Source organism: Halichoerus grypus, chromosome 7, assembly GCF_964656455.1.
Source record: "Halichoerus grypus chromosome 7, mHalGry1.hap1.1, whole genome shotgun sequence".
Lineage (NCBI taxonomy): Eukaryota > Metazoa > Chordata > Mammalia > Carnivora > Phocidae > Halichoerus > Halichoerus grypus.
Genome location: NC_135718.1, coordinates 38,349,269 through 39,502,701, shown reverse-complemented (window position 1 = coordinate 39,502,701; position 1,153,433 = coordinate 38,349,269). Strand labels below are relative to the sequence as shown.

Sequence of the window (1,153,433 nt, the reverse complement as noted above, 5' to 3'; positions counted from 1 at the left end):
ATACTAATCCAATTCAGAATGCTAGCAGATTAAAGAAAGTATTATCATCTCAGTAAATGCAGAAAATGCAATTGAAAAATTAAACATTCATTCTTAATAAAAATAATTTGCAAGCTAGGAATAGGAATAAAAGTTCTTAACTCATTAAAAAGTATCAACCAGGGGCGCCTGGGTGGCTCAGATGGTTAAGCGTCTGCCTTCGGCTCAGGTCATGATCCCCAGGGTCCTGGGATCGAGCCCCGCATCGGGCTCCCTGCTTGGCGGGGAGCCTGCTTCTCCCTCACCCTCTACTGTTCCCCCAGCTTGTGCTCTCTTGCTCTGTCAAATAAATAAATAAAATCTTAAAAAAAAAAAAGTATCAACTGGAGTGCCTGGGTGGCTCAGTCAGTTAAGCCTCTGCCTCCAGCTCAGGTCATGATCCCAGAGTCTTGGGCTCGAGCCCTGCATTGGGCTCTCTGCTTGGCAGGGAGACTGCTTCTCCCTCTCCCCTGTTTGGGCTCTCTCTCTCTCAAATAAATAAAATCTTAATAAAATAAAAGTTATCAACCAGAAACAGCACAAATATGCTTGACATATGGGAAGTATTCTTCATTCAAGTAGGAACAAGACAAGGTGGCCACACTATTCACCATTCCTGGCTAACATTGGGCTAGAGGAACTACGTTAAGAAAAAAATAAGAGGTCATAGTACTGAAAAGCAAGAGACAATCCTGACAGTATTTGTAGATGATATTTAGAATACCTAGAATATATAAGAGAATCAGCTGTAGTAAAATAGTTTAGCAAGATTGCTAGATAACACACCAATATGTAAAATCAACAGTATTCTTATGAACTAGAAAATGTCTTTTTAATGTCATTTACTATAGCAACCAAAACCGTAGGATAATTAAGCATAAATATAAGATGTGCATGACCTTATTATAAGTGAAAGATATAGTGGAATTATGTCTTCATAATAAATATGTACTAAAAATGGAGTAATATGTCTTATTCATAGATGAGAAACTCAAGATCATAAACAATCCTCCCCAAATAATCTGTATAAATCATTACAATTTTGAAAACAAGAATCTAAATGTGACAACCTGATCCCCAAAGTTACATGGAACCAGGAACTAAGGCATTTTTGGAAGATGAGGGGAATCATTCTACCATATGAGAAACAATTACAAAGCTACAATGATTAAAACAATGAGTTATTGGCAAAGTTAGCTAAGTGGACCAATTTAACAGAATATAGAGCCCAGAAATATTTCCATAATTATATGATAGTTTGATATAATCATAGAGATAGCTTCACAAATCAGAGGGAAAGGATGGGCTATTTTTTCTAGAGGTGTTGGAAAAATAACTATCCATATGGAATTTACAAGAAAATTTATGAGAATGTAATCATGACCTCAGATTAGGAAAGGGACTCTTAAATAAGGAAACAAAACATAGAAAAGACTGAATTTGACTATACTTAAATTTAAAACTTCTATATGATAAATGACATCATATGCAAAGTAGATACATGGATGTTCTAATTCTCCACATTTTTATGTAAGAAAGATCCCCAACCAAAACTAAAAAACTATAAAATACCTAGGAATAAGCCTAATATGAAATGTGGCAAGACCTTTATGAAGAACGTTATTAAAATTTTATCCAAGAATATAAAATACTTTAATGAGACCTATCATGATCCTAATGGGAAAAATTGTATTAATTTGAAGAAGTCTATTATCCCCAAATCAATGAATAAACGAATGCAATCCCAATCAAAAGAGCAACACAATCTTAGTGACACAATAAACTGATTCTAAGATTTACCCAGAACAGGAAATACACAAGACAATGGGGGCAGAGGCCGGAAGGACTAGGAACTTGCCTGTAGATACCAAAACATAGTTCAAAGTCAACAGTGAAGAGTGTGGTTGGTAGAACAGGTATCTGGATCCATTGTCCAGGAAGAGACAACTTAGCATATGATAACCTTGGCATTTCAGATGGGTGGAGAGAAGAATGAACAGAGAAAAGAATGATGATAAGCTTCAGTAATAATTGGGGGCAATCGCCTTTTCATTTTTGTTTGGGGGGAGGGACCCTAAAAGATTTATAACCCAATTGTAAAACTAGGCAAATGTGATGTGAGCAGGCATCACTCAAGATCTACAAATGGCCAAAAACATGGAAGTGTTTGGTTGTATAAGTAATCAGGATAACTGAAGTTCAAACAAGGTCTTTTCAACTGTTAACATTGGTTAAAAACAAAACAAAAACAAAAACCTCCCGAGACTGATTGCTGGTAAGGTTGTGGAGAATGGGTCCTCTTATAGAGTGTAAATGGAAGGAAGCGGTTTCACTACATCCATTAAAACTAAAAATCTGTCATTTTTTTCAATTATGTAGAATTTAAGAAACAAAACAGATGAACATAGGGGAAGGGAAAGAAAAAGAAGACGAAAACAGAGAGGTAGGCAAATCATAAGAGACTCAACTCTAGGAAACAAACTGAGGGTTGCTGGAGTGGAGGGGCGTGGGGGGATGAGGTAACTGGGTGACGGGCATTAAGGAGGGCACTTGAAGTAACAGGCAAAGCTGGGCATTGTATGCAACTGATGAATCACTGAATTCTACCTCAATATAGTGTATGCTAATTAAATTGAATTTAAATTAAAAAATTTTTTAAATTTTTAAAAATCTATGTCATTTTTAATCCAGCAGTTCCATGAATGTAGAGCCATAATTTCAGGGATGAAAAGATGTCTTGCATATAACATTAAATGAAAAGCTAGCTGCAAAACAGTAAGGATAATATAATCCCATCCACGTTAAATCACACCTATAAAACAAAGCTACTTCTGTAATAGAGAGACTCCAAAAGACAGTGGTTTTAAGCAAGTCAGGAATTTATTTTGCTTTTAAGTAACAGGTAGAAGGAAAGCAGTTCAAGGCTGGCAGGCCAGCTTCTCCAGCCTCAACACACAACCTCTGTAGCTCCCATATCACTGCTTAAGGTCCCCCCAGAATCTCAGCCAGCAAGAGGCTGAGATTATTTAAGAGCCCAATCTGGAAGTTCCACTCACATCCCACTGCCCAGTCACGGGGCCACAATTAACTATCAGGGAGGCAGGGAAGCCGGGTCTTCACCTGCCAGGCGTCCAGGTAAAACTCCAGAAACTCGTCAGTAAAGGAAGAAGGGGGAAATGTTATGACGGCAGCAATCTCTGCCACCATGTATTTGCAAATACATGGAAAAACAGCCGGGAAGAATAAATACACACTAATTACAGTCCTTATCGCTGGAATAGGAACAAGAACAGTGAGGAGACAGTAATTGCCTGAAATTTTTTAAACAGTGATAGTATATTCACGTATGAACTAGGAAGTTTTAAAATTTCACAAAATTTTAAAATCCTTTTGTAGCTTGATACCAATATAACACTTAACAGTAAATACATTAAATCTGTCTACATTGTACAAAGCTTTTAAAGTTCCAAAAAGTAGATTCTATCTAAACGAGTAAGTTACTCTCTATTGTTAAAAATATTAGAGTATCTGCCTCGAAGCCTCTCTACCTGGGAGGCATGATGACAATGCTCATAGATGTCCACACTGAGAAACGGGCAGGACAGGGATCTGCCTAAGGTCCTAGCTTGCCAGTGGCAGAGCTGAGACAAGAACGAGAGTGAGGACCACCCTTCTACTGCATCAAAATTTTAATGGCATTTTCTATCTGATGAGAAGGCTACAACTTCTCTCACTCTTGAGGCGCCTGGGTGGCTCAGTCGGTTAAGTCTACCTTTGGCTCAGGTCACGATCTCTGGATCCTGGAATCGAGCCCCGCATGGGGCTCCCTGCTTAGTGGGGAGTCTGCCTCTTCCTCTCCCCTGCTCATGCTCTCTCTCTCTAATAAATAAAATCTTTAAAAAAAAAAAAACTTCTCTCAGTAGAGTTCAGATTTCAGAAAGAAAGATAATGAACTGCATTCAATCTAAGAATAAGGGGGAAGCAATTTTCTTACAGGCTAATGATTACAAAAATAAAAATAAAAAAAGAACTTCCCAGAAAAAAAACTGTCATGAGTTTTGACTCCCTTCTGAGCCAAATTCTCAAGTTTAGGATTTATTGAGCTGTTTAAAAATCCCTTCTATGACTTCTAGATAATGATAGCAGACTGAAGAAAATAATAGAATCTTTTTCCTCTAATATATAAACCACTCTAAAAACAGAATAAAATGAATAAGCCAGAATTCAAAAAAAAAAGGCAGCAGAAAATCCTGGTGGGAATCATGACTCTATGACATCTCCTGCCTACAGGGAGGGATTCTTTGGCCCGAGCTATTTAACAAAATCTCCGAACAGAGGGGTAAAACGCAAATCCTCCAACCAGAGCTGCATGGTGCCCGGCAGAGGCTCTTCCCAACCCCCAAACCCAAATCCCTTCTCTCTAGGTCACAGGGAAGAGCATACAGATATGGACAGAGCTGCTCACTTGCAACATAAGCAAGATGTAAAGAAATGGCATGGGAGGAAGGCAAGCATGACACAGAAAAAGCAGAGAGGAAAACAGCATGCGATAGAGAACAAACCCAAGAAACAAACTGCATTGTGACAGCTCTAGAAGAAATTTAAGCAATGTAATGAATTTAAGAAAACCAGACTTCAGTGCTGAGATGATAAAACAACAAAGAGAAGGAAACAAGAAAATCAAAGCTAGGAAAACAAACTGAGGATCAAAATGACACCATCACAGAACTATAAACACATAAGCAACAGCCAGAAAACAGCTGAAAACCAAATGTCTAGAACAGGAGAGTCACAGGGAATGCAAAGGACAAAAAGAGGTGAAAACAACTGGACAGAAGATAATACATAAGGAGAACAATGGTGCCCAATACAAAGTAATCAGCATCCTTAGAAAAGCAAACAATAAATAAAATTAGAAATGCTCAAAGCCACCTCCCAGCGCACAAGAGCAGAGAGAGCGGGACACAATGGTGGTCACTACACTGTAATCATGGCGTATCAGCTGTGGTCTGGAGTGACATTTCTGTGCATGTGTGTGTTGGTTGTTTTATTTGTACTCACTTTTGGTTCTGCTTAAGATTTGTGTTAAGATAATATATTTCATTTTCCTAAAACCAACAGTCCCCATGGGGGGGAAAAGATGCCCTTTGCTTAAAGGTAAGCCAATATAAGCTGAGTACACTACAACCTTCTGCAAGTACAGATCTCATCATTAATTACCAAGCTGTTTCATGCTTTACTAATGAAAAATACCTGCCGATTTACAGTACCTTAAAAGGAAGACTATTTAAAGGCAATTAATATATTCAAAAGACAGTAAGTCTCATTTTTTTTATGGGTGGCAAGTGATAAATTTAAATGTTTAAAAGCTATGCACCAAAAATAAGTATCTGTTATCAGATATTGGCGAACTAATTTATTGAACAGGTCTGACTGAATATAAGACATGTTTTTAGCACCAGTAAAAATAATTCTTGAGATTTCTAGTCTACAAACATCTAAATGAGCAATAATGTGCTCCCTGACGGCATCTTTTGGGTAAAGGAACAAATGTGACCCAAGGATTAACTGTTAGGTCCCTGATTTTGCAACATAATTCATAGTGTCAAAATAAAGAAATCAACCCAAGTATTTTTAAAACTTTTAAGTTTTAGAGATGAATTTCTTCTTCCTTAAAGTTTTAAATTATGAGGTAGATATCATTCAAAGTAAACATCAAATGCAGCCAACTTCTGTTGACGAACATGATTATTAATCCTATAATTACTAGAAATTTCCATTAGGAAATTGAAAGTTTAAAAAGTAATGTGGATCAGCAGTATTCTGGCTTAAGTTTCCATATTCCTTCACCACTAGAAGTTCTATGAAAAGTGCAAAGATTTCGCAACAGTTCTCGAAAGACACAAGACTGTGAGGCTGATAACTTGGATTCGAACTCCTGCAGTATCTCGCGAGTGCTGGCCTGGCCATCAACACGGGCCTGAAAAGCAATGAAGTTTCTCATTTCCACCAGTAGGTCATCATGTTCGGTGGTGGAGGATGGTGGAGCAGATGCCTCTTGGTGCGCATTTTCACTTTCCAGCCGCTCTGGCAGAATCAGGTGGTTCCTAGCTCTCATTTTAGCCAACAGTAAAGACGAAGAGAGGGACCCGGGTGAAGACTCTGCATCTTCCACTTTTCCACTGAAGTGCTCAGAAGCATTATCCTTTCCATCCTTTCTTGTGACACCATCCTGGAGAAAAAAGACCACTGCAGTGACACGTCAGCTTCTAGTTCACACTCCCATTACTTCCCCAAAAGCCCTGAGGAGCCATAAACGAACACTCGAGCCCAAGGCAATGAGGCTGACAGGAAAGAATGAGATCGCCGAACAAAAAGGGAGGGGGCAAGTGAAGCACTGAAATCCACCCACCATTAAAGAACATTTCTGAAAACACCCAAATCCCCCAAACTGCACTCTTCACTTCATCACCATTCTATGTGTGTATGTGGGGGGGGGGGGCACGCGGGCAACAAGCCTCCCTTTGGCGGGAGAGCAGGTTCCAGGAGGTGCGGCTTCTGCGGGCTTCTCCCATTCCTCCTCCCAAATCCACCCTGATCTAGGCACTGCAGGACAAGGAACAACTGCAGAACTGTGCTTCCTTCTCTTCACTTTTAAATCTTTTGACTCTTCCCACTTTACGCCTCATATGAGTTGCCCTAGAACAACACAAATCTAACTTTTTTTCACATCCCTACTGCTAAAAGAACATAACATGGGAAGTCAAAAAAGGTTCTCTATTCCAAATGTGTTCATATTAATCTAAAATAGGAGTCTGAACTTGGGAGTCTTCAACTTCTATCAGCAACATAACCCTTGACCAGAAAAGACCCAAGAGAGAGCACTGCATAACAGAGTTTGGTCTAATCTTTACTCAGTGAAGCACTCAAGGCGCCCAGGGGATCACAGGACAGGGAGATACGGGCACAAGGTTCTAGCAGCTAGTAAATTACATACAACATTCGAGGGGGTTTTCTCAACCTTCATTTTAGAGGGTAGTGCCCTCTGGAGCTGGTACTTCACCTCTGGATGGAGCAGGCTGCATGGGCAGCAACTCACATCACCTATCCCCTGTGTTAATTTTCTCGGGGCAAAACAGAGATTCTGCTACAGATTTGAGTTTAAGACTCTGTCTTTTACAAAGTTGGCTGGTCCTTTTAGCTTCAAATGAAAATGCTTCATTAATCAGAGCCTACAAAACAAATACCAGGTGTCATTATGCCAGTGTTTTACCTCACATCCGAATCAGGTTAAATTTTCATGGCAATTCAATCACGCAAGTCTCAGACATGAAAAGCAGCTAGGCTATCATATTACCTGGCATTTCTCCTTTGAAGATGTTGAAGAAGGATGCTGCACAGAGAAGCTGGAATTCCTTTTCTGACCAAATCTACTCCTAAGTAAGGAAAAGAATCACAGTAGATAGAATGTTTGCTTTTGTGACTTAAGAGATGAAAATGTCCTTTCAACAACTTTATCTTTTCCTGGAAAAGTTTTCTTCTGCAAGGTTATTCTTTCATAGCCATGACGCTCATCCCCTTCAATTTTTCTACTTTACTCTCCTAGGAAGTAACTGATGCATCTCAAGTAAGAACCACTCAATATCTTGTTCAACATACGATGGAAACTATCCTCAAATTCTAGGTAGGAAGATTATTCTAAACCAGTACACCAAATAGCACAGTCATTACTGATTGCCGAATACCAGCTAATCATCTCATTAAAGTGTAATCGCTATTCTGTATCTCTTATTTTTAACATCAACTCTTAAACAAAACAGATCAGGTCTCCTTCCCCTGAAAACCCAGCTTCGGAAAGCAGGGGACAATGTAAAGGAAGAATGTAAGATTGTATGTCTTTCCCCAAGTCCTGCAATCTAGCCAACCCAATCCCTCCCTGAGAGATTCCCCACCACGCCTGCCCTGGCTCTACTCCTAGCCTAGACTGTATGGCCTCCTCCCAAGCAGGGCAGAGCAGTGATCTCTTACTTTGTTCCTGCTGGTGCGCCAGAAACCCCCCGGTGGCCCGTCCAGGTGGGAACACCCGACACCGCTCCCAGACACTGCTGGCGGGAGAGCCTCAGCGCTTTCAGGGCATCCTGGGCCACCCGGTTGGCCTCGGCCTCCACCAGCACATAATCCGGATTGGCTCCATCCATGATGGCATCGTGTTTCATGACACTGTGCACACCGACTAGCAAGAACAAAGGAAACCGTGACATATTGTTTCAGTTTGCACACAATTACATTTTTCTTCTGTATAGTCTAGTATGTTGTGGGTAGAGAAAAAATGATGAACACTTTCAGCTATTTGCCAAGGCGACTCTCATGACCCAGGAACTTCACAGATGCCGTTGCCACTCACCCTCATCATTACCCTACAAGGTAGGGACTACTCACTACCCCTGTTTTATAATAATTGAAGCATAATGCCTTTGTCACCACAACTTCAACATCCCTGCTATCTGGAAAATTTTAAAACCTCTTATTAATCAATTCTTTATTGAAGGGAAAAATATGAAAATATAAACCAGAATTACAGGATTTTTAAAAACTAATGATCATGAAAATGCTACTTATCAGAATTTAATGCAGGTATCAGTGGAAAATTCACAGCCTTAAATATTTATATATCAATAGAAATGAAAGAATAAAAACAAATGAATTAAATTTCCAAGTCAAAGAGTCTTACAAAAATTGAGCCAAAAAATCTCACCGAAACACAACAACAAAAGCACAAAGAAGAAAGTAATAAAGATAAAAGCAAAAACTAATGAGGTAGAGAACAACCATAGATCTAATTAATAAATTAAAATGCTGGTTTATGTTTTTAAGAAAAATCACAAAAGAGACCCCTAGCTTAACCTGACCAAAAAAGGGGTGGAGGAAATATACAAAATTAGAAATGACCAGGGAGAAATTATCTTGAAACAGAAACAAATTTTTAAAAACCTGTTACAAGAATATTTTCAATGCCTCTGTGCAAATAAACTTGAAAACTAGACAAAAGAGATCATTTCCTAGGAAAACAGAAAAAATAAAAAGTTACCAATAAACTACCTTACAAAAAAGTATCAGGCCCAGATGGTCTCTTTCTGAAATGCCGTACAGAAACCTGGCCTTCCCGCACCAAGAACCACGAACAGTGATGTCTGGTAACTCGGGGCCATCACACTGTGAACCCAGTGAGTGCCAAGGCCTGAACAAGACGACACCCCCAGGGATGACAAAGCTGTGGACTGCCTATCCTCTCCAGTTCTGAGCAACTGTTGAGTCTGCCTTCCTGAGTTTTCTCCCTTGATGTGAGCGAGCAAGCTTTCCTACTTCCAGAGTGCCTGCCCTGGCCTGCCCCTGCCTCTCCCCCATGGCTGTTACTTTAATCTCCTGTGGTTGGAAAATCAGGTAAATACACCACGTACAAAAACTTCCTATCACCGTTCAGTACTACAAACCTACTTAAAGCACTGCACCCCTCCTGTGTGTGGTTGTAAGTCAAGCACTGTTGTTCTCCAGAGTTTCAAATTCCTCTAGGTCTTCAAAAAAGAGAGGTGAATACGATTTTCAAAATGTCGATACATTTCAAATCTGAACTTTAGAAGAAAAGATACTTCCAGCTGAGAGCCCACTCTGCCCTGTGAGTCAAGGCTGCCCCTGCTAGCAACAGCCTACTCCTCTTCTGTTCCTAGCACACCTGCGGCAAATTCAGCAAAAAGATTACCTGACTTCTTGAAAAGCTTTTCCAAGACATAATCATCATTGCTCTGTTCACTGGTCTCACTCTCGTTTTCACTGTCCCGCTTCCGGTACCGCCTTTTCTTCACGAGGTGTGGAATTCGAGTTCCTTCAAACTTGGCATCTCTGGGATGCTTAGGGCTCTTCGGCTTCTGCGTTGGCCTCCGATGCTGCTCCAGGGGCTCTTCTTCCAGTGCACTATGTTTCGTTTTTGACTTGTGCTTAGAAAAATTACTTTCCGATGGCTTATTCTCCCAAAGAGGCTCTGTCTGAGCCTGGCAGCTTTCTCTTCTGTCGGGAAGACCCTGGTTTTCATTGACGCTTTCCTCACTTGACAGCCCGTCCATTTTGCTGATTCTCAGAGAATCTGAACAATCCCCATGTCCACTAATCACGGATGATTCCTCTCGTCTAGACACTGTGTTCATGTCTTCTCTAGGCCCGTCACTGCCAGGTGGAGTCCTAGGGGTTTGGGGGGCATCTTTCAAAGGATCGCATGGATCAGAAGTTACTGCATTCACTTCAGCTCCTGTAGCTGTAGATTTCTCTTCAGATGATGTGGCCTCGTTTGTGGATACATTAGAATCAGGAAATTTTTTGCATATTGGAACATTAGGGTCTGCTCCAAAGGCCGGTGGAAGTTTTCTTTTTAAATGGAGCTTGGGAGCCTGAACTTCTGAGCCAGTTCCTGAAAGGGGAAAAACACGCTCAAGTTACATGACATAATTCTTCTGTACTTTATTATTTTAAGTGAGCTTATTTTATGTAATACCTGCAAAAATAGCACTTGTTTCAGTACTCTGGGATGCGTCAGGACTTGTCAGAGTGAACAGCTCATAAAGATCATTGGACTTGAAAAATCGCCTTTGCTTCGGATCTTTCAGCACTCTGTTTGTCAGAAACTGTTTGAAAATTTGTCTAAAAAGATAAAAATTAAACTGGTATAAAACAATGTTTAGCTGCACCTCGAAATCCTAGTTCTAAAACAATATGAGAGATACGATAACTGTAGCTGAACAAATGTCTAAATCATCCCCGAGCTTTTCGCCTTGGAAAATTACAATTCAGAAAGTACATAAAATATCGGGTGGTCTCCCATGCTTGACAGAATTTAAATCACAAAGAGTATCTTATTTATACCCAGTGAGCTTTTTCAATCTCCAAGATCCATCACATGTCAGGAATCACCTTTCTACATACAATCATGTGACTCACAGCCTCTCTGAGCTGGAAGAGCTGGATTCCGGGACTCCTGGACCAAGGGTCCCCTGCCCGGCCCTCCTCAGAACCCTTCTGTGATGGGATTCTGGAAACGCTCTTACCTGGCCTTTGCAAAGCTTTCCCTTGGAGCCATCTCACCCACCTTCTGCCTGCTGATTCACACTCTAGCTGAAGCTCCACACCATCGTCACTCCTGCCCACACGCCCCCACAAAGCAGTCCTGCTCCCCCTCCCCCCACACCTCCCCACCCCAAGGCTAAAACATGTCTAAGAGGAAGAAGCTCTCCCTCACAGGACACAGCTCGTCTCTTGCCCTCTCAGAATAAGGCCTTGAAGAACACACACCTATCAGGGAGTGGCCCAGTGCATGGTGGAAAGCAGGGAGCCTCCCTTTAAGAGAGGGGGTGCAGTTCAAGAATAAAGTCTTCGGCAGAGGAGGGGGAGAAGGTGGCCGTATCTCCACCCCACTGTTAAAGGGACCCTTGTCTATACCCCTACTCGTTGTACAGAGATGGAAAAAGAACAGGTGTCCTAGTCAACCTCTCCCTCGGGGGCATCTGAGTCCAAGACCACCAGGCTACCCACACTGATCACAGCTGCATGGTGTGGGAAAATTCCCATATGTATTTCAACTTTGTCACTTCTTAAAATTTTTCTGAAAAAAAGATGGTACACTATAGAAGATATATACATTTCTCTTAAATAAAAAGTAAGATGAAGTTTATACATAAGCAGTCTCTGATGTTTAATAAGGTAGAAAAATGATCAGGTTCAAAGACATTTTTTAAAAACTCACAATAAGTCATCTAAGCTTAATGAGAACGAAAAAATACAAAAAGGAAACAACAAAACCCCCTCACATATCCTTTAAGTTACACTAACTATTGCTCTAAGATAAAAACACATTTTTAAAGCAACACATTTAAAACCTTCCCAGCTCAACCCGGGCGGCGTCCTTCTACAGCTACATCGTGCACACGCGGCAGCCAGGAGAGCAGTCTCCAGTCACGGGGCAGGCCGCCATCTGTACTGACCGGTGGTAAATCTTTTCTTCAATGGTCCCCGCAGTCAGCAGCCTGTACACCGTCACTTGCTTCCTCTGGCCTATCCTCCATGCGCGCTCCCGGGCCTACGGCAGAGAGATGCATTTCAACAAGCGCCCTTCCCGATGACAAGCGCTTTTGAAAAGAAACAGAGACAGCCGGCTGCTTCCTCCCCCTGCCAAAGCCAAAATTCTGCCTAATGACACTAAATACACCTCAGGCCCATTAAGGAAGATAAACAGGCAGGTCTCAAAGATAGATTGAGCCACCTCTACATGAAAAACAACGTGTGTTTGCAACTTTGCACTCTCTTTGTACCCTAGATGTAGCGATGCATGCTACAGATAAAACTGCTGAAGATTCTTCCTCCATGCTGAGGACGAGGCAACAACCAAGATGGGAGCTCCATGCGGAAGCTGACAGGGGCACCAAAGGCCCCTCACAAGGGCTGGCCACTCAACTGTCTGCCACTCGCACGCTCCTTTACCTGTGTGTCTGTGCTTGGGTTCCAGTCAGGATCATAGATGATGACTCTGTTTGCCCCCGTCAGGTTGACTCCTATGCCGCCCACCCGAGTGGTCAGAAGAAACACAAATATGGATGTGTCCTAGAGTAAGACGCACAACATTCAGTATGCACATTGAAGACTGGTGACAGCTCTTCCCCTCTGTCTTTACATATTCTACACATGGAAACCTCTTCTAATACAAAGGATGGGTTACGTCCTAGAGATCGCTGGTCAGTCAAGATGCCATCTCACAGCTCCTGTTTTTAATACCAATTATATTGGCAATATCTCAGAGTTGGCTTTTCAAGAAGGAATATACATTCTTTGTTTACACACACACACACACACACAAGAAGGAATATACATTCTTTGTTTACACACACACACACACACACACACACACACACCCATCCAGGAATGCCCAGAGTTAAAAGAGGAAAGTCTCCCTCTACCCTCTGCCCATCCCCAATGTAAGCAGGGCTCAGGTGGGTGAGGCAGTTCTTCTTCCTTCCTCTGCACAGAGTAGCACTACTTGGCTTTACTGTTAAATTCACTTGTTACCTCATTATATCTTGTAATCAGTGGTTGTCTTGAAGCTATTGCAGTGGTACCATCCATCTTGAGGTAAGAATACTTTTGAGCTCTAAGGAATACTTCAAATATGTCCAACATCTGTTTGGGAGAGGGGGAAGGGGATAAGAGTTTAAAAATCAAACACACACCTCCAGTGAGGTCCACATTTGTCTAAACAGTCACACCTTCCCCAACAGGCTTAAATTAAAAGGGCTTCTTGCTTTGAGGCAGATAAATATAACTACTACGGGAGTATTTTTGATATTTCCCTACTGCTAATTCTTACAGGGCATCTATCTAAGTTCAGACCCAAACCTGCTCACACCCTAGAATCACATGGTAAACCTTTCACAAAAGCCAACTTCTAGGCACCAACTCTAGAGAAAGATCCAAGCTCCCAAAGAGATCTGTAGGCTGCCACCTCAGTATCAGCAGGTGAATTCGCTTTTAGAATCATTATTTTAGATTATATCCCATTTTCTTAATAACGTGTTATAAGTCTTAAGACCAAATTGTTTCTTGTATGAGGTCTGTATACTCACTTGTCTTGACTGAGAAAACAGCAATACTCGTTGACCCTGCCTGTGCCATATTTTCAACAAGGACTCAACTACTATCATTTTCCCAGAGCGTTTCCAGTATCCAAACTGATCTTCTTCTAGTTCATCATCTGGAATACCTTTAGGATTCTTTGGGCCTCCAGAAAAGAGATCAGGGTGGTTGCAGATTTTTCTTAGGGCTACAAGTCCAGAGAAAATCTATGGTATAAAAGAATTACGTGCATTTGGATTATGCCATGTAAAATAACATTCACTTGGGAAGGAAGGGAAGAATGCTATTCGATATGTAACACAGATTAAAAAGTAATTCCTGGGGTGCCTGGGTGGCTCAGTCAGTTGAGCATCCACTCCTGATTTAGGCTCAGGTCATGATCTCGGGGTCATGGGAACGAGCCCCGCAACAGGCTCTGCACTCAGCACGGAGTCTGCTTATCCCTCTCCCTTTGCTCCTCTCCCTGCCCATTCCCTCTCTCTCTCTCTCTCAAATAAATGAGTATTTTAAAAAATCTTTAAAAAAAAAAAAAGTAATTCTTCACCAGCTTCTTAGCTTCCTCCCTATTCTCAGCATATTAGGAGCTAGAAGAAATCAACCTTCATTCATCTTTTCTTGTTACATATCTGCATGGGAAATACACAAATGGGAAAGATATGGGGCTGGTTCACGCAGCAGAAGGGCACAGGAGATCGGGAGTGCCTGCCCTCCAGGCCCCAGCAGGTGGGCATCCTTCACAGCTTTCCAAGTATGACTCAAATCAAGCTCATGAGTACAAACGCTCAAGGAGAAAAGATAAACTGTAAGTTAAGCCAATAATCAAAGAGTATGGTAGTTCTAACTAGCAAACAACAGTTAAACAAATAATAAAAAATGTGAACAAATCAGGAATATTTCAGAACTCCCCCAGAGTCATCTGTAACTCCTCTGTCTGCCTCTAGATCTGTGCTTCCAATACAGTGGCCACAAGCCACAGAAGGCTAGTCTAAACTGAAATGTGCTGAAAATGTAAAATATCCAATTTTGGAGACATAGTTTAAAAAAAAAAAAAGGTACAATATCTCATGTATTAAAATGACATTTTAGATAGAGCAGGTTAAATAAAATTCATTACCAAAATTCTCTTTACCTTTTTTAATATGACTATTAGGACAATTTAAAATCACACATGCAGCTTACGTTCTGTATCTACAGGCCAGTGCTAATCCAGACCACCTAAGGCTTCACAACTTGGAGGCACGTGAAGGGCAGATTTAGGAGAGATGAATAAATGTGAATGATTTAAGAACCTCTAATAGAGGCCAATGATTGATGTCAGAACTAAAAGAAATGGTGAGCCATGGCTAAAAGAACTGAAATGACTTCCTCGGGAAGAAAAAGCGTGCAGACATGATGGGACACAGGCAGCCATGCCACCCGCACTCATCTCTTTACCAACCTCTGTTTATGGGGAAGTGTGTTTCAGAGAGTAAGATGCTTGCTACTCAGCTGCACCTCCCATGAGGACAGACCCAAGACTAAGGAAGTTCTGTGTGTGTAATAAATAGAACACAATTTACACTTTAAGACCCTGAAGCACAAAGAAACTGAATAGTTCATATGGACCTTCAAAGTATATGCTGATATAAACCTACTACATATGCTTATCGAACAGACCTTTACCAACATCTATTGCTGAGTATTGCCAAGAACGCTGTTATTATTATTAATAATAAAATGTTATTTTATGTTATTACTTACACAAACATTTATAATAATAATTCCTCCTTCACGCCCCTGCCGGCCCCAGCAGTCGGGGCCACTTCCCTGCGTGCTGCATAGGACCAGACATCCGTGCAGGACTCACCACTACAGACCCCGTGTCTAGCACTGCTCTTCTGCTAGACCACGTGACGTGGGGTTCAAGTGTAACCATGCTGCAACGCAGACAAAAGGAAGTGTGCTCAAATGTAACTGCACGTTCTCTTACTTCTGGCTTTGAATTAAGAGATGGTTCACACCCAAGTGTTTCCAAGAGGTAACTGTGAAACATGACTAGTACTAGCTTCCTTTCCTCCCCTGCTTCCCTGCTCTACAATTCATTTCTGACCTGCATATCTCCATTGAGAATTCTGTAAACTTCTTTGGAATCGATAAAATTTTGGTAGACTTTATGTTGTTCCTCTGTAAGACGGCAAAATAAGACCTATGGGGGTAGGAAAAAAAAAAAACAACAGAGAATTAAAATAATTAAAACATCAACAAAGTTTTCTAATCAAAAAAGTACAATGTATACAATTTAACAATGTACCTCTTATTTTAAAAAGCCAAAAGGGTGCCCCATCTCAGAGCTAAACAAAGACACAGTTACCCCTTCTCATCAGCCCCTCCACTTCTGCCATCCATCCACCTCCTGGTCCCCACCTACTATCCCAACAGTCCCCCAATACTGGCTTCCTTCCCACAACAAAGTTCAGGACCAGATGCACAAGCCCTCCTCCATCCTAGCCTCCAAGTGCTCAGACTGTCTCACCGCCCATGCCCCTCGCCCACACTTCACTTCAGCACACCTGACCAGAGACCCTATCCTGGAGGCCAAAGCACAGGTCCATGAGTTTACCAGACCTGTCCAACCTCCCAGCCCGATTGTGCCTGTTACTCCATGCCAGAATGTTCCTTGACTTTCTGCCTCTCAATCCTCTCTTTCTTCATGTCCACTCTATTCCTTGGCTAGTCATAAACCCAAGACATTTTCCTTCAGCTATCCCTTTGCCACCCACTACATCTGCCTTGTAAACTTCCAAATGAAGACTGACTCAAACACCTGCCTTTTCTACTCCTTTTATGCTAAGTGCTGAGCGCTGCTGGAGAACCTCACCCATCTGGGCAGTGTCTTGCTCCTGGTCTCCGGGAGAATTCTGCAGGCACTCCCTGCTCAGCCCCTTCTGTAAACCCAGAATGGCTGTGACAACACTCCTCATTCTCCCCAAGCCACCTACTGACCTACCCACCTTTGATTCAATCTCTACTTTAAAAAAATCAAACGGACACCTGGGTGGCTCAAAACCTTAAATGTCTGCCTTCGGCTCAGGTCATAATCCCACGGTCCTGGAATTGAGCCCCTCATCAGGCTCCCTGCTCCCTCCCCATGAGGAGTCTCCTTCTCCCTCTCCCTCTGCCCCTACCCTCCTGGCTCGTGCACGGTCTCAAATAAATAAAAATCTTAAAAAAAAAAAAAAAAAACCACACACAACAAATGGAAAAAACATCAAAAACAGAAACCAAAGCTATCAGTCATGATTCCCTAATTTTCACCCCCTAAAATTTATCTACTTTATCCACCTCACTTTGTTTTCCTTTATTTTCAGGGGAACAGCCAGCTCCCTGTTTGGGAAGAGGGCAACCCTTTGACCTTCATACCAGATCTAAAAACCCTCTCCTCTTCCTCTGGACAGTGCTCCGCCACCTTAGACTCTCCAAAAAGTGATGGGGAAAATTCCCTAAAAGGATTTATGTATAATCACCATCCCCACATCCTCACCTTCCAGCCTCTTCTGGTCCCAGCACAAGCCTGGAGGGCATGGCCACTGAGAAAGTGCTGTGGACAAGCTCACTAATGACTTCCTAGCAGCCCGCCACACTGAGTCTCTAGGCCTCAGGATGCCACTTCCCCGAACCCACCTCCTGCCTTTCTGCCTGTCCTCCTGTCCTCCCAGCTAGCCCCTCCTGGTACCGTCTCCACAATGCTGCAGCTTCGCTCTCCTCGTTCCGTATATGCGCCTCGGGCAACCTCATCCCTGCTCATATATTCACGCCTTCCCTGCTCAGAGGTCACAACTACATCCCTGCCTAGAACTCTCCCCTCAGAACCTGAGGCCCATTTATAACTGCCTTTGGGACAGGCAGATGTGCCGTGAGCACTTCAAACGACCCAAATCAACTCACAAATATCTCCTCCACACTCTGTCCTTTTGAAGTGTCTGGCAGCAGATCTGTCCCAGCATCTAAACAGGAAACCTGGGAAGCACCTGCCAGCCCCATACGCTCCGGGGCTCAGGCCCATGCCCTCTGTGGACTCTGGAAGGACCACCTAACTCATCCCTTTGCCTCCATTTTCCTTCCCTTCCAATGCTTTCATATGCTGCCTGAGTGATCTTTTGAAAATATGAACCTGAGTATTTCTAATTCCTGATTTCATAAATTTGTATTTCAGTCTTTTAAATACAATGGCAACAGAGAAAAGCCTTTCCTCTGTTAACCACAAGGTTAACTGAACTAATTATTCACCAGATGCTTAGTTTCTGCAAATCAGTTTTAGGTGTTACATGGCCCTTTAAGGTGGGTAGTAAGACAAAGTCCTGATCTCAAGGAGTTCTAGTCAAGAGCCTAGTGGGGGGCGCCTGGGTGGCTCAGTTGGTTAAGCGACTGCCTTCGGCTCAGGTCATGATCCTGGAGTCCCTGGATCGAGTCCCGCATCGGGCTCTCTGCTCGGCAGGGAGTCTGCTTCTCCCTCTGACCCTCCCGACCCTCCCCCCTCTCTCATGCTCTCTCTCAGTCTCTCTCAAATAAATAAAATCTTTAAAAAAAAAAAAAAGAGCCTAGTGGGATCTTACAACTTCTGTTGTGGGAAACCTGGGGGTGTGGTGGGTGGGTACCGTGGAGGGGGAAAAACCTCCAGAGAGAGGGAACATCACATGCAAATGGAAAGACAAGTGGCACATGTCAGGAAAACAGGAACTGTCTCCAAGCCATGTGCCTTGGCTGCTACATGGATTACAAAGAAGAGACATTCTGGGACTCCATAGTGAAAATAAAGTGGTGCAAATAAGCTAAATCAGGATTCTTGATGTTCGGAAGAGGGACATGAAGGTATGTCAGCAGGAAGACAAGCCTTGGAAAAACTAAGCCAGTGACGCTGTGCGATACTGAGTGGAGTGGAGAGTGCCAATGGCTGGGAGAGCAGTCAACACTGGCTGCCCTAATGTACGAGGATGTGGAGCAAAGAAGCGAGAGCATGAAAAAGAACAAATGAAACAGCACAGCAACTGATGGATATGGAATTAGACATAGCACAGAGCACTGTGGCCTGAGACACTGGCGGGAAAGGGAGACCTGTAAGGAGAATGCTAAGATCAAGGGCTGACTTTGGAAATGAGTTTGTGGGGAGGGAAGAGGCGGGGATGAAAGCAGCCTTGGTGACAGATCTACAAGATCCTTTATAGTTTTGACACTGAGAATCTACAACATATTTACTGTTAGATGTTGAAAAGAGGGTGCAGTTACCTGTTGAGATAATGGAACACCAGGATGGGCCTTAAATGGATGCCCCTTTTACAACCTAAGTCAGATGACATCACTGCTTGGCTCAGTCTCTCCCTGTGAACTGCCTCCTCACTCACAGTAAAATCTGAAGTCTTCACCATGACCAGCAGGCCCTGGTGACCTGGCCGGCTAAGTGACTTCTCCCTCCAAGTGCTCTCATCCTTCTTCCTGCCCTCAGGCCACACTGCCCTCCTTGCTGGTCCTTGGAGGTACCAACACCCTTCCATTTCCATTGACCTGGAACGCTCTTCTTCCCAAAACCCCATGCTTCGCTTCCTTTACCTTCTTTAGGCCTCTGCTCAAATGTCTGTTTATCAGAAAGGAGACCTCTCACCATCCCTTGTAAGAAGCCCACTTCCCCAAATCCTCGCCCTACATGCCCCATCCCACTGACCCTGCTCAGGGTTTCCTCCACATGACTGCTGCCTGCTGGGTGACGTACGTGCCTACGACTGTCTCCTCTCCTCAAGAACGAAGGTGAGCAACAGGAGAGCAAGCAGCTGCTCTGTTCAGTGCTATCTCCCACGAACATGCCTGGCACCTCTGATTTGTGGCATGAATGAGTTGGGGGCTTGAGGAAAATGGACAAGTTCAAAAAGTGCACAGGAATCTGTGTGTTAATACGAGAGAGATCAAAGCCTGTGGACTGAGGAGGAGTCCTGCTGAGGGCAGATGCCACAGCAGCTCACCTGCCACATGCAGGTGTATACAGAGACCAGCTGTATACACCCGCAACCACACCTGTTAGCCTCACCAATTCTGCATATGAAAAGCAGAATAAACAGACAAGTATATCCACGCATTAGGAATGGGTTGGTAACTCCTGGATTTACAGACCTGTTCATTTTTATCTGGCAAAGAAAGGCTCATTTTGACATCTGACTTCATTCTCCGCAGCAGGTATGGATTTATGGTATCTCGTAAGACACATGCACATTTATAAGCTGTTTTAACCTTTAATAAGAGAAAAGGGCAAATAATTACTTACGTTTAGCAAATGCATTTGTTCTTCTCAATTGATTCCAATGTTAAAAAAATTTTTCTAATGACCTATGGTTATACAAAATTGGCTGGAAATGGTTGGAAAATGGTTTGGAAAAATGAGGATAAGTTCCATATACTCCAGAAGGTGGTACCTTTCAGAAGATATCATCAGTTAAAAAACTTATTAACCAAAGTGTACAACAAAAGAACTGGTAATTTTGTGCCCTATTCCTCCTCCATACTTTGCTTTAATTATTATTATATTGTTAAACCCTAAAGTAGAGATTTCTTCAGTCTTTGACTACCCTCTAGGGAAAAAACGGCTTTCAAATGAATCTCTGTTTATAATCTTGCATTCTCCAAAAGCTACAAAGGAACTGCTGCTCTGTGAGACTGAAGATCAAAAGCTAACTCTGGGGGAAAGCTGTAGCCATGGGAGCAACCAGATAATAAGCAGAGATTACTGCCCACTGGGGACTTAGGAGAGTAAGTTCAAGAAAAGCCCTATGATCCCAGAAATGAAAGGTCACTCTAGCCTGAGATGGAGCATATGGTTCTGTAATGGAGCATAGCCACATGAGATGCGTATTAACTGTATGTAGAAAAACAAAGACCCACAGCTCAGGAAAAACACCCTCTGCAATTCACTTAAAGGCAAACAAAGAATTCAATAAATTATTGATACTTAAAAAAAAAATCTAAATAGGCTTAACAACCTAGTAAATTACTATTTAATGGAACAAGAAAAATTCCAACCAAAGTCTAAGTTTAACAAAATTAGCTGCAAAATAAATGACAATAAAAAAAGCATGACCATAACACATACAGAAAAATTCATGTTAAAAAATTAACACAGGGGCACCTGGGTGGCTCACTCAGCTAAGCATCTGCCTTTGGCTCAGGTCATGATCCCAGGATCCTGGGATCGAGCCCTGCACCGGGTTCCCTGCTCAGCAGGGGGCCTGCTTCTCCCTTTCCCTCTGCCCCTCCCTGCCCGCTCATGCTCTCTCTCTCTCTCTCATTCAAATAAAATCTTTTTTTAAAAAAAAATAACACAGTGAAAATCATTTTAAAAGACCCTAAGTATACCTCACTCAACTATGTATACACATATGTACATATATGTGTGTTCACCTTGTGTGTGAGTACATACACAGAAAAAACAGGATTTACTTGGAATAGCAGACAATAACAAGTTCGATTAATCAACAACTTTTAGTTACAGGTAACCTCGTAAATGTATCATTCAGACACAGATTAAAAATTACCCTTAAGATGATGATCAGGTACGTACTATGGTTTGTAATACAGAGATGATAAATTTCAAAATTTAACATGACTTTACAGTCCCACCAAGGAAGCAAGTACACTGTTTAAATCTTCCTAAAAATATATACAGTATGTTAAGGAAACTATCTCCACATCCCCACCTCTACTCACATATTTCTCCTCCAGAAGCACCAGTGAGCTGGATGATAATGCTGGAAAACCAGGGCTGGGTTGGTGAGTGGCCTGGCAGCTCATATCTGCTCTCTCTCCTGCCTGTCCACCCCCTCTGGAGAGTTCTCCTTCCACCACCCCTCCCTGTCCCTGACCCACTGTGGTGAACTCACAGGGGTCAAACTCACAGTGGCTGGGGATGGGTCTGTTTTTCATAACCAACTCTCCTCAGAGGAAGAACTAAAACTCTAGAATGTAGTGGGAATGGGAGAGCAAGGAAGACTAAGAAACCCAATCTTAGCCTTGATGTCCAGCCATGTTCTCAGTCCAACTTTCCTAGGCAATCCTGTGCTTTAGGCAATAAAGCTAATTCTATATTTACTTCCCATCTGCCTCCCTGTCTCTCTGAGTACACACATGGTAGGGATCCAACTGTATTTCTCTTAACTATCACTCCCAACTTCCATGTAAAATGAAGTGCCATGTAAAACGAAGACCAACTGAGCACGTCCATGTTTCCTTCCTACTCCTGACAAGGCAGAGTGACAATTACTCCCCAGTTCTGCCTATTCCAAAGCTGAGGGACCTTAGGCCATTCACCAAACCACTGAGTCTCAATAACCTTGAGCAAGAAATGAGGAGGTTCTTTCAGTTCTTTATTTTTTTCTTTTCAGTTCTAAAATCTAAGCTTAACATGCAAAGCCAAGAAGCAGGCCATATTCTTGGTAGTTAATGTTTCTCCCCCTCACCTTCCTCAGCCTAGCACAGTCATTTCTCTGCCAAGAAGCCTTTCTTGACTCCCACAAGCTCTGATATTGGATATCTCCCCTGATCACAGTCCTCATTATGATAATCCCACTGGACTGAGAACACTATTCAAGGGAAGGTTCTGGTTGCCAGCCACCTCTCATCATTTTAGCCCCAGCCTGACACAATAAATATCTGCTCACAGACGATCTTCTTGGGATTCAGTAACTCACGGCAACCATGGACTTAAAAAAGCGAATATAAAACAACAGTTCTGGGGCGCATGGGTGGCTCAGTCAGTTAAGCGTCTGCCTTCAGCTCAGGTCATGATCCCAGGGTCCTAGGATCGAGCCCCACGTCAGGCTCCCTGCTCCGTGGGACGTCTGCTTCTCCCTCTACCTCCTCCCCCTGGCTCGTGCTCTGTCTCCCTCTCTCTCTCTCAAATAAACAAATAAAATCTTAAAACAAAACAAACAAATAAAAAAACCCAACAGTTCTGCTCCCAAAGACCTTATACCTACAAAGGGAAAATAGGTAAGTACACAGACTTCTAACATAAGGACGAAAGAGACCATATTTACAGGGTCTCCAAGTCTATCCCTACAAGTGATTTATTAATTCCAAAGGAAGCGGTTAATTTGAAGAGTTTAGAAATCTGGTAAATACCACCTTACCCCAGTAATCAGATACCACCAATTGTCACCACCCATGAAGGATAAACCAACAGCATGTGCCTCCAGAAGTGAAGCATGGAGAAACACAAGTCACAGAGAATGGAAGACAAACCCAAAGTGAGGCTCATTCTACAAAATACAAGGCCCATAGTCTGGAAAGATATCGAAGTCACGAGAGCTAAAACAAAACTAGAGGAACTGTTGCAGATTAAAGGAGGATTAAAGAGACAGGGAAACTACTTGAACAACTGGCAAGATGTGAATGACTACAGACCTCAGAATTGTATCGGTGTTAAATTTCCTCCTGATTTGGATGTTTTTACTGTGGTTACGTAGGGGGATGTCCTTGTTCTTAAGAAATACACACTGAAGGACTTGGAAGAAAGGGACATAATGTCTACAACCTGCTCTCAGATGAGTCAGGAAAAACAAACAGTATAAATTTGTGTGCACGTGTACAGAGAAGTAGGAAAGGAGGAGGGAGGGAAGGAAGGAAAGATAAAGTAAATGTGGCAAAATGTTAGCAAATGCTGACAACTGGTGAATCTAGTGAAGAGCACAGGAGTTTTTTTCTAATTCTTGCAACCTTCTGTTAAGTTTGAAATTATTTCAAAATAAAATTTCTAAAAGAATGGTATAAGAGAAGGACAGCAGGGATTCCGTGGAAGAAGAGGGGCTCTTATAAAAGTTAGTTATAAGTCATTCCATCTCAAGTATTAAAACGATTTTTGACAATCCCCTAATTTTAAAGGTCCAAAATTCTTTCTCTAAGTATTTTTAAACATGTAAATGTCTCTTTTGGTAGATGGCTTTATTTCTGGTTCAGTCATGACCTGGTGGGTGCAGGCCCCACCTGAGGGCTTGTGCCCTTCACCACGGCTGAGGTCTGCCTCCACATGCCACAGACTGCCCTCAGGTCAGCGTCCTGATGTTCCTGTCTGTGACAACCCCCTCCCCCAACTTCTGCCAGTCACCCAGGTCTAAAACCTCAGGGGTCAGCTGTAGCAAGCTCACCACTTCCACCCCATTTCCTTTATCTTAGCGGCCCCCACATCTTGTTTGTTCTACGGAAAATGATGCCACTTGGAACTTTTGCTCTCCACCTTCTTTCTCAGAACCACCCAAGTCCAGGTCCAGGTCCTCATCACCCTCACCCCTAACAATTCCTGGGGGTCCCTCACCACTTGCAGCCTGAAGGACCCTCCAAGAGCAGCCCTCTTGCAGCCTCCTGCTCAGACACCTTCGGTGGCTCTTCGCTGGCTGAGAGCCTCTGCGTCCCTTTCAAGGCCCCCATGTCTGGCATCCACACCTTCCATGCTACCCCACAAGCATCCCCAGTGCAATCAGGCACGTCTCTTCACTGTGGCCGGTGGCCACACAACACGGCTGTGTTCACACCACTGCCCTAACCTAGAATGCCCCCACTCTTCTTGGCCTGTTTTCCCAGAATTGGGTCCTCTCTGAACAACTCAATCCTCCCTGGCTTCCCCTTTGCTAAGCTTTGACACTATCTTAGAAGATGCACTAAATTATATAGTGTCCAGAACTGATTCATTCTTGTTTCATAATTTCTGACTGGTTTTGAATATATTACATGATTTTTTAAAACTCATCTGGAAAAATATGAGGTGTCAAGCAAAAATAATTTTGTGATTTTTGGCAGGTACCAGTTTATAAGCTTGGCCATTTCCCTTATCTTACGAATGACTTGACTACAAAGTATAGTATTAAGTAGGAACAGTTTAAATATTAAAACACCTAGAAATGTCACCTGCCTAATACGTTACCTGCACCGGGGAGGCATTTGAATATCCCCCCATGGTGATGGGGACCGAGAACTGCTCCATGAACACGGGCAATGTGCCTAACTTTCCTGGGAAGATGAAGTCAAAGAGCGACCACAGCTCCCGGAGGTTATTTTGCATCGGTGAGCCAGACAAGATGATGCGATGAGGGGTGCGGAACTAATTGGGGAAAGAAAACACTTTTTTATTAAATTCACTTTTCCAGAGATGATCACCATCCCCACCCCAAAATATTCCCATACAATCCTGGTTATTTAACACTTTTACGTATCATTTTAATCATCTCCAAAATGTATACGTTTTATGCAATATAGAAAAATAAACAGGGAAGAATTTTTCTTATTGTTCAAGCTGAATACCAGGGATGAGAGTTGGATCTGGTTACATTCTAATGACTGACCCCTACGAGAGACAGTCAGTAATGTGAACAATGAGAATTTTTAAAACCATGATTATGGGCAAGAATAAAAAATTTTCTGCATTATTTCCACCTGGAAATCTCCCTTGCTATAAAAAAGGTCATACCTGTTTGCAAGCAAGGGTGACAGCAGCGTTTGGATTTCGAATTTTGTGCCCCTCGTCCAAGATCACATAGTGCCAGTCATGTCTGCTAATGTCATCCTGCATCAGCCGAATGTAGGAGTAAGAAGTGATCAAAATGCCATGACAATGAGCAATATCTCGAATTAGTTTCTCCTAAAATGATGATAAAATGGTAAAGCCAGTTTTAAATAAGCTCATTTAAATAAACTAAATGAGCATGACTCTTTAAATGGCAACCTTTCAATGATATAATCTAATGCATTTTTAAAATATGCACACAATCATAATACATATGATTACAATTATACATTATCAGCACTGAAAGTTTATGTTTCATCAATCTGTAACTGGTAAACACGGACTACTAGATCTACTATTAAGGAGGAGGGCCCTCTCGGCATCAGGGAAATCCAAATCAAAACCTCAATGAGATACCACCTCATACCAGTCAGAATGGCTAAAATTAACAAGTCAGGAAACGACAGATGTTGGTGGGGATGCGGAGAAAGGGGAACCCTCCTACACTGTTGGTGGGAATGCAAGCTGGTGCAGCCACTCTGGAAAACAGTATGGAGGTTCCTCAAAAAGTTGAAAACAGAGCTACCATACGACCCAGCAATTGCACTACTGGGTATTTACCCCAAAGATACAAATGTAGGGATCCAAAGGGGTACGTGCACCCCGATGTTTATAGCAGCAATGTCCACAATAGCCAAACTGTGGAAAGAGCCAAGACGTCCATCGACAGACGAATGGATAAAGAAGATGTGGTATATATATATACAATGGAATATTATGCAGCCATCAAAAGGAATGAAGTCTTGCCATTTGCAACAACGTGGATGGAACTGGAGGGTATTATGCTGAGCGAAATAAGTCAATCAGAGAAAGACATTATCATATGATCTCACTGATATGAGGAATTCTTAATCTCAGGAAACAAACTGAGGGTTGCTGGAGTGGTGGGGGGTGGGAGGGATGGGGTGGCTGGGTGATAGACATTGGGGAGGGTATGTGCTATGGTGAGTGCTGTGAATTGTGCAAGACTGTTGAATCACAGATCTGTACCTCTGAAACAAATAATACATTATATGTTTTAAAGAAGAAGAAGAAGAAGAAGAAGATGATAGCAGGAAGGGAAAAATGAAGGGGGGGAAATCGGAGGGGGAGACGAACCATGAAAGACTATGGACTCTGAGAAACAAACTGAGGGTTCTAGAGGGGAGGGGGGTGGGGGGATGGGTTAGCCTGGTGATGGGTATTAAAGAGGGCACGTATTGAATGGAGCACTGGGTGTTATATGCAAACAATGAATCATGGAACACTACATCAAAAACTAATGATGTAATGTATGGTGATTAACATAACAATTTAAAAAAAAAAAGAGGAGGGCCCTCAAAAGAAGACTAGAAAAAGTTATCATATGTAAACACTTACCCAATATTTATTTTTCTAAAATATTCTTTGTGTCAATTCTTGTTAAACTTAAAACAACAAGATAGATGGGAAGTGATTTTTTATTTTAAAGCCAGAAAAAGAAAATGAGAGAAAAGCCAGGGAGACAAGAAGACAAATCCAGGCACTCTACTGATACGGAACAGGAATTCCAGGAGGAGAGAATACAAAAGGATATAAAAACAATGATTTTTTTAAAAGATAGGAAAAAATTCTGAAGAGAAACAGGAGTCTATAGAGCAAAACGTTAATGAAGTGTCAGGCAGAAACAATGAAAAGAGACCTATACCTAGGCATATACCTACTAGAATTCCAAAAGTAAAGAGAAAATGCTGTAGCTTCTAGTCAGAACAAAACAGAAGAAGAAAAGAGTCCCTTCAGAGGAAAAATACTCCACCTGAGCTGGATAACTCTTCTGTTTCTCTGAACTGTCAGAAAGCAAAGAGACAATCTTTCCATAATTCTAGGGGAAACGCTCTGACCCTGGAATTCTGCACTGATCCAAACTGGCAGTCATGCTTGACAGAAAAAATAAATTCCACCTCCAGACAGGCAAAAACAGAAAATAAACCAGCCAGAGAGAGGCTAGGCACAGTACACTATATATCCAGCCAGGGCAGAGGTATGGTCACTGAAAGAACACAGTCCCTCTCCAAGGGCAGAAGAAAGTGTGCCTGGAACGCACAGCGCCTGCAGAACAGCAGACAGCGGAGCTCCCTGACCCAGAATGCTCATCACAGACAGAGCACTCCCAGCAAGCCCCTGAAACAGGACAGAGGTCCTATTACAAACCCCTGGTCTACAGGGGAGGAAACTGTAATAATACACCAGGTCACACAGCTGGGAAGTGGTGGAGTCATGATTTGAACGTAGACAGGGAGCCAACTCCAAAGCTAGTATTAACTCAATCTTAGGCAACGCTGCCTCATACTTAACCGCGAAAGAATAAAAAGATTTAAGGGAAAATTATATGTAATACATACACCAGTTCTTTAAAAAAAATTACACGTATTCTCTGCTTTTCCAAAGTTCAGTTAGCTTCTTCACTTTTACAAAAGACCTACGTTAGTATCTGTTTTTGCCGACCAAAAGAAAGCCAAAAAGGATTTTCACTTTTATGAAAAAAGGTGAGTTTTTGTCTTTGTTTCGCAGTGAGCCATTATAGAGGCAGCGCACACCCCGAGCACGAGAGTGGCGCCACCAAGCTCCTTGCCCGGGAACTACACTCAGCGTCTGGGCAGCAAGCGCTGTAGCTTTGAACTGGATCTATGAACACCTATGCATTATCTCGATTTATTTTGTGCATGTTAGCAAGATGTGTCCTAAGGTATCAGAAAAGCCTAAGAGAGGTTACTGTTTGGGTCTAGGAAAGCTCAAGAACTTTTCAATATAAATTAATGGTAAGTGCTTCTTCACTTCAAGCCATTTCGGGTTTTATAGGAATGCTCTACTTTTGGACAGCAGGGAAACCTGTATTAAAACAGTAAGTAAATATTATTAAGAATAAATCTAAAGTATAAAAAGGGATATATTTTTAAGTGCCACTATAATTCTTATTTAACAAAACCTAGAGTAAGAACAGGAGAAAATAAAAGTACACTAAAAATCCTGCCCCATCCAAGGGTAGAAAGGAGCACAAGTGACAGACACTGTCTGCTTTTTTTTTTTAATTAACGTATAATGTATTATTTGTTTCAGGGGTACAGGTCTGTGATTCATCAGTCTTACACAATTCACAGCGCTCACCATAGCACATACCCTCCCCAATGTCTATCACCCAGCCACCCCATCCCTCCCACCCCCCACCACTCTAGCAACCCTCTGTTTGTTTCCTGTGATTAAGAGTCTCTTCTGGTTTGTCTCCCTCTCTGGTTTCGTCTTGTTTCATTTTTCCCTCCCTTCCCCTATGACACTGTCTGCCTTTTAACTATGAAAGAAAAACAGGTTGGATTACATTTGTAAAAAAAACAAGCCCATCTACTGATCCATAGCTGCTACTTCCACATAAATACAAGAATTAGACTATGTAATTATCAAACCACTCTAGGGGAAAAAACTAAAAGAAAATAGAAAAAAATCAGGAAAACAGAGAATACAATAAACAGAAAATACGATTGCTGGTTTCAGACTAAGTATACCAGAAGTCTCCACAATGACAGTGGGTTATTAGCAGCAAGACTTTCCAGGGGGTACATACAGCCAAACCCTTAGACCAAAACGAGCCTGGCACTGAAAGCTGAAAATATGGGAATTACCCAAGAAATGCAAACAGAAACAGGGCAGAACTAGAAATACAAATAGCAGACAAAATGAACTGAACAGAAACAGAGAGGGATATTTTATATTTTAAAGGCGACAGTGCGTGCCGGAGGAGGAGCCACACACCTTCACCTACCAACAAGCCCTGCACCAAACCAGGGGTGCAAAGCCCTCAGAGCTGCACTGACGAAGCAGGACATCCACACCTGCAGGGGACCAGGCGCAGCCTCCCAGAGTTTGACAGACCAGAAGAGAGAAAGTTAAGATTAAAGAAAACAAGAGGTCAAAAATTAAGATACAAATGATCTGAGCACCACCATCCATGAGCTCCTTTTAAGAGCTATCAGCAGAGTTTCTGACCACACAAGGAATACTCATTCCTCACACGCCACTGAGGCTAAAAGCAAGCTGAGCAGTCAGTCAATGCAATCTGCTAAAAAAGGAAAATGAGAGAATAAGATAAAAACAAAACTTAGTGGACCATAAAAAAAACAAAACTGGCAGAACTGCAAAAGCATAACATGAAATAGCTCACTGAAAAAAACAAAACAGACAAAGCTCTGTCAAGTCAGCCCAAAGAACAGACTCAGCTGCACAGCGTGAGAAGGTCAAAAGAGCGCAACCCAGATGTAGATACTACACAAATGTGTCTTCTCACCACTGCCCCTAGCGAGCTAATGCCAAAACCCTGAACACTTTGACAGAGGACAACTGTTAAAAAAAAAAATAAAGTACCAAAATGGACCCAAGAAAAATGAGACAAACCGATCAGACCAATTACTGAAGAACCTGAAAAAGATGGTATGCTCTTCTCACCAAAAGTCAACCAGACCCAAAGGGTTTCATGAGCAATGTAGGAAACCATCCTGTTGTTTAAACTATTCCAAAATGCAGGAAAAGAAAGGACGCATTTCAATTCATTACTATAAGGCTAGCAAAACCCTGTTTTCAAAACTAACAGACACACCACACTTACACGTGTACTCCCTACTAGAGATCCATGACTTATAAATAAAATCTAGCCGTATATTAACCTAATAAGGCTCATCACAGGAATATAAGAAGAGCGAAGTATCAGGAAACCTAATGCAATCATTCATGTAATCACAATTATGCTAATTTTGTAAAATTCAACATCTTCAAAAATGATTTTAATATTATGTTAATAAACTAGGATTGGAGTATTTTTTAACTCAACAGAGTATAAAATGGTGTAATAAGAGCCAAAAACATTTTGAAAGAGAAAAACAAAGAGGGAGAAATGACTTTCTCATGTCCTAATACCCACTCAAAACTTGCGAGTTCACAGAACTGCTTTAGAGAACAACTACGATACCCAGTACCCGGTACGTATTAAAGGTTCAACGGGGAGAGCTATATTATTATTATGACCACTACTTTGCAGTCTTCCTGTTCATGGTTTTCATGAACAGTTTTGGTTTTCAATGCCTGCACAGTCCTACATTGAAGACCACAGCTGATTAACCATTTCCCAACTCTGTACCTTACGGTGAATGCACAGTAAAAACCTCAGGGCTCACAGCTTTCCAAACACAAGCCAGGTTTCTCCTGGACTCGCCTCCCTCCCCTTCGCCCTGACTACACTGCTAATCCACCACCACAGGCCCCGATGCAGCTTCTAGTGCCCATGAAGAAAAGCGGGCCGTGCAAAGATGCGCTGCTCCACCTCGCACGCCTCATCCCACCAGTCCCGGGACTTTCAGAAGCCAGAGCTGATGCTAAGAGCTCCTCTGCGCCTAAATTTTCCACGGAGACTGTGGACAGGCAGCTGCCACAACTCTACCCCCATCTTCCCCGCCAGGAGAGCAGTGGCTGCTAGAAGTCATAAAGCAGCTAGGACCCAAGAAGGCAGCGGACCGAAACCGAGAATGTCCGTGCCCAACTCTCCTCTAGGCCTGGAGCTCTGTGCACACACAGAGATGAGGGGGGATGAAAACAACTACCAATGTTTGGGGCTTCAAAACCAACAGAGGACAAATTACCACCCACGTTTATGAAATGTCCACTGCGTCGTAGCCAGGCCCTGCAAATGTGCATCCACTTGCTTGGGACCCTGGAACTCCTGCAACTGCTGGATGCAAAGACTCACCACGGCCATTCCCTTAATGCCCCCACCCACCAAGGAATGCCACCCTGAACTGGATTCTGGACGCCACTTCACCATAGCTGAGCAAATGAGATGCCAAGTCTCTCAAATATGCACCACTGGCACCATGGTCAGCTTCTTTTGCATGTTTAATAAGGACTGAAGTTGATTTGGAAAATTCTGTGATGTTAAGCCATAGAAATACACAATTTCTACCATATTCAGAAAGATGTATGATGATGAGTAATAATCAAAAAGACACTTTCATAAGAAGCATAAGAATTTTTTTTTTAATGTCCCTATTGACAATGTAACTTCCACTTAACGGCCACTGGGTAAAAACATCACCTAAGACTATTTGTTTTCACCTGATTCAATCTTAGAATTCTGTAACGGCCTAGACTGGAGTTTCAATAATGGCGAATTGTTGAATATTACGGACGTCTCTATCCAAACACTTAAGACAAATCATCTCGGGCGGTTTCAAATTAAAAGCTTGTAAAATATGTAACCTCTCCTAGTTTTTGCAATTAATAGGGTACATCTGCAATTAGCCTGACTTACTGAATGCAGTGCGGTTGTCATTAAAAGACGTCTGTGAAAGCGCTGCTGTTATTATGGAGGCTCAGGAGACCGATCCCTCCTAGAGGGCAAACAGCGGACCGGTAGAAAACAAGAGCCATAAATCACACTGTCAGGCAGCGGGGCGAGCGGGCTGCAGCACAGGCACAGGAAGGCCATTCACGGGAAACACAGCGCGGCTTCCCGGGCAGGATTTACGGCACCTGTAATTAATTAAAATTTCCTTCAAGCTAAATCTTTAATAAACAAGGATTTGTGCTGACAACGAAGAAAAAAGGGGCTCCAGCAACATAATTCTACAATCTACCTCACAGAACAAGCATATAGCATCTATCATTTCGTGTATCAGGTGTATACATCGTCTCTCAAGTTAATAGGAATTACATCACTTTGTGTTATAATTTGTGTACTTGGAATGGGCCTGAAATATTTAGGATGCTTGAGGGACCATGTGGCCCTTTTCTACTTTTATTTGCTATGTTTTTGCCTGACTCCCTTCCAGCTCTTTAAAAAGCCAAGTCCTCTGACTAGTGTTCCAGAAAACGGGCCTTTTTAAACAACACGTGATGGCAGTTTCATCAAACAGCCATGTTTTCCTGTCGTTTGGTCTTTAGTCACACCTTGTGTTTCGCAAAAAGAATTTTAGCATGCTATTTCATTGTATCCATTTGGGGCCAGATGCATCTGGATGTGAGAAAAAAAAAGGTCTAGACGTGAATGCCCACGAACATGTTTGATAAAGCAAGTGTGAACCTTCAAGCTAGCAAGTATTTATATTGTATCAGTCAGAAACAGCAATCTTTTCTTTTGACTACCGAGAAGAATGGGTCTACGACATTCTTTATTTCTAACAGTAAGAATTACCTGAGTAAATGTTACACGCCATGGACGACACTAAGCTTCTCATGCATACCTATTACCCTCAACAACTCTTCACAAAATTACCAAAAAATACTCATTTTTTGGAGATCAAACTAGGCTCAGAGAAGCTAAGTGATTTGTTCAAGGTCACAAAGCTATAAAATGGCAAATCCAAGATTCAAACCCTGATCTGGTAATGATAAAAGCTACCCTTTGGAACCTTTGTGCTATTGTTGCATTTCCCACTCTTATGCCCCTAAATGCCACAGGTTTGTCAAAATGCGATAAAACTCTTTGAATTATCAAAAATATTCCACAGAATTACTATATCTGTAGGATATAACAGGAAAAGGTGGGAGAGACAAAGTGACTACTGGTTCAGAATACAAGCAAGAAATTTCTCATTAAACATCTTCCAACAAATTGAAAAAAAGGGTCCTTAATAATTAAATAAACTTCGTTTAACACAGTGGTAAAGATGCCACCACCCACTGTGAGTTATGAGATAAGTACCACAAAACTGCCTTCTTTTATTATCTTTTCAGGTATTTTCTCTCCCCAAGAAAATGGCTAGTTTTTCAAGGTCAGTTAAAAACATCACATCCATATTTTGGAGCCCTAACAGCCTCAAATACCTGCAATGTCATGTTTATAGTTACTCAATAAATGTATGTTAATCAACTCATGTACCAAGTTTCTCTATGTTAGAAAAAAGGGATCATAAAACATGAGAAAAGGAAAATCTTAGATTCCTATGAAATGAGATTTCAACTGACCATTAAAAGAAGATCCAGAAGACTGAAAATGTCTTTATCTGATTTGATTGTTTGGTTGAAAATACTAGCCACATATTTTTCTGCATGGTTGCTGGGTTTGCATTTGATAATTCTAAATTATGCTGTCAATCAAAGAGAGTACTAACAAAGATAATACAGGGTCACATGGTGAGAGAAGTAGGAAGCTAAAAGGCAATGTAAGGAAGAAGAATGACGGATGCGTTCCATTCAGAAAGTGACCATCTGATGCCTGTGCTCTAAATGAAAATTTTTTTTAATTTTCAAAATTTTATGTCCTATCAGCCACAACAAATCATTAGGAAAATAAAGACAATCTACTTGAATGATAAGCAGAACAATTATTGAATTAGTACTTTTAACTTTTCTAAAGAGAAATTCTCTTCTCTTCCATATTTTCTCCAGCACTGAATGTCCCTATGCCAGAGCACCATTATCTGGACAGGCCCGTGGGCACAGAAAGCTCCCCCATGGAGAAAAAGAATCTCAGCTGATAAGGACAGAAAGGAAGTCAAGCATTAGATGCTGGGTTAGAGGTCAGACAGAATATTTGAAACATGATTAAAAAACATATTTAACTGTAATCTAACACAGTATCTGCAAGCCAACAGGTGTGCATGGGGTGGTGACAAAGATCTTCATGAACAAATATCAAAAGGAAGGAGCAAAGGTATCAAATGTCACTTTGGTGTTTGAATCTAGCAGCTGGAGCTCTGATCTTAGAAGTGTTACTAACAAGGTCTGTGCAAAGGACTTAATGTATTTTTAATGTGTCCTCATCACAAATAATAAACTGATATTAACAATGATAAATAATAAACTGTGTTTCTAAGTCAGGAGTATGGTTTGTAAGATGCAAACGAACACCTTTTTGGTCTTTTGCATGCCAACTTACATCTTTAGGGATCGGGGATACTTTATAATGGAAAAGAAACAGAGTTAATTAAGGGTCAGAGGAAAAACACATGTCTACTGCTTTTCCTCAAAAGTTAAATAAGAAACTTCAAGTTAAGGTCCTTAGCAAACTGTAAAGCACCAAAAAAATTATGAACAATCACATATATGCATGTGTTTGTATGTGCAAAACAACCTCAGAAGATGGAATCACTGCAAACAAAAGTGAAATATCTATTCTCTAAAGCTCTGCCCTCCAAACAAGGAAGCAGGGCACCAACAGAGACATTTCATTTACATGAAGATAGTTCTTCAGGTTATAATAAAAGAGGAAATGCAGGTAAGCTATGATAAAGGTGAAAGTGAATATATGCCCTTCAGTAGCCCAAAAGAGATAAAGGGGAACATATGGAAAATGTGCCTTTTAAAGAGAAACATCAAGTAACGAATCCTGCTGGATTTTGCAATACAAAACATTAAGAAATGTCAACAGACGATGGAAATGAAAAAAGGCATCAAAAATGTTTTAGGAGGGTGACAAAAAAGGTATTTACAACAATTTGGTTTGACTAGAAAAACAATCTAAATGGTTATTTTTATGCTGTTAAAAATCACTGTTTTCTTTTGTTTCGTTTTGTCCACAGAATTAACCCTACTTCATTAATTATTTTAACTCAGTTTGTTTTCCATTTATCATTTAAAATTCAGGGCAAAGTCAGTTGGTTTAACAGCAGCTAGTATAAGCAAGATTCCATCTCACCAAACTTGAGCTACCAAATTATAGATACTCCTGATTGACTTCTATCAAAAGTTGCACTTACTCATGATCGTGAACAAAACGGGAGTTTGGAGGAAAGGGGTACTGGGCGAAACTGCAGAAACAATGGAGTTCGGGAGCTCACATGTGTCTAACTCAGTGAGGCAAACATTCAGTAGCTCTTTCAGGCATGCTGCTCTCGTGTGAGTCCACAAGAGCTCACTCAAGAGCTCCAAAGACTTGGGAAAGAAAGAATTCATAGCAAACTGCCACTTCGTGTCAATAAAACAACCTGCAAACCCACAGTGAAGAAGGGAAATTATCAGCTATTCAGCAAACAGTCTGGATGGTCAGAGCTGAGAATTAAAAAAGCATAATACAACCTCTCTGTGCTACCCATTTGAGCACAAATAACCTCCTTTTTAATCATGTGACTAAAATTACACATTAGTGAAGAAATTCAAAATACAGTGCTTGTGCTTACATGATGACCACAGATTCAGAGAACACAATTTAACAAAAAAGCAATAGGAAAAGCAACAAATTAGGAAATTCTCAAAATGGCAGGTTGTTCTTTTATTCATTAAAAATATGTTGAAAAGCATGTTAAATGCATTTACCAATGAAGAGTTATTACATTACACTTTCCTAAAACTATGGAAAGCCACTAATGGCCCAAATCCAACTAGTTAACTGCTCTCAAAGCCCCCACTGTATGGTCCCACTCACACTAGCAGGCTCGGGGTGCCCTGTCTGTGCCCAGTTGTGTTTTGCTGGACAACAAACACGTCTCAAGGCCACTATGAACTGTTAGAATGATAAAGCCTACATTCATAATTGTTTTGAAAATACAGAGCTCTAAATTACATCAGTAACAGTAATGCATAAAAGAAACACAGGAACATATATCTGAGAAATACAGGGATCAAAGGAAAAACAAATATGTAAAATGGAGACGTTTAAAACCAAGCAAACCAACAGGTACTGAAGTATTGTAGTGTTACCTTTTTTTGAGTATAGGAGCCGGTTTCATGTAGAATTGCCACTCTGAATGGAGGCCACCATGTATGAAATTCCTTCACCCACTGATGCATCACTGTCGTTGGACAGACAATTATAGTCGGACCCAACCCCTTGAACCTGCACCCAAAACGTCCAAGAAAACACAACCATGAATGACAATACATGGATGATTAACCGCCAAAAAACAAGAAAAATAAACAAATAGAAAGGTAACCATCTGAAAAAGAAAAGCCTAGCTATGGAAATTTATTGATATTTTCTTTAAAGAAAAAGCCGTTGAGGTTAACACCCAGTAAGTGAAATCTAGAGTAAAGTAAAAGAAAATGAAACAAAAATTACTAACAAAAATACTTTCCTTTCCTCTTCTATTCCAGGTGAGGGAAAGCATTACGTATCTCTTCAAACCTAAGAGAATCTTAGCAGTTTTCACCCACACGATTTCAGTCAACCTCTCAGCCGTGGGAAGTAAGCAGGACAGAAATGCTGCCGTGCTCGGGGGCTCTGAAGGTTGGCATGCCCAAGGCACCATGGTTACCAGCAGACGCAGCAATGCCTACAGTCAATCTCCTGAACGCTGTGGCTTGCTCGCTTCTGCATGGGGGGGCGCGCATCACAGTGACCACTTCCCCTGGAAAGCCCATAGCAAGAGTGCAGCTGTGCTATTCTTATGGGAAGCAGCAGAGCACGACACAGCGAGAGGCTTAATAGCAGTCACCCACTGACCCAGCAGTCCCAAACAAACACTGATGTACGGGGATATCCACTGGAGCATTATCTACACTGTGGAAAAAGTGGGCACCGCCTAAACGTCCATAAAGACAAGGGACGAACAAACCATTCCATTTCTTTAATTCAGCACAAGCTAGTCGTTAGGAGCGCTGCCTGGGTCTGAAACCCCCCAGTTCTGCACACATTAACTGCATGATCTTGGGCACATTACTTAACCTCTCTGAACTTCAGTTTCACATCTTAAAACGGGAGTAATAATAGTACTGATCACATAGGGTTAAATGAAGATTTAATTCAATTAATACCTATAAAGTGTTCAGAACAGTGCCATATAGCAAATATTGTAAGGGCTTATTAAATAAGATAGAATATCACAGAACCATTAAAATCACTTTTGAAGAATATTTAAAAACCTGGAAAAATGCTCATAAGAAGTCTTTTAAAAAACAAAACTACTTATGTAATCACTCCAACTCACTTTCACACAGAGAGCTGGTAGACAGGTGGTGGTGGCCACTATCTCAACATCTATCTCTCCCTCTCTCCTTCCTAACAGAACCATGACTTTGTGCGGGTGTCCCCTCTTCCTTCCCACACTTGTACTTGATGGGATTCTGACCACTGCCTCGCTTGGTGGAAAGACGGGAGAAGCAGGAACCCAGGTTCATACACAGCTGTCAGCACACAGTACCCCCCCACACACACACACCCCGGCACTGCTCACTCTCCCACTCGGGGCCTGGTAAGACTGGCTCACTCAGGGTAAGGAAGGAAGGACTTCCATTCCAGGCTGGGGGAGAGCTGTCTCTCTGGTCTCTCCTACCGCATGTGAACAAGGAAGTGTAGCCCAGTGGCTGCCGGGCAGTTGGGCTACAGTGCACGGAGATCTGATGGCCACCAGGATAACTGACGTTACGAGAAAACTGAAGTCCCTGGGTCCCTGATGACATCACTGGGCTGCGGATCACGCTATGTCTACTGCCCACCTCCTCTGTAGGTTCCTAGGTGTATCACATATATTGTGAACATCTGACTCAACATAAGGTTTTGCCTACTTGCAGCCAAAATATCCTAATACATTGCATACCACAGGTAACTGCATGTGCACCATCCTGCCTTCCTTCCCCCCATTATAGTAGAACAAGTACCCGTCCTCTTGTGTGACCAATCCCTTTGCCTTTGCCTCAGAGCCCATACCCCACTATGTCAAGGGTCCCATTACTGTGCCTACTTCTTCCTCAGTCCTGCTGGGAGCTAGGCACCAGTTGGTACATAAGATGAAAATTAAGCAAAAGTCAGACTATCTCCAGGAATTCAGCACTAGACTCATGCTCAGCTTGTGCTACAGGAGGCAAGTGGGAGCCAAGACTGACTGAGGACGCTGAGGCCATGGGGCCTACCTTTCGCTCACTCTGGGGCAGAATCACTGCCACTCTCCCCCTGCCCCACCTTTTTCTAAAAGCCCAACAAGGATGTTGAATATCTGAAGCTAGGTGCACACTGCACTTACTTTCTCCAGGTTACCTCATTAATTCCTATAGTTGCAATTACCCCCTCTACACGGATGACACCAAATCTAGGTCCCCAGCCCAGATCTCTTTCCTGAACTCCAAAGTACCATACGCTTGGATGTCTAATTGCTGGCTCTCCACTTACACGCCCCCACAACATCACACATCATCCTCCCCCACCTCGCCCTCTTCCCATGTTTCCAAACCCAATGGAAAGAACTGTCACCCACTATCGAAGTGCCCAAATTCAAAATCCATGCTTCATCACTTATCTGTCCCTCTTGTTCTCTACCTACTCAACCTACACTGAGTTCATGTCATGTCTGCCTCCAAGAAAGGCACCCTGTCTCTCCATCTACACTGTTGATACTCCAGGTCTGGCCACTATCACCTCTTACCTAGGTTACTGCACTTTTTAGCACAGACATTTCAAAAAAGCAAAATCTGAATGTCTCATCCCTTTGCTTGAAAGGCTTTAATGTTTGCCCACTGCTCTTGAATAATCTACACACCTTAAGCTGGCCTATGAGACCACAAGGACTGACCTCTGCTCACCTCTTCAGCCTCACCTCTCTCACTGCCCCCACCCCCAACATCTGCCTCTGTGGTTCAGCACTCCTACTGCCAGCACTGTCTTCAGTTCCTACAAAGTGTGTATTCCTCTGATCTCTCGAAATTCCCCTTGTCCCTTCTTACCCCTTATCCTAGCTGCCATCTACTTGTGCTTTAGCCCGAGGTTCTTTTACAGCCTTCCTTTTTCTCTCTGGATGAGTTAAACATCCTTCCTTGGTATATCCACACTAGTTAGGACCCCATACTAACCCCACCATAACATGCATCACTTGTATTGTAATTGTGCGTTAGATCCTTCCTAAGCCCCTTGAGGGTAGGAATGGCCTCTTCTTCAAATGCCGAGACCACGGGATGTAATTAATGAATATTGGCTTTATTAAACGAAAACATTTTCTTAAAGGTTGTTAGAAAATATATTGAAATGTTAAAAGAGATTATTTTTGAGTTAGGGAATCATGGGTAATTTTTATTTTTTTGCTACAGCTCAGTAAATAATTTCTGAACTTAAAAAAATTTTTTGTAAGTCACTCAGAGTAAATCACATAGTGCTCGAAATATTAAAAATAATCTTCCACACAACTCAAAAATACCTGTAGTTCTAATACAGAAACAAGCCATAACTGAAATGAGGCTCACCCTTATATTCCAATGTGACAAACTGCCTCCATCCACTTCTAAATCCTCTCACCCTTCAGCTATAGCTGCTGCCCCTGCCCCTCTGCTCCATATTAAGGGCTCAAGAAGTAGAAGCTACAACAGACTTTCCATTTCCCAAAGAATTCCCAAGCCAGGCTCTGCTCCTCACTAAGGGCAGGTCCCATGCAGGCGTCCCCTCAAGCTCCCTGGGGATGGCATGACTCTGCTCTGGCCCCTTCCATGACAATATTTCTTTCTAAAAGGATTAAATGCACCAGCTTCTTTATATCCTCCATAGGGAACAAGAGTTATTATCAATATGCACTTAGCAGGGATTAGGAAACAACCAATCAAAACCTGTTTAAAATATTTACAAACAAAGTCACTTTCAAATAAGCATAAATATATACACATGCTTTATTCAGCTATATAGCATTTTTTCTTTTTACCACATGCTTAATGCGAACAGCTACACTGATGACTCACACTGTGTCATTTAGGGCCAATATTTTATTCTAGCTGAACACATATCTGGCATTATGGTGCCCTTTCATTTCTGCCATTCTCCCGCTATTAGAAGACTACAGAGGTTTTCACACTGAGTGGAAATCTAGGAGCAGACCTAGATTGTTCCTGAACCACAGGAGGGGCAATCAAATCCATTAACAGTCACATCAACTGAACCACCCTTTTCCAACCCTCAAAACCAGTGAGATGAAAATAAGAAACGGCTAAATGTACTAGAGTGATTAGCATCAATTACCAAACTGGCTAAAATTCCTTTCATCTTTGATTAGCATTGATTATCTAATGAGTTTAGGACAAGCCAATAGCTCCAATGGTCAAATACTTCAACCTACAAGATGGAAATCCTGCTATCCACAGGCTAGAACTTATTACGAGGAATTACAAAGTAAAATATTTACCTTTGAAAGTTCATTAACTTGTTCAGGCCATGTTGTTTGTAACCAGGAATTTACTAAATGATATCCAAGGCTTTAAAGTGTTAACTGAAGTTTGAAAGGTAAATAATTTATTTCCTCATCATGAAATTCAGGGGACCTATTGTAGTATGAATGGCAGAGAAGGGAGTAGAAGGGAAGAGAAAGTAGTATATACATGATGAACTGGGAGCACAAACACCAGTATAGATTTTTATAACTGCATGTAATAAGCTTCTCCCTATTTTAAAAACAAACACACATGCAAAACACATTAAAAAACAAAACCAAAAAAACTTCTTTACCATGAAGTTTCTTCTTGGTATCCCAGAGACTTACACTGTTTCAATGATCATGGACCATAAAATTGTAACACGAAGACCATCTCAAGTTTGGGCCCCCAAATCTACAGCTCACAGGGGTTCCGAGAAAATGTAAATAGCCAAAATGAGCCATGTCAGCTCACTGAGAACTTCATTTGACGATTCGTCTCTTTTTCTTTAGGACATAAACACAGAGAAGAACTCCAAGTTCATCTAGTTGCAGAGGTGGACAGGTTATAAAATTGTGAGAAAAATATGATACAATTTGCTCTGGCACATGGAAGTGGAGGGGACCAAGCTCCCCAGCACACCTCTATTCATAAAGAGCCTGGTTGGCTGATACATCTGCATTCTGGGAAGCCACTTCTACCAATACTATTTTAATAAAGACAACCTGGGCTATCGTCCAACATGCCACACTATTTCATTATGGAAAAAAGGATATGAGCATTGATAGTTAATTGATTACAGCTGCTGCTCATTATTAGCCCTGCCTTCACTCCTAGTAGGACTGCCGCCACTCTGGAGAGCATGTTTTAATTTTTAGATCAAAACTACACTGCAGGGATGACTTGAGTTTTCGTAGGCCCAGAGTATTAGACTCCACACAAGTTTCATGATAACAGGAAGGGAAGGAAAGATAAGAGATGGGAAATAAGAAAATCCCAGAAATCATTTAAGGAAAGAAAGACACTCCTAGAAACAATCTAGGGCAGCCTGGGGCATTCTAGTTATCCAAAAAAAAACAAACAAACAAAAAATACCCAGGTAGAGATGCAGAGCCAAGTCAATCAAAGAGCTTATTTAAAACAGAGAAAGCACTTTTGCAAATGCTAAACTAATGACACTCATAGATAGGAAAACACTAAATGCTCATTTTCAACTCTTTTTCCCTTGGGCTGGAATGTCTTCACGGTTCCAAATAAAATATGCAATAGAATTATAATATTTGAAGGAAAACCTCTGCTTCAATACAACTTCCATGTAATAACAACAAAGCATTTAGTATTTTAAAATCTCTAAATGTTTTTTCCCTTTCCTACATCATATAAAATATTCCTAAAATATTCTAGAACTTCAAATACTCCTCATGAAAAGTATGATCTGTTAAATTAATGGAAAAGAAATTAAAAAAAGCACTATTTTTAAGATTAAAAAAAAAGTTCTTTACTCAATAGTTTATGGTTTGCATTTGGCTCCATACTAAACGTTTCTCTGGGGCTAAACCCGAGTGCAGGACAGTCACTTTCTGCAGTTGTTAGCTTCCGGCACATTGGCACTATGTTAAAGGTGTCCCCAAACCCTATTTAGTGAGTGTCTGAGGTTGCTACAACATAACCATCTGGTAAATATCTTGCTGTTACTCATTAGATAAACCTACTTGAATCCAAGGAGCTCTCAGATTTTCTGGGTTCAAGATAAATATCCTACATAATTCACCTCGTATTATTTTTACCAATACTGATTTACATAAAGCCAATTTACAGCTTCAGTATGTAAATAAATACTCACTGTATTTCAAGATAAAATATTTCAGTCCCAACATACTGAACTAACACAGTTTAAATGTTGATTCTTTCTGAATACCACAGCTTTAATAGTTCATTTAAATTCCTAAAGAGAATAAAGATCACAATCTAAACATAATTTTCCATCATTTTAGGCAATCATTTAGGCTTTGGCTTTAGAGTTGATATAAAATTCTTGAAGACTGGGAGAGGGAGAAGAAACCATAGTGAGCAGACAATGTCATGTAAAAAAACAAACAAACAAACAAAAAAAAACTACCACTATCTGTAAATGCTATCGCACATACTGATTATAAAAGAAATTCGGGAGAATGGCTTCTCCAAAGCTCCAACTTTCCCCATGAACAGACTTTGTATTTACTGTAATGCTCACCTGGTCTCCTGCCAGAACAAATATTTTAATGTAAAATTTAATAAATGGAACTAAAGGTATTATGCCCAATTTAAAATTCCATATTGTGTAAACTATCGATATTAACATAATTGAGTTTGTAAACAATCCATTTGTAGAAGCTAACCTTAGACACTGTATTGACCCAAAATATCTAGTGGGGCTCATCTGCAAAATGAAGCATCAATGCCTGGAATTCATTAAAAGCGTTACATGTTTAATTTCTCCTGCCCTACAGCTCCATTGTCTCGTAAAAATTTTCCTTTGATGTCCCCCACTAAAAGAATTAAAGGAATATTGTAATTGAAATGTCATCAATAATTCACAAGACCCTCCTCCACAGCAATACAGCTGATGAAATATTAATTGAGCTCCACAGACTGACAGTCTGCAGAGGAGCACTTGCCTGTAATTTGAACCACGAGTCCTGATCTTGCTGTAGCTCAGACCTGCCAAGAAGGCAATTATCTGGATGGTCTTGCCCAATCCCATTTCGTCTCCCAGAATTCCTCCTGCCTGCTGGCAGTGCAATTCCCACAGCCACCTAACACCTGTCTGCTGGTACCTACAACAACAAACACCAACAAGAAAGAGAAAATGGCAAATGGTGGATGATACAGATCATAACAGAAAGTACTCATGAATTAATCATTTGGCTAGGTTCTAGTACCAGTCAGAGAAACATGCCGGATGTGTGTTTTACATGAGTATTATATTTATAAGGTCATACATTTTTGATTACCTAGGCATAAAATCACAAATTTTTCTTTATAGAACATGTTAACACATTTCTAATTAAACTGATAGATGACCCGGGTAGTTAGGGACTATTTCATTTCTTTTTCAACATTAGAAATAGCTTGGTAAACAAGCATAAATTTATTATATTTTATTCAGTATCTTTCCGGAAAAAAATCTCAAATACTTTTAGTTCTATAAAGTTCCAACAATTTTTCTATGAAAAAAGAGGCATTAACGTTTACTTTTTCTATCTCAACAGCATCAAAAAGCAAGAGACAGAACACCACAATTTACATCATATACTGTTGAAAAGTCACTTGACAATTGTATTATCTTTTATAGGAAAAATTTAATTGAATTTTAAGGCCATAAACAAGTCTGAATAAAAGGGCTGCTCACAAAATTAGTACATGACAGATGATTCTCTTGTATTATTAGCAGATGCAAAAAAGAACAGTTTAAAGACTCAACAATACAAAAAGTCTTTTTAATTTTTTAAAGCAGAACTTGATTCCGGGGCTTTATCATAAATACAGAGAGATCAGAGCTATTAAAATTTTAAATAAGGAGTACAAGACAAAGAAAAATAATATGTTCCTCTCTAAAAACAAAGTTGGTATTTTCCTTTCTCCATCAATGGCATATTCAATCTATAATCTAAAAAAATGAAGCTAAAAAAAGGATTAATGCAAGAAGAATTTTTGAGAGTTAAGGAAAAACAACATCATAGAATGGTATGAAAATTATATGCCAAGTTTAAAAACCAATCTAAGGCAAAAAATATTTAAAAGACCATGAAATCTAGGGGCACCTGGGTGGCTCAGTTGTTAAGCGTCTGCCTTCGGCTCAGGTCATGGAGTCCCACATCAGGCTCCCTGCTCAGCGGGAAGCCTGCTTCTCCCTCTCCCACTCCCCACTGCTTGTATTCCCTCTCTGTCTGTCTCTCTGTCAAATAAATAAAATCTTTAAAAAAAAAAAAAAAAAGACCATGAAATCTAAAGATTTTTTTTTCCCCAAAGAAAATACCAAGGCTGATGAGCTTCCCATCTTAAACACAGGTGGTTTTGTTGTTGGTTTACTGGCCCGATATTTACTCCAGTTTGTGTGGTATGTCTACCTAAAATCTCACTGTGAACTCTAGTCCTTGTTGAACTAGTTTTATTTCATCTCTTAATCACTACTAGGGGAAGTAGTTTCCCCTAGAATCAATTCCAGAAGTTTACCTCTAGCTGTTGCTATTACTATCTATCATATAAGGAAAACTTTGAATGAGAATGTTGTTGCTTATTAAGTTTGATATTATACACACTGAATATGCACCCTGAAGAAGAGGAGTAAAAATCAAAACACGGTGAAGTCTTATATGGATAAAAGATCATTGAATTGAGGAAGAAGGATGAGTTCTATTAATACATGGTACATAATCAGAGAATAATGGCTAACCAACTCCTTAAGAAGCCAACTGCTGGGGAGGCAGAGGGCCACGTGGTTTGGATATAGCCTCACAACCACCCTACATAAAGATGAGCAACCCATTTTATATTCGGATATGAAAGCACGTAGAGGTTAAGTAACTTGCCAAAGATCATACTGCTAGGAAAAAAATGAGCAAGCCTGAACTGAAATCCAGAACCTCTCCTTCCAAAGTGACTCTACTTTAGAGATAATCTTGACCAGCAGTTCTTGATGGGGAGTTATTTTGCTCCCTAGGGGACACTGGGCAATCCCTGGAGTCATTTTTGGTCGTTCAAACTGATAAAGTACAATTGTTATCTAGGAGGTAGAGTCTAGAAATGCTGTTCAACATCCTACAATGCACAGAATAGTCCTTACAACAAAAGAATTATTCTATCCAAAATGTCAGTTGTGCTGAGGATGAGAACACCTGATCTAGACTAAAAGCTGATTGTGAACCATTACACTGGACCAATCTCAGCTGTGGATAAAGATGTAGTACAAAAAACTGATGTATGATCAGAAGCACTAAATACTAGTTAATCAACCTCCTTTTACTGAGGTGGAGAACAAATATGGGAGCAACTCCTCCAGGCAGAGTAAGGACCAAAATCTCCCAGTGATCATTCTAGTGTTCCGCCACTACACCACACCGCCTCCCCCTACCACAGGTCCAACACCTCTTTCTGTTTGGGGCCAATCAACTTAAGGCAGGGAAAATCCTTAGAGGAGACCCTGAGAAACCATGAAAGGAAGTGGCAACCTGCACGGTATCCCAAAGGGAGTTTAGGAGGGCATTAAGACAACTGCATCCTATGTGACCCAGGAGAGGCAAGAGTAGTGTGATGGGCGTCTCTTCATCAACAAATGTAATCTCCAAGAGCATATGATTGCGTGTTTATAAAATGATTAACACTAAAGAAATGGTTTAAGGAAAAATATCTACTAGGTGGCCCTATAAGTCACATCACTACATGGAAATCCCCAACAACTGGGACATCGTACAAAGATGGCAAAGAGTGGCTCTTCCTTTCTACAAAGGCCCTCAGGTCGCATCAGCACACTGGCTGGCGGGTGTGTGTCGCTGGATGAGGAGGAGTTAGGGGACCTGGGTTCTGGTTTCAGCAGTGCCACTAACTAACTTAGGTTTTGTTGCTTTGATTTCCTAATAAACACTATAAACAATGACATACTTCAAATGAAAGCAGGTTACAGAATACAGTTTTCAGAACCTTTGAAAAGCATATAAAAAATTACTCCTTGTAAAGATTTTTTACAAACTATTGTACAATAGTAAAAAAAATGACCATACTCTGCTTCCCCCATGAGACTGAAGTATCACAAAATAACCACAAATAATTGGTGTATCTTGGCATTGTCACACTAACCCAAGATTGCATTTGCTAGTGTGGCTAAAAGTAAGGTCAAAAGATTGAAGTCTGTCATTTGATTGCTAAATTATACAGATGAATGCATTTGCTGGGCAAACTTTCAAAATAGAATTTTAAAAGTTAAACATGATCTTGCAGAAAATAGCACTTAAATGGATAATTGTACCTCTGACTCCCTTGCGTACAACTATACCCTGTTAATTTAATTCCACAGAGTGCAGTAAATACAGCAAAAAAATATCTATGGCTTAAAATTAAACTGGCCTGGCTAAAATTTAATCATAAAAGAAAAATGGAAACTTATCAATCCTATTAATTTTTTTCATACAGCAGAAGAAAAGGAACAGAAGTTTAATAGCACTTATGAAATATTTAAAAACCTGTTTTTGAGAAATGAAACACAAAATATTTTCCAGAAATGTGTAATGAAGACTAATTAAAACAAACAAATATGACATGTATTTACATTAACTACTATAGGGTTAATAGTCAATACACCGAAGCCTATATACTCTTAGTAAGCAAAGTTTGGTTCTAGTAACTGAAATTTCTTTAGCAGAAAATCTCACACTTATACAACAATGCACATTCGACTCGACTCTTAAGGATATATACCAACTTACTACACATGCAGAAGTATCCTTCTTCATTAAATCAATTTAATTTATAATTTGGGTATTCCTTTTCCTAGTACAAACTGACACTATTTGGACTGTTCCTTAATAAGCAATCACTTTAGAGAAGATAAAAAGAGTTGTCAATAAATGTTGTTTACATACCCTTCCATAGTTAATTTTCACTTGGGAGAAGCAATAAACAAAGTAGCCACCTCTCTGGGCTAAGAATGATTTGTCTGCAAAAATCACTAGAGCGATTCAGATTTGAATTTCTACATAGGCTGGCTTCTGCCCAGTTACGGCAGCCCAACCAAGACACTTCACATTTTTAGGATTTCAGCTTTCCTATACATTTAGTGGTATAAAATAACTACTCTCAACTCCTTTTGCCCACCCTCCCCTCACTGAGGTAAAAGTTAAAACTATAATATAAGCCCTTTGAAAGGAAATATAAAAAGCATGTTATTTTTAAATAGACATCCTGCACAAGTTTAAGGCATGGCAGACAACCGAATCTATGAAGGAGATTAAGCATAATCATCTCAAAGAAAGAAGTTTACATCCCACACCCAACTACCAAGTGATGCTACTAAACAGAAAGTAGCTACTTAATGGCTTAACTTCCTATATGCATCAAAGAAGCCTTCCTAAAGTATCTTGTTAAGTAAATCCCAGGAGTGATGAGACTGAAAATGTGCCTCAGTATTTACACTCATCACGGGAGACTGGCCCAGGCCATGTAGGCTATAGGCATCTATCACACAGCTTCCAGTTATCTGGAACACTCAGCCACTTCACATATGAAACGTAGTCAGTTTCAAATAGCAACTTAATGCTGAAGGTGTTTGCCTAGATCTTCTCTTTTGACATTAGAACATCTACATAAAATATTTAGAAGCACATTTGGTCAGCTCAAAAGTATTATACCCTTAGGTACAATATAAAACAAACTACTCGCAATAGTTTTTATTTCTACACAGAAGTAAAAAAAAAAAAAAACCTCAATATTGATTTTAATATACTACTCTTCTTACTTAATTCATCTGACTTAAGAAATTAGAGGTTTGGTCCCTTAGAATTAATTACTAAGAACAAAAAAATAATTCAATGTAGATGGCTTTTAAATGTGTTGCTTTTAGCCGGCTGAGACAGGTCCACACAGATTCACCAGCTTACAAACGTGCCCCATGCGCACTTTAGTCAATTTATTATCATCTACTTTAATGAGGAGCACGTGGCTAAAATTTCATTTGACAGTATCTATATTTGCAATAAACTACTGCAAGTACCTTAGGGGCCCACAGGTAACTACTGAGTCATATCTAAAATATTAATTTGTACACAATGGCTTGACGACAGATATAAAGAAAAGAACACATGGCACATACTTAAAAAGCTTTTTGAACAGAAAACCCGGCATTTTAAAATCATCGAACTCCGCATCGCTCTCCTCAGAATCGTCTTCGAGCTTCAGACACTTCTCTTTGTCCCGCAGCCTCAGCTTATTCCATCTCCTACCATGAAAATAAAAGTCATACTTCCATTATTTTGGTTACAAGACAGATTAAAATACAGTTCTACATAATGCACAGGAAAAAGAAGGAAATTAGAATGGTCTTTTAGCTTTCTGCTACCGTCATTACCCAAAACTCTGATATTCAAAGAAAAAAAATTCTCTTTTCCTTCCTTTTCAATTCAATTCTTATTTGAATTATTACAGCTGCTTTAGAAATATTTCTGTAAGGTCCCATTTCATTATCAAAACTACTTGTGCCTCTTCTGGCATACCCTAAGGGGGAATTTCTCTGCTACTTCCTAAGATATATGAACTTAATTCTAGAAAAGATTCAGTGAAAATTTCAATATAACTATCTCCAAAATGGCAATGTAACAAAAAATTGATTTTATTTATAATTACTATTTCTGTGCTTAAGATACGATAGTCATAGCATAAAACAGCATAGTATTTTGAACATAAAGCAAATTTTGGGTCAAAATTGCTATATATCAGATTAACATATTGTTTACTTAATGGGGGCATCAACAATATCAAAGGACTGATAAGTAAACAACTTAGAAAAAAATGTGTTCACTAAATAAAATCTAAGTTATAAATTTAGTAATATGATGCTTTTCAGATATAAAATAAGTGTTTCTATTTCAGAGGGGTGATGCCATGTATGTATACCAGAAGAAATGTCTAAAGATCTGAAAGTCTTAATAACACACTAAGGTTGTTGGGAAGGTGTAGTATTTAACCAGACTAATTCTGCATCCAAATAACTCTATAATGGACCCCGGTGTCGTGAGTTAATACGTGCGTGTGTGTGTGTGTGTGTATACATACACACAAAACTCAATAGCCTCACATTCTGTTTACTTCCAAAATAAAAGGATGACCTTTCTCAGTATGCATATTCACAATGTGAATTTCACAAAATGGTGGGAATGGAATAAAGCAATACAGATAAATGCCTTCAAAGTAAAAAGCTCACAGGAAGCGAATGAGAACAGCAACATGTGTAAGATGACATTTAACCGCCACTGATTATGTAAGAATACTAAGAAAATGTGTGGGGGAAGGTAAACGAGAAAATGGAAGGATGGTATCATACACGCTGCCCGGTTAGACCAATGGTGTTTTCCACTATCAATTACCAAGCACAGGAGGCCAAATACAAGAGCAACAGGCAACCCCACCGAGGCAGCTGCTGGAGGACCCTAAAGCACATCCTCTGATAAAGTCTCGCCTTGTTGAGAATGTCAACTCTTTGAAGTAACAAAAGGAAGGGATACCTGAGGTTTAACTGTGATCAGTAAGAAGAGATAGCTGGTGATCTGAAGCTGCTTCTCAGGGTACTAAGAGTACCTATAAATAAGCACTGTTGGTAGTTTCCAGAGAAGAACAGCAAATGTAAGAGGCAGTACATAGCCAAGCCTAAAAAATAGCTGTCATAAAACCATGAGGTAGTGTTTTTATATAAAATGTTTAATGACCTTTTTGTGCTTAACTTCTAAAGGCGATCTCTTCCTCTTTTTTATTTTTCTTCCTTAAAAATTATCTCTGTGCAACTGATGAAATGAAGTACCTCTCGGTGGCTATAATCGTCTTTGCTATTCTTCTGAGTTTCATATTATCTACAAATTTAGTTAAGTGCAATGGTATACAGCAGTGGTTCTTGACCAGGGGCAATCTGGCCATCCTCCCCACCCCCCAGGGTAACTTGACAATGTCTAGAGACATATTTGGTTGTTACAACCGCTGTGGGGAGGGAGATATACTACTAGCATCTAGCAGGTGGAGGCCAGGGATGCTGCTAAACATCCTACAATGTACAAGCCAGTCCTCTACAACAAAATGTTATCTGGTCTTAAATGTCAATAGTGCCAAGGCTGAAAGACCCTGGTATATAAGTAGACCCACTACTGAAACTTAGAAACCAAAATGATGTACATACATTTTCCTAGTGTATATATCTGGATTCTTGCTACCTACTATCTGAAATTTAGTAAGCAAGCAATTTCACATAATGAGATATTCCTCAGTATCCAAATTCCTTACTATCAGAACTCAAAACCAAATATCTGCAAAACAAAAGATACTTGTATTTAGCAAATTTATGAATAATACAAAACTCAGAAGAATCACAAAAACTACCATATCCACTTAAAAATACTCCATTTTGCAATTACGCAAAGATAATTTTACAGGAAGAAAAAGAAAAACACCAGAAGATACTGGTTTTAGAAGTTTGGCATAAAGTCATTAAATACTTTACATAAAGAGTATCACTTATTAAACTCCATTGATAGATGATAGCTATTTCCTCAGACTCAGCCAGTAAGTCTTTGTGGCTGTTCAATTTCCCACTGCATCACTCTGAGTCAACAGGGCTTCAGCTTCCTCTTTCTCCTCCCTCCTAAAATGTACAGGCATCATGTCACCACAGAACACGGCACCTAGGAAACCACATAAGCCACTGCAGAAATGATTGCATTCCAGTGCCTTCCGCTTCATCAAGATGAAAAGAGCCGAACATTTATTCAGTTTGGCTAAAGGATGACTAAAGGTGGTAGGGAAAAATCATTATTGCCTACAAGCATTTGTACCACTGTGAAGACAAATCGCCCCAGTAGAATCATATACACATATTAAAGACAGAAAATACCAGGGTTATAAAACCACATGCATATGCGGCTCAGGCTAAGACATCCTTCTGTTATAGAAAGCAGTAATTCCTCAGGTGGCTTGTAGCCAAAACAGACCTCTGACCGTCTACCCAATGCCCCCTGAGGCAGTGCCGCACCAAGTCCTGACGGTTGAGAAGGCCGCCAGGGCAGAAAAGGGAGGGGGAGGGGCGCCAGAGTCACCTGAACTGAGAGAAACAGATGCCTTGCCCATCCTAGAAGCCACCAAGGATCTTAAAGTTGCTCTCTTTTGTGTGCTTGACCTGCTTGTCCTGCAGCCTGGCAGGCTGAGCAATCTGTCTGGCCAGGAGGTGTAAAAGGACCTCTGTACTATGAATAACCTGGGATTGACACATGGAATAAGCACAGGCCAAAACAGGAAAAGTCTGCACTCAGACGGTCTAGAATCAAATCCTGACTGCTTTGTATCAGTTCTTTAACCCTAAGCAAGTCACTTAGCTTCTGTGGCACCTACCTTTCCTCAAGTGTGAGGAGGGGAGAACAATGGCATGTACTTCCCTAGATTGAGGGAGGATTAAATGAGGTGTCACATGTAAAGCACTTAGCACGAGCCTAGAGTATGAGTACTCAACAAATAAATACACCGTTCTACATAATCATGTCTGCTTACTGAAATCCTCACACAAACTCAGACACGATCCTCAGAGACTGGCACTGTCACTCTGTTCACGCACAGAGAAGGAAGTGGAGGCAACATATAGCACAATACAATCTGCCTGCAGTAATGCAATGCACCACAACGGCTTAACAGAACTACGTGAACACATACATTTGGACAAAAACCACCTTTGTGAATCAAATGGATGCTCAAAAAATTATGAATACTGTGACCACTGATCACCATGAGTAAACACACCTACCCATCAGAAGGTACCTGCTGGAACACCTCAATTTTAAAATTCTGTAACAGATGTGTAAACAGGGAGCTGTTTGAAGTATGGCTGCTTTTTATGTGACAGTAACAAAAAAATAGATACAGAATGACTTAAAATTGTTTGGGGGTAGGTCAAGATTAAGATCTGGACCCCAGTGATTTAAAATCACAAAAATCAGACATGGTCCCCAAATGTCTAAATTCTGTTATTTCAACAAATAAGCTAGAAAATGGATTTTGAAAGTCGAAGGGGGCAGTAAATAGTCCAATACTTACATTTTTGGAAAAGAAAAAACTTTTTCATATTTTCTATGCTCTCATTTAAAAACCTCCGCACATGTCATAGTCACAGCTGCAGCCACATAAAAGCAAGCGGGCCCGGTGTTCCCTGGCAGTGTTTCTAGCTCCTCACACGCCTGCCACCGGCAGCCTGCTAGCAACTCCACCGGCAGCCACTTAGAAAAGAACCCAGCAATAAACATAAACGGACAATTCCAGTCAGATGCAGGCAGAGAAACTGCTCCCTGGCTTTGCTACATTCATGCAAGAACGAGAACCTGGCCCAGGCTGTGGGGCCTGGAGCGGAGACCACAAGGATCTGTCAGAAGCAACTCGGACCCAGGGCCGGGCTGCTGGCAACAACGCACGGCGTAACCAGTTGAACTATACTAGGAACAACACTTCCTCCAGGTGCTGGGGCACCTTGTCAATGGAACCCTAAGAATACACCTGAGAGCTAGCTGCCACGATTTAAACTTAATTTTTTTTTCAAAGGAGAATTTCCAGAATGCCTAGGATGTTCAAAATATTTAAGCGGGAAAACACAGTTAGCTGTCTTTATGCCACGACCTGGTGGTTTCCTCCTTCCTGTGCCATGTGCATTCCTGTACTGTCCCCAACCTCCCTCCCACAAACACACACATCCACACCCTCCATGGACCCTTCAAAGTCTGCTCAAGCAGTGCCTCCAGAGAAGGAAGCCTTCTCTGACCAGCCAGAGTTAGGTGTCCTGTCCTCCAGGTACCTTCCCAACCCCACGGCACCGTGGGCACACCTGGTGTTTCTACTAGAGCACTCACCAAGTGTTCAGCATCATTTGAAAACCATATCTATCTCCCCCATTAGACCAGGAGCCACCTGAGGCCAGTGACTGTTTTTAGTCATTTTCATACCTCTAGAGACCAGTAGTACAATGGCCCACCTCAACAGAGATACTCAGTAAATGCTGCATGAATGAATGAATGAATGAGGTTCAGAATTGGGCTAGGGATAAGGAAGACACCAGGGACAGAAGCGTGGCTTGAGAATGGTCAAAGTAGGTCATTTAAAAATGGGTTCAAGAATCATCCTGTTCTAGCTCATTTACAGCCTACCTCCTGCTGCATTCCTCCTCTTTCCACATGTATGATGTTAAGGTACCACTCCAAGATTCATCCACTGGACAAACATGGTTAAGGTGCACAACAAAGAATGAGGCATGGCAAGGACAAAATCAGAGAAATTCTTAATTTTATAAGAAGAAAAAAAAAAGGACAGGAGAGGAAGCTCATTACACTGAGTAATAAAAATTTTGTAAGTTATTTTCAAGTCCTGAGTTCGGTTTTTTGGGTTTTCCAGCAGATTTACTTTGCAACAAAACTGGTTTCTGTATACCAGTCCTCAGGAAGAATCAGAAGCCCTGGGTTTGAGTCCAAGCTTCCCTAGGACCAGGTGGAAAAGGATGGGCAAAAGATTCAACCTTTTTTAATGAAAGAATTCATCTTCTGACAGAGGGGGAAAAAAGTTTAACTAGCCCTAAACTACACTGACATCACTAGAAAGGAAATAATGTTTTTGATGATCCCACCTTCGTCTTTTTCTTTAATCCACCCATGTAACAGTCACAGCTGCAACCAAATAAAATGAAGTACGTTAGTCACTGGGGAGATTTTCTAACTCCGACAGTTCCTCAGACTTCAGTGGCAGCCACTAGAGGAAAACCCAGTAAAAAACAGATTTCAGATTCCCACTGAGAAGTGAAAACCAGATGTGGGCAGAGAGCTACATTTCAGGTCTATAACTGGCAAGGGGAGATCTGAACTTTAGAAATATCATTCAACATCACTGCATTTGTCTCCTCGGCCACCGAAGGAGCCAAATAAGAGGTTGTCACAGCACGACAGGATAATATATGTACTACACCCTTTGGAAACTTTTTTTTTTTACACTGTATACATGCCAGACGCTATCTCACAATTAATTATTGGCAGGAGATTATACAAAAAAGTAAAATTGAGACATTCTAGTTAATTGTAGGTTAAATATGAATAAAAAATAACAACTGTGAAAACACCTACTGCAATCTTGGGCAGGCAGGAGTTAGATGTAGCTCCCAAGTCTAGAAGACCCTCATGCTAGTCCACCCATGCCATCAGCCAAGAGTAAGATTATCACAGTCCACTTGGGGAATGATGTCCTACACATCTAGGTCAGCAAGGAGTGTGGAAATCAAGCCTTACAAGACACAACAGAATAATCTGGAACACTGACCTGAGAACAGAGAAAACCATGAGGAACCAAAGTGTAATCCTGACCTACACACACTTAGAACCGACAAGCAGACTTGTGAAGCTTGAAGATGCCCCCTGGGCAGAGGTCTAGTGCCCCCTAGTGCATTCAAAGGAAAAATAATTTTTTATTTCTCCCCAAACAACTACTGATAATGTGCTCCTATTTGTACAGATATTTTATCACTAAGTGGGCCTTATCGTATTAATAAAAAAATGTATAAGAGGTGAGAAAAGCCTGACATCAACAAAACTTAAGTATTATAATAGCTAATGATCTGGCTATGCATACTAATACCAACTGTAAAACTGCCTTTTACTTTGGAAAGAGGACACCTTTTCATATGTATCAATATTTATAGGCTCTTCTTCATGATTCTCACAGACCCTCCTACTGGCTCGATGAAATCTCTGTAGTAAATGTTTTACCTAGTGGGCATGCAAATAAGAACAGCTAATACTTATTGAGTACCTGACATATGCCTAATAGCTTAGATATATTATCTTTTATAATCCCCATACCATCCCTGAAGAAAGTATTGCTATGATCCCCATTTCACAGATGAAGAGATGTAGAAAATCTCACAGCTACTAGGTAAGACTCTGGCATTCGATTCCATGGTCTGTGATTTCTAAACCCTATGTTACATATCGCCTCCTGAGTAACCTTTGCTAGCTCTGGACCAGCTGTGTTTTGAAATTACACATACAAACATCCACACTATGTATATGTTTTTTTAATTTACAGTCAGAAAACAAATACTAATAATAACAAGAATAGCTACCGATGTTCACTGTGTGCTGTGCACTGTTTTAAATAACTTACCTGTATTAATTCATTTACTCCTTACAAACCCTATGATGCAGATACTATTTTTAATCTCTTTTTCACAGTTAAAGTAGGCAGGGAGAGGTGAAGTAGCCTGCCCAAGATCACCAACATGAAGATTCAAACCCAAATAATAGGCCCCCAGAATCCGTACTCCTGTTACATAATCTTGCCTCTCAAAAACATTTTTCAAACTACCTAAAACCACCTCTTGTCTCATAGTGTAAGCCAAAGAGTCAATAATCACCTCTTTAAGCACTATACAATGAAAACAACTGTACAAGACAAACCAAATTCTAAAGCTTCAATTCAAATTTGTCTCAAAAGATGTCCTTCCCTACCTCAATACTGCACAGAGTGAGTCAAAACTCATTCTTTGGGACTCCTGGGTGGCTCAGTCGGTTAAGGTCTGCCTTTGGCTCAGGTCATGATCCCAGGGTCTTGGGATCGAGTCTCACACTGGGCTCCTTGCTCAGCGGGGAGCCTGCTTCTCCCTCTGCTTGCCGCTCCCCCTGCTTGTGCTCTCTATCTCTCTCTTTCTCTGACAAATAAATAAAATCTTAAAAAAAAAAAAAAACTCATTCTTCACTGTACGCCTGCCAACTTTTAACAGTAAAATCTGTTTAGCAATTCTTTTCACTACAGATGATCTGGGCTGAACAAACACAAAGGATACATTTATTTAATAAACAAACAAACCAATGCCTATACCAACTCACAAAAAAGGCAAAATATACCGATCAATAAGAATTGTCAATTATTAGTAGCTTCAGGTCATTTAGTAATAAAATGAACATGCCTGCTCCAAAACTCCAAGAAAGTCATATATTGAGCTGCTTGAAATTCAAAAGTCACCTAACTTCTCTGCCTTCATTTTCACATTGCAAGGGCCACCAAGCCCAGAGTTTGGATCTGCACTATGAGGAAAAAGTCACACAACACACAGTTAAACCATTCTCAATACGGGGTGAAATTTCAATCTCAGGCTCATTCTCCACTTATTAAAATATCCATGAAAGAAATTCTACAACAGAAGCACAATGAGTACAATTTGATTTTTAAAAATATATTCAAGGCACCAAGCTGGGTATTTAATATAGTTTGCATTTCTGTAGTGCGATAGGTTTTCTATTTCAGACAGCTAAGAATCCCTTACAGATTAGTCTAATTTGCTAAATTGAGATACTCAGTGTTTTACTTTTCTTATCTGCCTTTTTATGGTCTATCTGGGTGGACTTAATTGGCACATCTGAGCAGATGAAATACCCTCAGTGAGGAGTCCAGATCTCACAGAGTAAATTAAGACTGATGTAGACAATTATGCACTGGAGCTGGGAATGAGAGGTGTGTGCAGAGCACGAAGCAGAATTAGTCTTCATTTGTGTCTTAGCTTCGTCATTTAAAAGAAGCCAAGATTCTCTCTAAGAAAACTCTTTAAGGGAATAACTTTTTCTTCTCTCTTTAAAATATAGACTCCTGGGGGGGGGGGGGCGGGGAGAACACAGGTTTATTTCTTGAGAAATTAACTCCCAGAAACCGATGGTAAGAACAATCTTCAAATCATTAGATTTCTTGATCAAATTAGGTTTAGGTTTCTTGATCAAATCTAGGTTAAACTTCTAATAAATTCAGATTTTAGAGATCAAGGGATTTTTTTAAAAAAGTTACAAGCTCTACAATGTAATTTGGCTTTTCCTATGTGCAACTTTCCCGAATGTGCTGAATCGTCATCCAGTGCAAACAAAGATCCAACTGAAGAATAAACGAGACAATCCCAGTGCAAAGGGAGCCAGCTCTGGGCAAAACAAGACAAAGAGGCTCTGTGAGGACAATAAGATGTAGACAGGCAGCTAGGAGAGTGGTTCTAGGAGGCCTGGCCTTCCACAGCATTTCAGGCAAGGAATGGGACCCACAAAAAGTATGGAGGCGGTCCCCATCAAGTGACAGCAGAAACCTGCTGCTGAAGTAATGCTCTTCTCAGTCCACTGCATTGACCAAGCTGATAGATCACTCCTGCCTACCCCAATCCACCTTCAGACCCCTTCCCCAGCCTTCTCCATTTATGCTATCTTGGGCAAATTATGTCACCTTTCTGCTCTCAGTTCCTATTTCCTCAGGGGTTGTGAGGATTAAACCAACGAGCCCACCTGACATGAAACACTGCCAAGTAGTATGCATTCAGTTCTCAGAGAACCTCCTTCCATCCCCCACATGCCACCCTTGCTCAGGCCATCAAAGCCTCCAAATTTTCAAAACCCAGAGACTTTTTTTCAACATTTATCCTACTTGGCTTGACCCCCCTAAGCATCTGAAAATGCTGACAGCCTTTCTCTTCTCAGTCTCTTTCTCTTTTTCTCTTCATGTATACAGTCAAACCCTCCAAACCAGGATCCAACTTGCCCCTGGCCACAGCAGCCCCAGTGCTCAAGGGGAAGGACAACGGAGATACTGTTTACTCAGATGATTAAGCCTTGCAGTGTGAAGACACTGTGTAAGATTTACATAATGAATGGAGTCATTCAAAGTTATGTAAAAAAAGAAGGGAGAGGCAGAAAAGAAAAATCTTCAAGGTTTAAAGGTACTTTATTAGATGGATTAGAAACCAGTTACACCAACAGGCATCATGACTACAGATGCAGGTTATACAAGACATGAGGCAAATTCTATCCCCATCCTGTCAAGTCTTCTAGACTCCCTACAATCTCCCCAAGTCCCCATCCAATTGGCTTAGGTGGAGGCAGCTATGTGCTGATTCTTGGCGCCACCTTGTGGTCACACCTAGATATTGCACATTCCACCCAATTCCACAAATGGAAGGGAAATGACATTTACACAACCCTGTCCTGGCTTCAAATCCCAGCTCTAGGGGCGCCTGGGTGGCTCAGTCAGTTAAGCGTCTGCCTTCAGCTCAGGTCATGATCCCAGGGTCCTGGAATCAAGCCCTGCATCGGGCTCCCTGCTCGGTGAGCCTGCTTCTCCCTCTCCCTCTGTTGCTCCCCCTGCTTGTGCTCTCTTTTTCAAATAAATAAATAAAATCTTAAAAAAAAAAATCCCAGCTCTACCTCTTAACAGTGAGATCATAGGCAAGTTGATTAACTTGAACAGGGCATGATCAAATGTTTGAACAGCTTACTATAATTATAATAACTGAAAGATATGTATACATAGGATCAAAGCCTGGAATGAAATGTAGACAAATAATGTGAAAAATAGAGATGTAGGTAGTTTTTTTTTTATCTTAACGTTATCATAAATGCACTATTCAAAAAAAAACAAAACAAAAAGAAATTACCAAAAGTGCAAGGTGGGGAGTGTGGAAAGCCTTCAAACCATTGGCAGGTAGCAACTCAAATCAGTTTCAGGCTGTGATCTCAGCAGCTTGGTCCCCGAGTACCTGATTATTTGAGGAAACTCAGGCACCACCTACTCAAGAGTCTGTTTCTGAACTCTACTGTGTTTCACTCACTGAGGTGGGAGTGGAATGCAGGAGGGGGTTTTTTGCAGCAGCAATACCAAGCTGACTCTGGGCTAGAATAGAGAAAAAAAGGCATTTGATTTTCAAACCCCAACATCCTTACCCACAGTTCTTTCCAATCGCCTCCAGGGTTTCCTAAGTGGGAACATAGTAAGGGCCTGCAATAATGAGGGATGCCACCACCCTTGCCTCAGAATCAGCTGGAGCTCAGTCAAAGCACTCACGCAGTGCCCAGCTCCTCCCACCCCTGACCTGCTGCCTCAGACACTCCAGGCTGAGTCCTGAAGATGCTTTCCAGGTGATTCTGAAGCATATGCTCTGATAAGAAGCAGATGATCTATTATGTACAGCATCTAGCTGAATGACCTAACCTCAAAGTTCCTTTTTAAGCCCTCCCCTATATAAACACACTTGTGCAGGAGTATATATAAGAGGATTTTAGACAAACAAATACAAACTGAATCTGCCAAAAGCCATAAGCGCAAAAGGAAAAACAGTATATAAAATCTATTTATACACATCAAGTAGTTCCCAAACTTGACAGTGCATCAGAACCACCTAGAAGAGCTTTTAAAAATTACTGCTTGGTAGCCCCACGCTGGACTTCTTGAATCAGCACCTCCAATGGTAGGGCTCCCAGGTGATTCTGCAGAATCAGCCCATAGGCTAGGAACCTCTGCTTTAGTCTATGCTCACTGCCAAGGAAATACAGCCCGTCAGGTTAGCAACTAAAACAGTAACATCTGGCAAACAGAAATAGAAAGAAGAGCTTCAGGGTATGGGTTTAAGTCAAAGTCTTAACACTAGCCCTAGTTGTGCCAGGAGGAGACGACACTTATTTTGAAGTGCATCCTCTCACTCAGGACGTAACCTGACCTACAGCCCAAGCCTGGCCCAAGCAGTGCCAACCGCTGCCGGAGGAGGCCAGGGTTGGTGACATTTTTTGTTTGTGCTGTATCTCAAGGTTGGCAAACACCTGGCATGAATGCTGCTGCTTCCCCGAGGCCCCCGTGCCCATGGTAGACATCACTAACGGACTGCAGCACTCCTTCCCAGACAGTCCACACCAGGCCTCGGTCTCCCCCTGAACAGACGGCCACTGCCCAAGAGTTGTCCGGCAAGGCAAGGGCCTGTGCCCTGCCTGCCTACAGCGGATGGCTTAGAAACCAGGCATCTCTGCACACCACAGCCACTACACCACTATCCAAGGCAATCCAAATGAGAAATGATGTGCCTCCAAAGCAAAGCAAGGATTTTCCTTCTCAATAACCTGCACCCTAAGGTCTATTTCAACATATCTGAATTACTCAACAGACAAGGCCCCATGCCCGGATGAATCTCCTCCACAAAGTCTTCCCCAAATATCTGTCTGAATTCATTATTCCCTTCACACTGGTTAGGGCCTATTGGTGCCCATGTCCCCTAAAAGACTGCAAATTCCTTGCCGGAAACCCTAGTCCTGGTCCTGGAGCACACACATGCATTCATGCAGTGAGAGCAAAGACGGAGCAATGCGAGCTGCCTCCTATCTCATGTGGAAATCAATCAGAAACACTGAGGTAACAAGGACTGCTGATCTTTGATCACTTTGAGGGGAAAGGTGCACATATGAAAGGTCTTCTGGGCCACCCTGACCTGTCCTAGCTGTACATACTGGATGAGATAAGTGACACGTAAGTGTTCACCAGGGACACCTATTGCTCAAACACAGAACATGTGTCATTCCTAAGAAGTCTTTGACTCCTGGAGCTCCCAGACCCTAGCTTTCTAAAGCAGCAATGTATTTTAAGAAAAGCTGAACCTCACAACTAAAAGCAATACCCTAATAGAAACTCTGCTGCTACAAAATGAAAATTAAAAAATAAGGGATGTTTTCTAGGATCTGCATACTAAGGACATGAGTAAGAACCGAAAGAGTATGTACTTCTACGAACTGGCTCACCCATCCTGGTACATTATCAGAGGTATGAAAATCAAGGAACACCATTGAGGAGATAGCCTCCAAATGCAACTTAGTACGGAGACAGAAGCAGGATACAAATGTGGGAAAGGCAAAAAACATATGGGCACTTTAAGAAACGGGTAACACTTCCAAGACTGATCTGAGGTCTTGGGCTAAGTCAGAGAAAGTAGGATCCTAAATGCTATTATCCTGTTCCAGAAAAGGTTAAGCTCTAGAAAAGGCTTGATAAGAAATTCCCACACTTGGCAACAGCTAAAAACAAAGATACATAGTTGGGACTAAGCTAGAGCTAAGGAAAGACCTCTGATGCTCCAGCTGAGAGAATAAAGGAGTTGAGATCTCTAGGAGTGACTCACTTTCACTTCTGAGTCTAAATGAGCATTATAATTCACAGGGCTATAACCAATACAAGTTCAATAAAAGGCGCCTGGCCTAGGTACATATTCCTAAGCTCTAACCATAGAGAAAAAGTCATTTTCTATGTTGCAAACTCTATGGGGCTTTATTCTGATCATCTATCATCAAACCACTGCTAAGATAAGGGAACCTAAAGTCTTTTTTTTGGTTCACTCAAGGGAATACCATCACAATTTCAATCTGTATTCAAAGATCAGCAACAAGAAGAAAGAAAATAAAAAAAAGCAACTGGCAGTTCTAAAATGTTCTTAATAATGCTTCTCAGTCCTGAGCCTTTTCTTTTACCATCCCCCAATCCAAAGAGTACCAAAGGAGATGGAATACAAACATTTCAATGTGTTATCTGCAGTTTAACAGCCTGAATAACTGTGGCCATAAAATTTTAAGAGCTATAGTATTTTGGTGGCAATTAGAGTTATTGATATTTCTGAAATTCATTTGAGATTCTACTGTAACTTCAGCAAAAAACTGACTTTGATATGGCTTTAGAAATAACTATTCTACAGTCTTGAGATTATTAAGAAAAAAGTGTTGCCATGAATTTAAATTAAACCCGTATTTAAAATTCAATCAAAATAAACTGCTTCTGATCAAGATACTAATACATTTAAAATAAATTTAATATTGAATGAGAAGAAAATATTGTTCCATTTACAATCAGTATGTTGAGATTAACACTTTTTTCATTCTCTACAGTTAGTTAAGAAATAGACTGACACTGCTCAGGGTTCAAGAGTATCCCGCTGATATCCCTCAAATAGCTCTACTGATATTAATTGTGCAAAATAAAGTTAAAGTTGCAATGAGAAGTAACAAATGTAAGCTACTCCTCAACTATGCTACAAGAGGTCAAGAACTGGGTTTAGGTCACAGGTCCTCAAACTCTGTGTGAAAAGAACTATGCCACATCTGCTTTTAAAGGGTTAGGGAATTATGTGACAGTCTGGATGTGGGTCATCAGTTCTAAATAACAGAAGGAAAAAATATCAGGACAATCTGCATTCACAAAGGTCAGTGGAAAGCTACAAGAAACACAATAAATGAGGTCTCCCTACATAGAAAACAAGAAAAAACTGTTGAGGACTGGGAAAAAGCCATCCCGGGAGCAAATACTTAAAAACTAATCTGTTAAACAGATTCCCTTTCCCTTGGACTTTCTTAGTGCTGCGTGAGCTCATGTGGGAGGCCAGAGATGCGGCAGGGTCGTGCTCGGTGGGCACACCGGGTACCTGCAGCATCCAGTTTCTCAGGACTTACAAAAAATATGTGGCAACCAACTTCCCGAAGGAACACGATCACCTTCCCTTTCATCTTATTTGCATCATCTACTGAGAGAGTCATGGCAAGAAAAGCCAAAGTCAGTGCCTGGCATCAAAACCGAGAGTGAAAAGGAAGGGCTGACAGTGCGTGTGAACCGCCTTTCCCGCAGCAGGACAGGAGTTAGTAACTCCACAGGGGGCCGCCTTCTCAAGACAAGGAAGGTGGAATTTAGAAAACAAGCTTATTCTTTCATACACTAGAGCTTAAATTTCAGCTCCGTTCCAGGAGGAACGTCCTGGACAATTACTTTCCTGCTTCAAAAGAAAAAACCAACCACGCAGCATACACCACACAGGCCGGCCTGTTCCTTTTCCTGCCCCTGGCTACAGGTGGCCTGAGTATAAAGGCATACGGCTCCGCCTTCGGTCCTCCACAGGCCTCTTGCCCCAGCCCTTCCCCTAAGCTTTTCTTCTGAGACTTGCCCCAAATCTGAATGAAGATACAGAAGTTAGAAGCATTGGGGATTAGCTCCACTGGGGCTCTGCTGGTCCAAGGAGGCTAAGGCTAAAGGAACTTTGGATAAACGGGGGTCTAATACATTAAGCTGAATCTGGAACTCTTATTTAATGAACCTGTGGCCTAAGAGAAAGCAAGCAGCGCAATCTGTTTACAATCTGCAGACTGACCTTAACCGCTGCTTATAATAATCTTCATCTCCATCATCTCGGCATCTCACTACTTTCCGACCTCCTCCTCCACAGGCGGCTTCTGCTTCCTCCCCAGAACTTGGAAAAAAGTCATCCTCGATCTCCTGCACCGTGACTTTTCTCTGCCGTTTCCGGGGCGTGAGCCCGGGCTTCAGGTCATAGTCCGTGCCCTCTCCCAGGAGCTCGGCACCCCCCGCCCCCTCCAGCTCCTCCTCCGTGGGTAAGTACTCGGAGTCGTCACCCTCAGAGTCGCCCTCCGCCTTCGGCCTCATGTCAGACTCCAAAGGTGTCTTTCCTTTTGGCAAGCCCACTTTCCCCTGGAAATGAAGAGCCCTTTTCTGGAGCTTCTTGATGTGTTTTTTCAAGCGCTTATCTGTTTTTGAGAGAACTTTGCTTCGCTCATTTGGTTTGTTTTCAGGGAGTGTTGCGCTCAGTTCTGAAGTAAGCGAGGCTGCGGTTTTTCTAGCTGCTCTTTTATTACAAGCTTGCTTCTTCCTTTCAAAAGACAATTTTGCTTGATCTGCCAAATACTTTTCAAAGCCTGATGCTTCATTGAGCATTAGCTTTCTAGGCTTTTTCTCCTGTTTCTGAGGGATCTGGGTTCCAAAAGGTGTCATCTGGCCGGTGCGGATGAGCTCTTCCCAAGCCGTCTCCTGGACAGGCATGAGCATGCTGCCGAGACAGGACGGCCCCGGTTCTGAAAGAGGGATGACAATGTAGTGGGCACTAGCGTAAACCTTTCCAAGAGTACAACACAAATAGTCACTTCTTCAACAAACAGCACCTACGATTAACTCACATTTTAAAAACATACCATGGATGGGGGTGCCTGGGTGGCTCAGTCTTTTGGGTCTTCAACTCTTGGTTTCGGCTCAGGTCATGATTTCAGGGTTGTGAGATTGAGCCCCATGGCGGGCCCCACGCTCAGTGCAGAGTCTGCTTAAGATTCTTTCCCCCTCCTTCTCCCTCCCCCTCTGCTCCGCCCCCCACTCGCACATGCTAAGAAAAATAAATTAAAATTTTTTAAAAATTAAAACATATCATGGATGTACTAAAGCATATTGTATATAAAGAAGAGAATGAATTTATTATAGCATTCATCATGCCAAATTCAATATACTCCTACTCAAAAAGGTGAATTTTCAATAACTTTTTCTAAAATAATGCAGCCAAAGACAGACCTACTCATATGTAACATACAGACAAATGTGTCTGTTTCCTTATCAAAGAATAGCCCCCAAGGAAGCAATCTCCCAAGTTTCCATGTCACTTCGAATACCAGCATCCACACAGACTTAAAATTCAAGAGACAGTAAAACTGCAAATGTATAAAGAATCAACATGTACCTAAATAGGTAAAACTTAAATGTTTGCTCTGCACTGCCCAATATAATAGTCATCATGTGGCTATTTAAATTTAAGTTGAAAATTCATTTCCTCAGGTGCACTTGCCATATTTCAAGTGCTCAACGAGCCGTGTGGGGCTAAGGACGACCACAACGGACAACACAGACAGCATTTCCATCACTGCAAACAGGTCTACTGGACAGCACTGTGTTAGATGTGCAAACTGACAGAACAGAGGACATAAACTGGAAGTTCGGTCATAATAATATAAAGTCACCCAGAAATCTCTGAACTTAATCTCTGGCAACATTACACGAGGAATCCATATTCTAAAATCTACATTTCTTGTAGTCCAGTAATGCCGCAGCCAGTTTTTCACTGAACTTGCAGTGAAGAAAAATACACATCAGAAAGTGCACAAATACTAAGTGTACAGCTCAGTGTATTTTCAGAAAAAAACATACCTGTACACCAACATCCAGAACAAGAAACAGAAATTACTAGCACCGCCAGATGCACCCTCCATGGCACCTTCCAGTCTCTACCCCACCCCAAAATAATGACTGACCACACTATTAACACTACAAACAAGCTGTCCCTGGCTTTGAGCTTTATGTAAGTGGAAATGTCTGTACACTTGTGTCAGCTTATTTTGCTCAACATTATGTTTGAGATTCATCCTTATTGTTGAATATAGTTGCAGTTGTTAATTTTCATTGCTGTTAGTATTCTATCATATAGCTACGCTATAATTTTTCCATTCCACTGTTAATGGACATCTGGGTAGTTTCCAGGTTTTAGCTACTATGAATTATGTTGCTATGAATATTCCAGTACACATCCTTCAGTAATACGTTTCTACAGAATTCTTTGGGTATGTTAAGCTTTAGGAGACACTGCCAAACAGTTTTTCAAAATGGTCCTATTAATTTTAAGTTCCACCAACAGTGTTTGAGAGTTTCAACTGGTCTACATTCCTGCCATTTTAGCTATTCTGGTACGTGTGTAATGGTACCATACCACTTTGTGGTTGTAATTTGTATTTCCCTACGAACTAATGAACTAGGGCACCTCTTCATAGATTTATTGACCTTCTGAATAGCCTCTTTTGAAGAAAATGTTCAAGTCTTTAGCCCTTTCCCAAGAGTTCTTTAATACACTCTGGATTCCTGTCCTTCAATTAATACATGTGTTGCAAATATCTTCTCCCACTCTGCAGCTTGCCTTTTCACTCTCTTAATGCTATCTTTTGAACAGAAGTTTAGTTGTGATATAGCTCACTTATCAAACCTTTTCCTTTACAAGTGAGCATTTTTGTGTCTCATTAAGTCTTTGCCCTAAGATCATGAAAATACTTTCCTATGCTATATTCTAAAAGCTTTGTTTTACCACTCACATTTATATTTAAAATCTATTTGTCATTTATTTTTGTACATGGTGTAATGGGCCAAGATTCATTTTACCTTCGTGTGAATTAACCAAGCACCACTTACTGAAAAGATGATACTTCTTCACAGCACTGCACTGCCGTATCTGTCATAAACCAAGTGACCACATATGGGTGGGTCTGTTTGCTGGACCCTATATTCTGTCCCATTGGTCTATTTGTTTTTCCTTGTGCCCATACCTCACTGTCTTAATTACTATAGCTTGATAACACATCTTGATATTCTGTTCTTCTTCAAGATTAACTTTTCTTGGCCCAATACATTTTTATATCAATTTTAGAATCAGCTTGTTAATGCCCCCACCCTCACCCTATACTTCCCACCCCAGACTTTCTCCTTCAAAAAAGAAAAACAAACAACCTACTGAAGCGGTCAGAGGGCCAAAAGGAAAACCAGGAGAGACTGGGATCCTGGAAGGCACAGAAGTATCAGCTGCTACAGACAGGCCAAGTGGAGCAAGGATGAAAAGGGGCTTCTGGAATTGGGGAAGTAACTATTAATCCTGGGCAAAGTTTTACCAATGAAGCAAGAGGAGGTAAAACGCAGTAGCAGGTTTTAGGCAGCCAGACAGGAACAAGAAACACGGTACCTCAGCAGTGAAAGTCTTGGTCGCAGGCCAAACGAACTCGAAGAGACTGAAATTTAAAAGTCCATCTCTCTAATATTTTTTTCTATTGCCTCAATTAATTCTTCATAATAATTCTCCTGTATTACTGAATAAACTTCAGGAGCTAGTAGAAAATACTTGCTTGGAAAGCTTAAATGCTAAGAAGCCTTAGTTTATATTTCAAGTATTAAATGACTGAGCAGCTACCAACAATTTCTAAACACGCACCTACATATACACACACAGAGACTACAAAGGTATTTCGTTTCAGAGCTTACGCATTTTTTCAAAACATTTTCCAAAAGACACCCATCCTGGGCAGTAATAAAAACAAAATCAGAGCCATAGTATAACCTGAATGAAGATAGCTTTTCTTAAACAGAAGAAGTGATGCTTGGAAAACCTGCCAAATACATCCCAAAAACATATGTAAAAGCAATTCTATGAATGCTGACTGATGATGCTGGGCTTAAAAACGTAATTTGATCAAGATGTTAGTTGTCTCTACAAAATTAACTACACAAGAATGTTAAGCTCCCTAATTTATTAAACATAATACCAAATGTGCACCAGCAGCCTCTAGTAGATGGAGTTAAGCATTTACTTTCATTCTCCAAAAACCGCCACATAACTTAAGATATTTGGTTCTGCAGGTGTAGAGAGTAAAATTTTCCTAAATCTGTTTTAACAGTAAGGCAAAGAAAGGGATTTTTCTTGAAACCCAGGCCAGGACTGAGGAGATACTCTCCACCACTACAGGCATCAGGCACCAATTCAAGAGCAAAGAGACACTGCTCCCAGTATCCTCACCTATATCCTCCTCCTCCAGACTGGCATGATCTAGTTCAACTTGTACCTCTGCTCCTCCAAGGATGGCCTGCAGACGTTTTTGTTTTGCTGTGATCTTCTTTAGCTGTTGTTCCTTGAGTGGTAAATATTGAATACAGAAACCAACAATGAAGTGAGTGTTTTATTGTTAAATACAAAGGATAAATTTAAAAACTTTAATCAAGAGCAAAATAAAACAGAAATCCCATATGTTGCTATTATTATAGAGCACCTTATTTGAGCAACTGCCACTTTTCTAGCAGGATGTAGGCCTAAAAGCATTTCCATCAGGCAGGCATCCCTGTCCCCACCCACTCTCCTGGCTGGGCGGCCCAGCTTTCTATGTGCCTGGGCACTTAAGTTCACATGTACTGACTCTCCACAGAGGTGGTAGAACTGCTCTACTTGGTTTTCCCCACTGCACACTGGGTAAATTATTAAACTTTGTTTCTGACCTTAGCAAACGACAGGCTATGAGGTCAATGGCTGTAGGGATAAGAAACAAACACAAATGTTCAAACACTTGAAAAAGCCTCCTCTGCTCATCTACCATATTTACAATTGTCCTTTATAGTCTTTTATAGTATTCTACCCAATTACTAGACTTTAAAAGGAATATACATTTGGATATACCCTTTTACCCTACCCACCCCAGACCCCCCTTTGTCTTATCTCCCTCTACATCACGAGAGTTCAGCTATGCAGCCATTCCCAGGGCATCTCCAATTAACTAGGCCTATGGTACCTGGTTCTTCTTCCAAGTTCAAGAATGTCTGAACACCAAATATGAGAGTGGGATGAGAAGAAATGCTGAGTATAAATGCCATGTTATACTGGAATTCCTTTTCTTTCAGTTTTCCCTCATTTCATCTCATTTAAACAGCCTTTCTAAAAACTAAACACAGTCTTTCTCTCTGAATAGTCTATCTCCAACCATCAAAGGGCTGTTTTAGAAAGACAGGAATATACAATTGACTTAGACTAGTACGTAAAATGGCCCAAAGTCTGGTCCTCACTGCTCCTTGAAACCTCAGCCCACCAGAAGCCCAAGGTCAGAGGTCTCTGAACATTCATTCACATGCTCGCACAAGAGGCCAGATGTCCTCTCTCTGCTTTGGGGAGACCCCAGCTTCCTGAAGCCACTGCTAGCTCTAACCTTTGGGCTGCTATTCTGGAGGTAGGGGACAGACGATGGGATGGTGAAGATAATGGACTGGTATGTGGAAAGCAAAAGGAGGCACTGAGTCTATAGACATCACTAGTGAAGCTTAAATAAGAGATGCAAGGACTTTACTCACTGCAGTGGGTCAATTGCCAGCACAAGGATATCTGCTCATCATTTTGGATGGCAGAAATAAAATGATCAAAACTAGTCATTCCTGTCTACTCTGATATATTTTCATAAAGCATAAATTCTAAAAAATGTTACAAACCTCAAAAAAACAGTGTCATAAGTAACAGATATTCCCTACCCTGAAGTTGTACAACCCTAAGTGCAGACCCATCAGTGTGTCCAGGTGATGACCATAATACCTAAGAACAGTGAGCATGAGTGTGTGAGGGGTGATGGCTATAGCAAAAGGAAACACAGTGTATATAATCAGGACAAGCAAGAGCCAAGCAAAAAAGTAAGTTCACACAACACACAGAGACCGAGGAGAGGCCGGCATGCCAAACAGGAGCCTAAGCTGGGTAAAAGAAAATGGCACAGCAAGGAAGACCATAATCGTAAACATCAATAAGGCGGCATGCAAAGCCAACAAGGGAACCTTTTCTCAAAAATATGTGTATGTGTGTACTTTAAAAGATATTCTTTAACAGAAGATATTAAAGGGAAATAGCTGAAATATTAAACATAAAAAAAGGAACTCAAAATTTTCTATTATACCTATTTCCTTCACGTCTTAACTATTTTTCAGAATACTTCCCAAATATTAAATGAACAGAACTGATGACTTTTTCAAAAATGCAATACTTAATGTGTTATTTGGAATCACCTTATTATACTTCTGTCGTTTTACAGAATCTAGTTTCCTGTTGATGTCTCTGTTGGTAGCAGCTTGAGGGCTAAGTTGTTCAATAATTTTATTGATTTGCTTTAGGGATGTTGTACATGACCTGAAAAATAAAATAAAATGTCTATTTTCCACTCTGGTAACATTTTTTTAATAGTGTAATGTGAAAACAGAAATGCTACAAAGATGTCCTTTTACCTCTTATTAACTGAAAGATAAAAGAAACTAAACCAGAATGCATATTCTTGTTGGCCACATCTACAACTTGAAGGGTTATTAGAAGTTCAAGGTAACTGCTAGTGTTTTCTTTGATCTGGCTGATTGAAATCAGCACATTCCCATTTGTAAGCTGTTTCATTCACTCTACAAGCATTTTAAGTGTGTACTAGATTCAAGAGACTATGCTAAAACAACGTGCAATAAACTGTCCTTTTAGATGAAAAAAATGCATACACATGGCTTGGGTTTTTTTTTTTAAGATTTTATTTTTTTAGAGCAGTTTTAGGTTCACAGTAAAACTGAGAGGAAGGTACAGAGACTCCCATATATCCTTCCCCAAACACATACACCCTCCCCCATTATCAACAACCCATACATGGGTTTTTAAAGCTCATTTGGAAGTCACCCAAAGTTTGGTAAAGTACTAAAAATGCTGATTTTTTTTTTTATATAAGTCAGATATCTGTGACAATATTTTTCTTTCACAATACTGAAGACTTATTTGCTGTAGTATTATATTTTATAGTTTGAAGGGGGGAAAAAAAAAATCTCTAATATAATGCTCCTAAAACAGACACCACGAATGGTAACTCCCAATTTTCAAAAGACAAATTCAATCTTGACACTTGTATAATCTGCTCTTTGTATCCTTTGTGGATTTCAGGACAAAAGATGTTATCAATGCAAGTTACTGGCAGTCTAACCACGTGTCACCAAGGATCTAGTGTTCATCTCCGTGGTAATTCTGCAGCACTCTGATGTCACCTATGCAAGCAGTAGGCACATTTCCAAGGTCAAATGTAAAAGTGTGCTCCTTATGAGGAGTTGAGCTCCTCACACCTGGAATACTACAAGTATTCCAGAATACCTGCTACTCAAGCAGCCAAAAGAACACACCAGGAAGCTGCTGGCAGAAAACATGTCCTTTAAGTTCCAACAGCCATCTGTACCACAGTCTCCTTGGCTGAGGGTAGCCAACAGCTCCTCATTCTTCCCTCCTCTCCCCTCCCCCAGCCACCCCCATCTGAGACTGCACCATTCCTCCACTCATTACTCTCCTCTTTCATGCTTGCCTGACACAGCCTAGAACACTGGCCAAGACAGGGCAGGCTGGCAATAGGGAAGGAGTTCAATCTTCACCTGCCCCAGCCTTCTAGCCCAGGTCCAGAGCCTGCTTCTTCTCTAACACACAAATGAAGTTTCCATGGGACTTCATCTTTCCTGTAGAGTCACAAGTAGGACAGAAGGAAGGAAAAGTAAGGAGTTGCTTCACATTATTTCCAGAAATGCAAATCTGAAAAATTACCAAAACACTGACACTTGGTTTAGACACAGGAAACTGGAAAGAAACTATAGGACAAGAGAAAAATGTGAGGGGAGGGAGGGTGATGTGTTCCTGTATCTCAAGTAGCACACGCCACACCTTTAGGTTCACTTCTCCTGAAAACCATTCTGGGCCCAGGCTTGTGAGTTCTAGGGTACTCAGAACACTATTTCTCTCTAGGAAGTCATGCATAAACAGGTTGTTGTGAGCTGGCCTGAGACCCTGACTACGACATTCAGTGCTGCTCCTGAGGGAAAGGGCTGGGGTTCACACACAGGGTCAAGGACTGCCCTAATTGACTCCATCCTCCAAATAAGAGGTTCTATAAATCTCCTAGATTTCTGGAATACCACAGCTATTATCTGAATTTCTCCATCATATGTAAACACAAACTCTGCAATCAGAGAAGACGGTCTACACTCACGTGAGGTCATCCAGGACTGATCGATACTCCTTCTCCGCATCTGCAAGCTGGGCCGCACGGCTGGCCTCATGAATGGCGCTGTCCACTTGCCGAAGCACACCCTGTTCCAGCACGTCCTGGTCGTACACATCCACACCCAACCCCTGCAGTTCAAGGGCCTGCGCACTCGGCTCCACCGTCTGTATCTGATGTCTGTCGATGTGCAGCAGGGCCGGCCCTCTCCTCGGAACTTCTGATGAACACCCCTCAGAAGAAGTGGATGGTCCATTAACAGAGGAACAAGAGGGGAGGCTTTCCTCCACCTCTGCATTGTCATCATTCTCTTGCTTGCTTGTCATTTCTTGTCTATCACTGACATACTGACTTTGCAAACAGTCTTGTTCCTGAGTTTGACTTGAGTGGGGGATTCTCGCATTTTGCATCCTTTACAGACTATCTAAAAGGAAAAAAAATGTAATAAGCCTTTGGTTATAAAGAGTTGATATTTATATAGTTCCTTAAAATTTTTATAATTAAAGATTGATTTCTCGAAACATCAAGTAATAATCCTCCAATTAGATAAATTCGATGTTTCAAGTGTTACTTTTCTTAAAAGGGCACAAGCTATACATCTTCTTGAGTTCTGATAATAAGTAAGAAAAATTAACCAAAAAAAACAAAAACAAAAACAAAAGACAAACAAGAAGAAAAAAACACAGTATCAACAACAAAGGACATTTGGAGTGCCAGCTAAGAAAACTGGCAACCAAAATCTTGACTGACACCCTAAGAGTCTTCTCCAAATCAACTGAAGTCATTTGACTACTTTCCAAGTTAGCATCTTCACTGCATTATGGCACAAAAGATTCACAATACAGTGTGGCATGAGGAACTGTGATACACAAATTTTGTGAAGTAAGGAACAAGCTTCTCTACAAATCTGACCAGTAGAAACTTAGGTTGAACATTTACTCTAATAAACAAACTCTGAACAAGACACAGTATCACCACCAAAATCTGAATCTGAGAAAGATTAAGTACTCTCAAAAATAACCCCATTTCAATGTGCAATACAATTTCTCGCCAATCAGGCTGGCAAAAACAGGTTGGGCCTGATGATATCCAATACAGACAAGGAAGATCCACCCTCACACAATACTGGTGGCAATATAAATTACTAAAGCTTTTTTGGAAGGCAGTTTAACAATATCTATCAAGATTTAAAATGCACGTGACCAAATATTTATTCCAGAGAAATACTCACATACATACGGGATGTTCACTGTAGCATACCAATAGTTTAGTATAGGCATTAAGTATTTTCAGTGACACTGATATAAGAGTCTTGTAAACTGAAAAAATATCACAGAGTACGAACACATTTATGTTGGATAAAAAAAAATATATCTGCATCTGTATGTTTGGAATGCATTCAAAGTGATCTGGAGAAACACACTAAACCTGCAACCACTGGGGAGGAGGAAGCAGAAGGAATGGGGGGAATAATGAAAATAGTGAATATGTGTTCACTATATTGCCTGTGTAACTCCAATAAATACATTAAAAAGCAATGCAATAACCAAGAGACAGCCTTGCTTTTTATTAAACTGAATAAACTAAGGTTTCTTTCACCACCGCAACTTTATTTATATAAAAATACCAGAAGTTCTCCCAATAAGCCCCACTGATTTCTCATTAAATAAAACTTTGGTCCTGGCGACTAAGCCCTAGGATACAAAGATGCCAGGAACTTTGCACTATCCATTCCAGAGCAGCTCATTCTCTAGGGGAGAAGAAACATGTCAATAACAACACAGCAGGGCAGGTCTGTAGAAGAGGCACCAACAAGAGGCCACCTGGAAACAGAGGAAGGGACAATGCTTTGGGTCTGGAGCTAAAGAAACATATACAAGCTAAGATCTCAACCCCTGGCCCAGGGTCTGATAACATAAAAGATACTCCATATATGCTGAAGGAAGTAAGGTTCATAGAGGAGTCTAAAATAACAAATCTGATGTGGACAACTGAATCACTGGTGAATTCAGTCATAAAAATGAGAATCGCAGAAAGGAAGCAGATGGGAAGCAGAAGGAGGGGCTGGAGAAGAATAAGAATCTCGAATAAATGATGGGAAACAAACACTGGTGACAGGTGTGGAGGGCCCCCCAAAACCACGGATTCCCAACAATCCCCAAGGCTGCACAATTTCCTCCTTTGGTAATTAACAGCCCCAGGGGAAATGTCACTGTTGGGAGTTTTCAGGCAGAAGTACAGAAGGACAAAAGGGCATGGATACAAATGCTGAGAAGAGTAGTTCAAGTAACTGAACTTGGGGTCCAAGCTGGATAGATTAAAAAAAAAAAAAAAGCCAGAAGGGACTAGGATAGGAAGGGAGGGAAGGAGAGAGGGAGACATCAAGAAGCCACTTGGAGCATGACGGTGGACCAAAGGGCAAGTCTCCTGGGAATGAGCGCAGAAAACCAGGAGGTTCTCATCAGAAGCTAAACAGTTTCAGAAGTGAAATAAATCATCCATTCAACAAATACTTGATAGTCAATTATGCCAGACAGTGTACTAGGTTAACTAGTTTCTGTCACCATAGAGCTTAGAGTCTCTTGGGGAAGACATACATTTTAAGAATTACATACATACATATTTACACATTTAAATATGTATGTTCATGTATAAGTTATACCCACAAATGTAATTATGGTAACTGCTATAAAAGTACAGGATTCTTTAGGACAAAATAACAGGAACCTAATTGACAGTGCAAAGGTAGGTATGAGAAGGGAGACCTCTCTGATAAAGTGATACTTGAGCCAGTATCTGAAGGATGAAAAGGATTAATAAGACCAAAACTGAATGAACATTTTGCAAAGAAACGTAATTTCTAAGGCTGGTAAGAGCTGGTGCACTTGGGGAAATGAAAGAAGGATGGAACGCAGTGAGAATTTTTTACTTTATCCTACATGAATAACTGAGTTAAAGTTGCTGATAAAGACTCCATTCATTGTATAAATCTTACAGAATACCTTCTAACACTCTGCAAGGCGTAATCATCTGGAAAAACAGTATCTTCACTGTCCTCGCCTTTGAGCACTGGGGCTTCTGTGGGAGGAGCTGGATTCTGGTTTGCAGATTTGGCTGTAAACATGCCTAGCTGGGGAGGGAGTGGGGCATGAGTGAAGATGGAGGGGTAGTCAAGATCACAAAGGACCTAGGAAAACATGAACTTGGATTTTATTCCAATTACAATGGAATGATTTTTAAGAGTTTTAAACACGGTGACGGTGGCATGACCTATTTCAAGTTCCTAAGAGACCACCTGGGCTACTGTATGGACAACGGATTGGAAGAAACAGTACAACAAGGAAATGATGGGAGACACACGAGTGAAAAATGACTGCAGCTTGGAACAGGGTGAAGATGGATGCTACGTAGGAAATCAATGTTACAGCATTCGTATACGGACTGCTCAATCCTCCTTTACACGCTCCCACTTGACAATAACAATGCCCAAAGCGCCTGACTTGTATTTACCCCGATTCTCTCTTTCAAGTAACAAACAACTCCAGTTTTTTAATCGAAATCAAACAGGGCCGCGCTGATCCTGCGCTCCGGGGCCGACACAAAACCCAGAAATAGAGGTTTCGTGGAGGGCACTGTAGTGTGCCGCCCGCCGCCCCAGGTGAGAGCGCGCTGCTTCGTCACTTCCGGCCGCAGGTGCGCCGGCACGGAAGGCGCGCGCCCGACTCGAGGGCCAGCTCCCGGCCAGCCCCGCGGATGGGCTTCCTCAAGGCGGCCAGATGCCCGAGGCGAGGCCGTGGGCGCCTGGGAGTCCGAGCGGGGCCCAGACATCCCCTGCTCGACGTTCAGCCCGGCCGCCCGAACACTCACCCCAGGGCCGCGCGGCCACCCGTACGGAAATGCAGATTCCACCGCCGCCACCAGCCGTGGAACGCAGACACGGGGCCGGCCGCGGCGCATGCGTCTTTTGTCCGCCGTAAGCACCGCCCCCAAGCGTGACCCGACCACAGCGCATGCGCCAGGCTGCCCTGGAAAAGTGTGCGCGACCACGTGATTGGCGGGATTCGTGTAGCCCCGCCTTTCTATCTACGATTTGTGTTGAGTGTTTTAAGGGCTGGTGACCGGCTGTGCGGCTTCAGGCCCGCGCTTCAGTCCTGGTCAAAAAATACCTCTTTAGTAAAGCGATCATAAGAATTAAAAGACATGTTTCCAGAAAGAAAGAGAGAGAGGGAGAGAGAAGTACGTGTGTTCCGTGAACCCCAAAGAAAATAAGCTTGGGGAAGGGAGCCGGTTTGAATGTCACATTTCAACAGCCACGCGCGGTAGACGTTGTTGCTGCCTCTTGGTCCTCTGGTACGGCTGTTGGCACGCAAAGAATAGGGAGAGGCCTTATTTATCTCTGTTGCCCCTCCATCTCCTACACACATATCTGGGTGGAGGTGGTGTGTGTGTGTAGTGGGCCTACATGAATGTCTTGATGGCATTAGTGAGTCATTTACTATCTGTCTTCATATCAAAGAGGTAAGAAGGATTTTGAGCCAAATGAGAATTTTTGCTTGGAGCTTTTGAAGAAACAAAATATCCACACCTAGGTTCAGAATGAAGGGAGGAAACTGAGGTTTACCTGAGGAAGGAGTAGCCCATGAGGGGTGTCAGCCTTACCAAACAAGGCAGCTTCCCAGCCCAGGGATTCCAGCCCTGTGAGAGGGTGGATTTTCCAGGGCCAGCGCCAGATAGTGCTCCTCCCAGAGGAGTAGCAGTGACCTCAGTGACTAAGGGAAGAATCTTTGTGGGATTTTTTTTTTTTTGCGGGGGGGGGGGGTGGGGTGGGGTTTTTTGGTTTTTTTTTTTTAGGAAAGGATCTTTTGTCCTGGGTAGGGAAGTGCCTTCCTCATTTTGAAGCCTGAAGTTGGACAATAGGAAAAGGGGGCTGGGAAGCTACTTGGTAATACTCAGTAATACTACCATATCTCTCTTGTCAGCAGCACCAATCTACCTTTGCCTCAAGTCATCCTGCAAGTTACATAAAAATAACTTGTTTTTTTACAAAGGAATAAAGAATTCTAGTGATCTCCTGAATACAATAATTGAGAATAGAAAGGCATTGGTAAGGTATTAGTTTTAATGCTTGAATATGAAAGCTGTTTCTCCCCGAAATAGAGTGGTTCCCAACCATTTTGAGGATGAGGTCCCCCTTTTAATGTGCACTATTTTGGTGAGCCCCCATGTATCAATCAGAATTTGGACAGGAAGCAGATGGTACACTCAAACTAGGTAGTTGAGAATTAATAACTTTTACAAAGGTGTGGACAGGATTAGGAAAACAGTTCAGATGGCACAGTACCCCTGGGAAGGCAAAACGTTAGGAGCTATTCCCATATATTATGAGCTGGATTGCATCCCTCCAAATTCAATTGAAATCCTAACCCCCAGTACCTCAAATGTGACTGTATTTGGAGATAGGATCTCTGAAGACCCTAAGAACATTTTATTAAGTTAAAATGAGGTTATTGGGGTAGGCTCTAACCCAATATAACTGGTGTCCTTATAAGAAGAGAAGATTAGGGCATGGACATGCACAGAGGAAAGACCATGTGAAGACACAGGGAGACAAGAGCCATCTACAATTCAAGAAGAAAGGCTTCAGAAGAGACCAGCCCTGCCAATCCTTGATCTCAGACTTACAGCCTCCAGACTGTGAGAAAATAAATTTCTCTTTTTTAAGTCACCCAGTCTGTAGCACTATGTTATGGCAGCACTAACAAATGAATACACCATCCCTGGGCATGAAAGGGTAATGGGAAGACAAAGGTTTGGAAGAGAATAGTTGAATGGAAAAGACCAGTTGAAATGTACTAACCCATGGTCACTCAGTGGGAGGGAACTGGGAAAATAAATACCCTGAACTAACTGCCCTTTCATTATTTCATCTGCTGCTGCCTCCCATTGGTCAAAACCTACTGACTACCAGAGGGCAATGGAGGCTGTTGATTCCATTCTGTATAGATCAGCCTCTTTGGGCACAGGGCAGAGTTGAGAGAGATGGAGAGTAGGTTTGGAGCTTCAGACTGGAAAGATGCATCATTACCCCCACACAATTGTAATTATCCTTTTAGTATCCCTTTAATTTAGAAAAGGCATAATGAAACAGTCACTATTAATTCAGTAAAGCTTTTTAGATGAATTTGTATTTAGTTAATTAAAGGATCTATGTACTTTCTCTAAGCCAAGTTTCTCCTGACCTCTGTTGCCTGAGAATGGTAATAAGGTCACATTAGCAGCAACAATTCAGATTTCGATGATTCCTGTGCCCACCTGAATACTCAGGATCCTTCTTTTCACTCATGCCCTTATGAATGGAATTTAGTGCCCTTATAAAAGAGGCCCCAGAGAGATCCTTCGCCCCTTCTGCTATGTGAGGACATAGCAAAAAGATGGCAGGAAATGAGCTCTCACCAGACACCGAATCTGTCGACAACTTGATCTCAGATTTCCCAGTCTCCAAAACTATGAGAAATAAATTTCTGTTATTTTTAAGCTGCCAGTTCTGTGGTAGTCTGTTAGCAGCCTGAATGGGTTAAGATAGAATATAAGAAGTGGTGGGGGTTTTAGTAACTTACTTATGATACTCATTTACAAACTTAGGTGTCTGAATGTCAACCAAAACCTGTCTCCTTCCCCCCTACATCCATTCAGTCCCCAAGTTCCATTGGTTCTGCCTCCCCCATAGCTTACACATCTATCCCATCTTCTCCATCCCCTCTGTTCAATTTTCTTGACCGTTGCAACCAGTCTCCTAGCCCAGTCTTGCTCCCTACCCATGAACTTGGGTGGGGATTTCAGAGCCTTCTGATCATGTCTCTCCTCTGCCTGAGACCCACCCCTGCAAGATAAAATCCAAGCTATTTAACATGTTATCCAAGCCATTTTATTATCCTGCCCAATCTGATTTTTCTGCACTCTCTGGTTGCCTGTGCTCAAGATTTAAGGAACTATTTACTATTCTATTTGTACTGTGCTGCAGTCAGCTTGGACTGTCTAGCAAGTCCATTGTGTGCACCTCTTTCCAACTGTCTTAGTTTGCTCAGGCTGCCATAACAAAATACCATGCACTTGGCGGCTTAAACAACAGATATTTATTTTCTCACTGTTCTAGAGGCTGGGAAGTCCAATTCAATTCTGGTGAGGACTCTCTTCTGGGCTCGCAGACAGCTACCTTCTCACTGTCCTCACATGGTGGAGAGAGTTCTGGTGTCTCTTCCTTTTCCTTCCCCCCCACTTTTTTTTTTTTTAAGATTTATTTATTTATTTATTTGAGAGAGCACGAGGGGAGTGGGGTTGAGGGACAGAGGAAGAGGGGCAAGCAGACTCCCCACTGAGCAGGGAGCCCAATGTGGGGCTCGATCCCAGGACCCCAAGATCATGACCTGCGCCAAAGGCAAACAATTAACCGACTGGGCCACCCAGGCGCTCCTGTCTCTTCCTTTTCTTATAAGGGCACCCACTCCATCAGATTAGGACCCACCCCACTCTTAAGACCTTATTTACCTTAAGTACCTCCTAAAGGCTGTATCTCTAAATACAGTCACATTAGGGGTTAGGGCTTCAACATATGAATTAGTGGCCTCACATTGGGAACTTAAAATTGGCCATGTGGGAGTATTTACACTACAGAAATAGACAAAATCTACGAACCAGGGTTTTTGGTAGGAGGGGGACCGTTTTATTTTTTCCCAGCATATCCCTAATTGTTATTGTCAGGCCTATGTGATTTTGCACATGGGTCTCTCTGCCTGGAATTCTCTCACCCATTCCAAAGTTTCTTTTTCTGACGCTTTCCCTGACCCTCCAAACAGAGTTAGGCCTTCACAGCTCCTCCGCACCCTAAACTGATATTTTCAATATCTCTACTATGGCACTTACTACTTTGGATTTTAATGCGTTTTATGTAACAAGCAGTTTTATAGCCCTGACTGTGGGCCAGGTTTTGTCCTGAGTGCTTTACAAATATTAACTCATTTAAATATGACCAGAATTGTCACTGTGCCTTTAATTTCTGTTTAGTGTTCAGTGTAAGAAACTCTCCCTACCCCTACAAAACAGAACGACTAAGTTGACTCTCATTTTTTAAAACTTCAGGGTAGCAGCAATGCCCCAATTTGGCTCCCCACTCCCCATAAACATGGAAAAACTAATTAAAAAAAAAAAATACTAGAAGTGAATTGAACACTGAGCAAAACTGATAAAGCTAAAAATAGAGGTAAATGCATATTTAGAATTATGTTAGCAACCACTACAAAAAGTAATGTTAAAAATGTATTGAATAAATACATAAGTAATTTTAAAAGCAATGACTATATAACAATGGTTATATGATTCCATTGAAATGTATATTATATGTGTGTATTTATGTGCATGTGTGTATACAGTAGGGGAGTGTGATGTGGAGATGAGGTACAGTCTTCCTACTTTTTGGTCACATCTCCACCATGGCTCTCTGTGCCTTTATCTCTCTCAGTCTCACTCTTTCATATATTCTGTACAACTTTGTCTTTACCCTGACTTTTTCTCAAATCCCTCCAGGATTAATTTTGGGCACTGCTTTTTTTCCCTAATCTTTTAGGGTCATTTCAGTAATCTTCAACCAACACCTTGCTCTCCAAAGCTGATATATAAAAGAAAAGAACAAGAAATCTTGTCATTTGCAACAATATGGATGGACCTGGAGGGTGTTTTGCTAAGTGAAATAAGACAGAGAAAGGCAAATACCATATGATTTCACTTATAAAATAAAATACCTAAAAAACAAAACAATGAACAAGCAAAACAAACAAACAAAACAGAGACAGACTCATAAATACAGAGAACAAACTGGTGGTTTCCAGAAGGGAGGGGAGTGTGGGGATGGATCAAATAGGTGAAGGGATTAAGAAGTACAAACTTCCAGTAATAAAGTAAGTCAAAAGGATGCAAAGTACAACACAGAATATGGTCAACAATACTGTAATAACTTTGTATTGTGGCAGACAGATGGTAACTACACTTAAAGTGGTGAGCATTTTGTAACGTACAGAATTGTCAAATCACTATGTGGTACAGCTGAAACTAATATTATATGTCAACAATACTTCAATTAGAAATTTTTAAAAAATAAATGAATGAATAAATAAATAGGAAAGAAGAAGAAAACAGATATGTATGAGCAAAGCTCTGCTCAAACTTCAGAAAAAAGTACAGGTTCATCTCAGTGCGCCCTGATTTTAGCAGACTCCACTATCTCGGTGTAATTTTATTAGTAGTAACCAGCATGGTAACTGACATCTGCACTTGTACATTAAGGAGATTTTGAAGGGAACACAGGAGAAAAAAAGTTATTGCTGACCTAGTCTTCATATGAGTGGAAACTGATTGAGAGCATGAACATAAAGAAGAATTTAGCAAGAGTAAGAATAACCTGAGGACGTGGACATGTTTACAGGTATCTAATTCCAGATAAAATCTGTAGAAAGAAAGTGGAATCATATGATCTTGAATGCTGTACACTGTGGAGCAATTCCACTTGTTCATTATCTGTGAAGCTCCCTTTGAGCAGCCGCCTTGCAGAGAAGGCTATTCAACAAATGGCCACTAGAGAAAGCAGAGCACCAACTCATGGGTTTGGTAATTTCATTTTAGCAGATGCATTTTATCCAGCGGCTACTATGAGCCAGGTGTTCTGATGGATGTGGGGGACACAGAGGTGAACAAGGCAGACAAGGTACATGCGCTCATGAGACTTACATTCTAGCAGAGAAAAAAAAAAAAACAATAAATGTTTTAAGCAAATAAAAAGATAAAGTAATAAATGCTACTCAGGAAAATAAAACAGGATTACATGCTAGAGAGTGACTGCAGTGCCTCTTTAGTGGGTATAAAGTAGCATCTGAATAGGGGGCATTTTGACTGCAATCTGAATAACAAAAGAAGATCACTATCTGAGTGTCAGGCAGAAGAGGATTTTCGACAGCAAGCAGTAGTGCAAAGCGGGTAAGGCAGGCACAAACTTGGCAAATTTAAAGACTAGAAATTGGGCCACTGTGACCAAAGCCAAGGTAGGCAGGGGCCGAATATCTAGAGTTCTGTAAACTAGGCATGGAATTTAGATTTTATCCAAGTACAAATCAAATCCATTGGAGGATTTTAAGTAAGGAAGTGATAAATAAATAAATTTACATTTTAAAATATTATTTTGGCATAAGAACAGTCATATAGATCAATGAAATAGAATCAAGAGTCCAGAAATAAACCCATATATCTATAGTCAATTGATTTTCAACACACGTGCCAAGACTATTCAATAGGGAAAGAATAGTCCCTTCAACAAATGATGATGGGAAACTAGATATTCACATGTAAAAGAATGACATTGGAATCTACCTCACACCATATACAAAGATTAACTCAAAGGGAGCAAGACCTAAAGGTAAGAGCTAAAACTATAAAACTGTTAGAGGAAAACTTAGGAGTAAATCTTCATGACCTTGGATATGGCAATGGATTCTTAGATATGACAGCAAAAACACGGCAACAATAGAAAAATAGATCAATTGCTCTTCATCAAAATTTGAAACTTTTGTGCATCAAAGGACACTCTCTAGAATGTGAAAAGACAACCCAGGGAATGGGAGAAAGTATTCGCAAATCATTTCTGAGGAAGGACTAGAATCCAGAATATATAAAGAACTCTTCCAAGTCAACAACAAAAAGAACACTCAATTAAAAATGGACAAAGCATCTGAATAAATATTTCTCAAAATATATATATATATATATATGGCCAACAAACATGTGAAAAGATGCTCAGCATCATTAGTCCTTTCAGAAATGCAAATTAAAACCACTTTAATTAGTAGTTGCCAAGGTCTGTGGGAAAGGGGAGTTGGAGAGTGATTGCTAGAGTATAGGGTTTTTTGGGGGGGTGATGAAAATGTTCTGGAATTAGTGGTAGTGGTTGCACAATTTTGTGACTATCCTAAAAAACACTGGCTTTTACACTTTAAAAGTTAATTTTATGGGGCACCTGGGTGGCTCAGTCATTAAGCGTCTCCCTTCGGCTTAGGTCATGATCCCAGGGTCCTGGGATCAAGCCCCGCATCAGGCTCCCTGCTCGGTGGGAAGCCTGCTTCTCCCTCTCCCACTCCCTCTGCTTGTGTTCCCTCTCTCACTGTGTCTCTCTCTCTGTCAAAAAATAAATCTTAAAAAAAATAAATAAAAGTTAATTTTATGGTATGTGATGATATCTCAATAAAACAACTTTTAAATAAGCTCTAGTACATTAGGGCTTGAATTCTTATTTTGGAAATCTTGTGACAGCTGCCATTTAAATAAGCCAACGGGACATTAGATTAACTTGAGATGCGTGAGTGAGGTCATCCTAGACCATTCAGTCCCGCCTGAGTCCCGGGCCTTTAGCTGACCTCAGGGATCAGCAGAGCTGACCCAGGCCAGAGAAGTTCCTCACTGACCCATAGAATTGTGAGAGCCAGTAAATACTGACTGTGTTAAGCACTGTGTTTTGAAGTACTTTGTTACGAGCTAACTGATCTGGAAGGTGACCCAGGAGGCTGTCACAATGCTCAGGGCCAGAGACTCGGAAGACAATAAGGGGCTCCCTTCTTAGGAGTCACCGTACCAGAGAGGACCTGCCAGGTCACAGGTCACTTCACTGTCACCTATAGAATAAGCACATCCACAGGCCCCCCCCAAGGGTGCATAGATGGCCGACACTTGAAGGAGACGCAGGAATGAGAGAGCCACTCCTCCCCCACTGAGAGCAGGTGGTCCTTCAGTGGGACCCTTCTGGGCACTGCCCGATGAGCACAGACACCGGGGACTCGGAGGGGAGGTTGGGAGGGAGGGAGACCACGTGCTTTCCTCTGCCGGCAGCCCACTGCTTCTGAAGACCTGGGCAGAGAATCTCAAAAAACCTGAATATCTACCTGAAAGGACACAAAGGTTTTAACCCCACATGAGAATACTGGCCAGGTGTGACCTGGGAGATCTTGTCTGGCAAGAGACCAACTTTTCTTTCTCCCCACTTTCAGGAAGGGAAAAAGAACCTGAGAAAGCAAAGTTGATAGTAATGGTTATCAGAGGGGGGCAAAAATCACATTTGTACATTGCTAGGTTCAAACTGCACAATTCAGCCTGTTACCTTTTTTCACTCATTTTTCTCCCACTGATATTGGGTTCGAGCCATGTGCCTGGTCCTTGGGAAGCAGAGGGATAAACCTCTGAGTCTTTGCTCATGTCCTTCTCCTCTGGGGTGATGGATATTCTACGAGTCCTCCATGATTTAGCTCAATTCAGCCCTTTCGTAAAGCTTTCCTGACCCCTGCCTTTGGTCTGCAGGAAATTCTCCTTGCTCTTCATCCTCAATTCCAGCACAGCACTCCCCAGACAGCTTTGTAATTGGCTGGGTCAATGTCCATTTCCCAAGGTCTCAGTGGCTCCTACAACCTTGACCCTTCCCCTCCAGGGACACAGGATGCCACTCCCAGCCTTGTCCTCTCTCCCAGAGCCACAAGGACTGTCAGGTGCAGCAGATAGAGACACGGCCGCTCGCTCACAGGGCATCAGCCCCTTGGGGACCGCGGATCTCAGAGCCAACAGCTGTTTTCAGGTTGTGAGAAGTGGCGAAGCTTCCAAAATGTGCCTCCTCCAGCCTGGCAGAGCCCCTACCCACAACCCACCTCATTTCTGTGAGGTCTGTGTTTAGAGACCTACAGATTCCTCAAGATGCTTTTTAAGACTTCCTGCTCTTTGGGGCACCTGGGTGGCTCAGTTGTTAAGCGGCTGCCTTCAGCTCAGGTCATGATCCCAGGCTCCTGGGATCAAGCCCCGCATCGGGCTCTCTGTTCAGCGGGGAGCCTGCTTCTCCCTCTCCCTCTGCCCCTGCTTGTGTTCCTGCTCTCGCTGTCTCTCTCTCTGTCGAATAAATAAATAAAATCTTTAAAAAAAAAAAAAAAAGACTTCCTGCTCTTTGCTGGCAAATTGTTAATCAGTTTGTGGCAGCATAAATAAAATTAGAGGGTTTAATTAAAACTAATGAATAAGTGAGCGGAGACCAACCTGGCCGCTTTGCTCTCTGAGCCTCGGAGCAGTAAATAATGAAAGTGTCACACCACGAGTGATAGGTTTTAGCAGAAGTGTAGGGCCAGCAGAAATGAGGCCACAGAGAGCTCCTCCCCCCGGGTGCAATTTGCAAGTTGGTGGAATCCCCATTTTAGCATGTCTTATTAACTAATTCTGCAGAAACTGCTCTAGTTTTCTGGCCTTTCAAAAAAAAAAAAAAGGAAGAACAGTAGCACTCAGGATACCAATTCTCTACATATCCTTGGCATGCTTGCACAGGGCACTCCTTAAAGTCCTGGTCCTCGTGGAGGGGAACAGGGGGCACAATGATGAGCACGGGGTACTACAGGCATTTCTTGGGCAGAGATCTGGAATTCTGACATTGTCAATGGGTACGGCATAAAAGGGAGAATTGTCCTACACCCCACTTGACTTTCAAATTTTCCTAGAGATGGGTGTAGGTTAAAAAAAGAAACAAAAACAAACAAAAAAACACCTGTTTATAATTATTTGGGCTTATACTTGAACTCCATGTAAATATAAAGACCCTTTTGCACAATTTTATTAAGGACATGCAACTACCACGTGGGCAAGGTAAGCTGGGACTTTGCTTGGCAGCATTTTAAAAGTCACATCTCCAGTGGCAACAACCCTCTTAGTATCCACATCTCAAATATAATACCTGCATCCGTTCTCACTGTTGCTTGTCACTTTTAAGGTGATTCTACATACAGGTACAAGCATGTTACTATTCGTTTGCATCCGAGTGTGGGTCTGCCCGGGTATTTACATGTTGAAATGAATATGATTTTATTATGAATTACTTCCCTTTTATTTTACTCACCTAGTGCATTATACCAATTTTTTTAAAACTGTGTGTAGGGGGTATGAAGAAATATTTGTTATAGAAATGGGTGGGTTTGGATCAAATGAGTTTGAAAACCACCGCTAGTACCAACATGTGAATATGAAGATTGTTGAGAGGATTTTGGAGAATGAACTCTCCCACTGCTCCTTCTGTTCCCTGTCCCCACCCACCTCGTCAGCTCTGATTCAAGTTTGAAGAGACTTTCAGAAGCCATTTCCACGCCCCTGGAGCAGCTCGTCAGCCTGGACAAGTTGCTCCAGGTCTCAACCCTGCATCCGGCTGGCTGCCATGCTCAGTCCCATCCCCAGCTCTCTCCCCACACACCCTACACCCACTCTAGCTCCTGTGACTCCTGAAGAAGGCCGGGAGTGTTCCTTACTTGGTTTTCCTTATTTTTCCACTCACTATTATGGCCAGGGGTTTAGGGCTATGAAGGGAGGGATCCCAGACCTGGCCTGGACACTGGGACGATGTGAAAGGCAGGATTCCGAGATGACCCCCACGATTTCCCCCACACACTGCCGGACATGCCCTGCATAGTCCCAGGGCTGTGAGTAGCCAAAGTCCCCAAACCACATTCCTATCTGCCGCTGACACTTCAGTTACTTTAAAGACTGGATTTTAAGAAACAGAGTAGATAAGCATGACACTTGTTTGTTTGTTTTTTTAATTATTTGATTAATAGCTTCTCCCATGCTCAATAAATAATACTTTAAAAATACAGCATGATGTTTTATCAATGTGAGCATGGATCACACTGTGTTTATAACACAGGCCCTGAAGGCAGGGATAGAAAGAACCCATTGTACCTCCATATCCTCCCTGCCTAACAAAATGCCTCAGACATGATTCTGTTTGGTGTTTATGAGATGGATGGCTGGGAGGCTGGCACGTGGGATCCTGAAGGGGTTTGCCAGGGTTTCCTTCTACCTCCTGGCTCTAGTACGCTCTTCTTAGATTGGAGCCGTGGTTCTCAAACTGTGGCATGAGGCTGCATCAGCATCATGGATGTGGTCATTAAAGGCAGATTCCCAGGCCCCCTTCAGACCACCGGGACTGGGATCCCCAGGAGTGGGCTGGGAACAGGCCTGTCTCCCAGCCTTGGCACCTGCCACATACTGAGTGGCAGCCTCCAGAGCTCCAGACCAGAGGAGGCATTTCCGACTCCACCACGTTCAGGAAAACGCCTCTCTTCCTTCATTCTCATCCTCACTGCGACCCTCCCACGTTTGGCTGTTTCTTTTCCTTACATTTCCCTCCACTTCCTGGTTATCTCCCTCCTATCACACCAGAATAACTACCATGAAGTCCAGTGGTAATATTTTTCATAGTTATACTGTCTCACCTTTCCCACTCAGGAAATGTGGTATTTTGTTTGTGGCTGGCTGTTCTAGCTGGAGTCAGTACAGAACTGATACAGGTAAGGATCGGGGAACAAAGGTACGGAAATCGGGAAAGGTCCCAACATAAATCCCAACTTAACAAAACAATACTCAAGGAAAGAATACAAAACCCTCTCAGACAATTAATGCCTTGGGATCACAGCCTTAATTTAAAATTTTTTAGATCCTTATTGGGGATGGGAGTTGGGAATCACAGCCAGTATGGTGTGTGTTGTTTTCTGACTGATGGAGGCATTGAGGCCTTTGGTCCAGGGGACAAAAATGCCAGGCTCAGCAAGATTCCAAAGTGGAAGCAATTTGGAAATGGTTTGGAGATCAATTCCCTGCCCAAATGGTCTAAACAAACCCAAACCAGAGCTTTTTACACAAATGATTAGAAATGAAAGCAAAAATTTCGTCAAAGCAAAAGTGTGTGTGCAACATATTGGCCCCTTGGTGTCATTTGAAGGAAATTAATGTGGAGGGCCAAAGAGATGGAGTCTGCAATATGCAATGCTCCAGAGACCTTCCCGTGATTTTGTTCCTAGTGTAGCAGAAATGAATGCTCCCAGCAAACCTTCAGGGAGAAATAAGACATGTGAATAAGTAAGATTAATCAGTAAAGCTAGCGTCGACCTAATGAGTCATCTTTGACATCATAAAACTTGAAAAATACAAAGTTGTAGCTTATCAGATCTGTGCATGCTCAGAAGAAACAAAATGGGGGCTGCCCAAGCGCACAGCTGTGGGCCGCTCTTGAGCACATTAGGCCTCGCAGAGCAGAAGAAATTGAAACATGGCTGCATTGGGGGTTTATTGAGCTACTCTAGGTCTGTTTTTGTGGAGACTTGGGGTGGAGAAAATCAAAGGTGTGGGGGCTCATGCACCTTCTACACTCAGGAACCCCTTTTCTGCTATTCAAATGGAGCTCCCATGGACACTGTTTCCATCCAAACACACCACCCACCAGGATTTCCTGGGATGTAGCAGCCCTTCCTGGGAAATTGGGGAGAAGAGGGTCACAGAGCACGGCCAGGACAGGACCTCCATGGGGCAGGACCTTCAGAAGTTTCCAGACCCCACAGAAAAGCGTTTGGCGTGGCCTTATGTCTACCAAGCTGCCGATTCTCCACTCTCATTTGTCATCTGATCCTGCCGGCTGCTTACATGCAGCCTTGACTTCCCTGGGGCCCGAAAATCTCTTCATGTCTCTCCCTTTGCAGCTCTGATTATCCCCAGACGCAATCAGGGAGAAACTGAGGGCCAATGTTCTGTCCTTACAAACCGCAGACCCTTTTGGAAGGTAGTCTGTGCCCCAGGTATCCCACCCCTACCACCCTTAACCATCAAAATACCAAACCTCCTCCACAGGGAATCATGGATGCATGGCAAGCCAGACCATGGCTTCTTGACCACATACTCCCCAGGTATGTCCCAGGTTTGAAAACTTTCTTTAAACACACAAATAGCTGAAATCCTCCCTCCGTCTGTTGACCGATTCCATGTCGATGGTGGACAACACACCCCCATCAGTCCTAGAGAGTCCCTCGTGGTTAGAGCTCCCTGAAAGAACAACAAGGTCCCACGATGCCTGGGTGGCTCAGTAGGTTAAGCATCTACCTTTGGCTCAGGTCATGATCCCAGAGTCCTGGGATTGAGCTCCCCATCAGGCTCCCTGCTCAACAGGGAGTCTGCTTCTCCCTCTGCCTGCCTCTCCCCCTGCTTGCGCGTGCTCTCTCTCTCTCAAATAAATAAATAAAATCTTAAAAAAAAAAAAAAAAAAAGCACAGCCAGACCCCTCCGTTGCCGCTGTGCACAGCCAGGTTCTATAGGAGTGGGGTCCTCCCTGCAGAGATCACACCACCTCATGCCAGCACTCGCATCTCTCCAGTCCTCTGCACGCACTGCCAGTCCTGCACTGGGTGGCTAGATGCCTGGTTTATTCCACAAGGCTCAGCTACAGCACTCAATGTTCTGGGCACACAGCACCACTACCGTCACCTCGAGTGGCAGATCCCGGAAGTCCTCGGCAAGGGCATCAGATCTGGCCCACTTTCCTGGGCATGTGCATACTCCCTGTTCATGCATGCACCTAGAGGAGAAGTTTCTGGGACCCTTCCTCAAGACAGCCATTGAATATATGAAAAGGCACAGACTTTGAGGCCATGTGACAACAGGCTTGGCCTGGTGTCCTGGCTTAGCCACTGATATGAGTCCTGGGAAGTGAGTTAATATCTGAGAGCCTTGGTTTCCTCACCTTATATTCATTCAATGGCTATGTACTGTTCCTGCTGTGCACCTGCTCTGTTCTAGGCACTGAGGACACAGCAGCAAGTAACAAAGATACAATCTCTGCTCCCTTGGAACAGAGGAGAGAGGTCTGAAGTGGAAACAAGTTTGGAAGCCTTCAGGACGCAGATGGAATGTGAAGCCATGAAATCAGACAAGAATACCTGGAGGCAATGTATAATTAGAAAGATGGATCAAGCTCTAGAGCCTCTAACATTTACAGGTCAAGCATGAGAAACCAGCGAAGAAGACAGAAACTGGAGTAGGAGGAAAAATGGGAAGGAGAGAATGTCACAAAAACCAGGAAAAACAGTATCTCAAGAATCAGGGAATGGTCCTTTGTGTTTATAGCACCCACTCCATAGGACCAAACGGTATAGTATATGCAAAAGTCCCTATGCGCCATGCCTTGAATGTCCACCTTTTACTATTAAAAGGCCTATTGTTGTCTACCTCCCGGGCCTACGGCTCTCATGAGGTGCTTGTGGGCCACTCTGTCCCAAATTGCCAGTGATTTTATAAAATGAAGAGCAATAACAGCACTGTTTCCCACAGGAAGTCCACTAGAAATTGTAGTGATCATTGGGTAACAAGAAACTTTCAAAGGAATGGACCCAGAAGGATTAACTGAGAGAGAATGGAAAGAGGAATAAAGAGTTTATAAACATCACCAAGGTTCCAGAAAACAGGTTTGCCAAAGAAAGAGTAAAGGATTATTCTAAACCTCAGTAAGACACTGAGACCAAACATTTAGTCCTGATTGCATATTGGTTGATAAAACAGGTTATCTATAAAGTAGTTGGGTTGACAAGAGATGTAACTTTTGGACCTTTTGTAACAGAGCATGCAATCTGAAACTATTATTTCAAAAGGTAAAATAGCCCAGTCATTTCCGAACATCTCTATTGTTTCTCCATGTCTTGAACAAACCACAAGAAAAGGCTCACAACAACAACCATGAGCTTTAAGTGCTTGACTCGTGTGTGTGTGTGCGTGTGTGAGAGAGAGGGAAATGCACAAAAGAGAGTCAAATTAGGGAGTAAATTAATATTTTTTTAAAAAGATTATTTATTTATTTATTTGAGAGAGAGAGAGAGCAGAGCGTGTGAGAACACAAGTCAGGGAGGCAGAGGGAGAGGGAGAAGCAGGCTTCCCGCTGAGCAGGGAGCCCGACATGGGGCTCAATCCTAAGACCCTGGGATCATGACCTGAGCCGAAGGCAGACATTTAACTGACTGAGCCACCCAGATGCCCCTAACTTAACCTTTTGAAAATCATATTTCTATGTGAAATACTGTGTAAGATGTTTCTCTTTAAATCTTTCTCCTCTCTTTCACCATCTCTCTCTCTCCCTCTCTCTCCTGCTCCTTCTCTCTCTTTCTCAAAGTACTATTGGCTTTTAAAATTTGACATTACAGATACAACTCTGTCTAGCTAAACAAGGTCCTACATTGTATTCCCTGTACTAAGTAAAAAGAAAACACAAATACATTGTGCAGATTATTTTGGATTCTCATAGACCCCCAGATGGCCCCAGTATCTGATCTATTTAAAAGAGCCAAGGCCAGGGATGCCTGGCTGGCTCAGTCAGAGAAGCATGTGACTCTTGATCTCGGGGTGATGAGTTTGAGCTCCACGTTGGTTGTAGAGATTACTAAAAAAAATAAATAAAACTTAAAAAAATAAAATAAATAAAAGAGTCAAGGCCAAAGACGAGAATTCGTAGCTGGTTTCTACCTCTTGCTGATGCTAACCTATCTACCACCCTGGGAGGAAGCACAGAGGTGCCCATAGAGCAGTCCCACCACGTCAGAACTTCACACAGACCTTACACTCTCAGGGCTTTGCTCCTTTGCCTTGCTTCTTTGTTAAATACCACAGAGCTGCCAACTCTCTGACTGGGTCTGGGTCGGCTTTTTCTCTGCCATTACACCAGACTCTAGTGACTGTCCAGTGTCCTCTGGCCTCTCCCCAGTCTTTGATTCTCAGCTTTGTCACCCTGTGCTGGTCCTCAGCTCAGTTAGACCATGTTCTGCTTTTAGTCAACCAATTATTCACTAACCTATACACAACACTGCATCCTTCCACCCCCCTGACCATCCGGTGAGCATTTATTGATCACCTTCTCTGTTTCAGATCCTATACTTGATGCTGAGAAGTCAGATATAATGAAAAAATAATAATACAACAAAACTAGATTTTGAGAGGGAGTAATAAGGACCATATTTACGCCTCCACATGGAACAACCAAAAATCCAGTCAAAATACATGAAACAATGGATTTCAACACATTGGACACCAGGCAATGAAATACAGAGGTGGCAAAAAATCAAGATGAGCCCTAAAATTGCCTCAGCTTTCCACCTTGAGAACAATTCCAGGTTGTAATACAAATAGGAGGAACTGAAACAGGGCCAGAAAACTGATTTGAGAACATGGAGCTGGGAGTCTAGGACAATCAAGGTAGCTAAAGTTTAGAGGGCAGAATACCAGGAAGGAGTGAGGACTACAGAGACTTACAGACTCACAGAGAGTCTCCCTTGAGTATTTAGCAGAGTATTGACCAGCATGTTTATGTAAGGAAATTGCCCAGGTCGGGGAACAATGCCTATGTTCACACAATGACTGGAATATGCCTGTTCCTACCAGACAGACTGGAAAACCTCATAATTCACAACAGAAGTACTCAGGAAAGTCTTGTCTCATAATGCCAAATAATTAACCCGAGACTGGGTACTGCTCCAGACCCACCAAACAAATTATAAATTAAACTTAAAGAATCAAACTGTCTCCAAGTAAATTATACTGCATCCCAGGACAAAGCTCAGGAAGATTTATAATAATAAAACACATTCAGCAACCAGAAAGGCAAACTCATAACATCTGACATTCAAAGATTGCCAGGCATTCAAAGAAGCAGGAAAATATGATCCATAATGAGGATAAGGAACTTATTTAAAAAAACCCAAGTTAAATTCCTGAGATGAAAACTACAATATAAAAAATGAAAAATATAATGGATAAGATTAATGGCAGAATATAAATTGCAGGAAAAAAGATTAGTGAACTTGTAAATGAAAGCTATCCAAAATGAAATAGAGAAAAATGAATTTTAAAAATGAACAGAGCATCAGTGAATTATAGGACAACTTTAAGCAAACTAATCTGTGTGTGACTGGAGTCCCTGAAAGAGGGAGGGAACAGAAAACATTTGAAAAATAATGGCTGAAAAGTTTCCAAACTTGATGAAAACAATGAACCCACAGATCCATGAAGCTTACCAAACCCCAGGCATAAGAAATATGAAGAAAACTACACCAAGTATATCATAATTAAATTGCTCAAAACCAGTGCGAAAGAGAGAATCTTAAAATTGTTCAAAGGGAAAAAAACATGTTATGTACAGAGGAACAAAGATAAAGAAGACTGAAAATTTCTCTTTGGAAACAATGCAGACAGGAGCACAGTAGAGCAATATCTTTAAAGTACTGATAGGAAAAAAGTCAGTCTAGATTTTTATACCCAAAACAAACATCTTTCAAAGACAAAGGTGAAATAAAGACTTTTTCTGACATAGGGAAGCTTAAAGAATATATCATGAGGGCGCCTGGGTGGCTCAGTTGGTTAAGCGACTGCCTTCAGCTCAGGTATGATCCTGGAGTCCCGGGATCGAGTCCCACATCAGGCTCCCTGCTCAGCAGGGAGTCTGCTTCTCCCTCTGACCCTCCTCCTTCTCATGCTCTCTTTCTCTCATTCTCTCTCTCGCAAATAAATAAAATCTTTAAAAAAAAAAATTTAAAAAAAAGAATATATCATAAGTAGACCTGCAATATAAGAAATGTTAAAAGAAATCCTTCAAACAGAAATAAAATAATACCAGATAGAAATCTGAATCTATCCGGGAGCCTGGGTGGCTCAGTCAGCTAAGCAGCTGACTCTGGATTTTGGCTCAGGTCATGATCTCAGAGTCATGAAATCAAGCCCTGACTTGGGGGCTCTGTACCGGGCATGAGCCTGCTTGGGATTCTCTCTCTCCCTCTGTTTCTGCCCCTCCCCCCTCCCCCCCATGCTCTCACTCTCTCTCTAAAATAAATAAATAAATAAATAAATAAATAATTTTTAAAAATTTAAAATTTTTAAAAAAGAAGTCTGGATCTATTCAAAGAAACAATGTCATAAAAGGTAACTATATCGGTAAGTATGTAAGACTTTTTTATTATTTAAGTTGATTTAAAAGATAACACAGTTTAAACAAAAATGATGATAATGTATTATAGTAATTATTTGTAAAATAAAGTATATGACAATAGCACAAAGGCTAGGAGAGAGAGTAAGTACACTGTTATAAGGTTCTTTATCCTATATGTCAGGGCTTCTCAATCACTCCAATAATGACATTTTGGACCAGGTAATTTTTCACTGTGAGGTACTGTCATGTGCACTGAAGGATTTTTAGCAGCATCCCTGTCTTCTACCCACTAAAGGCCCCTATTGTCTAGACATTGCAAACTGTCCTCTCAAGCACAGAATTGCCCCCAGTTTAAAACCCGTGTTCTATCTGTAATGCTTTAATATCACTTGAAGGTAGACCATGATGATTTAAAGATACATACTCTAAACCCTAGAACAACTGCTAAAATCACAAAACAAAGAGTTAGTAGGCCAACAGAGAATATATAATTGAATATTAGAAAACATGAAAATGGAACAAAGATAGGATACACAGAAAACAAATCATAAGATGATAGACTTGAACTTAACCATATAAAAGAATCACATAAAATGTACATGGTTTAAACATCCAATTAGAAAACAGAAATTATCAGACTGGATGAAAAAGCAATACCAAAATTACATGCTAAAAGAAAACCACTTCAAGTATAAAGACAGAAATAGATTAAACACCAAGGTGGAAAAAAACATATGACAAGATAACACTAGTCAAAAGAAAGCTTCAGTGGCTATATCAACATCAGACAAAGGAGACTTCAGAGCAAATAATGTCAGGGATGGAGAAGGTCATTTCCTAAAGATAAAGGGGCCAATTTATCAAGAGACCAAAACAATCATAAACATTCATGACCCTAATAAGAGAGCTTCCAAATATATGGAATAAAACCAATAGAACTTTATTGAGAAATAGATAAATCCACATTATACTCAGAAATTTCAATACTCCTCCTTCAATAATTATAGAACAGGGGCACCTGGATGGCTCAGTTGGTTAAGTGTCTGACTTCGGTTCAGGTCATGATCTTAGGATCCTGTGATGGAGCCCTGCATCAGGTTCCCCACTCAGTAGGGAGTCTGCTTGTCCCTCTCCCTCTGTCCCTTCCCCAACTCATGCTCTCTCTCTCTTTCTCTCAGATAAATAAATAAAATCTTTAAAAAATAATTATACAACAAGCAGACAGAAAACCAGCAACGATACAGTAGACTTAAACATTCTCAACCAACTTGACCTAGTTGATATTTATAGAATGCTCCACAGCAAAGTATTCATTCTTCTCAAGTGCTTACGGAACATTTATCAAGACATTCTGGTCTATAAAATAAGTCTCAATATTTTATTTCATTCCAGCGTAATAATCATATTTCTGAAATCATCCAATTTAAAACTACCTTCTACCTTAGTCCCTACCTGTTCCAGACTGGAAACTTCCAGGAAGCCTGGAAGATGAGGTAAGTATAAAGAACATATCTTCAATATCTCCTAGTTCTGCACCCACTACCACCAATGGCTAGACTGTGTTGAACCAAGAGGGACAGATAATTAACAGAAGGCACAAAAATCTCTGGTCATCTAGTAAATGTGGCCCCTGGATACCAGATGTATAATTGCCAATGTATTCTCTCACTGGGGGATTGTGTAGGATCATTGGTGGTCCCTTTTTGGGGAGAATTACCTCTTAGGAGCCCAACAGGGGTGTGGAGAATAATGGCAAAAAAAAGAAAAGAAAAGAAAAAGACTGGAGCCTTGGATTCAGGGAAGGCATCTCACTTTTACCTTCCTACAGACCGTACTCCAGATGGGACAGGGACCCAGCTTCAATTACGAAACTAGGGCATTCATTCTCAAAGTGGGGTCCCAGACCAGCAGCTTCAGCATCACCTGGGAATTTGTTAGAAATTAAATTTCGGAGTGCAGAACAGACAGAACTAGAAACTCTGAGAGTGGGGCTCAAGTCTGGACTTAGGGAAACCGTCCATGATTCTCTCATACTGCAATAGCTGCCCCTGCCTGGATGCTCAAAGAACAACCCATGCTCCCCGCATCTGAGCACCTACCCCACAGCTTCTGAGTGGCATACCAGATCTGGACCATGGTAGATCCAACATGAGACTAAAGGCTCTTGGTCAATAAGTAACAGTGTTTCCTGTCATACCTCCAAGGACCCACAGAGAGTTGGGGTTAGCACCTCCCACCACAGCCATTCTGCTTACAAACAACCCAGCTCAGCAGCTTACATCAAAAAGCATTTATTTCTTCCTTCAGATGGTGGGCATCTGTGACTTATCTAGGATTGGCTACGATTGGCTCCAGACTAGGATCAACACCACTGGGGCACAATCTTCTCAAGGAAGAAGGCAGAAGCAGAAGATTGTAAGCTACATCACGCAAGCACACGAAAGCCTCTGATCACAGTTCCACTGGCCAAACCTCACCCCAGAGGAGCAGAGAAGTACACTCCTACAGGGAGCCATGTCATGGATGGGGGAAGGGGTGCCTGGGTGGCTCAGTCGTTAGGTGTCTGCCTTCCGCTCAGGTCATGATCCCAGGGTCCTGATGTTGAGCCCCGCATTAGGATCCTTGCTCCGCAGGAAGCTTGCTTCTCCATCCCCCACTCCCCCTGTTTGTGTTCCCTCTCTCAGTGTGTCTCTCTCTGTCAAATAAATAAAATCTTAAAAAAAAAAAAAGAATGGATGGGGAAGATGGTACATAAATATCACCATGTAACACAGAATTCAACAAAGAGTTAGTCTTATTAATCCCACTAAATGGTGGGACTATGTGAAGAGACTGTGTATGACACACTTTAATGGACCTTCACCTCACCCCCAGCACCTAACTCAGTGCTCTGCTCTTGATGTGTTAGTGAAGGTAAAAGATACTTGCAGACAAAGGCAAATGAAATCCTCCTTCCTTATTTGGGACACTCACTTCCTCATGGGCCATCAAGTACATCTGTCCTCTGAAGCCCAACCTCTGACCTTCTCCCATAGCATTAGACCCTCCTTAGGACCTCATGGTGTGGGCTGGGGATGGCCTATGAATGGTCATGGATCAAAGTGGAAACCTCAGAACACAGAAGGGTCCCAGAATAACAATCCCTAAGTCACTTTTTAAACATATCAACGCTTATCCAACATTTAATCCCTTAAAATGATCCTCAAGAAAAATAGAAGGGCTTAGTAGTCAAATAATTTGAGAAGACAGTAGATTAGCTCATTAAGGTTTCCAAGAAGTTCTGCAATAAAATACAGCACAACAATAATAATAAGACTTTCAAATCCAAACTTGTTTAACGTTGTGTAATGTAGCACAGGACCATGTCCCTCACTCTCGATCTGAAGTATCTTCAGAAAATGATGCACCCACTGCCAGAAATTGAAGAATTTAGGGAATTAGAAATTAGGCAAACCAAAGTCAAATTTCAATCATTAAATAGTTGGACATTTAGCGTCAGCATTTCCCCAAGCCTGAGTAAAATAATGATACTTCTTGCTATGAGAGGCCCTGGGAGAATGCCGTGGGTGGGGCTAAGCACACCTGGGAAGTGATTCTCCCTCTTTTGGAGACAGATGGACAGTAGACTGTCCCTTGTCCCTAAGCAAGGCATGCCAAGACCTCTATCTGTCTTCTGAAAGGGAAGTGGTCTATGAATCTGCTCTGAGGGAGGAGGACATGTATCTTCTGTTTCAAGCAGATGTTTGAAAGCCCCTTTCTTTAACAAACCTACTTGTTTAAAACCCAGTTTGAATGAGTTATATATCATAAAGACATAATTCATTTTTTAAAACCTGCTTGCTTACTCTTTTGATATATATCCTAAATAAACTGGGGAAAAGAACTTGTTTCTTTATGCCCAAATAGAACCAAGGAGATGTTTTATAGCTGTCTCTGTGGACCTATAATTTTGCCCCAGAGACGGTGATGTTGGTCAGAACAATCCCCACCTTTTGTTGAAACAGCTGCCCAATTGTCCTTAGAGGGGATTGACTAGGTGACAGGAAAAGCCAATGAGTCCCTCCACCCTATCCTATTGTCAAGCAAACCCCACCAGCTCCATAGACCAGGGCCATGTGTGTGGATTGTCTCTAAATCCCAGCCATCCCAGCAGATAATGCATGGATGTTACATGGTGCTGTGTACATCTGGACATATAGGAGTGAAAACCTCAGATGACACTTGGTGTCCAGGTGGTCTGCTGTTTCCAATTTAGGGAGAATGAAGCATCAGAGTATAGTCTAGCCTGGATAGGGACAGACACAGCCCAGGTCTTTGCAGATCCTAAAATACCTATTATGTGCCGGGGCTTTACAGACCTTATCTCACTAAATCCTCAGGAAATGGAATATCAGTAACCTGCCCAAGATCACAACAGCAAGTGGCGGATCCTAAGTTCAAATCTAGGTCTTCCAACTCTGATGATTTCAGATTTCTTGGTTCATCTTAGAAAGAGGTCATTTCATAATCCTGAAATAACGCAGACAAAGCAGAACATTTTTGACCCTGCCCATTTAACTTCAGCCACATTTTGACCAAATTTCCTGGGAGGGGCGGATTTGTTAAAAATAGTCAACCCAAAATATAATAGGTAAAAAAGCATAGACAAAAAATTTAATTAAGTAACTGATTAACCCTCTCTTAAAGAAAATTCACGGAGGTACAAGTTATATTGGGGAAATTTGATATGGATTATTAAAGCCCAATGGATAAGTCAAATCTTCATTGAGGAATTTACAAGGAGAAGAATTTATCCCCACGAAGATACTTTCAGTGAAACATTAAAACCAAGAGGCAGATGAATGGATGCATGATTGAACATCAGAGGAAGAGCATGTCATTCTCAAGAGTGACCAGACGGTGGCAGCAAAGACCAGTAATGGAATCAAACTGGCTAGTGGTTCTCTAAGTATGGTCTCAGAACCAGCAGCCCATTCAGGAAAGGTGTAAAATAATTTCAGGCAACGACAAACAAAGCCCTGCTGAGAATTTGTTAAAAATACAGATTCTCAGACCCACTGAATCCGAAACTGGTGGGGCCCAGTACCCTGTGTGTTAACAAACCCTCCAGGTAACGCTGATGTCCACTCAGGAAACCGTGCAGCCAAACACGAGGCAGTTTTCCCCTTTTCATGTGACCTCCTGGGGCATCCATTCCAGGGAGGGGAGACAGACAATAAACATAATCTGTAAACTATGTATATGAGGATTCACACTGGAAAAGAAGAAAAGCAGCCGGGGATAAGAAGTGCGGAGAGCAATTTTAGGCAAGGTTGTCTGGAAAAGCTTCATTAATAAATGCAGATCAGAGGGAGATGAGGAAATGAGATATGCAGATGGATTACTTTCCAAGCAGAGGGCCGAACTCATGCAAAGAGTGGAACAGCCATGCAGAGGACCTGCCGAGTGGCAGTGAGGGTGGGATCTAGACCATAGGGCCTGGAGGCCACTGGGAGGACATGGTGCTGATGTCTAATCTTCAGAGGGCAATAATTAAACAGATGATGTGGTTCCTCTATTAGATTATTGGTTTTCAAAGATAATAACTCTGGTTGCTGTCAGGTTGGAAAGAGGCACCCTATCATGGGAATGGAATCAGGCATCATGCTTTCAGAAAGCCATTTGACTTTATGTATTAGGAGATGCAAAAATGGTCCTACCATTTGGACCAGTCATTCCATATCTGGAAGCGTATCCTTAAAAAAAGAAAATAGGGATTCTTATTTTGTTCCTGTCAATTAGCCACAGAAAGCGAGTTGGCTCCCAGAGCCTGGACACAGAGCCCCTCCAACCCCAGTGCTTTGCACTCCAGTATGTCACCCCCACACCCAGCCCCCACACAGGACCCCCCACCTGCAGTACCGGCCTCCGGGTGTAGCCTCCGTCTTCTCTTCCCTGGACAGCAATGGTCAGGGTGTGCCTCTCTCCCCTGCCCTCTGGCCTGGGGCAGCCCATTCACACTCCATGCCTTGCTCAGGAAAGAGTTCTCTTCCTCTCTCTTTCCAAAATATCCAGATCCCGATCCTGCAACAGGTGCCTCTCTCCATCCCTCCTACAAGGGTCTGAAGCTGGGCTGGTTGGACAGGGGCAGAGGGGACAACTTGGGCATCTCTCACTCCCACCACAAGTAGAAGGTCTTATCTGGTGGTCCTCCATGTGGGGTACAGCCTGGACCCTTCCTGAGCCCCTTGGGAGTGCTCATTGGGTCCCACGTCTCACTAGGGAGGGCTGAGGAGGGCTATTCAGGGCAATGGCTGGCCCTGCTGTTCTCTCTCTTTCAGGCCACTAGAGGGCGAACAGAGGCTGTCTGAGCCCATCAACCCTGCAGACTAACTCACAAGGGAGGCTGGAATTGGCTCAGTATCTGAGGTCAGACAAGAAGTACATTCAAAAAAAAAGAAAAGAAAAAAAGAAGAAGAAGTACATTCCAGGTCAAGTAATCTGCTATCAGATGGCATCCAAGAAGTTCAAGTGAGGAAATGGCACCTGTCTTCCTGTCACTTGTTCATTTACAAACCCACAGACTGTCCACTCTTTGTTAGTTTGGCCAGGCCTGGAGCCTAATGATAGTCAAACCCTCTGCTCGGGCCTCATAGCCCATGGGAGACAGGCACAGTCCTTATGAGGGATGCGTGCATGTGTCATCAAGAATTAGTTTGAAATGGGGCGCCTGGGTGGTGCAGTCAGTTGGGCATCTGACTCTTGGTTTTGGCTCAGGTCATGATCTTAGGGTTGTGGGATGGAGCCCCCTGTCGGGCTCCCTGCCCAGTGTGGAGTCTGCTTGGGATTCTCTCTCCCTCTCCCTCTGCCCCTCCCACTAATGCTCTCTCTATCTCTCTCTCACTTAAATAAATAAATCTTTTTTAGAAAAGAATTAGTTTGAAACTAACTTTAAACTAGCATCTTAATTATCTGAGGAAACAATGTTCTGGCTAGTCTTCCTGATACTCAGAGTTTATCATGTTCTCCACCGAGAGTGCCCCCAATGATCTCCCCACTATTGCCAGCCCAGCTGCCCAGTTCCCCACATACCTGTGGAGAGAGGGAAGCCACCTCTACATTCACACCTGCAGCTACAAAGTCTCTGCATCCCTGCCCATGTCACCAGCTGGAGCTCCAGGACTAGTCAGGGGATCCGTCTCCTGCTCAGGCAATCCCGAGTCAGACCTCGATGCAGAATTGGACACCTGTAGCCAGTATGGTCAGGGGTGTCCCTGGCCACCTGCCCACGCCCCCATGGGATCGTTTCTTTCCATCAAGATATAGGTTTTTTTCCTCCAGAACCTCCCATGACCTCACCAGGAGTTTGAGGGTTGAAATACCCAACTTTCTATCCCCGACTTGTTCTCTCATGGAAACCTCCTCTCGGGGCCTCGTCTTGCCACATGGCCACAGAGCAGGGCTCCGAGTTTCTTCAGATGTGTCTTAACATCTTCATACCTCAACAAGAAGGGGTCACAACTCTGGTCACTTTCCTCCCTGCAAACACCTCCAGAGAAAGCCCCTTTTTATTCATTTTTCCACATGTGCCAGACATGGTGTCAGCTCCTGGGGACACAGTGGTGACAGAGCTGAGGGAGGTATAGCTCACATTTATGAAGCATTGGCCATCATCAATCTTCCCCAGCATCCCTTCCCTGCTCTACCTGGTCCCAGCCTCTCTCCCTGAGCACGGACCACAGGCGAGGAGAGGATCCCACTACCACCCATTTGGCACAAGCTAACTGTCCTCTTTCACTCCTGGAGGTGCAAGACAGCACTCTGGGCAGCGTCACCTGTAGCTGCAGCTCAACCCAAGGGGGGAGGTGATGCTCCAGCTCTTTTTTTCCTATTGGCCATTTCCCAAGGGTGTGCAGGGAGCTGGAAGCCACCCTTGCAGTGGGCTCAGTACCAAATCACCCAGCCCCACAAGCCCTGATCCATCAGCAAAGCCACATTTGTGCAAGTTGTGAGCATGGGCTCTGGGGTCACCTGCCTAGGTTCAAACCCCGGTCCTTGCTTCCTAGCTGTGTGATGTGTCTTTTTGTGTCTCTGTTTCATCAAATATAAAATGGAAGAGAATAGTAGCATCAACATGATAAGGTTGTTGCGAGGAATAAGGGAGGCAGTGGAAGCTTTTCAATCCACAGGTCACCAACCATTTGCTAACTATAAACCCAAGTTATTGGGTTGTGACCAGCATCTAACATAACTATAGTAGAAGCAAGAGTATGCCTCACTTGGGATAGGTCAGTATACACATCTATATGTGTGTGTGGCAGAAACCATTCCCAGATGTTTTTCTTGCTGTGAGGTCCCAATGTAGGCTTGGGAGATGTTAGATGGATTAAATACAGACCAACGTGGGGAGAAGACATGCAATCAAACCTTAGAATCCCTCCTGGCAGTGCTAGGGTAAAGGTATGTGCATGTGGGCCAGGATGCTCCCCATGGTTAGTAACCCATTCTGTTGGGAAAAAAACATAGCCAACTTGGGACCAGGCATGGCAGGACCCAGGTGTCCTGGGCAGGCAACCATGTGCGTGTGACAGGGAGTGCTAGTAGAAGCAGCATGGGAAGGAGCTAGGGACATACACCAAAGGCCTTGAAAGCCATGAACTTGGCCCTAAGGGCACTGGGATGGCTCAGTCGGTTAAGCATCTGACTCTTCATTTTGGCTCAGGTCATGATCTCAGGGTCATGAGATCAAGCCCCACATCAGGCTCCACGTTCAGTGCAGAGTCTGCTTGAGGTTCTCTCTCTCCTTCTGCCCCTCCCCCCGGCTCGTGTTCTCTCTCTAAAATAAATAAATAAAATATTTTTTTTTTAAATAAAATAAAGCTGAGCTTGTGAACTTGACCTTAGACAATGGGGATTTAAAGCAGGAGGATAACCTATTTAATAAATATCTATTCAGTGTCTACTGTGGGGAAGATTTATGTTTTAAAAAGTTGACTGTGGGGAGTCAAGAACTGGTGGTAACACCAGAAGCAGGGGGATCTACCAAGAGGCTACTGCGATAGTCCTAGCAAGAGATAATAAGGACAGAGGTCAGAATGTCTAAAGAAGGAGGAAACAGGTATAGCCTCTGTGCCTCGGGCTGGATGGTCCCCAACACCTGGAGGAGGATGGCAGCCATGACCCTGCACACAGGTTGTGGGGGTTGTGGGGGAGAGCAGTGCTTTGAAGGCCACAGAGAAATTCCACAGGCCTCCAGGGGACAGTAGCCACATGGCTAAATGGATAAACCCATGGACATGAATCAGACAGCCAGGTGACCTTGACACATTACTCAACCCCCCACACTGCCAATTTACAAAATGAGGCCCAGAAGAGGACTTAGCTCATAGGAATTTTATGAGATTGAAAGCTAATAATGGTAAAAGCCTGTCACGGCATCTGGCCCAGAACCAGGGCTCACACTGGGGCTGCTTGCTGACCTCTCTCTTACATCATAGACATGCCCGGAGAAGGTCCTGGCAGGCAGCCTGGGAAAGGACAAACTTCTGGCCCCTCAGACAAAAATCAGGGGAACTGAGCTGACTTTATAGTGTCCCTGCTCCCTCCAGGCCCATGTTTGAAACTTAGACCCATCCATCCTCAGTGAGGCTCAGGGTGGTAAGCAGTAGGTGGGCCCTGCAGGGCCAGCCTTCTTACCAGATGGGGCCAGCTCCTTGCAACTCCACCATCTATACCTGGGGCCCCTCTGAGAAGGAATCTATTTTCAGAGGCTTCAAGATAGATGATCTTGAACCCATGTCTACACTATCCAAGCACAGAGGATTTCCATAGTTCTCGGTGAAGACGGTCACTACATACCCATTCAGAACAATTCACTCTCAAACAAGCATCTCCCTTGGATTTTCACTGAGCCCTTCTAAGTGCAGAGATTGTGCTAGGTGCTGGGGATGTACCGATACAATCAAGCATGCTCCAGCCCTGTGCAGCACGCATCTATAAAGGACATCCTTCTAGAATAGTCCTCTGCCCTCCCTCTTTGCAGGGCTCTGAGATTTCCCTGCCCCAAACTTACACTTTTCAAGTCTGAAAATGGGATGACTCTGACTGATCAGTGCTTGCTTTTCTGATCAAAACAAGCCTCTAAAAACGAAAAGGGATGGCTGGCAGCCTTCATCTATCTTCTTGATTTTCCTTACCTAGCCAACTCTGACTGTAAAATGTAGAGTTCCCTTTAAATATCTTTTTGCCTACCCAACTAGTCAATCAGGGGAGATTTTTCAGCTACGCTGCGGTGTCAAGGTGCCTTAAGGCAAATCTGTTTTCTGGCTCTCTCCAGGGTACTTCTAGGGCTTTTTTTTTTTTTTTTTTTTTTCAGGTACACTTTAGCTTTCCTCTAAGTGTCCCTCTGTCTGTTCCAGGTTCAACAAAATTTTGGCAAAATAAGAAAGTCCTATTCTTTTCAAAAGTGACACACAGGCTAATTCTTCCATTGCACTGTCATCTACTGGGGTGTTGTATACCAGGAGCTAAGTGCAACCCACTCTCCTCAGACCCTACCCTCTGGTAGAGGAAAGAGACACGTGAACACACCTTCATAACACAGTGGGACAAATACAGTGATAGACACATGGTCTTGGCACAAAGGAGAGACAAATCAGTTTTATTTGGGGAGTAGGACAAAAAGACCTGATTTGACCACAAAAGATGTGTAGGAGTCATCTAGGCAGACAGAAGGAGGAATAATTAACAGCAGTAACAATTACTTCACAAGGAATCTCATTCCAAACCGTTGGAGGCATTGTCAATGCACCCATTTTATAGATATATTAGTAAGGTTTGGGAAGGTTAAGTAACTTGCACAAGGTCAGAGAGTTAGAAACTTGCAAAGAAGGGACAGCTGTATGCTTTTTTAAATAACAGAAGCTAGATCCAGAGCATTTAAGTAAATGTGCTCAAAGTTAGACAGGTAGAAAGTGATGGAATCAGCAATCAAATCTAGGTATCATATTGAGGCCATAGAGGTAGATGGATTATAGAGACCTTGTTACGTCAAGCTAAAGAATTTGGAGTCTCTCCATTGATGATGAAGAGGCTCTGAAGGGTTTTAATTGATGTTGCAACTTCACGTCTACTCCAATCTATCCTGTCCAATATGTATAAACCATAAATTCTAGTACTGAAGAAGTAGCAATGATTTTTAGCCACAATTGACATGCCCAAGGAAAATATATTTGATGAAGTTATTCTATTTAATAATGATAGTCTATATAATAAACATTCCTGCAACTCAGGAAGAAAAGAACAAACAACCTCATAGAAAAATGGGGGAAGAAAGTAACAGGCAATTTATGAAAAAGGAAACACAAATGGCCAATAAACATAAGAAAAGGTACTCAGCCAATTAAAATATCTAATTAAAATAATATTGAATGCCATTTTTCTCCCATCAGATTGACAAAAGGAAAAAAAGCAGAAGAGAACAAATGTTGCTAGGGTGTTGGAAATTGTGTATTCTTATATACTACTTGCAGGGGTATACATTTATGCAGCCACTTTGGAGGGCAATTTGGAAATTTCTTTCAAAATTCAAAATTGCTGGGATCAACCAAGGTGCTGGTGTCTCTTCTGGGAAAGCACCTCCACACAAGCACAAGGAGATCCATTGCAACATCATCATGCCTAAACATTAGAAATAACCCCAATGTCTATCATAGGGAACTAACTGTGAACACTGGGGTATGTTCATAACAAAAAATGCTATGCAGCAGCTAAGAAAGTTGAGCTTTTTATGGATTAAAGTGGATATATCCTTGAGTGGAAAAGGAGAGAACTGCAGAATGATACATATATAACAAACTTTATGTTAAAATATATATATTTAGGGACACCTGGGTGGCTCGGTTGTTAAGTGTCTGCCTTCGGCTCAGGTCATGATCCCAGGGTCCTGGGATTGAGGCCTGCATCGGGCTCCCTGCTCGGCGGGAAGACTGCTTCTCCCTCTCCCACTCCCCCTGCTTGTGTTCCCTCTCTCGCTGTGTCTCTCTCTGTCAAATAAATTTTTTAAAAATCTCAAAATATATATATATATTTATTTAAACATAAAGGCTGCTTAATGTACATTTTATATGGGTTCATAGATATGTCTGGAAAAGGGTTTAGAAAGAACTTGGGAAATACATGTAAAAAGAGTAGCAGTGGTAGCTTTTGAGAGGGGCAGAGAGGACCAGGGCTGGGGACCATGAACAAATATTCATAATGTTCTAATTTCTATGAGCATCTCTATAAGCAATTTCTATTCATGTATACTTCCATGGTTTTCATTTTAATAAATGTAGAGAGAGATTTAAAAACCACTGACATATCCATTCCTATGCAAAGTACTTTGACCGGTGCTCTGAATGCATGACAAGCAAATCTTGTTATTAGACACACTAGGCAGATCTTGCCTTCAAGAGGCTCTCAGGCTGGCAGGGGAGAACAGGTCCAACACAGTGTGAGATAAATTCCTGAAGAGGAATAGAAAAATACAGTAGGAGTCATGGTTAGGTGAAAGGGAGGGCGTTCACAATATTTTAGGAATCAGGGAAGCATTTATGGCAACCAAGGGAAGGCAAAGCCCGGCATGGGCTGAGAGAACTTCAGGTTCAAAAGTGCAGAGGTGGGAGCTCCAGGGGTCTGTTGGGGAAGACAAGGAAGACAGGAAGGGTTGGGGACTCGTTGTGGAAAGCCACAATGCTGGAAGAAGAAGCTGGACAGCAGCAGGGTGCCCTGGGAGCTCTTTAATCACATGGGAACTTGCCTGAAACTTTACAGAAAAGAAGTTTGGCATCCATGCAGAGGTAGATTGGCCAGGTCAGGAGGCAAGGGACAAATTTGGGAGGTGATTGACTCCCCAGTGTGAGGGAAGATTATGTTTAAGGGATGATTAGGGGTCTGGGTGGGGATGGTCTCAATGGAGGAGGGAGATGAACCTGAGAAACTCATTGAATTGGGATGAGGAGAACGGAGGGAGCATAAACCAAGTGATTTTTGAGGCCCTGCTTCTACTTCATGAGAAGTGTCAGGAGTCAGAAGAAAAGCAGGTAAGAACAGCTTCTTCTCTGAGCCGTAGAGGTGTTCCAAGGCCTGTCCACAGTAGGAACTTCAGTCCCCTTATTCCTCCACTGGAGCCCAGCTATGCAGGGTGCAAGACAGGTCTGAGTCCTAAGGATGCACTAGCCAAGGGCAGGCAGGCAGGCACGTAGTCCTTCTGGCTTCCAGCCACCAGACTTACAGGCTTCCAGGAAAAGCTGACAGGGGCTGCTCTCTTCCTTTGGATCTGAGAATATGTGACTGAGGAAGCCTAAATTAATTAAGTGATTCTGAGGCCCTGAGGCCTTCCTGAGGAAGCACACAGGGTGAGTAGTGAGACCAAGGTAAATGGCACCCCCTCCCCCAGTACTGGAATCCAAAGAGGCTTCTGAGCTTCATTGGAATTAAGCCTGCACTTAAGTGCTTCCAGGGAGACAAAGAAATCATAAATCAGGAGCAGGTGCCCCACCCACACGCTGCCACCATCACTGCTATCAACCTGCTTCTCTACAGAGACATGGTCATTTTGAGTCTCTGAGACCAGATGTCTCAGTGAAGCAACAAATGGCATGGCCCCGGAATTAATGTGGCCCACAACCTTCTAGAAAAGAGTCCATCATGGGCTGATGCCTTCCTCCAAAGCAGCACCCACATACTATACAACTCCCTCCAGATCCACCCTGGCATACAGACACCATACCTCACCCAGGCACAGGCGCAGGAAGGCTATCCTTCCACACCTTCCTCAAGCTCCCATATACTAGGACTCCCCAGGTCCACAGCAAGCAACACTTGACACCAGTCCAAGCTCGAGGAAAGGACTTTGTTCTAGCAGATGGAGGCCACAGCTGTATCCAATGGATAAAATGAGAAAAGTCAGCAGGGAATCACCAAGCTGTCCCTGTCCATACAAAACAATAATAATTAAGCTCCTATTAAGTACCAGGTATTGAGCTAGATACTTTCAAGTAAGTCGACTCATAATCTTCAGCCATCCTGGAGCAGGACTGCATGGTGGTTGAGAGCTGGGTGCTGGGGCTAGATAGTCTGCATTTGAATCCTCTCTCCACCACCTATGAGCTCTTTGACCGTGGATAAATTACTGTCCCTCAGTGTCCTTGCCTGTAAAAAGGTAATATGAAGGTTGGTAAGAGGATTAAATGAGTTAATGTTTGTAAGATACTTAGAACAGTGCCTAGAACATCATAAGCACTTCTATGTGCCTAAAAAATAAATTCTTTCCTTTACCATTTGACTTACCTTGAGTAGCAGATATGTAATCTGTAGCAACAGTTCCTGTATCTAATTGAGAAAGCAGAGAAGAAAATGTTGCCATTTTCTCCAACATGGTTGGACTGGAAGTTCTCTTCTTCCTGTAAGTTATGATCAGATAGAGAAGTCTCTGGAAAGGAATTTACCAAGAGTTCTGTTGAAGAGGAAGCCACAGACACAGGAAACAGGAGCGGCAGGGCTCTTGGGTAAGGCTAGTTAGCCAGCTGCGAAGCTGGGGCCAGCACCATGGACAGCTCCCAAAAGGACAGCGCAGGAACTGGGAATTCTCCAGTTCTGCCAAGGCTCAGTCTCTAGCCTTTTGCTGAGGCAGGGGGTCCTCAATTCCCTGAGACTCCTGCATCTTAGTCCTTGGGGCTGCCGATTGATGGGGTAGAGGATTGCCTTCTGACTTGGAAGTTGGAGGGTGAGGGAGTTTAGTGTCCCAGAAGCTTCCTTAGGGAGGCAGCCGAGAACCTTCCTCCTCCCACCAATCTTCATCTGTCCCTCTCCCTTACACTGCCAAGGTGTGGCCACCTTGTAAATGGAGTAGCAGAGGCACAATGAAGCACAGGGAATAGGGAAGTATCGTGAGAACCACAAAACAGGTTCCGAAGCCTTGGTTTAAATCCAGGCTCTACTGTTGGGATCTCAGGCAAGTGACCCAGCTTCCTCATCAGTAAGATAAGGGAAAGAACACCTACACTGCACCAGGATTGAGTGAGATTAAATGAAACAGCACACATAACACCCTTGGCATAGAGTGCTTAATAAATGAGTCTGTTTCCTGCCATTGGTGAATGGAGGACTGAAGAGTTGAGCATGATCTCAGAGATAACTTGGCTCCATATTCAAGAACAGTCATGAATTATGAAGGCTAACAGGCTGGGAGAGATGTCTGCACCTTGAAGTCCCTGGGAAAGTTTCTTTTCTCTAAGATTCCACTAAGTTCTAAATTCTTCAGCCACTAGACAGAAAAACATCTGCTTTAAATCCCCCCCTCTTTTAAAATCAGACAGGGCAAACAATATATGCATAAATAACAATTGCTCTATAGGCTGGAAGACTGCCTCTCTAAAAGTCTCACAACGGGAGAGTCAGAAGAGGCCAGAGGTCTTCGTTAAGAAGCCTTAGGAAGCTGGAGCTGGTGTACTGAATTAAGAATATGCAGATTATAATGTGCTGAAAGAGGAAGAGAAAACCACCCACATGGGGGGAGTGTGTGCGCGCGTGGCAGTAGTCCCCCGCCCTGAGCATCTGAGCATCTGAGCTCCCATTCTGGGAAAGTGAAACCCATGGGGTCACCTCAATTGAAGATGCAGTTTCAATACAACCATACAAAGGAAGTAGAGTCACAGATTTACTTGTTACAGATCCAAGAAGTGCAGGGAGGGGTGGGACAGTGAGGGGAGGTGTGTGGCTGCAATGAGCAGGGGGAAGGGCAGTCCTCTGTCCAAGGTCACCAGCGAGCAGTAGACAGCAGGGTAGCAAACACTTACAAGGTGGTGGGGGTCACTAACATTCTGTGGGCTTAACTCTAAGTGGTTATTTTTAAAGGTGCCCCGGGAAAAGCAAAATGGGAACTTAAGTCAGAAATCCTAAACTCAGGGTACCTGGGTGGCTCAATCGGTTAAGCGTCTGCTTTCGGCTCAGGTCATCATCTCAGGGTCCTGGGATCAAGCCCCCCATTGGGCTCCCAGCTTGGGGGGGAGTCTACTTCTTCTCCCTCTGCCCCTCACCCCCTCATGCTCTCTCTTTCTCTCAAAAAAATAAATAAATAAAATCTTTTTAAAAAATCCTAAACTCAGGTCCTTATCTAAATGTCCAGAGTCTGGGTGTGAGTAGGGCTATCAAACTGCAAAATGCCTAGGCAGCAACTTAGAAAAACAAAAGTTGTTTTTCTCGAAAGTTGTTTTCCTCATCACAAGGTTTAAAACTCAAATGACTGAAAAGCCAGGCAGGTGACATAAATATGCAAAGTCAGTTGGAGGGACACTGTGATAAGCTGAAGAGTGTGTGCTGACTCAAGGCATTTGAATAAAATTTAAAATAATTCTGTCACCCTGAAGAGCCCTTCTCTGGTACCCACTTCCCTGGGGAATGCAGTGAGTGGGCTCCTCCCTCACCCCCTTACTTAACAGAGACAAAGGCTGGAGACCGAGAGAGACTGTGACTTGCCAAAGGTCAGTCAGAGCCAGATCTGTCCCCATACTGGGCTCTTTCCCTCTCTCAGACAGAGGGCAGTTTGGTCAGTGGAGAGCACGTGCTGGGAGCTCCTTAAGTGGAAGGGTTTCTCCTCCTCCTCCCTGGGGTGCCTGGGACAGGGTGGTGGGGGGAGATTAAGCAACAGGTACCAAAGCCGCTGTCTCTCACCCTGACACTCTGATCTCCATCACCTCATCCCACAGCCATCTCAAAGACAGAAGCCAACTTGCCATTGCCCTTGGGCCTCCCACCAGCGAAGACAGAGCCTGGAATCACAATGCCCACCTAACCATAAGGATTAGCCAGGAAGCCAAGATGCCCCTGTACCTTTTACCTGCCCTTCAGAAGACCCACTACTGTGAAAGAAAGATAAAAGAACACACTTTACAGATAGTAACGACAATAGCAAGCACTTATATCACTCTTACTATGTTATGTGTCAGGCACCCTAAGCACTAGGTACTCTTACTACCCCATTTTACAAATAAAGAAATTGGAGGACAAAGAGGTGAAGTAATTCCCTGGCACCCATACTAGTAAGTGGCAGAACTGGGAGCCACCTCAGTCATCTGTCTCTAAAGCCCAAGCTCCATGCATTGCATCACCCCTGTCTCGCTTGAGGTGGGGAGCACAGTAGAGAAAGAAGCTGGATCTAATGCTAGTGTGCTCTTGAGACCAGAAGAATGGGAAAATTCCTCTCTGACTCTGGAAAAGGCAAACTGTAATCTCAACAACACATGTCTCCCAGTCTCAGCTGCCTCAGAGCCTTTCTCCTGCCAGCTTTGGACTGGAACACGGACTCGATGTGCCATCTAGGGTCATGGTTCTTTGGGGGACTCAGGCCCAGCGCGCAGCCAGGGCGGCTCAGCCAGTCTGCAGAGAATGCGGCGTCTGGGCGGTGCGGCCCTCTGAGAAGGTGAGCCTCCCTTGAGCCTCGGATGAGAGCAAAGCTGCTGGGTCCTGCCGTGGGAGTGGGCTCGGCGCCCACTCGGGCTTTCTTACAGCTGCAAGAGAGACCCCCGGCCATGTCACTCCCACCTGGGACTTGGAGGCAGCTTTGGAGATTCGGGGGGAGGGGTATGCAGGGGATGGGGTATGGAAAGGGGCGGGACCTCGCTGAAGAGGCTGGAGGGCTTGTTCTAGTGCTAGGAGCACCTAGGAGGAGTTACAGTGGGGAGGGGGTCAGGAGGAGGGAAGGGAGAAGAGGCGGAGCTGGGGGACCCGGACAGCTAAAGCTGAAAGGGGGAGTACCGGCTGGGAGAAAGTGGCGAAGCAATACCGGAGGGTGGGAGGGGCAGGGCTGATATTCGGGGCCCTTGGTGGAAGCGAGGCGACTTCTCCCCTCTATCCCCAGAAGCTCATAGTTAGGAATTCTCTGCTGTGACATTCTCCCGAAGGGCCGGTCTGTCGGAACCGGGCCCAGCAGTCTCTGCGTCTCCCCCTCCCTTCCCGGGGGTGGAAGGGGCCAGGGGGTGGGGCCAGAGAAAGGGTTGGGGTATCCCAGCCGGTCCCCCACCAATCGCCGCCCCACATTTCAGCTGCGAGAACTGATGGACGCAGCCACCGCTCACCTCGGGGGCTCTTTGCCGGCTATACGCCGAGATCCAGGCTGAGGCGGAGATCTGGAGCCCTCGGCACCCTCCTCTCCAGCGGGGCCGGTGGGGAGCGGCCGCTGCGCGACCCTCTGGGGAGGGGGAAAGAGCGGGCCCAAACCCCGCGGGTCCTAGAACTAGGCGGGGGCGGGGGGGAACAGACAGCCCGCTCCTCGCGCGGCGCATCCATCCTCAGAGGCTTGGCCAGAACTCTTTTCTTACCAAGCCCCCTTTCTAGGGTTTCCAGTCCTGGCGCATCTGGGAAGGGGACCCCTGCCCGGCCGCGCCCCGCCCCCCGGCCCCCGCCCCGCCGACGTCGCATTAGCATGAGCGACGCAAGTGGCCGGGGCACCACTCGGGGGCCGAGACTCGCCGCGTCACAGCCCCGAGTGGAAAGGAAAAAAAGAGGAGGCGGCGGAGGAGGAGGCAAGAGCCGACGCGAGGGGAGGGGAGAGCGGCGGCTGGGCGAGCGAGCGGGTGGGCGGGCGGCAGCAGCATGCCCCTCGGTCCGCGCGGGCGGCTTTTCAACGCTTCGGGGACGGCGCCCGGGGAGCCGGAGGCGCAGCGTGCTCAGTCTCTGGCCCTGGCCCCTCGGCGCGCCAGCCTTCCCTGACCGCCCCTGAGCCCAGCAGCGGCGGGTCCGGGCTCGGCTCCGAACAGCCGCGGCGTCTCGAGGGACAGGGTCTTTGCCTTTCCCGGGACACAGGGCCATGAGCCCTGCAGCCACCTGAGACACAGGGGGCGCTGCGCCGCGCGGACCGCGCCCGCGAAGTTCGGTGCCCCGGTCTCTGCACTGCAGGGCGCCCGCGCCCGGCCCCGGCGGAGGCGTCCTCGGAAAAGCGGCGGAGTAGAGGCAATGGAACCCGCGGCGCCCGTGGGTCCGGCCCGGGCGGCAGCCATCAAGCTGTCGGAGGCGATGGGCGCCGTGCTGCAGGATCCCCGGCGGCAGCGGCGCCTGGTGCTGGTCATCGTGTGCGTGGCGCTGTTCCTGGACAACATGCTGTACATGGTCATCGTGCCCATCGTGCCCGACTACATTGCCCACATGCACAAGGCCGGCAGGCCCAGCCCGAACACCGAAGTGACCACCCTGCAGCCGTCCACTCCAGCCACTGGCAGTGCCAACATGGGCAACACTTCGGAATCCCCGAAGACAGCGACGGAGAGTGAGGACGTGAAGATCGGGGTGCTGTTTGCCTCCAAAGCCATCCTGCAGCTGTTGGTGAACCCCCTGAGCGGGCCCTTCATTGACCGCATGAGCTACGACGTGCCGCTGCTTATCGGCCTGGGCGTCTTGTTCGCCTCCACCGTGCTGTTCGCGTTCGCGGAAGACTATGCTACGCTCTTCGCTGCGCGCAGCCTGCAGGGTCTGGGCTCGGCCTTTGCGGACACGTCCGGCATTGCCATGATCGCCGACAAGTACCCGGAGGAGCCCGAGCGCAGTCGCGCGTTGGGCGTGGCGCTGGCCTTCATCAGCTTTGGAAGTCTAGTGGCGCCACCCTTCGGGGGCTTTCTCTACCAGTTCGCGGGCAAGCACGTGCCCTTTCTGGTGCTCGCCGCTGTTTCGCTGCTCGACGCGCTGTTGCTGCTGGTGGTGGCCAAGCCCTTCTCGGCCGTGACGCGGGCGCGGGCCAACCTGCCGGTGGGCACACCCATCCACCGCCTCATGCTGGACCCTTACATCGCCGTGGTGGCTGGGGCGCTCACCACCTGCAACATCCCCCTTGCCTTCCTCGAGCCTACCATCGCCACGTGGATGGAGCACACGATGGCGGCGTCTGAATGGGAGAGGGGCATGGCCTGGCTGCCAGCCTTTGTGCCGCACGTGCTAGGCGTCTACCTCACCGTGCGCCTGGCGGCGCGCTACCCACACCTGCAGTGGCTGTACGGAGCCGTCGGGCTGGCAGTGATCGGAGCCAGCTCCTGCGTGGTGCCTGCCTGCCGCTCCTTCGCACCGCTGGTGGTCTCGCTCTGCGGCCTCTGCTTCGGCATTGCGCTGGTTGACACGGCACTGCTGCCCACGCTCGCCTTTCTCGTGGACGTGCGCCACGTCTCAGTCTACGGCAGCGTCTATGCCATCGCCGACATCTCCTATTCCGTGGCCTATGCGCTCGGGCCCATAGTGGCGGGCCACATAGTGCACTCGCTCGGTTTTGCGCAACTTAGCCTTGGCATGGGCCTGGCCAACCTGCTCTACGCGCCCGTCCTGCTGCTGCTGCGCAACGTGGGCCTCCTGAGGCGCTCCCGCTCGGAACGCGATGTGCTCTTGGATGAGCCACCGCAGGGTCTGTATGATGCTGTGCGTCTGCGTGAGCGCCCGGTGTCTGACCCGGACGGCGCTCCTCGGAGCCCTTCCGGCCCCTTTGACGAGTGCGAGGACGTCTACAACAATTACTACGCCCGCAGCTAGCAGCCCCGCTACTCCTCCAGGCCACCCACCCACTCCCCACCCCCTGGGTCAAGGTGGCTACTTTGTGAGAGCACTGGCCATCTCCGGCGCAGAGCCCGCCCCTTCCAACGAGTATTCCACAGCCTCGCCCGTCTTGACTTCCCTGTCGGGATCCCCTCTCTACGACCCTTTCTGTGCCTCCCTCCCTCTCGTCCAGTGGGGCGTAGAGCACGGAGGCACACGATGCGATACGGTCCTGCAGAGATAAAGAGGTGCGCGAGGCGCCACCTCGGGGCTCCCCTGTGTAGAACCGTGCGTTTGTCTGTCTTTCCTTCCGTTTCTCTCAGTGCCAAGTTGGCCCCCTCCACCGCGGTGCTTCTGGCCCGAATCAATAAACTATATCTGTTCGAGACCGAGTCTCTTTACTGATGAGGGTGGGCGGCCGGGCAGAGGGCCAGGGCAGAGGGGAGGGTGAGCGGTGTCTAGCCCTAATCCAGGTCTGAGCCTGGCAAGCACCCGGAAAGCCTGTGGCTCTTTTGCTACCTGATAGAGGAGATACGAAAAAAAGCAAACCCAGCAAAGGCTCCCACCCTCGGACACCCTGTAGTACACGGCTTCCTTCAGCTCGCGACAGCCCCTCCCTCCCAGCCCCAGCGCAGCGCCCCAGGGCGCCGCCCGGGGGAGCCTGAGGACCCGCTCCCTCCGCGGGCGCTAGGCCCCGCCCCTTGAGAACATTCCGGGTGTCAGCCTCTGAGCTCTGAAGGCCGGGGGTGGGCTTCCCTTCGAGCCCGGCATCCGGGTCTGTCCAGGCTCCGGTGAGGAGTATGGGCCGAGCTGTTCCGGACAGAGGTCCGCCCTCAGTCTCGTCTGTTCGTTGGAGAGCTAGGCTCTGTCCTTCGAGGAGTGGGGTAACAGTTGGTGTGCTTGCTGTGTCCTGGCTGTGCGGGTCTGAGTCGTGACTGAAGACGGTGCCAACCCCCACCCTCTTACCCCCACCCTTACCCCGGCCTTGGTGGATGCAGCTGGCCAAGGCTGTCAGAAGTCTCCCCACCTTGAGTGCGGGTCTCCGGAGCTGCAGACCCCCGTTTGCAGACCACTCCCAGTCCTGGAGCCTGCGGCCTGATGAAGGCCGAAGAGTCCTCCAATTCTGGCATGGAGAGGCAGCAGAGTTGGGGTACGCCTGTGTATTAAACAATGCCTGTGAGAGTCTTCACTGCTGGTGTGTGCACGTCTGTCCTCGGTCTGCGTGTTGGGCTGTTGTGTGTGTTTGTCTGGGCAGGGTCTGTCTTTGTGGGTCTGTCTGTGTGTGTTGGTGTGTAAGGATCTATATCTGGGGTGGGGGTGGGGGGAGGAGTGCTTTGTCTGGGAGGAGTGTCTGCCTCTGGCTGCATTTCTGTAAGCATCCTCAGGTCTGTATCTCCACTCCCCCCCCCCCCCACCCCGCCCCATAGTGCCAGCAAGGATGGGGTGGGAGTAGAAAAGGAAGGAGAACCTGCAGTGATCAACAAACAGGATGATGATGATTATTATCATTTTGAAAGGAGTTGTATGATTTGAGCCTGGCCTAGACGGCGGGGAGGGCACAGATTTCCCCAGACCCAACCCTCTCCCGGGTTGTGCAGACGCAGCCGGGGCTAGGATAATGGAGTTGGGAGAGCGCCGGGACTGGGGAAAGCTGGGCAGCGGGCAATGGGCCTGGGCGGGGCAATGCTCTGCACCCCCTTCTCGGGCCTGGATTCCGCTGCCCTTACACAAACTCGTCCGGAAAGCCGTCCGAGCCGGAGCAGGGGGCCGGGAGGTGGGATCGCTGCAGGCGGCGGCGGGGGTGGGGGAGAGGACTGAGAGCAAGAGAGACGGGGTGGGGCTGAGGGAGGGAGGAAAAAGGAGAGAGGGGAGGGAGGAGGAACAGGAGGAAGGCGATCACAGGCGCGGCCGGTCCGCGGGCAGCCAGTAGGGAGGCCGCGGGGACCCGGCGACGTCGGAGCTGCTACCGCGGACAGAGGCCCCCACCCCCGTACTGCTTACGCGCCCCTGGATCCCTTCCGGCTCACACTCCCGCCCCCAGTCTTGCTCGGTGCGGTGGAGCTGCGGCCAACGCGGCAGAGCCGAGGGCAGGTGAGAGGGGCTGGAGAAGCGCGGCGCGGGGAGCAGAGCGCAGGGAGCCGAGGGCGGTGGAGGAAGGCTCCGTCTAGGGAACGCGCGGGGATCCAGAGGCCCCAGGATCCGCGGGATTTTCCGAGTCCTGAACCGAAGCGGCCGTCGGGGAACCGCCGGGAGACTGTGGGATTCCGCGGCTCTGGCGCTTCCCCACCGAGAGTGGAGGCTGGGGGTCCGGGGGCAGGACGGTGAGAAGTTAGGGGGAAAGGGCTTGGAGAGGCTTGACCATCAGGCTCCGCGACTCCACGTGCGTATCCTTACTTCTCTATTCTCCTGGATCCCCAACTGATCAATGCCGAGGTCTGCACTTTCTGTGCCCAATCAGGGCGTTGGCAGGTCTCACCCGGACCCCTTTGAATTGCGGTTGCGCACCCGACTGTCGCGGAGGGCTGGAGGTATGGAGCAGCCTCAGGTGGCAAGTGTGAGCTGGGTCCCAGGGAGTCCCTAGAGAGCAGGGACTGCCAGTGTTGCGGGGGCGGAGCTGGGATTGGGCCTCCAGGGCAGAGCAGAGACCCCTCCTGGCTGCCTTCGGAAGCCAGGCTGGTGGCAGCATGGATCAGAGGGCACCAAACAGAGACAGACAGAAAGATACACTTACCTACAGACATACACCTCCTAATTGCCGGCCCATGGGCCAAAGAGGAAAAGCAAGGGGCTGCCCCACAGGGACCAGTCCCTCCCATTTGATCCCCAGGGTGTTACCCCTCTCCAATCTCACACCTCTCCAAGATATTGGGGTCTCCAGTCGCACTAGGGCCTTTACCAACTTGACCTTGCCTTCACCAACCTTTCAAAGCTCTGCAGCCCTACCAGGGACCCTAACTTGGATGCCGCTGCTTCCATTTTGCAGGGTGTCGGGGCAGCTACTATGCTGTTCAGCATCTTGGGGGACCACTTAGTCGGTGGCATCCTGGCACAGAATTAGTGTGGGTTCTGTATTTTCTGCCTAGGCCTGCCCAGCAGCCCCAGGCTCCTCCATTCCTGATCCTGCTTCATCCATCTTCCTGGATGCTCTGTCCTTGGGTCAACTGTGCCTGGAGCCTAGCCCCCCACCTGGGCTGTGCTTGCCTGGGGTGGGGGGTGGGGGATAAAAATGGGCTAAACATCAGCTTTGTTTCACTTGGGGGTGAATCGGGGATGGGTGAGTGGAAATCACAGGTGTGTGGCTCTTAGGCTCTGCTTAGGGGGTTCGCTGAAGGTAGAGGGTAGCCTTAAAAATAGGCCTTTGCCCTTCTTGTCCTAGGTCACTTCTACTGCAAATAAAAAATTAATCCATTTCTCGCCAGGCTGAGTCAGGTGGCCCCCAGGGGCCGGACTGCCCAGCTGCCCTGTACTGTCCCTCAGCATTTCCATGCTACACTAGGAGCCTGCAAACCAGAGATTGCCTAAGTCACAGTCCATCCAGCAGGCCCCAGGGTCCTCCACCACAACCCCTGCCTTGGCCACAGGCCAGGCTCCCAGTCAGCCCAGAGTGTGTCCTGGAGCCCACAGCCTTAGAGGACCTATATGCATTCAGGCATGTGTGCATTCCTTTTATTCAGCTACCCAGCCCTGATCCTACTCCATGCTCATCACCCGGCTAGGTCCCAGAGATGAAGCACTGAACACAACAGGAGAAGCTCACAGTCCTAGTAGGAGAGATTTTAATCAGCAAAACATGTATCTGTTGGGTCCCAGGCAGGAACAAAGCAAGTGCTCTGCCAAGGACCCCTCATGATTTGGAGTGAGCCAGCTCAACTCTCTCTTTCCCACTCTGGCCTGGGGCGGTCAATTGAGCCTGGGTGACAATCTTACGGAACGGGTGTCAGCTAAAGGCTTGCTTCAGACCCCACTCTATCCTATTTGGGAATTCAGAAAGGACACTGTGGTCAGGGGCCTGGTTTGGGGGTTGGGAGATTGGGGAGCAGGTCTAAAATGAGGCCCTGTGTAATTGGGGCCCATATGCAGCTCTGGCTTCCTCACGGTGTAGGGGTGGAGTGTCAGGCTCTGGGAGGTGAAGGGTCCGTGGCAGTTCTATGTGGCTATTGTGCTGATGCCTCTCTGCTTCTCGGCCCCCAGGTCTGCACCTCTGCTTCCCCAGCCAGGAGTCACCAAGATGCCCATACTGGAAAAAGCTCCCCAAAAGATGGCAGCAAAAACTCCCAGCAGTGAGGAGGAGCCTGTGAGTAACTTTTGGAGTCCTGTTTCTTATCCCTGCTCTCCCCACTCACCTACCCTTGCTTCCAGAATAGTCCTGTATAGGACTGGCCCCCAGCACTTGCCTGTCCACCAGCCCTGCCCTCGGCTGGGTATGAAGTCCAGGCTGCAGTCCTGCCCTGGGCTAGCTGAGGAGTCTGGGAGAGCCTGGAGGGGCGGGGAGTGGCTTCAGGGGATGTTGAAGAATTGCTGACTACCATGCTTCCTAACTCCCAAGGCCAGGAACAGTCCTTGACCTGGGCCAGGTACTCTTCTTCCAAGGCTTTTCCGTCTCCCCAAGTTTCACTTCCAAAGGCTTTGAGCCCAGTGGAGTTGCCTTAGGGTAAGACTGAACTCTCTAAGCCTTGTCATATCCCAGCTCCAGCTGCTGTCGCTAGTTCAGTCCTAGGGCCTTAGGCACCATCTTCCCCACTGGCTTAAGACAATGCCACCCCTCCTTAGGCAGGCGTCCTCCCTCCCCATCTTCCTAAGTGATGGAGCAGCACATCTGATCTCCAGGTTGTCGAAGTGTTGGCCCCTCTGCTATGTTTGTCTTCTTGCCACCTCTACCCAGGGCTTCATTTGAAACCCTAATCAGAACTTTTGGGCTTCTCCCCGTGAAATTGCTCACCACATTGTCCTGACTATTACAGCTGACAGACATTTCTGTTGTTGAGTCTGGTCTATGGCATGTCCCTCCCATTGGACTGGGGCTTCCTTGAGAGCAGGCCTTCTTTCTCCATTGTCCCTGAGTCCAGTCCAGGGCCTGGCTCACATGAACTGCCCATGAAATGTGTACTGACCTGAGACCTTAGTGTCCAAAGACCCTTATTAGTACATGTCCCTGTCTCCAGCCCCAGGCATGGACCAGCAGCCCAGGAGAGTCTGGGGAGGAGCCCCAGGGGGCTGAGACATGTGAGCCGAGATTTCCTGCCTCATTCCATTTTACCCATCACGGATTCCCCATCACTGAGTCCCAGCACACTGTCAGAGCCCTGAGGAAGGGTGTCCTGTTTCTAGCAGGGGCTCCAACCAGGCCTGCTGACACTCTTGGCAAAGCCACCAGCTGGGCTGGGCTTTCTGCAGGTGCTTGCCCACTTGCCCTCCACACAGACCCCCAGACCACAAGAGAAGGAAGAGGGAACCAGAGCGGCTGGGTGGGGGGCCTGGACCTGGCTCTCTTGAAGTGGGCTGAGCACCCTAGAATGCTGCCCAGACCACCCTCATCCTTGAGCATTCCTTGGGGCGTGAGCAGCTTATAGCTGGCACGGACACCCTCTTCCCTCCCCCTAGGGCAGTGAGCTCTAAAGCCAGGACCAGGCAGGCAAGGACTCCCATTCCCTCCCCCTAGGGCAGTGAGCTCTAAAGCCAGGACTAGGCAGGCAAGGACTCCCATTCCCTCCCCCTAGGGCAGTGAGCTCTAAAGCCAGGACCAGGCAGGCAAGGACTCCCATTCCCTCCCCCTAGGGCAGTGAGCTCTAAAGCCAGGACCAGGCAGGCAAGGACTCCCATTCATTCATCAGCACAGGCTCCCAAGCTTGGTCCCTGTCTGCCCAGGGTGCCAGCGGGGAGGGCTCCAGCCCATGCAGCAGCAGGAACAGAGCAGAGGCAAGCTTTCAATGGGTCCCTTTACTCCACAGCCTACCCCCACCACCCCAAAGGGAAAAAACCCCTGAAAGAAGGTGGCCCCCTACCACCAACTTTGTAAACTTGAATCAGTACTATGAAAAGTCGTGGTTTCTGACTGGGACTAGCTCAGTGAGGAAGAAGGAAAAGGAGGGGATGGAAGAAGGAGCCAATCTCTCCATCAGTGTTACACCCTTTGGGTCCAGAGATAAACTAGCTTCTGAAGCCCCAGCTGGGAACAACTCCTAAATTAAGAGTGACCAGCTGCCAATATCAATAACAGATCTCTTTCACCTTAGATCATTCTTTGTGGTTTAAAAGCACTTTCACATAGGATCTGTTTGATCCTATGAGAGGTAGAGGCTATTACCCCCATTTTACAGGGGAGGACACTGAGGTACAGAGGTGAGGTGGTTTGCTTAAGATCACATGGCTTGTCAGCATCATGGTTAGTGCATGAACCCAGGTCTGTCTGGTGCCAATATCAAGGTCTTTTCCTCTACACTTTATCCCCTCCTGGGGGCAGGCCTGGGGTATCAGAAAAAAACAAACAGAAGCTTCCTCAGGTCATAATTCTGCTGAGCCAAGTCCTGGAATTAGGCAAGACCCAAGACGGGGAACAAGGATAAAGACAAATGGAGACATACTCTGGAGACCAACTTGGGGACAGGCATAGTCTTATGGACCCCATATAAGAACAGGCATAGCAAGTGCCTGTGAACTCTCTCTTCTAGGAGTTGCCCAAACTTCCAGTGCCCCCCCTGCAGCAGACCCTGGCCACTTATCTGCGATGCATGCAGCACCTAGTACCTGAGGAACAGTTCAGGAGGAGCCGGGCCATTGTGCAGCGGTTTGGGGCCCCCGGTGGCCTTGGTGAGACCCTGCAGCAGAAGCTCCTGGAACGACAGGAGAAAACAGCCAATTGGGTAAGAGTTGTTGAGAGGGGGCAGACCGCCAAGAGGGGGCAGTGCAGACAAGGGACCCACAGGGTGGGGGCAGGGAGCAGACATGGAGACAGGGATTTGGATGAGGGGCAGGTAGGTAACAAAGATGGGACAGATGGGGGGATAGGGAAGAGAGGAGAAACAAGGGGATAGCAAGGGGCAAAAATGTGGGATAGACAGGATGTGGGATGGGAGATAGGAATGGGGACCAAGAGGGGACAGATGGGAATAGAGATGAGGTGATGGGGAGAGACAGGGTATAGAGATGGAAAACAGTGGTGGTCAGGGAAGGGGGACAGACAGGGACAAGGATGGAGGACAGATGGGGACAGATGGGGGACAGATGGGGGGCACAGGAGATAGAAACTGGGCAATAAGGAAAGACAGGGTACAGAGATGGAGACAGATGGGGGACAGGGATGGCAGACAGGGATGGGGCAGCAGAAGGTAGGGATAAGTTCAGGGAAGCAAAAAAAGGGGGAAAAGCAGGAACAGGACACACATAAGGATGGGTAGGGGACAGGGATGAAGTACCAAACACCTAGAATAGGAAACCTGGATGGAAGAGAGGGATGGCATGGGGCAAAGATGAAGGTCAGTCACGGTGGACTGGATGGCCCACAGGTCCTAGCACGTAAGTGGGGCTCAGTGTGTATTTGTGGAATGAATGAATGAAGTGCATGATCCAACAAAGTGTCCCAATCGTCCCTTGGGGCTGCCAGGATGGGACTGGTGCTCTCCACAGGCAAGGTGACCCTGTTCAGAGGAGTGTGTATGGCCACCGGGGGTAATGGCACCCCTCCCGTGCTCCCCAACAGGTGTCTGAGTACTGGCTGAATGACATGTATCTCAATAACCGCCTGGCCCTGCCTGTTAACTCCAGCCCGGCTGTGATCTTTGCCCGGCAGCACTTCCAAGATACAAACGACCAGCTGAGGTGAGGCCACCATGCTCCTGGGTTCACAGCTTGAGAGTCTGCCTGGAGCCTGGTCCCAGGACCTGGAAGGAAAGGTCAAGGCTTGTGCCTTGGCTGAGCTTTCTGAGGACAAACGCCCCCGAGACAGAGGCCGTCCAGGCCATGGGTCCGGGAAGTAGGTTAGATGAGGTTGCTATGTGAGTGACAAACACAAGGTCTTCCTCAGAACATATTTATTCGGGGTGGGGTGGGCAGCAGTGGAGGCCACGGGCCCCGGCTCTTCCCATGGCATTCTTGACCTGGCTGAGGCCCCTGAAGGAGGTGTGTACCCTCTGACCCCACAGGACCTGAGGCTTGGACTTGTCACTGGGACACACTGCCCCAGGCTGTCTGAGAGGACCTCCGCTGAGCCCCCACCAGCCCCTGGCTCTAAACAGAGGCTCCAAGGGAGTGGAAACGGTTCCTTCCCGCAGCTGCTACCACCAGAGCCTCTGCCATCTGCTGTAATTTCAGGGCTCACTGAGCCACTGGAACAGCCTCTGGGCCCACTGATGTTGATGGGGGGGTGCAGTGGGTGAGCATTTATGCAGGGATGTGGCAGGGAGGAAGGGTCTCCCTACAGGAGTCTTTTAGAGCCACACCCAATGTGCCACAGCATGGGGACAGTTCAGAGAGGAAAAACAAAAACAAACAAAAGAAGCAGGGCCTACCTGGGCCTATGGGCAGGGCTCAGCGATGCTGGGAAGACCCCCATCCTCTCTTTCCTCACCGGGACTAGCCCAGTGGAGCTGCTGGGCAGCCTGCAGTCCCGACCTCCCGTGGGCAGAAGGAAGTGTGCAGATAGACGGATGAACAGCCTCTGAAAACAGTTCTCAAACTGCATCCAAGGGGGCATTTTCCTTCTGATGCAATTAAGCCAGGGTCATCATCCGTGGACAGTTAAGATGACACAGTCCTGTGGTACGGTTCTCTGGTAACTTCCCCCCCCCCCCCAGCACCCACTTCCATTTTCATTAGCACTAAGGGGACCAAATTATTGACTTTTCCCAGGAGACCGGATTTCCCCAAACCTGAGTTCCTGGCCCAGTCCAGCCCCAGCACAGTCCTTCCCTAGGGAGAACCCCACCCCTGACCGTCCAGCCTTCTCCTGCCTGCTCTTCGGCCTCTCCCAACTTCCTCTCCCTCCTCCTCCTCATTCACCTTCCAGTGTCCTCTCCTCCCAGGTATCTCCACAGGACCATTTTAATCCAAGGCTTGTGAAGTTCCCAGCAGCATGATGGCAGCAGTGGGGGGAGGGGTGGTTGTTGGGCTTGGGAGGGGTGGTGTGGAGCGGAGGGAGAGGAAGGTTGGAGAGAGGGAAGGAGCCTGGGCCCCTAAGAGGAGAACCTCAGGCCTGATCTCTCTCTGCAGGTTTGCAGCCAACCTTATTTCTGGTGTGCTCCATTACAAGACCCTGCTGGACAGGTAGGATGGGGCCAGCCTGGGGAGGGTAGTGCCCTGATTTGGCACAGCCTGTGGACTCATCTGTCTCCCCGCCACACTAGCCAAGGAGCTTCAGAGGGCAGAGACCTGGTCTTTTTCCAACTCTGTGCTCCCGGCTCCTGTCATAGAGAAGGTGGACTACCGCCCCCCCGCCCCCCCCCACCCTGTCCCAACTCCTCCAGCATCAGGATAACTTTTACCCCAGCTGACCTGACCGTTAATGGGTCCTTTTCCTAGGGTGAGCACTGTCCTTCCATGATCTCTTTAAAATGCACCCCCATACACACACATATACACACTGTTATGTGCATCAGGAATTTAGGGAATGCACAGGAAGGCAGAGAAGGAGTCATGGGAGTGAGGTGATGGTGGGTTCAGCCTTGCTAGTTGCCAACTGAGGGGAATGGTCTCCCCACGCTGAGCCTGTGTACCTGGCTGCAACCTCACTGGTTCCCTCTCCAGCTTGGACAGGTACTCCTCAAATGACCTGTGCTGAAGGACCAATGTATTTTTTAATTTCATAAAATGTAAAACACTACAAAAACGAATTCGCAGAAAAATGGTACAAAGGTACAAAATACACAGGCACATATTTTGTTTTTATTTTAGACTCAACATACATAAAATTCCGCTGTCAAATTGCTCTACAATTTTCTGAGAGCTCCCTCTGATTCCCACAGGTCAGTGCGGCACCCGCTCTTTGAGCAGCAGAGCCGTGGGACACCCTACCCTCCCTCTGCCCCAGTTAATCTCAGGGCTGTCTCTTACCCTCCGGGCTCAGCTCACACGGCCTGTCCTTGTCACCCTGTCTCATTACCCGAAACCTTCCCATTTCTCAGCTTGCTGCTTGTTGTCTCTGCTCTACCTACACGTCCCAGTACCTGTGCCCCATTAGAACAGGACACTCGTGTTTTGTTTGCTACTATCACCCCAGATCCCAGAAAGGTGCCTGGCACGGAGGAGTGCTCCATAACATTTGTTGCCTGAAAGGGAGGAGGGAAGGAGAGGGAGAGGGAGAAGGAGGAGGAGGAGAGGGAGAGAGGGATGGACAAAGGACAAAGGAAAGAGATAGAGGGAGAGAGAAAGAAGAGGAGGATGGGAAGGAAGTGGAGGAGGGAGGAAGGAAGGAAAGATAGAAGAGAAGGAAGGAAAGACAGAGAAAGAAGGGGGAGAGGGGAGAGAAGAATGGAGGAAGGAAGGAGAGAGATGGGGGGAGGAAGTGGTGGAGGAGAAGTGTGGGGAATCCAGCCATCCTAATGCAGTTCTGGGTTTTGTGCCCCTCTTTGCCGAATCAAGTCAAGTAGAACCAATTCCCATCCCTGCCTCCCTCCCCGCTCTCCAGCCACTCCATCCCTACCGACTGGGCCAAGGGCCAGTTGTCAGGGCAGCCGCTCTGTATGAAGCAGTACTATGGGCTCTTCTCCTCCTACCGGCTCCCCGGCCACACCCAGGACACACTGGTGGCCCAGAAGAACAGTGTCATGCCAGAGCCAGAGCACGTCATCGTGGCCTGCTGCAACCAGGTAAGCGGCCCCTCTCTGCGGCAGCCTCTGTGGCTTGGGGAGGGCGCATGAGTACGTATCTGTCCTGATTTCACCAAAGATGCTAAACCTCCTCTTGGAGATACACAGTGAGCTAGGACAGAGTGGGGTCTCTCGACTCCTAGTCAGTCCCATTTCTCTCCCATGAGTTGGATTTTAAGAACGAGGAGAGCCATCAATTGAGAATGACTTCCATGGGCTCCCATTTTGGCCCTGACCCGCCAGGTCAGCTGGTCTGGATGGATGGTGGGCCGTTCATGAGACCCAGCATGGCCTCAGCGACTCCTCATGAATCACCCAGACAGTGGTCTTCCTGGAGACCACACACAGACAGGTGGACAGCTTTACGGACTGACTGTCTGGACCTCCATGTCCAGGCCGTAGGCTCGGCACTTCCATGTGTTCATCCCGCCTGATTCTACAGTGACTTGCAGAGGAGCTTGGAATCCCATCTGACAGAAGAGGAAACAAGGAAGTTGAGCGGCCTGGCCAAGGCTGAGGAGGCCTAGCAGACCTGGCCAGTGCCCCCTGCTCACACCCCACCCCCCTGCAGCTCAGGACTTCACACTGACTTCCAGGAGCCCACCAGGGCCCATGCGGACCAAGGGGACAGGTTGAGCATAAGGCCTCCTGACCACCTACCAGTCCCACAGGCTACAGACTCTATATTGAGCCTCCACCTAATTATTTCATCTGACAAAAAGCTGTTTTAGGGCTTTTGTTTGTTTGTTTGTTTTTTGTTTGTTTGTTTGGTTTGGTTTGCTTTTTGGGTTTTGGTGGGTTTTTTGTTTGGTGTTGTTGGTTTTTTGGGGTTTTGGGTTTTGTTTGTTTGTTTTTGTTTTTGCTAAAACCCAGGTTTGACACCTACCCCAGAGAGTCTCCTGCTATTTGTGCTACAATGTTTTCTTCTTGAGCTCACCTGACATTTGCAGTCTAAGATAGGAGCTCAGTGACAGTCTGCCATCCTAGGTTGGCTGTTCCCACCAGAAGCCCATCTGACAGTTTGGCCACAAACAAGAATTTTTCTCTATCTTCATTAAAAAGTCAAACTCAACATTTCCCAGCCCCCACATGCTGCAGTATTCATCCATTCCAGAAGTGCTCTCAGGGCTCCTGCTCTGGACCAGGCCACGAGTATGCTGCTCAGGACATGAGACAAGGTACTCATATCAACCGGCAGAAAAGGGAGCTTGACTTGGGGCTAGAAATAAGACCTTCATGAAGCCCATGACTTTGGCTTCAATGCTACTGACTGATAGCTCACAGACCTCACTTTGAACACACTCGTACACATGTATATGTGCACACATAGGGATAGAACATTTTGCATGTTGTTTTCCATTTTAATCTTCCTCTGCATATTATTGGCTGACTTGCTTTATTTTCTCCACTCACTATTACGTTTGAGATTTATCCCTGTACCGTATCTAGAGCGAGTTCATTCCTATTAACTGCTGAGTGGATGTGCACTAGATGAATACACTACATTTAACTTAGCTGTTCCCCTACTGAAAAACACTTAGGCTCTCTCTACCATGTTGCTATTGCAAATACAGCTTATCTGCACACTCCTTCACATATCTTCTGGGCACAAGAGTATATGTTTCTCCAAGCCTTAGGCTAAAGTATGCATTTAGAAGAGTAATTGCTGAATCATAAGGCATGCACATTTCTAGTTTGGATGGACACTGCCCTCTAACAGCAGTTGTACCAATTTATACTTAATTCTCCACATGAACTAAGAACCACAGAAGCTAGTTTTATTTTAGCTAAGTTTAATCTGGCCTTCTTTGATTTGGGGAAGCTTGGAGTCCAGCACAGTTGACAGCATTGGTAGGTCCCCAACTAGTGACTGTTCAGAGCCATCTCATACCTTGAGATCCCTGGGCCAGAGTGTCCCCCATCTGCGCTCACATGTGAAGGTTCAGTGAAGGCCCTTCGCCTTGGGCTGGCTGCCATGAGTGATGTGTTTGACCTGTTTCCCCCACAGTTCTTTGTCTTGGATGTTGTCATTAATTTCCGCCGTCTCAGTGAGGGGGATCTGTTCACTCAGTTGAGAAAGATAGTCAAAATGGCTTCCAACGAGGATGAACGCTTGCCTCCAATCGGCCTGCTGACGTCAGAAGGGAGGAGCGAGTGGGCTGAGGCCAGGACGGTCCTCGTGAAAGGTTAGCAGCAGTGCCCAGCACGTCTCCACGCTCATCTCATCCTCATGCCCATTGGCTTTCCTTCCTCCAGGGTCGGGCACCATGCCTCATCCCCATTTGCCATAGCATGGGGAGCTCAGGCCTCCCTCCAACTCAGGACCCGACAGCAAGTCGGCTGAGGCACCTGGAAACTGACAGCACCTTTTGTACCCTCATATTTCATCCGGCAATATTCTAGCTTCCTGGATGAGGCTGACTAGCACTGGAATCCTGGAATGCCTGGGAATATTGCGGGAGAGAAGGTTTTGAGCTGGAGGAAGGCTGGCTGCAATTAAGCAGTTGTGCTTTACTGGTGGGCAAGGGCGGTACCCATTTGGAGGGTTTGAGTCATTGGGAGGGCTGTCACATGGAGATACGGGATAGAGCCCAGCTCTGGGAGGGTGGTTCCCTGCTTCCTTCACGTGATTTCTCGGTCCCAGCACTTTTCATCTTCAGGTTGACTATCCTTCTGGCTGGCTACTGCTCTTATGAAAGTTTCTAAGCATTCCCATAAGAAAGCTGGTGATAGTCTTAACATTTTTAAATCATCCTTCTGGAAACTCATTTTCAAATCCAAAGCCAGTCCTGGTCCCAGGAATTGGATGGAGTGCTTTCCTTTCTTGCATACATTAGAGATTCGAGGATAAGAGGCGAGGCTTCCATGCACCTCCATCTGCGTCTCAGGCTCTCATTCGGCCAGGTGTCCATCCAGACTCCCCCGAGTGTCTGTCAGCTGAGGACCTGGGTGAGGCTTGGGAAATGTAGGAGGCAGAGGCAGAGAGGATGAAGACACTGCCCCTGAGCAGCCCACTGGACAGGGGAAGGGAAAGCATGGGGGGGGGGGCAGATTCAAGTACACAGTAATGCAGCATCCACCATGTAAAGCAATAGAGATGGCAGGTACCAAATACGTGCTCCAGGACTTCAGCAAGAGAGGGAGCCCTTCCACTTGGGAGGCTTTGGAAAGGCTTCATTGGAAGAGGTGGGAACTGAGCAAAGCTCTGGGACATGAGTGAGAGGGGCAGGAGGGAGGGATAGCATCCAGGCAGGCAGGCAGTCTGTGGGCAAAGCCAGCTGCCCAGCAGGAACACGCCTGTCCGGCCTGGTTCCACAAGGAGAGCAACCAGCAGGCGAAAATGGCCACGCTGGAGGTATTGAGAGAATGAAAATGTGGTGGAGCCCAGTTCTCTGGCAACAGGCACTTGCATTTTCTGATCCCTCTCCCTAGAAAGTTATTTGGCCAGGGTTAACCAGCTCCTTGCACTATCCAGAGCTCAGCTTAAGTGTCACTGCCTCAGGCCACCTAGAGCATCCCCCACTCAACACCCTCTGTCACCTTGTCCTGTTGTCTTATACTAATTGCATTTGTCACTCTCTGAAGTCAGCCTCTCATTTGTTTATGCATGCTGATTATCTGCCTCCCTTCCCTAGTATCTAAGTTCTAGGAGAACAGAGGCCTTATCTGTTTGGACTAACTTTTTAATCTGCTGTGCCAAACACAGTGGGGCCCCAGTTATATTTGTTAAATAAAAGAATGGAGGGTTACTAATGATAGTGGGCCCCAGACTTATTGCCTGCCTACCAGTTAATTATTTTTCATTTGATCATGGGGCACCTGCAGAATGCTCAGTCCTAAATTGGGGGTTGCCCGGGCCACAGGAGGGTGTGAGAGCTGATCCTGTCCTCATAGACCTAACCACCAAGTTGGGGAATTAATAACTTATCATTGGAAAGTGAGTTAATTCCCTCAGGAGACCATGGTGTAATCAAATCCCACTCCTCTCCCCTCCAGGGACAGAGACAAGGCATCACACAGTTGCCTCTGCTTCCAATACAGTTTCCACTTTATTAGCAGGCCAAGCTATCTCCCTGCAGGACTGGACGGGATTGCCTTGAGGTTTAAGTGCTTGGGCTGTGCTAATCGGAATTAATTTGTTAATGGCACTTGATCTGGCTTTCTGAATGGGAGTGCTGTTTCAGAGGGAAGCGTGACAGAGAAGAGGGGCCCACGCGCCTTCCTTCAGAGATCTGATTATTCTGGTTGGCACTGACTGTGTCATCTGCACAGCAGGAAACCAATCCTTCACAGACCCCTCCTCCCTGGAGCAGCCCCTGCCCGCAGAAGGGAAACCATTTAGGAAAAGATTTCAGTATAGATGTGAAAGATAATGGCAACTTGGACTAGGGTGGAGAGTAAAGATGAAAGACATGTGTGGGCTCCAGATATATTGCAAAGGAGAAGTGACAAGGAGGAAAAGAAAAGTGAGAAAGATTCCTAGATTTTTGATTCGAGCAACCTAGATGGCGGTAGCATTCACTGTGATGGGAACCAGGTTGGTGAAGTGGCTGCAGGATGAAGTCCTTTCTAAGTATGTCAGGTTTGAGATGACTTGAGTCATCTAAGTAGAGATGTCAAATTAGATCTATGTGTCTGGAGCTCAAGAGACAGGTCAGTACGGAGACATAAATTTGAGAGCCATCAGCACATAAGTGATATTTAAAGTCATGGACCTGGGTGAGATCATCTAGAAACAGCAGAATGGGTCCTTGGAGGTCAGGTAGAGAAAGATGCAAAGAGGATTGAGAAAGAGCAGCCTGTGAAGTCAAAAGCAAACCAGGAGATGAGTCATGGAGATCCAAAGGGAAAGAGGAAGTGGCCAACCACTTGGAATGCTGCTGAGAGCTCAAGGAAGAGCTGGACAGAGAGGAGACTCAGAGCTTGGCAACCCTAAGTCATCAGTGACCTTCGCCAAGATCAGACTGGGGAGTAGGAAGAATGAATGATTGTATGCTAATGAGTGTGATCCAACAGCAGGAAGAAATTGTTGATGACACAGTCAATGAGTAGAATCAGTTAAGCGTAGATGACTCTTTTCAGGTATTTTGGTATTAAAAGAGCAGAAAAATGGGGCAGTTGCTGGGAGAGGATGGGAGTCAAGGGAAGTGTCTTTAGTAGGAGAGGCAAGTGTGGGGTTGTATATAGACAAGTATATGGAAGTACTCCAGTAAGAAAAATTATTAATGAGGACATTAGAGGCATGAGATTCTTGCAAAGGCAAAGGAAATGGAAATGGAAATGGAACCCAGAGAATAAGAGGCCTTTGGTTGGTACAGGGAAAACTGAAACCTGGGCCTGTGGCCGTGCTAGTGGGAACGTGAGGAGGTTCCTGACTGGTGGCTTCTGGTCTCAGATCAGGAGAGCCATGGCCATGAGCTGAGAGAGGTGGCGGTGGGATTCTGAAGACAAAAGGGAACACATGAAATAGCCTCTTGGAAAACTTGATGAGATTTATGGACTCTGTTGAGCTCATATTTAAGGGCTTGGGGGTCATACATTTTAGGAGAAATTAATTAGCATTGTTTTGCAATTTTTTGCCTCAGGTTCAGGTGACCCTCAAGGTGGGTCACCACGTTCAGCCTTGGTTGGAGAATAAAACCGAGGGAGACACGGGGAAGGTATGGCAAGGGAATGGTTATAATGTTGGAATCTGAAATGAGTAAGGAGGTGTAGTAGTCTGCTTGGGCCACCATAACAAAGTACCACAGACTGAGTGGCTTAAACAGCAGACATTTATTTTCTCACAGTTCTGAAGGCTAGAAGTCTGAGATCAAGGTGTGGACATGGTTGGCTTCTTCTGAGGCTTCTCCCCCTGGCTTGTAGATGGCTGTCTTCTCCCTGTGTCTTCCCATGGTCTCCCCTCTGTGCATGGTATTGTCCTAATCTCTTCTTACAAGGACACCAGTTATGTTGGATTAGGACCTCATTTTATCTTAATTACCTCAACAAAGACCCCATCTCCGAGTACAGTCCTATTCTTAGGTATTGGTATTCCCTTGACTCCCATCCTCTCCCAGCAACTGCCCCATTTTTCTGCTCTTTTAATACCAAAATACCTGAAAAGAGGTTAGGACTTCAACTTGGGGACTTTGAGAGGACACAATTCAGCCCATAACAGGAGGGAGGTAAAGAACAGAAGTGGATGATGGATAGGAGAAATAGGTAGTGGGGTTGATGGTTTTGAGGTGTCAGTGAGATGAGACATGTTGCAGAGGAGGGATAACAGAGTGTGTGAATCAGAAAGTCAAGAGTGAGCTCAGAATATGGGATGCTTGAATCTGAGACTTCAAAGGGGGTCAGTTCCTGGTAGTGATGAGTTCTGATAGTGATGACTGTGGGAGTGAGGTTAGACTGTCAAAGGTGGGAGATCAAGGGGCTGAGAGAGGAGGGTGGTGTGGGCTGGGTTCTCCACACAGTCGTTCAGGCTGCAGGAGTGATGACTGGAGTGGTGATGGGGAGGAGGAAGGTGAACTGGGAGCCCAGATCTGCATGATGGGGAGTTGTGAGGACATCAGGGGAATGCAGCAACAGGGGGGACAATGATGATGGGGGTGGGAAGGTAGAAGTCTAATAGCTGCAGCTCCAAAGGGAAAGCTGGGAGGAGCTGCACAGGTGCAGGAACAGGGAGGAGAATACCACCTACGCCTCCTGGCCCTGGGGTGCATGAGTGTGAAGGAAAATAGTCTCCTGGAGAGAGCACAGGGAAGTGTGTCCCTCAGGGGGTGCCACCCTCCTGTTGAGGCAGAAGGTGTACAGAACACTCTCAGAAGAGATCAACAGTGCAAGGGGACCTGCCATCCCTACTCAGATGTCATGAAGGGTTCGTGGAAGGGGAAAGGTGGGGGGTGAGGGATAAGTCCATGCAGGGGACACTAGAGCAGCAGGGCATGGGAGTGCCAGCCAGAGACCCAAGGATGGTGGTCATCATTGCAAACAATGCTCCCAAATCCTCAGCCTCTGGGAAGGTACTCTCCTGGCTCCAGGTGTGGTTGTGGGGGCTAGGGTAGGGGTCTGACTGGCCCCGGCAGGTGTTGTCCAGCAGGAGGCTTTGACCAAGCTGAGCTCCTATTGTCCTGGCGGAGGTCTGGACCGAGGCACCTGAGCTCAGACAAAATCTGAACTCTCATAGGGTCCACTGAGAACCAGCAGGGCAATTGATTTTATCAACCCTATCTCCTTAGAGAGACCGTCCCTGATCCTTCACTCTGCTCCCCAACCCAACAGCTCCCTCAGTCGGCCCACAGGCTCCCCAGCCTGACCCTCTGCTGTGGCATTGAGAGGGGGGAGCTCACCGGACAGTGGGCCGGCTGTCTGCCATAAAGCCCAGGCTCCCCCTCTGCCCCCGGTGTTCCCCACACACCCTAGAGCCCCTCACACAGCACTGCTCACACGGAGCTTTCTGAGAATGTGGTGCAGGACAGGTGAGTGTATCGTCATCTCTATCTGCAGCCTAATCATCCACAGCCAACACAGAATAGACTCCTGGGGGTCCAAGGGCTGAGAGACCCAGCAGGACCATCACTGCCCCCCAGAAGCCTGTGGTCCTACTGGGGAGACCAGAATAAGCAAGATTGTTAGGACAAGAGTGGACAGGATAAAACCAAAGGAGTGTTTCCCACAGGCGTCCTGAGGAAATTTGGGGACCTTACTCCTGAGTAGCTTAGGAGGGCTTCCTGTGCCCAGTGCAACATGAGGCTAAGCCCAGGTGGGTTGAGGTGGTGGGTGTGACTGGGGCTGGCTGACAACATCAGGATCATCTAGAGAGCCCCTTAAAATAAAGATTCTGGGGTCCCAGGGATTTTCCAGTGGGACAGGAATAAGGCCAAGAAATCTGTATTTTTAAAGCGCCTTCACGTGCAGCCCAGGTTGGGACCAACTTAAGCAGGTATTAGCAGCTACTGTGCATGGAGGTCCCCCTGATGCTGGCCTTATCCTGGGCCTTTCTGTGCCTTGTTGCTTTGAGTCCTCAGTAGAGCCTGTGAGGTAGGGATTTCATCCCCACAGAACAGAGGAGGCTGTGTCTCCAACAGGTTGAGCTAGTCTTCCCCCTTGGAAGTGGGCAGTGGTGGAATCAGGGCATCTGTCTCCCAAGCCTGAGATCCTCAGGGCCCGGCAGGCAGGGTGGGATTTGAGGCCCCAGGAAGGGCACCTGTAACCTCGCAGGACCTCCTTCCCTGCAGAGCCTTGAAGCTGTGGCTTTCCTGAACCCAGGAGGGCCAACACTCTTATCCTGGTCTGAAAATTTAATTAGATATTCGGCCCTGAGTCTGGAAGACTACAGCGCTTGTCAATTTGTAGGAAAAGGATAGCCAGCTCAGAGAGCCCGCACCCCCACCCTGGAGCCCGCTGGCTTTCCTGGGTGCTGCGTGGAGAATCCTGCGAGCAGACTTGGGGCAGATGCTTCTGTTTACACAGCACCGTAAATATTTATCCCCAGCAGCCAATTAGAGCTGAGCCACTACTTTCAAGGAGGGAACTGACAGAAGGCGGCTGCGTCTGGAGGAGGCCTCGGTCATGGTTTACAAGAACCGCTCGGGATGGGCATTTTGCTACTTAAATATCGTCATCCAGAGATAGGCAGGCCTGCTGATTTTAAAACCAATTACACATTAGCAAGAACAGCCTCTCTGATTTAATTGGCCCAGAAATACCTCCCGGGCTCCCTAGGCTGAAGGCTGTTTTCTTTCCTCGGGGGTGGGAGGATGGGAGGCATTGCTGGGGCCTCCCACAGTGGAAGCATGAAGGCTTCTGCGCATGAGGGCATCCAGACAGGGAGTGGCGTGGGGCCTGGGCAAGAGACCCGGGCTTGACCTGGCCCTCCTTGCTGGCCTGGAGCTGGCTTCTAGGCTAGGACATGGAGGTGGCGGCCCTCTCTTGTAGCTAGGTCAAGGGGGTGCGGAGGGGCTGCAAAGCAGGTGGGCTGGTGCCTGGGGCACAGAGGCTGTTCGCTAAATGATAACTCTTAATTAGATTTGGGGAAACACTGTGGGGATGGTTTGTCCAAGGCTCATGGCGTCTCTAGAAAAATCTGGTGAACTGCAAATGGGCACCTGTTGAATGTCTGTTCCGTCAGTGATGGTGATCTGTGGCTCAGACTGAATGGCCTGTACTCCTTGCCTTGGAACCCTAACCCTTATTAACTCTGAGCTGCTCCTTTGCTTCCCCTGGTCTCCCTCCATACCGCATGCTCCGAGTGTATACACTCTTTTCTTTCATTTCTCCCCAGTGGCCCTCTCTCTGGCCCTCACTTTCCACTTTATATTTGGGGTACAAAATGAGTGGGAGGTGGTGTATTTTTTTTTAATTTCCTGCCCTTCTCCACTTACCACCCCTCCCCTAATTCTGGAAGTATGAGAGCTCTTTAAATTTGCCTTTGTGGGCAGGGTGTTTCAAACCCAGAAGAAAGAGCAATGCTTGGTTCTTGAAGGTTGTTTTTTTTTTTAAATTAACTTAAACTGATTTGGGGATAATTGTAGATGCACATGCACTTATAAGACGTAATCTCACCTGTACCCTTTTCCTCTGAGTGCTAACATCTTATAAAACTCTAGGACAATATCGCAACAATATTGACATTGGTACAGTCAAGATACAGAACATTCCCATCCTCCCAAGGATCCCTCCTGTTGCCTTGTATAGCCACACCCACTTCCCTTCCAACCCCATCCCCCTTAACCCCTGGCAACCAAGAATCTGTCTTCATTTCTATAATGTTATTGCTTCAAGAATGCTGTATAAATAGAATCATACAGTATGTAACCTTCTGAGACTGGCTTTCTTTTTTTTTCACTTGACATAATTCTCTGGAGATTCATCCACATTGTCCCATGTGTCAATAGTTCATTTCTTTTTATTTATTCCTTGGTATGAGTGTATTACAATGGGTGGTATCATTCATCCATTGAAGGACACCTGAGTTGTTCCTACTTTTCGGCTATTACAAATAAAGCTACTATAAACATTATCTATATTTTTTGCTTTTGTGTGATCGTAAGTTTCCATTTTAGGAAAAATTCCAGGAATAAAATTGATATCTCCATGTTCAGTTTTTAAAGAAACTGCAAAAATGTTTTCCAGATTGGCTGTACAACTTTACATTCCCATCAGCAATGTATGAGTGATCCAGTTTCTCTGCATCCTTGCCAGCATTTGGTGTTGTCACTATTTCTTATTTTAGCCTTTCTAATCAGTGTGTAGTGGTATCTTACTGTAGTTTTAATTTACATTTTTTTTTTAGTGACTAATGATGTTGAGTATCTTTTCATATGCTAATTTCCATCTTTATATCCTCTTTGATGAAATGTCATTTCCTATCTTTTGCTCATTTTCTAATTAGATTGTTTGGGTTTGGGTTTTTTTGTTTGTGTGTGTGCGTGTGTTTTTTTTACTGTGAATTCTGAGGGTTGTTTATATATTCTTTCCTAGCCCTTTCTTGGCTGTGTGGTTCTATATTTTCTCCCTATCTGTAACTTATGGTTTCATCTTCTTAACATGGTGTTTCACTGAGTAAATGTTTTCAGTTTTGGTGAAGTCCAATTTGTCAATTTTTCCGTTAATGGACCATGCATTTGATGTCAAGTCTAAGAATTCTTTGCCTAGCCCTAGATCCCAAAGATTTTCTCCTATATTTTTTCTAGAAGTTGATTATTACATTGGTACATTTAAGTTTATGATCCATTTTGAATTAAAATTTTTGTAAGGTGTGAGGATTTATAGCGAGGTTTTCTTTTTTATTTATTTTTAATTTTAATTTTAATTTTAATTTTATTTATTTATTTATTTATTTTGCCTATAGGTGTCCAATTGCTCCAGCAACATTTGTTGAAAAGGCCATCCTTTCTCCACTGAATTACTTTCATGCCTTTGTCAAAATCAGGCATTTTTATGTGAGTCCATTTTGGGGTTTTCGATTCTCTTCCACTGATCTCTGTGCTCATCTCTCTGCCAATACCACATATTCTTGGTTATGTAGCTATATTATAAGTCTTGGAATTGGATGTACTGGTTCCTTCAATTTTATTCCTTTTCAAAATTATTTTAGCTATCCTAGTTCCTTTGCCTTTCATATAAATTAGAATAATCTTGTCTATATCTACAAAGTCTTGCTGGGATTTTGATGGTAAACCTGTATATCAGTTTGGGGAGAATTGACATCTGCACCATGTTGAGTCTTCCTATGCATGAACACAGCACGTCTCTCCATTTACTTAGATCTTCTTTGATTTCTTTTATTAGTGTTCTGTAGTTTCAGCATACAAGTCCTGTACATTTTTGTTAGATACACTGAAGTGTTTCAGTGTTTTGCATCATTGTAAGTGGCATTATATTTTTAATTTTAGTGTTCATGTGCTTGTCACTGGTGTACAGAAATACAATTGATTTTTGTATGTTTATCTTGTATCTTGCAAACTTGATGAACTCATTTATTAGTTCTAAGATGTTTGGGGTGGGGTTGTTTTTTTGTTTTTGTTTTTGTTTGTTTGGTGTTTTTTTTGGTATATTCCTCAGAATTTCTACACACACAATCATGTCATGTGAAAATATGGATTTTTTTTTCCTTCTGATCTGTATCCTTTTTACTCCCTTTTATTGCCTTATTGCACTGGGCAGAACTTCTGGTACTGAATAACAGTGGTAAGAGTGGGTATCCTTTCTTTTTCCTGATCGTAGGGGAAAGGCATGCAATCTTTCACCTTTAAAATGATGTTAACTATAAACTTTTTTGTAGATATTCTTTATGAAGTTGAGGAAGTTCCCCTCTGTTTTTATTTTTCTGAGATTTTATTGTGAATAGATATTGAATTTTAAAAGTATTGTCAAATATTTTTACTGCATCAATTGATATAATCATGATTTTTCTATAACCTGTTAATATGGTGGATTACATAGATTGATTTTCAGATATTTAACCAGCCTTGCGTTCCTGTAATAAGCCCTACTTCGTATATAATTCTTTTTATATGTTGCTTAATTCTATTTGATTATATATTGTTCAATATTTTTGTATCCATATTCGTGAGGATTATTGGTCTGTAGTTGGCTGGGTGTTGTGGCTTCTTTTCTTCTTTGTGTACTATTTTCATCTTGTTTTGGTATAAGGATAACACTGGATTCATAAAATGAATTGGGAAGTGTTCTTTCCTCTTACATTATCTGGAAGAAATTGTATAGATGATTTTTAATTCTTCCTTAAATATTTGTTACAATTCTCCAGTGAAAACTTCTGGGCCTAGAGATTTCTTTTTCTGGAGTTTAAAACTTATAAATTCAATTTTCTTAATAGTTATAGGGCTATCCAAATTATTTCTTTCATATATGGTGCATTGTGGGTAGTTTATACTCCTCAAGAGATCGCTCCATTTCGTCTAAGTTGTCAAATTTATGTCGGTAGAGTTGTTCATAGTATTTCTTTACAATCTTTTTGATGTCTGCAGGGTCTGTAAGTGCTATCCCTATTTCATCCCTGATAGTGTTCTCTCTCTCTCTCTCTCTCTCTCTCTCTCTCTCTCTCAAGCCTTGCTAGAGATTTGATTGATCTTCTAAAGGAACTAGATTTCTTTTCATTGTTTTTGTTGTTTTGTTTTCAATTCTGTTGGTTTCTGATTCTTGTTATTTCCTACCTCCTGATTGCTTTTGGTTTATTTTACTCTTCTTTTTCTAGGTTCTTCAGGTAAGAGCTTATAGAATTCTTTTAAGACTTTTCTTCTTATCTATGTCAGCATTTGTGCTATACATTTCCTTCTCAACAGTGCTTTAGCTGTGACTCACAAATCTGGATAAGGTATATTTTTATTTTCACTCATTGCAATGTTTTTTTCTTAATTTCCCTTGAGACTTTCCCTTTCACTCATGACTTATTTGGAAGAGTATTATTTGGTTTCCAAATGTTTGGAACTTTTCTTGTTTTTTATTTTTCTTTGATTTCATACATCAGAAAATACATTTTGTATGATTTCAGTTATTTTCAATTCATTTGAGGGTGTTTTATAGCCTAGAATATGGTCTACTTTGGCATATATATTCCATGGGCACTTGAAAAGAATGTGCATTCTGCTGTTGTTGGGTGGAGTGTTCTATAAATGTCAATTAGATTGATTGATGGTGTTGTTGAGTTTTTCTATATGCTTGCTGACTTTCTAGTTGTTCTACCAATTATCGAGAAAGGGGTGTTTAAGTCCCCAAGTATAATTGTGGATTTGTCTATTCTCCCTTCAGTTCTGTCAGTTTTTCCTTCACAAATTTTGTGGTATGTTTGTTACATACACATATAGGATGGCTATGTCTTTCTGGTAGACTGACCATTTTATTTTATGTAATGCCTTCAATGTCTCTGGTAATTTTCTTTGCTCTGAAGCTTACTTAATCTGATATTAACAAGGCAACCCCTGCTTTCTTTTGATTAATGTTTGCTTTATATATTTTTTCTTTTTTTTACTTTCAACCAATCTATATCATTATATTTGATGTGAGTTTCTTATAGACAGAATATAACTAGGATGTGTTTTTTTAATCTACTTTGTCAATTTCTATCGCTGAAATTATTGATATGCTGGGATTTAATGCTGCCATTTTGTTTTTTGTCACCTCTGTTTTTCAATTCTTGCTTTCTTTTTCTTGCCTTCCTATGGGTTACTTGAATATTTTTTAGAATTCCATTTTGATTTATCGTAATGTTTTTAGTGTATCTGTTTGTATAGCTTCTCTAGTGGTTTCTATAGGTATTACTCTATATATACATCAATCATGGATGTATACACCATAATTTGAATTGTTTTTTCCTCTATAGATAAAACATCATTTCCCTCTCTCTGCTTTCAAGATTTTTTTCTTTGTCTTTAGTTGTCAGAAGTTTGACTATGAAAATGTCTTGATGTGGATTTCTTTGAATTTATCCTATGTGGAATTAACTGAATCTTGAATCTTTAGGTTTATGCTTTTTGCCAAATTTAGGAAGTTTTTGGCCATTATTTCTCTGAGTACTTTCCTGCTCTGCTCTTTTTCCTCTCCTTCTGGGACTTCAATGGCACGCTTGTTAGATCTTTTGTCCCACAGATTTTTCAGTTTTATGATGATTAATTTCAAAATATTTGTCACATAATTCTAACATTCCTGTCATATCAGTGTTGGGCATCTACTGATTGTCTTTTTTTCATTCAAGTTGAGATTTCTCTGGTTTTTGATGTGATAAGTGATTTTCTATTGAAACCTGGATGTGTTATATTATGAGACTCTGGATGTTATTTATTTTTTTTTTTAAAGATTTTATTTATTTATTTGACAGAGAGAGAGACAGCGAGAGAGGGAACACATGCAGGGGGAATGGGAGAGGGAGAAGCAGGCTTCCCGCGGAGCAGGGAGCCCGATGTGGGGCTCGATCCCAGGACCTTGGGATCATGACCTGAGCCGAAGGCAGACACTTAATGACTGAGCCACCCAGGCGCCCCTGGATGTTATTTAAACCTTCTGTTTTAGCTGGCTCTCTGACACCACTCCAGCAGGAGCAGGGGATGGGTGCTACCTTGCCATAGCCAGGTGGAAGTAGAAGTCCAGGTTTCTCGTGAGGCCTATATTGACACCCCGGAGGAGGACGATCCTTATTACTGCTAATGGGAGTGGGAATTCAAGGTCCCCACATGTTCTCTACTGATGCTGTCTACGGAGCAATTGAGGTGGTGGTTACTACCCAGTGGAGATGGATGTCCCAGCTTCTGTCTGAGACTGTGCCTTCTCTGACACCACCAGAGGCTGAGATGCTTCATTACAGACTGGTTATGGTAGAAGTCTGGGCTCCCCACTCTGCCTTTGCTGGCATGGAGGAAGGTTATTATCTAAAAGTTTCCTGCCTTGCTAGTCTTTGTCTTCCCTGGTCCTTTGGCTAAAGAAAGCAGGCTTTTGCTGGATTTTTTTGTTTGTTCGTTTACATTTACTTGTGTTTTATGTTACTGGTTATTTGAACTCCATGTCTGGGAAATTTTACAGAAAACAGAAAACCCAGTGTATTCATTTCTTAGGGCTACCATAACAAAATACCACAGACTGAGTGGCTTAAACAACAGAAATTTATTTCTCACCATTCTGGCAGCTAGAAGTCCAAGGTCAAGGTGTTGGCAGGGTTAGTTTCTCCTGAGGCCTTTCTCTGTGGCTTGCAGATGACCACCATCTTACTGCATCCTCCCATGGTCTTTTCTCTGGGCACACACATCCTTGGTGTCTCGCCGTCTTCTTATAAGGATAATGGTCATATTGGTTTAGAGCCCCACCCTTATCACCTCATTTAACCTTAATTACCTCTTTAAATGCCTCATTTTTAAATACAGTCATATTGAGGGTTAAAGCTTCAACATATGAATTTCAGAGTGGAGGGGATACAATTCAGTCCAGAACACCACGGAATTCCTGAGGTCTCTTTCCATCTTTCAGAGTCTCTTGGTGTTTGCTTTAAATATATGTCAAGGATTTTTAGTGGAAGGAACAGGGAAAAGTCCACTTGATGTTCCTGGAAGCAGAAGTCCCTCCCTCTTGAGCTTTTTAAAGAGGATTTTGTAACTCAAGTAAACACAGTTCTGATTTGCAAGAGGCAGGTTTCACTGGGCAAGAAATACTTCTGTTGAAATTTCCATAGCCTCTGGGGACTGGGAGCATAAAGATTATTCCATAAGCCATAGAGTAGAGAAGAACATGGGATGTGTGATGGCAGATTTCCATCCCCAAAGGAGATACAATCCCTTCATCTGGGCAAGAAAAATCCTCAGATGGAATTGACAAAGGTTTAAAAGCTCTTAGCCTCGGAAAAGGAGCCTAGTGCCTCCACTTCCCTAGACCATGTGAGGCAGGACAGTAGGAATCTGAGTGAGCCAACTTCCCAGCTAGACCAGAGAAGGCAAGTGTCCAAGATAGAGCTCTGAGCGTGTGCATGTGTGCGCGCTCACACACACGTGCAGCACACATGTGCACCCACACACACGCAGGTAGAGGTGTTGGGGAGCAGCACCTGATTTCTACAACCCTCCGAAGACAGAGGTACTGTGTTCCTTTCATCTTTGCTCACCTTAGTCACAGTCTGTAAGCTTTCAGTCTCTAACAGAAGCTCCAGGGTCCTCCAAGGCTTTGTGGCCTCTGGAATTTCCACATCACCGAGGCTGTTGACTCCCCAGGCGTGGGCAGCAGAGCAAGCTCCTCCTATTACTCAGCTCCGACTTCTCACTATTAAGCAGGGGCTCCTTGAGGAAGATTGATTGACCACATTAAACGAGCCTCCATGTGCTCGATGAGAAAGTCACAAGACAAACGGCTCCTGCTGCATGCCTCCAGCCCACCACCCCCTGTTTCTGTTACATTTGGGCCAGAGTCATGGTGGATGAGTTTGGGTGTAGTTCATTTTCTGCCTTACATGATAAACTTGTCAGCCTTTGACCGATCAGCTACCCGTATGCAGGGAGTTCATTTGCAAGGCCACCCGGCATCCCAGCTCTGCTGTCCTGCTCCCATTTCACCCTGTCTAATGAGCCAGGACCTGGTTACTGTTGGTTGGCACTGAGCTCTGGGGCCCTGCACAACCTGCCCGTGATGGTGATGGCTCAGTCCCTCCTCAGGGGTCCCTCGCTCCTGCCTGGAGGTGGCTGGGGCACTGATGCCTGGGGAGCTGTCCTTGTTTGCTGTCAGCTTTGAGTTGTCCAGCTGGGAAGGAGTGTGCCAAGCCTCCACTCTCCTGCCCAGATTATGTGTTAGCTCCCCAGCATCCTGGCTAGACAGGCCTGCCCACTCCACATTGGCCTTGGGGCTATTTCTAAGGAAATTTTGGTATAGGCAGCTACCCAGCCTGGGCTCTCAGAGCTCACTGAGACATGGCCAACAGGGCCTAGATGAGAAGCATTGGAGCTGCCCACAGTCCCTTAACTGGCCTCCAGGCCCACACCCTCCCCAGGCTGCTAGGCCTCCTAGACTCTGCTTTGACCACATCAACCCCGGCCCAAGATCCTTTGGTGGCTCCTCATTGTTACTACATGGAGCCCATATTCCCGATTCTGCCATTCACAGCCCTTGATGATCTGTTTGCAGCCTGGGCATTGGGGTTGTTTGCCTGGGATCAAGTCTAGCTCCCTCAATTTACTGGGTGACTTTAGGCAAGACATTTAGCTTCTTTGTGAATGGGGATGATAAAAATGCCTATCTCATGTTCATCAATATGAAGACTTAGATTTATGCCTGGCACATATTAGGTGCTCAACAAAGACTAGCTAATAGCATCACTTCACTGCGTTCTTCAACCTCACCTAAATCCGGCATGCCTTCACCTACAATCTGGGGGTGAACTGCAGCCTGGGGTGGTCTGCTCACCCACACGTTCCACCCACAAGCTTGGTTGTCTACAGCCCAGCGCTCAGAACCTTTTCTAGCACTGTTATCTCCCTCCTGACATGCTTCTCCCTTCCTCTCTGCCTATTTGAATCTGACCCCAGCCTGGCCAAGACCTTCCTATGCTCTGAAGTCTCCAGCCAGCCTGGAATCCCAAAGGAAACACCAGAAGAGCACACAGGGCAGGGCCAGGCACCAGGGCCATTGGCAGGGACTTCTATTAGAGCAGAGAAGGGCAGGGCTAGGAGCCTTGCAAAGGGTAAGGAATCCCTTCCATATCTCCATCCCCTCCCAACCTCTCACTATCCCCCCCCATCCCACAAGGCTCCATGCCCCAAAGGTAGTGGTTTTCTGACCCTCAAACCAGCTGGGCTTCTCCAGGTTCCCTCTCTGACTTGCATACACAGATCTCAGCCTCACCTGTCCGTGTACACTACGCTTGAGTCCACTGCCAGCCATGGACACTTTCCTGTACTCATCTGGGCTGGGGACCCACCCCCACCCTCTGCAAGCTCACAGACATGGGGGAGGATGTCAGGGCTTCTGGGGCTGGACTGGCAGTGACTTCTTGAAGCATGGGGAGGTCTGAGGTCAGCAGCAGGGTCACGTGCTGTAGGGGCATGCACAGTGTGGTAAGAGACAAGGGGTATAGAGGGGACTAGTCCAGCCCTGGACCCAGGTGCTATACGAGGCCAGCCTGGTGGACAGAGCAGAGGTTCTTTGTCTGTACTGAGCAAGCAGCCAGTGTGTTCTGGGTGTGAGGAGTTCTAGAGGGCAGGAGCTCTGTCTGGGCTGCTCCTACCCACGCCAAGCATAGGGCCAGCCCCATTAAAGGATCAGGGAGCTTGGGAAGAATTTATGAGTGAAACTGTGATAGGCAGAGTAGGAGAAGGACCCCTATCTAGGAGAAATCCTGTGCTATGGTGAAGAGATGAATGAGCCCAAGTGTCCAGAGAGAGGCAGGAGACAAGAGGTCCGTGCCAGGATTCGGGGGAGGTGACCCAGAGGGGCAGCATGGTGAGCCATGGAGCCCAAAGGGCCATGTTTAGACTCAACCTCATGGGCAATAGAAGTCATTTCAGGTTGAAGACGGCAACACAGTGAATGCACCATCCTTGAAGAGCAGAGGGAAGGGGAATTTCCGCAGAGCTTCAACTGGGTTGCCTTTACCTTTAGATTCTCAGGGCATGGCGTAAAGCCTTGGAGTTGATCAGACTCCAGGAAAGCCCAAGAGACCATGTAGAAGATGAGGAGTCATCCTGGCTCCATCGGGATCAAGAGGGGTCCTGAAAGTATGGTGTTCTCCAAACCCTCATTCTATACAGGAAGTGGGGAAAAGATGACCCAAGGATGGGCTGGCTTGCTTGTCATTCTCTTTCCCAGAGGGGAAAGCTTGCTGTGAGAGGGATTTGCAAGAGTAGGGAGGAAGGGGATGGGTGGAGACTGGAGACTCTCTTCCATGAGATTATATATGGACACCTCTCATGAACTGGAGAAATCACGTGGGCAGAGCAAGGAACAGCACAGGTGGCCTTAGCATCTGTGTGCCTAGCACATGTTGAAGAGGCCCAGGGGAGAGTCTTAGGGACTGCCCTACTCAAGGCTGACTGCACTGGGAGGGGGAAGTCGCCACATGCCCCAGTGAGGGTCCGGGTGAGGCCAAGAGCAGGGAGGAACAGACAGGACTTCATCGAGGGCCCCCTGAGTCCCTAGCTGGACAAAAGGAAGGACAAGCCCCCATTGGCAACGTCGGACTGTGTATGGACTCAGCTTCCCACTGACTAGGGAAGATACTGTTGTACCTGGCTCCAGCCCATAGGCAGGACCTGGCTGGTGAACAGAGACCCTGAGCCTGAGGGTGTGGAAGTCACACCTGCTCCCACACATTCCCCGGACTTCAGGAAAGCAGATTTCGGATGGCTGTGAGAGATGATAGGCATAATTTTTGACTTGAGGCTCCGGAAGAAGAGAAGCCTTCAGAACCAGGGACTTCGAAAGAGGGAATTCTGACTCAGCAGTAAGTGGGATCCCAGTAGGGAGGGGAAGGGCAGGAACAGAGAGGTATGTGTGCCTGGGCTTGGGCTGACTACAGGAAATAGGAGGGCCAGCACTCAGGACCAGGGCCTGCCCAAGTGCCTGCCTTGATGGGACAAGAGAGAGCAGGGAGGGTCCTGACTGTCATCTTGGAGGGCTTCTCAGCCTGCAGAAGGTTTCTCTCTGACAGCCTCCTGGACAGGAACCTTGGATTTCAATACTTACAGTTAACAAGGGGGTTGAATGAATGAGAGAGGACTATGGTAAACCAAGGGTGCAGCTTCTCAGCTCCAGCTAATTCTTGCAGTGTGAGAATGTGAACCCAACATCACCAGATGGTATAAGTTAGGATTAGATTTGGCCACATATGACAGAAAACCCAAAATAATAGTGGTTTAAAGAAAACAGAGGTTTCTCTCTCTGTCGTATACCAGAAGTAAGCCATCAGAGCTGATACATGGTGGCTAGGATTCTTCCATCACTGCAAGGCTGTGGCCCACATCCATATCATCCAAAATGGAGGCTAGAGGTCCAACCATCACACCAGTGTTCCAAGCAGTAGCTAGAGGAAGGTGGGAAGAGGGGCAAAGAGCACATGCTAGTTATCTTTAAGGAAGTCTCTTGGAAGCTGTCATATAGTGTTTCTAAATTTTGTTGGCAGAATTTTGATTCCTAATTCCTAATTGTAACAGAGGCTGGGCAATGCAGCTTTAGTTCTGGTTCTCCCCGTGCCAAGCTAAAACCAGAAACTCTGTGACTAAAGGGAGAATGGATATTGCCATATGCAGCTAGTTGTCTCTGCCCTATAGTGCCCCCCTTGCCTCCAAATACTTTGCACCCCATCCTCTATGCATAGAATACTCTGGGGCTTGGGGGAGGAGAGGTAACCCTCCACCTCATCCTGTTACAACATCTACCCCAAAAGTCTGGATAGAGGAGGTGGTGGAGGTGGAGAAGGCCCCCTGGGGAACAGCCCATCCGGCTGGCCCAGCTCTATTTGGGGAAGAAGCCTATGCCCAATGTCCCCCATGGAGAAATCAAGCTGCCTTGGTGACACGTCTCCTGCACAACTCAGTGGCTCCTAGCCTCTTTGTCCCGATGAGTTCCCCAAGCCTGAAATGGCCCCAATGGGCTCAGCTGGATATGGTTTTGGGGCAGGCAGCCTGGCCCTTCCATCTGCGCTCTGCATTGGAATAACCGCTGAGGTGGCAGGGGGCAGGGAGAGCAGTACCTTGACTCCCTTACTTCAGCTTTTCATGTGAAATTGACTGATTTTTAGATTTCAGCCTCTAATGTTTCAGAATTTTAGTTCGGGAGAGGCCAAACACAAGCATGGAGTGATAAGGGCTAAGGGCTAAGGGCTAAGGGAGACCTGACAGGGACCGTTCTAACTCATCCACCGAGTTATGGGCCCAGCAAGCACACTCCTCTAAAGCAACATTAACAGTTTATTGATTGTTGGGGCGCCTGGGTGGCTCAGTCGTTAAGCATGTGCCTTCGGCTCAGGTCATGATCCCAGGGTCCTGGGATCGAGCCCCGCATCGGGCTCCCTGCTCCACGGGAAGCCCGCTTCTCCCTCTCCCGCTCCCCCTGCTTGTGCTCCCTCTCTCGCTGTGTCTCTCTCTGTCAAATAAATAAATACAATCTTAAAAAAAAAAAAGAATTTTAGTTCGGGACAAACAAACATGCCTATGTGCCCGATGTGGCTCTCAAGGGCCACCGTGGGGGCGGTGTACACCGCTGGACGGAGGAGTTGGAGCTCCTCCCCTGGCAAAGGCCGGCCTGAGGGTCTGATGTCCATGGAGAAGGCCCCGCGTGAGCCCCCTTCATCCTGACAGGCAGGCCCAGTGACCGCCCATCTGGGGGCAGATCTGGCCACAGCTGAAGAGGGAGTGGGACTCTTGCAGAGACCCTGAGAGTGAGCTGGCTGCTGGGATTAGCACGGAAGCTCAGGAGAGTCTAGCTGACTCCACGGCCCACCCACCGGAGTTGGGAGAGGAGTCAAGACCGGCTCAAGGGCTGGGTGTCCATGTGTGTGTCTGCCTGCGGCGTGTGGGGCTCTGCGGAGAAGACCTCAGGCCTGGGGTTTGGAGGGTAGGGGTTAAGGCCTTGTTTGCCTGGCCTGCAGACTCCACCAACCGGGACGCGCTGGATATGATTGAACGCTGCATCTGCCTCGTGTGCCTGGACGCCCCGGGAGGCGTGGAGCTCAGCGACACCAACAGGGCGCTTCAGCTCCTTCACGGCGGAGGCTGCAGCAAGAATGGGGCGAACCGCTGGTATGACAAATCCCTGCAGGTAAGCCTCCCCAGTGGCATGGCCAGCAGCCGGAGCCAGCAGGTGCTCACGCCTGGCAGGCTCACTTGCTGGCCTGTGCTGCCCAGGATGCTGCATCCGGGACAAAAGGAGCCGAAGGCACTGGAAATGTGCCACTGGTGACAGCCCTTGGGCTGGCCAGAACTCTTCTTGGGAGCAAGTGACCAAACCCAGCCCAAACTCCCAACCTTCCTGCAGCCTGTGCCAGGCGTGTGGGATCTCCGGGTCAGACCTGGATCTCACTCCCCCTCTCCTAGCACACACTGTAAGGTGGGGGCATCCCCGGGGCCCCACTGAACCCATCGCCAATGCATTCAGCAAGAGTCGTGTCTGATGTCCAGGGATGCCAGCTTTTCTGAATTTCCATCACTCTCGCCCGGCCATTTTAACACACCTCCCTCCATCCCTGAGAAGTAGGACAGCCCAGCATCTTCACAGAAGGAAAGTCATACAGTGAAATAAAGCAATTCCTATATTTTTCATGCACATGACATCAACTCAGTAACAAGACATTCATTTTGGCCTGGAGAGAAATACTCATGCAGGTGCGGATGAAGTTAGAGGTTGGACCCATTCATTCCTGTTCCTCCAGCCTTTTTTCTCCAGTGTGTCAATCCTGAATCGAACCTTGTTTATTTTTAAAGCTTTCCCCCCCTTTCACAATGACCATATTAAATAGCCAACGATCGCTATGCTTTGGGCTAGCATCGCTCCCACTGATAAGCATTTCTGGGCAACATTTCATTTTTCTCTTTCTCTGGCCCCTATATTCTGCAGGTTATCCTTTTTATTGGTTTGCATATTGATTCTGCTATTTCTGATGGGTTCACTTGCTGCTGCGCTGGCTGTTTTAGCCCCCACCAGTGGTGCTAATGGCTTGTAATCTTTCATGGAGCAGCTGTGGGAATGAAATGATATAATGGATGTAGAGTACCAGAAACATAGGAAGCCTCGGTAGTGGTTTTAAAAAGGCACTGTTTTCCTCCCTTTTGTTTTAGTGGCAAGGACAGAAAAGCACAGGGCACAGTCTTCCCCTCCTGCCCCACGGGGGTGATTGTGCCCACCCCCAGGCTCTTTTCACAGGCAGGACAGACGATCAGATGAGCTGGAGAAGCCAAACAAGCTCCAGGGACCTGAGCTGAACGATCAAGAGCTAGTCTCAGGACAGAGAAGCAGGGGACATTGGGGAAAAGAGAAAAGACTGCAAGGGATGAGTTTTGAGAAAGACTATGTGGGAAGGTTGTTTGGAGAATGGGAGTAGAGATTCGGGCCACTGACACTATGTGAGGGACGGGGGTGGGGAGGACAGGAGGAGAGTCAGCTCACGTGTGTATCAAGTGTTACAGTGCCCCGGAAGAGCATCAGAAAACTGTCAATAGCTTGTTTGTTTTCTGGCTTGTTTATGGATGGTGGACTAGACTCTCTTGAGTGTGATGCTGTGCCGAGCCGGGCTATGGGCAGCCCCACTTTATCTGGGTTACACTTTAACAATCAAATCTCATTCTGCTCATTCTTTTCTCCCAGGACTTCTGTACATGCTGAGTATGTCCCTTTTCCAAGTCAGCTAAGTACACCTTTTACAAACTCCTCACAGTCCCTGTGGACCTTTCCTATACCTTCTCTCTAATCCTCATAGCAATCTTGTGAACTGGGCTTTATTGGATCCATTTTAAATGGGAGCAGACTGAAGCCAGAGAGCTGAAATGTCCTGTCGACGGTTTCGCTGAGGGCATGTGGCCATGGCAGACCCGGAATCCGGGTCCCTGACTCGAAGCCCAGGCAGAAGTTCGTGGAGCATCCTCAGAGACACCTTTCCTTCACTCCCATCAAGAGACAACTTCTTTCTCCCTAGGAATCTGTACACCATCCAAATCGGATCGTTATCTTTCATTCACTCATTTAACAAAAGTATTGAGCACCTACTATGCGGTAGACACAGGTCTAGATCCTGGGAATAAAATCACTGGGGGCCAAACACACAGGGTCCATTTAGATACATACTCACACAAAGCTGTACAGGGTTGTGGCCCTGTGGCACACTGTGGGGGGGCACAGGCTTAAGAGAAGCCAACGGAACTTGCCCATGACCTAAGGAAACTGTGCACAGCTTCAGTGTGAACTCTTAGGAATCACCGAGCTACTTTAGCCAGGAAACCTTGGGCTCCGCTCTCACTGCCGGGAACATTTCTGGGAAGGAGGTCACATTATAGAGCTGTCCTGAGGCCCCCATGTTCTCAGGCCGTGGCGATTTCATATAGCATTCTTTTTGGGACATAATGTGCTTTGGTGTCCTTGGAGGAGAGGTCCCCCCGAGAGGCCAGGGAGACCTGGCCTGGAGCCAAGGGGCCAGTTTGAAATACAGGTCCTATGTGACGTCCACTCACCTCTCTCCTTATTACAGTTTGTGGTGGGCCGAGATGGTACTTGTGGTGTGGTGTGCGAACACTCCCCGTTTGACGGCATCGTCCTGGTGCAGTGCACGGAGCATCTGCTCAAGCACATGTGAGTCTGGGCACAGGGCCCCTCTGCAGCAGCCATGGGAGCCAAAGCCAGACTGCCAAGGGGCTGCCAAGCTAGGCCAAGAAAAATTTGGGTGGCCACCGGGGGGCTGCATTAGTCCGGAAAGTGTCTTAGCAAAAGATGGATTCGAAAATCAGCTTGACATCATCAGACACTTTATCTGCCACGGACAGAGGGGGCAGACAGGACATCAGGTTTAGGGCGGTTAGGGAGAAGCTTGGCCAAGAATTCCTAGCCAAAAAGGAACATCTGCTTTGGCCCAGGGAAGTCCAGACCCATACCTAGTGCTTGTTCCGAGTCAGGGCTGGACCGACTGTTGACCCAGCAGAGAGGAGGGGAGGTCTCTGAGCTGCACCTCCTTCCATCCCCTTGGGCTGGATCTCTCTCCCTAGCTTCCAAGTTGGCTGGACTGAGGGCTTTGCTATCCCTTAAACACACTGAGTTCCTTCTTCCGTTCATGGCTTGCTCATTCTCTCTTTCCAGAATCTTCTCCCTGAATCTAAGTTCTAAATCTCTTCCATGATTTAGGAGCTCTTTAGAATCCCTAAAAGCCCATGCCAACCCTCATAGACAAACAACACAGTTTGTTTCTTCAGTTTCTCTCCAAGTGTATGTGGAGCGGGAAAACGTGAAAAGAAATAGCAGGCTCTGGAGTCCGGCGGAACTGGTTGGAATCCCGGCTCTGCTACATGCTTATTTGGGTGGCCTCTCTGATTGAGCGTCAGTCTATTTATCTGTGCAGTGGATCCAGGGGCAGGCAGCTCACACCCCCTGAGGCTCCAACAGCTAGGATGACCGCACAGGACAGGGACTGATGTCGCAGCCTTCAGCTCCCAGGGCCGCAGGCTCTCACCTCTTTGTGCCTGCAGGGTGAAGAGCAGCAAGAAGCTGGTCCGGGCTGACTCAGTCAGCGAGCTCCCGGCCCCCAGGAGGCTGCGTTGGAAATGCTCCCCGGAAATTCAAGGCCTCTTAGCCTCCTCGGCGGAAAAACTTCAACGGTAGAAAGTCCAAGCCTCTTTAAGGGCAATGCTCTGGGGTCACCCCGTGCCCACCTTCACCCCAACCCCCTCCACCCGGGACGATGAGGCCCCCTGGAAGTTTCCAAAGACCCCAGCTCTCTGCCTCCATTCACCCACCTCTGCCCCCTGCCCACCTCCTCATGGAAATGTAGTCAAACTAAAGGAGAGTTATAACTCTCGGGGGAAATAACCTTGCTGAAATCTCCATCATTTCCATAAAATGCAAACATGGGGCTATTTTTTCAAGGGTTTCACCTGACTGAGCCGAATCAAGGAGGGGAAATCATCCCCCTGCTTCCGGGGGGAGTAATAAACAACTGGTTTGAATAGGTCATTTGAATCCAAGCTATTTCAATTTGCTTGAATTTACACTACAATGTGACAAAGGGGCCTTTCTCCCCAAGGGGAGAGAGGCAGTTCAGTCCCTAATGGGACCCATGCAGAAGGGCCAGGATGGGCGTGGGCCTCTCTGGGGGGGGGGGGGCGCACTGGCACAGTGCCAAGTTGTGGAGGGAGCTGCAGGCTGGCAACTAGATCTGGCCCTTGGTTGTTCATTCCCTCATTCGGGAAGCGAGCATCATTCAGTCATTCATTCATTCATCAAACAAGTGAATGCGCTAGGACTGTGGAAAGGCTAGGGACACAGAAATGAATATGCCACGGAGCCTGCTGTCCACACTTCAGTGGAGGAGGTAGACCCTCCAGACCAAAACATGTGTGACACAGATGCCCAAACTAGAGAAAGGCATACAGGCCTGAACCCACAGAAGACACAGCAGTGGAATTCTACCAGGACATTGTGGGAGGGCTTTGCAAAACGGGCCTTGAAGGATGGATAGGAGTTTGTGGTGCAGGCAGCTAGAGAAGAGGCAGAAAGGCAGCTTGTTCAAGCTTGTACATAGAAGGTTCATACAAGATGCAGGGTGGTTTGGAAACCAGCAAGTGAGAGAATGGCCAGAACTGAAGCACTAAAGGGAAATTGAGGCCACATTGTGAAGAGCTTTGCTGTTCTTGTGTTATGGGGGCCTGGATGCTGTCTTGCAGTGGGGAGAAGCCCCTGGAGGGTTTGGTGCAGGGGTGCAGGGGTTTTCAAGGAGCCAGTGAGGAGACTGTGGGAAGAGCGTGGTGAGCAGGACAGATCATGGCCAGGCTTAGAGGGTAGGGAGGACCAGTCCACGGCAAGCTGCTGTGGGGGCTGACTGGCTGATGTGGGAGAGTAGGAGAGGCCTCGGGTATTCATCTACAAATGGTGCTGATATCTCAACCGTACGGGGCTGTTCTTGGGATGAGCAGGCCTCTAGGAGAGTGAGTTGGTGGGCTGGCATCTTTGGGTGGAGAAAGGTGCCCACTCATTTTCAGAGATCGGAGTGGGGTCCCTGAGGTTCTCTTCCCAGAGGTGGGGAGCCAGGAGAGGCCTGAGGGTGGGAAAACAGGAAAAGCCTCGGGGGTCCAGAGCTGCCTGTGGAAGGAAGCAGGGTCTGAGTGGGCAGGGCTCGAGCGAGAGGTTTCCGGGTGGCCGTGTGACCATGAGCTCAGCCTGTCCAGAGACAGTTGGCGAACAGGCTGGACTGAGGGGTGAGTCTCCCTGGGTCCCAAGAACCTGGCACGGCCCCACCAAGAGCTGAGCAGGCAGAGAGCATCTGAGTCCTGTGGAAGTGTGTGAGTGGAGGGTTGAGGTTGCCTACCCAGGGCTCTGCATTCACATACAGCCAGTGGACAGACGATGTGGACCCTGCCAAACTTTGCTCCAGTGGACAATCAGCCCAGACCCCAAACTCATTATGAAGGAGGAGACTGGCCAATACTGGGAGGGGGAGACAAGTGCTCAAGGGTCTCAGTATAGACTCAGGGTATCTACCTGTTACTCTGACAGTGACTCATGGGCTTAACAGTTGTTTCTGGGTTAAATGGGTTTACAGTCACCAGCAAAGCCCAGACGAGCAACCCTCGCCGTGGTGACCATGACCACCAGGGAAGCCCCAGGCATTTCTTCTCATGGTAAAACAGGGAGGAGTCTCTGTGAAGAGATAATGGCTTACAGCCATCTGAGAAATGGGCCTTTCCTTGGGCAAAGGCTGTGTGCCAGGTCTGGCAGAATGGCCAGGATGCCAGAAGAATCTGAGGATGTGGGACACACATTCCCAAACAGGTCAGATGAATGGCCTCTTTCAGGCCCACTTCTGTGGGCAACAGGATTCTGGGATTTTGTTTGTGGGCAGTGTTCTCCCTGCACATGCAAATGTCTCTCAGGCCCTATGCCCCTATGCCCCTCCCTGCAGCTGGGCCCCCTCCCCCACCACCAGAATGGGGCCACCACCCTGCCCGGCCAAGCCTCCTCTTCAGCTCAGAGGAGCTGATCTGGCATGCCCTCTGCCATTTCCATATGTCAAGGCCTGTCTCTGACACCCAATATGTTCCCAGTGGGTAAGGACCATGTCCTCCCCTTCCAGAGCACTGGGTCGTAGACCAAGCTGGAGCAACTTGGTTAGATCTTGTGGTGCGTGCATTCTATTTTGCATGCAATAACACCTCTTCTTTTTCTTCCACAGAATAGTGAAGAATCTCGACTTCACTGTTTATAAGTTTGACCTCTTTGGGAAAACATTCATTAAGAAGCAGAAATGCAGTCCTGACGCCTTCATCCAGGTGGCCCTCCAGCTGGCCTTCTACAGGTAAGCCAAGCCTGCCAGCCGAACGACTCTGCCCAGGTGGGCTGCCCGACAAGCTGCTCTAGACTCCAGAGTCTAGAAGCATCCTGGAGGGAGGAATGATTTTCTGTGGACTTAAAAGATGGGAAGAGCAGGGTAGGCTGCATGGAAAGAGGTGCTGCCTGAACTGGGATTCAAAGTGTGGATCCAATCTCATAAAAGAGAGGGAAGGACATCACAGTCAAGAAGTTGCCTGAGAGAAGGCCCAGGTGCTGCTTCTCTTCCTGCCCTCAGCCAGCCCACATGAGCCCCTGTAGCTGTGCTCTGTTCCTTGATAAGGACGTGGAACCAGCATGCCCGCCTCCATGGGTCAAGTCAAAGAATGTGAACTCATCTTTGATTCATCCCTGTCTCTCCTCTCCCACCTGTGACACCCCCATGTCCGTCCTCCAGATGTCTCTCAGACCTACCCTCTGTCTTCCATCTCCATGGCCACTGGCCCCTCCCCGGTCATCTCGGGCTTGCTTAGCCACAGCATGCTCCCCAGGGGCTCTGCTCCCACTCCCATCTTTATGAATCGTAAACCTTGAAATATGCAAATCAGCTTCTATCACTTACTACCTTGAACCCTCCCAATGGCTTCCCACCATGTTTAGAACAAAGTCCAGGCATAGAAAGGCTCCTTGTGAACTAGCCTCTGCTGGGGCCCTCCTCCCAAGCTCTCTCCCGCCTCCAGCCCTTTACTCAGGCTGTGTCTCGGCCCCCCTCCCCACCCCCCCTGCTGCCACCACCACTCTTCACACACCAGCTCCTCCGGCCCAGGTGTCAGCCCTCATAGGCCTTCCCCGCCCCCTTACCTAAAGCAGCCACCCCAGGCCCCCTCGCCACCCAGCCTTCCAACCTGTCACATTGTGTTCTCTTTTTCTTTCATGGCAGTCGTTGTTCACATGAGCTACCTTGTTCATTGATTTGTTGATTTTGTCTTCGAGACTGTCTCTCCCAAGCCTGACACTCTGGGTATCTCACACGCCCAGCACAGAGTAGGCATCAGGGATGGAGTCACAGACATGAGAAGACACTACGGGAGTATTGTCTGGGGGTGGCACAGTCAGGTCTGTGGTATAGAAAAATATCGTGGTAGCTCTGTGTTGGGCGAGGAGAGAAAGTAGAGAGTAAGGGTTGAAGACAGGGCAGGGAGGCCAACTGGTCTTTTACAGGAGGCTAAAACTAAAATGCAAAGTAAATCATCCTCAAGACAAGGCTGGCTCCTGTTGGTTCCAGTGTTCCCGAATCAACTGGCACAGGACCCCACCAGGACCTGTTTTCACTTTGCAATATATGGGGGGAACATAAAGTGACCTTGCAATAAGGCCGGGGGAAGGAGGTCTCACTAACGAGCAGACAGCACCCGTGTGGACACGGCATCCCAGATCCCAGTGTCCTCCCGAGGGGCCATAACTCACAGGGAAAGGAAGTGGCTTCGGCCACTCGGAGCACTGGGACTCCTTGGGGGAGGCTGACGTCACCCCACGTGAGGTCTGTGCTCATTGTGGGGCCACAGAGACCTCGCCGACATTGAGCCGTGGCAGGACCTGGTGTCTGGAACCGCTGTCGCCATTCTGATACTGGCATGTGGCGGAGATGGGCCATGAGGTCAGGGTCCTCCAGGGCTACTTCAGAGAGCATTTCAGTCCGAGAGCTGGGAGGGGCTAGCGGACCCTGCACAGAGCACAGCCTTCTCTACCCTCAAGTAATCTTTGTGGCACTGGACATGACCGGCAGTGGACATGGCCAGAGGCTCCCAGGCTCAGCAAACAGCCAAAATTGGATCTGCCTCTAGCTTTAGCAGAAGCCTGGAAGCTGCCTAGATTGGGGCTGATCAGTGACTAGCCAGTGATGGCATCTACTTTTGTACTGGGCATGGCGTTTGCCTCCAGGGGCCGTAGCGATGACAGGAAACGAGCTCCCTGCCAGAGTCCTTCCTCCCTGGGGAAATGAGACAGAAGTGTCCAGAAAGTTTATTCACCTTCTCGCCGAGTTACAGGGCCAAGCACTGTGCTGACTCCGACCCGGACTTCCTCCTCCTAGCGCTCCCCCAGCACGGGAGATACGTGCCCTGACAAGGCCAACATGCACGACCGTGACTTGTGTGTGATGTGCTGTCACGGCCCCTCTGTGATTCTGTGTCTTCCTCCTCCCCACCCCCAACACCAAAGACTTTGCTGATGGGTGAGAAAGATGTGTGCCAGCCAGGTGTGCAAGCCTTGGAGGGCTCACTTGGTTCGCGTGCCTAAGGAAAGGACTTTCCCTGGCCGGGGTCGGAGCGGCTCCTGTCACAGACCTCAGGGAGGAGAGGCACAGCCATGGGGCCCACGGGTCTGTTGGAAGCTCAGCTGCCCCCGGACAGGCGGGCCTGTGCCGCAGCTTCCACTCATGACCAGAAAGCCCCCTCCCTGCCTCGATCCATAGGTTGCGCTTGAATTGTTCTAAATAAAACAGGATTCCCTCAAGGGTATGAATGATTATTTACACCATTATTCCATTCTGTGCTATTAATCAAACACTCCCATCAGGTCTCGAAGAAAATTCTAGGTTTCCCACCAGACTGGGATTTTTTGAAAAGTTACCCGTCACTTCATTATTTTATATCCACACAGTGTCACCAGCGGATGAACGCGTACACAGCTCTTCCTATTAGCGACTCCCCGACACTCATCTTTGGGAAATCTCCTCTAGAATTCTATTAACATTAAAATGAAATACTAACCAAGTCGAGCCAGGACTATAAAAATAAAGCCCGCAGAGGCTATTTTTCTTTCAATGTTTCTGGTTTCCTGAGACTGCGACGCCATTTGCCATTCATCTTCCGTCTTCTGCAGGCTCCACGGGACACTCGTGCCCACCTACGAGAGCGCGTCCATTCGCCGGTTCCAGGAGGGCCGTGTGGACAACATTCGATCGGCGACTCCAGAGGCACTGAGTTTTGTAAAAGCCGTCACCGACCACGAGGCTGCTGTGCCAGTAAGTCCTGCTCCGCCTGAGGAGTCTCCAGGAGGCTAGTGAGGCAGCTCTGGGCTGCCTGTTAGCTGGGCTCTGGGACAGCCAGCTCCTTTAGCTTGTTTGTCACTGAGTAGCCCTTTAGAGCCCCATCTCTGGTCTGTTGACAGGAGTCAGAGAAGTTGCTGCTCCTGAAGGATGCTGTCCGAGCCCAGACTGAGTACACAGTCATGGTGAGTGATGTGGTGCCTCTTCTCAGGTGAACTCATGACGGTGGGCTCTGCCCAAAGCTGGGCCTGCCGGCACGGGGCCACATCCAAGACCTGGGTGAGAGCTGGGCCACCGAGCACCCAGCAACTTGGCAAAAGCCATGCCTCTCAGAGCCTTTTTCTTATTTTTAGAACCCGGGTAACACAGCACTCATTTTCACGTGGATTTTTACAAGAATACCATGAATGGTCTTTGAAAAAACAGTAATGATAATAATAATACCAAACATGTATAGCACTTTACAGTTTATACAACAAGAAAGTCCAATGTGAGGGATGGCGGCCAAGCCTGGCAAACTGTGCTGGCTCACACATCTTGCATGACTGCAGATGAGGCAGAATTTATTCCCACCTACGGCTGGGTTTGCTTTCTTATTTTCTGTCTATTTATGTTGCCTATGAATAAAAAAAGGTCTCTGCTGAAAATTAATAGTGAAATCAAAATTTTATTTATTTTTACCTTTTTTTTTTTTTTTTAGAGAGAGAGAGAGCAGGGGAGGAGGGGCAGAGGGAGAAGGAGAGAGAGAATCTTAAGCAGCCTCCATGCCCAGCGTGGAGCCCGGCGCAGGGCTCGATCTCACGACCCTGAGATTATGACCAAAGCTGAAATCAAGAGTCAGGCGCTTAACCCACTGAGCAACCCAGGTGCCCCAAAATCAAAATTTTAAAGGAAATGTTCTCTTAGTTTAGGGAAATAGTTTATTTTCTAGCATGACAGAGCCATCATTTGCATACAAATAACAGAGAATAAACTACTACTTGGACCGGTGATCAATATATCAATTGAAAATGATTCTGATACAGTCTTTGAAGGAGCATATAACCTGTGAAGAGGGGTTGACCATTTTTCACTCTATATACTTGAAAGCAAGTACAATGCATATCTGCGTTTTAGAACTAGTCAATGTAGACTTCTTTCCAATTCAGTTGACAGGTCCTGAATTCATCTGAAGAGCTAAGTGTTCATTCTGTTTGGGGAAAGTCAAGCTCACTCTCACATATTGAGTGGGTATTTTTGGTTTTCCTGCTTAATGCCAGACAAGGTGCTGGGTGGTAGGTAATAAAAGATAAAGTCCATAAGCCCTGTCCTTCGGGAGTTTACTGAGTAGCTGGGAGGAAAAGCCCTTAAATGGTAAATCTCATCCCATGTGAAAAGAGTCCTCAGGAAGTAGGAGAAAGCATGGAGGGGCAAGCTAGTTCCTCTGCTTGGGAAAGCCAGGAAGACTTCCCAGAAGAAGTGGTGCTTGATATGAGACTTGAAGGATGAAGAGGTGCTTATCAGGTGGACATAGAAGGGAAGAATGGTCCCAGAAGGGAAGAGTATGTGCAAAGGCAGATAATCTTGAGAGAATAAGACACACTGGAGGAAAAGCAAGTAGTTCAGTGTGTGCAGCTTGCAAAGGACAGAAGAGCAGGGGAGCTTATGAGATGGGATTTTTCACTCACAAAGTTTACTCTGGTGACCAGGAAGAAGAAGGACTGGTTGGAGCAAGGGTGGTCTGCCAACACTCAGTGACACTAATTAGGAATCTATATAATATTTAGGTAGAGCTGAGATAAGGACTGAAATAGAGCAGGGGCAGGGGATTGAAGAGGTAGACACCAACTTCTGTTTAAACATGGTGGACACCAGGGTTTACTATTACTCCCTCTGAAATCCTCAAAAATATCAGCAAAGGGGTTTTTTTAAGCCATGAATACACTAGGCAAAGAGAGTGGGAAAGGAAGGGACAGCAAAGTTTTCAAGTTGGAAAATAGAACAGATGGCCAGTGACTTAGCAAACCAGAGGAAGCTGAAACCCAAGCAAAGAGTAAGGGAGACCCAGGAGCCCAATGAATTGTTCTGCAGAACCTCAGAATGGCTCAGGCATTGGAGGCACCCACCAAAAGTACAGGTGTGTGCAGGGCTGAAAAGAAGAGGATTGTTTGATGATCTCTATAAGAAGCAGTCAGACCCTCAGTTCCTTTCCACTACCCCGTGCAGCTAGGCAACTACCCTCCCCTTTCTCAATGGTAGGCTAGAAGCTTCTCCTCTGGAGAAGTTGAAGACAGGGGACTCTAGATTTGGGGACACCAGGTAGAACTCAGGGAGGGTTAATCAAATTAAACAGGGTGATTAATCAAAGTCTACCTACTCAGCTCCAGGTATATTGGGAAGTACTTTTATTACCACCTCTCTCCAAGCATGAGATTAGAGGATTTCTCTGTGGTGAGACTGACCAGGCCAAGAGAACAAAATCACAGACACTGATAGCTGGGGTGCCCAATGAAATACCCAGCCAGTTCACCTCCCAGTGAGGTCTAGCAGATGGTAAGCACAGGCTTACACGTGTATCTTCTAATCATTTTTTTCAGTGCTTTATTCTGAAATATAAACAGGTAGCCATTAATCATCAGACATTGAGGAAAGCTGCTAACATAAGACACAAAAGCCAGTACAAATGTTTTTGTGTAGTTTTTAAATTTTTGCTTAATTTTTAAAAATAATTTAAGAGAAACTTCAAGGAAATGAAAACAATGCAGGAAGCAGGAGAACATTTTTTAAAACTGTAATTGAGATCCTCTGAACGATAATGAACTTATTAATAAGAACATGAAGCTAAAAAAAATCTTTTTGGGGGGCAATAAAAATAATTCTGGGGGGAAATATGGTAGAAAAAATGCAATGGGGGGATTGGGAGATAAAGCTGAAATAATCTTCCCAAAATGTCAACAAAACAAAGAAATGAAATATTGGACAGAAAAAAGGGTGCAGTACGGGAGAACCAAAATCCCAAGTAATACATGTCCAGAAAGAGAAAAGGGGGGTGGAGGGGAACAACAACAAAATAATTGAGGAAAATTCCTCAGAGTTGAAGGACATGAGCTTCCACATTGAGAGAGCCCACCATGTACCTTATAGATGTAATAGATGAAAACATTCATACCAAGGAAATTTCACAACACAAAGGTCAAAGAGAAGATCCTAAAATATCTCAGAGAGAGAAAAAAAAACAAGTACAAAGATCAGGAATAAAAGTGTAATTGGACTTCTCAACAACATCACTGGAAGGTGGAAGATAATGGAAAAATGCTTTCAAATTCTGAGGGAAAATAATTTGTGATGTATATTCCATACCCAGCTAAACAATCATCAACTTTGAAGACAGAAGAAAGACATTTTCAGACAGACAAGTTCTCAAAAGTTTTACTTATTAAGCTCTCTTTCTTGTCAAACTATTGGAGGATATAGACTACTAAAGTAACAGCTAAAACATAAAAGACGTCGTAGGCTCCAAAAATCAGAAGATTCAACACAAGAAAGAGAGAAAGAGGGTGACAGTAAAAGGAGATCCCAAGTTGACAACTGTTCAGCAGACACAGGAACAATCAGTCCACAGAGAAGGAAGAAGAGGGGGCACCTGGGTGGCTCAGGCAGTAAAGGGTCTGCCTTTGGCTCAGGTCATGATCCCAAAGTCCTGGGATCGAGTCCCACATCGGGGTCCTTGCTCAGCAGGGAGCCTGCTTCTCCCTCTGCCTGCCACTCCCCCTGCTTGTGCGTGCTCTCTCTCTCTCTGTCAAATAAATAAATAAAATCTTAAAAAAAAAAAGGAGAAGCAAGAAGTGAGAGGTGGAACGAAATTGACAAATTATCTGATTTATTTGAGTGTATTAAGAAAAGTTTTACACTTCTGGCTGAAAGTTTAAGAATCAATTAGTTATAGATACATAGAAAGCTAAGCAAGTGGGGAAAATCATAATTTAGTCATTTAAAAATCATCCCAATTCCAAGGAAAACAAAAGGTGAACAAGAAAGGAAATCTCAAGATACAGCCCGAGACTCAGCTGTGAATACTTACATAATTATAATCATGTCAACACTGAATAGTGATCAAACAATGAGGAGTTAAACGTAACTCTAATGAGAGGATGGGAGAATGGAAGAATATTTGGGGAGCAGGAGTATGAAAGAGCCAAAGTTTCATCTTCTATAGCAAGAAGATATAGATAGAGCTGAAAAATGTAGTGAACGCAGTCTAAGACTGTTATTTAGAACTAAGACAATTAAATAGCTAAATTGGTTGCCTCTGTGGTGTGGGAATCAGACCTGGCAGAGTGACAGACGTCTTTAGCTTCTTCGGGATTTTAAGCTATATAAATATATGACTTTGGTAATAATTTAAATGTTTATGAAAGATTTAGAAAAATATCCTCTAAAGCATTGCCTTAGGGTTCAGCTGTGTTAACTATTTTAAGTTGATGAGAACAGCTAAATAAAAGAGATGGGGGTGAGAAGGAGAGAGCTATAAAAATGCTCTGAGGCAAATCCGGTGCCTGGTTGGCTGTGCGGGGTCAGGGCCAGGGGAAAGGAGCAAGGAGAGCTCCAGCCTCTGGCAGCTGTATTTGGTCGCGGTAGTGGAGAAAGGACATCCCAGGGAAGGAGCAAGCGTGGTCCAGACACTCCCGCCCAGATTCTCACAACATCTTAGGCTTTTCCTTCACAGCACGCATGCCCCCAGCGCCCTGCAGCACTGGGCACACAGTGAGCGCTCAAGTAAGCTTCCCTGAATGAATGAAAGACTGAACAATGAATCATTTTGCTCATGACTACTCGTGGCCTTAATCCAAACAATCTGTTAAATCAACCCCAGTTGCTACAGTGAGCTGGAGGTGGTGAAGACGGGTGGGTAGCTGCTGCATAGAGCAGCTAGCCGCTTCTACAGACCTACACAAATCAGAGATTAAACAGAGGTAACCAGAGAACCTAGCAGCCCACCCACTTCATCGATGGGCTCAGAGTCCTTCCCCTCTGTCCTAATGGGACACGTCTAAAGTGAGCTGTGGTTATAGAACATGTCCTTCCAGACTATAATTAGGAGTATCTGAAGAGACTGGGGCCTCCGAATCTTCTTTATGCATTCATTCTCCACTGAAAAAGAACGCTGTCAAATCCCAAAACGTGCCTTGTAAACTTGAACAGAATCCATTGTGATGGAGGTTTCCTCCTATGTGGGGCTTTAACAGCTAAGCGGCCGTCTTACATAAGCGTGAACCTCCCAAGCTTTACAATTACCCTGATGGGGACCCACAGGTTACTCCTATAGGCCGGAGGTGGCCCCCAAGTCTCCACCACTCCCAGAATTGCCCCAAATGAACATGTAATCCAAGCAAAACCAGTGTGTGTGCTACACACGCAGCCTCGAGTGGGGAGGAGATGAAATGGGTACCCTGGCCCCACCGCCCCACTTCCAGCCATACCGCCTCTGAGTTCTGCCTACATAGACATCCTGGAGTCCCCACTGCTCTTATCTTAGCCTTTGATAAGAGTTCAAGTATCTTGTGATAAAAAGAAAAAAATCTTTCTTCATTGAACAAGCTTTCCGCTTGTAAACATCAGCTGAGCCTCTGCTAAGATGTCTAGTTCCTGTCTCAGAATAATTTCTTAGGTTGTAAATCCAGTTTATTTGAAATGATCCTGAGCCCATGAAATAGCAACCAAGATTTAGGAACAGACCCTAATGTTCTCTATCGCTCATTCCTTGGACTCCTGCTAGAGGATAAAGTGTTGGTTGTGGTGAGAGTCTGCCCAGTGATAGCCAGGGAAACCCTTCCCCATGCCCTGACAGGGCCCAGCACCTATCCCTGCCCCCCAGACTCCTCACCTACCTAAGAAAGTACTAGGGATGCCCAGCCCACCCCTCCCACTTAGAGGGGTCATACACAGTGTGTCGGCAATGACCATGCTGGGGTTGAGAGGCGGGGGATACTCAGACTCACAGACCTTTAACGCGGGCATGCTCACTTTAGTCCATGCTCTGGACTGGCCCTGTGCACATAGAAAGGGTCCGTGGAACACAGGCTGAGTGGTAGAGTGGTCAGTCCTGGGCGGCCACCCACACACGTTGTCCGCAGCAAGCACTGGGTAAGTGCAAGCTGGGGCCCTTGCAGTGGCCATCAGCATTGCGGGCTAGAGAAGGGGGGAGGGCACGGGAGCCCCTGTCTCATTTCCTGTTCTTTGTCCCCAACTACCCAGGCCATAACAGGGATGGCCATTGACAACCACTTGCTGGCGCTGCGGGAGCTGGCCCGGGACACATGCAAGGAGCTGCCCGAGATGTTCACAGATGAAACGTACCTGATGAGCAACCGGTTCGTCCTCTCAACCAGCCAGGTACAGTGCGGCTGTCACCCAAGGGGCCACTTAGTGTAACCAGTGGGCTTTCTAAAAGGCCACTTAGCGTAGACCAGTGACTACAGCCCACTGGCTGGAGTCAGGCAAGTCCCAGCGGTGCTCCTTACCAGCTGCATGTCCTTTGGCAAAATGACCTGAATGCTCAGAGTGCTGGTTTCCCCACCATCTAAATGGGTGTACTCGTGAACGCCACCCTAGCGGAGGAGGACTGGATGGGAACTGGTGCTCTAGCCACTATGCTTACCACCTTTCAATCTGTTACCTGCGGGGCAGCGTTCCACCGTGCCAGCCACAGGCTCTGAAGCCCGACAGGTCTAGAGTGAAGTCCTGGCTCAGCGAGAAGGGACGATTTGGGTAGAAAGCCTAGCTCAGTGCCTGGCACGGACCAGGCCCTCCAAACAGGTCACGGCCAATATTGCGAAGGGCTGCGCGACCAACAGCAGGCGATCAGTGGCCAGCCCAGCATCCCCTAAGCCCGTTCTGTTGGAGGACCTCTGTGATAAAGACAGAATGAAATCCACTTGAGGGGCGCCTGGGTGGCTCAGTCGGTAAACGTCTGCCTTCGGCTCAGGTCATGATCCCAGGGTCCTGGGATCGAGCCCTGCATCGGGCTCCCTGCTCGGCGGGAAGCCTGCTTCTCCCTCTCCCACTGCCCCTGCTTGTGTTCCCTCTCTTGCTGTGCCTGTCTCTGTCAAATAAGTAAATAAAATCTTTAAAAAAAAAGAAAAGAAAAGAAAAGAAATCCATTCGAGAAGGGCAGCAGTTTAGGAAAGAAAAGAACCCCCCAAACGTCAGTTGACTAAAACTCCGCCTCTTCTGCTAAGAGCTGGACGTGGGCAATGAGAGGGGCTGATCAAGCTGTGTTTGAGGCTAAAAGCCCACTCAGTAATTTGATGTTGTCGTTACGGCAGTGAGCGCGCACATGGGAGTAAACGAGGGCAGGGCACAACAACATAAATTCTTCAGGAAACCATCCATGGGCAAAAAGTGCTCTGGAACGGTTTTACGGCCTTCAGCTGTTGCACGGCAAATTTATCTGACAATGAGGTGACTCTATTAACAAGACTAATGGTTTGTTCTGCCCCATTAAAACGGCCAGTGTCATTTCTGAAGGCCCGACTACACAGCGCCCGAAACCTTGGGTTTAAAAACAAACCCCACCCTCCAACTACCCAAGAATGTGTTCTGTTTTTCCCCTGAAGACCAGCTAAGAAAGTGAATTTGGGGTGTGGTGGTTTGGTGTTTTTTCTTTCTCCCAACTGGAAATGAACATTTATGGCTTGAATGCCTTCAGAGACACATTCTCCTGATTTGTGACCCTGGTTACAAAATCTCAGCGCTCTGAATTCAAAATGCATTAGGTGCATAAGGAAGACTCCAGTTGATGGCAATCTTTGAAATGCCCAATGCTGGGTAATTGTGCATGGCCGGGTTGTGGGGAGAAAATCAGACCAGCCAGGCAATCCTGACAGTAATTAAGGATGTGGGGAAAATTGACAGAGAAGACAGGCCTGATTTCCTTCTGTTCATAAATTACTCCCTCTGGGAAGCCATCGAACTGTGGGGTGCCACCAGGGTAGCATTCAGTAAATTACCGTGATTGCCTCAGTGCCTCAAACAGCCCCCAGCTGAAGGAGACACTCAGCCTGAGACCCAGCACAGGTCACTCTGGGGGATTTTGACTCCACAAGTAGAGCAGATTTCCCACCAGGGAGTGGCTTATGGACCCTCTTCTTTGGATATCGTTGCAGTTAGATGGGTTTGTCTTGATGACTCTGGCTGTGGCCATCCATGCTGAAGCTATTGGTTCATTTGGTTAATTCAGTCAGACACCCAGGTGGAAAACAGAGAAGTAAATATCCTCTCGAGGCCTCGGGGTTGTTGAAACGCCCCGTATTCTAGCAAGTCCACAGGTTACTTTTCAGAATCAGCAGCTTCTGACCTGTCCTCTCCTCCAGGTGCCCACAACCATGGAGATGTTTTGCTGCTATGGTCCTGTGGTACCCGACGGGTACGGGGCCTGCTACAACCCCCAGCCAGAGAGCGTTCTTTTCTGCATCTCCAGCTTTCATGGCTGCAAAGAAACCTCTTCTACCAAGTTTGCGAAAGCAGTGGAAGAAAGCCTCACTGAAATGAGGGGCCTCTGCAGTCCGCCACAGTCTACAGTGGGCAGGCCACTGGCAGCAAAAGAAAAAGCAACAAGGCCCATCGAGGGACACCAACCTTGACTCCTGCCGCTAGGTTCCACCTCCCCAAACCCAGCATTCTGCTGCCGCCAGACCCTGCCAAACCCCTACTCCCAACCCTCTCCCTAGCTTTCGGTAGCTCCCGTCCTCAGGGCCCAACCCAGAGACCACACGGAGGCATCATGCAAAGCAGGAGCATGAGGAGGAAAGTGTCCCTCATTAGGCATGGGGATTGTCCTTATTTGCCAAGCTGCCCTCTGGCCTGTGTACTGGGAAGTAAGCCCGGCCTGGCTCTGAGGTAGCCTTGGGGAGGTGGGCAAGTCTACACCACCTTCCCTCCACGGCCTCAGAAGCTTAATGGGCGTGTTTGCTTCTCTAGCGGGACCTAGTGTGTCCAGGTGATGTTTTGCCCAACAAAAGAATGAGTCACCCTATTACACGCAGTGTACCTACATGAATCACAAAGAAAGAGGCTAACCCCAGGTCAATACCTCTTGTCTTTGGGGGAGGAGTAGGGGGCATTGCTTTCAGATCTGAAGCAGTGTGATCATGACATTCAGGATGGCCTGCACCGAGCCATACAGGGCTGCAAACACCCCGTCCCCTCCACATACACACACACACACACACACACACACACAGTTAATTTAAAATACAGTGACCAGGCCCCAAAACACATTTCTCCTTTCATCTCCCAGGGGCAGGCTTCCATTGAGTTCGGGAAAATCTGGTCCTGCTCTTCTGAGAGGGTGGAAAAAGAATCATCTACCATTGCGCGGGCATCGTGTTGCCTGGCCTCCCGGGGGGCATCAGCGACAGTCCAGGATGAGTAAACAGCACAATGCCCGCCAAGCAGCAGGGATGGAGGGAGGACCAGTCCACTTCCCCAAGAATCCTGCCACTCGCATTTCTTCTGGTTGTTTCCCCACTCCCCTTCACGGGAATCATACCCCTTATAGATGATCTGCCTTCTAGAGGAGAAGAGAGAGGGTTGCTTTGGGGATTTTCTGTCGTTGTTGCTTATTTGTTTTGTTTTATTCATTCTTAAGAGAGGCTTCTAAGAAAGCCACTGTGACATTAATTTCAGAAAATGATCTCAGTGGCCCAAGCAGGACACCTGTGGATAGCAGGTGGAGGATGTTATCTAGGGATTCTAACTAAACCCCATGTGGACAAGCGCAGAGCAGGGCTCTCCCTGGCCTGGCAGAGGGGAGGGGGAGCAGGTTTGTGGAGACGGCTGGTGGGGAGCAGGGCCAGGAGGAGGGAATAGCTATGTCCAGGGTCAGCCCTGTTGGAGGGGCAGGCCGTGCACAGAGCCAAAGTTAAGTTTGTCCTGAGAGGTTGTGATCATCAAAGAGATATGAAAAGCACTTCCCATTGGGGAATATTTTTATGGTAAATCTAAAAAGGCAAAGGAATGGGAAAGCAACCAGAAAATCAAAACTGCAAATAGCTGAGACAGCCTGTCTCTGTCCAGAGGAGGTACAGAACTTGACTCTCGCCACTGAGTTCTGCTGTGCAACCTGCAGGGGAGTCCTGACAAAGCCCCCTCGCCCCACTTGCACTGCACTCTGGCCCGGGGACCCTGCACAGGTCCCTCTGGGCCACTGTGCAAGCTTTCTGCACTTTGACCTCTACTGAAGGAAGGACTGAGATGGGGTCAGCTGGCGTTATGAACTTTGCTCAGTTCTTTGAAAACACAAACAGGCCCAAGCAGTAAATTCCTTGAGCCCTGGTTTTAGATTGAGGGTTTCTGTTGGATGATCTGGGAGATCCTGGCACTGCCCTTCAAAATCATTGGTCTCTAGGTCCATACTCCTTCCACAGATGTCCTCCTTCCGGCCCCCTTGGGAAGTTGCAGCCCAGGAGTCTTGGGAATATCTGGGGGACTACTGTCCCCCTGCTGTAAGTTGACCCAAAGCCACTTGTCTCTTCAAATGACCACAGTACAGATCTGAGTTCTCTTCTGGTTTCCTTCCATGGATTTCTGGGCAGACAGAGAGCTCTGGTTTGGAGGTCAGGTAACCCCATGGACCTTAACCAAGAGACTTAAATGCCAGAGACTCAATTCCCTCCATCATCAAATGGGGACAAGAACGTCCTGACCTTGCAAGGCTGTGAGGATTGTAGAGCACATGTGTAAAGGGCCCTGCACAAGCAGGTGGGGACACTGGTGTCCACCGTCAGGATGATGTTACCCCAGCAGGCCCTGTTCAAGTGAATTTGTTTTGAAATTTTTACACTGATTTGAAAGAACCAAACTCACATGTATCATTCTCTGAGCATAGGGGAAAGGAAATTGACTCTGTATATTCAGATATCAACCATACACTGTGAGGGCTTCAAGAAGTGTAGGATTGTGTGCATTTGGCAGGAGGGAACACCTCCTCTTTCTGAGGAAGAATCTGGAAGCTGGTCTTCCCCCTCCAAGAACAGGTGGATGCACTGAGTCTTTATGCAAAGGCAATGCTGAGCCATGGCCATGAGCATCTCGGGGGGGATCCTGGTAATGGAGACTGTTCCAAGTGTTCCCAAAGAGATGGAAAATGAAACCTGGAGACAGTCACTTTGGGGCAGTGATGCATAATAAACATGCTTTTGGCCACCTTACAATACTGCTAAGTTGCCAAAATATATAAAGTTGACATTTGAGTTCTATTTTTATAAAATTGTTCTAGATTTATGGCAATATATACATGTGTATTTATAGCCTTCCAATTTTAAGTTATAGTTTTGTGCTTTAAAGAAATATATGTATGACTAAAGAACTGTATATCGAAAGCACTATATTCAAAATATCTAAAGACCGTAAGTCCGTATTCAATAAAAAGTAATGCCAAGAAAGATGGTGGTAGCCATTGTTTCTAAATAGAAATGGTATACAGATTTTGTTATAAGTTCTGTGAACCGGGCCAACGATTCGTTTGGCATTGTCTGAGGTCTGTCGGCAGCAATGGTGGATGTCTGAAAGATACAGGGGACAGGAGGGAAAGGGAGGAAGGAATTTAGTCTCTCCTCGTGTGTGGCATGGGGAAAGGGTGAGGGGCAGAGAGGCTTCACAGGCTGTTTGTGATCAGGTCGGCCTGCACAAACATGCATAGAGAGAATGGAGCGGAGGGAAAAGCACCAGGCTCAGAGATGGGCTGTCTGGACAATAAATCCAGTTCTGTCTCTAACTTTGGGGATCTCTAACTTCACCTCTCTAGCCCTATTTCTTCATCTGTAAAATGAGGATGTTGATATCAGCACCACCCACTTCCAGGGTTGTGGTGAGCTGACATAGATGATCCTTGTTTGAAAACTTAGAAAGTGATGTCAAAGCATCTTACTGCAGACTCAGGTCCCTGCACACAGGCTGCTTCACTCCACACAGTCCAAAGATACATTCCAGCTGCAAGACTCCCTCTGCAGCCATAAAAATCCATAGAACCGGAACCGAGGTTCCTCCAAATGGAAGCCCAAATGCTTTCCAATCAGAGCCTAAAAGGAACCTTAAAGTGTATGAATTTGTGTCACTGGGATGCAGAAGAGGCATTATCCAAAAAGATAATGGCTAAGAATATTCCAGGAGGAATGGTGGAGTTAGGAAGGAACAAGATCCAAGTAATGCGGGTTTACTCTTATTTATCACGTATATCACACGTGGCCCTAAAATAACAAAATGAAGACAATAGACAGAGAAGGGTACAAACAGGTAAGCCAGCCCCCAACATACAAAATAATGCAACCCCTCCTAGTTGTCTCTGGAAGTCCTGTGGGGTGGATGTTGGCACATTTAGCCAAAAAGGTGGAGAAGAGTCCCTCCCAGAGAAGAGTCCCTCCCACACAAACATCCAGAAGTTCCCAAATTAATCCTAAGCAGTTCTCCTTGGTAGTGGGGGGAGAACCAGTGCCTTGCATTCCCTTTATAAATTCAGCCGATCTCCCTCCTTTTATATTTCTCTGAGTTTTCCTTCCAAAGAGGCCTCTCGAGTCTGCGGGATGAACAATAAGCCATCCCTGGGAAAAGCTGGCCTCACATCACATAAGAGGACCTTTCTAAAAGCTGTTCTCCCTGTTTCCTAAAGACCAGCTCTCTCCTTGTTCTATTCCTACTGTTTCTTCCATCTCCTTGTGGGATTTCACTTCCTATTTCTGTCCCTCATATGTCATTGGACACCCAGAGTTCTGTCCTTGATCTCTATTTCTTATATTAAGGAGCAGCAAAATGGGAGACTGAACGGATGCAGAAGGGTCCCCTCCACCTATAAAAACATATGCACAAAGAGAAAATTTTTTAAACTATATAATCAAGTTCAAAAGAAAGAAAATAAATCTTCACATTACAGAAAAAAGAAGAATGTCCAAAACAGAGCAGTGAGCAGGAGCTAAAGTTGTGTCAGACCAGACACAACTCCAGTGGCTGACAGCAGGATTTACCACCCCTGCAAGTTGAGAGAACATGACCTCAGCCCCTGCAAGGTGGGAGATGGAGCTAAACTCTGCACAAAACCAGAACCTCATAGAGGTGTCCCAATCCTTAAAAAAAAAAAAAAAAAACAAAAAACTAGAAAAACTCTTCCCATCAGCCCAGGGGAGCATTGAGGAACAAATTTATAAATTTGTGCCATTTGTATAATACATTATATGTTAAAAAAAAAAAAAGAAGAAGAAGAAGAAGAAGATAGCAGGAAGGAAAGAATGAAGGGGGGGATTGGAGGGGAGATGAACCATGAGAGACTATGGACACTGAGAAACAGACTGAGGGTTCTAGAGGGGAGGGGGGAGGGGGGATGGGTTAGCCTTGATGGGTATTAAAGAGGGCACGTTCTGCATGGAGCACTGGGTGTTATGCACAAACAATGAATCATGGAACACTACCTCAAAAACTAATGATGTAATGTATGGTGATTAGCATAACATAATAAAAAAAAAAACCAAATCAAGAGAAAAAAAATTTGTGCCATTTGTAGATGTGCAGTCTGAGTTTATACAACTTATTTGTAAAGCAAGAATTCTAAGCCAATAATTTTTTTTTTTTTATTTCCTGGGTCAGTAAGATCCAAAGGGCCACAGCAGAATCAAATCCCAAACCACCACTTTCCACAACCCTGGAAACACCAAACATCCAGACAGAGAAAACACTCTATTAAAGATGAGCTCACAGTCAGAAAATACAAATGGCTCACTGGAGCACAGGAGGGAAAGCAGCAGATAAAACAAACAGGAGAATCAGTAACACAAAGACCGGAGAGAATAGATGAGTCAGAGAGAAGCTGTAAAATCGGTCTGTTTAACATTATAAAGAAATAAAAATACAGGGAAGATACATGTAGAAGTTCAGGAAGAAGAGATTAGAGAGAATGGGGGAAAGCACTATTCAAAGAGGAAATCATTAGGAATATTCCAGAATCAAAGAAATATGTTATTCTAAAATTCTTGGGTCAAAGAAGAAATAATAATGGAAATTTAGAAATACTTCGATCAAAATGATAATAAAGATACCGTATATCAAAACCTCCGGGATACAGCAAAACTGATGCTTTGAGGAAAATTTTTACCTTAAAATACTTACATCAGAAAAGAAGCAAGACTGAAAATTGATGAGCTACGTGTAAATTACAAAGTAAGAAAAAGAGTCAGACAGTAAACTCAAGGAAAATAGAAGGAACAGTAAACTCAAAGAAAGTAACAAAGGTAAGACAACTATTAATGAAGGAGAAAACAAAAAGTAACTGAGAAGCTAACCAAAGGAAAAGTGGGTTCTTTGACCACACACTCGGTGGAGGCTGGGGAGCCGAGCCAGAGTCAGGGCCAGTACAGTGGTAACCGTTGGACTGACCATTGCTGCTGTAGGATTTGAGACCATTATGTCTGGCAAGCCGTGAAACATATGGAGCCTCAAGTAAAACTAGTTTTTCAAAATCTACCCAAATCTGCCTCCAGTGGTGGCTATAATAGAGATGTGTTTGAACCCAAAATGACAAAATGAGAAGCAGCATTAATACTAGGCGTAAGCTAGTTATGCCTGGGTGACCAGTCGGGTAAGGGTCTGCCTTTGGCTTAGGTCATGATCCCAGGGTCCTGGAATCGAGTCCCACATCGGGCTCCTTGCTCAGTGGGGAACCTGCTTCTCCTTCTGCCTCTGCCTGCCACTCTGCCTTCTTGTGATCTCTCTCTCTATCTCTCTGTCTGTCAAATAAATAAATAAAATCTTTAAAAAAAATTAAAAAAAATAGTAGGCGTAAGTCCTACTGCCAATAAAGGAAAAATAGGAGATGTTCACTGATGAATTATGCTTTTAAATCACCCAGACAAGGGAGGATCTCCTTATATAGCAGCCCAAATCAATGAAGCTAAAGATTTACAAGAAGGTCAAGCTAAAAATTGAAGTAAGTGTGTGATGAATTTTAAGTTCTTCTTAGTTTAGGTATACGAGTGCCAGCTTTTTATAATAGACTGCCTCAAAGCTACAAATGTTAAAGATGATTTAACACAGGCTTAAACAAAGCTTTGGTATAAGTTTCTTCTTTGAATTTGAGTATTTTATTTATTTATTTATTTTTAGAACATCGTTTGTTGTTTTTTTTTTTAAGATTTTATTTATTTGACAGAAAGAGACACAGCGAGAGAAGGAACACAAGCAAGGAGGAGGGTCAGAGGGAGAGGGAGAAGCAGGTTTCCTGCAGAGCAGGGAACCTGAGGCGGGGCTCGATCCCAGGACTCCAGGATCATGACCTGAGCCGAAGGCAGATGCTTAAAGACTGAGCCACCCAGGCGCCCGAATTTGAGTATTTTTTTTTAAAGATTTTATTTATTTGACAGAGAGAGACAGCGAGAGAGAGGGAACACAAGCAGGGAGAGTAGGAGAGGGAGAAGCAGGCCTCCCGCCGAGCAGGGAGCCCAATGCAGGGCTCCATCCCAGGACACCAGGATCACAACCCGAGCGGAAGGCAGACGCTTAACGAGTGAGCCACCCAGGCGCCCCTCGAATTTAAGTATTTTAAATCAGCTTATAGAATATTTGGAGATTTAACACTCAGAAATTATGGATAAATACATACGATTTGAATAGAAATATTGTTCATTATTCTTTTAGCAAATAATTTGTTACATACTTCACGGCAAAATGAATGCAACAGTCTCTGGCTTTCAAGGAGCCCCCAATCTAATGGGATACTGATAAACTCATAATTAAAATATAATGTGATAAATATTTTTTAAAGTTGGTTCTTTGAAAAGAATAACAAAATAGACAAGTCTCTGGTAAAACCAATAAAAAAAAAGAGAAATTCAGAAATAAATAATATAATGAATAAAAGGTTGCTACGGCTACAGTAGATACCATAACGATAACCAGAAAATACATCAACTACTTTATGCCAGTAAAGTTGAAAACTTAGATAAAAATTCTAGGAAAATATAACTTTCTAAAACTAATGAAAGAATAAATAAAATTTCTGGACAACCTTATAAATCTTAAATGAACTGAGACAGTAATTTAAAATCTTCCCACTTAGAAAAGAAAGTAGGGAGGAGGACGTAAAATACTGGAGACATGTCCTAGCAAACATTCAAAGTGGTCTTTCAATTGTATATAAAATCAATAAGGGGATATTCCCTCTTTTTATATACTCCCTTATTTATTATTCTTTGAAGGTAGTATAACTTTAATATCCAAACCAGACTTGGATATCCAATAACGAAAGACTAAAGGTCCATTTTCTTCATGCATAAATATCTAGAAATCCTAAATGAAACAGTAGCAAACAAATTCTAGCAGTATATAAAAAAGATAATACACCCATGACCCACTCAGGTTTATCCAAGAATGCAAGGTAGTTTAATATTAGATGATGAACACCGGGTGATGTATGGAAGTGTTGAACCACTATATTGTATACCTGAAACTAATATGACACTGTATGTTAAGCAACTGAAATTAAAATAAAAACTTAAAAAAAAAAGAAAATAGCTAAATGTTATTTACTCATGAATAGCTTAAAGAATAAAAATATAGGACCACTCTAATAGATCATTAAAATGCATTCAGTAAAATTCAACAGGCATTCATAATTTTTTTAAAACCCATTGTAAAAGGAAGTAGAAAAGAAATTAGCTTGACATAGAACATCTACATAAAACATACAATATACATCATCCTAAAAAGGGAAATGTAGAATAAAGAGAGGATATGCACTATTTCCACTTCTATTCATCATTCCACTAGAGGTTCTAGTTTGTGCAATAAAATAAGAAGAAAAAGAAAGAAAGGCTTAATAAAAGAAAAAAGCTATCATCATTTGCAGATGATCACAATCAATTGCTTGTGATTGTCCATATAGAAAATCCAAAAGAATCTGTAAATAAATTAACAAATCAATTAAAAAGATCAAGGTTGCTTATATAAAATCAAAATATAAAAGTCAATTTTATTTTATACACCAGTAACAAACAATAAAATCACAATACAAAATATGTGATTTATAATAGAACCTAGCAATAAATCTAACAAAAGACATAAGATCTATATACAGATAATTACATTATAATTATAATACAGATATCAATGTATTGAAAGAAGATCTAAATAAAGGAGAGGTATTTCAAGCTAATGAATATGAAGGCCTTAGAAAGATGTTAATTTTCCCCAAATTGATCTCTAGATTCAACGTAACTCCAGCAAAACTCTCAACAGGGAATCTTCTGCCTCTGATAATAGTAGACTAGTTAATTCAGATGAAGCTTCCTACAGAAGGCATCTTTAAAAATCTGGCATATATGTATATTTTTTAAAGATTTATTTGTTTATTTATTTATTTATTTGAGAGAGAGAGAGGGAGCAGGGGAAGAGGCAGATGGAGAGGGAAGGAGAGAATCTCAAGCAGACTCCTCACTGAGCGTGGAGCCCAACATGAGGCTCAATGCCACGACCCTGAGATCATGACCTGAGCTGAAACCAAGAAGCAGATGCTCAACCAACTGAGCCACCCCGGTGCCCCTGGCATATATATTTTTTAAAATCTTCTTAAAATCATAAAAGAGCTTACTAGATCAAGATCAGCATAGCACTGGAGATGCTTTTACTCTGGGGCTATTTAGTGATCTTGACTAGGCAACCTAGAAGATGAGATGCAATTTTTGAGTCTTTGCAGTTAGGCATACAAAAGTTGGAGTCCAACACTGCCCAGGGGGAATCCTGGCAAGCTACCACCCTCTTTGGGGCAGGAATGAGGATAAAATATAAATGAACCAACCTCCACATGGCCTGCAGCCCAGTTTCAAGCCATCTGGATGGCTCAGATAATCTCAAGCCTGAAATTGTATGAAGATGATCTTGGGTTGCTGGTGTTACCAGGAACCGGCAAGCAGTGAAAAAACAAAAAAACAAAAAATAACTGACTACCACCTCTATAGAGGAAGATAACTTCACCCTTGGCCTCAAATTTTTCCTACAAATAATTTTTCTAAAAAATATCCAGTACACAATTAAAGTAAACCAAGAACTCTAGACAAAATAAGCAGACACCAGCAGAAATTACAACAGAAACAGACACGCGGGGTCTCCAGATAGTGGAATTCTCAAACACAGACTACAAAATAAGTATCTTTACTATGATCAAGAAGATAACCTCAAACCTAAAAAACTTGGCAAGAAACTGAGAACTGGAAAAGTGGCACAGCAGATTTGAAAAAGGATCAAACTAAAATTCTAGAATTAAAGAAATAAATAACTGAAAAAAAACAACCATATTGATGACTTTAATAGCAGTTAAGACATGGCTACAGAGAAAATTAGCAAACTGGATTATCAGTAAAAATGAATGATGTATGAACACATATATACATATAATCCAAAAGAAGAATGAAAAGAGAAAAACACAGAAGAAAAGAGATGTAAAGAATATGATCAGCAGGTATAACATATATTTAACTGAAGTCCCTGAAAGGTGAGAAAGTGGAACCAGAAGCAATATGAGAAGAGATAATGACCCACATTTTTCCAAAAACAGATGAAGGACTTAAATTCAGTTTCAAGTATCTCAACAAATCCCAGGCAAGATAAATAAAAAGAAAACTATAGACAGGCACCTTACAAGGGTTTCCAGCCTCCTCCACCCCTGGCTTGCCTGGGAAGGTTACTTGGCCCCTTCTGAACCTCAGTTTTGTAAATACAAAATTAGAAAATACAACCTACTTCATAAGGATGGTAAAATGATTAAATGAGATAATATATGGAAAGTGCTTAGCAAGTCACCTGACACGTACTTTCTGTAACCGGCTATAAATATTGGCTACTGTTATTTATCATTAACACTTGCCACACCAGCAGAAATCCCCCGTTTACCTGGCAGTCAGGGTGAGAAGGCAAGTCGCCTCTGACTACCACCACACCTTTCTTATACCCCAGAGGTGGTGGTGCAGATATCCAGAAAGGGACGTTCCTCATCCCGGGCTCCCACGCAGGTACCCAGCATGGGACATGGGGCAAGGGCCCTCAGGTCCCACCCCTACCCGCCCTGGCCCCGCCCACCCCCACGTGGCCACACCCACTCCCAAGGGCCTGCAGAGCTGTTGCCTAGCAGTGTGTGTTGCGCTTTAGCCGGTGCTAGCGGCCGGCCATGCCGAAGGACGCGGTGGTCATCGTTCGCTACGGGCCATACAGTGCAGTCGGCCTGTCTGTGGAGTACCGCACCTTCCGCCTAGAGGGCCTGCAAGGTGGGCAGCCGAGCGTCGGAGGCCACTCAACTCCATGTGCCCAGGTGCACCCCAGCCTCTGAACACCAGTGCAGGCTGTGCTCTCTGCCTCTACCTCCTTCCTTCCTCAGACCCTGACCAAGTCCGTAACCTCCAGAAAATCTTCCCACGGGGGACCAGGCAATTTACACAAGTTATTTGGATAGGAGGGATTACATACCCTGCTTTAGGCATTGGAAAACTGAAGATCAAGAACATTAAGTGACTTTTCCAAGGTCATATGGCTGGAAAATGGTGGAGAGTCTATACCTTCAGCATTCAATCAGGCAACAAACTTTTCCTGAGCACCTAATGTGTGTTGGACACTCTTCCAGGTACTGGAGACACACTGGGGAACAAAGATAGGTGTCCTTCAAGTGACCTTCTCATTGCCGACTACTAGTTGACAGTTGTGCCTGGGCCTCCAACAGAGGAACATAAGCATAGTGGGACCCGCCACTGGCCATAATTGGAGGGGAGAGCGGGAGATCTGGAAAGGTTTATTCACTAGAATTTTACTTGAGTTGAGTTTTAAAGAGCAAGGAGAAAATAACTAGGTAAAGAGAAGAAAAAGCATGCCAGACAGAGGGACCGGAATTTGGAGGACCATGTTCCTTTTCGGCCATCTTAAACTCCATGTGTTTTCGGCTACATAGATGGAGGTACTGAGTTAGCTCGGCAGTTCTGGAGTTCAGAGAAAAAGTCTGAGCTAGAGATAGAAAGGTCTGAGTCATGGACTTGGGGACGACATACAGAAAGAGAAGAGAGCCCAGGACTGAGTCTTCAGTGCTTTAAAATGCTCTAATGTCCCAACGAAACCTTCTCGCCAGCTTTCTCTCTCAGGCTTCATGAGGTTCGTTGTATGTCTCAACAGTCTTTTGCCCAGACAGCTATGTATTTTTCATTTGCCCGCGTGCTGCCCACGGCTTTTCCACCCTGTGTGCATTCTGCATCAGGTGAAACAGAGACAAGGGCCTCGTGCCAGTCCTTGAGGTAGCCCCCAGACAGGGCAGCAGAGACAAACACAGGAATTTGCAAACAAGGTGTGCTCTGCTCCCTCTAGACTCAGGAACCAGGGCCCACACAGGGGACAGGGGCTGCCATCTTCAAGGCTGCCAGCAAGCCGGGGAGGAGGTGGGGCAAGGGCAAGTTAAGAGGTCACAAAGCTTTCTTACCACTTTCAAGTTGCCTTTGTCTTGACTCAGCATTTACTCTTTTGCCAACTTTGACTATTTTCCAGAGTTCTGACAAAGTGGGTTCTCACAGTTTCTGGTGGTTTTTTTTAACTTCTCTGTGGAGAAACGGGAGTTTGGAGTGCCTACTCCACCATTTTGCCGCTGTCTGCAGACCCTTTTTAATTATGTTTCTTGCTGCTGCCATAATCTGCATGACTGTATAGAGTTCAACTAGATCATTTCCATACCAAGAATTATAGTAAAGGAGAATGCATAAATAAGCATCTGTTATAGCGCACAATTTACAAGTATTGAGGTGGGGGGAGGGGGACTTCCCATATAGTTTGCACACAAATCCCATTGACTCAACTGATCACCTCTGGTCACTTGTCTCCTACTTGCTTTCTTGGCACTGCTGGTAGAGCAGAGATTAAGCACAAGGACTCTGAAGTCCAACCAATCTCCTTTTGAATTCATCTTCACCATTTAGTAGCTGTGTGGCTAAAGTCAAGATCAAGTTATTTTACCTCTCTGAGCCTCAGTTTACCTACTGGTAAAATGGGAGCAGATTCCTACCTCACTGATGTGAGATTCCAATGGGAAAATGCACACAGTCACGAATATCATTCCTGCACATAGTAAATGCTCAACAAGCATTAGTCTTACTACTTCAGGGCAGGGGGGTTACTAGGAAGGGGAGGAGGGAGCAGCGTGGGGCATGCTGGGGAGCAGCAAGCAGCTGGGTCAGGCTGGAGGATGTTATGCAACGAGAGAGTCAGGCCTGTTTTACCCTTGACAACAGGGAGCCAGCAACATTTCTTGAGCTAAAGAATGAGATTAAGGATGTGCCTTAAGAGGCCAATTCTGAAAGAAGAGATTTGGGGAGGGGAAGTGAGAGAAAACAAATTATTAAGAAATATTAAGAGATTAGAAATTAAGTTCTGAAGTTCAGGGGAAAGACAAAGAAAACTACCTGACTACTAAAGACTACTTGAGTCAGAAGTAGTTGTGACTTTATTTTTTTTTAAGATTTTATTTATTTATTTATTTATTTGACAGAGAGTGAGACAGCACAAACAGGGGGAGTGGGTGAGGGAGAAGCGGCTCCCTGCTTAGAGCCCGACTCGGGGCTCGATGCCAGGACCCCGGGATCACAACCCAAGCCGAAGGCAGATGCTCAACCAACCGAGCCACCCAAGTGCCCCAGTAGTTGTGACTTTAAATAACAATATCTGCTAATGACTCCCAAACTTATCTCTCCACTCAGGACCTCTCATTGTCACTGGGATGGTTGGTAGGCATCTCAGGCTAATATGTCCAAAGTCTCTAAACTGACCTCTTAATACCCAGCCCCCCCCAACCCCTCCTGCATTCTCCTCACCTCAGTGCACACAGCTCCAGTCTTTCAGTTACTCAGGCCAAAAAGCTCACAGGCATCTTTCTTTTTTTATTTTTTATTTAAATTCAATTTAGTTAACATATAGTGTATTATTAGTTTCAGAGGTAGAATTTAGTGATTCATCAGTTGCATATAACATCCAGTGCTCAGTACATCACGTGCCCTCCTTAATGCCCATCACCCAGTTACCCCATCCCCCCACCCACCTCCCTTCCAGCGACCCTCAGTTTGTTTCCTAGAATTAAGAGTCTTATGGTTTGTCTTCCTGTCTGTTTTCATCTTATTTTATTTTTCCTTCCCTTCCCCTATGTTCATCTGTTTTGTTTTTTAAATTCCACATATGAGTGAAATCATATGGTGTTTGTCTTTCCTGACTGACTTATTTCACTTAGCATAATCCCCTCTAGTTCCATCCAGGTTGTTGCAAATGACAAGAGTTCATTCTTTTTGATGGCTGAGTAATATTCCATTGTATATATACACCACATCTTCTTTATCCATTCATCTGTCAATGGACATCTGGGCTCTTTCTGGGTTTGGCTATTGTGGACATTGCTGCTATAAACATTGGGATGCATATGCCCCTTCGGATCACTATGTTTGTATCCTTTGGATAAATACCTAGTAGTGCAGTTGCTAGGTCATAGGGTAGCTCTATTTTTAACTTTTTGAGGAACCTCCATACTGTTTTCCAGAGTGACTGCACCAGCTTGCATTCCGACCAACAGTGTAGGAGGGCTCCCTTTTCTCCACATCCTCACCAACATCTGTCATTCCCTGACTTGTTAGTTTTAGCCATTCTGACTGGTGTGAGGTGGTATCTCATTGAGGTTTTGATTTGTATTTCCCTGATGCCGAGTGATGTGGAGCAGTTTTTCATGTGTCTGTTGGCCATTTGTATGTCGTCTTTGCAGAAATGTCTGTTCATGTCACAGGCATCTTTCTGTCCTCTCTTTGCCTCACACTCATCACAGCCACCACCATCATTCCCTGCCTGGACTAGTGCCCTGGCCTCTTCCCTGAGCTCCCCGTGGCCACCCTCGTCCCCTGCAGTCCGTTCTCAGCACCAAAGCCAGGTGATGTCTTTAAACTTGAGTCAGAGCACACCCTGTGCCTCCAAGAACATCCTGGGGGCTCCCAGCTCACTCAAGGGAGAAGCCAAAGGCTTACAGTGGCCTTCCAGGCTCCTAGTGTCCTCCCTGACCTCATTTCCCCCACCACTACCCATCCCTTCCCCTCACTCACTCCACTGCAGCCACACTGGCCTCCTCACTGGCCTTTGAACACCCCTGGTGCACTTTGGCCTTGGGGCTTGGCCATTGCTCCACCTGGAATGCTCTTTCTCCAGATCCCTGCCTGGTCCTCACTCTTCGCTCTCTCACAGCCCCTGGGTGTTTCTCAAAAGTCACCTTCATCCACAGGCACTCCTTGACCTTCCCCATCGAAAATGTCAACACCTCCCTCTGCCCCTCTTCCCTATCTCCATTCCTTCCTTTTTTTTTTTTTAAGATTTTATTTATTTATTTGACAGAGAGAGAGAGGGAGAGCACAAGCAGGGGGAGTGGGAAAAGGAGAGGGAGAGGGAGAAGCAGACTCCCCACTGAGCAGGGAGCCGGATGTGGGGCTCAAACCCAGGACCCTGAGATCATGACCTGAGCTGAAACCAAGAGTCAGACGCTCAACCAAATGAGCCATCCAGGCGTCCCTGTGCTAGGTACATCTAAAGGGTCAATAAACATGAGTTAAAATAAACGTGAATGGAGCTGAACACTGGATCCACAGGAGGTGAGACTTGGGGAGAAAGCAAGGAAAGGTGTGAACAGCAGTGGCCCCTCTGACGGGCGCAGAGGTAGGAAAGAACCCAGAGCAAAGGAGACCAGTGAGATGAGGATTTCAAGAAGAAAATGGCTAATGGGCACCAAACTGTTAAGTAGGAGTCATTTCTAGAAAAAGATGAATTCATGGCTGATGAACGACATAGGAAAAAGTGTTCTTAAAGACTTGCAATGAGAAGGCAAGATGGCACAGAAACTTCAGAGGGCAACTTGACCATGTCTTAAAATTTAACCATGTACTGTAGAACCCAGCTACTCCATTGTTCAGTCTCTTTCATATCTTTCATATATATACTCGCACATGTACACAGAGGCATGCCCAGGAATGTTTTCTGCAATGTTGTTGCTGATAGTGAAGAATTGAGAACAACCAGAGAAAGGACTGGCTTAAATAAATTGTAGTCCATCCATCCCATGAAATGCAGTGCAGCAGATCCATGTATATTGATAGGGCGGGATCACCACGACACAGCGGTGAGGCAATAAGGTGTGTTCCTGAATTCCACCTACACTGTGATCCCATTTCCATTGAAAATGACAAAGAGAAGGGGAGAGGGATGAATATGGTGATTTAACAGTTTTTGTCCTATAATTTCAAGGTTTTTAAAAAATCGTGGGCCTGCATTACATTTATAATCTGATAAAATTTTAGAGTTCAAAATAGTTTGGGGTTTTTTTTTAACCAGCAAAAGTATTTTCTTTTCTTTCTTTCTTTATTTATCTATTTAAGATTTTATTTATTTTTGAGAGAGAGAGAGAGGGAGAGAGAGTGAGCACGAAGGGAGGGGGGAGCAGCAGAGGGAGAAGCAGGCTTCCCGCCGAGCAGGGAGCCCGATGCAGAACTTGATCCCAAGACCCTGAGATCATGACCTGAGCTGAAGGCAGACGCTTAACAGACGGAGCCACCCAGGTGCCCCAGAAAGTATTTTAAAGAAGTAAGAAAGGAGATAAGTCCGAGTGTCGATCTGCTAAGAGGGGCGGGGAGCACTGAGTGAGCCACTGAGTGTGCTAATGGTTCCCCACCTCTGAGAGCACAGGGTCAAGAGAAGGTGGGCTGAAGCCTCCATCTGCAGGAGGTGGAAAAGCAGGGAGAGATGAGGAAGCCAAGAGCATAAGCAGCTCTTCCCACAGTAGGGGAGGGGAAGGAGTATCTTGAGAAGATCAAGGGGAGAATTTTTATGGTTGAAGGAGAAGAGCATTGCAAGCTACCAGCAGGTGGTTGATTTTTAAAGTTAGTTTGTGTATCCCTGAATGATAATTCATATAATGTCAGCAGCCAGCATTTCCTGAGGGCTGCTGACAAATGCCAGGATGCTAACAAAAGCAAGGATCTGCGCCTCTCCCTGTCCCCCACTCCCTCCACCACTTTAGAGTCCATCACACCAAGCACAGAGTGGTGTATTTGCAGGTCCTCCTCTGTAAAATCCGCATCTCAGTTCTGTACGTTTCTTTGAAAATCATAGCCCTTTAGCACGTCCCGAAGCCCTGCTGGCTTTGGAAACATGCCTGATCTTTCCTGAACTTACCGTGCCTTAAGGAATCTGAAAATGTTTGTTCATTCCTTATTACCCACAAATTATAATAGTTCAGCAAAAATGTCTCTACTATGGCCTCAATATTGATGAAATTAAACTATCTAATGCTTAACAGCAAGTCCAAAGTAATTCCCTGGCCATCGTAGCTCCTTGTCTGCTGTCCCGAATGAAGTCTGCCAAATGACCTGCTAAAAGGAACGAAAAGGAATTGAAACCGACCCAGAAAGATAGGATCCACCCTTATTTAACTTAGATGCTCTCGGTGCCGTTCTCCCGTCCCTAGCTCCGCATTAGCTGCACATGTTAATGGTCATCAGCTCTGCAACTGGGCCGAGCAGAGGAGGGGGAGATGCCTGCCTGTCTGTTTGCTGTGACTTCCGAGCTAGCTGTGTTTAAATCACTCCCAGATGGTGCCTGTGCTGAGAAGAGGGAGGCTTTTCCGTGTCCCTTCATTTTACCCAGATCCCCCTTGAAGAATGAGGTGCCACTTCAAAGAGGCAGGCATTCTGTGGGTGGCCTTACAGCTTCTGGTTGATTTATGCTGGAGTTTAGCCACTGCCTTTGGAAAGACTTTGTTGCATGGAGTCTATTTATCTGACCTTTCTTTGACTAGACAACCCCATAGCAGCTCGTAGGAAAAAATGGGGCCTCCATGTAGAGAGGTGGCATTTGGATGAGCCGCAGGAATTCTGGTGCTTCTCCAAGTTTGATCCCTTAAGCCCGCGCTGACCACCCTGTAGCTGGGCTCAGCACAGCCTGGACAGATGAGAAGGGGACAGGCGTCCTGAGGATGAATATAGGATGTGGACTCTGAGGTGGCTCATCGCTTTCATAAGAATCAGACTTAGTTCGCTCAGTGTCCAAAAGAGTCATTGGAGGTAGCCAGCACCATTACATTGAGCTCATTTATTTAACAAGCTGTTTTAACACCGGGCACTGGGTTTGGGGGTGGGGTGGTTTATGGTCAGTGAGGGAGACATGTGCCCTTAAAGGCCCCGAGAGCCCATGCTTTGCGAACCATACAGAAGGTGAAGTGAAGGGTGATATAGTCTCTTAAGAGGATTTCTTCCGGTCGGGCTTCGTTGGCTCAGGTATGAGGCAGACTCACATTATTTGGCACCACTGACTTCCATAGGGTAGGTTATTTGGTGCATCGAGTCCTGTTTCTTAGATACACTTGACCATGAAGGAGGACTGCTGTTGTCATAAAGCAAACCCCAAACCCAGGTGCCCCATGAGACTCAGTCAGACGGGGCCCTGCCCTGTGCGAAAGGAAAGCGCCGTGGCGGGCCGCGCGGTGCACAGCTTCTCCGGGGCTCCCCCTGCAGAGCCCATCCTCACTCACACTGCAGTCACGGGGGGCCAAACAGAACCCGTGCCTCCTCCTCTCCAGAACCCCCAGGCCTTACAGAGTGGGTGTTGTGTGTGAGTAGGATAGAGGCAACACCTCGTCTCCAGAGATGGGGTGGGAATGGAGAAGCTGGTTTGTTCCTGATTTCTTCCTATCAAATTGAAGTCCATTTCCCAGGAGCATCTTCTGACAAAGCAAAGCCAAGGTCCTGGAGGCCAAATTGCCTCCCACCCACTCACCTGCAGCTTTTCCCTCTCGGGCGACACGTCCCCACTCCTGAGGGGTGCTGCTGGGAGAGTGTCTGATCCCCAGATCCACTGGCCATCCCAAACTGCATGGACCGCTTCATTTAAACAAGGCATTGGTCCAAGCTGAGTGCCTTCCTCCAAAGATGTTTAAGACAGGACACTTAAACAGGATACAATAACATAAATATGCCAGAGAAGAAGAGGTGGGTGTTCCGTAGAGAGAGGCGTTAGCTGATGCAGGGTCAATTAGGGCCACCACTGGGTGCCTGAGGAGCGCTATCTTGTTAATGGAGATCCTCACTGAGTTACTCTCTGAAGTTCCTTTCCAGAAGTGAAATTAAAATCACGCAATTAAAATGTTCACAGTTGGGGCTGGATGTTCTTGAACTGATTGAAAGATGAAGAAGTGGACACGCCAACATTTTAAAACAGCAATTGTCTCTGTAATTAAATGCAATTAACCGACATAACTGTCTGCTTTTCTGCACATAAGACTGATTGAAATTCTAAGACTTTAAAAAAACAAAACAAAATATGACCTTCCTCTGATTCCTCTTCCCATCTTAACCAAAATTCTCACCAATGTATGAAGACCATCCAAGACGGTGGTTTAGCACACTGATTCTACCACCAATGTTATGTGGTGGACACATTAAGAAAACTGAGGAGAGACGTGTTAGAGAACACAGAACCCCAAGATGGTCAATGCACATCATTTCACCTAAATGCATATATTTTTGGATTTCCACAATAGAGGATAGATCTAAAACTTTTCCGTGGCTGATCTCTAGAGAACCAAAAAGCAGCTTCCAAAGTTTAGCTCATTAGCTTTAAAAAAAAAAAAAGGCATTTTGTTTCTTATTATTATAGAAAATCTGGAAAATGCTGAAAGAATAAAGAGGAAGAGGTTTCACATGCTATTACCACAGAGATATACCCACTGAGTGTTTCCTTTTCTTTTCCTATTACATATACATATTTTAATTAGTATTAAAGATATATTTTCATAGATACTATATATATACACCCTGATTGCTTGCTTATGTTACAAATATTTTTCTTGCTATTTAAAAAATTCATAAACATCTTTTGAAGTGTTTGAATAAAACCTCATCATATGGACCCACCATCATTTGCTTGACCATCCTCTTCTGATTAGGACAGTAGGTTATTCAAAGTATTTTCTATTGTAATACTGCAGAAAGGAACATCTTGTTACAAAAGTCTGCCTGAATTTCTTATTTTTCCTGAGGAGGCTTTCTTATAAGTGCAATTTCCTGGGCCAGAGTTTAGTTCATTTTGTAATTCTACATTTTCTGGAGGCTTTTGAGGCTTTCGGTCTGTACCGCCGAATTGCCTCCAGAAAGGTGACCGATTTCTTTTTCCACCCGCGGGATAAGAAGTCACCGGATTCCCCACATGCCTTCCAACACTGAGTATCATCTCTATGATAAAAGTTCAAAAACTCTCCCTAGAGACATCTCATATTTTTCACACATCCTATGGGTCTGAGGCAAATTGTAACCAAAACCTGAATTGCTCAGGTCCCTGGCTGCACTTGCCAGCAAAGATGAGGGCACATCTGGGCCAGCGCCAGGTAGGTACCCACCAGCTCAGCTGAGTTAAGCCAGGGGCGACCGGAGAACAAGTCAGCTGCCACCATCCATGAAGACATCTGCACATCAGGTTAATCTAGAGCCTGTCCCCATGTTACCCACATCCGTCTCCATCTTTTGCAGCTGTGTTGACCAGAGATGGACACAAGGTCATCCTAGTGAAGATAGAAGACTGGAATGTGGTAGAACTCATGGTGAACGAAGAAATTGTCTTCCACTGTAACATCAAAGACTTGGAGTTTGGTAAGTCCTTCAGCACTGCTCCCAACCAGCACTTTGCCTTCTCGGAAGCACGCTCGATTTCAAGTGGAAGTGGCCAGTGGGCTACGCCCACATTCAAGTTGGGTTTTTTTCTGTGTCTTAAATTCTTACTCAAAACCCTGTTCTCTGTGTTACATGCATGAGCACATCCTAAATCACACAGAGTTAAGGTGCTTGATGCTCTGGACTTCTTCCCAGGACACTGGAAACAAGAGGGACAGAAAGAAAAATGAAGTTTTAGCCCTAGATTTCAAATGATATCATGGGAATTTAGGGGTAAGAGGTTTGGGGTTTTTCTTTTTCTTTCTTTTTCTTTTCACATGTGTTTTATTACGGTTTGCCTCCAAAACAGTTTTTGTTCCATTTGACTATTCTACGTAGGCTCGCTAAGACAATGAGAGTCGCTACACTGGCAGTGCGTGGAATTATTAGTGAGGGTCTAGGGATCTCTCGGCCCTGGAGAGCTTCCCGCCGGGCAGGCTGGCATCACGCCTCCCACACTCTGCTCAGAAATAAAAGCTTGTGCAATCCACTCATACTCTGTTAAAGGCTAGTTAACAATTGACGTGCCAGTGTACTTTGAGACTTGACCTCTAGTGGAAGCCGTGTCTTCTATGACATGACATTGTATAGAAAACTAGCCAAAAGAAAATCATACCTATTTCCCCAGGAGGTGATGGTAAACTAGACCCGCTGTGTGAAGAGGCCAGGATAGCCGTCCTAAATGCCTACTGATCTCCTCGTCCAAACAGGCATCTGAAGTCAACAGAACAGCAGCTGCTTCTGGCCCTTCTATGCAGCAAACAAAAGCAGCTCTAGGTTTTGAAGGCTCTAGCAGGTAACGCCAGCCTGTCCTTCAGCCTGCCCTTCAGCCTGCCCGGCACAGTGTCTCTCACCTGGCTGCACGGAAGCAGGGCCCACACAAATAATAAACATCATTTGCAGCATCTTTCAATCTCAATCCACAGGGAGAGCCCTCCAATATCAATCAGGTACACGTTGAGCTGAAGGAAATAATAAAATGCAATCTAATAACAAAGCGTCATCCCATCCTAATAACACAGAGTTTGCCAGAAGCATCTGAGAGTCCATTCTATAGTAAGTAAAGAGCTAGGAACAGGTGAAATTAAAGATTGGGTGGAAAGGGGAGCAGGGAGGGAGAATAGGGGGCCCTTGAAAATCTGAACCAAAAGTTAATGTCAGTATTTGGAAACCCGGCTATCTCTACAGGTTGGTTTCTTGCTCCCAGTGCAATCGTATTTTAAATGTTCATATACACGTACCTAAAGTCAAATCATCAGTTATTCTTTAGAACAAGAAAATTATCTGCCTTGTTTTGCATTCGCCAGTCCAACGAGCCGCTCTGAAGAGGGCCCAGAAGAACGCAGGGCAGAAGGGTCATGCGGCTCCTTATTCGTCTGGGGGAAAACACAGCCTTGCAGAGTTAAGGAAGGATTTCAGTTATGGTCAGTGTAAAAATCAGCCATGTCAACATGATGTTCTTTGTACTTTCAGGTCCGAGACACCCAACTGTAGCACACGTTCTTCTATAGAGAAATGCAGATATTGATCTGATGACGTTAAATGTGAGGTCATGGTAAAAAGGCATCATACCTTGGAGGAGAAATAGGAGAAAGAGGGTTCCTTCACAGAAGACTCTGGGCGCCCTGGTGAAAGAGAAGAGCTTTCAGGGCTCGGAGCACACACCCCCCCAGGGAGGCAGCCACCCTGCTCCCTGTGGTTTCCGTGTACCTGGGGAGCCACCCTTTCCATCCCTCCTGGTGTCCTCAAGCCCCCTGCACCCCAGAACTTCAAAGGCCATCTGGGAGGCGATGAAACCACTGTACAAGTTCTCTCTCGTATGTGAGGAGAAGGGGGATGTAATTTTAATTTTCAGCCCAGGTTTCATTCAGAGATTACCATCACTTAGGACTCTGGAAATATTTAATCATCCTCACTGAGAACCTGAGGCTAAAAAACTTTCCTCCTGGTGTCTAGTGCCGGTTTTCACACGTCTTTAGTAACCCTCGATTTAGTCCCTCTTTCTCAAAAACCAGTTTAAGTTATTATAGAGGTAGCATTCTGCTTTCGTATGAACATTTTACTCCAAGAGAAATACATTTTCATTACAGTAAAATGGAAAAATATAGGTGAGGATAAAGTACAAATTTGATAATGTTTTGGTATATTTCAATTTGGTTTTCTTTGATTTCTGTCTGATTATTCATTAAGAGATAGATAAACAGAGAAATTGATTTCACTCATTCAGGATCACATTGTATGTACCCAATTATGTATCTATTTTTTAATTTAACATTTTATGTTGATCCTCTTCCTGTGTGATTAAAACATTTGTCTAAGCATTCTTTTTTTTTTAAGATTTTATTTATTTATTTGTCAGAGAAAGAGAGAGAGCACAAGCAGTGGGAGTGGCAGGAGAGGGAGAAGCAGGCTCCCCGCTGAGCAAGGAGACCAATGTGGGGCTCAATCCCAGGACCCTGGGATCATGACCTGAGCTAAAGGCAGACGCTTAACCAACTGAGCCACCCAGGTGTCCCTTGTCTAAGCATTCTGTCATGAATCAGGAAATTTCCTCTTCCTTGAACAATGATTCCTACTTTCACTGCCATAACTTTTTCTACTAAGAAATAAAATTGCAAGATTTCCTATCTGCATTCAGTGCAGTAACTTCGGCTCCAAGGACTTTGCCCCCGCCTTGGGCTCTGCAGCCCCCGTGTTGAACAAAAGCTCCAGCAGGCAGCCTCCTTACCCTCCCCTGACACGCTCCATCCCAGCCTGTATTTGTGGTTTCAGAGCTGCAACCCCACCAACCTGCTCTCCTTCCCTCCCTGACCAGAGCAGAAGGGCAGGTAAGGCAAGATTGCACACGATTCTAAGACAAACTCGAGTGCACAAAGCTTCTGGGAGATGCCTGTGCCCAGGATGCTGTGCTCCAGTTTCAATCAGAGTTAAATGAGTTATGAATCAGCATTACCAGAAAAAGTCACAGGGTTACCTCTGGGTGGTATGCTTGGAGGGAGGGGGGAGGGGGCGGCAGGACTTTCATTTCTTGCATATTGTAAATGTTTTCAGTGGTGGAATTTTTACTTTGTGTGTTGAGTGTGTGTGTGTTGGGCTTGAGGGTGCTTTTCAAATACACATTTAAAATAAAATCCGACCCCTGGGTGGCTCAGTCGGTTAAGCGTCTGCCTTGGGCTCAGGTCATGATCTCTGGGGCCTGGGATCGAGCCCCGCATTGGGCTCCCTGCTCGGCAGGGAGTCTGCTCCTCTCTCTCCCTCTGCTCCTCCTCCCTGCTTCTTCTCACTCTCTCTCAAATAAATAAATTAATTAAAAATCTTTTTTAAAAACCAAGAATTTGACATAGAGGACATCTGTCCATATAACCTAGCCGTTCTCTGTCATTGATTAAGCAGAGCTTTCTCTTTGGAAATGTAATCAATTTTTCAGTCTAAAGAAATGTGCCCAAATCCTCCTTCATCCTCCTCTGTCTTATGTCTTTTTGAACATCTGTCTCCCTGCAAAGAAACAGGAAACATGGCTCGCTCCTGATTGAAGGCAAAAGCCCTTCTGTGCTTCAACAGGCTAGACATTCAGGTGCCTCTTAATGCTTTTAAAATGCCACTTAATTAACTCATATTTTAAGTTTATTAAGATGCCAAATCAATTTCAGTGTGTGACATGAAAATGTGTAAAGAAAGTGTCTCTTTAGTAGAAGACGTCTTTACTGTCTTTTAATAAAATTAGAAACATAGCTCTAACTTATGGGCTATTTTAAGTGAAATTTGGAATCTCTAAGCCTGTTTATTCTATTTTAAAATGTAAAAAGAATGAAGTTTTTAGGAGTCTCCCTGGGCTTGCTGCCTGGGGCCTCACTGGCTATACCTGCTCTTTTGGTGGTTTCACCCTTAAAACCTTCACAAACAATATGTGATAAGTCCATATCTAAGAGAACTGTGTGAAAAATCAGTTCCCAAGGTGAGCTGCCGGGACATTTGAGCAGTGGGTGTATGGAGGGGGGCCCCAAAGGACTCTGCGTACCCTTGCTAGCAAAGGCTCCTCCCATGGACACCTATCCCAAAGTAATACTGGGATTTGATGCACAAAGCCCCCTGCTCTTTGGGGGAGAAAATCTCGGGGGACATGTGTACACCCTGTGGGTGCCATGCTTCCAGAAGAAATACACAGGTGACCAAATCCAGGTGAAAGACAAGCAAATGCTGGCCCAGGTGGCTGGCATAAAGCAAAGACAAATGTTCTTCCCAGATAGTTTGAACATTTCGAGGGGAAAAGTCGATTGTGGTTATTTGGAGAGCAGTGTGACCAGGCGCTCCAGTCCTGGCGGTAAGCTCATGTTCTGAAAGGAAGAGAGTCCTGAATTCTCCTTCGTGGGGGTCACAGGTCACCCCCCAGCCCGGAGGCCACAGTCGGGTCAGCAAAGGCTGAGTGGCACTAAGCAGGTGAAAAGAAACAAGAGGGCTAACAGCAGAAGGACGACCTTGGGCACCGGCGGCATGAGGGACGCTGTGGGGGGAGTAGGGGCTGGGATGGCCGCATGGGCCAAACTGCTGCCGTGGCGGGAGCCGGCAGGCCCGAGGGTTATCGACGCTCTGAGTTTTCCTAGAAGAGTGAAAATCTAGATTTTTATTTGAAAGTTTTGGTTTTAAAGTGTGGGCTCAATTTTTTGAAAAACACAGTGCCAACCAAAACACAAGAAGCAAAACTGAAAATACCATATCTGGCCCACCAACAGGATTATCATCTCTTCCTGGTTGCCTGAAACCCCTCCTGGTTACACCTTCAGCCTGGCTGTAATTATCCCCATAAGTGACGAGGTCACCCTTCCCATGAGGCCCACGGCTGGCCCTCCCATCCTAGTGAAACCACTTGACCCTACTATTTGATTACGCAAATGAAAAGCAAAGACTGTTTGCAGATCTCTGAAATGAAGACATTTGAGAAGCTGAGTGCCTAAAGAGCCTTATTGTTCTCTGTGATCAGGTACAAGGGGGCCCAGCTGTAGGCAGAGCTGAATCCCTGGATCCCATTTCCTGATGGGAAATGCTCCTTCTCTTAGTGAGGTAGGTATTGGACTATAGGTGCCTGCATCATCATGGGCCTTTTTGAAAGTACATGTTCCTGTTTGAGTGGCTGTTCAGAAGAGGTCAAGAGTGGAGACCCAGAAGCCTAAGAGGAATGGTAAGTCCCAGCCTCTGCTCCGCACGGGAGTATCGAGTCCAGGCTGTATTACTCATGCCCCCAGTATATAATATTTAGGACCAAAACCGCCTGACTCCTTAAAGGAATGCACTGATGTTACAGTGTCGGATGTTCTCCTATGCTCTGATTTAATGAGTCTGGGATGGGTCCCAGGAATCTGCATTTTAACATGTGAGTCTATTGATTCCAGTGCACATAAGCCAACTGCCAAACATGGGACTGGGGTGTTAGGGAGAGACCACATCCCAACAGGGAGAGGTGGGGTTCCCTGTGAAGGGAATGGAATTGCCCTCCCTCAGTAATGCTGGGCAGGAATAGGAAGACAGGTGAGATGGAATGTTTCTTCCCTCTGGGCCTCCCAGATTCCAAAGAGATGAGGAGGGCTTGGAAATCCCCCTGGGGTGTGAGAGAAGCTGGTCTCTGGAGCACGGAGGCAGGCTGGGGGTTGGGCTGGGAAGCCACCTGTGGCCGGTACTCCGTGAATGTGACCAATGATCCCAGAGCCTCCAGCAAGCTCTTGACGTCTGAGCTGTGATGTAGGGAGAGGAATCTATTCTTCTTCTCAGTCTGTGTCTACCGTTGGGCTGCAGGCAGGCTTAAAGGGGGAAGGGCATATACCCCTAAGGTGTGTACAGCAGCGCCTTAGAAGGCGGTGGCCCTGGAACGTGCTGGAAGTGACTCCCTATGGAAAAAGCCTGTCAGAGGCCCAGAGCAGGGTGGGAGACCATTGGGGTGCATCTCCCCATCACTCCTGTCCAGAGAAGGGGGCACAATGAAGGGCACTTGTCCTTTAGCCACGCAGGAAGACACTGTTGAGCAAACTTGGCCTTTTGTTGCTAATCGTTTAATTGTACCCATGAACCAAGAAGAGTCGGGCAACATTTGGGTTATGCATACAAAAATAAAATTAAAAATAAAAATTACTTGCCCTTCTCTATGTATATCTGTTTATAAAAAACCCGTACTTCTATTAGTAGGTCTTTTACCCTGGATAAAAACCAATCCAGGTACTCCTCACTTGGCAGAAGAGGCAGACTCCAGCCCAGGGCGGCCGTCAGCAGCACCTGAGGACAGAGGAGGAGGGCTGAGGGAAAGGCCGCACCTGCCTAAGGCTGTGTCAGATTTCAGCCTTGCTCAAACTGCAGACACCTTCTGCGGAGACGAAGATGCTACCCTGGCCGTCCCCAGTGGGGTGAGCCTGCAGCCAAGTGAGCCTCTGTCACTGACGTGAGCATGTCCTACATGGAGACAACCAGGTGGCGAGAACCCCAGCTAGAAATGTTTTACCAAGTGCTTCTTTCTCCATTAACTTTCTTTTTAAACCTAAAGTGTATTTCTGAGCTACAATCATTATCGTACTGCAAGTTGCACCCCAAATTCATTATGGTTTCTCACACCTTTTAAGCCCTGCCGCGGACCTAGACCTTAGCCGATGCACACCCAATCTGGTTACCCCACATTACTCACAGTTCCTGAACATACACCACGCCTTTCTTGTTTCTGCCTTTCTCGTGCTTCTTGCTGCTCCTGAAATGCCCAGGCTGTGTTCTCTGGCTGAAAAACTGTTGCCTAAGCTTCAGGTCCCACTTACCCATCCAGCCCTGCGTGAAGCCTTCCTTGCCTCCTCCCCTCTCTGGCCTGAGGCACCGGGTACAACCTCACGGGCGGTCGGCTCCTACGGTGCGGCGCTCTATGCTGAGGATGCTTGCTGGTCTCCCCACGCCTCTGCCGGAGGAGCTCCTCAGTCAAGACTCTCTCTTTTCTTGCCTGTGTGCTCTAGATGAGTGGAATCAAGTTCAGCAGCACGTGGAAGAAAAACCCAAAGTAACAGTGGTTGAAACCAGTGAGAAGCAGGAAAAAGTTGTGGTGGTTCATTTTATGAGTCAACCTGGGTGGGATACAGGGTGCCCAGATATTTGCTTAAATGTTATTTTGGGTGTGTCTGTGAGGGTGTTTCTGGTTGAGATTAACATTTGAATCTGTTGACTGAGTAAACTAGACTGCCCTCCCCAATGTAGGTGGGCCTCATCCCATCTCTTGAGGGCCTGACTAGAACAAAAGGCAGCGTAAAGGAGAATTCACTCTCTCTGCCTAACTCTTTGACCTGGGACATCAGTCTTCTGCTGCAGTTCAGTTAGAACTTACACCACTGGTTCTCCTGGTTCTCAGGCCCCCACACTGGAACTGTAACTATACAACTGGCTCTCCCGGGTCTCCAGCTTGCGGATGGCAGACTGTGGGACTTCTCGGCCTCCGTAATCACGTGAGCCAATTCCTTATAATACATTTCTCTCTCTCTCTCTCTAATATACATATATATGGATAATGTGTATACATGTATTACATATATATATACACATGCCCCTATACACAAATATTATAGATATATAATGTATTTATATATAAATATACAAATGCATATATATCTCCTCTTGGTCCTGTGTCTCTGGAGAAGCCTGACTAATACAGTAGGCCAGGCTGTGGTTGCTGCTCCAGAGACCCTGACTCCATCAACCTCACCACTCCAACATCTTAGCATCAAGCCTCCAGGTCCATGATAGCTACTGAATTGCAGCCATCAGGTTGTGTTGCAGGCAGCCAGAAAGAGGAAGGGGCAAGAAGAAGGGTTTCCCTTCCTGAGCATGAGCACAAGCAGGGGGAAGGGACAGAGGGGGAGGGAGAAGCAGACTCCCCGCTCAGCAGGGTGCCCAACCACACGGGGCTCGATCCCAGGACCCTGGGATCGTGACCTGAGCTGAAGGCAGACTCGCTTAACTGACTGAGCCACCCAGGCACCCCTCTCTTTCCTTTTAAGAAGAATTCTCAAAAGCCCCACACGATCATCCGTTCACATGGCCAAACCTTGCTGCAAAAGGAACAGGGAAAAGGGGATGTTCAGCCAAGCAGTAGTGTGCCCTAAAACATCTTATTATTAAGACGGAAAGAACAGCTAATGTGAGGCCTCAGCCACATGTGGGCACAAAGCCACACACTCACAGGATGTCTGCTATATGCATTAAAGGGGGCTCAGTCATCATGGGAGGCTTATCACGCCTAGTCTTGTGAAAAGCTGAGTGTCGTAGGTCTGGGAATATTTCTAGGCAGTTCAAAAGCCCTTCTCCTCATACCTCCTACCTCCTCCTAGACACTACCGGCAGGCTCATCATAAAACATCAACTCTCCCTAAATTAATCTATAAATGTCATGTTAAATTAAATTAAAATGCCAACAGGCCTTTTTAGAAACAAGAAAAACTGATTATAAAGTTTATATTGAAATATAAAAAAAGCAGTAGTGAAAAATAGAATAGAAATCTGAAATTGACCAACAGGAATGTAGGGTATGAGAAAGGGCTTTTCCAGTCAGTGGAGAAGAGTGTTTCTTCTAGAATTGTTGTAGACAACTGGGTAGCCATCTGGACAAAAGCTGGATTCCTATCGAACTTTACTGAGAATAAATTCCAGATGGATCAAATATTTAAATGTAGTAAATAAAACCACAAACTTGAAATATTTTTTAAACTTGGAATCAAGAAGACCTTTTTAAGTGTGACTCAAAACCCAAAGACAGAGAAGAACACATAAGATAAATTCAATTCCATAGGAGTAAAAACAATTTTGTGGTTTTTAAAAAATGCAAATAACATTGAAGTTAAAATACAGATAGTGAAAAGTATTTTCAACTTGTATCTTCAATCTAAACAGAGCTCCCACAAATCAATGAGAAAAAGACCAGAAACCCAACAGAAAAAAGGCAAAGGACATGAAGAGACAATTGACAGAAAAGGAAATATGAAGGGTCCTTAAACAGGAAAAGATGTTTAACCTCACTTAATAGATTCTTCAGATCCTAAAGATACACATTTACACATATGAGTTTCTACATGTACAAAAATTCTTTACAGGATGGCTTATAATAAAAAGCTGCCCCATGTCCACTCACAAGGGACTGATTGAATAAACCCCAGTTCATTCATACAATGGAGTCTTGCGTGTCCTAGAAAAAAACAGATCTTTGGAGTACTGTTATGGAAGGATCTCCAACGTATATTGTTTAAGTCAGAAAATCATAAAAAGCATGACTCAGAAGAGTATATGTACTATACTACACTTTGTGAAAAAAAGAGAAAGAACATATGTATAAACATATATATACATATGTATATAAATACGTGCATAAAACACCAAGAAGCAGGAAGTAGCTACATCTAGGTTGGAAGGCCTGGGGTAGTAGAGGGACAGCAGTGAAAGGGAGACCTTTCCATCATACAGCCTTTTTATCTAGTAAATTTGTATTTAAATTTGAATTTGTATATATTATCTATTCAAAAATAGCATTTTTTTCAAAAATAATGTTTTATAAAATAAAGCACTTGGGTTTAGATCAACAGAGAAACCAGATCCTAGCATAGAAGAGGGTCATTGGAGACATGAAAAATAAGAATTAACTGGAAAAAAAAATCAACTGAAAGACTGTTTGCACTAAAGAGAGAATTCAGTATGTGGAGAAAGATCCAAAAGTCTGTTTCCCTTAAGAAATGGTGCTGGGACAACTGGACAGCCACATGCAAAAGAATGAGATTTGATCCTAACCTCATACCAAATACAAAAATTAACTCAAAATGAATGCAAGACCTGCATGTTAGAACCCAAACTATGAAACTCTTAGAAGAAAACGTAGGGGTGAATCTTCATGACCCTGGATATGGCAATGATTTCTTAGATATTACACCAAAAGCACAAGCAGCTAAAGAAAAAAATAAATTGGACTTCATCAAAATTAAAAACTTTTGTCTTTCGAAGGATACCATCAAGAAAGTAAAAAGACAACCTACAGACTGGGAGAACATTTTTTAAATCATAAATCTGTTAAAGGATTTGTATCTGGAATACATAAAGAATTCTTACAACTCAATAATAAAAAGACAACCCAATTTTTAAATGGGCAGAGAATCTGAGTAGACAGTTCTTCAAAGAAGATATACAAATGGCTGACAGCACATGAAAAGATGCTCATCGTTAGTAATCAAGGAAATGCAAATCAAAACCACAGTGAGATATCATTCACACCCATTAGGACAGCTATTATCAAAAAGTCAAGGGGTGCCTGGGCAGCTCAGTCGGTTAAGTGTCTGCCTTGGGCTTGGGTCATGATCCCGGGATCCTGAGATGGAGAAATGAAAACATATGTTGACACAAAAAGTTGTACATGAATGTTCATAGCATATTTATGAGTAATAGCCAAAGTTAGAAATAACCCAAATGTCCATCAGCTGATAAGTGGATAAACAAAATGTGGTGTATCCATACAATGGAGTATTGTTCAGCCAAAAAAGAATGAATTGCTGATACATGTTACAACATGGATAAACTTTGAAAACATTATGCTAGGGGTGCCTGGGTGGCTCAGTTGTTAAGCGTTTGCCTTCGGCTCAGGTCATGATCCCAGCGTCCTGGGATCCAGCCCCGCATGGGGTTCCCTGCTCAGCGGGAAGCCTGCTTCTCCCTCTCTAACTCCCCCTGCTTGTGTTCCCTCTCTCTCTCTATCAAAATAAATAAATAAATTCTTTAAAAAAAAAAGAAAACATTATGCTAAGTGAAGTAAGCCAATTATAAAAGACCACATCTTATATGATTCCATTCCTATGAAATGCCCAAGAAGGCAAATAGAGAAATAGAAAGTAGATCAGTGGCTGCATAGGGCTGCAGGATGGAGGATTAAGGATGTGATAGCATATGGAGTTTCTTTGACATAATGAAAATATTCTGTAATTGATTGTTCTACAAGTCAGTGAATATACTGAAAACCATTGAACTGGACACCTTAAATGGGTGAATTGTATGACATGTGAATCATACATCCATAAAACTGTTACCAAAAAAAAAAAAAGTCAATTGCCTCTTTTCTCCAAACTATTTGAACAATTGTAAAAAGAACAAGATACTGTGTATATCTACCTATAGGGGCTGGTTTTGCAAAGATGTGCATATTGTATGGACTCATGTGAACTCATGTGAACAATTTTGCCGTGTGTATATAGTGTGTATACACACATTTCCACAAGTAAAAATATGTCAGGACCCTTGACCAGGTTTATCTGAGAAAGGTAAGTAGGTAGGAGGAAAAGTTTCCTTTTTACTTTATATACTTCTTTATTGTTTGAATTTTTTACAATGAGCACTTGCTATTTTGTTTATTAAACAATAAAAATAAAAAAGGCAAAAAAGGGAGCTCCTTTACAGCCCTACACAGTTAAGTATTCTCTCTTACTGGGCGGGAAGACTGAGTTCCAGCAGAGGTGAGGGATGCTGCCAGGCTCTCTTGTACAGCCGAGAGGTGGCCGCGCCTGGGGGCAGAGAGCTCACCCACAGGACCCCAAGCCTAAGCATTCCATCTCCAACCCCCTCTTTGCTGGAATGGGACTCAGGCTATTTTTGTAATTTTCCCAAAATGGACCTCCTGGGAGTCTACTTCAAGAACAGTGGATGACAACAATAACCCAGTTAAAGGGCACATATGAAATTAACCAGGTTTGTGCAACACATTTCAAAATTCACCAAAATAAAGTGAGAGCCTAAATAAGACCAAAGGAGCCTCAGAGCAGCTGGTGATCAGGCTCCAAGGCTTGACTGATTCTTGTCTTTAAAATGTTCCAGTCATTTAAATATTCATTAGGAAATCGGCATCACTGGGGAAATGTATTAAATGAGTTAAATGAGCTAAATACCACAATTCACAGTGGAAAAATATCCAAACTACTTGTTGATTGCTGTAATTTCTGAAGCCAGCTGTGGAGTGGCACTAAAGCTCGGCAGCCCCCTGGCTTTTAAATAGTGTGGCCTTCTTGGAAAGTGTCCTTGGAGAGACCACTATTTTCCCTTGTTCTGAAAAATGCTTTCCAAAGCATCTAATCTCAGTGGTTTTCTGTAGAAATTTAAAAAACAAACAAACACTTGCCTTGGTGAAAAGTGCTTGTTAGGATGTATGAATGGTTGCTGACAATTTCTTAGCATCTCCCTTTGGGGATCAGTTGACCTGCTGGAGAAAACTATCTCCCTAGGTTCTTGGTACCTGGAAAATCTCTAGAACTGTGGAGCTCTTGGCTCTCTCCTTTCTGGTGAACAGCTTTTCACTTCTGCTGCCTCGATGCCACCTTCGTCCAGTTAACAGTCCTGTTGTTTGCGGAACCCACCTCTCCCCTACTCTTAGTCTATGGGGTCCACCTGGGATGCCCCTCTTTGCCCTGTGGCAGCTGAATCTCATGGCCAGCTAATCAGAGCACAACACCCCCCAGGCCACAGGGATTGGCTTTTCTTAGGTCAGCGTGAGTTGGGTTTCCTACCACTTGGAACCAAAATGGTGTTCACTGGATCAGCCACCAAACACAACAGTGGGTGCTCAGAAAAAGAGCCATTGCTACAGCAGCTAAGAGCAGCCGGGGGGCCTGGGTCATCTCCCCCCACAGCTCCCTGCAGCTCCCGGCACACACCACTCCAGCGTGGGCCTTGACCTTCCCACCTCTCCAACAGCTGACTTGTCACTCACTTTATCTTCCTCTTAGGGCACCCCCAAATACACCCACTACCCAGAGGTGACCATGCACAAAGTAGAATTTATGGAAGCTTCCCTAGGAGAGAGGGGAGGGCTTCAATCACATACCCCACAGCAATGACTTTAGAAGTCTTCATCATGTGTCTGCACTCCCAAGGCTCTTCTCTGTCCCCGCTGCCTGGCACATCCTCCTCCTCCCCCCCCCACCCCCCCAGGGGCTCTGCAACCTCCCCCCTACAGAAGCAAACACTTTCCTATTTTCTCAGACAGCAAACTCCTCCCTTGTCTCAATTCCAGGCAAACGTGGACCGCAGGCCAGGAGGCTTCGCTGCAGTATCGGTTTTAAGTGAGGAAACCATACCATGCTCATCGTGTATGTTAATGAGCTCTCAGCAACCTGGGAGCTAATGAGACTTGCTATCCAGATTTTTTTAAAACTGTTTCACAGAGTGAAGCAACTTGCTCCTGGCCACAAGGCTGGCAGGGGGCAGAGTCAGGACTCAAACCTACTCTGCCTGTGCAATCCAGATGAAGCCAAACAACTGGTGTGGACAAGCCGTGTGCTGATGGACAAGGGAGAGAGGCAGCAGAGGTGGCCGAGAACACTCGGACCTGCTTCGTTAGATGTGAAGGTGTCCAAACATGTTAGAGCTTTGGGCAAAGGTACAGAAATATATGTGGTGGCGTTTTTCCTGAGAAAAATTATTGTAACGTTGATATGTTTGGGAAAATTGCACATTTCCCAATTTGTTGTTCAGTTTGTCACAGTGATGGTTGCTATTTTCCAGACAGCTTGACGTGCTCAGAACCTGAGTTATACCCGCCCTGGCATGCAGACTCACAGTATGGACAGCCCCTTTGTTGTTTAAAGCACACATTTCAACAGGTTGTAAGATTTCAGCAAAATGTGCCCCCCAGTCCTCATGTGGACAACCATTTCCAGGTCATGGACTTCCCACAACTTCGGGGACAACCTTATTTCCACACCTTCTTTTGACTGGAGCATCCTCTGCACAACCCAGGGAGCCCCATCTAAGTGTCTGTCAGAACTGGCCTTCAAGGGAAGGGGTGGGGGGTGCCCCCTGGTTATAGATCCCCCCACTGTCCCAGCTCTGACTGGGCCCCAAGTAGCTGCTATGTAAATTAAATCTCCCCCTGCAGCAACAAAAAAAGGTGCCCCCCCAATCCCCTTCCTGAACAAGACAACCTTGGGCACACATGTTTGAGAAAATGCTTTGAAGGTTGGTCAAATAGAAGCATATGTATCATTTTACAGACTTGGGGCACAGAGAAAAGAAAAGATGGCTATTTTCTTTGTCAGCAACACCATAGGCAGAGTTCGGGGTGGAGATTCGGAGCCTGGGTGTGAAAGTTAGCCCCCTCTTAGGATCTGTATGGACGAAAAATTACTCATCCTCACAATGCTCGGTTTTTTTCATTGATAAAATGGAAGAGGTAATAACACCTTCCTGATTGGACTATTATAAGGATAAAAATGAAAGACTATACGGAGCAGAGCTGGGATCCTGGCACACTGTTAAGCCATCAATAAATGTTAGGGCTTATTATTCCTTATTATTATCCTGAGTGTCCATTTTTGCTCAAAGGACATATATTCTTTTCCCATCGGGTAAAAGATGAAGTCTGGTTTTTAAGATCCTCCGTAACAAAGCAGCAGCATCTGTTTTCTTTGGCCTTTCTTTTGGGCCCAGTGATTCTGAGAAGGAAGTGACTGCAGGGTATTTTCATTTTGCACTTCAGCTGGAAATAAAGGTGACAAACAGCATGGAAGGCAGACAATTTGTAACACAGTTCAACTCTGGCCTCCATTGTTTGAGAATTCCCTCTTATGACAAAATTTTCCTGGGGTATTCAAAACAAAAATAGCTCACATTATCTCCTCTCACTCCCCACATATGTAGGAAACCTAGTGAGTTCCATTAGCCCCACATTGACCAACCTGGTCAGACAATGAACAAGCACCATGGACTGAGCACTGTTAGGTGCTCTCCCTGCACTGTCTTAATGTTCAATAAAGTGTACGAAGATGCACTTGAGTCCGGAGGCAGTGTGACTCAGTGGCTCAGGATAAGAACACTAGATCCCAACCAATTGGATATGAATTCCAGCTATGTGACCTTAGGAAATTTGCTCAACCTCTCTGAGCCTCAACATCTTCATCAGTAGCATCAAAGTAGTACATGTCTCACGGGGTGTAGTGAGGATTTAGAGGCGTTATTAGACGGAAAAGACCAACAACAATGACCGGCACATAGTAAGTACTTGAAAGTACTTGATAAATATTAGCTGTTATTGTTCTCACCCTATGTAGTGGCAAAGTAAGTAGAATGGGCATCCATAGTTTGTTTTGTCCAACATCTATGTTCCTGTCTTCTGGAAACCACACCCCAATTTTATTTTGAGTTTCCTCCTACATTCATTGTACATAGTCTTGGATAGGCTGTCAATTAAATTACTCCAAGAAAAATATGGATGGCCCAAGAAATGTCAGTCAGATATTCTTTCCTGGAATTTGGCTCAAGGATAGTGACAAAATGACTGAACATGATTAGAAATCTAGGAATTCATCTTAGGAACAACATGGACCAGGGTCCCCATTAGTTTCTGCTGCCCAAATCTGCATTTCTATTCTGGTCATGTCCCTCTACCCCATAAGCTACCTCTCAGGCTTCCTATGTGCAAATTCCAGAGGTAATTTCTGTGGCTTGCAATGAAAGAACTCTAAGACATCCTTCAAGATTCTTTCTATTTCAGCACAGCCCATGTTCCAATACATAACAATGACAGATAAAACTTTAAAAGAGAAGCACTCTAGGATAAATGTTTGGGGCCAGAAATAAGACAGGAATGCAACGTTGTAGATGATACAGAAGGAACAGCCTGCTGAGCGCTGGAGCCCTAAGCAGGCAAGGTACCTGGGAGCTTGGCTTTTTTTTTTACAGGTAAGGGGACTAAAAATATTTCATGTGAGATGGAGAACTGGCTCCAATCCCTCTGCTTAAAGTCAGGTGTTGAGATGTAGATCCCCTGGTGGGGAAATAAGGATGAAATGAACTCTGACCTACTCCCTGGAGCACTGATTTATTTGGGGTTCTGGATCTCAAGAGGAGGCTGGACAAAGAACATAGAATCAATCAAGGTTGCTGCTGGCTTTTGTCTGAGCCTAGGATTTCTCTAGCATTACCAAAGAATAGAATCTGTAGAAAATAGATACCTTTCAAACACAAAGAAAAAAAAGCTAGAATAGTTATATTAATATTACACAAGGTAGAATTCAGAAGAAGGAATATTAGCAAGAAAAAAGAAAGATATGATGATAAAGGAATCAATTCATTAAAGAAGAAATCCAGGGGCACCTGGGTGGCTCAGTCAGTTAAGCATCTGACTCTTGATCTCAGCTCAGGTCTTGATCTCAGGATCATGAGTTCAAGCCCCATGTTGGGCTCCACTCTGGGCATGAAAGCCTACTTTAAAAAAAAAGAAAGAAAGGAAAGAAAGAAAGAAAGAAAGAAGAAATCCAAATATGTATGCATCTAATAACAGAGCTCTAAAACGTATAAGAAAAATTGATAGAGTTAAAAGGAAAAATAGACTAAACCACAATTATATTTGGACATTTTGACACCCATTCATTAACTGATAGACAAAAAAAATCAGTAAGGATATAAAACTCTTAACACTATCAACCAACCTGTCCTAATTGGTATTTCTGAAAGAGTCTACCCAACAACAGAATAAACATTTTTGAGTTTATATGGAACATTACCAAAATATACTGTATTCTGGTCGTAAAACAAGTCTCAATAAATCTGAAAAGGATTGAAATAATACAGATATGTTCTCTGACCAAAACAGAACTCATCTAGAAATCAAGAACAGAAAATTATGAAAAAAAATCCAAATATTTGGAAATTAAACCATATATTCCTAATTTACCAATGGGTCAAATAAAAAAATCACAAGGGAATTAGAAAATATTTGCACTGAATCAAAATGAAAATACAATATTTTAAAATTTGTGGTATGCAACTAAAGCATTGCTTAGAGAGAAGTGTATACCATTAGCTATTTATATTAGGAAACAATAAAGGTCTAAAATCAGTGATCTAAATGTGTACCTAAAGGAACTAAAAAGAGGAGCAAATCAATCTTAATAACAAGTAAAAATGAAAGCAGAAACATCAATGACATAGAAAGTGGAAAAAAATAAAATCAACAGGAGCACCTGGGTGGCTCAGTCAGTTGAGTGACTGACTCTTCATTTTGGCCTGGGTCATGATCCCCAGGTCGTGGGACTGAGCCCTGTGTCAGGCTCTGTGCTTGGCAGGGATTCTGCTTGGGATTCTCTCTCTTCCTCTCCCTCTGCCCCTCCCCCCCCACTCATGTGCCCTCTCTCTCTCTCAAATAAATCTTTTAAAAAATAAAATCAATAAAACCCAAAGTAGATTCTTTGAAGTGTTTTTTTAATTGAACAACTCTAGACAAACTTGCCAGAAAAAAGAAAAAAGACACAAATTGCCAAAATCAGGAATGAAAGAAGAGACATCACTACAGAGCCTACAGACAAAGAAAGAATATTAAAATACTGTGACCAATTCCTTCCAACTTTTTACCACATTGTGGTAAAATACATGAAATTTACTATCTTAATCATTTGTGAGTCTACAGCTCAGTCATATTTGACTATATTTATAATATTGTACAACCATCACCATCATTCATCTACAGAACTCTTTTCATCTTTTTTTAAAGATTTTTTTTTTTTAATTTTTAAATAATCTCTACACCCAGCATGGGGCTGGAACTCACAACCCCGAGATCAAGAGTCACACTCTCCAACTGAGCCAGCCAGGCACTCCTCTTTTCATCTTATAAAACTGAAACTCTATATGCATTAAATGATAACTCCCCATTTCCCATCCCTTACCCTCTAGCAAACACCCTTTTACTTCTGTCTCTATGATTTTGGCTACTCTAACTACCTCATATAAGTGAAATCATACATTTGCTTTTTGTGACTTGCTTATTTCATCTAGCATAATGTCCTCAAGGTTCATCCATGTTGTAGCGTATGTCAAAATTTCCTTCCTTTTTAAGGCTGAATATTCCATTGCACATATATACCACATTTTACTTTTTTTTTTTAAGTTTCTTTTTTAATTACAGTTAACAGTGTTATATTAATTTCAGGTATACAATATAGTGATTTGGCAATTCCATACATGACCAGTGCTCATCACAAGTGCGCTCCTTAATCCCCACCACCTATTTAAGCCATCCCCCCAATACACCACATTTTTCTTATTAATCCATCCACCAATGGACATCTGGGGTCCTGTCACATTTTTAGATACTGTGAACAATGCTCCTATGAAAATGGGTGTATAAATATCTCTTTGAGACCCTGATTTCATTCTTTTGAGTATACACCCAGAAATGAAATTACTGGATCATATGGCAATTCTATTTTAAATTTTTTGAGGAACTGCTATCCTGTTTTCACAATGGCTGTACCATTTTACATTCCTACCAAAAATGCGTAAGTGTTTTAATTTCCCCACATCCCTGCCAACACTTAATTTCTTTTTTCTTTTAAAGATTTATTTATTTGAGGGGGGCACAGAGGGAAAGGGAGAGTGAGTCTTAAGCAGACTCCATACTGAGCACAGAGCCCAACATGGGGCTTGACCTCACGACCCTGAGATCGCAACCTGAGCTGAAACCAAGAGTCAGACACTTAACCAGCTGTGCCACCCAGGCGCCCCTTTCTTAATAGCCATTCTAATGAATGTGAGGTGGTATCTGTTGTATTTTGCTTTGCATTTTATCAACAATTTTATGCTAATAAATTCAACAACTTGGTGAAATGGACAAATTCCTTGAGACCTTGTATTACTCTGCTAGGACTGCCATAACAAAGTACCAAGACTGGATGTCTTAAACAATATAAGTTTTATTTTTTCATAATTCTGGAGACTAGAAGTTCAAGATCAAGGTGTCAACAGGGTTGTTTTTTTCTGAGGCCTCTCTCCTTGGCTTGTAGATGGCTACCTTCTCCCTGTGTCTTCAAAAGGTCTTCATCTATACCTGTGTCTTGATCTTTTTTTTTTTTTTTTTAAGATTTGTTTGAGAGAGAGAGAGCATGCACAAGGGAGAGGGAATCCCAAGCAGACTCCCAGCTGAGCTTGAGCCCAACACGGAGCTTGATCCCAGGACCCCTAGATCACGACCTGAGCTGAAACCAAGAGTGGGTCTTTCAACTGACTGTGCCACCCAGGCACCCCCTAATCTCCTCTTCTTATAAGGACACCAGTCATATTTGATTAGGGCCCAACCTAATGTCTTATTTTAACTTAATTACCTCATCAAAGGCCAGATCTCTAAATATAGTCACATTCTGAAGTACTGAGGGTTAGGACTTCCACATTTTAATTTGGGGGGAACACAATTCAGCCCATAACAAACTATCAAAACTCACTCAAGAGAAAACAGATAATGTGAGTAGCCCTAAATTTATTAAAGAAATTGAATTCATGGGGCACCTGGGTGGCTCAGTTAAGCGCCCAACTCTTGATTTCTGCTCAGGTCATTATCTCAGGATCTTGAGATGGAGCCCCGCATCAGGCTTTGTGCTCAGTGTGGTGTCTGCTTTGGGATTCTCTCTCTCCTTCTCCCTCTGCCCCTCCCCCTATCCTGACTCTCTCTCAAATAAATGAAATCTTTAAAAAACAAAAAAGAAATTGAATTCATAGCTTAAAACCTTTCCACAGAAACAAAAACAAAAACAAAAAACTTCAAGCCCAATTGTCTTCACTGATTAATTCTACCAAATATTTAAAGAAGAATTAATGCCATTCCTGTGGTGTGATTCAAAGCATACCCCAATAAGCTGTTTTTGAGGCTAATGGAACTTAACACACTGTTCTCCAACTTCAGGCTGATGGTTCCTTTAAGGTGCCCCACCCCAACCCTGTGGCCTGTATTTCTAGGTCTGCTCCATGGAAGGTTCACCTCTCCCAGTTCTCCTATAGGACTCTTCTTCCTTTGAATACCACCTCTTCCAGGAAGCCTTCCTTGACTCCCACAACCCTCTGCACTTACCTCCAACATAACTCTTTTACCCAGGCCCCAGTGCCCAGCACAAAGAAAGTACTCTAAGAAGCGATAAATGAATAAACGCTTTGCAGAAAGCAAAACATACTTCCTCTGCTGCAGCTTCCCCAGCATCTTTGTGGGGAAGCAAAACCAACAAAAGGCTAAATAGTGGACATGCCAATAGATTTTGCAAACATTGCCTAGTGCTCAAAAGAAAATCTGTCCAATGGAGGCAGATATTTTACCCTCTACATGCTTAGCTTTTTTCTTCCTCCCCATTCCCTATCCTCTCTAAACCAGATGCCTCTTCCCCAATTTTACAACATGAAATGAAAACAGAAAAACCTCTCTTAAGCATTTTTTTATTTCTCTGTTATTTGGTTTTCTACTTTGGTACACATGAGCTGCGGCTATATTTCACACAGAAGCTGACATATCTCATTATGACACGCCCCATAAAACAGAGCACATATAAATCACCTGGCAGGGTTTTGCTTCACCTGGTTGTTATTGCTAAAATCTTTATTTCTAAGAGCACAAAAGGGAACATTCCTTGAATCTACAGATGAACAAGGACAGGGTAAGCAGCAGCCAGATCTGCCAGGATGGGAGAGAGGGACCAAAGACATGGGCTCCCTCGTGGTTGTCCACAGAGACATGAACAGCACAGATGAAGAAGCCCAACAAAAATTTCAGAAAGACCAGGGCCAGTGGGGAAACACTCCCAGATGACAGCCCATCTATCATACACCTCTGGCTTGCTCAGTCCTAATAGACTGTGACATAAACACGATTGCCCAAGATGGCCTAATACCGAAGCCAGCAGTGCCTATTCTTTGGCCTTAATTCCTTTTGTGAGTATTGTTTTATCCTGGAGCTCTAGACAGCCCCTCTCCTGGGCAGGAGCACTATCCATCCCTCCCCTTGCCAGCCCCCATGTCCCCAGCCAGTCCCACATCAAGACCCAGCCAGGCCTTGCCAGCTCTAAAATGTCTTGCCCTCAAAGGCCTGGAGATTAAAGGCAGAATCCAGAAACTTCTTCAGAGAAACCAGGTGTGTGTTCCTGTTTCCTGTGGCTGGTGCAGCCGCTGGGTCACGGCCAACGTACCTGGGGGAGAAGAGACAAGTTAAGGGGAGGTCTGGGCCTGGCCTAGCCACTACCCCAGGACTGCATCAGGTCTAATCCTGATCATCATCCTGCCGTATAGATGAAGAGCCTGAGGCTCCAAGAGGCTAAGTGGCCTAAGATCAAAGGAGGTTCTCTCATTCAGTTCTGGCTTCAGAACAAAAACAAAGGTTTACTCTCCATAAGGCGGAACTGACGGGGTCCCTGATCTGTCATCAACAGTCACAAAGCCAGCAAGGACTATGGGACCCATCCCCTCAATTTCCAGTGTGGTCCAGAGAAGGGCGGTAGCCAGTTCTGGCTCACACAGCCAATGGGGCAGGCAGAGCCAGGATGGGGCTTCATGCCCCCAGAGTCCCTTGAGCCCAGAGGAAGTAAGGGGTAGGTGGCAGATACCCCCCCACCCAGCCCTGTACCATATGGGCCGCGCCCGGCTCAGGATGGTCATGAAGCGTGGGCTGATGTAGTCATAGTAGCCCATGTTCTTGTGCTCTTCCTGACACCACACCAGCTCTGCGCCTGGGTACTTCTCTGCCTCTTGCTTGATCAAGTCGAAGGGGAATGGAGAGATCTGGGGTAGGCAGGGAGAGAGCGGAGTACAGCCAGGGGAAGGGGGCGTGCCCACGGCCAGTAGTGTCAGCATCCCTTGTGAGGCCCAGTCCTGCCCCAATGGGCATGCTGCCCAAAGCCAGGGGGCTGCCAGTTGGACCCCGTCCATTACCCTGACTGGGCAAGGGGCTAGGGTGCACCTGTTCCAGGCGGGTGATGGCCACTTGCTCCTCCAGGCCCTGGCTGCTCCGCTCCTTCACCAGGTCATAGTACACCTTTCCGGTGCAGAAGATTAGCCGCCGTACCCGCTCAGGAGCCTGCGTCGCAGCCCCATCCTCAGGAATCACCCGCTGGAAGCTGGTCCCTAGAGGTCCCACAGGACATTGGCAGGGGCACCAGCTCCCAGAGGCACAATAACTTGGCCAGAACAGCTTGAGAACCAGGCCTACATCCCTGGGCCCCCAGGCTCTCCCTGGCCACTGAGACTAACCCCAGGTTTGGATCTGTGGCTGCAGGGGGCACCTCTTGAGACAAACCATGGAGCAGGGGACAGCTGACACCCTCAGACATCACATGGAGAGGGGAAGAGACAGGCTGGAGCCAAGGGCACGGCCCCAGGAACATGAACATTTAAGGTGACAGGCTGGGGGGGGGGCACGTATGCTGGGGAGAGCCCTTGGAGGGGACAGAGAAGGTGGCATCAAGTCCCCATCTGATGGCATCGATGTCTATCCCAAACCTGCTCCCCATCCAGTCACGCTCACCTCCCACATGCGCTCCCCAGCCACCGGATCACCAAGCTAGAAGGTGAGTCTGGGGGGTTGCTGCACATTCGTCCCTCCCTCCCTCAGCCCTGCTGTTGTCTGGGGGGCTGCTGCACATTCATCCCTCCCCAAGTCCCCATCTCCCTGTACATTTTTCCTTCCTGGGCACACACCACGTGCCAGGCACCAAGCCAACCATGCTGCAGAGAACCTTTGAGTCAAGCCACTCTAGTGTCCCCCAATCTCTGGTGAGGACTGAAGGACGGAGGGTAACTGGCTGCCAGTCCCCAGCAGAGGAAAGCAAGCACTGGGTGCTCAGGCCAGGCGGTCCACAACGTCAATGCCAGGGCTCTGAACCGCCGGCTCGGTCATCTGCCCACACCCGAAGGCACACCCACACATATACAAGTGAAAAACACCTGTCCACGCTGCCAAGTCCCTTCCTGGCCAGCACCTGCCACTCTCCCTACTACCCAGGACTGTGTTCCCACACAGCTCTGCTCTGGCGAGCCTCAGGCCCCACCTCAGCCCCTCCCTGATCCTCCCTGGATCACAGCTCAATTCGAACACCTGGTCCTTCAGATACTTTATCTGACCCTCAACTCCTACGTAAAGGAGTCTGAAAGCTCTTGGAGGGGCAGTGGGTCCCCAGGGCCAGCAATGTCTATTTGGTTCAGGAGTAAAAAAAAAAACCTAAATAAGTAAATGAACCATACTCAGTGCCCTGCCATCCTAGGCAGGCCTGCACCAGGCCTCCCTCCTCTCAGCTCCCCCGGCACAGCCAGGTGGGCCCGGCTGCTTGGCCCAAGTGAGCCAAGCCGGACCTCGTCAGGTGGCTACCATGCTAACCTCCCAACCTGGCCGCTGGTGGGGACAGAGCCCGGAGCTGCGACAGAGGTGAGGACAAGAGTCCGAGGAGCAGAGGGCCATGGGCCACCAGGCCCCCCCATCAGCCACCTCCCCGGCACACTTAGGCACTTACCAGATACCATTTGGTCGAAGCTGGACTTGGCCTCTGGGTGCCTCAGCAGAGATTTGGGTGTGAAGATGATCAGCTGGAAGGGAAACATGTGCCCATCTGGCCCGAGCCCCCACCCCTGGGCCTGGCACTGCCGAGGCAGTGAGCAGGGCGGGCAGCTCACCGGCTTCCGGAAGGGCAGCAGGACCTGGCGGCGCAGCACGTGGAAATAGCTGGCTGGTGTGGAGCAGTTGACGACAATCCAGTTGCAGTCGTAGAGCTGGCTCACTTCAAAGTCCTCCGTGAACACCTGGGGGGCCGGGGTATGGCTGGGAGGCGGCCCACCTATGGCACCCGTGCCCCGGCCCGGCCCCAGGGGAGGGAGCACTTACGGGGTATGCATCGGAGTCATCATTGCTCATCTGCAGGAACCTCTCAGGCCTGGCTGAGGAGTGCTCTGGGCCCTGAAAGCAAGTGCCAGATGGCATGGCCTGGCCTAAGTGCAGGGACCCAGGGCACAGGGGAAAGTCTGGGTGGCTTCTTAGAGGAGGTGCCCTCTCTCTCTGGAGCCTGAACCACAGTAAAGAACCAGGAATGTGGGAGAAGAGGAGAGGGAGGATGTCTTCAGAGGAGGGTCTGGTCAGAGCCAGCACATGTGAACGTGTGGGACAGGAAGAACAGGTAAAAAGGCCAAGGTGAGGTGCTTCTTCCAGAATGTTCTGGAATTGGCAGTTGCCATTTACTGAGTACGTGCTGTGTGTCAGGCACAGTTCTATGGACCCCATACACATTATTCACTAACCTTGAAAGCAGCCCCATGGTGTAGACATGTTTTCTCACTTTACAGACGAAGGTGAGATTAGGAACAACCCCATGGTCACTCAGCCACAAGGGGCAGATTCGAACCCATGACTGACTCCTACTCCTGTTCTCACCCACATGGGCGGCTCTGCTCAATGACAGCAGCAGGACAACACCACAATGACCTCCAAGGTGGCCCCCCATGGGACGAAGGTGATCTGTCCCACAGCCCACAGGCACCAGTCAGGCTGCCCCACCCTCCCCACCCAGCCTGGCTCAAGCTCCACCCTGTGCCTTTCCAGCTACCTGCCCTTGGGCAGGTCCCTCCACCTCTTTCCTCATGTGTGAAGTGGGAAACAGGACTGGCTGCCCAGTCTGGTTGTGAGCATTCCACAGATGACACAGGCTACGCTGCTCAGCGCCGCGCATCCTGGCTCCGACAGCAGAGTGATCAGTCCCTGACCGGATGACCAGTCCAAGCGGCACAGGCCCTCAGGGACATGCACGGCAGCCCAATCATCCGGGGGGGGGGGGGGCCCTGCCCCCCAGTCACAGAACCAGGCTGGAGGCCGCACGCACCCTGCTCCTGGCTGCCCCCGCAGCCTGCACAGCCCCACGCATCCCCCTACCTGGGTGGGCTGCACACCCACCGGGGGGTCTCGAGGGCCCTGCTCCTGCCCTCCCGCCCCCACTGGCCTGCGCACCCTCCATGCTCCCTCTGTGCCGCCGCTCGGGAGAAGACCAGAGGACAGGCCGTACTACATAGCATTACGTTCGGATCCCAGCTTCTAGCCGTGTGACTTCGGGCAAGCCCCTCTACTTCTCTGCCTCAGTTTCCCTCATCTGGAAAGTGGGAACAAGAGCTACTTCATTAATTTGCTGTCAGGACTGGAAGAGCTCACAGGGAGGGTGTGACACAGAGCAAACCCTCAGACGTGCCGGCTGCTTCCATCGCTCATGACAGCCGTGCCACCCGGCGGCGGCACACGTATGCGGGCCCCACCCTGCGCAGACCCGTGTGCTCCGGGGGCCTGGAGGGAAAACACCGCCCAACCCTGCAAGCAGCCAAGAGCCCACCCACCCTCTCCCAGGCGTGCCAGGGCCTTCCGAGCCCCCGGGCACCACGTGGCCCTCACCATGCCCTCCATGCCGTGGGGCAGCAGCAGGACGATGCCGTTGTGCCGCACCCACTTGGCCTGGCCGGTGCTGATGAACTGGTCGATGATGCACTGGGCCATGTTGTGGAAGTCACCAAACTGAGCCTCCCAGAGGACCAGGGCATTGGGGCTGGCCATGGCATAGCCCAACTCAAAGCCTAAACAGAAGACACAGAGACAGAGCCCGCCGCACATTGTCACCAAGTGGCAGCGGCCCCAGTCAAACCCAGCCCTTGTTCATACACTCTCCGTGTCCCCACCCATCCTTCCCAGCAGGCCAGCAAGAGCCAGGGGACTCCTTGTGGCCCAAAGGCCAGAATCTCCCTTCCTGGAAGCTCACAACATGCTCAGAGATGCCACCCTCAGCCCTAACCTCACACATGGCCAGCTTCAGCCTTATCTAGACCACAAGCCAAGTCCAAAGATACCCTGGGGAGGCAGCAGGCATCATCTGCCAAGAGGAACACCCCAAAATATGTGCAGTGCTGCTAAGCAGAAGGGACGGGGTGGGGGGCTGCTCGCTGCAGGGTTCCTGCTTCTCGGAGGAGGCAGTAAGGGAGGAAGCAGGCCAGCTAAAGGTCAAGCCAAGGAAGAAAGAGTACAGAGGACACAGTCCTGGGAGCCCAGAGCCTCGGGAGGGGTTCTTGAGATAAGAGCGGCTGGGTGGTCATGGTCAAAACAATAAAGATAGGACAGCTTGGGATGCAAGACCCTCTCTGGTCCCCAGGTATCGCAGGGTCTGCCTGACCTGCAGGCAGAGTTCTGACCCACCCAGGACTCCATACTCTGAGAGGGAGCTGTTGCACACAGTGTAGGGGGCCTGGTCAGGCCAAAGGTGGTTCATGGGGACACACGTCCTCCGGTCAACTTCCTGGTCATGGAGAACATGGTGCCGGTGACTGGAGAGAGACAGATGGGGAAGGGATGGAGGGCAGGTGGATGACCACCTGTTCACCCAGAGCAGGTGGGCCAGGTAGCAGGAGACAGGCAAGCCTCTGTCACGGTGCCAGGAAACCTGACTGAATTCCAGAGGATGGTGACACCAAGAAGGCCCTGGGAAGCCAGAGCAATCTGGTGTCTCTTCCAGGTAGCCTCCCTTCCCATCCCAGTGGTAATCCCACGGGGTCAGAGAGGTGGCCAAGCAGTCTTCTGATGGCTTGACCCAAGAGCAGGGGCTGGAGATGCTGAGGGGGCTACCTGTGACAACCTCAGCCAGCTAAGGGCTCCCCAGACACGGGCCAGGAAAAGGAGGAAGAGCCGGCTCCACCCCAGAGCTCTTGGGCTGATTGTGGGAGACCCCACACACAGGTAAGCTCTCAGCAATCCCGTGGGGTCTACGAGGACAAGGCTAATGCCCATGGGGCCCCAGGGCCCAGAGACCACTCTCCCATCCTCACCTGAACGTGCCCCTCTCCACATCCTGCCCACTAAGCCGCACGTGAATGCCCTCCTTGAGCAAGGAACCGAAGGCCATGTACTCCGCCAGTGCCCAGTCCACCGTCCGTGTCTTGGTCATGTCCGCACGGCCCCGCAGGATTCGAGAGAGGCCTGTAGGAATGAACAGCCAGCCTGAGGGATGCAGGGGCTTGGCCACCCCAGCGGGGACAGCCATCGCACCAGGGCCCTAACCCAGGTGTGTATGTACTCAGTGTACACCGCTCCCACAGAGCAGGGCCTTAGCAGGCCACAGGAGACCCAGTGCCGGGCAGCCCTCCTCCGGCACCCCCACTCCATGAGCAGGCCTGAGCCCACCATCGCCCCGCCACCAACTTCCCTCCCTTCGGGAAGAAGGAGCAAGCGTCACTAAGTGAGCATCTGCCACATGCAGACACTGTGTGCACTGAGTCAGGAACATTCCTCATGGGTCACCTGCCAGAGTGGTGCTGACTGTCCCCACTGTCCAGATGAGGAGACTGAGGCTCAGAAGAGGGAAGGGATTTACGCATGACCACACCACTATAACGACGTTCGGATCTGAGCACAGGCACCCAGCCCAAGCGGGGCTCCTGCTGGCCCTACACCTGTGCAGGCCCCATGTGATGAGCACACCGAGCAGGCAGGCCAGGACGCCCGGGCCACCGTGCACACTGTGGAGGAATCCCACAGGCTGGTCGGAGCGTGGCAGGCATCCACACCACCGTGGGGGCCCTCCAGGCTGCCCAGCCAAGACGTATAGCCAGCAGCCACCTACTAGCCTAGGTTCACCCAGGAGCGGCAGGCTCGCCCTCTCTCATCCATCCAGACCACCAGGAGGCCCAGCACTCCTGCCCCTTCCCAACATTCCAGACCCAACCAGCCCCTCCACGGAAGCCCTTGCTTCCCTGCTCTCCTTCCGTTTGACCCACACGCAACCCCAGCAAAGGCACTGCGAAAATCCAAGGTGCCCAACGTAAGCCTTGGCCACTGGCACCCGGAAGGGGGCATGGCTTCCCAACCTGCCCGCCCTGAGAGGAACTATTATCACGGGCACCTCACAAGAGCGCCAAAGAGGCTCCAAGAGCTCAGCTGACCTGCCAAGCACCAAGTGGGGACGCAAACGCGGCTCCGCGGCCCCTGGGCACCATCTCCCACAGGGCACGTGCTAGAGCCTGCACAGCAACCTTACCACTGTGGATCTTAAAGTCCTCCACGGGCACGGAGCTAGCCACTTCGCCAATGTGGGTCAGCACGTCCTCGGGAATGCCTGTGGCTGGGCACGTCATGCTCTTGGGCTCCCCGTCCACATTGAAGAAGCCTGAGAGGGCAGAGACTCTGTGTGCTTCTGGGTGGCGGTCAGGCCTCAGATCCCCTGGTCAGCCTACCTTCCCAGAACTCAGGGGCCCACCTCTTCCTTAACCCCACCTGCACTCAAACCCTGACCCACCCTCGGGACCTGTGACAGCTGACAGCCACATCTTCCCCTGGGCCCCTGTGGGGGCTGCTCCCTGGGCCCAGGGTCACAGCCATCTAGCTCCATCCCACAGAGGCCCTCTGAGCACCCCTCCCCTAGGCTCTCTCCACTCTGGCATGCACCTGCTTTGGCTCAGCTCTCCCTTTCCGGAGAACAGCTGGTTGCATATGCGCCCAGGGCAATGCCATCTGTCCTGTACCCCGGCCCATCCCCACCTGCAGGAATTAGCGCCCCCAGCCTCAGGAGTCTCAGGGATGGAGCCCACAGCCTCTGGGCTGGGCCACGACTGCCCTCACCCAGGACCACTGCAGTCCTGGTCCCAGGCCCAGGTCAATCACTCTCAGCCACACACCACTCACTCACCAGGCCAGGGGGAGTCCAGCCAGTGCTTTATATGCAGGATCTTTTTATCCTTGGACCTGCCATATGCCTCCTCACAGATCCGGTCATATTTGGCGATTTCTTCCTGAAATCAGGGTGAATACAAGAATTGAGGCAGTGATGGCTTGGATAACCAAAAGCTGGATCAACATGGACTCATAAGCCCTGGTCCCCTTCACTACACTACATTCTAGAACTGTCTGTCTACTGGCCCGCAGGGACCCTGTGCCCAGGGGCCAAAGTCTCAGAGTGAAGGGGGATCCCTCCTGCTCAGCAAGGGACTTGCTGGAGGCTCAGAAAAGACTCACAGTGCTTGCTCTCAGAGCTCCCTCAAAGCAGGAGGACCAATGCATCCATAGATAACTGTGGGGACAAACCCAGTTCAGGGCTGCCTCCTGCAGGAAGCCTTCCTGGACTCCTGCCTGAGGCTGAGCTTCCCCCACATGGCAGCATTCACTGTCCCACCAGGCTGTAAATGTCTTTGGCTCTCTGTCCCCCTTGACAACGAGGGGCTGCTGGGGACAAAGACCATATTGGCTATTTCTTGAAATCACTGCCAACATCAGCAACTACCCCAGGATCCCGGCTCTGCCAGAGGCTTATCTCAGGCATCCATGCAGCCCGCCTGCCCACCTCGAACTCTTGCAGGGTGACTGTGCCCTCAGCAATGAGCTTGTCTGCGTACTTCTTCAGCACAGGCACCTGTCTGTGGATCTGCTTGTACATGAGCGGCTGCGTGAACATGGGCTCGTCCATCTCATTATGGCCACGCCGGCGGTAACAGACCTACAAGGACAGTGTGGGGAGGGGCTCAGTCCCTGCCCCGAGGCTGTGCAGGCCTAGTCCTTGCACAACGGGGCGCGGGGGCGGGGGGGAGGCCGGCAGGACATGCCCTTCCAGGCCCCTGAAAGCCCCCCACTACCACGTATCACCGAAAGCCCCACCTCCAAGCCTTTGCAGAGCCTCTCTCAGTGGCACTAAACCTTCCAGCCAGAAAGCACTCCCAGCCCTCAGTGCCGAAGACACTGCAGACCTAGCCCACTCGGTCACAGCCACCCCCACCCTGGTCTCAGCCCCAAACCCACCAAGTCCACCACCACATCTTTATTGAATGTGTTCCTCCACTCGGCTGCCACACTGCACACGTACATCACGGCCTCTGGGTCATCGGCGTTCACGTGGAAGATAGGTGCGTTGACCACACGGGCCACATCGGTGGGGTACGGTGAGGAGCGGGCCATGCGGGGGTCTGTGGTGAAGCCAATCTGCAGAAGCAGGGGGAATGGACAGCGCCTCTGGAGAGCTCGACAGGCACAGCCTGCCTGGGAGACTGGTGGGTCCAGGAAATCGGGGGGATCTTTGCCTTGAGGTCCGTTAGGTGTGACCAGGAGGGACATGGCACAGGAAGGGAAAAGAGTAAATGATCCCTTAATCGGGGCCTACAGCAGGTCCTACAGCGATGGCAGCAACACCAAGGTAGCCTGCCTGCTTTTTTCCCATTTCATGCAGTGGCAGGTAAGAGAGCAGGCCTGGCTAACCGCCAGCCCCATCAGCTGCTATGTGTGCAATGCTAAGCCAGGTACTCTAATCCCCAAAGCCTCAGTTTCCTCATCTGTCCAAAGGGCTCATTAGATACTACTTCACAGGGTTATTCTGTGAAAATTAAATGACTTCATGCAAATAAGGCAATTAACCCAGGGCTTTATAGGCTCAGAAGAGCTATTAGTAAGCACAGCTGCCTGAGGAGCAAAGGCCTATGACCATTGTGTTCTCAGACTGGTTCCTAGAGAGCTAAAAGGAGCATCTGGTTTCATGCCCAGCCTCTGTGCTAGTTACATCTGTATGCCTTTGTCCTTACAACGTTCTCCATAGTGTGTGTGTGTGTGTGTATTTACATGTACACGTATACATATAGACACAAACCAATTTCATAGAGCAGGCTGGGGAGAGCAGGGATCCTGCCTGAAGTCACACTGGGGAGTGGCAGAGCAGTGGGATTAAAACCAGGATCATCTCGGGGCACGTGGGTGGCTCAGTCGGTTAAGTGTCCGACTCTTAGTCTCGGCTCAGGTCATGATCGCAGGGTCCTGAGATCAAGCCCCACACTGCGCTCCATGCTCAGCACAGAGTCTGCTTGTCCCTCTCCCTCTGCTCCTCCCCCCACTTGCTCTCGTGCGCTCTCTCTCGAATAAATAAAATCTTAAAAAAAAAAAACAAAACAGGATCATCTCAAAAAAAAAAAAAAAAAACTAGGATCATCTCACACTTCCCCCCAAAAGTGCTACCTAGAATTCAGGAATGGGGGACACCGACGAGGCCCGCCAGGCAGCCCAGGTCCTCACCTGGTTGTTGACAACCACATGCACAGTACCATTGGTGGTGTAAGAGGGCAGGTCACTCAGGTGGAAGGTCTCATACACCACACCTTGGCCAGCGAAGGCAGCATCCCCATGAACCAGGATGGACATGACCTGCAGGGCCGGATGTCAGGAGTCAGGAGGAGTCTGAGCCTGTGCAGCCCAGCACTGTGTCCTACAGTACTGAAAGATCCAAGCCCTATTCCTCCGAGCCCACCCCTCAGAACCCAGCCCTCAGAGCCCAGTCCTCAGAGTCCACCCCTCAAGCCCAGTCCTCACAGTCCACCCCTCACAGCCCAGTCCTCAGCGTCCAGTCCTCACAGTCCACCCCTCAGAACCCACTCCTCACAGCCCAGTCCTGCCAGCCCACCTCTCAGAGCCCAGTCCTCACAGCCTACCCCTCAGAGCCCAGTCCTGCCAGCCCACCTCTCAGAGCCCAGTCCTCACAGCCCACCCCTCAGAGCCCAGTCCTCATAGCCCACCCCTCAGAGCCCAGTCCCTCAGAGATCATTACTCTCTCAGAGTTCAGCACTCGGAGCCCAGCCCTCAGGGCACACCCCTTAGGAACCAGGTGTGTTCACCTTCTTGCCCTGGGCATCCCCTCGGTAGAACTGTTCTGCCTTCGTCTTTCCCTGCACCACAGGGTCCACGGCTTCCAGGTGGGAGGGGTTGGCCACGAGGGACAAAGTGATATTTCTGTTGGTGACCCGGTTGATCCTCTCATGGTACATGCCGAGGTGATATTTGACGTCTCCAGAGCCCTGAAGGTTGAGGCAGGCTGTGAGGAACCCAGCCCTCTCACCGCAGACAGGAAGACAAGTAGACATGCAAGCCCACAGTGGGGCTGGGACATTTCCTGGATTCTGCTCCCTGGAAAGGCTGTGCTATTCCTGACCCACACCCTACCCCTCCTTGAGAGAGGCAGGCAGGTTCCCCTGGGCCTGGGCTCAGGGGCCAGACAAGCTCCCTCATCAGAGCCCCCCTGCACTGTCAACTACCATCCTCAGCATTAATGACAGTGCAAGCAGAGAAATGAAGGTGCTGGTAAGAACAGTGGTGTGGCCTCTGGGCAAATACTGGAGCTGAACCCCTACCTAATACCTTACACCAAATAACCAATAATGTATACATGACAGATGAAGCCATAGCATAGCAGAGAAAAACATCATATTTTATATGATCTTGGAGTAAGGAAGGCCCTTCTAAACAATGTACAGAGCTCAGAAGCCATAAAAGATAAGGCAGCTAAAATTTAATAAATCTGCCGAGGGCGGGGTAGCAAATCCATGCACAGTGTTAGGGGGGAAAGAATCAAGCTGAGAAAAATATTTATAAGACAACTGCAGGCAAAGGGCTAACACCCTCAATATATAAGACACTCTTACAAATCAGTAAGACAAAGCCCCAAATCCCATAGAAAAATGAGCAAAAGCCATGAAAAGGAATTTACAGAAAAAAAAATATACATGGCTTAAAAACATGTGAAAAGATACTCAACTTCATAACAAAGCAATATGTTAAAATGCAATCATTTTTGCACCTATCATATTGACACAGACAGGAAGATTTGACAGAGTAAGGGAGGACAAAGCCCGGGACCTTCGCACATGCTGGGGGTGGGCCCACTGGTGTCTTCAAGCTCTCTGGGGGGACGTTAGTCTGGCTACTGCATCTCTCAGACACCATCTAACAATGTCCTCACACACGTGTGCAAAGAAACTCATTCAGCAACTTAACACCCATCAACTGGTGAGGCGCAACCCAGGGGCCTTCTCGAAGCTCAGGGAGCTCCCGTGTGCTGCACGAAGCCGCGACAGCTCGTTAAGTGAAAACAGCAAGGTGCCACGTGCTGTCACAAGCTGCCCCCCATCTCCCGGCCTTGTACAAACAGGTCTGTCCCGGACGGATCTGTGGGTTGGGACCTGTGTGGAACGTTTCTGGAGGTACACACCTTAACACAAACACTGGCCACAGAGGAGCCTCTGAAGAGCAGGCGAGGGGTCTCAAGAAGGAAACTTAATCTCATCGCATACGCTTTTTTTTAAACAATGCTCATATTTTTTAATTAAAAAAAATAGTAAATACTTTTTTAAAAAATATCCTTTAACCAGACTTTACACAGCTTACACACATTATCTCTGATTCCTCACAACCATCCTGGGGGGCAGGGGTTTTCATCCCCACTTTACAGAAGAACAAACTGAGCCTGGGAGAGATGAAGGTGACATTAGAGCGAGTGCTCTGATCTCTGATAAGCAAAATGAATGGCATCTTGGGGAGATTCTGGGCTGGAAGCCAGCAGATGTGGATTCTAGTCCCTGTTTTGCCTAATGCACTGGATGACCTTGGAGCAGCCATTTAATGTGGTTCATTTTAACAAACCAGGCACCCGTCCTGGGTGCTGGAGCTTCGGGGATGAGGTCCCTGCCCTCATCCTGCTACCAGCCTAGAGAGGAAAACAGATACACACACATGTGCACAGGCTGGAGAAGGTCAGAAGAGAGATGGTACGGAGGGGAAAAGGGGTACAGGGGAGGAAGGGATGGGCTTGCTGCCTTGAGGACCAGGAGAGCCACCCAAAGAGGAGCCAGGCAGGGCTGTGAAAGAGGCAGAGAGCAGAGAGCAAGGCCATCTGTGTTCAGGCCCAGTGTGGGTGACGGCATCAGGGTGTGAGGTGTGCTTAACATACGTGCAGACCAGGAACGGGCGAGTGAGCAGAGAAATGTTTCCTCTGCTCCTCACTGGGCGCAGGAAGCTGTCCTGGCCTCCCAAGGCTGTCCTGGGCAAACAAATGAGTGAAGAGACCCTTCTGGGCTGGCAGAGAGGACCCTGAGTACAGAGTCAGGCCACACAGCTAAAGTAAATGCCTTTAGGCCCTTCCCTGCACCTCTCCAGGCCTCAGCTTCCCTAGCTGAACATGAGGAGGCTGGTCCAGATTGCCTGAGGGCTCTCCCAGCTGTCAGAGATCAGAGCACTCACTCTAAAACACCTTAGTGACCTCACACAAACATACCCATTTTCTTCCCACTTTTCTGCATATCCATCCATCTCCAGGTCTGTTTGAGCCTAGATGCTTCTGGTCCAGTCCCTCCCTAGTGCACCTCCCAAATATCTGGGACCAGGGTTTGGCACCTACCTCGTCTGCCGCCTCCAGCTTGGGGTCAAACTGGCAGAATATCTGCTCCAGGTCCTTGCGGATCACGTTGGCCAGCACATTCAGCCTGCCCCTGGAGCCACAGGTGGTAGGACTCTCATCTGGCACAGAGGCCACCTCCCCCCAGAGCCCCAGCATCCCCACACTCCTGCCCACCTGGGCCTATCAGATTAGCATGGGGGTCAGGGAAACCCTCCCCGTCAGGGGAACCCTCCCCGTACAGTCCGAGGGAGGCCCGGTCCTCTCATTCTGTCTCAATCTACAAGGCATGTGAGTGGTTCTAGCTGGCCAACTCCCCCAGAAACCCCTGTACATCCCACTCAGATTCTGGAGGCCCTCATAAGCAGAAGTCACCCAGCCTCATGGCAGGATGCACACACCCCCACTCCCCCCAGCCACCCCTACATCCCTGCCCCACCCCATCTCCCTCCCCACCCCCAGAAGCTGAGCCTAACCCAGTACCTCAATCCCAATCTGCTAATGCATCAGAGCTGCTCAAACATGACTCCCAGCCCAGCCAGCAGGTCAGATCCTGACCTGATCCTAAGGTCAGGAGTTACCAGGGGACCTGTCCAGGGGAGCTGAGGTCTAAGGGTGGGGGTAGGAAAGCAGCCAGAGACCAGGGACTCTCTAGTCCGCCCTGGACTTCCCATCAGGATGCAGTTTATTCAGGGGTGGGCACCAGGCTGATCAGGGCACAGGGGAGGACTCAGAACTCACCCCCCCCCCCATAGCCCACCAGCAGACACCAGCCCCAGGCCTACACACACCCTGGCCCAACTTCCAGCTCCACGTAGCCCTGTGACAGAAGGGCAGCCCTCTTCCAGGTGGACCTCTCCTATGTTCTGGGGGGGGGGGGGGGCAGAGCTATGAGGCCAAAGGAGCTAAATGAACAACCCTCAGCTCCTTTGGGCAAAGCCTTAAACCCTCCCCTTACCCCCAACTATGGAGGTCTGGCCTGGAACAGCCCTTACTCAGGCCAGAAGCCTGCCCAGCACCACCACATAGTCCCAGAACTGCCCCTGACTGCACAGTGCCATCTTCCCCGAGAGATCCACTGAAGCCATGTGTGTGGGATCTCACACCACTGGGCCAGCTCTGCCTGACCCTCTGACGAGACACTGGGCATTTCTGGGCCCCTGAGAGCAAGGAGCTGTGACAGACAAACCCCAGGCTCCTGGCAGGCTAGCCCACCAGATGGGGACCCTCTCACACTGCATCTGGACACCTAGACACCCCTCATGTTAATGCAGTCCAGGACTGGCTCACCTGTGAGCAGATGGAAACGGTCACAGGAAATGCTGGGGCTCTGCCTCTGAGACTGCTCAGCATGTCCTCTTACACCCCGTTCCACAGGACCTCTGGCCACCCTGACTCTGTCCCCAGGCTGTAGTCCTCACTAGGGCATAGGCTCCAGCTCAGAGGCTAGCACCCAGCTGCTAGGCCAGCCTTCCAAGTCTATCAAGGTCTCAGGGAAACATGCAGTCAGCTGTGGCCAGGGGAAAAAACCCTCAGCTCACCTCCAGAGATCCCCCTCCGGGGGATGCCAACCCAAGGCCACCTGCCCAGGCCCTGCCCTCACTTCTCTGGGACATGCTCCTCCACAGGAACCTCAAGAGGCACGATACACCCCTTTTTTGAAATTTTGACTCTCCTGGGGACAGTGGCAACATGGGGAGAGAGAAACTAAGTCTGAGCAAACACGGTTAGTCCCTGCCTCCATGTGCTTTTGGCCAAGTGCCTAACTCTGTGATGAGCAGGCCCTAGGGCCCAGGGACTGAGAACTTTCTAGGCTATCCTACCTCTATCCCCAGATTCCATCAAAACCCCTGCTCTGATTTTCATCCCCTCCCTTCCACCTCATTCTGCTGGGCCTAGAGAAGAGACAGGCTGTGGAGGAGCAAAAAGGGGGCCCACCTGTGTGGCATCCCCAGGATGACATTCTCGATCCCCATCTCACTGGATTTGTCGATTATGGTCTTGAGGGCGGGAATCATGACCTCACAGCCCTCCAGGCCAAATCGCTTCTCAGAGGACCACTTCCGGGCCAGGAAGTCTTCAAATCTGCTTGGGGAGAGGAGAAGGGAAAGGATGGAGAGGCTGGGGCTCACAGGGGGCCATTCATGAGGGCCAGAGCTGGATGCCCAGGACAGAGGAAGCAGCAAAGTCACCTCCCTCTGCATAATCAGGACCTGCTACCAATATCCACCAACAAGGAGCGTAGGTCAGAGGGAGGCTGGGCATCCTCCCAGCCTAACCAAAGACTTCTGCCTGCACCCAAACCCAGCTATCACCCTCACTTCCCCTACCCCTGCTCCCAGCCCACCATCCTGCACACACACACTACACAGGGCTCCCTCTCCACGCCCCAAAGACCCCCTCACCACTCAACTCACATTCCAGCCTGCACCTCACCACCAGGGATCCATTCTGCACCCAGCAGCTGAGCCCCATGCTCTTCCTGGCCGCTGCAGCCCTGGTCTACCCAGTTTCAGATGACCAGTGGGCAGAGCCAGGTGGCACCCCACCTGCAGGGAGGCGCTGCTACACTCGCTCCATGTAGGGACATCTTCCTGTCCAAACATTCCCACAGCCACTTTCCATCACTTCTGCCCCTGCTGTCATGTTCTCCTGGAGGCCATGCCTGCCCACCTGCCCCTGTGCTGCTCCTACGGGCTTCCCGAGGCCAGGGGATGAGGCCCATCCAGTCTGCCAGTGATCCTGGCTTCTTAGCCAGGGCCTGGAGCAGCCCCTCCAACCATGCCCGCCACCCAGGGTGGTGCTGAGGACCTGACCTCATGGAGCGCACCAGCCGGGCCAGCAGGGTCCGCTTCTCCTCACTGGAGAACTGCATCACGCCAGGTGTCTCGAACTTCTGCCGGACCCACTGGCACTGCTCCACGTCATTGATGAACATGAACTCCAGGCCGATGTGCTGGCAGTAGGTGCTCTGAGGGAACAGACAGGGACTCCACAAGGAGCCAGGAGGAGGGACAACTGTCCTGAAAAGGCAGCACCCTCCTTCCCTCTAGCACGCTCCAGAGAGTGCCAGCAGGGCTGCCTGACACACCCGCCCGTGCTCACCTCCAGGCGCCGAATGATCTCCCGCAGAGAGAGGGTATGTTCAGACCCCCCGATGAAGGTGGTCGTGGGCAGCTGGAACTCCTTATCTAGGTCAGCCTCCCGCAGGTCATAGAAGGCTGACGAGGCACACACAGCCCAGGCAGTAGAGGGGAGGGGAAAGGGGTGAGGGGTCAGGCCCTGGTGGGGCCCAGCAGTACCCCCAGACCTCCCACCAGTTCCAGCTAAAAGTCAAGGACTCTGTCCGCAGGGTGCAGGGAGGCTGAAAGTCAGAGCCCAGCCTGTACCACAAGGTGGGGCTTGGGCAAGTCTCTCTAGCTTGCTGAGCATGGTGCGCCAGCTAGGGAAGATGGGGAGACAGCACAGTGAGGTAGATGGGCAAAGGTCAGAAGAAAGCCTCTAGGGCTGACTGCTGGGCCCCAGGCCCCAGAGGCCAGTCAGTCCCAGAGCCCCTCCCTGGGCCCCAGGCACCAGCTGGCTCTGGGACTGCCAGAGCATCAGGAACTCTCACCCAATTTATCGATGGTTGTGATTAAGTCTGAGGGCACAAAGGAGTCCAGGTCTGCATCCAGAATGCCCAGGGGGTCCAGCTGGGCCACATGGTGGCCCCGGATCTGGGAGAAAGGGAAAAAGGTTGGGGCCAGGCTGGGACACAGATGGACAGACCCTCACCAAAAGCCACGTTCTGGGCCCCGGCCCCTCATCCCCCACTTCAGAATCTCAACTCTCCACACGTCTCCAGCACCCAGCCACTGCACAGTTGCCGAGGCCATGAGCACTAACGTGGCAGGAGCTCAACTCTGTTTAAAAGCACAACACGCAGCTTTCAAAAATAAGGATGCATACACAAAAGGATTAACTGCAGTAGTACTGGCAGTCACAAAATTCTAGAAACTTCCCAAATGTCCATCAATAGAAGACTGGCATATGGATATGGGAAACCCACACACGGGAGTACTATAGAGCTGTAAATAAAAAGTCTCTATCTGCTGCAATGAGGTAGTCTCCACAAAATACTGTTAAGCAAAAAAGCAAACTGCAGAAAAGTATGTGTGGCAAACTCTCCATTATCTAAGAAAGAGAAGAGTCAAGTAAATATACACATTTGCACGTATTTGTATATACACAAATAAATATATGCATTAGAAGAATACATCATAAAACAAGAAAAACTATTATCTGTGGAAAAAGGACAAAATAGGGTAGAATGCCAGGGCTAGAAGCTATACTTTTAAGAAAACATTTTGCTTTGAAGATTTGATTTTGGAATCTTGTAAATATTTTATACCACTATAAAACAAAATTAAGTTTTAAAAATTAAAATAAAACAAAAACAAGTGAATTCATGTATCCATTTGGTCACATAACTACACAATCGACTAACAGAATATCCCCAAAAGGCAAATAGAACTCCAGGAAAATAATATTATAAATTCATTTTTATTAGTGGTAGTGGTAGTATTCGAGTTATACTGTAAAACTGTACTGTGTAGACTGTGGGAAAATCAAGTATGTCATTGTACTGATGTCTTTGGGAACCTCTACTTTTGGCATCTTTAAAAGAAGAGTGACATAAGATTAATGAGGACAAGAACAAACCCTAAGTCCTGCGTCTGAAGTATGTGGAAGCAGCATATAAACCCATAAATGTGTTATCTTTAAAAAAACAGTACATATTTCCTGGCTCTAACCACTCAAAGGGCCCAGAAGGCACGACCAGACCATAGCAGCGACACTCCCAGCACTCCCTGAAGAATTGGCGGGTCCAGGGCCGGGCAGAAATGCACAAGATGAACTCGGAGCATCCTGTCATATCAGAAAGCAAAGGGGCGCTCAAACTGCTGGGTAGGGAGTAAGGACACATTCGGACAATGGGAAGGATGGTATCTGTAACAGATGAAAACTCATCAAATAGGTTTAAATTCATACATTCGTATCGGACCATCTTTGGAGGATACCTCACACTTTTGAAAATCAGCCAATAAAAAGAAAAATCAAGCACTGATCCTGCCTTTCCTAAGCCATTTGCACCTCAGGATAAATGGGGTTAACAAAGTAAGTTTTTCCTGATGGAAGCATTTCAGGTAATAAACAAAGGTAGAAATAGACTATTATCACCCTTTTTACCACTCCTAATGAATTAATGTGTCCAGGAAATAATCATCCAGAGCTGCTAACTGATGAAGTACCCATCACCACCAGGAAGCTGATTTTAAAACAAAAAAAATCAAATCTGTATTGGATAAAGCTTCTAGATGTAATTACCAATTTACAGAAATTACACGGGACAAAGGGACAGATGAAATGACACCATGGGGATGCAATCAGCAAAATCCAGACTCAGGAAAACTCTACAGCACAAACCACACACACAACACACACACACACACACACACACACACACACACACACACACACACACACACACACTAAATGAATGAATGAATGAATGAATGACAAGGAATACACACAAAACCAGAGAGGAATCCATAGAGCACAAGAGACTCAAGAACCACATCAGCTTATCACAACCTATGGCTTTATTTGGATCCTGATTCATTCAAGCAGTAAAATCATGAGAGAAGCAGGCAACCGTGAATACCAACTGGGTATCTGATGACCTTAAGGATTACTGTTAACATTTTTAGGTGCAACGGTGGTATTGTGGCACATTTTTAAAGAGTCTTTATCTACAGAAATACATGCTGAAATGTTTGATGTGAATGAAATGGTATGTCCAGGATTTGCTTCAAAATAATCAGCGGCCAACAGGTGAGGGCCCGGGGTGGTAACAAATGAATCAAGACTGGCCCTGTATTAACGGGGGTGGGATTTGCTACACAATTCTTCTACCTCTTCTGTGTTTGAGAATGTCCATAATAGTAAGTGTGAGGATTTTTCAGTACTGTGTGCTGATGAGTCAAACGAGAGCTCTCGCTCCTACAGACCTGCAAGGAGTGACAGCCCGCCTGGTGGGAACTCCCTCACGTCAGGCACAGCCTTTGGCAGATTTCTACCCTAGAAAAACACAGTAACACACCTGATTTCAGACACTACCCTGCTTGAAGGACTCTCCAGTGCTTCATCTTGGCTAAAGAACAAAGAGCAGCTGAAGAGCTGGGAACTGTGCTGAGAGGACAAGGCCCTCGGGCAGCACCATGAATGTTACCTTGTATTTAGCATGGAGCTTTGTGTTCTTTGTTCTTGATTTTCAAAGTAAATGGTTAGCTCATTTTCTGACTCTTTCAGCCAGCCAAGAACAATTACTACTTTTTTTGCTTTGCAGGTGGCCCACAATCCACAGGTCCTCAGGCAAGCAGGGAGGCCCAGCCCTGCAGCGTCTGTCTTCCATCCCAGGTCACTGGTGCATAGGCAGTGAGGCTGCCACCCCAGGGTGCCTCACTTGGAGGCAAGGCACCATCGCCACTGGCTAAGTCCTCCCCCTCCCCTGGCTCCTGCGGTGGCTTGCTGCTCCTTCCCATGGAGTCTGCCAAGGGCCCCAGAATGTCCTTGCCCTTCCTTCTGCATGCCCGCCTGACAAGTTGCTCTTATGAAATACTTTCTGCTACTGATTCCCAGAGAGATCCCAAACGATTACACTTGTTATGGAGGGAACACCCAGAGCAGCCCTCCAATTAGTCCTGTTCAGTCAACACCAAGAATATGGAACCTCATCAAGATGCTTCGTCAGAGCAGGGGCCCAGCCTGGGGACCGAGCAGGGGAGAGCCGAAGTCTCCAGAACAGAGCAGCTGGTAGAGAAGGAGCTGTTTACTGAACTATCCGTTCGTTCATTCATTCCGTAAACCCTAATTAAGCGCCTGCTGTATATCAGTCCCAGTCCTCTTGGAATGCTCAGTCAAGAAGAGAAAACAGACATTAAACAAGGGTCGATCTACTCAATTTTTATTCAACCTTTACCGAAATTGATTACTAAGTACCACTCTAGGTGCTTGGGGCATAGTGGTGTGTGAGACAGATAGCACTCCATGAGAAAGACCAAACAAAATACCAGGGAGTAGTTAGTGATGTGAACAGTTACATGACGACGAGTAACGGGAAGAGAGAGAGCGACCCGATAGAGGGCTCAAAGAAGGGCTCTCTGGAGGAGATGACGCTGGAGCTGAGCCAGCCCCCTTCCCATCAGCACCTGGCCACACGCCAGAAGCCAGTCCCGCCTCCAAGCCTGGGCCCTCCCAGCCACTCACCTGGTAGGCCCGGATCAGGGACTGCACAGCCAGGTGGTCCTCTACCAGCTTGCTGGTGTCGGTCCGACTTGAGGCTGCTGGCCTGCTCTCAGGGAACCGTGGCTGAGCCGGGTCACAGGCACCTTCCTCACTGGCTTTTCGGAAGAAGCTGTCCCAGGACTGGGCAGAGGCAGAGGTAAGAAAACAGTCAGTCAAGTCAGGGCCTGGGAGGAGTCGGGGGTGGCCCTGCCTGGGGGCCCCAGGGGGTGTTGGGTGTTCCTTCACCACTATAGCTCTTAGGACCTTCCCAGGACCCTGCCGAGACCTCTTATAACCAGCCCAGGGCCTCCCAACCCAAAGCCCAGATCTCTTCAGTCCCCAGCTTGGAAGGGTGTTGAGGGAAGGCTCTAACTTGTGACCCAGGGGCCTCAGGTGTGAAAGAGGCTTCTACCCTGGGGAAACATGCCCTCACACACTGTGGGTTGGCAAGAGGGCAATTTGGCAGGCAGGGCCTCAACATCTTCAATGAATGTAACTTTTTTTTTTTTTAAGATTTTTAATGAATGTAATTTTTGAAGCAGCAATTCCATTTTAGTAATTTATTCTACAGATGTACTTATATAGGTGTGCCTGGAGGTACATACAAAGATGTTCCTTACAGGACTGTTTACAAAAATGACAACATAAAAAAAAATCTAGGGGCACCTGGCTGGCTCAGTCGGTAGAGCATGCAATTCTTGATCCTGGGGTTGTAGGTTTGAGCCCCACGTTGGGTATATAGATTACTTAAAAATAAAAATAAATGAAAAATAAAATCTCAAAAAAAAAATCTAAGTGGTGACCAGTAGGAAACAGGTTAAATAAATGATGGTACATTTAGATTCTGGAAGATTATGCAGTCTTTAAAAAAAGAAGGTGCATTTATTACTATGGATGTAGAATATCACTAAGATATGCGACTGCAAAGTGAACCAAGCAGAAGAGGACATGACTACTACTGTTCGTGTGGAAGCCAAAAGCAGATGTGCATATGCACAAGCACCTCCGTGTTCCAGTGTTTTCTTCTCCACACCCTCATTCGAGAGAACCAGGTGGCACAAGCCCTCTGGAAAGCAGTTTGGCGATGCCCAAGAAAATGTTATACACAGAGCCTCTGTGACCCAACAATTCCACTTTGGGGAACTGATCCCGCAGATAGCTGTGCACGTACAAGATGACAAATGGACTAAGTGACGCCCTGTGGCAGTGGTCGTGACAGCCAGGGCTTGGAAATGAGCGAGAGGTCTGGCGGTGGGGACAGGTGTGGCACATCCACACCACGGATCACTACGCAGCTGGAAAAAAGAACAATGAGGCTCCTGATGCACTGACATGGAAAATCTTGGAGATGTATACTAAGAAAAAAAAGCCTGGAGACGTTGTTTTTGTGTACAGCGGGGAATTGAGTTGTTTGCAATAAATTTACCTAATGGATACAGAAGAAGGATAAAGGATAAAGAAATTTACTGAAAGGATACAGAAGCAACTAAGAATAAACTGGGGGACAGATAGGTGGTCGCTGAGCAGACAAGGGATGGACTGGGAGGGAGACTTTTTACTATGTAACCCCACACTTTCTGGTTTTGAGTCATGTTATCACTTTCCTCTGAGAGTGAGTGAAGAGGAGGGAGAACAGCTTTACTTCTCACTCCTCGCAGTCATCTGAGGGTTGTTTTTTTTTTTTTACCATCAGCAGGTATTTATTCAGCTCAGTACACATATAAACACTTCTGGCCCTAACTACGCAACAAAGAGCCCCCTGGCCACAGCACAGCATGACAGAGGGGGCAGGGGCGGGTCTCAGACCAGGTGTGGCTAAGCAGGACAGGATCAGGGCTTCTCAGGCCAGACCACCACCTACTGGCTGGTTCAGCAACAGGACAGCCACGGACTCTCCTCACCCAACAGGAGAACAAGGCTTCTATGAACAGGGACGCTGGAGGAGCCGAGAGGCAAAGAAACCTGCCCAAGCTCACACAGCGGGCAAGCCGCTTCTCCCCATGGCCCCCTCCACAGCCCGGCTCCAGGAGCTTCCCTCCTGCACAGCAGGCAAGGAGGGGGTGCCAACCTTGTGGACGCTCTGGGGATTTTCCAACCAGGCGAAGTACATCTCCTCCATGTAACTGGAGCTGCCTCCACGTTTGCCGCTTGGGAAGGTGGCCGGTGGCCCAGAGGACCTGCTGCGCCAGTTGAACATGTGGACATCGTGGGGGGCCAGGAGCCTTGAGGCCTGTGCCCCAAGCCGGGAGGGCAGTAGTCTCAGCTGACTCATTCTGGACACAGGCAATGAGGGAGAGGCATAAACCACAGACCAGAATAAAGGCTCCGGCAGCCACTATTCCCTCATCCAGCATTTGTTGGTTCTACTGGGCAGGTGGCCCCGGGCTCGGCATGGATGGGACAGAGGAGAATGGGACGGTTGGCCAGCCCTCCCGGGGTCACTGCCTAGTGGGAGATCCCAGCTCAGTCAACTTCACCAACAGCTATTCAGCATCCCTGAGCCCCAATCCCGCCGTGCCCCACGCACCCCAGCCCACACTCCCTCTCTGCTGTCCCCCTAAGCCTGATAGAGAGACAAATACCACCCAGGCCCTGCCCCAGGGAGCATTGAGCCTAGGTCCCGAGCCCACTCAGAGGGTCACAGGGCATGTGCAGGCAGTACACCCAAGAAAGAGTGGGCCACAGAGCTGGCCACCCTGGAACTCGAGCAAGGGAGTCCTCCTGGGGCTGGCGTGTGCTATGCCTGGCCAGGAAAGAGCCTGAAGAAAGGGGTCTGGCCGGGCTGCACTATCTCGGGAGTGCTGAGAGACCCTATGGCACTGCTGGGTCTCTGGTCACTGTCACCAGAAATGACTGGTGTCTTCCTCTGACTGCAAAACCAGCCCACAGCACTCTCCCAGGCCAGAAAGCCAATCACACAGGCCTCAATGACCCCACTTCACAGTGGGAGAAACACAGCCTCAGAGAAGGGAAGGGCACTGGGGCACAGTGAAAGGCAGATCAGAAGCCTGGCCCCATGCCCAGCCCACCGCGGCTCTCAGCTGGAGCCACCCTCTCTGGCTCCACTACCCTGCCCAGAGTTTACACTCAGAACCAACAGCACTCAGGACAACCCACAGCTCAGGGGGTACATACAGGCTGGAGAGGACCTAGAACGAGAACCTGTAGCTCATCTCGTCCCCATTATGTCAACTGCCCTTTGCCCAGGAAAATTCCTGAATAACCAGTTTTAAATACTGCTTCCTCCACCCCCTCCCCGGCCAGACAACAGTTCTGAGAGGCTGAGAGCCTCCTCCAATCCTGGCAAGCCCTGGGGCTCCCTATCCAGGCCAGATGGCGGTTGACAGGGCCCACTAAGGCCACCTCCTCCTACACAGGATTTGTAAAGTAGGACCTCTGTTTCCCTACCCCCACCCCCACAACGGTGAGCAGAGCTCCGTCCTCTGCTCCAGCCCAGCACTGCCTGGACACAGAACAGCATCCCCTGAATCCTCATTAACACCCTTCTTCCCAGAGAATCCCAGCCTGTAAGTATGGTCCAGCACCAGAGCCACCCCACCAGAGGTCACGTAGACAGGAGGAGCCTGCTTCCCCTTACGCAACTCAGTCCCAGAAAACATGCCTTCTGGGGCATAACTGGCTCCCAGGTCCTACCTGGCCGTGAGCCAATACCCTAGACAGGGCTTCTCCACCCTACCCCTGCCCTTTAGCTCAACCAAGTCACCAGAACTATCTGACTGGCCTTCTACAAGCCCTTCCAGCCTGCTTCCTCCCCCTCTCCCTCCAAACTCACATGAGGCAAAGAGAAGGGGGTGGTCTTCTCAAGTGAGGGAAAGTAGGCTCCTCCGGGAAACCAGCAGGAAATCTAAATAGAGTAAAATTAAAAAGCAAAAATTTAGTCCCGTGAAGGGAGGAAGAGGGTGGGTTCAGCTAGTACCTAAGCCCACAGTGCCCCAAGCTTTCCACATGCTCAACCCCTGAAGCTTCAGGCTGCAAGCCCAGCCCCACCAGCCGATGAGTCCAGGCTCCACAGCAAGGGTCGCCAGGGGCTGGATCTCCCTGAAAGAAGGCCTGGGCTCTGGGATCGAGTGCTAGGGTCCCAACCCCCTGCTCTACTTCTGACCGTCCCTAGGCAAATACAAGTATAGGGCTGACCCAGCCCATATGGCCATAGGCAATGAGGGAGAGACATAGGACATACTGGCCTAGAAGATCAGAAGAATGTAAACAAGCCAGGAAGCTCTAAAGCAAAGGAAACCAGACACCAACAACATCCACTGCGGGAATAAAAATAAGAGCACACAGTCTGTGAGCACGGATTCTGGGGCAGATTCTGTTCACTTAACCCTCTCAACAATCTCATGTGGTGGGCACTTAGAGTAGCCCCATGTTATGAAAGGGAAACTGAGGCACAGAGAGACTAAGCTGGCAAGCGATGGGGCTCTGTGTGCCCTCCTCACTGCAGAGTCAAGATGTAAACCCAGATTTCCCTTAACCACATGCACTCTCCAAGAGCCTCAGCCAGAAGTGCACGCTCTACCAGCACACACCCCCACTCCCACAGGAGAACAGGATGGCTAGGGTGGCAGTGACAAAGCCTGGCTGTGTCCAGAGTGGCCTAGTGCAGAACACTGTTTTACAAACACTGAATGATCTGGAATGGCTGCTGGGCACTGCTATGGCCTTCACCCAGCCTGGTAGGAGGGCAGCCAGCTGGCCACCCCTACCCCCGTTCCCACAGGGCTAGAAGACCCAGGAGCCCTGAAGGGGTGGAAACAGAACCAACCTCAGCCAGAGCCCCTGCCAGCCCTGCCAGGTCCAGTCCACACAGGCCAAGACAGCAGCAAAGAGTTAGAGTCAGGCATTCTGTGAACCACCTGCCCAGCCCAGTCCCCAGTGGACTAGTAGGTAGGTTGCTCTGGGCAGCTCTTGGGGGTCTCCTCTCTAGGGACAAGGTCAGTACCAATCCCCACCCCCACCCCCACAACCATAACAACTGCAGGCATGCTGTCCAGGAAGCCTCCCACACACAAGGCCCTGCCTGGGCTGCCCTGGTGAGGACTGCACTGCAGTATGTCCATTGTAGAGATCAGTTAACAGAGATCCAAAGAGAGGAAAGGCCCTCCCCAAGACCTTGAAGCCACGCAGCAATGGAGGCTGGACTCACACTGCTGCAGGCCGACTCTGGTCCCACATTCTGAGAACTGGGTGGGCTTTTCTCAGAAATAAATCCAACTCTAGTTTGCTGAACCCAAGAGAAGGCAGACTCCAAGGTAAGGAGCAGGGCAGGGAGGAGTGTGCTTATTTCACTGGCAGAGACGGAGGGCCTGAGCTAAAGCCCAGAGGTTGTAAAAGTACAAAGGTAGTCGGGATCTGTTCCAAGAGCCTAGGGCATGTGTGGCGAGGAGTTGCAGGGGAGGGGCTGCAAGGGCGGGCTTGGGCCTCTAGGTGGAGGGGGAGGGGCTCAGAGTAGGACCCTTAGAGTCCGGTTTATGCCCACTGCACCTTCCCCTCTCCCCCAACATCTCCCTGGGAATGAGAGAAGCACTTCCCAAGCTGGCTGCGACCTCTGGCCCATCCTGCCTCTCTCACGGCCTCAGTTTCCTCATCTGTAAGCAGAGGCCCTAGTTAAAGCTGTCTACGAGGCCCCGCCCCCAAGAGGTCCTGAGACTTGGAAAACTGCCTGTGTGTCCCGCCAGGTAGGTAACGCCGGACCCTCCCCATCCCCAGCTCCGCTGCCTTCCGCAGGACGGCCCCTTGAGAGGGTGAGGAGAAGCAGCCCACACCCCCCTCCCCCAAGGCCACAAAAGGCAGCCTGGTCAGTCTGTAGTCTTCGGGCTGGAGAACCCACGCTGAAGCCTGAAACCCCACCGTTCACAAGGCTCTCCTTCACGCAAAACACTGCATTCACAGGGTCGAACATGCGCTAAGGGCTGAGGGTCCTTGGAGAGGCCGCGGCCAAATAAGGGCGGAGCCAAGGTCACGCTCACCCCCCACCCCCGCCTCCCCCGACGGGGCCCCATTCAGGACCCCGGGTAGCGGCTCCCCAGGACCCGAGAGCAGAGGGGCCGCCCCCGAGACGGCAGGAGAAGAGGAGGTGCATGGACCCGGAGTGGCGGGGCCGCCGCGCTCACCGGGCCGGCGGGTCCGCGCAGCAGCGCAGTCCTGGAAGCCGCGTCAGGGGCTGCACGCAGTGGGTGCGCGACTTGCCCAATTACCTGGATCACGTGACGCGGCAGCGCCGGCCGCCCGAGAGCGCGCGCCCGGGAGACTCCGCGCGTCGTGACGTCTCTGTGTATGCCCCGCCCCTTCACCCGCCGGCGCTGTCCGGGGTGCTGACGGCCCAGGCACGCCTGAAGCCTCCCCGGCCCGGGAAGAGTGAAGATCCCAAAGACCTCAGGGCGGGACAACTCCGTATGGCTGGGACACCTGCTATGCTGCTGAGCCCCTGGATCCCAGTGTCCTCAAACGAACACTAAGGAAAATGTACCAGAAAATAACCAGCCATTTGTGTGCATGGGAGGATAGTTTCCGTTTTATTTCCTGTAAAACTGCATGCTACTAAAAGTATCATTGTCGGGGCGCCTGGGTGGCTCAGTCGTTAAGCATCTGCCTTCGGCTCAAGTCATGATCCCAGAGTCCTGGAATCGAGCCCCGCATAGAGCCCAGCATCGGGGTCCCTGCTCCGCGGGAAGCCTGCTTCTACCTCTCCCACTCCCCCTGCTTGTGTTCCCTCTCTCTCTGTCAAATAAATAAATAAAATCTTTTTCTTTTTTTAAAGTATCATTGTCTTAGGGTTGTTTGAAGAAAAGACGAGATAATGCATATAAAGTGCTTATCACAAAGCCTGATACATTTTACCCTTCCATTGTCCCAGTGATGAAGACCTACACTGGCTTCACCTCCCTGTTTGCCACAAACAATGCTGCAATGAACATCTTCCTACATATTCCCCTATGAACCTGTGTGAAAATTTCTCTGTAATAGATAACCAGAAGTTGAATTGTTCAGTCATGAGTATGTGTATACTTAACAACTCAGCAGTGTAGGCCGCCTGGGTGGCTCAGTCGTTAAGCATCTGCCTTCAGCTCAGGTCATGATCTCAGGGTCCTGGGATCGAGTCCCACATTGGGCTCCCTGCTCAGCTGGAAGCCTGCTTCTCCTTCTCCCACTCCCCCTGCTTGTGTTCCCTCTCTCGCTGTGTGTCTCTCTGTCAAATAAATAAAAAAATCTTTAAAAAAAAAAAACCAAACAACTCAGCAGTGTCACATTGTTGTTCAATTGTAGATTCTCATTGACAGTGCAAGAGGACTTTTAAGTCCTTATATCCCAGCCAACACTTGGCAGCACCCAGCTTTACAACTTTTCCCAGAATAACAGATCCAATATCATATAGTTGTCCTCATCTGCACTTCCCTGAATATCAATGATTTGCATCTCACGTTTTCTGTTAGTTTCAACTTTATGGTTTTCCTGTTGTATTTCTCTTGGGTTTTGTTCTTGTTTATACACAGGAGTTTGTTGTGTAGATGGTTCAACCACCATCAACTCTCCCATGGATTATTGCCAAATCCCCCTAACTGCCACACTTGCATCCCTGAATTTTAGTCTCAACAACAGCAGAGTTTTCCTTGTAAAACACCAATTCAAATCATGTTGCCCTCTGCTCAAAACCCCCAAATGATCTCCCATTTTACTTGAAGTAAAAGTCAAAATCCTTACATTCGCTTGTAAGGCCCATTCTGTCATCTCGATTACTATAGGCATGCTACCATGCTTAATGAAGAGAATTGGAAAATTACAAAAACATATGATGTAATAGTCTTTGTGTTAATTAAAAGCACATGCTCATGAAACTACACTCTACTTTTCACAAGAATGCATTTAAATATATATCAAAGACATGAATATGGTTGCCTGTTGTGGGATATAGATATGAGGTAATTAATTGATTGCCCATACCAATACTGATAAGATACCATGAATGGAGGAATATAATTAACTCTACCCTCTATATCTGAAGTCCCACAAAAGTTGTTTATTTGGAGATATTTTAAGGTCCATAGGGCCAAAGACCATACCTGTTCAATTTACTATTATATCCCCAGCACTCAGCACAGTGCCCAACTCATAGTATGTTTTCAGTAAATATTTGTTGGGTGAATAAATGAATGAGTAAATGGACACTTAATTTGGATCCTGAAGGATAAAGAAGAGTTTGTCGGCTGCAGAAGGTCAAGGTTCATTGAGATTTCTTTAATTAAAAGCATTAGAAAATTACCTGGCTGGCTTATGTCAAAAAGGAGTTGATAGGAAGATTGTCAATTCATAGATTCAAAGGAAAACTGAAGAATTAGTCTCAGGAAACAGGGCTGAGCCAGAAATGGACTGTCTCTTCAAGGCTGTTATTATGTTCAAAACTCAAATTCCAGGAACAGAGAAGCTAAAAGATCTGGTTTGGTCTGAAGTGGGGGATCAAGGCCTGTAGTCACTCATCTGAAACACATGTGGGTTAAGAAGCAAAGCAGATAGTTATTGGAATGCTGGTACCACAAGAAATTGGAGTGGGTGCTGGGGAGGAAAAAGCATCACATGTGCACTGATGACCTTTAGCCGGAAAGCACCCATGCAAAGGCAGAGTTGTATGAAGGGCTAGGGGGATGGGAACTGCCTACAGGTATGCAGAGACTGGTGGCCTAGGCCAGTGGGATGGTCTTTGTACGCCATATGTCAAAGGGTTTGGACTCTCCAGCAGGCCATGGGACACCAGCAACATTTTAAGCTGTGAAGGACACGGTCAGATTTTATTTTTACAAAGCTTTCTCTGGCAACTGGAGGGAGGATAGAGTGGTAAAAGGTGGGAGTGAAAATATATCCAGGTGAGAGACAATAATGCACTGGCAGTAGAGATAGAGAAAAGGATACAGATGTGAGAAACATTTAGGAATCAGCTCTGCAGGGCTTAGTAGTTAATGAAGTGTGAGTGGTGGGGGCAATGATAACTCACAGATTTCTGGCTTTGGTGAGGTGTTGCGGGGGGTGGGGATGGGACGTCTCAGTAAACTGGGAAACAGAAGGAGATGCAGGTTGGGGAGAACAACAGAAAAGTTTACAAGTTGGATCCACCAATGAGCCGCTTAAGAAAGATAGAGTGTGATGCAGAGCCACAGGCAGGAACAAAACCCAAGCAAATCAAAGATCTCCAGAGTCTCCCATTTGCCCACAGTGGTCTTTAGAGTTCATGAGAGGAAAATAAAGAGCCTTGGAGGGAGAGAGAACCACACTATGGAGGGAAGCTGAGTCACCAAAGGGGCTGCGCGGGGCAGCCAAGAACAGAAGGCACTGCTGTGGAAGACTGCAGGGCTGCCAGGTCTTCCAGCCTAATTGATGTTCTGCTAATTACATTGATTAAAGCAAACATTTGGGGCAATCAAGGCTCCCATGAGGATAGCTGCCATTCTCAGAAGACTGAGAAGCTTTGAGACATGGCCACAGTTTGGTAAACATTTTTACAAAATTGTCTGTGTACTATGACTACTATACAAATACACATTTACAAAAACATTAAATGGATCCATGAGAATATAGTTCTGCAATTTACTTTTTTTTTCCCCTTGTCTTAAAGATCTTTGTTTTAATCTCAGTATGTGTAGGACCACCTCATTCATTTTAATGGGTATAGTGTATTCATTGTAAGGGTGTATAATGATTGTATTTAACTTCTCACCCATTGAATGAACATTTATATATATATTTTAAGATTTATTTCTTCATTTTAGAGAGAGAGAGCATGAGTGGAGGGGAGGAGCAGAGGGAGAGGGAGGAGAGAAGCAGACTCCCCGCTGAGCAGGGAGCCCTACGTGGGGCTCCATCTCACGACCCTGAGATCATGACCTTGAGATCATGACCTGAGCTGAAATCAAGAGTCAGATGCTTAACTGACTGAGCCACCCAGGCACCCCAACATTTACATTATTTTTGACATTTACAGAAATAAAATCCTCCTACATATATCCTTTAGCATATGTGCAACTTCTTTGGTAACTTTGATTCCTAGAAGTTTAATATTGGGCTAAAATATATGCATGTTTTACATTGTAACAGGTTCTGTCTTCAGTAACACCATGCCTATTTATGTTTCCCATTAGCATTTGAGAGTTCCTACTTCCTTACGTCCTTGCCAAGACTTGTTATTATCAGTGTTTTTAATTTGTGCCAATCTGGATAGATGAAAAAACGTCACTTTTAGTTTGCATAAAACTGATAAGGGCAGTTGAAAATCTTCTTATATGTTGATAATTTTGTATTCCTTTCCTGTGAATTTCCTATTCATGTTCTTTGTCCATTTTTCTATTGGACTGTTTACATTTTTTATTGATTCACATAAGCTCTGTGTATATATTCTGAATAAGAATTCTTTGTAGGTTTTATATGTTGCAAATATTTATTTCTCTTCCTCTGTCACTTGTCTTTTAACTTTGTTTACAGATGCTTTAGTCATATGGTAATTTATGCTTGTCATAGCTTGAATTGTATCCCCCCCAAATTCATACTTTGGTGTTCTAACCCCCAGTACCTCATAATGTAATCTTATTTGGAGATAAGGTCGCTAAAGAGGTAATTAAATTAAAATGAGGTCTTTAGGGTGGGCTCTAATCCAATATGACTGGTGTCTGTGTAAGAAGAGAAAATTTGGACACAGACATCTACACACACACAGGGAACATCATGTGAGAACAGAGGAAGAAGACAGCTATCTGCAAGCCAAGGAAAGAAGCCTCAGAAGAAACCAGCCCTGATGACAACTTGATCTTGGATTTCCGACTTCCAAAACTGTGAGAAAATAAATAAATTTCTGTTGTTTAAGCTCTCTGTTCTGTGACACTTTGTTACGGTGGCCTGAGAAAATGAATATAGTGCTATTGTTGACGGCCCCATTCCTTGATTTGAGAACCACTCAGAACTCCACGGTTTTCCCTCAATTCCATCTTCTCCTGGGGCAGGGCTCCTTCTTATCCTTAGGCAGGGTAGGGATGGCCCCATTTTACCCTCTCTATTAGCTCCCCACTAAAGTCTGCTTACAGTTTGAGTACTTTTTTTTTTTGTTCTTTTCCTCTCCCATCTCATTATATTATTATTTTGAAGAAAGCTATCAAAGGGGACAGGTCATCAGCAAGAGGCAAATATTGTTAGCTTCTGGGCAGATTTTATCCTCACTTTTTAAAATGTACCTTTTACACATACAGTTGAGATCATACCTCACTTACTTAGTATAACTTAAGCATTACCCATGTGATTAAATATTTATAAACCTGACTTTAATGACTGCAAGTATATAATAATATAATTTTTTGGTGCTTCCTACAGTACCATTTTTTTTTTAAATTTCAACATGAGCCATTCTCTGTGGACTCTGGCCAGACCTCACACTGTTTGCTTTGTTACCACAGTGATCACTGCTCCCACCAGACAGCTGGGTTAGATGTCATCTCAATTAATCTTATATTTAAAAGACAAAGAAACTGCCATTTGCAGAGGTCACTTATAAACAACCACATAGGTGGAGGCAGAGTGATGCTCTGTGTATCAATGAAGAAATATCAGAGTAGAACTCTGAGACTTCCAGCTCTAGTCTCAATCCCCATTTAACGGAGCCAGCAGCTGAGAACCCACTGAGGTTTTGATATTTGCCCAGGATCACAGAACATGGCCAGGGGCAGAGGCCTGGCCTCCTCCCTCTTAATCCTGGCTCTTTCCATGAGCAAGTCTGTCTGTCACACGCTTCACAACCTCCCCTAGAGAGGGCACAACCCAGGAGGCACCAGGCTGTTGAGGACTTCTCTGGACAAGCCTCTGCCCAAAGGAGTCCAACCTTCCACTTCTCCAAACTCTCTCCTTTTAGTGCTTGGTGGGTGGTGACCTATGCATGAAAGAAAGCTTCATTAATTCAGGTCCCAAAAGCTCAGAACCAGTCTATCATCTTTTAATTTCAAGCTTTGTTCAAATTAAGCTTAATCTATGCACATGGTTGTCTTAAAGCAAATTTATTAAATTCAGAGTTATGGATAGGGGACATTTTTAAACTTAAACTTCTTACTTTGAGATACTTGCAACAATTGTAGTTGTAAGAAATAATGCAGAGAGATCCTCTATACTCTTTATCCAGTTTCTTCCAGTGGTAACGTCTTGCAAACCTATAGTACAATATCACAACCAGGATACTCACAATGATATAGTCAAGATACAATACATTTCCATCACAGGAGAATCCCTCATGTTGCCCATAACTACATTTGATGAGGTCACTATTTTTTTTTTTTTTATTTTAGTCTTTCCAATGGCTGTATAATGATATTATGTCTTTACTGTGCATTTCCCTGATGGCTAATGAACATCTTTTCAGTGCTTGTTTGCCATCTGTATATCTTCTTCAGTGAATTTTGTCTTTTATCCCCTTTTCTAATTGGATGCTTTTTTTTTTTTTTTTTTACTGTTGAGTTTTGAGAGTTCTTTTTATAGTCTAGATACTAGTCATTGGTCAGCCCTATGATCTGCAAATATTTCCCCCAGTCTACAGCTTGTCTTTTCATCCTCTTAAGAGGATCTTACACTGAACAAAAGTTTTCAATTCTGGTGGAGTCCAGATTTTTTATTTTTAATTTTATGGTTCATATTTTTGGCTTCCAGTCTAAGAATTTTTTTGCCTAGCTCTAGGTCCTAAAGATTTTCTCTTTTTTTTCCCCAAAAAGTTTTCTATTTTTACATTTATATTTAAGCTCATCATCTATTTTGAGTTAATTTTTGTGTAAGGTGTGAGATAGGTTGAGATTCCTTTTTGTTTGTTTGTTTTGCAATTGCTCCAGCACAATTTGTTGAAAAGGCAATCCTTGTGATATAGGTTGGCCAGGTCTGAGGACCCAGAGGGGTTCCCACAGGACCAGTCAAGAGAGTCCTTAGCTTTGCACAGGGTAGAAATCAAACACAAGCCGAGAGAGTGAGGGCAGAGTTTATTGAATAGCATCAGTGATAGAGTATAATAGACCGAGTGTCTGGGAGACTCAGAAAGGGAAGGAGAGAGAGTCTCATCTTTGCTTGGGGTCTGGGATGTTTATTGAGGATGGTGGTTTGGTGTATGTGTCCTCTCAAGCATGCAGGAACTGGTCAAAACCAGGACAAGTGCTCAGGTGTCCTCCATAAGTCACTTATGCCTGGAGCCGGGGGTCTTGGCACCAAGGTGTCTAGAGTTGGTGGTCCAGACATGACAACCTTGCCCAGCCACCCCTTTAGTGTTATCTATTGTGCTAGAGGACTCCAAAGAAATCATTAACTCCTTGACCTTGACAAGGAGGACATATACTATCTGTGCTATAAGGCAGGTGTAAGGCAAGGGTGCAGGTCCTAGCAAGAATAGAGGCAGGAAAAGGAGCAAAAGCAGTGCTTCATGGGGTCCCTTCAGTTTCCCTATCTCACTTCCTCTACTGAATTACTTCTACACCTTTGTCAAAACTCAGCTGGGCATATTTGTGTGGCTTTATTTCTGGGCTGAGCTTGATTGAGCTATAACCCATATACCACACAATTCACCAATTTAATATGATTTTTAGTATATTCCAAGAGTTGAACAAAGCATCATCACAATCAATTTTAGAACATTTCATCACCCCAAAAAAGAACTAAAAGGGGAACTTTTACCATCTAAAGAAAAACAAGTTGTTCCAAAACATAAAGCATATTAAAAGTTATCTGCATGTGCCCCAGAGTGGAGAAAGGCCTTCTCTGATAAAGCTGTGATATAACATTAGTCTGTGCCCACGACTGGAGTGGTCAGCTCCACAGGAAGGCCCCAGAAGCACTTTGACTAGTTCCCCACAGTCATAGCTGCCTCCCACAGGTTTCCACTGCCCCCCCCCCCCCCGCAGGCTCGGGGCCTTGGCCCCCAACCTCCTGAGGACAGGCCAGAGGCTTCATCCCTGGAAGATGGAACCCCTGCTGCCAAGCCTCTGCATCAAATCTCTGTCTCCAGCTGGTGCTTTATACTCTGTGCCAGGCCAGGGGGCGCAGACATGGAGACTGCAGTGACTCTGGGTTCTGTCTGGAGCAGGAGGGTACAGATGCAAATTCAGCCTCCAACCCTCTGCAGCCCCCTCCCCTGCAGCAGCTGAGGCTTCCCACCTCCCAGAGCAAGACCCCAGGGGAGGTCACAGCCAGGCATTGGAATGAAGGAAACAACAATCCAGGCCTCGCTGTCCCTCCAGGCGCAGGCAGCTGCCACACTGTCCTCACAGGCAGCTGCACGTCCGAGTCTGGTGGGTTTCTGCTCCTCTGTGCCGTCTTCAGCAAGTGAAGCGTTCCTCCGAGGAGGCCTGTGGCAGCCCCCTGCTTGGGAGTCCAGCGGCGGGTGGAGAGCAGGTGGCCGGCACCTGGGCTCCCAAATAGCTCATCACCACCAGCAGCAGCGTCTTCCTTTCTTGCCACCCCAGGTGTGGACTATGCGTGGCAGGCATCCCGCTGGTGAACCACTGTTGTCCCAGACGAGCTCTTGGACGCCGCCTGCATGCTGGCCTCGGGTGGGCTAGGCGGTATCAGTTGGTGGAACTGGGAGCTCAGGGAAGCCCTCATAGGGTAGGGTGGGCAGGGGTGGGGAAGTAAGAGGGCCTTTGGGCTGGAGCCCTGAACCATGAGTAAGACTTTTACAGGCTGTGTACTGGGTGAACGCGGGCAGAAGCAGCAGGAAGGAAAGCCCCCAGGGAGGCGATCTTGCCTGGCTGTTTAAGGGATGCGGGGTCCTTCCCTGGAGCGCCGGCTTGGAAAGAGGTACAGAAAGGAGGGGAGGCTGCAAAGGCAGGCTGGGGCCAGACATCCTTCCCCCACGTGTGAGTACAGGGACGCGATCCAGGGACACAGCACGCGAGCAGAGCCGCGGGAACGTGGGTGGGAACCCCGCGCGGCCGCGGGGGCGCTCTCTGAGGCCGGCCTCGGGCCCCCCCTGGTGGTGACGCCCCGCAGTGCGCTCGGGCCTCCGGAGCCTTGCACCCCCGCGGTGACCCAACGTCTGGGCTGAAAAGACCTTTCCCCGCTTTCGCGCGTCAGGCTCTTCCGCGTGCGCGCTTCACCCCTGCCAAGAGCCGCAGGCGAGAACGCCCTTCCAATGAGGCTCTGGGCCTGCGAACCGCAATTACTGCGGCCGCTCAGCTCACCCGCCTCAGATCGCGCAGCTGCCAGGGCCGAGCCGCACCCCCCACCTCGCCCCGCCCTCGCCCTGACCTGGACTGGCAACTGTTTAGAGATGGGGGCAGGAAGCCGCCGACCATTTGTTGAAATGAGCGCCCGGGAGGCAGCCCCGCGTGCCCCACCTGATGGGCTTCCTCAGGGAGTATCCCGGAAAATCCAGTCCAGGCCCCTGATGTGAGAAGACGCTGCCTGCGCTGTAAGAAAGCTACATCTCTCTTAAGAAGGGCTTGAGTTTCCTGTAAATTGTGTGATGAAACAACCCAATGGGACATATTTGGTGGGCCTAGGGAGTGGGATAAACAGTCTCGTAAGATACTACTTTAGTCATTAAGATCTGAACACTTCTGGAGGCACCTGGGTGTCACAGTTGGTTAAGTGTCCGACTTTTGGTTTCAGCTCAGGTTACAATCTCAGGGTCATGAGATGGAGTCCCGCATTGGGCTCCACGCTCAGCGGGGAGTCAGCTTGGGATTCTCTCCCTCTCTCTCTCTCTCTCTCTCCCTCTGCCTCTCGCCCCTGCCCCCGCCCCCCGCATGTTCCTTCAGGTGCTCACGCACGCACACACACACACACACACTCTCTCTCTCTCTCTCTCTCTCAAATAAATAAATAAATAAATAAATAAATATTTTTGAAAAGATCTGAACACTTCTGTTGCAAATGGGTGGCAGACATACAATGGCTTTTGCTTTGATGAATTATAGTTTTCTTCACTGTTTCTGAGAATATTGTAGCTGCTTCTGAACACTAACACCAATTTTCAAGGTAACATGAGTCATAATGAAAGAGACCCGAAAAGGGAAAACAGAGTTTAATAAACTAGTCTCTGGGTCAGAGCATAATAACATCCTTCAAAAGCTGAGCTAAGCCTGCAGCCAGACATTAGTCAGTGAGTATCAAAGAGGTCTGCATGCAAAATGTGAGTGCCAACTGAATGCGTTAAGGCTCTCCTTTTCCTGACAAGTAAATTCTCACTTTCCTGAGACTGCAGTGTGTGCCAGATACTGTGCTGGGGACAGTGAGCATGATATGATCTTTGCCCTCAAGAGGCTTACAGTCTATGGCATAGAAACAGATAATTAAACTGGACATTGTGACCCAGCATAAGTCCTGTCTGATGGCAAGTGCAGGGCTGGAAGCCAGAGATGAGAAAAGTTAAAGCTAGGGTTAAAGCTGGTACAATATGAGTCAAGAGGAAGAACAACAGAAATCTTGAGTAAATAGTAATGCACCTGGAACCTAAAAAGAAAGAAAGAAAGAGAGAGAGAGAGAGAGAGAGAGAGAGAAAGAAAGAGAAAGAAAAATTAGCTTGCAGAGGCCAAAAGGGGCCCCAGAGTCTCCCAGACACAGGAAGTGTATTGCAGGTGGCTGGCCCTTCCTATCAGGTTCAGGGGTCCTCTTTCTGGTCCTGGCTTACATGCTCTCTCTGCCTGGTTTTTCTGGGCTCAATTTCCCTATCTGAAGATAGGGTTAGACCAGATGATCTCTGCAAGTTTCTTTCCAGGTGGGACATCCTATGGCTGATTAATATTTTAAAGTTGTACAGAACTGTATCATCTCAAATGCTCACTGCAAGTCATCTCCATGTTTACATTGTATCACTTTATTATATAATTTAGTTTTGCTTGTTACAACCCATTGTACCTATCAGACTACAAAAGTGTACATGTAAAAAAAAAAAAAAAAGAAAAAGACAAGCCAGTGAGAAAAGGAAAAAGAGAATGGCTTAGGGAGGTGACCTGGTTGAAAAAATGAACCTTTTCACTCCTGAGTGCTCAGCCTGCAAAGGGAACCCCAGACTATCCTGGGATGGGATGCACGGGGGCCACTCATCCTTCACAAACTTTATCCTTCTTCCACCAACCTCAGAGTACATGTAAAACTAGGATACTCATTAGTTAACTGGAACCTAATGAGGATGAAATCCAAGCCCACCTTCATTGGCTCTGAGCCACATTCACAAAAGACATGAAGCATACGGAGTGAGATTGAGCGCTGGAATCCTCAAGACACTCAGCAAGAGAAGCTGACAGCTCCTTTATCTTAATAAAAGCTGCAGGACCACATGGTTTGTATCTTTTCTTTAAGTATCTGTTTCCTGAGTTAAAAAGCAATCAATATCCATGTCCGCCTTAAAAATAAAAACACCAAAAATAAAACACCTGCAATAAAGAAGAAAAAAAAGTACAGCAGAATAAAAGTCTATGTAATGGTTATAAAGGTGGAGGAGGGGAAGCTGATGTTAGCAAGTGTGACAGGGGAGGAGTTATCATCATTCAACAAATATTCAGGGTTTTGCTGTTGGCTTTGTGTTCAGTCAGTGCTGGGCACTCAGAGATGAAACAGCCAGTCACTGTCCTGCTAAAGCAGAAAGAGGAGACAGACAGATACACACAAATAAGAACAAAACCCTGTGCTGGGAATTCTATATTCTTACCAAAGTGTTGCCATGGATCCGCAGCATCGGTGTCACCTGGGGGATTGTTAGAAACGCACAGTCTTTGGCTCCAGAATCAGAATCTGCATTTTAATAGGAACGCCAAAGTTTTAGAAACACTGCTCTGTATGGTGAGGGGCTGTGGGTACCATGCAGTTGGGAGGAGAAGGGCTGACTCTGCCTGAGAGTTTAGAGAAAGCTTCCCCAAGAAAGTCACTTTGGGGCTGGATCTGCAAAGATGAATAGGAACTTACTGGTTTGAAAAGAGAGGAAGGAAATTCCAACGAAAAGAAGGGGTAGGATGAAAAGGTAACCTATTAAGAGAGATGAAGCCAAATTGGAAACATAGGCTGGAATCTGATTTTGAATATACTTATCCACCATATGAAGGAATTTATGGGTTTTTCTTTTTGTTTCCTAAGGATGGAAATCAAGTAAGGAGGGAGAACATTCTCCAGACACCGTACTGATGTTAATCAGTGGCAGAGTGTTCAAAGCACATTAGAGGTACTGATGACTTTGTTCACAGTGACAATATATTTTCAGGGGGAAAAAAATCAAAACAGACTAGTGCCCTCCAGGTTTGCTCAGAGAGAATGAGTGCCCATGAATTTGAAGGGAAACAAAAGAAAATTTCCATCTAAGGACTTTTCTTTTTCTGAAGGCAATAAAGGCAAGGAAACTATCAATTCCTCTAAATGGTATTAAACTGAACCATGGTGCCAAGGGACCGGAAATTAATTATTCTTAGAGGCAAAGTAGCAGCTGTTTAATCTTTTAAACAACCTCATGAAAAGCTAAAGTATATAGCTTGCCTCACTTCATCTGAAACTTAGTTCTAGCTCAGGACTCAAAGTCTGGTGTTCTGATAAGGATGGTCAATCAATGAGCCAGATCAATTGATGTTGAATCATTGCCCAGGATCCTGGCTCTGGATGTGATTACCATCCCTATGCAGGCCCAGGCTTTCCTTCATCTTCCAACTGGCTGGATCCTCTCAATGATGAGCCAGAGAAAGCCATGGGGCTTTTTAAAGTGGCAGAAGACATGTGTCCTACTCTCTATTATAATGATTATTGATTTCTTAACTGTCCTCTGTGTGTAGAATAAGATAGTGTGTCAAATCTAGCACGGATAATTCAGACAGCTCCCACTTTTAGAGATAAACTTGTCCTAGCATCTGAAAGTGACTTATTGTAGCAAAAGTCCTTGGGCCATTGGGACTGTTAATTGGAGGGTAAAGTATGTGAGAAGTAAAAAGCAGAGTATTAGTAGGTAGAATGAAGTCATGCTGCAATGTATAGAACTGGCAAGAAAAGGGGGGGTTCTAGTACTAGCACCCACTAAATGCTGTCACTAAATGGATGCTTCACAGTGTTCACCTTTAATTCATTCCATAGCCCTGCAAGATAGCTGTCATTAGCCCCTATTTCAAATGAGGAACCTGAGGCTCAGTGAAGATGGCTATTAGGGCCTCACAGCCAGGATGTGCAGAGCTGGGATTCAAATCCAGGTCAGACTTATGGTTGACTATAGCTCACTATCAATGTCTTCCTGGAGTGCACTGCACTGTCACTCAGAATTCTGTCCCTGAGAGCCTGTAAGTTTGCTGCCAGTCTGTCTAACCTTCAGAAAATCCACCAAAACAGCAGGACAACAGACAAGAACCCATGGATAAAAGAAGTTATTGAACAGTGATCGTTAAATTATATAAAATTTGTAAAGTATATATAATCATATATAATAATGATTGTTTTACTTTAAAAACTTCACTTTACAAAAGATGTCAGCATAGATTTTACATATCCAGCTTCTAAATACACTGAAGACAATCTGTTTACAGATACTGAGTTTGTAGTTTTTCCAGAACACAGTTTTCATGTACAGATGAATGAATATTTCACATAAGTGCAAATTTACCCATCCATTTGGTTCCTTGAGATACTAGTAATAGTAAATCAATAAGTATTTATCTATCACTTTTTCCCTGCTAAAGATGCTGTGCTAAATCCGGGAAGAGAAACAATCAGGCACACAGTCCTGCTCTAAAGAGGTCTCTCTCCAGCAGGGGAGATCAATCAAACAAATACAGAATTAAGTCGAAGAAGTTTTTCTTTGTTTGTGTTAGTGACAATGGGCGGGGGGGAATAGAGAGAAAGAGAGAAAGGTTTTACCGAACTGAAAAGTATTCAGATGATACCTGTTATAGAGGCTTGGAACGAAGTAATGGGATCAGGTTCAGGAGGGTTAGAGAAAGTTTTGCAGAGCCAATTTTTTTTCTGGGTTTAGAAGGGAGATAAATGTTGAAAGGCAAAAAGCAAATGTACTTATTGGGCCCAAACAAAAGTATAGCGAAAGATGTTATTTAGGGAAGAGTAAGTGGACTGATTTGAATTTGAAGAAACATGTGCAAATGGACTACGGACTGTTAAATCAGAAAAGGCAAGCTGTAACCAAATTATGAAGAAAGCCTCGAAAGACCAATGCAGTCTCTGGATGGCTCTTTTTAGGTGTGGTGGCCACCAAAGATTTTCAATCCAATTAAAACTCTTCCTTCCTTTTCAGTAATTGGTGCTGGGACAACTGGATATCAACATGAAGTTGACTCCCCTACTTCACACCATATGCAAAATTAACTCAAAATGGATCACAGACCTAAATGTAAATGATAAAACTCTTAGAAGAATGCACAGGAGTAAATCTTTGTGATCTTGGGCTAAGCAATTATTTCTTAGGTACAACACCAAAAGTATAAATGATAAGAGAAAAAAAACTGATAAACTGAATTTAATAAAAACAATTTTACACTTCAAAGAACACCATTAAGAAATGGAAAAGATGACCTACAGACTGGAAGAAAATATTTATATGTATGTCATATAACCAATGATAGACTTATACCTGAAATATTAAAAAAAAAGCTCTTATAACTCAATAATAAAAAAATTTTGAAAATGGGCAAAAGATTTGAATGTTTTTCAAAGAAGATATATGAACGAACAGTAAGCACCTAAATAGATATTCAACATCACTGGTGAGATAAGACATCACACACACTGAGATGTCTATAATAAAAAGAAAATTGGGGTGGCTGGGTGGCTTGGTCGGTTAAGCATCTGACTCTTGATTTTGGCTCAGGTCATGATCTCAGGGTCGTGAGAGCAAGCCCCACGCAGGGCTCTGCTCTCAGTGCAGAGTCTGTTTGAGATACTCTCTCCCAGTCTCTGCCCCTCCCCCCGCTCACATGCACTGTCTCTCTCTCTCTAAAATAAATAAATAAATAAATAAATAAATAAATAAATAAAATCTTTTTTAAAAAATTCTTTTAAAAGTCAATAACAAGTGTTGGTGAGCATGTGGAAAACTGGAATTTCCATGCACTGATAATGGGAATGTAAAACAGTGTGGCCATGATGGAAAACAGTTTGGCTGTTCCTCAAAATGTTAACCACAGAGTTACCATTGACGTTGAAATTCCTTGGTTAGAAAAATTCTCCAACAGAAAAAAAAATGTTCCTACAAAGACTTGAATGTGAATGTTCATAGCAGCATTATTCACAATAGCCAAAATAGTGGAAACAACCCAAATGCCCACCAACTGGTGAAAAGATAAACAAAATGTGGTATATACATACAATGGAATATTATTCACCCGTGAAAGGGAAATAAGTACTATGCATGCTACAGCATAAATGAACCTCAAAAATATAACGCAATGAAATATTTATGCACCCAACATGGGAGCACCCAAATACATAAAGCAGCTAATAATAAACATGAAGGAAGTAGCTGGTAGTAATACAATAATAGTAGGGGACTTTAGCACCCCACTTACATCAACAAATAGATCACCCAAATAAAATCAGAAAGGAAATGTGACTTTGAATGACACATTGGAGCAGATGGATCTATCAGATATATTCAGAACATTCCATCCTGAAGCAGCAGAATACACATTCTTTTCAAATGTATATGGAACATTCATGGAACAGAATAGATCATATGTTAGGCCACAAAATAAATCTCAACAAATTCAAGAAGATTGAAGTCATACTATGCATATTTTCTAACTACAACATTATGAAACTAGAAATCAACCACAAGAAAAAATCTGGAAAGCACACAAATACGTGGAGGTTAAATAACATGCCACTAAACAATGAGTGGGTAAACCAAGAAATCAAATAGGAAATTAAAAAAAATACATGGAGACAAATGAAAATGAAAATACAATGGTCCAAAATCTTTGGGATACAACAAAAGCTGTTCTAAGAGGGACATTTATAGCAATGCAGGCCTACATCAAGAAGCAAGGAAAATCTCAAATAAACAACCCAACCTTACACCTAAAGGAGCTAGAAAAAGAACAAATAGAACCCCAAACCAGTAGAAGGAAGGAAATGCAGAAATAAACGAAATAGAAACTAAAAAAAACAAAAACAAAAAAACAATAGAACAGATCAATGAAACCAGGAGCTGGTTCTTTGAAAAGAGCAATAAAATTGCTAAACCTTTAGCCAGACTCATAAAAGAAAAGAGAAAGTCAGAGACAGAGACAGGACTCAAATAAACAAAATCAGAAATGAAAGAGGAAAAATAACAACTGATACCACAGAAATACAAAGGATTATGAGAATATTATGAAAAATTATATGCCAACAAATTGGACAACCTAGAAGAAATGGATAAATTCCTAGAAACATAGACCTCCAAAACTGGAATCAGAAAGAAGTAGAAAATTTGAGCAGACCAATTACCAGCAAAGAATCAAAAAACTCCCAACAAACAAAAGGCCAGGACCAGATGGCTTCACAGAAAAATTCTACCAAACATTTAGAGAAGAGCTAATACTTACTCTTCTCAAACTATTCCAAAAAATAGAAAAGGAAGGAAAGCTTCCAAATTCATTCTATGAGATCAGCATTACCCTGATACCAAAAATAGATAAAGACATTAAAAAAAAGGGAACTACAGGCCAATATCTCTGATGAACTTAGATGCAAAAATCTTCAACAAAATATTACCAAACTGAATCCAACAATACATTAAAAAAATCATTCACCACAATCAAGTGGGATTTATTCCTGAATACAAAGGTGGTTCAGTATTCAATCAATGTGATACATCATATCAATAAGAGAAAGGATAAAAACCATATGATTATCTCAATAGATGCATAAAGAGCATTTGACAAAGTACAACATCCACTCATGATAAAAGCTCTCAACAAAGTAGGCTTAGAGGGAACATACCTCAAAATAATAAAGGCCATATATGAAAAATCCACAGTGAACATCGTACTCAATGGGGAAAAACTGAGAGCTTTTCCCCTAAGGTCAGAAACAAGACAAAGATGTCCATTCTCACCACTTTAGTTCAACATAGTACTGGAAGTCCTAGCCACAGCAACTGGACAGCACTGAAAAAAATAAAAGGCATCCAATGTGGTAAGGAAGAAGTCAAACCTTCATTATTTGCAGATGACATGATACTATATAGAGAAAACCCAAAGTAAATTGTCCACATCACTACATTTCCCCTTAAGTATTTTATCATGTACATCATTAAATAGAGCTCAGTATTTCTTTATAATTTTTAATGTAAAATACACATTAAATGAATGTAGACATACTGGGTATACATTTGCTAAATCTTAATAATTGCATACATCTGTGTAACCCAAACTGCTATGGAGATATAGATTATCACCATCACGCTAGACGGTTTTCTTATGCCCCCCTTCCAGTAAATCCTCTACCCCTTTACTCACAGACAACATTGTCCTTGATTCTTCACCATGGACTAGTTTTGCCTGTTCTAGAATTTCCTATAATGGAAACATATGGTATGTCCTCTTTTGTGTAGGTTTATTTCACTCAGCATCTTTTTCAGATTCATCCATGTTGTTTTTATCAGTAATTCATTCCTTTTTATTTCTGAGTAGTGTTCTGTTGTATGAATATGGCAGAGATTATTTATTCTTCTGCTCATGAACTTTAGGGTTGTTTCCAATTTGAGGGTCTTAGGGAAAAGCTGCTATGAATATTCTTGTGCAGGTATTTTTGCATACATGTGCTTCTTTCTACTGGGTAATGTGAGGCGTGGAATTGATGAGCCATAAGGTTATCTTGAGCTTTATAAGAAACTGGAACACCTTTTGTCTAGTTGTATAATTTTACACTCCCACCAATGGTGGTGGATTCTATTGATCTGCAGCCTTGCCAATATTTAATGTTGTCAGTCTTTTTAATTTTAACCATTTGTACATCTTCTTTGGTGAAATTCAAAACTTTTGCCAATTTTATTGATTTCTTTCTACTGAGTTGTCAGAATTCACATATTTTGATACTATTCCTTTGTCAGATATAAGATTACAAATATTTATTTCTAGTCTGTGGCTTACCTATTCATTTTTTATGTGTCTTTTGAAGAGCATAAACTTTCAATTTTGGTAGTCTAATTAATCAATTTGATCTCTTATGCTTAATATTTCCTTGACCTACCTAGGATATTTTTGCCTACATGCAAGTCATGGAGATAATCTAAGTTTCCCTTTAAAACCTTCATGGTTTGGGGGCCACTGGTTGGCTCAGTCAGTAGAGCATGAGACTCTTGATCTTGGGGTTGAGTTCAAGCCCCACATTGGGTATAGAGATTATTTAAAAAGAAAATCTTTAGGGGGGTCTGGGTGGCTCAGTCAGTTGGGCAACCGACTCTTGGATTTGGCTCAGGGACCTGGGATTGAGCCCCACATTGGGCTCCGTGTTCAGCGGGGAGTCTGCTTGAGGATTCTCTCTCCCTCTCTCTCTGCCCCTCCCCCCACTCACTCTCTCTCTCTTTCTCTCTGTAATAAATAACAAGAAAATAAAAATAAATAAATAAATAAGAAAATCTTTAAAATATATATAAATAAAAACAAAGCTTCATGGTTTTATCCATCTTAAATGAAGTATTATATATGTTGTGAGATAGGGATTAATGTTCATTTTTTTCCATAATGAGTATCCAGTTATTCCAGTAATGTTTGTTGAAAAACTTTCTTTTCCCTCTTGGACCTTTCAGTCAACTTTGTTGAATCTCAAATTATAGTATAAATTAAGGGTCTATTTCTGGCTCTCTAGTCTGTTCCATTGATCTATTTCTTGATCTGTATTATAGTATCAAACTCTTGATTCCTGTAATGTTATAATAACTCTTGAAATTGAGTAGTTAATTCCTCCAACTTTATTTTTCTTCAACTTTGCTTTGTATATTCTAGGGTTTTTTTTTGCATCTCCATATACAGTTTAGAATCAGCTTGTTAATTTCTACAATATGTCTGGGGGATTTTCTTTTTCTTTTTTTCGTCTGGGGGATTTTAATTAGTATTATATGAGAGGGGATGGGGAGGAAAGAGTCCCATAAACTATAATGTACCTTCCCTTTATAGTGCTCTCTGATCTGCTAAGACAGGATTTCAAAATTTAAAAATTTTAAATGGCCTCAATGACATGTAATTCACATACATATAATTCACCCATTTAAATTGTACAATTCAATGGTTGTTACGGTATTCACAGATAAATGCAACTATCACCACAATTTTAAAATATTTCATCACCTCAAGAAGAAACCTAGCATTCCTATCATCCTGTTATTTTTCCATTCCTTGTCCTCAGCCTTAAACAACAACTAATTGACCTTCTGTCTTTATAGATATTCCTATTCTGGATTTTCTCATTAATGGAATAGAATGTAGTCTTCTGGGATTTCTTTCACTTGACATAATGTTTCCATATATTAATATGTAGCACGTATCACCACTTCATTTCTTTTAATGGCCAAAAATATTCAATTGTATGGAATATACTACATTTTGTTAATCCAATTATTCATTGATGGATGATGGTACTATTGTGAATAATGCTGCTATAAATATTCATGTACAAGTTTCTGTGTGAACATGTGTTTTTACTTCTCTTGATCTATTCTCTAGAGTAGAATCTGTGTCATATGGTGACCTTCTGTTTAATTGTTTGAGGAACTGACAGACTGTTTTTCAAAGTGGCTGGACTATTTTTACATTACCAGCAGCAGAGTGTCAGGGTTCCAATTTCTCCACAGCCTCACCAACCACTGTTATGTGACTTCAATTCTAGCCATCCTACTGGGTGTGAAGTGGTATCTCATTGTGGTTTTGATTTGCACTTTCTTGATGACTAATGATGTTGAGCATTGTTTCATGTGCTTGTTTGCCATTTTTGTATCTTCTTTGGAGAAATATCACTCAGATCCTTTGCCCACTTTTTAACTGGATCGTTTTTCTTGTTATTATTGTGTTGTAAGAGTTATTTGTATATTCTAGATACAATTCCTTTATCAGATATGATTTGCAAAAATTTTCTTCCATTCTATGAGTTGTCTTTTCACTTTCTCGATAGTATCTTTTGACACCCAAAAGTTTTAAATTTTGATGACGTCCAACCTACCTTTTTCTTTTAGTGTTTGTACTTTTGGTGTCATATTTAAGAATGCTTCATCAAAGAAGAAGAATTTTTTAATTTTACTTTTTTATTGTGGTAGAATATACTTAAGTTTAGCATTTCAACCTTTTTAAAGTGTACATTTCAGTGGCATTAAGTACATTCACATTGTTGTGCAACCATCACCACTATCCAGCTGCAAAACTTTTTCATCATTCCAAACTGAAACTGTCTGCATTAAACAATAACTCTCTATTCCCTCCCCCCCTAGTCCCTGGTAAACACTTCTACTTTCTGTCTATATGCATTTGACTACTCTAGGTACCTCATATAAGTAGAATCATGCAATATTTGTTCTTTTTATCTGGCTTATTTCACTTAGCATAATGTCTTCAAGGATAATGCATGCTGTAGCATACATCACAATTTCCTTATTTTTTAAAGCTAGACAATATTCCAATGTATGCATATACATTTTGTTGATTAACTCATCTCTTGAACATTTGGGTTATTTCCACCTTTTGGCTATTTTGAATAATGCTACTATGAACACTATTGTACAAATATCTGTTCAAGTGCCTGCTTTCAATTCTTTTGTGCCTAAACACCGAAGTATAATTGGTGTATCAAATGGCAAATCAATGTTTACTTTTTTGAGGAACCGCAAGATCATTGGGATTTATGCCTATATTTTCTTCTCAGAGTTTTATAGTTTTTGCTTTTATGTTTAGGTCTTTGATCCACTTTGAGTGAATTTATATTTATGGTGTGAGGTAAAGTTCTAACTTCATTCTTTTACATGTGACTATCCAGTTGTCCCATGACCATTGTTGAAAAGGCTATCTTTCCCCACTGAATGGTGTTGGCACCCTTGCAAAGAATCAGTTGACCATAGATGTATGAGATTATTTCTGGACTCCCTATCCATTACACTGATCTATATATCTGTCTTGGTGCTAGTAGGTTTTAAAACTGGAAGTGTGAGTCTCCTGACTTTATACAAGATTTTTCAGGATTGTTTTGGCTATTCTGACTCCCTTGAAATTCCGTGTGAATTAGAATCAGCTCATCAATTTGTATAAAGAAGTCGGCTGGGATTCTGATAGGGATTACACTGAATCTATAGATCAGTTTGGGGAGTACTGTTATCTTGACAATATTAAGTCTTTTGGTCCATGAACATGGGCTTATCTTCGCGGTTAGGGTTTTATTTTTAAGATTTTATTTATTTATTTATTTATTTATTTATTTATTTATTTATTTAAGAGAGTGCATGCAAGACAGGAGAGGAGCAGAGGGAGAGGGACAAGCAGACTCTGTGATGAGCTCAGAGCCCAATCCCACGTTCTTGAGACCATGACATGAGCCGAAATCAAGAGTCAGACATTTAATCGACTGAGCCACCCAGGCGCCCTGGTGGTTAGTTTTATAAAATTATTCATTTAATCTTTTTACTTATTATAGGTCTATTCAGATGGCTGGTTTCTAGCTTGAGTCAGATTCAGTAGTTTGTGTGCCACCACACTCCAAAATACATTCCCCTTTTCACCATTTGTTGGCAAATAGTTGCTCATAGCATTCCTTTATAATCCTTTTTATATCTGTAAAATTGGTAGTAATGTCCCACTTTCATTTCTGATTCTAGTAATTTGAGGCTTCTCTTTTTCCTTTGTCAAACTAGTTAAAGTTTCACCAGTTATGTTAATCTTTACAAAGAGCCAGATTTTTGTTTCTGATTTTTGTTTTTCTATTCTTTATTTCATTTTTTTCTGCTCTAATCTTTATTATTTCCTTTCTTCTACTTATAGATTTAGTTTGTTCTATTTTCTCCAGTGTTTTAAGGTTGAGGGTTAGATTATTGATTTGAGATCTTCCCCCACCACCCCCCGCCCTGTAGTAGAGTCATTTACAGATATAGATTTGTCTCTGAGCACTGCTTTAGCTGCATCTCATAGGTCATTGTGCCTTGACTTTTATTCAGTGTTAAATATTTTCTGATTTTCCATTTGATTTCTTCTTTGATATTTAGGGCAACTAAATCATTTAGAATATATACACTTATGTTTCCACTTCTATTTCCATACTTGATTATTCATGAAATTTTTAACATGCACATTAAACATTCATGTGTAACAATGTCTCATACCATCACTTGAAAAATAAAAGAGTATCAGAACATTATTTCTGATCATTTTCCTCCAAAATTCCATGCTATTGCTATCCAATATTTTTACTTTCATCCTTGTTTTTAACATCACAAATTAATGTTGTTCTTGTTATACCAGCAATTTTTAAAACTGTATTTACATATACATTATTATTTTGCTCATTACTCTTCCTAAAGTATATCCTTTTAGAATTTGCTTTAGTAAAAGCATGATAAAGGTAAACTCTTAATTTTTGTTTTATCTAAAAATGTCTATTTTCATTCTTGAAAGATGGTGAGCTGGGTGGGTTAACAATTACTCTTTAAGCATTTACAGATATTATTTCATGAATTTTTATTCACTTAATATATTTTACTCATTATTATTACATAATTATAATTATTTGCAATGAATAAAAATCAATATACCAAAACTTTTTGTAATAATTATAAATTATGTTATAATAATATTCTTATTTCATTAATTTTATTTCTTATGGAGTATCACTCTTTTCTATCTTCCTGATTTTAAGATCTGTTTTTAGTCTTTTTTATTCTGCAATTTCACTCTGATGTGTTTAGGTATTTCATCAGTCTTAGAAAAGTCTTGCCAAATATTCCCTTTGTTCTGTTTTCCTAAATCTTTTCTGGGACTCTAATTAGGCTTACTTCAGATCTCATTCTGTCCTTCACTTCTAATTATTTTAAATTTAAAATGTCTTTCCACATAAAAAAATCTTCATTGTTTCCACCGGTCCATAGCTTGGGAAAGTGTCTGGGGAGTGTAGAAGTAACTGTTCTGGTGACAAGAGCAGAAGTTCAGGTGGAATCCCCAAGGCCAGGGACTGAAGCAGTGCCCCTTGAGGGCCATTGCACTCAGGAGGTCTCTAATCATGCTTGAGAGTGGGTCTTTCTTTCTTTTTTTTTTTTTAAAGATTTTATTTATTTATTTGAGAGAGAGAGAATGAGAGACAGAGAGCACGAGAGGAAAGAGGATCAGAGGGAGAAGCAGACCCCCCGCTGAGCAGGGAGCCCGATGTGGAACTCGATCCCAGGACTCCAGGATCATGACCTGAGCTGAAGGCAGTCGCTTAACCAACTGAGCCACCCAGGTGCCTGAGAGTGGGTCTTTCAAAGAGATACTACCCAAGCCTGTCCTGTGGAGAGTGGTCAGGTGGAAGCCCATTTTCTGGATGAATTTCATGGCTTGCTTTAGAAAGTGATTTTTCAGGAATTCAGATATGAGGGGCTGTACTGGCAGAGCCCAGAAAAAGCAGATCTACTAGGGCTAGCTTCAGTTTCTTTTCTAGAACCACGCAAGCCTCCAACGCATCCAACACATAACCTGACTCGTATTAAGATGACTCCTGAGATGACTCCTACTCTCAAAGAAGGCACTGTCAACACACTGGTTTTGCCCGGAGGCAGGTGGTGCTTTGTGTTTCTTCCTTTCCAACTCACAGATGACACACACCCTTTAATGCCACACTGTTTCGGTTAAAATAATAGCAGAGAGAGAGTTAGGTGTTATAGGTTTACAAATGCAGGTTGGCCAGGTAGTAGATAGTGGCCTTGGCCTCATTTCAATAATTCTGAAGGATCTGGTGCCTTTTTTGGATACAAGGCACTGACCACAAAATACAGTGTTACTAGTGCTATTAGTCTATTCTTTTGCCAATACCACACTGTTTTGATTACTGTACTTATAGTAAAACTTGAAATCAAGCAATGTCAGTCTGCTGATATTGCTCTTCTTGTTCAGTAATGTGTTAGTTATTCTTGGTCTTCTGCTTTCCATATAAACTTTAGAATCAGTTTGTCTATATCCAAAAATAACTTGGCTGGGATTTTTTTTTTTTTTAAAGATTTTATTTATTTATTTATTTGAGAGAGAGAGAGTGAGAGAGAGCACATGAGAGGGGGGAGGGTCAGAGGGAGAAGCAGACTCCCTGCCGAGCAGGGAGCCCGATGGGGGACTCGATCCCGGGACTCCAGGATCATGACCTGAGCCGAAGGCAGTCGCTTAACCAACTGAGCCACCCAGGCGCCCCTTGGCTGGGATTTTGATTGAGATTGTGTTGAATCTATAGATCAAATTATGTCATCTTAAATATAGTCTTCCTATCCATGAGCATGGAATATCTCTCCTTTCATTTAGATTGTCTTTGTTTCATCCAAGTTTTGTAGTTTTCCTCAGATAGATCTTGTACATATTTTGAGACTTATACCTAAGTATTTTATTTTGGGGGTGCCAATAGAAATGGTATTGTTTTAATTTCACATTCCAGTTGTTTATTGCTGGCATATAGCAAAGCAATTGATGTTTGTATATTAACGTTCTATCCTGCAACCTGTATATTAACTTCCTATTCTGCAACCTATCCTGCAAGTTTTTTAGTTCCAGGAGGTTTTCTGTGTTTGTGTGTGTGAGAGGTTGATTGTTCTGTCATTTCTTTGGGATTTTCTACATAGATAATTGTGTCATTGGGAACAAAATCAGTTTTTTCTTCCTTCCTGATTATATATATATATATATATATATACCTTTTACTGCCACGTTGCATTAGATAAAACTTCCAGTATGACGTGGCATAAAAGTGGTGAGAGGAGAGATCCTTGCCTTGTTCCTGATCTTAGCAAGAAATTTCCTCAACACTAAGTATGCTATTAACTGTAGATTTTTCTTGTTTTATTGAGTCAAGTTCCCCTGTATTAAGAATGTTCATCTGGAATGTGTCTTGAGTTTTATCCAATTTTTTTCATGCATCTATTGATATGACCATATGACTTTTCTTCTTTAGTCTGTTGATGTGATAGATTACATTGAACCAGGCTTGCAAACCTGGGATAAATCTCACCTGGTCATGGTCTAATTCTTTATTGCTGAATTCTATTTGCCAATACTTAGAGGATTTTTGCATCTATATTCATGAAGAATATTGGTTTGTAATTCTGTTTGTGTTTTTACTGTCTTTGTCTGGTTTTGGTATCAAGGTAATAAAATGAATTGGGGAGTTTCCCTCCTCCATTTTCAGGAAGATATTTTATAGGCATGGTGTTAATTCACCCTTAAACAGTTGGTAGAATTCTCTAGTGAAACCATTTGGATGTTAAGATTGCTTTGTTAGAGGTATAAAATTACAAATTCAATTCCCTTAATAGTTACATGGTTATTCAAGTAATATATTTCATATTGGATGAGTTCTAGTGGTTTGTATCTTTTGAGGAACTGTTCCATTTAAGCTGTTATCAAATATAAGTGTGGATTGTAGGCAGTATTCTATTATTATTATCCTTTTAATGTCTGCTGGATCTGTAGTGATAGCCCTTATTTCATTCTTCATATTTGAGTATTCTCTATTTCTTTCTTTCAGTTTTGTGAGAGGATTGTCAATTTTATTGATCATTTCAAAAAACCAGCTTTTTGCGTCATTTGAGTTTCTCTAGTGATTTTTGGTCTATTTCATTCAATTCTGCTCTTTATTAATTTTTGCATTCTGCTTGAGTTTGTTGTTTTCCCTTAATTTCTTGGAGCTTAGATCGATTTGAGATCTTTCCCTTTTTATAATGTATGCATTTAGTGACTTGAATTTCCTATCAGTACTGCTTTAGTTGTGTCCCACAAATTCCATTTTTATTTTCATTCAGTTCAACATATTTATATTTTTCTTTTTTAATTTCCCTTGAGAGTTGAACCCATGGATCATTTAGAAGTGTGTTTAGTTTCTAAGTGTTTGGAATTTTCCTTTCATCTTTGTTATTGATTTCTAGTTGATTTCATTGCATCAGAGGACACAGTTTATGTGATTTCAGTTCTTTTAAATTTCTTGAGGTTTGATTTATGGCCTAGGAATGTTCTTAGTATACATTCCATAGGTACTTGAAAATACTGTGTATCTGTGTCATTTAGATCTTGTTGATTGATGGAATAATGTAGTTGAGTTCTATATCTTTGCTGATTTTCTTTCAAATTGCTCTATCAACTGTTGAAGTCACTAACTGTAATTGTAGATTTGTCAATTTCCCTTCATTTGTTTTTTTAAAAAAGATTATTTATGAGAGAGAGCGCAAACTGGGGGGGAGGAACAGAGGGAAAGGGAGAGAATCACAAGCAGATTCCCTGCCGATCCCATGACCCCTGAGATCATGACCTGAGCTGAAATCAAGAATCAGACAATTAACTGACTGAGCCACCCATGCATCCCTATTTCCCTTCATTTCTATCAGTTTTTTTCACATATTTAAGAAAAATTTTTTAAGATTTTATTTTTCTTTATTGAGACAGAGATAGCAACAGAGATCACGAGCAGGAGAAGCAGACTCCCTGCTGAGCAGGGAGCCAGACGTGGGGCTCGATCCCAGGACCCCAGGATCATTACCTGAGCTGAAGGCAGATGCTTAACCAACTGAGCCACCCAGGTGCCCCTTTTTCATATATTTTGTGCATAAATGTTTAGGATTGCAGTCTTCTTAGTGGACTGGCATTTTTATCATTATGTCATAGCCCTCTCTGTCCCTAATATTCTTTCCTCTAAAGTCAACTTTGCTATTAATATAGCCACATCTGCTTTCTTTTGTTTGCAAGGTGTGTCTTGTATTCCATCCTTTTAACTTTCAACCTACCTATATCATAGTATATGAAGTGAGTTTCTTATAGACAACCCATCGTTCATAGTGTTGGGTCATATATTTTTTTATCCACTCTGTCAATCTTTTTTATATTTAATGCCTTTATAATTAATGTAACTATGATGTATTAGTGTTTAAGTCTGCCATTATTTTTTTATTTTCTGGTAGTTCTCTATGTTTAACTTTTTTTTTTTTTCCTTTTCTTGCCTATCTGTAGTTTAATTGAATATTTTTTTAAATTCCATTTTGATATATCTATAATATTTTTGAATATACTGCTTTATCTAGTCTTCTAGAGTAGTTGCTCTAGTATTACATTATAAATTTATAACTTATCCAAGTTTATTGGTGTCACCATTCTACCAGTTTGAATGAACTATAAAAACTTTATCTCTATACTCCTTTACCCTTCCATTTCTAATTGTCTTTTTTATTAACATTTTATTTATTCATTTGAGACAGAGGAATGGAGAGAGAGAGCATGAGCAGGGGAGAGGCAGAGGGAGAGGGAGAAGCAGACTTCCTGCTGAGCAGGGAGCTGGACGTGGGGCTCAATCCCAGGACCCTGAGATCATGACGTGAGCTGAAGGCAGATGCTTAACCATCTGAGCCACCCAGGCGCCCCCATTTCCAATTGTATTATTCTCTCTACCTACATTGAAAATCACAATGGATAGGTTTTTTTGTTTTGCTTTAACAAACCTGAGAAAACTTAAGAAAAGTGTGTTCTATTTATCCCTATTTTTACTTTCTGTTCTTCCTTCCTGATGTTCCAAGATCCTTCTTTTATCATTTCCTTTTTGTTTCAAGAACTTCCTTTAGTCATTCTTTGAGGGGAGATCTGCTGGAGATAAATTCTCTTAGTTTACCTTCATCTGAGAATGTCTTGGTTTCTCCTTCATTACTGTAGCATATTTTTGTTGGATATAGAATTCTGCATCAACAGTTCTTTTCTTTCACTTAAAAAGTGTTGTGCAACTTCCTCTGGCTTTTGTTGTGCCTCGTGAGAAATTCATTGTCATTTGAGTTGTGTATGTCTTACACATTATGTGTCATTTGTTGCTGCTTTCAAGAGTTTTTGTTTTTCTTTGGTTTTCAGACATTTCAGACATTCATTCAGACTATGACGTGTTTTGGTGTGGATATGGGGGTTTAATCCTGTTTGGAGTTCACTGAGCTTCCTGGATCTATTGCAAAATCTGGAATATTTTTAGAAATTATTTCTTCAAATTTTATTTCAGCCTCCACCTCTTCCTCTTCTCCTTCTGGAAATCCAATGTCATGAATGTTAGATCATTTGTTATAGTCTCAAATGTCCCTGGGGCTCTATTTATTATTTTCAATTTTCTGTTGTTCAGATTGGCTAATTTCTATAGCTATATCATCAAATTCACTGATTCTTCCCTCTATTCTCTCTATTCTGCTGCTCAGCTCATCCATGGAGTGTTCTCTTTTTTAATTTTGTTATTTTATTTTTTGGTTCTAGAAATTCCATTTGGTTTTTCTTGTATCTTCTATTTTTTTGTTGCAACTTTCTATTTCCTTGCTGATACTTTTTTTTTCATTTATATCGAGTGTTTTTATTTGTTAGAGCATTTTTAAGACAGCTGTTTCAAAATCCTTACCAGAAAATTCTAAAGATTTATTTTTTTTAGAGAGAGAGTATGAGCAGGGGGAGGGGGAGAGGGAGAGGATCTCAAGCCGACTTTGCGCTGAGCACAGAGCCTGACGTGGAGCTCAACTTCATGACCCTGAGATCATGACCTGAGCAGAAATCAAGAGTCAGACGCTTAACCAACTGAGCCACTCAGGTGCCCCTTTACCAGAAAATTCTATTATCTGTATGATGCAGTTGTCTTTTGCCATTCAATTTGAGATCTTCCTGGTCCTTGGAACAGTAAGTGATGATCATTGAAAGTTGAACATTTTGGATATCACGAGATTCTGGATCTCATTAAATCTTGTGTTTTAGCCTCCTCCTCTGATACCTATTGTAGCTGGCCTCTGTTACCATTCCACGTGGGGAGCAAGACACTGCCTCATTACAACTAGGTGAAGATGGAAGTTCAGGTTCTCCTCTCTGCTTTGAATGACATATAAGAGGAGGGAGGCTCCTTGGCACTGCTGGGTAGAAGCTGGAGTTCAGGCTCCATCATAGGCTGTGGTGACAATTCTGGCTTAGAAGGGGAACACCTTGTTACTCTTCCCCATGTATCTTCCACTGACAATGCAAGATGGTGGATGAAATGTGTGAGTGGCCTCAGTTCTGTGGAGCAGTGATGAAAAGTCCTGACTCTGTTAGGCTTATTTGAGTCACTTAACGTGAAGGGGGAGGGCACCTAACAGCAAAGGGGAAAGAACCTCTGTACAACCCACATAATTGAGGCACTTTGTTATAACCTGGAAAGGGTGGAAGTCTAAGTTCTACACATTATCATTGCTAGCGTTGGCTTTGTTTTTCTGTGGTTTTTGGCTAGAGTAGAGCAGTTATTTCATAAAAGTTTTCGGTCTTGTTAGGCTGCCTCTTTCCTGACCCTTTAGCTAGAGAGAGCAGGCTTTTCTTGGCCCTTCTTTACCTGCACTAAAACTTCCACGTTGCTGCCTTCTCCAGTAATCACTATGGGATATGTGAGGGAATAAGACATTCCAGGGAACTTACCACTGTATTGTTCCTTGGTTCCAGGACTCCTTTAGCCAGTATGCCTTCTCTTCCACCTTTCAAGATCCTTCTTATGTCTGTTTTATGTACCACATTCAGGGCTTTTAGCTGTACTTAGCAGGAAGAATAGGGAAAAGTTTGTCTACTCCATCTTTTGGAATAAAAAGTCCTTTCTCTATTATTTGTATGTGTGATGATACTGTAGTAATGTCTTTTAGAAACACTGATTTACAGATGAAACATAATGTCTTGGATGAACTTAAAATAATTTGGGGTGGGTAATGGGTAGAAAGAGCAAATGAGATTAGCTATGAATTAGTAATAGTTAAAGATGGATGATGTATGTATAGAAGTTCATTACTCTATTTTATTTTTGTATATGTCTGAAGTTCTCCTTAAAAAGGAAACCATTTCCTGACCACCTAGTCTAAGTCATATTACAGGCTCTTGTCTGTACTCTCCAATACAGTATAAATTTGATAAGAACCTAGTCTATTTTGGTCATAATTACAGCTCCAAAGCTTAAAAGTGACTGGCATAGAGTTGGCATTCAAATTGTCATGTTTCTTCAAATATAAAATGCCACAGATGATAAAATACCTTTATTTTATGTATTGTTAAAAAAAATACCACAGGGGTGCCTGGGTGGCTCAGTCAGTTGAGCATCACTCTTGACTTCAGCTCAGGTCATGATCTCAGGGTCATGAAATCAAGCCCCACATAGGGCTCTGTGCTCAGCGCAGTCTGCTTGAGATTCTCTCCCTCTCCTTGTGCCCCCTCCCCCCAGGCTCTCTCTCTCTAAAATAAATAAATAAAATCTTTTTTTAAAGATTTTAAAGACAGTGAGAGAGAGAGCACAAGCAGGGGGAGCAGCAGGCAGAGGGAGAGGGAGAAGCAGACTCCCCGCTGAGCAGAGAGCCCGATGTGGGGTTTGATCCCAGGACCCTGGGATCATGACCTGAGCAGAAGGCAGACGCTTAACTGACTGAGCCACCCAGGCGCCCCAATAAATAAAATCTTAAAAAAAAAAATTAAATTATGGCATATATGGCATAGCATCAATTTTTAGAAGTATTTGAATTTCAGATGCTATAATGTGGGAAAAATGTTCATTTTGTAATTAATGAAATATGGTATTTGTAGAATAAATGATACTCTATGAGGTCAAGATCATGATGAAAATGCTTCACATGTGTTCAAGATCAGGGTTTAACCAATTTTACAGTGACTATATTTGTTCCCAACTGTTGAAAATTTATGTCCTAGTTTATAGGTTACTATTACAAACCTTAATAGAAAATGCAACATTCTGACATGATGGTCTCCACCCTTTTACCACAAGGACCCCTTTTATTATTCTATCCCCAAGGTCACCATATTTCGAAATATTTTGATATCAAGTAAAATTCATTTGTTAAACTAATTTTCTTCATTTTTCATAGATTAAATATGTAGTATTCAAATGGAGGCAATATAATTCCAGCTAAAACTTGATCTTTTACCTACCCAACATTTCCTTACAACAAGGAAAAGTACATTTACATTAGGAAATCTACTTTTTAGCTTCCAGTGCTATTTTCTCAGAATCCAAGAACCAGTGGAATCGACATGGCAGGAATCAAGATGGCAGGCGCTGGATGCCAGCTCCTATATTAAGTCAAGAAAGGGCATGAAGGTAGCCCATCTTAATGTTACATAATAAGTTAGCCCATTTGTTTACACAACTCTCCAACAGAGGAAATTGTGTAAGGGAGTTCAACATTGTGGTGAACTGACATGGTGCAGGTGTCTATTCAAGTTTCTAAATTGACAACACAAAAATTCAATTGTTTTTTCTGTGTTGAATTGGAACAGAGTAGTGAAAAGAAAATACTATTTATAGAGTTTTAGATCACCTACCCTCTCTGTGTGTCAGTTTAGATCTGAGTGCAGAGGACAAGTCATTCATCTTTGTATCCCTGAGCAGAAAGTTCAATGGATACCCACAGAAGATACCTGTGTCTATGAATATGTGAATGGATGGAAGGACAGTGGTCCTCAGAACCTTCAAGACATCTTCCCTGTCCCTGATTTGAGCTTTCTTAGAAGATGGAAATTAGGAAAAGGGAATGAACACCAAGAAACATGAGCTTAGGAACCTGGCCAGGATGAAAAACTAATACAGCCAGAATTCTCTTTACCTTTGGAAAGTTCCTCATGCCAGTGACCATCTCTACATGCCTAACACCTAATGTGGAATAACAAATCTACATGTAAAAACTTTCACCAAGTGCCTAGGACATACTCGACAGATTTAAAATGAGAGCATGCACATGAACATCTCAGAAGTGGCATAATTAATTTGAGAAAAAAGAGGTGGTGACAAGGGAATCAGAATTTCTTTATTCTCGTCCTACAAAAATCATGTAAACATTAGCACAGATGTCTCCTTATCCCCAAGTTCAAAACTGTCATGAGATGGTAATCCTACATTTAAAATAAACAGGAAAAATAAAATCAGTTATCAGGTGAACATAGCAGTTTTGGTTGTCTGGTATGGGAAACCTGCTCTGGAGGCTCAGTAGATCTGTGTGGGAATCTGATGAGGGGCAACAAAGGGCACTCCGTCACAGGCACAGAGAACAGCAGTGGGTCAGTGGATTTTAGTTTGTTCCAATAAGTATCACACTGGGACCCCCTTATAGCCCCCAAACAAGAACAGGATTAAATATTTGAGCTCAACTGCCAGCAATGGCTGGTCTTTCCCTTACTTCCAAAAACAAAGGATTAGGGAAGATCCACAAGGTTAAATGAAGAAAGTACAGGCCTTCTAAACTTTACTTATCTTTAAAGGAGACAAACTAGGATTTAGGTTTTCCTTATATCAGAAAAAAGTCATGAACACGAAGCTACACAGATCGGAAAAGACAGGAAAAAAAAAAGCAGGTGAGAATCTATACACAACTGCTTCTCTTCCTATTGAAGTTTTAAAGAATGTAACCCAACTACTTCTTTGCTCCATCATATTCTTGCATTGGGACAGCTTAATCAATATTCGGTTTCCAATGGGAATCATGGAACACTATATCTAAAACTAATGATGTAATGTATGGGGATTAACATAACAATAAAAAAATTAAAAAAAAAATATTCGGTTTCCAAAGCAATAAATATTGGTTAAATACCTGGCATAGCAGTCATGAAGCCTGGTTAGATCTCCTTTTCAATCTCCCCTTTAAGTACCAATTTGGGTCTGCCTGCCCTTAATGTCACTTCAATCAGCAAGAAAAGAAATAATTTGGGGCACCTGGGTGGGTCAGTCAGTTAAGCGTCTGCCTTCGGCTCAGGTCATGATCCCAGGGTCCTGGAATCGAGTCCCGCATCGGGCTCCTTGCTCTGCTTCTCCCTCTCCTCCCTGCTTGTGCTCTCTCACTGTCTCTCCTCTCTCTCTCAAATAAATAAATAAAATCTTAAAAAAAAAAAAGAAAATTCTCTCAGAGACATTTTAATGTACCCCACTGATAACTAGTCATTCATTATGAAGAATACCTTATAGTAGGAACTTGGTAGACAACAACAGTGTCAGAGCCTTTGTTCTATCAGGTCTCCTCCAGAGATGACAGAGTAAGTCTCCTTTCACAATGAACTTCTGGAGGTTCAGATGGTATTCCCTAACCTCTGGGTATCTGTTAGCCCATTAGAAAAATGAGCTAAAAGCAATGTCCACAATAGCCAAACTGTGGAAAGAGCCAAGATGTCCATCGACAGATGAATGGATAAAGAAGATGTGGTGTATATATATACAATGGAATATTATGCAGCCATCAAAAGGAATGAGATCTTGCCATTTGCAACGACGTGGATGGAACTGGAGGGTGTTATGCTGAGTGAAGTAAGTCAATCAGAGAAAGACATGTATCATATGACCTCACTGATATGAGGAATTCTTAATCTCAGGAAACAAACTGAGGGTTGCTGGAGTGGTGGGGGGTGGGAGGGAAGGGGTGGCTGGGTGACAGACACTGGGGAGGGTATGTGCTATGGTGAGCGCTGTGAATTGTGCAAGACTGTTGAATCTCAGATCTGTACCTCTGAAACAAATAATGCAATATATGTTAAGAAAAAAAAAAAAAGAAGATAGCAGGAGGGGAAGAATGAAGGGGGGGAAATCGGAGGGGGACACGAACCATGAGAGACGATGGACTCTGAAAAACAAACTGAGGGTTCTAGAGGGGAGGGGGGTGGGGGGATGGGTTAGCCTGGTGATGGGTATTAAAGAGGGCACGTTCTGCATGGAGCACTGGGTGTTATGCACAAACAATGAATCATGGAACACTATATCAAAAACTAATGATGTAATGTATGGTAATTAACATAACAATAAAAATTTTTTAAAAAAAGAAAAATGAGCTAAAATATGCAAAGCAACTAGTACAGTACCTAATGTACAGGAGATGCTCCATAAATGTTTCCTGGTCAATTATAAGAGTTGACATTTATTGAGCACCATCTATGTGCCAGACCCCACAAGCACTTCTTTATATATAGCATTTCCTAATAAGTGCAAATAGCCCGTTTTCTAGATGAGTTAAATAAGGCTCAGAAATTCAGTTTATTTAGAGAATTATCAAGGGATGTGGCTAGCATTTGAACCCAGTTTGTCTGATTTAAAATCTCATATCCTTTCCATTACTCCACATTGCTTCTTTTAACTGTTAAGGGCATTTGAGTGAGCTAGACAGAAAGTGTAAAGCAAGTGAGCTATATTAACCACTTAAGAATTCTAAACTAAAATATTGTTTCATGCCTCAACAGATGAAAGAAGGGAAGGGTAAACAATTTGAAATGAAACAATAAACCCCTAATGGAATAAAAAGATGCTGAATGTTTTAGAATAGACAAATGTTAATTAGATGTCTGATTTTTTCCTCTTTTTACAGAAGGCATTCCCCCTGCCTCAAAAAATGGACATTATTTCTCTTTATGCTCCATCTGATTAAATTATCCCAATCCTGGAATGTACTGGGACAAAGTAGGCAGGTTTTATTCTTGGAAAACCCTCAAAAGAGAGAGGCACTCAGATAGATGGCCTAGACACTAAGCCTGTTTAGCACTAAGAGTTCAGTCTTAGATTCTATGTTCTGGAATATTAGGCTGGGTGTCTTCTTACCTGGATTTAATGATTTCTCTACCACACGAACCATCCTATACTGTTCATGTAATATTTTAAAGAACTGTTCACTTAGTCTTGAGGCTGGGTAAGAGGAAAAGATATGGAAACAGAAAAAAGAAATGAAATATAACCATGAATGCTTAACCAAAGCTCCAAATGGGTTGGGACGGAAAGAGAAGACTTTAGTATCAGTAGAAATAAAGCCAGACACCTTGGATTTAGGGAGATGATTAAAAATCTTAGTTACTATGGTAAAGAACTTCGTTAATGACAAGTGGCTGCCATCAGGTGCCAAATTCCATTAACCTCTCAATCTCTACACAAAAAAAGAATTGCAGACATTGGCCATGGCCCCATTTTTTCCTGCCAATACTGACACCAGGAGTTTGGACCATCTATCAAAATTTCTTATTACTAGGATTTAACCTCCAATAGCATTTTCTGACAGCTGACTATAAACTAGAGCTTCAACAGTAAAGTATTATTTTAGAAATATGAATAAATGCTTCACGATTAAACTCTACTCTCAATGCAGAATCAGCTTTCATTTTAACCTCTGAAAGACATTATTGTTTATGTTTGATGCCAGTTTTAAATGGACACAACTGTAAATAAATGATTTTAAACAGAGCTCCTGATTAAACCTAAATCTAATCATTTTCCATAACTCCAGTTTTATTTGGATTTTATGTGCTTGCACACAGACACACTTAAAGAACATATATTTGTATTTATAGATAAAATATAGATGAGGTGGGAGTTTCTGACAAATGATTTGTTAATTAAAATTTATTAACTATATAACCTTTGAATACCAGAGAAACTTCAATATGTACAAATCAGCATGAGTTCCCAGTTCCTAAACTTTGGTTATATGAATATGCCTCAAGCACCATAGAACAAACAATAATTCTAATTTGAAAACAAACAAAAAAAAATCCCAAGAAATGAAAGATCCTGCAACTCTCTTGCATCTTTTCTTTTTTTTTTTAAAACACCATTTGGGGAAACTCTTTTATTGTACATTTCCTTCCATCTTGGTCAGTTTCCAAAAACAGTATTAATAAAAATTGATCAGGGAAGAAGGGACTGAGAAACCATTATAGATCAAGGTGCTGTCTTAAAAGAACTGTATCTGGAAATTATTCTGTCTGAAATACAAAATCGTTTTAACCTAGGAGATGTGCATTACGTAACGTCTGAAAAAAATCCTCAACTCTTTATTTTCAAAATTCAAAACTCAAACAACACAATCATAACAAGAGTTGGGGGTGAAAGGCTTACAGGGAAATCTTTAGCAAACCCAGTTAAAAAGTTCTTTGTTTTCAACTTCTTCCCTGGCATCCCTGGCATCTGCTAGCTGCAGAGGCAATGTGCATAATATACAGGCATCAAAAAAGAGATCTGACAGGCTGAGCACAACCTTTCATGGGATTTCACAGGAAATCTGATGGGCAAAAGAAAGAAAAACCGAAGGATGAAGACTGAAATAGAAAAAAATGCAAACAAAATATATTTAAGCCTGTGTAAATTAGGATGGAGGGGGCTTACATGACAACTGCATGTGTGTGGAAGGGATTGCATCCTTGCCCACAAACTGGATTATATACACATTCATATTAAGTTAAGTCAGTTCGTATATTACACCTGACAAATCAAACAGGATGTTTCTAGTGAGAGGTGGAAGGAGGTTCTCTATTTACTCAGCTCCTCAGGCCCCAGTCCTTTGTCCTGGCTGGTTGGTGGTCTCTGCACAGAACTCAACAGCATGGTATATGAATGGATAAAGCTTGATGTCTGGTCCAGGGGCGGAACAGTTTCTGCATTCTTCATTGTAATACCGGAGCAACAGCTTATATACTTCTCCTGGAGAGTAAAAGGCCAGATCAATACCCACATTAAGGTATATAGATGGATTAAATTGCTAGGGAACACTCCAGAAATCTTAATCTAACTTGACATGTGCTCACTTTTGGCTTTTGAAAACAGAGCATGAATGGCATATTCCTAGAAGGCTTTCCTAATGTAAACTTAAAAAAATTTTTAAGTATCTTAAAAACTACTTATTAGTCCATGATGACAACAGGCCACACATGGTACATCAGCCACGTACCATTTGGGGAGTTTGTGGCCACTTTATTTCTACATTCAGCTCCCAGGGTAGCAAGGCCTTTCAGGTCCAGCTGAAATACAGCAAATAAGCATGCTGTTATGTCTGATAAATGTGACTCAGAGTGAGGCCTCTTAGACTTGAACTTACCCTCCTTCCTATACCGTCCCTCTTTTAGTTTTCTATATGCATAGAAGTAAAAATGGATATTAAACTCCAGCTTCTTGGCCTTACTTTAATAAGCTCACATACTCATTCAAGATAGCAGATGAAACTTTGTCAGAAAAAAGATTCTGCAGATGTTGCCCAACTAAGACTGTGTCCACCCTTCTCAAAGTCATGCTTTCATTTTTTCTTATCCACTGTGATCCATCCAGTTTAAACAAGGGTTTGTTTGTCCTGGATGGTGGACAATCTATCTAGATACCAAGTGTCAAGACTATTTCCTACTTACCAACAGTTAGTTTCCTTTCAGTAAGGAAAGTGTGCATGCTGTAAATGTCTCTCATCAATTCTGAGTCCCCAAAGGTGAAATAAACTACATCACGCTCAGCTACAGCAGCTGCCAATATCTGTATTAAGGCTGTAGCAAAGAGAAAAAAAACACAGCTATATTATGACACTTCCCATCAAGACACCTTTAGTTCTTTCAACCAGCTAAATTATAGCTGGTGTGCAATAGCCTTATCCTGGATTAAAGATTTATAAACCAAATACTCGTGTTATTAGAAATGGCAAATACAGATGAGTATAAATCATCTGGTCATGTGACTTTTCAGACGTGCTCCAAGAATATCAGTAAGCCACAGAATTCCACACAAGCACCTTTGTGGGAACATAAAGGAAGGTACATCTGAGGCAGCAGAGTCAAGGCACTAAGGTGGTATTTTCTTTCACTTATATTAATTTGGAACTAAACTTTTTGTTTGCTTGCTTGATTTGATTATTTTGTCTTATTACATAGTCACCAGTCTTTTGTATCACAGGAGTCTCTATGATTTTTCCTAAACAATGCACTTGGGAGGTTCTAGTGCTCTCATTAGCCCTACAGCAAGCATTCTCAAAATGGGTTAGCACAACCTTGGCCCTCCTATACTCCCACAGCCACCCAATCACTGCAGCAAGGAGTCAATGTTACTGAACACATCGAATAGTAACTCTGGTATGCTGGACTGGGGAAATCATTGAGAACCACTGTCCCCAGGAATCAAAGTTACAAATCACTGAGCCTGAAATATGTTTCCAAAAATTAAGTTCCTTTATAACCTTAATCTCAATGGACAAAGTTTATTTCATTTTTAAAATTTTTTGAGGACTTTATTATTTTAATTCCAGTGTATTTAACATATAGTGTACAATATAGTGATTCATCAGTTCCATATATTACTCAATGCTCATCAACATAGGTGTACTCTTAAATCCCCTTCACCTATTTCACCCATCCCCTCAACCACCTGCCCTCTGCTAACTGTTTGTTCTCTATAGTTAAGTGTCTGTTTGTTGGTTTGCCTTTCTTTTTTATCCCCTTTGTTCGTTTTGTTTCTTAAACTCCACATATGAGTGAAATCATACAGTATTTGTCTTTCTTGACTGGCTTATTTCGCTTAGCATTATACTCTCCAGCTCTATCCATGTTGCTGCAAATGGCAAGATTTCATTCTTTTTTTATGGCTAAATAATACACACACACACACACACACACACATATATGTGGAATATATATACATCTTTAGCCATCTGTCAATGGACACATGGACTGCTTACATAGTTTGGCTATTGTAAATAACGCTGATAAAAATAGAGGTGCATATATCCCTTTGAATTAGTGTTTTCATAGTACGATTACTGGATTGTAGGGTAGTTCTATTTTTAATTTTTTGAGGAACCTCCATACTGTCTTCTACAGTGACTGCACCAGTTTTCATTTCCACCAACAGTGTTTCTTTTATTCCACATCCTCACCAACACTTGTTTCTTGAGTTTCTGATTTTAGCCATTCTGATAGGTATAAGGTAATATCTCATTACGGTTTTGATTTGCATTTCCTTGATGAGGTTTATGTTGAGCATTTTTTTATATGTCTGTTGGCCATTTGTATGTCTTCTTTGGAGAAAAGTCAATAGACAAATTTATTTTAAATAACAACAAAACTGAACATAGGTATAAACTGAACAAAACAACACAGGTATAATTCTTTGCTAGTTACATATCTTTCACTTCATAAAAAGTAAGGTGGGACTCAAACTAAAACATTATGGAGAATAACTTCAGTATAGTTTTGATTTTTGAGAGCATGTTAATACTCTACATATTCAAAAAATAAAATTAAAACAATAAGAATGGGAATGGAGAGGAATCTATAGCTGAAAGCAAACAAAAACAAATTAGCCTAATTTTATTTCAAAAGAATAACATAACTACACTGAAGGGAAAAGAAAAAAGGAAAAGATGAAAGAAAAAAAATAACTAACCCAAGTAACTTATGAACATAATATATGACTAATATACTGTCAGTCTTGGGCAAGGAGAAAAGAATTACAAACAAATCCCCAATTCTTTTTACTAGGTTTGCTTATCATAGCAGTTCAGGCAAAGCAATTTTGAAACTATTTTTAAATATATTTCAGGATTGAGCAAATGAGTAAAGGTGTTGATATTGTTGGGAGCTGGAGTCCTTACTATAGAAGAGGGGGGCACACAAACCTGGAATGGGGGAAGAGAAAAATAACTGGGATGGATTCAAATGGAAGGCACTGGTGTGTACTCACAGACTTGTAAAATACGTACCTTTCTGTGTGTGTGTGTGCATTCTTAGCTTTGTCTGCTAATGTGCTTTAAAAGAAGACACCCCAGCGGCAGTGAGCACATCTAGTGCCCAGATCTCAGTCTCTAATACCATTCCCCCTTTAAAGGAGATGGATTTCTCAGGGAAATGCCTGATTCCATGGTTAGGATAGGACAGGTACGAGAAAAGCCCAGGATATTTTCTTATACCAGAAAGTAAAAAAAGTGCTCAGGATACAGGAGCCAGTTTGAAGGAGATCCCTAGTCAAGTCTGGACAAGCTGGGCACCAAAATATTAAATACAGTAATAAATTAAAAACCACTGAAAAAATATCAATTCCCGAGTCCACACTGATAATATATAATAAATAGAGAAAAGGAAGGAGGGGCTCTTGCTCACAGGAGAAAGTCAAAGACTAAATGGAGGGTGAGACAGCACGGGATGATTCTCTTTTGCAACCATCATGGTAAAGACTGGATCAGGCAAAAATCACTAAAGGATGCCAAATCTAATGGAAATTTTGTCTTAAAGTGTCTTCCCACAGATGGCTTATTAGCTACAAGGGAGGAAAAAACTATACAGTGGAGAAATCAGACAACACCTTGACTGGGTAACATCACCAATGAGGTCAGATGGCCATCAAGTGCCTCTAGATACTATCACCTATGCGGTGCTCTAACAACGCATAACCTCAACCTAATTATAAGGAAACAGCAGACAAACTCAAGGAACACTGTATTCTTTAAATATGTCAATGTCATAAAAGATTAAAAAAAAAAAAGGCTATGGAAATACTCCGAATTCAAAAGGAGGCTAAAAGACATGACAACTAAAGGCAATACCTGACCCTAGACCCTGTACTGGAGGGCAAGAAGGCTATAAATGGTTTTATTAGGCCCCCTGACAAAATTGGAACATAGATGATAGAGTAGATAAAAATATTCTATCAATATACATTTATGAGTTTAATAATTGTAATATGTTTATATAAGAGAATATTTTATTCTTAGGAAACACACACTGAAGTATTTAGGAAAAGGGGCATAATGTATATAATTTAAGCTCAAATTGTTCAGAAAAATTGTGCATATGTGTGTTCATATATATATGTGTCCATACACACACACACACACACACAGTTGTTTCTTTTTCCTTTTGTAACTTTTTGTATATTTGAAACGATGTTCAAATAAAAAGTTTTTAAAAATTATGTAAGAAGGAGGGCGCCTGGGTGGCTCAGTTGGTTGGGCGACTGCCTTCGGCTCAGGTCATGATCCTGGAGTCCCTGGATCGAGTCCCGCATCAGGCTCCCTGCTCGGCAGGGAGTCTGCTTTGCCCTCTGGCCTTATCCCCTCTCATGTGTTCTTTCTCATTCTCTCTCTCTCAAATAAATAAATAAAATCTTTAAAAAAAAAAAAAAAATTATGTAAGAAGGAAAAATATATTTTAGTTGAACTAGTAAATTTGATAGTTGAGTACCCCCCAATTTGGGAAAGAATCTAAGACATTATAATACATGCGAGATTCTAAAATACCAAAGTATTACCTAATTTCCCAAACCAGTATTTATTGAGTATCCACAACATGTGAGGTACCATGACTAGGCCTCATTAATCTTGCACTGTTGAAAGTAATTAATCTCAAAATAGAGGTAAGTTTTAATTAAATCTGTTCAACCAACTTATACATACATTAAAGCTTCAGTACACTCAATTTTAAAAGGTTCCTAATTAACCTAACCTCTGAAACAAATAATACATTATATGTTAAAAAAAAAAAAAAGATAGTAGGAAGGGAAAAATGAAGAGGGGGGAAATCGGAGGGGGAGATGAACCAGGAGAGACTATGGACTCTGAGAAACAAACTGAGGGTTCTAGAGGGGAAGAGGGTAGGCAGATGGGTTAGCCTGGTGATGGGTATTAAAGAGGGTACGTATTGAATGGAGCATTGGGTGTTATATGCAAACAATGAATCATGGAAACATCAAAAATTAATGATGTAATATATGGTGATTAACATAACAATAAAATAAAATTAAAAATTAAAAAAATTTTTTTAATGGAAAAATGAATTGTCATTTTCCTCTACCAAGAAGTACCATTTCTTTAATGAAAATTTGGCTTTAAGTATTTCCTATTAAAAAAAGAGAAACCCAAAGAAAAGTCCTTTCAGTCTTATTTCCTCCTTATATACAGAAATACTAGATCACTGGTCATTTGCCACTTAGGAAAATGAGGTATGAATAAAAACATTCAAAATTTATCTCCCTACAGAATATATTTTAAGAATGCTTCACAGGCCATCTTGTTCCTATGGATGGGCTCTTAGAGCTAAGCTTGAAACAGCTACCAAAAAGAGGCTGGATCGTAATAAGAGAAACCAACTCACATTACATTTTTTATTTCACATCCATTTCTATTTGGGTACACATTGCAACATAAGCATGTGTCAAACAGGTTGGGACTGAAGACAGGAGACCTGAGTTCATTCCTCACCCATCTGCTAGCTCTCTAGATCTATGACTTTGGCCAAGTCACCTAACTCTCTTGCCTACAATTTTCCCAGCTATGCTATGAAGGAGTTGGATCAGATGATCCCTTAAGACTCTTTCAGAGTGTAGAATTCCATAATCCCTGCTATAATTTTTCTCCTTGCACTGGATATTAGACTATAAATACAGAAAGGAAATTTTCAGAATATAAATTAATCTTGACTCTATACATATCAGTAATCACTAACAAAAGATCATTTTAAACAGAACTGTCTTTAGACCTCACTATCTACAACATCCCCAAGACCTTTGCAAATCTAAAGAATTAAGTCTCAGGATTTAGGTGAATTCTCTTGCATCCCAAGTTAGATGAGAATAAATCACAAATCTAATAGGGTATGTGGAATGGGTCCAAGTATGATATAAAAGCATCAAATTCTAACTTCAAGCACAACTAGATGCCAAAATAATCACTTAAATTAACCTGCAGGGAGCTTGGTTTTAATTTTCTTTTTGGCATCAATGTTAAGTTATGAAGAAAATTCAAATAAATATAAATAACATCAAAAAACAATTCATAGTGTCCTCTTCCAACAAATGAACCAAACCAAAAATGAATAAAATGATGGATACTCATACCACAGGTGTGGTTTGAGGCCATCAGCATGTAATTTAAAAAGAACTGCTAACACCGAGTTCTTACAGCATGCTGAATGGTTCTAGCAGCTTAAAAGCACAAACTCAAGCACAAATGTTACAAGAATTATCTCAGTTAATCCTTATAAAAACTGAATAAGGTAAATATTAGTATTATCTCCATTTTGAAAATAAGGCAATATGGGCACCAAAAGGTTAAATAATTTGTCTAGGGTTACAAGCCAGAAAGCAGTGGAGCTGAGTGAGGTTTGAACCCTGGCAGTCTGACTCTAGGACGTGCTCCCTCACTCACTATTCTGCAAAGCTATCATGCCAAGTCATTCTGCTCTACTCTAAACAAACATACCTTATGCCAGCCAGAAGAATTTCCTCAAGTTGTTTACATTATTTAAATGCATGCTGGCAAGAAGACCCAATAGTATAAACTTGAAAGTACTACTGATGTCCTTCTGATGAAACCTAAGGGGTTTTGTGAGCTCTTACACCCTGGTTATCCTAAAAGCTCAAGGCTTTTTGCTCACTCCTCTCAGCCAACTCTTATTCTGTAACTGGTCATGTCCTCTGGCTACTGTTTTTAATCAACACCACCTGCAGCTGCTCCCAAACCCCCATATTACTAAAGGCTCCATCTTTGATCCTTTTACCTGCTTTTTTTTTTTTTTTAAATATTTATTTATTTATTTGAGAGAGAGACAGAGAGAGAGAGTTGGAGGAAGGGTGGAGGGAATCTTCAAGCAGACTCCCCGCTGAGCACAGAGTCCAACCTGGGACTTGATCCCACAACCCTGAAATCACAACCTGAGCCAAAACCAAGAGTCAGATGCTTAACTGACTAAGCCACCCAGGTGTCCTGATCCTTTCATCTGTTTTAAGTGTACTCTCTCTTTAAGAATTCAACAATTTCGGGGCGCCTGGGTGGCTCAGTCGTTAAGCGTCTGCCTTCGGCTCAGGTCATGATCCCAGGGTCCTGGGATCGAGCCCCGCATCAGGCTCCCTGCTCAGTGGGAAGCCTGCTTCTCCCTCTCTCACTCCCCCTGCTTGTGTTCCCTCTCTCGCTGTCTCTGTCAAATAAATAAGTAAAAAAAAAAAAAAAAAAAAAAAAGAATTCAACCATTTCTAGAATGGCAAATCCCAAATCCAGATCCAGATCCAGAATTTGTGGCCAATAAATATTAAACAACCAGAGTCCAGACACTGGGCTCTTGGGCATCAATCCTGGTTTGTATCCTAACACTGCTGCATGCTATCCTGGTGACCTCGGGCTAGCTACTTACCTCTCTATGCCTTGGTTATTTCACCTATAAAGATAAAAATAAAACCTAATACATTGTCATGAACTAATACATGTAAGGAAAGCACTTAGTACAATTTATGGAACACAGAATCCACTCAACATGTTCTCAACTAACAACAATAATGAAAATATATTGGTTTTTGAGAAAGAGCAAATGTAAATTTTGGTTCTGACATTTATTAGTTCTCTTTCTTTGGGCAGGTTTATTAGCCTCTCTTTGAACCTTGGTTTCCTCACCTTAAAAATGTGGCTACAAATTGAAGGGTAATTATGCAAACTAAAGGAGAAAATACAGTCTTTCTTAAACCCGGCTGATCATTAGTAACCCACAGAAAGTTAAAATTTCCCAAAGCCATTTCCCAGATCCACTAACTAAGCAGCATCTCCGAGGTTCTGATGACCACCATTTCACTCACTCTAGACACCTTGAATGCATTATCATTTACAAGACCCCATTCTAGGCACTGGGCCCGCAGAAGAGGACAATGTGGAAGTGTTAAGGAAGGAATATTCTTCCTCAAGTGTGTAAGAGCAAGGCTGAGAGTGAAATGGAGTGTGGTGTGTTCTGACAGAAGTAAGCAAAGTGATAAGGAGCCTGTGGTAAGACAAACTGAACTGAACTGGCCCGTATTTCTATTTTAACCTTCCGTTTTTTATCGATAGTCACCCCCTCCCCACTTCCACAAACAGACCTTCCAAAAACCCCAGCCAAAGTGATAGACTAGGCCAATGATAGCATGGTAGAAAATGATTTATCAGAACCGTTCAAGTTCCCATCTTTTCTAGATCAATGGTTTTTCTGGAGTTTAACTATCTTGATTCCAAAATAGCAAAACAACCAGTACAGACATTATTTAAGTTTGATGTCAATGGGATATAAGATATGAAGGAAAATAAATTTATAAAAAGTTTCTATAATCTCATTTTCACTTAATATAAATATGCAATAAAAATCAACTGAAAAACTTCTTAAATCTCACTGGGGATGTGTCCAGTGTTTACTGACTTCATGGCTACAATGGTTTGGTCCAAGAGACGGGAAAGTGATCTAAGTTGGTCCAATTAGAGTATTTCCATAACATTTTAATTTTTTTAATTTTTAAAAATTTTTAAAAGGTTTTATTTGAGAGAGAGAGAGAGAGAGCACACGCGTGCACATGAGCTGGGCGGAAGGGCAGAGGGAGAAGCAGACTCCTCGCTGTGTGCAGAGCCTGATGCAGGGCTTGATCCTAGGACCCTGGGATCATGACCTGAGCTGAAGGCAGACACTTAACCAACTGAGCCACTCAGGCACCCCTCCATAAAATTTTTAAATGAAGGAGGTCTCCTTCCCCCTGGGGTCACTCAATTACAGTACTATAAGCCTGGTACTATTTGGTCCCCAGCTCCTGCCATCTTATCCACATCTACCAATAATCCCCATTCAGGCTTAAGTGACTAGGTAGATTAGTGTCTCTTAAAACTAAAGAATCCTACTACAGAACTTTGCTGCAGTGTTGGTGAGTTGGAGGTAGGTGGTGGGAGAGGCATGGGGATCTTTGTGGAACAGTTAACGCTAGAGTGGAGTGTTAAAGGAACACAGGGAATTAACCAGATACTAACAGGCAATTTCAGAAAAATGTGCAAAACCCTAGATTAATGAAAGGCACACAGGTTTGCCGAATAAATTTGTTAAAGAGAAATTCATTGAGCATATTTTATTTGCAAATCACTTTTAGGTAGCGAAGGTAGGGAATGGAGATAGAAAAGAAAATACATAGGACTACAGCATCAAGATACCTTCTAATTATAGTAAATTAGCAATGGCATAATTTTCCCAAGTCAGGTAACACAGTATGGAGAGGTATAAAAAATAAATACTGAAGGAAATGGAAGGAGGAATTGGCAAAAATATAAAAGAAAGACCTTTAGAGTACCACTCAATCCCTTCACAAAGCAAGCAGTAAAAATTAGAGGGATACAGGGTCTGGTTTAGTAAGTATAGAATCTAATAGACATAGAATAGTTCTACACCCTTCAGAGACATCTCTTCATGTGCCAATATAGTATCTACAACAACTGGCTGTTAGGCCACCAAGAGAAGCTCAAAAAACTCCAAAAAGTAGAAATAATACTATCTACACTCTTCGATTATAATGTAATAAAATTTAAAAATAAAAGGTAAAATAAACCGTTTTGTTTTTAAACCATTTCAAAACAGTTTTAAATTATCTCCTAAAAATCTCATGGGTGTCTGGTGGTACACTTAGGGCAAAAGCCCACTTCACAGTCTCTACTGAGATAGGATGAATAAAGCTGCAAAAAGAAGTTGCTTCCATCCTAACAATGAAAAAAGGCCAAGTAATCCAAAAAATCATACATTTTTCCTGAGTCTACCAGAGAGTTGCGTTGTTGCAAGGCAACCAAAGTATGACAACCCCCTCCAAGAAGATACAAAACACATAAACTATTATCTCTGCAAGAGCACAGGAGACAGAGGTGACCACCATACAAATGGGTAAGAATAAATCAGTTAAATGGGGTGGCTGGGTGATAGACATTGGGGAGGGTATGTACTATGGTGAGCACTGTGAATTGTGTAAGACTGATGAATCACAGACCTGTACCTCTGAAACAAATAATACATTATGTGTTAATGAAAAAAAAGAATAAATCAGCTAAAACTTTAATATAATTTTAAAAGCCAAGTGTAGACTTGGGGGGTTACTTTGGAATAAGCAGGAGCCCCAGAAATAAAGAGAGTTCACACTCACTCAAAAGCTTTTTTCCATAGGCCTCCACAAGGTGCTCAGAAAGATGAGGGGCCAGGCAGGAGAACAGAGAAAGCCCATGTGGTAGCACAGGCATGCAGGAAATGACTGGCTGCTGGTGGGGGACAGGCACAAAGCCCCTCCCTCTTCCCCATGTCCCTTCTTTCCTACCCTCTGGCTCTTAAAGCCATTGCAGAAAGTTGTTAGTAAATGTCTGTTGAATGAATGAATATATGAAAAATATTATCTTAACAGTTGTCAGCAGAATGTACAATGAACAGTTCAAAATTAAATTGTTGTAAATTTCAACACTCATGTACAGTTAGGCAGCAAGCACATTAACAAATACTTTGCCTTACTGCTAATAAAAGAAACACAAGTTTAAGTTTAAATGCTCATGTTCTCTCTCCATGATTTTTTTTTTTAACTATCCTTTCTTCCTTCTTTCTCTTGTAAGGTAGGGATAGCATCTGATGGTTCAAAGAGTCTTCCTGGTAGGCTTGGAAAGATCTAGGTACAGATAAAGTTGGCCAGTCAAGAAAAAGTTAATATTGGCCCTGTCTTTATCTGCTCCCGAAGAGTTTTAGTTTTCCAAACTTGTATTATCTAATGATACTCCAAATTAGACCACAGCCTCTTGATTCTTTCCTATTCATCTGCTTTAACTCCCTAATACTGGGTCATTAGCAAATATCTTTTTCTTGGTACTGTCTTCTCTAGGAGATTCGCCTAGGATTTTTTTTTTTTTCAAGATTTTATTTATTTATTTGACAGAGACAGCGAGGGTACAAGCCGGGGGAACAGTACAGGGTGAGGGAGAAGCAGACTCCCCGCCAAGCAGGGAACCCAATGCGGGGCTCGATCCCAGAACCCTGAGATCACGACCTGAGCCGAAGGCAGATGCTTAACCATCTGAGCCACCCAGGCGCCCCTCACCTAGGATTTAAATGCCTCCTTGCTCATATCTATGTGACTAATGAGAAGATGAGCTTGTGAAAGAGGGGCTTATACTGTCCTGATGGCTAACTTTTTTTTAAATTGAGATATAACTGACATATAAAATTATATTAGTTTTCAGGTATACAATACAGTGATTCGATATTTGTATATATTGAGAAATGATCACCAGAAAAAGTATAGTTAATACCCATCACCACACATAGTTACAAAAAAAAATTTTTTTTTTTTAAAGATTTTATTTATTTTTTGACAGAGAGAGAGAGAGACAGTGAGAAAGGGAACACAAGCAGGGGGAGTGGGAGAGGGAGAAGCAGGCTTCCCGCTGAGCAGGGAGCCTGATGCGGGGCTCGATCCCAGGACCCTGGGATCATGACCTGAGCCGAAGGCAGACGCTTAACGACTGAGCCACCCAGGCGCCCCCAAAATTTTTTTCTTGTGATGAGAACTTTCAAGATCTACTCTTTTAGCAACTTTCCAAAATGCAATGCAGTTATTAACTATAGTCACCATGTTATACATTACATCCCCATTATTTATTCATTTTATAACTGGAAGTTTGTACATTCTGACCCCCTTCACCCATTTCACCCACCCCCACACCCCACCTTTAGAAACCTGTTCTATCTATGAGCTAGGTTTTTTTTTTTTTAATAACATACCACACATAAGTGAAATATACAGTATTTGCCTTTCTCTGCCTCACTCATTTCACTTAGCATAAAAATGCCCTCAAGGTCTACCCACGTTGTCAGAAAATTTTTTGATAAAGACTCTTCGTTATAAAAACAATATATGCTTACAACAGAAAAATACAAATTAAAAAAGTCATCTGTATCACTCACCTAGACTTTGCACATAAATGGATAAACACAGAAAGTCTCAAATTTGTGTGATATTTTATATTAATAATTTAATTTTTAAAACGGTTTATCATGCATATACTATGCATTTCCCCCCATTTGGCAGTATTCCAAAAACATGCTTCCATATCAGCGGTTGTATTTCTGCAATAGTTATAATGTCTGCATAATATTTCATTACATAGATGTACCACAGTATCTTTCTTTTCAAAATCAGTATTAGTAAATAATTCCCCACTAAAGGATAAGTAACTATTTCAATTTTTTTTAATGATTATTCAAATTAATGAAGAGGAGGGAGCTGTCAAAAAGTCACTCTAAAGTTTAAGCCTCAATAATTAATAATTGAGAAAATGAACTACATAATGAACATCTTCGAATACTATGCTTGATACTCACCAGGGGAAACAAAACTATAATCTGAGAAAAAGATTTTTATGCCATAAGGAAAAGAAAGGAAACGAACACATTTACAATGCTTCTCAAATTGTCCATCACAAATGACCAAGGCTTATGGCAGACCTGGTTTTTTGGATTGATGATATGAATCTACTCATTCATTTTACTTAAGAGAAAAACAGGAAAAAAAATTGTCTGTCATAAGATCAATAAGCCCAGAGTGAAAAACAGGTTTCTTCAAACAAATTGAGGATGATAAAGAATTTCATAAAACCCAGAAATTCTTCCTTCTATATATTTTCAAAACACTGAAAATAATAACATGCAGTTTTTGTTTCTGAATATGAAAAAAGTATGGGTGAGAAAATCTTTAGAATGAAGGAACAGAAAAGATTTTTCTAAGCATGCCACAAATATGTGAACACATAAAAATTAACTCCACATGACAACAACCTAATGTGCTGAAATACATGAAAAACTGAGAAAAATACCTATAACATGATAATTAAATAATTAACATTTCTTAATATACAAAGAGTTATTAATAGTCAATGAAAAGTCAAAACTATTCCCAAAGAGCTAAATGGACAGAAGAGTGAAAAAACAATTCACAAAGCAAATAAAAACATATGAATAATGTTAAACCTTAGAGAAATTTTAAAAATTGATAAAATCCCATGTTGGTATGTTGGTAAGGTTTCTTATGCAAGGAAGACAGTATAAATTGATACAGCCTTTCAGAAGGACAGTTTGTAAAAAGTATCAAAATATAAAGTAATTAATCTCACTTCTAGGAATTAACTCTACAAAAATAATGACATATAGCATATATTTATATACCGCAGTATTGCTTGTAATATAAGATAAAAAAAACAAACCGTCTATAAGTGGGAGAACCAGTGAAATAAATTATGGTACACAGACGTACATACAACAGAATGCTATGTAGCTATTAAAAATGTTGACAGTACATTTAAATTTGGTGGTGTTGAAAGCCATCCATGAGACTGCAGGGTTTTCAAAAAGAAGAGGTTAGAGCATAGACAATATGGTGTCATGTTATTAATGTCAAATGGTTACACAGATTGTTACATAGGAATGTCTTCTGAAAGGATGGTCACTAAAATGCTAACAATGAGTTCTGATGATTTTTACATACTTCATAATATTTTTCTGGATTAAAAAAATAATAAATGTGTCACTTTTACAAAAATAACACTCATAAATTATGACAGACTCAACTGTTTTATTCCCAGCGAGACAGATTTTATCTATATCTAGTTTGGCTATCAAGTCCAGCTAGTTGTTTTATGTTTGCTTTGTTTTCTTGTTACTTTAATAACTGTAGTATACAAAGAAGTTCAAAAACCCTTGGAATTTCCTGAGTGATACTGTCTTTGCTATGCTAAGGAGGTGACTCTGGGAGGGCCCTGAGATAGCTACAAGATTGGGATTTTCAGCCATTGACCTCCAGGGAGTGGAAGGAGGGCTGAAATTGAGTTCAATGATGTGGCCAATGATTTAATCAACAATGCCTACATAATGAAGCCCTAATAAAAACTTTGAACATCAAAGGTCAGTGGAGCCTCTAGGTTGGTAAACACATTGCTGTGTGAGGAGAGTGATGTGCCTTGACACCACAGGTAGAAGGCATGGAAGCTCTGTATTCCCTCCCAGATCTCACTCACCCTATTTGTATCCTTTATAACAAAACTGCAGTAGCACTTCCTAAGCTCTCTGAGTCATTCCAGTGAATTATCAAACCTGAAGGGGGTTGTGAGAACCTCCTGGATTGATAGGCAGTTGGTCAGAGGTACAGGTGGCCTGGGGACACCCCGCCCCAGACTCGCAGCTAGAGTCTGAAGTAGGGGTGGTCTTATGGAGGACTCTGCCCTTAACCTGTGGGATTTGCACTAACTCCAGGTAGTTAACGGCAGGATTATATTGCAGCACACCTAGCTGGTGTCAGACCAGTCAGGCTCACACAGAATAGTAATCTTCCTAAGTAATGATATAATACTATTTTCTGTAACTAATACTTTTGAGAGTAAAGAAAATGTCATAATTTGCTAAATGGCCAATAGTTTTGTTGATCAGATTTTGTGATTTTTCTACCACAAACAATAAAATGCAAGAAATGTTTACCCTTCTTGGGTACCCAAATGGCTCCTCAAATATGTTATTCATGCAGCTCTCCCAAGCTATACTCCCACATATGTGTACCTCTACTCACTACTATACTGCATTTGTCTATGCCTCTCTCTCATACAGTGGATTGTGAATTCCAAAGCAAGGACCACATCTTATTCACCTTTGTATTCTCAGAGTCTACCACAGTGCCTAAAACACAGCAGATGCCCCACAAGTTTGGTGACTGCATGAGTCAACAAAATAGTTCTGTCCATCAAAATCACTTTTGCCAAGGAAGGTGCTTAATGGGGGTTTGGTTTGAAACTACATAGTCATTTTGGACTCTTCCATATCTCTATTCAACTAAATACTATGTCTGGTAGATCAAAGAGATAAGTGACCTCTGCAAGAAAATAGTAAATAAAAATAAGAATTCCTTTAAACACGATAAGAAAAAAGAGGATGGTGTCACATATTGTTTTTCTCTTCTCTTTGATCTTTGTGGTCTCTTACTACAATAGAACATTAGAAATCCAAGGTTCGGGGTGCCCTGGGTGGCTCAGTCGTTAAGCGTCTGTCTTCGGCTCAGGTCATGATCCCAGGGTCCTGGGATCAAGCCCCCCATCGGGCTCCCTGCTCAGCAGGAAGCCTACTTCTCCCTCTCCCACTCCCCCTGCTTGTGTTCCCTCTCTCGCTGTGTCTCTCTCTGTCAAATAAATAAATAAAATCTTAAAAAAAAAAAAGAAATCCAAGTTTGAAGGACTAACTTTTCTCCCTAATCAGACTCCTATTATCCTTCTTACAACAACTTACTTACTCACCTTTTAATCTAGCATCACCACCAAAGGCACCACAGCCCCAGTTTCCTGTGGCCACTGCAGAAAGATTCTCTGAAGAAACTCCAGGACGGAGAAATCCACAGTAAGCCTGCAGGATGAAAGGAACATCACAACATGTGAGTGAATAGACATTAACAGTACTTCTGACTGATGTACTAGGATCAGTAGCTATTATCAAGCTTATGTTTTCTTTCTTTTCTTTTTTTTCTTCTCTTTCCTCCTTCCTTCCTTCCTTCCTCCTTCCCTCCCTCCCTCCCTTCCTTCCTTTCTTTCTTTTTCTTCCTTCCTTCCTTCCTTTCTGGGCCAAAGTAGAGGGAAAAACAGAAAATCCTGGGATTATACAAGAAGCGAGTAAGAAATGATCAATTCTAATATTTATTTGTTTTGATGCTGGACAAATCAAAACCTTTAAACCAATACAGGTCTCAGTTTCTTTATCTGATTCAAATATAAATGGAAATATCAGAGATATTTCAAGAACTGATGGGATCCCAATTACAAACTACCAGGAACTAAAGGGAGGAAAGGCACTTAATACATTTCTTTATTTGAAGGCTTCTGATCACCATTTTTTTCCATTATGCTTCCTCAGTGCTCACTCTCTGAATTATTGGGACTAGATTAATAACTGTGATTAGCTTTTAAATGTGCTTCCTGCCACGAAATGCTTGATAATGAGCAAACAACTAACCTTTAAGATCCCCTCCAGCTCTAAGATTCTCTGGTTTCACAGCTCTGTTTTAAGCCAGAATATTTTAAAATTCACTAGTCACCTGAGAAAAGTACAATACATCCTGAGGATGCTGGCTAAGTATTAATTAGAAGAACAGCTTATTTTGTATATGAGAAGACTGCAGTTTAAGGTCCCAGAGTTTCTGTTTTCCATTCTTTGCTGTCAGCCCAGTTGGTCTTTCTGCCTCCTAAGGGTTCTTAGTTTTCTGAAACTATCAGACTACATTAAAAAGTTTAATATAATAGCAAAGCAAATCTCCCCTGGGTTCTCTCAAGTACCAAACAAAGTCTAAAATATAGCTTATGTATAATAGTAAATAAAATAAAAAGAATGATGTGTGACATATGTTCCCAGAGAAAAACCAAGGATAAAGAAAGATGCTTCTATGAAACCCACACATAAAATATAGTAAATTGCTCTCTAAAGTTTCCACAAAGGTATAAAAATTTATTTTACACGCTGTCTGGATAGATTAACAAGGCTATTCCTTCCACCCCCTCCTAGGCTGTAAATCCTGACAGATATTAATTATAAGTGGGTACCAGACCATTATTCAACGCTGTGGTACAGAGCTTACACTAGAACTCACAAATTACCTGTGTAATCAGATGCATGGAGCTTCTGAAAATCTCTTTCAGATCAAAAATATCAAAGAGCTCAATTTTTTTTTTTTGAGCAGGTTCTCAAAAGATACAGAGTCTGTCTTTATGCCAACAAGGGGGAGAACAAACTCTGTCAGAACAGACATAACTTTGCCACTTGGTTTTCTGTCAAACTCTCCTTAACAGGCCTAGATGAAGAAGATGATTTCTTAGCCTCCTGTTGGGGCTGCCTCTCTTTTATACTGTCAGAAGGGCTTTAGTCTCTTCCTACTGCCATCTCTATATCTGGGATGACTCATCTTTAATGAGCAAACATAGCTTGGTGAAACTAGAGGCTAACAACAGAGAATTTGAAATATTTATATTATTAGGAGAAAAATCTAACGTAAAGCGCTAAATCAATTGTACTAAAAAACAAAACAAAAAACCTCCACAACTACTTTGGAAAATGGCCACAACAAAAAACAAACTATAAAACTGACATTAACCTACATTCGGTGTTTTGATCAAAATGCTAGAGACCAGAGCAGGGTCACTAATCAGGGAATCATTTCCTTTTACAACAGTAATGAGACCCTTTAGTAACAAATAAAGATCAGATAAGGATAGAGACCTCAAAAGGGCTGCCAAGTTCTTACTTCATAGGGAAGTTCTCAAGAGCTCCATGCTGGCAACAAATACATTTTTTTTCCCATACCCACAGCCAGAGAACTTGAGGAGATTAATCAGAGCAGTAAGAATAAAAAGAAAGCCAGCTCGAACTCTATAGTCACATCCTGACCTGACATTCACCAATTACAAGGCTATTATTTTTACTAATAAACAACTTTAAAGAGAAAAAGAGGAAGCATTCATACCTTAGGACAGTAAGTACAGGATACCAATGAACACTTATATCTCAGAATGAATTTTGATGGGAAGGGAAGAAGAAAGGTAAGATAAAGGTAATTTTGGAGCCCTGAAGGTCACAAAGGGGAGCTTTGAAAAGCAAGAGACAGGAAGAAAACACTGGTATCTAGAGTTAAAAACTACAGCCCAGCTGGGAAGTGATGAGATAAAGACAGAAATGTAGGATGGAAGCAAAGAAAGTGAAAAAGAAAACAATTGTAAAAACCTACAGGCTCAGAACTGGACCCAGGAAATAGAAGGTACTCACAGGAATAGTTGGTCACAAACACTGAGGCATACACATGCATGAACACATGCACACTGAAGTAAGAACTCAGGCTTCAACATCAAGTTTAGCAGGCCCAAGTAGATATAATTAAACTTTGTCTTTCATTATAATGTAAACACATTATACTGTTTGCTAGATTAATAATTTAACAATTATTGTTCCTAAAGAGTTGCTTATTTGAAGACAATCCACCACCACTTGTCTAACGTAAACACATTTGGTACCAATACTGATTTTCTGATATCTTAGAATACTGTGATTTCTTAAAAACAAACATAATATTAAAAAATCCTTAATAATCTTTTGGAAAAGGGGCACCTAGGTGGCTCAGTCAGTTGACTGGCCGGCTCTTGATTTCAGCTCAGGTCATGATCTCAGGGTCCTAGGATTGAGCCCCAGGTAGGGCTCCACACTCAGCAGGGCGTCTGCTTGAGGATTTCTCTCCCTCTGTCCCACCCCTCATGCTCTCTCTCTAAAATAAATAAATATTTTTTAAAAAGAATCTTTTGGAAGAGAATAAAATAATGTCAATCAAGAATCTTAAAATATCCTTAGAGGGGCATCTGGCTGGCTCAATGTGACTCTTGATCTTAGGGTTGTGAGTTCAAGCCCCACGATAGGCGTGGAGCTTACTTAAAAAAAAAAATTATCCTTAGATTAAGTAATAAGAATTTTGCAAATTTCTTTTGTTATTTGATTAAATAACAAAGAGGTTTATTACTACATTATGTATAATGAGAGACACTGAGGACCACCTAATTGTTCAAAAAGAGTAGTTTAATCACAGTATGCCAATGCAACCAGTTTTATGGACATTAAACATATTACTATGAAGATATTAGAAAGTATGAAAAATATTCACAATATATTGTTAAATAGGTAAAATACAAAGTTATAGGTAACTTCTGAACACATTTTTATGAAATTAAATATTCATGTGGAAAGACCTATAAAAATGAAAACTATTTGAAAGGTAGGATCATGAATGACTTTTTCTCTTTAAAATAACTGTAACATTAGTAAATTGATTTTGCTTTTGTTTAAAATGCTATGTAAAATGAAAGAATTGTGCAGACCTTAGTTTCCTCGTGTGTGAAATCGAAGACTGGACAAGGTATATCTATTGTTATTCTGATTCTATATATTAAGAGACTGAAGGAAAAATTCACTAAAAATGACATATTTTGGGCTAATATTCCTGAGAAGTAAAGTGACACATACAGTTGACCCTTGAACAAGATGAGTTTGAACTGCGTGGTCCACTTATATGCAGGGTTTTTTTGGATAAATACAATATAGTACTATAAATGTATTTTTCTCTTCCTTATGATTTTCTTAATAACATTTTCTTTAGCTTACCTTAAGAATACAGTATATAATACAGATAACATACAAACTGTTTTTTTCTTTTTTTAAATTTTATTTTATTATGTTATGTTAATCACCATACATTACATCATTAGTTTTTGATGTAGTGTTCCATGATTCATTGTTTGCGTATAACACCCAGTGCTCCATGCAGTATGTTTAAAGCTATATTAAATACCCATCACCAGGCTGTTGTCAGTAAGGCTTCCAGTCAATGGTAGGCTATAAATAGTTAAGTTTTGGGGGAGTTCAAAGTTATATGTAGATTTTTGACGGTGCTGAGGGTTGGCATCCCTAATCTCCAAGTTGTTCAAGAGTCAACTGTACTTTAAGAAAATATAAATGATCAGATGCTGAACTCCTCCTCCATTCTAACACTCTCCCAACTAACTGAGCTATATCAGCTACCCTACATGTTGAACTCCTTAGAAATACCAGCAGCTAGTACTGAACAACCATTAATCAAGCTCTGGTTTAATAACCTCTTTCCAAATTTGTTGATGGGTAATACCAAAAAAAAATCAAGAAATCAATTTAAAAAGGGTAAATGGTGGTGATTTCCTGTTGGGGTGGTCAGTTTGCTTTAATCAATGTCTGATCCAGAAGCCTCTATATAATGTATTCATTACTTAATCTTACTTGAATGAGTCTAACATGGTTTAATATAACTTTTCACAGATGATTTCTTTCTTCCCTTGCTGAGCTATTTGCCACTTTTGCAAGCTGGAGTCATAAATCTTTCCAACTACAAAGATAATTTTCCTCTAGAATGTCACCCAGCTGATCTCTCACAGGATTAAACATTGCTTCACAATACCAGTTAGATAAAAGGAGGCCGATTCTTCCTTTTAAAAACCCAACTCTGTTTGCAGGTCACGATGTGGGTCCAATAGGATAGGTGGAGCCTGGATGGAGCAGACTGTTTCTAGAGGGAATAAAACACTTTGTGGGCTTGCCCTTTCAATTATTATCTGAAACTAATGCCTAAAAGTAGCAAAAAAGCCCCAAGAGTTCAGAGATCCACATTGAATTCTGATGGTGAAAACTGGTCTTATGCTCTATTACTTCCTAGAAAAAATGAGTTTTTCTATTCCTGCTCACTTTCTCTCTGGCACGAAAAAAGCAGAATTGTGTAAGTCATCTCTAAAGCATTTTAATATAGCTTTAAACCTAAGTTTACAAAACACAGTGAGATGTAAATATTTAACTTAAATTCTCTCCAAGTTGTGCTGTCAGTTTATATAAAACTCCCTGTTGCTGTACTAAAATTCATACTCTCTTTTAATAGGTAAATGTAACCAATAAATGATGGAATGCTTTTATTTAGAAGGCCCAAAGTTATTTGGATTAGTTCTTTAAGTTGTCAATGACATTTAACAAAATCATTTATTCCTTTCTTCTTTTCTAATGAAAGAATTAGGAAACTAATTCTCAGCTAAAAGAGCAAATGTTTTGGAATTTCGCAGTGAATGACAGACATAATTTATTCAGTGCCTTCCCATAGTGCCGGGCCCTGAACTCGGTGTTTTCTCAATGTTAGCCCATGTACTGATGGGCTACTCTACACCTGTGGTACTTCCTTGTCTTATGGGAATTTAATAAATAGGCTGGGGGGGAAAAGCCCTCAAATTTCCTTAAAATAGTATATCAAACAAAAAAAGATATTGAGAAAAGCAATCAACTGGAGACTTGTTCACAGTATAGGATTATGATTAAAAGAGAAGAGGTAACCAAAGCATATATGCTTATAGGAGACTGTTAACAAAATGCAAGGAATATTCTTAATGATTTAAGACTTAAAACAGGTAAAAAGTCTGGAAAGACAGACCTTGTTATAGTAATCTCTATGTGGGAGGAGTTATATTTTTAAAAAGTGATTTGAAGTCAGGGGAACCTGGATTCAAGTCCTGACTTCATCACTGCCCATCTGTGTGACGTGGGGCAAGTTATTCAACTTCTTGAGGCTCAGTTCATGATCTCTAAATTGGAGACAAGAAAATTATCTACATCTCCCTGGGTGGTTCTGATTAAATCAGACACTGCATTTAAAGTGCTAAGTAGAGTGCCTGGCATATCATAAGCAATCATTTAATGTTATCTATTACTTTTACTATTGTTACTTATATAATTTAAGAAAACTTCTACCTGCATTTGACAGAAAAGAATCTCTTATGAACTATAAATTAGATTTAATTGCATATTAACATAAATGATGGCACGCTGAAACAAAGAAGTACGTAACTATCAATCCATCTGCTTCATGTGGTTTTATCTATTCCATACTTGAATCAACATTGGACTTACTGGGCTTTACCTAGCACTTAAAGAATATTTGGGAAATATCTACAAATCTGTAACATTTTAAGTGATTTAAGATAATGTATATCTAAAAAGTTTACTTTAAAAAAACTGTTAGTAATATCTAAGAAGTTTAATTAATCACCGACTAATGCATTTAACAAATATTTTTGAGTTTTCATAAGCAAGGCAGCATGCTTGGCACTGACTGACTTGAATGAAATAAAACTTTGTCTGCTGTTATTTAAAGACTCATTCTTTCTGCATAAAGTGGGTTTCCTATGGACTCTACATTCTACAAATAAATGTTTTCCAATACTTACAACTAAATTAACCTATTCACATTTACCAAGTTTCACGGATAGGTAAATTGAGGTTAGTGCTATATCAGTAAATGTAGAGAACATCAATAGGCCATGGGCAGTTTAAAAAAGAAAAGATTTATTTATGCCCAGGGTTATCATTTTAAAAAATCATATTTGCAGATAATTTCTAAAATTGAATGATCTAGCTCCTACAGAAAAGTATTTATGGGAATGTAAATTTTATCCATAAGAAAAAGAACCATTTAATTTGTGTTACTGTATGATTATGATTAAACACATTTCCTTTTCATATATTTCTCTCCAAACTACCTACTGCTTATATAAATGTCTTCTAGTATCAATGACCATGACCATGTGACAAATTCATATAAAATGTGTTTAATAAAGAAGGAACATGTGATAAAATCTAAAGATAAATCTCATTCTACTTGATATGTTTTATAATAAAAACATCATGTACTTGGAAATAATTGCTTTAAGGCAAGAGTTTGGAACAATGAAAGGCTTACATTTAAAATGTGTCTAATATGAACCATAAGAGACGATGGACTCTGAAAAACAAACTGAGGGTTCTAGAGGGGAGGGGGGTGGGAGGATGGGTTAGCCTGGTGATGGGTATTAAAGAGGGCACGTTCTGCATGGAGCACTGGGTGTTATGCACAAACAATGAATCATGGAACACTACATCAAAAACTAATGATGTAATGTATGGTGATTAACATAACAATAAAAAATTAAAAAAAATAAAATGTATCTAATATAATAAAAGATATTCTTTGTTATAGAATCTCTGATTATCAGTCAGGTAAAAGAGAGAGATTATACCTGTTGATATACCAAAGAGCAGTCTTTCTGCATAGCTTTTCTGAGGAATTGCTTAAAAAAAATATGTATGCGGTATCTGTTATCTAAGTTCAACTTTGGAAAATAGTGCATTTATTCTTCAAAATTTTTAAGAGATCCCTTTGAGAACTCTAAACATTAAAATAATTAAAATAATCTAATCGACATGTATAAGAAAACACATTCAACAATTAAATTCTCAGAATATAAGAATAGATCAGAATATAAGATAATATATATAATTATACTCAAAATATATACCAAGTTCTAAGAGAAGCAAAAGCCTCTCTGGATTATTTGGTTGTTTATTTTACTAACTATATGAAAGGCAAGGTGTTTGTGCTAGGATATGCAGAGCACCACAAGAGTGAGACCAGGGAGAACCTGAGGATGATATACATAATGTCAGATGTGCTATTGCAAGGGCACTCCCAATCCCCTTGCAATGGTACACCCAGTCTGCTGTCATTATCAAAAGTCTATGTAGAGACTGGCACACATGTAGCCATGCAATTATCTTAATAAACAATCTCATAATCAAATATGACTCATGCGAGTTAAACAATGGTTTTCAGGATTGGGTCAGTCTTCTTGGCTGTAAAAGATCTAAAGAAATTATCAACTGTTTTGGTAAAGCCCTAAATTTAGAGAATAGAATCAGTACTCTACTGTATGGTAAGAGTTTATTTACTTTGGTTAGCAGTAGTGAAAATCTGAATAATAGGCATGGCTCATTTTCATATTTCTGAAATACAATTAGAAAAAATGATTTAGTAGACAGCACTAAGCATCACAGAAAATCACAGATTCCATCATAAATATGCCAAATTACCTAATCAATAAACGATTTACATGTGAATCTTACCTATAATAGAACTTAACTTTTATGGTTTATCTGTATTTAACCCTGATGGCATACCTTGTAGAGACGTCATTGAAAGGTGTGACAAAAATTTGTTAGCGCTCATTCATTTCTATATGGTTTTACAATAATAATGTTCCAAAGCAAGTAAAAGTATTTGATGAGCTAAATGCATGTGTGGGGCTTAATATGAAGCAACAGTCTATCTGGCATCAGTAATCAAGCAATTACGAAATGGAAAGTACATCTTGTACAAGCTGACAGACCCATTAAATCGAGAGAGCTGTGGGCAGACATAGTGACACTGCAAGAATTACCAGAAAGCATTAATTTCAGCATTAATAAAATGGCAGTAAATAGATGACAGCTGCCAGATGAACTGAGAAATGAGGTTACTGGCCTTGTTAAGCTCTCGTCTGATTTTCTCGGGCACAAACTGGTCGAGGTAGCGTCTGAAGTGAAGGGCATCGATGGCGACGATCTCAGTGCCGCGCCGCTGCCAGGCATCCCTGGGGCAGGACGGAAGGGGGAAGACGATGACTGGGGAAAGACACTCACAAAACGTAACCCTTGTGAGGTGGGGTTTCTAGGAGTCTGGCAGGGCTAAAATATTAAAAACAAACCAACAAACCAGTAGCTACAGGTCTCAGCAAAACAAGAGGGCAGAAAACCACATCTTTAGATTTCAAGGCATACACATAATGGACTACTAGGCATTAAAGAGTAAAACAAAAAATTATCAAGAGATGACAAATATGACAGAGTGTAAACAGATACATCATTTACAGTGAGTCTCAGAAGTTAAAGGATTTGGGGGCAAACAAAAGGAACTTCGTTCTTGGTTTTCCTCTAATACTGAAGACATGGCATTTGTATCTTGACAAAAGCCAAAAAAAATGCTCGTTCTTCCTTTGCTTTGAAAGACCTGTTTTTTGGGTCTTGGGTTTATAACATCACCATCTACCATCCAAAACATAATCCAAACAAGTGTTACAAAAAATGTGTCATGATTCAGCACAACATTCTATCTACTGTGCTCAATTGCTGACGGTGCGAAACTATTTTTAAAAAGACAAAGACAGTAAAGCAGATATTGCCTGTGGAAATAGGAAGGACTGGGTGAGATGACTTTGGCAATGTGAAATTCCAAATATTCCAATACTCCCTTTACAGACTTGCATAAAGTGACATGCCAAGCAACTTTTCACACTGAAGAAAGGCAACAGAAACCTTCATGTTAGTCTGTAAATAATTATCAGGAATTAAATATCCACATAGGTAATTGTTACAACCAAATATTTTAACCAAAAAAAAGGGAAGAGACCCAGGGGCCGGACTTGAGATATTACAAAGAATAAGTTGGCATGGGTAGATGGGCAATTACTGATTCTAACACAACTGCTCTTTTTCATTAACGCATGTACACACCCACAAGTGCTTTCAGGCATCATTTCTTTTTGTTTTTTCTTTCTCCAAATTTTAATTTAAATTCCATTTAGTTAACATACAGTGTAATATTAGTTTCAGGTGTAGAATTTAGTGATTCATTACTCACATACAACACCCTGTGCTCATCACAACAAGTGCACTCCTAATCCCCATTACCCCTTTAACCCATCCATCCCTCTCCCCTCCAGTAATCCTCAGTTTGTGCTCCATAGTTAAGAATCTGTTTTCTGGGACACCTGGGTGGCTCAGTTGGTTAAGCATCTGCCTTCAGCTCAGGTCATGATTTCAGGGTCCTGGGATCAAGACCCACGTTGGGCTCTGGGGAGTCTGCTTCTCCCTCTGTCTGCCTCTCCCCCCTGCTTGCGCTCTCTCTCTGACAAATAAATAAATAAAATCTTTAAAAAAAAAAAAATCTGTTTTCTGGTTTGCCTCTCTCTTCCCCACCCATGTTCATTTGTTTTGTTTCTTATATTCCACATATGAGTGAAATCATATGGTATTTGTCTTTCTCTGACTGACTTATTTCATTTAGCATCACATTCTCTAGCTCCATCTATGTCATTGCAAATGTCAAGATTTCATTCTTTTTTATGGCTGAGTAATATTCCATTATATATATATATATGCCACATCTTCTTTATTCTCAGATCTAGCAACTGCACTACTAGGTATCATTTGGGTAACCAAACGATACAGAAATACTGATTTGAAGGGATACGTGCACCCTGATGTTTACAGCATCATTATCAACAGTAGCCAAATTATGGAAAGAGCCCAAATATCCATCGACTAATGAATGGACAAAGAAGATGTGGTATATATATATACAATGGAATATTACTCAGGCACCATTTCTATAAAAGTTTACCCCCTAAAAGTTCGCGAGGAAGCAAATATGTCAAAGTATAAAAGCATTTTTCAGTAAGAAATAGGAGACTTCAGCAAAGTTTACTGTAGGTCATGCTGTTAACCGTCCTGTGGCATTAGGCAAACTGTCCCAACATGTTTCCCCACCTACTTAATCTCACAGAAAAATTAAGGATAAATAAGCTGGTTAAAGGCTTTAAGCTCTAATAAGAACCTATTCTAAGTAAGTTTGGCCTTGGAAGTTAACCTCCACTGACTGCTTACATTTGGTAGCTGACAGGTAAAGAACAAGAGTTCCACCCTTATTTTTGGTTTATACTTTTGGCTTTTATTTCTCTGTTCTTCCCTTTTGTATATGGAGATGGTAATACTAGTTTAACTACCAATGAACCTGTAATACTGAACTTAAAACAAAAGTTACATTTCCAAAGTAAGAGTAGATGGAAGACAGAATGTACTAGGTCAAGCCCACATTCCTTAGCTTTTGGTCATGCAATACTCAAGTCAGAAACGAACTCACCTTTCACTTCCATCTTCATGGCTTCGGGCCCAACGATACGTTTCAGCATAGCCTGTGTATTCACTGTACTGTTCCGTACCTGAAACAAATAATCTGCCATTATTTTTCAGAAGGATTTTTCTTAAAAGCTTGAAGAGGGCACATATTGAATGGAGCACTGCATGTTATACGCAAACAAAGAATCATGGAACACTGCATCAAAAACTAATGATGTAATATATGGTGATTAACATAACATAATAAAATAAAATTAAAATAAATAAATAAATAGTTAACAAAAAAAAAAGCTGCATGCTCTGGGTCTTTAGAGCGGGAGGAGGGGCAGAAGCAGACTCCTCGCTGAGCAGAGAGCCTGACATGGCCAATCCCAGCTCCCCCCTCATCAGATCATGACCTGAGCCAAAGGCAGACGCTTAACCGAGTGGCGCCCCCTAAAGGGACTTTGTTAATAAACTTAATCCTCATTTCTGGAAATATCTGTTGGCAAATGTCAACTGAAAAAAAACCTCACTGGTCTTAATGACCTATTATTTTCTATAAGGAAATGACACCTATAATGACACCTATAAAAGCCACTGCAATGTTTATCATACAGAGATAAATGTCTCAATCAACAGAGAAAACAAAATATGCTCTGTCATATTAATGTCTTTCATGAGTGTACAGACTGTTTTATAAAGGTCTTCAATATCAGTAATCTGATGGTAATATTTAGTTTGTATTGTTGAGAAAGCAATTTTACATAAAGACATTCCCTGCTAAGAAAAGTATCATTAAAATTAAATCTAGGACTTGCCTATCCATATGCAAGTTACTTCAAAGGGCTTTGTAAACCAGAATACTGTGACAGAGAAGGCACGGAGACTAAAGCATAATTAAAATTCATCTGATGAGAACATGCACCAAGCTTGCCACATAACAAAGATTTCTACTTTTTTTTTTTTAAGTTTTTATTAAGTAATCTCTACACCCAGTGTGAGGCTTGAACTCACAACCCTGAGATCAAGAGTCACATGCTCCTCAGATTGAGCCCACCAGGCGCCCCCAGAGATTTCTACTTGGACATACCAGGAGGGATAGTGCCAAAAGTGTCCTACTGCTTAACTAAATAAAATCATTCCAATTCCTATGGTCAACTCAATAATTAAACTTTTCAAGAATCAACAAAACCGTAAAATGAAAAGCTGAAAACCCTGAGCAAGATAATACTTTTCACATATAAAAAAGAAATAAAAAAAAAAAGAATAAACAAGACAACACTGACAACTAAGAGTAGTGACTTTTTTTTTTTTTTAGTGCAATTGCCCTAAATTTGCCAGTAAATAAAATGCAAGCAGACTGACTTTTTCAGACAGCTGAACACTATTTATTAAAATGACTATTCATCCAGTAAAGGTCCAATACTGAAGATATTTGTGACAAAGACTTAATATTAGGGAAAAAATGATACTAGAATATACAGTATTTCCAAAAAATATATATATTTTTAAAAATAGAAAACAGGGGCGCCTGGCTCAGTCAGTAGAGGATGACTCTTGATCTCAGGGTCGTGAGTTCAAGCCCCAACTTGGGTGTAAAGATTATTTAAGCAAACAAACAAACTTTAAAAAAAAAATAGAAAACATATTTAATAAAAATAAAAAGAACACAAAATCAAATCATGACATGCTAATTATGAACTGTCAGTTCTTCATCCAAAAGCAAATTATTTTCATTTTTGGGGTCAGGTTAACTTCTTACATGTTACTTAAACAACTTGAAGCTTTTATACACAAAGATTACTAAATGTAGTGAACAAGACTGCAAATGGCCTCTACATTTAACTATTAACTTATAGATAGATAACAGAGAAACATGTTAAATACCACCATGAAGATGTAATCAGCAACATTCAGACCATAGGAAACTCTACAGGACCAATAGTCTGGGCTGCTTACAAAAAATTATAAGGAAAAAAAGAGAGCAGAACCTATAAACTAAAAGAAACAAACATGAAAACACTAATAAGAAAGTAAGAGTAGTTATATTAATATTGGATAAAACAAACTTGAAGTCAAGGAGTATTATGAAAGATAAAGAGGAACACTTCATAATGATAAAAGGGTCAATTCATCAGAAAGATACAACAATTTTGCTTTTATTTTGATTTCACATTTGAGAAATTAATGAAATCCATTACATTAATAGATTAAAGAACCCCACATAATCCTAACAAAAGTTGCAGAAAAGATAAAATTCAACACCTACCATGATTAACACTCTCAACAAAACTGAGAATAAAAAAAAGGAACTTCCTCAATCTGATTAAGGACCACTACATGAAAACTTACAACTAACTTCATACACAGTAATGAAAACATTCCACCTAATTCAACACTGTAGTGAAGTCCTAGCCACCATAATAAGGCAAAAAAAAAAAAAAAGAAAGAAAGAAAAGTCAAAAAGAGTATAAAAAAGTAAGACTATCCTTATTTGCAAATGTCATGACTATTTATGTAGCAAATCCTAAGGAATCACCAGGAAATGAAAGAAAAAAAGAAAAATTATAGAAAAGAAAGACAAGCTCATAAATAAATATAGTATCAAAGATATGTCTATATAATAGCAGCAAACAGTGGGAAAATAAAACTTTCAAAAATCCATTAACCAGAGCATCAAAAACAATAAAATACTTAGGAGTAAATGTAACAAAAGATACAGCAGACACCACTGAGAAAAAGTAAAGAAGATTTAAATAAACGGTAAGATAGACCACCCTCAGGGGTTGGAAGACTCAATATGGTATTTCTCAATATTGTAATCACAAATATTCCTGAATCCTTTTGAGATTCCTAGCAGACATTAAAAATAGTAATCGAGAAGGCGATTCTAAAATTTACATGGAAATGCAAAGAACCTAAAATAAGCAAAACATTTTTGAAAAAAGAACAAAACTGGAGGATTTAAGTATCTGAGTTCAATATTTACTTGTTGTGACCTAAGGAAAGACCAAGAGATCAACTGAACTAAATAGAATTCATAGATAAATCCACACTTGTATGGTCAATTGACTTATGACAATGGGGCTAAAACAATCCATTGGGGAAGGAAGGGATAGTCCTTCCAACATATGTTGCTGGAACAATTAGCTATTCATATAGAAAAAAACCCAAAAACTTCAATTGCTACCTCACACTATGAACACAAATTACTCTGAAATAAGATAAAGGCATTAACATAAAACCTAAAACTATAAGACTTCGAAGAAAACATGGGAGAATGGCTTTATGACACTGGGGGTACATAAAGATTTCTTAGACAGGATAAAGAAAGCAGTGACCTTAATACAATTTTAAAAAGACTAGATTAGATCAATATTAAAACACTTTTAGGAAAATGCTTAGGCAAGACTGGAGGAAAAATATTTAGAAAACAAGTATCTGACAAAAGGCTTGTGTTCAAAATATTTAAGAACTCTTAGAAATCAATAATAAAAATATACAAACAACCCAATTTAGAAAAATAAGCAAAAGACTTAAACATAACCATCACAGAGGAAGATAAACAATTAGCTACTGACTACATGAAATACTGCTGAATAACACTAGTTATAAGAGGAATGCAAATTAAAACCACAGTGAGATACCACTATATACCCGACAGAATGGGTAAAATCAAAAAGAATGACAACACTAAATGTTGACAAGGATGTCAGCTGAGCTCCACATAACAGGTTTGCTATTTGCAGTGGCATGGCTTAGAAGTTCTGAAATCACCTTTTCTGTATTCTAGGTTTACTCTAAGAAAAGAGGAAGACTAGAATTTATGTTGTGATGTTACGTGGCAATGGGAGGTAGCCACATGAATCCAGTTGTTTATATGTATATGCATGTGTGTGGTTATATCATATATGTCCTGGGTCTGTCTGATGAAGGCATAGAAGCAATGACACCCTTCATAGCAATAAGCATACTGAGTATTCAAATCTTGATTTCTTTTTTTTTTTAGACAGAGAGAGAGCGTGAGCGAGGGGAGGGATAAGGGGAGCGGGAGACAAACAGAACCCCTGCTGGGTGGGGAGCCTGACATGGGGCTCAATCCCAGGACCCTGAGATCATGACTTGAGCCAAAATCAAGAGTCAGATGCTTAACCGACTGAGCCACACAAGCACCCCTCAAATCTTGATTTCTAAAAATTACTCTAAATCCAGGACTCCTTGGAGAGATAGATGATCTAGAGCTGGGGCAGGGAATATACAAGATGAGCTTAGAACTCTTTTAATGCCAAAAAAGGGGAAAGTGCATTAAAGAATGATGGGCAAAGGAACACAACAGCTAACACTGACAAAATCTGGAACATTATAGCATCAAAATAGATCACAGTAATGGATTATAACACATTGAATAAAATAAGAATCCATGTGACTATATAAATATTAATAAATATACATAAATAAGAGAGAATGGAAAATCCTTCCTTACAGTAGAGTGCCAACTAAATGCAGGAGGAATGATGGAGTTAAGAAAATGGGTGCTAAAATAGTGGGTGAATGTTTGATGAGGAAAGAATATTTACAGTTTCAAAATGTGAAATACGTAACTACAGATTAATTACAAAGGGAAAAGACTAACTTGAAAGTGAAGAAACTTGGCAGATCCCACCTTAACCAAATCATGACAATTTATCATAAACACTGAGACAAAGTGGTATTACTGTTCTCCTCAAAAGATACATTAGAGCAGGACACATCACTTCAGTGGGATTTCTATCAAAATGAATAAACTGGGGACGCCTGGGTGGCTCAGTCGGTTAAGCGTCTGCCTTTGGCTCGGGTCATGGTCCCGGGGTCCCAGCATCAGGCTCCCTGCTCAGCCAGGAGCCTGCTTCTCCCTCTGCTCCTCACCCCGCTCGTGCTCTCTCTCTCTCTCTCAAAAAAAAAAGAATAAACTGAATCTAGTTACAAAGAAACATTGGGCAAACCCAAAATAAGAGACAATTTATCAAGTAATTGGTTTATATACTTTTTTTTTTTTTAAGATTTTATTTATTTATTTGACAGAGAGACACAGCGAGAGAGGGAACACAAGCAGGGGGAGAGGGAGAGGGAGGAGCAGGCTTCCCGCGGAGCAGGGAGCCCGATACGGGGCTTGATCCCAGGACCCTGGGATCATGACCTGAGCAAAAGGCAGACTCTTAATGACTGAGCCACCCAGGCGCCCCTGGTTTATATACTTTAAAAATATCAAGGTAAACAAATACAAGGAAAGGCTGAGAAACTGTCCTACTTTAAAGGATACACGACAACTGTATTCAAGGTGTGATCCTGGACTGGAGTAGACTGGGGGGAAAAAAGCTACAAAGAATATAATTGGGATAATTGACAAAATGAAAATATTGACTAGGGATTAACTAATAGTACTTTATTAATGTGAAATTTCTTGATTTTGATAATTTTGTTGTGATTTAAGAGAATATCCTAGTTATTAAGAAATATACAGCAAAATATTTAGGATAAAAGGGCACAATGTCTCCAATGTACTCTCGAAGAGAGATCAGGAAAAGAAAATAGAGAATGATAAAGCAGATGAGAAGAGATGCAAACTGGTGAATCTGGATGAATATTATATGGGAATTCCTTGTATTATTCTTGCAACTTTCCTATGAGAGTCTGAAATGTCTCATATACACACAAATATAAAAATATCTATACAATATAAATATTTAAAAAGCTATGAAAAATACTATTCTATTTTCATTTATGATTAAAATTTTCCATAATAAAAACATAAAAGATTTAAACTCAATACTAAGAGTTTCTAGTCTATTACTTAGCATACTGCTTCTTAGAAGTAATTTTCAAGAATTTAAAATAATTTATACCTTAATTCCTATAAATTCATCTAGGATTTTGGATAAGATACGCAGCTACAAATTAAGAAAATAATTACAGAATTCATGTTGTTTCTTGTGTAAGCCTTCCTTGACACCGTAAGTAGCACTGGTGGTCCCTTATCTGTGCTCCACAGTACTCTGCACATAGCATCAGTAAAGCACTTAGAATATTAAATTGCAAACTGAGAGTCAGTTATATTTCTACACAGTGGCAATGAACAATCACAAACTGGAATTTTAAAAATATATTTATAATAGCAACAAAAATATGAAATAGGGATAAACGTGAGCAAATATAAAAGAAGTATAAAGTGAAAAGTATACATTTTACTGAGAGAAATTAAAGATGACCTCAATAAACAGAGCTATCTCATTCATGTGTCAAAGACTAAATATTGTTAAGATGTCAATTCTCCCCAAATTGATCTATAGATTCAAAGCAGCCTTAATTAAAATTCCAGAAGCTTTTTGGTAGATATTGACAAACTGATTCTAAAATTCACCAAAACAACTCTGAAGAAGAACAAAGTTGGAGGACTCACACTATCTGATTTTGAGAATTATTATAAAGTAATATATTATTATACAGTAATCAAAACAAAAAATAAAAACAAGTCGCTGTAAGATCATGAAAAGATACACCACATATGATAAAAAGATATACCACATCTGATAAAATACCTGTATCCAAAATACATAAAGCATTTTCAAAACTCAACAATAAAAAAGAAATAACCCAATTAAAACATGGGCAAAAGATGGTTTCATGTATGTAGCCATACATCAAAAAGTAACTTACCTAACTGTATACTTTAAATATACAGTTTACTGTATGTCAATTATGCCTCAATAAAGCTGTTTTAAAAATGTAATCTAACTCCTTGACTAGACTGCCAGCTTCTCAAGAAAGGAATTATAAGTCATTAACATGTATGTCTACATTAGCATTTTGTTAACGCAAGAATACAGATGCAGAGGGGTGACTGGCTGGCTCAGTTGGTGGAGCATGCAACTCTTGATCTCAGGGTCATGAGTTCAAGCCCCACATTGGGTCTGGAGCCTACTTAAAAAAAAAAAAAGGACTATAGAAGCAGTTAAGTACTTGCTGCATAAACATAATAATTAACAAGCAAAAAAGGAAGAACACTGTATTAACTGAGGTTAAAATTATAATTCCAAAAAGACTTAATCGGAAAGTACCATGTAACTGACACATATAAAAAAATTCACATTTACAAAGACAGCCTGGCATGGTAAAAAGAGCACCACACTAAGATTAGGAGACATGAGGGACCCAAAGTGAATCCTTAAGTAACCAAATCTCTCAGTGGACTTCATTTCATCATCTGAAAATCAGGGTTGTTAATAATTCCTATCTTGTTTACTTCATAGAATTCCTTGGAAAACCATATAAGAAGAATTCAAAAGTCTTCAAAACCATAAAGTAGTTAGTATTGGTGTCATCAGACTCTACTTTGCAAGGAGGTAGAGAAACCAAAGATACATGATTTCATTTATGTGAGGTTTAAAAGCAACCTGGTCTACTGACCTGACTGGAAATAAAGACAGGAACAGTCCTGTTCCTTTCTATTTTCTGCCCAGCAGTGGACAAGCTTCATTTTCCTTATTTATAAAAAACAAAACAAAACTGCCTACTCTGATCTCTTAACTATGAAAACAAATACCTGTCTTTTCAAAAGAAAGTGGCTGGAAAATACAAAATATCAATTATCATATTTCTATTTTAGGTTAGGATTGTTTTGTCCTTCTTTCCTAAAAGAAACGAGATTAATTTCTTTCAGGTATGGGAAATCAAAGATGCACATACAAATGATTTTGTTCTAAACAAATTAAATCCTGGATTTTCAGAGTAGACATCTTTCAAAATTATGTCAACTGCCTGTTCTGAAAAACAGATACCCTTGTTTTAAATTCAAATATATTGATAAACTATGATGAAAATACAAAGGTTAATAGTGATAATAGGAAACAAGAGACAGAAGATTGAATGACTTTTGTGATAGCTCTCTATAGGTATAACCTATAAGACTTCATGCTCAAAAATTAATCTTCAGTTAAGGAAAAAACTAGAAGGAACCCATTAAAATCTTTGCATAAGTTTGTGACAGGTTAATGAGTTTTTAGATTTAGTAATAAGAAATGTTCTTATTTTTCTCTTACTAGTAATGAAAGTTTATGATGAACTGAGAAAAAAATATTTGGAGATTAAAAAATTCTACGTACCAATGGGTTGTGCCCTTGGAAATAAGGTTTGTATAAAAGCAAAGCCATCTACTCTGCTTTTATTAGTAGCACTCATACAGTGATGATTATTCAGGAGATAGAACACTTTTGACTTTCATTGCCATGATTAAGAAAAATGAAGAAAAGCTGAACAACTGAATTTGGATCTTTCCCAGTGAGCTGGTATCATTTAGTTGGCAATGGGTTGTTTTTGTAGTGATGGTCTTCTAGTGTTGTTGCTCTATAAAAAGCATCAATACCGTAAGCAATGGTGTCTGTCCACTTTTCTACTTTCTATCAGATATGCTGACATTCACAAAAGATATAAGGATCTGTGATGTCTGGGACAATTTGATTCACTAGAGGGCAGGTTTTATGTTAAATGTACTAACATTCTGCTCAGTAAGTTTCATGTCTAGGCATCCGCTTTAAGTACTCACCACACTGAAACAATAAAACAAACTCTTAGAACCATGGTAACACCCTTTCGCATTAAAGCTATCTGCTGGATGATGTAGAAGAACACAAGAAAGGGGGAAAAAGGGGGAAAAAAGAGGGGGGTAAGATTGGAGATTCTTTCTATCTATATTTACTGAAAGGTTTTAACTCATGGCTGCCTCCAGGGAGGATCACAGCAAATAGAGGGATAACACTATCTGGATAAAAGTATTTGCCTGTTTCATGACCTGTTTCATATTCATTTCAAAGTCTGATACCAACCAGATGCCCCAAAATGATGATAAATTTAATTTATTTCTAATTTCTCAAACTCTTCTACAGATTCAGGCAGCAGAGTCACAGCCATTAGCTCACTGAGCCTGGATGAATCATTGAAGGAATGGAATTGATCAGGCAGATAGATTGCAGTGCATGGCTAAGAGTCTCCTGAGAAGGGAGATGGCAGAAATCCAACATCAAATAGATGATGAAATGGCCATTTCCATTATGGGAACATCACATCACAGATATTAATTAGAAGGCACTATAATAGAGTTAAGTGGATGTGGGGGAAAATGCTGAGTTAAAAGTCACCCCGGATGTCCCTAGCCTGAAGTAATCATAGATGTGAAGGTGAGTCATGGATTTGCAATTTTCCATTCATTTTACAATAGCTATAGGTAAGGTAGAGAACAGATATAACTCCAGAGTGGTGATCTTTTTTTTAGACTGGGGACAAGCTATCTTTAAAAAAAGAAAAAAATTCTAGTGTTTTCCTTTTATTATTAGGAAGAAAATTACATCTTTTATTTACAGCGACACTAATGGTAGATGATAAGAGACCTACTATTCTCCTAGTAAAGAAGAAATAAAGCAAATGAAACAAATTAGCTCTGAGTTTAAATACCCAGCATTCTACCAACTTTTTTATTTTAAGGATATAAACTCATCTTTAAAACTGATGAAATATTCTGTCCTGAGTCTTTAGTTCAAATCTAGCTTAGCTGTTAAAAATTAAAAAAAATTTTAAAGTATTATTTGATAACACCCAAATGCTGGAGACAGTCACATTCCAGACCTTCAGAGCTCTCTAAAACATTATAAGACTCATATTCAAAGTATCTATTGGCCCAACACTGGATTTATGACAGTTTAATTTTTTTCTTCTGCAATCCCTTGCACTTTCCTTCCCCCTAATACCTTCCAACTGCATTCTTCCTATCTGTACACATAATAAACAATAATAGCAGACAGATGACCAATAAAGGAGTTGAGACAACAGTGAAGATAGAAGGGTTTTATCTTTACATTTTGGTACAATATGGATTACAACCTCAGGATTCTGGATGAAATACTTTGGTTATTAACTTCAAATAGTTGAGGCTTTATCCAAGAGGAAATTTCTTTGCTGAGGTTCCATTCTTAATTTCCTACATAAACTTAGAAAATTAACAATTTGCCTTACATCACCAAAAGAGCAGAATCACAGAGATATTATAAGAAATAATAAGATACCCAAATAATGTGGAATAACTTGTTGAAAGCTTTTTTCCCCAACAAGCACTTACCAAAGGTAAGGATGCATCAGCAAAAATGATTAAATAAAAACCTCTGAAAATTTTCTCCTCCATAAAAGCCATGAGAACACTGGCAAAAATTATAAGAATCAACTTTTTCTGAACTGTGGGAATTAACCAAAGGCTTGCAGCAGTCTGAGGAGGGTTCATTAAAGAAAAATTGGCTGAATCTTGGTAAAAACAATGAGCTTTGTGACATTTTAACTCTCCCTATTCTTATTCCACTCTCCTGAGCTCTAGAGTAGCCTTAAAAACCAACAGTTTGTAATCACAGTAAAAACCACGAAAGGGGTCAGAAGAGTGATGAAGTTCCTTCAAAGCCCCATTCTCAGAGAACTGTCATCATTTGACCTGTCTGGTGGCTCCCTGGAAGACCTCACTCGTAAGGCCGTCTTTATTTGATCTGACTTGGAGTGCACCAAGTCAGGGCAAAGAGCCTAATCCCCAGGGGTGTTTACTGAAAACAATTTCATGCAATTGCTTAACAGTATGGCTACCTGAGGCAGTAGACATCAGTTGGGGCAAATAATAGGCTAACCAAAAAGTTTCAAAAGGAAAGCTGAGGAATGAGATATCTATAAGGGGCTTTAAAAAATTCTTAGTATCCCCAGGAATCCAGAAGTCTACATGCATGACCATGGCTGTGTACATGCTCACGAAAGACCTGAGAATGTCCTAAGCTCACTACTCTGACCTTGAGGCTCTATGCAAGCAATAAATGAAGTGCCAAGTGCAAGCAGAAAGCAAATGTCAATGACCTGGTAGAGTATTGAAGGTGAGCCCCAATGTATACACAGAGTCCTTCAGAAAAGATTGACTTATTGGTTCCAAGCATTTAAGGTAATCTTAGTCCAATCATTAGCTAAACTAACCTAACTAAGTAGAGACTTTAATGAACATACACAAAAAAGAATACAGACTTTACAGAATTAGTTTAGGAAAGTCACTAAATAACAATAACAAATAGCAACAAAAACAGACTCTGGGGGAAGGGGAAAATCTGATTCTGAGAGTTGCTACATTATTAAAATGTCCAATTTTCAACAAAAAATTGAGATTTTGCAGGAGCGCCTGGGTGGCACAGTCGGTTAAGCATCTGCCTTTAGCTCAGGTCATGATCCTGGGGTTCTGGGATCGAGCCCCGCATCAGGCTCCCTGCTCTGCAGGGAGTCTGCTTCTCCCTCTCCCTGTGCCCCTTCCCCCTTCCTTGTGCACACACACACTCTCTCTCTCAAATAAATGAATAAAATCTTTAAAAAAAATTGAGATATGCAAAGAAAAGAGAAAGTAAGATACCTACTCAGGTAAAAAAGGTAGTCAACTATAACTGTACCTGAGGAGACCAGATGTTAGACTTACTAAACAAAGACATTAGCTATTTAAATATGTTCAAAGAACTAAAGGAAATTATATCTAAAGAACTAAAGTATGCAAATAATGCCTCACAAATAGAGAAACTCAAAAAAGAGATAGAAATTATTTAAAAAGAAGAACCAGTGGCTCAGTCAGTTAAACATCTGCCTTTGGTTCAAGTCGTGATTTCAGGGTCCTGGGATCGAGCCCTGCATTGTGGGCTCCCTACTCAGCAGGGAGTCTGCTTCTCCCTCTGCCACTCCCCCTGCTCGTGCTCTCTCTCAAATAGATAAAATCTTAAAAAAAAAAAAAAAAAGAAGAAGAAGAAGAAGAACCAAATAGAAATTCTGGAGGTGAAAAGTACAGTAACTGAAATAAAAATTTCATTGGAGGAATTCAAAAGCAGATTAGAGCAAGCAGAAAAAATAATCAATAAACTTGAAGATAAGTCAACTGAAATTATCCTGTCTGAGAAAGAGAAAGAATAGAGAATGAAGAAAAATGAACAGAGCTTCAGAGACCAATAGGACATCATCAAATGTACCAACATATGCATAATGGGATTCCCAGGAGGAGAAGAAAAAAAGGGACAGAATGAATACTTAAAGAAATAGTGGTCAAAAATTTCCCAAATTTATCTAAACATTCAAGCAGCTCAATGAACTCCAAATAGGATAAAATCAAAGAGATCCTAAACACATCATAATCAAACTGTTCAAAGACAAGGAGAAAATCTTAAAAGTAAATCTTAAAAGTAAAATATAAGGAACAAAATTTAGATACTCTCCTGAAAGTTGCCTATAAATATACCTGAAGCAAAGACAGTGGCTTCAGGCTTAGATCTCAGAGTCTTAGTTCTGGCATGTACCTCTTTGGAGGTAAATTAGTTGAGTATAAATTTGATATAACTCATAGGGGATGGTTTTTCTCTCATTATAATCTTTCAGAATAACAATCAACCAAATTCTCCAAACCAGGTGAGTGTTTAGTCTCCTACACTAATCTCAAAGCAGCAACAGATTCAAAAAGGAAATAAGAAATCCTTTTGCAGAAAGAAAAAAGTATCAGCAGCAGATGACTTGATTATGGCTTTTATGTGGGAATGTTCTTTTAGGTACTTGAATAAAAGGCTTAACTTACCTATGGTGGCTGATTAAGAATTTCTTAAGAACTATGAGTTAATCATTAGTTTTTTTGTAGCTCATTCACAAGAAAATACAGTGACATAGTAGTATCTCAAGCTAAAAAAACTTAAATAAAAAATTTAAATCTCAATAATAGACCTAAAGTATAAATTTGACCATATTTCCCTCTCGCCTCCTCCCATATTAACTTAAATCAAGAAAAGCCACTCAGATCATCACATTTTTTCTCTTAGGATTAGAAATTGGGTTAATATAAGGTTACTGATTTATTTCTCTTCTATAAAAGCTCTCTGTTTTACTGATTCTCTCTGACTACTGTAACTGTGTTTTTTTTATTTATATAGGTCTTCATACTGAAGTATAACAAAGCACTATGGAAACATAATGGAAGAATAATAATAGGGGGCACCTGGGTGGCTCAGTCGTTAAGCGTCTGCCTTCGGCTCGGGTCATGATCCCAGGGTCTTGGGATCAAGCCCCGCATCGGGCTCCCTGCTCTGCAGGAAGCCTGCTTCTACCTCTCCCACTACCCCCTACTTGTGTTCCCTCTCTCGCTGTGTCTCTCTCTGTCAAATAAATAAAAAAAATCTTTAAAAAAAAAAATGAAGAATAATAATAGAATACATGTTCAAAGACATATCACTATCCTCTTTTTAAGGGCATTATATCATAAAATTTCAAACTGGAGGGTAAATGCATAGTTTTTACCCTTGTTCCTCAGATAAAGATGCCAAGAAAGAAAAGGTGGGAATAAAATGTCTTACTCAAGATTAGGAAAATAAAACTGTAACAATTTCAAAAAACCAAGAATTAATCAATAAAAATATTGGGACTAATGCCCATGATACAGAATAGCGATATCTCGGTGGCTTCTAGCCTTCATGATAGATATTCATAGATGGGGAAAACTACTCTATCATACAGACTTCCCATAACTAACCTGTAATGATAAGACATTCATTGTGATCCAGCACCTCAGTGAAGAGCCGTGAAACAATTAACTCGGGGTTGATTAAAAAGCGGATTTCTTCTTGCACAAGTCCTGCACCGGTTACACCACCTCCAACAAAACGGTTTGCAAAATCCACCTATTTGGGAAAATGTGGCATGTTAAATGATGATCTAAATACCTACATATATGATAAAGAAGTACTCTCCCTCTTCCTTCCATTTCCCATATAAATCAATCCCCAAATTAGTAATCTTCCCAGGGAGAATAGGTTGTGATTGAATGTACTCTTTCCATCTCACTGCAGTTAACATCTCTGCTTATTCCTTTGGATTCTAAAACCTTAGAAGGAACCTGGAAAATGGAGCTTTTAGGCAAAAGCCTCAGTGTAATTATACAGACTCTTGTTTACAAACCTTCTATGTACTCCAAGGGCCACAAATCAAGGGAAACTATTTGGAAAGGTTTTAAGATCATTTCCACACCATTCACTATTCAATTTCCATTTCTGGATTTCTTATGACTTTAATTGTATCTTTCTTATATAATATGGCAATCAAACATTTGTCCTAAAAGAACTGAGAAACTTAGCAACTGCCCTTTTTTGGGTAACCTTTTTCTTCTGTGAAAGAATAAAGAGATGGAAATTTCATCCTAAATTCAGTTGTAAATGCAAAACTGTGTAAACATTACAAACTATTTTTTTTAATACAGCTAAGGAAAAAAGTGAAAACAGAAAACCTAGTTTAACAACAAAGATTCATAATTTGGCTATTGTTGATAATGCTACTTATAAACATCAGAGTACATGTTTATGGAAAGAGCCCAAATGTCCATCAACTGATAAATGGATAAAGAAGAGTGGGGTGTATGTGTGTGTATAAATAAACAAACTGGAATAGTCCTCAGCCATAAAAAAGAACAAAATCTTGCCATTTGCAACAATGTGGATAGAGCTAGAGAGTATTATGCTAAGTGAAATAAGTCAGTCAGAAAAAGACCCATACCATATGATTTTACTCATGTGGAATTTAAGAAACAAATGATCATAGTGGGGCACAAGAAAGAGGCAAACCAAAAAACTATAGAGAACAAACTGATGGTTACCAGAGGGGAGGTGGAAGGGGGGAAATAGGTTAAATAAGTTAAATAGGTGATGGAGTTTAAGGAGTACACTCGTGATGAGCACCAGGTATTATAATTAAGTGTTGAATCACGAAATTGTACACCTGAAAGTAGTATTACACTGTATGTTAACTGGAATTTTAATAAAAACTTAATGGTTTCCAGCTTTGCCTTAGATTTTTCTATTCGAGGACTTAGATTACACACATACACAACACCCTGTGTACATACATAGCTATACACATGCAAAAAGAATTTAGTAAGTAATATAAGAGAAGCTTATATACCGTATAGAAAAAACATACTCCTGTGTCTCTCCTTTCCTCTTACACTACTACCACACTCACAACACTTTTGACACCAGATGTATGGGTTTCTACACATCAAGAAATTCTGAAACACCAGCTAGGTATCCTGTAATTCAATTCAGTTCTGACATCATCTACCAGGAGTTCACATCAGATCCCACAGGCTAAGGATTCAGTCCCACAAGACTGCCCCATTTCACACACCAACTGCAAGTCCCAAGTTGTCAATTATACTTCTAATTGACCAGCTATAAATTGGGGTTCCCATGACCTGCTCCTGTGGTTTGATAGAACAGCTCACAGAACTCAGGATAACACTTATTTATGTTTACTGATTTATTAAAAAGGATATAATAAGGGATACAGATGCCTCTTCCCAGTTACCATGCCCATGTAGCATAGAGTTTCTATGCCTCTCTGGGCAAGGCACTCTCCTAGTACTTCCACATGTTCACCAACCTGGAAGCTCTTTGAATCCTGTACTTTTGGGGAGTTTTGTGGAAGCTTCATCACTTAGGCATGATCAAGCATTAACTCAGTTTCCAGTCCCTCTTCCTTTCCCAGAAAATGGGGGTGGAGTAAAAGTTCCAAACCTCTCATCATGGCTTAATCTTTTTGGTGACCAGCCCCCATCCTGAAACTATCCAGGAGCTCACCAAAAGTCACCTCATCAGAACAAAACACACTCCTATCACCTAGGAAATTCCAAGGGATTTAGGAGCTCTGTTTCAGGAAATCAGGGTCAAAGACCAAATATTAGAACAAAAGATGCCTCTAGTGCTCTTATCAGTTAGGATATTACTGGGGTTTTAGGAGCTCTGTGCAAAGAACCAGGGGTAGAGACCAATATACGTTTCTTCTATTATTTTACATATACTTTCAGACTATTGTCAAATATAAGATTTCCTAAAACTTGTTCTCTAAAGCAATTATGATACTACATAGTAATTTGAAGTCTGTTTTACAAAAGAGTAAAGCAAGAATATGAATCTTTTGATATATAAAGATACATGTAAAAAGACAGAAATTAACAAGGTAAAGTAGTCTTCTTTCATTAGAGAAAAACAGAAATACTGAAAAATATGACTGGACAAGTTCTTGAAATGAGTTATTACAGAGAACCATATATATTTTATACTCTGGCATACTAAATCAACACTAAAAAAAGAGTAACTCTTTAGCTTATATAGAAAATTAATTTTAGTTGAACTAGTCCATTGATTAGAATTAGCTGCTTTCAACATATAAGGTCATTATGCATTGGGTGATTTATGGCTTAAAATGTTCAACAAAGATCAACTGAATATTGTGCTGGGAACCATGTGATACAAAGATGAGTATGACGTGAGCCCTGACTTCACAGCATTTGTAATCTAGATGAGATCCCAGCACATAAGCAGAATAAGGTGATTACTAAAGAACCTACTAGAATGTATTAGATCCTTCCCAAATAATACAATTAACTAAAATTGGAGCAAGGAGACATGGCATTCAAACTAGATTTTGCTGACATTCAGGCAGAGGGAATAACTGCACAAGGACGTGGGAAAAAACAACTGTACAGAGCTATATGAAGACAGTGTTAAGCAGATTCCTGATGCCTGTCTGCAATATAGAGTATGTGAAGGATTATAGTTGCTGATGAGGTATTCTGGGGTCAAGGAAAGTACTTAATTTTGAAGGTTCTTGGAAAAATTCTAGGAAGAAGAGTTACAACTGGACCTGTGTTTTAGAAAGATAATTCAGGCTAGAGTTTAAAGAATGAATTGGAAAGCAGTAAAATTAAAAGCAGAGAGGCTGGGTAGGTGACTACTGAATAGTTTAGATAAGCACTACTAGGACCTCAAACAGGTCAGTGGGGAAGAAAGTGAAGGAATGAGAGACCCAGCAAAAATTAAAATGGAGAGCACTTGAAAATCAAGAGACTAGCTAAGCATAACAGTACTGTGAATACAAATGAGAAACAAACAAGGTTTGAGATCAGCAAAACTTAATTTTTACTGGAACAAGGTACACAACTAAAATAAAAAGATAAGTTCTATCCAACTTATGTACAACTTGGTAATGATAAATGAAATACATTCAATGTGCATACTATTATTCATTCTTTGAATAAAAGGCCAACATTTATTACTTGAAAGGTATGCACAGAAATAAATACATTATACTAAACTCAATATGCCTCTGAAGGCAGGGGTCTTTTAGAAAAATCAAACTTTCTACTACTTAAAAAAGTTCTTAATAAAAGGCTCTCTATTACAGGTGAGAAACCTGTTCCAGTACATGAAAACCAGCATATGCGGGCTTCTTTATTTTTAGCCATTTTCCAACTCACTTTACTTTAAAGCTACTTGTTCAGATTAGTCAGTTTCTGAATTATAACTTGATGAAAAGGGAGAAATGATAACAATCCTTAGAGAGGTTTTGTTGTTGTTGCCATTCAGTGTAATGTAATTTATATGCTACTCAAGGAGCTTTGAAATATTGCAATACAATATTCCCCAATCTCCTGGGGATACATGGCATGGGTAGGGAGAATAATTAATAGAAGCCTTTACAGAATTCTTTTAATCTATTGAGGTTTCACATTTCATCTATAATATATTCCAGAAAAGTGGGAAGAATCTCAACCTTGAATGTTGCTAAATAATTCCTTGCTGAATTGTATTGTGAGGAAAGGTCAGCATTCCTGTGGTGCTAACTAGCAGTAGCTTTGTTTATTTCATGTGTATTAAGACTCCCTCAGTTAAATCCAAGATTTTAATGTAGAAAAGAACATCATCAAGATGGAAATGTGTGAAAAAAGTAACATTCATTTGAAACAAATTTTAAGCATATTTCAAAATTACTGTTTACAAAAAAGTAATGATTAAATACAAATTTTAAAAAATTTTAAGTGCCAGACAAATATTAATTCAGTTATCTAAGTATTTCTGTTTATAATCTCAAAAAATTACTGGGAGAGAGTGATTTAAAGCAAAATATGGTTTGCCCCTTTGAAGATTTTAATTACAAATATGTCTTTGAAAAGGCCATTCTAAAAAGAATCTCAGTTTCACTAAGCACTGAGAGCATAAATATATCATAAGAAGCCAAATGCAAATGAGTCTAGTCATTTTACAGTACACATTATTCAAACAAGTTAGTCCATTCTCAGGAAACTGATTTAACTTCTGACCCAATATAAGCACCAAATAAGGATCTAAGAAGAAAAATCAGCAATTTCCAGTATAAGTGAAATGATGTACAGCATCTTTCAAAGAAAACTGAAATTACAATGCTCTTATAAATGGGATATGAACACAAATCACTAACATTTTGTCTCTGATTAGTGATTTTTAAAAAATCACTATAAAGCAAAAGAAAAACATGTTCAGGTTAAGTGTTACAACAATTTAAAGCTAGATACAGAGGGTGTTTTGTTAACTCCTTTTTCCAAAAATACATATTTTTAAAGTAAAGGCAGTAACACAGATTAATAACAAAGATTGAGAGATGGGCAAAATCTGCTCTGAAACAGGGAAAAGACAGCAAGCATAGTTGGCTCATGTGCCTGAAACTGTTACATATGGGAGAGAGGACTTTCTTATCAATCAGTTTTAGATGTCTGCCTCCTAAGACCTAAACAAGGTTGGTGGCAGAAAAACATTTCAAGCTGGTCATCATTTGGGGCAGAGCAAGAGCCTTTAAAGAAAAAGAACAAAACTGCTTGGTGACGGCTTGTCAAGACCATACTCTGGGAACTTCATCCACTGTCAATCTACATCAATGTCTGAACTAAGAGGACTGATGTTGTCCAGATCTTAAGATTTTCTGTCAAAGCCTTTTTAAAGAGGTGCACGTTAAGAAACAGTGTACACTGGCAAATAACAGTATTACCAAGGCTGTCAAAATGATCTGTCTGGCGTTTTTCTCCATTCTGCTATCATGCTTCTTCGCATTAAATCAGTTTAGGAGATAAATAAACAGGTTTTCATATTTCCTTTGCTGTCAGAAGCTTGGCAAGAGTAAGTCCCAAACACACGCACACTGTTGTGATCCACCTACCTGTAACATGCCTTGACCATTTCCTTCTATGGTACCTTCATAAGTGACATGCAATCGAGTCAGGGGTTTTTCACATCTACAATTTAAAAAGATAATCCTTTACTTTTTTCCTTTTTTTTTTTTCTCTTATTTTATTTATTTGAAAGAGAGAGAATGAGAGAGAGAGAGCATATGAGAGAGGGGAGGGTCAGAGGGAGAAGCAGACTCCCCGATGAGCAGGGAGCCCGACGCGGGACTCGATCCCGGGACTCCAGGATCATGACCTGAGCTGCAGGCAGTTCCTTAACCAACTGAGCCACCCAGGTGCCCCGATAATCCTTTACCCTTAATGACAAGCATTTCACTATGGAAAAATGTGAAAATATACATAACTAGAGAAGAAATATTGAAACCATTCCAAATCTTAAAAGCCAGAAACAGGTGCCTGGTTAACATTTTTGATATAGATTCTCCCAAACTTTTTCTTATTCAAATATTAAATACACATATTTAAATTAAAATGGGATAACATGCTGCTTTAAAACCCATTTTTCTCCTATAAAATATTAGTTTCTCTTCTTTAAGAATTGAAAAACTTCTCAAAATGTAAAAAAAAAAAAAAATCTATGCAATTTTATTATTATGCTAGAGTTGGCAACCTAAAGAAAAATACAGAAAAATTTGGCAATAAATCATATATGATATTGGGATGGAGTCTATTTTCACTAGCTTGTACGCATGAGTGTGTGTGGTGGGGGTGTCTTGATGAAAATACAGGCCACAGAAATCTGATCTATGATATTTTTATATTAATAAAATTGATGGATGAATCTATTACTTGTAAGTCACAATTATTTTCTTTCCCTTTCATTGACCACAGTCACTGACATGCTACCCCAAAATTTGGCATCATGGTATATCAAATATTTTAAGCTGAATTAAGTTTGAGAAAATGGCAGAAGCAGGAGGGTCACTATGACCTCCTCCCCTCCTCACAGTGTAATAAAACCCTCATGTGCAAGGTGCCCACCCTGTATTTGGAGGAAAGGAACATCCTTATCCAAAGAAAAAGGGATGCCAAGAATTCTAACAAACAGGCCTTGCTAAGTTTTCCCTGGATAACTACAATTACCTCATATTTCTTAATCTGTCAAATTCCTCAGCGATGTCTACTCTTCATTGAACCTAGCAAAAAAGTAAGTGGGTCTGTTTCTTTGGGCCTTCATTTCCTTAAGAAGGTTCCTGTGACATGTAAAACTTACATTAAATAAATTTGTGTGCTTTTCTCCTGTTAAATCTTTGTCCTTTTAGTTTTCAGACCTAGCCTGGGACCCTAACTAGGTCAAGAAAAAACTTTTTCCTCCCTTACAGTATTTACCTGGCTTACATTATATTAAAAAACCAATTCCATTTTATTAATAGTATTTGATGATGACATTTTTCAGTAACAGATTTTCCCAGATTACTTACTTGATAAAAAATATAAATTACAATAGAATATAACAGATGAGATCCAAATGCCTAACTTACGTAAGGGTGGCATTCATTTTGGGGGGGACTATATATTTTTTAAAACAATTATATATTTCTTAAAACAGTTTAACGGGGGAAGCACTATTATTGGGATTTACTTTCCTCCTGATTTCAATGAGTCCAAATACATTTCTGGGGAAGCTCCAGTCCAATAGATTAACAGCCTTAAACAGAAGGCAATTCAGTACAGGTTCTAAGAGCTCCACTTGCATTAACTCATGTAATCCTCACAACAACCCTATTACTATCTCTTTTTACAAATGGGAAAATAATGCACAGAAAGCATTTAAGTAACCTGCCCAAGACTCATAAGCAACAAAGCAACAAGGATATGAAGCCAGGTAGCCCTAACAATGGCCCAAACTCTTTAACAGTATGCTATACCTTTAGAAAAATTACTTTCTAAATCTCTTCTAGAAAGTAATGACACAAGTTTGATCTTTTTTTTTTTAACTTCCTTTTTTGTTTGTTTGTTTTTTGATCCTACTTTCCTGGCCATTTTATGCTAAGGGAGACTACCCATGAGGATACTACTGAAAAGACAAAAAGAAGCATGATACAGAAATCTCTAGTTTATCAGTCAGGACTTCAAAACAGAAATCTCATCTGTCATCAACTATTCTTCATAACTGAAGCTGTCAATGTACAGTACAATTCTCAATAAAATTATGAAACTGCTAGACACTTTTATAAAAGCATCCTCCAACTTCCTGATTGGCTCCACCAAATCTTTCATACTAGTCACAATCAAAGACACAGACGATTGTGGCTCTCTGTGATTAACTAAGCACAGCTAAGGTATTCACTGATAATCATTGGGTTAACTGTCACATGGCAGAAACCTGGAAATCAGAAAACCCTCTAACTTCCTGGCACCCATTTAGCTCCTTACTCCTGGGAACACCAACAATCCTCATCTCTTCTTTATCCTTCCTCTTTAAATGAATACATGTTTCTGGTTCTGTGGAGTCTGGGAGATTGATTAATAACATTCTCCAACTTACTTACGAAGCAGCTAAAACAAAAAGAGGTCAAAGAGACAAAAAAAGTTAGAAAAGTTATGAAGTTGAATTGTGCCTATGAAAGTTAAGGGGAATATCTCGATCTTACTTAGGGGCAAAGTTATCTCACTGACACAGCAGCCTTGCCAATCTTGGCATTTTGACCTATCCCTTCTCTCTCAGATGGTAATGTACCAATGGATGTCCTTTCATGTTAGTGCCAAATTAATGTCAGATGCAGAGTAGAGATCTGCAGCTGAATTAAAAACAAGCCCTCGGCATGATCTATAAAATCTACACCAAAGTGGGATGAACAAAACATCTGAATTCCTATCAGATACTAATAGAAAAGCTAAGAAAACCAATCTGTATTCTGGTCTGGGCAGATAAGAGCAGACTGTTACTTTTAGTTGTAGATACCATATTTTAAGAGGGACCTATGGCCTGGAGTGTATCAAGAACAAAAATAAAGGGTTTAGGATCCATATTATATGCAAAACAGAAGAAATTAGTAAATTTAGTATGTACCTGTGTGTGCTGTTAGAGGTGGGGGTGGGTCAAGAAAGCACGATGATATATGAAGAAGACTGAATGTTAAAGAAAATTAGATTCATTTATTGTACCACCAGAAGGAAGAACCAGGAATGGAAGGGGCACAGAGATTCTTTGGAATACAGAGTTTCTTACTGAATGAAAGTATTAGATAATAACACGAGCAGCCAACAACGGGATACACTGAGGTGAAACAGTGCATTTCCCGTCATTGAAGCTGTCTGTCATCTGTCACAGATATTATAGAGTTGATTGATATTTTTAGTAGACAGCTGGGTGAGATGATTTCCTGGGGTCCCTTTCATCTCTAACATGCCAAGACTCCATCCAAAATGCTATACATGTTCTCTTCCTTTCTGGCTCTATTTTGTTTTTGTTTTTATCTTCCACTTGTTTAATCTTTTACCCACTTCCCTCTACTAATAATCATCTCAGCCATGCAGCCGGCCTCCTAAGGTAAGTTTGTTTTCCTTTCACCTCACAAATAAACATCTTTGATGGATAAGAAACACCACAGGAAAGCCACTTAAGTAGATGTGCTTCCTCCAGTTAACTTCCTTAAAAGTGAGTCCCTTTCATCACTAATTCCAAAGGAAACAATTACAAACTATGATAAAAATTATGAGAAAGTGAAAATGAGAGTTAACATGAATGCATACGCAAAATACGCATTTAGTATGTTTGATCATGTCTTCATGTTTGATGAAAAAGTTGATCTACTCTTCTTTAAGTGCTTTGGGATCTGCTCTAGATTAGGAAATGTATTAACTAGTTCAGGGCACAAAGGAACTTACAAATCTGAATAAACTCAGAATGGTTATTATTCGTCTCAGTTATTTGCAGATAAATAATAAGAAAAAAAAACAGTAAATTAGCAGCTTTCACAAAATCTGCCAATAGTACATGTGAACAGCCAAACTTCAAAATTCTTATCATTCAGACAAATTCTAGGTAACTACTATTTACATTTTATTTTAACAAAGAAATTTCCCCCCATCTTGTCCTCCAGAATGAAAAGCCATAAAATACAAATATAGTAACCAAAAGAGAAGGGTAAGGATTAGTATTAAATATTGGTGTTCTAGGGGTGCCTGGGTGGCTCAGTCGGTTAAGCATCTGCTTTCAGCTCAGGTCATGACTCCAGAGTCCCTGGATGGAGCCCCACATTGGGCTCCCTGCTTAGCGGGGAGTCGGCTTCTCCCTCTCCCTCTGCCTGCTGCTCCCCCCTGCTTGTGTTCTCTCTCTCTCACTCTCTCCCTCAAATCAATAAATAAAATCTTTTAAAAAAATAAATATTGGTGTTCTAGTTGATATTAGTGTCTTCACAAAAAACTCCTAAATAGGACTCTGCTTCAGAAGAAAAAGACTAAGGCAAAGAGTAGAAATCACAGGCTTACAGGCTTTGATTCAGATAGCATGACCTTTCCAACAATGAGAGCTATCAATGGATCATTTACAGGAAACTCCCTAGCACTAGGGCAACTAAGAGGTTGGGAAACCATCTTTCCAGGAGTTGCAAAATAGAATCCTATCACGGTAAAAGAGCCCTTATAATTCTAAGATTCCCAGATTATTTTTATTATTATTACCTTTCCCACTCTGGAAAATCTTCAAGACTCTGTCTTGTAAATGTCACCAAGCCAGTAGGTTCTACAAAAGCAATAAAAGAAAAACACACCCAAAAGAAGTTTTGATTTTGGAAAGATTATATGCATTCAGTAAAATAATGGATCTAACAATGGTTATAAAACTAACTGGAAAAATACGAAGCGTAGTGTTAGAATACAACAGACGACTGATTTAAAATAATATTATCCTTACAGTAGGAACTCCTTCTATAAAATAGTAAGCCCTCAACTAAAACACGAAACTAACAAACAGCACAATGGTACCCACTGGTAAAGTTTTCTAAACTGAATACATTTGTAAAAAATCACTGAAAAAAAAAAGGTGCGTTAATGAGTGTAGCTTACACAAAAAAGACAAAACTGAATTTTAATCTGCAGACACCTCAAAGAAAGGACTTAATCTTACATCTAAAGGCTCGTGAATGTATACACATTTATGCATTTTATAATAAAATAAAATGTCTGTGATTAAAAAAGAAAATTGTTGGCATGCCCTTGGGAGTTGACAAAGCTAAATCCAGGGCTTAGATGATATGCAATTGTTCTACTTACAAGGCACCATAGCTGGAAGGAGGAATTACTGTGTTCTATGAGGTTAGAGAAGAAAGATGACATAGTTTTTAAGGAGGAATAGATACGAGGGGATCAAAACGCAGTATATTTTAGAAGAATGCGATCTTTTTTGTTAGGTTTACTTTTTTTTTTTTCTAACTAGTGGCAAAAGCAACAAATAAATCAGTAGGCCAAAAGTAATTTGTTTGATTCAAATCAAAGAACAAACTAAAAAGGCCAGGCCACTTCTGTTTTCTTCTGTTAAAAAGAAAAGGAGGCAAGAAAGAGAAAAGCTCTTAAGCAAAGAGAGATATGTCAGGAACTATTAGTGATAATGGTGGTAGAGTCCCAATAAAAGCTTGACAATCATTTCATTCCTCTGGATGATTCCACATTTCTCTGCTCTTAGTCATAAGCAGTAACAACTCAAAAATCATATGGAATTGTTACAGTAGAACATTAATGGGTGACTTTTGTTAATATGGGTTATAAAATATTCTTAAGATTTCCTTAAGAAATTTCTCTAAGGCAAATGGATAACATATTTAAAACTCACAAGAGATCAAACAATTCAAACACCAGAGAAGCAATTCTATTAATAAGAAATTAATGTCAGTATCATTATTCAGCAACTTAGCAGATAAGAATATTAAATGTCCTTCATATATACTAGGAGATCCCAAGAGAAATTCATAAATGAATATCACTAGCAAAGCCAGAAAAAAGGCAGATCATGGCTCTTTAGATATAATTAAAAATACTTAGCATTCTTACTACCTTTCTTCCATAAAAAGGTAACTTTTATGCTAGAATAGATTATTTTGGTTAATCAAGTATTTCTCTTAATAAAATCACAATATACACTGCATATGAATCATCAATTTTTAAATACTCCACCTATAAAGTATTTTATCTAAAACCATACTGAAAATAATTCAGAAAGCCCTTGAAAATCTTTCAACCTCAAGATCCTCATTAAAAATATAAAATGTAGACACTGACAACACTGAAAAGTTAGTCTTGATGGAATTATATTTTATCAATTCTAAAAGGCATATTAACTTCTGAAACTGGGATACATCTTTCCGTAATGGAAGGTATCTAGTCACTGCCACTGGTCTAGATTAAAGTCGAATTTTTCCAGAGAAGATGTGTATCTGCTTCTCTGGTCATCTGGGAACACCATCAACCTGAGATCAGTGTGAATTAAATCCACTGTTGCAGGCTTTTGTGAATCACACTGATAATATGACTTCAGACTCAAACTTGAAGCTTGTGGTTCAAATTCTCAGGGGAGATTTTTTTGTTTCTTCTCTAGCCAGTGTCATGTTGACACTTGTAGTTTCTTTATTGTCCCTTTTTTACACAGGTTAATTTCTCATCTATCCTTAGACTGAAGGTACAGACCTTTGGTGAATCAGCTCTGTAAAAGAGGTCTCCTATGACTCCCCATCCTGAGTGTTTTTTCCTTCTTAGTGGTACGTAACATAATGACACTTTTTACCATTTATAATGTCCTAGATTTGATGAAATATTGTTTAAATAGGTTTCTGTAGTTTCCATTAAGTAGACTTCAGACCTTCTATATAAATTAATCATTAACTTGCAAACCTCTTTTGTTCCACTGAGTATTTCCTCCTTAAGCCTGTAGCTTTACATCCTAAAAACTTACAACACATATCACTATATTTCATAAAAAACTAAATTACCATGTACAATGAAAAAGTCAGAAAATCAAATGTCTAGTTATAATTTATCTTTTTCAGCCTAATTCCTAATACTTATGATGGGTTATAAATTTCTAGTTGAAAAAACAAAGTATTAGCATTTTCCCTCAAAGCCAATAAAATCCTAAAACTTAGACAAGTTAGCTTTTAGAGAAGACATACATGATTTGAATCCAAGAACAGAAAGGTAAACTCTGAATTACTTAGGTATAATAATGGAATTCATTCTATTTAGCAAAGCAAATTTAGAATAGCAAAAAATGTACTCATCTTTCCAACAAATTATTACCAATTCTAATTTGGCTTTATGTCTCATAAACCCAAATGAGTCTTCATTTCCTTTATTATTTCATTCAGTATAGAGATCAAAACTAAAATAAATAAGTTAAGAAATAAATAACCCTCTATCAAAGAAGCATGATTTTTCTCTTAAATATCAACATTCTGATAATTGATTACTTTCCAAAACTCTAAACAATGTTTAATAGCAATACCTTCAAAAAGAAAAAAATGCCAAGTATACTATAATGTGAAATTATATACTAAAGGAAGAATATGAGAAAATTGATCTTAAAATGAGTCAACGATGTACTTAGAGACAATCTGACAACCTGAATGACCAGAACTGAAAAGAACTCATTTCACTTGACCAGAGTTGACCTGCTCTACTTAGCAAAAGCAAACTTTAAGATGTTCTGGTTTCCCTTATAATCGACTTGTAGGAAAGGCCATCTACTGGAAATAGCTAACATTTATTAATCATGTAACTTCTCACTTCATACTTACAACTATCCTATGAGGTAACTGATCATTATTCTTTTATTTTACTGATGAGGAAACTGAGGCTTAGAGGTGTTAAGAAACTTGTCTGTGGTCACCCAGCTCCTAGGGTAAGAGTAGCAATACTGATCTATTATTAGCTAGTAACTTCCAGCACTGGTTAAGATATCTGCCTCAGGTGTTATGATTAGTCTCTGGGAAAACAAGATGGTCAAGGTCCAACAGAAAAAGAGAAACATATAAACACTAAGTACAACACTGTTTTATAAGAACTCTATAAAGTATGTAAAGGGGCCACAAGAGAGGGATGAGTAGGAAGGCAACAAATCAGCTATCCTCTGCAAATACACTAACTGTTAATAATCAATGCTTCTCTAAATAAAGAACACCCAAAATGTATTTCCTGGTCTATATACTTTCTTTTCAAAGTATTAATTTACTGTTTTTCAGTCATGAAAACCTATTAAAACATGTTCTGCTGGTCTAATTTCAGAGTATATAAAACTCACACATATTCATAGCACACATTTAATGTATATAATATGCATAAAATCTAGATTATAATGCTGAATTATTTGGTTTGGGCAGGAAGATGTACTTTGAACACAAAATGTTTCTGACCTGCCACTTGATCTGAACTGTCTGCATCAGTGATAAAAATTATATTAAGAATGAAAGGAATTTACTTTTCTCTGTGACTCTTCTAAAGTAGCAGAAGAGTGTTTTAAGCTTCTCCGGTTTCCTTGATGAACGTCCTTCAAACAACCTGAAAAAGACCAAAAATAAAATAAAAAACGGTGATTTAAGATGCCTTAATGACTCACAAACAACTAAATATATTGCTACCAAGTAAAGGAAGGTAATTCTATAATGACAGAGAACTGGAAAACCAGATTTAAACAGCATCTGGGGAGGACTAAAACCAACTAGAACCAGGCTTCTTAAAAGTTGTTCGAGTCAGATGGCACTCTCTAACAACAGTGTTTGTCCCATCTATGTTCCTCCAGGGAGAAGGCGCCATCTGGCCCCCCAAAGTCAATTAGGCCAGTGAGTTAATGCTCAGTCATTTTCCCAATGGCAAATACTAATAATTCATAATATTACTAGGTAGTTAAATGACTGAACAAAAATGGTATCTGAAAAAAAATCCACACGATTATGTTGGGGGAGGGAGGGCAGTGGGTGGTTATGACAATGACAAGCAGGTATGACAAGGTATTTGGGGACTGACCAATCTTTGGTAATTAAACAGATATACCCTTTGCACAGTAACCAAAACAATGCCTACTCATCTAGTTTCCAGCAACCTGGACTTGCACTACTTAATTTAGTCTTCTTCGAAATGACGTGGCATTGTTAATGGTAACACATAATGCAATTTATCCTGAGGAAAGAAAAGCAGGGCTTTGGAAGCATATGACCTGAATAAGGAGTTCGCTGAAGGATTTCAAACACAAAAGCATGCTTTGGGCACAAGATCTAGCTTTCCAAAGGCATTTAAAAATTATAAAGAAATTCTGCAGCTATAAATGATGAGGTATTATTTATCTGCCTCTAGTCATATACTCTGGCTTTACAACCAGAAATCCTTTAAGCAAAAGTTCACTTTAATAAGTGCCGAAATGGGTAAAATTTTTCATGATTAGAAAAGCAAGCTTATGTAACTATGCAGAGAGGGAAAAGTTAATTTCATGAGAAAATCCTATTGAGAACTGAAATGAATTAGGAAAAGGAAAGGAAATGTAGATTTCAAATGATCCTGTTTTCAATGATCTGAAATTCTATGTTCAGGGTCAATTTCTGAGAAAACAATTTATGTGAATACTTATTTCCTGAAAAGAATACTAATGTCAGAAAAGTATTTTAGCTAAATTTAAAATAGAACTGATTTTTAAAAACAGTTTAAGACCTGTATGGGGGCACCTGGGTGGCTCGGTTGGTTAAAAGCGTCCAACTCTTGATTGCAGCTCAGGTCATGATCTCAGGGTTGTTACATCAAGCCCTGAATTGGCTCTGCGATGGGCATGGAGTCTGCTTAAGATTCTCTCTCTCTCCCTCTCCCCCCCTCCAACTCTCTCTCTCTCTCTAAAAAAAAGAGTCCCTGTATGATAATTTTTACTCATCCAAAAGAACTTACTTTTCAAAAATGTTTATTACAAATACTCTTAAAATCCAGCTGCCTGCTGAAAGAAAGGATCTTTGAGAGTGCAGGTTTCAGCTTGGTTTCTTCTGCAATATGTCAACCAGGATAGTTTATTTAAATCAAAATAATAGTCAAAATGAAGAAGCCACTTGGCAGTTTAATTAAACATCCAGTATCAAATAAATGTGATTTACTAAATGAATATCTGGGGAACCATTGCAAAATCCCTTTCTAGGTTTACTACTTAGCAGAGGGAAACAGTATGAATATAAAGGCAGCCATCACCTTTTCTTAGAGATGAACTGAAGTACTACATAATTCAATTAAAGTTCCTCTTCCACAGAACTGCTATGTAGTAAGGAAAAAAATGGTTGTTATCCTTAAGAAATAATTCCCCCAAACATAAAAAGTGTCTGTAGCTTCTATTTGTGGTCAGTTGTTTGTAAAATCATATTGAAGTCCACATATTTCATAACCACAATGACAAATTAGTAAGCCTTAGAGCCTCTTGGGACTATAGATTTATTACCCTAGCAATATTGACTTTCCTGGAAGATTATATGGCAGTTAATATCACCTACTACAAATGAGCACCCATTGTTTATCTTGTAGATCCTAACCTTATTGGTACAAAGTCAAGCAGAATCTCAATGTATTGTTTATTTGTCGCTCCAAGCCTAATTTCAAATCACTATGTAGCCAAATATGCTTTCCCATCTTCCTGATGGAGCAGGAAGTGCATGTGAGGTGGTAGGAATAAGAGACAAGAAGGAGGTAGAAAGTCAGGGAAGATGAAGCAGGTTTAAAACCCTTGCATGGGGCGCCTGGGTGGCTCAGTTGGTTAGGCGACTGCCTTCGGCTCGGGTCATGATCCTGGAGTCCCAGGATCGAGTCCCGCATCGGGCTCCCTGCTCAGCAGGGAGTCTGCTTCTCCCTCTGACCCTCCCCCATCTCATGCTCTCTCTATCTCATTCTCTCTCTCAAATAAATAAATAAAAAATCTTTAAAAAAATAAAAATTAAAAATTAAAAAAATAAAACCCTTGCATGAAGTCTAAAATTCCACAACAGCGAAGTCTGAAAGTACTATGCGTAGCCACCCAAATAAAATGAATTATCCTGGTATGAAAGCAAGTGAAAATAACATAAAAACACAGTCAAACAACATGAGTGAAAATCACAAGAGTGATGTAGTATCTGAGAGACAGCATCTAGGGGGAGGAGGAAGACAAAGACACTGAGAAATGAGCTCGAGAAAGGAAGGAGTCAAAAAGATGAGGCTGGGAAGGCAGAGAGGAAGAGACTAACGAGATGAGGCTAGAGACGGAAGGAAGAGAGACAGAAATGCACACAGAGAGAAAAGCACCCAGAGAAATAGAGACTCCAAGAGAATGAGACCTTCTTATAATAATCAAGCACCATCAGATTTAATTTTTCAACATTTTTTTTTTTTAATTTAGGTTTTCAAGTCCCGGGTGTGTATATTTGAAGGCGTATTTTGAGTCAGCAGGTATGCAGATGACCATGCACATAAACTACACCACAATAACCCCTTTGCATGTAGGAAGGACATTTTGGCATTTAACTGAATATTAGAGAGTATTAAAAAAAGCAAACAGAAAAAGCCAGTCAGGCAACCTCACTCTTGTTCTAAACAAAACTTTTTATTTTCAAGGAAATAAGTCAATCAAGGGTCAGATACTTATTAACTGGTGTTTTTCTTTCCATACATATAAAGAAAATCATAGTTTAATAAAATCTTTCCCTGAATAGAATACTGATAACATTACTGGAATTGAATTCTAGCCACACACATACACACCCTCATGTGATTTCAAGTTAAGGATTAATCCCATTAGTACACAGTAAATCAAACTCAAAGCACTATAACCTCCACTTTAAAATGGATGCAAATGATAATCTGGAACCTAGCCACAAAGTCATTCTTGGCTTTTCTGTGAAGCAATCTGCCATATGGCCCCAACAGCACTTTCAATCCAGGGAACAGGCAGATGTAAAAGCCTCCTGGGCTGACCACTGCTACAACCCACAATTAATCTCTGACCATCAGTTTCTAAGCAATCTCAGAAGCATCAATGCTAATCACATTGGAAGCCTTTATATGAATGTTTAGGCCCTGAAAGGCAAGCAGGGGAAAAGGTCAGGGATATTTAACATAACTAAGCAGAGCTGGAAGAACACAACAATAAATAAAAACAGGAAGACTTATTCAATTTATTGACGTCAGCCTCCCACCACATACTCTTAGCCATTTTTCTTATTCAATCAACTAGCTAGCCATAGCCCTTTTGAGGCTAACTACACTCACACACACACAACTCCCAACTGCCAGAAACTATAATCATAAATAGCAACTAGGCAAAAAAGAAAACACCACCACAACAAAATGCTCCATAATCAGCTTACCAAACGGCTCATCAAATTAGGTACTTGATCTTTCATAAGTCACATGAAAAAGGGGAACTTTTAGTTGTTTTCCATTTCTGGAGCACTCTCAGAGCATTTTGCTCAAGAGGAAGTGAGACATAATGAAAGAGCATGGAGTCTGAACAGAAGACAGTGTCCAAGTCCCAGTCCTGCTGACAAGTCATTTATTCTCACTAAACCTGTTAGTATAGAAGTTTCCCTACCTAGAAACTACCATAGATAGAATCAAAGTAAGCTGTTAACAGACAGCACCAATGATCGTGTATAGTCATGATCCTGGTTTTTTTGCTAGTTTAGGCTTATTAAACACATACCATCTCAGTGCAGCCAAGTGCTGACATCCTGGCTGCTAGGATTCCCTAAAACAATTGTGGAGACCACCACAGGATTTACCTGCCCTTAATTAATTTTCAACATTCTGGTGACCAAGAGAATATCCATCAACCAGAAGACAGGAATATGCTTGTATTCAAATCTTCAATAGATTAAACTCTCATTTGGTGAAAATGCTATTGGGATACTATGAGTTTAAATCCCTCATGGTCACTCTGGACTGATGAATGACTTTGATTCATTTTACAGATCAAGAATTATTTCTAAGGATAGTTCTAGTTTCTGATTAGCTATGATGTAAGAAGTATTAATCTAATTAAACTGAGTAATTATTCAAAGAGAGGCCAAATTTGGTTAAGGGACATAGCTTCTAGAGGTTAACTTTATCCTAAGTTTGAATCCCAATTATACCAGCTAACTTAGTGAAGTAACCTACCCTCTTTAAGCCTCCATCTCCTTATCTGAAAAATGAAGGAAAAAAAAAAACACCTAATTTATAAGTTTGATATATTAGGTTAAAAAATAACAGCATGGTGATTGATACACAGCAAGTACTTAATAAATATTAGGTATTGTTATTAAGAATTATTCTCATGAAAAAAAATTCTCATGGCCAGCAAAGAAATCAACACTCATTTACATAAAATGCTTATATTGTTCAAATCCATATTCCCTTCATTTTTTTTTTGACAGAGAGAGACACAGTGAGAGAGGGAACACAAGCAGGGGAAGCGGGAAAGGGAGAAGCAGGCTTCCCTCGGAGCAGGGAGCACGATGCGGGGCTTGACCCCAGGACCCTGGGATCATGACCTGAGCTGAAGGCATACGCTTAATGACTGAACCACCCAGGCGCCCCCATATTCCCTTCATTAAGAAAAATAGCTCAGCCTCTTGTCCCGTCAAACCTAACATGCTGACACTCAGAGCCAACCAGCTCAGACTTCAGGATAAATGACCATGCACAATGAAAAAAATAAATGTGCCTTTGCCAAGAAGTTCCAGCATTCCCCTGTCAGAAGTTTAACTGAAAAACAATGATGCTTTAAAATGAACACATGTGGGGCACCTGGGTGGCTCAGCTGGTTAAGTGTCTGCCTTCGGCTCAGGTCATGATCCAGGATCCTAGGATCGAGCCCCGCATCAGGCTCCCTGCTCAGCGGGGAGTCTCTTCTCTCTCTCTCCTTCTGCTGCTCCCCCTACTTGTGCTCTCTCTTTCGCTCGCTCACTCTATCTCAAATAATAAAATCTTAAAAATTAAATTAAATTAAATTAACACATGTCTTAAAATTGATATAAATCCTGGTAATTATGGCAGGAAATGGGAAGTCACAAAAGCCAAAGCTTCCCAAGACTTCTTGACTTCTACCTGTCAGCCATTCCAAACCTGAGGTCTATTTTATTATCGAGAGAAGAATGCTGTCAGTGTAGCAGGGGCCCAGCCCTTAGAGGACCCTGTGGACTTGTTTCTCTTACATGCTGAATGGACAGTGATGGGGAAGGGGAGGTTATGATACTGTGTCTCTGGGGCTATAGTTAGGAAGGAAGAAGCTAGCTGTTTAAAAAAGGCTCAAAAAATCTGTGGGATTCCAACCTCAAAATCAAATTACAAAAATCATCCACTCTTTTTATTAACTTTGTCTTCTGCTCCACTTCTGATGGTTGACTTGTAACTATTTTTCTTCTGATTATAAAAGTAATATATGCTTATTATAAACAATTTCAAAAATATAGAAAAGGATGAAATAAAAGCTTTAAATGGTAATCATATTTTATTAATTTTCTTGTCAGTCCATTTTCCATGCTCATACATGTACCGACATGAACCTCTATAGAGGTGTATTAACAAATACAGATATTTTAACATAATTGAGGTCATATTCTACATTCAATTGCTAATTCTTTTTTTTAAAGATTTTATTTTATTTATTTGAGAATGAGAAAGGAGGGGGAGGAGCAGAGGGAGAGGGATAAACAGACTCTACGCTGAGTGTGGAGCCAGGCATGGGGGCTTGATCCCAGGACCCTGAGATCATAACCTGAGCCGAACTCAAGAGTCAGACCAAGCCCAACCAACTGAGCCACTCAGGTACCCCTACAATTGCTAATTCTAATCATGCTTAATCTTCCGCTCCCTTTCTGTGCTTTTTCTTGTTTTAACTGATGAGGAATGTATATTTGTAGTTATCCACAGAGAGCTTTAAGCATTTCTGAGAAAAGGGCTATAAACATTTAACCAAGGTATCAGACTAATGTGATTTGTGAAGAGTTTAAATACTGAATTCTTTTTTTTTCTTTAAGTAAACTCTACACCCAACATGGGGCTGAAACTCACCATCCCAAGATCAACAGTAGCATGCTCTACCAACTGAGCCAGCCAGGCGCCCCTAAATACTGAATTCTTCATGGGTGAAACTTAACATCTGCAATTTGCTTTAAAATTTAAAAAAAAAAAAAAGTGGGGTTGGATAGATGAAAACAGAGCAAAATAAAAAATTCTGGTAAGTACTGAAGTTGGATAAACATGGGTTCATAATACTGTTTTCTTTATTTTTTAGTATGTTTGTAAATATCCCTAACAGTTTTAAAAATAACTTTTTTGGAAAAGAGGCTCTCTGATACAACCTTAACTTAGTAAGAGAATGCATAGTTCTTATCTAAAAAATAAACTTAAGAGGTCTATAATTAAGTCAAGAATCAATCTGACAAAGCTTATAACTAAGATATCAAAGGTTTATCTGAGGGACCATCAAGATACATGCACTGACTGACTACTCACCCCATGGAAACAAACTGTAAGTGGCCATGGAAACACTAATTCTAAAGCATTATTAATTAGAGCTACTGCTTACCAAAACCCAAAACCAGAAAAACAAAGAGCCACTGGGACTGTCTTGAGAATTCTGGACAGAAATTTTAAAATTTACAGTATCCCTGGTGATCCTGGAGCTGATCAAACATTTATTCCAAATAAACAGAAAGACTATTTACTCTATGGAGATCCTTATTATTAATATAACTAATACTCTTCATGGAAACAGGTAATTACATTTCTACAAAATTAAATTTCCACTGTTTACTTACATACAAAATTTGACCATTTCCTTTTCTATATTAAAAAAGAAAACCTGCAAGAGATGCATAGCCCTTAACTATGAGTATAAAAAAATTCTTTAATAATTTCTCAAATAAGCCAAAAAATTATAGTTAATAAACAGGTTCTTTACATAATTACAATTGCAGATACCAATGCTCTTTGTTTTCTCTCAATCCTATCCCAAATATTAAAGAAATCAAGGCAAAAACTTGAATTATATATAGCTTAAAAATAAAACATTTCTGGGCACCTGGGTGGCTCAGTTGGTTAAGCAACTGCCTTCGGCTCAGGTCATGATCCTGGAGTCCCGGGATCAAGTCCCGCATCGGGCTCCCCGCTGAGCAGGGAGTCTGCTTCTCCCTCTGACCCACCCCCTCTCATGCTCTCTCTAACTCATTCTCTCTCTCAAATAAATAAAATCTTTAAAAAAAAAACAAAAACATTTCCTAATTGCTAAGGATAAGATGCAGTTTGAAAAATAAAAAACAGTAGACTAAGAACTAGTTTTAGTCCTAGCCTTCTGCCACTAATCAATTTCTCAAACGTTCCATCTGTAAAATTTATTTTCATTCACTCAATGTGGATTTATTGAAGGCCTACAATGCATGAAATCTAATGAAAGATAAGATCCCTGTCCCCACTGACGGGGGCACCTGGGTGGCTCAGTCAGTTAAATGTCCAACTCTTGATTTCGGCTCAGGTCATGATCTCGGTGTTGTGAGATTGAGCACCACTTCAGGCTTCACACTCGGGGGGGGAGTCTGCTTGAGATTCTCTCTCCCCCTCTGCCCCTCCCCCAGCTCTCTCTTTCTCAAATTAATTAATTAATTTAAAAAAAAAAAGATCCCTGTCCCCACTGAAAGGATGAAACAAGCAATTGTAACAAAGTAGGGTAGGTGGTACAGGAGGAAAAGCAGAGAACACTAAAGGCACATGCCTGGTTGTACAAACCTAAGAAGTACCCTGGAGGCCTCCTTTCACCCACTCACTGAACAAGTCTGTCACCATCACACTGACTTGCCCTTCAAATGTCACCACACCTCCACCCCAACCACTACACGATCCCAGCTATCATCCTCTCCTTCCTGCTGTATTGCAATAGCCTCTCCAACTGGGTAAACTCATTGTACTATGGCCCCTCTCTACTCAGTACCGACATTGTAGTCAGAATAAACTTCTGAAAATGCAGATCAGATCAAATACATCAGCTTCCCCCTTCTCCCATACCAAATCCTTTAAAGACTTCCTATTGCCTTAGAAGGCCTACTAGGCACAGTAGGATTGCCTACTGGCCCCCATCTCCTTCTGCAACTTATCCTCTCTCTCTGTGCTGCAGCTGCACTGGTCTTCTCTCAGTCCCTGGGGATGTCATGTGCTTCTTACCACAGTACTTTTGTACGTGCTGTACCCCCTGCCCACAATGTAATCATCTCTCCTTTTCTCCTTGGCAAAAACTCCTACTCACCCCTTCATACTTAGTTCAAAAGTTATTTCTTCAAGAAAGGTTTCCTTTATTAAACTATATCCTTTTCTAATAAAGTATCATAATGCTGTATACCTCTCCTCTATATAACAGAGGTACATACAGACCTTCATAGGAACCCTAAGGAGTAGCAAACCTATCCTGGCAGGATCAGAGCTATCAGAAGCAGTGACACACGAACCGAGGCTTGAAGAAGGAATAAAGGCCTTGTGGATGAGAGAAAGGCACAGAAGTCAGAAACTGGTTCATCCCTTCTCTTGTAACCCTCAAGGCACTTAACAAACTGTGGAGAATACTGTAATTGCTCACTGTATTTTTGAACTAAATGACTAAATACTATTCTCTTAAAACAAACTTAGCTTAACATACTGACTCAAAATTAGGTTAACAACATGTTCCTCACAACTGGTATTTACACAATCAAAGAGAATATGGTATAAAATGAGTATCTCTTGCTGGGATTTTAAATAAATTCTCTTACACAGATGACATTATTTTTCATTGTTTCCCCACTCCTTCTTAGTGTTAATAATGGAGAGTAACCATATAATAACAAAGATTTTCATTGAATTTTAATTATCTTGCCTGCAAAATGGCAAAAATACCACTTAACTCACTGCATTATAAAGATTAGATAATTGGACATAAAATGTTTGGCCTATGGCAAATCACTGGACAAATATTAGTTCCTTCCACCCTTCTCTATTTCCCTTTTAAAGAGGTGTTCTCTGAAAACATACCGATTGAAGTTAATGTCTGGGTAGCTAGAATACTCAGATTTCATCTTAGCATTTCGCCGTGGAAATGTGCAGAAGAAAGCATTAGCTAAAAGACTGGCAATCTGTTCCTGTGACATTGTGATGGAATGATTCATCTTCTGTTTCAGGAGTGGTATTGGCTGATAGAGGAAACAAAATACACAGACAAGAAGAGCAATAATTAGTTTAGCAATTTCAAAAGCAGAGGCACCAAATTGCATTTGCTAAATTAAGGCAGGAATAATTTCAGGCCACTCTTGAATCCTTAAATCAGCAGTACTGTTGAAGTCAAGGGCAGTTCATCAAGGATGATTGGAAAAGTGTACTTGTTTGACAAACTGCAGATTTCTAATCAATAATAATGATAGTGAAAAGAACACAAAACATTACTTATTAGTGGAAAACAAGATTGCTTTAGCAAGTAGGAAATAAAAACACATTACCCATATAATGAAAAATTAAAACAAAAGATGAAACATAAAAATGCAACATTGAGTTTAGCTATTATTGTTACATACGGTAAATTTTATTCTCACTTGTATTTATGATTGCTGGATGGAGCAATTTTTCTATTTTAGTCCTAAATAAAATGATCTAAGGAAAATAATTCAATAAATAAGTCTTTTCCTTCTAATTCTGAATCACACTTTACTTTGACAATTTCTTAATGAGACCTAAATCTAATTTTATTAAAGCAATTAATAGGACATGTGCATACAGACTTATGTATAACTTGTAAGAAGACAGGCATTTCCTACATACTCATTTTAAGCCAAGAAGACACAGGACATTTTTCCTTCTAAGTTTTTATGATGGAAATGTCTTCTAGTTGTACCAAATCCAAATTCATTGACCTTTTCTTTTCAGTATAATCCATGGGATCTGACTATTATATTCAGTGGGTTTTATTCTATTTTAAATGTTTAAACTACATGTTTTCAAAGACATGATGGTAAAGCCAATTTTATGTATCAGTTGTAAAGTTTTAAAATGCTCCAACATAATGTTTAAGATGCTTTTCCTTCAGCCTTTCAATAAGACCCAGAACTAAGAATCCTGGATATCTGCATTCATTTCAAACCAGTATACATAGACAACTGTCCTGATCATATCTAAGGAATCAACACCAAAAATGAAACCGAGGAAAGGCAGGCAAGACAAATCAAAACTGCAATGATATAACAATTAACTTTTTTCTAAGTAAGAGAAAATGTACATCAGTGCTAGAATAAGGGTTTGCTAGAAAAAGAAAAGGTTAAATTTGCAGTTCAACTATTTCCCTTGGGAAAATACAAAGATAAACAAACAAGAGAAATGGAAAGAATCACTACAATATCCAAAATTCTCTCCTTTTAGGCCTTAGCAATTACCATTTCTAAGAAAGAGGAAACAGGTCATATGGATTTCCATTTCCCACCCTATACATTTATTTACAACCCAGCAATGAGTTTAGAAAAGGTGATAATGTATCAATGGCTTCAAACAGTTACTTAGTTTTAGTTAAAAATTAGTTTTAGTTAAAAATTAGCTTTTAACTGCCATTTACCAAGTTATCCATAAAAATGACTTTAAAAATCAATGGTAATGTTTTAGGCTTAATGAACAATAAACACAAACATTTCTTAACCCCCAAATCACAAAGCAGTACAATTTTAAATAGAGTAATTGATTTCTGTTTTCTTGGAGGAAAAATGACTAAAAGCTCATACTTGGGGAAAACTAGAAAATGTGGATCTTATCAAGTGCTCAGCTAAAGTAAGAGACTGGTTTAATATGAACCAAGATCTTTCAAAAAGTTCATGTCCAAAATTTGTTTCCTTCTTTTAATTTCCTTTTTAAAAATCTAAAATTTACCTTTTGGTTTGGCCTAGAGAATGTTAATGTGATAAATCATTAAATAACCACATATGCAATTTAATTTGCCAAAGATATATTTTGATATCAAAGTGAAATGTTAACTTTCATAGCAGAGATTTACTTTTCAGTACAGTATAAAGCCCAGATTTAAAATGTTGTCCCCACCAATACATGAATGTTAGAACAAAATTGTTTTTAGCCAGGTCAAAATGTTGGGGAGCCACAAATCTGATTTTGTTCTACCAAGTGCCTTATTAGAGCTTATAAATTTAGATGTTTTTGAATATATATCTCATCACATAAAATATGGAAATGCTCTTGCCTAAGTGCAAGGGGAAGAGAAGATGATTTAAGTGATTCATGTCTATAGGTTATATACTATCAATTATGAACTACACGTTGAATTAAAAAACCATTTAATTAAGCACATGAAACTTGGGGACACAAAGAGGATTTCCCTTCAAGAAGAATATAATATAGTAGGGGGAAATTATATAAAGATATAAATTACAAAATAATGTTCTAAGTGTGACTTGAGTGTTATAGGAGGGATTAACTTTGGCTAGGAGAGGTAGGGAAGGCTTCGCAGGGGACATAAAAGTTAAGCAGAACCTAAGAGATAGTGGGAGATTTTACTAGGTAAGGAAAAAAGCAAGGAGAAAAAGGAAAGAGAGTGAACATGACACATAAGTAAGCAAAAAACTTCCAACGTAAACAAGAAGAGGAGTATTAATATATATTTTCCCTGCCCAACAGAAAAACTTACTTCAGACACAATGCATTAATGATGTGAAATTAAAGTTACATAAAATTAGAAATATCACAGTAAAATGCTAACAAATATGGCACATCAAAAAACATACAGTGGTTCTCAACTGAAGATGGCATGGCCCTCAGGCATTTGGCTATGTTTTTAGATTGTCCCAATGACTATGCTTGTGGTTTTGGGGTTACCCCCAATGACAAACTGCTGTGTGTTAAACCATTTCACACATTTGTAAACTGGTCCACCCAAAATGTCCCTAGGGCCTCTGTGAAGCAACAGTATTAGCAAAACCCTGGCTAGCATCCTTGCAGCAAGGGATCTGGCTCTAGACACAAAAGACAGAGGCAAATTCAAGCCACTGTTGTGAGAAACATAGGAAGAAAATTATAAAGAACAAACCAAAAACCTCTTATGGTGCTGATTTGAAAATATGTCCACAAATTCTTTGACATTTCCTCCTTTTTAAAAAATTTTTTTTTTTTTTTTTTTAAATTTTAGAAAGAGAGCACGAGCGGGAGGGGTAGAGGGCAAGGGAGGGAGAGTCTCAAGCAGACTCTGCACTGAGTGTGTAGTGAATGTAGGGCTCGATCTCACAACCCTGAAATCATGACCTGAGCCAAAACCAAGAGTCAGACGCTCAACCAACTGCGCCACCCAGGCACCCCAATATTTCCTCCTTCTAAGACAGTCTAATTACCATCTCCTTGAGTGTGGATTAGATTTAGTGACTAATTTGGAATCAATAGAAAAATAGCAGGAGTGACAGTAGGTGCCTTCAAAAACTAGGTCAAAAAAGACACTGCCAATTTCTTGTTTTCTCCCTTAGGTGGCTTGTTCTGGAGAAGTTAGCAATCATGTCGTGAGGACGACCCAATCAGCCTATGGAGTGGGCCATCGCAAGAAACAGGGCTTCTGGGTTCAGTCGGGTTAAGTGTCTGCCTTCAACTCAGGTCGTGATCCCAGGGTCCTGGGATTGAGCCCCATATCAGGCTCCCTGCTCCGTTGGGGAGCCTGCTTCTCCCTCTGCCTCTGTCTCTCATGAATAAATAAATAAAATCTTAAAAAAAAGAAAAAAGAAATTGGGGGCTTCTGCCAAAAGCCACGTGAGTAAACCAACTTAGAGGCGGCTCCTCCAGTCTCAGTGAAACCTTCAGAAGAGTACAGCCCTGACCAACACCCTGACTGCAACCACAAAAGAGATCCTGAGCCAGAACCACTCAGCAAAGCTGCTCCTGAATTCCTGACAGAGATTGTGAGATAATAAATGTTTGTTGCTTTAAGCCATGAAATTTTGAGGCAATTTATTATGTAGCTATAATTAACATATTCCCCCCAAAAAGAAATAATACCAGATTCTTTCTTTCATTTTTAAAAGTTAAAAAAGCACCAAAAAAAAAAAAAAAGAAGAAGTTAGAAAAGCACCATGAGCTCATTTGTTATACAATACACCACTGTGGGGGGTAAGAAGTGTGAGGTAGTAAGCCATTCTGAAGATAAAATGTTCTAAATCCATTAGTATGTTGTGGAATAATGACATTTTTTTTTTAAGTCAGAGACTGTTTAAACAAAAAGAGAATACGGAGTCTGAATAAGCAAACTTCAACAGTGTAAACTGAAGCTCAGAAATTGAATGCTGCATTTTTAATGTCCTTTTGCAGCATTCCCTCTAGCCTCTAACCTTTTTTCAGTATAGCAAAATCCTTATACTCTTTGGCAAAAACTGTTTCCCATCTCTCTCTTTTCTCTCTTGGACCCTGGCCATTAGAGTTTAAAAGAAATTCAATTGTGAGTGCCAAGAAAGCTACTGAGGAAGAAGTTATTTCTACTAACCTGGGTGCAAATATTTGGCAGACAGAGTGCAATTTTCACCATATCAGGTAAAATGGACTGATATAAATGTTGAGCTTCTGCTTCTTCAAGTACCTGAAAACCAATAAAATATATTAGTGAATAATAACCAATGAACAAATGTTTGTTATGAAATTAAATTACATACCTGCTTTTAATAGGATCCCATAAGGCACATTATCAGTATCATTAAACACATGTAAAAGTACACCAGTAGATGTGCACTAAGGTGGAACTCAGGTGAACTTACAAATTCATTTTCTTTTAAGATTTTATTTATTTATCTAACGGAAAGACAGCGAGAGGGGGAACACAAGCAGGGGGAGGGGAGAGGGAGAAGCAGGCCTCCCGCTGAGCGAGGAGCCAGATGCAGGGCTCGATCCCAGAATCCCAAGATCACGACCCGAGCTGAAGGCAGACGCTTAATGACTGAGCCACCCAGGTGCCCTGTTTTGTTTTTTTGGTTTTTTTTTTTAAGATTTTATTTATTTATTTGACAGAGAGAGCACAAGCAGGGGGAAGAGCAGAGGGAGAGGGAGAAGCAGACTCCCCGCTGAGCAGAGAGCCTGATGCGGGACTCGATCCCAGAACCCTGGGATCATGACCTAAGCTGAAGGCAAATGCTTAACCAACTGAGCCACCCAGGTGCCCCTACAAATTCAATTTCAAACATATCTAATTTACCTGAATACCCTCTGAAAACTAATTAAGTATCCCAAATATCAAATATCTCTCATATCAACATTCACAATTAAATAAAACACTTGCAAATAAAAAAAAAAAAAACCAGCACATTCTGCCCTTGGTTACAACTAAAAACTGCTAGACCACTAAGGACTCTCCCAGAAACCCTCAAGAATCCATCCAGCTTCAATAGCTGTAATTTTAAAAAATCACCATAAAAACCCTACTAATTATTTCAGAGCAGTGTATATTTTTCAAATTTAACCTACTTGGGTAGTAAACAATGAGGTTTCTGATGACCTAAGAATTTTTCTTTCTAGGCATCCTTGGGAAGTTAAAACCACAATTCCCACATCATAATTTGAAGCACAACAAAGACAACATTCCTAGCCCATTTTTGTCTTTTATAATTTCCCATCCCCACAGGCTTTAGAAATTACTTTAGGTCTTTTGATCTAATTTCTCTCTAAAAATCAGGGTATGTCTTTAAAAGTATTGAAAATGAAAACACTTTTAATTTGGAAATTAACCAATTTGGAATTAACCAATTAAACATTTGGAAATTAATCTGTTAAGTCAGGATTAAAGTAAAACATTTATCAACTTAAAATTACATTTGAACTAAAGGAGGTCTCACTTTTAACCCAGTCTGATTCTGTCATTATTACAAAGAAAAGAAAACTGAGGCCAAGGAGGTTACCTGATTATCCCAGCTTGAGAAGGTCAATTATCAACTAAATCAAAACTAGAACCCAAGTGTTCCCACCTCTACTCCACTGCCCTCCTCACTTCTCTACGTGAAAGGGATTCATTAGGATACAGACTCTTCACAAACCTACAGACTTTCTTTGCTATAAGCTGGAATAAAGGAATATTCATTCATCTATCTGCAGCCACACAAGGTATGTGTGTAAATATAAAAGGTAACAATTTAAATCCACTCTGGTTTTACAGGGAATTTCTAACACTAAGAACTGTCTTTATACCAATATGCTAAAAATCCAACCTATGCTCACCTCCCTCTTTAAATTGGGACAGTGGGAAAACTAATACTGAGAATGAAAAGAAAGATACCTGCAATTCATGGAGTTTGGGATTCAATCACAGATATAAAGAAAACTAAGTAAGTGAACAACACAAGACAATTATTAATTCTGGGGAAAACAAAAAATTGTGCAAGAGTGGAAAAGCAATCATATCTTAGACATGGATAGTGCTTTTACTATCCTGCTTTAAAAAAACAGAATATTGATCTTAATTGAAATAATGATAACTACGGTAGGAAAATGGGAAGTAGAAATAAGGTTTGCGTTAATGGTGAAGAGGGAAGTGAACAATAGCTAAATCCTAATCCTCTATAATGGGAAGTTAACACAATTTCTTTAAAAAAAGGGTAGAGTTCATTGTGGTTAAATGGCTGCCTCTTCATTATAAGTCTCTTTAATAAAAATAAAAACTAAATTAGTCATAGAAGGCATCCTACCATTTTAGAGGTACACATCAAAGATACTTGCTTTCCTTTACCTGAAAATGCATAAAACATACTAACACATTTGTTTAAAATATTCAAACTCTTCTTACTTATAACTCATCTTTTGCTTTTAAAAACATATTTTGAAATAATTATAGATTCACAGGAAGTTGCAAAAATAGTATAGAGGAGCGCCTGGGTGGCTCAGTCATTAAGCATCTGCTTTGGCTCAGGTCATGATCCCAGGGTCCTGGGATCAAGTCTTGCATTGGGCTCCCTGCTCCGAGGGAAGCCTGCTTCTCCCTCTCCCACTCCCCCTGCTTGTGTTCCCTCTCTCGCTGTCTCTCTGTCAAATAAAGAAATAAAATCTTAAAAAAAAAAAAAAAATAGTATGGAGAGATCCAGTTTACCTTCCCCCAGTTTCCCTTAATGGTTCCATTTTACAGAAGTATAACAATATCAAAACCAGGAAATTTAAACTGGTACAGTGTAGGGGTGCCTGGGTGGCTCAGTCGTTAAGCGTCTGCCTTCGGCTCAGGTCATGATCTCAGGGTCCTGGGATCGAGCCCCACATCGGGCTTGCTGCTCGGCGGGAAGCCTGCTTCTCCCTCTCCCACTCCCCCTGCTTGTGTTCCCTCTCTCGCTGTGCCTCTCTCTGTCAAATAAATAAATAAAATATTAAAAAAAAAAAAAAAAACTGGTACAGTGTGTGTATCACTCTATGCTATTTTTATCACATGTACATTTGTGCAACCAACACCAAAATCAAAATACAAAACTGTTTCACTACATCTCTCTCTCCTGCTATTCATTTAGCCACACCTTCCTTCCTCCAACCATTCCTAAAGCCCTAGCAACCATGTATGTTTTCCATCTCTATAATTTTGTTATGTTATATAAATGTAATCAAATAGTATATGTCATTTTAAGATTGACTTTTTCAGCCAGCATAATGCCCTTAAGATCAAATCAAGTTGATACAAGCATCAATAGTTACTCCCCTCTTACTGTTGAGTAGTATTCCATGGTATCAATATACTACAGTTTGTTTAACCATTCATTTACTGAGGGACATTTTGGTTGTTTCCAATTTTTGGCTGTCACAAATAAAGCTGCCTTTTACTTTCAACCTGCCTATATCATTATGTCTGAACTGATTTCTTATAAAGCACATATAGTGCATCACTTTTTTATTCACTTTGTAAATCTCTTGCAATTGGCAGATTTAGACTATTTACATTTAATCATGAATATGTTAGTGAATACTCACTTCATTTTTTATTTTCTATTTCTTTTATCTGTTCTCTTTTTCCTTCCTTCCTATGGGTTACTTAAACATATTTTAGAATTCCATTTTTATTAATCTAAAATGTTTTTTAGTGTATCTCTTCGAATAGATTTTATTGGCTGTTCTAGACATTACATTATATATAACTTATCACAGTTTATTGGTGTCAACATCTTAACAGTTCCAGTAGAGAAATTTTACCTTTGTTCAAGTCCCTTTACCCTCTCCCCATTTATAATATAATTGTCTTCAATATTTCCCGACACACATTGAGAACCACAGTGTTACAATTATTGAAAAATGGTTAAAGAGAAAATGTCAAACACAATTTAGAATACTCAAGAAGAAAAGTCTATTTACATGTTGGCTCTTTCTGTTGTTCTTTCTTCCTTCCTGGTGTTCCAGAATTCCATCTTTTATCATTTCCTCTCTGTTTCAAGAAATCCCTTTAGACATTCTTTTAGGATAGGTCTACTAATGACAAAGTCTCTTCCTTTTCCTTCATCTGAGAATCATGGTTTCCCCTTTATTCTTGATGAATATTTTTATTGGATATAGAATTCTGGGTAGACTTTTCTTTCCCTTTATTCCTTTGAAAATATTGTATCAATTCCTTTGGTCTCCATGTTCCCTGATGAGAAATCCACTATCAAATTGTTTTTCTCCTACAGGCCATGTGTCATTTCTCTCCTAATGCTTTCAAATGTTTTCTTTGCCTTTTAAGAAGTCTGACTATATGTCTTGGCATGGATTTCTTGGGGTTTATCCTGTTTGGGGTCCCCTTGGCTTCTTCAAGCTGTAGGTTTATGTCTTTTGTAAAATTTGGGAAAATTTCAACTATTATTTCTAGTTTCTAGCTACTATTTCTTCTATTTTTTTCAGATCTGACCTCTTTCTCCTCTCTTTCTAGTACTAAAATGACATGAATGTTAGATCTTTTGTTATAGTCGCAAAGGTCCTTAAATTGTTTTTTTTTTTTTTGCCAGTCTATTTTCTTTGTGTCGTTCAAAATGAGTAATTCTGTTGTTCTTTTTCAAGTTCACCATTTCTTTCTTCTGTCATTCCATTTCCTCATTGAGCTCATCCATTGCATTTCTTTAAAAATTTCAGTTATTGTATTTTTCAGTTCTAAAATTTCTATTTGGTTTTTCTTTGTAGCTACTATCTATTTCCTGAAACTATTTTTCATTGCTCATTGAAGCCTTTTGTGATGGCTGCTTTAAAATCTTGTCACACAATTCTAACATCTGTTTTATCTTGGGGTTGGGGTCCATTGATTGTCTTCTCATTTCAACTCAGATTTTCCTGATTCTTGGTGATGAGTCATTTTTTACTGGAATCTGGATATCTTGGGTATTATGTTAGGAGATTCTGGATCTTATTTAAATCTTGTTTTAGCAAGCCTTCTGTAACAAAGGAAGGCAAGAGCTGCCTCATTACTGCCAGTTCAGAGTAGAAACTCAGGCCCTCTACTTATGAGGAGTGGGGAAGACATCTTGTGCCACTGGGTGGAGGTGAGAGTTCAAGCTCCCTGCTAGACGTCTACTGTACTTTTCTAGGGCCCCACAGACCCTAGCTGGTCAGTCTTTTCTCTACCTTTCAGAGTCTTCTTATATTTATATAGTGTCCAGGGTTTTTAGCTGTATTTAGCAGAAGGACGGGGAGAAATGTCTACCCAAACATTTTTAACCTAAAGACATTTAAACTTTATGTGTCTAAATGGGCTGACAGCTTCTCCTCTGGGTACCTGTCCTTGTCTTTTAAAACTGACATACCAAGTAGTTGCTGCCATGCTTTGCTGATGGTCACAAGCTTTAAAATATCACTTATTTATCTGATAAAACGTTACTGCACTGGACTTCTTCACAACTGTCAACACTTCAGAGCTATGTCTAAATGCTGCTTTGGAAACACAAATGAGAACATAAAAAAAATCATTCAAGAACATAACCAACCCAACTACTGTTTGAGAGAGAATGTATAATTTAAAAACCTACCATGATCTTACGCCTTCTCACATATTATAATTTTATGCAAATGTTACCTTTTATAAATTATTATTATTTTTTTTTTTTTAAAGATTTTATTTATTTGACAGAGAGAGACACAGCGAGAGAGGGAACACAAGCAGGGGGAGTGGGAGAGGGAGAAGCAGGCTTCCCGCGGAGCAGGGAGCCCGATGCGGGGCTCGATCCCAGGACCCTGGGATCATGACCTGAGCCGAAGGCAGACGCTTAACGACTGAGCCACCCAGGCGCCCCTATAAATTATTATTTATTATTAATCTATACAATGTAAACCAAGATATAAATAATGAAAGGTTTTTAAAATGTAAGTCATTTCTTTACTTCCAGAGTAGCAAGAACCTTAAACAATAAATAGTAAATGTTTACTTATAATATAGCATATATTATGTTTATTTATAGTAATGGCAATGATGATTATAAGGAAAATAAACATAAGACAATAAAAGGAGAGCTTCGTTAAATTTTCCCACAAGTAAAGCCCTGTTCTCTATTGGATAGTCTGCATAGATAATTACATGCAGCAGGTGTTTCTGCATGTGTGTGTGTGTGTGTGTGTGTGTGATGTTCTTTTTATTCTAGTCCCACAAATCCATTATGCGTATGTCTCATTCAGAATTGACACAGTGAGTTTCAAAATTATAATGCTATTTTGCTCATCTCTTCTCCTTAAACTATAAATCTCTTTGTTAATTCAACTGGCCAGTAAACAAATATTTTGAGTACTTATTATGTACCAGACACTGTGCCAGGAATGAAGATAGAACTGTAAACAATAACAGACATGATCACTGACCTCATGAGTCTCACAGCAGAAAGCCCTATGCTCTTTCTGTGACACCCCCCCCCCCCAATAGGTCAGCCCTAACCCTGAAGGACTGTCATGGGTCATACTGCAAGCTCATCACAATGACTATACAAAGGCTATCTTTCTTTCTTCTTTAGCAGATAGAAACAAGGACAAACTACTAAAAAAGAGTAACTGACTTGCCAAATGTCAAAACATTATAAATGATTTAAATCTCGAGAAGCATGCAAATGAAGAGATGTTTACTTATTTCTTCTTTCTTAGAATACTTGACCAACTAAAACTAAATCTGTGAACTGTGCTCTATTACTACAGACATTAGTCATAATGCCTAAGTACAGTGTCTGGCACACAGAAAGTATTAAATAAATAATGACTTCTGAACTTGGAGAGAGTAAGTGAAACCTGCAGCTGAAAAAAATCAGAAAACTACCATCATTTTACTAAAGAGTAAGTTTCCATAGATCCACTTTAAACAGTTCATAGCAAACAACTTTTAAAAAGGGACCCGTCACAAATCAATGAATATAATAAATACCTTAAGTCATTCCATTTTATCTATTGGTCTAAACCTAGTTAGATCCCAGTAAAACTTTAAAGTTACTAATAATCTCTTTCAGTGAAAATTTTCAGAAAAAACCCTTTATATACAAGGTTTAGCCTATTAAATTTTATTACATAATTTTTCAAAAAAAATTACATCACACTCCACAATTTGAAGAGGAAAAAAGTCATAATCCTATGATCCTGAAATTAAAATAACTACTCAACTTTGTTAATTTTTTAACTTAATGGTATACTGTATTTTATTGCAACTTGGTTTTTTGCCATAAGAGAAAGCCATAGAAGTCTTCCCATGTAATAGAATGATAAATGCTACATAGTATTCCATAGTATAGATGTATAATTCCCTATCGCTAGTAATTATTTTTCCCAACATTATATGAAACTGAGGGTTCTAGAGGGGAGGGGGGGTGGGAGGATGGGTTAGCCTGGTGATGGGTATTAAAGAGGGCACATTCTGCATGGAGCACTGGGTGTTATGCACAAATAATGAATCATGGAACACTACATCAAAAACTAATGATGTAATGTATGGTGATTAACATAACATAATAAAAAAATACAGCAAAGTTAAAATAACTATACACTTAATACCCATATATGCAGTAGTTTCTATAATTAAATTATTTTTCTATATTTACTTTTGTCACATATCTAACCATCCATCAATCCATTTTTAAATGCATTTTGAAGTAATTGGTGACATCTGTACATTCATCACTTCAGCCTGCATATCAATAAGTATTGTTTAATATTTAATATAATATTTAGGTTTTTTTTCTTTTGCAGTAAAATTTAAATTCAATGAAATAAAATAATCTTTTTTTTTTTTTTTTTAAAGATTTTATTTATTTATTTGACAGAGAGAAAGATAGCGGGAGCAGGAACACAAGCAGGGGGAGTGGGAGAGGGAGAAGCAGGCTTCCTGCCGAGCAGGGAGCCCAATGTGGGACTCGATCCCAGGACCCTGGGATCATGACCTGAGCCGAAGGCAGACACTTAACGACTGAGCCACCCAGGCGCCCCTAAAATAATCTTAAGCGGTATATTTAAGTGGCATTATTACCACTCAACAAATTTTTTACAAATGCATATGCCTGTATAACCTAGACCCTTATCAAGATATAGGACATTATCAAAACCTTAAAAGTTCTCTGGGGCGCCTGGGTGGCTCAGTCGATTAAGCGTCTGCCTTCAGCTCAGGTCATGATCCCAGGGTCTTGGGATCGAGTCCTGTATCGGGCTCCCTGCTCAGCGGGGAGCCTGCTTCTCCCTCTCCCTCTGCCTGCTGCTCTGTCTACTTGTGCTCTCTCTCTCTCAAAAATAAATAAAATCTTAAAAAAAAAAAAAAAAAAGAACCTTAAAAGTTCTCTCATGCCCCTTCCCAGGAAACTCCTGCCCCCACACCTGAGGGACTATCATTGTTCTAAATTTGTTCTATTATAGATCAGTTCTGCCTCTTATAAAACTTTATGCACTGGAAACAAAGGACCTGTACTGGTTTATGTAAGGCTTTTTTTTCCTCAACACAATATTTTTGAGATATATCTACGTTTAATCAGTGATTTTGTTCCCTTTTATTATTTTATTCAATTGTATGAATACACCACAATTTGTTTACTCATTCTCCTGTTGATAGACAACTGGGCTATTTCTAGGTTTTGGCTATTAGATAAAGATGTTATAACATTCTTCTACAAACACAGGATTTTTTGTGCAACACTTTCATTTTTCTCGGGTATAGAAAGGAACAGAATTAGGAGCGCCTGGGTGGGGCTCAGTCAGTTAAGCTCAGGTCATGGTCTCAGGGTTGTGGGATTGAGCCCGAGTTGGGCTCTGCACTGGGCATGGAGCCTGCTTAAGATTCTCTCTCTCCCTCTCTCCCTCCCAGTCCCTCCTCTCACTCTCTAAAAACAAAACAAAACAAAACAAACAAACAAAACCCCAGAATTAATGAATTAATGGATCATAGGGTAGATAAATGTTTAGTTTTCTAAAGAACTACCAGACCTCTCCCCAATGTAGTAGTACCACTGTACACTCCAACAACAAAATATGAGAGTTCCTGTTGCTCCATATCTCTACCTACACTTGGTCATTTTAGCTTCAGCCTTTCTATTGTTTGTGCACTAATATCTCATTCCAATTTTCATTGGCATTTCCCCAATGACAAATGATATTGAGCACTTTTTAATGTGCTAACTGGTCATTTGTATGCCTTTCTTTTTCTTTTTTTTTTTTTTTTAAAGATTTTATTTATTTATTTGAGAGAGAGAGAATGAGAGAGAGCGAGTACATGAGAAGGGGGAGGGTCAGAGGGAGAAGCAGACTCCCTGCCGAGCAGGGAGGCCGATGCGGGACTCGATCCAGGGACTCCAGGATCATGACCTGAGCCGAAGGCAGTCGCCCAACCAACTGAGCCACCCAGGCGCCCCCATTTGTATGCCTTTCTTTGTGATGTCTTTTAAATTCTTTTGCTCATTTTTTAATAAGGTTGTTTGTCTTTTTAATTTTTAATTGTAGTTATTTATATATTCTAAATACAAGCCCCTTGTTAGAGAAACTTTTTGCAAATATTTTCTCCCTGTCTTTAGTTTGTCTATTCATTTTCTTAATGTCCTTAGATGATGAGTATTCATTAATTTTTTTTCTTTTATGGCTAATATTTTCTGTGTCCTATGAAATCATTGCCTAAATGACAAAGGTACTTTCTTCTAGAAGCTTTATGGTTTTAGATTTTATATTTAGAATTATTTTCTATGTATGCTGTGTAGGAACAGCTGAAGTTCATTTTTCCCCCATATGTATATCCAGTTCTTCCAGCATCATTTGTTGAAAGACATTTCTTTCTCGCACTAGATTGCTTTGGCACCTTTGCTGAAAATCAAATGATTATATAATCATGGGTCTATTGCTGGGTTTTCTTGGTTTTCCACGGATGAATTTGATTCTTTGTTTCATTTTGTTTTTATTTTAGTATAATTAACATACAATGTTATATTAGTTTCAGGTGTATAATGATTCAACAATTCTATATATTACTCAGTGATCATCACAACTGACTCTTACACCACTACTACATTATATTAGTTTCCTTAGGGTGCTGTAATGAAGTACCGCAAACTATGTGGCTTGAAACAACAAAAATTTATTCTCTCACAGTTTTGGAGGCTAGAAGTCTGAAATCAAGGTGCTGGCAGGGTTATCCTCCCTCTGAAAGCTCTAGGCAAGAATCTTTCCATGCCTCTTCCTAGTTTCGGTAGCTACTAGCAATTCTTGGGGTTCCTTTGCTTTTAGAAGCTTTCCAACAAATAGTAGCTACTATTATGATAATGATACATATTTTCCCCTCTGCCTTTTTTAACATTTTACTACAGTTAAATGACTAAATATGTGACAAGACTTAGTTACCTTTCCCTGACTTTCCTAATTTCTCCTTCCTCTGTGACTCCATGGTCACACACACAAACCTGTACTACAGCACTTATGAGAGTAACTTATTCACATGTTTGTTTCCTCTCCTTCAATCTGTGAAACCCTGCAACAGCAGGGACTGTATCTCTGACATCTTGTATTCCAGCACCAAGCATAGTATTTAGTACTCACTATTATTTGCTGAATAAAGAGTTAATCAAAATAAAACATTTTACCTTGAAAGTATCCCTGAAAAATAGAAGGCATAAGGACATCTAAAGAAACTACAGCTCAAAGGAGGTAGAGCAATTTCCCACACTGACACTTAGTGACATAAATTAAGACTAGATGCCAGGGCTTTGCTTGACAGGTTTTAGAGAATGGAGCACTGCCCAAGAAACTGGAAGACTACAGTCAGAGGCGCAGATCTGCATTTACTCTCTCTGTATTAACAAAAATTCCTGAATTCTTTTATTTCCTCATCTATAATAAGGATAATTCTAACTCTGTTTAACTTACAGAGTTATGAAGGCTCAGATGTAACAGTGTTTTATGAATTCTAAAGCCCCACATACAAATGCAAAATAATAATAGTAATAATCTAATGAGCCAGTAATTCACGACCTTTCTGGAGCCTCCCTCTTCCTTCATCACCCCCACATCAATTAACTGCCAAGTCCTACTGACTGATCCAGGAGGAACTTAGATATTCATTACCTCCTCTTAATCACGACTACTAAGCTACCCTGACTCAGCCCTTCGTGCAATCTCCCCCAGAGTGCTACAATAATCTAACTGCTGCCCCACTGCTGGCCCACCTTGTTTCTGCACAAGTACACCCTGGTGTGTCCCTGTTCCACTTGAAAGCTTTCAATGGCTTTTTATTGCCTTTACAATACAGTATAACTCTTTGAACTAATAACCAATTATCTGGCCTTAGATGCTTGTCTAGTCTTCCTTAGCACATATACACACCACCTTCTGTGCATTTTACATACTAGGCAACTCAGCAATTTACTCTTCTTGAGTACCTACCTGTGCTGCCACAGATACAATTTGTGCTACACCTACAATATCTTTCCTACTCAACTATAAAACTTACCTAACCTTTTGATGTCTTGTTCAAACAACATGTTGCTTCAAAGTCTATTCAAACTGATTTGCCAGCTAGAAGGTAACTTTACCTCTTGCAATTTATCTGTACTTTTTTTCACAAGACACTTAAGACTTTCTTCTTTATATTGTAGTTATTTATGGATATGCCTACTAGTGCTTACTAGAAGTTCCTTTAAGATAAGATTTATGGGGGCACCTGGGTGGCTCAGTTAGGCATCTGCCTTCGGCTCAGGTCATGATCACAGCGTCCTGGGATGGAGCCCCATGTCGGGCTCCCTGCTCAACAGGAAGTCTGTTTCTCCCTCTCCCTCTGCCCACGCATGCATGCGTGCTCTCTCTCTCTCTCAAATAAATAAATAAATAAATACTAAAAAAAAAAAAAGATTTATGTTGATTCACTATGCCTAGAACACTGATATTCATATGTAACATTCTCAATAAAAATATCTGTTCAATTAACTGAAATTTTCTATCATAGGTAATTTTACAAAGCTCATCCTCTTCCTCCTCTCTACTGCCTATGAGAATCTCCACTGCTTAGGGCAAATACTAGAGTTTCTTTCCTTCTTTCTTTGCCTTGTTTTTTTCTTTTTAAGGAAAAGTAAATTAAACTGTATATGGAGTGAGCTTTCTATAATATACCTAAAACTTAATGGGGCTACCTCTAGAGATCCCAAGTCTGAGAGACAGGTTCATATTTCAAAAATTAAAAAGAGGGGCATATAGGTGGCAGTTAGTTAAGCAGCAGAATCTTTGGTTTCACTCAAGTTGTGATCTCGGGGTCATGAGATCGAGCCCTGTGTCGGGCTCTGTGCTCAGCATGGAGTCTGCTTGGGACTCTCTCCCTCCCCCCCCTGCACACCCTCTTTCTCTCTCTAAAAATAAATAAATCTTTAAAAAAATTAAAAAGAAATAACATAAGTCAGAATTATCAAGATCTTTCAGATCCACTTATTCTTCAGGCATGTCTTTAGACTACAAAATTAAATGTTAGCAAGAAAAAAGCCAATTATAGCACTAAATTATGTAAGGGTAAAAAAATCAACTGGAGAAGGTGAATGTTTCTAACATTTATTTGTGCGTGACTCAGGCTGACACTTTGAAGAGAAGAATGTGACAGCTTACAAGAAAACAAACTCACTCACTCCCCCTTAATTTCGGAAGGCTCATGCAAGTCTGACAGGCCAACCACAGGGTGATCTCTCATGTGTATCATCCATGACAATTACAGCTTCAATAAAAATGTTCCCCAAATTTTAATAAAGCCCTACTGGTTTTCAGGAAATAGCTAGCCTAACATTTTCATATTTAAGAAAGTATATTTCAGAAATCAGTGAATTATTTTGTGCACCTATTTAAGACCATCTAAAATTGTTATCTTAAGGCAGCAAAAGAGGTACAAAATGAATGTTGTGGAGGAGAACAAGGTGATATGAAAGGGTGAGTGCTAACAAGGGTCAGTGCTGGTGGCACAGGGAAAAGAGCTGCACTGAGAAGCCACCCTGCCTCTCTTATCATCTTTGCTTTGGTTTGGTTTTCCTCTTTAAACAGCTATTAAGAGTTCCCCTATGAATTTTCAAAGTGCTATGACTAAATCTGGGGAGCACTGATAAAAATCACAGCTCATTATAAGCATTTGAAATGATTTAAGGATAATGCAAAAGAGGCTTCAAAGTATTTATCTTGTAACTTACACGGGAAATAATCTGTTATTAATTTGATAGTTATTTAATATGGGGTAAATCAGGCTGCTATAGGCACTTCCTCTTCTTCCCCATCATTGGTTGTCAGCAAAAGAAGGAAAAAAAGGAAAAAGAGTGCTAAGCAGTGGAATCTCCTTTTATTCCAAATCTCCAAGCCCACAGCCAAGCTCGTATTAGACAGTATTATAGGCAAGAGAAATCAGGAAGGAGGTGAGAAAGGGCTCTCCCAGAGGGTCCTCACAATTCCATTTCTAGCCTCTCCCAATCACTGTTTTGTTGCTCATGACACAACTCTGCACTATTTTCCCTCTTCATTCAGAAAACCAGCCACCATTGCCTTAAAATTCACAGGTTTTGTAGATGGAAATTTCACCATCATGTACTCCTAAATTGAAATAATTAACAACTAATCTGGGAAACACCAATTTAGGAAGAGTATCTTCATCCAGTTCTTAAACTACGCCTCTAATCAACAACTGCCACAATATCTCCTACACAAATTTCATTAGATTATACATGAATAAAATTGTGTAGGTTTATGAAACATGAAGGAAGCTCTTCTCTAAACAGTATTTACTGATAATGACAATCTTTTTTCATGCTAATAATAAAATGCACAGATTATTCTTACCTTAGGACAAAGCATAATAACGCATCCGCATTATCCTCTGTCTCCAAAGAAGTATTTACTTCTCAATACTGTTATGGTAAATGATTATCCTTTAGGGAACAATCCCACACTAGCACAAGATGCTCTGATAGGTCTTTTTCATCTCTCACTCCTATTACCGTATGACTACATGGCCATATCCATCAATCACGTTAGCAAACACCACCAAACCATGACGCTATTACATACAAGCCAACAGATATTTTCAATACCATAGAGTCACACTGTTATCCATCTTTTATAGCCAGGCAATCAAACTGAACATGACAAGATTTCAGAGAAACAGCTAATGGTAATGTAAGTTTTCTAGTCCTGGAAGCAAGATGAACTTAATTCATTCAAGAAATGTAAGTGAGTAGTAACTTCAATTTTTTACTATAATTTATACTTTTAAATTTAATGAGAATATTTTTGAACTATAAGAAATACTTCAAAATTACTTATTTTTAGTAACTTTTTTTTTTTTTTTAAGATTTTATTTATTTATTTGGCAGACAGAGAGAGACAGTGAGAGAGGGAACACAAGCAGGGAGAGTGGGAGAGGGGGAAGCAGGCTTCCCACAGAGCAGGGAGCCCGATGCGGGGCTCAATCCCAGGACCCTGGGATCATGACATGAGCCGAAGGCAGACTCTTAACGACTGAGCCACTCAGGTGTCCCTAGTTTTAAGTAACTTTTAAGATAGTTCAGACAGCTTCTCACACACCACTAGAAAAATAATTTGCCATATAAACCAAGTAATGTGCATACATATATATTATAGTGCTTAATTCTTAATTTAATTCTTAAATTATACAGCATGAATTAAAAATCAATATTATTAGTCCAAGCTTCACTCTTATTAACAAGGCTAAACACACATATTTTTCCCAAAAAGGTTTGAGGGCACCCCCTGGTGGCAGATTCTTTGGAGGAAAAAATTACGTTAAGTAGTAGAAAACAAATGCTATTACAATGAAAATATCTTTTTTTTTTTTTTTAAGATTTTATTTATTTATTTGACAGAGAGCGACACAGCGAGAGAGGGAACACAAGCAGGGGGAGCAGGAGAGGGAGAAGCAGGCCTCCCGCTGAGCAGGGAGCCGGATGCGGGACTAGATCCCAGGACCCTGGGATCATGACCTGAGCCGAAGGCAGACGCTTTTAACAACTGAGCCACCCAGGCGCCCCACAATGAAAATATCTTTTTAAAAAACTGACCAGACTCTACTCAACAACTTAGTTATTTCAGGCAATATCCAATGTAGAAAAAAATTCAAAATGTGATCAAAGACTGTTAAGAAATCTCTGAAGCTCCCTATGAAAAAATCTGACAACCAGTGGCTTCCAGGTAGCAAGACCAGCAAGATGTCCATCACAGAAGGAACCTGAGAGATGACCCCGTCCAGTACAGAAGAAACCTTTCTAGCCACCAGCCACATGTATTGACTAAGCATTTGAAATGTGGCCAGTGTGACTGAGCAACTGAGTTTCATATTTTATTTCACTTTACTTTTTTAATTTTATTTATTTATTTGACAGAGAGAGCGAGAGAGGGAACACAAGCAGGGGGAGTGGGAGAGGGAGAAGCAGGCTTCCCACCGAGCAGGGAGCCCAATGTAGGGCTTGATCCCAGGACCTTGGGATCATGACCTGAGCCGAAGGCAGACGTTTAACGACTGAGCCACCCAGGTGCCCCTTTATTTCACTTTAAACGGCCACATATGGCTTTGGCTACTGTTTGGACAATACAGATCCAGTCCTATTTGCTACTGTTATTCCATTGCAGAGAAAGTCACCAGAGCAATCCAAGGAAGAAAAGTTTCCAGACATATGTAGAACTGGACGGTACAAATACATATGACTAAATCTATACCTTTTTGTTTGGGGATTTTTAAGTGCAACTATTTTAATTCAACTGCACTGAGCTACTTTGGGTAACTGCAATTCATTTTAGAATACAAATGAGTTTGAAAATGGTCAGATATTCCTTTTGAAATAATTTTGGCTTTATAGTCTATATAAAACTGAAGATTTGTGACAACTGGTATAGCATTTAGCTGCATCAAATAAAATAGATTAAGAGTTCAGGCTCAATTATCACCTGGGGCATTCATTCTTTTCTTACATGTAGAGAATAAGAAGGTAAATGGGTCCTTGGACTGTGGATTAGCTGAGCTCAGGAATCCAAGAAAGAGAACAGCCCAGGAGGCCCTGCCTCTACTTTATACTTAACTCTAGTAGTATGTTGCTATTTAGTTCAAGCACCTATTGAGCACTCACTTTGTCTGGGACATCATATTGAGTACTGCGAGCAATAAAGACAGACAACGCAAGGTCTCTGTTCTCTAGAAATTCACTACCTTTTAGGGTAAAAATGTCATATAAACAACCATAAGGGTTGTGTGTGCTGACCGCACTTTTTCTGATACCAACTACCAATCTCAAATGGTCAAGTATCACTTTACACAAATAATTCCTAAATCTTCCATTAAGAAACTGTGGTTTAAGACCCACATTTGTGTGTTAATCTACTCTTCTTGAATATCTTGAATTTAGTTCAAGAAACATTTACTGAGCACCAGCAATAAGCTAGAAAACACTAAGATGCCCTAGAGAAGTTCAGGCTCATGAAGGGCGCAGACACTTTGTAGACAGATCAGGTGTTATGCGACAAGTTCATGGAGGTACTACTGTGAGCACAGAGACGAGTTTTTGGTAGATAAAAATACTTTCCTCTCTGGGAAGAGAGGAAAGAGTTCTTGGAGGAGATAGAGACTGCTGAGTCTGGACAGGTGGATTAAGAGCAAGCCAACAGCATGCCAAGGAATCATAAGCAACAGTCATTAGAATATCAGGTTTGGAGCAGTGAAGTGGCAAGAAATGATGCTGGAGAAGTGGCAAAGGCAAGGCCATGGAACATCATAAATATCACCCAGGAGAGTTGAAAATAGATGAGGTGCCACATAAGGTTTGAAGATATATGCTTCAGAGAGCTGTGTGTGAGCAGCATGAAGGATGGATTTGAAGGGAGCAACACTGAACATGGGGGTCAGCTGGATGACTGGTGCAATATACCATCTGAGTCATAAAGACGGCATGGATTAGACAAGTATAGTAGAAATAGAGGTGAGGCTCAAGAAGTGCTTAGGAAGTAAAATTATGGTGTCTTAATATAAGAAGCTGACAGAGAAAAAGAGCTGAAGATAAAGATCTGAATGTGCCCAGCATTAAGTGGTATTTAAAGCTCTTGGCACTAGGTTAAGTGATAGGGACATAACAAAGAACAAATCAAATCATAGCCTCCTTCAAGGAAGGCTAAGGGAGATGAACAAGGAAAAAGTCCATAACAGAAGTAACAGGGGCAGTAAAGATGGGCAAGTGTTAATCAGGCCTCTGGGAGAAGGGTGAGGCCAGAAAAGATAAGAGTGACATCTGTATCCTAAAGTATAATTCTATTTTGGACTTGCTGAATTTAAGGAATGGAATAAAACTAGCTTTTCCTTTGAGATAACAAGAAAGAGATGAATAAATAATATTGAAAACCTAAAATAAAGGAACTGAAAAAATTTACCTTTTAGATGTCTCTGAGGTGTGAAGTAGGAACAGATGGACAGTAGAGTGCACGTGAAGATTAGAAAACACTGCGAAGGTTCAGAACCAAAGAGTAATGAGGAAAAATATATATAAGACAGCAAAAAAGAACCAAAGGCCAAGTTAAGATTCAATAACAGGGACTCTCAGTAAGGCCTATCAAAAAAATTTATGATTTATTTCCTGCTTTCCTCCCTCCTTCCTTCCCTTCCTTTTTTTTCAGTAAAGAGGAAAGGAAACAGGTAGCCAGATGCTATCAGAGTTGAAAACGAGCAGATACTAAAGATCAATGAGAATCAGATGAAAAAACAGACTCCAGGTACCAGGCTGGGCAGGAAGAGAAAGGCAGGAGAGAGCCAACAGACTACAACTGTTTTGCAAGGTGTGTTCCATGGAATACCAGCTATAAGGGAAATCATAAGTTATTATACAGAAAAGGGTCCTATTTGTAAATAAGTTTGGGAAAAAATGTTTAATTAACCAAAACTAAGCAGGTTTCTTTACTCTAAGACTCCTCAGAACTATTCCCAGTAGGAGGGTAGATTATGCAGCACATTAACTTGACCATTCAATCCTTTATTTACAAAGTATGTGAGCAACATAACATGGGAACCGGCGGCCCAGAAGAAAAGAGATAGAAGCAGCAGACTTAAAAACAGAGTACAGCAGGAATATGTGAACTGAAGACTAGGAGGCTATGGTAAGAGGGTAGTTCAGAACTCATGACTTCAGTGAAGGAATTGGCCCTAGGGATAACCAGGTCCAAATTGTGACCATACATGGTCATATAGGTTAACACAGTAGTGGGTCTCACATATAGACCCCAGTCAGACCAATACTAGTTGATGACTAGTGTCATCCACATGAATATCAACCAAAGTTGCTCAAGTTGACATCAATAACAGGGCTTAGAGGGAAAGAGGTGTCAAAGACGGGCAGATAACAAGGAAAGAGGAGACATAACCAGATGGCAAAGGATTCAAGGAAACAAAGGCTGTTGGACATTGGTATGTGACCTCCCAAAGTCAGGGTGCCCGATGCCAGATCTGAGGCCACAGGCCACTAAAGCCACCTTTTTCCAGAGAATTTGTCTTAGCTTCTCTTCTACCTATAATTCAAATCTTTGAACTTACTGGGCCCCCCTAGCTTTATTCAACTGGTGTCTATGATGATTCTATTCTGCCCCTTTCCCTAAGCATTTCTAGCTGACCTTATGTTTGGGTGGTATGTCTGACTCAGCTCCTCTCTAAGTGGTAAGTCAAGGCTGGCTCTGATAGCATGCGCCACAGGGCACAGATGAAAAAGGAGACCCACGCCAGCCCAGGTCTACAAGCATCACCCTGGGCTTTCACAGATCTAGGACAGGGTTAAACAATTCAACAATGTAGTGGGGTTCAGCACTGGGGGCTGAGGAGAAAAACAACTCCTTCTCTTCAGAGAAGGAAAAACTGCCACTCAGAAAAGCTCCTTCAGCTAAGATAAAAAGTTGAGGGACAGCTACTATTCAAGATGTTTGAAAATAAATGGTAGAGTAGTGCAGTCGTTCTCAAACTTTTATATACATCAGAATTAACTGAGGGCTTGTAAAAACACAGATGGCTGGGCCTCGCCCCAGCAGTTTCTAATTCAGTAGGTCTAGGGTGGGGCAGAATTTACACTTTTAACAAGTTCCCAAGTGATGCTGTCTGCTGGATCAGGGACCGTACCTTGAGAACCACTACAGTAGAGTAGGGTTTCTTGATCTTGGCTCTACTGACCTTTTGGGGTAGATAATTCTGTTATGGGGAGTGTCATCCTGTTCACTGTAAGATGTTAAGTGGCATCCACTGCCTCTATCTACCAGAGGCCAGTAGCAACCCCCCTCCCAGTTGTGAGAACCAAAAATGTCTCCCGGTATTGCCAAATGTCCCCTGGGAAGCAGAATCACTCTTGAATGAGAGCTACCACAACCAACTATAGTAGTTAAGAGCTGAAATTGGAGTGAGGGGCTCCTGGGTTGAAATCCTGGCTTTATCACTTGAGCAAGTTACTTAACCTCCCTAAGCCTTGGTTTTCAGTTCTTTATTTGTAAAATGGAAATGTTAATGTTGTTTACCTAATGGGTAGCTGTGATAATTAAGTGAGATAAAACATACCACTTACACCATACTTAGTACATAGTAAAGCTCCCAAATACAAGGACTGCCACCGTCGCTACCACAGATAACCAAACAGGATATTACAGCAAACACCAAGGAGATCAAGTAGACAGGGGACCTTGGAGAAAGGGTTAAGTTTGGGAGGAGATAGGGCTAAGCCCAGAATGGGTAAAAGTTTGCAAGTGAACTGAAGCTGAAAGTCTGTAACTTAAGCTATCTAAGCTGTCGGCTAGAAGGAAAGGATTATAAAGGAAGACAGATGTCAACTATGGGGAAAGAGGTTGAGTATTGGCTGCTCAACCAGTGAGCTGTGATGTAAGCACTTCTAATATTCCATTCCCAATGAAGATGCCTTTGTGCTACAGACTGAATGCTTGTGTCTTCCCTAAATTCATATGTTGAAACCTATTCCTGCAATGTGATGGTATTTGGATGTGGAAATTTAGGGAGGTTATTCAAGTCATGAGGGTGAAGACATCTTGAATGGGATCAGTGCCTTTATAAAAGAGACCTTAGAGAGCTCCTTTGCTCCTTCTGCTTTGTGAGGACATAGCAAGAAGACAGCCATCTACGAATCAGGAAGCACAGTCTCACCAAACACCAAATCTGCCAACACTTTGATCTAGGACTTGAGAGCCTCCAGAACTATGAGAAATAAATTTCTGTTTGCTTATAAGCCACCCAGTCTATTGTATTGTTACTAGCAGCCTGAATGGACTAAACCACCTTGTTTACCTCTGAGCTGGGCTTCCCAGGACTGAGGTGGATTGCACCAACGGCATCCCTTGGGACTTCATTTGAAAATATTCTATATTTCACTATGCTGGAAATAGTTCTTGTCGCAGAAAGTGTCTTTTTACAGTGCTTTTCAAGTAATCAAAGAGCATCTGAGGCAACAAGGTACTATGCCACTAAGCTTACTAAAAAATTTTTTAACACTATAAAGAATAATCGCTCAGACAGTTTAGAACCTGAATGCCTCGTGCAGTTAATCATTACCTGTCATTGCCATAGCAATAAGTTATGGGTATGTACCTTTCACAAATAGTACCAACAGTAAAATATGGAAAAGATTATTAGCTCAGTCCTCATTAGATGCAGCTACGATGCTACACTGGCACTAATGAAGTACTCCCTGCATCAGGAGGACAATGGACCCATTTAGCCTTCATTACCAAGCTTACTGCATTGTTGTTACAGACTACACATTGAAACAGTTTATAAATTTGAAAAACAGATTTACATTCTGTTTTTATTTCCTTTTATCTTCAGATATTATATACCACAAAATCTTTCTGGTTGCTAAATATGGGATCTTACATATAAATAGAAGTGTTAGCAGCTTACCTAAAAGAAACACAGTAGGAGCATAAGAAGAGTATATGTAAATTAATTAGCAGGAATTAATAAATCAAGGCATTACGGTCAACTGAATAAAAACAAAACAAAAAACACTTCAAACTAGTTGATAGAAATATAAATCATGAAAAAGATTAAAACACAGAATTATTATCACCACTCTAACAGAGTAAATTTCTGGATAATAAAATCAATGCCACAGCAACATTTAAAAGTAATGGCTTCCATAGCTATTTGAACCAAATGATTAAGGTTGGAGTTACAGGACACTAATGTACTAGCTTTATTTCCTTATTGGAATAAAGAAGAAATTCCACTGAATGGATTTTCACTTTTGGGTATCTATACTTTCCATCCTCCTTGTCCTCTACATACATAAATACAACACAGACAGTGTTTCACAAACACAAAATAACACTAACTTCATCAATGACCCAGTGCATGGAGGGCTCAACTAAGACTGATCACCCATAATAACTCAACAAGTTTATAAAGCAAGGTGCCTAGTTCCAACTGGAGCAATCAGTCCTATGGAATATGTGCTATTTAAAATAAATCATGAATCTGATACTCTCAACATATGCTCTGATCCAAAAGCATACCTTAACCAAACTAGGGGGGAAAGTCCATGAGTCTAAAATTTAATATTTTAGTGACTATGATTAGCTCTCTTTTGGCTCCTACAGTTCTCATGAATTAAATTAAGTCAAAAGCTGTAAAGCAATGCAGACCTTATTGTTTGTAGAGACTGTGAGTCACCAGGGGAAGAAGTCCAAAAAGGCTAAATTTCCACTGAACTCCAAATCAGAGGTTTGAAAGCTAGAGAAATAAAGACATTAGCTGTAGTCTTATGAAACATTCAAGGCTGCTTTCATTTGATTAGGAATTTGCTACAGACTCTTTGTGACAAATATAACAAGGACACTTTAAATCTTTTAAGCTTAGAAGAAAGATCCAGAAAACAGATTAGCTATGAAGAATTGCATTTAGAATCGGAAGCTAACGAGTAATGTGTTTATATACATTCAGAAACTTACTTCTGCATTACCAAAAAAAAAAAAAAAGAAAAGAAAGAAAAAGGCTATTGTGGCTGCAATCTTTACTGGTTATTGGTTAGGAAAATTGCTCTGATTTGAAATAGTGATTACAACAACCTGTTGCCTTATATCACCATTTCCCAAACTACTCTAGAAAACACTAATGTTCCATGATATGTTTATAGAGATGGGGGTGGGGGGGCGGCACTGTGGAGAGAGAAAAAAGAAAAAAAATCCTAATATTTTTGTTCTAAAATTTTTAACAGAGAAAAAAATACTAAGCACATCTGACATAGTTATTATTAGATAGGCTGCCCTTAATAGTATGTCATGCCCCAGAAAGCCAGGGAGTCCACAAGATACCACTTATACACAAATGTATTGATATTTAAGTGATACATAAACATGCTACTATTATGTTTTAGGCTATTTAATGAGAAATGATTTATGCTATGATTTTCACCTAATAATTTTAACATACTTTAACTTTTTAATCACAATTTCTTCCAGTCATAACATTATACGTGTAAGACGAACTTTTTCTATAATCTATTTTAATACAAGCTTATATCTTTTCTAATGTTATGTCAATAATTATCATTTTTAAAGTTCCCAATAATTATAATTTTAATGTAGTGTTCACATGAGTTCAAAATACTATTTTAGTTAAACACAGGTATAACAGTATATCCCTCAATTTTGGAGACAATACATTCTGATGTAATTGTCTTTAAATTTAATTACTTATGAAGAACTCTGAAGGAAAAGGCATAATTTGCTCCACTTAGTTTGCATCCTTCAAAACTCAATATGACTCCCATTTACCTTTTAAAGTTAAGTAGCACATTAAAAAATGCAAGTTCATTACTGATGGATTTACACACCCTCATTTATGGGGAAAAAGGCTTTACACCCAGCCTTTCTCTGACAAGTCATAGGATATCAGCTGATAGGATAACACATATACAGTATTTTAATAACTACAGCAAAAGTAAAAGATGCACAGTCTCTGAGTTGTAATAAAGAATTTATTGCATATGTATGAGGTATAGACTTCATGCTGTATTTACTAAAAAACAACAACAACAACAAAAACCTGTGGCTTTCAAAGAGGAATATATTACTAATCACAGTAACAAAACCTTTCTACTTTAAAGTGTTTTTCCATTTTTTATTTGTAAATTCTTCATTCCTGTACTCCTATCTCTCACTCTCTTTTAGCAGTCACAGATGTAATAATAATAAAAATAATAAAAACCCCTCATTTTGTTATTTATGGCAGCCTTTATAAACCAACAGAAGCGAGGAAATAAGAGGCCTAGTCATTCTTATCTTTTCTATTCCAGACATAAAACTAAACATGGAAATGAAAATAAAATAGTCACTAAAAACTTTAGGTTTCCTTTCAACAACTAATCCATTTGCTGAAAAAGTTTGCTACATAAGTCAGTTTTAGAATTTGAACTTCTTTATACTGAATAAATTAACATTCACATTTATTGTGAAGTATATATTCAAAATGTACACAAAATACATATGTATAGTCTAATGAATATTTATAAAGCAAACATCCATTTTTTACTACCACCCAAGTCCAGACACAGAAGCCAGGATCACAGAAACAGAAGTAATCTCTCTTAAACATACCACAGGAGCTTTAATGTGGCATGTGAATTACAAAGTTAACTCACTGAGAAGGAAAAGAAATAGTGCCACATGTGTTGTAATATGGAACTATTTAAAACATCTCTAAAATGCATTAATAGAGAACCTTTTTTAATATATAGGACATTTTGTAAAACTTTCCTGTGAAAAAAATGCAAGTAATAACAATCCATTTAGAATACAAATTATAGAAGTGCCTGAATTTAATTTTGTGGAACACCACACAGGAGGTGTTCCACAAGACGATTTGTTCCTAGCACTTCCAACATCTGACAATGACGAAGACCAATATTAGCACTCAAGACGCAAAAACACTAAATAATGGCCATTTCAACTCACTAGCATCTAAATATTTAAGTATAAATTACAAAATAACAGATCTCTGTGATCTTTGCTGGGTTCTGGCAAAAGTAAAAACTCCCTTTCATCTCAAATTAATTATGCTCACAAAGCAGGATTAACAGGATTCTGGGTTTCTTACTTCTTGCACTAGATACTAGTGTATAGATAAAACTATACCATGGAATGACACTAAATGACTGTGGATATTAACACCTCCTGTTCTGAAGGTTTCGTTACAAAATCTAATACACACAGAATTAGCCAAAGCAAGGTTTTTTTTTTTTTTAATTTTTATTTATTTATTTTACAGAGAGAGAGACAGCGAGAGAGGGAACACAAGCAGGGGGAGTGGGAGAGGGAGAAGCAGACTTCCTGCCGAGCAGGGAGCCCAATGTGGGGCTCGATCCCAGGACCCCGGGATCATGACCCGAGCCGAAGGCAGACGCTTAAGCAACTGAGCCACCTAGGCGCCCCAAAGCAAGGTTTTAAGGAGATAAATTTTAATAAATTTTAACAGCCCCAAAATAAACTTAACTTCTGCAGTTAAAATATTAAGTTGATATGATGTTAAACTTAAACTTCATTTTTTTTCTTAGCAAAGCAAGGCATGCAGAGTTCAATGTGACATTTAAGTAAACAATTTCCAAATACTGCTAATAAGCAACATTTAAGAACGCTTTTTAAAGTACTCCTACTCTAAAATGTGGACATAGATAATGCAAAGCAAATATAATTCATTTATAATTTAAAAGCTAGCTAAACAATTGTTTCCCTTGTACTAAAGATCTCTTTTCCACCTCCAATCCCACTAACACATATGTCTTTAACCACTACAAGCCTGGGCAATGTTATCCTTGTGGGCTGTGATGTAGTAAAGATCTATATTAATATCCTTGGAGATCTGATGGACAGAAAAACACACAACTGTTTTAAACACCCAAGGACTTCTGTTAAGTACACTGATGACAATGGAATAGCAAAGAGTCACAGGGAAAAACACCCCTGAATCTCTAGATATGCTTTATACAAACAGATGTCCTTAAATCTCTAACACTGGAATAGCTGAGCAAATGATGTATCAGTTTGATGGAATATTATATAAGCATTAAGATTAAAGATGATAAAACTATGTAACACAACTTTCTAATATAACCTAAAACATCTTAAATATACTTTTATATCTAGATATAACTGTAAAATACTACATATAAGTGCAAAGACTTGAAGAAAATAAGAAATGAGTATTTGGTACAGTTATAGGGACTCCTCCAACCATCTGTATGTTTACAAAGTAAATAAAAATCAGAAGGTCAAAAATGCAATGCCTCCTCTCTCTAAAGAACTATAAAACTATCATCAGCACCTTGGTAATCACCTCATATTTATGGTCTACACTAAGCACACCAAAACTTGCTATATATTACCCTTCTGGGCAAGGTCACCTGATAAAAGGGAAACAAGGTCCTGTCTGAGTAGTTTCATTAAGAAGAGAGAGAAAAAATGACTACTTTACCTCATAGCAAGGTGACAGAGGTATTTTAACCAATGGCATGTTTTACTGCCATTGTCAAGTGTCAAATTTAACATTACTTTTTACCAAAATTAACAACTGTATCCAATTTAAACCCAGAAAATTACAAAATGCAAATAGACCATGTATAAATTACAATTTAAGTGACAAAGATGGTATTAGTTTGGTCAACTTTGCATGAAAAATTATATCTCTGTAAGAGTAAGAGATATATAGATTCAAGGATATTCTGATACAGACATAAGCCTTCTATTACTTTATGCCTGCCACTGAGCATCATATGGATCAAAAGCTTGATAAAGGAACTCTGAAATTACTGGTCCTATCTCAAAATACAAAATTGGTTTGGATTCTATTAATATGATTATAAAAATTACCCTCCACAACTAACTCCTTGAAGAAATTAATAAGCTGACCCTAAAATTCACATGGAAATGCAAAAGATCCACAACGGCCAAGACAAACTAGAAAAAGAACAAAGTTGGAGGATTCACACTTCCCAGTTTAAAACTTACTTCAAAGTTTAGTAATCAAGACTGTGTGATAGTGGCATAAAGACAGACATCTAGATCAATAGAACAGAACTGAGGAGGCCAGATAAATTTTTATGGTCAAATGGTTTTTGAAAAAATGTCAAGAAAAGTCAATAGGGATAGAAGAGTCTTTTCAACAAATGGTTTGGAAACAACCAGATACCCACTACAAAATAATGAAATCAGATATCTACCTTGTACAGTATATGAAAATTAACACAAAATGGATACTCAGCTGCAAAACAATAAAAGGGGGCCCCTAATTCATACCATATACGTAAATTAACATAAAATGGATCATGGTATAAGAGCTAAAACCATAAAATTCTTAGAAACAAACAAAGGAGTAAATCTTTCTGACCTCAGATTAGCTTCTTAGATATGACAACAAAAATAGAAACAAAAGAAAAAAATAAATTAGAATTTATTGAAATTAAAAATTTTTGTGCTTCAAAGGATACCACTAAGAAAATGAAAAGACAACCTATAAAATAGGAGAAAATATCTACAAATCATATATATGATAAGGAACTTATGACTTAAAGGACAGTCACAACTCAGTAAAAAAAAAAAAAAATGTTTTAAAGGGCAAAGGATTTGAATGGATATTTCTCAAAATAAGATACAGAAATGGTCAAAAGCCATGTGAAAAGATGTTCAACATCATTAGTCATTAGAGAAATGCAAATCAAACCACAATGATACTTCTTCACACCAACTAGAATGGCTAAAATCAAAAGGACACACATTAACAAGCAAGGATGTGGAGAAACTGGAATCCTTTTGCAATGCTGGTAGGACTGTAAAATAAGGCAGCCACTTTGATAAATAGTTTTGACAGTTCCTTAAAATATAAAATAACAAGTTACCACATAACCTAGCAATTCCTAGGTATATATTCAAGGGAGTGAAAAAATAGGCCCACACAAAAACCTATACGTGAATGTTCACAGCAACACTAATAGTAATGGCCAAAAAGTGGAAACAACCCAAATAGCCATCAACTGATGAATGGATAAACAACATGTGGCATACCCATACAATGGATTATTATTCAGCCATAAAAAGGTATAAAGTATTAACATATGCTACAACACAGATGAACCTTGTAACACTGTGCTAAGTGAAAGAAGTCAGTGCATTTAACAGGCTATTTGCATATTTCCTTTAACTATTTCTCCTCTACACCTTTTACACTCAACCACCCAAATACTATGTCCTCTATAATATCTGCCCCACGATCCCCTTCCAGGACCCACTAGACTCTATTAAACCATTTCTTCCACTCTGACTAATTATTATAGTCATCTATGGACATGTTCAGGGCTCCCTGCTTTCTGATAAGACTGTCAATCAATTCTGTATCTTTAATAAAACAGTGGCTTATATATAAGGGTGTTCAGTGTTCTTAAGGGATAAACATCATTACAATAAAAAGAACACAGGCTTTAAGTCCGACTCTTGATCTGAGCTCAGGTCTTGATCTCAGGGTTGTGAGTTCAAGCCCTGCATTGAGCTCCACACTGGAGGTGGAGCCTACTTAAAAAAAAAAAAAAAAAACGTGGAATTTGGAATTTAAAGTCTAAGAGTCCTTCATGTATTCAGTGAATGGTTACTGGTCACCTATTTTGTACTTGAACTGAATTGAACTCAAATCTAGATCTCCCAATACCTCATTGGTGAACTCATTCAATATTTGTGTAACGTTGAGCAAGTTACTTAAGCTTTCTCTAAATCTACCTTCCTCTCTAAATTGTGCTATCTACCCTTCACAAAAGTTTGAGGATTGGGGCACCTGGGTGGCTCAGTCAGCTAAGCGGCTGCCTTTGGCTCAGGTCATGATCCCAGGGTCCTGGGATCAAGCCCCGCATCGGGCTCCTTGCTCAGCAGAGCCTGCTTTTCCTTCTCCCTCTCTCTCTGCCTGCCTGCCACTCCCCCTGCTTGTGCTCTCTCTCTATCTCTCTCTCTCTGTGTCAAATAAATAAAATCTTAAAAAAAAAAGTGTTTGAGGATTAAATTCAATATTATATTCCTTTTTGTACATATGTCTTCAATAAATGCAATTTCCTTTTTCTTCCTTTCCTCAAAAGTAGCTGAACACATTTCTTTTGGTCTGTGAAAATATGTGGTAAATAGAGGATATACCCAGGAGAAAAATGATCTCAAACTTTAAAAGCAAGTTAATTTCAAATTTATATTATAAACTTCACGTTTTATTTGTAAAATTACCTGTTTATAGAGTCTGAGAAGTAATGTCATTTGAACTGGAGAGCTCTCATTCTCACAATGATACCACTATAGTTGCTAGAAAATTACTTTATCCTAACCAAAATTTGCTTTTCCAAGAGGCTTGAATGTCTTATAGGAACACTTTCTTAGGCAACAAATTTAGCAAATATAGTAAGCCCTTACACTCTGCAGAAGATACTGTACAGGGTGCTTTATGTGTTAATTACACTTTCCAAATGAGATGTCACCTTTCTTTGAATTTCCATGCAAATTTTATTTATTATTTTTTTAAGCTTTTATTTATTTATTCGAGAGAGAGAGAGAGAGCTTGGGGGGAGGAGTAGAGGGAGAGGGACAAGCAGACACCACACTGAGCATGGAGCCCAAGGCAGGGCTCGATCTCAGGATCCCGAGACCATGACCTGAGTTGAAACCAAGAGTCGGAGGCTTAACCAACGGAGCCACCTAGGCACCCCTCTGTGCAATTTTTTTTTTCATGCAATTTTTAAATTTATCTTGTGGCACTCCCTCTTTGCCTTGCTTTTATTCTTCTAACACAACTATGAAACCAGTATTCTTACCCATTAAAATGGTATACTAAATTACTACAATTTCCTATGGAAGATTATTCTAGAGCATAAACCCCAGGCTATATTTTGTGCTCTTTGACCTAGCCATCTAATTTCTGGGAATCAAAGACACAATATTGAATTTGGGAAAACATATATGCATATATGCACATATATGTGTGTGTATACATATACATACACGTATATACATAAACGTGTTACTACAGTAGAAATAAGAACAGAGGAAAACTGGATGCAACCTAGATGTTTCTAGTCATGAAATATCATATAGCCATTAATAATGTTGATGATGGTACAAAAACTTAACAGGGCATTATGAGAGATTAAAGCAAAATTCAAAATTAGTTCCTAAAACATAAATATAACAGGAAATATTTCTCACAAAAATAAAGGACAATAATTATGTTATTGTGACAGATTTATGGGTATTTTCTCAAAATTTTTAAACACATATTTTCATAAGTTAAAGAAATAAGCATACTTTTACCTTATCCCAGAAATCAACCAAAGCTGTAAAGTCCCATTTCTTAGAATATGCCACATTGTATTTCAGGATAGCATCCTATGGAAAAAGCATAAACAAAACCTCATGATATAGTCAAGTAAATTATCTATGAATACCCTTTCTCCTTTACGAACTACTTCCAGTAAACTTCTTAATCAGCATTAAGCTTCCTCCTACCATTAGCTACTCCATATCAGTAGCTATGAACAAACAGAATACACACTAATTTCTTATTCACTTAAGAAAAATGAGATTAGACAGGTCAAGCAATAGGAAAAAAATCATAACTCCAACGCTTGCATTATAAACAGAGGTGATACACTCAATGGACAAAAATTGGATCTTGGAGATAAAAAAAATTTAAATATCATAATGACTGTTGGCTATCAATAGGTTCACACTATACATGCAAATATACAGTGTATTTGCAGTATTAAAATTTCATGAGAAGAGTAAATTAGGGAAAAATGTCTAAAAAGGCTTCCCGGGAGAGATGGCAATAATGAAAAAAAGACTGAGAAACATTGCTCTAAGGCATAAAATGGTCTTTTTTCCTTTATTATCAGCTGTTTTTATAAGCTACATATAAATGGTTATCTTTCCCCAGCAGTTCATATAAACTATATATTTATGTAGAAAGAAAAGTGAAAATAGCACGCCATCTACTGGTGTGACATCTAACTGACTAGGCAGTACTTTATTCTTGGTTAACGGTGATAAAAACAAAACAGGCCCCAAAAGGAGTCAATTATGCTAAACCGTACTTTTCCAGAGACTTAACTTAATTACAGTTTCAGCCTCTCCCACAAATGGAATCTTAAACCAGTCAATGAGGAATCACCTGGTCAGCACTAGATAGTTCATGATAGAACTCTCCATCCCCTAAAGGAAAATGACTGCCACAACCAATCTTTTTCCTAGTACAACTTACTTGCTTCCAGTCCCTTCTGCCTATAAGTCTTTCATTTTGTACAGCATCCTAGAGTACCTTTCCATCTGCTAGATAAGGCCCTGCCTGATTCATAAATCATTGAATAAAGCCAGTAAGATCTTTAAAATTTACTCAGATGAATTTTATTTAATACCAGAGTGGGGTGTGCATAAGACAATCCATTAGTTATGCAGAAAGAAATATTATGGTTGATCCAGGTACAACACAAGAATTGAAAATCTGCATGTAACTTTTGACTCCCTCCAAAAACTTACCTACTAATAGCCCACCGTTGGCCAGAGCCTGATAACATAGTCAATTAACACATATTTTGTATGTTATATGTATTATATACTGCATTCTTACGATCAAGTAAGCTGCAGAAAAGAAAATATTAATAAAATTATAAGGAAAATACATTTACAGTACTGTATTATCCAAAAAAATCTGCACAGGAGACTGGTGCAGTTCAAACCTGTGTTGTTCAAGGGTCAATCGTATTTATAATTATATTTTATCTCATCCTTTTAAATTTCTATTTTGGTTATATTTTATAATGTATATATTACTAAAGTAATACACATTGAATTTATAAGCAACTATTTATATTTATAATATACATCTCCAATTTTTCTACTGAAGGTGTATGTAAGTTGAAAAAACACTGTTAGATTACTTGACTGAGTTTTTAAAAATTAATACTCTGCCAAAAATTAATACTCAGCTGCCTGAAAAATACTTCATGCCATATAAACAAACACCAAGCACCTAGATTAAAAAGTAAACCAACAATATATATTTACTTGGAATCAGGGGATATCTAATTTCCTTCAAAACATCAATCATAAGATAATATGGCAAAAGGAGTTTATTTTTCTTACAGCCACATGCAAAATTTTCCATTAAGAAAAGATTTTAAGGATTTTTTTTCTAATTACTATTATCTGATTTCAGAACCTCATACAAAGTATTAAACAGCAATGTCTATCAACAGGTAAAAAGACAAACAATGCATACACTGCAACAAACTGCTGATACGCTCAACAACATGGATGAATCTCGAAAATTTTCATTCTGAGTCAAAGAAGCCAGACACACTAGCATACATACTATGTGATTCCATTCATGTAAAATGTAAACTAATCTATGGTTAAAAAAAAAAAAGAAAAAGAGAAAAGCAAATCAGTAGTTGCCTGGGGACAGCGCAGAAAGAGGAATCAACTACAGGAATAAGAGGAATCTTTGAAGGTGACAGAAATGTTCTGTACCTTGATTGTAGAGGGGGTTTCATGGGTATATGCAAATGTCAAAAATTATGAAATTACATACTTGAAAAGCATGCATTTTCTTACATGTAAATTATTCCTCAAAGTTGGTAAGGAAAAACATTTTACATTCTAACTTTTACACTCTTAATTCTTTTTTTTTTTTTTTTAAAGATTTTATTTATTTTTTGACAGAGAGAGACAAAGCAAGAGAGGGAACACAAGCAGGGGGAGAGGGAGAGGGAGAAGCAGGCTTCCCGCGGAGCAGGGAGCCCGATGCGGGGCTCGACCCCAGGACCCTGGGATCACGACCCGCGCCGAAGGCAGACGCCCAACAACTGAGCCACCCAGGCGCCACCTACACTCTTAATTCTTTAATGGGATTTTATAATTAGTATTAATTCCTAACTAATATCTACTTTTACTTTAGTAAAAGTCTCAAAAGTAATCTACCACAAGGTCTCCTATCATTAGAAAAACCGGATGCTGTTCTGTATTCTTAGCTATCAACTACTGAGATTTCCTTTAATTCATAATTCATGATACCCACAATTAGTTAAAGCACAAAGAAGTCCATTCTTTGCAAATTATCAGACACATCAATTATAGAAACATTACTGTGTAAATTGACTTTTGAAGACACTATTCCTTTTTTATTTTTTTATTTTTATTTATTTATTTATTTTTAAGATTTTATTTATTTATTTGAGAGAGAGAATGGGATAAAGCGAGCATGAGAGGGGGGAGGGTCAGAGGGAGAAGCAGACTTCCTGCTGAGCAGGGAGCCCGATGTGGGACTCGATCCCAGGACTCCAGGATCATGACCTGAGCCGAAGGCAGTCGCTTAACCAACTGAGCCACCCAGGCGCCCGACACTATTCCTTTTTTAAACTTTTAACATTTCTAATCCCACTTAACTCAATATCAAATAAAAGCAGTAAAAAGATTATTATACTCAGTAAGAGGGACTTAATGTTCCCCCCGCACAGTGTTCTTTCAGCAAAAGAAACAATTACCATAAGCAGATAGAAGAAAATCTCGATGAATTACTCTGTTCTGTTGAATCTACCATAAAATAAACAAGAAAGGGAAATTCAGAGTAAAGCAATTACCCCTTCTTAAAGTAATCACTGGTACACTAAGGAATTGCTAAAGAGGTGAGCAGACAAGGTAATTTAGAACACTATGATTATTCTGTGTTTATGCTTAAAGAAAAAAACATGAAAAATTTAAATAATCCTGCTTATAAGGCCGTCGGACCTAAGACAGTGTTTCTCAAATGGAGTATAGATAGTATTCTTAGGCGGCCTGCTTCTGTTTTTCTAAGTTTATAATTGTGATTTTGGAACACAAAGGGCAAAAGACAACACACTGTAGGAATGAAGGCTGGTGCTTTAAGCAGATAAAAATGGTGAAAATTTTGAGCTATCCTAAGAATGTAGTACAGGACTGTCAGATTCTACAGAACCTGGACCAAAATGCTATCATTTTTATTTGCAAGCTGATGTTCTCTATACAGATCCCATCTTTGTATCTACTAACATCCACCAACTGTTTGTGATTAGTAAGTAGTGAAAAGAAAATGAAGAATTTTTTTCTTTATAAAGTATTTTTTAAAGTTCTCAGCATACTATTTTGAGGTTCAGATCAGTGGTTAAAAAACTTTTGTGCAAAAAGGGGATACTGAGTATAAACTGTTTTCACTGTGATAATGAACACAACTCAAATGATGGTTCATAATGCTTAAAATGTAAAAAAAATCAAATGGACATAGCTGTAAGTATAAAGAGTTTATATTCAGTTTTATGCTTGTACATATGTAGTTAACATTATACTAAAAATAAGTAAACTCCGGCAGATCCTGAGAGCTTCTTCCATTTAAAAGGAGTACATTACAAGATTGAGAAACACTGCCCTTAAGGAATGAAATTTTCAAAATACATTATGATACAACATCCAATGTTTTCCATGTAGAGAAAAAAGAAAAGCAAGCAGGAGCTATAGAAAGGTACAGAAAGTTTAAGAATAACTTGTTATGTATAAATGGAAAAACAGTATAAAACCTGAGGAAACTGTACACAACAAACTAAGTCTCTCAAAGAAAATGAAACCCATTTTCACACAAGTATAGAAAAATCTGTTATTATTATAGTTATAAAACCTTTAAAAGTTTACATGGCTATAATGCCAAAAATAAACATATACTCACCCATATTTTAGATATTAGAAAAACAACCTAATGGTTGCTCTTACAGTCTTAAGTGAAATATTAAAAAAATCAAAAAATAAATTATTGCCAAAATGTACGATTAATAAATAATTAGATTGCTAGAAGCTATATTAACAGCAATATAAAACAGAATGTTTAATGTATACTTTAATCATTAGGAAACTCTGTTCCCTTTGGGCAAATATTGCTAAAGTCATAATTCTTTCATGATTTACTTTTAAAGATATTTCAGAAACATGATAATTCTAAAAAATAAAAGAAGCCTGGTCTGAAGGAAATTGGATGGGGAATCAAGAAACAAAGGTCTTATTCCTCGTTCTCCAAATTATTCTGTGTAGCTCCAGGCAAGTCATTTACAACTCTAGATTCTTCTACTCATTTGCTAGTGATGGAGTGGAAACCAAGAATGTCTCTTAAGAAAGTTCCTCAGGAAGCAAGCACTTTGCATACAAATATGTTGTTACCCGAGTCTATTAAAGATCAAAAAATGTCTTTAAGGGACACACAAGGCCCATCTCTAAGAATTACATACCAGAGGCAACAATAGCAAAAACAACTACCTTCAGGTTTTGGGGTCGTGTGAATTTGTTGAGAAGTGCAGTTTGAATGAGCTCCCACCGGCTCCCTGCAGTTCGCTCACCATTCTTTAAGGAAAAGGAAAAACAAATGAAATTATTCTAAGTTTTTTTGGATCATAGAATCAGAAGTCAAACAAACACATACTAAACTATCATTCAGAGAGTAAAAGAACATCTGTTTTGTGCTTACTTCATCTTCCACAGGGTACAAGTTTTGTTCTGAACAAGGCATCTTAACATGCTTGTTGTCCCACAAATCTTTAAAATGTGTTGGAAAGGGTTTAGGAACTTCTCCTGCTCGCAAAAGGTCTACCTGAAAGAGAGGGAAACAAGGAAACTGTAAGTGCATAGAAATTAGGCGTACCTTCTACAAATTAATCCAAATTAAAGCAGCCAAAGCAAATGCTATAAAATGCAGACCAGCTCCTCTGTAAGAATCTGAGAAGTCCTCTCCAGCTGTTCCTGCTCCTTATCTCCAGTGGATCAGTTTCCAAGTCATCATATTTGCTCATTCCATCTCCATCCCATCTAGGCCCCTAGTCCTCATTATTGCTTGCCTTCTAGCCCTCCCCTAACTCCCACTGCCCCCAGATATTCACCCTCCATAAAGCCCTTATTCTCACTTGGGAACAACCTTAATCTTTCTAAAGTATTCCCAGGCTCTTAATCCTATAATGGCTCCCCTCTGCCTATAGTGATTCCAAATGATGTTCCTAGTTTTTAACATCCTCTCTTACCCAAACACTGTCTGGTTAAACATCTATTCTGACCTTCAACACTCGACTCAATTTTCATTTCCTCTAAGAAGTCTTCAAAAACTTAAGGACAGTTAGTTTATTCCCTCCTGTTTTATTAGATCATTATCACACCAGAGCACACCTGTTTTTCCTTCCCCAACTGGACTCTAAACTTCCTGAGAATAATAACCGTATTAACTGTGGATTCTAAATATTCATGAAAGAACATGGCTTATGTGTTTTTGTATGCATATCTGTAGATACATATACATGTAAATACATACATATGTGTTCACATACACATATACTACTTATAATAAACATTAAATAAATGTTTGAGGAAGAGGATAAACATGGAAGTTTTACATTTTGCCTATTCTGAACATTCCATATAAATGGAATCATACAATATGTGGCCTTTTGTGTCTGGCTTCTTTTGCTTAAGTGTAATGTTTTCAAGGTTCATCCATGTTGTAGCATGAATTTGTACCTCACCGCAAATAAAAAATCACATAAATATAAAATTTGAGCTGTAATATGTTATGAATGAGAGGTTCATGGTGTTATGAGAACCTACTCTAGACAATTCCAATTTACCTGGCAAGCTTAGAGAAGACTTCCTTGAGGAAGTGGCAAATGAGCTGAACTCCAAAGGATAAAAAGAAGTTAACTAGGAAAAGGAAGACAGGAAGCTTGTTCCTCAAAAAGGGAACAGCTAATGGAAAGGAAGACTGTCCAATAGGCAGCTCATAAAAAGTCTGCAACTCAAGGAGTGCCTGGGTGGCTCAGTCAGTTAAGCGTCCAATTCTTGATTTCAGCTCAGGTCATGATCTCAAGCCCTGAGTCAGACTCTGCTCTGGGTGTGGAGCCTGCCTAGGATTCTCTCTCTCCCTCTGCCCCCCAATCTTGGGGAAAAAAAAAAAAAGGAAAAAAAAAATGTCTGCAACTCAAGAGAAATAAAGTTGTAGGCCATCTATACAGGTGACTGTTAAAACCCTCACCATGGAGGAGACTACACATAGAGAGAAAGTGAGAAGAAAACAGGACCTACGGAAAAGCCTTGAGGAACTCTAACAACATTTAATGGCCACGTATGCCAGAAAAACTAAAGGAACATAAGACATGGCTAAGGAGGTAGGAAGAAAACTAGGATTATATGCTATCATAGAAGCCAAGGAACGAGACTATTTTTAAGAAGAAAGAACAGTCAAGAGTCAACAATTTGGCTAAAAGTATTTTCAACTCCAGCCCCAAGGTGATTTTGTAAAAATATTCCATGTGATCAGAGGTGACAAAACAGATACCATCCAGCTTCACACACAGGGGAACATATCATATATATGAAAGTAGGCTTTGTGTGTTTGCATCTGAATGTGTTTCTACATGTGTTTATCATGTCTTTAAAGATAATCTAGCACCAAATAACATGTCCCTGCAATTTCAGATTGCCTTACATTTCTAACAGTAAATATCAGCTTTATTTATTACTTAAAATTGTGTAACTATTAATATCTGGCATCTTAGAAATGTAACTAGGGCTGTTTATCGAACAACTATTAGTTACACATATATATTACTGTATTCAGGAAAAAGAATCTAGAAGAAAATACACCAAATTGTTAAACTCTGGAAATAGGACTAAGAGACTTGGGTTTTGAGTTACATACTTTCATATAATAGCTGCCTTTTTTATTTTTTTTACAATGAGCCTACATTACTTTTATAATAAAATAAAGATTTTTTATTTTTTTTTTTTTTAAGATTTTATTTGTTTATTTGACAGAGATAGACAAAGCGAGAGAAGGAACACAAGCAGGGAGAGTGGGAGAGGGAGAAGCAGGCTTCCCGCTGAGCAGGGAGCCCGATGTGGGGCTCGATCCCAGGACCCTGGGATCATGACCTGAGCCGAAGGCAGACGCTTAACGACTGAGCCACCCAGGCGCCCCAAAATAAAGATTTTTTAAAAGATTTTTAAAATTCACAGGTTATACCCCTGAAACAAATACTACATTATATGTTAATAAAAATAAAAAAATAAAAAAATAAAAGCTGAAATGGTACAAATAAAATAAAACAAAAAAGTAAAAAAAATTCACAGGTTATTGGATATCTAAAAATAAGTAAACAGTAGGGGCGCCTGGGTGGCTCAGTTGTTAGGCATCTGCCTATGGCTCAGGTCATGATCTCAGGGTTCTGGGATCGAGCCCCATGTCGGGCTCTCTGCTCAGCGGGAAGCCTGCTTCTCCCTCTCCCACTCCCCCTGCTTGTATTCCCCCTCTCGCTGTCTAGCTCTCTCTGTCAAAATAAATAAATAAAATCTTTAAAAAAAAAAATAAGTAAACAGTAATTACAGAGATTAAGTAATCATGGTATAGGATGCTTTGGGTTTTCCTTACGGCCAGTGGGAAAAAGAAAGGCAGTAAACTCAAAATGTCACTTAGCTCTTCAATCAATCTTTTCTCTGAATCTTGACCATTAACATCTTCTCAGTCATCCAGCCTTTTCTTAATTTTCCCTGCATTATCAGTGCCCCCTTTTCCCTTATCACCCGTATTTAAGAATATTCACCATATCCTATCAATTTTACCCCAAAACAAAGCAACCATCTATATTCTTTATTTCCACATTACCCTATCTCAGTGACTTTCAAACTCTTTTAAGTATCAGAACCCTTTCTTCACCTAAGAAATCTGACATGAAATCATATTTAAATAAAACTATTTTTATAAATATAATTTTTCAATAACTTTTATTTGTTCTAACATCAATAAATGACAATGAGATTACAAAATACAAAATTTGAAATTGGGAATTAAGGATGACAGCTAAAGCTTATATCAACCTACTTAATTTACATTTATATCTCTTACATAGTATTAAGAAAATCCTACTCCTACACCTAAATAGTTGCAAATGATAATGTTTTTTGTTTTATAGTTTCAGAGGTAGAGTTTAGTGATTCATCAATTGCATATAACACCCAGCGCTCACTACGTCAAGTGCCCTCCTTAATGCCCATCACCCAATTATCCCTTCCCCCACCCCTCCTCTCCAGGAATCCTGTTTATTTCCTAGAGTTCAGCATCTCTTATGATTTGCCTCCCTCTCAATTTTCATCTTATTTTATTTTTCCTCCCCTTCCCTTATGTCCATCTGTTTTGTTTCTTAAATTCCACACATGAGTGAAATCATATGGCATTTGTCCTTCTCTGACTGACTTATTTTGCTTAGCATAATACCCTCTAGCCACATCATTGCAAATGGAAAGATTTCATTCTTTTGAGGGCTGAGTAATATTCCATTGTGTATATATACCACATGTTCTTTATCCATTCATCTGTCAATGGACAATAAGGTTTTTAAACTGTTATTTTGAGGTTTAAAGAAATTCTTCAGTTAAACAGCAGTGGTAAAAGAACCTCAATGCTATAGTCTGCACTAAAATGAGTTCTCTTGGTAAAATCTGCTGGTTAAAATACATTCAGCATTTTCACATTTGAGTGTGTTAGTTCTTTTATTATAGGCTTTTCACAGTTAAAAATATACTTTAGAAATAACAGATGAGTCAAGTTTCCTAAGAACCCCTGAACCACTTCCATGCAACACAATTTGATAATTACTGTCTCCTTATTTTTCATCTCTTATCTGAGCTCTTACGTTACCTTTCTCTGTTTTCAATGCATCCTCACTTCGATTTTCCTTCCACACAGCTGTCTGATTAATCCTGCTACAGCATAACTATTGTATGGAGAGACATTTTATAATTTCCAATACCTACAGACTCAAGTCCAATTCCTGACACCTGAAGCCCTCTATGATATGGATCCAATCCACTTTTCAAGTCTTGTCTTCCACCATTCCCCATCCAAATTCTAAGCTCTAGCAAACCAATTATTTTCCATGTCTAAAACAAATAGTTTTTCAAGTACACAGCCTCTTCTTATAAAGATTATGTATCTGTCTTGGAATTCTCTTGACTTATTAAATCCCCCTCAGAAATTTGTTGTTGGTTTTTTTTTAAGATTTATTTATTTATTTTAGAGAGAAAGAAGTGAGTGTGGGGGTGGGGGGGAGAGGGAGAGGAAGAGACAGACTCTCAAGCAGACTCCCTGCTGAGTACAAAGCCCGATGTGGGGCTCCATCCCATGACCCTGAGTCAAGAGTCAGACACTTTAACCGACTCAGCCACCCAGGAGCCCCTGTTGCTCATCTTTTAGAGCTCAGCTCAAACCCCACCCTGTTCAATGTTGCTTCCACCTCTAACCATGATAAAGAATTCTATACTTCAAAATATCTAATCACATGTAGACTAAGTTATACAATAAAAGGGATTTTTTTTTAAGTAGTTCCTGTGAAATCTATTACAGAGACTAAAAAATGAGATGACTAATTTAAACTACCTAATGAGTGACAGAAATCTAAAATTGGATTATGAGGGGTGCCTGGCTGGCACAGTCGGTGGAGCACGTGACTCTTGATCTTGGGGCCATAAGTCCAAGCCCCATGTTGAGTGTAGAGATTACTTTAAAAAAATAAAATCTTGAGGCACCTGGGTGGCTCAGTCTGTTAAGCATCTGCCTTTGACTCACGTCATGATGCCAGAGTCCTGGGATCAAGCCCCACGTCATGCTTCCTGCTCAGTGGGGAGCCTGCTTCTCCCTCTCTCCCCTACTCGTGCTCTCTCTCTCTCTCTCAAATAAATCAATAAAATCTAAAATAAATAAATAAATAATAAAATAAAATCCTTAAAATTGGCTTATGGCGGGGCACGTGGGTGGCTCAGTCTGTTAAGTATCTGCCTTCAGCTCAAGTCATGATCCCAGGATCCTGGGACTGAGCCCCACATCGAGCTCCATACTCAGCAGGGAGCCTGCTCCTCCCTCTCCCTCTGCTGCCATTCCCCCTGCTTGTGCTCGCTCTCTATCAAGTAAATAAATAAAATCTTTTAAAAAAAAACTGGATTAACCCTATGACCCAGCAATTGCACTACTGGGTATTTACCCCAAAGATACAAATGCAGTGATCTGAAGGGGCATGTGCACCCCAATGTTTAAGCAGAAATGTCCACAATAGCCAAACTATGGGAAGAGCCTAGATGTCCATCAACAGATGAATGGATAAAGAAGATGTGGTATATATATACATGGAATATTATGCAGCCATCAAAAAAAAAAAGAAATCTTGTGATATGCAATAACATGGATAGAACTAGAGGGTATTACGCTAAGCGAAATAAGTCAATCAGAGAAAGACAATTATTGTATGATCTCACTGATATGTGGAATTTGAGAAACAAGACAAAGGATCATAGGGGAAGGGAGGGAAAAATGAAACAAGACAAAACCAGAGAGGGAGACAAACCATAAGAGACTCTTAATCTCAGGAAACAAACTGAGGGTTGCTAGAGTGGAGGGGGGTGGGAGGGATGGGGTGCCTCGGTGATGGACATTGGGGAGGATATGTGCTATGGTGAGTGCTGTGAATTGTGTAAGACTGATGAATCACAGACCTATACCCCTGAAACAAATAATACATTATATGTTAATAAAAAAAAAAAAAATTGCCTATAACCCAGCAATTGCACTACCAGGTATTTACCCCAAAGATACAAATGTAGTGATCCAAAGGGGCATGTGAACCCCAATATTTAAGCAGCAATGTCCACAATAGCCAAACTGTGGAAAGAGCCTACATGTCCATCAACAGATGAATGGATAAAGAAGATGTGGTATATATACACAATGGAATATTATGCAGCCATCAAAAAAAAAAAAGAAAAGAAATCTTGCCATTTGCAATGACATGCATGGAACTAGAGGGTATTACACTAAGCGAAATAAGTCAGAGAAAGACAAGTATCATATGATCTCACTGATATGAAGAATTTGAGAAACAAGACAGAGGATCATAGGGGAAGGTAGGGAAAAATGAAACAAGACGAAACCAGAGAGGGAGACAAACCATAAGAGACTCTTAATCTCAGGAAACAAACTGAGGGTTGCTGGAGTGGAGGGGGGTGGGAGGGACAGGGTGGCTGGGTGATGGGACACTGGGGAGGGTATGTGCTATGGTGAGGGCTGTGAATTGTGTAAGACTGATGAATCACAGACCTACACCCCTGAAACAAATAACACATTATATGTTAATTTAAAAAATTAAAATAAATAAAATAAAAATTGGATTATGGTGATAGTTGTCTAACTCAGTAAATTAAATATCACTGAACTGAGTGAGCACTTAAGATGGGTAAACTTTATATACCTCAATAAAACTGCTTCTTCAAAAAAGAAGCTACAGAAAGTATAAAAGAGGTTACCAGGGGCTAGTGAGAAATGGAGTTATTGTTTAGCAGATACAGTTTCTGCGTGACATGATGAAAATTTTCCAGAAATGAATAGTGGTAATAATTGTACAACATGTACTTAATGCTACTGAAATGTACACTGAAAAACGGTTAAAATAGTAAACTTTATATTATGTACATTTAACCACAATTCTTAGAAATAAGGTTTTAGACATGTTGAGTTTGAGACAACTGTGGGACAGTAACAGTGATGTCTAGAAGAATCTGAAGCTCAGAAAAGAGGGTAAAACTGGAGAATGATTTGAGGATACTGAACCATACACAACTTTGAACTTTAGGGATTAACCCACTACCTAATATATAGTGGATGCTCAACAAATAATGTCAATTGAATTTAAAACAAAAAGAAAGAAAAGAATCCAGTGAGTTTAAAAAAAAAAAAAAGATACTGAAAAAGTCAATTTCCTTATCAGCTGACAATGATTCATCTTATGGATGTATTAAGTGCTATATTAAGTAAGCTATCATTGTATTTCTCCAACCTATAGACTTCTTAGTACTTTATATATGCAGAAAAGAGAAGCAGTTTCTATGCCTTGGTCTGTTTTTCACGTTAATAAGTATCATAATAAATCAAGACTTAAGAGTCTTCTCTCTTTATAGGTAAGAAGTAATACCTACCCGAATAGTTACTGTGTGATTGGCAGATGGCCTCAAGAGAGGCAGCCGGATGCCACACCTAGGCATTCTTCTCATCTCCTCAATAGGAGTTCCAAGCCATTTCTTATCTGGAGAAAGGTGAGGTGGAATGTATTTAGGTATCTTCCTTTCTGTTCTTTGATGCTTGATTTCACATTGTTCTTTTCTAAGGTCAAAACAAATGTATTCAGTCACAAACCACTTACTATTTAAGTTTTATTAGATACACAAGGACAAAACTTACCCAGAATGTTATTGTTTAAAACGTGCCAAGGGGCACCTGGGTGGGTGGCTCAGTCAGTTAAGTGTCTGCCTTCGGCTCAGGTCATGATCCCAGGATCCTCAGGACTGAGCCCTGCACTGGGCTCCCTGCTCAGCAGGGAGTATGCTTTTCCCTCTCCCCCTCCCCCGTTCTAGCACGAGTGCATACACTCACTCTCTCTCTTACACATAAATAAAATCTTAAAAAAAGTGTGCCAGGCTTGCTCTCTCTCGTTGGTATTTACAATCAAAAGAAAAATTTATAAAACTTAGAGTAAAACTGAAGACCTGATTTTCAAGTCTGTGGAAGGAATTTCTAAACACAGAAATTACCTTCCAAAAAAACAGACCGCATAAGAATATGTACACTGCCAAATGAGTCATGGTTCATAGTATCAGCTACTTCTCAGGTTTCTAGACAACAGTTTTCAATAAAGTGAACTTACTGTGGCACATGTGATAGAAAATATCACAGAAATTATGGAGAGTAAGCTTTAAGATTCCATATGGGATAACTGTAAAAATGTAAGCTTTGTAATCAGACAGACTGGGATTTAAATCCCAGCATTACCACCCACAAGTTACAATTTCAGTGAATTCTCTAACTCAAATTTCAGTTTTCTCATTTGCAAAGTGAGGACAATGTCACTTGCCTACCCATCAGAGCATTAGAGAAAATGCAGTATACAAAGACCTAGAAAAATGGATAAACAGACACTACTATCAACCTAGTATTTTTATATTCTGATAATCCACACAAATTTCAGAAGGAAAATCATGAAACTAAAAAAATCCAATTAACAATATTTATTTACTTCTCGTTTTCTGTTTCTGGTCTTTTTGAATCTAGGTTTAAATTTACCATAAACAAACAACAGGAAACACAACTATTTCTTTGCTTCACTGTAAACCATAACTTGGTTAAACCGTTCCCCTACAAAGTTATAAAAGGTATTACACTATTGGAGATACTCTTGTTGAAAAAAATTACCTTTTGTCCTCTGCTTTGGGCATTCTCATGAAATGATCTGTGATTTTAGAATCCTTTTTCCCATGCTGCTTGGAATTCCTACATTCTACATTCAGGCTAGAAGTACTTCCAGGTGGTCTGGGATTTAAATCATTCATTCCACTCCGAGTCTCTCCTCCTTCAAATTGAAAATGTAAACGAATTTCACCTCCTTTAGAAGAGGACCGCTTCCTCAATTCAGTGTCGGCTTCTCTTGCTTGGAACCTTGAAGGTTTACTTGCTGTTTGGGAGGAATTGCTATCTTCTTGCTCATCAAAACCTGGACTTGTCTCCTCATCTGCTTCTGAGTCCTGACAACTATTTTTGGAATTATCTACATCCATTGGTGACTCAGGTTCACTTTCTTTTTCAAAAGGAGGAGAATTTCCTAAACTACTCTCTTGTCTACTCAATTTGTTGGCATTTTTCAGTTCAGTACCAACATCCTCAGAGCTGATGTCTGACAAGGGACTCTCTGGCACCACATCTATCTCTTCCTGCTGACAACCTGCACAGTCTTCTACAGGATGGCAAGACTTGCTACACTTCTGGTGGCTTCTGGCTTCTCTGGCACGTTCATCTTCTGTGGTCTGCTTTGTATTTGTAAACTTTACAGTTGTCAAAAATTGTTGGTTGTCTCTACTGCCCTCACTATCTGTGTCACTGTGATCATCATTTCCAGGTGACTGATCAACGTTAGCATTACTGAACCGCTCTGGCACCAGAGTTACTGTCGGAGGCTCACTTTCTAAAAGCCGCTCTGTATGTTTCCCGTCATTTTGCCACTTACACATAGCTGCAGTCTGATGCTGGTTCAAATATTGTGTACTTTTTTCAACAGATGATTTATCAAGACTTAGCTGAGAAACATTTTCTAATTTTTCCATATTATGTTGATAAAAGTTATCTTTTTGTACAGAACTCATCATGGATTCTACTCTTGTGTTGTTGTTTTCTTTACTATGCAAACTACAACAGAATAGAAAGAACTAATGAGACAACAGAACTTATGATACAATAAAAAGAATTTATGGTATAAAAAAAATCACTTATCCAATCACATTCCCGGTATCACAGCAATAATTAAACTACTGGTGATTTCCTAAATACAGAGCATGCCCCTTCATGACTCCATGACTTTGCACATATGCCTATAATGTCCTTTCCCCAACTCTGTGCCTGGGAAACACCTGCCCTTCCTTTAAATGTTAAACTTCACTCACCTCCGGGCAGGCCTTCCTGCAAAGGTAAAGCTAATTCTTTGTTCTATATGCTAACCACCACTGTTCTCTGCTTATACCTTTACTGTCCTATTTATCATACTATGTAATAATCATGTGTTTTTGCATCTGCCACCAGTATACTATAAGTATCTTAAAGACAGAGACTATACTCCTCTTCTATCTCTGTATGTCAAGTATAGGACAGACCCTAGCACATAAGAGACTCTAAAAAATTATCATTTATAAACTGAAAGAATGAATATAAAGAAAAATGGGAAAACTAGGAGAAAGAGTAGCATGAAACAAGATAAAACATTCATATATCATGTTATTCATTTTTCTATACAGGCATGTTTCTATACCTTTCTGATTCAGTTGTCTTGATTCCTTTAGTGTCCATCCAACTGGTAATAGTCTTTTGTTTGAAAACTGTAAAAAAAAAAAAAAAAGACACACACCAAAACAATTATGTATACGCATACCTGCCCTCAAATATAAAATACCTATAGCAGCATTTATACATGTAAGGCATTGTGCTAGGTTCTGTGAATTTTTTTTTTTTTTTTAAGATTTTATTTATTTATTTGACAGAGAGAAACACAGCGAGAGCAGGAACACAAGCAGGGGCAGAGGGAGACAGAGAAGCAGGCTTCCCGCTGAGCAGGGAGCCCGATGCGGGGCTCAAACCCAGGACCCTGGGATCATGACCCGAGCCAAAGGCAGATGCTCAATGACTGAACCACCCAGGTGCCCCCAGGTTCTGTGAATTAAACAGATATTAATCACTCCTTCCACACTCAAGCAATGGGAGATAAGACAGAAATATAAATATAAATGCATTTGGCATAGAGTAGAAAGTGACAGGCCCAAGAGAGCTGGTATGGCCTAATGGATGAGAGTATAGGCTCTGAAATCAAATCACCTGGATTCAAATCCTAGTTCTCCCATTGGATTCCTATGTGTCCTTGTGAGGGATCATTTTTCTGTCTCTCAAATTACTTATTTGTAAACTTGCAAATTAATAGTACCTCTCCTGGGCTTATTATGAGGTTTAAATTAAATAACACATGCAAGGTGTTTAAGGCACAATCTGGTACATGCTCAGTAAATGTCGATTCTTAACTACCTTTAGTATTAAAAGAGATCCTGATAAAGAATTAAGGTATTTCCTAGAAAAGAAAAGACTACTTTAGGGAACTGGAGTAAGTGGGACAATCTGATAAGAAGGGCTTGAATTGTTCTTTGAAGAATAAACATGTAGTCACATAAAGGGAAAATCATAAGCAAAGGCACCAATGCCAGGGAAATATAAAGAACTTAAAAAGAAAGCAACAGAAAATATCATTGAAAAGTCAGCTAGGACCATATCATAGAGGTTCTTGAATGACCCACAAAAAGAGGTACAAACGGGGTGCCTAGGTGGCTCAGATGGTTAAGCGTCTGCCTTTGGCTCAGGTCGTGACCCCAGGGTTCTGGGATGGAGCCCCAACCTCAGCCTCCCTCCTCAGCAGGGAGCCTGCTTCTCCCTCTCCCTCTACTGTTCCCCCTGCTTGTGCTCTCTCACCCTCTCTGTCAAATAAATAAATAAAATCTTTAAAAAAGGGGGGGTGCCTGGGTGGCTCAGTCATTGAGCGTCTGCCTTTGGCTCATGATCCCAGGGTCCTGGGATCAAGCCCTGCATCGGGCTCCCTGCTCCGTGGAAAGACTGCTTCTCCCTCTCCCACTCCCCCTGCTGTGTTCCCTCTCTCGCTGTGTCTCTCTCTGTCAAATAAATAAATAAAACCTTTAAAAAAAAAAAAGACGTACAAAAAAGTCTCAGGTCACACTCAGAGCTGTAATTCCAGAACTCAAATCTAGGAGGTGCCCAGTCATGCATGATACCTACCCTGGAGGGAAAATCTGAAGGGGCAAGAAGGAAGAGTCTATTAGTAGAAACTAGCAAGGAAGCTATTGGTCTAGGCCAGTGGTTCCCAAACCATCTGAATCATCAGGGGGCTGGTAATTAATGGATCCTAGGGCCAGGCCCCAGACCTACTGAATCAATCTATGTGTGATGATGGAGTCATGATGGAAGCTGGAATCTGCATTTTTTTCAAAAAGTGATTTTGACAATCATCAACTAGGTTGGAGAACTAATGGCCAAGGACCAAAACTAGTCATTGTGAGAAGAGAGAATAAAAGTTGAGAAATGAGTCATCACAGACTTCACAATGATAGAAGTTAAAGGTGACACTAAGCTTTAAGTTTGATAGACTTGAAAGATGGTTACAGCATTAATTAACAATGTAGACTATAAGACAACTGGAGGGCGCCTGGGTGGCTCAGTCAGTTAGGCATCTGCCTTTGGCTCAGGTAATGATCCCAGGGTTCTGGGATCAAGCCTCACGTGGGGCTCCCTGCTCAGCGGAGAGTCTGCTTCTTCAGGACTCCTGGGTGGCTCAGTCAGTTAAGTGTCTGCCTTTGGTTCGGGTCATGATCCCAGGGTCCTGTGAGGGAGTCCTGCATTGGCTCCTTGCTCAGCAGGGAGCCTACTTCTCCCTCTGCCTGCCGCCTACCCCCCGCAACCCCACCGCTTGTGCTCTCTCTGACAAATAAATAAAATCTAAAAAAAAAAGAGGGCTTTGCCACTCTTCCCAGTAAGGGGTGGAGTCTATATCCCTGCCCCTTTAATTAAAAAAAAAAAAAAAGACAACTGGATTTAGGGGAAAATATGATTAGATTAATCGTGAACATACTAAATTTGAGATGCCAAAGAGATAACTAGATAGAAATGACCAGCAGACAACAGCAAAAGTAGAATTCATGGCTCAGCAGAGGAAGAAGCAACATAAATAAATGCAAACTACAATTTACATAAGCATTAAAAATAAGCATGCTTTCAAAATTAACTGCACTGCCTATGGATTAAATGTATATAATATCTTAGTATAAGAAAATATAAAATCTTAAACATTCTCAACTATTCCCCAAACTGCAATGTAAGAATCTAGGCACCTTAAGTCACAGACTCATTCTTATTTGCTTATGTCACCTCAAACACCTTAACATGAGCAAAACAGATGCTGTCCCAAACATATGAAAACCAACAGCTTTATCACTGTATTTTAGTGCCATATAATTCATTCCTTACATTCCTTACATAAAATACTAACATTCCAACTAGTAAAAATCTTTGATCAGCATTTTAAAAATAGTTTCTATCACAAAAAAGTTATTATATTTGATTTTCTTGTTAAATACCACTATTTCAGTGATTTTATTAAGTTAGTACTTCTATAGAAAATCAGGCTTCAGAGAAAAAAATTAGCTTGAATCAGAAAAGGATGAACCACTTGATTCCAAGACTTTTTCTGTAGTTCCTTCTTTCTCTATTTAATTTCATTATATCAAACACAAGTGTAGAAAATCCTCAAATTACAAACCAGCAAGGCGTCAAAAATTCACTTTTTGAGTCAGTGTGGAGTTTAAAACACATTTCTCCATAAATATAAGGATAAAATGGTATGCACAGCACTATGAGGGCAAGTCTACGAATCGAAAGACTGCACGCAACATTATTTCCTAAGACACTATGAAGTGTTCTCCTGCAGCTCTGACACTGAGAATGTGTCCTTTCTCCAGCTTCCAGTTTCCTACTATAATTCCCGAAGCCTGTGAACAGGATAAGGGAGGAGGCGCAAGAGCTGAGGAACCAGTATTTCCTGATAATAAAACATTCCTCAGGGGCGCCTGGGTGGCTCAGTCGTTAAGTGTCTGCCTTCGGCTCAGGTCATGATCCCAGGGTCCTGGGATCGAGCTCCACATCGAGCTCCGGAGCTCCGCATCGAGCTCCGGAGCTCCGCATCGGGCTCCCTGCTCCGCAGGAAGCCTGCTTCTCCTTCTCCCACTCCCCCTGCTTGTGTTCCCTCTCTCGCGCTGTCAAATAAATAAATAAAATCTTTTATAAAAAAAAAACATTCCTCAGTCCTTCTGAGAGCCCTACTTCTCTTTCCAATACCACTACTTCTGGCTTTCAAAGGTTTCTTTTGCAGCATGCCACAGGACTGCTTCAGAATTTTACCCCCTTATTCCTGAAATAGGCATAAAATTATGCTTCCCAAAATATCTGGTAGTTTCTTTCTTTTTACTAGAAATAATTCCAGGAAACAAAAAGGAGGGCAGTGGGAGGTGATGAAAACGATACAAGATCTGGAGTCAAACAAGATCTTGGACTAAGATCTTTGCTCAGTCGCTTACTAGTACTTCACTTCGTTGAGCTTCTATTTCCTCACCTATAAAATAGGGTTAACAGTAAATATCTACTTCAAGGCTTATGTAGATCAATGAGAGAAAATACTAAGTGTCCAGTCTTCACAAAGCAGAAATTCAACAAATGTCTTCTCTTGCAACACTTCCACCCAATCTCTTTTTCACTGAGATCAGTCCTCCAACTTTATTCTGATTTCACACCATTCACTTAATCTCATTAGTTATCATCACTCAGTAACCAGTGTATTTCAATGTTCAACGAGCAAATCAATTAGATGCTGCTACTGACACAAGCAAAAGACACAAAATGCTTTGAAATTCACCTGCGTTTCAAAGGAACACCCCACATCCCCAAAAAGTCCCCTTCCTCCAGCACCAGCAAGATAAGGTATGAGAAGGAAGGATACGGTGAGACAAAAGAGTGATGGACAGTGGGAGTTTTGAGAGGAAAGAGGTCTGAAGATGATTCTGACAGCACTGAGGCTGAAGGAATGACATGGAGGAAGGGAGACAAACCGGCTCCAACTCCCCCCCCTCCCCCCAACCACCACCACCCACCACTGACCTATACTTAGACCATGGCTGGAGCAGGAAGAGAAACTCTAGGTAGTTACAAAGGCAGAAAAGAGGAGCTCCCATCAGAAGGTGAATAGCACCCTGAGTTCTGCCTACATGCACATTTCAACCAATATAAGAAATATGCCCAGGGAGGTAAATAACACAAAATTTAAAGATGTTGAATGAATATCCATTTCCTTTTCTTACCTACTCTTCTAAAATAACGATATACTAAAATTTTAAATACCAAGTTCCTAAAAGACCTCCAAATTTGAAACAATAGTTTTTGTTTGGACTTTCCACATTTTGTTAATTGGTGTCCTGTGCCCGGTATACAAAAACATTTATACATATAAAGTACAGCCCAAGTAGTAATTTGGTTCCTCTTCTGCAGAAATCTGCAGAAAATAAGAAGATCCAACCATGAGGACTGCCCCCCTCCACTTGCAACTAACTCTTCCACCTTTATATGTAAATAAAGTTAATGGGCCCACAAACTAGGCTCTCGCAGAAGTCTGACACAGTACTTGGAGGTCACCTCAGTTGTCCCTCTCTTCCACTCTCCTTCACCAAGTTCTCTGTAATCTATGGCCTATATCTTAAATCCATTACTTCCTCTTCATCTTCAAAACAGCATCAATATCAAAAGAACAAATACACCACTTTTTGGACAACTGCATTTGTTTCCTGCAACTGGTCTCCTTGTCTAGTCTTGACTTTCTCTAACCCAGTGTTATATAAAGGACTAACTTTTTTTAGTGAAATACAGACAATATAAGAATGCATCATACATAATAGGTATTATTTCATGAAACATGTTTGTAATAAATATGGCATATTTACCTAGTTCATAGATTGCTTACTCCGTGTACCGGCCGAAATTTATACAGTGGACTGCAATCAGAGAAGTCCAAAGGCCACAAGCCATCTTTTCTAAAATATAACCAAATGTTATCTCCCTTTTAAAAGCTTTCAGTGGCTCCCCATTAACCACAGAATAAAGTCCAAACTCCTTGAAATGGCACTAGAATTTGTCCATAATAACTTCTGCCCTTCTTCCTGGCCTCAAGTCCTGTCACTCCTGTCATTTTATGCTCCAGTCCTACCACCTTTGCACATGCCATTCTCTCTGCATATTTAATTATTTCTCTCCTTTATCTATACAGCAAATCCTGCTCATCCTTCAATATTTAGTTGAGGTCTACTCCCCACTGCCTCTAAGTCCTGAGAGAACTAAGTTTACACCATTAACCCAAAGACTGTCTGACCTCTGGCCAGCCTCTTACACTGTTGACAAATGCATCCTTTTGGAAATGTTCTCTTTCTTGCATGACACAACAAAAGCCAGGCTTTCATCCTACTCTTCTGGCTGCTTCTCTTCAGTCTACTCTTAGATGATGGTGTTCCTAAAGTTTCTGTCCTAGGTCACCTTTATTTTCTCTACATGTTTTATGTGATCTACTTCCATAGCATCGATTATCACGTTTATGCCAAAAATCCCCAAATCTGTATTTCCAGCACAAATTTATTTCTTATGAGGTACAAACCCACAGATCTCATTCTCTCTGAATCCATCCACTTCTCTCCTTCCCTACTGCCCACAACCAAGTATAAACCATTATTATCGCCCACCTAGACTAACTCCTCTAGTCTTGGGCCTGCACTTCCCCTCCCTTTCAATCCATTCTTCATTTTCTACACACCAGCCAGAGACCTTAAAAAAAAAAAAAAGATGTGTGTGCATGCACATATATATAAAGTCACTTCCCTACTGAAAACGCATTAAAAGCTTCTCATTGCCCTTAGAGGTAAAGTTCAAAACCCTCAGCACTGCCTATATTTCCCAGTATGATCTGATCTTTGCCTATCTCCCTGCAGCCCCATCTCTCATTACTCTCTCCTGTTGACAGTATGCACCAGCTGCACTTCAGGAACATTTACTACTTCCTCTTTTCTAGCTAACTCTTCATCCTTTTTCAGTCCTTAAAATAAGCACCTCATCTTCTGGGAGATTATCTTTGATCCCACAGACTGGATTAAGACTCCTGACTCCTACCATAATGATGTATGTCCTTCACCTGTAAGCATGTGGACTTTTGTAATTCTCTCTCCTGATAGATTTTAAGATCTGAAGACAGCCCAAGTTACTCTTGTTCAACACTGTATGCCAGAAACAAGCACAATGCCAGCTAATACTAACAGCTCTGCACCCCCAGGATGCAGAATCTGAACCAAGAGAAGTTGTGACCTTCTTTGCACCTTTCTTTTCACCTAAAGGTTGAAGCTTCACATACACAATTAGACTTCCTTAACAACTAAGGCAACTTCTCAAACCCGAGGAAAGCAAACAGGTGGAGTCTACTGCCATTTTCCACCTTGTGAGTAACTGCTCATCAGGGTTTCTCACACCACCAATCCCAACGGGTAAAATGCGGCCGCATTCCCCTACCAGTGGCCTTAGTGGCTCAGCAAGAGGGCCTCAGAGTGGTGCACACAAGACCAGAAAGGGGTGGCTGGAGTCCCTGGGTCCCCAGACAGAGACCAAGAAGAGGTCTGGGCCAAAGCGAAGGACAAAGATCTTTATTTCCCCACGTACCAAGCGAGGTGGAGCTGCCTCTGTGCGGTCCCGCCCGCCCCGGGACGCAGCCTGACGAGGACGGTGGGACCCTGAACTGCACGGGAGCGTCCTTGGACTCGAGGACGCGCCTCTGCCTGCCGGGGAAGCTCCGGGCGTCCGAGGCGGCCGGCGGAGAAGTTGCAGCGGCGCCCCAGCGGGGTCGCTTGGTGCAGGGCTCACAGCCGGGGCCCGCACTCATGCTTGGGACCCGCAGCGCAGAGTCCCCGGGCCGGCCCGGGCGGAGAGCCTCATTCACTAGCCCTAAGAGGGACGGACTGCGCCGGCTCCTCGGCGCCTCCAGGCACCATTCCCTCTCTGCCGCTGCCTGTTTCTGCAGTTGCTGCTCCGCCGGCCTCCCGAGCCAAGCCCTAGCCAGTCGCCTGCCTTCCCTCTTCCACAGGCACCCCCACCTGCCTCAGGATGCGCCGCTTTGATTCTGGCTTGGTTCACTTTCCCACCACCGGAAGGCTGCCGTCAGGCGCTTCCGGTTTCCGGGACGTATAATGTCGCAAAGCGGAAGTGCAAGGATTAGCGGGTACCGGCTCCCGGAAGGTCACCGTGTGAAGGAGGCCTTGGTAACGCGGGTCTTCCCCCCCTTTTTCTGGGGAGCAACGGCGGAGCCGACGAACCCGGCCTGAGGCGGCGGTGAGAAGCAGACGGGCGGTTTGCTGCGACACCATGGAGAGCGGCGGGGGAAGCGGGAACAAAACCACAGGGGGGTTGGCCGGCTTTTTCGGAGCCGGCGGGGCAGGTTACTCGCACGCGGATTTGGCCGGCGTCCCGCGTAAGTATCGGGCCTACCTTGTGAACATTTCTCAGTGGTTCTTGCGACTCCGCCAGACGTGTAGTGTGTACTGTTCTTTTTTTTGGCTGGCGTTCACAATCTTCCTTACCAGTGGTTGGGATAGTGTGTTTGCGCTGCCGCTCTTTCAAGATTGAACGAGTTTTTGGAGTCATGGATCCTCGAGAAGTTCTGTCCGGGTGACCTGGACTAGGGATGTTGGCATGTTTTCTTCTCTTTATATACGAGCCTAGTGCCTTGTATTTCCTCCCACACATTCCTGGTGTGTTGGGCTGTGTGCTTGACTCTAGATTAAGAGGAGAGCCTAGCTCTGCAAGTAAATACATTCCAAACAGCCTGTAAATAACTTTTAAGCACAAAGTCACGTGTTTCGAAACTGCAATGTAGCCGTCAGGGCAAAACATTTAATATTGAAGATAGGCAAGAAAGAAATTTGAGTCGGGCCAGCGGAGGAGCTGAGAAGTGAACTGCACTTTAAAGGCCATTTATGGACTTGAAAAAAGAAGCCAGGTAAGACTTTTCGGAAAGGAAACATGCAAGATCAAAAGTGCAGAAGCATGTATACCCTGCCTGTGCTCTCTCAATTCTGTGAATATGTCTTCCAGATGTTTGGGACTTTGTGGGTATTCAACTGGATGAATAGAACTTGTTCTTCTCCAGGTCTTTTATGCTCAAGAACAAAACAGCCCTAGTGTCACTTACGTCGAAACTGAATCTGGAACACATTTTACATATAAGTCTTCCGAGGTCTGAGTTTTGGAGCACAAAGGGCAGTGCCTTAATGTGACAAAGCATTGTTACATTAATTTGATTAAGATTTGAAGGTAAATTGAAAGGTCGAGGGTGAACACCATTCACTTAGCACCTGGAATGGGCCAACGACTTTTCTGTGTGCAGGACTACCAGTGGTTAAAAGAGATGATTGCTGCTTTCATGGAGTTTAGATCCTATTGAAGTGAGCCAAGTAACACAAACACATTTCAGTTAATGATAAGCGTATGTAAAGGCATCAAAACAAGATCGAGAGATGGCGATGGGAGCAGAACGCCTTTTTAGAGTAGGTCAGGGAAAGCAGCTAGAGGGTGTTGACATTTGAGCTGTTACCTGAATACAATACAAATGCGGGGGCGGGGACACACACGGACGTATACAAGAAAAAATGGTTAGTCCAAATGCCCTGGTGGGGGAAGGGGGGGACTTGACATGTTTAAAGAACAACTGATGGGCCAGTGTGTCTACAAAGTTGCGAGGGAGTTGGAGCAGTAGGAGATAATGAGATCAGGAGAGCAAGTAATGGCCACTAATGCAGTGTTTTATAAGCCATGGTAAGGAGTTTGGATTTGATTACAAGTGTGAATGGAAGCCATTAGGACTGATTCCTTTTCCTAAAAAAAATCACTTTAGTTGCTATATAGGAAGTGAATTGAACGGACTAGAGCAAATTAAGGAGTCCATTTAGGTAGGAGATTGTTACTGTAGTCTAGGTGAGATTTAATGGTTGGACTAAGATCGTAGCAATAAGGATGGTGGTAAGTAACAGTTCAAGATGAATATTGAATATAGAATTAATAGGACTTTCAGTTGATGAAAGGACTAGAGTCATGGGTATTTCATAGATTGTGAGCAATCACAGGATTCAAGGATTAAATTTAGAATGTGAGAAAGTTGATTTTCCCTGGTAGATTTTTTCCATTGTCAAAGTTACTGGGATTCAAGTCTGGCTGTCTGAGAATTTCTGTTTTCTTTTGTCCTGACCCCCATTCCTTTGGTGATGACCCAAGAATGATCTACACTGCCACAGCAAATCACCTTTGTCAGCAACTGTCAATACTAAGATTTGAAGGAACTGCCTAAAAATGTTTATATATAACCCATGACCTGGGCACTGTTTTTCCCATGGAATTCATTGGTCTCTTGTCAATCTTATTTTTGCAGTTTGTATAGATGTCAAGCATCCTTGTAGCAAAGTAGAGGAAATTAGCTTTATAATTGACTTGGGCTGTGCTTCCTTCTACTTTGATTATTTGATCCACGTTATTGCCAATATCTTCTTGGTATGAGAGCCTGAACCACTAGTGCAGGACCTGGTTTGAGATTCAGGACCTCAGGAGGAGACAGCCCCAAAACTGCCAGACAGGATAAGCGTAGAAAAGGAGAAAATCTCATCTATTCAGTGAGCCTGTAAATCAAAATTGGAAAACACCCGAAATGGTGTAATTAACACTAAATGAAATAATTTTTTAAAATTTCATCGCAATGTGATGTTCTCTCTCTAGTGACTGGTATGAACCCTCTGTCTCCGTATTTAAATGTGGATCCACGATATCTTGTTCAGGTAAGATTAGGACTAGTCCTTTTATGAATTTTATAGTTTGGTGATTTATCTTACCACTTTAAAAAAAAATCCAGGTTCTTACGCTGACTAGATCTATGGTACATATTTCTGGAGGCACCAACTCTAGTCTCCATTCACCCTTTTTCTCTTCTCAGAAACTCTGGGGATTTGAATTGTACCTCCCTGATGCTAATTAATTAATTCCCTTTAAAGAGTTTTTGGGGGTTGAGGTGGCTATTTTTTCTTTCCTATTTAAATTGTGAAATATTTTGGCATAAAATTTACTATCTTACCCATTTTTAAGTGTACCGTCCAGTGGTATTAACTACATTTATAATATTGTGCAACAATTACCACCTACCATATCCATAACTCATTTCATCATGTAAAACAAACTATACCCATTAAAAAATAACTTCATTCCACCCACCCATCTCATGGCAACCACCCTTCTGCTTTCTGTCTCTGGTTTTGATACTCTAATACCTCAAATAAGTAGAATCATAGTATATTTGTCTTTTTGTGATTGGCTTATTTCATTTAGCATAATATTCTCAAGTTTCATCTACATTATAGCATGTATCAGAATTTCCTTTCTTTTAAGGCTGAATAATATTTAATTGAATAATATTCCATTCTGCTTATCCATTCATCTGTCCCTGGACGCTTGGATTGCTTTCATATTTTAGTTACTGGGAATAGTGTTGCTATGAACAATAGTGTAAAAGGTCTCTTCCTGAGCCTCCTTTTAATTCTTTTACTTATATTTCCAGAACTGAAATTACTGAATCATATGGAAATTTTATTACTAATTTTCTGAGGAACTGCTATGCTGTGTTCCATAGCACTGTACCATTTTACATTCCCAAGAACTGCACAAGGCTTGCAATTTCTTCACATCCTCACCAACACTTGTTATTTTCTGGGGTTTTTTGATCATAGCTATTCTAATGGGTATGAGGTAGTGCTCCTTGTGGGTTGTTTTTTTTTTTATATTTTATTTATTTATTTGACAGAGAGGGAACACAAGCAGGGGGAGTGGGAGAGGGAGAAGCAGGCTTCCTGCTGAGCAGGGAGCCCGATGTGGGGCTCGATCCCAGGACCCTGGGATCATGACCTGAGCCAAAGCAGATGCTTAACGACTGACCCACCCAGGCGCCCCAACTCCTCGTGGTTTTGAGTTGCATTTTCCTAATCATTAGTGATATTGAGCATCTTTTCATGTGCTTATTGCCTATTTGTATACCTTTGGAGAAACGTTTTAAGTCCTTTGTCCATTTTTGAATTGGGTCTTTATTGTTGTTGAATTTAAGTTTTATATATATTCTGAATATTAACCCCTTATCAGATAACATGATTTGCAAATATTTTCTCGCATTCTGTGGGTTGCCTTTTTACTATGCTGATACTGTCTTTTGAGGCACAATATTTTTAAATTTTCACAAAGGCCAGTTTTTTAATTTTTTTCTTTTGTTGCCTGTGCCTTTGGTGTCAGATCTAAGAAGTCATTGCCAAATCCAATGTCATGCTTTTCTCCCATGTTTTCTTCCAAGAGTTCTATGGTTTTAGGTCTTACATTTAGATCTTAGATCCATTTAATTTTTGTATTAGGTGTTTAATTTTTTATTAGGTGTTAGATAAGGATCCAGCTTTACTTGTTCATGTGGATATCCAATTTTCAGAGCATCATTTGTTAAAAAGAGTGTCTTTTTCTCATGGAATGGTCTTGGCAGTCTTGTTCAAAATCATTTGACCATATATGTGAGGGTTTATTTCCAGGTTCTCTATTCTGTTTCATTGGTCTATTTGTCTGTCTTTGTGTCAGTATCACACTCTTTTGATTTGAGTAGCCTTGTAGTAAGTTTTGAAATCAGGAAATGTGATTATTGTTCTTTTTCTTTTTTTTAAATTTATTTGTCAGAGAGAGAGAGCACAAGGAAGGGGAGCAGCAGCAGAGCAGGCAGAGGGAGAAGCAGGCTCCCTGCAGATTAGGGGGAGCCCGATAGGAGACTCGATCCCAGGACCCTGGGATCATGACCTAAGCCAAAGGCAGACGCTTAACCAACTGAGCCACCTAGGTGTCCCGATTATTGTTCTTTTTCAAGATTGTTTTGGCTGTTTGGGGTTCATTGAGATTCCATATTAATTATAGGATGGGGTTCTTTTTTAAAAGATTTTATTTATTTCTTTGACACAGAGAGAGCAAAAGAGAGAGAGAGACAGAGAGCAAGCACAAGCAGGGGGAACAGCAGGGAGGGGAGAAGCAGGCTTCCCGCTGAGCAAGGAGCCCGATACGGGGCTGGATCCCAGGACCCTGGGATCATGACCCGAGCCGAAGGCAGCTGCTTAACTGACTGAGCCACCCAGGTGCCCCAAAAACATGGTATTTTGATAGGGATTTCATTGAATCTGTAGATTCTTTTGGATAGTATTGACATCTTAACAGTAGTAAGTCTTCCAACCCACAGACATGGGATATGTTTCCATTTTTTCAAGTCTTTAATTCGTTTAAGAGGTTTTTATGGTTTTCATTGTGTAAGACTTTTACCTCATTGGTTAAGTTCATTCCTAAGTAGTAGTCTTTTTTTATTTAAAGATTTTTTTTTTTTTTTTTGACAGAGAGGCGAGGGAGAGAGAGAGCGCGCACAAGCAGGGGGAATGGCAGGCAGAGGGAAAGGGAGAGGGAGAAGCAGATTCCCCTCGGAGCAAGGAGCCCAGTGGAGCAAGGAGCCCAGTGTGGGGCTCCATCCCAGCAGGACCCTGGGATCATGACCTGAGCCAAAGGCAGACGCTTAACCAACTAAGCCACCCAGGCGCCCCTGTTCTTTTTGATGCTAGTATAAATGGAATTGCTTTTGTGATTTCTTTTTCAAATTGTTCATTATTAGAATGTGGAAATCCTTTTTTGTGTGTGTTGACTTTGTATCCTGCTACTTTGCTGAATTTATTAGATCTAATAAGTTTCTTTGTGCAATATGTAGGATTTTCTACATATAAGATCATTTTATCTGCAAAGAAAGAAAATTTAGCGGGCGCCTGGGTGGCTCAGTTGGTTAAGCGACTGCCTTCGGCTCAGGTCATGATCCTGGAGTCCCAGGATCGAGTCCCGCATCGGGCTCCCTGCTCAGCAGGGAGTCTGCTTCTCCCTCTGACCCTCCCCCCTCTCATGCTCTCTCTCTATCTCATTCTCTCTCTCAAATAAATAAATAAAATCTTTAAAAAAAAAAAAAAGAAAGAAAGAAAGAAAATTTAGCTTCTTCCTTTCCAATTTGGATACCTTTTATTTCTTCTTGCCTAATTGCTTTAGCTAGAACATGTAGTACAAGTATCCCCCGCTTTTTGAAAGTTCACATTGTTCCACTTCACTTTTATGAGAGATCTACATTATGTAGGTCTGTATATAGTACCTGTTTATGCTGAAAAAAGAAATCAGAAGAGGATTTTTGCTTTTACCGAAAAAGCAAAAAGCAAAAATAGTGTTCAGCATTTGTTTTGCAGTGAGCTGTTGTAGTGGAACCACCGAGCTCCTTCCTGGGGATCTACACTCAGCATCTCAGCATCAAGCCATTGCAGCCTTGGACTGTGTCTGTGAGCATCTGTGCTTTATCTTGATTTATTTTGTGTGTCTGATAGCAAGCTGTGTCCTAAGGTATCAGAAAGGCCTGAGAGAGGTTATCTTTGGGTCTGGGAATACTCAAAACATTTTTCCATGTAAGTTGGTGATAATTGCTTCTTTGCTTTATGGCATTTTGACTTACAGGAGGTTTCATAGGGATGTTCTACTTACAGATATCAGGGGAGGCTTGTACTATGTTGAAAGAAAAGTGGCAGAAGTGGGCATCCTTGCCTTTTCCTGATTCTGGAGGGAAAGCTTTTATCTTTTACCTTTTAATATAATGTTCACCAGGGCGCCTGGGTGGCTCAGTTGGTTAAGTGACTGCCTTCGGCTCAGGTCATGATCCTGGAATCCCAGGATCGAGTCCCGCATGGGGCTCCCTGCTCAGCGGGGAGTCTGCTTCTCTCTCTGACCCTCCCCCCTCTCATGTGCTCTCTCTCTCTCTCTCATTCTCTCTCTTTCAAATAAATAAATAAATAAAAATCTAAAAAAATATATAATGTTCACTGTGGGGTTTTCATATATGGCTTTTATTATGTTGAGGTAGTTTCCTTCTATTCCTAGTTTGTTGAATTCTTTTTATTGTAAAAGTATGTTGGATTTTTTGAAATGCTTTTTTTGCAGTAGTTGAGGTGATCATGTGGGAGTTTTTTTTCCCTTCTTTCTTTTAATGTGGTGTATTATGTTGATCAGTTTTCATATATTGGACCATCCTGCATTACATGAATAAATCCGACTTGGTCATGGTGTGTATCCTTTTAATATGTTGCTGAATTTGGTTTCCTAGTATTTTGCTGAGGATTTTGCATCAGTGTTCATAGGGATATTGGTCTGTAGTTTTCTTGTAGTGTCTTTGTCTGGCTTTGGTATGAGGGTAATCCTGGCCTTATACATATTACCTCCACTTCAATTTTTTGGAAAAGTTGGAAAAGAATTGGTGTTAGTTCTTTAAATGTTTGGTAAACTTCACCAGTGAAGTCGTTAGGTCCAGGGCTTTTCTTGGTTGTGACTTTTTTTTTTTTTTTTGAGAGAGAGAGAACTCGGGGTTGAGGGGGAGGGGCAGAGGGAGAAGGAGAGTGAGAATCTTAAGCAGGCTCCATGCCTAGCACAGAGCCCAGTGAGGGCCTTGATCTCACAACCCTGAAATCATGACCTGAGCTGAAATCAAAAGTTGGACCCTTAAGCAACTGAGTCACCCAGGTGTCCCTGGTGTGACATTTTTTATTGCTGATTTCGGTGTTCTTACCAGTTCAGTTATAAGTCTATTTGGATTTTCTGTTTCTTGGTGAGTTTTATGTCTCTAGGAATTTGTCTGTTTCATCAAGGTTATCCAGTTTGTTGGCATGCAGTTTTTCATAGTACTTTCTTATTTTTTCTTTTTCTAGTTCCTTAAGTTGCAAAATTAGGTTGTTTATTTGAGATCTTTCTGATATTTTTAATAAGCATTTATAGCTCTGGATTTTCCCCTTAGCACCACTTTCACTGGATCTCATAAGTTTTGATATGTTGTATTTTCTTTTTTATTCATCTCAAGTATTTTCTAATTTCACTTTTGATTTCTTTTTTGATCTATTGGTGGTTTATGGATATATTGTTTAATTTCCATGAATTTGTGAACTTTTCATTTTATTTCTGTTACTGATTTCTAACTGATATTTTTGTGGTTGGAGAAGATACTCTGTATGGTATCTTTTAAAATCCGTTGAGACTTAATTTGTTGTCTAATATATGATCTGTCCTGGAAAATGTCCCACATGCACTTGAGAAAAATGTCTATGCTGTGATATTATTGTTAGAGTGTTTTGTGTATGTCTGTTAGATCTGTTTGCTCTTTGATTTATTGTGTTAAGTCCTCATATTTCCTTATTATGTTTTGTCTGGTTATGATGATTATTATCCATTACTGAGAATAGAGTATTGAGGTCTCCAATTATTACTGTAGAAATTCCAGTTTTATACTTAATATATTTTAATGGTCTGTTACTAGGTGTGTAAATGTTTGTAATTGAATCTTTTTGTTGTATTGGACCTTTTATTAATATTCTTTGTCTTTTGTAATCTTTTTTTGATTTAAAGTCTGTATTTTCTGATATTAGTATGGCCACCCTGCTATCTTTTGGGTTTTATTTGCATGAAATATCTTTTTCTCTTTCACTTCACTTTGAATCTTTTTGTGTCTTTGGAATTAAAGTAAACCCCAGTGTAGTTGGATCCTTTATTGTGCCAATCTTATGTCTTTTGTTTAAAGAGTTTGATCCATTTATATTTAAAGTGATTACTGATAAGGAGGGATTTCTGTCATTTTGCTGTTTGATTTTTATATGTCTTCTAGCTTTTTTGTCCTTCTCTTGTGTTACTGTCTTTTGTGTTTACTTGATTCATTTTTTGCAGTGAAATTTTAAATTTCTCATTTCCTTTTGTATATGTCCTTTAGCTATATTCTTTGTAGTTATCTTTGGGGATTTAACATCCTCAAATTTAACATCCTAAAATTATAAATCTAGTTTGAATTTTTACCAGTTTAATGTCAATAACATGCAAAACACTATTTCTTTAACAGGTGTATACTCCTCTCGGTTATTAATGTCATAAATTTACATCTTTAGGGACACCTGGGGGTCTCAGTCCTAAGCGTCTGCCTTCAGCTCAGGTCATAATCCCAGGGTCCTGGGATCAAGTACTGCTCCTTGTTCAGCAAGAACCCCGCTTCTCCCTCTGCCTGCCACTCACCCTGCTTGTGCTCTCTCTCTCTGACAAATAAATAAAATCTTTTAAAATTAAAAATAAAAATAAAATGGGTAAAGGATTTGAATAGATGTTTCTCCAAAAAGATACAGAAATGTCAATAATCACATAAAAGATATTTAACGTCACTTATAGGGAAATGCAAATCACAAAAACGAAGTGAGATACCACTTCACTCCTGCTATAGGTATAATCAGAAACATGCAATAACTGATGTTGGTGAGGATGTGGAGAAATTGGACCTTCATGCACTGCTGGTGGAAATGTAAATTGAAACAGCTGCTTTGGAAATAGTCTGACAGTTTCTCAAAATATTAAGAATAGAGTTACCATTTGACCAAGTAATTCTACTCAGTAGATACATACCCAAGAGAATTGGACAGTTTCTCAAAATATCAAAAATAGAGTTACCATATGACCCAGTAATCTACTCATAGATATATACCCAAGAGAATTGGAAACGTATGTCCACACAACAAATTGTGTGTGAATGCTCTTATCAGGTTTATTCTAAGTAGCCAAAAAGTAGACACAACCCATCCATCAGGTTAAGAATAAACAAAATGTAGCATCTCCATGCAATGAGATATTTAGCAGTAAAAAAAGGAAGAAGTAAAGATACATGCTGGAACATGGATGAACCTTGTAAACTTATTACATGAAAGAAGCCAGTCATAAAAGACCATAATGGTATGATTCTATTTACATGAAGTGTCCAGAATTGACAAATAGAAAGAGACAGAAAGCAGATTGATTAGTAGTTGCCCAGGGTAGGGGAGAAATGGAGAATGACTGCTAACAGGTATGGGGTGCTTTTTGGGGTAGTGAAAATGCTCTAAAAATGATTATAGTCTTTGTTGTACGATACCTGAATATACTAAAAACCATTGAATTGTACACTTTAAATAGGTGAATTATATGGTATGTGAATTACATATCCGTAAATTGGGTGGGTTTTGGGTTTTTTAAGAGTAGTGGTTGGGACTTTTTGTTTCAAGTTGAATCACTAACAATAATTGACTACCTGCATTTCTTGTTGAGTGTGTTTCAATAGAAGCAAGTGGATTAAGACTTGTTTAAAACTTGTTTTTACAGGAAATGTTTGTCAGATATCTGCACTGTATGTTTATTGATTTTATTTCAAAAGTACCTCTCTCAGTATTTTACTCAAAATTTCGAAACTAATCACATGTGTTTTAATTGAATGTTGAATTTAGGCTTAAAGGTTGTACTGTAGCTTCATTTAAAAATACATAACATCTAGGGGCGCCTGGGTGGCTCAGTCGTTAAGCATCTGCCTTCGGCTCAGGTCATGATTCCAGGGTCCTGGGATCGAGCCCCTCATCAGGCTCCCTGCTCGGCGGGAAGCCTGCTTCTCCCTCTCCTACTCCCCCTGCTTGTGTTCCCTCTCTCACTGTGTCTCTCTCTGTCAAATAAATAAATAAAATCTTAAAAAAAAAAAATGCACAACATCTTGACCCTGCAGTGCTAGGTGCGGCTTGGTAAGGTTAGACATCAAAGAAAATTCTGCATTTTTAAAAAATTAGGATTCTTGCTTAATCACAAACATTTGTAGTGACCTTTTCCATTCAAATGCAAGAGGGACTTCAGAATTGAAAAGGTTTTCTCTGGGTGCCTGGGTGGCTCAGTCGTTAAGCATCTGCCTTCGGCTCAACTTATGATCCCAGGATCCTGGGATAGAGCCCCGCATCGGGCTCCCTGCTCCGCAGGAAGCCTGTTTCTCCCTCTCCCACTCCCCCTGCTTGTGTTCCCTCTCTCGCTTTGTCTCTCTGTCAAATAAATAAATAAATAACCTTAAAAAAAAAAAAGAATTGAAAAGGTTTTCTCATCTCATTGTTATAAAAACCATGGAAAGCCTAAATTTAAAGACTACCTTAATTAAAGTTGAATTTTGTGGAACATTTTTCCATACTTTTGAAGGAGACAGACATCTTAAATACTACCTGTGAACTTACCATATACTGATTTTTGTCAACAACTTTTATCTGAGGCAGTATTTGTGGTTTCTCTTACTATTGCTTTGCGTTGTCACCACTTTTGCATCCTCGCTAATACATTAAAAATTATATTAAGTAAATAATCTTCCACTTTTTAGGCCAGATGAACATCCAGTATAAAAGCAAGACGAATTTGAATATTTCTAGCATCCAGTATCATCCGGTTGAAATATAAATATTTCACATAATCTTGGCCTTCTGACTATTGTATCAGGTACAATGGTGCCCATCCTTAGAAGCATTTCTCTTCTGTAGTAGCAAACAATGGTATTGGTGATTCTTTAGTGTCCTGCAGTGTCTGCAGCACAAGAACTTTTCAGTGTATCTTCCCTATATGCATGTGTAAAGATCAGCCTTATTAAGTGCTTATTTCTTGCAGTTCAAATTTGGCTTGCAGAAGTTTTTTTCTATAACATAATAAGCTGTTAATCATATTTTTATAGAAACCAAAAGCCTTAATTTTATGGAGGTTTTCTCCCCAGGATTAATGTAATTTGGCCAGTGTCCCCTCCCTCAAAAAATCTTGGCAAATTTTTGTTACATGAAACAGTACATTTTAGGGGCTCCTGGGTGGCTCAGTTGGTTAAGCGTCTGCCTTCAGCTCATATCATAATCCCAGGGTCCTGGGATCGAGTCCTGCCCTGTATCCAGCTCCCTGCTCAGAGGGGAGCCTGCTTCTCCCTCTCCCCACCACCCCACACCACCCCCGCTCATGCTCTTTCACTATCTCTGTCTCTCTCTCTCTCAAATAAAATCTTAAAAAAAAAAAAAAGAAATGAAACAGTACATTTTAATTGCATTTAAAAGATTAAGCCCCAGTGACCGCTAACCATGAAATTGTTTTCAAGTGGCTCTGTGTGTGAATTGATGTACATTTGCCTTCAGTCCTCATAGTGCTTTTATTATGGTTGACCCTAGCAAAGAGTTGAGTTGGTGATGACATGCACTTGTGCCTATTAATGTTCATCATGACCTTTTTTTAAAATTTCCTGTTTGTCATTAGTGATCCATTTCTAGATTGAAGAATTACATACCTCATTAAATCAAATATAACATTTCTAAAAACCTCAAGCCAGAAGTACAATTTCAAACTAAGTCATTAATTCAAAAGCCAGGAAGCACCCCAAATTTGCAAAACTATGTATAATATATCATGATATGGGATCTCTTCAGAGTTTGCTTATTATTGCCCAACAGACCGTTTCTGTGTGATGAGAGTAGATGTGCTTGCTTATTTGTGCACTTTTTGGTGAGAATGTATGTATAAGCCAGAAATCAAAACCAGTGCAGAGCTACAGTTTTCCTAATCAGGAATGCATTTATCAAAGTTGCCTGTTTGATAAAGGGATGTTTACTTGTTAGCAAGTTGCCAGCAGTGTGTGCTTATGGTTTATTTTAACCATTTTTGTATGGAAAGCTTGGCAAACCTGTATTGAATGTGTTCTTTATAAGAGTGTATTATAGAATCAATCATACTGTGCTCTTACAGTAGCATTTTCAACTTAGGATTCTTGGGTGGCCTTCATGGGGTTCATATCAAATTTGTATATGCAGGGCGCCTGGGTGGCTCAGTCAGTTGAGCATCTGCCTTTGGCTCAGGTCATGATCCCAGGGTCCTGGGATCGAGTCCCGCATCAGGTTTCCTGTTCAGCGGGGAGCCTGCTTCTCCCTCTTCTCCGCTCGTGCTCTCTCTCTCTCTCTCCCACAAAAATAAATAAAATCTTAAAAAATATATATATTTTTTTGTATATGCATTTACTGGAAAGAGAGATTATAGCTTTCTAAGATTATTAAAATATATGCTTCCCCAAACAGTTAAGAATTATGAAGAGAGTAATTCTGCCCTTGCATAATGGATCCAAACTGTTGTGCTTTTATAGTTTCTGCTCATTTTTTATGATCATAGTAAAATTGTGCTTGATAGACAGTAGCTACAGAATGAGTGTTATTTTCTTTTTCCACAGTGGTGTCTCAATCAAGTAAACCATTACTTCTCATACCTTTCCATTTACCTTTCTCTAGAGCTGGTCTTCCTAAACTCCCCTGCATGTTGCTTCATATTTATCAATAAGTAAGGCAAATTACATACAATCTATCAAACTTATATTGAAAAGCGAAGTTCTGATGAGAATGCCTCCTAAGAACTAATGAGTATAACTGTATATATAGTACATTTCATTTCACTTTGATTTAGGTGTTGCTGTTGCAGAAAGTTTTAAATTTTGCTTGACTAAGTATAGTTGAGTTTTAGTTGACTTCAGGTTTTACTTTTGTGAATTCGACAAATTAAAAAACACTTTGCAAGTACTGGGTCTTGAGGAGAGCTCAGCGTGATTTTTGTTATTGCCCCTTTAGGATACAGATGAGTTTATTTTACCGACTGGAGCTAATAAAACCCGGGGCAGATTTGAACTGGCCTTCTTTACCATTGGAGGATGTTGTATGACAGGTGGGTATGGTAATTTTTTTCAATGTCCTCAGTCCAAGTAGGCAAAAGTGCTTAAAATCAAAAGCAATTCAAGTACTGGTTTCAGGGCTTTAAAAAATCATTATTGAGGGGCACCTGCCTGACTCAGTCAGTGGAGCATGCGACTCTTGATCTTGGGGTTGTAGGTTTGAGCCCCATGTTGGGCATAGAGATTACTTAAAATCTTTAGGGGCGCCTGGGTGGCTCAGTCGTTGGGCATCTGCCTTCGGCTCAGGTCATGATCCCAGGTTCTGGGATCGGGCCCCGCATTGGACTCCCTGCTCTGTGGGAAGCCTGCTTCTCCCTCTCCTGCTCCCCCTGCTTGTGTTCCCTCTCTCGCTGTGTGTCTCTCTGTTGGGTGAATAAATAAAATCTTTATAAATAAATAAAATCTTTAATAATAAATTATTTACTTTTTCATTTTTTCCTATTAAAAATAAAAAAGAATCAGAAGTGCAGTTGTTTTTTTAATATAAAGCTTATTGGTTGAATCGTTACTATGATTCACTAGGGGCTGCATTTGGAGCAATGAACGGTCTACGGCTAGGATTGAAGGAAACCCAGAACATGTCCTGGTCCAAACCAAGAAACGTACAGTAAGTCTTATGTAATCATCTGATGTAGTGATGTTTGAATATTAACCTCTACTTTGTTGGCCTGATGAACACAATCTTGAGATTACAAATGTTTGGAGAATTGACATACATTTTGATCGATTTTTTTATTTTCTTAATCAAAATAAAAGAAACTAAGGAATCAGGTTACTAAGGCTAAGATTTTGTTTTTTATTTTTTAAAAGATTTTATTTATTTGAGTGAGAGAGAGAGAGTGAGAGATATCACGAGTAAGGGGAAAGGATAGAGGGAGAAGCAGGCTTCCCGCTGAGCCGGGAGCCTGATGCAGAACTCAATCCCAGGACCCCAGGATCATGACCTGAGCCAAAGGCAGACGCTTAAACAGACTGAGCCACCCAAGCGCTCCTGAGGCTAAGGTTTTAAAAGGAGTGATTTTTGAGTCAGTGTCCCTCAATTAGCTGGTGCTACCCCAACCTAACTTACTCATCTTTTCATTCTGTAGGCCTTTATGGCATGCTTTTCAACTTGTTGACTTGCTAGTACATTATTTGAATTGTTTGAGAGTTTGCAAAACCATAGGACTTGGTAGTAAAGAAATAAGCATGTAAGAGTGATTGCTGGATCTGCTCTCATTTGAATTGAACTACTTATTGACTTCACACTCCGTTTCTGAAAGGAGACGGCTAAAGAAAATGTATCACAAAATTCCTAGAACTTAGTGGTAGTTCCTGAGTCTTCTCTCAGGAAATTGAAGTTTGTGGAGAAAGGACAGTACAGATGTCTTCACCCTGCCTAAGAAATAAACGTGACCAGTCCATGTAGATATTCCCTAAATAATCTGATGTTTAGTTTTGCATGTTTTTATACTTCATGGCTCATGGTTTTGCTTTAGGACACATTAAGCTCCATCTTCTTTATATGTTGTTTAGCCAGCAGGTGGCAGCAGGTTTACTAAATTAGACGTTGGGAATCCTGAACGCTTGTCAAGTTTTTCATATTCCTGTTAACTATGTGGATCTTGCTTTACTAGGCCACATCCTTGAATATTTTTACATTTATATTAATATTTGACCCTTACTCTGGGGAGCCTGAGTGGGTCAGTCAAATGGCTGCCTTTGGCTCAGATCATGATCCCAGGGCCCTGGGATAGAGTCCCGTACTGGGCTCCCTGCTCATCGGAGAGCCTGCCTCTCCCTCTCCCTCTGCCTGCAGCACTCCCCTGCCTGTGGTCTTGGGTGCTCTTGCTCTCACTCTCAAATAAATAAAATCTTTAAAAAATATATTTGTCCCGGACGCCTGGGTGGCTCAGTCGGTTAAGCGACTGCCTTCAGCTCAGGTCATGATCCTGGAGTCCCGGGATCGAGTTCCGCATCGGGCTCCCTGCTCAGCGGGGAGTCTGCTTCTCCCTCTGACCCTCCTCCCTCTCGTGCTCTCTGTCTCTCATTCTCTCTCTCGCAAATAAATAAATAAAATCTTTAAAAAAAAAAAAAAAATATATATATATATATATATTTGTCCCTTATTCCAATACTTTTTTTTTTTTTTTTTTTTTTTACCTTTTTGTGTTATGGAGAATTTTGAAAACGTACCAAAGTAGACAGAATAGTACAGTGAAGACCCATGAACCATAACCCATCCTCAGCAGTCAACCAGGATTGGGACCAATTGTGCCCTATCTCATTCTCCTCTCCCATATTACTTTGAAGCAAGTCCCTAACATTGTATCATTTAAATATCAATTTGGAAGTGGAAGGTCTCCTAGAAAAGATAACCTTTGTTTCTTAAAACAATAATAGTTATTAATATTTTGGAGAGAGTCAAATAGGTTTGCATTTTTAGATAAGATTTTTTAAATATTATAAATCATTTTTATATAACAATTCTGATCTTACTAGATAGGAAGCATTTAAAATAGGAGACAGCTGGGGCACCTGGGTGTCTCAGTTAGTTAAGCGCCTGCCTTTGGCTCAGGTAATAATCCCAGGGTCGTGGGATTGAGCCCTGCGTTGGGCTCCCTGTTCAATGAGGAGTCTGCTTCTCCCTCCCCCACCCCGACCCCCCCACCCCCGCTCGTGCTCTCTTGTATTCTCCCTCAAAAAAATAAATAAATCTTTGATAAATAAAATGAATAAAATAGGAGACAGCCTCTAAAAATGGAAAGAAGATAGGGTTTGGGGCCAGACAGATCTATGTAGCTTCAAAGCCTAGTTTCATTACTTACTGTTTTGTGATCTTAGGTAAGTTTTTTCTACTTTCTGCCTTGAAGGGTTGTTGAGAGGTGATTAAAGTAGGTAAGTAGGTAAGGGTCCAATATGTGGAGATATATTGCCCAATCGTATCCTAGTCAGTTTCACCAGTTTGCAGTGCTTCCAGCAGGGCAGTAATAAAAATTAATAGTTCTAAAAAGCATGTTACAAATGACGACAATATGCTGAACTTAAAATATGTTAGTAAATATGTAACATAATTAGAAACAATAGACTTCGTTACTAATTTTTTTAAACAACCTTTTAGAGATAATACAAGTTTTTGTTATTTGGGCATTAATTTAAATGAGTTTTTAATTGCATTAAATGAGTTTTTCACTCTTTGTTATTATAATTCCATAATTTCCAGCAGTAGTCAGCTGTCCGGATAGACCCATTCCTGTGATGGTGTTACACTGCTGGGAGAGGAATGACCTGTCTTCTTCTTCCAGTTGCCTCTGTCACTGTTCTGGTGGCACTTGGCACTGGTGCAAGGCAGAACTGTGCTTCCTTGAGAGTGTGCTGAGCGTTCACTCTGGCCGCTTAGCTCTAGTCCGGGAGCAGACACCGTATGATTTCTCTGTGTATTCTAGTTAGACAGCTTTTTCTTCTCTTTGAGTATTTCCCTTTAATTCTGCTTTATATTCTGTAATATTCCATGCTTTGATTCTATTTAATATCCTAAGTATATTCTCCCCCAAAAAAACTTAATCGTAAGCTAATTTGTCCATTATAATGGTATTTTTTTAATGTAGATCAATTACTATAAGCTTTTTTATAAAATACGTTCTAGACTGCCATTCAAAGCCTTTCTGTATTTGATTTATATTTAATAATAAGAATTTTCCCTACTGCCCAAAAATGTTGGAGCTTTAACAACTTCATTTATATTTCTATAAAGTAATCATTCTTACTAAATTCTGAGGAGATATCGAGGTAAATTTTAAAATTAAGAAAACTGGGGTGCACCTGGGTTGCTCAGTTGGTTGGGCATCTGACTCTTGATTTCAGCTCAGGTTGGGATCAGGGGTCCTGGGATCAAGCCCTGCCTCGGGCTCTGCGCCCAGTGGGGTGTGTGCTTCTCTCCATCTCCCTTTGCCCCTCCCCCTGTTCGCACTCTCTCTCTAAAATAAATCAGTAAATCTTTTTAAAAATAAATAGGGGCGCCTGGGTGGCTCAGTCAGTTAAGCCTCTGCCTTTGGCTCAGGTCATGATCCCAGGGTCCTGGGATCAAGCCCTGCGTTGGGCTCCCTGCTCAGCAGGGAGCCTGCCTCTCCCTCTTCCCTGCTTGTGCTCTCTCTCCCTCTCTCTCTCTCTCTCAAATAAATAAAATCTTTTAAAAATAAATAAATAAAAATAAAATTAAGAAAACTTTGGGTATTGGATTTATACATTGTAAATAGCTATAGTTATGATTTTTCAAATTAGAGAAATGGTGATTCTAAGCACAGATTCTTTCTCTTTCTGCCCTGGTAGGATTTTGAACATGGTGACTAGGCAAGGGGCACTTTGGGCTAATACTCTAGGTTCTCTGGGTAAGTAGAGATCTCACTTAATAATAAATCGTTAATGCAAAGAAGAGTGTATATTATCGTGAATTGGATCAACCAAAATTCTGGCCATATGATATTAAAAATTATAGTTAAATCTACTGTGATGAATAGTGTAGATAATATTTAAGAAAAGACCATGAACAACATAAAGTAATTCCAGTTGCTAATACCAGTGTTTTAAAAGTCTTTTTAAATATTACATACCCTCCTGTCCAAGCAAGATGCCAAATCATGTTTTAAGTAAATAAGAAATCCGCATAATTTAGGTCCAAGTCAGATGCCATTGTATGTTAAGAAAGGTTCAAGGTCCTGTAGTAAGATATGATAGATTAATTTCATCCCTCTTCCTATGTTTTCCTAATAGCCCATTCAGCATTCTGTTTACCTCAGAGATTTCCCAGACCTAATTTCCATAGTTGTAATAGGGCCTTTGCAGATATAATGAAAACATTTGTAGTTCTAAGCAAAGGGTAATTTAGTAGGACTTAGGACCAAAGTCTTTCATATTATATTGTTTATGAATGATTGACTCTTTTGATTACTCATAGCTTTAATAAGTGTCCAACCTGTGGTACCTACGCTGTAACAGCCAAGAGTGTCTTTGTAAATTGGTTGCAAGTCTGAAAATCTTTTAATGGTGGCAGATTAAGTAAGGGAAAATGCAAGCATCTCATTGAAAAAATAGAAAAGGCATCTGTTGTGAGAGAATAATATCCTAGCTTTGCCATGGGATTTGGAAGCAGTACATTTTCACACCATGAAGTCAAATTGACATTTGAGATCCTAGGGAATGACTGCTTCCATATGCTGCTCATGTCACCTTTGCTCCCACCCCATACATAGTCACCCACCTTTGTTTCTGTTTGGTTGTTTATATACCTAGAGCAATCAGCCATCCTGGTCTGTCCAGGGACTGTCTTAGTTTTAGCACTGCAAATCTCATGTTCCAGGAAACTCTCAGTCCTGGGCGAACTGGGATGGCCAGTTGCCTTGTGTGTTCCCAGTGTGATATGATCAATCACAATGTTCTGCTCAAGTTCAGTTTCAGTTAAAGAAGTTGAATTGGTAAGAAGAGCCTTTATAGAAGTATAAGAATATCACAACAGAACTTGTAAGGCAGAGTTTGGTATAATATTGAAGGGTCAAAAATGGTATAATTTTGGGAAAGTATAAGGAAAAGGATTAATAGGAATCTTTACAGGCATAGGAGAAAGGTAGTTTCGGGGAGGATTTTGTTAAAACTAAATAGTGCTAGTGTTACTGTTTTTTACATGTGCTGGAACCAAACCTCAAATTTTTTTTAAGTTACCATTTTTCTTACAATAGAAATGCATGTGTTTTTGTTTCTAAATCCAAAGTATAGCTATTATTAATAAAATATAAGTGAAGATTAAAAATATTTTTCCTGGGACTTCCCAGTGGTGCTTTTTATAAGTAGCTACTATTTGTGTTTCTTCTGAAGCTTTCCAAAGATTTTTCTTTGCATATCCCGAGTTTCCACACATGTGCCTGCCTTACATGCTAGTGAATATAGTTTTTCCTGCTTTTTGTTTGGAGTGTGTAGTATTCCATTATATGGAAAGTCCGTCTCTTGGTCTATACCCTTTGATGGGCATTTTATTTGGTGCCAGGCTTTTGCTATTACAAATAGTATTCCAGTAATTATTCTTCATATATATTTGAATGCTTGTAGAACATCTATAAAATATATTTATCTAAATATAATTGCTATACTGACATTTAATCACTTTTTTATTACTGATCAGTTCCATTTCCCCTGTAGCTTTGCTCTATAGTGCATTTGGTGTCGTCATTGAGAAAACACGAGGTGCAGAAGACGACCTTAACACAATAGCAGCTGGAACCATGACAGGCATGTTGTATAAATGTACAGGTAGGTACTACTGAATGAAGAGCTCTCTCTCTCAATATACTTTGAAGTATGCTTTAAAAACTAAGTAGCCACAGTTTTCAAAGGATACTTGACACATTTTTGCTGTGTAATGGAGTGTTGTCTAAAACCTAATGGTTGTTTTGGGTTTGGGGTTTTATTTTGATAAAATATACAAAACATAAAATTGACCATCTGAACTATTTTTTTAAGTGTAAGTTCAGGAATGTTAAGTATATTTACATTGTTATAGAATATCACCACTATCTAACTCCAGAACTTCTCTTCATCTTATGAAACTGAAACTCTGTATCCATTAAACAAAAACTCCTCTTGTTCCCCTTCCTTTAGCCCTTGGCAACCACCTTTCTACTTTCTAAACTATAAATCTGAATTCTGAGGTTCTCTAGTTCTGTAAGCAAGCAAAATATACAGTATTTGTCTTCTTATGACTGGCTTGTCACATTTAGCATACTATCCTCAAGTTCATCCATGTTGTAGCATGTTTCATATTTCCTTTTCAAGGCTGAATAAAACTCCATTGTACATATCTACCACATTTTGTTTATCCATTCATCTGTCAGTGGATACTTGGATCGCTTCTACTTTTAACTGCTGTGAATAATGCTCCTGTGAGCATGGGTGAACTAAATACCACTCAATTTTGAAAAAATAATCAGAACCCTAAGAGTTGAACCAAAATGACCTGAGTGGAGATCAAATATCACATTCTCCTCTGGGATGGAAAAGAAATTAACATTCACTGAATTATGATTATACCCTCAGCTATAAGCATTTACTGTAACTTATTTAAAACTGTGAAGTGATAATCATCACACCCCAGTTTTATAGATGAGCACAGTATTAAGAAGACTTTTTTCAGAAGGTCATATAACTGGTGACAGGCCCAAATTTTTCATCACATCTCTGCTTTAAATAGCTTAAACTACGTATGTTCTATACTTATGCTTCTGAGAATTACTTGTTTTATTTTTTTATTATGCATTAGACATGATTAACTGAGTAATTCTGTTTTTTAGAAATTCCTCCATCACAAATATCAGGTAGCATTTGTGCTTCATTTTTACTAGAAGAAAGAAAAGCCTCAACAGGATCATGAAATCCAAGATTTCCTGATATATCTGAGAATAAGAGGTTTTTCCTATATTGAAAATGTATCAGGGGTGCCTGGGTGGTTCAGTAGGTTGAACGTCCAGCTCTTGGTTTCGGCTCAGGTCATGATCTCAGGGTCATGTGATTGAGCCCCACTCTGACTCAATGCTCAGGGTGGAGTCTGCTTGAGATTCTCTCCCTTTCCCTCTCCATCTCCCCCACATGCACATGCACTCGCCTGCTCTCTCTCTCTCTCTGTAAAATAAATAATCTTTAAAAAGAAAAGAAATTGGACCACATTTGGAATTTTATCCCTAAGAGCTCGCAGTACTTCTTGCAATACATTCGCATGTGTGTACTCAGATAAATGGAGCTCCCGGGTAGAGTGAGACAGTAAATACCTTTTATGTCCATGAAGATGTTACCTTGGCAGGGCGCCTGGGTGGCTCAGTTGGTTAAGCGACTGCCTTCGGCTCAGGTCATGATCCTGGAGTCCCGGGATCGAGTCCCGCATCGGGCTCCCTGCTTGGCAGGGAGTCTGCTTCTCCCTCTGACCCTCCTCCCTCTCATGCTCTCTGTCTCATTCTCTCTCTCTCTCTCAAATAAATAAATAAAATCTTTAAAAAAAAAAAAAAAAAAGATGTTACCTTGGCATAGAAAAATCTTGTTAAAAATCTAGAAATACTTCACATTGAAAATCTTTAGGGTCAGACAGAAGAATTTAAAACTTTAATTGGCAGCACAGGGTTGCACTCAGCAAGAGTTTACTTGGTCCGGACTAGGTTTACAAAAGATCAAATTAATATTTAAAAAACATATTTCACATAAAAATCTGGAATTCCAGATTCTTTTGAATAAATGGAAGACAGCAAGCTTACATTATTCACATTGGCAAATGACTGGGGCCGAATGGGAGCTGTTTCTGTACTGGTTAGATGGGCACAGAATTTCCAGCTCAGTCCCACTAGTCCCAGTCGTCTTATTCAGGGCAAGCCACCATGGCATTTCCTGTGCTGAGGGCAGCCCTGAATATAAGAACGTACTGAATTATCATCTTAGGACATACTATGCATATGTAAAAGATAGGAAAAGGCTGAATTCTTGATTTTGAAGGAAATGGGAGACTAGCTTTCTGTGTCAAGGACTTCCCTGCAGTAATGGCATTTATAACACAGACTGAGAACACCTCCCACTTAAATTATAAAAGAGAAAGATCTTGGCTCAGAAGAGAAAAAAACAAAAAAGACTATCCCTTAATTCTGTGTCAGGTGACAGTAGATTTCATTTCCATTGCAGTTATGAAACAGAGAGGAAGTTAATAATCTGTTGACCTAGAATTCCAACATTGGCTGAACAATTTAAATTTAGCTCAGCACATCAAAATCAGTCTGCAAAGGCAGATCAGTGTCTTTTACTGATTTCTGGCTTAGAGTGAACTTAATAAGACAACACAGAATTATGAATTTTGTATGGCAGAAATACGAATACAACTTCCAAGTTCTAGATTCAGGGATTTGGAAGTTAGGCACTCTTGGACTAGAGCCAGCATAAATGCTTAAGGACAGAAGTTTACATTTAGGGAATGGCTGATTCCTGCCAACCTAAAACATTTCCAATCCCCAATGTATTCTTCAATAATAGAAATTAAAAACGAAGTTTAAAATTAAAAGTAGTAGGGGGCGCCTGGGTGGCTCAGTCATTAAGCATCTGCCTTCGGCTCAGGTCATGATCCCAAGGTCCTGGGATCGAGCCGCGCATCGGGCTCCCTGCTCTGCGGGAAGCCTGCTTCTCCCTCTCCTACTCCCTCTGCTGTGATCCCTCTCTCTGTCAAATAAATAAATAAAATCTTAAAAAAAAAATTTAAAGTAGTAGGACTCAATGTAGGTATGGAGCAACTTTAGTGGGAAGAAAAATCATGAGGAAAAATACATGAGAAAATGGATAGTTGTCAGACCAAAAAGAGGCTAATTTAAAGGAATAATTCTGATGGGGTGATTTTAATTCATACCTGATATATGTTTAATGGACTTATGTAAATATTTTCAAAGGATATGAAATACTAGCTTTTCTATGGCATATGAAAGTCTGTTTAATAATGACCAGTACTGGGGCTCCTGGGTGGCTCAGTCAGCTAGGCGTCTGCCTTCGGCTCAGTTCTCTCTCCTTCTGCCCATCCCCCTGCTTGTGTTCTCTCTCTGTCTCGAATAAATAAATAATAATATCTTGGAAAAAAAAATAATAATGGTGGCCAGTATTCTACCAGAACAGGAACAGCTGTAGTTTTGCTGTCGTTCATAAACTTAGGACTAATGTTTAAAAGGCTTGGTCACTTACCTGATATCAGGAACAAGGCATCAGAGACCAAAAGATACGGGCATCTCCTGTTCCCTCACAAAGAGTCCCTGCCTGTTCATTCTGTGCCTTCCAGAAGAAGGTCATCTTAGAAAAGCAAACTAAATAAAAGTAAAACGATATACAAATACATTTCTTCATATTAAGCAAATTTCATCAGAGTTATTGTTAAAAGGTACTGTTTATCAATTAATGCCAGGCCTTCGAAATCAAACTCTGTGGGCTAAAAGGACTTTCTTGATGACTGCTTTATTTCTATTACTGGCAGCAATATTCCTCTGGTAAAGTTAAAATACACATAACATATATAACAGGCGAAGGACTAGCTGCTACAATATACAAAACATTTTGACAGATCACTTACACCAACAATCCAATAAAAAATGGAGTAGGATTGACAATGCTTCAGGGAAAAATACAAATCGCCACTAAACAGTAGAAGCCATTCAATCTCACAAGCAACCAGGGCAAAGCAAAAGAAAACATTAAGATTATATTTTTCACCAACTGTCTTTAACAAAGTGATGATAGGTAAGTGATGGTTACCAGAGCGGGGTGGGTGGAGGAATGGGTGAAATAGGTAAATAGATGACGGGGAGTAAGCAGTGTACTTGTGATGAGCACCAGGTGATCAAAACTTAAAGAAAATACAATAAAAAAAAATAAAGTTAAAAAAAAAGTGATGGTAGGTGATACTTAATATTGGCAAAGGTAAGCAAGCAACTGGAATTAGTTAGTGTTTTCAATATGTAGATCCTTCGCTCTGGTAATCTTTCAGCAATTTATCCTACAGCAAACTAAGGCATACGCACAAAACTGTATATACCAACATGTTTAAGACTGGCTTCAAAAGACGGGATGTTTGAACAGAGACAGATGAGGGAGCATGTAAGGTGGATGTCTGCAAGGAGTGATTTAGGTAAAGGCTAACAGAACAAAGACCCTAAAGTGGGGGTTAAAAGGCAGTGGGGGAGGGGGAAGTAGTAGAATCTGGAGACATAAAAGTGGCAAGGGACCAAATCATAAAGAAGATGGAGCTTCATAGGCCACTGCAAAGAATTTGACTTCACTGGGCTTTAATTCTTACATTCTAAATACTAGCTTTCCATTTACTTACAAGCCTTAAATTGTTTATCACAGCTATCAGAGAGGTAAGCTTTCACTGTTGTTTTGGGTACAGAGTTTACACAGGAGATGTTAGTTAAGTCAGGGTTTACAAATCCTCTAAAACTTCCCTACGATTCTCAAAGGGGTCTGGGCCACCAGACTACCACAGGAAAGCAACCACCAAAATGCCTAAGAATCTGGTGGGAAAAAAAAGAGTCCTAAAAGGACAGTCATGTGGGGAGTCAGAAATGGCTGAGATAATGTAATGAGTGTCGTCTTGCGTGGGAGAACTGGGATTGCTGGGAGGGGACCTGTGGGGCGGCCGTGAGGGAAGCCTGAAAACCAGCTGCTCTGCTGCCAAGAGCCACCCACCCTGCTTCCACCCTGACAGAGAAAGCAGAGGGAAAACAGCCTCTGTTGTAGTGCTCAGTCACCCTTGACTTCCACCTTCCTTTCCTCATCGCCTCATTTCATCATTCGGGAGAGTCACCAGCCATCACCTGAGTTGCCTTATCTCACAAGCCTGAACTTCTGTAACAGTAGTTTTCATTGACCATTTTGACTTTAGGCTTCTATTTTCAATCTGTCTTATCTATTCACTATTTCTGGCTTAATCTTCCTCAAGTATGTTTCTAATCCTAGTACTCCCTCTCCAAAAACCTTTGATGATGACATACTGCTGTTCAACTTCAGTTTCTCATCCTAGCCTTCCATGATCAAATCCTAGCCTATGTTTTCAGACTTTTCCCACACCTTCCTTATATATATCATATGACCAAACACATAAATTTGAAATCCAGTCCATACATAAGGTGCAGCTCAACTGTTATTATCCCTTTCGATAGATTTCTTTCTTTCTTTTTTTAATCTATCCTGGAGGCAGTTTAGTGTGGTGAAAAGACAAAGGGCTTTGGGGTCAGACGGGGTTTGACTTGACTAGCACTAGATCCCTAAACTGCTGCATGCAGAGAGGAGCTTGGCTGAATTTCAGTTTTTCTGTTATACAAAGGCAACCTATATTTTCCCTTCACAGACTTGTAAATGAGATAACCTGTATAAAGTAAGTGACTTACATCCCACCATAAGCACACTTTATACAATTCTTACAAGGCTTAACACAGTTTTCCTCGTAGGAAGTCAGTAGATAAAATTTAAGATTGAAAAATCAGGAAATAGCAAGGTAGTTGTGTTATTTAGAAACATGAGGGTAACTCTGGAAAACAGTATGGAGGGTCCTCAAAAAGTTGAAAATAGAGCTACCATACAATCTAGCAATTACACTACTGGGTATTTACCCCAGATACAAATGTAGGGATCCAAAGGGGTATGTGCACCCCAATGTTTATAGCAGCAATGTCCACAATAGCCAAACTGTGGAAAGAGCCAAGATGTCCATCGACAGATGAATGGATAAAGAAGATGTGGTATATATATACAATGGAATATTATGCAGCCATCAAAAGGAATGAGATCTTGCCATTTGCAACGACGTGGATGGAACTGGAGGGTGTTATGCTGAGCAAAAGAAGTCAATCAGAGAAAGACATGTATCATATGACCTCACTGATATGAGGAATTCTTAATCTCAGGAAACAAACTGAGGGTTGCTGGAGTGGGGGGTAGGGTGGGAGGGATGGGGTGGCTGGGTGATAGACATTGGGGAGGGTATGTGCTATGGTGAGTGCTGTGAATTGTGCAAGACTATTGAATCACAGATCTGTACCTCTGAAACAAATAATGCAATATAAAGAAAAAAAAAAAGATCGGAGGGGTAGACGAACCATGAGAGACTATGGACTCTGAAAAACAAACTGAGGGTTCTAGAGGGGAGGGGGGTGGGAAGATGGGTTAGCCTGGTGATGGGTATTAAAGAGGGCACGTTCTGCATGGAGCACTGAGTGTTATGCACAAACAATGAATCATGGAACACTGCATATAAAACTAATGATGTAATGTATGGTGATTGACATAACAAAAAATTAAAAAAAAAAAGAACCAGGGTAAAGAGCAAAGAATGAAAGTAGTAGCCTTTGGGAACTAGGAATGAGGATTAAGATGGTGCATGTGCCACATTGTGCATCACTAAAATCTTTTAGTACTATCTTGACTTTTATTCATGTGGACTACTTTAATAAAATAAAGTGAGCAAAGACCCTGCGTATCAACATAATAAAAATTAGGCATTATATTGGAAGGGGGGGTGGGAAGTTAACTGTTTAATGGGTACATAGTTTCAGTTTTGCAACATGAAATTCTCTGGAGATGGATGGGGGTGATGGTAGCACGATGCCAGTATACTTAATGCTATTGAACTGTACAGTTAAAAATGGTCAATTTTATGTGTCTTTTACCTCAATTTTTAAAATAAATTTAACAAAATTTTAAAGTTAAATAGTGCAAAAAATTTTAGATAGTATTCTCCAGTAGCCATGTGAGTGTGTAGGTAAGGCTGTGGGGGCCAACAACTTCTGTTGGCCAGATGCCTATCTGTTCACTGCCTGGAGGCTGAGAATGTGTTTTATATTTTTAAATACAATTGACCCTTGAACAGTGTGAGGTTGAACTGCACGGGTCAACTTATACATGATTTTTCTTAAATCAGTACAGTACTGTTATTTTCTCTTACGATTTTCTTAGTAATCTTTTCTCTAGTTTGCTTTGTTGTAAGAATGCAGTAAGGCCTCCAGTCAACAGTAGGCTATTAGTAGTTTCTGGAGAGTTAGAAGTTGCATGTGGATTTTTGACTGCAGGGGACGGGGCAGGGGTGGGGGGGTGACCCACGCGTTGTTCAAGGGTCGACTGTAGTTACATTTTAAGTGTTTGTGTAAATATCTACAGAATAGCCTTTGGGCCCTGAAAGCCTAAGATACTTTCTTGACCACTTAAAGAAAAATTTGCTGGTCCCAGCTCTAAAGTAATTGTCATTTCAATGTGTTAGCTCTGCACTATCAAGCTCTATATCCCACAAACAAGGTACTTTAATATTCTGGGCCTCATTTTCCTATGTTTAGAAAAGAGATCATATTTGCCCTTTCTGGAAGAGTTGTGTAAGGACCAAAAGATAGAAGGTAAAACTGAAACACACATCTCGTGTTTGTTTTCCTTTATAGAGACTGACCGTTGGTCTTATTTGGTTACTGTGTTCAAAGCAAGAATATTTGCTAATCAAAATTCCTGTGCTTAGTTGGGCATAAGTTGGTTACAGAAAGCCTAAAGCCAAGGCCTTCAAACTTTTAACACCACCATTTGGGAAATGCTGGAATTAATGGAAAGTTAAAACTAAAACGTGGCTTGGTATGTGATAAGAGGCTACACTTGGATCAGGATTAGCTGTGCTTAGTAAATCAAACGCTGCCTATGTTTAGTGTCTGTTTGCTGGAAATAACTGTTTTCTAGCCTTCAAAGAAGAATTTGTTTCATTTTGGTCAAAGTAGAAAGCTTTCTAGGGGATAAATGGTTCTCAAGGGACACTTAATATGCCACTGGTGTCCCAAAGATCTTAGTCTTACAGTTCCCAGTTTCATTATGTTACCCCTCTTGCCCCTGCCCAAGGAGACTTGTTATTTGATAGCTGAGAACTAATGTGAAAGTCCTTCAAAAAAGGCTGAGTAGAAGCTGCGTTCTTGGGAAACTCAAAGCAAAGGGCCAACTGGAAGGAACAGTTTGCAGCTATTTCCAAGCCAGTAGGCAGAGTTCAGAGCCCTGTGAATCTGTAATCGACTAAAGGTCCGGGGGAATTAGTCTGAAGTTGCATGTTTGGTCCCAGGAAAACATCTGCAAACCTAGCATGCTTTCAGTTACCTGCCCTCCATCATTTTTCTGCTGATAAACAGCAGTGAGACCACCTTTCTTTTGTTTTGTGTTGACTCACAATAATGTATGTTTGTAATCTGCTTGAAAGAATCCTCATTACACTCAAAGTGTGAGTAGCATTTATTCTCCTGTGCTTCATAGTTCTGTTTTTTTTTTTTTCCATTTTAGTAATTTGGTCTAATTATAGTTCACCTTCAGTCCCTAGAACTTTTTGTTGACTTGCTAGTCAAAGACATGAGGTAGATCATTATTAAATTGGGCAGATTGTTTTAAGTTAGCAGGTTAAGTGTACATTTTTCAACCGCATTGAATACAGTTGCCAAGTTAACTGCCATACTCAGTCTAAATATAGCAAGATGATATAAAGAGATGTGGCTTCAAGGGGAGATCTCCCATTGAATTTTTGTGTTTCTGATGTCCCTCCCACCTATTTGACAGCTGTTTATAGATGATGCCTGCAGTTTCTGTTTCAGTCTGTTTGAGAGAGATAATTAGGGCACTTCAAGGTGGAAACCTACGCAGGTTAGCTATCAGACATCTTCAGACCAGAGAGGCTCCTGGAGGGGGTGGCCTTTTAATCTATCAGCTGAAGCCATCTGGCAGGACATTCATTGCAGAAGTGGTTAGTCTGAAGTGTTCTAACTTGGCTGTCACTGAATTTCACAGAATTTACTGGCTCATAGCCAGAGGGCCTCTAGTAAGGTAATCACTGGACCACAGCTCCATTCAACCTTTGCCTTCCTAACACGACTTGGAATGAATACTCCATAGGTACAGTATAGGCTACCTGAAGTTTATGGTATCTACTTGTTTGTGAAACCGTAAGAGAACAGCAAGTTATTTCTTAAAAGCTTATTTGGGTACCCCCTAGTCCTCTTGTTAGACTCAGGGATGGTTTTCAGGCAACTGATTAAAACATTTTTGTTTTTACATTTCAAGTGAAATATATATTGCTAATTTTTTTTCACATGAAGAACTATATGTTAAGCAAAAATAGTTCAAAGTCTAATTCTTCTTTTCAGTGAGTATGATGCTGCTAAGTGCCTCCTTGCTCAGGAGTTGTAGAAGATCGTCTGGTATGTCAGTGTAGGAGTGGCAGTGGCGGCACGTGGTCCTTTGTCGGCACCTGACTCAAAGCCTGATATAGCCGTCTTATCACCACTTCTTGAGTCTTCAAAGTTAATAGAGGACCTGTCCAGAGTCCAAAGTTTAATATTGTTTCCAAAGAGGGTGTCACGTTGTTTATATTATAGCTTTAAAATCAGTTGTGCCTGTGAGGTTCTAGGACTAGCAGGAAATTACTGATCTGTTTGGGACTTCAGTAATATGCATCAGATCTTGCCTGGAGTGTTATAGGAACAAATGAGATTGAGAAAAATCAAATTATTAATGCTCATGATCTTAGCTATAAATTATGAAATTAAAAGTGAGGGGAAAAGGTTGTGAATAATACATATACTGTATTCTTAAACAAGTGATGTGAGGGAATTTGTCTTGAACTGGTCTTGGTTTCTTCTATTACTCTTAGGACTTTTATTCTCCTGTTTGAGGTGGAATATTTATAAACATGAATTGTGTGTCTCAACTTCATGATAACATTACTTAATCCATTGATGCCAGGACACTATGCAATACAAGGCTGTTTTTTCCCCCTTCTCTTTTCCAGGTGGCCTTCGAGGGGTAGCACGAGGTGGTCTAGCAGGACTGACGCTTACCAGCCTCTATGCACTATATAATAACTGGGAGCACATGAAAGGCTCCTTACTCCAACAGTCACTCTGAGGATTTTGCCACCTTAGGAGTGGAGGACACTTTAGTAGTTGTCCACATCAATTTGTAGGTCAGTCTGGAATTACTCCTTCTTCCTACAGTTAGTTTGAAAAATTGGAGATTCCAGTTTGCTGTGGTGAAGATCCTGGATGGTTGACCAGGACTGGCATTCCTTCTAGCCCGAGTTGAAGCCAGAACACTCTGGTGGCTGAGTAATGTGGTTCTCCTCTACCCCCTGAACTGGAAAACTACTTAACTCACAGAATTCAGGTCATGATTGTTGTCAATACGGTATCAACACATTTGTTTATTTAATGATCTGAAAGTGTAACATTGCCTTGTATTCCCAATAAAAAGGTGAAAATAGAACCAAAGTGTAAACATAGCGGGCGTCTCCATTTAAAAGCATTTTTCTGGGTATAAAGTGAAAGTTACTCTTAGCATTTTTGTCTGCCCCAACTGGGCCAACATGTTTTCTTGGTTGTGTTGAAATGAAGGGCTACTTGGCACCACTAACAGCCAGGTTACAATTTTTCTTCAATAGAGTTGACACTAAACAACCTCAAGATACTTGAGATTAACCATTATGCCATTAGAGTACTGTGTTAGAATACTCTGTCCAATGATCATGCTTAACTCTCTACTCGTTAACTCACCTCCTTATGGAGGATAATTAGAAACATAGAGGAAAGAAACGAGCTACAAGGGTTTAAGGAAGTCTTGGGAAAGCTAAAGAAGGTAAGGGCAAGTTATTTAACTTCTGAGCTTGTTTTCTCACCTATGAAATGAAGTTAAGTTGCGCTGTACATTACACATACACGTAATAAATACTAAACAACTGGTAGTTATTATGAAGGGAAAGAGGAAAATAGGGCTTTGGCATGCACCTAGTAAGGAATCTGACAGGAAAGCACTGAACCTTAGCTGAAGGCCTCGTTTTTTTAAAAAAAATGAGTTTAATATAGTTCATAGAGAGGTTAAAAATGAAAAGAGCAGATCTGAAGTCTGCAGGCAGACTTCAAAATGAAGTTAGTATACTAATTTAAGATTCATAAAATATACTGATATTTAAGTGAATATAAAAACAATTTATGTTCAAGTTGTTTCTCAGCTGTACTCCTACCCAAAGATTAACGTGGTAGAACATTTTGTGACAAGGTAGTTTTACAAATACACACAACAACTATGGCTGTTAATGCTTTTAATGGAGTGGGTACAAAATGCATCAATGCAGAAGAATGTTTTACATACTCATTAGCACGGTGGTGAGTGTAAAATTAGGAATACATCCTTAAACCTCAAAAACTACAAAGTTTTCCTGCAACCTAAGATAATGGAAAAGGCTCCCTAAGTTTTTACCTGCCACCTTTATTAAAGTTCTAAGTGGTATTGGGGGGGGAGGGGGGAAGCCAAAAAAATAAGAGGCTCTTTTCAGCTGTGGTCAAGAAGTCTAATGAAACTGTATGGCAAGGACTGTGGGACTGTGAAGTTTCCACAAAAGGGTTTTTAGATGATGACCATATCACAAACTTGAAAAGTATGAACAATAACATATAGGCAAGCTGAGTGGCTTAATAGTTTAAAAGCCTAGAAAGCAGCTACGGTATCTTACCTTAGAGAATTTAAAAACATTATAAATCGCATTTCCTACAGAGAAACCTTTTAAAGCATGGACGTGACTTTTAAGGATACTGAGAAAACATCAAGTTTTCATAAAGCTTCAGTAAACACCCCAAGGCACAAGTGTTCAAAACGGCCTGTTCACTAAAATGTCACTGCATTCTACTTTCAGAGGTATAGGTATGCTATGCTTGCAGTGAGAGGACATTTAATTTACCCTAGTTAAAAGCACCAGGTGTCAAGCTCAGCTTCCCTTTACACAGGATGCACCAATAACCCTTAAGATAGCAAATAGTTCAAGTACTACGTTTCCAACATTCCTTGCCTTTTGCTCTTTGATTGATTAGTCAGCACTAGGGCTCTTTGACCTGTAGTTCAGAGTATTTTGAAAGCAGCTAGGACTACCTTGAACATAGTCTTGAAGCAATATGGAGCTCTTCTAAAAGCTCACTAGATACTTTAATAATAACATTTAGAAAAGGGAAAAAGACAAAATTTGCAGTAGCTGAATCTCTTTCAAAAGAAGAAAAATAATGTAGAATCTGACATGTAGGTTCAAATGTAATTAATGTCCGAAACTGCCAAGATTGTTAATACACATTTTGGTAAGGAAAAAAAATAAATTGGCAAAGTTAACTACTTGTGTGAAATATACTATATATTAAACAGAAGAATCATTTCCACCACCAATGGAAGAAAACCCACAGCAAGGGAAGCATCTAAAGGAGGACAATCAAAAGGTTAGGGAAGCGTACTAGCTTTCGAATACATCACACCTTGATTATAGAACTATTTCATTTTTAAAACTACAGTGTTTTAATGTACTTCTAGTAATAATCCAATCTAAGGAGCTGTAGAGGCTTATGAAAAAGACCTATCCACCAAGATGCTGTGTTTCTAGTGTAGGGCTGAGTTAATACTTCTGTAAGAAGGAATTGAATCACCTCAGCATTAACAAACAGCCTTTTTCTTTTACATTGTAACTCATAATTTGATGACTTATTTCTCTTCACTAGCTCAAAATTAGGTAGGAAAAGGAACTAAGCTGACTGGTCAGACCCAGAAACACAATGATTTGGCAAGCCGCACAGTCACTCGGCCCATGGAGGTGTGGTAATTTGCAGAAAAGTTGCTTGACTCGTGTTCCATTCCTTCACATCTATGAAGAAAAGCCCAAAGATTAGTGTCACTTCACTATAGGATAAAAGCAAATCTCTCCCCCCACCCCCTTAGAGCTCTGACTCATTTCTCAATAAGCTACTAAAATCCACACAGGCTCTGACAATTCCCCCGACAGCTAAATCATCTTGAAAGGTCACTTTCAAGTATGTCCTAGTTATTTCATAAAGTAAGTTCAAGTGAAATACCTGAAACGGTTATGATCCCCCAGCCATGCTCACTTGCCTAGCACACACACCATTAACAGGAACACAGGTCGGTGGGCAAAGTGTGAATTCATACTGAAGACGAAACACAAACAGCTCAAATCTGATTTTGCTAGGCTAGTGGCCTGCACGCACCTGCAGAGGCGTTCGATACAACCACTTTTCTTTGTCAACTTGAAGCTGCATACAGGCAAAGAGGTCACAAACTGCTGGGAGGCCGTAACGGTCTTGGGGAAAGTTACGTTCCTCCTGTAGCGGTGAGTTCAGTAATACTTCCTGCAAGAAGACAACAAGGGTGGGTTGCTCCATGACAACTGGGAAGCAAGGGACCAACTTAACTCGTCTTCCCAATAGTCTAGTGTCCATAAGGAATATTGTTGGCCATTCTCTCTCATAAGCAAGAGCAAAGGTACAACAGTTTAATCTATTCCATAAACAGCCAATAAAACACTCTGGGTTTTTTTTTGTTTTGTTGTTTTCTTTCCTACAGGATGGGGGCCGGGGGCCTGGAAAATGTACAGAAATTTCAGTCTGCATCCCAAATCTTCCATCAAAATTAATAGGCCAAGCAACATTTAACACATTTAGGGATCTGGCCCATTTGCAAGATCTGGGATTAAGAAAGTATAAATCTACTTAGTTCAAATGGTGTTACTTCGATGTCTGTGCTCACCTTGGCCTTCTTTCGAAGTAGCCACTTGTCCTCTCCTGAGGATAAGTGGCTGAGGTTTCCCATTTTCTTTCCTGGCAAGACCCAGTCAGCTGTGTTAAAGGGACACCAGGAAGTGGCCGCGGGGTTCATAAGCTTTTGCTTGCCAGCTCTGTCTTCAGTACTCGGCACTTCTTTGAGACAACCTTCTTTGTATGAGGGTGTGATGAGCCACTCTGACAAAGGACTGTTCCTTATGACTTGGAAGGAATCCGCAATTCTAGAAGGAGCCACTGCCTTTGACATCTTAGCTTGTTGCGTTGCCTCTTTTCTGGAAGGACAGAGCCACACACTCAGGGAATCTATACACTTCTCAGGCTCAGGATTTGGTTCCACAGGCATACCATTTTTGTCTTTTCCTTCTTTCTTCAGAAGCCATTTACACAGAGCTTCCTTCTCACAGTTCTCATCACACACACACTCTGCAAAGCTTGTACAGGGCTCGTTGGCTTTGCACACTTCCTCTACTTTATATGGGTCCTGAGGGTTCTGGACAAGCCAATCCTCAGTCATCAGGCTGGGAGTGGACAAGGGTTTCTTGGCCTCTAAGTGGTCATTCAGGCACTTCAGATTGCCCAGGTTTTCAATCTCCACACCCTTGGGCTGGTTGCCCCGACAATTGGTACAGGAATCGGGCTTGACAAGCCAATCACTCACACTATAGGGCTCCTGGAACACCTGCAACAGGAGCTTCCACTTCTCACTGGTTTCACAGCTACCCTTCCCAGGCTTCTCCAGCTTCTGGGATTCCTGAGCAGTCACCAGCCAATCAGAAAGGTCCATCTCATCTTGATCAAGAAGGTCCAGGTCTCCAGCCTTTTCAATTTCCATAGCGTAGGAACTGATAGAAGAATGGCTGTTACACTTTTGGTAAGTTGGTTTCTCAGGAACCTCTTGTTGCTGACTCCTGTAGAGCCAGTTTTCTAAACCCTTTAGGTTGCCCCAGACATTACTGAAGAAATTGCAGGCTCTGGCAGAAGTCTACACAAGAAGTACACGGTGTTAGTTCACCAGAACATTATGGCTGCTTTGGGGTTCAACGATAAGAGTTCTATCTCCACATTTATTACACTGCCCAGTGTTTCTAAATTGAAGTAGATAAGGCCAAGAGACAAAGGATTTCTCTACTGAGATACTAATATATATATTTCAGTAACAAAAAATTTAATTTTCTGCAGTTTAAAAAAAACTAAAAAATACTAAAGACAAAAGCAGGAGAAAGCATTTGTAGCATATCTGACAGAAAACAGGCTGTTAGTTCTATATAATAAGCCTTTATGAATAAAGAAGACAAAAATGAACAAAGGATATGATTAGGCAACTCATCCAAGGCAGCTAATAAACATGAAAAATATTCAACCTCCATAAGCAAAGAAACTTCAAAACAAAAGTAAAAATTGTTACTCTGTATCAAATTTGGAGGGGAAAAAAAAAAAGGAACTTATGATTGCCACTGTTTGAGAAGTTTCAGGGAAGGAAGCACCCTCAATATTCTGAATATTCTTCTGAATATAAATTGGTAGCAACTTCCTGGAAAGCCAAACTGGCGATATGGATCAAAAGTCTTAAAGGGTAGGGGCGCCTGGGTGGCTCAGTTGGTTAAGCGGCTGCCTTCAGCTCAGGTCATGATCCCAGGGTCCTGGGATGGAGCCCCGCATCGGGCTCCCTACTCAGGGGAGAGCCTGCTTCTCCCTCTCTCTCTGCCTGCGGCTCTGCCTACTCGTGCTCTGTCAAATAAATAAAATCTTTAAAAAAAAGTCTTAAAGGGTATGCAGAATTATAATCTAGAAATGCAATTTCTAGGATTCTACTGCTAAGGAATTAATCAAGAATGTGCACAAACTTAACTCCTGGCTATTTAGGGGAACTCTGTTTATACCCAGAAAAACTGGAGTTTAAGTTACAGCCAATCAAAATATTATATACTATTAAGGATTTTATGGCAGAAATTAAATGAAAGAGAAATATATTCATGCTCTACTAGTGAAAAAAATCTGCTAGTCAAAACAAGATTTATAGAATCATGTTTTTGAAGATATGTACACACAGAAAAATGGAAGTATGTAAACAAAAACGTTACAGTAGTTAGTTCTGCATGTTGGGGTTATGAGTTTGTATTTCCTTAAAAGTCTGTTTTGTAAACTTTCTATCTATAGTGAAGAGGTGTCACTGTTATAATAAAGAGTTGTAAAAATATTTTCGGCCTAGAACTCAAAACAGACATAAACTATGAGTTAAAAACTGAAACCATCTACTACTCCATCTACCTCAGAAACAATAAAGGCAGCAACACACCTGACTATTCTCCAAGGTCGGCTTTTGGGTGAGCCAGTCCTGGAGGTTGGTGCTGGGGATGTAAGGAGCCTGACGACCACTGGCAAGTTTGCTTCCAAGGAGCCATTCGCTGAGAGAGACAGCTGTGGTGCTGGATGCTGACTTCTGCTGATCACATAATACTCTTATGCTTAACGAGGCAATGCCAAATGCCATGGAAAGTTCACCAGAAAAGCAGCAGACCCAACCTTTCTAATTCTGGCTTGCCACTGACCCTGCACAAGTCACATGACTTCTCTAAGCCTCCATATAAAACAAGAAGTGTAGCTCATGCCCGGGGTTGCTCTCAACTCAAAACATCTACCATTCTATGTTCACATTCCCTTAAGAATTACAAAGAGAATGTTCCCTAAGACAGAACTACCCCAATCAAAGAGCTAATGATAATGTCTTATGAACTAATTGGTAACAATGACTTTCTCTCATAACATCTATAAAACCTCTAAATTTCTATCTGACGTTCAGTCTCAAAGGGTGTGTTTAATTGCATAAATTAACTCATTTCCACTGGTGCAATATTGCAAATAAATGGTAGGAAAAAAAAAGTGGTTTAGTCAAAAGCCAAAAGACATATAGCCAAGTAATAACTTAGTTACCAGAAACAAAAATGAAATTTTACCTGTTCTGGCAATGGGATATAACCTCTTTTCTCCAGGAAAGGCCCAATATTTGATGAATTAGCATGAGCAATCAGGTGCTCAGGAATTTGCTATAAAATGAAAGCAAATTAATCATGTTTATTAATGTTATGCTTTCATTCCAAAAAAGTGAAACTGTAATTCCTAAATTTCAAAAGTAGTAATCAAAGCATTATCATTTCACTAGAATAAATATTCTTTACACTAAATTCAATGACCTACACAAGTAGTTATGAAATGTGAGAATTGTCTACTACATAACTATCATCATACAAGAGAATTCGTCACCAGAATTGGTAGTATTTACTGCTTTTAACAAGACCCAAATGAGACCATGTTTGGTTTTTTATATTAAAGACCTTTCAAACCATAAATTTCATAAGAAATATGTCAAAAGTTATTTAAAAGGATACAAGATCAATTCTGGAAATTGTGAGTCAGTACCACATTCCAAGAACTACCAGCCTAATGCTCTATCAACTTAATCAGAACATGACACTTCTGAAGTTTACCAAATGCTCAAGAAAGCCACTATTCATAGTAAAAATTTTTAAGACCATCTGTGAGTCCACAGATCTGAGAAGTGCTCTATGAATTATCTGAGATCAACACTACTCACGATGGTCTTGAGGGATCCAAACGTGGTGATGGCCTGGCGCAGAGCAGTCGTGTCTGCTTCAAAGAGCAGGACGGTTGAATCTTCGGGTTTGAGGGTCAAGTTGCCCAGTCTGGAAAAAAAATAAACAAAATCTATTTTTAAGGAATAACGGTATTAATCTAAAACAAAGCCAAATTGTGAATAATTTGAAATGACTACTTTTCTAAGAAACTCATCAAAGGCAGATGACTTCACTATGTACCACCAGGTATAACATTAAGTATATAAAGTAGGATGATCTTATCACAGGAAAAGAGAAGTCAGGTTAAATCCAAGACATACAATGAGTTACAAGTGGGTGGCTCAGTTGGTTAAGCGTCTGCCTCGGGCTCAGGTCATGATCCGGGACTCCTGGAATCAAGCCCCATGTCAGGCTCCCTGCTTCTCCCTCTGACCCTCCCCCGCTCTCATGCTCTCTCTCTCTCTCTCAGATAAATAAACAAAATTTTTTTAAAAATAAATAAATACAACGAATCAAAGAGCCAAAAGTCAAAACAAGTAAAAAATATCTTTACCTCTCCAGGCACACAGAGACTTGATTGGCTAGATCTTTGTTTTGGGTGCACTCCAGTTGATGAATAAGACAATTGAACTGGCCCAGTAACTGTAAGAAAAATGAAACCATCTAGCCACAGTGATACTAAAAGCACCAAATATATCCAAGTTAATAAACAGCACTTGAGATTAAACTTATACCCGATCTATATTAATGCTACATTATAGGAAAGACATTCTTTGGAAACCAGAAACCATACTCAAACCAATTACAGCCTTGCAGCCACCTTACCCAGTAGAGCTGTTGGGTCTGCTGCTGAAGTGTCTCCTCTTTAAGCTGATAGATGAGATCTACCTGCTCATACAGCCACACCTCACGGCTTCGAAGGCATTCCAGGTGACGGCTTATGCAGCTGTGAATCTGGGCTTTGACCTAGGAAACACATACCTGTTAGCTTCACTACTGTTATAATTATAAGCCCAAAGAATGGTATTTCCCACAGAATGGTGAGTTTCTTAAACTTTCAGGGGTCACAAATCCTTTCAGTTATCCAGTCATATCTATGGAGCATCTCCCCAGAAAAATACGTATCATATACTCAAAATTTTGCCTGTAATTTCGGGGTTTAGGGTCCCCAAAGCACACCCATGGAAGCACCAAAGCCCCCATGGACCCAGTTTAAGAATTCCAGCCATAAAAGCATTCATAAGCTCTAAAATCCTCCTTCAATACCACCTCCCTCCAAAGAGGAGCAGGTTTATTTGGGTGGCCTAAAGTAATCAAGAGAAAATAAAAGAATATATCATGTAATACTAATCCCCCTCTGTTTTCCATATAATTTGAAAACCTATAGTCTTACAAATGTGTCATTGGAGTAAGACAGGAATATTAATAGCCCTTATCTCTTGTCTCACTCTATGAATGAGCAATCCATTTACAGGAGGCCAATTCAGTAAAGAGATATGCCACTGCATGTGGATAGACAGAAGACCATGAGGACGGACAGTCTAAGTAAACCTATAAACTAAATGTTTCTGAAAGCAAATAGCGACTCAAAAAAGAATACAAAAATCCTAAGGAGAAAAATCAAAACAGCTATAAATGATCCATGAGAATTCACAAAAGGAACTATTTTAAAACAAATTTTTTCTGTATAATAAAGTTGTATTTCAAAGTCATGTAATACTTGGGTCTTCCCACTCACCAACAGAATAGTATTAGGGCAATGGAACAAAGAGATTTCAGTCTGGCTTGATCTAACAAAGTTATTTACAGAACCACACCACCAACAAAACCATGCCACCACCAAGTTAAAAAATGATAGGAGACATGATGACGTGCCACTCTTCATGCATCAAGGACACAGCTGAGAAGTATAGTACTCATTAATTTTGTTACTTTTTATTGATGGCAGTCCTTGGGATAGGGACCACACACAGCAGCCATTAAAAAAATGCATGCTGAACTCTTTAAGGTAGTACAAGGTTTTCCAGACTCTTCTACCACCTGCTTAACTGTGCTTGGGAAAAAAAAGGAACCAAGATTTCAGGAATACCATGCAAGGCATCGGATGAAACTTTTTGGTTGGCACAGAGAAGCCAAGCCCTTGGCCATGCTCTAAACAGCCCTGTGCTAAGAGTCCAGACAAGGGAAGAAAAAAGCGCACGTCACACCTCTTGCAAGTTATCTTTAATTTGCTGTTCAGCTCGGAGAACTCCACCAATAGCAAGCTCCAAGTCCCTCCGTGCATCACAACACCTCAAAAGGGGTTCTCTAGTACTGGCGCAGCCACTCTGGTCCTGTGAGGTACTCATTCTGCTCACTGTTCCTTTGGGGGAAAAAAAATAAATAACAATCTAAATTGAAATGTAATTACAACCAAAAACTACCCTTCAATCATCCCCCAAATGATCATTCCAACCAGCTCCCAATTACTAACTTACTTAGATTACTTCCAACACAGGACCCAGCACACAGTATACCCTTAATATTAATACTGCCTCTTCTTCCCTGCCCACCACTACTGCATTCCTACCATACAATTCTATGCATCCACTTTAGTGACACTTTACATGTGAACAGATTATTCCTAAAAAAACAAAACAAAAAACACTAATTTTCCTGAACTGATAGGGCATATAGCCTCCAAAAAGTTAAAAGAACATTACAGTGTAAGTTTCTATTTATAACACACATGAAGTCATAGGGGGCATATGTTCTTGTTTTACCGATTTAGAGGTAAAGACTAAAAGGTCTAGAAGGATCCATAATTACTTTGAAAAGCAACTACAAACCACTAACTTGGTAAATAGAATTTAGAACATTGTTTAGATCTGGTATATACCTAAATTGATTGGGAAAATGGAAATTTTAAATTTTCTCTTTTAGGTGGGGCTTTTTTTTTTTAATTTAGAAAGAATTTAGGATGGTTTTTTCTAGCTAGGAAGCCCTCAAGAATGTATCTAACAAAGTAATTTCATAGGATTCTGATATAAGGGAGTTGCTTACAGACATTGGTGTGGGAAACTACAGAGACTTTCCTAATAATCCTAGGTTTACAAGAGATAAAAAATAGGGCGCCTGGGTGGCTCAGTTGGTTAAGCGACTGCCTTCGGCTCAGGTCATGATCCTGGAGTCCCGGGATCGAGTCCCACATCGGGCTCCCTGCTCAGCAGGGGGTCTGCTTCTCCCTCTGCCCTCTTCCCTCTCGTGCTCTCTGTCTCTCATTCTCTCTCTCTCAAATAAATAAATAAATAAATAAATAAATAAATAAAGAGATAAAAAATAGAAGTGGAAAGAACAGCACACAAGCAATGACAGAATGATAGACTGAGACAGAAGAGTGTTGGAAAAACACACAAAGCTTAACAAAAACCACTGGAAGAAGTCTGGTGTCTATCTTGGGTAGATCTAGAATCAGAGATGGTTTCTAAACACTTAGAAACAGTAATCAGTGTAACCCAGCAGATGTTCACTAAGCCCTATGACATCAAAGTTATTTCCTTCTTGGACAGTTTTACTAAACCGGCCACTCAATGTAATTGCAGCCACACTCGGGGTGCCTGGGTGGCTCAGCCGTTAAGCGCCTGCCTTCGACTCAGATCATGATCCCGGGGTCCTGGGATCGTGCCCCACATCGGGCTCCCTGCTCGGCGGGAAGCCTGCTTCTCCCTCTCCCACTCCCCCTGCTTGTGTTCCCTCTCTCGCTGTGTCTCTCTCTGTCAAATAAATAAAATCTTTAAAAAAAAAAAATTGCAGCCATACTCTATCTGGATGCTCAACAGTATGACCTGTGTGACAAGGTGATATCCTATCTTTGGGGACAATGTGAATGTGAGCTAAACAGAGGTACAACTAAATGGAATCCTAAGATTATTTTTTTACAAACAACTCAAAGGGATAAAAGAGTGAAGCCAGTCTATAAAGTCTGTAGAGGTATGTTTTCCCTAATTACTCACCTGTTTCCCTAATTACGTGGATAAAAACAGAAAGCAGACATTACAGTTGCAGTTAACAAAGGACTTTGATAAAAAGATTCCACAACAATCTCTACATAGCTGTTAAATCTTATAAAACAAAATGTAAATTTTTTTTTTAAAGATTTTATTTATTTATTTGACAGAGAGAGACACAGGGGGAGTGGGAGAGGGAGAAGCAGGCTTCCCACTGAGCAGGGAGCCCGATGCGGGGCTCGATCCCAGGACCCCGGGATCATGACCTGAGTCGAAGGCAGGCGCTTAACGACTGAGCCACCCAGGAGCCCCAACAAAATGTAAATTTTTAAAACTTGAATGGGGGAGGACAAAGTGGAAGAGAATAAAATGTTTTTACAAGGATGAAGATTTTTAATTGAAAGTAACCTCTATATGAGTTAGCACTGTGCTGGGTCTGAAAGAAAAATACCACCACTTGCATTTACCAACAGTATACTGTTTGTCACAGGACTAATCTGTTCCATGTTTATTAAACTAAATTTGAAATTTCTTTCTGAAAAACACACTTTAGAACAGGCATTTAGAAAAGGGAAAGGGACCTTCAAACCATGAAAAATTTCTCCAGGAAGGGAAGCTGTTTAGCCTAGATAAGTCTCCGAGAGGACGTGATTACGACACTCAAATGCTTGGTAACCTGTCGAAAAGACTTAGATTTGTTCAGAATCACCCAAAGGGAGTAGAGGAGGATTAACAGGAGACATCTGAGGCAATATATTAAAGAACTTCCTCTCAGTTCTGAGGCAACGACCTTCTCAAATAAGCCAGCTTTTGGCTCAACAGAAGCCTTCCCAGTGTAGAGTCCCTCAAATGGCTGACTCCTCATCTGAAAGGAAGCAAACTTTGGCCTCGACTGCATCTTCAAGCCTAGGTTTAGGACCAGATAGCTAGCTACAAGCTGGAAAGGGACAAAAGTGGTGTGATCCCCACCCTCAGAAATAAAACGATGGGAGGAAGAAGCATAATAGGCTTTCTTTTGACCATCTCAGGAAAAGATCCATAGTGAGAAACTAGGACTCTAAGAAACTGCAAGATTCAACAAACTTTGTAATTTCCCTGTTATTTTGTTACACCTCAGTCTGTTTCGCCATAATGACCTCTAAAAATGAAGGGCCTCCTTAACTAAATTTGACAGGAATTTTTGTGGAAATTTTTTCCAACCCTCAAAAGACCAGCTGTAACTATTTTGCTAACTTCTTTTTCACACTGTAAACTGCCCTGTTTTAAGCACAGGCATTAGTGTACACCTGGTGCACACTGTAGGGACTCTGAAAAATACCTGTGCAGCACAAGTGCACTGCTGGCTCATACTTGGAGAGCTGGAGTATCACCTCATTACCACAAGGTGCTTCACTTTGCACTTAAAAGTTTTATGCAAGGCATGTTTAGCTGTCTTTCCAATTATTAACCAACTTCCACCTGTGCCAAATTTCCCATTCTTAGGTCTTCACCATTTGTGTGGAATGCCATAATGCCTGGCACAGTGTAAAATGTAATCAATAAAATTAAATTAAAATGTACTCCACAATGCCAAAACCCCACAGCTCTAGTTCCTATGGGTAGCAAATTCAAATGCATGTTAAGTGCTCACTGTTATTACTAGATCCCTAAAGTAGGTCTTCTAAATTCAATCACAAGTACTATACAAACTGTCTAACAAGAACAAAATATGGCAAAAGTACACAAATTGGGTTTTCTCTTTATCAGCTACAGACAGAAGGCAGGATGAGATTTAAATTACAAAACTGATTTTCCCCACATATTTATCACATGTTTTCAAAAAATGAGTGTTATCCTTCAAAGCAGTCACCTTGTTAATAAGGGTCTTTAGAGCTCATTTGTCACTGCCCCACCACCTTCAAAAGAAGACTGTCTTAAATGTATATTTTTTGAGACAAAGTCAAAAGTTTAAGTGCTTCTAAAACTTCCCTGCCTCTAGGATTCCTGTTCTAGGTTTGGGGGTAGAGGGAAGGAGGAGGGAGAGACACATGCACCCCTCAAATAAATAAAGCTCCAGGAAAACCTAGAGCTTTCCCCAAAGAGTTCTATAAACTATATATGCCATTTTTGCACAGTGGTTTGCACAAATCTAATTATGAAATCCAAAGATCATGAAACCAGAATTGAGCAACTAACCACAAATGAAGCTAAATCGTTACCATGTGGTTTAAGCATGAAATTTCCAAAAGGCTATAACCCTCTTGTGACCAACACAAACCACAATTTAAAGTTGAAAAACTCTTAGCCATCTCTTTAGTAGACGGTTCTCATTTAATACATGAAGCCACTAAGGCCCAGACAGTTTAAAAGACCCATCTAAAGGCCACAGCCATAACAGGTCTGAGTTTAGAACTAAGGTTCCTAAGGTCTAGTTCTGGATGCTCTCTGACAAGCTTGTTCTTCCTTTAGTGTATTAACACCCACAAATTACTTTTATTTGCCAATATTAGAGTTTGAAATTAACATTCAAGAAAAAAAAAAGAATGAACATTCCAACGGAATACTACTAGAATAACTTCCATTAAGATTCTGTCCATTTTCATAGTCCTCAATAAATTATGACAATTTTTTAGAACTTTCTTCCTTGGATAATGCTAACAAAATAAATAGTACCTGTGCATGTCATGATAGTTTGGGAATAATCAAAACACTGCCAAGTACCAGTGCCAAGTATGAAGGACACAGCAAGAGCCCTGGATTCTGATCCCACATCTGTATCACACTCACTTGAAGTTCCATTTGTCTGTCTGAAGGCTTAGACCAGGTCATCTCTAACTGCACCTTCCAGCTCTCACTGTCACCCTTCCCACCTGCCCCTCCTCTCCAAAAAAAAAAAAAAAGTCCACTTTTTAGTTATTTTCCTGGCATCCAAATCATTGCTAGAAGCCTACGCCCTAAAAAACAATCCACAGCATACATCTGTGTTCTATGGATTACTAAGTTTGTAATACTGCCAATTTGGTTATCTTTGATGGGACAATATATATTAGACTGTACAAATTTTCAGGAAAAAATTATTAATTATAAAGTAATTAATATTCCACATTACCTTGAGACATTTCTTCTCCACACGTTCTCTATTGTTAAAAAAAAATAAAAGGTTGTTTTTTTATTTCACAGTTCATTAACTCAAAGGCTATATATGTCTTAACCCTAGCCCCAGTCCACTTTTATCAACACGAGTATTTTTGAAATTCAGGATCTGATTCTCCGCAATTTTTTTTTACACCTCGCAAATAAAGGTTAATACCTGAAGAGACTTAAACAAATAAGAAAATAATGAAATCACAATAGCATATTTTAAGATTTACACTTCAGAGTTTATTGCGCTGGGATCCGTCTACCTTTATACTTGTAACTACGAGCAATCAACCCCAGCACATCAACTTTCCGAAGCAGTAATTGCAAACCGACCACAAAATTCCCCACCTAATGCCAAGTAAGACTTTTCTAGTTAAAAGCAACAATGATTCATGGAACTTTCCAGGTTCCCCAACTCTTTCTAAGAGCACAGCAGCCCTACGAAGCCGCAGTCGCAGGGTCACCGCTCAGCACGCATGCGCAGCCGGGGCCACAGAGCCCCTTCCCCACCCCAACGTGGCAAGCAACTCTGAGCGCTCCCACTGCGTTCCTGGGCTGCCCGACGAACCTCGCAGGCTGGGTCTCCGCCGCGAGAACAACCCGGCGAGCCCGAGGACGCTTTATCCCCGACTCGAATGCCGAAGGTCCCCGAGACCAAAAGCCCCGCCCCGCCCGGCCCGGCCCGCGGCTGGCAGCAGCCCCCGGCGCTGGGAGCGCGCACGACGGCGCCGGAGACGAGCCGGGAGGCTCCGCCCACTCGGGCACCTCCCCCCTCCCGTCAACCCCCTGCCCCCTCCGCCCCCGGACCTCCTAAGGGCTCCTCTCCAGCCTCCCCTCGGCCCCACTGCTTCAGCTCTTAGCCTGTGTCCACCCCGCTCCGCGGCCCAAATCGTCAAGACGTCTATGACTTAAGGGTTTTGCTGCTAATCACTACAGAGAAGTAACAACCGTGGGTCTTCTGAAGACTTACCGAGTTATTTTTGGAATGTCCCTGCCCAGTAGTTTATGCCTCCTGAGATCACCACTGTCAGCCCAGCTGGGGTTCAGCCCTCGCCTATGGTTCCAGATGTCCATTATTACTGTCGCCAACTCAATGAGAATTACATGAATTATATGTAAAATGTTTAGGACAGTACCTGGCATACAGTATTCCTGTCTGATTATCATGCTCATGGTACGTCTAGTTTGGTGCCCTTTTCTCCAAAAACAACCCTTATAGCCTGCATATCCAATCAGGCCAGAAGACAAAATCTAGACAGCACTAGTCATTCCCTTTCAATAAATTTTATTAATGTAAAATATTTGCTCTTGTCTATGCACATGAAACTATTTTTGTAAATAGGAAGAGTAAAGCAAAACCACATGACAAAAAGCAAAGGAAACACTAAAGGCCATCACCTTCAATTAAGCAACCCTCAGATTTCAGATGAACAGTTTGTGGAGGCGCCTGTTTTATCTATGATGCGCAAAGTTTCTGGGATCCCATTTCAGACATTCATTACCAAAAATAAGGAGAAAACAATGTCTTCTTCATTGGATAACACATTTGGTAAAGATAAAAAAAAGAAACATACTTCTAAATGATGAAAGTTTAAATTTTTTGGCCCTTTGTACTTTAAGTCAGATGGCTAGAAAGGAGGAATTCTCAGTCTATCAAAATATAACTGATGTCAAAAACTTTCATCTTTTAGGTGCCTCTATAAAATACTCACAATGTAAATACAGTAGAAACTGTGTTGACTATCACCTACATAACCAATAATCTCTACACCCTCTCTAAAAGATCCTGACCAATGCCTCCACACACTAAATGCTCCAGCTCTCCCTCACTTGAATTCCTGAGTTAGTTACTGAGAGTCAGTGTTTGTTCTGTCAGTTTATGCCAGCTTTAGTTGTTACTACAATGTGATTTATTCAATATTACATAAACATAAAAAGACTGTGGAGGAAAAAAATCATAAAAATCTAGAAGAATTCCAGGGGCGCCTGGGTGGCTCAGTTAGTTAAGCATCTACCTTCGGCTCAGGTCATAATCCCGGGGTCCTGGGATGGAGCCTGGGTCAGGCTCCCTGCTCAGCGGGGAGTCTGCTTCTCCCTTTGCTCCTCCCCCCAGTTCATGCGCTCGCTTGTTCTCTCTCTGTCTCTCTCAAGTGAATAAATAAAAAATCTTAATAAAAAAGAAATCTAGAAGAATTCTGCATTCAAACCACTTTGCAGGTTCCCCTTGACTCCCTTAAACTTCATTATTTGCCCATTATTTGCCATCTTTATAAAATGTTTACATTGTAAAGGGGATTTTACCTCTCTTCTGCTTCAAGATTTCTATGCTGTCTCAGAACAAGAGAACCATCCACTCCTAGTAGATCATCTCATCTCTCTCATCTAGAGAGAACATAAACTGTAACTATCCCATGACTCCCCACTTGCCTACAAGATAAAGTCCAAATTTGGGGCACCTGGGTGGCTCAGTCGTTAAGCGTCTGCCTTCGGCTCGGGTCATGATCCCATGGTCCTGGGATCGAGCCCCACATCGGGTTCCCTGCTCCGCGGGGAGCCTGCTTCTCCCTCTCTCACTCCCCCTGCTTATGTTCCCTCTCTCGCTGTCTCTCTCTCTGTCAAAAAAAAAAAGATAAAGTCCAAATTTCTTACAAAGGCAATAAAGTTCTCTACTTTCTTGCTCCAACATGATTCTCCTGCCATCTCCTCAAGGCAGCCCCACACTGTGACCTGCTACACAGCTATTCTATGCACAGTCCAGGCTGGTTCACCTTGTCCAGCTTGGCTCTCCCAGTGCTCTCCGCCAGCAATACCAGTTCCCTTCTCCCCACGTGTCCACTTCTCTAACTATGCTCAAGTCCCACCACTATGAAGCCTTTCCTGACCAAGCACCCCACTCCTCAATAGTTTTGGCCAACAGAATTAGCTGCTCCTTCCTCTGGAACCACTTTAATCTGTACAGGTTTCCAGCATGACACCTATAACATGTTACTCTAATTACATGTTACATGGTTGCCTCCTTAGCTTGAGACTCCCAAAAGAAGGTATCATGTTTTATTTGGCTTTCTACACCCTAATGCTGAACAGATAGCCTGATAAGGGTGTCTTGGCATTACCAACCTCCTTTACTCTACATGCTCTATTGCGTTGACATAAGGAGCATGGTGTCCCTGAAGTTGTGCAATGCTGTGACCCTAAACTCAACAGAGACTTAACATATGTTTGATAAATGGATAGATGAATAAATGATAAACAAATGTTCAAGTTCAGACTAGCCACAGTAAGTATAGTATAGTTCTTTAAACATAGATAATCAACTTGATGTCACACTAAGACCTGCATTAATTCAGGAAGGTTTTTCAGAGGTGGAAATGTTTCCAGTGTAACACTACTTTTAGTTTTCTTTCAAACAAGACAAAACTAGCAAGGGTATTGCCACTGAAACCATAATCCCAGAAGAGGTACTAAAATAAAGCGTTTTTCCTGAGGCCAGACCCATCAAAGCTCAGCTATAGAGACTCACAAACATCAGGAAGTCTGTGAGTTAAAGGGGAAATATTAACTGTATTTACAGCCAACTCAGGATTTTTTTTTCCCCTCAGATTTTTGCAGTACCACAGAAATTCTAGCTGACATCACAGAAGTTTGGTAGGCTTTCAGAAGTGGGGCCCTGCCCTATTTTTAACTTGAAACTTCTGGCCATAATACAGTCAAGGATAGGAAAATGTTACTTATCTACCATCACAGTAGTAAGACCACTTTATCCCTGATTTTATGATAAATACCTTGTGGTTTTTCCCACAAGAAGTGAACAAGTGATATAATATTTTCTTCTTTCAAGCCTGGGGGACTAGCAATAATGTCAAAATTAAACTCAAAATATACCTAAGATTATGTTCTTATGAAATCAGTTAAGTGTCCACGTATTAAAAGACTTAATTTCTTATCTATGACCAAACTGACAATCAAAAACCTTTTAACATATTTGGTCAGTTATTCACTCCTTCACTGAACCAAACTGTCACATCCGTAGCGCACTCTAGGCAATGCTGGATAAGAGGAATAGTAAGCCTCAAGAGTCCCCAAACATACTACTAGCACCAGAAAGGAACATCTTGATTCCACTGAATAATCAAACGAGGCAAAATCAGGATGATGACTTGGGATAAGGATGGCTAAGAGAATTAGAATAAATCATTCACATCAGAAGTAAAAAGAACACCCTCAAAATAACTATTTTAGGGGCCTCTGGGTGGCTCAGTAGGTTAAGCAACTGCCTTCAGCTCAGGTCACGATCCCAGAGTTCTGGGATCAAGGCCCACGTAGGGCTCCCTGCTCAGCGGGGAGCCTGCTTCTCCCTCTCCCTGCCGCTGCTTGTGTGTGCGTGTGCTCTCTCTCTCCCTCTCTCTCTCTGTGTCAAATAAATACATAAAATCTTAAAAAAAAAAAAAAAAAGTAGAAACACTGTTAAAAAAATAACTATTTTATTCTCTTGCCAGTGAATCTACCTAATTCAAAGAGGATCATTACCATGGCAGGCTCTGAAGAATTGTAGACTAGATGTGATGTTTATAAATTATGACTGAATGTTATAATATAACAAGCAAAGACAAGCTGAGAAGAACTACATGGCAGCTCCTCTGATAAGCATACTATTTAAAGACACTATTTAAAGCTACCCACTAGAGTAAAAGTGCTCAACTTGGCCCCCATATCACCTAGGCCACTCACCTTGTTTGTGTGTTCTATGTTGAAACAAAGTATTCAGACATATCCATAATGAAAACTAAGCCAAAATGAAAGTTGGGGACAAAAGCTTTAAGAGGGCTAAAAAGTAGCAGGAAGGGACGCCTGGGTGGCTCAGTCGGTTAAGCTCTGCCTTCGGCTCAGGTCATGACCCCAGGGTCCTGGGATCGAGTCCCACATCCGGCTCCTTGCTTGGCAGAGAGCCTGCTTCTCCCTCTACCTGCTCTGCCTGCCGCTCCCCCTGCTTGCGCTCTCTCTCTCTGACAAAAAAATAAATAAAATCTTAAAAAAAAAAAAAAGTAGCAGGAATAGTAATAAAAATGCCATGGACATCTATAGTGCCTCCATGAAACTGAACTTAATCCAATACATAAATATTGGTTGGTGCCTTACTATAGTCACTTTAGACTTGGAACCTAACTGGTATGCAAACAGAGATACTGAATTCACTGATTTCAGCAATGCCTCAGAAAGTGCTCTCTGAACCAGGAGCACGTTCTATTGTATATCATGCATAGTGACAAATCTTTATTCTCTGAGGCTCGGGATACTTCTTTTGAAAAAGTCAAAGGGATGCACAAAATTAATTGAGATAAAGCACTGGTCCTCAGAGACACAGTTCAAAGCTGTGGTGGCTTGATGTTGAGATACTGAGTGTAGCTCCCAGGGAAGGAGCTTGGCGGTGCCACTCTAGCTGCTGGGGTGCATACTGCATACTGCCTCTATCCTGGCTCACTGCAAAACAAATGCTGAACATCATTTTTGGTTTTTGCCCTTTTTTATAAAAGCAAAAATCCTCTTTGGATTTCTTTCACTTAACGAAAACAGATACGAATGCAGGTCTTTCATAAAAGCAAAGTGGCGTAACACAAGCTTTAAAAAAGCAGGGGAAAAAAGAAAAAAAAAAAGCAGGGGATACCTGTAGCTATTTTTATTACTTTTGGTCAGAGAATGGGCTATGATAATAAAGGAAGACATTTTACTAAGTAGCTCATCAATTTAATAAGTCACCATTATATCTCTCCAGTATTCCTGCAGAAACCTCATGACTGCTCCCTACTCCTCCCTCCTCACCAGCTCTTCTCTTTGCTTGCTCAGTCCAGCCACAATTGCCTCCTTGCGGCTCCTCCAGCATACCAAGGATGCTTCCACTTCAGGGTCCTTGCACTTTCCTCCAGATATCCTTATGCTCACTCTTTCACTTCCTTAGGGTGTCTGACCACTTCCTTTGGCTGTCTTCTCAGTGAAGCCATTCCTCACTATCCTATACAAAATAAATCTTCCTTCCACACACTCCCCCTTAATATATATTATATTTCTCCACAGTACTCATCACAATCTGACATGGAAAAATCATTTATTTTCTGACCCCACTTCAGAAAACACACTAGAAGGTAAGTTCCACACAGGAAGGAACTTTGTCTTTTTGTTCACTGTTATATAGTGGTGTTCAATAAATATTTGTTGAATGAATTCAGTAAGTATTTAATACATCTATGTGCCAAGGGTTTCTTTTTTTAAAACATTATTTCATTTAGTCCTCACAAACATTTAAAGTACATAATATCACCATAATTTTTTAAAAATAAAGAACCAAAGGCTTGACGAAGTTAAATATATATCACCTATAATCACAAGCTTCCAAGTAGAAGAACCAAGATTTAATCCCAGGTCTGAGTCTGAAGTCCTTAGCCACACAATGTATGTTAAAGGGATCACTTCAGTACTAATATTTTATGTATTCATTCAACAAACATTTATTGAGTGCCTACACTGAAATATACTTATGACAGTCCCTGAGGGCACAATGGTGAACTTGTTACCTAGAAGAAAATTTGTGCCATTGATTCACCAAAAATTCAGCAGAAAATACTAATTCTTTGAAATAAGACATTAAGAGTTAAAAATTCACCAGCAGCAATGATGACTGGTTCTGAATGTTTTCCAGTATGCTAACCCTTACTCTAGGAGGGAAATTATTATAACACTAGCCAAGGGGCGCCTGGGTGGCTCAGTCGTTAAGCGTCTGCCTTCGGCTCTGGTCATGATCCCAGGGTCCTTGGGATTGAGCCCCGCATCGGGCTCCCTGCTCAGCGGGAAGCCTGCTTCTCCCTCTCCCACTCCCCCTGCTTATGTTCCCTCTCTCGCTGTGTCTCTGTCAAATAAATAAATAAAATCTTTTAAAAAAAAAAGAAAGAAAGAAAAACACTAGCCAAGAGGGGGTAGGGATGTGTCAGAATATCCTGCACAGTTTTCTGAAGCCCTACACAGGTTCCTGAAATTCTGGCACAGTTAAGCTGATTTAATAAAATGGGGTGGCTAGGCGTGTCCTATGTAATTCTAAAATAGGATATCCCCTCCCCCTGTGAGAATCACATTTTCCTTCCCTTACATAGCTCACTGTGCTTTTCCACTTTTGAAATACCTATTTGCCCAACAGTAATAATGTAATTGTAGAGGTTTATTTAGACACAAAATATCATAAAACCATAAAACTTTAGACCCCTAGGATTTACCCTAAGGACCCAAGGATCAAAGTCCCATAGAAGAGGAGGAAAGAAAATAAAATGTAAGGAATATTACTGGGCTAGAGCTTACATATATTATCTCACTTGTCTTAACAAACAGGCAAGCTAGCAAACATTCCAAAGAGCAAACCAAGTAACTTCCCTAAGCCACAAGGTACATGCACCACCCCCACCTTCACTGTAGCATTTGGGTAAGTCTTCCTCAAAAGGTCTGATGATCTTTAAAGTTCAGAAATGTCACGCTAGGACCTCAGTACAGAAATGAGCCATGATTACCGGTCTCATACTCACCCCAGGAAATAATTCAAGAGTCCTTACAACCACATTTCCAAATTACCAAATGGGTGATGGAAAACTAAATCTATTCAAAAGATAGTTATGCTATTATGAACCTTACCCTGATTAGAAAACATCAGAAAATGGAATTGTGAAAAAAGCTGCGTTTTCGATCTGACAGACTCTAGAGCTCTGACTGCTGTCATTCATGATCGCATCATCCCATGTTGTATCACAGGGCACCTAAGACTGTTTGCATCACTGTTGCCCCGCCACAGGAATTTACTTTCACGAAAATAAGGGCTGTGCCCATTTTTTTTCATTGCTCTAGCCTCAACACCCTGAACACATAGGCAATGAATAAATGATTGCTGGTGGGATAAATCAAGGAATGAGCAAACCTTGCTCTTCTCATCTGTAAAAAAGGAGAGAATCAAGCCACCTCTCGGGATTGTGGGGAGTATTACATGAGACGGTAGGTAACGCTGTGTTGGCTTATAGAGGGCCGGAAAAATATCTTCCTCGCGTTTCCACCGAACAGTTTGGGAATGGATACGCTCTGGGCCCGTTCTGGAAAACGGGAGCCTCTTCGCCCCATGAGGCCCTGGCGAGAGCAAGCAAAACCGTGCAGCTGTCACTCCCGGGGCCGGCAGAAGGCGGGCAGGCAGAGGTGGTGGCCCCCAGGCAGAGAGTGTCGAGGGCTGGGGAGAGGACAGGCCCAGAGCGGCCAACAGTCAAGAAAAGGTGACCCCCGGGGCCGGACGGGTCGAGGGAAAGGCCGGACGGGAAGGGCAGGCCCAGGCCCGGCAACCAAGCGGTCATGGCGCCCCGAACCAGCCTTCGACCTGAGGGCTGGGGGAGCTGCGCCAGCCCAGCGGGCCACCGCGGTTCTTACCAGCTCGAAGCGCCGCGCCCGGCGATCGGAGTGGAAGCTTCCTCTGAGACAGACCGGCCTGATCAGGTAAAGGGCCGAAAGGAAGAGTTCTCGCGAGAGCACAACCTTCCTCCCACGCCTCACGCCACGCGTCTGACACTCTCGCGAGACTTCCGCTCGGGTCAGTGCAAAGCCCTTGTCCTCCCTCTAGAGAGCACAGAGCGCAAGCGCACTTTTTCTGGCACTCGAGGTCCGTGTCCTTTTCACCCTTCGTGAATAAATCCCACTAAGTGAAGCAAAATTGTTGAAGGCACACTGTGTGCCAAGGATTATCCTAAGTGATTCTCTCACAACAAATGTCCTCACAAGACAGATTTTAGCTTTAATATACGCTTGCAAAAATAAATGTCAGAACACTCAAAAAAAGGACAAATCCTGTATGATTCCACTTATATAGGGTACCTACAGTAAGTCGATTTATAGAGACAGGAAACACACTGGCGTTTGTCACAGGCTGGGGGAGAGGAGTTATTGTATAACGAGTATTGCCTTTCAGTTTGGGATGATGCAAAGTTCTGGAGATGGATGTAGGGATGGTTGCACAACAATGTGAATGTAATTCCACTCAATTGTAAACTCTAAAAATGGTTAAAATGATAACTTTTACATCCTGTATATTTTGCTACAACTTTTTTTTTAATTTTTAGTAAATAAATGTCAGAGTCCAGATTCCAAGCCACATCATCTGACTCCAAAGCATATGTTCGTTTGCACCACATCATACCATTCTCCGCATCCCACCGCTCTGTACTTCTCAAAATTTGTGCAGTGTGGCATTACCCACATTAGAACTTTTTTGTTTATTTGTGACCAGATATTAATATAGGCATCTTTCTGTCTCAGCTTTGACAGAGGTCCCCAATACTCAGCTATCTGCTGTCCATGTTTCTCAGCAAGGTGAAAGACCATCTAAGTAGGTCCCACCCAAGAGTGACAAGGGGCAAGGCAATCTCAGAAGAAAGCAATGGGAAACGTGGGTTTGAATACAGAAACTAAAAGGCAGTCATAGCCTGAATTGGAAGGGGAGCTGTGGAGAAGGAGGAGCAGCAGGGCACGTTGGAGAAGCCCACAAAAGCCCCAAGAGAAAGAAAATCATCCTAAGCACTGCCACTGGCAGAGGGAGCCAAGACTATACCTGACCCTTAATTCTCTTGTTCCCCTCTTCAATTCAGATGCAGACTCTGGATTGATACTGTTTTGTAACTAAAAGTGACCAAAGCACTTTTTAATTATCTTAGGACCAAAAACACTAAAGGGCCTGCCTAGATTGCTCAACTAGTCCACATAGCATGTTTAAACAGGTAGGGTTCAGGGGCAGAGGAAAAATAAAGCTCTTTACCAATTGCCCACAGATTGTTCAACAGAGGACTGTTTGCTTGTTTGTCATCTGTCACGTACACACTCGACTCTAAGCCCCAGGACAGCAGAGACCTTGGTTCTCTGGTTAATTGCTTAGCCCCAGGCTCCAATCACTACCTGGCCCAGGCACTCAGTAAAGAGCTGTGGAGTGAACAAATATTCTCTCACGCAGATACAGCAAGAGGTGATCAACATTGTCACTGTTTTAAGTTCCGAAGTTTTGGGGTGGTCTGTATGCAGCAAAATATACTAGAGCCTTGCACCCAAGCCATTTCCATCTACAAGGCAGAGTTCCTAGCCTTTTAATACCCCATCAGGATGTGTGTGGTCTTGGAGGCCCTTCTCCCACGCTGTCCTGCTCTAAACTGCCCTAACCTTAGGGTGCCTAGCAGCCTCAGCTGGTAGAACATGGGACACTTTTGATCTTGGGGTCATGAGTTCAAGCCCTACACTGTGTTTAGTGCTTACTTAAGAAACAAAAAAACAAAAAAACCTGTCCTAACCTCAAGCAAACACAAAGGTATATGTGGGACACAGTATGGAGGATGCTCTCTGAAGAAGAGGAAGGAAGGATAAGCATGAGACCTCAAAGAAAATGAGGGATCTGATTTCATCTCGAAGACACATGTATTTTTTGGATTGTTCACCGGATAGCTGGACACCAGGGCAGCAGACTTCAGACATATCATAAGTGACAGAAGCAGCAGTGGTTCCCTAAGTAGGAGACATACAATGATCTATTGCAGTATATATTATAAAGCCATTATAACTTTTATTCATATTTATTTTTTGTTTCCTTTCACTGCATGATTTATAATACATAATTTATAAACTAATGCATAATAATTTATAAACTAAAAGCATACACAGATTTAAGTCTTTGCTCAAAAGCTTTTTTACCGGTAGGTAGGGTTACACAATCATAGATTGTTAGAGGCCAAAAAGGAACAAGCCCTGGCCTGGGAAACCCTGGGCCCTCTCAGGCTGGAAGCCCTGGGCCCACTACAAGCACATTACATTATCCATTCAACTGACAATACAGGTCCTTTCTGGGTGATTCTGTTCCACCGTCTTATAGCTGCAGGTCTCCTTGTTGAAGATTTTCTGGCACTTGGCTTTTGTGATAACACACAGGTGTAGTAGGGCTGTCACTGAGACAAGAGCAAGGCCTGTTAGAAGGGAATAGGATGCCCCGCCTCCCCAGGACTAGCTCCAACTGTCTGGGATGCCCCTCACCAACTTAAGGTCACTCTTTGGCTGGCAACACCGAAGTGCCACCTTCAGGAACCTGGACCTGAACACATAGAACCTGAACTATCAACACACAGACCATCTATGGCATCACTCTTAAATTCCACCTTGCCCTGCATGCACAGAAAGATAGCAGTAAGTTCTGATAGGCCCAGAAGCGGATCTGGGCTCTTGTGGGGCCAGGCAACTTGTTCCAGCCTGACTCTTGCCCTCCCTACTCAGGATGTGCCAGCAGTACTGCTGCTTGAATATGGGAAGGGAACTGTCCCTGGCATGGAGGCCAGTTAGGATAGGAGCTGGCTCAGCCAAGAGGAACAAAGAATCACTCCAGGTGGGGGGCGCCTGAGTGGCTCAAGTCATGATCCCAGGATCTTGGGATTGAGCCCTGCGTCGTCTCATGGGGCTCCCTGCTTAGCAGCAAGTCTGCTTCTCTCTCTCCCATCCACCCTTCCCTCCCCCCGCTCCTGCTCTATCTCACTTGCTCGTGCTCTCTCTCTCAAATAAATTTTTTTGAAAATATTAAAAAAAAAGAATCACTCCAGGTGGGGATCATAGAGCTCAGAAAGAATATGATGAAAACTAGGTGTTACCAGAGAGAGAACCAATTCTGAACTCAGGTTTGACTGCTCGCTGCTCTAAAATCAATACTCAAGAAACAAGTGATGGTGGGAAAGGAAAGGTTGCTTTATTCAGGAAGCTGGCAACCTGGGAAGATGGTGGACCAACATCCCAAAGACCATCTCCCCCATCCAGGTGAAGCCAGAAAGTTGTAAAGGGGAAAGCAGGGGAAACAGTGAGGGGGCACTCTGTGCAGGAGACGCTGGTACTCAGGTGGTTCATCATATGTTGACATGATGCGGAACAGACTTACTGCCATCAGTGGCAGCTGTTTTGGGTTTTTTTTAAGATTATTTATTTATTTATTTATTTAACAGAGATAGAGAGAGAGCGTAAGTAGGCAGAGCGGCAGACAGAGGGAGAGGGAGAAGCAGGCTCTCCGCCGAGCAGGGAGCCCGATGCGGGGCTCAATCCCAGGATCCTGGGATCATGACCCGAGCCGAAGGTAGCCGCTTAACGGACTGAGCCCCGCAGGCGCCCCAGTGGCAGCTGTTTTCAAATGTGGTCAGGACTTATCTCCTGGGAAAGTCTGGGCCGTCACTCCTCAAGGCCAGTCAGTGGTCTGCAAAATCTCAAGGAAAGTAGGTTAGTTCTGCTACAAGCCAAGGGGCTTAGGTCGGCAAGCAAGCAGTGCCTAAGCTTGAAGCAAGTCAACCCTTAAGACCAGTTGGAGTGCTGTTACATAGGGACCATCTCCCTGGGATAATCCACCCACACATTCAATGGTGCAAACCATTTTAGGGCTCATCGCCCTCCAGAAACCCCAGATTTAAACTGCCCCTCCCCAAAGTGTACACAGAAGCAGCTATCTCCAGGGCTCTTTGTGATAATGTTTCCTTCCAAAAGGTGTCCCTTGACTTATTTTAACAAAAGAGGACATTTCAATACTCTCCCCAAAGAGTAAAAACCATAATGATAAATGGAAAAAGATTTTCCCAGGCACCTGGGGTGGGGGTCCTGGACAGTGGGGAGACCAGGGCAGTCTGGGCCTGGGCCTCCAACCTCAGGCTGGACCGCCGTGGGGCAGCTTGAGATCTGGACAGCGTCCCCTAGAAAATGCAACAGGTCAAAAAATTCTCCCAGAGAAAAATGTAATCAAATCCTTTATTTTGTTATGGCAAAGGAAAAAAAAAAAGCTGGTGAGAAAAACTCGCTAGGCTGTGAGACAATTACAGGGCAAAGGAGTTGGCGCTGAACAGTAGGGAGAAATGCACACATTTCCTCTGGGTGGAGCAGTGTGCCAAACGGGATAGGCAATGTGGCAGGAAAGACGGGAGGGGCACCTTGAGCCCAGACTAGATATCAGTTACTGACCCAGGCTCAGGGGACACAGAACTGGCAGAGAGAAGGCATTACATATTTGAGTTAATTTATATTTAAAATCTCATTTAATTTTCATATTCACCTGATTATCCCTATTTTACAGTGAGTAAACTGAGACTCAGAGAGATTAAGAAACTTATCAGGGTCACACGGCTGGTATACAAGAGAATGGAGAGTCAGACTCAGTTACTCTGACTCTAGCATTGGGGCTCTTCTCACGTCACTCTTTTCTATATTCGATTCACAGAACCCTGAAGAGGGTTGTACTGACATACCTGTGATGATGCGGCACTGACCAGGGTGGGGGAGTGCCAAATCCAGGGGACGTGGATGCCTTGGCCTCTTTGGAGATGCACTCATATCAGAGAGGAACATTTCACTAGCCCTTAACTTGGTCCAGTACAATCACACCCTACAGCCTGACTGACACTTTATAGAAAGACAATGTCAGATTTCTGGAACCACAAAACCAAGGTTTAGCTGTAATATGTGGTGACCCAACCAAGGCAATACCTGGGAACCTGCTTCAGCCAGCCAGCCAGCCAGTCTCCCAATCCAATATCCTTCCTGTTCCATTAAGACTTAGCATGGGGCACCCTCAATACATATATTTGGAATTTTCCAGACACTTAAAATCTGTAGCACTCAGGTGTTTAAGTCAAGTGCTCATTCCTCCACTCACTGCTAGTGCCGTAAGTCTCTCAGAGGCACTTGTTAAAATTCAGATTCCTTCGCCCCTATAGATTCTGATTCAGTAGGTTCTGGGATGGGCCCCAGAAATGTGTATTTCATCAAACTTCCCAGCTGTGTCTGTGATCAGGCAAGTTTGGGAAACGCTATTTATGCCAATGCTTCTGTCATCAGAGCAGCTCCTGTTCTTGCAAAATGCTACAGGCCGGGCCTGGCATGAAGACATCAGGTGGACTGTGGGGAGGGGTGTGGGGAGTGGCTCTTATGGACATAGCTGCTGAGGAAACAGGACAATTAGGGTCATAATTTGGGTACTCTCTGTTTTATCACCCCAAGCACTAGACCTTTGGTGTCCACAGTAATCCAGCAAAAACATCTACACAACTTTGTGCTGACTTGAGTTAAACTGAGCCAGTGAAGCAACATAGGGTTTAGAGTGTAAAGCACACTACAGGTCATCCTCTGCACCTTCACATGCAACCCCCTCCACTGTGCTCACAGCCACTCCTGTTCTTGCAAATGGCCACAAGCTAAGGCTAAAGTGATACTGGCCAACTTCTAGAATACCTTCAGATGATTGGGTGTTATTTCCTATCCTGAGTACAACCCATCTGGATATAGGTATTTAATAATAAAATATTTATCAAGTTTCAAACCTACTTAAAGGAAATAAGCCTGGGGTAGAAGCACCCCAAATGTATGAAACATTATTCAGCCTCAAAAAGGAAGGAAATTCTGAGACATGCTATAACACGGATGATCCTTGAGGACATTATCTTGAAATAAGCCAGTCACAAAAGGACAAATACTGTATGATAGCACCTAGATGAGGTACCTAAGGTTGTCAAATTCATAGAGACAGAGTAGAATGGGGGTTGCCGGGGACTGGGTGGAGGACGGAACAGATGGTTGTTTAATGAGCACGGAGTTTCAGTTTGGGAAGATGAAAAAGTTCTGGAGATGGTGACACAGAAATGTGAATGTACTTAATGCCACTGAATTTTACACCTAAAAATGGTTAAAATGGTAAATTTTATGTTTTATATATTTTACCACAATAAAAAAAGGAAGGAAGGAAGGAAGGAAAGAAAGGAAGGAAGAAAGAAAAAGAAAGGAATGGCACTGAAAAACTAAACCTCCTTCAGGATGGGAATTTGAAAGAAGGGAGTACGTATTCCTCAGAGAGCAGCCCAACAGAGCTGAATCCCCCGACTGGCCCTACTGACTTGAGACTTCCTCGTAGCAACAGTTAATTCCATCTTGGCCACAAAGACACTCCTCACAGACCTTAGTCTCCCACTTGGAATTTGGCAAGTGTGTGACTCCATCAAGATCCTTGCACTCTAAAATAATACATGTGGCATTGTGGCAGCGTCAGTGGGGTCCCCAAGTCATGTAACACGGGCCAGCCCTTGCCATCTGCTCCTCACTCAGAAGGGGACAATCTCATCAATATTAAAGTTGTCTAAGAAAAGTGCTTCTGGGTTCACCCACAGCTAAATTCCAGTACTGTCCAGTTCATGTCACTGATCATTTCCTTACAGCAAGCTTAAATCCTTCCAAATTTTATTTCAGAACAGACATTTCAAGAAAAAATAAGGCCATCCTCTTTAATCAGATAGCTGTTATGAGCCGAACGGTGCCTGGGGCCAAGTTTCTTGTTTTGTTTTTTCTGTGGCATTCTCTCTGGAGAAATGCTTCATTTCTCCTCTTTGCTTTGGTTCTGAACCCCAAATACACATGTAAAACATCTTGAGTATTTTTAAATTTATGCCTGGGCCCCACCCCAGAACAATGAAATCAGAATCTCTGAGCATAGGGTTGAGCCTGCCATATTTTTAGAAAACTCCCCAAGTGATTCAAATGTTCAACCAAGGGGGAGAGCCCCTGCTTCAGATCCTCGGTGATCCAAGTGTGCTGGAAGAACTAGCAGCTTCAGCACCCCCTGAGGCCATCTTGGACATCACTCCCACCCCAGGCCCACAGAATCATAACCTGTATTTTAACAAGATTCCCAGAAGGTTGGCATGCACATTAAAATTTGAGAAGTACTGCTTTGAAATTATTGACGGTTTTCCACTGTGGCTGCAGGTAGGAGTTGATCAAGAAGTTTTTAAGTATGCAGCTCCTACCCCGAAGAGTCTGATGTACCTGGTCTGGGATGGGGCCTGAGCATTGCTAAGTTTCAAAAACCCTCCACAAAATTCTCAAACAGCTAGGGTTGAGAACTACTATCTTATATAAATGGCACATTAAAGTTCCTCATTTTACTCCATTTCTATATCTGCACTAATCCTCTCATGTACATTCAAAGGCCTACATCTGCCAACAGGTTACATCTACCAGGCTGCAATAATATAACAAATTGAGAAGCCAGGACCTACCATTAGATAAACCACATGGAGTGTGCTTATTTGGTATGGCACTGAGCATTGCATAAAGTGACAAAGGCAGCCAAAACCCAGAGGCTGCCCAGAACATTATGTAATGTAAAGCAGGGCTGGGAAGGAGAACCAATGAATTCAGATGGTAATCACCAAGTGAATGAACTCTACCAGGATCCCTGCTGGACTCTGGCAGCTGGTTTAAAGGTGGAGCTTCTACCCTCAGGTAATCTAGCAAAGAAAGAAGACCTACACAGAATACTTCAAATAAACTGGAAAAAGCTAAATGTGAGTCCCAAGTCACAGAGCAATGAGAGTGTGCTATTTTATTACAGAGGAGGTTCAAGAAACCCTTGTGGATAGGTGATTTTTAGCTGCTTTTTCAGAGTATGTATAATTTAAAGAATAGAAATGAGGCAGTAGGGTGCCTGAGTGGCTCAGTTGGTTAAGCGTCTGCCTTCAGCTCCGGTCAAGATCCCAGGGTCGTGGGATCAAGTCCCGCATTGGGTTCCCTGCTCAGCAGGGAGTCTGCTTCTCCTGGTGGAGGAGGTGAACAGCAAGAATAATTATTTAAGGGGCGCCTGGGTGGCTCAGTCGTTAAGCGTCTGCCTTCGGCTCAGGTCGTGATCCCAGGGTCCTGGGATTGAGCCCCACATCGGGCTCCCTGCTCCCCGGGAGGCCTGCTTCTCCCTCTCCCACTCACCCTGCTTGTGTTCCCTCTCTCGCTGTGTCTCTCTCTGTCAAATAAATAAATAAAATCTAAAAAAAAAAAAAAAAAAAGAATAATTATTTAATGTCTAATACCCAGAGGGAAATAGAGGTATGTATGGGAAGCAAAATGCACAAGGATGGTTTCTGTCATGGCAATTTTTATGTAGAGGGATGTGACAGTGCATCTCCAACTTCTTAAAACTGTTTGCAACATTTGACTTCACCTTTTCACTTGGAGGACTTGATTCTAAGAAGGATGGCACAGCGAAGGAGACAGACACTCCTCCTCAACGATACTCACTGCAGTGGGAAAATGGAAAAAAACAAGCAAACAAACCCAAATGCCCAAGAATAGGGCTGGTTGAGAACATGCTGATTCAAGAAAACAAAATAAAAATAAAACAAAACGAACAAACAAAAACCTGGTAAACCAAGGAGGTAAGAGAATATGAAATGCCATGAGCAAACGATCACTATGTATCATGAAGTGAAATACGGCAGGTTACATCACAATTACCTACCATGGTGATGAGCAGGAATCTACAGGCTGTGTACCCAGGGAAAGTCACACCAAACTTATACAAGAGAGGGCAACCACCCACTTGGCACTATTCAGAAAGACACCTCACCAAGAACACATTCAGTGTTTACAGAAGGTCGACTACCAACAAGAAACTATGTTTTTAGATGCCTTACTTGTTCATAAATCAGGTCTCTACCCCAATTATACGTTTACTTTTGCCATCTGCACCCCTCCTTTGCCCTTGACTTGAAAGAGCAGAGGAGAGGAGAACTGCTTTCCTGAGCCTTCATCCTGTGGATGGCCAGGCACATGACTCATGGATGCCAATCCACAGCCAGGTGGCCAAGCTGGACTCCAAGAAGGCGTGAGACTAGTTCAGTGGGTCAGCTCAGCAGAGCCGCCAGGGCACTGCTCTTGGAGTCTGAGAGCAGGAATGTCCCAAACCCAGCCTCCAGGGCATGAGAGAGCAGCACTCGGCAGCCCTGTTTTCCCTTGACAAGCCACTTGGGCTCGAACAGCTCGAACTTCCTAGAACTCTTCTTGAATCTTAAGTCTTTACTCCCTGCTGCATCAAGCAAGCCTTCCCTCTCTTTGTTCAACAATGATCTTCCAAAAAACCCTGCTTGCTCCCATGATGCCCAGGATGGCTTTTAAGGGGCAGCAACAAGCAGAGCCTCATGGTATATTTAAAGGACTTACCATTTGTATGAGTTTGCTCAGGCTGCCATAACAAAATATCCCAGACTGGGGGGCTTAAACAACAGAAATTTATTTTCTCACAGTTCTGGAGGCCAGAAGCCTGAGATCCAGGTGTCGGCAGGATTTGTTCCTTCTGAGGCTCTCTCCTTGGTTTGCAGATGGCCTTCAGCCTCCTGAGTATTCACATGGTCTTTCCTCTATGCCCATCTGCTTCCTAATCTTCTCAAAAGGACACCAGTCAACGTGGATTAAGGCTCATCCTTGTTTTACCCACAATTACATCTTTAAAGGCCCTATCTCCAGGGGTGCCTGGGTGGCTCAGTTAAGCCTCCGACTCTTAATTTCGGCTCAGCTCATGATCTCAGAGTCCTGAGATTGGGCTTCAGACTTGGGGCTTCAGGCTCCATGCTTAGTGGGGAGTCTGCTTGAGGTTCTCTCTCTCCCTCTGCCCCTCCCCCCCACTATGCACGCACTCTCTCTCTCTCAAATAAATAAACAAATCTTAAAAAAATAAAGGCCCTATCTTCAATAGAGTCACATTCTGAGGTACAAGGGCTTAGGACTTCAACATATGAATTCTGGGGGAACACAATGCAACCCACCACACCATTTTGTCCCTAATTGCTCCACAGCTTGCTAGAGTGCCTCAAATTCCACCCAGGGTTTTCCTCTACCCAAAGAGGACAGCTCAGGCCTCTTCACCAATTGGCTCTCCAGGGTCTTCAGAGCTGACCACAGTGATCCTCTCCGGTGCCATCCTCTACCAGCCCTAAAATCAGTCTTACCACCCCCCAACACTGCTTGGGGTACTCTCCTGCTCCCTTGAAGGCCTGCTTCCCCACTCACCAAGGAAACCACAGGCTCCTGCACACTTCTGCTTTTACCACATATGTTTAAACCACATTAGCTCTAAGTTCCTGGAAGTCAGGGGCATATTTTTCATGGCTTGTAGCCCCTTGGTTTCTTTTGAAACACAAAGTCTGAAGAATTTCCTAGGTATGAGTCCCATTATATGTAGGTCACAACCATGTGACCTCAGTTCCACAATCAGACCCACTGAGCAGGACTCCCTTAAAGAAGATGCATGGGAACCACTTACCTAGGGATGAGGGTGGTGGCTAGGCAGCTTCTAGGACAAGGGTTTCTAGAGGCCAGTGTGCAGTGACTGTGACCAGTGACAGTGAGATCTACCAGGAGCCATCAGCAGTGGAGTTTGGGGTTTCCATCGGACAAACCAAGCCTGCATCTCTGGCCTTCCATAAAACCTGTGAGTTTCCCGTTATCTTTCATAAATTACTTTCCTGCTCACACAAACTAGAGGAGGTTCTGCTGTTTACAGCTGAGAACTCCGTGACTCAGACAGTCCTGTTGATGTCCTTCCCACTGACCAGCACAGTGCCTGGCAGAGAGCAGCCACACGGGGTAGAATTGCACCTGGGTTAATGCAGGTATTCCAGAGCAGGAGAAAGATCCTATCACTCAGTGCCATGGTTAGAAAGAGCTCATCTGCCACTCATCAGGTGCTGGCAGGAAGGTGATTCTGCTTTCCCACCCCCTCACTCTCTGCCCCCCATCCCCAGGAGCCTGAGTGATGGGGAAAGAATGTTGTGAGCAGGGGTGAGGGCTGCTCACAGGGAGTGGGGAGAAAGGAAAACAAAATGAGCAGCCCTCCCCAGATGTCTTGCAGCCAGCTCTACCCAAACCTGCCAGATTGATTTTCAATGTTTGCTCCTATTTCAACTTCCATCTTTATAGACTGAATGGGTCTTATTTTTCCCTTTATTTTAAAATGTATTTTAGATGCACACACACACATGCCTCTCTTCCACCTGTCTCCCAGTCTGTCTGTTCCTCTAGATTGAACTCATGGCTGCCACTGATTCAAGCTTGCTGGAAGTGGTCTGCACATACATATGTGTGTGCATGCTTTGTGGAACACAATTCATAGGGCATTACACACACTGTTCTTTCTGCATCTTGCTTTCTTCTCTTAGTGCTCTATTCTTTCTGTGTTTGCATGCCTTTAAGTCCTATTCCCACTTTTTAAAAGTTTTATTTATTTACATTCTATACCCAGTGTGGGGCTCCAACACATGCTCTTCTGACGGAGCCAGCCAGGTGCCCCATATTCTCACTTTTTAAACAACTTTTTCTTTTGAAATAATTTAAGACTCACAAGCAGTTGCAAAAACAGTACAGTGGGTTTCTGGGTACCATCACCCAGCTTCTCCTAGTGATACTATCTTAAATAATCATAGCACATTTTCAAAACCCAGAAACTCGACATTGGTACAGTTGTATAATAGTATAACTAAACTATAGACTTAATTCTGATTTCATCAATTTTCGTATGTGCTTTCTGGTTTGTTCAGTTCCCATTTAACACTGTTCTACTTGGCTGTCTGGGCCTTCTCCACCATGTTACAGGGTAGGGTTAAGTTGAGGGCCATGTGACATATCACACTGGCCCTGTCACTTGCCCAAAGTGACTTGGCTTATGTCTCCTACGGGCCCCCCATGCATTCCGTCCCAGCTGCCCTCACCCTCCTTGCTGGCCGCAGACACCTCCAGACCTTTACCTAAATGTCACCCTCTCGGTAGGTCCTTTCCTGAGCAATTATACAACATCCCACCCACATGCCAGCCCCCACACACTACTTCTTCCTCACCTTCCCTGCTTTAGGTTTCTACAAAGCACAGATCATCACCTACCTAAGACACAGTGACCTACCTGTTCATTTGTCATTGCTTGCCTCCCCTCAGCTAGACTATCAGCTCCTTTAGGGCAGGCATTTTGACTCTTTTGCTCATGGTTTTATTCTCAACACTCAGAGAAGTACCAGGCACATAGTAGGCGCTACTTGTTGAATGAGTGAATGAGTGACCAAAAAGTGTCCAGCACAGTTCCTGACACCCAACATGTGCACTGGAAATGGGAGCCATTGTTGCACTGCCGCTCTTGTATAAATTGAGACCAGTGATAACAACCACCAGGCTTGCAGTGAGATTTAAATTAAGCCATGCATGTGGAAGGGGTGATAGAAACTGTAAAGTGCCATGCAAATAGGGGCTGAGAATTATTATCACAAGACTGTTTGTTGATAACCTGGAGACTTGGTTCATTTTTTGGACCAGTCCCTGGGACTCAACAGAGCTCAGAGCCTATCACAGAGTAACTACAAGCAGACTAGTCTGCCCCTGACAGGATGCAAAGCTCGCACTCCATGTTCTGCCCCACCAGATGCAAATGCTTGTGAAGGAGCACACACAGTCTGCACTTGCCCCAGGACCCTCTCTCTAAGCCAGCCTCTTCCTCTAGTCACTGCTGGCCCCAGGACATTTGCCATGCCCTCCCAAGCTCCAACTGTCGGGAGAGAAAATATTCCATTGCTCTCCTCTGAAATGGACTTTCAAGGCCACAGGCAGTGTTGTGCCAATATATTTAATATTGCTACAGTTAAAAAGAACAAAGTGAAGAAACTCTCCTGGGAAGTGGGCTTGCTTGGCAGCCAGGTCTTTATGGGGAGTAGTGTCCTGCTGTGGCTACCACATTCTGGGCCGTGATGCTCGGCATCCGAGTATATGGACAAACCCACTACTTGCTCTGATCTGTGAATCCACAGGGTTGTACCAAACTCCCAAGAAACCCATAGATGAATGTCGACCTACCAAGTTCCCCTCATCGCACTGACGAGGGGAATGAGGAAAGGAAGAACACGTATGGAGAGGCTTCCCTGTAGCAGCAAAGAGATTTTCCCTGTGAGGTCACCAAGTCTTCTCACTTGAAGAAAGAGAATGATAAGGAAAGGGAAGACCCTCTCACTATCTATCACAGCTCATAAATGAGAGTATCTGAATCAGAACTCTGATCTGCTTGCTCCCAGCATTCACTCTCGGCTGTATCTCATGGTCTCTGTTGATCACAGTCTCCTCCTTTAGAAAACGCTGCCTGAGGAGCTGGGTGAATGCAGAATCAGAGCAATATTTGTGCACAGGCTAAGACAGAAGTAGGTGCTAATCCAAGTTCTCAAAAGATTGGCATGAAAAATAAATGAGAGACTGTGTCTCAAGATTCAGCCCAGAGCCTGATAAAGGGTGATGTCATTTATTTTTTATTTTTAAAAGATTTTATTTATTTATTTGACAGAGAGACACAGCAAGAGAGGGAACACAAGCAGGGGGAGTAGGAGAGGGAGAAGCAGGCTCCCCGCGGAGCAGGGAGCCCAATGTGGGGCTCGATCCCAGGACCCTGGGATCATGACCTGAGCCGAAGGCAGATGCTTAACGACTGAGCCACCCAGGCGCCCATGATGTCATCATTTTTTATAGAGGCAGGTAACGCCAAGCAACAGCAGCTTGCTGCATCCCTCCACCCCCCCCACCCCCCCCCCCCCCCCCGCCCCGGAGTCTGGTGGCCCAAGCCTCCTCTACTCTGGGAAGTGTTGGCAATGCTCTGCTGGATTTTGTCTCTGTGGTGTACCATTTGCTTTCACACTGAGGGCAGTGCCACAGCCACAAGCACGAGGCCACACTTCACTGGGAACACACCCTTTCTGTCATGAGGTCTGTCTGTAGCTGGTGATTCTGGGGAAAAGGGAAGGTCGGAGCAGCTGCTTTCTATAAATGGATGATCTCAGTACATGTAGGTTTTTACTTGCTAATTTCCTCTCAGAAGTAGCTTCAATTTCACATTTTATGAGATACCATGTGACATCTTGTCATATCTACTGGGTAAACATCTTTCCTGATGATCCCCAAACATTGCTTCCCTGTAGTTCACAGATAGGCCTTTGAGAAAAGGTGGGCAAAGTATTGGCACATGCAGGAGTCTTGATACGTTGATTTGATAAATATTCATCGAGTGCCCATTCGGTGCCTTCTGATTGCACAGCAACTCCTTCCTTTCAAGTTCCAATCCAGGATTATTTTATTTTCAGAAATACAACTTCCCTTACTGTAACCCAGGGGGATTCACGTTTGCTAAATTGATAGGTGGTTGGTCTTTTAACTTAATTAACATAGATTCCTCCCTCCCATGGGAGACAGATGATACAGAAAAAACACTGCTTGGCCCTTTATGTGTATCTATTCTTTTTGCCAAGTCCATTTTACAAGTGAGCCTTTAAAACGTTTATTGTAATAAACTCTATTATGGCTTTTAAGCAGCAATGAGCAAGGCCTGAGACTGGGGGAAAATCCAGTGACTAGCTAGTAAATCGTAGAGTTCCATACACTGTCAGAGGGAAATGACTATAGTCTCAGGGAGCAGGGCAAAGGAGGGAGGAAGAATGAGGGTGGGTGCACCTCACATCATCAACTGAAGTATAGAAATAGTGGGATGAGCCTGCTTACCTCCCAGGGCTATTGTGAAGACTCGGGAAGTAACAGATGGCAAAGAGTGAACATAAAACACTCTATAAACTAGGTTTTCTATTCCCTGCTATAATTATGACAAAGAATGTTCAGGAGTTTTCTAGTGGACAACTATTGGTCTAATTTTTAATCTCTTGGGAAGAGCTGTCTTTGGAATAGGAAACACTGTTTTGCTAGCAGAGGCTGTCTTGCTGACATTTGATTGATCAGGTGGCAATGGGAGAGAACATGCTGTCCTCTCTCACCACCTAAAACCTAAAGACTGTTTTAAGATGGCCTTTACAAGCCAGGCTTTGAAATGGAATCTTCCTAATGGACATTGTTCCTATGGACAATTTCTCATGGAGCCCATAAAGCCAGATAAGAGTGGTCATGGCACATTCCCCCCTGTACCTCAGGTGTCCTCCTATCTTCTCAGTTGCTGTTTCTGGGAATTTGGGCTACTGTGGGAAGAGCTGCTACCTCACTGACTGCAGTTTGCCATGGAAAGGAGGGTGGACTCCAATAGGATGTCAGCTAGAGCATGAGCTCCTCAGCACCCCGTCTTCCACTGTGCCCACACTATCCCTGCCTGTCCATCAGCCCGCAAGCCCCCTGCCCCAGCTCTGCCCCCACAGAGCTGCTCAGCATTCAGAGAGCCACACACAGCCAGCCGGCCCTCCTTCGGACTGATGCCTCATCAGGGTTGGGTTCCTAGGATTGGTGGAGCCCCCTCTCCACCAGTCTCCAAATCGAGTACTTGTTTCCTGTCAGTCACTCTCCCATCCTTTTCTAGAGCCCTCCCAGATTGTTATCACTTCTCTTAAACCTGCCATCCACCTGTGCCTCCTTGACACCCAGAAGATAATCTTGCTTCTTATCTCACAGAGAAGGGAGATGAGAACCGCCCCACCCGTCTATTCCATCAGCTCTCCCTCCAGCTCCCTGGCTCTACCAGAGGCGCCATCCGGATCCCATTCACCCCTACACATCTTCCCAGGGGCTTCCTCCTGCCTCCCTCATGACAGGTGGGCCTGAAAGGGCAGACGGAAAAATATCCAGTATATGAGAATTGTCAAGTTTCCAGCCAGGAAAGAACAATCCGCTCTGAAGGGCCACCCAACCCCGTCATTGTTTGATTTTAGAGTCTGCGGCGATACCCCATTGGCAAGACCAATTTCTGCACTAGTGAGGATCTTGTCATCTGTGTTAGAAAAATGGACTCAAATGAGCATCGGCAAAAGGACATGTTTTGGTTTCAAGTGTTCAGTCCAGAGGTGAAGAGGCTTCTGTATTTAGGATCTGAGACTGTCAGGCCTTACAGTTTTCACTCTCCAGAAACCAGAAAGATGGAGGCCGACCCTAGTCCGTGTATTAATTTATGCAAAATAAGTATTTCCATTTACTTCTACAGGACAATAAGACAAATTCACTTCCACGTGCCCAAAGATGCAACAGAGGCTGTCGCACAGCATTGGGAAGGGTGAACCCCTCTCTACACCGGGCAAGGGCGGCAGGGGGACAGAGATTCTGCAGTGTCAAGGGAACCTCACAGTGGGACTGTGAAGCCACTAGAAGAACAGCAAGAACTGCCACAGCTGTGGGGTTCTGGGGCCACCCAGCAACACTAAACGCCATGAGCCATGTCTACTGTGGGCTGGTGTCAGAAGAATGTTCGACGCTAAGGAGCCCAAAAAGACTGCTGGCAAATGGTCTTTTTCTTTTCCCCTGTAAGGCAATTAGAAAGCTTATCAGAGGAGGGTGAAAACAACAGATAAAACGCTGAAGCAAAGAGGTGGTGCTACAGCAAACAGGTCTGGGATTACGGAGAAACAAAACCAGGCTTTGTTCCAGACAGAGGGGTGCCCCAGGCATTCCCTGGGAGCCTCAGAACTCTTGTTTGTCAAGTGGATTAAAGGCTATTTAGTCAAGGATCGTGTGTTTACAGTTTAGAGCAACTATACAAAGACCCTGGAAGCCACTGCCTTCCTGACAGCCCCCTTTGCGAAGTTGGTCCTTGCCTTCTTCTGAAGATAAGGTGGTGACAATAAGGCTTTGGTGACAGGTAGCCTGTTCCTTCTTTCTGGGGTGCTATTCAAAATGTTGAACAATCAGCGTGACTCAACCACTGAGCCACGAGTACAGTTGCCAGCAGTCTGTGTGGGGGACCCTGCTGTGCCAGGTGTTACCTTTTCCGTTTCCAGGTCTGCTCAGGTGTGGAGGGGCCGAGATATTCTGTCTGCATGGTGTGTGGAGGCACTCCAGGGACTCAGGGCAGGGCCTTTTATCCTCCAGCACATCTGAAAGGCTGCGCACCGGCATCACCAGCCCTGATGGTCTCTTGTCAAAGAGCACCTGCAAAGCAAATGTGGCCACCAGCACGAGAGAAGAAAGTCACCAGCAGCCTTCGCAGTCTCCTTGTGACTAGTGCTGTCCAGAATCCCCTCAGGACAGAGGTAGGAGTAGAGTGGAACCAACACATCAGGCCTCTTACAACTGCCTGCATGTACCGCCTCCCGAGTTTTCATTGCAACCCTGCAAAACAGGCATTTTCACTCCCATTTTATTGGCGGGATAATTGAGGTTTAGAAGGACGAAGAAATCTTTCTAGGGTCTCCTGGTGGTAGAAAGAGGCAGCATTTGAACCCAGGCCTGCTGACTCAGAGCCTGTGCTCTCTCTATAGTCTGACGCTGCACCCCACACGCATGTACCCGAAGGACCTGCAACAGCCGGATTCAAGTGAAAAGAACGAAAGCACCATGGAGCTGGAGCACCAGGACGGCACTGCCACCTGGATGGGGCCTTCAGGCCAGGCTGTCCACTGCCCTCCTTCTCTCCCATCCTCCTCTCTTGACAATGTGTGTGAACCTCCCATGACCTTTGGCATTAGGGAATTCCAACTGAGGCTAACCAGCCTAATAACTTAGGACACAGCCCACCTGTTTTCATTTTTATTTTTCAAACCACCCTCCTTTAATAGGTGTTCACTACGAAAATAAATGCTTGTCACACATAGTTACTAATCTTTGCCATGGTGGGGAAGGTAAAAAGGAGTGTACTGCTAAATCCATGTGAGACCTAGGCAAGACGCCCACCCTCCCCAGGTCTTGTTACTAGGCAGAGAATGGCACTGGAAATGGGGAAGGGGAGGTAGGGGTCTCCATGCAGGAGAAGCAGTGCCCTGGCAATTAGTCATATGTGGACATGACCCTGAACAGACTGGCCAGCATCAGTGGCACGTGTTTTAGATGGTGGTCAGGGCTTACCTTCTGGAAAAGTCTGGGCCTTCACTCCTCAAGGCCAGTGGCCTGCAAATCTCAAGGAAAGTAGGTTAGTTCTGCTATAGACAAAGAGACTTAGGTCAGCAAGAAGGGAGCTTAGGTCAGCAAGCTGGGAGCACAGAAGCTTGAAGCAGTTTAACCCTTAACTCCTGATTGGAGTGCTGTTATAGTCTCAGATCCTCTTTGGCAAATGAGGGAGTCAGCTCTCTATTGGGGTGGCAAGCTCAAACGTTTACAGGAGCCAGACAGGTGACGTAACAAGCGAAGAAAAGACCACTTCCCCAAGCAAATTTGCTTTCTCTCATTTTTCTTGAAATGGATATCGCCTCTAATCTATTTCACTTTATTTCAATTTTGACAGATACCTATGTATAACAAATACATTTTTGATGACCTTAAAAATAAAACAGTTATTTTAGCAGCAAAAATGAGTTTATTCAAGAATAGCAGAGAACTGCAACGTGGGACAAGCAAGCTATGGCAAAAACCATAGGCTAGTCCAACAAAGGAAAGGAATGTTATTTGCTGGAGAAGGAAGAGGATGTTGGGAGGGGTTGTTTTGAAGGAAAGTCCATTGGAGTAAAGCAAGAGTACAGGGTGATGACGGTTTCTCATTGGCTTTGCTGCTGAAGAGATGTAATGTACATTTCTCCCGTTGGTGCTTATAACTGATGATTCTTTCCTGTTGACAATTCTGCTGGGGTCTGAAGTGACAGTTTTTCCAGTAATTGATGCAGAGTGGTAGGGCTGGAGAGCTCCCCCTTCTGGTCTCCTGGCTCCATTTTAGTTAGGTTTCCCTTTATTAATTTTGTTCTTACTGTAAGAGGGAACTGGACGAATGTGATGATAAATGCATGCTGCACTCAGCACAGATTTCAAAGACAATAGGAATGGTGGACATAGTGCTGGCCCAGGAAGAAAACTCTCACCCCTGGATTTCGTACTTAGGCTCTTTCTAGAATGCTCTTCCCCCAGATATTCAGAGGCTTACTCCCTCACTGCAGGCCATAGCTCAGAATAGTCCTCTGCTTGCAACCTCTCCTTTCTTCCACACTGATTTTTGCATTTCTTTTTTCTTTTAATTGAAATTCAATTAGCTAACATTAGTTTCTGATGTAGTGTTCAATGATTCATCAGTTGCATATAACACCCAGTGCTCATCACATCACGTGCCCTTCTTAATGCCCATCACCCAGTTATCCCATCCCTATACCCACCCACACTGCTTTTTATTCATAGCATTTACCACTACCTGATAATATTTTATGTGTTTGACAGAGACAGAGAGAGACAGCAAGAGAGGGAACACAAGCAGGGGGAGTGCGAGAGGGAGAAGCAGGCTTCCCACCGAGCAGGGAGCCCGATGTGGGGCTCGATCCCAGGACCCTGGGACCATGACCTGAGCCGAAGGCAGATGCTTAACGACTGAGCCACCCAGGCACCCCATGTGTTTGTTTATCACCTGCCTTGTCCATGTGCAAGTGGACAGTGCAAGTGCCATGAAGTGAAAACTGGACATATCTTGATCACTACTGTAATCCCAGCACCCAGAACAGTACTCAGCACATAGCAGGTACTCAACAACTATTTTTTTTTTAAGATTTATTTATTCGAGGCGGGGAGGGGCAGAGAGGGAGAGAGAATCTAAGCAGACTCCCCGCTGAGTGCAGAGCCCGACTTGGGGCTCTATCTCATGACCCTGAGATTATGACCTGAGCCAAAATCAAGAGTCAGATGCTTAATGGACTGAGCCACCCAGGTGCCCCTCAACAAGTACTTTAAATCAATGAATGAATGAATATTAACAAGTTACTTTTGGGGTGAAGGGTTGGAACAGTGAGGGATGGAGGTTTCACTTTTCATTTTATACTTTCTGTACTATCTGAATTTTTCTAATCTCTTGCATATATTACTTTTTAAAAATACCAACATTGGGGGCACCTGGCTGGCTGTTAGTACAGCATGTGACTCTTGATCTTGGGGTCAGGAATTTGAGCCTCATGTTGGGTGTAGAGATTACTTAAAAAAAAAACCAATATAGATTATTGGAAAGTGGGATTTGGGACCGAATTATTTTCTTTGCATATTTCTATACTTTTAAGAATGTTAATAAACAGTATTTTTAAAAATGGGATAGTAGGACCTGCAGTTTAAATGCTGCCTTCTGGGGGCACCTGGCTGGCTCAGTCAGTAGAACAGATGACTCTTAATCTCAGGGTCATGAGTTTGAGCCCCACATTGGGCATGGAGCCTACTTAAAAAGTAAATAAATAAATGCTGTTTTCTGTCTTTCCAACAAAGTTCTTTATGCAGAACTATTTAAGAGAAGAATACTGGTGTCTATGTAAGTGTCTTTTGCTACTGAGATGGCCAAAAGCATTTTATTTTTTTAAAGCTCACTGTAAACTCCTGTAGAAGGAGGACTACACATGGCCATGGCTTTTTGCAAATACTGGGAAATCATAGCTAGGGGAGGGTATACTATTGGAAAACAAAAAGGACTAGTTTTAGACAGGTGTTATGAACTGAATGTTTGTGTCTCTCCCCCTCCAATACATATTGAACTCCTATCCCCAAATATAACTATATTTGGAGACAGGGCCTTTGTGGAAGTAATTATGATTAAATGAAGTCATGAGGATGGGAATTCCAAGGTGAGATTAATGCCTTTATAGAAGAGACACCAGAGAGCGCCCCCTCTCTTTGAACAAGCACACAAAAAAGAGATCATGTGAGCACACAGCAAAAAGGCTGCTGTCTGCAAGCTGAGGGCAGAGGGTTTGGAATTGTGGAGGCCAAGGGCAGGCTGCCCCAAGATGGGATATTTTGGTACATGGATTATTTTGAGCTGAAGGCAATTGAGAGCCTGTGGGCCCAAGAGAAAATTTTGCCCCTCCCTTAACTACATAGAAGAATCTAAATTGGTTCTTTCCTAGAATAAGGGTTATTAGCAAAGATAAATTTTATTTGAGTGACCCATCTGCATAGCAGACCAAACAGCTAATTACCAAACATCTGCTTTTTTTTTTTTTAAAGATTTTATTTATTTATTTTATAGAGAGAGACACAGCGAGAGAGGGAACGCAAGCAGGCGGAGTGGGAGAGGGAGAAGCAGGCTTCCCATGGAACAGGGAGCCCGATGCGGGACTCGATCCCAGGACACTGGGATCATGACCTGAGCCAAAGGCAGACGCTTAACGACTGAGCCACCCAGGCACCCCTATCTGCTCTTCTTCTTACTGCCCTGTAAATTGTATTCCTTAAATCCCAGACCCCTACCCCTTCTCCTTAGTTCAGAATGCCATATATACCTCATTTTGCCTGCCTGTCTTTGGAATTTCCATGTCTATGTAGATTTCCTTTACATATGCTGTTAATTTTCTCCTGTTACTCTGTCTTGTGTCAATTTGATTCTTAGTCTAGCTAGAAGGATCCTTGAAGGGGACAGGAATTCTTGCTCCCTCACAGGGATAAAACCCACCCTGCCGGCACCTTGATCTTGAACTTCTCAGCCTCCAGAACTGTGAAAAATAAATTTTTATTGTTTAAGCCTCCCAGTGTGTGGTATTTTGTTATGGCAGCCCAAGCAGACTAATATAATAGAAAGGAAAACAGTAAGTTCATTGTTAAGTTCCATTCATGCTTGAAGTAATTAACAACAAGTACACTATCCATAAAATTCTGGGAGAAGTGAAAATGGTATTAGATCTATTATGTATTTATAAATATATTCTGTTTATTGCACAATAAATAAACATACCTAGGTTGAGGTGATATTTGAGGACATGGCCCCCTTTCCTCCTCAGTTAACTTCACACTGGTTGGTCAACACATGTGCCATCTTCCCAGCTTCTTGGAAAGGTGCCTCTCTCTTCCTTCAGGCCCAGGGGCTCTATTCCACAAAGCCCAAGCTCACATCCCATTACAGGATCTAATCCCTTATTGGTTTCTCCAGTCATCTTTACTTTACCTTTATCTTCCTTCCCACCTGCTACACTACCGGAAAAGAAAAACAGTGAATAAAGAGATTTCCTTATCTGGTTTGTCCTGAATTTAAAAAGAGGAGGAATTAAGGTAGATAAATAATGATAATATTTAAGGTAGAGAAACATGAAGCCCTGTGTCTATTTCCCTCAAATCAACTGCACAATAACAGGATGGTATGGACAAATGTTAACCAATGAGGCTTGCCCCTTCCTCCCTCCCTACTCTACTTCCTTGTACCCCAAGGCTGAGGGTAGGGTACTTCCTGCAGTAATTCAGAAAGAAGTGACTCAATGCTCAACTGTTAATTTCAAAATTAGACTTTCACAGTCCATGGCAGAGGTAACAGCTTTAGGAGAAAAAGGCTTTGGGGGCATTAACAGATCCAATTCTTAGCTTGAGCACTAGGCACAGAAAAATACCTAATACCAGGCAGACTAGATGAAGATCCCATAGCCCTGGGAAAAGAGAGAGTTGGAGAGGGGAGCAATAGATTGAGTCACTGATTGGGGTCCCTGAAAGGGAGCTCTTGTCCTACCCATTACCCAACCCAGGACAGGCAGCAGAGAAAAGGGTGTGGGCCATAGAATCCTCAGGTAGGTAGGGCAGTCTCTGAGCAGGAAAGGAAAGTTGTACTCAATTCTCATGGGGCTCAGGGAGAGCAAGCCCGGTCTCTAAGTGTCCCCACCCCACTGCACACGGGGACAGCAGCACTATGGGGCAACAGCAGCTCTGTTTCCTGGGTTCCCAGGGTGGTGAAGGAACCAACCCTCTTGTGGCCTCTCAGAGGACATCGGGCCTGCAAGAGCCTTGCAGCGAAGACAAACAGAACTACTAGTGCATGGAGGGATATTTTTGGAAACAGTTCCAATATGTTTTCATGTACTGTATGACCTTCCCCAGTCATCGAGTCAGGGATAAAGTATTTTGAGTTCCTACCAAGACAATGAGTTTTAAGGTCAGGCCTGGTTCAGAAAGAGATTCAAGGTTCTTTAAGATTAGGATAGCACACGTCTGGGTTTCTATCTATTAGCTTACATTATTAAGAAGAGCCCCCTTTGACCTTTTTGGAGTGACAGAAATGTTCTACATTTTTATCGTGCTCGTTATATGACTCTACTCATTTGCCAAAACTCATCCAACTAACCACTCAAAAGTCTATAAATTATACCTCTAAAATGATTTTTTTAAAACATTTATTTATTTCAGAGACAGCACATGCAAGTGGGGGGCGCAGTTGGAGAGGGAGAGGGAGAGAAGCAGACTCCCCACTGAGCATGGAGCCTGACTCTGGCCTCCATCTCAGGATGCTGAGATCATGACCTGAGCCTAAATCAAGAGTCAGACGCTTAACCAACTGAGCCACTGAGGCATCCCTCAGAACTGATTTTTTATAAAGACACAGTATGCTGAAACTAGTGAGTGGAAATTTAATGAGCAGAATATTATATCAACTAAAAGTAACTCCTCCAAATTGCTTATTAATTACAAAAGAAAAAAGAGCAATTTCAATGGAGGCTAAGTGATACTACCTAACCAAAGAATCAAATCTAGGGGTGCCTGGGTGGCTCAGTCGGTTAAGCATCTGCCTTCGGCTCGGGTCATGATCCCAGGGTCCTGGGATCGAGCTCCGCGTCGGGCTCCCTGCTCAGCAGGAAGCCTGCTTCTCCCTCTCCCACTCCCCCTGCTTGTGTTCCCTCTCTCGCTGTGTCTCTCCCTATCAAATAAATAAATAAAATCTTTAAAAAAAAAAAAAAGAATCAAATCTAATTGCCAAGGTTGGGGTTAAAATGAGCCTCCTGCTATGATGCCCTGAGGACATTCCTTTGTGGAATTCCTGCCAAAAATGCGTATCTTTATCTAATCACAAGGAAACATCATGTGGACATATTTTACATAATAGCTGGCCCATACTCTTCAAAATATCAAGGCCATGAAAGATGAAGAAAGGCTGAGGAACTGTTTCAGATTAAAGGCAACTAAATAAACGTGATCCTACATCGGATCCTGGACTCAAATCTAGAATATCTAGACAACTGGTGAAATTCAAATATAGAATGGATTAGACCATTATTTTATCAATGTTAAGTTTTCAGGATTTTGGGGTGCCTGACTGGCTCAGTCAGTGAAGCATATGACTCTTGATCTCAGGGTAATAAGTTTGAGCCCTGCATTGGCTGTAGAGATTACTTTAATCTTTTTTTTTTTTAAAGTTTCAGGATTTTGATAAATGTACTGAGGTCATGTTTAAGAAAAAGGCCATTGTTCTCAGGAAATTCACACAACTATCCATGGAAAAATGGGCATGATGAATGCACATTACTCTCAGATTGCTCAGAGACAGAGAGAGGAAATGATAACTTGAATGGGGACATAATGTTAACAATTGGTGACTCTGGGTGAAGGGTATACAGGATTTTTTTTTCTTTTTTTTTACTATTCTGGAACTTTTCTGTAAATGTGAAATTAAATCGAAATTAAGTTTTAAAAAGAGTCCTTTGTGGGGCGCCTGGGTGGCTCAGTCGTTAAGCGTCTGCCTTCGGCTCGGGTCATGATCCCAGGGTCCTGGGATCGAGCCCCACATCGGGCTCCCTGCTCGGCGGGAAGCCTGCTTCTCCCTCTCCCACTCCCCCTGCTTGTGTTCCCTCTCTCGCTGTGTCTCTCTCTGTCAAATAAATAAAATATTAAAAAAAAAAAAAGAGTCCTTTGTAATGGTCAGTAAGCACATGAAAAGATGCTCAACATCTTTAGTCATTAGAGAAATGTAAATCAAAGCCACAGTGAGATACCACTTCACACTCACTAGGATGGCTATAATCAAAAAGACAGATAAAGCAAGTGTTGCCAAGAATAAGGAGATACAGAAACTGGATGTTTCTCAAAACATCCTTTTTCCTTAAAAAGTCAAACAGAGTTACCATTTAACCTAGCAATTCCACTCCTAGGTATATACCCAAGAGCATTAAAAACAGGTACTCACATATATACTTGTATATTACCATCTTTTTTTTTTTTAAGATTTATTTATTTATTTGAGAGAGAGAGACACAGCAGGAGAGGGAACACAAGCAGGGGGAGTGGGAGAGGGAGAAGCAGGCCTCCCGCCAAGCAGGGAGCCCGATGCAGGGCTCGATCCCAGGACTCTGAGATCATGACCCGAGCCGAAGGCAGACGCCCAACGACTGAGCCACCCAGGCGCCCCTATACTTGTACATTAATGTTTATAATAGTATTATTCACAAGAGTCAATAGTTAAAAAAAATAGATAAAAACAAGCCAAATGTATATAACGGATGAATGGATAAACAAAATGTGGTCTATCCATAAGGAATATTATCAAGCAATAAAAATAATTAAGTATTGAAAGAGGACTCCAACTAACTCCATTTTGACCTCAGTCATTACTTTCTAATCCATTAAGTTCTCTCCAACTTATCTCTTTTTTTTTTTTTAAAGATTTTATTTATTTGACAGAGACACAGCGAGAGAGGGAACACAAGCAGGGGGAGTGGGAGAGGGAGAAGCAGGCCCCCTGCGGAGCAGGGAGCCTGATGTGGGGCTCGATCCCAGGACCCTGGGATCATGACCTGAGCCGAAGGCAGACGCTTAACGACTGAGCCACCCAGGCGCCCCTCCAACTTATCTCTTAACTTAGACAAAAGACCCTGTGGGCAAAGCATCCCCAGATGGAAACTGAACTACTCACTCAAGCAGTAAGGATGGTCCTGAGCCGGGAAGACCCTGCTTGATTGACCCCAAGACAACCTGACCAACCTGACCATAACTGCCCAGCTGCATGTACCCAGTGACCTTTGCCCCACCTTTTCCTTATATAAACCTGGAAGTATATTTAGCACTTTGGAGACAGTCTTTTGAGACGCTAGTCTGCTGTCTTCCTGGTGTTGGCCTCACTGAAATAAACTCCTTTCTTATTTCACCACCGCTTGTCTTTCTGCCTGTGGATTTTGTCAGCAGCAACTGGCCGAACCTGGTCCTTTTGGGACCCTCTGGGACAGGTGCTCTTGCACCCCACGCAGCAGCTATAGATCAAAAGAGACCACATGGCCAGAGACAATGAGTGTCTCCCCCAAAACATGAGGAGACAGGAGTCTGAAAACCACATGGGCACCCGCTCCAAAATCTTGACTCTGTGTAATCCCTATAACCTAAGCATGCCCTGGAGAACAGGAAAAAATTCCCCAAAAGGGCTGAGATGAAATTATCTACTATCCCAGTGGAATGGGGACTTAAAATCAAAACTAAGTTGATGTGTGCAAAGTAACAAGATGCCATTTCTTTTGCTCCTCATTTGGGGCACTGTAATATTGTGATTTATAATAAGAAATATATATTTGGTCTTTATCCCCACTCCTAGCACAGAGTTCGTAAAACCCTTGGGATTTCCTAAATGATAAGAGCAATGAAGGTGTCTTTTGTTATTCATAACAAGCCCCTTTCCACTACATCTATATTTATGTTAATGAGGTGACTTTTGAAAGCCCCTAAGTGTGGGGATTGATTGCTGGGGAACCAACTTTGTTGTTAGAGGTTATTAGAGGCTTGACCTCAGGGGAAGGGAAGAGCTGGAGGTTGAATCAATCACCAATGGCCATGACTTAATCAACTATGCCTATGTGATAATGAAGCTTCCATAAAAGCCCAGGAATTGGGGGGGGGGGTACGGTTCTGAAAGCTTCTGGGTTGGTGCGGGGAGGTGCAGGGAGAGTGGCACCCAGAGAGGGCATGAGAAATCACGCCCTTCCCCACATACTTTGCCATATGCATCTCTTCTATCTGGCTGTTTCTGAATTATATCCTGCAAAGGTCAGTGGAACTACCCCAGGTCAGTGGGGTCACGCTCAAACTAGTCTGGGTGGTCTGGACCAGCAGAAGGTCTTGTCAGGGCAGTTACTATTGCTTGAGGGGTGCTTCAGTTTCCATTTGCGTGAGTTAAAAGATAAGCTGGAAAGAACTTAAGGAAAAATGTGGGCAAAGGTCAGTGAGTATAAGCAAGTGGGCAGTTAAGGTCAGGTCTTGGAGTCTAGCTGGTGACACAATGAACATGAGGGTACATATATCTTTATGAATTAGTGTCCACATTTTCTTCAGATAAATACTGAGATGTGGAATTGCTGGATATGTAGTTCTATTTTTAAATTTTGAGGAAATTCCATACTGTTTTCCATAGTGACTGCACCAAATTACATTCCAATCAACAGTGCACAAGAGTTCCCATTTCTCCATGTTCTCATCAGCCCTTGCTCTTTCTTGCTATTTTTTGTGTTTTTTATTTATTTTTAAAGATTTTATTTATTTTTTGACAGAGAGAGAGACAGCGAGAGAGGGAACACAAGCAGAAGGAGTGGGAGAGAGAGAAGCAGGTTTCCGCTGAGCAGGGAGCTCGATGTGGGGTTCGATCCCAGGACCCTGGGATCATGACCTGAGCTGAAGGCAGACGCTTAATGACTAAGCCACCCAGGCACCCCTATTTTTTGTTTTTTGTTTTGTTTTTAACAGGTGAGGTGATATGTCATTGTAGTTCTGATTTGCATTTTCCTGATGATTAGTGATGTTGAGCACTTCGTCATGTACCCCACTGGCTATCTGTATGACAGATCTGCCCAGTTTTTACTTGGATTGTTTGGGGTTTGTTTGTTTTTTTGCTATTGAGTTGTGTGAGTTCTTTATATATTTTGGATATTAACCTCTTATCAAATGTATATCAGTTTTGCAAATTTTTCCCATCCCGTAGGTTGCCTTTTCATTTCACTGATGTTTTTCTTCCTGTGCAGATGCTTTTTAGTTTGATATAGTCCCACTTGCTTATTTTTGCTTTTGTTGCCTTTGCTTTTGTGTCTTTAATCCATTTTGAGTTAATTTTTGTGTATGGTATAAGATAGTAGATCACCTTCTTTGACCTTTTAAGATGGCAACTTATATTATCAAATTCCCTTTTATTGGAAGACTGTTGCATACTTGGAAAAAAGACATGTTACTGGCCTATTGTTATTTTAATGTGCTTCTGGATTCTGTTTGCTAATACTAATTTAAGATATTTGCTTTTATATTCTCAAAGGTTGCCCTCTGATATGTTGTTACTGCTGTAGTCATCTCTGTGCCGTATTTCTCTGTTTGGGGTATTCCTCCAGAGGATGAAATCCTAGTTGCTCTGCTCCAGGGGGAGATATGGAAGAATATTGTGACTAGAAGGAGGCCAGCCTAGACAAGGAAGGGCTGGGATAAATTTGCCTTGAAATTAAGCCATGATGAAGAATAGTCAGGCAGAAAGCATAGGTCATCTGCATGTATTTAAAAACTATGAAGAAAAAAAAGGTAGCATCAAGCTTAATGGTAAAATAATGAAAGAATATCCACTTAAGTCAGGAACAATATAAGAATGCTCATTCTTACTACTGTTAACATGGCTTTGGAGGTATTAACAATGTATTTAAATAAGAAAAAGAGGTTTAACATTGGAGGGAAAAAGATGGCAAAGGTATCATTATTTGTAGAAAACACCTTTATTTACCTGAAAATTCAGAACCACCACCAACAAAACTATTATAAGCAAGATGACAATTTAACAAAATGGTTGTATACAAAACTAATGTACAATGATCAAGAGGTTTCCTAAATAAGACAACCTACTGGATGTGAGAAAATATTTGCAAATGGTATATCTGATAAGGGGTTAGATCCAAAGTATCTAAAGATACAACTCAACACACAGAAAACCAAATAAACCAATTTAAAATGTATAATATCTATAGAAAGGAAACTTCAAAATTCCACCAGAGAATGGAATGGCAGACTAAGAACCTCCAAAAATCCACTCCCCCCATAAAAGCAATGAGAACTCTGGCAAAAAAATTTCAAAATCAACTTTTTCAGAACTCTGAAGATGAACCAAAGGCTCGCAACAATCCAAGGAACATTTAATCAAGAAAAATGGCTGAATCCCAATAAGGACAGGGAGCTTTTCAGAATTATAACTTGCCCTATTCTGATCCCCTTCTTCCCAGCTCTATGGTAGCTTTGAAAGCCAACAGCCTCATAACATGGTAGCTGTGGAACCCAGCTACCTAGCAACCACTGGAGAGAATAGACAGGTTTGGGGCTCCTGAAAAAGCCCCACTCCAAGAGAATTACATAGTTTGACCTTTTTAGAGGCTCCTGGAAATTCCCACTCATAGGGCTTATCTTTATTTGACCTCATTCAGAGCTTACTCACTGCGAAAGCCTTTTCCTGGAACTTTGTTTAAAAAAAGAAAATCAGGGCGCCTGGGTGGCTCAGTCGTTAAGCGTCTGCCTTCGGCTCAGGTCATGATCCCAGGGTCCTGGGATCGAGCCCCACATCGGGCTCCCTGCTCGGCGGGAAGCCTGCTTCTCCCTCTCCCACTCCCCCTGCTTGTGTTCCCTCTCTCGCTGTGTCTCTCTCTGTCAAATAAATAAATAAAATCTTAAAAAAAAATAAAATAAAATAAAATAAAATAAAAAAAAAATAAAAAAAGAAAATCAGTAGTGGCTGTTTAATATTGAAGGTACATGAAAAAGGGTAACAGTTATAGAGCAAAAAAAGACTGCCCAAAAACTGAAAAGGAAGTGTGGGGAATGAGATGTCCATAGAAGACTTTGAAATATGCCAACACATTCCTGTGGAGCTAGAGGCCATCTGATGTACAAGCCAGTGCACATGCCCAGGAAAAGACTTGAGAAGGCTCTAATCTCTCACCTCTGGTTAGTGTTGAGGCTCTGTATAAGCAGGAAGTGAAGGCTAAGCCTGAGTTGTAAACTGCCAGATTTAGGGTTTGCCCTAACACATAGACACAGACCCCTTGGCAAAGGCTGGGAAACTGGTGCCAGGCATTTAAGGAATCTCTGTCCAATCACTGGCTAACCCCTAAGTTAAGTGAGCAGAGACTTTAGTGGCCACACATGACAAAGAAAACAGACTACAAAATTAGTACAGGAAAGTCACTAAACAAACACAGAACAACAACCACTGCACCAAACATTAACTAAAATAAATCCTGGATGGTAAATATCTGACTTACAGAGTTGCCAAATTATATTATTTAAAATGCCTGGTTTTCAATGAGAAATGATGAGATAAGCAACAGCACACTGTTGCTAGTAGTTTTTTGGTGGAGTCTTTCAGGTTTTCTATATATAGCATCATGTCATCTATAAACAGTGGAAGTTTTACTTCTTCCTTACCAATTTGAATGTCTTTTCTTTTTTCTATTGTCCGATTGCTGTGGCTAGGACTTCCAGTATATGTTGAAGTGGTGAGAGTGGACATCCTTGTCCTGTTCCGACCTTCGGGGAAAAGCTCTGTTTTTCCCCATTGAGTATGATGTTTGCTGTGGGTTTTTCATATATGGCCTTTATTATGCTGAGGTATATTCCCTCTAGATCTACCTTGTTGAGGGCTTTTATCATGAATGGATGTTGTACTCTGTCAACACCTTTTCTGCGTTTATTGAGATGATCATATGGGTTTTATCCTTTCTCTTATTGAAATGATGTATCACATTGACTGATTTTTGAATATTCAAACACCCTTACATCCTGGGAATACAACCCCCTTGATCGTGATGAATGTTGTTTTTTTCATTGTATTGTTGGATTTGGTTTGTTAATATTTTGTTGAGGATTTTTGCATCTACATTCATCAGGGATACTGGCAAGTAGCTCTGTTTTTTTTGTGGTGTCTTGCTACTTAATTTTTTTGAAAAAGATTTTATTTATTTATTTGACAGAGAGAGAGAAAGAGAGAGAGAGTGCACAAGCAGGGAGAGCAGCAGGCAGAGGGAGAGGGAGAAGCAGGCTCCCTGCTGAGCAGAGAGCCCGATGTGGAACTTGATCTCACGACTTCAGGATCATGACCCAAGTCAAAGACAGACGCTTAACTGGGCCACCCAGGCGCCCCAATTTTAAGAGCTCTTTAATATCCCCCTAATATGTTAGTGATATTAGCCATTTGTCCGTTATATATGTTGCAAATATTTTCTCCTGGTTTGTCAATTGTCCTCTGACTTTGTTTATGATGGCTTTTGACCATGAGAAATGTTTTAATGCAAATTTATCAATTTTTTTTATTATTCTGGATTTCAAGTCATAGTTAGACTTTCCCTACACTGAAGCTAAAGAGGAAGTCATTCGTGTTGTCTGCTAGTACTTGCATAGTTTCAGTTTTTGCATTTAGATCTCTAATCCAGCTAGAATTTATTTATTTATTTATTTATTTTTTAAAGATTTTATTTATTTATTTGACAGAGAGAGACGGGAAGAGCTGGAACACAAGCAGGGCGAGTGGGACAGGGAGAAGCAGGCTTCCTGCTGAGCAGGGAGCCCGATGCGGGGCAGACGCTTAACGACTGAGCCACTCAGATGCCCCAGAATTTATTTTTATGTGAAGTGTTAGGTATGGTTCTACTTTTATCTTTCCCCAAATAGCTACTCAGTTGTTTTCAGCACTATTTTTTAGAAAGTCCATTTTTGCCCCAGCAGCTTGAGATGACCCTTTACCAATATTCCAAGTTTCCAAATGTGCCTCGGTCTATTTTGGGGCTTTCTATTCTATTCTATTCTATTCTGCTGGTCTGTTTGTCTACTCATGCACTGATACTGCACAGTTTTGTTATAGAGGCTTTATAGTATGTTTTCTTGTCTGATAAGGCTAGGGCTCCTCAGATTTTCCTTTTCATTGTTTGCCAAAATATTTTTGCATATTTGTTTTTTTCTATATTGTATTCTTGCTAAAATGCATAGCCTGCATTTAATCATGAGGACACTGAGGGAAATTGTATACAAGAATCGGCTAATATTCTTCACAAAAACATTAAGGTCATGAACAAAAAAGAAAGATGAAGGAATTTTCCAGAATTAAAGGAGAGTAAGGAAACATGACAAATGTACTATGTGGTCCTAGATAAAAAGACATGGGACAAGTGACAAGTTTAAATGAGGTCTATAGATTAGATAATAATAATGCATCAATATTACTTTACTGGTTGACTGTACTATATTTATGTAGGTTATAAACATTTGGGGAAACTGGGTAAAGGATACATGGGAATTCTTTGTAATATTTTGGCAATCTTTTTATAAACCTGAAATGATTTCAAATTAAAAAATAAAAACATTTGGGGCACCTGGGTGGCTCAGTCGTTAAGCATCTGCCTTCGGCTCAGGTCATGATCCCAGGGTCCCGGGATCGAGCCCCATGTCGGACTGTCTGCTCGGCGGGAAGCCTGCTTCTCCCTCTCCCACTCCCTCTGCTTGTGTTCCTGCTCTCACTATCTCGCTCTGTCAAATAAATAAATAAAATCTTAAAAAAAAAGTAAAAACATTTAAAGATGAGAAAAAATTTAATTATACATAATAAATATTTATTATATTTATAAAATATTGGAATATTACGTATAATCAATCTCTTTGCCAAAGTAGGAGTTACAGACTTGTTACTGGCAAGAGTGAAGCAAATGGGTGAGCAAAACTATTGTGATGTAGGAGCATTTCCTAGTTTAGCTTTCATTAAACTGTCAGTGCAGGAACTGGATTCCTAGGAAGGTTACAATGTTTCCTGGTAAGACTTGCCAACCTTCTGGGAATGATGTTGGCATTACTTGAAGGTGCAGACCAGATGGCCTGCCTTCTGATGCATTTGGGCAAGTAGCAGAGGCAAGGGGAGGTTGGATAAATATGTGGAAGGGTTATTTAATGTGATACAGTACCAAAACTCTAAGGACTTGCAGCTAATTTAAAATTCCAACTTTTGAACCTTTATCCAGGCCACCCTAGAGTTAAAGCCTTGACTCACTCTCAAACTCAGAAAAAGAGAGCTAAATGATTAACAGAGGCAGGGAGAAAGGCTGTGGTAGAAATGCATTCCTGATGGCCCAGAAAGTGCTGCTTGTTGACATATAAAGTCAGAGTTTAGTATCAGCAAGCAAAGCTGCTTGATTCCCATAACTCATCAGCCTCTGTCACTCTGTATGTGGATCAGCTTTTCTGCCCAGGTCAGAGAGCAGGGATCCCTTAGAGGAGCATGTTGTACTTACTGTGGGGTGCCTGATGTCTGGGTTTTCTGACTGGGAAGCATTTCTGACTCACCTCATGTGGAGCTTCTGAACTGCCCATTCTTGGAGAAAATCTTTTCTCCGGTACTTCAAATGACTCTTAGAAGAACCATGGCTTGCCCACTGGAGGGGCCTCTGTAAAATAAAGCAGGTTGGCTAGACTTTGTTTTCAAGAAAGTAGAATTAGAAAATCAATCCTTACATTACATGTAACACATTTGATGGTCAGCCTCATACATGGATATTTTAAATCTGGGGGTATTTCAGTGCGACATCTGAGAGCTATGCATTATAAAAGCAGAAAAGCATGTACTCTTTTTTTTTTTTTTTTTTTGTCAGCTTTCTTAGCCTGTAATACCCTAAAGATGCAAAATTAATCATACTGAACAGAGAAAACATAACAAATTACTTAATACCTTTGACTTGAATTCTACCTTTATTAAAAAGGCAAGCAGCTAGTGGTTTACATTATTGTGTGTACCTTAAATTAAGTTAGAAACTGTTATAAGATGGAAGATTTTTGTGGTCATCAGTTTTCAAAAACACTTCAGATAAAGGCTACCTAGAATAATTACAAGTACATTTTAAGAGTTATAAACTCACCTTGCAGGAAGTAATTTGTTGAACTATACTAGAGGTTTTACCAGAAAGGAAGAACAATGTCATAAATAATTTTATGAGTCACATTAAAAGGAATTTGATGGGACGTCTGGGTGGCAAAGTTGGTTAAGCATCCCACTCTTGGTTTCAGCTCAGGTCGTGATCTCAGGGTCGTGAGACAGAGCTCCGCGTCAGGCTCCTCGCTCAGTGCAGAGTCTGTTTGAGATTCTCTCTCCCTCTCTCTCTGCCCCTCCCGCTCATTCTCTCTCTCCCTCTCAAATAAGTAAATCTTTATTTTTTAAAAAGATTTTATTTATTTGTCAGAGAGAGAGTGAGTGCACAAGCAGAGGGAGTGGCAGGCAGAGGGAGAAGCAGACTCCTCACTGGGTAAGGAGGAGCCTAATGCAGGTCTCGATCCCAGGACCCTGAGATCATGACCTGAGCTGAAGGCAGCCACTTAACAGACTGAGCCACCCAGGCATCCCCAAAATAAGTAAATCTTTAAAGAAAAAAAAAAGAATTTGGTGAGAAGGGTGATTGGTAAAATCTATCTTGTAGTTAAGAAATCTAACTTGAAGAGTTGTAGAGCTTGACACTGTTGGGATATAGTTGCACACATTTGCTGCTCATGCTTCATATACTAATGCAAAATGATAATAAAGGTAGTAATTTTGAGGGCTTCAATTATGCCAAACTACCAGATACATAATTAATAAAGTACTAAAATAATATTTTAAAAATAATCATAACTGGGGCACCTGGGTGTCTCAGTTGGGTAAGCGTCTGCCTTCGGTTCAGGTCATTATCTCAGGGTCCTGGGATCCAGCCTGGTGTCTGGCTCCCTGCTCAGCAGGAAATCTGCTTCTCCCTCTCCTTCTGCCCCTCCCTCCTTCTCGTGCTCTCTCTCAAATGAATAAATAAAATCTTTAAAAAATTATAACTATCATTTCTTTAAAAAAAGCATATAACTCACAGTTAGTAGACTTATTAAATTGGATCAGAACTATATTATCGGAGGTATATTTTAGGTTTGTGGGTTCTCATAAAACAAAACTCACAAGTCCTCTAGAATTATCAGAACCACTGAGGGCTAGCAATTAATGCAAAGGAACTGGGGGTTTGGTTAGAGATAGTTGGTTACAATCCCAAACTCTAATGCTATAGTCACACCATTTATACCACTCAATTACCTAGAAAATCAGCTGAATTTGAGCACTTTTAGTCATGGGTCCAAATTCATTTACATATGTTAATACTGAAGCTATGGCATTTGTCTTGTTATAAATACCTTGCCTCACATTGTAATGTAAAATGTGTGATATTTAGCACTGCTTATATGAATTATATAAATAATACAAAATTTGTATAAATTGAGGCTTTTAAAATTAGTATTATTGTTGTTACTTTTTCCATTAGTACCTGCAGCTTCAGCAATGACTTTGTGACACTGTGTCTTTTTTTTTTTTTTTTTAAGATTTTATTTATTTATTTGACAGAGAGAGACACAGTGAGAGAGGGAATACAAGCAGGGGGAATGGGAGAGGGAGAAGCAGGCTTCCCGTGGAGCAGGGAGCCTGATGCGGGGCTCGATCCCAGGACCCTGGGATCATGACCTGAGCTGAAGGCAGACGCTTAACGACTGAGCCACCCAGGCGCCCCTGTGACACTGTGTCTTAACAGTGACCAGTTCTGTAGCTTTTAAAATGCTGGATTTTCAGTTGTTTGTTTTGTTTGTTTGTTTTTTAGAGAGAGAGAGAGAGAGAAAGAGAGAGTGCACACGGGCAAGCAGGGGAAGGAGCAGCGGGGGAGAGAGAATCTTAAGCAGGCTCCAAGCCCAGCACGGAACTGACTCAGGGCTTGATCTCATGATCGAAGGTCATGACCTGAGCTGAAATCAAGAGTTGGTCGCTTAACTGACTGAGCCACCCAGGCACCCCTGGATTTTCAGTTGTAAGGCAGATTTTGTCAGTGGCTTTTCTCTTATTAAATTCTCTAATATTAGGGGCGCCTGGGTGGCTCAGTTTGTTGGGCGGCTGCCTTCGGATCGGGTCAGGATCCCAGAGTCCCAGGATCAAGTCCTGCATCAGGCTCCCTGCTCGGTGGGGAGTCTGCTTCTCCCTCTGACCCTACCCCCTCTTGTGCTCTCTCTTTCACTCTCTCTCTCTCTCTCTCAAATAAATAAAATAAAATCTTTAAAAAAAAATAAATTCTCTAATATTAATGAACAATGAAACATCCATTAAATTATTAGGAAATAATATATATTATACTGGATTGTATAATGCTGAGAAGTTTATGTCTTCAACAAAATTGTTAGACCTGTCCCTGACTTTGAGCAATAACCACATTATAGTCATTAACTGAAAAATAAAGATAAGAATATGCCATTGTTTCTACTATGTGAAAAATAAAACCTTGTAAATCATAAAACATCACAACTCTTATTACAAGTACTTAAAAGACTGTGAACTTATCAAAATGCATATGAAGAAAGTTTTTTGTTTTTTTTCTAAAGTAGGCTCCACATCCAACATGGGGCTTTAACTCATGACCCTGAGATCATGAGCCACATGCTCTACCCAGTGAGCCAGTCAAGCACCCTGAAACACGTTTTAATATATTTTACAATGGGTAGATTTATCTGAATTCTCAGGCATGGTTATGGCAGAGCAAGAATTCTCTAGCAAATTCAATAAAAAGCATGACTGAAAAACATTTGAAAAGTTCTACGGGAGAAGTGCCAGTAAAGACCGCAGGACTGGACAGACAAGAAGGGGAGTTCAAGAGAGCACCATCCCACAGGAGGCCAGAAAGGCTCCATCAAGAACATAGTGGTCACTAGTCTTGGGCAAGAGCGGGGACAGCTTTTCCAGAGACTGGAAGAAAGGGAGCATGTAGCCTGTTGTTTTTGTTTTCCTAGCATCTCTTATCTCTGCTTTTGGTAACAGTCCCAAATCTTTGTTTGGGGACCCACTAAGAGGTGGGAGAAGTGGGAGTATGATCTAAGGGAAGCCAATCAGATTCTATTTATCTCAGGAATTTGAAAGTTCATAAAAGAAACACAAGAAGGGAAATGACTGGACCTTGGTCATTCTGGTGGCATTGGCTCAAAGGGGACTCCTGAGTTCCTATGGTTTATGCCCTTTCCAAGCCCTGACTGCTTAGCTTTTCCTTATCTGTGAGTCCTGTAGGTTCTTAACCCCAAATTCAATTTTGTCAGTTTGCCAGTCAAATTCTGTTATGTGCAAATAAAGAGCTGTATGCGATACAGAAGGTGTGTATACATAGAAACATTTTAAGTATGAGGTGAGAAGAGGAAGTCTGTTCTCTCTTGCAGAGGCAAGTGGGTAGATAATATGAAAAACTGTGGTGAACTTATGGAAGGGAGCTGATCAAGGATAAGTATAAAGATCAAGGATAAGTAAAAGGACTGCTAATCAGTGCTGAGAGTTCAGCCAAATTTGCAGAATATTAATTTGTAGTGATTTCATTTGGGAACCTAGGTGCAGGAAAGGAGAAAGGACATAACTGGACTGATTGAAAGTTAGGAGCTAGCAGAGCTATGTGTCAGAAAGTTGACATGAGGATATTAAAGAGCTTTCAGGAGAAGTTGATGGCTACTATCACGCGTGCTACGCAGAACAGGAAAGGAAATAAAGCTAAGAAGGTGTTATTGTGGGAAAAGGGGAGGACTGAGGGATGAGGTTTGGGTTAGTTGATAACAGACTAGGGAATAAAAGAAAGACCTGAAAATTTAAAAGGCTGCTCTATTGCAGTCCAGATCTAGAAGAAAGAAAATCAGGTGATAAGGTCCAGGGTGTGGGTGAGGGGCTTTGAGAATTGGGATGTTGATTAAGGTTCTTGAGGCACATTAAGCCCAGGGTCATTACCTGGCTACTGAAGTTGATGATGTCAGATGAGATGCAAGAGCAGTAACTGGCTCACCTAAATTTTACCAAATTGGAAACGTTTTTGTTTTTTATGAATGTGAGGCATTCTACTAGAAGGCTGGTAGATAGCCACTTAAAAATAAAGGTCCCTCAAGAGAGTAAGACTAGCTACAGTGTAGCACAGTGGCTCACTGTGTAGGTTCTCGGCTCTGTGTCTTTACTGATTGTCTAACCCTGAGGAAGTTACTTATCTTTCTGTGCCTCAGTTTCTTCAACTATAATATAAAGATAATAGTACCTACTTCACAGGATCATTGTAAGAATTGAATGAATTAATACGTATAAAATGTTTGGTAAATACTGAGCACTTCATAAATACCAGCTATTATTAATAAAGGGAGACAGATATATAAATAAATTATAATACAATGTTATGATATTTGTACAAACATACAGAAAATGACAGGGGCATTTAAACTGTACTTGGCATAATCAGGGAAGTCTTCACTGAGGTGATAGAGGCAAAAACAAAAGAAAGTCCAACAGTTGGACAAAGAGCATAGGGAAAGTGGTAAGATCCATGTTTAATGCTCGCCAGGAGGCAGGCATCGTGCTAGGTGTTTTAAGAATATCAGCACACTATGGAGCACTGGGTGTTATGCACAAACAATGAATCATGGAACACTATATCTAAAACTAATGATGTAATGTATGGGGATTAACATCACAATAAAAAAATTGAAAAAAAAAAAAAAGAATATCAGCACACTTAATACCATGTCCCTGCAAGATACGTATCTTCCTTTTTCTGAGGACGAAAGGTAACAGAGTTTAAGTAACTTGCCCTTGGGCACAAAGGAATGAAAAGAAACTGGGATTTTTAATTAAAGAAGTTGGTCTGGCACAAGAGGGACTCAGCAAAGGGAAAAATCTGGATCACTGAGCGCTAGCGGGGAGCTGGGAGAATTGAAGATATATTCACAACAGAGATCAGATTATAAAAGATTTTTGCTTGTCTTACGAAAAGTCTGCACCTGAATCTGTGGACAACGCTGAATGCGTTAAAGGCTTTTTTAAGCAGGACCTACACAAAGAGTTGAAACCGAGCAGGTCGGCAGGCACGGTGATGGTCAGATTGGTCCGTCCCCCTCCACTTACTGAGCGCCAGTGCGCCGACCCAGCAGCGAAAAGCAGCGGAGATGCAACCAGGAAGAGACGCAGCTGGGAAAGCTTTCCCTCCGCCCACGTCGCCCGACGGCCGAAGCCGCTAGGGGGGTTGTTTCAAAGGTTTCGGGACTCCCCTCTTGTGACAAGCCGGGTTGGCAGCGTGCTCCGGAGCCACAGCCTGCGTCCTCCCGCTCCAAGACAGCCCGGCCACCAGCGCCCCCTGCCGTCGGCATCCTCCCCCCCCCCCGCCGCCAGCTTCCACCTTAGCCCAGCTGCAGGTCTTCTAACTCAACTCCCTAGGCCGTGGCCACTTCTTTTTTCCGGCGGCGCCGCCGCACATCCGGTCACGTGCGAGCCAGGTCACGTGAGAGGCGATCACGTGCCGGGGCCGCGGAGCTCGGGGTTCGGGGCTCGGCTTCCGCAAATCTGCGGGCCTCGGCGGGTGCGGTCGTGGCTGCCCCGGAGCCCGCCGAACTGCACTGCCGGGATGGTGAGGGCGATGGGCAGGGGCGGGCAGGAGCCGGCCGGGGTGGGCCGGGGTAGGCCGGGGCCGCCGCCTCCCCGAAGCTCAGCCCCTCTTCTCCGTCCTTCCCGCTGCAGATGAACCGGACGACCCCGGACCAGGAGCGGGCGCCGGCGTCCGAGCCCGTGTGGGAGCGACCCTGGTCGGTGGAGGAGATCCGCAGGAGCAGCCAGAGCTGGTCGCTGGCGGCTGATGCGGGCGTGAGAGGCGGGCCCCAGGGACGGGAGGGGAGCGCAGGCCGTCTGGGGTGACGCGCGGCCTGCGAGCAGGAGGACGGGAGCAGCGATTCCTTCTCCACTCGGTCAATCACGCTGCCTCTCTTATTTTTAATAACACGTCCTTTCTCGCGCTCAAAAACGCCAAGGTGGCGGACCCTAGGCACCTGGGCTGGGGCGGGCCCGTCGTCCTTAGCCGGCTGAGTGCCCCCGCTCGGACTGCAGCCCAGATGCGGGGTTCTCCTCCTTGTTTGGGTTTTCTAGCGGTGCACCCATCTCCATCCCGAGGGAGGCAGATTTTTCTCAGCGCCGCGGAATTGCTGGGGCACCAGTGAGGCCATTCCACGTGGGGACCCGGACTGTATGGGGAGGTAGACAAGCCTCTATATAGATATCCCTGAGTGGGACTTCAAGGGCTGGGGACCCTGGAAACTCAAAACTGTGATTCCAAAGTCCCATATGAATACATTTTTTTTTTTTTTAAATAAGAGTGGTGGTTTGTTATTTCGCTCTTCGTTTGGGATTTCTGAAGAATGATAACCAGACAAGACTTTAAAATTTCTCCAGAAATGAGGTAGCAAGTGTCCATTGACTCCTTGCCACTGTTTCGATGAGCTTCTTTAATGTTTTTCAGTGCTGCTTGGTCTTGGGTACTGTCAAAAGGGGCATCCCTACATTCCAGCACGCACACACTCACACAAAGGTGAAAAGAAATGGGTTCTTTTTTTCTTTTGATGCACGGAATAGACGCATGTGATATTGATATTGCTGTATGTTTGTTTTTTAAATAGCTGCTACAGTTTCTACAGGAATTCTCACAGCAAACTATCTCTAGGACCCATGAAATCAAGAAACAAGTGGATGGACTAATCCGGGAAACTAAAGCCACAGATTGTCGCCTTCATAATGTCTTCAATGACTTCCTTATGCTGTCTAATACCCAGTTCATTGAGAATGTGAGTTACTTAATTGTATCAGACTTATAAATAGTGATTTTTGGAGAAGCAAGAGTCTGTTGTGATATTAAGTGATTTATTATTAGTTACCCTCCTTAAATTTGATGAATGTAGGGGTTCTTGGGAATTGAAGCTTCTTTCTCTAGGATTAATGCCTTTTTTTAATTAATAAAGTTTATTTTCTCAAGACTTTAAAAAAATCTAATGATACAATTTTCTTACATTCTAGTTTTTCCATCCCTTTTTAGTTTTAGTTGTGCTGACTTGTATGGCATTCCAACAAGCCTTATTGTGGACATGTTCTGTTAAGGAGAGCTATACACCTAGTTTGATCCTCTGGGCACCAGAATGTGGCTGCAATATTGACTGTGTCCATCACGTTTTGATGTTATATTAAAGGCATGTGTGTGCCTACTTGGAATAGTCTTTTTTTTTTTTTTTTTGTAATACAATGGCTGAACCTGTGATACAGAATCAACTCTAAACAGAGTACTGAGCTTTGAGCCATGTATGATTTTCCCTATATATGTATTGACTTTCTAAGTGCTAGGTCTCAGGAATACATAGGTAAATTAGATAGACCTTTCTTTAGAGACGATCACAATCCTCCATAGTAGTATAATTCCCGAATAGAAAGGAAACAAATGTGGCTAGAGCCCAGTGAGTGAAGGGGAGAGTGTTAAGAGATGAGAATGGAGAAGGAGCTTAGTTAAGCTGATTTCTATGTCTCATAGGAAGGTTAACTTTCTGAGTGTCAGCCTTAACTAATCTGTGAAAGGAGGATTATTAAAGTAGCCTATTTCCTGAGATTGTTAGGTGTAAAGTAGTAGAAAGGATTTTGAAAATTGCAAAATTATAAAAGCCCAAGATTCAGGATTGTGAAGAGAAGGCCAAATATTGTCATGCAGGTATCTTTTGCCACATAGTAATGCATTTTTTAGTAGTTCATGTTGAATTGCCACTACTGTTTTTGGGAAACTGTGTAAAATAAGGATATTAGTAAAGGTGTTAGAGATCTCTTTGCTAGTAAGTTTAAGATATGGCAAGTATTGGGGCGCCTGGGTGGCTCAGTCGTTAAAGATGTGGCAAGTATTCTAGTAAAATCTGTAGTCACTTTTTGGTCATCTATATAGAATGTCGGTACTTGGTTCTGTGCATCTTTCTCACTGGCAGAGGTGGTTTACAGGTATATGCAGCCCCATTTCCTTTTCATCAAGCCAAATTTGGTCTCCTTTTAAGTATACTTGTTTGACCTCATTCTGTACCTTTCTTGCTGGGTCAAGTGCTTAGCTCTTCTCTGCAGTCAGTGCTGAAGCTCTAGAATGGGCAAGGAGTAGAATTGGAAGGGTCCCTTTGTACCCAATGTGCCTGTACCACATGGTACTAAATTGGTCCCCAATTGAATTTTTTGTGGGGGAGGCATCATAAGCTATTTTTTTAAATCACAGTCTTCATGTCATACTTATTTTTTATTCATCTGTCATGTTCTGGCCAAGTCTTTTTAGATTTTGAGTTTTCCTTGATCTAGTGGGTATTTTTGTTCCTGTTTTTTTTTTTTTGGTAGTAGTTCTTTATTTCTTTTTTTTTTTTTTTTTAAGATTTTATTTATTCATTTGAGACACAGAGATACAGAGAGAGAGAGAGAGAGAGCATGAGCAGGGAGAGAGGCAGAGGGAGAGGGAGAAGCAGGCTCTCTACTGAGCCAGGAGCCCGATGTGGGGCTCGATCCCAGGACCCTGGGATCATGACCTGAGCCGAAGGCAGACGCTTAACCATCTGAGCCACCCAGGCGCCCCAGTAGTTCTTTATTTCTGTTCACTTCTTGGATTCCCTGTTTTCCATACATCTTGCCATTGCCTTAGTCCTTACGCTTCTTCCCCTTCATTCTGCAGCCAGAATTCCCCTCTCAACGTGCCTGTTGCCACTGCCAAGTTTTACTGCTTCTCACACCTCCCTGTAATGCCACGTGTTACCTGGTGTTCGCATTCATGGCAGAACATGATGATGTGAAGAGTACAGCTGATGTGTAACAAAACTCTGAAAAAATCTATATGCCGTTAATATTTTTGGCAGTGATTTGGCTTTTTATGTGTTTTCCTCAAACCCTGACATTGGTACTCATATATTACAATTCTGGCTTGAATGATGGTGCCATTTGGTTCCATGGTAGTTTATTGGAAAGGTATTCAAAGTCACAGGTAGGTTTCAGGGTTTTAGTAATTAACCTCAGAAGCAGGTTGAAAAATGCATTACAGTATTAGTGAAATTAAAGAGCAATCAGAACTTTCTAGGGCAAGAGAAATTAGTACCTTTAGTAAAGGCTCAAGAGGGGACTCTGAAGGAGAAATACTGATTAACAGTGGCCAATGCCTCAGTGTGTTATCAGAAGGGAACAGAATTCTTAAAGTTTCATTAATCTGTTAATTCAGGAATTTTGTCCTGAAACATTAAGTGACCTAGAAATGACTTTTTTTTTTATGACTTTTTTTTTAAGTTTATTTTTTTAGTAATCTCTACACCCAAAGTAGAGTTTGAACTCATGACCCCAAGGTCAAGAGTCACATGCTCTTCTGACTGAGCCAGCCAGGCGCCCCAGAAATGACTTCTTCATGCACTTCTCATGATTGTAATTTCATATTTATTGGTACGATTTGATGTGTCAAACTACCCTGGTAAATCAAGCCCCACATTTGTTCTAAATGTTGTATTCCTTGGGCCCAGCACGTTCCTGGTTTGTAGGACCCTAGTGAATATTTGAATGAATGAATGAATGAATGAGAGAACACATAAATGAAAAGGACCAGGGCTGTTTATAATCTGTTAAGAAGTCCTCAGCCCGTGGTCCCTTTTCTCCAGTTCACCACCTCTCTCTTACCCCATCTCCCCAAATGAAGAAAAGATCCTTTGAGGGAAAATACTAAAGATATTTAACAATTCTGGGAATGGCTGCCTGATTTTAAAATTATCGGAAAACATGTGAAGCTGTGAGGTTAGCCTGGTAAGAGTGAAGGAAGTTAGCATTGATTATCTGATGCATGCTGAGCACTTGAGATACATAGTTCTTGTCACTCAGAAGATCCCTGGGTTTTATATATTTGTTGGATTATTTTTTAGAGGTCGTGTTTGGCCTCCCAGCCACAGTCTACTGGTATCTTATGATGTAGTTTTTTGTTTTTCTTTTAAGATTTTATTTATTTATTTGACAGAGAGAGACACAGCGAGAGAGGGAACATAAGCAGGGGGAGTGGGAGAGGGAGAAGCAGGCTTCCCGCCGAGCAGGGAGCCCAATGGGGGGCTCGATCCCAGGACCCTGGGATCATGACTTGAGCCGAAGGCAGACGCTCAACAACTGAGCCACCCAGGCGCCCCTTATGAGGTAGTTTTTAATGACAAGCAGGGGAAAGAGTAGGATGTTGGTGCTGTTCAGACTTGAGCGTGAAGCTAACCTTTTAGGTTAAGTGGTCTCGCTATTTAAAATCTGAAGTGACCTTGGTAGCTGCCATGTCTGAAAGCTTCAATTTTAAGATTTATTTACTTTTCTGTTCCTGTCTTTCAAAATTACCTCCCCCCCGCCAAATTTCTTGTCTTTACAGAAAAATTATTTTTTACAAGTATGGAAAAAGAAGCAGCATCTGAAATTTCGGATGGTGGAGGGGTGTCTCTCAGCATTCTGGCATATATATTCTAAGTCCATTTCCCGTGCAGACATTGGCGTTTAAGTTTTTTCTCTCTTGTTATAAAAGTAATGAACACTTGTAGAAGAGGTTGGCATAGATAAAAAGTACTAAAATGTAAAAAAATTAAAACCACAAAAAATCAACTAGAATTCCACCTCCCCAAGTTACCCAGCCATTGAACACTTTGCCATATTTCTTTCTAGTCTTTTTTTTTTAACTTTAATCTTTTCTGTATGTATATATTTGTAGGCTGCATTTTTCTAATTATTACTTTATTATTTTATAAGCATTTTAATACTTTCAGTATAAAACTTTTTTTAAAAAAGACTTTATTTGAGAGAGAGCGTGAGAAGGGGGAGAGGCAGATGGAGAGGGAGAGGCAGACTTCTCTGCTGAGCAGGGAGCCCGATGCGGGACTCCATCCCAGGACCCTGGGGTCATGACCTGAGCCGAAGGCAGATGCTTAACCGACCGAACCACCCAGGCACCCCAACAATCTTTCAATATAAAACTTTTAATGGAATCTTTCAAATGTCTAGAGAAGAACAGATAATAATCACAAATGCTAATAATATGCACCACTTTGCATCAACAGACTTTAATATTTTTCCATATTTGCTTCACAGGCACCAACTTCCCATTTTTTACCTTAATTCTAAATATTTTGGGTGAGGGCCTCTTTGTATATCTGTGTTTTTATTCTTACCTGGAAAGTATATATCTGCATGGATGTATATGGGTGCTTTTATATGTAGTATGAGATAAGAATGCTACTTTGTTTTTTTCCCCCCATGGGTAAGCTTTATTGTAAGTTCTTTTCCTCACTGACTCATGTGTATGAAAGTATGTATATATACATTTATGTGTTTTGTGAATGTAAAATTAGGCTTATATGTAATTATAGATCAGTTTCTTGCCTCTGTATTTTATCATGATTATCTGTATGCCAGTATCCCAATCTGAAATACTGCAGATTTCAAATAAGTCTTACTAGGGCACGTTCCCATATCTTCTTTTTAATAGTTAAATTGTTAAAAATATAAATGGGATAATAAAAGTTTATCAACCATCTTAAGCAACAGGATGAAAAAAACTTTTACCATTTCCATCGCTCAAAGTGTTAAAGCTCTCGTTACCTAGTAGGTAAGTTCTACCAGTTGACATTTTCAGTAGCCTCACATTTAAGTACCTGTATCATTGCCCTGTCAGCATTAAGTATTAGGTTTCACCAAAAGGTATGAAAATGATATCTTAATTGTTTTTGTGACTCTTTGGTCAACCAACCATGAGATTGAACGTTTTTCACATTTCCTAGTCATTTGTATCTTTTTAAGTTTAATTTTTGGTGAATTAACTGCTGCTTTTTGCTTTTTGTCCTTGACCGATGTCCTCAGCCATTTGTTGAATAATTGTTTCTTCTCTTTGTCTTTTTGTATTGTGTGTTGAATTTGTATATTGCAACGTATTCCAAATGATATTTTGACCATTTAACAATGAATTTGCTTCCATGTATAGCGTGTATATGATGAAGAGGTGGAGGAGCCAGTGCTGAAGGCTGAGACAGAAAAAGCAGAACAGGTACTTGCATTAAATCACTCTTCTGTTGAGTCTTGATTTAGAGAAAGAAAGTGGTGGAAATTTGTAATGTGGCTGGTGGGGGATTGTGGGCAGGAGGATGGTTACTGGGGGAAATGGGAAAGGCTGCTCCTGATAGCCCAAGAGTTGAACTCTTCAGTTTGTTTCTGAAATGTAGTATAATAAGAAACATAAAAAGTTTCTGAATTCTGGCTTCAGAGTAGAGCACAGGTCAGTGGAGATTTTCTGTAAAAGGCCAGATAGTAAATGTTTTAGGTTTGTCTGGCTACATCGGTCTCTGTCTCCTTTCCTTCTTTTTTCTCTTTCTCCTCCTTTCCCTCACCCCCTTAGGAAATGTAAAAACCATTCTTACCTTGAGGGCTATACAAAAGCAGGCCACAGACTGGGCTGTAGGTTGTTAGTTCTTTGAAGACCATGTTGCCCTGTTCTTTCGTGACAGCTTGGATTCCTGCCAGTTGGAAATGACAGATGAATGCTGGTTTAGTCCACACACATTTGAGTGCCTCCTGTGTTCGTACAGAGGACACAGAATGTGCAGTGTGTATTTATTGACTACTAAGATTGCAGGGAGCTGCTGACTTAAAGAATTCACCCTCAGGAGCTTATGGTCTTGGTTGGGGCACTAGGGCATAATATGTCAGAACTGTTAACTGCTCTGGAGTTAACAGTTCTGACATATTGGAGTCATCTGAAGTTCAGATGAGAAGAGCTCAGTGATGTAAGCAGGGACAACCTACAAGGATAAGATGTTAGCTAGGTGAAGAACGAAGGGCCAGATTTTAAGGCCATTTCAGTGAGCGAATGCCAGCCGCTAAAGGTCAGTGTTGGGGGATGTGCCTGGTATTTTATGGACTATGTTAATGGAAGATATTGGTGGTTAGGCACGAAGAAGGAGAAGGGAGTGAGGGGTGGGTGCTGGAGGGCTTCATAAACCAGGCTAAGGAGTCTAGGGGCAGTAGTTTCTCTCTTTTTACCTTCTGTGGCTTCACATGTTCTAGATGCATAATCATTTTTCCTGGGTATTGCCACATCATGGGCCAAAGCATAGGTAAGACATTCTGGGCTTTCTAGCCCTCTGGCAGAAGTTGTACCCTTTGTTTCCCACTTAGGAAAGCCCTGGAATGTAAGTTTATAATGGGAGTAGCCTTGGCTCAGCTCTAATTTATTGAGAAAATACACATCACTTGAAAAAGTTGGTACTTTATCAGTAGCTGTTGCTTAGATGAAGCTGTTAGGATAGGATGTTAGAAACCACCTATATTCTGCCTATTCTCAGCTTAAAAAAAAATCTTTTTTTTAATGATCCTCAAATGATTTGCTAACCATTTAAATTTAAATACAGTGATATGTGGTTATACCAAGTCAGGTTCAATGTGAAGTGATGAGTGTGTAGTATACTATTTTTAAAAGGCTACTATGTATTTATTTCACAAACATGTTTTTACACACTTAGTGCACTATTAGCTATTTGACTGGAACCAAGCATACCAGAGTGGAAAAAAGATGCAGCCAGAACAAAATAGCCGCATTAGAAAGACTTCCATACTTGAGGTAAAAGTATAAGAAACTCATAGGGTTTTCCCTTTTACCCTCAAAACAGCACTGTTTGGTTTGGTTCTTTCTATAATTATGTATCAACTTCTAGAATATTTGTGAAGAGGGGAAATGACACTAAATTTTTTTTCAATATTTCTCACAACTGTTGACACAGTTGAGTGAGTGAGGGGACGGTCACTGGGAGCTGCTGTTGTAGGAAATGGAGGCCTGTGGAGTATTTTCAGCAGGTTGGTGATATGTACAGAGTTTTGGTGGGGGCATTGTTCTAGGATGATGTACAGGATAAGTCAGAAATGGAACTGACCCTCTCTTGGTTTTAAACGAATTTATAAAATAGCCATGATTACTAGGTTTTGGTTTTTGTATTTTAACTAATTGAAAAATGACATCTCTGGCTGGAGTATTTCTTCTAAGTCTTAACTTCTGTAATTGTCCAAAGACGCATTAACCAAGGTTTGTGGGATCCTGTCATGATGAACCTGAAAGTCTAGGCCCTTCATTCCTCTAGTGGCCGGGGATTGATGTACATTTCATGGGCAGGGGATTTTTACATAGGTTACCTAGCTAAACCATCATACCAGAGTTGTGCTTTTGTTTCTGTAGATGGTGAACTGGGAACTCTGGGACCTTAGGTAGTTTGATCCATGTCCGGAAGGTGACAAACTTGGGGTTTAATACTTACTCCGAAGTATGTTGAGGCATTTAGCAGAATCTGACTTTTGTTAACATTTTTAATTGATTTCTTTTGTTTTATTGTGTTTTATTAGGGTGGTATCAATATTTTGGAGATCCATGCTGAACAGTATTTTTTTGTAGGAGAAGACCCGGGAACAGAAAGAAGTAGATCTGATCCCTAAAGTCCAGGAGGCTGTGAACTACGGTTTACAAGTATTGGACAGTGCATTTGAGCAACTGGATATAAAAGCGGGAAACTCAGACTCTGAAGAAGAAGATGCTAATGAACGGGTGGAACTGATCCTTGAACCGAAGGTAAAGACATTCAGTTCATATATTTATTGTAACACTTGTTGTGTTTTGGGTACTTTACTTGGGCACAGAATTAGTAAGACATGGACTTGACTTTTAGGAAGCGAGTGTGGCACTTAGCAGTCTCGTATTGACTCTGTTGGGAAGACTTGCTTTACCTGAACATTTGTACAAGGCAGCATGCCAGGGTAGGGGAGTACAAAGGTGCAGGGCATGGTTCCTACTCTCACAGTGATTATTACAGCATTACCAGCTGGTGGGAGAGAGGAGACATTTATATGAGTCCCCATCATAAGTGCTCTGAGAGAGAACTGACTTCTAGCTGGGGAAGTGAGGGTACAGATCAGACTTGAATTGTGTTTTGAAGTAGGAGGCTCATAGGAGGGAGAGATTGTTGGGAACCTGAAGTTCTGTAGCTTGTGCTAAGGGAGACTGCAGAAGTGTTGAAAGAATTTAAAAAAAAAAAAGTATTGAAAGACATTTGGATTGATTGCAGGTTTTGGCTAGGATGAGTAAAGCCGTTATGAGTGTTCATGAATAGACTGTTAGCCTTGAAAGTAATTATGGCTTTACTACTGCTTTCTCTCAGATTTGTGGAGGGGACATTTGGGGCAGCACAGCCATGCAGAAGTAAAAACAAAAGGTTGCCGTATTGCTTTTGAGAGAGAGTCCTTGTGACACACAAGTGCTTTATGAATTGAAACATGCCACAGGGGTGCCTGGGTGGCTCAGTCGGTTAAGCGTCTGCCTCCGCTCAGGTCATGATCCCAGGGTCCTGGGATCGAGTCCCGCATCGGGATCCCTGCTTGGTGGGGAGCCTGCTTCTCCCTCTGCCTCTGCTTGCGGCTCCCCCTGCTTGTGCTCTCTCTCTGTTGGACAAATAATAAAAGCTTAAAAAAAAAAAAATGAAACATGCCACAGAGCCAGGCTCTTCTGGTCGTTCGTTTCGGCGCTCACTTCTCTTCCAGTTCAGGCTTCCGGTGTTGTACCATGTTGGGGCTGTTCCTTTTGCAATGGTACACTCACTAGCTTGCCTTCCCGCTGTAGGGATTTAGCAGTCAGCCGTGGACCCTGGGCAAGGGTATTGCTTGGGCCACACTTGTTAGTTCCAGGTCCTACACCACTTTCTCTTCTACTGGAGGACATGGGAAGGCCTTCCAAGTCACGGTTAGCCCAATTAGTACTTTCTTTTGTTGGCACTGAAATTGGTTGCTGTTGTATCTTTTTTTTTTAAGTTTTATTTATTTATTTATTATTTTTTAAAGATTTTATTTATTTGACAGAGAGATAGAGCACAAGTAGGCAGAGCAGCAGACAGAGGGAGAGGGAGAAGCAGGCTTCCCGCTGAGCAGGGAGCCTGACGTGGGGCTTGATCCCAGCGCCCTGGGATCATGACCTGAGCCGAAGGCAGACGCTTAACCGACTGAGCCACCCAGGTGCCCCTGAGTTTTATTTATTTATGTAATCTCCACACCCAGCGTGGGGCTCAGACTTACTGCTTTGAGATCAGGAGTTGCACACTCTACTGACTGAGCCAGCCAGGCGCCCCAGTTGCCGTGGTGTCTTTAACCTTTACATTAACCTTCCCAAATTCTCTGTTGTTGTGTTAAGCATCAGAATTGTTTTCTCCTGCACCCCCAAGATCTTTCTAATACAGAAGAGAGATGATGGCCAAATGCCCTACTTTGTAAAGGACAAATCAGTTTTTCTGTGGAGATGGGAGGTTGTCCTGGTTGGAGTGCTTTCTTGAACTTAAATTTTTAATACATGTGTGTTGGGTGGGACTTAGAAGTAGAGGATAGGAATGGAAGGATGTCCAACAGGTATTCTCTTATATACTGTGTTCTTCATTTCATTCTGCTGTTTTATAATCTGGTCTTATTTTACCAATTTCATTTTTCTAAATTATACAGTGGGTGCCGCTGTGGGATATTATTCTTTTCTTCTTTGGGTCATTTTATTCTCCCAGACAGGTTCTCATCAGTCTTTTGGATGTGCCTTTAGTTCGTTATGTTGACTGTAGATACTTGCAGAGGTGCCCTCTGTTTCTTCTCATGTAGCCCGTGCTTTATGTGCTCTGTCCAGCCTTCTCTTTGCTCCAATGCGGTGTGAAGGAGTCCTTCTGTTGGTCCCCACCTGCTCCCACTCCCAAACCTGGGCACACCCACCTGCCTCCCACAGTCCTGTAAAAGCATTTATTTCCTCAGTGTGCTTCTTTCCAAATTTAGGACTATTATTGATGATTCTCAAGATTGATTGGTTGAGTGGTTGATTTTCGCTCACCAGGGCTGCATTTTAGGGGAGGAAGGCAGGGCTAGGACTCATCAAAGCTGGCCAGAACTTTCCGTTTCTTTCCTTGGTCCTCCTTCTGAACATGTTACTATGAAGTTATGACTCTTATTTGATTACTGCTGGTCAACTTTGTGCATGCCTTTGCTATTTTGAGTATAACTAGGCACTTGAGAAGGGAGATTCTTTGTGAATTAGCTTTTCTTTGCTATTTTTAACCCAAGGATTTGACTTTTTAAAAAGTCAGTGATTTTTTTTTTTTTGGACTTTGAATCCTGCTGTTTCTTATTCTTCACTCTCATTATGTAACTTGTTTTGGATAGTCAGGTGGAACAAAGATGTCAAGTGGGAAACTTATTTTTCAACCTGAATATTTAATGGCGATTATCTTTCATTCTTTACAGGATCTATACATTGATCGTCCTTTACCTTATTTAATTGGGTCAAAGCTCTTCATGGAGCAGGAAGATGTAGGTCTCGGAGAGCTGTCTAGTGAAGGTATTCTTTTGCGCCAAATATTTTTGTTACTTTTAGGTTTACATCTTTTTATTCTAAAATAATTTCAAACTTTACCTTAATGTTACCAGAATAGTACAAAGAACTCCTCTGTACCCTTCACTCAGGTTTACCAGTTGTTAACATTCCATCACATTTGTTTGATTTTTCTCTCTCTATATACATAATACTTTTTTTCTGAATCTGTTTGTGAGAGGCAGACATCATGTCCTGTTACTCCAAAATATTTCTCTGGGTATTTTCTAAAATCAAGGACAGTCTCATATGTAGCCACAGTATATTATCAAAGTCAAAAAATTTTCTTGGATGTAATTCTATTAGCTAATCCTCAGTTGTATTTCAGATTTTGCCAGTTGTCCCAGTTACGTCCTTTACAGGTTCTTTTCCCTCTGGTCTAGGTTCCAGTCTGGGATTACTCACTGCATTTACTTGTCAAATCTCTGGTCTTCTTTTAATCTGATATAATTTCTCAGCCTTTCTTTGTTTTTATTTTTTTTATTTTTTTAAGATTGTATTTATCTATTTGACACAGAGAGAGAGAGCACAAGCAAGGGGAGTGGGAGAGGGAGAGGGAGAAGCAGGCCTCCCGCGGAGCAGGGAGCCCAATGCAGGGCTCGATCCCAGGACCCTGGGATCATGACCTGAGCCGGAGGCGGACGCTCAACGACTGAGCCACCCAGGCACCCCCTTTCTTTGCTTTTTATAGCTTTGACATTTTTGAAGAGTGCAGGCCAGTTTTTTCCCTTGGTAATTAACTTTTTTTGTAGTTAATAAGTACCTTGTGGGGAGATCCTTTAAGGCTATGTAAATGTTTCATTCCTCACTATAGTGAAGATACTTTTAGTTCCAGTTAATGTGTATAGATACTTTTATCAAAATCTCTGTGATGCTGATGTAGGTGGTTTGTGATTTTGAGAAGGAATTAAGGATGTTTTATTATGAATATTGGCGATAACGCTTTTTCTTTCTTCTAACCAGAGGGGTCAGTAGGCAGTGATCGTGGCAGTATTGCAGACAGTGAAGAGAACGAAGAAGAGGTAAGGGCTGTTTGGTGTCTCTAGGTCATGGTGGGCAGGAACCTTAGGGTGTGTTTAGCAGGCTAAATAAATATTTGTTAATTAGCAATCTCTTTTCACAAATTTTTTAACAGTGATAGTAGCCATAATCTGAGGTTTTTCCCTTACGATTAAGTTTCCTTTCTGTCTTTTTTTTTTTTTTAAAGATTTATTTATTTATTTATTTGACAGAGAGAGAGAGAGAGAGAGCAAGTAGGCAGAGAGGCAGGCGGAGGGAGAGGGAGAAGCAGGCTCCCTGCCGAGCAGGGAGCCCAATGCAGGGCTCGATCCCAGGGCCCTGGGATCATGACCTGAGCCGAAGGCAGCCGCTTAACCGACTGAGCCACCCAGGCGCCCCAATTTCCTTTCTGTCTTGTGTACAAAAGCAAGGAAAACTATTTTAATCTCTTTTACCGTTCCCCTCCCTCCCACCTCCCCACCAGGCCTGCAGCTTAAATATTTTGGTAGAATCTGACTGCAATGCAGTCTTTGAATAAGTTCTATTTTGGAATAATTTTAGGGAAAAAGTCCTTATTTAAAACTTGTTTATACTATAAAACCTACCAGAAGAATGCTCGAAGCATTCACTTACATTTTCACTTTGCTGCTGGCTCTAGTATCTTCATATCTACAGAGCGTGATTTGACTCCCTGCTCTAGGGCCTTGGGGTCTGTGGACCTTGACCATTGTTGTATCTGGGGTTGATCCTTGATACGAGTATTTGTAACTAATGTGTGAAGGATAGTTCTTGAGTGTGGATTCCTGAAAGGAGACAATATTGTATGCTCCTCTCTTCTCCTCCTCCCCTCTTCCCACATTCCTCCTCCCCTGCCCTCCTTCCGCTGGCCCTCCAAACAAAGCACCTAACAGCAGGAAATAAGCTTTTCCTAAATAATCTCGCTATAACTGATGGTCAGTAGCTGAATCCTGTGCTTTTAGCATTCGATGCAATTCTTTACCTAATTGCTGGTGGGAAACACTGATGTTCCCCCTCTTGGGCCTGATTTGGTAGTTATCCTAGTTAGAGGGAATGTAGAGAGTGGAGTCCAAAATGTAAAATCACACAAACCAACTTGTGATAATTTAATGAATTAAATGTGCAACTATTACTTTAAATTCAGAGGTTAGCAATGATAGTGCAGATAGGTATGAGCAAATTATTAGAGATGTTTAAATTAGCCACAAAAATTACATGTTAGCCTGAACAACTCTTGGTGATACTGCCAACTGTCTACTTTATCTGCACCTTGATACTCCAGGTGACCAGTAAGCAGTACAAAGAGACTGAGTATAGATGTGCCCCAGAGACTTAGACCTGAAATCATTTCTGTGCTTGTGAGTAAATTCTGTATTAACAACAAAGCTTTTTTTTCCCCCTAAAGGAGTCAGATGAAGATTTTGCTAATCATAGTGACAATGATCAAAACCGGGTGAGTCTCATGTACTACAGTGACTTTGCTTTTAAATTTTAACTGAAGCATAGCATGTATACTAAGTACATGCTGAAATTACTTGTTTGAGGCGAGCCGGGTGGGGGGATGGGTGAAATAGGTGAAGGGGATTGCACTGAGTAACATAAGGAATTGTTGAATCACTGTATTGTACACCTGAAACTAATGTAACACTGTATGTTAATTATATTGGAATTAAAACAATAAAAAATTCAATAAAAAATTACTTAGAATGACTTATGAGAAAGTAAGGATTTAGTCCTTATTTTTACAGCTAATTTTCCTTCAAGCATTTCTTTTTTTTTTAAGATTTTATTTATTTATTTGGCAGAGAGAGACACAGTGAGAGAGGGAACACGAGCAGGGGGAGTGGGAGAGGGAGAAGCAGGCTTCCTGCCAAGCAGGGAGCCTGATGCGGGGCCCGATCCCAGGACGCTGGGATCGTGACCTGAGCTGAAGGCAGACGCTTAAGGACTGAGCCACCCAGGCGCCCCCAAGCATTTCATGTTTTTAAGTTAACTACTGCCTTGGGTTTTTTTTTTTATTGTTGTTGGTTTTGTTTGTTTTCAGTTTTGCTTTATATTTTATTTTCATTTTTCTTAGAAAACAGAGAAGTGAAAAAAACAATTGGGAAACATAGCCTCTAAAAGAAGGCCTAGGGCGCCTGGGTGGCTCAGTTGGTTAAGCGACTGCCTTCGGCTCAGGTCGTGATCCTGGAGTCCCGGGATCGAGTCCCGCATCGGGCTCCCTGCTCAGCGGGGAGTCTGCTGCTCCCTCTGACCCTCCCCCGTCTCATGTGCTCTCTCTCTCTCAAATAAATAAAATTAAAAAAAAAAAAAAGGAAGGCCTAGTTACTCAAGCTAAACTGTTTCACATGAATCCCCCTCCCCTATTTTAAAATTTGAGATAATATAGCAGTAAGGTTAAGGAACACTCAAAAGGTACAAATCTAATCCTACTGTGTTAGCATAGCAGTCTTAATTTTTGTATGCCCTTCTAAGGATGTATTCTTTTCCTAACATGCATCGTATATTTTCTGCTCTTTTATGTTAACATATTAAAAGTATTTTCTTACATTTTGAATCATTCGTAATTTTGTTTTGTGAACTCTGTATTTTAAGTATAGTAATACAATGATACTTTTCATAGTTTATAAATTTATATGGGACATGGTTTATTTCCAGGGTTTATTTTTGAGATAATGCTGCATTCAGTATTCCCCTACACAGAAATCCTTTGCTTATGTGAACGGTTTCCTTAGGAATGAGATAGTGTAGAATTAGAGTAAAGGCTCTTGATATTATTGTCTCATTGCAGATTATGCATAATGACTTTCTTATAATCTCATCAGCCCTGGGATTATGATTTTTGCTACCATAATATACGTACAATGGTATATTGAGATAGTCCCAATTTGCATTTCAGCTTCCTAATTGGGAAATATTTTTTCACAAAAATTTTCAACTACCAAATAAAGGATTTCGTACCTGTTGGTTGGCACATAGTATTTTCCCAGTTGTATTCACAGAGGCCATTTAAGAATTGGTCTTTAGAGGATATTTATTTTTCTATGGAACTTACTATTAAGATTGATAAATTCAGACTTTGAAATAATACAATATAGTGATTAAAAGCATTGGCCTAACCATTTATTTGTATTGTTAAAGATAGACTGGTTTTGTGTGCCCCAGTGAGCCTCAGGGTCCTAAGGATTAAAATAGTTAATAAAGTGCTTTTAGAGGGATGGGGTGGTTGGGGGATGGACATTGGGGAGGATACGTGCTATGGTGAGCGCTGTGAATTGTGTAAGACTGATGAATCACAGACCTGTACCCCTGAAACAAATAATACCTTATATGTTAATAAAAAAAAATAAAGTGCTTTTAGCATAGTACCTCACACAGTTTATACAAATGATACCTACCAGTGGCTGCTTTTATAAAAATTAGAACTTCACAGGTAAAGCTTAGTTTGAGCCCTCCAGTCCTCATTATCCCACACTCTTTCAGAGGTAACTGGTGTTGTGATCTGGGGGTATAAGTGCTTTTCTTTGCTTTTTCAAATATATCTGTGTCCTTAGAAACGAGGTAGGTGTTTGGGTGCGGGGGCAGGGTATCCTGCTTGGTTTCTCATTCAGCATTTGTTTCACTTGATGCCTTGGATGCTTCTGCAGTTGTTAACAGCTTATTCCTTTTAATTATTAGTATTTTTATCAAGATGAGACGATGCTTATTTAGTTTATCATTTCTCCAGTGGTGGACATTTTACGTATTTCGGTGTTTGCTATTCTGTGTGTAGTATTTGCACTGAAAATAAATCTTGTGTGTCATTTGTTCTAGCGCATTTATTGCTTTGAGACTTTCACTGCATCGTCAGCATCATCCCCCTTGTTTGACAGTCTGTCACTGTTTTGCCTGTAGTCTAAGTGGTAGTAGTATCTCTTTTTCAGCTTGATGACCTTATCTCCTAGTTCTAACCTCTAGGTTTATACTCTTAGCACACTGCGCAAATGAGTGATGAAGAAGAGGATGATGATGGCTGTGACATTTTCGTGGACTCTGAGAAGGAGGAGGAAGATATTGAGGACATTGAAGAAAATGCTAGACCTGTAAGAAACACTACAGTTAACTCCCTTGACAAGGTTTTAGAAATGGCACTGAGGACTCACTAGTTTTATTGTCATTTATATTCGTAACCGTCTCATTTTGCATTATATTTGTACGTTTACATTTTTGAAAGTAATGGTTGAGCATCACTAGTTGCCTTACGAGGACCACTTTCTCTTCCAATTGTTACAGTTTTACAAGTCAGATCATTCAGGTCTATTCAGTTCCAGAGTCTGTTCAGTTCCCTAATACTCCTATCCTTTTCCCACCCTCATCTGGCTCTTTCAGGATTAAAGTGAGGTATTTAAACAAAATAAGCAAATAAGGAGCATCTCCCTGTGAAGGGAGTCCTGTTTCTCAAGTGATCTATATAGGGTGCATATGTTTAAATTCATTTAGTTAAATTTTTAATCAGTTCAATTCCTTTGCCTTTGTTTACATAGTTTTGTTAGGTATCAAAAGTAAACTGTACTAGTTCGCGTGTTACCAAAAAAAGTGATACTTTTGATCTTTTCTGCCTGTAGAAAAAAAGTAGACCTACATCATTTGCCGATGAGCTGGCAGCTCGAATCAGAGGGGAGGCTACAAGCCAGGTGGAAGAGGGGCGAACAGGTACGTCATTGAGATGAGTTAACAGGGTTGGGGGGGAGTGCAGGCCCCTCTGCTGGGCTTCACTGACAGCATATTTCCCTGTGTAATTTTACTGAGGCATGAGAGGCTTATTCTTTTTTTGGTTTATAGACTATTTGATAACTGAACATTGTGGAACCCCCCAAGAAAAATGTACATATACATATCTGTATCACATTTTATATGCAGTTTCAGGGGATTAATAGATGCCCCAGAGAATCACAGGCCCCAGATTAAGAATCTCTCACTTATATTTACTTCTGTATTTTGACTAAACACAAATGTACTATATAGTATATTCTAGTGATTGAACAGGATGGAATGATGTCAGAATAGTTCTTTCAGCTTGAGTGAGGTACTGACTGAAGTTCTAAGGTAGAGCTGAGACACAGAGTTGAATGTCCTGCTCTTAGCTTCGGAGCCCCAGGGATGACAAAAAGCATAGGGGCCCTGGGTGGCTCAGTCAGTTAAGCATCTGACTTTGGCTCAGGTCATGATCCCAGGGTCCTGGGATCGAGCCCCGCATTGGGCTTCTTGCTCTGCAGGGAGCCCGCTTCTCCCTCTCCTCCCCGCTTGTACTCTCTCACTGTCTCTCCTCCTCTCTTTCTCAAATAAATAAATAAAATCTTAAAAAAAAAAATATTAAGGGTAGACTCTGTATGGTTAAAACTGTGAAACACTCTTCAAGCGTTGTCCCCAGGAGAAGCAAAACCTCGGAAGACATTGAAGGAGAAGAAGGAAAGGAAAACTCCCTCAGATGGTAAGCCTTTCCCCTCCATTCTGTTATTTTAGGAGGCTCTTGATTCAGGAATATCACTTTCGTAATTCATAGAATTCCACTTTAAATGCCGACAAATGGGGTCTCTGTATTCTCATTTCCAAAGCTTTTAAAAGTATGCTTTGGGATGCTGGGAGGAGAGTTGGGTGTGCAGTCAGAATGCTGTAAAGATTTGAATTACTAACTTTTATAACGATCATTAGCTGTTTTTCTAGAATTCTCTGAAGGTGTATAGAAACTAGGGATCTCTAGCATTTGTTTTCAATAAAGAATGTATCAGAGCCTTTCATATTTAACAGTAACATCCATTACATTCCTACTTGTGACTATGTCAATCTACAGACCTTTGTTCAGTCTGCCCTCCTTCTCCCAAATTCTTGGTGGGATAGGTCTTAAAGGAATTTGAACCAGGTACTTGCTTCCAGAGAAACATCTAGATGAAAGGGATCACCTACAGAATTCACCTTGCTTCAGACATTTACAGAGTTAAGGGTGGGAACCCAGAGAGCCTTTTAAGGGATTCATTGGACTGCTTAATGAATTTTGTTTGGAATTCCTCGGACTGCTGGCCCTCAAGTACTCCTTGTTACATATGGTTAGATACACTCCATGCCAGTCTTGGAGATGCTGTAAAGGCTAACCCTGGAAATTTGAGTTCCAAACCCATCTTTAACTCTCCCTCCAAAACATTTCCCTTTCTGCTTGTTAGATGAGGAGGACAACTTATTCGGACCCCCCAAGCTGACCGATGAAGATTTCTCCCCATTTGGCTCTCGAGGTGGCCTGTTCAGTGGAGGGAAGGGACTTTTCGATGATGAGGATGAGGAGGTGAGTCCATGACAATCAATGAAGATCCCCCTAGTTGTGTCATGGGTCCACAATTAGTAGGGAAAAAATGGCTTCTTAGTTGCAAGTTGCTTCTACTTTTCTCATATTTTGGGAGATTTTGAACTAAGGATCACAAAGTGAGAAAATACTGTATCCTGATGCCCTTTGTTAGGTGGAGAGAGGATGTGAGAGTATTTATGGTGAATAATTTACTTGATCAGGCGGTTGTTTCTTACTTTATCTGTTGTCTTCTTCCATGTTTGTAATTAATTCCTGGATAGACGTAAACTATTTAAAGGTATGATTTTGCCATAGTTTTCACTTTGGAACTACATTTCTGGCAGAACAGTAAATATGGATCTTTAAACTTTACAAGGTACTTTTCTTTAGAAATCCTCAAGTGCAGCTACATTTTCCTTTGCTTTTTTGAAATTTCGTGTCCTGTACTTTATTGCAACTAGAGTGACCTCTTCACAGAAGCCCCTCAGGATCGGGAAGCTCGAAGCTCTGTTAATGCAGGTAAGCTTGGATTGAGGCTGACTCCTCTTGTTCGCGAACAGAATTCCAGAACTGCTTACTTCTCAGTAGGGGATGGAACCCCTGAAGTTGTTCCCAAGCCTTGCTTCTTTGTTAGGCAGGAAGCTGTTTTGCTTGCCTTGGTCTAGTTAAGAGCAGCTCATTTTCTCTAATTCATGTCTTGGAAAAGACAAAAAGTACCATCTGTAAACCCACATCACAGTTTTGTCTCTTTTTTTAAATTTTTTATTTTTTTAAACATTTTTTAATGTAAATTCAATTAACTAACATACTTATTGATTTCAGAGGTACAGGCCTGTGATTCATCAGTCTTATATAATGCCTAGTGCTCATTACATCACACGCCCTCCTTTGTTTCTTTCTTAATAGAGAATTCATAAAAAGTCAAACAGGAAAAGTACTCTGTAGCCGTGTTGAGGATGTTTTAATTTAATCATGTTTAATTCAAAAAAGCACTTCCAGAATTCTGCATATAAATTGGAGGCCAGTAATTCCATGATCTGGTGTGCATCAGAATCATCTGTGGAGCACACGTGAAAAAGGAAAAAAAAAAAGTGACAAATTTTATTCCATTAGGTATGTGGTAGTTCTTGGGATTTGGGAATTAGTTAATTGAAGTGAGCGGTCTCCTTGGACCACCAGTCATCAGATTTTGGGCTTGCTGTGATGCTGGCTGGCTTGGTGTTCTGCTGTTCCTGCGCTCTACTTCCTGGCATCAGTGGATGCTAGTTTCCCTCCTTACTGTTACTGTCTTCATTTTCGTTGTTGTTGATATTTCACATTTTTTGGTGTTCTCTTCTACTTGTTTGTTCTCCGGGTGGAATGCATAGAGCCAAAACTGTTAAGGAGCCCTGCTTGCTCTGCCTTTTCCTTCCCTTCTGTGCTTTACCCCTTCCTTGGCCTCTCCAGCCCACCCCAGTGCTATTGTTTGACCAGACTCAGAGGAATCGTCCATGGGAATCACAGCTTAGATTATATTAGTACCAAGAAAAAAGTACTGTGCGTAGAGAGAAGACTGAACTAAAGCTAAGGAGTTTTAAAATGGCTCTTTTAGGAAAAATTAGCTTTAAAAGGTTTCCAATTAGCTATGTATTGTGTTGTACATATTTCAATAAGGTACATTTAACAAGAAAAGTCATCTTTTCTGAAGTGGTTATTTTTTTCTTTTTCGTTTTTAGTGTCTTCATCCTCCAAACCTGGAAAGAAAATCCCAGCGGGAGCTGTTTCTGTATTTTTAGGTATCAAGACTTAGGGTTTGTTATTTTAAAAACCAAATAAGTACTATTTTGTCATTTTTTAAATTGTCATCTAAGTGCCAGCTGAGAGTAGCAGGAGCTCCAGAGGGCAACGAATAGCCTACGGGAAGAGCTCGTTCACTGGTGTTAGCTCATAATTTTTTAGAAGTTAGTGGCCTTGGACTTCCTTGTGTTTTAGTGACCAGGTGATTGGCATCGTGGGATGTTCTGTAGCAGTAAAGGATGGGGATTACTGGGTCCTGTTAATGTGTTTTGTGGATGGACTGAAACTAAATGTTCTTGGTGGGTGGTCCTTTTTTTTTTTTTTCCCCTGTAAAGTCAGGAGACCCACCCACACTGGCTCACAGCTGTGGCTGTTCTGTCCCTCCACCCACAGGGGACACTGATGTGTTTGGTGCCACCTCTGTCCCATCACTGAAGGAGCCCCAGAAGCCCAAGGAGCCGCAGAAGCCTGAACAGCCCACTCCAGGGAAAAGCCCGTACCCTCCAGCACCTGCTGGCCTCTTTGATGATGAGGATGACGATGACTTTTTTGCGGCATCCTGCAGCAAACCTTCCAAAACAGGTACCTGTTCCAGCCTCTTTTTCTGGGAATTGAGCCAGGGAGAGAATGTTGACCTGAAAAAGACATAAAGCTTGTCAAGTTCTCTGTGTCTTCCAGTAACAGGATCCCTCCTCAAGCATTCCCGTCATAGAGTGTCATCTCGGCTTCCGTAGTCATAGTGCCTTAGAGATCTCTGTTTTCTGAACCCATCTTTCCTGCTTTGGAAACTAATTACTAGGATTATCTGCCCTATGGAGAGCTAAAAATCTGTTCCCCTGTAATACCTGCTAAAGATTTCTGATTGTGATGTTGGGAGTTACCGAGGAAGTTTTAATCACACTTTCTTCTGGCAGCCCTTAGTAAATCATATGAGCAGAATGCCACACGTTAGCTGTTCAGTTCCCAGCTTCTCTTCTCTTCTCTGTGCCGGAAAGCCCACATAACCTTGGCCTTTCTTATATGGCAGGGTTTTCAGCCCCTTGGCCACTTTAGCACTCTCCTTCTCCCCTCAGATTTAAGCCCACATGTTCATGAAGTCACTCTTCTTAAATTAGTTGTTCGTTTATGTGCCAGAGGACTCTCCTGGGACTCTTGTCAGAATGCACATTGAGGGCTCCTGGGTGGCTCAGTTGGTTAAGCGACTGCCTTCGGCTCAGGTCATGATCCTGGAGTCCCGGGATCGAGTCCCACATTGGGCTCCCTGCTCAGCAGGGAGTCTGCTTCTCCCTCTGACTCTCTTCCCTCTTGTGCTATCTCTCATTCTCTCTCTCTCAAATAAATAAATAAAATCTTTAAAAAAAAAAAAAAAAGAATGCACATTGAGATTCCCTGGCGGGTGTGGGGTGGGGCCTGTGATTGTGCATTTCTAACAGGCTCCCTGGTGGTCAGAGATGGCTGGTCTGTGGAAAAACACTTGGTGTTTTAGATAGACTACTGGGTGCACACAGTTTCCAGCAACAGGAGAAGAGGACTCTTCGGAAGACTAGATGGACCAGGATTCAGTGAGAAGCTCCTTTTCCAGTGGTAAATGTGAGAAGTAAGGATGGAAGCAGAAACCTAAGGGAAATCATCGCCTAGTTATTTTTTTTTTTTTTTAAGATTTTATTTGCAAGAGAGAGAATGAGAGACAGAGAGCACGAGAGGGAGGAGGGTCAGAGGGAGAAGCAGACTCCCCGCCGAGCAGGGAGCCCGATGTGGGACTCGATCCCGGGACTCCAGGATCATGACCTGAGCCGAAGGCAGTCGCTTAACCAACTGAGCCACCCAGGCGCCCTCGCCTAGTTATTTTAGAAAGCATGCAAATGGACGCATACAGCACTCAGATCTAGGCCAACTGAAATGACAGCGAATAAAGGTGGTGGTGGTGCCTCTCTTGGCCTTGGAGGCCCCTCGCCTAGTGAGTACTGGTGGGGACTGATTTAGAATCACAGATAACATTGACAGCTGCTGCTGTCCTGGGTTGCTCACAAGTTGGTATCCTCCTTTCAGTGATGCACACCTCATTCCCCACGGCAGTGCTCGTGGTAGTGAAAGGCCGGAAGCTGCCCTGCTCCTTGTCATTAGGGTCAGTTACGGTCTCTTGTTCAGTGGAATTTGGTGAAGTGTTACAAACGATGAAGTCTATGTATGTTGACATGGAAAGATTCTCTAGGTACATTAAGTGAAAAACACAAATCATATGAAATATTATTAGAATTACGTTATCATTTATAGCCTTATTTGTGAATCACCCAAGTGAGAATGTCAGTATATCCTTTGGGGGAATTAGATATGTGTCTATTAAACTGTTCCTGAAAGCGGTTTTGTTTGGGTGGGCAGGTGGAGTTATGGGGGAGATTTCAATATTTGCTTTTCTATGTCTCTGTAGTTTGATTCCTAATTTTTATTTATTTATTACTTTTTTTTTTTTTTAAAGATTTTATTTATTTATTCATGAGAGACAGAGAGAGAGAGATGCAGAGGGAGAAGCAGGCTCCCAAGGAGCAGAGAGCCCGATGCGGGACTCGATCCCAGGACCCTGGGATCATGACCTGAGCCGAAGGCAGACGCTTAACCATCTGAGCCACCCAGGCGCCCTATTTATTACTTTTTAAAAAAGATTTTTAAGTAATCTCTACACCCAACATGGGGCTTGAACTCACAGCCCTGAGATCAAGAGTCACATGCTCTACTGACTGAGCCACCCAGTCACTCCAGTAGTTTGACTTTTTAAAAGGAGGAGCCAATCCTCACTTCTCAGATTCGTAGGGTGGTTGCTTCTTAAATGATCTTTCTTTCTTTGGTCTCTATTTACCTTTGATGCCAGTCCAAGCTAGTCTAAGCTTAGGACTCTGCTGCATGGATGAGTGTGTGAGCCAAATGGTCGTGTGTTTCAACCACTGGTCCTGTGTTTCATTTGAGCTGCTCTTGTGTTCTTTGAAAAATTCCAACTTAATACTGTTTCATAACTAATTAAAAAATAATATTTTTTTCTATTTATTCCTTGGGAAGGAAGAATTTTTTAATCTATGAATTTAGTGGTGGGAGTTTTGACTTTAGTATACTAAATTTTCTGCTATGGTATCTTTTCTAAAGACAAAGTCAAATCCACTGCCAATATCTTTGATGAGGAGGAAGGAGATCTGTTCCAAGAAAAAGCAGCTGCTCTGCCAGAAGCCACTGTGAATCAGACAGATGAAAATAAAGCAAGGGCAGAGAAAAAGGTGAGCAGGAAGGACACTTAACATAGTGAAGTCTTGTTAAGTGTTGATTTGGGGCATCTTGTTAATTCGTTTGGAACCCAGAGGGAAGTGGTATTTCCTTTCAGGTGTATGGTGAAGAACGCTAGTCATACAGCAAGGTGAAAGAATATAGTGAACACCCAAAAACCTACCACCTAGATGGAGCAGTTGTTGGCTTTTGCCTTGCTCAGTGGTTTTTACCTCCATTGATGATCTGTTCCTGAACCAGTTATCATGTTAAGGGGTACAAAAGAATGTTTTTCCAGTTCTTTCATTTCTTCTACATTAGCTAACATTTTTCCAAACAGAACCAAAGAGCTTTCTTTTCTCCTTTTTAAGTTATCACTATAGCATCAATGGATTCTCTGTTCAACCTATTATAAACCATTAGCATCATTGTTTTTGTTTGTTTGTTTTAAATGAACCTGTATTTGGCCAGCAGGATGCATCCGCATCAGCACTGAAGCTCTTCTGGCTGCTGTCCCTTTCCTTGGTATCCTGCATAGCTTGAGCCATCCTCTTTCTCTCTCTCTCTCTTTTTTTAAGTTTGTTTGTTTACTTTTTTTTTTTTTTTAAAGATTTTATTTATTTATTCATTAGAGACAGAGAGAGAGAGGCAGAGGGAGAAGCAGGCTCCCAAGGAGCAGGGAGCCCGATGCGGGACTCGATCCCAGGACCCTGAGATCATGACCTGAGCCGAAGGCAGACGCTTAACCATCTGAGCCACCCAGGCGCCCTGTTTGTTTACTTACTTAAAGATTATTTTATAGAGAGAGCCTGTTCACACATGAGCATGAGGGGGTGGGGCAGAGGGAGAAGGAGAGAGAGAATCTCAAGTAGACACCCCCTAAGCATGGAGCCTGACGCAGGGCTTGATCCCAGGGCCCTGAGATCATGACCTGAGCCCAAATCAAGAGCTGGATGCTTAACTGACTGAGCCACCCAGGCTCCCTTATTTATTTAGTAATCTCTACACCCGGTATGGGGCTCGAACTCATGACCCTGAGATCAAGAGTTGCATGCTCTTCCAATTGAGCCAGCCAGGTGCCCTGATCATCCTTTTTTAAAGATTTTATTTATTTGACAGAGAGAGACACAGCGAGAGAAGGAACACAAGCAGGGGGAGTGGGAGAGGGAGAAGCAGGCTTCCCGCGGAGCAGGGAGCCCGATGCAGGACTCGATCCCAGGACCCTGGGACCATGACCTGAGCCGAAGGCAGACGCTTAACGACTGAGCCACCCAGGCGCCCCTCATCATCCTTTCTCTAAAGAACCTCTTGTGTGTCCTTTCTATGAAACCCTGACCATGGGCACCTGGGTGGCTCAGTCGTTAAGCATCTGCCTTCTGCTCTGGTCATGATCCCAGGGTCCTGGGATCGAGCCCCATGTCAGGCTCCCTGCTCGGCGGGAAGCCTGCTTCTCCCTCTCCCACTCCCCCTGCTTGTGTTCCCTCTCTCGCTGTGTCTCTGTCAAATAAATAAATAAAATCTTAAAAAACCCTGACCTTCCCACTGCCGACTACCTATGTCCCAGCATTCAGAACCTGGCAGGCTCCTAGGGGTAGCTCACCTTCCTGTGCTGGCTCCAAGTATACACGTTCCATTTGCATACAATACCCTGATCAGCCAGATACACCCTCTGGCTTAACTTGTTTTTCTCTTCTCATGCGGTTCCCTCTGCCTGGAGTGTCCTTGCTTGTACCATCTCCTGGGTCCAGGCTTTGTCTGTCCTGAGAAATTTACTTTATTTATTTATTTATTTTTTAAAGATTTTATTTATTATTTATTTGAGAGAGAGAGAACGAGACAGAGAGCATGAGAGGGAGGAGGGTCAGAGGGAGAAGCAGACTCCCTGCTGAGCAGGGAGCCTGATGTGGGACTCGATCCCGGGACTCCAGGACCATGACCTGAGCCGAAGGCAGTCGCTTAACCAACTGAGCCACCCAGGTGCCCCAGAAATTTACTTTATTGATGAACTGTTTCTTTCTTCTTTCCTAACTTATACCAGTTTTTAAATTCTGTCTTATGATTCTTCTTTTGCATTAATTCTTTGTACATGTTTAAGGTCCACGGCATCTTTATTCCCTTGGCACATGGCCTGCTGCCTTATCCTAGCAGAGACTCAGTCTGTTTTCTAAATGAATGTTTGAATAAACCCTCATTTCCAGTTATCTTGGTTGTTAACCCTCAGTTTTTTGTTTTTGTTTTTTTTTTCCAACAAAGGTTACCCTTCCTTCCAGCAAAAATCCCAAGCTCTTGCCAGAAACAAAGGCTCAAAAAGGTTTATTTTCAGATGAAGAGGACTCTGAGGTAAGGAATTCTCTTTCTTAGTTCTGGGAACTAGTCCTTGGATATGACAAAATATTTCTAAATCAGGGTTTTTCAGTAGAGGTACAAGACCTTTTATTAAATACTTCTTTTTTTGAAATTAATGTTTTGAGAACACATGTGCTTAGAAAGCAGTATGTGTAGTAATACTTTTCATGTTGGGTTTGAATCCAGTGCATCTTCTGGGAGAAAAATACTCTCTTCAGGATGCTCAGATTTAAGGCTCTTTGTTGATCCACAATGCAGTGAGGTGCTTGTACCAGAACAGAAATCAACACGCTGTTTCCTTTTTCAGCAGTCTCATTGAATAACGGGCTTAGTGCCGTATGGGATGTATTCTGGCATAGCCTTTTATCTTGTGACCAGTAACCGTTTGTGGGCTGGCGGTGCTTGCAGACAGCCTTGGTCCTTGAAGGTTCCCGTCTGGAAGCATCTTTCCTGTGGGACAGCACCCCTCTCAGAAGTGTCACTGCTTTATCTGACTCTCCCAGGCCAAGGTCCTTTCAGAACTGATCTCAGGCTGGGCCTTTAAGAGATCAGAGACCTGTCTGAGAGTATAACGGGCAGTCAGAAATCTCCTTCACAGAAAAATATATGGACATGGCAGAGATTTACATGTAATTTCAAGAAATTGTGAACTCTGGATTAAGCTTTTGTGGTTACTTTGCACTAACAGCCAGGATGGACGTACAACTCTTTGGAAGTGGAGTGATTGCCATTGATGTAAATAAAACCCGTGAGGCTTATATTTCATTGACGGCCAGTGTACAGAAGATAGGAATTAACCCAACTCCAGTTAAGCCAAACTCCTGGACACATGAGCACAGCATGGTGGGGCCTCGCACTCTGGTCTCATCCCACGCTCCTGGCTTCCTCATCCTCAAGCACACCTGCACTGACTCCTGCCTTCTGGGAGTGCTCTTCCCAGAATCTGGATGCCTTGCTTCCTTTTTACAGTTTCTTTGAGGCTTTCCCTGACGATCCTTTGCATGACTGCCAGCCCGCTAGCACTCGCCACACTGCACTCCTTGCCTTCTCTTCTGCTCTGTTGTTCCCCACGATATGTGTTGCCATGTGACTTTTCATGTGTACTTGTTCATTATCTCCGTCCCAACTAGAATAAGCTCCGTGAGGGCAGGACGTTTTGTTTCCTCCTCATACCTCTAACACTTAGGCTAGTGCTTGGCACTTGATAAGCCAATAACAGTTGTCGACTACATGAAAAAAACAAATGTGATCAATTTCAGTGACTTAAAAGGTGTTTCAGTACCATGTTACTGTGAAATAAATCACTCCCGAACTTAGTGGCTTCAAACACCAGTAAGTTTTATTATTTCTTATGATCTAGAACTGGACTGGGTTCAGCCAGGTACTTGTCAGTTAGGGTCTGTCCTGTGGTTCTAGTCTGAAGGTGGCTGGGCTGAGAATCCTCTCACTCCGGTGTCCAGTAGCTGGACGGAAAGACTCAAACAGCTGGGGCTTTGGGGACACCCCTCTCCATCTTTATGGGGTCTCCTAGCATGGCAGCTGCAGGGAAGGTGGGTTCTTGAAGCAGGGCTTCAACGTGAGATTCCCCAGAGAGCTGTGCAGAGGCTATATTGCTTTTGTAACGTAGCCTCGGAAGTCATCATGGTCGAGGTAGTCCCGAAGGCCCGCCAAGATTCCAGGGCGGGGATCCAGACTCTACTTCTTGATGGTGGGAGTGTATAAGAATTTGCAGACAGGTTTCACAGCCACCACCAAAGGCTTTGTCCTGTGTGCATTGTCCTAGATTGTTTTTATTGGATGCTGTCGGGGTGCTTAGGCAAGGAAAAGTGAAACAAATCTTTCTGTAAGTGAAATCTTGCCAATGTGTAAAATGCAGGAGAGGCATGGGAGCCCGTAGCTCCCTCTATGTGGCCTCTTTACCTCAGCGGACCCCTGGGACTCCATGGGGTCCAGGCGAATCCACTGGGCTGAGAAGCGCTCTTCTCAGTTAATGAATTCATTAGGTCTGTGTTTGAGAGTCGGCACTGATGCCATAATAAGAAGAAATTATCCAGAGGGGTCTCAGTAACTGTGTTCTTGTCCTATTTAATTGTCTGGCCCTTGGCTATTGACATTTCTGTGCTAAGGGAATAGGTGTCCTATTTTTATGTTTCTAGTTCATGTAGCTCAATTTGCATTATAGGCTGACACTACTGCATTTTGAAAGTTTCTTCAGAGTCTACTAGATCTTTTGCAACATTTCTTAGCTATAGTTCGGGTAGAATACCAAACGTTTTAAAATAAAGTCCGAATTCACATTTATTTGGAAGAAATAGTATCATACTTTTATAAGGGGAGAGGAGGAGGGTGTTAGTAAATAGAAGAGTCATAGATGCAGTAATTTGGGAATCCAGGCTCTACTTCCATTATTGAATCTGTTTAATTCCGATTCTTTGGACAAAAAAAGGAAGTCACTGTTACTTTTTAGCATGATAAGAGATTGATTGGAAGGTGGTGTCCACGTGGGAGTTTACAAACCTCAGAGTTCCAGTGAGGCCACCTGGAGTTCCACGTGGGCCTCTTCCTTCTCACACGTGGATGTCCGTGCTGCACCTGCTAGGACAAACTGACGAGTCTTCTCAGCCAGCTTCCCTCTCACAAAGAGACCTAGACTCATGCAGCCATCATGTCATAGTCTTCAGTGTTTTATATTTAACTGATACTTTAAAAGCTAATCTGTCATGTTAACCACAAACTTTAATCTTGATCCAACAGGATTTGTTTTCTTCTCAAAATGTGAGTAAGTCAAAAGATGCATCTCTCCTGCCTAGCAAACTCCCCGCGTCGGTCTCGCTTTTTGATGACGAAGATGAAGAGGTAAACAGTGTTATTGCCGTGCAAGATAAATAAGTTTTTGATGAGTAGAAAACCGTTGCTGATGTAGCTTTATAGTCGGAGGCGCATATAGTAGAACGAGGTAATGAGAGGCAGTTAAACTATCTGATGCTTATGTAACAAAAATATTTTAGTTTTTTTCTCTGACTTCTTCCTTGACTCCTAGCTGTACAATGGGCAGGATATTAGATTATTGTTATTTTTTTAAAGATTTTATTTATTTGAGAGAGAGAGAGAAAGAGCACAAGCCAGGGGAGAGGCAGACGGAGAGGGAGAAGCAGATTCCCTGCTGAGCAGGAGCCCACTGTGGGGCTCGATCCCAGGACCCTGGATCATGACCTGAGCTGAAGGCAGACACTTAACCGACTGAGCCACCCAGGCGCTCCATGGACATTAGATTCTTGACCCAGCTCTTATGGAAGGCTTTGTAGATGTTATTTTAAAAATCTGCCTTTAAGAAATACTTTTCGGAGGATGGATCTTTATTATACCCAATGACCTATGAGAATGTCTTGGATAAAGTGCAAATAGAGAGAAGACAGCCATGTCTTCACCTTGTTTTTCTTTCCTACCCTGGATGAGAGAGCAAAGTGGGGGAAGGAAATAAGAGAGAAGACAAACCAAACCTTTCCTCTTATGCAGTACTGTGCAGTGGCCAAGCTCATGGGCTTTGGCACCAGACCCCTGCATTCACTTGCAAATCAGGGACCTTGGGCAAGTAACTTAAACTTCCCGAATCTTACATGGCTTAATAGTATGTAGAGTCATTGTGGTAGCTGGAACAACTCATGTACAGCTCTTGGCACTGTGCCTGGCACATAGTAAGTGCATAGGAAATGTTCACTGTTGTCATTAGAATCTCCATCAGATACCAGTTCATTTTTCTCATGGCCTTTCCTACCTTCCCATACTCTGCTTAAAGGCTCCTTTTATCGAAACTTTACATTTCAGGACTATTCACCTGCTGTAGTATATTGTTAAGAGTGTTTTTCTGTCTAACTTGGTTGGGTTCAGGCCCTTTTATGATTTTGTTTCTATTACCTTAATGAAAATAATAGATACTTTTGGAATGCTTGACTATACACAAATCAAAATATGCCATTGAACCTATGAGAATCAGCTCTTTAGTAGGCCAGTGGTTTTATTTAGTAAACTGTTGCTTATGTTTTTATGTCTTTTTAAAACTAACCAGAAAACACAAGTCATTCCTTCCCTCTGTCCCAGGTGTGTGTCTTTTGTAGGTGAGAGAGAGTGGAGAAAGCTCTCAGTTTCTCTCTGTTAATTCATTGCTTTGGTTTCTAAGTTATAGAAAGGTGTGCAAGTTGTTGGCTCTCATACAGGCTGGACTGCTCTCGCTGATGTGCATAGAGGGCCCACCCACAGCAGGCCTGAGTGGGGCCAGGTTTCCTCCTATTTCTGTGACCTTGGCCGCCTCCCGCTCCCTCCCAAGTGTTTTGCTTTTGAGTTCCATGTGGTCTGTTTCCCTTCTGTGGAGGGAGAATATAGTTAGAGAAGATTATAGACTATTGTTTTAGGGTTCTACATAAGAGAAGTGGAATTTACTGACATTTTGTGATTTTTTTTTCCTGTTGAGGTATTATATATATTCTGTACTTGACCAGAGACTTATTATTTAACAATTTGACATGGAAGATTGTCTTATTTTTTATTTTATGCGTATGAAGTTGTCATACCTTCTGCCATTTGTTTTTCTAGGATAATCTTTTTGGGGCAACAGCTGCTAAGAAGCAATCATTATCTCTTCTAACTCAGAGCCAAGAAAAAGCAAAACCGTCTGAGCCCTCCAGAAAGAAAGCATCTGCCTTGTTGTTCAGCAGTGATGAGGAGGTGGGTTGAAAATTTCTCCTGGAGAAGAGCAAGAGGTTGTTTGTGATGGGATTTAAGAGTTACAGCTATTCTAAACATTTTCTTTTTTCTACCTGTTTTATATCCAGTGAAGTTTAGTCACCGAAGACTATGTTCACAAAACTGTCTCTTTTTTTTTCTGGAAGGATATTTAGTATAGTATATTAACTTAAGGATTAATGTTTTCAGAACAGTTGAGAATAAAATAAGTATGCCTCTCAAATTATAATATATGCCAATTCAAATGAGTTAGGACTATATTATATTGTTAAATGATTATTATGTTTCATTAGTCAAGAACTATAGCTAGACATGGTAGGAATATCCTATGCAAGTTTAACTCCTTTTTTTTGAGTCTTAACATAAATATTTTTATTTGCTATCTAGATGCAAATTAGCAGAGCTAGCAAGTGAATATGGTTTAGCTGCTGATTTAGTTGTACAGAAAAAGACCTTAAATATAGTGACATTACAAACCCTGAGCATTAAAATCTTCCTGCTTTAAAATAATTGTTTTTCTTTATTTTAACATTGTAGGCAAGTTATGAAGGCATGATGTGGATGGAGATATTGTAGACATATTAATGTTTTTTATTGAAAGCAACTTACAATGATACAACATAATTTGCTTTTTCTATTCAAACATATGAATTTTTGATGGATTTTCCATTTTTTTCTTTCTAGCATTGTTAGTGGTAGTTCTCCCTTGCCTACAATGTTAAAATAAAGAAAAACTGTTATTTTAATGCAGGAATAATATTTAGGGAAATTTACTTCCAGTTTCCTTAGTCTGAATTGCCACAGGATTTTAACATATATTTTATATTTTAAGGACCAGTGGAATATTACTGATTCACAGACGAACTCAGCATCTGACAATAGGTCTAAACTTAGGGATTCTGGCACCACTCAGGAGCAGGAGGCCAAGGCTGTGAAAAAGACCAGTCTCTTTGAGGAGGATGATGAAGATGATCTGTTTGCTGTTGCTAAGGACAGGTGAGACAGTCATTGTGAAAAATCATTTAACCAGTGTCTGTGGTAATAAGTAAAGGTATTTGATTCGCAAGATGTCAGTTACTTGGGGTGACGTGATAATCATTCCTTACTTAGTAGTCATATGAGGGAGAACGTCTTTGATTTTCTCCCTCGTAAGATATTTTTGCCCCCCAATGCTGGGAAATGTTTTTATTCGTGGATTTATCTAATTTCTTCTACTTACTATTTTTCTTTGCTAGGGATTTAAGTGCAGTTTGTTACCTTTTTTTTTTTCTTCTGGGATACCCTATAGAACGTAAAGGTTGGCTTGAGTTACTTAAGTTTCTCATTTGGATGGAAATCTTCTCAGCGTTGAAAAACATCCTATTAGGAGGATGGTTCTCCGCAGGGCTGTGCTGTCACACCAGTGGCTGGGAACTCTTAGCTGATCTGGGTGCTCCTCCACATGAATACTTGGACTAAAGCCCACAGGGCATTCTGTAGACTGCGCATTGGCCATGTTGGTGGTGTAACATGCTGCTTTTACAGACAGTAGCCAAGTGTAGGAGAGCATGTGGAAGAACAGTGCTGGTGGCAATGTAAAATGGTGCCACTTTGGAAAACAGTCCAGCCGTTCCTTAAAAAGTTAAACATATGGAGTTACCATACGACTTAATTTCACTCTTAGGTAGATGCTCAAGAGAAACGAAATGAAAATATCTCCACCCAAAAACTTGTATATGAATGTTCATCGTAGCATTATTCATAGTAGCCACAAAGTGGAAACAAGCCAAACATCCTATCAACCGATGACAGGATAAAGAAAATGTGTTATATCCGTACAGTGGACTCTTAACTCAGCAATAAGTAGGAATAAAACAAAATATTGATACATGCTACAACATGGACGAACCTTAAATATCGTGTTAATTGAAAGCAGCCAGTCGCAGAGGATCACATGTATGGTTCCATTTGTATATAATAATCCAGAAGAGATAAATCTATAGAGACAGAAAGTAAATTAGTGTTTGCCTGGGCTGAGGGGCAAGGAGAATTGGGAGTGACTATTAACAGGCCTGGGGTTTCATTCTGGGTTGATGGAAATATTGTGAAGTTACATTGTGGTGATAGTTAACTCTATACCGAAAACCAGTGAATTGCATATTATATTGTAAAAGGGTAAATTTTATGGTATGTAAATTATATCTCAAGATCATTCTAAAAAAAGAAAGAAGAGCTGTGACTCTAACAAAGTTGTGAAATACTGCCTTGTGAGCAGGGCACTCACATGTCCCGGCTTGCCTGGACAGCCCCGGTTTGTGCCTATCATTACAGCAATGACTATTATTAATTTCCCTGTCACTCTCAGAAATGTGCCTTTAATTTGACCTTTTGTTTGATTGTATAGCCAAAAGAAGACCCAGAGAGTGTCACTCCTCTTTGAAGACGATGCTGATAGTGGAAGCTCTCTCTTTGGCTCTCCTCCTGCATCTGTTCCTCCTACAACAACGGTATTCTTAACCTCCTAGGTCTAGGAAATACCTTGAGCTGATGTTACATGAATAGTGATACTTCCCTGAATCAGCTCCTAAAACCTGACCTTGGAGGCTGAATCCAATGGAAAAACCCATTTGCCTAGTTCTAGAAAGAGATCTTCTAGTTAGTGGTATTTTACAGATGAAGCACAAGTGCAGAGCATGGAAGGAGGGGTTCCTTTCAGGGGTAGGTCTCTGGAGCCTCAGGGAGACCGTTGCTGGGGTCACCAGGCTCAGCTGTAGCCGCATGGAATCGTGCTAACATTAGACCAGGCCAGTAAGGCACACATTATTCCTTTTAGGAGCACGTTTCAAGTACTAACACTTTGGTCCTGGTTTATGTCAATAGCCAGACAGTAAAAGGGAAGGAAATTCTGGCACATGCTACAACATGGATGGACCTTGAAGACTTCACATTGAGTGAAATAAGGCAGTCATAAAAAGACAGTTTATGAGTCCAATTACATGAGGTACCTGGAGGAGTCAACTTCGTAGAAACTGAAAGTAGAATCGTGGTTGCCAGGGGCTGGGGAGAGAGGGAATGGGGAGTCTTTTAATGAGTACAGAGTTCGGTTTTGCAAGATGGAAAAATTCTGGAGATTGGTTGCATAACAATGTGAATATTCGTAACACTACTGAACGATATACATGGTTAAGATGATAAATTTTATGGTTTTTAGAATAGTTAAATTTTTTTAAAAGAATTAAAGGACGTGATAAGAAAAGGTCAATCAGTGGCTATCTGGTGTAAATGATTCCAGTGATTACATCTAAGTGACGTCACTACCACAATCACCTAAGCTAAAAAATCTAGCCAATCTTGATGATAGTTATATCAAAAAGGAGTATTAAAGAATGAAAGGAAAATGGGATTATGATAATATTTGTCCAGGGAACCCAGGCTTCCTGGAATCCTGCTCTGGCCTGTCATTCATCCCTCCCCAACACCTTCCCTTAGTTGGGTATATGTGAGTGTGTGCACAGAGAACAAAGTGAGGCCAAGCACTGTTTTACTGCCAGCTCGCAATTGCTAACAGCCCCAAAGGGAAAAGTAAAACTTTTTAGGCTAGACCCCATGGAGACATCCTTTATCTGACTTGGGTTAGCCTAGAGGGCCAAGAATCAAGCCAACTCCCAGCCTGCTGTCAGGCCTTCAGCTCCAACTTCAGGCCATTCAAATTTGGCATGTGATAGAGGCAAAAAGACATGCAAGACAGAGAAGAAGGGATGAGACCCTGGGACTCCTCCCATGTGGGAGCAGCCACCATGGCACTTCCACCCATGCTTGATGCGGAAGACCCTCCTCCTCCCGTCATGGTGATGGGTGACCACGTCCCTGATACCGTCCCAGGTACGGGGAAGGAGAGAGATGGCTGGAGAGGAGCCTGGAGCTTCCTGTTTTCTAGACGCTGATCGTTGGTTCTTCCATACCTCCTAAATATTTTTTGTTTAAAGTTTATTTTAAATTATGCAGTAATATGTGGATGCCTTCTTTAAAAAGTTTTAGAATGTGCATAGAGAATACAAAGCCCTTACACTCCTCCCAGAGGAATCATTGGTTACAGTGTGTTGTCAGCCCTTTCAGGCCTGCTTCCAGGCATTCCCTCCCCCCCCCGTGTCTGTTTTATTTAAATGAGATCATGTTATATATACATTTTTATGTATCTTTTTTCTTGTCCTACAGCATGTTTTTCATTTCCATAAGCTTCAGTCATTCTTTTTCACCACTCTCGTTATTTCCTGTAACTGTACCAGGACATGTGTGACTTACTTTGCCTTAGATGGAGTAATCATCACTGTTTCCTGCTAGTTCATTAGGGATGTTTCTTCCCATCCCTACTGCCTTGTCATCTTTAGCCTTGACTTAATTTATTATATCTGGCCTCTCCACGAATGCTCCTTCCTTTCATCTGCTCTCCTTGCTGCTGCCCTTGTTCTGTTCCTAAAGGCAGCCTGGTCTCGTCTTGTCCTTGTCACAAATGCCTTAGCTGAGCCTCCCATGCCATCTGTAATCTCATTCGAGGTGCACTCCTCTTTTCCACCCTCACTCACCTTGTGCTCGAGGTGACTCATCCTGTCCCACAGTACTCCAGAAGACCTTGTTGTCTCCCTGATCTGGAAATAGTCTTCATATTTTCAGACATAGGACAAATGTTAACTTGTCCTGTGACAGCTTCCCAGACCAGGCACATGTCAGTTGATGATCTGGGGACTTTTTTTCCACCACATTCCCATTAAGTGGGTTTGCACAGCTTGTACCAGAAGCTTTCAGCATTGGGAGGAGCGTGCTGCCCTCCCTACTGCTACTTCTGAGGTGCTCCTAATCTTCTCCTTGAATCACCCATCCTTGCATCTCCCTAAAGAAGACGTCAGGTGGCTCCGTGGTTAAGAGTCAGGAGATCTGAGTGGTTTTTCTTTGTAGATTATAAATAATAACTTGTATCCTGGATAAATGAGCAATAATTTAATAAATTTTAAAGGTTATGGAAATGGAAAACTTCTTTCTACCTGTAGTAATTATGATTGTTAAATGAGACAAAAGATCAAAGATCAGCATCTTAAGTAGCTGAACAAACTGCACACAGAATTTTACCATTTGTGAAATATAAGCACTCTTGGACAACAGTATATAAAAGATATTTTTTGTTTAGAGATCCTAGAATATTTTAAAGTTAGATGTGACTCCGTTAAAAACCTATCAGTGACGTTAAATTTCATGATGAAGATGAAGTCAGCTTATCTTTAGGAACATTTACAACCAAAAGTTTGGGTGGCATTTTTATTGGTTTAAGGGACCATATTTAAGTCTAGTTTCTCACCCTGACTGACTTGCATTGAAATTATATGTAGTTCTCAGTGAAACTAGCACATTCCACAAAATTTTTTTCCTTTAATCATTTCAGTATTGCTTTATCTCTTCTGAAACTGTTTTTTTGGGTTTCCAGTCTTTTATTTCAGGTTCAAATGATTATGCATTTTAAGGACCTCTGCCTAACAGTAACCAAACATTTTACCCTATTTTTACTTCATTTGTAATTTTTTCTCTCATAGTTAGTAGGGTTCTTTGATTCCCCAGGTCTGTCTTCCTAACTTGATTTAGGTATTGCTTCAGGGCTTACTTCCTCATAACATCTAGTCTAGTTGGTATGACAGAGTTGTAGTTTTTTCTCAAGAATTTTTGATCAATCCTTTGCCTGAAGGATGACGGTAACTCTAGACAAGGCACATAACCTCAGTTTTCTAATCTCTGAAATCCCTGCCTCCCACGTTAGGAACAGATGGGAGATGGGACAAAGTGCTTGCAAACTTATGTTGACCACCTTCTTGGTAGAAAACACCATGACTGGCTGTGGAAATATATGATCCTTTCAGGTGAATGGACAGATATATAATAGCTATTAATGTAAATTAGGAAGCAAGTGAAGTAAAGGCTAGGTAGAGGGATAAATAATATCAATGTGGCAACTGATACTAAAGAGGGAGAACAGGGAGACCTTTATGGGTGACCTCTAGCTGGGCCGTGTTTGAAAAATGAGGATTTGCTTCTACTGACAATGAGGAGCAAGCACGGAAGTGTGAGAGTTTACAGTAGGTGTAAGGAGTAGTGAGGATTGATAGGATGCAGATGGATAAAGGGAGAAAATGAAGTGTCAGTTAATTGTCATGTGTCGCATTTGCTTAATGCAAACAGTGCACGCGGGTGGGAGATGAAGTAGTCTGGTGGGTATTTTATTTTAGCAGGACAGCTCTGGATGACATCATTGAGCTGAAATGTGAGGAGGGAGGCAGAGAGGAGAGACTAGTAGCTGTCTGGGTGGCAGAGGTCAGGGTCTGGGCGATGGCAGTGTCTGTGCAGTGAACGGACACATGGAGATATGTGCAGGTGTTGTAGCGGCCGAAGTTGTAAAGTGCTGTGTCTGCACGTCTGAGGGGGTGGCGTTTATTTCTTCACCCTGTTTGTGCCCCCTTCACTGTCCTGCATTCTCTCTCCCCACATCTCGCTAACTCGAGGACTGTGGTTTCGCCTTGTTCTAGACATTGCCATGCTAGTCAAGCACACTTTTGTTTTTAAGGATGTCATCTACTCTTCTTTTGGTAGAAAAAAGAGCCTGTCCCTGAGGTACCACCTTTGCTGTTCAGCGATGAAGAAGAAAAGGAGGCACCATTTGGAGTGAAACCTGTGGATGAGAAGGTTGAGGGCGCCAAAGAACCGTCAGAACTGGGGAGCACTCGTGTGGCTGAGGAGTCAGAAAAGGTAGACTTTTTTGTGTGTGTCCATTCTGACATGTTTCTCATGTCTTGTAAAACACAGACACACATACACACACAAATGCACACACCCTTACCTTTTTCTACCACAGAAAATAAATGGCTAATTTGTTGAAAACTTTGAAAACACTGAGAAGCATGAAGAAGAAAATCTGATGCCACCATTCAGGGAAATCTTCACCACTGTTCTTGCTCTTCAGTCTCATTTCGAGGCACGGGTGTACACAGTGCTGTGCATTTCTCCTGTTCACACACTCTGTCATCTCTTGTCCATGTCTGTTTTGTCTTTCTCTCACCAGGGTGTTCTCCCCCATCTTATTTTTCATTTTGGTTTTCTCTCTGCGTGTCTGCTCTTTCTGATGTGTTCCCTTTGTAGTGTTCCTGCTCCCCTTGGTTCTCTTCTGCTTCTACCTGTACTTGAATTAAAATGACTGTTTTAAGATCTTAATTTCCTTAAAAAAAAAAAATCTTAATTTTCTGTTCTTTTACATTTAGTTGATGTTCGCTGTTAATTAGAGAGTAAAGTAAAATATCTCTGTCTTCTAAAACATTTGCTGTCTTCTCCTGGGTGGTCTGTCATCTGCAGGAGCCTGTAGACAAGGCTGCTGGCTGCACCTGGGGGTCTGTGATGGCCTTCGATGTCTGTATATTTTTTCTTTTTCTTTTTTTTTTTTTTAAAGATATATTTATTTGAGAGAGAGAGAGTGAGCGTCAAAGGGAGAGGGAGAAGCAGACTCCCCACTGAGCAGGGAGCCTGATGCGGGACTCGATCCCAGGACTCCAGGATCATGACCTGAGCCGAAGGCAGACGCTTAACCGCCTGAGCCACCCCGGCGCCCCTACCTTTTCTTTTTTTTTCGTAACTTTTCTTGTTCTCTGCATGTTCAGCTGTTCACGTTTAATCTCTTTTTCAGGGCCTAGCTGAAGAATATCACATATACTTTTCCTGTTGAAGCTCCTTAGAGCTGCAGTGATACAAATATTTTATTTGTACCTGAGCGATTGTGTGACATTCTCTACCTCTGGTTTCTGTGTGGACCTTTCCTGTGTTCCCATAGCCCCTGAGTTACCCCAGTCAGCCAGAAGTCCAACTGCTTGTTGCACTGCCGCCTCTGTCTTGAGTATAAGCTCTTCGAGGATCGGGGCCAGGTTTCTTTGGCTTGCCATGATATCTGTAGTACTTAGCATATTACCTCCCACATAGTAGGCACTTGTGAATTACCTGTTTCTTCAAAGAAGCATATCTTCCACAGTTTGATCACTTTGAAATTAAGGTGTACTTCACAGTCAGTGGCATGTTTAATTGGGAGTTGTTTTTTTCTTAGTGGTTCATACAGTAATAGTGGTTCTTAAAATCAGTGGTCTCTTACTTGAAATGTGGAACTTGTTGAGTGAATAAATATATTATATTTTAGGCTCATTTTAGTGATTCTTTTAATTGCATAATGCAGTATGAGCCTTCTACAGTTTAAGTGTCTGATTTTGTCAGTAAGTTTTCTCCTTGGGACTGAAGTATTAATTAAATACTAGGAAATACATGATCCATTCCTAGTGATTGGCATTTGTGTTTTCTCTGTGACTAAGTTATTTACAGTTCATGAGCAACCTGTGTGGATCAGGGTTATGACTGATATGTATATCTCTTGGTAGGAAGAAGGGACCCATGACTTTAAACTGGTTGGAAAAATTATCTTTGGCTATGAATTACGTGCACAAGAATCTCTGTTGGAGCAGCCAATGGAGAGTTGGCCTCAGTATTTTGTTACTTGGAAGTAGATGTGATTAGCTATAGCGCCCGGAAACATGCAGATGTCGCTGTTACTGAATTATTGAGGAGTTTGGGGGGGTCCCACGGTGGGACTTGTATTTCTACATGTTACTTGTTTTTTTGTTGTTTCCATTTTCAGGGAGGACCTTTGACTGTATCTACTCAGGAAGCAGTCAAGCATTCTGATTTATTTTCTTCATCATCCCCTGTGGACAGAGGAACCAAAAGTAGAACCAAAACTGTTCTTAGTTTGTTTGATGAGGAAGAGGATAAAACAGAAGATCAAAACAGCATCCAAGCTCCAAAGAAAGAAGTAGGAAAGGTGAGCAAAAAGCAATGAAGTTATTAGTTTCAGGTTTTTGAAAGGATAGAAGAATCTCATTTTATGGTGTGTGTTCTGTCGTGTGAGTTACTGAAGAATTGAGGGTTCTCGTTTCCCTACATTTCCACCAACACTTGTTGACTTTTTCTATAATAGCTCGCTGTTGGTGAGGATGTGGGGAAACTGGAACCCTCCTGTGTTGCTATTGGGAATGTAAATTCGTGCAGCTGCTTCAGAAGACAATTGGGTAGTTCCTGAAATTGGCAAACATGAGTCACCACCAAGACCTAGCAATTCCACACTTAGGTATATATCCAAGAGTTAATGAAAACACATATTCACACGAAACTAGAATGTAATGTTTACAGCAGCATTATTTATTATAGTCAAAAGATGGAAAGAACTAAAGAATCCATCAACTGATGAATGGATAAATAATATCTATTCAAAATGGAATATTATTTGACAGTAAAAAGAATGAGTTACTGATACATGCTACAACATGGATGAACCTTGAAAACATTCTGAAAGAAAGAAGCCAGTGACAAAAGACTACATATTTTATGATTCCATTTATTTGAAATGTCCTGAATTGGCAGATCCATAGAGCTAGAAAAAGTGTATCAGTGGTTGCCTAGGTCTGGGGGAGTGGGGTAGATGAGAATGGGAGAGGGACTGGGGTTTCTTTTGGGGTGATGGGAGTGTTCTAACTTACACAGTGATGGTGTTTGCATAACTCTGTGAATCTGCTAAAAATCACTGAATTATACACTCAGTGAATTTTATGGTATGTGAATTTTATCTCAATAGGGATGTTAAAAAAAAAAAACCATAAGGTGGCATATTGCCAGTGCTTTTTTGTAAACCAAACTGAGAAAATGGTCCATGTTGATTTCTATGAAAAGTGTTTTATTATTTTTTTATTATACTAGTAGTATAACCCTGTTAATAAATGAGAGCTACACATAGTGAATATGAATTATTTCCTATATTTTTTTTTTAGTCTTTTACTGTGTGATTCTGTACTGATTTTCATGTTTGTGAAACTTTCAAACTTAGTTACTGTGTTACAGTGGGTTTTAATGTATAATCAGTAATAATAATTAGTTAATTTTTAATGTGACACATCTCCTCAGTTGTGAATTTTTTTAAAATTTTTTATTGTTATGTTAATTACCATACATTACATCATTAGTTTTTGATGTAGTGTTCCATGATTCCTTGTTTGTGCATAACACCCAGTGCTCCATGCAGAACGTGCCCTCCTCAATACCCATCACCAGGACCCATCCTCCCACCCCCCTCCCCTCTAGAACCCTCAGTTTGTTTTTCAGAGTCCATCATCTCTCATGGTTCATCTCCCCCTCCGATTTCCCCCCTTCATTCTTCCCCTCCTGCTATCTCTTCTTTTTTTTTTTCTTAACATATATTGCATTATTTGTTTCAGAGGTACAGATCTGAGATTCAACAGTCTTACACAATTCACAGCTCTCACCATAGCACATACCCTCCCCAATGTCTATCACCCAGCCATCCCACCCCCCCCCACTCCAGCAACCCTCAGTTTGTTTCCTGAGATTAAGAACTCCTCATATCAATGAGGTCATATGATACATGTCTTTCTCTGATTGACTTATTTCGCTCAGCGTAACACCCTCCAATTCCATCCACGTCATTGCAAATGGCAAGATCTCATTCCTTTTGATGGCTGCATAATATTCCGTGAATTTTTTTTTTTTAACATCTGTGGTTGTGATACTAAATGTTATGGGTGAGAGAGTCTACATTGTGTGAATGAAGGTCTCAGTCCTTGGATTCCTTAGGAGATTTCTATGAAGATCCTCAGTGGACTTAAAAAACAGCCAAAAGGAAAGTAGCAAACACAAGCAGTTTATTAAAGTGAAAGTATACTCTCAAGGTGGGAGAGTGGGCAGGTTCTACAAGGTGGAACCTGCCCCTCGGTTATTTTGGGATTGGATATTATTGGGTCTCTCTAGGCTGAGAGGTGGGGTAGTCTCTAATGGAGCTGCTTCCAATCATTTGGGAAGCTCCTCCCACAGGTTGGAAGGGGGAATTTTTGACCTGGCAAGGTTTGTTACCAGAAAGGTCTTGGCAGCCTTTCTCCTTGGGTTTGGGGGGGGGGGGGGGCGCACAGGGACAACGGACACCTTCAATGCAAATGCATTATAATGAGTCTAGGGGTTACCCTGGGGTAGAAATGGAAGAGGAGAGGAGAGCATGTGTTCCACACCTGTGGCTCTTTGGTCTGTCAGCTCCAAGGTCTTAGAAGTCACAAGGTCAGGATGCAGGATGTTGTGCTTATTTATATCGTCCTTGCCTCCAGCTCTTGTCTCTGTCATTCCCCTTCAGGGACTTGGGGCTCTGCCTCCGGGCCTTCCGTCCACTGCTCTGTTATGGTAGCTTCTATCTAACATTAAAAAAAAAATAGGGGAGTTTAGAATGTCAAGTTGGGGGTATTAGGGTGTCAAAACAAGTAATATGAATAGTAACTTTCAAACATCAGATACCCTACCAAATAAAAAAAACTTGTTCGGAATCTGAAGATAGTGGGATGGAAGGTGGATGGACATAGGGGAAGGTTGGAGTCAGATGCTGACAGATTAGGGATACGTACTTGACCACTCTGTAGTTCTGGTATTAAGTCAGCTGCGTTCTCTTCTTCCCTTTGTGAATGAGATGGAAGCACTTATTTGATTTTGTGTGTTTTCACCCTTAAGATGTTTCTCATTTGGGAATTAAAAGTTCAGACATTTATTACACACAGGCTGGAAGATTATATATATGTGATCTGTATTTACCAATATATTTTCCACTGTTTTTGGTAGCTCCATAGTATTCCGTTCTGTGAATGTATCCTTCCCTTTTTGATTGGCACTTGGGCTGTGTCCAGCCCTGAGCCATTTGTAAACAGCTGCAGGGGATATCTTTGTAGTTCCATATTTGTAGCTGTGATTTCCTTGGGTAAACCCTTAGAACTTCCCTCTTTTTTCCAGAGTCTTGATCCTGATGCCCGCCCAAAGAGCACAGGTGTCTTTCAGGATGAAGAGCTCCTTTTTAGTCACAAGCTCCAGAAGGACAATGACCCGGATGTTGACCTTTTCTCTGGCACCAAGAAAACCAGGGTCAGTTTCAAGGGTTCTTCACATGATGATTTTGTTATTGTATTAGATATTATGTCAGCAGCTCACCTAGTTCTCTTTGTAAATGGCTTTTGTTTTAAATATTGAATTTGAGTTTTGTCTATTCCAGTTATTAGAGCCAAGTGTTGGGAGCCTGTTTGGGGATGATGAAGATGATGATCTTTTCAGCCCTGCCAAGTCACAGCCTTTGGTACAAGCCTTTTGTTCTCAATACTGGGGTGTGGGGGAAGGTTTCTGGGAAGGAAATTAACATATAGTTATAAGAGTAAGGGAAATACAGGGATGCCTGGGTGGCTCAGTTAAGTGTCTGCCTTCGGCTCAGGTCATGATCTCAGGGTCCTGGGATTGAGCCCCACGTCGGGCTCCCTGCTCAGTGGGGAGTCTGCTATTCCTCTCCCTCTGCCCCTTCCCCCTTGTGCTCTCCTCCCCCCCCCAAATAAATAAATAAAATCATTAAAAAAAGAGTAAGGAAAATACACAGAGAATTGTGGTGCTTACTAGTAAGGGAATGGCACATAGCGTGCTGATGACAGTGTTTGTGGTGTTGCCATCTTAATGTTTCCTAACATTAAAGCATTAACCAACCCGAGCTCTTACTGTATTACAGGTTTGATTTATTTTTACAGATTTTATTTATTTGACAGAGAGAGAGCACAAGCAGGGGGAGTGGCAGAGGGAGAAGCAGGCTGCTCATTGAGCAGGGAGCCCGACTCGGGGCTTGATCCCAGGACCCTGGGATCATGACCTGAGCCGAAGGCAGATGCTTAACTGACTGAGCCACTTAGGTGCCCCGTTTGATTCTTTTTTTAAGATTTTTATTTTTTGAGAGAGAGAGAGCATACGAGAGAGTACAGGGAGGGAGGGAGGGGCAGAGGCAGAGGGAGAGAGAGAATCTTAAGTAGGCTTAATGCTCAGCAAGGAGCCTGACATGGGGCTTGAACTCACAGTCCTGAGATCTTGACCTGAGCCAAAATCAAGAGTCCGGACGCTTAACCGACTGAGCCACCCAGGTGCCCCCAGATTTGTTTGATTTTTAGGTTGTTTATTGAAAGACCAGTGCATGCAACATGCTGACTAAATATTTTTGCTTTTCAGGTGCAAAGCTTTAAATCTGAGTGTTAGCCGTTTGTGTCATTTTTCTCCACCCCAGTAGATTTTGTTAGATACTCTCTATTTTTTTTCTAAATAAAAAATTATTTATTTGAGAGAGAGAGCATGAGTGGGGGGAGGAGGGGCAAAAGGAGAAGCAGACTCTCCGTTGAGTAGGGAGTCCAACACGGGGCTCGATTCTAGGACCCCGAAATCATGACCTGAGCCAAAGGCAGACGCTTAACTGACTGAGCCACCCAGGCACCCCTAGGTACTGCCTGTTTTCTGTTTAGCATAGTGAAGACTCCCGAGAAGGTCACAGTCTTTAGAATGCCATCTGAAATGCTGCCTTTGTCTTCAACCCTCATTTGAGAAATGACTCAAAACTCAGAAGCCAGATTATTTTTATGAGTTATGACTTTTCTTTAAAATTTTTAAGATACCTGACAGGTGTTTGGTATTCTTTTTCTTTTGAAGATATCAGAAAAGAAGAGAGTAGTGAAAAAAGACCACTCTGTATCCTCTTTCAAGAACCAAAAACATCCTGAATCCACTCAGGGTATCAAAGGAAAAAGCACACTGAAACCGGAAACACCTCAGGTTAGAACTGCTTAAGGACTTTCAGCTCTTGTTTGCATCCCCAGACAGAGGGACTCCATCACGCAGACTCAAGGATATTCAGAGTTCTCTTGATTAGGGAGGAAACAGCAAGTAGGACTACCTCTCTTTCTTAACTGTGTGTGTTTTTATATTTAAAAAAACTTTTAAATTTCACAATTTAAACATTTTTTAAAGTAAAGCTCTACACCCAGTATGGGACTTGACCTCACAACCTGGAGATCAAGAATTGTATGCTCTACTACTGACTGAGCCAGCCAGGTGCCCCTCCTGTGGGTTTTTTTTGTTTTTTTTTTTTGTTTTTTTTTTAAACATGCCTCCCTACTGCCTCATCTCTTCTCACTCTACAGCCCAGTCCCATGAAGCTATACTTATGATTACGGTTTTTGGACAGCTTTCAAATTCAGTTCCAAGATAGAGTTAATATAGGGTGAAGAATATTTTTCCCATTAGAACCCCCATTTCTCCCTTTGGGTTATGTTGGAGTAAGAATTACATTAGAATTAAATATAAATTATAACAAATTCCTTGGTTCACACATTTTCTTGGTTACCTCTCCTGAGGTCACTGCTGATAGGTCTCTGTCCTCAGCAGTCTTCTCTCTGGAACTCATTCTGGGAACAGGCCGGAACTGGAGAGTGAGATCCAGCTCTGGCTTACAGCGGTCTCTGGATGTCTCCCTGAGGCTTCAGTGTCCTGAGCTGTGAAAACCAGGCACTAGGGAGAACACATCTCCAATGACTCACCCCAAGTTTCAGCTTCCCTTGCTTCTAGAACCTCAGTGCATTAGGTTGTGTGTGAATTTCGGTGTGCTCTGTGGTATTTGCTGGGGGGGGGGGGGTGGTAACCAGCATGGTAATTTTGCCAACTGGTCAGGTTTTGGTGCTCTGATACACTGTGATTCTTAGGAATCTAACCGATGATCTTCATCTGCCTTTACTCCATCTATAGTCTGACAGCATTCCACCTACACAACGGATGAGGAGGCATAAGTGAAATAATGTTAGTGAAAGGTTTCAAGGCCCCAGGAGAGTTGTGAATACCTTTCCCATTATAGAATTACAGAAAATGACAGCTTTGCTCCCTCAAATTTAATAGGCATAAGTGTAATCCAAGAGACACTTTTGTATTTCACCAATGTATTTTTTAACTGAATGTAATTTCACACAGGACTCACCAGGTCCCGCTCCATTTAAAACCAAAGAGCCATCCCCTCGGATCTGGAAAATACAAGTAATTATAACATGTCTGGAATCTTCACTGCCTGCCTTGTGGCACCTATAAACTTTTTTGGATATTTACTTTTGTCAGCTACTGCCAGGCATTTTCTTATCTCTTCCCCACCCTCTAGTTGTTGCTTCTTGTGTGCTGTGTCTGTAACATCTTTTCTTTGGTCCCAATGGTGGGCACGGGTATATAATCTTACTCTGTTTTAATTCTAAGACTAGATCAGGAGACCTCCCTGCATTTTTCTTTCTCTTGTCATATTATACATTATGTATACCATGTCTCTTGTCATGCGTCACAGGAGTAATAATAGACTGCTGTGTTTAAGAAAACATACAGAGTAAGTTTCACTTTTCTTTTTTAGGCCAATCTAGCGATTAATCCAGCAGCCTTGCTGCCTGCAGCGGCTCCCCAGATCTCTGGAATAAAGCCCGTTTTGCCAGAATTGGCTTTTCCTTCATCTGAACCTGAGAGGATCCACAGTCTGGAAAGTATGCCCACTCTTGTCAGTAGTGGGGAGGCCGGCGTGAGTTTCGATCTTCCAGCTCAGGCAGACACCTTACACAGTGCAAACAAGGTGATGAAACCACCTTTGCTTGCTTGCTTGCTTTTTTTTTTTTTTTTTTTTTTTTTTTTTTTTTTTTTTTTTAGCCAGAAGAACTTGTATATTTCTTCCTAGTCCATCAGTTACACATCATAGGCTGCCTCCCATTCCCCCTGTGAAGGAGGCACCTCTTCCTTTAGCCTCTCCATCCCCCTTAGGCCTTCCTAATTCTGCCTTCCACTGCTTCTGTTTGTTACATTTACATTCTGCTCTGTAGCCACCTGAAGTCCCACTTCCTCCAGGCTCTCCTGCATTGCCCCCTGGAGGTTTTTTAAACACAGCCGATTGCGTCCCTCCTCTGCTGGCCTCCCTGCTGCCCAAAGGAGGACATTCAAGCTCCTTGGTTTGGTGTTAAAGCCTTTTTACAAACCATGCTAACCAAAGCTTCCAACTTGCTCACCAACCACACTGTCAGGCTAAACTCCAGTCATACCAGGCACTATTCCATGAACACACACACCTCAGCCCTCTACTGCCAACAGCTGGGGCTGCTTCCTCTGTCAGGAATGCTCTTGCTCATTGACAGTCTGCTCAGACTGTCACTTCACTGCTTCTGTGATGTTTCCCCTCTGCCCTCTTGTCCTGGGCTCCCTCCTCTGAGATCCTATGGCAGTTATTTCCCTGCTGGTACGGTTCTGTCACACTGGTCCACATGACTGTGGATGTATGCTGGATGGACTGAACTCTTTGAGGTTTTGCTTTCATTTTAGTTGGTTCTCTTTTCTATCCAGTCTTCCTTCTCTAGAAAATCTTGGCTGATCTCTGAGTAAGCAACAGTACCTCGGATAACCCTAGCAAATACATTCATTTTAAGTATTTCCAAACCTATTTTCCTTGTGAAAAATAAAATATCCTTCCTTTTGTTCTGTTTTTTGTTAGCCTTTGGTAAGGTGAAAGGTAAGTTTACATTGGCTACTTCTTAAAATTATTCGTGAAATTTTCTTGAAATAGGCACACACAGCCAAGTACTTTGGCCAAAGTAGCTTGTACCTTCTTAAAACTACTTGACTGTATATTTTGGAAAATACCACAAATACTACATTATTGCTAATAAGTAACTCCTATTTTGTGGTTATCTTAAAAGTTCTGATTTCTAAGCCACATTTTTTATGTGAAATATTTAGCATTTGAATTTAGTGTTTGTTGACTTGAAGAAAACATTTTAGATTACCTTTCTTTATTGTCTTTTATCTTCCTGGTTTTGGAGCCTGGTTTTAGGCTAGCCCCTGGAAAAGGTTAGCACTAGAATTCCTCCTGATTCTTTCTTGTTTTGAAAGATACCTACATGTAAACCGAGGGCAGAGTAAGAGCCAGGGAGGGTGTGGAGCACAAGAGTACCAACATGCCTACTTTGAAGGGTTCTAGCAGCAGATGAAGCCTTTTGTATGAAATTGAACAGATATTGCCCTCCAAAGACTCAAAAATGGGGAATATTAAAAGATTCAGAGTAATGCAGTCTTGGAGAAGCTATTAAATGTCTTTGGAAATCTTTAGGAAATCATCTCTTCTGTGTCTTAGATAATATTTTGATTGAGGTAGACCAGACAACTTTATAATATTTTGAGTCAGTAATTATTTGCTATGTTAGTTTTGAACATTTTTTTTTTTTTTAAATCGTTAGATCAACATGTTTTTTGCCATTACAGAGCCGGGTCAAAGTGAGAGGGAAGCGTAGACCACAGACCCGTGCGGCTCGGAGGTTGGCTGCCCAGGAGTCCAGTGAGGCTGATGATGTGAGTGTCTCCAGAAGATCCATTGCACACTTGGCAGATGGAGACATTTCACCAGGTGATGATCCTCAGCCACAGCCCAGGGCAGCTGGTGGACGAGACGGCTCTGAGGAGGCAGTGGTAGCGACCATTCCAACGTGGGCAGGCAGTCCTGTGTCTGAAGTGGACAGAAGCTCCTTTGCGAAATCTCTGGGTCAGCCTCTTGAGGATGACCTTTTTGATTCTGGAGATATCTTCTCCAAGGGCACTGGATCTCAGTCCACGGGGAGAAGAAAAGCCAAGGCAAAGGCAGCAGAGAGCCTGGCCAACCCGCCAGGGGAGAGTAAAGAAAAGAGCCCCATGTTTCCTGCGCTAGGGGAGGCAGGCAGTGATGATGATCTGTTCCAGTCTGTTAAACGAAAGCCAGCAAAGAAAACGAATCCTTTTCCCCTCTTGGAAGATGAGGATGATCTCTTTACAGATCAGAAAGGCAAGAAGAATGAGTCAAAATCCAACAGTCAGCAGGATGTCATCTCAAAAGCACAAGATATTTTTGAGGTAATAGAACATAACTACCTTTTTGGACCTGGTTCTATATTAAGACAAATACTGGATTGGCTCATTTGAGTCATACATTACAATAATCTTGTTTCATTGCTGCTTGCTGTCTACTTGCTTAATACTAATAGTTGGGTTCTTTAATTAGTAATTCTGAAATTTACTCAGAAGTCGTTTTTTGTTTTGCTTCATGTGGGGGTGGTTCTTGGCTGGCCATAATGATCCAAATCTTGATTTTTATAGTTTTTATCAGCATGTTGCTGTAGTCCGCTTCCTTGGCGTGTCGCTCTGTGACCTATATAAAGCAGCTTCAGAGTACTGCTTAAGTGTTTAGCCTCTGGTTCCTGAGGAAACAGGGCTTGGCTGGAGCTGACAACTTAGTGCCGGCAGGAAGGCCTTCAGTGCCGCTGTCTGGGCACATGTTTATTGAGCCTCTGGGTACTGGAGGCACAAAGTGAGCTAGGACCAATATGTTAGGGACATTGGATACAGACAGGGCAACAGATAAATAAACTGTTCTCAGATAATGTTGAGTACCATAAAGAAAACACCTCAGGGCAGTGGAACAGAGGGATGGCTAGGTGTAGGAGCCACTCCTTCAGGTAGGACTGGTAGAGAAAGCCTCTCTACAGAGCTGGCGCTTGAGCTGGGACTAGAAGAAAGACAAGGACTGGGCCAGGCAGAGATCTGGATGGAGTAGGGATTCCAGGTAGAGAAAGCAGGTCACGTGGCTGTCCCAGACTATGGTGGCAGTTTGCAGTTCTACAACTTGATTTCAAATTGTTTTACTTGTTTTTTGGCTCAACAAGGATGATATATTTGCTACAGAAGCAGTCAAACCCTCACAAAAAACAAAAGACAAGGAAAGAACATTTGAATCCAACTTATTTGATGATAACATTGATATCTTTGCTGACCTAACTGTAAAACCAAAAGAAAAGTCCAAAAAGAAAGTGGAAGCCAAGTCTATATTTGATGATGATATGGGTAAGTTTGATTTTCTACATATGACACAGAGAGTGATTACCATTCAGTGACTCTTATTTCTCTGGCTACCTTTATGTGGGCCCTTTCTTAGAAGATGTTCCCCAGTGGGTTTCCTTTGGCTTGCTATATAATCCTGAGTTAGGCTGAGGATGGATAAATAAATGGACTAGTTATTTTGGTGAGACAACTTTTTGTTCTGATGGTCATCAAGGAATTTGAAAGATCCCAGAATTTGACCTTTATTTATAATTTAACTTTTTAGTATGCCCCCTGCTAATCATCTGTGATAACTCTGAACATTCTGATGTTATGAAGGGAGGGTCAGAAACTGGTCCACAGGCTGAAGTAGGCCGCGGTGGCTGCCTCGGGTGTGGTGCGGTTGTTTGAGTTAGTTCTAACTGAAGAGTGTCAGGAGTTCAGAGAATGGAGGGGAGAGTGCAGGAGGAGAGCAGGATTATATATGAAAGCAGCTTATAACTCAGACTTAATATCTCACCCACGATCTTCTGTGTTTATAAACATGCTCATTTCCCCCCATGGTATAACATCTACTTTATTAATGGGCAAGCCGAATGCCTAATCCTAGATGTGACCCTTTTGCTATGTCCTGTGTTGATGGATAGGACTTGAGCTGAGGCCGAATACACACTTTCTCCTCCATCCCCTCCCTCTCCCAGGTCTAGACCTTGGGGTTAACTGGGAGAAAGCAGCTGCTGCAGTGCCACATGGGGCCTATTCCTGGCGTAAGCCATGTGCTTCGTCTCCACCTGCTTCCCACCATGGGGATTGCAGAAGAGCCTTCGTTTTGTTTTGTTTTTTTAATTACAACAAAAGTTGTAATAGATACCTGTTGTAATAGATGAATACTATTTGGAAAGTGTAAAATGTGAAAAACAATCCCTAGAGGTAACCATTATCAAGAGTTTGATGTGTATCCTTTCAGACCTGGTGATGTTTAATAGAACTTTGTATACATAGAAATATATACTTATTTTTTCCAAAATATGAATATATTTTATCTGTTCTGCTGTTCCTTTTGTCACTTAATGTCTTCCCATGTCAGTACTTAGAGATCTATCTACTTCTTTGTTTTTAGTGGTTGTATAGTATTCCTTTGTATTCAGCCATTAGCATATTGAAGGCAATCTAGATTGTTGCCACGTTTCCTTTGTTAAAAATAATGCCATGGCCTTTAACATTTGTGTACAGGTATCTTTATGTACACGTGCTAAAATGTAGGATAGAATCCTAGCAGTAACATTACAGGTGAGTAAGATGAATCATGAAACACTAGAGGCAGTGAAAGAACTAAACACGAATGTAGTCATAAAGACTTATATTTTTGGCATTGATGTGCCTCAGATAGGTGTGTTTATTCTGAAAGAGGGGGACTCCTATGTTGGATTTTCCTTTGCTTATTTGTATTGCCCTTTCCTTTTAAAATCCAATGGGAAGAGAATGTAGAAGTAGGTATAATGTCGCAGATAGTAAAGTGAGGGGCAGGATTGGAGTTCGGTTATCTTTCCCTTTTTCGTCTCCTCCACGTGTAGACACGTACCTTTGTGGCTGAGAAAATTGTTGTCAGAGACAACCCGTGACTTGTATGCGATCATAAAACTTAATTAGTAGCAAAGCCAGGACCAGAATCTAAGAGGCTTGACTCTTAGTGTTTTTGGTATTCCCTACTGTTACCAGACTTGAGTGTTTGGTGATTTATGTAGATGTGTCTTAAAAGCATCTGTTTCCTTGCCTAATCAGCAAATCCTTTTCTTTTCTTTTTTTTCTTTTTAAAGATGATATCTTCTCCTCTGGTATCCAGGCTAAGACAACCAAACCAAAAAGTCGGTCTTCACAGGCAGCGCCTGAACCAAGATCTGAACAGAAGGTGTCCAACATATTTGATGATCCTTTGAATGCCTTTGGAGGCCAGTAGAGCATACAGGGTATCACATCTCACCCTTCAGCTACATCCTTGAGTTAATGATGCTGTCTTATGTACTCATTGTCTTAATTAGGAAAAGCAAATACTGGAACAGCTAGCTCACCTCTTTCTCACCCAACATACTTAGTATTTTTCTGCCCTGGTTTTAATCATGCTTAATACTGCAAAACAAAAATAAATATTTCACAGTGTTGTTTTTTTTTTTTTTAAACTATATTTTTATTTAATTAGCCTTGATGGGGCCACAGTATGATTTTGGGCATGTTGGAGAAGAAACCTCTATGTGCCTTTCATGAATGGGCAGGGAATTCCAGAGGAAGCAATGCCAGACAGATGACCAGGAGTATTCCTTTCATGGATAGAAGCCCTAGTTTAGAGCCTAGGCAGGTGATAGAGGAAGAGGATGCAAGATTATATACTTCAGGACTCTTTGCAGGAGGAGGTTTCCTCTGATTCCACTGAATTCTGAAAATGCCTCTATAGGTTCATTAAGGCAAGGTTTGGCAAACTGTGGCCCTCCCGTTGTCTGTTTTTGTAAATAAAGTTTTATTGGAATACCCATTCATTTACATTGTCTATGGCTGTTTTCACCCTCCCTACAATGCCAGAGTTCAGTAGTTGTGAGAGACTGGCCCACAAAGCCTTCTATCTGACCCTTTACAGAAACAGTTTTCTGATCCTTGCTCTAAGGTGTCCATTTCCATTCCTTTGGAGCTTTGCATTATTTTGTGAATGAGGCAGAATGAACCCAGATAATGGAAGGAAAAGTATTGAGGATGGAAATGTCCTTCTGTAGAGCGGCACTGTTCCATAGAACTCTGCACTGATGGGAATATTCTAGAACTGTGTTGTCCAGCGTGGTAGCCACATGGGTAGCTGACCCCTCCTCCAGTCTGTGTTTTCTTACGCTGTGCCATGTTGGTGCTAAGTATTCAAACTGTAACCATGGCACAGTCTTATAGGCAGGCCCAGTTGGTTTCACAAGTCCTGAAACCACTAACTTTTTCCTTTGGCACTTTTTTTAATATTGAACTTGGGATTGCTGATACTGAGTCGGAGATTTTGTACAGCTCTCACAGATCAGCTGTTTGTGCTGCTTTGCTCTGAGAGTGACTTGAAGGCAAAAGAGGGTGCTTACACCTTCTGTTCCTTAGGTTACTTGTGCATATAGTTACCTGCACCTGTGTCTGACTTAGTAGGCATCTGTTAAACATAGTTTTCCTTTGGGAATGATAACTCTGATCCATCATTAGGATTGATTCCAGGAAATTCATGAGAAATTAGAGTTAGAAAATATGTAAATCGCTATTTTGAGAGGTTTGAAAGGGGGAGGGAATTTATACTTACTGGTCCTGTGGTCGGCACTTTCCATGTTCTTTTATCCAGTCTCCATAAGACTACCAGATAGGTAATGTCCTCATTTTACAGATGAGGCTAAAATCTGGAAGCAGAGTACAATAGTGGAACAAGTTTGGCTTTTTGTAATGAGACCTAGATTTAAATCTGGTTCTAGAGCTGTTTGAGTGTAGGCAAATTATTTTACCTTTCTTAGCTTCTGTCTCCTTTGTCAACTTTGTCAAGTGTTCAGTACCAACTTTGTAGGATTGCGATGGGAGAGAATATGCAACAACCCTTGTTGACTACATAGCACTTGAAAGATGGTAGATAATGAGAAAGAATGATTTGACCAATATAACGGAGCTTCTGTGTTGGAACCCAAGGCTACAAACTCATCTGCCTGATTCCACAAAGCCTGTGATTTTAGTTCTTCCCTGACTGAAGTGAGGAGGCAGGTTGAAAAACTAAATTTTTGATTCAGTATGATTCACTCCATCACAGGTACTATTTTTAGAATTTGTATACAAAGGTAATAATAACATCTCTGTCCTTAACGGGCTCCAATCTATTCAGTATTGGAGTTTAAGAAGGAACCAGGGTTGAGAGCCTGAAGTTGTGTCTCATCATAAACCCCGGTGTATGCTCAATGTTGGATTGTGGAGATTAATTGGTGGGTGGGGTCTCAGAGGAGATATGAGAAAGGACAGGAGAGATTAGATATTGGGGTTCATTTTAGATATATTCCTCTGACTTAAGATGAGGATGATGAAGCTGGATTGGGAGGGGGATTACTGTTCATTGTCATTTTGGTAATCCACCTAGTGAAATAGGCCTTTTTGGTTGGAAAATCTGTAAGGGTTGTATTTAGAACACGTGTGGGGAATGGGAGGGAAAAAGGAGTGGGGGCCCATTTCAGGATGGAGGGTTTATGTTGTCATCGTGTACACTTGAGTTCAGCACCTTGGGAATTAGAGTAGAAAAAAGAAGTGTGGCTGGGTTTACCCAACTCTGAGATTTAACAACCCAAGGTGCCCAGTCTAATACCTGGCCTCATCTCTCAGTTGGTAAATTGGATGAGGGATAAATAGAGGAGACCAAGAGAGGTACTTTACGTTTGCCCTTTTCAACCTGGTACGCAATGGACCCATATTTCAGATGAGACCAGTGAGGCCTTAACGTTAGGAAACAGTGAAGCACGGGAATGGGGGATCTGTTAAAGGCAGGACGGCCCTGAAAGCACTAGGAATGAACGGGGTCTGGAAGGGACCCTCCTCACCCCAGCACTTGGGGTGCCTCTAAGAGCAACCTTAGGTGGCCTCTGGTAAGGTGCAGTCCACACCCTAGTCTGGCCAGAGGCCAATCCCGCCGCTCCCAGCAGGCCGTGCGGCAGGTATCCGGCCCGCCCAATTCAGTCCTAGGCAGGTGCCCACTGTTAGTAATAAAGGGCCAACATCCGGGCCTCTCCTAACCGACACCCACCACGGAACGCAGAGGAAGCCCCGGCTCCCGAGCAACCGCCGGCGTCGGGCGGCCAGGCCCCGCCCCCGTCCCCCGCCCGCACCCTCGCTGATTGGAGGGCTACGTGAGCGCTGGCGAACGATTGGTACGCGGTGTCACAAAGGGGCGGGGGCGCGGCGGCCGCGGAGTGTTGCTCGTCAGTACCTCCCGCGGCGTTGCTCGCGGGGCCGCGCCTCTCTGTAGGCCTGCGGGCAGGCGAGCGAGTGGACGAGACAGCCGGGGAGGGCGCTCGGGGCTGCGGGCCGCTGAGCCGGGCCGCGCTGCCGCCGCCGTCCTCCGCGGGCCGGAGAGGAGCGCCGGCCGCTCGGCGCGGGGCAGCCGGGCCCCGCCCCCTCCGCCGCCGCTGCCCTGAGACCGGCGCGGCCCGACGCCTTCCCCGAGGACGTCGCCTCCACTTGCCGTACCTCCGCTGGCGCGGCGCGGGTGCCCCGCCCCGCCCCGCCCCGTCCGAGGGGTGCTGATCTGCCAGATTCTGACGCGGAGCCTGCGCACTGCACTCCAGATCAGGCCCGTGCGTGTGGGTAGCCGGAGTTTATCCCGGAGGAGCACGGGCTGCGCAGGTGACCCAGTGGGCTTCGAGTGTGCCCATTGAAGGCTCGAGTAGACAGACGTTGGCTTTGAGGGATTTCCCAGACCCGCTAGAAAATTGAGTCCAGGCTAAAGTTTAGGGTACATATGTATGAAGTGGTGGATAGAATTCTGTAGCTTGAGTTTAAAACAGGAATGTTTTCACATAATTAGTAGAAACAGTTCATTAAAAGGCAGTGTTTTTAATGGTTGCGTAACGTTCTGGATCTCTTCATATTGGGGGAAAAGTTTAAAAGATAACTGCCCTATGTGGCTAATATTCTTTACAACAGGATAAAGTCGATTCCTAGTGATACTACTTATTTAGCGCCATTATTGCCTTACCCATCTTTAACTTCTCTCCCGTCTTTGGTTGTGTATTTTTAGAACTTTTTCAGAAGAAAGTAGTGTTTTTGGGTATTGATTTAGGAATGTTTTTTGATGCCATTACTCTTAATAGCTAAGTATGTTTTTTAAATTAGTAAAAATTCTGGAAGTATTTTTTTGCTCTACCTGTCTTTTTTTGCTCTTGCTTTTGTATAATTTAGCTGTTGATGTTCTTGCAACATTTCCCATCCTGTTTTTGAGTCTTCATTGCCCCTCATTTTCCAACATCATAGGGTTCCATAATATGCTTAGTGGAGAATGACCACACACCACTTTCAGAAGCTGTCAGTGGGCCCCGGTGTTAATACTGACTAGGTCTTTGACCTGCTGGAACTTTCATTTGCTCCTCTGCCATCATCTAGTCCTGCAGTCTGGCTTAACAGGTTTCACAGCCTCATTTTGTTCTCTCTTACTGTGTTTTCTACTGAGGAGAAGTGTAACTATTTTTTAGAGGCATACATTTCAGTTTTGAATTTGGTTACCAACCTTGCTCCTTTCTGGATTTTGGAGATTACTCCATTGATTAGTTGCTAAACTTTTGGTGGGTGTTCCAGTGCAATTTAGTGCTGCACTCAGTTGCTATTTTTCTTTTGGCCCATGGTTGCTTTATCCATTCTCATTATGGTTGAAGGACTTCCAAATCTGTCTGTTACCTTCTCCCGTCTCCACTTGTTTATTATATTCGGGGTATTGTTGTGGAAGAGTACTGTGGTGAAGGGAATGCTCCTTATATCTTCTGTCTCTAAATTCCTTGGGCAGGCACTGGTCACCCATGCCTTTTTTCAGCATTCCGGACCCCTGACTTCCCTTGCTAGAGCTGCTACTATGTAGGTGGGAGTGCTGTTGGCTTTGGGGAAACACACTGATAATTCTTTAGTACATTCTTATTTGATGGAGCATGATAGGTGTGTTCTTAAGAATCCACATGTTACCCAAAATCATATTATAAAAGCAGTTGTTTCAGTGAGGGGGAAAAAGAAGTTAGGGATTAGCTTCATAAAAATTCATCTTTCCTACAGGCATTTCAGTGTTTTAAAGATATAAAAAACAAAACCCGAGCAAGACAGCCATTTATTTGGCTTATATTTAAGAGTTGTGGCCTTTTACCACTATCACCGGTGGTATTATTAGCATAGTACTTTGTATTGTTATATTTATTTCTCATTGTTTTGATAAATAGTATTATAGCACTCAAAGCAGCTGTGCTGCCAGCACCAGCTTTTCTTCTTGCAGTGCCATCTCTGTAGGACCATTAGCAGTCTTTACAGTGCAATTCAGGTTCCCTAATTAATTCTACTTCCAGTTGGTGTTATAAAAATTCACACTGTAGCAGAAATCCATGTATGTGCATGTATGTTATGAGTTGGACAGACTTTGGTGGACTTACTTTGGAGTGAGTCATAGCATGATTCTCATGGAAAAGCAGTATTTGTACAAATAAACTTTTAGAGCATGACCAAATATTTTTTCATTTCTTAAGACAAGGGTAGTACCATATATGTTTCTCACAGGCTTGTTCCAAGGATCAATTAAAAGAGTGAATATTTATTTACTCTTTCATTGAGCAAACCTTTAATGAGTACCAGTATACACAAAACACTGTGGTAGGTGATAGGGCAGAAAATCAGATGTGGTTTCCCTCTTAAGTAGCTTACAGTTTATTTAGGAGAATAAGAAAGTCACGTAAAAGTGAAATTGATTGTAATGTAATTGTAATATATGATGGAGGTCAGGGGACAAAGGAGAGTCACCATAAAAGGCTTTGTGGAGTAGTTGCTATTTGAGCTGAGTCTTGAAAGACGATTAGGTTGCTTGTTAGGTAGCCAAGTGTGGGGATGGCAGTGGGTAGAGTCACACAGGAGAAATGAGATAGAAGCTGATGTATTCTGAAGCTGCAGGTGCAAACGATTAGAAGACAGATGTACCAGAGGTGTTGCAGGGTGGGATGATGTATGTGTATAAATAAAATGAGGCTGGAAGGTGAGATGCATGACCTCAGGGCCTTTCTCAGGAGTCTGAATTTTATTCTGTAGGGAGTGAATTTAATTCTGTGATTTTATTCTATAGGCATTCTCTTCTGTGGAAGCCATCATAGGGCCTGGAGCTAAGAAATAACATGCTCAGTTCTACCTTTTAAAAAGATAGCTATGTTACCATACCATATGTCATTAGGCAAATGCAAACTAATACACTGAGTTACCACTACACACCTACTAAAATGGCCAAAATCCAGAACACTGACAAAATCAAATGCTGACAAGGATGTGGAGCAATAAGAACTCTTATTCATTGCTGGTGTGAACGCAAAATGGTACAGCCACTTAGGAGACACTTTGGCAGTTTGTAATAAAACTAAACACATTGTAAGATCCAGCAGTCACACTCATTAGCATTTCCCCAAGTGTGTTAAAAACATGGCCACACAAAAACCTGCACACAGATGTTTATAGCAGTTATATTCATGATTGCCCAAACTTGGAAGCAAGCAAGATATGTCCTTCAGTAGGTGAATGGATAAACTGTGGAACATTTATACAATAGAATATTATTCAATGTCATAAAGAAATGAGCTATCAATCCTTGAAAAGACATGGAGGGAACTTAAATGCATATTACTAAATGAAGGAAGCCAATCTGAAAAGGCTACATACTATATGATTGCAACTATATGATATTCTGGAAAAGGCAGAACTGTGGGGATGGTAAAAATATCAGTGATTGCCAGGGATTTGGGAGGGAAGGGTGGATGAATTGGTGAACTACAAAGGATTTTTAGGGCAGGGAAAGTATTCTGTGTGATAGTGTAATGGTGGTCACGTTTATGAAAACCAGTAAAATATACAACACCAAGATTAAACTATAATGTAAATTATGGGTGTTGCATGATAATGAGGTATCAGTGCAGTTTCTTCAGTTGTAACAAATACACTGCTCTGGTGTAGGATGTTGATGGGGAGGTTGTACATGTGTGGGGGCAGGGAGTATATGGGAACTCTGTAAATTTTGTTCCCAGTGTATTCTGTGAGACCCATATTACCTTGATACCAAAACCAGACAAAGATATATAAATAAAACTAGATCAGTATATCCTATGGATATAGATACAAAAATCCTCAAAAAATACTAACCAAATCTAGCAACATATATAAGGATTATAAACCATATACAAATGATATTTATCTCAGGAATGCAAGGTTGGTTCAACATATCAGAATCTTTTTTTTTAAGATTTATTTATTTAGAGAGCAAGCACACGGGGGTGGGGAGGGGTAGAGGGAGAGGAGAGAGAGAATCTCAAGCAGACTCCCTGCTGAGTGGGGAGCCCAACCTGAGATCAAGACCTAAGCGGAAATGAAGAGTCGGATATTTAACTGACTGAGCCACCCAGGCGCCCCCCATCAGTGTTCTTTTAAACACCATATTAATAGAATAAGAGACAAAAACCACATAATCATCCCAATAGACACTAGACAGAAAAGCATCTGACAAAATCCAATACCCTTCATGATTTGAAAAAAAAAAGACACTTAAAGTAGGAGTAGAAGGGAATGCCCTCAATGCAATATAGATTTATGTATGAAAACCCCACAGCCAAAATCAGTACCTTAGGGTGAAAGACTGAATGCTTTTCCTCTACAGTCAGGAATAAGACAAGAAGGTCTGCTCCCACCACCAATACTCAACCTTGTATTGGAGATTTAGGCAGGGTAATTAGGTAAGAGAAGGAAATAAAGAGCATCTTATTGGAATGTTGAAGATTGGATATGAAGAAGTAAAAATCTCCATTTGCAGATGACATGATCTTTGATGAAGAAAATCCTAAGGAATCCACTGAAAAACTATTAGAACTAATAGATGAATTCTGCAGGGTTGCAGTGTACAAGATCAATATATTAAGATCAATTGTATTTCTCTACACTAGCAATGAACAAATTGAATAGGACACAATAATTTCATTTATAGTAGCATCAAAAAGAATATAATTCTTAGGAATACTTTTTTTTATTTTTTATTTTTTTTTAAATTTTTTATTGTTATGTTAATCCCCATACATTACATCATTAGTTTTGGAATACTTTTTTTTAAAGCAAAACTTGTACTCTGAAAACTATAAAACATTGTTGAAAGCCAATTTAAGAAGTTTTAAATAAACTGAAGGACATTGCATGTTCATGGATTATAAAACAATATTGTCAAGATGGTAATATTCTCCAAATTAATCTGCATACTCAACACAATTTTTATTCAAAAGTCCAACTGGTGTTTTTGCAAAATAGACAATCTGATCCTAAAACTCATATGGAAATTCAAAGCACTCAGAATAACCAAGAATCATGAAAGGGAAGAACAAATTAGAGAACTCACACTTTCTGATTTCAAAACTTACTGCAAAGGTAAAAAGACAATGTGGTACTGTTATAAGGATAGATATGTAGATCAGTGTAATAGAATTGAGGGACTGGAATTAAACCCTCATATTCATGGTCAATTGGTTTTTGACAAGGGTGCCAAGACAATTCAATGGGAATAGAATAGTTTTTCCAACAAATGCTGCTTGGACAATTGCTTTTTACTTGCAAAAGTATAAAGCTGGACCCTTCTTTCACACCATCCACAAACATAAATTCAAAATGGATAGACCTACATATAAGGCTAAAACTATACAATTCTTAGAAAAATATATGCAAGTAATTTCTCTAACACCATTCACAAAGATAAACTCAAAGTGGATGAAAGACCTCAATGTGAGACAGGAATCCATCAAAATCTTAGAAGAGAACATAGGCAGTAACCTCTTTGACATCGCCCACAGCAACTTCTTTCAAGATACATCTCCAAAAGCTAGTGAAACAAAAGCAAAAATGAACTTTTGGGACTTCATCAAGATAAAAAGCTTCTGCACAGCAAAGGAAACAGTCAACAAAACAAAGAGGCAACCCACAGAATGGGAGAAGATATTTACAAATGACACTACAGATAAAGGGCTGGTATCCAAAATCTATAAAGAACTTCTCAAACTCAACACCCAAAAAACAAATAATCAAGTCAAAAAGTGGGCAGAAGATATGAACAGACACTTCTCTGAAGAAGACATACAAATGGCTAACAGACACATGAAAAAATGTTCATCATCATTAGCCGTCAGGGAAATCCAAATCAAAACCACACTGAGATACCACCTTACACCAGTTAGAATGGCCAAAATGGACAGGGAAAGAAACAACAAATGTTGGAGAGGTTGTGGAGAAAGCGGAACCCTCTTACACTGTTGGTGGGAATGCAAGTTGGTACAGCCACTTTGGAAAACAGTGAGGAGGTTCCTCAAAAATTTAAAAATAGAGCTACCCTGTGACCCAGCAATTGCACTGCTGGGTATTTACCCCAAAGACACAGATGTAGTGAAAAGAAGGGCCATATGCACCCCAATGTTCATAGCAGCAATGTCCGCAATAGCCAAACTGTGGAAAGAGCCGAGATGCCCTTCAACAGGTGAATGGATAAAGAAGATGTGGTCCATATATACAATGGAATATTACTCAGTAATCAGAAAAGATGAATACCCAGCTTTTACATCAACATGGATGGGACTGGAGATTATGCTAAGTGAAATAAGTCAAGCAGAGAAAGTCAATTATCATATGGTTTCACTTATTTGTGGAACATAAGGAATAACATGGAGGACATTAGGAGAAGGGAGGGAAAAATGGGGGGGGGAATTGGAGGGAGAGATGAACCATGAGAGACTATGGACTCTGAGAAGGAAACAGGGTTTTAGAGGGGAGGGGGAGGGGGGATTGGTTAGCCCGGTGATGGGTATTAAGGAGGGCACGTACTGCATGGAGCACTGGGTGTTATACGAAAACAATGGATCGTGGGCCACCACATCAAAAACCAATGAGGTATTGTATGGTGACTAACATAACATAATAAAATTAAAAAAAAGAAAAAATATATGCAAGTAAATCTTTATTACTTTGGATTAGGTCAAGCTTTTAAAATGTGTTGCCAAAAGCACAAGCAACAAAAGAAAAACAGCCATATTGGAGGTCATTAAAATACACTTTTGTACTTTGAAGAACACTGTCAAGAAAGTTAAAAGGCAACCCATAAAACTGGAGAAAATATTTGTGAATCATATCTTTAAGAGGCTTGTATCTAAAAAACATTAAAAATCCCTTTTATAACTCAGTAATAAGACAACCAAAGTAAAAATAGACAAAGGATATGAATGTATTTTTCCGAATTGATATTTCTGTAAAGAAGATATACAAATAGCCAGACAGTAAGCACCTAAGAAGATGCTCAACATCATTAGTCTTTAGGGAAAGAAAATTACAACCACAGTAAAATACTACTTCACACTCTCTAGGATGGCTTTAATCAAAAAAGGTAATAAAAATTATTGGCAAGGATGTGGAGAAATCATCACCCTCTTTTCATTGTTGGTGGAAATGTAAGATGGTTCAGACCACTTCTGAAAACAGTTGGTGGTAACACAAATTGCTAAATATGGAGTTACCACCTAACCCAATAATTCCAATCCTAGGTATCTATGGAAGAGAAAGGAAAACATGTCCACACAAAAACCTGTAATCAAATGTTCTCATAGCATTATTCATAATAACCCCAAATTGGAAACAACCCAACACACCCATCAACTGATGGCTGCATAAACAAGTGGTATAGCCATACAATGGATTATTATTCAGCAATAAGAATGAAATACTGATACATCTTAGAATCATGGATGAACTTTGAAAATGTTGTAAGTGAAAGAAGCCATTCACAAAAGATTACATATTGTATGATTATGTGAAATGACCAGAATAGGCAAAATGACAGAAAGTAGATTAGGGAGTGCCTAGGGCTGAGAGGGAAAGGGAGAATTTGGGAGTGATGATTATAGAGTATGGGGTTCCTTTTTGGGGTGATGAAAATGTTCTAAAGATGATTGTGATGGTTGTACAATTCTGTGAACATAATGAAAACCAGTCAATTTTAGACTTTAAATAGGTGAATTTTATGGTATGTAAATTATATTTTAATAAAACTATTGTAAAGATATACCTACCCCTCCAAGAAGATGTGTATCACCTGTCCTAGTTTAAGTTCAAGACATTCCCTTTACAGAGTTTTCACTGATTAATAGCAATTTATCAATTTGGTTGTCCCTATTCTCCTAATTATACATTTGTAATTTATCTTAGGACTTCTGTCTGTTGTGTTTACCTCTCATATTCATTAGTCATTGCATGTTTGTGTGTAGAGATTATGTCTAATGTCTGTTACCAATATTGATGTCATTTTAGTGCTGTACTGATAGATAACTCTGGAATGCTTATTGATTATTTAGTGAGTTTCCTATTTTTAAGGAACCTATCAACATGGTTGGTGTTCTTTTATTCAGAGTGATTTAGATGTACAGTGGTTATAAAGTTATATTTTATATGGATTAGAAAACAATTTACATGGATTAGTAAAGGATATGCATAAAATTTTCAAAATCTTGCAAATACATGTCTCTCTGTGGAGTTCATTGGTTTAAATGTCATTAACAAAAATATATTTGTCAAGTATGTACTATAAGTAAATGTGCTGAGCTCTAGTAAGATACAGGAAAGTATTGTAAATATACCTGTTCTTAATAATCTTAGAGTCTGATTGGGAGAGTGGTTTTGGAGATAAACTTGAAAGATAGAGGATTAGACAAATTAAGTACTAAAAAGAATTCTGGGGCTCTCTGGCAGATTGATGTGGGCCAGAGTTATTCAGAAAGTCTTTATGGCAGAATAAGACTTCCAGATAGTCTTGTTAAAAAAATTATTCTTGTTTTTTTAGGTACAAAACTCAAAACATGAACAACGATATATATTACCAATGTTCAAAGCTGATTTGGCTAGAACTGGAATACAGTTGCCTACAACATATTCCAGAGGAATTAGAAAAGTCAAAGTAATGGATAACAGAAAAGATCCTCCATTCTTCAATGAAGATAACGTGGGACTATTTTACTACAAACTTCCTTTCTATGATACCATGGAGCTCTTCATTGAAACATTGACTGGAACATGTTTTGAGCTGAGAGTTTCACCCTTTGAAGCTGTTATTTCTGTGAAAGCAAAAATTCAAAGATTGGAAGGTACTAGTTTTTCTTTGCTTTTAGGGTATGAAGATTAAATTTGTTCATCAAGAGTGTATAATAATTCTAACTTTTCTTGCGGATAAAATGTCAAACCTATATGGAATTAGGAAGAATAGGATAATGTACCCCCATAGGCCCCTTACTCAGCTTCAACAGTTATCAATTCATGAACTATCATGTTTCCATTCCTATATTCCTCCCACCCCCTTCCATTTCTACCAGATTCTTTTGAGGGAAATCCCTGGCATCGTGGCAATAGTACGTGAAACAATATTTTAAAATACTTTTTCAATAGGTTATGATGACATGCAAAATCTGCCATAAGTACCTTACAGTTACTTTCAATGGGAAATCATAATTGAGTTCCCTTTAGCTATTTCCCTATTTATACTACTTTGCAGATACCTTTCTTTTTTATTTTTATTTTTATTATTTATGTATTTATTTAAAATATGGAATGCTTCACGGGTTTGCATGTCATCCCTGCACACGGGGCCATGCTAATTTTCTCTGTATCGTTCCAATTTTAGTCTATGTGCTGCCAAAGCGAGCACTACTTTTCTTTTTTTAATGTGGAGATTTTCTAAGAGTTTTGGCTTACATTTACATATATTTGAAGTTTCCTCAGTATAGCAGGGATGCTGAATGTGGTGCAGTGTCTCTGTGGTTTACGTGTTTGTGAAAGGTGTCATAAATTAGTTTGTGTTAGAATTAGAGTCTTTTTCTTTGTACTTTGCAGATTTCTGAAATAAGTGGTATTTGCCATTATAGTTGTTAGAACCCAGTATGTACTTGAAAATTAAATTGTTCTCTATAACACTAAACGGATCTTGCTGTAATTTAGAAGTAGTAACTAGCATTGCCCCCTAGTCCAGTTTAAGTTCAGAATTGTAGAAGGATGATTAGGGTTGGAATCTTTTATCTTCGTAAAGGCAAGGATCCTGGTGACTGAGCTTCTAAATATTTGCTGTTCTCTACTAACTAACTTCTATTAAGTTAGTGGCCAGCTGAGTCCAGTGACCATATTAGTATATCCAGTAATGGCACATGAAACCTCTTTCCCTCAAGTGATTTGCCGAGACATGGAGTCAGAATAGGTTATTTTGACATTATTCTGCTTTTTTATTAATATGATGGCACAATGATATCTTTTTAGGAGCAGGAAGATAAAACCCTCTTGTGTTCTAAATAATCTCTGTATTTTCCCCCTTTCATGCATTTTGAATAATCTTCATGCAGCCAAAGCACTTTATTTTTTTTTTAAAGATTTTATTTATTTATTTGAGAGAGAGAATGAGAGAGAGAGAGAGAGCACATGAGAGGGGGGAGAGTCAGAGGGAGAAGCAGACTCTCTGCTGAGCAGGGAGCCCAATGTGGGACACGATCCCGGGACTCCAGGATCATGACCTGAGCTGAAGGCGGTCGCTCAACCAACTGAGCCACCCAGGCGCCCCAGCCAAAGCACTTTAGAGAGTATCTTGCTTAGGTATCTTTTTTTTTTTTTTTAAGATTTTATTTATTTGATAGAGAGTGAGAGGGAGAGCACAAGCAGGGGGAGCAGCAGGCAGAGGGAAAAGCAGGCTCCCCACTGAGCAGAGAGCCTGATGTGGGACTCAAACCCAGGACCCTGGGATCATGACCTGAGCCAAAGGCAACGCTTAAACGACTGATCCACCCAGGTGCCCCTTGCTTAGGTATCTTAATGTCGAGTAAATTTGAGCTTAAAAAAATTAGGGACTCATCCAAGGGAAGTGTTTAGTTACTGACAGAGTTGGTTTCAGAGCCAAGATGTAGATTTCCTGTCCTCCTTAGGAGTAGGCATAGTCAGTGTAAAAGCAGTGGCTTTCTAGTCATGGGACAGTTGAATCTTAGTATAGACATTTATAAAGCAAATATAGTTACTGGGAAATTAAATGAGGTAATATAAAATATAAATATAAATCTTGCTGTCATAACAAAATACCATAGACTAGGTGGCTTAAAAAAACGGACATTTATTGTCTTACAGTTCTGGAGCTTGAAAGTCTGAGATCAGGGTACTAGCATGGTCAGATTCTACTAAGGGCTTTCCTCCTGACTTATAGACTGCCTTTTTCTTGCTGTGTCCTCATATCGCAGACAGAGAGAGAGAGAGAGAGCACTGTCTGGCATCTCTTAATAAGGGCGTTGATCCCACCATGAGGGCCTTATTCTAATGATCTTATTTAAACCTAATTATCTCCCAAAGATCATGTCTCAAAATACCATCACATTGGAGTTTGGGCTTCAAGATACAAATTGGGGGTAGGAACACAGTTCAGTCCATAGCACCTACCACAAGTTGTCAGTAGATCTTAATTCCTTTTCCCCTTCCTCATCCTCATATCCCTCACCCTTTTCTTTCGTCCTGTTCTCCATACTTTCTTGTAGCTTCCTTCAGCCCATGGGCACGGACAGTCATTCTGTTCTTCAGGAGGCTTCAAGAAGGCATCTTTAATGAAAAATGAATTTTGATTTTTTTCTGGGTGATCTTTTTCTTTTCTTTTCTTTTCTTTCTTTCTTTTTTTTTTTTTTTTAGAGAGAGAGAGAACATGCAAGCAGGGGGGTGGAGGGGCAGAGGGAGAGAAAGAACCCCAAGCAGGCTCCATACCCAGCACAGAGCCAGGCGCAGGGCTCAATCTCATAACCCCGAGATCATGACCTGAGCTGAAATCAAGAGTCGGACGCTTAACTGACTGAGCCAGCCAGGCACCCCTGATCTTTCTGCTTCTACCCAGGAAGACATTTGGGGCTAAAATGGTGGGTAAGGATCTCCAAGAGAGAGGGATATGGAGTAGGGAAGATAGGAAGGCAGAAGTGACACTGCTCAGTTAATCCTTCAGGGAAATGGTTGCTCTGCCAGACTGCTTTTCCTTTTGGGTAACTCTTGGTAAGTTCAGAACTAGAGCCTAGTAAGAGACAGGAGGGTAGATGGAGGGAACTGGTCCACAGACAAAGAGTTGAAGGAATGTGCTGGTTAGGAATGATGAGGCTGATTTGCAACGACGGGGATGGAACTAGAGGGTATTATGCTAAGCGAAGTAAGTCAATCAGAGAAAGACAAGTATCATATGATCTCAATGATATGTGGAATTTGAGAAACAAGATGGAAAATCATGGGGGAGGGGAGGGAAAAATGAAGCAAGATGAAATCCCAGAGGGAGACAAACCATAAGAGACTCTTAATCTCAGGAAACAGTTAACTGAGGGTTGCTGGAGTGGAAGGGGGTGGGAGGGATGGGGTGGCTGGGTGATAGACATTGGGGAGGATATGTGCTATGGTGAGTGCTGTGAATTGTGTAAGACTGATGAATCACAGACCTGTACGCCTGAAACAAATAATATGTTAACTAAAAAAAAAAGGAATGATGAGGCTGTAGCAAGAAAGGAGCAGAACCTGCAAGGGAACTTTAAATAGGCCTTGAAGGGACAGGAGCACGGGAGCCAGACTGCCTGATTTCATATTTCTAGCTGAACAGATTACTTAACCTCTATTTACCTCACTTGTGCTAATTTAAAATTGGAATAATAATAGTACCAGTCATAAAAAGTTGTTCTTAGGATTCTTAGTTAATAAATGTAAAACATTTAGCAGAGCATCTATGTTCTTTATCAGGGGAAAATGGTTACTCGGTGGAGATAGTGCAGTATGTACCTGTGGATATAAGAACTATGTCCTTGGGAGAAGATGTAATTTAGCTCTCTTAGTTTTCCAGAGAAGGTGAAATTTTTGGAGCTTATCACCTAGAGCATTGGTCTGCAAAGGAGAGTGCATACTACCCAGAGGATATGAAAAATAATCCAGTGGAATTTGGAAAGGAAAAATGTGCCAAGAAATGTAAGGGATTATTGTCATTTGGTTCATGATCATCACGGGCAGCGAATTTCCTAGACATCCAGTCCTTGGCATTACTGCTTCCTAGTAAAGAATTCTCTTCCATGCATGGGATAGGATTTTTTTCCTGGCCTTCTTATGAGTAGGTGGGACCATGTTATTAGTTCTGGTCAATGAACTATGAATAGAAGTCTCTAACCAGTCTCTCTCTCCCTGAATAACTGTAGTGGGCAGAACCCCCCTGCTGACATGCAGTGGACATGTAACATGAGCAAGCAATCAATTTTTGTTGTAAGCCACTAATGTCTCTGGGGTGGTTTGGGGAAGCTTCAGCATAACCTACTTTATTCTGACTGATACAGTATCAATAGGGATCCTTTTTTTCCCCACTACATAGATAACTGGTCTTTAAATACCATTTATTAAATTACTCTAACCTTTTCTCACCAAATTAATTTCATACCTGTCATGTATGACATTTTGATATGTAAACACAACTCTTGATCACCTGATCTATGTCTATGTCTTCATATGCCAATATTACACTCTTATTTATTGTAGTATAACTTAAAAGTTTTGATAGCTGATGATGTCCATTCATATTAAGAATCGTTATGTTTGGGCGCCTGGGTGGCTCAGTCGGTTAAGCGACTGCCTTTGGCTCAGGTCATGATCCTGGAGTCCCGGGATCGAGTCCCACATCGGGCTCCCTGCTCAGCGGGGAGTCTGCTTCTCCCTCTGACCCTCCTCCCTCTCGTGTTCTCTGTCCCTCATTCTCTCTCTCACAAATAAATAAATAAAATCTTTAAAAAAAAAAAAAAAGAATCGTTATGTTTTCGGGGCATCTGGGTGGCTCAGTTGGTTAAGCGACTGCCTTCGGCTCAGGTCATGATCCTGGAGTCCCAGGATCGAGTCCGTTATCGGGCTCCCTGCTCAGCGGGTAGTCTGCTTCTCCCTCTCACCCTCCCCCCTCTTGTGCTACTCTCTCTCAAATAAATAAATAAAATCTTAGAGAGAATTGTTATGTTTTCTTAGAGAATTGACCCATTTATCATTATGTAATTCCTCTCTTTATCCCTGATCTTTCCTGCCCTGAAGTCTGCTCTGTGTGCAATTAATATAGCTACTCCAGCTTTCTTTTGATTAGTGTTAGCATGATGTATCTTTTTCCATCCTTTTACTTTTCCCCCCAACTTTATTGAGGTATAATTAACAAATAAAATTGTATCTATCCCTATACTTTTTTAAAAAAAGATTTTATTTATTTATTTGACAGAGAGAGACACAGTGAGGGAGGAAACACAAGCAGGGGGAGTGGGAGAGGGAGAAGCAGGCTTCCCATGGAGCAGGGAACCCGATGCGGGGCTCAATCCCAGGACCCGGGGATCACGACCTGAGCCGAAGGCAGATGCTTAATGACTGAGCCACCCAGGTGCCCCTCTATCCTTATACTTCTAATCTGTATATATCTCTATGTTTAAAGTGGATTTCTTATAGATAATATGTAGTTGGGTCTTCATTTTTGATCAGGTCTGATGATCTCTGTCTTTTTTAATTGGTTTATTTAGGCAGTTGATGTTTAAAATTATTTTTTATATTGTTGGCTTAATAACTAGTGTATTTGGTACTGTTTTCTACTCATTCTCCTGGTTCTTTTTTCCTTCGTTTTCACTCTTTTCTGCCTTTTGTGGTTTTAATTAAAAACTCTCTTCTTGCTCTTTGCTCAGTGGAGAGCCTGCTTCTCCCTCTCCCTCTGCCTGCCGCTCCCCCTGCTTGTGTGCGTGCGCACGCTCTCTCTCTCTCTGTGTCAAATAAATAAAATCTTAAAAAAAACCCCCCAAAACCCAAAAACTCTTCTTGCTTACAGGATTTGTAATGAAAAGTTCCCTATAATTATTGTCTAGTTTTTTCCTCTGCCTTCTTTAAAGATTTTCTCTTGTTTTTGCTTTTCTGCAGTTTGATATGATATGCCTAGGTGTAGATTTTAAAATTTTTATCCTATTTGGTGTTCTCTGAGCTTCCTGTTCTATGCTTTGGTATATCTTGTTAATTTTGGAAAATTCTGGGCCATTATTACTTAAAATATTTCATCTGTTCTATTTTGTCTTTCTTCTAGTATTCCAGTTACACCTCTTAAAATTTTTCACAGTTCTTGGATGTTCTGGGGTTTTTGGTTTTTTTTTTCATTCTTTTTTTCTCTTAGTATTTTAATTTGGGAAGTTTCCATCAACATTTCTTTTAGTTCACTGGTTCTTTCCTTGCCATATCCTGCCTACTTATAAGCAGGTCCATCAAAAGCTTTTAAAATATGTTATTGTTTTTTACTTCTAGCATTTACTTTTAATTCTTTTGTATACTTTCAATCTCTCTGATTTTTCATGTTGTCTACTTTTTCTTTTTTTCTTTTTAAAGATTTTGTTTATTTATTTGACAGAGAGAGAGATACAGCAAGAGAGGGAACACAAGCAGGGAGAGTGGGAGAGGGAGAAGCAGGCTTCCTGTGGAGCAGGGAGCCCAATGCGGGGCTCGATCCCAGAACCTTGAGATCATGACCTGAGCAGAAGGCAGATGCTTAACGACTGAGCCACTCAGGCACCCCTGTTGTCTACTTTTTCATTAGATTTCTTAACATATTAATCATAGTTATTTTAATCTCCCTGTCTGATAATTGTAAAATCTGTCATATATGAGTCTGGTTCTGATGTTTGTTTTATTTCTTCATACTGTGATTTTCTTTGAGCATGCCTTGTAATTTTTTTTTTTTCTTTGAGAGCAAGATGCAATGTATTAGGTAATAGTAACTGAATTAAATAGGCCTTTAGTGTGAGCTTTTATATTAAACTAGCTAGGAGTTGGGCTTTGTTTAATGTTTGTTGTAGCTATAAGTGCCAAGGCTTCAAATTCCTCTAGTTTCCTTGTTTTGTCTCCCCTGTTGTCTTTGGGTTTCCCTAAGAACTCCTCCTTTGAAAGAATCTGTGTCTTGTAACTCTTTCACCTGTAATCTGCTGTTATTATGTTAGATCCCTGTTAGTGTGGTGGTAAAGTATCAGGGAAGGGAAACCATCTATAATCTTATAATTCAGTCTCAGTCTTCTGGTGGACCTGTGTTCCTAGGCCATGACCTTCATTGTGTTTGTTAGTGTCTCCCCTCCCCCCACCCTAGTATTACTTAGGGGCAATAAGAAGACTAGAGAGGTTTGGAATCAGTGAAATATCCTTACCCCAGATGAGATAAGGTTCTGATAAAGTGAGTATAGACCTTTATTATGGAAACTGCTCTAAACTTTTTCTTAATGTTTGTTTCTACTCCCCCTGCCTGAGCTACAAGAGGATCTTTCTTGACTCTTCACAGTGAGAACCAGGTGGGATTCCTAGAGATAAAACTCTCAATAGTATGGTAGCCCCCCCTCCCCAGAACTATGGCCTCCAGGAATTCCTCAATCTCATGCTAGTCCATACTCAACCTCTACCAGTTCATTAAAGTTACCATTTAAGTGTTCCTTCAGGTAAGCAGATCTTGGCTGTAACTCTCAGGATTTTCATATCTCTGTAGATTTTGGGGTGATGGTTTGCCCTCCTACCTGTGTCTCCAATGGATTGAAGAAGGGTTGCTGGTTTTCAGTTTGTTCAGCTTTTTTTTTAAGTATGGGAATGGCAACTTATAAGCTCTTTACATGTAGTATCTGAAACTGGAAGTCTCAATATTGTTTTTAGGGTAACCACATCTGTCAAGACCCTATTTCTGAGTGAGGTCACATGTTGAGGTATTGAGGTTTAGGGTTAAGACTTCAACATATGAACTTTTGGGAGACACAGTTCAACCCATATCTAGTATATAGGTCTATTGTTATTGGCAAACATTACTGTCATGTAACTATCACCACAATCAAGATAAAGAACAGTCCCATCACCCACCAAAATCCTCCTGTGCTTTTGTGGTTAACCTTTTTATGTAAACCCAGCTCCTGGCACTCACTGACCTACCTCTGTCCCTATAATTTTGCCTTTTCTAGAATTTCCTATAAATGGAATCACATAGGGATGCCTGGGTGGCTCAGTCGTTAAGCGTCTGCCTTCGGCTCAGGTCATGATCCCAGAGTCCTGGGATCGAGCCCCACATCGGGCTCCCTGCTCAGCAGGAAGCCTGCTTCTCCCTCTCCCACTCCCCCTGCTTGTGTTCCCTCTCTCTCTGTGTCTCTCTCTGTCAAATAAATAAATGAAATCTTTAAAAAAAATAAATGGAATCACATAGTATGTAGCCTTTTAAGTCTGATTTCTTTCACTTATATATAATACATAATACATAATGCATTTGAGATTTATCAACATTGGTACGTGTATCAGTAGTTTATTCTGTTTATGGCTGAGTAGTGTTCCCCTGCATGACTACTATACCATACTTATTTCCAAATTTAGGGACGTGTGAGTTGTTTTCAGTTTGTGGTGATTATGAATAAAACCATTATAAACTTTGATGTAGTTTTTTATGAGAGTATAGGGTTTCATTTCACTTGGATAACTACCTAGGAGTGAAATTCTGAGTTTTATAGTAAGTGTACATTTAATTTAATAAGAAACTGCCAAACTGCTTTACAGAGTGGCAGTACCATTTTGTATTTCTGTAATGTCTAAAAGTTCTGGTTGCTCTGTATCCTCATCAGCATGTGGTGTTGTCTAGGTTGTTTTTGGTTTTGTTTTTTGCCGTTCTGATAGATACTGGTGATATCTCATTGCAGTTTTACTTTGCATCTCCCAATGATTAATGATAATGAATAATTTTTTTATTGGCTTATTGGTCATCTATTTGTCTTCTTTCATCAAGTGTCCATTCGGCCTTTGCCCATTTTTTCATTAAGTTGTTTGTTTTCTTGTTATTGTGTTTTAAAAATCCTAGTGTTTTAAAATTTTCCATTATGGTTTCTTATGCTTCTTTGACTCTAAATTATTCAAAAGTGTACTTTTATTTCCATACTTAGGAGAACTTTAAAAATTTCATTTTATTATTAATCACTAATTGCAGGTGGTCAGAATAAATAGAATGTTTATGGTAAATATAGTATTCATATGCATAATTGTCATTGAGTCTTATAGCAGCCTGGGGCCCTTTAAAAATTCATGTGTGGTATAGAAGAAACAGGAAGAAAAAATTGATGAGATGAATTATTGAGGTAACAAGTTCAGTTGTAACTTGTTCAGAAGTAGAATCAAACAGACTTCTGATTCTGGCCATATGGTAGAAACCCTTCCTAGTACAAACACATAAATTCTGGGTAAAATTTATTGAAAATATTTTTTCCAGTGTCTGTTTCCATTTTTATTAATGTAATGGAAGCAATAAGGGGCCTGAAATGACAAAATGCAATTCTTCCAAGAACAGGCAGTGGAGCAGGTGTTTGTTTCAGAAACATCTCCCAATCTCTGATGACCCCACAGCCTGGAAGCAAAGGGGAAAGGAGAGAAAATCTGGTACCTCAGTACAGTGGGAAGTTGGCTCAGAGATAAATCTGTTCCCCAAACCCATACAACCATGTTTTTGTTTTGTTTTGTTTTGCCACCTACTTTCTGGTACTACAAGATGCTTTTGGATTATCTTGTACACATACTGCATTGTCTTAGAATCAGCCATTTCTCCAAGGAGTCCTGGTTCCTTTTATTGGAGTTGTATTAGAAACCAAGATCTGGGCATGACAGTTGACTTTTCAGCCACAATAATAGAAACCAGAAGACAGTGGAATGTTATCTTTACAAGGCTGAGAGAAATAACAATCTCTAGAATTGAGTTTGTCTTTCCAGGATGAGGACAAAATAAAGGTATTTCCAGAAAAAACAAAACTTGAATTTCCACACAACAAACTCTTGCAAAAGGAACTGCTAAAGGAAATATCTTAGAAGACAAATGATCTCTAAAGGAAGTTGGTGCAGGATGGAATGGTTATGAAAATGGCACACTTGTGGGTAAATCTACATGAACATTTCTTAAAAAATAATAATGTATGAAGGTCTGAAAAAGTTGAATTAAAATCCTGATAACAGTGACATGTAAGTGAAGAAGGAGTTGTTTGTAATGACAGTGCTAAGGCTCTTAGCATTGTTCATGAAGAGGATAAAGATGTGATTAGCTCTAGACTTCATATTATCAAATATGATCATTTAAATTTCTGGAGTAATCACTAGAGATTAGAAATAGAGTTATCTGATTTCCAAATGGTAGAAATACCTTACCTTCTTCTGTTTATCTAAATTAATACATAAAGGAGGCAGGCAGTTAAAGCAGAACAAGTAGAAAGCACAAAATAAGAGGGTAGAAATAAATAAGAATATGTCAGTAATCCCAATAATGTAAAGTGGATTAAAAAAAAACCTCTCTAGTTGAATGACCACAAGGATAGATTGGTTAAATGTGTGAAATGCTATTTACAAGAGACTTAATCTAAAATGTAAGAACCTCAAAATGTTGAAAGGACTGAAAAAGATTCACCAGGCAAATACTATCCTGAAGAAAGCTGGTGTTTCTGTATTAATAATTATGTAAAATGCATTTTAAAGTGAAACATGTGAACAAATCGTAGGGATGTTCATAGTAGTATTGTTGATACTTTTAAAAATTCTAGAAACACTCAAAAGAGTACACTACAATGGATAAATTATGGTATATGTAAATATATATTGGAATAGAATTCTGTGGAATAGATTACAACAGGGAAAATGATTGGAATAAATAGTTTCATGCATGACATGGGTAAATTAAAAACAATGGTGAATAAAAACAAATCTTGGAGGAATAAATACACTATGATTCTACTTATATAAAGCTCAAAAAGGGGCAAAAGAAACCATATTACATATTGAAGTAAAGGAATAACAAAAATCAGAGGAACAATTCACACCAAGTTTGGAATGGTGATTACCCCTGGGTGGAGGGAAGAGAATGTAGTTGGAGAGAAGCATGGAAGAGTGTTTTTTCTCCATATCCTCATCAACACTTGGTATGATTGATCTTTTTAATTTTAGTCATTCTAATAGGCATGTAGTGATATTTCATTGTGGTTTTAATTTGTATTCCCCTAATAACTAATGATATTGAGCATCTTTATGAGCATATTTGCCATCCTTATATATTTGTTTTGTTTTGTTTTTGTTGAAGGGTTTATTCAACTCTTGTACCTATTTTTTTTTTTTTAAATCAGGTTGTTTTCTTACTGTTGAATTTTGACAATTCTTTATATATTCTGAATATAGGTCTTTAATCAGATATATTTTTTGTTGAGATTTTCCTCCCCAGCTATGGTCTGTCTTTATTCTCTTAACAGTGTCTTTTGAAGAGCAGAAATTTTAATTTTGCTGAAGTCCTAGTTTGTCAAGACAGTTTTTTTTTCATGGATATAGATGTCATATCTAGGAAATATTTGTCTAATCTGAGGTCACAAAATTTTTTTCTCTAAAAGTTCAATTACATTGATTTTTAAAAAGATTTTATTTATTTATTTTAGAGAGAGAGCAGGGGGAGGAGCAGAAAGGGAGGGCAAAGGGAGGGGGAAAGAATCTCAAGCAGACTCCATGCTGAGCCTGGAGCCCAACGTGGGACTCAGTCTCACGACCCTGAGATTATGACCTGAGCTGAAACCAAGAGTCTGACACTTAACAGACTGAGCCACCCAGGCACCCCTCATTGATTGATTTTTTTTTAATATTAAATCAGCATTCCTGGAATTAACCTTTTTGATCATGTTGTGTTATCTTTGTATAATAATGTATAACAGTAATGTACTGTTCAATTCTGTTTGCTAAAACTTTGTGTAGGATATTTGTATCTGTGTTCACTGAAGGATATTTGTTTTATCTCCTGATGTCTCTGTCTGGTTTTCTGGTTTTGGGATCAGGGTAATACTGTCCTCATGCGATGAAGTGGGACTATTCATTCCCCTGCAATGTGTTGGAAGAAAGTAGAATTGGTATTGTATGCTCACCTGTGAGGCCATCGGTCTCTTTTTTTAAAAAGATTTATTTATTTATTTTAGAGCGAGAGTGAGAGGGAGGGGGAGAGAGCGCACGCGAGCTGGGGGAGGGGCAGACAGGGAGAGAGAGAGAATCCTCAAGCAGATTCCCCGCTGAGCGTGGAGCCTGACTCAGGGCTCAATCCCACGACTCTGAGAGCATGACCTGAGCGGAAATCAAGAGTCAGCTGCTTAACCTACTGAGCCACCCAGATGCCCTTTTTTTTCTTTTTAAGATTTTATTTTTTTAAAGTAATTTCTACATGTAATGTGGGGTTGGAACATAAACCCTGAGAGTCTCATGCTCTACCAGCTGAGCTAGCCAGGCACCATACCTCAATTTTTTTTTTTGAGGGCATCTCTTTAATAAATAAAGGGTTATTCAAGTTCTTTTTCTTTTTGAGTGAGCTTGGGTAGGTTGGGTTGAATTTTATTGGCATAGAGTTTATAATATTCCCTTATTATCCTTTCAGTATTTGTAAAGTCTGTAGTGATGTCACCATTCTCATTCCTAATACTGGTAATTTGTATATTCTTTTTCTAAAAATCAGGTTTTTTAAAAAAGTTTTATTTAGAGAGAGAAAGAAAGTGTGAGTGGGGGAGGGGAAGAGGGGGAGAGAGAGAGAGAGAGAGAGAGAATCCTTAAGCAGACTCCCCACTGAGCATGGATCCTGACTTGGGGCTTGATCCTAGGGCCCCAATACCATGACCTGAGCCAAAATCAAGAGTCAGCCGCCTAACTGACTGAGCCAGCCAGGTGCCCCTAAACATCAGTTTTTATAAATTTTAATGAACTTCTTAAAGAGTCAGATATTAGAGGCACCTGGCTGACTCAGTCAGTGGAGCATGCGGCTCTTGGTCTTAGGGTCGTGAGTTCAGGCTCCACATTGGGGGCCTACTTAAAAAAAATAGAGCCTACTTTAAAAAAAAATCAGATTTTACTTGCATTGATTTTTTTTCTTTTTCTGTTTCCTATTTCATCTATTTCTGTTTTTATTTTTATTAATTATGTTTATGCTTACTTTGGGTTTAATTTGCTCTCTTTCTAATTAAGAGACCAAGGTCATTGATATGAAACATTTCTTCTTATGAAATACTGGTATTTATGGGACTACTGGGTGGCTCAGTTGGTTGAGCAGCCAACTCTTGGTTTCAGCTCAGATCATGATCTCTGGGTCGTGGGATCCAGCCCAGCATTGGGGGCTCTGCACTCAGGGTGGAGTCTGCTTGGGATTCTTTCTTTCCCTCTCCCTCTGCCCCTCCCCCTGCTCACGTGTGCACCCTTTCTCTCTCTTTAAAGTAAATAAATAAAATCTTAAAAAAAAAAAGAAATATTGGAATTTAGTGTCTTAACTTTCCTCCTAAGTAGTACCTTATTGTCCTCCCACACAGTTTGATATATTGTATTTTCATTCAGTTCGAATTATTTTCTAATTTTCCTTTGATGTCTTTTTTGATCCATGGGTTATTTAGAAATAGGTTGTTTAGTTTCTAAAAATTTGGAGAATTTTTAGAAATCTTTGTTATTGACTTAAAAATTAATTCCACTGCAAAACATGAATTCTTTTAAATTTGTAGAAACTTGTTTTATGGTCCACAGTATGGTCTGTCTTGGTAAATGTTATTGTGCACTTGAGAAGAATGGATATTCTGTTGATTGGTGGAGTCTTCTATAAATGTCAATCAGTTCAATTTTGGTGATAGTGTTCTGTTTTACTGTATTCTTACTAATTGTCTGTCTACTTGTTCTAGCAGTCATTTGGGAGAGAGGTATATAAACCTCCAACTATAATTGTGGATTTATCTTTTTCTCCTTCCAATTCTGTCAGCTTTTGCATTACGTATTTTGAAACTGTTATTAGGTGCATACACTTTAATTTTATGTCCTTTGATTTCATTGATCCCTTCATCATTATGAAATGACTTACTTCCTTTATTCTTGGTAATTGTTTTTGCCCTGAAATCTACCCCAGATTTCTTTTGATTTGTGGTCAGCATAAAATATCTTTTTCCATCCTTTTACTTTTAATCTATTTGTGTCTGTATATTCAAGGTGGCTATTCCTTACAGGCAGCATGTAATTGTGTCTTTTTTTTTTATTATTATTGATTAATCCAATCTACCTCTGCCTTTAAAATGCAGTTTTTAGGGGCACCTGGGTGGCTCAGTTGGTTAAGCGTCTGCCTTCGGCTCAGGTCATGATCTCAGGGTCCTGGGATCGAGCCTCACATCGGGCTCCCTGCTCAGCGGAGAGTCTGCTTCTCTCTCTCTCTCCCTCTGCCCCTCCTCCCTGCTTGTTCTCTCTCTCTCTCAAATAAATAAATTAAAAAAAATCTTTAAAAAAATGCAGTTTTTAGGTCATTTAAAATGACTATAGATGTGCTTATTAGGTTTTACTTTGTCATCTTATTGGCTTCTATTGTCCTGTCTGTTCTTTGTTCCTTTTTTCCATCTTTGTTTTGGATTGAGTATTTGTAATAATTTCACTTTATTCCCCTTTCTTGGCATATCAGCTATAACACTTTGTCTTGATATTTTAGGTGTTGCTTTGGTGGTCTGTAATACACATCTTATCATTCTCTATCTTTAAGTGATGTTATGACATTTTACATGTCTTATATAAACCTTACAATATTATACTTCCACTTCTCTCATCCTGGCCTTTATGCTATTGTTGTCATGCATCTTTTGTAAAAATTATAAACCCCACAGCACACTGGTAATTACACTTGAACAGTCAATTATTTTAAAAAAATGTTTAAACAATAAGCAAAAATACTTAGTTACTGTTTATGATGCTTGCTATTCCTTTACATAGATCCAAATTTTAATGTAGTATTTTTCCTTAAGGACTTCTTTAACATTTGTTGTCTGCTGGTAATGAATTTTTCTGCTTTTGTATGTCTGTTTGTATTTCACTTTTTTACATTTAAAAGTTGAGATAAAACTCATGAAACATACAATTCACCATTTTAATGTGTACAATGCAGTGTGTTTTAACATTCACAGTATTGTGCATTAATCACCACTACCTAATTCCAGAAAATTTCTATCACTCCCAAAAGTAATGTACTTGCAGTTTACCTCTATACTCTCCCCACCCTGGCATCTATTAATCTTTCTGTCTCTATGGATTTGCCCATTGAGGACATTTCTATAAACAGAATCACACCGTGTGTGGCTTCTTTCACTTAGCATGTTTTCAGGGTGCATCCAAGTTGTATTTTATTCCTTTTTATGTCTCACTAATATGTCATCATATGCATACACTATATTTATTTAACCATTTATCAGTTGGCAGATATTTAATTGGTTTCTAATTTTTGGCTATTATGAATAATGCTGTAATGAATAGTTATGTACAAATCTATGTGTGAACATATGTTTTTGGTTCACTTGGGAATAAGCCTAAGAGCAGAGTTACTGGATCATATGATAACTGTGTATTTAACAATTTGAGGAACTGCTAAGCTTTTTCATAGTGGCTGCACCATTTTACGTTGTTACCAGCAATGGGTGAGAATTCTTGTCTTTCCACATCCTCACCAGTGGCTGGTATTTTCCAGTTTTTTTATTATAACTATCCTAGTGAGTATGAAGTTGATATCTCATTTTGGTTTTGATTTGCACTTCTCTATTGACTAAAGATGTTAAGTAGGCATCTTTTTGTATTTATTGCCCATTGTCTTTGGAGAAGTGTTTATCCAAATCCTTTGCCTGTCTTTAAATTGAATTATGTGTCTTTTTATTGTATTGTTATAATAGTTGGTTATATATTTTAGATGCTAGACCTTCATCAGATCTATGAAAAGACAAACCACAGAATGGGAGAAAATATTTGCTTTTGTGGATTTTCTTCTCACTTTTCTTGATGTGTCCTTTATTTTTTTATTTTTTTTTTTACAGGCTTTCTTTTTTTTTAATTTAAATTCAATTAGCCAACATTTAGTACATCATTAGTTTTTGATGTGGTGTTCAGTGATTCATTAGTTGCGTATACCACCCAGTGCTCATCACATTATGTGCCCTCCTTAATGCCTTTAATGCTCAAAAATTTTTAATTTCATGCAGTCCAACTTAGGTTTTCTTCTTTTGTTGCTTGTACTTTTGCTGTCGTTTTAAAAAATTATTTTTAATTGAGATTTAATTGACATATCACATTGTATTAGTTTTAGATATGTAACAGTAATTTAAAATTTAATATATATATATTGCAAGATGAATACCACAGTAAATTTACTTAATATACATCACCATACATAGTTACAATATTTTTTCTTTTGATAAGAGCGTTTAAGATATTCTGTCTTTTAAAAAAAAGGTATTCTCTGAGCAGCTTTCAAATATACAATACAGTATTGTTAACTGTAGCCACCATACTGTACATTATATAAGCACACTAGGCTTAATCTAAGTGGAAATTTGTACTTTTGACCAATTTCACCCATTTTGCATACCCTTCAACCCCCATCTCTGGAAAATAACAATCTGTTTTCTGTAAGTTTGGTTTTTTTAAAAAATTCCACAAATAAGTGGTATCATAAGTATTTGTCTTTCTCTGGCTTTTTTTCACTTAGTATAATCCTCTTGAGGTTAATCAGTCTTGTCACAAATAGTAGGAATTTCTTTTTTATGGCCGAATAATATGTATTTTATAATACATATCACATTTTCTTTATGCATTTACCCATCCATGTTCCCATGTCTTGACTACTGTAACTAATGCTTCAGTGAACATGAAGGTGCAGATACCTTTTTGAGATAGTAGTTTCATTTTCTTTTGATAAATACCCAGAAGTGAAATTGCTGCATCATATGGTGGTTCTTTCTAGTTTTATTTTTTTGAGGAACTTTCACACTTTTTTCCATAGTGGGTGCACCAATTTACATTCCCACCAACAGTGCACAAGGGTTTCCTTTTCTCCATAGCTTTGCCAACATTTACTTCTTGTCTTTTTGATACTAGCCATTCTAATAGATGTGATGTGATATCTCACTATGGTTTTGATTTCCATTCCTCTGATTAGTGATGTCAGACACCTTTTCTTGTACTTGGTTGGCTATCTAAATGTTTCTTTGGAAAAATGTCTATTTAGATCCTCTGTCCATTTTTAGATTGTTTTTTTGCTATTGAGTTTTATGAGTTTTTTTTACATATATTTGGATATTAATCCCTTATATATGATTTGCAATTGTTTTCTCCCATTCTGTAGGTTGCCTTTTCATTTTGTTGATGGTTTCCTTTGCTGTACAGAAGCTTTTTAGTTTTTTTTTTTTTTTTAAGATTTATTTATTTATTTATTTATTTGACAGAGAGAGACACAGTGAGAGAGGGAACACAAGCAGGGGGAGCGGGAGAGGGAGAAGCAGGCCTCCCGCCGAGCAGGGAGCCCGATGCAGGGCTTGATCCCAGGACCCTGGGATCAGGACCTGAGCCAAAGGCAGACGCTAAATGCATGAGCCACCCAGGCGCCCCAGAAGCTTTTTAGTTTGATGTGGTCCCATTTTTTTATTTTTGCTTTTGTTGCCTCTGCTTTTGGTGTCAAATCCAAAAAATCATCACCAAGACAGATGTCAAGGATCTTACCCACTATGTTTTCTTCCAAGAGTTTTATGGTTTCAGGTCTTAAATTCAAGTCTTTAATCCATTTTGAGTTGATGTTTATTTATGACAGATGCATATTTTATCATTTTTTGGCATATGGCTATCTAGTGTTCCCAGCACCATTTATTGAAGAGACTCTTTTCTCCATTGTATACTCTTGGCTCCTTTCTCACAAATTAATTGACCATATATGTGTGAGTTATTTTATTCCCTTGTTTTATGTGTCTGTTTTTATGCTAGTTCCATAGTGTTTTGAATATTATAGCTTTGTAATATAATTTGATATCAGGAAACTTGATGATTCCAGCTTTGTTCTTCTTTCTCAAGATTTGCTTTGGCTATTCCTGGTCTATTGTGGTTTCATACAAATTTTAGGATTGTTGGGGTCCCTGGGTGGCTCAGGTGGTGAAGCGTCTGACTTTGGCTCAGGTCATGATCTCGAGGTCCTGGGATTGGGCCCTGTGTTGGGCTCTGTGCGTGCTCAGCAGGGAGTCTGCTTGTCCCTTTTCCTCTCCCTCTGTCCCTCCCCCTGCTCATGCACTATCTCTCTCAAATAAATAAATAAAATCTGTAAAAAAAAATTAGGATTATTCTACTTCTGTGGAAAAAAATGCTATTGGAATTTGATAGAGATTGCATAAAGTCTATAGATTGCCTTGGGTAGTATGAACTTTTTTTTAATGTTAGCCAGCATATAGTCCATCAGAAGTTTTTGTTGTAGTGTTTAACGATTCATTAGTTGCATATAACACCCAGTGGACTTTTTAACAATTTTTCAAATCCATGTGTGCAGGATATCTTTCCATTTATTTGTTTCTTTTCCATTTTATTTCATCAGTGTCTTATCATTTTCAGTGTACAGGTCTTTTTTTTTTTTTTAAGATTTTATTCTTAAGTAATCTCTATACCCAATGTGGGGTTCAAACTCACAACCCTGAGATCACATGCTCTACTGACTGAGCCAGCCAGGGACTCCAGTATACAGTCTTTAACCTTCAAGGTTAAATTTATTTTTAGATATTTCATTCATTCTTTTTTTTTTTTTTTAAGATTTTATTTGTTTATTTGACAGAGAGAGTGTGTGTGCACAAGCAGGGGGAGCTGCAGGCAGAGGGAGAGGGAGAAGCAGGCTCCCTGCGGAGCAAGGAGCCCAATGCGGGGCTCAATCCCAGGACCCTGGGATCATGACATGAGCCAAAGGCAGATGCTTAATCGACTGAGCCACCCAGGCAACCTTAGATATTTCATTCTTTTGATGCAATTGTAAATTGGGTTTTTATTTTTTTTAATTTTTAAAAAGATTTTATTTATTTGAGAGAGAGAGAGAGAGAGCACAGAGGAAGAGTGAGAGGGAGAAGCAGACTCCCTGCAGAGCAGAGAGCCTGATGGAGGGCTCAATCCCAGGACTCTGAGATCATGACCTGAGCCGAAGGCAGACACTTAACCGACTGAGCCACCCAGGTGCCCCTGTAAATTGGGTTTTTAAAATTTCTCTTTCTGATAGTTCATTATTAGTGTATGGAAACATAACTGTTATTTGTCTATTGATTTTGTATCCTGCAACTTTCCTGAATTTATTAGTTCTAACAGGTTTTTTTGGTGGAATCTTTAGAGTTTTTTAATATATAATATGTCATCTGCAAATAGGGACAGTTATACTTGTTTCATTCTGAATTGGATACCTTTGCTTTTTCTTCCCTAATTACTTTCACTAGGACTTTTCAGTACTATGTTGAATAAAGTGGCAAGAGTGGGCATCTTTGTCTTGTTACTGACCTTAGAGGAAAATCTTTCCATTTTTCACCATTTGGTATGGTGGTCATTGTGAGCTTGTCATATATGACCTTTATTATGTTGAGGTACATTTTCTCTACATCCAGTTTGTGGACAATTTGTACGATGAATGGGTGTTGAATTTTGTTAAATGCGTTCTCTGCATCTATTGAAATGATCATGTTTTTATCCTTCATTTCTTAATGGGGTGTTCACATTGATTTATGGGTGTTGAACCATCCCTGCATTTCTGGAATAAATCATGGTGTATGATCCTTTCAATATATTGTTGAATGTGGTTTGCTAATATTTTATGAGGATTTTTGCATCTCTGTTTATCAGGAATATTGTCCTGTAATTTTCTTTTCTTATAGTATCCTTGTCTGGTTTTGGTGTTAGAGTAATGGTAGACTTGTAAAATGAGTTTTGGAAATTTTCCCTCTTCTATTTTGGAAGAGTTTGAGAAGGATTAGTATTCACTGTTCTTTAAATGTTTCATAGAATTCACAAGTGAAGCCATCTGATCCTGGGCTTTTGTTTGTTGGTAGATTTTTGATTGCTCATTTATTCTCCTTACTAGAACTGGTATGTTCGAGTTTTTCTTTCTTCATGATTCAGTTTTGGTAGGTTGTGTGTGTCTAGAGATTTATCTATTATTTCTAGGTTGTCCAATTTGTTGGCTTGTAATTGTTCATAATAGTCTCTAATCTTTTGTATTTCTGTCTTATCAATTCCAACTTCTCCTTTTTGATTTCTGATTTTATTTATTTGAGTCCCCTCTCTTCTTGGTGAGTCTGGCTAAAGATTTGTATGTTTTATCTTTTCAAAGAAATTAGCTCTTAGTTTCTTTGATCTTTTCTATTCCTTTTTAATCTTTATTTCATTTATTTCTGCTCTGGATCTTTGTTATTTTGTTCCTTCTACTAACTTTAGGTTTTGTTTGTTCTTTCCTTTTTTTTTTTTTCTTGTTCCTTGAGGTGTAAAGTTGGGTTGTTTGAAATCTTTCTTGTGTCTTAATTGAATTGTTTATTGTTATGAATGCCTCTCTTAGAACTACTTTTGCTGCATCTCCTAAGTTTCGGTATGTTGTATTTCCATTTTAATTTGTCTTCAGGTATTTTTTATTTCCTTTCTTGATTTGTTCTTTGACCCATTATTTATTCAGTAGCATGTTGTTTAATTTTCACATATTTGTGAATTTTGTAGTTTTCTTGTTGTAATTGATTCCTTGTTTTATAACATTATAGTTGGAAAAGAGACTTGATATGATTTCAGTCTTCTTAAGTTTATTAAGACTTATTTTGTGACCTGACATATGATCTATCCTGGAGTATGTTTATTTGTGCTTGAGAAGAGTGTGTATCCTGCTATTTTTGGATGTGATGTTCTGTAAATGTTTGTTAAAATCAACTAATGAATCATTGAACATTATATCAAAAACTAATGATGTGTACTATACTTCGGCTAATTGAATTTAAAAAAAAAAACAACAGCTGGTGTAACAGGTCATTTAAATCCAATGTTTCCGTATAGATTTTCTGTCTGGATGATCTACTGGTGAAAGTGGGATATTGAAGTACCCTACTATTATTGTATTGCTGTCTGTTTCTCCCTTTTGGTCTGTTAATATTTGTTTTATATGTTTAGGTGCATAGATATTTATAAACATGCTGGACCAGAAACCATAAGTCTGACTTGTTACTGTAGGATTTACCTAATGAGGATTTTTGTTTCCCTTATTCCATCTGCATTTATTGGCATTCTACCATAAGGAAATGTTACCTGTTTATCCAATTATTTAGCTATATCAGCATGGACTCATGGATATTTATTTTATTCTAGGGGTTATAACCTATTACTGTTGTTAATCTTGTTGCTGAAATTGTTCCAAATTTGACTGTTGGGAGTATCTCCAAATTAGTTTTTAATGCCCTTTTGAAGTGTCGCCGTCATTTTTTAGGCATATCCTTGCCTTGCCTGGCACCACGAGATATTCCAGGTTCATCTCATATTTTCCCTGCCTCAATCCTTGACATTAGCCATTTCTCCATGGTTACTTTCATATGAATTGTATTTAGAAACCAAGATTCAAGCACTAAGTGTGCTCATTACTATTGGCATGTCACTGCTTTTAGGCCGTCATAATAGACAGATAGAAAAATATGTATATTTACTACACATATATACACACACTTCTGTGTCTATCCAAACTTACATGTTAAAAACTGTGAATTCATACAGACATCTCCAGTTTATCACCACAGGGTTTATTCTAGCTGATTCCTTTTCCATTTGTAATTTCTTTCTGTCACAGTAAGAAACTTGGTTTATATTATTCATGATGTATCTACTTATTTGTTAAAACTTGCTATTTATACAGATTAGTTTAAAATCACTAACCCACATTTCTGTGAGAAACAAACTTACTAACTAGAGTGTAAATTTGTATGCAGTTCTTTTTTGTCCTTAGCCTATAATATACGATCAAAATACTGTTTTCTAAAGTTACTGAGCTTAGTTTTTTCCTTCCCACACCTTCATTTGTAATAGTTATATTCATTTATTATTCTTTATGTTTTATTTTGATCTTTTTGCACATCCTGAATGATTTTAATTATGAATTTGGGAGGGGGGTGAATTGATGTGAATCATCAACATGGTTCTAAGAGTCAGAGCTATACAAAAATTTTAGAAGTGTTGCTGCCCTCCATCCTGACTACTTGTTTCCTTTTGCATATTCTTTCCACCCTATCCCACCCATCCGCTGGATAACCAATCTTATTAGTTTCTGATTTATCCTCTATGTTTTTATTTTAAAACGTGTATTTTCATATATTTTCTTCTTTCTAACATGAATGGTAACATACTCTAGACAGTCTTTTGTATTTTGCTTTTTATACTTAATAATATACACTGGATATCACTCCAAATCAGTTCATAAAGGTGTTTCTCATTCACTTTTCTTTATAGTATTTTTTTCTTTACACCTGTAAAGTGCTCCATTGTGTGAATATATGATAGTTTATTCAACCACTTTTCTCTGTATGGCATCTAAGTTGTTTCCAGTAATTTGCTATTTTTAGTGGCTCTACAATGGATAACCTTGTGCATATATATTTTTGTATGTTCTAAGTATATCTTCAGGGTAGATTACTGAAATTGTGATTGCTAGGTCACTTTTTAGTAAGTGAATATGTAGTTTAGTTAGGTATTGTCAAATTCCTTTCCAGAATGGTTGTACCAGTTTGTATTCCCACAGCAACATATAAAAATGCCTGTTTACCCAAGCCTTGTCAACAGAAAATGTTGTCATACTTTAAAATTTTTGCCAATTAAATGTGTTCTTTTAATTTGTTCTTCTCTAATTATGAGTGACTTGGAACATTTTATTTATGTGTTTAAGGGCTGTTTTTACATCTTTTATGGTAAATTACCCTTGTTCATGTCTTTTGCCTATTTTTCTATTGGGTTTTGATCGCTGTCCCACAATTTTTAAAAGTTCATTATATATTAGGGATATTAGTTTTATGTCTCTGGTATATGTTACACATATTTTCTCCTAATTTCTCAGTGTTTTTTGACTTTTTAGAAAGATTTATTTATTTGAGAGAGAAAGAGAGAGCGTGAGTGGGGGGGAGGGGCATAGAGTGAGAATCTTCAAGCAGACTCCCCACTGAGGGCAGAGTCAGACATAGGGCTCAGTCTTACGACCCATGAGATCATGACCTGAGCTGAAACCAAGAGTTGGACGCTTAGCTGACTGAGCCACTGGGCACCTCTAACTTTTTTTATAGTGTTTTCTTTCTGAGGCAATTAAAAATTTTTTTGCATGTGGAAAAAAAAAAGTTTAAGCAAATTTATCAATCTTTTACTGTCTCTGCATTTTGAGTCATAATTAGGATAAACCTTTCTTTGCACCACAGTTAAAGAGCAATTCATCCATGTTTTCTTTTTGTATTTATATAGTTTCATTTTTTACACTTAGATCTTTGGTCCATTTGGAGTTTCTTTTTGTTGTTGTTTATTCTTATATATAGCATTAGGTATGAATCTTAATTTTCTTTTCCCAAATGACTACACAGTTATTCCAGCAGCATTTATTTTAAAAGTCTATTTTTGGCTCAGTGATTTGAGATATCACCTTTATCATCTGTAGTTGGGTCTGTTTCTGGGCTTTCTGTCAGTATCACACTTTTAATTATAGAGGCTTTATAGTATCTTTTCATGTCGGGTAGAGCTAGTACTCATTGATTTTCATTTTTGGTATTTTTTTTCTGGCTACTGCATGTTTGTTTTTCCTTTAGCTTTAGTGTTGCCTTGTCTTACTCTTAAGGAGATTGGTAGTTTAGAGTGATTGCATTAAATTTATAAGTTAATTTAGGTAGAACTGACATCTTTATAGTGTTGAATTGTTCTATTTAAATACAACCTTCTTTTTCTGTTCCAATCTACTTTTTTTTTTTCAACAAGCAGTTACACAATGTTTAATATATTTCAGGCACTGTTTCTCTATACAATATTACTTGTTTTTTTTTTTAAAGATTTTATTTATTTGTCAGAGAGAGCACAAGCAGGGGGAGTGGCAGGCAGAGGGAGAAGCAGGCTCCCCGCTGAGCAAGGAGCCCGATGCGGGACTCGATCCCAGGACCCTGGGATCATGACCTGAGCCGAAGGCAGACGCTTAATGACTGAGCCACCCAGGCGCCCCAAAATGTTTAATTCTTTATATAATTTTTAATTATTATTATCGTTAACTCTGTATGGATTTGTTAATTTTTCTCTTCTTGGCTTTTGTGGTATGGAGTGTTTCATAGATACTGTTTAATGGTGCTCTTTTCTGTCAGTACAGCAGTGTGCAGATATTTTAGTAGATGTTTTATCTTTGTTCTAAGGTGATGCAAGTTGGAGGGAGTTATGAGCCTTCCAGTTTTGTGGTTCTCTTTTATCTTGCAAGACTGTTCAGTTTTCATCACTTGCTCTCCACCCCACATTGGTCCCTGATCACTGAATTACTAAAAGACAGTCTTCCTCTTTTGTTTTTTTTTTTTGCCTCTCACAGAAGATCCTTCAAATAGTTTCCTTCAAAGTCCCTTCCTTGTACCCAGTGCTCTGATATGCCAAGTTCTTTTTGTAGACTTTTCAGTCTTAGAATGGTTTCTTCTTCCTCTTGATGGTTTTATATTTGGCTTATATACTGTCACTGGTTTCCATCTCTGTCTTCTCTGGAATTTTTCTGTCAACCCTGAGAGGTAGGAGCATGACACTTTGCTCATTAGGATTGTGTGATTAACCCCCTTTTGTTCCCATTTACTCTGAAGTTTGGACATTTTCTGTCTTCAAGATAGGAGGGTGAAGGGAATGGTTTCTGTGTAGATTCATTACCTTACATGTTGTTCTGTATTGTTTTGGGAGGAAATACTGGGAGATGGGAGCTAGGGTTCACCATTGTCTTTTAATTATCCATAAGTTCTCTTGATTCTGGTTAATTTCCTAAATGCAGATATGAATATGCTCTCTGACACATCATATCTGCATGCAGATTCTTTAAAAAAATGCCTGAAGAAATATGTTTAACTCATTATTAGGGTTAGATGAGGTCATGAGGGTACCCTGTGATGGGATTAGTGCCCTTATAAGAAGAGACACCAGAGAGCTCTCTTTATCTCTGTGCACACTCACAAAGAAGCACATAGGAAGCCAAAAAAAAAGGCCTTAGAATGAAACCTATTTTGCCAGAAACTTGATCTTGTACTTCCCAGCTTCCATAGCTGTGAGAAGTAAAATTCTGTTGTTTAAGCCTCTCAGTCTGTGGTATTTTGTTAGGGCAGCCTGAGCAGATTAATACACACACACACACACACACACACACACAAACACACACGTGCCTGGGTAGCTCAGTCGGTGGAGTGTCCAACTCTTGATCTCAGGTCTTGATCTCAGGGTTGTGAGTTCAAGCCCTGTACTGGGCATAGAGCCTACTTAAAAAAAATACACACGTATTTGCAAATAAACTCGTACTCATATATCACTTATCACAGGTTCATTTATAATAGTGAAAAATTGGATAGGTGAATATATCACTTATTAGGGGACTGGGTAAATAAGTTATGACAAACATATTGGAGTGCCATCCAGTCATTAAACACAATGTATATTTTATTTACTGATGTGAAAAATGTACATATTATATTAAGTGAAAAAGGCAGTTTATAGTACAACTCACAAAATTTGTTCCCATTTCTATTAAAAAAAATTTTAAAAGGAAATATACCCAAAATGTTAAGTATAGATTCATCTGGGTTTAGGATTATATGTAGTTTTTATTTTCTTTTCTATGTTTCTGTGTTGTCTACTTTTCACAAATGACTATTATTTTTATAATAAAGTAATTTAATCTGTAAGACATTTTAGAACACTAAATAGAAAATTTTTATATATGTAATCTATTTTTTGAGGAAGACATGTTTGTTTTATAGGAATTAATTTTTCTGGATTTAGTAGTACAAGGAATGAGTTGAGGTTTAAAGGCAAAGGGCCACCCTTAAATAGGGTTGCCAGGTTTTTATTTGCTAAATCTGGCAATGCTGTCTTTATTTTATTTTATTATGTTAATCACCATACATTACATCATTAGTTTTTGATGTAGTGTTCCGTGATTCATTGTTTGCGTATAACACCCAGTGCTCTATTCAATACGTGCCCTCTTTAATACCCATCACCAGGCTAACCCAACCCCCACCCCCTCCCCTCTAGAACCCTCAGTTTGTTTCTCAGAGTCCATAGTCTCTCATGGTTCGTCTCCCCCTCCGATGTCCCTCCCCTTCATTTTTCCCTTCCTCCTATCTTCTTCGTTTTTTTTTTTTTTTTAATATATAATGTATTATTTGTTTCAGAGGTACAGGTCTGTGATTCAACAGTCTTACACAATTCACAGTGCTCACCATAGCACATACGCTCCCCAATGTCCATCACCCCGCCACCTCATCCCTCCCAGCCCCCACCACTCTAGCAACCCTCAGTTTGTTTCCTGAGATTAAGAATTCCTCATATCAGTGAGATCATATGATACATGTCTTTCTCTGATTGACTTATTTTGCTTAACATAACACCCTCCAGTTCCATCCATGTCGTTGCAAATGGCAAGATTTCATTCCTTTTGATGGCTGCATAATATTCCATGGTGTGTGTGTGTGTGTGTGTGTGTGTGTGTGTGTGTGTGTGTGGGTGTGGGTGTGTATATATACACACCACATCTTCTTTATCCATTCATCTGTTGATGGACATCTTGGCTCTTTCCATAGTTTGGCTATTGTGGACATTGCTGCTATAAATATCGGGGTGCACGTACCCCTTCAGATCCCTACATTTGTATCTTTGGGGTAAATACCCAGTAGTGCAATTGCTGGGTCATAGGGTAGCTCTATTTTCAACTTTTTGAGGAACCTCCATACTGTTTTCCAGAGTGGCTGCACCAGCTTGCATTCCCAGCAACAGTGTAGGAGGGTTCTCCTTTCCCTGCATCCCCGCCAACATCTGTCGTTTCCTGACTTGTTAATTTTAGCCATTCTGACTGGTGTGAGGTATTATCTCATTGAGGTTTTGATTTGGATTTCCCTGGTGCCGAGTGATGTTGAGCACTTCTTCATGTGTCTGTTGGCCGTTTGGATGTCTTCTTTGCAGAAATGTCTGTTCATGTCTTCTGCCCATTTCTTGATTGGATCATTTGTTCTTTGGGTGTTGAGTTTGATAAGTTCTTTATAGATTTTGGATACTAGCCCTTTATCTGATATGTCATTGGCAAATATCTTCTCCCATTCTGTCGGTTGTCTTTTGGTTTTATTGACTGTTTCTTTTGCTGTGCAAAAGCTTTTTTATCTTGATGAAGTCCCAATAGTTCATTTTTGCCCTTGCTTCCCTTGCCTTTGGCGATGTTTCTAGGAAGAAGTTGCTGCGGCTGAGGTCGAAGAGGTTGCTGCCAGTGTTCTCCTTTAGGATTTTGATGGACTCCTGTCTCACAATTAGGTCTTTCAACCATTTTGAGTCTATTTTTGTGTGTGGTGTAAGGAAATGGTCCGGTTTCATTCTTCTGCATGTGGCTGTCCAATTTTCCCAACACCATCTTGAAGAGACTGTCTTTTTTCCATTGGACATTCTTTCCTGCTTTGTTGGAGATTAGTTGACCATAGACAGTATGGTACAGGCACAAAAATAGACACATAGATCAATGGAACAGAATAGAGAGCCCAGAAATGGACCCTCAGCTCTATGGTCAACTAATCTTTGGCAATGCTGTCTTAAAGCCAAGTTGGTTAGCTCTGTGTATTTGAGATTTAAAAGTGTGTATGGTAGAAAGAACCCTAGTGTTTTTTAATGTGAAAGAGATCGCTGAAGTTCACAGAGGTTTATAATCTTCTCAAAGTCACTCAGCAACTCAAGTAGCCGTCAGAACCACAGCTCAATCTTGGATGCTTCTTTCACTCTGTCTTGCCTGCCTGCCATCCCTATATTTTTTTAGCCTGTTAAATGATGGCTCAGTTCATTTAAAGTGTTTACAGGAGTTGTGTGTGTCTAAGCAGTGTTATTACTATGTCTTCAATCCAGTTCTAAAGTTTCCATTAGAAAATAATACCATATGATGTTGGTTGAATATAAACAGAGTAGGACCTGTCCAAATTGCTTTACCTAATTATGCTGGCGAAATCCTATGATTTTGTTGGAAAAGTTGACCTAGGCACATTTCCAATTTGCTAAAAACATTAAAATACTTTTAATGTGAAATAATTTCTAGTTTAAAAGCCTTTTCCTTAACTGACTTTTTTTTTAGCTGGAAGCAAAATAAACTATTTCATCTGAGAGATATATTTATATCCACCATCTGAACCCCCGTGGGCTATATTCCGTGATGATCTTTTGGAACATTTAGTGAATGTTTAGTAGATATCCAGGTCTTCTAATAGGCAATACTACTGAAACATCACCAGACAGCCACTTTTGCTTTATGAAGGCTGATTTTCAAAAGTTGATTAGCATAAAGGTTAAGAGTACAGTTTCTGGAGTTGGCCTTTGGGGGCTTCACGTCTCAAATCCACCTATTCTGTGTGTCAGTCTCTCAGTATTCAGTTTTATTTATTCATTTCTTTTTTTAAAGGGGGGAGGGAAGAGGGGCAGAGGGAGACACAGAGAATCTCAAGTAGACTCCATGCTCAGCATGGAGCCTGATACAGGGCTTGATCTTACAACCCCGAGAGCATGACCTGAGCCGAAATCGCTTAATCAACTGAGCCACCCAGGCGCCCCTTAGTACTTCAGTTTTGTAACCTGTGATGTGAGCATAATATTGATGCCCACTTCACAAGATTGTGGTTGCAGTGAAATTATGGTAATAGAAGTCAAGCACTTTTAACTGTGCTTGGCTTATAGTAATGAACACTAGCATACATACCACTGTTGTTATTTTTATTTTATTTTATTTATTTATTTTTTAAATTTTATTTTATTATGTTATGTTAATCACCATACATTACATCATTAGTTTTTGATGTAGTGTTCCATGATTCATTGTTTGTGTATAACACCCAGTGCTCCATTCAATACGTGCCCTCTTTAATACCTATCACCAGGCTAACCCATGCCCCCATCCCCCTCCCCTCTAGAACCCTCAGTTTGTTTCTCAGAGTCCATAGTCTCTCATGGTTCGTCTCCCCCTCCGATGTCCCCCCCCCTTCATTTTTCCCTTCCTACTATCTTTTTTTTTTTTTTAATATATAATGTATTATTTGTTTCAGAGGTACAGGTCTGTGATTCAACAGTCTTACACAATTCACAGCACTCACCATAGCACATACCCTCCCCCATGTCTATCACCCAGCCACCCCATCCCTCCCCCCCACCACTCCAGCAACCCTCAGTTTGTTTCCTGAGATTAAGAATTCTTATTTTCATTTTTTAAAGATTTTATTTATTTATTTGAGAGAGAGCACAAGTAGTGGGAAGAGCAGAGGGAGAGAGACAAGCAGACTCCACACTGAGCACAGAGCCAGATGCAGGGCTTGATCTCAGGACCCTGAGATCATGACCTGAGCCAAAATCCAAGAGGCGGATGCTTAACCAGCTGAGCCACCCAGGGGCCCCACCACTGTTATTATTCTAGTCAAATTTTAGTATCATAAGAAAAAGTAATTTGGGAAGGCAGTATATGAGATAATTCAAAAAAGATTTTCATCAATATCAGTATCCATTAAATGTTCTATTGAGTAGATAATACTCACTCTCTGACTAGTTTAGTCCAAATATTCTTTGGGAATTCTAATGTGTACTTTGCAAAAAACAAACAAAAAGGTTAATTATGCTAAAGTATGGAATCTTCCTTAATATTTCTTTAACATCACAGAAATGTAAATAAATTGTCTTGTAGACTATAATTTTCAGCATTGAAAATTATCCACAACATACTTTTTCAAATATTGAATTATTCTGTAATTAATGTTCAGACTCTACAAAAGAACATGTTAATATACAATCACATACAAGTACTGAGGTGGAAGGAATTTTCTAGTACATTAATGTTTATATTGGAAATTATATTTTCTGCCCCTTTTCAAGATTAATGACTTCCATTCAGAAGCGTTATGAAAGATGCCATGTTAATCACTAAATAATGTTACTCTGGGAACACATTTTAGGAATACACCCCCCCCAAAAGGACAGTAAACTAAATTAAATGTTCTATATTTTTAGACTTAGATATAATTGACATATTCGTTTTGGATGTACAACATAATGATTCAATATTTGTATCTATTGAGAAGTGATCACCATAATGAGTCTTGTTAACATCCATCACCATACATGTTACAAAATTTTTTTCTTGTGATAAAACTTTTTAAGATCTAGTCTCATAGCACCTTTCAGGTATACAATATTATTAACTCTAGTCCCCATGTTCTACTTTATTTTATATACTTTATGACCTAATTATTTTATAGCTGAGAGTTTTGAACATTTTAACCACCTTCACCCATTTCACCCTTCCACCCCTGCTCACAATATACTTTTAACAAACTACATATAACTGAATGAAGACTGTACTTTGTAGCATTGAGAACAGTCTTCTAGGCCTTAAATCTTAAATTCTTCTGGGCTGATTTCATACTTTTAAAGGGCTCCCTAATGTTATACTTTGCTTCAAGAATAGAGAGCTACTAAAACACTGTTCTAAAGCGAGTGGATTTGATTCCATCTCCTTTTTTTTTTTTTTTAAAGATTTTATTTATTTATTTGACAGAGGCACAGCAAGAGAGGGAACACAAGCAGAGGGAGTGGGAGAGGGAGAAGCAGGCTTCCCGCTGAGCAGAGAGCCCGATGAGGGGCTCAATCCCAGGACCCTGGAATCATGACCCAAGCCGAAGGCAGGCACTTAACGACTGAGCTACCCAGGCGCCCTGGATTCCATCTACTTTAACCATACCTTTACCTAAGATTCTGTCAATTTTAGCTAAATACCTAGCATTCAATTTAGAAGTGTGTTTAATTTATTATTAGTAGTAGTTCTTTAATAAAAGAGCTTTGTATCATAATCTTTTGAAGATTCTATTGAATTAGTAACCATTTTTTTTTATAACCTTCCCCTAAGGTATTCCCATTTGTCAGCAGCACTTAATTTGGAATAACATGGAACTTGAAGATGATTATTGCTTGAATGATTACAAGTGAGTGTAATTACATATTAGCTGTTTTATAGATGCTCAGTATTACAACTCCATATATCAGTGTTTTCCTTCTGAATCCTTGTATCATGTCTCTTCTGAATAGTTGTGACCCCTAGATTTAAGCGTAAATCCTGAACCTTACGATATCTTGGCTCCGTACTCCAAACTGCCTGATCCTTATCCTTTGATTATTTGTTTTATCTTTTCATTATTCACACCAAGTTATGTATCCCCTGCCTTTTTAGATCCCCCTCTTTTGAACTTGCCTTGTGCTCTTTTCTTTTAATATTGACCCGTTCCCACTTGACTACTTTCCTTTTTTTTTTCATTTTTACAAGAATATTGGGTAAGAATAAAAATCCTAGAAAAGAGCACAGGCAGTAATTTTTCTGACAGTAGCTGTAGCAACATTTTTCTAAGGTATGTCTCCTGAGGCAAGGGAAATAAAAGCAAAAATAAACTATTGGGACTACATCAAAATAAAAAGCTTCTGCACAGTGAAGGAAATAATCAATGAAACTAAAAGCAAATTACTGAATGGGAGATGTTTGTAAATGACATATCCAATAAAGGGTTAGTATCCAAAATATATAAAAAACATACAACTCAACACCCCAAAATCAAATGATCCAATTAAAGAACAGATATTTCTCCAAAGAAGACATCCAGATGGTCAACAGACATGAAAAGATGCTCAGTATCACTCATCATTAGGGAAATGCAAATCAAAACTACAGGGAGATGTCACCTCATACCTGTTAGAATGGCTAAAATTAACAACACAAGAAACAATGGGTGTTGGTAAGGATGTGGGAAAAAAAGGAATCCTGACTGTTGGTGGGAATGCAGATTGGTGCAGCCACTGTGGAAGACAGTATAGAGGGTCCTCAAAAAATTAAAAATAGAACTACCCTACAATCCAATAATTGCACTATTGGGTATTTATCTAAGAAATACAAAAACACTAATTCAAAGGGATACATGCACCCCTATATTTATAGCGGCATTATCTACAATAGCCAAATTATGGAAGCACCCCAAAGGTCCATTGGTAGATGAATGGATAAAGAAGATGTGGTGTATATATACAATGGAATATTTTTCAGCCGTAAAAAGAATGAAATCTTGCCATTTGCAATGACATGGATGGAGCTAGAGTGTATAATGCTAAGTGAAATAAGTCAGAGCAAGACAAATACCATATAATTTCACTCATATGTAGAATTTAAAAACAAAACAACTGAACAAAGGAAAAAAAAGGAGAGAAACCAAGAAACAGACTCTTAATTATAGAGAATAAATTGATGGTTACCAGAGAGGAGCTGGGTGGGGGGATGGGTGAAATAGGTGAAGGGGATTAAGAGGACACTTATCATGATGAGCACTGAGTAATGCATAGAATTGTTGAATCATTATATTGTACACCTGAAACTAATATAACACTGTTGACTATACTGGAATTAAAATTAAAAACAATGCAAATGACATTATAGATAAAGGGCTGGTATCCAAGATCTATAAAGAACTTCTCAAACTCAACACCCAAAAAACAAATAATCAAGTCAAAAAATGGGCAGATGACACGAACAGATACTTCTCCAAAGAAGACATACAAATGGCTAACAGGCACATGAAAAAATGTTCATCATCATTAGCCATCAGGGAAATTCAAATCAAAACCACACTGAGATACTACCTTATACCAGTTAGAATGGCGAAAATTGACACGGCAAGAAACAACAAATGTTGGAGAGGTTGTGGAGAAAGGGGAACCCTCTTACACTGTTGGTGGGAATGCAAGTTGGTACAGCCACTTTGGAAAACAGTGTGGAGGTTCCTCAAAAATTTAAAAATAGAGCTACCCTATGACCCAGCAATTGCACTGCTGGGTATTTACCCCAAAGACACAGATGTAGTGAAAAGAAGGGCCATATGCACCCCAATGTTCATAGCAGCAATGTCCGCAACAGCCAAACTGTGGAAAGAGCTGAGATGCCCTTCAACAGATGAACGGATAAAGAAGATGTGGTCCATATATACAATGGAATATTACTCAGCCATCAGAAAGGATGAATACCCAACTTTTACATCAACATGGTTGGGACTGGAGGAGATTATGCTAAGTGAAATAAGTCAAGCAGAGAAGTTCAATTATCATACGGTTTCACTTATTTGTGGAACATAAGGAATAGCATGGAGGACATTAGGAGAAGGAAGGGAAAAATAAAGTGGGGGGGAAATCAGAGGGAGAGATGAACCATGAGAGACTATGGACTCTGAGAAACAAACTGAGGGGTTTAGAGGGGCGGGGGGCTGGGGGGCTGCGTTAGCCCGGTGATGGGTATTAAGGAGGGCACGTACTGCATGGAGCACTGGGCGTTATACAAAAACAATGAATCGTGGATCACTACATCAAAAACTAATGATGTATTGTATGGTAAGTAACATAACATAATAAAATTAAAAAAATAAAATAAATAAAATTAAAAACAATAAAAAAGTAAAACATAAATAAAATACACTTGATAAAGACAAAAAAACAGTATTGGGTAAGAGAGTTTTGCTCTTCACCAAGTCTTTCATTTTTCATCAAGTCCTCTTTCTATTACTAAGTGACACTGTGTGCACCAGTGATTGCAGATATACTATTTGATTTTCATCTTTCTTTCTCTCCTCTCTCATACACTTCTTCACTCTTTTCTTAAGAACAAAAGAGTCAGAGGCAATGTAAAATATCTGGAAGAGCACTGGGATTTGGGAGATCTTGTAGGTCTTGTAGATTTGGTATTTTTCTATTTTTATTAAATAGATTTGTTTTCTAACACTTTGGGTCTTGGACAGACTTCTTTTTTTCTTAGGGCTTCTTTTTCTTTACACGTGAAATGAAGAGGCTAAACTGAGGTATCATGTCATATTTAAAGCTTATGAGAACCTACTCACTTTTTCATTACTTGTACAAGTAATTAAGTTAACATTTTATATTTATGCATATTGCTTTATCTTTTTTATATTATAGAGGGTAAGTACTATGCCTGATAAACTAGCACTTAATTATGTATATGTCTAACACCAGATGCACTTTGATAATGATGGTTTGTTTTTCTGTTAACAGCATATCAGAAGGTTGTACCTTGAAGTTGGTATTGGCTATGCGTGGTGGACCTATAAATGCTAGAAGAGGTAGGCGTTTATTAAAATCATGTACATTAAAGCAATTTGACAATAATAATTTTCAAGCCAGGTGGTATTTTTATAGTCTCAAGTTTTAATCAGGTTCTCTTTCTGCTATTAGGTCTTAGAACAACATTTGTTTTTCTAAGCATTGTTCTTTAAAGCATATATGTGCAGAAGGAACTCATATTTCAGAAAAATTTCCTGATTCCTGATTCAATCCAGGGATATTTAAAAATAAACCTCACCAGTAGAAGGAAAGGAAATGAATAGCATTGTGTAAATATGTTCTTATCATTATGTTTAAGTTCATACCAGTTTGTTGCTTTTTTGACTCACTGAGTCTTCAACTCTGGATGTAATGATTGTTACAGAAAATTCTAAAGTTGGCTGTTAGCCTGGTTTGTGATGCATTTGGGTTTCATAGATATTATTGTGCCCCTTCCTTTTTCAAAATGTGGGCAGTCTCTAGGGGTCTTTCGTTCATTTAACAAATATATTTTAGGTATCCACTACATGTTCAATACAGTGTTCCATGGAAGAAAAAGTTTCTGCTTACTGACAGTGCCCACAATAAAGATGTAAAGATTTGATGTCATATCAGGCAGTTGCAAGTGCTATGGAGGAAATAGGGGAGTGTGACAGTGTTTGTGGGAGTAGGATACTAGGAGGATGATTGTGGAAGAGCCTTGAAAAAGATGATGTGAGCAGAGACTTGATTAACAAGAGAGTTCTAAGCACGGGAAAAACTGGGAGTGTTCACATTGGTTCCTGATTCAGGTATGTCAGTCACATGAATCTCCACCAAGAAGAGGGATCCTTAGACTGCTCAGAGCAGTCCTGCTCTGTGGGCCTCATTTGGGGAAGGGCTTCATATTTGTTTGATCCTTTACTGACCAGAAGACTAAGGTTAAGTATTGATTACACTGCTGGTTTATTTTTTCCACAAGTCAAATTTTATCTCTGTATTTCATAATTTTGGTTAGAAAAATGGGGCTTATTATCATCTTTTTCCTAGCTACTTCAGGAGGATTTTGTGAGATGTGTTACTTTAGTTGTTGAACTGTTTTGGATAGGTTAGAAAAAAAGCAAAGGTAGTAATGTTAGAATTGGTTAACTAGCACTCCTAATATCAGAAATTCTATAAATTGGACTTATAAAATTGTCCTATGTGACATAAGGTGATGTTTATAGTAGCAAGTCTGAGGGTAGTGTAAGAACCCTAAAGTGTTTAAGATTTTATTTATTTGTCGGAGAGAGAGAGAGCACAAGCATGGGGAGTGGCAGGCAAAGGGAGAGGGAGAAGCAGGCTTCCCACTGAGCAAGGAGCCCAATCTGGGACTCAGTCCCAGGACCCTGGAATCATGACCTGAGCTGAAGGCAGATTTTTAACCGACTGAGCCACCCAGGCATCCCAAGAAACTTAAAGTGTTTACAGAGTCATTATGATAAGATAGAATTATACAGTGTTTAATAACATGTAAATTCCACTGTTACAAAATTTTGAAAGTTGGTTATTTGTGTATAGTATTGTCTTTAAACCAGGTTATTTTATCAGAACATCTACTTTTCTTACTGGGACCAGAATTATTTTATGTTTATGAGGAGAAATGTAAGTGCTATAGATTTTTTTTTTAATTTTTAAAGATTTTATTTATTCATTTGAGAGAGAGAGAGCATGAGCAGGGAAAGGTAGATGGCGAGGGAGAGGCAGACTTCCCCACTAAGCAGGGAGCCTGACCTGGGGCTCAATCCCAGGACCCCACGATCATGACCTGAGCTGAAGGCAGACGCTCAGCCAACTGAGCCACCCAGGTGCCCCAAGTGCTATAGATTTTGAGTTAAAAATATATGCATGGGAGTTTTTTTTGTTTTTTTGGGGGGGTTTTTTGTTTGTTTGTTTTTTACTTTTTGAGAAATGAAAATAAAAGGCATTGCTATCCTTAGGTAGCTGAAGCTTTGTAATACCTTTTTTCCCTACAGCTTTCTATGCCTTATTTGTAAATTGAAAAATCAGCAAGGAGAACTTGTCTTTTTTAATATTTTAATTATATATTTAATAATTTTGCCTTTATTGAATCAACTTCTTTAAAGTTAAAAGCTTGCTGTTGTCTCCACACATCATTGAAAACTTTGTGAAGATTAAAAACTATACCCAGATCTAGAACTTTTCCATGTTGTATTTGAGAAACCATATTTTTTGGTTATTTAGTTTTACTTGAAAATTATGGTTTAGAAAATACCATGAGTTCATAATATTTAGCTTTTAAAATTGTTTTTGAATTAATCATTATCAAAACAGCATCCTTTCTAAAACTAAATTTTATTTTAAGGTATGTATACAGTGTGTTGTACCTGATGAAATCAAAGTGGTTTTTCTGTTATGAAAAGGTGTGTGCATATACCGCATAGCTGCATATATATATTCAGTCCCAATGCCTCCTCAAGTAGGGCACACCATGTTGATTTAGTAAGGCTTTCACACAGCTTTAGTAATGGCAGCAACATAGATTTTATTTCTTTTTAAGGTAATGTGGAATGTGTAGCGTTAACTTAAAAATGGTAAGAACTTGTTTTAAACATGTCTCTTAACATTTGCACATTTTGTGCCTATGAAAGAGTTGGTCAAAACATCCAAATATTTTTATAAAATAAGCTAAATATTATTATATTTCTAATTTTTCTGTTTTAGTGGTGGTGGTATTGGATTAGGATTTGGGAACATTTTTAATGTTTTTACCTTGTTACTTTCAGTTTAATATTTCTTAGTGCTGTAACTTTTTTAAAGGTCAGCACAGCACTGGAATTCTGTTAATAAATAAGCTACTTGTATCAAAGAAAATTTGAGAAATTGTTGCCTCTTTTAGGAAAGAGCAAATGTTTCTGCAGCTTGACATGAGAGTTTTTGGGAGTGAACTTTTTTTCCTGTAATCATTCCTTAAGTCTGGGTCAGAGTCTTTTAGAACATTCGCCCTATGAGCCAGCAATCTCTTGAGGCCCTTCCCCCGGCAGGAGCAGAATCTGTGGCTGCTGTGGACAAGATGATGGCTGCAATACCAAACCTGAGGACCACTCCAGGCCAGAAGAGCCTATAGTGATGGGGGGCTTTGCCCCAGTCCTTGTGCTCTGACTGGACACATGGGTACATACCAGGACAGTTGGGATCCTGGGAGGATGCTTTCAAGAAACAACATACTGACCATTGCACACATGGCAGTTTTAGTACACTCAGGGGCCCCCTTGTATTCTGAATTGCTGTATACTTTTAATTACCTAACTTGATGTCAAGAAACAGCTCTAAGAAGAACGTAAAACCAGAATCAAAGAAGATCTAAAACCAGAAAGAAAAAAGAGATTCCCTTGCTTCTAATTTCCAATATATGTCTCCCAATTATGTGTATGTGTCTTTTTTTTTAAATCTAAAGTAAGTGGAATTTATATTGCTTTTAAATTATTGATGTAACCAATATTGGAAAATATAGGAAGTAGATGTGTGAAGTGAAAACAGTCATAGGTAATTATGTCATAGAATCAGCAAATATACAGACTCCAGTGGCACAGGAAAATACTGATGTATTTAGTTAAGCCGTGTCTTTGTATGTAATAACATAATAATGCATTCCATTTCTTTCATGTTAGTACAACATCGGGAATGCTGTATTAACTATAAAAAGACCAGAAACTTATTTAAAGACTATCATATATATGTTGTTCTAATTCAGCACATTATATCCTGTCACTGTACCAACATGCATAAAACTTGATATAAATTGAAAGCTTGTTAATCAATTTTTCCATTTGTAGTTCCTATGGAAGATCCACTTAGGGAGATGGCTGAGTACATGGATTCCAGTCGAGATGAGGTCTGGGAGAAGACCTCCTGCAACAAACAAGTTACATTTTTGGTATACCGAGAAGGAGATCAATTGAATTTCTTTCGTGTAGTAGATAGGGGAGATGGCACTTTAACACCATTATCTGAATCTTTAAGGTAAATAGGTTTTCATTTGCATGTCTCACTTAGAAAAGGAGAACACTGTATGATATACTCCATAAACCTTAATGTTTACTTTGTGTTGTCAAAATAATCTTATATTCACAAGACTGGCTAAATTTCATGCATTCTCCCCACTCCCCCGCCCCAGATATATAATTCTGAAATTGTCCTTCATATGATTGATATTTAGAGAGTAATTTATAAAACTGAAATTTCTTTATGGAGTAGGATTTTTATATAAAAGATTTATTTCTGTCCTTTATGAAACTCTAAGATGCTGACTTGATTATAGAGTCTTGTTATAATATTGTGCTATTGTCCAACCTTGGCATAATAGGGTTGAACCTAGAGTTGCTGTTTGTTTTTTTTGTTTTTTTTTTCCAAAATTTAACTCTACTGCTTAAAGGCAGATAAATCTCTTTACCTTTCTGGTCTTGTTTTCCTACTCTGTAAAAGGAAGAGGAGTTGTTAAATTGATTCTAAACTCAGAAGGAAACAACTTTAAAGGTACTTAGCTAGGCAATAGAACAATTAGGAAATAAGACAAGGTCATCTGTAAGTTTCTGTATACTCTGATTCTTTATTGACTTTCGCTTTAAGCCACTAAACACTTAATGAACTTTTTAGCCAGTCTGTACACTAGTACTGGCTTACAAAGATGATTGTCCCTCCCTATATGGAGCGTGCAATCTGCTCTAACTAGTACCTATAATATATTCTTGCCAATTGTTATAAAAAGATATCAACATCTCTGGAAAACCAGATAAGAAGGCCTTCATTTTGCCTGAAAGGTGGAGAGTTAGGGACAAACTCTGAGAAGAAGGGACCTTAAAAGGGGAGTAGGAGTTTTCCAAGCAGACCAAGGAAGGAAAGGTATTACAGGTAACTAAATTTAATCAGATTAGTTGTGGGGTTTTTTGGTATAAGTTATTTATATAATGGTATAAGTTCTTTATATATTTTGGATACTAACCCCTCATTGTTTATATCATTTGCAAATACCTTCTCCCATTCAGTAGGTTGCCTTTTCATTTTGTCGAAAGTTTCCTTTGCTGTACAAAAGCTTTTTTTTTTTTAAGACTTTTCATTTATTTATATGACACAGAGAGAGAAATAGAGAGAGAGCACAAGCAGGGGGAGCAGCAGGCAGGCAGAGGGAGAGGGAAAAGCAGGCTCCCCATGGAGCAAGGAGCCCAATGTGGGGCTTGATCCCAGGACCCTGGGATCATGACCTGAGCCGAAGGCAGATGCTTAACCAACTGAGCCACCCAGGTGCCCCTGTACAAAAGCTTTTTATTTTAAAATAGTATAGTCCCAATAGTTTATTTTTGCTTTTGTTTCCCTTGCCAGAGGAGACATATTTAGAAAAATTTTGCTAAGGGAGATAACAAAGAAATTACTGCCTGTGTTTTCTTCTAGGAGTTTTATGGTTTCAGGTCTCACATTTAGGTCTTTAACTCATTTTGAGTTTATTTTTGTGTATAGTATAAGAAAGTGGTCTAGTTTAATTATTTTTTGCATGTAGCTGTCTAATTTTTCTAGCATCACTTATTGAAGAGACTGTCTTTTCCCCCATTGTATATTTTTGCCTCTTTTGTTGTAGATTACTTGACCATATAAGCATGGGTTTACTTCTGGGCTCTGTTCTATTCCATTGATCTATGTGTCTATTTCTGTGTTGGTACCATACTGTTTTGATTATTATAGCTTTGTAATATATCTTGAAATCTGAGATTGTGATACCTCCAGCTTTGTTCTTCTTTCTCAAGATTGCTTTGGCTATTTGGGGGTCCTTTGGTGGTACAAGTGACTAAATTCAATCCCACAATATATAAAGCTAGTAGAAAAAATTGTAGAAAAAATAACTTGTAGTCTGGAGAACAGTTTCTGTGGCTCAGGAGTCTAGTCACAGTTTAGCTGGGTGCTCTGCTCAGGGTCTCCCAAAGCTGCAGTTGAGGTGTTGGCAAAGATGCGCTCTTATATGGAGGCTTGATAGAATCTACTTCCAAGCTCATTCATGTTGTTGGCATAATTCATTTCCTGGCAGTTGTATGACTGAGGACCCTGGGTTTTTCCTGGCTTTTTCCTAGAGGCTGCCCTCAGCTCCCTTTTGATTAACTCAAAATCAAGTGATTTGGGGCCTAAATTACATCTGAAAAATCACTTTTACCATATTGTGGGACTAGAAACAAGTCCTAGGTCATTTTTACACTCAACTGTAGGGGAGTGTACAGGATATGAGCACCAGGGATCGGGAATCATGGGGATTTCTTTAGATTCTGCCCACCACAAGTTATGTGGAAGAAGGATTAGACTCATTTTTTGAGAGCTGACTATGACAAATGGGTGTTGACTGTTGACTCTAACTTGTTACGATCTGGTTACTACAAAGTGTAGTAGTAACCATATAGTAACTACAACCATGTAGGCCAGAGGTAGAGAAGAGGGAGTAATCAGGGCTGCAGCCTTAATCCAGACCCTCTTACTTGGACCATGAATAGAATTTTTTCATACCAGTCTCCCCATGTGCTAGCTCATTGTTGTTTTGGTTTCCTTCCTTCGAACATCCTCTTTTGGTTCCCTTTTCCTAGAGAAAATCTAAGTTCCTTAGCTTTGCTTGTAAGGCCCTTTACAACCTGTCATTGTCCATTTTTGAGCTCTCCTTCATTATGCCATGTTTTTGTACATCTTTTACCCTTTGCTTGAAATGTCATTTTCTTCTTTTACCTCAATTTCTCCTCAGCCAGCTTCTATTTAAGACATAGCCCAAGTGTTGCCGAGGATTTCAATTAAAATTGTATTGTTCCTCTCAAGGTAATTTTTTTTTTTTAACTTTTCTCTTCCTTTCTTTTCACCTACCAGAATTGGACAAGGGATAGGGGTGGGTGAGAAAGGAGAGTAGAAAACTTTTTCTGGCCATACCTTGAATGACATTTATCTTGACTGTTGTAGGAGAGGCTTTCTTACTCTGTAATAGGGGGCAGCAAAATTTTTTTGGAAAGGGCCAAATAGTAACTATTTTAGGATTTTCAGGCCAAGAGATAAAATCAAAGGTACTGTGTAGGTACTTACGTAACAAGAGAGAAGAATTCCCACATAATTTTTACTGTCAAAATTCAAAATATAGTAATAATAATTGAGGGGCACCTGGTGGCTCAGTTGGTTAAGCACCCAACTCTTGATTTGGGCTCAGGTCATGATCTCAGCATTTTGAGATCGAGCCCCATGTTGGGCTCCAGGCTAGGCGTGGAGCCTGCTTAAGATTCTCTCTCTCCCTCTCTCCACTTCTCGTGTGCATGCGCGCGGGTGCAGGTTTACACGCACTCTCTCTTAAAAAAATTTAAAAAATAATAATTGAGTACTTGTGTGTGTGTGTATAATTTGGATCCATGAAAGAGGAGAATTGAATGCTTTTGGGGGGGGTAATATTTTACTTGAGGTTGCAAGCTAGTGTTGCCTATCAAATTTGCAAAATCAGTTGCAAAAGTTCATCTGTTAGTATGGATCTGTAATGAGATTTTATGTATTTTATCTTTGAAAATTTTTTTTCACACCGATGTTGCCATGTACTGATACCAGTCCATAAGCATATGATTTTAATTGAGCATATTCATTGCTTGGAAGGCATTTATAGAATTCTGTTACAGTGTCCTCTTGCCATTTGCCTTTAACATGGCATTACATTGCATATTAATCACATCAGGATAGGTGGAGCTCCTCAATTGCGCATTTAAATAGATTTTGAAATATGGAAATTTCCTTTAACTTGCTACAAGGTATTAAAACACTGCTGGGAATTTAGAAAATATGCCCCTGTAAATTTGTGTGGGAATGTTCTTGCTTTTTAACTTTTGAAAGCATGCTATTGCATGTTATTCAAAGTAATATTGGTGTCATCACAATGACATTACTGCAGTATAAGTTTCTTATAGGAGCACTGCTTTGCCTTATAATTTTAGGTAGAATTCAGTAAGAAACATTAAGTCCACAGCAAAAACTAATTTTCAAAGGCATTCAGGTGAAGGTGATTCTTCTTGTTGAGAAAAATTCAATGTTAGCCCTGAGCTTTAAAGAATCGTAATAAAACTATTATAGTCAAGACATTGAACTGACAGCTAAGTCCATGAACCAAAAAAGTTTACTGTTGACACTACTGATTTAAGAAGACATGATAAATTCAAATATTTACCCTTGAATACCTACTGATGAAGAATACAGCGAGTAACCACAGCCTTTTAACACCTTAGGTTTCCATTAGCTTTGTAAATTTGTCCAACTTATTTTTTTTTCTGTTCCACACATATTTTTACTCTATCACTTGTAGGAGATTTCACTTCAAGTTTACTGAATTAGTGTTTTAGCAGCTCTTGAAAATCTTCTTACCTGTAGTTGTTTCATGCAGACTATTCATAGGGGCTTCATTCTTCACTAACTTCAAAGTTGGTATTGATGCCTTGATAAACAAAAACAACTGAACGGTACCAATAACTTATGTTGAGTCATCAAAAGCCAAGGAACAGAACTCCAAATCATTGCCTTATTGTTTAGTTGACTCTTGTTGTTGCTTCCACTGTTGCCATTTCTTCAAGAAATTGTTCTTGCCAAAGGGGTAGTCTTCATTTAAACAAGTTTATTTTCTCTGGACACATTTCTTCAATTGCTGTGATCAAGCATAGTTTAATTAATTCACTGTTGGCAAACAGATTTTCTTACTAGCTAGTAAATTAGCCCCTCAGAAACTTATTTTGGTTGCAGTTTCATTTTCGTTTTTTCTTTTTGTGAAGAAATTCTACTTCGATGAGATGCCATTTTAAATTTTTGCAGTTTTTCTGACACTTTCTTGCAAGTTGGGAATAGTGTGATGAGTTCTTAGTCTGGTAATGTCCAAATAAGTGTTTTTTCTTTAGCACAGCCACAGCGTCATTGCATAATGAACACAATACTTTGCCATGTATCGCACGTAATTGACGGTGAAACAATCCACTCTCTACTGTGCCTTAAACCTGCGGCATTCGAAGTTCACGCTTCTTGTTCTGACACGTTAGGAGTGTGTGTGTGTCAGTGTCGTGGTATGATGATACACATGGCACTCAAAATGCTGTGGAATTATGATTGTGCCAGTGTGCTTTGTAGTGTGCCAAGCCGAAGTGCAGAGCGGTGAGACGGCCACATACGATTCTAATGTGGCTGCTCAGCTCTATCATTGCAGTGCCGAAGCTGCCACCTGTAACATGTGATCCAGTGAGGGTGGCAGTGTTCAATCAAACTTTTTATTTATGGACACAAATATGAATTGGATATAATTTAACATTATGAAATATTATTTTGATTTTTTTCAACTATTTAGAAGTGTCAAAACCATTCTTGTGGACCACACAAAAGTAAGTGGTAGAATGAACTTGGCCTGTGGCCATAGTTTACCAACTCGTGCTCTAGGGAGGAAACAGGGAGCATGGGTGCTAATTTAACTCATTCTGGTACAAAATCTAGTACCAGTCATTTTTAGTCTTAAATCTTTATAGTTAATCATGCCACCTTATTGCTGGTTTAAGTGGGAAGAAATAAAAGGAGGCAATGCAAGACAATTTTAATTAAATGGTAACTTGTCTGTGCAAGTCACGTGAGTACTTGGCTTCTGGATGAATAATATTCATGTTGGAATAAATATTCATTTGCCCATCTTTTGTTCTTTAATCACATTATTAGATTAAAAGATTTAGAAAAAGTTAAATACAGCATTCAAGAAAATATCTAGAAACTTAAGAAAATATTTAGAACATTTAAATATGAAAAAAGATATTTATGGATTAAGTTTATAAATTACTACGTTATCCTAGTCTAGTTATATTTTTCCATTTTGAAAAAAATTGGTTTTTAACTGATCTCCTAAATCTGTTCTGTGAGAGAAAACACAGTAATGTGGTTCTTTGAAAAAAATTAGGTGGATTTAAAAGCATATTTTTACCCTCAAAAATACATCCATTGAAATAGTTATCATGATTGTACTTTAAAAAATACACATATGTACATGCACGTGTGCATGCAAGCACATGCACACAGACTGTTTTCCATCCCATGGAAAACAGTAAAGGGCCAGTTTTTTATGACAGGAAAGTTGAGTCAGAAACCTCTTTCGGTATTCAGTATGGGTATGTAAAGTTAAAATAACCATAGGATGTATGAGAGAAGTACTTAAAATACTGCAAGGTGACCAAGGATAGAATATATTAGAGTCATTCCTTTCAACTCCAAGGGTGAAGTGGCAAAAATCTCCACTCATCCCTCCTTTTCAGGTACAAGAGCCCTCACATACTGTAAGTTCTATCACTTATTTGGGTTCACAAGCATAATGCAGTAAAGTCTGTTGTTTGATGCCTGAGGGAGCAACAGGAAATAGTATAAAGAGTAGACTTTGGAGGCAGGGGATTTGAATCTTAAGTCCACCATTTACAGGTTTAGTAAAACCTCTCTCAACTGCCATCTCTTCATTTATAAAATGAGATATAATATCACCTTACATAGTTTTTATGAGGATTAGAAATAGCGTGTAAAAAGTATCTGGCAGAGTAGCATTCAGTAAATGATAGCAATATTAATTTAGTGTTGTTCCCATTGTGTCAATTTTCATATTGTGGTAGGCATCTACAGTAGGTGCAAGTGATGGTCACCAGTCAAACACGAGGGACTAAATTGCTTATGGAGACATATTTCCGCTGTCATTCCTCCTGATGCTGTACCTGCTATGCACGTAGTTCATCTGTGATTTCAAAATGTCATCATTTTCACCATGTAAAGTTTTAAGAATGGGGCTATCCATTATGTACTTCGCCTTTGTGTGGTGGTAGTATGTGCTTCAGAAGTGGTATGGAATATGCCCTTCTTATTTAAGGTTATCCTAAATTATTTCCATTTCTTACAACCATATAGAACAGGAAATTTTGTTAACCCTCATACATTAGCAGAGATACATACTTTAGTTTTTCTGTAAGTAAATCAGACATGGTGATCAATACTTATTCTTAGTCTGCTCTATTTAAAATCTTAGTCATTCTACAAATATGCTGAACTTGTGTTTATCCTAAACCTTTACCGTTGTAATTTTACTGTTACTGAAAAAGCTGAGTGAAATTTCACTAATGTTTATGTTTAGTTCAACATTTATTGGCTATGCACCAAGCACTGTGCCAGGCACTGAGACTAAGAAGATGAATAAGGCCTAATATCTGCTTTCATCTTGCTTACATATGGGGGGAGTGAGAAGGAAAGATAGACATATAAGTATAAATATGAGGATAGTGGGATAAGTGCCAGTATATTATGCAGTCAAAGAGAAGGGGCTCCAAATAATAATTATGTTAAGGTATGAATAAATGTCATGGTGACTGATCAGTAATTCAGATGTTTTACATGTATAATAATTTGTGACATGACTTGACTGGGGTTTCTTTTTTCATTTTAAAATACACGCTGTTCTAGGTGGTTATGCTTCCAAATGCTGAAAAAAATCTTGTTATTCTTATTTTTTCATTGTTCTTTAAGAACAGATAATGTTCTAATGACACCTGTGTGAGTTCTTTTTTAGTGAAAATCCTCTCAGGATGAATAAAAATCTGGACTTCTGTGTCAATTTCTTTTTCATTATGGTTAAATGGAATTCTGATCAGCCTGTGGTCTAGGTTTTGCAATTATCAGCCTTGGCTGATAAAATGAAATCAGTGCATTTTTGTGAAGATGGATTTTGCTTCTGTGGGAGTGAGGTAGTAGGTGCCATTAAGACCTTCACTTGTGGTATATTGACTTCAGAAAAGCTTAGCTGTGCTAGATATGTCAGTCATGCTAGATCATGGTATTTATCCATATTTATTTTTTTCTTCTAAGAAGTATATTTTTTGAAATACATTTGCCTTGAATTTACATTGACAAGATTTATTCTTTTACCATTAGCAGCATCTGTATAGTTTCTATTGCACATAAGTATTTTTAGTCATTGAGCAGGTATCAGAAACATCTCAGTAGTAATTATTGCTTTCTTTGCAGTGGTGGGTCTGTGTATAATTTGTATACGGATGAAGATGAAGAAATTGAGCCTTCTCCTTCTGGGCAACAGATAATTGAAAATTCAATAACTATGAATAAGATGAAGCTGCTGAAGGCTAAGATGGAGAACATGAATCTCAGCAAAAAGGTGAAGCTGTTGGCATTTGGCCAGGCTTTTCTCTAGTTTGTCCCTGCAGGGCTCACAGCATTGAGGTCTGTTGATAATTGTGAAAATGAATTATTTATAAAATATTGTTCATTTCAAGTTTCTGGCCTCAGTTATTTATTGAGATATTAACAGTGATGAATTGTTTTTTTAGGCCACCAATACATCTACTGTGATATATTGCACTTAAAATAATTCACTGTTTTTTTTTAATTTCATAGCTCTAGTGCTAAGAAGGATAATAAAAAATAGTCTAATCTTAATCTTGCAATAGTTACTTTTTAAAATGCTCTGTTAATGTTTGCTTTTTATAGATACTGCCTCTATTTGGGCTTTGATAAGGAATATTCCTATGTTTAGCTTTACTAGATATTGTCAGTTTTCCAAAGTAATTCCAAAGTAATTGAACCAGTTTACATTCAACTGTCCAGTAGTGAATGAGAGAGGGTTTTCACACAGTCTTACCAGCATTTGGTATGATCCTTCTTATTTATTTTTGTCATTCTGGTTGATGTGTAGTTGCCTCACATTGTGGTTTTAATTTGTATTCCTCTGACTGATGAGGTTGAGCACCTTTCCCATGTTTATTGGGTATTTGGATATCCCTTTTTGTAAAATGCCTGTTCATATCTCTTGGGCATTTTTCTGTTCAGTGGTATGTTTTTTCCTTATTGATTTTTTTTTATCTTTATGTATTCTGGATATAAATCCTTTGTCATACACACACACACATATCACTACTCTGTTACTTTGCTTTTCACTCTCTTAATAACTAATCCCTTTTTCTTTCTTGAAATATAATATATACATATAATAAGGTTCACAGATCTTGAATGTACAGCTTGATGAATTTTTACATTTATATACACTCATGTAGGTACAACCCAGATTAAAATAGGACCAGGTTTCCTTATAACCTTTCCCTACTCCCAGAAATAACTACTATTCTTACACTTGTCACCATAAATTAGTTTTGCCAGTTGTTGAACTTTGTATAAATATCCTCTTCTTTTTTTTTTTGGTCTGGTTTCTTTTGCCCAACAACATACTTTTGTAAATCATCCATATTGTGGGTATCAGTTCATTCTTTTTTCTGCTATGTACTATTCTATTGTATGACTATTCTTCAGTTTGTTTCTCTCCTTTTGATAGGTTGGATTGTTTGTAGTGTTTGGCTTTCATCAGTAAAGATGCTTTCAACATTCTTATACATGTTTTTGGTGGACGTATGCACTCTTTTCTTTGGGGCATAAGCCTAGGAAGGTACTTGTCATAGGGTAGGTTTATATGTAGCTTTAGTCACTACGCCAATTTTGCAAGAGCTCTGTAATTGTTCCTTTCTCATTTAGATTTACAATCCATCTAAAAAAACTTTTTAAAAAATGTAATGTGAAGTAGGGTAAAGATAATTTCTTCCAGGTGGAGAACAGTTGACCTAGCTCTATTGAAAAAAATTTCTTTCTCCACAATCTAAATGTTTATGCATCTAATAACAGAACTTCAAAATATGCAAAGCAAAAGCTTCAAAGAGAAATCAGCAAACCCAGTTATTTTAGAAGAATTCTACATTCACACTCTCAAAAAATTGATAGAAAAGCTAGTGAATCAGAAAAGATCTAAGAAGACTTGAATAACACTATCAACCTACTTGTTCTGATTGACATTTACAGAATGCTCCACCTAAAAACAGCAGAATATACATTCTTGTTAAGTGCACGCAGAACATTTACTAAGATAAACCATATTGTTTGCTATCAGACAAGTCCCGATAAATTTGAAAAGATTGAAATCATACAAAAAGGGTCTCTTATTATAATGGGATAAAGCTAGGAATCCATAACAGATATTTGGGAAGTCCAATATTTTGGAAATAACACACTTCTAAGTAGTCGATGGGTGGAATAAATCCAAAGAAATTAAAAATCATTTTGCATGGAGCAAAAATATTCTGATAATGTGAATTACTTTTTTTAATATGAAATCATTCTTACATTCTTAGAATGAACCACTCTTGGTTGTGATGAATCTTCCTTTTTATATCTTTATGTTTCATTTGCTAATACTGTATTTAGGACTTTTATCAGGGAAATTGGTCTGTAATTTTTTCTAACATACAGCAAAATTGAAATAATTTTACAGTGAACACCCATTTATCTATCACCTAGATTTTATAATTTTTTAATTGTTTTTAGTTGTAAAATATACATAAAATTTAGTATCTTAATCATTTTTGAGTTTACATGTTGTTCAGTAATGTTAAGTACATTCATACTATTGCACAATCAATCTTTAGAACTTTTTCATCATGCAAAGTGAAACTCTGTACTCATTAAACAATTCCCTATTTCCCTGCTCCCCCTGCAGTCCCTGGCAACCACAATTCTGCTGTTTCTATAAACTTGACTCTCTAGATACCTTGTATAAAGTGGAATCATACAGTTTTATTTTTTTGTTTTTGTTTTTGTTTTGTGGATGACGTACTTCGTTTAGCCATGTGCTCAGAATTCATCCATGTTGTAGAATATGTCATAATTTCCATATTTTTAAGGTTGAGTAATATTCCATTTTGTGTGTGTGTGTGTGTGTATAACATTTTATTTACCCATGCATCTGTCGATGGAGACTCTACCTCTTGGCTGTTGTGAAGAATGCTGCTATCAACATGGGTATATAAATATCTCTTTGAGATCAATCCTTTGGATATATACCCAGAATTTCAAGATCCTATGGTAATTCTATTGTTAATTTTTTGAGGAATTGCCATATTGTTTTCTTTTTTTTGTAAAGATTTTATTTATTTGACAGAGACACAGCAAGAGAGGGAACACAAGCAGGGGGAGTGGGAGAGGGAGAAGCAGGCTTCCTGCCGAGCAGGGAGCCCGATGCGGGGCTTGATCCCAGGACCCTGGGACCATGACCTGAGCCAAAGGCAGACGCTTAACGACTGAGCCATCCTGGCGCCCTGCCATATTGTTTTCTACAGCAGTTGTATGTACCATCTTACAATCTACTGGTGATACACAAAGTTTCCAATTTTTCCACATCCTCACCAACACTTGCTTTTTTGTTATTTTTTAAAGAGTAGTCATCCTCATTGGTGTGAGGTGATATCTCATTGCAGGTTTGATTTGCATTTTTCTAAAGGTTAGTGATGTTGAGCATCTTTTCATGTGCTAGTTGACCACTTGTATATCTTCTTTGGAGAAATGTCTATTCAAGTCTGTGGCCCATTTTTGAATTCGGTTATTTGTTTTTGTCGTTGAGGTTTAAGAGTTCTTTAGAAATATATTCTGGATACTGAATTCTTAGGAGGTATGTGATTTGCAAATATTTTCTCCTATAGGTTGCCTTTTTGCTCTGACGGTAGTGTCCTTTGATACACCAAAATTTCAAATTTCTATGTAGTCCATTTTATCTGTTTTTACTTTTGTTGCCCATACTTTTTTGATTTCGTATCCAAAAAATCATTGCCAAATCCAATGTCATGAAGCTTTTCCTTCTGTTTTCTCCTAAAAGTTTTATAATTTTAGGTCTTACATTTAGATCTTTGGTACATTTTAGGTTAATTTTTGTATGTGGTGTAAGGTAAGACTCCCAACTTCATTCTTTTGAATGTGGGTATCCAATTTTCCCTCTTCCACTTGTTGAAGAAACAGTCTTTTCCCCATTGGGTGGTCTTGATACTTTGTTGAAAGTCATTTGACCACATATGTGAGGGTTTATTTCTGGGCTGTCTACTCTATTCCATTGGTCCATATGTCTGTCTTTATGCCAGTACCACACCTTTATTTTTTTATTGAAATATAATTGACATACAATATATCCTATTAATTTTAGGTGTACATCATAGTGATTCATTATTTTTATATATTATGAAATGATCCCCAGAATAAGTCTAGTTACCATCTGTCAATACACAAAGTTATTACAATATTATTAACTGTATTTCCTTTGCTGTACATTACATCACCATGACTTATTTCTTTTTTTTTTATAAAGATTTTTATTTATTTATTTGAGAGAGAGAGAATGAGAGAGAGCGAGTACATGAGAGGGGGGAGGGTCAGAGGGAGAAGCAGACTCCCCGCTGAGCAGGGAGCCCGATGCAGGACTCGATCCAGGGACTCCAGGATCATGACCTGAGCCGAAGGCAGTCGCCCAACCAACTGAGCCACCCAGGCGCCCCATGACTTATTTCTTTTATAACTGGAAGTTTGTGCCTCTTAATCCTCTTCATCTGTTTTGTCCCGCCCCCAACCCCTCATTCTGGTTTGTTTCCTGTATCTATGAGTTTGTCTCCATTTGTTTTTGTTTGTTTTGTTTTTTTCATTCCATGTATATGTGAAATCATACAGTATTTGTCTTTGTTTGACTTATTCCACTTAACATAATACCTTCAAGATCTATACATGTTGTCGCAAATGACAAGATTTTATTCTTTTTTTTTTGGCTAATATTTCATTGCGTATATATACCACATCTTTATCCATCTATCAGTGGACACTTAGGTTTCTTCCATATCTTAGCTATTGTAAATAATGTGACACTGAACATAGGAGCACACATAATCTCTTTCAATTGGTGTTTCTCTTTTCTTCAGGTCAATGCCCAGAAGTAGAATTTTGATATATTGTACGGTAATTCTATTTTTAATTTTTTAAAAAGATTTTATTTGCTTGAAAGAGAACATGAGTGGAGGGAGGGGCAGAGGAAGAGGGAGAGAGAATCCTCAAACAGCCCCCCTGCTGAGTGTAGAACCCAATGGGGGGCTTGATTCTAGGACCCTGAGATCATGACCTGAGCCAAAATCAAGAGTCAGACACTTAACCAACTGAGTCACACAGGCTCCCCTATTTTTAAGTTTTTGAGGAACCTCCATACTGTTTTCCAGAGTGGCTGTACCAGCTGGCATTCCTACCAAATGTATGAGGGTTCCTTTTTCTCTATATCCTTGCTAATACTTGTTGTTTTAATTTTTCTGGTAATAGCCAATTTGACAGATGTGAAGTGATAGCTCACTGTAGTTTGGATTTGCATTTCCCCAATAATTAGTGATATTGAACATCTTCTCATGTGCCTATTGGCCATCTGTATATCTTCTTTGGAAAAATGTCTATTCAAGTCCTCTGCCTATGTTTTAATCTGGTTGGTTGGTTGTTCGATATTAAGTTGTGTAAGTTCTTTACATATTTTGGATATTAACCCCTTATCAGATATATGATTTGCAAATATCTTTCCCCATTCAGCGGGTTGCCATTTTGTTTTGTTGTTGCTTTCCTTCACTGTGCAAAAGTTTTTTAGTTTGATGTAATCCCATTTGTTTACTTTAGCTTTTGTTGCCCTTGCCTAAGGAGACTGGCCCCCCAAAATATTACTAAGACCATCATCAAAGAGCTTATTGGCTATGTTTTCTTCTAGGAGTTTTATAGTTTCAGGTCATATATTCAAGTCTTTAATCCATATTGGATTTATTTATTTATTTTTAAAGATTTTATTTATTGTCAGAGAGAGAGAGAGAAAGAGAGAGCATAAGCAGGGGGAGAAGCAGGCTCCTCGCCCAGCAAGGAGCCCTGTGTGGGACTCGATCCCAGGACCCTGGGATCATGACTGAGCTGAAGGCAGACACTTAACTGACTGAGCCACCCAGGCGTCCCCATTTTGAATTTATTTTTGTATATGGTAAAGGTACTGGTTTCTTTTCATTCTTTTGAGTACCACACTCTTTTGATTACTGTTGCTTTGAAATAAGTTTGAAATCAGGAGGTAAGAAACCTACAATTTTGTTCTTCTTTGTTAAGATTGTTTTGGCTGGGGGCGCCTGGGTGGCTCAGTCATTAAGCGTCTGCCTTCGGCTCAGGTCATGATCCTGGGGTGCTGAAATCGAGCCCTGCGTCGGGCTCCCCGCTCAGCGGGAAGCCTGCTTCTCCTCTCCCACTCCCCCTGCTTGTGCTCCCTCTCTTGCTCTCTCTCTCTGTCAAGTAAATAAAATCTTTAAAAAAAAAAAAATATTGTTTTGGCTATTTGGAGTTCCCTGAGGTTCCATATGAGTTTTAGGATGGATTATTCTATTTTTGAAGAAAATGTAATTGAGATTTTGATAGAGATTACATTAAATCTTTATATTACTTTTTTTTAAATTTTATTATGTTATGTTAGTCATCATCCAATACATCATTAGTTTTTGATGTAGTGATCCACGATTCATTGTTTTCATATAACACCCAGTGCTCCATGCAGTATGTGCTCTCCTTAATACCCATCACGGCGGGGGCGCCTGGGTGGCTCAGTCGGTTAAGCGTCTGCCTTCAGCTCAGGTCGTGATCCCAGGGTGCTGGGATCGAGCCTCGCATCGGGCTCCCTGCTCAGCTGGGAGCCTGCTTGTCCCTCACTCACTCCCCCTGCTGGTGTTCCCTCTGTCGCTGTGTCTCTCTCTGTCAAATAAATAAATAAAATCTTTAAAAAAAAAAAATACCCATCACGAGGCTAGCCCATCCCCCCACCCTCCTCCCCTCTAAAACCCTCAGTTTGTTTCTCAGAGTCCATAGTCTCTCATGGTTCATCTCTCCCTCCGATTTCCCCCCCCTTCATATTTCCCTTCCTTCTCCTAATGTCCTCCATGCTATTACTTATGTTCCACAAATAAGTGAAACCGTATGATAATTGAACTTCTCTGCTTGACTTATTTCACTTAGCATAATCTCCTCCAGTCCCAACTATGTTGATGTAAAAGTTGGGTATTCATCCTTTCTGATGGCTGAGCAATATTCTATTGTATATATGGACCACATCTTCTTTATCCATTCATCTGTTGAAGGGCATCTCAGCTCTTTCCACAGTTTGGCTATTGCGGACATTGCTGCTATGAACATTGGGGTGCATATGGCCCTTCTTTTCACTACATCTGTGTCTTTGGGGTAAATACCCAGCAGTGCAATTGCTAGGTCATAGGGTAGCTCTATTTTTTAATTTTTGAGGCACCTCTACACTGTTTTCCAAAGTGGCTGTACCAACTTGCATTCCCACCAACAGTGTAAGAGGGTTCCCCTTTCTCCACAACCTCTCCAACATTTGTTGTTTCTTGCCTTATCAATTTTTGCCATTCTAACTGATTTTGATTTTGATTTCCCTGATGACTAATGATGATGAACATTTTTTCATGTGTCTGTTAGCCATTTGTATGTCTTCTTTGGAGAAGTGTCTGTTCGTGTCTTCTGCCCATTTTTTGACTTGATTATTTGTTTTTTGGGTGTTGAGTTTGAGAAGTTCTTTATAGATCTTGGATACCAGCCCTTTATCTGTAGTGTCATTTGCAAATATCTTCTCCCGTTCTGTGAGTTGCCTCTTTGTTTTGTTGACTGTTTCCTTTGCTGTGCAGAAGCTTTTTATCTTTTTTTTAAAAAAATTATTTATTTATTTGACACAGAGAGAGACATAGCGAGAGAGGGAACACAAGCAGGGAGAGTGGGAGAGGGAGAAGCAGGCCTCCTGCGGAGCAGGGAGCCCGATGTAGGGCTCGATCCCAGGATCCCAGGATCATGACCTGAGCTGAAGGCAGACGCTTAATGACTGAGCCACCCAGGCGCTCCAGAAGCTTTTTATCTTGATGAAGTCCCAAAAGTTCATTTTTGCTTTTGTTTCACTAGCCTTTGGAGATGTATCTTGAAAGAAGTTGCTGTAGGCAATGTCAAAGAGGTTACTGCCTATGTTCTCCTCTACGATTTTGATGGATTCCTGTCTCACATTGAGGTCTTTCATCCACTTTGAGTTTATCTTTGTGTATGGTGTTAGAGAATGGTTGAGTTTCATTCTTCTGTATATAGCCGTCCAATTTTCCCAGCACCATTTATTGAAGAGACTCTGTTTTTTCCATTGCATATTTTTTCCTGCTTTGGCAAAGATTATTTGACCATAGAGTTGAGGATCCATATCTGGGTTCTCTATTCTGTTCCATTGGTCTATATGTCTGTTTTTGTGCCAGTACCATGCTGTCTTGGTGATCACAGCTTTGTAATATAGCTTGAAATCTGGCAACGTGATGCCCCCAGCTTTGTTTTTCAACATTTCCTTGGTGATTCGGGGTCTTTTCTGATTCCATACAAATTTTAGGGTTGTTTGTTCCAGCACTTTGAAAAATGTCATTGGAATTTTGATCGGGATGGCATTGAAGGTATAGATTGCTGTGGGTAGCGTAGACATTTTAACAATGTTTATTCTTCCGATCCACGAACAGGGAATGTTTTTCCATTTTTTTGTGTCATCTTCAATTTCTTTCATGAGTGTTCTGTAGTTCCTAGAGTATAGATCCTTTACCTCTTTGGTTAGGTTTATTCCGAGGTATCTTATGGTTTTTGGTTATATTGTAAATGGAATCGTTTCTCTAATTTCTCTTTCTACAGTTGCATTGTTAGTGTATAAGAAAGCAACTGATTTCTGTGCATTTTGTATCCTGCCACATTACTGAATTACTGTATGAGTTCTAATAATTTGGGGGTGGAGTCTTTTGGATTTTCCGCATAAAGTATCATGTCATCTGCAAAGAGAGAGTGAGTTTGACTTTTTCTTTGCCAGTTTGAATACCTTTGATTTCTTTTTGTTGTCTGATTGCTGTTGGTAGGACTTCTAGTACTATGTTGAACAATAGTGGCAAAAGTGGGCATCCTAGATGTGTTCCTGATCTTAAGGAAAAGGCTCTCAGCTTTTCCTCATTGAGGATGATATTTGCTGTGGGTTTTTCATAAATGGATTTTATGAACTTGAGGAATGTTTGCTCTATTGCTATACTCTGAAGAATTTTAATCAGAAAAGGATGCTGTATTTTGTCAAATGCTTTTTCTGCATCAATTGAGAGGACCATATGGTTCTTCTCTGTCCTCTTATTAATGTGTTCTATCACATTGATTGATTTGCGAATGTTGAACCACCGTTGCATCCCAGGGATAGATCCCACTTGGTCGTGATGGATGATCCTTTTAATGTATTGTTGGATCCAGTTAGCTAGGATTTTGTTGAGGATTTTGGAATCCATATTCCTCAGGGATATCGGTCTGAAATTCTCCTTTTTGATGGGGTCTTTGCCTGGTTTCGGGTTTAAGGTAATGCTAGCCTCATAGAATGAGCCTGGAAGCTTTCCTTCTGTTTCTATTTTTTGAAACAGCTTTAGGAGAATAGGTATTATTTCTTCTTTGAATGTTTGGTAGAATTCCCCCGGGGGGGAAGTCCAGGCCCTGGACTCTCGTTTTTTGGGAGGTTTTTGATAACTGCGTCAACCTCGTTACTGGTTATTGGCCTATTCGGGTTGTCAGTTTCTTCCTGTTTCAGTCTTGGGAGTTTATAGATTTCCAGGAAGGCATCCATTTCATCCAGGTTGCTCAGTTTATTGGCATATAGTTGTTGATAATAATTTCTAATAATTGTTTCTATTTCCTTGGTGTTAGTCGTGATCTCTCCCCTTTCATTCATAATTTTATTAATTAGGGTCCTTTCTCTTTTCTTTTGGATAAGTCTGGCCAGTGGTTTATCGATCTTATTAATTCTTTCAAAGAACCAGCTTCTAATTTCATTGATCTGATCTACTGTGTTTCTGGTTTCTAATTCATTGATCTCTGCTCTAATTTTAATTATTTCTCTTCTAATGCATGGCTTAGGCATCGTTTGTTGCTTTTTCTCTAGTTCTTTAAGGTGTAGAGTTAGTTGGTGAATTCGGGATTTTTCTATTTTTTTGAGTGAGGCTTGGATGGCTATGTATTTCCCCCTTAAGATCGCCTTTGCAGTATCCCATAGGTTTTGGACCAATGTGTTTTCATTCTTATTGGTTTCCATGAATTGTTTAAGTTCTTCTTTAATTTCCTGGTTGACCCAAACATTCTTGAGCAGAGTGGTCTTTAGCTTCCAAGTGTTTGAATTCCTTCCAGATTTTTTCTTGTGATTGAGTTCCAGTTTTAAAGCGTTATGGTCTGAGAATATGCAGGTAATAACCTCAATCTTTTGGTATCGGTTGAGACCTGATTTGTGACCCGGTATGTGATCTATTCTGGAGAAAGTTCCATGTGTGCTCAAGAAGAATGAGTATTCTGTTGTTTTGGGGTGGAATGTTCTGTATATATCTATGAGGTCCAGCTGGTCCAGTATGTCATTCAAAGCTCTTGTTTCCTTGTTGATTTTCTGCTTAGATGATCTGTCCATTGCTGAGAGTGGAGTATTGAGGTCTCCTACAATTAACGTATTGTTATCAATATGCCTATTTTGGTTAACAGTTGGCTTATGTAGGTGGCTGCTCCCATGTTGGGGGTGTAGATATTTACAATTATTAGATCTTCTTGTTGGATAGACCCTTTAAGAATGATATAGTGTCCTTCTGTGTCTCTAACTACAATCTTTAGTTTAAAATCTAATTTGATATAAGAATTGCTACCCCAGCTTTCTTTTGAGGTCCACTGGCATGGAAGATGGATCTCCATCCCTTCACTTTCAGTCTGGATGTGTCTTTAGGTTCAAAATGAGTCTCCTATAGACAGCATATGGATGGGTCCTGTCTTTTTATCCAATCTGCAGTGCTGTGCCATTTAATGGGAGCATTTAGGCCATTCACGTTGAGAGTGATTATTGAAAGATACGAATTTATTGTCATCATGTTGCCTGTAAAGACCTTGTTTTTATAGATTGTCCCTGTAAATTTCTGTTGTATATCACTCTTGGGGTCTTTCTCCTTTTATAGAACCCCCCTTAATATTCTTGCAGGGTTGGCTTAGTGATCACACATTCTTTCAGTTTCTGCCTGTCTTGGAAGCTCTGCATCTCTCCATCCATTCTAAATGACAGTCTTGCCGGATAAAGTATTCTTGGCTGCATGTTCTTCTCGTTTAGTACCCTGAATATGTCTTGCCAGCCCTTTCTGGCTTGCCAGGTCTCTGTGGATAGGTCTGACGTTGTTCTGATGTTCCTCCCTCTGTACGTAAGGAATCTCTTCCCCCTAACTGCCCTTAAGATGGTTTCCTTGGGGCGCCTGGGTGGCTCAGTTGGTTAAGCAACTGCCTTCGGCTCAGGTCATGATCCTGGAGTCCCGGGATCGAGTCCCACATCGGGCTCCCTGCTCAGCAGGGGGTCTGCTTCTCCCTGTGCCCTCTTCCCTCTCATGCTCTCTGTCTCTCATTCTCTCTCTCTCAAATAAATAAATAAAATCTTTAAAAAAAAAAAAAAAAAAAAGATGGTTTCCTTGGTTCTAAGATTTGCAAGTTTTACTATTACATGCCAGAGCATTGGCCTGTTTTCCTTGATCTTGGGAGGGGTCCTCTGTGCCTCTAGGACACGAATGTTTGTTTCATTCCCCAGATTAGGGAAGTTCTCAGCTACAATTTGCTCAAATATATCTTCTAGTCCTCTCTCTCTCTCCACTCTCTCCGAGATTCCAATAATTCTGACATTGGAAAGTTTCATAGTGTCACTTATTTCTCTGATTCTATTTTCGTGGATTCTGAATTGTTTTTCCCTGGCTTCCTCTTTTCCCTTTTTTCTATTAATTGGTCTTCCAGGTCACTAATTTGTTCTTCTGCCTTGCTTATCCTAGCTGTTAGATTATCTAGATTGGATTGGATCTCATTGATGGCATTTTTAAGTTCTGCCAATTCAGCTTTCATTTCTGCCCTTAGAGACTCTATGTTGCCATTAATTGATTTCTCCATTCTAGCTATTGTCTTCACAATTGCTAGCCTGAATTCCATCTCTGACATCTTGGTTATATCTGAATCCATTTGTAAATCTGGGGCATAAGTCATAGTCTCTGAGTCTTTCCTATTTTTGGGGTTCCTCCTCCTAGTCATTCTGTTGAGGAGTGGTTGAGGGAATGTATAGAATCCAAATTATTGACCACAACCCAAGCAAGATGCACCTATTTTATAGGGACCTTAGGGTTGCTGGCCTCTTGTTTTCCCAGCCTTCTTCTTGGGGAGGGGCCTGCCACACTGTCAGTCAGGCAACCCTGTTTGGTCAGAGTTGCCCTGCCCCCTGTGGTGGGGATGGGCTCAGTGAAAACCGGTTTTTTGGGGCTTTTCTTCTGGTGGCTTTCCCTGGCGGCTTTCCCTGTCTTTTCTGGGAGTCAGAGCAGAACAGACCGTTTCCAACCCTCTGCCTCAGAGCAGAGAGATCACAGTCTGTTCTTCAGTGAGCTCTCCAGGCCACACTCTCCGTTTCTGTCTGTGCTGCTATAAACTGCAGTGTCCTGGGTTGTGCGCCCCTCCGCAGCGCTCCTAGTCCTTGCCTCCAGGTTGGGGCACATCTCTGCCCTTTGTGCTTCTAAAACCGCCAGCTGCCCCCAGTTTGCATGCGCTGCCCACCGCTCGGGTTTCAGTCTGGGGGGCTGCCCTAATGTCCTTTCCCCGCCACCACTGGTCTGTGAGTCTGTGCCCCGTCCCCATCACTGGAGGCTATCGCTCACGTGCGGTGTAGGATCCCCATGGCCAGGTTCCCTCCCCCTTCCGTTTATCCTCCGATATCTGCCTGCTCCCCGCTTTGGACCTCGAAACCAACCGCCTGCAATATCCTGTTTGTAGAGATCTAGATCTATCATCTTACATCTCAGGCTGATTTCGTGGGTGTTCAGAGTGGTCTGGTAGATATACAGCTCAATTCTGGGGACCAGTTGGAATAGGGTCCCTTACTCCTCATCTTTTCAAAATCCCCCTTTATATTTTGACTCATGGCTTATTTAGAAGTGGCCTCCTTAGTTTCCAAACATGTGGAATATTTATACCTTTTTGTTATTGATTTGTAGTTTAATTTCACTGTGGTCAGAGAACATACTCTTAATGATTTCAAGCCTTTGAAATTAATTAAGGTTTGATTTGTGACAAAGCATATTGGTAAATGCTACTTGTGCACTTGAAAAGGGTGTGTAATGAATCACTATATGTAATATTCTGTATGTATTAGTTAGATCAAGTTTATTGTGTTGTTCAGATCTTTTGTATCCTTTCTGATTTTTTTTGTAGGGGGTCTGTTTTCTGTCCATTTTTGAGAGAGTGTTTATTTAAAAAGTCTCCCTATTTTGTTACAGATTTGTGTTTCTCCTTTTAGATGTTTATTTTTATTTTACATTTTTTAAAAAGATATTATTTATTTATTTGACAGAGGGACACAGTGAGAGAGGGAACACAAGTTGGGGAGAGGGAGAAGCAGACTTTCCACTGAGCAGGGAGCCTGATGTGGGGCTGATCCCAGGAACCCAGGATCATGACCTGAGCTGAAGGCAGACGCTTAACGACTGAGCCACCCAGGCGCCCCTATTTTATATATTTTGAAATTGTCATTTGATCTACTACAGATTTGTGTGATATCTAAGGAATTGTAGTATCTGTCTTGTAGTTTAACATTTGTATTATTATAAAATGTTTTTCTTTATCTCTAGTAATGCACTTGTCCTAAAATCTACTTTGTCTACTATTAACATAGCTATGCTAGCTTTCTTTTGCTTTGTGTTTCTATTGTATATTCTTTCTGTCCTTCTACTTTCAATCTCTTTATGTCCCTATATTTAGGATTTGTCTCTTCTAACTGGTATATTGTTGGCTTTATTATTTTATTTTATTTTTTAATTGAAATATAGTTGACACACAATGTGTTATCTTTTAAATCTAAACTGACAAACTTAAGTCTTTTATTTTACTTAAATTCAGTGTAATTACTGATATATTTGGATTTTTATCATCTTTCTTTTCTGTTTAACCAGCTGTTTTATGTTGCTTTTTCTCTCCTTCTTGCCCTTTTTTTGGATTAGTCTATTTTTCCCTTATTTGGTTTTTGTTCTGCATTACTTTGTTGGTTATGCATCCTTACGCTGGTTTTTCAGGCGATTACCCTGGAGATTATAATGTGCATCCTTAACTACTAAAGTCCAATAAAAATGATGTTTACCACTTTCCTGTTAATGACAGAATTCTAGAACTCTAACCCCACTTATATATCCAAACATCTTTTGTGTCATTGTTGTCATACATTTTAATTTTACGAAATTTTTGAACCTCTCCAATTGTTTTATATTGCCAATATTTTTATTTATATTTACCCACATATTAACCTTTTCTGTTGCTCTTTATTCTTTTCTGCAATTATGTGCTTTCCTTCAAGGATTATTTTCCTTCTATCTGAATCATTTCTTTTAGTATTTCTTTTCATTTAGGGTTTCTAATAATGGATTCTTTCAGCATTCATCAGAAAACCTATTTATTTTACCTTTTGTATTTTGAGAAATGTTCAGTCTTTCAGAAATGTTATAGGACTAGTACAGTGGACACCCATGTACACTGTACCTTGACTCACCAATTAACATTTTTACATGTTTGCTTTCTCTCCTTGTTTTTTTACCTGATCCGTTTGGGAGTTAGTTGCAGATATCATTTACCTCTAAATACTTCATTTTGCATTTATCTCTTAAGAACAAGGGTCTTCTCCTGCATAACCACAACTCAGTTATCATACATATGATTTATCATTGATACACATTCTGTCAGCTATATTCATATTTCTCTATGTCCCAGTAATGTACTTGATTTTATTTTGTTTTGATTTTTGCTGTTTTCAATCTGGGATCCAATCAAGAATCATGCATTGCATCTAGTTGTAATGTTTTCTTGGTCTCCTTTTATACAGAACTGTTTCTAGCTATGAAAGTCCTAGATGACATCTTCCATTAAGAGGCTATTTCATCTACATTGAAAATCTGTTGTTTAGTGTAGCCACCTTCATTAAGTATTCTAGTTAGATCTTCTGGAGAACTGGCTGCAGCTTTTACATCACCACTGTGGCTTCACCTTGCACTTTTATGTTATGGAGACAGCTTCTTCTTTAAACCTCTGCTAATTTCAGACTTTTCTTCTGCAGCTTCCTTACCTCTCAACCATCATAGAATTGAAGAGAGTTAGGGCCTTGCTCTGGATTAGGCTTTGGCTTAAGAGAATGTTGTGGCTGGTTTGATCTTCCATCCAGACTACTAAAACTTTCTCCCGTTTCTACAATAAGGCTGTTTCACTTTTCTTGTCATTTGTGAGTTCACTGGAATAGCACTTTTCATTTCCTTTAAGAACTTTTTCTTTACATTTACAACCTGGCTATTTGGTGCAGGAGGTCTAGCTTTCAGCCCGTTTCAGCTTTTGACATACCTTCCTCCTTAAGCTTAATCATTTCTAGCTTTTGATTCAAAGTGAGAGATGCACGACTATTTCTTTCACTTGAACACTTAAAGGCTATTGTAGGTCCAATTTCAGTATTGTTGTTTCTCAGGGAATAGGGAGGCCCAAGGAGAGGAAGAGAGTCGGGGGGATGGTCTGTTGGTGGAGCAGTCAGAACACATACAACATTTATCAATAAAGTTTGCCATTTTATATGGGTGGGGTTCATGACACCCTAAAACAATTACAGTAACATCCAAGATCACTGATCACAGATCACCATAGTAAATATAATAATGAAAAAATTTGAAATATCGTGAGAATGCTCAAAATGTGACACAGACATAAAGTGAGCAAATGCTGTTGGAAAAATGGCTTTGATAGGCTTCCTTGACGCAGGGTGGCCACAAACCTGCAATTTGTGAAGAATACAGTATCTGCGAAGTTCATCAAAGCCAGGTATAATAAAATGAGGCATGCCTGTAATTTTTATTTAACCAAAGGAATATTAACAGTTGTGTGTAGACAAAAGTGAGGATTTTGTATGGCAAAGTAAGTTTCTTATTTCAAGAGCACCTTCTTTTCTTGGTATAGTGAAATGCAGTTTTTTTAATCAATAATACTCTTTCATTGGAAGGTTGGGTTGTTGTGTTTTCTGATTTGGTGACTCCCTTTTGTGTCAGTGGATGCTTACTTTTATTTTCTTGCTGCCTTCTTTACCTTCACTATCAAGTCTCAATGGAGAACTTTCAGTTTACCCCTTCTTTCCCCAGAAGTCGTGTCTTCTTGAAGCTATCTCCTTAGGTCCTGAACAGTTTCAAGTCACTTGCTTTTGGTTTCCTAGTAGCTTGTGTTTTAATATCCTAGATCTTGGGATGCCTGGGTGGCTCAGTTGGTTAAGCATCTGCCTTTGGCTCAGGTCATGATCCCGGGGTCCTGGGATCGAGTCCCATGTTGGGCTCCTTGCTCAACGGGGAGTCTGCTTTCCCTCTGCCTGCTGCTCCCCCTGTTTGTGCTCTCTGTCTCTCTGACAAATAAATAAATCTGAATATCCTATATCTTAAACCTCTTTTCAGTATTTTCATAATCAAGTGGGATTTTCTCCTTTAAGGGTTTATTTTATCTTTGTTCCATCAGCCCTTGATTATCCACACCTTTCTTTTTCTTCCTTTCTTCTTTTCCTTCCTCTTGCCCTCTCTTTCCCTCCCTCTTTTCTCCCTTCCTCCCTCCCTCTCTGTCTTACTCCCTTCCTTCCTTCCTCTCTGGCTCAACACTTTTTCTTGTCTCTCACCACAGGCATAAGCTTTGCAGATGAGTCTCCTAGATTTGGGTATTTTTCTCCTTATAGGTAACTTGAAGTTAATTTTATCTGTCCCCTGGTTTTGATGAAGGCATGAGTTATGGGTCATTTTATTTGCTTATTTGCTTGTTGATTTGTATGGTTTTTTGGAGGATGCATGGAGAAATTCAGATTTAGGCAACCACTGTTAAGCTCTACGGCCCAGAAGTCATCACCTCCATTTTTGAAGAATACTTTTGTTGAGTAGAGAATTGCAGTTTGACATGACAATGGCCCTAGGATAAAAGCAGCTACAGGAGCTAGCATATCTTTCCAAGGTTCTTTCTTTGCAGTTTTAGCTCCTCTACTTCTTGCCTCAACTGGTGTCCACTAAATTATCTGGCTTTTCTTATATTTCTAGGTTGGGAGTGTTGTTTAGGTCATCAGGTGTTCCACCCCATCCTGATGCACATTTCAGCCAATATCTTGAGGCTTCATATCCTTAATTTTTAAATTTATCCATGACATCATGAATTGTCATAATACTTTTATTAAAACTTAGTGTATTAAGGACCCCTAGACCACTCCCCAATTTGATGATTTGCTAGGAAGACTCACAGTACCAGCATATAGTTGCATTCATGGCTAAGATTTATTGCAGCAAAAATGGTATGAAGTAAAATCATCAAAGGGAAAAGGCTCATGGCTCAGGTCCAGAGGAAACCAAGCACAAGCTTCCCAGAATCCTTTCCCAGAAGAGTCTCATGGACATGCTTTATTCCTCTTTCAATGAGTTGTGTCAGCACAACTATGGAATATTGTCTACCAGGGAAGTGTTTTAGAGACTCTGTGCCCAGGGATTTTATCAGGGGCCATTGATGTAGACACCCTCTGCCTAGCATGTACCAAAATTCCAGACTCCCAGAAGGAAAGCTGGTATTTAGCATAAACCATATTGCTTATACAAACAGATTAGGCACTTTTCAGTTAGGGTGGTGGGAACCCTCTTGAAATACAAGTTCCCAGAAGCTAGCCAAGGGCCAACCTTGCAAGCAGGCCTTTGCAAGGATAGCAGTTTAGGCCTGTTAACTCTTTTCTGTAGTACCTATGTAGTCAACATTTACTCATCTTACTAGGAAAAATTGCTGGCGATCTAAAATAGGTCAGCAATATCATATCTCCTATAATCAGTGAGTTTTCTTCTCAGCAAAACTCTGACAAATAATCAGTAGTGAGGAAGATAAATAAAACAAAATTTATCTTTTTTAACATTCTCAGGAAATCATCCTCAATGGAGAAAGAGAGCAAAATTCTTCTCAGTCATAAGCTTAAGATTTTAATCTTTTAAGATATTTTTAATTGAGGTTATCAAAATGCCAGTGTTGCAGTAAATAACATTTTCTTCCTTCATTAATTTTTGTTAATAGGTAGACAAAATGACTGTAAGAAATTATGTATTCACTCTTTTTTTTAGCCTAAGAAAGCTGTCAAGGTAAAACCTCGTCCACCTATAGCTCCTCGACCTTCTAGTAGTTCTACGGCAGCTGCTCGCCACAGATTGTTAAGGGTTCTCCCCCACATTGGGCAGTCATGTTTACCTTCTCCTGAGAATGCATATCTACCTGAAACTTCCAGCAATGCAGTTTCAAGTTTGGCAACTCTGCCCCCTGCTGATAGACCCGTGTCATCTATCGCTAGCGATTTTCTTAAGGAAGATTATAACTGGGAGAGTAACACACTGTCTCATTCCAATAGTAGCATCAAACTACCACCTCAGATACCCCATATGGAGTTGGAAAATGACAAAGAGCTTGCTGATTCTGTTCTCCATCTTGGATCATCCCTGCCTAGGCGGACAAAACACTTTTCAGGAAATTTGTCATCTAATAATGAAGATGACACTGTTTTATTTTCAACTTCAGAAGAATGTGTAACTGAAGAATCACTTCTACCTGAAGTGGGTTCATTTGCTACATTTACAGAAGGAAACACTGATGAACAGAGCAGTGGCTTAGAAGTCACACCGAAGGTGAATTCAGAGTTCTTACTCACTAATGATGACAAAGGGTTGAAAGCTGCAGAGCAGCATCTTAAACATGTTGCAAGAATGTTGAGTGGTGAATCGGTAGAAACTACAGTTCTCAACCACCGTGACTTAAGTCCTCACAAGAATAGACTCTTGTCACCTCTTCGCTGTTCTACACCAGGGTCGCTCCATAATTCTCTGGTGAAATCACAGAGGCAGTCCAAATGTTTTGAGTCTGGGAATCTCCAGTCTCCTGCATCACAAAATGTGCTTCGGTCATTGGATGTTCGAAATATAACTGATTCTTCTTTCTCTAGGACTACTCGCTTTCGAGCTGTTAAAGTTGATTCACCCAGGAAAAGATCTGATATTATTTCTAAAGTTGAGGCTCGGGATATTACAGAAATGGCTAACAAGGCTTCCAAAGAGCCTGTTGGTTGTGTAAATAATATAGGTTTTCTTGCTTCGCTGGCCCGGAGTGCAAGCAGAGGTAGCTTACAGAGCACACATGGAGCAGGCAGGCTTCGGACCTCTGGAATCGGGCTGTCTACAAGCCTCCAGCATTTTCAGGAGGAAAACCTTAGGAAAAATTCTCCCCAGTTAGAACCTACAGATTTTTTTCTAGTAAGTATTTGCCTTTCAGTATGCTCTACTAGTTATCCTTAGACTCATTCAACATATTTAAAATTTGTTTTTTTGTTTACATAAGTAAGGAGGCCTAAGGTTGAATTCTTTTCATAAGTTTCTCATAAAATGTTTATCTAGTTTGTAGAAAATATTTCTGACAGTTGAATTTTAAATAATGTTTTAGTCCTAAATTGAGAACTGTAATTTGAAAATAATTTTGTGCAATTTATGACATATTTTTAATGCTGAATTTATTTTTTTAAAGATTTTATTTATTTGACAGAGAGACACAGCCAGAGAGGGAACACAAGCAGGGGGAGTGGGAGAGGGAGAAGAAGCCTCCCGCGGAGCAGGGAGCCTGATGCGGGGCTTGATCCCAGGACCCTGGGATCATGACCTGAGCCAAAGGCAGACGCTTAATGACTGAGCCACCCAGGCACCCCAATGCTGAATATTTTTATTAATTTTTCCCAAATAAGAACTTTTATTTATACCATAAAATTTCATTCTCTTAAGGAAAAATAATAAGTAAAATATTGCTGGATGTGAGAAACAGATTCCAAGTTAATTTAATTAAAAATTTAATTAAATGAAAGCCCAACAGCATTTCCATAATAAAATACAACCATAATAGTTTCTTAACTATAGGGAACAAACTGAGGGTTGCTGGAGGGGGAGATGGGTTGGGGGATGGGGTAATTGAGTGATGGGCATTAAGAAGGGCACTTGATGTAATGAGCACTGGGTGTTATATGTAACTGATGAATCACTAAATTCTACCCCTGAAACTAATAATACACTATATGTAAACTAACTTGAATTTAAATAAAATACTAAAAGGTACAAGTATTTCATGTTCAGTGATCTTTTCTTCTGTTCTTCATTAACTTACCTCTGTAGATGTTTTGTGTTTTAATTATAGTCTGCCCGTGGTATTGGAATGAATGGAAATAACACAGCAGCAGGGAGAAGAGTAGGTAAGCTGCCAATAATTTTGAAAATATAAGCCTAACAATCATTTCGTTATGCATACTGTATTTTCAGAGAGAAAAGAAGAACATTCTTTGTGGTATGTATGGAGTAAATTCTCCCTAAACTTTGTTCCACTTAGAAAATGATTATGAGAACTGACTGTAGGACATATTTGAAGAATAAAACTAAAATTGAAATTGAGGTCTCTGTTGCCTTGGGAAAAGATATGGTCTATGTAAAAAGACAAGAAGAATGAAGAATTAACATGTAATTTCCAATCCTCTCAGTCACTGGCCACTCTACAGCCAAGCTGGGCTGCTGGGTGGGTTTTGTGAAAGTATCCTAGAGAGGTGTTTCTTAATATCATGATCCAGTATCAAGGATGGTAGTAAGAGCTCCTTTTGATGAACCAATTATTTCTGGATAAAAGGAAAGGGCTGTCCTTGAACCAGCCCTTTCCAAAGCTCAGTAGCAGAAGTGGCTATAACATTACTACTCCCTTCTTCCAGGAACACCTTAAAAGTGCACTGGCCGGTCCTTGTTTCCAGGGCAGCCATTATTATCTCTTCTTTTGTGGTTTAATACCCAGACTAGGGATGGGAACTCATTACCAAAGATGTACCACCTTTGTAGCCCCGGAGTTCTCAAGGATACTTTATAAAAGTATATAAAACGGATGTGACAACCAATATAATGTATATTATGGTTATCATATGAGTTTTATGCCTTTAAAGAGATACTTAGGGTTTATTTTTCACTGCTATGTAAGGCCCAAAGTTTTAAAGTCTTAATATATCTACTTTTTTTCAGTTTTGAATTGTGGTAAAATATACATAACATAAAATTTACTGTCTTAACCATTTTTAAGCATATAACTCAGTGGCATTAAGTACATTCACATTGTTGGATGGTCCATCTCCAGAACTCTTTTTATCTTGAAAAACTTGAAACTCTGTATCCATTAAACCCTAACTCCTCATTCACCTGCCTCACCCCAGCCTCTAGTAGCCACCATTCTACTTTCTGTCTCAGTAATTTTAAATACTCTAAGTATCTCATATAAGTGGAATCATACAGCATTTGTCTTTTTCTGTCTGGCTTACTTCATTTAGCAAGGTTCATCTGTGTTGTAGTGTATGTTAAAATTTCCATACATTTTAAGGCTGAATAATATTCCATTGTGTGTATATACAGCATCTTGCTTATCCATGTATCTCTGGATGGAGACCTGTGCTGTTTCCACATTTTAGCTCTTATGAATAAGGCTGTTAGGAACATGGATGTCCAAATATGTCCTTTTAATTCTTTTGGGTATGTACTCAAAAGTGGAATTGCTGGCTCATATGGTAATTCTATTTTTAAATTTTTAGGAACTGCCATACAATTTTCCATAGTGGCTGCACTATTTTATGTTACCGCCAACAGTGTGCAAAATTTCCAGTTTCTCCACGTTCTTACCAACACTTGTTATCTTCTGGGTTTTTGTTTATTTGTTTGTGTGTTTTTTTGGTAATGGACATTCTAACAGGTATGAGGTAGTATCTCCTTGTGGTTTTGGTTTTCATTTCCCTGATGATTAGTGATGTTGGGTATATTTTTATGCGCTTAGCTATTTGTACGTCTTTGGAGAAATGTCTGTTCAAATATTTTGCCCATTTTTAAATTGGGTTGTTTTGGGTTTTTTTTTGTTGTTGTTGAGTTTTAGATATTCTCCATATATTCTGGATACCGATCCCTTATCAGGTATATGATTGGCAAATATTTTCTTCCATTCTATAGGTTGCCATTTTACTTTATTGACAGTGTCTTTTTTTTTTAAGATTTTATTTATTTATTTGAGAGAAAGAGCATGAGCAGGGTGAGGGGCAGAGGGAGAGGGAGAAGCAGACTCCCTACTGAGCAGGGAGCCCGACGTGGGGCTTGATCCTGGGATCCCGGGATCATGACCTGAGCCGAAGGCAGTTGCTCAACCGACTGAGCCACCCAGGCGCCCCTGACAGTGTCTTTGATGGACAATAGTTTTTAATTTTCATGAAGTCCACTTTGTCTGTTTTTTTCCTTTGGTGCCTGTGACTTTGTTGTTGTGTCCAATAACTCATTGACAAATTAGGGGTGCCTGGGTGGCTCAGTCAGTTAAACATCTGCCTTTGGCTCAGGTCATGATCCCAGGGTCCTGGGACCAAGCCCCACATCAGGCTCTCTGCTCAGCGGGGAGCCTGCTTCTCCCTCTCCCTCTGCCTGCCACTTGCCCTGCTTGTGTGTGCACGCTCTCTCTCTGCCCCCTCCTTTGTCAAATAAATAAAATCTAAAAAAATAAAAATAAAAAATAAATCGTTGCCAAATCCACTGTCATGAAGCTTTCCCCCTATATTTTCTAGGAGTTTTATAGTTTTAGGTCTTATAGGTCAGTCTTTGATACATTTTGAATTAATTTTTTTTAATGTATATATTTTTGTATATGGTGTAAAGTAAGGGTCCAACTTTATTCTTTCTCATGTGTATATCCAGTTTTTCCAGTGCCACTCATTAAAAAGACCGTCCTTTCCCCATGAATGGCCATGGGCACCCTTGTCAAAAATCATTTGACACTGTATGTAAAGGTTTCTTTCTGGGTTCTTTATTGCCTTTCTTTATGCCAGTACCACACTGTTACTATAATATATCTGTGTTTAACTCTAATTTGGCCTTTTGTGCTTTTTCACTTCTCTTCTCACTCTTCCTCTGAAATTGCTGTTGCTGAGGTCACCAAAGATGTCCACAGTTTCAAATCCAGTGGATACTTTTGTATCCTTATCTGGTTTGATTGTTGTGGCCTTCCATCTTGAAATAGTTTCTTTCTTTTCCTTTGTTTCTCTTTTTTTCATTTCTTCTTCTTCTTTTTTATTATGAGCTATCATATTGTTGTAGATTTTTGTTCTGTTTCATTTTCTTAAACCTGAGTTTCTTTTTTAACTTGTTTTACCATCCCTCGCTTGTCCCCAGGTATACACTCTTTTGGTTGATTTCATTTAAGTCAAGCCATCAGCTGCTACCTGCAGTGATCATCACCTGAACTAGAGCTGTGTAACTTGCTGCCATTTCCTTTCAGTAATAACTGTATCATTCTGAATTTCCTTGAGTCTGTGAGAGTTTTGGTATAAGTTTTATTTAATTGATTTGCTAAGTTCTTCCATTGGTTTTCTTTGCTTTTAACTTACAGGGTCTCCCTTGGAAATCTTATCCATCGTTTAGTCATCATTTTTAGGCAGAGATTACCAAACTTGCATCCAGAACACTACTCTTATTACTTTGTTGGCTGTCTTTTCTGTTGGGTAAATTTTTATAGATCATTGTCTTAGATCAATTATTAGACTAGGGAATGCCAAACAAGTGAGTTATTCCAAATAACTTTAATCTTGTTTTGAAAAGCAACTTTTCACATTGGAATTATTTTATTGACTTTTTCTTTATTCATATGTCCAATGCACATTTGAGAAAAGGCTTCAGAGAAGAATTGATAATTGATGGTATGTTCTTACAAGATGAGTAGAGTTTTACTAGGTTGACAAGGTGGAATAGAGCATTTTAGAAGAGACTGCACCTGTGAGTGGGGTCTGCTGCTTCACTGAGAGTGGGTATGATGTGATAAATGACAGAAAATGACTCTGGAAGTTAGAAAGATATCATATTGGACATATAAGACCCTGAATGCCAGTGTAAAGAATAGTAGGAAACATGTATACTCATGATGGGTCCTATCATGAAGTAGATGACTTATAAATGGTTTTATTTAAGAGGTTTATTTAAAAAGTTTATTTATATAAAAGAATAGATGCGTATATGGAAACCACTCTCATAGGAGAAGACTGCGTTTGTGTCACTACTATGTTGTATGTTTCTGCACATTCACAAGAGTTCTTGAATGAAAAAGTGTGGGAAACATTTAAGTGAGGCAATTCCAAGGAAAGAAAAAAAAATTAAAATATGACTACACTGAACTAAATTATTATCAACAGGTTATTCCATTGGGGAAGAATATTCTAAACCTGAATTTCAAAGATAATTGGAATTAATGAGTTTCCAGAGGATATCTGGTACTATATATACCTTTCCTGTGTGTCCTTTGCAAATGCTTATCTTATTTTCATTTTTTAAGAAGTGGAAAGTACCCCATCACCTTGTTCTTGATAACTCTAAGTGCACTTGAAGAAGAAAGTGCTTATTAACTGAGTTAGCACTCGGGCACCACTGGGAGTCATTCACTTAGTTTTCAGTTTTGTTTCTACCATTAGGAGTCATTTAGTTAGTTTCCAATTTTGTGTACAGTTTTAGGCAAGATCTAGGAAAGTATTTCAGACTGGTAATAAAGCTGACAATGTTACTGGGTTTGTATATCCAGCACCCAATCTGGGTGGCAAAACATACAGCACCAATTCTTTGTAATTCCAATTTTTTGAACCCTTGAAGGATTTTCAGAGACTTTTAGCTGCCATATAAACATTAAGCCCAGGCCTCCCAAACCTTTTTAAGTAGTGAATAGGTACCAGTACCACTGAGACTCTACCACTTTTCTTTTCATTCTTTTCCCCTTGTTTTTGTTTTCTTTGTTTGCCTCTTGCTTCTTGGCCTTTTAGTGCCACCAAGCACAGTGTGCCTGTGCTGTTATTGTAACAACTATGGGCAGTGACTTGGAGCCTCTCTGCTTGAGTCAGGTTTGTTGGAATTTTGCTCAGTTCTAAGAGTATTTCACTTAGTAATTAAAGAAATTGATTTAATTTTTTTTGAAATTGATTTAATTATTTCTTTTTCTATTTATTTATTTTTTTTAAAGATTTCATTTATTTATTTGACAGAGAGAGACACAGCGAGAGAGGGAACACAAGCAGGGGGATTGGGAGAGGGAGAAGCAGCCCGATGCGGGGCTCGATCCCAGAACCCTGGGATCATGACCCAAGCCGAAGGCAGACGCTTAATGACTGAGCCACCCAGGCGCCCCTATTTATTTATTTTTAAAGATTTTATTTATTTATTTTGGAGAGAGCAAGAGCACGAGCAGGGGTGGGGGCAGAAGGGAAGGGAGAAAGAAAAAATCTGAAGCAGACTCCACACTGAGCAGGGAGCCCGACGCGGGCCTCAATCCCAGGACCCTGAGATCATGACCTGAGTCAAAGGCAGATGCTTAACCAACTGAGCCACCCAGGCAACCTGATTTAATTATTTCTTATGTAATAACAGATGTGCTGTTTTTTTTTATTATGTTCAATTAGCCAACATATAATACATCATTAGTTTTTGATGTAGTGTTCAGTGGTTCATTAGTTGCTTATAACACCCAGTGCCCATCACCACACGTGCCCTCCTTAATACCCATCACCCTGTTACTCTGTACCCCCAACCCCCTCCCATCTGTAATCCTCAGTTTGTTTCCCGGAGTCCAGAGTCTCTCGTGGTTTATCTCCCTCTCTGATTTCTTCCCATTCAGTTTTCCCTCCCTTCCCCTGTGGTCGTCCACACTATTCCTTATGTTTCACATATGAGTGAAACCATATGATTATTGTCTTTCTCTGCTTGACTTATTTCACTTAGCATAAAACCCTTCAGTTCCATCCATTTTGATGCAAATGGTTTTTTTAAGATAAAAAACCAAGTTGTTACAATAGTCCAAAATTCAGTAAATATTTTTTGGAAAGGTAGCAGTACTGTGAGATTGAGCAGTGCACCATATTAGTCACTATTGATGACGGGATATTTTATGTAATTAATAACATTTAAAATTTTCAGAATGCTTTTTACATGTGAGAACTGAGTTGACCTTAAAACACTTAGAAACCTAAGGGAGAAAAATATATGTTATGTTGTCTTAAAAATGAATAATTAAAGTTTTGAAAGAATAATTAGGGGTGCCTGGATGGTTCAGATGGTTAAGTGTCTGCCTTCGGCTCAAGTCGTGATCTCCAGGTTCTGGGATCGAGCCCCATGTCAGCCTCTCAGCTCAGCAGGGAGTCTGCTTCTCCCTCTCCCTCTGCTTCTCTGTCTGCTTGTGCTCTGTCTCTCTCTCTCTCAAATGAATAAATAAAATCTTAAAAAAAAAAGAAAGAATAAATAACCTGCTTGTGGTTTGATGAATATAATTTCAGTGGTGTAATCAGGACTAAAAGACCAGTTTCATGATACTCTGGTGCTTCTTCTTGATGTAAAAGTATTCTTTTATTTTCCCTATTGGGTGTTTGTGTTATATATTACATTGTTTTCTCTCAGAGGCCTCATAAAAATGATTTTGATCCAGAAATTTTTTTTGATTCACTGTCAAAGTTTGATGTACTTTACAATTACTGATTGCCTTTGGAAGTAATCAGAAAAGTGCCAGTGTGTACAGAAGTCCTGAAAACAATAAGTCTCAGTCAGTAGAAATTTACTGCATCTTTAAAAATACAACAGTTCTGCATCTTCACTTGTAGATTCTGTAGATAATTTTGGATATAAAAATAGCACAAATTAATTTTTTATGGCAAGGAAGTTTCCTGTGACAGGGATGTGTTTTATGTTTTGCTTAATACTATTTCACATTTAAAATGCTGTGCCTGTATTAATCAAGGTATTCTTTCTTTAAATAGGAGAATGTACTCATCACCTCCCACCTGTGAATGCCCCTATTCAAACAAAGAAGAAAGCAACAAAGCATTGTTTCCTTTGTGGGAAGAAAACTGGACTGGCTACTAGCTACGAATGCAGGCAGGTTGGCTGGCTGGAAAAGCTGAGATGCTTTCTTTGTGGTGACCCAGCATGGGGATACAGTATAACACATTCTTTAAATTGGCTATTCATAACATCATTAAGATGATGTTCAAATAGCAGCCCTCAGTTGAGTTCCTAATTGGTTAAAGTGAAGAGTAAGTAGACAGCTCCTGAGTTTATAAATCATGAGATCCTCTCCTGTCCTTCAAGTTAGGAGATTTAAATCAATAGGAGAATGTACTTTCTTTGTCTTATGATAGATATGCTTGGTTTTTGTTTGAATACAACTTGGAAGAACCCCTCCTCCAAGATTCTGTTTTAAATTGAACAGAAAAGGGACTAAATTTAAAGTTATTGTAATTTAACTATTATATGGTACAGTTTTATTTGAAAATGGATGAATAGTATATTCACAAAAAATAATGAATTTTCTCATAATTATTTCTTTCATTAGCATTGATTAATATGTTCTGAGGATGGTATCTGCCCTTAGTTTGAGTGCAGGCATTAAAATTAACTGCTGCTTCTTAGAGTATGTTTTATTCAAATAGAAACAGCTCATCTTGTTTGGTAGAAATATTTTGAAAGCCCTTTCATAATTAGGTTTTATGTGATTTTTTTTTGAGACTGAATTTCTCACAAATTCAGTTCTCCCAGGTTTACTGGTTATAAGAGAAATGATAGACATATTTATCAGCTTTTGCAATTTTACTGCTTCATAAAGATCTGTATCCTGTTTCATTCATAATAGATTCTTTATTATAAACTCTCATATTCATGGATAGTTAACTTTTTCTTTTTGGGGTACTTGTGCTGGTTTATGAGCACAAGGGAAATGTCTATGCTGAAAATTGCTAAGAGAACCAGAGGGCTCCTGTTGGATACCCGAAGTCAAGATCTGATCTTCCAAAGAGATGAGCCTCTATAGAAATGTGACATTCACATGAACTTTTTTTGTGCTTTAGATGTGGAAACAACTTCTGTGCATCTCATCGCTATGCAGAAACTCACGGCTGCACCTATGATTACAAGAATGCAGGGAGGAGATACTTACAGGAGGCAAATCCTGTGGTTAACGCACCCAAACTTCCAAAAATCTAGCTCTTGCTCTGCGCCTAGGAATTGTATTACAGTGACAGAAGAAATATTGTTCAGACTGCATTATTTTTGTTTGACTCCAAAAGATTTGCCAAATGACAAAAGCATACAATGCATACTGTTGGAGAAAGAATACTACTGTATTTGACATCTTTATCCTTTGGTGAATCAAAAGTTTTAAAAGTAGTTTTAAAAACTTTATAATGATTTAGCTTTGTTATTGCATGTCTTGTGTTAACTATTTTATATTTGATATTGCAATTTAAGAGACAAGTCTTCAAAAGATGCACTTTAGGAAGTTATCACTGACTATGTAACCAGCTTCCACATTGCACAGAAATGTGCCGCCATGCAATGGCTCTACTCAAATCCACCACTTTTTTGAGGGGTGTGGGGGGGGTGGGGATTTGTTTTTTTTTTTAAAAATGTGTGAAAATTTATTGAGTTTACTAGCAAGTTCCTTTTTATTTCAAGCTGCTTTTTATAAAAAAGAACATTTTGTTTCCCAGTGTGATTTTAACACATATCTCTTTCTTCCATATTCAGATTGGCATTCAGATTTATATCCATTCTATAAAACACATCATGTTAATCATACTATATATTTCTTAAAATACTATTTTTTGAATGGTAGTTTTACAATAGAAGGGGTCTCAGTTGTTGCCATTAAATATGGAATCCAACTTTTCACTTTTTGAAAAATGGCTGCATTTAAAACAAAATCTCACAACTTGGTTTGTTTTTCTTATAAGTTGAGTGCTATTACCAGGAGAAATTCAAATAAATATTCATTTTCATTATGAGTTTGATTATTTGATTATTTACAATAATTTTTCTTTTATAATTTTTAAAAATTTTCTAATTTAAACTCAATTTAATTAACATATACTATATTGTTAGTTTCAGAGGTAGAATTTAGTGATTCATCAGTTGCATATAACACCCAGTGCTCATCACATCACGTGCCCTCCTTAATGCCCATCACCCAATTACCCCATTCCCCCACCGACCTCCCCTCCAGCAACTCTCAGTTTGTTTCCTATAGTTAAGCATCTCTTATGGTTTGCCTCCCTCTCTGTCTTTATCTTATTTTATTTTTCCTTCCCTTCCCCTATGTTCATCTGTTTTGTTTCTTAAATTCCACAAATGAGTGAAATCATATATTTGTCTTTCTCTGACTTATTTTGCTTGGGATAATACCCTCAACCATTTCATTAAATAAATCAGTAATTTATTCTACTTGGAAAAAATGACTATCAGTATAAAGGTATTCTTTTAGGGTATAAGGGCCCTGTTCCCCAGATGTAACCAATATAACCAATATAAGCTTTTGGGAGTTCACTTGCTTCATGAAAGCTTAGTTGAATCAGATCCTGAAACCTGGTAAACAGGTAGCAGGTAACCCAAATAGACTTTGCAACTCTAGCCCAACCCAAGTTGGATCTGCAGTGGTACCAGAAGGCTAATTTAGGTGCTCTGCAGGGTCTCTTTCTCCACACAGGGGTGAATGAACTGGAGCATTCTGCTACCCTTCCTTCTACTTCCTAAAAGAGATTGAATGTTAAATGGATAAAGAGCCTTTATCTTTCTGAAGGCATCTCAAGATGCTCCTGATCAGGAAGGAAATATATTTACAGGTGGGAAAGATACTAGTGGAGGAGTGATACAATTAGGGGTTGGTGGCATACTTTTTAAGGGGAGCTATACAAACTAATGAAAATATTTACATTTATGTTGAGTAGTTCAGTTCTTCCCCCCACCCTCTTATCAAGACAATATGTGCTTTAGACATTTAAAATTTATTACGTGGGTAGGCTGCTGGAAAATGGACCAAAACATATTTATTCTACAATAAATATGAATGGTTAGGGTATTGATATATGCTTATTAGCGCACTATGCTTTTTTAAACTAAGACCATGTAGAAATAAGTCTTAAGTTTACCAAAGATTTTGGTCAAAGTTGAGTTTTTTGTCCTTGTTGTTTTACTAGTTTTTAAGTCACTGGGAGAGAAACCAGTTGATTCAAGAAATAATATCATTGGAAAGCATTTCTTTATGCTTTAAATTCTTATAAAGAGGTGATCATGATTTTACAGATCTCAGATCTGTCTTTACATCCCCAGTAATTATCAGAGTGCTTTGCATGTAGACACTGGTTAAACATTAGTTAAATAAATTAATTATATTGGACAGTTTAACCGTGATGAAAATGAAGGTGTTTATATTGTTTTATATAACTAAACTAATTTTATGTGATAAAATTCAGTTTCTGGATTTTATTTTATTTTTTTGAGGGGGGGCTGTGCAGAGGGAGAGAGAGAATCTCAAGCAGGCTCCACATCCAGCCCAGAGCCCTACATAGGGCTCAATCTCACGACCCTGAGATCATGACCCTAGCAGAAGTCAAGATTTGGACGCTTAACCAACTGAGCCACCCAGGCACCCCCTCTGGATTTTATTTTTAAACAGTAAGTATTTGGTTTTAGCAACATTAAAAGTTAAAATGTTTAACTTTTAGCTTTGTGAAATATTTTTTTAATTTTATTTTATTATGTTATGTTAGTTACCGTACAATACATCATTAGTTTTTGATGTAGTGATCCACGATTCATTGTTTTTGTATAACACCCAGTGCTCCATGCAGTAGGTGCCCTCCTTAATACCCATCACCAGGCTAACCCATCCCCTGGCCCCCCTCCCCTCTAAAACCCTCAGTTTGTTTCTCAGAGTCCATAGTCTCTCATGGTTCATCTCTCCCTCCGATTTCCCCCCCTTCATTTTTCCCTTCCTTCTCCTAATGTCCTCTATGCAATTCCTTATGTTCTACAAATAAGTGAAACCATATGATAATTGACTTTCTCTACTTGACTTACTTCACTTAGCATAATCTCCTCCAGTACAATGGAGTAATATTCCATTGTATATATGGACCACATCTTCTTTATCCATTCATCTGTTGAAGGGCATCTCGGCTCTTTCCACTATTGCGGACATTGCTGCTATGAACATTGGGGTGCATATGGCCCTTCTTTTCACTATATCTGTGTCTTTGGGGTAAATACCCAGTAGTGCAATTGCTGGGTCATAGGGTAGCTCTATTTTTAAATTTTTTTTTTTTTTTTTTTAAAGAAAGTTTTATTTTTTATTTATTTATTTATTTTTTTAAAGATTTTATTTATTTATTTGAGAGAGAGAGAATGAGAGACAGAGAGCATGAGAGGGAGGAGGGTCAGAGGGAGAAGCAGACTCCCTGCCGAGCAGGGAGCCCGATGCGGGACTCGATCCCGGGACTCCAGGATCATGACCTGAGCTGAAGGCAGTCGCTTAACCAACTGAGCCACCCAGGCGTCCCTATTTTTAAATTTTTGAGGAACCTCCACACTGTTTTCCAAAGTGGCTGTACCAACTTGCATTCCCACCAACAGTGTAAGAGGGTTCCCCTTTCTCCACAACCTCTCCAACATTTGTTGTTTCTTTCCCTGTCCATTTTTGCCATTCTAACTGGTGTAAGGTGGTATCTCACTGTGGTTTTGATTTGGATTTCCCTGGCGGCTAATGATGATGAACATTTTTTCATGTGTCTGTTAGCCATTTGTATGTCTTCTTTGGAGAAGTGTCTTTTCATATCTTCTGCCCACTTTTTGACTTGATTATTTGTTTTTTGGGTGTTGAGTTTGAGAAGTTCTTTATAGATCTTGGATACCAGCCCTTTATCTGTAGTGTCATTTGCAAATATCTTCTCCCATTCTGTGGGTTGCCTCTTTGTTTTGTTGACTGTTTCCTTTGCTGTGCAGAAGCTTTTTATCTTGATGAAGTCCCAAAAGTTCATTTTTGCTTTTGTTTCACTAGCTTTTGGAGATGTATCTTGAAAGAAGTTGCTGTGGCCGATGTCAAAGAGGTTACTACCTATGTTCTCCTCTAGGATTTTGATGGATTCCTGTCTCATGTTGAGGTCTTTCATCCATTTTGAGTTTATCTTTGTGAATGGTGTTAGAGAATGGTCGAGTTTCATTCTTCTGTATATAGCCGTCCAATTTTCCCAGCACCATTTATTGAAGAGACTGTCTTTTTTCCATTGCATATTTTTTCCTGCTTTGGCGAAGATTATTTGACCATAAAGTTGGGGGTCCATATCTGGGCTCTCTATTCTGTTCCATTGGTCTGTATGTCTGTTTTTGTGCCAGTACCATGCTGTCTTGGTGATCACAGCTTTGTAATATAGCTTGAAATCCGGCAATGTGATGCCCCTAGCCCCCATTTGTTTTTCTTTTTCAACATTTCCTTGGCGATTCGGGGTCTTTTCTGATTCCATACAAATTTTAGGGTTGTTTGTTCCAGCACTTTAAAAAATGTCATTGGAATTTTGATTGGGATGGCGTTGAAGGTATAGATTGCTGTGGGTAGCATAGACATTTTAACAATGTTTATTCTTCTGATCCATGAGCATGGAATGTTTTTCCATCTTTTTGTGTCTTCTTCAACTTCTTTCATGAGTATTCTGTAGTTCCTAGAGTATAGATCCTTTACCTCTTTGGTTAGGTTTATTCCGAGGTATCTTAAGGGTTTTGGTGCTATTGTAAATGGAATTGTTTCTCTAATTTCTCTTTCTACAGTTGCATTGAAGAAGTCAAACTCTCTCTCTTCGCAGATGACATGATACTTTATGTGGAAAACCCAAAAGATTCCACCCCCAAATTACTAGAACTCATACAGCAATTCAGTAATGTGGCAGGATACAAAACCAATGCACAGAAATCAGTTGCTTTCTTATAGAATATATTATTTTATACCAACATTTATAAATAGTACTTACTAAAATTTGCACAACACAGTGAAAGCTATAGTTTACTGGAGAATAGTGCTATTGTTCTTTTTTTTTTTTTAAGATTTTATTTATTTATTTGAGAGAGAGAGTGAGAGCATGAGTTGGGGGAGGGACAGAGGGAGAGGGAGAAGCAGACTCCCCTCTGAGCAGGGAGCCTGATGTGGGGCTCAATCCCAGGACCCTGGGTTCATGACCTGAGCCGAAGGCAGACACTTAACTGATTGAGCCACCCAGGTGCCCAAAAAAGATTTTCCTTGAAAAAATTTCATTTAAGGGGGACCTGGGTGGTTCAGTTGGTTGGGCATCTTGACTCTTGGTTTCAGCTTAGGTCATGATCTCAGGGTCATGGGATCGAGAACTGCTTCAGGCTCCACACTTAGTGGGGAGTCTGCTTGAAATTCTCCCTCTTCCTCTACCCATCCCCCTCTTTCTTTCTCTCAAATGAGTAAATCTTTTTAAAAATTTCATTTAAATACAGTATTCAGTTATTCAATAAATATTGTGCATCTATTAGTGTCATGCGCTATTGTAAGTGCAGCAGATGTAGTGTTTAACTAAATAACATTCCTGCTTTCATTACATGCTTACATTCTAGAGGAAAAAATAAATATGCCAGATGGAGTATCGGTGTGTTAGGATGCTGTATTCAATTACCAGGGCTACCATAATAAAGTACCACAGACTGGGCAGCTTACACAACAGACTTATTTTCTCACAATTCTGGAGGCTAGACGTCAGAGATCCAGGAGTTGGCAGAATGAGAAGAATGTCATTGGTTTGCAGATAGCCACTTCTCCCTGTGTCTTCACATGGTCTTTCCTCCATGCACAGCTGTGTTCTAATCTCCTCTTCCTATGCGGACACCAATCTTAATGGATCAGGGCCCACCCTAATGACCATATTTTGTCTTATCACATCTTCAAATTCCCTATTGTTGAGGGGTGAACTAGGGGGACCCCGCACCTTGGGGCCTCAACCCAGCCAGACCTGAAGGAGTCAGCAAAAGTTCTTAGTGTCATCAGGAGAAGGAATTCAGGACAGACATGGCAGCACAGCAGATGAGTAATGGATGTGGGAAAGTTTATTAAAGTGAAAAATACACTCTCAAGATATGAGGAGTGAGACAGACACAGAAAGACAGCGCTGTGTTCCCTGGGGGTTGGCTTGGGTTTCTATCTTTTATAGATAGTTGTTAACTAGGGGGTAGAATAGTTATTACTTGGGGCAGGAAGCCGAGTTTCTCGCTTTTTCTTCCTAATTTGGTCAGAGGTTTCCTGTCATGGTATCCTCCATCTTGGGTCTGTCTGGTTTGATCTGGCGTCTTGTGGCATGCTGCCAGGATAGGTCTCTGACTTTCCCTGATAGCTGACTAGGACCACCTCATTGCTGGCCTCCAGGTATCCTATTAGAACCTAACTAACTGCTGACTCTATCTCCAATACAGTCACAGTATGAGGTACTGGGGGTTAGGAGTTCAACATATAAATTATGGGGAGACATAATTCAGACCATAGCAGATTCTATATATTTCTGTGGTAGCAGATTAACCCCCAAAGCTCAGTGGTTTAACTGAACAAAGTTTATTCCTCACCCATGCAAAATCCAGTGAGCCAGGCAACTTCCCAGGCTAGCTACCTGATGAGGCAATTCAGGCTGATTCGGGCTATTTCCATTGTATGGTTTTGCCAATGCAACATGTATTCTCTAAGATTGCTGCCCCAGGGGAGAGAGGACTGGAGGGTTGCTCATTGGCTTTTCAATGACTTTGTCTAGAAGTATATATACATTCTGCTTACAGCCCATTGGTTAGAACTAGTCATATGGCCTTACCCAATTGCCAGAGTTATGGGGGGGGGGGGATGGATATTTAATGAGCTGTAAATGTCCCTGCCACAGATGGTATTAAATGCAAAAAACCAAGCACAATAGGGTGACATAGTGTTGTTTTAGAAAGGGTGGTGAAAGACCTCCACTATGAGAAAGTTATATTTAAGTAGTCACAAAGGGAGTGAGGAAATGGGGGAAAGTGTTCTAAGCCTGAATAAACCAAGAAATAGCAAGGAAGCCTGGCAGCTAAAGCAAAGCAAGTAAGGGGGACAACAGGAAATAAGAGGCTACATCATGGAGGACTTGATAGGCATGAACTTTGGATTTTATTCTGAATTGGGATAATATTGGAGGTTTACATAATTGGACTTAAGTTTTAAAAAATCACTCTGGTGATTGTGTAGAGAAAAGATTGTAGGAGGCAAGGATGGAAGTCAGGAGACAGATACAGTAATCATTCATGTGGGAAGTCACAGGGCTGGGCTGGGATATAGCACTCCTGGATGGTGTTTAGCATTCTCTCCTCAAACCACCAACACCCCTTTCACTCTCTGTCTTCACTCTCAACTTCTTATTTTATTAAACTAGGAACAATTGGAAAAGAAATTCTTTTTTAAAAAAAAAAAGATTATTGAGAGAGAGCATATGTGAGTGGGAGAAGGACAGAGGGAGAGGGAGAGAGTCTCAAGTAGACTCCACACTGAGCACAAAGCCCCATGGGGGGCCCTGATCCCAGGACCTGAGGTCATGACACGAGCCGAAATCAAGTCAGATGCTCAAGCGTACCGGGCTATCTGTATCTGTGTCTTCCCACTTCCCTTCCAGCCAACTCAAGGATTTCCTTCCTACAGTTGTCACACTCCTGCATTGATATTTTCTCATCACTGGACCATTTCTAATAGTGTATAAATATTTAAACAAAACCTAACCCCCACATCTCTTGCCTGCTGTTGTTCCATTCCTCTGCTCGTCTTTGCAGCAAAAGGAAATCTGCTTGTTGTCACCATTTACTATCTCTGCAATAAGGCTTGTATCCCTACCACTTTATTTTAATTGCTCTGTTCTCAAGTTTTCAAAGATCCCTCCGCTGCTAAATCCAAAGGTCAGTTCTCATTTTACTCAACTTCTCAACAGCAAATGAAATGACACACTGAGGCACTTCCTTCTCCCTAAAACATTTTCTTCACTTAGGCTTTAGAACTGCTCTATTTCGTTTCCTTTGGCTGCTCCTGCTATGTTTCCTTTGCTAGTCTTCCCATCTCCGAAGTGCTGCATGAGCAGCCTTTGGATCTTTTATTTCCCCTGCAATTATGCAATTAATGTACTTGGTCAGCAACTTTCAGTGATTTTTCAAACTGTAAGGCCATACTGTTACTTGGTTAAAAAATCAGTTGAGTTGGGAGAAGTTTTAAAAAATGGAACAGCATAAAGTGGAAAAGAACGGAAACAATGAATTATAGGGAGGGTAGATTTGCTTTTTGAAAATTTTAAGGTATCTACATGTATTTGGTCAGTATGGAAAATGTATTTTGTATCCTGGGTTGAGATCAGAGGTATGAAAGTTACTGCTCTGTGTGATCTCATTCAATCTTGTGGCTTTAAATACCATCAACCAATCAATTTATATCTCTATAGCTCCCCTCAGAATTTCATTGTCTTCTGTGCAGTTGCTAACTGTACACCTCTATTTGGATGGCTAATAAGCAGGTCAAATTTAGCGTGTCCGAAATCAAATTCTTGATTTTTTTCTCCCAGCCTGCACATATCCTTTTTTGACTTTAAAAAAGAAAAGTCAAAAAGGTTGACTTTTTGAAAAGTTATTGTACCAGCAAAAATGAATTTATTTGGGAATAGCAGAGAATTGCAATTCAGGAGAAGCAAGGTATAGCAAAAACCTTAGGGTAGTCTAACAAAAGAGAGGAACATTATTTTATGGAGATGAAGGAGGAAGTTGGGAGGGGTTTTTTTGAACAAAAGTCCATTGCAGAAAAGCAAGAATTCAGGGTGATGAGGGTTTCTGATTGGCTGAACTGCTGGCATAGTCAATTTCTTATAGGAGATGGACTGTACATCTTTTCCTATTGGGACCTGTAATTGATGATTCTTTCTGTTATCGTTTCTTCTCTTGAGGGGTAATCGATAATTCTTCCAGTAATTGACGGGGAGTGGTATGGCACAAGAGCTCCCTCTTCTGGCCTCCCAACTCCATTTTAGTGAGGTTTCCCTTTATTAATTTTCACACCCTTCTCCATCTAAGTAAATGACAGTTCCATTCTTTTGGTTGTACAGGCCAAAAACCTTGGAGTCATCCTTCACTCTGTTCTTTTACAAATACCTCTAATCAATCTGAATATCCTATTGGCTCTACTTTTGAAATATGACAAATACTATGTAAAGCAAGACTGTCATTTAGCATAGCATAGGAAGGCCAAAATCAAGAGAGAATATACAGATATAGTGAAATCACATTTTTTATGGTTATTAATAAAAAGGAAAAGACATTTAGACTTGGAATCAGGAGACATAAATATGAGGCTGGCTCTACCACATCATAGCTTTGTAACACCTTAGCAGGTTATTATCCACTCTTTCTCTGTTTGCAAGTCTCCTGTTATTCCTTACATTCATCACTCTAGTGAGAACGCTAGTATATCCACTGTGTTGGATGATACGCTGTTATAGAGTCTTATATAATTATAGTATATCTTATCCTACCTACCAATGCATTTTGTTTGCAACAAAACCCTAACTGAAAAACTAGGTAGGTTCAGCCATTTGGTGGTGACTTCTTTCTTTCCCACAAACTCTAGGAGAGGGTAGGCAATTTTCTTATGTGGGCTGAGGCAGTGGACAGGTAGTATACTAGGAGTCGCCACCACCACAAACAGGATGTAGAATTAACCTGCTGCCATAAGGCCAGTGCTCCCCTTGGAGTGAAGACCTGGTCACCCATGAGCAATTCCCTTATTGGTAGCCTTCCATTCTAAATGCAAAGCTTTCTTTGTCGTTGTGCTTAGTTTCCCTGCTGGCAATGCTCAACTCCAGTCCAGGTGGCAAGAGTCCAGACCCTGGACCTGAACCCTTTCAATCCATCAGTTGCCTTTCCCTCAGGACTCTGACCTCCTATATATCACTACCGTCTTGCCAAAGGTCATATATGGTTAACATTTATTGAGGACTGTATGTATTGGGCACTTTAAAGTGCTGTGCCAGCATTATTTCATTTCATCTTCATAACTGTTCAGTAGCTACTTTCCTTTAAGTAGATGAAGAGGTTCAGAAATGTTAAGTAAATTGCTTAGATAGAAATGACTGAGTCAGGACTCACCTTGCATTGTCTCCATGAGTACTGCCTAACTTACAGATCCCTCTGGATATGTGAATAGTCTTTGCCACTTCCTACAGATTCACAAGCCATAGATTAGCCAATATTTTTGCTTCTCAGGCATGGTCTAGGCATAAGGTATACCAGTGAAAGATACTATTCCTGCCTTTAGGGAACATCTGCTGCCAGAAGCAGCAGAAAAACTCAACAGGTTGTGGCAACTGGCCTTGTAACCTATTTTCCATAGTAAAAGATGAGTGTGGAGAAAACTCATCACTATATTTTCTTCTCTTTGTAATGTTGCATTTTAGGTGTGTTAATGAAGAGGATGTTTGACCTTGCACAGACCTGAAAGATATTTTGAGCCCACTGTTTTGACCCTGTCAGTTTGCTCTTAGCCATGTATGCAACATGATCAGGATTGTATGGAGGAATTAATTATACAATAGATCACTCCTGGACAACAGAACAATTCTGGAATATTTGAAGGTATCGGCTCACAATTCTCTCATGAATTTACTAAGAAATAGTACAAATTAGTCTTTTATGCAATTTATAATGACTATTATGGGAGAAATTGGCAGTGGCTGAAACTTCTGTAAAGTCTGATGGAGGAAAACGACTTAGTAGAAATAGTTACTAAAAACAAGTATCAGCTATAATCAGTAAAGTTTGATGTGGACAAAACCTGAATGCTGAATCAAATATTTATTTAGGTCTGTTTGTATTTACACATACAAAGACTAATGCTCATGAAAATCATAATATATAATTTAAAATAAAAGTTGGAAGTCCCATAAGCCTTCCTCACACCCATTCCAGGAGGGGAGTCGCGGTGGGGTAGGCTGTGGAATAGCCATTCACTCCAGATTAGGGAGCGAAAGTAAACAGAACTGTTCCTTAAGGTAAACAAACGCTCCGCCTTCGTTTGCTAGCCTTAAGTAGGGAAGTATTTCCATTTTTTTCTCCCAAGTGCAGCATCAGAATACCTGACCGAATTCCCTTCTCCTTTCAAAGCACTAATAATATAAGCGGTCAGGCCCGGGGCTCACAAAGGGATGAAGCAGTAACGGTGGGGGTCTTTCCCCTTCCGCTGCCGGATTGCTTGGGACCCGTCCACTCTCGCCTCTGCACCGACCGCCAGGACCAGGGAGGCGGAAGGACCGCGGCGCCGCGGCCGCTCGCCCACCCTTAGCGCGCCGCCGTTGCCGGGCAACACCTCCACAACCCCCGCCCCCGGGCGGACACGTGACGCGCATGTCACGTGACGGGACGGCGTCCTCCCGCGGAGGGGTGTAAACAGGCCGGGTGGCGGCCGAGCTGCGGGCCTGCTGCATCCTGGTGTCCGGCATGCTTCGGGCGGGCCGGGGCGGCCCAGCCGCGAGCTCAGCGCCCACCTGAGGTAACTCCTGCGGCCTTGGGACGGGCGTACCTCACGCCGCTTGCAGTCGCTGCTGCTCGCCGCCGACAAGGCCGGCTGAGCCCCCTGCCCCGGCAGGGGGTGTGGCTGCCGGCTGTGCAGTGCGCGACAGGTGGGTTGGGAGTGGGCGGCCGCCGAGGCCAGGGCTCTGCAGCTCCCAAGTCCCTGGGTCGCGGCCCTGGCGTGGAGCCGGCCGAAAGGCGGCAGCGAGCCCGGGTTGTGGGCCCTTCCGTTCCGGCTGCTCGAGGCTTGCCCCCGGGGCCGGGCCGAGCCGGGGGCCGCAGGATCCGTCGGGCTCTGAGGGCCTGGGGCTGCCAGCGTGGAGTCAGTCCCAGTTGAAGTCCGGCCCTTGCGGGCTGTGAGACCTTGGGCAGGTCAGCCTCAGCGCTGGCCCTGGCCTCAGTTTCCACATCTGTAACGAATGTCTGGACTAAGTGATCTTTGAGGACCTTCCACTTTTGACGTGTGTGATCTCGAGAGAGACCTGTATACTTTGGAAGCTGCCAGAGGGAAAGCTTAGGTAGATAGTTGTCTTTTAATTGCTAAGTTCCTGTTTGTCTTTAAATTTTTCATCTGACACGATTTGGATTCTTGTTCACCTGGGTGAAGTTTTTAATAGAAAACTTTTATACAAAGTAATGGTTTATGTTGCTGTTTTTTTCAGGCTTTTCTGATACAACGAAACCTTTCTTAGAACTTCCTTTGGAAGTCCAGTTAATTAAAAAAAAAAAAAGAAAGAAAATCGAAACCTCTGTCTGCCTCGCGGTCTTCCTGCTCTACTGCAATACCCCTAAGGGCCCCCAGGGATCACAGGTTGAGAAGCACTGTTACACTGTTGAGGAGGTGTTCTGTGTTTGTTAATTTGACAGGCTCTGGAAGATGAATCTTTTGCTTACGTGGAGTTTTCTTTTATTTTTCCTTCAACTTTGTTCGACCGTATGTCATACAATTAGAGAGACAATTAGTATATTTTGCAGATAGACTTGGAAAAGACCCCCAAATTTCCGATGCACCTTTCTGTTTCCATCTTTTCTTGCATTCCAGGCCCAAGGGATGTGAGTGTATGTTTATAATAGTGAGACTTAATGCTCATTGCTGGCCTAGTTGCTCAGGTATAGAATGGGAGTGGAAGACTTTTTGCAAGACTTTTATTTAGACCCAACTGAATGGATTAGGATATTTCCTCCGAAAAATACATAAGTCGGGAAAGTACATGACTTAAAATTGTTAGAGCCATGGAATAACATGAACATATCACAAATTTTGAAACTCTGGATCTTGAGAGAACTGGGTTTAGGAGAAAAGGAGGTTCTGTTTCATATAGTGAGTGAATGTATAAACAATATGAAGTGGTCTGTAGACCAAGAATTATCAGGATGATTTTTTTTTTTTTAAGAGAAATGCTTAGTTTCCTGGTTTGTTTTCGAAGACTAGGGTTGATAAGAGATTTACTGAAACTTGGAAGTTTGATACTGAAAGAGGAAAACCATAGCCTTTTACAGCTCGTCCGCTTGGTGCTTCTGTGAGGTGAGCCAGAATCAGAGGTTGAAAGGACTATGAACGGAACCCAAGGAGACCTAGTGGATATGTTTTCTCTTTTTAAAGTAACTCACTTCCTTAATCTTTGGTGTAGGTTTAGGTTAAGTCACCTCTTTTCTTTAGGTCTCAGTTTCTGCTACAAAGTGAGGAAATTGGATTGATTACTGCTCCATTTGTTGGCTTCAGTTAGGGTTACCAGATAAAATACAGATAACTTAGTTTAAATTTGAATTTCGGATTAACGGTGAAAAAGTTTTTAGTATAAATATTGCATAAGGCATGCATTATTTATTTATTTTATTTTATTTTATTTTTAAAGATTTTATTTATTTATTTGACAGCACAAGTAGGCAGAGTGACAGGCAGATGGAGAGGGAGAAACAGGCTCTCCGCTGAGCAGGGAGCCGGATGTGGGGCTCGATCCCAAGACCCCAGGATCATGACCTGAGCCGAAAGCAGCCGCTTAATGGACTGAGCCACCCAGGCGCCCCAAGGCATGCATTATTTAAAAAAAATCCATTGTTTATCTGAAATTCAAGTTTACCTGGGCTTACTGTATTTTTATTTGCTAAATCTGGTGACCCTACTTCAACATTTTTATCTCCTTTAAATTAGTTCCAGGAGGAAATTATAGATGCATAGACAGGAATGAATTGATTCAACCAGTCAAGACTCCCTATTTGTTATCAGCAGTAGTGTGTAGTTCTTGAGAAACAGCTCTATTTCACTTGTGGTCCTTGTCATGAAGCAGTTCCTTTTCTGCCATAAGCACATAATGTTTAGGTTTATACTTTGGTGGTAAACAATTTTTTTTTTTAATTTTTAAATTTAAAAAAGATTGCTTTATTTTAGAGAGAGAGAGAGCTTGAGCAAGCACAGAAGGAGGGAGGGGCAGAGGGAGAGGGAGAGAGAGTCTTAAGCAGACTCCATGCTGAGCCTGGGGCCTGACTAGAGGCCCCATCTCATGACCCTGAGATCACGACCTGAGCCGATACCAGGAGTCGGATGCTTAACCATCTGTGCCACCAGGGTGCCCCGGTAAACAATTTAAATATCTGAAAGCAAAAAAAAAAAAGCTAAGTTTTCTAAAAGTAACAAATTTGGGTCATGAAATGGTATGTACTATTTTTTTTCTGTAAAAGATGTAACACTACCTGTCCTTCAGTTATATGATTGACTTTAAGACATGTTCTAAGGCAGTGGACTGTTCTGATGGTAAATAATCTTTCAGGAAGTTATTATGCCTTTGATTTGGCCCCCGGTGAATATGGAAAATAATCAGTGTATGCACTATAAACATTTTATATTTTAACTGACCACTGTTAATCTTCTATTTGCTATATCTTGAAGAATTTCAGTGTTGAAATTCTTTTTCAAGGAGTATAATTATTTAATTCCTCAATTTTTGAGAGTTTTAAAGAAAACTAGGCCAAATCTTTACTCACCTCTCTCTGAAATTGCTGAATTTTCAAATTCATTCATTCATTCAGTAGTCAACAAAAAATTGAGTGCCTTCTATAGCCAGGCTGATTAATCAGTGTTCTAGATCTTCAGGTGCTTATCTTTGACAGAGGAGTTAAATCACATGCATTCTAGGGATAATGTGATGAGGGCCTTGAAGTAATACAAATACTGTGGAAATTGAGAGGAGGATGAGAACCCATCAGTTGATAGATTGAGTGGCAGAACCTCCTAGAGGAGGTGGTATTTAATCTAGATCATTGTGATAAAGGTTGGGTCAGGAAGACAGGCTTACAGAAAGGTAGGAAGAAGCAGAAAAAGGCAGCGAATCCATCTTCTCTGTTCTACAAAGCATACACTTTGTTGGGTTAAAAGTAATTGGTAATATTGTTTATATGTAGTTTTTGGTTCCCTGTGATACTTTTCATCTGCATTAAGTATATTGGAATTAAATTTCTTCAGTGTGTATCTATATTAGATCTTCAGATGTCAGTGTAGCTCTCTGAAAAAAATGTTTATGAAATGTGTCACATGTACAAAAATGTGTAATTTGCATATATAAAGCTCAAAAAATAGCATATTATCACACCGTTGAAACCTGTGTGCCCTTTACTGATTAGACACCCACTTTCCTTCTCTTCAGAAGTGACCACCGTACTGAATTCTATCATTTCTTTGCTTTTCTTCATAAACTTATTTTATATGTATACAACCCCCCCCAGACATTGTTTACTTTTGCATGTTTTTGAACTTTATATAAATGGCATCATACTATGTGGATTTTTTTCTGAGACTTTTCCACTTAGGTTACTATGTTTAATTCATGTTTTTCCCCCCACCAAGGTTCCACCCATGTTAGTTTTTACCAAGTGTAAGGATTTCGCTGAGGTAAACACCTAGGATTGGAGTTGCTGCTTGTAGGGTATGGGTATCTGTAGTTTCCAAATATTGCCAAATTACTTTCCATTGTGGTTGTGCTGTTTTAGTTTTCTCCCCACAGTGTATGAGAGTTCCTATTGCTATCCTGTCTACATGCTCTCTATTATTTGTTATGAGCAAATCATATATCTAATAAGAAAAGTCTAGTATCCAGAGTATGTAAAGAAGACTTACACCTCAACAATAAAAAGAAAAAGAACTCATTTTAAAAACAAAGGATTTGAATAGACATTTCTTCAGGCAAGACATACAAATGGCCAATAAGCACCTGAAAAGAAGCTTGATCTCATTAGCCACCAGGGAAGTGCAAATCAATACCACAATGAAATACCGTGTCATACTCACAGGGATGGCTATGATCAAAAAGACAGATAATAACAAGTGTTGCAGAGATAGTGGAGAAATTAGAATCTTCATACACTGTTATGGGGAATGCAAAGTGATGCACCTACTTTGGGAAGCAGTCTGGTACTTCCTCAAACAGCTGAACATAGGGATCGCAGATGGCACAGCAACTCCACTCCTAGGTTTACCTAAAGAAAAATTAAAATATATATTTACACCAAAACCTGTATGCAGATGTTCACAGTATCAGTATTCATAATAGCAAAAAGTAGAAACAAATGTATGCCAGTTGATAAATGGATAAATAAAATGTGGTTTATATATACAGGGGAATATTAGCCATAAAAGGAATGAAGTACAGATTCATGCTACCACATAGATGAATCTTGAAAACATGATGCTAAATGATAAAAGCAAGTCACAAAAGGCCACATATTGTATGGTTACATTTAAACTGATAAGAACAGATACTACACTTGATCTTAGCCAAAAGGCCGAGAAGCGATTGTATGGTTACATTTATACAAAACTTCCAGAATACACAGATCCAAAGAGTGAGAAAATAGATCGGTGATTGGGAGTTGGGATGGGGGTAGATGGGAGATTTGATCATGAGTAATAGGTTTCTTTTTAGGATGATGAAATGTCCTAAAATTGATTGTGTTGGTGGTTGCACAATTCTGTGAATATATGAAAAGCCATTGAATTGTACACCTGAGAGAAGGGAGGATATTAAAACAAAACAAAACACACAAAAGGTTGCTACGTTGTGAGCAGCCCTCCGGAGAGGCCCATATGATGAGGGATCAAGACTTGCCCACAGCCACATGACTGAGCTTAGAAGCAAATTCCTCCTTCCCCCCTTTTACACAGAGCCAAGCCTTTAGATGATCCTATAGCCTGGCCAGCAGGTTTTTTTTTTTTTTTTTTTAAAGATTTTATTTATTCATTTGAGAGAGAGAATGAGAGAGAGAGAGAGCATGAGAGGGGGAGGGTCAGAGGGAGAAGCAGACTCCCTGCCGAGCAGAGAGCCCGATGCGGGACTCGATCCCGGGACTCCAGGATCATGACTTGAGCCGAAGGCAGTCGCTTAACCAACTGAGCCACCCAGGTGCCCTGGCCAGCAGTTTTGACTGAAGCCTTATGATAGACCATGAGCCAGAGGTACCCAGTTTAGCTGCCTAATTGCTGACCCATAATAACTGTTAGATAGTAAATGTTCATTGTTTTAAATGAGTTTTGGGGTAATTTGTTATGCACAATAAATAATACATGAGCAGTAACACTGCATTATGTGTTGCCTTTCATTTGGTGTTGTGGAAAGCCATGATGGTTAAATTCATAAAATATAATTGACTCTCTTTTTAATCTATCATTTTGTTAACCACAACTCATGACCAAGAGTAATACATTTCTTCAGATATTCTCTAAATTATTGGTGGGGGGAGAATTTATGCTTAGAATAGGTTCAACTTGTTTTATTTTAATTTTTTGTTTATTATAATTTAAAAATTTTGTAATCCTGCGTGATGCATTATGAATCTTTATCAACCAGGGCAGGCCACTTCCAGACCATATAGCAGTACAGAGTATTTCTCATATTGTCATGATCTTCTGGTAACCCTTTTATATTTACAAGTTGTGGATGGTATTAATATATTTTAGGCAGATTTATTTTCTTATTTATGGCTTTAGCAAAGCACTCAGAAAATAGTGAGACAAAACGGCAGTTCCCTAGAAGCAGCCTCATTTTATTGAAACCATATGAAAGGAGGGTAAAGAAGATTTTTTTTTTTTCCTTTGAGTATTTCTGTATTTCAGTTGAAGAATGATTGACTCTATGGGTAAGGAACTCATGTGGGTTTTGAAATTTGATTTTAAAAATGAATACATGTTGTGGGTCACCTGCGTAGCTCAGTTGTTGGGCATCTGCCTTCGGCTTGGGTCATGATCCCAGGGTCCTGGGATTGAGCCCCGCATCGGGCTCGAGCAGGGAGCCTGCTTCTCCCTCTCTAGCTCCCCCCTGCTTGTGTTCCCTCTCTCGCTGTCTCTCTCTGTCAAGTAAATAAATGAAATCTATATATAAAAAAAAAATGAAGACATGTTTAAAAGGTTTTAAGGAGTCTCTTTGTCCTTTATTTTTCTTACCCTTTAAAAAATGTAAAAGATGTATATTTATTAATATACAGAGGTATCAGAAATATTGTTATATGAAGAAAAGCAGGCCATAGAAGTTTTCTCCTAAAAGTTTTATAGTTTTAGCTATTATATTTAGGTCTATGATCTATTTTTAGGGTTTAGTACTAAGTGTATGTGGTATGGAGATAGGGATTTAGGTTCCTTTATGAATACACAGTTATTTTGGTATCATTTATTGAAAAGATTATCCTTTCCCTGTTGCATTTATTGTCATTCCTCTATTCTTTGCCCATTGCATTACCTTGCCATTTTATGTTGGAAATCAATTGGTGATACATATGTGGATCTATTTCTGATTTCACTCTTCTGTTGATTTGTAGGTCTGTCCCTATGTCAGTACCATACTGCCTTTCTTACTGTAGCTTTATGTGGTTTGAAATTGGTTAGGATAAATTCATTACCTTTGTTCTTTATTTTCAAAGATCTGCTTCAAAGAACTGTTTTTAGTTTTGTAGTGTACATGTCATGTACATATTTTGTCAAATTTATATCTTAATATTTTATGGTTTTTGATGTTATAAATGGGATTAAAAATCATTTTCCACTTGTTCATTGCTAATATGTAGAAGTACAGTTGGTTTTGTGTATTACCTTTGTATCTGGTAGCCTTTCTAAATTCATGTACTACTGCTAGTAGTCTTCTTGTTACTTTTTAAGAATTTTCTACATAAGAGATCACTGAATAAAGACAATTTTACTTCTTCCTTTCCAATCAGTATGCCATTTCTTTCTCCCTGCCTGCCTGCCTTCTTTCTTTCCTTCTTAATTTCTTTCTTTGACCTAGTGCATCGTCTAGCACCTCAAATCCAACATTATGATAGAAGTGGTAAGCAGACATTCATGTTTTATTCCCAGTCTGAGGGAGAAAGGATTGAGTCTTATGAATGATACAACAAGCACTAAGTATAAAAATTTTTAAATGTTAAATTAGACTTAATAAAAGTTAAAAACTTATGCACTTTAAAAGACGCTGCTAAGAAAAATAAAAGATATGCTACAGAATGGGAACGGGGCGCCTGGGTGGCTCAGTTGGTTAAGCGTCTGCTTTCAGCTCAGGTCATGATTCCAGGGCCCTGGGATCGAGCCCCGCATCAGGCTCCCTGCTCAGCGGAGAGCCTGCTTCTCCCTCTGCCTGCCATTCTGCCTGTCTGTGCTCTCTATCTCTCTGTCAAATAAATAAATAAAATCTTTTTTTTAAAAAAAAAAGAATGGGAACAAATATTTGTATTTCATATATCTGACAAAGGACTTTTATCCAATGTGTATAAAGAACCTCTATAAATTGTTAATAAGGCAGACAATCCAAATTATGAAATTGGTGAAAGATTTGGACAGACACTTCACAAAAGAAGATATTTGAATTCACAATAGGCACATTTAAAATTCTCAATATATTCAGTCATTTAGGGAAATGCAAATCAAAATTACGAACAACTCTTTGCCTGTAAGGATGGTTACAGTTGAGGAGATGGACTGTATCAAGGGTTGGTGGAAATGTAAACCAACCAGCACTTACACGAATTGCTCGTAGGAGTCAGCTTAAGTGTGCACTTATGGGATGATCCAGCAGTTCTACTCCTGGTCATAAAAGATTACATCACAAATGATTTACGACCAAATGTTCAGAGATCAAAACCGGAAATGGCCCAAATGTTCATCAACAATTACACAGTGGAATACTACTCCACAGTAAAAAGGGAACTACTGATGATATCATGGCATGAAACTGAAAAACATTTTGCTGAGCAAAAGAAGCTGGACACAAAACAGTGCATACTGTATAATTCCATTCAATTCATCTTAAAGCCAACAAAACTAATCTATAATGAAGCAGTTTAGTGATTGCCTAGGGTCAGAGGGGGAGGAATTGACTGCAGAGGGGCAACAGGGAATTTTTTGCAGTAATAGAAATGTTCTGTTTGAATTTTAATTGGTTAGTGGTTATACTGCATAGACTTTTGTCAAAACTTTTCCAACATTACACTTAAAATGGGTATTTTATGTAAATTGTGGCTTAATATAATTTATTTTTAAAAAGCAAGGGTGTAAACAGCATTTATAGAATAAGCATATATGTGTTGTATATATAGTATTTCTATGTAAAATTTTTAAGTGTATGTATGCACACATGCATAAGAAATGTCTAGAAGGATGTTCAGCAGTTGTTACTGATTATGTCTAGATGGTGGGATTTTAGGTGATTTTGAAAGAATGATTGGACTTTCCTATAGTATTTGAATTATTTTTTTCAGTGAACATGTCTTGACAAAAGCAAAAAGAATATTTTTTTTTGTTATCTGAAAGTTTTATCCCTTGATGTTTTCATCTTTTAAATATTGAATAAGCATTATAATAATTATGAAATATGTTTAGATCTTAAATACTTTTATTCTGTAATCACCACCAATTAGGAACAAAACCTTACATTACCTTTGATGCCCCTTGGTCCTCCTCTCACCCCATCTTTTTACCTCCCCCCAGACATAACTGATGCCCTAAATTTGCGTTTATTATTTCCTTGTTATTTTTAATAGTTGTATTACATTTGCCTCTCTAAGCTATGTTCCACTGTTGAACTTAATAACTAGAATCATACTGTGTGTATACCTTCATCACCTGCTTTTTTATCCCACATAATATGAGACTTGAGACTCACCCATGTTTCTGTATGTGGTTGTAGTACACTGATATGTAATTGTTATATTGTATTACATTTATATGGATATTCCATAATTTGATCTTTTACTCTTGGTGAATAATTGGGTTGTTATTTTTTTCCTGTTATGAGCAGTGGTTATGTGAACATTATTTTTGAAGTTTATTTATTTATTTTTGGGGTAATCTACGCACTGTGGGGCTTGAACTCACGACCCTGAGATCAAGACCTGAGCTGAGATCAAGAGTTGGACGCTTAATTGACTGAGCTACCCAGCCGCCCCTGATTTTTCTCATAACAGTGTTGAAGTGCCTGTTTTCTTTTTTTTTTTAAGATTTTATTTATTTATTTATTTATTTGACAGAGAGAGGGAGAGCACAAACGGGGGAGTGGCAGGGAGAGGGAGAGGAAGAAGCAGGCTCCCCGCAGTATAGGGGGAGCCCGATGCGGGACTCCATCCCAGTACCCTGGGATCATGACCTGAGCCGAAGGCAGTGGCTTAACCAACTGAACCACCCAGGCGCCCTGAAGTGCCTGTTTTCATATATATGTCTTTGAACATTCATGGAAGTATTAGTATAGTAGAGAGTCCTAAAAGTGGCATTGTCTGGCCAAATGAGATTTAAATTGTGTAGTGGCAATTGTTGCCCCAATTTTTATTTCAATCTATCCAATCTATTCAATCTATTCAATCAATCTATACTTCCCCTAATAATGTGACCCTTTTTCCATTCCCTTGCCCATATTATCTGTTACCAGTCTCTATACTTTTCTGTATTTTAAAATTAATGTTTAAGTTTTCATCAAAATACTTGGATATTGTTTAAAAATAATGAACACAGAGGCAATTTATGTTTTCTTATTTCTATGGTAGTTACCTCCATAGTTCTAAACTTAATGCTTATACATATTATTGATTTTTCAGTTTTAGATTATACATTGCTTTCCTGTTATGTGGATTTGGGCATCTTAAATTCCTCACTTACCTTTTTTGCATTCCAAGTATGGTTATAGCCCTATTTTTATTGAAATAATAGTCAGTGACCACTTAATTGCCAAGTAGTAGTCTGTGACTACTTTTTCTTTCGTATGTATCTTTTTAAAGTTACCTCTTTTTTCAGTGACATAACTTTTCATGTACACATTCTTAATTTTTACCAGATGCTCTCTTATATCATCTATAATATCTTTTCTTATAAATCTCTAATTTTCTGGAGACCTTTCCTCCTAGAGCCTTCCATCATCCTGCTTTAATGCGAACCTGAATTCTCTGGGCTTGCTGCTCAGTCACTATGTGGGAGACCTTTATCCTGGCCAGTTTCTCAGAGAATCATCTGTTCTCTCATGTGTATTAGTCTTGGTAATTTAAGCCCTTGCTCCTCAAAATGTATTCCATAAACCAGCCACATAAGTATCATCTTTGAGCTTGTTAGGGAATTATAAAATCTCAGGCTGCATCCTAGATCTACCGCATCAGAACAAGATGACTGGTATGCACCGAAAATTTGGAAAGCCCTGGGCTGTGTGTTATAGTGTGGTAACAACAAAATATTGTTGTCATGCAAAACTTAGCACAAGATGGATGTAACTCTTCCATCTGCCTCCAGGCTGACAGTTGAAGAGAGCTGGATGGAGCATCTCAGTGAATGTTTTCAAGGGCCTACGAGTGACAGATAGTACTCTCCCCATGTTATATTGGCCGGCAGCCTGTCACATGGCCTCTCACAGAATTGCAAGAGAAACGGGAAAATGTAGTCTCTGGTTTGCCTGGGAACAGGAAACTATGTAGTAGGTAAATAGCATTGACTCTGTTTTAGTTGGTCATTCTGGTCCCCAAACTGTTTCATTCTTTTTCCCACACACAGAGCACACTAATCCCCTATCCAACCAGTCATTGCCTTCAGTTCATAGTACAGGATCTCTGTGTCTGGCTGGCTGTCAAGTCCACATCAGCCTTTCTTGTTCAGGTGAACTAAGAAGACGTATTTGCCCCCAGCCCCCCAAAAAATATTCTAGTAAGAATACAGCATCATTAGTAATCTCATTTGGAAGGTGAAGCATAGAGAGACAGAAGTCACACTTCTGTAACAGTTCTTTAATCTTTATGGGCAGAAAGGGTGTTTCTTAATTAGACTCTGGATTTTGTTCCCTGGGACAAACCCTCACATTCTTTTTTCTTCATGGCCCCAGGGACCATCCTCTAGGAGGTTCTTTTTTTTTCCCCCATTGTCTTATTTGTCGACATCCCACATCCAAATTTGATGTTCAGAGCATGGTCTCCTTGGGTATTGTGAAGTTGGTCTTTTTGTAGAAGGTTGGGCTCCCAGAGGTAGCTGTTGGGTCTTGAACAGTCAGACCTTCTAAATTCGGCCTTCCAGTTTTTCTGCCAGTGTGTTTCCCTTAGAAACTTAGCAGACTCATTATCCATTTGCTTCCAGTCAATCACAGTGCCAATAACCAAATTTGTTTTTGAGACATAATTCTCAAATCTACTTTATTTTTCTGCTTTCTTGCTTCTACTCCTCTATCTTGTTTCAGTGGAAGCCATCTGTAATGTCACATTATAATCTGATTTTCTCTGAGCTTATTATTTTCTTGTAATACCCTGCTAGAAATAGCTGGTAGTAACCAACACACCATAGTTTTCAATTTCTAGTTTTGTCAAAACCCATAGAGCTTAAAGTTCATCAGGTGTGTGGTTTGTCTTCTGAGTTAGAGCCATCAACAGTTTCTAAATATTTTCCCTTGCATAACATGGATCATCATCTTTTCATTCTCTAATAATGAAGTTCCTCATTGCCTACAAAGTGATGACTAAATAAATGCAACTTATTTAGGTTTTTGTTATGACAGCACCCTACTTCTGGTAGCAGTTTCTGGATGGGGAGGTGGCCAGGGGACCAATTGTTTTATTTATAGACTTTTATTGTATCTCTGCTTTTTAGCCTGTAGCTGGTTCCCATTCATAACCTGAAGCCTGAGCCCTTTGGTGGTTTTTTTTTTATAGGCAAATTAGTTCATTTTTTAAACAGATTTTATTTATTTGAGAGAGAGCGTGTACATGAGAGGGCACGAGTGGAGTGGGGGAGGGGGAGAGGAAAAAGCAGGCTCCCTGCTGAGCAGGGAGCCCTATGCAAGGCTCCATCCCAGGACCCTGGGATCATGACCTCAGCTGAAGGCAGATGCTTAACTGACTGAGCCACCCAGGTGCCCCAAATTAGTTTATTTTGTATCTTTATCCATCATTTCATGTATTTTACATTGTGGCCTTCTTCACCTTGCTAAGTTATTAATATTTCCATATTTTCTCTCTTCAGAAAACATATTGAGATCTTTTTTTTGTCTGCTCGGGTGCCCCCTCTCATTTGTAGCCTTCTTATTTATTCTTATTTATACCTTTTTTCTTTATTTATTAGTAGTTCTTTGTCAGATATGTGCTTTGTAAATATTTTCTCCCAGTCTGTAGCATTTCTTTTCACCCTTTGCAGAGCAAAATTTTTTATATTTATGAAATCTACTTCATAAATTTTTCCACTTGGGGATCATGACTTTGGTGTCAAGTTTCAGAACTCTTTGGCTAACCCTAAATCCTAGAGATTTTCTTCTATGTTTTTTTTCTTTCTAAAAGTTTTATAGTTTTATGTTATACATGTAAGTCCATAAAGTATTGAATTAATACCTGTATAATGTGTGAAACTTAGGTCGAGGTTCATTTTTTTTCCCTGTTGTTTTGGCACCATTTGTTGAAAAGCTACCTTTCCTCCATTGAATGGCTTTATCAAAAATTATCTGGGCATATTTGTGTGGATGTATTCTGTTCCATTGATTTATATGTCCCTTTGGCAATACCACACAGTCTTGATTATGGTCACTCTGTAATTAAAGTCTTGTAATCAGTAGACTGAGTTCTCCCATCTCTTTTTTTCTTTCAAAGGTGTTTTGGCTATTGTAGGTCCTTTGTTTTTCCATATACTTTTAAAAATAATCTTGTCTTTTTTTTCTTTTCTTTTTTTCTTTTTCACAACCCTGAGATCAGGAGTCAGATGCTTGACTAACTGAGCCACCGAGGTGCCCCAAAATAATCTTGTCTATGTATACAAAAAAATATTGGTGAGATTTTGATAGGAATTAGGTTAAACTTGTATATCAATTAGGGAAGAATAGACATGTTTACTTTGTTGAGCTCTAGTCCATGAATACAGTATGTGTCTTTATTTATTTATTACTTCTCTGATTTCTTTCACCAGCGTTCTATGCTTTTCAGCATAAAAGATCTTTGTTTTATACTTAAGTATGCCATTTTTTTATGACTGTGTTGTTGTATTTTTAATTTGTGTCCTTGTTTTCATTGTTAGTACATGCAAGTATAACTACTTTTAGTAAGCTTATATTATATCCTGCACATTGCTGAACCCACTTATTCCGGGAGTGTTTTGGTAGATTCCTTGGGATTTTTTTATATAGACAATCATGCCAACTGCAAATAGGTGCAGTTTTATTTCTTAATTTCCAATCTGCATGCCTCTTACTTCCTTTTCTTGCCTTATTGCACTGGTTAGAACCCCCAACACTATATTAAGTAAGAGTTGCCTTTTCCCCACTCTTGGGGGAAAAGCAGTTGGTCTCATTAAGTGTCATGTTAGGTGTAGGGGTTTTTTTGGTAGATGCTTTTTATCAAATTAAGGAAATTCTTTTTTCTTATTTTTCTGAAAGTTTATCCTAAATGGGTGTTGAATTTCATCAAATGTTTTATCTGCATTCATTGATATGAACATGTGATTTTATTCATTAGCTTTTTAACACTGTACATCAACATTATAGATTTCAAAAATGGACAGATCTTACATCCTTAGAATAAGCTTCATTTGGTCATGGTTTATAATTCTTTTTATATTTGCTGAATTCTGTTTGTGAATACTTTGTTAAAGTTCTCTTTTTCTTTTCTGTTTAGAGAACATGTAGCCATTCCATTCTTTTAGAGTACATGCGCTAGTGACACATTCTCTTAGTTTACTTTTATCTCAGAATGTCTTGATTTCTCTTTCCTCTCTGAAGGATATTTTTGTTGGATATAGGTTTCTGAGGTGATAGTTCTTTTCTTTTGGTCCTTGAAAGGTGTTGTTTCTCTTCTTACCGGCCTCTCTGGTTTCTGATGAAATATTTGCTGTCATTTAAATGGTTTTTCTCTTGTAGGTAAGGTGTTGTTGCTCTCTCACTGCTTTCAAGATGTTTTCTTTGTAGTGTTCAGAAGTTTGACTATGACATGTCTTGGTGAGGAGTTCTTTAAGTTTCTCCTGTTTGTAGTTTGCTCAGAATCTTGAGTCTGTAAGTGTATACATCTTCTGTGAAATTTGGGAATTTTCAGCCATTATTTCAAGTGCTTCTTCAGCTCAGTCCTCTGTGATGACATGAATATTGGCTCTTTAGTTATAGTCTCACAGGTCCCTGAGACCCTCTTTATTTATTTATTTTTCCAGTCTGCTTTCTCACTGTTGTTCAGATTGGGTAGTTTCTGTTGTTCTGTCTTCTGGTTCACTGACTCTTTTCTCTATTCCCACCATTTTGATATTAAACCCATCTGTTGATTTTTGTATTTTGATAATTACATTTTTCAGTTTTGAAATTGCCTTTTGGTTCTTCTTTGTAGCCTGTATTTCTTTGCTGAGACTTAGTTTTTTTACTGAGGCACAGAAGTGATGGGGATGAAAGTCCCTGCTAGTTACTTGGCCTTCTCTAATAACATATTGATGGGAATATTGGGATGCTTTGTTATACATCTTGGTGGGAATAGAAGTCTAGTCTATCTTCTGTTGTTGCTGGACTGGGTGGGGGTGTAGCTGCAGTTTTTTTTTTTTTTTTTCCTGTGGTGTTTGGCTGGAGTAGGGTGTCTAAAAGTTTTATTGTCTTAAAGTTTTTTGTCTTTCTGGGCTGACCCTTTTCTACTTGTTGGGTTAGAAAGAGCTGGCTTTCCTTGGGGCTTTTTTTGGGGGGGCAGTTCTGTACTTCTTGTTTTTTCTGAATTGCCAGTTCTTCAGCTGTAAGTTTGGGTTATATAAACAAAAAGAAAACCCAAGGAACTCAATACCATGTCATTCCTTGAATCCTGAGGTCCCTAGCTGGTCTGCCTTCTTCTCTGCCCTTCAGGGTCTTTATTTTACATATAATGTCCACAGTTTTTAATTATACTTAGTGGGACAAATAGGGAAAAGTATATTTACTCCATCTTCCCAGAAACATAAACTTTTTATTTTTTAAAAGTCATTTTACTATCCTTTTAATAGAGTCTTGGTAGAAGAGGAACTAAACTTAAGTGTTTAATCCATACTTTTATTATTTATTAATGTTTTAGTACATTTGTATGAATTAGGCAGATTAAATATTTTATTTGCTTAGTGCTTGTTTTGTTCATAGCACACGGTTATGTGGGAAGGCCTTTGAGAAATGATTGAGAGCATGAGACTCTGCTTGGCTAAGATTTCTCAAAAAGCTCCATTCTGTAAATGAATCCCTTCTGTGTTACTCCCAGAAAGGTTAGATTGCTTTTAGGTGAATTTCTTGAGGGTAGTTGATGTAGAAGATGATACTTTAATACCGTAACCTGATTTTTAGGTTAAAATGTCGTTTTATGCCAGGAATACTGATATAATATATCCTTTAAATTTATAGTCTATAAATTATAATTCTTATGCTATAATCTTTTACATTTATCTTGATTTGTTAAAAAATAATTTTACTATATTCTCAGGAAGGATAACTTATTATATTAGATTCTATCAAAGCATTAAAATTTTCAAGATTTATTGGAAATCTCAAGTTTGTTAATTCAGTTGAGATAACGTTAGGAATATTCTAGTACTTACCCAGGTAGCATAATAGTTAAGGATATAGGCCCTGGAGCCAGCTTCAGTGCTTACTGTATGAACTTGAGCCTGGGTTTACCATCCATATAGTGGGGATGATAACAATTCTACTACTTCATAGGGTGGTTGTGCCAGTGTGAAGTGTTTTTTTTTTTAACTTGTTAAAACTGAAAATTATTTTTTTTAATTATAAAACTTTAAAAAAATTATGTCAATTCTGTTACTTACACAGCATATTCTACAATTTGGTATAGTTCTGAGAGTATTAGGCTTAAGAGTTAGGAAACCTGAGTTCAACTTCCTACTTTCCTGAGCAGCTGCTTGACCTCTGGTAAGCAAGCAACCTTGCTTTCTTTCTATCTTCTTTACTTTACTCATTTATAAAAGTGGGCTTGGGTTTGAACTGGTTGATCTCTAAGATTCCTTCCGGTTCTTCCATTCTGGTTTTTTGTCTCCCATGAATCATAATTGAGCCTGCTATAACACAGTTCATGAGGCGAGCATGAAGAAAGAAAACAAAGGCTTAGGGTGGGGAGGGAATGATAACCTTACAGAAACAGTAAGGGCTGGTACATTGATAATTAGGTTTATTTCACTGATTCTAACCTAGGGCAAAACTAACACCTGTAGATGGAAGGGAAAGAGCTCTTGACTCAGCATGATATGGACACATTTTTACAGATACTCCTGTCCCAACATTGAAATGGGCCAGGGGCGCCTGGGTGGCTCAGTCGTTAAGCGTCTGCCTTTGGCTCAGGTCATGATTCCAGGGTCCTGGGATCGAGCCCTGCATCGGGCTCCCTGCTCGGTGGGAAGCCTGCTTCTCCCTCTCGCACTCCCCCTGCTTGTGTTCCCTCTCTCGCTGTGTCTCTCTCTGTCAAATAAATAAATAAAATCTTAAAAAAAAAAAAAAAAGAAATGGGCCACCTTAGGTGCTTCCTAACACTGAAAGGACAAAGGCCAAGTTAAGACTGGCAAGTGATGCTTCAGAGTCAGATCAAAGCTATTTCTGCCTCAGTCAGGTGTTGGTGCTGGGTGACTTCTATAAACCTTCTGGCCTCCCATGGGTGGAAATCATGACATGATAAAGTTGTTAAAATAATCAAGAAAAACCATATTGTAGTGTGACAAAATAGTCACAGATTTTAACTGAATTATAACAATGACGTTCACCTTCTAAATTTCTCTCTGTAGTTTCTTTCTTTCTTCCTTTTTTTTTTGGTAGTAGTGTTAGACTAAGTGTTACTTGTTTTCAGTTTTGAAAATGTTGCTCCTCCTAAGTCTTGTGTAGTTTTTGATGATTCATCTGGGAAGAGCAGGGCTATTGTTTTCTTTGTTTTGACTGATCTGTGAATGTTTGCCACTTTTAAGCTAAGCTAGGAACTGTGAATTTGGGTTCTTGGGTCTTGCTAAATTTGTCGTTGACTGTGAGTGCATTGCCAACTGCTTTGGAGATGTTTACCAATCTGGATGGGCAATTTTGATAGTATTCTTACTGTTTCTGCTATGAAGCAGTCTTTGAAGAAGTATATGTAGGGGAGCACACCCTTGGGGGAAAAAGGTATTCTTATTACTTTTATTGAATTATAATGCTCTTTTTCCTACTTCTTGAGGTAGAATTTGGTCACCAAAGGAACAGTTAGTTGTCTCACCCTGACTTAGCATCTGGTTGAGGACGTTGTGTGGGTATGTACATTTCCTAAACTACCTCAGGTCTCCTTTACCTACTGGGTGTCCTCTTCCTTCTGAGTTGGAATTAGATTGTACTGTACTAGTGGATATCACTTTACAGCAGGTTTTTCATTGTTAGCACTATTGAGGTTTGGGGCTGGATAATTCTTTGTTGTGGGAGGCTGTCGTGTACATTATAGGATATTTTTTAGCAGCATCCCTGGTGTCTTCTTACTAGATACCAGTAGCACCCCCACAGTTATGGCAATCAAAAATATATCCAAAAGTCCCCTGGGTGGCAAAATTGCTCCAGTAGAGAACCACTGACTTACGGATGCTTTTCCTCCAGCCCTCTGCCACAGTAGTGGTCATCCTACTCCCATCTGGTTTCTCCATGTTGCTGGCCTTGTTCATGACTTCCTCCCTGTGACCGTGCTCTGCTCAGCTAATTAGGTGGAAAGTTGCCAAGTGGAAGGTGGGGAATAGGGCAGAGCTAGTGGAATCAATGGGGAATAGGGCAGAGCTGGCGTAAGGTGTGGCCCTGGGTAGTGGCTGATCCCTGCAACACACGGATTGGGTGTGTTTTTTGGTAGCAGCTAATGATTAGACTTAAAAACAAATGTTTTTTGATGTGAAAGTGAGCTGACAGTGACAGTGGTATCATGCTCATCAGGTATGTGATGTCTTCATGCTGTCTGAAGCCTGCCTTGGGAGTCTGGGGTTTTGAAAGAAACCTCCAGGGATGTTCTCTCTTTAATGTTTTTATTTGAAAGAAACAAAGAGGAGAGAGACCGCTTCCTGGTGAACTTCCATGTTCAATTTTGATTTCATTGTTGAGGTGACTTTAATAGCTAGAGTTAATAGTTTTTTTACATATATGAAGCAAGGTAGGAGAATTTGTAAATATGAAGCAGCAAATGTTTGACGAGTGTAGCTGGGGATGGTGCCATGCCTTCAAGAAAGGCTGAGTGCTGAAGAGCGAAGCAGGTAACTTATAATGATGCCACAATGTAAGGAGCAGAAGCTCTGTCTTGGATGGGGGCAGGTGGTGAGGAGTGCACAAGGAGAGCTCTCATAGATAACTTGAGAATTGGAACAGGTGTTCACAGTGCTTGTTTATATTCAATCAGTGTTTGTTATTAGTACTCCTGTTCTGTGTTTCATGGATTTTTTTTTTTTTTTTTTTTTTACCCAGTCAGGGTCGTCCTTGAATGCCTGTTTTTATAAACTTTATTCTCTTAAAATTTATTGCTTAATAGTCCCCATTTTAAATAACTTTTAATGACTGCATATTGTATTTGTGATTATATCCTAATTTACTTAGCCATTTCCCTATTGTTAAATATATAGCATGCTTTAAAAAATTTTGCTACTGTAAATATCCTTTGATGAATGTCTTTGGGCATACGTTTTAAATCCACAGTTCAGATGACTTCTTTAGGATAGTATTATGAACTAGAATCACGGGGTGAGATGATGTGGATATTTTTAAGGTTTTTGATTTATATTTATGAACTGCTTTACTGAAACGTTCTTTTTTTTTTTAAAGGTTATAATTAACACTCTCACTAACAGGGTTTGAGTGGCCATTTTAAGACATGCTTGCCAACTGATTTAAGAGATGGAAAACATCTCGTCTTTCTTTGCCTATTTAAATTATTAGCGAAGTTGATTTTTTTGTTGCTTTTCCTTTATTTTTTCTTAAATTTTATTTTATTTTATTATGTTAGTCACCATACAATACATCATTAGTTTTTGATGTAGTGATCCATGATTCATTGTTTTCGTATAACACCCAGTGCTCCATGTAGTACGTGCCCTCCTTAATACCCATCACCGGACTAGCCCATCCCCCACCCCCGCCCCTCTAAAACCCTCAGTTTGTTTCTCAGAGTCCATAGTCTCTCATGGTTCATCTCCCCCTTCTGATTTCGCCCCCTTCCTTTTTCCCTTCCTTCTCCTAATGTCCTCCATGCTATTCCTTATGTTCCACAAGTAAGTGAAACCATATGATAATTGACTTTCTCTGCTTGACTTATCCTTTTTAAGTTTATTAGTTTCTTTTATAAATAAGCTGGACATGCCCTTTTCCCATTAATCTTCTAGGGTGTTACTTTTTTTCTGAATGTTTTATACAGTTTCTTTATATATTAAAGGAAGTAACCTTTCGTCTATCATATTTGTCAAAAAGTTTTCCAGTTTTTCAATTACGTCTTTTGTGTTATGTGTTACTTTTTATTTTGATACAATTTCAAACTTACAGAAGTATAAGAATACAAAGAATTACCACATATCTTTTACCAAGATTCACCAGTTATTTATATTTTACCCACTGGCTTTATTGTGTTCTCTCTATGCATATATATAAATGCATGTTTTTCTTTTCTTTTTTTTAAAAATATTTTATTTATTCATTTGACAGAGAGAAAGACAGCAAGAGAGAGAACACAAGTAGGGGGGGTGGGAGGGGGAGAAGCAGGCTCCCCGCCGAGCAGGGAGCCTGATGCGGGACTTGATCCCAGGACCCTGGGATCATGACCCAAGCCGAAGGCAGCCGCTTAACTGACTGAGCCACCCAGGCGCCCCAAGATGAATGTTTTTCTGATTAATTTGAATCTAATTTGTATGTTTCCCAAGAACCAGGGCATTCTCTTATATAACCACAGTAAAATATTTGTCAGGAATTTAAATAATTAGGTACAGTACCTAATTCACAATTCATACTGCATTTTTAACAGTTGTCCCTATAATGTCCTTTATTGTTCTTTTGTTTTCCCTGTCCAGTATGCAATCCAGAATCACACTGAATTTCTTTTTCTATCTGCATGCATCACTTTATTGCCTTTGCCAAAAATTATTTGACCATGTGCCAAAACTAACACAGCCATTTGGAATGGGTGGAGATTGCAAACTCTTGTCCTTACAGAATGGACACATGGTGTCCCTGTTTAGATGATACAAAAATACCTATTTGGTATAGTCCATAAGGTGAGCTGTAAGTGATAGTTAATAAGTCAGGCTGCCTGAATGAAACACTGTTGAGACAGCTGAGTTACTGACATTGCTAGAAAATGGGATGGTGAATAACAGGCCTTGGAAGCTCAGGTTTATTTAGTCTCCTTTAATCTGGAGCAGTTCCTCAACTTGTCTTTGTCATTCTTGATACTGACATTTTTAAGAGTAGAGACCAGTTATTTTCTAGAATGTCCCTCAATTTGTGCTTCTCTGAAGTTTCCTCATGGTTAGATTCAGATTATACATTTTAGACAGGGAGAATACAAAAGTGACGTTTATTTTTCTCAGTGCACCATATTAGGAGCCACCTGATGATAGGTAGTTTCAATATTGGTGATAAAATCAAACACTTGGTTAAGTTGCTGTCGGCTAGATTCCTCCACTGTCAAGATACAGTTTTTCCCTTTGAAGTTAATAATTATTGACACTATATAAATACTGTGTTCCTCGACCAAGTGGGATTTATCCCTGGGCTGCAAGGTTGGTTCAACATCCGCAAATCAATCAACGTGATACAATACATTAACAAAAGAAAGAACAAGAATCATATGATCCTCTCAATAGATGCAGAAAAAGCATTTGACAAAGTACAGCATCCTTTCTTGATCAAAACTCTTCAGAGTATACGGATAGAGGGTACATACCTCAATATCATAAAAGCCATCTATGAAAAACCTACAGCGAATATCATTCTCAATGGGGAAAAACTGAGAGCTTTCCCCCTAAGGTCAGGAACGCGGCAGGGATGTCCACTATCACCACTGCTATTCCACATAGTATTAGAAGTCCTAGCCACAGCAATCAGACAACAAAAAGAAATAAAAGGCATCCAAATCGGCAAAGAAGTCAAACTCTCACTCTTTGCAGACGATATGATACTTTATGTGGAAAACCCAAAAGACTGCACCCCAAAACTGCTAGAACTCATACAGGAATTCAGTCAAGTGGCAGGATATACAATCAATGCACAGAAATCAGTGGCATTCCTATACACCAACAACAAGACAGAAGAAAGAGAAATTAAGGAGTCGATCCCATTTACAATTGCACCCAAAACCATAAGATACCTAGGAATAAATCTAACCAAAGAGGCAGAGGATCTGTACTCAGAAAACTATAAAATACTCATGAAAGAAATTGAGGAAGACACAAAGAAATGGAAAAACGTTCCATGCTCATGGATTGGAAGAACAAATATTGTGAAGATGTCAGTGCTACCTAGAGCAATCTACACATTCAAAGCAATCCCCATCAAAATACCATCCACTTTTTTCAAAGAAATGGAACAAACAATCCTAAAATTTGTATGGAACCAGAAAAGACCCCGAATAGCCAGAGGAATGTTGAAAAAGAAAAGCAAAGCTGGCGGCATCACAATTCCGGACTTCCAGCTCTATTACAAAGCTGTCATCATCAAGACAGTACGGTACTGGCACAAAAACAGACACATAGATCAATGGAACAGAATAGACAGCCCAGAAATGGACCCTGAACTCTGTGGTCAATTGATCTTTGACAAAGCAGGAAAGAATGTCCAATGGAAAAAAGACAGTCTCTTCAAGAAATGGTGTTGGGAAAATTGGACAGCCACATGCAGAAGAATGAAACTGGACCATTTCCTTACACCACACACAAAAATAGACTCCAAATGGTTGAAAGACCTAAATGTGAGACAGGAGTCCCTCAAAATCCTGAAGGAGAACAGAGGCAGCAACCTCTTCGACCTCAGCTGCAGCAGCTTCTTCCTAGAAACATCGCCAAAGGCAAGGGAAGCAACAGCAAAAATGAACTATTGGGACTTCATCAAGATAAAAAGCTTTTGCACAGCAAAAGAAACAGTCAACAAAACCAAAAGACAACTGACAGAATGGGAGAAGATATTTGCCAATGACATATCAGATAAAGGGCTAGTATCCAAAATCTGTAAAGAACTTATCAAACTCAACACCCAAAGAACAAATGATCCAATCAAGAAATGGGCAGAAGACATGAACAGACGTTTTTCCAAAGAAGACATCCAAATGGCCAACAGACACATGAAAAAGTGCTCAACATTGCTCAGCATCAGGGAAATCCAAATCAAAACCTCAGTGAGATACCACCTCACACCAGTCAGAATGGCTAAAATTAACAAGTCAGGAAACGACAGATGTTGGTGGGGATGCGGAGAAAGGGGAACCCTCCTACACTGTTGGTGGGAATGCAGGCTGGTGCAACCACTCTGGAAAACAGTATGGGGGTTCCTCAAAAAGTTGAAAATAGAGCTACCCTATGACCCAGCAATTGCACTACTGGGTATTTACCCCAAAGATACAAATGTAGGGATCCGAAGGGGTACGTGCACCCCGATGTTTATAGCAGCAATGTCCACAATAGCCAAACTGTGGAAAGAGCCAAGATGTCCATCGACAGATGAGTGGATAAAGAAGATGTCATATATATATATACAATGGAATATTATGCAGCCATCAAAAGGAGTGAGATCTTGCCATTTGCAACGACATGGATGGAACTGGAGGGTGTTATGCTGAGTGAAGTAAGTCAATCAGAGAAAGACATGTATCATATGACCTCACTGATATGAGGAATACTTAATCTCAGGAAACAAACTGAGGGTTGCTGGAGTGGGGGGTGGGGTGGGAGGAAGGGGTGGCTGGGTGATAGACACTGGGGAGGGTATGGTGAGCACTGTGAATTGTGCAAGACTGTTGAATCACAGATCTGTACCTCTGAAACAAATAATGCAATATATGTTAAGAAAAAAAAGAAGAAGAAGATAGCAGGAGGGGAAGAATGAAGGGGGGGAAATCGGAGGGGGAGATGAACCATGAGAGACGATGGACTCTGAAAAACAAACTGAGGGTTCTAGAGGGGAGGGGGGTGGGAGGATGGGTTAGCCTGGTGATGGGTATTAAAGAGGGCACGTTCTGCATGGAGCACTGGGTGTTATGCACAAATGATGAATCATGGAACACTACATCAAAAACTAATGATGTATGATGATTGACATAATAATAAAAAATTTTAAAAAAATACTGTGTTCCTCATCAAGCTTTCACCTACTAGTTTTAGCATCCATTGTTCTTTCAACTGCATTTTCCTTCTGTATTCTTTAATTGGCATTCTGTTATAAAGAAGAGCTTTCCTTTCTCCCTCCGCCCCTCATTTATTTATTTACTTACTTTTTTTTTTTTTTAAGATTTTATTTATTTATTTGACAGAGAGAGACACAGCGAGAGAGGGAACACAAGCAGGGGGAGTGGGAGAGGGAGAAGCAAGCTTCCTGCCGAGCAGGGAGCCCGATGCGGGGCTCGATCCCAGGACCCTGGGATCATGACCTGAGCCGAAGGCAGGCACTTAACGACTGAGCCACCCAGGCGCCCTTATTTACTTACTTTCTTGAATGATTCATAGATATATTCTTATTTACTGGCCTATCATATATTATAATTTAGTGACCTATAATTATTTGGATACTCTAATTGTTCCAGACTTGGTACCTGTGAACCTTTTCAAGTTGACTCCTGTGTCCTTTTTGTATGTCTACAGTTCTTTGAGAACCTACTTGCTTTCGGGTACAGCAGGACACTCTGGGCTCATTTTGTGTGCCTCAGCCCTCAGGTGAACTTTTCTAGGAAAAGTGGGGAACAGGATCTGGGTGCGTGAAGTACTTACTGCAACTAGTGTGTCGTTACTATCTAGGCCCTCTTAGCGGACAGAGCTAGCATATGTTTGTGTGTCTGCACAGGCATATACACATAATGTCTGTACTTGTTACTTATACATCTATGTATACACATGTGTATATATTAAAAACTGATTTCAGGGGCACCAGGGTGGCTTAATTGGTTAAACATCCAACTCATGATTTTGGCTCAGGTCATGATCTCAGGGTCGTGAGGTTGACCCCTGCGTCCAGCTCCGCACTCAGAGTGGAGTCTGCTTGAGATTCTCCCTCTGCTCCTCGCCCCACTAGTACGCGCGTTCTCTCAAAATAAAAAAAAAACCTGATTTCATATTGATACTACCAATATTATCCAACACCATGGAGATACATTCTAGTGTCCCTCCATATATTGAATTTTGTCAAATGCTATTGCATCTTGCTTACACTCATGGTGAAAGGATAATCTCCTATGTTTATTTTTAGGAGTTTAATAGTGTTAGCTTTTAGTTTATGATTTATGAGCCATCTCAGATTATTTTTTGTTTATGGTGTGAGATAGAGATTGAAGTTTATCTTTTTTACTATGTAGATATCCAGTTTCTCTAGGACCATTTGTTGAAAAGACTTTCCATTCCCCATTGAATTGCTTCGGTGCCTCTTTTGAAATCAGTTGACCGTGTAAGTGTGCATCTGTTCCTGGTGTGATCTTTTTGTCTTTAGGCTAGGACCATAGTTTGATGAACACTAAGCTTTATAATAAGTCTTGAAATGTAAGTCCTTCAACTTTATTCTTTTTAAGATTGTTTTGGCTGTTCCAGATCCTTTTCATTTCCGTATAAATTTTAGAATCAAATGGCCAATTTCTATAAAAATGCCTGGTAGGAATATGAATGTAATTCTGATTTGGGCAGAATCAACATCTTTACAGTATTGAATCTTCCAAATTACAAACAAGGTGTATGTCTCTATTTATTTAGATATTTAGATATTTAATTTCTCTCAGCAGTGTTTATTTCTCAGTATACAGGGAATGCATGGCTTTTGTTAAAATGTTTCATGATTACTCAGCTTTTGACATTTTTTTTTTTTAAAGATTTTATTTATTTGACAGAGAGAGACACAGTGAGAGAGGGAACACAAGCAGGGGAGTGGGAGAGGGAGAAGCAGACTTCCTGCCAAGCAGGGAGCCCGATGTGGGGCTCGATCCCAGGACCCTGGGATCATGACCTGAGCCTAAGTCAGATGCTTAACTGACTGAGCTACCCAGGCACCCCCGTTAGGTCTTTTTTATGTGATGTAACCAGGGGATTCTTCTGTGTGTATTTGAAGAAAATGTGGGGGCACCTGGGTAGCACAGTCGGTTAAGCATCCGACTCTTGGTTTTGGACCAAGTCGTGATCTAGGGTCGTGAGATCGAGACCCCTCCTCACCCCTGTCAGGCTCTTTGCTCAGCTCGGAGTCTGCTTGAGATTCTCTCTCCCTCTGCCCCTCCCCCACCCCCATCCCCTGCACACACTCTCACTTACTCTTAAATAAATAAATAAATCTTAAAAAAAAATGTGTGTTCTGTTTTTCTTGGATGGAATGTATTATATATATCTTTTAGAACCGTATATTTTGAAGTAAAAAATATTTTTGTGAAAAACCCCCAAATCCCTAAACGTAATGTGAGGTGCTGTCTAGTGTTCCCTAGTGCAAGAAGGCAGTGATGTACCTTACAGAGAATATAGACATGTTAGATAAACTTCCCTTTAGGCATGAGTTATAGTGCTGTTGGTCTTGAGTTCTGTTTAATGAATCAGCAGTAGTATATTTGTAAGTAAATAAGGTGGTTTGAAACAGAAACAAACAAAACAAGGTTATGTATTGATTGGTTGACCAAAGTATTAACAAAGGCTCACAGGAACCCAACCCTGGATTTCCCCTGGGAGCAATGGTTCCGTATTTGCTAATTCAATACTCACGGCGAGTTTAAGAATATAACTACTTTGAATAATGAGAACTGACAGTAGTTGGGTTTAAATCTCTTTTTTCTTTTCTTTTTCTGTTATTTTTTTCCCTTCTTTGCTCTGTAGGGCCGAGCGACTGTTTTTTAGTATTCCATTTAAGAATGTTTTTTTAGTGGTTGCATTTGCAATTACAACATGCATCCTTAACTTATCCCAGTCTATCCTAGTCTTAGAGTTAATATTATACCACTTCCTATAAAATATAAGAACCCTGTAAAAATATAATTATATTCCCGCCCCATTCATTGTACTATTTTTGTCATATACCTGTATTATAAGCCCCAGTGTTATACTTCTTGATTAAATAGCCGGTGTCTTCTAAAGAAATTAAGAGGAGAAAATGAGAGATAGTTTTTACTGTTTACCACATGATAAATTTTTTTTTTTTTTGTAGATCCTAGTTTTTAATCAGGTGTTATTTGCTGGGGCTGAATTTCCTTAGTTTTTTCTTATCTGGATATCTTTGTCTTTCATTTTTTTTTTTTTTTTGGAGATTTTATTTTTTTAAGTAATCTTTACACCCAACATGGGGCTCGAACTCACAACTCTGAGATGAAGAGTCACACGCTCCACTGACTGAGCCAGCCAGGTGCCCCGTCTTTAATTTTTGAAGGATATTTTTGCTGCATATGGAATTATGGGCTGACAGTTTTTCCTTTTCAGCATTATAGATGTTGTTTCATTGTTTTTTGGCTTCTTTTTAAATGCTAAAGTCAGCTGTCATTCATATTGCTGTTACTGTTATTGTTGTTATTCCTTTATTTTATTTTATTTTATTATGTTAATCATCATACATTACATCATTAGTTTTTGATGTAGTGTTCCATGATTCATTGTTTGCATATAACACCCAGTGCTCCATTCAGTACGTGCCCTCTTTAATACCCATCACCAGGCTAACCCATCCCCCCACCCCATCCCCTCTAGAACCCTCAGTTTGTTTCTCAGAGTCCATAGTCTCTCATGGTTCGTCTCCCCCTCCGATTCCCCCCGCTTCATTTTTCCCTTCCTACTACTTCTTTTTTTTTTTTTTTTTAACATGTAACGTATTATTTGTTTCAGAGGTACAGGTCTGTGATTCAACAGTCTTACACAATTCACAGCGCTCACCATAGCACATACGCTCCCCAATGTCTATCACCCAGCCACCCCATCCCTCCCACCCCCCACCATTCCAGCAACCCTCAGTTTGTTTCCTGAGGTTAAGAATTATTGTTGTTATTTCTTTCTAGGCACTTTCAAGATTTTTCTCTTTATTTTTGGTTTGTAGTAGTTTGTGATATGCTCTGGTATAATTCTCTTTTATTGATCTTACTTAGTATCCACTGAATTTCTGGGATTTACAAGTCTGTTTTTCATCAAGTTTGGGAAGTTTTTGGCTATCACATCTTCATATATTTTTTCTGCTCCACTTTCACACTCTTCCTCCAATTATATGTATGTTAATACTTCCTGATATTATTTCACAGATTTGTGAGAGTTCTTTTTTTTTTTTCAAATTTTCCTCCCATTTTTCAACTTGGATAATTTCTGTTGGTCTGTTTTCTGGTTCACTGACTCTTCCATCATCTCCAATCTACTGTTAAGATCATCCAGTGAGTTTTTAATTTTAATTTTAATTTTCTTTACTTCTAGGATTTCTGTTTGGCTCCACTTTTTAATTTTCATTCTCAGTTGAGATTTCTACTCATAAAATCACATTTTCTTATTTTTCTCACTTGGAGTGGTTAACAGCTCAGATAAGTCTATTTTTTTCTGATATTATTATACCTATCCCTGTCTTAATACTTGACTTAACATTTTTAATCCTTTTACTTTCAACTTTTAGTTATTATTCATTGGGTATGTCTTGTGTAAACAAATATAACAACATAAATAATATGTAAGCTATTTATATTTCATAAAATAATCTTATAATCTGTTTTTTAATTGGCAATTTTAATTCATTTATGTATATTATGATTGTTGATATATTTGTCATCCCTGCTATTTTACTTTGCACTTCTAATTTGCACTTTTCTATGCTTTTTTCTTTTTTGTTCTTTTTTTTAAAAAATAAGATTTTTGCTCTTGTTTTTTTCTTATGGTGTTTTCCTTCTATATTGTTTTGGGAGTTTTTCCCTGGTTTATTCTTGAGATAGTACTCTCTTCCCATATATATACCTTAACTTAAACACTTCGGTTTTTTCAGATATTTATTTTCTCTTTTCTATTTAAACCCACAATTGCAAACTATTATAACTTTTAGCATGGAAAATGTTTGTTTACATTTTCTTGCATGTTTACCCATAATTACATATTATTGCTGCTTTTATCTCAGATCTGTTTTCTGAGATAATTTTCCATTTTTTTGCAGTATATTCTTTCAAAATTTCTTTGGTGAAGATCTGCTGGTTATAAACTCTGTTATTTATTTGGAAGTATCTTTATTTCATCTTTATTCTTGAAGGATAGTTTTCCTGAGCATACAGTATTTGATGACATTACATTTTCTCTGTACTTTGAAGATAATCTGCTGTCTTCTGGTTTTTGTTGTTGCTGGTCAGAATTCTTTAGTCAGATCTAATTATAGTAATCAGTTTTTTGTCTGACTGCTTTAAAATCTTTCATTTTGCAGTTTTCTACAGTATATCTAGGTGTTGAGTTCTTATTTATACTACTTGGTGTATATTGTTTTTCTTGAATCTTGATCCAAGTCTTTCATATGTTTTTGAAAATTCTCAGCTCTCACCACTTCAGATATTGTTTCTGGTGTTTGTTCTTTCTGCTCTCTCACTTATAGAGACTTATTCATGTGTGTGGCAGAATTTGATTTTGAGCTTACATATAGTTTTTCAGACTTAGTCTGTTAGAGTCCAAAGAACCTCAGTTGCAGATATAGTCTCCTTTTTTTGAGCAATTAAAAAAAAGTTTTATTTATTTATTTTAGAGAGAAAGAGTGTGCATGAGCAGGGGGAGGGGCAGAGGGAGAGGGAGAGAATCTCAAGCAGACTCCCCACTGGGTGTGGGGCCTGACTTGGGGCTCTGTCTTAACCACCCTGAGATCATGACCTGAGCCAAAACCAAAAGATGGATGCTCAACTGACTGAGCCACCCAGGCAGCCCTGAAGATCTTTTCATCAAGAGACCATTGAATATAAATTATGTCAGGAAGTAGTGAGCTGTGCTAAATGAGGAAACTAAGTGATTCAGAGCACACACTCTGGGACTAGGCTTGCTGCTGGCCTTCTGGGCTAGCCCTCACCAGATGAGGGACCCTCAGCTACGCCAGTCCAGTTCTCTTTGTCTTAGTTTCCCCATGGATAAAATGGACATAATAGTAGGATCTGTGTCAAAGGGTTGTGAGGATTGATTTATTTAGTATATGTAAAGTACGTGGAACCGGCCTGTGGTACAGTAAGCTCTCTGTTAATATTTGTTCTGGTGCAGGCTCACTAGCAGTGGTGGCAGACCCAGAACTCAGACCAGGTTCCCTGACTCTGAATCTTGTACTTGTATATTGTACTTCTGATGGCTTATTAAGTTTATGATCTGTTTATCAACTTTTAATTTACATATCATTAGAAGCTAAAGGTATTCATTCCTTTCCTAAAATTTATGTTCTTAATAATTGATATTGCTAAAAAATTATTACTTTTTATTTTTATTTTTAAAGATTTTATTTATTTATTTGACAGAGAGAGACACAGTGAAAGAGGGAACACAGGCAGGGGGAGTGGGAGAGGGAGAAGCAGGCTTCCCGCAGAGCAGGGAGCCCGATGTGGGGCTTGATCCCAGGAACCTGGGATCATGACCTGAGCTGAAGGCAGACGCTTAACGACTGAGCCACCCAGGCGCCCCAAATTATTACTTTTTAAACCACACTTTTTCTTTTTAAAGATACATTCACTTGGAGTTTTTGATTTAAAAAGGCAAGAATTGGGGCACCTGGGTGGCTCAGTTTGTTGAGCGTCTGCCTTCAACTCAGGTCATGATTCTGGGGTCCTGGGATCAAGCGCCTGCATCCGGGCTCCTTGCTCAGCGGGGAGTCTGCTTCTCCCTCTCCCACTCTTTCTGCCCCCTTCTCCCCCCCACCCCCCGCTTGTACTCTCTTTCACTCTTTCTCTCAAATAAATAAAATCTTCAAAAAAGGGCAAGAATTGTCAAAGTATGAATGGCGCTTTTTCATAAATTCTATATTAAATTTTGCTGATTTTACTACATATTTTTTCCCTTTAGGCCTCGAAATGTTCTACTTTATGTAGACATTATTTCTTCAAAATATAAGTTTTATTTGTGGTACCACATAATTGTAAAAAAAAAAAAAGTCAGTATAGCAAAAGTGAAAGTTCCCTTGTGATTCCACTCCCATTCTCTCTCTGGATGCTTTCCGGTTCCACTGTTAATAGTTGGATGTTACACACACCTCTGCATTTGTGTGTTCATGCATACACACGTAGCCACACACATAACCTGCTGCTGTTGGAGGCAGATCGGAGAGCGCTCACCCCGTGCCCCACGTTGGCAGTGCAGCCACTGTTACTAGTGCAGATGTCGTTACATTTGACAGCGCATCATTGTGGCTTGGGCACCAGGATGGTCATTGTCACCCATGCTGCTGTTAGTTTTCTGGTTAACAGATTCTGCTTCCTGTGCTGCCAACTCCTAGAAATTTTATTGTTCTACAGAGCCTTTTTGAGAAGTGTCTATTTATAGCTCCCCTATTTTATGCAGCGTAGTGTGAGTGATGCACACCATGTTGTCCTCCAAACCACAGCTCTTCTCATGCTCCGTGGCCTTATTTGGATTAAACCTGGGCTCTTGCTTTACAGTGAATTGTTGTTCCTCCCTCCCCTCCCTGCAGCCCACCCACAGAGATTTCTTGGTCCTCTTGGTCCCTTTTGTAAACAGGCTTTTGGCAGGTCTGGCCCAGCCAATGTCCTCAGTCGTGTGCAAAATCTGTCTTTCCTAGAATGGTCCTAGTGTAGGCTCAGCTAGGAGTTATGCTTCAGTGGAATAAAATTGTATAGAAGTGATTTTTTTTTTTTTTAGATTTTATTTATTTATTTGACAGAGAGAGAGAGAGCACAAGCAGGGGAGTGGCAGGGAGAGGGAGAAGCAGGCTCCCTGCTGAGCAAGGAGCCCCACATGGGACTTGATCCCAGGACCCTGGGACCATGACCTGAGCTGAAGGCAGACGCTTAACCAGCTGAGCCACCCAGGTGCCCCTAGAAGTGATTTTTTAAAAGAGATTTTATTTATTTGAGAGAGAGGGAGAGAGAGAGAGTGCACAAGCATGGGGAGGGGCAGAAGGAGAGGGAGAAGTTGATTCCCTGCTGAGCAGGGAGCCCAAAGTGGGGCTTGATCTCAGGACCCTGGGATCATGACCTGAGCCGAAGGCAGACCCTTAACCGACTGAGCCACCCAGGCGTCCCTCTTTAAGATCTTTTAACATATAGGTTTCCCTTCTTATTTATTTACTTTGTTCTTGAAACATATTTGCTGAAGAAATCCTGTCACTTGGAGTTGCCCGTACTATGAATTTTGCTGAATGCATCCCAGTAGTGTCATTTAACATGTTTCTCCCCCTAGCCCCTTATTTCCTGTAAACTGAATGTTAATTTTAGAGACTTGATTTGATTTAGGTTCATTTTTGTTCCAAGAATATTTCATAGAGAGTGGTTTCCAACAGCATTTCATGCCTGATTGTTTTTTCTTTGTGATGTTAATGGCCACTTGTAATTTGCATAGATCCATTACTTAATCAGGGGCTTGCAAGATGTTGCTGTTCTGATTTCATCATTCCTTCATTTATTAGCTGTAATACATCTTAGAGAAGTTTCCCTTTATTAAGTATTAGTTACTCAGAGGTAACAGTTCATATGGGACACAAGTTAAATGAATGTTTTTTTCTCTTTATTTATAACTCTTGGAGAGTTCTTAATATCTCCAAAGATGGTAAATGATGTTTTTTCTTCATTTTTAAAAACTATTATGAACACATGAATTTTAACATATTTGATTATTTTTTAAGTCCATCATAGTTATTCTTATTGATCATGTTGTCCCAATTTGTCCAGTGAGAGCACCTTCAGATTGGCTCCTGGGTCCTTTTGACATGGACTCCTTTGATGTTTATATCTATAAATATTATTACTAACAATATAACTAAAAATGGTTTAAGAATTAAAGAACATTTTTCTCTGATTCTTTTTTCTACTCTTAGGATAGTATCCTCAAGGGATATATGGTGAAATTGTGTTTGAAGTCATTTGAAATAATTCCTTTTTGTATGATATACCACTGATTATATAAATATTTAGGTTTGTTTCATTTTGCTTTTGAATTTTAGGAATTAAAAAGTTTTTTGTCTTTTGTGTTTTTGCTTAATAATTATGGAAAACATATTCATGGTCCCAGAGTCTATGGAACAAGGCAGGATCAGAAAACCCTATCTGATCCTTGTTCCCTCTGTTCTGGTCTTCTCTCCCTATCATTTCATTTAAAACATGTAAGTAAGTGTGCATGCATGCAGGTGCACTCACAGGTACATATTTATTTCTGCCTCTCAACCCCATCTTAGATGAATGGTAATATACTATATATAATTTTCTCTCCTTGCTTTTTACTCTTCTTGTTATTTCTTGGAGATCATACAATGCAAGTATATAGAGATATTCTTTGTCTTGTTTACGGCTATATCATATTCCATTGTGTGAATGTGATGTAGTTTATTTACCTAGTCCTTTTTTTTTTTAAGATTATTTATTTATTTATTTGACAGAGAGAGACACAGCGAGAGAGGGAACACAAGCAGGGGGAGTGGGAGAGGGAGAAGCAGGCTTTCCACAGAGCAGGGAGCCCGATGTGGGGCTCGATCCCAGGACCCTGAGATCATGACCTGAGCCGAAGGCAGTTGCTTAATGACTGAGCCACCCAGGCGCCCCGACACCTAGTCCTTTATTAATGGACATTTTGTCTTTAGTCTCTTGCTGTTACAAATAGTGCTGTAGTGTATAACTGGTATATCTGTATAGTTTTGAATTTTTGCTACCGTACAGGGAAATTTAAGTAGAATAACTGACTGTAGGAAGCATACAGATGCAAGATTACTGCCACTGACAGATTGTTCTGATATTAGTGGGGAATGTAGGAGGCCGATCTTTTGACCTAGAGTAGGAGTCTTTTTGAATATGCTTCCACTGATTGGAGTTCCAGATCATTTTTTTTTTTTTTTTTTAAGATTTTATTTATTTATTTGTCAGAGGGAGAGACAGAGAGAGAACAAGCAGGGGGAGCAGCACGTAGAGGGAGAAGGAGGCTCCCCGCTGAGTAAGGAGCCCGATGCGGGACTCCGTCCCAGGACCCTGGGGTCATGACTGAGATGAAGGCAGACTCTTAACCAACTGAGCCACCCAGGTGTCCCAGATAATTATTCTTGTGTAAACTACATCCAGACGGTCACTTGTATTTTTTAGTTTCAGTTTCTTTAAAGTAGATTGAGACTTTAGAAATTTTTGAAGCAATCTGAGCACAGAATTCCAGCATTTTAGAGTACTTTTTTCCTAGTCTCTTGTAGTTGTCTTACTTAAACCCATTTGCCAGAAAATTTTGAGGGAAATAATATGCCTTCATAGATAATTTCCAAAGTAGTCAACTTAGTTTTTATGGGAGTAGTAATTTCTTATTTTTGTAGCCACATTTTTGCTTATTTGTTATTAGTTTACATAGTATTAAATTATACAATTGCAATCATGAGTACAACTGACATAAACAGGTTTGGGTATGTTAGAAGAAAATTTTCCACAGGCAGTTTACTGATCTAGTCGGCTTTCATTCAGCACTTTATGAATTGGCAGCATCCAATCTAGCAGATCAAAAGAGCTGTACAAGGAGATTTTTATAGATCAAAGTGAGCAGGAACCAAGGAAGTTATACTGGCCATTTGCTGATTGGTTAGAGCAGGGTTACTTTCCTTATATGGAGCAAAGGGAAGTCTTGGAGCCAGGTCAGGTAACTTGTGCTGAACAGACAGTTGCTGATTGGTTAACCTAGACCTTCCTTTTCTGGAAGAGATGAACATAGAGATTTAGTTAAGTTTTGGTTTGTTGACATAGGGCCTACCTTGAGCGATTCCTTTTTGGTTCTATTCTGGTTATTTTAACAGGTATAAACAGTAGATTTTTGATATGCACATAACTGGTGGGAGCAGAAATGTGCACATTACTGAGATTTACTTACTAAATGTGAATAGTCTGTATGTTCTAGGTATTAGGCAGTATATTTTAGGGAGGGGATGGCTAGAAACAGTCCCCTTCTAACATTTCTCGGTTCCCTGTAGGATCCTGGCACTTATAAGGTGCTCAGAAAATGTTGATGAGCCATTTCAGTGTTTGGGCCATACTAGCTTTCTTATTCCTATGAAAATACATGTCTCTCCATTTGTTTGATTAGTTTAATTGATACAGATATTTTATGTCTTCCCAAAGAGAAGGCATTTATAATGAGGTGAAAATCTCTGAGAATTGATAGTTGACTTTAAAAACAAATAACCATTTCCTGATTTACATTTATATTACTTTTAAATTAGGCCTGGGGTTATTATTTTGATGATTGACTGAAATATTTTTTTCTCTAACTATAGTTTTTTCACTAGAAAATGCTATCTAGAGGGAGAAAACTAAAAAGAATGGGCTCCAGGATCATAAAACAAATAGTATACCCAAGTTTTTTATATTTAACCACCCGTATGCAAATTAATATTAAAATTACTAATTCTTAATTGACTTTAACCACCTTTTGGGATTTTCCATAAGAAAACAGGACCAGGGTTACTTTTCTTTCTTTCAGCTTACTGTTTTGTCATGCATTTACATGCATGTCACAATCAGTGGGGGCAAAAGGTTAGGAAATGAAAGGATTCAAAGTTTAGTCATAAAGAAACACCAGTTAAAATTACAGAAGTATTTCACCACTGTTCTATATAGAACACTGTAGGGAATGCTAAAGAAATATGTAATGATTCAGAGAGAATTCAGCCGTTTAAGTAAGCTAAGCTTTATATGCATGGGAATAATCTAAAAGTATATAGTATATTAGGGTTCTCCAAATGTGTCTATCTATCTGTCTATCTATCTATCTATCTATCTATAGGGTTCTCCAAATATATTATATATATGATATATATGTGTGTGTGTACACACACATTTGGATATATCATATATATATTATATGATATATATATATATCTCCTATTGGTTCTATTTTCATACATATATAAAGAGAGACAGAGAGACAGAGAGACAGAGACACCGAGAGAGATTGAGATTGAGATTTTGATTGATTTTGAGAAGTTGGTTCATGTGCTGTGGAAGCTGGCAGGCTGGGAATCCAGAGAAGAGTTGATTCTGGAATTCAAGTCTGAAGGTATTCTCTTGGCAGAATTCTCTCTTCTTCTAGGGCAGGTTGGTCTTTTTTAAAATTAAGGCCTTCAAGTGATTAGATGAGGCCTACTCAATGTTATGGAAAGTAATCTCCTTTACACAAATTTTACTGACTTAAATGTTAATCATATCTGAAAATAATACCTTCACAGAAACATCTAGAATAATGTTTGACCAAATATCTGGGTACTGTTGCCTAGTCAAGTTGACATAAAATTAGCCATTGCATATATTGAAGGACTATTTTGTTCAAACTGCAAAGAATATTGGGTAAGTGCAATGGGTGGCATTAAAGGGGGAACTTGTTTGCTGTTTATTTCTTGTAGAGGAGACAAGCTTTAAAATGTGTTCTGAAGGCCAGGGAGTTTATGGCCCAGTGTACACAGTATGGAGAGCATCCCAAGAGGGTAGATGAGAATGAACAAGGGTAGAGTTGACTGTGGCATGTACAAGGGTCCTTGAGAAGATTTGTCCTGGCTGGACAGACATATCTTGGTGAGGGAGGTAAGACTGAAGAGTGAGGCAAGCCCCACTCTGGTTTCTGCACTTCACTGCAGTAAGTTGAGAAGGTGCTTGCTCCAGCCTAAGATGACAGCTGGCTTGGTGCAGGGCTGTCTGCACAACCAGCATTATATGCTATATTATATGATGTGAAAAGAATTCCTTTTGCAGGAAGCATTTCAGATGAAATATAATTGCCTTAGATTTTTTTGTTGTAAAATGTGTTCCTCTATCAACTTAATAAAGATGCTTCAAAAGATCCATGTATTTGTGAAGAAACATGATAACTTCATATATGAATTGCTGCCAGAGGTAATTCCAGTCTCTAAGCCTTGAAATATTTTTGGATCCTTTATTCTGAAATAGAAATAGAGCCCAGTAACTTTTTTTTCAAATTACAAATTAAATAACCTAATTAAAATTTTAAATGTAATAAGTATAAAAATACTTTGTGGTATAAAAAAACCCCTCTATCAATAAAAATAATAATTATTATCAGAGAGGAAAATAGCACAAATAGTGGCAGTTTGTTACAAAATAGCCCCTAATGAATTATCTCTCTGTCCATATCTCTGCCTCTTTGCAATGTGAATCTGCTTGTTTCTTCCATCAAGTGGTAGAGTCTGTTTCTTCACCCCTGATGCTGGGCTTTTTTTTTTTTTTTTTTTTTTTTTCATTCATTTGAGACACAGAGATACAGAGAGAGAGAGAGAGAGAGAAAGCATGAGCAGGGAGAGAGGCAGAGGGAGAGGGAGAAGCAGGCTCCCTGCTGAGCCAGGAACCCGACGCGGGGCTCGATCCCAGGACCCTGGGATCATGACCTGAGCCGAAGGCAGACGCTCAACCATCTGAGCCACCCAGGCGCCCCTGATGCTGGGCTTTGACATGTGACTTGAACTGGCCAGTGGGACATCAGCAGGCATGATCCAATCAGAGGCACCATGTGCAGTGAGTCACCCCTCTCAAGCCTCCCCTCTTGGAGTGCTGCTTGCTACTACATAAAGAAGTTTAGGAGGAAGTCCACATGCAAAGGGAGGCTCAGCCTTCCCCACTGAGCCCAGTCCCTATCTGACCTGGACCCAATGCAGCAGCATGAGTAAGTCAGGTAAGGTCAGCAGAAGCCAACCCATGGAATTGTGAGAAATAGGAAATCATTGCTGTTCACGCAACTAAATTTTGGGTAGTTTGTTTCCCAGCCATAGCAAACAGAAACATCCTGTGATAAATGGCCGGAATATATCTCTGTATTCTAGTCATGGTTCTATTACTGAACCCTCAAGTTGCCCACAGTCCAGTGAGGGAGGCAGAAATATAAGTAGGTCACTTTGTTACAGTGTGGTGAATGCCCAGGAAGGGCTCCGGGCTGCTGTGACCTTGATCTCTCCTCTGTCCCTCTTTCCTCATCTCTAAGGATCAGGCACTGTTCTCTGTAGGACAAGCTTTGAAGAGCAAATGGAGGAACTAGAGGAAGTAGACTATTTCTGTACTTCATTGAAAGTGTTTTCTATCTCTAAACTCAGTCAGTCTCACACTTCCGTTTCTTAGAAGTGAAATGCTGAAAGAACCCCAACAGATCTCTTTCCCTTTTGTTAACTGAGTGTTTTCAGTATTTTTGTATTTGTCCTGTGAGCAAGGGAATGCCCATGAGTATTCCTCCTTAACTTTCCTTAGGTTCAGAATCTTTTGGAAAATCTGGTTGTTAGTCCAGGTCCTTCACCCAGTAATCCTCCTTGGTTCACCTAATTCACACACATGATGGAGTGGTTCTACTGAGGTCTCCCAGGGTCATTGGAGAAGATGGTATTCACTGTCTTTAGCTGAGTCCCATCTGCCCCACAGTATTTTCTCCCTTACTTGCTCTGTTGCTCTGCCCCTTGGGATTCTCAATGACACATACTGGCCTTTAAGTCTGCAGCACATCTCTCTCTTGCCCATCATTTGCTTTTTTTTTGTTTTTAAGTTTATTTAAGTAATCTTTACACCCAACGTGGGGCTCAAACTCAACCCTGTGATCAAGAGCCGCATGCTCCATCAGCTGAGCCAGCCAGGTACCCGCCCGACCCACCACTTGCTTTTGGCTAAGAATGTAGCAGCCGGTTCCATCAGTTTTCCTTAGGGGCCCACTCTCCTCCCATGGGGCAGCATTGTTGGGCATACCTGGAGTCCACTCTGCCCGTCTTCTTGAATAATCTACTGGAATAGTTTAAAGATATGACTGTTAAGTTTTATATAGCTGTAATAGTTTAAGGATATGTTATAACATATATATAACACGTAGTTATAATAGTTTAAAGTTAGGGACTGCAGTTCTAAAACAGTATTTTTCTGTGGTTTATGTTATAAATTTGCAAGTGAACTCAAAATGATAGTTAAATATCATATAAGTTAGACAGCTGTCTGAAGCATGTCTTATTGCCTTAAAATAAACCACTTTTGAAATATATAGATTATTGTCTTTCTTGAATTTTTAGCAAATATACCCATTACTTTGGTCAAACGATACTTCATATACATAAAATTTCAGGAAAAAGCATGTTACTATTTAATACTTCACATGTGGATTCCATGTTATCTTCTGTATCCATGGTGATTATAACGCTTCTCTACCATAACAAAGCCAGCAACACACTTGGTTTTAACTTTGTTTTTCCAATAGCAGTGCCACAGTGAGATAAAAAAGAAAAAAACCTATGTATTTTAGGTTCAACTTATAACTCACCGCAGGCTACCATATTTGGTGAAATATAGCTATGAAACCTTGGGCAAGTGGCTTAACCTTCTCTAGGCCATGTGTAAAATGGCGATAAAACAGTTTCTCTACCTCCTGGTACTGCTGTGAGAATTAAATGAGTTAATGCACGTGAGGCACTGAAGTTTTTGCGGGTGCTTTCATCTGTTGTTTTTCCTCCAGCATTATTATCCACAGGTGTTATATCTATACTTTTCACTTTTTTTTTTTTTGCTTTATCATGTTTATACTGTTTATACTTTGAACTTCATTTTCTACTTTGGCATTGCTTATGTATTTTTTAAAATATAACATTCATTGATTTTATCCTTTATTACCTCTGGTCATGCTCTGAATTAATTTAGGAGATTTAAAAATTAACAAACTATTGTCTTTAATTGTTTCTGAGTTTCTGAGTAAACTTTAGTCTGTGGGATATGTTTGTGTGTTTTATGATTTCTTCACTTTTGGAAATTGCATATAAATTTTCTGATAGTTACTGCTTTATTCTGTTGCATTTAAATTTTTAAATTCATTTTATATTTTAAAAGAACTCATTGTCTTTGAAGTTCAATCTTAACAGATAAGTTTAAATAACAGTTTTGTCTCAGACTTTTCTAGTGAGTGGCATTTGGAGACTTTGTGCCGTTACTCTATCATCTTCCCTAAAATCCTCAAAACCATGAAGTTTAATTTTGGTCTTTCAGTAAAGAGTAGGAGTAGGGTAATCTTTATACCTTAAGGTTTTTGCCTTGCTACCCAGTGGTCTAGTGAGGGCTAGTCGGTGGCCCACGTGTGAGCTGCTTGTGGGAGAGCTTTCTTCCCTAGCTTCGTCAAAGGAATAAGGCTTCGAGGTGATCTTTTTAATGTGATAGCATGTTTTGTGCCCTTGTTTAACTATGTATATATGTCTTTTGTAGCTTGGGTTACTATTTTGCTTTGGATTTTTGACTCAAAGGTCGTAATTTTTCATTTGTAACTTATGAAACTTGTTTTCTTTTGTCTTAAATGTGCAAATAAATGCTCACGCCAAATTTTAAAAAAAGTTTTTATCAGTAATTCCCAACAATTTGTAATTGTGGCCTTTTAGAATTCTTTTTTTTTTTAAGACTTTATTTTTAAGTAATCTCTACACCCAATATGGACTTGAACTTACAACCCTGAGCTCAAGAGTTGCATGCTCTACCAAGTGAGCCAGGTGCCTCTAGAATTATTCTTAAACCACGTGGATTACATTTCACTATATTTGAATTACATTACAACTTTGAACTTAGTCTGATGTGTTCATCTGTTGCAACCATTTAAAGATCAATTGTTTATTCCCAATGGATATTGTACAAGAATGAAAAATAGTGTATTTGTGTTACTGTTTTCTAAATTTCCACTATGGTACTTGATCAGCATTTGAGATAGTGAACAGTGTTGATTATAGTTTGAGTTACATATGAAATTCCCAGCTAGTTCTGGCTCTTCTCTGAGAGAGAGTGATCTGTTCAATATTTATTGAATGGATTTTATGTGATAGTCATCTGGGTAGAAAGAGGAAATATAAAAGTAAACATGAGATAGGTTATCTGTCTTTGGGGAGATTACAGCCAGTAAGGGAGAAAGTCATTAATTAAAGAATTCAATAAATGTAAAGTTCCAACTGTGATAATTGTCAATGAAATAGAAGTTCTTCATTGATGCTGTGAAGACCTGTAAATGTGAGATTTCCTCAGGATGGTTATAGCATGAGGGGAAGGAAGAGCATTGCAGGACAGCATATATAGAGTTCCTGTGGTAGGAAGGAGCTGGGAAGTCTGAGGGGACTGAAATAGGCCACTGTTGCTGGACTGTAGAGGGAGAGAGTGGTACAAAATGAGATTGGCTAGAGAAGTAGTGGTGAAAGCACATAGGGCTTTGTAGACCATGTTAAGCAAGCATCTTAGGTATAATTTACATTCTGTAAAATTCATTAAATTCTGTAAAAATTCTGTAAGTGTATACTTCATGAAGTTAATAAATTTGAAGTTATGCACCTATTTTGAGACATTTCCATTGCCCCCAAAAGTTCCCTGGTGCCCATTTGCAGTTAATGCCTGTCCCTACCCCAACACTAGACAAGCACTGATAATGCTGTCTGTCCCCATGAATTTGTTCAAGAAACTTCATAAAAATAGAGTCATAACATTTGTAGTCTTTTGTGTCTAACTTATCTTACTTTGCATAATGTTTTTGAGGTTCATCCATGTTGTAGCATGCATCATTAGTTTTGTTCATTTTAATTGCTGAATAGTATTCCATTATATGGATATGCGACATTTTATTTATTTATCAGTTTATGGAAATTTAGAATGTTTCCAGTTTTTGACTCTTATGAATAATGCTGCTACGAACATTCATATATAGGTATCTTTGTGTAGACTTAAGTTTTCATTTTTCTTGGGCTGATTCCCAGGACTGGAAATTTCTGGGTCAAATGATAAATTTATATTTAACTTTCTAAGAAACTGCCAAACTGTTTTCCATGGTGTCTCTATCACTTTACATTCTCACTGGCAATACATGAGGGCTCCAGTTTCTCCACATCCTACAGTCGATAGTGAATGTCTTTTTGACTATCACCATTCTAGTAGGGATATAGTATTATCTCATCGTGATTTTAATTTGCAGATGATTTCATGAGTTTATTAGCTATTTGTATATATTCTTTGGTTAAATGTCTCTTAAAAGCTTTTGCCCATTTTTAAATTGAGTTGTTTGTCTTCTTGAGTTGTAGGAGTTCTTTATATATTCTGAATACAGGTCTTTTATCAGTTATATGATTGCCAAATATTTTTTTCACTGTTCAGTTTTCTTAATGATGTCTTTTAAAGCACAAAAGTCTAAAATTTGATCAAGTCTAATTTGTCAGTGTTTTCTTTTTGAGTAAAATGCAAAAAGGTAGTCATTGAAGCCGCAGTTATGGGTTACATAACCCAGGAAAAGGGAACACAGAATGAGAAGCAGAGAGAGTAAAATGGAGCTTTGGGGAATCCTACCATTTAATATTCTGTTAAAGGGGGCGCCTGGGTGGCTCAGTCGGTTAAGTGGCTGCCTTCAGCTCAGGTCATGATCCCAGGGTCCTGGGATCGAGTCCCACGTCAGGCTCCCTGCTCAGCGGGGAGTCTGCTTCTTCCTCTGTCCTCCTCCTTGCTCGTGCTGTCTCTCATGCTCTCTCTCCCAAGTAAATAAATAAAAATCTTAAAAAAAAATTCTGTTAAAGGAAACAGATCTACAAAGGTGAAGGAGAAGTAGGAGGAAAACTATGAGAATGTTGCATCATGTAAATCAAAAGAGAATATTTGAAGACTAGGAAGGGTAAAGGTGTCAGGTCAGATAACATAAGCACTAGAGAATGGGTCAAAGAAGAAATCAAAAAGTACATGGAAACAAATAAAAATGAAAACACAGCAGTCCAAAACCTTTGGCATGAAGCAAAAGCATTTCTAAGAGAGAAGTTTATAGCAAAGGCCTGCATCAAAAAGCAAGAAAAATCTCAAATAAACAACCTATCCTTACACCTAAAAGAGCTATAAAAAGAACAACAAACAAATCCCAAACCAGCAGAAGAAAGGAAATAATAAAGATCAGAGCAGAAATAAATGATATAGAAACAAAAAACCATAGAACAAATTAATGAAACCAGGAGCTGGTTCTTTGAAAAGATTAATAAAATTGATAAACCTTGAGCCAGGCTCCTCAAAAAAAGAAAAAAAAAGAGAAAGGATTCAAAAATCACAAATGAAATAGGAGAAATAACCAACACCACAGAAATATAAACAAATGTAAGAGAATATTATGAAATACTATATGTCAACAAACTGGACAACCTAGTAGAAATGGATAAATTCCTAGAAACATAACCTATCAAAACTGAAGCAGGAAGAAAGAAAAATTGAACAAACTGATAATAAATTCAAAATGGATGAAAGACCTAAATGTGAGACCTGCAACCATAAAAACTGTAGAAGAGAACACAGGCAGTCACTTCTTTGACATAGGCCATAGCAACTTCTTTCTAGATCTGTCTCCTGCAGTGAAGGAAACAAAAGCAAAAATAAACTGTTGGTACTTCGTTAAAATAAAAAGCTGCACAGCAAAGGAAAATTCAGTCAAACTAAAAGACATCCTATGGAATGGGAGAAGATATTTGCAAATGACATATCCAGTAAAGGGTTAGTATCCAAAATGTATAAAGAACTTACAAAACTCAGCACCCAAAAAACCAATAACCCAATTAAAAAATGAGCAGAAGACATGAACAGACATTCTCCACAGAAGACATCCAGATGTCCAACAGACACATAAAAAGATGCTTGACATCACTTATCAGGGAAATGAAAATCAGAATTACAAGAGATATCACCTCACACCTGTCAGAATGGCTAAAATAGAAACAAACAAGTGTTGGTGAGGATGTGGAGAAAAAGGAACCCTCTTGCATTGTTGGTGGGAATGCAAACTGGTGCAGCCACTCTGGAAAGTAGTATGGAGGTTCTTCAAAAAGTTAAAAATAGGGGTGCCTGGGTGGCTCAGTTGGTTAAGCGTCTTCCTTCAGCTCAGGTCATGATCCCAGGGTCCTGGGATTGAGCCCCATGTTGGGCTCCCTGCTTGGCTGGGAGCCTGCTTCTCCCTCTCCCTCTGCTGCTCCCCCTGCTTGTGTTTTCTCACTCTCTAATAAATAAATAAAATCTTTTTTAAAAAAGTTAAAAATAGAACTACCCTATGATGAAGTTAATTGCACTACTGGGTATTTACCCCCAAAATATAAAAACACTAATTCAGAGGGATGCATGTACCTCTATGTTTATAACAGCATTATCTACAATAGCCAAATTAGGAAGCAGGCCAAGAGTCCATTGATGAATGAATAAAGAAGATGTGGGGTGTGTGTGTGTGTGTGTGTGTGTATACATACATACACAATGGAATATTATTCAGCCATAAAAAAAACAAAATCTTGCCATTTGCAATGACATGGTTAGAGCTAGAGGTTATAATGCTAAGTGAAATAAGTCAGTTAGAGAAAGACAAATACCAAATACCATACGAATTTACTCACATGGAATTTAAGAAACAAAACAAGCAAAGGGAAAAAATAGAGAGAGAGAGAGACAGGAGTCTTAAGTATAGAAAATAAACTGATGGTTACCAGAGGGGTGGAGGGTGGGAGGGATGGGTGAAATATGAGATGGGGATGAAGGAGGACACTTGTCTTGATGAGCACTGGGTAATGTATGTAATTGTTGAATCACTATGTTGTACACCTGAAACTAATACAACACTATTTAACTCTCCTAGAATTAAAATAAAAACCAATAACATGAGAGCTAGAAAATGTCCTTTAGGCTTAACAGCATAGAGAACACTGTTGACTTTACTGTATTGAAGCCAGATTGCAGTGAGATGAAATGTGCATAGAAAGTGAAGAAATGACAGTTTAGAAGAGCTCTAGAGTATACAAGAGCTCTGTTTTGCTGTCAAAAAGTAGGATATATGGGACAATCCCAAGAGGTGAATGAAGAGTCAAGTGAAGTTTTCTCCCTTTCTTTTTTTCCTCCCATTCTTTAAAAAAATTTTTTAACGAGACAAGGGAATTTTCTTATTCAGCACCTAAATAATGACCCAGGTATAATGCTTCTTTTGAAAAATATGTGGAATAGGTATGGATCCATTGAAGGTCACATGACTCTCCTGCTTGTTATTCTCTTTATACTTTCTCTCCATTTATTTATTCAAAATACTTTCAAATTCAAAAAGCAAAAGTAATAATGCACATAGCTCTTTGAAAAGTGAAATGAAGGCCCCGCCTCTCTCATCCAAAACCCTTAGGTCAGAAATATTTTAGACTTCAGAAATTTTCAGATTTTAGAAAGGTAATCTGCACAAAGTATGTATTATTGAATACCCCCATTCAGGTAACATCCCTTAAGCACATTAGTATTTCTGCTTTGAAGTATAATATTTACACTAAGTTGCATAAGTAGAGACTATAAATAGCCCCTTATCAGTTCAGGTCAGGTTGACCTCTAAGGAGTTCATGTAAAATCAGGTCTTACTGTTAAATATAAGTAAAGAAAAGCTAGAGTTTTTGGGGTTTTGTTTGGTTTTGTTTTGGGCAGTTTTCTAAGTTTTAGAACTGTGGATCAGAGATTGTAGCACTCAAAGTCCTATAACTGTGCTCCACTTCTCCACAACCATTGTTTGCTCCCCAGGGTAGCTGCGTATATCTCAGTTGTGCCTTCTCCTAGTTGCCTGGATATTTTCAAATGATATGCTTATCCTTTTTTTTGACTTACAAGTATTAGAAACTTTCTGTTGACTTCCTTTTATACCCCACCTTTGTTTTCCCAGTCCTCCTGATTTGCTTATATCACAGTGTTGTTTATAGCATTAAAGTGTTTACGTCATTATCAGTATTAAATATTGTTCAGTTTAGAGCTGAATGATTACATTTTCACTCTGCTGTAGTTTTGTTGTTGTTAATTACTTTTTATTTTCACTTGTATGATTTTTATTATACTTATCCTCAGTTCTCTAAGGTATCCATGATATTATCTGTTATTCTGTCTTCCCTGTTGAGACTTCTTTTGTTCTGGAGACCTGTCCCTGGAAGTGTTCCATATGTCTGTTCCATTCTATACTATACTTCCTAGGCCTGCTGTGTAGCTATAAGCCTGGAACTTCACTTTGTGTGCTTCTCCTAAGTTATAATGACTACTTTGTACATTCTGTGTTTTTCTCTTCCTTGATTTAGTCCTTTATTTCACTAGAGTACATCTTCCTGGAATTTTCTTTAAGAAGGTGTGTGAGAAATTTATTTTCTGACTTCACTCATACCATGAGATACCGTTATTCTCTTTTCTCATTTATTTGATAGTTTGGCTGGATATGAGATTCAGTGTGGAAATATTCCCTCAGAACTTTGAAGGCATTATGCCTCTGTCCTCTAGATCCATTGGTGCTGGTGCTGTTGAGAGGTCTAATTCCATTTGATGTATTTATCTCTTTGGGATGTAATACCCCCCACTCCCTGGTCCTCACTCCCCCTCCCCTTTCCTGAGGACATTTTCTTTTTCAGATTTTTCTTTGCCCTTGGTATCCTGGGGTTTTATGATTATATGTGTTCACGTGGACCTTTTAAAATTTTGTCTTATTTTCTTTTTAAAATTCAGTTCATTGTACTAGGTGCATACTGGGCTGTTTCACTCTGGGGACTTGCATCTTTCAGTTTGGGGGAACTTCTTGTATCATTTCTCTCATTATTTCCTTCCCTCTGTTCTCTCTGCTCCTCCTTTCTGGAACTCCGTTTGGGTCAGATGTTGGAATTTCTAAACTGATCTGCATATATCCTTATATCCTCAGATCCTTCTGTCTTCTCTGTCTTATTTTCTCTTGCATACTTTTGTACTTTTTTGGGCAAGCTCTGTGACTTGATTTTCTAAACCTTCTGTTGAATTTCTAATTTTGCTCAAGAGTTTTTTTCTTTTTCATATTATCATATTTTAGCTCTGTGGATGGTATATCATCTGTACATCTCAGAGGATATTGACTGACTTACTTAAAGGAGTTTTAAAAACTTTAGAAAATTATCTTTATGCCGCCTAGTTGTTGTTGTTTTGTATGTATTATTTTGGTTACTTTCATTTGGAGCTCTTCTTCCAAGTTTGATCAGTAAATAAGAAAGGCCACGAACATTTTCTGTGAAGTGGGGAAACAGAGGTTGCATTGCATTAAATTGAATTGTGAAAGGCAAGAAAGTGAAGAACATTGTGCACAGGTCAGAAAGTTTTGTCGTAGAGGGAAACAGAATAGGAGAATTGGAAGCGTTTTTATTTTTGTTTTTAAAATGGGAGATCCACAAAGTACTTTAAAATTATTTATTGATGTGGAATTTAATAAATCTTTAGTAGCATGTAGTATTTCCTTGGAAAACTTACTTTGTTGATGTGAAGGAACCTTTGAAAGGAGAGGATCAAAGTATGAGGTAGGAGGATGGCTGATAAGTGAGGCCACTGAATAACCAGATGAAGAGGAGGGCAGAGAGCCCAGGTGCATTCCCAGAGCAGGGGTCTCCTTTTCCTTTAAATCACATAATATAATTTACATAACTCATGAAAGCATTGGGGACAATAGGCAAGTTTATGTGATTGGTGGCAGGAAATTGAGGAACTTTTATAGTAAATGCAGTTTGAACAGCAAAAGTGCCTAATCTCATGGTCAGACCCTGGGCACATGGGCTTTCTTCACAAATAGACATCTCTTGTTAAGAGAGAACAATTGATTCTCTTGGTGGAAAGAAGGCATCTACTATTTTGGAACAAGATATAACCATGATTAAAAGGAAAACACATTTATTGAGTCCATGTTTATTCTTTTCTGTGTTCTGTGAAAGATGATGGTTCCTGCCACAGATATGTTTCTGCCATAGTAACAGGGATAAACATATACTGAAAAAAAAAAAAAAACAATGTAAGCAACAGATGGCTTTCTAAGTGTTGGGCAGATGCTCAGATTTATGAACAGTGGATGAGTAGTAACCACCCGTCTGCCATATTATAATACTAGACTCCTGTTTGCTACATGTTCATGTTCTGAGTCTCCATTTCTGCTGGTGTGTAATAGCCATTCCATTTTGTGAGAAATATACAAACTAGAAATAGTGTGACATGAAAATATTAATGAAGTCTTACTATGTGTAGGATACGAAATAATGCAGTCTCCAAAATCAGTAACTTTAGAATGAAAGTCAGACATAATAAAACACTGTGAAGAAAGGTAAACTGTTACCACAATGCACAATGCTGTTTTTATTTTTATTTATGTATTTATTTTTAAAAGATTTATTTATTTATTTGTCAGAGAGAGAGAGAGAGAACACAAGCTGGGGAACAGCAGGCAGAGAAGAAGCAGGCTCCCTCCTGAGCAAGGAGCCTGATATGGGACTCGATCACAGGACCCTGGGATCATGACCTGAGCCAAAGGCAGACAGACGCCTGACCGACTGAGCCACCCAGGCGTCCCAACACAATGTTGTTTTTAAAGGGAAAGAACTGTGCAAAAATACTAAAGGAAATGCTGAAAGAATTGAGAAGGAGCATAAAACGAGCACCATGTGTCCTGAAAAGGCATCTTCCTACTTTATTCATGTACAAATTAACATATTTGTAATTATAATGTGTGTATAATTTATATCATCTGCAAGAGAAACCCATGTTTCTCTTGCTTCTAATGCCTACGTAACATTCCTTTGATTGTACAGCACTGCGATTTAATTAGCTTTTCCCCAATTTGGGGAAATTAAGGGAACTGTGTGTTTTTCTTTGCTGTAAATAATGTTATCGTGAAAATCTTGGGGCTTGTAGATTTTTGTGTATTTTCTCAGGCTAAGCTTCCCAAAGGTAAGCTCTTCCATAGTTTCTCAGCCCTGTTGCTCAACATTTTTCCTGATAGGCATTCTGAGTTTATGATACTACCACAGGATCATAAGAACATAGGCTCAGCACTTACTGGTCGGTGGTAGGTTTCGTCATATTTTTTGTAGAATTTTGTGAAGAGAAAAAATGGTTCTTTGAGCTCTTGCTTTTCCCTGATTATTAAAATGTTAAGTGAGGACCTTTGCTGTGTCCTCTTTTGTGAAGCAGCTGTTCCTAAGCCCATTTTATCTGTGGGGATTTTAATGTTTTTGAAAAGCTATTTGTGTTAACTTCTTATATATAAAAGATAGTGATTTTCTGTCCTATATTCTACAAATGTTTTCCAGTCTTTTTTTTTTCTATTTATTTTTGTTTTTAATTATAGGGTCATATCTATAAATCCTTTTCTTTTGTAACTTTTTTCCATTAATTTGAAGCTTAGGAAGTCAGTCTCCCTTTAGTTCCTTAAGATATTCATGCTTAATGCATTTTATGTTTTTATGTGGATTTTTTAAACAATTAACTTTTATATTCATCAGAATTTATTTCAGTGAATGAAGTGTGAGTCTTAATTGATACTCTTTTCCCTTCCAAATTCTTACCCAGTTATCCCAACATCAGTTAAGAGTAATTTGTCCCTGAAAAACCTACAGTGAATACCATTCTCAATGGGGAAAAACAGAGAGCTTTCCCTCTAAGGTCAGGAATGCGGCAGGGATGTCCACCCTCACCACTGCTATTCAATATAGTATTAGAAGTCCTAGCCACAGCAGTCACACAACAAAAAGAAATAAAAGGCATCCAAATCGGCAAAGAAGAAGTCAAACTCTCACTCTTTGCAGACGATATGATGCTTTATGTGGAAAACCCAAAAGACTCCACCCCAAAACTGCTAGAACTCATACAGGAATTCAGTCAAGTGGCAGGATATACAATCAATGCACAGAAATCAGTGGCATTCCTATACACCAACAGCAAGACAGAAGAAAAATTAAGGAGTCGATCTCATTTACAATTGCACCCAAAGCCATAAGATACCTAGGAATAAATCTAACCAAAGAGGCAAAGGATCTGTACTCAGAAAACTATAAAATACTCATGAAAGAAATTGAGGAAGACACAAAGAAATGGAAAAACGTCCCATGCTCATGGATTGGAAGAACAAATATTGTGAAGATGTCAATGCTACCTAGAGCAATCTACACATTCAATGCAATCCCCATCAAAATACCATCCACTTTTTTCAAAGAAATGGAACAAACAATCCTAAAATTTGTATGGAACCAGAAAAGACCCCGAATAGCCAGAGGAATGTTGAAAAAGAAAAGCAAAGCTGGCGGCATCACAATTCCGGACTTCCAGCTCTATTACAAAGCTGTCATCATCAAGACAGTACGGTACTGGCACAAAAACAGACACATAGATCAATGGAACAGAATAGACAGCCCAGAAATGGACCCTGAACTCTGTGGTCAATTGATCTTTGACAAAGCAGGAAAGAATGTCCAATGGAAAAAAGACAGTCTCTTCAAGAAATGGTGTTGGGAAAATTGGACAGCCACATGTAGAAGACTGAAACTGGACCATTTCCTTACACCACACACAAAAATAGACTCCAAATGGTTGAAAGACCTAAATGTGAGACAGGAGTCCCTCAAAATCCTAAAGGATAACAGAGGCAGCAACCTCTTCGACCTCAGCTGCAGCAACTTCTTCCTAGAAACATCGCCAAAGGCAAGGGAAGCCAGGGCAAAAATGAACTATTGGGACTTCATCAAGATAAAAAGCTTTTGCACAGCAAAAGAAACAGTCAACAAAACCAAAAGACAACCGACAGAATGGGAGAAGATATTTGCCAATGACATATCAGATAAAGGGCTAGTATCCAAAATCTGTAAAGAACTTATCAAACTCAACACCCAAAGAACAAATGATCCAATCAAGAAATGGGCAGAAGACATGAACAGACGTTTTTCCAAAGAAGACATCCAAATGGCCAACAGACACATGAAAAAGTGCTCAACATTGCTCAGCATCAGGGAAATCCAAATCAAAACCTCAATGAGATACCACCTCACACCAGTCAGAGTGGCTAAAATTAACAAGTCAGGAAACGACAGATGTTGGTGGGGATGCGGAGAAAGGAGAACCCCCTCCTACACTGTTGGTGGGAATGCAAGCTGGTGCAACCACTCTGGAAAACAGTATGGAGGTTCCTCAAAAAGTTGAAAATAGAGCTACCCTACGATCCAGCAATTGCACTACTGGGTATTTACCCCAAAGATACAAATGTAGGGATCCGAAGGGGTATGTGCACCCTGATGTTTATAGCAGCAATGTCCACAATAGCCAAACTGTGGAAAGAGCCAAGATGTCCATCGACAGATGAATGGATAAAGAAGGTGTGGTGTATATATACAATGGAATATTATGGAGCCATCAAAAGGAATGAGATCTTGCCATTTGCAGTGACGTGGATGGAACTGGAGGGTGTTATGCTGAGTGAAGTAAGTCAATCAGAGAAAGACATGTATCATATGACCTCACTGATATGAGGAATACTTAATCTCAGGAAACAAACTGAGGGTTGCTGGAGTGGGGGGTGGGGTGGGAGGGAAGGGGTGGCTGGGTGATAGACACTGGGGAGGGTATGTGCTATGGTGAGTGCTGTGAATTGTGCAAGACTGTTGAATCACAGATCTGTACCTCTGAAACAATGCAATATATGTTAAGAAAAAAAAAAAGAAGAAGATAGCAGGAGGGGAAGAATGAAGGGGGGGAAATCGGAGGGGGAGATGAACCATGAGAGACGATGGACTCTGAAAAACAAACTGAGGGTTCTAGTGGGAGGATGGGTTAGCCTGGTGATGGGTATTAAAGAGGGCATGTTCTGCACAGAGCACTGGGTGTTATGCACAAACAATGAATCATGGAACACTACATCAAAAACTAATGATGTATGGTGATTAACATAACAATAAAAATTTAAAAAAGTAATTTGTCCCTTTCCTATAATTTTGGGCTGCTATTTTACTCTTCTGTATAATTCATTCAGTTTCTGGACTGTCTTTTCAGTCTTCTGTATCTTGCTGTTTTAATAATAAGTATTGCTTTGTTATGTCTATATTTCAAGAGGATTCATCTCTCTATTGCTTCTTTCTCAACATTTTTATTTGATCCTCTCATTAATTCTTATGCATAATTTTAGAATCATTTTGTAAAATAGAAAAATCTTGCTTAGACCTTGAAATTACATTATATATATGCTTTATTTGGGAAGAATACAAATTATTATTATAACAAACTATTATTATAGTTTTCAAATATACTCTAAAATCACTGAATGCTTTTCATTAAAAGTTCTTAAGTAGCTTTTATGTCATTCATCTCTATTTCATGATTTTTGTTATGTTGGTATAAAGGAATGTTGGTGACATTATATATTTTTTTTTCCAAATTAATACTTGTTTTTATTAAATTAAATACATCTGGTAGAACCCCTTTGACTAGCTTGTTAGTAATGAAGTCTGTTAAGTGTCCGTGTGAAAAGCACACTGGGATGTATCACTCTGTATTGTCAGATGCAATATTGTCCCTCCAGAAAAATGCTGTTGGTTTTGTGTGATTCATTGACAAATTCAAAAGATGGTGTGACTGTTTTCTATAGCTCCTGAGGAAAGTATAAAAGGATTGCCCCTGAGCTGAGAATGAGGGAAGGGCATAGATAAAAGTCATGTAGTGACATTATATATTTATGTACTTTTTTCTTACACTAGAATTCATTGCTGATTTTATACAAATGTTTTTTATTTTTTTTAAAATTTTTAAAGAGCTTTTATTTTTTTAAACATTTTTTTTTTATTTGAGAGAGAATGAGAGAGAGAGAATGAGAGAGAGTATGAGAGGGGGGAGGGTCAGAGGGAGAAGCTGACTCCCTGATGAGCAGGGAGCCCAATGCAGGACTCCATCCTGGGACTCCAGGATCATGACCTGAGCCAAAGGCAGTAGCTTAATGAACTGAGCCACCCAGGCACCCAAATGTTTATGTCTTTAACTGATTCTGGTAGTTCTTAGAAAATTCCTTTGGACTTTAGCTCTCTTATTATACTATAAAGTTTTCTCTCTCTCTTTTTTTTAAGTAGGCTCCATGCACAGCGTGGAGCCCAACATGGGGCCTGAACTCATGACCCCGAGACCAAGATTTGAACTGAGATCAAGAGTTGGACACTTAACTGACTGAGCCACCCAGGCACCCCTGTAAAGTTCTCTTTTTAAGTCTTATCACATTAGCAGAAAAAATCTAACTATGTATTAAATAGTAGTAGTGGCAATGTGCTTATTTTGCTTCTCGGCTTAATTAGAATGCCTCTAGGAGTTTTGCTGTTTGAGTGTAAAGTTAAATTTTGGTTGAGATGGGTGTTTTTTAAAGTTAGCGATTCTTCATTGCTGTTTAAAAATTCTGTATTGATACCGGATTTTATCATTTGTTTATAGCATCTAATGTCATAAACTACTGATTCTGCAGGTTTTCCTTGGAAAATGGATTCTGTTCCTGTGTATTCAGGTGTCATGGTGTGTTGGTGATTCCCAGTGTACACTGTGTACATATCTTGGGTTTCCCACAGGCATGTCAAGCTCAGTGTGCCCTTGGTGAACTTCCCTTTATCCCCCACTCCTCTGCGCCTCCTGGTCTTCTGAATACACAGTGAGAAACCAGGGTATGGTTTAGTCCCCTCACTAGATTATGTCAGTCCTCCTTTTCAAATGGTCTCCCTTTTCCCGCTGTCCACATTGACTGTGTTAAGTCCTGCTTTGTTCATTCAGTGCTGTGTATTACAGCTGGTCTCCTCTCTCATCTTACTGCCTTTTTTTTTTTTTTTTGTATCTGCTAGCTTCTGTACACAAGCTTCTCATTTTTTGTATGAAATGTGCTTCTGATAAAAACAGGCTTAACTTAAAGTTGTTTATTCTGAGTGCCATTCAGGATGTTACTATTCAACACCACACAATGGGTAGGAGCAGGCTGCTGTTGGAGCCTGGCACCCTGTAAGGAGGGGTGCAGGGAGGTATGCAGACCTGTGGTGACTGTCCCTCAGGGAAGCTGTGACTGGCATCTTTGTCTTCTCCTGGCTGCCTCTTTGTTGTCTCTATTTGTCCCAAGCATCATTGTTGGAACGGGTAGAATCTTTCATTTATCTTGACCATTTGGAAAGCACATAGAATAGCTTGATTATTATGCCACGCTGATCGTCTTCAGGATCAGGCCTTCCTACTTCTCCCCTTGTAGGGATAGCATTGTCAGCCGTGTTTCCCCTCAGGGTCATGCTGCTAGAGGTCCTAAATGTCAGAAAGGATTTGAAGTTCTCAGTTGTGTAAATCTTGTATCAGAATGAGGTGTAGGAAGACAGAAAATAGTATTGGAAAGACAAAGCAAATGAACTGGCCCTTGTGAGGCAGTGAGGGGAATCATTGCAGATGCCTGAAAAAGCAGGCTGGAAAATGTGCTGACGCTTGTGCACATGGACACAATCTTCTTTGGTCTTTATAATAACCCTGTGAATGCAAGAGAGATTATTACCTTTCTGTTTTACAGATGAAGGAGACAGAGCCTTTGAAATTCCTCAGTTTGTCCAACATCACACAGTATTCAAGAGTCAAGGCTTGAACTTAGATTTCTGATTGCTGATTTTGCACTCTTCTTGTTACCTTTCTCAAAACCAAAAAAGCGATAGGATAACAGTGGCTATCTCCATATCGTCGGATAAATTACGTAGGGATAGCACGAAGGAAAACAGTTTTATCTATCTTTTTAAAAAAATTCAATTAAGATTAATGTATTATTAGTTTCAGGGTTAGAGGCCCACTGACCATCTGACCATTCATCAGTCTTATATAATACCCAGTGCTCATTACATCAGCTAGTTACCCCATTCCCCCAACCCCCACCCCTTCAGCAACCCGCAGTTTGTTTCCTATGATTAAGAGTCTCTTATGATTCTCTGATTTCGTTTTTTTTTTTTTCCCCTCTCTTCTCCTATGATCCTCTCTTTTGTTTCTTAAATTCTACATTAGTGAGATCATACGATAATTGTCTTTCTCTGATTGACTTATTTCGCTTAGCATAATACCCTCTGGTTCCATCTACTTCATTGCAAATGGCAAGATTTCATTTTTTTGATGGCTGAGTAGTATTCCATTGTACCACATCTTCTTTATCCATTCATCTGTTGATGAACATCTGGGCTCTTTCCATAGTTTGGCTATTGTGGACATTCCTGCTATAAACACGGGGGTGCACATACCCCTTTGGATCACTGCATTTGTATCTTTGGCGTAAATCCCTAGTAGTGCAATTGCTGGGTCATAGGTTAGCTCTGCTTTCAACTTTTGGAGGAACCTCCATACTGTTTTCCAGAGTGGCTGCACCAGCTTGCATTCCCACCAACAGTGTATGAGGGTTCCCCTTTCTCCGCATCCTCGCCAACATCTGTCGTTTCCTGACTTAATTTTAGCCATTGTGACTGGTGTGAGGTGGTATCTCATTGTGGTTTTGATTTGTATTTCCCTGATGCCAGATGATGTGTGGGTGGAGCATTTTTCATGTGTCTGTTGGCCATTTGTATGTCTTCTTTGGAGAATGTCTCTTCATGTCTTCTGCCCATTTCTTGATTGGATCATTTGTTCTTTGGGTGTTGAGTTTGATAAGTTCTTTATAGATTTTGGATACTAGCCCTTTATCTGATATGTCATTGGCAAATATCTTCTCCCATTCTGTCGGTTGTCTTTTGGTTTTGTTGACTGTTTCCTTTGCTGTGCAAAAGCCTTTTTTCTTGACCAAGTCCCAATAGTTCATTTTTGCCTTGTTTCCCTTGCCTTTGGAGACGTGTCTAGCAAGAAGTTGCTGCAGCCGAGGTCACAGAGGTTGCTGCCTGTGTTCTCCTCTAGGATTTTGATGGATTCCTGTCTCACATTTAGGTCTTTCAACCATTTTGAGTCTATTTTTGTGTATGGTGTAAGGAAATGGTCTAGTTTAATTCTTCTGCATGTGGCTGTCCAATTTTCCCACCACCATTTGTTGAAGAGACTGTCTTTTTTCCATTGGATATTCTTTCCTGCTTTGTCAAAAATTAGTTGACCATAGAGTTGAGGGTCAGTTTTCTCTATCTTAATTCATAGTAATTATTTATATATTCTTTTTAAAAGCAGCTTTATTGAGATATAATTCACATTTGTTACAATCCACTCATTTAAAGTATATAATTCTATGGCTTTTTTTTAAAAGATTTTATTTATTTGACAGAGAGAGAGAGAGTGAGAGAGAGAGAGCACAAGCAGGGGGAGCGGCAGGCAGAGGGAGAGGGAGACGCAGGCTCCCCGCTGAGCAAGGAGCCCGATGTGGGGCTCGATCCCAGGACCCTGGGATCATGACCTGAGCTGAAGGCGGCCGCTTAACCGACTGAGCCACCCAGGTGCCCCTAATTCTGTGGCTTTTAGTATGCTTAAGAGTTATGCAACATGACCATAATAAATTGTAGAACATATTTATTACTCCAGAAAGAAACCCTTTTAGCCATCAGCCCCCATCCTCGATCCCTACCATAGTCTTTGGCAACCAGTAATCTAATTTCTGTTTCTATGATTTGCCTGCTCCGGACATTTCATACAAATATAATCATACAATATTTGGTCCTTTCACTTTGTGTAATGCTTTCAAGTTTCATCTGTGTTGTAGCATGTATTCATATTTCATTCCTTTTTGTTGCTAAATAATATTCCATTATATAGACATGTTTTATTTATCCATTCATTAATTTATGGACATTTGTGTTATTTCCACATTTTAAGGAAGATCCAGACTATTTTCCAGAGTGGCTGCATATTGTTCCACCAGCACTGTCTTGAGGGTTTCAGATTCTCCACATCCTTGCCAACACTTACCTGTCTTTATTTTTTTTTTATTATGTTATGTTAATCACCATACATTACATCATTAGTTTTTGATGTAGTGTTCCATGATTCATTGCTTGCCTATAACACCCAGTGCTCCATGCAGTATGTGCCCTCTTTAATACCCATCACTAGGCTAACCCATCTCCCCACCCGCCCTCCCCTCTAGAACCCTCAGTTTGTTTCTCAGAGTCCATAGTCTCTCATGGTTCATCTTCCCCTCCGATTCCCCCCCTTCATTTTCCCCTTCCTGCTGTCTTCTTCTTCTTCTTCTTTTTTTTTTTTTTTAACATATAATGTATTATTTGTTTCAGAGGTACAGGTCTGTGATTCAACAGTCTTACACAATTCACAGCACTCATCATAGCACATACCCTCCCCAATGACTTACCTGTCTTTAAATATAGCCATAATTGAAGTGTATCTCATGGTTTTGACTTGCATTCTCCTGTTGGCTAATGATGTTGAACACCCCATTTTTCCTTTTTTAAAAGTTTTTATTTTAATTGCAGTTAGTTAACAAACAATGTTATATTAGTTTCAGGTATGTAATATAGTAATTCAACACAGTAATTCACCCTGTGCTCATCTCCACAAGTGCACTCCTTAATCCCTGTCACCTATTTGACCCATCCTCCCATCTCCCTCTCCTCTAGTAATCTGTATAATTAAGAGTCTCTTGAACAACACATTTTTCATTGGGTTATTTGTCTATTTATTGTTGAGTTGTGACAGCCCTTTATATATATTCAACATACAAGTCCCTTATTGTATGTTTTGCAGAATGATTTTTTTGTGTTCTATGGTTGTCTTTTCACTTTCTTGATGATATCTGTTGAAGCACAAATGTTTTTATTTTGGTGATGTTTAGTTTGTTTATTTTTTGTGTGATATAGGAATCTAAATTGATTCTTCTGCATGTTGAAAAAACTGTTCTTTCCCCAGTGAATAGTCTTGGAACCCTTGTTGAAAAACCAATTGACCATAGATACATGGGCTTATTTTTGACTCTAAATTCTGTTCTGTTAATCTGTATATCTATCCGTATTCCAGTTTCATATGTCTTGATTACCATTCTTTTGTAGTAAGTTTTGAAATTGGGAAGTGTGAGTTCTCCAACTTTGTTCTTTTTCAAGATTGTTTTGAGTATCATGGGTCCCTCTAATTTCCATATGAATTCTAGGATCAGCTTGTCTACTTTCTGCCTAGAAGTCAGCTGGATTTTTGATAGGGATTGCTTTATGTGTGTATCAGTTTTGGGAGAATTGCCACTTTCACAATAGTAAGTCTTCTGATCCATTGACATGGCATATCCGTTTCCATATTACCCCCCCTTTTTTTGGTGTTTTTTTTTTTTTTAAGATTTTATTTTTTTAACTAGTCTCTATATGCAACGTGGGGCTGGAACTCATTACCACAAGATCAAGAGTTGCATACTCTACCGACTGGGCCAGCCAGGTGCCCCCATTTCCGTACTGTTAGACAGGCAGTTTGTCTACTTCCTCTAGATGTGGATGTTCGTATCAGTTGTGCTGTATTTTTAGCAGTAGTGGAATTGAAGTCCTCATGCCTGGATTGTCAGGCATAGTGCAGAGGTTTAACTATTGCTCTTCATTACAGATGAATTGATATAAAACAGATATTTGGAAATCATGCAAAGAAAATAGTATGAGTAATATCTGCTTTATGCTTTTCACACGAACCTTCACATAAAAAGTGGCATGGTCTGTTTTGCAGTTTGGTTTTTAAGATTTCATTTTTATCCTAAATATGGCATAGGAGAGGAATTGCTTCAGGCAGACTTTCAGGTCTGTTACCTGGAGATAGGGGTTCATATCAGAAGAGTAGCTTAAATGGCTGTAAGGAGGGGCGGTCCTTCAAAATTCTACAAAATATTTAAAACCCTCTCTCACATTTGTGTTTCTCTGGCATAAATAGTCCTCTTCAGGCTTGTCATGGTCATGACCCAATGATGTAATAATGATTATTATACTAGAAGCACCAAAGGCAGCTATTGGTATGATGTGTAGTAGGGGCTCTGGACACGGTTAGTTTGAATAAGTATTCCAAGAGGCCACATGGAGTTTGCCATCTGGGGCAGAGAACTTTGATGCATGAATGATGAAAAAACTGCTCCCCAGTGACTGTTGTGATCTCCCAGACAGTATACGACAACTAAGCAGTAAGTGCCTCTTGTCTTGTGTAATGTGAACATAAATATTCAGACCGTTTGTTGGGCACAGTGCTCCATCTTGTGTCAGCATCATCAAAGGCTTAAGATAGAGTAGATTATGTAATGTATAGTATGTAGACACTAACATTAATTATTGATTGTAGTATCTAGACATTAATATCACCTGTATTTTCCTGTTTTATTGGTTATCAATGATCATCCACCTTTTAGAACACTTTTTTTTTTTTTAATTTTAATGTGTTATGTTAGTCACCATACAGTACATCATTGGTTTTTGATGTGGTGAGCCATGATCCATTGTTTTCATATAACACCCAGTGCTCCATGCAGTACGTGCCCTCCTTAATACCCATCACCGGGCTAACCAATCCCCCCTCCCCCCTCCCCTCTAAAACCCTGTTTGTTTCTCAGAATCCATAGTCTCTCATGGTTCATCTCTCCCTCCAATTCCCCCCGCCCCATTTTTCCCTTCCTTCTCCTAATGTCCTCCATGTTATTCCTTATGTTCCACAAATAAGTGAAACCATATGATAATTGACTTTCTCTGCTTGACTTATTTCACTTAGCATAATCTCCTCCAGTCGAATCCATGTTGATGTAAAAGTTGGGTATTCATCCTTTCTGATGGCTGAGTAATACTCCATTGTATATATGGACCACATCTTGTTTATCCATTCATCTGTTGAAGGGCATCTCGGCTCTTTCCACAGTTTGGCTGTTGCAGACATTGCTGCTATGAACATTGGGGTGCATACGGCCCTTCTTTTCACTACATCTGTGTCTTTGGAGTAAATACCCAGGAGTGCAATTGCTGGGTCATAGGGTAGCTCTAATTTTAAATTTTTGAGGCACCTCCACACTGTTTTCCAAAGTGGCTGTACCAACTTGCATTCCCACCAACAGTATAAGAGGGTTCCCCTTTCTCTACAACCTCTCCAACATTTGTTGTTTCTTTCCCTGTCCATTTTTGCCATTCTAACTGGTGTAAGGTGGTATCTCAATGTGGTTTTGATTTGGATTTCCCTGGCGGCTAATGATGATGAACATTTTTTCATGTGTCTGTTAGCCATTTGTATGTCTTCTTCAGAGAAGTGTCTTTTCATATCTTCTGCCCACTTTTTGACTTGATTATTTGTTTTTTGGGTGTTGAGTTTGAGAAGTTCTTTATAGATCTTGGATACCAGCCCTTTATCTGTAGTGTCATTTGTAAATATCTTCTCCCATTCTGTGGGTTGCCTCTTTGTTTTGTTGACTATTTCCTTTGCTGTGCAGAAGCTTTTTATCCTGATGAAGTCCCAAAAGTTCATTTTTGCTTTTGTTTCACTAGCTTTTGGAGATGTATCTTGAAAGAAATTGCTGTGGGCGATGTCAAAGAGGTTACTGCCTATGTTCTCCTCTACGATTTTGATGGATTCCTGTCTCACATTGAGGTCTTTCATCCACTTTGAGTTTATCTTTGTGAATGGTGTTAGAGAATGGTCGAGTTTCATTCTTCCGCATGTGGCTATCCAATCTTCCCAGGACCATTTATTGAAGAGACTGTCTTTTTTCCATTGCATGTTTTTTCCTGCTTTGTCAAAGATTATTTGACCATAGAGTTGAGGGTCCATATCTGGGTTCTCTATTCTGTTCCATTGGTCTGTATGTCTGTTTTTGTGCCAGTACCATGCTGTCTTGGTGATCACAGCTTTGTAATATAGCTTGAAATCGGGCAACGTGATGCCCCCAGCTTTGTTTTTCTTTTTCAACATTTCCTTGGTGATTCGGGGTCTTTTCTGATTCCATACAAATTTTAGGGTTGTTTGTTCCAGCACTTTGAAAAATGTCATTGGAATTTTGATCGGGATGGCATTGAAGGTATAGATTGCTCTGGGTAGCATAGACATTTTAACAATGTTTATTCTTCTGATCCATGAGCATGGAATATTTTTCCATCTTTTTGTGTCTTCTTCTTCAATTTCTTTCATGAGTGTTTTGTAGTTCCTAGAGTATAGATCCTTTACCTCTTTGGTTAGGTTTATTCTGAGGTATCTTACGGTTTTTGGTGCTATTGTAAATGGAATCGTTTCTCTAATTTCTCTTTCTATAGTTGCGTTGTTAGTGTATAAGAAAGCAACGGATTTCTGTGCATTGATTTTGTATCCTGCCACATTACTGAATTGCTGGATGAGTTCTAGTAATTTGGGGGTGGAGTCTTTTGAGTTTTCCACATAAAGTATCATGTCGTCTGCGAAAAGAGAGGGTTTGACTTCTTCTTTGCCAATTTGAATAGCTTTTATTTCTTTTTGTTGTCTGATTGCTGTTGCTAGGACTTCTAATACTATGTTGAACAATAGTGGCAAAAGTGGGCATCCTTGACGTATTTCTGATCTTAAGGGAAAGGCTCTCAGCTTTTCCCCATTGAGGTTGATATTCGCTGTGGGTTTTTCATAGATGGATTTTATGAACTTGAGGAATGTTCCCTGTATCCCTATACTCTGAAGAGTTTTAATCAGGAAGGGATGTTGTATTTTGTCAGATGCTTTTTCTGCATCAACTGAGAGGACCATATGGTTCTTCTCCCTCCTCTTATTAATGTGTCCTATCACATTGATTGATTTGCGAATGTTGAACCACCCTTGCATCCCGGGGATAAATCCCACTTGGTCGTGATGGATGATCCTTTTAATGTATTTTTGGATTCTATTAGCTAGGATTTTGTTGAGGATTTTGGAATCCATATTCATCAGGGATATCGGTCTGAAAGTCTCCTTTTTGATGGGGTCTTTGCCTGGTTTGGGGATTAAGGTAATGCTGGCCTCATAGAATGAGTTTGGAAGTTTTCCTTCGGTTTCTATTTTTTGAAACAGCTTCAGGAGAATAGGTATTATTTCTTCTTTGAATGTTTGGTAGAATTCCCCAGGGAATCCATCAGGCCCTGGACTCTTGTTTTTTGGGAGGTTTTTGATCACCGCTTCAATCTCGTTACTGGTTATTGGCCTATTCAGGTTGTCAATTTCTTCCTGTTTCAGTCTTGGCAGCTTATAGGTTTCCAGGAAGGCCTCCATTTCATCCAGATTGCTCAGTTTATTGGCATATAGTTGTTGATAATAATTTCTAATAATTGTTTCTATTTCCTTGGTGTTAGTCGTGATCTCTCCCCTTTCATTCATAATTTTATTAATTTGGGTCCTTTCTCTTTTCTTTTGGATAAGTCTGGCCAGTGGTTTATCGATCTTACTAATTCTTTCAAAGAACCAACTTCCAGTTTTGTTGATCTGATCTACTGTGTTTCTGGTTTCTAATTCATTGATTTCTGCTCTAATTTTAATTATTTCTCTTCTAATGCATGGCTTAGGCATCGTTTGTTGCTTTTTCTCTAGTTCTTTAAGGTGTAGAGTTAGTTGGTGAATTCGGGATTTTTCTATTTTTTTGAGTGAGGCTTGGATGGCTATGTATTTCCCCCTTAAGATCGCCTTTGCAGTATCCCATAGGTTTTGGACCGATGTGTTTTCGTTCTCATTGGTTTCCATGAATTGTTTAAGTTCTTCTTTGATTTCCTGGTTGACCCAAACATTCTTGAGCAGAGTAGTCTTTAGCTTCCAAGTGTTTGAATTTCTGCCAAATTTTTTCTTGTGATTGAGTTCCAGTTTTAGAGCATTGTGGTCTGAGAATATGCAGGGAATAATCTTAGTCTTTTGGTATCGGTTGAGACCTGATTTGTGACCCAGTATATGGTCTATTCTGGAGAAAGTTCCATGCGCGCTCGAGAAGAATGAGTATTCTGTTGTTTTAAGGTGGAATGTTCTGTAAATATCTATGAGGTCCATCAGGTCCAATGTATCATTCAAAGCTCTTGTTTCCTTGTTGATTTTCTGCTTAGATGATCTGTCCATTGCTGAGAGTGGAGTCTTGAGGTCTCCTACAATTAACATATTGTTATCAATATGACTCTTTATTTTGGTCCACAGTTGCCTTATGTAGATGGCTGCTCCCATGTTGGGGGCATAGATATTTACAATTGTTAGATCTTCTTGTTGGATAGACCCTTTAAGCATGATATAGTGTCCTTCTGTGTCTCTAATTACAGACTTTAGTTTAAAATCTAATTTGTCTGATATAAGAATTGCTACCCCAGCTTTCTTTTGAGGTCCACTGGCATGGAAGATGGATCTCCATCCCTTCACTTTCAGTCTGGATGTATCTTTACATTCAAAATGAGTCTCTTGTAGGCAGCATATGGATGGGTCCTGTCTTTTTATCCAGTCTGCAACCCTGTGCCGTTTTATGGGAGCGTTTAGGCCATTCACGTTGAGAGTGATTATTGAAAGATATGAATTAATTGTCATCATGTTGCCTGTGAAGACGTTGTTTTTATAGATTGTCCCTGTAAATTTCTGTTGTATATCATTCTTGGGGTCTTTCTCCTTTTATAGAACCCCCCTCAATATTTCTTGCAGGGCCGGCTTAGTGGTCACATATTCTTTCAGTTTCTGCCAGTTGTGGAAGCTCTGCCTCTCTCCATCCATTCTAAATGACAGTCTTGCAGGATAAAGTATTCTTGGCTGCATGTTCTTCTCATTTAGTACCCTGAATATGTCTTGCCAGGCCTTTCTGGCTTGCCAGGTCTCTGTGGATAGGTCTGATGTTATTCTGATATTCCTCCCTCTGTACGTAAGGAATCTCTTCCCCCTAACTGCCCTTAAGATGGTTTCCTTGGTTCTAAGATTTGCAAGTTTTACTATTACATGCCAGGGTGTTGGCCTGTTTTCCTTGATCTTGGGAGGGGTCCTCTGTGCCTCTAGGACACGAATGTTTATTTCATTCCTCAGATTAGGGAAGTTCTCAGCTACGATTTGCTCAAATACATCTTCTAGTCCTCTCTCTCTCTCCACCCCCTCCGGGATTCCAATTATTCTGACATTGGAACGCTTCATGGTGTCACTTATTTCTCTGATTCTATTTTCATGGATTCTGAGTTGTTTTCCCCTGGCCTCCTCTTTTCCCTTTTTATCTATTATATTGTCTTCCAGGTTGCTTATTCGCTCTTCTGCCTCAGTTACCCTAGCTGTAAGATTATCTAGATTGGATTGGATCTCATTGATAGCATTTTTAAGTTCTGCCAATTCACCTTTCATTTCTGCCCTTAGAGACTCTGTGTTGCCATTAATTGATTTCTCCATTCTAGCCATTGTCTTCACAATTGCTAGCCTGAATTCCATCTCCGACATCTTGGTTGTATCTGCATCCATTTGTAAATCTGCAGCATAAGTCATAATCTCTGAGTCTTTTCTATTTTGGGGGCTCCTCCTCCTAGTCATTCTGTTGATGGGTGTTTGAGGGAATGTATAGAGTCCAAATTATTGACTAGAACCCAAGCAAGATGCACCTGTTTTCTTGGGACCTTAGGGTTGCTGGCCTCTTGTTTTCCCAGCCTGTCTTCTGCGGGAGGGGCCTGCCGCCCTGTTACTCAGGCAACCCTGTTTGGGCGGAGTTGCCCTGCCCCCCTGTGGCGGGGGATGGGCTCAGCAGGAATCAGTTTTGGGGGCTTTTGTTCTCTGGCGCCTTTCCCTGGCGGCTTTCCGCATCTCTTCCGCGAGTCAGAGCAGAAGAGACTGTTTCCAACCCTCTGCCTCAGAGCAGAGAGATCACAGTCTGTTCTTCAGTGAGCTCTGCAGGCCACACCGTCTCGGTTTCTGTCTGTGCTGCTATAAACTGCAAAATTGCTATAAACTATAAAAGTGGCCTGGGTTGTGCGCCCCTCCGCAGCGCTCCCAGTCCTGCCTCCAGGTCGGGGCACGTCTCTTCCTTTGTGCTTCTAAAACCGCCAGCCGCTCCCAGTTCGCAGGCGCAACCCCGCCACTCCGGGTTTCCGTCCAGGGGCTGCAGTTCGCAAGCACGACCCCACCGCTCCGGGTTTCCGCCCCGGGGGCTGCCCTAAAGTCCTTTCCCCGCCGCTACCCGTCTGCGAGCCTGTGCCCTGTCTGCAGCACGTGAGGCTGTCACTCACCGGCCGTGTAGGATCCCCACGGCCAGCCACCCTCCCGCTGCCGTTTATCCTCCAATATCTGCCCGTGGAATCATGGCTCCCCGCTTCCTACCTCAAAACCAACGGCCTGCGATATTCTGTTTGTAGAGATCCAGGTCTTCTTACATCTCAGGCTGGTTTCATGGATGCTCAGAGTGGTCTGGTAGATATCCAGCTCAATTCCGGGGACCAGTTGAAATAGGGTACCCTACTCCTCCGCCAAAAAGCTAGAACACTAAACTTTTAAAAAGAATATTCTTTTCGTTCATTTTCTCATAGTGTTGATCCCTTCCAGTTTCTTATTCCTTCTTGTTGTTTGTTGATCAGAGAATCTGATGAAAGAAATTAATTCTGTGAGTTCTGTTGCTCATTGGTTTTGTTAGTAATACTGCCAGAGGTGGGGCCAGCCACACAAACACCTACTTTTAGTCCAGAGCAGAGTTTGGGGAGAGGTGGAATAGTTGGCTGCCCTTAAGATGTGACCTTAGGGTTGGGCAGAATAAATTGCTACTCATCAAACAAAATCTCAGAGTTGTTAGGCCCTGTTGTTTACACTCCCTGCCTATTGTCCCACCCTCCAACACATGGTTAGTAAGTGAAAAACCCCAAATTAGAGATTCAATCTTTGGTTTAATGCTTCCATCCTTTGTTAAAATTCAAATGGCATGAAACATTGCTACATTAAACCTTATGGATAATTTGGGTATATAATTGGTTTTGTATACAGAGTTTGATAAATTTCAGTGGGGACAGGGTGCGGGGATAGAAAACACACAATCCAGTTACGAGGGACTTTGGAGGAATGTAGGAGAAAACCAGAAAAAAGGCAGGTGGGCCTAGAATCACTTATTTAGAAACTATTATTTTACCTAACGGCAGCCTTCTTAGGATCCCAGGAATATCCATGATGACCCTCATCTTCCCCGGAAAGTTCCTTAGAACAGGGTTAGCACTACAGGCTTTGGGCCAAATCTAGCCTGCCACCTGTTTTTGTAAGTAAAGTTTTATTGGAACATAACCATTCTCATTCATTTACACACTTACTGTGGCTGCTTTCACACTACAACAGCAGGTTTGAGTAATTTGGAAAAAAAAAATATGGCCCACAATGCCTTAAAATATTTATTCTCTGGCCCTTTATAGGAAAATTTTGCCAACAACTGGTCTAGAGAGTCTAATTTTTTTTTTTTTAAGATTTTATTTATTTATTTATTTGAGAGAGAGAGCGAGAAACAGCATGAGAGGGGATAGGGTCAGAGGGAGAAGCAGGCTCCCCGCTGAGCCGGGAGCCCGATGCGGGACTCGATCCCAGGACTCTGGGATCATGACCTGAGCCGAAGGCAGTCGCTTAACCAACTGAGCCACCCAGGTGCCCTGGTCTAGAGAGTCTAGACTTTCAGAAGGTTAAGCAGAGATCATAGATATTTTAGATTTATTTTAGACTTTTTAACCTTTAATCCTACCATTATGTGAATTCAAGGGCAGCGGTTTTAAGGAAAGATCACTACTTCTATCAGAATGAGTGCTTTTTCAAGAAAAAAATTTAACTTCAGAAATATTCTTAAAATAAAGGATGGCACTGCTGTTTAAAACCTAATGGCCAATGGAAAATTAATATCTGATTATACATGTACCTGATCCACAGACTCTTTCAGGTGTTCCCATCTTATTACATGAGAAAAATGTCAAAATTTCCCCCATAAAATGTTTATCTTCTGTTTTTTTTTGAATACCGAGTATTTATGTCAGACATTGTAACTGCTTCAAATATAAATATAAAATGCTAATGTCACTGTTGGAAATTTGAAGTGTTTTAGCTCAGTTATGTCTTGTCTTCTCCCTCTCAGCTTGAGGTCCATGGCCCAAAATGACTTTACCACTGGAGACTCTCTTCAGTAAAGAAGACAACCGTATAGGAGGCTGGGATGAGCATGCCACTGCATCAGATCTCTGCCATTCCAACCCAGGATGCCACCTCTGCTAGAGTCTACAGAAGTAAGACCAAAGAAAAGGAGAGGGAAGAGCAGGTATTAGGAGAATACTTTTTTTTTAGTTTCATTATTTTTGTTGTTTTCATTATATATGGTCTAGAATGGTAAGCTCTGATGATCAAGGTTTTCTGCAGTAATATACTAAAATGCATATGGTGTAAATAGTTGGGCTTAGAAGTTTTTTCTGTAGATTTCTAGGTTTTCAGATTTTGGTATCAACTTATTCTGCTATGGTAATACATGACTTATCTTCATTGCCTAAAATGGTATGATTGTTTTTGATAAATCTCTGAGAAAAAGTTCTTTGAATTCTCAGAACATGATGCAAAGGATAAATTAATTTGAACCAAGATTTTATAAATACCTCATACATACTATCATATGTATGATATGTATGATATCATATGTATCATAGTTAACAGTACAGAGCCTGTCTCTCCCCTCATATGGCTCTTGATCTGGCCTGACAATTAAAATGCGTTAGAGTCTAATAACAAGGTCAGTGATGAAGGAATGCAGGACCACTGAATTCCAGCCCAAGGGGTCAGGAATGGCTTCCTGGAGAAAATGACATTTACATAGAGACCCTGAAGGGTGACCTGGAGTTAGCTAAAGAAAGGTAGAGTATCCCATTTGGGAGAAATATTATATGCTGAAAGCCCAAAGGCTAAAGCAAGGTGAGTTTGGAGAGATTAAAATAGAATAACTGGAACATAAAGGGTAGTGGCAAGATGGGAGGTTGGAAAAGTTACAGGAGTTACCATAAGGAATTTGGGTTTATCTTTGCAGAAGAATGAATGATCAAATTTGTGTTGTTAAAACTTTTCACTCAGAGTGCTGTTTGGAGAGTGAATTGAATGAGTGTTAGACTAGTTAGAGGATTACTTAATAGCCTACTTAGGCCAAGTTTGGCAAACTTTATCTGTAAAGAGACAGATAATAAATGTTTTAGACTTGGTGGGCCAGTCACATCTCCTCAATTCTGCCATTGTAGCATGAAAATAGCCAAAGACAATATATAAATGAATGGTCTTGCCAATAAAACTTTACTTGCAAAAACAGGTGACAGGCCAGATTTGGCCTGTAGGCTGTAGTTTGCCAATTCCTGGCCTAAGGAAAAGGTGATGGTGACTTTGTCTAGGATAAGGTAGTGGGGATAGAGAGATAATTAGTTTATTAATCCACCGAGCTTGATAATTGCATGGGGGTGAGATAGGGAGGAATCAAGGATGACTCCTATTTTCTCCTTGCCTTTACCGTGTGCTGTGTAGACATGTGCTCATTAGTTCTCACAGCCTTCCTATTTTGTAGTAAATCTTTGCCGAAGACTCTGAAGAATCCCTGTTAAATCAAAAAGTAATGTCTTGTTTGAAGTTGAGTCATCATAGTTGATGGGACACCACCCTTTGCCTTATTACATAAATAATGAAAAAAAACCCCGAATCTATCACATCATAGCTCTTGAAGTACATGGACTATGGAAAATGCAAAGGTACCGTATAACTTAAAAGAGGTCTCTATATTCTTAGTTTGTCTTTTCCTTTTTTCAGTTGTTTGTGTCGTCAGTCTGCACCCTTTCTATTTTGCTGAGCTCTTAGGAGGAGTGTGGTCAGCATTGGTTGAAAGGCTGACCAGGGCTGGTGCTGGTGTAGATGTGTTTTGGATATATCATTTTCAGTATTTCAGTTTTTCCTCAATTTGCTGGAGATGGGAGAATGCCCCATCTTTCCCATATTCTTTCAGTTTTCATTTAAGTTAATAGTCTTCATTTAAGATTCATTTAAATTAATGGTCTTTTCTTGTAACCCTTTAGTCCAAATGGATTTTTTTTGTTAAAGATTGTATTTATTTATTTGACAGAGAGAGAGAGAGAGAGAGCACGCAAGCAGGGGGAACAGCAGAGGGAGAGGGAGAAGCAGGCTTCCCGCCAAACAGGGAGCCCGATGTGGGGCTTGATCCCAGGACCCCGGGATCATGACCTGAGCTGAAGGCAGACGCTTAACTGACTGAGCCACCCAGGCGCCCCTAGTCCAAATGGATTTTTAAATACTGCTACATAGAACATTTTTTAGTCTAGGGTGCTTGCCTATACCAAATAGAGGTTGCTCGGTGCAGTGTCAAATTTGGACACCAGATGGCAGGAATTTCTTGATATGGAAGCTATACTTGTTTGGAATAAAGGAAGAAGTCCAGCATTTTAGGCCAGGAAGAGAGATTCTTTTGTATATAAAACCCTATTGCAGATTTGTTGTAGTGGATATTCAGTAAATACTTACTGAATTGATCTATTCGATGGGGATTTTAAGGTTTAAATAAGTAGCATTAATGACTGTATTCATGGAATTGGGATTTTAATCGGTATTGGGAAAAGGTACCATTCTGTCCCACTTTAGCGTGGGGAATAGTTTGGATGCCTGATGGCAGTGTGACAGTTCTGGGAATCAAGGTGCCAAGGTGAGGCTGCAGGTGGGGGAGTTGCAGCTGGGACAGGAGCTTGCAGGGCCCTGTAACCGTTTGGCAGCAGATGGCGCAGTGCTGAAAATGACTTCTGTGGCTGTCTCGGTTCTGAAATGTGGTGTCAGAATTGATTTGGAAGGCACATTTTTGTCCATTGGAGTCTGTTTGCCTTTATCCAGTTTCCCTGGCACAGTGAGTTCAAAACAGGATTCTTTGGTATGATTTCTGATCTCCTGTGTTTGGGAGAGGAGGCAGGAGGGAAAGAGAAGCCGGGCAGATAGAGGCACTCCTTCCTTCCTGCTCATCCACCCACTGTTCTCAGAACTGCAAAGGTTGAGCTTTATCTCAGTCTCTGGGATAGCATGAGACAGTTCATTCCATCAGTAACGATTTTATACCTTCTGAATCTTGTGAGAAGAGCGGAGCCTTGCAGTTTACCCAGAATCAAATAATGTAACCCTTAACGTCGACAGTTTTACCTATGTTTATCAGATGCGTGATTCTGTAGCATCCACTGCAGGAGCCCGTATCTCTACAGTTCTAAGAAGAGTTAATGACTTTTACAGAGTATAAGTCAATACAGTTGATGAATGAATGAATGAATTTAGTTTTAATGGTATGGGGACCACTGTGGAATTACGAGGAATGTTTTATAATAAAAGGATTTCTGCTGCTGTTGCTTATGAACTGGGTAGATGTTTCTGGAGGATTTTTTTTTTTCTTAGTGTTTTGTAAGTATCGATCCATTGCCTTCCAGACTCTGGTCTGCATTTAGAAATCTGATATGGAGGTTGTTTGCATTTGGGAGGATATTTTTTTTCTTACAGTTTAGAGAGTTACTGATTAATTTCTTATCCAGACTTAAACTGTCTTGTGGTTCGATAGATAGGTCCTGTTACATTTTTCAAGATTATTTTTTGTTATGTTTTATTTCTTTTTTTAGATTTTATTTATTTGACAGAGAGAGACACAGCGAGAGAGGGAACACAAGCAGGGAGAGTGGGAGAGGGAGGAGCAGGCTTCCCGCTGAGCAGGGAGCCCGATGCGGGGCTCGATCCCAGGACCCTGGGATCATGACCTGAGCCGAAGACAGACGCTTAACGACTGAGCCACCCAGGCGCCCCTTATTTCAGTTTTAGACGCTTAACGACTGAGCCACCCAGGCGCCCCTTATTTCAGTTTTAAACAGCTTTATTAAAGTATAATTGACATATAATAAACAATACATGTTTAAAGTGTATAGTATCTTCTCAAGCAAGATTGTGAACATATCCATCACTCACAAAAGTTTCCTTATGCCCCTTCCTCAAACAATCATTGATCTGCTTTCTTTCACTGTAGATTAGTTTGCATTTTCTAGGGTTTTATATAGATGGAATTATATGTTATGTACTTTTTTTTTTTAAAGATTTTATGTATTTATTTGAGAGAGAGAGAACGAGAGAGAGAGAGCACATGAGAGGAGGGAGGGTTAAAGGGAGAAGCAGACTCCCTGCGGAGCAGGGAGCCCAATGCAGGACTCGATCCAGGGACTCCAGGATCATGACCTGAGCTGAAGGCAGTCGCTTAACCAACTGAGCCACCCAGGCGCCCCTGTTATGTACTTTTTAAATCTAGCTTTTTTTCAAAGATTAATTCTTTTGAGATTCATCCAAGTTGTGTGTATCAATAGTTATGTCCTTTTTTTATTTATTTAAAAATTTAAAAATTTAATTTAATTAATATATAGTGTGTTATTAGTTTCAGAGGTAATTTAGTGATTCATCAGTTGCATATAGCATCCAGTGCTCATTACATCACATGCCCTCCTTAATGCCCATCACCCAGTTACCCCATCCCCTCACCACCTCCCCTCTAGCAACCCTCAGTTTGTTTCCTATAGTTAGAGTCTCTTATGGTTTGTCTCCTTCTCTGTTTCATCCTATTTTTCCTTCCCTTCCCCTATGTTCATCTGTTTTGTTTCTTAAATTCCACATTTGAGTGAAATCATATGATACTTGTCTTTCTCTGACTGACTTATTTCACTTAGTATATATCCCCTTAGTTCCATCCATGTCATTGCAAATGGCAAGATTTCATTTTTTTTGATGGTTGAGAGAATATTCCAGTGTGTGTGTGTGTGTGTGTGTGTACCAAGTTGTGTCCTTTTCTTGCTGAGTAGTATTCATTGTATGAATTTATCACAATTCCTTTATTCATTCTCCTGTTGATGGACATTTGGATTGTTTCCAGTTTTTGGTTGTTATGAATAAGGCTGCTCCTAACATTCATACAAGCCCTTGTATGGACATATATTTCCTTTCCCTTGGGTAAATACCTAGTAGTAGAAACATATGGTAGATGTATGTTTAACTTTTTAAGACACCGCCAAACTGTTTTCCAAAATGATTGTACCATTTGACATTCCTACCAGAAGGAGGGGAGTTCCAGTTCTTCTGCATCTCTGCCAACACTTGATATGGTCTGTCTTTTTAATTTTAGCATCTAAATAGGTGTATACTAGCATCTCATTGTGGTTTTAATTTGCATTTCCCTCACGAGTAATGATATTGAGCATCTTTTCATGTGCTTATTTACCATCCTTGTCTTTTTTGTTGAAAAGCCTCTTTAAATCTTTTGTCCACTTAAAAAATTGGTGGCCTTTTTTCTTACTGTCAAATTTTGAGCATTCTGTATGTATTCTAGATACAAGTCCTTTATCAGATATATGCTTTACAAATGTTTTCTCCCAATGTCTGGATTGTCTTTTAATGTTCCTGCCAGTGTCTTTTGAAGACTAAAGTTTGGTTTTAACTTTTTAAATTTTGGTGAAGTCAAGTTTATCCTTTTTGTCCTTGTATTTATTGTATTTTTGGTCTTCTATTAAGAAAGCTTCACTTTAACCCAAAGGCGCAAATAGTATCTTGGAACTTTTATAATTTTGGTTTTACACATATGTCTGTGATCTATTTTGAATTAATTTTTGTATATTGTATGAAGTATATATCCAATACAATTTTTTTTTTTTTGTATATCCAGTTCTAGTAACATTTGTTGAATAGATTGGACTGTCTTTTCTCATCGCATTACCTTATATCAGTTGCCCAAATATGTGTGTGCTTATTTCTTTACTCTTTTCTGTTTAAGTGATCTATTTACTATCTTTACATGAATAGCCCCTCGGCCTTTTGGCTAAGATCAAGTGTAATACCACACTGTCATAAACACTCCAGCTTAATAATAAGTCTTGAAAATCAGATAGTGTTCTTTTTCAAACGTGTTTTGCCTATCTTAGTTTTTTTGCACTTCCATATGAATTTAAGAATCAGATTGTCAGTTTCTACACAAAAGTCTGCTGGGATTTTTATTGGGATTATTGAATTTGTAGTTCAATTTGAGGGAGAACTGACATTTAACAATACTGAGTCTTGACCCATGAATAAGGTATGTCTCCTCTTTAAGTCTTTTCTAATATCTCTCAGCAATGTTTTGTAGATTTCAGTGTATAGATCAGTCTTAAACACCTTTTGTCAGATTTATCCCTATTTACTTTGTATTTTTGTTGCCATTGTAAATTATACTGTTTTTAAAAATTTTCATTTTCTATTGCTCATTGCTAGTACGTAGAAATAAAATTGATGTTTGTGTATTGATCTTATATCTTGTATCTTGTTTGCAGTTTTGGCAAACTCACTTATGAGTTCTAGTAGCTTTGAGTCTATTAAATTTTCTACATAGGCAATTGTGTCATCTATGAATAGTGTTTTACGCTGCCTCTTTTTATATGGATGCCTCTCTCCTTTTTTGTCCTAGTGAACGTCTCTAGTCTTTGTGTTGTTCCTGATCTTAGGGTGAAAGCATTTATTCTTTCAACATTAAGTATGATGTTAGCTGTATGTTTTTTGTAGATACCCTGTATCAAGTTGAAGTTCCCTTCCATTTCTAGTTTGCTAAGAGTTTTGGTCAGGAATGGATCATGGGTTTTGTCAAATGCTTTTTTTCTGTGTCTTACTGAAGATAAAGCTGTATTCTAGTTAAAGCAGTAAGGGCAGGTTTTATTGAGTAATAACTATTGCAGTGGGGAGGAGAGTCCAGTGTGAACTGAATTCAGCTGCTTTTTGTGTGGCGGTGACTAGGATATTTTAAAAGGAGAATAAGGGAGGAGAGAGGAGGAACAAATGGGAAATGAGTGGGGGCTTGAGCAGAGTCGGGGATGTTGAAATTTACAAAAAGTTGGAAAGGAGTTGATCAGTGTGATTAAACCATCTGGGTTTGCTACCTGGTGCTTACTCAAGTTAGGCTTGTACTCTCCTACAGAGATTGGGATATAGGGGCTCTATCTTTAGGTGTTGGCTGGAATAAACAGTAAATGCTTTTGGCAACCTTGAGTTTTTCCAGGCAGGAACTTAAGAGGGTTGTAATCATCATTCTAGGGACGCAGCCATGAGAAGTTAGAAACAATGCTAGTGTTTGTTCAAGTCTCTTAGTGCAGGGGTTTGGATGGAGTCATATGTACCAAAGAGTTCTTGCAGTTCTGTCTGAGATGATCGTATGTTTTTTATTTTTTTATTTTGTATATTCGTCAAGGATGTTCAGAGAGACAGAACCAATAAGATATCTTTATCTATAGATATATAGATATAGATAAGAGGTTTATTATAGGAATTGGCTTACATGATTATGGAGGCTGAGAAATCCTACTACCTGCTATCTGTAAACTGGAGAACCAGGAAGTTTGATGGTGTCATTTAGTCCAAATCCAAAGGTCTCAGAACCAGGGAAGCAAATGTTACTGAGTCAGTTTGATTCCAAAGGCTGGAGTCTGAAGGCCTGACAACCAGGTGTGCTGATATCCAAGGATGGATGTGCTAGCTCAAGCAACAGAGCACATCCACCCTTCCTCTGCCTTTTTGTTTTATTTAGGCCCTCAGTGGATTTGGATAATGCCCACCTGCTTTGGGGGGCATGCAAATGCTAATATCTTCTGGAACTGCTCTTACAGATGCACCCAGAAATAATGTTTTACCAGCTATCTGGGCATCCCTTAGCCCAGTCAAACTGACACATAAAAATAACCATCACAGTTTGTTAATATGGCAAAGTACACTGGTTGGTGGTTTTTTTTTTTTTTTGAATGTTAAACCAACCCTACGTTTCTAGTATAAACTACACTTGATTATACTGTATTAACTTTTTTATATATATCTAATTTGATTTTAATTGCTAAAATTCTTGTCTAGAATTTTTATATCTGTGTTCAAAAGGGATATCGGTCTGTAGTTTTCTTTGATTGTAATGTTTTTGATTTTGTCATAAGGACAATGATGAGGGAATTGTTTCCTCCTCTTGAATATTTTAGAAGAGTTTAATTAGAATTGGTATTACTATTTCTAACTTAAGGTTTGGTAGAATTAACCAGTGAAGCCATCTGGGTCTGGAAATTTTTTTTTTAAAGATTTATTTATTTATTTATTTTGGAGAGAACGCATGTGTGTAAGGGGCAGGGAGGGGCAGAGGGAGAGGGAGAGAACCTCAAGCAGATTCCTCCCTGAGTGCTGAACCCAGTATGGGGCTCAGTGTCACGACCCTGAGATCATGACCTGAGCTGAAACCAAGAGTCAGACATTCAACTGACTGAGCCACCCAGGGACCCATGGAGATTTTTTGTGAGCAAGTTTTAAACTAAAGTCTCAATATTTTTAATATAAGGTTCTTTAGGTTATCTGTTTCTTTTCTAATGTACTTTGATAATTTGTGTCTTTTATGGAATTGGTCAGTTTCATTGTTGAATTTATCGACATAAAATTGTTTATAATGTTCCCTTATTGTCTTAGTCCATTCTGGGGTGTTATAACAAAATACCTCAGACTTGATGGTTTATAAACAATAGAAATTCATTTCTCATAGTTCTGTAGTCCCAGGTCAAGGTGCCAGCATGCTCCAGGGTGAGGGCCTTCTTCTGGGTTGCAGACATCTCATTATAGCCTCATGTGGCAGAAGAGGTGAGGGATATCTCTGAGGACTCTTTTTTATTTTTTTAAATATTTTATTTATTTATTTGAGAGAGAGAGCACAAGCAGGGCAGAGGGAGGAGGGAGAAGCAGACTCCCTGCTGAACAGAGAGCCTGATGTGGGACTTGATCTCAGGACCCTGGGATCATGACCTGGGCCAAAGGCAGACCCTTAACCGGTTGAGCCACCCAGGCGCCCCTCTCTGAGGCCTCTTTAAGGACATTATTCCATTCATGAGAGCTCCTTGCTCTTCACCTAATCACATGCAAAGTCCCTACCTCTTAATATAATCACATGGGCATTAGGATTTCAACATATGAATATGAATTTTGGAAGAGACACAAACATTCAGCTTATGTCACTGATTATCCTTTTTTCTTGATCATTTGGTCACAGGTTTATCAATTTAATTGATTTCAAAGAATTCTTTCAGTTTAATAGATTTTCTCTGTTGTTACTTGTTTTCTGGTTTTTTTGTTTCTGTTTTTGTTTTGATATTCATCATTTCCTTTCCTCTGTTTCCTTTGAGTTTAATTGGCTCTTCTTTTTCTAGCTTCTTAAGGTAGAAGCCAAGGTTATTTATTTGAGACCTTTCTTATTTTCTTATTTTTTTTTTTTGAGACCTTTCTTATTTTCTAATGTAGATATTTAGAGATTATAAATTTCCCCATTTCTGCTTTTGTGGCATCTGGCAAATTTTGCTTTTGAGTTTCATTTTTGTTCAGTTCAAAATACTTTCCAATTTCCCTTTGATTTCTTCTTTGATCCATGGGTGTTTTTAAGTATGTTATTTAATTTTCAAAATTTCGGGACTTTCCAGAGATCTTGCTCTTATTTATTTCTAATTTGATTCCATTTTGGTCTGTAAACGTATTTTGAATAAGTTAAATCCTTTAAAATTTATCGAGGCTTGTTTAATGGACAGAACATGGTCTCTTTTCGTAAATGTGCGTTGTACACTTTAGAATAATGTGTATTTCTCTATTGTTGGATGGTGTGTTCTATGAGTGTCAGTCAGGTCAAGTTGATTGATAGTGTTTTCCAAGTCTACTGTATCCTTGAATCTAGTTGTTCTTTCAGTTGAAAGAGTGGTAGTGAAATTGCTGACTATAATTCTGGATTTGTTTTATTTTTCCCAGTTTTGCTACATGTATCTGATGCTCTATTATTAGGTGCATAAACATTTAGGATTGTTTGGTCTTCTTGATAAAATAACCCCTTATTATTATGAAATGATTATCTTTATCATGGTGATAATATTTTTTGCTCTGAAATCTACTTTGTTAATAATATAGGCACTGCAACTTTCTTTTGGTAAGTGTTAACATAGCATCAACTTTTCTTTCTACTTTTAACTCATTTGTGTCTTTATATTTAAGGTGCTCTTTATATAAGCAGTATGTGGTTGGGTCTTTTTTATCTAGTCTGACGATCTCTGCTCTTTATTTAGATGTTTGGACTATTTATATCTAAAGACATTATTGAAACAGTTGGGTTAAGTCTTCCTGTTTGTTTTCTGTTTGTCTCATCTGCCTTTGTTCCCCTTCTCATCTCTTTTGGCCTTTTTAAATTCTTTGTTGGCTTATAAGCTATAACTCTTTATTTTAATGGCTTTTTAATTTAAAAATTTTTCAGGGTTTATAATAGTACACATTTTTAACTTGTCACAGTCTACCTTCAAGTGATATTATATTACTTCAGGTATACTGTATAAACCTAACAATAGTATACTTTCATTCCTCTCCTCCTGGCTTTTATGGTATTATTGTCATACATCTTTCATTAAATCCCAGAATTATAAATCCCAGAATTATAGTATCATTTTAAAACATTTTTAAAGAGATTAATAAGAAAAATATCTATTTACTCTTATAAATATCATTTCTGTTGTTCATTGTCTCTTTGTGAAGGACTTTACCATTTCTTATAGTGTGAGTTGGCTGGTAAAGAATTTTTCAGCTTTCTTTTTCTTCTTTTTTTGTTTTCCTTATTTCTTTTTAAGATTTATTTATTTATTTTAGAGAGAGACGGGTGGGGGGGTAGGGGCAGAGGGAGAGAATCTTCAAGCAGACTCCCTACTGAGGGTGGAGCCTGTTGCGGGGCTTGATATCATGACCCATGAGATCATGACCTGAGCTGAAACCAAGAGGTGGATGCTCAACCAGCTGAAGTACCCAGGTGCCCCTTGTTTTCTTCATTTCTTGTGTCTGGGTTTGTTGAACTTTGTGGATCTGTTTCCATTAATTTGAAATATTTTTCAAATATTCTTCTGCTCCCTCCCTTTTTTGGGGACTCCCATTTCACACATTAACTCTTGGAAGTTGTCCAATGTTATGCTTTAGATTTTTAAAAATTTTATGTTTTCTTTCTGTGTTTTATTTTGGATCATTCTAATTGCTGTGTTTGAGTTTATTAATCTTTTCTTTTTCCATGTCTAATCTGCTGTTAATCTTTTTAGTGTATTTTTCCATCTCAGGCATGGAATAGTTACTATCTCTAGAAGTTTAGTTTGGATCCTTTCTTTATATCTTCCATGTCTCTGTTCAACTTTTTGATCATAAGATCCAAATTGAACTTTAAAAAATTTATTTACAAATAAAACTGACTTAAGATACCAAGTGGTGGATGTCTTTGTAGACTTTTTTTCTTCTCTAATTTCAGCATAATTGTAGTATCCACTTGATTAACTGAGATTTTTCTGTATTTCTTTACTAGTTCTCTTTTCTTTTTCACACAAATAATTTCACCATTTAAAAAAAATTCATGTTTTTCTCATTCTTTTGTGTCCTTTCCCCATTATTTGATGTTTTTCCTATCCTCGGGCCTATTTTATTTTATTTTTAAAAGATTTTATTTATTTTTTGACAGAGAGCACGCGTGTGCATAAGCAGGGGGAGTGGTAGGCAGAGGGAGAAGCAGGCTCCTGTCTGAGCAGGGAGCCCGATGCGGAACTCTATCCCAGGACCCTGGGATCATGACCTGAGCCAAAGGCAGACACTTAACTGACTGAGCCACCCAAGCGCCCCACTCAGGCCTATTTTAAAATACCCTTCTGTGCATTTAAGTAGGATTTTTAACATGTATTTTTAAAAGTCTAAAAGACAAATTTTGTATTTGGCCACCAAATCAATGTTTAGAAATACACATTTCATTTGACAGTATTTGTAAATTATTTTCCAGAATGATGTCCATTTTACCCTGCTATTGACAGGGTCCACTGTAAGCAACAGCATTATTTCCAATTAGTTTAAGGAGAGGGATTTCATATAGGGAAGCAGTAGATGCTTACAAAGTAATTGAATGGCTGGAGGAGCAGGCTGAGTTTCTAGGAACAGCTAATCCCAGTACTCTTGGACTGTTCTGAGACGAGCTGACAAAGTTGCTATTGCCACTGCTGGTGAAAAAAAATCATTATCTTTACCATAGTTGGAAAAGCTGCCACATTGCTACAGACTTTGCTGAAGTAGGAAGAAGCTGCTGGCTCTAGAACCACCCACTTTTGCCATGATCTGGATAGGCAAAGTGGATGCTCTGCCCTCTTTTTTTCTCCCCCATGTATCATCTCCAAATCAAAACTTTGAGTGTGACTGCATTGAGTAAACACAACCTAATTATGCCTGGAACCCGTATTACAAGATTGTTCAGAAAATATAAATTTTCTGCTTTATACTCCTTTAAAATGAAATTGATATGGATACTGAATGAACTGGCCCACATTATGGTATTTCTTGAAAAGGATAAACAAAAAGGTAATTCAGTGAATAGCTTACATTGAAACAGTAAGTAGGTTCCATGGGAAAAGAACGTACTATTTTCTTTTATATATTTATAAACATTTCCTTTGCTGACCCCATTGGCCTCACCATCTTGCTTCTGATTTTGCCATGAAGCATCAGGATGATGATTGTGTTTTTTTATGCTTCGCCACATACATTTATAAACACTTGAGTCTTAATGAGATAATATGTTACTGGAAAGACAGTTTATACGTTCTGTAGTTTCAGTGAGTTAAGCACATAGCTATTCCATTCGCTTTTACACATAAGTTTATACGCACTTACAGGATGATGATTATCTAACCACATTTATATTTGCTATAAAAATATATGAATGCTGGCAGCTAATACTGTACTCATCTTTACCTGACATCTTCTGAAAAGATGGCCTCTCAAGTGATAACAGTATTTTGAGGCATAATCACTATACTTTTACTTCTTAATTATTCTCTCTCTCTTTTTTTTTTTTTAAAGATTTTATTTATTTATTTGACAGAGAGAGAGAGACAGCGAGAGAGGGAACACAAGCAGGGGGAGTGGGAAAGGGAGAAGCCCGCTTCCCGCGGAGCAGGGAGCCTGATGTGGGGTTCGATCCCAGGACCCTGGGGGGTCATGACCTGAGCCTAAGGCAGACGCTTAACAACTGAGCCACCCAGGCGCCCCTCTTTTTTCTATTTGATAAATCATTCCCTTTTTAAATCATAAAATCTGTGTTTTAACATCCTAGAATCTAGCCCAACTCCCAGTTTAGTGCTTGAACCTGCTTTGTATCATTGTGGCTGGCTTGTTCTTGGGGCACCATTAGGGCATCTCTCATGGCACTGACCCACTACTTCCAAAGGCAGTTCTTTTCTTTTTTGGGTGACCAGAATTTTGAGATCCAGTATAAGAACAAACTCTCTGTAGCTTTCTTTTATTGGCAGTCTTACTTTTTTCTTCCAGGGACCATCAGTCTTATTCTGCAACATAAAAATCCATTGTTTCATGTATTACAAAATTGAATCTCTCAACATTCTGATTGTTCTCTTTTGGACCATTCCTGGTTTCTTCATATAAATGTGTTGAAATGAAGAGATGAATATACATCTTTAAAATATACCTGTCCCAAATTGCTGTCTCTGGTTGTCACCCTCTGTGAGATCATTTGTATGACCTCTTGAATCATCTACCTACTTTACCTGCAAAAGCCCAAGAGATTAATATTCTCATACCTGGAAACGAGGATTTCTTTTGTCATCTGTTTAGCTTTTCTTCGTCCCTGGAGTGGTTTTTAAAAGTCTACTTCCTAGCATGTTTTTCCTGCCTGGTAATCAAATCTATCACTGTAACTCCTGGTTTGCTCAAGAACTCACAGAAAGTTGTAGCACGTTCACTGTTTAAGAAACAAATTCTGACTAATTCTTTTCTAAATGGTTGTTTTCTGCCTTGTAAGGCTTGTTTTCTTTAAGAATGAAGAAATAAGCTTAGATGTTTTTCTAGAAATAAAAAAGCAGGCTGTTATCAAACATTAAATACAAATTGATCAGTTTGAACTGTTACATTTTCTTTTGCATATATAGATTTTGAAACTTGAATGCAGATAAAATTACATACAACTTCGAGGTCCTGCCATTTTAAATATTCTTAGTCAAAAGCCAACAGTATTGATTTTAGCTATTTTATATATTAACAGCTTACTTTTCCCAGCCAATTCTCACATAAGTCTTGGACTGGTAATGGTTTGCTGTTTACTTATTTAGGTATGGAGATGGAAGAATGCACAGAATGACTGTAGCTGAGCTCTTTTGTAATGCTGATCTAGTGAGAGTTTGTTAGATGAGTCCATGTCATGTAGGTAAAACTAAGAGTCTAGTTTGGTTGTGAAGTGAAACATTTGCAGTTGGCTTTGGTGTGTTGCATGTAAATTAACCAAAGGTGGTACATGAGTGTATTTGTTTAGGTCCTACCTCAGGACTCAATGATTATGGTTTGTTGGTTGTCACTATTCTCTTATAGCTGTCCTACCTGTATGAAACAACTAGGAGGCAGGTAATTTTTCAGATTTCCTGTCAGTAAGCCTGTTGAAAATAAGAAAACCACTCAAATAATATTATAGTCCTGTAATATTTGTTGGTGGCTTTTATATCTGACATCATTGAGATACGACTCCTTTATTTTACACAAAAGAAGAAGCAGGTCCCAAGAGGAATGCCTTGCCCATGGACACTTGAGTTTGTATGATGTTTCTTCCGTATTATTTTGTGTCCTCTTAAAAATGCTTTCCCATGAATATAAATTCACTGCACACATTTGTACTTTCATTTATGCATCAAGCAGATATTAACAGTATATTATGTACTGGAAAGAAGCCTGCCCTCAAGGAGCCTATAATGTAGCAAGAAGATAGGAAGAGCCATGTCAGAGAATTCGGTGAATGCTCTGATAGCAGCTTCCCCAGTATATTGTAACCAGAGATCTTTTGATCTGTGATGTGGCTAGTTATGCTTTTGTTTTTCTTTATCCCATTTCTGCTTGGAATTTAGGTGTGCTCTTTCAGTTTTTGAAGTTGAGGACCCAGGCTCTTCTTCACTTTTGGGAAGCACTCACTCATTATTTCCTCAAATATTGCCCCTCCCCCATTCTCTTCATTCTCCCTCTCTGGCAGTAAAGCTCACTGTCTTCTGCCATGCTTTCTGTCTGTCTCTGTGTGCTGTGTTCTGGGTGATTTCTTCAGCATTCTCTTTCTGTTCACTGAACCTCTCCTTAGCCAGGTCTAGTTCTGCCATTGAGATCATAATTTCAATGTCTCCCTGTTTTTATTTCCTAAATTTTTAAAATAATTTCCTGTTTTTGCATTATGTTTTTTAGATTTTTTTCTTTATCTCTGTGAACATATAATTCAAATTTCTTTCCTTTAGCTTTAGCCTCTTGTTTAATGCTCTGACTTTAAATTTTTTCCTTGCTCTTGGCCCCTGGGAATTTTTTCTTCTTGCTTTTGAGCTTGGCTGTGTATTAAAAATTATTTTGCTGTATTTTTTCCAGGATTTGTATGTGACTGGAGATGGGAATAGGGTGTTGTATTTTTTTGGTGTACTTCAGAAGTTCCAGTTTCCCCAGTGTACTATGAATTGTGTGTATATCTGTAAAAACAATTCTGTTACCTAAAGCTCTAGTTGAGAAAATTCTTCACATTTTACAGTAAATATGGCTGATACATCACCTTCCAGTAAGTGGCGTATGCAGTCGTCCATTAATTAATTATTCACTTCACGGGTGGCCATTTTTACTGCATCTAAATAGGTCGAGATACTACTAAGGATTTGTTTAATTTAACATACTTATATCATTATTATTCTGTACAAGGCACTGTTCTTCTAAGGACTTTACAAACATTAACTCAGTGAATTCATTTGATCCTCATCCAAGTACTATTAGGTATTATCATTGTCATCCATTGTCACTCTCATCTTATAGATGAGGCACAGAACTGTTGGATGAGTTGCCAAGGGTTCCCCCATTGGCAGTTGACGAGTTTCAGAATTGGTATTCACACCCAACCTCCACACTCATGATCTTCATTCACTTGCTTTTTGCATACTGCTCTGCCAGCCACTGGCCTTTATCTTTGCAAACCACACGTCTCTCCTAATGAAACTCGCCCAGCTTCGCTTGCTCTGTGTCTTCATTCCCCCAGCACTCAGTGAGTCTATACTGAGCACGATTCAGATGTTTTTCCGTTTGCTTCCTTATGTCTTTATCTTCTGTCTTCATTGATCTGCTCATTTTTTTGAACAAATATATATTAAGCACCCATTACATGGTGCGTGCCATCAGACGTTGAGCATAAATGCTGCGTAACACAGAGACGCCCTCTGTGCTGCCCGAATCTCTCCCAGGCCTTATGCTTCTGTAAGCCACGCCTTAACTGTGGTCTGGGTCCTGGTCGACTCTCCTGCTGCAGCAGCCTGCACGTTGGTCTCCATACTTCGGCTTCCCGCTTCCTGCTCTGCATACTGCCCACTTCCTGCTCTGCATACTGGGAAAATAGGCACCCAGTTCGGTGTGGTAAGTGCCATGGTCTAGAGAAGCACCCTGACCTAGTCTCATGGTGACAGGGAGGCTTCTCTGGAAGAGGAGATGTCAAAGATGAGTCTTAAGAAGTAAGAGTTAGTTGAAGATAGAGGAGAAGAGTGTTTGATACAGTACGAGGCAAAAATTCCTAGAGAAGAGAAGAATGGTATGTTTGAGGTCCTGAGAAAAATTCGTTCTGCTGGAGCTTGAAGTGTCAGGTGGGGAGCAGTGAGATGAGGCGGGAGTAGCCACAGTGGTGCTAAGGGAACTGAAGCAGTGAAGGGTAGAGCTCTATTTTAATAACGTGACCGTAGTTTGGTGAAGGGGATGGGGGTGGAGAGCACTCAGAAAGCTAATGCTATGCTCCATGTGTTGATGGCCTAAACCAGGGAGGTGGTATCGGGGAGGAGAGCAGTGAGCAGATCACAAGGAGACGGACAGGAGGCAGGATCGATGACAGTGCTGGTGGCTGATGGATTGTGGAGGTCATGGAGAGGTAATGTCTGGTCGAGACATTCACTTTGATGGAGGAAGGGCAGCATTAATCAGAAAGATGGGGAAATTGGATGGTGAACTTGATGGTGAACATGGAAGTGTGAGGTACTTGTGGGTGGGCCACCTGAAGATATCCAGAATTCAGTTGTGTCTGAATCTTCAGAGAGAAATCTATTTAAGCAAGAGCTAGAAAGAGAGAAATTTTGGAGTCGGATAGCATATAGAGAGGAAAGGAGGCCCTAGGAATAGATAAAATTGTCAGTTAGAATGAATTGCCTGAGAAGAAAAAAGGGTGTGTGACAGGACATTGAGGAAGGGGAGTCACCATCTGGAGTCACTGTCTCGCGGACCTCCCCAGGTGACTTCTGGTGCTTGCTGTATTTGAGAATATTTTATCTTTCTTCCATGCCACTTTTGCCTAGGCCATGAAATATTGCCCCTTTTATTCGGTCATCTTAGTGCTGAGTTTGTGTGTTTTTTGTGTTTGCTTATAAAGAACTCAATTTACCACATTTCAAAAGTCTGTCTTTTTTTAAATAGCAAGGGATTGCTGTCAGATTCACAGTATTTAGGTAATATGTGAATAACTAGTAGTGGTTGCAGTTACAAGAAAGTCTTAATAATGTCTTTTACCCTGGGGTTTTGTTTTTTAATTAGGCTTAGGCTGATTGAGGCATAATGCGTATGTATTATTAGCCGTGTGATTAGCACTTATAAGTAGAGTTGCACACCCAAATTGTGAAAGACATGCTCAAGTGATTCATACTGTACCCCAAGATTCATTGACGGCTGTTTCCTGAGAGCAAAGGTCTTCTCTTTAAATACACTGTGTGACCTAGGATTCTGCTGAACTTGGATGAGCTTCTGCTTATCAGCATAGTTCTAGTCATCACTCAGTGAGTATCACTGTCCCCCTTTCTTGGCCTCAGTGGCCCTCCCATAACCAGAGCACTGATAGCAGTTGTCATTGAGAATATAACTAACAGACACAGAGACTAGCCAGAGTCTTCTAATAAGTGAACTTTGATAACTTTGAAAAAATTATTCCATTAAGCTCAAGGTAATACTAAGAGTTTTTTGAGGAAAATTTAAACTTTGAGCCCCTCACTTTAAAAAATTATTTATTATGAGAAAGAGAAAAATATGGGGGCACTATTTTAGATTTAAAGGGGCTTAACAACCAAATGTAATGCGTAAACCTTAGTGGAACCTGCTAGATAGAATAAGCTGCTATAAACTGTATTGAGACAACTGGGACATTTGAATGTTGTCTATGTATTAGATGATAAGTAAGTATAGACTTGTAGTTAATTTTCTTAGACATAAAAATGGTACTGTGGTTGTATAGGAGAATATCCCTGTTCTTAGAAAATGCATACAGAAATACTTAGTGGTAACGTGCATAATGTCTTCAACTTACTTTCTTTTCTTAAGTTTTTTTTTATTTTTTAATTTTTTAAAAAGATTATTTATTTTGAGAGAGAGCAAGAGTGAGCATGAGTGGGTGCAGGGAGGGGTGGAGGGAGAGAATCTTCAAGCAGACTCCTTGCTGACTGTGGAGCCCGACACAGGGCTCGATCTCACCACCCATGAGATCCTGACCTGAGCTGAAACCAGGAGTCTGACACTTAACTGACTGAGTCACCCAGGCACCCCTGCAACTTACTTTCAAATGGTTCTGCCAGAAAAAGAAAAATAACAAGGAAAAGAAAAATATATATGTGTGTGTGTGTGTCAGAGAGAGAAAGCAAATGTGGCAAATTTTATATTGGTTGATGCATCTAGTTGAAGGATATAGGGTATCATATTATTCTTTCAACCACTCTGTAGATTAAAAAATTTTCAAAATAAAAAGTTTTGGGAAATAAAAGACTATGCTGTTGTCAGATGTAAGGTAAAGCCAGGACTGCAGTAAACAATGATAAAACAATAAACAATAATAAACAATTTAAAGGCCAGTGGTAAGTTATCCAATGAGATGCTTCCTTAGGTATTCATATATTTTTTAATCTTTTTCCAAATTTTTTATATTTTAGGATTATGTAGACATTGGTTGATGTTTGTGCTCAGTTAGAATAAAGGGTTCTCTTTTTAAATGTGTTTATTGCTGATCATTAGTGATATTCCTTACCTATCACATTAGTAGAATATCCAAAATAAAGTTGTGACTAGATGTAGATTTTCTGTGTTGTATTTTAGGAGATTTTCTTCCTTTGTTTAGGTTTTTGCAAGTTGTGCTATCAAATATCTGAACTTTCAGTGTTCTCAGATGTGTGGCTCGCTCTTTGTGGTTGACCTTTTTTCTCTGATGTAGTTAAGAATAGCCTTCAACCTGGCATACCCATTTCTGGGAGGTGTATGCAGACTTTCCAAAGAATGCACAAGCATGGGTGGGCTTAAGGGGATCTGTCTTCAGATCTTGCCCTTCCATTGTACACTTGAGCCTGAGACAGCCCGCCTGCACCTCTTCTCCCAGCAGCTCTTCCCTCCTCCTCAGAAGAAGGACACATCCGTTTATTTTACTCTGCTGCCATTCCTAGGAAATAAACATCTCAGGCCATCAGAGGGACAAGTGGAATTACTGGTTTGGTGAAATGTTTTAATAAGTAATCAGATTACTTCATTATACCTGCCTAGGCCATTTATCTTTTCCTGTCTTATACTGACTGTATTTCTGAGGCCTCAGACCTAGGCTATGTTGGCCTGTGATTGCATATTTTGAACTCATAGATAGGTTGATGAAAGTGATTTCATCTCTTCCACCCCCAATTACTGTTCTTTAATCAAGAGCTTTTGAGGGAGAAACTTTTTTTTTTTTTTTTAAAGATTTTATTTATTTATTTGACAGAGAGAGGGAGCGAGAGAGGGAACACAAGCAGGGGGAGTGGGAGAGGGAGAAGCAGGCCTCCCGTGGAGCGGGGAGCCCGATGTGGGACTCGATCCCAGGACCCTGGGATCATGACCCGAGCCGAAGGCAGACGCTTAACGACTGAGCCACCCAGGCGCCCTTTTTTTTAAAGATTTTATTTATTTATTTGACAGAGAGAGAGAGCGAGAGAGGGAACACAAGCAGGGGGAGTGGGAGAGGAAGAGAGGGAGAAACCTTTGAGAGCAGAGCAAAGTAAGTTTCAAGTGATAAAAATGTTTTGTTTTATTTTTTGAAGATAACATATTCAAAGATAAGCTAATTTTTCAGCTATTCTCAGTTCTCAGTTGCTATGATGGATCATATCCATAGAGTAATGCGTATTTGAACAGCTGAAGCAGTACTTGTTAGTGAAGCTGATTGTTTTAAATGTGACTAGAATATTTTCTCACCTTGGTTTTTGCTCCTCATCCTCTCTTGTGTGCTGGAAAGGAATTCATAGCCTACATCAATCTTTAGAACATACCAAAAGCATGTGATTGAGTTCCCTTGGTGACTGGCACAGGTCTGAGTCCTACCTGACACCTATTTTAGACCCTACTTCCCATTCTGAATCCTAAGTCTGATTTTGCTTTATCCAAACCGCACAAATCTTCATTTGTACTTTTTTTATCCTGGCTATATATTTAGCATTAATTTTTTCTAGCATTGAAGGAACTTAATCTGATATGATTTAGTTTGCTAATTTATAAGTTTGATAATATACTGTATATTATGTCAAGTATTCAAGGATTGCTTTGATGTTTATTATTGTGAATACTCTTTTTTTTTTCTATATTTAAGTAGGTCTATATAAAGTATTTAGAAATTCTCTAATTTATGTGCCCACTAGGGACTCCATTCTTCTACTCCATTCTCCATTCTCTTCCTCCATGAATGGATTGTAACAAATAGATATGTAAAAGAGAGAAAGAGAAATTAGCATTTGTATCTCCGATGTGGCATTTTAAAAATTCTACCACATGGTTGTTACCTGTAGTTATTTGTTTGTATCCTATAATAGAGTATGAATTCCTTACTGGTAGGAATGATTTTCTTTTCCCCAGGCCCAAACTTTAATTGGGGAGCGGGGAAAATAGAGAGGACCCACAGAGGAGGGAGATACCTGGAATCCATGAAGCACCCAGCGTTGATAGGGGAGTGCAAGTAGAGTGGACCTCCAGCTTTGGAGGCAGTATTAGGACTGAGGACATGTGGAGTGGGGATGCTGGGAACTCCTGGGGAGCCAAGCTGCATTCCAGCACCAGGGTGCAAGGGTCCTGAGAATGGATGATATTTTACTCATCAGCAGAAGTCCCTTGTAGCATATAGCTATCCATGTTTGAATGAAGACATACTCAACCTTTTGTAAATGGTAATTATAATTCTGCTCAAATATTTGTATTTTCATTTTAAGAGTAGGTCAAAAAAGTATGCAGTGGCATTTGGAAAAATCTGGGAAAGATTTTCTTGTGCAGACTTCTTCCCAGCACATCTGTTAAGAGTTTCTGTAGCTGTGGGATTCTCAGTGCTTCTGTTATAAGCCTGGCAAGGTCCCCAGTCCTCTGACAAGTACAGTGGTTTGAAAGCTAAGTTGTTTTAATTAGTGTATGATACATGCTTTATTAGAAACATTGTGGTGTAGAGCAGTGATAGGATACTGGTAGCTTTGAGAATATTCTTCTTTGTGGCAGATAAGTGAGAAGAAGGCTCTAGGTAGAAAACTGTACCAGTGTCTGAGGGCACAGTTTGCTGCTGAGCTGTTATCAGCAGGCCAGGCTAGGACTGGCATTCTAGAGATAATGTAGAAAGGTCTACTAAGTTCTCACACAGGGTGCTCTCTTGTGTAACTTTTTAGTATCGGAGAAAGACCAGTCCTTCGAAAGACCCAAACAAGCATATAGTAGAGGTCAGAGCAAACCAGATAGCTTGTCCAGGGTATGAGGCAACATTTAAGGAGCAGGTTTTAAGAATGTTCAAGAGCTGGCAAGCCAAGATTTCATCATCAAGGTCCTCAGAACAGTGGCTGACAGAGAAAAGCCATGAATGACTGTAGACTACAGGCAGGCAGGGTTATGGGTACTTTCCTTTTGCATTTTCTGCTGCCTCAGGGACATGTCATTGTAACGGTCTTAAGAATTTGAGGGTCTTGGTTGGGATGTCATCAGTGGGGAGAGTATATGTGTACTGTAAACAAGCCACAAACTTTGTATTCTGTTTCACCTAAGGCTCTCTATCCTGCATTTCATGTGGCACTGTAGCATAGAATTGAAAGTACTCTAGGGCAGTCCAACTTTGATGTAGAGTTTTTTTTTTTTTAAGATTTTATTTATTTATTTGAGAGAGAGAGCGAGGGAGAGGACAGAGGGAGGATGAGAGGGAGAAGCAGACTCCCCGCTGAGCAGAGAGCCTGACATGGGGCTTGATCCCAGGACCCTGGGATCATGACCTGAGCCGAAGGCAGACGCTTAACAGACTGAGCTACCCAGGTACCCCGATGTAGTCTTTATGAAAGCTGGAAGGGCTTGCCTGACAGCCACCATCTTGCCCTATTTCATATTTTTTTAATGAAAGCCAGGCTCTCCATAATCAGGCCTTTCACCTCAGACACCCAAAAGGAATCAGAATTCTTTATGAGATACTTGGAATATGCTGTGAGTTCATCATCTGTTGTTTCAGCTGCCAGATGAAATAATCTTTGGAGAAATAACCTTTACCAAAAAATATGTATGTTTTAAAGTCTTCAAGAATGGTTCTTTCAGTGAGAATTTTAAACCCAGAGCATAAGATACTTGAAAAGAGGAAGTTGAGTCAAGGAATAGATGACAGTAGTTGAGAGACAAAAAGAAAAATTAGAATGATAACTCAAAAGATTTGTTGTATTTTAAAATATATAAAAAACCAATAGATTGATGACTAAAATGATGATTATCTCAAAATTGGAGAATTAGTTTATCATGTAGAATTAATATATTACCCAGCAATCTTTTATGCTTTTCTGATGGTTCGTCATGGAAAAAATGTTGAAAACCCTTACCTATTACATATTTAGGATGTGTTTACCCAAACTTTAGTCTGCTGAAGAGGACATGGAAAGTATAAGAAAATTCGAACAACTCTATGTTCCAAAATCTTCTCTCGTAGTTTTAGTTTCTGACAACACTTACAGGCCTTTTTAAAAAAGATTTATTTATTAGAGAGAGAGAGTGCATGCACATGAGTGGGGGGAGGGGGAGAGGGAGAGAGAGAATCCTCAAGCAGACTCCCCGCTGAGTGTGGAGCCCAATGCAGGGCTTGCTCTCAAGACCCGGAGATCAAGACCTGTGCCAAAATCGAGTTGGCCACTCAACCAACTGAGCCACCCAGGCGCCCCTATAGGCCCTTCTTAGAGCAAAGATTCTCCTTTTTGCATTATATTCACATTATCATTTTTTTTTTTTTTTAAGATTTTATTTATTTGAGAGAGAGAGAGAGCATGAGCAGGGGGAAGACGGAGAAGCAGGCTCCCCGCTGAGCAGGGAGCCTGACATGGGGCTCAATCCCAGGACCCTGGGATCATGACCTGAGCCAAAGGCAGACGTTTAACTGACTGAGCCACCCCAGGCACCCCTCACATTATCATTCTTACAGTGGGGAGTGGAAAGAGGTCCTAAAACACAGGATAGAATTGTACATGTGTGTAGTCCATAAGAAAAAGTTTTAATAATCTGGTTAAATGCTAATGGATTCACAATTCTGCCAACTAACTCATGCTCTAGGGAGAGTTGGTGTCCACAGTGTGCCTTGTTCATCCCATTGCTGTACTGCTGCCGCCAGCATTGTGCCAAACTGCTTGCCCTCTTTTTAGTTTGCTCTTAAAATCCAGTGTTCCAGTAGACCCCTCAGGCCGAAGGATGATGAGCCTGACAGTAACAAGGATTCATTTATCAGCAGAGTGAAGCTAATCGGTTGCCTTGGGAGGTGGCTGGAGAACTCTTTGTTCCTGGGAGTGTTGAGGGGAAACAGCCAGGGCTGCAATATTATACAAGGATTTAGGCTCTGTGTTGGGTTGGAAAAATGATCTTTGTCTCTGTTAATTCTGAGATTTTTTTGAGCGTTCTCAGCCATACTTGAGTCTTAATAATCAGTTTGAAGTTCTGTGTTAATTTTAAAAATATACAGGCTAACAAAACAGGGTTTAATAATGTAAATAGATTGTCCAAATGCCATCTGTGAGGATGCTTTCAGCTGCAAGTACCAGAACAACCAACCCATCCTGGCTTAAACAATGAATACTTTGCTAGCTGATATAAAAGGAGGTCTATATAAAAGGGAATGATGAGTCTCAGGGTGGTCGATCCAGCATATCAGAGACATTATCAAGGACCCAGGTTCTTTCTGTCTGTTTGCTCTACCATTCATGGGGTATACTTCATCTCAAGGCAGATTTCCCCTAATGTTGTAGGTGGTTGTCAGAGCTGATTATCTTCATCAGTAAACTGGGAGGTAGCAGAACACCTGACAGAAGGGAATGTGGATCAGGCAGGTCTGTTTGGAGAACAGTAAGTGGAAGGAGCATATAATGAGCTGCAGGTGGCAGGGTTGGGTAGGGGTGGGGAGTGGGTAGTCAGGATCTGGGGGATAAGGAATGATGACTGCAAAGGAGAAAGAGAACAACCTGGGCCAGACTCTTTCTGGTGGAGATGAAATCTCTCAAGGACTGAGGGAATTAATGGGGAGGAAAAGAATATATCCCTGGGAGAGAAGCTCAGAGTTATGGCTGCTTGTAGCTCTAGTCCCAGCTAAGCTGGTTCCCTTCTCCCTTTTTCACACTCTGTGAACACCAGTTAGAACATAGCTGGTGGGGGAGGGGCTCCCCTAGACTACACACTAATACACGCAGAGGCGCTCTGCAGAACGTCCCAGTGAAGCCTGAGCCAACAAGAAGACATTGCGAGCCCTCTGCACACATGGCAGGAAGGGGGAAAGGCACAGTACATGCCGAAGAAGGATGCAGAGTCTATTCTGGAAGAAATCCTCATTTCCCTTCAGAATGAAGAGAATTCCTGAGTAGGATATTAAGGAGTAAGCTGTTAAGGATCTGGGTTGGATAAAACACAGGCTCAGAAATGATATAATAAAATAACAGAATGAAAAAATAAAATAAAATGACAGAATGAGGTGAAAGGGAAGAATACGGAGCCAAGGAGCCACATGAAAACCAATTTGCAGAACAAATAAATTAGAAGTAGCTAGGAATCAAAAACTAATGATGTAATGCATGGTGATTAACATAACATCATAAAATAAAATAAAATAAAAAGTAGCTAGGAACAGAATAGTCACAGCTGGAAAATGAACTTACTGACAGAGCACAAGCTTCAGATAGTCCCAGTGAGTGCAGAAGAAAAGGAATGAAAGATTGAAACAGATAAAAATGATAGGTGTAGGATTGGACTTCCTAGAGGTGGAGCTGAGCTAGGAGGAGTATGGGCCTTCCGTTATTTTGTTCAAGTTCCTCTTGGCATCATGTGTTTGGGTGCAGAGAATTGACTACTTCAGATATCACTCATATGGAAATATGTAAGCACTGACAAATTGGTGAAAATGAATGTTCATGTTCTTCCTAGAAGAATACCAATGAGATGAAAGTTATATTTATAGCCTGAGGGACCAGGAAAATTCCCCCTTTGGAGCAATTTGTTTCCTGGCATTGATATGAAACGCCCCTCCCCTACCATGTGATGATTTCCTGTGCTCTGCTAGAACTGGTCTTTTGCTAAATGTAAGTACTGACCTGCTGATCTTAGAGCAAGCACTTTGCTGCTTTTCCTACCACCAGAAACCGCTGGGTAGGGCAGGTTTTATGGAGAAAAAATTCTGTGTGTGTATGGGTCAGATCTCTGTGGTTAATCATTTATCTTCCCTACATTTTAAGAAATCTCTTAAGTCTGGGTGATAGGTTAGCATGAAAGAAGAGCAAACAGATCTACTAACATTTACTGTCATTGACGAGGAAAGTGAACTTTTCATTCTTTGCCTGCCAGCAAGTATGCTGCTTTAGAATCTTTACATTGCAAATGCTGTGGGGAGTAGACCATAGAGCAGAAATGGGTTGCTGGAATGGACTTGTCATGAATTATTCATTCACTATCTAGTTCCTTGGAAATCAGCTGGAGGAAATAGTCCAGTTTGATCCCAGGAGTGGTGTGCCAAGGGCTGCAGCAGGCCCTTACAAGTCCAGCTGCGATGATGTGCTTCTGCCGGCGGCTGTAGGGCGGCAGCTGGTGCGCAGATGAACCCAGGAACATGTCGCTGGGGAGAGCTGCGCTGAGGACTCCCCGGCGCGTCTTGCTGGAAAATGAAGCTTCAGGTAGGAGAAGTGCCTGTCAGCAGTGGCCGGATTTCTCATCGATTTTAGGGATGCCATTAGGCCTTATGGAATAAATACATAGAGAACCAGAATTGTTCAAGGATGCCTCAGTATCGAGGTTCTCAATCAGAGAAGCTTAGTGGTTTAATTGCATTTTCAAGGATGTACTTTGTAACAAAACGGTTCCTTGAAATTGTGAAAAGTATTCTTAGGCCAAATAAGCATTTAAGTATATAAATTATAGCAGATTTTTTTAAAATGGTATCCTCCTGCTAGTATAAAAAGTGTCTTTTTTATTGATGTGATATTGCCCATGTAAGTTTAAATCATGGAATTATGGCTTTGGAAAATCCTGAAAAAGACAACTTAGTTTATAATTTGAATGAGCACAGCTGCAGGCTCCATTGCATTTTCTGGAGGAAGTATTGTCTTCAGAAGGCTCCTTGCTTGGTTCTTTTGCTGGAGCATTCATTCTGGGAAGATTTTTTAGTTTCTTACAGGATAGAAAATGCTTAAAGATGGAACAGTAACAACGGCTCTTAGTTCTGTTTGTTGGTGTCGTGTGTGTGTGTGTGTGTGTGTGTGTGTGTGTGTGTGTGTGTGTGTCTAAGCCAGGCATGTAATTTCATTTGGCAGGCACATTCTGATGTTGCCATTTGCATGTCTTATTTCGTATGGATGCTATCTATCTCTTGTTAACTTTGCTAAGGCTATGAGATGCTCTTGAGCTATAACGGACAAAGATAGTGAAGATGAAAGGAATAAGAGCCTCAAGGCCTCTGGGCCAAATTGGATGTATATATTTCACCATGAAATATCATTTATAGTTTTGAAACTCTTCAGTGAACAAACATTTTTTGAACAGATAACACTCTGAGCTCTGAGACAATCAGAGAAGACCAGCAGTCTCCTTCTGCACCATTTTCTAAAGCTCCACAAGAGTTGGAATCTTTTTTTTTTTTTTTTTTTTTAAGATTTTACCTATTTATCTTAGAGAGCATGAGCAGGGGGAGAAGCAAAAGGGGAGGGAGAGGGAGATAATCTCCAGCAGACTCCTAGCCATGCACAAAGCCTGATGTGGAGGCTCCATCCCACGACCCTGAGATCATGACCTGAGCCAAAACCAGGAGTTGGACACCCAACTGACTGAGCCACCCAGGCACCCCAAGAGTAGGAATCTTTGTTTTGTTCATTTATCATTCCCAAAGGCTTAGAATGGTACCTGACCCACAGTGTGTGGTTAATAAATGTGTTCCCTGAATGAATGCATTCCATATTAGAGAAATTAAATACTCTTTCTATAAAGGTTACTTATAGAAGGTAGGAAGTATTTACAGTGCTACAATTTCTATAATAACTTTTATAGCTAATGTATTCTGATTTGTATTGATAAAGATTTTTCAGCTAACCTCAAGGGTGTATGGATTTATTGGATATATAGAGTTTTTAAATGGCAGAAATTAAAATCTGTTTATTTTACTGTTTGTATAATTAAGGTTTTAAAATATCAATGATGAATACAAAGACCTTTAATTTTTTTCAGCAAAGTTTATTTCATGTTCAAAAAATAAAAATGAAAATTAATGGAAACTCATTTGAAAAAGATTGTATTCACCAATATATTACTAGGAAGATTATCACTCTACTCATGCTGTGTTACATTTGACATTTTAAAAAATATTTATTAGTCTATGTCAGAAGGGTTTTTGGAACTATAAACCCATTTATTCATATCTTCAGGGCTAAGTTTAAAACTGCAGTAAGTGTGGTGCTGAGTAGAACTAAATAGGGCAACACATTCCCCATAGATATACCACATTTGGGAGCTTAGAGGAATCAAAGGGGTCATCTTTGTTAACTTCTCTGCCCCACCCCCTTCCACACAAGCCCTCTTTATAAAGGGCAAAACTGAAGTCCAGAGAGTATATAGATGAATGGCCAAGAAAAAATGGTTAACTGTTATGGTCTTAATGCTTTCTAGTTTCTTGTTACTTTGTTATTGTCATGTTAAAGCTAAAAAAAGTGAAGCAGATAATCACATTACTATAAATTTGAACTCTTACTGAAGACAACTATTGATGCATTTTGCATAACTTTAAATAAATTGCCTAGTCCATGTATTGAAATACAGTTTTATAAGGTTCCCCCCTGAATTTTTGTGATGTAATTGTTTTTTTCCTGAGTTATAATTGTAATGACTGTGTCCTAAATTTTATTTCAAATTTGAACTTCTTATAAAATATTTATGTGCCATTTTTGTTATTCCTTAAAACTACCTGAGTTTTGGGGCACATGGGTGGCTCAGTCGTTGAGCATCTGCCTTCAGCTCAGGTCATGGTCCCAGGATCCTGGGATCGAGCCCTGCATCAGGCTCCCTGCTTGGCGGGAAGCCTGCTTCTCTCTCTCCCACTCCCTCTGCTTGTGTTCCCTCTCTCACTGTCTCTGTCAAATAAATAAATAAATAAATAAATCTTTAAAAAAAAAAAAAAAAGAACTACCTGACTTTTGCTTTTATTTTTGAGATAGGTGTAGATTACTTCATAATTTTTCTGAATCCTTTTGCCAACTATATTAGCCTGCTTGGGCAGCCATAACAAAATGATAGTGTGGAGACAGAGGTCTCTCTCTCCCTCTTCTCATAAGGCCACCAGTCCTATTGGGTGAGAGCCATGATTAGGGCTTCAACATAGGAACTTTGGTGGGGGCAAGTTCAGTCCAGAGCACTGACCAAGGTGATATTTTTTAAAGCGAGATGTCTAGTAAGTTTTTTGTTTGTTATCCTGTTTGTAGTTCACTCAGTTTCTTTAAACTGTCTTTCTATGAACTTGGGAGTATTTTAGCAAGTTTTTCTTCAAGTATTTTTCAGCACTGTATTCATTCTCCTTTTTAGATTCCAGTGATATGACTGTTAAACCACTTGGTTTTGCTTCACAGGTCCCTGAGATTTTGTCCATATTTTTTTTTCTCTCTGTTGTTTAAGATTGAATACTTTGTTTTTCTATCAAGCTCTTGATTTTTTTTCTTCTGTCATTTCTCTACTTTTGAGTCCATTGTCTATTTTAAGAGTTGTGAATGGTCATTTGAGCTGCCTGCAGTCTTTGCCAGATAATTTCAACATCTCTGTCATCTTGTTATTAGTGTAATTTTGTTATCGGTGTCCCAGGCTTTATTTTTAACCTGTTTGTATTTATATATGTTAAGTGTTTTTCTTGTATGTAGCATGTAGTTATATCTTGCTTTTATCTCCAATTTGAAAATCTCTGCATTTTAGTTATGGTATTTAATTCATATATACCACAAACACATATATATACATATATAAATACATACATATTGGTTCTGGTACTGATTCCAATATGGGGAGGGGGGCTTCCTACATAGCACTAAGCAATTCTCAGAACACCAGCAGACTGTCTGAGAATTCAACTCAATTCCGACACTATCTACCTGGTGATAGCATCAGATTCTAGAGGTTAAGGGTTCAGTTTTACCAGACGGCCCCCCCTTACCTCCACCATTCCTTTCCGACACCAGTTACAAGCCTAGGCTGTTAACCGTGCTTCTGACCAACTGGTTACAGATTGGAAGTTCTCATGACCCCTTCTCTGGACTTCAGAATACCAGTCACAAGTCTAGGTTGTTACCTGTACTTCTGACCTACTGGTTATAAATCAGGGGTTCTCACAGGGCCCTACTTTGGATTTGATTAATTTGCTACAGTGGCTCACAAATCTCAGAGAAACATTTTACTTACTAGATCACCAGTTTATTGTAAAAGGATATAACTCAGGAACAACCTGATAGATGGAAATGTTGCATAGGGCAGGGTATGGGGAAAGGGCATAGAGCTCCCATGTCCTCTGCAGGTAAATCTTTAGCCATTGGCAACTTGATTCAACTTCCAGCCCCTTTCCCTTAAAAGTTCCAACTCTGTAATCACATGGTCCCATCCTTAAGTGCTTTCCAAAGTCACCTCATTAACATAACAGAAGACACCTTTATCACTCTCAGGCTTAGGAAATTCCAAAGGTTTTGGGAGCTGTGAGCCAGGAACTATGGATGAAAACCAAATATATGAGAAATAGATTTTGGTCATCTGAATGACCAAATATACATTTCTTATAAATCATGATATCACAGATACACAGTTGAAAAAATGATACAGAGAGATCTCATGTACCCTACCTACTGTCTGTCACCCAGCGGTAACATTACAAAGCTCTAGTAAAGTCACAGTCAGAATGCTGACACTGGTATAGTCAAGATACATAATATTTCCATCACTACAGGATCCTTCAGTTGCCCTTGATAGCCATACCTACTTCCTTCCTTAACCACTGACAACTATTCATCTCTTCTCTTTTTCTATAATTTTGTCAACTAAAAAATGTTATATAAATGGAATCATACAATTTGTAAACTTTGGGATTGGCTTTTTTAATTATGTATAATTCTTTTGAGATTTCCTTTTTACTGCTGAATAGTGTTCCATGGTATGAATATAGCACAGTGTTTAAATATTCACCTCTTTTTTTAAAGATTTTATTTATTTATTTGAGAGAGAGAGAAAGAGCATGAGAGGGGAGAGGGTCAGAGGGAGAAGCGGACTCCCTGGCAAGCAGGTAGCCCAACGTGGGACTGGAGCCCGATGTGGGACTCAATCCTGGGACTCCGGGATCATGACCTGAGCCGAAGGCAGTCGCTCAACCACTCAGCCACCCAGGTGCCCAAATATTCACCTTTTGAAAGACATTTGTTTGAACTAAGCTACTGTAAACAGCCATATACAAGGTTTTTATTTTATTTTATTTAAGATTTTATTTATTTGAGAGAGAGAGAGAGCACAGCATACCTGTGCGGGCAGGGAGAGGGGCAGAGGGGGAGGGAGAGGGACAAGCAGAGCTCAGTGCATAGCCTGACCCAGGGCTCAATCCCATGACCCCGAGATTACGATTGGAGCTGAAATCAAGAGTCGATGCCCAAGACTGAGCCACCCAGGCACCCCCCATGTACAAGTTTTAATATGAACATATGTTTTCATTTCTCTGGGATAAATGCCCAGAAGAACAATGGCTCTTTCTTGTGGTAATTGCATGTTTAATTTTTAAAGAAACTTCCAGTGTTTTCCACAGTTAATAAATTTACATTCCTGCAAGCAACATACACATGATCCAGTTTCTCCACCAGAATTTGGTGATGTTACTATTTTCTATTTTAGTCGTTCTGACAGATGTGTAGTGATATCTCATTATGGTTTAATTTCTATTTCCCTAATGGCTAATGAAGTTGAACATCTTTTCATATGCTTATTTGCCACCTGCATATCTTCTTCATTCAAATGTCTTTTCATGTCTTTTGCCCATTTTCTAATCAAATTTTTTTTTTGCTGTTGAGTTTTCAGAATTTGTATATATTCTAGATACTAGTCTTTAGTTGGATATGTGGTTTTCAGATATTTTCTCCCAGTCTATAGCTTTTATTTTCATCCTCTTAATGGAGCAAAAGTTTTAAATCTTAGTTTATCATTTTTTTCTCTTATGCATCAGTCATATTTTAGATGTCAAGTATAAGAACTCTTTACCTAATCCTAAAGATTTTCTTCTATTTTTTTCTAAAAGTTTTACAGGTTTTTGTTTTGATTTGTTTTGTTTTGTTGCTTATTGTCCAATGACTCCAGCACCATTTGTTGAAGATTCTTTCTCCAAAGTCAGTTTGGCACATTGTGCGGATCTGTTTCTGAATTCTCTCTCCTGTTCCATTGATCTATGTGTCTGTTTCTCTGCCAACACCACACAATCTTGATTACTGTAGCTATTTAATAGGTCTTGAAATCATGCAGATTTATTATTCCCACTTTAATCTTCTTTTATGAAATTGTTTTAGGTATTCTAATTCCTTTACCTATCCATATAAATTTTAGAATAGTTTCTCTATATCTACAAAATAGTTGCTCAGGTTTTGATAGAAATTGGATTAAAACTGTATATCAGTTTGGGGAAGAGTTAACAACTTTCCTACATTGAGTCTTCTAATCCATGAACACAGTATGTCTCTCTGTTTATTTAGATCTTCTGTATTTCTTTCATCAGTGTTTTAGTTTTAGCATTCAAGTCTTATTTTGTTAGATTTGCACTGTAAATAATAATTGTCATGTCCTTTTGTTCGTTGATATATAGAGAAATGCAATTAATATTTTTGCGTTTATTTTGTACCCTGTGACTTTGCTGAACTTACTTATTCTAGGAATTTTTTGTTGATTAGCCAAGGAGATGAAAGACATGTACTCTGAAAATTGTAAAACACTGTTGAAAGAAATTAAAGCAGATATAGGTAAATGTAAAGACATCCTGTGTTCATGTATTGGAAAACTTACTATTGTTAAAAGGTCAGTAGTACCCAAAGTAAAACATTCATCCTAAAATTCATATGGAATCTCAGGGGACCCAGAATAGCCAAAACAATATTGAAAAAAAAGGACAGAGTTGGAAGTCTCATACTTCCTGATTTCAGAACTCATTAAGAAGCAACAGTAATCAAAACAGTGTGGTATTGGCATAAGGATAGACATTTAGACCAGTGGAATAAAATAGAAAGCCTAGAAATAAACCCTCACATATGTGCTCAAATGATTTTTGAGTGGGGCGCCTGGGTGGCTCAGTTGTTAAGCGTCTGCCTTTGGCTCAGGTCATGATCCGAGGGTCCTAGGATCAAGCCCCGCATTGGGCTCCCTGCTCGTCAGGAAACTTGCTTCTCCCTCTTCCACTCCCCCTGCTTGTGTTCCCTCTCTTGCTGTCTCTTTCTGTCAAATAAATAAATAAAATCTTTAAAAAAATGATTTTTGAGTGCTAAATGATTTAGGAGTGCTAAGATGATCAGTGGGGAAAGGACAGTCTTTTCAACAAATGGTGCTGGGAAAAACTAAATATCCACGTGCAAAAGAATGAAGTGGGATTCTTACACTGCATATAAAAGTTAACTCAAAATGTGTCAAAGTCCTAACTAAACATAAACTATAAAACTCTTTGGAAGAAGAAAATATAGGAGGAAAAGCTTCATGACGTTGGATTTGACAAGGATTTATTGACACTAAAAGCACAGGGAGCAAAAGTAAAAATAAATAACACTGGACTATGTCAAAATTAAAAACTGTGCTTCAACAGAATGAAAAAAGCAATCTGTGGAATAGGAGAAAACATTTGCAAATCCTCTATCTGATAAGGGGTTAATATTCAGAATATATATAGAACTTCCTACAACTCAACAACAACAAATAACCTAATGTTCCATTTATTTAGGTCTTTGACTTTCAAAAATATTTTGTAGTTTCAGAGTATTAACTTTGCACTTACTTGTTGAAGTTATTCCTACATATTTTGCCTTTTTTGACAATATTGTAAATGAGTTTTCTAAATTTTGTTTTTGGGATGTTCATTTACAGTGTATAGAAATGCAAGTTATTTTTGTATATTGTTTCTGTCCTCAGGATTTTCTGTATACAAGATCATGTCATCTGGGAACAAAGCAACTTTCACTTCTTCCTTTCCAATCTGGATGTCTTCTTTCTCTCTTTCTTTTTCTTGCCAAATTATCCTGTCTGGAATCCTCACTACAAGGTGGAAGAGAAGGTGAAAGAGTGAACAGCTTGTCTTGTTCCTAATCTTAGTGTAAAACCATTCATTCTTTGATCATTAAGTGTGATGTTAACTCCTGTGGGTTTATTTTAGATGTACTTTATCAGGTTTTTATTCCTAGTTTATTTAGTGTTTTTATCAGGAAAGGTGTTAGATTTTGTCAGATGTTTATTTTGTGTATTTAAAAAAATTTTTTTAACTTGTGTCTTACGTTGAGTTTCAACTATTTCAGTGTTGCATTCCTAGCATAAATGCCACTTAGTCATAGTGTATATCCTTTTTATCTTTTGCTGGATTTGGTTTGCTAGTATTTTGGCGAGAATTCTTGAGTCTTTATTCATAAGGAATATTGGTATGCAGTTTTCTATTCTTGTGATATCTTTGGTCTGTTTTTTTTTAAAGATTTATTTATTTATTAGAGAGAGAGAGAGAAGGAGCAGGGGGGAGAGAGTACAGAGCCCAACGGGGGGGCCTGATTCCAGGACCCCAACATCATGACTTGCACTGGAATCAAGAGTCGGCCACTCAGCCAACTGAGCCACTCAGGTGCCCCTATTTGTAGGAATTTTTTAGATAACTAATTCAGTCTGGTTTATTCAGATTTTATTTCTTTTCTTTCTTTATTATTTTTTTTTAATTTTTATTTTTAAGTAGGCTCCACGCCCATTGTGGGGCTTGAACTCATGACCGTAAGATCAAGAGCCACACACTCTACCAGCTGAGCCAGCCAGGTGCCCCCAGATTTTTTATTTCTTCTTGAGTCACTTTTGGTAGTTTGTGTCTGTCTCTGTAGGAATTTCCTCCTTTTTTTTTTTTTTTAAGATTTTATTTATTCATTTGAGAGAGAGAGAGACAGAGAGAGCACAGAGAAGCAGACTCCCCGCTGAGCTGGGAGCCTGACGCAGGGCTCGATCCCAGGACCAGGAGATCATGACCTGAGCTGAAGGCAGACACTTAACCATCTGAGCCACCCAGGAGCCCCTAGGAATTTCCTCTTTTACTTCTCTATTTTTTTGGTATAAAATTGTTCACAGTATTCCTTTATAATCCTTTATATTTCTGTAAGGTTGGTAATACAAGCTCTTTTATTCCTAATTTTAGTAATTTGAGTTGTATGTCATTTTTTACTTGGTGAAGCTACATAAATTTTTTGATTTAAAAAAAAATCTTGTCAAAGAGCCAACTTTTGGTTTTGTTGATTTTTCTCCATCAATTTTCTAGTCCTTGTTAACATCTCCTTATAATCTTTCCCTTTGTTTGCTAATTTAGGTGTGCTTTGCTCTTTTCTTATCAGTGTCTTGTTGTGGAAATAATCTCTTTGAGCTTATTCTTTATATTTATCAGCACTTACAGCTATAAATATTTCTCTAAGCCCTGTATTAGCTGCATTGGATAAGTTTGGTATTTTGTGTTTTTATTTTTAGTAATTTCACATTTCCTGATTTTCCTTGTGAGTTCTTTGACCCAGTTGGTTATTTCAGATTTTATTGTTTAATTTCTACATATCTTTGAATTTCTCTTATTTCTTTCTGTTATTGATATCTAATTTAACTCTTGTGAGAAATCATACTTTGTATTATTTCAATTCTTTTGAATTTATTTAGGCTTGTTTTATGGTTTACCTTGTAGTGCTGTCCTGGAGAATGTTCCATGTACACTTGAGAAGAATGTGTATTCTGTTGTTGGGTTTAGTATTCTATAGAGGTCTGTTAGGTCTAGTTGGTTTATAACGCTGTTTAATTCTTTTTTGTTAGTCTTCTACCTAATTGTTCTGTCCATTGTTGAATGTAGGGTATTGAGATCTGCCAGTATTGTTGAATTGTCTGTTTTTCACTCAGTTCTGTCAGTTTTTGCTTCGTGTAATTTTTGTCTCTCTTATGAGGTGCATTTATGTTTATAATTGTTACATTTTCATGATAGATTGACTGTTTTATAATAAACATCCCTCTATCTCTAGTATAATTTTCTTAAGTCTGTTTTGTCTTATATTGGTATAGTCTTTTCAACTTTGTTATGGTTACTGTTTTTGCAGTTTTATCTTTTTCCTTCTTTTAACTTTAATCCTATTTGTAATTTTCAGTGTAAAGTATGTCTTCAGACAGTGTACCCTTGCATTTTGTGTTTTTGTCCACTGTGACAACTCATTTTGATTGGATTGTTAATATTTATTACTGTTAATATGGTTGATTTATCAGTCATTTTACTTTTTGTTTTTTATATATCTTATGATTCTTTTCTTTATTTCTCCTTTACTGCTTTCTGTTGCATTAAGTGATTAAAGTTATCATCTTAGTGTTTGCTCCAGGGTTTAGTGTATACATTTTTTTAACAGAATCTAACTTCAGATTCATCATATTAATTTAATTCCATAAGATAAAAAATCATGCTTCCTATGTACCTCTCTTTCCTCTTTCCCTTCCTTGCTAATGTTGTTATACATTACACTATATATTTTCCAAACCTAATAATATTTTACAGTTACTAATTTGTCATTTAAATAAGTAAAAGAAAGAGCATTTACAGAGTTTGTTCTTTTAAAGTTATTTACCATTTCTTGTTCTCATTTATTCCCGTGGATTTGTGTTGTCATCTGGTGTCACTTACTTTGCCAATACAGTTTTGTACCACCTACCTCTTTTGTTTGTTACTGTCAAATATATTAACATTTCTTTATGTTATAGGTCCAACAATACAATATATACATGTTTTTGTATAATTCCCTTTACAATTACTTAAGAGATGAAAGGACGAGAAATATATATGTGTATACTGTCTTTTATTTTTATATAATTAGTTTTTTTGGTGTTCTTTTTTTTTCATATAGTTTCTAGTTATTGTTTGGTGTTACTTGTTTTCAGCCTGAAGAACTTCAATTTAATATTCCTTTTTAAGGTGTGCCTGCTAGTATTGCATTTTCTCAGTTTTTGTCATTCTTGATATCTTCTTGATATCTTTATTTTGCCTTCATTATTGAAGATAGGTTTGCTGGAATAATATTCTTGGTTAAAATTCTTTTTCTTTCAGTTCTCTAAATATGGCTCCCCCCTCAATCTTCTGGCCTCCATAGTTTCTGATGAGAAATCAGCTATTAATTTTTGGGGGATTTTGCTGTATATAACTAGTTATTTTTTCCCTTGCTGCTTTCAAGGTTTTCTCTGTCTTTCAGCATGTTAATTTGTTGTGTTTGGATGTGGGACCCTTTGCTTTTATCCTACTACAATTTAATTTAGCTTCTTGGATGTGGAGATTAATGTTTTTATCAAATTTTGGGAGTTTGCTTTGCAGCCATTATTTCTTTGAATATATTTTCTCCACTTCTCTCTTCTTTCTCCCTGGTACTCACATTATAGATATATTGGTGTACTTAATTATGTTCCATGTTCCTCTAAGGCTCCATTTAGTTTTCTTTATTCTTTTTGATCTCTGTTCTTCAGATTGCATAATCTCTTAGGATCCATCTTCATGTTTACTGATTCTTTCCTCTGCTAGGTCAAATCTGCTGTTGAATGCCTGTGATGAACTCTTCATTTCAGTTATTGTACTTTTCAATTCCACATTTTTCATGCTCATTTTTTGTAGTTTGTATTTCTGTATTGCTTTCATCAGTTGGATAAGATATTGTCATCATATCGTCCTTTTCCTCTTTAAGTATGGCTTCATTTAGTTCTGTGAACATATTTATAATAGCTACTTTTAAGCCTTTGTGTACTAAAGACAATTTGTGGGCCCTCTGAAGGGCCTTTTCTGTTACCTCCCTTTTTTCCTGTTTGGGTCATACTTTCCTCTTTCTCTGCAAGTCTTGTAGTTTTTGTATTCAATGCTGTATATTTTAGATAATACTTTTTTGCGTCTTTGAATTAAAATTCTTTCACCCCCTCCCCCCACCTCCTGTGGGTTGTTGTTTAGTAACTTGGCTGGATTTTATAGTAAAATCTGTTTTCCTCACAATACATAGTCTCTGATTTTGCTTCTCAGAGGGGTAAGCCTTGAGCATGTACTCTCTCAAGTTGGGATGACTGTTTATAGCAGTGGTTTTTGATTGTCTGTCTCCCTGACCTGTTAAGTTTTCTTGTCTCTGTTGATTTCACACTCAGTTTTTAGTTCCATTAACTGCTGGCTGATTGCACTGCTATTTTGGACAATTCCCTAGGGCATTGTTCCATGGTCTGATCCAAGTAAATGCAGATTCCTTTGCTGCAGCTGTTTTTGAGGCCAGTATTTGAGGTTTCTTCCATCCTCAGGAGGACCTTCTTAGTTGTCTCTGTCCATGGTTTTATGTGGTACACTTTTAGTTGTTTTATGGTTTTGCTTGTTGCTCTCTTAGAGCTACTAGCCACCTAAAATGCCATCATTTTTGCCAGTACCATTAGACTGGAATTTCTACATATTCTGTTCCAGTTAATGTTTGTTTCCTTGGAGACAGCTTACGAGCTCTCTGTTCTTTTGGCCTGCCTTTCCACCTGTGCAAAATCTAAGCTTGTGCTCTAGAGCTGGGGACAGGTGGAGTGGCCCACATCTTTTGGAGTGATGTACCTGCTTTATGTAGGGCAGTAGCCTGTGGCTTTCTTGGCTTGCCTCTCTTGGTGTGGAACTTCTACCCTATCAGTCTGTTGGGTTGAACAACGTTGGGCTGCATTACACCCAGTCTGCCATGCCTAGAGTAGAGCCTCTGCTCTGCTAGTGGGCACTGTACAGAATGGAGCCCAGACCTGCTTCTGAATCACTTGTGCTTGGAACATGGCTTCCAGAACATGGAGTTGGTAGAATAGAATGTGTCATGCTTGAGTCCTGCCCCTCTCTTACCATCATGTGGGCTACTTGAACACTTTTAAGAATTTCTTTTTGTTTTATGTGTGGGTTAATGAGTGTATCTCTTTGTGTAGCTTATTTAGTGCTTATCTTTGGAAGTTTGATATATTTCCTGTATCTTATGTCTCTTTAACTTTGGGAACATTTCGAAGACAATTATAATAATACTTTGATTTCATTTTCTGCTCATTTTAATATGTATGTCACTCTTAATTGACTGTTCTCATTATAGATTATGTGTTTTATTCCATTTTTGCATATCTGGTATAAATCATTTCTACTGAATACCGAAGTGCAGTGGTTGACTCAAGACAAAGCACTTCTGTGATTGAGTTGCTAAGTTAACTAGTCAATTTTAATGGAATATAATTTTTACCTGAAAGAATTACTGGCAGTCAAACTCTGGTTTATTCTGACTTGGATATTTGGCAGACATTTTCTCTAAATTGAATGAATGAGCCAGTCTTTCCTTTCAAGTAACAGTTTTTTTTGCCGATGAAAAAATTTGAAGTCTCTAAGCAAAAATTAGGATTTTGGAAAACTTGTATCCACCACTGTGAGCTTGGTAGCTTTTCAGTAATTATAGACTCTGATGGTCATATTAATGAGTGTGGTTTTTTTTCATATTGCATAATGAAATGTGTCAGTCTTGTTGGAAGATTTGCATAACCCAGTGAACGAGTAATTTCTAAATGACCAGTTTAGTGTGATGTTATAAAGTCATGCATGATTAAGAGATCAATTCAAAGTAGAAGAGGGACCAATTGATTTTAATGGAATATTAAAAATTTATTAATATCATATAAGAGTGTACATCACAGCTAATTACTTGTTGAGTTTTTGTGTAGTACAAAGAATATCCAATTATCTCAAATGGTTATTAAATACACATTCCTTTTATAAATACATAACTGTATAAGGTGAAACTTTCTTCATTTATTTCAGTCAAAACAACAGAGGAGATTGAATGTACAAGCAGATAGAATTCAGCTGTCTTCTATTAATTGGACAAGAACAAGATTTACAAAAATATAAAACTATGTTACTCTGCTCGCTTTTTTTTTCAGAAAAATAGTTGTTTTTCATAGAAATTTATATTAACTGGGTTTAATTATTCTAATTGAATTAAGAGATTCATATTTTTAAAATTGTTTTATTTTTTTTTTATTTTTTTTTTTTAAGATTTTATTTATTTGCGAGAGAGAGAATGAGAGACAGAGAGCATGAGAGGGAGGAGGCTCAGAGGGAAAAGAGGACTCCCCGCTGAGCAGGGAGCCCGATGTGGGACTCGATCCTGGGACTCCAGGATCATGACCTGAGCCGAAGGCAGTCGCTTAACCAACTGAGCCACCCAGGCGCCCGAAAATTGTTTTAATTTCTAATATGGCAAATATCAATATATATAATCCACACAAACAAAAGGTCTGGGGATGGGCGCCTGGGTGGCTCAGTCGTTAAGCGTCTGCCTTCGGCTCAGGTCATGATCCCAGAGTTCTGGGATTGAGCCCCGCAGCGGCCTCCCTGCTCCGCGGGAAGCCTGCTTCTCCTTCTCCCATTCCCCCTGCTTGTGTTCCCTCTCTCGCTGTGTCTCTCTCTCTCTGTCAAATAAATAAATCTATAAAAAAAAAAAAAAGGTTTGGGGAGTCCTCAGTAATTTACTTGTAAAGGTGTCCTGAGACCAAAAAGTCGGAGACCTCTGTGTATACTTTTTCTCCTCATGGTCTCAAGGTGACTTCTGTACCTCCTGGCTTGACATCTTTATTCCAGGTTGACTCAGGAAAGAAGGAATGCTGGAGAAAGGAGCAGTGGCTGCTACATCAAGAAAGCAGACTGTTCTCTCAGATAACCTCAAGTTTAATGTCTTTAGGGAGAACTTTCTTATATATTTACCCATAATTGCAAAATAGAGTGAGAAAGTGAGAACTTTTAGTTGGATCCATTGCTGCCCAGAACAAATTTGTTCTATTGGTAGGGATGGATATGGGTAGATACATAGTATGTCTGTTACACAGTTTTTTGTTTGTTTTGTTTTTTTGCTTGTTTGCTTGTTTGTTTGTGTGTGTGTATGTGGTTGTTTTTTTTTTTTTAAATGACTGGTCCTGGTCAGAGTTTCAGGTACACTCCCACATGAAGTTTTATTGTTTGACTCCTTTATACAAAATCCTCAAAACTTGCTTAGACATCTCACCTCATTGTCTTCTCGTTAATTCTTGGCTTCTACTTTCCAGGGCGTGTTTGGTCTCTGTGGGCTCTGCATCTCTGTTCTACCCTCAAGGTACATTCTGTTGGAGCCACACATGGACTTGCAAAACACCATTGACAGGACTGAGTAAATTGTGAAATGTCCCTTATTCTTCAACAGAGCTTCTCTTTATCTTTGTGATTTGGTAACTTCTTACATTAATAAAACTTTTCTTTCTCACACCCTCAGACTCAGTCTTTCCCAGTGTATGTATCAGTCTGTTTCCTGATTGATTTATTTGTATTAACTCAGTTGTGAGCTCACTACCATCTTTTATGCAGAAATTTACTTTTACAGTAGTCATGATTTGCTCTTTAAAAAATGAGTCATATTCAGTTATACCTCAATTAAAAAAATGAATCATAGCCTTTATGGATTATTCTGGCCCAGAAACTTGCATCTTAAAGTGTAGTCCGGGGACCAGCAGCATGGGAGTCACCTGGGAGCTGACTGGAAATGCAGAATCTCAACCCACCTCACAACTAACAAATCACCATCTACATTTTACAAAGATCCTTAAATGATTCAGGTGCACAAAGTTTCAGAAGCACTGGTCTGAGGGAGACAACAAATGAGAAGAGGGCATGGAGCTGTGTTCTGAGGAACTCTTCTTTTTAATGTAGACAACAAGAGCCCACCAAGCCAGGGGAGCATGTGCTATCACAGTGTGGCATCTCCAGGTGCCTTCTCTGAGGAAAGAAGGTAACAGTTTTTGCTATCAGCAGTGAGGCTTTGATCTCTCCCAGGATTATAAAATGGCGGACCCATTAAGCAGTGACTAACTATATTAAAATAATTTGCTAAGGTTTGTATCACTTGGGCATTGAAGCTTAGTTTTGTCTTGAACTGGAATGGAACTCTTTTTCTCTTTGGAATGGCTAATTCCAGTTCTTGACATTGATGTTTGGTAACCTTTCCTTCTTTTCATTCAGAAACATGCCAATGTGACTGTAGGAAAGAATGGTGTCACCCACTGTCCTGATATAATTCATGTTTGTGCTTTTTATGATTTAAAATTTTTTTTTATTCATTTTCTTCCCTGGTTGTGTATTTCTCATTGAAACACTATTTCAAAGAAGTTCTGTGGTTAATTAACATCATCATTAGAACAGGTTTAGGAGTCAGATTTATTTTTGTCCATGTTTTGTGCCTAATACAGTTGTTTGCATGTGTTAGTCAAATAGTAAATAAGTATGGAATGAATGAGTCACTGGTTTGAATGAATCCTGGGATTTGCTTCCTGAAAAATAAGTCTGTTATGGTCCTGAACTTCTTAGATTTTTTTCAGTAAGTCCGAATAAATGTAGTAGTATTTAAAGGAAAAAAAAAATGGTCTGTTGGAACTGTATTGTTAATTTTCTGCCAAGTAATGATGAAGCAATTCTAAATGTTGACAGGTTTCAGGCTTTAAAACATCTGTATGTTCTGGGGCTAGATAATTTGTTTGATTTTTACCAATGTAAAATATTGAATTGTTCTAACAAGGAAAACTGGATACAGGCTTACATCATTAAATTTATTTCTCAAGTTCATAAGGTAAAGAGCAACTTTCAGATCTCAGTCTGGATTTATAATGTTACCTAGCTTAATACCTGGGCCTCTCCCCACCCCAGTAACCCCTCTGTATGGAATCATAAATGTCAAAAAAGTCAGGGATAGAAATTACTGCTTCCCTTAGTACCTCAGAACGTCTCTGTAGATTTCAGGTGGTGTTAAACTGGCCATTTCCTTTAAGATAGAGGGTAATGTCATAGTGGTTATAATGATTTTCTGTACAGATATTCCAGGGCATATGGTATCTTTGTTTTAATTTAGTAAGGTAAATTAAAATTTAGTAGTAAATTGCAAGTAGATGAGCCTTTAAGCGTGGATACACAGCAGTGCCCTCTGTTTGTCCATCGAACATTGTTGATTCATGAATGACACTTGAATGGTTACAGATTTACCTGTGCTGTGGACAGAGAGAGTCCCCACTCCCAGTGAGTGAATGCATGAATAAGATGAATGAATGAAATTTCTGATTCTTTTGGTCTTTTAGAAATAGTCTTTGTTGACATTGTCAACACTTTGAACGTACTTTATAATTTTGTTTTTTTCCTAGAACTATCTAATTGACTAGCTTAAGACCAAGAAACATTCCATTGATGCTAAACATTTAATAGCAGTGTCTGTATTGTATTACACTTAAGAGATTTGAACTTCTGTTTTCACTCAGATTTATAAAATAGAATATAATGAAAATACTCAAAAAAATTGCACAGATTGCTGTAAAGACAAGACAACATTGCTAAAACAAGTGCTGGTTGGCAGGCCACTTGGGAGCTCTTGAAATGTTTCTTCACTAACATTTTAGGGTTGTTAAGTGTTCAAAAGCCAAGTGTACCAAAGTCAAGGCAGTATGTCATTTGGTGGGTTGTGGGAAAGGGGAAAGTTAAACTTTTCTTGATTGCTAGTTCTCTTTAAGGAGAGGCTTGGTGGAATGGAATCAACTCTTTTCAAAGTAGTTTTAAAATGATCCACTAGCTCCTTTGTATTACTGACTGACCAAAAGAATTTTACCTGCTAATTACATCTCAAACTTCTCTGGTCTTCCCCATGGTTATTGTAAAGCATGTGAGATGAGTAGAGAATATGATAATCTTAAAAATACAAGTGAGATAATCTCTTCCATTGGTAATAGTTTCTATTTTTGTTTTTTTACTCATTTGGGTTCAGAGCAAGGAATACTGGATTCAGGGAGAGTTACTTTCTTATTTTTAGAGAATCAGATTTATATTTCGAACATTTATTGATTTTCTTTTTTTAAGAAAGTTATAGTGTAGAAGATTCTTGTATTATTTGCTAGGGCTGCCATAAAAAAATAACCAGGCAGTGGGTGCTTAAGCAACAGGAATTAATTTTCTCACAGTTCTAGAGGCTAGAAGTCTGAGATTAAGGTGTCAGCAGGTTTGGTTTCATCTGAGGACTCTTTCGTTGGCTTGCAGATAGCTGCCCCTGCCTTCTCCCTGTGTCTTCACATGATACTATTCCTTCTGTGTGTACCTATGTCCTAAGTTCAGCTTCTTATAAGAACACCATTCATATTGGATCAAGTCCCACCCTAATGACCTCATTTTAACATGATTACCTCTTTGAAGACCCTAGCTCCAAATATAGTCACATTCTGAGTATGAGGGCCTAGAACTTAACATACAAATTTGGGGGGACACAATGCAGTCCATAGCAATTATGTATCAGGGATGTCACTTTCAGAGCAGGAAGATAAGTTAGGAAGGTATTCAAGAATTTCAAGTGAGAAATGAAGAGAAACTAAACCTAAGGCATTGACAGTAGAAATATAAATGAGATTGGAGATTAGCATGATGAATGGTTCTCCATCCCCTCACTTTCAATCTGGAGGTGTCTTTGGGTCTCAGATGAGTCTCTTGTAAGCAGCATATCCATGGATCTTGTTTTTTTATCCATTGGGATACCATGTGTCTTTGGAGTATTGAGTCCGTTTACATTCAGAGTAATTATTGATAGATATGAATTTAGTGCCATTGTATAACCTGTAAAGTTGCTGTTCCTGTAGATTGTCTCTGTTCCTTTCTATGTTGCTTTTCCTCTCTCTTTCCTGCTCAGAGGGTCTCCTTTAATATTTCTCTCAAAGCTGGTTTAGTGTTCACAAACTCCTTTAGTTTTTGCTTGTTTTGGAAACTCTCTCTCCTTCTGTTCTGAATGACAGCCTTGCTGGATAAAGTATTCTTGGCTGTGTATTTTTCCCATTTAGCATGTTGAATATATCATGCCACTTTCTTCTGGCCTGCCAAGTTTCTGTGAACAGGTCTGCTACTAACCTTATGTGTCTGCCCTTGTTGATTTAGAACCTTTTGTCCCTAGCTGCTTTCAGAATTCTCTTTATCTTTGTATTTTGCAAGTTTCACTCTGATATGTCTTGATGTTGATCTGTTTTTTTTGAATTTGAGGCGAGTTCTCTGTGCCTTTTGGACTTGAATGCCTGTTTCCTCCCCCAGATTAGGGAAGTTCTCAGCTATAATTTGTTGAAATAAACCTACTGCCCTTTTTTCTCACTCTTCTTCTGGGACTCCTATGATATGGATATTGTTGCGCTTTATGGAATTGTTGAGTTCCCTAAGTCTGTATTTGTGACCTAATAGTTTTCTTTCCCTCTTCAGTTTCATTATTTTCCGTAATTTTATCTTCTATATCACCTATTTATTCCTCTGCTTCTTCCATCCTTGTTGTGATTATATCCAATTGGTTTTGCATCTCAGTTATAGCATTTTTTATTTCAGCCTGACTAGTTTTTAGGTCTTTTATCTCTGCAAGATGGGGGTTTCTCTGGTGTCTTTTATGCATTTTCCAAGCCCAGCTAGTATTCATATGACTGTTGTTCTAAATTCTTGTTCAGACATATTGCTTATATCTGTTTTGAGCAAATCCCTGGCTGTGATTTCTTCTTGATCTTTCTTTTGGGGAAAATTCCTCTGTCTTGTCATTTTGTCTAGGTTTCTGTCTTTTGCATGTTATGAAATCTTGTTATGTTTTCTGCTCCTGAGAGTAATGCTATATTAAGAAGGGGATCATACACTGTCCAGGGCCTGGTGCTTCAGGAAGTGTTTCTGGTGTATGCTGTTGGTGTTTTGGCTACTCTTTCCCACAGGTCAGTCCTCTGCAGAGTTCCTCCTTGCTTGCAGTGGGGAGTGTTTGGACCTTTAACTAAGTGTGCTTTGATTTGTTTGTTAAAATAAGCCTGGAAAAGAAAAAAGAAAAAACCTGATCTAAGACAAAAGGAAAATGAACAAAAATACCAACAGACAGACAAAAAACTAAGTCTGACTCCAAAGAAAAAGAGAGAAAAAAGAAAGTTTGATCCAAAAAATGAAGAAAGGAAACAAACAAAAAACTGTAAGCCTGATTCTAAAGGAAAAAAAAAAAAAAAAAGAAAGCCCAGTCCTGTTTCCAGCAGAACTGAAGCCAACACTTTGGAGCACTGTATGATCAGTAGACTTGGTACCTGCAGGGGGCCTGTGTTGGTCCTCTGGGGGAGAGGCCCAGTGCACTGGTGGCTCACAGTCAGACCTGCCCTAGTAAAGATGCCCCTGCCAGTGCAGGGGGGTGGGGTTTGGTGTAAGTGGCTCCAGCCTCTCCTGGGGGCGCTGTGTTGCTTGCTTGTTCGCTGAAGTCTGACCGTGCTTGTGGGTGGGGGTAGGGGCGTGGAGATTGGAGCTTGAGAGACGTTAAACAGGAAGAATTTGATATAAGACTTTGTGACTAAAGGTGGAAGAGGCTAGCATGACTCTCAGATTTCTCTAATCCAGGAGGAGAAACAGGCTTGAGGGAATAGATGTGAGCTGTGGGATATCCCTGTTGAGTACCCAACACTTTGACAGCCACACGACCTGGGTGGGGTCAGCTATCCCACTTTCTTCTTCCTGATCCTACAGTGGCTCCTTATGGCATGGACCACCTCAGATAAAACTCAACATGCAGTTTCTTGCCTCTGAACCTCCATTTGAATGTATCTTAAGACACCTAGAGCTCTTTTATTTTTAGTTAATTCCAAATTCCTGTTCTTGTTAACTTAAGTTCCATTAAGGCAAGGACTACTGTGTCATTCATTTTTGCTAGTACATAGTAGTTTGGGCTCAGCAAATTCTAGTTGAGGGAATGATTGTCAGGAGGATTGTTATGAGTAATTACTTATTCTCTGCACATTTTAATCACCTGTTTCATTTTCTTGCAGAATGAGAAGACTTTGGGACATTCCATGAGTCATTCAAGTAACATTTCTAAGGTAGAGTGCCAGTGAAGTATGTTATTTTCATAGTTTGGTTTCTTCTATCTTGCATGTGTGTATACTCTTTACTTTTCAATATGCGAAGTTATTGATACAGTTCTTTAATCTGCTCTAGGACCATACAGTGAGGTATATGGCTGTTACGTTTTTCTAGCGAGGCAATTCTGAATGTGTGTTGAGGTTAGTGACTAATAGGAGAACACCCTGTTTCTTCCAGTGGAAATCATTTACTCTCAGGTTAAAAAAAAATCTCAGTCACCAGAGAAGCTGTGCCCTCAGTTAAGAGTGCATTCGACTGACAGTAACAAAAATCCAGCTCTGGTGACCTCAGTAGTTCTGGATTTATGTGGTCCTGATGACAAAGTGTGTCTGGAGGTAGGTGCTTCAAGGTTGATGCAGTTGCTCCCAGGTGGTATCAGGGACTCAGGCACTTTTTGTCCTCTCTGTGCCACCTTCCTTAGCACTTTGTCATCCTCATGTTTTAGTGCCTCGTGGCCTTAAGATGGGAGCTGGACCTCCAGGTACCATGGCCGTGGCCTTGGCAGGAATAAGAAGAATGATGAAGGATGGTGGGGTCTGTCAGCTGGGAGTGACCCTTTTCAGCGGGAAGGCAAAAAACTTCCCCAGAAGCCCCACCCAGCTGCCTGACTGCTGCTTACATTTCACTGGCCAGAACTGGATCACAGAGCTACCTCCAGCTGGAAAGTGCCTAGGAAAATGAGGGCTGAGAGGGTGAATTGGCCATCCAGCAGCACCGGACACACCTGTGGTATAGTCACTCGACTAGCCTGTCAGGAGCACATCAGCTGCTATGGGTGACCCAGGAGCCAGCAGGCAAACTTGTTTGCAGGCACCGCTCATTTCTCAGCCCAGACATGGGCTCCGGCCACCTTGTCGTCCGTGCAGTATGTCCATGTAGGTTCCTTGCAGAGAGGGGTCTTCTCCCCATGTCTTTGTCAGCCAGCCAAACACTGACACAGATCCTGACAGGAGGATCTGAACAATGTGACAAAACATGTCCTTCTGTCTCAGGCCTCCTGAGTACTCAGAAATAAACAGCCACATTATATGCCATTTTAATTTTCAAACTATACAGATACTCTCATTTATATCACCCTATTTTTTTTTTAACTAAAAAGTAGAATCTAGCAAATCCTTTGAGACAATCAGTCTGTTCTTAGGCATATTTCTGATCTCACCATATCGTCCATCCACTTAATTTTGCATAAAAAGAAAAGTCCATAGTGCTCAGTATGACACTGAAGGCTATGTAGAGTGCTCCTTGGTGCATTCCTGATCCAAGGAATCCTACAGTGAGAACAATCTTTCAAGCCACAGGCTTTGGCCATCTCAAATGAATACCTTTCAACAAATAATCCCTCCTGTTCCAACCTCCATTTCTTTTCTTTTGCTCTTCGTTCAGCTAGGAATATGGGAGTTAATAGAACTGTGTAGTGGTAGATCATTACTGTCTGCATTAAAAGGCCAGTTTTGTCCTACCACCTTTGAAGGAGCTGTCCAACGTTTAAGCATCAAGAAAAGTGAGAAGATGCAGGTCCAGATGGCCTGTCTGGTTAAGTTGAATTAAACATTTTAAAAGTACATAGTAGCCCCTATTGCCTTGCCCCAATGATGAGGGCAGTTCTGAAGGAATCAACACCCTGTGCCTCAAATATATGTCTGTTTATGGTTTTAGTAAGATTTTATTTGAAGGGAAGTTTCCTCTTACAGTTTAAAAAAAATGTTTGTAAACCACTGGCTTACAATGTCTATAGGAACATTTTAGGGGCTTGGTGCAAATTGGGTTGTGATATTCTGAGTTGCCTTGTGATAGTTTTGGAGTTAGATGGACAAGGATTTACTAGCCATGTGACTTTGAGGAAGGATACTTCTTTGAACTTTAATTTCCTGTTGAGTAAAATTAGGGAATAATACAACCTTCAGGGTTGTTGTGAGTCTTGGGGATAATGTTTGCAAGGAACCCTAGGGCAGTTCCCTCATTGCAGTGAATCCGTGAACTAACTGTAGTCAAACTTTGTTGAACCCTGGTGATCTTAGGTGAATTGGGTCACGATAGTTCTTGATGATAGCTATTATTATTTTATTACTGATCAAAAGCAGGACTACATACTTTAAAATAAATATCAACTGGGGTGGAAATTAAGAAATCTAATAAAAACTCTGGCCTTTTCCTTTCTTCCTTCTTGCATACATTTTTATTGTGTGTTCTTTGTGCCAGGCACTGAGCTGGGTACTGGCATAAAATGATCAAAACAAACATGGCCACTGATGTGACACTTCCCTGTGGGCAGGGTTGGAGTTTTCTTAAAAAGCAATTTTAGCTCCACACTTTCTTTCAGAAACAGGGTAACTGTGAAAACTTCACAGCTTTCTGCCATATAGTAGGGCCAAGAAGATGTGGACCTCTTCTATTTTCAGAGCAGGAGTTCCTGCCCACTGAACTGGGGTCAGAGGGAAATCTCAGGAGTGGTATGTTATGCACACATTACTTCCCAATGAACCATCAGCATGAAATTTTGTTGCAAAATGTACCCCTCTGAGATAAGAAAGTTGTATAATGTGGAGTTGTTAGGCATGAACCAGTTACATGGGGTTGGGGAGGGAGGGCGGGACTGCTATGAAAGGTAACTTTGTTTTTGAGAACGCAGTTCTTTCTTGCAATATTTATAAAATGAACCTGTTGTTTGAGGCCACTTTAGGCCATGGCACATAAAACTCTATTTTCAGTATAGCAGACATACTTAAGCAGATGCTTCATACCCTTGAGACAGAAGATACAAAAAAAGGTTAGAACACACACATGTTTTATGCTACCTGAAATCTCCGTTGTCTCTCGTAGGAAACATTTTCTGCTGACTCCGCCTCCAGCTGAGTTCAGTGCTAGTTTGTGTCCAGCGTAGTCAGTCACCTGCAGTGTGTATTATGTTCCCGCAGTTTACCGCTTACTGGTAACTGAAGTTACATGAAGTCAAGATTGAGAGCAGGTAAAAATAAACCTTCCATCTGTCTCCTCGTGTTCCATCTAGATCTTGTTACAGAATGATGGGGTGTCTCATTCAGTGTTTGTTAGAGGCTCCCCATGTTTTGTTGTAGCCTCAGAAACCACGCTCCCCTTTCAAAGAAGGAAACAGGCAGGTTAGGTGGAATGTGCGAGAGGTGGCTAGACGGCTCCTCTGCCTTTAAAATGGGCATCCAGGTGCGATCCTCTTAGTTAAATTAAGGGAGAATATTGGAACATTTAAGCAGTTTTGATCGCAAAGTCTTCACCCAGTACTTGGTTTTGCATTAATGGTAATGACGCTAAGCGGGTACTCTGTTGTATTTCGTTTACCGGTAAATCTTCAGAGTGAGGTGATATGCTTCCCTGTCCAGGGGAGCCGTACCACAATGGCCCCCCACCTAAAGGCTCTCTTATCGCCCCGCGCAAGATATCCTCAGCATTGAGGTATCGTCATCTGTAACGTAGACAAGGGGGCCCAGTGCAGCATATACGAGGATTACAAAGTTCAGATTTTGTCCCACACTTAACTAACTCTATGCCAAGCATTGTGCTCTGAATGCTGAACCAAACAGGAAAGAGATGAGTAAGCAGACCTCCAGAAAATATGGGCAGCTGGGGAGAATTATTATGAAGGTAAAAGACAAGGGGCTGAGGTAGAGAATGACAAGGAACCAAAGTTTAGAAGGGTGCTTGGGGAAGGTGTGGCTGAGGAGGGGCTACTTACAGCAGGACATAAACAGTGAAAAGGAGCCGGCCAGGATGGGATTAAACTGTAGAAAATGGTTGTCACCTCCCTGAGAAATCCAAAACAATAGGTAGAAATGAAAGGCAGATGTGCTGGGAGTGATGACTGTCATAGCTGTGCCCAACTGCAGGGGGCCTGTCAACCATGTCGGCTGGGGGCACTCCAGTGAGGACCACTGCACTTTGGCCTAAAACTCTTTAGAGGGAGGCTGGAATTCCCTGGGGGTGCTTGAACTCAGTCCGACTGGAATTTTTTCAGGCACCAGGAATTTGCTTAGGCCACGCTCATTGTAGAGGCTGGACTTTCTAGAGCCTCTGCTCAGGCCTCTCTTAGCATACGGACATGGCATTAGTTTACCTTGAGGGACGCATTCTCACTTGACCCTGAGAATTGAACTTGGTCCAGGTGGCACAGTTTCTCGAGCAAGTTCATGAGATTGGTAGCACTTATAAGGAGATGGTAGTGAAAAGCTAGACATACGTCATGAAAACTGGAGCACGGGTACTGTCCTTTCTGCAGTCAGGCAATTAGTCATACTAGGCTCTGACATTTGCTGAAGGCTGGTACCTGGTAGAATATTTTAGAGCTCTGTGTAGTTTTATTCAGATACCATAAGCGTTATGTGCCTCTGGTTAATCAGATATTCCTGGGTCCAAGTCAGACCAGACCTGTTGAGCGGGCACCTAAAATTATTGCTGTTCTATTGTTTGGCAAGGAGATCTGAGTGAATTTAAGCATTGGCTCTCCTAGATCTCTTGAATATTTTCTAGTTATTGCTGCCATTTCATAGGAATGAGTTATAGTACAATGTCATGTGTAGACGTACATACAGCCTTAGGAAGGAGGCCACACTGTGGTATGGTTGTCAAGACTGGTGTCTGCTTCTCTGTGTTTCTAAATACAAAGTTGACCAGTGACAGACTTAGGTTGCTCAGACTTATAGGTTAAGTACAAGCCAAAATATACCTTTCTTAATTTATATTGAAGAAAACATCTATCCCAAAGACAAGATACTTTCCTGTGGCAGGAACAGGGAAGTGACTCGGAGGAGTTGAGTGGCATCACCAACATGGTGTAACCTCACTTGGGATCCTGATGGAGTGCCATGGGCACTGTTTTGCTCTTTGGCTCACCTTTTGCAGAGATTGACCATGTTTTCATATATATTTTTTCTTCTGACTGCTTATAATTTCATTTTTGGCTAAAGCTTTAGACCAGCGGTTTTCAAAACTTAGTTCTGAGTCTTCTTGAGGGGGAAGGGGCAAGGTTAAAACCAGTGTCATAATAACACTAGCAGATTATTTAATTGCCTTTTCACTCTTACTCTCTCATGAGTGTACAGTGGAGCTTCCCAGGGCCATGTAGCATCCGAGATGACATCTTCTCTCTGACACTAATGGAATGTGTGCTGGTGGCCTTGTGTTTTAAAGTTCTCTTTTCTTTTTAGAAAGAGAGAGGAGGGTGAGGGGCAGAAGGAGAGGGAAAGAGTGAATCTTAAGCAGGCTCCATGCCCAGCGAGGAGCCAGACTCAGGGCTCAGTTCTCACAACCCTGAGATCATGACCTGAGCTGAAATCAAGAGTTGGACACTTAATTGACTGAGCCACCCAGGTGCCCCTTTTGTTTTAAAGTTTTCTAATATAGTAAAGATTGACCGATGTAACCCACATAGACACAAGCTCTTTGGGGGCCTCAGTAATTTTTTAGAGCATAAAGGGGTCCTGAGACCAACAAGTTGGAGAACCTGTTTTACATCTATGAATAGGCAGTCACTGCAGAGTGCACTTGTTTTATTAAAACATTCAAATTCCTTGAACACCTACTGTGTGTCAGGCACTATGCTAGGCTAAACAGCAGCGGCTTCTGAGTCAGCATATTATTCCAGAAACATCTTTTTATAAACCTTGATAAGTGCTATGAAAGAAAAGAATGGGATTACAAGGACAGTGAAAAGCCCCTTTTGAGGAGAAATCTTAGGAGGGGCTGGTCATGCTGGATGGGGTGTGGGAGCATCCTCAGGAAGAGCAAGGGGGTGTGGGGTGCAGGGTGACCCAACACCGTGATTTTGGATCTTTTTATGGTTACACTTGTACTTTCTGGGAATGTGAAGTTATCTTTGCTCAGAAATCATTGCCTTTAATGTAATTTATTGAAAACCAGCTATATTTGTAAGGTTCCCAACAACAGCTAAAAGCCTGCTTTGGAAAATGAGCTATGAGAAAGTCCCCTCAGTGGTTCCTTTGCCTCTAACAGTGCTGTGATATATGCGCCTCATTGTGCTGGGGATGTAGTAGTATTCCCGTAACTCTAACTCTGTCTAAAAGGCCACCGTAGAAAAGAATTCAATGTTAGCACTACTTGCTAGGCAGTAATGAGAGTCATTTATAATGGAACTCATTTGAGAATTCAGTAGTTTTTATTGTACACTCTCCTCCATGAATCCTATATTGTATATGTTCTATATTTACTTTCTTAATGGTCAGTTTTAATTAATTGCTGTTGTGAAAGCTTGTTCTTGGCACATGCCTTCATCAAGAGTCAACATGTATTTATCAGAGCAGCCACAGAACTGGCTCTCCTTCAATTGTAGCTCATTTTCGAAGTTGAATACAACTGGGTATTTATAGAAATCAGAGTCTCTCTTTATAAGGAAGCATTTGTTTTCACAGAGCAACTTCTGTGCTAAGCAGAAAGTTTGCTGAAATTCAGTGTCAGTCTGTATTGCAGTCTAACCAAGTTAGACTTTATTTGGCTTTATTTATGTGAAGTCAGGCCTGCTGAGCTGGCAGTAAGGAGCAGATTATTATCTCCTGGTCTGGGAGGGAGTGAGGACGGCAGTAGCATTTAGTCACGTACTGAGCAGTAACTAAGTGTCAGATAGTCTGCTAAGCACCATTTCTAAAATGCCCCACCCTGATGCCCAGACCCTGTGTATGTGATGAGGCATCATTCCCAGGATATTATGTTGTATGAATCACATGAGCTCTTAAAAGCAGAGCCCTTTCTCTGGCTGGTGGCTCAAAAGAGGACATGAGAGATTGGAAGTAAGAGTGGACTTGAGAATGGGGAGGGATTGACAGGGAACTCAGGTGGCCCCTGACTGACAGCCACATCCTGCCACCAACCCGAATGAATGTGGAAGTGTATTCTTCCCCAGAGCGTGCAGAAAGGAGGGAGACCCTGAGCAGAGAACCCCATCACACTGCGGGTCAGATCCAGCATTTGCGTGGTTTTAAGGCACGGAGGGTGCGCTCCTGTGTTACACAGCGGTAGAATGTAATACAGGTGGAAACGCTGTCCTCATGGAGGAAAGCCCTTCCTTCTCGGGCGCTGTGAGAACTCGCGCCTCTCAAATCTCTGTGCTCACGGTGTCACATGCTCTCCTGATTGAGCCGTCGTCTTCTTTTTCTTCTTTGGGTATTTTGTATTTGTAGAAATAGTGTAATAACTTTCAAATTATTTTGACCATGATCAAAATTTGACCATGATTATTTTGTACCATGATTGCTACAAAACAGTTTTTACATTGAAACTCCGTTTACTCACAAACACAACTGAAAGAAAAAATTCCTCCAAAAGACTTAATCCTTAGGATGTCAGATGCATTCTGACATCTATTTTATTTCATTTATAAAAATTATGGATCATGACTCACTAACTCCATTTCTTCACAGGCCTTTCCAGAGTTGGAAAATCGGTACAGTTGATTGTGCTTCTGTAGTTTTATTTTACTTCTTAAACTTTTAATCACATGTTATTTAAAAAATGAATTTGTGGTTAGGAAATATGTGTTCATGGTAAAAGAGGTGTACTGGTTGGGAAGGGTCTCCATTGAAGTACTTCTTTCTCCTGCCCAGGGTCTCTGGTCTCCTTCCACATTTCAGAGGAAACCACTGTTAGGAGCCTTGCAGTGTGCACCGTCCTGTTGATAAATAGTCTGCACGGGCCGGCACACAGGGTGTGGTTCTCCCCTCTGCCTGTCCCTCCACGTCCCAAGTACTGGGCAGAACAGTACCTTTCCCTTCGTTGAATGACCGCCTAGTGTTCCTTTCTGTTAATGTAGCAGCACTGACTCAGTCAGCTCCAGGCCCATGGGCACTGAGGTCATGCCGGGTGATTGCTCCCCCAAACAGTGCTGAACAAACCTATTTGTGCATATGTGTGGGGATGAATTCCGAAAGAAGAATTGCCGGGACAAAGTGAATGTGCATTTGTAATTTAGAGAGTAATTGCCAAATTGCCCTCTTCTGGAGTTAAGCAATTTGCTTTCCCACCAGCAGTGTATAAGCATGGCTGTTTTCCCACATGTTTGCCAACACAGGTATTAGTTGATTTAAAACAAAACAAACAGACTTTTTTGTTGTTGCTGATGGTGTATCTCATTGTAGTTTTAATTTGTATTTCTCATTGTAAGAGAGGTTAAGCATCTTTTTATGTTTTTTTTTTTAAGATTTTATTTATTTATTTGACAGAGACACAGTGAGAGAGGGAACACAGGCAGGGGGAGCGGGAGAGGGAGAAGCAGGCCTCCTGCTGAGCAGGGAGCCCGATGCGGGGCTCGATCCCAGGACCCTGGGATCATGACCTGAGCCGAAGGCAGACGCTTAATGGCTGGGCCACCCAAGCACCCCAACATCTTTTTATGTTTTAAGAGCCATCTGTACTTCGTTTCCCCATTTTTTTCTATTAAGTTTGAGGGCACTTGTAAACAGGAGCCCAGCTTGTCTCTTACCTTCCTTATCCAGTCCTTCTTCAAATTGCTCCTGGCTTAAAAGCAAATGAACCCAACCAGACCATTTCTTGTGGCCCTATACCTGTTGATGTAAATCAGATGGGTGAATTCACTTTTGTTAGGGCCCTGAGCCCCAGATGTAGCTTTGCCAGTAAATGAAAAGAAGATCCACTGAGGGTTTACAGCAGAGAAGGAGGGAGGGGGTGGTAGAGAGGGAGGTTGGGAAGTAACCTATTGGAAGGAGCAGGGGAAGGAAGTGAAGCAAGAGGAGAGCCGGGGAAGGTCCGGCTGGTGTCCTGCAGTGAGAAAGTCCCTCTGAGTGAAATTGGTTAAGTTCCTGGCATGGACGGAGAAAAGTACTTGATGAGTCTGTTTCAACGGCAGTAGGTTCTTGCAAAAGGAAACGCCAGCTTCTACCAAAGCTATATTGGAAGTTTTCCTTTGGTTGTTTTTGGCAGCCTTGACAAAGTAATTTAAAACAGTGAGTTTGATAGGAAAGACAACCACTAAGTGACTTGAGTACTGACAAATTATCTAAAATTGTCATTCCTAAGAAATAAACTCAACTGGGATTTAGGCCTGGATGGAATCCAGAGGTTTGTTTGCATAATTGATTACAACATCTTAAGAGGAGGGGATTTTTTACGAAAATTTTTTTGTAGTGAGATTGCTTTACATTCCTTTACATGACCAGAACTTTTGTTTGAGAACCAACAAAGAGCTTCAGGAACACAGAGCTTTAGTTTTCTCGACACATGGGAATGTTCTCATTATGAACATTTACACGTACTTTTACAGCAGAGTCCTGGTGTGGTCTGATCTTCTGGAGGAGAGAGGGTGCTCTCCTTTTCCCTTAAGGCGAGTAGTGCTGGCCCGTAGCCTCCCCCCTGCCACCTGCCCTCTGCCCTCGGGCTGAGCGGGAGAGCTGTCCAGTGCTCCAAGCCTCTGAGGGGGCACTGCTGGCCCCTGACTTATCTTAACGTCCCCAGCTGGACTCTGGCACTGTATTTGAACTGTATTTGTAGGCTTCATTTTGTCCTTGCTGTTGACGATCATTCCAGTCTTTAAAATCCTCATTGGTAGGTTGATAGATTTTACTCAGCTTGATACCAGCAACAAGTTAAGCTTTTTAAAATTGTTGATGCTATGCTTTGGTGATCGTTTTACATGTGGACTTGGCCTGAACTTCAACTTCTTTAGCTGGAAACAGCAGGTGCCTCTTAAGAGATCTGTGATGGCCCCATAAATCTTGCTTGTTTTCTCATTCTTACTGGAGGAGTCAGCCAGGATAAGGAATTTGTTGGTTTGTATGTATGGATGTATTTATAAAGATTTTATTTATTTATTTGAGAGAGAGAGCGAGAGATCAGGAGCAGGGCGGAGGGATAGAAGGAGAAGCAGAGGAGCCCGATGTGGGACTCGACCTGCTGAAGGCAGACACTTAATTGACTGAGCCACCCAGGTGCCCTTGTTGGTTTGTATTTATATAAAACAACAGAAAGTAGATTTTAAAAAATTTCCTTGAAACCTCATGATCTAATAAGAGAAATTTTTTCTCTGTAATTGGGAGGCTTGTTGAGGCTTGGACATTACCTGCTGAAAGTGTCTCGTGATTTTTTGTGGGATTGGGAGAGGATGAAATGAAGACAGGGACACAGATAGGATGTTGAGACTATTCCTTTTTCCCTAAATAAGCAGATCAGGGGCTTGGGACCGCTGCCACCGACTCACAGGCATGATGCTTTGCTGCAGGTACACACATGACTGTATGAGCTCCCAGGGGTCCACCTGAGACACCAAATTCATGGGGAAGTGATCCCAGGTCCTGTTGTGGGTGTGGGCCGTCTGGCTGCTTCCCTGGTGCAGGCCTTGCTCTGTCCTGAGGCTCTTCCCTCCTGCCACCCAGCACTCCCCTGTTTTGGGCGTGTGATGATGTGATCACTACCCCAGACTTCCCTTTTTGACATGGGTCACTTGAATTCAGGACAGGAGTGAGAAGCCATTTTCTTTTGATTTCAGCTTCCTGTCTGAGACCTGCCTCCTCCCAGGAAACCGACTATTTTCCACATTCAGTTAGAACATGTGGGTTCTTTGGTGACTCAACAGATGTGCTAGTTGAGTACTACTGCAGGATTTTAGCACACACATTCAATGTGATATCATGTAACTTCTTGGACCAGGTTTCAGGTTAAGCTGGATTTTAAAGTGATGTTTAGTTCTCCAGCTGGGGAGCGGGACCATTGAAGCCCCCAATATGACTGCCAGGTCTGGCTCTCTCCAGGTGGGCGCATTTGCTGGGGAGGGCAGATGGGGAGAGCTTCTGGGCAGTGGTGCTGCCGGTCTTGGTGGCTGGCCCATGGCAGGGGTCCCGTAGCTTCAGTGCCAGGATGAGACCCAGCCCCTGGGGATGGGGCTTAGCAAGAGTGGGGTCTAGACCTCAGCCAGGGAATTGTGGGCCTCCCTCGAATCATGGAGCAGGGCTGAAGGCCACTTGGGGGGGGCGGTGCCTGGGGAAGGTAGGGAGGTAATGTGGGCTTGCTCTTGATAAGACTCATGGTACTGTTTTCATGTGGCTGTTTAGGTGTGTGAGGCAGATGCTCACTCAAGCTGACTGTCTTAGGAGGGAAGAATGCATTTATATGAATATGCATAGTGCTCTGAGGGCCATGGGAACTCAGGAATCTGAGTCTAGAGAAGGCGTAGCAAGGATCCCAGAGAGGTTGGAGTGGGAGGCTGGGGGACCCTGGGAGGCTGAGGTACACTCTTCCTGTTTCTCTCCTTCCACTTCTCTTTCCACTGTGGTGCTCCTTCACCCTCCTAGAGCTCTTTTCTCATCTTGGCTTGTTTATAAGCCCTCAAAGCCCCTGATCTGTGTCACGACCTTTTGCTACACATTCTTTCAAATTTAAATTTTCTTTTAATTTTATTTTATTATGTTATGTTAGTCACCATACATCATTCGTTTTTGATGTGGTGATCCACAATCCATTGTTTTCGTATAACACCCAGTCCTCCATGCAGTACGTGCCCTCCTTAATACCCATCACCGGGCCAACCCATCCCCCACCCCCTCCCCTCTAGAACCCTCAGTTTGTTTCTCAGAGTCCATAGTCTCTCATGGTTCATCTCTCCCTCCGATTTCCACCCCCCTTCATTTTTCCCTTCCTTCTCCTAATGTCCTCCATGCTACTCCTTATGTTCCACAAATAAGTGAAATCATATGATAATTGACTTTCTCTGCTTGACTTATTTCACTTAGCATAATCTCCTCCAGTCCCAACCATGTTGATGTAAAAGTTGGGTATTCATCTTTTCTGATGACTGAGCAATATTCCATTGTATATATGGACCACATCTTCTTTATCCATTCATCTGTTGAAGGGCATCTTGGCTCTTTCCACAGTTTGGCTGTTGCGGACATTGCTGCTATGAACATTGGGGTGCATATGGCCCTTCTTTTCACTACATCTTGATTCTTTTTCTTAAATCACAATCCCATGATTAGAACTCTTGGGAACCTTCTTTGCTCAGCCCCCTCCAGGGCCCCAGGTCGAGCTATGGATCGGCGGCCCTGTGGTCACCTAGTCTCCCTTTTGTGTAAAGAGTTCTGGTGGCGGGGTAGCAAGGTGTCCTGGACCCAGTGTAGGGTGAGTAGGAGAGAGCACTCACATCCAGCCATCCTGATTAGGATTACCCCTGGAACCAGGTTAAAGAGTGCCAGGTGGGGAAGGTAAGCACTGGCAGGGAAGGCCCCTCACATCTCTTTTGCATTTGCATATACCATCTGGTTCTTTTCTCTTCTCTTCTCTCTTTTCCCCTCCCCTCCCTTCACCTCCCCTTCTGTAGGCTCCCAATGTGGGGCTTGAACTTATGACCCTGAGATCAAGAATTGCATGCTGTACCGACTGAGCCAGCCAGCTCCCCCCGCCGGCCCCCCCCCCCCCCCCGTCTAGTACTTGATTTCTTGACTATGTATGAACTAATTAAATTTAAAGATTTTTTTTTAATTTATTTATTTGACAGAGAGATAGCACAAGTAGGCAGAGCGGCAGGCAGAGGGAAAGGGAGAAGCAGGCTCTCTGCTGAGCAGGGAGCCCGACGCGGGGCTCGATCCCAGGAGCCTGGGATCATGACCCGAGCCGAAGGCAGCCGCTTAACCGACTGAGCCACCCAGGTGCCCCTGAACTAATTAAATTTAGATGCTCAGGAAATAAAGGATCACTGAATCTGCGGGAGATTGGTATTGCTGCTGTAGAGTCTCAAATAGTTCTTGGCTACACTTTTACACCCATAGAAGAAAAGAGTGCTGTTTGATTTGTTTTGCCTCAGCTCATCAGGACCTTAAATATGTATTATTCAGCGAGCAGTAGGAAATAGCAGGTGTTCTTAGATTCTCTGTCCATTGCCATTCGGAAGGAGATGGAGTCACTGTCCCCTTTGCTCTTTCCTCTGTAACTGACTGGAGGCGTGTCATTGCAGGTTGGGGGTTCTTCGTTGGCGTCGGCTCCGGTGTCCGCCTTCCCTCGCTCTTCTGTCACACCGTCCAATCAGGACATCTGCAGGTAACGCTCTGCTTCAGATGCTGTAGGGGTTCATGTGACATCCCAGAAATAAGCATTAGTGTCTGCAGGTTCTCGATTTTCCATTTGCTCAGTTAGTATGCCTTTGCTGTAAACAGCTGGCTCAGGTTTATGTACTGTTTGCTCACCAAGTTACCACACGAGTCTCATTTCTTCACTTGGATGTCTATTCTCTTTTAAGATTGTTTTTACTTCCTGTGCTTTTATTCCACTGTTCTCTGCATGCAGTTCCAGTGCAGTGTGTTCTGAGTGTTGTCACCAAAGTCCCGTGCAGTCTGCTGTTGTCTTGAAAGCTCCTCCCTGCCAGAGTTCTCTGACACAAGGGCTCACTGTGACAGTTATCTGTAAAGACACATTGTCCAAGAGAAATTCCTGTGGTTCAGAACGGGCCCAGGCCTTGAAGCCTGTTGACAATACCAAAGCCAGAAGAACACTAAAGTTCTCAAAATCCTTAAACGATGTGGGCGAGAAGGCCCAGGATACTGTGGAAAGTTTTGACTATGTGGAAAGAACTTGCTCCGAAGGGAAACTGATACTCCCTCCAGATCCGGGTCTGAGAATTAACAGGTTCCACCAAAAGGAAAAAAGAGCACTGCATCGCAAACCTCTTGGCAATTCCAAACATTCTTGTGTTTCCTCCCTTTCTGCCAATCGATCAACTGCCTCAGAGGTGGAAGCTGGCAAGGGGGGCATGCACGTCCCCCTTTTGGAGGAGAAAGCAGATGGCGAAGCCGTGTCCCGGAGCCGGCGGCTGCTCCGGTACCTGTTCTCGCTCTCACACGGCTCGAGCGCCCGCAGCCTGCACAGGTTCCATGAGCTGGAGAACTGTGCCGCCCGTCTGCACACCGCCAAGTCCTCCAGCGGGCTGGCAGGGAGCGCGGGCTTCTGCTCGGATGAGATGGGAGACGACGATGTCTTTGAGGACAGCACATCTGCAAAGTGGAAAAGCAAGGTCCTGCGGGCGCCCCTCTGCTCAGTGGAGAAGGACAGTGACCTGGATTGTCCTTCTCCCCCCTCTGAAAAATGCCCCCCGATCTCTCCTGTGTCCACGTCAGGGGATGCCTGCAGGTTGGTTTGCCAAGAACCACCATTCTGACCAGCTCTGCTCCCCAGACCTCGGTGGCCTCATCTTGCTTTTAATATGTGAAGTTTCAGGAAAATGAAGTAATGGGGGGGGGGGCGTTGGTAGACAATTGTGGGTTAATGGTTTTCTCCAGAACAATGGAGTATTGATATCATTTGACAAACCAGTTTTTATGAGATGGGTCCCAGATAGTTTCACAGATGATTAAAGGGGAAGAAGCTACACATATTAAAGGCCAAGCTGACTCTTCTCAACCAAAAATAAGTAGAGTTTGCTTAAGGAAATTGGAAGAAAGAAAATAGTATCTCGTTTTCCAGCTTGAGGATGTAGATGTTAAGCATTGGCTGCCCCTTCCAGCTTCATTTTTACCCTTTGTTCCAGTTGCAACACAGTGTACATGGGAAGAGGCCGGCCTCCCGCAGCACCTTCCTTCCTTCCTTTTTAGCTCGGATGTGGTCACCTCTGCCCAGGTCCTGACTCCACTTCCCACCTTTGTCTTCCCATGTGCAGCATCCTTGTCTGGCTTCCAGAATCTTTCAGAATCCGTTCTTTGTCACCACTCTCAAGCTTTCCCTATTCCAGTCTTTCCCTGGGTGCCCCTTCCGGGCCAGCTGTTACCATTTCTAACAGTTGGATCAGAAACCCCTCTCACAGAAACAAAGAGCTGTGAGCCTGGCCAGGGCCCAGCTCCTGTCAGGCCAGGTGTCCCTACCTGTTCTCCAGCTGCTGGATCGGACCCTTCTGTTTCTCAAAAGTCTGTTAAGTTCCTTGAGGTTAGTAGCTACATCCTCTTGCATGCACCCTTAGAAATCATGAATGATTTAAAATTATCACTTCCTCAAAAAAGAAACAAATGGCGGCACCTTCTCATGGGGTTTTTAGGTCCAGGAGAGGTCCTGTGTTTTCTCTGTGTACTGTCTGAGGGAGGACAGAGATGTGTAGTATTGTGTGTGAAGGTGAAGTCAGTGATTATGACTAAAAAGCAAGTTCATCATCTTTTTAAGTCACTGGTATTTTTGGAAAGTAGAGTGCTAGTTTTACACAGAAATTTTTCCTCTAATTATTTTAACATGTTGTGAAAGAGGCTTCCATGTTGCCTTAAATTTGGCTTTCAGTGAAGTTCTTAAATCTTACCAAAAATGACTGCTTTGTCACTTCTTATATCATTTTTTCCTCTCTGATGCAAAATGCCATCCAGACTTTCCATGTTGGTGCGGTAAGCTAGAAGTTTTTAGTTTGTAGTCATCGTTCACATCCGTGTTTGTGTGTTTTTGTGCTTGTGGTCCTTTCTGTGATGTTTGTTGTTGAAAGTTTTCACTGGGGGGATTGACCCTCCCCTGAAGCGTCCTCTTCCCTGGTATGTGGCCCTCCTGGTAATGACTGGCTTTGCTCTCCCCGCAGGATCTGCCACTGTGAAGGGGATGACGAGAGCCCTCTGATCACCCCCTGCCGCTGCACGGGGAGCCTGCACTTCGTGCACCAGACCTGCCTGCAGCAGTGGATCAAGAGCTCCGACACGCGCTGCTGTGAGCTCTGCAAGTACGAGTTCATCATGGAGGTCAAGCTGAAGCCTTTGCGAAAAGTACGTGGAAGGGCACCTTTGGAAGTGCTCTCACCTCTTTGAAATGAGGGGCCCCTGGCAGAGTTAGCCCCTTGGCCGGGATGAAGCCGTCGCTCGCCTACGCTCCTGTCTGTCAGAAGTGGGTGCTGGCTCAGGTGTTCACGCTGCAGGCGTCATCGTTTCCGGGTCTTCTTTCCTGCTCCCTCCTCTCAGGAAGAAGCTCTTTCTGACCCTTCAGTCCTAACGTGTTTTTCAGTCAGACTAAGACTGCTTGCTTGTCTGTGTCAGTCGTTTGGCCCTCAGTGGCCCTGTGGTCCCATGTTTGGACCACAGACTGTTTTGTGACATCTTAGCATTTAATTTTATATGTATTAACTGTTCATGTCTTGCCTCTGATTAGGACTGTATATTATTAGACAGTATCTTTCCCTTGCACAAAGCACATAGTACATTTATTTGTTAGATACCTGTGATAAGTATTTGCTAGTTGGTAGGGGGATGCAGGCAGGTCTGGTGCACGAAGTGCAGGCTCCCCGTGCAGCGGCAGGGGGTGATCAGAGGGCTCTCGTCATCCCCTTCACAGTGGCAGATCCTGCGGGGAGAGCAAAGCCAGTCATTACCAGGAGGGCCACATACCAGGGAAGGGGACGCTTCAAGGGAGGGTCAATCCCCCCAGTGAAAACTTTCAACGACAAACATCACAGGGTGGGTGGGAAAAGAGAGGAACTGCAGGCCCTACGGGAAACGCCCCTCTCTTCAGGCCCCATGTCACGGCTCCCTCTGAGTGGAGCCTCGTCTGGTGGGCGCCTCCTGTGTAAGTGGTTCAATGTGTTTCTCTGTATGCCCGGCACATAAGGTTTTGTTTGGTAGAATAAGACTTGTTCATATCTCAGACTTTTGATACGTATATTCAAGGGGGATCACACAATCACATCACAACACACGAATGTTCGATTAAATGGTGGCAGAGCACGTCAGACATTTAGGAGCATTGGCTGTGGGCTGGAGCCTTGGGGAGGTGGAGTGGTGGTAGCGTCACAGAATGTTTGGGTGTTCAAGCCGTTCTTGAAGGGTCAGTAGGATTTGGAGTAAAGTGAAAGGAGTTTAGAGAGGTCAGACTGTGTAGAAAAGCATACACCAAAAAGGTGAGGGTGAGCGTTTCAGGTCAGTGTGAAAGGCTTGGGCTGAGTGTACGTAAAGAAATAGCAGGAAATCAGGGAGCAGGGGGGCATTTTAGGAGGAAAGCCAAAAGAAGATACTATATAAAACCATAGCAAAAAGCACTCGGGGTGTTGGAGAGGCAGATGCAAACTACTTAAAAAATGTTTTGCCCCGTAAAGACCGTATAATTTATTGGATACCTACTCTCTGCTGGTCCCTCAAATGAGACTTGTAGCAATTCGACCAATGTAGATAATCCACGAGGCTCTACTTTCAGCTTGTCCTACATAGAACCATCTGGAGAGAGGCTGTGACTAGGGCTGGCCAAGGATATGCAGAGTGTTTACACTTTGTTCTTTTTCTCCATCTTTATGTTTTCTTCTGATTCGGAAAGCAGTAAATGAAAGAGAAAATCTGGCTCTTTGGAGTCAATTAATGAGCTCCTAGAGGAGATGGGACTGGCAGAGCCTGCTTGTACCAGGAACTCTTAGCATCGATTTCAAGCTGTTGCTGCCAAAGTAGCAAAGGACCAAAGAGTGAGCGCCTTCTGCCATCACCTTCATGATGTAGTGTGACCCATCTAGTGTGTTGTGACGTCATCAACCCTCTTCCCCTTGCCCACGCCAGTCAGCAAGGCAGGGAGGTCTCCTGTGTGCCACCTGGGTCGGGGGCCAACATGCTGGTTTCATCAGGACTGGAACCAGAGAGTCCTTTAGCTAGCCATTGGCTGTCTGCCTGCAAGAATAAGCAGACAAGAGGATTGATCTCTGGTTGTGTCCATAGCTCATCTTGATCCCAGCTTCTTTTCATTGCATAAAAAGTTGGCTGTTGACAGAATACCAGTGCCTGGTACCTGGTTGAAGCCAAGTGGTTTCAGGCGAATGACTTTTGGTATTTGGGAAAATTCATGAAGTCTGGGAAAAGGGGAGGGGAGATTGGGTAAGCCAATCTTACCCATCTACAGTGCTCTCACCCCCATTGTAGCCCTTTTATGTCTGGGGTCCTGCACCTCATGCTCTGTGTGTTGTCTTTCCAGTGGGAGAAGTTGCAGATGACGGCCAGTGAGCGCAGGAAGATCATGTGCTCAGTGACATTCCATGTCATCGCCATCACCTGTGTGGTCTGGTCCTTGTATGTGCTCATCGACCGTACCACCGAGGAGATCAAACACGGACAGGCAACAGGTATGTGCTCAGAGTGAAAGATGAGCTCAGCATAGAGATCCTGGATAACACACGGGGGTCATTCCAGATTGGTTTTTAAGTCAGACTTCAAATGTCTGGGTTTCTGGAGCAGGGGCATCAATTATGAAGCACCAAGCATCGTTTTTGGATGTTTCTCTTGCTGTGGTGAGTACTTTTTAAAAAACCCAGTTAGAAGAGGTCAGCTCAGGGAGAATCTCCACACACTGTCTCCTGGAAGAGCAGCAAGATAAGAGAGTGGATACCCTCTGCCATCCCTCTGCCATACCACCTTTGATGAAGCAAGATTTGATGAGTGAAGAATCCATTGGTCATGGGTGGGAAGGTCAGAAGTTGTGTTTTGTTTACTTTAGATCTTAAATTAGGTCTGCTGATAGGCTAACCGGGTTTTTCCCCTTCCAGGAATCCTAGAGTGGCCTTTTTGGACTAAACTGGTGGTTGTGGCCATCGGCTTTACCGGCGGACTTCTTTTTATGTATGTTCAGTGCAAAGTGTATGTACAATTATGGAAGAGACTCAAGGCTTATAACAGAGTAATCTATGTTCAAAACTGTCCAGAAACAAGCAAAAAGAATATTTTCGAAAAATCTGCACTAACAGAACCGAACTTTGAAAATAAAGATGGACATGGAATCTGTCATTCTGACACAAACTCTTCTTGTTGGACAGAACCTGAAGACACTGGAACAGAAATCGTTCATGTCTGATTTTGTGCAGGGGTTAGTTTTCCTGGACATCGAAGAACAGCTGAAGGAAATTGTTTACTGCCAATTGTGTACCTTTTCTTACGTCCTTTAATAGCATAGACCGGGCAGGTGACTGTTTTAATGGCTTCTCTTTTTCTAACCCCTCCTTAGTGAATCTTCTGGAAAGCCCTCACATTGGCTGTGCACGGCCGGGTTCCACTTCTGCCAGCATTTCCACGGGAAGGGAGGTCCCCGTGATGCCATGTGATGGGGAGCTGGCTGGGTTGTGGCCCATAAGACCTTGAGCAGAATGAGAGAATAAAATGCCCAACCCGAGGGAAGAGCAGGAGCAGGGTGGCACCCCGGCCTCTCCCGGTTGGCAGCAGCCCCCACCCTGGCGCGGAGTGTTTGGGACTGTCCAGCAGCCGTGATGAGAGGATTTCCCTCCTCACCAAGAAGAGCCCAGGAGGTGAGCCCGTCTGCCGACGCTGCTGCTGGCCGTTTTCCGGAGCAGACGGGACTGTGGTGCTCTGTGCGTGGTGGTGAGGGATTCACTAAGCAAACAGCACTTTACAAAGAGAGAATCTTTATTTTGTAATATGTGTGTCCAGTGGGATGGACATTTAAAAGAACGTCTCATTTAGAAGCCTTCCTCTCATGATCTCTTTTACGTTATAATAGATCTAAAACCCTTTTTGCCTTATATATTCTAAAAAACCTGACATCTGCTCTGTGTGCATCAAAGGGACTTGTGGCTCTAAAGCAGGACAAACAGATCTGAGGCTTTTTCCTAACATTTCATGGAAATTAATGGATGCCAGATGGCAATTTGAGCCCAATTCCTGTGGTTTCAAGCCTATTTTATGATAAGTCTAAAGACTGCCCCAAACATTTCTTTTTGGACAACACTGAAAAAGAAGGTTATGTGAGATCTAAATGAAAGGAAGTGAGTAATTAGAACAAAAATGAGTATTTAAAATGACTCCTTTCTGGACAAAGCTTTCCAGTTTGTGCTGGCTTCACCAAAAGCGTAAGCGTGCACTGCCCTGGTCTGGGGCTCGGACACCAGGGGTGCTCCTGGGTGCCTGCCACCTTGGATGGCCTCTGGTCCTGGGGAGGTCCTGTGGGTCACTGGCCCGGGCAGAGAGACAGACGGGCTGGCTCTGGGACAAAGGCCAAGAGTGAGCAGCAAACTGCCGGGGCCCACGGTCACTGCCCCCAGCCCCGCCTCTACCCGTGTATAGCCTTAACTGGACTGGACAGAGAGGATCCTTGTGATCAGTTCATTCTATCATCAGGGATTATCTCCTGTACCATTTTCATAAGACAAAACCAAAATCACTACCATCAAATGGCCTTTGTCCCTTTAAAGTCTGCTTAAAATTCTGTTTTTAAAAATGAGTTTCGCTTCGCCGGGTAAATAGGAGTTAACTCCAGGAAAATAGGCCAGGAGGGTCCGCAGTGTCACAGGCATGTGCCCAGGTACTTACTCTCCAGGTGACACTGCATCTGTAGAGCCTCTTCTAAGGGGAGGGTTGCCTGGGGGTCCTGCCCTCAGTCCCCTGAGCCTTAGGTGCCTTGCCTGTCTTGTTAAGAGGATGAAGCAAACACAAGACGATCCCTTTGCCTTTCAGAGTAGAAGTGCTCTGGTTTGTTTGGAAAGCCAGGAGGAAGCTGAAGCGGTCTGAGCTCTGGGGCAGGGCGCGTGGTAGCAGGCTTTGCCCTGCCGTCCCTTCGCATGCGGTGTCTGATTCGTCGGCATCACGGACTCTGGTCTGAGGAGCTGCCCCACCCCACCGTGGCCTTCCTCTGGCTCGGCAGGCACCATCCAGCCATGGCCAGCCCCTGAAAATAGGTCAGCCTGCTCTCTCTCTCCGTCTCCCAGGCCGCATCCAGTCCGTGCCTGTGTTCACTGTGCCCCAAAGTGCAATTACCCACACCCCTTCTCAGCCTGCGGACGCCAGGCAGCTACACGCTGTCTACTCAGGGGAGCCGAGTCCTGGGCCAGCCCTGCCTGTGTCCCTTAGGAGCTGCCCAGGCAAGGCCCCTTGGCCTTGCCCTCTTACAGCAGATGAGTAGTCACGTGAAGACTGGGATCGATTTTTAAGTGGGATTCCTTCCCTTCTCCCTGATGGAACCCCTTACGCTGAACTTGAAAGTCACTAAGACTTCTGCAGAGAGGAAAGCGTGCTTAGGTAGGGATGGCCTCTGGGCAGCCCACCCCTCATGGCCGGCACCCCCTGTGGCAAAGGTGCCTTTATAACCATGACTGCTGTGTTGCTCTCATGTGAAACCCTCCCTTCTTTTCAGGAAGGCCTAACACCATCTCATCACCTCCACCAAGCTCCTAAAAAAAAGCCTTCTGCCTGGGGACGGTCCATCCCACATCCTTCTTTCCTCTCCTGGGTTGGCACACAGATGCCCCCTTGCCTTTCTCTTTTCTCATAGGTTCTAGTCGAGCACCTCTGACTCCATCCTTAGTCCCGGCTCTAATCTCTACCTCCCAGAGACAGACCCAGGAAGCCAGCAGCTCTGGAAAGGTGGTGCTGTGCTGCCATCTAGTGGGGGCGGTAGGTCTGCCAGGGGTTCCTTTAGTCCATAGCAGCTTGCCTTCTAGTTTTTTTGGGGGGGGGGGCGGTATTTATTCCCGTTTCCCCCTCATTCTGCACGTGGCTTTGGTGGAGGACAACACTTGGCTGAACCAGAAACGTGGGATGAGCTGGTGGGTCTCAGGGCCTGGAGGGTTGGTACTTGGGGGCCAGGCCAGGTGGGGAGGGAAGTGGCCTCGGGTGTTGCCAGCCAGCCCTCTCTGATTTGGCCTCTCTTCCCTCAAAAGTCGTTTGGCTCGAGCGCTTCCGACTTTGGCTGCCAGCAAGAATTTGGTTTTTGTGCCTGAGTTGATTTTAAGAAACCTGGAAACTATCAAGCTGTGCTCCGGGCCTCTACCGTGTCCTCCTTTTCTGCCTCACTCCACTCTTTTCAGTCTCCTGGGTCTAGTTCTCAACCTTGCTGGCATGCCCTCCCTGGTTGCAGACGCAGGCCGCAGGCAGTGGGCCAGTCCCGGGCTGCAGGTGGGGCCTGCACAGCTGGGGCTACGTCTGCTGCCTGGTGGGGGGGGGGGGGCTGTAGCGCTGGAGGCGGCCTGGGAACGGCGGGGCCGAGGGCCGCGATGCTGTGCGTTCGGCCTCACGCAGAGACACTTCTTGAGTACTTTCCCTTTTGAATCTGATTTGAAATATGCAGCTTCCCTCTCCAGCCCAAGGAAAGACCGAAACATAGGGAAATAAAAGCATTTATCTTTGTTTTGGACGTAATTAAGTTGTGCAGCTATTCACCTATTTAGATGCAGTGTTTATAGAAAGCTGATTGTTAATAAAAACCAAATTTACACTGGCATGTGTGACGTAGTTTCTAAAAGGCACTTCACATTTGAAGATTTTCTTAACTTGCAGAGTTTCTGGTTATCTAAACGTCTGGTTTCGTATCCTTCTGTGTATGTTCACTTTCTCAGTGTTACCACCTGAATCATTCTCGGGAGGGGGTTATACATGCGGTGTCTAATTGCAGCAATAAAGCATTTCTTTAAAAGGGGATTTTGCCCTGAAAGTGTTTTCCTGCAAGAAGGCAGGGAACATTAGCAGGCCTTCCAGTGGTTCTGCTCCCCTTTCCACCATCCTCTGCCTTGAACGTTGGGGAAGAAAATCCTGCAACCTCCGGAGGTAGCTGTTTTCCTCGGCCTGTCCCTGCAGGCAGGGAAGGTCCCCCTACCCCCCCGACACTGGTGGTTGGTTGGGGGGGAGGGGGTGGGTTCAGGAGAGTGTGCAGGCTTGGAAGTAAATACGGAAGTAGCTCACACAGGTGTGCTTGCTTCAAACATCCAGGCTCTACTTGGACTCTGTGCCCTGTGAGAAGCCAGGTTCAAGTTCAGGGTATGTATGGCGATGTGACCGTGGAGCAGTTGATTATTGCCTAACTCGCCTTATCTGTTCAAACACTGAGCCTTGGCCTAGCTGAGTAGGAGAACCAGGGAGGACCAGCAGGATCTCTGGTGATAGCTCAGGCTGGCTGTATCTCCCAGCTTCTGATGCGGTCTCCCTAAGTCATGGTGGTGTCTCGGAGCCTCCTGTCTCTCGAGCTGTGTGTGCTGAGGGCAGGCACCTGCCTTTACCTGGGTGCATAAGGTGAAAACAGGCCAGGATTGCCCTGTACATACTGTCCCCTAGGTGAGCCCAGGTACCACAGTAGCTGCCAGGAGACTTTGGAGCTCAGTGGGAGGATACTTTGACAAGTGTCCTTGCCTGACTTTGGGAGCTGTTGTGGCCTCTGGCGGAGGATGGACCGCAGAAGAGCTGAACAGGTATGTGCCCGTGCAAGGGAGGGAGTGCTCAGGTGCTCGACTATGGTTGGAGGGGTGAGGAGGGTGGAGCTGAAAGAGGAATCTGCTTCAGTGAGGTGAGGTGGGGGGTTCTGCCCAAGGGGAGCCTCTCTGCTTTGGGGATCCACCAAATTTGATGAGTTTGGCTGAAAAGATGCGCAGTGGGATCTTGGTTGCACACAGGCTTGAGCATGCCTTCCGCAGGCCTTTCTGCCCTTTAACACCAGCCACAAAGTGATGGGGTGAGGGCTGCGCCATGGCGCACTTCAGCCCTCCGTCGGGGCAAGCTGCTCGCAGGCCAGCCTCCTGTTCTGTAAGTACACTTAAACTTACAGCCCCATTCATTGACATATTAACATACTGCTCATTATTTGGGGTGTCAGGCTGGTGGGAGGAGGAGGAATCCGGGTGCTATAGTAGAACTACCTAGATGACCAGATGACCAGAAAAGATGAAATGTTTGATTAAACATTCCGAGGGGAGGGGCAGGCATACAACAAGCAAAGCGGTCAGTATGGTTTAAAAAAAAAAAGGGCAGAACATCAAACAGCCCCTTGCCCAGGGAAAGGCCTTGAGCAGGAACCCAGCGCTGGGTCCCTGGAAGGCAGAGGACTGGGCCATAGTCATGCAGTAAAGGCATCACAAACTCTTCACGTGTCTGAAATCTGTGGGAAATGCGTGTTGCTTACTGCAGTCACATGACACGCTCCCTCACATCTTGCTTTTTTCACCTAAAAACTGGATACTGATACAGATCTTTAGGTTGCTTACTTGACTTTTGTTATTAGAAACAAGGCTCAAGTCTACATCCATGACATTTATCTTTGTACACTTGTGTGTGTGTGTGGGGGGGGCAGTTCTGAAGATAAATTCCTAGAAGTGGAGAAAGGGGTAAAGGCATTTAACTTTTAAGTTGCAAAAGCACCCTCCAAAATGATTCACTTATGAGAATTTGAGTCTCTTTCCTTACATTGTATCATGTAGGTGTTTTTTAAATTGTTACTAAAATGATTGTCGTTCCCTCTTATCTCATTGATGTTTTACTTTGCATTCTTGGGTAAATGAGATTGAGCATCTTTTGTTTACCCTGCATGTCTGCATATGTGAATGTCCATGCCTTGGCCATTTCTCTTGGGTTTTTTGGTATATTTTACATTAAATCATTGTTACTTTTTATGGTGAAAGAACATTAACTCTGGTTTGATATAACTGGCAAATAAGTGCTGTTCGTTTTTTTCACCATTTTATGAAAAATTTTAAATAATTGTATAAGTGAGAAGTCATTTACCCTAGATTCTACAATTAACATTTTGCTATATATACTTTACCACATATCTCCATCTATTCATTACACTATCCTTCCATCACCTTGCTTTTTTAATGCCTTTCAGAATAAATTGCAATGAGAAGTATACACTTTACCCCACTTAAGTTTGTATATTATTAGCTACAATTCAACATTTATGGTTCTTTTTGTTCTTAGGAAAAATTTACATACAGTGAAATGTACAAATCTTAAGTGTACCATTTGATGAGTTTTGGCAGATGTATACACCTGTGTAACCCCAAACCAGATGTTCTGTATCAAAATGCAGAACATTATCTCAATCCTGAAAATTCTGTTGCCCCTTCCCAGTGCATCCCTGTCCCCATACCCTCTGAAACAAAATCGTTGTTCTGATTTTTGGTTTTAACTTGTCCTGGAGCTTAATTTTAGTGGAGTCACGCAGTTTACCCTCTTGTGTAGGGGTTCTTTAAGTCAGCACAGTGTTTTTGAGTTTCGTCTATGCTCCTGTATCCGCACATTCCTGTTTTGTGTTGAATAATACTCCCACTTTCTAAATATACCAGTCTCTTCATTTTCTTACAGTTGGAGACTTGAGCTCTTTCCAGTTTTTGGCCATTATGAATAGAACTGTTAAATTATTTTTGTGGACACATTTTCATTTCTCTTGGGTGAATACATAAGCATAAAATGCTGGTTCAGAGAGGGTAGCGATGTTTAGTTTTATAAGAAACTAAACAAACATTTTCCCAAGGCAGGTGTACCATTTTACATCCCCGCCAACAAGGTATGAAGCTTCCAGTTACTTCAAACCCTTGCAACATTTGCTGATGTCAGTCACTAACCTAAAATACAGAATTTTAGCTGTTCTCATAGATGTGTAGTTGTAATTTGGTTTTAATTTGCATTTGTGGTTTTAATTTGCAGTTTCCCAATGACTAATGATATTGAGCATCTTTTCATTGCCTCTTGTCCCATGCTTATCTGCTATTCACAAATCTTATCTGTCTTTTTATACCAGGGCTAACAAACTATAGCCCACTGGCCAAATCCAGCCTGTGCCTATTTTTGTAAGGCTCTTGAGCTAGGAATGTGTTTTAAAATTTTATGTTATTTAATTTGGTTTTTAAAAGATTTTATTTATCTATTTATTTGAGAGAGAAGTGAGAGTAGGGAGGAGAGAGAGGGAGAGAATCTCAAGCAGACCCCACACTGAGCACGGAGCCTAATGTGGGGCTCAGTCTCACAACCCTGAGATCATGACCTGAGCCAAAACCAAGAGTCGGATGCTCAACTGACTGAGCCACTCAGGTACCCTGTGTTTTACAATTTTAAAAGGTTGTTTTAAAAAATGCAGCAGATTATATGTGGCCTACCAAACCTAAAATTTTTTATGGGAAAAAATGTGCTTGACACTGCTATGGATTTGAAGTATATATCTTGTATATTGCATGTGCTTGGGTATTGATTTTTTAAATTATTCTGATCATCTCTGCTTTTTAGCTGGAGTTTTTAGTCCTTATAAACATTTGATTACTGATATGGTTGGCTCTGTCTACCATTTTATTTGATTTGTCTTCTGTTTTTCTGTTCTTTTTTTTTTTTTGCTTTCTTTTAAATTATTTATATATTTTTAGAATTCCATTTTAAGTCCTCTCTTGGTTTTTAACTATACTTCTTTACATTATTTTAGTGGTTGCTCTATAGGTTATAATCTACCTACTTAAAATTTCACAGACTACAGAGAATATTGTACCACTTGATATAAGATGTAGAAACCATGTGCCTGAAATAGTCCATTAACACCCATTGTCTTTTATGCTATCTTTATATTATGCTTACATGTATTATAAATGCCACATGATAGTGTTATAATATTTGCTTTAAATAATCATGTATTTTAAAGGAAGGAGGAGAGGAGAAAGACTCTTACATTTACCAAATATTTACCATATTTGATACTCTCCTCTCCTTGAGGATGAGTTTCCATGGGAGCATTTCTTGTAGTGTAGATCTGCTGGCAGGAGATTCTCTTCATTTTATTTTACCTGAAAATTTCTTTATTTCATTTTCATACCTATAATGGGCCACTTTTGTTTGAGGACTCCACATTAGCTGAGTGAGGCTTTCTTAGAGGTGCCCTGCAGTCTGGAGTCCATTCTGCCCAGACCTTCCTTCCCTCGCTGCTTGCACCCACAGGATCAGACCTGCATCATCATTCCTACCTGCTCCTCTTCCTTCCTTTGCTCACGTGGCCTTGCGGGCTCTAAAGGTTGGTACATTGGCCCTCACAGGGACATGGAGCTGAGTGAGTGCCTTTACCATGACCATAGGATTATGGAGTCCACCACCACGGTCACTTATAAGTATGGGCAGTTCTCAGAGGGTTGGTAGGGGGTCTGGGCCAGTAAGTGTCCAGGCCTTGCTCTCTCTGGTACCTATCCCAATGGTCAAGTCTCCTTGGAGGGACTTGTGGTTTCAGGAGCCTTCTCCTGCATGCCTTCTCCCATGCTATATTGGCCCTAGTGGAAGCCTTTTACCTAGACATTGAGATTCTGGCCTGGCACACTGGGTACACCTTCCAGAAATTCTGGAGACCCTGCTGATCCAATTCTGAAGCGAGGGGCTAGGGGTATAGGTTAGGTAGGTGTGTAGGAGGACACAATGGATCGCCATGCCCAAAGCTGGCTCTGCTTCTTGGGTGTGGGGGAAAGAAATGCATTTTATTATTTTATTTATTTTTTTTAAAAGATTTTATCCATTTATTTGACAGAGAAACACAGCGAGAAAGGGAACACAAGCAGGGGCAGAGGGAGAGGGAGAAGCAGGCTTCCCACAGAGCAGGGAGCCCGATGTGGGGCTCGATCCCAGGACCCTGGGATCATGACCTGAGCCGAAGGCAGACGCTTAACGACTGAGCCACCCAGGCGCCCCAAAAGAAATGCATTTTAAAAGTCATTTTAAGTCCTCTCTTGTTGGAGAAAACAGCCCGCAGCTCCCAGAATAGTGCCTAGAACCTGTCCGGTGCCTTGCAGGAGGAAAATGAGGGAGCAGCAGGCTAGTGCCTTGTGCCAGCCCTGGGCACACAAGTAAGGTGAGTTCCTGTTCTGCAGGGGCTCTGGGTCCAAGGGAGAGACCATGTGGGAAGATAACAGAGGTTCGGACAAAGCCCAGGGAGGGGGGGCGGGTGGGAGAGATGAGAATCAAAGATGCCTCCCCAGGGTGGATGATATTTGGGATATGTTCTGAAGATAAAGTAGCTTTCTCAGCAACAAAAAGGGAAAACCACCTTCTATCTAGACTGGGGTTTGTGTGTGGGTGGGGTGGGGGTAGCTTTTGTCCAATGGAATCACAGTGATCATGGCTTTTTTTTTGTGGGGAGAGGGGATGTGAGCTGTTTGGGGTGATGGGAACATAACATGGACAGAGACTTGTTTTAAATGCACTCCTTTATTTTTATGACAACCAATTCTTCATTCATTCAACAAGGATTTATTTGGGCACTTACTATATGCAAGAAATTGGACGAAGCATAAATAGAAAATAATCATTCCATGCCTCCCAACAAGAACAAACATCTATCAGTTTTCCTGACTTCTTGCTCCTGCCTGGTGTGGAAGCACTGAGCGAGGCGTAGGGCAGGAAGCGACATCGTTCTGCTCTGTGTAGGACGGGTCCCTGCAGTGTACCCACTTGGATCAAAGTATGGGATTCACTAAAGATTGAGGAACAGACTGGAAAATGCACTGAAGCTGAGGCATAACATGGCCCAACCTGGGCAGCCTTTGGTTTGAAGCCAGTCAGCCTGGGGCCTGAGGAACCAAAGCAGCCTCAGGAGAGCAAGCTGCCAGGAGGTCCTGCCCCGGGGCCCCCGTGAGCCTGCCCACCCGGGCAGCCTGGAGTCTGGGTGCTGAGCCCGCCCGTGAGCAGCTGACCGTGTGCAGGTGAGACTGGCTCAGGTGGCCACTTAGATGGCTACGCTGTTGGGAATCCGGTCTGGGGACAAGTAGTAATATGGCAGCTTCTTGTTCTTGTTGCGCTCAGCAATCACGCTGACGATGGTGTCAAGGTTCTTGCGGAATCGGGCCATGGCCTCTTTTACAGGCTTCTCGATGAAATGCTCTTCTGGGTACATACCCAGGAATAGCTAAGGGCCCGGACACAGACGGACAGGTTAATCTTTGCCGAGGTGATGTAAACTGATTGATAGGCCTTGTCTCACCCCCAGAGACCATCCCTTGGGAAGTGAGCGAGGCAGCATGTGCTCATTTCCCCCTCTCCACCCCCTGCTGAGAAGACCCCAAGAATGCCCCTGGTCTGGGGCCTCAGATAAATGGGAGAAATAGCTGCCCTGCCGTGTGTGATGGTGCAGGTGAAGGGATCCCGCTGGGCCCCGTCCTCTGCCACACTCCTGCCTTCCCGTCTGGGCTCCGGGGGCCAGCGCTAGCCTCCCCAGCCCAGGACAGCCACGGCCGGACCCTGTTGGGGTACTGTGCTCATTTCCACACTCACATAGATGTCTGCAGGTTAAAACTAGATCTGTCTTTTAAAAAATTACTGGATTGTTAAAATTGGCAGGTTTCATACCCAGGGCTGGAAAGGGTGGGATTTGGGATTAGTTTGTGGAGGACAGATCAGTCTCAACATTCTCTGATCCAGAAATTCCTCTACTAGGAACATGTCATCTGGCCCTACGGAACACATGTGCAAAGACACATATACAAAGATGTTAGTGAGGGACCCACACATCAGCAGAGTCCCCAGAGCAACCTCAGTGCCCCCTAAAATGCCCGCGAGTCTGGGGCTGGCTGTACTGGTAGTCATTCTGTGCGACACTGAGCTAATGTCATGGGGTTGTGTCTGAGATACTGAGATACCCAGCTTTTACAGTAGGTTCATTAGTGTATGTGCATGGGAATGTCTGGCAGGATCCCCAGGAAACTCTTAGTCGTCCCCTCTGGGTAGTCACCGGTGGAGCAGAGTCCCTGTGCTCTCCTGCCAACCCCCGCCCCCACCCCGAGCTCCATCCAGGCACAGGCCTGGGACTTCCTGGGCACCCCCAGCCTCAGAAGTCAGGATTCCCGGAGAGCAGGTGTCCAGCCTAAGCTCTTAATCACAAAGCCCTGAGATGGAAAAATGGGTTAAATCCAGGCGACCTGCCCCCTAGAGGGGGCAGAATGTCTCCCCTGCTCACCTCATTTTCTTGGAACTGGCTTAGTGCCCACACTGCGCCCAGATGCCAGCAGGAGCGGCCACGGTCTGGCAGCGTATCTACGATCTGCTCGATGGTGACCACACCCTTGGCTGTTGGTGGGGGGGCCCGCATGGTTGGGGGGGCATTGGGGATCCAGGAGCACCAGTCATACTGCAGGGACAGCCACAGGCATGGGTGTGCACCTCCTCAGCCAGCTGCCACCCACCCGCAGCGGGCCATGCCCGTACCTGCCCCGCAGGCCGAGCACCCACCCCGACGCCTCCCACCCTCCTTCCCATCACCTCCTGCTCCAGCAGGGCCAGTCCACAGGCCCCCTCTCTGGCTGGCGCCCTTGGCTTAGTGAGCAGAATACACTCAGGGAACATCCAGCTTCTGGCCCCGAGGCTGCCTGAGACCAGCCCCAGAAGACTAGAAAGAGGGGCGGCTTTGTCTGGGCCCATCAGCAGCAGTCAAGGTGACTATGGTGATTTCCCACCCAGAGGACCCACCCTGCCTTTGCCCACCTGGCCAAAGTTCACCGCTGCATGCTGGGCTGAGGCTGTGAAGATCACTACCGTTAGGTACTCTGACAGCTTCTCTCTGGTCTTGATGGACTTGGGGAAACCTAGGGCAGAGCCAGGGACTGGCTGAGGCCCTGACCCCAGAGGTGGGGGGGGCAGTGGGCCAATGACCCACAGGCACCCTCCCCCTGAACCTCCCCCAGTCCCTGAGTTCCCCCACACAAGGGCTTAGGGGGCCCAGGCATGGGTAAGACACTAGGAGGGGACAGCAGCTTGGCCCGTGTTCCTGATGATTCTGACCCTGGTTCTCAGTGGCTGCAGAAAGTCCCTAAGGTGTCCCCATGAGACATACTGGTGAGCAGGGGGCCCTTGGGGGCTCTGGCCCCAGCACCAGGCGCTAAGGTGGACGCCATGGGCCAGCGCTGTCCAAGGAAAGTCAGAGGTGCAGGGAAGAGCAGAAGAGACGGCCAGGAGGAGAGCCGGAGGCGGTCTGTACCTGAGGTCTTCTTGCCCCGCATGCCGTACACATACACATCGTTCACGAAGTCCTGCAGCTCCTGGTCCTCTACCACCACCTGGTCACTCTTGTAGTAGATGCCTATCACCTCAGCCGTGAACCTGGCTCAGGAGGAGGGGCCCAGCTAGGAGCGGGTGACCTGGCCAGGGTTTGCAGGGCTGGGCCCCTGGGCCCCAGGGCAGAGCTCCAGTGGTGACCCTGTGACTTACTCCTTAATGTCCAGACTCGGGTCACTCACCCCCACTCCCACCCACATACCTTCCTCTCTCTCTCTGGGCCCTGACAACGGAGCCATGCCGTGGCCCACTGAGTCAGCGGTCCAGGCCCCTGGCCCGGCCTGTCAATACCCCGGTCCTCTCCTCCTCCAGGAGCTCCTCTCATTCTGCACAGAGCAGGTCCCATAGCCCCAGCGGGCACTCACGTCTTGATGGCCTCCCACACCAGGAGCCCGTCGTCCCGGTAGAAGTAGTAGGGAATGTCCTCTGTGCTGTCCATTCCCCGAGCTTTGATGGCCTCAGGGAAGCACAGGGAGGTGTAGGTCAGGTCCTGCATGGCCCTCTGCACCATCTGCACGTGCCCACCGCCCCCTGTGGCGTTGGCCTTGAGTGGGAGCGGAGAGAGCACCGTGAGCTGAGGCTGGCTGCCCCTCGCCAGCCTTCTCACCCAGAGCTCACCATGAGAAACTGTGAAAGGATACTGGGGGGGGCCAGGCTTGTGGATGGGCAAGCCCATGTCCCGGGGGTTTAGGAGGTGGGGTAGGAGGGATGCTTAACTCTGAGAATACCCAGGGCAGCCCAGTGAGGAGGTTAGAAAGGCCCGATCTAATAATGCAGGGGATTGCAGCGGAGGGGGTGTGCAGGGACTGGGGGCGGTGGCAGGAGGGCGGGCGCTCGTTCTGAGCACGGGCTGCCCGGAGCACCAGCACTGCTCTCGGTGACCTGAGTTTTGGGCTCAAGAAAGGGGCGGATACCAGCCCCCAGGACCACACACACAACTCTTCAGAGGGCCTGCGTTTGCTTAGGTGAGGGCTGGAGAGATGCACAAGGAGGGATCCTGGTCCTCATCCCAGGACACACGATGGCTGAGCCACTACAGAACCTTTAAAGGAGAACTTGGGGACTGGGGTGCCACAAGTCGGTCCACAGGGCCGTTTGACCCAAGCTGGAGTGATGGGAGCTGCTCCCTGGACTTTCTATTTGGATGGGAGTGAACGGTCACCGTGTGGGAACACGAGCCTGGAGCTCCCTATGATGAGGTCCCACTCCCCCTCCCACGGGGGAGAGCCTGTCCACAGAGCCTGACTGGGAGAATGGGGCCCACACAGTTTAAAGAGTAGAAGAGTGCCAGCCAGTGTCTCTGTCCCCTGGGGCCATTATTTGAGCTCCTGGGTCCATTTTGGGAGGAGTTGGGAGCCCCCTCTATTATGTACAGGGTTTTGAGTAATACACTTCCTTTCCAGCTTCAGCCGGTTTGACTTGGGTTTTGTCATTTGCAACCCAAAGAGGGGCTCAGCCTTACTGATGAGCTGACTGCCTCACTAAGGGGAGGTGGGAGAGGAAGAAGGGTGGGGAGAGGGCTGCTGGGAGGGTCCAGGCTTGGTAAGGCTGCAGGGGGTCGGAATGGGCAAGGTGCTGCCTGGGAGAACGTGAGGGACGGGTAGGGCTTAGGCCCAGCTGAGGGGAGCGTGGGGTGGGAGCGTTGGCCCAGGAGCGCCGAGGGCGGGAGGTGGTGCTCCGTGAGGGCAGCAGAGCCGGAGGGGAGGCAGGATCTACAGCCACAGGCCAGAGGATGGGGGAAGAGCAGGACGAGGCTACAGGGTGACACAGGCCCCGAGAAGTGCTGAGAAGCAGGCTGTGCACTCGGGAGGGGAGGGGTCACTGGTGGGGAAGGGGCCAGAGCCTGGCCAGAGGACCTGGGGAGCCTTCAGTCTGAGCGCCTCCAGCCTCCCACCCGTCCCAGGCACGCACTGCCACCCTAGTGCCTAGAGGCCTTGCTCCTGAGAGGACACCTGGCCTGGGGGGTGGAGGTTTGGAGCAGTGGGGCCCTGCACAGAGCTGGACGGGAGGTGCCCACCTTGTCAAAGAGGCCGTACTCGCAGATGAGCTGCTCGCGGGCCTTGGTGTTGATGGCGATGGTGAACCGCACATGTGCCACCAGCAGCTGGGGGGCGGGGGGAGAGCAGGAGAAGGCCTCAAAGAAGGCCTGGCTAGGCCTCCCGACCAGGTCTCCACCCCCCCCACGTGCCCCCGGAGACCTCCAGCACCCCGCACCCCAGTCCACTGAGGAGGGCTGATGCCAGGGCTGAGGGAGGAAGTGCAGGTCAGGGGAGCTGCTGGGGCCTGGGGACCGCAGCTTTGACACTTAGTGACGTGAAGGTGAAAATGATAATAGCCAGCACTTACATGGAGCTGAACTACGTGCTAGGTACTGTTTTCAACTCTCTGCATTTGTTAACTGTTTGGGTCCTGCCAATAATCCTGTGAGGCAGGTGTACTCTTGGCTCCCTGCTGCACAGATAGGGAAACAGGCCCAGAGAGGTGCCTTGAGCCTGCATCACCCCGGCGGTCAGTGCCAGTAGGATTCAGGAAGAGAGAAGGGCAGTGATGGTGGCGCCTGGGATCAGACAAGGGTCACACTGACCTCATTTGCCTCTTCAAACTCTGCTCCCAGGCCTCGTGTCCTCGGGAACCCACAGGCTCAGAGCTGTAGTCCCGCCTCCTGGGCCTCTCTCCAACGGCCCCTCTCTGCTGGCTACTCCCGGCCCCAGCCCTGTGGGGGTGTCACTGCCCCGCCTCTCTCCCTCCGCCCCCCAGATGCCAGTGCCCTCCTCCACCGGCTGAGGCAGTAGCTTGCTGTATACCTTGAAAATGGGGTGCACGGCGGGCAGCTGGCGGTACAGGGCAATGCCAAAAACCTCAGACACCAGGTGTGTGCGCAGAAGGTGGGTGATGGTCTGGTGGACGTGGAAGTCACTGGAGCGCACCCAGATTTTGGCCAGAAGCCAGTCATATTTTTCATCCGAAGGGAGAAAAATCGGGTTTTCATCTCCTGGGATTTGGTTGAGCTAATACAATGGAGAAAGAAAATACATGGCAATATTTTGTTCTGTATAGCTGTAGGAGAGCCTGGCCTCTTAGGAAATTCCAGAAGAATCCAAATTTCTTAAACAGTGGTCTTGGAGTCATGAGAGGATCGTGGAGGAGGGCAGAGGGCCCAGGGTTTACACTTCCCACCCCAGGGACAACATGTACTAGCTGTAGGATGCTGGACACCTTACTGAGCCTCTCTGAGCTCCAGGTCCACCACCTGCCACACTCTTTACTTACCTCCCAGAGTGAAGGCAAGTGACTAAGATGGCCCAAAAACACCAGCAAGGAGCAGGTTAGGTGCTTAGAGCGTGTTGCTCTGCTCTACTACTCCTGCCCCCATCTTTCTCACCTCCCTTGCCCGCTCACTCCCTCCTGGGTTCTGCCCACTGCTCCGACTGCTGCTTTTCCATGTCCCAGATGTTCCCTTCCTCTGTTCTTCCCTTAAATGTTGCTGTCCCCAGGCGCTGGCTGGTTCACCTGACTTCCCTTCTTGCCCTTGACTAGCTCCTCCAGTTCCCAGGGCTCTAGGTCCTCAGGATGCAGTGGCCTAGGTCCCTGTCATTTGAGCCCAGACCTGTAGCCAGTTGCCTCCTGTCAGAGAGACCAGGCTTGCCTTCCCCTTTCCAGTTTCAACTCCACACTGAAGCCAAGGTGACTTTTTTATTTCTAAAATGCAATTCACATTATGTCAATCTCCTCCTTAAAACCAGTCACCTCTTGGGGAGGAGCAAGATGGCGGAGGAGTAGGAGACCTGGATTTCGTCTGGTACCAGGAATTCGGCTAGATAGGGATCAAACCATTCTGAACACCTACGAACTCAACAGGAGATCGAAGAAAAGAATAGCAGCAACTCTCTGAACAGAAAAGCGACCACTTTCTGGAAGGTAGGACGGGCGGAGAAGTGAATCCGAGGCGATATTCGGGAGGATAGACAGTGGGGGAGGGGGCGTCCATCGGCCGCTTTTGGCAAGTGATAGAGCAGCGGAGCACAAAATCGGAACTTTTAGAAGTCAGCTATGCTGAGGGACATCGCTCCAGTGGCTAAGCAGGGGGTGGAACCCTCACGGGACAGTGTGGTCTCAGGACCCTCAGGGTCACAGAAAGACCTGGGAGCCTGAGTGCGGCAGAGCTCCCAGGTATCAGAGCAGGGAAGCCGACTACAGAGACGGAGCTGAGACATGGGCTCTCAGCTCGGGGCTGCCATAAACCGTGATCTGCGGCACAGTTGGGCCACTCCTCCTCCAGCAGGGACCGAACAAGCGGCAGATCTGGGGAGACTCCCCTTCCTCCCCCGGGAGGAGTGGCGCAGGAGCGCACCACAGGGATCTGCTGGGTTTGGAGACTCCACATGGCGTCGGGTGCCAGAGATAGAAACCTCGGTCACAGGCCGGGTGAGCACGGAGTGCGGCCGGACACTGGGGAGATGGTAGTGATTGACTGGTTTTCCCTGGGGCACACTGAGAAGTGGGGCCCCCGAGTTCTCGGCTCCTCCGGGGCGGAGATTGGGAGGCCGCCATTTTCACTCTCCTCCTCCAAAGCTGTACGGAGAGCTTGCAGGGAACAAAAGCTCCCGAGAGCAAACCCGAGCAGATTACTTAGCCTGGACCAGGCAGGGGTGGGGCAATTCCGCCTCCAGCAAAGACATTTGGGAAACACGGCAACAGGCCCCTCCCCCAGAAGATCAGCAAGAACAGCCAGCCAAGACCAAGTTTACCCATCAATGAGAATGGCAGAACTCCAGCGCCAGGGGAATACTGCACATAGAATTCATGGGTTTTTCTCCCCGATTCTTTAGTCTTTCAAAGTTAATTTTTTAAATTTTCTTTATTTTTTTCTGTTTCTGTTTTTTTTGAATTTTTCTTCTTTCCTTTTTCAGCCAACATCTTATCAATTCCTTTTTTAAAATCTTTTTAAATTTTCATTTTTACAGTCATATTCTATCCCTTCATTGTATTTAACCTTATTTTTTGTATATATATAAGTTTTTCTTTTTTTAAAATTTTGGGATACAGTTTCTTCTAACAGACCAAAATATACCCTAAATCTAGTGTGTGGCTTTGTTCTAGTCTCCCGCCTGATCACATTCTCTCCCCCCACCTTTTTAAAAAATTTTTTTCAACCAACTTCTTACCTTATCAGTTCCTTTTTAAAAATCTTTAATTTTCATCTTTACAGTCATATGCCATCTGTTCATCATGTTTACCCTTATTTTTGTATATATATAAGTTTTTCTTTCTTTCAAATTTTGGGAGGCAGTTTTTTCTAACAGACCAAAATACACCCAAAATCTAGTGTGGCTCTGTTGTATTTACCAGCCTGATCATTTTTTTTCCTTTCTTTTCTCCCTGGTTTCGGGTCTCTTCTGATTTGTTTAGTGTATATTTTTCTGGGGTCGTTGTTACCCTGTTAGCATTTTGTTCTCTCATTCATCTATTCACCTCTGGACAAAAATGACAAGACAGAAAAACTCACCTCAAAAAAAAGAACAAGAGGCAGTACCGACTGCCAGGGACCTAATCAATATGGACATTAGTAAGATGTCGGAACTAGAGTTCAGAATGATGATTTTAAAGATACTAGCTGGGCTTGAAAAAAGCATGGAAGATAGTAGAGAATCCCTTTCTGGAGAAATAAAAGAACTAAAATCTAACCAAGTCAAAATAAAGAAGGCTATTAATGAGGTGCAATAAAAAATGGAGGCTCTAACTGCTAGGATAAATGAGGCAGAAGACAGAATTAGTGATATAGAAGACCAAATGATGGAGAATAAAGAAGCTGAGAAAAAGAGAGATAAACAACTACTGGATCACGAGGGCAGAATTCAAGAGATAAGTGATACCATAAGATGAAACAACATTAGAATAATTGGGATCCCAGAAGAAGAAGAAAGAGAGAGAGGGGCAGAAGGTATATTGGAGCAAATTATAGCAGAGAACATCCCTAATTTGGGGAAGGAAACAGGCATCAAAATCCAGGAGGCACAGAGAACCGCCCTCAAAATCAATAAAAATAGGTCAACGTCTAAGAGTAAAACTTACAAGTCTCAGAGATAAGAGAAAATCCTGAAAGCAGCTCGGGACAAGAGGTCTGTAACCTACAACTGTAGAAACATTAGATTGGCAGCAGACCTATCCACAGAAACCTGGCAGGCCAGAAAGGACTGTCATGATATAGTCAGAGCACTAAACGAGAAAAATATGCAGCCAAGAATATCCAGCTAGGCTGTCACTGAAAATAGAAGGAGAGATAAAAAGCTTCTAGGACAAACAAAACTAAAGAATTTGTGAACACCAAACCAGCCCTACAAGAAATATTAAAAGGGGTCTTCTAAGAAAAGAGAGAGCCTGAAAGTAACGTAGACCAGAAAGGAACAGAAACAATATACAGTAACAGTCACCTTACAGACAATACAATGGCACTAAATTCATATCTTTCAATAATTACCCGGAATGTAAATGGGTTAAATGCCCCAATCAAAAGACACAGGCTATCAGATTGGATAAAAAAACAAGACCCATCGATATGCTGTCTGCAAGAGACTCATTTTAGACCCAAAGACACCTCCAGATTGAAAGTGAGGGGGTGGAAAACCATTTACCATGCTAATGGACACCAAAAGAAAGCTGGGGTGGAAATCATTATAACAGATGAATTAGATTTTAAATCAAAGACTATAATAAGAGATGAGGAAGGACATTACATTCCTACTTAAAGGGTCTATCCAACAAGAAGATCTAACAATTGTAAATATCTATGGCCCTAACATGGGAGCAGCCAACTATATAAGCCAATTAATAACAAAATCAAAGAAACACATTGACAACAATACAATAATAGTAGGGGACTTTAACACCCCCCTCACTGAAATGGACAGATCATCTAAGCAAAATATCAACAAGGAAATAAAGGCTTTAAATGACACACTGGACCAAATGGACTTCACAGATATATTCAGAACATTCTATCCCAAGGCAACAGAATACAATTTCTTCTCTAGTGCCCATGGAACATTCTCCAGAATAGATCACATCCTAGGTCACAAATCAGGTCTCAACCAGTACCATAAGACTGGGATCATTCCCAGTATATTTTCTGACCACAATGCTTTGAAACTAGAACTTAATCACAAGAGGAAAGTCGGAAAGAACTCAAATACGTGGAGGCTAAAGAGCATCCTACTAAAGAATGAATGGGTCAACCAGGAAATTAAAGAAGAATTAAAAAAATTCATGGAAACAAATGAAAATGAAAACACAGCTGCTCAAAATCTTTGGGATGCAGGAAAGGTTGTCCTAAGAGGAAAGTATATAGCAATACAAGCCTTTCTCAAGAAACAAGAAAGGTCTCAAATACACAACCTAACCCTACACCTAAAGGAGCTGGAGAAAGAACAGCAAATAAAGCCTAAACCCAGCAGGAGAAGAGAAATAATAAAGATCAGAGCAGAAATCAATGAAATAGAAACCAAAAGAACAGTAGAACAGATCAACAAAACTAGGAGCTGGTTCTTTGAAAGAATTAATAAGATTGATAAACCCCTGGCCAGACTTATCAAAAAGAAAAGAGAAAGGACCCAAATAAATAAAATCATGAATGAAAGAGCAGAGATCACAACCAAAACCAAAGAAATACAAACAATTATAAGAACATATTATGAGCAACTACATGCCAGCAAATTAGACAGTCTGGAAGAAATGGATGCATTCCTAGAGACCTATAAACTACCAAAACTGACCCAGGAAGAAATAGAAAACCTGAACAGACCCAAAACCAGTAAGGAAATTGAAGCAGTCATCATAAATCTCCCAACAAACAAGAGCCCAGGGCCAGATGGCTTCCCAGGGGAATTCTACCAAACATTTAAATAAGAATTAATACCTATTCTTCTGAAACTGTTCCAAAAAATAGAAATGGAAGGAAAACTTCCAAACTCGTTTTATGAGGCCAGCATTACCTTGATCCCAAAACCAGACAAAGACCCCATCAAAAAGGAGTACAGACCAGTATCCCTGATGAACATGGATGCAAAAATGCTCAGCAAAATACTAGCCAATAGGATCCAACAGTACATAAAAAGGATTATTCACCATGACCATGTGGGATTTATTCCTGGGCTGCAAGGTTGGTTCAACATCCACAAATCAATCAATGTGATATGATACATTAATAAAAGAAAGAACAAGAACCATATGACACTCTCAATAGATGCAGAAAAAGCATTTGACAAAGTACAGCATCCTTTCTTGAATAAAACTCTTCAGAGTATAGGGATAGAGGGTACATACCTCAATATCATAAAAGCCATCTATGAAAAACCCACAGCAAATATCATCCTCAATGGGGAAAAGATGAGAGCCTTTCCCTTGAGATCAGGAACCCGTCAAGGATGCCCACTCTCGCCACTATTGTTCAACATAGTACTAGAAGTCCTAGCCTCAGCAATCAGACAACAAAAAGAAATAAAAGGTATCTGAATCAGCAAAGAAGAAGTCAAACTCTCACTCTTTGCAGATGATATGATACCTTATGTGGAAAACCCCAAAGACTCCACCCCAAAACTGCTAGAACTCATACAGGAATTCAGTAAAGTGGCAGGATATAAAATCAATGCACAGAAATCAGTGGCATTCCTATACACCAACAACAAGACAGAAGAAAGAGAAATTAAGGAGTCGATCCCATTTACAATTGCACCCAAAACCATAAGATACCTAGGAATAAATCTAACCAAAGAGGCAAAGAATCTGTACTCAGAAAACTATAAAATACTCATGAAAGAAATTGAGGAAGACACAAAGAAATGGAAAAACGTTCCATGCTCATGGATTGGAAGAACAAATATTGTGAAGATATCAATGCTACCTAGAGCAATCTACACATTCAATGCAATCCCTATCAAAATACCATCAACTTTTTTCTTTTCTTTTTTTTTAAATTTTTTTATTGTTATGTTAATCCCCATACATTACATCATTAGTTTTAGATATAGTGTTCCATGATTCATTGTTTGTGCATAACACCCAGTGCTCCATGCAGAACGTGCCCTCCTCAATACCCATCACCAGGCTAACCCATCCTCCCACCCCCCTCCCCTCTAGAACCCTCAGTTTGTTTTTCAGAGTCCATCGTCTCTCATGGTTCTTCTCCCCCTCCGATTTCCCCCCCTTCATTCTTCCCCTCCTGCTACATTCTTCTTCTTTTTTTCTTTCTTAACATATATTGCATTATTTGTTTCAGAGGTACAGATCTGAGATTCAACAGTCTTGCACAATTCACAGTGCTTACCAGAGGACATACCCTCCCCAGTGTCTATCACCCAGTCACCCCATCCCTCCCACTCCACCCCCCACTCCAGCAACCCTCAGTTTGTTTCCTGAGATTAAGAATTCCTCATATCAGTGAGGTCATATGATACATATCTTTCTCTGTTTGACTTATTTCGCTCAGCATAATACCCTCCAGTTCCATCCACGTCGTTGCAAATGGCAAGATCTCATTCCTTTTGATGGCTGCATAATATTCCATTGTATATATATACGACATCTTCTTTATCCATTCATCTGACCATCAACTTTTTTCAAAGAAATGGAACAAATAATCCTAAAATTTGTATGGAACCAGAAAAGACCCTGCATAGCCAGAGGAATGTTGAAAAAGAAAAGCCAAAGCTGGTGGCATCACAATTCTGGACTTCAAGCTCTATTACAAAGCTGTAATCATCAAGACAGTATGGTACTGGCACAAAAACAGACACATAGATCAATGGAACAGAATAGAGAACCCAGAAATGGACCCTCAACTCTATGGTCAACTAATCTTCAACAAAGCAGGAAGAATGTCCAGTGGAAAAAAGAGTCTCTTCAACAAATGGTGGTGGGAAAATTGGACAGCCACATGCAGAAGAATGAAACTGGACCATTTCCTTACACCACACACAAAAATAGACTCAAAATGGATGAAAGACCTAAATGTGAGACAGGAATCCATCAAAATCCTTGAGGAGAACACAGGCAACAACCTCTTCGACCTCAGCTGCAGCAACTTCTTCTTAGACACATTGCCAAAGGCAAGGGAAGCCAGGGCAAAAATGAACTATTGGGACTTCATCAAGATAAAAAGCTTTTGCACAGCAAAGGAAACAGTCAACAAAACCAAAAGATAACTGACAGAATGGGAGAAGATATTTGCAAATGACATATCAGATAAAGGTCTAGTATCCAAAATCTATACAGAACTTATCAAACTCAACACCCAAAGAACAAATAATCCAATCAGGAAATGGGCATAAGACATGAACAGACATTTCTGCAAAGACATCCAAATGGCCAAAAGACACATGAAAAAGTGTTCAACATCACTCAGCATCAGGGAAATCCAAATCAAAACCTCAATGAGATACCACCTCACACCACTCAGAATTGCTAAAATTAACAAGTGAGGAAATGACAGATGTTGGTGGGGATGTGGAGAAAGGGGAACCCTCCTACACTGTTGGTGGGAATGCAAGCTGGTGCAGCCACTCTGGAAAACAGAATGGAGGTTCCTCAAAAAGTTGAAAATAAGAGGGAAGGAAAAGATGGCGGAAGAGTAGCGGACCCTATTCCAACCAGTCCCCAGAATTGAGCTGGATATCTACCAGACCACTCTGAACACCCACGAAATCAGCCTGAGATGTAAGAAGATAGATCTGGATCTCTGCAAACAGAATATTGCAGGTGGTTGGTTTTGCGGTATGAAGCGGGGAGCCATGATTCCACGAGCACATATTGGAAGATAAATGGAATGGGGGGGATCCTACACCACCGGTGAGCAACAGCCTCCCGCACTGGGGACAGGGCACAGACTCACAGACTGGTAGCAGCGGGGAAAGGACTTTAGGGCAGCCCCCCAGACTGAAACCTGGAGTGGCGGGGCCGTGTGCAAACTGGGGGTGCTGGCGGTTTTAGAAGCACAAAGGGCAGAGACGTGCCCCCGTGCCCCAACCTGGAGGCGAGGACTGGGAGCCCTGCTGAGGGGCGCACAACCCAGGACACTGAAGTTTATAGCAGCACAGACAGAAACAGAGACAGTGTGGCCTGGAGAGCTCACTGAAGAACAGACTGTGATCTCTCTGCTCTGAGGCAGAGGGTTGGAAACAATCTCTTCTACTCTGATTCTCGGAAGAGATGCAGAAAGCCTCCAGAGAACAAAAGCCACCCAAAATCGGTTTTCACTGAGCCCATCCCCCCCCAGGGGGCAGGGCAACTCTGCCCAAACAGGGTTGCCTGAGTAACAGCACGGCAGGCCCCTCCCCCAGAAGACAGGCTAGGAAAACAAGAGGCCAGCAACCCCAAGGTCCCTAGAAAACAGGTGCATCTTGCTTGGGTTGTGGTCAATAATTTGGATTCTATACATTCCCTCAACCACCCATCAACAGAATGACTAGGAGGAGGAACCCCAAAAATAGGAAAGATTCAGAGATTATGATTTATGCCACAGATTTACAAATGGATTCAGATATAACCAAGATGTCAGAGATGGAAATTCAGGCTAGCAATTGTGAAGACAATGGCTAGAATGGAGAAATCAATTAATGGCAACATACAGTCTCTAAGGGCAGAAATGAAAGGTGAATTGGCAGAACTTAAAAATGCTATCAATGAGATCCAATCCAATCTAGATAATCTAACAGCTAGGGTAAGTGAGGCAGAGGAATGAATAAGTGACCTGGAAGACAATATAATAGATAAAAAGGGAAAAGAGGAGGCCAGGGGAAAACAACTCAGAATCCATGAAAATAGAATCAGAGAAATAAGTGACACCATGAAGCATTCCAGTGTCAGAATTATTGGAATCTGGAGGGGGTGGAGAGAGAGAGAGGACTAGAAGATATATTTGAGCAAATCATAGCTGAGAACTTCCCCAACCTAGGGAATGAAACAAACATTCGTGTCCTAGAGGCAGAGAGGACCCCTCCCAAGATCAAGGAAAACAGGCCAACACCCTGGCATGTAATAGTAAAACTCGCAAATCTTAGAACCAAGGAAACCATCTTAAGGGCAGTTAGGGGGAAGAGATTCCTTACGTACAGAGGGAGGAACATCAGAATAACGTCAGACCTATCCACAGAGACCTGGCAAGCCAGAAAGGGCTGGCAAGACATATTCAGGGTACTAAATGAGAAGAACATGCAGCCAAGAATACTTTATCCAGCAAGGCTGTCATTTAGAATGGATGGAGAGATGCAGAGCTTCCAAGATCAGCAGCAACTGAAAGAATGTGTGACCACTAAGCCGGCCCGACAAGAAATATTAAGGGGGGTTATATAAAAGGAGAAAGACCCCAAGAATGATATACAACAGAAATTTACAGGGACAATCTATAAAAACAAGGTCTTCACAGGCAACATGATGACAATTAATTCATATCTTTCAATAATCACTCTCAATGTGAACGTCCTAAATGCTCCCATAAAAGGGCACAGTGTTGCAGATTGGATAAAGACAGGACCCATCCATATGCTGTCTACAAGAGATTCATGTTGAACCTGAAGATACATCCAGACTGAAAGTGAAGGGATGGAGATCCATCTTCCATGCCAGCGGACCTCAAAAGAAAGCTGGGGTAGCAATTCTTATATCAGACAAATTAGATTTTAAATTAAGACTGTAGTTAGAGACACAGAAGGACAGTATATCATTCTTAAAGGGTCTATCCAACAAGAAGATCTAACAATTGTAAATATCTATGCCCCCAATATGGGAGCAGCCATCTACATAAGCCAACTGTTAACCAAAATAAAGAGTCATATTGATAACAATACATTATTGTAGGAGACCTCAATACTCCAGTCTCAGCAACAGACAGATCATCTAAGCAGAAAATCAACAAGGAAACAAGAGCTTTGAATGACACACTGGACCAGATGGAGCTCATAGATATATACAGAACATTCCACCACCCTAAAACAACAGAATACTCATTCTTCTCAAGCGCACATGGAACTTTCTCCAGAATAGACCACATACTGGGTCACAAATCAGGTCTCAACCGATACCAAAAGATTGACATTATTCCCTGCATATTCTCAGACCATAATGCTTTAAAACTGGAACTCAATCACAAGAAAAAATTTGGCAGAAATTCAAACACTTGGAAGCTAAAGACCACTCTGCTCAAGAATGTTTGGGTCAACCAGGAAATCAAAGAAGAACTTAAACAATTCATGCAAACCAATGAGAACAAAAACACATCGGTCCAAAACCTATGGGATACTGCAAAGGTGGTACTAAGGGTACTAAGGTACATAGCCATCCAAGCCTCACTCAAAAAAATAGAAAAATCCTGAATTCACCACCTAACTCTACACCTTAAAGAACTGGAGAAAAAGCAACAAACGATGCCTAAGCCTTGCATTAGAAGAGAAATAATTAAGATTAGAGCAGAGATCAATGAATTAGAAATCAGAAACACAGTAGATCAGATCAACGAAACTAGAAGCTGTTTCTTTGAAAGAATAAGATTGATAATCTGGCCAGACTTATCCAAAAGAAAACAGAAAGGACCCAAATTAATAAAATTATGAATGAAAGGGGAGAGATCATGACTAACACCAAGGAAATAGAAACAATTATTAGAAATTATTATCAACAACTATATGCCAATAAATTATGCAACCTGGAAGCAATGGATGCCTTCCTGGAAACCTATAAACTGCCAAGACTTAAACAGGAAGAAATTGACAACCTGAATAGGCCAATAACCAGTAATGAGGTTGAAGCAGTGATCAAAAACCTCCCAAAAAACAAGAGTCCAGGGCTTGATGGATTCCCTGGGGAATTCTACCAAACATTCAAAGAAGAAATAATACCTATTCTCCTGAAGCTGTTTCAAAAAATAGAAACAGAAGGAAAGCTTCCAGGCTCATTCTATGAGGCCAGCATTACCTTAATCCCCAAACCAGGCAAAGACCCCATCAAAAAGGAGAATTTCAGACTGATATCCCTGATGAATATGGATGCCAAAATTCTCAACAAAATCCTAACTAATAGGATCCAACAATACATTAAAAGGATCATCCATCACGACCAAGTGGGATTTATCCCCGGGATGCAAGGGTGGTTCAACATTCACAAATCAATCAATGTGATAGAACACATTGATAAGAGGAGAGAGTAGAACCATACAGTCCTCTCAATTGATGCAGAAAAAGCATTTGACAAAATACAGCGTCCTTTCCTGATTAAAACTCTTCAGAGTATAGGGATAGAGGGAACATTCCTCAAGTTCATAAAATCCATCTATGAAAACCCACAGCAAATATCATTCTCAATGGGGAAAAGATGAGAGCTTTTCCCTTAAGACCAGGAACACATCCAGGATGCCCACTCTTGCTACTATTATTCAACATAGTACTAGAAGTCCTGGCAACAGCAATCAGACAACAAAAAGAAATCAAAGGTATTCAAATTGGGAAAGAAGAAGCCAAACTCTCTCTCTTCACAGATGACATGATACTTTATGTGGAAAATCCAAAAGACCCCACCCCCAAATTACTAGAACTCATACAGCAACTCAGTAATGTGGCAGGATACAAAATCAGTGCGTGGAAATCAGTTGCTTTTTTATACACTAACAATGCAACTGTAGAAAGAGAAATTAGAGAAATGATTCCATTTACAATAGCACCAAAACCCATAAGATACCTCGGAATAAACCTAACCAAAGAGGTAAAGGATCTATACTCTAGGAACTACAAAACACTCATGAAAGAAATTGAAGAAGACACAAAAAGATGGGAAAATATCCCATGCTCATGGATCGGAAGAATAAACATTGTTAAAGTGTCTATGCTGCCCAGAGCAATCTATACCTTCAATGCCATCCCGATCAAAATTCCAATGACATTTTTCAAAGCGCTGGAATAAACAATCCTAAAATTTGTATGGAATCAGAAAAGACCCCGAATCGCCAAGGAAATGGTGAAAAAGAAAAGCAAAGCTGGGGGCATCATGTTGCTGGATTTCAAGCTATATTACAAAGCAGTGATCACCAAGACAGCATGGTACTGGCACAAAAACAGACATACAGACCAATGGAACAGAATAGAGAACCCAGATATGGACCCTCAACTCTACGGTCAAATAATCTTTGACAAAGCAGGAAAAAACATGCAATGGAAAAAAGACAGTCTCTTCAATAAATGGTGCTGGGAAAATTGGACGGCTATATACAGAAGAATGAAACTCGACCATTCTCTAACACCATTGCAAAGATAAACTCAAAATGGATGAAAGACCTCAATGTGAGACAGGAATCCATCAAAATCCTAGAGGAGAACACAGACAATAACCTCTTTGACATCGGCCACAGCAACTTCTTTCAAGATACATCTCCAAAAGCTAGTGAAACAAAAGCAAAAATGAACTTTTGGGACTTCATCAAGATAAAAATCTTCTGCACAGCAAAGGAAACAGTCAACAAAACAAAGAGGCAACCCACAGAATGGGAGAAGATATTTGCAAATGACACTACAGACAAAGGGCTGATATCCAAGATGTATAAAGAACTTCTCAAACTCAACACCCAAAAAACAAATAATGAAATAAAAAAATGGGCAGAAGACATGAACAGACACTTTTCAAAAGAAGACATACAAATGGCTAACAGACACATGAAAAAATGTTCATCATTAGCCATCAGGGAAATTTACATTGAGACCCACATTGAGATATCAACTTAGACCAGTTAGAATGGCAAAAACTGACAAGGCAAGAAACAAGAAATGTTGGAGAGGTTGTGGAGAAAGGGGAACCCTCTTACACTGTTGGTGGGAATGCAAGTTGGTACAGCCACTTTGGAAAACAGTGTGGAGGTTCCTCAAAAAATTAAAAATAAAGCTACCCTATGACCCAGCAATTGCACTCCTGGGTATTTACTCCAAAGACACAGATGTAGTGAAAAGAAGGGCCATATGCACCCCAATGTTCATAGCAGCAATGTCCTCAATAGCCAAATTGTGGGGGAAAGAGCCGAGATGCCCTTCAACAGGTGAATGGATAAAGATGTGGTCCATATATACAATGGAATATTACTCAGCCATCAGAAAGGATGAATACCCAACTTTTACATCAACATGGATGGGACTGGAGGAGATTATGCTAAGTGAAATAAGTCAAGCAGAAAAAGTCAATTATCATATGGTTTCACTTATTTGTGGAACATAAGGAATAGCATGGAAGACATTAGGAGAAGGAAGGGAAAAATGAAGTGGGGGAAATTGGAGGGGGAGATGAACCATGAGAAATTATGGACTCTGAGAAACAAACTGAGGGTTTTAGAGGGGAGGGGGATGGGGGATAGCTTAGCCCGGTGATGGGTATTAAGGAGGGCACGTACTTCATGGAGCACTGGGTGTAATATGAAAACAATAAATCATGATCACTACATCAAAAACTAATGATATAATGTATGGTGACTAACATAACATAATAAAATTAAATTAAGTTAAAAATAAAAGTTGAAAATAGAGCTACCCTATGACCCAGCCATTGCACTACTGGGCATTTACCCCAAAGATACAAATGTAGTGATCTGAAGGGCACCTGCATCCCAATGTTTATAGCCGCAATGTCCACAATAGCCAAACTATGGAAAGAGCCAAGATGTCCATCAACAGATGAATGGATAAAGAAGATGTGGTGTGTATATATATATATATATATATATATATATATATATATATATATATATGTATACACACACAATGGAATATTATGCAGCCATCAAAAAAACCCCCAAAATCTTGCCATTTGCTATGACGTGGATGGAACTAGAGGGTATGATGCTAAGCGAAAAAAGTCAATCAGAGAAAGACAAGTACCATATGATCTCAGTGGTATGAGGAATTTGAGAAACAAGACAGAGGATCACAGGGGAAGGGAGGAAAAAATAAAAGATGAAACCAGAGAGGGAGACAAGCGTAAGAGACTCTTAATCTCAGGAAACAAACTGAGGGTTGCTGGAGTGGAGGGGGTGGGAGGGATGGGGTGGCTGGGTGATAGACATTGGGGAGGGTATGTGCTATGGTGAGCGCTGTGAATTGTGTAAGACTGATGAATCACAGACCTGTACCCCTGAAACAAATACATTACATGTTTATAAAAAAAAAAAGTAGGAAGAGAAAAATGAAGAGGGGAAATCGGAGGGCAAGGCAAACCATGAGAGATTATGGACTCTGAGAAACAAACTGAGGGTTCTAGAGGTGAGGGGGTGGGAGGATGGGTTAGCCCCATGATGGGTATTAAGGAGGGCACGTTCTGCATGGAGCACTGGGTGTTACAAGCAAACAATGAATCATGGAACACTACCTCTAAAACTAATGATGTAATGTATGGTGACTAACATAACATAATAAAATAAATAAAAAATAAATAAATAGCACCCCCGCCCCTCCCTCTGGTTGTACCCCTCCCACACTCCACGCCTCATGGACTCCCTTCCCTGTCACTGGCTCCACCCCTCCTGCTGCCCCACCCTACCCACCGTCCCACCCCTCCCACAGCCTGCACCCCTCCCTGGAGCTTCACTCGTTCTGTACTAATTGCCTGGCCCCACAGACGCCGGCCTCAGCACCCGGTCTCCCAGCACGTATGGGCGGCCTGCCGCGCTCTGGAACATGGCTCTGCTGTGTGGGGCTCTGCCCGTACTGTCTCACTGAATCCGCACCAGCACCCTGCCAGGTATTCCTTGCCATTTTACACTGAAGGAAACTGAGGCTCAGAGTGGTTGTGTAGGTCTCCCAAGTCACACGGTGGGTGAATAGATGAGCTGGGATGGGACCCGGGCACTGCCTTCAGCCTTCCTCTTCACTCTCACTGCCTGGGCCAGACTCTCCCTCGCTTTCTCCCTTGAAGGCCATGCTGACTTGAGCCTTTCCCTCCTACACATCCTCCCGTCCTCCCCACTCCTGCCCAGGCTCAGTGACACCGTGGGACTCCAGAATGCGCCCTGAACACCTTGTTTGTTTGTTTTTAATTCGTGTTTTAGTTAACGAAGTAGTTTTTTGTTTCTGATTAGAAAACTTATTGTAAAAAAAATTCTGGTCACTTCAGAAGAGCATAATAAAAAATAATCTCATCATCCAGCTCCTTTGCATATGTACGTATTTACCTGTTCAATTTTCCATAAATCAAACACTGTTATAATGTCTTTCTCTTCTTTCTTTTGCTCACCTGTTCCCCAACCAGTCCATCCCAGTGTTCCCCACTGATGAGCCTGTGTCCTTCTGCACTCCCCGATGCCCACAAGTACTGGTCCTGTCCTGTCGATGGGGAGCTGCTTCCTGCGTTCCATTTGCATAGATGAGACGAGATGATCTCTGCCCAGTGTCTTGCTTTCCGCTTTGTTAGCTCATTGTGGAAACCCTCAGGTCTGCTGTGATACATCAAGTTCATTCCTTTTAAAGGTGGTGCAACACTTCATCGTCCAGACATGAGAGATTTCATTTAATCAGTCCTCTACTGCCTTCAGATGGTCTTCAAGTTTGTTTTCCCACCACAAGCAATGCTTGTGATGCCCTTACTGTGAGTGCTCGCATCCCTACGGTCTCTACAGACCGGGCACTAGAGGAGAGCCTGCCGGCCCGGAAGGGCTGTCCGAGGAGATAGCGCCCCACTGCATGCTCCTTCAGCTGGGACACACCTGCTCCATGGCGTGGGTACTCAAAAGATGAACAGTCATGACCCTGAGCCCCTCCTATCACCCTGGCCATGCCAGCCCCCCCCTCAGGACCCTCTGAGCTCCCATTGCAATCCAGAACCTCAGAGGCACACCTCACAAGGCAGGTGCTGCAGGACTGACCGCGAGCTGCCTGGGCCCGTCCAGTTATTGTAGTATGAACTTGCTCATGGCCAGTGGGGGGGAGGCGCCGTCCTTGCTAGAGGCCTTTTTTTTTTTTTTTGGTTCCAACCTAATGAGTCAGAAGTGATATTGCATTGTAACTAATTTGCATTTCCTTAACTACTAGTGACCTGGAGAACTTTTCCATATGCTGATTTTTTCCATATGTTTCTTCTTCTATCAACCGCCTATTCATATTCTCTGCCCATTTTTCTATTGGAATATTTGTCTTTTCCTTATCAATTTGAAGCAACTATGTGTATATTATAGATACTCATCCTTTGTCCCTGTGCAGCAGTTATTTCCTATCTATTATTTGTCTTTTACCTTTGTGGTGTATGATACCATTTAAGTTTTTACATAATATATTTTATATGAATTTACTATATTTATATTTATTTGAATATTTTACATTAGTGTCATGATAAAATACTTCCAGTAGTAGACAGAAACTTGAGAGGATTATACTTTGGGTTTTTTAAAAATTTAAATTCAATTAACATATAGTGCATTTTTAGTTTCAGAGGTGGAGTTCAGTGATTCATGAGTCTTATATAATATCCAGTGCTCATTACATCATGTGCCCTCTTAATTACCATTTAATTTTAAAACATCATGTAATCCAATATGCTATCTTTTCCTTTATAACTTCTTGGTTTCCTGTTTTTACTTTAAAAGAAGTCTCCTTAGCACCCATATTAAACATTGTTCTCCTAAATTCTTTTTTACTTTTTTATATTTTAATCTTTACTTCATCTGACATTTATTTTTGTAAATAATATGACATATGGGTTCAATTTAATCTTTTCCTTCTGTGAAGGAAGCTGTGATTACATCATTGAAATTCCATCCCTTTGCACTGAGTTGAGAAACCACCATTCTCATATGTTAAATTCTTATTTATTGGGCTTATTTCTGGCCTCTTTATATACTGCCCCCCCAAGTCTGTCTGTGATGGGTAGCACCTGCTGTGAACAGTGACCTTACAGTACTCCTTAATATTGAGCAAGGAAAGTCCTCCTTGTTTTTAATTTTTCAAAAAACTTTTGGGTATCCTTGAGCACTTCTTTTTCCATATGAATTTTTAAATTCTTTTATTCGGTGTTCTCACCTTCATCTCTCCCCCACCCCCTACCAAAAAAAAAAAAAAAAAAAAGAAAAAACCTGACTGAAATTTTAATTGGAAGTGCATTAAATTCATATGATTAAATATGGTAGAACTGACATTTTTATGATATAAACTTTTCTTGTTCAATATGAAAGAAAGCACTTGTTAAGATTTCATTTTACAGCCTGGGTGGCTCAATCAGTTAAGCATCTGCCTTCAGCTCAGGTCCACTGGGGCCCACATGGGGCTCCCTGCTCAGCAGGGAGTCTGCTTCTCCCTCTGCCCCTCACCCTGCTCGTGCTCTCTCTTTCTCTCCCTCTCTCAAATAAATAAATAAAATTATTTAAAAAAAATAAAATAATTTTATATATTATATCATACTGTTAGTGTGGATAAATGCTATTGCTGCCTTTGAGGAGTCTATCTATCCAGACACATTGCAAAATCCACGTATTAATTCTACTAGCTTTTTGAAAAATGAGAGTCTCTTAGGTTTTCTAGGTCCACCATCATATCATTACCAAAAGATAGTCTTTTCTGTTTTTTTCACATGCTTATTATTTTCTTCCTTGTCACCAGTGCCAGGACCTCAAGGACAGTGTTGAGTGACAACAGTGACATCAGCATCCTTATTTATGATTTTAACAGAAATGGTTTTAGGGTTGCCATTTTTGAATGACATTTCCTGTCTCTATCACAGAGAAATAGATTCCTTCCATCGCTATTTTAATATTTATTAGTTGTGGCTACTAAATGTTATTAAGTTCCCTGTTGTTGTCAATTGATACAATCATAAGCTTGCTGGTGTCATGAATTATGCTGGAAGTTTTCTGCTACTGAAACATCTTGGAATAGACCCTGCTTGGTTATGACCTATTAGTCGTTCATGACACTGCTGCATTCACTTTGCTAATATCTTCGGATTTCCTTTAAACTCTGTGTTTGTGACTTGGATTGGTCTTCAGCTTTCTTTGGGAGCCTGCGTGTTGGGGGCTTTAGCACGATGGTTATGCCGGCTTCCCAGAATGAGTTCCAGAGCTGAAACTAGTCAGACAGCTCGGCAAGTCTGCTGTGTAAAGGCTGGATGGAGCTCAGCTGCTCAGCACCCAGGGCCCTCACCCCGCTAGGTGTTTAGTCAGCTTCCCAGGTGCTTATACTGATATTGGCCTGTTTTCTACAATTTCTTCTCATAATTTATATTTTGCCATTGCTTCCAGCTTTTCAAATTTGTTGCCATGCTATTACTCTTAAAGAAAACAAACACCCTTGTGATTGTCTTCTTATTTCTAATCTTGTGTATTTTTGCTCTTTTTTCCTTTCACTAGTTTCATGACAGGGTTATCGATTTTCTTGGACCTTTCAAAGAACCAGTTTGGATTTATTATCCTCTGGCTTTCATTTTCCTGGTTCTTTATAGTTTGCAAAGGTTGCATTTTCAACAGAGGGAAGAGACTGAGGAACACTGTGACTTGCCAAAGGTCCCACGTCTGCTAGCCAGCGGCAGGTCCCTGATTCCAGGCCACTCCAAGAAGTCTCTGGAGAACGGGCTGCATCAGGGTGCCTGCCAGTGGTAAATAGCTCCTCTCCTTGAGTCTCTTAGTTCTGTTTGCTTCTCTTCCGTCGCCTGTCCCTTTACCTTTTGCTTCAATTTCTTAAGCATAGGGCTTCTCTCTGCTAGGCTGGGAATTCCTCTGGCGGAAGATGTGTTCCCGAGACCAGGAGAGTGGGGGGAGCATGAACTCCAGAGCCAGATGGCCTGGCACTTATCCCCACTGTGCTGACAGTGTGCACCTGTGTCTGTTCTCTCACCTGCTAGAAATGACCCGCAGCAGTCCCCGACCTCGGAGGCTTGTCATGACTATTACATGAATAAAGGTCCTGGGCCAAAACCCTTAGGCCAAGTGTCTCAGAATCCAGAAGTTTTAGGATTTTAGCAGTGCATATACTTCAAATGTGACCCTTCTCTTCTCCGCCCTGGGTCTGGGGCAACATAATATTTTACAATCAAACGCATCAGTATTTCTCATGGATAGACATGCATACCACACTGGATGGGGCAAAGCTTCTAAATAGTCTCTCCTTTCGGTTCAGAGCAAGTTTTGCTGCCAATGAATTTGGTGCAAACTTTTGAAAAACCTAGCAGTTTCAGGACTTCTTAGATTTCAGAATTGAGGGTAAGGGGCTGTGGACCGCACAGGCTACCCTTGGGACAGTCTTGTCATGGGGTCACCACGGGGCAAACCACCTGCTATTATAATAGCCCATAGCACTCAACGCCCGGTTCACAGCTGGCTCAAAGTCAAGTCTGCCGACTGCTCGTCCAACCTGTCCCCCACGGGGCCCCTGGGCAGCAGCCCCCTTCACAGACCTACATCTGGCCCTGTCCTGGGTGTTCTTTCCTGCTGTCTGCATACCAGCAGTCACAGTGTGCTTGGTGCTCTGAGGAAGCAGAGAGCAGCCAGGAACGGGAGAGAGTTAGCTCGGCCCCGGCCCCCTCTCACCCAGACTGCTCCTCTTTCTCCTCCTCCATCATCTTTGGTAGAAACGAGAACCCACGGGCACTAGAAGGCAGCATTGCAGGACTGGCCCCTTCCTGACCCAGCCTCCATGGTGCCCCCTTAGTGGCCTCAGTCTCCAGCTCATCTCGCAGCCTCAACTGCCAGGCCCCTCTTGGTGTTTTGACTTGGGGCCCCTGGTCAGGATGCTGGGCGGGAGCGAGGGGTGTAGTATGTTATCAGGTCCTCAGCAGGAATCTGCTGAGTGTATCTCGGGGAGGGGAGCCCTTTCTGCTTCTCGTGGCCAGCCCTCCCCACTGCTGACAGGAAGCCCTAAGTTCTTGTTTTTCCTGTCCACCTGGCAGAGCTTCAGCTTTCGGCATCCCCTCCCTGCCCCCGGGAGACGTAAGGCAGAGTGGAGGTTCAGGTGGAGACACCCAAAAAACTTGCCCCCAAGCTCTGGCTGCCGAAGGCAGAGCCGTCCGGGAAAGGAGCAGGGTGGGCAGCCTACCTGGATGGCAATGGGGACAATCTTGTTGGCCAGATTCTTGTACAGCAAGCAGATGGGCGCTGCCAGGAACTGCAGGGTGCAGGGGTCTGTTTTGTTGGCGTCGATGCCATCCAGCAGCTCAAAGTCCACGATGAAGATGTTCCCTTGCTGCAGGAGTCAAGAGGAAATATGGCTCCATCAGTTTCAGCCAGAGGTGGACCCAAGAACCAGGCCCAGGGGGAGGGAGAGGCGGCTTCAGAGGCCCCTAGCATCTGATCAGAGCTCAGAATGTACACTTTTGTTCTCTGACTCTGGGCTGATTTGCATCCAGAGTGTTCAGAGGTTGTGCTGGTTTTCTGGTAATGTGAAGGAATGGCAGGGGCCCATTCTGCATGTGTTGTCCCTGGAAGCTGCTTGGCCCTCATGGAAGATGCTGGACGATCCCCCAGAGTGGCAGTGTAATAAGGAAGCAGATGGAGTGCAGACAAAATAGACAAGAGAATGAAAATTCCGAAGAGCGCCGCTGCCAGCCTCCACTTACAGTGTCACGACCGGGTCACCCTTGGGAGGAGAAACGGGGGCAGGTCTTTGGGGTGGAAGCTTCTGCAGGGGGCATCTGCAGGGGCAGGGTCTACAGAGGCAAGGGTCTGTAGGGTCCTGGGGGGGCTCTTAAGGGCTTGGGGGAGGGTAGGTCTTCAGGGGCAGGAGGGGTCTGTGTCCCTGGGTGGTGTGTTCTGCATCCTGGCCTGAGGCTGGTGGCATGGTGGGGTCACTTGGTGAAAATTCATTGGGCTTGCTGACACTCCTGATTCGGTCTCTTTTTCTCTGGTTGTTATACTTCAAAAAAACAGCAATGTGCCTGGGATGTGGGGAAGGGAGAAAGCCACTCTTTGCAGAATATAGTTCAGTCTTCTACAGGGAGCCCAACCTGAGTGCTGTGAGGGTTCCTTTCATAAAATTGGGGCCCACTCAGGCCAGAACTTGAAGAATTTGGGAGGAGGACGGATGGCGCTTCTTCTAAAGCCTTTCTTATTTTAAGCAAGTAATGGATGCAGCTGGGGAGGGGGGTCTGCGATGTTGCAGAGCTGGGTCCCCAGGTGCTCAGGTGAGATGTGTCCACAACTCTGCCTGCAGAGGGCGTCCTGGGCCACCCACCGCAGGCTTCAGGAATCCCCCTAAGGGGGACCAAAGACCGGACAGGAGCTAAGGGCCCGGCCACCATCTTCCTCCTTTTTCGACTCGAAGGACCATGGTAGTCACTTGACACCAGTGATGAACTCTGAGCTGTCTGCAATGTGAGTGGGGCAGGGGTGGGGAGGACGGGGTTTGTGCCCACTGCTCACCAGGGCAGGAGTGTGGGGAGGGGCTGGTTTCAGGAGAGCTTGTGACAGGGCCCCTTGGGATTACCTTGTCAAGAAGGCAGAGACACATGGCAACCCATGTGGGTCACAGGGCTGGGTGGGCTCCTGTCATGGGCTGGACAACTGGATTTTCAGAGTGGACATGACCATCATGAGTACTGCATAGGAGTGGCTGCCAATCCAATCTCAAGGAGGCCCAGGTTAGTTGAGGTGATGAATGCCAGGCTAACAGGAGGCCCTGGGAACCCAGGCCAGGGAACCAGGAGGCCTGGGATTTGGGCCTATGCCTGGGGCACTGCTCTGTTATCCCAAGTCACCTCCTCTCTCTGGGTCTCAGGGTCATCCTTCTGAAAACTGAGGGGGAAACTTATCTCTTAGTTCTGATATTCTGGGATTCTGCACTGGACACTGGTGTTCTTGCCTGTCTGGTGTCCCTGTCCTCTCCTTTTGGTCCATGGGCTCCATTTTCCTGGCCCTAATGACTGATTCAGGGAATTAAGAATTGTGCTATGGGACGCCTGGGTGGCTTGGTCGGTTAAGCATCTGCCTTCGGCTCAGGTCATGATCCAGGGGTCCTGGGATTGAGCCCCACATCGGGCTTCTTGCTCAGCAGGGAGCCTGCTTCTCCCTCTCCCTCTGCTGTTGCCCCTGCTTGTGCTCTCTCTCTCTCTCTCTGACAAATAAAATCTTAAAAAAAAAAAAAAAGAATTGTGTTGTAAGAGATGGGAGGTATGTGTGTAAGAGCTGGCAGGTGTGTGTGTAAGGTGGTGTGTGTAACAGATGCCAGGTGTGTGTGTAAGAGATGGGAAGTATGTGTGTAAGAGACAGGAGATGTGTGTGTAAGAGATGTAGGTGTGTAAGAGGTGGTGTGTGTGTAAGAGATGGCAGGCGTGTGTAAGAAATAGGAGGTGTGTGTGTAAGAGATAGGTGGTGTGTGTGTAAGGGACAGGAGGTGTGCGTGTAAGAGACGGGAGGCGTGTGTAAGACTCTAGTCAGTGATAGCTATTAGATTATTGCTTCGTGACCAAAACCACGGCTGAGCCTCTAGACCATCACTCAGAGGAAAGGTGGCCATTGTGACAAAGACAGCCACAAGCCCAGGCCCTGGAGGTTGCAAGGACTCCCAAGCAGAAGCTGTCCCCCTACCAGAGAGCTTTGCAGTCCCTTCCCATCCTAGGATTCTGTGGCTTTCAAGGTTGGATGATTCTCTGACTTGAAGTGTGGAACCTACAGCCACTGAATCAACGTTAATCTGCCCAGAAATAAAATCTACAAAGGAATGCTGCTGTGTGTGCACACATGTGTGAGTATGTGTCGGGGGCGGGGGTCTGCGTTGTCCTCGTCAGCTGTCCATGTGACCAGGTAGTGTCCTGGGGCCCAGGCAGGTCCAGGGTGAAGGGGTTGGGACCGTGTGCCCTGGGGCAGGGGACGGTCAGCTGGGCAGGCGGCCCTCTAGAGTCAGGTGGGCAGGAGGTGGGGGCTGGGAGGGCTGTCCACAGGTGGCACAGACTCTAGCTGGGGCCCCAAGGCAAGCTGAGCAAACAAGACAGGGTGACCAGAAACAGAAGGCCACCTAGACACCTGGGGGGCAAGGGGTAGGGGCCCCCGTTGTCCTGGCTCTGGTGGAAGAGGCCAACCGACTGGAGAGCAAGGGCCATCCCCGGCCCTCAAATCCCTGCAGGTGAGCCAGAGGAGGGCTGGGAGGAGGGTGAGGACAGAAGCAGAAGACACCAACATTTCTAATTAGAAAGTTAAAAATTCCATCCATTTTCTCCCATTTTTCCTGTGCTGCTACAAGGCTTGCTTCTTTCTCCATTTTCCTTACCTTTGCAAGGTTGGTGATAATCTGACAGCCGTGTATGTAAAGCATCTCTCACAAAGTCTGGCCCACAACTAGACCCTACTGAGAGGGAGCTCTTTCAATTAGTGGTATTGATATTGAAAATACAGATATGCTCCCACCTCTGAGCACTGAGGAATCTCACCCTCAAAACCTCTTTCTCCACTGGACAAGACATTTTCCATAAATGCCCAGGGAAAGGAAGAGACCACTTCCCTGAGGGCAGCTGATCTCATCATCAGCCTGGCAGAGGCTCCTAGAGACAGCGGCCTGTGGGCTCGTGAGCACCGGCCAGCAGAAAGTGCTTTCCGCCCTATGGAGTGTGACCTGGCCATCTGAGCTGGCCATGGCCGAAGTCACCCGACAACAAGCTCCTACCTCGACCTCCTGCTCCAAGGTGAGCTGCCGCTCCAAGCTGCACTCCACCATCTCCGTGCTCACAGGGAGCTTCTCGGGCAGCTTCGTGCAGCGCTGGATCAACACTGGGTTGCAGCCATTCAGGAACTGGTAGCCAAACATGAGGTCTTCCTGCCAGTGGTTCATGACCCGCTCTAGAGGGGAGAAAATCGTGGCCTTGTCTGAGCTCTGAGTGGGGCAACCCAGGCTGCAGCCCTCCTGACCCTGGCTGAGGACCAGAGTCCCTGCTGGGTCCTATCTCCCAGGCATTTGCCGGCCAGCTGGTCAACCATGGATTCCGCTGACTGTGCCCTAGTGCTTGACCCCTGGCTCAGGTCATGGCACTACCCTGTCCTCCCTGAGCTGCCCTTGGTGGCTCAGAAGGTTCCTGAAGAATTCCTTTCTCAAGAACACCACCAAAAATGGACAAATGGGATTGCATCTAACTGAAAAGCTTCTGCACAGCAAAGGGAACAGTCAACAGAGTGAAAAGACAACCTACGGAATAGAAGACATTTGCAAACCGAACATCTGATAAACGGTTCATCTCCAAAATATATAAAGAACTCCTACAACTTAATAGCAAAAACAAAAAAACAAAACAAAAAAACCCACTAATAACCTGATTAACAAATGGGCAAAGGACTTGAACAGACAAATGGCAAGCAGGTATATGAAAAAATGCTCAATGTCACTAATCATCGGGGAAAGGCAAATGAGAACCATAATGAGATATTGCCTCACACCTGTCAGGATGGCTATTATAAAAACAAAAGACAATGGGTATTGGAGGGGATGTGGAGAAACTGGAACCCTTGTGCACTGTTGGTGGGAATGCAAATTGTGTGGCCACTATGGAAAATAGTAGGGTGGGTTCCCTCAAAATTAAAACTAGAACTACTATATGATCCAGCGATCCCACTTCTGGGTATTTATCCCAAAGAATTTAAATCAGGATCTGGAGGAGATATTGGCACAGCCGTGGTCCCTGCAGCAGAGTTCCTAACAGCCAAGGCGTGGGAACCACCTTATAGAAGGAAGGACATCCTGCAGTATGTGCCAACACGGGAGAACGTGGAGGACATCATGCTAAGTGAAACCAGCCAGTCACAGAGAGACAAATACTGCACGATGCCACTGACATGTGGTATTTAACACAGTCACACTCATAAAACCAGAGTGGAATGGTGGCTGCCAGGGGCTGCGGGAGGGGAAATGCAGAGTTACTAATCAATGAGCATAAAGTTTCAGTTAAGCAAGACGAGTATGTTCTAGAGATCCGCTGTACATCATTGTGCCTCTAGGGGAGAAATGGACTCCAGTCTTTCCACTCAGGATGGAGGGAGACTGAGGGAGAAGGAGGTAGAAGGAGGGAGAAGAAGGGAGAATGGGGGAGAAGGGGTGTGAAGGGGGGAGAAGGAGGAAGAAGAGGGAGATGGAGGGAGAAGAAGGGAGAAGGGGGGAGAAGGAAGGAGAAGAGGGAGGAGGAGGGAGAAGAGGGAGATGGAGGGAGAAGGGCGAGATACGGGGAGAAGGAGGGGAGGGGGAGGAGGGGGAGAAGGAGAGAGAAGGAGAGAGAAGGGGGAAGAAAGGGAGAAGGGGGAAGGAGGAGGGTGAAGGGGGAGAAGGAGGGAGAAGGAAGGAGATGGAGGGAGAAGGAAGGAGATGGAGGGACAATGGGGAGAAGGAGGGGGGAGAAGGAGGGAGAAGGGGGAGAGAATAGAGAAGGAGGGAGAAGGAGGGAGAAGGGGCGAGAAAGAGGGAGAAGGGAGAGAAGGAGGGAGAAGGAGGGGGAAGGATGGAGAAGGAGGGAGAAGGGGGAGTTGGAGGGAGAAGGAAGGAGATGGAGGGAGAAGGAGGGAGATGGGGGGAGATGGGGGGAGAAGGAGGGAGAAGGGGGAGAGAATAGAGAAGGAGGGAGAAGGAGGGAGAAGGGGCGAGAAAGAGGGAGAAGGGGGAGAAGGAAGGAGAAGGAGGGAGAATGGGCGAGAAGGAGGGAGACGGAAGGAGATGGAGGGAGAAGGGGTGAGAAGGAGGGAGAAGGACTGAGAAGGAGGGAGAAGGAGGGAGATGGAGAAGGGGGAGAAGGAGGGAGAAGGGAGAGAAGGGGGGAGTAGGAGGGAGAAGGAAGGAGAAGTAGGGAGATAGAGAATGGGAGAAGGGGGCAAAGGAGGGAGAAGGGGGAGAAGGGGGAGAAGGGAGGAGAAGGAGGGAGAAGGGGGGAGAAGGAGGGAGAAGGAAGGAGGTGGAGGGAAAAGGGGGAGAAGGAGGGAGAGGGGGTGAAGGAGGGAGAAGGGGGGTGAAGGAGGGAGAAGGGGGGTGAAGGAGGGAGAAGGGGGGTGAAGGAGGGAGAAGGAGGGAGATGGGGAGAAGGAGGGAGAAGGAAGGAGACAGAGGGAAAAGGGGGGAGATGGAGGGTGAGGAGGAAAGGAGGGAGAAGGAAGGAGATGGAGGGAGGAGGGGTGAGAAGGGGGAGAAGGAGGGAGAAGGGGAGATGAAAGGAGAAGGAGGGACAAGGAGGTAGAAGCAGGGAGAAGGGGGGAGAAGGGGGGAGAAGGAGGGAGAAGGAGGGAGAAGGGGGGAGAAGGGAGAAGGGGGGAGAAGGAGGGAAAAGGAGCGAGATGGAAGGAGAAGGAGGGAAAAGGAGGGAGAAGGAGGGAGAAGGAGGGAGAAGGGTTGAAAAGAAGGGGGAGATTCAGGGAAAGTGAGGGAGAAGGGGAGAAGGGGGAGAAGGAGGGCGATGGAGGGAGAAGGGTGGAGAAGGGGAGAGAAGGAGGGAGAAGGAGGGGGAAGGATGGAGAAGGAGGGAGAAGGGGGAGTTGGAGGGAGAAGGAAGGAGATGGAGGGAGAAGGAGGGAGATGGGGGAGATGAGGGGAGAAGGAGGGAGAAGGGGAGAGCAGGAGGGAGAAGCAGGCAGAAGGAGGGAGAAGGGGGAGAAGGAGGGAGAAGGGGGAAAGCGGGGGAGAAGGGGGAGAAGGAGGGAGAAGGAAGGAGATGGAGGGAGAAGGGGTGAGAAGGGGAGAAGAAGGGAGATGGAAGGAGAAGGAGGGAGATGGGGGAGAAGGGGGAGATGGGGGAGAAGGGGGAGATGGGGGAGAAGGAGGGAGAAGGAAGGAGATGGAGGGAGAGGGAGGGAGAAGGGGGTGAAAGAGGGAGAAGGGGTAAGAAGGGGGAGAAGGAGGGAGAACGGGAGAAGGAAGGAGAAGGAGGGAGAAGGAGGGACAAGGAGGTAGAAGGGGAGAGAAGGAGGGGGAAGGGGGAGAAGGGGGGAGAAGTGGGAGAAGGGGGGGAGATGGAGATGGGGAGAACGGGGGAGAGGAGGGGAGAAGAGGGGAGATGGAGAAAGAGGGAGAAGGGGGGAGAGAATAGAGAAGGAGGGAGAAGGGGGAGAAGGAGGGAGATGGAGGGAGAAGGGAGAAGTGGGAGAAGGAGGGAGAAGGAAGGAGATGGAGGGAGAAGGGGAGAAAAGGGGAGAAGGAAGGAGAAGGAAGGAGAAGGGGGGAGAAGGAAGGAGTGGAGGGAGAAGGGGGGAGAGGGAGGGAGAATGAAAGGAGTAGAGGGGCCTCCTGGGGAGGAGTTTGCAAAGGGAGTTTTCCCCAGGTGCTTATTTCAATACCCATTCTTCATCCATCATTCCTGTTTCCTTATCTTTACTGTTTTTCCTTCCTGGGCCTTCCCTGGCAATTAAGATGCTATTGCAAGCCAACACCTACCAAACACATCCTAGTCCAAGGGAACCCAAGGTCGCTTTTCTGTAAATGCTTAAAAAACAAGCTAAGTTCTGCTTTTGCTCTGCTCATAAGTATCATAAATGACCGATTCATGTAAACACAAATTTCTGATACTTTTGAGACTTTTGATGAGGAAGCGAGGTGGAGGGTGCTTAGCCCTGAATGTCCAAGGAGGGGAAAACTCTGGGCATGAGGGTCACTGGGGAACTGTGGGGGCTGGGGCAGGGGTGCGGGCCTGACTGATGGGGAGGCCAGGGCAGCCCAGCCCCTGGAGCCAGCTGCCATGCTGGAGCAGGGGTGGGGCGGCCCTTTCCAAGTCCCAGGCAAGTCTCTCCAGCTCCACGAGAGACCCCAAGAAAGGGGTCAGCACACTCACCAGAAATAGTGTTGCTGATCTTGACGAAGATTTTCTCAAAATCGGCGAAGTCGCTCCAGGAAGACTGGAACATGTGCATGAAGCGGTTGATGAACAGGTTCTCCATCCTGCAGACCAGGAGACAGCGTCCCCACTCGCACTCACTCTCACCTTGCCCCCCTCGGCACAGCCCCTTCACACTGTGGCCTCCTGGGTGGCAAGGAACCGAACCCAGAGCCGCTCTGAGGGGGCAGCTGACTGGCCTGGTGGAACCAGGACAGAAACCAGCACCGATGCCCATGCTCTCCTAACTGCATCTTCCCTGGGAAGGAAACTGGCCACTGCCCTCGAGAACAGTCTACAGTGCCTCCAATCCCCTCCACGCCTGCTTTCGTCCACGCCTTCATTCATTCAGCACACTTTTGCTGCCCCCACTGCACAGAGCGCCCTAGTTCCTAGGCAGCTACTCTAGCTAGTCTCCTGGAGTTTTAGGGGATGAGCGGTTTGATTGAGTTGATCCCTTATTTACTTTCTAACTCTGGCTCTGTGCCTGGTGCTGAGGGAGAGAGTTTTCCAAATGCTCATTACACAGGATAGCAAAATAAGCCAGGACAGGAGCTTGCTAAAATGCAGCTTGCAGGCACTCAAGAGTGAGATCCGAGTGGTCCCAGCGATCCCAGGGGCTTGCTGGAGGAGGGAACTGTGGGCTGGGCCTGGGAAAGGTCAAGGGGAGTGAGAGAGGTACCCCAGACTTCCCTAACTCAAGCCAGGCACAGGACAGAGGTTAGGGAACTCTGGCCAGTGCTCATGTGACACACTCTGCCTCAGTTTCTCTCTCTGGCAGTTATCCTGTCTCCTTCCCACCGCCCACTCCTCCAGAGTTCAAGCCTCCCACCCGTACTGCCTTTCCTACATCCTCACTCTGTTCCCTCTGCCTGGAATGCTCTCTGCCCCTTTCTTCTCCTCTGAGCCTATGGGGTGAGTGTATCTGGAGGGCTTGCCTCAAGGACCCCGACTCCCGCCTTGATCTCAGGAAAGCTGCCCCTTCCCCAGCCCAGGCTGCCCCATGACTGGTCTCAGCAGTGCTGACGGCAGATTAAGTACATAGCCTGTGTGTGAGCCCCTGCCTCAGCCTGCAGCACCAGGAGGGCGAGGGGGTGTCCGCACCGCCCCACGCCGAGCCGGGGCCTCCAGGTACTCCAGGGGCTCCGCAGCACCAGCACCGATCACTGACTGAGAGGGACAGTGCACACACCCGGGCAGGGGACCCCTTCCCATGCCCCAGCTCCCCGGGCGGGACCAGCAGAGCCAACCCCTCCCAGAAGCAGCAGCCCTCACCTGGGCAGGCCCCGGCGCCCTCCTTGCACTCACTCCTTGTGGGGGAGGGGGTGGGAGGGGAGGGGAGAGGTGCTGGCTGGGGCCGCAGCACTGTCACAGGAAGGCGGGGGAGTTCCAGAGCCACCTCACACCTTTCCCAGCAGCATCAGAGGACTGAGGCTTGGTGTTTTGTCCAGAGCGACCCTGGCTGATGGGGACAGATGGCTGTCTCATCCAGGGGAGCTGCCCGGGAGCAGGCATGAGGGCAGCAAGGCCGAGGGACTGAACATGGGAAAGGCACGTGAGGCAGAACATGACACACCTTTATGACTCCCCTTCAGATCCCCCCCGCCCCAGTCTAGCAAATGCTTCTCCTCTGCACCTGCCGCCCTGGGACCCCCAGGAGCCCACGCTGCCCGGGAGTGGGTCCAGGAGCCACGAGGCTGGTCACCTCTATGGGCCTCGCCTTCTCCTCCGAGAGTCGGGTGACCCAGCCGCCTGCGGGTTATTGAGGGGCTGCGGGGCTGGGAAGGTGCTCAGCGCCTCGGGGCTGGAGAACGACGCTGGACTTGTCCTCTCGGCCGGGCTGGTCTCCTCAGCACTTTATCCTCGCCCCTCCCCAGGAAGGAGGAGCTTTTACACACGCACTTGGGTTTCTGTTGGTGGTTTTTTGGGTTTTTTTCCACACACGCTTATTTTGCTGCCTCGCCAGGGCTAGGCAGGCCCCCCGGCTAAGCTGTCAGCATCGCTCCGCCTTCCTCAGCCAGCAGCCCCGTCCTCCTCCGCCTCCCTCGTCCGCTGAGCCTCCTGGGGCAGAAACCAGTGGTAAACTAGAGGAGTAAACCGCACTGTGCCCTCCACTGTCACACCGGGTGTGGAAAAGGACGCATTTCTGGGAGAGGAGAGGCCTTCCCTGGTCTCTGCAGGCCCGACAGCCCCCGCATAGCCCCGTGCCACATGGAGCCCCGGAGAGAGGTCCCGAACCCCGAAGGACCTTGTGGGGAACTGGGAGTGAGTCATAGCCCTTGGCTCATGGTCTACCCAGCTGGGTCTCTTTGACTTTGAAACAAAAGGCTGGCACTGAACGCGGGGTGGGGTGGCACCCAGAGGAAGCCACAGATTCAGGAAGACGTGGAATTAGGAGGAAAACATTTGCATGTCATCCTGAGGCAAAATATTTCTACATGCTTACAGACAAGTGGAATATTGGGACTTCGAAGATCTGTTATTGCACAAAGAGGAACCTGCAGCCCAAAGAGAGCATCTGGCTCATTCAAGGTCACACAGCCAAGGTCAACATGCACTGGGCTGCTCGCTCTGTGCCAGGAGAGGGGGAGCTCTTGTCTCCTCTGCTTCCCCTGCCCCTTTCCTTCTAACAGCTTCTCCATTTTGCACCTCACAGTTTTGCTGTTGGGAGCGGGGGGGCAATGCTCCCTGAGGAGGGCTGGCCTCATTCCAGGCAGAGCAGGTGGCTCGGAAGAGATAAGTCACCGGAATTACTCAGAAGTGGCACGGAAGCTGAATTGCCCAACGCTGGAGGTTCAATGGGGAAGGTCTCTCTGGTGACCTCAGCCACAAGTGTGTTTTCCACAGCAGGACTCAGTTTAACCACGGACCAAGTGGCACGCTATGGCGTGGGCTGTGGGGACCAGGCTAGCTGGGCCCTGGTTCTGTGGGTTCTCACTATCAGGAACTGTCCACACAGAGTGGGCTGCCAGGCACTTGGGTGTCCTTTCCCCATCAGACCTCTAGGGGACTGGACCCCGGCAGTCTTGGAACCCCTGACCCAAGTGCTGGGGTCTGGACACAAGTCTGGACGGGGCTGGGAGTCCCTGAGAGATGGCAGCTGCGATGGTGCTGCTCAGCACAGGGTGTTAAGGGCCTGGCCTAAGAGCCCAGCCCCATCGCTTCCCAGCCACGTGGCCTTAGGCAAGTCCCTAATCTTACAGTGTCTCAGTTTTCTCACCTGTGAAATGGGCACAATGACTGTCCCTGCCTCACCGGGCTGACCTAATGTACAGAAAACCCTAGTTCATAAAAAGAGTTCAACAAACATTAGCAAGTAGTGCCCTAATTGTCACTCATTGTTAATATTAAAGTCTGCAGCATTAAGCACTGGCATTCTGGGGGACCAGCAGACAGGTTCAAAATCCTGTCTGCAGCACAGCACTTTACCCTCTTCCTTCCCCTGGGTCTTCTCATCTAATTCACTCATCCCTTTCTTCCTTCACACCCAATTCATGGAAGAATCTTCACCTACTTACTCTTCTTTACTTCCTGTCCCCCTTGCCCCCTAAAAGTGCTCTCCTCCAGGGCACTGGTGACTTCCTAGTGGCTGCATCCAAAGGGCCCTACAGTTAGCCCTAAGCTTTCTCGATCTCTCTAGTGCATCTGACAACCAACTCCTTTCTTCTTGACATTAAAACGCCGAGCCTCTTGGGCCACCATAGTCCTACTCCCCCCACCCCCTGCCAGGTAAAGGCTAGGCTCCTTGCCCACCTTCCTGCCTTGGTAGCCTCAGCCCCACTTCCCCACACAGGCCTCTACTCTGATCCCCCTGGCTCACCAGAATTCTTACTGCCTAAAATGCCATCCCCTCCCCTCCTCCAAGCAGCATGGTAAACTCCCACTCATCCTTCAAAATCCAGCTGGAGCATCTTCTCTTTTTTTTTATTTTATTTTTTTAAGATTTTATTTTTATTTGCGAGAGAGAGAATGAGAGACAGAGAGCATGAGAGGGAGGAGGGTCAGAGGGAGAAGCAGACTCCCCGCTGAGCAGGGAGCCCGATGTGGGACTCGATCCCAGGACTCCAGGATCATGTCCTGAGCCGAAGGCAGTCGCTTAACCAACTGAGCCACCCAGGCGCCCGGGCATCTTCTCTCTTGGAAAGCATTTTTCTGATGCTGTTCCCCCAGAGTTACTTCCTCTTCTGCCTCAAGTTTCCCCAGCATTCCTTTCCTAAGGAGGAGCTCCTACATGCTGTTGCGATAAGCTATCCCCGACTTGGTCCCCATTAGACTGTGAGCTTCTTGGAGCTGGGACCAAAGGCCACTTTCGATTCATCTCGGGCCCTACCCCCCAGGAGCTCAGTAAACATTTGTTAAAGGAGGGGCAGCAGTAGCTCCTCCAGGCCTGCTCACATGGGGGTAGAGGACGCCCAGAGAGCCAGCAAGTGGGCGGGGACAGTGCCGGAGGAGGCAGCTCCCCAGCTGGGCTCCTTCCTTGGGCTCAAGTCCTCCCAAGCACCCAGAATGGAGATACTAGAGGGAACTCACCTGGGGGGGGCGGGCATTACATACATGAGCTCGCAGAAATCTCATAACAATTCCAGCAGCTAGGTATCATCAGCCTCATATCAGAGGGAGGAAACTAAGGGTCAGGACACTGAAATGACTCTCCCAAGAGGACACAGCTAGAGTTTGAATCAACCCTAGCTGCCGGGCTCTAAAGAAGGCAGCCGTTTGCTTTTAAAGGGTAATGAATCCTGGGTTGATAGTTGTTGCTATAATTTTAAGAGATTAATAGAATTTTTCTCCAGGAAAGCCAAGTATAACCTCACTACTCTGAGTCTGGTCCAGGGACCAGCAGCACCAGCATCGCATGGGGGCTTGCTGGGAATGCACACTCGATCCCCACTCAGACCCACTGATCAAAACCTGTGTCTACCAACGTCCCACGCGGATCCACGTGCACATGAGCGCTTGAGAGACGCTGTCTGGACCCCTGCTCCCTCACCGGGCAGCCTGGCTGCCTGTCCTTACTGCCCTAAGCAAGGAGGGCCTGCTGCAGCTGCCCAGTGTCCTGGAGGAGCCCAGCTGCCCTAGAACCAGCCTTGCGGAAAGAGCCATATTCAGCTAAAACTGCGCCTTCCTTCACTGAGTTTGTTTCACTGTAGGAATCAGCATTTTCTTTTTCTAGTCCCAGGGCAGGCTTGAGGTAGGTGTGGGGAGGGGCACAGGAAAAGAAAAGGCAAAGACTGCTGGTACCTAGAGCAGTTCCAGGATCCAGGCCCCCAGCAGGCACTCCATAAATGCATCTGAGCTAAAGTGAAGAGCAGAGAAGGACACCAAGAAGGGGAAAAGGTTCTCCCTCTTGTCCCTGGAGGGACACCTGCTCTGGGGGGCCTGCAGCCCACAAAGGCAAGCCAGTCTGAGGAGTTGGGAGGGCACAGGGACAGTAAGCCGATTTCTTTATGCCAGGATTTCTCAAGCCTTACAACCCTGGAGAGCAGGGGTTCTCCATGTGGTCCCCAGGCCAGCAGCAGCTGCAGCCCCTGGGGGCCTCGTTAAAAATGCAGATTCTCAGGTCCTGCCTCAGACCTCCTGAATCAGAAACTCTGGGGGTGGGTCCAGAAATCCTGATTTTTAACAAGCCCCCCAGGAGATTCTGATGCAAGTTATAGTGTGAGAGCCACTGCTGAAGAGGTTGCAATGTAATTTGACTACAGACCAAGCCCTTTTTTTAGGGAAACCATACTTTATGCTTTGTATTGTGTCTTCTTTCATGACCCATTTCTAACCACAAAAAAAAAAAAAAAAAAAGCTACTTTAGCAAATATAATTAAAATTCCCCAGGTCTGTCTAACTTTTAGGTGGGAATCTCCCCTCTACATTTTAATAACATATTTATCTCCCAGGGGGACGTAGCTCTGTCTCACAAAATTCGATAGAGGTAAACAGGGTTGATATACAGACATCAGTTAGAAGGAGGAGATGGTTTTTAAAATTTCCAAGAAGATCAGGGGCTTTTGGGTAGCATTTGTGAAGCTAAGGGGGAGAACACTATTTTCTACGAGTGCTTTGGTGACGTGGAGCCAACTTGTTTCCGAGCTGGGGTGGCAATAAGAGGGCGTGGGGCCTTCTTCCTGCACAGAACTCATGGCTCTGGTTTCTGGAGAAATGAAAGGCCCCAGCCCTGGGCCTCACCACACCACTTCCTCCGCCCTCCTCTGCTGGAACTCTGCCCCATCCACTGTCATCCCCTCTCTCTCCCCTCCAGGCCCCGGCTCTTCTTCATCTCAGATCCTGAGCCTTCCTTCTCTTCACCACTGACTCCCTTCAAGGATCAGCCATACATAAGGCTTTGTCTGACCTCCAACTAGCAGCAGTGACCTGTCTGGGGGGCTGGGAGCAGCGGGGAACAGGGGTCATGGCTGACAGACCGCACTAGCCCTCTCGCCCCTCCCCGGCACACAGCGTCTGGCCCTTGGCCCTGAGCCTGCACAGCACCACCAGAGGCTGCCCGGGGCTCTCAGCCTCAACAATGCCCCCAAGCTGGACTCATCTCCCCCACTTCTTCCCCAGCTTCCCTTTGTAAGGATCACTCCATTTTCCTGACCAGTGGGATGCACAGGTCAAGGATGCCTGGGGGTCTCCCGTCAGTCTCTCCCCATTTTGACCTGAATTCCAACCAGATCCCAGGTCCATCCACACCACATCCCGCATTTCTCCCTACTCCTCAGTCAGCCCCTTCGCCACCTCTAGGCTCTCTCGTCTGACCCCTGAAGGCGCCAAGCCGAGCGTCTGCAGTGCAGCAGTGATCTCTCTCACAGCTTCCCGTTTGTCAGTGAACCCTGCAAATCCCGGCCCGGAGCAGTCCGTGCAGGTTGTGGTAGCACTTCGGAGGCTGCCCTCCCAGGAAGCCATCTGTGGTTACAGTGAGGTTAAATATCCCATTTCCCACCCAGGGATTCCCAAAGGATTCCCTGTGACCTCAGGGAGAAGGATGCCCCTTCAGGGAGCAGCCTCCACCTGATCTCATCTGACAGGAAATGCACGGGGGGTGAGGGTCTGAGCACCTCGGTCTTGGCACGAGACTGGTCACCTCCTCTGGAACTCAGTCCCATTTCTGCACTGTTCAACCTTACTAGGAAGGAAGCTCTCTTTCTCAATTTCCTTTAAAGGGACATTCCCTTATCAGCCCACCAACTGCCTGCAATCAAGCTCTAGTCTGCAAACAGTGAGTGGTAAGTAAACACACAAGTTGTTCCTCCTTTGATGCCACCAGGAAATGTTACAACCCACTTGGTTCTGTGAGCAGGCCCAGCCACAGCTGACCTTGGCATAAGGCACCCTCTCTGCCAGAGCATCCTTGTCTCATTCCTCTAGGCCCGGGCCTGTGTTTGCCCGGTCAGCTGTAAGGCCCGCCCAGGTGCCTTTCTGCTGTGAAGACTTCCAGCAGAGGTAGGGCTTAGCTGACCTGCTGAGCTGTGCTGTACCAGGAAGGGCTGAGGGCCCATCTCAAGATTTCTATGCTATGTTCCTGCCAAATAGTCCATAGCTCAAGGGGCCAAGTTACATGGCAGATGTGAAGAAAGAAGGGCTATGATGTCATTGGAGAAATGGTGGCCTGTGTGGCCAGTACTGGGGAGAACAAGGCCTCACTCAGGCCCCAGGACTTCTAGGAGCTTCTGGGAGAAGGTTCACCTCATCTAGGTCCTCAAAAATAATGAGTTGGATTTAGCCAGGCCAAGAAGGAAAGAATGGTATCCGAGGTGGAGGGAACGGCATATGCAAAGACAAAGGGCATGAAGATGCCTTGCTAACTAGTTCTGGACGCACATGGCTGGAATGTCCTGTGTATCTAGGGTCAAGAGGGAAGGCAGGGAAGCTGGGCAGAGATGTGCAGGCTCTCGTCTGTAGCTGGGGTAATCACTGAAGGATTTTAGGGGGGGAGTAAAAGAATTGTATTTGCCTTTGTAGAAGGAGCCTCCAATAAACTATAATGTGCACTTGAGAATGAACTTCCAATTGCTGTGTTGGATGGATCCTGGGGAAGCAGGTAGAAGGGTATTCCTGAATGTCCCAGGGAGAGATGACAGAGCTGGGAGGGAAGGACATACATCCTGAGAACTCAGGGGGAAGATGTGACCCCACAGGCAACTGGGTGGAGGATGAGGCCAAGGGAGGCACGGAGGCCAGTGGTTTCAGTCCTGACTGCACATTGGAATCCCCCAGGGGACTCTGAGAACAAACACAGAAGTGGCCTTGCAGATGCTGGGTGGACAGCCTGGGCGGGGCCAGGGGGGCAGCGAGGCCGCATGGACAGTACTGTGAGACGCACAGCTAAGATGCTGTTAGCCACAATGGCGTACATGAGAGAATGGTGATTGTGCGTGCGTGTGTGTGTGTGTGTGTGTGTGTGAGAGAGAGAGAGAGAGAGAGAGAGGGAGAGGGAGAGAGGATGAGAGACAGAGTGTGTGTGTGTGTGTGTGTGAGGGAGAGAGAGAGAGAGAGAGAGAGGAAGAGAGAGAGGATGAGAGAGTGCATGTGGGTGTGTGAAGAGAGGGCCTATGAGGTGATAACAAAGGCCCCTGAGAGATCAGCTCCGTCATACTCCATTCCTTGTGAGGGAGTTTACTGAGCACCTATTCTGTGGAAGCTGCTGTGTAGGCTTCTGAGATACAGACACGACAATTAACTTCAGGAACACTGAGCAGATGTAAGAAAGGCACAGCCTGGCCTTCACTCCACCATCCATCCATCCACATATTCCTCTACCAGCCATCCACCCTCTCTCACTCCTCCACCCAACATCCATCCATCCATCCATCCATCAATCCCTCTACTATCCATCTATCTACCATCTACCCATCCATCCATTGTCCACTAGACCTCCACCATCCATCCCTTTGCCATTACTAAGCAGAGGTGGCACTATTCCCCAAAGCAGTATCATCTCCTCTGACCTTGCTGCTCTCCATCCTTATCATTTTCTCTTCAGACTGTCCCTCTCACAAGGGCCTTCTTTTCTGCTCAGACCATCCCAGTCAGGGCTCTGCTCTTAAAGCCACATGCCTTTGGGAATCCCTGGGTGGGAAATGAGATATTTAATTGCCCTGGTGTTTCCAGGGAGCCAGATGTTGGGTACTACAGTGCATTACTAACCCAGATGTTTGGTTTTAGTTTTTCTCTCTAGTTGATCCCAACTGTAGCAGGGAAAGAAAAAAAAATCCCCAGCTTTGGACCCAGTAAATCTGAATTCAAATTCTGGTTTTGCCAATTTCTGCCTAAATGACCTTAGACAAACTCTTTGACCTGGATCCAGTGGAATGTCAGCTTATTTACCTGATTGTAGTAGAAAATACCCACACTTACGAGTCTGACACTCAGCAGAGGCTTGGTAAGTGTTAGGTCGTTACCACCTCCTCCCCCCAGGTAGATGCTGCCTGAGAGAGACAAATGCACATGGCCTTTCCGATTTGAGGGGATTCCGTATGGGAGGCTGATTGTGAGGCTGTGTGTGTGTGTGTGTAGAGTTCTTCCCAAATGTGCAAAGGAGGAAGAAGACCTTGGCACAGGCCCAAGTGTGTCCGACCAGATGAGGGGCCCTTCTCGAGGGGAGTAGCTACGCACTAAGCAAATGTTGCCATCGAAGCCGACTGGGTTAGTGGCTCTCCACCCGTCTGCCTCCTGGATATGCCTATCCGAGACCAGGGCCCCACCCCGGAGACTCTCCTCCTGGCTGTGGGGTTGGCCTGGCACTAGGAGGTGCTGAAGCTCCTCAGGTCCATCTAAGACTCAGTCAGGTGGCAGAACCACGGATGTAGAGTTTTCTAGATGTGTATGATTGTGAGAACTCCCTAAAGTGTCAAGGCGCAGCTCAAAGTCTCCCCCACTGGCCCTGGGATGGTGCTGGGGCTTCACGTTTCATGAACACCCAAGGAGTCTCAGTAGAAGCCTTGTGGGAATTCAATCACAAAGAAGGAGCACAGAACTCAGATCCCTGCCATTTATCAGTAGGGGCCATTGGACAAGGTATGTGACTTCCTTATTCCTCAGATTCTCCAACGGCAAGGTGAGGATAATAACTGTGCCTGCCTCACAGGGTTGCTGTGCCAGACAACCAGGGGATGGGTGTCTACCCTTGAATTGGCCCTGGGGGGATGAGATGTGGGTGGGGATGGGACACTTCAAGTAAAGACCTCGACTCTGGGCTGACAACAGAGCTATGTTTGGTGTCTGGAGTCATCCAGGTTGTAACTCGGTTTAGATAGAGGCCACCCTGAGGTTGTGCACTGAGGATCCAGCATGACCAAGATACAGTCAAATGATGTGGGAAGAGGTGCCCAGCTGAGCTGCTCCCCAGCCCAAAGCCTCCACAAAGAAAGGAGTGAGGGTCCCACTCGTGGCCCCGGCCCCTGGCTGCCCAGCATCTTTAGGTTCTTAGAAACTCACGCTCTGGAGTAGTTCAGAACAAAGTCCACGCCCTTCTCACTATCAAACTGGATGTCTCGTGGTAAATCCTTGTGACATTTGGCATCAATACTCAAAGGGAAGCCAGGGTTCCACTCCATCCACCTAAGCATGAATAAAAAGAAGAAAACTGCATCAAATGCCTGGCCTTTGGGTTGGCCCCCTCAGACTAACGGCTGCCCTTGTGGTCTGAGGACGTGTCCTCCATCAGCTGAGTGTGCATCCTGCGAGGTAGTGGGACCCCTCCCGGGGGCTGGCGGTAGTCTGCTTTGCTGCACCCTGAGCATCACAGTAGGAGGTCTGGGGTCTCCTGAACCTGAGATTGGGCTCACGGCAGAGGAGTAGTGAATGGTAAGTGTGAGCCAGGGCATAAAAAGAGGTTGAAAGGAAGCATGAGAAGACCTCACTGATCTGGTGGGATGCCCAACCACCATCTCCCCCCTGGCATAGAGAGTCACCGGAGATAGAAGTGGGTGAGGCCCCCTACTTCCAGGCTGACCTGGACAGCCAATAGCCCTCCAGCTCAGCCAACACACCCCTGTACCGTGTGTGGTGGCTGGGGAATGGGGACGGTGGTCATGCCTTCCCAGTAGGGTGCCCAGGGCAGCAGGGTGGTTGGATGCGGGGCCGAAGCCCCAGATGCTGCCAGGGGCAGGGTTAGTGACTGTTATAATCAAAGACAGGCCATGCATGCTATCCAACCCAAATTTTCAGATCCTGGTGTCTTTGAAACTTATCCTGCAGCATACGGCATTTACATTGTGTTTTGTAAATTTTATTTTTTCAAAAGACTTATTTATTTTAGAGAGAGAGAGAGCGTGCATGTGCATGTGAGCATGGATGGGAGGGGCAGAGGGAGAGAGAGAATCTCAAGCAGACTCCCCACTGAGCACAGAGTCCTACGTGGGGCTTGATCCCATCACCCTGAGATCATGGCCTGAGCTGAAATCAAGGGTCAGATGCTTAACCAACTGAGCTACCAGGTGCCCTTAAATTTCACTTAAAAAAAAATTTTTTTTTTTACTTTTTTTTCTTTGCTTACCGCAAAACCCAAACTAACCAAAACTGTTCATTTACCTCAGGGAGAATGATCTTGTATTTGTTTAAAAACCAAAATTTATATTCTGGGTTAACAGCTTTTCCATTTGTATTCCTAATTCTCCTTTATTAAAATCTCTCTTATGACAGGAAAGTAAAGCACTGAGAGTTGAGGTCATGAAAAAGTCTGGAGTCCCTTTAATATCATCTTGTCCTTTTACTGTCACAAAAATCTCCACGGTTTTTCGTGCTGTCCTGTTGGCCCAGTAAGACTCCCATTAGGACCACCAGAGGTGAACAGGAACTGGATACGATCAGTCAGAGCAGATGCATTTTGAAAAGCATTTTCTGTCATGCAGCGCTGTCATTTCTCACTGCTGGTTTACTTATACTATTCCATTTTCCTGGACTTTAAGAAAATCTTCTATATTTGTTATATTTGTATTAACACCACTGCTGGTATGTTAACAGGATAAAATGTAGACAAGTGTACAACGTCAACTAATCTACTGATTTTTTTCCCCATTTTTTTGGGAAAATAATTCATTTCCTTGGAACTCCCCGCTTCCCGCTGCCTTTCCCCCCACCTCCTGAGGATGGCAGCACTGATGGATGGAAGTGCCCCACCTAGGGTGCTCGGGAGACTAAGGCCTCTTAGTGCACGGAAACAGTACAGTTTGTAAGCTCACCACCACACGCCTGTGGCCCTCCCACTGCAGGCCACTGCTGCCTGAGACACCTGACAGGCTGACCTGCACGGGGGCCAAAGGCCTTTGTGCCCGCAGATAAATAGGCAAAGAAAAAAAAAAATCACACTCCACTGAGGAAGACCATGTTGAACAGCCAGGCAGAAGGAAGGAAGAAGCAAAAAAGACATTTAATTTCTTTAAAAAAAGGAGAAGTGTTAAAGAGATTTAAGTAGAATGTTAAAAGACTTTCTCCAACAACAAAACATGATTTCTGAATTGAAAATTCAATAGAGAAATGGGAAAGCAGTCCCTGTGAGATCTAATTTGTCTCCCGGACAAAATTTGTTCATTCAGTAACTAATTACCGAGAACCTGTCATGGACCAGGCGCTGCTCTGTGCAAAATGGAAGAAAATGTAACACAAATACAGAGCAAAACCACAAAGAAAAGGGAAACCACGATGGGGATTAAGGAGTGTACTCGTGATGAGCACTGGGTGTTGTATGGAAATGCTGAATATTGTACACCTGAAACTAATATGACACTATATGTTAATTACCTAGGATTAAAATAAAAACTTAAAGAAAAAAGAAAACACAGGAGACATGAAAGGCAGATATAGAAGATTTAACATGCAGAGACTAAGAGGTCCAAAAGGAGAGAGAGGAATATATGGAGAAGTAAAAATCAAGAAATAAGAGAAAAACTTTCTTAAGTCGAAAAGACCTCAATTTTCTGAGTAAGTCCTAGGCAGGAAAGAAAAGGAAAAAGGGCATGGATAGATATATATTGCCAAAGACAGAGAAGACTGTGTGTGTGTGTGTGTGTGTGTGTGTGTGTGTGTGTTGGGGGGTGGGGGAGAAAGAGAAAGGGAGGAAGGGAAGGAGGAGGGAGTTGGGGGGAGGGGTAGGAGGGGGGAAGGGAACGAGAGGGGGAGGCGGGAGGGGGGAGAGAGGAGAGAGATGCTTTCACAAGCTCACAAGTTTCTGGGAAAAGAAAAATAATCAAGTTATTAGGTTTCTCATTTTATACTGAAAATGGGGAAACAGTGTGAAGTGTTTACAGACTTCTTTTTAGGTCATTATCTAAGCCTCTTATGTCATCAAGTAATTGGTGAGGGCAGGAGAATTTTTTGGGGTGGAGACAAGCACCGACTCAGATATTATATTTCCTCCAAACTTCTTCTGAGGAAATTAACTGAACAAGTTCAGCCAAACAATTAGAATGAACCAAGAAGTTCTGAAATATAGTATTCATCAGAAAACAATAGCAAGTATAATTTTAAATAAACAAAAATATCAAAGGCATTTTCTCAAAAATCAAGACCATCATTGCTACTATTACTTGTTTTGGGAATTCCAGGTGTGAAATGAGAAAAAAATACAGTGATGTAAATGGAAAATAACAGATGAAATTATCATCATTTAGATAACATGACCAAATGACTAGGTAACTAAAAAGACTCACCAACAAAAAAGATTAGTGCTGATAAAAGAGTTTAGTAAGATGTCAATACAAGGAAAATATTTAAAAAATAACTACTTTATCTTTATCTTTATCCCAGCAATATTTACTTACAAACAGAAGAATATCTCACTCAGTACGGTACAAGCTATACTTTCCCTTGTATAAAGTACCCGGGGAGGAGAAAGACCTGCAAGAAGAAAATTAGAGGGGGCGGAGCAAGATGGCGGAGGAGTAGGAGACCTGGATTTCGTCTCCTCTCAGGAATTCAGCTGGATAGGGATCAAACCATTCTGAACACCTACAAACTCAACAGGAGATCGAAGAAGAGCAACAACTCTCTGAACAGAAAAGCGACCACTTTCTGGAAGGTAGGACGTGCGGAGAAGTGAATCCAAGGCGATATTCAGGAGGAGAGACGGCGGGGGAAGGGCCTCCGTTGGCCGCTTCTGGCAAGTGATAGAGCCGCGGAACACAGAATCGGAAATTTTAAAAGTCTGCTCCACTGAGGGACGTCACTCCGGTGGCTAAGCGGGGGGTGAAACCCTCGCGGGACAGTGTGGTCTCAGGACCCTCGGGGACACAGAAAGACCGGGGGTGCCTGAGTGCGGCAGAGCTCCCAGGGATCGGAGCAGGGAAGCCAGCTGCAGAGACAGAGCCCAGTCGCGGGCTCTCACCTCGGGGTTGCCATAAACTGTGATCCGCGGCACAGTCGGGCCACTGCTCCTCCAGCAGGGACCCAACAAGCAGCAGATCCGGGGAGACTCCCCTTCCTCCCCCGGGAGGAGCAGCACGGGAGCGCACCGCGGGGATCTGCTGGGTTTGGAGACTCCACCCGGGGTCGGGTGCCAGAGATAGAAACGCGTGGTCACAGGCCGGGTGAGCACGGAGTGCGGCCAGAGACCGGGGAGACAGGAGTGACTGACAGCTTTTCTCTGGGGGCTCACTGAGGAGCGGGGCCCCGAGTTCTCGGCTCCTCCGGGGCGGAGACTGGGAGGCCGCCATTTTCACTCTCCGCCTCCAAAGCTGTACGGAAAGCTTGCAGGGAACAAAATCTCTGGAGAACAAACCCGAGCAGATTACTTAGCCTGGACCAGGCAAGGGCGGGGCAATTCCGCCTCCGGCAAAGACATTTGGGAACCACGGCAACAGGCCCCTCCCCCAGAAGATCAGCGAGAACAGCCAGCCAAGACCAAGTTTACCCATCAATGAGAACGGCAGAACTCCAGCACTAGGGGAATACTGCACATAGAATTCATGGCTTTTTTACCATGATTCTTTAGTCTTTCAAAGTTAATTTTTTTTTTAACTTTTTTTTTTGAATTTTTCTTTTTCCCTTTTTCAACCAACATCTTATCAATCCCTTTTTTAAAAAAAACATTTTTATTTTTCATTTTTAGAGTCATATTCTATCCCTTCATAGTAGTTACCTGTATTTTTGGAATATATATATAAGTTGTTCTCTCTTTAAAATTTTGAGATAGTTTCTTCTAACAGATCAAAATATACCCTAAATCGCTAGTGTATGGTTTTTTTTTCTACTCCCCTGCCTGATCACATTCTCTCCCTTTTTTTCCCTTTTTTTTAAAAAATCCTCTTCTTTCTTTTTTCAAACTTCTTATCAATTCCTTTTATAAAATTTTTTATAATTTCCATCTTTACAGTCATATTCCATCCCTTCATCATATCAACCCTTATTTTTGTACATATATAAGTTTTTCTTTCTTTAGAATTTTGGGAGGCACTTTCTTCTAACAGACCAAAATACACCCAAAATCTAGTGTGTGGCACTGATCTATATACCAGCCTGATCATATTTGATCACATTCTGTTTTTTTTTGTTTTGTTCTGTTTTTGTTTGTTTTTATCTTTATCTTTTTCTTTTTTTTCTTTTTTCTCTCTTTCCCTTTCTTTTCCCACTGCTTCAGGTCTTTTCTGATTTGTTTAGAGTATATTTTCTGGGAACGTTGTTACCCTGTTAGCATTTTGTTCTCTCATTAATCTATTCTCCTCTGGACAAAATGACGAGATGGAAAAAATCACCTCAACAAAAAGAACAAGAGGTAGTACCGACTGCCAGGGACCTACTCAATACGGACATTAGTACGATGTCAGATCTAGAGTTCAGAAACATCACTTTAAAGATACTAGCTGGGCTTGAAAAAAGCATGGAAGTTATTAGAGAAACCCTTTCTGGAGAAGTAAAAGACTAAAATCTAACCAAGTAGAAATCAAAAAGGCTATTAATGAGGTGCAATCAAATATGGGGGCACTAACTGCTAGGATAAATGAGGCAAAAGAGAGAATCAGTGATATAGAAGACCAAATGATGGAAAATAAAGAAGCTGAGAAAAAGAGATAAACAACTACTGGATCACGAGGGCAGAATTCGAGAGATAAGCGATATCATAAGACGAAACAACATTAGAATAATTGGGATCCCAGAAGAAGAAGAAAGAGACAGAGGGGCAGAAGGTATATTGGAGCAAATTATAGCAGAGAACTTCCCTAATTTGGGGAAGGAAACAGGCATCAAAATCCAGGAGGCACAGAGAACCCCCCTCAAAATCAATAAAAATAGGTCAACACCCCAACATCTAATAGTAAAACTTACGAATCTCAGAGACAAAGAGAAAATCCTGAAAGCAGCTCGGGAGAAGAGATATGTAACCTACAATGGTAGAAACATTAGATTGGCAACAGACCTATCCACAGAGACCTGGCAGGCCAGAAAGGACTGGCAGGATATATTCAGAGCACTAAATGAGAAAAGTATGCAGCCAAGAATACTATATCCAGCTAGGCTGTCATTGAAAATAGAAGGAGAGATAAAAAGCTTCCAGGACAAACAAAAACTAAAGGAATTTGCAAACACGAAACTAGCCCTACAAGAAATCTTGAAAGGGGTCTTCTAAGCAAAGAGAGAGCCTAAAAGCAACATAGACCAGAAAGGAACACAGACAATATACAGTAACAGTCACCTTACAGGCAATACAATGGCACTAAATTCCTATCTTTCAATAGTTACCCTGAATGTAAATGGGCTAAATGCCCCAATCAAAAGACACAGGCTATCAGATTGGATTAAAAAACAAGACCCATCGATATGCTGTCTGCAAGAGACTCGTTTTAGACCCAAAGACACCCCCAGATTTAAAGTGAGGGGGTGGAAAACCATTTACCATGCTAATGGACACCAAAAGAAAGCTGGGGTGGCAATCCTTATATCAGACAAGTTAGATTTTAAACCAAAGACTGTAATAAGAGATGAGGAAGGACACTGCATCCTACTTAAAGGGTCTATCCAACAAGAAGATCTAACAATTGTAAGTATTTATGCCCCTAACATGGGAGCAGCCAATTATATAAGGCAATTAATAACAAAAGCAAAGAAACACATCGACAACAATACAATAATAGTGGGAGACTTTAACACCCCCCTCACTGAAATGGACAGATCGTCTAAGCAAAAGATCAACAAGGAAATAAAGACTTTAAATGACACACTGGACCAAATGGACTTCACAGATATATTCAGAACATTCCATCCCAAAGCAATGGAATACACATTCTTCTCTAGTGCCCATGGAACATTCTCCAGAATCGATCACATCCTAGGTCATAAAGCAGGTCTCAACTGGTACCAAAAGACTGGGATCATTCCCTGCCTATTTTCAGACCACAATGCTTTGAAACTAGAACTCAATCACAAGAGGAAAGTCGGAAAGAACTCAAATACATGGAGGCTAAAGAGCATCCTACTAAAGAATGAATGGGTCAACCAGGAAATTAAAGAAGAATTAAAAAAATTCATGGAAACCAATGAAAATGAAAACACAACTATTGAAAATCTTTGGGATGCAGCAAAGGCAGTCCTAAGAGGAAAGTATATAGCAATACAAGCCTTTCTCAAGAAACAAGAAAGGTCTCAAGTACACAACCTAACCCTACATCTAAAGGAGCTGGAGAGAGAACAGCAAATAAAGCCTAAACCCAGCAGGAGAAGAGAAATAATAAAGATCAGAGCAGAAATCAATGAAATAGAAACTAAAAGAACAGTAGAACAGATCAACGAAACTAGGAGCTGGTTCTTTGAAAGAATTAACAAGATTGATAAACCCCTGGCCAGACTTATCAAAAAGAAAAGAGAAATGACCCAAATCAACAAAATCATGAATGAAAGAGGAGAGATCACAACCAACACCAAAGAAATACAAACAATTATAAGAACGTATTATGAGCAACTCTATGCTAGCAAATTAGATAACCTGGAAGAAATGGATGCATTCCTAGAGATGTATCAACTACCAAAACTGAACCAGGAAGAAACAGAAAACCTGAACAGACCCAAAACCAGTAAGGAAATTGAAGCAGTCATCAAAAATCTCCCAAAAAACAAAAGCCCAGGGCCAGATGGCTTCCCAGGGGAATTCTACCAAACATTTCAAGAAGAATTAATACCTATTCTTCTGAAACTGTTCCAAAAAATAGAAATGGAAGGAAAACTCCCAAACTCATTTTATGAGGCCACCATTACCTTGATCCCAAAACCAGACAAAGACCCCATCAAAAAGGAGAACTACAGACCAATATCCCTGATGAACATGGATGCAAAAATTCTCACCAAAATACTAGCCAATAGGATACAACAGTACATTAAAAGGATTATTCACCACGACCAAGTGGGATTTATCCCTGGGCTGCAAGGTTGGTTCAACATCCGCAAATCAATCAACGTGATACAATACATTAACAAAAGAAAGAACAAGAATCATATGATCCTCTCAATAGATGCAGAAAAAGCATTTGACAAAGTACAGCATCCTTTCTTGATCAAAACTCTTCAGAGTATAGGCATAGAGGGTACATACCTCAATATCATAAAAGCCATCTATGAAAAACCCACAGCAAATATCATTCTCAGTGGGGAAAAACTGAGAGCTTTCCCCCTAAGGTCAGGAACGCAGCAGGGATGTCCACTCTCACCACTGCTATTCAACATAGTATTAGAAGTCCTAGCCATAGCAATCAGACAACAAAAGGAAATAAAAGGCATCCAAATCAGCAAAGAAGAAGTCAAACTCTCCCTCTTTGCAGATGATATAATACCTTATGTGGAAAACCCAAAGGACTCCACCCCAAAACTGCTAGAACTCATACAGGAATTCAGTCAAGTGGCAGGATATAAAATCAATGCACAGAAGTCAGTGGCATTCCTATACACCAACAACAAGACAGAAGAAAGAGAAATTAAGGAGTCGATCCCATTTACAATTGCACCCAAAACCATAAGATACCTAGGCATAAATTTAACCAAAGAGGCAAAGAATCTGTACTCAGAAAACTATAAAATACTCATGAAAGAAACTGAGGAAGACACAAAGAAATGGAAAAACGTTCCATGCTCATGGATTGGAAGAACAAATATTGTGAAGATGTCAGTGCTACCTAGAGCAATCTACACATTCAATGCAATCCCCATCAAAATACCATCAGCTTTTTTCAAAGAAATGGAACAAATAATCCTAAAATGTGTATGGAACCAGAAAAGACCCCGCATAGCCAGAGGAATGTTGAAAAAGAAAAGCAAAGCTGGCGGCATCACAATTCCGGACTTCCAGCTCTATTACAAAGCTGTCATCATCAAGACAGTATGGTACTGGCACAAAAACAGACACATAGATCAATGGAACAGAATAGACAGCCCAGAAATGGACCCTCAACTCTATGGTCAACTCATCTTTGACAAAGCAGTAAAGAATGTCCAATGGAAAAAAGACAGTCTCTTCAAGAAATGGTGTTGGGAAAATTGGATAGCCACATGCAGAAGAATGAAACTGGACCATTTCCTTACACCACACACAAAAATAGACTCCAAATGGTTGAAAGACCTCAATGTGGCACAGCAGTCCATCAAAATCCTAAAGGAGAACACAGGCAGCAACCTCTTCGACCTCAGCTGTAGCCACTTCTTCCTAGAAACATCACCAAAGGCAAGGGAAGCAAGGGCAAAAATGAACTATTGGGACTTCATCAAGATAAAAAGCTTCTGCAAAGCAAAGGAACAGTCAACAAAACCAAAAGACAACCGACAGAATGGGAGAAGATATTTGCAAATGACGTATCAGATAAAGGGCTAGTATCCAAAATCTATAAAGAACTCATCAAACTCAACACCCAAAGAACAAAGAATCCAATCAAGAAATGGGCAGAAGACACGAACAGACATTTTTCCAAAGAAGACATCCAAATGGCCAACAGACACATGAAAAAGTGCTCAACATTGCTCAGCATCAGGGAAATCCAAATCAAAACCTCAATGAGATACCACCTTACACCAGTCAGAACGGCTAAAATTAACAAGTCAGGAAACGACAGATGTTGGCGGGGATGCGGAGAAAGGGGAACCCTCCTACACTGTTGGTGGGAATGCAAGCTGGTGCAGCCACTCTGGAAAACAGTATGGAGGTTCCTCAAACAGTTGAAAATAGAGCTACCATATGATCCAGCAATTGCACTACTGGGTATTTACGCCAAAGATACAAAAGTAGGGATCCGAAAGGGTATGTACGCCCTGATGTTTATAGCAGCAATGTCCACAATAGCCAAACTGTGGAAAGAGCCAAGATGTCCATCGACAGATGAATGGATAAAGAAGATGTGGTGTATATATATACAATGGAATATTATGCAGCCATCAAAAGGAATGGGATCTTGCCATTTGCAACGACGTGGATGGAACTGGAGGGTATTATGCTGAGCAAAATAAGTCAAACAGAGAAAGACATGTATCATATGACCTCACTGATATGAGGAATTCTTAATCTCAGGAAACAAACTGAGGGTTGCTGGAGTGGTGGGGGGTGGGAGGGATGGGGTGGCTGGGTGATAGACACTGGGGAGGTTATGTGCTCTGGTAAGCACTGTGAATTTTGCAAGACTGTTGAATCTCAGATCTGCACCTCTGAAACAAATAATGCAATATATGTTAAGGAAAAAAAAAAAAAGAAGATAGCAGGAGGGGAAGAATGAAGGGGGGGAAATCGGAGGGGTACACGAACCATGAGAGACGATGGACTCTGAGAAACAAACTGAGGGTTCTAGAGGGGAGGGGGTGGGAGGATGGGTTAGCCTGGTGATGGGTATTGTGGAGGGCACGTTCTGCATAGAGCACTGGGTGTTATGCACAAACAATGAATCATGGAACACTATATCTAAAACTAATGATGTAATGTATGGTGATTAACATAACAATAAAAAAATTTTAAAAAAAAGAAGAAAATTAGAAACTCTATGGAAGGTCATTACACAAGATCTAGATGGAGGGAAAGGCACATTGTGTTCTCGGTGGGGGTGGGGGGACTGAATGTCATTAGCATGTCAGTACATAACACATTTACATGTAATTCAAATCTATTCTCATCATGAAAATCTTAAAAGAGAACAGTGAGGTACTGACAGAGCTATTAACATATATTAGAAAGTTATAATAATCAAAACATGGTACGGGGCTACAGGGTGGAAAAACGGACTAACACGCGAAGTCCAGAAACAGCCCCAAGAAAATATGTAAATGTGACAGAAAACTAGCTAACACTTACCGAGTGCTTTCTAGGTGCCAAATACTATTCTATGTGTTTTCATGGCTTAATCTATTTAATTCTCTCAAAACCCTGTGAGATAGTACTGTTCTTTCACCCATCTTCTAGATTGAGGGGGTGAGGCTCACAGAGACTAAACAACTTTCACAGGACCTGGAGTGAGTGGCCGTAAGTGGGAGCAGAGCTCAGAGACTGGCTTCAGAGCCCATGCCCAGAACCAGCATCCTGGGCCGGCTCTGTGCTCGTTGGGTGTCCTCCACCGGCAGTGGGGAGGAATGCAGTCCGTAGTAAGTGATACTGGGGATGCTTGAGCCCTGCTTCACATCACGTATAAAAACACATGGCAGGTGAATTAAGAGCCAAATGTTTAAAGACTAAATCGCAAAAGTATTAGACAAAAATATAGGTGTATTTATGTAACACTGGGGTGGGGAGGGCCTTCTTACGCAAAGCAGGAAACCCAAAAGCAATAAAGGAAAACCAATACATGTAGTTAAGAAAACAAAGAACTAAAATCTTCTATGACAAAAGCAACAGAAGACAGATGACATATACTATACTTAAAAGGATACTAACTTGATATACAAAGAGCTCCTTTAATCATAAGACAAAAATAAAGCATACACATAGGCAATCCAAAGAAGAGACAATGCACAGAGGCGAAACTCACCAGTGGGCAGGGAAAGGCAGATTAAAACCACAAAGGGGTCCAACTTAGGGATTTTTAGATTGTTAAAAATAGAAAAGATCGGCATGACCAGGTATGTCATATGTATACACATGCAACTGGAAAATTGCACCGAAAATTACTATAAAATTGTGGGACAGGATTTTTGTTAGTATTTCTTAAAATGAAACTGCTAATTAGACCCACCAATGTGAGTTCTGGAACTTAATGTGACAGTAATGAAAGCACCAGGACATCAAGCGGCTTGTCCAAGACTGCTTCCAGCAACACTGTTGGTAATGCCAAAGGCAGACAGACAGGTGAGAAACAAGCTGAATGTCCATCAGTAAGGGAATGGCTGAATCCACACACAGCTAGAAATATGTGGCAATTTAAGAATGAGGAAATCAATGAGATACGGTTTCAGGACATTAGACTGACCAGCATGAGAATGTCTCAAGATGCAAAGTATGTCAACAATGCAGGGAAATTGCAACCCTCAAAAACAGCTGCTAGGGGGTGAAAACTGGCAGAATCTCTTTAAAAGACAACTGGCAATTATCTAGAAAACTTAAAACGTGGTCTGCAATCCTGCAAGTCTATTTCTAGGAATATTCCCTGGAGAAACTCTTCCATGACAGCACCAGAAGATGTATGAGAAAGCTCCCTGAGGGGTGGCTTGCGACAGCCAGGAATTAAAGACGGTCCACCTGGGCATCGGCCGGAGCGAGGGTGAGCCTGGTGGTTCGTTCATACAATGGTATGCTGTACAGAAGCTCAATGAATGCATGACACCTGTGTCAACTGACTGCCCTGCAAAACAGAATCACGAGTGAAAAAAGCAAGTTGCGAAGTGATTACATATTATAGATCGCAGAACCACCACACTATACGCTGCTCCGTCTGAGCGCACCACCTAGGTATATGCACTCACAGTGAGAACAGGGCAGTGGGGGATGACCTGGGTGGGCCTCTCCACCTCCCTGTTTGGCTGACTGAGGGACGAGGGCCAGCTGGACCTGCAGCTTTCTGACAGACTGGAGACTATGCTTACTTTACCTCCAAACTCTCATCTAGAACTCCGAGAGCTTATGTAAAAGAGGAACCTCTAGATTATGCAGATGATGCAAAGTTCAGTATTTCCTGAACGGAAGCAGAGGGAGGCATCTGAAAAGGACCGATCAGTGTAAGGAGGAAGAAAAAATCACGATTAGATCTAAGAAGGGGGAAAACTGTTTCACCAGAAAGCTCTTGGCCCATCTCCCTAGATCCCGCCAAACCCTATCCCTGTGAGACAAACACACCACTGAATCCACCGCTCCCTAGGAAAGGGGCATTTTCCAAAGGGTGCTCCATAGAGTACTTGTTCTGCAGGATGTTGAGAATTGTATGTCAGATTCTCTTGGGAAACACTGGGCTAAAAAAAATTAAGCACAGTTCACCAGCACAGAACTTCTCAGAATTCTCAAAGCTTATATGCACTGGGAACCTCCAGGAGGGGGATGTGATTTCCCGAACTTGTCTTATCATGGGGACAAAGTTTTGGGACCAGTGCTCCAGGGCGTACTTTGGAAAATACTGAGTTAAGACAACATGCCTGTAGACTACTTTAATTTATCAGCCATTAATATCTTAGTCTGAATTACAGTGGAACTGATAAAACTTGCTGTCTACTCATCTAACAGGACAAAAACTAGCCCGATTCTCTGAAAGTTGTTCAGCATCACCACAATCTAAGATTCCTTCTTCCCACAGGGCCAAATATACATGAAGTGCTCACTGCTGGGGCTTTGATAGGGGTGGCTGAAGTGGGGAGGAAAGCTGAGGAAGGAACATAGAAAAAACAATCCTCAAAAAGTTGAAAATAGAACTGCCCTATGACCCAGCAATTGCACTACTGGGTATTTACCCCAAAGACACACATGTAGTGATCCGAAGGGGCACCTGCACCCCAATCTTTATAGCAGCAATGTCCACAATTGCCAAACTATGGAAAGAGCCCAGATGTCCATTGACAGATGAATGGATAAAGAAAACGTGGTACATATATACAATGGAATACTACTCAGCCATCAAAAAATGACATCTTGCCATTTGCAATGACATGGCTGGAGCTAGAGGTTGTTGTGCTAAGCGAAATAAGTCTCAGAGAAAGACAATTATCATATGATCTCACTCATATGTGGAATTTAAGAAACAAAACAGAGGAGTACAGGGGAAGAGAGGAAAAAAATAAAACAAGACGAAACCCAGAAAGGGAGAAAAACCATAAGAGACTCTTAATCATAGGAAACAACTATAGGGGAGGGGGGTGGGGGGATGGGGCAACTGGGTGATGGACTTTAAGGAGGGCACATGATATAATGAGCACTGGATATAAGACTGATGAATCACTGACCTCTACCTCTGAAACCAATAATACATGATATGTTAATTAATTGAATTCACATAAAATAACAAATAAAGTGGGAAGAAATAAATTACTTCAGAAAAAAAAGAAATAACAATCCTTTAAGATGGGAAGGGTGGTGCAGAGCTCTCAGACAATGCCTTGTGCGCTGTACCAAATACAAAAGTCTCAGAACACATCATATAGTGTCTAAGCTGAGAGGCTCACACTCAAGTGTCTTAAAACAAATCACAAATTCATCAATCTTTAACATTACTCAAGTAAAATCAGATTACCTTCCTTCACCTGATATAAAGACATAAAAGTTTTAAACATTTTATTATAAAATTGAATATATAAATACATGTATGTATGTGTGTGTATGAATATATATGTACAGACACATGTGGAAAAATGAACAAAACATCTCTATAACCAACATCCAGACCGAGAATCAGAATGTTACCAGTACCCCCCACTGCACCTGCTCCCCACTCAATCTCCCCCAATCACCATCCTCCCTTTTATGAGAACCATTTCCTTGCTATTATTTATTGTTCCACTGCTATATAACTTTCCATAAACAATATAATCCCAAACTCTACGGAAGCCGTGTCTGGCTTCCAGTGATCAACACCGTATTTGTCAGGTTTGCCCATGTTGCTCTGTGTAACAGCCATTCATTGATTCCCCTTCTTTTGCTTTATTGGATTAAAAAAATCTGACATACTACATATTTCTTGTAAGAAGCTACACTATAGAGGAATACGTGAAAAGGTGTAATGGTCATCAGTCCCCAAAAGCCCCTCCACAGCCCAGGTAAACATGCTGATTGTTTAGCACAATTCCTTCCATTCCTCCCCCTTGGAAGGAGTCACAAATTCAAATGTCTCCAATAGCCAAAGTAGGACATGAAAGGTGCCTTGATGATAGACAGGTGCTGGACTGAGAAAACCTGGGGAATAAGAACCCTGTTTACTTAGGGCTCCAAAATGGCCATGAGACAAATTTACAGGCTGGATACAGCCCACTGACCACCATTTCCCTGATGAGCACTCTAGATCATGTATTGTTTTCAAAAACAGCTATACTGAGATATAATTTACATACAATAAAATTCATCCCTTAAAAATATCCAATTAAAGGATTTTTAGTATACTTACAGACTTGTGCAACCTTCACCAAACTCTAATTTTGGAATATTTTCACCCCAAAAGGAAACCCTGTGCCCATTAATAGTTACTCCCCATTCCCCATCTCCATCTGCCAGCCCTGGGCAAATCAATAATCTACTAATCTGTGTTCACAGACTTGCCTGTTCTAGACATTTCATATATATAGAATCATACAGTATGTAGTCTTTTGTAAATGACTTTTCTGTTTAGCATAATGTTTTTGAGGTTCATCCATAGTTTAGCATAGATCCATAGTTCATTCCTTTTTAATGCCAAGGAGTATTCCATCATATGGATATACCACATTTTGTTTATCCATTCATCAGTTAATGGAATTTAGGTTGTTTCCACCTTTGGGCTATTATAAATAACGTTGCTATGAATATTATACAAGTTTGCATGTGTGGGGCTATGTGTGTAGAAAGACACCTATTTTCATTACTCTTGTGTACCACATGATACCACATGCAAAAGAAAAAAGGGGTAGAATTGCTAGTAGTAAGTCTGTTTAAGATTGGAGAAACTGCTAAACTATTTTTCAAGGTGGCTGCACCATTTTACATTCTACCGGCAATATATGAGGGCTCCGGTTTCCCCACATCCTCACCAGCACTGGCTATTGTCTGTCTTTTTGATTCGAGTTATCCTGGTAGGTGTAAGGTAGTTTTTATTATGGTTTTGATTTGCATTAATCATTTCCATGATTAATGGTGTTGAGCATCTTTTCAGGTGCTTATTGGTCATTCATATATTTTCTCTGGAGAAGTGTTGATTTGTTCTTTTTTTATGGCCAAGATATATTCCATGGTATAGACATACCACATTTTATTTATACATTCATGAGTTAATGGACACTTGGGTTATATTCACCTTTGGTTATTATGGATAATGTAAACATTCATATACAAGTTTTTGTGTGGACATATGTTTTCACTTCTTTTAGGTATATTCCTAGGTGTGGAATTGCTGGACCATACAGTAACTCTATTTAATAATTTGAGAAACTTGGGGCGCCTGGGTGGTACAGTCAGTTAAGCGTCCAACTCTTGGTTTCTGCTCAGGTCGTGATCTCAGTGTCATGAGACTGAGCCCCACATTGGGCTCCATGCTCAGTATGGGGTCTACTTGAGATTCTCTCTCCCTCTGCCCCTCCCACTCCTGCTCTCTCTCTAAAATAAGTCAATAAATCTTTAAATAAAGATAATTTGAGTAAATACTAGACTGTGTTCTAAAGCAGCTGCACTATTTTACACTCCCACAAGTAGTGTATGAGGGTTCTGATTTCTCCACACCTCCACAACTCTTGTAATTATCTAACTTTTTTATTTTAGACATCACAGTAAGTGTGAAGTGGTAATGATTTGCATTTCCCTGATGAATAATGATGTCAAGCATCTTTTCATGTGCTTACTGATCATTTGTATATCTTCCTTGGAAAAATGTCTATTCAGGTCCTCCTCCATTTTTAAATCAGATTGTCTTTTACTCTTGATTTATAAGAGCTCTTTATATATTGAGGATACAAGTCCCTTATCAGATATATGATTCACATATATTTTATCCAATTCTGTGGGTTGTCCTTCACTTTTTAAAAAAGATTTTATTTATTTATTTGAGAGAGAGAGCTGGAGAGAGAAAAAGAGCACGAGAGGGGTAAAGGGAGAGCCTCTTCAAGCAGACCCACCCCTAAGTGTGGAGCCCAATGTGGGGCTTGATCCCATGACCCATGAGATCATGACCTCAGCCAAAACCAAGAGTTGGATGCTCAACCAACTGAGCCACTCAGGCGCCCTGTCTTTTCACTTTCTTGATGGTATCCTTTGAAGCACAAAAGTTTTAAAATTTGGTGACATCAGTTTATCTATTTCTCCTTTGTTGCTTATGCTTTTGTCAAATCTAAAAATCATTTGCCAAATCCAAGGTTATGAAAGTTTACCTGTTTTTTTCAATGTTTTACAGTTTAAGCTCTTACATTTACATATTTGATCTATTTTAAGTTAATTTTTGTACATGGTGTAAGGGTCCAATTTCATTCTTTTGCATGTCGCTAGTCAGTTGACCAACACCATTTGTTGAAAAGACTATTTTTTTCTCCATTGAACTGTCTTGCTGCCCCCATGGCTTATTTCTGGACTCTCAATTCTATTTAATTGCTCTATGTATCTAGCCTTATGCCTATACCACATTGTCTTGATTACTGCGGGAGGGTCGTAATTCTGATATTGGGAAATGTGAGTTCCCCAACTTTGTTTTTTTTTTCAAGATTGTTTTAATATTCTGAGTTCCTCATATTTCCATATGGATTTTAAGATAAGCTAGTCAATTGCTGCAAAAAAGTCACCTGGGATTTTGATAGGGATTGTGTTAAATTTGTACATTGCTATGGGGAATATTAACCATTTTAATAATATTAAGTCCTCTGGTCCATGAACATAAGATGTCTTTCACCTTATTTAGGTCTTCTTTAATTACTTTTAACAATGTTTTGTAGTTTTCATTGTATAAGTCTTAGACTTCTTTTGTTAAGTTTATAAGTATTTTATTCCTTTTGATGCTATTGCACATGGAACTGTATTGATCTTGTATCCTGTAATCTTCCTGGCTTCGTAGTTCCAATTTTTTTTTTTTTAAGATTTTATTTATTTGAGAGAGAGTGATAGCAAGAGAGAGCACGAGCAGGGGGTGGGGGGGGTGTGGCGGAGGGGCAGAGGGAGAAGCAAGCTCCCCCCTGAGCAGGGATTTCCCCCCTGGGGGCTCGATCCCAGGAGCCTGGGATAATGACCTGAGCTGAAGGCAGATGCTTAACTGACTGAGCCACCCAGGTACCCTGTTCCAATAATTTTTTGGTGAATTCCTTAAGATTTTCCACATACAAGATCATGTCATCTGTGAATGGCAACGGTTTTACTTATTGCTCTTTAATGTGGGTGTCCTTTGTCCCTTCTTGCCTAATGGCCCTGGCTAGAACCTCCAGTACAAATATTGAATAGAAGTGGCAAAAGCTGACATCTTTATCTTGTTTCTGGACCTTAGGAGGAAAGCATGCGGTCTTCTGCCATTAAGTATGATGTTAACTGTAAATTTTTTTTTTTTTTTTAAGATTTTATTTATTTATTTTGACAGAGAGAGAGAGACAGCGAGAAAGGGAACACAAGCAGGGAGCATTTAGTGACTTGCCCAGTCCACTGCCAAGTGCATAGGAAGTGCTCTTTGTGAGAGGTTTCAAAATTACTAATTCAATCTCTTTGCTTGTGATTGTTTTATTCAGATTATTTATTCCTGAGTCAGTTTTGGTCACTTCTGTCTTTTTAGGAATTTGTCCATTTTATCCAAGTTATCTAATTTGTTGGTGTACAGCTGTTTATAGTACTCCCTTTGATTCGTTTTAATTTGTGTGAAGTGGGTACTGATGCTCCCTCTCTTATTTTTAATTTTTTAATTTTATTATGTTAATCACCATACATTACACCATTAGTTTTTGATGTAGTGTTCCATGATTCATTGTTTGTGTATAACACCCAGTGCTCCATGCAGAACGTGCTCTCTTTAGTACCCATCACCAGGCTAACCCATCCCCCCACCCCCCTCCCCTCTAGAACCCTCAGTTTGTTTTTCAGAGTCCATCGTCTCTCATGGTTCGTCTCCCCCTCTGATTTCCCCCCCTTCATTCTTCCCCTCCTGCTATCTTCTTTTTTTTTTTTTTAACATATAATGTATTATTTGTTTCAGAGGTACAGGTCTGTGATTCAACAGTCTTACACAGTTCACAGCACTCACCATAGCACATACCCTCCCCAGTGTCCATCACCCAGTCACCCCATCCCTCCCATCCCCCACCACTCCAGCAACCCTCAGTTTGTTTCCTGAGATTAAGAATTCCTCGTATCAGTGAGGTCATATGATACATGTCTTTCTCTGATTGACTTATTTCACTTAGCATAATACCCTCCAATTCCATCCACATCGTTGCAAATGGCAAGATTTCATTCCTTTTGATGGCTGCATAATATTCCATTGTGTGTGTATATATATATATATATATCTTCTTTATCCATTCATCTGTCAATGGACATCTTGGCTCTTTCCATAGTTTGGCTATTGTGGACATTGCTGCTATAAACATCGGGGTGCACGTACCCCTTCGGATCCCTACATTTGTATCTTTGGGGTAAATACCCAGTAGTGCAATTACTGGGTCATAGGGTAGCTCTGTTTTCAACTTCCTGAGGAACCTCCATACTGTTTTCCAGAGTGGCTGCACCAGCTTGCATTCCCACCAACAGTGTAGGAGGGTTCCTAATTTTAATAATTTGAGTTCTCTCACTCTTTTTTCTTGGTCTGTTAAAGATTTGTCAATTTTGTTGTAGATTATATATCCCTTTTACAATCAAATTATTATCAGAAGACATAAGAAGTGAGGGGTAATCTCTACCATGGGAGGTGACAGAACATTAATGTAAATCCAAGCTTTGGCTGCCCCATTCCTCCTAAATGCCGATATGGTTGACCTCAAGTTTTTTCCATAATGCTCTACCATCTCTGCCTGGAGTGGTGGTCAGGGGGAGCTGGGGGTTGGGGAGCACTCCAGGGAACTGGTGGCATGGCCATCATTTACCAGCAGTGGTCGGCCATAACCCGTGGGCACAGTTTATTTATGGACGTTCGGTCTGATGTCATAACTCACCGATACTGTTTTTGCCGTGTTTCCAGCTCTTTACGTCTGTGCTGCTTGAGAATGTGAATTTGGTCATCGCAGGCCAACTTTGCTGTGAGTAAAGGACAGGATTGTGAGAAGAGCCACGAAGGCAACAAGGTCCAATATTTGGGTTCCCCTCCCACACCCTGCCCATGCACCATCTTTATAAACCTACCCGAGAACAGCCCCCTTCCCCCACCCCCACTCATACTGAGGACACTGGGGTCTAGGGAGGTTGAACAGCTTTGCATTTGAACTTTGCCCAAGGTCACACACCTAATTAGTGGATTTTCAACACAAGATTCAAATCTTGTGTTCTTAGCCACTCCCATTATAAAAGACAAATGCAGTTCCCTCTCTTTCTGCCTGTTCACTCAGCAAGCTGGGGGCCCTCGGGGCGCTGAGAATCACGTCCAGATACATGAGCCAGGCTTGGTTCTTGTCAGGCGTCATGGGGGCAGGCCAACGATTCTCTGACTCTCCAGCAGGCACAGGGCATAGAGCAAGTTGCCTTAGCTTCCTCACATGTAAAATGGGGAAAATAATGCCTATTTTTAGGGTCATGATGGGGATTTAGTGAGTGCTTGGCACCCAGTAAGGTGGAACAATAATTAATATTATTGTCCTCATAATCATGATGGACCTGAGCTTCTTCCTCCTCCCTCTTAGCCCAGATTCAAAGGTGTCTTGGTTCTCATTTCAGGAGTGGGGTAAGTGACTTAAGGGCAGGGTCAAGCTGCTCAGGGCCTTTAGAGTAGGACAGGCTGGTTCATGATTACCCTTTATACTGTTATTTAAGGTAAAGCCTGTGAACACAGTGGGAGCCCAGACTAGTAGGATTCCAGAGCATCTCCTGAAAAGGGGGCCTGTAATAGTGCTTCTCCAGCACTCTGTGGTTTTTAAAATTTCCATTCCATCACAGACTGATGTTTTTGCAAAATATAATAAAAATAAACTACTGAAAAAATGAAATAAAAAAAAAAAACCAAAGACATTCAAAACACAAGCCCTGTTTTTAGTATAAGATGCAATAATCATAGAATAATTCTTGCAAGTTGTTATAAAAGCTTGTAAGTGTCTACTTTCAGACCAACACCCAACAGTTCTTAGCCCACACTCAGAGTCCCTTCTGGCTGAGGCAGCTCCAGCCCAGGGCTGGGAACTGGGGCCCAGAGAGGAGGATCAATGGAGCACCTCTCTGTTCTCCAGTGGGGATGGAAAGCCATCCAGTAGGGGTGGCCGGAGGCCACTGAAGGCAAGATGAGTATTAACTGTAACAACAGCTGTCACTGGCTGTATGAGACACTGTTGTAGGCACCCGACATTCATCATCTCTAATCCACCTCCAAGAAACAGCCTCTTAGGCACCTGGCTCTGAGAAATTGGGTCTCTTCAGTTTCAGTGGTATGAATAAGTCAGAACATGTGGAACTGCACATACCAAGTGTCAAAAGGCATAAGCTCCATTTCTCTTGGCCCTCCATTTCTCTTGGACATTCCATCCTGGTGACTGACGGAACTTTTGGGAACACAGCAGGTGACCTCAGGTGACAAGACCTAGACTGAATGCCCCAGAGTTCGGGAGTAGGGGTTGATTCCAAAACACTGATATGAGTGCCTTACTGAAGCTGTCTTTTCACAGAGGTGCTCTGGATCCTGGGACCACAGTGACGGCCCTCTGACCATTATGTTCATGCCAGGTGCCGTGGTGAAGTATTAGATGGCAGAGGTTACCATGTCGCTTGTGGGCTGGGCCCCTTCATTTCCAGTTGTCCCAAGATTGGTTGTTGTGCTATGTGGTGGATTAAAGATGGCCATAAATTCTTTGACATTCTTTCCATTGAGAGGTGGGGGTCTGTGTCCCCTCTAAGTCTGGATAGGCTCTGTGACTGCTTGGACCAATAGAATATGGTGGAAGTTACCCTCTGCCAGCTTCCAGGCTCAGGCAGGAGAGACTGGCAGCTTCCACCTTCTGTCTCTTGGAGTACTTGCTCTTGGAAGCCGACCACCACATAAGACCACCCTGTGACCACCCAGTTGTGAGAAGCCCAACGCCATAGAAAAGGCTTGAAGAATGAGATTCCAGGTGGAAAGAGAGGCCAAGGAGCCCTGAGGCACTAGACATGTGAGAGAAGAACCGTCTTAGAAGTGAGCCTTCTAGTCCTTCCCCCTCAGCCGATGCTTCATGGCTCACAGACGAACTGCCCCAGCTGAGCCTTTCCCAGATTTCTGACCTATAAGATCATGTGCAAAATAAAAAGGCTGTTTAAAACCACTCAGATTGTTACACAACAATCGACAAGTGGAACATACTGGATGGATAGCTTCTGTGTGTCCCTCCAGATCTACCCTTCACCTTGTCCTGTCCCTGAAGGCCCTGATCTTGTCCTTGATTGGAATGAATTGCAACAATGGGCTTCACATTGGGTTCAGCCACTGGGAAGCCTGACCAGAGAGAGGAGGGCATGGGAGAATGAGGAGAGTGTTTCCCCAGGCTGTCTGCATCTCTAGTGGGGGCCACAGCTACTCTCAAGGGAGCTCTGTCTCAAGGACACTCCCCTTCTGGGATTAATCTGGCATTCTTTCCCTCCCCTCACCCCACCTGGACTAGCAGTGCTAATGGCCTGCACACTGGTGTGTTCCTCTGCACACTGACCTACACCTTTCTAAACATCCTCATTTGAATGTGCCATATGTTTTTTTGCTGGAAAGGCATTCAGGATCTGTGGGAAGAAGGACTGTACGCAGGAGGGAGACTTGGAGCTAGTGTTTTTCCAATACTAGAGAAAGAGAAGAACCCTATCCACAACTGTTCACATTCTGGCCACTACAAGACAGAGTGAATTTTGTGGGGTTTTTTTTTGTTTTGGCATGAGGTCGGGAGACAAAAATCCTTCTAGCTCTAATCATTCAGCTCAGAAATATTTTTGGAATTTGGTTTCTTAAATTCCATGTGAGAAACAATGGGATGTGGCCTGATAGTTTAAGAACACTAGGTAGAAAAGAATTTTTCCTCCTCTGTCTTGGTTTTCTTAGCTAAAAAATGGGGGTAGTAATCATTTCCATTTTACCTACCCCACTGAACTCTGTAAAGAATGAATGATCTAGTGATAGGAATGCACTGTCGACTAGGAAGTATTAAACATCTCACGGGTAAAACATCTGTCCTCCTCGTTATTCCAGTGGTACACAGCTTTGAAGACTTCTCATTCTGGGTTTAGAGTGTGAGCAAACTGAAGGGCCATGACTTGAACCAGACAGAATTTTGCCAAGGCATGGGTTTGACTCTCACATGTTAAGAGGCTACTGCGCAAGGGGGAGTCTTTCAGGGGGACAGTGGCCTTAGCTGAGTTTTGCCATCCATTCCGCTCTCTGTTCCTCCGCATCAGGCCAACTGCCTGTCTCTTATAAGGAATGCTCTCCCAAAGAAGTGCCAGATTGGGGTCTGCACATTTGAGGGTCTTGCTTAAGAGGGTAGATTTTAGGTTCTTTTCTCTTTAGCAAAATATAGGACTTCAGGTGTAACAATCGGTGACCATGACTGCCAGGCCTGGCCACAGCCCCTCTAGGCTGGCCCTTCGGCCACCCCTATCAACCTCTTCCCTTCCCAGGCCTGTGTGGGGTGCCCTGGAGCCCAAGCCCCACTATAGCCCACAGAGAGGAGAACTGGAGAATTCACCTGGAGAACTGCCCGTCTAAGGAGATGTCCCGCAGGTACTTGCTATGAGGGACCCTCTGACAAAAAGGGAGTCATAAGCTTGCCTCTGAAGGACTGCAGCCCAGAGGGAAGACAGCTGAGCATGTGGCTGGGGGCCTCCCACTCCACCCTCTGAGTGTGGGGTTTATTACTCCCCTGAGGAAGGTCATACCACCTGCAGGTGCATCGAGGCACAGAGCAGCAGTGTCATTATTCCCATGAATACAGTTCTTGGAGGAAAGAGGGCCTGCAAGCCCCCTGGTTCCTGGGAAGCTCAGGGAGTGGAAGGGGCTTGAGCCACTCACCGCGTCCATCTCTCAGGACAATCTCGCCCTCACCGGTGATCCAGCGGTAGCAAGGGAACTCAATGTAATCTCCACAGGGCGTCTTCAGCGTGATGTACTTCAGGTACCAGTCGTCATGGAGCCAGTACTTGCGCTTCTCGATTTTGACTAGCTGGATTTCGCCCAGTTCTTCATCCACTGTCACGTCATAAGAATCAACCTGAGAGGAGAAAAAGGCAAATCAGGTTGTCTGGGGGTTTCCTGAGCCTTCGTATCACCCCTTAGTTCATTTAGCCAAGATGTCTGCCGAATGCCTGCCCTCGCAAGGCTCTGTGCTGCACCTGGGAGGCAGAGATGGACAAATCCTGGCCTCTGCCTTAATGGAGATGGAGGTCTCGTGAGTAAGGGATGGATGGTGCTGCTCAGAGAGGGACATTCTGCTGTCTGCCCACAGTCAGGCTGAAGGAGGGGAGACTCCAGCAGGGGTGCCCTCTGCTAGGCTGTGCTTGGTGAGGGTCCTCTTCAGCTGCCCCTGCTCACAATGAGGGCAGGGCGGCTGCTGGCCTTCCCACCCTGCAGGCTGGCGAGGGCAAACTAGACCTTGCATGCTGGGCAGCCCTTTACATCTTGCGAAGGGCTTCCTGACAATTGCTGTAGACCCCCACAATGACGTGAGGATGAGGGGCAGTCATGACTGTGTCACAGATGAAGATATTGAAGCTTACTAAGTCCCACTTCGGCTATTCATTGACAGAGACGGAATTCTAATCCAGACCTTTCTAGCACAGCCACTCCATGTCTCTCTTGTTCTCTGGGGAACAAATAACTGAGTGAAAATGGGGAGGCTCAAGTGCAAGTGAAGTTGCATAGATGCACATCATCCTAGGGCATCTGCTATTCACTTAGCCACAGAGAGGTCAAGAAAATCAGATAAGCAATACCCATGACATCTGTGGCACAGTGGTGGGCTGAGGCTGGTCTTGCTGCTAGAAGGTACCACTGCAGGCCATGGGCAGCCTGCCCACCAGGTCCCTGGGACTGAGCTGCTCAGTGCTTCGTGCTGCCAGGCTCCCGACTCGAGGAGAAAGGCAGGCATGGTGGCAGTGCTGGGCAACCCTCCTGAGGCTCTGGGGTAACCTGTGTGTCTGCAACTCTCGATGGCAGAGGGAAAGGAAGGAAGAGAGCTCAAGTATTGCATTGGGTGTTCTATACACCAGCAGGTTTGGGAAGCCCTGGACCCGGTGCTTCTCGATTTTGAGGGTCTTCCTTAAGAGGGTAGATTTTAGGTTCTTTTCTCTTTTAGCAAAATGTAGACTTGAGGTGTAACAATCGGTGACCATGACCGCCAGGTCTGGCCACAGCCCCTCTAGGCTGGCCCTTGGACCACACCTATCAACCTCTTCCCTTCCCAGGCCTGTGTGCGGTGCCCTGGAGTCCAAGCCCCACTATGGCCCACATTTCTCTCTTCTTTTCTGCTCCAATTTCTCCCTCTCACTCTGTCTTCCAGTGCCCCCCAGTTCCCTCTTCTCTGCTCCACAACCTCCTGAGGTACTTTCTAAGCCAGATTTCACCAATACTTGAGCTTTTTCCTTGGTGGCAGAACCTAGAGTTCTCAGCGTGATAGTGAAGTAAATGGAGGGGAGGGGTTTTCATCCTGCATATGACCCCATGCGTCTCTATCTCCATCCTTCTCCTATCAAGCTGCTAGAGGAACCCCAGGGAGAACTTCTTCATCCTTCTCCTACCAAGCTGCTAGAGGAACCCCAGGGAGAGGAATAGGAAGTTGGGTATTTTTAGCAAACCTCTTGGCTCTGAGCACAGTGAGCAGCTCACATGTTGTGGTTACTGAAGATGCCAGACACTTGTGGTCAGAAAGTGGAAGTCTCCTCCCTGTGCCCTGTGGTCTGGGCCTGGGTTCTTGTTAGAGCATTTCTGAGGACCAAGGAGCCAGGCCTCTGGGATGACACTTTTTGGTCCCTAACAGGTACACAAGCACATCTGTGCTACCAGAATGCACCCTCCTGCAGAGTGAAAGAATCTTTTTACTCCACAGTGTGTCCTATGGGAACAGAATCCATAGGTGAGGTCACAAAGAGCACTGACCCCAGGCCTGTGGGACCTCAGCTGGGGAGCCTATCTGTACTGCAGGGTGCTGATCCCTTGGGAAGAAGTCAGGAAGCCCCAGGGTGCAGGGTTGGAGAGGAGTCCCAGTGAGGGGATGGATGACCCGAGGAGCTGGGAGGAGAAGAGGAAAGGAAGGACACAGCTCTTGTGGGGTGACTTCTGGGTGTGGGAGAGAATGGAGACGCCTGAGCTGAGGCATCAGTAGGCCAGGTGGTAAGATTTCAGAGGTGAGATCAATGGGGAGGGGAAGGAATGGGCAAGGCATTTAGCTGTATAGAACTGAGAGAGCAAGACCCCTTAGGCGGGGAATGCATATGTAGAAGGAGGTGGTTAGAGCCTGGAGCTCCTTGGGTCAGAGGTGGTAGGTGCAATGGTCAGATGCTAGAGAGAGACATGCAGGCAGGGAAATATGCAATTCCCCAGCCTCATCTCACAGAAGGGCCAGTTTTTTTATTTTACTTGTTGCTTTCAACTCTTTATTGGGTATACAGTTTTAAGGCTTTTGAATATTTCATCATTGTGTTAGCTGATCACTTTTCATTTGATCTTTATATGAGCATTTTTAGAAAGGTCTCATTTGTTTCTGTTCCAGATCCCTGTTGTTGCTGTGACAGGGAGAGGGATCTCTCTGCTGGAGCACGGACAGAAGACAGTTCTGAGGCCCGACCTGCGATGCTCGTCTTGGCAGAAGCTAACGAGGGGCTAGGCAGGGAGAGGAGCAGGTTGTGGAGCAGAGAAGAGGGAACTGGGGGGGACTGGAAGGCAGAGTGAGAGGGAGAAATTGGAGCAGAAAAGAAGAGAGAAATGGGGGACATTGGGGTATGGCAGGGACTGGGAAGTAGAGAAAGGAAGAAAATGAGAAACAGGAAGCAGAATCTAGGGAAGAGAGGACAGAGAGGGAAGACTGGGGGATAGAGATGGAAGTTCATAAGGACATGTTTATTCTTCATCAATATATTCTTATTACTGAGAAGGAGGTATTCTGGAGTGTTTTCTTCATAAAGTGATTAATAAGGTTAACATTGCCTGAATATATGAGAAGTATATACAGTTGTAAGACTGCTCTACACTCACTGAATACATTCAGGGACAATATATTAAACACTTCTGTGTTGTCCCTAGCTTTCCTAAGAGTGCAGTCTTGGAATGAAAATGAAATGGCTCAACTGAGATTTCCCAGAGATCTTCGGATCTATAAAAGTCATCCTATCTGACTTGACCTGCTTTCAGTTGACAGAAGGAAACAAATCAATTTGCCAAATTTGCCCAGCCTCAGGCCAGTCTCTGGGCTCTTTCCTAAGCAGGCAGTGGTGAGCCCCTGAGGGTGTGACCATGTACAGGAGAATGTCACCTTCAGAGGACTTCAACTCCCAGTCCTCACCTGAATCAGTATGTGGAACTCTGATGAGAATAACTGGGGATCTGTAACTCAATTTGTGGAGAAGAAATCAGTCCTACTGTTTGACTGAATTCTGCACAGAGGTATGTGGGTGTTGATCTGCCAAAGAGCCGGAAATGGCTGAACTAGCTGCCTGGTAACAGCCTTTATTGCTGCAACTGTGACTGTTAACCATAACGATTAGAACACTTTTCCAAATAAAATGGCCAATTCTTCTACAGCAAGTATTTTCTCTAAGGTTTCTTTTTCACCTTTACCCAACAGGGACAGACTGGCCTTAAAGAGCCACTGGCCGGAGAATGAGGAAGTAGCTCTGGGCTGTGCAAGACAAAGTGTGAAGTAACTTTGCACCAACAGGAACTTTCTTAAAAGTGGATTTTTTCAGAGCCTTTAGGAACCAGCTGATTCCCCTGCAGCCCAGCAGCCCTTCTGACTTGCTTTCTCTCACCCCAGTGGAAATGTGACATGCAAACCTCTCCTACAATTTGCTTCTGGAACTCTCACCAAGGTGTTTAGTCATAGTGTCATTTGAATGAATTCTCAAGGTGGGGAAATAATGAACAGAACAGTGCTTTCACCCCTCTTCCAATGACCCTGTTATGGCCACACCACAGTGTCTCCTTCGGGTAGAGGCCACATGTGGGGTGCCCTGTGCTGCACGGCATGAGCACACTGGTGTGTGTGTGTGTGTGTGTGTGCGTGTGTGTAGAGGAGGATGGCGCCCACTGCAGCCTGCTTATTAAAGGGAAGTAGTCTGTACCCAATCCTCCTCCCTGAGATGTTGGGGAACCATGAAAGAATGGAAATAAATGAAGGTGCTTCAGAAATGGCAGAAGGTGTCATCCTCCCAAGTGGATGTCTCATTGTCCTCCCTCCTGCACCACTGTTCTCAGGGCCAGTTCCCTATTGGGGGAAACCAAACAACAGATGGTTGTTTTTATACGCAACACCTCACTCTTCTTGAAGGGAGCTTGAGCCAGGCTAACTTCTGAAGTTGGCTAAGTGCCATGTCGGCTAATAACAAGGTTTTGAAGCTCCTGGGGAGGAATCAAGCCCACTTTTGAGTTTGGAAGTGGGAAAAGGAGTGGACTATTACTTACTTACCGCAGCCTCTACAGACCTAAAACCTAATTCATGAATTTTATCCAAGAAGTATTCAGTTGAACCATATGAAATTCCCAGTTTTATCAAAAATTGTCAACTATAAGCAATTTCATATGGTTCAACCTAATAATCAACTAAATAGTGAAAAGAAAAAGACCGCTTTGTGAAGTCTAAATCTTTTTGGTCCAGCTCAGGAGCTGGGGGGTGATGGAAGGGAACATTCCCTGGGCATCTACCTGAAGTGTGTTGGGACTGTCACAATAATCATACAATGAGCACTTCCTATGCACTTGGCAGTGGACTGGGCAAGTCACTAAATGCTCGGTGAGGACCATGACCTGCCATGCTCACCGAGAAAACCACAGGGTTGGAATTCATGCCCAGGTCAGCATCAGGAGCTCACTTCTAAATGGGGCCACCTGTGCATGTCCTTATATAGTACTTGGCAGCACAGACGAGAAGTACAGTAAACACTGGCTCCCCTCGCTCCCTGGATTCCCACAGCTCCAGGGTATCTAGTGAGAAGGGGAGAGGAGAAGCCCTCCTTCCTCTTCTTGCTCCACTGAGCCCTCACACCTGGGGTGGAAGTGTTCCCTGGTGTATACTCCGCTGGGAGTCAGACAATCTCCAGGTTGCAAAAGCCTTCCTGCTTGAGTTCTCTTGTTCTTTCCCTCCAAATTCCTCTGGGGACCTGTCCTGAGAATGTGAGCTACCCAGGTGTGAAGACATCTGCTAGTATCACTCTGGGCCAGCAGCTGGGCTTGTGCTCACCCAGATTCCTGGACCAGCCTGAAATTATCCCTTCCGTTTTACATTTGGGGAAACTGAGGTCCAGTGAAGAGACAGAGTGAGCCATCAGTCAGGCCCTGATTCAACCCAGGTCTCTGAACTCCCACACCTGTGCTTTCTCCCCACAGCTCAAGGCTGCTCTAGGTGCCATCTGTGCTTCACAGCAGGGCAAGGACCCGCACAACACCCCACTCCCACCTCCACGACTTGTGGAAGGAGCCCTACGAAATGGGGCACAAGCAGCGCTGCCCACAGTACTTGCCCAGTTAAGGGACCTTTCAGAGCCTCGGGGTCCCTATCTGTGAAATGGAGAGCAGACCTTGTACCTTCTCCTGCTCCCAGGGGAGAAGCGCGGCGCCCCGCCGGCCTCACCGTGGAAGCCTCCCGCCCCCGAACTTGGGTCCCAGCCGCCCCGACGGGGTCCTGGGCGTCCCCCGCCTCGGTCTCGGCCGCCCCGACCGGGCCCCGTGTGATCCCAGCCCTGTCCCAGCCGCGCGCCCTCACCGCGCCGCGCTCAAAGTCGTTGTAGAAGGGCTTGTCCAGCAGGTGCTTCTCGCTGCAGCCCGCAGAGCCCACGAGGCTGAGGTAGATGTAGTCGTCGGTGCCAGCGAACCACTGGCTGCCGGTGGCCACGGTGACCGTGTAGGAGGGCATGGCGGAGGGCTGCGAGCTCCAGGAGCCTCGGTGCGGCGGAATCGCGCACGGCGGCACCTGGCCGGTACCCGCGCAGCTGCCTCTTCCCCCGCCGGCCCCGCCCCCCACCCCCTCCGGCCCCGCCCCCCGCCCGGCAGGAGCGGACCGGACCCCACAAGCCCGGCCCCGCCCCCGCCCCGCCCCTGACGCTCCGACGGCTCGGGACCCGCGTCGGACATGGTAGGGGTCGCGCGTTCCTGCTTCTCACTCCATTGGCTTGGTGTCTGTTTTAGCCGTCTGGGGACTGGGGCTACCTCAGCTGCCATCCCCTCACCCATGCATCCGTTCATTCACTCAGCCTCCCATTCATTGTTCTCACCCTTCACCCTTCCTTCCTGCCTCAGCGCCAGGCTCCTGGAAGGCGCTAGGGTTGGGCTCTGGCGACCCCCGGAAAATGAGGCGTAGTCTCTACTCTCACCAAGTTCCCAGTGTGACTGGGGCGATTACCCGTGGCGTCGTTTCTTAGACCAGGGGTGCTCTGGGAGTTTACAGGGGCAAGGGGGACTCACCTGGGGATTCCAGGGAGGCTTCTTGGAGGAGGCCACACCGGAGTTGATACTGAGAGTGGTTTCTGGGACGCAGAGACTTCAGTCAGCTCTGGCTTCCAGAGGCTTGGCTGAATGTCACTGTGGGCAAGCTGCAAGTGGGCACCGAGGTGAGTCAGATGCCAGCCGCTCTCAGGACAAGAGATTGTCCGTGTGCGGCGGGAAGCGGGGCCGCCCGAGGGGGGCCAGGACAAGAAACACAAATCTGGACTAGGTGTTGTCTGGAGGAGATCAGCGGGCTTGAGGAGGCGGGAGGCTGGGGTATGTGGGGAAGGAGTTAGGCTTGCTTAGTGATGGCTCTTGGAGGGGGCGGGGGAAGTCCTGGGAAAGAAGATGTGGACTCCACAGCAAGAATGTTCCAGGAGTTAGGGCGGGCACCTGGGGAGCCGGCTGCCTGGCGGGAGTAATTGGTAGGCTTTCTAACAGGTGGTGGGCTGAGGCCTGAAAGAGATGTTAATAGAAGGAAGCTTCCCTTGGGTGGTCAGCTTTCCTACTGCTGTGACCTGATCTTATTAAGTCTTCTGTATTCACCTGCACCTCCTCCACACTTCATTCCCACTTTCCTGGCTCGCAGCCCGCCCGCCCCCCAACTTCAGAACTGGATCTGACTGTGGTACCCATTCAGTAATAAGCTGAACTAAATGAAAATATAAGTTCATTCCATGTCAGGTGGTGGGTGCGTCAAGTCCCCGGCTTTGTACACTCACTGTTGGGGAGGTGCAAAGAGACAGGCCTGAGACAGGCTCCCCGTGTCTGGGAAGCGGGTCTCCACCTGGTGGCAAGTCCTGCTTTCTTTTCTGCCTGGCAGGACCACCACTCTGAGCAGAGAGAGGGGACCTGCTAGTCCACTTTCTACAGGTGGAAGATGAGGGCGGATTTCAGTGGGACTGGCTTTATTCATGGGAAGACAGGCACTGAAGGGATTCTCCGGGAATCAAATAAGACATGGAGGAATGGGCACAGCTGAGATGCACAGGTGAAGATAGACTAGAATTGGGACCCAACCCCTACCAGGCAAGAGACAGGCTCCAGGAACCCCTGGGGGGGGGGGGGGGAGTATGAAGGATGGCTGTGGAATTGCACTTCACATATAAGAATGAAATGGCTATTGTTTTTCTTTAAAAAGTACATACAGTATATTTTTCTGGACAAAAGTAATAAATTGTTGTAGAAATTAGAGAAAAGTTGAATATAGAAACAATTCATAACATGTAGAAAAGTAGTAAATATTCATTATTAGACATTTTTACACCATTAGGACCACATCTTTGTGTGTATTTTGTCATATGTGCATTTTCCTTAACATTATAAGATGTATTTTCCTACATAATTTTACTTTTTAAATATTTTGATGACTGCATAATATTCAGTTGTATGGATATACCACTATTTCATTAGTCCACTATTATTGGGCATGTAGGTTGCTTTCCCTCATTAATTGCTATAGTACATATTTGGTGCTTAAAACATTTAAAAAAGTTTTTAAGCTAGGGATTTAGAAGTGGACCAAAGCAAATGAATATTCTGAGACCTTTGTAACATGTTATTAAGCTACTCTCCCAAGGACTATAGTAATTTATACTCATGCCATTTACTATCATGCACAACATGGAATGTTGGTTTCATAGAAACTTTGCCATCGTGGGGTAGTTTCTAAAATATCCCTACATCTTGTCCTCACTGTCTCTGACCTGGTTCAGGCTTTCAGCATCTCCTACACAGACTGTAACAACAGCTTCCTACCTCATCTCTCTATCTTTAGCCTAACTGCCCTCCCCCCCAATTCTCTAACCGGAGTAATTGCCCTATACCATAGATGGGATAATCTCACTGCCTTACAGTCCATCATTGCTTGCCTGCCTGCCTGCCTGCCTGCCTGCCTTCCAGCTTTATTGAGATGTAGTTAGTATACTATACAATTCACTCATTTAAAGTGTACAATTTAATGGTGTTTAGTAATATTCAGAGAATTGTGAGACCATCACTACAATCAGTTTTAGAACATTTCTGCCACCCCATTAGCAGTCACCTCACATTACCCCCCTCATCTTTTCAGCCAGGGCAAACACTAATTGACTTTCTGTCTATAGATTTGCCTATTCTGCACATTTCATAGGAATGGAATCATACAATATGTGACCTTTTGTGACTGGCTTCTTTCACTTAACCATAATGTTTTCAAGAGTCATGCATATGGCAGCATGCATCAGTACTTTATTCTTTTTTTGTGGTTAAATAATATTCCATTTTATGGATATGCTACATTGTGTTTATCAATTCATCAGATGATGGAAATTTGAGTTGTTTCCACTTTGGGGCTATTGTGAAGAATAGTGCTATGAATATTCATGTGTAAATTTTTGTGTAGACATATGTTTTCATTTCTTTTAGATATCTAGAAGTGAAATTGGTGGATCATATGGTAACGTAATTTTGAGGACATGCAGATTGTTTTCTAAAGTGGCTGCACCATTTTACATTTTCATAAGCAATCTATTAGGTTCCATTTTCTCCACATCCTCTTCAACACATTATATTCTCTGTGAAGTGGTATCTTATTGAGGTTTTGATTTGGATTTCCTTCATGGCTAATGATGTTGAGCAACACTTGCTGCCTAGTTGTATATCTCCTTTAAAGAAATGTATATTCAGATCTTGACCCATTTATTAAATTAGCTTATTTACTTACTTATTATTGAGTTGTAAGTGTTCATACATCCTGGATAGGATATAACTATATTTATACATGTTTTGTTGCTTCTGTGGATTGCCTTTTCACTTTTTTGATGATTCTGTTTGAAGCAGAAAACTTTTAATTTTGAGTAAACCCAATTTTATATATTTTCTTTTGTTGTTGAGATTTTAGTACCGCATCTAGGAGACTGTTGCCTATACTAAGTTCATGGAAATTTACTCCTATGTTTTCTTCATAGAATTTTATACTTAAGGTTCTTCATTTAGACCTATTATCCATTTTGCCAATTTTTGTGTGTGGTGTGATATAGGGATTCAAATTAATTCTTTTGCATGTGAATATCCAGTTGTTGTGGCATCACTTGTTGAGAACATGGGTCTCCACTGAATTGTCTTTGTACCTTAAAAAAAAAAAATTAATTCACCATAAGTGTAGGGATTTATTTCTGGACTTTCAGTTTTGTACCATTGACCAGTATGTGTATCATATGTCAGTGCCACACTGTTTTGATTACTATAACTTTACAGTAAGTTTTGAAATTGGGAAGTGTGAATTCACCCTTGCTCTTTATTTTTCAAGAATATTTTGGCTAAAAAAAAAAAAAAAAAAGAATATTTTGGCTATTTTGTGTCCTTTGCATCTTCTTACAAATTATAGAATCAACTTCTCAATTTCCACAAAAAAAAAAAAAAAAAGCAAGGTGGGATTTTGATAGGGATCACTTTGAAGCTGTAGGTCAATTTGGGAAGTATTACTATCTTAATATTAAGTCTTCCAAACCAGGAACATGGGATATGTTTCAGTTTATTTAAATCTTTTCTAATTTATTTCAATAATGTTTTATAGTTTTCAATGCATTTTTTGTTATTAAATTTATTCCTCAATATTTTACTTTTTTTTAAGGAAAGCTATTTATTTTTGTCCCTCTTTCTCCCCAGCTTTATTAGGGTATACTTGACAAATAAAAATTGTATATACTTAAGGTATACAATGTAAGGTTTTGATATATAGATACATTGTGACATGATTACCACAATCAAACCATTAAGACCTCCATCACCTCACAGTTTCCTTTTTTTTTTTTTTTTTTTTTTTTGGTGTGGTGAGAACACTTAAGATCTATTAGCAGATTTCAATTATACAGTACAATGTTATGGACTATAGTCACCATGCTGTACAATAGATATCCAGAACTTACTTATCTTATAACTGGAAGTTTGAACACTTTGACCAACATCTCTGCATCCCTGACCCTGGTGACCAGTGCTCTACTCTCTGGTTCTGAGTTTGACTTTGTTACATTCTACATGTAAGTGAGATCATACAGTATTTGCTTTCTGTGTCTGGCTTATTTCACTTAGCATGATGTCTTCCAGGGTCATCCATGTTGTTGCAAATGGCAAGATTTCCTTTTTTTGGGATGAATAGTATTCCATTATATATACACACACATTTTCTTTGTACATCGATGGGCACTTAGGTTGTTTCCCTATCTTAGCCCTTGTGAATAATGCTGCAATAGACATGCGAGTGCAGATATCTCTTTGAGACCCTGATTTCATTTCCTTTGGATCTATACCCAGAAGTAGGTTTGCTGGATCATATGGTAGTTCTATTTTTAATTTTTTGAGGAACCTCCATACTGTTTTCCATAGTTGCTGCACCAATTTACATTCCCAACAACAGTGCACAAGGGCTCCTTTTTCTCCACACTGTGGCCAACACTTGTTATCTATTGTCTTTTGGTAATAGCCCTCCTAATAAGTGTGAGTTGGTAGCTTGTTGTCGTTTTGATTTGCATTTACCTGATTAATAATGTTGAGTACCTTTTCATGCACCTGTTGGCCATTTGTATATCTTTGAAAAAATATTTATTCAAATCAATTTTCTCATTTTTAATTGGGTTGTTTCTTTATGATTGAGTTGTATGAGTTCCTTACATATTTTGGAGATTAAATTCTTTTTTTTTTTTTTTAGAGATTAAATTCTTATCAGATATATGGTTTGCAAATATTTTCTCCCATCGAGTGGTTGTTTTTTCATTTTGTTCATTGTTTCCTTTGCTACGCAGAAGAGTTTTAGTTTGATGTAGTCTCACTTATTTATTTTTGCTTTTGTTGCCCTGTGCTTTTGGTGTTATATCCAAATATAATTGCCAAGACCAATGTCAGAGAACTTTTTCCCTGTGTTTTCTTCCAGGAGTGTTACCATTTCAGGCCTTACATTTAAGTCTTTAATCCATTTTGAGTTGATTTTATATATGGCGTAAGGTAAGGGCTTGTTTTCATTCTTTTGCTTGTGAATATCCAGTTTCCCAACATGATTTATTGAAGAGACTATTCTTTCCCCACTGTGTATTCTTTTTTTTTTTTAAAGATTTTATTTATTTATTTGATAGAAAGAGCAGAAGCAGGGGGAGCGGCAGAGGGAGAGGGAGAAGCAGGCTCTCTGCTGATCAGAGAGCCTGACACTGGGCTTACTCCCAGGACCCTGGGATCTTGACCTGAGCCCAAGGCAGACGCTCAACCACCTGAGCCACCCAGGTGCCCCTCCTCATTGTGTATTCTTGGCACACTTGTTATAGTTTAGTTGACTGTATATATAGGTTTGTTTCTGGACTCTCTGTTCTGTTCAGTTGGTCTATGTGTCTGTTGCTGTCCTTTGATTGTTTATTTTTTATTGACTTGACTGGTCAATACAGCGAAGTCTGTTTCCTCTGCAGTGTGGGGGGTTCTGGTATCACTCCTCAGGATGCAGCCTTGGGCATGTGTATTCTCAAGCTGGGATGTCAAGGTTTTTTAGCAGTTCTCTCTTTGTCTCTTTCCCTGTCTGCTAAGTTTTCTGCCTCTTTTGGCACCACATCCTACTATTAGCCTCCACTAGTTGCTGGCTGATTACTGTTGTTTTTGACAGTTCCCTGGGGGAATAACTTGCTTCACAGATCCAAATAAATTTGGACCTTTTATAGCAATAGTCTCTGAGACCTGTCTCTGAAGTTTGTTTTAACCTAAAAAAGCTTTTCTTGGTGGTCTCCTTTCTTGGTTTCTATTGTATACTTCTAGTTGGTTTATAGTTTGGATTGTTGCTCTCCTTAAGCTGCCGTCCTCCTCTTAATTGCTTACTACCAAAACCTCTACTGTTTCTGATAGCACCCTTAGGTTGAACCTCCCCATGCTCTCTTCCAAATAAAGTCAGTCCTTAGGGAGACCTGTGGAGCTCTTTTCTTATGGCCTGCCTCTCTCTCTGGGCAGGTCCCATACCACTGCTCTGGAGGTGGGTTGGAGACAGTGGCATACTTTTTTCAGATGATTTCCCTTCTTTATGAGTGGAGCAGTAGTCCCTGTTTTTCTGCCTCTCATGGCATGGGACCTCCTCTCTTGGCATGGCATTCCCACATTATGAGTGACCTAGGGTGAGGGCATTCAGACCACAGTATTCTTGGCCAGCTGTGCCTCAGAGAGCTCATGTCCCAAGAGTAGAGACTGGGAGAAAGAGAGGAGCTTTAGACCTCTTGGCCAAGCTTGCCTAGAATAGAGTTTCTGCAACGTAGAGCCAGATGAGATGAGAAATGGTGGTGGTCTTCGCCCCCCAGGTGAAAGTATAACCATAGCCTGGGCTGGGGGACGATGGAGCCCTATCTTCTTTGCTGGACTTCCCCGGAGTAAAGTGTCTGTTTTATGGGGCTGTGTGGAGAGAAGGAAGGGAGTGGGTCAAGGCTAAAATGCCATAGACTCTCAGTACTCTTACTGAGGTCAGTAGATTTTCTTGAATAAATGTTTCTTCATTTGCTGTATGCCTTTAGGACAATCTCCACTCACTTTCATATCTTTTGTTTTGTTTTTGGTTCTCACCAGTTATGGTTGTCTCACTCTGGAGAATGTCTGCAGGGCTCCTCCTGCCATCATTCTGGAAATGCCTCTCGCATCGTTGCTTCCCAACCTAAAGAGTGAATCCTTTTTTTCAAATGAAATCCTACATGGAAGCAGGTAAAAGCATCGATGCTCTGGTTGAGCATAAAGTGAACTAATGCAGGGACTGGAAATGCTGATTGATTGGCTTTTCACCTCCCCTCCCTCACCGTTATCCTTCAAGCCCTTGATACAAGTGGTAACATTTTTGAGAATCATTTGCCTTTAGGATGAAGCACTCACTCTATGCACTGGCCCTTCACAGTCTTGCCCTCCCTGCGAGGGCAAGGATCCACACACTCCTCCATCCTTACCATGTGTTCTGGTCAGGGTTCCATCAGAGACACAGAACCGGAAGCATATGTGTATACATGAAGAGATATATTGCAAGGATTGGCTTATGTGACTTGGAGAGTTGGGTAAACAAGTCTGAAATCTGTAGGTCAGGGTCTCAGGAAGGGCAGGTTGGGAATTCTAAGGCAGCAGCTAATGTTGCTATCCACAGGAGGAATTTGTTCTTCAGGGATAACTTAGTTCTGTTCTTAAAGCCTTTCAACTGATTGGATTGGGCCCACCCAGATAATCCAGGATAATCTCTTTTATATAAAGCCAGCTGATTAGAGCTATTAATCATGTCTACAAAATATCTTACAATAACACCTAGATCAGTGTTTGATTGGATAACTGGGTACTATAGCCTAGCCATGTTGATGCATAAAACTGACCTCATGCTGTGTTTCAACTACTATGCTCTTTCCTGAACTCTACTTCTTCTCATCCCCTTGAAGTCTTGCATATTTCCTTCCCTTGTCTGGAGTATTCCTGTCTTCTTTCTCTGTCTCCTGATTTCCTCCTCCAAGAAACTACACCATTGTTGCTTCTTTCATGGAGCCCTCCTTGACAGTTAGTTGCACGTCTTCTGAGCTCCCACAACTTTTGCTCATGCTCATATTTTGGCACATTGCCCCTCTGTCCCATCAGCACTTGCTTCTGTCTCTATCTCCCCCAACATATTCTGGAGTACGTGGGGGCAGGAACGGTATCTTATGCATCTCTTGTTCTCCTGCATGATGTCAGGCACAGAGAAGCTGTAAGTAGATCCTAGGTAGGTTGAGTAACTGGAGAGCCTGGAACTTGCTAGGAAAGTCTGGTTTTTGTGGCAGGCACAGCAGACAGGCAGCCTGAGCCTAAGCTCCAGAGAGCAGCTCTAACTTCCCCTCTAGCTGGTCGCATGATCCCCTGAGTCACAGAGTGGAACTTGTGGCATGTGTACAGGAAGCCCCATAGCCACGGCACTTATAACTGCAGCAGGACGAGTGGGCCCCTTGAGCAGGACAATGTGGTCCTGATGCCCTGGCTGGCCTGGGAAGTGACAGGTCCTTCTGAGTAGTCATTTTCCTCTGGAGAGTGTTGTGTAGATCCACACCTTTTTTTTTCCTCATTAAACATTTTAAATGGAAGTATAGTTGACATACGGTATGATATTAATTTCAGGTATACTACATAGTGATTTGATATTTATATACATGATGAAATGCTCACGACCATAAGCGTAGTTACCATCTGTCACCTGGACCACATCTTCTTTGGGTGAGCCCCAAACATTTGTAGCTCATTTCAGTTTCTCCTGGTTCATTTGCATAGTTAATCAGAATTAAGCACTGACTACCACTGAGCACTAAAAAGAAATGCTCATTCACTGGGAATTAAGGAAAAGAACGAAAAAGAAAAAAAATTGCCCAGAACCCCACCTCCCCACCCCTGCCCTTGGATAGATGTCCTCCTAGTCCTGGATGACTTCCCCTCAGGGTCGTTGTCACCTGCTCCTCACAGCCCATAGTTTGTTTGGTTGCTTTTTGTCCTTTCCCAGGAAGAATAAGAAGAATAAGACTAAGTTGTAACAGTGCCTCTACGTAAGGATCTTGCTGAAAGGATAATGATGAAAGCCTGTTGTACCTTCTTCAGTCTGTGGTCAGAGCTCAGACACTTTTGGATGTGTGCCCCCTCCCCCCCACTTTCTCCCACTTTGTGCATTTCAGAACAAGACCAGGCCTTTGCTGGTCCCTCTGCCATCCTGCAAGGCTGTTATATAAGAAGTGGGGCGCGGCACCCCATACTACCTTACCTTGTTTTATACTCTCCTAAGACCCAGGTAGGTTTACCATCTGTGGTCCAGTTCAACTGTTTTACTTAGGAAGACAAACCTAATAGACATTTTTCCCTTTGGAGCTTTACCACTGAGTACAGAGATACTTTGTGATCCATGAAGGACGAGATTCAAATAGACTTGTTATATTTGTGATTAGTGTGTTTTTTCAAAAGGAAGAACAATTCTCAGGCTGAAACCCATCTGATATTTTTCATCCCAACATTAGATAATCACAAGAGATTATCTCTATGAACCCTAATTGAACCAGCACAAGAGGACTAATTCACTCCAGGGGGACTGAGCATTAGCATCTCTCCTCAAAGAGGCCTGCCTTAACCCCGTGTGAAAAGACCACTCCCTTCATACCACATGACCTATTTTCATTGTGTTACTGAACCAATGTGGGTCTGCTCCTTGATGAGTTACAGACAGAGCCTACACGAGGTGGAGTTGCCTCCCAAAGTCATCTGTATTTGCAGCAAATAAGGAGATCATGGGGAATAATTTCCAAAGCCTGGACTCCTCAAACAGGGTTAAGCAGGTTCCTTTCATTAGGGTTTGGGATGAATATTCAGAAGGGGAGGTCCCATCATTGCATATAATGGGCAGGCATAAAGATGCATATGCCCACTCAGAAGACATGCCAATACATACCTTGTGTGTTATGTCAATGAAGCTTATGCCCCTCCCAGGGTGGGGATTTTAACAATATAATGAAGCTGATGTAACTGTTGGTCACTTTATGATTTCATCTGCCCAGGCATCATCCTGGGGGCTCATACTCAAAATGTTTCTTTTCCTGTTACAGCAATTTGTTAGTTTGGAAAACATAAAATTGATAGCTAGGCAGAAGCTTCTAGGAGTTTCCTGAGTTCAGGGGGTTCTCTGTGGTGACGATTGCACTTAGAGCTGCCTGACACTGCAGTATGTCTTTCCTTGTTTATTGTCTGTGTCTCCCACTGGAGGCTGAGCACCATGAGATCTTGCCAGTTCTGTTCACTTTCAGTGTGATTCCCTCAACAAAGATTTGTGGTCACAAGTAGGTGGGGAGAAAGGAAACTAGTAATTTTTCAGGCACTATGTGCTAAGAAATTTTACATATTCTGTCTCATTTATTCTCATAACACCCCCCAGGAAGTAAATATCATTACTCAGTTTTACAGAGAAGGAAACCCAAGTTCAGATATCTGCCGAATGGCATTGTGTGTGTGTGTGTGTGTTTAAATGTCTCAAGTATGTGAGGACTGCAATCAGCATCCAAGAAAGTGCTTCTTAGAGCGAAAAACTCTTTAAAAGGGAAAATGGTCTCATGTGATTAAAACCCAGTACCCAAAAATGTCAATTATGTGTGTGATGTTAGCTACCCTTTATTGGAGCTTCATGCTGCCAGGAACTGTACCTGAATCTTATCTGGGCCGTACTATTCTCCCCCTCATTTTACAAATGGGGAAACTGAGGTAAAGAGGGACTAAGTAACATTCCCAAGGCTGCATACCCAGTAAGTGGTGGACCAGTAAGTGGTGAATCTCGGCAGTCTAACTTTTTTTTTTTTTTAAAGATTTTATATATTTATTTGACAGAGAGAGACACAGTGAGAGAGGGAACACAAGCAGGGGGAGTGGGAGAGGGAGAAGCAGGCTTCCCGCTGAGCAGGGAGCCCGATGCAGGGCTCGATCCCAGGACCCTGGGATGACCTGAGCCGAAGGCAGACGCTTAACGACTGAGCCACCCAGGCGCCCCTAGGGTCCCAGCTCTTAATCAAAGTTATAGGGGAGAAGGGAGGTGTGATGGGTAAAATGCATTAAAAAACCTCACCTTTTAGAGTTTAAGCCTTTTAGATCTGTGAGACTAATTATGATAGTGTCATCTACCTCTTGCATAGCACCTTGAACATCACAAAGCATTTTCTTGCACGTGACTTCATTGTGCTTTTCATGATAGCTTTGAGAGGCAGGAGAGATGAGTGTTAGCGGTTACTCTCAGCTGACAGTTGGGAAAGAGAAGCTTGGAAAGGTGAAATGACTTGTCCAGTATGTGTGTTTCATGAGGTGGCCACACTGGTTCTCATTCATCTTCTCACCTCTCCAGGAATGGAGGCTGGTGGCATTCACACCAGATGCCTGCTCCCCAGGGCCAAGTCTAAGGGTTCTTATTGGAGAAGGGAAGAAGGAATCCTGACATGGGAGGGAAAGGAGGGGCGTACCCTTTTCCTCACGCAGCTTTGGGGACAAACATTTTACATCTTTGGTCCTTGAAGGGCCCTAAAGAGCTGGGCTGGTGGCAAAGTTAAGAGCTGCTCCAGAGTGAGTTTGGTGGGGTAGACATGATTCGGGAGACTAATCCTCCTGGTTTTCATCTCAATAGTATGCCCCTAAGTGGTGGTAGCAAGAGGGGCAGAGTATGGTGGGCTCATTTAGGATGTCATGGGCCACCGGGTTTCCTCACTAAGCCAGATTCCTCTTGGAGGTGTCAGAAATGTCTTTGAGGCATCCTGCCTTTTGAGAAGAAGCTGACTCCATCACCAACCACTCAGTGCTCAACACTGGGATTTGCACTTAGTAGGTACATTTCCCTCTCCCCACAGAACTTGATAACCACAATTTTCCTTTCTCTTTTTGTGACTTTGGTTACTGTAGGTACCTCATGTAAGTGGAATCCTATAATATCTGTCCTTCGGTGACTGGTGTATTTCACTTAGCATAGTGTATTTTAGGTTCCTCCATGTTGTAGCATGTGCCAGAATTCTCCTTCATTTTTAAACCCAAATAATATTGCATTGTATATATACACCAAATGTTTATCCATTCATCCAGTGGACACTTGGGACGCTTTCATCTTTTGGCTCCTGTGAATAATACTGCTGTGCACATGTGTGTGCAAATATCTGTTCAAATGTCTGCTTTGATTCTTTTGAATGTATACCCAAAAGTATAATTGCTGAATTATATAATAATTCTATGTTAAATTTTTGAGGAACTGCTGATTCATAGTTCTAGGTATAAAATATTAGGCCTTAAAATTACCAAGTAAAAATATTAAAGTAAAGTTAAGAGTAGAGTAAAGAAGGCTTTTCTTAATGAGGTAGGAAAGCCAAAATTCACAACAGGAAACACTTACTGATTTGACTACATAAAACATTCAAAATTTATACACCCACAGGCACGCATAAATACGCACACTAAACAAAAGCTATTTGTAATGTGTGGTAGATGAAGAAGTAATTTCTTAATATATCAAGAGCCCATGAAAATAACTGAAAAAAAAATAACCATGTAAACTTAATATATATGAAAAGCTCTTCAACCTCTTTAATTAGAGTAATATAGAACGAGAACATATTTCTCATTTAGCTAAGATTAACTACCAAAATAGTATGGGTATAGTCATGAAAATATTTCCTTGGTTGGCAATTTAGACAACATCTGTCAAAAATCCCTTGTCACAGTTATTTCAGTGCTAGACAGTTATATTACTGTGTTTATTGTTTATTCTGTCCTGTAACCATAAATTCCATAGTTGCTTAGTGCTGGGTCTGTATTTAAATGTGTTTGATGCTTACCATGAATATTTTTTTTTTAACCACAGCTTCTCCATTCTGAGTCTTTTATTTTGTCATTTCTTAAATGACTGCAATTTGCTGTCAGTGACATACAACAAACTTTACCTATTTAAAATGTACAATATGAAACGTTTGGGCACATGTGAAATCACCATGATAAAGAAAATAAATATTCATCACTGTGAAGAGTGTCCTCATGCTTTTTTGTAATCATCCCCTGTGCCTTCCCCAGGCAACCACTGATCTGCTTTTGTGTTTTACAGATTAATATACATTTTATAGAATTTTTACATAAATAGAATCCTATAGTATGTACCCTTTTTTGTCTGGATTTTTTTTTCTTCACTCAGTATGACACTTTGAGATTCATCCATGTGACTGTATTAGTTTTTCATTGTTTTAAATTGTTGAGAACTATTCAGTTATATGAGTATATTGCTGTTAGTTTATCCATTCACCTGTTGATGAACAATTCATTTTTTTTCCAGTTGGTTATTTTTTTTCCAGTTATTGAAATAAAGCTGTATCAACATTTACATACAAGTCTTTATAAGGATATACATTTTCATTTCTCTTGGGTAAATAAATACCCAGGAGTAGAAGGGCTGGATAAGATGGCTAAGTGTGTTTAAGAAACTGACACACTTAGGGATGCCTGGGTGGCTCAGTCGGTTAAACGTCTGCCTTCAGCTCAGGTCGTGATCCCAGGCTCCTGGGATGGAGCCCCAGGTCGGGCTCCCAGCTCAGCAGAGAGTCTGCTTCTCCCTCTGCCTCTTCCTCTCTCCCTTGCTCATGCTCTCTGTCTCTCTCTCTCAAATGAATAAATAAAATCTTAAAAAAAAAAAAAAAGAAAAACTGGCAAGCTGTCTTCTGAAGTGTTTATGTCATTTACATTCTTACCAGCAGTGTGTGAGTTCCAGATGCCCCACTTGTCAATGTGAAGTGTGGTTGTTTTAATGCTAGTCATTTAGGTGTGCATTAATATCTCATTATGGTTTTAGTCTGCATTTCCCTAATAACTAATGGAATTTGCACATTTTCATGTGCTTATTTGTGACTTGTATATTTTTCTTGGTGAAGTATCTGATCAAATCTCGACCATTTTTTTGGAATTGAATTATTTGCTTTCTTATTGTTGAGATTTAAATGTTCTTTTATATTATATACATAAGTCCTGTATCAGGCAGGTATGTGATTTGCACATATTTTATATCAGTCATGGATTTATCTTTAACTTATTTTGAAGAGAACTTCAAAATTTTGATGAAATATAATTTTTCTTCCGTGGATTGTGCTTTTGGTCTTGCATACAGGGAATTTTTGCCTAACTGATCAAAAAAAGTATTTCCTATGTTTTCTTCTGAAAATCATATAGTTTTAGGTTTCTATACATTTAGAACTATGATTCATTTTGAGTAAATTTTTGGATATAATGTATGGTATGAATCAAAGTTCATTTCTTTGCATACAGATGTCCCATTTTCCTAGCTTCATATGCTTAAAAAGACTCTCCTTTCTCCATGAAACTGCCTTTTGCACATTTTTGTCCAAAATTATTTGACTATGTGTATATAGATCTACTTATAGGCTAACTATTCCATTCCATTTCCTTATGTACTTAACTTTTCACCAATGACACATTGTCCTGATTACTGAAGCTTTATAGTAAGTCTTTCAGTAAGGTAGTGGTAGTTCTCCAACTTTGTTCTTTTTCAAAGTTATTTTGCCAGCTGTATATCTTTTGCATATTCATATATATTTTAGACCTAGTTTAGCAAGATCTATGAAAAAGATCAGCTGGACTTTTGATTGGGATTGTTTTAAATCCATAGGTCAGTTTGGAGAGAATTGACATATTAACACTATTGAGTCTTTGAATCCACAAACATAGCATATCATAGCATATGAGCTACCCTACATTGCTGGGATAAAACCCACTTGATTATGATATATTATCCTTTTTAGATATTGGTAGGGTTTGATTGACTAAACTTTTATTTAGAATTTTTGTATCTATGATCATGAAGGATAATGGTCTGTAACTTATTTTATTTTTTGTAATTGCTTCATCTGATTTTGGTACAAGGGTAATGTTGGTCTCATACAGTAAGTTAAAAAATGTTTCCTCATCCTCAGTGTCCCAGAAGAGTTGTATTGAATTGGCATTATTAAAAAAAAATGTTTGGTAGAATTATCAGTGAAGACTCCTGGGTCTGGAATTTTTTTGGGGGCAAAGTTGTAAATCTCCAAATTCAATATTTTAAATATATATTGGACTGTTTAGGTTATCTATTTCTTCTTGAGTGTGCTTTGGAAGTGTCTCTTTCAAGGATTTTGTCCTTTTCATCTAAGCTGTCAAATTTATTGGCATACCATTTCCACACTATTCCTTTATTATCCTTTTTATGTCTTTAGACCTTGTAATGAAACCCCTCTTTCATTCCTGATATGGGCAATTTGTCTCTTTTTTCCTAATTAATTTGGGTAGAGCATTATCAATTTTATTGATTGTTTCAAATCAGAGCTTTTTATTTAATAGGTTTTTCTGTGGTTTTTTTTTTTTTTTTTTATGGATTTTTTTCCTCTGCTCTTTAATATTTCCTTTCTTCTGATTACTTTGGGTTTAATTTGCTCCTTTTGCTAGTTCTAAAAAAATGAGACTGGGATAAATGATTTGAGACCTTTGTTCTTTTATAAGATGTGCAGGTAGTATTATAAACGTTCCTTTAAGTATTGCTTGAATTCGCATTTCACAGTTTTGGTATAGTTTATTTTATATTCATTCAGTTAGAAATTCCCTTTTTAAAAAAGTTTTTATTTAAATTCCAGTTAACATACAGTGTAGTATTAGTTTCAGGTGTACAATTTAGTGATTCCACACTTCCATGCAACACCCGGTGCTCATCAGCACAAGTATGTTCCTTAATCTCCATCACGTTTCCCCCATTCCCCCCCGCCCACTTCTCTTCTGGCAACCATCAGTTTGTTCTCTATAGTTAAGAGTCTGTTTCTTTTAGTTTCTTCTTTGTTCATGTGTTATTTAAAATTTTATTATTTCAATTCCAAATATTTGAGTATTTTCCAGACATCTTTCAACTGATTTCTAATTTAATTTCATTGTGGTCAGATAACCTACTTGTATATTTGATTAAAAAAAATTTCTTGAGACTTGAAGACTAGACTATGAACTATCTTGCTAAACATGTGCACTTTAAAACAAGATGTATTTTGCTATTTTTGTTTGGAGTGAAAATTGTCAATTAGGTCAAGTTGGGTCACAGTGATGTTTACCTTTATTTTCTCTACATGTTTTATCAATCGCTGAGAGGAGGTTGTTGAAATCCTTGACTATTATTTGAATTTCTCTATTTCTCCTTGCAGTTCTATCAGTTTTGCTTCATGTATTTTGAAGCTCTTTTATTATGTACATAAATGTTTAGAATTGTTACATCCTTTTGATTATATGAGCACTTTAACACTATGAAATAACTGCTTTATCCCTGGTAATATTCTCTGCCCTGAAATCTACTTTGCTATTAAAGCCAATCCAGATTTCTTTTAATCAGTTTTAGCATGATATGATTTTCCTACCCTTTTACTTTTAACTTACACTTGTCTTTGTATTTAGAGTGCATTTATTGTAGGCAGCATATAATTGGGTCCTCCCTTTTTCCATTATTTCAATCTCTGCCTTTTAACAGTGTGTTTAGACCTATTATAGTTGACTATTGAGATGGTTGGGTTTAAATATTTTTATTAGTTTTATTGAAATATAATCCATAAGCTGTACAATTCACCCACATAAAATGTATAATTCAATAGTTTTTAGTATAGTCACAGGTAACGTGCATCCATCAGCACAATTTTAGCATATGTCATCACTTCAGAAAGAAACTCTGTATCTTTTAGCCATTACGTTCCTATATCCCCATTATCTTCTCTGCCCTCAACTCCCAGCAGCCCTAAACAACTACTATTTAATTTCTGTCTCTACGGCTTTTCCTATTCTGGGCTTTAATGTGAATGGGATCCTATAATACATAGTCTTTTGTGACTGGCTTCTTTCACTCAGCATAATATTTTCAAGGTTCATCCATGTCGTAGTATTCTTTTTTTGTGTGAATAATATTCCATTGTGAATCTACTACATTTTATTTATCTCTTCACTCACTGATGGACATTTGGGTTGTTTCTACCTTTTGGATATTATGAATAATGTGGCTATAAACATTTGTGTACAAGTTTCTGCATGGACATCTGTTTTTATTTCTTTTGGTTATAAACCTAAAAGTGAAATTGCTGGGTCATATGGTGTTTAACTTTTTGAGGAACAGCTAAACTGTTTCCCTAAGGAGTTGTACCATTTTATATTCTTACCAGCAACATATGAAGGTACCATTTTCCCTACCTCTTTGCCAACACTTGTTATTTCACTTTTTTATTCTAGCCATCCTTGTGGGGGTGAAGTACTATCTCATTGCAGTTTTGATTTACATTTCCTTAATGACCAATGATGTGGAGCATCTTTTTCACATTCTTGTTGACCATTTGTATATCTTCTTTGGAAGAATATCTCTTCTTTTTTTTATTTTCCAAGTTCTTATTTAAATTCCAGCTAGTTAACATACAGTGCAATATTAATTTCAGGTGTAGAATTTAGGCATTCATCACTTACATACAACGCCTGGTGTTCATCATAACAAGTGTACTCTTTAATACCCATCACCTATTTAACCCATCTCCCCCTGCCACCCCACCCACCTTCCCTCTAGCAACCCTCAGTTTGTTTTCTCTGTTTCTTGGTTTGCCTCTCTCTCTCTCTCTCTTTTGTTCTTTATCCCTATGTTCATTTGTTTTGTTTCTTAAATTTCACATGAGTGAAAGCATATCGTATTTGTCTTTTTCTGACTGACTTACTTTGCTTAGCATAATGCTCTCTAGCTCCATCCATATGATTGCAAATGGCAAGATTTCATTCTTTTTTATGGCTGAGTAATATTCTATCATATATATACATACACACACACATATATATATACACACACACATATATGTATATACACACACCACATCTTTATCCATTCATCAGTTGATGAACATTTGGGCTCTTTCCATAATTTGACTATTATAGATAATGCTGCTATAGATATCAGGGTGCATGTATCCCTTCAAATCATTATTTTTGAATCCTTTGGGTAAATACCTAGTAATATAATTGCAGGATTGTAGGGTAGTTCTATTTTTAACTTTTTGAGGAAACTGCATATTGTTTTCCAGAGTGGCTGTACCAGTTTGCATTCCCACCAACAGTGTAAGAGGGTTCCCCTTTCTCTGCATCCTTGCCAACTCCTATTGTTTCCTGCGTTGTTAATTTTAGGAATGGAAGAAGATATTTGCAAATGACATATCTGATAAAGGGTTAGCATCCAAAATATATAAAGAACTTATAAAACTCAACACCCAAAAAACAAATAATCCAGTTGAAAAATGGGCAGAAGACATGAATAGACATTTTTCTAAAGAAGACGTACAGATGGCTAACAGACACATAAAAAGATGCTCAACATCACTCATCATAGGGTAAATACAAATCAAAACAACAATGAGATATCACCTCACACCAGTCAGAATGGCTAAAAAAAAAAAGTCTCTTCAAGTCTTTTGTCTGTTTTTTAGAAATTGTATTGTCTTTTTTGTTGTTGAATTGTAAGAGTTCTTATGTATTTTGGATATTAATCTTATCAGACATATGATTTGCAAATGTTTTTTCACATTCTTTTTTCTAAATTTTGTTTTAATTCAATTACCATATGGTGTATTATTAGTTTCAGAGGTAGAGTTCTGTGATTCATCAGTTGTATATAACACCCAGTGCTCATTATATCACATGCCCTCCTTAATGCCCATCACCCAGTTACCCCATCCCCCAACCCCCTCTCCTCCAGAAACCCTCAGCTTGTTTCCTATGATTCAGTGTCTCTTATGGTTTGTCTCCCTCTCTGATTTCATCTTGTTTTATTTTTCTCTCCCTTCCCCTATGCTCCTCTGTTTTGTTTCTTAAATTCCACATATGAGTGAGATCATATGATAATTGTCTTTCTCTGATTGACTTATTTCACTTAGCATAATACCCTTTAGTTCTATCCATGTCATGGCAAATGGCAAGATTTCATTTTTTTTTTTTGATGGCTGAGTAATACTCCACTGTATATATGTACCACATCTTTATCCATTCATCTGTTGATGGACATCTGGGCTCTTTCCATAGTTTGGCTATTGTGGACATAGCTGCTATAAAGATTGGGGTGCAGTTGCCCCTTCAGATCACTACATTTGTATCTTTGGGATAAATACCCAGTAGTGCAATTGATGGGTCATGGGGTAGCTATATGTTCTTCATAAAGGTTTTTAATATTTTTAAAATCCAGTTTATTTTTTCTTTTGCTTCTCATGTTTTGGGTGTCAAATCGAAGAATTTATTGGCAAGTTCAACATCATGAAGATTTCTCTGTATGCATTTCTCTTGTAAGCTTTTTATAGTTTTAGCTCTTATATTTAGGCTCTTGATCTGTCCTGAGTATATTTTTGTATGTGGAATGAGGTAGGGATCCAACTTCATTCTTTGCATGTAGTTATCCAGTTGTTCTTGCACTGTTTGTTGAAGAGACCCTTTTTTCCCCTCCTTGAATGATCTTGTCACCCTTGTCAAAAACCTGTTAGCCATAAATATGTTGAGTTTATTTCTAGACTGTCAATCATATTCCAGTGGTTTATAGTTCCACACTGTCTTGATTACCATTGCATACTTGTAAGTTTGAAATTGGGAAATATGAGCCCTCTAACGTTGTTTCTCTTTCTCCATATTGTTCTTAATATTTGGAGCCCCTTACAGTTATATGTGAATTTGAGCATTGGCTTTTTCATTTATGCAAAAAAGGCCATTGGAATTTCAATAGGGATTGCACTGCATCTGTAGATATCTTTGTGGGAGTTTGCAATCTTAACGATATTAAATCTTCCAATCCATGAATATGGTATACCTTTGTATTTAATTAGGTCTTCTTTGGGAATATTTTATAGTTTTCAGTCTACAGATCTTTCACTTCTTGGCTAATTTATTTCTAGGAATTTTTTTTGGATATTATTATAAGTGTAATTGTTTTCTTTTTTTTTTTAAAGATTTTATTTATTTATTTGAGACAGAGAGAATGAGAGAGAGAGAGCACATGAGAGGGGAGAGGGTCAGAGGGAGAAGCAGGCTCCTTGCTGAGTAGGGAGCCCGATGCGGGACTCGATCCAGGGACTCCAGGATCATGACCTGAGCCGAAGGCAGTCGCTTAACCAACTGAGCCACCCAGGCACCCTGTAATTGTTTTCTTAATTTCCATTTTCAGATTGTTCATTGCTGGTGTATAGAAACAACTGATTTTTGTGTGCTGATATTGTATTCTACAACTCTGCTGAATTTGTCTTTGAATTTTAAATTTTTGGTGGATTCTTTGGGATTTTGTACATTTAGAATCATGTCATCAGCAAATAGAGATAATTTTACTTCTTCCATTAAAATTTATATGCTTTTAATGTCTTTTTCTTGACTATGTGCTCTGGTTAGGATTTCTGGTACAATGTTCAGTAGTAGTGGTGAACATGGGCATCCTTGTCTTGTTCCTGATTTTAGGTTCACCACTGAGTATGATGTAAGCTGTGGGTTTTTCATAAATATCTTTTATCATGTTAAGAAAGTTCCCTTGTATTCCTAGTTTGCTGAGTGTTTTTTTATCATGGAAGAGTGTTGAATTTTGCCAAATATTTTTTACGGTTTTGCCCTTGATTTTATTGATATATATTACAGTAATTGATTATTGGATGTTAAACCAACCTTGTATTCCTTGGATAAATCCCACTTGGTCAGGGTGTATAATGCTGTTTATATATTTCTAAATTTGGTTTGCTAATATTTTGTTGAGGATTTTTGTGCCTCTATTTATAAGAGATATTTGTTTATAGTTTTCTTGTGATATCTTTGTCTGGTTTTGAGGTTAGGGTAATACTGACCTCATAAAATGAATTGGGAAGTGTTCTCACCTCATTTTTTTTGTTGGAAGAGTTTGTGAAGAATTGGTATTTATTATTTAATGTTTTGTAAAATTCACCAGTAAAGCCATCTGGCATAGACTTTTCTTTTTGAGTAGTTTTTTGATTATTGCTTCAACATCTTAATTTGTTTTAGGTCTATTTAGATGGTCTATTTCTTCTTTTTAATTAAAAAATACTTTATTGCTAAGAGATGATAATCATCATCCAAGTTTTCAGTCATTGTAATCTTTCTGCTGGTGGAGGATATAGCCTTGATGTGATAGATACTGACTCACGGAGCAGTGATTGAGGAAAGTTGGGCTAGCCATGGCAATTTCTTCAAATTAGACAAGAATGAAGTTTGCTGCATTGATCTACTCTTCCTTTCACAAATGATTTCTCTGTAGCATGTGATGCTGTTTGATAGGATTTTACTCACAGTAGAATTTCTTTCAAAATTGGAGTCAATCCTGTCAAATCCTGCCACTAAGTCTTTGTGATATTCTAAATCCCTTGTTGTCTTTTCAACAATCTTCACAGCATTTTTACCAGGAGTATATTACATTCCATTCACAAGAAACCACTTTCTTTGCTCATCCATAAGAAGCAATTCCTCAACTGTTCAAGTTTTTTTAGTTTTTATTTTAATTCCAGTTAGTTAATGTACAGTGTAATATAACACTAATATATTAATATAAACTAATATAAGTTTCAGGTGCATGATATAGTGATTCAGTAATTCCATACATCACCAAGTGCCCATCATGACAAGTGCACTCCTTAATCTCCATCACCTATTTCACTCATTCCCCTCACCCTCCCCCCCCGTAACCATGTTTGTTCTCTATAGTTAAGAGTGTTTTTATTACCTGTTTTATGGTTGTTTTTGAAGATTTTCTCTGATCCTTTCTTGTTTTTCTCTCTTTCATGGTTTGCTGGTTTTGTTTGGTGATATATTTGGATTTCTTTCTCTTTATTCGTTTATTAGTGGTTTTTGATTTGTGGTTACCATTAGGTTTGTATATAACATCGTCTGTATATAGCCGTCTATATTAAGTCTATATTAATATGGTGTCATACTTCACATTCTTCTCTTTTGTGAGTTCCTTGATGGATATTTTATAAAAATACTCATTTTTACTGCTTTTATGTTTCCTATCTTCATGTTGTCACTTTTGATCTTTCCTTTCCACTCAAAAAGCTCCCTTTAATGTTTTTTGCAGTGCTGGTGTAATGGTCATGAACTCCTTTAGTTTTTGTTTGTTTGGGAAAGTCTTTATCTCTCCTTCTATTCTGAATGATAGCCTTGCTGGATAGAGTATTATTGGCTGCAGATTTTTCCCATTCAGCACTTTGAATATATGATGCCACTCTCTTCTGGCTTGGAAAATTTCTGCTGAAAAATCCCCTGATAGCCTTATGATGTTTCCCTTGTATGTAACTGTCTTCTTTTGCTTGCTGCTTTAACATTTTTTTTCTTTATTACTATATTTGCCATTTATATCTTGGTGTGGGTCTGCTTTTATTGATTTTTTTGGGGGGGGTTCTGTGTGCCTCCTGGATCTGGATATCAAATCTTCCCCAGATTAGGGAAGTTTTTAGCTGTTATCTCTTCAAATAAATTCACTGCCCCCTATTCGCTGTCGTCTTTTTCTGGGACTCCTATAATGTGAGTGTTATCACGTTTGATGGGGTCACTGAGTTCCTTAAGTCTCCTCTTGCTTTGCATACTTCTTTTTTCTCTCTTTTGTTCAGTTTGATTGCTTTCTATTACTGTCTTCTACGTCATTAATTTGTTCCTCTGCTTCTTCCAGCTTGCTGTTCATTCCATCCAGCATGTTTCTCATTTCATTTACTGAGCCCTTTATCTCTGCTATGTTATTCCTTATCTCTACATTAAAGGTCTCATTGATGTCTTCCACTCTTTTCTCTAGTCCAGTGAGTATCTTTGTGATCATTACTTTCAATTCTCTATCAGCCATGTTACTTAGCTTTGTCATAGCTTTGTCCTGTTCTTTCATTTGGGACAGAATCCTCTGTCTTCTCATTTTGTCTAAGTCTCTGTGCCTACTTCTATGTGTTAGGAAAGTCAACTACTTCTCCTGTTCTTGAGGGTAATGGACTTATGAAGAGGTCCAGTAGTACCCTGCATTGTAGTGTCCTGGCACTTCCAGGAGTGTCTGCAGTGCGTCCTGTATGTGCTCTGCTGTTGTGTCCTGGCTGCTTTATCCTTTAAACCAGTCATCTGCAGAGGCTCGCTTTGCGTGTTGTGGGCAGTGTTGGTCACTGGCCTGAATGTTTTAACTGGATGTGCTCTGGTCTGCTTGTGAAATGAGACCTGTTGCCACTGCCACCAGAACCAAGGCCCTGCAAAACCCATGGGTTTGGAGATGTAGTGTGGGCAGGGATTTGGGCTGGTCTTTGGGGGAGGGGACCCACTATGCTGGGACTGAGGCACGTGTGATGGGGAAGGGCAGTTCCAATGAGGCATAGGGGGGCAGAGCTTGGTGTAAGTAAGTTAGATAGCAAGTGTCGGTGCTGTGCTGGTTCCCACAGGTGGCCTTGTTTATGTTGAGGGACAGGGAAGGAAATGGCACCTGCCAGTTCCTGTGTTCCTGTATTGGTCTCTCCATGAACGTTGTCTCTCTGAGACACATTCTGAGATGAGCAAATAACCTCCCCACAGCATGTGCTCCAAGCATTCTTCAGATCACTGTTTCCATCCTGTATGTCCATGGGCTGTCTGCCTTGCCTTCAGTCCAAGAGCAGCCCCAATGCCTCTGGGCTCTCCTCAGCTGAGCCAAGCCTGCTGACTTTTAAAACTCTAGGCTTTAAGTCCTGCCGGTTGCAAGAACTTATGAAATTGAGCCCCTCTCAATTTCCAAGTCAATTGTATGGGGATTTGTTTTCCCCATGCACTCTCCTGTGTGCTAGGCTATCTCTTACCCTTCTCTGAGACCATAGCTCCCTCCCTACCACAGCAGCCATGATCCATTTCTCTCCCAGACTGTGTCTCCACACTTCCTACCTTCTTCAGTGTGGCCTCTTTCCTACCTTTAGTTGTTGAGTTTATTCTGCCAGTGTTCAGGTTGATTTCTGGAGTATTTAGGATGATTTGATGGTTATCAAGTTGTATTTGTGGGATGAGGTGAGCCTAGGCTTTTCCTACTCCACTGCCATCTTCCCTTCCAAGTCCAGTCTATTTTTTCATGAGTAAGTTTTAGTAGTTGTATCTTTCTAGGAACTTGTCTACTTCATATGGATTATCCAATTTATTGGTATACTGTTGTTTATAGTATTCTTTCATAATCCTTTTTATTTTTGTAAGGTCAGTAGTAATGTCCCTTCTTTCATTTTAGGTTCTATAATTTGACTCCTCTCTTTTTTTCTTGGTGAAACTAGATAAAGGTTTATCAATTTTGCTGACTTTTTCAAATAATCGGCTTTTGGATTCATTGATTTACCTGTTGTTTTTATTCTTTATTTCCTTCTGCTTGCTTTAGTTTGATCTTTTTTGAGTGTCTTAAGGTAGAATGTTAGGTTATTGATTTGTGATCTTTCTTCTTTCTTTTTCTTTTTTTTTTTTTTTAAAGATTTTATTTATTTATTTGACAGAGAGAGAGACAGCGAGAGCAGGAACACAAGCAGGGGGAGTGGGAGAGGGAGAAGCAGGCTTCCCGCGGAGCAGGGAGCCCGATGCGGGGCTCGATCCCAGGACCCTGGGATCATGACCTGAGCCGAAGGCAGACGCTTAACGACTGAGCCACCCAGGCGCCCCTCTTCTTTCTTAATATAGGTATTTATAGATATTAATTTCATTCCAGGCCTTTCTTTAGCTGCATCTCATGTTTTGATACATTGTGTGTTCATTAGTATTCATCTCAAAGTATTTTATGATTTCCCTTTGATTTCTTCTTTAACTCATGGGTTGTTTTAGAGTGTGTTTTTTACATTTCCACATTTTTTCCTGTTACTGATTTCTAGTTTCATTCCATTTTGGTCAGAGAACATACTTTCTATTGTTTAAAATTTGTTTAGATGTTTCATGGCCTAGTATATGTCCTATCCTCTAGAATGTTCCAAGTGTCCTTGAGATGAGTGTATATTCTGTTATTGTTGAATGGAGTGTTCTGTGATATGTTTTAGGTATATTTGGCTTATAATGTTCAAGTTTCCTATTTCTTTGTTAATCTTTTGTCTAGTTCTATCCATTATTGAAAGTGGAGTATTGAAGTCTCTAACTATGATTGTTGACTTGTCTATTTCTCCTATCATTGGGTCAGTTTTTGCTTCATGATTTTGGTGCTGTTACTAGGTGCATATTTGTTTGTAATTGTTATATATTCCTGATGGATTGACTCTTTTTGTCATTATTAAAGGTTCTTCTTTGTCTCTAGTAACACTTTTTGTTTTAAAGTCTATTTTGCCTGATATCAGATAATGACTCAAATTTTCCTGTGGTTGCTATTTGTGTAATATATCTTTTCCACCCTTTCACTTTCAATCAGTTTGTGTCTTTGAACCTAAAGTGATCATGTTTTCCTATCCAGTCTAGCATCTCTTTTTTGATTGTTTATTTCACTCACATTTTTAAAATCCTTTTTTATAAGATTTTATTCATTTACTGAGAGATAGAGAAAGCAAGGGAGAGAGAAAGAGAGAGTACGAGCAGGGAGGAGGGGCAGAGGGATAGGGAAAAGCAGGCTCCCAGCTAAGCAGGGAACCCATGTGGGGCTCGATCCCAGGACCGTGGGATCATGACCTGAGCTGAAGGCAGACCCTTAACCTACTGAGCCACCCAGGAGCCCCTATTTCACTCACATTTAATGTTATCTTTGATATCATTGTATTTATTTCTACCATCTTATTTATGTTTTCTATATGTATAATGTCTTTTTGTGTTCCTCCACTCCTGCTTTACTTCTTTCTTTTCCATTGAGTAAATATATATTTTTTAAATTTTATTATGTTATGTTAGTCACCATACAATACATCACTAGTTTTTGATGTGGTGATCCACGATCCATTGTTTTCGTATAACACCCAATGCTCCATGCAGTACATGCCCTCCTTAATACCCATCACCAGGCTAACCAATCACCCCTCCCCCCTCCCCTCTAAAACCCTGTTTGTTTCTCAGAGTCCATAGTCTCTCATGGTTCATCTCTCCCTCCAATTCTCCCCCCTTCATTTTTCCCTTCCTTCTCCTAATGTCCTCCATGCTATTCCTTATGTTCCACAAATAAGCGAAACCATATGATAATTGACTTTCTCTGCTTGACTTATTTCACTTAGCATAATCTCCTCCAGTCCCAACCATGTTGATGTAAAAGTTGGGTATTCATCCTTTCTGATGGCTGAGTAATATTCCATTGTATATATGGACCACATCTTCTTTATCCGTTCATCTGTTGAAGGGCATCTCGGCTCTTTCCACAGTTTGGCTGTTGCGGACATTGCTGCTATGAACATTGGGGTGCATATGGCCGTTCTTTTCACTACATCTGTGTCTTTGGAGTAAATACCCAGGAGTGCAATTGCTGGGTCATAGGGTAGCTCTATTTTTAAATTTTTGAGGAACCTCCACCCTGTTTTCCAAAGTGGCTGTACCAACTTGCATTCCCACCAACAGTGTAAGAGGGTTCCCCTTTCTCCACAACCTCTCCAACATTCGTTGTTTCTTTCCCTGTCCGTTTTTGCCATTCTAACTGGTGTAAGGTGGTATCTCAGTGTGGTTTTGATTTGGATTTCCCTGATGGCTAATGATGATGAACATTTTTTCATGTGTCTGTTAGCCATTTGTATGTCTTCTTCAGAGAAGTGTCTGTTCATCTCTTCTGCCCACTTTTTGACTTGATTATTTGTTTTTTGGGTGTTGAGTTTGAGAAGTTCTTTATAGATCTTGGATACCAGCCCTTTATCTGTAGTGTCATTTGCAAATATCTTCTCCCATTCTGTGGGTTGCCTCTTTGTTTTGTTGACTGTTTCCTTTGCTGTGTAGAAGCTTTTTATCTTGATGAAGTCCCAAAAGTTCATTTTTGCTTTTGTTTCACTAGCTTTTGGAGATGTGTCTTGAAAGAAATTGCTGTGGCCGATGTCAAAGAGGTTACTGCCCATGTTCTCCTCTAGGATTTTGATGGATTCCTGTCTCACATTGAGGTCTTTCATCCACTTTGAGTTTATCTTTGTGAATGGTGTTAGAGAATGGTCGAGTTTCATTCTTTTGCATGTGGCTGTCCAATTTTCCCAGCACCATTTATTGAAGAGACTGTCTTTTTTCCATTGCATGTTTTTTCCTGCTTTGTCAAAGATTATTTGACCATAGAGTTGAGGGTCCGTATCTGGGTTCTCTATTCTGTTCCATTGGTCTACGTGTCTGTTTTTGTGCCAGTACCATGCTGTCTTGGTGATCACAGCTTTGTAATATAGCTTGAAATCGGGCAACGTGATGCCCCCAGCTTTGTTTTTCTTTTTCAGCATCTCCTTGGCGATTTGGGGTCTTTTCTGATTCCATACAAATTTTAGGATTGTTTGTTCCAGCACTTTGAAAAATGTCATTGGAATTTTGATTGGGATGGCATTGAAGGTATAGATTGCTCTGGGTAGCATAGACATTTTAACAGTATTTATTCTTCTGATCCATGAGCATGGAATATTTTTCCATCTTTTTGTGTCTTCTTCTTCAATTTCTTTCATGAGTGTTTTGTAGTTCCTAGAGTATAGATCCTTTACCTCTTTGGTTAGGTTTATTCCGAGGTATCTTATGGTTTTGGTGCTATTGTAAATGGAATCGTTTCTCTAATTTCTCTTTCTACAGTTGCGTTGTTAGTGTATAAGAAAGCAACGGATTTCTGTGCATTGATTTTGTATCCTGCCACATTACTGAATTGCTGGATGAGTTCTAGTAATTTGGGGTGGAGTCTTTTGGGTTTTCCACATAAAGTATAATGTCATCTGTGAAAAGAGAGAGTTTGACTTCTTCTTTGCCAATTTGCATACCTTTTATTTCTTTTTGTTGTCTGATTGCTGTTGCTAGGACTTCTAGTACTATGTTGAACAACAGTGGTGAGAGTGGGCACCCTTGACATGTTCCTGATCTTAAGGGAAAGGCTCTCAGCTTTTCCCCATTAAGGATGATATTCACTGTGGGTTTTTCATAGATGGATTTTATGAGCTTGAGGAATGTTCCCTCTATCCCTATACTCTGGAGAGTTTTAATCAGGAAAGGATGTTGTATTTTGTCAAATGCTTTTTCTGCATCAATTGAGAGGACCATATGGTTCTTCTCCCTCCTCTTATTAATGTGTTCTATCACATTGATTGATTTGCGAATGTTGAACCACCCTTGCATCCCAGGGATAAATCCCACTTGGTCGTGGTGGATGATCCTTTTAATGTATTGTTGGATCCTTTTAGCTAGGATTTTGTTGAGGATTTTGGAATCCATATTCATCAGGGATATCGGTCTGAAAGTCTCCTTTTTGATGGGGTCTTTGCCTGGGTTGGGGATTAAGGTCATGCTGGCCTCATAGAATGAGTTTGGAAGTTTTCCTTCTGTTTCTATTTTTTGAAACAGCTTCAGTAGAATAGGTATTATTTCTTCTTTGAATGTTTGGTAGAATTCCCCAGGGAATCCATCAGGCCCTGGACTCTTGTTTTTTGGGAGGTTTTTGATCACTGCTTCAATCTCGTTACTGGTTATTGGCCTATTCAGGTTGTCAATTTCTTCCTGTTTCAGTCTTGGCAGCTTATAGGTTTCCAGGAAGGCCTCCATTTCATCCAGATTGCTCAGTTTATTGGCATATAGTTGTTGGTAATAATTTCTAATAATTGTTTCTATTTCCTTGGTGTTAGTCGTGATCTCTCCCCTTTCATTCATAATTTTATTAATTAGGGTCCTTTCTCTTTTCTTTTGGATAAGTCTGGTCAGTGGTTTATCGATCTTATTAATTCTTTCAAAGAACCAACTTCTAGTTTCGTTGATCTGATCTACTGTGTTTCTGATTTCTAATTCATTGATTTCTGCTCTAATTTTAATTATTTCTCTTCTAATGTGTGGCTTAGGCGTCATTTGTTGCTTTTTCTCTAGTTCTTTAAGGTGTAGAGTTAGTTGGTGAATTCGGGATTTTTCTATTTTTTTGAGTGAGGCTTGGATGGCTATGTATTTCCCCCTTAGGACCGCCTTTGCAGTATCCCATAGGTTTTGGACCGATGTGTTTTCGTTCTCATTGATTTCCATGAATTGTTTAAGTTCTTCTTTGATTTCTTGGTTGACCCAAACATTCTTGAGCAGAGTGGTCTTTAGCTTCCAAGTGTTTGAATTCCTTCCAAATTTTTTCTTGTGATTGAGTTCCAGTTTTAGAGCATTGTGGTCTGAGAATATGCAGGGAATAATCTCAATGTTTTGGTATCGTTTGAGACCTGATTTGTGACCCAGTAGATGGTCTATTCTGGAGAAAGTTCCTTGTGCACTCGAGAAGAATGAGTATTCTGTTGTTTTAGGGTGGAATGTTCTGTAAATATCTATGAGGTCCATCAGGTCCAATGTATCATTCAAAGCTCTTGTTTCCTTGTTGATTTTCTGCTTAGATGATCTGTCTGTTGCTGAGACTGGAGTCTTGAGGTCTCCTACAATTAACGTATCGTTATCAATATGACTCTTTATTTTGGTTAACAGTTGCCTTATGTAGATGGCTGCTCCCATGTTTGGGGCATAGATATTTACAATTGTTAGATCTTCTTGTTGGATAGACCCTTAAAGAATGATATAGTGTCTTTCTGTGTCTCCTATTACAGACTTTGGTTTAAAATCTAATTTGTCTGATATAAGAATTGCTACCCCAGCTTTCTTTTGAGGTCCGCTGGCATGGAAGATAGATCTCCATCCCTTCACTTTCAGCCTGGATGTCTCTTTAGGTTCAAAATGAATCTCTTGTAGACAGCATATGGATGGGTCCTGTCTTTTTATCCAATCTGCAACCCTGTGTCATTTTATGGGAGCGTTTAGGCCGTTCACGTTGAGAGTGATTATTGAAAGATATGAATTAATTGTCATCATGTTGCCTGTGAAGACGTTGTTTTTATAGATTGTCCCTGTAAATTTCTGTTGTAGATCACTCTTGGGGTCTTTCTCCTTTTATAGAACCCCCCTTAATATTTCTTGCAGGGCCGGCTTAGTGGTCACATATTCTTTCAACTTCTGCCGGTCGTGGAAGCTCTGCATCTCTCCATCCATTCTAAATGAAAGCCTTGCCGGATAAAGTATTCTTGGCTGCATGTTCTTCTCATTTAGTACCCTGAATATGTCTTGCCAGGCCTTTCTGGCTTGCCGGGTCTCTGTGGATAGGTCTGATGTTATTCTGATGTTCCTCCCTCTGTACGTAAGGAATCTCTTCCCTCTAACTGCCCTTAAGATGGTTTCCTTGGTTCTAAGATTTGCAAGTTTTACTATTACATGCTGGGGTGTTGGCCTGTTTTCCTTGATCTTAGGAGGGGTCCTCTCTGCCTCTAGGACTCGAATGTTTGTTTCATTCCCCAGATTAGGGAAGTTCTCAGCTACGATTTGCTCAAATACATCCTCTAGTCCTCTCTCTCTCTCCACTCCCTCCGGGATTCCAATTATTCTGACATTGGAATGCCTCGTGGTGTCACTTATTTCTCTGATTCTATTTTCATGGATTCTGAGTTGTTTTTCCCTGGCCTCCTCTTTTCCCTTTTTATCTATTATATTGTCTTCCAGGTCGCTTATTCATCCTCTGCCTCACTTACCCTAGCTGTTAGATTATCTAGATTGGATTGGATCTCATTGATAGCATTTTTAAGTTCTGCCAATTCAGCTTTTATTTCTGCCCTTAGAGACTCTATGTTGCCATTAATTGATTTCTCCATTCTAGCCATTGTCTTCACAATTGCTAGCCTGAATTCCATCTCCGATATCTTGGTTATATCTGCATCCATTTGTAAATCTGCAGCATAAGTCATAATCTCTGAGTCTTTTCTGTTTTGGGGGCTCTTCCTCCTAGTCATTCTGTTGATGGGTGTTTGAGGGAATGTATAGAGTCCAAATTATTGACCAGAACCCAAGCAAGATGCACCTGTTTTCTTGGGACCTTAGGGTTGCTGGCCTCTTGTTTTCCCAGCCTGTCTTCTGCGGGAGGGGCCTGCCGCGCTGTTACTCAGGCAACCCTGTTTGGGCGGAGTTGCCCTGCGCCCCTGTGATGGGGGATGGGCTCAGCGGGAATCAGTCTTTGGGGCTTTTGTTCTCTGGCGCCTTTCCCTGGCGACTTTCCACGTCTCTTCCGCGAGTCAGAGCAGAAGAGACCGTTTCCAACCCTCTGCCTCAGAGCAGAGAGATCGCAGTCTGTTCTTCAGTGAGCTCTCCAGACCACACCATCTCCGTTTCTGTCCGTGCTGCTATAAACTGCGGTGTCCTGGGTTGTGCGCCCCTCCGCAGCACTCCCAGTCCTGCCTCCAGGTCGGGGTACGTCTCTGCCCTTTGTGCTTCTAAAACCGCCAGCTGCTCCCAGTTCCTGCGCATGCGACTCTGCCACTGGGGGTTTCCACCCCGGGGGGTTGCAGTTCACCGGCGCGACCCCGGTGCACTGGGTTTCCATCTCGGAGGCTGCAGTTCACGTGCACGCGACCGTAGCTCCGGGTTTCTGTCTGGGGGGGCTGCGGTTCGTGTGCGCGCGACCCCGCCGGTCTGGTTTTCCACCCCGGGGGCTGCCCTAAAGTTCTTTCCCGATGCTACCGGTGCGAGTCTGCGCCGCATCCGCAGCGCGCGAGGCTGTCACTCACCGGCAGTGTAGGATCCCCAAGTCAAGGAACGCTCCCGCTGCCGTTTATCCTCCGATATCTGCCCACAGAATCATAGCTCTCTGCTTCGTACCTCAAAACCAACTGCCTGCGATATTCTGTTTGTAGAGATCCAGATCTTCTTACATCTCAGGCTGGTTTCATGGGTGCTCAGAGTGGTCTGGTAGATATCCAGCTCAATTCCGGGGACCAGTTGAAATAGGGTCCCGTACTCCTCTGCCATCTTTCCCCCTCCCAGGATTTTTTCTCTTGTCAATAGACTGTAGAAAAATAACTAACACTGTTAAAATTACATTATTTTTTATGAAAACTCATAGCACATGCACAGTTCTTTTTTATCATTTAACATAAATATATTCATAGATAAAAATTTATTTTTACTTAATAAAGTGCAAAAATTAGACATAAAATATAATGTTTAAAATAGAAAAATCCAGTCATCATGCCTACACTATTTTATTTTTTATTAATTTTTTCCCTTTCTTAAAAAATTTTTTTAATTAGGGGCACCTGGGTGGCTCAGTCGTTAAGCGTCTGCCTTCGGCTCAGGTCATGATCCCGGGGTCCTGGGATCGAGCCCCGCATCGGGCTCCCTGCTCAGCAGGGATCCTGCTTCTCCGTCTCGCTCTGCCTCTCCCATACGCTTGTTCTCTCTCTCAATAAAATCTTAAAAAAAAAAAAAAAAATTTTTTTTTAATTAAAGTATAGTCAACACAATGTTACATTAGTTTCAGGTTTACAATATAGTGATTCAACAACTCTATATGTTATGCTATGTTCACCACAAGTGTAGCAACTGTCAACATACAACACTATTACAATACCATTGATTGTATTTCCTATGCTATAGCTTTCATCCCTGTGACTTATTCATTCCGTAACTGGAAGCCTGTACCTCCCACTCCACCCATTTGCCTACACTGTTTTATGTGTTTAATAAAATAAAGTTCTTCATTCTTCAGTCATGATACTCTACAACATAGCTCATAGAATTGAAGACATGGAAAAGTCAGGGATGGAGGATGCAAGAAAGTAGACAGAAGTTCAGGAATTCACCCTGGAGGGGTTTCCTAGTGTCCAGCACCTTGGAAAGGTTCTCTTCCTGGTGCATCTGCTGGCGTACCTGGCCTCCATCATGGGAAACATACTCATAATCACCATTACCTGGGCTGACCATCACCTCCAGACACCCATGTACTTCTTCCTCAGCAGTTTCTCCTTTTTTGAATGCTGTTTTATAACCACTGTTATTCCTAAATTGCTGGCCATCTTTCTGTTAGGGAGACAGTCAATTTTCCTTTGCTGCCTGCTTCACACAAGCCTTTGTCTTTCTTTTCCTGGGAACAACTGTTTTCTTCCTTATGGCTGTATTATCCATAGATCGGTACTTGGCCATTTGCAAACCTCTGTATTACCCAACCATCATGAACCCAAGGATGTGTTTTCTTCTAGTCACTACCTGTTTAGCTTTGGGATTCGTCCTCGTGGTGGTTCCAGTTATAATGCTTTCCCAGTCATCCTTCTGTGGCCCCCATGTCATCCCTCACTTCTGTGATTTTGGGCCCCTGATTCATCTCTCTTGTTCTGATACCAGATCTACTGAAATGTTGGCCTTTGTCCTTGCCTTGTTTATCCTTTTGACATCCCTTATCATAACCATCACTGCCTACAGCAACATAATAGTCACAATCATGCGACTACCATCAGCCAGGGAGCAACAGAAAGCTTTCTCTACCTGTTCATCTCACCTCATGGTCCTCTCTCTGATGTATGGCAGCTGTGTCTTTATATATGTGAAACCAAAGCAAACGAACAGGCTGGACTCCAACAGGGAGGCTGCCCTTGTGAACACAGTGGTGACCCCACTGCTCAACCCTATCATCTATACACTACGGAACAAGCATGTCCACCAGGCTCTGAGGGATGCTTTGTGCAGAAATAGATCAGGAGACTGTCAGAGGGAGAATGCCCCTTCTACATCTAATTCACTCTCCCTCCTATTTCTGGAATCTTCTATATAGACTTGCAAATGTGTTTTTAGAGGTTCTGCTTGTTTATTCTTAGAATAGGGCCAATTTATCTTATAATCCAATATACTCCACTACTTGAAAGCTCTAACATTCTTCTTTATATTGAGATGAAATTATCTTCCTGGATTTGTTCACTAGTTTTAGCTCAATAGGATTCAACAAATTTTAATGAACAGCCTCATATACATGATTCTGTTTGATGCATGTGGAATCTCAAAGTAGGAAAGGTCTGTTTTCAAGTATCTACTTGTGGTAAGTGCATGGGGATGAAAAGTGAAATTCACAAGAATTAAGAATATCAAACTGGTTCAAGGATAGATGCAACATGGTCGCTATTGATTTTTGAAGGACACATATATACATAACTGTCATGATATTAATAACATTACTTGAAATGACTCAATGCAATTGTTTTCAATGGTGCATAGTTTTTATATAAATAGAATATAAATCTTTATAATTCTAGTTCTCACTGTAATGAAGACACATAAGTGTCTCTAATTGAAATCAAAAGTTCCCATTGGTTTTACTGGTTTGCCAGGTTGATTTCAGTAGTAAAGACCTGATGATGAGTACCACAGGAAAGGAAGCATTAGAAGTTCTGGAACAAGGAATTAAGTAGTTAAGATTGTCTCCCTACTACAGGAAATTTAAAGGAACTGGAATGAATCTAATCAGAGGTAGAAAAGAGTCTAATGGTGACTGTAGAGTTTTTCCAAATAAATCTATAAACAAGTATATTTGTAGAACGAGAGGTTTGATGTGATAATCTCTGGGTGTCCATTGTTAGTACTAGTGTGAAATGACTGTTGCTACCAAACATGACATGGAGACACACTGTAATAGAAATACAATTTGAGCCTAGAAGAGAGAAAATGATCAGATGTTTTTGTTTGTTTTAGTCCTTTTTGTGTGTGTGTGTGTGTGTGTGTTCCTACATGACATTTTTTTTTTTTAATTTAAATTCAAGTTAGTTAACACATAGTGTATTATTAGTTTTAGGGGTAGAATTTAATGATTCATCAGTTGCATATAACACCCAGTGCTCATTACATCAAGTACCCTCCTTAATGCCCATCACCCAGTTACCCCATCCCCCGCCCACCTCCCCTCCAGCAACCCTCAGTTTTTTCCCCTATAGTGAGAGTCTCTTATGGTTTGCCCCTGTCTCTTTTGTGTGTCTGTTGGCCATGTATATGTCTTCTTTGGAAAAATGTCTATTCAGGTCCTCCACGCATTTTAAAATCAGATTATTTGAATTTGGGGGGTGTTTAAGTTTTTCTAAAATATATTTTGGATATTAACCCCTTATTGGGTATATCATTTGTGAATATTTTCTACTCAGTAGGTTGCCTTTTTGTTTTTTGATGGTTTCCTTCACTGTGCAAATGATGGGATATTTTAATGGAATAATTACAGCTGTAATTCAGTTATTCAAGACTTTCATAGGAAAGGATGGATTTGGACACAAAACACTGTAAGAAAAATCCTGGAGCTGGTGTTTGGTTGGCATGGTTGGTTAATGGCCACTATCACGCTTCACTCTGACTGTATTATTCTGTGATTGCAAGGATAATAACTGTGTTATGAAGATTTCTGGCACACAATTTTGTAAGAATTTGAAGAATATATTTTATTCAACTAACAGAACATTATGTATATATGAAGATTTCCATGTATTTTTTTTTGTGTAGGCTTATCTCTTTTTCTGACATTTAAGATAGTCCCTTTACTTAAGGTATCACATTGTCAACGATTTTTCCCAGAATGAACAATGAAAAGTGTGGTTCTTGGCAGCAGGGTCTCCCTACAGGAGTGCACACAGCAGTGGAGACTGGTGATGGCAGTTGGGCTGGGGCATGCAGGTGCACAGCTGTGGGGGCTGCCTGAAGGTGAGCCCAGTGGTGCAAGCTAGTGACAGGAATCAGGGCCAAATCTGGGACCACACACAGCTAATCCAAAATATATAAAGAACTCATACAAATCAATAATAAACACAATCTAATGGGCAAACGACCTGAATAGACATTTTTTTCCAAAGAAGACATACAAATGGCCAATAGGTATATGAAAAGATGCTCAAAATCATTAATCATCAGAGAAATACAAATCAAAACCACAATGAGATATTATCTCACACTTAGGCTAGGTTAGAATGGCTATTATCAAAAAAATTAAAGGACAAGAAGTATTGGTGAGGATGTGTAAAAAAGGGAACCTTTGTACATTGTTGATGAGGGGAACTAAACTGGTGCAGTCACTATGGAAAATAATATGGAGGTTCCTCAAAGAATTAAAATAGGAAGCAACCCAAGTGTTGATCTATAGATGAATGGATAAAGAAGATGTGATATATATATATATATCACATACCACAAATATACATATACACATACACACAATGGAATACTCAGCTACAAAAAATGAAATCTTGTCATTTGAGGCAGCATGGATGATCTAGGGGGTAGAATTTAGTGATTCATCAGCTGCATATAACACCCAGTGCTCATTACATCAAGTGCCCTCCTTAATGCTCATCACCCAGTTATGGGGCAGTATAATGCTAAGTGAAATGAGTCATTCAAAGAAAGAGGGATACCATATGATTTCATTTATATGTGGAATTTAAGAAACAAAACAAATGAACAAAGAAAAAGACAAAAAAAACAGACTTTTAAATATGGAGAACAAACTGGTGATTGCTGGGGGGGAGGTGGATGTGGGGATGGGTGAAATAGGTGAAGGGGATTAAGATTACATTTTCATGATGAACACTGGGTGATGTATATATTTATCGAATCACTGTATTGTACACTTGAAACTAACATAACACTGTATAACAATTATACTTGACTAAAAAATGGTTTAAAAAGTTGGATATAAAAAAATAGAACTACCATATGATCCAACAATCCTACTCCTGGGTATATATCCAAAGGAGTTGAAGTGAAGATATTGAAGAGATATCTGTACTCCCATGTTCACTGCAGCGTTATTCACTATACCCAAGATATAGAAACAACACAAGTGTCCATTGATGGATGAATGGATAAAGAAAATGTGGTATATACATACTGGACTATTACTGAGCCTTAAAAAAAGGAAATCCTAAAATATGTGACAACATGGATGAACCTGGCAGACATTGTACAACATAAAATAAGTCAGACGTAGAAAGACAAATACTACATGATCTCATTTTTATGGGGAATTCAAAATATTCAAACTCCTAGGACTAGAGAGTATAGTAGTGGCTACTAGGGCCTGGGGTGAGACAGAGAGGGACAAGTATCAATATATACCAAATTTCAGTACTGCAAGGTAAATAAGTTCTAGAGATCTATGGTACAACATAAGGTCTCTTGTTATAGGACCATATTGTATAGTTAAAAATTTGCTAAGAGTGTAGATCTTACTTATGTTAAGTGCTCTTACCACAAAAGAAAACAAAAATGAAGGCATTGGAGGAAACTTTTGGAGGTGATGTGTATGTTTATGGCCTCAACTATGAGGATGGTTTCATGAGTGTATACTTATCTTTAATCTCATCAAGTTGTATACATCAAATGTGCACAGTTTTCTGTATATCAATCATAACTGAATAAAGTAGCTTTAAAAAAGAAAATTGCACTTCTTTGAGTCAGAATTTTACTGGATAATTTTAATAGATGGGATGAATAGAATATTAGACATTACAGATGAAAGATTAGCAAATTTGAAGATATAGAAACTTAAAAAAACACAAAGAAAAAAATAATCCACCTAAAATCAAAAAGAGCATCAGTGAAGTATGGGACAACTTTAGGTAATCCAACGTGCATATAATTAGATTTCTGAAGAAGTTTATGTGTGGAGGGGAATGACAAAAAAAGATTCAAGGAAACGGCAAAAATTTTCCAAATTTTATGAAAACAGAACCAAAAATCTCTGTAAAACCCAAGCATTAGAAAAATGAAAAAATCTACACCAAGGCACATAATAAATTGCTCAAAACCAGTGATAAACAGAAAATCTTAAAAGCAGCCAGAAGGAAAAATTACATGTTTTATACTGAGGAACAAAGATAAAGATAACATAGAATCCTCTTTGGAAAGATGTCCATCGACAGATAAGTGGATAAAGAAGATGTGTGTGTGTGTATATACACACACACACGTATATATATACAATGGAATATTACTCAGCCATCAAAAAGGATGAAATCTTACCATTTAGAAGGACATGAATGGAACTGGAAGGTATTAGGCTAAGTGAAATAAGTCAACTAGAGAAAGACAACTATCATATGGTTTCACTCATATGTGGAATTTAAGAAACAAAACAGAAGGTCATAGGGAAAGGGAGGGAAAAATAAGATAAAATCAGAGAGGGAGACAAACCATAAGAGACTCTTAACTATAGAGAACAAATTGAGGGTTTCTGGAGGGGAGGTGGGTGGGGGGATGGGGTAATTGGGTGATGGGCATTAAGGAGGACACATGATGTAATGAGCACTGGGTGTTATATGTAACTGATGAATAACTGAACTCTACATCTGAAACTAATGATACACTATATGTTAACTAATTGAATTTAAATAAATTAGATATAAAAAACTATGTTAGTTGAAAAAAATAGGTAAATGAAAATACAATGATACAAGGACTTTTAAAGGACCGTGAATAAAAATCTGCCAACCTAGAATTCTATACCTGTGAAAATGTCTTTCAAAAATGGGGGCATACAAAAGATAAAAGAATTAATCACCAGCAAACCTACAGAATAATAATTAGTAAAGTCAGTCCTTCCAAGAAAAAGAAAATTATACCAGGTGGAAATATGAATCTATGCAAAAGAATGAAGAGCACCAGAAATAGTAACTATATGGGCATATAAGATATTTATTTTAATTATTTAAATGTCTTTGAAAGTAATTGACTCTTTCAACAAAATAGTAACAATGCACTGTGGTGTTTGTAACGTGTATAAGGAAAATATATGACAACAATATCATAAAAGCTGAGGGGGTAGAAATAGAAGTATACTATTATAAATTTCTTATATGTGAAGTGGTAAGCTATCACTTGGAGGTAGGGAATGACAAGGTAAAGATGTATAGTATAATCATTAAAGCAACCACTAAAATAAAAATCAAAAGTTATAGTTAAGAAGCCAACAAAAAGATAAAATGGAATCATCATAATGGGGTGGTAGGAAACTTGGGTTGATGTATATTTTTAGTATATTCATTATGGTGGTGATTTCACAAGTATTTAAATATGTCAAAATATATCAAATTATATATTTTAAATATGTCCATTGTATATCAGTGATAACTCAAGAAAGCTGTCTAAAAGACAATAAGAGCTGATTATAATGGAATATTAAAAATGCTTAGTTAATTCAAAAGAAGACAGGAAAGAAGAATAAGAAATATATAACAGAGGGGACAAATAAAAGGAAACCTCAAGATGGTAGAGTTAAACCTAACCTTACAATAATGACATTACATGTAAATGGATTAAGCACTCCAATTAAAAGGAGAAAGAGAGACACATACACACACACACACAGTGACAGAGACAGAGACACACAGAGAGATTACCATATTAGATAAAAAGGAAGGCCTACTTACTACATGCTGGTTATAAGAATAACATTTAAATACATAGAGTAAGAAATTCCAAACAAACATTAAGCAAAAGAAAGCTTGTGTGACCATAGTAATACATATCTAAAAAAAAAATAGACTTCACAGTGAAGTGTATTTTCAGAGATAAAAAGGTAAATTTGTAATGATAAAGGAATGAAATAATCAAGAACACATAATTCTATATGTATATGTACACAATGATAGAAAAGTTGGAAGAACTAAAAGTAAAAAAATCCACAACCGTAGTTAGAGGTTTTAACACCATCATTTAAGTAATTAATACAGCAGAAAGAAAAAAAAAGTATCAGTAAGTATAGAGGATTTGCATGACTATCAACTAAGTGGACTTAGTTGTGGATTGGTAATTGTAGATTATTACATTTAGCACCTGAAGAATACACATTATTTTCATGTGCACATGGAAATTGCACTACTAGGTATTTCCCAAAGGATACAAAAATACTGATCCAAAGGGATACATGCACCCCAATGTTTATTGCAGCATTATTGGGAATAGTCAAGTTTTGGAGAGAGCCCAAATGTCCATCGATTGAAGAATAGATAAAGAAGATGTGGTACACACACACACACACACACACACACACACACACACACTGGAATATTATTCAACCGTAGAAGGAATGAAATCTTGCCATTTGCAATGACATGGATGGAGCTAGAGTATATTATGCTAAGTGAAATAAGTCAGTCAGAGAAAGACAAATACCATATGCTTTCACTCATATGTGGAATTCAAGAAACAAAACAGATGAATGTGGGGGAAAGGAAAAAAAGAGGCAAAACATAAGAGAGACTCTTAACTATAGAGAACAAAATGAGGGTTGCTGGAGGGGTGATGGGTGGGGGATGGGCTAAATAGGTGGTGGATATTAAGGAGGGCACTTGTGATGAGCCCTGGGTGTTATATGTAGGTCATGAATCACCAGTCTCCTAAAACTAATATTACACTATATGTTAACTAACTGGAATTTAAATAAAAACTTGAAACTACAAAAAAAAAAAAAAAAATTCCAAGGTATATTTTATGCTGGGTTGTAAAATAAATCTCAGAACATTTCAAAGGGCTGAAAATATACAGAATATGTTCTCCAATCACAGTTGAATTAAATAAGAAATCAATTACAATAATTTATCTTGAAAATTCCTCAATACTTGGATATAAACAATACATTTCTAAATCACTCTTGGATTACAGAAAATATTACTAAGAAAATCTGAAAATATTTTGGATGCAAAAATATTAACAACATACTAAAATTTGTGAAATGCAGCCTAAAGCCATGCTTAGAGGATACTTCATAGCATTAATGCTTATATTAGAAAAAAGTGTATAAAATTAATCATTTAGATATTCAGTTTTAATTTTTTTTTTTAAGATTTTATTTATTTATTTGAGAGAGAGAATGAGAGACAGAGAGCACGAGAGGGAAGAGGGTCAGAGGGAGAAGCAGACCCCCTGCTGAGCAGGGAGCCCGATGTGGGACTCGATCCCGGGACTCCAGGATCATGACCTGAGACGTAGATATTCAGTTTTAAAGGGTAGGAAAGTAAAAGGAAATTATAACTAAAGTATGCAAATAAGTGTGAATTCATATAAATATGAATGCAAATATATAAAAATCAATGGAAGAGAAAACAAAATAAAAAAGAAAAAGTTGGTTCTTTGAAATGACTCATAAAATTGTTCAACTCAGCAAGACTGATAAGAAAAAAAAAAGAGATATCATATATTATTTATCTTTCTCTGACTTATTTTACTTTGCATAATGTCCTCTAGGACCATCCATGTTGTCAGAAATGTCAGGATTTCCTTCTTTCTCATGGCTGAATATATTACATTGTATATATAATATATGTATATAATATATACATTATATTATAGAAAATATATGTATATACATTATATATGCAGTATATATGTATGTATAATGCATTATATATAATATATACATACATACATGTATATATATATAATGTGTTGTATATAATACATTATATATATATATATAATGTTTTCTTTATCCATTCATCCATTGATGGCTGTTTTCATATCTTGGCTATTGTGAATAATGCTGTGATAAACATGGCAGTACATATATCTTTCAATATCCTATTTTCATTTCCTTTGGATATATACTCAGAAGTAGGATTTCTGGATCATAAGGTAGTTCTATTTTTAATTTTTTGAGGAACCTCCATATTGTTTTCCATAGTGGCTGAACCAATTTATAGAGGATGCGTCCAATTAAAAATGACTTACAAGACCAATGTGGTAATATGGAGCATTTTCAATTCTCATGCATTGGTATTGAGAGCCTAAATCCAATTTTGGAACTTGTTTTTCGATTTCTTATAGTGCTAAGACCTATTCTATAATTAATTCAGTACTTTCACTACAGGTCATATACTCAAGAGAAATGAATGCTGTCTTCAAAAAGACTTGTTAAAGAATATTCATAATGTCTTTATTCATAGTAGCCCTGAACTGGAAAGGACACAAATGTCCTTTAGTGGAAGAATGGAAAACTGTGGTATACATAGATAATGATCTACTACAAAGCAATATAAAAGAATAAATCATTGGTTCATGTGATAGCATGGTTAACTCTGAGAAATCTGAGGAAAAATAAAGCCAGACACATGATGTGTTCCATTTAAATGAATTTCAAGAAGTGGCAAAAGTAAATTTTGATGACAGAAATTAAATTACTTCTTTAGTTGTTTTCTCTTGGTGTGGGCTATTGACTGGGAAGAGGTACAAGGAAACTTGTGATGAAATGGGAATGTTTTAGTTTGGTTTGGGTAGTGGTTGCATGGCTGTTTACATATGTAGAAGATTATCAACCTGTCATTAAAGTTTGTGCATTTTACAGTGTATAAATTATACCTCATTAAAGAAAATACCAGGTTAAAAAGGAAAAAAAGCAAGGACAATTGTAAAAAAGTATTTCTGTTGTCTAAGCTTGTCTTTCTTGATATATGTAATTCAGGATTTTGTAAATTTGCAACCCTAGGGTACTCATGGCAAATATACCTTTGAGGACTTGTACAAAGGACCGCATAGGCTATTGAGAATGGTGGTAGTGTGCTTCCGTATACAGTGAAATGGTAATTAGGGTATGTTTCTGCTGAAATTTCTCATTTCCAAGTATGAACAATTATATGTCCTCTGGGACTCTGTTGTGATTTAAGTTCCTGCTCCCTTTTTTTGTACTCCTCTAATGAATCTTGAATGTTCCAGAGGTTTGTCCGTTTGGACCCTGTGTGTCCGCATGGGGATGGTAAATAACCCTATGGTAAATATATCATCAGGGCACTTGACTGTATTCTCATTTATGACTGCAATGATCCTCACCTACTCTGAAAGGTGGGGAGCAACTGGTTGATGGGAAAGTGATTAGCAACAGGGTCCAAAGGAAAGTGACCTTTGTTGTTTCTTCTTCCCGACTCTCTTCTGTTATGGATGCACAACCCACCAGGTTTGATGTTCATGATGGACTGTGTCATAGTATCCCATAGAGTGGATATAAATATATTCAAGAATTTTAAATGGTTACATCAGGAAATTCTCATGCATATTTACAGCAGTTTCTATTGTCTTGATGTAGGATTGGTCCAGTTGTCATGGGGAAAACTATGACTGTTAATCTTCCCAAGTTTAGAAATCTCTGTCTTCCATGAAAAAAAAATTAGCCTTAATAATTTCCTATTAATTTAAGACATAGGCATTCGTTGATTTCTTTAATAGTTAAAAAAAAAGTACATCTCAATTAAGAGTGTTCTTCACCACCACCACCCCCGCCCCGCCCCATTAGCTTAGGAGAAAGATCCTGGTTTGTTGGAAGAAAAGAGAAGCACATCGTCAAAGAAGCTGTTTCCTGTGAGCTGCTTCTTGGTGAGTACTTGACCATGGGAATAACTTGCAATCTAACAAGTCAATATTTAAAGCAGAGACTGGTTATGTTTAAGTTTGTATTGTGGATCATGCATAGTTAATGTAATAGTTTTAACTAAAGAATTAAGTAAACTACAATTTAATTATGATGACTTACTTACTAGAGCACTGATTTCCAACAGATGCCCAGACTCCTTTCCCAAAGATTACATGTCAATTCATCCGGATTTTAGCTAGGCATTGGCATTTTTAAAAAAAACGAATGTTCCTCGGGCACCTGGGTGGCTCAGTCGGTTAAGCATCTGTCTTTGGCTCAGGTCATGATCCCAGGGTCCTGGGATTGAGCCCCACATTGGGCTCCCTGCTCAGCAGGGATTCTGCTTCTCCCTCTGCCCTCCCACCCCCCACGCTGTCTCACTCTCTCTCTCTCAAATAAATAAATAAAATCTTTAAAAAAATTTAATAAAATGAATGTTCCTGTATTGATTGCAGTGGGAATATAGTTGTAATTCCACCACACCGAAATTTTCCAGTGTAACAAAAATATTGCCAGAAAACAATGTTGAAAGGTAATTTAGGACTAAGAGCAGAAGGAAAATCTTCTGTTCTGCTGGGTGTGTAGAGTGAGAGGGAAACTGATGCATTCATTAAATGTTTACTCATTGATGCTGAACAACCAGGTCATGTAACCATCCCTCACCCCCATTTTTAGACATGGTTTCTCTTAAACCCAAGGACTGGGTAGTTAAGAGATACTGTTATAAACTAGATTTCCTGCTCAGTCTTAAAGTTTTGGGTAAAGAACTCAGGAAGAACCAACTTCAGGAAAATAACTAGTTTGGAACATGCGAATAGGAAAATGGTTCCCCCCACCACACACATACTTTCTTTTTCCAGAGGGCTAAAGTCAGTACATTGGAGGGCTTTATATATTGCATATGCTACCTGAAGTATAGAAATTAACATTGTGACCCCATAAAAATATTCTCTGTGGGATGACAGCTTTCATTGTTATCTGTTGGTTTCATATGTTATCTGTAAACAATAATTTTTATTTTACATCATTTACCTTATGGACTATTATTCCAATATACTATTTTCTAGAAAAGTTAAGTTGCACATTAAAAATTATTTTCAAAAATAAACAATAAACCTTCACTTTTTATAATTTAAAAATAGAAAAAGTTCAAAATAACTTATAATACAGCATTTAAATGATATAAAGTGATTCCTCATTCAGAATTGTAGCTGCAAGTAGTATTTATTTTTTTTAATAGTCCATCAATTAAACTTTTTATTCTTTGGTGATAGTGTTTTCTGTTTAACAGATCCAACAGAATTGATGACAGAGAAATGGAGCTCACTATGGAGGTGAGGAATGAGACAACAATCCAAGAATTCATTCTGGAAGGGTTTCCTGCCATCCAGTACCTGGGGAACATCTTCTTCCTGGTGCATCTGCTGGCATACCTGGCCTCTATCACAGGAAATGTGGTGATCATCATCATCACTTGGGTTGACTATCGCCTCCAGACACCAATGTATATTTTACTCCGCATTTTCTCCTTCTCTGAATGCTGTTTTATCACCACAGTTATTCCTAAACTGCTGTCCATCTTTCTTTCAGGAAGGCAAACAATTTCCTTTACTGCTTGTCTCATACAAGCCTTTTCTTTTCTGTTTTTTGGGTCAATAATTTTATTCCTCATGGCTGTGATGTCCTTGGATCGGTACCTGGCCATTTGCAAGCCTCTGCATTACCCGACCATCATGAACCCGAAGACTTGCTTCCTCTTGGTCACTGCCTGCTGTGCTTTGGCCTTCACTCTTATCACTGGTCTGGTAGTAAAGGTTTTCCAGTTATCCTTCTGTGGCCCCCATGTCATCCCTCACTTTCTCTGTGACCTTGGCCCCCTGATTCATCTCTCCTGTTCTGACACCAGGTCTGTTGATTTGTTGGCCTTTGTCCTTGCCTTGTTTATCCTTTTGACATCCCTTATCATAACCATCATTGCCTACGGCAACATAGTACTCACAATCCTGCAACTCCCGTCAGCCAAAGAGAAAAAGAAAGCTTTCTCCACCTGCTCGTCTCACCTCATTGTCCTCTCTCTGATGTACAGCAGCTGTGTGTTTATATACGTGAAACCAAAGCAAAGGAACAGGCTGGACTCCAACAGGGAGGCTGCCCTTGTGAACACGGTGGTGACCCCGCTGCTCAACCCTGTCATCTACACTCTGCGGAACAAGCAGGTCCATCAGGCTCTGAGGGATGCTCTGTCCAGGATGAGGTTGCAGAAACAGAGCTTTGGAAGGTAAGTGGATCTTCTAGTTCAATTTCCCATGATTGCAGAAATCTTTTCTATAGAATTCTACATATGGTGATCTTGCTTATGCTAATTTTCATCTGGATGGGTACAATCTTACTTTGCAATACCGTACTTTTCACTATTTGAAAATTCCTCTTAGTTCTCTATATTGTGTTAAAGAATATCTTCCTTGATTTTCTACTCAGTGGTCTTTTATGAATTCAATTCAAACAACATTTGTGGAGAGCCTAGTATACATAAATCACATAATACGAAGTCTTTAAGCTGAGAATAAAAAAGTTGCCAATCAGATAGTAATAATTACTCTTCATGGTACATTCTTATGCTTGAGTTTTCATATACCTAAGAAAAAATAGTTAGAAACCATTACCATTTTATATATTCAGGGTTTGAAATTTTAGAAACAAATTGTTCTGAAAATTATATAAAGTCATAATATTATAGCCTAATGAAAATTAATTGTATTTCATTAATTGAATCTTTTATGTAAATGAACCAGTAGTAAGCTGGTTCTCTCTTTGGGTCTATTGGTTTTAGAGGTATAAATAGCTTAGTGTAACTCCATGTGGTTAGGATGGGCACTTTGATTTTGTCATCTTCCAGCTATGTCTAATATTATTAATAAAATTGTCTTTAACTCTTTCTTGGAATATAAATAAAATGCAAAACTTCAAAAAATTTTTTAAAGATTTTATTTGCGAGAGCAAGAGAGACAGAGATAGTGAGAGAGAGCATGAGTGGGGAGGAGATGGAGAAGCAGGCTCTCTGCTGAGCAGGTAGCCCAACGCAGGGCTTGATCCCAGGGATCATGACCTGAGCTGAAGGCAGACTCTTAACTAAATGAGCCACCCAGATACCCCAAAACTTTTAAATTTGTTCAGATTTTTCCCCTGTAATTGATGTTGCCAAGCCCTGACCCCAGTAGGTTGCTGAAAGGTAGGTGATCCCACTACCAGATTCTCTCCCTACATGTAAGAGATGTTTTCTCCTAATGTGACTTTAGGTGTGGGAGCTGCCACTGTCTTCCAGGTTAAGCTAAATTATGGTTGACATTTTATGCAGCAAAAACTAACAAAACTCATAATTAGGTAAGTTTAAAAGGAAATTGAGTACATTGATAATTTAAAAAATGGGTTAAAATTGAGTCAGTTATTGTGCTTGTAGGTTCATGGAGGAAGCGGCTCCCACCTGAAGACAATTGGCCCTAATGGGAAGTAGTTCCTGTCACATCTGACATAGCATGTGCATACTGTGCATTTGACTTTCAATATGTCTGATTTGAGTGCATATATTCCTTTCCTACTTGATTTGAGGATCACTTATATTCAAGGCATAATCTGATTAGGAAGAATCTTAGACTGTCAAAGAATATTGGGTGATTTAGATTTATTTTTTTGCCTGGGAATGGTTTGATTATAAAGTGTCCTGGGGGTTATGATCTTCCAAGGACAGCTGTGTCTATGTCCCTTCATTCTCCAAAGAAGATAATTTCTGAGCCTAATCTAAAAGCAGGAGTTCCCTGTGTTTCTGGTTTCTGTGCATTAGATAAAATAGCCACCTCTGCCAATTTTCGCAGCCCAGCCTCATGAGCCAGGCTAGTGTAGGTGATGAACCTCATCGGTCAGCTCAGACAGAGATTCTGGGTACTTCTCAAACCTTTGTGCTCATCCAAACCACTATCTTTGTTTTTAGTATGCCCCAGGAGACTAGAGTATGCCAAACCCTGTTAGTCTCTGAGACAGGTAGGATAGAAGCTAGTCGTTCTAGCAGAAGCCAGAAAAGTGGGGAAGGCTAGATGTGTGGTCCAATTCCTTCTCTCAGTGAGCAGCTGAGAGAGGGAATCCCCTACTCACTGTACCCTGAGTTGGGAAGAGGCCCCGTGGCCATTGGCTGCACTCTCATTCAGACCACACACTCTTTAAAACTGTTGCTTTACTGTCTGTCACCCCCAAGGGCCTAATGAATGCTAGGGCTGATTGGCTCTCAGAGACAGGAAGGTTAGTTGGAGTCTTCGTTCTACCTCTGGAGCAAGCCAGGGGAGAAGGAGCTACAGAAAGTGGCCACTGGCTTATTCAGACTTCTAGGAGAGTAGTGATTTTCTGTCTGTCAGCTCCCAGATGCAGGCTAGTTAGAAGCCAGACCCTCAAGGTAGCAGCTGGGAAAGTTAAGACTTTCGATGTATAGTCTAATCCCTTCTAGGGAGAAACTTAGAGCTGGCCATTTTTGCCTGCTTGCTCTATGCTGATCCGGGGGAATACCCGAGGAAAGTTTTTGTGTGCTGCTTTAATACCAGTCTCTGATTTTAGTCTATGGTAGGCCTGTCAGCTCCTAGAAACAAGCAAGTTAGGAGCCAATCCTTTGGTTGTCAACCCTATAAGTTGAAGCACTAGATGTGTGGTGTAAACCCTTTGTTCTTCTGGGAAAAGCTGGGGGTTGGGGGTTCCCACCTGATTGTAAGGTGCTGTGTAGGATGGGGTTTATGGTGAGAGTGTGTCTCAGCTTTTCCCATGTATTTTGATGTGGCTATTTTCTCAGTTGCCTGGTAGTGTAGGAGTGTCTCAGCTAGTTTCTGGATATCTTTCAGAGGGAACTGATCTGTGTGTAGCTGTTTATTCAGGGTGTTTGTGGGAGGAGAGGGAAAGGTCTCCTATCCTGCCATCTTCCTGATGTCCCGTTTCCAGTTTTTAGCTATTACAAATAAAGCTGCTCTGAACATTCATGTATAAGTTTTTGTATGAATATAAGATTTCATTTCCCTGGAATAAATCCTAAGAACACAATTGCTGGGTTGTATGATAGTTGCACCTTTAGTTTTATAAGAATCTGACAAACTGTTTTCCAGAGTGATTATACATTTTACATTCCCCTTAGCAGTGCATGAGTTTCTTTGCATTTTCATGAGCCTTTGGCATTACTATTTTTGTTTCACTGTGATTAGAATTAAACATCCATTTTTTAAAAAAGATTTTTTAATTTGACAGAGGGAGAGAGAGCACAAGCAGGGGGAGTGGCAGGCAGAGGGAGAGGGAGAAGCAGGCTTCCTGCCGAGTGGGAAGCCCAACATGGGAGTTGATCCTAGGACCCTGGGATCATGACCTGAGCTGAAGGCAGACACTTAACTGACTGAGCCACCCAGGCACCCCTAAACATCCATTTTTTTAAAAATCAGGGAATGTATTACTTTTTATGAAACACCATCACTCAAACCTCCCAAACTATCCTTTTCTTCTTTAATTGAAATTTTTATTGAAATAATTATAGATTCACATGCAGTTGTAAGAAGTAGGATCTGTGTACACTTTGCTCATTTTCCTGCAATGATAACATTTTGCAAAATTATAGTTTAATATCACAGTCAGCATACTAACATAATCCACCAGTCTTTTTCAGATTTCTCCAGTATTACTTATACTCGTGTGTGTGTGTGTGTGTGTGTGTGTGTGTGTGTGTGTGTGTGTTTACCTCTATACAGTTTTATCACATGTCTTGGTTCATATATCTACCACCACAGTAAAGATACTGGACTTTTCCAACACCACAAAGATCCTTCCTCTTGTCTTTTTAGAGCTACACTTACTTCACCCTCCCACCCCTGAGCAAATGTCCTCAGTTTCTTCCCTTTGCTTTGCTTTTTAAAAACTAAGCTCTGTGTTTAATGTGGGGCTTGAACTCACTACCTGGAGATCAAGAGTCACATGCTCTACCAGCTGAGCCAGCTAGGCATCCCACATCCTCAGTTTCTAAAATGTTCTCATTTCAAAACTGTTATACAAATGGAATCATACAATATGTAATCTTTTGGATCTTTTTTTTACTCAGCACGATTCCCTTGAGATTCATCTAAACTATTGCATATATCAATATTTCATCCCTTTTTATTGCTGAATAGTAGGCAATGGCGTGGATGGTATGAAGTGTTTATTCACCTGTTAAAGGACATATGGGCTGATTCCAGTTTTTGGCTTTTACAAGTAAAGCTGCTGTGAAATTCATGTTTGTGTACAGGTTTTTGTGTGAACACAGGTTTTCATTTTTTTGGGATGAGCACCCAAATGTGTAATTGCTGGGTTGTATGGTAGTTGCATGTTTAGTTTTATAAGAAACTGTCAAATAATTTTTTAGAGCACTTGTACCAATTTATATTCCCACTAGCAATATACAGGTGGTCCAGTTTCTCTGCATCCTCAAAAATATTTGGTCTTATCACTATGTTTATAGCCATTCTGTTAAGTGTATAATAACATCTCATTGTTGTTTTAATTTGCATTTCCCTGGTGACTAATGATGTTGAATGTCTTTCATTTGCTTCAATGGCATTTTTATACCTTTTAGGTGAAATGTCTGTTCATGTCCTTTGCCCATATTCCAACTGGATTTTTTTTTTACTGTTGAGTTTTGAGAGGTCTTTATATGTTCCAGATATTAGTCTTTTGTCAGAAATGTGGGTTGCAAATATTTTCTCCCAGTCTGTAGCTTGTCATTTTATACTCTTTACATATACTTTCACAGAACAAAAGTTTTCTAAATTTTGATGTGGTCTAATTTCCAGTTTTTCATTTATGGATCATACTTTGTTGTCAAGTCTAAGACATCTCTGCCTAGCCCTAGATCCTGCAGATTTCCTATTTTTTTCCTAAATATTATTAATAGTTTTGTGTTTTATGTTTGTCTGAGATCCATTTTGAATTAGTTTTTATTGTTTGTTTGTTTGTTTTAAGTTGTCAGACTTAGGTTGAGGTTTTCTTTTGTTGTTGTTGTTGTTGTTGTTCTCCTCCTCCTCCTCTCTCTCTCTCTCTTTTTTGTTTTTGCATGTGGATGTCTAATTGCTCTGGCACCATTTGTTGAAAAAATTATCTTTCCTCCACTGAATTACTTTTGTACCTTTTGTCAAAAATCAGTTGGACATATTTGTGTAGGTCTATTTCTGGTTTATCTATTCTGTTCCATTAATCTATGTGTTTATCCCTCCTTCACACCACACTGTCTGATTACTATAACTATATAATAAGATTTAATGTTGAATAGAATCACTACTCCTACTTTATTCTTTTTCAAAGATTAAGGACCTGTGCCTTTCCATACAAATTTTAGAATAAGCTTGTCTGTGTCTACAAAAACTTTGCTGGGTGTAGGGAGGGTGGCTGGTTTAGTTGGTAGATCATGGAACTCTTGATCTTGGGGTTATAAGTTCAACCCCCATGTTGGGCATAGAGTTTACTTAAAAAAACTTTGCTGGGATTTTGTTAGAAATTGTATGAAACCTGTTTATCAATTTGAAGAGAACTGACATCTTAACTATGCTGAGTCTTCCAATTCATGCACACTTTGTTTCCCCATTTATCTAGCCTTCTTTGATTTGTTTCATCACAGTTGTATAGCTCTCCACATATAGATTCTGTGCATATTTTGTTAGATTTATATCCACATATTTCCTTTGGAGTTACTGCAAGTGGTAATGTATTTTTAATTTAGGTTTCCACAAGTTTATAGTTAGTATATAAAAATGTGATTTTTTTGGTGTTGATTTTGTGACCTACGACCTTACTGAAATCACTTATTAATTCTAGGACTATTTTTGTAGGTTGTTTGGGGTTTTTTAAGTTTTCATATCATCTGCCAATAGGGATGGTTTTATATCTTCCTTTCTGATCTGTATGCATTTTATTTCTTTTTCTTGCCTTACTGCAGAGGCTAAACTTCCAGAGTTGTCTTGTTCCTTATCTTAGAGGGGAAACATTCAGTCTTTTAACATTAAGTATGATGTTACCTCTAAGTTTTTTGTAGATACTCTTTATTAAGTTGAGGTAGTTCCCCTCTACTCCTAGCTTATTGAGAGTTTATTTTTATTTTTTATCATGAATGGGTAGGGGAGATAAAATCCCTGTTCAACCACTAGAAGAAGGTATGGTTTTTCTATTGGTGCTTGACTGGAATAGGATTAGTATTGACAAAAATTCTGTTATTAGGCCATTCTTCTCCTAGTTTTTCAGTTAGGGTGAACAGGTTTTTTTTTTTTTCTTTTGGAGTTATTTCAAAAAATCTGGTGGTTCTGAGTTGGAGGCTTCTGCAGCACCCTGTCTGGGATATATGAAAGGCCATAAGGGCCAGACAGCTTCACAGGCAAAATCTACCAAACATTTAAAGAAGAGTTAATACTTATTCTTCTCAAACTATTAAAAAAAAAAAAAAGATGGAAAACATCCAAATTCATTCCATGAGGCCAGCATTACCCTGATACCAAAACTAGACAAAGACTCCATTAAAAAAGAGAGCTACAGACCAATATCCCCGATGAACATGGATATAAAAATACTATATGTTGGCTAACTGAACATAATAAAAAATATTCTCAATAAAATACTAGCAAACCAAATCCAACAGCACATTAAAAGAATCATTCACCATGATCAAGTGGTAATTATTCCTGGGCTGCAAAGGTGGTTCAATATTCAAAAATCAATCAGTGTGTTACACCACTTATACAAAGAAAGTATAAGAACCATATGATCCTCTCAATAGATGCAGAAAAAGCATTTGACAAGTATAATATCCATTCATGGTGAAAACCTTCAACATGTAGGTTTAGAGGGGAACATATATCAGCATTAGAAAGGCCATATATGAAAAACCCACAGCTAATACCATCCTCAGTGAGGAAAAACTGAGAGCTTTTCCTCTACAGTCAGGAGCAAGACAAGGAAGTCCACTCTCACCATTATTATTTAACATAGTACTGGAAATCCTGCCTCAGCCTAGGCATCCATATTGGCAGGGAAGTTAAACTTTCACTATTTGCAAGTGACATGATATTCTATACAGAAAACCCAAAAGATTCCACCAAAAAATTGCTAGAACTGATACATGAATTCAGTAAAGTCACAGGATACAAAATCAATGTACAGAAATCTGTGGCATTTCTAGACACCAATAGTGAAGTAGCAGAAAGATAAATCAGGGAACAAATCTCATTTACAGCTGTACCAAAAATAATAAGATACTTAGGAATAAACCTAACCAAAGAGGTGAAAGACTTGTACTCTGAAAACTATAAAACATTGATGAAAGAAATTGAAGAGGATACAAAGAAATGGAAAGACATTCCATGCTCATGAATCAGAAGAACAAATATTCTTAAAATGTCTATACTAGCCAAAGCAATCTACACATTAAATGCAATCCCTATCAAAATACTAACAGCATTTTTCACAGAGCTAGAACAAACAATCCTAAAATTTGTATGGAACCACAAAAGACCCCAAATAGCCAAAGCAATCATGAAAAAGCAAAGCAAAGCTGGAGACATCACAGTTCCAGACTTTAAGTCATATTACAAGTCATATTAAAAACAGTGTGGTACTGGCACAAAAATAGACACATAGATGAATGGAACAGAATAGAAAACCCAGAAATGAACCCACAGCTATATGGTCAGTTAATATTCGACAAAGCAGGAAAAAATATCCAAAGGGAAGACTGTCCCTTCAACAAATGATGTTGGGGAAAACTGGGCAGCAACATGAAAAGAATGAACCTGGACCACCTTCTTCCACCATATACAAAAATAAATTCAAAATGGATGAAAAACCTAAATATGAGGCAGGAAACCAACACAATCCCAGGAGAGCACAGGTAGTATCCTCTTAGACATTGGCCATAGCAATTTCTTTCTAGATATGTCTCTGTGGCAAGGGAAAAAAAGCAAAAATAAACTATTACAACTACATAAAAAAATCAGGAAGAAATAATGGGTATTGGTGAGACATGAAGGCACTATCCAGGAAAGAGAAACTATAGGCTAAGGACAATTTGAAACATATCTTGGGGCTAGCTCACCACCACTTACACTAGATGCAATGTAGAGTTAGTTCAGCCCATTTCTTTGAGTGTCCACTTTGTAAGCCTTTTCATCAAACCACATGCCAGGCCCTCTCCTCCCACCTTCCCACCATCATGTTGGCATTGGGATTCACTCAGGTATGACAGGTATTTCTGCACCATAAAGCTAGCACTGAACAAAATTAAAACCCCATGCAAATGAGCCTTTATCTGAGCATCAAAATGTATAGTCTCATGTTGCTCTAGCTTCTATAACTCATCTACCATTACTCTTTATTTTCCCCCACTTCCAACTGAGAACATGATCATGAGGTCCAGGTTTGGCCTGGACTGAAAGCAGAGTAGTAGATGGATAGATGTTATAAAAATGATTTAGTCTATTTTGGGGAAGGTAGGACCCACATAAAGACTCGTAAAAATTTCTGTAATATTTGCCTTGACGATGTAACATCAATACCGATGAGAGCAGATTCAGGCAGAACATATTTTCAGCTACCATACGCCTCAGGGTTGCCTACAAACACACTTTGGAATTTAGTCCCCTTCTCTGGCTTTCAATGGAAGCCAGACCACAGAATAATGGGTCACTCCTGCCACAGCAGCCCAGCAGAGATACCTAGGAGAAGAAGTACCTTTCCAAGCCAATGGTTGCTATGGATACAGCTTCTCTACCCTCAGGCTCACATCTCTTCCTCTTCTGCATCTAGAAAGAATCTGGGGATCCACTTCCCAGATTCATTTAAAAAGAGAGGGGCCTTCCTGGTTAGTGATGTTACAGAAACCACCTACCATTCCTGTTTACTCCATTAAGAGGAAAAAAATGTGTGCTTTCCTTTTTCAAAGGGATTGGGGAACACAAAATATTCTTCACAGGGAAATATGCAATGAAAGAATTATAACCTTGGTGGAAGCATAAAGAATGATTGACCAAGAAAGGTGGACTTCCTCACTCAGTAGCTTCCCAAAAGCCTCATGAAAGCCAGGATATAAACCAGCTCTTTCAAACATAAAAATCTGTTCTTGCAACAACTATGCTCTGACCTCAGTGCATACATCATGTAGAAAATTGTAGTCTGGACTTTTACCTCAAATCAGTAGCAACATCCAATTTGGGATTTTATAAACTCCTGGGAAATTGTCATATAATTTCCTTGAAAACTCTTGGCAGAAAACAGTGTGGACATCTGGGAGTCAGTGTCACCACAGACGATGGGAGATAAATATAAGGGTTGCGCCAGTAACTTGTTCTCAACAGTGGCCAATTAGCTGTCCCCAGGAGACCGGCTGTGCTTTTACTTTCTGACCCTGTCTCTTCAGCATCTAATAAAGTTTGGGGGCCTGCATTCTCTGCTCACTGGCTGGGTCCATTCTTTTGGATGATCAAACGGTCTTCTGGGAAAGATATCAAAGAGCCTCAGACTTATGTATCAGCAGCTTCTCATTGTTGATGCAGGAAAACAAGGATGCTTCTCCATATGGAAAGGTGAGGATGTGATAGAGGAGCACAGTGTAGTGCAAGAGGTGTCTTGGAGCAGGTGCACCCATGATGTGGAGCACTGCAGCAGGACCCTTGTCTCAGTAGCACTTAGGGTTGCATGTAAGAGAAGGTGCCGGTTCCACTTAACTGGAATACAAAGGTAGACAGCAATGTTGCATGGTAGGTGGGCTTCTACCCACTGGGGGAGACAGAGCCAGACAATTCATCAGAACCCTATGTAGTCTGAGAGTCCAGCTGTAGCTCAGAATTGGGGGCAGTGAAATGTGGTTGTTTTAGTCTGTCTGCTTCTTTCTGAAGCTTCAGTGGTCCAGGCTACCATGTAGACTTGTTGTGCTATGAAACATCCTGGGCTATGGAAACAGGACTTTGTCATCCAGAACACTGGCAGCATGAGATGCATATTTACCCCACTCTGGGACAACAGGCTGTGACAAATGAGTTTCCTTCTCCTCTCCTTTCCCCTCAGCCCAAAGGAAGCTCTTGATTTCTTGAAAGACAGTATATGCAAGAGGAGGAAGTCCTGTCCCCCATAAGGTGACTCCTGTGTGTACCTGACCTCAGGGACCCTGGTGACTTGGTGGACTTACAGGGGTCAACAGGAACAGGAGAGGCTCCTTTAGGCTATGCCCCTCAGGGGTGAGGAGTTTGGTTTCATGAGCAGCCCTTCAGAGGATCTGGCTCAGGGTGGGTTGGTGAGAGTGATGCATTCCACACAGCAGACTTTTAGCCTAGTATTGAAATGCTAGAGCCAAAACCATCGTAAGAGAAGTTACTCATTGAGAGGACTGATGTAAGAGTGAGTGCATGAGTGCCCCTAAGTGGGTTAATCCTATGAACTATTGTCATTCCTATTTCCCTCACAAGACAGCATGAATCCTGGAGGGGGTGCAGGGATGGTAAATCCTGACTTTACAATTATGTCATGTTCTTAGGCAGCCCCTAAATCCTCTGGTCTCCAGCCTCTTCTATAAAATGCTTGTGCTAAAGTAGATCCTAAGACCCATGTCATTCCACAGATTGATAACTCATCAGTGATAAAAAGTATGGATAGAAACAATTAAGATAAATAAGGCTAATCTTCACTTAAGTTTGAGAAATCATCAACAATAAATTTCTTCCCATTTAAAAATATTTTATTACCACATTGTAAACAGCAGGGGCTCTCATTTAGGCATTTGGGCTAAAGTGCGAGCTATGTGACCTAAAATCTCTGGAGCTCTCTAAGGCTCAGTTTCTGCTTCTGTAGAAAAAGGGTCTCATGATTATTGTGAAGAGTAATAGAAATACTGAATTTCAGTAACCAGCATAGTACCAAGCTTAAGTCCTCAATACACGATGATTTTGACAACTTGTACCATAGAATGTGTTGCATTATTAAAAGGAATATTGAAAAGGGAATAATACTAGCATTACTATTGTTTACTTAGAAATTGGTAGTATTATTAAAACAGTATAATGTTCTATAACTGAAAATATCAACAACCCTGCCTACTGATGATGCTCTGTATAAGCATTACATTAATGATCATAACATTACAATTAGCCTTTGAAGAACACATTGGGAACATTGGCATCATATGTCAGGTGAGTTACATGCTTTATCTTATTCTAACAAGAACATGAACAGTTAGATCCTATCATCTTCATTCTACAGAGGGTGAAAGTGAAGTTCACAAAGGCTAACTAACTTTCCAAAGATGCCCCATCTCTCAGGAGTTAGAACACAGTATTGAACTAGTACTGAACTCAGGTCCTACTGATTCAAGAACCAACTAGCTAATCCACTCTACTATCACCCTAGCCACCCTTTTGAATAATCAAATAACTTAATCCTCTGAAACCTTTGCATGCTGATTTTAGGTTAAGACCAGCAGTGATCCTGTTATAGAATGAGATGTCCATGGAAATGGGGAATGTTACAACTCTCTGAGAATTCATCTTGGAGGGGTTTCCTGCCATCCAACACCTGGGAAAGATCCTCTTCCTGTTGCACCTGCTGGCTTACCTGGCATCCATTGCAGGCAATGCTGTCATAATGACCATCACCTGTGCTGACCCTGGCTCCACACACCTATGTACTTTTTCCTCAGCACTTTCTCCTTCATGGAGTATGGTGTCATAGCGCTGTTATTCCTAAGTTGCTGGTTATCTTTCTCTTAGGCAAGCAAACCATTTCCTTTCTTGCCTGTTTGATACAAGCATTTGTCTTTTTATTTCTGGGATCGGCAGTTTTCTTCCTCATAGCAGTGATGTCTCTGGATCGGTACGTGGTCATTTGCAAGCCTCTGCATTACCTGACCATCATGAACCCGAAGACTTGCTTCCTCCTGGTCACTGCCTGCTTCGCTTTGGCCTTCCCTCTCATCACTGGTCTGGTAGTAAAGGTTTTCCAGTTATCCTTCTGTGGGCCCCTTATGATCCCCCACTTTTTCTGTGACCTTAGCCCCCTGATTCATCTCTCCTGTTCTGACTTCAGGTCTGTTGAAATGTTAGCCTTTGTCCTCACTTCCTTTATCCTTTTGACATCCCTTATCATAACCATCATTGCCTACAGCAACATAATAGTCACAATCATGCGACTCCCGTCAGCCAGGGAGAAACAGAAAGCTTTCTCCACCTGCTCGTCTCACCTCATCGTCCTCTCTCTGATGTATGGCAGCTGTGTGTTTATATATGTGAAACCAAAGCAAACGAACAGGCTGGACTCCAACAGGGAGGCTGCCCTTGTGAACACAGTGGTGACCCCACTGCTCAACCCTATCATCTATACACTACGGAACAAGCAGGTCCACCAGGCTCTGAGGGAGACAATGTGCAGAATGAAAATATCAAGATAAAAAAACCACATGGCCTTGGAGTGGAAGGCTTCAGAGAACCATTTGTCTTCATTCTGGCCAATGTAGCAGTCCACAGAGTTGTAGTGCAGGGTCTCTGGCATACCTTGCTTGAACTCTGCACATTCCTAGCAAAGTAGGAATCTGTTTTTCAAGGCCACATTTTACCTTGATGTGCATAGCTATCTTCTCCCTAAATAATCCATGTATTGATAACATTGATTAATTGCAAAATCTTTTACTGAATTTTCATTCTTCCCTCTGATAAACCATGTGCTTGAAATTTCCAAAATTTAGTAACTTATACACTTATTTCCCTTCTCTCTATCCATGAACATGGCTGAACAGAATTAATAAATATTTACCAAAAGTCATTTAGATATTCAAATGACAGAAAGTTGTATATTAGGCTGTGGAATGTAGGGAATAATGGAAATAGTACCAAGCTTGGGTCTCCATTCCCTCCATGCCTATCCCAAGGAAATAATGGTCATAGTACCTTTCACCTTGGAATATATATGGTTTGCATCAGGTGTGCTTTTAAATGCTGATCTTGGCCCTTAGGTTAGCTACATATGTATGCATCAATCCCATGCTGGAGAGAAACAGAATTGTTTTCAGCCTTAGGCCATTCTCTAAAGAGAGGAATAACCATAGCAGCCCATGTCTGAGCAATGCTCCTATTTCCTAAATTATTTTTTTCTAGCTACAGCCCCTCAGATGCATAATGTACACTTATGATTGGTTCCTATTCTAAAGCTCTTACCACAGAATACTTGTGTATATCAGTAGAAGGGAGCACTTATATTAAATTTCTATAATTTCTTACAAAGTTTCAAGTTGGAGGAATCTAAGTTATTTGCTTATCTTCTTCACATTATTAATGAAAATAAACAAAACATCTCTCCTGGTTGACTTGTGTTGTTAGGATTATTTTTTGATTGATAACCTTTTGAAAACCAACATTTCCATGATCTCAATCCTTAAACTTTGTATACTTTTTGCACCTATTTTCCAGCTAGAACGTGTCTATTTTTTCTTCAGAAGGAACATCTCTAAAAAGATTGACAACATAAGAAACAACAGACATTGATGAGGATGTGCAAAAAGGGGAACACTCTTACACTGTTGGTGGGAATGCAAACTGGTGCAGCTACTTTGGTGAACAGTATAGGGGTTCCTAAAAAGTTAAAAATAGAACTACTCTACAATCCAGCAATTGCACCAAAGAATACAAAAATAGTAATTTAAAGGGATACATATACCCTGATGTTACAGCAACATTATCAACAATAGCCAAATTATGGAAAGAGCCCTAATGTTCATGAACTAATGAATAGATAAAAAAGATATGGCATATATATTTACATACATACACACAATGGAATATTACTCAGCCATAAAGAGAATGAAATCTTGCCATTTGCACCAATGTGGATGGAGCTAGAGTGTGTTATGCTAAGCATAATAAGTCAGAGAAAGACAAATACCATATGATTTCACTCATGTGGATTTTAAGAAATAAAATAAACAGGCATGGGGGACAAAAGAGAGGCAGGCAAACCAAGAAACAGACTGTTAACTATAGAGAACAAACTGATGGTTATCAGAGGGAAAAAGGAGGATGGGGGCTGGGTAAAATAGGTGATGGGAATTTAGGAGGGCACTTGTAATGAGCACAGGGTATTGTATGTAAGTGTTGAATCACTAAATTGTACACCTGAAATTAATATTATGGTGTATCTTAACTGACTAGATATAAATAAAAACTTAAAAAAAATATACAAAAGTTAAAAAGATGAACATATTTTTAAAAAAAGATTTATTTATTTATCTGAGAGAGAGCACACATATGAGCGGGAGAAGGGCAGAGAGAGAGGGAGAGAGAGAATCCTGAAGCAGACTCCCTGGTGAGCGTGGAGCCCCACAAGGGGCACAAAACCAGGACCCCAGGATCATGACCTGAGCTGAAATCAAGAGTCAGTTGCTTAACTGAGCCACCCGGATGCATCTACAATTTTTTATTTTGCTTATTTTTAACCTAAACACTGATAATTTCAAGTACATTTTATGAAACACATCCTACACATGGTTAGATCCTATTGGCCTTGATGGTTCTACTTCAAAGTTCAGATTTCATCTTATTGTCAATGAAGAAGTATCAAATATGCCCTAAAAATCACAGATGATTCGCTGTACACATTGTATAAAAAAGAGTTGGGTAAAGCAAAGCTCAGAGTAAGAAAGTGGCTGCAGACCCTGTACAGGAATTGGAAGACAGAGAATGATGGCTTAGGGAAGTGGCAGTGGGAATGGAATGCAAAAGTACCAGAGTAGACTCTGAATCATTTGCACTGGACAAGCCTGGTGTTGCCTTCAACTAACTGGTCAACTTCCAAAAACACGCAAGTCATCTTTTCCATAAAATATGGAGATTGAGCCAGATAATCTCTAGGGTCCACTTGAAAATACTCATGGACATAGCAACAAGATGCTGCAGGAACATGGAAATAATGTTCCACCCTGAGAGCTGAACAACTGAAGAGTGTATGGAAGTGGTTGAGGTTCAGTAATGTAGGAATAAATCTAGGACTTGTGGTCAAACTACTGAAAAGAGTGTGAGCCTCCCAAGGTTTCAGTCATGATTGGATAATAATTTATTATAATTAAACTAATTAAAAGCATTTATATTACCTTGAGATAGACTGATTGAAGAGTGCGCTTGACCAATAGAAAAATGAAGACCAGAAATCCAAAACTGAGTCTATAAATCCAGGCTGGTTGTTACTAGCCATAGATGGTACCCAGTGAAGGATAAACCCTAATTAATGTGGAGATTAATGCAATACATTCAGGTGCTATAAAACATTTTATTGAGACAAATCCCCTAAAATAATTCTACGTTGAAAAGACTTCCAATCATAGTTTTTAAACCACTTCTCTGCAACATGATTGATATAAAAAAAAGCTGTCGATATTTAATGTATACCACTTGCTGTGTTTGAGACAAGTATACACCCTTGAAACTGTCATCACTATCAATGCCATTAACCTACCTATCACCTTCAAAAATTTCTTCCTGGCCCCATTATTGTTGATTTTTTGCCCTTACATGGTAGGTAAAAACATTTCATTTAAGATATACCCACTTAGCAAATTTTTAAGTAGGCAATAAAGTATTGTTAATCATAGGCCCTATGTTATACAGATTTCCAGAATTCATTTATTATGCATAACTGAATCTTGATCAATACCTCCCTATTTCCCCTTCCCTCCAGCCCCTGACAACCACAATTCTACTCTCTGCTTCTATTTATTTGATTAGATTCCACATATCAGTGAGATCATGCCCTGTTTGTCTTTCCATGTCTGGCTTAATTTCCTTAATGTCCTCCAGGTATATCCAGGTTGTTGCAAGTGGCAGGATCTCCTTCTTCATAAAATTTGAATGGTATTCCATATGTGTGTGTGCCACATTTTCTTTATCCATTCTTCTTTACCTGGACTTTTATTATATTTCCACGTCTTAGCTATTGTGAAAATGCTATAGTGAACATGGAAGTACAGATATCTCTTTGAGATCCATATTTCAATTCTTTTGGATATATACCCTGAAGTGGGATGCTGGATCAAATGGTAATTTTATTTTGAAATGTTTCAGGAAACACTATATTGTTTACTCGAGTGGCTGCACCAATTTACATTTTCATCAAGAGTTTACAAGGGTTCCTTTTTCTCCATATCCTTGCTGAACTTCTTATCCTTTGTTTTTTTGTTTTTTTGTTTTGTTTTGTTTTGTTTTGGTAATAGCCATCCAAAGAAGTGTGAAGTGATAGCTCATTGTGGTTTTACTTGTATTTTTCCCTTAGTGATCTTTGCATTTCCATTAGTGATGGTGAGCAACTTTTCATGTACCTTTTGGTTATTTGGTTATCCTCTATGGAATTATGTTATTCAATTTCTCTGCCCAATTTTTAATAGTTTGGATTTTTTGGTGTCTTTGTATATTTTGGAGACTTCATAGAACAGGTGATTTTGGGAAAGCTCAATAAATTTTCCATTTGGGTAATGAAAACGGAGGGCATTTCAAGTGTGTTAATAGCATTTGTGAAGCATGCAGCTATGACATCATGTTTCCATATGCTTACAGTAATGGTGAGATGAAAAAAATAGAACAGTATGAGCTGAAGGCATAGGCAGAGTTTAAATTCTAAGTGATGTCAAATACCATGTGCAGGGATACAGTTTTTCAGTAGTTGACATTTCAGGAACCCAAATAGGAGGATATGTGGGTGCTATTTTTAGCTTATCTTGAGGGCAATAGAGGGCAATAGAGGACTCATTAGTGTTAAAGTGCTAGTAAGGTGTGGTCCGATTTGCATTAATAAGATCACTATGGCTTCTTTGGGAATGTAAGTGGCTTTCAGAGTAACTGGAATCTACAGTTTTATTAAATGTTCTGCCACAAGCACAGTGTTCTCCAGCCTTCGATTCCTTGATACCATCTTCTTTGCAGCCCACACAACAACCACTTTCAGGGGAACAATAATGGCTCTGCCTGCCTTCTACCTTCCAGCCATCACACTATGCCTTTCATTAGTGGGATTCAATCTGGAACTCTGCTGGCAAGGGATTCTCTGAAATGTTGTTCCAGAGTGCCAGCAGCGGTGACCTAGAGGGTAAGGTAGAGCAGCGTGAAAAAAACCCACTGTGACCTCTTCCCTCCCAACCTGCCAAAAAAGAAAATGAAACACAAAATCCAGCACAGGGTGCTCCAAGATAATACTGCATCCTTAAAACACCACTAAGTATTGAGGTAAACAATTCAACAAAAGAAAAAAGTTTTTATAAAGTAACAATATATTAGCTGAAAGAAAGAAATCATGAGGATTGTTGGCAGATAAGTAATGGAGAAGTTTCAGAAAGTAAAATACATACAGAAAAGGAAGTAGAAAATTTGTGGGGAGACTAATTTGGTCCAGAATACCCAAATTCTGTTTATTAGGTATTTTGGAAGCAAGAACAGAGGAAAAAGAGGGGAATACATTATTAAATACACAAAGAAGACAGTTTCCAAATTGCCTGTATGAAAAGCTCAATAAATTAAAAAGGCTGGTACCTAGACATGACATTATATGATTTATAAGCTCCAAATATAAAGAAATCTTAAAATCTTTCCAGAGTCAAAAATAAATAAAATATCTTCTCCCATTCTGAAGTTTGTCTTTTAGTTTTGTTGATTGTTTCATTCACTGTGCAAAAACGTTTTTATCTTGAAGTCCCAATAGTTCATTTTTGCTTTTGTTTCCCTTGCCTCAGGAGACATATCCAGAACAAAGTAGCTCTAGCTGATATCAAAGAGGTCATGGCCTGTGTTCTCTTCTAGGATTTTTATGGTTTCATGTTTCACATTTAGGTCTTTCATCCATTTTGAATTTATTTTTGTGTATGGGTAAGAAAACGGTACAGTTTCATTCTTTTTCATGTTGCTTCTCAGTTTTCCCGACACCATTTGTTGAAGGGACTGCCTTTTTCCCTTTGGATATTCTTTCCTGCTTTGTCGAAGATTAACTGACCTTATAGCTGTGGGATCATTTCTGAGTTTTCTATTCTGTTCCATTCATTTATATGTCTATTTTTGTGCTAGTACCATGCTGTTTTGATCACCACAGCTTTGTAATATAACTTGAAGTCTGGAATTGTGATGCTTCCAGTTGTTTTTCTTTTTCAAGTTTCCTTTGGCTATTTGCAGTCTTTTGTGGTTCCCTACAAATTTTAGGATAGTTTGTTCTATTTCTGTGAAGAATGCTGATGGTATTTTGATAGGGATTGTATTTAATGTATAGATTGCTTCAGGTAGTATAGACATTTGAAGAATATGTGGTCTTCTGATCCATGAGCATGGAATGTTTTTCCATTTGTTTGTATCCTCTTCAATTGCTTTCATCAGTATTTTATAGTGTTCAGAGTACAGGTCTTTCACTTCTTTGGTTAGGTTTATTCCTAGGCACCTTATCATTTTTGTTGCATTTTAAAGGGGATTGATTTCTGAATTTCTCTTTCTGTCGCTTCATTATTGGTGTCTAGAAATGCCACAGATTTCTATATGTTGATTTTATATCCCATGACTTTACTGAATTCATGTATCAGTTCTAGCAATGTTTTGGTGGAATCTTTTGGGTTTTCTATATAGGGTATCATGTCATCTGGAAATAGTGAAAGTTTGACTTCTTCCTCACCAGTTTGGATGCCTTTTATTTCTTTTTGTTGTCTGATTGCTGAGGCAGGACTTCCAGTACTATGTTAAATAACAGTGGTGAGAGTGGACATGCTTGTCTTGTTCCTGACCTTAGGGGAAAAGCTCTCAGTTTTTCCTCATTGAGGATGGTATTAGCTGCGGGTTTTTCATATATGACCTTTATAATGTTGAGGTATGTTCCCCTCTAAACCTACATGTTTTTATCATGAATGGATATTATACTTTGTCAAATGCTTTTTCTGCATCTATTGAGAGGATCATATGGTTCTTATCCTTTCTTTTATTAATGTGGTATATCATGTTGGTTGATTTTTGAATATTAAATCACCCTTGCAGCCCAGGAATAATTGCCACTTGATCATGGTGAATGATTCTTTTAATGTATTCTTGGATTTGATTTGCTAGTACTTTATTGATAATTTTTGCATCCATGTTCATCAGGGATATTGGTCTGTAGATCTCTTTTTTAGTGGAGTCTGTCTAGTTTTGGTATCAGGGTAATGAGGTAATGCTGGCCTCATGGAATGAATTTGGATGTTTTTCTTCTATATTTTGGAATAGTTTGAAAAGAATAGGTATTAAATCTTCTTTAAAAGTGTGGTAGGATTCTCCTGTGAATCCATCTGGTCCTGGACTTTTGTTTTTTGGGAGATTTTTCATTACTGATTCGATTTCTTTGCTGGTTATTGGTCTGTTCAGGTTTTCTACTTCTTTTCAGTTCTGGGTGTTTATGTTTCTAGGAATTTATCCATTTCTTCTGGGTGGTCCAATTGGTTGGCATATAGGTTTTAATAATATTATTTTATAATTGTATTTCTGTGGTGCTGGTTGTTATTTCTCCTCTCTCGTTTGTGATTGTACTTATTTGGGCCCTTTCTTTTTTCTTTTTGGTAAGTTTTGCTAGGGGTTTATCAGTTGTATTAATTTTTTCAAAGAACCAGCTCCTGGTTTCATTGATTTGTTCTATATTTTGGTTTCTATATCATTATATCTACTCTAATCTTTATTATTTTCTTCTTTCTGCTGGCTTTAGGCTTCATTTGTTGTTCTTTTTCTAGCTCCTTTAGCTGTAAGTTTAGATTGTTTATTTGAGATTTTTCTTACCTCTTGAGGTAAGCCTATATTGCTATATACTTCCCTTTTTAGACCACTTTGGTTGCATCCCAAAGGTTTTGGATCATTGTGTTTTCATTTTCATTTCTTTTTTTTTTTTAATTTAAATTCAATAGTACATCACTAGTTTCAGATATAGTGTTCAGTAATTTATCAGTTGCATATAATACCCAGTCCTCATCAGATCATGCGCCTCCCTTAATGCCTATCACCCAATTCCCCATTCTCCCCACCCACCTCCCCTCCAGCAACCCTCAGTTTGTTTCCTATAGTTATGAGTTTCTCATGGTTTTTATCCCTCTCTAATGACTTCCCATTCTGTTTTCCCTCCCTTCTCCTATGGTCCTCTGCCCTGTTTCTTATATTCCATATATGAGTGAAACCATATGATAATTGTCTTTCTCTGATTGACTTATTTAGCTCAGCATAATACCCTCCCATTCCATCCACATTGATGTGAATGGTAAGTATTCATCCTTTCTGATGGCTGAGTAATATTCCATTGTATATATATACCGCATCTTTTTTATCCATTCATCTGTTGATGGACATCTGAGCCAAGATGCCCATTTTCATTTGTTTCTATGTATTTTTAATTTTTTCTTTGATTTCCTGGTTAACCCATTCATTGTTTAGTGTCTTGTTGTTTAACCTCCATGTATTTGTGGTGTTTCTCAATTTTCTCTTGTGGTTGACTTCCAGTTTCATAGCTTTGTGCTCAGAAAAAGTTCATGGTATGATCTCACTCTTGGTATCGGTTGAGGCCTGATTTGTGACCTAATATGTGATCTACTCTGGAGACGGTCCCTTGTGTACTTGAGAAGAATATGTATTCTGCTGCTTTAGGATAGATTGTTCTGAATATATCTATTAAGTCCATCTGGTCAGTGTGTCATTCAAAGCCATTGTTTCCTTGTTGATTTTCTGTTTAGATGATCTGTCCACTGATGTAAGGGAGTTGTATATTCCCTAGTATTATTGTATTACTATTAATGAGTCCCTTTATGTTTATTATTAATTGTTTTATTTATTTGGGTGCTCCCATGTTGGTTGCATAAATATTTACAGTTGTTAAATCTTGTTGTTGGATAGTCTCCTTTATTATGATATAGTGTCCTTCTTAAGCTCTTGTTACAGTCTGTTTTATAATCAAGTTTGTCAAGTTTGACATCCATTTGCATGATAAATATTTCTCCATTCCCTCATTTTCAATCTGCAAGCGTCTTTAGGTCTAAAATGAGTTTCTTGTAGGAGCACCTAGGTGGCTCAGTTGGTTAAGCATCTGACTTTAGATTTTGGCTCAGGTCATGATATTGGGGTCCTGGGATCAAGCCCCACATAGGGCTCTATGCTCAGTGGGGAGTCTGCTTGAGGATTCTCTCTCTCTCTCCCTCTGCCTCTACCCTTGCTCTCTCTCAAATAAATAAATAAATCTTTAAAAAAAATGAGTCTCTTGTAGGTAGCATATAGATGTGTCTTGCTTTTTTTATCCATTCTGACACCCTATGTCTTTTGTTGGAGCATTTAGTCCATTTACATTCAGAGTAATTATACATAGATTTGTATTTAATGACATTTTATTACTTTTTTGGTCATTGTTTCTGGAGATTCTTTCTTGTCTTTTTCACTTACGGTCTTCCATTTCCACTCACAGAGTCCCCTTTAATATTCCTTGCAGCGCTGGTTTAGTGGTCACAAATTCCTTTAGTTTTGGTTTGTCTGGGAAACTCTTTAACTCTCCTATTCTGAATGATAGCCTTGCTGGAGAAAGTATTCTTGGCTACATATTTTTCCCATTTAGCACGTTGAGTATATCATGCCATTGTCTTCAGGCTTGTCAAGTTTCTGTTGAGAAATCTGCAGCTAACCTTATGGTTCTTCCCTTGTAAGTTAAGGACTTGTGTCTTGCTGCTTTTAAGATTTTTTCTTTATCACTGTATTTTACAAATTTAATTACAATATGTTGGCCTGGTCTTATTGATTTTGATGGGAGTTCTCTGTGCCTCCTGGATCTGGATGTCTGTTTCCTTCCCCAAATTAGGGAAGTTTTCAGCTATTATTTTCTCAAATAAATTTCTGCCTCCCTTCTCTCTCTTCTTCTGTGACTTCAGTAATATGAATGTTATTATGTTTCATGGAGTCACTGAGTTCCCTAAGTCTATTCTTGTGTTGCATAATTCTCCTTTCTCTTTTTTTCAGCTTCCTTATTTTCCATTATTTTGTCTTCTATAACACTAATTCATTTTCTACTTCTTCCAGCCTGCTATTCATTGCATCAAGCCTGTCTCCAATCTCAGTTATGGCATTCTTAATTTCTGATTGATTCTTTTTTAACTCTTTTATCTCTGTGATAAGTGTCTCCCTGAAGTCTTCCATTCTTTTCTCAAGCTCAGTGAGTATCTTTATGATTGTTGCTTTAAGTTCTCCACCAGGCATGTTACTTATATCTGTTTTGCTTAGAAATGTGGCCATGGCCTTATCTTGTTCTTTCATTTGGGATGAATTCCTCCATCTTGACATTTTGTCTGGGTCTCTGCCTTTTCTCTGTTAGAAATGCCAGTTATGTTTCCTGCTCTGGAGAGTAATGGATATGCAGAAGAGGTCATGTAGTGTTCAGGGCTTGGCTCTTCAGGGAGTGTCTCTGGTGTGTGCTGTGTGGTTGTGATTTGACGGCTTCATTCTCTGTGACACTTGTCTGCAGAGGCTCTCCTTGCCTGCTGTGGGCAGTGTTTGGTCCTTGGCCAGAATGTGGCAAGTTTTAACTAGGTGTGCTCTGGTCTGCTTCTGAAATGAGACCTGATATCCTTCCACCAGAACTGAAGCTCTGCAGAACTCTCTGGACGGGCGATGTGGTCTGGGTAGGGGTTTCTGCTTGTCTTCTGAGAAAGGTGCCCACCATGCTGGGTTGAAGCAAGCTTGACTAGGAAGGGCAGTCCAGCCAGAGTGCAGGGGTGTGGGACTTGGTGTAAGCAAGTTAGGTAACTGGTGTCAGTAATGTGTTGTTTCCCTGCAGGTGGCTTTGTGTTTATGCTGAGGGGTTGGTAAGGGAAATGTTGCCAGCCAGCTCCTTTGTCCCTGGAGAGGCATCCCCATGATTGCTGCCTTTCAGGGACATGCACCAAAAGATCAAATAATCTCCCACCTGTGTGCCCCAGGTACTCTTCAAATCATTGTTTCCGTGCCATCTGACTCCAGGGTTGTTTGCTTGCCTTTTCTCCAGAAGCAGTGCAGTGCCCTCCAGTCTCTATCCCAGCCAAGCCCGAGACCTTTAAAACTCCAGGCTTTAAGTCCAGCTGGTTACAAGAACTCACAAAAATCAGCCTCACTCATTTTCCCAGTCATTGGCTTTGGGGAAATGTTCTTGTGCATTCCTCTGTGTGCTCTACTTTCTCTTACCCTTCCCCACGACCAAACTTACTCTCCTCTGCAGCACCTGCAATCTCTTTCTCCCCAAAACCATGTCCCCACACTTCCTACCTTCTTTGATGTGTCCTCTTCTCTACCTTCTTATGGAGTTTGTTCTATCAGTCTTCAGGTTGGTTTCTGGGGCATTTAGGATGATTTGATAGTTATTTAGTTGTGTTTGTGGAACCAGATGAACCTGGGGACCTCCTACTCCACCTCCAACCTATCATCGCCCCCCACCCCGAACCAGGGTATTTTATTTTATTTTTTATTTATTTTTTAAAAGATTTATTTATTTTATTTAGAGAGAGAGTGTGTGTGTGCACATGCAAGCGGAGGGTGGGGGGGGGGAGCAGAGGAGAAGGGAGAAGCAGACTCCCTGCTGAGCGCAGAGCCCAACTCTTCTCGATCTCAGGACACTAAGATCCTGACCTGAGCTGAAATCAAGAGTCAAATGCTCAACTGACTGACCCACCCAGGCGCCCCCAGGGTATTTTATTTTAAAGAGGAAAGACCTGGGGGAAAGGGGTTATTCCATCTTGGTGGAATAGGAAGTTCTTAATGAACTTGAAATCAAAGTTATTTTGGAATGAAAGGCATTTCTTTGTGAAAAGCATTCCTCATATAGCAGCCCATGAAAACTGTTATGAGGGTATTCACAGAAGAACCTTCACATTATTACTATGTATACAATTTGCACAGAAGGTGTGAATTTCTGGAGAAATAAAGTAGGTAGTAGAAGAAACCTCAACGTCTTAGTTTGAGTTACCCCAGAAGCCTACCCAGAAGAAAGGATTTGAAGACAAGTAGTTTATTGGAGAGTTGATTTCATGAAAGACCAGTAGGGAGGAGGGAAAATGATATAGTAAAAAAGAATTGTGTATTACCAAGCCAGTTACCCTTTTGGGAACTTGGAGCCCAGTCTCACTGGGAATTCTGAGTCATAGTATAGAATACTCTTCATAGTTATTCAAACCCAGAAGAAAAGAAGATAGGGTGTGTATATAGCAATTCTCTACCCATCATTTGCTGGGGATTGCTTGTGGGAGTGTTCCTTTTCTAGCACATCTTGCTTGTCTTGTGCATGGAAAAATGTGCTCCTAGGCCCAGAACATAGTGCTCTGGCAGAGTTTGCAGGAATTTGCAGTAAACACCCTACAAGTTTCCTGACAAATTGAATACTAAAGTAATATGGGTGGGGTCTAGCAGTGTCTTCCTTAATCCACCTTTACACTAATTAGATATACTTGTACATCACCTTAAGTTCACCCTGTCCTATTACTTATTCTTCACTGTCGTGGTTCATCATATTTTTTAAAGTAAAAAACCTGACTTACAACTGAAGGGTAAGTGGATGAGCCATAGTCCCTGCTGCTGCCATTGGTCCCAGTGATGTAAGAAAGATGTTAGGGTTCAAAGCCTATGGCCAAGAAAAAATTCTTGAGACATCTTTGGTGCAAAAAGGTGGTTTTATTAAAGCACAGGGACAGGACCCATGGGCAGAAAGAGCTGCAATGGGGTCATGAGGAGTGGCCCATTATATACTTTCAAGTTGGGAGGGGGTTAGGGATGCTTTAGTATAAGTCTCTAAGGCATTTTGGAAGCAAGGTTTCTAGGACCTTGAGGGCGCTAGCTATTGTTGCGAAAAGGTCATTTATTACTGTCTAATAAAACCTTAGACATGAGACCCTTCAGATATATATCAGTGGTTCATATGCTTGGGGGATGATTGCCAACATGAATCTTGGGGGGTAGAGATAAAGGAAGTTTCCAAAGGAATTTTTATGTTTTTTTTTAATTCATTTTTATTTATTTATTTGATAGAGAGAGAGAATGAGCACAAGCAGGGGGAGTGGGAGAGGGAGAAGCAGACCCCCCGCTGAGCAAGGAGCCTGATGTGGGGTTCCACCAGATCATGACCTGAGCCAAAGGCAGGCAGTTAACCGACTGAACCACCCAGGCATCCCAGGAATTTTTATGTTAAAGTAGACTTACAGGATCCTGGGGGTTGGGTTAAGATTGCCTTTTGCCCTTAGCAAAGTATTAACATCAAGGCAGCTGAGTTCCTAGAGGAACATCACTCTGCCTATTTCAAGGACTTGTCAGTGGGCTATAGGTAGTAAAGATATCTAATTTTTCTTTTGCCTTTTTTCCCCCACATTACCAAGGCCAAATAAATATTCTGTCATTTCCTTCGTGTTCATTCATTTAGTATGTTTTTCTTCACCCTTTGCCAGCATGACTGCTGGTTTCATTTGCTTGCCCTCTAGGGTAATATAGACCTTCATACCTGAGGGATCTAAGCCTGTGGTTACTATGTCCTTAACAGATCCTGGTCATCACTGCTGTTAATTTCCAAAATTGTTACCATGGAAGCAATAAGAAGCAACATGGTGAATCCTGTTGATTTCTGATGAGGGAGCAGAAGGCAAGCTGAGGACAGAGCACAAGTTGACATGCTAACCCCTCCCCTCGCCCTGCCCCCAACAAGGTGGGATATGTGTAACACTCCTCAGGCACTCCTGGCTGCCCTAAACTAAGGGAAGTGAGAAACAAATGGTTAACTGATAAAGATCACAGTCCTGCAGGACATGAATCTCCATCAGTTTACCAATGTCTTAGTGATATACAAGGAAAAAGCATTCTTATCGATAGCCTAACTTTCAGAGACCCATAACTCAGCTTCCTGGAGCCTCAACATCACCCTCCCCTCCATGAGTGATGTGGGAAACAGAGGCAGAAGGGAATGTAAACAAAGTTAAATTTCTTTATGACCTGCAGCTTATTGAGAAGGACTTGTGATAGGAAGAGTATAACATTCCTCCAGGAAGCTCCTGTCTTAATGTTCATGCCTTACTAGAAGGAAAAACAACCTTAGCTTGACAATAGCCAGGCCTCCAGCATCTTGAGAATCTTCTTTACCATATAAAAGTCCTTTTAGACACCTTCCTTTGTCCTTAACTCCCCCAACTGCCAAGTATATAATCAGTGATTCCTCACAGCCCCAGTTCTGCAACTCTTTCTGCCCATGGGTCCTGTCCCTGTGCTTTAATATAACTACCTTTTTGCACCAAAGAATTCTTTCTTGGCCATCTGCACTGGACCTCATCAACATTCCAAAGCTACATCAGTTTCCATATTTCTTCCTTCCTCTATTATATTGTAGAAACCTTGTCTCCTCATGTTAATCAGCATCACTTATCCTTGCCTATTTATACTCCCTCCTTTCATCTTTTTTTTACCCCATTCAAAATATATAGCATTTTCATCATTGGGCAAAGTTCTTTGGTTCCTGTTGTCAAACCCCACCACTGTGCCCAGGCCCTGGTAATCCATGCTGTTTTATTTCACTATAGATTCATTTTGCTTTTTCTGGAATTTCATATAAGTGAAATCGAATATATACTCATTACTGCCAGGTTTCTCTTCTCAATACGATGTTTTTGAGATTCATTTATTTAATTTTATTAGTAGTTTATTCTTTCTATGACTGAGTAGTGATGAGGGAACAGAAGGCAAGCTGAGGACAAGGCAGAAGCTGACACCCCACAACCTTCCCCCATGGGATTATATGTGACATTCCTCCTGCACTCCTGGCTGTCCTAAAGCTAAGAAAAGGAAAAACAAATAGTTAACCTATAGAGTTCACAATTCTGCAAGACCTGAGTCTCTCTCAGTTTACAAATGTCTTAGCAATCTAGAACTAAGCATTTCTATCAATAACCTAGCTTCCAGAAGGAAATATAGATACAATTAAATGTCCTTATAACCTACAGTCCATTGACAGATACTTGAAGAGGGCAGAGTGTAATGTTCCTCCAGGAAGTTCCCAACTATCTTAATATTAATGCCTTGCTAGAGCAAAAAACAACCTTAACTTGACAATGGCAAGCCCTCTGGTATCCTGTGAGTCTTCTTTAACATATGAAAGTTCTTTCCAAACCTCCCTTTTTTTCCTTACCTCCCCCAACCCCATAGTATATAATCAACCACCCCTCACAACCCCAGTGCAGCAGCTCTTTTTGCCCATGGGTCCTGTCCCCGTGCTTTAATAAACCACCATTTTGCACCAAAGACGTCTCAAGAATTCTTTCTTAGTCATCAGCTCCGGACTCCACCCCACTGAACCTCACTTATATTCCAAAACCACATCAAGTAGTATTTCATTATCTGGACAATTGGTTGTTTTTATTTTTCGCTATTATTGATGTGGTTTAGTACCTCTAGCAAGTATTAACATTAAGACAGTTGGGAGTTTCCTGGAAGAATATCACACATGTCCCACTCAGGAGTTGGGGGGCCGGGAGGTTACAGGGTGTCAGCTTGTGCTTTGTCCTCAGCAAGCCTTCTGCTCCCTCATCATTATGAATGAAGCTGTTATAAACACTGTATACAACGTTGGACATACATTTTAATTGCTCTTAGGTCAATGTAAGATTGCTAAGTTATATGGTAAATGTATGTTTAATTTTATCAGATATGGCCACATTGTCCTCCAACTGATTGTATTATTTTATATTCCCAGCTGCAATATTAGTATTCCAGTTGCTTTATACCTTTTCTAACCCTGAGTTTTATCCACCCTTTAACATTTAGCCATTCCAGTGGGGTTGTCATTTATTACAATTTCTAAATTTCTAAGTATAAGAAAAACTTAATTTTGTCTTCTGTATAGTAGATCATATTTTAATGCCTCTCAGAAAAATATGTAGAGAGTGATAGTAAAATTCAGTATTCCATTATTTTTTCCTGACTGCCTGCTGCATACCAAAGGAAGCATTAACTTAGACTCTCTCACAGAGGAGTATACTCATGTTTTTATCAGTGCTGTCCTCAAATTCCCAGGTCCCTGTGGATGACTGTCAGCAACAAAATGAAGGAGAAATTGTAATATATATATATTTTAAGAGACTACAGAATTTGTAGCAAAACATATAATTCAACCAATTTGGAATAGTCCAGTTACTATTTTATCACAAAATATTTGTTTTCTCATTCTCAGTTTTGATCTAGTTAAAACCTCACCTGTAGTTACCTTTCTGAATCCTCCATGGTAATTGATCTGTCTGCCCTTCAATGCTGATAGACCCTTATGATCAGTGGATTATGATGGTAATAGTGACAATGATGGTGAAGAAGATGGTGAAGATAATGATGGAAAGTGTGGTGGTGATGGTTGCTTAGCACAGTCCAAGCAAGTATAGGTGCTCAATAAATATATATTGAAAGGTTAAGTGAATGAATGAAAAATTGCTTTTATGGAAGATTTAATACCTGCATAACACTATGCTAATTTGAGTTTATCTCATTATTCTTATAATGATCCATTGCTGTAGTTAATTTGATTTCCCCCTTATTAAAGAACTGGATAGTAAGGCATATAGTAACCGTTTACCTGAGTTAGATGTGGTCACTCAGAATTCTGGTTCATACATAATATCTAGATTTAATTATTCCTTCAATATGATGTTTGTATAGGTTCTCAGGATGTCAAGAATTAGTGTTAGAGTGAATATTAATTTTCTAGGCACCCTGTTTGCTACCTTAGCCCTGCTTCATTAAGAATGTTAGTCTGGCTATAAAAGGCATTAAATGAGCAGCATAGTACTATAGCTCTATTCAGTGATCATTGTTGTAGGTGGACTTCTTTGTGCATATATTCCCTTGGAAGTTAACTGAAAGGAGAATGTGTCCAGGCCAAGGTAGTATTCCTGAGTTCCCTGGCCTAATGCCATCAAAGAATATCTTAGTAACATGGCAATTTAACAATGGTCAAGTTACAACTGTGGAATATATAGCTGAATAATTGCTGAAATATAACTAAATATCAAACATGCATTTAAAGTCACAATAATATATGAAATAATGAGTAATGCATAAAATATCATGTTAAAGAAAAAAACAAAAATGAGTGCAAAACTTCAAAGTTAACTTGCCTTCCTCACCCTATAATCTGTACTAAATCATTCCAAACCACCAACCAGTGTTCTAAAACACAGTAAAAATGTCACTGTATAAATAGTAATCATCATGTTAGGGTATAAAATACTTAAAACTTCACTTCATGATATCCAAGAAACTAATGTGATTCTTGGCAAACTATTGCTTTCTCTGCATTAATGTGGCTGTTCTTACTTAGTACCACAAAATGCCCAAAACCCCTACCACTTTGTTGACATTCTGTGGTTTTTGAACATTCATCTTTGTAATTGAATTTGAGTATTTTCTTGCATATCATTTGTTTTCATGTTGTATTGAGTTTTGGAGTTACAAATACTAATATTTTCCACATAAACTTTGGTTGACAAGTTTTACTGAGAGAGATGTTCTCTGAAGTGTAAGCAGGGTTTTTGTACCTGGAAAGTGTTCTCCAGGTTGTGCCTGTAATAGATGAAGTTTGGATTAATAGATATATGTCCACATACTGGTCACCACAAACCCTCCATTTATTAGATTGGGTTCTCTGTTAATTGTTAGCTCATATTTCTTCTAGGTCAGGTTTTTATCCATCAGAGACTGCTTCAATGACATTCAACAAATAACATGAAAGTATGAATCCAGAAAAATATAGAGGAAAATTCACATTTCTACAGAAACTAAGGAGATGAAACCACAGAGACTTTCTAAAGAAGGAACTCTTTATCCTATAAAGAGAAAAAAGTTTCCTTGCATGTGCCCAAGGTCCACACTAAAGAATAAAGAAGATATCAATAATTTAAAAATAATTTATAAATCAGATATTATAGAATTCATATTCTCTATTCAAAATGTACAAGAACTAGAAATTAATAGTAGTTTTATAAACAATATTTGCTTGGCAATTAAAAAACCTTTGTATATAATGTCAAAGAGGTATTTGGAATTGCCACTATAGAAAATTAAACTCTTTAATTTAATGTGGGATTTAACCTCCTGGAGTTTCTAAAAACCCCTCCCCTTTTATCGTGACTTTGGTTTTATTCTTTGTTTGCTGTTTAAAAAATCTGATCTTGGTTTTCTCCCCAAAACTCTTGGAATTCTTTTCCTGCTTTATATCCAGGGATTTTGGGGCCTATCATCACCATCACCATCATCATCATTATTCTCAGAACTGCAAATATGTAGATCCACTGCTAAATCCATCCGAGACATTGTTTAAATTGCATTATTTGTATGAATTTACTCAATCCTCATTTTATTTCACAGATGACAAAACAAAGGCACAGTTTTTACTTTTTTTTGAGGGGAGAGATTGTTTATTTCATGGGAAAAAATTGTCAAGAATTTAACTGGGAGATGGTGCATGAAAAGCAACTTTTATGATTCCTGGCCTCCCTAAATGTTGTATAATTTGTTTTAACATTTTGTCAATAGCTGAATGGTTATAAGATTCTACATGGAAAATCATTCACCCAAAACTTAAAAGCCACACCCCACTTTCTTCCAATAACAAAAGCTGTAAAAGAAGTTGATATATGGAATTCTTTGGTCTTTTGCAGAAAAGGTATTTTTATTTTTTTTTAACCTGGAAAGATTTTAAGATTTCTTTATATTTGGTGTTTGAAAATTGTATAATGTCTGCCTAGACACCAGCTTTTTTAAATTTATTGAGCTGTTCATCCAGGCAATTTGGAGATTGCCTTTTTGTGAATTTAATAATTTATTCCCAGGGCACCTAGGTGGCTCAGTTGGTTGGGTGACTGTCTTCGGCTCAGGTCATGATCCTGGAATCCGGGGATTAGTCCTGCATTGGGCTCCCTGCTCAGTGGGGAGTCTGCTTCTCCCTCTGACCCTCCCCCATCTCATGCTCTCTCATTCTCTCTCTCTCAAATAAATAAAATATTTTTAAAAAATTTATTCCCCTCTTTTTCCTCTGTTCTCTCTTCCAAAATACCTAATAAACAGAATTTGGGTATTCTGGACCAAATTACTCTCCCCACAAATTTTCTACCTCCTTCTGTCTGTATTTATTTTCTAAAACTTCTCCATTACTTATCTGCCAGCAGTCCTCATGATTTCTTTCTTTCAGCTATTGTATTTTTAATTTATAAAACCTTTTTTTTCTTTTATTGATTGTTTACCTTAAAACTTAGTGGTGTTTTAAGGATGCAGTATTATCTTGGAGCACCCTGTGCTGGATTTTGTTTCATTTTCTTTTTTGGCGGGTTGGGAGGGAAGAGGTCGCAGCGATTCTTTCCACGCTGCTCTATCCTACCCTCTAGGTCACCGCTGTGGGCACTCTGAAACTACATTTCAGAGAATCCCTTGCCAGCAGAGTTCCAGATTGAATCCCACTAATGAAAGGCATAGTGTGATGGCTGGAAGGTAGAAGAAAGGCAGAGCCATTATTATTCCCTAAAAGTGGTTGTTGTGTGGGCTGCAAAGAAGATGGTATCAAGGAATCGAAGGCTGGAGAACACTGTGCTTGTGGCAGAACATTTAATAAAACTGTAGACTCCAGTTACTCTGAAAGCCCTTCACATCCCCTATTGAAACCATAGAGATCTTTCTTTTTTATTTTTTAAAAGATTTTATTTATTTATTTATTTGAGAGAGAGAGAGAGAACAAGCAGGGGGAGGGCAGGCAATGGTATTGGGAAAAGCAGGCTCCCCGCTGAGCAGGGAGCCTGATGTGGGTTCCATCCTAGGACCCTGGGATCATGACCGGAGAAGGCAGACAATTAACCAACTTAGCCACCCAGATGTCCTGAAACCATAGAAATCTTTCTAATGCAATCTGACCATGCCTTACCAGCATTTTAATACTAATGAGTCCCCTATTGTCCTTGAGATATGCTAATAATAGGACCCACATATCTTCCTATTTTGGTCCTTGAAAGTCTCTATTTCCATTCAACTACTGAAAAACTCTCTTCCTGCACAGGTATTTGACATTACTTATTATTTAAAGTCTGCCTATGCCTTCAGCTCATGTTGTTCTATTTTCTGTCACCATCTTGTAAACATATAGAAGCATGATGTTATAGCTGCATGCTTCACAAATGCTGTTGACCCACTTGAAATACCTTCCATTTTCATTGTCCAAGTGGAAACTTTCTTGTGTCTTCCAAAATCACCTTTTCTATGAAGTCTCCAAAATATATAAAGATCCCAAGAAATTCAAACTGTTAAAAAATGGGCAGAGAAACTGAATAGACATTGTTCCATAGAGGACATATAAATTGCCAACAGGTACAGGAAAAGATACTCATTATCACTAATGGAAATGTAAACATCACTAAGGGAAATACAAGTAAAACAACAATGAGATATCACCTCACACTTCTTTGCATGCCTATTACTACAAGTCCCCACAAAGGATAAGAACTGTTAGCAAGGATGTGGAAAAAAAAAAAAGGAACCCTTGTACACTATTGATGAAAATGTAAATTGATACAGTCACTCTGATAAACAATCTAGTGTTTCCTGAAACATTTCAAAATAGAATTACCATTTGATCCAGCAATCCCACTTCTGGTTATATATCCAAAAGAATTTAAATATGTATCTTAAAGAGATATCTGTACTCCCATGTTCATTGCAGCATTTTTCACAGTAGCCAAGATGTGGAAATAACCTAAAAGTCCATGTAAAGAAGAATGGATAAAGAAAATGTGACATATATATATTATGGAATATCATTCAGACTTTACAAAGAGGAAACTGCCACTTGCACCAACATGTATATGCCTGGAGGATATTATTCTAAGTAAAATAAGCCAAACATAGTAAGACAAACGCTGCATGATCTCATTCACATGTGGAATCTAATCAAATACATAGAAGCAGAGAGTAGAATGGTGGTTGTCAGGGGCTGGGGGGAAGGGGAAATAGGAAGGTATTGATAAAGTTTCAGTTATACATAATAAATGAGTTCTGGAAATCTGTATAACATAGGACCTACAATTAACAATATTTTATTGCCTATTTAAAATTTTGCTAATAGGGTAGATAAATTAAGTGCTTTTACCTACCATGTAAGGGCAAAAAATCAACAACAAAGATTACGGGAAGAAATAGTTGGAGGTGATAGATAGGTTCATGTCATTGATAGTGATGATGGTTTCAAGGATGTATACTTAACTCCAAACATTCAAGTTGTATACATTAAATATGTATATGTCAATCATACTTAATGGAAGTTTTTAAAAATTTGTATCTTCAACATACAATTAGCTTAAGGAATTTGTCTCAATAAAATTTTACAGCACCAGAGTCTAGTGCATTAATCTCCACATTAGGATTTGTCCTTCACTGGGTACCATATATGGCTGGCAACAATCCAGTTTTAGATTTCTGGTCTTCATTTTTCTATTGGTCAGTTCACACAACCAGTATAGTCTATCTCAAGGTAATATAAATGCATTTAATTAGTTTAAGTATAATAAATTACCAATGGTAACTAAAATGTTGGGAGACTCACACTCTTTTCAGTAGTTTGACCACAAGTCCTAGATTTATTCCTACATTACTGAACCTCCACCACTTCCATACACTCTTAAGTTGTTCAGCTCTCAGGGTGGAACATTATTTCCATGTTCCTGCAGCATCTTGTTGCTATGTCCATGAGTATTTTCAAGTGGACCCTAGAGATTATCTGGCTCAATCTCCATATTTTATGGAAAAGATGACTTGCGTGTTTTTGGAAGTTGACCAGTTAGTTGAAGGCAACACCAGATTTGTCCAGTGCAAGTGATTCAGAGTCTACTTTGGTACTCTTGTATTCCATTCCCACTGCCACTTCCCTAAGCCATCATTCTCTTTCTTCCAATTCTGGTAACAGAGTCTGTACTCACTTTCCTACTCTGATCTTGGCTTTTTTCAGACTTGTTAATACAATGTGTACAGCTAATCATCTGTGATTTTTTAGGGCATGTTTGATACTTCATTGTAAATAAGGTGAAATCTAAACCTTGTAATAGGACCATGAGGACAAGTAGGATCTAATCATGTTTCAAAAAATGTATTTGAGATTATCTAATCTCAGGTTTTGGCTAAAAGCAAACAAAAAATTGTGTTAAACATTTTATTTTTTATTTTCTTCAGTTTTTATTTATATTCCAGTTAGTTAACATACAGTGTAATATTAGTTTCAGGTGTACAATTTAGTGATTCAGCACTTACATACAACACCCTGTACTCATCACAAGTGTACTCCTTAATACCCATCACCTATTTCACACACCCCCCACCTCCCCTCTGGTAACCATCAGTTTGTTCTCTATAGTTAAGACTCTGTTTCTTGGTTTGCCTCTCTCTTTTCTTCCCTTTTGATCATTTGTTTTGTTTCTAAATTCTACATATGAGTGAAATCACATGGTATATTCTCTGACTGACTAATTTGGTGTAGTATAATACTTTCTAGCTCCCTCCGTGTAATTGCAAATGGCACTATTCTTTTTTATAGCTGAGTAAATTTCCTTTGTTTATAAATACCACATCTTTATCCATTCATCAGTCAATATACATTTGGCTCTTTCCATAACTTGGCTATCGTAGATAATGCTGCTATAAACATCAGGGTGCATGTGTCTTCAAATTAGTATTTTGTATTCTTTGGGTAATTACCTAGTAATGCAATTGTTGGATCGTAGAGTAGTTCTATTTTTAACTTTTGAGGAAGCTCCAACTGTTTTCCAGAGTGGCTGCACCAGTTTGCATTCCCACCAACAGTGTAAGAAGGTTCCACTTTCTTTACATCCTCCCCAACACCATGTGTTTCTTCCGTTGTTAATCTTTTTTTTTTTTAAACTAACATCTTTTGTTTGTTTTTTTATTTTTATTCAATTTTTTATTTAATTCAATTTAGTTAACATATGGTGTATTATTAGTTTCAGGGATAGAATTTAGTGATTCATCAGTTGCATATAACACCCCGTGCTCATTATCTCAAGTGCCCTCTTTAATGCTCATCACTCAATTACTTCATCCCCCACCCACCTTCCCCCCAGCAACCTTCAGTTGTTTCCTATAGTTAAGAGTCTCTTATGGTTTCCCTCCCTCTCTGTTTTTATCTTATTTTATTTTTCTTTTCCTTCCCTTATATTCATCTATTTTGTTTCTTAAGTTCCGCATATGAGTGAAATCATATGGTATTTGTCTTTCTCTGACTGACTTACTTCGCTTAGCATAATAACCCTCTAGTTCCATCCATGTCATTGCAAATGGCAAGATTTCATTTTTTTAAAAGAAAGTCTTTTTTTTAAAAGATTTTATTTATTTATTTAAGAGAGAGAGAGTATGAGCGGGGGGGCAGGGAGGTGCAGAAGCAGACTCCCTGCTGAGCAGGGAGCCCAATGTGGGGCTCGATCCTGAGGACCCTGGGATCATAACCTGAGCCGAAAGCAGCCGTTTATCTGACTGAGCCAACCAAGCACCTCCAAGATTTCATTTTTTGATGGCTGTGTAATATTCCATTGTATATTTTACATATATATATATATATATACACACACACCACATATATTATACACACACACACACCCCCCACATCTTCTTTATCCACTCATCTGTCGATGGACATCTGGGCTCTTTACATAGTTTGGCTATTGTGGACATTGCTGCTATAAACATTTAGGTGCATGTGTCACTTTGAATCACTATTTTTGTATCCTTTGGGTAAATACCTAGTAGTACAATTGCTGGGTGGTAGGGTAGTTCTATTTTTAACTTTTTGAGGAACCTCCATACTGTTTTCCACAGTGGCTGCACCAATTTGCATTCCCACTAACAGTGTCAGAGGGTTCCTCTTACTCTGCATCCTCATTAACATCTGTTGTTTCCTGAGTTGTTCATTTTAGTCATTCTGAGTGGTGTGAGGTGGTATCTCATTGTGGTTTTGATTTGTATTTCCCTGATGCTGAGTGATGTGGATCATTTTTTCACGTGTCTGTTGGCCATTTATATGTCTTCTTTGGAGAAATGCGTTCGTGTCTTCTGCCCATTTCTTGATTGGAATTTTTGTTTTTTGGGTGTTGAGTTTGATAAGTTCTTTATAGATTTTGGATACCCACCATTTATCTGATAAGATATTTGCAAATATTTTCTCCCATTTCATAGGCTGCCTTTTAGTTTTGTCGACTGTTTTTTTTTTTTTTTTTGCTATGCAAAAGCTTTTTATCTTAATGAAGTCCCAATAGTTCATTTTTGCTTTTGTTTCCCTTGCCTTTGAAGATGTATCTAGCAAGAAGCTGCTGCAGCCAAGGCCAACGAAGTTGCTGACTGTGTTTTCCTCTAGGATTTTGATGGATTCCTGTCTCATATTTAGGTCTTTCATCCATTTGAGTTTATTTTTGTGTATGGCGTAAGGAAATGGTCCAGTTTCATTCTTCTGCACGTGGCGGTCCAATTTTCCCAACACCATTTGTTGAAGAGACTTTTTTTTTCCCTTTGGATATTCTTTCCTGCTTTGTCAAGGATTAGTTGACTATAGAGTTGAGGATCCATTTCTGGGTTCTCTATTCTGCTCCATTGATCTCTGTATTTGTTTTTGTGCCAGTACCATTATGTCTTGATGATTACAGCTATGTAATACAGCTTGAAGTCCAGAATGGTGATGCCTCCAGCTTTGCTTTTCTTTTTCAACATTCCTCTGGCTATTTGGGGTCTTTTCTGGTTCCATACAAATTTTAGGATTATTTGTTCCAGCTCTGTGGAAAATGTTGATGGTATTTTGATAGGGATTGCATTGAATGTGTAGATTGCTCTGGGTAGCATAGACATTTTAACAATATTTGTTCTTCCAGTCCATGAGGATGGAATGTTTTTCATTTCTTTGTGTCTTCCTCAACTTCTTTCATGAGTGTTCTATAGTTTGCAGAGTACAGATCCTTTGCCTCTTTGGTTAGGTTTATTCCTAGGTATCTTATGGTTTGTGGTGCAATAGTAAATGGGATCGATTCCTTGACTTCTCTTTCTTCTGCCTCATTGTTAGTGTATAGTAATGCAACTGAGTTCTGTGTGTTGTGTTTATATCCTGCAACTTTGCTGAATTCCTGTAACAGTTCTAGCAATTTTTGGGTAGAGTCTTTTGGGTTTTCTACATAAAGTATAATGTAGTCTACAAAGAGTGGTAGTTTGACTTCTTTGCCAATTTGGATGCCTTTTATTTCTTTTTGTTGTCTGATTGCTGAGGCTAGGATTTCCAGTACTATGTTAACAACAGTGGTAAGAGTGGACATCCCTGTCATGTTCCCGACCTTAGGAGAAAAGCTCTCAGTTTTTCCCCATTGAGGATGATATTTACTGTGGGTTTTCATATATGGCTTTTATGATGTTGAGGTATGTTCCCTCTATCCCTACCTAGTGGAAGATTTTTTATCAAGAAAGAATGCTGTATTTTGTCAAATGTTTTTTATGCATCAATTGAGAGGATTATATGATTTTTATCCTTTCTTTCATTAATGTGCTGTATCATGTTGATTGATTTGCAAATATTCAGCCACCTCTATGGCCCAAGAATAACTCCCACTTGGTCGTGGTGACTAATTCTTTTAATGTACTGTTGAATTCAATTTGCTAGTATTTTATTGAGCATTTTTGCATCCATGTTCACCAGGATATAGGCCTATAATTTTCCTTTTAGTGGAGTCTTTCTGTTTTGGGGTCAAGGTAATGCTGCCTCATAGAATGAGTTTGGAAGTTTTCTTTCCATTTCTATTTTTTGGGGAACAGTTTCAGAAAAATAGGTATTAATTCTTCTTTAAATGTTTGGTAGAATTCCCATGGGAATCTCTCCGGCTCTGGACTCTAATTTGTTGGGAAATTTTTGATTACTGATTCAATTTCTTTGCTGGTTATGGTTCTGTTCATGTTTTCTATTTCTGCCTGTTTCAGTTTTGGTAGTTTATATGTTTCTAGGACTGCATCCATTTCTTCCAGATTGCCTAATTTATTGGCATATAATTTTTTATAGTATTCTCTTATAACTGTTTGTATTTCTTTGGTGTTGTTTGTTGTGACCTCTCCTGTTTCATTCATGATTTTATTTATTTGGGTCCTTTCTTCTTTCTTTTTGATAAGTCTGGCTAGGGGTTTATCAATCTTGTTAATTCTTTCAGAGAACCAGCTCCTAGTTTCATTGATCTGTTCTACTACTTTTTTGATTTCTATATCATTAATTTCTGATATAATCTTTATTATTTCTCTTCTCCTTCTGGTTTTAGGCTTTATTTGCTATTCTTTTTCCAGTTCCTTTAGGTGTAAGGTTAGGTCGTGTATTTAAGGCTTTTCTTGCTTCTTGAGGACGGTCTATATTGCTGCATATTTCCCCTTTAGGACTGCTTTTGCTGCATCCCAAAGGTTTTGAACTGTCATGTTTTCATTTTCATTTGCTTCCATGTATTTTTTAAATTCTTATTTAGTTTCCTGGTTGACCCAGTCATCCTTTAGTAGAATGTTCTTTAACTTCCATGTGTTTGTGGTCTTTCCAGATTTTTTTCTTGTGGCTGATTTTAAGTTTCATAGCATTGTGGTCTGAAAATATGCATGGTATGATCTCAGTCTTTTTGTACCAGTTGAGTCCTGATTTGTGACCCACTCAGTATATGACCTATTCTGGAGAATGTTACGTGTGCGCTCGAGAAGAATGTGTGTTCTGTTGCTTTAGGATGAAATGCTCTGTTTGTATCTGTGAAGATTATCTGGTCCAGTGTGTCATTCAAAGCCCTCGTTTCTTTGTTGATCTGCTTAGATGATCTGTCCCTTGCTGTGAGTGGGGTGTTAAAGTCCCCTACTGTTATTGTATTATTATCAATGTGTTTCTTCAATTTTGTTATTAATTGATTTATATATTTGACTGCTCTTGAGTTAGAGGCATAAATATTTACAACTGTTAAAGCTTCTTGTTGTATAGACCCCTTTATTGTGATATAGTGTCCTTCTTCATCTCTTATTATACTCTTTGGCTTAAAATCTAGTTTTTCTGATATAAGTATGGCTTTCTTTTGATGTCCATTAGCATGATAAATGGTTCTCCACCCTCTCACTTTCAATCTGGAGGTGTCTTTGGGTCTAAAATGAGTCTCTTTTAAGCAGCATATTAATGGGTCTTGTTTTTTAATCCATTCTGATACCCTATGTCTTTTGTTGGGAACATTTAGTTCATTTACATTCAGAGTAATTATTGAAAGATGTGAATAGTGTCCTTGTATTTCCTGTAAAGTTGCTGTTCCTGTACATTGTCTCTGTTCCCTTCTGGGTTTTGTTACTTTTGTTCTCTCCTGTGTTCAAAGGGTCCCCTTTAGTATTTCTTGAAGGGCCGGTTTAGTGTTCATGAATTCCTTTAGTTTTTGTCTTGGAAACTCTTTCTCTCTCCTTCTATTCTTAATGACAGCCTTGCTGGATACAGTGTTCTTGGCTGCATATTTTTCCCATTTAGCATGTTGAATATGTCATGCCAGTTTTTCTGGCCTGCCAGGTCTCTGTGGACAGATTTTTTGCCAGCCTTATGTGTCTACCCTTGTAGGTTAAGGACCTCTTGCCCGGAGCTGCTTTCAGGATTTTCTCTTTATCTTTGTCATTTGCAAGTTTCATTACAATATGTCAAGGTGTTGACCTTTTTTTTGTTGATTTTGAGGGGAGTTCTCTGTGCCTCTTGGACATGAATGCTTGTTTCCTTCCCCAAATTAGGGAAGTTCTCAGCTCTAATTTGTTCAAATAAACCTTCTGCCCCCTTTTCCCTCTTCTTTTTCTGGGACTTATATAATACAGATATTATTTTGCTTTATGGAATTGCTGAGTTCCCAAAGTCTACCTTCGTGATCTAATAGTTTTCTTTCCCTCTTCTTTTCGGCTTCATTGTTTTCCATAATTCTCTTCTTTATCACGGATTTGCTCTTCTGCTTCATTTTCCCTCATTTTTATGGCCTCCACTTGGGACTGCATCTCAGTTATAGTATTTTTAATTTTGGCCTGACTACATTTTAGTTCTTTTATTGCTACAGTAAAGGATTATCTTGTGTCTTCTATGCTTTTTTCAAGCCCAGCTAGTATCTTTAAAATCATTGTTTTAAATTCTAGCTCAGACATCTTACTTATCTCTGTACTGATTAAATCCCTCGCTATGAGTACTACCTCCTATTCTTTCTTTTGGAGTGAATTTCTCTCTCTTATCATTTTGTCCAGAAAAGAAAAGAAGAAAGAAAAAGAAACAACAACAACAACAAAAACCTTGGGAAGTGTTTCTGGTGTATGCTGTATATACTCTGCTGTTGTGTTTTGGCTGTTCTTTCCCACTGGTCTGTCCTCTAAAGAGATCCTCCTTGCTTATATTGGGGAGTGTTTGGACCTTTAACTAGATGTGCTTTCATTTCTTTGTTAAGATAAGCCCAGAAAATAAAAAAGAAAAAGTCTGATCCAAGACAAAAGGAAAATGAACAAAAATGCCAACAAACAAACAAAAAACTTTAAGTCTGATTCCAAAGAATAAGAAAGAAAGAAGGAAAAAGGAATATGGAAAGAAGAAAGGATGAAAAAAATAGGAAGCCTGAGCCGAACAATAAGAGAAGGAAACAAACAAACCAACAAACGAACAAAAAATTACAAGCCTGATACCAAAAAAAGACAAATATATATAAAATAAAAGATAAAAAAAGAAAAAGAAAAAAATTTTAAAAATTAAGGAAAAAAAAAGAAAAGAAAAAAAAGGGGGAAGCAAGCCTGGTTCTATTTCCAACAGAGCCTTATGTTTTGGAGCACTCTTAATCAGTAGACTTGGTACATGCGGGGGGCCTGTGTTGGTCTTCTGAGGGAGAGGCCTGCTGGGATAACTCAGAAGCTGACTTGCCTTGTAAAGATGCCCCTGCCAGGTACTGGGGAGTGGGTTTAGTGTAGGGAAATCTAGCCTCCACTGGAGGCATTGCGTTCCTCTCTGAAGTCCAACTGTGCAGTGAGGGGAGGTTGGAAAGGGTAGGAGGAATTTGGTGTCATCCTGCCATCTGGTCCCTGGGGAGGGGAACTCCTGGCCACCACTGTTCAGGCAGTCCTCTCAGAAAAGCAAACAACCTTCTCTGTCCTGGGCTTTTGTCAGTTCCCTGTCCTTAACCTATCTATTCCTGGTCCATTGGTGAGCCCAGCGCCACAGATCTCCTGTATTTTATCTGTGGCTGGTGTCTGGGATTCAAAAATCCAAGTTTTAAAGGTTCTGGCAAGGTGTGGACCCACTCACCTCCCCTGGAGGAGAGCCTTGTGGTGTGCCCAGCACTGTCCTGTCCAAGAAAAGCAGTCGTACAGTGCTCACACAGAGGCTAGAGTTTATTGTGATGCATAGCAAAAAGCTGCAACCAAGTTATCTGCTGTCTGCATGTGACTCAGTCCCCTACTCCATTCTGTCCCAGAAAAGCAGTTGCATGGGAGCTTGAATCTATTGTGGCAGACAGTGAGAAGCAGTGGCCAGGTTATCAGCAGCCGGCCCATGTCTCTGCTCTCTGCACAGTTCTGTTCCAGAGAAGCAGCCACTCAGCATGCATACTGTGGTTTAAGCCTATTGTGGCTCACAGTGAAAATCTGCTACAAGGTTATCTGCCCTCTATGCACACCTCTGTCCCTGCTGTTGAGCACCGCTCAATGGCTCCCAGCTGGCCTTTTGTCCTTGAAGAGGCAAAATACACTCTTCCAAATGTACTCTGGGAAGGGGAGTAATCTCTTCCACTGCAACACAGGGAATCTCACCAAGCCTTATTGTGCGATCCCTACCCATTGTGCTCTCTCCTGCTCTTCCCCTCTTCCAGAGTTTGCTCCATGAAAAGAGTTCCCTCACCTTTGCAGCCTGCAGCTTTCCTCTCCCCTAATTCAGGACTCTGAACCTCCCATCTGCCATGTTCTATCCCTTCAACTGTGCAGATAATTTTCTTAATCCTCAGATCAAATTGATAGTTGTTCAAAATAGTTGGATGTTGATCTAGCTGTATTAGAAGCACTAGGCAAGCTCAGGGTCCCCCTACTACTCTGCCACCTTAACTCCTCTACCCTGTTCTTAATCTTTTTAAAGATGTTTATTCTGAAGAAAAAATATACATACCCTGCTGGAAAATAAAGGTACACAAAGTTTAAGGATTGAGATCATGACAATGTTGGTTTTATAGTAGGTTATCAATCAGAAGATAACCTTATAGATGATAACACCAGTCAATGAGGAAAAATCTTATTTGTTTATTTTCATCAGTAATGTGAAGAAGATAAGCAAATAACTTCAGTTTCCCCAACTTAAATCTTTGGAAGAAATTAAAGAAATATGAAATAAGTGCTCCCATCCACTGATATACACAAGCATTCTGTGGTAAGAACTTTAAGATAGGAACCAATCAGAAGTGTGCATTGTGCATCTGAGGGGCTGGAGCTAGAATAAATAATTTAGGAACTAGGAGTATTGGTCAGCCATGGGATGCTATGATTATTCCCTCTCCTTAGAATTTTGTTCTCTAAGACTGAGAACAATTCTGTTTCTACAGCATGGGATTGGTACATACATATGTAGCTAAGCTAAGGGCCAAGAACAGCATTTAAGAGCACACCTGATGCAAACCAAATGTATTCCAAGGTGAAGGGTACTATGACCATTATTTCCTTGGTCTAGGCATGGAGGGAATGTGGACCCAAGCATTGGTACTATTTCCATTATTTCCTACATTCCACAGCCTTTATACAACCTTCTGTCATTTGAATATCTAAATGACTTTTTGTAAATATTTATTAATTCTGTTCAGCCGTGTTCATGGGTAGAGAGAAGTGAAATAGTAAATGTATAAATTTACTAAATTTTGGAAATTTCAAGCACATGGTTTATCAGAGGGAAGAAGAAAAATTCAGTAAAGAATTTTGCAATTAATCATTATCATCAATATGTGGAATATTTAGGAAGAAAGCTAGCCATGCACATCAAGGTAAAATGTGGCCTTGAAAAACAGATTTCCATTTCGCTAAGGATGTGCAGGGTCAAGTGAAGTCTGCCAGAGACCTTACACTACAACTCTGTGGACTGCTACATTGGCCAGAATGAAGACAAATGGTTCTCTGAAGCCTTCCACTCCAGGGCCATGTGATTTTTATCTTGATATTTTCATTCTGCACATCGTCTCCCTCAGAGCCCTGTGGACCTGCTTGTTCCGCAGAGTGTAGATGACAGGGTTGAGCAGCGGGGTCACCACTGTGTTCACAAGGGCAGCCTCCCTGTTGGAGACCAGCCTGTTCCTTTGCTTTGGTTTCACATATATAAACACACAGCTGCCATACATCAGAGAGAGGACTATGAGGTGAGAAGAGCAGGTGGAGAAAGCTTTCTGTTCCTCCTTTGCTGATGGGAGTCGCATGATTGTGACTATTATGTTGCTGTAGGCAATGATGGTTATGATAAGGGATGTCAAAAGGATAAAGGAAGTGAGGACAAAGGCCAACATATCAACAGACCTGAAGTCAGAACAGGAGAGAAGAATCAGGGGGCCAAGGTCACAGAAGAAGTGGGGGATGGCATGGGGGCCACAGAAGGGTAACTGGGAAACCTTTACTACCAGACCAGTGATGAGAGGGAAGGCCAAAGCGAAGCAGGCAGTGACCAGGAGGAAGCAAGTCTTCAGGTTCATGATGGTCGGGTAATGCAGAGGCTTGCAAATGGCCAGATACCGATCCAGAGACATCACTGCTATGAGGAAGAAAACTGCCGATCCCAAAAATACAGTGACAAATGCTTGTATGAAACAGGCAGGAATGGAAATGGTTTGCTTGCCTAAGAGAAAGATGACCAGCAACTTAGGAATAACAGCACTTATGATACCACACTCCAAGACGGAGAAAATGCTGAGGAAAAAGTACATAGGTGTGTGGAGCCGGGAGTCAGCAGAGGTGATGGTGACTATGACAGCATTGCTTACAATTGATGCCAGGTATGCCAGCAGGTGCACCAGGAAGAGGACCTTTCCCAGGTGCTGGATGGTAGGAAACCCCTCCAAGGTGGATTCTTGGACATTTGTAACATTCCCCATTTCCATGGGCATGTCTTTCCACAGCAGCATCACTGCTGGTCTTAACCTACAATGAAGAAGACATCAGGAAACACAAAGGTTTTAGAGGAGCATATGATTAAGTTATTTAACTATTAGAGAAGGTGGAGAGGCAGATAGTAAAGTGGATTAGCCAATTGGTTCTTGAATCAGAAGGACCTGAGTTCAGTATTAGTTCAACAGTGAGTTCTAACTCATGAGAGATGGGTCATTTTTGGAAAGTTAGCCTTTTTGAACTTTACTTTCACCCTCTATAGAATGAAGATGATAGGATCTACCTGTTCATGTTCTTGTGAGAATTAAGTAAGGTAAAGCATGTAACTCACTTGGCATATGATGCCAATGTTTCCTATGTGTTCCTCAGAGTCTCATTATAATGTTATGATCATTAATATAATGCTTAGTAGAGCATCATTAGTCAGCAGAAGTAGTGACATTTTTCTAGTTATACAACATTTTGTTTTTAATAATATTATCAATTTGTTTGTAAACATAACAATTATGTTAGTAATATTCTCCTTGGATATCCTTTTTAATAATGCAAAACATTCTATGGTGCAAATTGTGATCACCATCATTTGTTGAGGACTTATGCTTGGTACTATGCTGGTCACTGAAATTCAGTATTTCTATTCCTCTTCACAATAACCATGAACCGCTTCTTATAAAGAAGCAGTAACTGAGGCTTTGAGAGTTCCAGAGAGTTTAGTTCACATAGCTGGCACTTTACCTAGATCTTCCAGCTCCAGAGCCCCTGCTGTTTCCAAATGCAGTGTCAAAATACTTTAAAAGGGAAATAAATGTATTGTTGATGATCTTTAAACTTGAAGTGAAAGATTAGCTTTATTTATCTTAATTGTTTCTACCCTTAGTATCACTGATGAGTTAGAGACCTGGGGAATGGCATGAGGCTTAGGGAGCATCTACATTAGCACAAGCATTTTATACAAGAGACAGGAGATCAGAGACATTGGGAGCTTCTCTACCACGTGACATAATTTGTAAATCCAGGATTTACCACCACCCCACCCAGGGTTCATGCTGTCCTGTGATGGAGGTGGGAGCAACATTAGGTCATAGGAATTAGCTCAGTTAGGTGTATATGCTGGGCACCTGGCACTCATGCACTCACTCTTACATCGAAGCTCAGTGAACATTTTGCTTTCTTCAGATCTCTCAATCAGTGATTTCTCTCACCATGCTGTTTGGCTCTAGTATCTCAATACTAGGCTAAAGGTCAGCAATGTGGAATGTGTGGGTTAGTGAGAGCCAGGTCCTATAAAGTGCTACTCATGAACAAACTGCTCACCCCTGAGTGGCACAGCCTGAAGGAGCCTCTGCTTCTGTGCCAGTGGACCCCAGTAAGTCCACCAAGCCACCACGGTCTGTGAGGCCCAGCATACACATGAGTCACCTCATGGGGCTTCTTTCCCCTGCAGCTATTGTCTTCTAAGAAATCAAGAGCTTGCTCTGGGCTGAGTGGAAAGGAGAGGAGAAGGAAACTCATTTATCACAGGCTGTTGTCCCAGAGTGGGGTGAATATGCAGCCCATGCTGCCAGTGTTCTGGCTGAGGAAGCCCAAATGTTTCATAGCACAGCAAGGCTACAGGGCAGCCTTGACCACTGAAACCCCAGAAAGGATCAAACGGATTAAAACAACCGTATTTCACTGCCTCCAATTTTGGGCTAGAGCTGGACTTCCAGACAACTTACAGTTCTGAGAAAGCTGGGGCTCTGCCTCCCCCAGTGGGTAGAAGCCCACCTAACATGCAACATAGCTGTCACCTCCTATACCCTTAATGGGAACAGGTATCTTCTTATAGGTTTAGCCCTGGGTGTTGCTGAGGCAGTGGTCCTTGTGTTTATGGCTTCATGTCATGGGTACACCTGCTCCAAGTCTTCTTCTACGGCACTATGTTCCTCCATCACATCCTCACCTTTCCATGTGGAGAAGCATCCTTGTTTTAATGCATCAACAATGAGAAGCTGGTGTCATGCAAGTTTGAAGCTCTGTGATATTTTTCCCACCAGAATGTATGGTTGTGAAGCAGGATGAACCCAGCCAGTGAGCAGAGTGTGTAGGCCCCCAAACCTTATTAGATGCTGAAGAGACAGGGACAGAAAGTAAGGGCATGGCTAGTATCCTGGGGATAGCTAATTGGTCACTGTTGAGGATAAGATTTACTGGTGCAAAACTTATATTTATCTTACCTTGTGTGTGGTGATGCTGACTCCCAGATGTTCACACTGTTCTCTGCCAAGATTTTTGAAGGAAATTATATGACAATTTCCCAAGGGTTTTTAAAATACCAAGTTGAATATTGCTACTGATTTGAGGTAAAAGTCCAGACTACAGTTTTCTACATGTGATGTATGCACTGAGGCCAGAGCATAGTTGTTAAAAGAACAGATTTTATGGTGAGAAAGAGCTGGATTATATTCTAGATTTCATGAGTCTTTTGGGAAGATACTGGAGAAGTCTGCCTTTCCTGGTCTATTTATATTTACGCTTTCACCAACGTTATGATTCTTTTCATTGCATATTTTCATATAAAAAAATTTCATTGTGCTCAGCAATCTTCTTGAAAAAGGAGAGGACACATTTTTTCCTCTTCAGGGAAGAAGGGGGAATGCTAGGTGGTTTCTATAACATCTCTAACCTGGCAGGCCTCTCTTTTAAAAAAGAATATGGGAGGGGCTCCTGGGTGGCTCAGTTGCTAAGTGTCTGCCTTCGGCTCAGGTCATGATCCCAGGGTCCTGGGATTGAGCCCCGTGCCGAGCTCCCTCCTCCATGGGAAGCCTGCTTCTCCCTCTCCCATTCCCCCTGTAGATGCAGAAGAGGAGATGTGAGCCTGAGAGTGGAGAAGCTGTATCCATAGCAACCACTGGCCTGGAAAGCTGCTTCTTTTACTGGGTATCTCAGCTGGGCTGCTCTGGCCAGGGAGACCCATTCTTCTGTGACTTCTGGCTTCCCATCACAAGCCATAGAAGAGTACTTACCTCCCAAAGTGTTTGTAGTCAACCCTGGTACATATGGGAGCTGTTTGGAAATTTGTTCTGCCTAAATCTGCCCAGATTAATATTGATCTTAGAAGGTCAAGGCAAATATAGAAACTTTCATGAGTTTCCATGTGGGTCCCACCTTCCCAGAAATAGACAAAATCCCCCATTTTTGAGACAGAGAAAAAGAGAGAGCGTGTGCGCTTGAAGGTGGGAGGGGGGTAGGCAGTGAGTCTGACAGGAGGCTCTGATTCCCTGACTTTGAGATGATGACCTGAGCCAAAATCAAGAGTCAGATGCTTAAACAACTGAGCCATGCAGGCACTCCATACAAAATCACTTTTATAACATCTGTCCATCACACTGCTTTCAATCCAGGCCAAACCTGGAAGTGAGGGAAAATAAACAATAATGGGAGATGAGTTATAGAAGCTAGAGCAAAGTGAGACTATTTATAGATTTTAATGCCCAGATAAAGGCTCATTTGCATGGGGTTTTAATTTTATTCAGTGGTAGCTTCACGGTGCAGAAATACCTTTCATACCTGAGTGAGTCCCAACACCAACATGATGGTGGGAAGGTGGAAGGAGAGGGCCTGTCCTGTGGTTTGATGGCAAGGCTTAGAAAGTGGACCCTCAAAGAAATTGGCTGGACTAACTCTACACTGCATCTAGCATAAAGGGTGTTGAGCTGGCGCCAAGAGATATTTCAAATTGTCCTTGGCCTATAGTTTCTCTTTCCCGGATAGTGCCCTTGTGGCTCTCCAATACCCACTATTTCTTTATTTTTTTTTTTAATGACCTTGAGATCTCATTTATCTTGGACATTTCCAACATGTCCTGTGCTTTGAGTTTTTAGTTAGCCAGTTAGAGTAAGAAAAGGGATAGTTCTTAAAGTTGTATTTATGATTATCAAACATGGAAGGATAAATCAAACATCAGCTTATGGTTTCTCCTCTGCAGAATATGATTATGTTTGCCACACTATCCCTCAGCCACTCTTGACAAATTAGGCTACACATACATTCATGATTTAGATAATAAGAGTATTTTGGTTTATAGTGGATCCTGTTAATGTGGTCTGTTCCTAGAAAGGTTCCAACTTCTAGTATTATATCCCTAAGGAAGAAGGCTAAGTTAAGGCCTGAGGAAAGGTAAATCTGTTGTCTATGATATTGTGGGAGAGGGAGTAGGGGATGCTAATTTGAACAGGATGTGGGCATCAGGATGGAGAGAAGCACTCATTAGGTCAAACCCTAGGCTGAGGTTGGAGCTCTTGGTATACTAATAATACTTTGAGAACCATTTTCCCTCATGGAATTTCCATAAAAATAAGGCAACAATGCCATTTGGAACCTGGAACACATCAATTCCAATCTAGAGGTCTCATTAATATCACACCCAATACCTATCCCTCCATGTGAGAAAAGCATGGTAGTATTAGTAACTTCCAACTTGGGACCACGAGGCAAAACTAAAGGTATAGAGTAATTTATCCTATCTGGGCTTCTTTGTTTTCTTTTTTATTCATGCATGGAAAAAAGAAATCTTTTCCTTTTTAATGAACCTCCTAATATATATATATATAATGATTAATTAAGTTTAGTTATGTGGGTGGGATACAAAGAGGTAGAAAAGCTATCTATAAATCTCAGAAGTGAAACTACTTTGCAAGGATCTGGATCCTTCACTACTACTACTTTCCTATTAGGATTTCTTGTGCTTGTTTCACCTCTGATGTGTAGATGCTCCAGGTACTGGGAACAACACGTATGGTTCTTAGTGTTTTTAGCACAAGATTCTTTTTTTTTAAAGATTTTTTATTTATTTATTGGAGAGAGAGAGAGAGAGATAGAGCCCACGAGTGGTGCGGGGGAGGGGCAGAGGACGAAGCAGACTCCCTGCTGAGCAGGGAGCCCAACTCAGGGCTAGATCCCAGCACTCCGGGATCATGACCTGAGCCGAAGGCAAGACACTTAACCAACTGAGCCACCCAGGTGCCCCTTAGCATAAGATTCTTAAGTATCTTTATCTCAGTACCTTTCCAAAAGGAAATGGTGAATGTTACATTTTGCAAGGTCAATATTTTACATAAAGTATGGAAGAGCCCTCAAAAACCTCTCCCCCGCAAAATAAACTCCTTTGAAATGGGGACAAAGTTCATCTTTTTAAGTTCACACCTCTTCTGATAACACCCTTACAGCTTATTACATGAAACAGTTTTACTCTTAATAGAGGGGAACTACTTAGAGGAGAAGATGAACGATGTGCAATGGAGAGAAAACTAATTATATAATCCCCTTTCAGGAAATGGGATCCTTTTGGCTGGGCTTGAGACATCACCTCACCAATAATTAGTATTATATTGGTTGCTGTCCAAGATTCCTAAGATTCCGTAAACCAGACTGATCTCTTTCCACACATGTGACTCTGGGGATCTCAGCTGATCAGAGCTTTTGTAAGATATTGGTAGAGGGAGATGTTCTCTGGACTGACAACACAATCAAATTCTGTTTTCTTATCCAGCACTTATCACTGCTTGGGGACAAAGCTTATTTTCTCGGAGATAAAGCTCCTAAGAAGAATTCTCAGGAACCAGAGGAGATAACTTGGAATTCTTCAGCCTCCCAATATGACTGGACTGCCCAGTGTTGGATGGAGGTATCTATCAGCCTCTTTTTCCTTAGTTGGGAGGGAGGTCAGGCAATCCACAAGGCAGGGAAGGAAAGTGGCCAGTGCAGGCAGAGTGGGGGAGACCGTGCTCAGACTGAACAAGAGGCATACTGCCAGGGGGAACACCTGCTGCATCCTCAGAGGGCTGGCTTCTTCTGAAAGCATGCCTCACCTTTGTCTATCAGGTCTGCTGTTGGGGAAAGATACATTCAGCCAAAAATAGAGGAGCTGGGTGGGCTCAGCTCTGCTTTCTCCTCATACCCATCTTAGTTTGACTCTTTGTTTTGAAAAGAGTGGAAATCCTATCCATCATGGTCAATGAGGGGGGTTTATTTTACAAGTAGCGTCTCATTCATAGAAATCCTGAAACAGGAGCCACAATAGGCCTGGTTGTCAAGGACACTGAAGGTGGAGAGTGATTCTAGATTCAGGCAACTCTAGGAACTTCAGCATCTGGGTGTTTGAATCCTCTTTTCACTGCTCTCTCATTGACCATCAAGCCACATTCTTCATGTCTACAACTTTATGGCCTTCTACTAAATGGTGTTCTTTATACTCTTAATTTCTATCCTTCTATTTTTCAGTGACACAGGATCCATAGTGACTGACAGTTTCTCGTGGTACATCTCAGTGCTTTGTTTAAGGGAGGAATGATACAAATCTTATGCACTCTTTTAGAAGGTGTGAAAAGAGTTAATGTAATTTCCAAAAAACTTTATGAAACAGAATATTCTCTTTTTCCCCTTGCTTTTATTGAGTTACAATTGACATATAACATGGTATAAGTTTAAGGTGTACAAAGTGATGATTTGATACACCCATATATTATGAAATGTTTATCACAATAAGGTTAACTAACACCTCTTCACTTCACGTAATTACCGTTTTGTTGTTATGGTAAGAATATTAAAAGCTCTACTCCCTTAGCAATTTTCAAGTGTGCAGTACAGTATTGTTAACTATAGGCACCATACTGTACCTTAGACCCTCAGAACTTACTCATTTCATAATTGAAAATTTGTACCCTTTGACTAACATCTCCCCATTTCCCCTACCATTCAGCCCCTAACAACTACCATTTCACTATGTTTTTATGAGTTACATGTTTTTATATTTCCCATACAAATGAGGTCATACAGTATTTGTGTTTCTCTATCTGACTTATTTGATTTAGCAATAAAATATACATCACTAGATTTATGACAAAGATGGTAGACTAATGCAGGAGGGAAGTGATAGTCCTTCAATAAGTGTAGATGGTGCTGCATCAAGTAGGTATTCAAATGGAGAAAACACAACCTGACCCTTACTCTGTATAAGAACATATTATGGGTTCTCTATTCTGCTCCATTGATCTATGTGTTTGTTTTTGTGCCAGTACCATACTGTCTTGATGATTACAGCTTTGTAATACATCTTGAAGTCCAGAATTGTGATGCCTCCAGCTTTGGTTTTCTTTTTCAACATTCCTTTGGGTATTTGGGGTCTTTTCTGGTTCCATACAAGTTTTAGAATTGTTTGTTCCAATTCTGTGGAAAATGTTGATGGTATTTTGATAGGGATTGCATTGAATATGTAGATTGCTCTGGGTAGCATAGACATTTTAACAATATTTGTTCTTCCAATCCGTGAACATGGAATGTTTTTCCATTTCTTGGTGTCTTCCTCAATTTCTTTCATAAGTGTTCTGTAGTTTTCAGAGTACAGATCCTTTACCTCTTTGGTTAGGTTTATTCCTAGGTATCTTATGTTTTTTGGTATTATTGTAAATGGGATCAATCCCTCTATTTCTCTTTCTTCTGCCTCATTGTTAGTGTATAGGAATGCAACTGAGTTCTGTGCATTGTGTTTATATTCTGCAACTTTGCTGAAGTTCTAACAATTTTTAGGTGAAGTCTTTGGGTTTTCTATAGAGTGTCATGTCATCTGTGAAGGGTGAGAGTTTGACTTCTTTGCAGATTCAGATGCCTTTTATTTCTTTTTGTTGTCAGATTGCTGAGGCTAGGACTTCTAGCACTATGTTGAACAACAGTGGAGAAAAGCTCTTAGTTTTTCCCAATTGAGGATGATATTTGCTGTGGGTTTTTGTATATGGCTTTTATGATGTTGAGGTATGTTCCCTTTATCCCTACATAGTGGAGGTTTTTGTTGTTGTTGTTGTTTTTTGTTTTTTAATCAAGAAAGATGCTGTATTTTATCAGATGCTTTATTTGCATCTATTCAGAGGATCGTATGGTTCTTGCCCCTTCCTTTGTTAATGCGGTGTATCACATTAATTGATTTGTAGATGTTGAACCACTCTTGTAGCCCAGGAATAAATCCCAGTTAGTTGTGGTGAATTATCCTTTTAATGTACTGTTGGATCCTATTAGTTAGTATCTTGGTAAGAATTTTTGCATCCATGTTCATCAGGGATATTGGTCTGTAATTCTCCTTTTAAATCCCTGGCAGTGAGTACTTCCTCCTGTTCTTTTGGGGTGAGTTTCTCTGTTTCCTCATTATGTCCAGAAAAGAATAGAAGAAAGAGAGAGAAGACAACAATAACAACAACACCAGAAAAAAACAAACAAAACAAACCTGAAGAAAATAAAAACAAAACAAAATAAGAAAAAAAACACACAAGAAGTAAAACAGATCAAAACCATAAACTAGATCCTGGGTGTATTTTGGTTTGTTTGTTAAAGGAAACTGGATTCCAAAATAGGAAGGAAAGAAAAACTTATATATATATAGAAAAATAAAATAAAATACAATGAAAGGAGACCAAAAATAAATATATATATATATAATGTATATATAAAAATAAAAATTAAAAAAGAATAAAAAAAATTGAAGCAATAAGAAAATAGCTGAAAAAAACCTGAAAGACTAAAGAATAATTAATAATAATAATAATAATAATAATAATAATAAACATGAATGCTATATACTGTTTTCCCTAAGAGCTGAAGTTCTACAGTTCTCTATGATCTTTAAACTTGGTGCTAGCCAGTTGTTCCTGCTGGTCTTCTGGGAGAGGGACCTGTTGCCCTGATTCTCAGTGTCCTTACCCTGGTGGCATTGCGCCTCTCTTTCCAGGGGACCAGGCTCAATGTAATTGGCTCCGATTGCACTATATGGTGCTGTTTTGCTCCCTGAAGGCTTTCAGCACAAATGGGAGGGGATTAAAATGGCGGCACCCCAAACTGTAGCCCTGGTGCTGAAAGTTTGCACCTCCAACTCTTCAGTGAGCCCTTACAGAAAAGCAATCAATCACTCATGTCTCCCTGGTTTCTGTCTGAACGCTGTGTTCACCCAGCCTATGACCAAGCATTTTTATCTCAGGCATGTGACCCAGTTTCAAATCTCCAAACTTTCTGGACTCCAGCAGCCCAGACCTGTGCTGTTCCTCCTGGGGGAGAGAGGGGCATCTCACCATGCTTTTGCCTTTTGCTGGGCCCCTGCCCAGAGAGTGGTCATGTGACTATGCAGCGGTTCATAGTTTATGGCACACTGATCAGAAAGCCAGTGCTAAGACTCTGTTTCCAGCCAACTTCCCCACTCTGATGCCCGGGAACTCTGTGCACTCAGGCACCCCCATTTTCTTTATGACCCTGGGGATCTTGAGATCACACTGTCCCTCCTGGGATTCTGCCCTGATTCATCACCTGAGCACCTTTAAGCCAGAGATGTCCCCCACCATGGCAGACTCCTAAAATTTCCAATTTTGTGTTCCACTGCTTATGATACTTTGTGGGAGCCTCCTTAAGCTGGCTCCCTATCCTCCTGTATCCTATGATAAATTGCCTCTGATTCATATCTCTGTACCTCCTACCTTCCAAAAAGTGGTCGCTTTTCTATTGTAGAATTGCAGCATTTCTTTTCTCAGATCTCTGATTGATTTCACAGGTGTTCAGAATGATTTGATAACTACCTAGCCTAATTCCGGGGACCAGAAGAACTTAGGGTCCCCTACTCCTCTGCCATCTTAACTCACTCAAGACAATAAACAGTTTTCTTAGAAAATATTTTGTTTATTTATTTGTCAGAGAAAGAAAGGGCACAAGCAGGGGGAGCAGCAAGCAGAGGGAGAAGCAGGCTCCCCACTGAGCAGGAAGCCCGATGCAGGACTTGATCCCAGGACCCTGGGATCATGACCTGAGCAGAAGGCATACAACCAACTGAGCCACCCAGGCATCCCAAGACAACAAATAATTTTTTAAAAGGAGAACAAAAGAGAAAAAAGAAGAGATAAGTAGGAAACAAGTAATAAGATGGTAGGGATTAACCCAGATTTATAGTAAGAAATTAATGAAAATAGGCTAAACGCTCAATTTAAAAGAAGATTGTCAGATTAAATTTAAAAAATAAGAAGATTGAACTATATGCTGCCCAAGTGAGACACACTGGATGTATAAGAACATAGAAAGTTTGTAAGTAAAAGGATAGAGAAATAAGAGCTAAACATATACCATACAAACCCAAAGGACGGTGAGGTAGCTCTGTGAGTATTAGACAAAGTAGGCTTTAAGATAAAAACTATCATGAGAGGTAAAGATGTACAGATTTGTATATATACAAACTTACGTATAAAATACATTTATAATAATAGAAGTATTAATTTAAGAGGAAGACATAATAGTCTAAATTCACCTAAAATATATGAAGCAACATCTGACAAAGCTAAAATTAAATCCAAAATCATGGATGGAGATTTTTAAAACATCTCTTTCAGTAACTGGTAGAACAAACAAAAAAATCAGTAATGACATAGAAGATTTAAACCACGTGTTTAAACACTTACACTTAAAACACTGTATCTGGTAAACATAGAGTAATATTATTCTCCAATGTACATGGAACATTACCAAATTTGATCATCTGCTAAACCATAAAGAAAGTCTCAACATAGTTTTAAAGATAGACTTGACAAGGACATTACAGAAAAAGTGAAATCATGGACTAATCTGTCCAATAAATATAAATGCAAGAAGCCTCAGCAAAATATTAGCACATCAAGGCTAGCATATTTTACAATGTTAGTACAAGTTAGATTTATACCAGGAATGGAGGATGGATTTAATATTCAAAATTTCTATATAAAGAAAGAAGAGCAGGAAACTACATGACTTTTAAATTCAGGGGAAAAAGTCATAAAATTTAGCACCTATTCATTAATTAAAAACAACTCTTAGGAAAATGGAAACAAAACTGAATTTCCTGAAACTGAAAAATAATAATAGCAACAACAAAAATCTGTAGGAAGCATCAGATATGATGATGAAACATTGAAATTTTCCCACTGAGATCAGGACTGAAACAAATATGTCTGCTATTATACTTCCACTCAATGTTGTACTGAAGGTTCTAGTCACTGTAATAAGTCAAGATATAAAATTGGAAATAAATAAATAAAACTCTCAACATCATAGATTACAGGATTGTGTATAAATTAAATCCAAGAGTGAATTTACCAAAGTTGCCAGATACTGAACATAGAAAAGTTTATTGTATTTCTGTATGCTAGCAAAAATGTATGAAGTAAAAAATGTAAATAATACTATTTATTTAGAGTCCCATCAAAAAACATCAAATATGTACAGATAAATCTATTAAAGCACATGGGACCCCTATATAGAAAACTACAAAACATCACTGAAATGAAAGAATATGTATATAAGTGGAGCAGGGGTGGACATACTATAATCATTGTTTTGTGGGGCAGTACTTTGAGACTATGTACAAACCTCTGTCTCCTCAAACATTGATCCATTAATTTTAGGATCCCCTGATGATCTTTCCTGAATCAATTATTACAAATAGTGATTTTCTAATTCATCATAGAAAATATCAGCAAAGAAATGGAAGATATAAAAAATCAAATGGATATTATAGAACTGAAAAATACAATAACCAATTTAAAAAACTCACTAGAGAGGCCAAAGAGCAAAATTAATATCACAGGGGAAAGAATAAGTGAATGCAGAGATAGAACAGTACAAATAACCCAATATGAACAATAGAGAGAAAATAGACTGCACAGATGCTCTAAATGAGCATCATCTCAGGGACCTGTAGGGAAATAACAAAACATCTAACATTTGTATCAGCAGAGTCCTGAATGTAGAAGAGAAGGACATGTGGCTTAAACAGTTTTCAAAGAAATAATGGCTAAAAACATCCCCAGCTGGCAAAAGACATACATTTGCAGATTCAAGACTCTGAGTGAACCCCCAAAAAAGTCCACATCAAGACACATCAGAAATAAACTTGAAAAAACTGAAGACAAAGGAATATTCTTGAAAACAGAGAGTATGATGCATTACCAACCAGAAAGAAAAGTAGATCTCTCATTTGAAACCACAGAACCCAGAAAGAAGTGGCACAATATTTTAAAAATGCTGAAAGGAAAGAACATTTTTTCTCGAATTCTATGTCCAGCAAAAATATCCTTCAAGAATAAAGGTAAAATCAAGACATTCTCAGATGAAGGAAAATGAAAAATTTTGTTGCCAGTAAACCTGCTCTCAAATATATACATATATGTATATCGTTAAAAGAAGTTCATCAGGTCAAAGGGAAATGATACCAAAGAAAACTTGGAATATCAGGAATAAAGAAAGAACAACAGAAAGAGTAAAAATATGGAATGCAGCACAAGTGATGTTACCGTTCTTGTGATACTGGGACTGAAGGCATCACAGCCCCTGCTTTCACTCACTTAGGATCTTGAGGCTTCCATGTTGTGGGGAAGTCCAGTCTATCTAACTAGAAGATGAGAGAGACTTCCTCAAGGAAGAGGCATACACAACAATAGCCAGCATCAGCTTCTAGGTGTCTAAGTAAGGTCATTTTGGGCCTTCCAGTTCCAGTTAAGCCATAAGATATCTATAGCTATCTGAATGATCCCAGGCAAGATCAGCAGGAAACCCAGCAAGACTGCCAAGCCAAAGAATTGAAAAAAAATAAATAAATAAATCTTTGTTGTTGTAAACCTGTTTAAAAAAGTGCTTAAGAAAATAAACATGAGCCACAGACTTTGAGAAAACCTACCTCAAAACACGTCTGATAAAGGACTTGTATCCAAAATATATAAAGAACACAATTCAATAATAATAAGGCACTTAACCCAATAAAGATATGGGAAACATATTTGCATCGATACTTCATCATAGCAGATACATGGAAGCCAATAAGTATACAGAAGATGTTCAAAATTATTAGACATCATAGAAATGGATTACTACTTAGCCATAAAATGAACCCACTACTGATATATGCAAGAACATGGAGGAATCTCAAAAACATGCAGAATGAAAGAAGCTAGACACAGAGTGCATATGGTATGATTCCATTTATATGAAGTTCAAAACCAGGTAAAACTATTATATAATGAAAATCACAGTGATTTTCACTCAGGGTAGAAGGCAGTAACTGGGAAAAAAGAGAAGGGATCTTTCTGGGGTCGTAGAAATGCTGCATATTTTAATTAAGATGGTGGGTACATGGGTGTATACATTTGTCAAATTAATCAGCTTTAACTTATGAATTGTGCTTTTATTTAAATATAAATCATATCTCCCCATAAAATGAGAACTAGAAAAAAATAATTGTTAAATATAAACTGAAATTCTAACATACATTATGAACAGATACACAATTTTTTTCTCAAAATATACTTAAAAATTGAAATAAAAATTTTTTTCTTTAGAATTAGAATCCTACAAACCAATACATTATAATTGTCTTTGAGTTGTGAGTATAGTTTTTGTGAAAAAAATTCACACTGTTGCAAAACTCTTCCTAACTCTAATGGAAGACTCTAGATGTAGTTATGAGCTAATGACAAAAAAAATGTCCTCTGACTCTTTAATGTTCAAATAATTTCCTCTCTTAAACTTTGAGGACACTGATAGAAGAATATTTGAGTTGCTTTTCAGGGGCTAGTCCTTTTATTGATAGTGAACTATAGTCTATTAAAAAAAAACAACTAAATATACCTTTATATTTTTTATTTTCATGATGTTTAGATGGAAGTTCCAATGCAAGACCACCATGATCAATTTCAGTATTGTCCTGGACATATTCCACTTGCTCAAAATTTCTCTGAAGTAAAGGAAACAATTTTCTTGAAATAGAAGTTTTGTTTAGTCAATCACTGTTTCCTTATTTCCCACGAATATTACAGTGATATGGAGGAATGCTTTGTACACAAGGACAAATTTTGTTCTTTTCTAGATTCTAGCACAGCATATAGTTCTGTTTCCAACACAAGACATAATGATTCAGCTTTAAGATTATTTATAATACTGAAATAACTACTACATCAACAGAACCTATTCTTTGGTTGAATCCAAATTTATATGATGTTAAGAACTGCAAAAAGTCAGTGGGTTATTGAAGTAATATATGGAGAGCATGATAATGCCATATTTGTGAAGCCTCATCATTAAAAATTTGTTTGTCAACTGCTCCCAGGACCACTGAAGGAGAACATGCTGGAAGAATAATGAATGAATTTTTATTAGAAAAATGCCACTGTGGATAATTGCCAAAGTGTTATCGTAGCTGGGGAGATTAATATCCAGGCCAACAAATGGGCCTTTGGAATTATCAGCCCATCTCACATCACTATTTATTCTTTGCCTCCCATCCTGCACCCCACTAAACCAATCATGGTGCTAGAAATAACTCTTCTCCAAGCACAGTGGAAAAGCACTTCAAAAGATCCTTAACAATTTGACAAGCAATCCACATCTGAAACACTCTTCTCCCTCATATGTCATGTCGAGGCAATTAATTATTAACTCCCTAGTTGCAGTGGTTCCCAAACTTTGGCATGCGTCAGTGTCACCTAAGAGTTTGTAAAAACACAGATTATTGGGCCCCATTCCAAGAGTGTCTGACAGTGTAGGTAGTACCCACAAATTTGCATTCATAACAAGTTACCAGGTGATGTATTGCTACTGGTGTAGGGATCACACTTTGAGACCCAAAGAAATATTTCACTCCTTCGACATCATTCCAATTCTCTTCCAGTAAGTGTGAATTAATCTTTCATGAAGATTATCAGTGAGGGAAATGAAGCTGAGGAAATAATAAGCAGTTTTACATCCAGGAACAAAGTGGAGTATAAGCAAATCAATGCTGTGGGAAATAGTAGTCTCAAGTGAGGGGCTTAATAGAATGGAGCTGTTTGTAAGAAGCAGGGATAGAAAGAATAAAGAGTCAAGGTGACAGGCAAGAGGAAGTTTATTTATTTATTTTTGCTTACTTGGTGTGTCAACTGGCTCTGAGAGCCATGAGCTGAAGTGGATTCAGAGTTAGTTAGTGGTAATTGTTGATAGAGCATTATCAGGGAATTCTCCAGGGCTGCATGGTACCCTTGTCATCCCTGCACACCATGAGTAAGTAGCTACCACAGAGAAATCCTCTGTGCACTTGGACTTATAATAAGAAGTACAAATTCATTTCCTAGCCTACCAGTGACTCCAGTGGGGATAAATTAGCAGATAATCAATTCTTCAGGGAGTTTTTTAATTGTTTAGTTCAACTTGAAAATACTTTTCTGTGAAACTTTCATGCTTGTGGGAAATCATAAAATGTTGCCATCATTATCTTGCTGATACTCTGAGTAATTGATGCAGGAAAATAGTTATCAGGCATTTCCCCCTCCCCCAAACCTCAGTGATTCTGCCCTTTGAACTCAGAATGGGCCTAGGCAAGGTAGTTACAACACAAAAGGTATGCAAGTAATTTAATAATACAGTGACTGACTGAGTATTGGGCTTTGGGGAAGAAGGAAAGTGAGTCAAGACCAGAAAGTGTTCAAAAACTAGAGGTCCAAGATTGGATGTAGGTGATATACAAAAATAAAGAAGTAATTAAATAACTATAGGAACTAGTTTCAGGCACGGGGGGAAAACATGTTCTACCTTGTCTCCCTCACTGAAAATGAGTATAAAACAGAATGGATGGGGCAGCCATGAGAGGATCCTGCACTATGAATCAAGCAGGACGATTGGAAAGAAGACCAGAATTTGAAGTACCACCAAATCAGTGGTGTGTTTACCATGTTTTCTATCCTCTGGTTCTCTTGCTTCTTGGTCCAGTCACAAAAGTGAGCAGCAGAGAAGAGTAACTAAGGCCCCATGCTTCTGGCCACAGAACCTAAAAGAGGCACTTTGGAGACATGAGATGTATTGGGGAGATTTTGATGAGAGGGAACTGGAGGAAAGAGATCCCATTAATTTGTTCAATAACTCAAAGATGTACTCCCAAACTATGCATGACTGGATCAGATCTTAATCGGCACAATCAAGACTTTGAAAACTGAATTACCAGAAAGATTTCTGGCCCAATGCAGACTACCACTGGGTGGTGCACACGTGGGACAGATCTGAATAGCTTTGCAAAGGTTTTGAAAACTGCACTGACATTGAAACTGCAGCCTATAGAAGATGGGATGGAACATATGGCCTGAACCGAATCCGGTCCATTTCTTGCTAAAATAAAGAAATGAGCATTTTCAAAGGATGTTTAAAAAGACTCAGAGTCTGAAATCATGATATCCCAGTTCAAAATTACTCAGCATATAAAGAACCAGGAAAATCTTGATTCTCTTGGGAAAAGATAGTCAAGACACATCAACTCTCACATGACAAAGATGTTGAAGTTATCTGACAAAGACTTTAAGTCAATTATTTAAAAATATTCTAACAAGCAATTACAAGCACTTGTAAAATGAATAGAAACATAGGACTCTGCAATGAAGTTTAAAGAAGCCGCCAATGGAAATATTAGAACTGAAAAATACAGTGACTAAAATGTAACACTCACTGACTGATCTCAAAAGCCTAAGTAGAGATGACATAAAATTGTCCATGAAAGTGAAAATAGATCAGTAGAAATGATCCCACATGGAAAAGAAAGAGAAAAAAAGACTTAAAACCAATGAATAGAGCCTCAGGGACCTGTAGAAGAATAAAAGGTAAAACTTCTTATCATCAGAAGGACAAGCATGAAGAGTTCAGTGCTAAAAAATGTATTTAAAGAGATAATGTCTGAAAACTTCCTAAATTTGGCAAACCACATAAACCTACAGATTCAAGAAGCTGAACAAATCCTAAAAAGAATACATCCAAAGAAATTCCATGCTCAGACCAAACATAATTAAACTGTTGAAAACTAAAGACAAAAAAAAAATATTGAAGTCAACCAGAAAAATAAAGGTGTATTACCTGTAGGGGAAGAAAAATTTGAATGACTGTGGGTTTCTAACCAGAAACTACAGAAGGCAGTTGCATGATAATTTTCAATTGCTGAAAGAAAAGACCTACTGTCAACTTGAAATTCTGTTTTTAGCAAAAAGTACCTTTAGGAATGAAGGTAAAGAGAAGGTGTTTTGAGATGAAGGAAATCTAAGAGAATTTGTTGCTACCAGATATGCTGTAAAAGAATTGCTAAATGAAGTTCTTTATTGTTGTTGTTGTTCTTATTTTATTTCTTAATTTATTTTTATTTTTTAAATTAATTTATTTTTATTTCTTATTTTATTGTTTTAGCTAAAGAAAGTATTTAAAGACAAAGGGAATGATACCAGAAGAAAATGTTACGTTGGGGATAACAAGCAAGAGAAATGGTAAATATCTTGGTACATATTCTGCTTTTGAGTTCTTGAAAAATACATTTGACAGTTGAAAAGAAAAATAGTGACATTATCTGCAGAGGTTTTTCAGTGTATCCCGATATAATATATAAGATAATTGTAACATAAAGAGGAGGAGGGTACAAGGATCCATGTGGTTGAAAGATTTCTAAATTCCACTTAAATGGTAAAGTGTTGATTCTATTTAGACTATAGAATGTTAAATATGTAAATTGTAATTTTCCTAGTAACCACCTAAAGCAGTCTATGCCAATAGATATTATTTTTAAAAACCTGATGAATTAAAATGGAATAATAGCAATATTCTAAGAACTCAAACGAAGGCAGGATTTGGGGATATGAAGGAAGGAAAAACAGGAAAAAACACATAAAACAAATTTAAAAAAATGGTACACCCAAATCTAAAGATATCAATAATTGCATTAAGTGGAAATGACCTAAACTCACCCAACTAAAAGACAGAGATTGGCATAAGAAATACTGAAAGAGGGGCACCTGGGTGGCTCAGTCGTTAAGCGTCTGCCTTCGGCTCGGGTCATGATCCCAGGGCCCTGGGATCGAGCCCCACATCAGGCTCCCTGCTCCGCGGGAAGCCTGCTTCTCCCTCTCCCACTCCCCCTGCTTGTGTTCCCTCTCTCGCTGTGTATCTCTCTGTCAAATAAATAAATAAAATCTTTAAAAAAAAAAAAAAAAGAAAGAAATACTGAAAGATTCCCTTTATATGGGGTATCTAAAGTACTCAAAGTCTTAGAAATAGAAAGTAGGATGGTGGTTGACAGGGATGGGAGGAGGGGGAAAGGGAGATATTTGATGGATACAGAGTTCGAGTTTTGCAAGGTGAAAAAGCTCGAGAGATCTGTTACACAACAATGTAGATATATTTAATGCTACTGTACTGTACCCTGAAAAATTTTATGTTATGTGCTTTTTACAACAATAAAAAGACAGAGACTGTCAGATTAAAAACATAGAAATGAACAAATGGAACATGACCAAACTAAATGTGGTTTATAAGAAACTAATTTGAGATACAATGAAATAGGTGGTTACAAGTAAAAGGATGGAAAATGACATAGTGTGGAAATGCTAATCAAAATAATGTTAGAGTAGCTATATTAATATAAGATAAATACACTTCAGAGCAAAGATAATTATGAAGATTTAAAGAGAAAGATAATATAATGATAAAATTGTCAATTCACGGGAGGAGTTAAGTTGGTAGAGGAGTAGGAGGACCCTGAGCTTGTCTTGTCCCTCAAACACAGCTAGATAGTTGTCAAATTATTCTGAACACCCAAGAAGTCAATCAGAGGTCTGAGAGAACAAAAACTGGAAGTCTATAAGTAGAAAAGCTACCACCTTTTGGAAGGTAGGAGGTGTGGAAGTTCACCTGGGGGAGACATAGCTGTGGATGTAGTGTTGGGGAGGGAGTCTGCCTACGGAGGCTACTACAAAGCATTAGAAGTGGTGTAGCACAACATCTGAACTTTTAAAAGTTCACTACCATGGGGATTGTGCCTGGATTAAAGGTGCTTGGGTGGCAAAGAGGGGCAAAAATCCCAGGAGTGACAGGGTGGTCTGAGAATCCCTGGGGTCATAGGAAGAATGGGTGGTGCCAAGGTATGGCACTGTTCCCAGGCATAGGATCTGGGAAGCTAGTAGAGAGCAGAGGATCTTGGTGTCAGCTTTCTGCTATAAACTGCAAAACTTTCCTGGGATAGGCCAGCAGGCATGGTGAGACCCTCCCTTGGAGGAACACTGGGGGTCTGTGCTGTAGGCATCCCTGAAATTTGGAGTTTTGAAACTCGGATATGCACCTGAGATAACAAGGCTGGGACACTAGCAGGGTGAAGGCAGGGTTCAGATGGAAACTGGGGAAACAAATAGGGTGATTGATTGCTCTTCTGTGAGGGCTTATTGGAATGGGGGCACAAATCTTTCAGCTCTGAGGCTAGAGAGCAGGGGGCAGCCACTTTCATCCAACCCATCACTGCTGAAAGACTTTAAGAGAAAACAGCACCACCTAGTGGATGCTGGAGCTGTGCATACTATGAGTCTCCCCCACCCTTGAGGAGCATCTCCACTGAAACAAGTCATCCTGAGAATCAGCGCAGTAGGCCCCTCCCCCAGAGGACCAGCACAAACAGCTAAAACAACTAGCTCACACCAAGTTTATTGATTAAAGTGCTGCAAAACTTCAGCTCTAGAAGAAATAGGATTGAGCTTCCTTTTTACATTTATTCTTTATTTTTTCATTTATTTTCTTGTATTTTCCATTCCTTTTTAATTATTAATTAAAAAAAAATATATATATATACACACACATATATATACTTTTCATATGTATTTTTAATTTTTTTGGTCTACTTTCATTTTATTTTATTTTGGGATCTAGATTCTTTTAACAAGCAGACCAAAATACGCCAAGGATCTAGTTTTGTTTTGTTTTGGTTTTCTTGTGTTGTGTTTTTTTCCTTGCTTTTTTTTTGCTTCATTTTTGTTTTTTGTTTGTTCATTATTTTTGCTTTGTTTTTATGTTATTTTTTCTCTTCTTTTCTTTTCTGGAGAAAATGACAAGATGGAGGAATTCACCCCAAAAGAAAGCACATGAGGTAGAACTCTTGGCCAGGGATTTAATCAATACAGAGAAAAGTAAAATGTCTGACTTAGAATTTAAAACAATGATTTTAAGGATACTAGCTGGGCTTGAAAAAAGCATAGAAGACACTAAGGCATCTTTTACTAGAGAGATAAAAGAACTAAAATCTAGTCAGACTGAAATTTAAAATGCTGTAACCAAGATGCAAACACAAATGGAGGCCATAAAAATGAGGATGGACAGAACAGAGGAGTGAATTAGTGATATACAAGATAAAATAATGGAAAATAATGAAGCTGAAAAGAAGAGGGAAAGAAAAGTAATGGACCATGAAAGTAGGCTTAGAGAACTCAGTGACTTAGTAAAATATAATAACATTCATATCATAGGAGTCTCAGAAGATGAAGAGTGAGATAAAGGGGCAGAAGTTTTATTCAAACAAATTATAGCTGAAAACTTACCAATCTGGGGAAGGGCACAGACATCAAAATTCAAGAAGCACAGAGAACTCCCATTAAATTCAACAGAAGTGGGCCATCATTAAAGCATGCCATAGTCAAATTCACAAAATACACAGACAAGGCAAGAATCCTGAAGGCAGCAAGGCAAAAAAGGTCCTTCCTACAAGGGAAGACAGATCAGGTTTGCAGTGGATCTGTTCACAGAGTCTTAGTAGCCAGAAAAGAGTGGAAGGAAATATTCATCACACTGAATGAGAAAAATATGCAGCCAAGAATTATTTATCTAGTCAGGCTGTCATTCAGAATAGAAGGACAGATGAAGAGTTTTCCAGAAAAATAAAAACTAAAGGAGTTCGTGACCACTAAGCCAGCCTTGCAAGAAATTTAAGGGGGACTCTTTGAGTGGAGAGAAAAAGACCAAAAGCAACAAAAACTAGAAAGAATCAGAGAACATCACCAGAAACACCAACTCTACAGGTAACACAATGGCAATAAATTCATATCTCTTAGTAATCACTCTGAATGTAAATGGACTAAATGAGCCATTCAAAAGACATAGGGTATGAGAATGGATAAACAAAATTAAAATCCACCAATATGCTGCCTACAGGAGATTCATTTTAGACCTAAAGACATCTACAGATTGAAAGTGAGGGGATGGAGAATCATCTATCAGGCTAATGGATGTCATAAGAAAGCCAGAGTTGCCAAACTTATATCAGACAAACTAGATTTTAAAGCAGACTGTAACAAGAGGTGAAGAAGGGCATTATATCATAATTAAGGGGTCTATCCATCAAGAATATCTAACAATTGTAAATATTTATGCCACCAACTTGGGAGCACCCAAATATAAAAATCAATTAATAACAAACAAACTCATTGTATTATCATAATGATAACTGATGATAATACAATAATAGTAGGGGATGTTAACACCCCATTTACAACAATGGACAAATCATCTAAGCAGAAAACCAACAAGGAAACAATGGCTTTGAATGACACACTGGACCAGATGGACTTAGCAGATATATTCAGAACATTTCATCCTAAAGCAGCAGAATGCACATTCTTCTTGAGTACACATATAACATTCTGTAGAAGAGATCACATACTGGGTTGCAAATCAGCTCTCATCAAGTACAAAAAGATTGAGATCATACCATGCATATTTTCAGATCACAACCCTATGAAACTGGAAGTCAACCACAAGAAACAATTTGGAAAGACCTCAAATACATGGAGGTTAAAGAACATCCTACTAAAGAATGAACGAGTTAACCAGGAAATTAACAAAGAATTTAAAAAAATACATAGAAGCAAATAAAAATGAAAGCATGACATCCCAAAACCTCTGGGATGCATCAAAAGATGTCCAAAAAGGAAGTATATTGCAGTGCAGGCCTACCTCAAGAAGCAAGAAAAGTCTCAAATACACAACCTAACCTAACATCTGAGGAGCTAGAAAAGGAACACATACACACACACACACACACACACACACAAAGACTAAAGCCAGCAGAAGAAGGGAAATAATAAAGATTAGAGTGGAAATAATAAAGATTAGAGCAGAAATAAATAATATAGAAACAAACAAACAAACAAACAAACAAACAAAAAAACCCCAGTAGAACAGGTTAACAAAAAAGAGCTGGTTTTTCATAAGAATAAAATAGATAACCCATAGCTGGACTTATCAAAAAGAAGAGAAAGGACCCAAATATATAAAATCACAAATGATAGAGGAGAGAGCACAACCAACACCACAGAAATACATGGATTATAAGAGAACACTATGAGAAGTTATATGCCAACAAACTGGGCAAACTGGAAGAAATGGACAACTTCCTAGAAACTTACAAACTACCAAACTGAAACAGGAAGAAATAGAAAATTTGAACAGACCCATAACCAGCCAAGAAATTGGATCAGTAATAAAAAATCTCCCAACAAACAAATGTCCTGGGCTGGTTGGCTTCCCAGGGGAATTCTAACAGATTTTTAAAGAAGATATATATATATCTTCTTTATATAATAATACCTATAAAGTTATTCTATAATACCTTTATAGAATAATACCTATTCTTCTGAAGCTGTTCCAAAAATAGAAATGGAAGGAAAACTTCCATACTCATTCTAAGAAGCCAGGATTACCTTGATTCTAAAACCCAGACAAAGACCTCAGTAAAAAGGAGAATAAAAGACCAAAATCCCTGGTGAATATGGATACAAAAATTCTCAATACAATACTAGCAAATTGAACTGAACAGTACATTAAAAGAATTATTCACCAAGATCAAGTGGGATTTATTTCTGGGCTGCAGGGATGGTTGAATATTCCCAAATCAATCAATGTGATACACCATATTAATAAAAGAAAGGATAAGAACTGAATGTTCCTGTCAATAGATGCAGAAAAAGCATTTGAGAAAATATAGCATCCTCTCCTGATAAAAACCCTCAACAAAGTAGGGATAGATGGAACATAACTCAACATCATAAAGGCCATATACAAAGACCCACAGCCAATATCATCCTCAATGGTGAAAAATAGAGCCTTTTCCCTACATTCAGATGTAAGAGAAGGATGTCCATTCTCACCATTACTATTTAACATAGTACTGGAAGTCTTAGCCTCAGCAATCAGACAAGAAAAAGGAATAACATGCATCCAAACTGGCAAGGAAGAAGTCAAACTTTCACTATTTGCGGGGGACATGATACTCTATGTAGGAAATCTGAAAGACTCCACCAAAAATTTGCTAGAACTCGTATATGAATTCAGCACAGGATATAAAAGTCAATGTGCAGAAATCTGTTGTAGTTTTATGCACCAATAATGGAGCAACAGAAAAAGAAATCAAGGAATCAATCCCTTTGCAATTGCACCAAAACCAATAAGATACCTAGGAATAAATCTAACTAAAGAAGTAAAAGATCTATACTCTGAAAACTACAAAACACTTATGAAAAAAACTGAAGAGGACACAAAGAAATGGAAAAGCACTCCATGTTTATGGAATGGAAGAACAAACATTGTCAAAATGTCTATATTACCCAAAGCAATCTACACATGAAATGCAATCCCGGGGCACCTGGGTGGCTCAGTTGTTGGGCTCTGCCTTTGGCTCAGGTCATGATCTCAGGGTGATCTCAGAGCCGCATCAGGCTCCCTGCTCAGTGGGAAGCCTGCTTCTCCCTCTCCCATTCCCCCTGCTTTTGTTCCCTCTCTCGCTGTCTCTCTCTGTCAAATAAATAAAATATTTAAAAAAATGCAATCCCCATCAAAATACCACCAGCATTTTGCAAAGAGCTAGAACAATCAATCCTAAAAGTTGTGTGGAACCACAGAAGACCCCAAATAGCCAAAGCAATTCTGAAAAGAAAAACAACTGGAGGCATCATGATTCCGGATTTCAACTATATTACACACCTGTAGTCATCAAGACAGTATGTTACTGGCACAAAAACAGACATATAGATCAATGGAACAGAACAGAGAACCCAGAAATGGATCCACAACTACATGGTCAACTAATCTTTGACAAAACAGGAAAGAATATCCAATGGGCAAAAGACAGTCTCTTCAACAAATGGTGTTTGAAAACTAGGCAACAACATGCAGAAGGATGAACCTGGACCACTTTCTTACACCATACACAAAAATCAATTCAGTATGCATGAAAGACCTTAGTGTGAGACAGGAAGCCATCAAAATCCTAGAGGAAAACACAGGCAGAAACCTCTTTGACCTCAGCTATAGCAACGTCTTGCTAGACATGTCACCACAGGTAAGGGGAACAAAAGCAAAAATGAACTATTGGGACTTCATCAAGATAAAAGCCTTCTGCAGAGTAAAAGAAATAATCAACAAAACTAAAAGGCAAGGCAGCCTACAGAATGGGAGAAGATACTTGCAAACAACATATCAGATAAAGGGTTAGTATCCAAAATGTACAAAGAACTTATCAAGCTCAACACCAAAAAACAAACAACCCAGTTAAGAAATGGGCAGAAGTCATGAATAGACACTTTTCAAAAAAGACATCCAGATGGCTAACAGATGCATGAAAAGATGCTCAACATCAGTCATCATCAGAGAAATACAAATCAAAATCATGATGAGATTCCATCTCACACCTATCAGGATGGCTAAAATTAACAACACAAGAAACAACAGATGTAGGAGAGGATGCAGAGATAGGGGAACCCTCTTGCACTGTTGGTGGGAATGCAAACTGGTGCAGCCACTCTGGAGGACAGTATGGAGGTTCCTCAAAAACTTAAAAATAGAACTACCCTATGACCCAGCAATTGTACTACTGGATATTTACCCAAAGGATACAAAAACATAGGGATATATGCACCCTGATGTTTATAGCTGCATTATCAATAATAGCCAAACTGTGGAGAGAGCCCAAATGTCCATTAACTGATGAATGGATAAAGAAGAAGTGTATATATATGCAATAGAATATTAATCAGCCATCAAAAAGAATGAAATCTTGCCATTTTCAACAACATGAGTGGAGCTAGAGTGTATTATGCTAATTGAAATAAGCCAGTCAGAGAAAGACAAATATGATCTCACTCATATATGGAATTTAAGAAAGAAAACAGATGAACATATGGGAAGGGAGAAAAGAAAAGCAGGACAGAGGAGAAAAAAGCCATAAGAGACTCTTAATGATAGACAACAAACTGAGGGTTGATGGAAGGAGGTGGGTGGGAAATGGGCTAAATGGGTGATGGGTATTAAGGAGGGCACTTGTTGTGATGAGCACTGGGTGTTTTATGTAAGTGATGAATCACTGAATTCTGCTCCAGAAACCAATATTGCACTGTATGTTAACTACCTAAAATTTAAATAGTAAATAAATTTTAAAAAATAAAACAAAGGGTGTAACAAACAATGATGTTACATGACAATAAAGGCATCCATCTAACAAGAGAATGGAACCCTTATAAATATTCATGGACTCAACATAGGAGCACCTAATTATATAAATCAAATATTAACAGATGCAAAAGGGGAAACATTAATACAATAATAGTAGAGGACTTTAACAGTCCACTTACGATCAGTGGATAGATCATCCAGACAAATAATTAATAAGGAAATATTTTCCTTGAACAACACATTAGACTAGATGGATTTAATAGATATGTACAAAATATTCTATCACAAATCTGCAAAATACACATTCTTCTCAATTGCACATGGAGCATTCTCCAGTATAAATCACATTAGGTCACACAAAAAAATTGTCAATTCACTAAGAAGGTGCAAAATTCCTAAATATATGTGTACCTAAAAAAGAGCTTCAAAATACATGGAACAAAAACAAGGAGAATTGAGGAGAAGTAAATAAATCCACAAATATAATTGGAGACTTTAAAATCTCTATCAGTAATGGATTCACTGGGGGGAAGAAAATCAGTATGTGGAAGAACTGAACATCACTCTTAACTAAATAGATATAATTGACACAGAATACTTTACTGAACAATAGCAGAATCTACATTATTTTCAAGTGGATATGAGCATTCATCAATAAAGACTTTTTCATCCATCATAACATAAATTTTAACAAATTTATAATTTAAATTGTGCAAATTATATATATTCTCTGACCATATTTGTGTTAAACTAAAAATTAATAACAAAAGATAACCAGAAAATTTTCAGGTACTTAGAAATTAAATAATACATTTCAAAAAATTTCTTGGCCAAAAAGAAATTAGTTATTTATTCCAATCTATTATTTATTTATTACCAATAGGATGTATGAAGGAAAATATTTTCATATTTTGAACAGAATGAAAAATGAACATAACATCAAAATCTGTGGGATGGAGCTAAAGCAGTGTTTCTGGGGAAATTTATAGTGTTACATGATGATAAGTAAGTTGCAAGTCTTGCCCATACTCAGTGGAAGGATATTACACAAGAGTGTGAAAACCAGGAGGTGGGGATAATTGGAGGCCACCTGAGAGTTTATATGCCACACCACCTTTGTAAGATTTCCATTGGAACAGAGTTAGAAAGTTAGTCCAAAGTAAATCTGTCCTTAGAGAAGGAGAATGGATTTTATTAGTCCTTTACTCAGAAAGTGTTTAGAGAAAAAGTGACTAATCTCTCCTTTCCCTTCCCATCTCCTCTCTCTGTCTCCATCCGAACACAGTCCCTTCATGAAGCTAGTGTTAATGGTGGAGTTTGTAGTCTCCTTAAATACTCATGTGCTTGAATACTCATGTGTTAACTATACTTTAGTATATTTAATGGGTATTTTCTTTTTATAAAGGTGAGATCATATGGATTACATTAATTTTAAAGATATTTATTTATTTATTTATTTATTTATTTATTTATTTGAGAGAGCGAGTGGGAGCACGAGATGGGGGAGGGTCACAGGGAGAAGCAGACACCCCACTGAGCAGGGAGTCTGATGCAGGCTTGATCCTGGGACTCCGGGATCATGACATGAGCCAAAGGCAAACGCTTTAACCGACTGAGCTACCCAGGCACCCATATTGATTACATTAATTTTAAACTTGCTTTATTCTCTTAAACTTTTTATTTAACTTTTCACTTTGAAATAACTTCAGACTTACCAAAAAAGTTGCAAACTGAACCCAAGGAATTCTCATATACCTTCATACAGCGTCCTAAAATATTAACATATAACTAGAGAGTAATGATCAAAACCAGGAAATTAACATTTTATTTGCAGATCTTATTCATATTTTGTCAGACATCCTACTAAATGTCCTTCTACTGGTACAAGATCCAATCTAGAGCATGTGTTGCATCTGTGCATAGTTTCTTGCTTCCTAGACCTTCTCTGATCTGGGATAATTTCTTCCATATTTCATTGATTTTCATGACTTTGATACTCTTGAAGAGTGCTGACTATTTATTCTATACAATGATGCTCAGAGGGGGAAAGATGGCAGAGCAGTAGGGGACCCTATTTCAACTGGTCCCTGGAATTGAGCTGGATATCTACCAGACCACTCTGAGCACCCATGAAACCAGCCTGAGATGTAAGAAGATCTGGATCTCTACAAACAGAATACTGCAGGTGGTTGGTTTTGAGGTAGGAAGCAGGGAGCCGTGATTCCGCGGGCAGATATCAGAGGATAAATGGCAGCAGGAGGGTGCCTGGCCGTGGGGATCCTACACTGCTGGTGAGCGACAGCCTCATGCGCTGGGGACAGGCACAGACTCACAGACTGGTAGCAGCGGGGAAAGGACTTTAAGGCAGCCCCCAGGACGGAAACCCAGAGTGGTGGGGTCGCACGCGCGCGAACTGGGAGCGGCTGGCGGTTTTAGAAGCACAAAGGGCAGAGACGTGCCCCGACCTGGAGGCAGGACTGGGAGTGCTGCGGAGGGGCGCACAACACAGGCCACTGCAGTTTATAGCAGCACGGACAGAAATGGAGACGGTGTGGCCTGCAGAGCTCACTGAAGAACAGACTGCGATCTCTCTGCTCTGAGGCAGAGGGTTGGAAACGGTCTCTTCTGCTCTGACTCGAGGAAGAGATGCGGAAAGCTTCCAGGGAAAACCGCCAGAGAACAAAAGCCCCCAAAACTGATTCCCACTGAGCCCATCCCCTGCCACAGGGGGGCAGGGCAACTCCGCCGAAACAGGGTTGCCTGAGTAACAGCGCGGCAGGCCCCTCCCGCAGAAGACAGGCTGGGAAAACAAGAGGCCAGCAACCCTAAGGTCCCAAGAAAACAGGTGCATCTTGCTTGGGTTCTGGTCAATAATTTGGACTCTATACATTCCCTCAAACACCCATCAACAGAATGACTAGGAGGAGGAGCCCCCAAAACAGAAAAGACTCAGAGATTATGACTTATGCTGCAGATTTACAAATGGATGCAGATACAACCAAGATGTCGGAGATGGAATTCAGGCTAGCAATTGTGAAGACAATGGCTAGAATGGAGAAATCAATTAATGGCAACATAGAGTCTCTAAGGGCAGAAATGAAAGGTGAATTGGCAGAACTTAAAAATGCTATCAATGAGATCCAATCCAATCTAGATAATCTTACAGCTAGGGTAACTGAGGCAGAAGAGCGAATAAGCAACCTGGAAGACAATATAATAGATAAAAAGGGAAAAGAGGAGGCCAGGGGAAAACAACTCAGAATCCATGAAAATAGAATCAGAGAAATAAGTGACACCATGAAGCATTCCAATGTCAGAATAATTGGAATCCCGGAGGGAGTGGAGAGAGAGAGAGGACTAGAGGATGTATTTGAGCAAATCGTAGCTGAGAACTTCCCTAATCTGGAGAATGAAACAAACATTCGCATCCTAGAGGCAGAGAGGACCCCTCCTAAGATCAAGGAAAACAGGCCAACACCCCAGCATGTAATAGTAAAACTTGCAAATCTTAGAACCAAGGAAACCATCTTAAGGGCAGTTAGAGGGAAGAGATTCCTTACGTACAGAGGGAGGAACATCAGAATAACATCAGACCTATCCACAGAGACCCAGCAAGCCAGAAAGGCCTGGCAAGACATATTCAGGGTACTAAATGAAAAGAACATGCAGCCAAGAGTACTTTATCCGGCACGGCTTTCCTTTAGAATGGACGGAGAGATGCAGAGCTTCCACGACCGGCAGAAACTGAAAGAATATGTGACCACTAAGCCGGCCTGACAAGAAATATTAAGGGGGGTTCTATAAAAGGAGAAAGACCCCAAGAGTGATCTACAACAGAAATTTACAGGAACAATCTATAAAAATGATGTCTTCACAGGCAACATGATGACAATTAATTCATATCTTTCAATAATCACTCTCAACGTGAATGGCGTAAACGCTCCCATAAAATGACACAGGGTTGCAGATTGGATAAAAAGACAGGACCCATACATATGCTGTCTACAAGAGACTCATTTTGAACCTAAAGATACATCCAGACTGAAAGTGAAGGGATGGAGATCCATCTTCCATGCCAGCAGACCCCAAAACAAAGCTGGGGTAGCAATTCTTATATCAGACAAATTAGATTTTAAACTAAAGTCTGTAATAAGAGACACAGGAGGACACTATATCATTCTTAAAGGGTCTATCCAACAAGAAGATCTAACAATTGTAAATATCTATGCCCCCAACATGGGAGCAGCCATCTACATAAGCCAACTGTTAACCAAAATAAAGAGTCATATTGATAACAATACATTAAGTGTAGGAGACCTCAATACTCCACTCTCAGCAATGAACAAATCATCTAAGCAGAAGATCAACAAGGAAACAAGAGCTTTGAATGATACATTGGACCAGATGGACCTCATAGATATTTACAGAACATTCCATCCTAAAACAACAGAATACTCATTCTTCTCAAGCGCACATGGAACTTTCTCCAGAATAGACCACATACTGGGTCACAAATCAGGTCTCAACCGATACCAAAAGATTGAAATTATTCCCTGCATATTCTCAGACCACAATGCTCTAAAACTGGAACTCAATCACAAGAAAAAATTTGGAAGAAATTCAGACACTTGGAAGCTAAAGACCACTCTGCTCAAGAATGTTTGGGTCAATCAGGAAATCAAAGAAGAACTTAAACAACTCATGGAAATCAATGAGAACGAAAACACATCGGTCCAAAACCTATGGGATACTGCAAAGGCGATCCTAAGGGGGAAATACATAGCCATCCAAGCCTCACTCAAAAAAAACAGAAAAATCCCGAATTCACCAACTAACTCTACACCTTAAAGAACTAGAGAAGAAGCAACAAATGATGCCTAAGCCATGCATTTGAAGAGAAATAATTAAAATTAGAGTAGAAATCAATGAATTAGAAACCAGAAACACAGTAGATCAGATCAACGAAACTAGAAGTTGGTTCTTTGAAAGAATTAATAAGATCGATAAACCACTGACCAGACTTATCCAAAAGAAAAGAGAAAGGACCCAAATTAATAAAATTATGAATGAAAGGGGAGAGATCACGACTAACACCAAGGAAATAGAAACAATTATTAGAAATTATTATCAACAACTATATGCCAATAAACTGAGCAATCTGGATGAAATGGAGGCCTTCCTGGAAACCTATAAGCTGCCAAGACTGAAACAGGAAGAAACTGACAACCTGAATAGGCCAATAACCAGTAACGAGATTGAAGCAGTGATCAGAAACCTCCCAAAAAACAAGAGTCCAGGGCCTGATGGATTCCCTGGGGAATTCTACCAAACATTCAAAGAAGAAATAATACCTATTCTATTGAAGCTGTTTCAAAAAATAGAAACCGAAAGAAAACTTCCAAACTCATTCTATGAGGCCAGCATGACCTTAACCCCCAAACCAGGCAAAGACCCCATCAAAAAGGAGACTTTCAGACCAATATCCCTGATGAATATGGATTCCAAAATCCTCAACAAAATCCTAGCTAATAGGATCCAACAATACATTAAAAGAATCATCCACCACGACCAAGTAGGGATTTATCCCTGGGATGCAAGCGTGGTTCAACATTCACAAATCAATCAATGTGATAGAACACATTAATAAGAGGGATAAGAACCATATGGTTCTCTCAATTGATGCAGAAAAAGCATTTGACAAAATACAACATCCTTTCCTGATTAAAACTCTCCAAAGTATAGGGATAGAGGGAACATTCCTCAAGTTCATAAAATCCATCTATGGAAAACCCACAGTGAATATCATCCTCAATTGGGAAAAGCTGAGAGCCTTTCCCTTAAGATCAGGAACACGTCAAGGATGCCCACTCTCGCCACTGTTGTTCTACATAGTACTAGAAGTCCTAGCAACAGCAATCAGACAGCAAAAAGAAATAAAAGGTATTCAAATTGGCAGAGAAGAAGTCAAACTCTCTCTTTTCGCAGATGACATGATACTTCATGTGGAAAACCCAAAAGACTCCACCCCCAAATTACTAGAACTCATCCAGCAATTCAGTAATGTGGCAGGATACAAAATCAATGCACAGAAATCCGTTGCTTTCTTATACACTAAGAACGCAACTGTAGAAAGAGAAATTAGAGAAACGATTTCATTTGCAATAGCACCAAAACCATAAGATACCTCGGAATAAACGTAACCAAAGAGGTAAAGGATCTATACTCTAGGAACTACAAAACACTCATGAAAGAAATTGAAGAAGACACAAAAAGATGGAAAAATATTCCCTGCTCATGGATCAGAAGAATAAACATTGTTAAAATGTCTATGCTACCCAGAGCAATCTATACCTTCAATGCCATCCCGATCAAAATTCCAATGACATTTTTCAAAGTGCTGGAACAAACAATCCTAAAATTTGTATGGAATCAGAAAAGACCCCGAATCGCCAAGGAAATGTTGAAAAAGGAAAACAAAGCTGGGGGCATCACGTTGCCCGATTTCAAGCTATATTACAAAGCTGTGATCACCAAGACAGCATGGTACTGGCACAAAAACAGACACGTAGACCAATGGAACAGAATAGAGAACCCAGATATGGACCCTCAACTCTATGGTCAAATAATCTTTGACAAAGCAGGAAAAAACATGCAATGGAAAAAAGACAGTCTCTTCAATAAATGGTGCTGGGAAAATTGGACAGCCACATGCAGAAGAATGAAAGTCGACCATTCTCTAACACTATTCACAAAGATAAACTGAAAGTGGATGAAAGACCTCAATGTGAGACAGGAATCCATCAAAATCTTAAAGGAGAACATAGGCAGTAACCTCTTTGACATCGGCCACAGCAACTTCTTTCAAGATACATCTCCAAAAGCTAGTGAAACAAAAGCAAAAATGAACTTTTGGGACTTCATCAAGATAAAAATCTTCTGCACAGCAAAGGAAACAGTCAACAAAACAAAGAGGCAACCCACAGAATGGGAGAAGATATTTGCAAATGACACTACAGATAAAGGGCTGGTATCCAAGATCTATAAAGAACTTCTCAAACTCAACACCCAAAAAACAAATAATCAAGTCAAAAATTGGGCAGAAGATATGAAAAGATACTTCTCTGAAGAAGACATACAAATGGCTAACAGACACATGAAAAAATGTTCATCATCATTAGCCATCAGGGAAATCCAAATCAAAACCACACTGAGATACCACCTTACACCAGTTAGAATGGCAAAAATGGACAGGGAAAGAAACAACAAATGTTGGAGAGGTTGTGGAGAAAGGGGAACCCTCTTACACTGTTGGTGGGAATGCAAGTTGGTATAGCCACTTTGGAAAACAGTGTGGAGGTGCCTCAAAAATTTAAAAATAGAACTACCCTATGACCCAGCAATTGCACTCCTGGGTATTTACCCCAAAGACACAGATGTAGTGAAAAGAAGGGCCGTATGCACCCCAATGTTCATAGCAGCAATGTCTGCAATAGCCAAACTGTGGAAAGAGCCGAGATGCCCTTCAACAGATGAATGGATAAAGAAGATGTGGTCCGTATATACAATGGAATATTACTCAGCCATCAGAAAAGATGAATACCCAAGTTTTACATCAACATGGATGGGACTGGAGGAGATTATGCTAAGTGAAATAAGTCAAGCAGAGAAAGTCAATTATCATATGGTTTCACTTATTTGTGGAACATAAGGAATAGCATGGAGGACATTAGGAGAAGGAAGGGAAAAATGGAGCGGGAGGAATTGGAGGGAATGAACCATGAGAGACTATGGACTCCGAGAAACAAACAGCGTTTTAGAGCGGAGGGGTGAGGGGGGATTGGTTAACCTGGTGATGGGTATTAAGGAGGGCACGTACTGCATGGAGCACTGGGTGTTACACGAAAACAATGGATCGTGGATCACCACATCAAAAACCAATGATGTATTGTATGGTGACTAACATAACATAATAATAATAATAAAAAAAAACAATGATGCTTAATGTGGGTTTGTCTGATTAAAGTTAGCTTGTGCATTTTTGTCAAAAATACTATAGAAATGACATTGTGCCTTTCTCAGGCATATAATGTCACCATATCTTATTACTGGTGATGTTACTTTACTGTTAGTTATAGGTAATCACTTGGTTAAAGTGGTGTCTGTTTAAAATTAGTAAAGTTACTAATTAGTATATTATTGGAAGATGCTTTGAGAGTATGTAAATATTCCATCCTTGTATTCTTGCCCACTCATTTAGTATCCAGTAATGATTCTTGCCTGAAACAATTATTACTGTGGTATTTTTCAAATGGTGATGTTCTATTTCCATCATTCCATCTACACTTGTTAGAATTCTACTATAAGGAAGTGGTTTTCCTTCTCCCACTATCTGTTTTTTAATTCAATTCTTTACCCATATCAGCATGGATGGACTCATGGATATTTGTTTTATTTAAGGTCTATATCTATTAGTACCACTCTTCCTTGTGTTGCTCAAACTGTTCCATATATGGCCACTGGGAGCCCCTTCAAGTTAGCTCCTGTGCCTTTTGACAGGTCTCCATTATTCTGGGGGCACCTCCTAACATCACACAGGAGCTCCAAGCTCATCTTGATCTTTCTTGTAGCAACATTGTAATCAGCCATTTTCCAAAGAGCTCTGGTTCCTTTTATTGGATTGACTTGGGCCATTTCAGCCCAATCACAATTGATGTGTGTCCCCATTGGTCATCTGAAGTTTTCAGTTCTTTAAGTGAGCTTCTTACCAGTGAGTTGAGCTGCATTTATTTTGTTTTCCTAGGACTGGTGGTGTGTAAGTCCTCACACACTCCCACATGCTTTATTGGATTATTTAGTTTTTGAAAATTATAAATAGGAATTTGTGATAGAAACTGTCCTCCTGGGAAAAGTACTACCTTTCTATACTGTCATTTCCTTTCACTGTTATTAACCAAGTTCTGACATTATCTCTGCTTTTTCTTGCCTATTTTGTTTGACCCTAGCTTGAATGTTAAAAGGGAAGCTTTTTTGAGCCCTCAGTGATAGGGATTTTCTCACTCACCATTCAGCTGGCTTTGGGGAAGTTGCTGTTAGGCCAGTTTTTGCTTTTGTTTATTGTTGGAACAATAAACCCTTCCTCTAAAAAACACTCAGTGGGAAGTTTCTGTCTTATCTGTGTAGAAGAGAAAGCACTTTAACATAGGAGGTCTTCATTCTTAGTTTTCCTACACAAGAGCTAATGATTTCTAGGCTATTAACTGTGTAGTTTTGAAATCAAAAGCCTGACACCCCATTTCATAAGGACCCCTGGATGTTGGCTATTGAGACTTGCTCTTTTTTTGTGCCACAAGGAGTCTCTCTGTGCCCACATCAAACCTTCAAGCAGAACTCATATGTATTCTCACTATAATAATAATTCTTGTGCTTAAATTCTAAAATAGCACAATTTCACTATGTGTGATTTGGAACTGCAAAGGCCATTATGGGGAACTTTTCAAATGGCAAAGACAAAGCATTTTAGAGTAGCTTCTGGAAAGAAGGAAACATACCAAATATTCAGAAGACAGTTTTTTAGATTGGTATGCTGGGGGTTCAAAACAAAATTTTGATTCCATTACAGCCTTCCTCAAAAATTCTCTGGGAAAAGCTAAAGTTAAGAACACACTTTATTCATATCACCATACACTGGTCCTCACTGTGGCTTCTTATGTTCTACCAGCTGTGATTTCACAACTTAGACTACTTTCCTCAAGGTCTTACCCAGAAGACTACTGATTTAATAGGTCATTCCTCAGTTCAGATTGCCAGAAAATATATCAGTGGAAGATGAATATAAGAGTCATATTAGAGCTATAATTAAAGACTTCCAAAACCACAGAAAAACCAAAGCATTGCTATGGGATTTTGAATTGTATTAGTCATTTACTGGCCAGGGATTTTAGATCTAGACCACTTAATCTTCCTCAGATAAAGACAAAATTTATTGAAAATTATCATGTGGGAGAGTTAAAATAGTTTTAAAAATTCCATCACGGAAAACACCTAACAAGGCCTAGAAACAGTAAGAAAGGAAAAGTAGGTCATTTTTGAACAGCTATAGTTACAAACAACAAAAAAAGACAACTCTAGAGAAGATTCTAGAATTCTGTTTCAAGAAACTTTTAAACAATATTCTGGGTGGACTCCATGCTAATGTGGAAGGATCCCTGTCCTCTCTTTGTATAAATGGTCTAAAACCTGAAATAGGGAACTTGGTCAGAAAATTGTATGAGAAATTGTAGATCCGGGGAATCTCCAATATATGGCTGAACATTTTCAGATGGGCTTAGAAAAACTTATAAGCTTAGGGCCAACAACAAGCTTATGCCATTGAGATAAAACAAAACATCCCTGAAAAAGAAATTGCATTGAAAGGCCCTCTACCATCTAAGAATTATAGAACTATTAATGAGGACATGTGCAGCTATATAAGCAAAAAGGTAATGGGAAAATTCAATGTCCTATTTTATCTATCTATGTATCTAAGTATCTATCTAGCTATGTGCTTTCAGTGGCTGCCCAAAGGGTTCCACCTCTTGGAATGTCTGTAGTCTTTGGTTCTTCATCAATGACACAGTTTTTTTTTTTTTTTTTAAGTTTTTATTTAAATTCTAGTTAGTTAACATAGTGTAATATTAGTTTCAGGTGTGCAATTTAGTGATTTGACGTTAAATACAACCACCAGTGCTCATCAAAAGTGCACTCCTTAGGGTGCCTGGGTGGCTCAGTTGGTTAAGCGGCTGCCTTTGGCTCAAGTCATGATCCTGGAGTCCCTGGATCGAGTCCCGCATTGGGCTTCCTGCTCGGCGGGGAGTCTGCTTCTCCCTCTGACCCTCCCCACTCTCATGTGCTCTCTCTCTCAAATAAAAAAAAAGTGCACTCCTTAATCCCCATCACCTATTTAACCCATTCCCCCACCCACCTCCTCCTTGGTAACCATAAGTTTGCTCTCAAGAGAATGTTCTCTCTCTCCCTCTCTCTTTCTGTACCTGAAGCTTTTTATTTTGATGTAGTCCCAATAGTTTATTTTTGCTTTTGTTTCACTTCCCTCAGGAGACCTACCTAATAAGGAGTTGCTCTGGTTCACTTCCCTCAGGAGACATACTTAATAAGGAGTTGCTCCAGCCGATGTGAAAGAGGTTATGGTCTGTGTTCTCCTCTAGGATTTTTATGGTTTCATATCTCACATGTAGGTCTTTCATCCATTTTGGATTTATTTTTGTGTATGGTGTAAGAACATGGTCTAGTTTCATTCTTCTGCAAGTTCCTGCCCGGTTTTCCCAACACCATTTGTTGAAGAGACTGTCTTTTTCCCATTGAATATTCCTTCCTGCTTTGTCCAAGATTAGTTGACATGTAGTTGTGGGTTCACGTCTGGCTTTCTGTTCTTTTCCATTGATCTATGTGTCTATTTTTGTGCCATCACTATACTGTTTTGATCACTATAGCTTTTTAATATAACTTGAAGTCTGGAATTATGATACCTCCAGCTTTACTTTTCTTTTTCAAGGTTGCTTTGGCTATTTGGGAGCTTTTGTGGTTCCATAGAAATTTTAGGATTGTTTGATTTAGCTCTGTGAAAAATAGTGTTGGCATTTTGATAGGGATTGCAGTAAATGTGTATATTGCTTTGGGTAAGCTTCTGCACGGTGAAGGAAACAGTCAACAAACTAAAAGGCAGCCTATGGAATAGGAGAAGATATTTGCGGGTGCCAGGGTGGTTCATTTGTTTAAGCAGCTGCCTTCAGCTCAGGTCATGATTCTGGAGTCCCAGGATCAAGTCCCACATCAGGCTCCCTGCTCAGCAGGGAGTCTGCTCTCCCTCTGACACTCCTCCTCTCAAGCTTTCTCTCTCAAATAAATAAATAAATAAATAAATAAATAAATATCTTTTAAAAAAGGAGAAGATATTTGCAAATGACATATCTGATAAAGAGTAAATATCTAAAATTTATAAAGAACTTATAAAATTCAACATCCAGAAAATGAATAGCCCAATTAAAAAATGTGCAGAAGATGTGATAAACCATTTTTTCAGAGATTACATACAGTTGGCCAACAGACACATGAAAAGATGCTCAGTATCATTCATCACTAGGGAAGTACAAATCAAAATTACAATGAGATACCACCTCACACCTCTCAGAATGGCTAACAACAACAGTGCAAGAAACATCAGTTGTTGGTGAAGATGTGGGAAAAGGGGAACCTTCTTACACTGTTGGTGGAAATGTAAACTGCTGAAGCCACTCTGGGAAATGGTATGGAGGTTTCTCAGAAAGTTAGAAATAGAAGTACGTTATCATCCAGCAATTGCACTACTAAGTATTTACCTAAAGGATACAAAAATACTAATTTGAAGAGATACATGCACCCCAATATGTATAGAAGCATAGTCAAATTATGGAAAGAGCCCAAATATCTGTTGACTGCTGAATGGATAAAGAGGATGTGGCATATATATGCAATGGAATATTACTCAGCCATCAAAAAGAATGAAATCTTGCCATTTCAAAGATGTGGACGGAGCTAAGGGTATTATGCTAAGTGAAATGTCAGTCAGAGAAAGACAAATACCATGTGATTTCACTCATGTGGAATTTAAGAAACAAAATGGAGCATAGGGGAAAAAAAGAGAGAGAGGAAAACCAAGAAATAGACTTTTAACTATAGAGAACAAACTGATGGTTACCAGAGGGGAGGTGGGTGGAGGGATGGGTGAAATAAGGGATAGGGATTAAGGAGTGCAGTTGTCATGATGAGCTCTGGTTGTTGTATGTAAGTGTTGAATCACTAAATTGTACAGCTGAAACTAATATTACACTGTACATTAACTAACTGAAATTTAAATAAAAACTTAAAGAAGTGGAAAAACTGGGCAGAGAAACTGAATAGACATCTTTCTAAAGAAGACATACAAATGGCCAACAAGTACATGAAAAGATGTTCCCCATCACTAAGGGAAATGCAATCATCACTAGGGGAAAAATACAAGTAAAACCACAATGAGATATCACTTCACACTTCTTTGGATGGCTATTACCAAAAAAACCCCACAAAGGATAAGAAGTGTTAGGAAGGATGTTGAGAAAAAAGGAACCCTTGTACACTATTAATTAAAATGTAAATTGGTGCAGCCACTCTGGTAAGCAATATAGTGTTTCCTTATACATTTCAAAATAGAATTACCATTTGATCCAGCAATCTCACCTCTGGGTATATATCCAAAGGAATTGAAATATGGATCTCAAAGAGATATCTGTACTCCCATGTTCACTGCAGCAGTTTTCACAATCGCTATGATGTGGAAATAACCTAAAAGTCCATGTAAAGAAGAATGGATAAATAAAATGTGGCAGGGTGGCTCAGTCATTAAGCATCTGCCCTCGGCTCAGTTCATGATCCCAGGGTCCTGGGATCGAGCCCCACATCGGGCTCCCTGCTCTGCAGGAAGCCTGCTTCTCCCTCTGCCTGCCACTCTCCTTGCTTGTGTTCCCTCTCTCACTGTGTCTCTCTCTGTCAAATAAATAAAATCTTTAAAAAATAAATAAATAAAATAAAATGTGGCATACATACATTATGGAATATCATTCAGCTTTTATAAAGAAGAAATGGCAGAAGCCACTTGCAACAACATGGATATACATGGAGGACATTATTCTAAGTAAAATAGGCCTGAAACGTAAAGACAAACACTGCATAATCTCACTTATACGTGGGATCTAAACAAATACATGGAAGCAGAGTGTAGAATGGTAGTTGTCAGGGGCTGGGGGAGGGGGAATTAGAGAGATATTGATCAAGTTCCAGTGATACAAAATAAATAAGTTCTGGAGTTCTGTATAACATAGGGCCTGTGATTAATAATAGCTTATTGCCTACTTAAAATTTTGCTAATAGGTAATATCTTAAATTAAGTGCTTTCGTCTACCATGTAATGATAAAAAAAATCAACAAAAGTGGCTAGAAGAAAATTTTGGAGGTGGTAGATAGGTATGGTCTTGGTAGTGATGATGGTTTCAAGGGTGTATACATATCTCTGAACACATCAGTTTCTATACATTAAGTATCTACAGCTTTTTGTATGTCCATCATTAATCAACTAAGTGGTTTAATTTTTATGATTGGATGTATCTTCAACACAGAATTTGTTCAGGGATTTGTCTCAATAAAACATTTTATAGGACCACAGTCTAGTGCATTAATCTCCACATTAGGGTTTGTCCTTCACTGGGTATGATCTATGGCTGGTAATGTCCATCCTGGATTTATAGACTAAGTATTAGATTTCTGGTGTTCATTTTTGTGTTTGTCAAACTCTTCAATCATAGTCTATCTCAAAGTAATATAAAGTGCATTTATCTAGTTTAAGTATAATAAATTATTATCAAATTCTGACTAAAACCTTGGGGAGGCTCACATTCTTTTCAGTACTTTGACCACAATTCTTTGATTTATTCTCTACATTCCTGAACTTCGACCACTTCACAACACTCTTGCATAATTCAACTTTTGGGGTAGACAATTATTTCCATGTTCATGCAGCATCTTGTTGCTATGTCCATGGGTATTTTCAAATGGATCCTAGAGATTATCTGGCTCAGTCTCCATATTTTATGGAGAAGGTGACTTAAGTGTTTTTGGAAGTTGACCAGTTAGTTGAAGGCAGCACCAGGCTTGTCCAGTGCAAATGATTCAGAGTCTACTCGGTTCATTTGCATTCCATTCCCACTGCCACCTCCCTAAACTATTATTCTCTTTCTTCCAATTCCTGTAACACTGTCTATACCTACTTTCCTACTCTGATCTTGGCTTTTCCACTCTTCTTTTTAAAATTTTATTTTATTATGTTAATCACCATACATTACATCATTAGTTTTTGATGTAGTGTTCCATGATTCATTGTTTGCGTATAACACCCAGTGCTCCACTCAGTACGTGCCCTCTTTAATACCCATCACCAGGCTAACCCATCCCCCTGCCCCCCCCCCAGAACTCTCAGTTTGTTTCTCAGAGTCTGTAGTCTCTCATGGTTCGTCTCCCCCTCTGATTTCCCCCCCTTCATTTTTCCCTTCCTGCTGTCTTTTTTTTTTTTTTTTTAAACATATAATGTATTATTTGTTTCAGAGGTACAGGTCTGTGATTCAACAGTCTTACACAATTCACAGCGCTCACCATAGCACATACCCTCTCCAATGTCTATCACCCAGCCATCCCATCCCTTCAACCCCCCACCACTCCAGCAACCCTCAGTTTGTTTCCTAGATTAAGAATTCCTCATATCAGTGAGGTCCTATGATACACATCTTTCTCTGATTGACTTATTTCGCTCAGCATAATACATGGAAGCAGAGTGTAGAATGGTAGTTGTCAGGGGCTGGGGGAGGGGGAATTAGTTGAGTCCAGTTCCATCCACATCATTGCAAATGGCAAGCTTTCATTCCTTTTGATGGCTGCATAATATTCCATTGTAGATATATACCACTTCTTCTTTATCCATTCATCTGTTGATGGACATCTTGGCTCTTTCCATAGTTTGGCTATTGTGGACATTGCTGCTATAAACATCGGGGTGCACGTACCCCTTTGGATCCCTACATTTGTATCTTTGGGGTAAATACCCAGTAGTGTAATTGCTGGGTTGTATGATGCTCTATTTTCAACTTTTTGAGGAACCTCCATACTGTTTTCCAGAGTGGCTGCACCAGCTTGCATTCCCACCAACAGTGTAGGAGGGTTCCCCTTTCTCTGCATCCCCACCAACATCTGTCATTTCCTAACTTGTTAATTTTAGCCATTCTGACTGGTGTGAGGTGGTATCTCATTGAGGTTTTGATTTGGATTTCCCTGATGCCGAGCAATGTTGAGCACTTTTTCATGTGTCTGTTGGCCATTTGGATGTCTTCTTTAGAAAAATGTCTGTTCATATCTTCTGCCCATTTTTTTTTTTTAAAGATTTTATTTATTTATTTGACAGAGAGACACGAGAGAGGGAACACAAGCAGTGGGAGTGGGAGAGGGAGAAGCAGGCTTCCCGCGGAGCAGGGAGCCCGATGCGGGGCTCGATCCCAGGGCCCTGGGATCATGACCTGAGCCGAAGGCAGCCGCTTAACGACTGAGCCACCCAGGCGCCCCTCTTCTGCCCATTTCTTGATTGGGTCATTTGTTCTTTGGGTGTTGAGTTTGATACGTCCTTTATAGATTTTGGATACGAGCCCTTTTCTGATACGTCATTTGCAAATATCTTCTCCCATTCTGTCATTTGTCTTTTGGTTTTGTTGACTGTTTCTTTTGCTGTGCAAAAGCTTTTTATCTTGATGAAGTCCCAATAGTTCATTTTTGCCGTTGCTTCCCTTGCCTTTGGCGATGTTTCTAGGAAGAAGTTGCTGTGGCTGAGGTTGAAGAGGTTGCTACCTGTGTTCTCCTTTAGGATTTTGATGGACTCTTTTCTCACATTGAGGTCTTTCATCCATTTTGAGTCTGTTTTTGTGTGTGGTGTAAGGAAATGGTCCAGTTTCAGTCTTCTGCATGTGGCTGTCCAATTTTCCCAGCACCATTTGTTGAGGAGACTGTCTTTTTTCCATTGGACATTCTTTCCTGCTTTGTGGAAGATTAGTTGACCATAGAGTTGTGGGTCCATTTCTGGGCTGTCTATTCTGTTCCATTGATCTATGTGTCTGTTTTTGTGCCAGTACCGTACTGTCTTGATGATGACAGCTTTGTAATAGAACTTGAAGTCCGGAATTGTGATGCCACCAGCTTTGCTTTTCTTTTTCAACATTCCACTGGCTATTCGGGGTCTTTTCTGGTTCCATACAAATTTTAGGATTATTTCTTCCATTTCTTTGAAAAAAGCTGATGGTATTTTGATAGGAATTGCATTGAATGTGTAGATTGCTCTAGGTAGCATTGACATCTTCACAATATTTGTTCTTCCAATCCATGAGCATGGAACGTTTTTCCATTTCTTTGTGTCTTCCTCAATTTCTTTCATGAGTATTCTATAGTTTTCTGAGTACAGGTTCTTTGCCTCTTTGGTTAGATTTATTCGTAGGTATCTTATGGTTTTGGGTGCAATTGTAAATGGGATCGATTCCTTAATTTCTCTTTCTTCTGTCTTGTTGTTGGTGTATAGGAATGCCACTGATTTCTGTGCATTGATTGTATATCCTGCCACTTTACTGAATTCCTATATGAGTTCTAGCAGTTTTGGGGTGGAGTCTTTTGGGTTTTCCACATAAAGTATCATATCATCTGCAAAGAGTGAGAGTTTGACTTCTTCTTTGCCGATTTGGATGCCTTTTATTTCCTTTTGTTGTCTGATTGCTATGGCTAGGACTTCTAATACTATGTTGAATAGCAGTGGTGAGAGTGGACATCCCTGCCGTGTTGCTGACCTTAGGGGGAAAGCTCTCAGTTTTTTCCCATTGAGAATGATATTCGCTGTGGGTTTTTCATAGATGGCTTTTATGACATTGAGGTATGTACCCTCTATGCCTATACTCTGAAGAGTTTTGATCAAGAAAGGATGCTGTACTTTGTCAAATGCTTTTTCTGCATTTATTGAGAGGATCATATGGTTCTTGTTCTTTCTTTGATTAATGTATTGTATCACATTGATTGATTTGTAGATGTTGAACCAACCTTGCAGCCCAGGGATAAATCCCACTTGGTCGCGGTGAATAATCCTTTTAATGTACTGTTGTATCCTATTGGCTAGTATTTTCGTGAGAACTTTTGCATCCATGTTCATCAAGGATATTGGTTTGTAATTCTCCTTTTTGATGGGGTCTTTGTCTGGTTTGGGGATTAAGGTAATGATGGCCTCATAAAACGAGTTTGGAAGTTTTCCTTCCATTTCTATTTTTTGGAACAGTTTCAGAAGAATAGGTATTAATTCTTCTTGAAATGTTTGGTAGAATTCCCCTGGGAAGCCATCTGGCCCTGGACTCTTGTTTGTTGGGAGATTTTTGATGACTGCTTCAATTTCCTTCATGGTTATGGGCCTGTTCAGGTTTTCTATTTCTTCCTGGTTTAGTTTTGGTAGTTGATACATCTCTAGGAATGCATCCATTTCTTCCAGATTATCTAATTTACTGGCATAGAGTTGCTCATAATATGTTCTTATAATTGTTTGTATTTCTTTGGTGTTGGTTGTGATCTCTGCTCTTCCATTCATGATTTTACTTATTTGGGTCATTTCTCTTTTCTTTTTGATAAGTCTGGCCAGGGGTTTATCAATCTTATTAATTCTTTCAAAGAACCAGCTCCTAGTTTTGCTGATCTGTTCTACTGTTCTTTGGTTTCTATTTCATTGATTTCTGCTCTGATCTTTACTATTTCTCTTCTCCTGCTGGGTTTAGGCTTTATTTGCTGTTCTTTCTCCAGCTCTTTGGGTGTAGGGTTAGGTTGTGTATTTGAGACCTTTCTTGTTTCTTAAGAAAGGCTTGTATTGCTATATACTTTCCTCTTAGGTCTGCCTTTGCTGCATCCCAAAGATTTTGAACAGTTGTGTTTTCTTTTTTTTTTTTTTTTTTAATTTTTTATTGTTATGTTAATCCCCATACATTACATCATTAGTTTTAGATATAGTGTTCCATGATTCATTGTTTGTGCATAACACCCAGTGCTCCATGCAGAACGTGCCCTCCTCAATACCCATCACCAGGCTAACCCATCCTCCCACCCCCCTCCCCTCTAGAACCCTCAGTTTGTTTTTCAGAGTCCATCGTCTCTCATGGTTCTTCTCCCCCTCCGATTTCCCCCCCTTCATTCTTCCCCTCCTGCTACATTCTTCTTCTTCTTTTTTTTTCTTAACATATATTGCATTATTTGTTTCAGAGGTACAGATCTGAGATTCAACAGTCTTGCACAATTCACAGCGCTTACCAGAGCACATACCCTCCCCAGTGTCCATCACCCAGTCACCCATCCCTCCCACCCCACCCCCCACTCCAGCAACCCTCAGTTTGTTTCCTGAGATTAAGAATTCCTCATATCAGTGAGGTCATATGATACATGTCTTTCTCTCTTTGACTTATTTCGCTACAGTTGTGTTTTCATTTTCATTTGTTTCCATGAATTTTTAAAATTCTTCTTTAATTTCTTGCTTGACCCATTCATTCTTTAGGAGGATGCTCTTTAGCCTCCATGTATTTGAGTTCTTTCCGACTTTCCTGTGTGATTGAGTTCTAGTTTCAAAGCATTGTGGTCTGAAAATAGGCAGGGAATGATCCCAATCTTTTGGTACCGGTTGAGACCTGATTTGTGACCTAGGATGTGATCTATTCTGTAGAATGTTCCATGGGCACTAGAGAAGAATGTGTATTCTGTTGCTTTGGGATGGAATGTTCTGAATATATCTGTGAAGTCCATTTGGTCCAGTGTGTCATTTAAAGCCTTTATTTCCTTGTTGATCTTTTGCTTAGATGATCTGTCCATTTCAGTGAGGGGGGTGTTCAAGTCCCCCACTATTATTGTATTGTTGTCGATGTGTTTCTTTGCTTTTGTTATTAATTGGCTTATATAATTGGCTGCTCCCATGTTAGGGGCATAGATATTTACAATTGTTAGATCTTCTTGTTGGATAGACCCTTTAAGTAGGATATAGTGTCCTTCCTCATCTCTTATTATAGTCTTTGGTTTAAAATCTAATTTTTTTTTTTTTTTTTTTTAAGATTTTATTTATTTGACAGAGAGAGACACAGCGAGAGCAGGAACACAAGCAGGGGGAGTGGGAGAGGGAGAAGCAGGCCTCCCGCTGAGCAGGGAGCCCGATGCGGAACTCGATCCCGGGACTCCGGGATCATGACCTGAGCCGAAGGCAGACGCTTAACGACTGAGCCACCCAGGCGCCCTAAAATCTAATTTGTCTGACATAAGGATTGCCACCCCAGCTTTCTTTTGGTGTACATTAGCATGGTAAATGGTTTTCCACCCCCTCACTTTCAATCTGGAGGTGCCTTTGGGTCTAAAATGAGTGTCTTGCAGACAGCATATCGATGGGTCTTGTTTTTTTTATCCGATCTGATAGCCTGTGTCTTTTGACTGGGGCATTTAGCCCATTTACATTCAGGGTAACTATTGAAAGATATGACTTTAGTGCCATTGTATTGCCTGTAAGGTGACTGTTACTATATATTGTCTGTGTTCCTTTCTGGTCGATGTTACTTTCAGGGTCTCTCTTTGGTTAGAGGACCCCTTTCAATATTTCTTATAGGGCTGGTTTTGTGTTTGCAAATTCCTTTAGTTTTATTTTGTCCTGGAAGATTTTTATCTGTCCTTCTATTTTCAGTGACACCCTAGCTGGATATAGTATTCTTGGCTGTATATTTTTCTCATTTAGTGCTCTGAATATATCATGCCAGTCCTTTCTGGCCTGCCAGGTCTCTGTGGATAGGTCTGTTGCCAGTCTAATGTTTTTACCATTGTAGATTACAGAGTACTTGTCCCAAGCTGCTTTCAGGATTTTCTCTTTGTCTCTGAGACTTTTAAGTTTTACTATTAAATGTTGGGGTGTTGACCTATTTTTATTGAATTTGAGGGGGGTTCTCTGTGCCTCCTGGATTTTGATGCCTGTTTCCTTCCCCAAATTACCCCAAATTAGGGACGTTCTCTGCTATAATTTGCTCCAATATACCTTCTGCCCCTCTCTCTTTCTTCTTTTTCTGGGATCCCAATTATTCTAATATTGTTTTGTCTTATGGTATCATTTATCTCTCGAATTCTGCCCTCGTGATCCAGTAGTTGTTTATCTCTCTTTTTCTCAGCTTCTTTATTTTCCATCATTTGGTCTTCTATATCACAAATTCCCTCTTCTGCCTCATTTATCCTAGCAGTTAGAGCCTCCATTTTTGAATGCACCTCATTAATAGCCTTTTTGATTCAACTTGGTTAGATTTTAGTTCTTTTATTTCTCCAGAAAAGGTTTCTCTAATATCTTCCATGCTTTTTTCAAGCCCAGCTAGTATCTTTAAAATCGTCATTCTGAACTCTAGTTCTGACATCTTACTAATGTCTGTATTGATTAGGTCCCTGGCAGCCGGTACTGCCTCTTGGTTTTTTTTTTTTTTTTTTTGAGGTGATTTTTTCTGTCTTGTCATTTTGTCCAGAGGAGAATAGATGAATGAGAGAACAAAGTGTAACAGGGTCACAACGACCCCAGAAAAATATACACTAAACAAATCAGAAGAGACCTGAAACTGGGGGAAAAGAAAGGGAAAGAAAGAAAAAAGAAAAAAAAAACAGAATATGATCAAATATGATCAGGCTGGTGCATTGATCGGTGCCACTCACTAGATTTTGGGCATATTTTGGTCTGTTAGAAGCAAGTGCCTCCCAAAATTTGAAAGAAAGAAAAACTTATATATGTACAAAAATAAGGGTAAATGCGATGAAGGGATAGAATATGACTGTAAAGATGAAAATTATAAGATATTTCATAAAAGGAATTGATAAGAAGTTGGTTGAACAAAGAAAGAAGAGGATTTTAAAAAAAGGGGGGAGAGAATGTGATCAGGCAGGAGACTAGAACAAAGCCATACACTAGAGATTTACAGTATGTTTTGGTCTGTTAGAAGAAACTGTATCCCAAATTAAAGAGAATACAACTTGTATATATATACCAAAAATAAGGTTAACTACTCTGAAGCGATAGAATATGACTCTAAAAATGAAAAATAAAAAAGATTTTTTTAAAAAAGGGATTGATAAGATGTTGGTTGAAAAAGGGAAAAAGAAAAATTCAAAAAAAAAAAAGAAAAAGAAAAAAAAGAAAATTAAAAAAATTAACTTTGAAGACTAAAGAATCATGGTAAAAAAGCCATGGATTCTATGTGCATTATTCCCCTGGCGCTGGAGTTCTGCCGTTCTCATTGATCGGTAAACTTGGTCTTGGCTGGCTGTTCTTGCTGATCTTCTGGGGGAGGGGCCTGTTGCCATGGTTCCCAAATGTCTTTGCTGGAGGCGGAATTGCCCCACCCTTGCCAGGTCCGGGCTAAGTAATCTGCTCGGGTTTGCTCTCGGGAACTTTTGTTCCCTGCAAGCTTTCCGTACAGCTTTGGAGGACAAGAGTGAAATGGCGGCCTCCCAATCTCCACCCCAGAGGAGCCAAGAACTCGGGGCCCCACTCCTCAGTGCACCCCCAGAGAAAAGCAGTCAGTCACTCCCGTCTCCCCGGTCTCCGGCCACACTCCGTGCTCACCCGGCCTGTGACTGAGTGTTTCTATCTCTGGCACCCAACCCCGTGTGGAGTCTCCAAACCCAGCAGATCCCTGCGGCGCACTCCTGCGCCACTCCTCCCGGGGGAGGAAGGGGAGTCTCCCCCGATCTGTCGCTTGTTGGGTCCCTGCTGGAAGCGCAGTGGCCCGACTGTGCCGCAGATCACGGTTTATGGCAACCCTGAGCTGAGAGCCCACTCCTCGGCTCCGTCTCTGCAGCCAGCTTCTGTGCTCTGATACCTGGGCGCCCCCGGTCTTTCTGTGACCCTGAGGGTCCTGAGACCACACAGTCCCAGAGAGGGTTCCACCCCCTGCTTAGCCACTAGGGTGACGTGCCTCAGCAGAGCTGACTTCTAAAAGTTCCAATTTTGTGCTCTGCTGCTCTATCACTTGCCAGAAGTGGCCGTCGGAGGCCCTCTCCCCCACCGTTTATCTTCCCGAATATCGCCTTGGATTCACTTCTCCGCACATCCTACCTTCCAGAAAGTGGTCGCTTTTCTGTTCAGAGAGTTGCTGCTATTCTTTCCTTCAATCTCCTGTTGAGTTCGTAGGTGTTCAGAATGGTTTGATCCCTATCCAGCTGAATTCCTGGGACCAGATAAAATTTAGGTCTCCTACTCCTCCACCATCTTGCTCCTCCTCTTCCAAACTCTTTTTTATACCATGTATACAGCCAATCATCTGTGATTTTTTTAGGACATGTTTGATATTTCCTCATTGTCAATGAGATGAATTCTGAACTTTGTAATGGGACCATGCAGGCCAAATAGGATCTATTCATGGTGTACAGTGTGTTTCATAAAATACATATGATTATTATCTAACCTCAGGGTTTGCCTAAAGAGAAACAAAATAAAAAATTGTCTTAATAATTTTAGAAATGTTTCTTTTGAAGAATAAGTAGATACATTCTAGCTGCCAAATATTTGGAAAAAGTACACAAGTTTTAAGGATTGAGATAATGGAAATGTTGGTTTTAAAATAGATTATCAATCAGAAGATAACCTTATAGTTGACAACACAATTCAATGAGTAAAAATGTTTAATTCGTTTATTTTCATTAGTAATATGAAGTAGATAAATAAATGACTTGAATTTTGGAAGAAATTACAAAAGTATGAAGCAAGAAGTAAGAAGCAATAAGTGCTCCCTTCCACTGATATACACATGTATCTGTGGTAACAGCTTTAGGATAGGAACCAACCATAAATATGTATAATGCATCTGAGGGGCTGGAGCTAAAATAAATAATTTAGGAAATAGGAGCTGGTCAGCCATGGGATGGTGTGGTCATTCCCTCTCTTTAGAGAATGATCTAAGCCTGAGAACAGTTCTGTTTCCCTCCAGCATGGGATTGACACATGCATATGTAGCTAAGCTAAGGGCCAAGAATAGCACATCTGATGCAAACCATATATATTCCAAGATGAAGGGTACTATGAGCATTATTTCCTTGGGCTAGGCATGGAGGGAATATGGACTGAAGTATTGGTAGTATTCCTATAATTTCCTTCATAACCAGAAAGTAATAAACAACCTTCTATTGTTTTAATTATCTAAATGCCTTTTGGTTAATCATCAGTGCATTGTGCCATGATTATGCCTAGAAAGAAGTGAAATAAAAAGTGTATAACTTACTAAATTTAGGAAATTTCAAGCATATCTTTATATCAGAGGGAATAAAAAATTCAGTAAAGGATATTGCAATTAATTGTCATCAAAATATGGAATATTTAGGGAGAAGATAGTATGCACATCAAGGTAAAATGTAGCCTTGAAAAAACAGACTTCCATTTTCCTAAGGATGTGCAAGGTCAAGTGAGATCTGCCAGAGACCCTGCACTACAACTCTGTGGACTGCTACACTGGCCAGAATGAGGACTCAGGGTTCTCTAAGGTCTTCTAGTCCAAGGCCATGTGATTTTTTTTATCTTGATATTTCATTCTGCACATTGTCTCCCTCAGAGCCTGGTGGACCTGCTTGTTCCGCAGAGTGTAGATGACAGGGTTGAGCAGTGGGGTCACCACCGTGTTCACAAGGGCAGCCTCCCTGTTGGAGTCCAGCCTGTTCATTTGCTTTGGTTTCACATATATAAACACACAGCTGCCATATATCAGAGAGAGGACTATGAGGTGAGAAGAGCAGGTGGAGAAAGCTTTCTGTTGCTCCTTGGCTGATGGGAGTCGCATGATTGTGACTACTATGTTGCTGTAGGCAATGATGGTTATGATAAGGGATGTCAAAAGGATAAACAAGGCAAGGACGAAGGCCAACATTTCAACAGACCTGGTGTCAGAACAGGAGAGATGAATCAGGGGGCCAAGGTCACAGAAGAAGTGGGGGATGACATGGGGACCACAGAAGGATAACTGGGAAATCTTTACTAGTGGACCAGTGATGAGAGGGAAGGGCAATGTGAAGCAGGCAGTGACCAGGAGGAAGCAAGTCTTCAGGTTCATGATGGTCGGGTAATGCAGAGGCTTGCAAATGGCCACATACCGATCCAGAGACATCACTGCTATGAGGAGGAAACCTGCTGCTCCCAGAAATACAAAGACAAAGGCTTGTATGAAACAGGCAGGAAAGGAAATAGTTTGCTTGCCTAAAAGAAGGATGACCAGCAACTTAGGAATAACAGCACTTGTAAAGCAACACTCAAAGAAGGAGAAAGTGCTGAGGAAAAAGTACATAGGTGTGTGGAGCCGGGAGTCAGCACAGGTGATGGTGACTATGACGGCATTGCCTGCAATGGATGCCAGGTAAGCCAGCAGGTGCACCAGGAAGAGGACCTTTCCCAGGTGCTGGATGGCAGGAAACCCCTCCAAAGTGAATTCTTGGACAGTTGTAACATTCCCCATTTCCATGGGCATGTCTTTCCACAGCAGTGTCACTGGGGTACTTAACCTACAATGAAGACATCAGGAAACACAAAGGTTTTAGAGGAACATGATTAAGTTATTTGACTATCAGAGAAGGTGGAGAGGCAGATAGTAAAGTGGTTTAGTCAGTTGGTTCTTGAATCAGAAGGCCCAGAGTTCAATACACATCAATACTGATTTCTAACTTCTGAGAGATCAGTAATATTTGGTAAGGTAGTTAACTTCTGTGAACTTCACTTTCACCCTCTATAAAATGAAGATGATAGGATCTACCTGTTCATGTTCTTATGAGACTTAATTAAGATAAATCATGTAACTCACTTGGCATATGATGCCAATGTTTCTTATGTGTTCCTCAAATTCTAAGTGTAATATTATGATCATTAGTATTATGCTTAAATAGAGTTTAATTATGCAGAGTTATTGACATTTTTTTAGTTATACATTTTATTGTTTTTATAACATTAATTTGTAAGTAAACATAACAATAATGTTAGTAATATTCCCTTTGACTATCCCTTTTAAAATATGCAGCACATTCTATGGTCCATCATCGTCTGTTGAGAACTTATGCTTTTTCTACGTTCATCACAGAAATTCAGTATTTCTATTACTCACCATATTAACCACGATCCCCTTCTTTTAAGAGCAGAAACTAAGGCTTACAGAGTTCTAGAGAGCTTAAGTCACATAGCTGGGACTTTAGCCAGAATGCCCGAATTTGAAGTAATTGCTATTTCCAAATGCAGTGACAAAATATTTTAAAACAGGAACAAATCTATTCTTGATGACCTCTCAACCTTAAGTGAAAGATTAGCTTTATTTATCTTACTTAGTTCTATCCTTAGATAATATCACTTATGTGTTACAGACCTGTGGAATGACATGGGGCTTAGAAAGGCTCTACTTTAACACAAGCATTTTATAGAAAAGACTGGAGACCACAGACATTGGGGGTTGCTCAACAACATGAGGTAAGTTGTAAATCTAGGATTTACCACCTACCTTCCCATGGTTCATGCTGGCCTGTGACAGAAGTGGGTGTGATAAAGTTCATGGGATTAACCCACTTATGAGGATATGCTGGGCACCTGACACTCACATACTCACTCTTAGATCAAAGGTCAGTGAACATTCTTCTCTCTTCAGTCCTCTCAATCAGTAACTTCTCTCACAATGGTTTTTGGCTCCAGCATCTCAATTCTAAGCTAAAGGTCAGCAGTGTGGAATGTGTCACTCTCACTAATGCACCGTGGGCCTGGAATTTTGAAGGGCTGCTCATGGAACTGAACTGCTAACCCCTTAGTGGCACAGCCTGAAGGAGCCTCTCCTGTTCCTGTTGACGCCAGTAAGTCCACCAAGTCACCAGGGTCCCTGAGGCCAGGCATACATAGAAGAGTCACCATATGGGAGGCAGGGCTTCCTTCCTTTGCAGCTGTTGTCTTCAAAGAAATCAAGAACCCATTTTGGGCTGAGGGGAAAGGAGAGGAGAAGGAAATTCATTTGTCACAGCCTGTTGTCCTGGAGTGAGGTGAATATGCATCCCATACTGCCAGTGTTCTGGCTGATAATGCCCTGTTTCCATAGCAAAACAAGGCTATATGGCACCCCAGACCACTGAAACCCCAGTAAGGAGCAGAGGGACCAAAACAACCACATTTCACTGCCCCAAATACTGGGCTAGTGCTGGACTCCCAGACTATTTAGCATTCTCATGAATGAAATATCTGGTTCTGCCTTCCCCACTGGTAGAAGCCCACCTAACATGCAATATTGCTGTCAGTTAATGGGAGCAGACAGCTTTTTATGGGTTTAGCCCTGGTTGCTGTGGAGACAAGGATCCTTCTGCAGCAGTGTTCCACGTCATGGGCGCACCTGTTCCATCATATGCTCACCTTTCCATGTGGAGAAGCATCCTTGTTTTACTGCATCAACAATGAAGAGATGCTGATGTGCAAGTCTGAGGTTCTGTGATATTTTTACCACAAGACTGATCACCAAGCAGGATTGACCCAACCAGTGAGCAGAGAGTATAGGTCCCCAAACCTTATTAGATGCTGACGAAACAGCAGAAAGTAAAGTCACGGCTGGTGTCTTAGGGGCAGCTAATTGGTTACTGTTGAGAACAAGAATTACTGATGCAACCTTTAAATTTATCTTCCCTTGTGTGTGGTGATGCTGACTCCCAAATGTCCACACTGTTCTCTGCCAAGATTTTTCAAGGAAATTATATGACAATTTCTCAAGGGTTTTTTAATCCCAAGTTGAATATTGCTACTGATTTTAGGTAAAAGTCCAGACTACAACTTTCTACATGTGATGTATGCACTGAGGCCAGAGCATAGTTGTAAAAGAACAGATTTTATGGTGAGAAACAGCTGGATCACACCCTGGCTTTCAGGAGGCTTTTGGAAAGATACTGGTGAAGTCCACCTTTTATTCACACATTCTTCATGCTTCCATCAATATTATGATTCTTTTCATTGCATATTTTCATCTTAAGAATATTTTCATTGTGCTCCCCAATCTTTTTGAAAAACGAACACACACATTTTTTCCTCTTTAGGGAAGAAGGGGGCATGGCATGGTAGGTGGTTTCTGTAACATCTGTAACCTGTCAGACCCCTCTCGAAAAGTTTCTGGGATGTGTATCCCCAGATCTTTTTAGATGCAGAAGAGGAAGAGATGTTAGCCTGAGGGTGGAGAAGCTGTATCCATAGCAACCACTGTGTTGGAAAGGTGCTTCTTCTCCTGGATATCTCAGCTGGGCTTCAGTGGCAGGAATGATCCATTTTTCTGTGGCCTCTGGTTTCCCATCCAGAGCCTGATAAGAGGACTAAACTCTTTTACTTGCTGGCAATCCTGGGGTATATGGTAGCTGGAAATTTGTTCTGCCTGAATATGCCCTCATCATTATTGATCTTACAAGGTCAAGGCAAATATTATAGAGACTTTCATGAGTATTCATATGGGTCCCACCTTCCCACAAGTATACAAAATCATTTTTACAACATCTGTCCATCTACACGCTCTATTCTCAGTTCATGGCAAACTTGGACCTCATTGTGATTTTCTTAGTTGGAAGTAGGGAAAATAAAGAATAATGGGAGAAGAGTTACAGAAGCTAGAGCGATGTGAGACTATACACTTTAATGCTAAGATAAAGGCTCATTTCTATGGGGTTTTAATTTTATTTTGTGCCAGCTTCATGGTGCAGAAATACCTCTCAGACCTGAGCAAGTCCCAACACCAACATGATGGTGGGAATGTGGGAGAAAAGGGTCTGGGTTTGATGGAAAGTTTTACAAAGTGGACACTCAAAGAAATGGGCTGAACTAACTCTACATTGTATCTCGCATAAGGGGTGGTGAACTGATACCAAGAAATGTTTCAAATTGTCCTTGGTCTAGTTTCTCTTTTCTGGTTAGTGCCTTTGTGGCTCTTCAATACACACTCTTTATGTTTTTAAAGCATACCTTGAGATCTCATTTATCAAGAACATTTCGAGCATTCCTTGTGCTTTGAGTGTTAGAGTAAGGAAAGGGATAGTTCTTAAGGTTGTATTTGTAATTATCAAAACATGGAGTGATAAAGCAAATATCAGCCATGGATTCTCTTCAGAATATTATTATGTTAGCCATTCTGGCCCTCAGCCACTCTTGAAAAATAGGCTACACCTATATTCAGGATTTAGATAATAATATTTTGGTTTATAGTGTATCTGGTTAACATGGTCTATTCCTAGAAAGATTCCAATTTCTAGTATTATATCCCTAAGGAAGAAGGCTAAATTAAGGCCTGAGGAAAGGTAAATCACCTCTTCTATGATACTATGGGAGAGGGCTTAGGGGATGATAATTTGAACAGGAATTGGGGATCAGGATGGAGTGAAGCACTCATTAGGCCGAACCCCAGCGTGAGGGTGGAGCTGTAGGAATACTAGTAATACTCTGAGAACCACTGTCCCTGATGGAATTTCCTTTAAAATAAGGCAACAATGGCAACAGGGACCTGGAACACATCAATTCTGATCTAGAGCGTTCATTAATATCACACCTATTACCCATCCATCCATATGAGGAAAAGCATGGTAGTGTTAGTAGCTTCCAATTTGGGTCCAGGAGGAGAAGTGAAGGCATAGGGTAATTTATCTTATCTGGATTCTTTTGTTGCCATTTTTTTTCATGTATGGAAAAAAGAAATCTTTTCCTTTTTAATGAACCTCCTACTATATACATAATGATTATGTAAGCTGAATTATGTGGATGGGATAGAAAGAGGAAGAAAAAGCTATCTGAAAGTCTCAGAAGTGAAAGTACTTTGTAAGGTTCTGGATACTCCAGTTTTTGTTTTTTTGTTTTCTTTTTTAAGTTTGTAGTTAAATTCCAGTTAGTTAAAATATAGTGTCATATTAGTTCCAGGTGTACAATATAGTGATTAAACACTTACATACAACCCCCAGAGCTCATCACAACAACTGCACTCCTTAATCCATATCCACTATTTACCCCATAACCCCACCCACCTCTCCCCTGGTAACCATCAGTTTGTTCTCTATAGTTAAGAATTTGTTTCTTGGTTTGTCTCTCTCTCTCTCTTTTTTTCCCCTATGCTCCTTTGAGTGAAATAGTATGGTATTTGTCTTTCTCTGGCTGACTTATTTCACTTTGCATAATATTTTCTAGCTTCATCCATGTTTGTGCAAATGGCAAGATTTCTTTCTTTTTTATGGCTGAGTAGTATTCCATTATAGATATACTATATATATACACCACTTCTTCTTTATATATTCATTCGAAGATGGACACTTGAACTGTTTCCTTAATTTGGATATTGTATATAAAGCTACATGTATCCCTTTGAATTAGTATTTTTGTATTCTTTTGGTAAATACCTATTAGTGCAATTGCTGAATCATAGGGTAGTTCTACTTTTAAATTTTGAGGAACCTCCATATTGTTTTCTAGAGCAGCTATACGAGCTTGCATTGCCAGGAACAGTGCAGGAGGGTTCCCCTTTCTCCACATCCTCACCAACATCTGTCATTTCTTGTGTTGTTGACTTTAGCCATTCTGACAGGTGTGAGGGGATATCTCATTGTACTTTTTTTTTAATTAAAATTTTTTTGGGCACCTGGGTGACTCAGTCGTTAAGCGTCTACCTTTGGCTCAGGTCATGATCCTGGGGTCCTGGGATCAAGCCCCGCATCGGGCTCCCTGCTCTGCAGGAAGCCTGCTTCTCCCTCTCCCACTCCCCCTGCTTGTGTTCCCTCTATTGCTGACTCTGTCAAATAAATAAAATCTTAAAAAAAATTTTTTTATTATGTTATGTTAATCACCATACATTACATCATTAGTTTTTGATGTAGAGTTCCATGATTCATTGTTTGCGCATAACACCCAGTGCTCCATTCAATACGTGCCCTCTTTAATACCCATCACCAGACTAACCCATCCCGCCACCCCCCTCCCCTCTAGAACCTTCAGTTTGTTTCTCAGAGTCCACAGTCTCTCATGGTTCATCTCCCCCTCCAATTCCCCCCCCCCTTCATTTTACTCTTCCTTCTATCTTCTTCTTTTTTTAACATACAATGTATTATTTGTTTCAGAGGTACAGGTCTGTGATTCCACAGTCTTACACAATTCACAGTGCTCACCATAGCACATACCCTCCCCAATGTCTATCACCCAGCCACCCCATCCTTCTCACCACCCCCGACTCCAACAACCCTAAGTTTGTTTCCTGAGATTAAGAATTCCTCATATCAGTGAGGTCCTATGATACATGTCTTTCTCTGATTGACTTATTTCGCTCAGCATAATACCCTCCAGTTCCATCCACATCGTTGCAAATGGCAAGCTTTCATTCCTTTTGATGGCTGCATAATATTTCATTGTATATAGATATACTACATCTTCTTTATCCATTCATCTGTTGATGGACATCTTGGCTCTTTCCACAGTTTGGCTATTGTGGACATTGCTGCTATAAACATCGGGGTGTACGTACCCTTTCGGATCCCTACTTTTGTATCTTTGGGGTAAATACCCAGTAGTGCAATTGCTGGATCGTAGGGTAGCTCTGTTTTCAACTTTCTGAGGAACCTCCATACTGTTTTCCAGAGTGGCTGCACCAGCTTGCATTCCCACCAACAGTGTAGGAGGGTTCCCCTTTCTCTGCATCCCCGCCAACATCTGTCGTTTCCTGACTTGTTAATTTTAGCCGTTCTGACTGGTGTGAGGTCGTATCTCATTGAGGTTTTGATTTGGATTTCCCTGATGCCGAGCAATGTTGAGCACTTTTTCATGTGTCTGTTGGCCATTTGGATGTCTTCTTTGGAAAAATGTCTGTTCATGTCTTCTGCCCATTTCTTGATTGGATCATTTGTTCTTTGGGTGTTGAGTTTGATATGTTCTTTATAGATTTTGGATACTAGCCCTTTATCTGATACATCATTGGCAAATATCTTCTCCCATTCTGTCATTTGTCTTTTGGTTTTGTTGACTGTTTCTTTTGCTGTGCAAAAGCTTTTTATCTTGATGAAGTCCCAATAGTTCATTTTTGCCGTTGCTTCCCTTGCCTTTGGCGATGTTTCTAGGAAGAAGTTGCTGTGGCTGAGGTCGAAGAGATTGCTGCCTGTGTTCTCCTTTAGGATTTTGATGGACTCTTTTCTCACATTGAGGTCTTTCAACCATTTTGAGTCTGTTTTTGTGTGTGGTGTAAGGAAATGGTCCAGTTTCATTCTTCTGCATGTGGCTGTCCAATTTTCCCAACACCATTTGTTGAAGAGACTGTCTTTTTTCCATTGGACATTCTTTCCTGCTTTGTTGAAGATTAGTTGACCATAGAGTTGTGGGTCCATTTCTGGGCTGTCTATTCTGTTCCATTGATCTATGTGTCTGTTTTTGTGCCAGTACCATACTGTCTTGATGATGACAGCTTTGTAATAGAGCTGGAAGTCCGGAATTGTGATGCCACCAGCTTTGCTTTTCTTTTTCAACATTCCACTGGCTATTCGGGGTCTTTTCTGGTTCCATACAAATTTTAGGATCATTTGTTCCATTTCTTTGAAAAAAGTGGATGGTATTTTGATAGGGATTGCATTAAATGTGTAGATTGCTCTAGGTAGCATTGACATCTTCACAATATTTGTTCTTCCAATCCATGAGCATGGAACGTTTTTCCATTTCTTTGTGTCTTCCTCAATTTCTTTCATGAGTATTCTATAGTTTTCTGAGTACAGATCCTTTGCCTCTTTGGTTAGATTTATTCGTAGGTATCTTATGGTTTTGGGTGCAATTGTAAATGGGATCGATTCCTTAATTTCTCTTTCTTCTGTCTTGTTGTTGGTGTATAGGAATGCCACTGATTTCTGTGCATTGATTGTATATCCTGCCACTTTACTGAATTCCTATATGAGTTCTAGCAGTTTTGGGGTGGAGTCTTTTGGGTTTTCCACATAAAGTATCATATCATCTGCAAAGAGTGAGAGTTTGACTTCTTCTTTGCCGATTTGGATGCCTTTTATTTCCTTTTGTTGTCTGATTGCTATGGCTAGGACTTCTAATACTATGTTGAATAGCAGTGGTGAGAGTGGACATCCCTGCCGTGTTGCTGACCTTAGGGGGAAAGCTCTCAGTTTTTCCCCATTGAGAATGATATTCGCTGGGGGTTATTCATAGATGGCTTTTATGATATTGAGGTATGTACCCTCTATGCCTATACTCTGAAGAGTTTTGGTCAAGAAAGCATGCTGTACTTTGTCAAATGCTTTTTCTGCATCTATTGAGACGATCATATGGTTCTTGTTCTTTCTTTGATTAATGTATTGTATCACATTTGATTGATTTGTGATTGATTTGATTGATTTGTGGATGTTGAACCAAACTTGCAGCCCAGGGATAAATCCCACTTGGTCACGGTGAATAATCCTTTTAATGTACTGTTGTATCCTATTGGCTAGTATTTTGGTGAGAACTTTTGCATCCATGTTCACCAGGGATATTGGTCTGTAATTCTCCTTTTTGATGGGGTCTTTGTCTGGTTTGGGGATCAAGGTAATGGTGGACTCATAAAAGGAGTTTGGACGTTTTCCCTCCATTTCTATTTTTTGGAACAGTTTCAGAAGAATAGGTATTAATTCTTCTTGAAATGTTTGGTAGAATTCCCCTGGGAAGCCATTTGGCCCTGGACTTTTGTTTGTTGGGAGATTTTTGATGACTGCTTCAATTTCCTTAGTGGTTATAGGTCTGTTCAGGTTTTCTATTTCTTCCTGGTTCAGTTTTGGTAGTTGATACATCTCTAGGAATGCATCCATTTCTTCCAGGTTATCTAATTTGCTGGCATAGAGTTGCTCATAATATGTTCTTATAATTGTTTGTATTTCTTTGGTGTTGGTTGTGATCTCTGCTCTTTCATTCATGATTTTACTTATTTGGGTCATTTCTCTTTTCTTTTTGATAAGTCTGGCCAGGAGTTTATCAATCTTATTAATTCTTTCAAAGAACCAGCTCCTAGTTTTGTTGATCTGTTCTACTGTTCTTTTGGTTTCTATTTCATTGATTTCTGCTCTGATCTTTATTATTTCTCTTCTCCTGCTGGGTTTAGGCTTTATTTGCTGTTCTTTCTCCAGCTCTTTAGGTGTATGGTTAGGTTGTGTATTTGAGACCTTTCTTGTTTCTTGAGAAAGGCTTGTATTGCTATATACTTTCCTCTTAGGTCTGCCTTTGCTGCATCCTAAAGATTTTGAACAGTTGTATTTTCATTTTCATTTGTTTCCATGAATTTTTAAAATTCTTCTTTAATTTCTTGCTTGACCCATTCATTCTTTAGGAGGATGCTCTTTAGCCTCCATGTATTTGAGTTCTTTCCGACTTTCCTGTGTGATTGAGTTCTAGTTTCAAAGCATTGTGGTCTGAAAATAGGCAGGGAATGATCCCAATCTTTTGGTACCGGTTGAGACCTGATTTGTGACCTAGGATGTGATCTATTCTGTAGAATGTTCCATGGGCACTAGAGAAGAATGTGTATTCTGTTGCTTTGGGATGGAATGTTCTGAATATATCTGTGAAGTCCATTTGGTCCAGTGTGTCATTTAAAGCCTTTATTTCCTTGTTGATCTTTTGCTTAGATGATCTGTCCATTTCAGTGAGGGGGGTGTTAAAGTCCCCCACTATTATTGTATTGTTGTCGATGTGTTTCTTTGCTTTTGTTATTAATTGGCTTATATAATTGGCTGCTCCCATGTTAGGGGCATAGATATTTATAGTTGTTAGATTTTCTTGTTGGATAGACCCTTTTAGTATGATATAGTGTCCTTCCTCATCTCTTATTATAGTCTTTGGTTTAAAATCTAATTCGTGGGGTGCCTGGGTGGCTCAGTTCATTTAGTGACTGCCTTCGGCTCCAGTCATGATCCTGGAGTCCTGGGATCAAGTCCCACATCGGGCTCCCTGCTCAGCGGGGGGTCTGCTTCTCCCTCTGACCCTCTTCCCTCTTGTGCTCTCTGTCTCTCATTCTCTATCTCTCAAATAAATAAATAAAATCTTTAAAAAAAAATCTAATTCATCTGATATAAGGATTGCCACCCCAGCTTTCTTTTGGTATCCATTAGCATGGTAAATGGTTTTCCACCCCCTCACTTTCAATCTGGAGGTGCCTTTGGGTCTAAAATGAGTGTCTTGCAGACAGCATATCGATGGGTCTTGTTTTTTTACCGAATCTCATAGCCTGTGTCTTTTGATTGGGGCATTTAGCCCATTTACATTCAGGGTAACTATTGAAAGATATGAATTTAGTGCCATTGTATTGCCTGTAAGGTGACTGTTACTGTATATTGTCTGTGTTCCTTTCTGGTCTATGTTACTTTTAGGCTCTCTCTTTTCTTAGAGGACCCCTTTCAGTATTTCTTATAGGGCTGGTTTCGTGTTTGCAAATTCCTTTAGTTTTATTTTGTCCTGGAAGCTTTTTATCTGTCCTTCTATTTTCAGTGACACCCTAGCTGGATATAGTATTCTTGGCTGTATATTTTTCTCATTTAGTGCTCTGAATATATCCTGCCAGTCCTTTCTGGCCTGCCAGGTCTCTGTGGATAGGTCTTTTGCCAATCTAATATTTCTACCATTGTAGGTTACAGATCTCTTCTCCCGAGCTGCTTTCAGGATTTTCTCTTTGTCTCTGAGACTCGTAAATTTTACTATTAGATGTTGGGGTGTTGACCTATTTTTATTGAATTTGAGGGGGGTTCTCTGTGCCTCCTGGATTTTGATGCCTGATTCCTTCCCCCAAATTAGGGACGTTCTCTGCTATAATTTGCTCCAGTACACCTTCTGCCCCCCTCTCTCTTTCTTCTTCTTCTGGGATCCCAATTATTCTAATATTGTTTCATCTTATCACTTTTCTCTCGAATTCTGCCCTCGTGATCCAGTAGTTGTTTATCTCTCTTTTTCTCAGCTTCTTTATTTTCCATCATTTGGTCTTCTATATCACAAATTCCCTCTTCTGCCTCATTTATCCTAGCAGTTAGAGCCTCCATTTTTGATTGCACCTCATTAATAGCTTTTTTGATTTCAACTTGGTTAGAATTTAGTTCTTTTATTTCTCCAGAAAGGGTTTCTCTAATATCTTCCATGCTTTTTTCAAGCCCAGCTAGTATGTTTAAAATCATCATTCTGAACTCTAGTTCTGACATCTTACCAATGTCTGTATTGATTAGGTCCCCGGCAGTCGGTACTGCCTCTTGTTCTTTTTTTTTGAGGTGATTTTTTCTGTCTTATCATTTTGTCCAGAGGAGAATAGATGCATGAGAGACAGAAAAATATACACTAAACAAATCAGAAGAGACCTTCCAGAAAGTGGTTGCTTTTCTGTTCAGAGAGTTGCTGCTCTTCTTTTCTTCAATTTCCTGTTGAGTTCGTAGGTGTTCAGAATGGTTTGATCCCTATCTAGCTGAATTCCTGGGATCAGACGAAATTTAGGTCTCCTACTCCTCTGCCATCTTGCTCCTCCCCCCCCCCCACTTCCATACACTTCAGTAGTTCAACTCCCAGGGTGGAACATTATTTCTATGTTCCTGTAGCATCTTTTTGCTATGTCCCTGAGTATTTTCAAGTGGACCCTAGAGATTATCTAGCTCAATCTTCATATTTTATGAAGAGAAGACTTAGGTATTTTTGGAAGTTGACTAGTTAGTTGAAGGCAGCACCAGATTTGTCCAGTGCAAATGATTCAGAGTCTAATCTGGTCCCTTTGCATTCCATCCCTACTGCCACTTCCCTAAGCCTGCACTCTTTTTTTGGAAAGGAGAATGGGTACAGTGCTGTACACATTTTCCCACTCTGATCTTGTCTTTTCCAAACTCCTGTTAATACAATGTGTATAGATAATCATCTCTGATTTTTTAGGGCATGTTTGATATTTCTTCATTGTCAATCAGATGAAATTGAAATTTGTATAGGACCATCAAGGTCAAACAGGATCTAATCATGGTATAGAATATGTTTCATAAAATGAATTTGATATTTAGCCTCAGGGTTTGGTTTAAAAATAAAATAACAATTGTGTTAATCTTTTAGAGATGTTTCCTCTGAAGAAAAAAATAGACATATCCTAGCTGGAAAATAGATGCAAAAAGTACAAAAGTTTAAAGACTGAGTTCATGGAAATGTTGTTTTTAAAGTAGGTTATCAATCAGAAGATAACATTATAGTTGACAAAACCAGTCAACCAGGAAAAAATGTTTAATTTGTTTATTTTCATTACACTATAAAGTAGATAAGCAAATAACTTAGGTTCCCCCAACTTGAATCTTTGGGAGAAATTATAGAAGTATGAAATAAGTGTTTCCTTCCACTGATATACACAAATGATCTGTGGTAACAGCTTTAAGATAGGAACTAATCATATGTATGTATCATGCATCTGAGGGGCTGTAGCTAGAATAAATAATTTAGGAAATAGGAACTGATCAGCCAAGGGATGCTGTGGTCATTTCCTCTCCTTAGAGAATGGTCTAAGCCTTAGAACAATTCTGTTTCTCTCCAGCATGAGATTGATGCATATATAGAGAGAGAGCTAAGCTAAGGGCCAAGAACAGCATTTCAGAGCATACCTGATGCAAACCATATATATTCCAAGGTGAAGGATACTATGAACATTATTTCCTTGGGCTAGGCATGGAGGGAATGTGGGCCCAAGTATTGGTACTATTTCCATCCTTTCCTTCCTAAACACAACATAATATACAACCTTCTGTAATATTAATTATCCAAATGCCTTTTGGTAAATCATTATTAGTTTTGTTGTGCTGTGTTTATGGCTAGAGAGAAATGAAATAAAAAGTGTATAAATCTGCAAAATTTTGGAAATTTCAAGCACATGGCTTCTATGAGAGGGAAGAATAAAAATTCAGTAAAGGATTTTTTGAAAACAGATTTCCATTTTTCTAGGGATGTACAGTGTTCAGGTGAGGTAGCCAGAGAAAATGCACTAGACCTCATATTATTGGCCAGAATGAAGACACCTGGTTCTCAGAAGTCTTCCACTCCAAGGCCATGTGATTTTATTTTTATCTTGATATTTTCATTCTGCACATTGTCTCCCTCAGAGCCTGGTGGACCTGCTTGTTCCGCAGAGTGTAGATGACAGGGTTGAGCAACGGGGTCACCACTGTGTTCACAAGGGCAGCCTCCCTGTTGGAGTCCAGCCTGTTTGTTTGCTTTGGTTTCACATATATAAACACACAGCTGCCATACATCAGAGAGAGGACTATGAGGTGAGAAGAGCAGGTGGAGAAAGCTTTCTGTTGCTCCTTGGCTGATGGGAGTCGCATGATTGTGACTACTATGTTGCTGTAGGCAATGATGGTTATGATAAGGGATGTCAAAAGGATAAACAAGGCAAGGACGAAGGCCAACATTTCAACAGACCTGGTGTCAGAACAGGAGAGATGAATCAGGGGGCTGATGTCACAGAAGAAGTGGGGGATGACATGGGGACCACAGAAGGATAACTGGGAAACCTTTACTAGTGGACCAGTGATGAGAGGGAAGGGCAATGTGAAGCAGGCAGTGACCAGGAGGAAGCAAGTCTTCAGGTTCATGATGGTCGGGTAATGCAGAGGCTTGCAAATGGCCACATACCGATCCAGAGACATCACTGCTATGAGGAGGAAACCTGCTGCTCCCAGAAATACAATGAAAAAAGCTTGTATGAAACAGGCAGGAAAGGAAATAGTTTGCCTGCCTAAAAGAAAGATGAGCAACAACTTAGGAATAACAGCATTTATGAAACAACACTCCAACAAGGAGAAAATGCTGAGGAAAAAGTACATAGGTGTGTGGAGTCGGGAGTCAGCACAGGTGATGGTCATTATGACAACATTGCCTGTGATGGATGCCAGGTAAGCCAGCAGGTGCACAAGGAAGAGGACCTTTCCCAGGTGCTGGATGGCAGGAAACCCCTCCAAGATGAATTCTTGGACAGTTGTTCCATTCCCCATTTCTATGGGCATCTCCTTCTACAGCAGCATCCCTATAGTCTTTAACCTACAATAAAGACATCAGGGAACACAAAGGTTTTAGAGGAGCATATGATTAAGTTATTTGCCTATCCAAGAAATTGGCTAGGCTGAGAGAAAAATGGTTTAGGCAGTTGGTCTTGAATCAAAAGGACCTGAATTTAATACTTGTTCAATACTGAGTTCTAACACCTAAGAGATGGGTCATCTTTGAAAAGGAAGTTAACCTTTGTGAACTTCAATTTCATCCTCTATAGAATGATGATAGTATCTACCTGTTCATGTTCTTGTGAGACTTAATTAAGATAAAGCATGTAACTCACTTGGCATATGATGCCAATATATTCTATGAGTTCCTCAAAGTCTAATTGTAATGTAATGGTCATTAATATAATCCTTAAATAGAGCATCAATAGTAAGCAGGGAAATTGATATTTTTCTAATTATACAAAATTGTATTGTTTTTAATAATATTATCAATTTGTAAGTAAGCATAACAGTAATGTTAGAAATATCCCCTTTGAATATCTGTTTTATAATTTAACACATTCTATAGTCCAAGTTGTCATCATCATCATATGTTGAGGACTTATGCTTGGTACTGTACTATGCCGGTCACTGATATTCAGTATTTCTATTTTTCTTCAAAAGAACTATGAGCCCCTTCTTCTACATTAGCAGAAACTGAGGCTTAGAGAGTTCCAGAGAGCTTAGGTCATATAGCTGGTTCTTGAGCTAGATCTGCCTGATCATAGAGCCCTTACTGTTTCCAGATACGGTATTAAAATATTTTAAAAGGGAAACAAATGTATTGCTGATGATCTCTAAACCTGAAGTGAAAGATTTGCTTTATTTAATTGTTTCTATCCTTAGTTAGAGTCACTGATGAGTTATTGACCTGTGGAATGACACAGAGCTTAGGGAGGATCTACTTTAAAACAAGCATTTTATAGAACTACAGGAGACCAGAGACATTATGGGCCGCTCAACAACATGACATAGAGTAGAAATCCAGGATTTACCACCACTCCCACCCAGGGTTCATGCTCGGTGGTGATGGAGGTGGGAGTGACAGTTAGTCATAGGATTAACCCACTTAGGTGGATATGCTGGGCACCTGGTTCCATATACTCACTCTTACATCAAAGCTCAGTGAACACCTTCTCTCTTCAGTCCTCTCAATCAGTAACTTCTCTCACGATGGTGTTTGGCTCTAGCATCTCAATACTAGGTTAAAGGTCGGCAGTGTGGGATGTGTCACTCTCACTAACCCACCCTGGGCCAGGTCCTCTGAAGGACTGCTCAGGAAACCAAACTGCTCACTCCTGCATGGACAGCTTGAAGGAGCCTCTCCTGTTCCTGTTGACTCAATACGTCCAGCAAGCCACCAGGTTCCCTGAGGCCAGGCACACAGAGGTCACCTCATGGGAGGCAGGGCTTCCTCCTCACACAGCTATTGTCTTCCAACAACTCAAGACCTTGCTCTGGGCTGAGGGGAAAGGAGAAGAGAAGGAAACTCATTTGTCACAGGCTGTTGTCCCAGAGTGGGGTGAATATGCAGCTCATGTTGCCAGTGTTCTGGCTGAGGAAGCCCTGTTTCCATAGCCCAGATGTTTCATAGCACAGCAAGGCTCTGTGGCAGCCTTGACCACTGAAACCCCAGAAAGGATCAAACAGATTAAAACAACCATATTTCACTGCCTCCAATTCTGGGCTAGAGCTGGACTTCCAGACAACTTACGGTTCTGAGAAAGCTCTGGCTCTGCCTCCCCCAGTGGGTAGAAGCCCACCTAACATGCAACATAGCTGTCACCTCCTATACTATTTAACAGGAACAGGCAGCTACTTCTATGTTTAGCCCTGTGTGCTGCTGAGATAAGAGTCCCTCTGCCGCAGCACTCCACATCATGGTTTCGCTGCTTGAAGACACCTTCTAGTGCACTTGCTCCTCCATCCCATCCTCAACTTTCCATGTGGAGAAGCATCCTTGTTTTACTGCATCAACAGTGAGGAGCTGCTGACATGCAAGTTTGAGGCTCTGGGATATTTTTCCTACCAGAATGTATAGTTGACAAGCAGAATGGATGCAGCCGGTGAACAGAGAGCAGGCTTCCAAACCCTATGAGATGCTGAAAAGACAGGTGCAGAAAGTAAAGTCATGACTAGTGTCCTGTGAGCAGCTAATTGGTCACTGTTGAGGATAGGAGTTGCTGGTGCAAGCCTTATATTTATCTTTCTGTTGTCTGTGGTGATATTGACTCCCAGATGTCTGCATTGTTCTCTGCCAAGGTTTTTCAAGGAAAATATATGACAATTTCCCAAGGGTTTCTAAAATCCCAAGTTGAATATTGCTACTGATTTGAAGTAAAAGTCCAGACTACAGTTTTCTAAATGTGATGTATGCACTGTGGCCAGAACACTGTTGTTAACAGAATAGATTTTATGGTGAAAAAGAGCTGGCTTACACCAAGGCTTTCATCAGGCTTTTGGGAAGATACTGGGGAAGTCCTTCTGGGTGTTTGGATCCTCTTTCCACTGCTCTCCCACCCTCAAGCCACATTCTTCATGTCTGCAACTTTATGGCCTTCTACTAATCGTTTTCTCTATAGTCTTTTTTTTTTAACCGAAGGAGCACTGCCTGATTTTTTTGTTTTGTTTTGTTTTCTCTATACTCTTATTTTCTGTCCCTCTATTTCTCAGTGACACAGGATCCATAGTGGCTGTGACACTTTCTTGTGGTACATCTCAGTGCTTTGTTTAAGGGAGCAACAATACAATTCTTATGCACTCTTTCAAAAGGTGTGGAAAGAGTTAATATAATTTCTAAAAAAACATTATAAGCAAAATATTCTCTTTTCCCCAACCTTTTTTTTTGCAGTATAATTGACATATAACATTGTGTAAGTTTAAGGTGTACGAAGTGATGATTTGATACACCCATATATTATGAAATGTTTACCACAGTAAGGTCAACTAACACCTCCTTCACTTCACATAGTTACCATTTTGTTGTTGTTATGGTAAGAATATTAAAGTTCTACTCTCATAGCAATTTTCATGTGTGCATTACAGTATTGTTAACTATAGTCACCGTGCTGTACCTTAGATGCTCAGAACTTACTCATTTCATAATTGAAAGGCCCTTTGACCAACATCTTCCCCATTTCCCCTCTGCTCAGCCCCTGACAACCACCATTTCACTGTCTGTTTCTACGAGTTAGATGTTTTTAGATTTCACATGCAAATGAGGTCATACAGTATTTGTATTTCTCTGTCTGACTTATTTGACTTAGCAATAAAATATACATCAGCAGATTTATGACAAAGACGACAGTCTAATGCAGGAGGGAAGTGATAGTCCTTCAATAAATGCAGATGGTACTGCATCAAGTGGGTATTCAGATGGAGAAGATACAACCTGACCCTTACTCTTTATCATACCAGACAAACAAAAAAGTTAAAAGAGGAGAAAAAAAAAGAAATGCATAAGATGAACTATAAATCTAAATGTAAATGGTATAACAATCACCTAAAAGAAAACATGGCAGAATATCTTAATTTCTTTGGGGGAAGGCAAAAAACCAAGACAAAAGAATTTACCATAAAAAACAATGATATTAAATGCCTCTATTTATTACAAGACATTAAGGAAATGAAAGGGGAAGCCACAGTCTGGGAGAAGCTATTTTTAATCTGACAAATCTACAAATCAGTAAGGAAAAGACAATGGAACAAAAGAAAACTGGGCAAAATATTTGCAGGGTGCTTTCACAAAAAGAGACCAAACAAATGGCTGATATTAAAATATTCAGGTTATTTAATGACAAGGGAAATATAAATTAAAACCACAATACAACAATATTTCACACAAACCAGAAAGGCTAAATGCAGAATTCAGACAGTGCCAAGTGTCAATGAGATTACTGGAACTCCTATTCACTCCTCACTGGAAGTGTAAGATTTTGAAATCTACTGAAGTTGAGCATATTTTACATATTTGCTGCATGATCCAGCAATCTCATATTTATGTGTGTGGATATATATATATATACGTACAGAGATGTATATATAATACACAATTAAAATTTTTTAATGATTAATTTATTTTAGATTAAGAATGTGAGTTGGGGGAGGAGCAGAGGGAGAGAATCTCCAGGCAGACTCCCTGATGAGTGCAGAGCCTGACACAGAGCTTGATCCCACAACTCTGATATCATGACCTGAGCTGAAACCAAGAGCTCTCTATGCTCAACCGACTCAGCCACCCAGGCACCCCAATACACAACAGATTTTAAATAAAAATGTTATATATATACATACATATGCACATATGTATACATATTCTGAGACATACAATCTTAGAAATTCATATATATATCTAATAAAATATGTTTGTAGCACTAATTGTAAAAGCCCCAAACTCATAAAAATGTAAACGTCCTTCAAGAAGAGGATGAATAAAGAAATGGTAGTATATTCAAACAGAAATACTGAACAAAACACATGTTTGGGAAACAACATTGGTAAACACACAAACATAATGTTGAATGAAAGAAGCCAGATACAAAAGATCCATAATGTTTGCTTCTACTGATCAAAAATATTGAAAACACTGCAAAATTAATCTGTGATTTTCAAAATCAGTATAGTATTTACCTAATGGTTACCTGGTTTCTTGAATGTGTTTAATTGAAAAAAATATAGTTATGTTTTGGAACTTTAAAGATATGTACATTATGATTTAATAAAAATTCTATTTGAAAGTGCACAAATACTTTTAAAAAGGAGAATAAAGGAGAAAAATAGATAGTAGAAAACAAATAGTAAGATGGTCAGGATTAACCCAAATTTATAGTAATAAATTAATGAAGATAGGCTAAATATCCAATTTAAAAGCAGATTGCCAGATTAAATAAAAATAAATAAATAGACTGAGCTATATGCAGAGACACAGTTGATGTAAAAGAACATAGGTTATAAAGTAAAAGGATAGACAAATAACTAAATATATGCCATACAAACTCAAAGGACGGTGAGGTAGCTGTATATTTGACAAAGCAGACATTAAGACATAAACTATCATAAGAGGTAAAGAAGTAAACATTTGTATACATACAAACATGTATAAAATATACTAATAAAGGTATTAATTTTTTTTTTTAAGATTTTGTTTATTTGATAGAGAGAGACACAGTGAGAGAGGGAACACAAACAGGGGGAGTGGGAGAGGGAGAAGCAGGCTTCCTGCAGAGTAGGGAGCCCAATACAGGGCTTGATCCCAGGACTCTGGGATCATGACCTGAGCTGAAGGCAGACGCTTAATGACTGAACCACGCAGGCGCCCCTAAAGGTATTAATTTAATAGGAAGACATAACAGTCTAAATTTGCCTTAAAATATATGACTCAACAGTTAACCTAAAATTAAATCCAAAATCATGAATGGAGATTTTTAAAACATCTCTCTCAATAACTGATAGAAGAAACAGACAAAAAATCAGTAATGATATAGATTTAAACCAAATGTTTAAACATTTAAACATAGAACACTATATCCAGCAACCATAGAGTGATATTATTTTCCAGTTCACATGGAACATTAATCAAAATTGATCATAAATGGGGCGCCTGGGTGGCTCAGTTGTTAAGTGTCTGCCTTTGGCTCAGGTCATGATCCAGGGTCCTGGGATCGAGCCCCGCATTGGGCTCCCTGCTCAGCGGGAAGCCTGCTTCTCCCTCTCCCACTCCCCCTGCTTGTGTTCCCTCTCTTGCTGTGTCTTTCTCTGGTCAAATAAACAAATAAAATCTTTTAAAAAAATTGATCATATATTAAACCATAAGGAAAATCTCAACATAGTTTTAATGATAGACTTGACAAGGATTACAGAAAAAGGACAATTTTGGACTAATCTGTCCAATAAATATAGATGGAATTGTAATAAAAATCACAGCAGGTATTTTTTGTGGAAATAAGCTGATTCTAAAATTTTTCTAGAAATTAGAAGCACCAAAAACTGCCAAGACAATCTTGATGAATTAGAATAAAGTTGGAGAATATGTAAGATTCAAGACTTCTAAAGCTATGGTGAGAAACATTGTGCAAGAAAAGATAAATAGAAGACTATAGCATCTGTGGTGTGACTGAGCTTCTGAAAGCCAAATTTCATTTGCAGTAGAAAAGTAACTCTTGGAAGAATTCAATGAATAAATAAATTTTCTTCAATTTATAATTTTTCTTCAGCCATCTGGGGTAAAATGGTAAGAAGTGTTGCTTGCTGGTCTTCTGCAAGTTCATGACCTGGATATGAAGGCATGATGTTCCCTTCCTCCTGAAATCTCTTTTATACCCAAATTGTGACCAATTTCAGATTTGCCATTTTACACTTAAGATTACATTTATTTTGCATCTGGATAGCCTGGATCACATTTGGTAAAATAATGGATGGATATAAATACATGTGCCATATTTTTCTTTTTATTTTGAAAAAACTGAAACCTTTCAGAAGAGTTGCAAGCATAATACAAAGAACGCCTATATACAGTTCATCCAGATTCCCCAATTGTTCACATTTTATTAATATGTTTATTAATAAAACATATTTATCTTAATATTCTCTGCAGTATTTTTCTAGCCTGTATAGCTGACATTATGTCCCATTACTAATAAATACTTCAGTATATATTTCCTAAAACCAAGAAAGGAAAGTGTTATGGATTGAATTGTGTTTCCCCAAAGTTCATATGTTGAATCCCTAACCCTCAATATTACTGTAGTTAGTAGCAGAGCCTTATAGGAGGTGACTAAATTAAATGAGGTCATAATGGTGGGACCTTAATTCAATAAGATTGGATCCCTATAAGAAGAAGGGATACCAGGAATGTGCTTGCAGAAGAAAGTTGTTTGAGGACACAGCAAGAAGGAGGAAATCTGCAAGCCAAGAAAAATTTTGTCAGAAACCAACCCTGCAGGCACCTTAATCTTGGACTTCTGGCCTTCAGAACTTGAGAAAATAAATTTCTGTTTTTCAAGCCACCCAGTTGGTAGTATTTTGTAATGGCAGCCCTAATGGATGAATACACTTCCCTACTATAAAACAGCCATTAAAATCAAAACATTAATATTCATACAATACCACCATCTAATATAGACCCCATTCAAATTTTCCAGTTGTCCCAACAATGTTCTTTATGGCAAAAATAAAACCAACAAAAAACAAAGAAAAACAAACTTCCTTTTTCTCCTTTTCATTTCTAGTCCAGGATCCAATCCAGGATCACATGTTGATTTAATTGTTATGTGTCTTTAGTTCCCTTTGATCTGAATAATTCCTCAATCTTTCCTTATCTTTCATGACCTTAGCATTTTTAGAGTACTGGTCAGTTATCTCATAGAATTTCCCTCAGTTTTGTTTTGTTGGATATTTCCTTCTAATTTCATTAAGGCATGTGCACTTTTGGTCAGAATACTAGAGAAGTGAATCTGTGTTCTTTTCAGTGTAACACGCCAAAGACCTATGATATTAATTTCTCCCACTAATAGCAAGGTCAACTTTTATCACTTGGCTCAGATGGTGTGAGCCAAGTTTTTCCACTTTAAAGTTAACAAGTATTTTTTTAATTGATTGATATGTATAACTACTTTATTTACTAATTAATAAGTGTTGATAAGTATTCATGTTACTTATAATTTAGTAAGTAATCATTAAGTGTTTTGTGGGACAGGACTTTGAGACTATGTACAAACCTCTGTCTCCTCAAACATATATCCATTAATTTTAGGATCCCTAAATGATCTTGCCTGAATCACTTATTACAAATAGTGATTTTCTAATTCATCATAGAAAATACCAGCAAAGAAATGGAAGATATAAAAAAATCAAATGGATACTATAGAACTGAAAAAAAAAAAAACAAAAAAAAAACAATAACCAATATAAAAAACTTACTAGAGAGGCCAAAGAAAAGAATTAATATTACTGGGGAAAGAATAAGTGAACTCAAAGAAAGAACGATAGAAAGAACTCAATATGACCAATAGAGAGAAAATAGACTGCAAAGAAATGAACAGAATCAAAGGGACCTGTAGGGAAAAAGAAAACATCTAACATTGGTATCAGTAGAATAGAAGAGAAGGATTTGTGGCTAAAAACAGTTTTTAAAGAAATAATGACTAAAAAATCCCCAATTGGCAAAAGATATACATTTACAGATTCAAGAAGCTGAGTGAACCCCAAACAAAAATCCATATTAAGACACATCAGAAATAAACTTCAAAAAACTGAAGACAAAGGAATATTCTTGAAAACCGTCAGAGAGTATGATGCAGTATGTGCAATGAAAAACAGTAGATCTCTCAACTGAAAACATGGAACCCAGAAAGAAATGGTGCAATATTTTTAAAGTGCTAAAAGGAAAGAACAATGTTTCTAGAATTCTGTGCCCAGTAAAAATATCCTTCAGGAATAAAGGTAAAATCAAGACATTCTCAGATGAAGGAAAATGAAAAGATTTTGTTGCCAGTAAAGCTGCTCTCAAATCTCTATATCATTTATCTATCTATCTATCTATTTATCTATCTATCTACCTATCTATCTATCATCTATCTATCTATCATCTATTTTTGTATGTGTGTGTGAAAAAAAGTTCTTCAAGCTGAAGGGAAATGATACCAAAGAAAACCTGGAATACTTGGAATATCAGGAATAAAGAAAGAACAATAGAAAGCGTAAAAATATGGAATGCAGCACAAGTGACGTTATAGTTCTTTCGATCCCAGGACTGGAGAGGCATCACAGCCCCTGCTTTCACTCTCTCAGGATCTTGAGGCCTCCATGTTGTGAAGAAGTCCAGTCTAGCTGACTAGAAGTTGAGAATCCTCCTCAAGGAAGAGGCAGACACAACAGCCAGCACCAGCTTCCAGATGTGTAAGTGAGGTCATTCTGGGTGTTCTACATCCAGTTCAGCCACAAGATATCTGTAGCTATCTGAATGATTCCAGACAAGATCAGCAGGAAAACCAGCAAGACTGCCAAGCCAAAGAACTGAAAAAAAATAAATCTTTCTTGTTGTAAGCCTGTTTAAAAAAGTGCTTAAGAAAATAAACACAAGCCACAGACTTTGAGAAAACCTACCTCAAAACACATACCTGATAAAGGACTTGGATCCAAAATATATAAAGAATATAATTTAATAATAAGAAGTCATCATGGAAATGGATTACTACTTAGCAATAAAATGAAACTAACTACTGATACATATGACAACATGGAGGAATCTCAAAAACACGCAGAATGAAGGAGCTAGACATGGAGGGCATATGGTATGATTCCACTTACATGAAGTTCAAAACCAGGTAAAACTATTATGTGATAATGAAAATCAGCACAGTGGATTTTCACTCAGGGTGGAAGGCAGTAACTGGGAAAAGAGAAGGGAACTTTCTGGGGTCATAGAAATGCTGTGTATCTTAAGTAAGATGGTGTGTACATGGGTGTACACATTTGTCAAACTAATCAGCTTTAACTTATGAACTGTGCTTTTTATTTAAATGTAAATCATGCCCTGTAAAATGAGAAATAGAAAAAATAAATGCTAAATATAAACAAATTTTAACATACATTATGAACAGATACACATTTTCTCTAAAAAAACTCCCTACTTGGAAAGATGGTGGAGGAGTAGGGGACCCTATCTCAACTGGTCCCCGGAATTGAGCTGGATATCTACCAGACCACTCTGAGCACCCACGAAACCAGCCTGAGATGTAAGAAGATCTGGATCTCTACAAACAGAATATCACAGGCAGTTGGTTTTGAGGTAGGAGTGGGGAGCCGTGATTCCGCGGGCAGATATCGGAGGATAAACGGCAGCGGGAGGGTGCCTGGCCATGGGGATCCTACACCGCCGGTGAGTGACAGCCTCGCACGCTGGGGACAGGCACAGACTCGCAGACTGGTAGCGGTGGGAAAAGGACTCTAGGGCAGCCCCCGGGATGGAAACCTGGAGCGGCAGGGTCGTGCTTGTGAACTGCAGCCCCCGGGACGGAAACCCAGAGCAGCAGGTCACACACGCGAACTGGGAGTGGCTGGCGGTTTTAGAAGCACAAAGGGCAGAGACGTGCCCCGACCTGGAGGCAGGACTGGGAGTGCTGCGGAGGGGTGCACAACCCAGGCCACTGCAGTTTATAGCAGCACAGACAGAAACGGAGATGGTGTGGCCTGCAGAGCTCACTGAAGAACAGACTGCGATCTCTCTGCTCTGAGGCAGAGGGTTGGAAACGGTCTCTTCTGCTCTGACTCGCGGAAGAGACGCAGAAAGCTGCCAGGGAAAACCGCCAGAGAATAAAAGCCCCAAACACTGATTCCCGCTGAGCCCATCCCCCGCCACAGGGGCGCAGGGCAACTCCACCCAAACAGGGTTGCCTGAGTAACAGCACGGCAGGCCCCTCCCGCAGAAGACAGGCTGGGAAAACAAGAGGCCAGCAACCCTAAGGTCCCAAGAAAACAGGTGCATCTTGCTTGGGTTCTGGTCAATAATTTGGACTCTATACATTCCCTCAAACACCCATCAACAGAATGACTAGGAGGATGAGCCCCCAAAATAGAAAAGACTCAGAGATTATGACTTATGCTGCAGATTTACAAATGGATGCAGATACAACCAAGATGTCGGAGATGGAATTCAGGCTAGCAATTGTGAAGACAATGGCTAGAATGGAGAAATCAATTAATGGCAACATAGAGTCTCTAAGGGCAGAACTAAAAGGTGAATTGGCAGAACTTAAAAATGCTATCAATGAGATCCAATCCAATCTAGATAATCTAACAGCTAGGGTAACTGAGGCAGAAGAGCGAATAAGTGACCTGGAAGACAATATAATAGATAAAAAGGGAAAAGAGGAGGCCAGGGAAAAACAACTCAGAATCCATGAAAATAGAATCAGAGAAATAAGTGACACCATGAAGCGTTCCAATGTCAGAATAATTGGAATCCCGGAGGGAGTGGAGAGAGAGAGAGGACTAGAGGATGTATTTGAGCAAATTGTAGCTGAGAACTTCCCTAATCTGGGGAATGACACAAACATTCAAGTCCTAGAGGCAGAGAGGACCCCTCCTAAGATCAAGGAAAACAGGCCAACACCCTGGCATGTAATAGTAAAACTTGCAAATCTTAGAACCAAGGAAACCATCTTAAGGGCAGTTAGAGGGAAGAGATTCCTTACGTACAGAGGGAGGAACATCAGAATAACATCAGACCTATCCACAGAGACCCGGCAAGCCAGAAAGGCCTGGCAAGACATATTCAGGGTACTAAATGAGAAGAACATGCAGCCAAGAATACTTTATCCGGCAAGGCTTTCATTTAGAATGGACGGAGAGATGCAGAGCTTCCACGAGCAGCAGAAACTGAAAGAATATGTGACCACTAAGGCGCCCCGACAAGAAATATTAAGGGGGGTTCTATAAAAGGAGAAAGACCCCAAGAGTGATCTACAACAGAAATTTACAGGAACAATCTATAAAAACAATGTCTTCACAGGCACCATGATGACAATTAATTCATATCTTTCAATAATCACTCTCAACGTGAATGGCGTAAATGCTCCCATAAAATGACACAGGGTTGCAGATTGGATAAAAAGACAGGACCCATCCATATGCTGTCTACAAGAGACTCATTTTGAACCTAAAGATACATCCAGACTGAAAGTGAAGGGGTGGAGATCCATCTTCCATGCCAGCGGACCTCAAAAGAAAGCTGGGGTAGCAATTCTTATATCAGACAAATTAGATTTTAAACTAAAGTCTGTAATTAGAGACACAGAAGGACAGTACATCATTCTTAAAGGGTCTATCCAACAAGAAGATCTAACAATTGTAAATATCTATGCCCCCAACATGGGAGCAGCCATCTATATAAGCCAACTGTTAACCAAAATAAAGAGTCATATTGATAACAATACGTTAATTGTAGGAACCCTCAATACTCCACTCTCAGCAATGGACAGATCATCTAAGCAGAAAATCAACAAGGAAACAAGAGCTTTGAATGATACATTGGACCAGATGGACCTCATAGATATTTACAGAACATTCCACCCTAAAACAACAGAATACTCATTCTTCTCGAGCGCGCATGGAACTTTCTCCAGAATAGACCACATACTGGGTCACAAATCAGGTCTCAACCGATACCAAAAGACTGAGATTATTCCCTGCATATTCTCAGACCACAATGCTCTAAAACTGGAACTCAATCACAAGAAAAAATTTGGCAGAAATTCAAACACTTGGAAGCTAAAGACCACTCTGCTTAAGAATGTTTGGGTCAACCAAGAAATCAAAGAAGAACTTAAACAATTCATGGAAATCAATGAGAATGAAAACACATCAGTCCAAAACTATGGGATACTGCAAAGGCAGTCCTAAGGGGGAAATACATAGCCATCCAAGCCTCACTCAAAAAAATAGAAAAATCCCGAATTCACCAACTAACTCTACACCTTAAAGAACTAGAGAAAAAGCAACAAACAATGCCTAAGCCACGCATTAGAAGAGAAATAATTAAAATTAGAGCAGAAATCAATGAATTAGAAACCAGAAACACAGTAGATCAGATCAACGAAACTAGAAGTTGGTTCTTTGAAAGAATTAATAAGATCGATAAACCACTGGCCAGACTTATCCAAAAGAAAAGAGAAAGGACCCAAATTAATAAAATTATGAATGAAAGGGGAGAGATCACGACTAACACCAAGGAAATAGAAACAATTATTAGAAATTATTATCAACAACTATATGCCAATAAACTGAGCAATCTGGATGAAATGGAGGCCTTCCTGGAAACCTATAAGCTGCCAAGACTGAAACAGGAAGAAACTGACAACCTGAATAGGCCAATAACCAGTAACGAGATTGAAGCAGTGATCAAAAACCTCCCATAAAACAAGAGTCCAGGGCCTGATGGATTCCCTGGGGAGTTCTACCAAACATTCAAAGAAGAAATAATACCTATTCTACTGAAGCTGTTTCAAAAAATAGAAACCGAAAGAAAACTTCCAAACTCATTCTATGAGGCCAGCATGACCTTAACCCCCAAACCAGGCAAAGACCCCATCAAAAAGGAGACTTTCAGACCGATATCCCTGATGAATATGGATTCCAAAATCCTCAACAAAATCCTAGCTAATAGGATCCAACAATACATAAAAAGATCATCCACCACGACCAAGTGGGATTTATCCCTGGGATGCAAGGGTGGTTCAACATTCGCAAATCAATCAATGTGATAGAACACATTAATAAGAGGAGGGAGGAGAACCATATGGTCCTCTCAATTGATGCAGAAAAAGCATTTGACAAAATACAACATCCTTTCCTGATTAAAACTCTCCAGAGTATAGGGATAGAGGGAATATTCCTCAAGTTCATAAAATCCATCTATGAAAAACCCACAGTGAATATCATCCTCAATCGGGAAAAGCTGAGAGCCTTTCCCTTAAGATCAGGAACACGTCAAGGATGCCCACTCTCGCCACTGTTGTTCAACATAGTGCTAGAAGTCCTAGCAACAGCAATCAGACAACAAAAAGAAATAAAAAGTATTCAAATCGGCAGAGAAGAAGTCAAACTCTCTCTTTTCACAGACGACATGATACTTTATGTGGAAAACCCAAAAGACTCCACCCCCAAATTACTAGAACTCATCCAGCAATTCAGTAATGTGGCAGGATACAAAATCAATGCACAGAAATCCGTTGCTTTCTTATACACTAACAACGCAACTGTAGAAAGAGAAATTAGAGAAACGATTTCATTTACAATAGCACCAAAACCCATAAGATACCTCGGAATAAACGTAACCAAAGAGGTAAAGGATCTATACTCTAGGAACTACAAAACACTCATGAAAGAAATTGAAGAAGACACAAAAAGATGGAAAAATATTCCCTGCTCATGGATCAGAAGAATAAACATTGTTAAAATGTCTATGCTACCCAGAGCAATCTATACCTTCAATGCCATCCCGATCAAAATTCCAATGACATTTTTCAAAGTGCTGGAACAAACAATCCTAAAATTTGTATGGAATCAGAAAAGACTGCGAATCACCAAGGAAATGTTGAAAAAGAAAAACAAAGCTGGGGGCATCATGTTGCCCGATTTCAAGCTATATTACAAAGCTGTGATCACCAAGACAGCATGGTACTGGCATAAAAACAGACACGTAGACCAATGGAACAGAATAGAGAACCCAGATATGGACCCTCAACTCTATGGTCAAATAATCTTTGACAAAGCAGGAAAAAACATGCAATGGAAAAAAGTCTCTTCAATAAATGGTGCTGGGAAAATTGGACAGCCACATGTAGAAGAATGAAACTTGACCATTCTCTAACACCATTCACAAAGATAAACTCAAAGTGGATGAAAGACCTCAATGTGAGACAGGAATCCATCAAAATCTTAAAGGAGAACATAGGCAGTAACCTCTTTGACATCGGCCACAGCAACTTCTTTCAAGATACATCTCCAAAAGCTAGTGAAACAAAAGTAAAAATGAACTTTTGGGACTTCATCAAGATAAAAATCTTCTGCACAGCAAAGGAAACAGTCAACAAAACAAAGAGGCAACCCACAGAATGGGAGAAGATATTTGCAAATGACACTACAGATAAAGGGCTGGTATCCAAGATCTATAAAGAACTTCTCAAACTCAACACCCAAAAAACAAATAATCAAGTCAAAAATTGGGCAGAAGATATGAAAAGATACTTCTCTGAAGAAGACATACAAATGGCTAACAGACACATGAAAAAATGTTCATCATCATTAGCCATCAGGGAAATCCAAATCAAAACCACACTGAGATACCACCTTACACCAGTTAGAATGGCAAAAATGGACAGGGAAAGAAACAACAAATGTTGGAGAGGTTGTGGAGAAAGGGGAACCCTCTTACACTGTTGGTGGGAATGCAAGTTGGTATAGCCACTTTGGAAAACAGTGTGGAGGTGCCTCAAAAATTTAAAAATAGAACTACCCTATGACCCAGCAATTGCACTCCTGGGTATTTACCCCAAAGACACAGATGTAGTGAAAAAAAGGGCCGTATGCACCCCAATGTTCATAGCAGCAATGTCCGCAATAGCAAACTGTGGAAAGAGCCGAGATGCCCTTCAACAGATGAATGGATAAAGAAGATGTGGTCCGTATATACAATGGAATATTACTCAGCCATCAGAAAAGATGAATACCCAAGTTTTACATCAACATGGATGGGACTGGAGGAGATTATGCTAAGTGAAATAAGTCAAGCAGAGAAAGTCAATTATCATATGGTTTCACTTATTTGTGGAACATAAGGAATAGCATGGAGGACATTAGGAGAAGGAAGGGAAAAATGGAGCGGGGGGAATTGGAGGGAGAGATGAACCATGAGAGACTATGGACTCTGAGAAACAAACAGGGTTTTAGAGGGGAGGGGGGAGGGGGGATTGGTTAGCCGGTGATGGGTATTAAGGAGGGCACGTACTGCAGGGAGCACTGGGTGTTACACGAAAACAATGGATCGTGGATCACTACATCAAAAACCAATAATGTATTGTATGGTGACTAACATAATAAAATAAAATTTAAAAAATATATATAGGTAAAAAAAAAAGAAAGAAAAAAAAAAAAAACCCTCTACCTGCAATGGGTCCCAAACTTTGGCATGCGTCAGTGTCACCTAAGAGTTTGTAAAAACAGATTACTAAGCCTGATCCCAAGAGTTTCTGACAGTGTAGGTAGTACCCACAAATTTGCATTCATATTATTGGTGAGGGAAATGAAGCTGACGAAATAATAAGCTGTTTTACATCCAGGAACAAAGTGGAGTATAAGCAAATCAATGCCATGGGAAATAGTAGTCTCAAGTGAGGGGCTTAATAGAATGGAGCTGTTTGTAAGAAATAGGGAAAGAAAGAATAAAGAGTCAGGGTGACAGGCAAGAGGACGTTTATTTATTTGTGCTTACTTGGTGTGTCAACTGGCTCTGTGACCCATAAGCAGAAGTGGATTCAGAGTTAGTTAGCGGTAATTGTTGATAGAGCATTATCAGGGAATTCTCCAGGGCTGCATGGTACCCTTGTCATCCCTGCACACCATGAGTAAGGAGCTACCACACAGAAATTCTCTGTGCACTTGGGCTTATAATAAGAAGTAACAAATTCATTTCCTAGCCTACCAGTGACTCCAGTGGGGATAAATTAGCTGATAATTAATTCTTCAGGGAGTACTTTTTTCATTGTTTAGTTCAACTTGAAAATATTCTTCTGTGAAACTTACATGCCTGTGGGAAATCATAAAATATTGCTTTCCTTGTCTCGCTGATGCTCTAAGTAATTAATACAAGATAGTTGTTATCAGGCATTTTCCCCTCCCCAAACCTCAGTGATTCTGTCCTTTGAACTCAGAATGGGCCTAGGCAAGTGATTCTGTCCTTTGAACTCAGAATGGGCCTAGGCAAGGTAGTTACAGCACAAAAGGTATGCAAATAATTTAATAATACAGTGACTGAATATTGGGCTTTGGTTGGTGAAGAAGGAAAATGAGTCAAGACCAGAAGGTGTTCAAACACTGGAGGTCAAAGATGGATGTGGGTAACATGCAGAAAAAAAATAAGTAAATAAATAACTATAGGAATCAGTTCCAAGTAAGTTGAGAAAACATGTTCTACCTTGTCTCCCTCACTGAAAGTGGATGGGGCAGCCATGAGAGGATTCTGCACTGTGGATCACAGCAGGACGACTGGAAAGAAGACCAGAATTTGAAGTACCACCAAATCAGTGGTGAGTTTACCATGTTTTTTATCCTCTGGTTCTCTTGCTCCTTGGTCCAGTCACAAAAGTGAGCAGCAGAGAAGAGTAACTAAGGCCCCATGCTTCTGGCCACAGAACCTAAAAGAGGCACTTTGGAGACATGAGATGTACTGGGGAGATTATGGTGAGGGGGAACCAGCGGAAAGAAATCCCATTAACTTGTTCAATAACTCAAAGATGTACTCCCAAACTGTGCATGACTAGATCTGATCTTAATCGGCACAATCAAGACTTTGAAAACTGAATTACCAGAAAGATTTCTGGCCCAATGCAGACTACCACTGGGTGGTGCACACGTGGGACAGATCTGAATAGCTTTGCAAAGGTTTTGTTTTTGTTTTTTTTGTTTTTTGTTTTTTAAATTTTATTATGTTATGTTAATCACCATACAATACATCATTGTTTTTTGATGTGGTGATCCACAATCCATTGTTTTCGTATAACACCCAGTGCTCCATGCAGTACGTGCCCTCCTTAATACCCATCACGGGGCTAACCAATACCCCCTCCCCTCTAAAACCCTGTTTGTTTCTCAGAGTCCATAGTCTCTCATGGTTCATCTCTCCCTCCAATTCCCCACCCCCCATTTTTCCCTTCCTTCTCCTAATGTCCTCCATGCTATTCCTTATGTTCCACAAATAAGTGAAACCATATGATAATTGACTTTCTCCGCTTGACTTATTTGAAAACTGCACCAACATTGAAACTGCAGCCTATTGGAGATGGGAGGGAATGTATGGCCTGAACCGAATCAGGTCCATTTCTTGCCAAAATAAAGAAATCAACATTTTCAAAAGGATGTTTAAAAAGACTCGGAGTCTGAAAACATGATATCCCAATTCAAAATTACTCAGCATATGAAGAACCAGGAAAATCTTGATTCTCTTGGGAAAAGATAGTCAAGACACATCAACTTTACATGACAAAGATGTTGAAATTATCTGACACTTTAAATAAATTATTTAAAAATATTCCAACAAGAAATTACAAGCACTTGTAAAATTAGTAGAGTAATAGGACTCAGCAGTGATGTTTAAAGAAGCCAATGGAAATATTAGAGCTGAAAAATACAGTGACTAAAATGTAACACTCACTGCCTGAGCTCAAAAGCATAAGTGGAGATGACATAAAATTGTGGGTGAAATTGAAAACAGATCTGTAGAAATGATCCCACCTGGAAAAGAAAGAGGAAAAAAAAAACCAAAACCAACGAATAGAGCCTCAGGGACCTGTGGAAGAAGGACAAGCACCAAGAGTCCAGTGCTGAAAAATTAATGGCCAAAAGTGCTGAAAAAAAGTTAATGGCCAAAAGCTTCCTAAGTTTGGCAAACCACATAAATCTACAGATTCAAAAAGCTGAACAAACCCTAAACAGGATAGACCCAAAGAAATTTTATGCTCAGACCAAACATAATTAAACTGTTGAAAACTAAAGACAAAAGAACATATTGAAACCAACCAGAAAAATAAAGGCGTATTACCTGTAGGGGATTATCAATTTGAATGACTGTGGATTTCTAACCAGAAATTACATAAGGAAGTGGCGTGATAATTTTCAGTTGCTGAAAGGAAAGACCTACTGTCAACTTGAAATTTCATATTTAGCAAAAAACACCCTTAGGAAATAAGGTAAAGGAAAGGTATTCTGAGACAAAGGAAAGCTAAGAGAAATTTGTTGCCACCAGATCTGCTGCAAAAGAATTGCTAAAGGAAGTTCTTTTCATTTTTTTAAAATTTTATATATTTATTTAATCATTTATTTTATTTATTTCAATTTTAATTTTATTTTATTTTGTTGTTTTAGCTAAAGGAAGTACTTAATGATAGAAGGGAAATGATACCAGAAGAAAATGGTACATTGGGGATAATAAGCAAGAGAAATGGTAAATATCTTGGTACATATTCTGTTTTTGAGTTCTTGAAAAATATATTTGATGGTTGAAAGGAAAAATAATAACATTACCTTCAGGGGTTTTTCAGTGTATACAGATATATAAGATAATTGTAACAGGGGTGCCAGGGTGGCTCAGTCATTAAGCGTCTGCCTTTGGCTCAGGTCATGATCCCAGGGTCCTGGGATCAAGCCCCACATTGGGCTACCTGCTCAGCTGGGAGCCTGCTTCTCCCTTTGCTGCTCCCCCTGCTTGTGCTCTCTCTCTCTCTCTGTCAAATAAATAAATAAAATCTTTTAAAAAATTATAATTATAACAAACAAGAGGAGGAGAAAGGGATCCATGCGGTTGAAAGATTTCTAAATTCCACTTAAGTGTTGATTCTAATTAGACAATGGAAAGTTAAATATGTAAATTGTAATTTTCTTAGTAACCACTAAAGCAATCTATACAAATAGATATTGTATTTAAAAACCTGATGAATTAAAGTGGGATAATAGCAATATTCAAAGAAGTCAAACGAAGACAGGATTTGGGGACATAAAGGAAGGAAAAACAGAGGAAAAAAACACATAAAACAAGTAACAAAATTGTACACCTAAATCCAAACATAACAATAATTTCATTAAGTGGAAATGACTTAAACTCACCCCAAAAAAGACAGAGATTGGCATAACAAACACTGCAAGATTCCATTAATATGGGGTGTCTAAACTAGTCATACTCTTAGAAATAGAAAGTAGGATGGTGGTTGACAGGGATGGGAGGAGGGGGAAAGGGGAGTTGTTTGATAGTTTGAGTTTTACAAGGTGAGAAAGCTCAAGAGATCTGTTACACAGCAATGTGGATATATTTAATGCTACTGTACTGTATACTGAAAAATGGTTCAGATGGTAAATTTTATGTTATGTGCTTTTTACCACAGTAAAAAGTCAGAGACCTGTCAGATTAAAAACATACAAATGAACAACTAAAACATGACTGAACTACATGTGTTTTACAAGAAACTAATTTGATATATAATGATACAGGGGGCGCCTGGGTGGCTCAGTCAGATAAGCGTCCAACTCTTGATTTTGACTCAAGTCATGATCTCACCAGTGTCGTGGGATCAAATCCCATGTCAGGCTTTGTGCTGGGGGTACAGTGTGCTTAAGATTCTCTCTCCCCCCCCGCCCCGCCCCTCCCCATTGTGTTCATGCTCTCTCTCTCTCTCTCTCAAAAAACAAGAGATGCAATGATACAGGTAGTTAACAAATAAAAGGATGGAAAATGACATAGCATGAAAACACCAATCAAAATAATGCTAGAGTAGCTATATTTATATAGATAAAATATACTTCAGGGCAAAGAGAATTACCATGAATTAAAGAGAAAAATTATATAATGAAAAAATTGTCATTTCCCCAAGAAGTTGCAAAATTCCTAACTGTGTAAGTACCTAAAAAAGACCCTCAAAATACTTGGAACAAAAAAATGGCAGAATTAGGAAAAAATAAATCTACAAATATCATTGGAGACTTTAACACTCCTTATTGGTAATGGATTTAACTGGAGGAAAGAAAATCAGCAAATATGTGGAGGAACTGAACACCACCCTTAACTAAATAGATATAATTGACAGAATGCTTTATTGAACAATAGCAGAATCTACATTATTTTCAAATGCACATGAACATTCACCAATATAGACTTTTTCCTGCATCATAACATACATTTTAACAAATTTACACTAATTTAAATCATACAAATCATATATATTCTCTGACCATAATTATATAAAACTAGAGGTTAGTAACAGAAAGATAGCCAGAAAATCTTCAGGTACTTAGAAATTAAATAGTACATTTCAAAATAATTTTTTGGCTAAAAAAGAATTATTTATTCCAATCTATTATTTATTTATCACCAATAGGAAGATAGGAAGTATGAAGGAAAATATTGTCATATTTTGAACTGAATGAAAAATGAAAACATAACATCTAAATCTGTGGGATGGAGCTAAAGTGGTGTTTCCAGGGAAATTTATAGTGTTACATGATGATAAGTAAGTTGTAAGTCTTGCCCATACTCAGTGGAAGGATATTACACAAGAGTGTGAAAACCAGGAGGTGGGGATAATTGGAGGCCACCTGAGAGTTTATATGCCACACCACCTTTGTAAGATTTCCATTGGAACAGAGTTGGAAAGTTAGTCCAAAGTAAATCTGTCCTTAGAGAAGGAGAATGGATTTTATTAGTCCTTTACTCAGAAAGTGTTTAGAGAAAAAGTGACTAATCTCTCCTTTCCCTTCCCATCTCCTCTCTCTGTCTCCATCCGAACACAGTCCCTTCATGAAGCTAGTGTTAATGGTGGAGTTTGTAGTCTCCTTAAATACTCATGTGCTTGAATACTCATGTGTTAACTATACTTAAGTATATTTAATGGGTATTGGTATTTTCTCTTTATAAAAGTCAGATCATATTGATTACATTATTTTTAAACTTGCTTTATTCTCTTAAACTTTTTAACTTTTCACTTTGAAATAACTTCAGACTTACCAAAAAAAGTTGCAAACTGAACCCAAGGAATTCTCATATACCCTTCATACAGCGTCCTAAAATATTAACATATAACTAGAGAGTAATGATCAAAACCAGGAAATTAACATTTAATTTGCAGATCTTATTCATATTTTGTCAGTCGTCCTACTAAATGTCCTTCTACTGGTACAAGATCCAATCCAGGGCATGTGTTGCATCTGTGCATAATTTCTTGCTTCCTAGACCTTCTCTGATCTGGGATAGTTTCTTCCATATTTCATTGCCTTTCATGACTTTGATACTCTTGAAGAGTGCTATTTATTCTATACAATGATGTTCAATGTGGGTTTGTCTGATTAAAGTTAGATTGTGCAATTTTGTAAAAATACTATAGAAATCATATTGTGCCTTTCTTAGGCACCTAATGTCACCATATCTTATTACTGGTGATGTTAGTTTACTGTTATTTATAGTAATAGTTATGGTTAAAGTCGTGTCTGTTTAAAATTAATAAAGTTACTATTTTTTCCCATTGTAATTAGTTTCTTATTGGAAGATGCTTTGAGACTATATATATATTCCATCCTTGTACTTTGCCCACTCATTTAGTATCCAGTAATGATTCTTGCCTGAAACAATTATTACTGTGGTATTTTTCAAATGGTGATGTTCTATTTCCATCATTCCATCTACACTTATTAGAATTATTTTTTTTAAAGATTTTATTATTTATTTGACAGAGAGAGGGAGAGAGACAGCGAGAGAGGGAACACAAGCAGGGGGAGTGGGAGAGGGAGAAGCAGGCTTCCCGCTGAGCAAGGAGCCTGATGTAGGGCTCAATCCCAGGATCCTGGGACCATGACCTGAGCCGAAGGCAGACGCTTAACGACTGAGCCACCCAGGCGCCCCTACACTTATTAGAATTCTACTGTAAGGAAGTAGTTTTCCTTCTCCCACTGTTTATTAATTCAATTCTTTACCCATATCAGCATGGATGGACTCATGGATATTTGTTTTATTTAAGGTCTGTATCTATTAGTACCACTGTTCCTTGTGTTGCTCAAACTGTTCCATATATGGCCACTGGGAGTCCCTTCAAGTTAGCTCCTGTGCCTTTTGACATGTCTCCATTATTCTGGGGGCACCTCCTAATATCACTAAGGAACTCCAACCTCATCTTGTTCTTTCCTGTAGCAACATTGTAATCAGCCATTTTCCAAAGAGCTCTGGTTCCTTTTATTGGATTGACTTGGGCCATTTCAGCCCAATCACAATTGATGTGTGTCCCCATTGGTCATCTGAAGTTTTCAGTTCTTTAATAGAGCTTCTTACCAGTGAATCGAGCTGCATTTATTTTGTTTTCCTAGGACTGGTGGTGTGTAAGTCCTCACGCACTCCCACATGCTTTATTGGATTATTTAGTTTTTGAAAATTATAAATGGGAATTTGTGATAGAAACTCTCCTCCTGGGAAAAGTACTACCTTTCTATACTGTCATTTCCTTTCACTGTTATTAACCAAGTTCTGACATTATCTCTGCTTTTTCTTGCCTATTTTGTTTGACCCTAGCTTGAATGTTAAAAGGGAAGCTTTTTTGAGCCCTCAGTGATAGGGATTTTCTCACTCACCATTCAGCTGGCTTTGGGGAAGATGCTGTTAGGCCAGTTTTTGCTTTTGTTTATTGTTGGAACAATAAACCCTTCCTCTAAAAAACAGTGGGAAGGTTCTGTCTTATCTGTTTAGAAGAGAAAGCACTTTAACATAGGAGATCTTCATTCTTAGTTTTCCTACACAAGAGCTAATGATTTCTAGGCTATTAACTGTGTAGTTTTGAAATCAAAAGCCTGACACACCATTTCATAAGGACCCCTGGATGTTGGCTATTGAGACTTGCTCTTTTTTTGTGCCACAAGGAGTCTCTCTGTACCTACATCAAACCTTCTTCAAGCAGAACTCATATGTATTCTCACTATAATAATAATTCTTGTGCTTAAATTCTAAAATAGCACAATTTCACTATGTGTGATTTAGAACTGGGGAACTTTTCAAATGGCAAAGACAAAGCATTTTGGAGTAGCTTCTGGAAAGAAGGAAACATACCAAATATTCAGAAGGCAGTTTTTTGAATTGGTATGCTGGGGACTCAAAACAGAATTTTGACTCCATTACAGTCTTCCTCAAAAATTCTCTGGGAAAAGCTAAAGTTAAGAACACACTTTATTCATATCATCATAAACTGGTCCTCACTGTGATTTTACAACTTAGACTACTCTTCTCAAGGTCTTACCCAGAAGACTACTGATGAGTGGGTCATTCCTCATTCCAGATTGCCAGAAGGTAGATCAGTGGATGATGAATATAAGCTGAATCCTATCAGAGCCATAAAGACTTCCAAAACCTCAGAAAAAACAAAATATTGCTATGGGTTTTTGAATTCTATAATCATTTATGGACATTTAATCTTTCTCAGATAAAGACAAAATTTTTTGAAAACTATCATGTGGGAAAGTTAAAACAATTTTTAAAATTTCATCATGGAACACACTTACCAAGGCCTAGAAACAGGAAGAAAAGTGGGTCATTTTTGAAGTCTTTCCTTAAGACTAATAGCTACTGTTATAAGCAAAGAAAAGACAACACTAGAGAGGATTCTAGAATTCTGTTTCAAGAAATTTTAAACAATATTCTCGGGTGGACTCCCAGCTAATGTAAAAGGATCCCTGTCCTCTCTGTATAAATGTGCTAAAACCTGAAATAGGGAACTTGGTCAGAAAATTGTATGAGAAATTGTAGATCTGGGGAATCTCCAATATCTGGCTGAACATTTTCAGATGGACCTAGAAAAACTGATAAGCTTAGGGCCAACAACAAACTTATGCCATTGAGATAAAAGCACTGGTCCCTGAAACAGAAACTGAATTGAAAGGCCCTCTATCATCTAAGAATTATAGAACTATTAATGAGGACATGTGCAGCTATATAAGCAAATAAGTAATGGGAAGAGTCAATGCCCCTCATTATTTAAAAGCAAAACTAATCATCCCTTTCACTGGTCATTGTAATACTTCTGTTTTATCTACAAGGACCAAATAGACAAGAATGTGGCTCTGTTCAATATTTTGTGCAATTAATGCAACAGAATACTTTGTTTTTTGATATAGCCTAGTCCAAACAGCATAGTCTTTCCTTAGTTCTACCTGAGGATAAATTTTCTGTAACAGACTTGTGCTCAGCATTCTTTACTATCCCAGTAGATAAAGACAGTCAATATTTATTTGCTTCACTGGGGGGAAGTTACAAAGCACTTGGACAATGATGACTCCAGGATGTGTTACTGAGGCTCCATCTTATATCTCCTGAATTTTAGATCAGGATATCTAAAAAAGTGTCCATATTGATCTACCTTGATACAACATGTCGATGATCTCCTTCTGTGCTTCACTGATAGAGTCTTCTAAAACTGATTCTAAATATCTATTGACTAAATTGGTTTAAAAAGGATGCAGAGCTTTTAAGGAAAAGCTTATGTGTCAGCCAAAGGTAGAAGTTGTCTGGGGAAAGATTGCTAACTATTCAAAATCATCCAAAACTATTTTCTAAAAAACAACTGAGAGAATTTCTTGGATTGACTGTTTATTGCAGATGATGGGGTCCCAGTTTTTCTGAACTGTTAAGGCCTTTACATGAGCTTCACTCCTGTGGAACTCAGAAGTTAAAGATGCTTTTAGTAATATCAGAATATTCCTTCAACAACCACCTTTGTTGGGTCTTCCAGATGATGATAAACCTTTCTTCCTGTATGTCCAGGAAAGTTCAGGTCATGGTCTAGAGGCTGAACGTAAATACACCCATTAAGGACACATTGTGTAAAGCCTGTCCCTTGACCCAGTAGCTAAGGTTTATTTTTCCTGCCTCTGAACAATTGCAGCTACAGCTAAATTTTTCTACTAGTGAAACTGGCCACTCTTTTCCCCTTACCCAATGACTGGGCATGTTGTGTTTTTAATGGGATTATCTATGCCCACAGCTGGTCATCTGGATACCCCCTCTAAAATCTTGGTGTGATATTATTTGCTGATGGGTTTTATCTTAAAAGTGAAAAAGTCAATACCACATGTGGTTTCTCCTTTGCCCAAGCAAGAATTTTGAAGTAACGTTGTTTAGGTTTGAGACAACTGTGATTTCCTTTAATAAACAGCTGCATAATAGCCCATCATATGACTGTGCCATACAGTTAAATATTAACTGAAGCCATAAAGTTAATTATTAGAAAAGAATGAAACTAGAAGCTTCATATTCAACTACATAAATGATTATTAAGATTCTATATAGCAAAATATATTTTATATTTATATATAAATATATATAAACAAATAAGGTACAAAATGATAGATTGAAAGAAAAATATTTACATCATACCTGACAGATAAAGGTTGGTATGATTTTTTTTGAGAGAGTGCGAGCAGAGGAGAGGGGCAGTGGGAGAGGGCAATGGAGAGAGAATCCCAAGCAGGCTCCACGCCTGCTGCAGAGCCCAATACAGGGCTCAATCCCATGACCCCAAGATCATGACCTGAGCCAAAATCAAGAGTTGGATGCTTAACCGACTGAGCCACCCAGGTGCCCCAGGTTAGTATTCTTAATATATTAATCACTCCTAAGAGAAAGACAAACCATTCAATAGACAAATTAACAATATAAAGGACAATTCTCAGAAGAGGAAGTGTGCGTGTTAAATATACTAATAATCAAGAAAATGAGAAGTAAAGTAATAGTTAATAGTGGAATAACATTTTATCTGTCATATTGGCCAACACTTAAAAGAACTACAACAGTTAGTGCAAGCTAAGGGCACTGGAAAAAGGCCCCATTCCTCTGCTGTGGTTGTGTGAATTGCTACAACCTTCATGGAATAGAACTTGGCAGTACCTAGTGACATTCAGAACACGCATACCCTTTGATCCAGCAATCACACTTGGGGGATCCATCCTACAGAACTTAAAGTCCCAGTACATAAGAATCTATGTGCAAAGAGCTGTATCCCAGACTCAGCATCCATGCTAGTAAGTTGATGATGATGTGTTCTTTTTGAGGCCATTGCGGGGATTAAAGATAATATGTAGGAAATGTATCTTGCAAATTAGTTATCAGTATTAAAATATGTGGCAATGTGGGAATAGTGTGGGATTTCCCAAAGAGGACACCACCTTTCCAGTCTAACTCCTCATACATCATCCTCTGTACTTGGTGTTTCCCATAGCACAGCACCCAGCAAGAGCAGCAAGGAAAGAACAGAAGGAAATAACAGCAAGGAATAGCAGAAATAAATTCAACAGTCACGGAGAGAAGCCTGTGCTTCCTCCGCCCAGGATGGAGACACCCTGGAGGCCCACCTCCTGGAACTCTGGTTGCTAGTCGATGTTTCTCTTGAGTATTAATTACTCCCAGAAAGTTTGGGGTAAGGGTGAAAAGCCGCCTCAGGATCTTGGAGGCAGAGGCTGAGCCCTGGTCATGTCTGCAGGGATCCTGGAGTCTGGCCATTATCTGCTTGTCTCTGATGGCTTTGTTATCTCATGGAGGTAGGTATCCCAGCGGGTACTTCCAGAGAACCTGGAGGCTCTGAGGCAAGTTCTCAGGGACCACTTCTAGCCATAGGAGACTCTGGGAGCCTTTGTTAAATCTCCCCTAGTAGATTAGAGACATCACATTGGGCATTAGGCTTCAGCATATGAATTTTCGGAGGACATATTCATTCATTCTATAGCAACTGTCCCAAGGGCCTGCCTTCCACTTTCTGAGATTTCCTCCAGTAAATCCCCATAAATATGTTCTCGCTTAGGCTCTGTTTTTGGTGGTATCAGAAGCCAGAATAAGTTTATTTTTCCTTTTTAATTCCAGGAGAGTATTTCCTTTCCATTATTCGGCACTATGTGCCAACGACCTGAATGACTTCGAAACAGATTCCTGTCCAGAGCCTCCAGATAATAACTCAGACTGGATGACACTTTGATTTTGGTTTTGTGAAACCCTAAGCAAAAAACCCAGTCAAGCCTATCCAGACTGCTGACCAAGAGAACTGTGTTGTTTTAAGTTACTAAATTTCCGGCGCCTCATTTTCTCACTGATCTTGAGTCAAGGAGCAGGTTGAGAGATAGAACCTGTGCTTTTTCAGTGTCTTTCCAAAACTCATATTCTTCTTGGAACCTCAGAATGTGACCTTATTTTGAAATAGGGTCACTGTGGGTATATAATTGGTTACAATGAGGTCATGCTGAAGCAAAGTGGCCCTTTCATCCATTATGATTGGTATCCTTACAAGAAGAGAAGAGACACAGACACAAACAAAAAAGGGAGAAGGCCATGTGAAGGTAGAGGCAGAGTTTGGGGTGATACTAAGGAGCACCAAGGATTAGTAGCAACACTGGAAGCTAAGAGGAAGGCATGGAGCAGATTCTCCCCTAGAGCTCTCTGAGCGAGAGCATGGCCCTGTCTACATCTTAATTTCAGACAGCTAGCCTCCAGAAATGTGAAAGAATCTAGTTCCATGGTTGAAAGTCACCTGGTTCGTGGTACTTTGTTATGGCAGCCCTGGGAACTCATACAGGACCTAAGTGTCTTCCTGCCATTTTAGGTGGTCTCTGTTTCATCAATCAAAGCCTGAGCTTTCTATGAAATGAAGCCTGCGCTGTAGTTTCCTTAATCCAGCCTCATTTGCTAGCCGGTAGGTTGTCCATCCTTCTCAGGTGTTAGTGAGACTGGGTTTTTACCTGCACCGTGTGTTCATGAAGATGTCAGTGGGACGTTGCGGGAAGCAGCTAGAGCCTGCTAGGCAGCACAGCTGTCCTCCTGACTGCTCTGCTGATGCTGCAGGTTTTTGAAAACTACCATAAATCTGTTCTGGAATCAGGTGAGGTGTTAATTAATTATCAAGATAATAAATATTCCTAGAAGGTAAGAGAGCACTTCAATTCAATACGTAAACTTTGCCTTGGCTATGGGGCTTTGAAGGGTTAAAAGGCCAGCTCCAGAAAGGAAAGGCATAAGCCGGTCAATTTCCCTTCAGTCTCAGAAAGGGAGTAAAAGGATTTATGATTGTCAAGTGGTATCATTTGGAATAACACACCTTCAGCATCAGAAAGCGGATAAGGAGAGGAAATTGAAAAGAATCTGAAACATACATCAGGCCACATCCTTGAGACATTCTTCTACGCGGCTGCCAGAAAAAGTCCATCAAAATGCAAATCTGATTCTGCCTTGTCCCTAGTATGGTACCACACAGCCTTCAGGACATCAGGCCACACTTCTTAGCTAGGCATTCGAGCCTCTCCACGATCTGTGCCCTCCCTACCTCGCCATCCTCATCTCCTCTACTCCCCAGCAAACGCTCTCAGCAGCAGCCACGCTGGGCTGTGCACACCCCCCTGAATATCCATGTTCCTTTACCCCTCTGCCTTCACAGATGTTTCCACATGGGCATGCCTTCTCCTCCTCCATCCCTCTCCCACTCTACTGGCAAATCCTTCCCTGGCCCTCCCAACCCAGGTGGGCCCCCCCCGGCCCCCACCCATAGTGCCTGCCGGAGCCAGCTCAGGTCTCTGTTTGCACACATCCCTGTCCTATGCAGTACCTCATCTCATGGTTGACTTTTCGACTATGCAGAGAGCTCTGAGCAGGGGCTGTGGCCCAGTGAACTCCCCCCTGGCACCACTGGTACAGTGCCCATCAGTGTCGGCTGGCTAAAAGACACAAAGTGGAGCACTGACTGCACTTTCAGAGTCACATCAGAGGTGAGCAGCAGCTTGGTGTCTATGTAGCGGAAAGCCATAGAGGCAGATACAACCTCCGAATATATGTTGAGCAGGCCGTGGCTACCTAACTTTTTAAGCCGAAAGAGCACACAGCCTTAAAACGCATGCCTTTTCCATCTTTGTGACTCATGGGCACCACAGTAACCAGATTTTATCTCCAGTATTATTTCCCAGTAAGAGGAGGCAAGATCCCTTAGAGAAAACTGATTCCATGGCTCAGAAAAATCAGTGGGTCTGGACGTAATGATAACATCAGGTCAGGATGCTTTCAAGATGTCAGGGGGATGGGCTCCCACTAGGGAGGATGAAAAATCAGAATAATAATTATAATGAATTAGAACAAGTTAAGCCAGTGAAAGGCCATGAGTTAATAAAATATTTAAAAGAGTTGATATGATGTGATAAAACAGTAGTTGTAATGTCAAAACAGATGAGTGTAATAGGATAAAAACAAATATTTTATTTCAGTTAGGTATCAGAATATTAATATAAGGAATTTTTTCCCTCCTAATTATATGTTAGTAAAAGGGTTTTGTGTGTATATATACAAATATGTATTTTTTATCTAACTAAACAGGAAAGAACAAAATAATGTGTTCAGTGTAGTAATATGCAATCTGAAGGGCAAGTTACAAAATATGTCTTTAATAATTCTGCCGCAGAGAAGAAAGTTTAAAACTAGTACTTGAGTTAGCTTCAGATGTTTTAAGGGAAAATTGTCTTGACGAACATTTCTCAAGGTTAAAAACAAATTTAAATAAATTTACTCTTATTACTTCTGAGTGGACAATGATTTACTTACTGGAACTCCTCAGAAGACCTGAGTCAATAAATGTGAATATTTAGTAGTATTTTTCTGTGCGAATGGATACAAACATAATACAAAAACAGAGATCAATTATTGTTTCTTTTAAAGTAGTCACATCAGAAAGTATGTGTTCATTGCAATGTTCCCAGTACTTCAACTATTGTTAGATCACTAATTTAGAAATTTGGATATCGTTTTCAGAGCTAATTTATAAGTTTTAAGAATATCAGTCCTATTCCTTTACCCATTTTTTCTTTTCTTGTGTCTTTTCTCTCTCTCCTCTTCTCAACTCCCTCCCTCCCTCCAGTTGCTAGAAATGGTATTACTCCTTCCCCTTGCAAAACACATCCAGTGGGGCCCTGTCATCACAGCCAGCAGGGAGATGTTGGCTAGACCTGAGAACTTCCAATGGCAGCCTCTTAAAGATCTACCCATGGCCCTGAGATCCCTAGGGCTGCCCTGGCTGACCTTCCTTCCTAAGGCCTAGTGGTTCAATTCTTTCTTTAACCATCTTTCTTTACTTCTCTTTGTGTTGTTTTAGCTAGCCAAAGTTGGCTTTTGCAGCTTGCAGCTATAGAATCATGACTGAGACAACAGGTTTACTTTTGACTTCATTTGACAGATGGGAAGACTTAGGACCAGAGAGGAAAATGAATTTCCTAAGGGCACATGGCTATTCCACAGCAGAGCTGGATTTGGAACTCAGGACTAATCACTCCAATTCAGAGATATTTCTCTTATACACACTACCTCTCACATTCAACACCCTTCTTCCCCTCCACTCCCACCCTAGGTGTACCCAACCACTGAACACAAAGATGTTCCCATACATGGGCTCTGTGATATAATTCAGCCTTTTGGAAGTGGGAGAAAGAAAAGCACCAGGAAAAGGACTGGAAAAGTAAGTACCAGATGAGATGGTAAGTGCTACTTAGGACTCCTCGCCCACCAGGCAAAGGTGACAAAGCACCTAGGCATTGCTCTGGGACCCCCTCCTGTTTCCCCAGACTGTTCCCGTCGCTGCCTTGCTAGAGGAATGTAATTGGCTTTACGTTTATATTTTAATTGTAAGTATAATGCATGCACATGCTCAAAAGTCCAACCTCTGGAAAGCAAACTTCCCTCCCAGCTCTCAAGCTCTGGTGGCAGTCTCTACAACTGCATTCCATTCCCCATGGGGTCTAGCCTTGCCTTTGAACCTTCTTCTCAGTGGCCCGTGCTGCACACATTTTCATGGCGAATCCTTGAAAAGAGTGTTTCTGAGCAGAGGGGCAGGGGAAAGCATGATGACTGAGGGGAGAATGCCAGGTAAGGAAAGGGGGAAAACAAGCACAGGCAGATCTTTCAAGAAGCAGAGAAAACAGCTATGATTTGCTTAGCCAACACTTCAGAAGATTTTTTTTCCTCTTCTAGCAGGATAAGAAAGGGACTTACTTATCCCTCTGTGCCTTAGAAGTTATTTAATATCCAAGTTACTGTAGAAATGGAAATGACAATCAGGTAATTTGACTGAAATGTGCTTAATTTTAAAAAGTATGCTTGCATTCCCAAAGACATTTTACTGAATCCCAGCTGACTGTAAAGAGTGGCCCCAAGTTTTCAACATTTTGAGTATGGTTTTTTCAAAGGAAAATACAAGTTGAATGTGGATCAACTACAGTCTGGTTCCTATTATATCTCCTTTGCTGCCATGCAGTGACAGTTCTAGGAAATACAAGAATCCCAATGTCCTAGAACAATGAAAACTTTTGTGACTGAGTACTTTCTCTTTTCTTTGCCCATGCAGTGCCTTCATTGGGTGGAGATATTTCTGAGCCTAGGGATTTAATCTGCTGATTTGCATCAGTGGTGACAATCTCCTTGAGAGTACTTACTAAACATGTTTCTGGGTCCTGTACAGAGCAAGGGCAAGCCGACCCTTGAAAATGACATGTGGTCCATCTCTAGCTCAAATGAAAAGCCATGAGGACATCATGAAAAATAAGCCCATCACTGAATACTTAGATTGCTTCCATATCTTAGCAATTGCAAATACTACTCACCCTTGCCCCTTTGTTCCAGAACACTCTCCAGGGCATACAGGCTTTAACTTGCATTAATAAACTATACAGCTTTCAGCATCAGAGAAAACAAGGGAGGGTTCAGGGAATGAAACGAGGTAAGAGGATTGGTATCCGTAATCCTGTCCCTTTGCTGGCTGGTCTCCTGTTGGCCTGTGAGGAGACCCAGCCAATAGGGGGCAGCAACAGCATTTTATTTTGTCCTCACTTCAGAGTGAATGCTGTGTCTACTACCAAGAGTAAGGCCAGACCTGATCAGACCTTTGGTCCCTGAAATACTTTCCTACAGATGACGTCACCATGCTCTTCCCACTTATGAGCAGATAGAGGGCAGCCCTTTGCCTCTCCCCAGACACCATTCATTTTTATCGAGTCTTCAGGAAAAACCATAGGTCAAGACTTGTAAAATTGTCCCTGGAGTAGCAGTGTTGAACCACCATGGTTTACATGTAAAACAGAACCTAGGCTTAGATCCCTTTGGTTCTCAAGGGGCAAATAAATCCAAATTTATGGGTGTCTATACTAAGATAGACCCAGGCATGGAAGCAGGAAAGCTGGAAGCTGTGTGCAGTAGAGTCAACACTCATTCTGTCATTCTCTATTCTGGCAAGTCTCCTCTCTCTTTGAGGTCAAGGAGGTGGGGACTGTTACTTTTATTTTTGATAGCCATCTTTATAGATGCATTCATCTCACATGATCTAGGATGGGGTAACAAGATTTTTAAAAGAGACATCCAAAAGGCCATGGACCTCTTTGTCCTGTTTGACCTTGAGTAAGTTACTTGAACTCTCTCAGTCTGTTTCTTTATCCAGACAGTGGGAATAATATCTGTTGTGAACTGAACTCTGTCCTCCCAAAATTCATTATGTTTAAGCCCTAACCCCCAATGTGAATGTTATTAGTAGAAAGGGCTTTTAAGGAGGGAATTAAAGTTAAATGAGGTCATAAGGGTGACACCCTAATCCAATAGGACTAGTGTCCTTATAAGAAGAGGAAGAGACCCAGGGAGCATTCTCTTCTCAATCTCTCTTTCTCCATGCATAAGGGAGAGGTCATCAAAGAACACAGTGAGAAGGTGGCTGCCTGGAAGCAAGAAGAGTAAAACAAAAACAACACTGCCAGGACCTTGATCATGGGCTTCTTGCCTCCAAAAGAGTGAGAAAACATCTATTATTTAATACACCCAGGCTAGTATCTCATATGGCAGCCCAAGCATACTAATACAATATCTAATGTTGGCACAGGATGGTGCAAGTATTAATTTCCTTCTTGAATATCTTCCATGCTTAGACACACATATTCAATTTCCTGTTACACTTGTTCACCCAGATACTACCACAAACATCTCAAGATCAACATTTCTTAAAACAAATTCATCAACTTCTCCCCCAAACCTCCTTGTTACCTAGGCTGGAAACCATTGTGTTTCCTCTCTTGCTTGCACCTCAAATCTGATGTGTCTCCAGACCTGTCCATTCTGTCACCACAGTACCTCTTACTTCTCTCCTCCTCAGCATTCCCCACTCCAGAACCCCCCTTTAACTTCTTCCTTCATGGACTATTCTAAGAGTCCTCTTGACTCTCAGTGACAGCAAGTGGTCTCCTTGACCCACATCTCTACCTTTTAAATAATCTAGAAAACATTCTTTCCAAATTAGCAACTTGAAATCTCTTTCAAAAACTTTTCAGACTTTCTAATTTTGGAGGGTCTGGTATTGCTTGGCCACAAAACCAATACTAAGAAAATGTGTGTGTGTGTGTGTGGGTGGGTGTGTTTTAAAGTCTGCAAGGTCCTTAAAATGCTCTAGATCTGGCTTTAAGGTGAAAAACACAGAGTGTTAGGTCATTTAAAAGTTGGAAATGGCAGTCTTCTAAAATGATATAGATTCTATGTATGTATATTTCACAATTCAAAGAGCGTAAAAGAAGAATTGGGTCATTAAAAAATAATCATCCAATTTAGGGGCAGGTGAGGTAAGTGGCCTTCCATGTCCCTTCAGACCATGAGAATCTCTGATTCTTTAAAGGTTGATGCCATTTGATACATTTGTTTTTTCATTCATTCCTCATTCACTCACTCAACAAATATAAGTGTGTACCTTGTGCAAGGCTAAAGAATGAATTACACAATGAGCAAGGACCTCCAAAAGAATAGAAAGATTGAAGAAGAGGGATAAGGATGGCAGATGAGGGAAGAAAAGTTCTAGGTGGTCCTCTCCAGCTAGGGTAGGTATGGTAGCTGACAGCCAGGCTAGAAACTCCCCAGAACTCCTTACCTCTTTCTTTAACCTTCTTTCTGTACTTCCCTCTTGGTCATTCTTCATTAAAACTTTGACTTGAATGACTACTATAAGCCAGGAGCTCACAGTCTAGTAGGAGAGAGGAAGAATTGGAGAGACTGAAATGTGGATCATTACAATTCAGTTTAAAGGAAGATTTAAGGCTGACTTCTTGGAGGTCTCTCAGAGTAGGTATTGGTCAAAGCAGGATAAGCAAAGTTACAGAGCAGTTTGGAGTTGCTGTCATTTAGTGTGGAGCAGGGAATGAAAGGAGATGAGACTTGAGGCCCAAGGCAGGAAGTGAAGCGCTGTAGGTCCAATTAGCCAAGTGGGTCTCTTCTGGGGGAGTTTCTCTTCTAGCAACTTGGTTGTTCTCTTTCATGGGATCATTGCCTTCCAAACTATGCCCTAAAAACCTTTATGCAACTCATCTTAACAAACTGTTTCACCCCTAAGGTGATTTTTAAGGCTCTCCTGGAGGCCCATTCCAGCCGTATCTTCCACATCTCTTGGATGAAACTGCACTGTCAATAAAGCAGCTACTTGCTGTTCCCTGAGCATTCTGTGCGTTGCAGCTTCCACTCCGTCATGTAGCTCTGCCTCTCCCCTCCTTGCTCCCCCTAATCCCCGTCATACACAGAGGCTTTACCTCCTTAAAATTCTAGTCCAGGTATGGCCAACTGGAAGGGTTGTGACTTAAAATCTGGATTTTTGGTTTCTCTTGGAATATCAGGAGCTGGTATGCCTGGGCCTGAACCTCTGCATGGCAACAAGTGTCTGAAACGCAGTTTACAGCGCGGGTCACTCTGGCTTAGCTGCCTGGCCTCTATAGCCTTTTGGGTTTCCATTTCCTAACCTAATAAATGTCATCCCTTTCGCGATCCCTTCCTTCCTGCCTTCCTGTACTAGATGTAAATTCTCCCAATTTGAATGGCAATCACCACCATAGTCATCACCTGTTTTAATATTACTTTAAAATACAATGTAACTTACCTTTTTTTCTCCCAGTCTTTTATACATGGCCAGTTCTCAACAAATTTTTATTTCCACAACAAAATGAAAGTACTCTGCCTCCCTAATATGGAGTATAAATACTGTTTGTGGTTATGTGCTTCTATTTTGAAGAGGGACTCCTATTACCTGTCAAAAAATTCATAGATTCTTAAATTTCCCTTAGAAACTTACTACATGGTTCTTGCCCTTTATAGGCATCCCTTTCTCTGTGAGTCTTGACTCAACTGAAGTAAGAGAACTCACCTTTAAATTTATGGGAGTTAATACCTTTGTCACTGACAATTTTAGGTTCTATATATTAGCTTCTCTGCCTCTGGCAACCTAAGAAGCTAGTCAGTAAATTCTTTTTTTTTTTTTAATTATTTTTTTAAGATTATTTTATTTGACAGAGACACAGCAAGAGAGGGAACACAAGCGGGAGGAGTAGGAGAGGGAGAAGCAGGCTTCCCGCCAAGCAGGGAGCCCGGTGTGGGGCTAGATCCCAGGACTCTGGGATCATGACCTGAGCCGAAGGCAGATGCTTAATGACTGAGCCACCCAGGCGCCCCCTACTCAGTAAATTCTAAACAATGTCCCAGGCTCCATGCTAAGCTCTCTACCTGCATTAGTTCATTTAATTCCCTCCACAACTCAACCATAGGTATCTTCTTGAATTTACTCAAGAGCAATTATTCAAATTGCCCAGTTGCAAGGTAATTAAGATGTAAACCTAAGTAGGCTGACCCCAGAGCTGTCTTCATCATTAAATCCTGCCCACCCTTAGCAAGGAATAGTATTCTGTATCTGACGTAGACACCATTTTATGCAAGCGCATCCCTACCCTCCAGTAATGGGTTATAGCAGTGGTTCTCAAGTGTGTCCTGGACCAGCACGTCAGCATCACCTAGGAGCCTGTTAGAAATGTAAATTATCTGGCTACAGCCCAGACCTGATGAATCAGCAATTCTGGGAATGGGCCCAGAAATGTGTTAACAAGCCCTCTGGGGGATTCTGAAGCACCCTGAAATTGGGAACCACTGGGCAGAGGGTCCCATCTCTGTGCTTGCTTGCACAGCACCCTGTACTTGCTTTCCTGGTTTCTCAGTTCCTCTACTTGACTACTCATTTAACCAAAGTTCCTTAAACTAGGGCTGCCTTGGTCAGTTTTATTTCTACCATACTTACAAAATGACTGAATAAATGAATGTGGCAGGCAAAGAAATTTAACAACACCCCTTATTCATTAGTGTAGGGTGAATGAAATTTCAGTGATACTTAAAAAATAACAACCTTGGAGCTTTTTTCCTTCCCAAGTAAAACATCCAGATTGTGTAAGAAAGGAGGCTGCCAGAGGAATAAAAGGATTCAGTTTAGTAAACCTGAGTGATGATGGAAATTCAGCAGAGTATTGAGGGGCAGCGTATTTTCATAGGAGACTGTATTCAGAGGCTGTGCCTATCAGATTCACATTCTCCTGTAACTCAATTTCTAGTAGGGGAACACATCCTTTGATTCATTAACTTAAAGCAGCTGTGGTATTTTCCTCTCATAAGACGGTCATAAAAGATGAAGGTTGCTGCAGTGCACGTTAGTTACTACAGAAGCCTACCATGGACTGACCTAGTTTTAGGGCTCTGAGAAGAAATGCACACCACAAGCTGGGAATACATAAAAATCTGGAGTATTTGCTTTACTTCTATACAGAATATGGAAGTCATTCAGGGTAAAAACATAAATTATGAAATCTAACAATATACAGAGGTCTTTCTGTTGCAGGTTGCTGTCAAAATTGGCAAATTCTTAAAGTGGTGTTGGTCCCAGTCAGAAGTTATTCCAGACACAAAACTTCTATAAAACTGATGACAGATCCTCAAAATGGCCCTACAGCCATGTCCCTGCTACAAAGTGACTTGGCTGTGATTAATAGAGGACACTTGCTAAGTGGTCAAAGATCAAGTCTTTTGTAAAAGATAATTGCAATCACCTCATACTCACAAAACACTTTGTGGGTACTCTGTTGGATGAAACTATTGTCAATGAGACCATCTTCTATGACTTGCACTCAATGCAAGGCCAGGAGGGAGGCAAAGTTCAAGCTTGAGGAAATAAAAAACAGGCAAATCAAGTGATTCTTCCAAAAGCCGTGATTTTAGGTGTTGTTTATGTCATTAAAACCATTTTCCAGGAGCAAAATAAACAGAGGGTAGTAGTATGCAAAATATTCCATTTTGTTTTATTTTTATAGATCACTGTCATTAATACAGCAGGAACTGGTATGATTATAAAAGATACAAAAAAATCAGAAGAATGTTAGCACTCAATAGAAATTAAAACCTGAGCTGAAGGCTGATCAGAAAGTCTGACACTTGGCACTGTTCTGATAAAAGTTAAGAAACGTGTATGCTAGACTTCATAAATAATTCCTATTAACTCAGAGAAAGTTAGCTTACATTTCAAAATCTACACATGGAGCTACAAATGCACCGACACTTGAATTAAATGACTTTCACTGTTGACAAACATTTAAGATAACCAGTGTTACCTAAAACTCCCCAAGGGGGAAAGCAGGGAAGTGTGTAAATTGTAGATTTCTAATTAACAAGTTGAGGTGTGTTGGTATATGGTTTAATTATTTATTCATGTAGATCTAAAAGGCTAGCTCAGTTTGTCAGAGCATAAGAGAATACCAAAACACAAATGGGGATGGATCAACATAAGCCCACCCCAACTTCTGGAAAACAAGTGACACAGTGTAACACCACCTCAAAGAACTGTGCTTCTAAGAATAGGAGACTTGTGGTCTAATTCAGTTCTCACTTTGGCTTCTAGAATCTCTAAGAATTTGGTGTAAAAGAGGGAAATTCAATTCCTTTAATTAATAACTATCCATAAGCAGAAGGGGGGGAAAAAAAAGCTAACAGAGTGATGGGGCTTTGTTGACTAAAAATCTTCGAACATGAATACATGTTAATATGTTGAATCTTGAGTCATACTTACAAACCAATGGTTAATATACTACAAAACTTTACAAACATAAAATCTCATCGGATGCAGAACTTCCAAACTAATGGGATTAATTTCTTCTCCCTTTTAATTACTCCTTCCACAGAAAGTCCTAAAGCTGAGGAGTCATCAGAATACCTGCACTTTTACTTCTGTCATCAAAACATGGTTGTTTTTGTCAAAATGATGCAGGAAGCAGTATCACATGAGGTCAAGGGTCTTATATTCTCTCAAAACAGTTTCAGTTTTTTGTAGTCCAAGTTACATCAAAAAAAAAAGATGAGAACAGTTGGACTCATAGTTTCTTTCAGCCCAATGTCATTACAATGTCTCCATGCTAGGAAAGGATATAGTATTTAAGTGCTCTATTGCAAAATATCTCCAGTTCTAAAAGAGATAGCTTTTATTTATTTATTTTTTTAAAGGCCAAAGCAGTACCCTTTCCTTAGCGGAGACCAGCCACTGACTTCCTACTTGTACCAGCTTTCCAGGATGACACTAAGTGAGTTTTTGACCTAATATTTTTGCCCCGGGTTTTACGAGGTTTCTCTTCTTTGTGCACCTTCATGTGCTGCCTAAGATGAGAGCTCTGGCTGAAGCATTTGCCACATTCACTGCACTGGTAGGGCTTCTCCCCTGTGTGGGTTCTCTGATGTTGAATAAGGTGGGAACTCTGGCTGAAACATCGGCCACACTCATCACACTGATAGGGTTTTTCTCCAGTATGAATTCTCTGGTGCTGAATGAGATTTGAGCTCTGTTTAAACCTTTCTCCACACTCATCACATTTATAGGGTTTTTCCCCGGTATGGATCCGCCGATGCTGAATGAGGTTAGAGCTCTGAAAGAAACTTTTCCCACAATCGGCACATTTATGGGATTTCTTTCCAGTGTGAATCTTCTGGTGTTGAAAAAGAGTTGAGCTCTGACTGAAACTCTTTTCACATTCAGTACATTTATAAGGCTTCTCATCCAGGCTTCTTCTCAGTCTACTCAAGCTTGAGTCAAATCGAACAGTCATTCCCCATTTTTGCCGCTGCCGGCCTGTTTTGCGTGGGTTCTCATAGGCTTTTCCTTGGCTTGAGCTCCGAGAAATACTTCCCTTTGGTTTTCCTAACCGCATGGTGATGAGCCAAATGTATTCTTAAGAGTCTGCTCTCTTCTTCTGAACTGAAGTTTCACTTCCTAGAGCTACACAGCTCAATTTTCTGTGTAGAAGAAAAAAATAAAAGCCAAAGTCAATCACTCATTATTGTTATTATTCAACTTTAACCCATATTATTCAGTCTTCAACCCACTGAAACTGCATCCATGTGTAAATTAAAAATGTATCCAATACATATGAAAACAAAGATAATTCTGGGGGGGAAATACTTGCAAAATAATTCTAATAATTCCCAGGGTTTCAACTTAATAAATATACCCAAATTTTGACCAAATTTACCTATGGAGTTTTTGTCTGTTGGGACAGGATAAAAGTGATAATGTGAAATATAAGTTTTTATTAGGCATTATCAAATGATATAACTGAAGGATTAAAAGGTGGAGACAACATAATATCCTAATGGGAATAGAAGAAATAACTGAAAGACAATCAAAATTTGGGTAATAGACTATCATTACATTTTAATATTTACTCCCATGTTAAAATTCTACTTACTTACTGGTGACTATTTAAGGCATCCGAATTAGAAAGAATGACAAATCATACTACTTTATTAAATTATTTTTGTTTATCCTTACTTGTTTTGCCATTCTACTTTCACAGCATGGATACAACTTGGCTCTAACTTTGTAGCATTAATCGTTTTGAAAGTAAGAACTACCCTATAAGGAGTGGCAAGTTTCTGTGAGTCAGTTCAGTAATACCGGATAAGAAAAATGTAAATGAAAAGATGCTTTTTTTTCCCCCCTAGATTCTAATAACCCAAGAAAGAGGACAATTCTCTGAAAATTTGAAACAAGTGAATTGTTTCTGGGGAAGAAAAAAAATTCAGAAGAACTTTTACTGTAAAGTGGAATGAAACTGAGTAGAAACAAAGGGTAGTGAGTAGAACACAAGAAGAGGAGGAGAAAGTAAGTTTACATGCAAAAACAGAAGTTTTAAAATACCCAAATGCTGCAAAAATTCAAAAAAAAATTTTCATTTATTTACTTATAAGGTTATTTAAAATAATGGCCATAAACAAACAAGCCACAAACTCTAAATAGGTGATAATGTGGGATAAGCTAGGTTGAAAAAGTAATAAAATTATTGAAACTATCTTCCACACCCTATGTCAGGAAGTAGACTTTAAAATGGGAATAATTACCCTGAGTCTCTGCATAAAAGTTTATAAAGCAAATAACTGAAAATACAAATTACATCATTGTTCTTGCCTTTCCTTCATCTTTTTGTATAATTCAGACTCCAAACCTGGTAGTGCTGAGGACCTTATTTGGATATTTAATAATTATCTCTGTTGTAATTATGGTTAAGTATCAGAAAGAGCAAACTGCATACAATACCAATCACCGAGAGAGCACCGCTCATTAACTTTAGTCAATATTTGCAGAGTATAATTACAGAATATTTATCTATTTACACAATATCTGTTTCAAGGAGACATTTGTTAGATACGTGGTGTTGATATTCAAAAAACAGCTATAACGGGAATTATACATTGAAAAAAACATTTATTTTTTAATACTATATAAGTCAGATCTGGTAGGAAACTCTGAGACTATGTAATCCACCTAGAACACTACAGATGAGGAAATCATACTAAGAGGCAGCCTTAGTGGTATGCCAGACACTGTTCTAGGATATTTAATTCTCATAGCAGCTTCACGCGATGCTCTTCATTTTACAGCTAAGGAAAGGCAGGCGGACTTCGGCCAGGTCCCCAATCCCTAGCAGCTCGATCCTAGAGCCTGTCCTCTTGGTGGCAGAACTGACGTGCAGCCGCAACTTTCAACACCAAGTCCAGCGCCGTGACCCGGGCTCAGCCTCATTTCTCGGCAGGTGCGGGTATTACGGTAGACCTGAGCGATGGGAGCTGTAGTCGTGCGAACACGCGTACCCGGAATGAACCTGCTTTCTCCTACATAAAATCGGGAGGACAATAAAGCTGCGACATCCTCGGGGTGTCAGAGGTGTAAAGGAGTCAGTATCTGCAGCTCGCTCCTAACAGCCCTGTGCTACCCAAGCATTTGTTCAAAGTATTTAGTCCTGAAAGAGGCGGCGACGGCCGGCGTGGGCACTGCGGCCCGACTCGCAGGAGCTCCCGCGCAGGCCTCCGCCCTCCCCAGGCCTCAGCCGGCCGCTCCTCGCAGGCCGGGCCCGCCCAGCTCCCTCCGCCCCCGCCCCCGCCCGGCGCCGAGCCTTCCTAGCGGCTCGGGGAGCGGGGGCCCAGGTCTGCCCCGCCCCGAGACGGCCAACCGGCGCCCGAGCCGCCTCCGAGCACCGGGCCGCGCACCCCCGGCCCACTCACCGCGGAGCGGGCCGCCCGCCGCCGCCTTGGCTCGCTCGCTGGCTGGGCGCCCCTCGCGCCGCCGGAAGTGCGGGCCTCGCCGTCAGTCGACGCCGCGCGGCCGCTCTAGGAACTTGGCGGGGCCGACCCTCTATGGTGCTGGGCCCACCGGAAAGAAGGAACCCTTCGTCTCTTCTTTTTGTTTCGCTCGCCCCTCGCGCCGGAGGCATCCCGAGGTTCCGCAGGATCACAAGACCTGTGGCCCGGTCCCTTTGGGTGCGCGCCATGGCCTCCGGGGCCAGCTGACTGCAGCCTGGTCAGTCGGGGCTTTTGAAAGGCAGTACCGGCCTGCCCAACCCCAAACGTCATTCTTTCTAAAGTATTGAGCACTTATTAATTATATAGAGGTACTCTGGAGAGCCGAAACTGTTAATGATACAGTCACCTGTGTTAAAAAAAGTTTTTTTTTTTTTTAAGATCTCAGTTGGCTTTGTTAAGCGATCATGAATGGGCAGCATCCCGTCTAGGAAGCGGAGATGTTCCAAGGAGTTGTATAAAATGGAAGTTTAAAAAAAAAATTTTTATTGTTATGTTAATCACCATACATTACATCATTAGTTTTAGATGTAGTGTTCCATGATTCATTGTTTGTGCATAACACCCAGTGCTCCATGCAGAACGTGCCCTCCTCAATACCCATCACCAGGCTAACCCATCCTCCACCCCCCTCCCCTCTAGAACCCTCAGTTTGTTTTTCAGAGTCCATCGTCTCTCATGGTTCGTCTCCCCCTCCGATTTCCCCCCCTTCATTCTTCCCCTCCTGCTATCTTCTTCTTTTTTTTTTCTTAACATATATTGCATTATTTGTTTCAGAGGTACAGATCTGTGATTCAATAGTCTTGCACAATTCACAGCGCTCACGATAGCACATACCCTCCCCAGTGTCTGTCACCCAGCCACCCCTTCCCTCCCACCCCCCACCACTCCAGCAACCCTCAGTTTGTTTCCTGAGATTAAGAATTCTTTATACCAATGAGATCATATGATACATGTCTTTCTCTGATTGACTTATTTTGCTCAGCATAACACCTTCCAGTTCCATCCACGTAGTTGCAAATGGCAAGATCTCATTCCTTTTGATGGCTGCATAATATTCCATAAATGGAAGGTTTTTATAGGAAGGAGGGTGGGACAAAGAGTTATTAGCAAAAGAAAAAAAATTGTTACATTTTGGTGGGGAGGGAGGGAAAGGCAGTTTTTGTCATAAGGATGAACTCATTAGTGCCCTAAAGAAATTTCAGATGTTACAAGGCCACATTCCTGGGATAGGTTGAAACTAAGTCTTGGTTTCCTATGGGGGGGGGGGTGAGGGGCGGGGGCAAATGACTCCACTTTGGGCTTCTTTAACACCTTAATTTTCACCAAAAAGCCTCTGGAAGATGGAAATGATCATACTCTACAGATAAGGAAACCAAGCCTTAGAGAAGTTTGCTCAAATTCCCACAGTGTGTTAAGTGAAAGATCAAGGATTAGGTGGAGGGGGGCTTTTCGGAACCAGAGTCTCCTGATTTTCAGCATACCCCCCTCGTTTCTCTTTAATAATGATCTCTCCTGGTGCTCCTCTCTTACAAGCTCCTCTTCCACCAGCCTGGCAGGTGCGGGGTCATCTGACCTCTCTTGCATTCTCTGTGCCCTCATTATCCTGTAGAGCTGCTCCCGTCTGATGGCTTCAAATACCAACAGTATATACTGAAGACTCCTGCCTTGGTAACTCTAGTCCGACCCTGGGATGCAAATATTATTGAACCCCAGACCTGTGTATCCAGTTGTTTACTCAGCTGCCATTTGCATGTGTGATGGACATCCTGAACCTCACGTGCGCCACAAAGGAACTTCTGACATTCACCCAACCTGTTCCTTCAACAGTCTTCATCCCAGCAGTTGATAGCAACTCCTTCTTTCTAGTTGCTCAGGCGAAAAATCTGGTTGTCATTGTTATGTCTTTTTTCACCCAAAACCCAAACCCAATCCAATCCTGAATTCTGGTGTCTCTGTCTTCAAAATATATCCAGAATTGAGCTGCTTTCAATACCTTCACTGCTATAACCTCCACCAAGCTGCTGTCATCTTCTTGTTGGCTGGGGCTTCTCTGGGAAACCACCCAGCAGGGACCAGTGTGCCCTTGAGCCTGGTTGTATTTGAAGAGCTCATTCTAGGAAGAAGGGCGTACACATGTGACATGGAAAAGCCCCGTCTCAGCAGGGAGTCCTGCTGCATTTGGCAAGAACGCAAGGGAGTCTGGTCACATGTGTGGCCCAAGTGCAGTAACAGCAGTGGTCCATCTCCCACAAAGGGACCCCGAACAATGGTTCTGTCCACCAAGCCTGAGACTTTGCTTTCTGTTTCCTTTGGGTTCCCTGGGAAAGGAAACTCTGGGGATTCCCATTCCTGGGTTTGCAGAAAACATCTTTGTTAAAAGCGTGACCAGGACCATGCCCCACCCTGCATGTTGTGAGTCCAGGGGCAGGTCAACAGCTGGCTTTCTTCCAGGCAGTCTCAGCTCGTGGGGCCGAAACACAGCACATGTACATTTGCTGTTTTTATACTTAGAACGGCTTGGCTCTCACTGCATTTCCTGCTTGAACACGGCTGAGGGACTGAGGCAGGGGGGCTGTTGCCCACCCGGGCACCTGAGAGGGATATCCCGCTCCTTCTCCACAGCTGCAGGGTGCCTGCGTCCTGCTCACCCTGGCGCACATTGTGCCTTGCTGGCTCCTCCGCAAATCACCTGGTCAGGCTGGATAAGCCTTGTGCTTTGTTTCCCTGGGACTAAAGGACCAGATGTATCCTGGGTGAGCACAGAGGGAAGGCCTTTAATCCATTTTCTGGTAAACATTCCTGCAGGTGGCATATGGCTATCACATGAGAAAAACAAGCTGTTTTTTTGGTTCTTTCTGATAATTTGTTCTGGGCAAACCACCCTGTTTTTCCCGAGTCCAGTCCTTCTTTTGCAATCATGTAGATTTCATCCTGTGTTTATTATTTTCTCTGGTTCCTGAGACCTGGCCTGGGAAGACAGTCCTGTTTTAGGAGAGGACATTCACTCACAGGAATTTGCACTTTGTTCTTGGATGCTTTTATTGCCTGAGATACTAGTTAGTGAGGGAGCACATGAGAAATACTGTCAGCTCTGTAGAGAGAGGAAAATAGAGCTCCCACATAAACCAGCAGAAAACCAGAGCCTAGCAGAGAAAGTCTGCAATTGTGGTGGCACGGTGAGCTGAATTAGCAGCTTTTCAAATTGCCTCTGAAAAGCAAATATACTGTTGATAAAAAGATTGGCTAACTAACCCCTAGGATGACTGTAGAAGTGTACATTTCTCTCTTTCCTGTGTAACTTACTTGTGATTTTTCTTAGCTATGATATTCAGAAGTTAGTTTTGATAATATCTATTTCAAAAGTGATGCTTATCTAGGCAGGCCTTAAATAATACTGAAACAATTGCAAAAAAGAAAAAAAATCCTAAACATGAAAAAACTGTAAAACAAAACCAATGAGTGCTTTTAGAGGGGCTCCTGATCTGATAGCTTCCCATGTGCAGGGCCCCGTCCTGCTCCTAAGCTGGCAGGTGTTTCTCAGGCTAGAAAGCCACCTATTCCAATCTGGGCTCAGCCTCCAGGCCTCCTTCCAGGGACCTACACCAGCTCTATCCTCTGTTGGTCCCCTGACCCTCCCGGATATCCAGCCTGCTTCTCCAATTGAGGATAACGCTGAACACCTCCTATTGAGGTGAACCATGGCTCTGTCTTTGTCTGGCAAAGGACTGAGCACCAGCCTGGCACGATTACTGCCGAATAATGGATTGGCAGTTGAACTAGACCTGAGCTTATAAATATGGGTTGGGGAGTAGAACAACTGGGGAAGCCTGTTTGATTTGTTTTCTACCCTCCCTGAGGTGCTATTGCCGTCCCATCTGAGCCCCTGCCTGGAAGATTCCTATGGTCCTCCTGATGCTGAGATTCTGTGAATCAGGGTGATCCTATTGCTCATCCTCCAGGCTGCCCACAGACCGCACCAATGATTCTTCCTCTGTGCCCTTTGGCTGCCTTTGTCCTCAGACCCTACACTAGTCCTCAGGACAGGAGTCATGTTGGGGTCCAGAGCAGCAGGCTGTGGCTCAGCTTTGGCCCTTTTGCTAAATGTGGCCACACATGTTGTAGGATAAAAGTTCTGGAGGTTAGAGCTGGGAGTCAGGGTGGACACATAGGCAAAAAGAAGGCTTGGTCTGAACTCCTTCAGTTCAATACAGCGCACCTTTATTGAGCTCCTAGGAAACTAGGAAAGGGAGGGAGAGCAGAGATGACAGATACTGCCGGGGATCTCCCTGGGGCACCGCTGCATGTCTCGGTGACAATGGAGCTAGGCCAGGGAAATCCTGGCATGAAGTTCACCTGGGACAGTGGCTCCACACAGCACGGCTGCTCCCAGGCTCTGCTCTTTATGGGGGCCAGGAAGGAGCCATTGCATGGAGCAGAGCTGGACTGTCTCTTATATTTGGAAGACTTTACAGTTCTTCTCTTTAAATCCACTATCCACAGGCCCCAGTGGGAAAAGAATTTGGTCTTTAACTTGCTCTGTTTTGGACAAACACTTCACATGACCAATGTAAACTGTTGCATAGTTTTGCAAAGGCCTTCCCGTTCATTCCAGAAATTCTCCATCAGCTGACAAATCCAAATTGTTCTCACTGCAGGGAATTCAAAGCCCTTTCTCCTCAAATAGATATTTCTCCTCATTGTGCCCCTTTGACGGGAAGTGTAGAGAGTGAAGGAATAAGCCCAGAAAGAGCAAGAGGCACATGGGCATCCAAGGGACAGCGGTGATGGGGACTGAGCATTGCCTTCCTGAGCCACTGCCTGAGCCACGGACTCTGCTGCACATGGGCTGGCATCCTGCCAGTGCCATGTGGGCCTCCTCCTCCATGTGATCGAAGTGCCATGTTTCCTGCAGCAATCTCCTTGTAAGAATTCTTCAGGTCCCAAGAGAAAGTTAGAAGCCAAGTGCTGCAGAGAGACGAGAGGAGGCTCATGATCTTATCCCGGCTCTGACCTCTGCTGCCAGGGGGCTAGGCTGTGGGATGCTCACAGGGTGGCATCAAAGGCTTGGAGGCCAGGGATGCCACGGGGAAGTGAAGGCCAGAAGCAGGGCACATCCCATACCTGCTGGCAGCCCCTGTTTTTCCCAGCACAGTCTTGAGTAGCAGCATGAGGGGAGGCCGGACAGGGATCTCACGGTTCACGTGGATGAGGAGGTCAGGGATTCCTGGCCAGGCAGAAACTCTGGGCCCAGGCACTGGGAAAGCAGATAGGGCACACACCCCATGGGCGCGATCAGGTACTGCTCTCCTGAGCAAGAGAGGTGTGGCATGAACAGGACTGGCCACGCCATCCAGCCACATAATGTGGCCAGTGCCCCAGCTTCAGGGCTGCTTACTGCCCAGGCAAGCCTCACACATAGACCCCACCGAGCAAATTTGTGGCTCCTCAGGCCTGGCTCTGGGCCCGGTGAGTGCTCAGCTTGGAGCCAAGAGCCAGGGACATGGGGCGCATGGTACTCAGGCAGATAGATAGGTAGAAGCGTGGGGGCTCGATTCCCCAGCTGGTGGCTCTCAGTCTGTGTGACCGGTCAGGGCCTGGCCCCCCACACTCAGTGCACACTGGCAGTTGGGGGGCTGCCGAAGAGGCCGGCGCTGGCTGGCTACTTGGCCTCCACCAGCTGCTCCAGGCGCTGCAGCATCGTCAGACGCAGGGCTTGGAACCTGGAGGGAGACACAGCCAAGAGGACTCACTGACCCCGGAGGACACAAGGAGAGGGGGACAGAGCGAGGGAGCACATAGATGGCTGGGCCAGTAGACCCAAGGCTGATTAGCGGCCACCATCTCTCCTCGCCAAGGAGAGGGAAGAGCCAGGCCCGCACCCTGCAAGACCAGCGGCTTCGAGGAGCAGTCAGGGCTGCAGACCCTGTCAAGCTTCGAATGCGGAATGTGCTGTTTCTCTTCCCAAGGTTCTTCGGTACAGAGAGGAGCATGCTGGAGGGGACAGGGTGGCAGAGCAGGGATCGGGAAGCCTGCGTTCAGGCTCAGGCTCTTCAATGACCTGTGCCGCAACCTTCCTTGCCTCAGGCCTCGGTTTCCTCTCTGTGCCCCGAATGGACTGGCCAGGTGACCCCCAGGTCCCCTTCCAGCTCCCAGATCCTACAGCCAACTGCATGGTGGACTGTCCCCTCTGACTGGGGACACTCTGCTGACTTCCCGAATGGGGCCTCACTGCAGATTTGGAAGGCTGGGGTAGGGACTGGAGGGAGGGCTATGGCTTTCCAAAACTCATTCAGCCAGAAACCGGAAACCAAACCAGTCCCTCGACGGCAGGCCCTCTCACAGTGAGCAGACTGCCTCCTTCCCTTCCTGAGGGGGACTCCGACCCTGGCCCCGGCTGAGTGCCCCACGTGTTCCCCCTACCCCATCCTTCACTCTGCAGAGGGAAAGGCCAATCACTGGCAGGTGCAGCTTGGCTAGCCTCACCCAGCCAGGCCTTGCTGTAGCTTCCCCAGGAGCCCGGAGGTGACACCTGCTCACCTTTCCATTGAACACGACCAGCTGACGTAGAAGGTTCCAACAGCCACTGCTTTTTGGCAGGCTGAGAATTCCCACTAGCAGGAAAGGCCCAGACCAGGCTGCATGTGCCCTGAGCAGGCCCTCTCCTCGGTCGCTCCTCCAGGGCTGTGTCACCAGCAGCGCTCATGACCCTGGTCCAGCGCCCACCCGCGCTCCTGCCTGACTCTCCCGAGCTCAGCTGCAACAGCGGCGCCCCTCCCGTGCTGCTGAGGTGCTGAAGCCAGAGGGGCGGTGTGCCCTGCCTCCTGCCCTTTCTGCAGGCTGTCACCCCAGCTTGCCCTCACTACCGGGGGGGGGGGGGGGGCAGGCCTCCCTGAGCCGGGCCAAGCGCCGTGCCCTGGAGGAGGGGAGAGCTTGCCCAGCCCCGGCCCGGGGCTCTGCCCTGCGCACTGGCCCTGACGTTCAGGACCCCCGACTGGCTCTTTATGTGCTGCTTACTTCGTGGTCAGTTTGATTATTTCTCTTTCCTCCTCTTCTTTTAATTTTTCAACAAAACTGTCCAGCACCGGCATTTCAAATTTAATGTACTGAGCGACCTAGAAAATCCAAGAACATTTTAATGTGCTTTAAATTAGAATCCAAAAATGTGTTTTCTTTTCCTCAGGGCCTCCACAAGCAGCCGATTCAGCCATGTCTTAGAGCCAAGGAAATGGCTGCCCTTCCCCCCACCCACACCCAACTCTCGCTCTGTACTAGGACGGAGGACAGAAAAGCCCATTCTCGCCTCACAGCCTATTATCCCTGGGAGGAAAGATGAAGCTGGAGATTAGGAAAAGTATTCAGTAGAGAGCAGAACCACACTGGGTCTTCTCGGGGGTGGGGGAGGGGAGTGCTGGGAACGCCATTGTTTCCGCCGTGGAATGAAGCCGCGCTAGTCTGTGAATGGTCCGAGGCGTGCAGGGTCACTGGCCTTCACCTTGGGTCCAAACCCTAGAGGCCTTTTCCATGCAAGGGAGCTCAGCAACATGCTCCTTCCTAGCCCAGGACGCAGGCTGTTGTGGGACTTAGCCACGTTTCCCTTCCACAGGCCCGGGGTAGGCCCTAGTTACGGGGCCCTGGTGTGGGTCTTTAGTGTAATGACGGCCGAACACACTCTAACAAAGGAAAAGTTTCTACCTGCCTGAGGGGGGAGGCACAGGCAATGGTTTTTTACGACTCAACTTCCTTTTACCCCTAGGCCGGTGGCTGGGGCTGGTGGTCCTTGACAGGAGAAAGGAGGGCTGGAGCCATCCCTTTGCTGGGCTTGGGGCCCTTTAGGAGAGCTGTGTGAGACGCCACTCCACACGGCTCTGGCCAGGCTCATCTTCAGAGCCCTTGGGAGTCCCCCATGCTGTCGTCCAGCCCCTCCCTCAGGAGCAGGCCTCCCTGAGCCTCGGCCCAGACTCACATCGTGGGGAACTTCCTCGCCCAGGTCGGCTTCCATCAGGAATATCCTGGCGATCTTTTCACATGGCCCGTGCAGGATTCTGGAAATCAGTGGGTACTCACAGTCTTTTAATTTTGTTCGCTCTGAAAAAGAAGGCCATTTATAAAACTCATGGGCAGTAGGATTGCCCCTCTTTGTTCCAGGATGGGAATGTGGTAGAAAATGGATGTCCAGGGGGCCCGGGAACCTTCTCCAGACCTTGAAGAGAAGGTGGCCCTGAATGATGTGTGATTGTGGCATTCAGCAAAGACAGGTCAGAGAGGAACAGGAGCCCAGGGAGTAGGAGAGAGGGGAGGGTGGACACGGGGAGGCCGGGCTGCTCAGTTACCATGGAGCGGAACCCTGCACAGAGGGACATGTGGGTTCTGCAACCGTTCTCAGGGGGTGAGGGGCTTCAGCTCCAGCTCACAGCCCCTGACATGCACCCCCAACCCTTCCCAACTGAGTGCGGTTGAAGACAGTGGCCTCCCTTGTGAGTTTCGCGGGATTCTGGAAGGGGCAGCGAGTGTGCCTGGGTTTGGGCTTGGCAGAGCATTCACGGTGGCCCTCAGAGAAGGAGCATGGTCAGTGAGCTTGCCACATGGACAGAGACTTCGGTCTTTATGATCCGGAAGCACAGGCAGACACTTACCCCCAGACTCGTGAACAATGTAGAGTGCAAACTCACTGGGGCCATTTTCCACCTGTACAGAGAGGAACAGGAAGTCAGACCAGGGCTTTATGAGACAAGACAGGAAGGGATCCCTGGCAAGAGCCACACCCCCAGTGCTGCACGCACAAGTCCCCAGAGATCCTCCCCTCTCTCTGCTTCAGATCCCAGAGATGCCGCGTCAGCAGAGGAAACTTTTGCTAGACCTTCTAACCCAGGAACCACCGGCAGCTTCCCCGGCCTTTGCCAGCTTCCCCAACAAGACAGCAAACTGCCAGCATCCCGGGGCAAGGCCGCTCATAGCCAGACTTACTCGGAACTTGTTCAGCAGCAGGGTGAGCACGTGCACAGTTGTCATGGTGCTGTTGACCCTCACGTTGGTCACGGACCCATAGGCAGGAGTAAACACCGAGGTCTGCAGAGGGAGGTGGGCCGTTCAGGGCAGGGCCAGAGGGACACGGAGCTGACATCACGCAGGGTCTGGGCACACTGTCAGCCAGATGGTCTGGGGTGACAGGTGACCCTGGGCTCTGGAAGCACCTGTGCCTGTCCAGCACAGGTCGCACACAGCTGTGCCCACATCTGGGGCACTTGGGGAAGCCATAGCAACTCCTGTCTTACAGAGGCCTGTGAGAAAGATGCCTCCAAAGCTATCAGGGCCAGTTCTCTGACCCTAGGAGCCAGTCCCATGGAAGTACTTCACAGGGCGTGTGAGGACCAGTCTCCTTCTCACTCTTTCTTTGGCTCAAATTGCCAAGTGTCTGTTGATTCTAAGACCAAAAGTTCTGGAATCTGTCTGCTCCTTCCTATTCTCCCAGCAGCAGAGGTTCTCAGTTTACACTGCATCAGCGTTCCACCTCTCCCCTTCCAATCTCAGCGCTTTAGTCTTGGTTCCCAGCCCCAGACTCCTGAATCAGAATCTGCATTTTGTGGAAACCACCAGATGATGCTCTCCATACAGTACAATTTGAGAAGCACTGTCTTCTGGCATAGTTCTAGTTAGAAGTATCTGAAGGCATCCCATAGCCTCAACAGTACCATTGCTTCCTCTTCTCACTGCACACATGATACAGTGATTCTCTCCCCAGTGCCCTGTGGTCCAACCACACGAGCTCTTCACTGTTTTGGGGGAGGGGGCATTATACTCCTGCAGGTATCTTGCCTTTGCCTGTGAGACACCATATAGACAGTCAACCAGGGCATCATCTGAGGCTTAATAAGTCCTCAATGAGCACTGGCCAGGTTATAGACCTGCTAAGCACTTCACCTAAAATCTTTGATTTAATCCTTCCAACAGCTTTTTGAAGTACCCTTTTAAGAAAGGACACAGAGTCTTGGAGAGGTCAAGTAGCTTGTCACGGTCACCCACCTAGGAAGGGCAGAGCCATTGGAAACCCCATGCTTTATCCCCGTGGCACTGAGATCTCCCTGTGATTCTCACTTCCCTGAGGTGAGCTCTTCCTCACTTTCCAAAACTAAATTCAGATTTACACATTCCTCCTCTATGGTCCTAGCTCTATTTTCCCCAGGATATAACTGGGGCTCAAGAATATGAAGGACTTGCTCAGTGTCCCCAAGTACCGGAGTCAGACTCAAACCCAGACCTGCCTCTTCCATTGTCGCCATGCCGAATGACTCCGGGTTACACAGAAAGCCAGGCTAGGCTTTCAGTCGCCAAGAAATATGGAATAGAGGAGTCAGGCTGTTTCAAGGAGAAGAAAGGTCTTGTCAACAAGACATTATTAGTGTTGCTTCTGGCTGGAGCCTTTTTTCAAGATGATGCTGACCAGCTCCAAGTACGAACAAAGGCCCCCTGGCTGCTCTGCCATCTCTAACCGCAGTGGTTTCTCTCTGGTAGAATACATTTGAATCTAACAGCCCAGGACAAAGCAATGGGACAGGTACCAAGGTTTACTGAGTCTGGAAATCACATCAACACTACTGTGAATCAGAATAGTTTTGGAAAATGGTTGAGTGAAGTAATAGTGCGCAGTTCTAAGAAATAAAATCCAGAATAACAACCTCAGGAAGTCAATTCTAGGTATTTTTTTTTTAACTCGTTGCCTGTGATTCAAGTACCTTGTTACCTGATTTCTCAGGACACTGATTCCGAATGGACTGCCAAGTAAGAGGGAGAAGGAGCCCCTTACTCAGCCAGGAGATGGGAATCAGCTGTCCAACATGCCTAAGATACTAGTTCACATCCTGGATGTCAGTCAGTTTGCCTGGAGGAATGAACCCACCTTCTGTAGGTAAATCTGTTACTGGGAGAAAGAGCCGCTCTGACTGGATTACAGGCTAGTGGGTTGAGTGTTGAGCTGGCTGAGGAGCCCTTCTTGCCAGAGTGGCTCCCATGGATAAAAAGCTGTGACAAAAGTCCTCATTGTTCATTTCTGTTCATTCAAAAGGCTACAGAGTGCTCAGACATCTCCATGTCTCTGGGGCATTTGCAATGACTACAGTAAGGTTGAATGTGCTTAGAGATGAATGATTCCCTTAGAGGAGGGGGTAAATGTGCTGGAGATAAGCTCCACTATTTGTTACCTTGAGTCATGGATCAAAAGCTTCCTTTTTTAGGATCATAGAAATATGAAGAACCTAAACTCATGCAAATATTCTTTTAAAATTTTTGAATAATTCCTCAAAATAGCATATACATAGCTAATATACTTACTGAACACTTTACAGACGAAACCCCTTTGGAACAAGTTTTAAAGAATATCCAAGTCAGATTGTGGGTCCTTTGGCTAATCTAAACAATTCTTAATCTCTACTTAACTACAACCCTGCCCCCTCTAGGGAAACTACTCTCAAATAGTCCTGGGTTTCCCTGCACTTAGCAAGGATAACCTAGTGTCACCCATGAACATTCATTGCAAACCCAGCCCAGAGTGGAAGGCGGCGGTGGGGAGGGGGGGGTGCCCTCTTAGTAAGGCAGGGTCCCTTCTGCTTGCCTTGCTGAATTCTTCACCCCAAAGTCCAGGGTACTCCCCAGAGCACTTGAATGGCCCCTGGCAGGCCTAACCTGTGTAACTGTTCTTCAGGTCTGACCCTGAGAGCTGCCTTTGCCAGGCCCCCTCCCCCTCCCGTGAGTCATCGCCTATCAAGATGGGCAGCTGCTTCAGCTGGAAACCTCTGCTTCCATTTCCCAGTGCTGCAGGATGTGGCCCTGTTACAGGACACTCCATCCAGGGCCTCACCCAAATTGCCACTCCTGCCATTTATAGAAACAATCAACTTCTCCTTTTACAGTTTGGTTTGTTTAGGGACTGAAGTCATCTGGGGAAGGAGATCTTTTCCTCAGGTCAGTACAATACATACTCGGACAAAAGGCTAAGTGCTGGGAACCAGGAGTAGTGCGGGTTCTCTGGGGCCCAGAAACACGTGCCCCTGGGCACACCATAACCTAGGGCTTGCTCTATCCAGGGAGAAGGCCAGCAGCACATCACGTTCCCATGAAACCATCTGTCGAGCTCGGGTGGAAACCTCAGCGAAAATTGCCTAATTAGACATAAACTTGGCATTACTTTCCAAAAATCCATGCAACTTGTGAAAATGGATTGACAGTGAGTATGTGGTAAAAAACAAAACAAAGCAAAAAAACAAACCCAACAACAGGCTTTGGGGTCACCAGCTGGAATGTGTTGTGGTTTTTTTTGTTACTTCGATATGACTTTGGGCAACCTCTTTCTCCTCCTGAGCCCATTTATCGGTGAGGACGCAGATATGACACACCAGCACACAGGGCCATGGTCAGGGTGACCTCTGACAAGACCATGGTGGGGCCTGGCCTTCAGAAGGTCAACAGCTGCACCCGTGCTTGGGGCCGCCTTCCTGTGGCCTCACCGTCAGGGCCCAGGGAAGAGGCCAGGCTGGAACATCACCTTGTGGTTGTAAAAGTGCCCATTGATGGAGAAGCGGTGTCGCCGGATCCTCTGGGCCTCGCCGGGTGCGCGGGCCCGGGGCCTCCTCTGGATCACACAAGCTGCGTCACTCTTGGTCCGCATCAGCTGGGGGGTCTCCTCCTCCTCCTCCGGGGGCTCTGTAGTGAGGAACAGGTGAGAAGGTCAGTCTGGGGCGGAGCAAAGGGGCCAGAGAACTGCCGTGCTGCGGTGGTCATGCGGCGCGTGGGGCTTGGTTCCCTGGAGCTTTGTGGTCACACCCCGCTGCGGCAGACGGTGATGTGAATGCTGTTTCTGTGACAGAGCTTGGGTGATGCCCACTTCGCAGACAGGAAAGGGGGCCTCCAGACAGGACCACCTGTGTCACCATGCCGTATGGCCACGGCCTGGGCCTCCGTCTCTGGGCGCCCTGGGCAGCTCTTCGGCAGCCCCACCCCTGTCCTCTGAGCCCCCACTGAGTGTGAGGGGAGGACATAAAGAGGACAGATGAGCAGTCTGGACTCCAGAGTGTGAGGAAGATGCATCTTAGAGGCCCACAGGGCCAGGAGGGTGCCATGCTTGCTGTTGCTATTCTCTCCTTTCTATAAAGCAGGGGACTCAGGCAAATTACGTCAAACAATGTCACCTCTGCAAGTTTCTGCTTCCTTTTTCTGTAAGTGGGGAGCTGAGGAGAACGCCTTGTACTGAGGAGGTATTTAGCAAGTGTTGCTCCTGAAGACAAATAAAGCCACTCTGCGCTCCTCCACATAGCTGGTCTTTCTTTTTTCTTTTTTAGAGAGGGGAAGAGAGAAAAAGAGGGGGAGGGGCAAAGGGAGAGGGAGAGAGAAAGAATCCCAAGCAGGCTCCACATCCACCAGGGAGTCCAGCCTGGGGCTCGATCTCACAATCCTGAGGATCATGACCTGAGCTGAAATCAAGCATTGGACACTTTAACCAACTGAGCCAGCCAGGTGCCCCAACACAAAGCTGTTCTTCAGAGATAGTGGTCATGAGCCAAGCCCCTTACCTGAGCTGTGTCTGGAACTCTCGGCTCTGGGTGCTGTCTGAGTGCTTGGCTCCTGGGCAGGGACCCTGCCATCCTGAAGAAGTGGCTCCTTTCTGAAAAGACAGTCAAGGTGCTCATGCGGGGACAGAAAAAAGTAGCTCAAGTCACAGAGAAGAGGCTGGTGGCCTCTGAGGACGGGACATAGGCAAGAAGCAGGGCCGGCCAAGGTAAGGCTCTACTTCACACCGAGTTAATGGAAAACACTGAAAGAAAAACGAAGGATTGCCGGGGTGTCTGCCGGAAGGAGAGGGAGCGTACCCCGCAGACCTGAGTGGCATTGTCCCTGCTGCACAGACACACGGACACATGCCGTGTGCCCATGCACTCCTGGGCACCAGGCTGAGGGAGGCGGGGTGTGCGGCTGAGTGCTGAGCGGGCTCTCCGGGCTTCCCTCAGGCCTGATGGAGAGTCAGGCAGGGCCAACCTCAAGGGGCCAACCTCTGGGCCTCTGGGCCGGGCGGAGTCCAAGCCAGGGAAGCTGGTGCCGGCCGGGGAAGGGGATGTGTGTGACGGGAAGTAGCCCACAGCGTGAGGGAGCCAGGGAGGGGCAGGCGAAGAGCTGAACCCAGGCTGGGAGGCCTCTGAGGGTCCTGCTGTCTGGCCGCTTCTGTGGCTGCTGCCCCCCTGGGGAGTGGGACCATGAGTCCCACTCGTCGCCTTTCTACGAAGCCCGTCCAAACGTTATCCTCTAAGTCTGTATGGGGTGCACGAGGGGTGTCAAGGTGCCCTAAGTGCCCTCAGAACAGCAACTTTGCTTGAATTTTTGAAGGGGAAAAGGTTTCACATTTTCGCCTCTTGGAAGGATTCATTACATGCAGAAGCGAGCAAAATTCAGCAGCTCACTGCCCTTTGTTGGGGGGGAGGCGCTGGGAGGAGGCAGATGTTCATTAAGCGGTAAGGTAGGAAACGGTTTCATCACGATTAAAACATATTTCTGATACTAAAATAAACCTGATATTAAGCTCTAATAAATTTATAAAACCAAATTCTGATATTAAAATGAAAGTAGAGCAGTAGGAGGTTAAATTTGTGTGAATTTTTAAGGTAGAACAAGAGATGCCAAGAAATGTTTGTTTTGCCCAGGATGTTGGGAGTCCCCCGGCCACAGCTCCTTTCCTTGCAGATAAGGCAGCTCCTGTGAATGTATGAGAAACACAACTGGTGTTGGGAGTCTGGAAAATTCTCTAAGAGTGAGATGATTCGGTCATCATCTAGAAAGACCACTGTTGGCAGGTGAGGCCACGGGCTTAGCAGTCACGGGGTGCCAAGGATAGGGCGGGCTTGTGCTCTCATGTGCCCCATTTGGGAGCAGGGCTTTGCCCTGAGACTGAGGACACCACCCCCTGGACACCCCAAACAGTAAGCACGGGTTCAACAGGCGTCAAGGAGGGCGCCTGGCCCTGCCTCAGCCAGCCCAGCACTCACAGGGGGCAGCCGGGCTGTCCGGGTGTCCAGGCGGCTGAGGAGAGGTGCACTCGCTCCCTGTCGTCCTGTATCTGGAGCCGGATAGGCCGCCTCAGTCCCCAGGCAATGTTGAGAAGTCCCTCGATGATCAAAGCGCCTTCTTCCTGTGGGGAACCCACACAGGTTAGCCTCTTTCCCCACAGCAGCCCTCCTCAGGGGTCACTGCCCACCCTCCCTGAGCCCCCCTTAAGGCCCAGCCCCTCCCCCAGGGGGCTCCCCTGAACACTCTGGCCCCAAACACACCTCTCCTCCTTGGGGTCCCGTCCTCCCCTGGGGGAAGGCACGCGAGCCTCTATGTGCTCCAAGGCGTGAGGCCATGGGGCTGACCAGAGGAAGCCTGAGGCGTGCCCTTCCACCGCTCAGTTCACGTCTGGTCAGGGGCATGGCCGGGGACGGAGCAGCTGAGTCAGGCGTCCCACAGGAACCCAGCTGTTCTCCAGCAAGCACGTCCACACGGGTGAGGAAACACGTTCCAGAGAAGCCAGGCCACATTGACACTGGTGCCAGGTAGGGGTGCCTTCCTGCACCTGGGGGGGGCCCCACGGTCCCCAGGTCCCACTGCGAATGTGCTCAGGGCACTGGGTTCCATGCCCACCAGAGCAGGGGTGGCTCCTCCTCGGAGCTGTGTCTCAGCCTCGCCCTTCTCCCCGCCCTGCTCCCGATTGCCACAGGAACCACTCAAGCGGGCTGGGCCCACCCCGATTTCTAAGCTGCCTTCTTTCCTGAGGGCCGGTCTTGCTTTTCTCACCACCTGCGCGTTACCAGCCTCCACATCCCACTACTCACATGAACACTCCGAATAGCTACAACAGCTCTCGTTCTGAGTCCCCAACCAGCCTTGATCTCCCAAGGTCTGCAGATGGCACAGCTACCACCCTCCTGCCAAGCCCTGAGGTCCTAATTGACGGAACTCTCCAGAGGCACCCTCAGCCAGTTTCCCCTCCCCCACCCCTCCAGTCTTTGATTCTGTTTCTGACCTCTTTCAGGCTCTTGTGTATGCGTGACCACAGCCAGGCTCTCTGCGCGCAGCCGAATCGCCCCACGCGTGTGCCTGGCCAGGCTGCTTTCAGAACAGCTCTCAGCCCCACTTTCCCCAGATCCTTCCAGCTACCTGCTCCTAAGCTGCTTTGATACTAGCCTTTTGGCAATGAACGTTAAACATCATTCTCCCGTTGTTATGTATATATATATGTATTTTTTGAGCACTGGGTGTTATACTCCCATTGCTATCTTGTGCACCACTTTAGATTTACAAATTGCATTTCTTTCTCCTTATAGGCTTTGAAAGCCTTGTGAGAATAAGGGACCTTGTAGAAACGTCTTCGTATCCCCGGAAGGGCTTACAGAGGTATCCTGCAGCATTGATTTCATGGTAAGTTAGTAATCGCTTAAAACACCCTGCTATCCACAGAGAAAATAGTTCCACTCTGTTCAAGGTTATCAAAAATACACATAGCTTTCTGGAATGACCTTGTTAAAAAAGAAAATGACAACAGTAAAAGCAGAGCACTTTTTGATGACCACTGAGGTTACACGGCCACAGACATGTAACTAATGCTCCCTACAAAGTTAAGACTGGATGGATTCCCTGGAGTTAAAGGGCAGTAAGAAACCCCAAAGTGGGGTTCGGTTCTTTGTTTTCTGTCTTGGCCTCAGATGCCTCTGTCAGAGGTCAACATGCGGGGCGCCTGGGTGCCTCAGTTGTTAAGCACCTGCCTTCAGCTCAGGTCATGATCCCAGGGTCCTGGGATCAAGCCCCACATCGGGCTCCCTGCTCCACGGGGAGCCTGCTTCTCCCTCTCCCACTCCCCCGCTTGGTTCTCTCTCTTGCTGTGTCTCTCTCTGTCAAATAAATTAAAAAAAAAAAAAATCTTAAAAAAAAAAAGAGGTCAACACTCTGCGAGAGAGAGCCCCCCACCTCACCCGACACAGCTCAGCAAGTTCATTCATGGAGCCCCACTGCCTGCCGGCCCCACATCCGACCCTGTGTGGAGGGAGATCAAGCAGTCATGGTCCTGGGTCCGAGAGTCAGGAGATCATTTAGAGCTCTGAGGGGCAGGAGAAGACAGCACTGCTGGGCCAGGGACAGTGGGGCTGGACACGCTGAGGCTGGGCCTTCAAACATGCCACAGGAAGGCTCTGGAGACCTTGCAATGAAGGAGGCAGGAGGCATTGCCCTGGGACTGGGAGCCAGGGGCAGGAGCAGAGTTGCTGCCTCTGAGGTCAGGGATCAGCTACGCTGGGGTCTGCTGGCCTGATGTGACTCGGGCCCCATGTCCTTGCATAGCTGGTGCACAGATGTGTCCCCAAGCTGCCCCCCCCAACCACTGTTCCTCTGTCCCTCAGCCTGGCCCTATCGGGATGGAGGGGAGGCCCTGTCAAGGCTGCAGCTGTCTCTGGTCAAAGCAGGGGAAACTGAGGGCAGAGCAGAAGGAGCTCCAGGCTCCAGGGCGGCCCTCGCCGTACACGTGGGGAAGGGCATGCAGGCTGAGGCAGGACTTGAGTGTGGGCCCCACAGCCTCACATTTCCATTAAGTCGGGAAGCCATTCTGGGCCCTTTGATTCTGGGTCCCAGTGAACACGTCCCTCCTCACTGGACCCCCCTGCCTCTCCCTGGACTGAGGTGGCAGGAGCGGGGTGGCCCCTCCCCTGCCCTGGAGGGTAAACAACCCCGGAGCCTCCCACGGCTCCAGGCTGGCGGCGGGCCCAAGCCCGCCCGCCACGTTGTTTTCCCTCTGCAAGCCTTCCTGGGCACTGCTATTTTTGGCCCGCGTGACAGTGACTGATGGCAGGCGGGGAAGTATAAAAGCAGCTGCCGGGCCTCCGGGTCCACCAGACAGCTCGGGGAGGCTTGCACGCCAGGCAGCAGCCCCACCGTCACGCTCCCTGTCCATCTCCTGGCCATGCCAACACTGGACGCGGGGCTCTGACTGCGGGGCCCCCAACCCTCGGCCCCGAGCTCCCTGGGCCTTCCCAAGGACTGTCCTTGCTCATCTGGCAGCCCTGTGATCCCCGGGTTCCCTCAGCTACAGGTAAGGGAGAGCAGCTTCCCTCTGGTTAGAGATGGGACAGAAAGCTTTTGTTTATCTTTGAGGATGAACAGGGCCTCACTGCGGGTTAGAGACCAGGGCGTGCAGTCGATGGCAGGGATAGTAGCCGCCGAGGGCTTCGCATTCGTAGAGGGATTTCAATCCATGCTTTTCTTACAACACCCTTTCCAGCAGGTACTTATAACCCTGTTTTATGGACAGGTCAGGGGAGGCTTGGAGAGGTGACCTTGCCAACGATCCCCAGGTCAGGAAGCAGCAGAGGCTGGTTTTACACCCAGGTTCCCTCTGACTCCAGCCCATTAGGCCGGGTTGTCTGATTTGTGCGGGTTCTTCAACAACAGTAAGGATAGATTCTTGAGCACGAGGCTTTCAGCATTAGCAGGAAGGAAGAGTCCGGGAGTCCGAGCCCGGGCTTGGGTGTGCAGACTTCACTCCACTCTCAGGCCTGTGAATCCCCTGGGCAGCCTCAGCTGACAGAGGGGACACAGAGGGGTGACAGAATGGCAGACCCTCAACTCCGGTCCTCTGTTGATCAACAGGTCTCCGCCCCGCATCGCCAACGGCCATGAGGTCCCGGCTACTGCTTCCCGTGGCCCACCTGCCCACGATTCGGGAGACCCTGGAGGAGATGCTGCCGGGGGGGCCCGGGCAGGAGCCCCTGGCCTCCCCCAGCCTGAATGACTACGTGAAGTCCATTTGTCAGCTGGCACAGCCCACTTCAGTGCTGGACGTGGCCACAGCCAGGGCCCAGCCCAGCAGAAGCCCCCGGCCAGCCCGGACCTTCCAGAAGAGCTGCCCTACTGAGTCCCTACGGGACATTACTACCCGCTTCAGTGGTCAGCAACCGGCACCGCCCGGGGACGGCACTGCTGACCCCCTGGCCTGGCTCTTTGGGGAGTCCCAGGAAAAGCGGCCGAGTAGGAGGGACCTGCCAAGGAGGACTGGCTTCTCTGCTGACTCCTGGGGTTTACACAGACAGATGGACAGTGGCAAGGCCCGAGGGACCCCCAGAGGGAGACTCTGGGATGCCAGGGTGCAGGGGCACTCTCCGGTGAGACCCTCAAGGGACTGGCACCAGGGCTCCGGGGCTTCCAGGCAACTCTGTGGGGCCGCGGCCTCCCCCCTAGCCCCCCGCCCCAGCAGCACCCTCAGAACTCTCTATTTGCACCTCCCAGTGATCCATGAACTCTAACCCCTCCCCAATAAAGGCTTCTGTACAGAGTACGCTGGTCTGTGTCACCTCCCCACCCTCCTCCCCTGGGGTGGGCACTGTCCCCAGCAGGTCTCCAAGAGGGAAACACCTTTCTGCAGGGGCTGCCTGCCTGGGCATTTCATAGCGAGGCCCCCCCCCCCTGCCCCCCGAAGAGTGAGAACAGCCTATCTGGCCTCATGTGGTGTTACTGATCCTGCTTGCACTGTTCCTCTGGCTGAGCGCCTTGGGCAAGTTACTTAACATTTCTGTTTGTTGGTTTTCTCGTGGGTAAAATGGGGGTAATTAAAGGGACCTGCTTTCTAGGCTGTTCTGATGAGTTAATGTTCGCACGCATCATGGGGCGCATGTTACAAGCCCGCAGGCAGGCTTATACCCACGTCTATGTGACTGCTTCACAGGCAGGGATGCGAGGTCGGTGGTGGGTGAGAAGCGAAGCTCTCAGCCATACAAGGATTTCAGAGTGAGGCCTGCGCCCTCCCAGGTCAGCCTCCTGGCCCCACCCCCAGAGCCCGGGCTCCATGCAGCCCAAGAGGAAACATCCGGTTTCCCCAAATGTACCTGCTGAGTGTGGGGGGAACCTGTCACTGGGTCACCTGGGGTATCTCTGTGGCTCCAGCTCTCAAGTCCTGTTGTGTCATTAGGAGAGTTTTGCCCGTGCTGAGGGCCAGGACAGACCCCAGACCAGCTCAGCAGGCAGGGTGCCAAACCACCGGGCCTGGTGGCCCTGTCCCCACCATCCCCATCCCTCCCTCCACACCAGGGGGCTTCTCGGCTGTGGGGCAAAGTGCAGGCTATTGGTCAGCTGCCCTGCTCTCAGGCAAGTCCAGTGGCCAGGGCCTCCCTCCCCAGGTCCTAAGGTCTGGGCCAGCCCTGGCTCCTCCAAGCCCAGCACCGGAAGCCATCTGACAGGGAGGGAGATGAAGGTGAGGAATAGGGGTGAGGGAGGGTCTTCTTCCTCAGAGAGGTAGGTGAGACATCGGAGAACTCAGAAGAATCGGGCCTGAGGACCCATCACCCTGTTCCCTTGGGCCAGGTCAGAGCTGGCCAACCCTGGTCAGGGCGGAAGGGACAGAGGGGAGAGGAGGAGGACAGAGCTGGGGCCACAGTCAAGCTCACAGCCAGCTTCAGTTTCCTCCATCTCCTTGCTCTGAGGGCTACCCAACTATTTTCTTCCTTTCTTCTTCCTTTCCTTTTTTTTTCTACTTTAAAACTGCTTTGCACTTTAAAAAAAATGTTCATTGGCCCCCTTTTATGTGTGTTTTGTGGGAAGGCAGAACGTAAGCCATACATTTAAAAGTGTCAGACAAGTAATTTACTCAGTCTCCTTATCTGTAAAATGGGGACACCACCTTTGCCCTTCACAGCCTGCAGGGGTTGAGGAATGGGGCACATGCCCTTGGAGATGGAGTAGAAACACCTCAGAGGAGTGCCTGCATCCATCACAACCCGCTGTGTCCCTGGCCTGCTCAAACCTGCCCGTCCCTGACCTTTGCTGGCAAATAAGTGCGGAGCAGCCTTTAGTCAGAACACCCTGAGGAGGCGGCGGGGAGCGCTGATCTGGGAGGGGGTGCTGGCCAGTGACTGGGCTGGGCTTGCCTCACTGTACCCCTCTGCGAAGCTGTGTGAAATCGGGTCAGAAGGAGGCAACTAGGATGAGGTTGGCCAATCCCCCCCCGCCCTCCCCGCCACGCCCCGGCAAGCTCAAAAGCCACACGGCTGCATTTGGGAGGTCAGACAGGGCTCTGGGCTCCTTTGCTCATCTCCCCTGATGTGAAAGAAGCTAATGGCACCTTCAGGAAATGCCCCCCCCAAAAAAGAAAAAGAAATTAATAAAGAGCAGGGGGAAGGGGCTTCTGTCATTATTCCAAGCTTCCCACGGGACAGAACAGCCTAGCAGAAAGTCCCCGTGACGGGGGTCCTATAGAGCAGTCTCCTCCTCACTCGCCCCTGGAGTAGGGAAAGGATGCAGTGCCCTGACCAGGGGGCAGCCTGGGAAGCACTTGGGAGCTCTCAAGGGAACATGTCCACAGCCGAGTACACCCGGGTGCCAGTGGTCTGTCAACTGCCCGTCATCCTGCCTCCAGGCGTTAAAAGAAGGAGGATCACTATAAGAGGGAAGGGGATCCTGACTTTCTCCACCCTGGGAGAGGCAGAGACCCTGAGAGAGGGGATGCTCCTTCCCTTACTCTGCGCAGGAGCCTGGGACCAAGGATGGGGACTGGGTGTGATGCGTGCTCAGGGCCACCAGGGGGAGCACGAGAGGCCGGCTCCCCTAGCGGGCCACCCGCTGGTGCACAACAGGAGGGTCCTACTTCTCAGCGCAGGGACGTATTTACCCACCGGTATTTCTGGGTGGTCCGGTTTTCGCTCAAGCAACCAAACAGCCTGGTTAAAATGATTTGCTATCTTCAAAAGGCACAGATTGCTCCAGGTTGCTGGTGCTCTCCTTTGTAATATAAGCACAAGGCAGAGTTTACGATAGAGGAGGCCAGTGCCTGGGCCTCCTCCGACAGAGGAAGCTAGTACGGGAAATCCCTCGCCCTTGGGGAGCTGGGGAGAATTCGCCGGGAAACACTTGCCCCGGGGCATGGCCCTGCTCCCTGACACACTTCATCGTCCCACGTTCTATGGATCCCGGAAGGGACCGTGGAGGAGGAGGTGTCCCCAAACTGCAGCAGTCAGGCCATGGTCACTCGGGGGGAGGCCTAGTGACAGCAGGGAGCGGGGTCTCTTCTGAAGCCCCACGTGGCTCTGCGAGGGCACAGCCGGTGCTGAGCCCCTCCGCAGCTGGACGGCTCCTTAGCTCGGTGACCGGAGGTGACAAACAGCTCCCTGCGTCTCTGAGGCTGGTCAAAGCTTAATGCTGGCAATGGGGTCTCTGTCTTACAAACTTCTGTGCTCGGGCCTTGGAGCCATGCTGGCATCTTCCACTCACTGCAGTGTTACCTTGCAGGAGAGCCTTAAACTCTGAAAGCCTCAATCTCTTTGTCTGGAAAATGGCCATTCCCATGTCACACAGCTCTTGCATTACAGTGAAGAACAGAGGGGTGAAGTGCCTGGTGCCTGGTGCCTGTGTTCCCTGCCCTCAGGGCCCGCAGTGCCTGAGGAGAGGCCGGCCTGGGGTTGGCCCTGTGGCAGGTGCCTGAACTGCGAGTCCCTGAGGCCCAGGAGGTCCCGGGTCTGCGTTCTGAGAAACCACAGAGGCCTGAACACAGGCTGGTGGGTGGGTCACGGAGGCACTCAGTGTCCAGGAATCAGTCATGCATTTTAGTGTCAGCACTCTGTCCAGGCTGCCCAGGCCTACGTCCTTTTGTGGTGGCGGTCACCCCCCCCCCCCCCCCCGAGGACGCATACTCCCTCAGGCTGGTGCCCCTTGGCTGTTCAGGCTGAGGAAGGTTCCTGAAAGGTACTTTCTGGCTCCAGGGAGATCAAGTCAGATCCTTATCCCTCTTTAAGGTTAGGAACAGGAAAACCCCCGTCTGTGGGGTGTTAACTTCTTACCACAGGGGCTGTCAGGAACACCTCTTCCCCTTTTTGGGGTCTCTCACTTTTCCACATGGACTCTCCTGTCACACACAAACACAGGACATAGGTTTGGGGCTTCCCAGCCCTATGCCCCACACGACTGTTCCAACAGAGGGGATTGTCTTGGGGAATCCCAAGGGCCAAGGCCAAGCTCTTAGAGTAGCAATTCTCCAAACTTGACCTTCATCACAATCTCCTGGAGGGCTTGTTAAAACACAGATGGGAACATAAGGAGTTTCTGATTCAGCAGACCTGGGGGCAGGAGGGCGACAAGAATTTGCATTTCTCACCAGTCCCAGGTGACCTTGAGGCTGCTGGTGCACAGACCACAGGTTGAGAGCTGCCAAGTCTGCGATCAATCACTGAACGGCCCAGGGCTGAGGAACAGGCCCAGCCAGAAGACCCCAGCGCACGCCTCCAGCACAACGACTGAGGTGGGTCCAACTCCGCACTTAGCATAGACCAAAACTGTCCAGTGCTCAGGACCCATCTCAGCTTGCCCTGGGCCTGTGCTTGCTGGTTAGTCACCCAACACCTATGGTGGGTTGGCGCGCTGTGCCTGGCCCAGTGCCCGAAACCAGCCGGGCACTCAGGTAAGAAAAGCAGCAGCAAAACCAGAGATAGCAGGGGGGTGGCATCAGAGCCCCAGGGGGAGCAGGGCTGCGGCGGGCTGGTGAGAGAGGTGTCAGAGAGCTGCCCTGCAGAATGAAGAGCGGGGCCGGGCCGAGGGGGTGGGGACCGAGGCCCTGTGCAGGCTGAGCGGGCCCAGGGGAGGTGGCGTGGGAGGCGTGTGCCCTCCCAGGCCCAGTGCTGCCTGGACCACGGGCCAGCAGCTTCCCTCCCACACCCAGGCTCCCGAGCCGCGTGACAATAGCCAGGCCTGGGCTGTGTTGCGCCCACGGACGTGTTTTGTTTAGCCAGCATGGTGTTTTGAGGTTTGGGAAATTCCACATGAAATTCTGGATATCTAACTTCTTTCGAAAAATTAGGAAGAGTGGCTGTCTGGAGCCCACGTTCCTGCACAGCAGCGTCTCCTGACGGGACGTGCTCTCCGGCGTCCTCCACTCCCCAAGCCTGCCCTGCCTCTCCCATTCTGAGCTGCCTGGCCCTGCGAGCATCCTTTGGGGAGCTCTCCTCCATTTCAAAGCTTTCCTCTGATGTTTATTCTGACTGACAAACACGGAGACTGCTTTCACTTCTCGATTGCCCTGTGACCTTGGGCAAACCAGAGCCCGGTGTTGAGTTCCTTATTTGTGCTGTGGGATGGGCAGAGAAGGGACTGGGCTGTGCAGTCTCGAAGATTTCAAATTCCAGTGTCCTGGCAGTTCATCTAGGCAAAAGTCCCAGGTGGAAGGAGAAGACCCACAGGCGATTATTTCTACCTGCTCTGAACTCTTGCTGGGTCTGTGTGTGGGGGGGGAATGCTCTGACCCTCAGCACCCCTTACAGGACCTCCAAGGAGATGGCCTGGCTGCTGGTAACCTGGTCTCTAACTCAGAAGATGGACTCATAATTCATTATCCAAACTGGGACACTTCTGAGAGTGAAGGCAATGGTCTTAATAATGGCCCTGGAGTAACAGGTATAAACCAGGACTGTCTTCAGCAAACCAGGATGGATGGTGGCCTATGAATAAAGAAGAGAAACAGGCCTTACCTCTCGGTGTCTCAGCTGAAAGCTTCTGCCCTCATGGTAGCAGTTGTAAGTTTTTAGCAAGCTTAAGAGCTCCGACCTAAAAAGGTAAAGACACACATAATAACCTTGGGGCGTGGCAGGGCTTTGGGACATAATGACAGATGTCTTGCCAGCCACACACAATCAGTTTAGAGACTAGACTCTGCCATCAGACACACGCATTTCAGTCTTCTAGAGGTTTCACATGTCAGCCCTTGTGGAAGGTGTAGGGGTGGGAAGAGGACGAGGAGAAACTCACAGACGGCCCAAGTAATTGTGCAAATTGTGTGTGCACACTTTCACTATCACAGATCAGAGGTCCTGACAATTTCCCTGTACTTTACTTCTGAGTCACTTCCTCAATAAATTCCCTGAGATTAGATTATTAGCCTTTTAAAGACTCTTGCTTTTCTCCCCCATATTACTTCCTATAAGGGCCTGGTGGGCTGCTGTGGGGGCACCATGAGGGGTGCCTGCTTCTTCCTCGTCCTGCCTTTATGGAGGTATGATCAAGAGATGAAGTTGACAGCTGTGAGAGAAGATCCTGAAGGTCTGTGCCCAAAACGCCTTCTCCCCGGAATAAAGGGAGGCCGTGGCAGAGAGAAGAGAGTCCCTGCACCCCAGTGGGGCTCTGCAGGGGCGTGCGGTCCCGTACACAAGAAATGCGAGCCACACATGTAATTTTAAATCTTCTAGTAGTCATATTACAAAGAAAAAACAAACAGGGGAAATTAGTTTTCATAATACATTTTGTTTTATGGCACAATGTATCTAAAATTTTATCATGTCCACATGGAATCAATATAAAAACTACTAATGAGATCTTGTTCATTATTTTATTTTGTAATGAGTGTTTGCTACTTGTCTTTTATATTCACTACTCCTGTCCAGCTGTAAGTCATGCGCTTGGCAGCCACCGAGGCTCATGGCTCCCCTACCGGACGGTCCTGCTCTAGAATCTCTTCAGTCAGTGCCTTCGCTGACCCTGGAGTGCCCCAGGGTATGGACGAGCAACACCTGCTGCTGGTGCTCGGGTGTGCTTCCCGATGTGGGGGTGATGGTACCTGACAGGGCAAGTGAGGCACTTGTGATCCAGTGACTGGGATGCCATTAACACAGCAAGAGTCAATGTTGCAGGTTCACCGTGTCTATAAGTATGTAAATGCTGAACATAAACTTGGTAGGACACCCATACATGAAATCAATCATGTTATGGTTATGATTATGACGTTTCCCAAAGTTGTATTTTTTTTTTTTTTTTTAAAGATTTATTTATTTGAGAGAATGAGATAGAGCATGAGATGGGGGAGGGTCAGAGGGAGAAGCAGACTCCCTGCTGAGCAGGGAGCCCGATGTGGGACTCGATCCCAGGACTCCAGGATCATGACCTGAGCCGAAGGCAGTCGCTTAACCAACTGAGCCACCCAGGCGCCCCCAAAGTTGTATTTAATATGATTCTCATTATAAAATTTAAACCAGGAAAATGATGGTGTGGGCAGCACTGTGCATGGAGTGCCGTCTGTTTTCTCAGGTCTCTGAGAGGGGGACCCGGGAAGGAGGTCAGCAAAAGCTAGGAGGCTGGCTTCTCTTCAACATGGCAGATAGGAGCTGCCCAAATTTAGAAAAGATTTGGACTCAGGACTCAAAAAGCAAGATAACATAAAAAATACACTTTTCTTTAGTTGGGAAATAAATTTGAAAAACTATTCTAAACATTTTTTTATGGTAAGACTGATAGTAAATAAAATTAAAAATAAGCAGAGCTAAAAATTATTATGTCAATAAAATGCACTTTTTTCAGTAAAAACTCCCAACCTATTTTGAGTTTTTTTTTCTTTTTCCCCCCTGAACTGTTTAACATGATAAGAATGTTAGAATTGCTCTAGTTTTTGAATCAATTAAATGCCATCTGTGCAGAGTCACGGCGGACATTGCCATGCTTTCCTGCCTTTGTGGGCCTGAGGAGGCAGGGGTCAAACCCACACCCCAAAGAGATCCTTGATCTCCAAGGACACAGGCTTCAAAAAGAAGTGCCCCCATCACTGTCCCTGGAGCAGGCACATCATCATCTCTATGAAAGGTGCCCAGACTCCCTCCACCCAAAGTCTGTCCATGGCAAGGTGTGGCCACAAGAAGATCCCCTCCCTGTACGCAAAGCCTTACTTCAGGATGGACTTGCTGTCGCTGATGGGGACGTGAGAACTGGGCGGACAGTCTTCCTTCATCTTCCCCTCTTGTCTGCAGACTCGGAAGTTACCTGCTGGGAAGAGGAGGAAGGACAGACAGGTGAGCCTGGAGAAGCGCTGGCCAGTGCAGTGTCCAGAGCCCTGGTGTGCCAGCCTGTGGCTTCAGGCTCACCTCCCACCTCCCATCCCGCCCGTGCCCCTCCTCCCTCCACTCCTTGGCACAGGGCGGCCACAGCTGAAGGATCAGGCTCAGAGGACTTAATGGGGCCCCACACTCACCTGGGAAAGCCAAGCTCCCCTGGCGGGTGGGGGGCAAGGTCAGAACTGCGGAGCTAGCTGGCACCCAGTACCAGCTCTATCAGCCCCCCTCCCAGAATCTCTCCATAATCCCTAAGGATCTGGATCGTCTCATAAATGCTTCAGACCACAGGCTCTCTTCCCTCAGCTGGGACACGCTGAAGGATGGTTTCTGCCTCCATTGCTCCTCCAAACCCCCAAAGCACCCTGGGCCTTTCTCCTCCATTCCTACCAAGCCCAGGCTGGTGGCCCCATCACTGCCTTTGGAATCAGCACACCTGGGCCAGCTCTCCTGGTGATGGGTTACTCGGTACTGTGGTCACCACATTCAGGAGACTGTGTTGAGCATTTTCTACGAATTATCTTATTTACTCCTTACAACAATAGTATGAGGTAAGTATTATCCTATTCCCATTTTATGGATGAGAAAACAGAGTCAGAAGTTGAGTACTTTGCCCAAGATTCCCAGCGAATCGGTGGTAAAGTCAGTACTTGAACACAAGCATTTAGATCCTAGATTCTGGTCTCTTAACCCCTTCCCTGTATTAATCTTGCACAGTGACTTAAACCCTCCAGCCTTCTTTTTCTCATCTATGCAATGGGGTGACCTCTGCCCTATAGGACTGTTAGTTGATTCACACATGAAACTGTCTTCACAGCCTGGAAAGCTTTGTGGAGCTTCTCAAACCCTCCTGGGGAAATCCACTGGTGCTTCCTCTAGCTTGTTGCCATCTTCTGCACAGATTTCAACTTTCTCCCTCTCCAACTTACTCTGGCCAAGAACTCCCTTCTTGAGGCACGCCGTGTGTTGGGCAGTGAGCCACAGCTTCTCTCTGCTGCCCCCAGTCTTGGCCCTGTCCCTCCTTCTCTTCTCTCAAGTTGCCGCTAGCACTCTGAGGGGTTAAGTCACGCTGGGAAATGGCCCAGAAAGGGTACACAGCTTGTCCTTCACATCGCAGAGTGGCTCCTTCACAAAACCCCAACGTCTGTTCTCACAAACCTGGCTCAGTCAGGTCTTCCCCACACGTGTGTGTGTGTGCGTGCACGCGTGCACACGTACGCGCACACATGTTCCTGGGGGTTCATGGTCAGGTTCGACTGCTGTTGTATTAATGTCCTCAGAGCGCTCCATCCCCTTGGGCCCTGACTCTGACCAGCTGTACACCCTGTCTTCCTGCTTGTTTGATACCATCCACAGACAAGACAAGCCTGCCTTCCGTGATAGCATCAGGCTTGAACCACCATTTGATTCTGGAAGCAGGGAAACATAGAGAACGGGAACAAACTGAGGGAGGTGGGCTTCTCAGTGACCTCAGAATCATCCTATAAACACTTCCGCTCTGCCTGGGTCTAGACTGAGGCAAAACGTGGCCTAGAGAGAGGTTAGGCCCCTGGCTGTAGCCACAGTGAGGTCCTACCTCCAGAGGGCACAGGGTTAGGCACCATGGGGGCCTGGAGCGGGGGCCTTGCTCTTGGGCAACAGGATTTCAAAATCGGGTTTCAGTTCCTCAGGTCCTGAGGCTCCGGTGGAAAAAGTGATCTGCCAGGCTCCCTCTCTGGGCAGTTCCTCAAATACTTCCATGCAGAGCTGGCTTCAGCCCAAGAAAAGTATGTGGGTTTCTCACTCTCTGCTGCTTCTGTGGGCTCATGGCACTACTGTGTCTCGCTTTATGCAGGCTCATCGTGGGAAGGGCTGGATTTGCCCAGAAGTAACAGCAGGTGGTTTTTCCCCTTGTCTCCTCTGTAGCCAGCTTCTCTCCCACCCCTCCTCACTCCCTGCCAGGAGCTCTAGCCTCCCTGAGCTGCTCTCATTTCTCCTAACAGGCTTTCCGCTTTGTCCTCCTTCTGGGTCTTCATGGTGCTATCCAGAAAACAGCTCCTCCTTGTCCTATACTCGGCTGCGAGCTCCCCAGGACACCCTTGCCAGAAGAGCCACCTCCTCCCGTATCAGGAGAGGCTCCTTTCCAGTCCAGCACCTGCTCTGGGCTCCTGGCTGTGCTGGGTCTGCAGGGCCTGGCCCGTGTGTGAGGGAGCTGATCAGAGGCTGGGGGAGTGGGGGGGGCAGGGAGTGGGAGGTGAGGTTGAAGCTGCAGGCCTCCACACCAGGGACAGTACTTTTCTGGCTCACCCCATTTCCAGCCCCAAACCTGAGCCTGACACATAGCAGGAGGCACATAGATGGCTGTTAAATTATTGGATGAATTTGAGAAGCCTCACGGGGTCCTCCAAAGTCAGTTTTCCAAGAGCTGTGCATATGCAGCTGGAATAAAACACGTAAATGTCTCCAGGGTCAGGGAAGTGACTCCGCTGAGATACTGGTCAGTGGAGTCCATGGGGACTTGGCGGACACATTCCTTCTCTGGAGGGTCAGCTCTCCTGGAGTGTCATGAGAAGCCAGACATCTGGATTTGTATGGGCTACATTTCACTGTTTAAAGGTGGACGCTGTGGCTGAGACACGGACCTGTGCTAGTGGCTGAGACACTGACCTGTGCTAGTGGCTGAGACACGGACCTGTGCTAGCTCACATTCCTCCAGGCCCCCGGGGGGCCGTGTGCCTAACACCTCACATGTCACACGCAGGAAGGGTTGTGTGTCACTCTCAGGCTAGTGCTTTCGAGCCATGTGTGACCCTGGTCTCTGCCACGGTGACCCAGAAAGCTGCATGTGCCAATTGGTGCCGCTTCCAGATGGTCAGCCTGGGTCCCCGAGTGCCTCTGTGGAGCAGAGTCCTCGGCCAACTCACTCTGGATATGGACTGGGAAGAGAAGTAATGCTCTGCTGGGAAAAGCTGCTGGTGTCTCAGGGATTTGTTACTGCAGCATGACCTAGACTATACTGACTAATGCAGGAAATTATTCAGTTAAAAAATATATAGTTAAAAATAAAATGTAACCAGACAAAACACACTTGCAAGACAGGTGACCTTGGTGGGGCTCCAGTGTGTGACTTCTGATTCACCACAGGACCCAGTTTACAATACTTTGATTCTCCCACACCATGTGGGGAATATGCCGATTTTGCTCTGTTTAGTAGGAATACTTATAAGTGGAACCTCTGTAAGTCATGCAGTGATTGGTTATTAATATGCTTCCTAAAGAGCTCTGGGCCAGGAGCTGCTAAAGACCCTCATGGCTTCAGTTGCCTGCCTTAGCCTCTCTGTGCCTTCATTTTCCCATCTGTGCAATGGGAATATTGATCTCCAATTTTCTCAACTGTAGAACTCTCTGTTCAAATGGAATATTTATGCAAATCAGATTAAAGGGGGCTGCTTGGTTGACAGTGAGGTGGGTGTTGGGGAACCCCATCCAGGGTTTTGCCTAGGACTCTGGATAATACTATTTGCAAAGCACAGTACTAAGTAACACATTCCCTGCATTGGCTTTCCAGAGAGCTTCAGTGTCCAGAATCTGCTCTTTAGAAGGACATGACCAACATGCTGAACAGCTCCAGCTGGAGTTGGGTGGCATCAGTTGGGGGAAGGAGTCAGGAGGAAAGTGAAGAATGGGGTGGCTGGGTGATGGACATGGGGGAGGGTATGTGCTATGGTGAGCGCTGTGAATTATATAAGACTGATGAATCATGGACCTGTACCCCTGAAACAAATAGTACATTATATGTTAATTTAAAAAAATTTAAAAAAAAGAATGGTCTAGGATTATAGATGGTCAAGTGAAAGGAGAAAGGAGAAGGTGACCCAGAGAGTAAATAGCTTAACTTGGCAGAGATGGAGAATGGGGCATGCCATCCCTGGGGAGTGCAGAAGATGAGTGAGCAAGGCTTCGGGGAGGCAACGAAGGGGACACTTCAGCAAAGGGGGTCTCTCCCAACTGGTTGGGCTGGGTCTGAGCCTTATGGGGTAGGAACCTTGGCCCCCTGGAAAAACAGTCTCTTCTTTGAGAGAATCACACATTTCTGTGTCTTCTGACATTCATCATCTGTCTCTCTGATTCTCACATGTCCACCCTTCCCCCCCAAGTAGACAACATCTCCACCTCCCTGAGTTCCAGAGCTAAACTTGGGGGTCACTCACAGACTTCCACTCCAAATCTGAACACTGTGCATTTGTGCCTCCTTTAGCAGACTGAACTTGAGATGCTTTTCACCCATTTTGATAATCCCTGTGTCTTGTAGAGTTCTAAAGTGAGGTGCACGTGTGACGCAGGGGCACCCTAGAGAGAACTGCTGAATGAGAGAGCTGCAAGGCAGGGAGAGAGAAAGGGAGGGAGGGACAGAGAGAGAGAGAGAGAGAGAGAGAGAGGAACCCCCCAGGAAGAAAGCAAACAGAGATCCCTCTGTTCAGAACGTGCTTCTGAAACTCCCTTAAACATTCACTCTCCCTGTGCACTGGACAGGGCCTTGGACAATCTCTAATGGAATGCTTTTCAACCTTTAATAAAACAGACAATCTTATTTGTAAAGGCAGAAGCCCAATGCACAAACAGATTAAAGCAAGGCTACTTTGGTTGAAGCTGGAGTGGGGGAGAGCATGCGCTGGAGCCGGCCTGCCACCCAGGCGCAGTCCAAAAACCAGAGTGACAGATGCAGCTGGGCAGGCCAAACCCTGCGGCTCTGGGAGGCCAGCCCTCTTTGTCCCGGCCTGCTCCCCTCCCCCGGCCCCCAGGCACACAGCTCAGGCCTCAGTGTTTTCTCCCAGGGCGGGAGGAGGCTCTGTTCCCAACTAGAGGACTCAGACTGCAGCCAGGGCTCCTTGTCCCCAGACAAGTGGCCCCAGGGCGACGTGCCAGCCATGGTTACCTGTCCCCAGTGAACAGGCAGTGAACTGTTCTTGCTTTCCACTTCAGCGGCTGCTCGGCCAGCCGTGCAGGGGGGCTGCTAAGGACAGCCAGCACCACAGCCTGCCTTGGCCATTGTCCCTGGCCTTTGATTTGGGACAAAGGACACTGAAGCCTTTACAACTGTGAGGCTTGGCCCATATTGACCTTGTTTGTGGTCATGGAGCCGGTTATCACAGAAGAAGGCAGCTTTGTGGCTCCTCGGGTCACCACCGCAGCCCAATCCTGCTGGCCAGGGGCAAAGGAGAAAAAGGCTAAGGGAGTGGGGTATTCATGAAGCCGAACTGAGTGCATTTGAAAGCCTTTTCTTTCGGGACTCTGTGCTGCCTACTTTTTCCTCTTACAATGCCCTCTCTTTTCATACAATGATGGCGAAAATAGATGGTCATTGTCCTCACTTGGCAAAATGGCAAATGCATCAATATCCAAATTTAAATGTTCTGGGGATGTCTGTGAGATCTGGTAACCTCTAATACTTTATAAAATTATGATGCTTATTTTCTTCTTTAGGCATGATTAAAATCGAATGTGTAAATAAAGTGACATGGGAAGGGAAAGAAAGGAGGACAGAGCGGTGGGGCCCAGCTGGGAGCCTCAGACCCAGGCTGCTTCGACTGGAAGGAGGCAGGAGGCTGAGAGAGAGGGCAGGTGCAGGGCCACAGCCCGGCATTCCCGAGAAGCCTAAGTTCCCTGCTCCGAAGCCCATGACCACAACTTCCAAAGGCCAGCCGGGGAGGGGGGGCTGGGCAGCAGGAGGCACTGAAAACAAGGAGCCTTAAAGGCCCCCCCGGCCCCCCTCCGGCACCTGTCAGCCAGCAAATGGCAGGAGCCTTAGCCAGAGAGGAAGCTGCAGGGCTTGGTGGCGGTCCCAGCTGCCTCTGAGAGGGGGCCTGGCTGGACACAGGCAGCCCCTCAGCAGCACATGTTCGCTGAGAAAGCCCGTTGTTGGGGTGCGGATGGCAGGCAGCGACTCAGCAGCTGCTGCCCCTGCCCCTCCACACGGCCGTCCTTCCCCCACTCTCCAGTTCCAACGGCCGTCCCCCTCCCTCTGCCACCATCTGCCTTGGGCTCAGCCACGCCCCTCCCTGCCTCAGCACGGTAGCTAGGAAGGAGGACCCGGGGGACACTGTGCGCGGGCCAGATGGAGGTGATGGTGGCTGAGGGAGAGCAGGAGAGGTGACTGCAGGGCCGCCAGCCACCTCCACCACTGCCTTCTCCTGGGCTGATTCACGGACCCCAACTCACCTTTGCTGCGTCCTCCCCACCTCCAGGGTCCTGGGCTCCCACCCACAGGTCTCCCTGAGCCCATCCTGGCACCCAGGCCTCCCTGACCCTGGTGCCCTTCCTCTGAAGAGCTTGGCCCTCCGCACCCGAGCAGGCTGGCCTTGCTCGCATCTTCCAGACAGCCCTAGCTCGGAGGCAGCACCTCATCCAGGCCCCTGCGGCAGGATTTCTGGTTTCTGCTCTTGCTTTCCGAGGCACGGCAACCTGAGGCTCCCTCCCGCTCCCTCTCTCATACACACCAGAGGCCGGAGGGGCCCTTCCTGCCAAAACCAGGCTCACCTCTTCCCTCTGGAAGTCGGGATCCATGCAAACAGGAATCCTCTCAGCCATGCTTTTTGGGCCAAACAGGTGCTCCGAATGACCAAGATCCCGAGTGCCTGGGGCCAGGGGTGGGGGCAGTCTGGGGGGCAAGCCCTCCGAGCCAGCAGGTGCAGGGCTGCGCCGGGGGCTCTCCGTGGCTGCCCCCACCTCTGCTGTCTACCGCACCAGGCCTGTGCGCCAAGTGCAGTTGCTGGGGGTGCTTTCTTGTGAGACATCGTGTGGCTCAGAATCTTCTGGGCCACAGAGCCCTTTGGAATCTCTTGAAAGCGTAACACACGCTCCCCGGGAAAATGCACATATGTGCATGAGTGTGCAAGTATGCATACACCAAATTTGTATACCACTGCAGGGGCCTCAGGAAGCCCCTATTCATGTGCCCCTGGATCCCCAGATCCCAGGTTAAGAACTTCTGCTGAAACGTGTCACAGTGAGAGACAGGAGGCAAAGGGGCCTCCCAGAGAGAAGTCTGGGTGTGGGTTTTGCTGCCGCATGCACCTGGCGTGTGACTCCAGCATGTTGTGCTGTCCCTTGGGCCTCAGTTTAGCCAGGATTGTACGGGCGGCTGGTCCAGAATGTCTTCAGGGCTCTTCCCAGCTCTGCAGCTATGGGGCTGCATGAGCTCCCTGCTCCCACCGCCCCAGAGTCAGGCGGGGCAAGCGGAAGAGGTTCCTAATCCTTCCCTCAGCAGTGCATCCTGGGGAACGAGGTCAGGCAGCCAGAAAAGAAAACTGAGCAAACTGTAAGTTCCCCTTTAATAAGAGAAGAAGCTCTGGGAAGAACAGCCACTTCCTATTTGATCTTAATTTACTTTAAAGCAATTCCAAAATATTTCCTTCAGTGTACTCTGTGACCAGATAACCACCCAGCCTTCACAAGGATCTGGGTTTAAAGCTCTGCTCTGTGATTCGTCAGCTGTGTGACCTTAGGCCAAGTCCCTTTCTCTCTCTGAACCTCAGGTTCCTCATTAGCTGAATCGCTGACTGCTGTAAGACGGGCCTCACATGGAGCTCACCCATAATAAGCCGAGGCTCCCAAGACAGGTTGCAACGGGGGTCGGAAGAGATAGCGGGGTTCTGGAGATGGGGATGTGGGACTCAAAGAGGAGGGCAGTCCTCCCAGCTGGAGTGGCTGTGAGCAAGGACATATGGCTGAGTTTACTCTCCAAACCAGGGCCCAGGTCCCCTGGGGCCTAGTCCAGAGTGCCTTCTGGAAGACCTCCTAGTCAGGGTCTCCCTGTTAGGCGTTGCATTGACAGGATCTGAACTGCGACATGATGAGTTCTGCTCCTGCCTTAGTTCTCTGGCATTGTCCAGCTGACCTTGACCCAGGGGGGGCCCTGGACCTTCACTCTGTTCTCCACCTCCAGGCCACCCATTGGAGTCTCAGGGTGGAAACAGGGCCTCCCTTCCCACTTTCACAGGGGCTGTCTAATCTGTGGCCTCAACCTCACTTTCACTGTCAAGTCTTGAACCACCAGCACCACACACACAGAGAATTATGACAAGAACTATTGAAAATACACTTTGCCACTGACAAAGTGCTGAAACACAACCCATTACAACTTCCAGACAGAAATTTTTTGACCTAAGTTTAATACGTTCCATCGTCTTCCCTTCTTTCCCTTCCCCTTGTCTCCTCCCCCTTCCTCTCCTCTCGCTCCCCCAGTCTCTCCTTCCTCCCTTCCTCCCTCTAGCACCTCCCATCCTGGTGGCCATAGCTCAGGAATTATACTGGGGAGCAGGTTCACCTGTTAGTTCTACCAATTTACTGCATTTTTTTTTTTTTTTAAATCATGGCTACTGGCAACAAAGCTTGGTTGCCCCCTGAGCAGTTTAAAACTACAGAGAAGCTAGTAAGGGTTTCTTCAGCTAGTCTAAGTGTGTGGTTTTGGAGTCTAACCTGCTTGGGTTCAAATTCCAGAATCCCAGCCCCATTTGCTGCAACTTTATTTGTTTATGAAGTGAGATTACTAAAGATCTCCTTACAGTGTTTTAAGAAAGCACCGGCCAGCACTGGCCTTGCACTGATGGTGTGTGAGAGGGGGCCCTCCCTCCCACAGGGCTGTGTCAGGTTGTCAAAACTCTGAAGCATCTCTCCAGAATCAGAGTCAGGAGCATGGGGGGTGGGGGGGGGGAGGGCAGGATGGCAGGCAGGGTGAACTCTGAAGTCAGTGGGTGAAATGAATGAGACCTGGCACAACAAAGTCTGAGTTCAAATCCTGACTCCACCACTGGGTGAAACTGGACAATTCCATAGCTCTGTAAGCCTCAGTTTTCTCATCTGATAATGGGGATAATGAAAATATCAGGGCTGTGGGAAATAGGTGCCATATTGTGCTACCGCCCTTTGCACAGGTCTGGGAACCAGGCAAATCCTTTATAAATAGCATGGTGAGGCAAGCCCCTCCTTCTGCTACCTTCTGCTATTGTCTCGGCGCCGGTTTTCCATCTGTGAAATCTGAGAGTTGTGTCAGAGCCTCTTTGAGCCTCTCCCCCCAACTAAGATCAATGCCTAAGACAAGAGACAAGGTGAGCAAAGGTGTAGCCTGCGGCCGCTCTCACCTATCCTGCCCAGGTTCGAGCTCTTGAAGTGCCTTCCCCCTGGAGAAGGTGCCTGGCGCAGTGTCCGCTCTCAGCAGTGGGCCTGAGGCCCGGGCTGCGCCAGGCTGGCAGGGGGAGGGAACTCTGCACGCGGCAGCCAAGGGGCACCGGTGCCCGAGCTCCAGAGTCCACGGCTGGGGGCGGTTTCGGGCTCGGGGACAGGAGGAGACGGTGCTCCCCGGACGCCCCCAAACTCCTGCCTGTGCATCACTCACCCTCCGCTCATCGCGCAGTCCAGAAGCCTCTGCCCATGCTGTGCCCTCGCCGGCACCCGAGCTGTGTCCGCAGCGCCTAAAGCCCCAGGTCCCCGGGGCTTGGCGCGTAGGGCCCGCCCCTCCCCGCCCCTCCCCGCCCCTCGCCCGGCACTGGCCAATGGCCCGCCCCATCTGTCCCTCTCCGCCCCGCCCCTCCCCGCCTCCTCCCCGCCCCTCGTCTCGCGCAGGCCAATGGAGCCGCCCCGTCCGTCCCGCCCCGCCCCGCCCCCGGCACACCGCGGAGGGTGGGCTCCGGGTGGTGCCCGAGGGGCGGCAGGGATGGTTGGGGAGTCAGACCCTAGATGTGTCCTCGCACCATGACGAGGGCGCCCGGAGACGCTTGGAGGAAGCAGCCCAGACTCTGCCTGGAGGGTTCGGGGTGTGGGCGGAGTCCGGGACCCTTGGGTGGCCAGGACCCTTGGGCTTCCAACAAAGGCCGCTGAGTGGGCGCCGAAATTACTAGTGTGCGCTGGGGAGGACGTTATCCGTTATCTTTTTTGCTCACGGGGCACCTGTGTGTGGTCCTGCTGTTTGATTGGCGTGGCCTCTCAGAGCTCCACCGCGTTTAAGAAATCGGATCCGATGGTAAAGAGGAGATAAACTTCTCTTCCAGTCACCGCCAGCTGAATGAGGATTTGCCTGCACCGACCGAGGCAGAGGGGACTGAAGCCCACAGGCCTTTTGGGGAGCTCAGACAGTTCAGTTTCTGGGGTATGGGGGTGGCGGGGGTGGGGTGGGGGATGGGGAAAGGGCTGATGGAAACATTTGCAGTTTCTGTTTTATATCACCATCCCTAGTCCTGACCTTTGGATCTCTTCTCCCCTACTCTCAACACAAATCATTTTAGTGTCATTCGATCTGTGGTTCTTAGTCTTTGTAGAAACAGATGGCCATTTTAGAACCTGGTATGTACCTTCTAGAAAAATGCAGGTAAAATCAGCCTGGGATTTGAGTTTATGGGCCCCTGACCCCCTCTTGAGAGGGGCTGTGCTAATCATTGTTGTCAGGGCTGGGGGATTTGGGGGTCAAGAGATTGGGCTCTGCTGTCTATTTCCTGCATGACCTTGCCATGTTGCAATTGCCTCAATTTCCCCACCTGCAAAAGCGAGGGGACTAAAGATGACCAGAGATTCTTCAACTTTGCCTTTGCATGAATCTGTGAAGAATGACCCATCCTTGGCCAGCTCAGGGCTCCCCTGTGGTCAGCGACCCCCACTCCTGCACAGCCCAAAGTTCTGGTCATCAAAGCTGAGGCCAGTAACTGGTGCTTCGGAAACAGTGGGCAAAATTCAACATAGCCCTTAACCTCTGAGTATTCATTCTATGCCCAGTAGGGTAAATAAACATAGCACCAGGGTAACATACAATTTCCCTGGGGCTTTCCAGCACTTGAGAATGAATCATTCTCTCTTACCTGGTTGATGCTATGTCTGGGGCCAGGACTAGCCTGGAGTGATGATTGTGTTTGAGGAAGCAACCTAATGTGTCTTGCACTCCCACTGTGTGTCATGCACTGTGCTAGTGCAATACATCGGGGATCCCACACAATCCCCTCAACACCCCCAGGGAATGGATATTTCCACCTGGATTTTACATGGAACACAAGTGTCCATCATCAGGGTCCTTAGTTCCTTCAGAAGGAGGATCACCTTTTCCTTCAGTTTTCAATGAAACTGTATTTGGTCCCCAGCTCACTTATGGTGGGTGTTGTGGATTTTGTTATTTGCCAATCCATTATCCACTTTCTCCTTTGGAAAAAAGAGAGAAAGGAAGGAAAGGAACAGAAAAGGAAGAAAGTTGGGGCGGCTGGGTGGCTCAGTTTGTTATGCATGTGCCTTTGGCTCAGGTCATGATCTCAGGGTCTTGGGATCAAGCCCCACATCAGGCTCCCTGCTCAGTGGGGAATCTGCTTCTCCCTCTCCCTCTGCTCCTCCCCCTTGCTCGTTCTCTGTTTCTCTCTTGTGCTCCCAAATAAATAAAATCTTTAAAAAAAAAATAAGAGGAAAAAAGTTGAGAGAGAGAGGGAGAGCCAGCACCACGCCAGTCCCTAGTGACCACTTGCATTTTTCCTATGGCACTTGCAACAACCCAACAGTAGGTCATGAAATTAAGTCAGTAGATGATGTGACTTGTATTTAAAAAATAATGGAAGAGGAAATATCAGTTTACAGCACACAAAGTAAGTATAAGTTGTGTCTTATGAAACTTTTCTTTGCATTATTCATGTTTCAGTTACATGCATTGGGCTGATATGAAATGTGTTTCTCACTGTGGGCTATGGTCAAAAACGTCTGAAAGCCACTGTCTAAGTCAATCTCGACGATCCTTTTCATGGCTTTCCCAGCTTCCTTTGAAGCTAGCAGGGCCATATGACCCACTTCTGGGTGAAGAGATAGGCAAAAATGTGCTGGGGGTGGGGTGAAGTCAAATTTTTCTTTCCTGATAGAAAGAACAGATATCCCGTTCTGTCTCAAATGTGGATATCGTGTGTAATTTCTGGAACACTGGCAGCTATTTTGAGATCATGATAAAACATGTCCACATGCTAAGGCTAGTGGACCATAGAGATAAAAAGAATCTGGGTCTTATTAACATCATGGGGCTCTTGCACTACCTACTCTAGACTCATCATGGAAAAAAATAAACCCCTATTTGTTTAAGCCAGAGATTCGTGTTTTCTATAAAGGGCCAGATAGCAAATATTTTGGCCTAGTGGGCTAAATGGTCTGTGTTGCAACTACTTAACTCTGCTATTGTAGTTTGAAAGCATCCATAGACGATGTGTAAACCAAAGGGCATGGCTGTGGCTCTGAGAAAACTATTTACAAAAACAGGTGGCGGGTCACATATGACCCTAGGCTATAGTTAGTTAACTCTTTTCCTAGATGATCTTGCCCCCTTTATTGTCTCTCTGACCTCATCTCCTCCTACTCGCCCTCCTGCTCTCTGCTCTGGTGATACTCTTTTTCCTGCAAAGGCCCACTCCCATCACAGGGCCTTTGCCCTTGTTGTCACCTCAGCCTGGAAGGCTCTTCCCCCACATGTCCACATGACATGTTCCTTCGCCTTCTTCAGGTCTTTCTTCACAAATCACCTTCTCTTCAAGGTCTTTCCTGGTCCCCTAACTAAAATGCTCCTCACTGGCTCACACATTCTACTCTCTGGCAAGCTGTAGGTTTCGCTTCTTTATCATGAGCTCCTTGAGGGAGGAGACTCATTAAGACTGTTTCTGTTCCCTTAAGATCTTGACTCTGTCTGGAATGGGTAGTGTTTAATCAATATCTGGTATATGATTCCTCCCCCCCCCCCCTTTCTGCCAGATTCAGGTGAGAAAACAGACTTAGGAAGGCTCAATACCCCGTCCAAGGGGACACAGTGAATAAAGGGAGAGAATCTGGTTTTGCACTCTGGTGACCCCAGGGGGTCATGTTTGTGCCACCAAGGAATGAGGGTAAAACAACATCTACCTCTTTTGGACGATCGGGAGGGGACGAGCTGAGGCCCCACAGAAATTTCCGCAAGACTTCTTGCCCTAGTTCATCGCCCCAGTAGAGGGGGCCTGTGGGAGTCCATTAAGGAACAGGGCATTATCCTGTTCATCTTGGGCAATTCCACTTTTTATAGCATTCCTGCATCAGAAAGTCTTTGGAAAAGTCATTATTTTGTGAACAATACAGACTGATTTGTAAGATCCATAAAAAGCCAAATGGAAACACTCACGATCCAACATTTTTAGTCAAGAAAGAACCACAAGAATGAATTTGTGTTTGATTTGCAAGGGGCTACACTTAAAGGAGCCCATGTCTGATAGAACACATGTGACTTCTCGCGCCAGATAAGGCTGCCCCCCACCCCCGGGCACGGTGCGGGGCTCAGCTTTTGCTTGCGGCTTCTTGGTACAGTGCAGCGTTCCAAGAAGGCTGAGAAATCACCTTCTTTCCTCAGGTGTTTCGAGAGGTAAGTTGTGAAAATGCCTGGGTATAATCACATGTTGTCGAGATGCAATTTAGATCTCTCTGAGTCTTGAAAGATAGGTTTATATGATTTAACATAAATGCTATTAATAATGAGGATCATTTTCAAGGCCATTCTCTGAAAACACTAAAGGAGAGTTTGAATTAAAATTGCTGGTTAACTGCCTGGATGACTTGGTATGGTTTTTTTTCCCCCCCTTTACTGTCTCTGACATAAGATTCAGAACAAGTGACTTTTAAAAAGCAGTTTTTCGCTCTTCATGATTTCAAATGTATATTCTTTAGAAAACAATTGGATGATTGCACTAGACTGAGGTCTGTAAGATCCAGTTTAAACCAAGCAGCTTTTCTTTCCTTTAATGGGCTCTGTTTTATTAAACCCACCAGCAGGAAGAGGCCACTTACAGAATGCTTCTTGCACCACTTGCTTTGATGGAATCCTTGGGTAGTGAGGTCATCCCACTGCATGATCTTAACATACAGAAGGATTTGCCACCAGTTTTCAAATGACTTCTCAAATAATCTGCATACCATCTACCCTTCTTTCCTATGTGAAATGGTTTTCATTGACTCCATTTATTAGCAAATAAATAATAACTTCGGGTTAATATATGGAACTCTACAACCCATGCTAGAGGCAGGCTGAAAATGAGATTTATTCACCAAATGGACATAAATTTGCATAACATATGCCACATAACTGGCTTCTTGTTAAACAGACACATACATACACACACATATATGCACACGCACGTGTGCACTGTCCATATTACATATTATTTGTCCTTTGTGGTTATGTTTTGGAAAAGCTTTGTATCCCACGTCACAGAACTCATAAGTGCTTAGGCATGGGGTTTCCTCGGAGGGGGAGAGCTTGCTTTAAAAGGTGAGATAGCTAAAAATTGCTCCTGAAACTTCCTTTTGGGGAAAAATATTTGCCCTTTCTCTACTTGGTCTTGAGAAAAGGATGTCAGGTCCCTAAGTCTGCTCTAAAGACATGTGAGCACAAGGATGGCATGAATATCTCTAGGCAGAGAGCATAAAGAGGTCTGGTTTGTAATGAGTCAAAGGTCTTTCCCTTCACCTCTTCTCTTCCCTAGTTTCCTGACATATATATACAGATATATACATATAAATATGGATATATATACATATAAATATGATTTGGTTCATCCAACAGTACAAATCAGGCTAAGGAAGGGACATCTTTTCCCTTCCTTAGGTTTTCCCTGCCTTCCCAAGCCTCCCACAGATCTATGTCACCTCCCCACCCACCCACACGTCATACACCTTGCCACCTTCTACTTGGGCTCTGCTCCTGGAGGATGCTGACAATGTGGGGCTGCCAGAAACTTGATGATTATGAATTGATGTCATAATGGCCATGAGTTGCTAACCTCTCAGAAATAAGATGAAAATGACTATGGCAATGCAAGACGTCTGAATAAATTGCATTTTCAACGTAACTATAATTTTAATAATAGAAAATGACTTTATGCTCTTCAATATTTTGATTCATTTAACAAATGGCAAGACTGTTGGCTGGACATGGTCTGAAGCAGTACAAGGGCAGGATGGTTTATGGAAAGACAGTTTCTCAAAGTATAACATCTTAAGTAAGGATTTCCCTCTACAAAGAGTCTGGTGTTGCTTGGGAGCCAGAATTCCTATGAATAGCCAGATACTGACTGAGATCCAAGGCGGCAAAATAATAAACGATTAGGACCTTCCCTCAAGCTAGGATATTAAACAGCCAAAGGAAGTGGACACTTTCCAGATGGAAAAGAAAGGAACCTTGAGAGAGAGAGAGCACAGAGCATTTGCACAAACAAGGGCCATTTGTCCAGTTCCTGGGCTTTGTATTTCAAAGCAGATCATCCTCAGGGCGCTCTGGGGAGACTCACCAGCCAGAGAATGTGGCTGCAGCTGTGTTCTGGAGGGAAGGACAGCCCCTCTACCTCTTCTTCCAAGCATGCAGCTTCTAAGGAATGTGAAACATCCTCAACGGGGAAGTGGCGTGCTGGCCAGACTTGACCTGTTAACCTTGTGTTTAAAAAAGATGTTTCAGCTAGGTTGACCTCACCTCTGAACCTGCCCTCAGAGCCACCTCTGTTTAGTTCTTGGTGTTCCAGGGGCCAGCTTTCCCAAGTTTCCTCCCCAACCTTGTAACTGTGAACTCAAGATCTGTGTGTCTAAGGCAGGGTTGTGCCCTATAATAATAAACATCTTCAATTTTGTGTCCATTTGGGAATCATCTCTGGCTTTTCACTTTGGAAACTCCCTCTCGGCATAATAAATAAGATGTCGACCTTATAGCTGGGACAGAATTAGGATGATCAGTGTATGAGTCACAGTTGTCCAGAGAAATAGATAGGTAGCTAGATAGATACGAGAGATAGATGTGATAGATACATATACAGAGAGAGAAGGAGAGACAGAGATTGAGATTTATTTTAGGGAAGTGGCTCACGTGATTATGGGGGCTGACCGGTCCAAATCTTTTGGGCAGGACAGCAAGCTGGAAACTCAGATAAGAGTTGATACTGCAGTCCTGAGTCTAGAATCTGCAGGCCAGCACAATGGAACCTCAGGCAGGGGTTCTCTGTTACATTCTTGAGTCAGAATTGCTTCTTCCTTGGGAAACCTCTGTCTTTTCTGAAAGGCCTCTGACTGGGTGAGGCCCATCCCATTCTAGAGGAAGGTAATCTGTTTTACTCAAAGTCTACTGATTTAAATGTTAATCATATCCAAACAAATACATTCACAGCAACACTTAGACTGGTATTTGACTGTGTAATGGGGCACCATGGCTTAGCCAAGTGGACACATAAAATTAACCATCACAATCAGTGAGTTTGGCCAACAGCTTATACCCCATCTTGTCCTTCTCAGGACAGTCTCTGTGGCCCAGGCTCTGTGGAAGATACGCAGTATTCTAAGACTCTTCAGCTCCTTCTTTCCGAGGGATTTCATGTTTTAATGTACCTATATAACCCGTGGCAATTTTTGAGGAACTTTTGCTTCTCTATTGGCCTAATGGGTCTAAATTAGAAGTTGGCAAACATTTTCAGTAAAGGACCAGATAGTAACTATTTTCACATTTGTAGACCATCATACCATTTCTCTTGTCACAACTCAAGCCATGGTAATTTGAAATGAATGGTGTGACTGTGATCCAATAAAACTTTATTTACAAAAACAGGCAAAAGGCCGCCTGATTTGGTCCATGGGTAAAGATATCAGACGTTTTCTCCCTGCCAAACCTGGCAGAAGGGGTGGAGAAACTACACTCCTCAGCTGTGAGGAATAAAAAACTCAAAGTGGGTTTTAACATCTCATATAATAAGAAAGCCGAGGAATGGGTAGTTCCGGGGTTAAGTCAAGGTCTCAAAGGCATCTTCGAGGACCAAAGTTCTTTCCACCTCTGTACTCTGTCATCTTCAGCACATTGGTCTAGTTTCCCCTGGTATTTGCAAATGGTTCCTGTATTTCCTGGCAGACATGACCGTATTCACTGGAAGAAGAAAAAGGGTATGCTCCAGTGCAGCTCATTTTAGTAGCAAAGAAACCTTTCCCCGAAGGTACTGGGCCATCTCCCTCAGTTCTCCTTGGCCAGAACGAGGCTGTGAGCATGCTGCAGGGGATGGACCCTCTGTGACTGGCTGGGTGAAACACATGGTGGCCAAGGGGACGAAGGTAGATGAACCATGAAAATTCAGGCCCTACCAGCAAGCAAGTGATCAGCGGTGCCCCTGGGAGGAAGGCCAGCAAAGCGTACTCTAACTGCCCAGTCCCAGAAGAAGCCACCAATGCCTGCTGTAAATCCTGGCTCTATCACAAGAGGGGGGCCGGAATGGGGGCAAATTGCTGCCTCGTGACAAGTGAGCAGAGTTTGAAGGGAGAGAAGGTGGGAAACAGCCTGGAGAGCAGTTCGGGAGAATGGGTGCCATGTAACGGGGCAGGGTGGGGGCAGTGGAGGCTCTGGGTAACTGTGAGGGCACCCTGGCTAGAGAAAGGGAGCCTCCCAAGCCAGAAAAATGGGAATTGAAAATGTCCCTGGAGAAATGGAGAGTGCCCAGGGGACCTGCGGCCAGAAGGCTCCCCTCTCCCTCACCCAGTTGCTAGGAAAGCCTTGGCCAGCAAACTCCAGGCTCAGGGGGGCCAGAGGCCTTGGGAGGCTGTGCTGGCTGGTGGGTCTGTCTGCTAACCTCCTTTAGAGCCCCCAGGGCCTGGAGTGTAGCAAGCAGGAGCTGCAGGAGACCTGGGCCCCAAGAAAGAACCTGGAGGGGTAACCTGGGGCTTTAAGCTGTGTTCCTAAGGGTCAAAGTGACATTGACTTAGCTATTCCTTCTTGCATGGGGTGGGGATGACCCTGCTGAGGCTGGGATTTTTGTCCTGGACTTGGAGGCAGGCCATGCAGGAGGGCGGGACACAGCTCTCAGGCTCTGCCGGGCCTAGCTCTGCTCTGGCCCATCAGCCACTCAGGGAAATCCAAAAGATGCCAGCCCCCCGCCCCACTCCCCTGTGTGAGCAGCCCAATGCTGATCAGGTTGGGGTGGGGGGTTGGGGTACAGAAGAGCCCATCTAGCATCCTCCTTTCCTTTCCTTTTTTTTTTTCGATATTAAGTTGTTTTTTAATGACACATGATAATGGATACTACACACACTTCATTCTTATCTATAGGTGTATCTGGTACCATAATTCAATTTAGATACATTGCATAGGATGTGCCAACAATCACATTAATAACCAAATAAACTCCATGACTTTGCTTGGGTGACACTTTTAACAGTGAACTCCAGGTCACAACACAGTAACTGTCACCAAGGTTTCTGAAGATAATGACTTCTCTGCCCAAGCAGGTTGTAAATAAATTTTGAATGGAACCTGGCATCACCTGAAAGGATTCTAACAGGTAAACCGAGTCACAACCAAAGTGGGGACCTGGTTTTCTGCCTTGTTCCACCTAAGTCAGTTCTCCCCACTCTCTGACATCCTTGACCCCTCCCTGTCCCTTGCCTCCTCTCCTTCTGTCCCCGAGAAAAATTAGTTTCAGATGACTTGGTTGGAAGGGATCTTAGGGTCATCTGGTCAATACTCTTCTCATTCAGAAGATGAGGGGGGACAGGCCCAGAGGAAGGGGCACGATCGAGGCCACGGGCTGTGAGATCTGTGGCCAGTCTCAGACTTTGGTTTCCTGATGGCACTGAGAATTCAGGCTCTGGAGCCTGGAATGCATGCTGACTCTACTGAGTCTTCTCTATATAGCAGTGTGCGAGGCACTAAATTCTTCATGCTGTGGTTTCTGTCTCAGACACTGTGAAGATCAGAGGACATGAAACCTACAAAGCACTGAATGCCTGGCACACACTCAGGTCTCAATTCTGTCAGGGGTTCAATTCATTGTTGTTGATACCACTCTTTGCCTCATACTCTTTCTGCTGCACAGAAATCTTTGTTATGTTTGGAAAATACATCTGCAGGCTTCAGACTCTGATGGGCGTGGCCACGCTTCCCTTGTCCCAGGATGGACAATTATGTGCCTGATAATATTCTAGTCCTACTTTTGAAGCTCAGCACAGATCTACCTTCATAGATTTCCTTGTGAATTCATCTCTCATGGCACATTGTGTGCAATTTCATTGTAGGGCTTATATCTGCCTCATGTCAGCCACACTGTGGGTCCATCTATGGGATCAGACAGCATGTCTGACTCACTCCTTCAGCCCAGCACTTTGCACGGTGCTTGGTTCACCAGTAGGTGCTTAACGAATATTTGTTGAGTTAAACTGACTTTTGTCTCTAGCAACCTATTTCTTAAGTTTCTATTGGTGCTGCTGGTTTCAAAGACAGAAGCCATGTTCTACTCTGGAAAGAGGAACCCAAGACTTCAGGGTTATGAATATCTCAGCGAGTTTCCTGGGAACTAGAAACGGAAGTGATAGTGAGCTGTTGCACCCTCACTCCCCTCAGAGCCATGTGCAGCCTCACACAGAAGCAGCTGTTTAGGGACAAATGACTCATCACAGGCATTGCCCATCCACTTTACTTGTTATCTTCTCTTTAAAGAAATTTGATTTGAGATTTGCAGAGGCTTTCAGTATCCATTAGGTGGTAAACATTCCATCGGAGGGGCTCTTGCGCCTGCCCCAGTGTATTCCCAAGATACTTCTCCAGTTCTAATGCCCCCCTCTTTCCCAGATCATTGTCCTAAGAGATTAAATTTCCAGAAACCCACACTGTACAAAACATTGCACAGCCTATCTTTAGACTCAGAATTGGATTTCCCTTGGGCCTACTCTGAATGAAGTCTGGGCAAATGCTCCCTGTTAATGTGCACAGCTGGGTGTCTCTCCGTGACAGAGCTGGCAGGACCATTGGAGATGACCTAATTCCCCCAGGCCCCAAATCTCAGCAGAGCCCCATGGGAATATACGCTTGGCCTCCTGGAAGCTTCTTTCTATGAAGCTCTTTTCACCCTTGTCATAATGTGAAATTGGAAGTGTAATGTTTCAGTTAAATGAAACTTGGCTTCTCCAAATTCCCCATCTCTTCCGTGCAAAGGTCTTGACTTATCAGTTCTTCCTTCTTCTCAGAACAGTGATAAGATAACCAGCCAGGGAGATCCCATGGGAGCAGCCCCTGTCCAGCCAATGGGGACAGTCCCTCGGTGTCTTCCAAGAGCATTATATTTCCTTCCCTCTCCAGGTGGCCAAACAACTGCCTCTCCACTAGCAGGTCAGCCGTTGTTGAGACTCTAGCTGAGCCCAGAGCTTTGAGGGGAAGATAGAGGCTGGATGACTGACCAGTGTACCGAGAAAGCTTGACATGCTGTGCAAGCAGGGAATGGGGCAAGAGGTTTTCCCATTTGCACTTATTAATGAGTATGTTTCCTCTGAGAGATTAGTGAGGAATGGGATTGCATAGGACCCCAGGAAGAGGCTCAAGTTTGTTCCTAGGATAAACGTATCATTGTCAAGGGATGGCTCCAGGCTGAGCTGAAAGAAGTAGGTGGGACTGGCAGCCCACAGAGAGAGCTGCCTCCCAGCAGAGTTGACCAAGGAGGGAGCAGAGGATACCAGAGCCCCTGCAGGCACCCATGTTCCAGAAAAGGAACATTCAAGGGGGACCAGGGAGCTGATGTTTACTGAGTCCTTGCCAGCTACCAGTTAGTTCTTGGAAGTAAGTACTATTATTATGAACTCTGGCCACATAGCTGGTTAAAAGCAGATCTAGGGTTCAAGCCTAGGTCTTGTGCACTTGTTCTCATCAATGCACTCCATTTCTTCAACGTCATGGCAAAAAAAAAAAATTAGGAGTGAGGTTTCTGGACTGGCAGCTTGTGGAGCTCGGCACCCTCTCCCCCATGAAACAGCTATTTAACTAGAGAAAATTATAAATATCAATTATTTAAAAATCTCTGGAAATTGTCTTAAAGGCATACAGCAAATGGAGAACCATTCATTTAAAGAAAATCTACTAAGTCTTGGTGAGAACAGGGAGGGTCTATGGCATTTGAACCATGACCCACTCCCTTATTGCCTCTCAGCTCCATCCCATGGAAACTCTATGCTGGTGCTCTACTCTGGGCCGGTATGGCCAATAACAAAGGGCCTGCCCCTCCCTCTGGTTCCCAGTCTAGGTTACAGTTTTGCCCCCAAAGGGGCAAGATGCTGGTGTTTCTCATCCTTACGGCCCCGAGTTGCCGAAGTTCTATTCTGAGGAGGCTCAGCCAAGATGACCGAGGCCCCCTTCCCCCACGGAGCTCCCACTCCCACGGAGCTCCCACTCCCACGGAGCTCCCACTCCCATAGCAGAAGCTCTGCTCCAGGCACAGTGGGCTGAGAACGCTGGGACCTCAACTGTCACACCCCACTCACTCCCAGGATGGAGGCTCCACGCTGGGTGAGGCAAGCTGAGAGTACTGGGGCTGTCTCCATCTCAATACCTACTTGTAGAATGGAGTGTCACTCTGGGGCAGGTGATACCTGTCCCCATCTCCGGCTCCTGAGCAGTGCTACAGATGTTCTATCCGGGGAGAAAGCAGACAGTAAAGATGAAGAACTCACAGCTTTGTCTCAGGGGACTGATTTTATTTAGAACAGAATGTGGAGAATTCCATGCATGGGGTGGAAGGGAGCTATTGAAAGCAATGGCGATCTTGGTAGAGAGCAATTAAAAGGAGGCTCATAACTCCATGGCATTAGCAGCAACAAGCAAAAGAGGAACAGCTAGGAGTTTATTAGAGAATTGGGTGAAGAGACAGGCGGGAAGAGCCTTCTTGGGATCTCAGTCCATTCTGGGAGTCAGGAAAGCTGTGTGCCATTGATAGGCTGCACCTGCTCAGGCACGATCGGCAGGAGGAGGGGCAGACTTGAAATCATTCCCCAGTTCACACACAGATCCATCAACAAATGGTAGATGCCTCACTGGCACAAGAGGCTTAAGCACCAAAGGCTGGACTAGCAGCAACGGCTAGAAAGCAAGGCTCAGAAATAGAGCCACACGTATGCCTGATAGCCTGGCACACAGCTTTGTGTGTCCAAACTTGCACCCTCTCAGGAGAGATCAGGGAGGAAACATCCAAGCCTCGAGTCCCTGGCTAAATGTGGGGGGGAAATGTAAATTTCTAGAACTGTGATAGAAGTCTCCAAGTCTCACACACACGCTGGTGAAGGGTAAGTATCTAACTGGTCAAAGGCACTTAATCACACCTTTTGACCAATAAATGGCTTATGCTGACCCAGGGGAGACTCCTAGGGAACGAGGTTAAAAAATTAAACACAAGGAAAAAAAATCTGAGCAGGAACCTAAGAGGCTGAACACTGGGGGAAAACGGATTGACTTCACAGAATTAGTCCAGCCAACTTAGTAGACAAACAATGACAAGAGATAAACAAATGAATAAACAACAACAAGAGACTCAGGCAGGGAAGGGGGAGAACCAGTTTCCAGGGTAGTTATTGTATATTATCTAAAAAGTCTAGTTGTTAACAAAGTTTTTGAGATATACAATGAAAGAACATGTGATACACAGGGGCAGAAAGCGGGCAATAGAAGGGGTCCAGAAGTGGGACTTGGTGACAAAGACTTCCAGGCAGCTGTTATAAATATGTTCAAAGGAAAACATGGAGAAAATTGAAATCACACCAAGTGTGATTTTCCAATCACAATGGAGTTGAATTAGAATATAGTGTAAATTAAATAACATAACTCCTATATGGCCAGAGGGCCAAAGAGGAAATCAAAGAAAACTAGAAAATACTTTCAGTTGAGTAAAAACAAAAACTCCACATATTAAATCATATGGGATGCAGCTAGAGCAGCACTCAGAGAGAAGTGTATAGCTGTGAATGTATATATTAAAAAATAAGAAATACCTCCTATCAACAACCTAACTTCTACCTGAAAAATACAGAAGAGCAAACTAAAAGCAAAATAAGCCTAAGGAAAGAAAAGTGAAAGATTAGACAGAAATACATGAAATAGAGAATAGAAAAACCTTAAAGAAAAATCAATGAAACCAAATGTCGGGTTTTTTGAAAAGTTCAACGAAATTGACAATCTTTTAGCTAGAATGACCCAGCAAAACAGGGAGAAGACTCAAATTACAGAAATGAAAGGGACTATAATGTAATATGAACAACATGATGCCAACAAATTAGATAACATCGATGAAATGGACAAAATCCTAAAAAGGTGATAGATGTGTTAATTAACTTGACTGTGGAAATGATTTTACAATGGATATGTAAATTAAATCATCACATTGTACACTTAAATATATATAATTTTATTTGTCAATTGTACCTCAGTAAAGCTGAGAAAAAAGGAAAACAATTCCATTTACAAAAGCAGGAAAAAAAGAATAAAATATTTAGGAATAATTTTAACAAAGAAGGGTAAAGCTTGCACATAACATTGAAAGAGATTGAAGATGATCTAAGTAAATGGAAAGGCACCATATATTCATGGGTTGGAAGAATTAATATTGTGAAGATGAAAATGCTCTCAAAATTGGTCTACAAAAACAAAGAAATCCCTATCAAAATCCCAGCTGGCCTTTTTTTTTTTTTTTTTTTTGCAAAAATGGACAAGCTGATCCTAAAATTCATATGGAAATATGAGGGACCTTGAATAGCCAAACCATCTTGAAAAAGAATAAAGTTGGGAGCTCACACTTCCTATTTTCAAAACATACTTTCTACAAAGTTACGGTGATCTGAACTGTGGTAATGTCATAAGGACAGATACACAGATCAATGGAATAGAGTTACAAGTGCAGAAATTTATGGTCTATAAATTTTCAACAAAGGCGCCAAGATAATTTAATTCAACAAATGGTGCTGGGACAACTGGATTTCTACAAGTAAAAGAATTGAGTTAGATTCCGTATCACACCATGCACAAAAATTACGCCCAAACTGATCATTCTAAATTTAAGAACCCAAACTATAAAACTCTTAGAAGAAAATGTAGGAATAAACCATGACCTTAGGTTAGGCAATGGACTTTTAGATTTGGCCACAAAAGAATAAGCAACAAAAGAAAAGAAATAGATAAATCGGACTTCACCAAAATTAAATCTTTTGTGTTTCAAAGGACAGTACCAAGAAAGTGAAAAGGCAAGCCACAGAATGGGAGAAAATACTTGTAAATCATTTATCTGATAAGGATCTAGTATCCGGAATGTATAAGAAACTCTTATAACTCAAAACTGAAAGACAACCCATTTTAAAAAAGGCAAAGCATTTGAATAGGCATGTCTCAAAGAAGATACACAAATGATCAATAATGACATGAAAAGATGCTCAACCCCATGAGTCATTAGGGAAATGCATATCAAAACCATAATGAATGGCTGACTATAATAAAAAAGACAGACAATAACAAATGTTGGTGAGGATGTGGAGAAATCAGAACCCTCATACATTGTTGGTGGCAATGTAAAATGATATAGCACCTTTGGAAAACAGTTTGGCAGTTTTGCAAGAAGTTAAACGTTGAGTTACTATTTGATCCAGCGATTCCACCCCTAGGCATATGTCTAAGAGAAATGAAAATATATATCCACCCCAAAAAATGAATGTTCATAGCAGCATTGTTCATGATAGGCACAAAGTGTAAACAACCCAAATGTCCATCAACAGATGAATAGATAAACACAATGTGACATATCCATATAATGGAATATTATTCAGCCACAAAAAGGTGTAACATAAGGATACATGTTACAACATGGATGAACCTTAAAAATATTATGTTAGCTGAACAAAGCAAGTAACAAAAGGCCACATATTATAAGATCCCATTTATAAGAAATGTTCAGAATAGGAATATCTATAAAGACAGAAAGTGGATTATTGGTTGCTTTGGGTGGGGTTGGGGTAGTGATCATTAATGGGTACCAGGTTTTTTTCGGGGGGTGATGAAAATATTGTGAACTTTAGATTGTGGTGAACTTGATTATGAATATACTAAAACCCATTTAGTTGTGCACTTTAAATTGGTGAAATTTATGGTGTGTGAATTATATCTCAATAAAAACATTTTAAAAACTAAAAAAAAGAAACCCATCCCTTAGGGCTGATGGGAGACTGAGAGGACATACTGGATGGCCCCCAGGGCCCAGCTCCTCATGATGGAGGGTCCGCTGTGGCTCTCTGTCTAAGCTGGAGGGTGGTGGCTACACTCTTCCCAGGCTCAAGCACTGGAATCTGGAGGGAAGAAAGGAACTCTTGGACCTGCACTGGCCTTGCTGCCGAGAGGTAGCTTGGTAGTGTTTTCTCAGTGCTTCCTTACTCTGGGACTTTCTTTAAGGGCACTCACACACAGAGTGAGGCCCCCACAGTGATGGGGACATGCACTCACACCGACCTGGGTGATTTGTAATCTGAACAGCACTTTCCCCATCCTTTTAGGTTGAGTCATTGCACCAATCCTGAGAGAAGTGCTGTTATTCCCACGTAATAGGGGAACCTGAGACCAGAGAGGTGAAGAAGGTTGCCCAAGGTCAATCAGCGTGTTAGGAGCAGAGCCAATGATCCTAGCCCAATGATCGCTCTGTTCCACGTCTATGCAACGTCTGGTCCACTTTCTGCTGAGAAAGGGAAAAGGACAGGACAGGGTCAGCCCTTCTGGTCTTTGTTTCTCATCAGGGATACGGGTCATCGCAACATCTTTACGGAGATAACAGTGCATAGGGATGTGGCTGTCGGGTCTACTGACAGAGGTGAGGGCTCCAGGCTGTTCAGTGATCTCACCCCAGCTTTGCTGCTGCTGTTTTTGTTGGCAGTAATACCGTGTTGGAGAGCTTTACTTTGCTAAGTTAGGGGACATCATAGTTGTTGAGCTTCTAATGCATAGTCAGCAAACTTCGTTTCACTGATGATGGATACCAGGGAGCCCAGATGTCTCAGGAGGGCAGGCACGTCATATCCCCTGGAACTCCCAACGTGCGCCTCCCCTCTAGGACCCATCCCAGACAATGCTCTACTCCTTGGGTTCACAGAAATGTTTATTAAACAGCTCTGATAATACACTTTGGCGTTTGCTTCTTGTGACCTGGTCATCCGTCCCCACTCCTCTGACTTGGGCTCTGAGAGCAGAGCAGAAGCGTTAGGTTCCCCAGAAGCCTGCCATGCCTGTGCTGTGTGGGGGTCAGCATGTGACATTCCCCTTCTGCATGTGACAGGTGCAGGAGCCCTGGCTCCTCTCCACGTGGGCTCCTTCTGTGCACAGGGGCCTGCCTGGGACACCTGGCCCATTAGGAATTGGATGCCATTCCCATCTACCAATAGCCGCATTCTGTTGTTCACTCTCCCCTGACTGTGGACCCTCGGATTCAGAAGCTCTTCCTTGGCGGCAGCTCAGGAGCTCCGCTGCTTCCATCCTTGAGGACTCATGGGAACGTATTTATTTGTTTGTTCTCACTTGGTTTTACCGGAGAACTGGGTTATTGCGGGGAGAGGGCTGCTCATTTGGGACAGCTGTTGGTTTTGGGCACCAGACTGATCATGCGGCTAGCCCTTATTCCCACATTTGCGAAGTAACTCTTGGGGATGTTGAAAAGTGCACAGGAATGAACACATGTTTCTTATCTAGGCCTTAAAGCATGTGTTCTAAGGGTTGCTCTGCAGAATCCGGGTGCTTGCACACACACACACACACACACAAACACACACACACACACACACACACCGGGGAAACAATATAACTGTTTCTTCAGATTGCTCGTTCATTGAGATTACCTATGAAGAATAATGTGTCTGCTCTTCTTGCGACAATCCCATAGACTAAAGGACACTTTTTAGAAAAAAATACCATTTTGCAGATCTTTGAAGGAATATCTGATTGAAATTTCTTTGTTCATTCTAGGTTAACTGTCACTTCCCTAGCCCAGTGGCAGAGAGCTAGCCGGCCTGCCCACTTTCCTCCTATCCCCCCTCTATCCCACCTCTTCCCTCCCTTACATTTAAAACAAATGTATATTTATCACCTATTCTGCCACCAGGCCCCTGAGCATGGCAGGGCTGCCTCTCTGTGCCATGTGTCTGGGGAGCATAGCCTCCCTGGTCCCCCACACACTGTAGGGGCTGGGTGCTGTGCTGGGGCACACGCTGCTGAATCCTTGTCGCCGTCCAAGATCTTTTGGTTTACATCATCTGCTTGGAATCTTGGGCAAGTTCATGTGGTGGGGATGCGGGGAGTCCTCAGCGATGCTTCTGAAATGAGCCTGGCTTTCCCTGCAGTGAGCACAGAGCGGCATTGTTTCCTGAAGGGCTCTGCACCCCCTGTTGCCCAGCCCCAGAGCATGCAGAGAATGCGGCCCACAGGTCCCGCTGCTCCCATCCTGAGGCCTGGCAGCCTTGCCTTCCCTCTACATCGGGAGCCATCTCGCCTGGGGGTTGGGATCTAGGGCTACCTTCAACACCTGCCTTGGAGCTGCTCAAGTAGCCAACACATCCTTGGGATTGTTGAGAGCCAGGTTGTTGCATCAAAGACGGGATGGCCGAGGAGTCCTTGCTGAGTGCTGGGCCCTCGTGTCAGGAACAAGAGAAGCCCGTTGGCTTCCAGGGCTGAAGCAGCCTTATGTGAAGTGGGACTGATGGTCTCTTCCGGGGAAAGCACAAGGATTTCCCCACTCCGTGTCCAGGAAGGAGGCACCTCTGTTGGCTTGAGGCAGCATGAGCTTCGTTTGTGCCTTCCTCCAGGCCTCTGCAGGATCTGCCATGCCACTCGATGGTTCCAGAAGCCTAGCTACCATGGGGACGTCTGGTCACCCCTTGAAGCCCTAACCTGTGAAGACCCCAAGCTCCCTGGGGGGCCCTCAGGTATCAGGAAACTCCAGGCAGGGCCGTCAATCTCTGCAGACCCCTTGCTGAGTGTCCCCCAGGCTGGAATGAGCAACTCAGAATAGGTTGGCGTCCGTGAGAGAAGACAGGAAGATAGGGGCTTGTGGGGAAGGGATGATGGGAGTGGTGTCAGACGTGGTCTCCTCTGGCTCGCTGTCCCCATCATCCAGGTCTTCAGTGAGAGACGGGATGATTCTGACCATACTGTCTTCAAAGTGCACCTGCTTCTTCTTGACCAGCGAGTCGGCTGGCTCCAGAGTCAGCTCCGTCAGGGTGTCTGGGCACTGGAGGGCATTGGGCTTCTTGGTCCCCTTCAGGATGCTCTTCATGTGGATGAAGAGGGAGCCAGTGCCCTCCTTGAAGGCCCCGTGGAAGGTGTAGGTCTGCTCGGTGTCCCCAGAGCCGGTGGTGCTCACGGCGCTGCTGGAGGGCGTGTACCGCTCAGGGGGAGCCAGCACCTCCGGGTCGGCTTTGCTCTTCTTCCGTTTGCTCAGCAGGAAGTAGGCCAGGCCGGTGATGATGAGCATGGAGCCTGGAAGGGGATGCGGGAGGTCAGGATGCTGGACGTGTGCTGGGGAGGAGCCGGACAGAGCCCTGTCCAAGCGCACTGTTCCAAAGGGGCCACCGTGGCAGGCTCAGGCCCTCTGGGCTCCAGCCTGCACATCACATCCACTTCTGATTCAGGGGAAGGCCTGGTGTCTGGCTAAGGGATGTCAGCGGGGCCAGTGTCGTGCTGGCCCTCACCCTGATTGTTAGCCAGGGAGCCTTGTGCCTGAGGCCCCCTGCCTGTTGACAGCTGACCCTGGAGCCACCTGCCTGGCCTCTCACCGCCATGCTTGGCTTCCGTGTTAAGACCACATGTTGGGCTGGACCTGCAATGCCTGCAGTGGGGCCTGCACCCTATTTTGGATACTGGGCTCCAACTGCTGAACTGGGCTTCCTTCCATTCCCAGAAGTGGGGAGATGCTCCTTCCTCAGCCTCCCCAGGAAACATGGGGGAAAGTGTAAATCCTACTGGGTGGGGCTGGCCTAGCATGGGTCCCCCTCTTGGGTGCCCCCTCTTCCCCCAGTCTCCAGGCCAGAGGTCCCTCTGTCTCAGGCTGAGATTGCTGCTCTGGGGTCTCCTGCCAGGAGACCCGCCCTATCCAGAGGAAGCCTCTGGGCGTCTCTCGCTCTCCAAGGAGTGGGCGGTGGTAGCTCGCCCTGGCCTCGGCAATGCCGAGTCCTCTGGAGTCCAACAAGGGCCGTGCAGAGTGGCCTTGAGATGCAATGACAGGTACACTAAAAGAAACCACAGGAAGGAAGAGGAGGCTCTGCCTTTCAGCTTTGTCTCCCTGAGCAGTCAGCTTCCCGGCATTTTGGGCGGGTCACGAGGAGGGACATGGTTTTCACAGCTAGGCAGCGGGGAAGAGAAGGCTACTAGCAAAGGAGGTCGTGGACAAAACCCAGGGGTGGGAGCACTGAGTCCTGGCTTTTAGCTGACTAGCACGGTCTATGAGGTGGAGGGGAAGATGATGAGGCTTTGAGGGTCCCATCACGGCATGCCTTCCAAAACCAGGCTGAGGAGTTTGGACCTGAATGGGTAGGCACTGGGGAGACATGGAAGGGTTTGCACAGAGAAGTGACCATCTCACACCCTCTGAAGGCTCTGAACACACATAGGCATTGGAGGAAGGGTCTCCGTTTGTGGGTGCAGCCTCTGGACCTACATGAAGGGACATTCCTGCTACTTGATCAGCGTGAAGGACGCCTGACCCTTCCTCATCCTGTGATCTAGGCCAGGGAAGTCAGTGGGGCCATGGGGGGCCCTGGAGCCCGTGTTACTGAGGCCTGTGTGGGGGGATTCAGCCCCTCCTGCTCAGAGCCCAGGAGCCTGTGGTGGGGGCTCCCTGCCTCCACTAACTCCCGGAGCTCCTACCTGGGATGGTCACGTGCCAGACCAGGACAGGGTGGAGAAAGCAGGCCACAGACAGCAGCATGTACGCCAGGAACTTCTGGAAGCAGCCCAGCCAACGGGCTTTCTCCCTTGCTCTGGAGGCCAGGGACTCTGGTCGACACCTGGCGGGAGGGAGTCCAGGATTAGCAGGCAGCGGGGAACAGCCCAGAAAGGCCCAGAAAGTGTGAGGCTGGGATGGGGTCCTGCTGTGCCCATTTCTCTTTAGTCGCCTCTGGCTGAACTCTCCCCAGGGGCTGGAGTCCTTACCATGGGTTCCACAGTCCGGGGTCTTGCCTGAGTCCTTCCACAGGGCCTATAATTTTTCTGAAAGGCTGCCTTGCCCTGTCTTTCTGTCAGGGGTGAAGGGAGCTAAATGATACCAGGATTCAGCAAAGTCAGGGGGAAGGAGAATAGGAGACTCAGGGGCCCATTGGGAGGTTCCCAGTGGAGTGGAGAAGGCATGCAGTATGGGAAACAGCTGGCTGGGACAGCTGTGTAGACTGCGCACTGCACAAGCCGCCTGGCCACCTGAGTGAACGGGCTGGAGTCCAGCTCCACCTTGCTCACAGAGCCTCACCTAGGCATAAGATGGCATCAGCCCAGAGGGGCTTCTTTTTAAACTGGCCCGCAGGGACCACACATGGGCCTGGCAGAGGCCTGATGCCCAGCAGGTTTCCTCAGCGGTGTTGCCTCCGGGTTTCAAAGGAGGAAAGGGCTTCCCTTTAGGTCCATCTCCTTCATCCTGTGAGTTGGTCTGGAGCAGGGCTCTGTCCAGGCTAGTTTGGGGGCAGTGGAGGGGGCTGGAGGATGACGCGCGCTGGTCGCAAGCACGGCCCTCCTCCCGCACATCATGGCCATGGCTCACTGGTGCCCTCTGGTGGACATTGTTTTGTGACCAGACCCTGGCTGGGAGAGGAAGGAGTCCAGAGAGGGGGGTGAAATGCCCCTTTGGATTCAGGGCTCCTCCCTCCCCGTCCCAGAGAAGTTGCAAAGATCCCTTGACAGTGCCATTCATCAGAAAGGAGGAAGCCTGTTGCCTCAGGGCTGATGGCCTTGCAAGGTACTGGGACAGCTGAATATGAGGCCTGGCTCTTTCTCTGACTACCTAGAGATGCAACTGTTGAGGTTCTGAGAGCTGTGGTCCAGGGACAGCCGTTGGCCACACTGATGACAGCTTCTATGAACTGAGCACTGCTGGACAGCAAGTATGGGCCTCCATGGCCATGTGGCTTCCCGAGATCCTTGCAGCCCCTGACTTGTGCCTGGGTCCTAGCAGGAAAAAGAACCAGTTCTCAAATCTAGCTCTGCTTACTCCACAGGGTCCTCACCTCTCCATGGGTGCCTTGGATGGCAGGTGCAGCTACGGGCTATTCTTGGAGGTGGGGATGGACTCTGCAGGGGCTTCTGGGTGGGAACGGACCCTGCGTGAATGCTTCCCTCCACTCCCCTGGTTGGGAGCAGAGAAAGGGGACCACTGAGCCCTGGGGACCTGAGCCCGTGTCCGGGCAGGGGCTGGCTGCATGGTGGGGAGGGAACCCGTCCACAGCTGCTTTGGGAGCAGGGCATCACGTGGGCTGTGGCTTCACGGGTGGAGGAATCTGGGGGTGTCTGGGGCTAGGAGGTGGTGGAAGGGCTGCTTTGGAGGCTACTTACTGGAAGCAGGCGGCCAGCAGCTGAGCCACAAAGTAGGCCCCTTCACACACGGAGATGACACTTCCTATAAACCTGTGGTGGAGACAGGGAAGGGAGGTCTGGAGACATCTGATCTGCCCTTCGCTCTCCCAGAGCCTGTTTTCCCACAGCATCCGGGGCTCCTGGCCATACAGCCAACAGACTGACCAGGAGTTCCCTGGCCTAATGCTGCCCCCCAGCCAGCATCTGCCAGGAGCTGCCTCCGTGCCAGGGCCTATGCTCGGTTGGGCCTCAGTGGAGGGGTGCGAGCCCGGGCCCAGAGATGGGTGAGAGGCTGCCTTGACCCGGGCGCCTGTGTGGCCACTGGCAGGCCCGTCATTCTTCCTACTGTCACTAGCATGACATGCGCTGCTTGGTTGTACGAACCTGAAGGCTGGATCTGTTCCAGACTCCTTTCCTTCTCCCTCTTTGCCCACTGTCCAGTCTCTGGCCTCACCTATATGACCTGAGTTTGGGCACTGTCCCCTTGACCCCTGCACTTGACTCCCCTTTTCCGCCTCCCTAACTCCCCGCCGTCCCTTCTCCCTTTCCTGTTCCTCCACTCCATCCCCACTGGCTGCCCTGAGGCTCCTTCTGACACCTGAATATGACCGTGGTCTTCCCAATCCACATTGTTTCAAAAGCTCCTCATGTTCCAAGTGTGGTCCAGGGAACTTCCAACCAGAATCTTCTGGGAAAGATGTGAAATCATAAATTCCTGGGTCAGCCTCAGACTTTATATATCAGAATCTTCAGGAATGGAACTTATATATCTTATTGGAGGGTCCTACTGGCCTATAAAATTGAAATTTCTTAGCATGCCTTTAAAGCCTTACATGAACATCCCTAGTCCTCTGTCTACACAGGAAGCTACAGGGCCTTTGCACAAGCTAGCCCCTCTTGGAAGGACTCCTCTTTCCTCCTTTTGTCTGTCTGGTGACCTCTTGCTTCTCCCCGTTTTACTGTGGTCCCTCAGCTACTAGTCTGTGAACTCCCTTCGTCAGTTCCCTCCCTAATTCTTCCCTGCAGCCCAGGCACACTCTGGGAATGGCTTATTGTTAAGTGCTCCATGGACACCACTGGAGTGAATGAACGAGTGAAAGGAGATACTACCTCACAGGAGAAGGTGGCTTGGGGCCACAGTTTCCTCAGGGACCTGGGCATTGCCCCTGCTACTGATCAGCTGTGTGCCTATAGGCAAGGGGCTTGACCTTCCTGTGCATCAGCGTCCTCATCTGTAAACTGACAGTAATTACAGGCACAAGATTTGAACCCAGCCCTTAGACTCCAGAGCCTAGGTTCCTAACAAGCACACCAGCATGTGTGCTTTGTAAAACAAGGGCCATTGCCTTTTTCTAGATCCTGGGATGGGGGACAAGGAGGAAACTGAGGCTTGGGCAGTAGAGTGACTCGCCAGGTGTCCCATCTGGTGCTGTGGAGGCTGTGCCTCTTGAGGCCAGGAAAGTCTGGTCACTCAGGTGGGGCAGCAAATCCAAGCCCAGAGCTTGGATCTGGTAGCAGGATCCCACAAACCAAGCCTCTGCCCGGGGTGCCACACCAGCCACGCAGACCCTTCAGCCAATGGTGTGGCTGCTGTCTGTGGGCGAGCGTGAGGAAGGCGGCGAGGGGCCCTGCGGGAAGGAGAAAGATGGGGAGGAAGCTGGTGCACAGAGAAGTGGAGAAGAACAAGGAGAAAGCCCACGATAGCTCAGTGCCTATGGGAGCCTGCTCTGAGCCTCGGCCCCTGCCGGGTCTCGGGGACACAGGGGAGGGAGTGACAGTGACACAGGGGTGTGCTACAATCGACCAACGTCCTGAGTGTGGGTACAAGGAGGCAGGAGTCTTTGATCTGCAGGGGAGACCACGTGTGTGTGAGGGAGGGCGGCAGACGGGGAGGAGGGAGGCGTTGCGATGGCCTTTGAGGAATGAGTGGGGATGAGTGCAGGAGGGATGGGCGGGCAATCAGGGGCTCCCATCCCAGACGGCTGTGGAGCAGTGCACAGGGAGAACATAAACCAGCTCACAGTGAGGGCTGGGGGGACGTGAGGCTGGAAATCATGTCTTCTAGACCGGACGACCGAGTGACCAGAGGGGCCTGCTTTCCCCTGGGGAGAGGGACAGAGCAGTCAGGAAGGGGCAGGGTTCTGGGCAGAACGCGGTTTGCATTAACTGGCTATGGACCTGACCTGTTACAGGAGGACAATCACACCTACCTCTTACTTGAAGTGAGGTTTGTGGGTAAGCTTGGTAGGGAGAGGAGGAGAGGAGGAAGGCCAGGCTGGCTTCTGGATTCCAGGGAGACAGGGCGCGGCGGCCGGTGCGGCGGCCGGGGACAGGCTCAGTAAGACATGGAGCAAGTTCAGAGCAAAGAGAAGTCACTTCCAGGCAGAGGGGGCCCCAGGCTCGGGGCAGGTTTCCCAGAGCAGAATGCCAGGAAGGAATATCGGGCTTTGGGAATGTCCAGGTAGATGGTAAGTCACCCTGGGTGCTCAACGGGATGAGCAAGGGCTTGGAGTTGAGGTGATGTAGGTGAGTTTGAAAAAGAGTCAGGAGCTCCTGAGGTGTAAGTTGGGTGACAAGAAATAAAATGGAGACCAGGAGATGGCAGAGGAATAGGGTCTGGAGGCCGTGGCAGTGGCTGAAGGTTCCGGAACAGCCCTGTGTTTCTAGGTGGCTAATTTCGTGGCAGAGTGGCAATGGGCTGGACGGGTGGAGGATGGATGGGAGACGGTGGGTGTGGTCCACCTAGCAAATCCAAGAGCTGCCCTGGGCATCGAGGCAGGGGTGAGGGTGGATGTGGACGGGGAGGAGGCGGCTTGGTGACCCCACGGGACAAAGCACAAGTGCCCTATGTCCCTCAGGATGGGGCTGCTGAGAAGCCTGTTGTCAGAGCCAACTGGGACCCCAGGCTGTCCTCCTTCATCAGGCCACCACTGCACAGCAGTGTCCTTCCCGCCGGCAGGCATTTGTGAGGCAGTTGGCAGGGAAGAGAGGACAGAGGCTAGGGAACTAGACGGACCCAGGCCTGAGTCTGGGCCCTGCTGCTCGTGAGTTTGTTGGGCTGAGCTGCTCACTCCCTCTGAATCTTCTAATCTGAAAAACTAGGACAGTATGCCCTTCTCCGGTGCTGTCAGAGTTAAAGGACACAATGTAAATAAATCGTTTTTCTGTGCTTGGCATGTAGAAGGGCTCAAATACATAGTGTTTGGAGCTGATTCCTCTCTCTCTAAAACAAGAGCTCAGTTCATGTTTGCTGAACAAAGAGATGATTGAAAAGATAGATGGGTGGATAGATGGCTGGCTGGCTGGATGGTAGCTGGCTGGCTGGCGGGCTGGATGGGTGGACAGACAGACAGACGGATGAATGGATGGATGGATGGGAGGATGGGTGTGTAGGTGGATGGATGGAAGGATAATTGATTTATGGGGTGATCTGACCAAAGCCCTACCCAAACCAGAGAATATCCTAGAAGCCCCCTCTACTTCTTCCACCTGAGGGATGTGATGGAGTTAGCATGGGAAAGGGGTGGGGGCTGCTCTGTGTTAGTCTGACAGACTCGGGGTGAGCCAAAGCAGAACATGCAGGCAGGGAAGGGTACATGCGCACATACTCACAGCAGATAGAAAGCCAGGCTTTTGAACTGCCCCTGGAGGAAGGTCTCAGTGCCCACGCCGATCAACACTAAGAGGGGAAGAGGAGAGGGAAGAGTGGGCCCAGGTGCTCCAGCCACATGGCGGCCCTGTGGAAGGTTCTCTGGCTTCGGAGTGAGCCTTCTCCCTGGGGACTGAGAGCTAGGATAGGCTCTTCTCCAAGTGGCACAGGGATTGGTGGCTGGGAAAATGCAAGAGAGCAGGGAGCCTTCTGGATTGGTCTCTGGAAACCAGAGAGGTTTCAGGCAGAACCCCAGAGGTCTTTTACTCCAGTCCCCAGAGCACAGATGCCTTTCCTTCTCTGCCCACATTGGTGGTGCCGCCACGCCTCATGCCCCCACAGAGAGCTCATGCTCACAGGTCACCAGCCCCTCTGCTCCACAGCTGTCCTCCACATGTCATGGCTTCAAGGGCCCTCACTGTCCTGCAGGCCATACCCGTATGTGCCGTGTGTCTGGGTTCAGTGCTTGGCCGTGGGTGGGACCTCCCCAACCCCTGTTCCCTTGCCCAGATCACTGTTCTAGCTGTTTCTGTGACCCCGTTTTCACTTGCTTGTTTGGTGGCTGTATCACACAATCCTGGCTCCTTGCTTTGGACCCAGTGCTGGTTAAGCCCCTGAGGGTTTGCTCTGACACAAGAAGCTGATCGGCTTCATCCTCCTTACCCATTCTTCACAGTTGGTATTTGTGCTCAAGCACCTGACCTTCCGTTTGTCCAGGGTGAATATTGTCTTGGACCCAGCTTTCCAGACTTACTGGCTCCTGGCTATCTCCACTCTGGTGGGAATGGTGCTGGTGGGGAGGACATTTCCTGGGGGGTTCATGCATATGGGGGGTGTCACATGGATGAGACCCTCATTGCCATGGCTGTCTCCACCCTGTTTAATACAAGGGTGCTAGTATTATTTAGGCAAATGCTCACCTATTTAGTTTTCACTCTGTATCCTGTCCTGTTCTCAGCACTTAGCATCTATTAACTTTTTAAATCATCACAACAGTCCTAGGTGAAAGTATTATGTTATCCTCATTTTACAGAGGGCAAACTGAGGCACAGAGAACATAGGCAAAACCAACCTGCCAACCTAGGTCATTCCAGCATTTCAGTCTCACACCTGCCAGTTAATAGCTGAGTCACTCAGTCTCTCTGAGCCTCAGATTCCTCCTTATCCCTCTTGCACATAATGGTTATAGGGATTCAATCAGCTGACTGATGCCGAGCACCTCAGAGGTGCTCAGTCCCTTGCTCACGTTCCCGTGGGCAGTCTTTGGAGATTTGCATGGCCTTGCGGTGAGTGACCAGCAGGTGGCAGGAAAGGGTCTCGGGAACCCAGACCTTTTCCCTGATTTGTTTGGCATGTGGAGAGTTATTCTGATGCTTTTTGATGGAAACAAAAGGTCTATAGTCAAAGGGGCATTCTCGGAATGCTGTAGTGGCAGCCCTGGTTTGCAGTTAAAAAAACAAATCGATGAAACAGCAGAGAAGAGAGAGAGCTGGGTTGGAATCCCCATTTTGTGTGTTCTTCCCTTGGTAACCATGGGTAAGCACTTAGCCCAGAAGGGGGTGCTGGGCCATCCTTGTGGGCAGAGGCCTGAGAGTGGGTCTTGAAATATCAGCCTCCACAGGATGGGCAGGGAGGGCCTTGAGTGTTTTGGGGAGGCTGAGTGACAAGTTCAGACTGGCATGTAGAGAGCGACCTGACCTCGGGCTACAGGGTAAGAGGCTTTGGTGATATTTGGCTGAGTTAAAGCGGCAGATAGGAGGTGGCGACCATGCTCCGGGTGCTCCAGGCCTCCCCATCTCCCAGCACACTGGTAGCCACTGGTTCCTTCAGTTGGCCTGGCCTGAAGCAGAGTTCTGGTCGTGGCTCCTGAAGGTGTGCCCAGGTGACCTTGCTCACCTGCTTAATACGAGGGTGCTAGTAGGCACAGGAGCTCAGGAGGGGAGGGTTGGTTCTGCCTGAGGGCTCCGACGAGGAGGCTCCCCAGGCACAGAGAAGGGCCTGCCTTGCCATTGCAGACTGGTTTTTTTTTTTTTTTTCAGGGTAGTGGAAGGCGGAAGCGTGGGACCAGAAGGCGTCTGGGTTTGGAAGCCCCCTGGGTGTGCCAGCCCAGCTGCCTCTCAAGGAAGTCCCAGCACGTGCCGCACGCTGCACTAGCCCCCTGCCCCGTCCCCCCCACCCCCCGCATCTTGTGTAGTCTGCACCGCATCCCTAAAGGTGGGATCATCCACCGCATGTTATTTATGGAAACATCCCAGCCAGGCCCCTGGAGGTGCAGCACCTTGCCCACAGCATTCTGGTGGGAAAGGGCAGAGGGAAGCCAGAAGCAGGACTGACTTCTGGGAGCCCCAGGAAACAGAGGAAGGACTCTGGTGGGAATGGTGCTGGTGGGGAGGACATTTCCTGGGGGTTTATGTGTATGGAGGGGTGTCACATGGATGAGACCCTTGTTGCAATGGGCAGTGGACCAGCTGAGAATGGATTTTTGTAATGTCTGCCACAGGAAGAATCAGGAAACGACCATCTCACTCGCTCAGGGACCTGCCTGGTGCCTAAGCTGCGGGTGAGTGTGGTGACTGTCCATCCGCCCCTCACCCGAGGCCTCTGGCGAGGGGCCCTCAGGCGGAGCAGAGTTCTCTTCTGAATGTCAGAAGTCGTCACAGCCCAATCTCCTTGCCCAGGGCAGTTCCGCCCAGCAACCCCAGAGTTCTGGTAGGCCAGGGCCAAAGTCCCCAGCGATGAGCCTGCACCCTCGTTTATGGCACATCCCGTGTGCCGGGCCTGGGCAAAGCAAGGCTCTGTGAAGGAACTATGCGCTGGAGCTTGGGCCGACGGTCGTGCACCCCGGAAGTGAAGAGCTGTGGAGGGTGGGAAGAGGTCCCAGCACCCTGCCTGCAGGCTGAGTGCAGCTCCATTCTGTCCGGGAACCGAGGACAGCTCCACAGACAAGGAAGGCAAGGGGAGGCTGGGAGCATGGAGCAGCACGAATGAGAGTCTGGGGCTGCTGCGGCCGTGGTTCTGTGGGCTTCTCTGTGCAGTTCCTGAACCCGGGTAAGGTCACAGGTTCTGCCCTGGGGCAGTGACAAGTGTGGCTTCCTGGGCCCGCACCCTCCAGTCTTTTTGCACCTTGCAACTTCCCCCTACCCCTCCGAGGGAACCAAGTCCACTGAGAAAGCTGTGCCCTGTGGTGCTGGGGGAAAATCCCATCCCCACAGTCTGGGTGCAGACAAGTACCTGGGCATTAGACCTGCTTCTTCGAGAACTTACTCTCCTCCCTAGCAGTTATCTCCCCAGAGGTCTCCTGGGCTTCTGAACATCACACCAGTTGCATGACTAAGGTAAGTGAGCCAGGAATGGTCTCCTTGTGAAGATATTCCTGCTGATCCCTGGGGCAGCAACACTCCCAGAGACCAGACCTGGTAAGCTAATTGCTGGGCTCTCTGGCAGAAAATGGGAATTGACTCCCATGTACTTAACACTGTTAGGTGAGAGAGATGGCCCTAATTATAGCAATGCAATTTGGGGTTTCTTTGTTACAGTAGGCTGCACTTGATGGAAGCTGCCCACCAACTCTTTGCAACTCCTTTCATCAAGAGGTGGAGTCTAATTCCCCTCCCCTTGAATGTGGGCTAGCCTTAGTGACCTGCTTGCCCAGTAGAAAGATACAGACTTACACTGCTGATTCACAAAAACCTTCCACCCAGCCCTCTTCAAATGCTTGTTCTGGGGGTAGCCACCCCCCTTGTAAGAAGTCTGATGCTCCTGAGACCACCATGTGTGAGGAAGCCCAAGTGAGCCATGTAGAGAGAATGCTAGAGAAAGAGAAAGACAAAGAGAGAGAAAGAGAGATTCATGGTCAGCGCCCCGCTGGCTCAGCCGTCTCCATCAGGCATAGACGTGTCAGTGAGGAAGCTTCTAGATGACATCCCAGCCCCAGCAGGTACGAAGCGGAGAAGAACGGATGAGCTAAACCAACAGTCAGAAGCAAAGAGCCATGGCAGCCACCCCACCTGAGATCTCAGCCCTCATGCAGCTGAGATGAGCCGTCTCTACTGTTCTCTGCCTGAATTCCTGAGCCGCAACATTTCAAGCATAATAAAATTGATGTAGCCTTAGGTCACTAAAGTTTGGAGTGGTTTTATTATGAGGCCACAGATAATTGGAAAAGCAGCTTATCCTATCCTCTTAACTACCTGAGACTTTTGGCCCAGAAGTTCCTGTGTCTGGTCTGGTCTATATTCTGACTCTCAGCAGGGAGCGTGCCCCCAAAGCCCCTTGGGCCTCTGGCCCTTCTCACTGGTCGCCAGCTTGGTTGTCAGAAAGCCAACTAGTGGGCTCCTAGGTCCTGCAGCACCTCCCCCCCTGCTTAAATTCAGGCACAGTCTGGGAGATGCAGTCTCCTAGGACTGGGGTGGTGTCTGGGGACTTCTTTTGGGCTGTAGAATCCTATTGGCAGTATCCTATCTTAGGATTTCATGCAGGATCGGTGAGGCTCTGCCTCATCTAAAGCAGCTCCCTCTACAGATTCATTTCACAAAGATTCCCAGTGGAAAAAGTGAGGAAAGCAAAAATTGAGACCCTCTAATGCAGGAGAATTTTGTGAACTGCATCCAGTACTCACCCCGGACAACCGCAGAGTCATGGCAACTGGTGTGATGTTCAGAAGCTCAGGAGACCTCTGGGGAGATAAGTGCTAGGGAGGAGAGTAAGTTCCATGGCCATTGCCATGGAAGCTCCTAGCCTGCTGTTCTCACTGAACTGTGGGGGGAACAAGCTGACTTTGGAAGGCACCAGAGTTCCACGTGACAGAGATACAGGACTCCAAGATGGTTTGACTGACGGTCTGGAGTTTCCTAAATGTTTTTCCAGGGGACTAGTTTCCAGAACTGGGGTATTTCAGAAGCCAGGAAATGAGCATAATGTGTGGCCTTAAATTGGAAGGAGGAGTGTTAGGTGAAAAATGGGACTGGTATGTGAGAAGAGGTTTGGTCATCTTGTCTCCTGCATGTCTGCCTCCCCAGGACTACACAGATAGACCACCTGCTCTCTCAGAGGCCTCCTGTCGACCCCATGGATGAGAATAGGCTTTGTGGAATTGGCCCTAGGAACTCTGCCAGGTTTCCAGAGTTAGGCAGGGCTGTCTATAAGACACAGAGAAGTTATGGCATCTGGCAGAGACTGGACGAGGGAGAGGTGAGCAGGGCACCTGGGCACAAAATTTAAGAGGTGCTCACTCTAAGCTCAAGAAGGTGCTCACCCTAAATTTAGAGAGGGACACCCCAAATTTAAAGAGGCGCTGAACCTCCATGTAAGGAGGCGTTCACTCCCAGGGCCATGCAGTGGGTAGCATTGGCCCCTTTGTGATCACGAGAATGAGTGCCTCCCGCCCTGGCATCTGGAGATGTTCTTGGCCCAGGGTTTGGGAGCCTCTAAACTACTCGTGGAATCTGGTCTGTCCTTCTGGTCCTCCTTCCTCCGTACCAGCTAGCCTGGCTGGTAGCTCTGATACTCCACCCTCGCAGGGCCATGGGCAACCGGTATCAACAATTCACTCGCACAAATGACCCTGAGGCCTTTTCCCAGAGCTGGGCATGGAGACAGAGGAGCTCACAGTTTGACGGTGGAAATGAATGTCAGACATGTCCCCAGAATCAGGGCTTCATTATAATCAATTCTCCGTAAGAAGAAAATTGTCCCCAAGGACAGCCTTGATTCCTAGCTGTGTTGGTTTTTGCGCTGCAGGTGGGAGGGGTGCCGGGCAGAGCTGCAATGTAAGTACTTTTATACTACCATGAAGCGGCCCGTCGACTCCTTCCGTCCCTCCCTGTTATCTGTCCCTCAGGGTCCTGTTACTCCTCGACCCAGGCCCACAGAACCACGTTAGGAGCCCACCCCGGTGCAGTCCACCCCACCCTTCTGTCTCACCACTCCTGCACAGCGCCCCGGGGGGCTGCTTACTTGGTGCCGGTTAGAGTCAGCCCTTCCTCCACAAGCATTTGTGGACAAGCCTGGACTCCTCACCTTGTCCCCTTCCCTCTAGTCTCTGTCCCCCCTGTCTGGGCCGAAGCACAGCATTTTCTTCTCCCAGGGGCCAGGGCTTTCTTCTGAGTAGCCTTCCTGAGTGGCTTGTTCTAGTTCAGGTTAGCAGGGCCAGAGGTGCTGGACTGAGACCCCGTGGCGCACCACCTTCTCTGCATCCTCCTGGGCGTCCTGAAGCTTTGGTCTCAGAGTGTGGGTGGAAACTGCGAGAGTGCTGTGCTGTAGCAGAGAGAACGTGAGGCTCGATCAGGAAAGCCGAGTGCTGGTTCCTCAAGCAAATCATCACTCTCTCGTCTGCTTCCTCTTCCGGAAAATGGGGATAATAAAAGCATGCATAAATGGCTGTGAACATTCAGTCTTAGTAAATTATCGAGGGTTGTGCAAATGTAGATGATGGCTAATAGAATTATCAGGAGAGGAAGGTTGTTCCTGCCTGAGAGAGGCAAACACTCTCAAGGGGGAGGAGAGGGTTTATTCTCATCCTTTCCTTCCATTAATACACATTTTTATGGTGGCTAAAGAGCTCTCCTCTATACACCGATGGTTGTTCATTGATTTTCCTGTCTTAGGTCCCTTCTGCAGGCCTGACTGGGATATCAATAGTCCCAAACCCCATCCACTTCAACATCTCTTGTGTCCTGTCCTCTGTGCAACCTGCTAGGGATGCCAAGGGCTTGGGGCCCATGTGCTCCAGGGGATGTGGCCTGTCCGTGGTGCTGACTGCTGAGGGGCTATCCTGGCGGCCACATCCCAGCCTCATAACTCACCCTGTTACAATTATTGGTCCTCTTCAGCCTCAAGTATGGTGTGTCTCCTACTGGTCTTAGGGTCTGTAAAGATGTCTCAGGTAAGGAAGTACCAGCTGATGACAATGGCTGGGGATGGTTTAGGTTCTAAAAGGGTCATGGCTAGTTATAGAGGTAAAAGCTAGATTTGTACCATTTCTAAGAACATGAAGATGTTGGAGCCAGTTGCTAAGAATCCATTGAGATAAGAAGGTAGTAGCTGTAGGTTTCTTAGGTCGGGAGAAGCTGTGGCAGAGTCTAAGCATGGCAGGAAGTTTTACCTATATGTTGAGAGGTGTTCAGCTGATACATATGAGCCAGGGTTCAGAGACAGTGTGAGAAAAGGCTAAGATTTTATAGTAGAAAATTCTAGATATTCAAGTAGAAGAGATTTTAGAGTATAGCATGGCCCTCAGTACCCCTCACACCTCCCACAAGCCTGTGTGGGGAGAATTTCCTGAAGGCAAGAGAGTGCACCAATTTGGATTCTCTAAACTTGATTCTCTAAACATGAGTTATAGACCAAAGTTGACCAGCAAGGAGGTCTATTTTAATTGGCCTTGTAGAAGGCTTTGTGGGAGATTGCAATAATGCCCCTGTCTGTGTCTACACTTTTTGTTATGTGACTTTGCAGTCCCCCACACTAAAGTGAAGTCTGTTTCCCCACCCCTTGAATCTGAGCTCAGCAATGTGACTTGCTTTGGGCAAGAGGATGTTATCAGGTGTCATGCAAGCAAAGATATGAAATGGGTTCCTGAATAGGGCCTGCTCTCTCCTGCCTCTGCCATTATCATTCACATCTGCCTGAGCCAACCTGCCAGAACATGAGGGACACAGAAAGCAGAATGGTCCTTGTTTCCTTGTAATACTACCTTCCCACACTTCCGTCCACCCCCAGACAACCATTGATCCGCTTTCTGTCACCAGAGATTAGTTTAAATCTTCTAGAAGTTTATAAAAATGGAATCATACAGTAGGTGCTCTTTTTTGGCTGTCTACTTTCATTCAGTATAATTATTTTGAGGTTTATCCACGTGGTAGCATGTATCAGTAGTTACGCCTTTCTATTGCTAAGTAGTATGGATATGCCTTCAGTAGTTTATAACTCATCTGTTGATGGGCATTCGGGTTTTCTCTAGCTTCTGGCTATTACAAATAAAGATGCTATGAACATTCATGAACAATTTTTGTATGGATGTTTGCTTTCTTTTCTCTTGGGTATAAATAGCTAGGTGTGGAATGGTTGGATCATGTGGTAGGTATATGTTTAATTTTTTAAGAAACTGCCAAATCGTTCCCAAAGTGAGTGCACCATTTTACATCAACATCAGTTGTGTATGAGAGTTCCCCATCCTTGCCAACATTCAGCACTCAGTATGGTGAGTCTCTTTATTTTAAGCCATTCTAATTTTATGTAGTAGTATCTCATTTTACTTTTGATTTGCATTTCCTTCATGACTGATGATGTGGAACATCTTTTCATGGGCTTATCTGCCATCATATATCTTTGTTAACTTGTTTTTTCATTCTCTTAACATTATATTTCAAAAGGTGAAGTTTTTAATTTTGATGGCATGCAATTTATCATTTTGTTCTTTTATTGGATTGAACTTTTGATATTGTAAGTAAGAAATATCTGCCTAACTCATTACAAAAGTTATCATTACTTTTAGGTAACAGGATAAACCTGTTTGTAGTTTTACGATCGTGCCTGGGTGGCTCAGTTGGTTAAGTGTCCGACTCTTGATTTAGGCTCAGGTCATGATCTCAGGATCTTGGGATTGAGCCCCATGTTGGGCTCCAGGTTCTGCACAGAATCTGCTCGTCCCTCTCCCTCTGCTCTTTCCCCCAACTCTGTGTCTCTCTCTTTCTCTCTCTCTCTCTCTCTCAAATAGATAAATAAAATCTTTAGAAAAAAAATAAAAGTTTTATCATTTAGGTTTCACATTTAGGTCTATAATCCATTTTAGTCTTTTTTGTGTATGGTACAAGGTATAGATAGACATTCATCTTTTGGTAAATGGATATTGTTCAGTACCATTTGTTGAAAGTTATTCTTTCTACACTAAATTGTCTCTGTACTTTTGTTAAAAGTCTGTTGTTTATATATGTATAGGTCTATTTCTGGACTCTATTCTGTTCCATTAATCTACTTGTCTTTCTTTGTGTCAATACTGTATCGTCTTGGTTTCTGTAGGCTTACAATAAGTGTTAAAATCAGGTGGTGTTAATGTCCTTTGCTCTTTGATTACAAAATTGTTTTGGTTATATTAGGACCTTTGCATTTCCATGTGAATTTTAATTTCACATGGAAATTAAATTTCAAGTTTTAGAAAAAACTCTGTTGGGATTTTGACTGGGATTGCATTTAAACTGTACAGCAGTTTTGGGAAGAATTGACATCTAAACATTGTTGAGTCTTTTGACCATGAGCAGGATATATTTCTCCATTTATTTAGGCCTTTTTACTACCTCTCAGCATTTTTTTTTTTTTTTTTAGTTTCCAGTGTACAGGTTTTTATTTACAGTTTTGGGGTCAGATTTATCCCCAAGTATTTCATATTTTTGATGCTATTATAAATTATATTTAAATTTTTTCATTTTCTAATTTTTTGTTGCTAGAATATAGAAATATGATTGTTTGTTGTATATTGATTTTGTCTTCTGCAACTTACTAAACCCTTTATTAGTTCTAGTAGCTTTTCTGGTAGATTCCATCAGATTTTCCATAGATGACCATGTCATCTGTGAATAACAAGTTTTTCTTCTTCCTTGCTGATCTGTATGCATTTTATTTCTTTCTCTTGTCTTATTATGCTGGTTAGAATCTTTAATACAATGCTGGCTAGAAATGGTGATAGTGGACATCCTTGTCTTGTTACTAATTTAGGAGAACATTTGATCTTTTACTTGTAAGTAGCTGTAGGGTTTTTTGGCAGATGCTCTTTATAGGCTGAGAAAGTTTTCTTCTCTTTCCAGTTTGATGATAGTTTTTGTCATGAAATAATGTTGAATTTTGTCAAATGCCTTCTCTGTACCTATTTTTATAATAATATAAGTTTTTTTTTAGTTCATTAACAAGGTCAGTTATATTAATTGATTTTCAAATATTAAAGCAACCTTAATGTTTCACTTGTTTATGATATACTATCCCCTTGACATTTATTTTTTTGATTTGCTAAAACATTCTTTGGACTTTTACATCTGTGTTTTGAGGGATATATGTCTGTAATTTCCTTATTGCTTTCATCTGGTCTTGGTATTAGAGCAATGCTAGTTCTAGAGAATGAGTTGAAAAGTATCCCTTCCTTTTCAGACTTCAGGAAAGTTTCTGTAGCAGAGATGGTATGCCGATATGCTACTTTTTGGTGATGATATCATTTATAGCCCTGCAGGGTTCACTGATACTGTTGAGGATATTGCCTCTAACACAGAATAGCATCTTTCTTGTAAGGACTTACAGGGGAGATTTCTTCTAGGTCTTAATTTTAGTCAAAGTATTTGCCCAAGGTATTTGCTTCTTTTTTTTTTTAAAGATATTTTTTATTTATTTATTTGACAGAGAGATAGAGAGCACAAGTAGGTCGAGCGGCAAGCAGAGGGAAAGGGAGAAGCAGGCTCTCTGCTGAGCTGGGAGCCCGATGTGGGGCTCGATCCCAGGACCCTGGGATCATGACCTGAGCCGAAGGCAGCCGCTTAACTGACTGAGCCACCCAGGTGCCCCGGTATTTGCTTCTTATTCTTTCTCACATTCAAAAAGAATGCATCTGCTCACCCTTCCGCATGACAGCTTTCCTGGTGCCAGAAAAAATGACCATATCTCTGGGTCCTCTCCATCCATGCCACATAACCCATGTTTCTTCATCAGACCTTCTCCTGGCCTCTGTAATCTAGGAAGGTTCAGGGGGAGCCTACGGAAGGCTCTCTCTCCTCAGCATCTGCCACTTGTATATAAGAACAATCCTTTTTGGATAATAGCCCTCTTCAGATGGTTGTTCAGAACTAAGAACAATTTTAAGAGAATTGTCAGCCCATAAAAAAACTGAGGCTACCATCTTCCTTCTGATTTGGTCACTACATGTAGTATAGAAATAACCAGTTTCCTGTGGGCTGATCCTAATGACCCAACCTCAAATTGTGAAGGCAAAGGTTACTCAGTAGAAGACTTCACATTCTAACTCCTTCCTCACTTTGCAGTTTCAAGGGTCATAGATTGCCATGTTCCTTTCCTCTGGTCTTCCTTCTTTTTCCATCTCATAGGAAGAGCCCATCACTCATGCTATACAGTCCCTGGGTTCTACACATTCCTCTAAAAATTAACCAGCACTGACTGAGAATCTATGTGCCAGGCAGCTTTCTGCTTTAGTCATTGTTTTGTTGAATGCTCACAACCCCAGAAGGTAGATACACTCATTATCCCCATTTCACAGGTAAAAAAACTGAGGTTTAAAGTGGTTAGGTAACATGCCTAAGGTCACACACCTAGTAATTAGTAGAGGAGGACACAAACTCACCCCTCCAAACTCTACACTGCAGAGCGTCGTGCTAGAATGTGTAATTTTTGGCTTGTTTCCTTGGTCAGACCATGTGCTTCTCTCAGGGAGGGGTCACACTATCCTAATCTATGTGTCTACATTGCACAAAGTGGGAACTCAGCAAATATTTGCTGAATAAATGAGTCCTAAATGGAGTTACAGATTCCTTGCTCTAAATCTAAGGAAGATACAAGCATAAGGAAGTAAAGAAGAAGTGTTTGAACCAGATCCTATGATCTTTCAGTGGTAAAAGTGTGGAACAGAGGTAGGGATATTTCATCTACTCATTAGGACAATCAGATCAGAAAAGAAAAACAGTCAACATCCATTTGGAGGATCTGAAAACAATGTGGTCTTGCTTGGGTAATAAATCCACTTGTGGACATGTTTAAGTGCATGAAGCTTCCTTAGATGGCAGGAGATGGTCACGGGGATCCACATTTAAGAAGGATGGAAATTAGCATGGAGGGCCCAAGATGGTTGTCTCAGAAGCATTAGTTTAGTCTTTTTTTTTTTTTTTTTTGAAGGCTTTGATAGGGCTAAGGTCAAACTATGCATTTGCTGTACTCTTTAGCACTCTTTAAAAAGTAATGAGAACATCTGGGTTTAAATGCTTCTTTTGTCTTAAGGCTATATTTATAAGCCAAATCTCCATTTTGAACTGAGTATTGGCAAGCAGTGGAGCTGTTGGGAAAGTGGCTCTGTCCTTTATGTAGAGAAGAGGTTAATGGGTCAAAAACCTGGAACAAAACAAAACCCCTAAGTGATTCCAGGTTGATCTAAAATCATTGATTTGTGAGAAAGAGCACATTAGCCTGACACACGGGGCTCATTCAAAATGGCCTTGTCTCAATGCCAGCCCATTTCCTTGTGGGCCGTGTGGTGCCCTTCTCTTTGGAGCAGTATGCTGCCAGCCCCTGGATGTGCCACTGCATCACTGCCCTGTGAGTGGGCAGACTGGACCTCCGATACCAGACCAGCTGTCTAGTGGCTGTGCGACCCGTGCCAAGCTACCTGGACATTCTGAGCTTCAGTTTCCTCGTTGGTAAAATAGGTCTAAGATCAGCATTTGGCCCTCATAGACACTGATGGGGCTTTAGCAAGATTAGGACTTTCTCTTACTGTTGTCAGTTACGCATCTCCGGACCCATAAATGGAGGGTCCTGCTGTGATAGCTCCCTCTGGAAATGGGAGCAGATTTGTCTGTCCTCTGATGAGGTCCAGGAGTGGATTTGGCTGGATGGTTATGGTAGTGCCAGTCAAAGTCTACACGGCAATTATTCAGAGAGAGAAAATGAGCATCTGGATCAAATATCAGAGTCTTTAGATTTAGGAAGCGTTTGGTCATGCTTACTATACTTTGGTGTCACTGTGCCCAACCTCACCATGACCCCAACTGCCTGAGCCTGTGTATGGTATGGCCTCAGACAAACCTCTTTGGTACCCTCTCTGTGTTTTGTATCCTCCATCTTGGGGTTGCCAAGCCATAGAAAGACATGTCCTTTAGCCTGATTTAGGTGGAGGACACACTGATTAAGAGAAAGGTCTCAGTTAGAATCTTGCCTCTTTGCTTCCTGGTTGTGGAATCCTGAGCAAGTTGTTTCACCAAGCCTCAGTTTCCCCCCACATACAGTGGCGGTGACGATGAGCATGATGATGCTTCACCGGGTAGTTATGAGGGTGAAAGGAAATACTACATTTAAATCATGTAGCACAGAGCTTGGCTCACAGTAAATACTCAAATAATGTTCCTTATCAGCTGTTACCCCAGGGTAGAACTGGAAGAGTGAAGAAAGCCCTCAAGTGTTGGCAGTGAGAAGCCTCAATCTTGAGCCTCCTTGCTCTGAGGAAAGTTGCGGGGGTCTCAACAAAGGGCCGAACCAGTGGGCTCTTTCCATTCTCTTCCCCACAGACTTGGGGCTGGGGCTGAGGAGTGGTGAGGAAGCGCATGGAGATTCTCCCTCAGCGATTAAGAGAATTGTGGAAGGTCAAAGGGAAGCCAATCCTGCTCTCCAAGAACAAGGATGGGGACCAGTCCTGTGAGACAGATGCCTGTCTGTGCTCTCATGTCAGTAAAACCCACTTCCCAGCTTCCCTTTTCTGATGGTTGGTTTGTAGTGACAATAAATCACAGGGCCGAGCATCCTCTGGGGCCTGAGTCTCTAACTCAGGATGTCATGGCCCTGCCTTTATGTGGACACAGTGAGAACCTGCTTTGAGGTTTAGACCAGTAGGTGTCTGGCATCTGTACGGGAAGGTGTGGAGTGCTCACAATCTGTGTGCAGTTCCCCAGTTGTGTTTGCTTCTTCAGGTGACTCCTGGAGCCACATCTCAGCAGGAGGGACACCAGTGCATGCGCACACACACACACACACACACACACACACACAGAGCCTTCCATGCCAGGGAGGTGATGCAAATGAGTGAAGCTAACCAAGTGTAAGACAAATGTTGGGGAGAAGCTCTGTGATGATCTGGAAAACTTATGACTGGCTCAAAGTCATAAAAAAAATGTCTCATGGGAGAGAATTTTCTAATTTTAGAAACACTTCAGCTGGGTGCTGTCTGCTTGTGGCCTGTCTACCCCTATTTAGCAGTGGCAATGGTGGCCAGTGCCCATTGGTGGTGTGCCCACTGGTGGTGTGGGGCTGGGCATGGGAGTGGGGCAGCACTGGCCTGTGGGACCACTGGACATCCTGATGAAGCTTCATCCAGAGTGGCTGGGAGGTGAAGAAGAGATGAACTCAGCCAGCCAGGCCATCGCCACTGGGCCTTGCCATTCTGGTGGAGTCTCCTGGGGTCTGGCACCCTTAGAACCTCTAGTAGTCCCAGATCCCATCTACAGAGGAGAAGGGGATCCAGGGAAGAGGCTGCTGGATTGGCAGCTGCCTGGTCTCTGAAGGTGACGCTCTGAGCAACCTTGGGCCACATGCTTTTCCTAGCTTCTGGAGAACCTACACTTCTCATAGAAGGACCAGGGGCTACCTTAGGTCTCTTGGGGTTTCTGTGAAATAACAGCCTCTGTATCAAGTCTTACTTCCCTTCTAGTAGCAATGCTACTGTAAATGAGGCCCGGACTTCTCAACAGATATTTCAACAACAAGAGGCTTAAGGGAATAAGGAATTTGCAAATCTGAAACACTGGAAACAGGCCAGGAGTTTAGTGATGCTGGAAGAAACTTGAGATTTGCCCAAGAGCACCGAAGCCCCTCTCTCTAGCTTCCCACTTGCTCCCAGCACTCTAGAAAGCTCCAACAAGATTACTGGAAAGCCTGGCCATTAAAAGGCAACTCATAGCCTATTTTTAGCCTGGATCCTATATCAAAACCAGGCGGAAGGCCCATCTTCAGCATTAACAGCGGCCCTCCACACAGAGATAAGAGTTGTGGTTAAGAGGAACAGTGTGCGTGTGTGTGTGTGTGTTTGCACGCGTGTGCATGCGCGTGTATGGCTGCAGACCCTTCCACTGGCTGAGATAAATCAGACTTTTAAACTGTCTTTTGCTAAGCTATTAGAAAAATAGATATCTCTTCAAACAGCTCCCTGACAGGAGGCAGACCTCAGCTCTGGGCAGAATGTAGCGGCAGGAACTATCACCAAGTTATCTGATAGCTGAGAAGGGTACATTTTGCCTATCTGGAAACCGAGGGCCAGAGGAAAGCAGGGTGGGCTCAAGATCAACAGGGGTAGACCAGGACTTGGACCCCAGACACAGAAACCCTATTCAGGTTTACCTTCCTCTCCCCAGGATGGGAAGTTGTGGGCCTTGGCAGTCATTGCCTTACATGTAGGTGACAAGGTGCTTCTGGTGGAAGCTGGAACAGGCTCCCCCATCAACCCCTTTACTCAGGGCCCTCAGCAGAGCAATTCCAGGCCCTTCCTGGTGTCCACTGGGTGGGGTTTCCTACTCTGGGAAGCAGGGAGTTCCTTGGCCAGAGTCCTGGCCTTTTCAAAAGTTGAGGCACCTGGGCTCCAGACTGGCTGTTCCTCTGATCTGCAGTGTGACCTTGGGCAAGGTCGCTGCCCCTATTTGGGCTCAGGTGCTCCATCTTGCAACAGGAGGAGTGTCATTAGATCTTCCCCCACAGCTGACTTCTTGTGCTGAGGACCTAAAACTAGAAGACTCCGCCGGCCAGCCTCCCTACCGAGCTCTGAACAGGTCATGCGGGCTTCTCCCAAGAGGTTTATGCCTTCAGTTCCACTGAGCTTTGCTCAGTTTGTGCATCTTCGATCCTCCAAAACACCTGGCCAGCAGGTCCCGATCAGAAAGTGCCATCCTAGAGGGGCTGGGTGGCTCTCCCAAGGTCACACATCAGCAAATGACAGGGAGGGGGCTGGAACCAGCATGGCTGGAGTCCAAGCTGGGGGACATTTCCTAGTTGCCAAGACTCATACTGGATGTTGTCCAGTGGCAAGGAAGGACTTGGCGAGCAATGTATGTCTCTTCCTTGTTCCCAAGGGACAGTGGAGCCTAGAGCTGAGAGCTGTGATCTCTCACACAGGCTCAACAACCCTGACCATGTGGAGAGCGTGGAGGGCTAAAGGTTGGAGTCTGCACTGGGGAAGGGAGCAGGCAGAACTCAGGATCGTGGCTGCTTTGCTTCTCTCTGTCTGAGGGTCGAGCAGCCCTGTGATCAGGCGGGTGAGGGAGAGGAGCCCAGCACAGGGAACCACCTCTACGCCAGACCCACGGTGTGTTCTTGCGGTCAGATCACAGGGAGGGGGCCTGGTTTTCTACAGGACTTTCTGTTCATGGGGTGAGAGTGAGCCAAGGGAAGCCCGGGACCTCCCTGTCCAGTGCTAGAGCTCGGCCTGTCCCAAGTGCTGGGAATTCTCGTCCCTTGAAATGGAGCTGTGGTTTGGGTAAAACATGATGAGCTCTGTTGGCCATCTTCGTAGCTAAACAGCGAGGCATCCAATTCTCACATTTGCCTGGTCTTTCATACCTTCAGCTTCGGCTCTCACTTCCACGTCATGACAGCCCTCAAGGAGGTAAGGCAGACCCTCTCTACTCATTTTCCAGATGAGGACACTGAGGGCTCCCAAGGTCACATGGGTGGTGGCTTGCCAAGGGGAGATTCAGCACCAGGTGCCCTCACCCAGGCTCATCCCACTGCACCTGCCGCTGCCCTGCAGAGCAGTGTTTCTGGAAGCATTGGGAAGAAAAGTGAGGGCAGATGTGGCCAGATGTGTCCATCTGTCCCCAGCCGGCTGGCCCCCACCCCTTGAACAGCCTTGTCTGCTGTGCCCAGTGCATCGGGGACTGCAGCTGGGAGGCGGGGTCTTACCTGCAGCCGTGGTGATGCCCAGGAGCCGGCAGGTGTATTCCAGACCAGTCCAGAACATTTGCAGCTTCATGATGCCAGGGTTGAGGGCAGAGTCCCAGTAGGGCAGGCAGCAGAGGCTCCGGCCTGAGATGCTCCTGGATGCCCGTGTGTGCAGGGGGAGGCTGTGGCTGTCGGCTCTGGGCCCCCGTGCCCTGGGGCCCTGCCTTCCAAACCAGTCTTGGCCACCACAGCCTGGCTGAGGTGTGGATAGGGCTCACCTTCCCGGCTCTGCTGCCTATGCCCTTGCCAGACGCTTAGCTTAATCATTACCTTGGAAGAATGCCCCTGCCACTCCGTGCGGCTCCAGCCTGGCCTGGAGCCGCTGAGGCTCCAGCACGGCCAGCAGCTTGAGATCAGGCCAATTAGGGCTGGGCTGGAGGCAGCCTGGAGCTGGCAGTTAACCATTTCTGGGCGGGAGGAGAGAGCCGAGGGGCCAGCCCACGCCCGCCCTTCCCGGTCAGCTCTGAGGAAGCCACACCTGGACCTCAGGCCCACTGGCTCTAGGAGAGTTGGTGTCTAGAGGTGACAGGTCCATGTTGGTCTGTGTGTGGGAGAGAAAGATGTGTCTTTAAATCACTAGCAGAAGCAGCTTTTTGAAATGAGTTCTGCATATAGGTGGAAAACTTTGCAGTCTGTGCTGGATTTGGACTCGACCAGACATGCCTATAGCTCAGGCCAACCCCACACACGGACCCTCCTTTATCCCTGACATGCATCCCTGATGTGTGATGTGGGAAATAATTATGATTCTTTGGGAGCAGAATTTCTATGTCAATAATTAACTGGGTGACCTTGAGGAAACCCAAAGATATTAGTAAGCCGTAGTAACTTTTGCAGAAAACAAATGGGAGGGTTTGGCTGGATTGGTGGCTCTCAAAGTATGTCCTGAGAGCAGCTCCAAGAAACCCAGCCTCTAAAAGTTGACAGTTGTGGGCTTTTACTAATTCTCAATTTCCTCATTGACGCAAGGAATTGAATGGTATCAAGTTTTAGGGTTTCTCCCAGGCATTTTTCTGAAATCTTTTATTACCCCTGTGCTCAAATGGGATAGACAGCAAAACAACCAAATTAGGTAAAAAAAACAAAAAAAACCCAAACCAAATTCTAATAATAATGAAAAACTCAGGCATAGTCTGTTTTGTTTATTGCTCTGTGAGGATCATACACCCTCATATAATGAATAGATATTTTTCTCTATTAAAATTATTCTAAGTTCCCAGTGAAGGAAATAATCAACAAAACTAAAAGATAACCTACTGAATGGAAGAAGATATTTGCAAATGCCATGTCTGATAAAGGGTTAGTACCTAAAACATATAAAGAACTGATACAACTCAACACCCTAAAAACAAATACTCCAATTTAAGAATGGGCAGAAGACATGAACAGATATTTCTCCAAAGAAGACATCCAGATGGTCAAAAGACGCATGAAAAGATGCTCAGTATCACTCATCATCAGGGAAGTGCAAATCAAAACCACAAGGAGATATCACCTTACACCTGTCAGAATGGCTAAAATCAAATACACAAGAAACAACAGGTGTTGGGGAGGATGTGGTGAGGATGCACGTTGGTGGGAATGCAAACTGGTGCAGCCACTCTGGAAAATAGCATGGAGGTTTTTCAAAAAAATTAAGGATAGAACTACCCTGTCACTCAGAAAGCACACTACTGGGTATTTAGCCCCAAAATACAAAAACACTAATTCAAAGGGATAAACGTATCCCTATGTTTGTAGCAGCATTATTTACAATAGTCAACCTATGGATGCAGCCCAAGTGTCCACCTGATGATCCATCCACTGATGAATGGATAAGGGAGATGTGGTATAAATACACAGTGGTATTACTCAGCCATTAAAAAGAGTGAAATCTTGCCATTTGCAATGATATGGATGGAGCTAGAGCATATCATGCTAAGTGAAATAAGTCAGTCAGAGAAAGGCAAGTACGATGTGATCTTGCTCATATGTGGAATTTAAGAAACAAAACAAATGAGCAAAAGAAAAAAAAAGAGGGAGACACAAACCAAGAAACAGACTCTTAACCATAGAGAACAAATTGATGGTTACCAGAGGGAGGTGGATGGGGGGATGGGGGAAATAGAGGTTGGGAATTAAAGACTGATTATGATAAAAAAAAAATTAAAAAATAAAGTTATTCTGATGTGATTGATTAATTTGATCAAGATTTCATAATATTCCATAAAGACTATCATTTATTTTTCATCCCCCCCCCCACCTTTGAATGAGTTTAAGAATCTCCGTGTTCATGGGAGCTTTAAGATCAGGTTTAAAAATGTGTGGTTTGACATATTTATTTCTTGGGTCAGCTGACTGTGTTTAATAGCAGACTGCATTTATTAACTCCAAATCTCCCAGTTTTCCACAGGTCTTGGCACCCGTGCCTCCATGCATCCCCTCTCCCACATGCTGGTACCTGGGTCTCTGTGGCAGACACTGAAGCGTGCGGATGTTGTTTCTGGGGGCCAGGGTCTGCAACCCTGTGGCTCCATGCCCTGCGGGTGCCTGTTCTCTCTGAGCTCCTTGGGAAACTCTGGCCAGCCCCGCAGCATGCCTTGCTCCCTCCTTGCTCACGGCAGCTGGTTTTCTTGGGTATCTGACACCTGCCTGCTCAGAAGACATAAACTCCTTCCAGGCCTTGGTTGACAAGGTCTGTTTAGCTCAGTCCTGATTATAACCTCCCCTTCTTAATGCCTTTGTTTTAGGAATGAGCATGAGACCCAATTCTGGTCAAACAGCCTGGAAGGGGCATGTGCTGATGCACTTCTGGGAAAGTGTCCCTCACTTTTAATAAGGGGCCTGAAGATGGGCTGGGCTCCCCCTCTTTGGGTGCCCCTGTGTCAGGATGGGCAGCTCTGTCGTGATGAGAGGGTCAAGGCAAAGGGGACAATCAGCACGTGGAGTCTGGCCAGTGATACGGCAGCAACACAGGGCACCAGCTAAGTTTAGGGCGCTGCTAAACTTACCTGTTCCTTATTGCTAAGCCAGTTGACCTAGGTTTGGGTTATAGCCCAGAGCATTTCGCCTGACATGGTGGGTCATGCCTGAACTGAGTTCTTGCCAACACTTTTCCTCAGGAAGCTCTTTCCTGCACACTGGGCTTAGGTTGGGGAGACTCAGAACCAAAGAGCTCCATCCCTGAGAGTGCCTCTGCTTCACCGGGGCTGCTGCCAAGATGGATGAAGTGGGGTCCTGGGCTGGTGGTGGAAGGAGGGTACTGCCTGTTGCACAAGCACAATGTGGAGGAACCCCAGGGTGTGTCGTCTCAAAGAAACTCTCTAGAGGACTCTGGCAGAGTTTCTGGCCCCTCTTACTACCATTAAGCCATTTGTGGAGCTCCACGGGGAAAGGAGAAACCTGGCTGGCAGACAAGGTCCTCAGACATCACAGAATTCAGAGAAAAGATTTCCAGGAACCAACGGCCAGACGCCCTGAAATAGAAGCTAATTGTGAAGGTGGTGGAGCTCTCAGACATTGTAGTCACCAATGGGCCCAGAGGAAAAAGAAAGGGCCATCTTCCTGAGAAATCCCCTGCCCAGGGAACTCCGCTTCCAACAGGCTTGAGAAAGGATGGAGGGAAGGACCCAGACTGCTGATGGCTGTGAGGAACCTGCATAAAGAGTGTGGAAAAGTACACCAAGCAACAAGAAGGGAGCCTCAGATTCCAGCAGTAGAAGAAGCAGAGTGCTAGGGACCCCACTGCTCCATTCAACGGTGTGACGTGCGTATCACACGGAGAAAGCACACTTTCCACTCCTGGTGCATTGGAAGGGGTCTCAACTTGCACTTATGGGTGGGAGTTATGGGGAGAAACTCACAGTAGGGGAAGGTGTTCTATCCATCGTCCCCCCACCGATAGGATGGGCTGGTGCAGGAGGTCCTGGAGCTCCCAAGCACACCGTGTGTGTGTGTGTGTGTGTGTGTGTGTGTGTGTGTGTGTGTGCATGGGTGGGGAACACTGTGGGCCGTTCTCAAGCACTGATTGGATGGTTTGGACCCGGGAGTCTGTGATTCCAGATGGCTATGATTCCTAAAAGTATCCAGACAGGTGCTCTGAAAAGTGCCAGCAATGCACCGAGAATGCGAAGGAAGAGAGCCGGGGTCTTCTACCTTGCCTGGTTCCTCTTCTGCCCGCCTATCCACAGTCCCTGGGTGCCCGGCCAGGGCTGAGAAGCAGTGTAGAGAGGGAGAGGGGGGATGCCAAGCTCAGCCCCGTGGTTAACAGCTGTGTGAGCTGGGACATCCTTTATCCTCTGTCAGTCCTCACTTCCTTATCTGTCAAATGGGTCTACAAGGCATCTCACTGGGTTGGAAGTATGGTGTCAAAAGACCTGTCTAAAGCAGATGCCAGGAAATGGGGTCTAATATTATAAGTGAACAAGGAAAACTGTCTGCACTGTGGCCAACCTTTTGTAGGTTTTGTTACAACAGGATTCCACCCAGTGAGCCGACAACACTCCAAGTTCAGGGCACAGCCCGGCCCTGACCTCATGGAAAACCAGGCTAGAGGGAGTAGTTGTTCTTTGGGACAACAGGGCTCATCCGGAGCTTTATTTACTATATTGTTTCATGTCCCTGCACACTGACCAGAGGGCCTGTGTGTTGTAACCATAGGAAGGCAGTTCAACTCAATCAGCTTACAATGATTCAAGCGGCTTGATAATAAGTGTCCTGCCTCCAGGGCTGTGAAAACTGGTGTTAATGTCGGTGACAATGATAATAGCTAGTGTTTGCTCAACGTTAACTGCATTCCAGGTGCTGTGCTAAGCGCTATATATACAACCCTATTCTTATTGTTATTTGCATTTTACAGATGAGAAAGCAGTCATGTTAGATTAAGGGCATTTACTCGAGATCACACAAAGCAGAAATGAGGACACGATGAGCCCAGTGGTCTCAGCTGGGCTCCCTCTGCTGTGCCCTCTGGTTTTCCAGGTGCTTCCATCATAAAGTTGCCCAGTGAGAGGAGCCCATCCCAGCAGGCCCGCAGACCATTCCAGAGGGCTTCTGTCAGAAACTGGGTGTTGATTTCCTCACTGATTGCAGACTGGGTGGAGCTCCCCTCTGTCTTCACAGGGTGGTTCATGGGAATGAATGGCCCCAGGGCCTGGGCTGCAGCTGCCCCTGGCCTTGTCTAGAGCTTCTGTGTGTTGCTATGTATGGATGCTTCACAGATGCGCCCTGCCATATGGGATGGTCATAAATTGTGTGCCATTAATAATAGCACAAAACTTCTAGATGCCCAGGATGGCTCTGGGGAGCGTGAGAAGTCAGGAAGAGATAAAATGTGGGTGTATGTTAATCCTCATCTGTTGGGGGTGAGGCAGCTTGCACAAAATAGTAGGAAGCCCATGGGCGTAACTCAAAGCCAGTGCCTGGCTCTGGAGACAGATCCCTGCAGCTGGTCTAAACCTTTGACCTCCTCAGACCCTCATTCCAGTGTCTGCAGAAGAAAACAGAGAGCCTCAGACCTGCAGGTCCCCAGCAACCGGCCACACTGTATTACCATTTGCTGAGTTAGTGTTGGCCTCTTCCACAGGCTGGCAAGATTTATCGACTAAGGGATGGTGGATGCTTGAGTGAATGAAGAAGTCTTGTCCAAGGGGACCCTTTATTTATACTTTAGCTCTTTAAAATCAATTTAGCCAAAGCACAGGAAGTAGGCAAAGCCACATACCCAGAAGTATAAAGGGCACAGTGGATGCAGTTTCAGGTGAACTCCTCTTTGCCCTTCACCTCTTTCTCTAAGTTTGGTGCCATCTGTGTTTGCTCCCTCACAGTGCAGGGGGTACTAATTGATCCGTGCAAGGCCCGTGTTATTGTACGGGCTTGCTCACAGGGAGGCAGAGCTGCCCAGGGCCCAGCAGGTGTTGGTCCGTGCAGGGCAGGGTGGGACACCTGCTCTGGAGTGGGGTGGGGAGGGCTACTGAGCCCCGTGGGTCTGTCCTGCTGTAGCTCAGGGAAGGGCTTCACGACTGTCATTTTCACAACCTGGTTCTAGAGGGAATGGTGCAGTAGTCTTCAGGCCAGGTTACCTGGGGGCGAACTCCAACTTGCCTCTAAGGGTCAGTGTGAACCAGGACAGGTCATGCTTCTTGGGGACTGGTTTTCCTGTGCTTATAAATGAAGCACTTGGACCCTTCAGATCTTTCCAAGTCACTGAGGCCGTGGTCTTTATAACCCTGAATTCTGTTTCAATTAAGCTGTCTTGAAAGGGTAGACTGACAGGGTGAGGGATTGTCATGCCTGATGGGGGCCTGACATGGGGACCACCTGCTCTGCTGAGCAACCCTCGTCGGACGTGGTCAGACCAACCTGCCGGTGCAGCTGATTCTCTGGGGACCATCTGTCGAGACACAGATTTATGGTGCATGGCCAGAGGAGGTTTTAAACATTTCACAGGCTTGGCCCTCTTGATGACCACAGATTTCGGGAAATTGGTCTCTGACATCAGTCCTCTCAGGGGACACAGCAAGACTAAATACCTGTCCAGGTTTGTAGCATTTAGGAGGTTAAATCCCCAATGCTCCCAGGAGTGAACTCCAACATGTGGAGGAAATAATATTTTAGTCAAAGGCGCCGAGTTAACTCAGACAAGGTCCCTCTCTGTTGTTGCTATGAGGAAGGGGTTTCCTCATCAATCAGAGCCCCAAGGGGGCCTCAGGAGAAAGAACGCAGGCTCCTTCATGAGGGTCCTGGTTGTGCTCCCCCAGAAAACCACACCCGCCATGAAATGTAAGGGCAGGGGTGAAATTAGGAGGGGAAGCTACAGTTTCCCCTCCATGTCAGGGCTTTTCATGAGAGTGTCTATGAACGTTTTGATTTTTTCGTTTAAATTAATTCGCAAAAGATGTCTAAGGCTCTGTCAGGTGAATCCTGTCAGTGAATTTTGTTCGGAAGTCAAGCAAGGTCATTTTAACTTCTCTAAGTGCTAAAAGCATGTTTTACTCATTTGATTTCTTTCATTCACCATCACCCACTTGCTAGTCCACATACCAAGAAAAAAATTTTTTTTCTGATGTAACTAAAAAACAAAAAAACACCCAGGTTTAGTTTTGAAAACATGGGAGCTTCCAGATGAATGCAGGTTTTTTTTTTTTTTTTTTAAATGGTAAGCATTTGGCTCCTCCCCACTAAGATGGAGTGTGAGAATTTAAAACCTGTTTAGTCCAAGGACACAAGACAAGAGCAGACCGGGGAAATTCAAGTGAAGGGGGATGGAGGAGTGGCAACTGATTTTGCAGAACATGGCAAAATTCGAGCTACTTGCCTGCAGTGTTTCCTGTGAGCACTGAGTGTTTCACCCTGCAGGTCCTGGAGAGGCTCAGCACCCAGGGACAGCACGGACCAAGGAGCCAGGGTCAGACTGGGGGCTAAAAATGAGGGAATAGTCAAAAGTCTGGAAACTGAGCAGTTGGACTCTCAGGTCCTTTCCCTACTCCACACCATCTGGGGGTTCCCATCCCTTCTTTCTGCCCTGCTTGTCTCCTGTTCCTCCCTCCAATGGAGACCAGAGGTTTATTGTCCAGATGAACGGAATGGTGATGTGTCAGGCTCTGGGATGCGAGGCAAGCCATTAAAGTCAGACTGTGTTGAACTGTGGGCTCTTCAGCTATTACCCTGATTTGACTCTAGAACAGCAGAAGGCAGCCCTGTGTCCCCAGGGAGGAAGCCGGAGGACTTTCCTGGGGAGTGTGAATAGCCCCAGAGAAGGCCTCAATATTAACTTGTAGGGGACCAAAAGTCTCAAGACCTTCTCGTGAAACCTCCAAGTCCTCGAAGTTTCCACATCATGTTTCTAATCAGTTCTTTAGTACCTTATTGTAAGTATAAAGTAGTATCTGAGGAGAGGTTCCAACATGACAAAGTCCAAGACAAACAGAGAAAGAGGACCCAGAGAGAAGGTACAGACCATGTAAGGCACATGGAAAACTTAAAAAACAATAAACCCTGTAATTGCTATCCTGAGAGACATATGAGAAGGTATATCATCTAGAAAACAAGGACAGAATACACTGAAAAAGAAAAACCAAAGCAAAAGAATCTCAAAATGAAAGACAAACAAAATCCAAATAAAATATAAACAAATAGAACAATTAGAAAATCTAGTACAATAAAAAGACAAAGAAAGGGAAATCGAGGAGAAAGGCTAAGGTTACAGGAGTTCCAGAAAGGCTGACAGAGGGGAAAAAAGTATGGAAGATGTAACACAAGAAAATTTCTGAGAACTGAAGAAAAGGAGTATCCACAATGATGTTTTAGGAAGATGGAAGGAGAGGTAGTGATGGGGAGGTCAGAAGCTAATGCCTACAGCTGATCAATCAAAAATTGCAACATGAATATATTAGCAAAAAATAGGACAGTGAATATCAGAAGAATTGACAATGTTTATCTTTGGGGGGTAGAACTGGGGAGAGGAATTGGAGAAATAGGGGACAGCTTTTTGTTACTCTTGTTTTTGTTGATTTGTTGCTTTAAGCCTCTTATCATCTCTTGAAATATTAAGTTGGTTCCTTTTTTATTACTTGGAAAAAAAATACACTTTGAAAAAGGAAATAGGGATAAGAATTAAGAAAGTACCTCCTCTCCAGATGTAAGTTAATATATTAGAGTGTATTCTAGATATACTATTCTGAATATACGGAAAAACATGTTTTCTTACCACAACAGGATAACATGCATGTTGCTCAATAATTGATTTTTTAAACTTAAAAATGTACTGGAATTATGCATCTGCCAACAAAGATATATAGAATGCTTATATAAGGAAGGCCTACTGCTTGGTACTGCAAAAGAGAATGAAGCTGTATACAGCTAAAAACTATAAAAGCTGCATGAATTTAGTGCCAGGGGAGAGAAACAACAGGGAAGCTTCTGAGAAGAAATGGTTTAGAAACACTGCAAGCCACAAATGTGGAGGCCTCGGTGATAGAGAAGACATAGTGTCTCAGGACCATGGCAGCCCCATGCCATCCACTGCCAGTGAAGCCCATGTCTGCCGCTGGCTGGAAGGCTGGGCCCACATCAGTCATGGCTGGGGCCCAGGTAAAGGCTAAGGGACAGGGAATGCCCAGCTTGGTTATAGGGAGCTCTGTCCCCAGCCCGGAAGGAGGGTGAGTGGGCAGGCACCTCCCACATTTCCCTGATGACATTCACCAGATGCAGCAAGTCTCCCACTGTGAGCTCTCCAGTGATGAGTGAGCTGAGCTCGGTGAGGTCCCGTCAAGGGAGGATTCCAGGGAGAAGCCATTGCGGACAGAGAGGATGCCTGCAGAATCTTCTGCTTGGGATGAAGTCGCTCACTCTGACGGCCTCCTTCGTCAGCTCCTTCTGTGTCTGTTCTCAGTTTTCTTTTCCCGTGATACCTCACCCCTCTGCTCCTTCCACCTACAGTTTCTGCCTGTATAATTCTCACCTGTTTTACCTGATCCAAAGACTACCTTGGAACGGGGTTCTGGAAGCTCTGGGAGGGAGGGGATTGCACCAGGGCACACACATAGGACAGAGGCAAGGGCAGCACACAGGGAGGGAGCACCATAGCGCTCTGGGCTGCAATGGGGCTAAATCTGGTGTCTGGGCTCAAGTCAAGGTGTGGCCTCTTTTCAGAGCCTCTAAGGGAGGACCCGTTTCCTTACTCATTCCGGTTATTGGCAGAGTGCAGTTCCTTGCAGCTGTAGGACTGAGAGCCCCGTCTCCTTGCTGGCTGTCAGCTGAGGGCTGTTCGCACCTTACATTTCTTAGTTTGTGGCCGCCTTTCTCCATCTTCAAAGCCATCAAATATGGCTGCATCCCTCTCACCTTCAAATGTCTTCCTTCATCTCATCTCTTTCCCAGATGGGGAAGTGGCTCCACTGGGCACTGGGCCCACCCAGATAACTGATAGTATCTCTATCTTAGGGTCAGCCCCTTCGCAGCCTAATTCCACCTGCAACCTTACTTCTTTTTTCCATGTAACACATCCTTCACGCATCCCAGGGATTAGGACATGGACATTGTCAGGGGCCATTCTTCTGTCTGCTCTACTGTCCATCTTCCCTCTGCAGACCCTGTTTTCCGGAGAAGATTGGGGCAGGGTGCTTAAGCACAAGAAGTTGGGGTCTTTTATTTAGTCTTGCAGAGAATCCGGTGAAAGGAAAAGTTGTAACAGCGGGAGAAGTAGACACCACAGCCTTTGGATGAGTAGTTTGCAGAGGAGGTTCTCTGGACTGGCAGCACTACACCAGGGAATTTGTTAGAGATGCACGTTCAGGGGTCTCACCCACACTTACCGAATCAGAAACGCTTGGGTAGAACCCTGTTCCAGAGCAGTCATCTTTCCCTGCCCTCATTGTGGTTGCCGAGCTAGCCCATTGGGGTGGCCTTAGGCTGAATCTTCCTCTCTGCTCTGTGCTTGGGGGCGTCTTCTTAGGCTCCCAGTGCTCCCCAGCCGCTCTGGGGCCTCCTTGGAGAAATGGGAACTCAACTTCCTCAGAAGTCAAGCTGTTAATGCTCTGCAAAGGTAACGTGACCCAGAAAATCGACCAGGAAGAACTAAGAAGTCTCTGACAGGGTCTCCTGGGTAAAGAGCTGGGCTCCCGGCTCAGACAGCGATGCGGCACGTCAGGCCTGCAGGGGAAGGGCCCCAGAGATGGCTCCACGGCAGGACACAGGCCGGCCTGAGCTCTGGAGTGCTGCTGGAGGCCTTCTCTGGGGGCGGGATGTTTGAGGAGTGGGTGACACCAGAGATTCTGACCCCAGAGAATGGTGTGGGTGGGTCCCTGTGGGGTGAAGCACCCAGATGATGGGGTCTTTTGACCTTTCTGAGAAACCCAGACTCACTCTTTCCTTAAGTTCACCTCCGACAGTAGGTCTTAACTTGACTGCTCATAGGAATCACCTGGGGAGGTTTAAAAAGTCCTGAGGCCCAGGTCACACCTCTGACTAATTTAATCAGAATGTCTGCGGGTGGGACCCAGGCTCCATACCGTTTTTGAAGCTCCCTAACTTCAACGTGCAGGTAATGTTGAGGACATGTCTCACACAGTAGCTCTTGATCCTGACCACACATTAAAATCAACTGGGAAACGACCAAACAAAAAGCAGGACACCCAGCACCGTAAACCAGTCTCTGGGGGGCCAGCTTGGGTGCTGCTTGTGTTAGAACTCCCCAGGAGATTCCTGTAGGGTGCAACCAGAATGAAAGCCCTGGTCTAATAAGAGCAGTGCTATCTCTTGCTGGTTGTGTGTGGTCTTGAGGTTCAGCTCAGTGTCCCCCGCCAACTGCCCACCTGTGGGGTCGGGTCCTCACCATTTAATTTCACAAGGCATGCAGCACCTGGCCCAGCCTTGGCACATGGCAGCGTTCAGTGGGGGTCCCTCTGTCCTCTCTTAGACAGGCTCTTCCTTGTGTCCAGCAAGAAAACCTGTGTCAGAAGAAAGGCTTGGGCCCCACATGAGACCCGAGAGCTGTCCTGAGGTGACCCATACAATCTGAGATTGGTTTTAATCAGAGCTCTTTTTTTTTTTTTTTTGAAGGGAAGATCTAGTCCTTATATTTTGATGGATTGCAAAATGATTTCCCTCATTTCCCCTTCTCTGCTCTTCTGTTCTGGCAGCTTTATATAATGTACAGAGAAACCCGACAAAAGAGCAGAGAAGCTGGCTGTACTCCTCAGGGATTACAAGTGCGACATGCATGCCCTCCAGGTCCCGGTCTGGGGAAGGAGGTGAAGTGGCAGGGGCTAGACACCCAGTTCCCAGCACTCCTTTCTTCCTCTCTGGAGTGCCCAGGGTTCATTCTATAGCCTCCCCAGTCAGTGGACCATTTTCCTTCAGCTACAGGCACCCAGGGTACCATGTAGTGTGCTTGATAAAAGTGAGGTTGATGGGCAGTTCAAGGTTCCGCTACTTACTAGCTGTGTGACCCTAGGCACATGACTTAGTCTCTCTGGGCCTTTGTCACTTCAGCCGTTTTTGGTGAGTATAGATGTTGGTCCATAACACTCAAGCACAAGAATTGTCACATTTCTCCGAGGTAGATAACCTGTGCCAGCTTCTAATGACCAAGCCAGTGGATGATGCATTCTGTCTGGTTGGAGGGCCACCGTCTGCATAGGATTGAGCAACAGTGTCGGGGATTTAAATGGCCCAGACACTCAGAAGAGGCCCCCTGGTATTCATTCCACACTAATCCTCACTGAGATTCTCTTTGTTCAAACCCTCAGCTTTCTCAAGGGCAAGCGGTTGTGAACAATCTGGACCACGTCATGGGGGTGGTGGCAGAGTGCAAGAATGGCCACAGTCCTGTGCTCCTTCCTGGACCCATGCTCTTTGCAACGTGCCTTTGGGGCTCCTTCTCTTCCTCCCAAGTCTGGGCTGGCCTGTGTCTTGCTTTGGCCAACAGAATGTAGTGGAAATGAAGGTGGGCCAGCTCTGGACCTCAGGGTCTTGCACACATCGATGTTCTCTCTTTCTCTTTCTCTGAGCTCCTCCAGAGTTGGAACACTCACCTGCTGCTGTTGGAAGCTGCCCAGGCCAGTGTGCTGGAGGACAGGAGCTGAGATGAGCTGTTCTAGCTGAGGCCATCTCAGACCAGCCAGCCCCCAGCTGCCCCAGCAACAGAAGAGGAAATCGTGTCGCTGAGCCCAGCTCGAGCTGCCAACCCACAGAGTTGTAAGATAATCAGTGGTTGTGTTTTAAGTCACTTAGTTATGGGGTGTTTGTGAGTCAAAGCTGACCAAGTAGCCTTCCCCACTCTGGGACTGCAGAGTGAGATATCGCTGTTGCTACTTGTTGAAAGAAATCCGACTCATGCCCAGACTCAGGAGACATTTGCCCCCCTACACTCTCTCTGCAGGTTCCCCAATTCTCTCTCAGCCTAGGCCCAAATGCCATAGATCTCGGTGGGCATGCCAGGCCTGAGGGCTGGCCAGGAGTGACAGGCTTGGGGCCAGCTTACCTCCCTTAAACTCCTGGCCGTGATGATCTCATCTGTATGATGAGGTGACAGTGTCTGAGGGTCACAAACATTCTTCCAGCTCTGACACTCTGAGATTGTAAAACGAGGTGAAAACTTGCTGAGGAGGGGGATGATCTCTAGCCAAGGACACAGACATCTTTCCTCCAATCTCTGCCGAGCCCTTGCTGAAGACGCTAAAAGTGCTCAAGTTCAAGACCTGACCATTTGGAACTCTTAGGAAAGCACCTTCTTGCTCGTTGTTCTTTTTCAGACCACAGAGAGTCCACATATGAACAAGGTGGGATTTATATCCATAGAATCGACCTCAGTTTGGCACTTGTTTGGATTTTGAGATATAAATTACTCCCGTGTCTTCTGCTCCAGGACCCATGTTATTTATTGTTGAAGGTTCAGATACGTGGAGGATCAGATATGGGCGGCCGGGTCAGTCTGGCTAGGGGCAGTTTGCAGACCTTGCATTATTTCCCCTGTTTATCCACTCCTCGGTTCCGGTCATTTTGAAACTGAGCAGTGGCCCATAAATATGAGTGTGAAGGCTGTATGAGTTGCCCTTGTTCCTGCCCTCCTCCCGGGCACTGATTTGTGACATGCACAAGGCTGGTGGGGGTGGGGGGAAGGGAAAAGAAAGTACCGGAACTGACTCCTAGACTCTCTAGGTCTGACAGGGATACATCACCAAGGTTTCTAGGCAGGCTGCCCGTCCCCATCACCACTCTTGCTAAGGAAAGAAACATAGACAAGGTTATAAATCTGTTGAGATTACCTTTAACAATGCCTTAAATTGCCCACATGGCACAGAGTACATAGACTGGTATATACAACCCTGTACAAAAATGTGTCCTATAAATAACTAATGTAGAGAGCAATGAAGGCATGTAATGGGCATACCTGCAGGAGGCAATCTGACGATATTTCATTGTGATTACATAAAAGAGAGCAAGAGATCACATCCGTTAGGAAGACTATTACTAGAGAAATGGAAAATAGCTGGTGTTAGCGAGAATGTGGAGAAATGAGAACCCTCATGCATTGCTGGTGGGCATGGAGAATGCGCACCGTGGAAAACGGTTTGGCAGTCCCTCAAAAAGCTAAACATGGAATTATCATATGATCCCACAATTCCACTTCTAGGTGAAGCTAAGGGAAATGAGTCTAACACGAAAGGACACATACTGTATGATTCCATTTATGTGAGGTAGCTAGAAAGAAATTTATGGAGACAGAAAGTAAAATAGCGGTTACAGGGGCTGGGGGCTGGGGGGATGGGGACTTGAGGTTTCATGGGGGCAGTTTCTGTTTGGGATGAGGAAAAGGCCTGGAGGCAGATGGTGGTGATGGTTACATAACATTGTGAATGAACTTAATGCCTCTTAAAAATGGTTAAAATAGTACATTTATGTACATTTTCCCACAATAAAAAAAAGAAAAAGAGGGCAAAAGCATTTGTGGTTTAAAAAAACAAATAAACCAAAAACCAAAAAACCCAGAGCCGTCTTTAGCTCCTAGTTCTCCCTCAGTCCTTCCCAGTGCAGCATAAGCCCCGCCGTTCCCAGTTTCCTTCTCATCGCCCCTGAGGCTTCGCCAGCCCCAGGACCAGCCCGTCTATCCTGTGGTGTGGACCATCAGCTGTTAGCTGCTCCGTTAACACCTCTGGAGCCTCCTCTTGCCATTCCAGATGCCACACCCCAGCCAGGGGAGGTCGTTCAGAGACACAGAATGAGCCAGGTCACTCCCCAGAGTAAACTACACCGCACCTCTGCGGCCCTCACCAGGCTTGGTGCTGGCTGGTAAATGTTTAACGACAGTCATCCAGGGAAACAAAAGCCCCCTTATTTGTAGCATTTGACAACTTCTGTGGTGTCAATACTCCCACTGTGGCTGCCTTCAAGCTACTGTCAGGACGCTATTGCATGCAGGGCTGGGGACACCCCGTAGGACACCGTTTTCCAGTGTTTCCTGGGTGTAGCTCCAGTGGCTGCTGATGACTTCAAAAACAGAGATGAGAGTAAAATGCAATAAGTTAATTAGACTGTGATGAGTTTTGAATATTTGTTACATTTCACTATATAATTACTTGACTATAATTTAATTTTAAATGGTGGCTTGAACAACCAGCTCTTTAAATACCTGGCAATGTAACCATTAGCTCACACAAGACAACACAAGTCAACTCTAGCACAGAACTGCCTGCGACCCAGCTGGTCTCCGTCTTGACTGGGGCTGTAATGAAGGGCTTTCGGCTTGGGAGTCGAACCTCATCAGCGTGCACATGGATTCTTCCCTGGTTTCTGATGACCGAGTTCTACCTGGTTCGTCCTGTCCTCCTCTGGGCTTGTGCACACTTGGGAAAGCTGTACTCTGATTTGGAACCAGACAGAAGTAAGTGCTAGAGGCATATTCCAGAGTCTGAGAACCTGAAGGACAGATCATGCTGAAACGTCAGGATGGAGAAAGTTATCTGTGGAATTGAGATACAAAGCATCACATACTCAATATACAAACTTTAACCCATGCATCCTTTTCATTTATGGAAAACAAAGTGCAGATGGCGTTGGAAAGCACCTGGAATCTAATAGAATGCCACTTGCCATCATTCTGTGGTTTTTCATTATGTGAAGTCCGAGGGATTGGTGGGATTTATGGTCGACATCGCACAGATCACTGTAACAGAATTTTTCCTTGTTGTCAGTCATCCTTCATCTCTGATAGTCATTTGAAAGATGTGGAGTGGAAATGGGAAGGAGCCCCTTTCAAGGAGGGAAAAACAACAACAACGTAGTTTTCCCTGAAGCCTGCTCATAGCAGGGGTGCAAGTTCGTATGTGAACTGGCCTGATCCTTGGGCCAGGATGCTGGGTTCTCGGACCATCTCTTCAGTTCTCCATAAGGGACTCTGAGCTCCCAGCAGTCTTCACAGGCCCTTTGCATTTGGCTTGGACATTCTTCTGGTCCGCTGTATCTTGTCTCTTCCTCTGCTCACCAGCTTGAGCACCCCTTCCCTGACCATCCTGAAAGACTTGGTCATTCATTTTCTATGCTGCCAGAAAAGCTCCTCTGGACCTCTATGGGTGCCCTTACCACACTATAATATCATCATTGTCATCATCATCATGGCCACTAGGGTTTGTGAGTGCTTGCAAGGTGCAAAGCACAGAGCTGGGCAGTCTGAGGTGCTTATATGTCTGTGTCCCCCTACCCCTTGTTCTCTGAGCTCCTGGGAGGCAGGGATCATGTTTAATATACCTTAGTCCCCTTAGTCTAGTGGCTAACATAATGTTGAGTTTACAGTAGATATCCTATAAATATTTGGTAAAGGACTCTGGAAAACAGTATGGAGGTTTCTCAAAAAGTTGAAAATAGAGCTACCATACGATCCAGCAATTGCACTACTGGGTATTTACCCCAAAGATACAAATGTAGGGATCCGAAGGGGTACATGCACCCCGATGTTTATAGCAGCAATGTCCACAATAGCCAAACTGTGGAAAGAGCCAAGATGTCCATCGACAGATGAATGGATAAAGAAGATGTGGTATATATATACAATGGAATATTACTCAGCCATCAAAAGGAATGAGATCTTGCCATTTGCAACGACGTGGATGGAACTGGAGGGTGTTATGCTGAGCGAAATAAGTCAAACAGAGAAAGACACCTATCATATGACCTCACTGATATGAGGAATTCTTAATCTCAGGAAACAAACTGAGGGTTGCTGGAGTGGGGGGTGGGGTGGGAGGGATGGGGTGGCTGGGTGATAGACAGTGGGGAGGGTATGTGCTATGATGAGCGCTGTGAATTGTGCAAGACTGTCGAATCACAGATCTGTACCTCTGAAACAAATAATGCAATATATGTTAAGAAAAAAGAAAAGAAGAAGAAGATAGCAGGAGGGGAAGAATGAAGGGGGGGAAATCGGAGGGGGAGACGAATCATGAGAGACGATGGACTCTGAAAAACAAACTGAGGGTTCTAGAGGGGAGGGGGGTGGGAGGATGGGTTAGCCTGGTGATGGGTATTAAAGAGGGCACGTTCTGCATGGAGCACTGGGTGTTACGCACAAACAATGAATCATGGAACACTACCTCAAAAACTAATGATGTAATGTATGGTGATTAACATAACAATAAAAATTTAAAAAAATATTTGGTAAAGGAACTTACATGAATTGATTTGTAGCCATGCCCTTTATAAAATCAACCTCATTTCTATTTAATATTCTAATAAAATGGCTTTAGTCATTTGTCTTTTGCAAGAAGGTCCTTCTCTTCTCTCAAGGTCTGTTCTCCCTTAATAAATGTAATAGGTCCACAGGATACTTCCTCAGGTCTGCAAGCCCAGCCCAGTTTCTCTTTCCTTCCCTCTGGGGCTGAGATTGGAGGACTCCATCGCTAAGATCAGAAGCTATTACCTGTGAATACCCACAGTGCAGTCACGCTGACCCTATTCTTGCTACTGTGACGCATGCCTCATCACTGGCTGTTCCTGTGCCCCCCCTTATGGTCTCCCTCACGGAGTTGAGGGATTCAACTTGGATAATCAAAGTACAGTGTATGTACACCATGTAGGAGGATGTCATGGGAGTGTCATTAATAGGTACTCCCAATTGCTGGACTCTAACTTCAATATTGGATTTATAAGTGGTTGCTTCTGTACATCCCCATCACCCGAGTGGATGGTATGACCACTTACTTGTTAACTAAAATCATCCCTTTATCACTCCTCTTCTGACTCTATGTAATTCTGACTTGTTTTTGAAATCTAGTTAACTCGACACCAGCAGTTTTCGATATTTCCCAGCAATGGAGATGTTTCCACGGTGATGCTGGTAACTTCAACCTGACCTACCCAAGGGATTTATCTGGGGGGGGGGGTCTATCTTGGAGCCAGTGGGTCTAAAGCAGGAGTTATAATTCCCCCTTCTAGCTCCTTGTTCTTCAGCTCAAAAGACAGCTGGAGAAAACAGAAGTGAGGTGGATGAAGGAGAAGGACCTCATTTTGCTCTAATAAATCACTTCACAAAATACATATGTAATTGTTCCCATCAACATGGCAACATGCTGGAATTTCTTGCAGAGAGAGAAAGACAGAGAGAGAGGGGGGCACTGCCCTATTTGTCTGCTCCCCATAGAACACAATTTCTGAGTGAATGGTTTGTATTTGCTGTCTCTTTGGTGTGTGGCGTGAGAAGAAAGCTATCCTGCTCCCACCAGAAAATTGTAGACTTATGGTTACTATAGTCAATGCATGTTGACAAACTGGGTACTTTGGTGTCTAAGACTGGATTTTCTGAATCATCCATAACCAACCCTGATAGCTAGTGATTCAATGCAATTCAGTATTTATAGGGTACCTATGGTCTGCTATCCCCCACCAGGAGTAAGGGATACAGAGATGAGTGACACGCTTCACTGTGTCCCAGGAGTTTCTGGTTTGGGAGCTTGGACTGGGGGAGGCAGGCAAGGATCATGACTCGGGGAACACATTTCATAGACACTAACTCTGGTGGATTCAGGGAAAGGCAAGGTTAGACCAGCGTTCATGCAGACATTGGAACCTTTCCTTAGCAAGTCCCCAGCAACTTATGCAATTCTGGAATTCAGGGTTGGGACTGTAAGATTGGATAGATTTTTCCTGTATAGCTCAGGGTCCCCTCTTCCCATATAGAAACAGACCTTCTTAGGCCCATGATCTTCACTCAGAGGGCTTTAAACTTTTTTTTTTTTTTAACTGAGGTACAAGCAATAGACAGTAAAGTAGATTTTAAACTTTCAGTTTGGAGAATTTTGATAATCATATATACCTTAGTAACTACCGTTCAAAACAAAATATAGAACACTTTCAGTCTCCAAGAGAGCTCGCTCATACCCCTTTCCAATCAACTGCCAACAACCATGTCCCTACCTTGGTTTCTCTAGATTAGTTTTCATTATTCTAGATCAATATACATGGGATCATAAAGTATGTGCCCTCTGTGTCTAGCTCCTTAAAATTTTAAGATTCATTTGTTTGGGTTTTTCTATCAGTAGTTCATTCCTTTTTGTTGTACGACAGTTCGTTTATCCAATTCACCTTCTGTTTCTAGGTTTTTTTCAATTATTATGAAAAAGGCGACAATGACCATTCAGGACAGTTCTCTTTGGAGACATAGGTTTTTATTTCTCGTGGTAAATACCTATGAGTGGAATTGCCGAATCATAGTGTAGATGTGTGTTTAACTTTATAGAAACTAACAAACACGTCTCCTTCATGGGTGTGCCAACCTACATTCCCATGTGAAGGTGAGCTCTGGCTGGTTCTGATTCGAGCACCGCTGGTGCTTGTGAAATAGTATCTCATCATGGAGAGTTTTGACTTGTTTGCTGCATTGGCTTGGCTCCTTTCACACAGTCCTCCTGGATACACACAGCCTACCTGTTAGGTAGGTTTGAGGATATCTTGGGATGTTTACAGCTCAGGAAGCTGATGCTTGCCCAGTCGGCCAGGTGATGCAAGACAGCACCAGCTACGGCTGTGTGGTACAATAAAAACTAGATACTTGATCTTTCTCCCTGTTCCTGGCACAGAGCTCCTAAAATCCTTGGAATTTCCTGAGCGGTAGGAGTGTCTTTTATTATTCATAATGAGTCCCTGCTTTTGAACTTAACTGAGTTTAGCTAAAGGAGGTGAATCTTGGCAGTTCTCTAGAAAGCCTGAGGATGGGGGCTGGTTGCCTGAGGAACCAACTACAGGATGGGGGTGGGCGAGGATTAGAGGATTAGAATTTCCAGCCCCACCCCCAGACCTCCAGAGAGGAGAGAGGGGCCGGAGATTGACTTTAATCACCAATGGCCATGATTTAATCCATCATAAATAAAAAAAATAAATACTCAGATAAAAAAAATACTTGGATTAAAAACTCTGGAACAATGAGGCTAACAAAGCTTCTGTGTTTGTAAATACATCAGGTGCGGGGAAGGTAGCACATCCGAAGAAGGCATGGAAGCTCTTTACACGCCGTCTACATACCCTGCCTTATGCGTCTCTCTTCCATTTGGCTGTTCCTTTGTATCCTTTATGATAAAACTGTAACTACAAGTAGAGTTGTTTCCCTGGGTTTTGTGAATCCTTCTAGCCAATTACCAAGCCTGCAGGGGCATTGTGGGAACCGGGCGGAACTGCGGGTTGCCTGGGGGCTCCATTTACAGTTGGCATCAGAAGTAAGGACAGTGTGGTGGGACTGATCTCTTAGCTGGTGGGGTCTGCCCCAGCTCTGGGTAGTTAGTGTCAGAATTGAATTGAATTGGTGGATCCCTAGCTGATGTTGGAGAATTTGAGACACAGTGTGGAAACACTGTTATGCTACTTGAGTAAAAACCCCACAGGTTGACCCTTAGCTACCCCTCTGACTGTTCCTATGTTTTCTGTGGGCACATAATACTAAGGTACCCTTGAAAGGGTGGGACCTGCCAGTGTTAGGACTGAAGAGTGAAGAGAGAGCCCTTGTGGAGCTCTGTGAGAAGCACCCATGTGTGTGTTAAACCCATTCCCGTGATAAAACCAGACAACTCCATGGATTTGCCAGATGCTATTTATCAGGCTTTTCAGGACTGGCTCTCAGAAGGGCTGAATTCCAGAATGTGTCACAGAGCCAAGGAGGAGAAGCAGACAACATAAGCTGCCAACCGTGAGTTGAGGAAGATGACATGGAGAAGCCTTGTAAGAATATTCTCATAGGAATGGAAATGTCCTCAAGAAGCAAGACTAAATGGCAATGGGGTGACACTTAGGGATGTTTTGTGAGTTTTTTTTTTTTTAATATTTTGTGCATTTTAAAGTACTAATAACAGGAAAGGAGGGACACTCAGAATTTTTGTCTCTCATTAAAAATATCCATTAATGTTACTTAGACTATTTTCTCGTTTTAATTTTTTCAGAAATGATGTTTTCCCAGAAGTCTAGGACTTCGTCTCTCTTACTGAGTTGTTGAGCCCAGAGTCTGCCACGGTTTAGGCTCTGAAGCTGACCTTATCACCAGGATGTCCAGGTAATCACCCCAAGTTGCTAAGGCAGCGCTTCCTGTTACGTGCCCACGAAAGCACCAGGGGAACTCCTGGGATGTTGAGACTCCGCAGGTACAGACAGAAGCATGTACTGTAGAGACTCACACCGTGTTGGACTCAGAGTTCTGTAGATTTTTGCAGCAAGCGGCCCTCTACATCGTCTGTTTCCACCACTCACTGGTAGACAAGAAGCTAAACCGGAGAGGTAAAGTACTAGCGTTAGGTCTAGCTGGTCACCAGCAAAGCGGGGAGGAGAACCCCAACTCCTTGGGCTTTTGCTGCTAGAGAGAAAGGCAAAGAGAGAGTAGTAATGTCTAAGGAAAATGAAAGCTACAGTCTATTGAGCACTCGCTGTGTGTCCGCACTCTATCAGTGCTTTCTGAATACCCAGCCCTAAGGAGAGAAGGAAGCTGAGCCCGAGAAAGGTGAGGTGAGTTCTCCAAGGTCAAAGGTCAAGCACGTGGGCCTCTGCCATGTGGACAGGCTCTGCCTAGGCAGCGGCCCAGTGTAATAAATGCTGCCCTCCCTCCACTTTGGACAGTCTCCCTTATCATTGGCCAAGCGATGACATGATTTGGGGCCTTTCCAGCCTCAGTATTCTAGAACGCATTGGCTGCTCTTTCTTTCTTTCTTTCTTTCTTTCTTTTTTTTTTTTAAAAGATTTTATTTATTTATTTGACAGAGAGAGAGACAGCGAGAGAGGGAACACAAGCAGGGGGAGTGGGAGAGGAAGAAGCAGGCTTCCTGCTGAGCAGAGAGCCTGATGTGGGGCTCGATCCCAGGACCCTGGGATCATGACCTGAGCCAAAGGCAGACACTTAACAACTGAGCCACCCAGGCGCCTCCTGGCTGCTCTTTCTAAGACTGGTCCCTGACCACCCAAGGACTGCTCCCTCTTGTCCTTGTGGGGGAGGCTCAGGCTGGTCCTGAATTATGTGCGTCCATTTCTTCTGGGCTTTACTGTAGCTCTGAAAACTGGATGCCACACATGGAACACTGCTATTCTAGGGTTACATCGTCAATCATGTCTTCCATTCACCTAGAGTGTCTGCAGCTTCACCCCAGTCTGCTCAATGGCTCCGCTTTCCAGTGACTGGAGAACAGGTGCCTTCTTTTTCATTGCATGTGCTGTGCCCTCCACCAAGTCTCCTGGGCCACAAGTGGGTCTGGGAACTGCATGGTCCCCCAGACCCCGAGAAGTCTTCCAGCCACAGGCAGCCAACCTCAGAAGGGAACACCCCGACTCTCAGTGAGACTTTGCTATCGTCTGGAGTCCTTCTGGTACCCATGCCCAGAGACCAGAGCAAACCTGTCTTTAACCAGACTTTCCTCGGCTTGCATTTAAATTTGAAAACCTAGGGAGAAAAACAGTGGGTCCATAAGGACTTGGAGGCCAGAGCAAGTATTTGATAAGCTTTTGCATTTAGTTGAGAAGAGAAAGAAATGCTACATTACCCAAGGTAGGCCAGACTCAGTAAAATGGTATGATAGCACTGTGTGTGAAGGGCCTTCAGCTTCCTCCTCTTCCTCCCTGTAGCCCCAGCCCTGATCATGACCTTACTTGCCTATAGAACCATCTCTATTCCTATAACCCATAGGCCCTCCCACACTCATCATTCCCCCTGCTGGGAGGGTGAGGGAGCTGTTTTCTCCCCATTCTACAGATGGGTAAACTGATGTTCAGAAGCATTGAGCCTTTGAGGCTTGCCTTTAAGGCCACAGGGTGGTGGGGATCCTGACTTGACGCCAGGTCTTCAGACTTCTCCTCCAGGGATTCTGCCATCTCACTCTGGCTCCTTGTCCAACCTCAGCACCAAAGTCCCCCACCAGGTACCTGCTCTGCACTGGGAGCCCAGGCAGTAGTATCTCCTCGACATCCTTGGCAAATAATCTGTTCTTGAGGTGATTTTTCAGAACCATACAATCCATTGCTCCTGGGGTTTCTTGCTTGGGTGCTCTACAAGCAGATCAATCCCTCTGTGCCTGAAACAGATCATATCACCTCCCTCTCTCTTACCTGCTCCCTTTGCAAGAGCCCCACCTTCCATCCAACACCCTGACCAAGAGCCTGGTGGTGGGCTCATCCTCCACATCTGAGTCCAGAGTCCTTGCCTTCTTCATAACTCTTTAATCCATCCCTTTCTCTGCACACACACAGCTCCTGCCTCGGGTTGGGCAGTAATCATTCTCACTGCTACACCTGGAATAGACTCCGACAAGGTGCCCCTGCAGCTGGTGTCCTGGCTGCCTTGCCCTCTGTCGCTCATGAAGGGAGAGCTCTTTGGCTGGAGGCAACAGGGACCTATCCTAGTAACCTAAACAGAAGGGAATGCATTTGCCCACAGGATTGAAGGGAGGGCTGGCGAGCCTGGCTTGGAGCAGGCAGATATTGAGGGTTTCACTGGAGAGAATAAACCCACCTCCTCCCACTTTACTTCTGTAAATCAAATGTCCGCTACAGTTGCCACTGTATGATAGTGTCTAGGAGGTCAGGGAGCAGAACCTGCTGAGGGCATGACTTCCCAGGGCCCTGAGTGAAGAGTTTGGGAGTAAGGGGATGAGACAATGGGCAGTGTCTTTGAGCGTCAAATGAAATCAAAGCTTGGAAGGCCATGCAAACAATCATTGATGGAGAAGCAAGGCAAGGGGAGATGGGGAGGGAGGAGGGAAGAGGGACAGAGCGGGGGAGGGAGGGAGGGGAGAAGAAATGAAGGAGGAAGAAAAGGAAGAAAAATGCACAAAGAGGAAAGAAGGGAAGGCGGGCAGGGGGAGGAAGGAGGCCACGTGAGATGTGACATGTGGCTAGAACCTAGGAAACCCAGACTGACGTCAGAGCTTTGAAGCAGAAGGTGGGAGATGGTTCCTGGGGAACATTCTTGAGCTGTAGGGAGTGGCCTCTGGAGCTTTATGAGGGGGATTTGAGGCCTCGGTGTAGGCAGGAAGGACGCTTACCTCAGCCACGTGGGGCACAAGGGGAGTCAGAGGAACGAGCCCCAGACTGGTCCTCAGTGCCCCCAGACTGGCAGGGGCCCTGAGACAGGCTAGGAGATTTGGAGGCAACTGGCCAGGAGAGGATGCAAGTAGTTAAGCCTCTTGATCGTGAGGTTGTTCTCGGTCCTCTGTAAGGTGGATGTCACTATCCCCCTCACAGAGGAGGACATCAGACTCGGAAAGATTGAGAGCCTTCGTCCATGTCATAGCTAGAAAGTGGGGACCTGGGATCGGAGCACAGAGCTCTCTGCTCTCCTCCATACTATGTATGCAACCTCTCTGCTTATGGATTCAGGACCTGAGACTCAGGGAGGCTGGGGGAGGTCTAGGACTTGGGCTGGTTGCACAAGGGGATGTTTGCACTGAACAGAGATGTTGCTGCATCACGGCGACTTTCCCACCCAGCCCAGGCTTGCCCAGGCTCCACCTCGGCCATCCCATCTCTGCAACTGGGTGGGCAGCGTGGGCGAAGGGGCGGGGGCTGCTTCCCCACCTCCTCTGAGCTGGCTTTTCAATGTCACCAGGCTGCTCCCTCCCAGGTTTCTAGTACATTCCCAGCTGTTGATTGCTCCAGGGCCTGCAGGAATGGGTCCTGTGACCTGGCTGTTTTCTCAACCCAGCACGGTCACAAGGGGTTGTTTTGTTTTCGGCACTGCTATTAAGTCAAACCTTGCTGTGAGGCGTCTGATTTTGGCCTTCAAGCACCCTTGTTTTATCTCATTTCCAGGCCTGCCTCCATTTGTCATACCTTCCAATATGCCATCTGGAAATCCTATAACCACTCTGAAAGACAAGAGACCTTGTTACTTGGAATTCTCTGCTTGTCTCCTAATAGGAGTCCGTGGATCAAAAACAAACGAGCCATTAGATCAATGGAAAATGCCAAGTTCAGATGGATTTGTTTTCATTTAGATATTTTCTAGATCGTGGCCCAGCCCTGCAAATAAACACTTGAAAATTATTCAGTTATTTGGTTTGCTGTGGTCAGATGGAATACCAGTCTCTCACAAATGGTCATTCAGGCCTTGGTGCAATTTTAGTGAATTCTCTGACTTGCCTATTGCTATGGTTAGTAAGATAATCACTAGCTTTTCCTTCCTTTTGGGAGGATCCTGGGAAATGCCAACTTTCTCTATGCCTTTGAGTGTAAAAAGGAAACAACTTGTGACAGGGAGCATCATCACTCCCACTGCTGGAGAGGGACTCTGCTCCCGGGGTCCCCTCCGCCATGTGGGAGTGCTGGAGCTCTGGGGACTGGAGAGAGGAGCAGCGAGCCTCACAGGCATAGGCTTACTATGGGTGGCAATTTGGAGCCGAAGCCTTTCCACCTGGTAGATGACTGTGAGCTGCCGTGCATGGAGCTGGGACTGAGCCCTCGCACGCTGGGCCACACTGGTGGGGTGCGGGACATGGTGGGCAGCGGAAGGAGACAGCGTCCCGGCAGCATGGGGGTGGAAGTTGCCCTGCCCCAGGACCATCGCCCCACACTGGAGCAGCATCTGCAGAGACATGGCAATGCCTGTTTGTATTTTATGCTCCCGTTTTGTACACGGTTTGGTCGAGTGTGTGTGCAGTAAGATCTGCCCAGTCGGTTCTCTTGCTTTTGCTTCGCCATCCCCGTACTTTAAGGGAGTGACAAGGACTGGCAACAAACCATGGGTGTTTCTCAGGTACCGTCCTGCCAGGGAGGATAGGCCACCTTTCCCATAGGTGCCATCTGAGGTTCCATTTCCAGGCCAGGGCCTTGGCTGGTCACCCCCTGCTTCCATCTTCCCCTTCCTGGCCCATCCTCAGGACCATGGCATTCCGCTGCATTCTAAAGGCTCGCACCCGCAGCAACCCCTGCACACCCCAAGTCTTTCGCTCTCTCCCCTTATTGTCACCATCCTGCCTTTATGAACACGGGCTCTTGCTGTTGTGCTTTCTCAGGTCGTACGAAGAAACCAAAGGGCAATTTCTAGACAAAGTGGGTGCACCATAAGGACATGCATATGGGAAGGGAAAACCATGCCTTCAGGTAATGAGAGGAGCTTCATTCCCTGGGGAGAGGGGAGGGAGAGGTAGCCAGAGCCCAGTATGAAGGCCCAGACATGGCTGAGCGCCAGGGTGGGGCCAGGCCTTATCTTTTTAAAAAATCTTTTATTGTTATGTTAATCACCACACATTACATCATTAGTTTTTGATGTAGTGTTCCATGATTCATTGCGTATAACACCCAGTGCTCCATGCAGAACTTATCTTGAAGCTGGATAAAAGTTCTGGTTTTCTGCAACGCCGGTCGCCCTCCCTCCCCCAACTCATTCACGTCATTGTGAAGGTACGGCTCATCTGACAATGGCTTTTGGTGTCATCTAACAGTCTAGGAACACAGGAGAAGCCCACCCTTCTTCTCCGTGCCGTTCTCTTCATTAATTCACATTTGCTGATCCTCCTTGCTTGCTGCAAGAGCAGAGCTCACGAGAGACAAAACCACTCTCTCTAGCAAGATGGGGCTGTGTCCACTTAACTGAAACATATGTGTGTGTGTATATCTATGTATGAAGATAAACGTGCATTGATGTCTCTGTGGGAGCATGCCACCATCCAGACATGACCACAGGGCAGGCTCTGATGTCAGAGTTTGTCCTTTTCTCACGCAGCCAGGAGGATCCAGCCTCTTCCCGTGGACCTGACACCTCACAGCCTCCCTTAGCTGCTCTAATCGGACATGAGAGTCTTAGACTCACTCTGCATAGGGAAAGTGACCTGTGTGTTCAACATTCAACGCTGACGTGGGAACAAAGTCTCCACTTTGCCCAGTACATGCAATGAAAATGTACTGAACATGTGAAAATGTTTTAGACATGATAGAATATACAGGAACGTCGGCGTTGTTATTGTCATGGCGCTTACGTGTGGGCATCCACGAACCATCGCCTTCACCCGAAATGACTCTGGCGCGACTTTTCATTTGAGCGCACACAACCAAAGACTATTGGTTGCTTGCTGGCCTTAAGGTCCCGTCTTAGCACAGCAATGAATCAAAAGAAATGCAGTTTTAATTCCAAAAGCATTGCAGAGTAGCGTAAGGCTTGAATTTGTCTTTTGGAGCTTTGCGGGGAGCACACCATGCAGGAGAAGGTCTCACAGCTGGCATTAGGAATGCTGCTTCATTGAGATCCTTGTCACCAGCGCCTGCCTCCTCACCCCTGTCGTGGGCCACAGTCCCTCTTCTGGCCTCCAAGCTCCAGCCAGCCCCCCTTTCACGACCACTTCCCCCCTCTTACAGCTATTGGTCCCCTGGCTGAACGCCACAAAAGATTTAGGACCCTGCTTCTATTCATGCTTCCGCTGAAGGCCACGGAGAGGAAAAGTTACGAATCTTCTCATCTTTGTGACATATGCTATAAAACCCATTCAAGCTGGGTCGAAAGCTTGCTTTGGACCGTACTTCCTGTAGATCTTGAACAGTGTGAGAGGCTGCATCTTCATAACCCTGGGCTCCCGGTGAGGAAGCAAAGGTGCAGGTGGGTGATATGACTCACCTAACTCACAGCTTCCCGTGGGAATAAATGTCATTTTGTTTTGCTGCACCAGTTGGTGGCCTTTCCAGCAGTGACACTGGCAGAAGGATGAGCAGGGCCAGGCTGAGACTGGGGGTGGGGAACCGCCTTTGGGATGCCGCGGGCCGACCCTCACCTCACTTGTGCTGCTCGAGCCCACCCTGAGGAGCACCGTGGCCTGGCCACCCTGATGGGGCCCCATGGAGACGACTGGTTCCTCAGCACCCAAGCCGCTTTTCTAGATGGAATGCAAACCATTCCCTGCCTGGGGCCCTGCCAAGCCTTGGCAGGATTAAAGGTGACATTCAGTTCCAGATTAATCCAAGTTGAAACATTTTTCCTACAGGTGTAGAGACCTCACTTTATTTATTTATTTATTTTCTGAAACCCCAAAACATCATGATTTTGGGTTTCTGCACATCAGATGCATGAGCCCGATTAATATTTTTATAATGGGTATCTGTACTCATTCTAGTAACAATGGCACCTTCTTATATTTAAGGTGTGTTTCTTTCTTTTAAGCTCCTTCCCAGGAATTTGGGCTGGGATTCAGGGATTCATAGAATTTTACAGTGTGAGAGGGGAGGATGTGTCCAGTCTGCTCTCTGAATTCTCTCTATGAAATTCCCACCAAGCATCCTCCTGCTTGGACTCCCTCATTCCCTACCTTACAGAACAGCCCATTTCTCCCCCGACAGCACTAGCTGTTTGAGTGTCTGTATTGAACTGAATCAAGATGTGTAAGACCTGGGTGGAAGAGTAATTAGGTCTGGAGAGACCTGGCGAGACCAGGAGCTCTGGCTTTGATCAGTTTTCCAAACTGTGAGCCCCATGACCTTGCCTACCCAGATGTCCTGACTCTTGGTGCCCCTCCCCTGCATTTCGACCATGTCCAGGCTGACCAGCAGGCATGTGTCTCTACTGCTTTGGAATAAATTAAATAAATTTAGGTTAATTAAGTTATTAACCGATTAGAGGTATGTGAGTAGTCCCATAACTTTTTTTTATATAATCGTATGGGGGGGCTCAGGGCTGGGTAGACATTTTTCTGGGGGTTAAGAAAGTCCTTGTTGAAAACTTAAATGTTGGGAAAACTTCAAATAATTGTTATTATACAGAGAATACAGATCGGAAACATACATTTCTATAACGGTGGTTTATGATGCTTCAATGTCGTCCGTTAGAGCAAAGTAGCAACACGATGTAACAGGGGTTCTCAGTGTGGTGCTTGGGCCAGCTTCATCAGCATCAAGGGGACTTGCTATAATGACAGCCCCACTCTACTGAATCAGAAGCTCAGACTTGTGTTTTCACAAGTCTTCCAAGGGATTCCCATACATGCTAAAGCTTGAGATCCACTGTTGTACAGAATATTGTCTTCCTGGTCTATGTGTGATGGTTAATTTTATGTGTCAATTTGGATAGGCCATGGTATCGAGTTGATTGGTCAAACACCTGTTTAGATGTTGTTGTGATGGTATTTTTTAGATTTAAATTATAGACCTTGAGTAAAAAGATTACCCTTCATAATATGGGTGGGCCTCATTCAATCAGTTGAAGGGCATAAAAGACTGAGCTCCACTGGGGAGGAAGAAATTCTACCTCTAAGTTGCCCTGGAACTCAAGACCTCAACATCAACTCCTGTTGGAATTTCCAGTCTTCCAGCCAGCCCTTTCTCTCTCTCCCTCTCCTTCTTCTTCTCTCTCTTAATCTATCCATCCCATTGGCTCTGTTTCTCTGGAGAATCTTGACTAATACAAATGGTATTAGAATCCACTCTCTGCAATCTTTCTCTTTTAGCCCAAAATCAGCTGCACAGTTTTCCTCAGTACAAGACTGCAGACAGCTACTTCCATTAGGCAGGAGTTCGGACAGGCATGAAACTTAACAGCTATCCAGGAATTAAAATACTAACAAGAGCTTAAAATTTTGTAGGTATACCTGATTTGGCAGAAACCTTTTGGTTTGGGTCATTCCTTGGAAGCTTCTTTATTGAAAAGAATTCCAGCTTTCAGTGAGCAGTTTAAAACCAGATGGATCTGGGGCGCCTGGGTGGCTCAGTCGTTAAGTGTCTGCCTTCGGCTCGGGTCATGATCCCAGGGTCCTGGGATCGAGCCCTGCATCGGGCTCCCTGCTCCGCGGGAAGCCGGCTTCTCCCTCTCCTACTCCCCTGCTTGTGTTCCCTCTCTCACTGTGTCTCTCTCTGTCAAATAAATAAAATCTTTAAAAATAAATAAATAAATAAAACCAGATGGATCTGAATTTGAGTCCCCACTGTTACTCACCAGATGACCTCAGGAAAGTCATATGTGAGCCACATTTTCCTAATCAGTGAAACAAAGTTACTAAGATTTTTTCCTTCTTTGGCTTTACTAAAGCTTCTAGCATATCCAGAGCACCAATTTATGTCAGGCTGATAGTAGGCATTCGGGAAATGATAGCTATGATTATTCAGCTGATTACTTCTAAAAGTGAAGGTATACTGGAGAGCTATTACCATCAACTGGGAGTTCTAGGCAACTGTTCTCTGGTTAATCCTGGATTTATTGTAATGTAGAAGAGATAACAGTTCCAATTGTAATCAGTACATCCACGTGGTTATTTGGGCAATGCACTAGGCACTGAATGGGAAGGGATACATCTTAAGAAGATGGAAGACACAGTAGTAGTCTTTGGTGGAATGAAATACCAAAGGCAAGGAAGAAGAGTGTGAAGGATCCATCTATATTTTTTGTAGAAAGAACCCAGGCATGCCATAGGTTCTTGAAATCCTATTAAAATAACATAGACTTTCAAAGGAGGACATAGGGTGCACAATCTGTTGGAGACATTATTAGTTGTAGACAATTCTAGAGATATGTATGAACATTATCAAAGAAAATGATGTTGTTTCCATCTGGGAAGAAGGCTGGCCTATGCAAATAAACATAGGTTGGTAAGTGAACTTAACATAGCCTGAAAAGGCTTAAACCCTCTTGTTCTTTGAAACACTCACTATGTGTTATGTTTAGTTGTGCTAAAAACTTTAAAAAAACCAAATGCAGCGTGCCTGGGTGGCTCAGTTGGTTAAGCGACTGTCTTCGGCTCCGGTCATGATCCTGGAGTCCCAGGATTGAGTCCCGCATCGGGCTCCCTGCTCAGCAGGGAGTCTGCTTCTCCCTCTGACCCTCCTCCCTCTCATGCTCTCTGTCTCTCATTCTCTCTCTCTCAAATAAATAAATAAAATCTAAAAGAAAAAAAAAACCAAAAACCCAAATGCAATGAATGAAGTTTTAGAAAAATAAGGGCCAAAATTAGTTCATGAAGAAATGAGGAAAGTTATAGAAACCAATAATTATTAAGGAAATTAAAGTGGTATTTAAAGACTTCCTATCTTTAAAGCCTCAAGTCCAGATGGGTTATAGGTGAGTTTTATAAAACTTTCAAGGAATAGTTAATTCCTAATTTTTATAAGTGATTCCATCAATAGAAAAAGATAGTTTTCTGGCCTGTTTTATAAGTCTAATGTAATTTTTAATTCAAAATTCAGATAAGAAAAATAAATGTAAAGAAAACAGTACTCCAATTTTACTTATTACTTATTAACTATTACTTAGCGAAGTGAATGAAATAGTATATTAAAAAACATATCATGATCAAGTAGGGTGTAACCTACAAGGGTGGTTCATCATCCGGAAAATTATCATAAAACCTTTGGTAAAACAGTGTTCACTACATTAAAAAACTTATTTTTCTATTATTTATTTATTTGAGACAGAGAGAGAGAGAGAGAGAAAGAGAGTGAGCATAAGCAGGAGGGTCAGGGAGAGGGAGAGAGAATCTTAAGCAGACTCCTGCTTAGCATGGACGTGGGGCTCGATCTCAGGACCCTGAGATCATAACCTGAGCCGAAACCAAGAGCCGGACGCTTAACCGACTGCACCACCCAGCCGCCCCCACATTAAAAGACTTCTAAAGAAAATCACATGATGATTCAAATTAATATAGAGAAGTATATCAGAAAGTTTAACTTTTATGATTAAAAAAACAGAAAACTAGGAATGGGAGAAACTTTTCTCTACTTGGCAAAAGTTATATTCAAAATCCTACAAAAACCTAATCTTTAATGGAGAAACATTAGACTCATATTCTTCAAAACAAGGAACAAGATCCGGATGCCCATCATCACTGTTTGACATGGTGTTTGGGGTTCTGGCCAGGGCTGTGAACAAAGAAAAGAGAGATGTCAGTGTTGATATGGACAAGATATTCTGGCTGCCAGACAGTTCAGTGAAAGGACGGGGCGGGGGAAGCTAGGAAATCAGAAAAGAGGCTAAATTATCCCAGTGAGTGGCTGGGGCCAGGCTAGCAGCAGTGTCAGTGGTGAGAAGTGGTTGGATTCCGGAGGAATTTTGAACATAGATTGATAAATTTGCTAAAGGATTTGGAATTGGGGTGTGAGAAAAAGAGAGCTGTCGAGGGTAATTCCAAGTTTTCTGTATTTATTTTACCCAAGCAATGGGTATCACTAAGATGGGGAAGATGGCAGAAAGAGCAAGAGTTTGTGGGGAGGAGCCAGAGCTAAGTTTGAAAATGCTAAATTTGAGATTGCTGTTAGATATACAAGTGGTGGAAGTTCATCTAAGGTTCAGGTAGGAGGTCTGAACTAGAGAAATAAATTTGAGAGTTGTTGGTGTATGGATGATATTTGAAGCTACGAAATTGGATGAATTCACAGTAGATTTTTTATAGAGGTCCTTTATCAGGTTGAGGAAGTTCCTTCTATTTCTAGTTTTCGGACAGTTTTTGTGTGGATTGAAGGTTGGATTTTATGAAAATGTTTTTTACTGTGTCTACTGAGATGCCTATATGGTTTTTCTTTTTCTTTTTTAATTGATAATGTGGTGAATTACACTGATTGATTTTCAAATCATAAATTGACCTTGCCTTCGTGGAATATCTCACTTGGTCATGACGTATTATCTTTTTATATCACTGGATTTAATTTGATAAATTTCGTTTGGCTGTTTTTTTTTTTTTTTCCTGTTTGTTTTGTGTGTGTGTATGTGTGGTTTTTTTTTTTTTTTTTGGTATCGATTTTCTTAGGGATATTGGTCTATAGTTCTCTTTTTTTAAAAAATATTTTATTTATTTATTTATTTGAGAGAGAGACTGAGATAGAGAGAGCATGAGAGGGGGGAGGGTCAGAGGGAGAAGCAGACTCCCCGCTGAGCAGGGAGCCCGATGCGGGACTCGATCCCAGGACCCCGGAATCATGACCTGAGCCGAAGGCAGACACTTAACCGACTGAGCCAGCCAGGCGTCCCAGTTTGTGAAGTTTTTAGTCGGGCTTGTGGGAAGAGACGCTGTTCTGGTGCTGTGTCAATGCTGGGTACCCCTCCCTCCCCTGTGGACAGGTGGTTCTTTCCTGCGCTCTTGTAGTTTCTCCATACACACGTGCTGATCGGTACTCTGCTACATACTTAAAGGGGACCCTTTCTCTGGAGTTCTCTTGAGTTTCATGAATTTGTGTGTCATCCTTACCCAGGGACCAAGCTAATCTCTGTATCGTTCCAGTTTTAGTGTATGTGCTGCTGAAGTGAGCACTGGACTTCTCTGGAGTTGTCTCTTTCTGCAGCTCTCTCTTGCTCCAGGTCCTCAGTATTTGTCTCAGTTTCTTTGGCCTCTCGGCTTTGTCTCCTCAACTCATGGAGTCTGCAAGCTGGGCCAGGGTCCCCTCCCTGTGCTGTGGAAACTCTCTGGTCAGTGAGATGGGCAATCGTGGGGATCATTTGTTTCCTCTCTCTCAGGGACCCCTGTAGTTCGTGTCTGATGTGCCCTATGCTGAAAACTGTTATTTCAGATATTTGGTCAGTCCCGCCCCACCCCCATCCCCACCCCCAGGGGTTCTTGCGGGGGGAGGGGAGTGTGATGGGGGAGGAGGATACTTCTGGTCCCTGTTACTCCATCTTGGCCATTTAAACCTCATAAACATCTAGATTACCCCCCACTTTACAAATGAGAACTTCTGCAGGGCTGTCTTCAATAACTTCCCAAGGTCACCTACTGGAAAGTGGCAGCGTCTGCCGAGGAGCCCAGCGCCGAGCCTGCTCTCGGGGTCTGCGCTCCCACGGCGGAAGAGGTGGTGCGGCCAGTGTCTGCTAGAGGGCGGCAGAGGCCCAGGAGTCCAGGATTGTTCCGATAAACCTGGCGGCTCCCCCCCGCCCCCACCCGCACCCGGGCTCCGTGGCTTCTTTCACTCGATCCTTGTTCTTGGCTCCTATTCTGTCGCCGCTTTCGTGTCCACTCCTAGTGATTTCTCAGCTCTAAGCTTTGTTGCCCGCAACTTTGCTTCTTGGATGGTGGGCTGAGATGCAACCCGAGAAACACCCTCCCCGGGAGTGGGGTGTCGGGTGTGGGGAGGCAGGTTAGGAGCTCTGGGCAAGGGATCCATCAACAGTGGGACTGTTCCTCCACTTATTAAAAAAAAAAAGTTTGCTTTCCAAGACCTTGATGAAATATATAAAAATATTTAAATGCTGTCAACTCAGTCTTTAAGTGTGCTGTTCAAGGAACAGATAGCAATTGGTTACTCTTGTTGAAAGTTCTGAAACTAAAATAAGCCATCTGTTGAGTCTTGACATCTGGGAGTGGTCTCCTTCCTGGCATTGCTTTTTCTCCAGGCACAAATATGGATCCTAGAGGGCCAAAGGAGGCAGAAGTCACCAGAAACCTTAACAGAATGCAGCTGCATGGAGACCACCAGACCCCTCTATATGTTCACACCTCCTGGATGTGGGCTCCTGGTGGGCTCACTTTTGTACCCCATGGAGCCCACCCAGCTCAGAGTCTGTGCCAATATGCATTCTTTAGCAGACTTCAGGGATTTGAGCTGCATATATTCTTTCCCCATACCAGGCATCATGATCTCAAGCCTTTTCGACATTTTTTCATCTATTTATTCATTAATGAATAGGCCCAGTGCTGGTACAAAGGCGTGCAAAACAGACACAATTGCTTACTTGTAGAGC

General features: G+C 42.0%; 21 protein-coding genes, 2 long non-coding RNA genes, 3 other non-coding genes and 4 pseudogenes across 56 annotated transcripts; 14 read left to right on the top strand and 16 right to left on the bottom strand.

Moving 5' to 3' along the window:
* Nucleotides 1-2,879: 2,879 nt before the first annotated feature.
* ERCC6 (ERCC excision repair 6, chromatin remodeling factor) lies at nt 2,880-75,202 on the bottom strand. 3 transcript variants are annotated; one of them, XM_036073511.2, is made up of 21 exons: nt 75,121-75,202; nt 71,242-71,677; nt 69,257-69,377; nt 67,242-67,353; nt 63,009-63,726; nt 48,138-48,263; nt 42,952-43,110; nt 35,894-36,029; nt 25,163-25,333; nt 24,620-24,796; nt 19,825-19,941; nt 15,776-15,871; nt 13,677-13,892; nt 13,123-13,233; nt 12,541-12,660; nt 12,045-12,139; nt 10,562-10,707; nt 9,776-10,477; nt 8,047-8,251; nt 7,376-7,454; nt 2,880-6,250 (listed from the first exon to the last, which is right to left on the bottom strand). In XM_036073511.2, exons 2-21 carry the CDS (start codon nt 71,661-71,663, stop codon nt 5,831-5,833), a joined length of 4,449 nt encoding a protein of 1,482 aa, XP_035929404.1. In that variant the 5' UTR covers nt 71,664-71,677; nt 75,121-75,202; the 3' UTR covers nt 2,880-5,830. The 3 variants fall into 3 exon arrangements, with proteins under 3 accessions (XP_035929404.1, XP_035929429.1, XP_077933574.1); XM_036073536.2 differs by lacking the exons at nt 69,257-69,377; nt 75,121-75,202 and having other exon boundaries at nt 71,242-71,373; XM_078077448.1 differs by lacking the exons at nt 67,242-67,353; nt 69,257-69,377; nt 71,242-71,677; nt 75,121-75,202 and adding an exon at nt 63,844-63,943.
* Nucleotides 75,203-112,063: 36,861 nt separating this feature from the next.
* SLC18A3 (solute carrier family 18 member A3) lies at nt 112,064-113,617 on the top strand. The gene has a single exon (XM_036073353.2). It carries the CDS (start codon nt 112,064-112,066, stop codon nt 113,615-113,617), a length of 1,554 nt encoding a protein of 517 aa, XP_035929246.1.
* Nucleotides 113,618-117,830: 4,213 nt separating this feature from the next.
* CHAT (choline O-acetyltransferase) lies at nt 117,831-164,019 on the top strand. The gene is made up of 14 exons (XM_036073502.2): nt 117,831-117,914; nt 120,292-120,480; nt 121,317-121,435; nt 122,825-122,878; nt 124,239-124,419; nt 126,428-126,605; nt 145,979-146,148; nt 148,568-148,668; nt 149,556-149,684; nt 152,255-152,377; nt 155,233-155,374; nt 155,521-155,583; nt 161,633-161,770; nt 163,750-164,019. Exons 1-14 carry the CDS (start codon nt 117,849-117,851, stop codon nt 164,017-164,019), a joined length of 1,923 nt encoding a protein of 640 aa, XP_035929395.2. The 5' UTR covers nt 117,831-117,848.
* A 4,399-nt stretch (nt 164,020-168,418) lies between these two features.
* LOC118523663 (mitochondrial import inner membrane translocase subunit TIM14 pseudogene) lies at nt 168,419-170,615 on the top strand (annotated as a pseudogene).
* Nucleotides 170,616-174,578: 3,963 nt separating this feature from the next.
* Nucleotides 174,579-184,848, top strand: C7H10orf53 (chromosome 7 C10orf53 homolog). The gene is made up of 3 exons (XM_036073340.1): nt 174,579-174,675; nt 183,976-184,095; nt 184,784-184,848. The coding sequence occupies exons 1-3, from the start codon at nt 174,579-174,581 to the stop codon at nt 184,846-184,848; spliced, it is 282 nt and encodes a 93-aa protein (XP_035929233.1).
* Nucleotides 184,849-204,364: 19,516 nt separating this feature from the next.
* On the bottom strand, nt 204,365-231,736 carry OGDHL (oxoglutarate dehydrogenase L). Its single transcript, XM_036073477.2, has 24 exons — nt 231,596-231,736; nt 229,255-229,326; nt 227,530-227,734; nt 225,444-225,602; nt 221,749-221,851; nt 221,241-221,356; nt 220,952-221,106; nt 220,074-220,220; nt 218,139-218,229; nt 215,584-215,763; nt 214,988-215,116; nt 213,731-213,910; nt 213,279-213,431; nt 212,628-212,730; nt 211,980-212,108; nt 210,772-210,922; nt 210,146-210,273; nt 209,354-209,532; nt 207,809-207,880; nt 207,601-207,726; nt 207,441-207,513; nt 205,895-206,058; nt 205,562-205,716; nt 204,365-205,127 (listed from the first exon to the last, which is right to left on the bottom strand). Exons 3-24 carry the CDS (start codon nt 227,731-227,733, stop codon nt 205,004-205,006), a joined length of 3,021 nt encoding a protein of 1,006 aa, XP_035929370.2. The 5' UTR covers nt 227,734; nt 229,255-229,326; nt 231,596-231,736; the 3' UTR covers nt 204,365-205,003.
* Nucleotides 231,737-266,948: 35,212 nt separating this feature from the next.
* Nucleotides 266,949-388,415, bottom strand: PARG (poly(ADP-ribose) glycohydrolase). 5 transcript variants are annotated; one of them, XM_036073405.2, is made up of 19 exons: nt 388,350-388,389; nt 386,166-386,255; nt 380,879-380,945; nt 379,276-380,262; nt 378,006-378,189; nt 370,474-370,596; nt 370,266-370,349; nt 365,262-365,336; nt 336,019-336,111; nt 331,548-331,705; nt 321,994-322,073; nt 318,210-318,270; nt 313,556-313,631; nt 308,067-308,214; nt 294,498-294,576; nt 292,062-292,170; nt 283,435-283,540; nt 268,742-268,870; nt 266,949-268,043 (listed from the first exon to the last, which is right to left on the bottom strand). In XM_036073405.2, exons 3-19 carry the CDS (start codon nt 380,914-380,916, stop codon nt 267,889-267,891), a joined length of 2,685 nt encoding a protein of 894 aa, XP_035929298.1. In that variant the 5' UTR covers nt 380,917-380,945; nt 386,166-386,255; nt 388,350-388,389; the 3' UTR covers nt 266,949-267,888. The 5 variants fall into 5 exon arrangements, with proteins under 5 accessions (XP_035929298.1, XP_035929290.1, XP_035929307.1 ...); XM_036073397.2 differs by lacking the exon at nt 388,350-388,389 and adding an exon at nt 387,919-388,021; XM_036073414.2 differs by lacking the exon at nt 386,166-386,255 and having other exon boundaries at nt 388,354-388,415.
* A 54-nt stretch (nt 388,416-388,469) lies between these two features.
* Nucleotides 388,470-418,716, top strand: LOC118523707 (mitochondrial import inner membrane translocase subunit Tim23). The gene is made up of 7 exons (XM_036073457.2): nt 388,470-388,723; nt 391,018-391,076; nt 401,811-401,904; nt 402,434-402,518; nt 406,220-406,278; nt 408,080-408,190; nt 418,239-418,716. The coding sequence occupies exons 1-7, from the start codon at nt 388,618-388,620 to the stop codon at nt 418,352-418,354; spliced, it is 630 nt and encodes a 209-aa protein (XP_035929350.1). The 5' UTR covers nt 388,470-388,617; the 3' UTR covers nt 418,355-418,716.
* On the top strand, nt 405,109-405,312 carry LOC118523798 (small nucleolar RNA SNORA74). The gene has a single exon (XR_004911268.1). It is a non-coding gene; the product is annotated as a small nucleolar RNA SNORA74 (small nucleolar RNA).
* An 812-nt stretch (nt 418,717-419,528) lies between the features above and the next one.
* Nucleotides 419,529-441,324, bottom strand: NCOA4 (nuclear receptor coactivator 4). 4 transcript variants are annotated; one of them, XM_078077444.1, is made up of 11 exons: nt 441,197-441,324; nt 432,723-432,750; nt 427,856-428,010; nt 426,474-426,614; nt 426,202-426,290; nt 425,648-425,756; nt 425,010-425,099; nt 424,352-424,498; nt 422,021-423,037; nt 421,483-421,623; nt 419,529-421,121 (listed from the first exon to the last, which is right to left on the bottom strand). In XM_078077444.1, exons 2-11 carry the CDS (start codon nt 432,730-432,732, stop codon nt 421,116-421,118), a joined length of 1,905 nt encoding a protein of 634 aa, XP_077933570.1. In that variant the 5' UTR covers nt 432,733-432,750; nt 441,197-441,324; the 3' UTR covers nt 419,529-421,115. The 4 variants fall into 4 exon arrangements, with proteins under 4 accessions (XP_077933570.1, XP_077933571.1, XP_035929324.1 ...); XM_078077445.1 differs by having other exon boundaries at nt 424,352-424,495; XM_036073431.2 differs by lacking the exon at nt 441,197-441,324 and adding an exon at nt 433,323-433,395.
* Nucleotides 441,325-443,359: 2,035 nt separating this feature from the next.
* On the bottom strand, nt 443,360-480,336 carry LOC144382560 (uncharacterized). 2 transcript variants are annotated; one of them, XR_013449711.1, is made up of 5 exons: nt 480,144-480,336; nt 474,530-474,630; nt 459,413-460,257; nt 458,335-458,500; nt 443,360-443,745 (listed from the first exon to the last, which is right to left on the bottom strand). It is a non-coding gene; the product is annotated as an uncharacterized LOC144382560 (long non-coding RNA). The 2 variants fall into 2 exon arrangements; XR_013449710.1 differs by having other exon boundaries at nt 458,335-460,257.
* A 175-nt stretch (nt 480,337-480,511) lies between these two features.
* Nucleotides 480,512-533,256, top strand: WASHC2A (WASH complex subunit 2A). Of its 6 annotated transcripts, none has more exons than XM_036119922.2 (31): nt 480,512-480,642; nt 480,753-480,875; nt 481,682-481,846; nt 487,039-487,101; nt 489,493-489,666; nt 492,357-492,450; nt 493,447-493,505; nt 494,906-494,953; nt 497,472-497,582; nt 498,105-498,192; nt 498,911-498,970; nt 499,698-499,816; nt 500,278-500,335; nt 501,532-501,591; nt 501,986-502,174; nt 504,728-504,855; nt 507,095-507,181; nt 509,942-510,043; nt 511,778-511,909; nt 512,760-512,923; nt 514,311-514,413; nt 518,537-518,692; nt 520,614-520,796; nt 523,811-523,939; nt 524,067-524,147; nt 525,524-525,646; nt 526,835-526,897; nt 527,256-527,468; nt 529,142-529,762; nt 530,572-530,749; nt 532,543-533,256. In XM_036119922.2, exons 1-31 carry the CDS (start codon nt 480,640-480,642, stop codon nt 532,680-532,682), a joined length of 4,017 nt encoding a protein of 1,338 aa, XP_035975815.2. In that variant the 5' UTR covers nt 480,512-480,639; the 3' UTR covers nt 532,683-533,256. The 6 variants fall into 6 exon arrangements, with proteins under 6 accessions (XP_035975815.2, XP_035975814.2, XP_035975818.2 ...); XM_036119921.2 differs by having other exon boundaries at nt 498,899-498,970; XM_036119925.2 differs by lacking the exon at nt 526,835-526,897 and having other exon boundaries at nt 498,899-498,970.
* Nucleotides 522,673-535,781, bottom strand: LOC118553049 (uncharacterized). The gene is made up of 3 exons (XR_004925804.2): nt 535,692-535,781; nt 534,039-534,132; nt 522,673-523,224 (listed from the first exon to the last, which is right to left on the bottom strand). It is a non-coding gene; the product is annotated as an uncharacterized LOC118553049 (long non-coding RNA).
* A 143-nt stretch (nt 535,782-535,924) lies between these two features.
* On the top strand, nt 535,925-619,638 carry ZFAND4 (zinc finger AN1-type containing 4). 6 transcript variants are annotated; one of them, XM_036119929.2, is made up of 10 exons: nt 535,925-536,107; nt 544,341-544,641; nt 575,502-575,577; nt 578,690-578,757; nt 582,553-582,739; nt 590,783-590,930; nt 608,860-610,035; nt 610,961-611,015; nt 617,604-617,721; nt 618,690-619,638. In XM_036119929.2, the coding sequence occupies exons 2-10, from the start codon at nt 544,380-544,382 to the stop codon at nt 618,823-618,825; spliced, it is 2,226 nt and encodes a 741-aa protein (XP_035975822.1). In that variant the 5' UTR covers nt 535,925-536,107; nt 544,341-544,379; the 3' UTR covers nt 618,826-619,638. The 6 variants fall into 6 exon arrangements, with proteins under 6 accessions (XP_035975822.1, XP_077933566.1, XP_077933567.1 ...); XM_078077440.1 differs by having other exon boundaries at nt 617,604-617,725; XM_078077442.1 differs by lacking the exon at nt 535,925-536,107 and adding an exon at nt 549,778-549,929 and having other exon boundaries at nt 544,508-544,641.
* LOC118553072 (U6 spliceosomal RNA) lies at nt 545,091-545,198 on the bottom strand. Its single transcript, XR_004925815.2, has one exon. It is a non-coding gene; the product is annotated as a U6 spliceosomal RNA (small nuclear RNA).
* A 10,437-nt stretch (nt 619,639-630,075) lies between the features above and the next one.
* MARCHF8 (membrane associated ring-CH-type finger 8) lies at nt 630,076-765,488 on the top strand. Of its 7 annotated transcripts, none has more exons than XM_078077436.1 (8): nt 630,076-630,202; nt 696,668-696,847; nt 743,269-743,319; nt 756,300-756,382; nt 756,629-757,468; nt 758,886-759,066; nt 761,243-761,390; nt 762,266-765,488. In XM_078077436.1, exons 2-8 carry the CDS (start codon nt 696,746-696,748, stop codon nt 762,397-762,399), a joined length of 1,539 nt encoding a protein of 512 aa, XP_077933562.1. In that variant the 5' UTR covers nt 630,076-630,202; nt 696,668-696,745; the 3' UTR covers nt 762,400-765,488. The 7 variants fall into 7 exon arrangements, with proteins under 7 accessions (XP_077933562.1, XP_077933560.1, XP_035975834.2 ...); XM_078077434.1 differs by lacking the exon at nt 762,266-765,488 and adding an exon at nt 761,811-762,232 and having other exon boundaries at nt 696,668-696,815; XM_036119941.2 differs by lacking the exon at nt 762,266-765,488 and adding an exon at nt 761,811-762,232.
* LOC118553070 (U2 spliceosomal RNA) lies at nt 634,830-635,010 on the bottom strand (annotated as a pseudogene).
* LOC118553071 (U2 spliceosomal RNA) lies at nt 702,420-702,578 on the top strand (annotated as a pseudogene).
* A 5,697-nt stretch (nt 765,489-771,185) lies between the features above and the next one.
* ALOX5 (arachidonate 5-lipoxygenase) lies at nt 771,186-845,087 on the bottom strand. The gene is made up of 14 exons (XM_078077432.1): nt 844,864-845,087; nt 838,965-839,163; nt 834,952-835,033; nt 815,227-815,349; nt 804,754-804,860; nt 800,628-800,800; nt 797,070-797,216; nt 776,847-777,050; nt 776,060-776,146; nt 774,408-774,586; nt 773,966-774,087; nt 773,473-773,573; nt 772,949-773,119; nt 771,186-771,901 (listed from the first exon to the last, which is right to left on the bottom strand). Exons 1-14 carry the CDS (start codon nt 845,011-845,013, stop codon nt 771,722-771,724), a joined length of 2,025 nt encoding a protein of 674 aa, XP_077933558.1. The 5' UTR covers nt 845,014-845,087; the 3' UTR covers nt 771,186-771,721.
* A 32,676-nt stretch (nt 845,088-877,763) lies between these two features.
* On the top strand, nt 877,764-878,820 carry LOC118549500 (olfactory receptor 6C4-like). The gene is given in 3 exon segments (XM_078076912.1): nt 877,764-877,831; nt 877,874-878,078; nt 878,080-878,820. Coding segments are annotated over 3 exon segments (1,014 nt in total).
* Nucleotides 878,821-889,742: 10,922 nt separating this feature from the next.
* LOC118549510 (olfactory receptor 6C75-like) lies at nt 889,743-890,696 on the top strand. Its single transcript, XM_036113932.2, has one exon. It carries the CDS (start codon nt 889,743-889,745, stop codon nt 890,694-890,696), a length of 954 nt encoding a protein of 317 aa, XP_035969825.2.
* Nucleotides 890,697-901,935: 11,239 nt separating this feature from the next.
* LOC144382459 (olfactory receptor 6E1-like) lies at nt 901,936-902,878 on the top strand (annotated as a pseudogene).
* Nucleotides 902,879-933,673: 30,795 nt separating this feature from the next.
* LOC118549508 (olfactory receptor 6C74-like) lies at nt 933,674-934,636 on the bottom strand. The gene has a single exon (XM_036113930.1). It carries the CDS (start codon nt 934,634-934,636, stop codon nt 933,674-933,676), a length of 963 nt encoding a protein of 320 aa, XP_035969823.1.
* A 49,428-nt stretch (nt 934,637-984,064) lies between these two features.
* LOC118549509 (olfactory receptor 6C74-like) lies at nt 984,065-985,042 on the bottom strand. Its single transcript, XM_036113931.1, has one exon. The coding sequence runs from the start codon at nt 985,031-985,033 to the stop codon at nt 984,065-984,067; it is 969 nt and encodes a 322-aa protein (XP_035969824.1). The 5' UTR covers nt 985,034-985,042.
* Nucleotides 985,043-997,607: 12,565 nt separating this feature from the next.
* LOC118549506 (olfactory receptor 6C74-like) lies at nt 997,608-998,570 on the bottom strand. Its single transcript, XM_078076852.1, has one exon. It carries the CDS (start codon nt 998,550-998,552, stop codon nt 997,608-997,610), a length of 945 nt encoding a protein of 314 aa, XP_077932978.1. The 5' UTR covers nt 998,553-998,570.
* Nucleotides 998,571-1,035,987: 37,417 nt separating this feature from the next.
* Nucleotides 1,035,988-1,037,906, bottom strand: LOC118549505 (zinc finger protein 22). The gene has a single exon (XM_078077430.1). The coding sequence runs from the start codon at nt 1,037,904-1,037,906 to the stop codon at nt 1,037,229-1,037,231; it is 678 nt and encodes a 225-aa protein (XP_077933556.1). The 3' UTR covers nt 1,035,988-1,037,228.
* Nucleotides 1,037,853-1,076,669, bottom strand: RASSF4 (Ras association domain family member 4). Of its 5 annotated transcripts, XR_013449696.1 has the most exons (12): nt 1,076,557-1,076,669; nt 1,067,022-1,067,118; nt 1,064,841-1,064,916; nt 1,055,358-1,055,500; nt 1,053,894-1,053,985; nt 1,052,870-1,053,027; nt 1,049,299-1,049,400; nt 1,048,968-1,049,019; nt 1,048,298-1,048,419; nt 1,047,349-1,047,446; nt 1,045,456-1,046,054; nt 1,044,531-1,045,299 (listed from the first exon to the last, which is right to left on the bottom strand). XR_013449696.1 is itself a non-coding variant. In XM_078077422.1 (11 exons), the coding sequence occupies exons 2-11, from the start codon at nt 1,067,081-1,067,083 to the stop codon at nt 1,037,928-1,037,930; spliced, it is 969 nt and encodes a 322-aa protein (XP_077933548.1). In that variant the 5' UTR covers nt 1,067,084-1,067,118; nt 1,076,557-1,076,669; the 3' UTR covers nt 1,037,853-1,037,927. The 5 variants fall into 5 exon arrangements, 4 of the variants coding, with proteins under 4 accessions (XP_077933548.1, XP_077933549.1, XP_035969819.2 ...); XM_078077422.1 differs by lacking the exons at nt 1,044,531-1,045,299; nt 1,045,456-1,046,054 and adding an exon at nt 1,037,853-1,037,991; XM_078077423.1 differs by lacking the exons at nt 1,044,531-1,045,299; nt 1,045,456-1,046,054 and adding an exon at nt 1,037,853-1,037,991 and having other exon boundaries at nt 1,067,022-1,067,115.
* DEPP1 (DEPP autophagy regulator 1) lies at nt 1,058,217-1,059,668 on the top strand. Its single transcript, XM_036113929.2, has 2 exons — nt 1,058,217-1,058,428; nt 1,058,986-1,059,668. Exon 2 carries the CDS (start codon nt 1,059,012-1,059,014, stop codon nt 1,059,636-1,059,638), a length of 627 nt encoding a protein of 208 aa, XP_035969822.1. The 5' UTR covers nt 1,058,217-1,058,428; nt 1,058,986-1,059,011; the 3' UTR covers nt 1,059,639-1,059,668.
* Nucleotides 1,076,670-1,094,980: 18,311 nt separating the features above from the next.
* TMEM72 (transmembrane protein 72) lies at nt 1,094,981-1,118,902 on the bottom strand. Its single transcript, XM_078077429.1, has 5 exons — nt 1,118,828-1,118,902; nt 1,102,147-1,102,213; nt 1,098,514-1,098,585; nt 1,096,843-1,096,982; nt 1,094,981-1,095,456 (listed from the first exon to the last, which is right to left on the bottom strand). Exons 1-5 carry the CDS (start codon nt 1,118,895-1,118,897, stop codon nt 1,094,981-1,094,983), a joined length of 825 nt encoding a protein of 274 aa, XP_077933555.1. The 5' UTR covers nt 1,118,898-1,118,902.
* A 33,003-nt stretch (nt 1,118,903-1,151,905) lies between these two features.
* LOC118549512 (U6 spliceosomal RNA) lies at nt 1,151,906-1,152,009 on the bottom strand. The gene has a single exon (XR_004924126.1). It is a non-coding gene; the product is annotated as a U6 spliceosomal RNA (small nuclear RNA).
* Nucleotides 1,152,010-1,153,433: the final 1,424 nt, after the last annotated feature.

Excerpts from the sequence above, each read along its gene's own strand:
- ERCC6 (XM_036073511.2), bottom strand. The coding sequence starts at position 71,663 with ATGCAAAATGCGAGAATCCCCCACTCAAGTCAAACTCAGGAACAAGAC. Across the intron at positions 25,334-35,893 it reads GCTCCTATACTCAAAAAAAG|GAGAAACTAATTCGAGATAT; the intron begins GTAACACTACAA and ends TCATCATTTTAG. Across the intron at positions 10,478-10,561 it reads AACAAGTGCTATTTTTGCAG|GAACTGGCTCAGAAGTTCAG; the intron begins GTATTACATAAA and ends TTCCCCTTTCAG.
- SLC18A3 (XM_036073353.2), top strand. The coding sequence starts at position 112,064 with ATGGAACCCGCGGCGCCCGTGGGTCCGGCCCGGGCGGCAGCCATCAAG.
- CHAT (XM_036073502.2), top strand. The coding sequence starts at position 117,849 with ATGCCCATACTGGAAAAAGCTCCCCAAAAGATGGCAGCAAAAACTCCC. Across the intron at positions 146,149-148,567 it reads GGTATGACAAATCCCTGCAG|TTTGTGGTGGGCCGAGATGG; the intron begins GTAAGCCTCCCC and ends TCCTTATTACAG. Across the intron at positions 148,669-149,555 it reads GAGCATCTGCTCAAGCACAT|GGTGAAGAGCAGCAAGAAGC; the intron begins GTGAGTCTGGGC and ends TTGTGCCTGCAG.
- C7H10orf53 (XM_036073340.1), top strand. The coding sequence starts at position 174,579 with ATGCCGAAGGACGCGGTGGTCATCGTTCGCTACGGGCCATACAGTGCA. Across the intron at positions 174,676-183,975 it reads CCGCCTAGAGGGCCTGCAAG|CTGTGTTGACCAGAGATGGA; the intron begins GTGGGCAGCCGA and ends CATCTTTTGCAG. Across the intron at positions 184,096-184,783 it reads CATCAAAGACTTGGAGTTTG|GAGGTGATGGTAAACTAGAC; the intron begins GTAAGTCCTTCA and ends CTATTTCCCCAG.
- OGDHL (XM_036073477.2), bottom strand. The coding sequence starts at position 227,733 with ATGAGTCAGCTGAGACTACTGCCCTCCCGGCTTGGGGCACAGGCCTCA. Across the intron at positions 210,274-210,771 it reads GTGGAGAGGGGCACGTTCAG|TCACCGGCACCATGTTCTCC; the intron begins GTGAGGATGGGA and ends GTCTCTCTCCAG. Across the intron at positions 205,717-205,894 it reads CCATCACCCGCCTGGAACAG|ATCTCTCCATTCCCCTTCGA; the intron begins GTGCACCCTAGC and ends TGCCTACCCCAG.
- PARG (XM_036073389.2), bottom strand. The coding sequence starts at position 388,138 with ATGAGTGCGGGCCCCGGCTGTGAGCCCTGCACCAAGCGACCCCGCTGG. Across the intron at positions 370,350-370,473 it reads TGTACCCTGTGGAAGATGAA|AATGGTGAGCGAACTGCAGG; the intron begins GTAAGCACAAAA and ends TTTTCCTTAAAG. Across the intron at positions 322,074-331,547 it reads CCAGACATTAACTTCAATCG|GTTGTTTGAAGGACGTTCAT; the intron begins GTATGTTTTCAG and ends GGTCTTTTTCAG.
- LOC118523707 (XM_036073457.2), top strand. The coding sequence starts at position 388,618 with ATGGAGAGCGGCGGGGGAAGCGGGAACAAAACCACAGGGGGGTTGGCC. Across the intron at positions 402,519-406,219 it reads TCCAAACCAAGAAACGTACA|GATTTTGAACATGGTGACTA; the intron begins GTAAGTCTTATG and ends CTGCCCTGGTAG. Across the intron at positions 406,279-408,079 it reads TAATACTCTAGGTTCTCTGG|CTTTGCTCTATAGTGCATTT; the intron begins GTAAGTAGAGAT and ends TTTCCCCTGTAG.
- NCOA4 (XM_078077444.1), bottom strand. Across the intron at positions 425,757-426,201 it reads GTCTCTGTGTGCCTGGAGAG|ACTGGGCAACTTGACCCTCA; the intron begins GTAAAGATATTT and ends TTTTTTTTCCAG. Across the intron at positions 425,100-425,647 it reads TTGGATCCCTCAAGACCATC|CAAATTCCTGAGCACCTGAT; the intron begins GTGAGTAGTGTT and ends TTCATTTTATAG.
- WASHC2A (XM_036119921.2), top strand. Across the intron at positions 498,971-499,697 it reads AAGGAAAACTCCCTCAGATG|ATGAGGAGGACAACTTATTC; the intron begins GTAAGCCTTTCC and ends TCTGCTTGTTAG. Across the intron at positions 510,044-511,777 it reads TTGATGACGAAGATGAAGAG|GATAATCTTTTTGGGGCAAC; the intron begins GTAAACAGTGTT and ends TTGTTTTTCTAG.
- ZFAND4 (XM_036119929.2), top strand. The coding sequence starts at position 544,380 with ATGTTCAAAGCTGATTTGGCTAGAACTGGAATACAGTTGCCTACAACA. Across the intron at positions 575,578-578,689 it reads TATTGCTTGAATGATTACAA|CATATCAGAAGGTTGTACCT; the intron begins GTGAGTGTAATT and ends TTCTGTTAACAG. Across the intron at positions 582,740-590,782 it reads CCATTATCTGAATCTTTAAG|TGGTGGGTCTGTGTATAATT; the intron begins GTAAATAGGTTT and ends CTTTCTTTGCAG.
- MARCHF8 (XM_036119941.2), top strand. The coding sequence starts at position 696,746 with ATGAGCATGCCACTGCATCAGATCTCTGCCATTCCAACCCAGGATGCC. Across the intron at positions 757,469-758,885 it reads ACGTCAGGGGATGCCTGCAG|GATCTGCCACTGTGAAGGGG; the intron begins GTTGGTTTGCCA and ends CTCTCCCCGCAG. Across the intron at positions 761,391-761,810 it reads CAAACACGGACAGGCAACAG|GAATCCTAGAGTGGCCTTTT; the intron begins GTATGTGCTCAG and ends TTCCCCTTCCAG.
- ALOX5 (XM_078077432.1), bottom strand. The coding sequence starts at position 845,013 with ATGCCCTCCTACACGGTCACCGTGGCCACCGGCAGCCAGTGGTTCGCT. Across the intron at positions 815,350-834,951 it reads ACACGGCAAAAACAGTATCG|GTGGATGGAGTGGAACCCTG; the intron begins GTGAGTTATGAC and ends ATTCATGCTTAG. Across the intron at positions 800,801-804,753 it reads GATCAGCAACACTATTTCTG|AGCGGGTCATGAACCACTGG; the intron begins GTGAGTGTGCTG and ends TCTCCCCTCTAG.
- LOC118549510 (XM_036113932.2), top strand. The coding sequence starts at position 889,743 with ATGGAGGTGAGGAATGAGACAACAATCCAAGAATTCATTCTGGAAGGG.
- LOC118549508 (XM_036113930.1), bottom strand. The coding sequence starts at position 934,636 with ATGCTGCTGTGGAAAGACATGCCCATGGAAATGGGGAATGTTACAAAT.
- LOC118549509 (XM_036113931.1), bottom strand. The coding sequence starts at position 985,033 with ATGCCCATGGAAATGGGGAATGTTACAACTGTCCAAGAATTCACTTTG.
- LOC118549506 (XM_078076852.1), bottom strand. The coding sequence starts at position 998,552 with ATGCCCATAGAAATGGGGAATGGAACAACTGTCCAAGAATTCATCTTG.
- LOC118549505 (XM_078077430.1), bottom strand. The coding sequence starts at position 1,037,906 with ATGCGGTTAGGAAAACCAAAGGGAAGTATTTCTCGGAGCTCAAGCCAA.
- DEPP1 (XM_036113929.2), top strand. The coding sequence starts at position 1,059,012 with ATGAGGTCCCGGCTACTGCTTCCCGTGGCCCACCTGCCCACGATTCGG.
- RASSF4 (XM_078077422.1), bottom strand. The coding sequence starts at position 1,067,083 with ATGAAGGAAGACTGTCCGCCCAGTTCTCACGTCCCCATCAGCGACAGC. Across the intron at positions 1,047,447-1,048,297 it reads GCGAGGAAGTTCCCCACGAT|GTCGCTCAGTACATTAAATT; the intron begins GTGAGTCTGGGC and ends TGGATTTTCTAG. Across the intron at positions 1,037,992-1,047,348 it reads ATAATCAAACTGACCACGAA|AAAATTGAGCTGTGTAGCTC; the intron begins GTAAGCAGCACA and ends TCTTCTACACAG.
- TMEM72 (XM_078077429.1), bottom strand. The coding sequence starts at position 1,118,897 with ATGAAGCTGCAAATGTTCTGGACTGGTCTGGAATACACCTGCCGGCTC. Across the intron at positions 1,098,586-1,102,146 it reads AGCCTGGCTTTCTATCTGCT|GTTTATAGGAAGTGTCATCT; the intron begins GTGAGTATGTGC and ends TCTCCACCACAG. Across the intron at positions 1,095,457-1,096,842 it reads CTGGCACGTGACCATCCCAG|GCTCCATGCTCATCATCACC; the intron begins GTAGGAGCTCCG and ends ATCCCCTTCCAG.